This window comes from Pleurodeles waltl, chromosome 4_2 (assembly GCF_031143425.1).
Source record: "Pleurodeles waltl isolate 20211129_DDA chromosome 4_2, aPleWal1.hap1.20221129, whole genome shotgun sequence".
Lineage (NCBI taxonomy): Eukaryota > Metazoa > Chordata > Amphibia > Caudata > Salamandridae > Pleurodeles > Pleurodeles waltl.
The window spans coordinates 1027005236-1028134140 of NC_090443.1; the positions used below are offsets into that span (position 1 = coordinate 1027005236).

The window sequence follows — 1128905 nt, forward strand, 5'->3', positions numbered from 1 at the left end:
ACTGCTTAAAAATCCATTCTGCCAAATGTTGAAATGCACCGTTGTCTGTTTCAGAAGGATGGTAATGAGGCAGGCAGCATATTCATTGCCCACACACATCTGATACCTACCGAACAAGGCAGCAAACAGGTGTTATTGTTATCATATTCAAACATACAGAGTGAAAAGCCAGATTGGCCCAGCAGGTCTGTAGGATACATCTAGGTTTCTGCAGCAAATTAAGTCCCTGCGAGGTTTTAATGGGAGTGAAAACTGGTGCCTACAGGTTACAGGAAACAAGCTTCCCCAGTCTGTCCTACAAGGATGGAAACCATGAACTGCAGATCACAGGAGATCTTGAAATAGGCAAATTAACTTGAACTACAGAATGTTGCTATTTATGGGAACGTGTGACTTGCACATTGCATAGGTAATGTTTGCAGCAGGTATATTACCCCCGAGTGAACAACCCCTTACATGCATCAAGTCTGATGCTTGCACACACATACCTTGCAACTGGTGCATTATTCTGGCAGGCTATCTTGCCAGGATTGGGGTCAGTACTTCAAGTTCCAGGGGCGTATCTTGGTCAATAAGACTGGGGGGGAGAGGGAGCTTCAGATTTCCCAACATTTACGCTGGGACATCTTATTAAAACACAATATATGAGAAGCAGGACATGAGGGGCGTTTAAAGGGCAATGGATAGAGAGAGGATGTATTGCTAGAACCACCTAAAACACAATATTTTCCCAACTAATTAACATTTTAAGGCGAGAGAGAGAAAAAATACAAAAATCCCAACATGTGTACCCAACTATTTACAAAAGAATAAAGTTTTAGGTGGTTGTAACACCTCAAACCCTCCCCCTGAAGCCAGGTCCCTGAACTCACACATTTATCTGCTCTCCGAGGCCTGTGTGACTTAAGGGCATTTGGACAATCCTTCTGACATGTGTAGCCACTGCCCTGGAAACAAAGGAACCAGATACTACTGTGAGCTTACTAAATTGCCATATGCCTCTTCCTTGGGCTGTCACTGTCAGGGCACATCCAAGTTGAACAGTCAAGGCTTACCTTTGGAGGGTGATTGGAGGTAGAACATCAGCTTCAGACAAAATATTTCACTCACAAGAAACATGATGTTCACAAAGTGTTATTTGCAAGTTAAAAATGTGAACAATTTGATATTATTTGTAACTTCAATACGTTTTATGATATTCAAAATACTGCTGCTTCCTTCTAGCAAATGTTTCTGTAATTCTGGCGTGCCCATCTGGTTACCAGGGTTAGATTAACAACACTGTGGAGCATGTAGCCAAGTGCAGTCTCTCCTTGTAGAACACACTGACTGCACTCTCTCACTCTGTCCAGTTCTCTCTTTGACTCTTGTGAACAGTTGCCCTTTGGGCTGCTGGCTTGGCCAACACCACACTTGCACAGCAGTGTGAGAGACGCACAGTGTTGGTGGCCTTCGCGGGTGGTGCGGGTTCTTCATGGGTGATCATGTTGTTTGGAAGAGAGGGAGGTTGCAGGTTCAACTCACTGCATCTTATATAGACTTCTAGCTGCAGATTCCTTACCTTAGAACTCCCTGGCGTCAGCTTCGAATCCGGAATCTTTTACTGAGCAATACCCTGCGCGTGGCGTTGTTCAGATCCGTGTGAGTCATTCAGCTCTGCGTGGCATCGTCAGCGTTGTTGGAGCCATCTGTGACGTCATGGTCGCCTATAAAGGCATCACCCCAGTGCATATACGTCAATTCTTTGCCTTCTGCGCCAGTTAAGCGTGGGTCAAGCTACCCTCTACCTTTTTTGTCAGGTTTTTTTCAACCCTTTTGTCGAAGTCTTGTTTTCATCTGTGTGAGATGTCCTCGAGGAAGACAGGGTTTAAACCGTATGTCACCTGCCATCGCACCATATCGGTGATGGACCCCCATCAGGTATGTTTCTGGTGCCTCGACAGAGACCACTACTCGAAATTATGTAAAGACTGCCGGTCATGGCCCTGAAAGCTTTGTGAGAGACATCTCTGAAGCTCATGGCGGCCTGGCAGTTGACGTTGGTAAGCGCGACTCTTAGGAGGTCATGGTCCCACTCGAGGAGGAGGTTGCGGGACCGCTCTAAGAGCCCTAAGTCCTGTTCTTCTCACTCAAGGTCCTCCGGGCAATCGGGCAAGAGGCACAAAAAGAAGAAGTTCAAGCTGACTTTGACTGCGCCACGCCCGTTGGCCGACGAGTCGTTAGGGGAATGTCAACGTTCTGAGCACGGTTCCGGGGAGCTGATGCCAGGGCTGACTTCGCATCCCCCCACCTATCCGGGTGCCAGAGAGACCCCCATTCAAATTAAGGAATTTTACGAAGTCATGCGCCCCATGTTTGAGCTGGCTGCCCCCGGTGGTGGCTCTTTGGGCCCCCCAGAGTCAGCAGGGGCCCCATTGGGTTCGATGCCGGCGGCTTTGGCCTCGGCACTGTTGGGGACCCCAGGATCCAGTGTCGGTCCCGGCGTCGACACTCCGCCCCACCGCCGACACCCATCGGTGTTGAGAGCCCCATCCTCATTCCAGATGATCCGGAGCCAGAACGATGTAATACGACGCCGATTCCAACTTCGACTGCACCGACACGGCCCATATCAGAGCCTGAGGCTTATTTTGAACAGCCAGGCACAGGTGAGGGATGGGATGGGTCTGAGGACCCTTTAGAATAGGGACTGGAGCAGGACTGGTATGAGGATCTAGGGGAAGCTAGCGGACTGTATACTTCTGAAAATTCTGGCATGCTCTCACCTCCTTCTGTGGCTATGGAGGAGGGAGCTTCATATGCTATGGTGGTGCATAGAGCAGCCGAGGTTTTGGACCTAGAGTTGCCTATGGTGCCGGTCAGGACTAACATCCTGACAGAGGTGCTTCAGCCGGGGGTTTCTACATCGGAACCGATGTTACCTTTCAATGAAGCTCTTACTGATGTCCTGCTGGGGACGTGGTCCAAACCCAGCACAGGGGCTCCTGTAAATAGGACAATCAGCCGCCACCATTGACCAGCTCCTAATGACCCTAGTTTCCTCTCCCAACACCCCACCCCGGAGAGCGTGGTGGTCCAAGCCTCCACTTCCCATGGTGCCTTTCCTTCAGCTCCCCCGGATAGGGAATCCAAGAGGCTGGACCAACTTGGGAAGAAGATGTGTTCTTCCTCCAGCCTGGCATAGAGATCTGTAAGCACCTCATGCCTATTGGGCCGTTTTCCCCATACGTTATGGGATACGGTGGCACAGGTGCGGCCCCGGGTCCTGGAGGGTGTGCTTGACACTCTCACTCAAGCTGTCAAAGATGGGAGAGACGCAGCCAAGTTTACGATTCAGTGTGGTTTGGACACAACTGACTTACTGGGCAGGGCAATTTCATCAACAGTGGCCCTTCATCGCCACGCCTGGCTTCATACGACTGGCTTTTCAGGGGATGTCCAGGCAAACCTGATGGACATGGCCTTCAATGGCTCACACATTTTTGGAGAAAAGGCAGACTCGGCGCTTGAACGGTTCAAGGACTCTCGAGCTTCGGCCAGATCCTTGGGCCTCTCGGCGCCTGCTCACCAGCAGTCTGCCTTTCGCCCCTTTCGAGTCTTCGGAAGGGCATGGCACCACGCCACCCACAGATTAGTCACCATTCTCCAACATCACAGCATCCAGTGCGAGTACGAGGTTGTGGTACCTTCAGACCCAGAGGGTCTAGCCAGAGGTCGGCCACCACCCAGCCCCCCCTCTTCCACAGCACCCAAGTCCTCCTAGTATGATTCTGCAAGACCATGCTCGTCCAGTTGGAGGGAGGATTCAGTTTCATCTCCCTCACTGGTGGTCCATAACATCAGACAAATGGGTCTTTCACATTATACAGAAGGGCTATTCCCTCCCCTTCCAGTCTTTGCCCCCCTGTTTGCCTCCAATAAAAGAACGGCTGATCAAGGATCACTTAATCTTGCTCCATAAAGAAGTTACAGCTCTCTTGGCCAAGGGAGCCATAGAAAGGGTCCTGATGTCAGAAGTAGGCAGTGGTTGCTATTCCTGCTACTTTCTGATTCCAAAAAAGAACAAGGATCTAAGGGACGTCATTCTCTTCCTCAAGAAGGAGAAATTCAAGATGCTCACTCTTGCTCAGTTCTCATCTGCCCTAGACCAAGGAGTCTGAATGGTAGTGTTGGACTTGCAGGATGCGTATTTTTAAATCCCCATCCTGCCTGCCCACAGGCGCTACTTGCGGTTCAGTTTACTGTGCTCCCCTTCGGTCTCACTGGTGCCCCTCGGGTGTTCCCCAAGGTGATGGCAGTGGTTGCAGCTCATCTGTGCAGGTTAGGGATTTCAGGCTTCCCCTACCTCAACAACTGGCTGTTGGAGGCTCCGACGCCCCAGGCTCTCGTCAGCCACCTTCAGATGAAGGTGAACCTCCTGCATTCACTAGGGTACACTATAAACGTGCCGAAGTCACACCTGACTCCCTCTCAGAAGTTCCCTTTAATCGGAGCTGTTCTGGACACAGTGCAGTTTCAAGCTTATCCTCCTGAGCAGCGAGTTCAGGATATTCAGGTTATGATACTGATGTTTCGGCCTCTATCCTGGATTTTGGTGAGACAGACTCTGAGGCTGTTGGGGCCCTTGGCCACCTGCATCATGCTAGTCAAGCATGCCAGATGGCAGATGAGGGCTCTGCAGTGGACCTGATGTTCCAGTGGGCGCACCATCAGGTAAATCTTACCGGCACGGTTCCGATCTCGGAGGGAACTGCAAAAGACCTGCAGTGGTGGTTAGTGAACTGAGATTGGGTCAGAGGCAGATTCCTCGCCCTTCCCCAGCCAGATTTCACAGTAGTGACAGATGCGTCACTTCTGGGATGGGGTGGCCATCTGGGAGAGGCGGAGATCAGAGGCCTCTGGTCTCTGGCGGAATACGGACTCCATATCAATTTACTGGCGCTCCGGGAGATTCGACTAGTATTGAAAGCATTTCTTCCTGTTGTAAAAGGGAAGGTAGTGCAGGTGTTCACGGACAACACTATTGCAATGTGGTACTGCAACAAGCAGGGCGGTGTGGGGTCGTGGACCCTTTGTCAAGAGGCTCTGTGTCTCTGGACATGGCTGGAACAGCAGGGCATAACCCTGGTGGTTCAATACCTGGCAGGTTCTCTGAACACCAGGGCGGACAAACTCAACCATTGATGCCTAGCAGATCACGGATGGTATCTCCATCCGAAGGTGGTGCATGGACTCTTTCAGCAGTGGGAAGAGCCTTGGTAAGTTCTGTTCACCTCTGCAGAGAACACGCAGTGTCAGCAGTATTGCACGTTGGAGTTTCCAAGGCGGCAATCACTTGGCAATGCTTTTCATCGCGAGTGGAGTTCAGGCCTCCTGTATGCTTTTCCGCCAATACCACTTCTGCCCAGAGTTCTCAAGAAGACCAAGAACGACCGGGCCCAAGTAATCTTAGGCCCGTATTTATACTTTTTTTAGCGCCGCATTTGCGCCGCTTTTTGACGCAAAACGGCGCAAACCTACAAAATACAATGGCATTTTGCAAGTTTGCGCCGTTTTTGCGTCAAAAAACGACGCTAATGCGGCGCAAAAAAAGTATAAATACGGGCCTTAGTGGCTCCGGATTGGGCATGGAGAGTCTGGTACACAGAGCTACTCAAAATGAGCATCGATCCTCCGATCAGGCTGCCCCTTCTAGAGGATTTTCTGTCACAGCAGCAGGGGAAGGTTCTCCACACAAACCTGTCAACTCTGCGTCAACATGCGTGGAGATTGAGCAGCGACATTTGATGGCTTTTGATCTTCCTCCTGAAGTCTGTAAAGTTATTTTGGCAGCCAGGCGTCCCTCCGCTAAAACGGTATATGCCTGCCGTTGGAAACGTTTTGTATATTATTGTACAGAAAGGTCTATTGATCCTCTCTCTGATATTCTTCTCTTTATACTTTCCCTTGCCCAGCAGGGTTCTGCCTTGGGGACTCTCATGGGCTATCTTTCTGCCTTATCAGCATTCCTTCGGCTGCCTGACCGGCCTTCACTTTTCAAATCACCTACTGTACATAGATTCCTCAAAGGGCTTGTACATATGTTTCCCCCTACGCCCTTTGTTATGCCCCAATGGGACTTGAATCTGGTCCTCACATTTCTTATGTGTGCTCCCTTTGAGCCCTTGCACAACTGTCCCCTCCGGCTGCTCACCATCAAGACAGCCTTCTTAGTGGCAATAACATCTGCCCGGAGGGTGAGTGAGATGCAGGCTCTTTCATATAAGCCACCGTATCTCACCATGTTCTCAGACAAGATGGTTCTCAGAACTCGTGCCTCTTTCCACCCTAAGGTGGTGAACCCATTCCATCTGGGTCAGAATATCACCCTGCATACCTTCTTTGCTCCACCATATCCCTCTAAAGAAGAGGAGTGACACCATCGGCTGGACCCAAAAAGAGTGTTCTCATTTTACCTTGACCGCACAAAAGAGTTCCAGGTGGATGACCAACTCTTTGTGGGGGCAAAGAAGGGTCGGACAGTGCAGAAGTGAACCATTTCGCACTGGGTCATTGTTTGCATCAAGATCTGCTACGCATTGGCCAGGAAGCAGCCTCCTGAGGGTTTGAGGGCTCATTCCACCAGGGGCAAAGCTACTACCACTTCGGTAGCTCGGGGTGTTCCAGTCCTAGATATCTGTCAGGCAGCAATGTGGGCACCCTAGCACACGTTTGCAAAACACTACTGCCTGGACAGTCAGGTAAGGAGAGACGGACACTTTGCACGTTCGGTCCTACAGGACTTTTCAGTGTGATTAGAGGTATCCGCAGCCCACTGCCAGGAGGTAATGGCTTGGGTATCTATTCTAAGGTAAGGAATCTGCAGCTAGAAGTCTCGATCAGATCAACAAATTACTTACCTTCTGTAACGCATTATCTGGTAGAGAGTCTATCTAGCTGCAGATTCCTTACACCCACCCATGCCTCCCCGCTCTTCGGATATGCCTAGTAGGGTTAGGGTTTATCCCTTTAAGGGCCCTAGTTTTGCACAGACAAACTGTTGGCGGGGAAGTGTGTGAGTAAAAGAACTGACGTAAGCGTGCTGGAGTGGTGCCTTTCTAGGTGACAGTGATGTCACAGACGGCTCCAGTGTTCCTGACGAGGCCACGCAGAGCCGAACGACACATGCGGCTCCAAACAACGCCACCCAACGGCACGCGCAGGGTATTGCTCAGTAAAAGATTCCAGATTCGATGCTGACGCCAGGGAATTCTAAGGTAAGGAATCTCAGCTAGATAGAGTCTCTACCAGATAATGTGTTACTGAAGTTAAGTAACTAGTTCAATGGAGCCAATCTCTGAGAGTTTCTTGGGAGTTTTGGAGGTGCACAGTATCTTCACTGGTGCCACGCTGTCTCATCAAAGTCCACAACTCCAGTCAAGTGAAGGGGCTTCCAACACCAAGCGGGCCACCAAGGGAGACATAGATCCGTTTCCTAAGTGAGTAATTTGATGAGGTAAAAAGTGCAATAAAGGCTCCGCAAATGTAGGTTTTATTACCCTCAAGGACCATTCCAAGAACAACTGAACAAAATACATTTTTGGAGAGCTGAAAATATAACCATTAAATGTAAAGGGCCTGATTCACAAACTGCACTTTTGTAGTAAATGTACTACTTTTCAGTATTCACAGCCTGAACGTTTGTAGTAACTCCAGCACTACACATGGCCAACCACTGGTACTGCAACCACCATTATTTTCTATGGGAGGGGTTTCAGTACCAGGTGTTGGCCATGTGTGGTGCTGCACTTACTAATGTCTTTTTTTGTAGTAACTTACGCTCAGAGGGTCCAATTCACAAAGGTAAACCAAAAGTCTACGTTTAGACCAAAAGTCCAACTTTACTTTTTTTTTTTTTTTTTTAACATATTTTTATAGATTTTTCTAATGAGTCATGCATTGTTCTACATACGAATATTAACCATATCAGGATAATCATGGTTCCATTAGGTCATTAGGTTCTCACATGTTTAGATTAACAAACAACTAAAGAAAAGAAAAACAACAAAGACATTCGTACACTACTAGGTCTTTACAGTCTGATCAACATGACTTATTTCGCCTCTACAGATAGTTGACGCGCTTTGTTGCTACGGGGGGTACCGTCATCTCCAAGCACGGGGTCTCCATCTCCCCGCCCGGGAGGGGGGGGGGAGAGCGAAACATTGATGTATTAGTATCTGTTAGTTGGGCGTATTGGCCCACTGGTCTTGCCTGGCGTGTGTGCACCTGGGGTTTGGTGTATAATCAGTGAGGTTGAGATATTGTCGACATGCGTGTATACATCCTCTAGCAAAGTGCTGTGTTGTGGTCGGGTGATAGCCCACGACCACCTAGACAAACACGGCTATTCATAGTTCAAGGAGGTTTTTCATCATTTTTGGCCTCTAACCTTGAGAGTAATGTGCTCCAGGTCTCACAGCCCGCATGTCGCAGTCCCCCCTGTGCCAGGTTAACCAGTACTTGATGCTCAGCACGGGTCCATCGCAGCGTGAGGGTGAGCCAGTCTTTCAGGTTGGGTGCTTTAGGGGCTTTCCAGTTCATGGCTATCAGTCTTTTGTACATGGTGTAGGCTAGGTCCACAAATTTGTGTAAGTGTTTGTGTTTTTTCGTCCTTGTCCGAAGGCCTAATAGGCAGGATTTAGGGTTCGCGTCCAGTTCTAGTCCCGTCACTTCTGTTAGTACTTTGACCACCCCGGCCCATTCCCCTTGTAGCCGTGGGCACTCCCAGACCATGTGGTAGAACTGTGCTTCTGGTGTTTTGCATCTGGGGCAGATCGGGTCAGTCCCGGGGAACATGCGTTTGATCCTAGCTGGTGTTAGATATGTCTGGTGTATGTAGTTAAATTGTGTGTACTGGAATCTGGGGTTTCTTGAGACCTCACGTGTATGGCTCAGGGCTTTTGGCCATTCTGCCCCTGTAATCGGAGTAGGCAGTACAGTGTTCCATCTTTCACAGACTTTTAGCAAAGTAGGTTCCGGGGGTTTATTCAGGAGTTTATATGAGTTCGAAACTGCTTTGGCCTGGGTGTCGCAACTCAGCATATGATGTAGTGTAGCTGAGGCATCTGGTTCTAGGTCTCCAGATGCCCATGTCCTTCTGATTGCGTGACATACAGCATAATAGGCCAGGAATTGTCCCGAGCTCACTGCTGTGAGGGTTTGCATGGATTCGAAAGACATTAATTTTCCTTCTTCGAAGCAGTCTCCCACTGTGTACATGCCCGCATCTGTCCAGATTGTGGGCAAGTGCGATCCCGTCTCAGTCCACCCAGGAAGCCGCTCTAGCGGAAGAAGCGGAGAGTAAGGGAGTTCTTTTGCATTTTTTGGGATATACCTCTTCCAGCATGCATGTGCCGCTGCCATCAGTAGGTTTTCACATGAGTTTTTGGCTTGTTTGCTCGTGAGCCACACGAGCAGCGGGACTCCCTGAAGTCGGGAGTTCAGCCAGACGGATTCAGTTGATTCTGGCCTGTGAATCCAGTTCAGTATCCACTGTAATTGTGCGGCCGCGAAGTAGAGCTCAAAGTTTGGAGCACCCAGTCCTCCCGCCACCACCGGGTAATGTAGAGTGGTTAGCGCGACTCGCCTTCTACCTTCTCCCCACACAAGTTGTAACAGGAGAGCGTTTAGGTTGGTGAAAAAACTTTTGGGAATTATGAGTGGCAGAGCAGCGAAGTGATACAGTAATCTAGGTAGTATCAGCATATTTGCTAAAGCCACCTTACCCAATGGTGAAAGTGGCAACCTGTTCCAGAATTGCACCGAGCCCTTCATGGAGGCCACCGCCCTCCCTAGGTTGCCATCCCTGAGGTCTTCTGCTTTGTGGTAAATATTGACCCCTAGGTATCTAAATGTATCAATGTATCTAAATGTATCAAAGCACCATTTCAAATGAGCCACTGGGGCGTTGTCTTGTTTCGCTGGGGGCCAGGTGGCGAGCGGGAATATACAAGATTTCCCCCAATTGACTATTAGGCCGGAGATCCCTCCAAACTCAGACAACAGCGACATCACCAAAGGCAACACTCCCTTCCCCTTACATATGTATATCAGGGCATCATCCACGTATAGCGATATAGCGTGGAGGATCCCCCTCCTTTCTACCCCCCATTCTTCTTTTTTGGCACGAACGCGCGCAGCCAGAGGTTCCATCGCGAGGGCGAATAAGAGAAGAGACAGGGGACATCCCTGTCTTGTGCCCCTGCTGGTCGAGAAGCTCCCTGATATGACTCCGCTTGTTTTCACCCTGACCTGTGGGTCAGTATACAATATGCGTACCCAGCGTGTGAATTTTGGGCCAATACCCATTTGCTGCATGGTGGCGAATAGAAAATCCCACTCTAGGGTATCAAATGCTTTTTCGATGTCAAGTGAAATCACCGCCTCCTCGGATGCGTTTGGGGCAGTGTCACTCATCACGCTCAGTAGCCTTCGGATATTTAGGAAAGTGTTGCGCGTTGGGATGAATCCGTTCTGATCCGAGTGTGCATGTGGAGGACTAACCTGTTGGCCAGAATTTTTCCGAGTATTTTGCAGTCTAGATTTAGTAGTGATAGGGGTCTGTAGGATTTAACGTCAGTGGGCTCACGCCCTTGTTTCGGGAGGACCACTATCATTGCCTCCCTCATTGTAGGAGGTAGCATCCCATTGGCTCATGCCTCTTCGAATACTTTCAAGAGATGTGCGTTGAGGTGTGTAGCAAAGGTGGAGTAATATTCTGACGGGAGGCCGTCTGCACCTGGAGCTTTATTCCTTGGTAGTTGTTCAAGGGCCTTATTAGGTTCTCCTAGCGTCAGGGGGGCTTCTAGTCTCTCTCTGTCTGCTCGTGCGAGTTGGGGCAGGGGGGAGTCAGCTAAGAAGGACCTGAGTTGCCGGATGTTGCAGGATGTGCGTTTGGTGTATAATTTTGTGTAGTATTCCCTGAACGCATCATTTATTTCTTCCTGTGTAGTTACCAGTGCACCCGAGCCTCTCTCTATTGCCCCTATCGGGGGCGTCGTCGGTCCTCGCGTAGAAGCCATGCGAGTAGTCTACCCGATTTATCGCCCTCCATTTGTAGTCGGGCCAGATGATATTTGTGATCATGAAGGCGTAGTGTAGCGTCAGCGGTGGCATATTCTGCGCGCGCTTCTTTCAATGTGGTGTATAATGCTTCGTTGCGGGAAACTGCATTTTCTAGTGTTCTTAGTTTTATCTCTAATTTACCAACCTCTGTTTGGAGTGTACGTCTCACCCCTATGTAGTGGAGATACATTGGCCCCGAATCACTACTTTATGGGCGTCCCACTCCGCTGCTCTTGAGTTTGCGGTGTCAGTGTTTAGTTCCCAATACTGCTTTAGCGCTGTGCTCAGTGTGTTTGTGAATGCTGGATCCTGTAGGGCTTCTACTTGAAGTCTCCATGTTGGGATCGCTTGGCGCCGCCCACCCCAGTCCAAGGTGGTTTTAAGCGGTAAGTGGTCCGAAAGTGTCTTAGCTAGGTATTCTATCTCGCTGACTGTTGTGCAGATATCCTGAGTGCCCCACATTAAGTCTATCCTGGTGTGCACTTTATGTGGTATTGAGTAGAATGAATATTCCCTGTGTGATGGATGCTTCACGCACCATATATCGTGGAGGCCCATCTCATTGGCCCATGCTAACAGCGGACGTCTAATGCGTCTATTGGCCATCACCCGTGTGGGGGGGTTAGATCTGTCCAGCACCGGATCTGGGGTGCAATTGAAGTCCCCGCCCCAAATAGCGGGTTTTTCCGGATTTGCTAACAGCGCTGGGGTGAGCGTACTCAAGAACTCGGGCAGTGCGTTGTTGGGAGCGTAAATTCCTATGATTGCCAGTTGTTTACCGTCTAATCTGCCCTCGACTATCACGTACCGTCCTCCCTGATCTATCCTGTGTGATGTTTGGAGGAAGGGGACATTCCCCGCTATCCATATGAGAACCCCCCTCGCAAAAGTTGAGTAAGATGTACCTACTATCTGGCCTCCCCATTTACTTCGCAATTCTTGCAGGTCCGGGTCTTGCATGTGGGTCTCTTGTAGGATTGCAATGTGTGCGCCCTGGCGTTTAAGTCGTGCGTGCACCCTGGATCTTTTGCTCGGGGTCCCAAGTCCCCTAACGTTCCAGGTGACTATACCATATTTGTGTGCGCCGTAGACTGTGGGGTGGGCCATTTTTATTTTGTGAGGGTATATCTGGGATCCCACTCACCACTAGGACCTGGCCGGATCCTCCCATCCCCCCGCCCCCAGCGACCAGGTTCCCCCATCCCGGCAGCGATACCTGAGCTACGGACAGACCCGCAGTGTACGAACTAATGATTACCCCGTGTCCCTCCCCAACTGGATCCACTCCCCTACTGTGAACTCGTAACAAACTACACACCCCATCGGGGTGCGTACAAAACTGTGTCCATGTGGATATCTGTGGGGGAGCGATGCTACTATCTAGATGCGGCTCGTTGTGGGGCTCGCATCCTTCTGCAGACCCAGTCTGCGGTTATTTTAGGGGGTGCTCCCGGGGCGGTCAGTGCCTCTCATTTCCTCCACACACCCCCGCCGCCAGCCGCTCGCAGCGCGGGAACGGCGATTATTTCCAGTTATAGAATTAAAGAAAAAGGATAACACAAAAGAAGGATACATAAGTTCGGGTGCGATAACCACCCACTTCCCGTGGGGGTCATTGAGTTCAGTTCCATCCCGCAGTCGCGGCGGCCAGCCCCCGCAGGGGGGGCGGGTCGGTGATGTTCGATCAAAGTGTGTCTGCGGTTCTTGGGGTGAGCTCCGGGCGCTTTGATGCATCCCATCCGTTAATGTGGAGTCCGAACTGATCGATTCCGATTCCGAGCCTTCCTCCGGCTGTGTCCTGAGAGCCTCGAAGGAGTTCTGTGTCAATAGGGGGGTTTCTTTCAGGACCCTGGCTCTCTCTTCTGCAGCTTGTTGCTCCGTGGGTTGTCCCCTGGGGCGCCTCTTGGCGCGTTTCCGAGATGAGGCTGTTGACCAGTTCACATCGGTGTCGGCTGCACCACGGGGGTGGCGAGCCCCTTGGCGTGCATCCATGTCCAAGCGTCCTCCGGCGAAGTAAACACGTGGGTGCGATCATCTACTGAAACTCTCAATTTGGCTGGGAATAGTAGTGCATACTTTATGTCATGCTCACGGAGGCGTTGCTTTATTTGGACAAAAGAGTTGCGTTGCTTTTGCACTTCCTGAGTGAAGTCTGGGTAAGCGTGCATGGTTGAGTCTTCATATTTGAATGGGCCTTTATTACGGAAGTCTTGCAGTATGGCATCACGATCTCTGAAGTTCAGGAACCTGGCTGTCAATGGTCTTGGGGGTTGGCCCGGCGCCGGAGGTCTACCCGGGATCCTGTGCGCTCTTTCTACCAAAAATAATTTAGATGGGGTTCCATTTAGGACTTCCTTGATTAGCCAGTGTTCCAACAGGAGTTCTAAGTTTTGGTCCAATGATTTTTCGGGGAATCCAAGGAACCATATATTATTACGGCGGGATCTACCCTCTGCCTCCTCTGTTGTTCTCAGCAGTGTCTTAACTTCTGCGTCTAATCGGAGAATTTGTTTTTGGTTGTCAGTTACTGCGGGAGCTAGTTCACCTAGCGCTTCTTCCGTTAGCTTCACCTTTTCAGAGAGTTTGCAATGGTCTACCCTGAGGATATTCAGGTCTTGCGACACTGTGTCTATCTTACTCTCCAATGAGAATTTAGTATCCATGATTGCCTGTAGCACTTTCTCAAATTGTGAGGAGTGTGCCTTGAGTGTGGTTTCAAGCGACTGCAGGGTAGGTATAAATTGTTGGTCGCCAGGTGCTGGTCCGAGCGTACTCCGGTCCTGGCTTCTCGCAGACTTGGACTTCCCGGCCATTTTGTCTTGTTCGTGGTTACCCCTTATTTGGATGTATTGCTCGACCAGGTGTAGCCCAACGGCCAAACTCGTTGATAGCGCACCTGCGCGCTCTTCGCATGCGTCCTCTCTTCACTTGTGTCTACCCGGTCCCTTAGGATCCCCCAATCGTCCGGGCAGGGGGGGTTGCACGTCCTCCCGAGTCAGTGTCGGTGTGTTCTTCGGTTTTTCCGGGGGATTTTAGTCCTTATGTCAGTCTCAGAAAGAAGTCCCGGCTCAGGCGGGCAGAGGGGGGGGGCTAGGCACCAGTCCCCCACCTAATGCCAGTCCCGAGTCCTGGGTCCTCCAACAGGATAGGGTTGGGGAAGGAACTTCCCGTGAGTTTGTGCACGCTTCGGGACCTGCAGATCTCCTCCGCGGCCCAGCGTTCACGTAGCGGGCGGTATCGTTTGTCAGGCGTCACATCTGGGCCCGGTCCAGCCCGGCCGCAGACATCCCGCCATCCTCAGCAGCAGACTCCTCACTTGACCCCCGCGCCCCGTCTAGAGGGGGGCGCGCTTCACCGGCAGCCAGTAGAATGGGGGGGGCGCGCTCAAACGCCTCACATATCCGGGTCCTTAATATTTAATAAGGGGGGGGGAGGCAGGGAGCGAAGGGGCAGAGGGCAAGGCCCAGCTGCGAGTCCACCGCTCCCTCAGCACAGGTTTCCCCCGCCGCTACACACCCACCTCTCCTGCTGGTCTTGTGGCCGGGATCCGGGGCGTCTCCTTGTTAATGAAGAAAAAAAAATTTAAAAATGGCGGCTGTGATTTCCTCGCCGGGGTCGGCTCCTCAGCGGTCCCTTGCTCGGGCCCGTCGTCGGTGTAGGTTAGTGGGGGGCACCCAGAGTGGTTCCCCCTTCCGCCTCCGAATGTTAGCGTCACGGGGGGCTCCGCTCAGACGCGCCGCGGCGAGTCCGAAGCGGGCGCCTCCCCGTGAAAGATGGCCGTCGCGGCTCGACAGTGCGGCCGGGTCCCCGGCTGTTCCGCCTCCCGGCAGCTCAGTCACCCCCCGGTGCCGCTGGTTGAGTGCGCCGGGCTCACGGAGCGGATTCCCTTCCGCTGCTGGAGTTTGGCACCCCAGGAGCACCCAGCTGCTGTGGAGCGGCGAGCCCGGGACGGAGCGCTTAACTAAGCGTCCCTCCCGGTCGCCATCTTGGCTCCTCCCCCAAGTCCAACTTTACTAGTAGTAAATTTAGGCTTTTGGGCTAAGTTTACCTTTGTGAATCGGGCCCAGAATTTGTGGATAGTGAAAAGTTGTAAACATACTCAAAAGTATACGTTATCTTTGTGAATCAGGCCCAAAAACATGAATAATGTTTCATCTACTTTTTATGTGACGCAGTTAATTGGGACTTTGCTTCCATTTTTGTGTGCTCTAGTTTCTAGCACCATCCCAGAGCAAGAAACATATCATCTTTGACCTGGGCCAACAGATTTATATATGTGATTATCAAGCTCAGACTTCACATGCCTCAGGAACTCAATAACATTACATTTGTGTAATTATGTAGAGCAAAATGTGTTCCAAATGAAACAAATAAAATAGTAGGGTGAATTTTGGAAACCTAATCTGAAAGTAATATTGATATTTAATTGAAACTTTATTTGTGTTTTTTTATTTACATTTCTCGCCAATTAGTGGGAGGATCTGTGGATGCTTTTGTGATGTACATAGTACCCCCATCTATTTTCATATTGATAGATAGGTTTTTGATGATGGATGGATAATTTACATTGATAGTATAACCCAGACATGTTATCTTCACCGCTGTGGCCAGGACTGTACCAGAGTCAAATATTACTAGAGGGCAACAATAGATATTCAGTTTGGGCTGAACTGAAATTTACAAACTGAAGAAATAAACATGAATGAGTAACTTGAAGAGAACTCCGAGGCAGTGGAGGTCGGCCATGGATGATACTTCAAGATGAGTATGGCCCACATGGCCACTCGGTAGATCTGACAACAATTTAATATGGACATCAAAATGATAGGTAGTAGGATGGACCCTAGGGTAACCTACATGAGATGGAAAGTGGGAAACACCTTCACCCTCAGCCTGGACAAACAGGTGATCCTCCGTACAAGGATCAGGCAAAGTTTAAGACAGCCCGTTTGTTGTTGCACTGCTGCAGCTAGTGGCCTTTTTTTTATTTACACCACTGTAGCCACTGCACACTTGTTTTTAGACTGTTACACTCAATCAGTTACTAGTAAAGTGCAGAAAATCACCCAGGAGGGTGTGAAGGCGCTGGAGTGCTGGTTCTGCGTGGTGATTTGCTCTTTTGAACAGCCAAGTCTTGAGTCCTTTCCTGAATTGCTGGAGCAATGGTTCGGTCCTGAGGTCTAGGGGGAGGTTGTCCAGGCTTTGGCTTCCAGATGAGAGGAGGGACCTTATCTGTTGGCTCAGCGGATCTGGGGTGTGTCTGCGAGGGAGAAGGAGGCAGATCGTAGGTGTCTGGTTGCTTACTGGAAGGTCATACGCTTGTTGATGTATGTTGGTCCAATGTTGTGTAGGACTTTGCATGTTTGGGTCAGTATTTTTAACTGGCACCTTTTCTGGATCGGGAGCCAGTGTAGCTTCTTAAGGTGGGGTGTGATGTGAGTCCATCTGGGGAGGTCGAGGACGAGTCTTGCCACTGACTTCTGTAAGGTTTATCGTGTCTTCAGGAGATGGGCAGTGATTACTATGTAGAGAGTGTTCTTATAGTCCAACCTGTTGGTGACAAGGGCCTGCGTGAAGGTCTTTCTGGTGTCAGCTGGGAGCCACCTGAAGATCTTGTGGAGCATGCTTAGTGTGTGGAAGCAGGCGGATGAGACTGTGTTTACCTGCTACTTCATAGATAGCTTGATGTCCAAGATGATCCCAAGGTTGTGAGTATGGTCCATCGTGGCAGTGGGGTGGTCCAAGTTTCGAGGGCCACCATGTTTCGTTCCATGGTGAGGTGTTGTTTGCAAAGATCAGGACTTTTGTCTTGTCTGTGTTCAGCTTGAGAGAGTTGTCCTTTACCCAGTCGGCAATGTTCATCATACATTTGTGGAAGTTGGCTCTGGTGGTGTAGGGTTTTCTATCAACGAAAGGATGATCCGGGTGTCATTAGCCTGGGAAATGATGTTGAGCCCGTGTGATCTGACGATGTTGGCTAGGGTGGTCATGAATGTGTTAAAGAGGGTGTGGCTGAAAAATGATCTTTGAGGGACGCCGCAGATGATCATCTTGGGTTCAGAGGTGAATGGAGGAAGTCAGATTTTCTGGGTTCTTCTGGTGAGGTATGAGGCGTTCCATTTGAGGGCATGTCTGATTTGACTTTGCTTTCTCTTTACACTGATATGAGAGTGCTTTCTGTTTGCACTACTACAGCAAGTGTGCTTTCTGTTTACACTAATATAGCGAGTGTGCTTTTTTTTACATTGCATCAGGGAATGCTCTTCTTTACGCTGCTGTAGTGAATGTGATATCTCTTTTACATAGCATCTCATTTGTTTTTACACACATATAGCAAACGTGCTTTCTCTTTACACTGCTATGAGTGTACTTTCTCTACACCTTGCTAAAGTAAGTGAGCTTTCTCTTTTACACTACTACAGCCATTGTACACTTGTTTTTACAATATGATAGTATGAGTGCTTTCTCATTACATTGCTACAGCAAGGGTACTTGCTCTTTACACGGCCACAGTGTGTGCTTTCTCTTTACACTACTACAGCAAGTGTGTAGGCTATCCTGTTTTAGGTTTAAGTTAATAATAAGCAATAAAGCCCTAACAAAAGGGAAACAGCACTCATTAGTGTAAACATATAACGCTAATAAACGCCTTCACAACCACAAAATAAAATGCCATTTAAAAAAAGGAAAGTAAGAGAAAATGAGTCATTTTTATTTCTTTCTTAAGGAGCCAACACAATGTTTCTTTGCCAAACAAAGCAGCAGCAACAAAGACCGGTCTAGAATTATTCTTCCTGAGTTTTGTTGTTTAGGGATGTCACTAAAATGTTGTTCTTCCTTTTGTTTCCCCCAGTTTTCTGAGCTCTGATTAAAGTTTTGGCGTTTAGAAGCATGTTTATGGTCTGTTGTAATTATTTTAGGCACTTTAAAGAGTCTGGGAATATTGAAATCATAGTTGGTCTTTTAGCGGTGTTTAATCCTTTCACTGATTAATAAAATGTCTGGCTCATACAAACATTGGCCAATATATCCTATCAGATTTACCTACAGACACAGAACAGGTAAAACCCCTTGATACATCGGTATGGGAAGCCAACTCTTCTAACAAGTCAGTGTGGATACCAGGGAACGGCCAAATACCCAGGCATTAAACATCCAATTCAGGGTCTGTTACCAAACCCCACTTTACTGCTGGGGTTTTTGAGCTCATCGTTACACTGTTAACAGCACAATTTCATGTCCCAGCATACAATGTGATGTGCGTTAAAAGCCCAGGACTGGCTTAAAGTGAGACATCTGCCATGAGGACCCTTGGTGGTTATGAATGCCCACACAACCGCAGTACCACCTTGATTTAGTCAAGCAAGGAGTGCAGGAAAGCTGTGATGAGCATGCTTAAAGCATCAGGCTTCAGGTGCCTTAGAATGGAGGGCTCCAGATTAACCTGTGTAATTCAGACATTTAAAGGTTTCACAAGGTACTATGCTGTTGGCATACCTCAACTGTGCCCAGGAATTTGTTTAATAAAATAAAATATAGCACTCTTTTAACTTTTTAATCCAATAATCATATAAACCAAGCAGAGTCCTGACAAAGTATGAGAGGTAATGAGATGTGAGTGTGGGTGAGAGTGCAATACACAGACTTTCTGTGCTTAAAGTAGTTTAAGGCGAGCCCATTACACACTACCAATGGGAAGACACTGCCTACCATGTATTACCTCTCCTTTAAGTTAAATAATTGCTTTATAACACTAACCGAAAAAACAACATCTTCTGAAAACATTGGGAAAACACAGTTTTTGTCCATTCTGGGTGTCAGGCAGTGGAATAAACACTGGTACACACTGATTTCAAACGATTTGAAAAAACACTGACAAAACACCACTGAAACCCACAAAAATAAACACTGAAAGCAGGACACCCTATGGGTGTGCTATCTCTTTACACTGCTGAACCAAACAACCTTTCCCTATAGCCACTGTGAGTGTACTTCTAGAGTAAATATGTTTTTTACGTTAAACTGCTACAATGAGTGTGCTTTCTCTTTACATTGTTACAGCAAGCGTGCCGTTTTGTTACACTGCTACAGCAAGCGTGCTTTCTTCTTACGCTGCTATAGTGAGAGTGGGTTTCCTTTAGATTGCTATAGCTAGCGTGACTTTTCCCTTACACTACTACGGAGAATGTGCTTTCGCTTTACAGCTACTGCTCACTTGTTTTTACTCTTCTGCCGCGGGTGTGCTTTCTCTTTATACTGCTAAAACTAGTGTATATCTTCCTTACACTGCTACAGCAAGTCTACTTCCTCTTCACGGTGCTACGACACGCGTACTTTCACTTTACACAGTTACAGGGCGCGTGCTTTCTATTTACACGGTTACAAGGCGCGTGCTTTCACTTTACACAGTTACAGGGCGCGTGCTTTCTATTTACACGGTTACAAGCCGCGTGCTTTCTCTTTACAGGGTTACAAGGCGCGTGCTTTCTATTTACACGGTTACAAGCCGCGTGCTTTCTCTTTACACGGTTACAGGGCGCGTGCTTTCTATTTACACGGTTACAAGGCGCGTGCTTTCACTTTACACAGTTACAGGGCGCGTGCTTTCTATTTACACGGTTACAAGCCGCGTGCTTTCTCTTTACACGGTTACAAGGCGCGTGCTTTCTATTTACGCTGCTTCAGTCACTGCCCACTTGTTTCTCTACTGCTCTAGGCAGCGTCTTTTCTCTTTACGCTGCTTCAGGAAATGTCCACTTATTTCTATCCTGCTACTTGCAGCAACCAAGTGTTGTTATTTTTGACCATTGGAAAGACTGTTCGAGTCCCCCGAGCCCTCTAAGCCGCACCAAAAAACACTCAAAACCTTCAGTAAAGACCAGGACCAACAACCAGTGATAGGATTTACTCTGAACTGGAGCCAGGGGCGCCAGACCTAGGGCCCAGATTTATCAAGGTCTTGCGTTGCCCTTGGTCACGCAAGGTGATGCATGGTAATCCGAGGCCTTAAGTCAGACTTAGTAAACCACTCGTAGCACCTTGCATGGCCATGCGTGGCTTAATAAATCTGGAGTAACGCATGGCAGCTCAAGTCACTGCCTTACTATTTGCTTTTTTGTGCAAAAACTGCAGGCCCAAGGCGTAATTGGCTTTGCCCTTTTTAAAATAATTTAGGAATAAGGTTTTATTGGGATACCCTATCATTGTGTATTATTAGTGCAGATGATATCGCTACGGTTTGCACTGTCACCTGTAATTTACAGTGTGCTTGGTATATTTTGAGAAAAGACGAAATTAAGGCTGACACGTAGTACCTGCCTGGCCAGCTGGTTTCGTCCATATAACCGATCATAAATTTTATTCGTACAGTTTTGTTGGATGGCTTTACTGTTTTTACTGCAGTTTTAATATTGATGCTCTAGGCTGCTATTCTCATTTTTTATTTGCATGCCTTGCATGTTAATTTCATCTTCTTATTCTTGGCCAGAATGTTGTTTTGGTATGTTATGACTTTAAGCTGAAACATTTGTGGCAAACTAAATTAATCTTTGTCTTGTGTTACTCTGTGTTGGGAAGGCGTTCCATGGGTGGAGTGCGTTTGTTCCCATGCATCCACCCATGGATTCTGGTTTTACTAAGAGTAGTAAACCCGGGAATGCGTCAAAATAGTGCTCCTTCCAAAAGAGGCCAAACAATCTCCTAGGACCAGATCTACATAGATTTGGTATTGTCGCAAACGGCCAGATTTGCAGACAAGCGACAAGAAAAAAAAAATTCCCAATATACAAACCCGATTTAGCAATTTGGTAATCTATTTAACGAATCGCAAAAAGGGTTTGCAAGTCGCAGTTTGGAAGGGGCGTTCCAAGAGTGTCCCTTCCTAATTGCAAATCACAGTGGTAATTATGATTGCTTTGTGACAGTAGTGAATGAGGTTGCAAAACAGTCACAGTTAACACCAAATACAAATTGGTGTTAACCTATTCACAAACGGGAAGAGGTTCCCAGGGGACCACTTTCCCCTTTGTGAATGGAAGTGAAAATATTATTTCAAAGCAGGTAGTGATCCCATGGACCACTGCCTGCTCTGAAGAAATTAAAAAAAAACTTTTTATTTTTTTGTTTGAAATGCATCCCGTTTTCCTTAAATGAATATGGGCTGCATTTAAAAAAAACTGCTTTATTTAAAACGTAGTCACAGACATGGTGGTCTGCTGTCCCCGGCAGGCCACCATCCCTGTGAGTGCGGTCTTTGCCAATAGGGTCGCAAATTGCGACCGACCTCATGAATATTGATGAGGTAGGTCATTTGCGACCCTATTGAGAATCACAAACAATGCACTTAACACCATTGACCATTTTGTTTTGCAACACACAATTTGCGATTCCCAAACGGATCGCAAATTGCAAGTCGCAAAAAAGGAGGTCGTACATCTGGCCCCTAGTTACTTCCTCTTTCTATAAAAGGAAGATGTCTCTGAGGATTGTTTTAAAAAACAATCCTACCTGTAACACAGGCACGCTTTCACCATGGCGTATAGGTGCCCGTATTGGTGCTAGGCAGCACATGGTGCGCCAACGCAGGAAGAGAGCGCAGGACTGCGTCTTATCTCAGTAGATATGGCACATCCCTGCTCTCTCCCTGTCAGGCAGTGCAGCGAGTTGTCTTGCTGCAATGCGCTGCCCTGCATGGCTTTTTAGTAAATTCGGACCGAGGTGTGTGCAGCAGGTGCAGCAGCACCCCCAGACCTTAAGGCACTTCAGAAAGATAATAAAACACAATGAGTCTCTCAGTCAGTTTTCTTTCCATGCAGGATTAGCTGTTTGTTGGAGCACAATCAGAGGTTGTTGGTAAGTAGGGAGAGCCCAGAGAACACCTTTTAACAAACAACTGCACCTGAATTCTCATGAGTGTTTAAGGTTCTTTTTGTGGTTTCAAGGAGATGGCCTCTGCTACCAAACGTGTTACTCTTATGAGCAAGTCTTCGGGAGGGTGAAAGAATGAGGCATCATAGTGAAAATAGCTGTTTTTTTAAAGTTTACAAATATTTTTTTTAAACGAGTCTCAGTAGGGCCTTTTAACTGTGGAATGTGGTGGAAGGCAAGTTTCGAAATAGGCTGAGAAAACAAACCAACACACAGTTATTTTACCACAATGATTTTTTTAATGGTATATTTTAAATAACCCCTGTTTTAATATAAATTGACACCATTTGTCCATATGTTTAAGATTATTGTATCCTAATGCAACCTTGAAACACATTTTGAGAAAACGTTCTCCACCACTCAAAGTGTTTTGCTCAGTTGCTGTACTTTCTGGTCCCCATGGGGATCTTTGCCCCACCACCAGGCCCTCTTCCGTCTGTATAAACCTGTGTTCTCCCTTCCAGTCCACAGCCCTGGAGACAGCTACAAGACAGGTCAAGGCACTGGGGCGGTCTGTCTGCTCCAGTATCCTGTCATCCTGTGCACTTGTGTTTGTGTGCAACCGACAGAACGACACAAACAGTGCTAGGAAGGTGTAATTAGGCAACCTGCCCACAACGTATAATTATGTGACTTGTACCTGCATGAGGTTGACACAGCAACAACAACAAAAAAGGTTAACCCTGCTCAACAAGAATCAGGTAAAAAAAACTCTAACAGAACAACAGCGGCTGTCATTGGACATGCATGGGAATAAATCTTATATTAATTTATATACATACGCAGAAAGGCAAAATGAAAAACATTCAGCAGAACAGGTCAGGATGTCAATAATAAGTAAAACGGTCAAGCAATCATTGTGTTAAAAAATCCCTGTATTCTTATAACTGCGTAAATTGGGATGTGTTGGGTGTCCCACCTGAAAAAAAAGAAAAACAACAAAATCATACAGACATTACGCAAAATAAATACACGTTTCTACGGAACAAAACAACCAGAGTAAAAAATTATTAACAAATGAGACGGGCCCTTGTTTGAGCCAAAGGGGCTGAACGGCTGGTTCGCTTGTCAGCGCTGTAAAAAAGGCCGCTGCTGCATGGGCATAGGAAGTGGGGCTGATGTGGGGATGTATCCCCCCCAGATTTTGGAGTGTGGTGAACACGGGGGACGAGGGTGTGGGGGACAAGGGGACAAAATCATTTCCCCTCTCACGTCTATCTTGCAGGGCCATTTCTTCCCAATGTATTTTGACATTTTCAGAAGCACCTGCACACACTTTCAGAAGCGCTTTAATTCCTTCTGGGCAGCATGAAAGAGGGCTTTCCGATTGTAAATTTCTGCTGGCCCAGGACAAAGGTTGAAATTAAGGGGCCATCAGGCCTCCTTTGGTTTGATTATTCCAGCTGGAAGCTGTTTGGAGCCTCACACCTAGCTGCTATTTAGGAAACAAAAACACACAGCTTACTATTACTTCACAGGCATCTAAGAGAGACATGGTTTTCACTTTGTTCAGTCCATGCATATAAGAGATAGGTATGCACTGTCAGAATGTCAGATGTGTTGGTCTGTCCCAGTATTTACACAAATACCAATTTAAATACCACTATTTTGTTTTATTTCTTTCATAGCGCTACTTAATCCAATTCAGGGTGTCCAAGCGCTTTACATCATACACATTATTATTATTCCCTGAGGTATACTGGCCACACAAAGATCTCTTCAGCAGATGCCTTAACCCCCACAAGATATTTTAAAATGCAGACTTTGCACCAGTTAAGCAGAACTGATTTACTGCCACATTCCTCCCTTATGCCAATTTCTTGCTGGCAGAGCCTCTAAAAAATAAATTTATAAATTGAAGCCCAGATTTTGTGTCAAGGTTGCCTAACTGTTTTGGCACATACCCAAAGCAAAATCTCATTTGTTAAATATAGTAAAGTGCTCAAACATACTCATGATAGACCTGCTAAACATATGTCTTTGGGTGTTAAGATGTGATGCCACCTTCTTTGAGGTCATGGGTTGTGATGCTAAGTGCAATGTCACACGCCATGATGTCATGCATTGTGATGTCACTTGCATACTGCCTAACTTAGTTAGTTCCCCCCCACTTCTTTTTTTTAGGACTTGTGTCCTGAGTATTTGTAGTTGCCTAGGATCACACCATTTACTGAAACAGGGAAGGTGAGATTTTATCTTTTCAATATACAATTTAGCTGCTGGAATGGTATCTCTTTCTAACATTTACTCATAACTGAGATCCGCCCAAGTGCAGACGTAAAGATACTACTTGTAACGGCCCTTTGTAACTTCCCCAAAATCATAAAATTAGACGTTTGGTCTAAATTTAGACTAAATTAACAAGTTACTTACATTTGGTAATGTATTTTCTGGTAGAGACTCTATCTAGCTGCAGACTCCTTACCTTTGAATTCCCTCGCGTCAGCTTTGAATCCGGAATCTTTTTGCTGAGCAATACCCTGCGCATGCCGTCGGGTGGCGTCGTTTGGTTCCGTGTGTGTCGTCGACTCCGCGTGGCCTCGTCAGCATCGTTGGAGTCGTCTATGATGTCATGGTCATCTATATAGATGCCACCTCAGCGCGCGTAAGTCAGTTCTTTTATCCACAAACAACTTCCATGCCATAAGCGCAGAATCGTGGATAGAACCAGCATTGTCTGTGCAAAACTAGGGCCCTGAGAAGGGAAAAAACCCTAACCCTACTAGTCATATCTGCAGGGCGGGGAGGAATGGGTGGGTGTAAGGAATCTGCAGCTAGATAGAGTCTCTACCAGATAACGCATTACCGAAGGTAAGTAACTTGTTCATCTGATAGAGACTTCCAGCTGCAGATTCCTTACCTTTGCATAGATACCCAAGCCATAAGACAGGGCTTGCATCTCACTCACCATCCTGGCAGATATTATTGCCACTAAGAAGACTGTCTTGATGGTAAGCAGCAGAAGGGGACAGTTGTGTAAAGGCTCGAAGGGAGCACACATGAGAAATGGGAGGACAAGCTTTAAGCCCCATTGAGGCATAATAAAGGGTGTAGTGGGAAACATATGCACAAGCCCTTTGAAGAATCTATTTACAATGGGAGATTTGAACAGCGAAAGCTGATCAGGCAGCCGAAGAAATGCCGATAAGACAGAAAGATAGCCTTTGAGAGTACCCAAGGCAGAACCCTGCTGGGCTAGAGACAGAATGAAAAGAAGAATGTCAGAAAGAGAAGCAGGAAGAGGGTCAATAGACCTTTCTGGACAATAACATACAAAGCGTTTCCAACGGCAGGCGTATACCGTTTTAGCGGAGGGACGCCTGGCTGGCAAAATAACTTTACCGACTTCGTGAGGAAGGTCAAAAGCCATCAACTGCCGCCGCTCAATCTTCACACATGAAGGCGCAGAGTTGACAGGTTCGGGTGGAGGACCCTCCCCTGCTGCTGGGGCAGAAGATCCTCTCGAAGGGGCAACCTGATCAGAGGATCGATGCTCATTTTGAGTAGCTCTGCATACCAGACTCTCCATGCCCAATCCAGAGCCACTAAGATGACTTGGGCCCGGTCATTCTTGATCTTCTTGAGAACTCTGGACAGAAGTGGTATGGGCGGAAATACATATAGGAGGCCTGAATTCCACTCGCTAAGAAAAGCGTCACCGAGCGATTGCCGCCTTGGAAACTCCAATGCGTAATACTGCTGACATCGCGCATTCTCTGCGGAGGCGAACAGATTTTACCAAGGCTCTCCCCACCTGCACTAACTTTCCTTTCACAACAGGAAGAAATACTTTCAATAAGTTGATATGAAGCCCAGATTCCGCTGGCGACCAGAAGCCCTGATCTCCACCTCTCCCAGGTGGCCTCCCCATCCCAGAAGTGACGCATCTGTCTCTACTGTGAGATCTGGTTGGGGTAGGGAGTTGAGTTTGCCTTTGACCCAATCGCAGTTCACTAACCACCACTGCATATCTTTTACAGTTCCCTCTGAGATCTGAACCATGTCGGTAAGATTTCCCTGATGCTGTGCCCACTGGAAATTCAGGTCCCATTGCAGAGCCTTCATATGCCATCTGGCATGTTTGACTAACTGGATGCAGGAAGCCATGAGTCCCAACAGCCTCAAAGTCTGTCTAACCGAAATCCAGGATGGAGGCCGAAACATAACCTGAATATCCTGGACTCGCTGCTCGGGAGGGTAAACCTGAAACTGCACTGTATCCAGAACAGCTCCAATGAAAGGGAGCTTCTGAGAGGGAGTCAGGTGAGACTTGGGCACATTTATAGAGAACCCCAGTGAATGCAGGAGGTCCGCCATAGTCTGAAGGTGGGTGATGAGAGCCTGGGGCGTAGGAGCCTTCAACAGCCAGTCGTCGAAGTAGGGGAAGACTGAAATCCCTAACCTGTGCAGATGAGCAGCCATCACCGCCATCACTTTGGTGAGCACCCGAGGGGCACTGGTGAGACCGAAGGGGAGCCCAGTAAACTGAAAGTGCTCGTGGCCCACCTTGAACTGCAAGTAATGCCTGTGGGTGGGCAGGATAGGAATGTGAAAATACGCATCCTGCAAGTCCACCGCTACCATCCAGTCTCCTTGGTCTAGGGCAGACAAGACCTGAGCCAGAGTGAGCATCTTGAATTTCTCCTTTCTGAGGAAGAGATTGACGTCCCTTAAATCCAAGATACAGCGAAGACCCTTGTTCTTTTTGGGATGAGAAAGTAGTAGGAATAACAACCACTGCCTACTTCAGACATCGGGACCCTTTTTATGGCGTCCTTGGCAAGGAGAGCCTTAACTTCCTTGTGGAGTAAGATCAAATGATCCTCCATCAACTGTTCTTTCACCGGAGGGATAGACGGAGGGAAAGACTGGAAGGGGAGGGAATAGCCCTTCTGTATGATCTACAAGACCCATTTGTCCAATATTATGGACCGCCAGTGAGGGAGATGAAATTGAATCCTCCCTCCAACTGGACAGACATGGTCTTGCAGAACCATACTAGGAGGCCTTGGGCGTTGCGGAAGAGGGGAGCTGGGTGGTGGTCAACCTCTGGCTAGCCCCTCTGGGTCTGAAGGTACCACGACCTCGCCCTTGCATGGGATGCTGTGAATCCGGAGTACTGTGGCTAACCTGTGGTTGGTGTGGTACCGTGCCCCTCCCGAAGCCTCGAAAGGGGCGGTAGGCAGACTGCTGGCGAACAGGTGCTGAGAGGCCCAAGCATCTGGCCGTAGCTTGAGAATCCTTGAATCTCTCAAGTGCAGAGTCTGCCTTCTCACCAAAAAGGCGTGAGCCATCGAAAGGCATGTCCATCAAGTTCGACTGGACATCCCCCAAAAAGCCAGTGGTACAGAGCCAGGCATGGCGTTGGAGGGCCACTGTCGAAGAAATCGCCCTGCCCAGCGATTCGGCCGTGTTCAAGCCACACCTGATGGTAAACTCAACTGCATCTCTCCCATCCTTAACAGCCTGGGTGAGAGTGTCCTGTATGCCCTCCGGGACCTGAAAGTATGGGAAAAATGGCCCAATAGGCAAGAGGTGTTTACTGACCTCAATGCCAGGCTGGAGGAAGAAAACATCTTCTTTCCAAGTTGGTCCAGCCTCTTGGATTCCCTATCTGGGGGAGAGGAGGGACGGCACCAAGGGAAGTGAAGGCTTGGACCACCAAGCTCTCCGGGGTGGGGTATTGGGTGAGGAAACTAGGGTCGCTTGGAGCTGGTCTAAAGTGGTGGCCGATTGCCCTATTCACAGGAGCCCTGGTGCTGGGTTTGGACCAGGTTCCCAGAAGGACATCTGTGAGGGCTTCATTGAAGGGTAACATCGGCTCTGATGTAGCAACCCCTGGCTGAAGCACCTTTGTCAGGAGATTAGTCCTGACTGGCACCGTAGGCAAGTCTAGGTCCAAGACCTCAGCTGCCCTATGCACCACCATGACATAAGATGCCCCCTCCTCCGTAGCCACAGTGTGAGGTGAGAGCATGCCAGCATCTGGAGAAGTATCCAGTCCTCTGGCTTGCCCTAGATCCTCATACCAGTCCTGTTCATGCTCCTATCCGTATACTAAAGGGTCCTCAGACCCCTCCCACTGCTCACCTGTGCCTGGCTGTTCTAAATAAGCCTCGGGCACTGATCTGGCCCTACTCAATGCTGTCGAAGATGGAATTGGCGTTGTATGACTTCGTTCCTGTTCATCCGAAATGAGGATGGGGCTACCATCACCAGTAGGTGCCGGTGGTGGAGGGAGCGTCAACGTCGGGCCCGGCGCCAGAGGAGGCTAATTGTGAGAACCCGGTGCCGGTCCGGATCCACTATCGGATCCTGGGGTCCCCAACGGTGCAAACCTAAAGCTGCCAACATCGAATCTGATGGGGCCCCTGCTGACCCTGCGGGGCCCAAAAACCCACCCGAGAGGGCAGCCAGCTCAAAAACAAGGCACATAGCCTCGTAAAATTCCTTTCATTTTGCTCCGGCTCCTGGAAAGGGGGGGAGATGCAGAGTCGGCCCTGGCAACGGCTCCGCAGAACCGTGCTCGGGACATCGACGCTCCTGAGATGCCTGGTCGTCTGACGGGCATGGGAAGGTCGAAGTCTTCTTGGACTTCTTCTTTTTGTGCCTCTTCCCCGAGCCCTGAGGACCTCAAATGGGATGAAGAGGACTTGGGGCTCCTGGAGAAGTTCCACAGCCTCCTTCGTGAGCGGGACCGTGGCCTCCAAGTAGTCGCGCCGACCGAAGTCGACTGCCGAGCCGCCATGAGCTTTAGGGACTGCTCCCTCAAAGCATTCGTCGGGGCCACGGCCTGGCAGTTGGAACATGACTTTGAGTCATGGTCCCTGTCGAGGCACCAGAGACATACCTCATGGGGGTCCGTGACCAACATCGCACGATGGCAGGCGCCGCACTGCTTAAACCCCGTCTTCCTAGAGGACATCCCTAGCATAGATGACAACAAATCCTCAATAAAATGTCGAAAAAAGGCTTGCCGCAAACGGTAGCTCGATCCCAGATCTGCGCTTAACCGTCGGGGAAGGAAAAGAACTGACGTACGTGTGCCGAGGTGGCTTCTATATAGATGACCGTGACGTCATAGACAGCTCCAACGACGCTGACGAAGCCACGTGGAGTCGGATGGCGCACGCGGAACCAAACGACGCCACCTGACGGTTTCATTTTAGGCAGTTTGCCTAGCGTTATTAGTTATGTTGTTGCTATTGTCACATACTTAAGCATATTGAAGTATATTATCTTTTCTGTATTTAACATTCTTGTTTGGCTTGTATTATAATTTCTCTTTAATTAATTTCCAATTTTTATGAGTAGAGACAGAAAAAACAGCAAATAAAGAATAACAGTTACATGAGAATACATTGGTGATTGGGCCACTAGATTTATGCAGCAGGGGAGGACCAACTTATGTGGCAGGGTTGACTAAGTTATGCAGACAGAAAAGGCAAACTATGCAACATAACATGACACATTTTGTGATAGTATTTCATAATTTTTTCATTTTCACACTTGTTAACACTCTCTGGGCTTAGGTTTCACCTCATTAGTACCAGCTTAATGCCTAAATATAGCAACAAGCAAAAGAAAGGTTAGCACTCAACTTTTGCAAAGGGGCCCTACACTGTGCACCAACACGCTTCGCTTTTAGTAACTTTTGAACTGTGTTAGATTTAGTGGCAAATGCGGCAAATACAGAACTATGCGAAAAACACTGCAGCACACAATTGCATCATTTCAGCGGCCCTGGTGATAGCCAACCCAGGCATCAGAAATACAGTGTTAGTATCAATGCATTTGCAGATATCTGCACACATTTCATAATGTTACAGGACAATACAGCAGCCCTGGCCCATAAGAGCGTATGTAAAAGGCCCTAAATAGCAAGATACAGTTTCACTGTCGCAGTCACAGAGGAGTTCTATAAAAATATATAGGAACTAGGCTGAAGGCTGAGTTCATTAGATTGAAACTGTCTGGTTTGCTAAAGTCATTTAGGGGACATTTGGAAAGCTCCCTTGGGAATGTATTCCACCCAATGCTTACCTTTGGCTTTGTAACTCACATTTGCTTGGTTTTTATTTGCTAGCTGTATTTGATTTAGGCTTTCCAGCTTGAGTTTGTCCCTCCAGTAGAGCATCTCTTGTATACTGTATCCTTCCACCAGTGTTCGATGTCTGTAAACAGGCCTTTAAATAGTGTTCTTATCTTGTCTCACTTGCTGTGCATTCAAAGACCAAGGTCACATTACAGGCTCTGTCTTCCCATGGAGCTTGGCGTTTATCTTTCTTTCTCTGGCTTCAAAGTGAGAGGACTTATATGACAATCATGCTAGCTACTGGGGGTGTGGTGGAGGAAGGCTTTAGGATGCTATTTTTATCTACCACACAACAAACTTCAAATGTTTGTGAATGAGATTTGCAGATACTTAAGAATATAAGTGAAGTGGAAACAAATATTTTAAGATGATCGAAACAAATCAATACACTAGATAATGACATTTCCACACATTAACATTTGTGTGCTGTATGTTTTTATCAGTAAAACTGTTTAAGTGTTTGCAAATGTAATGGTCATTTCAGTTGAAGATGCGTTACCTGTAATGCAGTGTGCTACCACACCATGCATACTCTGTTTCAATCCACTCTACTCTGGATCACTCCATGCTACTGCAATCTACTCTGCACCACTCCATTCTGCACCTCTCTACTCTACTCTGTACCACTCTACTCTATGCCAATGCACTCTACCCCACTCCAGTCTAGGCCACTCCACGCTACTCTGCACCACTCCATTCTGCACCTCTCTACTCTACTCTGTACCACTCTACTCTATGCCAATGCACTCTACCCCACTCCAGTCTAGGCCACTCCACGCTACTCTGCACCACTCCATTCTGCACCTCTCTACTCTGTACCACTCTACGCTATGCCAATGCACTCTACCCCACTCCAGTCTAGGCCAATCCACTCTACTCTGCACCACTCCATTCTGCACCTCTCTACTTTACACCACTCTACTCTATGCCAATGCACTTCAGTCTAGGCCACTCCACTCTACTCTGCACCACTCCATTCTGAACCTCTCTACTCAACTCTGTAGCACTCTACTCTATGCCAATGCACTCAATTCCACTCCTGTCTAGGCCACTCCACTCTACTCTTCACCACTCCATTCTGCACCTCTCTACCCTACTCTGTACCACTCCATGCCCCTGCAGTCTACTCTGCACTACTGCATTCTGCACCTCTATACTCTACTCTATGCCAATGCACTCTACCCCACTCCAGTCTAGGCCACTCCACTCTACACCACAGTAGACTACGTAAATGCACTCTATACCACTCTACTATACATCACTGTACTTTACTGCAGCACCCTGCTCTACATCACTGCAGTATATGCCACTCTATTCTACTCTGCACCGCTGCACTCTACACCACTGCTCTCTATATCACTCTACACCACTGCACTCTATGACCCTCTGTTCTGCAACACTGAACATTACGCCACTCTATTCTACTCTGCACCACTGTACTCGATGCCACTCTACGCAACTGCACTCTACACTAGTGCACTCTATGCCACTCTACTCTACACCACTGCGCTTTATGACACTCTACTCTGCAACACTGCACACTTAGCCACTGAGCTCTACTCAGCTGTAATCTGGACCACTGCACTCTACTCACCACTGCTAAAATCTCTGCTACTCTGCTCAATGCTTCACCAATGCACTCTATGCCACTACACTCTGCACCATCACTGCACTCTATGCCACTCTATCTTGCAGCACATCACCCTACGACACAGCACTCTGCACCACTGCACTCTGCGCCACTGCAATCTATGCTGTACCACTCCACTCTGCGGCTCTACTCTTCACCACTAGGATAGTGCACTCTACTCTAAACCAGTGCACGCTACACCAATGCACTCTACACCACGTTACTAAAAGCCAATGCACTCTATGCCAATCTACGACTTCACTCTACACCACTCTACGACACTTCACTCTACGACATTCCATTCCATAATGCTCCGCTCCAACACTCTACTCCATTAAACTTTACTCCACTCTGTACCACTATACAACACTTTACTCCACTCTGTGACTCTCTACACAACTCCACTCTATTCTATGACACATTACTCCACTCCATGCCACTCCATGACATTTTATTCCACTTCAATCTACGATACTCTACTCCACAACACTCCATGCCACTGCACTATAAGACAATGTACTATGCGCACCAACACCCTATTCAACTCTTGCTGCAGCACTCCACATTACTTTACTCCTCTCTACGCCACTCCACTCTTCTTCATTCCTCTTCACTCTGACACTACTCCACTCTACAACACTCTACTCACTCCTCGACACTCTATGCCACACCAATCGACAACACTTTATGACATGTCATACTCCTTTATGCCATTAACTTACAGCCACACTGAACAGCAGCCGTGCTAGTTTACAACATGGCTAAAACACACTGGCAAAACCAATAGCTCTGCATAGGTGAGACCTATTGGCTTTGCCAATGCTTGTTTATAAAGTATGGAACTCCAAGATGACTTGCAGTATCCTTATGGTCTGCACCAAGGTGTACAATATAATACCACACCATCAACGTACCCACAAGCCACTTAAAACCTTAGTGCAGCAGTTCCCAACCTGTGGTCTGAGGCCCTCCAAGGGTCTGTGACACACTCCCAGAGAATCCACAGACCTGGCCAGCAAAAAGGCACTTCTCCAGCAGGGCATCTAGAAACACATGTGTTTTCTATATTTATTACTTCCTTTGTGCAGCAGTTTTAAAAGCACTGCAAAGTTCCTTGTACATCCAGCAGCAGCGGCTCCTCCGCTAAGGGGGAGAAGCGTTGCCCTACTGCTCTGAGCAGTGCATAAAAGGAAAAATAAAATGATAATAACACAATGTTATTATCATTTTACTTTTCAGTGCAGAGCCAAGTTAGAGCTGGGTGGGCTGGGCTGTGTCACATGGAGGAGGAGTGGAATGTGCACCATAAGTGCGCATGACGGTTTAGCCAGCTGTCTTGGGCTGACCAAACGGACATGCTCACTTAGTATTTCCCCACTCGGCTGTATTGCACAGCCAGGTGGAGAACATGAACAGGCTCCCACTCCCTGTCTGAGTGCTGAACCAGGCAGCTCACACCAATCACGATGCTGCTGTCATGCTGGTGACAGCAGCAATTTGATTGGCTTAGGTGAGTCTGGGAGCCTGTGTGATTCTGTGCTGCCGGGACTCAGGAAGAGAAGAGGACAGAGGCGAGACAGCAGCCATACACAGATTAAGGGGGTCATTATGAGTCCGGCGGTCGGCGGAACACCGGCGGTAATACCGCCAACAGGCTGGTGGTGTTCTGCCAGCGTATTTTGACCGTGGCGCATTTGCCACGGTCATACCGCCTGTCCCGTCAGTATACCACCAGGCTTCCGCCAGGCGGTCATAATCCCCAGGGCAGCGCTGCAAGCTGTAAACACCGGCTGGCGGTAAGGGGGACCCGGGGTGCCCCTGAGGGCCCCTGCACTGCCCATGCACTTGGCATGAGCAGTGCAGGGGCCCCCAGATGCAGCCCCATCGCACATTCCACTGCACCCGCTGCACATCAGCATTGCCGCCGGCTCGATTACGAGCCGGCTTCAATGTTGATGTGACTTTTCCGCTGGGCCAGCAGATGGAAACGCTGTTTCCGTCTGCTGGCCCAGCAGAAAAGTCATAATAGGGGGTCAAGCATTCTGCCAGCACTGGCGGTATGTTGGCGCCCGCGGCTTCGGCGATCTTTTTACAAGACCGCCAAAGTCGTAGTGAGGGCCTAAGTGTTCTTTTTTTAATTTTTCATCCCCAAGCCTCTCCTTCCCCGTTTCTTAACAGTCACCAGAGGCTTCCGGGCAAAAATAAAATCATCAAGATAACTATGGTGATCAATGTACCTGTGGGAAAGAGGTAGGGGTTTTGTCTAGTGGCAGTTTTTACTCATCTAAGGTAGCGCAGATGGTTAATTTGCCTGCTGCAAAGAATGTGTATCATGTAAAGATAGTATTATATGTGCCCCAACACCTTACACTGGTATGCGATGTGCTAATAAACAAATGAATTACACGTGACAGAGAGGCTATGGAGAGATAAGAGGCCCTTATGGTTTACTTCCTTTCCCCACCACATATTTGTGTGAAAAAGCCTTTTCATATCATACGTACCTAAAAAATAAAAACAGAAATCGCTTGGGAAATGTACAATCTGACCTGAGGATTCAGCTTTCCTAAATAAGGCCAAACATGGAAAAGTTATTCACCTGAGATGCAGCGCCAACCTTCCTATTAAAATGTTTCGATTCTTGGATATTTTTTCAATATAAAATAATTCGATCTTTAGTAATTCGAGTATTTGTTTGGTGTAAACTTGCATGTGTATTTTTTGCAAATTACTGTTTTAATGTTTGAAATTTACATTATACCAATTGCTTGGGGGTCTCCGGCTTCCAGTAGTGATTCAGTGGAGGTCCTCAGGAGTCCAAAGGTTGGGAATCACTGCCTTAGTGTGTTGCTTCTGTAATTTTAGGCTATTAACATAGAGCAGAAGAAACAAAAGCAACATTCCATTTGCTGCTTTAAATAGCTGCTTTAATTATGTTCCATGTCCTGACCTGCCTTTCACCTTGGCTGCTGGCTCTGGCAGAAGGCAAGTCAAAACTGGACTGTAATAACCTTCACGTCTTTTCTTTATAATCGGTGACTCGATGCATCAGAAGTAGCTGATCATATAGAAATTAATGACTGCTGTTTATACAGGGATCACAGAATCCCATGTATTAAATGGCCTGTAACACCAAGAGCTTCTTCAGAGTAAATGCTCACAGTTTTGACGTCTTTTCTTTATAATCGGTGACTCGATGCATCAGAAGTAGCTGATCATATAGAAATTAATGACTGCTGTTTATACAGGGATCACAGAATCCCATGTATTAAATGGCCTGTAACACCAAGAGCTTCTTCAGAGTAAATGCTCACAGTTTTGACGTCTTTTCTTTATAATCGGTGACTCGATGCATCAGAAGTAGCTGATCATATAGAAATTAATGACTGCTGTTTATACAGGGATCACAGAATCCCATGTATTAAATGGCCTGTAACACCAAGAGCTTCTTCAGAGTAAATGCTCACAGTTTTGACGTCTTTTCTTTATAATCGGTGACTCGATGCATCAGAAGTAGCTGATCATATAGAAATTAATGACTGCTGTTTATACAGGGATCACAGAATCCCATGTATTAAATGGCCTGTAACACCAAGAGCTTCTTCAGAGTAAATGCTCACAGTTTTGACTGATGTGGAGCTGAGCTGCCCAGGATCGCACAGAGGAGCAGAAGTGTTATCAGAACTACGGTTTCAGAGCAGAGTTTACAATTATTGTACCTGATCCCTTTTGATATCTCTAGTGTGGTTTTAATTTGCATGAGGTGAGAGGCATGACCGGTGCGGGCACAAAGGGTATGCTCTTCCTTTTCTCCCTCCTACCTTTATTTGCTTGGTGTATGAAGATGCAAGGTTAATCAACATGTTTTTTTCACATTTGGTCTAAATACTTTGTGAATGTAAATAACAATAAAACATACTTTCAAACTGACAGCATGCCTTCTTTTCTCCCTATTTCACGTCCAAACTATATGATTGTGTACATTTATCGGAGCCTGCATTTTGCAAAAACAATGGGCGATTTGGATAGGGTCAACTGAGAAGTCCCCAAGGCTGTCGCCGTCCCCCCCAGAAATGTATTGTCTCCTACGCCCTTACCCTGCTGCCTCTGCTTTCCCCAGGGGTGGGTGGGTGGTGGAGGGGTGGGGTGTCAGGTGGGGGCGTTTTGGGTGCTAGCGTACACTGTGCATGGGCGGCGGGCCCCTGACTGGGTCCAGAAGGGTGAGGACCCTCTCCAGGAACCTTTCCGGGGGGCCTTAAGTTTCATTAGGCCACTGTTGTTTGTACATGTCAAGCACACACAAACATCCAGCAAGTCGGGCCCTTTTATCCGTAATGTCTGTCTGGTTGCGGTGTTTCGCTTTTTATTCAGGTGGGACGCCCAGCACATTACGGTTTATGCACTCATGAGAATACAGTGATTTCTTTAACACAACGATTGCTTGGCTCTTTTTCTTGATATTGCCATCCTTGAACAGTCTTACTGTGCTTGCTTGTTTTTCATTTTGCCGCTGTGCGTATGTATACATTAATGTAAGATTTATTCACATGTGTTTCCTGTGAGAGCCGCTGTTTTTCTGTTTGAGGTAAGACACAGGGCACACGGCCGCAAGTGAGTCCAAAGAAAATGAGGACAGACGATGTTTAACATAATTACTAGAGAAGAAACAAAGGGGGGGGTCCGATCAGCCAGCACCAGAATACACAGTTTCATTTATTCATACATTGGTAAAGTGCAAAATGCTGCTGAGAAAGTCTTCTAGGCGCTAGGAAGGGATCACTCAATCCTGAGGTGTGTATGATAGAAGAGGAGGAAAGGCGAGAAGACTGACGAGAAGAATGGTAAGGGAAGAGGAAGGGAGGAGAGAAGTACATGCCTCCCACCGGCACTTATTTTTGAGGGCCGGGACTTATTCTTCTGCCACAAGCATTTGCTGCGAGGAAAACACACATATGGGAAAGATGGAGGAAGAGAAAAACGAAAAAGCGTCACAAAGAGAGAAAGTAGAAAGCTGCAAGAGTGAGCCGAAGGGGCAGGGAGTGGCTTTATATGGATTCAAGAGGACCAAGATGGCTTCAGGATTACGCTTCCTGACTATTCTGTGTTCACACATTTAACTGTAGCAGCCGCGTGTTTGAGGAGGGCTTTGAGCACCGGCACCTCTTTATTTACAAATTAAGCACTGAGACGGTTACAGTGATTGTGCTTTTTCTTCACACAACTCCAGCGAGGGTGCTTTGTCTTCACTTAAGTACAGCAAGTGTGCTTTGTCTTCAGACAGCTACATTGAGAGTGTTTTGTCTTCAGACGACTATCGTGAGCGTGCTTTATCATCACACGGGACCAGCGAGCGTGCTTTGTCTTCACACGGTTACAGCAAGGGTGCTTTGTCTTCACATGGTAACAGCGAGCTTGCTTTTTCTTCACACAATTACTTGTCTTCACATGTGTACAGTAAGCGTGTATAGTCGTCAGACGGTTACTGCCAGCGTGCTTTCTCTTCACACAGCTACAGCGAGCGTACTTTCTCTTCACACAGCTACAGCGAGCGTACTTTCTCTTCACACAGCTACAGTGAGCGTACTTTCTGTACACACAGCTACAGCGAGCGTACTTTCTCTTCACACAGCTACAGTGAGCGGGCTTTCTCTTTACACAGCTACAGCGAGCGTACTTTCTCTTCGCACAGCTACAGCGAGCGTACTTTCTCTTCGCACAGCTACAGCGAGCATACTTTCTCTTCACACAGCTACAGTAAGCATACTTTGTCTTCACACAGCTACAGTGAGCGTGCTTTTTCTTTACCTAGCTACAGTGAGTGTGCTTTGTCTTCAGACGGCTATCACGAGCGTGCATCAAACGGGAACAGCGAGCGTGCTTTCTCTTCACACAGCTACAGTGAGCGTACTTTATCTTCACACAGCTACAGTGAGCGTACTTTCTGTACACACAGCTACAGCGAGCGTACTTTCTCTTCACACAGCTACAGTGAGCGGGCTTTATCTTTACACAGCTACAGCGAGCGTACTTTCTCTTCGCACAGCTACAGCGAGCGTACTTTCTCTTCACACAGCTACAGCGAGCGTACTTTCTCTTCACACAGCTACAGCGAGCGTACTTTCTCTTCATACAGCTACAGTGAGCGGGCTTTATCTTTACACAGCTACAGCGAGCGTACTTTCTCTTCGCACAGCTACAGCGAGCGTACTTTCTCTTCACACAGCTACAGCGAGCGTACTTTCTCTTCGCACAGCTACAGCGAGCGTACTTTCTCTTCACACAGCTACAGCGAGCGTACTTTCTCTTCACACAGCTACAATTAGCGTACTTTCTCTTCACACAGCTACAGCGAGCGTACTTTCTCTTCGCACAGCTACAGTGAGCGTACTTTCTGTTCACACAGCTACAGCGAGCGTGCTTTCTCTTCACACAGCTACAGTGAGCGGGCTTTATCTTCACACAGTGAGCGTACTTTCTCTTCACACAGCTACAGCGAGCGTACTTTCTCTTCACACAGCTACAGTGAGCGTGCTTTGTCTTTACCTAGCTACAGTGAGTGTGCTTTGTCTTCAGACGGCTATCGCGAGCGTGCATCAAACGGGAACTGCGAGCGTGCTTTCTCTTCACACAGCTACAGTGGGCGTGCTTTGCCTTCACATGGCGTCAGCAAGCACACTCTATGTGAACAACCCAACCATGCACAGTAGCCCCATGCTAGTTATGAGGGCACACATGGTTTGCCCCACCATGCCAAAGAATAGATTACAAATCTTGTTTTGCAATGAGCAAACCTAGAACTTGACTTACATGTTAGATTAGCATGGTTGTACGGTGTAGGAAAGTACCATCTTGTCTGGCATGTTACCCCCATATTTCACTGTATATATGTTGTTTTAGTTGTATGTGTCACTGGGGACCCTGCCAGCCAGGGCCCCAGTGCTCATAAGTGTGCCCTGTATGTGTTACCTGTGTTATGACTAACTGTCTCACTGAGGCTCTGCTAATCAGAACCTCAGTGGTTATGCTCTCTCATTTCTTTCCAAATTGTCACTAACAGGCTAGTGACCAATTTTACCAATTTACATTGGCATACTGGAACACCCTTATAATTCCCTAGTATATGGTACTGAGGTACCCAGGGTATTGGGGTTCCAGGAGATCCTTATGGGCTGCAGCATTTCTTTTGCCACCCATAGGGAGCTCTGACAATTCTTACACAGGCCTGCCACTGCAGCCTGAGTGAAATAACGTCCACGTTATTTCACAGCCATTTACCACTGCACTTAAGTAACTTATAAGTCACCTATATGTCTAACCTTTACCTGGTAAAGGTTGGGTGCTAAGTTACTTAGTGTGTGGGCACCCTGGCACTAGCCAAGGTGCCCCCACATTGTTCAGAGCAAATTCCCCGGACTTTGTGAGTGCGGGGACACCATTACACGCGTGCACTATACATAGGTCACTACCTATGTATAGCTTCACAATGGTAACTCTGAACATGGCCATGTAACATGTCTAAGATCATGGAATTGCCCCCCCAATGCCATCCTGGTATTGGGGAGACAATCCCATGATCCCCCGGGTCTCTAGCACAGACCCGGGTACTGCCAAACTGCCTTTCCCGGGGTTTCACTGCAGCTGCTGCTGCTGCCAACCCCTCAGACAGGTTTCTGCCCTCCTGGGGTCCATCCAGGCTTGGCCCAGGAAGGCAGAACAAAGGACTTCCTCAGAGAGAGGGTGTTACACCCTCTCCCTTTGGAAAAAGGTGTCAGGGCTGGGGAGGAGTAGCCTCCCCCAGCCTCTGGAAATGCTTTGATGGGCACAAATGGTGCCCATCTCTGCATAAGCCAGTCTACACCGGTTCAGGGATCCCCCAGCCCTGCTCTGGCACGAAACTGGACAAAGGAAAGGGGAGTGACCACTCCCCTGACCTGCACCTCCCCTGGGAGGTGCCCAGAGCTCCTCCAGCGTGCTCCAGACCTCTGCCATCTTGGAATAGAGGTGCTGCTGGCACACTGGACTGCTCTGAGTGGCCAGGGCCAGCAGGTGACGTCAGAGACTCCTTCTGATAGGCTCCTCCAGGTGCTGCTAGCCTATCCTCTCTCCTAAGTAGCCAAACCTCCTTTTCTGGCTATTTAGGATCTCTGCTTTGGGGAATTCTTTAGATAACGAATGCAAGAGCTCATCAGAGTTCCTCTGCATCTCTCTCTTCACCTTCTGCCAAGGAATCGACTGCTGACCGCGCTGGAAGCCTGCAAAACTGCAACAAAGTAGCAAAGACGACTACTGCGACCTTGTAACGCTGATCCTGCCGCCTTCTCGACTGTTTTCCTGGTGGTGCATGCTGTGGGGGTAGTCTGCCTCCTCTCTGCACTAGAAGCTCCGAAGAAATCTTCCGTGGGTCGATGGAATCTTCCCCCTGCAACCGCAGGCACCAAAGAACTGCATCACTGGTCCTCTGGGTCTCTTCTCAGGGCGACGAGCGAGGTCCCTTGAACTCAGCAACTCTATCCAAGTGACTCCCACAGTCCAGTGACTCTTCAGTCCAAGTTTGGTGGAGGTAAGTCCTTGCCTCCCCACACTAGACTGCATTGCTGGGTACCGCGTGATTTGCAGCTGCTCCGGCTCCTGTGCACTCTTCCAGGATTTCCTTTGTGCACAGCCAAGCCTGGGTCCCTCGGCACTCTAACCTGCAGTGCACGACCTCCTGAGTTGTCCTCCGGCGTCGTGGGACCTTCCTTTGTGACTTCGGGTGAGCTCCGGTTCACTCCACTTCGTAGTGCCTGTTCCGGCACTTCTGCGGGTGCTGCTTGCTTCTGAGTGGGCTCTTTATCTTGCTGGACGCCCCCTCTGTCTCCTCACACAATTGGCGACATCCTGGTCCCTCCTGGGCCACAGCAGCATCCAAAAACCCTAACCACGACCCTTGCAGCTAGCAAAGCTTGTTTGCGGTCTTTCTGCACGAAAACACCTCTGCAAGCTTCGTCACGATGTGGGACATCCATCCTCCAAAGGGGAAGTTTCTAGCCCTCTTCATTCTTGCAGAATCCACAGCTTCTACCATCTGGTGGCAGCTTCTTTGCACCCACAGCTGGTATTTCCTGGGCATCTGCGCACTCCCGACTTGATCATGACTTTTGGACTTGGTCCCCTTGTTCCGCAGGTACTCTCGTCCAGAAATCCATCGTTGTTGCATTGCTGGTGTTGGTCTTTCTTGCAGAATTCCCCTATCACGACTTCTGTGCTCTCTGGGGAACTTAGGTGCACTTTGCACCCACTTTTCAGGGTCTTGGGGTGGGCTATTTTTCTAACCCTCACTGTTTTCTTACAGTTCCAGCGACCCTCTACGAGCTCACATAGGTTTGGGGTCCACTCGTGGCTCGCATTCCACTTCTAGAGTATATGGTTTGTGTTGCCCCTATCCCTATGTGCTCCCATTGCATTCTATTGTGACTATACATTGTTTGCACTGTTTTCTATTGCTATTACTGCATATTTTGGTATTGTGTACATATATCTTGTGTATATTTGCTATCCTCATACTGAGGGTACACACTGAGATACTTTGGCATATTGTCATAAAAATAAAGTACCTTTATTTTTAGTATATCTGTGTATTGTGTTTTCTTATGATATTGTGCATATGACACCAGTGGTATAGTAGGAGCTTCACACATCTCCTAGTTCAGCCTAAGCTGCTCTGCTAAGCTACCATTTTCTATCAGCCTAAGCTGCTAGACATCCCACCGCTGCCACCAATGTAGGAGGCTGGCCTGGCTTGTAGTGAGTTTCAAGGGGTACTTACACCTTGCACCAGGTCCAGGTATCCCTTATTAGTGTAGAGGGGTGGCTGAAAACCGCCTGAAACAGGCTGGCGGGAAGGGGGTCGGAATCCCCATGGCGGCAGCGCCACCATGGAGGAATCCCCCGGCCGGGGGAAATCCGGCGGAAAACCGCCAGACCCGGCTGGGCGACCGCGGCTTCAAAGCCACCGTCGGAATACTAACTGAAGCACCGCCAGCCTGTTGGCGGTGCTTCAGCCGGCCTCCACCCTGGCGGTCATAGACCGCCAGGGTCGGAATGAGGCCCTTAGGGCCTGATGTTGATCTTGGCTGAGAGGAATACTCCGTTACAAACATGACAGATATATCGTCTATTGTATTACAATCGCATTATTTCCTACAGAGATCATAATATGGCACACAGGATATCCGTCGCATTTGTGAGGGAGTATTCCATCTGCCGAGATCTAAATTGGGCCCTTCGTTTTTAACTGTATTACCTTCTTCCTCACCACACGTAACCAGGTAAACTCATTTCAGCCTGGATTCAGAGTTGCACTCCACAGAAACCACCCTCACCCAGGTACCCAACTTCATAACCTGAGTCCACCTCAATCAGATGTTTTCACCACTCACTCTCACAAAACCTCCATAGTCTGTATCATGGGCCTGTTCCTTCCAGTTACTGGGGGTCTCTACACTGGAATTCTCTTCCAGCTGAAGTTTGCTCATCTACTCTGCTTACATCATTTAACACTGCACTCCAGGAACACCTCAGCTTACAGAATGTTAAATACACACCAATGTGTCACTGTAAATTTACAAATGAGAGATGATCCAACGTATGCAAGCCCCACCTCTGTGTGCTCAGTCAAGGCTGCCACAGTGTGGTAAGTATCTTGTCAAGTTTCAAGTATTATTTTACTTATGTTTCGGAATTCCGAGGAAGTCCACATAAAAAAGAGATTCATACAAATAAATACAACATTTACTATTTCTATAAAACCTCAAAAATCATCAAATTCATTAGGGCATACTTCAATTCAAATTGCTCGCCCAAAATTCTTCACAAAATTAATATAAATTTCAGAAGCATTTAAAAAAGTTAAACATTTGATAAAGAACAATTCATTATGGGGGTTGATTAATAACTGAAGAGCTTCTGAGGAGGACTCTACAGACAATTTCAAAAAGGTAGGCCTCAACTATTTACTGAGATACAGTAAGAGCAGACAAATAGCACATGATTCTGATCTTGGATCCCATTCCAAAAGAAATTGGATACTTCAGAGGTCCCATACCATTTAGATGTTACGGAACGTAAGGGTGGCATATCCAACCGCAAGAAGATACAGAATCGTCTGACCCCGCGGGGCATGTTGCATTTTTATATAAGGTTGTGCTCCATTCAGAATTTATTTATCTTTTATCTTTTGGTGTCCTCTTTCATTAGCACAAGCCTCACTGTCCAAGCAAAAGCTAAAGCCCTGGGAGGCTTGTTTTAAAATCACCTTTAATAGGAGAACAGGGAGCACACACTGGCTCCACGCCCAATTGGGTTGTAGCATACATGAAGATCATGTAGACTGAAGTCTTATCCTGATTATCTACCTGGATTTCCTTTCTCATGTAGCGCCTTAGTGTGTCCCCTTGACTCCTCTCAAGACAGGCCACCAATCGAACAACTCCCGCCAGGCCTTGGGCAAAAGCACGTTTAATACCCATTTCCAGGGTTAATGCTGCCACTGTTATTGGGGTGTTCAAGGAGGTCAGTCTTCTCAATACCTGCAATTCAATTGTATTCCAAAATAACACGTATCTTGTCAAAATACTCTGTTTGGAACCAGCTTGCGGACTCAGTCTTTTAGTTCTTATCCACTCACAGATGATTCTCAGATGGTTCAGGGTTTGCTCGACCCACCCAGCACCTAGAGTACATCCATGTAATCCATTGCATGGGGGCGCACCGACAGGCTGTCCCCATGCCTCTCACATCTCAGGCATTGGACCACATTTGGCTCCACACATGCACCAGCTCCTCAGGTGCATGGAAGGGAGGAGAAAGCTGTCTGGATTTGGTTTGGTCCCAACTGGACAGATGATGAGTGCCTGGGGCCACTGGATCTTGGCAATGGGTCCACACCGGCCCCAGATGGTCCTCCAATAAAGCCCCTGACAGGCCAGGGTCTTGTGACACTCAGGGGCGACAGCTCCACAAAGGCTGATCATGAATTCTGCAGTAGCAGCCTCACACAGACCGCTAACAACTTTGGTAGTTGCAACCCAGCATGGGAAGATCACTGGCCAGATGCAGCCCCGCACCGGTGAGACACAGCTTTGCCAGTTGCAGCCCCGCACAGGGCAGAATATTCAGCAGATGTAGCCCCACATGGGCCAGACACCTGGTCATGTGTTGTCGTAGAGTCGCCATTTCTGCCTGAAACCATTGAGCAGGTCTGGGGGCTTCGTACGCTTGGGTCCTGCCGGATCGCTGTTCATAATGATGCCTCTTACAGCTGGACCAGGAGCACCCATAGTGCAGGTACAAAGAAGTGTGAGGTTTCTGCACCTGGGAGTCATCAGCCCGACTGAAGAAGTAAACAGGGGAAGTCAAAGGGGAAACCTCACCTAAAGGATTCTTCACCTTTCACAACACTCTTCAGTCCCACTTCTCACCCCTACCTGCCACAAATGGCTGCACACGGTAAGACTAACCACCACCTGCATGATTACCAAAAGACTTTAAAGGAGTCCTGTCTACTCTAAGCTCACTTCATTGTCTATGTCTCTTACTTGCAGCTACAGGAAGGTGAGGAACACACTTCCACGAGCTGGAAAAACACAACTTCACCTCCATCTTGTGCAAAGTCTCAGCGCAGCAGTATCCAAAATGGATCCCGTTGGCCTCCATTACTCTAGCTCACTCACTTGCATTATGCATGTACATGCAGGCTACACATATCACCACGTTTAACATGCTCTCAGGGTCTTAGCGCTAAGGTCTAGTTAAGCACATGGAAGTGGAACTTTACACGAGTGGGGCGGGAGATCAGTACTCCATTGACTCGTATAAAAAGGAATTAGCACAATATTGATTCTGAAACGCGTATGCTGCCACCACCGCTGTAGTCGGAGACGAGGACACGCTAGGACCGCCCATCCAGGTCACCTGACAAGCCCAGGGCCTGCTCATAGGCTGGAACAGGCCTAGGCCTCTGCAAAGACACCAGGGACAAAAATCAACAAGCATTTTCAATGCAACAGGTCTCACACTTGTTTGAGTTAGAGCTATTAGTGTTGTAAAGCAAAAGAAAACGCAGTGCGATCGCGCTATGTGAAATGCACCTCGATCGCGCTGCGTGGAAAATAAACAGATAAAGTAGTCCGGACCCCAGGCTGAAAACATTGAGCCTCGTATGTTTTTGGTACTTTACCGGTGCTAAACACCGGAAAAGGCATGGCGTATGCATGCCTTTCACAAATGAAAGCAAGCGGATTTTAAAAGGCACGCCCACGAACCAATGTAAGTGACTGACGTGGCATGGGCGTGGTTTGAAGCCCAAAGAGAGATTACAGAATGGACGGAGCGCTTTGTGCTCGACCATAAAAAAGCAGGATACCAGATACGCGCAGTCAGGCGGTCCAGGCAAGTGAACTCACCTGTATACCATGCAGGGGCCTCCCCCGTCCCAGCATGCAGCACAACATTTTTGCACTTAATATTCTGATATGGAAGTTTATGCAGCATTTTAACCGTGTCTGGAGATTTTAGAGCATACCCAGCAGAAACCTGGTCTTCAATGGTACCACCTTCCTGTTACCGGAAGGCACTTGGGACATTTCCGGAAATCAACTGAATCTGCTAATTTTCAGAAATGTTTTTAATATTTTTTAGGAGCTGTAGGAGGCTGGCCTGGTTTGTAGTGGGTACCAAGGGGTACTTACACTCTGTACCAGGTCCAGTTATCCCTTATTAGTGTAGAAGAGGTGTTTCTAGCAGCTTAGGCTGATAGAAGGTAGCTGTAGCAGAGCAGCTTAGGCTGAACTAGAAGACGAGTGAAGCTCCTACTATACCACTAGTGTCATATGCACAATATCATAAGAAAACACAATACACAGATATACTAATAATAAAGGTACTTTATTTTTATGACAATATGCCAAAAGTATCTCAGTGAGTACCCTCAGTATGAGGATGCCAAATATACACAAGATATATGTACACAATACCAAAAATATGCAGTAATAGCAAAGGGAAGTAATGCAAGCAATGTAAAGTTACAGTAGATTGCAATAGGAGCACATAGGTATAGGGGCAACACAAACCATATACTCCAAAAGTGGAATGCGAACCACGAATGGACCCCAAACCTATGTGAGCTTGTAGAGGGTCGCTGGGACTGTAAGAAAACAGTGAGGGTTAGAAAAATAGCCCACCCCAAGACCCTGAAAAGTAGGTGTAAAGTACACCTATATTCCCCAGAGAGCACAGAAGTCGTGATAGGGGAATTCTGCAAGGAAGACCAACACCAGCAATGCAACCAAAGTGGATTTCCGGACGAGAGTACCTGTGGAACAAGGGGACCAAGTCCAAGAGTCGTGACAAAGTCGAGATTGGGCAGATGCCCAAGAAATGCCAGCTGAGGGTACAAAGGAAGCTGCCACCGGATGGTAGAAGCTGTGGATTCTGCAAGAACGAAGAGGGCTAGAAACTTCCCCTTTGGAGGATGGATGTCCCACATCGTGAAGAAGCTTGCAGAGGTGTTCCCACGCAGAAAGACCGCAAACAAGCCTTGCTAGCTGCAAGGGTCGCGGTTAGGGTTTTTGGATGCTGCTGTGGCCCAGGAGGGACCAGGATGTCGCCAATTGCGTGAGGAGACAGAGGGGGTGCCCAGCAAGACAGGGAGCCCTCACAGAAGCAGGCAGCACCCGCAGAAGTGCCAGAACAGGCACTACGAAGAAGAGTGAACTGGAGCTCACCTGAAGTCACAAAAGGAGATCCCACGACGCCGGAGGACAACTCGGGAGGTTGTGCACTGCAGGTTAGAGTGTCGGGGACCCAGGCTAGGCTGTGCACAAAGGAAATCCTGGAAGAGTGCACAGGAGCCGGAGCAGCTACAAATCACGCGGTACCCAGCAATGCAGTCTAGCGTGGGGAGGCAAGGACTTACCTCCACCAAACTTGGACTGAAGAGTCACTGGACTGTGGGAGTCACTCGGACAGAGTTGCTGAGTTCCAGGGACCACGCTCGTCGTGCTGAGAGGGGACCCAGAGGACCGGTGATGCAGTCTTTTGTTGCCTGCGGTTGCAGGGGGAAGATTCCGTCGACCCACTGGAGATTTCTTCAGAGCTTCTAGTGCAGAGAGGAGGCAGACTACCCCCACAGCATGCACCACCAGGAAAACAGTCGAGAAAGCGGCAGGATCAGCGATACAAGGTTGCAGTAGTTGTCTTTGCTACTTTGTTGCGGTTTTGCAGGAGTCCTGAGCAGTCAGCGGTCGATTCCTTGGCAGAAGGTGAAGAGAGAGATGCAGAGGAACTCTGATGAGCTCTTGCATTCGTTATCTAAAGAATTCCCCAAAGCAGTGACGCTAAATAGCCAGAAAAGGAGGTTTGGCTACCTAGGAAGGAGGATAGGCTAGCAACACAGGTAAGAGCCTATCAGGAGGAGTCTCTGACGTCACCTGCTGGCACTGGCCACTCAGAGCAGTCCAGTGTGCCAGCAGCACCTCTGTTTCCAAGATGGCAGAGGTCTGGAGCACACTGGAGGAGCTCTGGGCACCTCCCCTGGGAGGTGCAGGTCAGGGGAGTGGTCACTCCCCTTTCCTTTGTCCAGTTTCGCGCCAGAGCAGGGCTGGGGGATCCCTGAACCGGTGTAGACTGGCTTATGCAGAGATGGGCACCATCTGTGCCCATCAAAGCATTTCCAGAGGCTGGGGGAGGCTAGTCCTCCCCAGCCCTGACACCTTTTTCCAAAGGGAGAGGGTGTAACACCCTCTCTCTGAGGAAGTCCTTTGTTCTGCCTTCTTGGGCCAAGCCTGGCTGGACCCCAGGAGGGCAGAAACCTGTCTGAGGGGTTGGCAGCAGCAGTAGCTGCAGTGAAACCCCGGGAAAGGTAGTTTGGCAGTACCCGGGTCTGTGCTAGAGACTCGGGGGATCATGGAATTGTCTCCCCAATGCCAGGATGGCATTGGGGTGGCAATTCCATGATCTTAGACATGTTACATGGCCATGTTCGGAGTTACCATTGTGACGCTATACATAGGTAGTGACCTATGTATAGTTCACGCGTGTAATGGTGTCCCCGCACTCACAAAGTCTGGGGAATTTGCCCTGAACGATGTGGGGGCACCTTGGCTAGTGCCAGGGTGCCCCCACACTAAGTAACTTGGCACCCAACCTTCACCAGGTGAAGGTTAGACATATAGGTGACTTATAAGTTACTTAAGTGCAGTGGTAAATGGCTGTGAAATAACGTGGACGTTATTTCACTCAGGCTGCACTGGCAGGCCTGTGTAAGAATTGTCAGAGCTCCCTATGGGTGGCCAAAGAAATGCTGCAGCCCAAAGGGATCTCCTGGAACCCCAATACCCTGGGTACCTCAGTACCATATACTAGGGAATTATAAGGGTGTTCCAGTGTGCCAATATGAATTGGTAAAATTGGTCACTAGCCTGTTAGTGACAATTTGTAAAGAGAGAGCATAACCACTGAGGTTCTGGTTAGCAGAGCCTCAGTGAGACAGTTAGGCACCACACAGGGAACACATACATATAGGCCACAAACTTATGAGCACTGGGGTCCTGGCTAGCAGGGTCCCAGTGACACATAACAAACATACTGGAAACATAGGGTTTTCACTATGAGCACTGGGCCCTGGCTAGCAGGATCCCAGTGAGACAGTGAAAACACCCTGACATACACTCACAAACAGGCCAAAAGTGGGGGTAACAAGGCTAGAAAGAGGCTACTTTCTCACAGGAGCAAAACTGCAGATACTCTGATTACTGGAAACGTTTTCACTTCTGGAGCATTACTGCTGTGTTTCCCATGGCACTTACATACAACATGTGAAGCAGACCAGGCTGCACACACAGACGAAACACTGCAAGCCCGGCGTCTGGCGCTATAAGACTCCGAATACATATTCATTAATCCTGGGAGGAGGCGAGGAGCGCGCGCGCCTCGTAGCAGGGGGGCACAGATGTGCGCGTGGGAGTGTGGGGGGTAAGTTGCACAGACACAAAATAATGTGTCACACTTCCTGTGCTTTTCATTGTCGGCTCTCTTATGCAATAACCATGGCAACACGTGCACCCGCCTGTTTTGACAATCGGTTTGTTTTGAATTTAAATGAGTAAATGGGAGGGGGTGAGAGCGAGAGATAGATAGAAAGAGGAGACAGACAGAGAGAGGGAGAAAGAGGAGAGAGAGAAAAGAGGAGAGAAAAGGAGAGAGAGAAGGAGAAAGAAAGTAGAGAGGGAAAGAGAGAGACTGAGAGAGCGAGAGAGAGAGAGACAGAGGAGAGAGAGAAAGAACGAGAGACAGAGAGAGGGGGGAGAGAGAGAGCAAGAGTGAGAGGGAGTGAGAGACAGGAGAAGAGAGAAGGAGAGAGATAGAAGGAGAGCGAGAGGGAGTGACAGAGAGAGGGAGAGAGGAGAGAGGGACTGAGAGAGCAGAGAGGGAAAAGGAGAGAGGGAGAAAGAATGAAAGAGAGAGAGTAGGAGAGGGAGAGAGGAGAGAGGCAGTGAGCGAGAGAGGGAGTTAGAGAGAGGAGAGAGAAGGAGAGCTAGTGAGAGAACGAAAAAGAGAGGAGAGAGAGAGCGAGGCGAAAGAGAGTGAGAGAGAGGGAATGAGAGAGGGAGTGGGAGTGAGAAAGAGGGGTAAGAGGGAGTGAGAGAGAGAAGAGAGAGAAAGAGAGTGAGAGAAAGAATGAGAGAGGAGAGAGAAGGAGAAAGAGAGGGAGTGAGAGAGGACAGAGAGAGAGAAGGGAAGAGGGAGAGTAAGAAGAAGCGGGAGAGAGAGATAATAGAGTGAGAGAGAGGGAGAGGGAGAGATAGAGGGAGTGAGAAAGAGAGGACAGACGGAGTGAGAGAGGAGAGAGTAGGAGGAAGAATGAGAGCGAGAGGAGAGAGAGAAGGAGACAGAGAGGGAGTGAGAGAGAGAGGGAGAAAGAGAGGGAGTGAGAGAGAGGGAGAAAGAGAGGGAGTGAGAGAGAGAGGGAGAGAGAGAGGCAGTGAGAGAGGAAGTGAGGGAGAGGAGAGAGAGAGAGAACGGTGAGGGAGAGTAAGAAGGAACGCGAGAGAGCAGAGAGAGAAGGAGAGAGAGAGGGAGTGAGAGAGAGAGGGAGAAAGAGAGGGAGTGAGAGAGAGGGAGAAAGAGAGGGAGTGAGAGAGGGAGAAAGAGAGGGAGTGAGAGAGAGGGAGAAAGAGAGGGAGTGAGAGAGAGAGGGAGAGAGAGAGGCAGTGAGAGAGGAAGTGAGGGAGAGGAGAGAGAGAGAGAACGGTGAGGGAGAGTAAGAAGGAACGCGAGAGAGCAGAGAGAGAAGGAGAGAGAGAGGGAGTGAGAGAGAGAGGGAGTGAGAGAGAGGGAGAAAGAGAGGGAGTGAGAGAGAGAGGGAGAGAGAGAGGCAGTGAGAGAGGAAGTGAGGGAGAGGAGAGAGAGAGAGAACGGTGAGGGAGAGTAAGAAGGAACGCGAGAGAGCAGAGAGAGAAGGAGAGAGAGAGGGAGTGAGAGAGAGAGGGAGTGAGAGAGGGAGAAAGAGAGGGAGTGAGAGAGAGAGGGAGAAAGAGAGGGAGTGAGAGAGAGAGGGAGAAAGAGAGGGAGTGAGAGAGAGAGGGAGAAAGAGAGGGAGTGAGAGAGAGAGGGAGAGAGAGAGGGAGGGAGAGAGTGAGGCAGTGAGAGAGGAAGTGAGGGAGAGGAGAGAGAGAGAGAACGGTGAGGGAGAGTAAGAAGGAACGCGAGAGAGCAGAGAGAGAAGGAGAGAGAGAGGAGAGCAGAGGCAGCGGGCAGTAGCAGGCAGGGCACAGGCCGCCGCGCTCCTGCCTTTTTAGGGAATGCAGCTGCCGCGGAAGGAGGCAGAACCGAGGCTTGGACCTGCCGGAGCCTCCCGGAGGCCCTGGGAGCCGCAACCCCAGGGGCCTGAGAAGGTAGGGGCAGTGGGAGTCTGGGAGGGGGAGGGAGGAGAGGGCGGGGAGAAATGGGAGAGAGCGAGGGAGAGGGGAAGAGAGGGGGAGAAGACGAGAGAATCAGAGAGAGAGGTGGTGAGACACAGAGAGCGGAGCCGGAGGGGGCCCTGCAAGCTGGGGAGCTAAGAAAAATGGACCCAAGGGGTGTATCTGAGAAGGACAGAGGGGCATGTGTGGGGGGGGGGGGGGGGAAGTGATACAGGGAGAGCTGCTAAGGGGAAGGAGAAAGGGAGAGAAGAGATTGTTGTGGGGTGGGTGGGATGGGGATAGAGGGGTGAGAGAAAGGAAAGCCATATGGACTTGGAAAGAGAGGGCAGTGAAAGAGGAGGGAGAGATTGAGATGGGCGAGGGGGGGGGGGGGGGGGGCAGATACACCGAAGAGAGGAGGGCACAGAGAGGGGGAGAGGATGTGGTGTTAAGACCAGAGCTGCCGACCTTGGAGCTGGGGAACGAGCCCCGAGTCTCGGCGTCGGCTCAGCAGCCTGTGATCCTGGGCAAATCACGGCATCTTCCCCGCGCCGACCAAGAAATGAGCGTATCCTTGTAACTGGTGCTCATGTAAAGCGCTCCAGCACCTTCGGTCGAGTTGGCGCTACGTAAAACAGCAAAAAAAAGCCCATGTGTGAACTAAGATGAAGCAGGGGGTGGATGGGAAGAAAACAAGAAGAGAGAGGGAGGGAGACACGAGTTAAGAAAGGGAGCAGAGCAAAGTGATGTGGAGAGAAATTAATGGGGGGCGAGGAGCCCAATGAGAGGTGGACCGGAGGAAAAGGGGGAGGGGTGATAGTTTAATGACGTGGGATGATAAAAAACCAGGCCCTGAACACAGTCCTCCTCACAAACAACCCCCAACAACAGACTTTCTAGAATGATTCCCTGTTTGATGACGTCAGTCGGGGGGGTGAGACCTATGGTGACATCATTCCCTGGATGGCCCCTTTCATGGGGTTTTGTTTTGCTTTTGGTATGGGCATAAGGACAACTCTTTCAGCATCTCTTGTGGGGGAGGGCTCTGTCCTTTAGTTGTGCTTCTCAAGAGAGCCTGGGCCTGATTTAGAAGTCCAGCCCGCTGATATCTAAATCCCATTATATCCTAAGAGATTTATATTTCAGCGGACGGGATATCGGTCCTACGAGATTTATATTTTAGCGGACGGGATATCCGTCCTACGAGATTTATATTTCAGCAGACGGGATGTCCGTCCTACAAGATATATATTTCAGCGGACGGAAAATCCGTCCTACGACATTTATATTTCAGCGGACGGGATATCCGTCCTACGAGATTTATATTTCAGCAGACGGGATATACTTCCTACGAGATTTATATTTCAGCGGACGGGATATCCGTCCTACGAGATTTATATTTCAGCGGACGGGATATCCGTCCTACGAGATTTATATTTCAGCAGACGGGATATCCGTCCTACAAGATTTATATTTCAGCGGATGGAAAATCCGTCCTACGACATTTATATTTCAGCGGACGGGATATCCGTCCTACGAGATTTATATTTCAGCGGACAGGATATACGTCCTACGAGATTTATATTTCAGCGGACGGGATATCCGTCCTACGAGATTTATATTTCAGCAGACGGGATATCCGTCCTACGAGATTTATATTTCAGCGGACAGAATATCCGTCCTACGAGATTTATATTTCAGCGGACGGAAAATCCGTCCTACGACATTTATCTTTCAGCAGACGGGATATCCGTCCTACGAGATTTATATTTCTGCGGACAGGATATCCGTCACCGCTTTCACAGAGTAACTTGTTGCCAATATCTAAATCAGGCCCTATGCGTTCACCAGTTGTGGCGTTTCGCATAAATCATCTGTTCTCGGTTATTTGTTTTGTGGTTTTGAAAAGTCTGATGGATGAGTGGCAGGGAGATTACAGCCCCATCTGGTGTCAGCCTAGGTTCACGTCTAAACTCTTCAATTACGCTCCCTACCCTGCAGGGCCATCAGTGGAAGAAGGCAAGTTTAAATAGTTCAGCTTCTAGACACATCTTGAAGCACGTACTCCTGCTGTGGTCAGGGCAGGGTCCATTGCATCAACAGCTTGGAACCCAGGACTCCCAGGGACTTTCCTCCATGATTCAGGCACTTGGCAGTCGACTGGTTCTGAAGTGTTCTGAATTGCAATGTGTGTAAGGTGACATATATTATATGTATTTGTAAAGTGCACTATCACCCGCGGGCAGGTGTGTGCGCCTAGGCCTGCCTGTGGTCTGTTGGTTAATTGAAAGTCAGGTCTTCAGCTTCAAGCATAATTCAAGCAAAGAGGTGGGAGCTCTGATGTGGCGTGGGGCAAAATTGTATACTTTAGGGGTGATGGACAACAAGGCACATCCTTCTGATCTGGTTGTGTGCATGTGAAGGATGTGTGCAAGAGGGAGTCCTGGAGAACAGAGGTGTCTGGGTGGTGGGTGGAACAAAATGTGACTGTTTACGCAGGTGGGGCTTGAGTTCCTTAGGCCCATTTTTATACTTTTTTAGCGCCGCATTTGCATAGTTTTTTTTCGCAAAATTGCCACAACCTTACAAAATACAATCGTATTTTGTAAGTTTCTGCTGATTTTGCATAAAAAAATTACACAAATGCGGCGCTAAAAAAATATAAAAATGGGCCTTAGTGTCTTGAATGTGTGTGTGTCGAGTTTGAAATGAGTGCGTTTCCATTTTGACAGCCAGTGCAGCTCCCTGAAGTGTGGTGTGATGTGAGTTCTGTGTGGGAGGCTGTGGATGAGTCTGGCTGCCGAGCTCTGGATGGCTTGTGGTCTTCTGGTGAGTCGCTTTGTGAATCAGTTGAAAAGGGGTTCAAGTATCCAAGTTGCCGGTGACTAGGGCGTGGGTGACAGCTTTTCTTGTGTTGCTTGGGAGCCGTTTGAAGATCTTCCTAAGGTGACAAATGAGGCATTGCCAAAGTGTTTACTGCTATGTCAAGCTTATAGGACAACCAGAGGGGACTAGTTACTGGTGCAGCTCAAACTGCCCACTGATAAACTGCGAGTTGGCCAACTTGAAATTATCTTCCAACAAACCACTTCTAAACCATCTTCTCCCCCACCCTTTTGGGGGACCGGGTCCCCTGTCAAGGTTTGATGATGGCAAAAAGAACAGATAATGGATGGAATGCTGAACAAATAAAAAATTTACTCCTAGTCATAGATCTGGGTTTAATCTATTGTTTTTTTGCTTACTGTGTCATTCCAGTTTGGACCCAGCTATATGCAAATCAGTTTTGACCCTGCTTCCCATGGGAACAGTCCAGCCCGAAGCCTGTAGCTTGACTCCAGTGGCATAGCAACCACGGGTCCCGTGTCTGAGCATACTCTTCCCACTTAGGGCGACAACTGCAAAAAGAACAGATGAAGGATGGAATGCTGAACAAATCAAACATTCACCCCCAGTCACAGATCTCGGTTTAATTCACCATTTTTTTGCTCACCATGCCGTTCCAGTTTCGACTCAGTCATATGAAAATCAGTCTTGACCCTGCTCCCCATGGGAACAGTCCAGCCTGAACTGCCAGGCCGGGTCATTCCTGAACCAGAAACAAGCATCCTGTGACCGGCTTCGGGGTATCACCCTTCAGTCTGGCTAGCTTGAATCTGGTGGCATGGCGAGCACAAGAACCACGTCTGGGCATACCCTTTCCACTTAGGACAACAATTGCAAAATGATCAGAGGATGGATGGAATGCTGAACAAATCAAACATTCACTTCCAGTCACAGATTTGGGTTTAATGCATCATTTTTTTGCTCGCCATGCCATTCCAGATTGGACCCAGCTGTATGCAAATCAGTCTTGACCCTGCTCCCCATGGGAACAGTCCAGCCTGAACTGCCAGAGGAGGTACTCCCTGGACTGGAAACAAGTATCCTGAGTCCGGTTTCGGGGTATCACCCCTTAACAGCCAGGCTAGCTTGAATCTGGTGGCATAGTGAGCATGGGACCCATGTCTGGGCATACCTCCCCACTTAGGGCAACTATTGCAAAAAGAATAGATGATAGCTAGAATGCTGAACAAATCAAATAATCACCCCCAGTCACAGATCTGGGTTGAATGCATCGTTTTTATGCTTGCCATGCCATTCCAGTTAGGACCCAGCCGTATGCAAATAAGTCTTGACCCTGCTCCCCATGGGAACAATCCAGCTGGAACTGCCAGGCCCGGTCATCCCTGGACCAGAAACAAGCATCCTGGGACTGGTTTTGGGGTATTACCTCTCATTAGTCAGGCTAGCTTGAATCTGGTGGCATAGCAAGCATGGGACCCATGCCTGGGCATACCCTTCCAACTTAGGAGGACAGTTAGTACAGATGATGGATGAACTGCTGAACAGATCAACCATTCACTCCCAGTCACAGACCTGAGTTTAATACATTGTTTTTCTTTTGCTTGCCATGCCATTCCAGTTTGGACCCAGCCATATGCAAATCATTCTTGACCCTGCTCCCCATGGGAATAGTCCAGCCAGAACAGCAAGGCCAGGTCCTCTCTGGACCGGAAAAAAGTATCCTGGGACCAGGGTTGGGGTATCACCCCTCATCAGCCAGGCTGGCTTAAATCTGGAAGCATAGCAAGCACAGGACCCACATCTGGGCATACCCTTCCCACTTAGGGCGACAATTGCAAAAACAACAGATAATGGATGGAATGCTGAACAAAGCAAACAACCCCAGTCACAGTTCTGGGTTGATTCCATTGTTTTTGTGCTCACCATGTGTGTTGCTCTGAAATAATAATGCCAACGAATGCAGCACTCTTAGTCTGAGTAATGAATGTATTAAGGCACTTCCCAGATATCAAATAAAAGCACACAAATATATGAAAATAAGCAGTTAACTCAATGAAGTGAAACACGTGCATATGAATCACATCAGTCAAACAATCACAAGCAAAAATGTGCAATACATCAGCAGTGAATATAGGTATATATATATATATATATATATATATATATATATATATATATATATACAAGCTAAATAATTATTAATTAAACTGCATCACCATGGGGGTTAAATCCATCATCCTTGCCAGCACCAAGCAGAGGAACCCTGAAACAGCTAAGACAGGAGACCCTCCCCAAATGGGATTTTCCTGGGCAGTGTGTCCACTCCACAGACGAGTTCCTCTCTCAGCGCCAAGTTTCCTCATCTTTTATACCTAAAACTAACTCAAGAGGAACATTCTAGTACCTCCCACTTCTCTTTGGTTATGGAATTCAAACACTGGCTGTACTCGCTCGGCATCGAAAACACGCAGAGGAATGGGCCCGGCCCCAATGCACAATCCAGAGACACAGTTGTACCTTTCCCTGATGAAAACATTCCCAGCCTGAGACTTTCTTATCAGGTCCGCACCCCCCAGATTATGTTCCAGCACGTTCTATGTGGGAAACAAGCTTGTTGTGGAAAAACTCTGCGCCACCACTGTGATGGCACCTGAAGCTAAGCACAAAATAGAGTCAATGGTCAAGATGGAGTTGGTGGTCAAATACACATAGCATTACACCATGCTACTCCAGTTTGGACCCAGCCAAATGTACATCAGTCTTGACCCTGCTCCACAGCCTGAAATGCCAGGCCTTTGGGCTTTTGGTTCGGTGTTTCAGAACACTCGAGGAGAGAAGCAACTTTCACAGTTTCTGCCACAATTCCATTGGCAAATATGACTACTGTGGGAAGGTGAGACAAGCAAATACTTGTTATGTTCCTGCATGGAACCTTTATCCATTGAGTGGGTTCCCCTTTATAAAGCAACAGGTTTACAACCCTCTTTAGAACATTAAGGGGGTCATTCTAACCCTGGCGGTCGGTGACCGCCAGGGCTAAAATGACGGAAGCACCGCCAACAGGCTGGTGGTGCTTCCCTGCCCATTCCGACCGCGGCTGTAAAGCCGCGGTCGGAAAACCGGGTCCGACGGTTTCCCGCCGGATTAGCCCCGGCTGGGCTAATCCTCCATGGCGGCGCTGCTGGATTCCGACCCCCTTCCCGCCACCCTGTTTCTGGTGGTTTTCACCGCCAGGAACAGGATGGCGGGAACGGGTGTCGTGGGGCCCCCTGACAGGGCCCCAGGGAAATTTTCACTGTCTGCATTGCAGACAGTGAAAATCGCGACGGGTGCAACTGCACCCGTCGCACCCCTGCAACTCCGCCGGCTCCATTCGGAGCCGGCTTCATTGTTGCAGGGCCTTTCCCGCTGGGCCGGCGGGCGCTCCTTTGATGGGCGCCCGCCGGCCCAGCGGGAAAGTCAGAATGGCCTCCGCGGTCTTCTGACCGCGGAGCGGCCATTTGGCGGTTCCCGCCAGGCGGACGGCGTCCGCCGCCTGCCAGGGTCAGAATGACCCTCTAAGTCCTGCTTTAAAGCATAAAGTAGTTTCAAAGACCCTCAACATAGGATGAAATTGGCCATAGAACTCTAGCTAAAAAAGAAAGCAGACATTTGAGGTGAGAAAATTTAGAGTGTCACTGGTGTTGTAGGGTGCTTAATACTGGAACTGCTGTCTACCTAAACTTGGGAACTACCCAGAGTTCACAGTTCTTATATATATATATATATATATATATATATATATACACATATATATATATCTATATTACCAACTGTCGCCAGTAGGTAGTTATAGTTAGGACCAACTTTTCACATAGATGAAGCACTTTAACTTTGCTAATAACTTTGGCACCGTTTGACAAATCTTCACAAAATTTTCCAGAAAAAGTGTTCTACTTTGCCTAGTTCTGCTTGGAAAGTTTCAGGGTGAATGAGAAAAAAAGGGGGCCCCAAAATTTTTATTCCCATTCTGTGTCTATGGGAATTTTGCATTCTTTAGACACGGCTACTGCCGGAACCGCTGAACGGAATTACATCACATTTGGAAGGAAGCTAGATCTGGGTGCACAGATTGGGCTTTCTGTGATTTGGTGGAAACCTGTTCAGTAATTTCTGAGCTATTAAAGGTTAAGAAATATAGATATCTAGGAACGCAGAGGATCAGCGGATCCAACTGTCCCTGTGCTGATATCTGATTGGCTGCCAACACTTCTACAAGAAAGTGTTGGCAGTCATTTTGGGGCTCATCTTCAACCAAGTCCTACAAAAAAAATGATTAAAAGAAAAGGGGCCAGGGTAGGGATACCCTGAGCCCCTGGCCTTGGTGTAGCAGTTCCCCGGGGACCCCACCAGGGTTAAAAAGCATTTTGTTTGAAAATCTCAGAACAATCCACAGATGGATCTGTGGATTCTTCTGTGATTAAAAAAAAGCACAGACTCCCGCACTGTAAGTTTATTTGGCCCCCAAGTGGGCCAGATCCCTGGGGTATAGGGAGTTAAAAAAGGATGGGGGCACATGGCCCCCCTCCTATGGGCTTATAGTAGACTGGGAGACCACCACCTCCCCATGGCAATGAGAACAAAGTAATCAATGAAAAATGCAAGAGGTGCCGCATGGGCACCCCGAGGACTGCCACCTCCCTGGGACAATCAATGAAAAATGCAGAAGGGTGCCGCGTGGGCACCCTGCTCCCCAGGGACCACCACCTCCCCAAGGCAATCAAGGAAAAATGCAGGGGGTGCCACTTGGACCCCCGCGCTCAGGGGACTATCGCCTCCCATGTCAAAATTCAACTAAAATTGTAGGTGGGATCCTGTAGACTCCCACTGGGGACCACCAACTCCCGGGGGCTTTTTGTATTATATGCGGTGGCAATATGGCCCCTCCACCCCCTTGGACCGCCACCTCCCTGGGGCAATTAATGAAAAATGTGGGGGTGCTGTGTGGAGCCCCCTCCATGCCCTGGGGACTGCCACCTCCCCAGGGCAACCAAGAAAAAATGCAGGGGGTGTTTGCTCGGGCCCCCCACACTCCAGAGACCACCAGCTCCCTGGGGCAGCAAACCCTTAATGTAGGGGGTCCGTCATGGACCTCCAGCTCTGGTAACCCCCACCACCTAAGGGGAGCCACACAGCCCGTGCCCCGGGGACCTCCCCTTCCTCAGGACAATCTTTAGAATGTATGGGTGGGCCCCATGCCCCCCTCACACCCCTGGGACTGCCACCTCCGGTAGGGCTTAAATATAATAATGTAAGGGGACCATCGTTGACCCCCAGCCCCAGGGACCACTACTTTCCTGGGGCTAAAATAAACATTGTAGGGGGCCGCATGACCCCTCTCATGCTGCCATAAATGGCCCTGAAGACTGCCACTCCCCAGGGCAGGCTCCTGCTACCTCCTGAGGTGCCCACCTTGGGAGATAGCTGTTTGATTTTGCAGCTCCCACCAAGAAAAAGCAAACATAAGTTCGCTTTCTGCAAGCGAGAGCTGTCATAAAGCTTCCACTAGCAGAAAGAAGAGTTTTCATCTGTTTCCCTACATACAAATATGCATGCAGGGAAACAGATGAAAACATTGCTCCTGTAAGAAATTAGTTGCTCTTTAAAGCAGGAGCCCAACTAGCTCCCGCAGGAGTGAGCCAGCTGGCCTTGAGTGGGTGTGTGAGAGTCTGATTGGGTCTGTGAGTGGGTGTGTGAGGGTCTGACTGCGGCTGTGAGTGGGTGCACGACGCTCTGAGTGGGTCTGTGAGTGGGTGCGTGAGTGTGTCTGTGAGTGGGTGTGTAAGTGTCTGAGTGAGTGTGTGAGTGGGAGAAACTGATCAAAGGAGAGAGAGAAAGAGTAAGAGGGAGAGAGATAGAGCGTTTTTTAGGCTTTGATGTATGATATACTTAGAAAGGGATGTTTCTGTATAATTTTAAAAAAAATGTATCTGTCATTTCTAAAAAAAGTTTTTTTAAAAAGGGAAAAGCGAGTCTGGCTGGATTCAAACTCTGAGTGCTCATTGTGAAGGTCTGCTACCTTCACACTGAGCTATTGCTTGCTTTTTTTCTATTTTTTTAGCCCTTTATGGGCTATCTGGGACCAGAAGGGAGCCCTCAGGGGCTCCCCGTGGTCCCTATGTATTTAATTATTTATATATATTTTTTAAATATTGAAAATGGTCTTGTGGTGTAGCACCCATACTTCCTCTGTGTGTTGTGACCTTCTACTGCTAAAGTAAAAAAAAAACGGATTTGCCTAAATAACCATATTGACTAATATTTTTGGATCAAGGCCTCTAAAGGTCTGCTTGACTCTACGTTCTTACATCTTCTCTTGTAAAGTTAATTTAAAGCACACAAGGATGTTGCTGAAGTGTGCCTTTCCTAATTCATCTGTGACACTAATAAATATACAGTTTTTAGAACGGATTAAAAATTACTTGGAAGTGCACACTGTTTGGTACTATTGAAACCAGGGGTCTGGTTATGAGTTTAAGTGGTATTTATCACACATGATAAATGACACCATGGAGTATGCTGTTTATCGGTGTGATAAACGACACCAGTTACAAGTTTCTGGGGACTAACAAGCGGATTTTGGTTTGTCACTCACCATACGCTGCATGATAGGGTAAATACTGTGTGCTTTTGCCCTGTTGACCTGCCGAAATCTAACAAAGGTTGAGGTATTTAACACATCCAGTTATTATCGGAATGCTTTGATTAACACTCAGCTTATAATTCCAACCCTTTCACAAACAGAGGTTTACGCACAGGTTGGAAAAACTTGTCTGAGTTGTGAAAGGACCCAAATCTATTTCCAACCCAAACAAAGTTTCCATATTCTGACAAAAAGCAGATAAGACAGAAGGGTCGGTCTAGAATAACACATTTTTATCCACTTCTGCATAACAAAATATATGTGCCATGTTAAAGGTATGATACCTGTAGGAAAGTAACCTCTTTCTAGCTTGGTTACCCCCACTTTTCTGCCTGTTGTCTGTGTGTGTATGACTGTGTTCTCTGGGATCCTGCTAACCAGGACCCCAATGTCTATGCTCTCTCCTTCCAACTTGGTTGCTAGAACCTCATTCACCCACCATTGGCATACTGGTACCTCCATGTAAGCCCCTGGTATTTGGTACATAGGTACCCAGGGCATTGGGGTACCAGGGGATCCCTATGGGCTGCAGCATGTAGTATGCCACCCATAGGGAGCCCATAAAAAGTGTTCTGCAGGCCTGCTATTGCAGCCTGCGTAAAAGGGTGCAAGCACCCTTTCACTACAGGTCACTGCACCAGGTCACTGTAAGTCACCCCTATGGCAGGCCCTCCTAGCCCAGAGGGCAGGGTGCAATTACCTGTGTGTGAGGGCACCCCTGCACTAGCAGAGGTGCCCCCACGAACTCCAGCTCCATTTTCCTGGACTTCATGAGTGCGGGGGAGGATGCCATTTTACGCGTGTACTGGACATAGGTCACTACCTATGTCCAGCTACATAATGGTAACTCCGAACCTAGGCATGTTTGGTATCAAACATGTCGGAATCATACCCCAATACTTTTGCAAATATTGGTTGTATGATTCCATGCACTCTGGGGGCTCCTTAGAGGACCCCCAGTATTGCTACCACCTGTCTTCTAGGGTTTTCCAGGCTGCCCCAGCTGCTGCCACCCCTCAGACAGGTTTCTGCCCCCCCTGCTGCTTGATCTGATCAAGCCCAGGAAGGCAGAACAAAAGATTTCCTTTGGGAGAGGGGTGTTACACCCTCTCGCTTTGGAAATAGGTCTGACTGGCTTGGGAGGGGTAGCCTCCCAAAGCCACTGGTTTTGCTTTGAAGGGCACATTTGGTGCCCTCCGTGCATAAACCAGTCCACACCGGTTCTGGGACCCCCAGTCCCTGCTTTGGCGCAAAACTGGACAATGGAAAGGGGAGTGACCACTCCCCTGTCCATCACCACCCCAGGGGTGGTGCTCAGAGCTCCTGCAGAGGGTCTCTGGGTTCTGCCATCTTGTTTCCAAGGTTGGCAGGGAACTCTGGGAGCATCTGAGTGGCAAGGTCAGGCAGGTGATGTCAGAGCCCCCTCCTGATAGGTGCTTACCTGCTTAGGTGACCAGTCCCCCTTTCAGGGCTATTTAGGGTCTTCCTCTGGGGTGAGCCCTCATATTCCGCTTGCAAGGTTCCAGCAGGATTCCTCTGCAACCTCTGCTTCGACTTCTGGCCATCGGAACCCCGACTGGCCACTCCAGGAACCTACAAGCTGCAGATCCACGAGGAAGACTCTTCTGTCACATTGTATCCAGCGTTCCTGCCAGCTTTGCAACAGTCCCTCACCATGCATCCTCAGAAGACTGCAACTCTTCAGCCTGTACAAGAAGTAATCTCCCTTGGAGTGAAGGAGTCACTCCCCGGCAACCGTAGGTACCTAAAGCAATCGACTACTGGCTGCGTGGATCTCCTCTCATCCTGTGCTGTGTGGATCCTGCATCACGGGTGGTGGTCTGGAGTGGTTCCGGTGGTCCTCTCTACCAGCTGTCCAACTTTAGTGGAGGTAAGTCCTTGCCTTCCCACGCAGGACAGTATCCCTATGCAACATGCAGCTCCAGTCCCCAGCACTCCTTCCTGAAAATCCCAGCCTCCTACATCATTCTCCTGCGGCCTGGGACCCTCTTCTCTAGTGCTCCATGGCCTCCTTCTTGCACCATCTGTGTCCTTGTCTTGTGGGACTCCTGTGGGTGCTGCCTCTGCTCCTGTGGACTCTCTGTGACGCTGAGGGTTTCCTGTGACTCCTTCTCCTGGGTTGAGTCCTCGTCGGCCTTGCTGGTCCCCGGCAGCACCTCTTTTTCTCCAACCGCAAAGTTCCTGCACCGACACCGATCTGCAATCTTTCTTCCAACATGGGACTCCATCTACATCCATTAGGAAATCTTCTCCGGCTTCTGGGCTGAAGTGCTGACCTGTTCTTCTTCACCGTCAGCCAATTCTTGCATCTGCAGTGTGGTGGGTAGGGGCTCCTGCCCCCACTGGACTCTGTTGTACCTTCTGGACCTGGTCCCCTCTCTCCACGGGTCTTCTTTCTTCAGGAATCCACCGCTGGTTTTCTTGCAGTCTTCTCTGGGTGTCTTCTTTTTCTTCTTTTCCTCCTTTTGGTTGGTTTGGGGAAAATCTAGTGTTTTACTCCTGCATTCCTGGACGCTGGGGGGTGCTGTGTTACTTACATCTGTGGTTGTCTGATACCCCCAGCTCCATTCTACACAGTTTACTTACCTAGGTGGGGGTACCTTGTTAGCATTCCATCTTTTTAGTATATGGTTTGTGCTCCCCCTAGGGTCACTATTGGTTATTACTGTTTGCACTGTTTTCTAACCTTTTCTATTCCGGTTTCTGATTGCTAGTGTATATATTTAGTGTATTACTTACCTCCTGAGGGAGGGTCACTTGTCTAGTATTTTGTGGTGACTTGTGCCAAAAATAAAGCACATTTATTTCTGTACAACCAAGTGTTTTCTTTCATGTGTTTAACTGCTGTGTGACTACAGTGGTATTGCATAAGCTTTGCATGTCTCCTAGATAAGACTTTGGCTGCTCATCCACAGCTACCCCTAGAGAGCCTGGCTTCTAGACACTCCCTTTACTCACCAGGCCAGCTTCCTTCAATATCTCAATCCCAGAAATCCTCTTGTTACAATAGTTTTACGCTCCTGAGCCTTCTTTTCTGAAAGTGACCTCTCACCTTAGTATTTCGTCGAGTCAGCATTACATCATGTGAACATGAGATGCCAGCATGTCACTAGTAGGGAATACAAAACACAACAATGAAACTAGCATACCACTGTGAAGCACACTGATAGACAGCCAGAGGCAAGTCAGGCTAAACAAGGAACAGTAAAAGTATATGCAGAAAGTCGCAATGACAGAACTTTGAGCAAGTAAAAAACATAATGGACCTGACAGGGCAACACACGAAAAAATACCCTGACTTGAAAAAAAGCTGTGTTTGCAGCATTTACCCGAATTTGAATAGTTAGTGTGGTGATGTGGTCATTTAGGTATAAATTATGGTTGATGATGAAAACGAGGGACATTTGGGTCCAAGGAAGGACTAATGCAAAGTGGTTGTAGTGAATCGAACCAGTTCTTGATTGGAGGTGGAGAGTCAATTGGGAAGAGGAGTTTAAATTGAGTTGTATTTGGATTCATGTTCAGCGAGAGTGAATGTATCTACTTGGGTTGTTTCTCTAAGATGTTTTTCAGGGTGGTTACGCTAGAGAGGCGCAAGAGAAGAAGGTAAAACTACGTATCTTCAGCGGATTGCTGTAGGTGGATTGAATTTTTGTAGGAATATTGATCTAAGAGGATCCATATATAAGCATGAAGGATTTTAAACCATGTTTCAATACGGAATCCACTCTTGTTAAGATCTCGGACACTATTAATCTGGTGGTTTATCAGAGGAAGCAGGTTGCTGCTTCTCGATCTATCTGCAGCTTTCGATATAGCGTCCCATGCCATTCTACTACAACGATTGGGAAACATTTGCATCAGGGGTTCTGCATTGGCCTGGGTTTGCTCATTCCTATCAGACCGTAGCCAAGCGGTTTGGAAAGCACCCCACTCCTCTGAACCCAAGCCTATAGAGTTTGGCGTTCCCCAGGGCTCTGCTTTGAGTCCAACATTGTTCAATGTGTATATGACACCTCTAGGCACGCTGATTGAATCTTTCAGCATGCAGGTGGTGCCCTACAATGACGATACACAAATTGTCCTCACACTAGACAGAAACATTCCCACCCTCTTAAATATCTTCAAGGCATGCCTCTCAGGTGTGGTCCAAAAGACGTGTCAGAGCAATCTTCAGTGCAATACCAGCAAAACTGAGATCCTGGTATAATGCACACCTCCCCCTTCATGAGATGGCCATTGTTGGCCAAGTCAGGCCCCACCTCTTCAGCCCCCACTTCTGTAGTGTGGAACTTTGGGGTACAATTCAATAAGCTTACTTTGTTTTAAGCACGGCAACAGTGTTGTGGGCATCTGTTATGACCTCTTAAAATCATTAAAGAAATTCTTGTAACTGCTACCTGGGATGTATAAAAAATGATAATTCATGCCCTGGATACTTCTTGACTTTAGTATGCAGATGTCCTGGATTGTGGCTTACCAGCATACCAACTGAGAAGAATGCAGTTAGGACAGAATGCTTCAGCTCGGCTTCTATTGAAAGTGCCAAGAAGAAATCATATCCAGCATCATCTGAAAGAGCTGCAATGGCTTCCCATCAAGCAGAGCGTTCAGTTTAAAGGATTCATGCTAACTCACAGAGCCTTTCACCAAGCATGGCCATGGTACTTGAGAAACAGGACTAGGCCGCACTATCCAACTCGATCTCTGCGCTACTCTGAGGCTATGTTGGCGGTGGTCCTGAGAACAAAGAGGAAAAAATGGGGTGGTTCCTCTTTTTCCATCCTTGCTGCCACTGCCTGGAACTCACTTCCTTTTCAGCTTCAGGCAATAAAGGACATACACACCTTATAATGCCTTCCTAAGCCCTGGCTATTTTAAAAGGCATTTAAGTAATATGTGTCAGCGAGCCTAGCTGTGGCGGGCCACTCTCTCTGCTCTATAAATTCAATGATTGATTGGCTGGAACGATGCAGAACTCCACCACTTGCTGGTTGTGTATCTGATTCAAAAGATTCTAACTTTACGAATAGAATGTCCATCATACATTGACAGTAGCCACCAGGATGCTCATCTGAAGATAAGAGTAGTCACCGTACAACAGAGATTGCATATAACTTAAGAACACAATTGTCATAGTATTACAAGCTGTGCTCCCATATTGCTTAATCTGCCACACTAATGGCCGGTCCCTGGAGTTACTGTCAGCAGCTGATGCAATATCTTCAGTGGCAGGAGATATCTGACATTACAAGTTGGCTTGTGAGGGCTCCTGAGAAATGGAGAACAGCTGGAGAGATGGGATTTACAGAAGCTGGTTCTCCAGGTTACTTCTGTCTCAGCTGCATTTTCACCTGGAGATTTCAGCTACATTGATCAGCCCAAGTTTCCAGGGAAACACGCCCATGGGTCTACTATATACCTCGGAATAGAGGTGCTTTGTTGTAAACTTTTCTCTTACTGCTAGAAAATTATGAACGCCCTTTTCGTTAAATATATTTCTTGTTCCCTTTTCCCCTCCTTGTACTGTACCATTTTCTCCTTTGTTCCTTTCACCACCCTACCTCCCCCCCTTGATATGCTGCTTGGAACGTTCCGATCTGTCAATTGCCATCCTAAGGATGTTGTTGAGACAGCTGACTGGAACTGGTGATGCACAATAAACTTAACTGATTTACTTCCTCTGGCGATTTTGTCCATTATTGCAAGCAACATGCATCCTTAAGTGAGCCCTTGTCCATTACGGTAGCTCTATTTTTAAGGACGCCCTGCACTCCTTTCAGGTTCCTTCCAGGCTGTCTCTGCTTTGGATCACAACCCTCAGATGCTAAGGGTGGGTATTTGCACCCGACACTCTCTGACCTTTTCACAGCTCACCTTTCTGTGCAGGGTTGATCCTCTTCTGGCCTAGAGTTGACCCATCCCTGAGACCTGCCACAGCTCTGCTGGTCCTGGTGCCACAGTCTCAGGACACGTTCTCTGGCTTGGCACGGCTCACCCTCTTGCTTGGCACAGATGACAATGGCATGGTTCTGCCCTGTCTTTGGCCTTCTCTATCTGTTTTCTGTGGTCCACCTTATCAAGACTCGCTAATGGCCCTCCTTACTTGTGCGCCGGGCACGACTCACTTCCTTATTCCTTGTCTTGAACAGTTCAGATCAATCAATCAGGAATTGCAAAGCTTGGCAAATCACCCGACCGGGCATCTGGTGCTTGCAGGTCCCGGCAAAAGCAAGGAAAATGAGGGAAAAGCAAGGAGACGGCACACAATAAACGGGGGAAAAAGCAAGGAGAAAGCAGTGAGAACAAGGAAAAAGCAAGGAGAAGGCACACAAAAAAATGGGAGAAAAAGCGAGGAGAAAGCAGTGAGAGCGAGGGAAAAGCAAGGAGAGGGCACACAAAAAAATGGGAGGGAGCAAGGAAAAAGCAGTGAAAACGAGGGGAAAGCAAGTAGAAGGCACACAAAAATGAGAGGAAAAAGCTTTGAAAATTAGGGAACGGGAGAAGGCACACAATAAACAGGGGAAGGTAAGAAGAAAGCAGTGAGGACGAGGGAAACACAAAGAATGCACACAAAAATGGGAGAAAAAGCAAGGACAAAGCAGTGAAAACGAGGGGAATGCAAGTAGAAGGCACACAAAAATGAGAAGAAAAAGCATTGAAAATTAGGGAACGGGAGAAGGCACACAATAAACAGGGAAAGGTAAGAAGAAAGCAGTGAGGACGAGGGAAAAACAAAGAGAATGCACACAAAAATGGGAGAAAAAGCAAGGACAAAGCAGTGAAAATGAGGGAAAGCAAGGAGAAGGCACACAAAAATGGGAGAAAAGCAAGGAGAAAGCAGTGAAAATGAGGGGAAAGCAAGGAGAACGCACTCAAAAAACTGGGGAAAAAGCAAGGCAAAGACAGGACCAAGAGTGCTGCAGCAGCCCGGGGAGAGCTGGGCCTGGGACCTGCTCCCATCTGGGGCAGTTCACACTGACATCGTTCTGATCTGCCCCTGGTTGGCTGACTTTGTGTCTGTGATCTGGCCCAGTCACAAATAGCCCTGCTCACTGTGTGACCACTGTGCGCCTGGCACACCTCACCCCCTGCTTCTCGCCTGGCACGTTCAGGTTGGCATGTTTTCGCCCTGGCCTGACCAGTGCATCCGGTCTGATCTGGTCCAGCAGGGCTCTCGACTGACCCTGCTCACCATCTGTGTTGGGTCGACTCGCCACATTTGTTCCTGGCCTGGCTAACCCCGTGTCTCTGGTCTGTTGATCTAACAAGACTCACCCCTGCTCCTTGCCTGGCTCAGTTTGACGTTCTCCTGGCGGGCCTGCTCTGCTGTTTCCTCTGCCCAGGTGACTTGGATGCAGTGCTTAATTTGTGCTTGCTGTTCCTGGCGCTGAGCACCGGCACTTATTTTTTGAGGGCCGGCGCTTATTCTTCTGCCTCAAGCATTTGCTGCGAGCAAAAGACACATATAGGAAAGGCGGAGGTAGAGAAAAACGAAAAAGCGTCACAAAGGGAGAAAGCAGAAAGCTGCTGGAGTGAGCTGAAGGGGCAGGGAGGGGCTGTAAATGGATTGAAGAGGCCCGAGATGGCTTCAGGATTACGCTGCCTCAGTATTCCGTGCTCACACATTTAGTTGCAGCAGCCGCGTGTTTAAGAGGAGGGCTTTGGGCACCGGCACGTTTTTATTCACAAATTAAGAACTGCTTGGATGACATTTGTGACCTAGCTTGTGAATGGGGAGGATAAACTCTTCTTTACTTTCTTTTAGTGACTGTTGCTTCTATGGTTTATTACCTCTCTGCTGGGTCTCTACTTCACTGTAATAAAGTTACTTTGTTCTTTTTTTGGAAAATCTTGGCAGCACTGTTGAGTACGGGTCTCTCCTGAGGCACACTCGACTAAAAATGCTAGTGGCAACAAAGAAAATAAAAATATTTCAGGGTTTGGGCCCATGCCCCTTCGGTCACATCACACTGCAGCACATTGTCCCCGCCCAAGTTATGAGGGCGCGGCCTGCGCCGCCATCTCGATCCGGCGTGATGAACAATCGAGCCAGGATCTCGTTGCTAAGGGCTGGTTGCTAGGGACGCAGGACCGGTCCAAGCAGGTGTCCTGGGATGCACCGGAAACGGCAAATGTGGTGAACGCAGCACTAGGTAAGGCCCGGGATACAAAGATCGTGCACTGCATCTATCGGAAGGACCGCCCTCCCCACCCCACCAAAAGGAGGAGAAGGCCGTAAAACAAATAAAGAGGGAGGGCCCCGGTCCGTACTTACGTTATAATTTTGTCTGAAAGTGCAAGTGATAACTGCGCCAGCTCTCATGTTATCACCATGTTTGCGCGTGAACTGCGCCAGGCCTTTTGTTATGTTCGTGTTTGCGCGTGAACTGCGCCGGGTCTCATGATATCGCCATGTTTTTGCTCGTGAACTGCGCCAGGCCCTTTGTTATGTTCATGTTTGCGCGTGAACTGCACCAGACCTTTTGTTATGATCATGTTTGCGCGTGAACTGCACCAGGTCTCATGCTATCACAATGTTTGCGCGTGAACTGAGCCAGGCCTTTTGGTATGTTCATGTTTGCGCGTGAACTGCGCCAGGTCTCATGTTATCACCATGTTTGCCCATGAACTGCACCAGGTCTCATGATATCGCCATGTTTTTGCTCTTGAACTGCGCCAGGCATTTTGTCATGTTCATGTTTGCACGTGAACTGCTCCAGACCTTTTGTTATGTTCATGTTTGCGCGTGAACTGCACCAGGTCTCATGCTATCACAATGTTTGCGCGTGAACTGCGCCAGGCCTTTTGTTATGTTCATGTTTGCGCGTGAACTGCACCAGGTCTCATGATATCGCCATGTTTTTGCTCTTGAACTGCGCCAGGCATTTTGTCATGTTCATGTTTGCACGTGAACTGCTCCAGACCTTTTGTTATGTTCATGTTTGCGCGTGAACTGCACCAGGTCTCATGCTATCACAATGTTTGCGCGTGAACTGCGCTAGGTCTTTTGGTATGTTCGTGTTTGCGCGTGAACTGCGCCAGGTCTCATGATATCGCCATGTTTTTGCTCGTGAACTGCGCCAGGCCCTTTGTTATGTTCATGTTTGCGCGTGAACTGCACCAGACCTTTTGTTATGATCATGTTTGCGCGTGTACTGCACCAGGTCTCATGCTATCACAATGTGTGCGCGTGAACTGCACCAGGTCTCATGCTATCACAATGTTTGCGCGTGAACTGAGCCAGGCCTTTTGGTATGTTCATGTTTGCGCGTGAACTGCGCCAGGTCTCATGTTATCACCATGGTTGCGCGTGAACTGCGCCAGGTCTCATGTTATCACCCTGCTTGCGCGTGAACTGCGCCAGGCCTTTTGTTATGTTCGTGTTTGCGCGTGAACTGCGCCAGGTCTCATGATATCGCCATGTTTTTGCTCGTGAACTGCGCCAGGCCCTTTGTTATGTTCATGTTTGCGCGTGAACTGCACCAGACCTTTTGTTATGATCATGTTTGCGCGTGTACTGCACCAGGTCTCATGCTATCACAATGTGTGCGCGTGAACTGCACCAGGTCTCATGCTATCACAATGTTTGCGCGTGAACTGAGCCAGGCCTTTTGGTATGTTCATGTTTGCGCTTGAACTGCGCCAGGTCTCATGTTATCACCATGTTTGCGCGTGAACTGCACCAGGTCTCATGATATCGCCATGTTTTTGCTCTTGAACTGCGCCAGGCATTTTGTCATGTTCATGTTTGCACGTGAACTGCTCCAGACCTTTTGTTATGTTCATGTTTGCGCGTGTACTGCACCAGGTCTCATGCTATCACAATGTTTGCGCGTGAACTGCACCAGGTCTCATGCTATCACAATGTTTGCGCGTGAACTGAGCCAGGCCTTTTGGTATGTTCATGTTTGCGCGTGAACTGCGCCAGGTCTCATGTTATCACCATGTTTGCGCGTGAACTGCACCAGGTCTCATGATATCGCCATGTTTTTGCTCTTGAACTGCGCCAGGCATTTTCTCATGTTCATGTTTGCACGTGAACTGCTCCAGACCTTTTGTTATGTTCATGTTTGCGCGTGAACTGCACCAGGTCTCATGCTATCACAATGTTTGCGCGTGAACTGCGCTAGGTCTTTTGTTATGTTCATGTTTGCGCGTGAACTGCGCCAGGCCTTTTGTTATGTTCATGTTTGCGAGTGAAGTGCGCCAGGCCTTTTGTTATGTTCATGTTTGCGCGAGAAGCCTCGCACCGCTAGACCCATTCTTGGAGTCACCCTGTGTACCTTGTTCGTGTTGGAGCCACAAAGTGGCGTATTTAATCCTATCTGGAGGCCAGTGGCACACAGGTGCCCACAGCCCATAGAACGTTTGCTTCATTGAGGCATCTTAGATGGGTGGCAGGAGAAGGGTTTCGAGCATTGTTGGGGTGAGTTCGGTTTGAAGGACAGACAGGTCGACTGAAATACAGGACAAGACGGACATAAGGTGGCTCTGGAAAGGAGCAGGCCTTTCCCAAGCTGTGCAAATGCCAGGGGGGCCAGTAGAAAGTACCTGACGCTGGTAGCCACATGCAACTTCAGGGAGTATTAAGATGAGGTGATCAGCTATCCGCTAATGCAGAAACTGGCAGCAAGGACGCGCAAGAGGAAATGCGCAGAGAAGGCCTCACGCAGGAACAAGCTGCAGTGTGTCACAGATGTCAAGGCAGGCTACTGGCAGAGAATTAAGTCACACTATCCAACAAAGGAGTTCCCACCAGTGCTTCAAATGGAAAATGGAAAAGTGCAGGTACTTAGCGTCCCATGGTACCTGTTTGTGACTGAGGGTCATTACTAGTCCTTCAAAAGCATCGTGCTTCTGCTGAGATAAGGTCCTAAACTGGCCACGTCCACAACGCATCCAGAACGCCTCCGCATGCCTCATCCTGGACATCCCCCGCCACTGCCACATCACAGACCACCTGAGAAACCTGCACTCGCTCCCAGTCAACAAGAGAATCACGTTCAAGCTCCTCACCCACGCTCACAAAGCACTGCACAACACCGGACTAGGATACCGCAACAGACGGCTCTTCTTCTACACCCCGACCTGGCATCTCCGCTCCGCCGATCTCACCCTCGCTACCATCCCACGCGTCTGGAGAACTACAACCCGTGGCAGATCATTCTCGCACCTCACCGCCAAAACGTGGAACACTCTTGCCACCCACCTGCGCCAGACCAAAGACCTCCTTACCTTCAGGAAACTTCTCAAGACCTGGCTGTTTGAGCAGTAGCAGCATTTCCCACCCCCTTCTCCCCACACCCCCCTCAGCGCCTTGAGACCCTCACGGGTGAGTAGTGCACTTTACAAATTCCTGATTGATTGATTGCTTGATCACGGCTCAGTTGTACCCTAGATTGTAGTGGGCAAATGCCAGTCAAGATGTGAAATGCCCGTCACTGCATGAGAAGTAGATTTGGGTGTCATTATATGGAACAAATGATTATCAACAGCGTTCAAATAAGTTTAATTAGGGGAAGACATATACCAGGAACTGAAATTTAAATGTATCAATGAGATTTACCATATTTGTCATAATAGCTGGACTAATGGAAATATAAGGATTATTGGACGCAAAAGCCCTGAAGAAGTTTGTTAGTCGAACGAAACACATTGGCTGAGGCTGTATATGTTTTTTTAATGAATATGAAATAAAGGATGTCGGAAGAAAAAAAAAAACGAAGATACAAACATTTTGAAAATCTGGACTTTTTCCTTTGGGTGCACTGACATACCTGTCATTCTGTGAACTGTTGATTGACACTTAATGAATATTAAAAGAAAACGCTACTATGATTTGATTCTCAGAATTTGTTCTTCTCCAAACTATCTCATAGAGTTATGGTGCATATACCATTAAATGTTTGATTGATTGTATAACTGTGGTATACGTATCTCCAGTATTTTCTCAACATTGCCCTAAGTTAAGCCTGTCTGTTCCATGCCATAGCTACTAAGGGGTTGCACATAGATACATTTGGTGACTTTGAGGATTCACCCTGACAAGGGTTGTAAATATTCCTTGAGATGGGTAGTCACCCTCCCTAAAGAATAATCTGATTTCTTTCATTGGTGTTCAGCTGTGGGTTCCAGGATTTGTGTTTTCGTGCACCACTCAGTGAGATTAGTTAAAATCAAAAATCCCTTTCTATTGTGACATCACAAATTGACTTTGCAATTTTTATTTTGAATTGGTAATTTTTGATTTTTCTTAAATTTACTCCTTCCCTCAACATTTTGTGCCTGTGATTTTGAAAGAATCAAAGTGGCTCTGAACAGCATGGAGCCTCAGCATGGCAGATCTGAGGAGCATGTGCAAAGAAAGGGGGCGAAAGCTGGTGAAGGCATCAGTGCTTACTTTGTAAATAAAAACGTGCCGGTGCCCGAAGCCCTCCTCTTAAACACGCGGCTGCTGCATTTAAATGTGCGAACACGGAATACTGAGGCAACGTAACCCTGAAGCGATCTCGGGCCTCTTTAATCCTTTTACAGCCACTCCCTGCCCCTTCAGCTCATTGTTGCAGCTTCCTACGTTCTCCCTTTGTGACGCTTTTTCGTTTTTCTCTTCCTCCATCTTTCCCATATGTGTCTTTTGCTCGCAGCAATTGCTTGAGGCAGAAGACTAAGCACCGGCCCTCAAAAATAAGTGCCGGTCCTCAGCACCGGAAACAACAAGCACAAATTAAGCACTGGAACGCATCCAAGTAACAGGGCTGCCGAATTGCCTTCAGAGCCTGAGAGAAAGTATACATGCTGCAGTCTGACCCACAGGTGGAAGTAGGTGAGGAAAAAGAGGAGGAGGAGGTGGAGAAAGCAAATTATATTAACATTGAAGTGGTTCCAGAGGCAGAAGAGGATGAGCCCAGAGGTGCCCGATCCCCTGCAGTGTCCAGAGCAGCGAGCAGTGTGTCCTCTCGCGGCTTGGCACAATCAGAGGTGGAGTACAGGTGATGAGGAGGGGGTGGAAGATGAAGCTGGCTACCTTAGCCTTTTAGGAATCAGCAGCAGCAAACCTGGTCCAGGAGGACAAAAAATGGCTTAGGGAGAAAAGAAAATTCTGCTGACCCATGAGAGAAGCCAGGGACAGCTAGAACTGAAGGCTAAGAGGTCCTCTGATTCCAGTGATGATGGTGGTGGCATTGACAATGAAGTTCCTAGAATTGGGAAAAGAGTCTAAATCCCCAAAGACCTGGTGCCTAGCTATTTGATGGTCTTACATATACCGAGAGTCCCGGAGGAGGGCTGCGGGGCTACTCTGTGGAAGCACATTCCCATTCTTGGGAGAGATACCTTGTTAAGTCTAGCGGTAGCTGAACAGAGGACATATGGCCACATGAAGGGAGCCCTTATCACCAAGTTAGGTCTGACTCCTGGGAAGTAGAGACTGGAGTTCAGTGACAGGCGGAAGCAGTCACGCCACTCATGAGTAGATTTAGTGTATTCTTCCTCTAAGTTACTGGATGGTTGGGTGAAGGGCAGCACAGTAAACAATTATGATGGGTTGTACAGTTTAGTTATCAAGTAGTTTTTTACAGAGCCGTGCCAGCACCTGATTGAGACCAAACTCACTGTGCCCGGAGAGCATGGGAAAGAGGATGACCTCTGGCAGCAGAGTGTCCAAAATATATCCGGGAGTGACCACAGAAAAAGTGGTTCAGGTTCCCCTCGGCAGAGAGAAATAGTAGGCCGGGACAAAACAAGGACGTTTCCCAAAGAGTGTGTAGGGAAAGAATCCCGTTCCCTTTCAGGCCACAAAGGGGGAGGTTTTGATTGTCAGAATCTCTGGGCACCCTTTCACCCACACTAGTGTTATGACTGTCTTCTAAGAGGAGCCCCGAAGGACCAGACATGGTCCCTCATGTATCCAGGACAAAGAAGTGGACACCACGGGCCATAAAGATGGGCTCTTGTTAAAGCTACAAGATACACAATGAGCTACGAGACCTTTTCCTACTGAGCTGACCAGTAGCAACTTGACCTGGACCGGATCCTGCTGTCGGTCTCTGCCAGCCTTCCTCTGCTTCTTTAAGTACCTACCTTAAGGTCCTGAAGGGCTTTAGAAATGTACTTCTGTGGTGGATTGGGACTTAAAGGGCCATAGTCAGAAGGTAAAATTGTTGACCAGGATGAACACGGTTGGTGTGTCTGACCCACGCTCTATCGCAGCCTGTGTCAAATTCAGCTAGTGCACCATGATCATTGACTGTCTCTGGCATTTTGTGCTTCCTGGCGCTATTGCTAGCTAAAACTTTAAAAAATCATATCTCTGGTTCCCCTTCTTGGAGTTTTGTCCTTTTGTTTATTAAATTTTACTACATTTTCCTAATTTTGGTTGAGATTTGTACTTTTTTGCATTTTTACTTTATTACTGTTTTGTTACTGCATAAATTCTGTACACGTTGCCTTCTAAGTGTGTCTGGTCTGTGCCATAGCTACCAGGGGATTGAGCTCAGGTTGATTTAGTGACTTAGAGAGCTCAGCCTTACAAGGGCTGTGTTTGTTCCAGAGCTTAGTTTGTAAATAACAAGTGCCAGGGCCCAGGCTGTTGCTGAGGGGGCCACTGCAGGCTACAGTACTGACTGGAACTGCCACGTGCCAGCATAACCACCCCCTACTAAACATCACACTCCTATATATATATGACAGTGTGGACAATTCCATGCCACCTTACGCAGTAACAATCGCCTCGATGCTGTAGAGTTATTTTTTAAATGTGTGTTTGATTGCTAAACTGATGTACTCCGTACAAGAAAGTGCCACCATGTTATGGACTGACATATATAAATGACAGGGTTTTCAGCTAAGTGCTGGTTTGGAGCACTGGCAAACACATATACAAAAACATATGTACAAATTCAGCACTGGTTTGTTCCTTGAGCTGGGGAGCCACCCACCCCAAAGAATAATCCAATTTCTTATAATAACAATGTAATGGATGCATAGATGGTAGATGGTGGGGTTGCCTGTGGTGACTAGAAAAGGATTTTGAAGTCAGTGCATGAGGTCATACTGGAATGCCTGTGATAAGGGATAGGTTAGAAGAGGATGGTTGTCTCTGGCTACAGATAACTTGGTGGAACCTACTGTGAGGGATTGTGTTATGTGTGTAGATAATGACAAGACACACAAAACCAGTGAAATCATTATAGGCGCCTTGTGTTATGACTCAGGCCATAGATAGCACAAAACATAAGCTCAGACAAGAAATAAGACCAATGGGGAATAACACCTTGTCAACTGTGCTATAAATTGGATTTAGATATAAAACAATAATTTGATCTAAGTGTGCCTGTTGCACCTGGCACTTTTTGCAGGGTCATCCTCAATCTTTTTACCCCCTTCCTCCTAATTTTTCTGACCAGGTTTTGTTGGCTTTAGGACTCCGGGCACTTTACCACTGCTCAACAGTGCATATGCTCTCTGTGTAAATTGTACTTTTGATTGGTTTATCCATGATTGGCATATGTGATTTACTAGTAAGTACCCAGTACAGTGCACTAGAGGTGCCCAGGGCATCAGATCAGATGCTACTAGTGGGCCTGCAGCACTGGTTGTGCCACCTACATTAGTAGCACTGTAAACCTGGCTGAGACCTGCCACTGCAGTGTCTATGTGTGCAGTTTTAAACTGCAGATTCGACTTGGCATGTGTACCCACTTGCCAGGCCTAATGTCAGACACCCCTAAGGTAGGCCCTAGGTAGCCCCAGGGGCAGGGTGCAGTGTATGTTTAAGGAAGGACATATACTAGTGTGTTTTATATGTCCTAACAGTGAAATACTGCCAAATTCGGTTTTCACTGTGCAAGGCCTATCCCTCTCATAGGTTAACATGGGGGCTGCCTATAAATATCCTTAAAGCGCAGATTCCCCTTGAGAGCAGATAAAAATGTGGAGTTTAGGGTCTCTGAACTCACAATTTAAAAATACATCTTTTATTGAAGTTGGTTTTTAAATTGTCTGTTTGAAAATGCCACTTTTAGAAAGTAGGCATTTTCTTGCTTAAACCATTCTGTGACTCTTCCTGTTTGTGGATTGTCTTTCTGGGTCAGTTTGACAGCTGGGCTGTTTTGCACCTCTCTAGACAGTGACACAAAGGGGGCGGGGTGTACCCTGCATATCCTGATGAGCCATCTGAGCTGAGGGGAGGGAGGCGTTGTCATTCACACCTGATAGGACTGTGCCTGCCGTCACACAATGCAGTCTCCGACCCGCTGGGGTGTGTCTGGGGCCTGGCCTGGACAAGGAAGGATCTTGCAAACACTTTAGACTTCGCTTTGAAGTTTGCCAACTTCAAAGGCAGAAAGGAGTAGAAGAGGAAGACCCAAAACCCCAGACTCTTTCTGGAATCAAGAGGAACCTCTACCCAGGAGAAGAGCTGGAGGAGGAGTACTGTCCCTTTGCTGTGTTGCTTTGCTGGGCTGGCCTGCAGTTGCTGCTTCTGCCTGAACAGAGTGCAAAGGGTGAACTTTGCTCTGTGTCCTGCTTGAGAAAGTTCTCCAAGGGCTTGGAGTAGAGCTTGCTTCCTGTTGGAAATCTCAGTGATATCAAAGACTTCAGTTTCCTCTTCCTACAGCACTGGGAACTGTGTGTTTTGTGCTGTTTAAGGAGAAAAAAAACTGCAACGCAGTCAATGCTGCCGCCGGCCTGCACAGTGACTGGCTGACGCCGCACAGAGCCACATTGACCCGCTTCGCACCACGACTCTGGTCTCATTGACGCCGTCATCGATGACTTCACCAAGCCGCTGCTCGCAGCGCAACTTGTTGGCCCTGCACTCCGGCATCGCCTGCTCACACTGTAGCCTGGGCATCCGTGACGACGACGCTCCTGCTGACATCGGTGCCGCTGCCTGCACCGTGGCCTGTGGACACCGCTCGTGAGGTACACAAAGTACTGTCCCGTCCTGCACCGCAGCCCTGGTCCACCGACACCAGCACCATCGACTCCAGTGTCGTCACCAGGCATCCCTGCCTGCACCGTGGCCTGTGGACACCGCTCGTGAGGGTCATGAAGCACCGTCCCGCCGGCTTGGGCCTACCGACAACATCACTTCAGCAACGACGCCGCCACAGCCTGCACCGTGACCTGGGAACACTGCACGTCGCACCGCCCTGCTTCACACCGCATCCCTGATCTCACCGACACCGCTGGACGCCGTCACCGAGCCTCTGCCTGCACCATGACCTGTGGGCACTGCATGTCGCATCGTCCCGCTTTGCACTGCAGCCCCAACGCCATCCACGCCAGGGATCCTGACTTCATCAGCCCGGAGTTCGATCCGAAACGCATGTGACTTTAAGGGCCCGATGATCCACGTACCGACTCTGGAACCAACACCGCAACGCCACTCTCTGGAGCTCACTGCAAGGATCCCAACACCCTGCAAATCCAAGGTACTGTTTCCGGGTCTTCCCGATGCCGCGGCTGGCTCGAACTGTTGGTTTTGTTGATTACAATGACGTGATAGCCCCAGGTGGGGCTGTCAACTTCAAGGAACAGTATTTTTGAGTAAATCTTGCAGAATTCATATATCTATTACTGTATGGTGGATTTATATTGTATTTGGTCTTGTCTTATATAGATAAATATTGGCTATTTTTCTAAAACTGGTGTGGTGTCCTTTTGTAGTGTTTTCATTTATTACTGTGTGTTATGTGCAAATGCTTTGCACATTGCTTCTAAGATAAGCTCATGCCAAGCTACCAAGGGGGTGAGCAGGGGTTATCTGAGCGGGTATCTCCCATATCCTGACTAGAGTGATGGTCCCCACTTGGACAGGATTCAAACCGACTGCCAATTGGAGACCCCATTTCTAACAGTGCCATTTTGGTGATGGGTTAGTATTAAAAATGGCCAGAGGCGAGCATTGTGGCTGGTTGGTGGAACTCCTGAAGAATGTTTTAGGGCCTGATTACGAGGCTTGTGGTCCAAGGCCTGCCAGCCTCGAGGTGACAGTCGGACCACCGCAACTGTGGCAGTCCGACCACCACATCACAACCCTGGCTGTCAGACCTCCAGGGGATCACCATCCCTGCCAGGAACATGGTTCCCAATGGGCTAATGGCATTCTGAGTTGTACTCAGCCAGGGCGGTGCTGAACTCAGAACTGCCTGGCTGATTATAGCTCAACCTTCCACCAGCCTTTCCATTGCAGGGACCCCACTGTGGGAAGGCTGATGGAAAGCCATTGCAGGGGCCACATGAGGGCCCCTGCACTGCCCATGGCATGGGCAATACAGGGCCCCCCTCCTAGCACCATCAGAATACGCATTGTGCGCATTCTGATGGTGCTGGTGTGTTACAGTATTGACCTCGGCTCCCTTAAAGGAGCCGTGCCAATATTGTAGCACTGTTCCCGCTGGCATAATACAATGTTACCTCCAGTCAGCCCAGTGGGAACATTGTAATATGCTTGAGGGGACGTCACTGGTATGATGGTGGCGTCCTCCCCATGACTTTGGCATTCTGCTTTTAGGGCCGCCAATGTCGTAATGAGGCCGTTAGTATGGAATGTGCCAGTTGATTTCGGAAGATACATAAAGTTTTTTGAAGAGATACAAATCCGACATATCAAGACATCCTTTGGTAACAGATTAGTGGAGTGTTTTAATAGAGCGATAAAGAAAGATGTTCAGCTGGCATTGACGAACGATGTGAGTCGGAAGGACGGCACAGTAGAAGGGCATCTGGTTAAAAATTAATAGGTTGGTAATGAAGAGTAGAGCTGGTGCTGGTGGAAAGGAAAAAAATAAGCCTGAAAAGGTGACAAAAATATAGGAGGCATAGTAAGGAAGGAGACCGTGTGGTTGTGATTGGGGCGGAAGTGCAGCCCATAATTTTCAAAATACTCAGTTTGAAATTAAGTGGTGCGATGTGAGAAGAGGGAAATGTGAGGAGTGTAAAGGTAACGCGAGGAGTGCACAGTTAAAAAGGGAGGTAAACCCAGAAGGTTGTATTTCAGATACAGATCCTTATCAGATGTTACTAGTTAAAAATGTGTTGCTTATGAGAAAAGAAAGGGCGTTTTGTTATTGTTTGCTCCGGCAATAGGGTAACTCAAGTGAGCAGGATTTAAGAGGTTAAGGATGTAAAGAAAGTACAAAAGGGCTTTAACGATCTGTACTTAGAGGTCACATAAGTATATAGCAATTGAATCTCAGATAGTGATTGTATGAGAAGATTGTATGAGAAGACGCAGAGCTGCGGCATATTTCGTAGTTCAAAGAGGTGTTTTGAATTAAATTGTTACTTGACTGGATTCCAACACAGAATAAAATTGAAGGATGATGTTGTACATGCTAAGCATAAGCTCCATAGCATTCCCATCACTGTTATATAAAAGGTGTACGAAATTACCCTCTTTTTGGCATGGTTAACCCCACTTTCTGACTGCTGTTAGTGTGTTTTGTCTCTGTTCACTGGGATCCTGCTAACCAGAGCTCCAGTGACTGTGCTCTCCCCCTAAATGTGGCTGCTTAGGACTTAGCACACCCCACAATTGGCATACTGGGGCCCCCATGTAAGTTCCTAGTATATGGTACTTAGGTACCCAGGGCATTGGGGCACCAGGGGTTCCCCATGGGCTGCAGCATGTATTGTGCCACCCATGGGAGCCCATGCAAAATGTGTCTGCAGGCCTGCCATTGCAGCCTGCGTGAAAAGGTGCATGCACCCTTTCACCACAGATCACTGCAACACTTCACTGTAAGTCACCCCTATGGGGTGCCCTCCTAGCAGGCCATGCTATCCCAGAGGGCAGTGTGTATGAGAGCATCCCTGCATGAACTGAGGTGCCCTTACGAACTCCAGCTCCATTCTCCTGGACTTCGTAAGTGTGGGAAAGCCATTTTGCTTGTGTACTTGACATAGGTCACTACCCGTGTCCAGCAACATTATGGTAACTTCAAACCTGGGCATGTTTGATATCAAACATGTTGGAATCATACCCCAATACTGTTGCCAGTATTGGTTGTATGATTCCGTGCACTCTTCTAGTCTTGTTCAGGTCTTGCAAACTCCTTTCCCAAAGTTTACCTGTGGGTTTGGGGGGAAAAACAGGTACTTACCTCTCCTCTCCTGGTCGCTAGGGGGCACCCTGTTACTTACCTTTTGGGGTTCCTAGTTCCTCCAGGTCCCCCCTACAGATTCCACTTCCTCTGGTGGGGGACTGCCTTTCGCATTCCGCTTACTTAGTATATGGTTTGGTCTCCCCCTAGGGCCTTCACTATTTTCTATTATTGTAATGTTTGCAATTGCTTTCTATGCTAATCACTGACTTCTAATGGGTATATAATAGTGTGTTTCCTCACCTCTTAGTGGAGTATTGCCTATACAGTATTTGTGTTACCATTATAACATACCTTTATTTTTGTAACACAGTGTGGTCCTTGCATGTGTGTAAGTGCTGTGCGACTGTAATGGTATTGCATAAGCTTTACATGTCTCCTTGATAAGTCTTATCTGCTCATCCACAGCTACTGTCGTAGTTTGACTCTTGCTCTAAGCAAGACTGCTGGTTTAAGGATGACAGCACTCTTGTTTGTAGGCAACTATGCCAATCCTACAACAAGTCGCAACTGTCTGCCCAGCCCTCCCGGCTCACAAGCAGTACCGCACCAAAACCCATATAGGACAAGGTGATTTGTGGCAGCCTTTCCGCATGGACTCAAGGGTGCGACATCTCAGGGATGTCGTGGTTAAACTGAGATAACCTTTTTCTCACATGAACAACATGTTTCAATCAAAACAGAGGCAATAAAAGAGACGCAGTGAAGTTTTCAAAAGGTTTTATTAACAAGACTGCAATCTACTGTAACTTGTATGGGCTGCAATGATTAGGATAATGAATAAAACAAGAAACATAATGGTAAAAATGAGAGTCGTGAATACAAAGACCCCCACCATCTTGCAATAACATGAAATGTGATATAGATGTGAAATAGGCCCAAATACCCTAGCATGATGAACCTAAACTCTAACCTAAAAGAGAGCTAGGTGTATTAAACCTAATCTGCCAGTACTATGTCCATGAGAAGAGCCCCCCAAACCTTGTTACCTTGGAATGAGGTCTCTAGATCTGACTCCGTAGGGACACGAAGACTGGGCCAGCATCAATGCAACGTATAGCATAGATAGCGTTGATGGCATCTGGTAGGAATCCCTCTGATTATCTTGTCTGTGTGATATGTATTTATACAGATCTAGTAGGACCCCTGACGCAGGTATGTTCCCAAACAATAGATAAAAAGGCATGCTTGGGGAGGCAATTATATAAACAATTCCCTGAAAAGGCACATTATGTTACGGGCACACGAAAGTGGGAAAGTACATAATGTGACAACCTACGTATCTCGTTTATCTTTTGACGCTGATAGTGACGCATTTACAGAATGGCACTGATAAGATAAAACTAAAATATCTTCCTAACTATAAACATGGCAGCCATCTTAGAAGAAATAACTTAATAAGTGTGTTAAAACAGAGCAAGCTAAGTAGGTTAAAAGTCACTGGGTGACGGGGGCACAGGCCTGCAAGCCAGAGGCTAAGCTAAACTCCTGATTCCCATTACAACTAAATAGGATCCACTACACTACCTCTAGAGAGCCCTGGCTTCCTAGACACTGTCTACACTTCACTAATAGGGGACACCTGGACCTGGTATAAGGTGATAACACCAGAGGTGCTCACCACACACAGGCCAGCTTCTTACACAAGGTTCCGATATTCATACAGGTTTAGGTGATGCTATAGAACCTATTGACACACAGGTGTGATTAAGTCCTGTAGTCATAGCACACAAGAAGAATGTTGAGTTCAGACTATGTGTAAATTTATGAGTGTCTGTATTAGACTATCTGGATTTATTGTCACCCACTACCTAACATCAATAAGTTAGTGTTTGCCATTTCTGCAGATCACTGTTTTTTCCCTTCTGCCTACCAGTAGTATAAAACAAAATAAATTGCATACAGTCAGCTCGCCAGGCTGAAGAGGAGTGATGGTAGTGCCAGCAATACCAATCATAGTATCAAGGAAGGCCTGTTTACATGTCCATGCCCAGGAGAGTCACCTACTAGACTCCCCCACCTTTTAAAATTTGTCAGCCAGCTCCTTGCAATCGGATACTTCTCCTATCCATGTGGGATATAGATGTTATTTGTGCCCACGTTTCCGCAATTACCAAGAATGTGTATGTGGAATGTATATTATTGTAGTAGTCAGAGTCACTGGGATCAATTTTGTATTTCGTCCATTAAAGTGATGCCTGGGAGAGGCTTGTAGGCAGCCCAGAAAGCAGTTATGAATTGAAGGGCCCTCCAGGACATTCCAGGATCATTTTTAGTGGGTCAAACTGTTGAGTGTCATGGAGAGGAGACAGGTTGTCCCTTTGAAGCTATGTAGATTTCATATAACACTCTGCCCTTAATATCTGCAAGGCTTGGGGAAGGAGAGAGATTTTTTTTTTTTTTTTTTTTTTTTAAAGGCACACTTTTGTGCTCTCCTTTTGAATAATTGTACACCAAAAAACAAATGTGTGCTTACCAATTGCTCCCCAACTTGGGGGCAGATCACTTAAACGCTGAAAGACGTCTCTACTATGGGTGATATATTTATCCCAAAAAGCCACAGATAGGACCCAAAGGCCATTTGGCCAGAAGAAGAGAGTGGCCTCATACACTGCCTAGGTTTCATGCTTCATCCTCGGCCATCCTGCTCTCACCAAAGCATGCTCTAATGGCAGGGCCTCATCAAAAGGCTGAGGAGCTGTTCTGGGAAATCCCGGGGGAGAATGGGATCCACTTACAAATCCCCGTCATTTGCCTAAGAAGAAAAGCTATATTTATTGAAAAGGTGTTGAAGGGATGAATAAAATAAATACTGGGACGTTTGAGGCTTAACTATGCTGCTCATGTCCACACAAGTCAACATTTTTTCAGCCCTGAATAGGCCCTCCATGGGGTTCGGGGCTCTCCGCAGGACCAGAACCCTGTTTAACCCTATTTATATCCCTGTCAACAATGCTTATACACTCACTCAGTGCACATACATGCTTGCAATACCAGACACTAATCTCTGGTTGCGTTAGTCAAGATGATTCTTCCTATTTTATTTCTGGGATCCCTAACTGTAGGACACTAATACTTCATGGAGGCGCGGGGAGCCTTGTAGTCACACATTCGTCCAAGGTCACTCCCTGCTGGATCGCCTAATTCAGGCCTCTGTTCTCCTCCCGATACTAAGGAGATTTCCCCAGCTATATTCTGGCCCAATATTTATTGCCAGTGATGCCCCCCACAAGTTTACAGGTAATTAGGTGAGACAGCATCCTTTACCTATGCGTCCTTGTTCTGGGTTCTCCTGCCTGGAGACTCCCAGATCCTCTTGCATTCCTGTTCACACCTTGGGGCAAAGAGCTTGACTGCACCAATTTGAGTGGAACAAGCAAAACGGGAGAACTGCCCAGCACTAACAGTTGAAATACACAACTATGGTCTGCAACTTTAGTATAAAGATGGAGCAAAAATGTTCTGCCAGTGTGTCATGACGTCTACCAGAAACCAGGGTCTCCACATCAGTGGTGATGAGAAACTCTGTACTCGCATGTTGGGTTATCCACCACCAACTTCCCTTGTCAGGTTCAGTTCTAGGAACCCTGCACCTATGCCAAGACTGCCTGGGCCCTGCTTCGAGGGTGGCTGTTGATAGACTGCTCAAGAGAGGCACTGGAGTGCCCTTGCTAGAAGAAAAGGCTGCTCAGAAGAAGGTAAGCCGCAAACGGAGCCAAGGTGGGACAAGCCAAAGACTTCACTGTTCAGCCATGGAGGACATGCACCACTCTGCAGGGGTGAGGCGCAGGCGTTCCCTTAGTGATCCCGCAGCGTGCACTATCTGTGCACTACTGAGGAACACTACTATCAATGAGCTCAGTGCTCTCCGAGTTGTGAGGCTCTGAAAGACCTTTGATCTCAGTCCATGTTCACCGCAAGAGACAAGAGAGTACCCGAGGAAAACCGCATTGATGGAACGGCCTGCTGCGGGTTCTCCATCTCGCTTGTGTGAATAGTGGGTTTTGAGTCTGGGCCCGAGGATTTGTCAAGTTGCAAACACTGCAGCACTATTTCAGTCTCCTCGACTGAGGCCAGAACTTCCTTTGATTACCTTAACATTGCGTCTGCATCACTGATGGAACACCTTGGGGTTCATTATGCCCACCAGGGTTAATGTAGCGGTATCACCGCAAACAGGCTGGCGGTGTATATCGCCACATTATGAGTGTGGCGGGTTGGCTGCGGCCACATCTCCACTCATACTGCCATGGCGGTATGAGCTGCCAGGCCGGAGAAGTTAATCTACAACCCAGCGGCCTACAGAGTAACGCCGGTGGCATTATGAGCCGGCCTTCCGCCATGGTTTCCATGGCGTTAGCAATGCCACGAAAACCATGGCGGTAGGGCCTACCGGTGACAGGGAATTCCTTCCCTATCACCGGTAGACAGCTCCCGCCACCCCAGCAAGCACCTACCGTACTTATCGGCGTATAACACGCACCTCATTTTAAGAGGAAATTTCAGAAAAAAACCCATTACATTTTATCGGCGTATAACACGCACACATCATTTGCCCCCTATTTTCAGGGAGAAAAAGTGCGTGTTATACGCCGATAAATACGGTAATTCCCCGCCATCCAAACTCACCCCCACCCCCGATTCTAACACACAACCCCTCTGATGCACACACTCACCCCCTACTCCTCTGATACACACACTCACCTCCCCACCCCCTTCAATACACACGCTCACCCTCCCACCCCTCTGATTCTTTCACAAACACTCCCACCCACAACATGCATACCTGCAGATACGACACCCATTCATGCACATGCAGACACGCACCCACCACACTACTGCCCCCACAGCCATACACGCACACAGCCACACACACTCACATCACCCCCTTCTCCCACCCCCTACAGTCACAGCGCCCCTCACCACATACACGCACACAGACACCAACACGCACCATGCATACACCCATTCACCTACACTTCCATACACAGATCCACTCACACACATCCATACATGCTTTCACTCATGCATACCAACAAACATTCAGGCACACAGACATACTCACACGCATTAATACACGCATACATACAGACATACTCACACGCATTCATACATACAGACATGCTAACACCCATTCAGGCATGCATACACATTGACATGCAGACACGCACTCACTTCAACTTTCATACACACATTCAATCACACGCATACAACGCAACACTCAGACGCATTCACACACACATTCATACTCACAGGCAGACACCACACACACAACACCCGCACCCTCCCATGTTGGACACCCGACTTACCTTGTCCGGCGAGGCGGTCTCCGGCAGGGAATGGGAAGGGGCACTGCTACTGCCGGCAGCGCCCTGCCAGCAGGTCACCGCCAGGCCGTATTAAATGTCTTAATACGTCTGGCGGTGTCCTACTGTCAGGGTGGTGCAGGGCGCCACTGTCTGCTAGTATGGCTACTGCAGGATTCCCGCCCTTATTGTGGCGGAAATCCTGCAGTCTGCATAATATGGCGGGCGGAAGACCTCCAGCACTGGCGGTGTTCTGGCGTGTCGCCGATGTCACGATTGGTTGATAGATAGAGTTCTGATTCTTGTTTTGTATTTCCTGGAGGGCTGGTGTGTGTGTGATATCTCCTTTGTATTTCTGTATGGGGAAAGGGTTGGGTGTCCCTACAATGGAGATGCCATCTATTTGACGTCATAGCCTACCATGCCACGTTGAACATGAGGTATGGGTTGGCTTTTGGGGGTCAGAGCTTCCCCTTGATTTGGTGACTGTCACATGATGTAGAAATACACGCTTACTGGGGGCTTTCAGTTTGTTTATGCTTGAAGCCTTCCTCGCAGGGACCCTGGCTTACCCTATGCTACCCAGGCTGGTATGATTCAGCCGAGGTTCACCCTTGTTCCCTGGCTTGGCATGGCTCACAAGGACCAGGCCCACCCTCTGCCCCTGGCAGCTACCCCCTTGCCTTTAGGGTGGCTCATCCCATTACCGCCTGCACAGTTCAGTGTGGTCTGACACCAGGAGGTCCTTATAGGACTGGCCTGTGTGCTAGGCCTGTGTGCTAGGCCTGTTAGCCTGTATCCCCACCCAGGCACGGCTCATCCATCGGCCAGCGTCACTCACTCTGACCCTGGCACACTCGCCCTGAACCCCTGGTCTGACCTGGCAGGACTTGCAATCCTACACCGGCTCCCCGTGCCCTTGTGCTACACGCTTGCCTTAGATACTTGGCATAATCCGGCTGCCCAGTCCGAGTCCCGGCTCACCCCAGCTCGTGTGACCCTGGCTCTGCCTGCCTCACCCCAGCATGTGGCGGTCCGGCTGATCCCACCTGGCCCTGCCCCGCCTCATCCCAGCTTCTGAGAGCCTAACCGTGTCCTGGCTCACCCGGGCTGTGTCCATGATCCAAGCCCTGCCCCGGCTCACCTAATCCCTGGAGACCATGGGCACCTCTCCTGCCCCGGCTCACCCCCGCCTGTGCCCCTGATCCTGCCCCGGCTCCCCCCATCCTTGGAGACCATGGGCACCTCTCCTGCCCCGGCTCACCCCCCGCCTGTGCCCCTGATCCTGCCCCGGCTCCCCCCATCCTTGGAGACCATGGCCACCTCCCCTGCCCCGGGTCACCCCCGCCTGCGCCCCTGATCCTGCCCCGGCTCCCCCATCCTTTGAGACCATGGGCACCTCTCCTGCCCCGGCTCACCCCGGCCTGTGCCCCTGATCCGGCCCCGGCTCCCCCCATCCTTGGAGACCATGGGCATCTCCCCTGCCCCGGCTCACCCCGGCCTGTGCCCCTGATCCTGCCCCGGCTCCCCCCATCCTTTGAGACCATGGCCACCTCCCCTGCCCCGGGTCACCCCCGCCTGCGCCCCTGATCCTGCCCCGGCTCCCCCCATCCTTGGAGACCATGGCCACCTCTCCTGCCCCGGGTCACCCCCGCCTGTGCCCCTGATCCGGCTCCCCCCATCCTTGGAGACCATGGCCACCTCCCCTGCCCCGGGTCACCCCCGCCTGTGCCCCTGATCCGGCTCCCCCCATCCTTGGAGACCATGGGCACCTCTCCTGCCCCGGCTCACCCCCGATCCTGCCTCGGCTCCCCCCATCCTTGGAGACCATGGCCACCTCTCCTGCCCCGGGTCACCCCCGCCTGTGCCCCTGATCCTGCCCCGGCTCCCCCCATCCTTGGAGACCATGGGCACCTCTCCTGCCCCGGCTCACCCCCGCCTGCGCCCCCGATCCTGCCCCGGCTCCCCCCATCCTTGGAGACCATGGGCACCTCTCCTGCCCCGGGTCACCCCCGCCTGTGCCCCTGATCCTGCCCGGCTCCCCCCATCCTTGGAGACCATGGGCACCTCTCCTGCCCCGGCTCACCCCGGCCTGTGCCCCTGATCCGGCCCCGGCTCCCCCCATCCTTGGAGACCATGGGCATCTCCCCTGCCCCGGCTCACCCCGGCCTGTGCCCCTGATCCTGCCCCGGCTCCCCCCATCCTTTGAGACCATGGCCACCTCCCCTGCCCCGGGTCACCCCCGCCTGCGCCCCTGATCCTGCCCCGGCTCCCCCCATCCTTGGAGACCATGGCCACCTCTCCTGCCCCGGCTCACCCCCGCCTGTGCCCCTGATCCTGCCCCGGCTCTCCCCATCCTTGGAGACCATGGGCACCTCTCCTGCCCCGGCTCACCCCCCGCCTGTGCCCCTGATCCTGCCCCGGCTCCCCCCATCCTTGGAGACCATGGCCACCTCCCCTGCCCCGGGTCACCCCCGCCTGCGCCCCTGATCCTGCCCCGGCTCCCCCATCCTTTGAGACCATGGGCACCTCTCCTGCCCCGGCTCACCCCGGCCTGTGCCCCTGATCCGGCCCCGGCTCCCCCCATCCTTGGAGACCATGGGCATCTCCCCTGCCCCGGCTCACCCCGGCCTGTGCCCCTGATCCTGCCCCGGCTCCCCCCATCCTTTGAGACCATGGCCACCTCCCCTGCCCCGGGTCACCCCCGCCTGCGCCCCTGATCCTGCCCCGGCTTCCCCCATCCTTTGAGACCATGGCCACCTCCCCTGCCCCGGGTCACCCCCGCCTGCGCCCCTGATCCTGCCCCGGCTTCCACCATCCTTGGAGACCATGGCCACCTCTCCTGCCCCGGGTCACCCCCGCCTGTGCCCCTGATCCGGCTCCCCCCATCCTTGGAGACCATGGCCACCTCCCCTGCCCCGGGTCACCCCCGCCTGTGCCCCTGATCCGGCTCCCCCCATCCTTGGAGACCATGGGCACCTCTCCTGCCCCGGCTCACCCCCGATCCTGCCCCGGCTCCCCCCATCCTTGGAGACCATGGCCACCTCTCCTGCCCCGGGTCACCCCCGCCTGTGCCCCTGATCCTGCCCCGGCTCCCCCCATCCTTGGAGACCATGGGCACCTCTCCTGCCCCGGCTCACCCCCGCCTGCGCCCCCGATCCTGCCCCGGCTCCCCCCATCCTTGGAGACCATGGGCACCTCTCCTGCCCCGGGTCACCCCCGCCTGTGCCCCTGATCCTGCCCGGCTCCCCCCATCCTTGGAGACCATGGGCACCTCTCCTGCCCCGGCTCACCCCGGCCTGTGCCCCTGATCCGGCCCCGGCTCCCCCCATCCTTGGAGACCATGGGCATCTCCCCTGCCCCGGCTCACCCCGGCCTGTGCCCCTGATCCTGCCCCGGCTCCCCCCATCCTTTGAGACCATGGCCACCTCCCCTGCCCCGGGTCACCCCCGCCTGCGCCCCTGATCCTGCCCCGGCTCCCCCCATCCTTGGAGACCATGGCCACCTCTCCTGCCCCGGGTCACCCCCGCCTGTGCCCCTGATCCTGCCCGGCTCCCCCCATCCTTGGAGACCATGGGCACCTCTCCTGCCCCGGCTCACCCCGGCCTGTGCCCCTGATCCGGCCCCGGCTCCCCCCATCCTTGGAGACCATGGGCACCTCCCCTGCCCCGGCTCACCCCCCGCCTGTGCCCCTGATCCTGCCCCGGCTCCCCCCATCCTTGGAGACCATGGGCACCTCTCCTGCCCCGGCTCCCCCCATCCTTGGAGACCATGGGCACCTCTCCTGCCCCGGCTCCCCCCATCCTTGGAGACCATGGGCATCTCCCCTGCCCACCCCCGCCTGCGCCCCCGATCCTGCCCCGGCTCCCCCCATCCTTGGAGACCATGGGCACCTCTCCTGCCCCGGCTCACCCCCGCCTGCGCCCCCGATCCTGCCCCGGCTCCCCCCATCCTTGGAGACCATGGGCACCTCCCCTGCCCCGGCTCACCCCCCGCCTGTGCCCCTGATCCTGCCCCGGCTCCCCCCATCCTTGGAGACCATGGGCACCTCCCCTGCCCACCCCCGCCTGCGCCCCTGATCCTGCCCCGGCTCCCCCCATCCTTGGAGACCATGGGCACCTCTCCTGCCCCGGCTCCCCCCATCCTTGGAGACCATGGGAACCTCTCCTGCCCCGGCTCCCCCCATCCTTGGAGACCATGGGCACCTCCCCTGCCCACCCCCGCCTGCGCCCCTGATCCTGCCCCGGCTCCCCCATCCTTGGAGACCATGGCCACCTCCCCTGCCCACCCCCGCCTGCGCCCCTGATCCTGCCCCGGCTCCCCCCATCCTTGGAGACCATGGGCACCTCCCCTGCCCCGGCTCACCCCCGCCTGCGCCCCCGATCCTGCCCCGGCTCCCCCCATCCTTGGAGACCATGGGCACCTCTCCTGCCCCGGCTCCCCCCATCCTTGGAGACCATGGGCACCTCCCCTGCCCACCCCCGCCTGCGCCCCTGATCCTGCCCCGGCTCCCCCCATCCTTGGAGACCATGGGCACCTCTCCTGCCCCGGCTCACCCCCGCCTGCGCCCCCGATCCTGCCCCGGCTCCCCCCATCCTTGGAGACCATGGGCACCTCTCCTGCCCCGGCTCACCCCCGCCTGCGCCCCTGATCCTGCCCCGGCTCCCCCCATCCTTGGAGACCATGGGCACCTCCCCTGCCCCGGGTCACCCCCGCCTGCGCCCCCGATCCTGCCCCGGCTCCCCCCATCCTTGGAGACCATGGGCACCTCTCCTGCCCCGGCTCACCCCCGCCTGCGCCCCCGATCCTGCCCCGGCTCCCCCCATCCTTTGAGACCATGGGCACCTCTCCTGCCCCGGGTCACCCCCGCCTGCGCCCCTGATCCTGCCCCGGCTCCCCCCATCCTTGGAGACCATGGGCACCTCCCCTGCCCCGGCTCACCCCGGCCTGTGCCCCTGATCCGGCCCCGGCTCCCCCCATCCTTTGACACCATGGCCACCTCCCCTGCCCCGGGTCACCCCCGCCTGCGCCCCCGATCCTGCCCCGGCTCCCCCCATCCTTTGAGACCATGGGCACCTCTCCTGCCCCGGCTCCCCCCATCCTTGGAGACCATGGGCACCTCTCCTGCCCCGGCTCCCCCCATCCTTGGAGACCATGGCCACCTCCCCTGCCCCGGCTCACCCCGGCCTGCGCCCCTGATCCTGCCCCGGCTCCCCCCATCCTTGGAGACCATGGGCACCTCTCCTGCCCCGGCTCACCCCCGCCTGTGCCCCTGATCCTGCCCCGGCTCCCCCCATCCTTGGAGACCATGGCCACCTCTCCTGCCCCGGCTCCCCCCATCCTTGGAGACCATGGGCACCTCTCCTGCCCCGGCTCCCCCCATCCTTGGAGACCATGGGCACCTCCCCTGCCCCGGCTCACCCCCGCCTGCGCCCCCGATCCTGCCCCGGCTCCCCCCATCCTTGGAGACCATGGGCACCTCCCCTGCCCACCCCCGCCTGCGCCCCTGATCCTGCCCCGGCTCCCCCCATCCTTGGAGACCATGGGCACCTCCCCTGCCCACCCCCGCCTGCGCCCCCGATCCTGCCCCGGCTCCCCCCATCCTTGGAGACCATGGGCACCTCCCCTGCCCCGGCTCACCCCCGCCTGTGCCCCTGATCCGGCTCCCCCCATCCTTGGAGACCATGGGCACCTCTCCTGCCCCGGCTCACCCCCGCCTGCGCCCCTGATCCGGCCCCGGCTCCCCCCATCCTTGGAGACCATGGGCACCTCTCCTGCCCCGGCCCCCTCCTCACCGTGTGACCCTGGCCCGCGCCGTCCTCCCCGGGCCCTCATCCCTCGCCGGCCCGCCCCGGAGGAGGGGCAGCGGGGGGCGGGGGCGGCGCTTCCTGCGGCGGAGGCCGACACCGGCGGCTCCCGGGAGAGGAGACGAGCGGGCACCGGAGGTAAGAGGGACCCCTGCCCCCGCCTGCAGCGGCATCGAGGCGCTACCCTGGAGGGAGGGGGGTGGGTAGTTGGAGAGGATGCTTGGACGGACCCTCGTCTGCAGCCGCATCGAGGCGCTATCCCGGGGGTAGATAGAGAGGATGCCTCGGACGGATCCCAACCTGCAGCGGCATCGAGGCGCTATCCCGGGGGTAGGGAGAAGAGGATGCCTCGGGCGGATCCCCCCCCCCCCCCTTGCAGGCAGCCGTGTCTCCCCCGGGGTCACCCTCCCAGATGCCTGTCAGACCCCCTGAGCTGCACCCCCAGACACTCCTGCATCACACACATGTACCCTTAATCCGACCTGCACCCCACTGTAGGCGCCTGTCAGAGCCCCCACTGTAGCCTCCTGACTGCTGAGACACCCCCCCCCCCCCGAACTGACGCTTTAGCACCCACACCACCCTCACTGCAGTGCTCGCTACCACCCCCACCCAGACATCCTTCAGACCCCCACCTGTAGCCAGTGCACCGCTGACAGACCCCCCCCCCCCCCCCCCCATGAAGCGCCTACCATTACAACCACCTTAGTGCACCCTGCCAGCACCCCCGACCCCCACCTGTAGCCATCTCACCCATGGCAGACACCACCCGCCCACACAGACAAGCTGACGCTTTATCACTACACCACCCTCACTGCAGTGGTCACCCTGCCCCCCCCCCCCCCCTGACACCCTCCACCCCCCCCCCCCTGACACCCTCCACCCGTTACCATCTCACGCATCGCAGAACGCCCCCTCCGGCTGACGCTTCACCACTACAGCGCGTAGACACCCTGTGACCCCACCAGTGGCCATGCCACCCCTATCAGACACCCCCTCCCCCCACAGACTGACGCTTCACCACTACACCACCCTCACTGCAGTGATCCCTCTGACCCCCGCCACCCTTCAGACCCCCACCTATTACCAGCTCACCCAGGGCAGACCCCCCCCCCCCCAAACAAAAACAGACTGACGCTTTACCACTACAACGCGTTCACTGCAGTGTACGCCCCCCCCTCTTATTGTGGACAAACCGGTGCCAGCATCCACCCCACAGAACCCAGACGGACCCCTCCCTCACTGCACACCATGTCACCCCATCACCAGACTCCCAGCCCTCACACTAACAGACTCTCTCTACCACCCACCAGTGCACGCACAGCAGAGACCCCTGATCCCCCGCCCCCCTTTTTATATGTACCTACCAGCCCTCTCACACCTGTGGTCCTCTCACCCTAGACGATCTCCCTCCCACTTGTAACACCCCCTTCACCACCCACCCCAGAGACCACGGCCCCGCCCTCTAAATGTCCAGTGTCCGGCACCCCCCTCCACCCGAGACCTTCTGGCCCCGTCAGATCCCCACCCGCAGTTCACACCTCCGCAGCCGTTCCACGCACCCTACCACCACCCTTGTAACAGGGGGGTCTCCAGCCCCCAACCACAGGCCCCCCCAAGTACACACCACACCATGGGAGCCCCTCTTCTCTGCAGGCGCCCGCCAGACCCACATCCGAGACCTGTCAGACCCCCAACCACAGACCCACCCACACACCCACTGGAGTGCACACCCCAGCAGCCGCTCTACTCACCCCTCACCAGCCTTGTAACAGGGGGTCTCCAGCACCCAACCACAGACCCATCCACACACAGTGCACACCCCAGCAGCCGCTCCACTCCCCCCCTCTCACCCTCACCAGCTAACAGGGGGTCTCCAGCACCCAACCACAGGCCCCCCTCAGTGCCCACCATGGGCGCCCCTCTTCTCTGCAGGCGCCTGCCACACCCACACCCGAGACCTTTTGACCCTGTCAGACCCCCAGTGCCATGCATACCCCTGAGGGAGATTTCGAAATAAAGGAAAAAACAAGTCCCCCACTGAAACGCCCATCGACTTACCTCGAGTGAAAAATGTTAGGGGGGTAATTAATGTCCAGGACATGTGATGTATTTATTTAATGTTTGATATAGCGCCTTCCGAGTCATTGCCAACATCGCGGCTCCTAAAGAATCAGCAAAAACCATTCACAATTTCTATATGCAGAGGGTAAAGGCGTGACATCAGCATGTGAGGCTCGTACAGTGTTTCTTCCTAGCATGTCTACTATGGGGGCCCTCGCCCCCTTTCCTAATTGCTAAATTACTGAACTGGTACTAGGGTGCCTCGAGCAGAATGTTTATCGCAGCGCTTCCCCGCTTTCTTGGGTGCAGTGGGCTGGTCTGGCCCGGGAGCTGGGGGGACGCTGCTCCAGAATCTCGGGCAGAGGTTGTTTTTGTTTCTTGGGCTCTGCGTTTGAGTGAGTTTCTTTTAAACCCGCCACCAGGGCATGTCATTCCTTTGCTAGGCATGTCGGAGAGCTGCGGTGCAGGGCATCATGGTTTATGTGTCTACGTCATCTCCCATCGGCAGCCATTTTAGTGCTATCAGGGCAGGTGAGATGAAGTGCAAACCAGCCCCACCGCTTTAGGACAGTCGTTATTCCCTCATGCAGCGTTCAATTTGTTAAAAAATAAAGTGTCGAGTACAAAGTTCAGCATGGAGGTTCGCGATTGGCGCTATAGGAGGTCGGTGCGTTGATTACGAAGACGAGTCCTTATTTCACCCCAGGTCTCCATCTTTCACCCACCACCGGGCACTCCCTCCTCTTTTTCTCTCTATTTTTCACGGCCACTTTCTCCATCCATCACTCTATTTTTTACGTCTCTATATCTTTTTCTTTCCCTCGTGTGTTTTCTGGAAGGCTCTGAAGGAGTCTGTTGACGGAACATAAGTACCGGGCCGCATCTGCAAACACCGGCTTAAATTAAGCACTTGCCTACAGTAGCTAGAGTTGGGGAGTCCTGCGGGCAGCGCTGTTCCGAAGTCCAGTTTAGGTGGGGGGTGGGGTTAGCTGGACTCTGCCGGCCTGGAGCTGACCCTGTATATTTAGGGGTGTAGGTATGTTGTAAGGTACGTTCATGACATCGGTGTGCCAGGCTTTGCTTGCATCCCTGAGGGTGGCCGGGGTGCGTGGGAGGGCGGCGCCGCCCTTGGCGTGGAGAGCAGGAGCGCCTTTTCTGTGTTAGGTTTTAGGAAGTGGGTGGAGAGCCGAGGGTGAGTCCCCTGCAGGCTTTGTCAGCATTTCCTGGTCTGGTAGGATCTTATTTTAGATAGCGCCGAGTGTCGTAAAGACACCCTGTACACACAGACCTGCGCATCTTCATTCTGCATCCAGCGAGCGAAAGAGCTAGCGCCTTGAGGGACCCAGTGCTGGGGAGGGGCAGAGGTCCAGGTAAGATTTAAATCGGTTTAAGGCATTGCCGTCAGCAGCATCAGTGTCCAGGAGGGGGTTGTGGCCCCCGCGCTCTCATGCTGTAAGGCGGAGAAGGTGTAAGGGGCTTGTTTCCCCTGGGTGGGGGTGGGGGTGGAGCGGTCAGTCGATGGTATTAGTGCTGTTTATGTGCTGCACTCTCTCTGGGGCAGGGTTGTTGTGGGTCCAGAGGAGTACTGATGCTAGCCTGAACTTAGTGCTGCTGGTTATGTGCTGCACTCTCTGAGGCAGGATTGTTTTGGGTTCAGGGGACTACTGATGCTAGCCTGAGGTTAGTGCTGTTGGTTATGTGCTGCACCCTCTCTCTCTGAGGGAGGATTGTTTTGGGTCCAGAGTAGTACTGATGCTAGCCAGAAGTTAATGCCGCTGGTTATGTGCTGTACCTTCTCTCCCTGAAGCTGGATTGTCTGGGTCGGGAGAAGTACTGATGCTATCCTGAAGTCACTGCAGCAGGTTACGTGCTGCACTCTCTATGAGGGAGGATTGTTTTGGGTCCAGGGGAGTACTGATGCTAGCCTGAACTTAGTGCTGCTGGTTATGTGCTGCACTCTCTCTGAGGCAGGGTTGTTTTGGATCGAGTGGAGTACTGATGCTAGCCTGAGGTCACTGTAGCAGGTTATGTACTACACTCTCTGAGGCAGGGTTGTTTTGGGTCCAGAGGGGTACTGATGCTAGCCTGAAGTTAGTGCTGCTGGTTATGTGCTGCACTCTCTCTGAGGCAGGATTGTTTTGGATCGAGAGGAGTACTGATGCTAGCCTGAGGTCACTGTAGCAGGTTATGTACTACACTCTCTGAGGCAGGATTGTTTTGGGTCCAGAGGGGTACTGATGCTAGCCTGAAGTTAGTGCTGCTGGTTATGTGCTATTCTTTCTCCCCGAAGCAGGATAGTTGTGGGTGAAGAGGAGTACCGATGCTAGCCAGAGGTTACTGCTGTTGGTTATGTGCTGCCCTCTCTCCTTAAAGTAGGATTGTTGTGGGTCTGTAGGAGTACTGATACTAGTCTGAAGTTAGTTTTGCTGGTCATGTGCTGCACTCTCTCTGAGACAGGATGGTTTTGGGTCCAGAGGAGTACTGATGCTAGCCTGAAGTCACTGCAGCACGTTATGTGCTACACTCGCTCTGAAGCTGGATTGTTTTGGGTGAAGAAGAGTACTGATGCTAGCCTGAAGTTAGTGCTGCTGGTTGTGTGCTGCTCTCTCTCTGAGGCAGGATTGTTTTGGGTCCAGGGGAGTACAGATGCTATCCTGAACTTAGTACTGCTGATTATGTACTGTACTCTCTCTGAGGTAGGATTGTTTTGGGTCCAGAGGAGTACTGATGCTAGCCTGAAGTTAGTGCTGCTGGGTATGGGATGCTCTCTCTCTGAGGCGGGATTGTTTTTGGTGAAGAGGAGTACTGATGCTAGACTGAAGTTAATACTGCTGGTTATGTGCTGCACTCTCTCTCTGAAGCATGGTTGAAGTGGGTCCAGAGGAGTACTGATGCTAGCCTGAAGTCACTGCAGCAGGTTGTGTGCTGCACTCTCTCTGAGGCAGGATGGTTTTGGGTCCAGAGGAGTACTGATGCTAGCCTGAAGTCACTGCAGCAGGTTGTGTGCTGCGCTCTCTCTGAGGCAGGATGGTTTTGGGTCCGGAGGAGTACTGATGCTAGCCTGAAGTTAGTGCTGCTGGTCATGATGCTAGCCTGAAGTCACTGCAGCAGGTTGTGTGCTGCGCTCTCTCTGAGGCAGGATGGTTTTGGGTCCGGAGGAGTACTGATGCTAGCCTGAAGTTAGTGCTGCTGGTCATGATGCTAGCCTGAAGTTAGTGCTGCTGGTTATGTGCTGCAGTCTCCTTGAGGCAGGATTGTTTGGGGCCAGAGACATATTGATGCTTTCCTGAAGTTAGTGCTGCTGGTTATGTGCTGCACACTCTCTCTGAAGCATGGTTGAAGTGGGTCCAGAGGAGTACTGATGCTAGCCTGAAGTCACTGCAGCAGGTTGTGTGCTGTGCTCTCTCTGAGGCAGGATGGTTTTGGGTCCAGAGGAGTACTGATGCTAGCCTGAAGTTAGTGCTGCTGGTCATGATGCTAGCCTGAAGTTAGTGCTGCTGGTTATGTGCTGCAGTCTCCTTGAGGCAGGATTGTTTGGGGCCAGAGACATATTGATGCTTTCCTGAAGTTAGTGCTGCTGGTTATGTGCTGTACTTTCCCTGAGGCATGATGGTTTTGGGTTCAGAGTAGTACTGATGCTAGCCTGAAGTCACTGTAGGGGTTGTGTACTGCACTCTGCGGCAGGATTATTTTGGGTCTATGGGAGTACAGATGCTAGCCTGAAGTTAGTGCAGCAGGTTGTGTGCTGCACTCTTTCTGAGGGAGGGTTGTTTTGGGTCCAGATGGGTACTGATGCTTGCCTGAAGTTAGTGCTGTTGGTTATGTGCTGCACTCTCTCTCTCTCTGAGGGAGGATTGTTTTGGGTCCAGAGGAGTACTGATGCTTTCCTGAAGTTAGTGCTGCTGGTTATGTGCTGCACTCTCTCTGAGGCAGGATTGTGTTGTGTCCAGAGGAGTACTGATGCTAGCCTGAAGGTAGTGCTGTTGGTTATGTGCTGCACTCTTTCTCTCTGAGGGAGGATTGTTTTGGGTCCAGAGGATTACTGATGCTAGCCTGAAGTCACTGCAGCAGGTTGTGTACTTCTTTCTCTGAGGGAGGATTGTTTTGGGTCCAGAGGAGTACTGATGCTAGCCTGAAGTCACTGCAGCAGGTTGTGTGCTGTGCTTTCTCTGAGGCAGGATGGTTTTGGGTCCGGAGGAGTACTGATACTAGCCTGAAGTTAGTGCTTCTGGTCATGATGCTAGCCTGAAGTTAGTGCTGATGGTTATGTGCTGCAGTCTCCTTGAGGCAGGATTGTTTGGGGCCAGAGACATATTGATGCTTTCCTGAAGTTAGTGCTGCTGGTTATGTGCTGTACTCTCCCAGAGGCATGATGGTTTTGGGTTCAGAGTAGTGCTGATGCTAGCCTGAAGCCACTGTAGGGGTTGTGCACTGCACTCTGCTGCAGGATTATTTTGGGTCCATGGGAGTACAGATGCTAGCCTGAAGTTAGTGCAGCAGGTTGTGTGCTGCACTCTTTCTGAGGGAGGGTTGTTTTGGGTCCAGATGGGTACTGATGCTAGCCTGAAGTTAGTGCTGTTGGTTATGTGCTGCACTCTCTCTCTCTCTCTCTGAGGGAGGATTGTTTTGGGTCCAGAGGAGTACTGATGCTTTCCTGAAGTTAGTGCTGCTGGTTATGTGCTGCACTCTGTCTGAGGCAGGATTGTTTTGTGTCCAGAGGAGTACTGATGCTAGCCTGAGGTTAGTGCTGTTGGTTACATGCTGCACCCTCTCTCTCTGAGGGAGGTTTGTTTTGGGTCCAGAGGGGTACTGATGGTAGCCTGAGGTTAGTGCTGTTGGTTATGTGCTGCACTCTCTCTCTCTGAGGGAGGATTGTTTTGGGTCCAGAGGAGTACTGATGCTTTCCTGAAGTTAGGAATGCTGGTTATGTGCTGCACTCTCTCTGAGGCAGGATTGTGTTGTGTCCAGAGGAGTACTGATGCTAGCCTGAAGGTAGTGCTGTTGGTTATGTGCTGCACTTTCTCTCTCTGAGGGAGGATTGTTTTGGGTCCAGGGGAGTACTGATGGTAGCCTGATGTTAGTGCTGCTGGTTGTGTGCTGCACTCTCTCTGAGGTAGTATTGTTTTGGGTCCATAGGGGTACTGATGCTAGCCTGAAGTCACTGTAGCAGGTTGTGTGCTGCACTCTCTCTGAGGCAGGACGGTTTTGGGTCGAGAGGGGTACTGATGCTAGCCTGAAGTTAGTGCTGCTGGTTATGATGCTAGCCTGAAGTTAGTGCTGATGGTTATGTGCTGCACTCTCTCTCTCTCTCTCTGAGGGAGGATTGTTTTGGGTCCAGAGGAGTACTGATGCTAGCCTGATGTTAGTGCTGCTGGTTGTGTGCTGCACTCTCTCTGAGGTAGTATTGTTTTGGGTCCATAGGGGTACTGATGCTAGCCTGAAGTCACTGTAGCAGGTTGTGTGCTGCACTCTCTCTGAGGCAGGACGGTTTTGGGTCGAGAGGGGTACTGATGCTAGCCTGAAGTTAGTGCTGCTGGTTATGATGCTAGCCTGAAGTTAGTGCTGATGGTTATGTGCTGCAGTCTCCTTGAGGCAGGATTGTTTGGGGCCAGAGACATATTGATGCTTTCCTGAAGTTAGTGCTGCTGGTTATGTGCTGCACTCTGTCTGAGGCAGGATTGTTTTGTGTCCAGAGGAGTACTGATGCTAGCCTGAGGTTAGTGCTGTTGGTTACATGCTGCACCCTCTCTCTCTCTGAGGGAGGATTGTTTTGGGTCCAGAGGGGTACTGATGGTAGCCTGAGGTTAGTGCTATTGGTTATGTGCTGCACTCTCTCTCTCTGAGGGAGGATTGTTTTGGGTCCAGAGGAGTACTGATGCTTTCCTGAAGTTAGGAATGCTGGTTATGTGCTGCACTCTCTCTGAGGCCGGATTGTGTTGTGTCCAGAGGAGTACTGATGCTAGCCTGAAGGTAGTGCTGTTGGTTATGTGCTGCACTTTCTCTCTCTGAAGGAGGATTGTTTTGGGTCCAGGGGAGTACTGATGGTAGCCTGAAGTCACTGCAGCAGGTTATGGGCTGCACTCTCTCTCTGAGGGAAGATTGTTTTGGGTCCAGAGGAGTACTGATGCTAGCCTGATGTTAGTGCTGCTGGTTGTGTGCTGCACTCTCTCTGAGGTAGTATTGTTTTGGGTCCATAGGGGTACTGATGCTAGCCTGAAGTCACTGTAGCAGGTTGTGTGCTGCACTCTCTCTGAGGCAGGACGGTTTTGGGTCCAGAGGGGTACTGATGCTAGCCTGAAGTCACTGTAGCAGGTTGTGTGCTGCACTCTCTCTGAGGCAGGACGGTTTTGGGTCGAGAGGGGTACTGATGCTAGCCTGAAGTTAGTGCTGCTGGTTATGATGCTAGCCTGAAGTTAGTGCTGATGGTTATGTGCTGCAGTCTCCTTGAGGCAGGATTGTTTGGGGCCAGAGACATATTGATGCTTTCCTGAAGTTAGTGCTGCTGGTTATGTGCTGTACTCTCCCGGAGGCATGATGGTTTTGGGTTCAGAGTAGTACTGATGCTAGCCTGAAGTCACTGTAGGGGTTGTGCACTGCACTCTGCGGCAGGATTATTTTGGGTCCATGGGAGTACAGATGCTAGCCTGAAGTTAGTGCAGCAGGTTGTGTGCTGCACTCTTTCTGAGGGAGGGTTGTTTTGGGTCCAGATGGGTACTGATGCTAGCCTGAAGTTAGTGCTGTTGGTTATGTGCTGCACTCTCTCTCTCTCTCTCTCTGAGGGAGGATTGTTTTGGGTCCAGAGGAGTACTGATGCTTTCCTGAAGTTAGTGCTGCTGGTTATGTGCTGCACTCTGTCTGAGGCAGGATTGTTTTGTGTCCAGAGGAGTACTGATGCTAGCCTGAGGTTAGTGCTGTTGGTTACATGCTGCACCCTCTCTCTCTCTGAGGGAGGATTGTTTTGGGTCCAGAGGGGTACTGATGGTAGCCTGAGGTTAGTGCTATTGGTTATGTGCTGCACTCTCTCTCTCTGAGGGAGGATTGTTTTGGGTCCAGAGGAGTACTGATGCTTTCCTGAAGTTAGGAATGCTGGTTATGTGCTGCACTCTCTCTGAGGCAGGATTGTGTTGTGTCCAGAGGAGTACTGATGCTAGCCTGAAGGTAGTGCTGTTGGTTATGTGCTGCACTTTCTCTCTGAAGGAGGATTGTTTTGGGTCCAGGGGAGTACTGATGGTAGCCTGAAGTCACTGCAGCAGGTTATGGGCTGCACTCTCTCTCTGAGGGAAGATTGTTTTGGGTCCAGAGGAGTACTGATGCTAGCCTGATGTTAGTGCTGCTGGTTGTGTGCTGCACTCTCTCTGAGGTAGTATTGTTTTGGGTCCATAGGGGTACTGATGCTAGCCTGAAGTCACTGTAGCAGATTGTGTGTTGCACTCTCTCTGAGGCAGGACGGTTTTGGGTCGAGAGGGGTACTGATGCTAGCCTGAAGTTAGTGCTGCTGGTTATGTGCTGCACTCTCTCTCTAAAACAGGATTGTAGTGGGTCCAGATGAGTACTGATGCTAGCCTGACGCTAGTGCTGCACTCTCCCTTAGGCAGGACGGTTTTGGGTCGAGAGGAGTACTGATGCTAGCCTGAAGTCACTGCAGCAGGTTGTGTGCTGCACTCTCTGAGGCAGGACGGTTTTGGATCCATAGGGGTACTGATACTAGCCTGAAGTTAGTGCTGCTGGTTATGTGCTGCACTCTCTCTGAGGTCGTATTGTTTTGGGTCCAGAGGGGTACTGATGCTAGCCTGAAGTTAGTGCTGCTGGTTATGTGCTGCACTCTCTCTGAGTTAGTATTGTTTTGGGTCCAGAGGGGTACTGATGCTAGCCTGAAGTTAGTGCTGCTGGTTATGTGCTGCACCCTCTCTCCCTTATTTCTCAGGCGCAGGTACACCGGAGTTTCACGTGTAGTAATAACCAGCTTTAAGCACTGGCAGTTGTAGCGGCTGCTGAGTACATCAGTACATTTGTGCCAGGAACTCCAGAGACAGCAACTGAAAAAGTCCATCCCCGAAAGAAACAGCTGTAATTCTTGGAATTCTTTCTTTGTGTTGATAATTAGTTCTTAGTCGAACTTGGACTTCTGTCGACTGAATCTGGTTAAAACCGAGTGGGGAACCGTTGTTAAGCACCTCTGCTCGAGCCAGCGGAGCTGTTTTAAGAAAGGAGCCACGTATGTCCCAGATCACACAAGCAGCCGGGTAAATCACTTGGCGCGGATAAGCTGGTGTTCCAGGGCTGACCGGGGGCATTACCCTCAGGGGAGGCAGTTTAGAATCTAAATACATGTCCACGTTGGATACTTCCGGGGTACGGTATGAGCCCCTCCCAGTAGGCTAGGAAGGTTACTTTGATGCCATTGTACCAAAAACTGACGTTTGTGTAGAATTCCCTTTCATAAAGTTTTTGTGACATCTGTGCGACAGAGCAAGACGGATACAAGGGTGTGTTCCAGGCAAACTGGTCAACTGGATGCCATCCAGATAATCTGGAATATCGCACCAGGTGGGGTTAAATGCATGCAGTGTTCACTAAGAGGCTTGAGGGAGACCAGAATCGAGCACCTTGGATTCGGGCTTCTAGGCGCTGCGCTCCCCCTGAAGACTAAAGATGTAGCAAAGGGTTTTACCCATTCTGTGTCTATGGGAAAATGTGTTTGTACATATGGCCCACAGTTCTGATGTTATGCGTCTCTATTTGTAAAATAGTGGCTTGACCTGACCTCTTTTCAGACAATCTGGAAATGCTTATGTCTCAAAGGGGAGTTAGAAATCTATATATATCCACTGGGGTGATAGGCCCTGGAAATGTGGGTCCAGATGCATAGAAGGAATTAGCATTTCTTAACGGGCCGAATCGCAATTTCGACCTGTTAAGAAATGCAAAACACCCTTTTCAAGCATACAAAGGGCTCTGGGGCTTCACGGACTGCGATTTCTACCGTCAGTACCAAAATTGAAAATCACAAATGGGGATTTCCTAATTGCAATTCCCTAACCACATGTACACAGCGTTTCCTAAATGCGAAATGGGCATTTAGGAAATGTTATTACCGTTGATTCCAAGTCGATGGTGGCCATATGGAAAATGAGCACCCAAAGTGGATCTTTCACAGTTCCTCGAAGCGCACACTCGCCCAGAGGGGATATTGGCGCTTTTCAAGAGCACCACATTTTCCTCCTTCATATTCAGGGGGGGGGGGGGTACTTCGGCCCATAGGTAGGGGATGTTTTGCATTTCCTAAATACCGATTTCCTAATAGCAATTGTGGCTCTGTAGGAATAGCTATTAGGAAATTGGAATTTTCTTACATTCCATTTTCTAAATAGCGATTTCTTAAGATTTGCTATTCAGGAAATACAAACTGGTACTTTTGTACATATGGGCCCTATATAGGGTGGCTTAGTGGCTTCCTTGAAGACTCCTCAGCCAGGAGTTTGAAGGTTCCTGTTTGTTCAGTATTTGTCCTTGCAGTTCTTGTGAATGTGCGTTTCTCAGGGGCCGCATCTACTCATGTCCCAGCAAGCACTGGAAATCCCCTCTAACTAAGCAGTGGTGCAAGGGGTGTTGGAAGCGTCGTAAGGGACTGGAGGCAGCTTAGAGCAGTGGCGGGAGCAGTGTGTTGTCTTGATCAGTGGCGGCCCCTCCGTATGGGCGGAGGATCGTCGCCCCCTGCCAGCAACTGTAAAACCCTAACAAGGAAACGATAATAAACAATGTTTATTATCTTTTTTTTTTTTAGAAGGGGCGGGGCCACGGGGTGACTTGCACTGAGAGGGAGTGCACTCCCCCTCAGAGCGCATGTGTGTTTGGCCGGCCCAAGCCTAAGAGGGCCCATGGCTGGGTGCTCCCAGCCAATCCGGACGCTGCTTTGGGCAGCTTTAGGATTGGACGCAGGGCAGGCTGCGAGCCTGTGCCTGCAGCAGCGACGAGGGACAAAGGAGCGTGGTGCGGAACCGCGCTGAAGATGTAAGTGATTTTTTTTTTTTTTATTACATTTTTTTAATTTTTCTGCCCCTTCCCCCGAGCGCCTCCTCCCAGCCCTGCCCCTTTCGCGGCCCACGAGCTGCTACTGGTCTTGAAATAGGCGTAGGACACATGTACGTGCAGGGGTGTAGCGGAAAGACTCTACATCCCTCCCCCCTCCTCCCCACCTCTGCAGAGCTCAGCCCTTGAATCTTGTCGCAAATGCTGAGCGACTCTCCCCATTGCTGTGGTGGCGATGAATCACATCCCTGCCACTCCTGTACCTATGTATAGAGTACATCTTTATTTATAGCAGCACCTCACCTGTGCAGCAACAAATGGGCAGGGTGAGGAGGAGAGAGAGTGATGACTCAGCCAGTACAAAGTGGGTTACTGGCTGGAGAGCTGATCCAGAGAAGAAGGACCCTCCAGGCCTTGAAGGGGCGTGTCATCCTGGCCTTTTAAAGTTTTTGTGGCTTACTCGGTTTCCGTCTCCTGTTCTCAGCAGTTTGCTAGCCGCAGTTCTTAATTTGAAGAAAAAAAAAAAAGAAGTGCCAGGTCCCCTCGTATTTCTCAGGACGCCTCCATGGTTGGCACCCCCAATGTTCCTGCAAGCACTGCAAATACCAGCTATCACACCGTGCAAGTGTAGCATTTTGATTATTTCAAGTCATTAAACAGTCTAAAAGTGGCCTGGACCCATTGTGTATATATATATATATTTTTTTTTGTATTCGTAATACCCTATATAAGCTCTGCAAAAAACCATCAGACTGCTCCACCATGTGGTAGACTGTCATAAATAATGCTGGTGCTTGGCACCGGTAAACACCTGCACAAATTAAGCACTGCACGGAGGGCTCATGGTTTTTGGTGTTCCACTAAAAGATTGCGCGATCCACGGGTGTACCCAGAGTCCACCCCCTCACATCATGTTAATTGGCTTTTGCCCCCTCGAACCAGCGTATGGAGATGCCGAAAGTGAGTGGCAACTGAGATCCAGGTGGGGACCCTACGAGAGGAGCCAGTCAATATTCTCGATGTAAAATCTGTAAGTGCTTCAAGTCCCCCTTGAAGAGAAGGCTGTGCTGCAAGTGGAGGAGAGGAGCTGCCCCTGACCCCTAGAAGAACATGAAAGAAGGCTCACCAGGCTGAAACCTGTGTGGATGGTTCAAGGAGATGAGTTGCTAAAGAAGTACCGGGACATCTTGGCCCAACTGGCCAGAGTCGAAGCAGAGACCTCTGGATGTCATGAGGGTAGATAGATGTCTTTCAGGAGAAATTCCAAGACTATGAAAGTTGCATCAGTGTTACTCACCCTGTACCATATCTAAAACGTGGAAGCCACCTTCAACCCATTTCCAGCCCCAGAGGGACACAGTTCTGTTCAGCCTCTGCCTTAGGACAGAATCCTGTTGGCTGAGTGCATAACCCTGATTTCTGGAAGTTTTTTGAATAGTCCCCTAGGTTTCTAGAGTTAAGGTGGTTTAAAGATGCAGGTAGACCCCACACCCTACCTCCAGCGTTATCAGGGAAAGCTGGTAAGTGTTAAATGGGTGTCTCCATCACCAGAGATTGTGAACCATGGCCAGCTGTTTACGAGATACACATAGGGGGCATTCTGTGGGTGCAAGTCCAGCCCAGCACTAACAGCCCACCCCCTTCCCCACCTTTATACCTCTGACTTTGGAGAGTAGTTGGAGATAAAACTGATCCCCTGCAGAACTGCCCAGCACCGCCTTTGATACCAGCAACTGGAGTCCAGTGGCCCAGTTAACTGGCCACTTAACAACTTCTTTAGTCAACCTCACTCCATGGTTCCTGAGGGATAACCGTTCACTTTTGGGCGGTGAGTTTACAGATGTCTAAAACATTTTGATGGTTAATGATGATTTTGTCAAATTCCCAGCTATGTGGTTTAAAACCCCTTGTGTCCTGCCCCCTGCCAGCAGGACCAGGTATGGCAGGTGGACGATGGCCTATTCGAAAAACTTTTAGCAACTTTCGGGCAGCTTTGTTTAGTTCGCTGGGAACTTTAAACAAAACCTTTAAAAGAGAAAAATTCTCTAAGGTATCAGAGGATAGACCAGAACTTTCAGATCCATACCTCAGGACATCTTTGTCCGCAGTGGCCTATGTTGTTCATTTCGCTAACACAAACACACTGTAAAACTGTTGTAAGTCTTTCTTTGGCCCTGGAAAGTTCTAGGTCCTTCTGGTGGGTTTTGTTCAGCACTTCCCATATGTGAACATAGATGGATTTTCTTTCTTGAAGTGTACGATCACTGTGACAAGCTGTCCCCAAGTTCCAAAGATTCTGCCACCTTCTGGAAGATGCATTCGACTGCTCGGCCTCGCTGCCCTTGGAGAGTCATTTATGCAACTTGGTTGTCCAACTTGAGTCCAACAGAACCTGAGGCCCTAGAAGCCCAGGAGAAGTGGTCTACCTCTGAATGCAAGCCCCTGCAAAATGTAACAACTGACTGTCCCACAACCCAGAAACATGGCCTCACCAGAGAGCCATGAGGATGAGATGTCTGGTGTCCTAAATTGAGCAATGGATCAAGTGCTAATACAGAAAATTGTCTTCGATTGCTTTGTTTGCTTTAATTGCAAATTGCAGGGAATTGCTCAAGTGGTGTGTCTGGCATTTATCTCCAGTAGCCGCAGCTCGTGCATCTCTGTGGATCTGGTATTCTCTGAATCCAGGGAGACCGCGCCGTGTGCATGCCTTCGCGTGCAGCACAGAGACGATGATCATCCTCTAGACCGTCATACGATAACTCATTTCTGTGCTTAAATATTCTCATTGTGAGCATTCCCATCCTTCACTGTCTGTTGAGGAGGCTGGAGTTCAGGGATGGGGGAGACTAACTTCTCCGGAAGGGAGACCATTGGCTTGTGGGTAGATGTAAGGAAGATGTACGGTGATGGCGCAAAGGTCTAGACAGAATACAAATCATCAAAAAGAAGTAATCATGGCTGCAGCTCTCTAACAAAAGTATCTCTATTTCGAACAACAAAGTCACACAATCAGGTGGTGAAAGCAAAACAATAGTCAGCTGTGAGGGATTATGTAACACATCTCCAAGCACATTTACAATGTCTCGTAGGCCCTCAATACAAGTGTTGCGGTCTCAAGACCACCACGCTCGGGATGGCGGTCAGACCGCTGCAGACAGGGCGGTTGGACTGCCCTATTATGACTGTGGCATATGGGCCACGGTCTGACCGGCACCGCCAGGTTGCCGCCTGGCGGTCGAAATCCGCCTGGGCAGTGCTGCAGGCAGGGCTGCCCTGGGGATTATGTGTCTCCTTTCCCCCAGCCTTTGCATGGCGGTCTCATTTGGCATGGGCAGTGCAGGGGCCTCCATGGACAGCCCTGTCACACATTTCACTGCCCGAATTACGGGCAGTGAAATGGGTGATGGGTGCTGACGCACGACAACATTGTAATTGAGCCGGCATCAATGTTGTGGTGAGTTTTCCGCTTGGCCGGCGGTCGGAAATGCTGTTTTCGCCCGTTGGCCCAGCGGAAAACTCGTAATATGGCAGACAAAAGACCTCCACTACTGGTGAGTTTTTGCCTGCCGCAGCTTCGGCGATCCTAGGGAAGGACCATCGAAGTCGTAATGAGGCCCTATGCCAGTTGTAGTGCATTCAGCTTGGCATTTGTCAGTACCCACTTTCTGGTCCATGTCTGAGTGTCTGCATGAAGACATTTAACAGAACGACCAAACGGAAATCGCAAGAAGTTGCATAGAAAAGTGGGGGATGCGTTCCTGCTACACGATTAGTTCTTTCTAATGATTCATAAGAGCATGGTTTGAATTTTATTTGGATGCCAATGAAATGCAATAAACACAAAAAATAAACACAAAAATAAATAAACACAAAAAAAACATAACATGTTTGTTAATAAGATCCCTTGTTAGCACCCCTACCTGTTTGAATTTTAGTACCTAGGCCCTCAAGGGTATAGTGGGCTGTCCCTGTTGTATGATTCCTAGACCGGTTATGAGGCAGCGGAGGAAGCCAGGCCTGGAATTCTTGATTGATTGCTCTCAAGCGGTGATAGCCATCCAAAGTGAAATTTAATTGAGCTGAACCTGCTTTGGTCTAATTTATGAACTGTTTCCATAATTGCACATATTAGTCCCGGGTGATCATTTGCTCAATATTGGAGATTTGAAGAAAGGGGTTTTCTCTGAACTGGTCTACCTGCAAACCATCCCTGTGAGCTGTCAGGTTTGTACTGGAATTATCATGAGAAACATTGTCCAGGGAGACCTTATCTCTGGCAAATGACCCACAATGATGGCTAAAACGAGCCTAAGCCTGTTGATTACGCCTGAAGCGATGGCGGGTATTGACGTAGCTCAGGCCTTAATGAAATGGACTCCAGCAAGCAATGGCCCGGACATACGTTCATTGATGGACAAGTCCTAGGGTATTGATCCCCAGAGAGACCAGTTAAAGGAGGGGGTTGCAGCGAGGCCACAAAGGTCTATTGGTTGCTTCATTTTGCCACTTGCTGTAAACAGAAGAGCAAGATACCAGCAGGACTGGACACTGGCTGGAGAAAGATTTGGGTGTTGGACAAGCAGCGCAAGGCCCCCAATATCGAAGAACCTCCGAGTCAGTGACAACATGTTGTCCTGCAGCAAAAAAGCTTGTGTCCCATGACAAAACCTGGATTGGGAATACTCCTGCTGAAGGGACAGAAAGTCAACCATCCAAGAATATCTCCCTGCAAAAATAGTGTTTAAATTCATGAGCCCAGCCGAACCCTGGCTTCCCTTCTGAGATACTGTTTAAACTCCAGTCCCAGCACACGTGGATGCAAGTGCATGAGACTGCTATGGGTGCCTACTGAATGTTAAGCAGGGAGGTATTTATGTAGGTGTTTCAGCAGTCAGTTTTTGCAATCCGCCTTTAAATGTACTCCTAAAGCATGTAGTGCGCATGTGCGCCCAACTGGTAATGCACGGATTGCTGCCCTTGGCGATTGTCCATCTGGTGGCGGTCCGAGAAGAACTACCCAGGGTCCTTTATATCATCCCTCAGCAGACTGTGCTGCTCTGGGAGATGCTTAGAACTTAGTCCTCTGTCCTGCTTGTAGGTCTTCATGTGCCCTGCTGAGGATCAGGAAATCTATAGGAGGGATAAGCCAACCCTAGATACGTTTCTAGGTGGATGGTGAAGATCTGGAGGCAGGTGGTGTTCTACATGGTCATTTAGGTAGGTACGGTGTCCCCTCCCCCAACCACCATCCCCCATTGAAGTGTTGGATGTCCAGGCAGCCTCAAGTACCTAAACGAACTGAACAACATGGTGGACACACATGAGAGTGAGAGGAAGAAGAGTTTCTTAGATGTCATTGTAGATGTGGGATGATCCATCAAGAGTCTAGGCAAGGCCTATTCACTGGAGATCGTGGACAACTGGCCTGTTGCCCTCTCTGTAAGGAATGCGATGATTGGCTGCTGCTAACAAACACCAGTTGTGTAACTTGGTTATTAAGACGGGGGGGGTGAGCTTCAGATGTCCCAATAATCACTCTAGCGCATAATATTAAAATGCATTATTCGACATATAGGGCTCACAAGATGGGACTTGAGGACAGCAGAAAGAGACAGGAATGTGGATTGGTGTGGGCACTAAGTGAGAAAAAGCACATTATTTTGTGAACCAACCAACATTTTTGGGGTCTTTCCAAAGGGAGAGAGTGTATGCGTTTGTGTTTGTGACAATCCCTGGTGAAATCTGACAGGAACCTCACCACACCCCACTGAAAGCACCTGCACCCAACTATTTATCAGAAAATACATTTATGGGTGGGGGGAGGGTGTAGCACCCCAAACATCCCCCTGAAGTGACACACACTCAGATCTCCACCACCTCCCAGCTGGCACTCTGCCTCCATCAGTGGTGTTTGGTGAAGACCCTTATGGTGGACACCCTGTGCCGCCACCTGATGCCAAGGAGCGCTTATGAGGTGGGAAATGCAGAGTTTATTTCTCATGGAGTCTCAGCTACAAGGAATGCCTGGGCTACACCCATAGTTTGAATATTACAAGTATGTTTTTCCCACTTAAGCAACCTTTCGCGAAGAGAGCAGCTTTTTCGTTCAGTAAAAAATATTTTACTTCCAAAAGTAAACTACTCCCATATCGAAAGCATCCCCGGCGCCTTCGGCTTCACCAGTTGAAGGGGAAGGGAGAATGGCTGACCTTTTATAGAAGGTCCTTTAAAGAGCCCACCACCTACCAAAAAAAGCTGCAAGACCATGTAATGAAGCTACCCAGGGCGAGCAGATGCAAACTCAAGTCCAAAGCTGCTCAGAGACCACATCATTCAGCTGGTTCTGGTAGAAGGTGGGCCCAGCATGTATGTAGAATATATTCCAGATCCACAGGAGCCAGATCTGGGAACCGGAGTAAAGGAACTGACAGAAGAAGAGAGACCAGTTCAAGGAACAGAAAGATGTCCGCCTGGAAAGAGCAAGCCTAGTGAGGCGAGACTGCCCAGGATGCCTTGGTACAAGGCAGTGTGAGACAGAAGATGAATCTCTGGGACAGTGCAGGCAGCAAAATTAGATGTCCATGTCAGTGGGCTGCCACGTCCTGTAAAAGGTGGTTTCTGAAGGTTGTTTAAGGGTTGTGACAAGGACAATCTTTAAAAGTTGTTCTAATTGAGCCTTTTGGGGCAACAAAGATTACCAAGTTGGTTTAAACATTGGAGCCCGGTGGAAAGTGATGAGTAGAAGACGCTTTGAGTTGTTAAATGGTGTCGTTTTAAGGTCTGGCCAAGAAACAGCTTTGATTGTCGGAAGGCTTGTCTGTGGCCCTGAGTCCACCTCTTTCAGCTGTTCTGTGCTAGGATGTCTTTTATAGTTTGGGTTAGCCCACACGGCCGCCATTCATAAATTAAAGGGCCACTCTTGTTGGGTGGCAGCATTTTGCATGTTTATGGTTTTACTCTGCATCCGGATGATCCGAGCGCCAAAAAGCGAAGGAGGCTGTCCTTATTTTCTTATGTAGTGCCAGGCTGTATGCACACGTGGAAGGCAGTTGGCTTCTGGATCGGTGCAGAGGGCACCTGGCTTCTGGATCGGTGCAGAGGGCACCTGGCTTCTGGATCGGTGCAGAGGGCACCTGGCTTGAGGATCGGTGCGTAGGGCACCTGGCTTGAGGATCGGTGCGTAGGGCACCTGGCTTGTGGATCGGTGCGTAGGGCACCTGGCTTGTGGATCGGTGCGTAGGGCACCTGGCTTGAGGATCGGTGCAGAGGGCACCTGGCTTGAGGATGGGTGCAGAGGGCACCTGGCTTGAGGATGGGTGCAGAGGGCACCTGGCTTGAGGATGGGTGCAGAGGGCACCTGGCTTCTGGATGGGTGCGAAGGGCCCCTGGCTTCTGGATGGGTGCAGAGGGCACTTGGCTTCTGGATGGGTGCAGAGGGCACCTGGCTTCTGGATCGGGTGCCCTCTGGATCGGTGGGGAGGGCACCTGGCTTCTGGATCGGTGCAGAGGGCACCTGGCTTCTGGATCGGTGCGGGTGCCCTCTGGATTGGTGTGGAGGGCACCTGGCTTCTGGGTCGGTGCAGAGGGCACCTGGCTTCTGGATCGGTGCGGAGGGCACCTGGCTTCTGGATCGGTGCGGAGGGCACCTGGCTTCTGGATCGGTGCAGAGGGCACCTGGCTTCTGGATCGGTGCGGGTGCCCTCTGGATTGGTGTGGAGGGCACCCGGCTTCTGGATCGGTGCGGAAGGCGGCTGGCTTCTGGATCGGTGCAGAGGGCACCTGGCTTCTGGATCGGTGCGGGTGCCCTCTGGATTGGTGTGGAGGGCACCTGGCTTCTGGATCGGTGCAGAGGGCGGCTGGCTTCTGGATCGGTGCAGAGGGCACCTGGCTTCTGGATCGGTGCAGAGGGCACCTGGCTTCTGGATCGGTGCGGAGGGCACCTGGCTTCTGGATCGGTGCGGAGGGCACCTGGCTTCTGGATCGGTGCGGAGGGCACCTGGCTTCTGGATCGGTGCGGAGGGCACCTGGCTTCTGGATCGGTGCAGAGGGCACCTGGCTTCTGGATTGGTGCAGAGGGCACCTGGCTTCTGGATCGGTGCGGGTGCCCTCTGGATTGGTGTGGAGGGCACCTGGCTTCTGGATCGGTGCGGAAGGCGGCTGGCTTCTGGATCGGTGCAGAGGGCACCTGACTTCTGGATCGGTGCGGGTGCCCTCTGGATTGGTGTGGAGGGCACCTGGCTTCTGGATGGGTGCGGAAGGCGGCTGGCTTCCGGATCGGTGCAGAAGGCGGCTGGCTTCTGGATCGGTGCGGAAGGCGGCTGGTTTCTGTGTTGCAGGAGGCAACTGGTTACTGTGTGGGTGCACAAAGGCAGCTGGCTTCTGGATCAGTGCGGAAGGCAGCTGGCTGGCTACTGTCCGCACTGTGAAGGCACAAAGCAACTCTTATTGCTATACTCGCCGTCTCCAGAATGTCCTTGAAGAGTGTTTATTTGAGAGTACATTCAATGTTCTTTAACAGCAGTTTTCTGTTCCGTGAATTGCTAAGAGTGCGACTGCCCTTGAGCATTCAAGAGCTTGCAACTAACCCAACAGGACCCCTGTTGTAAGAATGCCAGATGGCTTGTGATTGGCTTGGCTTGCTGTGGGAGTTCTCATCTTTCATTGGGTCTCAGACTGTATGGAGTCTTGCGATTGGCTGGCGGCGGAGGGGAGTGCTGGAATGTTACTTAGTGGCAGTGTTGTCCATGCCTCCTGCACTGCGTGGCCTGTGTGACCCTGAGCCAGCAAATTCCATGAGAAACCTGGCTTTTTCCTTGGTGCCTCTTTCTCCCAACCAAGGCAAGCGGTCTTATTCATGCTGCCTCTTGCTACAAGATTTGAGAAACGTCTTGCCACTTCTTCTAAAGGCTATTTGTCAGATAGTAGTTGTGGGGACCATTCTGAGTTGCCTGAATTACTGCAACTCTGTTTTTGGGTGCCTCTGTGGGAAACCCGAAAAAACTCCAGGGCATTTCAAATCTGGCAGCCAAACCTGTTCTGGGTCTCCCCTGGAATACCTCTTCATCTGTGGCCCTGGATGCTCTACACTGGCTCCCTCTCGAGGAGAGGGTTGCCTTCAGGCCACTTTGTCATGTCCATAGAGCCTATTGTCATATGGGCCCGCCTACCTTACACACACTGTTCTCGCGCCATGTCCCGGGCCGGACCCTTCTCTGATCTGATGCCTTCCTCCTTTCGGTACCCAGGATCCATCATACTCAGTGGGGCAGGAAAGCCTTTTAGGTTCCGGCACCTAAAGCATGGATCTCTCTTCTGCTGTTTTTATGCAATTTGCAGAATCTGCAGCACCTCAGGAAAGCCTCGAAGACCTGGCTCTATGTCTAATCAGTCACATCCGCCTCCTTGTTCGTGCCTTCTTCACAGCGCTAGGACACCTGTATAAGTAGCAGTGTGCTTAATAAAACCCATAATGTAACAGATGCTCACGCCCAATGCAGCAGCTCCCGATGTGTGTCCCCCTTCGGTAGACACAGCAGGTCAGTGCTGCATGCTCTGGCCACTTGCATCACCTTCTGCAGCCGGCAGCATGCTCTGGCCACTTGCATCACCTTCTGCAGCCGGCAGCATGCTCTGGCCACTTGCATCACCTTCTGCAGCCGGCAGCATGCTCTGGCCACTTGCATCACCTTCTGCAGCCGGCAGCATGCTCTGGCCACTTGCATCACCTTCTGCAGCCGGCAGCATGCTCTGGCCACTTGCATCACCCGCAGCAGCCGGCAGCATGCTCTGGCCACTTGCATCACCTTCTGCAGCAGGTACAAGGAATCTGTTCTTTAGCTATGAGAGACTTGCACATCTCGAAGGACTAGTTCATGAAAATGCTTCTGTCACATTTTGCTTGGAGAAGAAGTCTGTCTCCGGCCTGGCATCCACTATGCAGGGCGAATCTAGACAGTGATTGTACATTGTGCTATTTAAAGTTCTGTTCTCGGAATACTTCGAACAAGGCGTGACTTTGAGAACAGAAGCTGCACAGTACTTGTGTTTCCCACTCCTGTATTCCTTCACTCTTCCCCCTTGTTTTTTGGGTAGCACTCCACTTGTGTATTCCAACTCTGGTTATTTGGTAGAAACTCAAAAACTCCCTCCTACAACACAGTGCCAACTATACAATCTCAGTTACAGTTACAGTAGTACACACAACACTCAAGCAAATATCTGCACATGTGAGGAGCCTGTCCAGGAAGACAAAATAAACTTAACTAAACACCAAAACTGCCACACACCCAGCAGATGAGCATCCCTGGGCCCGCTTCCCACACCCCCTGCACATGAGCATCCCTGGGCCCGCTTCCCACACCCCCTGCACATGAGCATCCCTGGGCCCGCTTCCCACACCCCCTGCACATGAGCATCCCTGGGCCTGCTTCCCACACCCTCTGCACACGAGCATCCCTGGGCCCGCTTCCCACACCCCCTGCAGATGAGCATCCCTGGGCCCGCTTCCCACACCCCCTGCACGTGAGCATCTCTGGGCCCGCTTCCCACACCCCCTGCAGATGAGTATCCCTGGGTCCTCTACATGTGGGAGGCTGGGGCACCCCCTGCAGATGAGCATCCCTGGGCCCGCTTCTCACACCCCCTGCAGATGAGCATCCCTGGGCCCGCTTCTCACACCCCCTGCAGATGAGCATCCCTGGGCCTGCTTCACACACCCCCTGCAGATGAGCAACCCTAGGCCCGCTTCCCACACCCCCTGCAAATGAGCATCCCTGGGCCCTCTTCCCACACCCCTTGCAGATAAGTATCCCTGGGCCCGCTTCCCACACCCCCTGCAGATGAGCCTCCCTAGGCCCGCTTCCCACACCCCCTGCAGATGAGCCTCCCTAGGCCCGCTTCCTACACCCCCTGCAGATGAGCCTCCTAGGGCCGCTTCCTACACCCCCTGCAGATGAGCATCCCTGGGCCCGCCTCACACACCTCCTGCAGATGAGCATCCCCGAGCCCGCTTCCCACACCCCTGCAGATGAACATCGCTGGGCCATCTTCCCACACCCCCTGCAGATGAACATCCCTGAGTCTGCTTTACACACCCCCTGCAGATGAGAATCCCTGTGTCCTTTACACCTAGGATGCCAAAGCACCCCTGCAGATGAGCATCCCTGGGCCCAATTCACACACCCCCTGCAGAAAAGCATCCCTGGGCCCAATTCACACACCCCCTGCAGAAGAGCATCCCTGGGCCCGCTTCACACACCCCCTGCAGATGAGCATCCCTGGGCCCGCTTCACACACCCCCTGCAGATGAGCATCCCTGGGCCCGCTTCCCACACCCCCTGCAGATGAGCATCCCTGGGCCCGCTTCACACCCCCCGCAGATGAGAATCCCTGGGCCCACTTCGCTTAGGCGGCCGAGGCACCTCCTGCGGATGAGCAGGGATGTTGATTCCCTGGGCCCGCTTCAAACACCCCCTGCAGATGAGAATTCCTGGGCCCACTTTGCTTAGGCGGCCGAGGCACTCCTGCAGATGAGCATCCGAGGTATCTCTCTACTAACATCTTAAGGTTTAATGGATGTCCTGCTACAAGCTGAGGTACCTCTCTACTGACATCTGTGGGATTAATGGATGTCCTGCTACAAGCTGAGGTACCCCTTTACTGACATCTGTGGGATTAATGGATGTCCTGCTACAAGCTGAGGTACCTCTCTACTGACATCTGTGGGATTAATGGATGTCCTGCTACAAGCTGAGGTACCTCTCTACTGACATCTGTGGGATTAAGGGATGTCCTGCTGGAAGCCAATGTACCTCTATACTGACATCTGAGGGATTAAGGGATGTCCTGCTGGGAGCCAAAGGACCTCTATACTGGCATCTGGGGGACCAAGGGATGTCCTGCTGGGAGCCAATGTACCTCTATACTGACATCTGGGGGATTAAGGGATGTCCTGCTGGGAGCCAATGTACCTCTATACTGACATCTGAGGGATAGAGGGATGTCCTGCTGGAAACTGGGGAACCTCTGTACTGACATCAGAGGGACCTCAAAAGCCACCTGAGGTGCTGCACTCCTTCTGCTCACATCAGTAGGCCTGCGGGACTGCACCCCTCTGCAGAAGGAGGAAGGAGCAGATAGGGTTGTTGGGGATGGATATGGTGTTGGAGCGTAAACACTCATTTGCCTATGAAAATGGCTTGTTGAAATATTAGTATTTTGCTGTTTTTTATGTTTGCTAATAGAATGTGACAGAATTATGGAATGATGGTGCAAATATTGGTGTGTACTGCCTATTAGTGAGCGAGTGGTGAAAGGCTGAACACACACTAATGATCACTGAGTGTTGGGTAAAATCTGAAGATGCGTAGCGTGAATGAGTGATAACACACATGTGCCTGTGCAGTCCTGTAAGTAGCAGTGCAAATCTGGCCACACACTCTAGACTTCATAGTGCAAGTCTGAACAACTAATCAGGATGAATGAGTGATGGGGCTAATCAGAACAAGGACTAAGAACTACTGAGTGATGGTGCTAATCCGAACATGCACTAAGGATTACTGAGTGATGGTGCTAATCCGAACATGCACTAAGGATTACTGAGTGATGGCGCTAATCCGAACATGCATTGAGGATTACTGAGTGACGGTGCTAATCCGAACATGTGGTAAGGATTACTGAGTGACGATGCTAATACGAACATGTGGTAAGGTTTACTGAGTGGCTGACCTAATCCGAGCATGCATTGAGGATTACTGAGTGATGGTGCTAATCCGAGCATGCATTGAGGATTACTGAGTGATGGTGCTAATCCGAGCATGCATTGAGGATTACTGAGTGATGGTGCTAATCCGAGCATGCATTGAGGATTACTGAGTGATGGTGCTAATCCGAGCATGCATTGAGGATTACTGAGTTATGGTGCTAATCCGAACAAGCATTGAGGATTACTGAGTGATGGTGGTAATCTGAACATGTGGTAAGGATTTCTGAGTGATGGCGCTAATCCGAACATGCACTAAGGATTACTGAGTGATTGTGCTAATCCGAACATGCACTGAGGATTACTGAGTGATGGCGCTAATCCGAACATGCATTGAGGATTACTGAGTGACGGTGCTAATCCGAAGATGTGGTAAGGATTACTGAGTGGTTGACCTAATCCGAGCATGCATTGAGGATTACTGAGTGATGGTGCTAATCCAAACATGCATTGAGGATTACTGAGTGATGGTGCTAATCCGAACAAGCATTGAGGATTACTGAGCGATGGTGGTAATCTGAACATGTGGTAAGGATTACTGAGTGATGGCGCTAATCCGAACATGCACAAAGTATTAGTGAGTGATGGTGCTAATCTGAACATGCACTCAGGATTACTCAGTGATGGTGGTAATCCGAACATGTGGGAGGGATTACTGAGTGATACTGAGTGATGGCATTAATCTGAATACGTGCTAAGGATTACTGAGTGATGGTGCTAATCCGAACATGCGCTAAAAATTACTGAGTGATGGTATTAATCTGAACATGTGGGAGGGATTACTGAGTGATGGGGCTAATCTGAACATGTGGGAGGGATTACTGAGGGATACTGAGTGATGGCGTTAATCTGAATACGTGCTAAGGATTACTGAGTGATGGTGCTAATCCGAACATGCGCTAAGAATTACTGAGCGATGGTGCTAATCTGAACATGTGGGAGGGATTACTGAGTGATGGTGCTAATCCAAACATGTGGTAAGGATTACTGAGTGATTGAGCTAATCTGACCATGCACAGAGGATTACTGAGTGATGGTGCTAATCCGACCATGCACAGAGGATTACTGAGTGATGGTGCTAATCTGAACATGTGGTAAGGATTACTGAGTGATTGAGCTAATCCGACCATGCACAGAGGATTACTGAGTGATGGTGCTAATCTGAACATGTATTGAGGATTACTGAGTGATGGTGCTAATCCGAACAAGCATTGAGGATTACTGAGTGATGGTGTTAATCTGAACACGTCGTAAGGATTACTGAGTGATGGCGCTAATCCGAACATGCACGAAGGATTAGTGAGTGATGGTGTTAATCCGAACATGTGGTAAGGATTACTGAGTGATGGGGCTAATCCGAAAATGCACTGAGGATTATTGAGTGATGTTGCTAATCCAAACATGCATTGAGGATTACTGAGTGATGGTGCTAATCCGAACAAGCCTTGAGGATTACTGAGCGATGGTGGTAATCTGAACATGTGGTAAGGATTACTGAGTGATGGCGCTAATCCGAACATGCACGAAGGATTAGTGAGTGATGGTGTTAATCTGAACATGCACTGAGGATTACTGAGTGACGGTGCTAATCATGTGGTGAGGATTACTGAGTGACGGTGCTAATCCGAACATTTGGTAAGGATTACTGAGTGACGATGCTAATTAGAACATGTGGTAAGGATTACTGAGTGGTTGACCTAATCCAAGCATGCATTGAGGATTACTGAGTTATGGTGCTAATCCAAGCATGCATTGAGGATTACTGAGTGATGGTGCTAATCCGAGCATGCATTGAGGATTACTGAGTGATGGTGCTAATCCGAACAAGCATTGAGGATTACTGAGTTATGGTGCTAATCCAAGCATGCATTGAGGATTACTGAGTGATGGTGCTAATCCGAGCATGCATTGAGGATTACTGAGTGATGGTGCTAATCCGAACAAGCATTGAGGATTACTGAGTGATGGTGGTAATCTGAACATGTGGTAAGGATTACTGAGTGATGGCGCTAATCCGAACATGCACTAAGGATTAGTGAGTGATGGTGTTAGTCCGAACATGCATTGAGGATTAATTACTGAGTTATGGTGGTAATCTGAACATGCACTGAGGATTACTGAGTGATGGTGGTAATCCGAACATGTGGAAGGAATTACTGAGTGATGCCGTTAATCTGAATATGTGCTAAGGATTACTGAGTGATGGTGCTAATCCGAACATGCACTAAGAATTACTGAGTGATGGTGCTAATCTGAACATGTGGGAGGGATTACTGAGTGATGGTGCTAATCCGAACGTGTGTTACGGATTACTGAGTGATGGTGCTAATCTAAACATGCATTGAGGATTACTGAGTGATGGTGGTAATCTGAACATGTGGGAGGGATTACTGAGTGATACTGAGTGATGGCATTAATCTGAATATGCGCTAAGGATTACTGAGTGATGGTGCTAATCTGCACTTGCGCTAAGAATTACTGAGTGATGGTGCTAATCTGAACATGTTGGCGGTATTACTGAGTGATGGTGCTAATCCAAACATGCACTGAGGATTACTGAGCGATGGTGATAATCTGAACATGCATTGAGGATTACTGAGTGATGGTGCCACTCCAAACATGCACTGAGAATTACTGAGTGATGGTGGTAATCCGAACATGTGGTAAGCATTACTGAGTGATGGGGCTAATCCGAACATGCATTGAGGATTACTGAGTGATGGTGCTAATCCGAACAAGCATTGAGGATTACTGAGCGATGGTGGTAATCTGATCATGTGGTAAGGATTACTGAGTGATGGTGCTAATCCAAACATGCACTGAGGATTACTGAGCGATGGTGCTAATCTGAACATGCATTGAGGATTACTGAGTGATAGTGCCAATCCAATCATGCACTGAGAATTACTGAGTGATGGTGGTAATCCAAACATGTGGGAGGGATTACTGAGTGATGGCATTAATCTGAATACGTGCTAAGGATTACTGAGTGATGGCGCTAATCCAAACATGCGCTAAGAATTACTGGGTGATGGTATTAATCTGAATATGTGGGAGGGATTACTGGGTGATCGAGCTAATCCAAACATGCACTGAGGATTACTGAGTGATGGTGCTAATCTGAACATGCACTGAGGATTACTTAGTGATGGTGATAATCCGAACATGTGGGAGGGATTACTGAATGATACTGAGTGATGCCGTTAATCTGAATATGCGCTAAAGATTACTGAGTGATGGTGCTAATCTGCACATGTGCTAAGAATTACTGAGTGATGGTGGTAATCTAAACACGTGGGAGGGATTACTGAGCGATGGTGCTAATCCAAACATGCATTGAGGATTAGTGAGCAATGGTGCTAATCTGAACATGCACTGAGGATTACTGAGAGATGGTGCTAATTCAAACATGCACTGAGGATTTCTGAGTGATGGTGGTAATCCAAACATGCACTGAGAATTACTGAGTGATGGTAGTAATCCGAACATGTGGTTAGGATTACTGGGTGATGGGGCTAATCCGAACATGCATTGAGGATTACTGAGTGATGGTGCTAATCCAAACATGCACTGAGGATTACTGAGTGATGATGGTAATCCGAACCTGTGTGAGGGATTACTGAGTGATGGCGTTAATCTGAATATACGCTAAGAATTACTGAGTGATGGTGCTAATCTGAACATGTGGGAGGGATAACTGAGTGATGGTGCTAATCCAAACATGCATTGAGGATTACTGAGCGAAGGTGCTAATCTGAACATGCATTGAGGATTGCTGAGTGATGGTGCTAATTCAAACATGCACAGAGGATTTCTGAGTGATGGTGATAATCCAAACATGCACTGAGAATTACTGAGTGATGGTGGTAATCCGAACATGTGGTTAGGATTACTGAGTGATGGGGCTAATCCGAACATGCATTGAGGATTACTGAGCGATGGTGGTAATCTGAACATGTGGTAAGGATTACTGAGTAATGGCGCTAATTTGAACATGCACAAAGGATTAGTGAGTGATGATGTTAATCCGAAAATGCACTGAGGATTAGTGAGTGATGGTGTTAATCCGAACATGCATTGAGGATTACTGAGTGATGGTGCTAATCTGAACATGCACTGAGGATTACTGAGTGATGGTGGTCATCCAAACATGTGGGAGGGATTACTGAGTGATGGCATTAATCTGAATACGTGCTAAGGATTACTGAGTGATGGCGCTAATCCAAACATGCGCTAAGAATTACTGGGTGATGGTATTAATCTGAACATGTGGGAGGGATTACTGGGTGATCGAGGTAATCCGAACATGCACTGAGGATTACTGAGTGATGGTGCTAATCTGAACATGCACTGAGGATTACTTAGTGATGGTGATAATCCGAACATGTGGGAGGGATTACTGAATGATACTGAGTGATGCCGTTAATCTGAATATGCGCTAAAAATTACTGAGTGATGGTGCTAATCTGAACATGTGGGAGGGATAACTGAGTGATGGTGCTAATCCAAACATGCATTGAGGATTACTGAGCGATGGTGCTAATTCAAACATGCATTGAGGATTACTGAGCGAAGGTGCTAATCTGAACATGCATTGTGGATTACTGAGTGATGGTGCTAATTCAAACATGCACAGAGGATTTCTGAGTGATGGTGATAATCCAAACATGCACTGAGAATTACTGAGTGATGGTGGTAATCCGAACATGTGGTTAGGATTACTGAGTGATCGGGCTAATCCGAACATGCATTGAGGATTACTGAGCGATGGTGGTAATCTGAACATGTGGTAAGGATTACTGAGTATAAAAATATATTTTATTTAACTGTTTGCTGTTTTACATTTGTAGGTCATTTTACAGTAACGTTTTGTCATTATTATACACATCTCTTAAGTTGTCCGCACCACTGTTTTGCTTTGTTTGCATTGTGTTTCACAATTACTTGCTCAATTCAGTAGTTTAATAATACTTGTGTAATATTGCTCCCATCACTTAATCAATCCGACTTTATGGAGACAGTACTTACAATGCCCCTCGTTACTTTTAATATTGGTGACCTGATAACAGACTTAACTCCACTTCAAACTGTATATAGGCTTAATGGCTCATGTGGGTGTGGCTGCTTAACTTCAGAGAGGGGGGGTTGACATAGAGTTTCATACTATGTAGGAGCGGTCTATCTACTATTCCCCTCCCTCCTTCGTTCTTTTAGTTATTGCGTCCTGTCCTCTGTACTCGCTCCCTCTGCGCCCGGGCCAGCGGGGCTCCTGATGTTCCTCCCATCCTGTTTTCTGGAACTTTCGCTTACAAGCACATCAGGTGACCCTCTCAAGTGGTTCCTCCCATCCCCTCAGGTACCATTAGTCCCTTCGTTAGGCCGTCCCACCTTATCACTAGGTTTTCCCACTCCGGGGCGATGGGTGTCTGGCGGGCTCCCCTGGCCTCCTCGGCCTTAAGGACCTGTAGTTCAGCTCTGGACCATCTTGTGACATCGCCTCTCCATTCTGTCAATGAAGGGGGTGCATTCGATTTCCAACCCTTCGTAATCAGCCTTTTGTAAAGGGCCAGGGACAGGTCAAGGAAGCGACTCTCTACCCTGCTCCATTTGGCACTAGCTCTGAGGCCCAATAGACAAATGTCGGGGGTTGGCCGGAGTTCCGTACTGAACAGCTCCATGAGATTAGTCGTCATCGCCGTCCATCCCCTCTGGAGCATCGTGCATCCCCACATCATATGATCAAAGTCGGGTTCCCCGTCTCCACATCTGGGGCAAGTCCTGGGCTCCCCCCCGTATATGCGGTGCAGTCGTTGAGGAGTAAGGTATGTTCTGTGTAGATAGTTGTATTGTATGTATCTCAGCCTAGTGTTGCGTGAGATCACCCCAGGGTAAGCAAGTGCTCTAGTCCACTCTGACTCGGTCAGGTCCCGCCCAATTGTCTTCACCCATTTTTCTCTTAGGGGTCGCAGGGGATCCACTGCTACCTCTATCTGGGCCCTGTATATTTTTGCTATTAGGTGAGTTTCCTCTCCCTCTGTCAGCAGGAGGTGCAACACTCCGTGGGGAGCGGGTTCTGCATTGACCGTGGTCCAATGCTCCTTCAGGGTATGCACCAGCCTTCCAAAGAGTAAAAACTGTCCTATTGGGACCCCCCCCTCTACTACATCAGCAAAGCTCCTCAGCACCCCCTCCCTGAATAGCTCCCCCACTGTCTCTATCCCTGCTCTCGTCCAAGGCCCCAAACCCAGTCCCCCTGGCCCCTCCGCCCTCACGTCCAGAGCGACGGCCGCCAGCGGCAGAGCGGGAGAGTATGGTGGCCCCACTCCAGTCCTCCTCTCACATTGTTTCCAGCATCTCATCGCCACATTGTACATTATGTTGCCTCTAATGGGGGCCATCTTCCTGCCCGCCATATTTGCTGCAATCTGAGCTATGTCAATTTCACCGTTCGCGGTGGCCAGGTCCAGCCGCCCCCTACCCGCTAGCCAGCCGGCCACCCATTGTAACTGAGATGCCAGGTAATAGCCTACGAAATCTGGGGCGCCCAGGCCTCCCAACCTCGTCGGCCTACAGATGGTCGAGAGCGCAGTTCTTCTGCGGCCCTCATCCCATATTAGTTCTCTGAGCAAGGCGTTCAACTCTCGGAACCATGCCGCGGGGATCTGTAGTGGTAAGTTAGCAAAATAGTAGAGGAGGCGTGGTAGCATGACCATTTTTGAGAGCGCCACCCTGGCCATGATTGTTAGTTTTAATGATCTCCAAAACCCCACCGAGGAGCGCAATGATCTAAGCGTCCTGCCGAGGTTACCGTCCCTAAGATCATTTAATTCGTGAAATATCTGTATGCCCAAGTATTTAAATGTCCGCGGGGCCCAATTTACGTCAGCTGGGCACGCATCTGGGCGTGCACTGTCTGACATCACGGGGAATACATATGTTTTCCTCCGATTAAGTCGGAGTCCCGATAGGCCCCCGAAGTCTTCCAGTATTCCCAATGCCCACGTGAGTCCTCTTGACGCGTCCCTCATGTAAATAAGTATATCATCTGCATACAGGGAGACTATATGTTCGGACGGACCCCAGATAATTCCCTTGCCCACGCCTTCACATCGCAGCTGCGATGCCAGGGGTTCGATTGCCAGGGCAAACAGTAGCGGGGACAAGGGGCAGCCCTGCCTAGTTCCCCTGTATACTGGGTATGCACTGGAGATCATCCTTCCGGTTTTAACTCTTGCTAACGGGGATGAGTACAGCAAGTCCACCCATTTTACCCAGTTCTCCCCCAGCCCCATTTTAAGCATCACAGTCCTTAAATAATCCCATCTGATGGAATCGAAGGCCTTCTCGAAATCCACCGCAAGTAAGGCTCCCTCTGGCGGTCTCTGATCCCTGGGCATGTGCAAGATCGTAAACACCCTTCTCAGGTTCAGGGAGGTACTACGGCCGGGGACAAAACCATTCTGGTCAGCGTGCACTAACTTTGTCATGAGAGGGAGCAACCGGGCAGCCATTATCTTACTAAGTATTTTGAAGTCGCTGTTTAACATAGATAAAGGCCTAAAGTCCGTCACCGGAGCTTCCCTGTCTTTTGTCTTGGGGAGCGGTACCACTAAAGCCTCCCGCATTGTCTGTGGTAGTTCTCCATATTGCAGCGCCTCCGCGTACAACCCTGTCAATTGGGGGGCCAGCAGCAATTTGTATTTTTTATAGAAATCCATGGGGAGACCGTCTGTCCCTGGGGTCTTTCCGGGTGCTAACTGTTCTATAGCTTCATTTACTTCCTCTAGCGTTACTGGTCCCCCCAGGCTGTCTCTCTCATCTGCGCTCAGTGTTGGTAGTGGGATTTGCTGTAGGTATCTATTGAAAGATTCCATCTGCAATTCGCTGGGTTTCCCGTACAACTGCGAGTAATACTCTCTGAACGCATCGTTTATGGAGCCCGGTCTGAGTCTGCGAGACCCCTCCCCGTCTATTACACATGTGATGGGCTCACCCTGCTCTCCCGGGCGGACCAGCCACGCCAGTAGTCTCCCCGATCTACCCTCTTCCGCATGTAGGGATGCTAGATATTTTTGCCTGTCGTGGCACCGGAGTTGCTCTTCAATGCGGGAGTGTTCCCTACAAGCTCGGTTATATTCTTCATTCTCCTGCGCTGTCTTCCCTTGACCCAACTCCCTCTCGTGCATATCCTTCTCCAGGTCATTCAATTCTTTTTCAAGTGTACGCCTCACCCCCACCGACTGCCCCAGGCAGAAGCCCCTTGTCACTACCTTAAGCGCCTCCCATTCTAAGGCCCTAGAAGGAGTAGACCCCTTATTCGTCTCAATATATTCTGCCAAGTGGCCGCGTAGGGCCTCTCTGTACGCCTGGTCCTCAAGTGCCGAGGGAGAAAGCCTCCATGATGGTATAAGGGGTCTATCCTCCGACATCCTCATCGTTATTAACAAGGGATTATGATCAGACAAAGTGCGGGCTAAGTATTCTGAGCGTGTCATATTACTTATCAGGCCTGCTGTGCAGACTACTCTGTCAATTCTGGTATGCACTCGGTGGAGACCCGAGTAGTATGAATATTCACTAGACGTTGGGTGGTGCATTCGCCAGACGTCCGACAACCCCCACATGTCCAGCCACTCACTCAGCCTTCTGGCTGTTTTGATTGTCGCTGCCCCATGCAGAGGCGGGGTGGACCTGTCCAGATTTGTGTCTAGTACTGCATTGAAGTCCCCCCCTACTAATAGCTCCCCAGCGCTTTGGCGTGTGAGGTGTCTCGATAGGCTCGTCATAAAGGGGACCTGGTCTTGGTTGGGGGCGTATATGCAGCTTAAGACTATTGGGATACCTTGTAGCTTCCCTTCCAATATCACGAATCTTCCCTCCCGGTCTATATTGGAAGAGGTCAATATGAAGGGGACCCCCGCTCTGATCCATACTAAAGCGCCCCTTGCATAAGCTGAGTATTCTGTTGCAAACACCTGCCCCCTCCACCTGCGCCTTAGCTTCTCTCCCTCTCATGACGCCAGGTGTGTTTCCTGTAGTAATGCCACCTGTACTCCCCTTCTCTTTAAGTAAGAGAGTATTTTGTGCCCTTTAGCTGGAGTGCCCATCCCCCTAACGTTCCAGGTCAATAAATTATAGTCCGCCATTTCATGATTTCATTCTGGTGACAATACCCCCGCTTCTCCCCAGTCGCAAGGATATTTTCCCACATCATCATGTCTTTGCCGCAGTCAAATTCCGCCACCCACATTGCCATATTAACTTGTAACTGTGTATCCCAACTCCCCATCCCCAGGGCACCTCCTAACCTGTAGGCTGCCCAGTAAACTATGCAACCGTGCAACTTGTTCAACTTTTGATCAGCGGTACTCGCCATTTTGAATGGGCGAGGTTCTGTTCCGGGGGGTGGCCAAGTCCGGAGGGGCCGCCATTACGCTTGACATGCCCAGTCCCCGGCGCCTTCCGCAGGCCCTGGCTAGCCAAGTTCGTCAGCTGTTTGTGGGGTCACCTTCGGGGCTCGGGCTGAATGCTCCAGGTCTTCCGCAGAGGACACCAACGTGTCGTCCGTTTCATTCCCAGAACCTTCCTGAGGGGATGCCTCCCCACCCATGCGTGCTGCCGCTTCCAGTGCTTCCTTCCTGCCTTTCTCTTTCTGTGTTTGTGTGGGCGCCAGTCGTCTGCGGTCTCTGGTCTTCCTTCCCTTCAGGGCTCGGCGAGCATTGCCACCGGTCGGGCCCTCTCCAACGGGACCCCCCGCCTGAGGGCCACGTGACTCAAGCCATTCCCATGCCTCCTCAGGGGATTGGAGGAATGTTGTCTTCCCTTCCAGCATCACTCTCAATCTGGCTGGGTAGAGTAGCGAATACTGGATTCCCTCCTCTCTTAGGGCTCTCTTAACTGCCAGAAACGAAGACCGCTTGTTTTGCACCTCCAGGGTAAAGTCCGGGAACAGTGTCACCTCCCCATTTGCGACTTTAAATGGGCCCGTCTCCCTGGCCCTTTGCAGGAGGGAGTCCCTGTCTCTGTAGTGTAAGAGTTTAGCTATCACGGCCCGGGGGGGTCTCCCCGGGGCAAGGGGCCTCGCCGGCACCCGATGTGCTCGTTCCAGCGTGTAGAATGGGGTCAAGCGCCCCGGCGCCACTGAGGTACTGAACCATTTCTCCAGAAATTCAACAATGTTCTCCCCCTCAGCCCCCTCCGGGAGGCCCACCACGCGCACATTGTTCCTTCTGTTCCTCCCCTCCGCATCTTCAGCTCTTTTTTCGAGTCGCGCCACTCTGTCGGCCAGGGAGGTCACTTCAGCCCTCAGGTCTTTCTGCTTTGGTGCTATCTCGGCCAGTACAGTTTCTGTCTCTTTGACTCTGTCTGCCAGTTTATGGTGGTCCGCTCTCAGTAGGCTCACCTCCACAGCTACTTGACTGATCTCCCGTTGCAACGTTGTTTTGGTGTCTTCGATCGCCCCGAGTATTTTATCTAAAGTATCCTGGACTTTGATCCGCATGTGGCCCTGTGGGTCCGAGTCATCGCTCCCGGACTGAGCTGCAGCGGCCATGGTTCTGTTCTTGTGGCGGCTCCTGGGGGGCATCTGATCAACAGCGGACCTCGCCCCGACAGCTGCCCCAGCTGTTTCAGTTGTTCCGCTTCGGAATGCTTCTCCCCAGGCGCTCTACGTTTAAGCGCTATCCATCTCAGCTCCAGGTCCTTTAGCCCGTCATGGACTCTCAACTGTCACTCTTCATCGTGGCACTAAATTTCCTCCCGCTTGTCTCCCTTGTTGCACCAGGGACACTTCTGTGCTCAGTCCTACTCCTTTATGGATCTCCAGTACTCCAATGCGCCCGGGGGAGTCCACGGTTCAACCTTTTAGGCAATCCGCCCCTCGCCCCCGGGGGCGCGATCCGCCATCCGCCAGCTTCATCAGTCGGCCCTTTTTCCTCGCTTGCTTGATCCTATCTTCTGGGTTCCTCAGCCCCGGGTACTCATTCAACCCCCATGGGTCACGGGCCACCTCCGTCCGGGGCCACCCCGATCCGGCCCCCGGCTCGGTCATACCAGCCACCATGCATCTAGCTCACCGGTGTCTGCAGGGGTCCACCAGGTCCCGTTATCCCTCGTTCTCTCCGCTTCTTCGGTGTGTACCAGGGCCCAAAGGCCCACCTCAAGTCAAGCAGCCCCGCAGTTTGACCCCGGGTCACGTCGCTACCTCGAAATCGTTCCACACTGCCTCTCTCTCGCTCTTGGCCTCGCTTCGTCCCCAATCCTTCCGCTGGGCCTCGTCCGTGGCCCAGAGCAGCACCACTTCACCACCCGTCAGAGTGCGACTTCCGCTGGGCCACCAGAACCCAAATGGCATCTCCACCCCAGCTCGTAGTCTCCGCCGGCAACCTCCGCTTTCTTCAGCCTCCGGGTCGCCTCAACCTGCAGCCCTGCCCGTGGCCGCGGCCCCGATCTCGGGCCTGCCCCCTGTGTTCTTCTGGGGTCACCCGTATCCAGTGTCTCAGTCTCCGTGCGCCTCCACAGTGCGCGATCTCACCTGGGCCCTCACCACTTCGGCCCCCAGGGCCGCCGCAGGGGCCCACACACGCTCGGCCCTCTCCTCTGGTCCACGCAAGGCCTCCGGGCCGCCTCAACCTACGGCCCCGCCCAAGGCCGCGACCTCGATCCCGTTCCTGCCCCCTCTGTTATTCCGGGGCCGCGCGCTTCCAGTGGCACAGTCTCTGTGCGCTTCAGCTGTGCGCGATCTCACCTGGGCCCCCTGGCCCCCGCCAGCACCTCCGCCGCTGCCGGAGAGCCTGCTCGGCGCCTCCCGCTGTTCTGTGCCGTCCGTGCACTCACCACTTCGGCTCTCGGCACCACGCAAGGCCGCGGCCTCTGTCACGTGCTCAGGCCCGCAGACTCCGAAGTCCCCGACGGGCAGATTCGGCACCCCCGGGGTCGCCGCAGGGGCCCACACACGCTCGGCCCCCTCCTCTGGTCTCGCCCCGCAGCCTGGACCTCATTCGGCCCGGGGAAGGCACGATTTTGACTTTCTATTCGCCGGCCCCTCCGGAGCTAAGAGTTCAGGCGTGCGCCATCTCCGGGTCCTTGGCCACGCCCCGTAAGGATTACTGAGTAATGGCGCTAATTTGAACATGCACAAAGGATTAGTGAGTGATGGTGTTAATCCGAACATGCACTGAGGATTAGTGAGTGATGGTGTTAATCCGAACATGCATTGAGGATTACTGAGTGATGGTGCTAATCTGAACATGCACTGAGGATTACTGAGTGATGGTGGTCATCCAAACATGTGGGAGGGATTACTGAGTGATGGCATTAATCTGAATACGTGCTAAGGATTACTGAGTGATGGCGCTAATCCAAACATGCGCTAAGAATTACTGGGTGATGGTATTAATCTGAACATGTGGGAGGGATTACTGGGTGATCGAGGTAATCCGAACATGCACTGAGGATTACTGAGTGATGGTGCTAATCTGAACATGCACTGAGGATTACTTAGTGATGGTGATAATCCGAACATGTGGGAGGGATTACTGAATGATACTGAGTGATGCCGTTAATCTGAATATGCGCTAAAGATTACTGAGTGATGGTGCTAATCTGCACATGCGCTAAGAATTACTGAGTGATGGTGGTAATCTGAACATGTGGGAGGGATTACTGAGCGATGGTGCTAATCCAAACATGCATTGAGTATTAGTGAGCAATGGTGCTAATCTGAACATGCACTGAGGATTACTGAGTGATGGTGCTAATTCAAACATGCACTGAGGATTTCTGAGTGATGGTGGTAATCCAAACATGCACTGAGAATTACTGAGTGATGGTAGTAATCTGAACATGTGGTTAGGATTACTGGGTGATGGGGCTAATCCGAACATGCATTGAGGATTACTGAGTGATGGTGCTAATCCAAACATGCACTGAGGATTACTGAGTGATGATGGTAATCCGAACCTGTGTGAGGGATTACCGAGTGATACTGAGTGATGGCGTTAATCTGAATATGCGCTAAGAATTACTGAGTGATGGTGCTAATCTGAACATGTGGGAGGGATAACTGAGTGATGGTGCTAATCCAAACATGCATTGAGTATTACTGAGCGATGGTGCTAATCGAAACATGCATTGAGGGTTACTGAGCGATGGTGCTAATCCAAACATGCATTGAGGATTACTGAGCGATGGTGCTAATCTGAACATGCATTGAGGATTACTGAGTGATGGTGCTAATTCAAACATGCACAGAGGATTTCTGAGTGATGGTGATAATCCAAACATGCACTGAGAATTACTGAGTGATGGTGGTAATCCGAACATGTGGTTAGGATTACTGAGTGATGGGGCTAATCCGAACATGCACTGAGGATTACTGAGCGATGGGGCAAGTCTTCACATGCAAAATGGCAGTATTTGTTGATAGTTGCTGGTTATACTCTGCATCGTGATGCCCACTACTGCCTAATGCTCTCAGTGGCATAATGGCAGTAATTCTCGATACATGGCCGGCTCTCTTGACAAGATGATGCCCAGTCCTGGTGTAAGGTTTGCATTACGAAATCAGATTAGACAATCCTAAAATTGGATACTTTTTTTCTTTAAGAAACCCACACTTTACAGACAAGGGAATCCATTGAAGCCTCCCTAATTCTTCTGGTTACTCTCACAATCCAGATTGTCCATTCTGGTTTTGTAATGTCTCCTTGGGAGCACTCACTCCTTGGATGGGCTGCTCCCCTCAACCCTTTTTTGATGATAGGTGAGACTTGCACTGACCGTATGTTAGTAATTCCTTGCATTTTACAATGCAAAAAAATGCTGATCTCTCAAGATGTGGCCTGTAAGTTTGGTGTGACCAGTGCTTAATTTGTATAAAAAAAAAAGAAAAAAAAAGAGAGAGATAAGTGCCTGGACCCTTATCAAGAGACCACTGCAGCTTGCATTACTCACTGCCAGTGCCTTCAGTCACAGAACCAACACAGCTATTTTATGTATATTGAATTAATGGTTGTTTCTATTCATCTGTTATTGAGAAACAGCGCCACCATGTGGCCGATTGTCATAAGTGCCTGTGTCGACAATTAAATGCTGGTGCTGAGCACCGGAAACCACTGGCTCAAACTAAGCAGTGGGTGTGACCTGTCTGCATTTATCCATGCACTCACCCCTTAGTGTGTTCACGCCCTCACCAATTCATGCACTCACCCATTACTGTATTCACACACTTACCCATTAGTGTATTCAATCACTCATCAATTCATGCACTTACTCATTGCTGTATTCATGCACTCATTACCATGTTCATGCACCCACTAATTGCTGTATTCATGGACTCACTTATCACTGTATTCATGTGCTCCTACTCTGTCCATGCACTCACTCATTGTGGTATTCATGCACCCACTCATTGCTGTATTCATGGACTCACTTATTAATGTATTAATTTGCTCCTCCTCTGTCCATGCACTCACTCATTGCGGTATTCATGCACTCACTCATTGCTGTATTCATGGACTCACTTATTGCTGTATTTATGTGCTCTTCCTCTGTCCATGCACTCACTCATTGCGGTATTCATGCACTCACTCATTGCTGTATTCACGGACTCAATTATTACTGTATTTATGTGCTCCTCCTCTGTCCATGCACTCAGTCATTGCTGTACTCTTGCACTCATTACTGTGTTCATGCACTCACCAATTCATGCACTCATTGCTGTATTCATGCACTCATTACTGTATTCATGCACTCATTACTGTACTCATGCACCCAATCGTTACTGTTTTAATGTGCTCATCTCTGGTCCATGCACTCACTCATTACAGTATTCATGCACTCATTACTTTACACATGCACACATTCATTACTGTATTAATGTGCTCATTACTGTATTCATGCACTCACTCATTACTGTATTAATATGCTCGTCCTCCGTCCATGCACACCCTCACTACAGTATTCATACACTCACTCATTACTGTATTCATGCACTCATTATTGTATTAATATGCTTCTCCGCCCTCGTGTACTCATTACTGTATTTTTACTCATTCATTACTGTATTCAGACACTCTACAGTATGCACTCATTACTGTGTTCATGCACTCACTTATTACTGTGTCCATGCACTCACTCATTACTGTATTCATGCACTCATTATTGTATTGATATGCTTCTCCGCCCTCCGTACTCATTACTGTATTTTTACTCATTCATTACTGTATTCAGACACTCTACTGTATGCACTCATTACTGTATTCATGCACTCAATCATTACTGTTAATGCACTCACTCATTACTGTGTTAATGCACTCACTCATTACTATGTTAATGTACTCGCTTATTACTGTGTTAATGTACTCTCTCATTGCTGTATTCATGTACTCATTACTGTATTCATGCACTCACTCATTACTGTATTCTTCACACACTCATCGCTATATTCAGACACTCATTGCTGTATTCATGCACTCCCTGCTGTATTCATGCACTCCCTGCTGTATTCATGCACTCCCTGCTGTATTCATGCACTCACTCATTGCTGTATTCCTGCACTCATTTATTACTGTATTAATGTGCTCCACCTCTGTCCATGCACTCACTCATTACTGTTCATACACTTATTCATTACTGTATTCAAACACTCATTACTGTATTATTGTGCTTATCCTCAGTCCATGCACTTATTTATTACTGTATTCATGCACTCATTACTGTGTTAATGCACTCACCTATTCGTGCACTTACTCATTGCTGTATTCATGCACTCTCATTGCTTTATTCATGCACTCGCTCATTACTTTATTCATGCACTCATTACTGTATTATTGTGCTCGTCCTCCCTCCATGCACTCACTCTTTACGGTAATGATGTGCTGGTCCTCTGTCGATGCACTCACTCATTACTGTAGTCTTCACTCGCTCATCACTATATTGAGACACTCCCTTATTACTGTATTAGTGCACTCATTCCTGTATTCATGCACTCTCATTACTGTATTCATGCACTCACCTATTCAGGGACTCACTCATTGCTGTTTTCATGTGCTCGTCCTCCGTCTGTGCACGCCCTCATTACTGTTCATACACTTATTCATTACTGTATTCAAACACTCATTACTGTATTCACGCACTCACTCATTACTGTATTAATGTGCTTTTCCTCCCTCCATGCACTCTCCCTTTACGGTAATGATGTGCTCATCTTCTGTCCATGCACTCACTCATTACTGTATTCCCTCACTCATCACTATATTCACACTCACTCATTACTGTATTAATGCACTCATTACTGTGTTCATGCACTCGCTCAATTCTGTATTAATGTGCCTGTCCTTTCTCCGTCCACTCAGTCATTGCTGTATTCACTCACTCATCACTATATTCAGACACTTACTCATTACTGTATTCATGCACCCACTCATTGCTGTATTCATACAGTTATTACTTTATTAATGCACTCACTCATTACTGTATTGTGCTCGTTGTTCATCCTGTAGTGTTGCGCCAGTGAGGTAACTGGTCGTTGGGCACTACTAAGTTTGAGAGGACCGGAGGGGTGATAAGATACACTCCCGCAATAGGTTTTCCCCCTTCCTCATTTTGTGATGTTAATCTTTACTGTGGTCATGTGACCTAGAGGATAAATAAAGGTGTGGTCGGGGTGTGGCAACGAAAAACAGCAGACGGACGCACGCGAGAGCCTCCCTGCATGGTGCCGCGAACACGTCGCACACCACCACGTAAAAATCAACAGTGTGTGGAGGATTATTTTCGAGGTAGTGCCAGCCACTGGCGACACTACAATTTTGACGAGTGTCGCTCCTACCGCGCCCCGCGGCGGCCGCTTTGACCGTGGTGCTCGTGCCACGAGGGCTGCAACGCACAGCCAGAGCCCGGGCTGCCCCACCCTGTTGTGCTGACCCGCCTGCCATGTCCGCTCACACCCCGGTGAGTGTTCCTGTGTAGCCTGGAGGCTAGCATCAGGCTGCTGCTACGAGCCTGTATTTTGACTCCGCCCACAGGGCCCAGCCACACCCCCAAGCTTGCCGGCACAGCGCTGCAGCACACTGTAGGCTCCACGTGCTGCCTGCTGTTTTCATAGGCCACAATTCCAGCTGCCTACACCAATCAATGAATGGCAGGGGTGTGGAATTTATTAAAATATCTACTTGTCCAGGGGACAGGTTGCTTTCTCAAATCTACTTGTCCTGTAAAAAGATCTACTTGTCCCTTTGGTGCCATGTAGTGTGGCGACAAATTATGGCAGCAATCTCATTATGTAAGAGCTCTGATAATAGCCTCTCTGATTATGCCAGGGCTACTACCATAGTAGGGCTTGAATACTTGCAGTTTCAATCCCTACTGTAGCAATTTCCTTATTTTGCCACCTTTCTTCAGATCTGCATACTGGGGCTGGAGGAAGCATTAAGCTATAGTTCCAGGGCTGGAATACCTTTGAATCTGCAAACCTACTAACCTGCATGTTTTAAAGATTTTCACCAGCTTCTCTCTAATATTTTCTCATAATAAGAAAGGTTGGACATTTACTCCTGACAATGGCAGAATTAGAACTTCTTCCAGGGTTGGGAAGAAAGTGGCCGGAGGGAAAATTAACTTGCAAATGCTCAATAGATTTTCACATGAGCAAATCTACACATGCGTATTTACCCATGCTAAAATACAGTTCACAAATATTTTATAGGGGTACGACATATACCATGGGTACACTTTTGTGACTTTCTTTAAGAATTTTGGGCCACATGTAGGTAGGTTCAGATTTGCGACTCGCAAATTGCAAGTCGCAAATCCGAATGTAGGATGGTGTCCCTGACACCATCTGTGATTCGCAAGGGCTTCGCAAATGCCCACCTAGTGAATAATCATGAGGTGGGTCGCAACTTGCGACCCCCTTGCGAATAGCAGCCCTCACAGGGATGGTGGCCTGCTGGAGACAGCAGACCACTATGTCTGTGACCGCTTCCTTAAAGGAAAACGAGATGCATTACAAAAACGAAAAATGAAACGCTTTTGTTTAATTTTTTCAGAGCAGGCAGTGGTCCGTAGGACCACTGCCTGCTCTGAAAAAATGTTTACAGTGACATTCACAATGGGAAAGGGGTCCCATGGGGATCCCTTCCCTTTTGCGAAAGTGTTAGCACCCATTTGAGATGGGTGCAAACTGCGATTGGTTTGCGCCCGCGGTCACAAAACAATCCTGCATTGCAGTGCGAGTTGCAATTAAGAAGGGAACACCCCTTCCTAATTGCGAGTCGCAAACCCGTTTTACGATTCGGTAACCAGGTTACTGATTCGCAAAACTGGGTTTGTGCATCGCAATGTGCTTTTTGCACGTCACAAACAGCGAAAGTCGCTGTTTGCGACATGCAAAAAGCTACCTACATGTGGGTCTTGGTCCCTAATTAGGTCTGGTGTTAACAAAGACATTTTGTTTTTATTAAACTTCTATTTCTCTCTCTTTCGGCTGGCTTTACTGTGAGTGATCGCATTCTGCTCTTCCACAAGGAGCATATTGGCACACAAAGTAGTTTTGTTCAGTGTCAGGAACTACAGTGGCAATCAGTGACGTAAAGAAACTGGAGGGTGCTCCTTTGCAAAGAACATGGAGGAGCCCCCTCTCCAGACTCACCCAGGGCAGGTGCTGTGCTGAAGGGGCCCCCTGGAGGGCAGCTGCGGGGCCTTTGTTATGCCACTGGTGGCAACATGTGCTTTTAGAGTTCAAAAACATTTTGTTTTTTTTTTGCCAGTGTTTGTTACAATGTTGAAGGCCTGGTAGCTCCCACAACAATAAAGTGTTACAAAAGCCATGTCAAAACAAGACACGCATTGATGAAACTAAAAGACTTATAGAAATGTCAGACCAGTTGGCTTTGTCAGTGTTTGTTTATTTTTATGCTTCCCATATTCGTGTTGAAAATGGTTACACTGATTTTCCATTAGAAAGATTTTTGGGAAATACTAGCATGCATCAACACATTTTACTAAATGACACTTCATTTGCATCTAATCAGAGAGCATTCTGGGAGCATTATACTTAGCCTCATAGCCTAAACTTTTCAAACATGTGTATACACCTTTTTTTTTTTGTACTGGAACCAACGTCAGCAGTGAAGTGTGGCCTTAAAACATTTATTTACAGCAATCACCCTAATAATGAAGGCTTTCAAATAATGGACCATAAATACAAGTTCGAACAGCATTATCTTTTGGAAACACATTACCTCAACTGCAGAGAGTTCCACTCTCTGTAAACAGGCAGCCAAAGGGTTTGTGCTGCAGAGGGTTGGGTCTACTTGTCCCAAGGACAAAGTAAACATAAAAACTTGTTGCCCTTGACCCCAAACAAGATGTCCCAGGCGTCGGGCGATAGGAATTCCACATCCCTGAACGGAGTGCTGCTTCTCAAAAAAGGTCAGACTCCTCTTTTTGTTTATCTCCCCACTGGCCAGGGCCTCCACAGCTGCTCCTCACATTCTCCCCTGCAAGAAATGTTCCACTATTATAAGTGACGCTTTCCAGCACTACCACAAGCCCTCCACTCAGCAGACACGCCCACCTGCCTCCATCATGTCTGTCATTCTGCCTGTAGAACCCTTCGTAGTGGAAGGAGCCCCTTCTGCACAAGCTCCAAGATGGATAGACTGGGTGGAGACGGTCCTACTGTTTTTCGAAGTGACAAAAGTGGAGGACGCTCAGAAGCGAGCCATAATCATTCATTTGGGGGGAAAAGACATTTACAAAATTTCAAAGAACCTCCTTGAAGATGCCCCCAAAACACACACCACCCTAATAGCGGCCCTTAACAGACATTTCGAGCTCATGGCCAGTACTGATTTACGAGTGTTTCGTTTTCAGACAAGCCCGACAACAAACGGAAGAGTCTATCGACTCATTCCAAATGAGGCTGCTTGCCCTGGCCAGATCTGCAGATTCACAGATGAAGCAGAAGAGATACGAGGGCAGATAATACAAGGGTGTGCATCAATAAAGTTCAGGGAACGGATCCTCGAATAGTCTGGAAGGTCCCTGGCTGACATCCTCATGATGGGACGCACAAAGGAACTGCCAAAAGCCTGAGCGTCTCATATGGAGGCAGCCCTACAAAGACCGATTAACGAGGAGGCTGTCAATGCGATGGTCACACCCATGAACAGAGCAAAACAATGCACGTACAAACCACCTACAAGACAGTGTGGGTACTGTGGCGGTCCACTACACAAGCCAACGGAATGCTCGGCAAGGGGAAAGAAATGTGCTGGCTGCGGGAAACTAAACCATTTCATCAAAGTGTGCAGGTCAAGTAAAACCCACACTGGAAATGCGTCCGTCAACGAGCAACAAGCTAGTTGGAACACGGCAGCAACATGGACGATGATAAAGCTGAAGAGCATGTCATTCACTCTCTGTTCACAATAGGAAACACAGCCCAATCTTCAAAGAAACTACCCAGGTGTCAAATCAAAGTGGACACCCATGACATTCAAGCAGTTGTCGACACAGGAGCATCCATAAACATTCTTGCCGCCAGCGAGTACAGTAAAAATGAATCCAGTCCCAATTTTAACCAAAGTCAGAGTGTACGCATATAGACGAAACACACCACTTGCCCTAAAAGGGGTTTTCCAGCCTATCATCACTTATGAGTCTAAAGCCGTTCGTACAAAAGTGTATGTAGCTGAAGAAGGACACGGAATTCTATTGGGTTGCAAGACAGTGGAAGAACTGGGGGTAGTCGCATTCGGTATACACCGGGAGTCAGTGGCAGAGCTCCTCACCCAGTACCACAGCTTGTTCGAAGGAATTGGTTGTTTGAGAAACAAGGAGGTAAAGTTACATATCGATAAAACTGTTCAACCTGTCGCGCTCTGCTACAGACACATAGCGTTCCACCTCATACCACAAGCGGAGAAAGAGCTACACCACCTTGAAAAAGCTGGTATAATTGAGAGAGTGGCTGGGCCAATGCTGTGGGTGTCACCAATCGTAGAGGCGTGAAAGCCAAAACAACCCAGAGAGGTCCGCATCTGCGTGGACATGCGCCTTCCCAATGTGGGCATCAAATGGGAAAGACACCTAACACCCACGATAGACAACATAATAGGGGAACTCAGTGGGTCGTGCTGGTTCTCAAAACTCGACTTACGATCAGGATGCCACCAGTTAGTTCTGTCTAAAGAGTTGCGCTACATCACGACTTTCTCCACTCATGTGGGTTTGAGGCGATACAAGCGTTTACATTTTGGAATATCAAGTGCAGCCGAGGTTTTTCAAAATACAATACATGAGCTATTAGCGGACCTGCCAGGCACAATCAACGTCGGTGACGACATACTGATTCATGCACCAACCATAGCGGAACACCACTCACGACTCAGGAGTGTATTACACAGGATCCAAGAGTCAGGTTTGACTCTTCACGCCGGAAATGTGAATTCCTGAAAGATCAGATACAGTTCTGTGGATACGTGTTCTCCGCTACTGGAGTAGTGCCTGACCCAGCGAAGGTGCAGGATGTCAAGGATGCTCCCCCTCCTACCTGTGTGATAGACGTCAGGACTTTTCTAGGCATGGTGAACTATTGTGGTTAATTCATGAAAGATCTGGCATCACTAACTCAACCTCTTCGAACTTTGACCAAATCGTCAGAGCTGCGGACTTGGAGTTTAACTCAGCAGACGGCATTCGAAGCTGTCAAAGATGCCCTGTCCAGTGACACGACTCTAAGATATTTTGACCCAAAGAAAGAAACCAAGGTCGCTGTCGACGCCGGTCCAAAAGGGTTAGGTGCAGTATTATTTAAAAAACAAAACAGTGATGACTGGTCTTCAGTCGCCTTTGCAAGTAGGTTCTTAACAGAAACTGAGCAGAGGTACTCACAAATAGAAAAGGAGGCCATTGCGGTGCACTGGGGATGCAAACACTTCAACATTTATGTATATGTTCGCCCATTCCTGGTCACCACCGACCATAAGCCCCTCATACCTCTGTTCAATGGCACTGCATCAAAACCTGCTCCGAGGATCGAAAAGTGGATGCTTCAGTTACAGGACTAACGGTGCCATCTGGAGTATCGCCGGGGTCAGACAACCCTGCAGATTATCTGTCCAGACACCCCGAGCCGCGTCAGACAGTGAAGTCTGTGAAGCGGAGGAAACAGAAGAGTATGTTAAGTTTGTCTCCAACAGATCCAGGCCACTACCCCTGTCAGTGGACGAAATAGTCCAAGCAACAGCCAGTGACGAATGCCTCCAAAAGGCCATGAAAGCCATAAAAGACAATCAATGGTTCAGAGTAAAAAAGAAAAACAGTTTTCGACTCTGACGGCCACTGCTCAGCGCATCCTGTTAAATTTGTAACACGTAAGAGACGAACTAACAGTGGATGCTGAAGGGTGTCTCCTAAGAGGGTGTTGGCTGATAATCCCTTCATCCCCCACGTCCAGAGTGGTGCAACTGGCCCATAATGGTCATCAAGGAATAGTCAAGACTAAGAGTTGGCTGAGGTCCAAGGTGTGGTTCCCGCTCATGGATGAACAAGTAGAAGGCGTGGTGAGGGCCTGCGAGTGGTGTCAAGCCTCTGGGGAATCCAGCCGACCGACTCCAGTGGAAACAGAGCCAGGTCCCACGTCACCCTGGGCGTCAGCTAGCCCAGATGGCCAGCACACCATGGTCCTGATCAATGACTTTTCAAAATATCCTGAAGTAGAGATCATGCCCTCTCTCTCTGCCGAAGTAGTAATACAGCACATTGAAAAGATCATGGCAACTCATTGCGGAAATTGGGACGGACAATGGTCCACCTTTTCAGAGCTGAGAACTGGCCGGATACTTTGAAAGTGCTGGCGCCCGACATAGGCGGATCACCCGAAGGTGGCCCCAGGCTAACGGTAAAGTCGAGCGCTTCATGAGAACTTTAAACAAGGTGATACGCATCGCACATGCCAGTGGACAGCCTAGTGAGTATGCAGTGTATTCATTTCTAAGGAACGACCGCCAGACCCCCATTCCACAACGAGTAGAGCCCCAGGGCATGTGGTTTTTGGGAGAGCGGTGGTTGACTCTATACCACAACACCAATCCTGGATCCCCAACTCCCTTGATCCTGATCAAGTCCAGGAGCCACGCCTTGCCACCAGTCGATATGCCAGTCGCCGTCGACTGGCTCGACCATCGGACCTCAAAGTAGACGATCTAGTTTTCCTCAAGGAACTGTCTCCAGGCAACAAGTTCTGCATGCCTTTTGACCCTTCTAGGTGGCTGATTGTTCAGCGAAATGGATCTTCGTTGGTGGCTCGACGTGGCGCTGACATTGTGACATGCATTGTGTCGTTGTTCAAAAAGTTTAATTCCTCAACTGGACCCTGTCTGGAGTTGGGATCCCCGGAGCCGACAGATAACCTACCATTGATGCATGACAATGATGACAGTGATGTTCTATGCCCTGAGGTGACAGATGATGCCCTACTGGTCCCCTCACCAGATGCCGGGACGCTCAGTGATGGCCGAGGGAGGTCTGGGAGCACTAGATACAATTTGTGCAGCAACCCTGCCCCGGCGGTGAGGCTTTGTGATCATTTGACAGATGATAGATCTCGGTCACAGGGAACGCCGTGCAATGATCTGACCACGGCTACGATGTTCCCATAAAGGTACTAGCATATTTGATTAAGATAACATATTAGGATTCCTGCAGTATTAAACTGGGATGTGATAATTAACTGTGTTCATCACACGAGCCCTGATGAAGTCCGTGAGAGGGATCTCTCATTGGACGAAACACGTGTTGGCTGTGGAGGCTAATTGTACATGATTTCAAGGACATTTCCCTATTATGATTGAACTACTTCAAGAAATAAATTTATCCTGAACCAGAGCCTGGCGTGATTGCCTTTCACACAGAGGATTTATTACATCACCATACTCTTAAAACTTTACTCTTGTGAGTGCTCTGACAGCTGTTTGTTGTTACTGTCAGTTTCCTTTGAAACATTGGAGGAGTTAGGAAGATCCTCCTGTCATGAGCAGCATGACATAAAAAATCTGTGAACTCGACTGTATGGACTTACTGTGAGCGCCCGTTACCTATGTCCTTCTTCCTAGCGGCTTTTTTCTAATTTTGTGATCATTTGACAGATGGGTAACTGTTTGGAGTTTTTGCAGCCTAATTGTTCTGTTTTAATTTTTTGGGAGGAATGTAGTGTTGCGCCAGTGAGGTAACTGGTCGCTGGGCACTACTAAGTTTGAGAGGACCAGAGGGGTGATAAGATACGCTCCCGCAATGGGTCCCCCCCCTTCATTTTGTGATGTTAATCTTTACCGTGGTCATGTGACCTAGAGGATAAATAAGGGTGTGGTCGGGGTGTGGCAACGAAAAACGGCAGACGGACGCACGTGAGAGCCTCGCTGCATGGTGCTGCGAAACCGGCGCACACCGCCACGTAAACATCAACAGTGTGTTGAGTATTATTTTCGAGGTAGTGCCGGTCACAGCGGACACTACACATCCATCTATTCACTCATTACTGTATTCATGCCCTCATTACTGTATTCATGCACTCACTCATTACAGTATTGATACAGTTATGACTTTATTAATGCACTGAGTCATTCACCTATAGACTCCTTACGTTCCACTGCAGCCAGGCCTTGGGGTCGAGCGCCACCCCTGGCCACTCGCAGGTACTGTAAGGGAAGCAGCAATCCAAGGAGAGCAGGAGCTCAGCCAGTAACACTGGACTCAAACCCTGTCTAATAAAACATCAAAAAGGCCATATAATTGTAGACACCACGTACAATACGTACTAATATTTAAAAGATGTGAAAAAATGTAAATAAAATAGTGGAAATATACACTGTTCTACAAATCACTACAAAAATGTAAACACAATGATGCACAACCTTGGAAAATCTGAAATATGTGACTAGTTAACGGGTTTTAAAAACCCCACAGCTCTGCTCACATCTGACGCTCCATGCACATTAAGACACACCATCGTTCAGGGACTGTCCATCACTACCTTCAAGGAAGCAGAGCAGGGGGTCGAGTTTTTATTTCATTCAATCACTACATATCTACTTTGGGCTTCTTCGTGCTTTTTAGACCATTTTTTAACAGATGCCTACACTTTTGTCTTTAGTTTCCTAGAATATTTCTAGAATAGTGATATGACATTGTGGCCTCATCCCACAGTACACTCACAGATACTGTCTTGGGTCGAGTCAGGCTTGTTTACTTGACCTACAGCTCAACCCTGTTGGGGCTGCAAGCAATGTAAAGCATTGTACAGCACAATACAACGGAATAAGAAAGTCACACAAGAAGAAAGAGACACGACAATTTATAAAAATAGAGCATATTTTTATGAATTTTTAAAGTCCTTCATCATCAGAGCGTTCCAGAGAGATACATTTTTAAAACAATAAATAATTTTTACATCAACTACAAATGAGCATTGGCCAACAAAGGGTTTGAAACAGTTAGTCCCGCAACTCCGACCCAAGTTTGGCAGCAAATTCTGACAGGAGAGAGGTCTAGGAGGCCAGTAAGGATACTTTGGACAATTACCTGGCCACCAGAGTGTCTTTGAAACAAAATCCAAACTTTACAGGACAACCGCCATAGATGACAATGGAGTGGTTCTGATGCTGAGGGATGCAGGCAAAGGATGCTCAAGGTTGCTTCTGATGCTGTGCGGTCGACAGGGTTAAATTCCGGGTGAATCCTCGATCCATAGGTGAGGTGGGGTGGCTTTTGCCACGGATCCTGGGGTTCCACAAAGTTCTCTTTGCAATGGTAGCAGGGCCGCAGCACAGGCCTTCTGTTCTTGAGACACAGTGGTCAGGCTGCAAATATTTGGTGGGGGCTAGTAACCCTATTGGGTGACAAATCCAAGCAGATACCACATCCATGGGTCCAGCAGATAAGGGTCCTACATTTGGCTATCTCAAATAAGTCTTTTGAAGTGCCTGGCTTCTGGTAGCGATGGCACCCAACTTGGTGATTTGGACTCTTCCAGCATTACGGCCCCTACTGCTGTTCCAGGGGCCAGTCCTTGGAGTCACTGGTTCAATCTGGGACTGGGGATCAACTTTTCCCTGAGCTACAAGCCCTGAGCACAATCCAAACTTTTCTAGCCCAAAGTGCAGCAGGTGCAGTCCTTCTGACGGCGCAGCCTGTGTGTGTGACTTCAACACCAGCAGGATGGTCCTCATTGAGTCCTTTCTCCAAGTCCACAGTGTACGGAGGTCTAGAGTGTCGGGAGGGCCATATTTATCCCAAGAAAAGTGCTCAGAGAGGACCACGTGGTCTCTATCCAATGGGCTAGTGGGACTGATCCTCCTGGGAGATGAAGGTTCTGTCTGGTGTGGCATCTGACTATCCCAGAGAGCAACATTGTTGCCCCTTCCAAGATGGCACACCCCTTTCTTGGTCGTCAGGAGCATGGTAGCTCACCCCAGAGGTGTGGCAACTTAAGGGCTACATGTCCCTGGGAAAACCAGTTCTGACACTGGGTTTCCCTGTCTGTCCCTGTCTCTAACCTGTCTACAGCAACAAAAAGCAGCCTGCTCAGGTGTATTACCATCATTTGCCCTTTAAAGGAGGCTTCCCCGCTGCAGCTCACCTTTTGAGCTAATAGCCCGAGTGGCCATCCTGGGAGAGGAGGTCACACCTCACTCTGCACAACTGCCTTTGTTTCTGACCCTGGGAGTTGTTCACATGTCTCCCCAGGTGGTCAGAAAGTTGTCTGTGTGCCAGGGCCTTTGCGAGGCCCCTGCACTCGCTAGGACACAGAGTGGCAACTTTCTAAAAGTTGCTTAACTTTAAAAGTGACATAAATGTCGACTTGACCATCAAGTTGCATTTAATGTCACAATTAATTTGATACCTTACATGACCCAGGTAGTCCCATCCAGGAGTTAGCGGGGTCAGGGTGCCAGCCGCTAACCCTGTATTAACCAATAGGACTACTAACTTTACAGACAGGAAAACGACAATTTGGAAGTGTTGCTGCTAAGACATATGAAAAATATATGTACCACTCAACAAAATACAGCTCCCTGCTATAGGGCTCCATAGGCCTTCATTAGGGGAGACTTAGATATATTGTTTAGGTGTGGGTGGATTTGCCAATAAGGTTGATGGCAAAGTCAAACTGGCAGTGTGACATTGCCTTTCCAGTCTGCATTGGCAGGCTGGAGGCCAAGTTTTCACTTTGTCACACGCAGGATGGCATAAGCAGTGCTGAAGCCCTGAGGGGACACTCTGTCTTACATGCCCTGGTTACCATCTACTTTGGTCTTGTAAGAAAGTCCGTACTTGCCAATTTGGGTCACCCAATTCAACATACCTTTTGTAAAAGGGCTGAACACTGTCACTGAGGTCTCGACAGCGGGCCTTGGTGCACTCTGAGTTGAAAAACAAGCAGCTAATAGTCCAAATGGGGGCAAAAAGTTGGGGGAACCTGCAAAAAGTTTGTTTCCTTAGGAGGAAGGGCATAAAGTTAGGAAAGATTAAATCAAAAAGCTGTGAAGACTGATGCAGGAACAATTATGGAGAAGTCGTGTTGCTTGTGAAGAACAGAGGTGTGTAAGCCCAGATGCGTGCAATGACGACCTCCTGGCTGTGAGATTGAGGGATGCAAGGAAAACGAAGGCAATTACGTATAAATATTTGTATACTACAGATGACAAAGTGCATTGCGTATTGTACTTGCAAGCCATGTTTGATGGGTTTTTTGAATGAAGAGGGAAATATCCCTTTGTTGGGGGGGAGAGGATTTTAATGCCAGATTAATTGAAATATTGCTGGAACACAAAGCTAGACACAAAGCAGAGGGAAGATTATGGGTTCCACATATTTATTAGTTAATTAAGATTGGAAATGTGAATGACCTAACCAAGTTAAGGCCAACACATAAGTCCTAATAATATTCTGCTGTACCCAGTGCCCACAACAGTTTATGAAATGGCCCTAGTTGATGGAAAGCACCAGGACAGCAGTTCTTAACCTTCTGACCTCCTTGGACCCTCACTCATTCATTACTGGAGCCAGAGGACCCCCACTCAATCATTCTTGGAATCTGGGGACCCCCAGTGAGTCATTATTGGGAGGCGAGGGCCCTTCGTAAACATTTTTGATGATTTGAACAGCAAAACAATACACAAAACACAGAAATAAGCATTCATCAAACAAATAATGCAATACTGTATTCAATTCACAAACCAATATAAAAAAAATCTAAATTTTAATGGGAAGGTCGGTGCTTTTCTAAATTTAATTGTGCTCTCTCGCCGTCCATACTATATTCTGTCTGATGCACTTGCACTGTTTCCACAAATCAATCTGAGGATGCAAACTCAATTTTTAGCCCCCAATTTCAAACTTCTTAACATTTATATAACGTTTTAATTTGAAATTTTCCTTATTTATATGCACGTAATTAATCTAATAATATTAGTACATTTTCTAAGCAGTCACAGACTCCCTCAGAAGGCTTGGCGGATCCCCATGGATCCACAAAACACAGGTTAAGAACCACTGCACTAGGGCGAACCTGGAAGCTCCGTACCTTGAGCTCTGTCCACCACCGTTAACTAGATAAGACTTTGGGTGTTGGGTAAGAGGTGATGAAATATGGACCAGAATTTGTACTCTGAGTCCCAGAAGTATCAGGAGGAACATGGGAGAATTCCAAAAGAGCACCTTGACTGCTAGTCTGAGGCAACCATCTGAGATTAGATCGAAAAGAGAGGCAGCATAATAAATGCCCACCGATCAATACGGTAGAAGTGTATCTGTGTCCTATACTTCGGGCTGTGGACTACAGCGGTAACTAGGGGAAGCTAGGTATTGATACCCCCCAGAGATAGTTTACCTTATCTTATTGACAATCACTGGATGTAGGTGCCGCTCGGTGTGATACGATAAATGGTGAAGACCGCAGTCTGCTACCAAGTTGTGAACCCCTGGAATATATTTTGCCCCAACAGATCTTGTGTTGAATGTAGAACTCCCACAAACCTTTGACTTGTTCTGCTTGAGCTCAGGATCATGTCCCCCATCCCCAACTCCTCCCTGCAAGTGGTTTATGTAATGAGGTTCAATTAAATGTCTATGCTGGAAATAGCCAAACATCAAGCTTTTTTGGGTAAAAGTATGGTTTGCAAATGATCCTCAAAGAACATCTAAAACGTTGATATAAATTTTGGTCTCACCAATGACCATGTACCTACCGCCAGTTGAGTACCGGCCACATTGAGCACCCCAGCTGCTCAGCTTGCATTTTAAGGTTTTTGAGTATGACAAAAACAGTCTTCCTGTTCCTATCTCCAGATGGTTCATATCTTCAGATGGTTCACATCTCCAGATAGTTCAGCAAGCAGACCTTTCATTTCTTGTCTTTGTACTTGAATGGACTGTGCGGGACGAGGGAAGACCTTTACAAATACTTCGAATTTTTAATCGATTGCCCCTGTATTTAATGGCCTGATTAGCATTTGCTGGATCCAGGAGGTTAAAACCCTGACCTTTCTTGCAACCCAGGGTAGCCACTTTAAAGGTAAACGAAGTGGAGCCACCTGCCTCAAGTGAATTCTGGCATGGGCTTCACATACCTACAAACTGCAAAAATTGGGGCAGTGGTCTCTATAATGTAGTGGAAACTCAAAAGAAAGGAGATACTTTGATAATTAATTATAATAGTTTTTAATAGAGATTTGCCAGCATACACGTGATGCTGAGAAAAATAAATTGAGGAACAACTTTGGGTACTTGGCTCGCTGCACGACTCGCAGCGAGACGGGAGGAAGTGCTGCTATCAGTAGAAGAGCCAGAGGACTGTGACACGTGACTGATTGGCCAATATCCTGACGGGATATTTAACCTTAGCAGTGTGTCTGGGTCTGGTCATTTACAGAATGCTTCTGCATATCTCAATGATGTACAAGAACCTCATAGATGCCGCAGTGTTGCGAAACAAATATTGATTAGTTTGGTGCAGAGATTGAAAACAAGTTGTTACAAAACATTAAAGGTCTCCCAAGATGTAACCCCCCATGTGCATTTGAGATTTTAGTTTGGGTCTGAGTTTAGGAACATTGTCTACTATGATACAGACCTGCCAATGCCTTATTGCAGGAGCTGTAAATAAGAGCACGCCTGGATTGTTTTCATCATCTGAGAGACATAAATGTCCAAGAAAAGAATGCTGAGACTAAGCTTTATCTGCGACTAGGGGAGCTATCTAGTCTAGTTGTACGGTGTTAAGAAATGTTCATTTTGGTGGGATTAGACCATAGATCTCGTTGGGAACTGGAATCATTGAGTTTGTTCACACTGTGCGGATATCCTGGTACTGGAAAATGAAATCTAGTGAGCAAAGGATTCAAGGATGAGGCTTAATACATTGTCCTTAGTAGCTGAGGCACCACAAAATACTTTCACAGTACGGTTTGCTCGATGGTAGAAATTGAAAATTTGATGCGCTTTGTGAACCTGCTTCAATCTCATTGTGGTTCGGAAGAAGCTTCTTGGATGGCCGTGTGGGTGATGGGTATAGTGAATACGAACGAAGCCTTTGTGTAGCTCAATAAAGCGGAGAGCATGGGACCACAGACTTGATTCAAGGCTGAAGGGTGGTGGTCCACTGGGGACCACATGTTCTAGAATGCTCTTGCTGCCATTACTTTTCATTTTGCACCTAAACTTTGACATCCTACTTTTAAGAGCACTGCCAGGCACCGCAGATGAATTTTTGTTCCGCTTTGGTGAAGCCCTGAAAAACAGATGCCCATGGGTACCCAAGAGAAGCTGTGCTGAGCCATGCCTTGTGAGTGTACCTGCAAATTTCCTGCACTGTAGTAGCAGTGTGATCATGACAGAATGCGACATTGTGTGTGGCCGCAGGTTTGGTGCCTAATACGGAAATTGCTCTTTTTTTTGGTATAGCTTAGAGTTTTAACTAGAGGTTGATTCTGAAAAATACCCATAAAAAAATAAGTAATTGTTAGGCTCAAAAGCTCCTATGAATCGTGCTAGTACTTAACTGCGGTCTTTCATTAACACTGCCTTCGGGTGATTCCAATCCTTAATAGCCAATGTTTACTGGAGATTACCTTGTCTGTGGTCTTTCAGAAATCACAGTCCTACTATAAGAAATGTAACTTCACATTGAATGAAGTTTTGCTGGAACGGTTGGTGCAGAGATGTTTTCTGTTAGATATGAAATCAGAATTTACTGTAAGATCTGGAGCTGTACATAAGGCCTGTAACTTGTAAACTTGTTCTTTGGCTGAAATCTGAGCATGTGCAGTATTAGTGGCCTTCATGGATCTAAGCAGAAAATAAGTGCAATCCAGTAATCTAAAGGACGGCAGATTCTGCGAGACCTGGGAGAAGATAATTTACAGACCACGCCTCCACCATGGCTACTACAAGCAAACACTGCAAGGGTGTGCTTCACCACAACTGAAGTCCTGAGTGGGTTCTTTCAGTGCTTAATTTGAGCCAGTGGTTTCCGGTGCTCAGTACTGGCACTTAAGTTTCAACTCTTGCACTTATGACAATCTGCCACATGGTGGCGCTGCCTGTCTAATTTAGAGATGAGAACAACAGCAGTTGTTTATGAAATCAATATACATTAAAATGACTATTACTTGCCGCCAATGCTGTTCTTTTAGCTGTGGGGGCCAGAATAATCTGAATTCTGGCACTTGCAAGAGTGTGGTGGTTGGTAGTGGTTGGTAGTTGTGTTGGTACAGTCATTCAAAGTGCGTGTGGGGGCAATGGGCTGTACAAGCCTCAGTAGCCTTCTGACGAAGGCCCTGGCATTTATGTTTTCTTTTAGAAATTAAGCACTGGGCTCTTTGATGTCATTTCAGGGGGGCTGTCTTGGCAATTTTCTAGGACCGAGTTTTACATTCACAATGAAGTCCAAGCATTGGATAAAATCCAAGCTGGCCCCCAAAAGCAGTGCCTGGATACCCCCGCAGGTGATGAGCAGCGCTCTACAAATCCACATTACATTACAAAGTACCAACACTTGTGTTTGCAGACTCTCTATTCATTTTTGCCACCATCGGATAAAGCCAATACCTAATACATTGATTGAGTTCTGTCCCGGTGCTGACGCACGTGAATGTAAAAAGGGAATGCCACTTTTGATATTCCCTAAAAATGCTCTTTTTATGTCCAAAATGAACCACTTAAAGTAGTGTCTTTGATCTCTTGGTACTGTGATTCTCACTACATTTTGAATTGCGTAAAATGAGTTATAGAGCAGCAATGGTGTCTAGCCACAATGGGTAAGTTAGAACACGCTGCGTGAACTATTGGCAGATAGCACCAGTTTAACAAACTTAAGGGGTTCAGAATAAAAAACAGTTGAACTATATTCCCACCTCATAGGGTGAGAAGAGTTTAGCTTTGCTGCAGGTTGGTGAGCATAAATTTGTAAAGAAAGTAGTCTGCTGACTTCTAATGCAAGCGTTTGGTACATCTCTTGTGAAATCCTTCTCCGTTAACGCCCTGAAAGATTGACTCGAGACGCTTTCTTGCTAAGGACAATATCTGACATAACTACTGGTTGTCAACATGCATCTCTAGTTGCTCCCAACAGTTAACCATATTGTCCGACTAAATTGTAAAAAGCTTACCATATTGAAGTTCTTACTATAATGATTTTAGGGTATTTTTCCGTCCTCCTGCCAAAGATCTAGAGGACGTCTGCTAATGGGTGTGGTTGGGCGCAAGTGTGACTATGAGGACCTTCTGGGGAATCCATGATAAAGCCATTCATTTGTACAAACAAAAAAAATATACATTTTAGAGGATTTACTGGACCGATTTAGGGTTTGACAGGCAATGGTGTGCCCGTCAGGATGTAGGAGGCAGTGCTTAATTTGAACTGGTTGTTGCAAGTTGAGCCCACCGACACTGATTTATGGGGGCCGGCACTTATTTTTCCTCAACAGACTTTAATCCAGAGCAGGCGAGAGTAAAAAAATCAAAAATGGAGACGGAAATAAGGAAAAACAGTGGCAAAACAGAAAGACGGGATGAAAAGAGCATGGAAAAGTGATATAAAAGGGCAGAGCGTGTCTGGTTGGGGAGGAATGAGGTGGAATCAAGACTACTTAGACTTGGCATTCAGCACCCAACCCTTGACAGCACCAGCCTTGGCCTTCCAAAAAAAACTTTAGGTCCAGCACTCATTCGTTTACAAATTATGCACTGAGTGGAGGACATTGCCTCCACAATCCTGACAGGCTACTCACACATTAAGAGAGAACTGCCGGTCCAGCGGTCATCTCTGTACATTGAAAGGAACATATGTCACAGCCGTTCCTTTCAATGGACCAAAAGACTGATGGACAGCGGCAGTTTGATGGTCATTCATCAAACTTTTCAGGAGTTTGTTTTCCTGAAGCAGACTCCCAAAGCAGGATTTTTTTTCAGAAAAATAAACTAATGACCACCACACCCCAGGAGATTTCTCACAGGGTGTGGTGGTCATCATTAATTTTTTCTGTCCCTCATCACCAGGTCTCTCCTGGCAGTGATGGACAGAAAACAAAATTACAGCGTCCACCCTAAATAGGGCGGGCATTGTAAAGTTCTTTATCAAACAGCCCAACTCTACCAGGTTGTCGGAGGAAGGATTCTTCAACTGAACCCGCTGGGGCTCAATCGATGTAAAACTTCTGTCTCTAAATGAGGTGGGCAGACCGAGGATTTGGCAGAAATGGAACTACGCCGCACCCGTGACGGTGTTCTCTGTCCGCCAAACTCATAATCAGGCCCAAAGTCTGTCTGTGCAAAATATTTCCACTTCATAAATTTGCTGAGCAGTTATTTTGGGATTAAATGTTTTTATCCAAAAATATAATGACAAGTTTTTTTTTGTTGTATTTCTAGACTTCTTATAGTTGATTATACATATCTAATGTAAGTTTTGTTTGAAATGTTTTCCAGTCACCATCTGGAATGTGTATATTGGTACCACCTGGATGTTATGTCACCCGGTTGATGTGAATATGTTGATTCCAGACCAACAAATTTAGAATATTTCTAGTTTGGAAAGGCCACTGCCTGAAATTCCTCGGTTTAACTATAGTCTGGAGGCCCTGTGACGCTTGGGATATACCGATAACTGTAATAATCTAACCCAGTTTTCTTATATTTTTATTCAGTGGGTTTATAAAAGGTTCTTTGGACACAGTGCTATTGTACAGTAACTGATAAAGTATCAAAGATCTGGTGCTTTGGCAAGATTGTGGATTAATCTTCTGGTCTCAGTGCTTTGAAAGGAAGGAGACATTTTTGTTTGTCAGATAATCATATTATGGAATCAGCTCTACACATCCTGTCTTTTCTTTTCCTAGAAAGAGTTTCTCTGGTATATGATCTTATACTGCAAATAGATTGTTGCTTTAACAAGCATCTTGCATTGTCTGATTGGGGGGCCTGTGTGGTTTATACTATAACTTGGAAGTGATGATACCATGGCTACTGTAAGTGAATTTATTTGAAGGTCAAGCATACATACTCAGGAGTTTTTATAATGCTGAAGTCAACTGTGCTTTGGAATACTTTCTTGGCATCGTCTTCACTGCAATAAAATTATTTTTGTTAACTGCTAAATTGCTTTTCCTCTGGACTGCAGCAACAGAGGAAGTAATCCGCAGGGAAGTGTGTATTTGTATGAAGCAAGTGTTTCTAAACTGTTGTAGTGTTTCTCTTCTACTCTTTTGCATTGGGCGTTGTGTATCTTGAGTCAAAGGAGGCATGTTTTGTGCGAATAAACATTTGCATATGCTATGATGAAGATCCCCCTTTTTCCTTCTAAGCAGGGCTTTAGCTTGCATAGACATGATTCAGTTATGTTGATTTTGACAGTGATTTGAAACTCATTTACAAAGTTGTGTTTTGTTTGTGAGTTGTGGCTGCAGTTTGCTGGTGTTTCATTGTACTGTAGGCCTGCGGTGGAACTGGTGGCCACTTGTAGCCAGCTGGGCTATTGAGTGTTTGTGGAAGGTTGCCACCTGGCCAGCACTTTCCAGCCATGGATGGAGAGAGGGCTTTTTATATCTGGCCAGTAAAAAAGATTCGAAAAACTGCCAGTAGCCAATTATAATTGTTTTCACTTTCAAATATAAACTTAAACAGCAGTTCAAAGAATGAAGCCCTCGAAAGTATTTTAAAGCTGTGTAAATTATATATCAAGATTGTTTTTAGTGCAGACAGATGCAGGGTTGCTAAGTTAAAGAGTATATCAATGGATTTTACTTAAATTCTTATTTGTTTAGGTACCAGCTCCTACCCTTCCCAGAATCTCACTCCATTAACAATTGATTAGTATTCACCTATGAGAAAGGTGACAACCTCAAATTTGTGCCCAGCTTTTGATTGGGAGTGCCAGGGGCAAGGTGCAGAGGTGCTGGGGAACCAGGGTGTCTATGCAGAACCCACCCATCGCTGCTGCAGGGTAGGCCCACCCCCCTTTAATACATTCCACCGGCACCCTCCCTCTGCTCCTTGGCTCTCTGGATCTCCCTGCAGTCATCACAGCTGAAGCCGAGTGAGAGATTAGCTGCCCACATGTCTGGACCAGTGGTTCCCAACCTGTAGTCCGTGGACCCCTGGGGGGCCGTGAAGCCTCCTCAGTGGGTCTCTGCGACGGCTTAGAAAATTAATTAATATTAACAGATTAATAAAGTGTATATAAAGTACTTAAATGTACAATTGAAAATGTTAAAATGTACTGTAAATGTCAAGGAATTTGAGATTGGAGGCTAAAAATTTAATTAGTGCCCTCAGATTGATTCGTGGGAGCCGTGCAGTTGCCTCAAACAGAATATACTATGGGCGACGTGTGGCTTCAGTTGAATTTAGTAAAGCTGTAAACTTCCTATTAAAATTTGTATGTATTTTTGTTTTTATTTGTTTGCAAATTAAATACAATGTTATCATTTGTGTATGTGTTTGAATGCTTGTTTCTGTATTTTATGTGCATTGTTTTGCAGTTCAAATCATCAGCAATGTTTAGGCCGGGGTCCCCAGCTTCCAGTAATGACTCAGTGGCGGGTCCCCTGATTCCAATAATGATTCATTTGGGGTTCCCAGGTTCCAGTAATGATTAAGTGGGGGACCACAGATGTCAAAAGGTGGGAAACCACTGGTCTAGACTGCATGTCAGCACCAGGCTCTCATTCAAGCACGGTAGTGACGTTGGTGATACGGACAGCAGATGGCTCGATTGAAAACTTTTCTAAGAGTAAGGTTGAGATTCAGAGAGGCCACTCCCATCAGGAGGATTTAAGAGGGTTCAAGCTTGTAGGATTATGCTGCCAGAAAGCTCTGGCTGGCTAACGCCCAAATGCTTCACAGGAGATGAATTACAGGTTTATTTCACTAAGCCACCCTAGAGCGTACACTACGTGTATGGATATAATATGTGTGACATCACACCTGAGCGCCTGCACGGGGAAGTGTGGTTTACTTTCACTCACTTTCTGGGTGTATCCAGTCAGGACTACAGGCTCAATTCCTAAAGCCGGTCCCTTCCTTGACCTCCACTGTGATGCCACAGGGCCTGTGGCCCAACAGAGAACCTGTGATATGTTCATTCATGCAGCAAGAATTCCATATAAAGAGATTGTCGGTGGTAGATGGCTCATAGAGACGTTGGCTTATTTCGTTTATTTTGAATGGCCTGGCCCATGATGCTTCAATGATGCTGGTCCTGTCGGCAGCGGTGAGGAGCACTGCGTACCTTGTAGTGTAGTCAGCATCTTCTTACACTTCTGTGGAGTAACTCACAGGCGCCACATCTCCTACTGTTGCGTAGGTGAGCAGGAGCTTGCGTCTGTTTTTCTCCGGCCCTCTTTCATGACCATCAGTACAGTTCGTTACCATTCCTGGGTGGCCATGACACTTCATATAACACCTGGGGGTGAAAGACTAGGCCATGCCATGTGCAGCTCTAGATGATTGATCATGGGGTATAATCCTTGCCCAGTATCTATGACCCCACTGAAATATCAATAGAATGAGCTTTCGCCACAGTTTTGTTGCGACTGAATGTTCTGCGGTTGCCTCAAAAAAGTCGATGGCGTGAGCCACCATTACTAAAATGTGCCTTATACATCCGGAAGTGTTAAGTGACTGTTGGAATCCATCTTCTGAAACAGAATGCCAGAGACAAACTTCTTCCCAAAACCCTCTTCCTCACGGTTTACCTTATTCCATGATCTACCAAATGGATATTACACATTGATGTGTTAAATCTTGCTGCTAAATATGTATTGCCCAATCTCTCTCATATATCTGTTGCCCTTTGCAAATGTCTCAAGTAAAGGAGGTTGTGTGTTTTTCACCGATTCTACAGAAGTCTTTGGAACCAAGCACCCTTTTTTGGTGGATTTTGTACAGTAAATAGCCAAGGTTCTGCTTCCAAAGCCAACTTTCCAAGAGAATGCTTCTACTAGAACTAAAAACTTCACATCTGACGACTTGCTGCATGAACTTTTGTTTGATGAGTCGTTCTACGCAGCATTTCAGACCTTGAGGACCAGGTTTGCAAACTAAAAACCAGTGTGAAAAGCATCACTGAGCTGCCCCTCTTCCTTCTCTCACAAGGAAGCTGATGACCATTACCCTCCAAGTCTGTGTGGTGGCCATATCTTCTGTCCGTGTGTTGGTGGACTATCTACCTATAGACTCCCTTGCTGCCTATTCGGCATCCTTTCACCATTACTGACACGAAGTAGGTACACATAGGGGTAGCTTGGTCAGTAAGATTGGGGGGGAGGGGCAAGCTTCAGATTTTTTTTTAAATCACAACGGAATGTAATGTTAAAATACATTATTCAACAAGCAAAGCGCACAAGAGAGGCGTAAGGGGCAGTGGAAAGGGAGATGAGTGCGATTTGTCGGGGTAGTAAGTGAGAGAAAACACAATATTTTGTAAAACAACCAACTTTTTTGAAGATTTTCAAAAGCAGAGAGTGTGTGTGCATGTTAGTGTTTGCATAAAAAAAAAAAATTCTTGTGAAATCCGACAGACTCCTCACCATACCTGACTTAAAGCACCTGTACCCAACCATTTTCCAGAAAATCCATTTATTAGGTGTATGTACCACCCCAAATAGCCCCCGCTGAAGCTACTCTCCTGGGTACATATTGATTATATGGGGGATCCTTGGGGCGGTATTTGTGCGCTGGCGTCCAGACCATCATATCCATGACTGGAAATATCTAAGAACTGAACGGTTGCCTGTGTTAGCCCTGTAGAGAGACCGACTGTAGGAAAGTGCCAGTTTTTGACATGGTCATCCCCACTTCTTGACGGGTATTTGATGCAGTTATGATTGAAAGTGCTGTGGGTTCCTGCTAACCAGGTCCCCAGTGCCAGATCTCTTTCCCTAAAACTGTGTAATTGTTCCCCAATTGGCAATACTTTTAGCCCCCCTGTATGTCCCAAGTAAGTAGTAACTTTGGTACCTAGGGCATGGGTACTAATGAGGGTCCCCATGGGGGCTGCTGCATGTATTGTGCCACCCTCCGGGACCCCATAACTAGCACAGACAGACTGCTATTGCAGGCTGCGTGACTTGGTGCAGCTAAAAATGAAAACACGATATACCACACCTCCTGTGTGCCATGTCCCACAACACTGCATGCAATATATGTAAGTCGGCCCTACATCAGACCTTGCAGCCATAAGGCAGGGTACATTACATTACATTTGAGGACATATTTGCATGAGCTAATATGCCCCTTGTTGGACCTGGCTTTTTGACAGGGACATCCCCAAACTTTTTGCCTCCTTCCTCCTATTTTTTCTGACCTGTTGTTGTTGGCTTTTGACCTCTGAGCACTTTACCACTGCTAACCAGTGCTAAAGTGCATATGCTCTCTGTGTAAATTGTACTATTGATTGGTTTATCCATGATTGACTATTTAATTTACCTGTAAGTCCCTATTAGAGTGCACTACATGTGCCTAGGGCATGTAGATTAAATGCTACTAGTGGGCCTGCAGCACTGGTTGTGCCACCCACCTCAGTAGCCCCTTAACCTTGTCTCAGGCCTGCCATTGCAAGGCCTGTGTGTGCAGTTTCACTGCCACTTCGACTTGGCATTTAAAAGTACTTGCCAAGCCTAGAACTCCCCTTTTTCTACATATAAGTCATCCCTAATGTGTGCCCTAGGTAACCCCTAGAGCAGGGTGCTGTGTAGGTAAAAGGCAGGACATGTACCTGTGTAGTTATATGTCCTGGTAGTGTAAAACTCCTAAATTCGTTTTTACACTACTGTGAGGCCTGCTCCCTTCATAGGATAACATTGGGGCTGCCCTCATACACTGTTGAAGTGGCAGCTGCTGATCTGAAAGGAGCAGGAAGGTCATATTTAGTATGGCCAGAATGGTAATCTAAAATCCTGCTGACTGGTGAAGTCGGATTTAATATTACTATTCTAGAAATGCCACTTTTAGAAAGTGAGCATTTCTTTGCACTAAAAACTTGTTGTGCCCTTCAATCCACGTCTGGCTAGGTTTAGTTGACAGCTCCTTGTGCATTCACTCAGACACACCCCAAACACAGGGTACTCAGCCTCACTTGCATACATCTGCATTTTGAATGGGTCTTCCTGGGCTGGGAGGGTGGAGGGCCTGCCCTCACACAAAGGACTGCCACACCCCCTACTGGGACTCTGGCAGACAGGATTGAGCTGAAAGGGAACTTGGTGCATTTCTTAGAGACTCTTTGAAATCACCCCCAATTCAAAGGCACAACTTAGTATAAAACAGGGCCTCTGCCCTACCTCATCAGACACTTGCTGGAGAAGAAACCTGAACCAGAAACTACATCCTGCCAAGAAGAACTGCCTGGCTGCTCAAAGGACTCACCTGTCTGCTTTCTCCAAAGGACTGCTGTCTTGCTGTTGCCCTGCTGCCTTGCTGAACTCTTGTCTGGCTGTGAAAGTGCTCTCCAAGGGCTTGGATAGAGCTTGCCTCCTGTTCCTTGAAGTCTCAGGACCAAAAAGACTTCTTCCTTTCACGTGGACGCTCCGTGCGCCGAAAATTTCGACGCACAGCTTGTTTCGCGGCGAGAAAAACGCTGCACACCGACGCTGATCAACGCAACGCCCTCGGGACGATCGAGACTTCGACGCACAACCTCGCAAGGACAAAGCCGCCCGACTTCCAAGGAGAAATCGACGCGACGCCTACCGTGAGTGCGAAACTTTGACGCACGGCCTCGCAAGGACAACGCCGCCCGACTTCCAAGGAGAAATCGACGCGACGCCTGCCGTGAGACCAAAATTTCGACGCACGGCCTCGCAAGGTCAACGCCGCCCGACTTCCAAGGAGAAATCGACGCGACGCCTACCGTGAGATCGAAACTTCGACGCGCAGCCGGAAAATAAGCAGGAGAATCCACGCACAGACCCGGGACATCTGGTAATCCCCGCGATCCACAAAAAGAGACTGTCTGCGCGCCGGAAAACGACGCCCGACTTCCCCGCGTGGAAAAGAACGACGCAAGTCTGTGTGTGCTGAGGAGAAATCGACGCACACACCCCTTTTTCCACGCATCTCTTCTCCTGTGGCCCTCTGAGGAGATTTCCCACCAGAAACCAGGTACTCTGTGCTTGAAAGACACTTTATTGCTTTTTAAAGACTTAAAGACTCTTAATATCACTTTTCAGTGATATCTTTACAAATTCGTATTGCAACTTTGATCGTTTTGACCTACAATTATCCAGATAAATATTCTATATTTTTCTAAACACTGTGTGGTGTATTTTTGTGGTGCTATACTATGGTGTTGTATGATTTATTGCACAAATGCTTTACACATTGCCTTCTAAGTTAAGCCTGACTGCTCGTGCCAAGCTACCGGAGGGTGAGCACAGGCTGATTTTGGATTGTGTGTGACTTACCCTGACTAGAGTGAGGGTTCTTGCTTGGACAGAGGGCAACCTAACTGCCAACCAAAAACCCCATTTCTAACACCCCTGCTATGCCTTTGTCGATTCTTAGACATGGTGAGTGAACAGGGAAGCCATTTTTAAGTACATGTGCTGGAAACTGGTCACTACGAGTTCCCCAGCTACAGCGTGGCTTCACTGAAACTAGGGATGTTTGGTATCAAACATCTCATATTAATAAACCCTCACTGATGCCAGTGATGGATTTATCAATACATGCATCCAGAGAGCACCTTGGAGGTGCCCCCTGAAAACCTACCAACTACCAGTGTGCGGACTGACTAGTTTTAGCCAGCATGCCACCACCAGACACGTCTGACCTCCTAGGGTGAGAGCCTTTGTTCTTGAGCGGTCATAGACAAAGCCTGCTCTGGGAGAGGTGCTCACACACCCCACGCAACAGGATGACCTGCGACCCTGCATTCCAAAGTGGGGCTTCAAAGAAGCCCACCGCCCTTGGTATGCAGATCTGACTTCACTCAAAGGAGAGATGCTGATGTCGCCCCCTCCCCCAGGGCCCATTTGGCACCTGGGCAGACAGGAAATGTGGTATTCAGAGAGGTATGTCCACCCCTCAGGTCAGTCCCACCCCTGAGGTGAACTGCATGTTGTGGACACAATGTTTAGAAGTCTGCCATCTTGGTGTTGGCAGATTTAGGAACTCTGGGACATGGTTATGCCCACCTCCCACAGGAAGTGGTCATATAAGGGAGTGTAATTGGCTACTACCCTACACTCCCTGAAATGCCCCCAAATTCAGTATTTAGGGGAGCCCCTGGCACCAGGAAAGCAGATTCCTGCTGACCTACGAAGAAGGACATCAAGCGCTGCAAAAGCAAAGCCTCAGGAAGAAGCACCTGACTTGGCCCCAGCCCTGTCGGCCTGTCTGCTATTCCTGCTGATTTGTGCCACAGTTGACTTGTCCTGCAAGCTGCTGTGCCTCCAAAAGCCTGGGAGGCCTGCCTGCCTTCATCAAAGACCCAGGAACCCCTGTGGCGCAGCAGAGCTGCTTCCCAGCATCTTGCAGGCACCCCAAGACAACTGCGAAGACTCCCGACCACAGAAAACCTGACACCTGAAAGTACAACTGCACCTGTGCCGCCTAGCCTGAGTTGAAGTGGGCCAACAGTGCCAACGTGGTCCTCCAGAGACATATTTCACCTTGAACTTGCCCACTGTGGACTCCCCAATGCCTCCTGCAGACCCTCTCAGCCAGGAGTGCTCCCAGTGGAGAAAACCTGACGCCTCAAAGCACCTTTGCACCCGTCGCCCCTGGCCGATGGAGAAGAGGACCCAAGGTGTCCCCACGTCCCCGAGCATCTCAAGTTTTTAACCTACCTGTTGGTTACCCTTGACTGGACCCCAAGTCTTCACCTGCAGCCTCTTTCCAACCAGACCAATCCCCATTGACTAACATTGGGCACCCAACGCCATACTACACCTCTGCACCCAGCTGCCCTACCCTCATTCAGTGTGACCTGTTGGTGTGGACCTGGCCCTTGCCTAATACTCACCCTAAGTCCAGGAGATTGGTCCCGTAAGTCGCTGTTCTGTACCTGTTTTGCCGTCTTATAGGATAGCATTGAAACTTTCAAAAATTGCATTGTGTTGACTTCTCAGAGCTGTAAAGTTGTTTTTTTTGTTTGCTTGCAAACCGTACTTACCTGAATAAATTGATTCTGGTGCCAAAATATATATGAAGAATCTCCTCCTTGAGTCATTTCTCATTTATTGACTGTCTGTGTATTTGCAGATGTCTAACACTCCCATCTGATAAGCCTAAGGCTGCTCGACCACACTGCCCCCTACAAAGAGCACCTTGGGATTGCTCGAACAAGCCCCTGTTCACTACTAAGGGAACCCCTGGATGTAGGAGGCTGGACTGGCTTGTAGTGAGTACCAAGGGGTACTTACACCTTGCACCAGGCCCAGGTATCCCTTATTAGTGTAGAGGGGTGTCTAGCAGCTTAGGCTGATAGAAAAGGTAGCTTAGCAGAGCAGCTTAGGCTGAACTAGGAGACGAGTGAAGCTCCTACAGTACCACTAGTGTCATATGCACAATATCATAAGAAAACACAATACACAGATACACTAAAAATAAAGGTACTTTATTTTTATGACAATATGCCAAAAGTATCTCAGTGAGTACCCTCAGTATGAGGATAGCAAATATACACAAGATATATGTACACAATACCAAAATATGCAGTAATAGCAATAGAAAACAGTGCAAACAATGTATAGTCACAATAGAATGCAATGGGGGCACTCAGGGATAGGGGCAATACAAACCATATACTCTAGAAGTGGAATGCGAACCACGAATGGACCCCAAACCTATGTGACCTTGTGGAGGGTCGCTGGGACTGTAAGAAAACAGTGAGGGTTAGAAAAATAGTCCACCCCAAGACCCTGAAAAGTGGGTGCAAAGTGCACCTAAGTTCCCCAAAGAGCACAGAAGTTGTGATAGGGGAATTCTGAAGGAAAGACCAACACCAGCAATGCAACAACGATGGGTTTCCAGATGAGATTACCTGTGGAACAAGGGGACCAAGTCCAAAAGTCACGATCAAGTCGGGAGTGGGCAGATGCCCAGGAAATGCCAGCTGTGGATGCAAAGAAGCTGCCACCGGATGGTAGAAGCTGAGGATTCTGCACGAACGACAAGGGCTAGAAACTTCCCCTTTGGAGGATGGATGTCCCAAGTCGTGAAGAGTTGTACAGAAGTGTTTTCCCACAGAAAGACCACAAACAAGCCTTGCTAGCTGCAAGGGTCACGGTTAAGGTTTTTGGATGCTGCTGTGGCCCAGGAGGGACCAGGATGTCGCCAATTGCGTGAGGAGACAGAGGGGGCGCCCAGCAAGAGAAGGAGCCCACTCAGAAGCAAGCAGCACCCGCAGAAGTGCCAGAACAGGCACTACGAAGTGGAGTGAATCGGTGCTCACCCGAAGTTGCACAAGAGAGTCCCACGCCGCCGGAGGACAACTCAGGAGGTCGTGCAATGCAGGTTAGAGTGCCGGGGACCCAGGCTTGGCTGTGCACGAAGGAAATCCTCGTGAGTGCACAGGAGCCGGAGTAGCTGCAAAACACGCGGTTCCCAGCAATGCAGTCTGGCGTGGGGAGGCAAGGACTTACCTCCACCAAACCTGGACTGAAGAGTCACTGGACTGTGGGAGTCACTTGGACAGAGTTGCTGAGTTCAAGGGACCTCGCTCGTCGTGCTGAGAGGAGACCCAGAGGACCGGTGATGCAGTTCTTTGGTGCCTGCGGTTGCAGAGGGAAGATTCCGTCGACCCACAGGAGATTTCTTCGGAGCTTCTAGTGCAGACTACCCCCACAGCATGCACCAACAGGAGAACAGTCGAGAAGGCGGCAGGATCAGCGTTACAGTGTCGCAGTAGTCGTCGTTGCTACTTTGTTGCAGTTTTGCAGGCTTCCAGCACGGTCAGCAGTCGATTCCTTGGCAGAAGGTGAAGAGAGAGATGCAGAGGAACTCTGATGAGCTCTTGCATTCGTTATCTAAGGAATTCCCCAAAGCAGAGACCCTAAATAGCCAGAAAAGGAGGTTTGGCTACCTAGGAGAGAGGATAGGCTAGCAACACCTGAAGGAGCCTATCAGAAGGAGTCTCTGACGTCACCTGCTGGCCCTGGCCACTCAGAGCAGTCCAGTGTGCCAGCAGCACCTCTGTTTCCAAGATGGCAGAGGTCTGGAGCACACTGGATGAGCTCTGGGCACCTCCCAGGGGAGGTGCAGGTCAGGGGAGTGGTCACTCCCCTTTCCTTTGTCCAGTTTCGCGCCAGAGCAGGGCTGAGGGATCCCTGAACCGGTGTAGACTGGCTTATGCAGAGATGGGCACCATCTGTGCCCATCAAAGCATTTCCAGAGGCTGGGGGAGGCTACTCCTCCCCAGCCCGGACACCTTATTCCAAAGGGAGAGGGTGTAACACCCTCTCTCTGAGGAAGTCCTTTGTTCTGCCTTCCTGGGCCAAGCCTGGCTGGACCCCAGGAGGGCAGAAACCTGTCTGAGGGGTTGGCAGCAGCAGCAGCTGCAGTGAAACCCCAGGAAAGGCAGTTTGGCAGTACCCGGGTCTGTGCTAGAGACCCGGGGAATCATGGGATTGTCTCCCCAATACCAGGATGGCATTGGTGGGGCAATTCCATGATCTTAGACATGTTAAATGGCCATATTCGGAGCTACCATTGTGAAGCTATACATAGGTAGTGACCTATGTATAGTGCACGCGTGTAATAGTGTCCCCGCACTCACAAAGTCCGGGGAATTGGCCCTGAAAAATGTGGGGGCACCTTGGCTAGTGCCAGGGTGCCCACACACTAAGTAACTTAGCACCCAACCTTTACCAGGTAAAGGTTAGACATATAGGTGACTTATAAGTTACTTAAGTGCAGTGTAAAATGGCTGTGAAATAACGTGGACGTTATTTCACTCAGGCTGCAGTGGCAGGCCTGTGTACGAATTGTCAGAGCTCCCTATGGGTGGCAAAAGAAATGCTGCAGCCCATAGGGATCTCCTGGAACCCCAATACCCTGGGTACCTCAGTACCATATACTAGGGAATTATAAGGGTGTTCCAGTATGCCAATGTAAATTGGTAAAATTGGTCACTAGCCTGTTAGTGACAATTTGGAAAGAAATGAGAGAGCATAACCACTGAGGTTCTGATTAGCAGAGCCTCAGTGAGACAGTTAGTCATAACACAGGTAACACATACAGGGCACACTTATGAGCAGTGGGGCCCTGGCTGGCAGGGTCCCAGTGACACATACAACTAAAACAACATATATACAGTGAAATATGGGGGTAACATGCCAGGCAAGATGGTACTTTCCTACACTGGACTCTTTGCACGATACATCCAATGTTGATATATCATATAAAAAGCCAGCTTTCTACACCGACAAAGACTTGAGCAGAGATGGCATCTCTTTTGAAAGCACATCTCTTTCAAGAGCACAGGTTCTCTCCCTTAAAGATTTACTGGGTGAGAAGTCTAAGCCCACACAGGATACCTCACTAACCTCCATTCCTGCTCTGAGCGTGCCATGAGAGAGTGATGAATTTATGGGTGCCCTGGCTCTGGTCAACGCCTGGTCAGCTGTCGAGAGCCAGCCTGTGCATGATCTCCTTTACATGGACAAACCCCACTTAGCCGTCAAGAGATGTAGTTTCCTTGGGTCTGCTCAGTTATTTTATGTTCACCCCAGTTTTTCTTTTCCCTGGGAACATATATAGTCTCATTTCATTTATGTTGCCTTGTGTCACAAATGGTTGAGTTCACAATGGATGGACGTTGGCAATAAATTTCAGCCCATACACCTGTTCTGAGTCTACAACCTATTTTTCTAGCCATTAACTTTTTGCTGTAAAATGAACTGTAAAGTAGATTAATTGAGGTTTACTTCAGCTCCCAAACACAACAGTTTTATCCGTTTAGCTTTTTTGTTTTGTCGCGATGGATGAACTGCATCATTTGGGTAACTTTACCATTAGATTTGATAAATATTCTATTGTATTGAAACCTCTATTTCTGCTATGTCTTAATCAGCATTCTGGTGGCCCCACTCAAAATGAAGGCCATGCTTTGTATGGAATATTCCCTCTGGAAATCCAAAGTCTGTCCTCATCTGGTTCTACTTGGGCAGATTGGCTTTGATAAATGTGTCAATTAAAAAGGTCCAGCTAGCCCTAGAGAGGGTGCCCAATGGCCCATGACTGGAAGGCTGTGACAATGGAGGGTTTTGCTCATCATTTCTACAACAAACAATGGGCTTCCCCTTGTGTTGAACCAGCAATGGCTCAAGCTTCTCAAGAGTTGAGCTCCTAACTCAGATGTTGTGCTCCGGACATCCGCTGTAAGACAGCAAAACAAGGTGGTAGTTTATTTACAAATCTAGATATCCGGCACTTGATTTTATTTCTGCCCTGACAAAGCGATGGGCGTGGGAGGAAATGCATGTTTGTTCATTTAGCTAGCGTTAGTTAACTGCAAGTGCCCTATTACTGTGTATTGTGTGGCTGCAACCTACTGTGAGATATGAAATACACCATAAGAAAAGGATAGTGAACCCTGGGTGCTTCTTAAATAGTCTTTATTTTACTAATTTTTAGAAAGCGTAATGTATGAGGCGCAGTGTTGGCCAACCTTTAGTCTGCCCTGTGTTTCGTCACATCTATGCTGGTCCAGGGTCACAACATAGAAGCCAGGATGAGGCATTGTTCCTGAGGCTGCATCTCTTAGTACAGTCTTACTCAAGGGTGTGTCCTGCAGTATGTTGTTCTTTGTGCATTGGCTTGGTGTTCCTTCTGGTGATGTTGTATTCACACAGATTCAGGTGTCTTCTGTTGGGTCTGCCATGCTTGAAATAAGAGTAGACAGGTTTTTGAGATATAACTGGGACCCCTAACGCAGATGAAGTTTGCAAAGAAATCTGGGATCATGTATTGATGACCTTCAGCTATTGGTCTAATTGGTAAATAAACGTGGATGCCCTGAAGAAGTTCACGGTGGTGAACGAAACGTGTTGGCTTTGTTTTTTGCTGTAATTTTGCAATTACAAAGTCTCCTGGCTGTCTTGAAACTAAAATAAAGAAGCTATGAAACAGTTGGCATTGTGATTGGGCTTTTGTATTCTCATTCTTTGTTTGTTTACCGCTGTATTTGTTTTTCTGTATATTCTGCCTGAGCGCGCACCCTGGAGCAGCGAGAGCTACTAGCGTGTGTACATCACTTTTTAAGTTTCTTGTTGGCAGGACAAAGTGGAGATGGTATTCTTTGATGGTCGCTACTCAGTTTATTCAATTATGTCCAGAGGTATGTGCTCCTCCTTCAAACTAATAAATATAATTCGAAGTTTTAGGAGCATGTGGGCTACTGTGGTGCTCTTGCCAAATCTTCAGACTTGATTGGTGTAATGGTTGACTTTATTGTAATATGGGACACTGATTTGGAAGAGATTCCCTCTAGTGATGTTAGAAGGTCTTGCATCTACAGCCAAGTAGTAATCGATGAGTAGGGTGCCCAAGAGTTGGGCTGAATTAATGCATTCAAGGTTGGCTGGGATCTGGCTGAAAATTACTTTTGTCAAGATAATTTGTTTTCTGAGATCGGCCATCACCCCTCTGCCGCCCCTCCATTGGTGCATTTCTTTGTTCAAATGTAATAGTAATAAGATTCTATATTCAGACAACACACGGTGTCTTGAACTGACTTCTCAGGAGAATCCTGCAGAAGAGGTGGGAAACAGTCCAGGATACATGTATGTGCCTTCATCTGATACAGACATCCCACCAGGAGCAGTAGATGTTCTCAGCTCACCCTCTGCTCCCAGTCAACCCTCCACCCACACAGAACTAGGATGCATGGTCAGGTACCACAGAGATGCACATCGGTCCTGATGACGCGCATCATCGCCCCACAGAAGGATGAATGGACGATGCCACACAAGGGCGAACCCAAGACCAGCTCTAATGAACCCAAACCATTTACACTCATAAGATGATAGAGGGTGGGACGCACACTCTGTGGTCTCCCCAGAGGATCTGACGCGCCCTTGTCCCACATGGCTCCGGTGAGTAGGTGGGAACATGCTGATGGACTTAGAGTCCAGTCTACCGACCTGTCTGACCTAAGCTGTAGGAATGAAAGTAAAAGGCAAACCCGCACCGCTCGCTAGGTCCAGCACCAGTTCTAGATAGACCCATGAACCACAGAGTGATGTGAGGTGCATTGATTCAAGTGTGAGATGCACATTCACCCTGGCTCACGATGCGCATCGCACAGGGATCCGAGTGCGATGCGCATGGATCCTAGCGCTAGATGCACACGTGGATCAGTGGCCTGATATATGTTGATCCAGATGCGAGACACACCTGGAGCTAGGCGTGCACCACGCCTCAATCTGGGTGTGAGGATCATTCCATTCACCCTGGCTCAGGACACGTGGATCTCAGTGTGATGCACATTGATGGAGATGGAAAGCTCACACTGATCTTGCGATGAGGCACCTTGATTCGGAAGTGTGATACAGAGGTGACCCACACATTGATGGGTGAGGTAGACCGGTCCAGATGTGAGGGTCTATGATGAAGGTGCGCTACAGATTCTCCTAGTGATGCACATACACATGGATCCATGACACTGACCCAGATGTGTAAAAACCCATTGAGCCTGGCGTGAACAGCCAAGTGGTCCGGGTGGGAGGCCCACCTTGAGTGGAGGTAAGAAGCATAACGATTCTGGAACTAAACACGTATGGATGCACGTAAGGTGCACGTTAATCCAGATGTTGGACACAGAAACTGGCAAAAAATGGCAAATCGAAGTGGGTGTGCTACTCCTTCCTTTCCATAAATATCTCCTGCCTGCAACAGGTGTACAGCTGTGAGGCACAGAGTCACCCCGCTGTAAGGAGAGCTATAGACCAGAGTGTGTTTTGGGGGTGTAAGGCGCCACCGGGTGACCTTTCTCCAGTTGTGACACACATGGGTCCTGGGGTGAGGCTTCCATTTCTATAGAAGTGCAAGGCCGGTGTACAGCTGTGAGGCACAGAGTCACCCCACTGTAAGGAGAGCTATAGACCGGAGTGTGTTTTGGGGGTGTAAGGCACCACCGGGTAACCTTTCTCCAGTTGTGACACACATGGGTCCTGGGGTGAGGCTTCCATTTCTATAGAAGTGCAAGGCAGGTGTACAGCTGTGAGGCACAGAGTCACCCCGCTGTAAGGAGAGCTATAGACCAGAGTGTGTTTTGGGGGTGTAAGGCACCACCGGGTGACCTTTCTCCAGTTCTGAGAGACATTGATTCAGGTGCCAGGCACACATGGGTCCTGGGGTGAGGCTTCCATTTCTACAGAAGTGCAAGGCAGGTGTGCAGCTGTGAGGCACAGAGTCACCCCGCTGCAGTGCTTAATTTGTAAGTAAAAACGTGCCGGTGCCCAAAGCCCTCCTCTTAAACATGCGGCTGCTGCAGTTAAATGTGCGAACACGGAATACTGAGGCAGGTAATCCTGAAGCCATCTCGGGCCTCTTCAATCCATTTACAGCCACTCCCTGCCCGTTCAGCTCACTCTCGCAGATTTCTACTGTCTCCCTTTGTGACGCTTTTTCGTTTTTCTCTTCCCCTGTCTTTCCCATATGTGTCTTTTGGTTGCAGCAAATGCTTGAGGCAGAAGAATAAGCCCCGGCCCTCAAAAATAACAAGCACAAATTAAGCACTGCCCTGCCGTAAGGAGAGCTATAGACCAGAGTTTGTTTTTTTGGTGTAAGGCTCCACAGGCAGGGTGAAGTACAAACATCTTAGATTGGGGTGCGCTGATCTAGGTCTGAGCCGCGCATTGGTCCAGGTGTGGGGTGCATGGCTCGAGATTTGCAAGAATCTCCTACACTAGGATGCTGATGGTGGGAGGAGTGCCAGGAGGGCTCCGGTTCTTTTGTTGCACGGATGAGACGGGAGTGTTTGGATGTAGCCCCCTCCCCCCCCCCCCCCCCCCCACACACACACACACACACACACTATTAATCCATCCCCAAGGCAGCTGTGTGGAATGTCTTCCTCCATGCCTGTTGTCATGGATACGGATAGGAAAGATGTATTTTTATACAAGGTCAGGAGAGAGGGGTGCTGCCTGGAGCCCGGCGAGGCAGCAGCAAGTGGGTCACTGCGGAGGGGGGCGAGGGCTGATAACGGCCCCTCCAGAGCCACGGGCAGGGTGTTTGATGGAGAGCACCGGCTGAAGGGCACACGCAGCATCTCCCACACCAGACGCGGATACAATATCCAGCCCTGTGCCCCTGGGGCCCTTGAACATTAAGAAACCGGGTGGAATTCAAGGGGTTGGCTAAGGTGACAGGTGTCCCGGATTTGACGGGACAGTCCCGGTGTTTCACCAGCTGTCTTGCAGATTTCGTTAAATGTAGCTCGTGTCCCTGTTTTTTTTTTTTTGTTTTTTTTGTTTTTTTGAGAGGGTCGACTGAAAACCGTGGGAGCTGCCTTTTTCGTGTTTTCCGGGGTTAGTAGGCAGCTGTTATAAGAGAGCAATTTAATTACCAGATGTAAAATTGTGTTTTATTTATGTTTTTAGCGCCTCTTCTGTAACCAGGGCCGGACTGGGAGCCCAATGCAGCCCTGGCACATTTTGTGGGACCAGTCCCCTCACTGCAGTCAGTCTCATGGAGCTCCGTTCGGCTGCGGGGGGTGGGGGGCTTGTATTTTCATTGCACTTGCCTGCTGGAATTAGTGACTCGTCCAAGCCTTTAGTGAGAGTGATCCCCGATAGATGACAAGCATTTGTAATGCAATGGGTCTTGCGTTTGCTCGAGTTAGAGCTATTAGCGTTGTAAATTCCTAATTTGACTTTTCTTGCCACATAAAGTGAAAATGAAAAGTAAAACAGTTGACATAAGCGAGCCGAGACAAAGCACCACGGCCGCCATGAGCGCAAAGGAGAGACACAAAAGGAAAAAGGTTTGCTCGCAGTCAAACATATCGACAAATGTGCAGTTATCCATGTAACGGGGGCAGTCTGCAAGCCGGTAACAAAACCACCCCAAGGAGGGACAAACGTAAAGCATTCACCAATGATAACAAAGGATTTTTGAAAGGCAAGCCCATGAACGAGTGATAGTGAGGGGCATGAGGTGGTTGTGGTTAAAAGCCCACAGGTAGATAACAACAGGTCAAAGCGCTTGCACGCTCGACCTAAAAATAGGCCCCTTGCCCTCCAGCTCACCAGAGAAACGCCCGATATGGCCAGTCCAGCCCTGTCTGTAACTCTGAGCACTGTCATTTTGTGCGCTCGTTTGCAGTAAAATTCTAGTCCTCTTTTTATTTTTCTGAAATGTTCCCAGTTTTTTACTTTAAAATTCTGGACACCTTAGGGTTGGCGCATGTCATGGAGTAAATAGGTGGTAAATGACGGGGTTACTATGACGTCACATGTTCCAAACCTGGCAAAGTAGGCTTCATCTTCCATCCTTCCGAGGTCGGTAAATTGAGTGCCATAAGTTGACCTAATTGTAACCAGTTATTTACAGTGCTTTGAAACGGCAGAGTGATAGAAAGTGCAAGAAATTTATAACAATGTTAAAAATTTATAAAAATAACCATTTTGGGGGGTCTACATCAAAGCCGGATTTGGAACTGAGGACTCCCTTGGACAGAAGATAAGCCGATGAGAGTTAGGGCCTCATCTAGAGGTTGGAGAGAACTGGAAAGGCCTCCAATTTCTGAAGCAAACTATAAACACGTAGTAGATTCGGCTGAATTTCCTCCCCTGTAGGGATAATATTGTAGATTCTGCTTCCAAATTGACATTTTCAAACTTGATTGTAGCCCTGAGCCACTTAAATAGTTCTGCAGCTGACTGTCCCCCAGTACCATGAGGCTGGCAGAGGCCACCCCCTTATGCGGGGTGAGAGATGGCTCTGGGACCACCTTCTGTGTGGGACAGAGACCGCCTCTGACTGAGAGATGGGGACTGTCCCTCCAGTGTGACAGGGAGTTGGACAGCCCTCTCCAGGAGCCCGGAAGTGAGGAGCTGGAGACCGCCCCTTACCCCTGTGTGGGACACATGGACCTCTGAAGTGAGGGGGGCAGAGACATCCTCTGACTGAGGGACACACTGCTTCTTATTACTTCACAGGTACTTAAGAGAGACATGGTTTTGACTTTTTCAGTCCCTGTATACAAGAGATATGCATGGAAGGAAAGAATGTCAGATGTGTTGGTCTATCTCGGTGTTTACACAAATAGCAATAAAAAAAAACACTTTTAAGTGAGTTCTTTTATAGCGCTATAGGTCTACTCATCCCAATGCAGGGTGTCAGGCCCTCAAAGATCTCTGCAGCAGGTGTCTTAACCCCATAAGTTGTTTTAAAATGCAGACTTTTCAACCAATTAAGCAGAACAGATTTATTGCCAGGTTTCTCCATGTTTCCAATTTCTTTTTTGGCTGAGTGTTAAAAAATAAATGTATAAGTTGAAGCTCAGATTTTGTGTCGGGGGTTATGTTGCTTTTTTGGCACAACCATCACGCACAATCTCATTTGTTAATCTTATAATGTGCTCAAATGTACTCATGATAGGCCTGCTAAACATAATTGTGAGGTCTTAGATCTAATGTTACTTCTTGTGATGTCACTTCCTTGTGAGGTCGTGGGTTGTGATGCCACTTCCATGTGATGCAACGTGCAATGTCACACGCCGTGATGTCACATTCTGTGATGTCACGTGCCATAATGTCAGTTGCATACTGTCTGACTTGGTTAGTTTCCCACTTCCTTTTTCAGGACTTGTGCCCTGGATGGAACTGTAGGGTGAGGGGGATAGAGACTGCCCCCCCCCCACTGGCGGCCCTCGCACGGTACTGCCTGCCGCCTGTGGTGCACTTGTTTGAGGCAAGGTGCACAACAGTGGTGTTTCGAGCATGCCACCTAAATCACAAACTCCAGCGGAGTAGAGAGGGTGAGATAGTCCTTATTTTTCGTTTCTCTGTGTCTTCAAACTCATGATGTTCACATTATTCTGATAAATAGTTCTTTTTAGCAAGCTGGTTTTCCAAAGAGTGTTAATGTTAGTCCATTAGCAGGAGATGCTGGCATTTGCATCTGGAAGGCTATCTCTGCCCTGTCACCCTCTGGGCATAGGCTATAGAATGCCATCATCTGATCGTGTACTTTGTAAGAGTTCTCTCCCTCACTCGCATCTCGCACTAAAGCTTTGGCAATGTGGATCATTCTTTTCTTATGAGAGGTGGAAACCTTTATGTGGTTCTTCACAACACAAAGGTACAGCATCGATAATAGCAGAGCAACCTTCCCTGATTGCAAGGAATGAGCTAAGGACAGGTGGCAGCAGCAGAAGGAAAATCACACAGTGCTCTCGCACATACAGGACAGGTACAACGCAGGCAGCTGACGCATGACGAATGAGTGAGAAGCGTAAAAGGACTGTTATAACTTTCTTAAACAGACATAAACATACCGGAAGTAGAAAACTCCTGCACGAAGTAGCCAAACTTGTTATCTAATTACCATACATTCATATACTCCTATAGGATGCTGGTATGCTTGATCAGTGGGTTGCATATCTGCACTGGGAAGAATCCAAGAGGGCTGGAGTCCACTGGTTGTACAGTCTCCTATTTATGGGGTTCACAGCTTGGGTGAGGCCCTGTCACTTATGTGGATGTTTTTGTGTTCCCTTTGATAAACTGTCAGACCTATACTGTATTTTAAATGGGTGAGGTAAAATGTTTTTTTTTATTGAGGCATCCCTACCACATTATTAAAAAACAGGAGTGCTGAACACTAGACCCTTCTTCTCCTTTACCCCAACATGTCTCTGTGCTTGAATATTGTCCCTTTGGTCTTGGGTGTCTTCTCCAGAAATATGGGTATCGCATATGAGATATTGTGAAACAATCAGTGCTTCATAGGGCATGTTCACCAGCCTCAGAAGGATGAAGGCTTTGCAACAGGCTATTGGTGAGGTTGTCAGAATGCAGCATGTTTCCTAGGTGTGGGCAGCTGGAGTGCATAGGCCTTGAGCAAACTATACACCCCACACCAAAGTATCTCCTGTCTTTTTGCAAGCACCCCCAGGGCAGTGAAAGTGAGGCGATGGACCGTGGGTTCCCATAATTCTCCGCAACCCCATCTGTGTCGCATCCTGTCTGGAAAAGCAGTGTAATGCAGGCTTAAGGGAACAGCACTTGGTTCAGCCGGGACTTCACTCTCTTCCGCAAATATTAGCGACTGTCACTTTATTTATAGCGGAGGTATGAACTGTTACATAAAAAAGTGTATTTTGGATTGCTTCACTTTAGCACCTTAGATTATATCACTGCTTTGAGTGCCTTATGAAAATTAGTGAACCCCACACCCTTTCTGTGACAATTTTATTAATGACTCAAAAGACTTGTCAGTGTTCTTGTTTCCTCCTATATAAGCCTTTTACTTTTATATATGACACAAAATGATGGCCCATTATACCATACACAAGAGGTTTTTGTACGGTGCACATCCTGAACTAAATTATTTTAAGTTTCTCTCATATCTGATGACCGCTGAAAAGGAAGTACGGGGAAGAAAAGTAATTGCCCTGGGTCGCACAGTTTGGTCCAGCTGGGAAGCTGTGATTCAAACCAGGGTCTCTAGGTCAAGCTCTGCAGCTCACAAAGTCTCCCCCAGCTCGGGGGAGCCAGGAATATGGCAACAAGCCAAGGCAGGGCCCCAGGGGCGCGGACAGAATTGCTGCGGCCCTGCGGTAGGGTCGCGATCAGATTGGCTGAGGAGGGAGGCCGCGGAATTGGATTAACACTTCCGGGGTCATGGAGGCATGGCCAGGCCCCACCCATGAAAGACAGTGCAAGGCGAGGAGCAGGTCTCTTTCTCACTCGCCACCTTGCAGAAAAGGACGCCGGACCCTCACTACGCCCCTAGTTGTGTTCAGGGTACAATAAAGGCTTCTGATTGACCTGGATATATAATGCAATGGCATTCAAATGATTCTTTATGTGTATTTTGTAATATGGGTAAACAGCAGTGGAAACACCCCTCTTCATAGAACAGCTACACCTTGGACAGAAGCAATGCATGCTTCTCTCCTTTAGAGGGCAGGTACAGCTACGGTAACATCAGCACAAGCAGGTACAAATCAGACAAGAGCAGTACAAACTTTAGTCCCTCAGAGAACAAGGGAAGCATGGCAAATGCAAAGCAAGCTTTCCTCTCTCTCAGAATACAGTAAATGCAATCTTCCATTTCCCTAGAACAGATCCAGCATTGCAGAGTTGTACAAGCCTTCATCGCTCACAGAACATGAACGGTTTAGACATGAGTGACATGTAGGTTAAGGGTGTCTGGACCAGGTGCTTAACTTACAGACAGGAGTGTACTAGTGGGTGAATGAGTGAACATGTGAGTTCTGACGCCATTCTCCCTTAGGTGATATTCCACATTAGCATCCTGAAAATCCTGCTGCTGCCACTCTGAGACATGGTTTTACTGATTATTTGTTTTTCCACATTTTGAGAAATTGTAGGAACCTAGTAGGTCATTTGTTGAGAAAATTAAGTGTATCTACCCAAGAGTATAAAGCAGCAGATTCCTTAATTGTTTTTTTTTATTTTACATTTTATTTATGAGTTGATCCATCAAATTACATAGTATGGTAATAGTCTTCAGTAAGCAGCCGACACGTGTTTCGCCCCCTCAGCGGATCGATAGCCCAGGGCTATCTCTAGGCTCTTTAAATAGGATTTAAGTTTTCAGCCAATATTATGCAGCAATATTTTTCTTCTCATTCACAGTTAGTATGGTTTGTTATAGTTCTTGGTACAATTTGAAGTTACGGGGTAGATCCTGAAGAATTATGACAAAGTAGGTCCAAACCTCAATAAGTAGACTATCCCCCTCGGACTATGGGTATGGTTCATTGGGGAAGGAGTGCTGGACCTCGATGCATACTTCTATAGTAGGCTATTGTTATTTGGAAGAGTCTCGACACAGCCTAAGTAACTATGTTCTACACAAGAGGTTCATACAGGTGTCAACCTCTTCAAAAAGGTTTTGAATGCACGTCCATCAGGCTGTGTGTAATTGGAGCCTCAGTGCTGCACCTGTTCAAAATGTTGAGGGCCACCAGCCTGGGAAAGGTGGAGACTGGCCCTCCAATGTATGCCTTCCAATGTGCGTCAGAGGGGACCTCTGGAGGGAGTCAAACAGCCTCCATCAGAGCCTGCAGGTATAGGCCTCACTCTACCCTCCGGCGTTCCGGACGATCTGCTTAATAAGCTTTAAGCAGTCCAAAATACACCACCCCACATATTACTGAGCCTGCCCCCAAGAACACGTGTCTCTGCACCTGCATGCTCTGCTCAAAACGTTAGTCCTAGTCCATAAAGCACTGCACCATTCAGGTGCAGGCTATCACCGGACCAGAATTTGTCTCGGTGCCCCCTCCAGAAGCTTACAGTCAGCCCACTGCTTTCTGGTAAGGATCCCTAAGATCCATCACCGGAGAATGGGCCAAAGGACTTTCTCCTACCTTGGACCAGTGGCTTGGAATAAACTCCCACTGGAGCTACACTCTAGCAGCTGCCGCCTTGTTTAGGAAAAGGTTGAAAACTTGGGTCTTCCAGCAAGACTCGGTAATCTCACTGCCCAGTGTGAAAGACTGAAAGCTCAGCGCCAGGACACTCCATGGAGTAGCTGTGCACTTTATAAGTTCATTCATTCAGTGTGGGACGGATGGACTGCTGGGGTGAAGCAGATGGAGACTGCTGCCCACTGAGCGACATGGGGAGGCCTAGGAGAGATGCAGGCTGCCCCTACGATGTGGGTCAGAGGGAACCTCTGATAAGGAGTCAGACACCCCCCTTCAAATCTGGTTGAGAGTAGGGGTGTGCGGGCAGCTCCGCTGCGCTGGCAGAGCTAACAGAGTTTTTGGAACTCCATGCTCCGCTTGGAGCGCAGAGTTAGTCAAAAACTCCGCTAGCCCCGCCAGCGGAGCGGAGCTCACCCGGTGCGCGCTGCAGCCCAGTTATGAGCGTAGAGAGTCTGTGCTTGCGCTGTGCAGCCCATAACTGGGCTGCTGCGCGCACTAGAGCCCAGGACAGAGACCAGAGGAAGGCGAGATGACGACGAGGAGAGGAGGACCCTTGGAAGATCCATGTAAGTCCCCATCTCTTTCTTTGTGTTTTTGTCATTGTTTGTGCACACTGGTGCCCAAACAAGGACTGAAAGGTAACTTTCACTGCCTATGGCCCTGGCCTGAATTCAGACCAGGATCTTAGGCAGTGAAAGCTGCCATTTCAGGCCTCTTGTGCAGCGGCCTGCCCTGTTTTGCACTCCGCACAGGACAGGCCGGTGCACAAGAGGCCTGAAACGGCAGCTTGCACCGCCTACGGCCCTCCTGAATGCATCCGATCTCGGAAGCGCTAAGCAGGGTTGGGCCTGGTTAGTCTGACCCTGCTTAGCGCTTCCGAGATCTTCCGCATTCAGGACTCCGAGGGTCATGAACTCTGCCTCCACGGAATTCCACAGAGTTTTTATTCAACTCCACGGAATTCCGCGGAGTCGGACTCCGTGAACTTCGCCCAAGCCTAGTTGAGAGATGACGGCACTCTCCCTCATTGCGAATGTAGGGGTCTCTGGGCTTCCATCAGACAGGCCCCCCTCCATCACCGGGAGGTACAGGCCAACCCCTACCCCTGGTGTGAGACGAGGCACCTCTCGGGCGGGGAGGATAAAGAAAGCCTCTCAATGACGGACACAAGGAGGTCTGAGAATAGGGCTCAAATGTCGGTCAGAGAGGAGCTCTGGCAGCTTCAGCGCTGCCCAAAACCTCATCTCATTATACGCATCTCTTGTGTATATACTGTATTATAACCTGTGTGCATTACAGCTAGAACTTCATGTTTTCTGTTTTTAATTATTTTTTACAGAGAAATGCAGACAGAAAACATTTTTTCCTGTCTGTATTTATTTTTAAAAGAGGAAAAATACTGACAATTTCTTTCGAGTGACTCACCATGCTGAGATTAATGACTTTCAGGCCAATAGCTGTACATATTGGCAGCATGGGAGTTACAAAGCCCAATGAGGTTGCCTAAACAACTGCATATCTCAGCATGCGCACGTGCTTTTATACTGTTTTTTAATGTAGGTTAATATGTTATTCTTTTGACTGCTTCATGTGGTAAAACCTGAGAGGCATCAAAGCATGAGTGCCCCTTTATCCCGTGTTAAATAAATGCAGAAATACGAGTTATCTCCTCATCTGTTCACAAAACACAAAATAAGTCTGGATAAATACAGATGGATATGCTCAAAAAAATAAATACCATAAAACCAGGAGCCCTAATTATAACCTGTGTGGGGCCTTCTTCACACTTATATGAAACTTAAAAAAGTAAAGCCAGCATCACAGCTTTTGACCTATTGAATGTATCCATCGTTTTTGCTGATACTGTTCAGCACCCGCATAAAGAAAGATAAAAAGGGTGCTGTGTCGTGGCTGGCAGCTGGCATGATGAATGACACACGTGCATGCGTCACCACGTACGCGCGCGCTAGGGAATGACCTGGGCGCCATTTTTTTATTTTTTATTTTTTTTTATTTAATGACCTGACCCAAGATAGCAAATGCAACTTGAGTCTGTAAATAAAAATAAATCTGTTTTACTTGCGTGGAATCTCATTTTCCTATACTGCGCTGGTCAGCTGCTGGAGCCGCCAAGAAGCTTAAAATTCAATTTTTTTTTTTGAGAACCACAAAGGGTGGGAAAATAACAAATAGGGTTGGGTCTTTTCCATTCTGACCTCCTGTATCCATTGGGAAAAATCAACCAATAAACGCACGCGCCTCAGTACAGATTAATGAGGGACCTGGAGATGAACTGATGCCTGAAAGCACATTGTCACCTGTAGACGGTTAGGTGGCTAGGCTTATGTGCGCTCCCCCCTTTCCTGATTTCAATGACTACCCCAATAAAGTCTGAGTATTCGTAAGAAGATACTGAGCACGGGGGAGGAGCAGACACTCATGCTTCTAAGGTTGGGAAGCAGAAGTCCCAAACTCCAGCTGCGATGGAGAGCACCCCTTGAGAAATCACCTTTCAGTCTTTATCACATGGGCTCATTCTTTCTTGTTTATTGACACATTTTTATTTTTCTTAGGTCAGGATCTATCCCGCTAACACTGTGTTTCAGGGGTGTCATGACCGCCCCGACCCCCTCCCCCCCCCCTACCAGTGCTATAGAAGCTACAGTGGGGTTGGGGTTCTTGATAGTCCTCTTCTTTCTGCCAGTTGGGCTGATAAAGCCTCATAACATGAAAGGGTGGGAGGGTGAGCAAGTGAAGGAAAGAAGGATGAATGGATAGATGCATGGATGAAAGAGTAAAATCTTGAAAGAGTGAAGGATGATGAGAGGACACATGGATGAGTGAGTGGAAGTATGGATGAGTGAAACGGTAAACGGATGGACGGAGTGAAAGGGTGGATGGATTGGTGAGTGAAAGCATGGATGAATGAGCGGATGGATGAGTGAAAAGGAGGGTAGACGGTTGGCTGAAAGAAGGGGAGATGGATAGATGAGTTAAAGGGTGGATGGATGGGTGAATGAAGAGATGGACAGGTGAGTGAAAGGATAGATGAATAAGTGAAAGAGTAAATAGACGAATGAGTGGATGGATGAGTGAAATGATAGATGGCTGAGTGAAAGGATGGATGTATGAGTGAACGAGAGGATGGATGGAGTGAAAGGGTGGATGGATCAGGTGAAAGGTGGATGAATGAACGAATGGATACATGTCTGAAAGGATGGATGGATAAGTGAAATGGAGGATGACTAAGTGAAAGGATAAATGGATAGGTTTGATGGATAGGTTTAAAGATGGATGAATGGTTTGGGACGTTGATGGGCAGACGGAATGGTGACAGCCTAAATGATAGATTAAAGATTGAATGGATGATGTAATGTAAAGGTGAAATAGTGGATATCAGCAGGCGGATGTGGGATGAAAGGATGAACAGATAAATGCATGGATGGAAGAGACAAGCAAGCTCTTCTGGGGAGGGTTGCGGTGACTTGCTTAGCCTGCTTGGTGCCATAAGAGCTTTGGTTTAATTTTAATTTTCTGTCTACTCCCTTGCGATGTTTCGTCACACGGGAATAACCAGTGGCTTAATCAGGGCATAAGCTGCCAGTAGTAAAGGCAGTCACCAGCAATTAGTAATGTCGAATTAATTGAGCCCAGGTGCCGTAAATAGAAAGGATAAATGAATGAAATGATATCGAATGCGTAGGTCTGCGCATGCGCAGATCGGCGTTGTTCTGCCAGTGGCTTGTGTTTATGGCCTCTGGTCTAGGGGCGCATAGATGCTGCAATGGCATCTACTCGTGTATTCATCCGGGGGGGTGATGGAACAGTCAGGGACATCATTTTGGGTGCCCTGAGCCGCGCATATTTTGGGGGACCCTGTTTGGAACAGCTTTGAATTTATGATTCAACCTCGGCTCTTTCATGCCCTCTTTGGCCAGGTCAATTTCAAATGTGTTACCTCTAATTTTCAGAGACAGGGATGTGTGTTTTTAGTACTGTAACACAACAGCAAATAATCTGTTACCCCTCCTATTTCTCATATGTGAGGTCCTGCTTTGATCTAAAAACGTTTTTATGAATGCTGCAGGAAACCTAAACAAAACATTCATCTGCTAAATGTCTGTAATAGACTCTCACACATCACCTACATTAAAAATAAATTAAAGGAAACATTATTTAAAACAATCTGTTTAACAATTATTCATGGTCTTCATGGCAAGACTGCAGAACAGAGCTGGCTCTATCAGGGGACCCCTGAAAGACTGGGGCCCTGGGCCAGAGCCCACTTTGCCCATCCCTTAAAACATCTCTGGAAGAGTACCAGGGAGCTCAGTGTCACCTGTGCAGGTGGCCCCACTGACTGTGGCAGACTGAGCTCTCACCCACATACTATGTGCGGGCTTCGTCTAGGAAGAGGGACATGAAAACAAGAGCCCTGCTCCCTGCCTGGTGTGGTGACCACCTGGAATGGAGGCAAATGTAGAGCAGGATTCTGACAATTTGGGACAAAAGATCAATTTAGTGACCGATCTGAGAAGACCCCTTCTCCATCCATGAGCTCATCAGTGCACGTGTTTTCTGTTTTTTGTTATAACGCACTGTTTGTTCACAGAGCTCTGTGTGAATGCCTCTAGGCACTGTGTCCTTCTTCAATGGTAAATTGATGCCCTTGGGCACATTGTCAAGGGGATTAACCGTACTAGGATCTTCCCAGTCTTTGTTGGAGAGAAAGCATCGGTGACATTTTGATAATCTTTCTAAACATTTTAAAACCTATGGCCAACAGTTTTGGAAACTTTAAGGTAAGCGGCATTGTCACCTTCTGCTAGTAAGACAAGTTGAACAAAAGCATCTGCCCCCCCCCCTTTCCCTACATTAGATGTAAAACATAAGAGCTAATGGAGAATAGAGAAGGCGCGCGCACAACCATTTGGAAAATCCCATGTGCACTCGATGATCTTCATACCAAGGATGTGCCAATACAGTGCACTGCCCAGTGCACCATTATCCCTTGTGTATTGTACCCCCACCAAGGGCACAATGCACCACCACAAATAGCATTGTGCATCACCACCACCCGCAGCAAAGAGCGCTAGCACTCTGGTGGAGACAGCTGGGGCAAGACCAGGCCAAAGTAAATATTATAACAGAAGACCTACCTCTGGCAAAACACACACACACACAGGCACACTCACTCTCAGGCACACTCACTCTCACATACACTCTCTCACACACTCTCACACATCCTCACTCTCTCTCTCACACAATCACACATACACTCACACACACTCATTCACTCACACACTCACTCTCACACACACACTCACTCTCACGCACACTCTCTCACACACCCTCACTCTCTCTCACACAAACACACTCACACATACACTCATTTACTCACACACTCATTCACTCACACACTCACTCTCAGGCACACTCTCTCTCACACACACACACTCACTCTCACACACCCTCACTCTCACACAAACACACTCTCACACATACACTCTCACACATACACTCACACACACACTCATTTACTCACACTCATTCACTCACACACTCACTCTCAGGCACACTCTCTCTCACACACACACACTCACTCTCACACACCCTCACTCTCTCTCACACAAACACACTCTCACACATACACTCACACACACACACACACAAACTTCACTCACACACTCATTCACCCACACAGTCACTCTCACACGCACTCATACACTCACTCTCTCTCACACACACACTCTCTCTCTCTCTCTCTATCTCTCTCTCAAACTCACACACTCTCAAACAAACTCCCTCTCTCTCTCTCACTTTCTCACTGAGACTGACCTGGAAGAAGTTGTCAGAAAATGGCAATAGCTAGAAGGTTAGAACTAGTGATTAATTTGAGCAGGTGGGAGGCACCAGCACTTATTTTTGAGGAGTGGCCCTTTCTTGTCCGCTTCAGATACTTACTGAGTGGAATAGCTGGAAAACAAAAAAGACTGAGGAAGACAAAGACTCCAAAACCATGATAGAGTGAAAGAGCAGGACCCTGCAAGGATGTGAGATAAAGTTATGACTACCTGCCTTGGTATTAGGCGTGCCTATGGCTTTGGTCACCGGCATTCTATATTTCATTAATTAAGGACTGGTTATAAGAGTGCAAAACAAGTTGCCCTGAGCTGCCTCTTACCATCAATCAATCAGGATTGGTAAAGCGTGACTAATCACCCAACAAGGTGTCCAGGTGCTTGTGGGTCCAGAGGAAAGCAGTGAAAGTGATGGAAAAGCAAGGAGAAAGCAGTGAAAGTGAGGGAAAAGCAAGGACAGTAAGTTTGCTCTCTTTGCCAAGTGTGAAAATGCAGCACATAAAGTGTGGAGAACAGCAAAGAAAGAAATGTAACATAGAGCTTTCTATCTGGTCAGAAGGGTACTCCAAGATGTGCAACAGGCCATTTAGAGACCGGCCTGGGTATCGAGCAAGCCAGACTGCAGGTTCTTGTCCTTGGTTGCAATATTAGACAATGGGCCAAACTCGTAAGCAGCAAACTGGACTAGGGCAATGCCCTCTATGCAGGAACCACAGGCAAACTCCAGAAGAGGCTGCAACACATCCAGAACGCCTCCCCACGCCTCATCCCGGACATCCCCCGCCACTGCCACATCACAGGCCACTTGAGAGACCTGCATTGGCTCCCAGTCAACAGGAGAATCACCTTCAAACTCTTCACCCACGCTCACAAGGCACTGCACAACACCGGACCAGAATACCTCAACAGACGGCTCTCCTACGCCCCGACAGCTCCGCTCCACCGACCTGGCCCTCGCAACCGTCCCACGCATCCACAAAAATACAACCGGTGGCAGGTCATTCTTGCAGCTCGCCGCCAAGATGTGGAACACTCTTCCCACCCACCTGCGCCAGACCAAAGACCTCCTTACCTTCAGGAGACATGTCAAGACCTGGCTGTTCAAGGAGTAGCTGGCCTCCTCCCCTCCGCTCAGTGCCTTGAGACCCTCACGGGTGAGTAGTGCGCTTTACAAATTCCTTTTTTTGATTGATTGAAACTTTGGAAATTTTACCTCCATGATACCCCACAGCGAACAGTGATGTGCTGTAGGTGTTGCGATAATAATACAATATGGGATAGCAGTGGGGATTACTGTGTGGGGTGGAGAGTGGCTTCGCTAAAGGAAGTTACCTCTCATATAGGTTAGCGCATTACACTCTACAGGCATTGGGATTGTTTTCAGCATGATATCTCAGCAGGTTTTGGCAAAGATGAGCTGGAGTTTGATGGGCCCCGGGACATCATACACCACGACTGAGGCGTAGAAGCTCTTGCCTGTGTCTTGGCTCTCCAACTGAGGTCTGACAACAGGGTTGTCAGGTAAGTTGTATTTTAGTCCTGCAGTAGTGGCACCCGCCACTGTATATCTCATAGCTGGGACAACAGACACCCAGGCAAGAGTCAGTTGCAAAAACACCTTTCAAGGTGTGTGTAGGGATATGAGGGCCTGTAGTACTTGCTTGGGCCAAGATAGTGCAGAGAACATCCATCCAAGGCTCTGAAAAAGCTTAGAAGCCTTAAAAGGACAGCTTTATCATGTAAGCCCATTACTCTAGACTGTCTCTGCAATAGCTGCATGTACAGATACAAGCCAGAGCAGATGGTGTGGGAGGCAGTGCCCCACCCATGTAAGGGTGTGGGGTACACAGGCCTTGGTTGGGGTCTAGCAGCACCAAGAAGCCCTGACTGCCGCATAGGAGTGCGCCGGGAACTCTACATTTATCTCAGAAGAGGAAGCACGGAGCAGCAGGTAAAGAGAATTATAGAGCAGGATGAAGTTGGGATCAGATGGGAGATCAGCACCAACTGCAGGAAAGGGTTGTAGCTAAGAATCCAACAGATAAGACAGAAAAGAACAAGGTGGAGCAATGCTGAAAATCAGACAAGCCGGGCCGACATAAGTACCAGAAAGTATTGCCTCCCTGGAGAATAGGGTGAGTGGCAACCAAGAAACAGAGGAGAAACAGCAGTAAAATGCAGCAAGCACCCTGACAACCTCTGGTGGCACACTGGGCTGTGGATGGTGTTTGTGGAGGATGGACAGTGGTCAGCTCTCCTGGATGGTGGGACCCTGGGCAGTGGCCGACTCGGCCCAGGCCTTAAACCAGCTCTGCGGTCAGGCCAAAGCCGACCCAGTGGACTGGCTTATCCCTAAGAGCCAAAGGACCAGCTCACCAACATGCCAAAGGTAGGGGAAGTGACATCACATGCCATTTGACCTTTACTTTCACTCACACACATGCTTACACACACACAAACAACCTCACACCTGCAAAAATGCATGCAACATACAATTAAAGCCATTTTTTACTTACCACAGCTTCCAGCTAATCATACTCCATTTTTTAATCCCACTATTAGCGAGTAATATAATATTATTCACTTTTAGTGTAACACAAAACTTGACAGAAAACAAGGAAAGTTGAGCCTTCCTGCCACTAAATTTGCCGCCTCTGGTGCCAGGGGCCGCAAAGTGTGTGACAGGGGTCCCAAGGGGCAAGCCAGGGGTCGCAGATGCGACCCCAGCGACACCTAAATAACATCCATGGCACTGGCAGAGCCTTGAAAAAAAATTGGAACGTGCATTGTGCTACAAACAACGTGTAAGAACATGAAAAGCTTTAAAAAATAAGTTGTTTGACAAATGGGAGTGTTTTCAAGTTACTACATGAGATCTCATCACTGCATTGACTTTTATTTGAAGTGAAAGTTTCTAAAGATGAAATATTCATGCTCTCCTCCTCCTGACGAGGATGCCATGAGTGAAGCAAGTGTCAGGTGTCCCCTACCTCTTGGCCAATATTATTGTTACGGATGGTGTAACATTACAGGCTATTAAAGCACATAGAAGGGAGCTTTATGCAGGGACCACCTCGAATTACTTGAAGAGGCTCTCAAATGTGCCGATCACGTAAATAAGACACCGTTCACTAAAGTAATTTGACTTAGATCACACTATTAGTCATGTGGGGAAGCCAAGGGGTGAACCCAGGTTTCCTCTGTTCCACACAGTGCAATTAAGCCACTGACTAGATTGATTTCTATTTCTGAATCTAGTTTAGCACCAGAGGGCACTGCTTTGGTAGAGTTCTGTCTGATGAATAGTACACTGTGTTAAAAAAATATACACATTACATTTACAATGTATCTCATCTAATATAAACAAGCATTTGCAATGCAATGGGTCTCGCGTTTGCTCTAGTTAGAGCTATTAGCATTGTAAATTCCTAACTGGACTTTTCTTGCCACTTAAATTGAAAATGAAAAGTAAAACAGTTGACATAAGCGAGCCGATTCAAAGCGCCACGGCCGGGAGCACAAAGGAGACACAAAAGGAAAAAGAAGTTCGCTCGCAGTTAAACATATCAGCGAACGTGCAATTATCCATGTAACAGGGTCAATGGCCAAGGCGGTAACAAAACTGCCTCAACGAGGGACAAACGTAAAGCATTTACCAATGATAACAAAGGATTTTTGAAAGGCAAGCCCACGAACGAGTGATGTGCATGCAGTGGGCGTGGTTAAAAGCCCACAGATAGATTACAACACGTCAGAGCGCTCACGCCCTCGACCTAAAAAGGGTACGTAGTGGAAGTGACATAAGGCAAGACACCATATGCCAGCATCATGGCGTTCTCAGACTTTACATAGTGATTCAACACCTCAATAAAGAGAGTCACACTCCTCTGTCTTCTGCTGCAAATTACCATTAAACGAAAGCAAATGCAATTGGCTTTCCTGTCCGGCCACTCACCTGAGGCCAGAAGTCCACATCAGTGGCTGCAACGCACCTCCCTGCCCTCCTCTCTCGTCACAATCTGCCCAGGTGAGGCCGGCGCGGACAGTGGCGTAGCTAAATCTCATTCACCACAGGTGATGCTCCGAGCAGTCTCCAGGTGAGACTGTTCCAAAAGCATGCATAGCAGTCACAAAGGCTAAAATTACAGACAAATGGCAACCATTGCAACATCAATAATGGAAAACAGACGTTAGGGTTAATTTACGGACAGTCTGTGTAAATTATGGGCAGGTGGTCACTCTAGTGCCAGAGTCGTGGTTACACCCGCAGCCTGGCAGCCTATGAGATCGAGAACATGCGCATACTGCATAGAGCCAAGATTCAGACAGCGCACCAAAGAAACCAGAAGAACAAGAAGCAACCATGGACGTCTTACAGGGGTCGCAGCTGCGACCCCTGGCTTGTCCCTTGCGACCCCTGGTGCTGCATTTGCGACCCCTGGCCTCAGAGGTAGTGAAATGAGTGCCTGTAGCACAGGGGCAGCTCGTCCTTATGGGATTCAGAAGAGGCCCTACTTTCATGGTCTTCTGTCAATTCTTTACTACACAAATAGTGAATAATGTTATTCATTATTTGTGTAATAAAAATGGAGCGCAATTAGCTGGAATATGACCCTATCTGACCAAGTTGAGTACAAAAATGCTGTATGCTTGCTTGCGGGTGAGTGTGTGTGAATGTGTGTATGTTAAACGTGTGTGTGAGCCACAGTAAAGGTCCAATGGCGTGGCGTGTGACGTCACTTCCACTACCTATGGCATTCTGGTGAACTGACGCCCAGGATAGAAACACGAGGGCACCAGTCCGGCTGCGCATTCGTAGGTATTCAGTCTTCTCCTGGTCCAGTCGGCTGTCACTGGACAGATCCCAGATCAGTAGCTGTATTTTACCACAGATGCCCCCAAAGCCCTGGTGGTTACTTCTGCACTGCTCAATGTGCTGCAAGGGCTTAGTAGAGTCTTAACTCTTTAGCGCTGCAATGGAGTCATAACCCTTGACTCCATTGCAGCGCTACTGACCGCTGGAATTATGCAGTTTTTGCAGCTGCAGCGTTTTCCACATTTTCTATGGTTTTGTCACATTTGCCACATAATCCATTGTGTGCTGCATAATCTGAAGATTGTAGCAGAAGAAAAATGTTGGTTGTAGCTCAAATGGATAAAAAGTTAATAAAAACTCGTCAGCGCATGTTGCCGCCAGGGGACAGTCCCTTCGCAGAGGTTGGCCAGTCACCTTTCCTGCTGTGTTTGTGTCAAACTGGAAGTAATGAGGTGAAACCTTTGCCCAGACACTGTCAACATTTATAAAAATGACAACTATCACAAAATATGCTGCATTGTGCCTCATAATTTGCCTTTTCTTGCCACATAATTTAGTCAACCCTGCCACATGATTTGGTTTTCCCCTGCCACATAATTCCAGTGGCCCTAGATATGGGTCAGGATATCTGATCAGCTCTTAATTTGGGCCAGTGGTTGAAGGTGGGTCCCAGTAGCTCAAATTGTTTTTAGGACTCGCATTTTTTTTTCTCATGAGACTTTGATCCAGAGCAAGAAAGGGAAACACAAAAGTGGGAGGAAGAGAGACCAAAGAACAGTGATAAAGGAGTACATCTGCGATAAAAAACATCCTGCACCATGAGATAAAGGGGCATGTGGTGGAATCAACACTACACAGCCTTGGTATTCAGCAGCCGTGCTTCTGAGTAAAAGTTTGGGTGCTATATTTATGTATTTGTTTATTTATTTGCAAATTAAGCACTGGCAGCAACTGCTCCTCCTTTGCTATGGTGTATGAGCGTCACCCCCGTCCAAACCTGTAACAACAAAACGATAATAATCTATGTATTTTGTTGTTGTTAAAGGGACGGAACTATGGGGGATGATGGGGATGAGTTGGGATGGCCAAACACACATGCGCACTGTGCTCGCCCCCAACCAGACACTGTGTTGCCATGCTGGAGAGAGCAGTCACAGGCTCTCAGTTGGCCTGGGAGCGCCCTGGCTGGGCGCTCCGGCCAGCCCTAACCCTGCTTTCATGCAGCATTAGGATTGGCCGCTCCGCAGGGCAGGCTGGGAGCCTTTGCCTGCTGAGGACAGAGGAGTGGCACGGCCCGGTGCGGCAGGTAAATTCTTTTTGTTTTTTACTATTTTTACTTTTTATTTTATTGTTATCTCCCCCTGACTCTGCCCCGCCCCTTTTAACCCCAGCGAGCCGCGACTGGGCTGCAGAACACTGTACCGTAGCCATAAGAATGATGATTCTCTAAGCAGCAGGCCCTGGCCCATCTAAAGCCAGGCACACATTCATTCTTTCTCCTCAGTTCTCATACAAGAAATACCCATTGCAGTGACCACGTATAAATGTTTGGGACTGTAACTTTTGAAATGAACCTTTCAAATAAATTGGAAAGCCAATAATATTCTAAAATAATTCACATAAGTCACAATTGTTTTGAAATTCGCTTGGTGAAGGATGAGTTTGATCTTTTTTAATTTTGGCTTGATATATAATTTTTATACGTTATCCTTTTATAGTTTTTTATATACAATTAGGAAATGTATTTCTCATTGTTGCACGTTGGATGTTTTGAGATTGTTTATGATGAGGTGAATATTATGAAGCATTGTTTTTTTTTTATAGATCTAGCTTAAGTTGAAAAGAACAAAAATAGTTTGCTGCGCCCCTCCCCGGCAAATTGAAGACCAGATGCTTACAATCTATTACTGCCCATAAGCCAGAGGGTGTCTCTCCTTCTGTTTAGTTAATGTGATTCCTGGACATTACCCCTCAGTGATGAAAACCATAACGTTGGGTATCCATGGATACCTGCATGTCTGGTTCAGTGTCAGGGCAACAATGTGATGTTTTAGAACATTGGGTCCCAAGATAACGACTTCTGTGGACCCCCACTTTGTCATTACTGGAAGCCGGGGATCCCCAGTGAATCATTATTAGAACCTGGGGAGCCCCAGTGAATCATTATTAGAACACTGGGGCTCCACCCCCACCCCCACCCCCCACTGAGTCAATCCTGGAAGCCGGGGACCCCGGCCTGAACATTGTCAAAGATTTGAATCGCAAAACAATACACAACCAAAACAGAAACAAGCATTCAAGCACATACACAGATAACACATTTTATTTAATTTGCAAACCGATGTCAATAAAAAAAGAATTTAATTTTAATAGGAATGTTGAAGCTTTCCCACATTCAATTAAAGCCAGACATCATCCATATTGTATTCTGTTTGTTGCATGTGCACCGCTCCCATGAATCAATCTGAGGGCACAAATTTAATTTTTAGCCTCCAATTCCAAATTCCTTGACATTTACAGTACGTTTTAAAATGTTCAATTGTTCATTTAGCCACTTTACATATATACACTTTATTACTCTGTTAATGCTTTTTAATTTTCGAAGCAGTCACGGACCCCCTGAGGAGGCTTTGTGGACCACAGGTTGGGAACCACTGTGTTAGAATGTATGCTCCATGATATCACAGCGTCTTTGGAATCATGAGGTTTATGGATAGCTGTAACATTGTTCGCCATCCACTGAGTTGGTACTCTGACAGGAATGCCTCGATGTCCAGCTTAGCGCAACACGCCTGTTATATGAATGTGTGACAACTAGAGCTCCCAGGTCGCAATGGATTTGTACTGGTGCTCGCTTTGTGGTGTTTCAGCCCAACTGTGGTCTTAATATCAATAAGGAACAACTTGAAGTCCCCTACTGTTTAACTGGACGTGTCACCTACCAAATGAGCATGGCCAAAGCCGATAAGTCTGGCCTTAATGGGCCAATATATATAAACACAGGCTTTCACAACTTCTGTTTACATGTGTTGCATACAAAATGCTGCAGTTTAAATAGCCCTGAAGAGCAGTCAAACAAGCAAATTTGTAAATTGATAAATCCACAGTGCTGGCCTTTTCATGGCGGTAGCTGTGGGGTGGGCAATGTCCACCCTTTCCTCCTCAATTGCTATCCTTACCAGAATATGTACTAAGTCCCTGTCTACGAGGACCTCTGACGTTGGATCTTTATTGTAGATCAGTTCCAAAGTGTTGAATAGGTGGATCTTCATTCCATGGGTTGTTTTAGGAACAGCCACATTCTGTAATGAGTAGTTCTTAGGTTTTCATTGTCCATTAGGCCTCAAGTAGATACTTGACTATATCGTGTCATCCGAAATGGAAGCAAATTTACTGCCGTCCACACTACTGCGCCCAATTCCTGAAAGGTGGAGGTTTTTAGCTCACTCAAGAGGATCTCTGTTTGTTCTGGTGTCCTACTGGTATTGGTCAGCCATCATTGATTCACTCTCCCTCTCCAGCCAGGATGAGTGTCTCGAGTCCAACCCTTGCATTTCTTTGCCTTTCCAAATTTATAACTGAGGGGATATTCCTTGTTTGTTTGGTCTTTGCTCTCTACCAATTAGTTCTGTCCTGTAACACAGGAAAGCAGCCCTGTCTGTTCACTTAAGGGCCAAGCGCCAACATGCCTGGGGTGTATTGATGATGAGATCTGAGGCTGTCTGCAGAGGCCTGGCACCACCCAAGAAGCTGATGGCTGATTGGCCAACTCTGTTTCCCTTCATCACTAAAGATCAACAGACGCTTGATTGGGACAGGACACGCTTGTATTTCACAAGCGTTGAAAGCCAGGACTTCCCTGTGGTGTTGTGTAACAATGTTCCTACTTGTGCAATAAAAAAACAAAACGTGTGTAGCACTCTGTGAACGCCAACCGCATTCTTGGTGCCTCGGCCTGATCACACGGCTTGCTCTCAAGTATCTGCACTCTCTGCCAATCTAGATTTCTGGTAATCACATAAATGTTGTCTTTTTGACTTGCATCCCTTACTTGCAGCTCTCCCACCTCATTTGGGAAGGGACACGTTTGCTATTCTGTACAGAGCTGATGAATATTGCTGATGATTCCCAAGAAGTACAAGAATAGGTCACTTTTCTGGAACACCATTTCTCCATCTTGTGTTGAATGCACAAAGAGCCCCAATCCTTCCCAAAAGAGTCAGTGCAATATAAGCAAACTTGTCCTTTCGACATGTACATCCGGTGTGGTGCTTCTTTGGTGCCTTGATTGATTGATTGCGTAATTTATAAAGCCCATGGCTACCAAACCAGGTTTCCCAGCACTGGATGAAATTGCAGAAAGCGCTGAACCGGGACCACCAGAAAAGACATTATTAGCCAGCTTGTTGAAACAACCAAGTTTTCAGTAGTTTCTGAAAAGCTGAGAAAAAGTAACATTCTTTCAGAAGCAACCGGAGAGTATTCCAAAGTTTAGGTCCCAGAAAACAGAAAGGTCGACCACCTTCGGGGACCCTCCTTATTCTGGGTATGACAGCTAACTTCTGATGGCTGGACCTAAGGGTGCACCTTTGGGAGTAGCAATTGACTAAGGGTCTCAGATAGCGGGAAGAGGTGTTATGGAAACATTTATGCATAAAAACAAAAATCCTTCAAGTGCTCCTGACTTTCAACGGGCAGCCAGCGGAGGGATTCTAACAAGCTAGCAGAGCTAGTGATCTGCTTGGGTATTTGGAGTGGATCCAAGAGAGCTATTTAGAGATTGGTGGAGAAGGTACTTTGTCACAATGACCCCCCCACCACTGGAGAACGTTTTCTTAAAGGAAGAGGCAAACATCCTCCTGGTGACAGAACGGAAAGTGGTTGAGTTGAAGGAGTAGTGGTGCGCTGGTGTACATCATAAACATAAACAACAGCATTTTGTGCAAATTGAAGACGCTTTAGCAAGGCTTTGGTCACCCCAAGATAAAGGACATTCCCGTAGTCCAGTCTCGAAGTAACTAAGGCATGAACAGCGGTACGCTGGGCTGAGAGCAGAATATAATAGAGAATTTTCTTTATGCCATTTCAGTAGGTCAAAACAAGTGGCTGCCACCTTAATAATCTGTTGCTTCATGGTCAACTCCTGGTCCAGCAGGACTCCCAGATTTTTTACAGAAAGTGCAGGATGAGGAGGTCAACCCATAGACTCTGGCCTCAAATGTGGTCCCCAAGATGTAGACGGATTACCCACTAGGAGAATCTTTGTCTTGTCTCCGTTTAACTTCAAGAGGTTAGCATTCATCCAATCTGCCGGAGACAGAAGGTAAAGCTGCAGAGGTCTGGTTGTTATTTGGTGACAAAGATGGAGTGACTGACGCTGTTTTCCAATTGTTCGGGACTAAGCCCTTTTGTAGTGACTGATTTAGTGGTCAGAGAATCTGCTCAAAATTAAGTTGCGAAAGCCTGCCCAAGATGTCTGCAGGACAGGGATCCAGAGGGAAGCCTGATTTCTTAACGGATAAAAAGCACTCCGTAGACGATAAATCCAAAGGCTCAAAATTTGTCAGAATAGACCCAGCTTCAGGCACACCAACTGGTTCCTGAATCATTTCTGCAGTTAGAAAAGAGTATTTATGAGTGCAAGCTTTATAGAAAAAGAAATCAGCAATTTCATCACACTAAATCTGAGACAATGGGATGATTGGAGATAGTTTTGACGAGTCAGCAAACAACCTCACACTTTAAAAAGAGTCTTTGGGCAGTTTTTAGTTCTGTAATTTTCTTTGTAAAATAAAAATCTTTAACTTGCGACAGTTGTGTTGATAAGACCATAAGGCGTTGTTATACACTAACTTGTCGTCCTGGGAGTAGGATTTGCACCAGGCTCTCTCTAATTGTTCACAAGCTTTCTTCTCTTTGCATAGAGAATCAGTAAACCATGGCACAGGGGGCAAGAATCTAAAACGGTTCCTAGCAGTCATGGGTACGTGCAGATCCACAGGGGACCTTAACCAACTATCCATCTTTTGTGCATCAATCTCAACCGAGTTGCCTTAGACTAGAAGGGCCTCTTCTAGCAGCGCATTCCACTTATGGGTGACAAGTTTAGCCCAGCATCTACCATGGGAAACAGAGGGCTTAGCCCTATGATGTGATTTGGGTTCAAAAGAGAACAGCCAAGAAATAGCAATTCAGACCAGATTAGAGATACAGGCGCATCTGATTGGGCGGTATCAAGATGAGAAAAAATTGGATCCAATAGGTGCCCTGCTATGTAAGTCGGAGGGCAGTTGATGAGATTCAAGTTTAAAGGCAAAAAGACATTGATTAGGGATGAACACAGTCTATTAATTTTGTCCTCTAAATGTAAATTTAGATCTCCCAGCACCGTAAAATTAGCACAATTGAGAATAATTGGGGACAGTACCTCTACTAATTCAGAAACCCAATTGCTGGTCCTACTTCGGGGGCCTTAAATAAATAGAACCATTTTTTCATGTGAGGCTCTCTGCCTTTAGAGACAAACATCCCTTTCAAGTTTCCACATCTGAAGCAACAAAATAAAATCTGTTGCATGAAAGGTGCTACAACAGACTACCATTCATTTCATATTGAGTGACTGAGAGCCCGAGTGTGCTTATTGACGACTTCTGGTTAATCCAGTTTTCACCTCCACTTGACAGGCATCACTGTAAACGGAGAAACTGTTCTTCATCTTGATTTGATCCAGCAGGTGTCTTCGAGTTTGAAACAAAGAAGTTTCATCTATTTTTTCCCTTCTATTTATGCGATTTATTTGGTTCCTGTTCTGGGATCTTTGTTTTTCATATCTATTGTGAAAATCGTCAGGAACTCATTTTTGCCTTGGTATGTTTCATCAAAATGTCAGATCAGTGATGTTTTGGCAATTGGACATAGAGCGGTCTGTGTCCCCTATCTCAAAGGAGAGAGATGCAGAGGGAGGCAAAAGTAAGAGAGATAAGATGCATGCATTAGGGGAAGGAGTTTAAGGCAATGAAGGCATCCGTAGACCCCACTACAGTGCCATTTTAATCTTTGTTGATCTGCTGAATTGGGTCTGATACGACTGCCCATACTTGACCTAGCATGTGGTCTGCAGAAGTTATGCTTGCCACAAGGCCATGTGCTACAGGGCCACCTGCCTAGGTGTAAAGATGTTGATTTTTGTTAGGTAAAGAAAGATTTATGGAATTGTGAAAAACCCATCTGGAGGTTTGAGATGCCCAGTACATAAACAATTTAAGACTGTACCCTTTTGACGACATGGATTCCTGGTGCACAGAACAGTCTGTGAGGGTCTGCTCTGGGAAGAAGGTGACCAACTATAAAAAGCTGATAAACCTTCTACTCTGGGGCAATGGTGGGATACTTGTTCTATGGGGCAGCACGTATGTGAAGCACAGATTGTCGCCAGAAGGAACTGCCAGTTTGGTAGCAAAACAGGAGGATCAATGGGTACTCATCACCCCAAACACAGTGGAGAAAGAGTGTCCCAACAGAATGGCCAGAGGCATTCTTGGATTGTCCATCAAATCTGAAGTCTTAAGGGTGAAGAAGGGTCCAAGCAAAATGTGCCTTTTGAGGTGGGCTAGAAACTCCATGCCGCCAACATACCCAGAGTTCCCCAGGAGCGGATGTTTTCATTATGGGTACAACAGCCGCTTACAGCTCTAACTCTATAGACTCGCATCCTGCCTTTGCACATTAGGTTTTTTATTTGATTGGCACTAATAAAGTACACATACTTCTTTGGACTTTAAGGAGGTAGATTCGGAACCTGAGGTGACAAACTCTAATCGAGAGGTAGATAGAATAAAGAAGTTTTCAAAGCTTGTAGCAGCAGGGTGAGTAGGACAATAACGAGGGTGGTCCAGTGCTTGGGCCAAATAATGACAACACCCGACGAGGCCTGACTGTAGATGTATCTTGTTGCACCTGGCCCTTTTTGCAGGGTCATCCCCAAACTTTTTGCCTCCTTCCTCCTATTTTGTCTGACCAGTTTTTGTTGGCTTTGGGACTCTGGGCACTTTACCACTGCTAAACAGTGCTGAAGTGCACATGCTCTCTGTATAAATTGTATTGGTGATTGGTTTATCCATTATTGGCATATCTGATTTACTAGTACGTCCCTAGTAAAGTGCACCAGAGGTGCCCAGGGCATTTAAATCAAATGCTACTAGTGGGCCCGCAGCACTGATTGGGCCACCACATGAGTAGCCCTGTACACATGGCTCAGACCTGCCACTGCAGTGTCTGTGTGCGCAGTTTTGAACTGTCAATTCGACCTGGCAAGTGCACCCACTTGCCAGGCCCAAATCTTCCCTGTTTGTATATGTAAGGCACCTCTAGGGTAGCCCCTAGGTTGCCCCATGGGCAGGGTGCAGTGTATGTTAAAGGTAGGACATGTACTGGTATGTTTTACATGTCCTGATAGTGAAATACTGCCAAATTCGGTTTTCACTTTTGCAAGGCCTATCCCTGTCATAAGTTAAAATGGGGACTGCCTTTAAATATCTTTTAAGTGCAGTTTCCCATTGGGAGCAGAGCGAGATATGGAGTTTGGGGTCTCTGAACTCACTCACAATTCAAAAATACATCTTTTAGATTGTCAGTTTGAAAATACAACTTTTAGAAAGTGGGAATTTGCTTGCATAACCATTCTGTGCCTCTGCCTGGCTGTGGAATCCACGTCTGGGGGAGACTGACAGTTACGCTTTTTGTGACTTCCCACTAGACAGTGACACAAAGGAAGCTGGGGTGTAGCCTGCATATCATGATGAGTCTCCTGGGCTAGAGAGGGGAGAGAGGAGCTGACACTTACACCTGAAATGGCTGTGCCTGTCCTCACACAATGCAATCTCCAACCCCCTGGTGGGTGTCTGGGCAAGGCAGGATCTTGTGAACAACAGAGACTTTCCTTTGAAGTTTTCCTACTTCAAAGGCAGAAATGAGGATAAGTAGTGGACCCAAAACCCCAGATTTTTAAATTACTTCTGGATCAAGAGGAACTCTGCCATGGAGGAGCGCTGGAGAGCTGGAGGAGGAGCACCACCCTTTTGTCTGTGAGTGTGTTTTGCTGGGTTGGCCTGTAGTTGCTGTTCCTACCTTTGAGAGGGCAAAGACTGGACTTTGCTGAGTTTTCCTGCTTGTGAAATGTCTCCAAGGGCTTGGACTGAGCTTGCCCTCTGTTCTGAAGTCTCAGGGCCATCAAAGACTTCCCCTGCCAGTACCTGGAGACTCTTTCTGAGATTCCTACCCTGTACCGTGGTGCCTAATCCAGTCCCTGGGCCCTTCAAAGGAGAAGCTGGTGGAACCAAGACTGAAATCGTAGCACAGGAGCCGTGCGGGAGAAAAATCGATGCAGCACCTGCTTCACGGCTGAAAAATCCACACACAACCTGCATCGCAGCTGGGAAATCGACACAACTCCCGTGTGCGGCTGCCATAATCAATGCATCACCTACGCACTGCCATTCTTCACCACCGTGTGCCGCAATTGCGCATGCATCGTGGCTGGGCATCAAAACCATTGAACCTGCGTGGACCAGAGGTTGCATTTCCGGAAATCGACGCATCGATGTTCTACGGGAGAGAAAAACGTTGCATCGCCTACCCAACTGGCTAAGAAACGACGCACAGCTTCACTTGCGAGACCCCATTTCTAACATATCTCAACCCAAAAAATTATCTAGCCCCTTCTGCTTTGTTTTGTTGTTCATCCTTTCCTCTGAACTACATTTCCTATATGTAAATATAGACCTATTCTTTTCTAAAGATCAAGGTCTAGCTGCACTTTGGAGGTGGTAAGCGCTTACAGTGTCATAATATGTAAATAACATCTGTATTTATAAAGCGCATGTTCACAAGTTGGGCGTCTTGTGACTGAAATAGCAGATTGTTACCCACTCAAAGGGACTCATTTTATCTACCTTGGAAGGGTGAGAGTCTGAGGGGACCGGCTGGGATTTGAACCTTGGACCATGAGGTAAAATGCTGATCCTTGAAGTTGATGCATTAATCCACTGAGCCCCCAGACCCGGTTTCCCAACCTCCCTCCCTCCCAAACCATGATTAAGCATTGACTGCTCCACCTAGCCATTTTTGGGGAGCCAGGAGTAAAAAGGTTTTAAGTTGGTTATTCAGTTGGAGAACAGAGCGCTGAACCCCCAAAAGTAAAGGGTCGTCCCCACGGTAACTCTTTAGGGCCTGATTTATATATTGGCGGATGGGTTACTCCATCTCAGCGGTGATAGATATCCCATCTGCCTAAATCTAAATCCCATTATTTTGTAAGGGATTTAGATTTCGGTAGGCAGGATATCCTTCACCATTGTGACGGAGTAACACGTACACCAATATCTAAATCATGCTCTAAGTGTGCTTGAATCCAGAGAAAAAGCAGTGCATACCTATATTGTGCTGGTCTATGTTTACATGGTAGACGCCAGTGCTTAATTTCAGCCAGTGGTTTCTGGTGCTCGGCACTGGCATTCAAATGTCAGCACAAGCTCTTATGACAGTCTGCCACATGGTGGTGCTGTCTGCCTCATTAGGCATGTGCACAACAGCTGTTTGTTGATTGAATATACATTAAGAATGACCAACAACTGCCACCCAAGCCATTCTTATAGCTTTAGTGGCCTGGAAAAGTCTGAATTGTCACACTTGTTAGAGTGTGATGGGTTAGTAGTTGAGTTGGTACTGTCATTGGCGGTGCTGGCAGGGGCAATGGATGGTCGAAGCTGCAGTGGCCTTTTGATGAGGGCCCTGGCACTAATTTCCTTATTTTTTTTTTTTTTTTTTTACAAATTGAGCATTGGTAGACGCTTCCAGTAATAGGCTAAGCTCCCTGTGCAGTCAGTCACTCAACCACCAGGCAAAGTACATACTAATTGCCAAACCAAAGACCACATTATATGTTCTGTGCTGGATCAGGGAGTCGGATGAACGCACAAAAAGTGAGTTTGATACACAGGGCACGAATCAACACTGGACGCTCATGTCTGCCACGTTTCTGTGGTCCATGCGTGATGTGCTGCTGCACTTCAGTTTTTTTCGGTTGAGCATAGCAGCGCCCAAGCGCTGCTTTTCTGACATGTTGGAAACCATGTGGGCTTTTAACCACGCCCACCTCACGCCCATCACTTCCACTCGTTCGTGGGCTTGCCTTTCAAAAATCCTTTGAAATTGGTAAATGGTTTACGTTTGTCCCACCTCAGGGTGGTTTTCTTACCGCCTTGGGAACCATCCCTGTAACATGGATAATTGTACGTTTGTCGATAGTTTGACTGCAAGCAAACTTCTATTTTCTTTTGAGTCTCTCCTTCGCGCTCATGCTCATGGCGGCCATGGCGCTTTAAATTGACTTGCTTATGTCAACTGTTTTACTTTTCATTTTTAATTTATGCAGCAAGAAAAGTCCAGTTAGGAATTTACAACGATGATAGCTCTAACTTGAGCAAACGCAAGACCCATTGCATTGCAAATGCTTGTTTCCTTTGAGTTCTGAGACTTGTCCAGTTTTATAAATGGATAAACAAAACTACAAGTCCCACAATAAAAATAAAAAATAAAAAACTGCACTGCGGAAGTGCACCACGCATGAACCTGGGATACTTGACATGGCTGAAAACAGCAGTACATGTAGAATATTTACCTTCTAGCAATGACCTGTTTATTTATCATATGGGAACAAATGCTGGCTATCTCACCAGCTTAGAAGACACCGATGACCACAACTGTATTACCTAATAAGAAACATTGTACAGATCTGGACCATAATTGGTTTAGATTTCCTGCAGAGCAGAGGTCGAAGTGGGTTGGATTGGAGCAGCTGTCTCCAACAAGTAGCTTGTGAGCTACCCATAAGTAGCTCTCCTGATTTGCAGCCCAGCCTACAAAAACTGAAAAGTGTATATTTAAAACGAACATGTAAACTTGTCTTGAACATAAGTAGCTCTTACTATAGAAAAGGTTCCGATCGTTGGAGGGACATGACGTGCCCATACTTTTTTTATTTATGAAAAACTGTTCCCCCACTTTTTGTAAAAGGACAACTGTCCTTGAACATAAATGCTTCAGCTGAAGTGTCATTCAGTGAGTCTCCTGTGCTGAGAAACTGAAGCCCGGCAGACAGCTAAACAAGTCTTCCTGCCAGGGTGACGGCTTGCCTGAAAAGAGTGTAAAAAAAATTACATTAGGTCCAGTCTAGGTATTACAAAAATCTACATTTTGGAAGCACCATTTTATCTGAAAGCCTTATATGCATTATATAGCAGCCTACCTTATACAGTGTGTAATGCAAGCTTAAAATAATGACTTGCATATTCACAGTGCTTTCTATAACAGGCTGTGACCTCATAGCACTAAAAATACACAAGTCACTACTCCACGCTCCTGCGCCAACCAAGATTTAATTCTGTGGCTTTCTGTTTACACACAACTCTTATCAGTGTATTAATTAGCTAAAAGAGATTTCATAATGTACTATAGTGCATCTTCCATTGAGTAACAATGTTTTATTCATTTTTCATTTAGGCTGCGGAGTTATTTTATATGTGGCTACCTGACATTGGGGAAAAAACAAACAAAAAAACTTCGTATATTTTGTTTTTTAAGGCGCGCCGTTGACCCCGCCCCAACTGCAGCATCACAGTTCCCGCACTTTTGTTTAATGCACTTCGACCACTGCTGCAGAGTATAGAATTTATACAGAAAGAGGGCCAGAAGGCCAGCTTCCTTCAGCCCGCGCCTGTTTCAGCATTCCATTCCACATTTTTGAGTGCGCATGCAGCTGCTACACTGGTGCAGGAGAGCACGGGCACTACCTTCCATTGCCCAGGGTCTCGCAGGGGATGATGGGTATGCTCCTGAAAACAGGGGGTAGCCTTGACTTTAACCCCCAGGGGAGCCACGACCCCCCCACACTGCTGGGTAGAGCCAGCCAGGTCCTACGTCACAGCCGGCAGGGCTGCTTCCGGTTGTTGTGTGAGCGGCTTCCTCAGGCAGACCTGCTAAATTTCCAAGGTCCATGCGTGATGTGCTGCTCTGCACCAGGTTTTCCTTTGAATTCTGGGACTTGTAGTTTTATTTCTTCCATTATAAAACCGGCCTACAAAGTCCCAGAATTCAAAGGGAAAAATCCTGGACTGGAGCAGCACATCTCTCATGAACCTGGGGAGCTGGCAGCAGTAAACCTGCACAAGCGCTTGTATAAAAAAAACACCAATGTTCACACGAGGGAGCTCGGAATGCAGCTGTGTGTAACATTTCTTCAAACGTAAAGAACACAAACACGTCACACGTGTTCATATTTCAAACAAAAGGGCCTCTGTCCCGCCTCACTGCATGTCCCAATTCATTCATTCATCCATCGAGGCGCTTGCTGACCAGTTCACTCCACTCATACACGCAGGCGCCCATCCGTCATTGACTCACTCACGCATCCATTAGAGTACGTCTCACTTTAAAAATAACTCAGTCAGTAACCTGCACTGTGCAATCTTTGCACCAACTGCTCGTTCTGTGGGTGGTGCAAAACGGGCGCAACATCTGGGGAAGAGACTCGAGTGCTAAAATCCGCGGGTTAGGGGGCGCAAATTACTTGCCTTGCCCCGGGTGCTGACAACCCACTTGGGGCCTAATGCACTCAGATCCCTATTAAGTAATCGTAAATTGCATCAATTAACGATTTGCAATCTCTTGCTAGAGATATATTAAAATGGATTTGGTAGAAGTGGGTGGAATTTGCTCACAGACGTCTACAGAACGCACTAGTATTTTGTGAACCAATCAGTGTTTTTCATAGGTTGGTTTACAAAATACTGAGATGTACTGGGTCTCAGTTCGACCTGCCTCATTAATATGCATGCCTTAGGTTGCAAACTGAGACCCTCTACGATTGGTTAGTCACAGGCATGAATGCCTGCTGTGTTCAGCAGACCACCATGTCTGTGGTTACTTTTCAATAAAGCAACCTTTTTTGTTTGTTTTTAAGTGCAGCCCGTTTACCTAATGGAGATGTTTTTTTAGGGGTAGGCAGTGGTCACAAAAAATGTTTTTGTAGACATTTACAGGGGGGGAGGAGTTCCCTAGGATCTCCTTTGTGTTTGTGAATTGATACCACAAATTTTGATTTGGCGGTAAAATATTAATATTTTGAGACTGGATTTTGGATGCAGAAAACTAATACATAAGCTAATGAATTGGTATTTGGAAGGGGTGCCCTTTATGCTACCCTTCCAAATATCACTTCTGTATTTATTATAAAACCCAAATTGCCGGTTCGGTAAAATGTTACTGAATCTAATTTGGGCTTTGTACATTCAAAAAAGCAATTTTGCAGTAACAAAGCCTCAGATCTGCCCTTTAGGACCATAACATTGTTTGGTATATCAGACCTCAGATTTTCCCGCACATTTTCGATATTTATTCAGCATTCCAGCCAATTGTCTGCAGTCTCCACAAGAGTGTGCATCCCATTGGCTCATGCACAGGACTCCCAACCAATCACAACTGAGCACCACTGTCCTATCTCATGCCATCTAGACACCACCATGTTGGGGACATTATGGTCCAGTTGGCTATGGCTTGGAAGTCATGGCCTTTATTATTTGTGGACGTCATTTAAAGGTAGCTTGAAAAAGTGAATTTTTCTGCTTCATCCTGGACCACAGGACATCCTGCTATGTACTTGTTGTCCATTTTTGGACCCAGACCCTCAGATGTTGATTGCCGGTCCCTAGCGATGATTTAGGGCTCGACTTTTGTGGTTTTGCTTTCAGAGATCGAGACATATCTAGTGGTCTAAGTCTGTAATCCTTGCAGCCAGTCATGACTTTCGCTTAGTGTAAATAACGTTGCATTTGTAAGTTATGCCATAGCCAGGACGCTTGACAACTCCACCCGATGGTCTGTCTGGAGCAGTGGGAGGTTTTTTTTTTGTATTTTATTCTTAATGTAACCCTGCATGTCTTAAATTTGGTAATTATTGACCATTCATGGTCAAAGCACCTTCCTGCTTGTATACTTGCGGTGTGGTATACGGTGGCATTCCCAGCCCGAGGAGACCGAAGAGGCAATGAGTGTGTCTGTGCTGCCACCATCTTCAGGTGCTCTGTCCGGGTTGGTTTAGTTCTACAGAATTTTTATCCAGTGGAACCGATGGTCTAAGCATGAGATGTCTTGCTTAGGCTTAGCTGCATCGTCCGCTTTCCACCTGGAAATTGCTTTGGGTACCATTGGAGTACATTTGGAACTTTACCTGGTACTAAGTTGTGGCAGGGGGCACATATTGATGTTGAATAAAAGACCTGACTGCATTGAAGCCTGCGCAACCCATTAGACACACAAATGAAGCTGACTTCAGGGGCATGCGAGTTCCCCCCAGGGCGCAAGCAGAGAGCGAGAGACGGAGAACAGCGGTAGTGATGAGTGGAATGGAAGGGGGGATGGAGAGATGTCGGAAGAGAGTTAGAAAAAGGGATGTATGTTATAGAGAGAGAGGCGAAGACGGGGGTCAGAGCTCCCTTTGGTTCCCCATCCAGCCCTGATTGGATCCACTTGAGTGTGGGAACTAGCCTACTCGTTGTTCTTTTCACCCTTCCTCGTTGGACACCATGGCCCGCTGTGTTGTGAGTGGCTGGAAGGATGAGGAGAATCAGGGCCTCTTTGTGGATTTCATATGAGGTGGCAAAGAGTTTTTTTTGACAGTTTTTGAGTTGTAAGACTTTTGTTTGGCAATTTCAGTAGAGTCTGAGGTTTGATATATATGGAGAGGATGACTCAGTTCCGCACGTGCTCGATGTTGCCCTGTACGCTTCCCTTTCCATGCTTTTGCTGGTAATTCAGTAGGTTACAGATCAGTCAGTAGTGAACCACAATTGTTCGCTGTCGATGATAGCCTCCAATGATTTTGCTGGTAATTTAGTGGGTAACGGATCGATCAGTAGTGAACCACGATTGTTGGTCTACTGATGACCGTCCTCCTCAGGATCCTGGGAACATGCTCAGGCTTAAGAGGGAAGTGTTGATTATCTGTTGAAAGTACAGGAAGTAGTGGTTTCAATCAAGGCTTTCGTTTTGATGGCAAGTTTCAGAACCTCCTTACTAGAGGGTTTGAATGTAGTGAAAATAGATTATAGAAAAACTTGTAGCAATGGGAGGTTGGTGATAAAATCCCGTTAGTAATGTGAGCCTGGTAATTTAGTACTTCAAAAGCTGCAAGGTCTTCAGTGTTTTTTGCTCCAGAGTCCTCATTTTAGTGTGCCCCAAGTGGCTACTTCCTGATAAATGTTGATGATTGCTGTAATTTGGTTTAGGGGTGGCTTTGCTAATTTGTTTTTTGACATAGATCTTCATGGACCTCTTGATGGCTCTGTTCTTGCCTCTTCAATATTTCATGTACTATTTCTTCTATTCTAAAGAAATCTATTCTCAGCGCTTTGAGACCCTCACGGGTGAGTAGTGCGCTTTACAAATGCCTTTTTGATTGATTGATTGATGGAAAGATTAATGATTTATGCCCTTTTTGCTCAAGTACTTGGCTAGTAACTTACAGCTTGGCAAGTCTCTGTTATACCTCTCATTTGTGGATTTCAAGACTAACCTGGGCTTTCTAGTTCTGGATGAAGCCTACATGTCAAATGTGGTAGGAAAGTTGCTTCAAAGTTTGACAAGCAAGGGTTCAGGGGCTGCAGCATCCAAAGTCAGTTTTCATAAAGCTGTAGGTCACCTCCAATTCCACCTGGATCTCAGACACAGTGCCTGACCGAGCTAAATGTAGCTCCCTCCTCTGCGAGGAGTAGGTGAGGGCCAGCGAATTAGCGAGGTTGAGATAGTGACCTACCTCATCTCTGGTTGTACCATCAAGCTGAAAGTTTCCATACTGTGTAATCATAAGATTTACTTGTGACCGGCCAACTGAGTTGAGCCATACACAGCCTGCTTAGAGTTCGAACCCTGCGTATTCTCTAGCCCAGGGTTTTCCAACGAGTGGCTCGCGAGCTACTAGTAGCTCTTCAGCTACCTGTAAGCAGCTCTCCTGTCTGCAGACCAGACTACTAAATTAGACGCTTTTGCTAGGTATAATTAATATACATATAGCAAAACTGAGAATGTATAGTCAAGAGGAAAATGTGTTTATTTTCAAAATTCATAATCTGATATTTAGAGAAAAATGGCTGAATTTCCAAAATATATTTAAAGCTGATATTTATTTGAGTAAGAAATCATGTGGCGCTGTAGAAACGTTTTACAAACGGTATTACCTTGGTGCCAGAGGCATTGCAGCTATGTTTGTTATGTATATCCCATGTAGAGGCATTCCATGTTGACAAATACTTTTTCACATTACTGCTGGCGACCCTGCCTGATTCACTGAGCAGTAATCTTGCCTATGGTGGCCACTGATGTAATCTTGTCTGATGTGTCCTCGATTACAACACTAATATTAGTAGCTCTTGACGGGTTTCATTAAACATAAGTAGCTCTTATTACAGTAAAGGTTGGTGTCCTCTGCACTAGCCCATCATTGATATTGAGCGTGGTTTGTTGGTCCATAATTATAGTGTCTCACGACCTGTGTTTTCCTGGCAATTGTAGGACCAGCTTGAGGAATTAGTGCAACAGAGTTTGGTTGTTCACTGGTGTTAGGAGGTGAAGGTGAGGATGAAGCAGTTGTTATGGTTGATAAGGTAGCATGAAGCTGTGCACTTAAGCAATGGAAAAGGTTATTTTCCTGGAGTACAACAAAACGATCTATGCAACACTCGTGCTCACTAGCAAACATTTTAGTGAACTAAGTGCTCAGTGTAGGACACTAGGCCCGAACCACCCTCTTCAGAGTGCAACAAAGGGTACTCTGTGATGGTGTGTGGTCTCCTGTGGGGCACAGAGGGTGCATTGGGCTGAAAGGGATACAGATGTGATCTTGATAAAGAATACTTCCTTCAGTGTGGTATAGAAGGAGACCTTAGAAGACTAGAGACTTCTGCCTCCAGCGTAGGACAGACCCTGCTCGGCTGAGGGATGTACACAACCTGTTCACCGTGGGCAGGTGAGTTTAGAACGAGTGATACATGACCCCAAACCCTTCCAGTGTGGGACAAAGGGAGCACTGAGAGAGGAGGTTGAGACAGTCTTTCCTGGTGGGACAGGACAGATGGAGCTCCATCGGGGGGAGGGGGATAGAAACTGGCCCTCTAGAGCCAGACTGCCCTATTTGGTATTGAGGTAGACCTTCCAGCGTGGGACTGATGGAGCTGTGTGGCGAGAAGGGGACAGCGTGTCCTGGAAGATGTTTAGCACCATACCTCCACCTGGTGTAGTGGGGAATGGTGGCAGAGCTCTGATGGAGAGTAGACCCGAGGGCTCAGTGGGTGGGACCCAAGCGTCACCGCTGATGACGGATTGCGTTCTCTGTGATAGCTATAGCAATACAGAGCAATGCATGGAAGGTATAAAGTAACCTGCTTGTACTGTTGTCTCTTGTGTCTTCCAGAGCTCGGCCATGAAGCCTGTTTGCTAACAGAGTCTCCCTGGGCCTCTGGCCCATCCTCCCAGGACAATGCTGATCAAGGAATACCACATCCCTCTGCCCATGAGTTTGGAGGAGTACCAGGTCGCTCAGCTCTACATGATCCAGGTAATGGTCGCTGAGGGGAGGCCTGAATGGACTCCTGGGACTCCTCTGAGCTACGAAAGCGACGGCCGCTCCCACAGGTTGGCGTGCGTGGGGCGTTGGGATAAGGTGTGTCGGAAAGACATGGCTGGGGGGAGTGACAGTTGTGGATTATCGACCTTCTCTCGCTATCAGTGGTCATACAAAGCAGTTGGTCTTTCAGCTTAGATTTCATTAAAATTCACAACTTGCTGGGCCTTGCCCACAGTTCTTGTGCCACCAAACACCTTGTCAAAACCTCCATTGATGACTAACTTGTCTCCCTTATTCTAGCTGATGATAATGTAAAACTTTCCGTTCCCCTACAGCTATCCTTGTAGCACCCACCTGGAAACCCTGTGCTTTGTGGCACCATCCTCTGACTAAGCACCTGTGCTCACTGGAGCCCAGCATAGCACTGTGGTGTCAAAAGTGACCCTTCTGATCATTCGGTGCCACACAGTCAGAGGCAACCTTTTCATGGCTGCTACGACCCAAAAGTTGATCAAAAGTTCAGCAATTTGTTTTTCTGGTTGTTCCTCAAAGCAACATGTAAGTTACTCAGTTTATTAAGCGCCTCTGGCTCCCTCTTTGGACCAATTGAAGGTGGGTCTGTCTGGTAGACCAGCTAGGCCAGATCCTGAAGATATGACCGGTAATTTGCAGCACCCTTTAGGCTTAATGCTTTGGAAATAGAATGCGATCTTAAATTTTTATCGTTCCCCAAATCATTGTCTTTAAATCAGGGTTATATGTACCAGTATTGCAAATCTAGGGATCTGATGAGTTCTAGGTCGTGATCTGCTTGCAAAGGCGTGTACAAATGCCCAAGCGTGTTGCACTACAGAGAGATCCTTTTAGTGTGTGATTTAGATGAGGGCTGAATAAAAGCTGTCAGATAAGATTCCCAATAGTATTTCAATCAATCAGGCAATCAAATTTCTTAAGCGCGCTACTCACCCGGTAGGGTCTCAAGGCGCTGGGGGTGTTACTGCTTGAAGAGCCATGTTTTGAGGCGCTTTCTGAAAACTAGGAGGTCCTGGGTTTTGCGTAAGTTGGTGGGGAGGGAGTTCCAGGTTTTGGTGGGGAGAAGGATCTGCCACCGGAGGTGGTGCGTTGGATGTGGGGGACTGATGCGAGGGCGAGGTGGGCAGAGCGGAGCTGGTGGGTCGGGATGTGGAAGTTGATTTGTTCGTTGAGGTAGGCCGGTCCTGTGTCGTGGAGGGCTTTGTGAGCGTGGATAAGGATTTTGAAGACAATCCTTTTGTTGATGGGCAGCCAGAGTAGGGATCTGAGGTGGGCGGAGATGTGCTTGTGGTGAGGGAGGTTGAGGATGAGACGTGCGGCGGCGTTCTGGATGCACTGGAGTTTTCTCTGAAGCTTGGCTGTGGTCCCTGCATAGAGGGCGTTGCCGTAGTCCAGTCTGCTGCTGATGAGGGCGTGGCTGACCCTTCTTCTGGTTTCTATTGGAATCCACTTGAAGGTCTTGCGTAGCGTGCGGAGGGTGTTGAAGCAGGAGGATGATAGGGCGTTGATTTGTTGAGTCATGGAGAGAGATGAGTCAAGTATGATGCCAAGATTGCGTGCGTGGGTGGTCCTAGGGTGGCAGGCCACCAAGAGTCGTTCCATGCTGTCTTGTTGGGTCCGAAGATGATGACTCGTTTTTTCCGTAGTTCAATTTCAGGTGTCTTGCTGTCATCCAGCTAGTGATGGTGAGGAGTCCGGCGTGTAGGTTGTTCTTGGCGGTAGATGGGTTCCTCGTGAGGGAGAGGATAAGCTGGGTGTCGTTGGCGTATGAAATGATGTTGAGGCCGTGGGGGCGGACGATGCTGGCGAGCGGTGCCATGTAGATATTGAAAAGGGTGGGGCTGAGTGAGGATCCTTGGGGGACCCCACAAATGGTCTTGGTGGCCTTAGACCAGAATGGGAGGTGAACTCTTTGGGTTCTTTCAGAGAGAAAGGAGGTGAACCAGTCCAGGGCTTTGTGGCGAATTCCGGCGTCGAAGAGGCATGTTCGAAGGGTTTGGTGGCATACGGTGTTGAATACTGCAGAGAGGTCTAGAAAGATGAGGGCGACGGTTTCACCCTTGTCCAATCTGGTCCTGATGTCGTCTGTGCAGGCGATGAGGGAAGTCTCGGTGCTGTGGCTTTTGCGGAATCCAGACTGGGAGACGTAGAGTATGTTGATGTCCTCCGGGAAGCGGGACAGTTGTTTGTTTACTATCTTCTCTATGACCTTTGCGGGGAAGGGGAGTAGAGAGATAGGTCGGTAGTTTGTGAGGTCTTCGGGCTCTGCTTTGGGTTTTTGAAGCAGAGCGCTGACTTCAGCGTGTTTCCAAATATCTGGGAAGGTTGCGGTCTCGAAGGAGCTGTTGATAATGGACTGGAGCTGGGGAGCGATGATTTGGCTAGCCCTGTTGAAGACGTGGTGGGGGCAGGGGTCTGTTGGGGAGCCAGAGTGGATGGAGCTCATGGTTGTGCTGCTTTCTTCTTCGTTGGTGGGGGTCCAGGTGTTCAGCACGTTGGCGCGGCAGGGTGCTGTGTTGTTGGCTGCGTCGGTGGTGACGATTGTGGGTGGCGACGATATGAAGCTTTTGTGTATGTCTGCGATCTTGCAGTGGAAGTAGTTAGAGAGGGAGTTGCAGAGGTCTTGAGAGTGTGGAGGGTCTTTAATGATGGTGAAAAGTTCCTTGCTGTTGTGTGCGTTGTTGTCTATGCGTTCTTTGTAGAAGGATCGTTTGGTGGTCCGGATGAGTTGGTGGTGTTTGCGCATGGCTGATTTGAGGGCAGAGAAGTTGCCCACTGATGGTTCTTGGCGCCAGGCTTTCTCAATTTTCCGGCATTCTCGTTTGGAAGTCTGAAGTTCTGCGGTGAACCAGGGGGCTGTCTTGGTGCGGGTGTTGTTGGTTTTTTTGAGGGGGGCGAGGGAGTTAGCGCATACGTCGAGCCATCGTGTGAGGTTGAGGGCGGCGGTGTTGGTGTCGTTGGTAATGGGTGGTGGAGCTTGGGTGAGGTTGGAGATCAGTTGTTCCTTGGAGATCTTGTTCCACTTGCGTTAAGGGATAGGATGTTGGTGGTGGTGGGCTTCAGGAAAGAGAAGTGGACGCAGCGGTGGTCAGTCCAATGGAGTTCGGTGGTGTGAGTGAAGGTGATGGGGCTGCTGGAGGAGAAGATGGCGTCAAGCGTGTGACCGGCTGAGTGGGTGGGTGAGGTGACCAGTTGCTTGAGGCCACGGTTTGCGAGGTTGTCCAGCAGGGCAGTGGAGTTGCAGTCGTTAGCGCTCTCCAGGTTGAAGTTTAGGTCACCAAGGAGTAGGCAGTTCGTGGAGGTGAGGGCGTGGGAGCTGATAGCATCAGCGATGGTGTCACAGAATGGGGGACGGGGTCCTGGTGGTCTGTAGATGAGGATTCCTCTCAAGGTGGTGTTGGCGTTGATGTGTATCTGAAAGTGTAGGTGCTCTGCGGCGTCCAGGGTGTCGTTGGCGTTGGTGGAAATCCTGATGGAATTTCTGTGTATTATGGCAATTCCTCCTCCTGGTTTGTTGATACGGTCTCTACGGGTGATTTTGTATCCCTCCGGGATGGCTATGGTGATGATTTAACCCTATTTTTAGTTGTTTCTTTATAAAACCCAACAACTCTGGGGGTGGAATGCCCTCCCCCTTGGAACCTCCCCAAAATATGTTCTATGAGCATATAAAGAAGAACATCTTTTGTGATCTCAGTCTCAAGTCCATGCGCTGCAGAGATGCTCGCGATTAAACTCAGTAGTTTGTACCTATTAGTGTCTCAGTGACTTTTACAACTGTTGCACTGCTTAATTTTCCTATAGGTTTAGGGATGGTGGGAAACTCAACTCATGTCAAATCCAACCCCCCTCTCCTTTTGTATCCCTTTCATTGCCTCCCTCTGCCCGCCCAGCTGATTTGAAGAGAGATTCTGCCTTTGTCGAGACACCAAAGAGGTCCCTTCTTCTTCTTGTTGGTTACCTGGAAGTTTACTGACTTCAAAGGGCCAGGAATTTCTTTTTCATCTTCTAAAGATCTTTCCCTGTTTCTGTTGCCTGTGTGGGTAATTATAAAACCTTGTGATAATCATACTGCAGGTTCCTTCTTGTTTTTTTCTGCATTTATAGATTGATCCTTATTCTGGGTATTGGTCATCTGAAATACCAAAATGGCCTTCCTCCCCACCCATGTGCCTACGGCTCCTGGTCCTCTTCTAAATTTAATGCTATGACATTTGCCCACATGTATTGGGTCTCTTCCTCTCTTCTAAAACCCCCATAACATTCTGCAGTGTTGGAAGTAGGGTTCCGCCCCCTCCGTTGAGCCGGGGAGCCTCAAACACCCCGATCGAGTTCTGCAGGTGTTCAGTCCTCAAGTGAATCCATTTTTATATGTTGATTCTTTTATGAGATTTTGCTTTATATCATTTATCTTTCCACCTTTATATTGTCTTTCCTATTTTGCGCGTTGTCCATGAAACTAGATTCCTGGATAAAGATTGGGAGCCATAGAGAATCCCTTTGACTTTGACTCTCTTTTGATTTTCCTTGATTTGGATCCCAGGGAGCCACAGAAGAAAGCCTCCAGTACATGTTGTTTTTAATCTCTTTGTGACTACTATGCCAATGTTCTGTGATATCTCTAACTCTTTTTTATGTGGCACTCAAGGCAATCTTTTTCATGGTGTAAGGTACATTGTGCCAATAGTGCCAGTCCCTGCATACCACTTACAATCCAGATGATAGATTCCTGATCCCAAGAAGGTGCCTCTGGTTTCTTCCCCGTTGCTCAGGTGCCTGGTGACACAGTTCTTTCTCTCTCTCACCCACTGACAAGGGTATATCTCCCCATCAAGACCCTGCTCTTAGGCTCACTCAATCCGAAAATGAATGTTGTCCCTTTGACATCTCCAGGCCACACTTGGTGCAGCATTTCCACAGACCGCATTCCAGAAGCCTACAGCTCATTGGCTGGCCCTTGCCTCCATCATGTGTTCACTCCACCACCTTCATGCCACGCAAAGTAACTACTTTGAGGGCATTGCCCCCTTTTCTGCGTTTGGTGGGATTCAGGAGGATTACAGGCGCACTGAGGATCTCCACAAATCCTCTCAATCGCTGTCAAGTGCTTCCAGGTGATGATGCCTCCTCTGGGCAAAGTTTATTTGATTTAGCCCTTCAAAAAAAACCTAAGAATATATTGCAATAAAATATTACACAATATCTTTCTCTAAATTGTCTACAGATCATTTCTGAACCCCTACAAACCATTAAGATCCTATAATTTATAATCGTTTTCATCTGTGAGGCCAGGAGGGTCAGGGAATACCGTGTATCTCCTGTGTCGGCACCCTTCCCTTGTTGCCTCTTCCAGTCGGAGGGCACCTCAGACGACCCACATTTTTTGCTGCTAGAGTCAGTGGCACTAAGTTCATTTTGAAGGTCCTATCATTCTGTGCTTCTAATCTGAGTGCCCTTCACGAGATGTAGAAGAAACTCGATGGGTGGCTGGCCATGCCCAATACCCAAACTTCTTCCTCTGTTCTTCAACTAAGGAGCAGAAGTGGTAAAACATGGACGCTTCATCTCAAATGCATTGTGGCATTTTGAAGGCATGATGCGTCCTGCTTACGTACATGATCTTGCTTATGTGCCTGCGTAGGAGCTCTGGCCCTTTCCTTTCTCACGTGGCTCAGACTCCCAGATCTGCCTCAAAGAGTGTAGACCCTACCGCCAGTTTATTGCAGTGTCCTGAGGCCTGAGCCCTCCTGAGGAATGGGTGGATGGAGGAACCCTGAAACTCAAAGGCAGAAGTAATCCTCTAGCGCCCTGGTGTATGGTGTGAAAAGACCTGTAGGCGGGAGAGAGAGATAGAGGTTGAGTGTAAACTATCTGTGCTCCCATAACATCCAAACTGGTGACATGTTGTAAGTATCTTTGATTGCAGCGCTCTTTGGCTCACTAGTGGTAGCGCAGGCCAAGCTCAAGGCTGCACCAAAGGTGACGGGGAATGTCAGCGAAAATCCATAAACCCAATTTTAATTCAGTTAAAACACTTCGGGCCTGATTTAGAACTCAGCGGACGGGTTACTCCGTCATGGCGGTGACGGATACCCCGTCTGCCGAAATTGAAATCCCGTAGAAGATAATGGGATTAAGATTTCGTCGGATGGGATATCCATGACTGTTGTGGCGGGATAACCCATCCGCCGAGTTCTAAATCAGGCCCTTAAAATCCAGGGAACCATATTTTAAAGTAAATTTATTATCGGGAACACATGGGACAAAAAAAGTAAAACATCAAAACTAGTCCTCCACCACCTTATGGTAGTTGGTGGGAGCTCTCAGTTATATTGAAACTGGTGGTGGACCTTTGCTGTCGTGTTAAAGGTATTGTATTGTAATCGTATTTATATAGCGCTTACTACCCCTGACGAAGCGTCGAAGCGCTTTTCGGTGAGTAGCACGCTACTTTGGAACCCAACAAGAATTAGTGATAGATTAGTATCGGGAAATAATGAGTACAGTTTTAGTATTATTATGAGTTAATTTGAGCCGCGGATATGAGAGTTTGTTAGTTAGATTGACTGGAGTGATGGAGGTGTGGAGGAGGAAAGAAATCCAGAAGTGTTAATTGGGAGTATATCCTTCATTTACTCAACCCAAAGGCTTGGGATGAGTAAAGGGGGGTGGAGGAGGGAAGAGTATGTGGAAGGGTTAGGGAGAGGCACTCGTGAAACGCGGTGAAGTGCTCATTGGGCCTTCTCGCAACACTGGGACTTGCAGAAGGCTGTCCTACAAGTCAACCACCAATGCTGCTAAATTTGTTCCGGCTGAAGTTCGGTCAGAAAAGTGACCTTTAGGCTTTTGTCTTCTGGGTGAAGCAAAACCCTCAAGTGGGGTCTGTTGCAGGTGCTGGTCAGGGGCACTTCAGTGGTCTTGGCTGGAGTCCCCTGCGAAACAAAGTATAAGATGAAAAGCAGCAGATGGCTCAGATGCTTTGGGACAATTGTCGCTGAATGATCATTAGATCTCTGTGGTGGCTCTCAGGTATTTATTTATTTTTTTAGTTGTGGTGGTCTGAAGCTGTGGTTTCGTCCTCTTTCTCAGACAGTTCTGGAAACAATATTATCTTTTAGGCGAAATCTTGACACAAACTTGGTTTATTGAATACATACCTGAAAGCTTATTTCAAAACGCAGCCTGGAGAGCCCCCTGGCTAAACATTTCTTCACCATGGCACTTTCAGTAATATGCATTAGCGCTGAACACCACCCAAGTGTGGGGTTTTGGAAATCCCCTTTAAAGAGGCCTCGCTTTGCAAAATTGTAATTAGAACAGATGCCGAAAGGCAACATTTTTTAAATTATAATTATGAATAAGCTTAACCATGCTAGTGAGCTCAGAAGACCCCATAATTCTTCATTTTAACGGTGTGAAATATACTAAACGTGTCCCGGGGTGCTAGCCTCCTAAGTGGGGTACCGTGGCTGTCCCTTTAAGGAATACCGCTGCACGCCTCCAATGAGGACCCCCGGGCATGGGTGTGCCCGCCTTTTGGCGAAATATGTATTTAGAAATTAAATTTTTGGCTTTGGAAGGTTTTTTTTTTTTTTTTTTTTTTTACTCAATGGTTGGATCGCCTTCTACCTTTTCAAATCCTTTTTGTCAGAGAGCATGTTTGTGTCACAGAGCTTGTTTTTGTCTTTTTTTCCGAGGGATGGTCTCTCTCTCTCTCCCTCTCTCTCATACACTCTCTCACGCATACACACACGCACACTCTCTCACGCATACACACACACACACACACTCATGTCTCTCACACACTGTCTCCCTCACACCCCCACACACACACACACTATCTCTCTCTCGGATGATTTTTCTTTTCTTTTTCAAATTTAAGCAATGGACAGTAAACCATCTTGCAAGGAAACCTGGACCCACTTCCAAATCGAGCCCCTGCCCCCTCAGGAAAGAGCGCTGTCCCCTCTGACGCAGTGTCCCACAGACAACCTTTGAAGCCCAGCCCCTGCCTCAGAGCTCAACGAGGCTTGCTCTAGGGGGGCACCAAGCGTCCCTCACATCCAGTGACGTAACGAAACTTGAGGGGGGCCCCTGCACATTATATGGAGGGGCCCCCTCCAGCCTCACTCTCATGCCAGGAGCTCTCAGGCTAGGGTACTGTGCTGAGTGGGCCCCCTGGTGCTCGCGCCCCCGCCCCGCCCTCCCCTTCCCCCCTCAGCACCACAAGTGCCGCGGGGGCCTTTGTTACACCACTGCTCACATCAAAGATGCCATCGTCGTCCCTACTTGTGTCAGTAAACAAAACAGAGGTTGAGGGCTACGTTGTCACTGCTTTTTCCTCTGACTATCTTACTGTCAAGTTGCTTGTCAGTTATTTTCAGGGTTCCTTGACAGTGATAGATGCTCGACTTCGGTCTTGCGTAATGTAGAAAACTTCTATCTAAATGCCGAGAGAGATAATGCCTGTTAATTAGTCCGAAAAGCGTCAGTAACCACAAGCAGAGGAATCAGACGAGCTTCTAGCTTTCCTTCTGGCCTGGACCCCGGAGCATGCATCGCCTGATCAGAAGAGGCAGTGCGTAACGATCAGGGCCGGCTTTAGGGCAGTGCGACCGGTGCGGCCGCACTGGGCGCTGACCTGGAAATGGGCACTGACCTCAGGAAGGAGCGCCGCGTTCAGCAAAAGCACCTGCTGCAAAGTTCCTTGTGTGTCCAGCTTTCATGCAGCAAAACAAATGTCAAGATAACTCTTGTGATTAATGTTCCAGCTGGAAAGGCAGATCAGAGTTTTGTCTAGTGGCATTTTTGACTCCATAAAGTAGCGCAGAGGGTTCATGTGCCTGCTGCAAGAACAGATCTGTATTTTATGTGGATAGCTGAGTGGATCCGTAAAGCTAACCTTTACCGGCGATTTAAAACAATTGAAATGTATGTGAGAGAGGGAGGGTCTATGGAAAGTGGAGGTGCACTTTTGCTGAGTGGTAGTGAGGGAATCCGAGGAGGAGGTCATGGCCGGAGGGGGGGGGGGGTGTCAAAAAAGATTATTGCACCAGAAGCCACCAGCGCCAAAGCTGGCCCTGGTAATGATCTCTGTCCAGACCCAAGTCCCTCCACCCCTCGTGGATGCTACACTCCAGACACGGGGGTGAGCTGGTGAAGCAACAGCATCGTATGACACCATCTCTGAGAGTACCGTATGTCTCTAGACTCTCCTTCTAAGATGTCATTTTTGGATCTCGTGGTGGTCACGGCTGCTTAAGGGTTCCTCACTGACGGTCTTGTCCCTCAAACGCAAATATAGGATACCTGCCAAATCTGCCTGGCGAGACACGGATCTCATTCAAAACCGCTCCGTTGGAGACAACCACATACATTTTTATTTCTGCAGCCTCAGCGACACTACCAAGTTTAATCAGATCTAATAGAAGAACAGAGGGCTTCTCAGATCGTGTCGGTAATCAGGTATAAATATTCTTCGTGTACTCCTTCTGACCAGGGCAGCAAACATCTGGGCTCGACTGAAGCGGTTTCTGAAAGTTCATCGTCTTTTTGTGGCCTCACCCTCATGGTTCTTCTGCAGATCTTTGCGAGATCCCTTTGTTACTTCTCTGATCGACTGACATGTTATCAGACCAGAGGCGAAAAGCCAGATGTTTTGGGTGGTGCTCGAAGAAGATCATGTGTTGTTTGTCCAGGTTATTGTGTCTGCAAAGGATGTTGCTGAGATTTGATGATTTGGATGTTTTCACAAAATTTACATGTGTTCCTCACAGCTCTGTTTCTCTGACCTAAACCAGATGGTTAGGGGTGCTGATTCTGTCTGGGGTTCTTTTCTTTCTGAGTTTGATGCTGATGGTGTGATCTTCAAGATGAAAGCAGAAGCTGTGACGTTCTAAAGTCTTGGAGCTTGGAGATTAAGAGTTTGCCTGACCAGAATTTAGGACCTTAGCTAGAGGTTTCTCTCATCAGCCAGTTCAGACTCATCGCTGGCAGAAACCACCACAGTTACTCAGTACTTTTCCATAGTCATGGCAAAAACAGGCCCGAAGCGGAGGACGCAACTAGTCCACCACGCATGACTCTCCTCTGGAAGGGATGCTGAAACAACGATTCCCTTCTCCGGTCCCCAGTGATGAGCATCACTGTGGCATAAAGCACCGCACCTCCTTCCAAGTTATGGAAAAAACAAAACGAAGATGGATGTTCAACATTGTACAGAATGGATATGCTCTCAGCTTCGGGCAGTTTCCTTGGAGTGAACAAGATGGAAATAGTTGACTTCTTAGCTCATACCGGCTAGGTCAGAACTTTTACACTCTACGTCATACGCATTTTTCGTCTATGCACCATGCATCTAGAACAACATCCCTGTATCTACCAGGACTGCCCCAAACCTCCCTCAAGTTAAGAAAGAGCTAACTATACACCTCTATAAAAATATTACATCATGAAGACGTAGAGCACCTGGCCTATGCTTCCAGAACAAAGCTATTTCTCAAATCACCATTTATGTGTTGTTTCCTTTGACTCTATGGTGTCTTTTTCTATGTTGATGATGTACAACTCACAAGCGTACATACTTTGTGGTGGGACTGTCGAGATGTTAGTGTCGGAACGGCACTGGAGGCTTATCCGGGGTGGACTCATAGAACAGCACAGGACATGCTGTAAAGCTGGTCTGCGGTGTCCCTCAGTGCTAGCGAGGAGGAGCTGATGCTTGTTTGCAGTGCTTAATTTGTAAAAGTATAAAGCCAGGGCTCAAGGTATTCCACTGCAGCCGGCGTAACTCTGAGCACTTGGCACTGCCACCAAATGCCAGCATTACCTTCTAACCATCACATCTAAACATGTGTTACATTTTGTCCTATTGCAGGTCACCCAAAGCTGTAGGGATGGGTTGGAAGTGCGAGTTTTTGCATTTTTTTTATATATACATTGAATTGTTAAACATGCATGCTGTGCTCAGACAATAGGCTGAAAGCGCCACCATGTGGTGTACTTTCATTAACAAGTGCCGGTGTTTATAAATAGGAGCTGGTGCGGAGCACTGGCAAACACTGGCACAAATTTAGCTCTGCTGGTTTGCTGATCTTTGGTAAATGGTCTTTCATTTGATGAGGATGGTGCTCTCCCTGTATCACCTTAGAACGGAAAAACAACTGGACTGCTGACGAGAATACTGCACTGCTAATAGTGAAACAGGCGCAGACTCTCTGGTCAGATATACATCAAAAACAGGAGCCCTACTCAGACGTGTGGGCTAATCCTCCGTTCTAGAAAATGCACAAGGATTTTTGCTGAATATCCCTCACCCATCCGGGTTACACCTTGGTGGCATGCTTCATCATTGGGTCCTTCCGGTTCCGCTGCGGAGCAGGGCGTGCAGCTAGCTGCTCGTTACACAGGAGCACTGTATCTTATATACAAAATGATGGAGGATAGGCGTTGGAGGGGCTTTTTATGAAGTTAAAAATACCTGTCTGGTAGGAAAACTGTGTTTTATTCCGTCCTCCAAGCGGTGTGATTTAAAATGGAAAGAAAAGGAGAAAGGGTTCTTGGATTTATTGACCCTACTTTATAATTGGTCTAGCGTTTCAAGCCCCTCCCTGCGGCTTTCGTCGGGACCAAGGAATTGCAATCCCCGACGCCACTCCTAGTTCAAACGGATGTCATCTCAAAGTGTTATGACTTTGCACGCTGCATGCAAATGTAAATAAGCCATACACCGACTTGGTGTTGCGTTCTGTGTTTATACATAAAAAGCAACAGTATTGCTTCATAGGTCTTCCGGTGGCGAGACGAGGCTGTGGTCGCACTCGCATCAAGGTCTCGTCTGCTATAGTAACCTGAAATTGCATCACCGGTGCCTGCATGTGCATGTTGAAAATTAAGTGAAAAACAAAGTGCGGCTGATTTTCTATTCGGTTCCACTGAGGTGGCATCAGCGCCGAGAAACAGAGCACAAATCAGTTCTAGAAGCAGGCACTGTCTTCTCTTTGCCTTTGCTCGTGCACATTGTTCGCTTCGTGATATTGATCTGATCATGGGGCTGTGCACCATCCTTCCTAAGATCATCCAGGATACCTCCTTGATTGTACCCCTAAACTTCCCAATGATGCAGATCCAGAAAGGGCTCAGCATCCTTCAAGATCCACTGACCCTAACTGGAGCAGAAAGGATGGCCAGGAAAATTGGACGAGCTGCGAGGAGGTACAGAGAGCCGGTCACTGCAGTACAAGGGTCAGATATAGAGACTGAGGGCCTGAGTTAGATTTCAGAGAATGGGTTAGTCTGTCACAGCGATGATGGATATCACATCCGCCGAAATATAAATCCCATTATTTCCTATGGGATTTATATTTCATCGGACGGGATATCCATTACCCTTGCGATGGGGTAACCCGTCTGTCAAAATCTAAAGCAGACCTCAGTGTTCATAAAACCATTTGCATTGTTAAGAGTTCCACAGTCTTTCAAGTGTTTTCTGTGCTTCTTCTGCACTTAAGGCATCTCCCGCTGTAGGAAAGTCCCCTCTTTCTAGCTTGGTTACCCCCACTTTTGGCCTGTTTGTCAGTGTGTTTGACTGTGTTCACTGGGAACCTGCTAACCAGGATCCCAGTGATTATGCTCTCTCCTCTAAATTTAGTTGCTGGTAACTTTTTATCCCCACAATTGGCATACTTGTGCCCCTATGTAAGTCTCTAGTATGTGGTACCTAGGTACCCAGGGTGTTAGGGTTCCAGATGATCCCTATGGGCTGCAGCAGTTATTCTGCCACCCATAGGGAGCCCATGCAAAGGGTTCTGCAGGACTGCCATTGCAGTCTGTGTGAACCGGGTGCACACACACACACACAGTTTCACTACAGGTCACTGCACCAGGTCACTATAAGTCACCCCTATCATAGGCACTCTCAGCCCAGAGGGCAAAGTGCAGGGACCTGTGTGTGAGGGTACCCCTTCACTAGCAGAGGTGCCCCCACAAACTCCAGCCCCATTTTACTGGACTCCATTTTATATGTGTACTGGACATAGGCCACTACCTATGTCCAGCTACATAATGGTAACTCCGAATCTGGGCATGTTTGGTATCAAACATGTCGGAATCATACCCCAATACTGTTGCAAGTATTGGAAGTATGATTCCAAGCACTCTGGGGGCTCCTTAGAGGAACCCAGCATTACTACCACCAGTCTTACAGGGTTTTCCGGGCAGCCCAGCTGGTGCCACCCCTCTGACAGGTTTCTGCCCCCCCCTGCTGCTTGATCTGATCCAGCCCAGGAAGGCAGAACAAAGGATTTCCTTTGGGAGAGGGAGGTAACACCCTCTCCCTTTGGAAATAGGTGTGACTGGCATGGGAGGGGTCGCCACCCCAAGCTACTGGCTTGCTTTGAAGGGCACATTTGGTGCCCTCCGTGCATAAACCAGTCCACACCAGTTCAGGGACCCCCAGTCTCTGCTCTGGCATGAAACTGGACAATGGAAAGGGGAGTGATACTCCCCTGTCCATCACCACCCCATGGGTGGTGCCCAGAGCTCCTCCAGAGGGTCCCTGGGTTCTGCCATCTTGATTCTAAGGTTGGCAGGGAACTCTGGGAGCATCTGATTGGCCAGGCCAGGCAGGTGACATCAGAGACCCCTCCTGATAGGTGCTTACCTGGTTAGGTGACTAATCTCCCTTTCAGGGCTATTGAGGGTCTCTCTCTTGGGTGGGTCCTTCATTTTGACTTCTGACCTCCAGAACTGCGACTGGAACCTCCAGGACCCGACAAGCTGCTTCCAAGAAGAAAGGATTCTTCAGCAACATCGTTTCCGGGGCTCCTGCCAGCTTTGCAACAATTTCCTCACCGTGCATCCTCAGAAGACTGCAACTCTTCAGCCTGCACAAGAAGAAGAAGGAATCTCCCTTGGAGTGAAGGAGTCGCTCCTCTGCAACCGCAGGCACCTGCTGCAACGACAACCGGCTGCCTGGATCTCCTCTCATCCTGAGCTGTGTGGATCCTGCATCATGGGTGGTGGTCCGGAGTAGTCCTCTTGGTCCTCTTTGCCAGCTGTCCAACTTTGGTGGAGGTAAGCCTTTGCCTTCCCACACAGGATAGTACCCCCATGCACTGCATCTCTTGCAGCTGCCAAGGCTTGTTTGCATCTCCTCCAAGGGATCTTCAGGCGATATGTAGCTCCAGCTCACAGCACTCCATCCTGCAAAGAACAGGCTCCTGCGGTGTGGGATCCTCTTTTGTAGTGCTGTGTGGGTTCCATCTGCGACTCCTGTGTCCCCGTCCTGTGGGACTCCTGTGGGTGCTGCCTCTGCTCCTGTGGACTCTCTGTGACGCTGAGGGCCCCCTGTGACTCCCCCTCCTGGGCCTTGCTGGTCCCTGGCAGCACCTCTTTTCCACTAACGCAAGTTTGCCTTTGCCAAGGCTTGTTGGTGGAAATCCTGCACCAACACCCATCTGCAATCTTCCTTCCAGCGTGGGACTCCATCTGCATCCATCAGGAGCTCTTTACCAGCTCCAGGGCTGCAGTGCTGACCTGTTCTTCAGTACCATCGACCAACTCCTGCAAGTACAGCTGGGTGGGTAGTACCTCCTACTCCTCCTGGACTCCACTGTGACCCTTGGACTTGGTCCCCTCTCTCCACAGGTCTTCTTCCTTCAGGAATCCACTGCTGGTTTTCTTGCAGGATGGTCTGGGTGTCTTCTTTTTCTTCTTTTACTCCTTTTGGGTGGTTTGGGGAAAATCCAATGTTTTACTCCTGCTTTCCTGGTCGCTGGGGAGTACTGTGTTACTTACCTTTGTGATTCTCTAGTACTCCTAGCTCCCCGCTACACATTTTACTTACCTAGGTGGGAGTACCTTGTTCGCATTACAATTTTTTGGTATATGGTTTGTGCTCCCCCTAGTGTCACTATTGGTTATTACTGTTTGCACTGTTTTCTAACCTTTTCTATGCCGGTTTCTGATTGCTAGTGTATATATTTAGTGTATTACTCACCTCCCAAGGGTGGGTCACCTGGCTAGTATTTTGTGGTGATTTGTGCCAAAAATAAAGTACCTTTATTTTTGTACAACTGGGTGTTTTCTTTCATGTGTGTGAGTGCTGTGTGACTACAGTGGTATTGCATGAGCTTTGCATGTCTCCTAGTTCAGCCTTGGCTGCTCATCCACAGCTACCTCTAGAGAGCCTGGTTTCTAGACACTGTCTACACTTCACTTAGAGGGGATACCTGGACCTGGTGTGAGTAACATAGGTACCCACCACCCACCAGGGCAGCTTTCTACACCAGCCTTTTCAGACACCATTAATTAATTTGCCTTTTTTTACTCCTAAGACGTGCTTCCTTTCCTGTTGGGTCAATCAGAGCACCAGGCTGGAAAATCAAAAAAAGTGAAAGGCCCTCCTCTTGTGAGGATAACTCCTCCCCTTCTAGCCTTGGTGGGACCTGCTGGGACACTGCAAGGATGCCTTGGAGTCCCTCCACCAGTGCCACTGTTCCTACTCCTTTTGCGTGCCCTGACCTGCTTGAGTCGCTCTTCACTGTTGAGGTGTCTCTCAGTGTCCAGAACGTCCAGCGGAGGCATTCGTACAAGCTAAGACACCCCTTTGTATCTTAGACCCTCTTATGGACACCAGGGCCTTCAGGGAACCTGCCAGATGCACAGAATGTTGCCAGAAGCAAAACTAATTCTCCTGATGGAATCCTGATTGGTTCCGGGTTAGAGCCTAAGTCGTTCATTGGCCAAGCCTGTTCTGTTCACAGGGAACTTCTGCACCAACTTCTTTATAGACGGAAGGGATCATGGGATCAAGAAATGTTGTAGAATTGACTCTGTCTTTCAGAACCCGATCCCAGCCCTATAGAGTGGGATTTGCGTCATTGCCATCATACTAGAAAATATACTTGAATGTTGCAAATATCCAGTCGCCACTGCAGGAAATTAAAAATGCCAGTACTTCCGTAGAGATAGTAGGAACCCAAGATCATAAGACACCCTGCTCTAACCACTTCATGGTGGTATCCATTCCATCGAGAAGCAATTGTTACCCTGTTCAATGGATCGAATAGTCTGCGAGAAAGCTAATATTGAAACTATGGACTTTCCAGTTCTATATTTTCGAAACCTTCAAACCAAAAGCTTGGGAGGATCTCTAGCGCCTTTGATTTCAAGTTACCTAAAACAATATCCCAGATTCTGCCGAATCCTACAAACCTCAATAGATAAAGTGGTGTAGGAGTCCTAATCGGGAGTACCTGTTTCTTTATTTTTAAATCTAGTTCTTCACTAGGCTCCCACAGCTGCCAGCAAGAATGTTCCCTCTTCATTTTTCCCCTTCTAATGGGGGTAAGGAGATTAGCAAAATCAGTTCCTTTGGAAACCCAGTTTCTGATACTTTAAGAGCTTTCAGTCCCACAGTTCTTCTTGGTTGATATGATGGGTTCCGTTGGCGCTCTCAGATTGTGTCAGCAGAGCTCTTGCCAAGGACAAGAAACAGACTCCTAGGAGCTCCTCAGAAGGGTCCAGTCAGATGATCAGCGCTTCTCATGGCATGGCAGACCTCTCTCCTCTTGCTTCAAGGCGGTTCCGCTGCAGCCTGAACCCAGAAGCACAACAAAGTGTTACTGATATTCCCTTCTCCAGTTTTCCGTTGCTTGGCTGTCGGACTGATGATAATATCACAACCATAGCAAGCACTGACAGAGCCAGCGTGCCTGCCTTTCAGATTTTGTGCAAGCCCCAGTCTGCATCTATTACCACTTTAAAGCCAGACCTATTGAATTTACCAGTGCTTGTTTTTTTTAAGCAGCTAGACTCTGCCTGTGTGTGTGTGTGTGTGGATCAACATATCTTCAAACCTCTGCAATATATGGGATAAAAAATACAAAGTGTCATTTGAGATGTAAAGTAGTTCTCAAAGACCTGGTTCCTGCCCAAGCGCCTGGATACCCTCTCAGGTGATTAGTATGCTATGCAAATCAGTATAACATAACTCATGCATTCTAGGGCAAGTACCCCACAGCAGGCGGAATGATATGTCAACCACCCAATAGCATGGGATTAGATACCAATACTCAGCTAAATGGAGCCAAGGTCCCCTCTGATTGCTTTGGCTCAGTAGAAATGCACAACAGATTGACAAAGTAAATAGATGATTAAAAAATCCTCTTTTCTTTTGAGGATGAAAATGATGTAGTTATTTTAAAATGTTATTAACAAATATTGGGCATCTGATAAGAACTGCTGGGATTTGGTATAGACGCATTCATTTTTTTAAAAACAAATCCCAGAATGGGGGCTTGTTCACCTAAGATGGCACCCATAGTGGGTGGGAGCTTGTGCCCACATAGAGGCCGCATGAACAAAACTTGAGATAAAAGCACCATTTGCACATTGTGACATTGTGGTGTTACACACAATTATGATGCGGACAGGTGGGCGGAAATTTGCAGGACTGCCCTCAGCATACTCCTGTCCGTGACCATGGAGTCGGGTATGTGAATCACAGGGACTTGGGTCCAGATGTATAATTTTACCTAATAGCGATTACCTAATTTCGATTATCTGTGAATCGCAATTACGTAATCTCTATTTGTCTGTATGAAACTGCAGGAGTTTCATTTAGCGATTCCCAATGGCCCGCAGATCGACCTACCTGATTAATATTCATGAGGTATATCGCAATTTGCGAACCATTGTGAATGTCTATAATCAGAGGGATGGGGGGCGGCTGGGCTCAGCAGACCACCATGTCTGTGATTGTTTTTAAATAAAGCAATCTTATTATTATTATTTTTTTAATAAATGCAGCCTGTTTTCCTTAAATAATAACAGGATGCATTTAAAAAAGAAAAATGAAAAGTTCTCTTAAAAATGTTTTCACTACCAATCACAAAGGGGAAGGGGTCCCTATGGGTAAGGGTTACCTAAGGGTGGTAACCCATTCGTTTGCGAATGGGTTACCACCTACTTGATGTAGGCGGTAAAATGCGAAAGTTTCACGACCGCATTTTGGTCACAAAACATTCCTCCTGTCATTCAGTATTAGGAAGGAATGCCCTTGACAAGCCCCTTCTTAATACCGAATCGGTATGTAGTCGCAATTCCAATTTGCGATTCGGTGACAAGTTACTGAATCGCAAATTGGAATTAATACATACCAAAATGCATTTTTGCGATCGCAAACCGCCCGATTGGGCTGTTTGCGATTGCAAAAATGCATGATACATCTGGCCCTTAAATTTGACCAAGTAAGCAGCACTAAAACTGGATCCCTAGGGGACTTACTGGTTAATGTTTTGGTGACTACAAATTTACTCCCTACAGATGGCGGATTTATAAATCCTCTTCCGCTGGGTTCCAAAGGGACCTAACTCCTGGATTCAGGTGAGAAAAATAATCACCTGACAGTGTGGCACATGCCTGTGACATAACCTGTTTGCCTAGACACGCCCTTTTAAAAATACAGTTATCATTATGGTGGGGCACTGAAAAGCAGACACCACCTCAGGTGCATCTTTGCAGCATTGACATGTCCCGCGTGTGGATGAATGCTCTCTGACCATCAACTATGGTGCACAGAATTGACAAGGGCATTGTGACGTATTGATCATCTTCTCTATTTGTTGTTTGTCTTGTTTGTTTATTAATTGTAGAAAATACGTGTCAGTAGAACTTTATCTCCCATATTGTGGATTCCATGGCTACCATATAAACGCTATATTAGGACACTATTCTTAGGTCGACTTAGAGAGGCTTCAATCACTTTCCTATTTGGAATCGTGATTGATCCAGCAAAAGGGCAAAACTGGCAAGAAACATCAATTTTCTTTGAACTCCAGAGTCCCCACTCATGTTAATGTTAAGAAAAGCACCTTTAACCTAAAAAAAAAAAACAACTTCTCATATAATTTTAATCTTTATACTTCTTTTGGCCAATCTACCCATCACAGATTCCTTTCCATCACAATAACTCTGAGGGTTTACATCTGTTATTCCATATTTAAAGGCAAAGAAAAAGATCTCCGGCAGAGGGTTGTATGATGGATTCTAGCATGCCTGAACCACGCATGCCTTAAGAACGCGGTCACAACCACAAGCGCGTATTTACCATGCATGCCTTTACAAAAAATGTCATTGTGAAAGCATGTTTGGTAAAGGAACATGCGGGTAAGTTGTCCCCTGCCCTGCCCCCTTACACCTGATACCATACTCCACCACCAAGCTGTTATAACTTGCCCTTCCTCCCCTTCCCTGAGCCCTACACCCCCCACCATGAGTAACCCTGCCCTTATGCGAATGAACCCTAAAACCTACCCCACCCTGTCCTAAAAACTACCTCGCCCTGAACCCGAAAAACCTACCCCGCCCTGTCCTAAAAACTACCCCGACCCTGCCCTGAACGCTAAAACCTTCCCCACCCTGCCCTAAAAACTGCCCCAACCCCCTGCCCTGAACCTTAAAACCTGCCCCACCCTGTCCTAAAACCTACCACAACCCCCCGCCCTGAACCCTAAAACCTACCTCACCCTGTCCTAAAAATGACCCCAACCTACTGTCCCCACCCTGAACCCTAAAACCTACCCTGCCCAGTCCTAAAAGCTACCCTGACCTTCCGCCCGGACCCCTAAAACCTACCCTGTCCTGTCCTAATAACTACCTTGACCACCCGTCCCCACTCTGACCCCTAAAACCTACCCTGCACTGTCCTAAAAACTACCTTGACCACCTGCCCCCGCTCTGAAACCTAAAACCTGCCCTGCCCTGTCCTAAAAACAACCTGACTCTCCACCCCCGCTCTGAAACCTAAAACCTGCCCCGCCCTGTCCTAAAAACAACCTGACTCTCCTCCCCCGCCTTGAATCCTAAAACCTACCCCACCCTGTCCTAAAAACTAACCCGACCCTGCCCTGAACCCTAAAACCTACCCCACCCTGTCCTAAAAACTACCCCGGCCCTGAAGCCTAAAACCTAACCCACCCTGTCCTAATAACTACCCAGACCCCTGCCCCCGTCCTGAGCCCTAAAACCTAGCCTGCCCTAAAAACTACCCCGACCTCCCCAACCCTAAAACCTACCCCAACCTCACCCGCCCCAACCCTAAAACATACGCTGCCCTGTCCTAAAACCCCGTCCCTGCCCCACCCCCTTACCAGGCCGCCACGTTCATCTCCGAGCTGTTTCTGCTGTGTGCCCAAAGCATGCAAATACATGATGCCTTAACCACACATTTGCGTGGTTCAGGCACATGCGTGGTTCAGGCAAGCATGGTAACGCCTGCGTGGTTACGGCTGCGTAGTAAAGGCCGTTTCCCCCGGCAGAGAGCCCTTCGAGGGGCCCACCTGGCATTGCCGTGCCAGCCCGACGAGGAGCCCATCCTAATGATGAAGCAATGCCACCTTTTCCTATAAAGGACGCCCTTCATGACATCAGCTGGTCCTGTTACCAAAAGTGGACATATTGGACCATCACTGCGGAACTGCACAGCCATTTATGTTAGGGAGGACGTGTGCTGGTCCCCTCTGTGTAGAAGGGAACATTGCGACCCATGTCTCAGCCTGGCACAGCTTAACAGGATAAACATGTGCCAGGTCTAGAACAGATTACATAAGGCATGCCTTTCCCACCCCCATATAAATGTGCCTGTTCCACATGCCCATCCATTCCCAACAGCCCCTTTCTTTGGATCTCCTGACTCAGGAAGAGGACATTCTTATTCCAAAGACAGCAGTGAATTCCAAAACACAGATAAACTCTGTAACTTACTCAGAAGAGCTGTCAAAGGGAAGAATATAGGCCCTAATATATCTGTGGACTGTTAGGGCAGCAAAAAGCTTCAGGATAGTTGTATTACACCAGCTGTTTCCACATCTGTGTCACTGTGGCTGGACGTGTGCAATAGATGTGCAAGAGTCCTACTTCTGACTCCTGTACTGGAAAAAAACAAATTGCACCATTTTGTGCCACGTGCTAAATCCTGCTGCAATACTAAGTGTAGTAATAACTTTACTGCACAGTGTTACACAAGGGTTTTTTGCGGGGGTAGGCAATGAGCAAGGAATTTAATGCATTCCAGATTTTTTCAAATTTATATTTATATCCTTTTACATCCTTGTGCTTTGGCAACAAATTACCCATGTACAACTACATTTCAATGAAGCATCTTTAGCGCAAGGATTTTCTGAGTTCCGCGTATGATTGTCATTTGATTGCTCATAAAGCGCTAGCCGCAAGGCCGTCGCATTAATGCTGCGCACTCTTGTGGCCCAAGGCAGCACCTATCATGGTCTTCATAAAGCAGCGGCTGTGCATCGAACTGTGGGGAGCTGGAGTTCAGCGGGTGCTGGATCTGCTGCTTGGACAGTGCTGGTGAGAAAGGAGATGCAAAATCTCAACAACGGAGCCACTGAGGGGACGGGTTAAAGTTGCTACGGAGTTCCCTCGAGGCACAGCATCGAACAAAGTAGGTGGTAGCCAGACTGACAACCAACAAGCCTTGGTAGTAGCAAATGGAGCTGGCTCGAACTTCCACGTCTCTGAAACTTGCTGAAGGTCAGGACTACAGCTCCCACTGTGCACTGAATCATTTACTGTTGGGCGATCCATTGGCGGGTGCGATGGGCAGGGATTTCTTTGGTCCAGGAGTGCGATTTGCCTTCTAGCAGCAGGGGACTAATACCTCTTGTCCAAGGGAGTTCTGGAGCGGCCTTTGGGTTGCAGAGTGGTTCCCCTTTCTTTTGGAGCCAGTCTCCGGTCCAGGAGAAGTTGTTGTAGTGCAGTTAAAGGATTGTTGTCACAGGTGGAGGTTATCGCGCCTTTGGTTTGTGTAGGTCCTGAAGTTAAACTCATGGATCTCCTCTTATTGTCATTTTGCAAACTTGTCAGATCTGAGGCTCTGGCGTCAGGGGTGCCCCTATCCTAGATTTAGGGACATTAGGGCTGTGAGTGCAAGTAGCCAATTAGTCCCAGCGGCTAATATGCCCCCTGTGGTGACCACATCCGGGGGTGTGTGCCACCTTTTCTACCCAGAACCCTCCATTCTACCACCTTTTAAAATGGCAGATCCCGTCATTGGCTGTACAGACCAGATAGCCCACCCTAGAGGTGTGACTAGCCTTCTGGGGTGTATGCCTCCTGATTACCTCGTTTTCCCGCCAGTCGGGGTGCAAATGTGCCTGTCGGCAGGTCTTTGTCCTCCTTTGGGAGTCAGCCTGATTGTATATCAGAGGCAGTGTGGGCTTTTAAACTCACCGCCTTTATGTACCACTTCACAAGCCATCCTGTCGGGGAGGTAGGTGATACCACCTCCCCAAGCAAGCCTTTGTTTCTGACACCTGGGAGTGTTCATTCCTCCTGCAGGGGCTCAGATTCCTGAGTTTGGCAGCAGCACCTGCAGATTGCCAGCCAGGGCACAGGAAAGGCTGGGGCAACCAGTCTGGCATCCTCTAAGGTAGCCACCTGGGTGCATGTCACATTAAATCAGACTGTGGAATAAAGTCAGGTTTGATGGAACAAGTCATTTGATACAAAACATTACATATTTCAGTGGGACCATAATGGACCTGGCACCCTCGGGATACCCAGGTGCCAGCCCATGTTAGCCTCCGGTCCCCTGACCACTTATAATAACCCTTAATGGAAAGAGCCTACTATAGGGACATATAATCTTCCACTTACCTGTCCACACCTTAAATATAATTCACCCTGCCTCCTGGGCTTAGGAGGCCTAACTCAGGGGTGAATGGCGTATATTAAAAATAGTGCTTTGACCTTGCCACACGTGGTGAGGGCAGAGTTGAGTTGGCACACTTTGTACCGTCCTGCAGTCCTCAATGGCAGGCCTGCAGACTGCTGTTTACTTGGGTCACTCAGGGTGGCACAAACAGTGCTTCATTCCCTTGGTGACCCCTTAAACTCCCATTCCCTGGGTACCACTGGTACCATTTACCAGGAACTTATAAGGGAGTTAAAGTCCTGCCAACTGGAGTTAACAATTCACTTGCATCATATTTAGGGCGAGAGCACTGGCACTGGGGCCTGGTTCGCAGGCTCCATTGCACTTTCAGAGTCATAACCATCAGCATTGGGGCAATAGTGTGGGGGTGACCATACAAAAAGGGCACCTTCCTGCAATAGACATCAATTTTCATAGTGTCAAGGAAAAGTAATAGAGTGAATGACATGTAAGAAGTAATTTTAAAAATAATTTGAAACTTTTAAGTAATTTATCCTCTGGTGAGTTGTAAGCAGAAATTGATCCTATGGTTTGTGTCAAGGCAGCAAATGACTTTCTGTGTAGTGGTTTGAATTGCTCTGGCAAATGGTTATTGAGGCACGGCTGGCAACCATGGTGTCCGCTGTAATGCAATAGCTCTACAGACGCCATCAACATCTGCTTTAGAACCTCAGCTAGGGCCAGAAGTGATTGTAGAATAGGACACCTTCGTTGACATGAAAAATAAAGTCCATACATGTTATCTGTTGCTCTTCGATGTTTAATGCCCCTGGAATTCTCCCACCCTTCTATTCGGCTGGTGTTCTATACACCTCAGACATAAAACCATTGAATTTTCCCAGACCACCTAACATGCTGCACCTGTTGCTGACTGCCACTTTGTTTATAGCTGAGGTGTGAGCTTTTACATAAAAAGTGTATTTTGGATTGTTTCATTTTAGCACCTTACATGATATCACTGCACTGAGCAGCCTTTATTAGAATTAGTGAACCACACCATTTCTGTCATGACAGCTTTATTAATTAATCGACGCATGTCAGTTTTCTTCCTCCTACGGAGAAACATCAGGGCCTATTAAACCACCTACAAGAGAAATTGTGGTGCACGTGAATTATTTGAAGGTGCTGTCACATGCGATGATCACGGAAAAAAGGCACAGTGAAGAAAAGCAATCGCCTAGGGTCACACTGTTTGGTCAAGCTTGGAAGCCAGGATTGACACCAGGCTTCCTGATTAGACATTGTGCAGTTTCAATCCTGGATGGGTATCACATTCTTTACCCTTCTGCCCTAATGACAATTTTACAAGTGAATGAATGAATGAATGGAATTTTGTTAGGCAGTTTTCTAGTAGCAGCCAATACAAGGCCTTTATTATTGATGAGGCAACACTGTGGTCTATGGTACTGTATATGTGCGAGGTTTTTGTGCTGTGCACATCCTGAACTGAATTATTTCAAGGCGCTTTGAAATGTGAAGCTCCACATAGTTTAGACAAGCTGTGAAGCTGTGATTAAAACCAGGGTCTCTGGGGCAGGGTCCGCAACTGGTGTTTGCCCCGGGTCCAACAAAAGCTTCTGACTGGCCTGGGCATGCTATGCAAGTGCATTCAAAATATCCTTTGTATTTTTATAAGATGGGGCAAGAGCACTGAACACACCGTTCTTCGCAGAACAGGTGCATCATAGGCAGACAGTGTGCAAGCTTCTCAACCTCACAGGACAGGTGCATCATAGGCAGACACTGCGCAAGCTTCTCAACCTCCGAGGACAGGTGCATCATAGGCAGACAGTGTGCAAGCTTCTCAACCTCTGAGGACAGGTGCATCATAGGCAGACACTGCGCAAGCTTCTCAACCTCCGAGGACAGGTACATCTAGGGCAGCCTCAGCACAGGCCTTTCCCGTCACGGAACAAGTACAAATCAGGAAGCAGCAGTGCAAGCTTTACTGCCTCACAGAACAGGGGAAGTATGGCAATAACAAAGCAACCTTCCCTCTCTCACAGAACATGAACAAGGCGTGAGTGATATGTAGGTTACAGACAGATTTCTGAAGCGGGTGCTTAAGTCACTGAGATGAATGTATAGGTGGATGAATGAATGAATATTCGAGTTCTGACACAATTCTTGTTTAGGTGCTGTTCCAAGACAGCATCCTGAAAGTGCTGCTGCTGCCAGTTGGAGACCTGCTGGTTGTGTTGTGCTTTGGTATTGAGAGGTAGCTGTTAAATCGTAGGTCAGTTTTGCTTGGAGCAGCCTAACCACAGTCTAAGTAACCATTCTCCAGACAGGCGCAGGGGTAGGTAGCACCCTCTTCCAAAAGGTTTTGAATGCTTGTGCACCATGCACTGTGCAATCCCAGGCTTGGTTCTGCACTTGTCCAAAATGTTGATGGCCGCCAATGTGGCCATGGGTGATATATGTCGCTCCAGTATGATTTATGAAGCACTGTGTTTCCATCCTGAGCCTGCTGGAAGAGGATGGGTTGCTTTTCCCCAGCCTCTGGGAAAGGACTTGTTTAGCCCCATATGTGTAGCACACTTTGTGTAAAATCCCACTACAGATGGAAAGCCTGTGTTGCTGCGAGAGCTGTGCATGGCATTGTAGAAGACCACCATTCACTGAACATTGACTATGAATTATTTTTGTGTACGTTCCTTGCAGAAAAAAAGTCGGGAGGAATCCAGCGGAGAAGGCAGCGGTGTGGAGATCTTGGAGAACCGCCCTTACACCAATGGTCCAGGAGGATCTGGCCAGTACACGCACAAGATCTACCATGTGGGGTCTCACATTCCCAGCTGGTTCCGGGCACTGCTTCCCAAGGCCGCGCTGCAGGTGGAGGAGGAGTCGTGGAACGCCTACCCTTACACGAGGACCAGGTACCCAATGGATGCTCGTACAGCCTGTAGAACTGCTCGCCTTACATGAGATAGCCGGTGTTCACTGTCCATACCTGACAATACACATGCACCTGCCTTGGCAGACATGATCTCATAATGTGATTATATCACAGTGCACTGGGAAGCTTGCAAAGCTCTCGCTGGAGGCAACCAGTGAGATGGGAGGCTCTGAAGTCTACTTCTCTTAGAAGCCATAGTTCAGCTTACATGTCGCCGGTAAAGAGAAAAGGCGTCTCCAAAGAGCCCTGCACTTATGCTGTGTTTAACCTTTTGTTCTAGGTTAATCTAGTTGTTTGCAGTAGGGATACGACCATTATGTGTAGGGCTCCCAGTTTTATGGTACTTATGTTTTTTTACATTTCTGTCTGTATTTATCCATATTTACTTTTTGCTATTTTTATCTGTACTAATCCGTCTTTCTTTAGGTTTTGTGAAAAAATAAAGCTGAAACTAGTATTTTTTCATATTTATTTAACTGAAAAATGTACATTCTTATTTGAAAGTCTGCCAGTTTTCAATAATATTGAGACCTGTAGATGATAAACCAATACACCTTTAACAAAATATGAAACTTTCAGTATCAATCTTATGAATATATACTGCTCTTTAAGCATCAATACTAAAATGTCTTTATTTTTTAACCTACTTACCTGTCAATCCGCACAGCTATTGGCCTGACAGTCATGACCGACAGTACTTAGAATTGCACATGAAAGATGATGATTTCCTTTTTTATCCACATTTAAAAATAAATGGTTTTCTGTCTGTATTTATCTGCAGCAATTTATAAAAACTGAATACAGTTAGCCTTAATTATGTGATATGCGTTTGCTTTTTCCATGGGATTCTCCTTCCTTGATCCCTCCCAGCTTCATATAAAAGTTTCATATTTTGCAAGGACCTGAGAGGTGGACTTGGTCTGAGAAGTAGGTCCAGGGCAGAGCCATCTTCTTTTGTGTCAAGATAGTCTTCCTTTGAAGCCCTCTGTGACAGTGGCATCATGAAACTTGAGGGGCCCCCCTTCAAAGTACATGAAGGGGGCCCCCTCTGAACCCACTCACGAGCTCTCATGCCATGGTGCTGAGATGAGGGGGGGGCTGGAGATTGGGCTCCTCCCCCGCACCGTGGGTGCTGCTGGGCCTTTGTTACGCCCCTGCTCTGTGACTAATGGAGCCAACAGAGCATTGCGGTGTGACCAGCGCTTGCAATGTATAGAATATTTTTTCAGCAAAGGTTCTAAGGAATAGTGAAAGGAGAATAGTCATCTTGTGCTGGGAACTACTTTGAAATCTGTAGATAAAATATTGAAGCCAAGTGCTTCACTTACACCTGACCTCCCAGAAGCCGGCATCTTAGGGAGTCAGGCGTACTTAACCTCTGGGATGGCACCTGTAGCAGGACTCTTCCAGGGTGCTCCGCTGGCTTCGATATGCGAAGCAGCGACATGGAAGTCGGATATTCTAGTAGGCCTCTTTAGATAAGGTGAGCCTCATATCCACCTTCCACTGCTCTTCCTTCAATTTGTTTTTGTATAGTGCCACAAGTGACATCTCCCAACCTTCTTGGCCAGAAACTGACCAACTTTGGCAGAGTGGAGATAACTTTTGTCCTCGGAAACCTGATCCTACAAAGCCTGTTAGTAGCCTTTGGCGTGGTGAACTATCCTATGGATCCTCAAGAACAGACCACAGGTGAATGGTGCAGTCAACTTCCTACAGCTCATTTCTAGAGAGACATTACTGCTTGCAACACTCTATTTGAACAGCATTTATCTCATAAGATGAGTGCTGAGATCTCCCAGCTTTCTTGGCCAGATATTTACCAACTCTAGTGGAGTTGAGATCATTTTTCTCCTCGGAAAGCTGTGATTTGAGAAGGTAACAAAGTACATTTTTCTTGGGATGAGCGCTTGAGTGTGGAATTTGATATTACAAGACATCATGACAATTTGTGTATATGGTGCTTTTAAAAACCATTAAAGGAAATCTGCTATTCCTGAGTCACTTCAAACTATGAATGACCTGTTGCTCTTTGCTGTAGTTCTCCAGAGCAGGGACTGTTTTTTAAGGTATTTGATGGTCCTGTCTGCAATACGCTAGAAGGTCTCACTGTTTGATAGTGGCTGTAGATTTCGGTACAGGTTTGATACCTAATGACTATGCAAACCAACACGTGTTGCATGCTGTGCCACAGCAGTGTTGGGAACCGGATGTACTGACCCCAGATAAGGCGGCCTGGAGTGATGTTATTGGGGAAACCTGGGAGGCCTCCAAGGGGAATGTCCGAGGTGAAAGTAAAGTTGAGGGTCACAGAACTATATTCATCGGTGACATTCTAGTCTTCCGTCGCCTGGTATGATGTGGAATAGCCCCCCTCTGCTAGGGATCGGGGCATACCTCATGTGCACCTCATAACCAGCAGACCCCATTATGCTGTAATTAGAGTGTTGTTCCCAACGTGTGAACCTTCCAGGCTATGTGATGACTAGTCTTTATGCTTCCTGTCCAATGAGCAGGACAGAGACACTGCAGACATGGCCGGACTGGAAGTAGCGGGCATTGGGCAATTCCCTGGGAGGCTGGAGGGGCGGGGGCCTGTTTTGAAATGGTTATGCAATATCAGCCTCTAATAACAAAAGCAGCAATCCAGCATAATCCACTCACTCTCATTTCCAGCCTCCGTGTGGGAGCTGGTCTGACAAAATTGCCAGGGCTGCTTTGGGTTCCCAGTCCAGCCCTGATGACAGATAACACCTGCTTTATCCTATGAAAGGACTCAAGGCGTTCTTCTCCTGTAGAGACCCAGAATAAGGGTTCTTAAACTTGTGACTTCTGTGGAACCCCACTGAATCATTACTGGAATCCAGGGACCCCCACTGTTCATTATTGGAAGCCGGGGATCCCCATATTAAGCAATTTTTATGATTTGAACATCACAACAGCACACAAAAATACAGAAATATGTATACACTAAACAAATGCTCAAATATTAAAATATTTTGAAAAGAAAAACTCTTCAAATGTTCAATTTTCCTTCTTAATTTGTATATACTTCATTAATTGTAAGGTACTCATTTTAATATTATTTAATTTTGTACAACAAGTTGGGGACCCCTCAGAGTAGGCCTCGTGGGCCCTAGGGGTGTTTGCACCACAGGTTTAGAAACACTCACACAGAATAAGAGACAGTCTTGCAACATATTTTGCTGCTTTTTCTAGTGCATTAGACCTTGAATGGTATTTTAACCATTTTTGGTCCTACGTTTTGCAACCCTATGTATGTATTGAAATACACTTGCCGCTTCCCTGATATGGTATGACTGCGGACTGGAATGGTGCCCACTTGAGAAACACGTGGTGTGTTCTGTTGGCAGCACAACACTCCACTAGCTTTTGGGGCAGTTTGGCTTTAAACAGATGGTCTATATTTAGGTTTTCAGATTGAAAGCTAGGAGGAGAGACAAACCATCCTATATCCAAGCGAGGGCGGCCCAGGGAATAAACAGCAGGTGAAGTCACAGCGCTGGAATGTTGGATGCAGTGCCCTGGATGACGTCCACCATATTTGGAGCAGGTGTCACAGACGCGTCTGATGTGGATCTGAGAATATGATGTAAGGAGAGAGGGTGCCAATGAAGGTGGCTCAGGAGCTGCCATACAGCCATCTCATACTGCTTTCAAGCTCTCCATGGACTGCATTTATTTATTTCTTTTGTATAAATTATATTTTTATTAAGTGCTTAATTTGTAAGAAAGTTAAGTGCCAGGGCCCTGGTCAGGAGGCGAGAAATGGCCACGGTCAGCTCTGCCAATGACAGTTCTTACACAAGTACTAATCATCACACTGCTGCAGGTGGGAGAATTCAGACTGTTCGAGGCCCCCAAAGCTATTAGACTCTCTTGGCTGGCAGGCATTAGTTTGTTCTAATGGTGATTGAATTAATAAACAACTGTTGGTCTGCTCATCTTTAAAATTCACGAACAGTGCCGCCATGTGGTAGCTGTCGTAACTGCCGGTGTTGGCAATTAACTGCCAGTGCCGAGCACCGTAAACCGCCGTCTCAAATTAAGCACTGTTTCTATTTGAATATAAGCTCAAACTCATCAGGACCTACTGTAATACAGTAATAAAGTTATGGAAACATTAATATATTACATGATCTACAGTTATCAGAATGAGATTCCTGATTCGGATAAAACATATACATAAATTAGGGAAGGGAGAAAAAAGTGTGAGGACCTAACGAAAGGTCAGTTCTCCCCGCTAAATCTATTATTCTTGGCTATACATTGCTGAGCCACGTGACACATGTTCCAACGTTGAACCTCAGTACCCTGTGAGGGAGAATGCCCTGAGCCCTTTTTTCTTGGCCAGGTCTCCAAATGTTGACCAGGATAAGAATGAAGCAGAGCGCCTCCCTCAGAGCACGGTCGAGTCCTTGGGGGAGGATGTTCAAGGAGAGAAGGGTGGCCGCTCTGTCTGAAGTCAGAGGTAGCTGTCCTGTAGACTAGCAAGTACCACCCAGGGACATTTTAGTGGCAGTGTAAGGGACCATGTACATGCCATTACAATCCCCCACAGGAGTACAGATGCCACTACCATCTGTGTCTGGGAGGGGGAGAATGGATTGAAGATGGATCAACTTACAAAACCCCATACTTGCTGCAAACTCTATATATTTGGGGGGAGGAAGGACAACTTGTTTGGTTCTCATCACACTTGCAGCCAGGACACCACCTGACTACCAACTTAGTGTGAAAAAAGAAATAAGCCAACTAAAAAGTCTAAAAGAGGAAAAACAAGAGACCAATCCTTTTCCACCTATGCACCTACGATCTGAAATAACATCCCTGTATCCACCCAGAGCTCCCAATGTTGCTCCAATTTAGGAAAGGGTTGGAGATACACTTCTTTAAAGAACACTGCATCACAATGCAGTAACTGCCCTCAAACTAGCTTCCTTTCCTATTACTCGTTGACTTTAAGCTCGTCTTTGATCATGTACAAAGCTCTGCTGCCTTTTTGCTAGGTTCATGCTGTAAATACATTAGCAGTGCCCTGGGTGGAGGTGCAAGTGGAGCCCTGTGTTTAAGAATCTGCCAGCGCTGTGCAAGGGACCACTCTACAGAGAGGATGAGAAGTCTCTAGAAGCAGCACTTAATTTGAGCCAGTGGTTTCCGGTGCTCAGCACTGGCACTTAGTTATCAACACCGGCACTTGTATGGCGATGTTTGTCTTATTTAGAGATCAGTAGAACAACATTTGTTTATTAATTCAGTATACATTAAAATTACTAATTCCTGCTGTCCAGACTTTCTTAAAGCTTTGGGGGCCTTGAGTAGTCTGAATTGTCACACTTGTAGTACTATGGTAGTTGTGGTAGTTAATAATTGTGTTTGTACTGTGGTTAGTAGTGGGTGGCTGAGCTGAAGTCGCCTCCCGATGAGGGCCCTGGCACTTCTTTTTTTTCTTCTTCAAATTAAGCACTGGATCGATCCAATGAATAGTCTATATAAAACCCACACTCCTTATTGAGGAAGGATATTTCCACTTGAACAGACTATTTTTTGTCAGACAGTAAACAGAAAGAGCAGTGGTGTAAACATAATGACGCTTCCTGCGCCCCCCACCCCCTTGCAGAATGTGAAGGTGGGCCCCAAAGTCTCCCATGTCTCACAGATATTCATTGGCCTTTGATTGAATGGGAGCCCCCTGGAAGGCTGAGTGCCCCCCTCACCCCCAGGCTTGGATAATCAGACTGGCAACTCTTGGAAAGTTATCTTTGAAGTTAAGGTGACGAGACACTGAACTCTAGGAAGTGTGGGTTGCATCTGCTTAGCATCTTGCGTTAAAAATTGTTTATAAGCCTGTTGGGCTTTTGCCAGTGGTGTTCAACTGAGTTACTGTCTGCTTACCACAGACTCTGTGTCCAAGGTAACTGTAGGAAGTTGGCTCTGTATGTGCTATTTCAAAGTAAGGAATAGCATGCACAGAGTCCAAGGGTTCCCCTTAGAGGTAAAATAGTGGTAAAAAGAGATAATACTAATGCTCTATTTTGTGGTAGTGTGGTTGAGCAGTAGGCTTATCAAAGGAGTAGTGTTAAGCATTTGTTGTACATACACATAGACAATAAATGAGGTACACACACTCAGAGACAAATCCAGCCAATAGGTTTTGTTATAGAAAAATATATTTTCTTAGTTTATTTTAAGAACCACAGGTTCAAATTTTACATGTAATATCTCATTTGAAAGGTATTTCAGGTAAGTACTCTAGGAACTTTGAATCATTACTTTAGCATGTATACTTTTTACATAAAACACAATAAGCTGTTTTAAAAGTGGACACTGTGCAATTTTCACAGTTCCTGGGGGAGGTAAGTTATTGTTAGTTTTAACAGGTAAGTAAGTCACTTACAGGTTTCAGTTTTTGGTCCAAGGTAGCCCACCGTTGGGGGTTCAGAGCAACCCCAAAGTTATCCCACCAGCAGCTCAGGGCCGGTCAGGTGCAAAGGTCAAAGAGGTGCCCAAAACACACAGGCTATAATGGAGAGAAGGGGGTGCCCCGGTTCCAGTCTGCCAGCAGGTAAGTACCCGCGTCTTCGGAGGGCAGACCAGGGGGGTTTTGTAGGGCACCCGGGGGGACACAAGTCAGCACAGAAAGTACACCCTCAGCAGCGCGGGGGCGGCCGGGTGCAGTGTGCAAACACGCGTCGGGTTTCCAATAGGAGTCAATGGGAGACCAAGGGGTCTCTTCAGCGATGCAGGCAGGCAAGGGGGGGGGCTCCTCGGGGTAGCCACCACCTGGGCAAGGGAGAGGGCCTCCTGGGGGTCACTCCTGCACAGAAGTTCCGTTTCTTTGGGGGCTGGGGGCTGCGGGTGCAGGGTCTTTTCCAGCCGTCGGGAAAATGGAGTTCAGACAGTCGCGGTCAGGGGGACCCTGGGGATTCCCTCTGCAGGCGTCGCTGTGGGGGCTCAGGGGGGACAACTTTGGTTACTCACAGTCGTAGAGTCGCCGGAGGGTCCTCCCTGAGTTGGTTGTTCTCCACCAGTCGAGTCGGGGTCGCCGGGTGCAGTGTTGCAAGTCTCACGCTTCTTGCGGGGAGTTGCAGGGGTCTTTAAATCTGCTCCTTGTAACAAAGTTGCAGTTCTTTTGGAGCAGTGCCGCTGTCCTCGGGAGTTTCTTGTCTTTTTCGAAGCAGGGCAGTCCTCAGAGGATTCAGAGGTCGCTGGTCCCTTGGAAAGCGTCGCTGGAGCAGGGTTCTTTGGAAGGCAGGAGACAGGCCGGTAAGTCTGGGGCCAAGGCAGTTGGTGTCTTCTGTTCTTCCTCTGCAGGGGTTTTTCAGCTCAGCAGTCCTTCTTGTAGTTGCAGGAATCTAAATTCTAGGTTCAGGGAAAGCCCTTAAATACTAAATTTAAGGGCGTGTTTAGGTCTGGGGGGTTAGTAGCCAATGGCTACTAGCCCTGAGGGTGAGTACACCCTCTTTGTGCCTCCTCCCAAGGGGAGGGGGTCCCATCCCTAATCCTATTGGGGGAATCCTCCATCTGCAAGATGGAGGAGTTCTAAAAGTTAGAGTCACTTCAGCTCAGGACACCTTAGGGGCTGTCCTGACTGGCCAGTGACTCCTCCTTGTTGCTTTCTTTGTTTCCTCCAGCCTTGCCGCCAAAAGTGGGGGCCGTGGCCGGAGGGGGCGGGCAACTCCACTAAGCTGGAGTGTCCTGCTGGGCTGTGACAAAGGGGTGAGCCTTTGAGGCTCACCGCCAGGTGTTACAGCTCCTGCCTGGGGGAGGTGTTAGCATCTCCACCCAGTGCAGGCTTTGTTACTGGCCTCAGAGTGACAAAGGCACTCTCCCCATGGGGCCAGCAACATGTCTGTAGTGTGGCAGGCTGCTGGAACCAGTCAGCCTACACAGATAGTCGGTTAAGTTTCAGGGGGCACCTCTAAGGTGCCCTCTGTGGTGTATTTTACAATAGAATGTACACTGGCATCAGTGTGCATTTATTGTGCTGAGAAGTTTGATACCAAACTTCCCAGTTTTCAGTGTAGCCATTATGGTGCTGTGGAGTTCGTGTAAAACAGACTCCCAGACCATATACTCTTATGGCTACCCTGCACTTACAATGTCTAAGGTATTGCTTAGACACTGTAGGGGCTCAGTGCTCATGCACTGGTGCCCTCACCTATGGTATAGTGCACCCTGCCTTAGGGCTGTAAGGCCTGCTAGAGGGGTGACTTATCTATACCTGCATAGGCAGTGAGAGGCTGGCATGGCACCCTGAGGGGAGTGCCATGTCGACTTACTCGTTTTGTTCTCACCAGCACACACAAGCTGGCAAGCAGTGTGTCTGTGCTGAGTGAGGGGTCTCCAGGGTGGCATAAGACATGCTGCAGCCCTTAGAGACCTTCCCTGGCATCAGGGCCCTTGGTACCAGAGGTACCAGTTACAAGGGACTTATCTGGATGCCAGGGTGTGCCAATTGTGGAATCAAAAGTACAGGTTAGGGAAAGAACACTGGTGCTGGGGCCTGGTTAGCAGGCCTCAGCACACTTTCAATTCAAAACATAGCATCAGCAAAGGCAAAAAGTCAGGGGGTAACCATGCCAAGGAGGCATTTCCTTACACAACCCCCCCCCAAACGAAAGAGGATGAGACTAACCTTTCCCAAGAGAGTCTTCATTTTCTAAGTGGAAGAACCTGGAAAGGCCATCTGCATTGGCATGGGCAGTCCCAGGTCTGTGTTCCACTATAAAGTCCATTCCCTGTAGGGAGATGGACCACCTCAACAGTTTTGGATTTTCACCTTTCATTTGCATCAGCCATCTGAGAGGTCTGTGGTCAGTCTGAACTAGGAAGTGAGTACCAAAGAGGTATGGTCTCAACTTCTTCAGGGACCAAACCACAGCAAAGGCCTCCCTCTCAATGGCACTCCAACGCTGCTCCCTGGGGAGTAACCTCCTGCTAATGAAAGCAACAGGCTGGTCAAGGCCATCATCATTTGTTTGGGACAAAACTGCCCCTATCCCCTGTTCAGAGGCATCTGTTTGCACAATGAATTGCTTGGAGTAATCTGGAGCTTTTTACAACTGGTGCTGTGCACATAGCTTGCTTCAGGGTGTCAAAGGCCTGTTGGCATTCTACAGTCCAGTTTACTTTCTTGGGCATTTTCTTGGAGGTGAGTTCTGTGAGGGCTGTCACAATGGATCCATATCCCTTCACAAACCTCCTATAGTACCCAGTCAAGCCAAGGAATGCCCTGACTTGAGTCTGGGTTTTTGGAGCTGCCCAGTCCAGAATAGTCTGGATCTTAGGCTGGAGTGGTTGAACTTGGCCTCCACCTACAAGGTGTCCCAAGTAAACCACAGTTCCCTGCCCTATCTGGCATTTGGATGCCTTGATAGAGAGGCCTGCAGATTGCAGAGCCTTCAAAACCTTCTTCAAGTGGACCAGGTGATCCTGCCAGGTGGAGCTGAAGACAGCAATATCATCAAGATAAGCTGCACTAAAGGATTCCAATCCAGCAAGGACTTGATTCACCAACCTTTGGAAGGTGGCAGGGGCATTCTTTAAACCAAAGGGCATAACAGTAAACTGATAATGCCCATCAGGTGTGGAGAATGCTGTCTTTTCTTTTGCTCCAGGGGCCATTTTGATTTGCCAGTACCCTGCTGTTAAGTCAAAGGTACTTAAGAATTTGGCAGCCCCTAATTTGTCTATTAGCTCATCAGCTCTAGGAATGGGATGAGCATCTGTCTTGGTGACAGAGTTGAGACCTCTGTAGTCCACACAAAACCTCATCTCTCTCTTTCCTTATTTGGTGTGAGGTTTGGGGACTAAGACCACTGGGCTAGCCCAGGGGCTGTCAGAGTACTCAATTACTCCCAATTCCAGCATCTTGTGGACTTCCACCTTGATGCTTTCCTTAACTTGGTCAGACTGTCTAAATATTTTGTTTTTGACAGGCATGCTGTCTCCTGTGTCCACATCATGGGTACACAGGTGTGTCTGACCAGGGGTTAGGGAAAAGAGTTCAGCAAACTGCTGCAGGACCTTCCTACAGTCAGACTGCTGTTGGCTAGAGAGGGTGTCTGAGTAGATCACTCCATCCACTGAGCCATCTTTAGGGTCTGATGAGAGGAGATCAGGGAGAGGTTCACTCTCAGCTTCCTGGTCCTCATCTGTTACCATCAACAGATTTACATCAGCCCTGTCATGGAAGAGCTTAAGGCGGTTCACATGGATCACCCTCTTGGGGCTCCTGCTTGTGCCCAGGTCCACCAGGTAGGTGACCTGACTCTTCCTTTCTAGTACTGGGTAAGGGCCACTCCATTTGTCCTGAAGTGCCCTGGGAGCCACAGGCTCCAGAACCCAGACTTTCTGCCCTGGTTGAAATTCAACCAGTGCAGCCTTTTGGTCATACCACAACTTCTGGAGTTGTTGGCTGGCCTCAAGGTTTTTACTTGCCTTTTCCATGTACTCTGCCATCCTTGAGCGAAGGCCAAGTACATAGTCCACTATGTCTTGTTTAGGCTCATGAAGAGGTCTCTCCCAGCCTTCTTTAACAAGAGCAAGTGGTCCCCTTACAGGGTGGCCAAACAGAAGTTCAAAGGGTGAGAATCCTAATCCCTTCTGAGGCACCTCTCTGTAAGCGAAAAGCAGACATGGCAGGAGGACATCCCATCTCCTTTTGAGTTTTTCTGGGAGCCCCATGATCATGCCCTTTAATGTCTTGTTGAATCTCTCAACAAGGCCATTAGTTTGTGGATGATATGGTGTAGTGAATTTGTAAGTCACTCCACACTCATTCCACATGTGTTTTAGGTATGCTGACATGAAGTTGGTACCTCTGTCAGACACCACCTCCTTAGGGAAGCCCACTCTGGTAAAGATACCAATGAGGGCCTTGGCTACTGCAGGGGCAGTAGTCGGCCTAAGGGGAATAGCTTCAGGATACCTAGTAGCATGATCCACTACTACTAGGATATACATATTTCCTGAGGCTGTGGGAGGTTCTAGTGGACCAACTATGTCCACACCCACTCTTTCAAAGGGGACCCCCACCACTGGAAGTGGAATGAGGGGTGCCTTTGGATGCCCACCTGTCTTACCACTGGCTTGACAGGTGAGGCAGGAGAGGCAAAACTCCTTAACCTTCTGGGACATATTGGGCCAGTAGAAGTGGTTGACTAACCTCTCCCACGTCTTGGTTTGTCCCAAATGCCCAGCAAGGGGAATATCATGGGCTAAGGTCAGAATAAACTCTCTGAAACCCTGAGGCACTACCACTCTCCTAGTGGCACCAGGTTTGGGATCTCTTGCCTCAGTGTACAGGAGTCCATCTTCCCAATAGACCCTATGTGTTCCATTTTTCTTGCCTTTGGACTCTTCAGCAGCTTGCTGCCTAAGGCCTTCAAGAGAGGGACAGGTTTCTTGTCCCTTACACAACTCTTCCCTTGAGGGTCCCCCTGGGCCCAAGAGCTCAACCTGATAAGGTTCCAGCTCCATAGGCTCAGTTCCCTCAGAGGGCAGAACTTCTTCCTGAGAAGAGAGGTTCTCTTTTTGGTGTTGTGTTGCAGCTGGTTTGCCAGCTGACTTTCCTTTTCTCTTGGTGGGCTGGGCCATTTTTCCAGACTCCAGCTCTACTTTGTCACCCTGTGCCTTGCACTGTGCCCTAGTCTTGACACACACCAGTTCAGGGATACCCAGCATGGCTGCATGGGTTTTCAGTTCTACCTCAGCCCATGCTGAGGACTCCAGGTCGTTTCCAAGCAAACAGTCTACTGGGATATTTGAGGAGACCACCACCTGTTTCAGGCCATTGACCCCTCCCCACTCTAAAGTTACCATAGCCATGGGATGTACTTTAGTCTGATTGTCAGCGTTGGTGACTGGATAAGTTTGTCCAGCCAGGTATTGGCCAGGGGAAACCAGTTTCTCTGTCACCATAGTGACACTGGCACCTGTATCCCTCAGGCCCTCTACACTTGTCCCATTAATTAAGAGCTGCTACCTGTATTTTTGCATGTTAGGGGGCCAGGCAGCCAGTGTGGCTAAGTCCACCCCACCCTCAGAGACTAATGTAGCTTCAGTGTGACACCTGATTTGCTCTGGGCACACTGTTGATCCCACTTGGAGACTGGCCATTCCAGTTTTAGCTGGATGGGAGTTAGAAGTGGTATCTTTCTTGGGACAGGCCTTGTCTCCAGTTTGGTGTCCAGACTGACTACAGCTACGACACCAGGCCTTTTTGGGATCAAAGTTTTTACCCTTGTACCCAGAATTGTTTTGTGAAGAGGCTCTGGGCCCACCCTCCTGTGCAGGTTTTTGGGGGCCCGTAGAAGACTCTTTACTATTTTTGTTTTTGGCTGTCTCACCACCTTTCCCCTGGGGAGGTTTTGTGACCCCTTTCTTTTGGTCACCCCCTGTGGAAGTTTTGGACACCCTAGTCTTGACCCAATGGTCCGCCTTCTTTCCCAATTCTTGGGGAGAAATTGGTCCTAGGTCCACCAGATGCTGATGCAGTTTATCATTGAAACAATTACTTAATAGGTGTTCTTTCACAAATAAATTGTACAGCCCATCATAATCATTTACACCATTGCCTTGAATCCAACCATCTAGTGTTTTTACTGAGTAGTCTTCAAAGTCAACCCATGTCTGGCTCGAGGATTTTTGAGCCCCCCTGAATCTAATCCTATACTCCTCAGTGGAGAATCCAAAGCCCTCAATCAGGGTACCCTTCATGAGGTCATAAGATTCTGCATCTTTTTTAGAGAGTGTGAGGAGTCTATCCCTACACTTTCCTGTGAACATTTCCCAAAGGAGAGCACCCCAGTGAGATTTGTTCACTTTTCTGGTTTCACAAGCCCTCTCAAAAGCTGTGAACCATTTGGTGATGTCATCACCATCTTCATATTTAGTTACAATCCCTTTGGGGATTTTCAACATGTCAGGAGAATCTCTGACCCTATTTATGTTGCTGCCACCATTGATGGGTCCTAGGCCCATCTCTTGTCTTTCCCTTTCTATGGCTAGGATCTGTCTTTCCAAAGCCAATCTTTTGGCCATCCTGGCTAACTGGATGTCCTCTTCACTGGAGTTATCCTCAGTGATTTCAGAGGTGCTGGTCCCTCCTGTGAGGGAGCCAGCATCTCTGACTAGTATTTTTGGAGTCAGGGCTTGAGAGGCCCTGTCCTCCCTAGATAGGACTGGTAGGGGGGAATCTTCCTCCAACTCACTATCATCTTCATCTGTGTTATCCACAGAGGGGTTGGCTCTATCATACTCTGCCAACAGCTCCTGGAGCTGTAGTTTGGTAGGTCTGGAGCCCATTGTTATTTTTCTTATTTTACAGAGTGACCTTAGCTCTTTCATCTGGAGATGGAGGTAAGGTGTGGTGTCGAGTTCCACCACATTCATATCTGTACTAGACATTCTTCTTCTAAAAGTTGGAATGCTTTTTAAGAATCTAAAACTGGTTCTAGAATCTAATTCAAACTTTTACAAACTTTTAAACTCTAAAAGAAATGCTAACAGGGACTAACACAAGGCCCTAGCAGGACTTTAAAGAACTTAGAAAAATTTCAAATTGCAAAAATCAATTTCTAATGACAATTTTTGGAATTTGTCGTGTGATCAGGTATTGGCTGAGTAGTCCAGCAAATGCAAAGTCTTGTACCCCACCGCTGATCCACCAATGTAGGAAGTTGGCTCTGTATGTGCTATTTCAAAGTAAGGAATAGCATGCACAGAGTCCAAGGGTTCCCCTTAGAGGTAAAATAGTGGTAAAAAGAGATAATACTAATGCTCTATTTTGTGGTAGTGTGGTCGAGCAGTAGGCTTATCAAAGGAGTAGTGTTAAGCATTTGTTGTACATACACATAGACAATAAATGAGGTACACACACTCAGAGACAAATCCAGCCAATAGGTTTTGTTATAGAAAAATATCTTTTCTTAGTTTATTTTAAGAACCACAGGTTCAAATTTTACATGTAATATCTCATTTGAAAGGTATTTCAGGTAAGTACTCTAGGAACTTTGAATCATTACTTTAGCATGTATACTTTTTACATAAAACACAATAAGCTGTTTTAAAAGTGGACACAGTGCAATTTTCACAGTTCCTGGGGGAGGTAAGTTATTGTTAGTTTTAACAGGTAAGTAAGTCACTTACAGGTTTCAGTTTTTGGCCCAAGGTAGCCCACCGTTGGGGGTTCAGAGCAACCCCAAAGTTATCCCACCAGCAGCTCAGGGCCGGTCAGGTGCAAAGGTCAAAGAGGTGCCCAAAACACATAGGCTATAATGGAGAGAAGGGGGTGCCCCGGTTCCAGTCTGCCAGCAGGTAAGTACCCGCGTCTTCGGAGGGCAGACCAGGGGGGTTTTGTAGGGCACCGGGGGGGACACAAGTCAGCACAGAAAGTACACACTCAGCAGCGCGGGGGCGGCCGGGTGCAGTGTGCAAACACGCGTCGGGTTTCCAATAGGAGTCAATGGGAGACCAAGGGGTCTCTTCAGCGATGCAGGCAGCTCCTCGGGGTAGCCACCACCTGGGCAAGGGAGAGGGCCTCCTGGGGGTCACTCCTGCACAGAAGTTCAGTTTCTTTGGGGGCTGGGGGCTGCGGGTGCAGGGTCTTTTCCAGCCGTCGGGAAAATGGAGTTCAGACAGTCGCGGTCAGGGGGACCCTGGGGATTCCCTCTGCAGGCGTCGCTGTGGGGGTTCAGGGGGGACAACTTTGGTTACTCACAGTCGTAGAGTCGCCGGAGGGTCCTCCCTGAGTTGGTTGTTCTCCACCAGTCGAGTCGGGGTCGCCGGGTGCAGTGTTGCAAGTCTCACGCTTCTTGCGGGGAGTTGCAGGGGTCTTTAAATCTGCTCCTTGTAACAAAGTTGCAGTTCTTTTGGAGCAGTGCCGCTGTCCTCGGGAGTTTCTTGTCTTTTTCGAAGCAGGGCAGTCCTCAGAGGATTCAGAGGTCGCTGGTCCCTTGGAAAGCGTCGCTGGAGCAGGGTTCTTTGGAAGGCAGGAGACAGGCCGGTAAGTCTGGGGCCAAGGCAGTTGGTGTCTTCTGTTCTTCCTCTGCAGGGGTTTTTCAGCTCAGCAGTCCTTCTTCTTGTAGTTGCAGGAATCTAAATTCTAGGTTCAGGGAAAGCCCTTAACTACTAAATTTAAGGGCGTGTTTAGGTCTGGGGGTTAGTAGCCAATGGCTACTAGCCCTGAGGGTGAGTACACCCTCTTTGTGCCTCCTCCCAAGGGGAGGGGGTCACATCCCTAATCCTATTGGGGGAATCCTCCATCTGCAAGATGGAGGAGTTCTAAAAGTTAGAGTCACTTCAGCTCAGGACACCTTAGGGGCTGTCCTGACTGGCCAGTGACTCCTCCTTGTTGCTTTCTTTGTTTCCTCCAGCCTTGCCGCCAAAAGTGGGGGCCGTGGCCGGAGGGGGCGGGCAACTCCACTAAGCTGGAGTGTCCTGCTGGGCTGTGACAAAGGGGTGAGCCTTTGAGGCTCACCGCCAGGTGTTACAGCTCCTGCCTGGGGGAGGTGTTAGCATCTCCACCCAGTGCAGGCTTTGTTACTGGCCTCAGAGTGACAAAGGCACTCTCCCCATGGGGCCAGCAACATGTCTGTAGTGTGGCAGGCTGCTGGAACCAGTCAGCCTACACAGATAGTCGGTTAAGTTTCAGGGGGCACCTCTAAGGTGCCCTCTGTGGTGTATTTTACAATAGAATGTACACTGGCATCAGTGTGCATTTATTGTGCTGAGAAGTTTGATACCAAACTTCCCAGTTTTCAGTGTAGCCATTATGGTGCTGTGGAGTTCGTGTAAAACAGACTCCCAGACCATATACTCTTATGGCTACCCTGCACTTACAATGTCTAAGGTATTGCTTAGACACTGTAGGGGCACAGTGCTCATGCACTGGTGCCCTCACCTATGGTATAGTGCACCCTGCCTTAAGGCTGTAAGGCCTGCTAGAGGGGTGACTTATCTATACCTGCATAGGCAGTGAGAGGCTGGCATGGCACCCTGAGGGGAGTGCCATGTCGACTTACTCGTTTTGTTCTCACCAGCACACACAAGCTGGCAAGCAGTGTGTCTGTGCTGAGTGAGGGGTCTCCAGGGTGGCATAAGACATGCTGCAGCCCTTAGAGACCTTCCCTGGCATCAGGGCCCTTGGTACCAGAGGTACCAGTTACAAGGGACTTATCTGGATGCCAGGGTGTGCCAATTGTGGAATCAAAAGTACAGGTTAGGGAAAGAACACTGGTGCTGGGGCCTGGTTAGCAGGCCTCAGCACACTTTCAATTCAAAACATAGCATCAGCAAAGGCAAAAAGTCAGGGGGTAACCATGCCAAGTAGGCATTTCCTTACAGTAACTGATTACTATTATCATTTAGAGCAGGGATCTCCAACCTTTTCTGTCATATGAGCTAGTTGTGCCAGATGAAAATCAACCCGCGCTACTAATATTAGTAGTCTTGTAATACTGACCACATCAGACAAGTTTACATTGGTGGGCACCCCGTGCAAGATTACCAGCAGTGATCACTTCAGTGCATCAGGCAGGCAGAGCTGCCAGAAGCATTGTGAAAGGCTTTGTCAATTTGGAATGCCTTTACATGGGTAATACATAGCAGCCATATCCGCAAAGCCCATGGCACCAAGGTAATAATATTAGTAAGTCTCCTCCAAAATCACATGATTTATTGTCTAAATATTAACATAAAATATGCTTTTGGAACTTTTTCTCTAAACCTAAACTTATGATGAAGTCGGATAATACTCATATTTTCATCCCAGATGCACACTAGTCAATTATATATATATACACACATATATATATATATGTATATATATATATATATATATTTATTAATTCAGCCATGCAAAAGCTTCTAATTTAGTAAACCGGATTGTACCCATGAGAGCTACTCACAGGTAGCTGGAAAGCTGCCAGTAGTCCGCAAGCTACTCGCTGGAGATGCCTGGTGTAGAGAGTCCCCATTTCTTAGAGGGCAGGGTGCAAACTTCACTGTACTTTGTACCCAGAGCAGATGTGCATGTAGGATGCCCTGTGTGAAGGCCACCTTACCACTAACAGGACCTGTGCATTGTGGGTGGGTCATGTGCTGCGCCGCTGGGCCCAGCATGAGTATGTAAGTATTGAAGCCGTACGCCACACTAACATGTGCAGGCGTCCAGCACCCAAATTGGAGCAGGGACAGAGATCAGCTGTTGACTGTGTAGAGTCCTCCCCAGCCCGGGAACCTGCAAAGACCACGCCACACACAGGGCTCTTGGCTGGACGTCTTCATTCCTCAGCATACAATCACACAGTCAATCATAACGTTGATAAACATGCCCTAAAGCCTCCCAGTAGGTTACACAATCTCTCTTCCAAGTCAGCCCAGAACCGCAAGGGTCCTAGCGCACCTTGCCTCACAGCACTACAGAATGCAAGCTCCTGGATCCAAAGGTTCACATTCTAAAGAGTGGGTCTTAACACAAATTCAACGGCAAGCACTACATCCAGCTGTAAGCGATTCTTTCACAGCAGTCCTTGTGTAGCTACAACATACAGCAGGTGGGCACACTGGTCTCAGTTGACTTGTGTTCCTTGTGCATTCATCAGCATCATGTCTGACCTGGCGGACGCTAGTGGGTGCCTGCCCGAAGGGTACGCAGTGACCCCTCCATTCCTGTGTGAATTAATCTGACTTCTCGACTATCCTTGCCCTGTCGAGTATCAGGTGTGTCAGCGGAATTCTGCACACATCTGATGTTGTGCTTCTGCTGGCGCCCTTTGGCCTTTTCCAACAGGTACACAACCACCAAAGTGATTTTATAAATGAGACCCCAGATTGCATTTTCTGTGGTTTTTGTCTTATGCCTTTGACATGAAAGCCTCAGTTAGTAAGTCTGTTCTTGTTAATTTTGAAGTCTGGAGCCTTCAGTTACCACTGAGTAAAGTTCTGCCTGGTGGGAGCGGGCTATTAATGCTTCTGCGTGTACAAAATGCATGGTTGTGCAGACACCTGGCAAATCTGAAGCACCCCTAATTTGTCTTAGCTGAGAATGAATGAAAATGGGTCACTGGATGCAAGGACATTTGCAGAGATTGGGGCATATGTATGAGCCTGCTTTGTGAATCTCTCTCTAGGTCTTGTTCTCCAAACACACCCAACCCTGAGGTTTGCAGCAGATGGTTCCTGTGGCTCATGATCTCCTATCTTCTTCTCTTCCCCTGCTACCCTCCAGGTACACGTGCCCCTTTGTGGAGAAGTTCTCCATTGAAATTGAGACCTTTTATCGGCCAGACTCTGGGAGTGCAACCAATGCGTTCAACCTCACACCAGCAGAGAAGAGGCAAAGGATTGTGGGTATGTTGACCTCAAAGACCAGGAAAATGTCCCTGCATTGCACTACTAGCTCTTTGGAAGATTGCTTTCCTTCTCGTCTCTCTCAAGATTTATTTCACTCCCTTTAATGTCTTTCCCCTTTCACCCTAGGGGTCATGGTGAACCTCCTTACTCTGCTCTAAATTCTGTCCCTTTCACCCATCAAGAGTTCCTGCTGAGCTCTGATCCTATTTTATCCCCTCTCATTTTTAGGTTGAGCGCACAAGCGCTTTGACCTGTTGTAAGTATTGTGAGCTTTTAACCACTCCCATCTCACACCTATCACTTTCATTTGTTCCTGGGCTTGCCTGTCAAAAATCACTTGATGTCATTGGTAAATGTTTTACGTTTGTCCCGCCTTTAGGCTTTTTTTGTCACGCTTTGTTCCGGCCCTTTTACATGGATTATTGCACGATTGCCGATATACTTCAGCATGGGGAACTATTTTTATTCTTTTGTCTCTCCCCTTCGTGCTGCATGGTGGCATTGGCGCTCACAGCGCGAACAGGCACAACAGCGTGAACTTGATCTGCAGTATTGGAGCGCTGGTCACATTGTTCAAAGTTACGCAATCAGAGTCATCTCTTTTGGCTCTCCCCATAAAACACTTGAGATTCGTAAACTCAAGTGGCTTTACGTAAAACAGAAATCCTCAAAGCGAAAGCAGCTTTCCCGGCACAACGGGAGAGCTGATACAACAATATTCACTACACTCGGGAAACTTGCCCCATAGTGCTTTGCAGGACATTACTTTTACAAAACATTTTTGCTCGTAATTTAGCCTGTGGTGGTCCTAGGACAATGGGACCACCACCAAAACGTTCACCATGACACACTTGTTTAGGTCATCTCTGTGTCCCCACACTGGCTTAATAGGGACCCCAAAATAATAACCTCTCCCACTATTCAGTGTCTTTTAAGCTTTCTCGTGGCTAGAACTTTTGTTTTAAAGCTGGGAATAGCTTGAATTTTTAAGGGCCTTGTTTGTAATAATGTTGCTATGGGCCTGCTACTCCTGCAAATGCGTAATGCACCACACTCTCTAGGTGCTAAATATATGGTTACACTGCATTATTTATTGCCATTTTCTATTTGTGTTGTTATACCCACTAGGGGCTAACTACATAGTTACATGACCATGTTTCTTAAAAATGCTATTTTCATTGTTGCATCCTCTAGGGCAGTGTTTTTCAACCACTGTTCCGCGGCACACTAGTGTGCCGCGAGAGGTTGCCTGGTGTGCCGTGGGAGGGGGCGCCGGACTGTAGGACATTGTGAACGGGTCGTTACGACCACGTCCACGCCAGCGCCAGCGCCAACCAGCTTCTCGCCAGGAAAGTCAGTTGCGCGTTCCCATGTCTCCATGGGAACGCTCCGGGCGTCGATGACGCGTTTCCCTGTTTCCAGGGAAACGCTTGAGGAATTCCGGGGCAGCGATGGTGAAAAGGCGCCAGAGCCGAAAGACGCGGAGAGGGAGAGCGCGATGAGGTCAGGGATTGATTTTTCTGGCTATCCAGTTTGGAGTGCACCAGTACTGTGATCCTGTGACACCAGTGGTAAGTGACATGAGCCACAAAGGGTAATATCCTTTAATCTCTGACTGTCCCAGGGCCCTAAGAGAAAGGCCTTAAAGTGGGCCCATTGTATTTAATCTCTTGTCTCTTCTCAACTGTGAACACAGGAATGTGTGTACTGTATGCTTCATAAGCCCTGCAACTAATGGTACAGCTGGTCCTGCTTGTGGTTGAGGCAGTATTGTTTTAAAGATGATTAAGAAATCATTATGTTGAAGAATAGCTTCAATGTTCCATGTAATCACTGCCCAGTTGTTGACCTCCCTGAATGTTACTATAACTTCCCCCATGTAAATCTGGTTTCGAAGCATGTGTGAAGTTTTAGGGAAATATGTGTACCCAACCGAAGTCAGACATTGTAGCATTTACCAAGGAGGAACAGCCGAAGTCGTATGTCGTGGCCATTATTTTGCTGGTTTTGTCTGAGGCAAGAACCCTTGGGGCTTTTCCCACTACCGCACTTTACAAATTCTTTGATTGATTGATTGACTACAAGTCTGTTTCTGTATGGGATGCTCTGCTTGGGTCTGTGCCGATGCTCCTGTCTGGGGAAGTTCTCCTTTCAGCAACCATTTTAGTGTCTCTGTGCCCAAGCCTGTCACACCTTTGTATTGTGCATTGTGAAAGAAATGGTATTACAGGTGATGGAAGGTTACACATATCTGTGGTCTAGTCGGAACTGGTTACTAACATTTTTGAATCCCACCACTGATGTTAAGGACTATAAATAGCTCCGGTGTCACTGTTACACTAACAGGAGGAGGACAGGAGGAGACATCGCCGATGAGCAGAAGAGCGCCAATGGATCTGGATTTGGAGGAAACATGAGCAGAAGAGCAGAAGAGCGCTGACTGATGGATCTGGATGGAGACATACGCAGAAGAGTGCTGAGTGTGACGGACAGCGGCTATCTGGAGGAGACAAGCGCAGTAAGTACTGAGTGACAGTGAGATACTGCAGTGATGGACAAGTTTTTGAAAAGGAAAGAACTGGACTCTGAACAAAATTTGGAGCCAGATGAGAGCCCAAGTACGAGTGGGGATCAAAAGAAAGCAAAGATGGTTAGCTCAAGCAAATTCTCTGGCACAAGGCAATATAGCAAAAGCTATATTTCATTTGGATTTACTTTCACCGGAGATGCAAACAAACCAACTCCACTGTGCGTGGTGTGTGGTGAAAAGCTAGCTAACAGTGCTATGGTCCCAAGCAAACTTAAACGCCATCTCCAAACGAAACACCCTTCGCTTCAAAACAAGAATGCGGACTATTTTGTTCGCCTGCGTCAAAACACGGAGAAAGAGGCAACTTTCATGAGAAAAACCACAAAGGTAAATGAAAGAGCTCTTAAAGCTAGCTATCAAGTTGCTGAACTTATAGCCAAGTCAAAAAAGTCGCACACTGTGGCAGAGACATTAATACTTCCCGCCTGCAAAGCTATTGTAGAGGAGATGCTCGGACCTGAAGCAGCTAAGGAAATAGCCAAAGTCCCTCTCTCAGACAACACAATTTCCAGACGTATTAATGACATGTCTGCAGACATCGAAAGTGTGGTTTTGGAAAAGATCCGTATCAGTGAGAAATTTGCATTGCAACTTGACGAGTCTACTGATATCAGTGGACATGCTCAACTCTTGGCCAATGTGCGTTTTGTTGATGGTGATGCAATTAGAGAAAACTTCTTTTTTTGCAAGGCATTGCCAGAAAAAACTACAGGAGAAGAAATTTTTCGGGTCACATCAGAATACCTTGAACAAGGAGGACTTAAGTGGGAAAACTGCACAAGTGTCTGCACCGATGGAGCTGCAGCCATGGTCGGGCGCACCAAAGGCTTTGTAAGCAGAGTGAAGGAAAGAAATCCAGATGTTATTGTTACGCATTGTTTTTTACACCGTGAGGCCCTCGTAGCCAAGACTTTACCAGCAGACCTAGTTCATGTGTTGGATGATGTTGTGCGCATGGTAAACTTTGTAAAGTCACGACCCATGAAAACTCGCATATTTGCAGCTTTGTGTGAGGAGATGGGAGCGAAGCATAAAACCTTGCTGTTTCATACGGAGGTCCGGTGGTTGTCGCGTGGCAAGGTCTTGGTTCGTGTGTATGAGCTGCGGGAGGAACTTAAAGTGTTTCTGACAAATGAGAGGTCAGATTACGCAAAGCTGCTTGCAAGTGATGAGTGGTGTGCAAGGCTGGCATACCTGGCAGATATATTTCATCATCTGAATGAACTGAACACACGAATGCAAGGCCGAAATGAAAACCTGCTTACAAGTACAGATAAAATAAATGGATTCCGTTCAAAGGTGCAACTCTGGCATCAACACGTGGAAAGTGGCAATCTTGAAATGTTCACACTCACCAAGCAATGGCAAGGTGTTCACACTGCTGCACTGTGTGATATAATAGTTAAACATTTAAAAACTCTCGAGGAGAAGTTGTCATTTTATTTCTCTTCAGTCTCCACTGAATGCCTTGACTGGGTTAGGGACCCTTATAGCTCAGTATCAGTTGGTGGAAAGGACATGACTTTACAGGAGCAGGAGGAACTAACTGAACTGAGACAAAATCGTGGTTTCAAGCTAAGATTTGCTGATCTACCTTTGGACAGTTTTTGGTTGGATACTGCCAAGGAGTTCCCCCTTCTGGCAAACAAAGCTATTTTGACATTGCTCCCATTTTCCACTACATATCTGTGTGAGATGAGCTTTTCAAGCATGATTGCTATAAAAACTAAATACAGAGAGAGACTGAGAGCCGTTGACGAAGAGCTACGTGTGTGTCTTTCTTCGATTCCAGCCAGAATATCAGCTTTGTGTTCAGCCAAACAGGCCCAGGTTGCGCACTGAATAAAGTATTTTATAATTTTTCATATTTCTGTTTACTTACTATTTCATAATAAAGTAATTATAAAATACTTTCTTTGTGTTTATTTGATTCCTATTCAAGAGAATTACTTTATATATAGTCAATATAGGCACAGAGTTAAATTTTTTAACATTTTCTAATGGTGGTGTGCCTCGTGATTTTTTTCATGAAACAAGTGTGCCTTTGCCCAAAAAAGGTTGAAAAACACTGCTCTAGGGGCTGTTCTAAGCATTACAGTCAAATCAACATACTAAAATATTTGCTGCACTGAAACTTGCCCCATAATGCTTTGCAGGGCATCACTTTTACAAAACATTTTTGCTCATAACTTAACTGTGGTGGTCCTAGAACAATGGGACCGCCCTTAAAACATTCACCACAACGTGCTCTTTCTGTCTACATCATCTCTGGGTCCCCACACTATGTTAGTGGTGGCTCCAAAATAATAACCCCCACCTCCATTCATTGCCTTTTTAAGCTTTCTCATGGATGGAACTTTTGTTTTACAGCTCAGTAAAGTTATGTTTTATGGGCCTTGTTTTAATATCATTGTAATAAGCCTGCTAGTCTTGAGAATGTATAATGCACTATGCTCTGTTTATGGGTTACATATATTTACACTGCATTACTTTTTCCCACTCTTTTTCATGTGGGAATGCTCTCTAAGGGTTGATTGTATGGTTACATGACCATGTTTCTTCCAAATGCTATTTTATTGTGGTGTTCTCTAAGGTCTGTTCTGAGGGTTTCATTTAACATACTATAAAATTCACTGCACAAAAACTCCTGCCATAATGCTTTGCAGGGCATTACTTTTACAAAAATTTTTTGCTCCTAACTCAACCTGTGGTGGTCCTAGGACAATGTGACCACCTTTAAAACATTCTTACCGTCTACATCATTGCTGGGTCCCCACACTATGTTAGTGTGGACCTCAGATTAATAACCTCTCCCACCATTCATTCAGTGCCTTTTAAGCTTTCTCATGGCTAGAACTCTTTTTGTTTTACAGCTGGGAGAAGTTTTGTTTTAAAGGCCTTGTTTGTAATATCATTGCAGTAGACCTGAAAGCCCTAAAAACACCCTCTAGGGGCTAGGTATATGGTTACACTGCATTACTTTCTCCTGATTTTGTTTTCTCTCATGGGGTTGTGCCCTCAAGAGGCTAACAATATGGTTACAGGACAATGTTTTTTACATATGATATTTTTGTTCTGGTGCCCTCTAGGGGGTGTTCTGAGCATTACGGTCTAATGCCAAAAGTTCTCCTTATTACACTTATGACCAAGATTCAGGCCAACTTAACACCCTAATTACACCACGAGTGTATGAACACTCTTGATATGTTTGGGTGACCCTCCTAGTTTATTTCTCCTCTGTGGCTGTCTTGTGTCTTTTTTTGGGGTGGGAATTGTGTTAGCCAGCCAGCAACTCTGAGGTGGGGTGGTAAACGTGGTATTCCATTGGAATTAGCATGGCAGATTTAAATTAGGATGCTAAATGGCAATATTTTCATTTTTTTGGTGCAGATAGAGGAAGAAGGTAAATTGAAGTGCTTTAGTTATATGCAGGGCCACTGGAATTATATGGCAGGAAAAGAAAAAGGTATGAGGCAGGGTTGACCAATTTATGTGGCAAGAAAAGTCCTTTTATGAATTTACAGTGCCAATAGCTATAACTCAAGAAAATGCAAGATCTGTTGCATTGTAAATGCTTGTCTTGTGTGTAACATTGAAAACATCCTTGTGTGGAACCGCAAAGATGTAGGTACTGGGTTCTTTGGTTGATGGTTATGGGCTAGTGTCCTGTAGCTGCCCCCATTGGGAGCTCCAGATGGTATCAGTTCAACCCTTCAAGTGGGACAGTCTAGCTGACTCTACAGGAACACTGCAGAGCACTGAATAAAGGAGGCTCTATCATTGCAAGGACATGCAATCCCAAAACAGAGTTGTACACAACATTTTAGGGAAGGGATTTTGTTCCTTCATGCATCATACACACTTTTGATGTCCTCCTTGATTCCCCATACTCTCCCTCAAATTTGCAGCTTCACCATCTGTGGTGTTTTTGACATCATTCACCTCTCTGATGACACCATCTACCCATCTCCTACATAGCATTCCCATCCTATTCACCACTCGCTCTTCTGTTATTTACTCTTTCAGCCGCTCACTGTTCTTATTCTGTTTGATCCCTCATACACTCATTCCATATCCCTATCCACACCTAAGAAGACTCTGATGCACTATGACTGTGGTTCCCAACCTGTGGTCAGGGGACCTCTGGGGGCCAGCAAAGCCTCCTCAGGGGGTCTGCGACTGCTTAGAAAATTAAACAATATCAATAAATGAGGTTCCTAGCTTTCAGTAAAGACTCAGTGGGGGTCCCCAGATTTCAATAATGATTTAGTGGGGGTTCTCGGGTTCCAGTAATGATAAAGTGGGGGTCCACAGAAGTCAAAGGTTTGGGAACCACTGCACTATGAGGCTGTGGACGCTCCCTCCATTTCAGGCTCTCTGTCCACTTTCACCCCTGAAGCTCTCCCTTCCTTTCTTTGCTGATCTTGGGTTTGTGCTCTTCAATCACAGACACAATTGACATTGTACGAGATGCCATCTCCATTGGAGAATACAAAGTGGAGGAGGACCCAAAGCTCTACCGCTCGATCAAGACTGGCCGCGGGCCACTCGGAGAGGACTGGATCGAGGAGTTTACACACCATGCTATCATGTGTGCCTACAAGCTGTGTAAGGTGGAGTTCCGCTACTGGGGCATGCAGTCCAAGATCGAACAGTTCATACATGACGTGGGTGAGTTTGATGACAGCACCTCGGTGCAGAGCACATAGGAAAGCGTCTGGCTGCAGCGTGCATAGGGCAGCGTCTGGCTGCAGCGTGCATAGGGCAGCATCTGGCTGCAGCATGCATAGGGCAGCATCCTGGTGCAGGGCACCTGGAGCTGTCTGGATACAGCTCACCTGGGACAGCGACTGGGTGCAGCACACCTGGGACAGTGTTTGGGTGCAGCGCACCTTGAACAGTGTCTGGTTGCAGCGCACCTGCGGCAGCGTCTGGGTGAGGTACACTTGGGGCAGCGTCTGGGTGAGGTACACCTGGGGCAGCGTCTGGGCGAGGTACACCTGGGGCAGCGTCTGGGTGAGGTACATCTGGGGCAACGTGTGGGTGCAGCGCACATAGGGCAGTGTCTGGATGAGGTGCACCTGGAGCAGAGTCTGGATATGGCGCAGATAGGTCAGCATCTTGGTGAGGTGCACACATGGGAGCATCTGGGTGCGGCACACCTCGGGCAACATCTGAGTGCAGCGCACATAACACAACACATCAGTGTCTTCCAGCTTACTTTATCCAAATCTAGAGATCCCAACTGAACCCCTCCAGGCACCTCTTTACACTGAGATCTCTTCTTTTCCGAAGTCACTGACTGCACGTTACAAATTCATCTACCAATCAATCAATCAATCATGTAGGTTGTTCCATTTCTTAGGAGACAGGAAAGTTTAGTGTTCTCCCTTATTTTCCAGTGTCTTTGTACATGAAAATATTTCACACTAAGGATATATTTTAGGTGAGGCCACAGACTGTGAATCACTCTTCGACTTTATAAAGTGAAGACAAACTAGATGGAGAAAAAGAAAGAACATGCACTGTGAAACTATTCAGCAAAACAACATTTTCAGTAGTAGTCTTATAGCTGCAGATTCCTTACCTTTGAATTCCCCAGGTGTCAGACTGGATCCGGACGCCTTTTACATGAGCAGAACCCCTGTACACCATCGGGTGGCTTAGTTTGGTTCTGCGCGGCATAGTTGATGCTGCAAGTGATGGCGCAGTCACCTATATAGATGCCACACAGGCGCACGGATGTCCGTTCTTTTCTTTCCACACCAGTTAGCGCTGATCCAGAGAAGAGCTACCCCTCTGTCTCTTTTTGACAGTTTTTTTAAAAACATTTTGTCGAGTAATTTTCGAGTGTGTTGAGGTATGTCTTCAAGGAAGGCAGGTTTTAAATCTTGTGGCACCTGTCATCCCGCCATGCCGGTTACAGACCCCCATTTTGTCTGTTTGTGGTGCATCGATTGCGACCATGACTCTTAAGTCATGCTTGGACTGCCGGGCCATGGCCCTGAAGCTTTGAGGGGGTGGTCCCTAAAGCTGCTTGAGGCCCAGCAGTCAACACCACTTAGCGTGACTCCTTGGAGGTCATGGTCTCAATCAAGGAGGTCAGGGGACTGCTCTAGAATCCCCAAGTCCTCTTCGTCTCACTCAAGGTCATCAGCTCACTATGGGAAGAGGCATAAGAAGCACAAGAAGTTAAAGCATGTGTCGACTTCTCCTTGTCCGACAGCCAACGACACAACTTCAGAACATCGGAGCCTCAGGCACGGTTCTGCAGAGCCATTGCCAGGGCTGACTTTGAGCATCCCTCCATTTCCAGGAGCCTAAGCGACCGCTGCTCAGGTAGGAGAGTTTGTCAAGGCCATGCGACACTCATTTGAGCAAGCCAGCCCCACCTTCGCACCTTCGGGCCCTGTGGGGTCAGAGGGGGCCTCATCCGTTTGGCACCTGTGGCTTCAGCCTCGGCTCCGATGGGCCCATAGATCTGATCATGGATTCGGACAGGCACCGGTCGTGCCAATGCGATCTTCTCCAGCTTCAGTCCCAACACCAATGCTCCTGGCGCCACCGGCATCCACCAGCCCCATTCTCATCCCCGACGACTCAGAGTTGGAATAGCATTGCTTGATGCTGACTCCAGCGCTGACAGGGTCCATTGCTCCTAGGCTGTTGCCTGATCATTTTTCTGCACAGCCAGGCTTAGGGGAAGAATGGAAGGAGTCACTGGACCCTTTAGACGACCAGTTGGGAACATCTTTGAACTGGTAAAAGGAACTTGGAGATGCCAGTAGTTTGGACAAACTTCCACATACTGGTTTGCGTTCTGCTCCTACTGTGGCCACAGAGGAGGAAGCATCATATTCAATGGTGGTGAAGAGGGCAGCGAAAGTCCTCAACCTTCCCTCTGTGGTGGTCAAGACTAACCTCTTGATGGAAGTGCTTCAACCTGGAGCTTCCTCTTCAGTACCCCTGCTCCCCTTCAATGAATCCCTGATGGATGTCCCAATTCAAGCCCAGCACACGGGCTCCTGTGAATGGGACAATTGTCCACATCCATCCCCCTCCCCCCCTCTTTCCTCAGGCAACACCCCACCCCGGGGAGCCTGGTAGTTCAGGCCTCAACTTCCCATGGTGAGTTCCTTACTGCTCCCCCGGACAGGGAATCCAAAAGGCTGGAATACCTTGGGAAAGAAAAGGTTTTTTTCTGCCAGCCTAGCATTGCTGTTAGTGAACACTGCATGCCTTTTGGGTCATTATTCCCACATTCTGTGGGATATGGTTGAACAAGTGCTGCCACAGGTCCTGGACAAGGCCGGGGGCCGTTCTCTCCCAAGCTGTAAAAGATGGGAGAGATGCATTAAAGTTCACCATTAGGTGTGGATTGCCTACGACTGACTCACTAGGCAGAGGGGTCTCATCGACAGTGGCTCTTAGATGCCATGTCTAGTTGAGAACATTTGGCTTTTCGGGTGATGTCCAGTCCAGGTTCCTGGACATACACATTGGCGGGACTCGTCTCTTCCGAGAGAAGGCAGACTCGGCCACAGACCATTTCAAGGAATTGCGGACTACAGCCAAGTCCTTGGGCCTCTCAGTGACCCCTCGTCCCTAGTCCACCTTTCACCCTTTTCATGGCTACGGAGTGGGCATACCTCTGCGTCATCCCTGTGCCAGCCCCCGTCCTGTGCAAGCTTCCCAAGCTATGCAAGGACGTGGTGCATTCCGACCCCATGGGTCAGGTAACCAGAAATCGTCCTCCACCAACACCCTGGCACCTACAGCCTCTAAGTCCTCCTAATCTGGTTCTGTAAGACCATGGGTGCACAGCTGGAGGGAGAATCCAACACCATTGCCTCCACTGGCTATCCACTACATCAGACAAATTGGTCTTGCAGATCATTCAAAGGGGCTTCTCCCTCCCCTTCAAATGTTCCCCTCCCCATATACCACCAACACAAGAATGGCTGATAAAGGATCATCTATCTTTACTCCGAGAGGAAGTTATGGTTCTCCTGGCCAAGGGAGCTATAGAGAGGGTTCTGATATCAGAAGTAGGCAGTGGTTGATATTTCCGCTACTTCCTTATTCCCAAAAAGAACAAGGGTCTTAGTCCTTTTCTAGACCTCCAAACCATTTAACCCAGGTCTTGTCTGCTCTACACCAAGGAGACTGGTTGGTAGCGTTGGACTTCCAGGATGCGTATTTCCACATCCCCATCTCGCCTGCCCACAGGAGTTACCTGCAGTTCAGGGTAGGCCACAAGCACTTTCAGTTCACTATGCTCCCATTTGGCCTTACCAGCACCCCTCGGGTGTTCACCAAGGTGATGGTGGTGTTCGCAGCTCATCTTCAGATATCAGGGGTATTAGTTTACCCCTATCTCGAGAACTGGCTGTTGAAGGCAGGCTCATCCCAGACTGTTGTCTCCTACCTTCAGACTACAGCGGACCTCCTGCATTAGCTGGGGTTCAGTATAAATGTGCCAAAGTCACACCTGACTCCTTCTCACTTGCTCCCTTTCATCAGAATAGTTCTGGACACAGTGCAGGTTTGGGTTTATCCTCCCACGCAGTGAGTCCAGGATAATCAGTCTATGATACTGATGTTTCAGCCTCTGTCCTGGATTTTGGTGAGAATGACTCTGAGGCTGCTGTGCCTCATGACCTCCTGCATCCTGTTGGTGAACCATGCCAGATGGAATTTGAGGGCACTGCAGTGGGACCTGAGGTTCCAGTAAGCGCAACATCAGGGGAATCCCTCCCACATGGTCTAGATCTCGGAGAGAACTGCAAAAGACCTGCAGTGGTGGTTGAAGAATCATGATTAGGTCAAAGGCAGACTCCTCTCCCATCCCCAACCAGATCTGACAGTCTGACAGATGCGTCACTCCTGGGGTGGGGCGGCCATCTGGGAGAGATGAAGATCAGACTTGCTGGAGCTTCTTGCGATCCGGCTAGCATAAAAAGCATTTCTTCCCTCTCTCAAGGGTCAGTTAGTGCAGGTGTTCACAGACAACACCACCGCCATGTAGTATTGAACAAGCAGGTGGGGTTGTGGAACCTTTGTCAAGAGGCCCTGCTTCTCTGGACATGGCTGGTACAGCAGAGCATAACCCTGGTGGTTCAGCACCTGGCAGGGTCTTTGAATGCCAGGCAGGATGAACACTGCCGTTAATGCCTAACGAACCAGTGGAGTTTCCATTAGATTGTGGTGTAAGTACTCTTTCAGAAACGAAGATGGCCTTGGTTAGATTTGCTCATCTCCGGAGAGAACGCACAATGTCAGCAGTTTTGTGCGTTGGAGTTTCCAAGGCGGCTATAGCTCAGATGCTTTTCACCTCAAGTGGAGCTCAGGCATCATGTATGCCTTTCCACCCATACCACTTCTGCCCAGGGTTCTTAAGAAGATTAGGAATGACAGAGCAAAAGTCATTTTTGTGGCACCAGATTGGGCACTGAGATTCTGGTATCCCGAGCTTCTAAAAATGAGCATCGATCCCTCGATCAGGCTGCCACTACTAAACGATCTTCTGTCACAGCAGCAGGGGAGGGTTCTCCACCCAAACCTGTCAACTCACCACCTTCTTGTGTGGAGATTGAGCAGCAGCAGTTGACAGCCTTCGACCTTACTCCTGAAGTCTGTAATGTTAATCTGGCAGCCAGGCACCCCTCCACCAAGACGGTATATGCCTGCCAATGTCAAAAACGTATTTAAAATTATTGTACAGAAGACTCTATCAATCCTCTTTGTGCCTCTCTCTTTGATATTTTCTATTTATTCTTACCCTTGTCCAGCAGGGCTCTTCTCTGGGAACTCTTAAGGGTTATCACTCAGCTCTGACCACCTTCCTGTGGCTGCCTGACCAACCCTCCTTATTTAAGTCCCCTATCGTAAATAGGTTTCTCAAAGGGCTTGTACGTATGTTTCCCCTTCCACCCACCCTTTATCATCCCTCATTGGGACCTTCATTTTCACATACCTCATGTGGGCTCCCTTCGAGCTGTTGCACAATTGCCCCCTCCAGCTGCTCACCATCAAGACAGATTTTCTAGTGGCAGTAACATCTGCCCGGAGCATGAGTGAGCTGCTGGCTTTGTCTCCCTCTTTGTGTTTCCAAACAAAGTGGTGCTTCATGCTAGGGCCTCCTCCACATCCCGCTAAAGAAGAGGAGTGACTCCACCGTCTGGACCCATAAAGAGTGTTGTCATTCTACCTTGACTGCACACAAGAGTTCCAGGTGGATGACCAACTCGTCATGAGGTATGTCGGAGCAAAGAAAGGTCGAGCAGTACCGAACCAAATCATTTTACGCCGGGTCATTCTCTGTTAGAAAATTTGCTACGCCTTGGCCAAGTAACAGCTTCTGGAAGGCTTAATGGCCCGTCCCACCAGAGGAAAGGCTTCGACTACGGCATTGGCACATAGAGTACCTGTCCTGGACATCTGTCAGGCAGCACCCACGTGGGCGTCCTTACCCAGGTCAGTCAGGTCTGCAGGGATGGGCGTTTCGCCTGTTCGGTCCTGCAGGACTTCTTATTTTAGAATTTGTTCACAGCCCACTGCCAAGATGGTATAGCTGGGGTATCTATTCATCTCTATCAGATGAACAAGATACTTACCTTCGGTAAAGCATTATCTGATAGAGACAAAATCTAGCTGCAGATTGCTTACGGGTCCACCCATTCCTCTCCGCTCTGCAGACAGATTTCTTGTGTTAGGGATGATCCCTTTCAGGGCCATAACTTGGTGTCAGTGCAGTTCCTGGCTCTGCGCTCCTGGCGTGAAAAGTCATGAAAAGTAACCAACGTCCGCTCGCCGAGGTGGTGTGTAAATGTAGGTGACCACAACGTCACTTCCGGAGCCAACATGCAGAACCAAATGAAACCACCCGACGGTGCGCAGGGGTACAGCTCACACACAAATCTTCCGAATCCAGTCTGATGCCTGGGGAATGCAAAGGTAAGGAATCTGCAGCTAGATATTGTCTCTACCAGATAATGTGTTACCGAAGGCAAGTATTTGTTCTTCAAGAAAGGTGTGATGTTGCCCTGCATAGGAATACATGCAGTACGATTCTTGAAAAATAGATTTATTGGTACTGGAAATGCAACCTCAAGGAAGTACAGTAAGGCTGTAGGAGCTAAGGGCATGTCATGGTCTTGTCGATAATTCTGTGACCACCCCGCTTCCCTCCTTTCTTTCCTTTTACATCCATCTGTGATCTTTCCTCCTTCCCACCCCGCTTCCTTCCTTTCTCTTCTCTTACATCCGTCTGTGATCTCTTTCCTCCTTCCCACCCCGCTTCCTTCCTTTCTCTTCTCTTACATCCGTCTGTGATCTCTTTCCTACTTCCCACCCTGCTTCCTTCCTTTCTCTTCTCTTACATCCATTTGTGATCTCTTTCCTCCTTCCCACCCGCTTCCTTCCTCCTTCCCACCCTGCTTCCTTCCTTTCTCTTCTCTTACATCCGTCTGTGATCTCGTTCCTCCTTCCCACCCCGCTTCCTTCCTTTTTCTTCTCTTACATCCGTCTGTGATCTCTTTCCTCCTTCCCACCCGCTTCCTTCCTTTCTCTTCTCTTACATCCATCTGTGATCTCTATCCTCCTTCCCACCCCGCTTCCTTCCTTTCTCTTCTCTTACATCCGTCTGTGATCTCTTTCCTCCTTCCCACCCGCTTCCTTCCTTTCTCTTCTCTTACATCCGTCTGTGATCTCTTTCCTCCTTCCCACCCCGCTTCCTTCCTTTCTCTTCTCTTACATCCGTCTTTGATCTTTCCTCCTTCCCACCCTGCTGCCTGCCTTTCTTTCCTCTTACATCCATTTGTGATCTTTCCTCCTTCCCAACCCGCCTTCTTCCTTTCTCTTCTCTTACATCCGTCTGTGATCTCTTTCCTCCTTCCCACCCTACTTCTTTCCTTTTTTTCCACTTACATCCATCTGTAATCTGTTCCATCCTTCCCCTCCCTCCATCTTCCTTCCTTTCTTTCCTTGCTTCTTTGCTCCTCTTCTTCTCCCTTCTTCCATCCCTCCCCCGCACACCCCTCCCTTGCCTCCCACTGCTTCCTATTACAGGTCTTCGTAAGGTGATGCTGAGGGCCCACCGCCAGGCCTGGTGCTGGCAGGACGAATGGTGTGAGCTGACCATGGATGACATTCGCCAGCTGGAGGACGAGACGGCTCGGATGCTGGCCCAGAAGATGGCCACGTGTGCTGAGGAGGCACTGCTGGAAGCCCCTTTGCCAAGCCTGGAGGGGCGCGTGGAAGCCAGTGAAGTCCCAGGCAAGGAGGGTGCAGAGCCAAAGGGGGTGCTGGAAGTCACTCCTGATGACAGCCTCACAAAGCAGTGGTCCACCTCGTCCAGGTCTTCGTACTCCTCGCAGCATGGAGGTGAGGGCTGACTGTGGGCCATGGTGTGTGGGCACAAACATTGGGCTGTAGTGCAAGACTGTAGTCTGTGAACCCATGATGCCAGAGCATGAGGCGTGTGCGGTAGAGCAAGGTCTGGGCCATGATGTCTGAGCACAGGGTGTGAACTTGGCCAGGCGTTCATAGCGATGTCACTTTCTAATCCATCAATGTCTGCTCTTCCAATCATTATGAAGCAGAAATCGCCAAGCGTTGGGTTGTTCACCCACTACTGGGGAATGTAAGCTGGGATTAGAGCGACGTAACAGGTTAATTTTGCTCTCTGATGATGCGTTGTTGTAATAGTAAATATACTCGGTATGAGAGGAACCACAGGATCAGACATTTGGTGTATGTGCTTGGCTGCGGAGCCAATGGAGTGAAGGTACCTACACCATCCCTGTGGGATTATGACTGAACGCCTCTAAATCAGAATCCCCCCTAAACTACAGCAGGACCGCAGTGCGTGGAGCCTTGGTTGGCTGGCCTCTAGGCTGGTGCCTAGCGCTGCTGTCTTGGGGACCAGAGCACGGATGCAAGGGGGCCACCTCCACTGCCTATAGTACACTGCATGTTTGTGGGGTAACTGGTACTAATCATTCATCGACAACCTGATTCTGGTTCATGCTTTCCTATGCACAGAGCACATATCTTGCTGCAATCTATTGGAAGTCATCCCCTAAGCCAAGCTTTTGTCTCCATCCGTTGGCGTCTGGCCTTCCACTGCTGCCGGTCAGAGGGAAGGATGGGGTGCAGGCCCATGAGGCACTGCTTCCACCACATCCCATGTGGCACAGGGGCCCTTCCCTCCCACCCTACGCTGCTGGGGGCAGGGATGGGAGCATGATCACGGGTGGCCCTAGTTAGGAACCACCTGAGTGCTGGCCTCAGCGTGCATGACCACTCTTGTCGTCATTGGCTGCCTCAGGCTTGGACTATCTGGTTGCCAGGTCGGCTGAGTCATCTGGTAACTGGCTAGCCAACCAGAGGGCCAGCTGGCTGACCAAATGACTGGGGGGCTGGCCCACATGGTAAACTATGACTTGTGTCTCCTCTGGGTTCTGTAGGCCCAAACTTTAATAGTTGTGGAAAAACGGCTTCCTGGGCAGGCCCAAGGGGAAAGGGAGTTTGGCTGGAGGAGGGCTTAACCCTCCTTGGGTCTGAAAGCACCAACCTAGGGCTCCTTGAGCCAATGGACTGGGATGACAGGGTGGTTGCAGACCATGGAGTACTTTCATGCCACTCTGAGGTCCATTCACCAGCAGAGCCACCCAGCCTGACCAGAGCAGGGTGGCTTTAGACTGGGGGAGGAGTTTGGGGCTCCTGTGGCAGAACAGGCCAAGTAATCCACAGTTAAAGGTGGGCAAAAGCTATGGCTTTCACCTGTGATTCCTGGTCCCCATAGGCTGGGGTGCCAGGTTGGGGGGGGGGGGTGAGTCTCCCAGCCAGCCTAGAGCAGGGTGGCATCCCACCGGCAAGGATTTGCCAGGTTTCAAGCCATCAAAGGTTTAGCTTTGTAATCATGTCTTGACTAAAACATCACCAGTGACATTTCACTTTTAAGAAACGTCACCAGTAACATTTTATTCTCCAATCCAATCCAGACGATGAACATGTATGGGTGTGCCAACACAGTGAACAATGTCACCAGCCCACAGGCATAATTTAAATTTCGCACAGCCCTAGTATAAAGTTTATCATCAAGAGATCCAAGTGTCAACTTGGGCTGTGCCACAATCAGAGGAACAAACCATCTAAAGGTGAGCTACAATTAGTTACAAAACACCTACATTCATCATAAATGGTGATCACCCCATCCCTGGATAAGGAGCGATTGAAAGTCTAGCACCCTGAAGTCAAATTGTTTAGTAGAGCTCGTGTACAGTTGCCAACTGGCAGTACCAGCCCAGAATTTACTGTGTTATTTTGGTTTTAATACTAGTCTTTTTCTACCATTGTTGTTCTGTGCAACTGGGTGGATGTGTTGTAGTGATTGCTCATAGAATGCCTGACGTCATCGTAGAATGCTGGCATTATCATGGAATGCTGGCATTATCATGGAATGCTGGCATCATCATGCAATGCTGACATCATCATGGAATGCTGTAGTGGGCTGGATCTATTGACAGACCAACTGCATCACAAGCTGTCTCTATGCCTGAGTTGTCCCCTTTACAGACAGCTTTAATGAAGGCCTGGCATTGACACACTTAATGCAGCAGCAATGTTGTAGGTATGCTGTCTGTGGGATGGTGTAGGAGGCTGTGGGATGGTGTAGGAGCGCTGGCTGTGGGATGGTGTAGGAGCTCTGGCTGTGGGATGGTGTAGGAGCGCTGGCTGTGGGATGGTGTAGGAGCTCTGGCTGTGGGATGGTGTAGAGCGCTGGCTGTGGGATGGTGTAGAAGCACTGACCTTAGGAATGGTGTAGGAGCACTGGCTGTAGGATGGTGTATGAGTGTTACCTTTGGGGTGATATGTGGGAATTAGTTGTGTAATGGTGTAGGAGCGCTGGCTGTGGGTTCGTGTAGGAGCACTGGCTGTGGGATGGTGTAGGAGCCCTGGCTGCAGGAATGGTGTAGGCGCGCTGGCTGGGGGATGGTGCAGGAGTGCTGGCTGTGGGATGATGTACAAGCAATGGCTGTGGGTTGGTGTAGCAGCGCTGGCTGAGGGATGGTGTAGGAGCGCTATCCGTGGGACAGTGTAGGAGCGCTGGCTGTGGGATGGTGAAAGAGAGCTGGCTGTGGGATGATGTACAAGCAATGGCTGTGGGTTGGTGTAGCAGCGCTGGCTGTGGGATGGTGTGGGAGCGCTGGCTGTGGGTTGGTGGAGGAGCGCTGGCTGTGGCATGGTGTAGCAGCACTGGCTGAGGGATGGTGTAGGAGTGCTGGCTGTGGGATGGCGTAGGAGCCGGTGGGATGGTGTAGGAGCATTGGCTATGGGATGGCGTAGGAGCCCGTGGGATGGTGCAGGAGGGCTGGCCGTGGGATGGCTTAGGATCCCGTGGGATGGTGTTGGAGCGGTGGCTGTGGGATAGCACAGGAGCCCGTGGGATGGTGTAGGAGTGCTTGCTGTGGGATGGCGTAGGAGCCTGTGGGATGGCATAGGAGCCTGTGGGATGGTATAGGAGAGCTGGCCATGGGATGGCGTAGGAGCCCGTGGGATGGTGTAGGAGCGCTGGCTGTGGGATGGCATAGGAGCCCGTGGGATGGTGTAGGAGTGCTTGCTGTGGGATGGCGTAGGAGCCTGTGGGATAGTGTAGGAGCGCTGGCTGTGGGAGGGTGTAGGAGGCTGTGGGATGATGTAGGAGCGCTGGCCATGGGATGGCGTAGGAGCGCTGGCTGTGGGATGGTGTAGGAGCGGTGGCTGTGGGAGGGTGCAGGAGCGCTGGCCATGGGAGGGTGTAGGAGCTGTGGCCATGGGAGGGTGTAGGAGCTGTGGCCATGGGAGGGTGTAGGAGCTGTGGCCATGGGAGGGTGTAGGAGCGTTGGCCATGGGAGGGTGTAGGAGCTGTGGCCATGGGAGGGTGTAGGAGCGCTGGCCATGGGACGGTGTAGGAGCGCTGGCCATGGGACAGTGTAGGAGCGCTGGCCATGGGGTGGTGTAGGAGCCTGTGGGACGGTGTAGGAGCGCTATCTGTGGGACAGTGTAGGAGCGCTGGCTGTGGGAGGGTGTAGGAGTGCTGGCTGTGGGAGGGTGTAGAAGCTGTGGCCAGGGGAGGGTGTAGGAGCTGTGGCCATGGGAGGGTGTAGGAGCGCTGGCCATGGGACGGTGCAGGAGCGCTGGCCATGGGACGGTGTAGGAGCGCTGGCCGTGGGGTGGTGTAGGAGCCTGTGGGATGGTGTAGGAGCGCTACCCGTGGGACAGTGTAGGAGCGCTGGCTGTGGGATGGTGAAAGAGAGCTGGCTGTGGGATGATGTACAAGCAATGGCTGTGGGTTGGTGTAGCAGCGCTGGCTGTGGGTTGGTGGAGGAGCGCTGGCTGTGGGAGGGTGTAGGAGCGCTGGCTGTGGGAGGGTGTAGGAGCGCTGGCTGTGGGATGGTGTAGGAGCGCTGGCTGTGGGAGGGTGTGAGACCGCTGGCTGCAGGAATGGTGTGGGAGCGCTGGCTGCAGGAATGGTATAGAGCGCTGGCTGCAGGAATGGTGTAGGAGTGCTGGCTGCAGGAATGGTGTGGGAGCGCTGGCTGCAGAAATGGTGTGGGAGCACTGGCTGTAGGAATGGTGTAGGAGTGCTGGCTGCAGGAATGGTGTGGGAGCGCTGGCTGTAGGAATGGTGTGGGAGCGCTGGCTGCAGGAATGGTGTAGGAGCGCTGGCTGTAGGAATGGTGTGGGACCGCTGGCTGCAGGAATTGTGTGGGAGCGCTGGCTGCAGGAATGGTGTGGGACCGCTGGCTGCAGGGATGGTGTGGGAGCGCTGGCTGCAGGAATCGTGTGGGAGCGCTGGCTGCAGGGATGGTGTAGGAGCGCTGGCTGCAGGAATCGTGTGGGAGCGCTGGCTGCAGGAATGGTGTGGGAGTGCTGGCTGCAGGAATGGTGTGGGAGCGCTGGCTGCAGGAATGGTGTGGGAGCGCTGGCTGCAGGAATGGTGTGGGAGCGCTGGCCGTGGGATGGTGTAGGAGCGCTGGCTGTAGGAATGGTGTGGGAGCGCTGGCTGCAGGAATGGTGTAGGAGCGCTGGCTGTAGGAATGGTGAGGGAGCGCTGGCTGCAGGAATGGTGTGGGAGCGCTGGCTGCAGGAATGGTGTAGGAGCGCTGGCTGCAGGAATGCTGTGGGAGCGCTGGCTGCAGGATGGTGTGGGTACGCTGGCTGCAGGAATGGTGTGGGTGCGCTGGCTGCAGGAATGGTGTGGGAGCGCTGGCTGCAGGAATGGCGTGGGTGCGCTGGCTGCAGGAATGGTGTGGGAGCGCTGGCTGCAGGAATCGTGTGGGAACGCTGGCTGCAGCAATGGTGTAGGAGTGCTGGCTGCAGGAATGGTGTGGGACCGCTGGCTGCAGGAATGGTGTGGGAGCGTTGGCTGCAGGAATGGTGTGGGAGCGTTGGCTGCAGGAATGGTGTGGGAGCGCTGGCTGCAGGAATGGTGTGGGTGCGCTGGCTGCAGGAATGGTGTAGGAGCGCTGGCTGTGTGATGGTGTGGGAGCGCTGGCTGCAGGAATGGTGTGGGAGCGCTGGCTGTAGGAATGGTGTGGGTGCGCTGGCTGCAGGAATGGTGTGGGGGCGCTGGCTACAGGAATCGTGTGGGAGCGCTGGCTGCAGGAATGGTGTGGGAGCGTTGGCTGTGGGATGGTGTGGGAGCGCTGGCTGTGGGATGGTGTGGGAGCGCTGGCTGTGGGATGGTGTGGGAGCGCTGGCTGAAGGAATGGTGTGGGAGCGCTGGCTGTAGGAATGGTGAGGGAGCGCTGGCTGCAGGAATGGTGTGGGAGCGCTGGCTGTGGGATGGTGTGGGTGCGCTGGCTGCGGAATGGTGTGGGAGCGCTGGCTGTAGGAATGGTGAGGGAGCGCTGGCTTCAGGAATGGTGTGGGAGCGCTGGCTGCAGGAATGGTGTAGGAGCGCTGGCTGCAGGAATGGTGTAGGAGCGCTGGCTGTGTGATGGTGTGGGAGTGCTGGCTGCAGGATGGTGTAGGAGTGCTGGCTGCAGGATGGTGTAGGAGTGCTGGCTGCAGGAATGGTGTGGGAGCGCTGGCTGCAGGAATGGTGTGGGAGCACTGGCTGCAGGAATGCTGTGGGAGCGCTGGCTGCAGGATGGTGTAGGTGTGCTGGCTGCAGGAATGGTGTGGGAGCGCTGGCTGCGGGATGGTGTGGGAGCGCTGGCTGTGGGATGGTGTGGGAGCGCTGGCTGTGGGATGGTGTGGGAGCACTGGCTGCGGGATGGTGTAGGAGCGCTGGCTGCGGGATGGTGTGGGAGCGCTGGCTGCGGGATGGTGTGGGAGCGCTGGCTGCGGGATGGTGTGGGAGCGCTGGCTGTGGGATGGTGTAGGAGCGTTGGCTGCGGGATGGTGTAGGAGCGCTGGCTGCGGGTTGGTGTGGGTGCGCTGGCTGCAGGAATGGTGTGGGAGCGCTGGCTGCAGGAATGGTGTGGGAGCGCTGGCTGCAGGAATGGTGTGGGAGCGCTGGCTGTGGAAAGGTGAGGGAGTGCTGGCTGCAGGAATGGTGTGGGAGCGCTGGCTGCAGGAATGGTGTAGGAGCGCTGGCTGCAGGAATGGTGTGGGAGCGCTGGCTGCAGGAATGGTGTGGGAGCGTTGGCTGTGGAATGGTGAGGGAGTGCTGGCTGCAGGAATGGTGTGGGAGCGCTGGCTGTGGGAATGGTGTGGGAGTGCTGGCTGCAGGAATCGTGTGGGAGCGCTGGCTGCAGGAATGGTGAGGGAGCGCTGGCTGCAGGAATGGTGTGGGAGCGCTGGCTGTTGGATGGTGTAGAGCGCTGGCTGCAGGATGGTGTGGGAGCGCTGGCTGCGGGATGGTGTGGGAGTGCTGGCTGCGGGATGGTGTGGGAGCGCTGGCTGTGGGATGGTGTAGGAGCGCTGGCTGCGGGATGGTGTAGGAGCGCTGGCTGCGGGATGGTGTAGGAGCGCTGGCTGCGGGATGGTGTGGGTGCGCTGGCTGCAGGAATGGTGTGGGAGCGCTGGCTGCAGGAATGGTGTGGGAGCGCTGGCTGCAGGAATGGTGTGGGAGCGCTGGCTGTGGAATGGTGAGGGAGTGCTGGCTGCAGGAATGGTGTGGGAGCACTGGCTGTGGGAATGGTGTGGGAGTGCTGGCTGCAGGAATGGTGAGGGAGCGCTGGCTGCAGGAATGGTGAGGGAGCGCTGGCTGCAGGAATGGTGTAGGAGCGCTGGCTGCAGGAATGGTGTAGGAGCGCTGGCTGCAGGAATGCTGTGGGAGCGCTGGCTGCAGGAATGGTGTAGGAGCGCTGGCTGTGTGATGGTGTGGGAGTGCTAGCTGCAGGATGGTGTCGGAGTGCTGGCTGCAGGAATGGTGTGGGAGCGCTGGCTGCAGGAATGGTGTGGGAGCGCTGGCTGCAGGAATGGTGTGGGAGCGCTGGCTGCAGGAATGGTGTGGGAGCGCTGGCTGCAGGAATGGTGTGGGAGCGCTGGCTGCAGGAATGGTGTGGGTGCGCTGGCTGCAGGAATGGTGTGGGAGTGCTGGCCGTGGGATGGTGTAGGAGTGCTGGCTGCAGGAATCGTGTGGGAGCGCTGGCTGTAGGAATGGTGTAGGAGTGCTGGCTGCAGGAATCGTGTGGGAGCGCTGGCTGTAGGAATGGTGTGGGAGCGCTGGCTGCAGGAATGGTGTGGGAGCGCTGGCTGCAGGAATGGTGTGGGAGCGCTGGCTGTAGGAATGGTGTGGGTGCGCTGGCTGTGGAATGGTGTGGGTGCGCTGGCTGTAGGAATGGTGTGGGTGCGCTGGCTGCAGGAATGGTGTGGGTGCGCTGGCTGCAGGAATGGTGGGGGAGCACTGGCTGTAAGAGTGCAGGCGATGACAGTGGTCTAGAAGCCTGGCTATGGTGAATTGTCAGGAATGCAGACTGTGACAATGGTGTCAGTCCTTATAATGAATAGTTTGGAGCACTGGGTAAGGTGAATTGTGTGGGAGCAATGGTGGATGGTCTGGAGCACTTGGTGTGGTGGCTGATGTGTCAATGGTGCAGGAGCCCTGACTATGGGAAGTGTTGTAAGAGTTCAACCTATGACACCACTGTAGCACCGGCGGAGTCTGATGGGGCATGAACACAACAGTACAGCGAAGTCGCTGATAACCCTGAATGTCTCCCTCTACACCAGGCGTCTCACCACAGAGTTTGTCTGAATGGAGGATGCAGAACATCGCCCGGGACTCCGAGAACAGCTCCGATGAGGAATTCTTCGATGCTCATGGTAGGTGCCCAACGGATGACACCATCCCTCAGGGTCTTATCGTATGGCTGAAGGCTGCTGTCTTGGCACAGCTGTCTCTCGGATTGATTTCTGGGGCGCTGGAACTGCTGTCTGTGCTGGGGTTTGACTGAGGGCCTGTCTGCTTACACTGCACTATCTCTGTCTCTCGTCTGTGACTGAGGGATAGACTGATACTGCTCTCGCTCTCTCTCTAACTGAAGGCTGCTGTCCTGACTCCTGGCAGTGCTGCATCTGTCACTTGTCTGTGACTGAGGGATGGTGTCCTGAAAGTGCAGCATCTGTGTCTCTTTCTTTGACTGAGGGCTGGTGTCCTGGCAGTGCTGCATCTGTATCTGTGACTGAGGGCTGGTGCCCTGACCGTGATGCATCTGTGTCTCTTGTCTGTGACTGAGGGCTGGTGTCCTGGCAGTGCTGCATCTGTGTCTCTTTCTGTGAATCAGGGTTGGTGTCCTGACCATGCTGCATCTGTGTCTCTTGTCTGTGACTGAGGGCTGGTGCCCTGACTGTGCTACATCTGTGTCTCTTCCTGTGACTGAGGGCTGGTGTCCTGGCAGTGCTGCATCTGTGTCTCTTTCTGTGAATCAGGGTTGGTGTCCTGACCATGCTGCATCTGTGTCTCTTGTCTGTGACTGAGGGCTGGTGTCCTGGCCGTGCTGCATCTGTGTCTCTTCCTGTGACTGAGGGCTGGTGTCCTGGCAGTGCTGCATCCGTGACTCTTTCTGTGACTGAGGGCTGGTGTCCTGGCAGTGCTGCATCCGTGACTCTTTCTGTGACTGAGGGCTGGTGTCCTGACAGTGCTGCATCTGTGTCTCTTGTCTGTGACTGAGGGCTGGTGTCCTGACAGTGCTGCATCTGTGTCTCTTGTCTGTGACTGAGGGCTGGTGTCTTGACAGTGCTGCATCTGTATCTCTTGTCTGTGACTGAGGAGTGGTGTCCTGACAGTGCTGCGTCTGTGTCTCTTGTCTGTGACTGAGGGCTGGTGTCCTGACTGTACTGCATCTGTGACTCTTGTCTGTGACTGAGGGCTGGTGTCCTGAAAGTGCAAAATCTGTGTCTCTTGTCTGTGACTGAGGGCTGGTGTCCTGACAGTGCTGCATCTGTGTCTCTTGTCTGTGACTGAGGGCTGGTGTCTTGACAGTGCTGCATCTGTATCTCTTGTCTGTGACTGAGGGGTTGTGTCCTGACAGTGCTGCGTCTGTGTCTCTTGTCTGTGACTGATGGCTGGTGTCCTGACTGTACTGCATCTGTGACTCTTGTCTGTGACTGAGGGCTGGTGTCCTGAAAGTGCAGCATCTGTATCTGTTGTCTGTGACTGAGGGCTGTTGCCCTGGCAGTGCTGCATCTGCATCTCTTTCTGTGACTGAGAGCTGGTGCCCTGACCGTTCTGCATCTGTCATTCGTGTCTGTGACTGAGGACTGGTGCCCTGACAGTGCTGCATCTGTATTTCTTGTCTGTGACTGAGGTCTGCTGTCCTGGCAGTGCTGCATCTGTGTCTCTTGTCTGTGACTTAGGGTTGGTACCCTGGCAGTGCAGCATCTGTGTCTTGTCTGTCACTGCGGTCTGGTGTTATGACAGTGCTGCATCTGTCTGTTGTCTGTGACTGAGGACTGGTGTCCTGACAGTAGTGCATCTGTGACTCTTGTCTGTGACTGAGGGCTGGTGTCCTGAAAGTGCAACATCTGTGTCTCTTGTCTGTGACTGAGGGCTGGTGTCCTGACAGTGCTGCATCTGTGTCTCTTGTCTGTGACTGAGGGTTGGTGTCTTGACAGTGCTGCATCTGTGTCTCTTGTCCGTGACTGAGGGCTGGTGTCCTGAATGTGCAGCATCTGTGTCTCTTTCTGTGACTGAGGGCTGGTGTCCTGACTGTACTGCATCTGTGACTTGTCTGTGACTGAGGGCTGGTGTCCTGAAAGTGCAGCATCTGTGTCTGTTGTCTGTGAATGAGGGCTGGTGTCCTGACAGTGCTGCATCTGTGTCTGTTGTCTGTGACTGAGGTCTGGTGCCCTGGCAGTGCTGCATCTGTGTCTCTTGTCAGTGACTGAGGGCTGGTGTCCTGGCAGTGCTGCATCTGCATCTCTTTCTGTGACTGAGAGCTGGTGCCCTGACCGTTCTGCATCTGTCATTCATGTCTGTGACTGAGGACTGGTGCCCTGACAGTGCTGCATCTGTGTTTCTTGTCTGTGACTGAGGTCTGCTGTCCTGGCAGTGCTGCATCTGTGTCTCTTGTCTGTGACTGAGGTCTGGCAGTGCTGTATCTGTGACTCTTGTCTGTGACTGCGGTCTGGTGTCGTGACAGTGCTGCATCTGTGTCTGTTGTCTGTGACTGAGGGCTGGTGTCCTGACAGTGTTGCATCTGTGTCTGTTGTCTGTGACTGAGGTCTGGTACCCTGCCATTGCTGCATGTGTGTCTCCGGTCTGTGACTGAGACCTGTTGTCCAGGCAGCGTAGTGTTGACCCTGCTATGTGTCTTGTTTGTGACTGAGGGCTGTTGTCCTGGCAGTGCTGCATTTGTGTCTCTTTTCTGTGACTGAGGGCTGGTGTCCTGGCAGTGCTGCATCTGTGTCTCTTGTTTGTGACTGACGGCTGGTGTCCTGGCAGTGCTGCATCTGTGTCTCTTGTCAGTGACTGAGGGCTGGTGTCCTGGCAGTGCTGCATCTGTGTCTCTTGTCCGTGACTGAGGGCTGGTGCCCTCACAGTGCTGCATCTGTGTCTTTCTGTGACTGAGGGCTGGTGTCCTGGCAGTGCTGCATCTGCTTCTCTTTCTGTGACTGAGAGCTGGTGCCCTGACCGTTCTGCATCTGTCATTCGTGTCTGTGACTGAGGACTGGTGCCCTGACAGTGCTGCATCTGTGTTTCCTGTCTGTGACTGAAGTCTGCTGTCCTGGCAGTGCTGCATCTGTGTCTCTTGTCTGTGACTGATGTCCTGGCAGTGCTGCATCTGTGTCTCTTGTCTGTGACTGAGGGCTGGTGTCCTGGCAGTACTGCATCTGTGTCTCTTTCTGTGACTGAGGTTTGCTGTCCTGACAGTGCAGTATTGCCCTTGTGTCTCTTGTCTGTGACTTAGAGCTGGTGTCCTGACAGTGCTGCATCTGTGTTTTTTGTCTGTGACTGAGGGCTAGGGCCCTTACAGTAATGCATCTGTGCCTCTTTCTGTGACTGAAGGCTGGTGTCCTGACAGAGTTGCATGTGTCTCTAGGTCCCTGGGGGCTGGATCCCTGGCAGTGCTGCATCTGTGTCTCTTGTCTGTGACTGAGGGCTGATGTCCTGGCAGTGCTGCATCTGTGACTCTTGTCTGTGACTGAGGGCTTGTGTCCTGACAGTGCTGCATCTGTGTCTCTTGTCTGTGACTGAGGGCTTGTGTCCTGACAGTGCTGCATCTGTATTTCTTTCTGTGACTGAGGGCTGATGTCATGGCAGTGTTGCATCTGTGTCTCTTGTCTGTGACTGATGTCCTGGCAGTGCTGCATCTGTGTCTCTTGTCTGTGACTGAGGGCTGATGTCCTGGCAGTGCATCATCTATGTCTTGTCTGTCACTGCGGTCTGGTGTCCTGGCAGTGCTGCATCTGTGTCTGTCGTCTGTGACTGAGGGCTGTTGTCGTGACAGTGCTGCATCTGTGACTCTTGTCTGTGACTGAGGGCTGGTGTCCTGACAGTGCTGCATGTGTGTCTCCGGTCTGTGACTGAGACCTGTTGTCCAGGCAGCATAGTGTTGACCCTGCTATGTCTCTTGTTTGTGACTGAGGGATGTTGTTGTGACAGTGCTGCATCTGTGACTCTGGTCTGTGACTGAGGGCTGGTGTCCTGGCAGTGCTGCATCTGTGTCTGTTGTCTATGACTGAGGGCTGGCGTCCTGGCAGTGCTGCATCTGTTTCTCTTTCTGTGACTGAAGGCTGGTGTCCTGGCAGTGCTGCATCTGTGTCTCTTGTCTGTGACTGAGGGCTGGTGTCCTGGCAGTGCTGCATCTGTGTCTCTTGTCCGTGACTGAGGGCTGGTGCCCTGACAGTGCTGCATCTGTGTCTTTCTGTGACTGACGGCTGGTGTCCTGGCAGTGCTGCATCTGTGTCTCTTGTCCGTGACTGAGGGCTGGTGCCCTGACAGTGCTGCATCTGTGTCTTTCTGTGACTGAGGGCTGGTGCCCTGACAGTGCTGCATCTGTGTCTTTCTGTGACTGAGGGCTGGTTCTCTGACCATGCTGTATCTCTGTCTGTGACTGACAACTTCCCCAGCGCACTCACTCTTTTCGGTCTGACATCCGTCTCCTTCTTGTCTCTGAGCTCACACTTTGCTCCCCTGTTTCCTCTCTTCTCCCACCCACCCTGTCACTCACACAGATTTCTCTGACACAGACGAGGTGTTTCCCAAAGAAATCACAAAATGGAATTCAAACGACTTCCTGGACACCTACGACGCTCCCGGCGACACCGAGGACAGTACAGGTGAGTGACAGACACTAGGTGCACCTTGCTTGGGCAGCCCAGGTCCGTGGCTAGTCTTAGTGGGGACCTCAGTCACGCAGACAGTGGTGAGAGCAGTAAGGATAGAAGAAGGACAAACTTTGAGGTCTTCCTGTTGGCCACGTGCACAGGAAGTGAGGGTGCTGGGATTGTTGGGGTGTTCAGAGACATGGCCATAGCTTCAGGGGGTGTTGGGGTGCTACACTGCCTCAATGAATGTATTTTGTGGTAAATAGTTGGGTACAAGTGCTTTCGGTCGGTGATGGTGTGGTGTCCCACTCTGTGTTTGGAAAGACTTCAAAAATGTTAGTTATTTCACAAAACATTATGTTTTCTCTCACTTAGTACATCAACCACTCAGTAGTCCTCCCCCTTTCCGCTGCCCCATGAGCCTCTCTTCCGTGCCCTGCTTGTCGTATAACGTATTTTAACATTATGGGGGTCATTCCAACCCTGGCGGTCATTGACCGCCAGGGTGGATGACCACGGAAGCACCGCCAACAGGCTGGCGGTGCTTCCTTTTGTATTCCGACCGCGGCTGTTAAGCCGCTGTCGCCCAGCCGGGTCCGGCGGTTTCCCACCGGATTACCCCCGGCTGGGAGAATCCCCCATGGCGGCGCTGCTTGCAGCGCCGCCATGGGGATTCCGACCCCCTTCCTGCCAGCCTGTTTCTGATGGTTTTCACCGCCAGGAACAGGATGGCGGGAACGGGTGTCGTGGGGGCCCTGGGGGCCCCTGCACTGCCCATGCCGGTGGCATGGGCAGTGCAGGGGCCCCCTAACAGGGCCCCAGCAGGATTTTCACTCTCTGCTATGCAGACAGTGAAAATCGCGACGGGTGCAACTGCACCCGTCGCACCCCTGCAACACCGCCAGATCCATTCGGAGCCGGCTTACATGTTGCAGGGCCTTTCCCGCTGGGCCGGCGGGTGCTCCTTTGGCGGGCGCCCGCCGGCCCAGCGGGAAAGTCAGAATGGCCTCCGCGGTCTTCTGACCGCGGAGCGGCCATTTGGCGGTTCCCGCCAGGCGGGCGGCGTCCGCCGCCCGCCGAAATCAGAATGACCCCCTATGTGCCAGCAACATTGTTGGGAATTCTGAAACTCCACCCCCCCCCCACCCCCCAGTGTTACTGGCCAAACCACGCCCTAGACAGAAAGGGGTAAAAACAGACTTATCACAACAGAGTGTTTACCGTAGACCAGTGGTCATGGATTACAGAAGTGGTGATGTTTCAATGCTAGGAAAGTAATTCAATGTCTTTTGCATTTGTAACAAGCGCACGCAACCCCCTGTGACATCAGTGCACTCTGCATTCAAAGCGCATGGCAGAAGGAGTGTCCTTGAAGAGGGTGAGAAACCCTGGAACAAGGGGTGAGTTGTGATGTGGTAGGGAGGAATCTTTCCCAAGAGCGAGGACTCTAGCCCCCATATAGGCCAGTAAGCGACAGTCCTTAGTAGTCCAATCAATGCCAGTACCCATCAGTGAACAGTACTGATAATCAGATGCACTGTTCCTATCAGTATACAGCCTCCCCTAGTCTGCACAATGTTCTCATTACTGAACACCCCCGTATACATGTCAGCACATTGTTGCTCCCTATGAGCATTTGTAATAGAGCCAGGACTGGTACACTATTTCTTTCATGAGGTTTGTACATAATGTCTCCCATGTGCACGCTCCGTCATGGTGTGTTTAAGGCCCTTCATCAGGCTCAGCCCGTGTCTGCAGAGCGCCAAGAGGCTTGTGGTGTACGGAAGCCTCTGTGTCTTGTCTACTCGTGACCCCTGTGCTGAATTTGCAGTTCTTCTTTTTGTGTTTTTCTGTTCTCTAGATGATAACCAGATCCTGTCTGGCTGCTCGGTCCCCTTCCCACTTTCTAACTGTGGACCAAGCTTTTTGGTTTGGGTCTAACATGGTTTCCTTAGAAGGAAAAGTATACAAATCGCATTTAATGCATCAGTGATAAGTCAGTGCCCACCTCTACCCTGATTATGGTGCATTGGAAGCATCAGGTATCAGTGTCCACCTCTACCCTGATTATGGTGCATTGAAACTTTCAGTCATGTAGCAGTGTTTATCTCTGCTCTGACTATGGTGCATTGGAAGTATCAGTCACGTATCAGTGTCCACCTCTGCTCCGATTATAGTGCATTGGAAGTATCAGTCACGTATCAGTGTCCACCTCTGCTCTAATTATGGTGCATTGGAAGCATCAGTCACGTATCAGTGTCCACCTCTGATCTGAGTATGGTGCATTGGAAGCATCAGTCATGTATCAATGCCCACCTCTGCTCTAATTATGGTGCATAGGAAGCGTCAGTCACGTATCAGTGTCCACCTCTGCTCTGATTATGGTGCATTGAAACTTTCAGTTATGTAGCAGTGTCTATCTCTGCTCTGACTATGATGCATTGGAAGTATCAGTCATGTATCAGTGCCCACCTCTGCTCCGATTATAGTGCATTGAAACTGTCAGTCATGTATCAGTGTCCACCTCTGCTCGTATTATGGTGCATTGGAACCATCAGGTATCCGTGTCCAGCTCTACTCTGATTATGGGTCATTGGAAGCATCAGTCATGTATCAGTGCCCACCTCTCCTCTGATTATAGTGCTTTCAAACTGTCAGTCATGTAGCAGTGTCCATCTCTGCTATGATTATGGTGCATTGAAAGTATCAGCCATGTAGAAATGTCCATCTCTGCTCTGATTATGGTGCATTGAAAGTGTCAGTCATGTAGCAGTGTCCATCTCTGCTCTGATTATGGTGCATTGAAAGTATCAGTCATATATCAGTGGCGATCTCTGCTCTGATTAAGGTGCATTGAAAGCATCAGTCATGTATTGGTGTCCACCTCTGCTCTGAATATGGTGCATTGGAAGCATCAGTCACGTATCAGTGTCCACCTCTGCCCTGATTATGGTGCATTGGAAGTATCGGGTATCAGTGTCCATCTCTACTCTGATTATGGCTCATTGGAAACATCAGTCATGTATCAGTGCAAACCTCTGTCCTGATTATGGTGCATTGGAAGCATCAGCCATGTATCAGTGCCCACCTCTGCTCTGACTATGGTGCATTGGAAGCGTCAGTCATGTATCAGTGTCCACCTCTACTCTGATAATGGTGCATTGGAAGCATCAGGTATCAGTGTCCACCTCTGCTCTGATTATGGTGCATTAGAAGTATCAGTCATATAGCAGTGCCCATCTCTGCTCTGATTATGGTGCATTGGAAGCATCAGTCATGTATCAGTGCCCACCTCTGCTCTAATTATGGCTCATTTGAAACATCAGTCATTTATCAGGGTCCACCTCTGCTCTGATTATGGCTCATTTGAAACATAAGTCATTTATCAGGGTCCACCTCTGCTCTGATTATGGTGCATTGGAAGCATCAGGTATCAGTGTCCACCTCTGCTCTGATTATGGTGCATTGGAAGCGTCAGTCATGTATCAGTGTCCACCTCTACTCTGATTATAGTGCATTGAAACTGTCAGTCATGTAGCAGTGTCCATCTCTGCTCTGATTATGGTGCATTGGAAGCATCAGGTATCCGTGTCCAGCTCTACTCTGATTATGGGTAATTGGAAGCATCAGTCATGTATCAGTGCCCACCTCTCCTCTGATTATAGTGCTTTGAAACTGTCAGTCATGTATCAGTGCCCACCTCTGCTCTGATTATGGCTCATTTGAAACATCAGTCATGTATCAGGGTCCACCTCTGCTCTGATTATGGTGCATTGGAAGCATCAGGTATCAGTGTCCACCTCTGCTCTGATTATGGTGCATTGGAAGCGTCAGTCATGTATCAGTGTCCACCTCTACTCTGATTATAGTGCATCGAAACTGTCAGTCATGTAGCAGTGTCCATCTCTGCTCTGATTATGGTGCATTGGAAGCATCAGTCACGTTTCAGTGTCCACCTCTGCTCTGATTATGGTGCATTGGAAGTATCAGGTATCACTGCCCATCTCTGCTCTGATTATGGCTCATTGGAAACATCAGTCATGTATCAGTGCACACCTCTGCTCTGAATATTGTGCATTGGAAGCATCAGTCATGTATCAGTGCACACCTCTGCTCTGATTATGGTGCATTGGAAGCGTCAGTCATGTATCAGTGTCCACTTCTGCTCGGATTATGGTGCATTGGAATTATCAGTCATGTATCAGTGCCCATCTCTATTTTGATTATGGTGCATTGGAATTATCAGTCATGTATCAGTGCCCATCTCTATTTTGATTATGGTGCATTGGAATTATCAGTCATGTATCAGTGCCCATCTCTGCTTGGATTATGGTGCATGGGGAACATACACCAATCCGTACAGGCGTTAATGCAAGTTCAAATTAAAATGACATTTAATCAGTAGACCTCAGAGGGTTACAGGTACTGGGAGCACAAATCCCAGGGATACAGATTGCAGGATTAAATAAATAAACCTGTGCTGTTATCCTTCTGTGTTCTGGAAGGATTAAAGTTGGCGTGCTGTGCCAGTTTCACTACCTGCTCATCGACAAACGTCAACGATGCCACCTTATTTAGAGTAGTGTTTGTACAATGCACCAGCACGTGGCTCACACTTGCTCGAAAGCAGAGGCGTGTTTACCAGCTATCTTGCCACAGTGCCGGTGCCCCTGCAGAAGTCTGCAGATTCCTCCATGTTATAAGTTACTGAATGAATCGAGGGTACTCAGGCCAATTCTGGCTCTTCTCTCATGCTGCCAGCATCATGAGAGCAGTGTCTGGATTGGCTGTAGGGGAGTCTGGGAGCCCGTGCTGCAGTGGAGCCAGATGAGCAGAAGAACGGTGATGCGTCGGGAGGCAGGTAACTTATTTTTTGTTTTGTTATATATTGTTATTGTGGCCCACCCTCCCAGCCCCGCCCGCCACTTTTCCCTGACATGACAGCTATTGATGACACACTTGTAGGCTAAAACTTAGAGACAACTCATGAACAGTTTTGAGAAGGATAGTGAGTGACTGATGGTGCCCCAACCCATCTTACTGCCCGCTTCAGAATCCTGTCTTTCAGGCAATGTCTGCAATGGGGAGGCAGGGAGCTCTTGGAGAGTAAAGGGAGGGTGAGAGTTGTGTAACTCACCAGAAGGCTGCAGACCATTTAGAACTCAGAAGCCAAAATAACTCTCAACCTCCGATGTCGCACTCCTATCACGCTGCACTGGCTCCCCATTCACAAATGAGAACAATTCAAACTCCTTACCCACACTTTCAAGGCACTACATAGCACTGGCCCAGCATACCTTAACAATCTCATCTGCTTTCACAAACCTTCCAGACACGTCCGCTCATCCAACGTGCACACACACATGCATACAGAAAACCAGATCCAGTGGTCGAGCTTTCTCCTACATTGCTCTTAAAGCGTGGTACGACCTCCTGCTACACATAAGAGCGTCCTCCTCACTTCTTGAACACTGCAAGAAGCTGAAGACCTAGCTTTTCGAGTGCCACTAGGCGCTAGGTGTGCCTAGACTCACTCCTGCTCAGTGCCAGGATACCCTCCTGGGTGATAGTGCGCTCTACAATCTGTATAAGATATCGTATCCTGTAGAATGTTGTTTGTGTAAGTTGGTGGTGGTGGCATCGGAAAGTATGTGAGAAGGTGTGCCACACACATAATTGTGAAAAAAATGAAGGTAACAGTTGAAGGAAAAGGGCACAGAGGGGAGGGGAGTTGAGAAGTGCTGCATTCTGAAATAAACAATTGTTTTTTTCTCTAGATGCCTCTGGCGCGTCACAGAGCTTCACCAGTGATGGTTTACAGACTTCGGGCTACCTGGAGGTGATGCTCTTACCCTGGGTTCTGGCTGCCTTTGTCCTTTCTCTACCTCTGTTCATCACCCTCTGTCACGCCTCAGGCTGGCCTTTCACATTCTCACTGATATATTCCCTCTTATTTATGACTATTTCTCTCACACTTCTCCTGTGCACGTCTACTCCTTCCACATCTCTTAATTCCTCTCTTTCGCACCTCTTGCTGCCTCTCACTACTTTACTTTTGCACACAATCTCATTTTGTGAATTTCTCTGTTAGACGTAGTCAGCACTTTTGTTTATTTTTTTCTCACTTGCTCTCGCTTTCTCCTAAGTCTCCTTCAGCCATTGGTTGGTCAAAGTGTCAGTCACATTTTGGCCCAGCCCACCACAGAATTCCTCTTTCTGGTTGGGTACTAGATGTTTTGCCCGCCCCTATGGGAGGAGTACTTCAGTATCCGTGCATGAGGTGCATTGATCCCAGGAGTGGTCGCAGCTGGTAGGATCTACAGGGCTGTTTCCTTCAACCTTTCCATCTTGGAAAGAAAGCTGAGGGCAGGTTGATCAGGTTAATAAACAAACGCTTGAAGTGGGATTAAATAAGTATGTACATGATCTATAATGTAATTGTTAGATATTCTCTAAGAAAAACGTGTTTTTGAATGAAAAACACTACATCAAAATGCAAAACATTTCATTTTATTCATAAATGTGATCAAGAAGTTGTTCTAGTTCACTTCCTAGCTTATACTCTAGGTAGGCATTTTGTTTGTGTGGCACGTGTTGAATTGGCTGGCACAGTCTCCTCTTTGGCATTGCCTCCCTGACCCTGGCATGCTTCTGTTGTATGTGCCTGCAGCGGGCAGTGCCAGTGAAGCTGAAACATTCTTTCATCAGCTCCCTGCCCACCCACAGCTGCATGGCCTGGGGGCACCTTGGAGGGCTGACAGTAGGTGACAGCTTGGCTAATTTTAAACCTCCCCTGTGAGCTTCAGATGCTCCTATGAGCTGCAGCTGGCAGGGCTGGGCGGTCGGGTTTGGAGGTAGAATTGAGTGGGAGAATCTTCTGAAAGATAGTTCTGTTCGATTTCAAAGCTGACATTGTCCAAAGGCTTTTCATTCAGTGGGGAGGACTCTTGGCCACTCCTTTCTGCCAAAGGGACAATGCAGTTATCCATCAACTCGAATGGACTGATTCAGAGGATAACGCTTCACAATAGGGAGCAAATCTCTGCTTAACTTGTAAAAAAAAAAAAAAGGTGCCAGAAGCCCTTATTAAAGAACCACTGCAGCTTGTTCCAGCCAATGGCAGCACCAACACAGCTACTTACCATTACACTCCCACAAGGGTGACTGTTCAGACTATTCCAGGTGCAGCGCTATAATAATGGCTTTGTCTGCGGTTATTAATAATTATGAATGTATATTGAATTATTAACAACTGTTATGCTAATCTCTGAATTAAACAGGCAGCGCCACCATGTGGAAGACTGCCATAAGTGCTGATGTTGGCAATTAAGAGCCTGTGCCGAGCACCGGAAACCACTGGCTCAAATTAAGCACTGCAACAAATTACTAACATTCTCCCATGAACCCCCGGGTAGAACAAAAAATTGTGCCTCATTGTGCACGTTTGTTTCACAGACGGTTCCTTATAGAAACCTCTCTTAAGCAGCATGTGTTCTGACCTCCACTGACGCATCAAAGGGGTTTGCTGTAAAATGAGGGAAACTCGGCTTTTTATGGTGCAGGCACCAATATGGGTCTTTTGGCTAGCATTTTATGGACCATACATGGGGGAGTCTATGTCCCTCCAGAGTTAAAGCAGGGGAGCCCTGCCATGGTCATATGTCGGTCTCAGCCAGACTTAACCCTCCCAAGAGAATAACTCCTGGAGTTGGTGACAGTGTTTCGGGGCAGTCCTACAAGTGCCTGCACTGATACACCCTGCCTCTGACTCCTGGTGCCCCTCTGTAAATGAGTAAAGTTTAGGATGCATCCATCCGCAGGGGAGGTTCAGGTGCCCACGCAGAGACATGGGGCCTGTCGGCTCAAGGCGCTTTAACAGAGGCACCATTGATTAGTGTGTAGTTTTGCGGAAGGATAAATAGATGAATGTTAGGTGGAGGGCATGAGTGAACAGATGATGAATTATTGAGGGGATGGATGGCTGTATGGATGACTCGGCAGATGAACGGAAGCATCCATTCACCCACTCGTCGTTCCACAATAAAACACAAAACACGTCACTTAAGATGTAGCTTGTTATAAGGCAGGTCTTTCAGCTTTGCTTATGCTTGTTCATTTAGTATAGAACTTGGCACAAAAAAACATATATTGTGCATGAAACATACATAAACAGTTTTATTTTCCTTGGTAGGAGCGCTTGGAATATCCACCTGATAGGTGATATGTCTTACTTGGGCCCTTGTTTAGCAGCTTATCAGCTCTCAAGATTTACCACTATGCGTTTCAGACGCGTGCTCATATGAATTCACGGCCTGCTTCAGGGCACACAGTAATACTCAGCCTGCGTTGCTGCAAACATCTCTGGGTACCAGACCATTGCACTGGTGGTGATGGAGTGCAGCGAAGGCACAGAGGCTCAGTCTGATCTCCACCTTTGGGCTGTACTGTTGTACTGGCCACAATAATGCATCACATTGCGAGTCCTGACCTTCTGTCATTATCCGTAACATACATTTGTATGGTGCATGTTGACCCTTTGCGGCTCGTTGTCGATCAGTAATGCACCTTCTGACCTAGTGTTTGGGCAACCCCACAATTGTTGGAATTTTCAGAGTACAACAAGTTGTAGAGACACCTCCTGTTACAGGCAGGGGTGACAGTGAAGTGAGGTGTGCAGTGTGGGCCAGGAGAGGTCTTTGTCCTGTGCTGGAAGGGTCTGACAGTAGCATGCTGATGATGGGCACCTGGGTGGGTGAAGGAGTGGTGTGGGGCAGCAGAAGTGGACACAAGGCTGGAGGAGAAGGGCATTTAAATGCCCTCATTAATTAAGAGAAGATTACAAGGTTGCTCCTGGTCAGCATGGGTGTGGTGGTGCTCGGCCAGTGGAGAAGCAGCACTTGAAAGGGACAGGTTCTTGGGAGTGGGATGGGGTCACCTGCAATTACAGAGCAAGATTTTAAAATGAATAGTTTGAGCCTCAATTTCTCCTTATTGCTAATACTTCCGGGTGCAAGCGGTAACATGAACAGGAGCGGGCTGCCACCCTTCCAGGATCAGCTGCCACTGGAAGCCCATGGCACACAGAGGCCTTAGCCATGTGCCCACACATCACTGTACATCGAGGGCACACCAAACCCTCCCTTCCACCACCTTCCTCGTTAAAATGTAATCAAGCAATATTCATTTGTAAACAACACACTACTTACCCATTGTAAAGATACAACACTCATGCTGAAAAAAAGTTTAATATATAGGGTTAGCTTTCCTCAATAAGTGCACTCATTTTGTAATTTGGAGTTCATTTAAGGGTAATGCCTTAAATAATTTTCAGTGGTCTAGGATTTACCTTCCAGCCACTTCATTCAAGTTTTAATGCAGAGCTGCCCTTGAATGGATTGTTTACAAGGTTGCTTCCCTTCTTGCATGTCTTGATGTTGTGAGGGTAAGAGTGTTAGCTCGGGCTGAAGTGAGAGCTGTCAGGGTTGGTTATAACTTTGAGGTCCCAACAAGTGTGAGAAATAGGGTTAGGGTTAGTTGTTAGGGTTCAGGGTCATGTTGAGGTCAGGGTTGAAGCGCTGAACCTTTTAATGTAATCTACATAAGGGGGGTGAAGGGACATTAGTCCGAAGTGAAGAGGTGGGAATAATGTTGATTCCAGCCTTTTAAATAGGTTTTGAGTGGTTGTGGATCAAAGGAAGGAGGTCAGATGAACCGTAGGTCGAAGAAGTGAAGATGTAACTTCTGAGATGTGTCCCTTAGAATGCAAACTGAGCCAGGGACTTTGTGGACAGATTCTCTCATTTAGCACACTGGGATTTAGCAGTACAAATAATAACACTGAGGTTGTCAAACACAACAATTCCCTTAGACTGTTGTTTCACTTAAAAACCTTTACCCAGGAGGTAGGAAGTTGGGTGCCTAGAGATACAAAAACCATCTCCAAGTGTCCTATTTGTGTCCGGTGTTTTATTCTATCTTTATAATTTGCTATTAGCGCACTTTTCTGGCTGGTCCTGCGGTCCTGTTTATGTTCCTGTTTGCTAACTGAGTGTTGCTCATAGGGGTTTTACTTTGGCAGCTGTGAGCATCACAACAGACACTTTCAGACAGAACACCAACAAGCACTGGAAAGGGTAACCTCTTTCCTAGGTGCTGATAGACTTGCAGTGGTAAACAGGTGAGTGTAGGTGGCCCTCAATTTAGTGTAGCTGAAAGGTTATTTCCGACCATGCCTCAGGGCTGTGCATTTACATGCGCAAGTATTTTGGCCCCCAACCCTCCTCAGTGACGCTCCACCTGATGCACAGCACTTGCAGGAAGCCAAGCAGGTATGGAAATAAAGCTGTTTATGCTTGTATATATAAGGAGAGGCTTTTGCTTTACACTTTCTCTTGTTGATAACTGTTCTCATGCCTTTTTACTTGTCTTGCTGATACTTCACCATGTTCCTCACACCTAGCAGTCTCCTTCTTCTTGTAGATGACTCTTCCCATGCCTTTTTACTTGTCTTGCTGATCCTTTCCCTGCTCTTCGCAGTCTCTTTTCTCTTGTAGATGACTCTTCCCATGCCTTTTCACTTGTCTTGGTGATCCTTTCCTTGCTCCTCGCTCTTTGCAGTCGCCTTCCTCTTGTAAATGATTGTGCCAATGCCTTACTTGTCTTGTTGATGTTTGTCCCTGCTCCTCACTCTTCGCCATCTCCTTCCACTTATAGATGATTGTTTCCATGCCTTTATACTTGTGTTGCTGATGTTTTTCCATGCTCTTCACTCTTCACGGTCTCCTTCTTTTTGCTGATTGTTGTTCCCATGCCTTTTTACTTGTCTTGCTGATCCTTTCCCTGCTCCTCGCAGTCTCCTTCCACTTGTAGATGTTTGTTCCCATGCCTTTTCACTTGTTTTGCTGATATGTGTCCCTGCTCCTCACGCATCACAGTCTCCTTCTCCTTGTAGATGATTGTTCCCATGCCTTTATACTTGTGTTGCCCATGTTTGTCCCTTCTTCTCACTCCTCGACATCTCCTTCATCTTGTAGATGTTTGTTCCCATGCCTTTCTACTTGTCTTGCTGATGTGTGTCCCTGCTCCTCACTCTTCACAGTCTCCTTCTCCTTGTAGATGATTGTTTCCATGCCTTTTTACTTGTGTTGCTGATGTTTGTCCCTGCTTCTCACTCTTCGACATCTCCTTCCTCTTGTAGATCATTGTTCCCATGCCTTTTCACTTGTCTTGCTGATGTTTCCCTGCTCGTCACTCTTCACAGTCTCTTTTCTCTTGTAGATGATTGATCCCATGCCTTTATACTTGTGTTGCTGATGTTTGTCCTTGCTTCTCACTCTTCCTTTTGTAGATGTTTGTTCCCATGCCTTTCTACTTGTCTTGCTGATGTTTGTCCTTGCTCCTCAATCTTCAGTCTCTTTCCTTTTGTAGATGTTTGTTCCCATGCCTTTTTATTTGTCTTGCTGATGTTTCCCTGCTCCTCACTCTTCACAGTCTCTTTCCTCTTGTAGATGATTGTTCCCATGCCTTTTTACTTGTCTTGCTGATGTTTCCCTGCTCCTCACTCTTCACAGTCTCTTTCCTCGTGTAGATGATTGTTCCCATGCGTTTTTAATTGTCTTGCTGATGTTTCCCTGCTCCTCACTCTTCACAGTCTCTTTCCTCTTGTAGATGATTGTTCCCATGCGTTTTTACTTGTCTTGCTGATGTTTCCCTGCTCCTCACTCTTCACAGTCTCTTTCCTCTTGTAGATGATTGTTCCCATGCCTTTTTACTTGTCTTGCTGATGTTTCCCTGCTCCTCGCAGTCTCCTTCCTCTTGTTGATTGTTGTTCCCATGCCTTGCTGGTGTTTGTCCATGCTTCTCACTCTTTTCAATCTCTTTCCTCGTGTCGATGATTGCTCCATTGCCTTTTTATTGTTGCTCTTGCTGATGTTTGCTCCCTATCTCGTGTCTTCTCTCTTTGCAGGACGGCTCTCCACGATGCCTCAGTGAGATCCACGCTCTCTTCCTCATCCTGCACAGCGGAAACATCTTAGACCTTGGCGGTGGTGACCAAGCATCCAAGCAGGCAGATGTCCACACCCTGTCTGCTGCTTTTGACGGGGTCATGAGGATGCACTTCCCCGAAGCCCTCGGGCACATCGCCCTGCGTCTGGTACCCTGCCCACCCATCTGCGCCGAGGCCTACGCCCTCGTCTCCAAGTACACACCATTTTGGCTATCCATGGAATCATTGCGGGTGGGGAGCTGATGGTGACGGGAAGGGAGCTGCAATGTTGATAGCATTTTTCCTCTTTCCATCATGCCTCTCCACCTTCTGATCTATTTCTTCTCCTTCCTTTCTTTTATATCCACCTCTCTTATTAAGGCTCTCTTTTTCGGCTGTCTGGTTTCTTTCACTTAATGTGATTCTCTTCATCACCACTCCTGTTACCCCTCTACACGCTTCTTCTCTCCACCACTTCTATTTCTGTCTTCCTTTTACATCCAATTTTCCTCCTCTTACTTTCCCTCTTGGTTTCCTCTCCATTTCTCTGCCCACTGCTTTTGCCCCATCTTCCCATCTTGTTCTTGCTCGCTTTCTTTTCATGGTCTTTCTCCACGGTCCCCTTCTCCTCTGATCCTCACTCCACTTTCTGTTCTCGCCCCCTGTTCTCTTGCAGTCTGAGTCCATACAGCTATGACACTGATAACTTGTCCAGTAGCCAGGATCACATCCCACTGGCTGCACTACCACTCCTGGCCACGTCCTCCGTGCACTACCAGAACGCTGTGTCCGCCACCATCGCCCGCGTCAACCAGGCCCACCACGACTTCCTGAAATCTAGGGAAGGCACTGGCTTCTGCGGGCAGGTGAGACTCCCCCTCCAGCAGGGGGTCAGTGTAGGGTGACCTGTGAAAGTGTAACACATGCTCTTTGACAGAGTTGGAGGGGTGATGTCAGAATGTAACTGGTTGAGACAGAGTCATGGTGTCTGAGGATTTACTGCAGGGAGTTGTATAAGCTATACAGCATGTTTTTGAGTGCCAGCTCTCAGGATGGTGTGACTGCTGAGTCAATGTGTGATTAATTGGGGATCCTGGCTTTGATGACGGTGTGGGTGAGAAATTTGCAGAGGAGTTGCGATATTGCATTAGAGTATGCAAGTATTTCCTCTCTCGTGTAATTCTCTTCCTTGGCCCTCTCTCATAGGTGGTTCTTATTGGAGACTGTGTGGGAGGGATTTTGGCTTTTGACATCTTGTGTCACAGTGGTTCCATAATGTCCAGCAGCCGAGGGAGCAGCCGCAGGGGGAGCGTGGTAAGTCCTCATCACATGGTAAATCTCTCATTCAAAGTGTGGTGGATTCCCTGTGTGACCAGCTCTCCCTACTTCCATGTATCTGAGAAAGTTCACTGACCAGTTAGCATCTGGAATCATGGCCAAGTAGAGATGCTTCAGACTTGTAAGATTTCTGCAGAATCAGGATCTCTGCTTCAAGATTAGAAGTGGTTAGCTCTGTAATGCACAAGGGCTGGGGACTGCTACAAGTCTTCACTGATTTATTTAGAAAGAGTTTACAGACAAACCTATAAATAAGCACAGGGTACAATTGAAGTCTACATGGGTTTAGACTGGAGAATGCATAACAAACCTTTAACAACTTCACCTGTAGATGGGATCCCAGAGCACAATACAAAGGGCATTTTTATTTCCCTATTTGAAGGCTCATTCTGTCTTTTGTGACTGAAGGAAACCAATTAAACCTTGAAATAATACAGCAGCCTCTTAACTTTCTTTCTACTTTTTTTAAAACAAGCATTTTCACAAGCAGAAAATCTGTAGTTTCCTTTGTAGCCCCATGCGGACCTCTGCGTCTCAAAGGGCGCATCTCTGGCTGCCGAGTGGCAGTTTACCCTTTCGCTCTGTGCACTTTGGCTATCTGAACACTGGGCTCTCACTTTCGGCCTATTCTGTGGATGTGTTCATCAGATTTAGCTCCTATGTAATGTCTTTCCTCATCCTCTGGTATTATTTGTAATGTAGAGTTATGACATAAGAGCATTTTCTCCAAAGAGAGGAATCCAACACCATCACTGTTTGTGAAGGACCCCTGCCATAGCAAGATGGTCCGAATAGGATACATATGCAACTAGATCCAGTGCCTTTCTGGAAGCCACTCTTACATTGTCTTGTATGCAAGAAAATATTCCAGAACAAAGTGAATGTTGGGCAAGTATTTTCCTTCAGTAACAGTCTGAATCCTTGTCTGAGCCGGCTGCAGATGGCCCCCACCACTCATGAAAGACTCTAAAGATGCTGCCTACAAGCCTTGCACACGCCAGAAAAGAAAACAAAAAAGAACAAGGGGTAAATTTTGGATTGATCAATAACAAGCTTAGATATCAGAGTGCCCTCTGTCAATGTCTTTCACAAAGGTGCTTGATGCAGAAGAAAAGGACACCATTACGCTTGACGTTAAGGTGTAGGCATGAAAGGGATTTGGGGCCAGATGTAACAAAAAAGGCATTTGCGATTCGGAAATAGCGATTTTTAAGAAATCGCTATTTCTGATTTGCAAAATGCAATGTATCATATTTGCGATTCGGTAATTGCGATTTCTTAAAAATCGCAAATGCTATTACCGTATCGCAAATTGCGATACAGACCCCATTCGCACCTATGGGCCTTTAGGCCCATATTTGCAAATTTTTTGCATTGTCCAAATTGTGAATTCTTAACTGGAATTCGCAATTTAGGAAATGCAAAACCCCAGGGTGCTGGGGGCCTAAGGCCCCCTCTGCTGCACCCCAAAAAAATATTGCAGGACATGTAAGGCGCACACATGCCAAAGGGGCATGTGTGCGTTACATGTCAATTTTAAAAATGCATTTTTAATGCATTTTTTTAATTTGCACATGGTTACCACAAAGTTCAACTTGGTGGTAATAGTGATTCCTTAATGTCCAATTCGCATTAAGGAATTGCTTGTTACATGTGGTTTAGAAATCGCAAGTAAGGACTCCTTATTTGCGATTTCTTATTTAGAGAATCGCAATTTGCGACTCTCTTAACAGGATCGTAAATTTAAGGAACCGCTATTTTAGCGATTCCTTAAATTTGCGTTGCGAATGCCTTTAAAAAATACTGAAAGGCATTTTTGCATTCGCAAACGGGCATTCGCACCGTTTGCGAATGCAAAAAGGCCTGATACATCTGCCCTTGGTGTCCAGGCACACAGTGTCCCAAGCCATCAACATTTAGGGACATGCCATTAAGTTGGTATTCTAACTCTTACAGCTCGTAGAGAAGACATCTTTTGTTCCTAGTCCCTCTGACAATCGAGGCGGGTTGTTGTGAGAAGGAAAACAAGGTTTGGTGCCTATAAGCAGAAATATGTCTGCGCCATAGTACTCTGGAGAAAAGGTGCACTCCACAAACCAAACCAAATCAAAATGAGTTCATTGACTTAGATCTTTGAGATCAACAATACATACAATCATAAATAATTATTTAAGAGACTCATATAGGACATAACAAAACTCCATATTTGGTTCCTGCTAATACATATATAAAAAAGCTTTAAAAATGTATACAAATTATAAAACACAAATTCATGAGGGGGTGACTTTGCTAAAGCAATCGAATCATTAATTTTTAACACGCTATATTTAAAACACAAAGGTTTTAGAAAACTGTTCCTCGCTTCAAACACTGTCTTACAGGGGCAGATGAATAATACATGCTTTAGGTTTTGAATCTTGAAGATTACATGTTCCAGTCTTATCCATTATATCCGCCCAATGCTTTTTAAAGTTGTTTAATAGTGTAATACCCACCCTTTACATAATTACGAATCACCTTGCGTAGCTTAATCTGGCTCTCATGTTTTTCAGAAACAACTTTAATTGTGCTTATGTTCTTGATTGCAAGTGGGACACGGTGCATTGAGAATTCCCTAAAGCGATATCAAGATTATTCTTAAAAGTGTAAAAACCTACTTCATCCTTAAAGGTTGTGTTCCTCAGAAGGTCTCTCAGAGTACCCTCTGATGCGTGCAGAAGGGTATAGACCCATCTAATCACATTTGCCAGGGATCTGGAGAGGGCACTCCACAAGCAACACCTATTCCAAGGCTAAGAAACCATGTCCTGGAGAGTTGTAAATTAACTTCAGTAATCATTCCTAGAAGACGCAAAACACCATGAAAGGAGGGAGAGAGATCTCTTTAGATCGTACTGTGCCTGCATCATGCAAGATCCCCTTCACGGATATTGCCTTTGATCCATTTTAAAGTTTCCAGGAGGCTCTGTCAAGTGGAGCAACAAAGGTATACATTGTGCTCCAAGGCCTTTTAACCAGATCCCCATTGTTTTTTTTAGAAATTACAGCTATAAGATGCTGCAAGGTCTGGCATTGACAAATACCTCTTTAATATGGCACTTACTACAAATACTGGGGCTGTGGCCCTCAAGTGAAATCATTGTATCACTTATACATGCTGAAGGTTACTTCTGAGTCCTTTGATCAGCAGTTTAAGACAGCTCGGTGCTCACCTGGTTAGATTAATACCATGATCATGTATTCACTCAGCAATCAGGGATGGATGAAATTGATGTAGGACATAGGACATCTGAACCTGGCTCATCACAAGGAAACTTTCTCTGAGTAGTCTGGAACACCATGCAGAATCATCACAGAATATTGAGTCACTTGCCCTTGACAGAGAACTAGGATTACAAGTTAGAGACATATCCTTATGTTTTGTAGTTTGTTTAAAAAACTATTGGGTCCTCTTTTGAACTTTGATGGTAGCTGTCAAATAAATGATGAGCTGTTAGAAAGTGCACATTCTACAAATACTTTGCCCAGAGATCTACACTGTCTTTCATCACATGACTTAAAATGTCTTGAGGAAGCAAGCTTTTACTGAAATTCAGACTGCCCTGTGTCTTAGGGGATTATCATGACTTGCGTCCCAAGGGATAGGTTGGAGAATAAAGCCTTTAGTTGCACAGCCGTGTTCGGTCAATCAGGGAGGCTTTTCCTCCAACATCTACCTTTACTAATTGGACATCTGAGGCTTTAGTATCAGGCTTAGCGTGTGAGAAGGCGGTCCAGAATTCTGCATCAAGAAAGAAGCCTGTAGGAAGTTGGCTCTGTATGTACTATTTCAAAGTAAGAAATAGCATGCACAGAGTCCAAGGGTTCTCCTCAGAGGTAAGATAGTGGCAAAAAGAGATAATTCTAATGCTCTATTTTGTAATAGTGTGGTCGAGCAGTAGGCTTATCAGAGGGTAGTGTTGAGCATTTGTTGTACACACACAGGCAATAAATGAGGAACACACACTCAAAGACAATTCCAGGCCAATAGGTTTTTATATAGAAAAATATATTTTCTTAGTTTATTTTAAGAACCACAGGTTCAAGATTTACAATCAATACTTCAAATGAAAGGTACTTCACTCAGGTATCATAGGAACTTTGAATCAGCAAAATAGCATGTACAGTTTTGGCACAAATGGCAATAAGCTATTTTAAAACTAGACAGTGCAAATTTCAACAGTTCCTGGGGGAGGTAAGTATTTGTTAGTTTTGCAGGTAAGTAAACCACCTACAGGGTTCAAAGTTGGGTCCAAAGTAGCCCACCGTTGGGGGTTCAGGGCAACCCCAAAGTTACCACACCAGCAGCTCAGGGCCGGTCAGGTGCAGAGGTCAAAGTGGTGCCCAAAACGCATAGGCTTCAATGGAGAAGGGGGTGCCCCGGTTCCAGTCTGCCAGCAGGTAAGTTCCCGCAACTTCGGAGGGCAGACCAGGGGGGTTTTGTAGGGCACCGGAGGAGACACAAGTCAGCACAAAAAGTACACCCTCAACGGCACGGGGGCGGCTGGGTGCAGAGTGCAAACAGGCGTCGGGTTTCCAATAGGTTTCAGTGGAAGATACAGGGGTCTCTTCAGCGAAGCAGGCAAGGGGGGGGCTCCTCAGGGTAGCCACCACCTGGGCAAGGGAGAGGGCCACCTGGGGGTCGCTCCTGCACTGGAGGTCGGATCCTTCAGGTCCTGGGGGCTGCGGGTGCAGTGTCTTTACCAGGCGTCAGGTTCTTGGAAGCAGGCAGTCGCGGTCAGGGGGTGCCTCTGGATTCTCTCTGCAGGCGTCGCTGGGGGGGCTCAAGGGGGTAAACTCTGGCTACTCACAGGGTCGCAGTTGCCTGGGAGTCCTCTCTGTAGTGTTGTTTCTCTGCAGGTCGAGCCGGGGGCGTCGGGTGCAGAGTGGAAAGTCTCACGCTTCCGGCGGGAAACGTGCAGTCCTTTAAAAGTTGTTTCTTTGTTGCAAGTTGTAGTTTCTTTGGAACAGGGCCGCTGTCCTCAGGAGTTCTTGGTCCTTTTAGATGCAGGGTAGTCCTCTGAGGCTTCAGAGGTCGCTGGACCCTGGGAGCGCGTCGCTGTTGCAGTTTCTCTCAAAGTGGGGAGACAGGCCGGTAGGGCTGGGGCCAAAGCAGTTGGTGTCTCCGTCTTCTCTGCAGGGCTTCAGGTCAGCAGTCCTTCTTTGTCTTAGGTTGCAGGAATCTAGTTTCCTAGGTTCTGGGGAGCCCCTAAATACTGAATTTAGGGGTGTGTTTAGGTCTGGGGGGTTAGTAGCCAATGGCTACTGTCCTGGAGGGTGGCTACACCCTCTTTGTGCCTCCTCCCTGAGGGGAGAAGGGCACATCCCTAATACTATTGGGGCAATCCTCCATCTGCAAGATGGAGGATTTCTAAAAGTCAGAGTCACCTCAGCTCAGGACACCTTAGGGGTTGTCCTGACTGGCCAGTGACTCCTCCTTGTTTTTCTCATTATCTCCTCCGGCCTTGCTGCCAAAAGTGGGGCCGTGGCCGGAGGGGGCAGGCATCTCCACTAGCTGGGATGCCCTGTGGCGCTGTAACAAAGGGGGTGAGCCGTTGAGGCTCACCGCCAGGTGTTAAAGTTCCTGCAGGAGGAGGTGAGAAGCACCTCCACCCAGTACAGGCTTTGTTCCTGGCCACAGAGTGACAAAGACACTCTTCCCCATGTGGCCAGCAACATGTCTGGTGTGTGGCAGGCTGGTAAAACTAGTCAGCCCACACTGGAAGTCGGGTATGTTTTCAGGGGGCATCTCTAAGATGCCCTCTGGGTGTATTTCACAATAAAATGTACACTGGCATCAGTGTGCATTTATTGTGCTGAGAAGTTTGATACCAAACTTCCCAGTTTTCAGTGTAGCCATTATGGTGCTGTGGAGTTCGTGTTTGACAGACTCCCAGACCATATACTCTTATGGCTACCCTGCACTTACAATGTCTAAGGTTTTGCTTAGACACTGTAGGGGCATAGTGCTCATGCACCTATGCCCTCACCTGTGGTATAGTGCACCCTGCCTTAGGGCTGTAAGGCCTGATAGAGGGGTGACTTATCTATGCCATAGGCAGTGTGAGGTTGGCATGGCACCCTGAGGGGAGTGCCATGTCGATTTAGTCATTTTCTCCCCACCAGCACACACAAGCTGGCAAGCAGTGTGTCTGTGCTGAGTGAGGGGTCCCCAGGGTGGCATAAGACATGCTGCAGCCCTTAGAGACCTTCCCTGGCATCAGGGCCTTTGGTACCAGGGGTACCAGTTACAAGGGGCTTACCTGGATGCCAGGGTGTGCCAATTGTGGAGACAAAGGTACAGTTTTAGGGAAAGAACACTGGTGCTGGGGCCTGGTTAGCAGGCCTCAGCACACTTTCAAATCATAACTTGGCATCAGCAAAGGCAAAAAGTCAGGGGGTAACCATGCCAAGGAGGCATTTCCTTACAAAGCCTTAAAATTGCCCTGAAAAAAGATGGCCATTCCTGCTCGCCAGGCAATTGGATTATTAACTTCAGCACTAGATTTTCTTGGCGCCATGTCTAGTGAGTAACCACTGACTTGACTGGAGCAAAAAGTCAGCGGAAAAAAAATATAAAGAAGAGGAGAGCAAATGTTTGTAAAAGCTCCTTCAAAAGTCAAGGCAGAGTGAAAAATGTTGGATGGAGATAATTATGAACCTGAAGATCCGTATGACTCACGTAGGAAGGCACTGATAACGCTAAACCACAAGGTTTTGTGTCAATAATGCCAGGGGGGCTTCTTATTAAAGCCCCCAAATAAAAACTAAAGCAAATGAAATGTTCCAGATTTGTGAATCTCCTTAGCCCCATAGCAAACTCCCTCCCATCCCATGGTGACCCCCCTCACCCCCCATGGTGAGCCCAAACTTACACCATCCCATGATGGGTCCTCCCTCCCATCTCGGGGTGAGTACCTCCTCCCATCCAATGAGACACCTTCTCTCTTGCCTGAGGAATCCAGCTTTTGTGACCTGGCATGGTTTCACCTCTTCCCCTTGCATGTCCTTCTCCCATCCTCTGATGTGTCCTCCTCCAACCCAATCGGAAGCCTTATGCCATGTTGTGGGAAGTTCTTCCTCTCTCTCACTGAGGGATTCAACAAAGATGCTGGTATCGCTGAAAGGCCAGTAAGGCTGTAACAATTAGCATCATGATATCCATATACCTACCATTTAACTGCCCCTGCTCCAGCCTTCCCAGTGTTTTTGATTCACTGACCTCTGCAGAAAGCCTAAATTACCCAGAAGACAAGGTCAACCCACCCATGCCCAAAGCTAAGGCATCATCCCTTTCTTGTCCATTGAGAGGTCTCTGGTTCATGTGAATCAAATGTTCTTGCTAACTTACCACCTAAATAAACCATGTTCTCCACAGTCTCTGGCACATGAGCATCTGCTCCTATAAAGCCTTTCCCAGCAAATATGAAAAGAGGTCAAGAAGTCTCACTTGCTAATTTGTTTTCTTTTCCCCTGCCACGTTGTAGAACATGGAGCTGCTGTCTCCAGGGATGTACATGGGGAGGGACCCGCTCGCTGATGCCGCTGACCCACCTGGACGGAGCAGCCCAGAACCGCCAGCCAGTGTGGCCGACGGAGCAGGGAATCAGTTACCACGCAAGCGCAGTGACACATCAACACCAGAGTCTGACTCCAGGCAACCTCCAAGCTTTTCCAGCAGGTAAGATGGACTGAATCATGTGGAAAAAACAAGGGACTGGGTGAAGCATTGGGAAGGTATCGCGATGAACATTCTGACTGTGTAGTATTTTGTGTGAGCCTACACAGTGTCCAGTTTTAATCCATTTGAACCAAAAGACTGGAAGCGGCTAACTTTTCTTCATCATTTGCAGAGTCCAGAAAAACAAATGTCCACAGCTTTAGTGTTTTAGTGATACCATCAGTAAACATGTGGTAAGCATGAAAGTTCAAAAAGTCCACCCGTAGTACAGCACAAATTACATATACTTTCACAATAAGCATTCTGTCTGTAAACAAATGTAATATTTAATGCTACAGAACCATTCTGTGGAAGATGCTCAAACTCACTGGCACACATGATCATATGAAGGTGATTTAACACATTCAGAATATATCTGATGTCCTGGCTCTTAGTACCGGGTGAGGCTTGCCTGCTCTGGGCCATAGAGCTTGAAGACTGATGAAATGTGAAAATCTTCAAATACTCAGTTATTGCTAATACTTATTGGAGACCACAACAAAATTCTCCAATGGAAGTTGTTTAAGTTTGTGATCAAATCCAGAATCAAAAGCAAGCTCTAATCAGGTGCATGTCTTGCAGTAAACTCAGAGAATGCCATTACCTTTAAACCAGTCCCTGTGCAGGGCCTGTCAGTGGTGGCTGCCAAAGAACAGGGATGGCAGGGCTGGACAGGGCGTAAAGAGGCAGGGGTGGAGGGGGTAAATAAATAAATAAAAAAAACAACACTTACCTTCAAGGGGAGAGGCATTCGTCTCCCCTCCATCCTCTTCCTCTTCCCGGCTGCACAGGCTCCCAGCCAATCACGACGCTGCTGACAGCAGGATGTGTAAAGAGGTGCTGTATTGGAGTCTTAGAGACAATAAGAAACTTCAAACACACAAAAGGTGATGTGAGGATGTTTGCAGAAAGTCTAACCACTGCCGATTGCTCGGGGTAACATCCCAGCCCATCATACTTTTGCCCACCATGCCACCTCAGTTTGGACCCAGCCATATGTAAACCAGTCCTGACCCTGCTCCAGGAGGAACTTCCAAGCCAGGTCATCCCTGAACCGAAAACAAGCAACCCAGGACCGGCTTCGCCCTGATTGTAGTTGTCCAGTTGGGTATGGCTTGGATCCAGTGGTACAGTGAGCAAGGAGTCACGTCTGGGCATTCCCTTGGCAACTTATGTCTTTACATCAAACGCACAAAAGTTAAGGGAGGATGCTTACAATTTGTCTAACCACTGGCAATTGCTCGGGAAGCATCAAGACCAACCATTCTTTTGCCCATAATGCCACCTCGGTTTGGACCCAGCCATATGCAAATCACTCTTGACCCTGTTCCAATAGGAACAGTCAGCCTGAACCGCCAAGCTAGGTCCACTCTGAACCAGAATACAAGCAACTCAAGACCGATTTCGGCATGAGATGTCGGGTGTAATCTGAGGTGACATAGTGGGCAGAAAGACGATGTGTTGGAATGCTATCCCAAGCGATTGCCAGTGGTTAGACTACTTGCACGCATTCCATCACTTTTTGTCTGTGTGATGTAATGCCCTAAGTAACCAATGGGTATGCCAGGCATGGGTTCCGTGCTTGTTGCGCTAGTGGAATCAAGCACCCGACTGCAGAGGCCGGAATTGGGCTTGGGTGCCTTGTGATCCGGTAGTTGTATGGGAGAAAGATAGTGCTTCAGCTGCACTTATTCCCTGCAGCATTCCATATTAAAGATTAGGTGCAGGTATCCTTTGGGCAGGTCCAACAACGCAAGCCAAAGTCAAATGGAGTGGTTGATGGACTCTGCGCTTGTAGCTCTTTTGTTTAGAAGTTCTGCTCCAGGGACTTTCAAATTCTAAGATCAGAATAGTAATATTAGTCAAAGGAAGAAGTTCTTTACACTAGTTTTAAGAGACGATGTAAGCTAAGGAGGTTTGTCAGTGAGAAGTGTTGGCATTAGGTACTTTTACCCTATGTTGAGTATTGACTTTTTCAAATCAGTCTTGAATTACTATAGTATCATATTTTTCCTGGGAAGCAATTTCCATTCAAAGTTAGATACATTCTGCAGAGTTTCCTAACTTCTTAGTTTGAATAGTTACATTAGTAGGTTGATCGTGGTTTTAGGATGAAAAAAAAGTCTAGTCCAGTTTTGGACCAGGATCTAAAACGTTGAGCTTTAAAGGTATGAGAACCTTAGGAGTAAACTGATGGACTTTCTGTCAAAGAAAAGTTGTTAAGCAGGAACAACTGTTCTTTCGGCAACAAGTTTTACAGCTCTCCAGGGCTGTTACAATCAAGAGTTGTGAGATTCAGTTAATGAGTTTGCAATTGCACAAGAGCCAAAATGAAGTCTTTAAAGGTACATGTGCCATTGTCTCCTTCTCTCAGCTCCCTCAGGAAACTGCAAGGCGGGAGGAAGCTTGGAGACTTTAGCTATTTAATAGAGCTTTGCGCATCCACTAACATGGACTTGTGCATATCTTACACAATCATGGCCCCTTCTGTCGCAGTGTGGACCGAACCAGTTGCATTAATTAGAAAATATGATCTAATCTTAATTTAGTGTGTGGGGGGGGTTACTGTGTTGCTGCCTTACATATTGCTGTATGTGGGGCATGCCTGGAGTTTTTTGCTAAAGCCACCTTAGGTCTTTTGAAAAGTTCTCAGATGCGGGTAGGGGGAGGGGAATGTTCCACATGGCGTATAGAAGAAGAATGATGAAGATGTAATCTTTCCAGCAGTTGTGGCTTTCGACAACGCTCTGCTACTAATATATTGCCTCACTCATGTACACCTGGTCCGGAGAAGAGACAGCCCTGGTTCTTTCACTGTAAACGAGTATTGTGTCTGGAGACATCACGTTCTGAGTTTCCAGTGCCTTGTTGACCCTTGAAGTAGGGAGAAAGATGTGTTTCAAGTGGGCCTTGATGCCTTTAAAAGAAGGAGCCAAACAAGAGGAATTCATTTCCCATCACCCATCACCACAGAAAATGACATCACAGAACCCTGCTCCCCCCCCCTCCCAGGACCTACTTAATGGCAGCTGCAATGCGCAGTGGATGCCACAAAGGCAAGCTCTCCTGCACCTGAACCGCGCCCAGCGCCAGGAACCCTGGTCCGATCACTGCCCAGCGACACTCTGCAGCACTCCTTAGGTTGCTAAACCCCGGGCACCTGAGGCTAACGGAGCTTGCCAGAAGCTGCATCTGCTCTCGAGCCCTTTGGTTAGCCACCACCTGATGGCAGAGTGTGGTGGTTCCCTCTTGTAAGTGGGAGGACTGGTCAGTCTACAGCATTGAGAACCTGTAAGCGCAATCATTGGTTTCCGCTGCAGTGCCCTGCACAGAGACAGCACATCCATTCAGAGAGCAGTCAAGCACCACAAAGCCTGTTGTGCAGCTAGAAACCTGTACAGAAACAACTGGGATGCAATAATCACCCAGAATTTCCATGAGAGGTTACGAGTGCAAACCTAAGGGGTACATTGTAAACATAAAATAATTGTACCATGCTTTCAATATCTTTCTCCATTTTGAAATGCATTATTTGTTGTTTGGCTGCCCTCTTTAGGTGAGTTGAATCCTGCCAGAAGGTAGATATTTGGGGGAATGTTTAAGAGATTGCAAGACTGCAATGATGAGTGGAGTGATGATTGCACCACTGAATGCGCAAATTGGGTGTACTTGCCAATATTCTGTTATGTATTGCTCCTTAGTTGCTGGGAAACTAGCTTGTAAAGTGGTCCAGTTTTTAGAGACCGATATTGGATTCTGATGCAGGTTGGATTACTCCAGGATGAAATTAGGAGAATGGCTATAAGAAAAGTCTGAACATCTGCTGGATGCAAGAAGATATATTTCATACCCAGCCGGAGTGATTATTAGTGATATCAGGAGATGTGAGCTGTCCCAATAATACCTTTGAGAGATTGTCTAATGTGGTCTGGAGCAAGACAGGATACAGTATGTGAGAGGGGCTCTGTCATGATGCGGATTGAGGTGCTACAGTATATGAGGTGCAAGAGGCAACTCGTGGTCTGAAGTGAGGTATGGTAAATGAAGTTCAAGTCTTGTGAATTAGAATAAAGGATGGCAGAGGAATTGAGGTCCAGGATTGAGAGGAATTGAGGTGTTAAAGGATCTACTATGATCAGTTGCATGGGAGATGTTAAGTGTTATGTGAGCTTGTATGAGAGATACTTTTGAGTGAAATATGCTACAACAAGTGAGGTACAAGGGTTTGGGATTTAATGGGAAGGTTTGTGGACAATTTCTAGTACATTGTATGTGGCATGAGATTGATCACACTGCTGAAGCAGAAGATCAGACAGTTTAAATGGCTCAGTCTACCTGTCTCTTACCTCTTTTCTCTTTCTTAAATTCCACACCTCTTCCTGCAGCCTCCAGGCTGGTTGTGCTAAAACAGAGTCTGACTCCCGTCGATCCAGCAGCTCCCCGGTGCCTCCTGGCACCCCGTCTCCCACGAGCATCTCCCCGACTACAGCCACCGCATCTGTGGACCTGGGCGACGCCACCAGCAAACTAGACTTCAAGGTGTCGGGTCTGTTCCTGTTTGGCTCTCCTTTGGGACTTGTGCTGGCTCTTAGGAAGACTGTCATGCCCACAGTGGATGGTAGGATTGGGTTTGTACATGTCTGTTTTGTACCTGTGATGTGCATCAAAGACAGATTGTACACCAAATATTGCAGCAAACCTAGATTACATAATGTTTTTACCAGAGCTAAGCTGTTCTGTTATGCTGCCTCTTTGCACCATGAGACACTGGGCCGGATGCACAAAGAGGCTTCGCAGTCGGAACGGAGGCTTCACAATCGTGGCGAGATCTCCACACATGTGGCGGGATCTCAGCACTGCAGTCTCTCACTGCGGAGATTCCGCCACGACTGCGGAGCCACCGCCACGACAGCGAGGCTCTCTGTGAGTCAAGCCCACCCTAAGCACACAGAAATAAAAGACTGATAGCATGAGGAAGAAGTTACAGTGCTTTTAAATGTAAGGAGAGTGAATATAGTTCATCATCTACTGTTGACATGGATGTGATCGGAGACCATGGTTCCTATGGTATTGAGGGAACACTTCACTTACAAAATTCATCAAAATGCGGACATAAAGTGCGCTAAGACCTAGAATATGGCCCGTCACACTTGAAGTACCCAGGGTGTGTCCTAGTTCCCGTGGCGCTTTGTCAGTTGTAGGTTAACGCTCTGCCAGTGCATACCTAGTTTCACACAAGAGCATTAAAATAACACCACATTTTAGTTGGTTACGATGACCACATTGTTTTTTTTTTATCAACCTTTCCTTTGCTCATGAGAGACCAAATAAAAGTTCAAATCTAACAAAAAAATCACCCTCTATCATTGTATTCATCCAGAAACCACTTGTGATATTAAGCAAAATCTTTCTGAGATATTAAGCAAAATCTTTCTGAAGTTTTATTGCCTTTGCCACTCTTCAACTGTTTTATGATTTTTGGATGAACATTTTCATATTGCACAGGTACATTGACTCCACTTATTTCAGATCTGAGATTTCCTGAATGACAAGTTAGCCGACATCACATTTTTGCCCAGCGTAAAATAGATCCAATTTGAATTTGCGTCTGACTTGCCCGTCCTGCACTTCCTTTAAGCACCTGTTAAGTTCTCTCATTAGTCCCTTCTTGTTGCAGAATAAATGTTGGATAGTTTTTGTTATCTTATTGTCCCTTTTGCCTTTTCCTCAAAGTAAACTGGGGTTTCAGTTCCCCAGCTCCATTGTGAATGTACTGTGACTCAAGTACATGCCTCAGATCACTAGTGTCGGAGAACACTGGAGCTACAGTCCTTGCTATTCTTCAATTGATCTTCATCCACTCTATTTAGACTCACTGGACAATCTGTGTTTTCTATCAGTTTCACTATTTTTGATTCCCTTTCTTGCTCTGAAGATTCATGGTCTTCAGTTGCTTTACATCTCAATTCAGCAGCATCGGAAAATATCTCTCATAGGACTGTCATTGATGGCCATAGAACATCTTTACCAACGTGTAGGATCCTAGATCATATTTTCAGAGACAGAAATGTATTTCTGAAAATTTGATCATAAAGAAAGCATGCTCCTAGGGAGCAGCTTTTCTTGTCTTTTTTTTTTCTTTACATATCAACTATATAGATCCATATTTCTAATATTAAAAACACATTTTGGTGAAAGCCCCTTTTTTAATTCCCAACGCAGGACACCCTGTATGGGCTGATTGTCTCTGACCTAGAGATAAACCATTTGTGAATTCTTCAGTCCCAGAATGCAGGGTAGTATCACTTAGGACAGTTCATTTTCCACTCTGTGGTACAACGCTAACCTAAAAATAGTTGTGACTTATTTAACATTCATTTTCTCTCACAAAATCTTTTTGAAGCAGGATGTTGGATCATTTGACATCCTAAGACTTCCCTGTTGTGTTTCACATCTTATGAGAAAGGAAGGTAAAGATTTTTTACTGAGAAATCTTTCCTCACTTGTTATCCACAACCATGCCCACAATCTTCATCTTTCTGGAGTGGTGAAAAGTCTTTGGAAGGTGAGTAGTCAGTCTTTGTGGTTGATTTTCCAGTTTCTCATGCCACTAAAAGAATTGCATGTGTCATTTCGGAAGCTGAACAACAGATGGTGCTTGTGCGAAGGCAGAGCTTCTTAGATATTAAGGAGCTATCTGTATCAGGGTTCCTTCCCAGCAAAAGAGCCACAGATGGGATTCCTCTGCCTGGAAACTTCAGATCCATCCCAACTCTCTCAGGTTCCCTCTGAGAAGCAGGGCTCTTGGTGCAAGTTGCGGTGTTGTTGCAGGCAAAACTTTCAATGTATAGGCATCTTTACACACTAAGGGTCCTCTTGAAGTGGATGGCCTTGCTGTCGGCTCAGGGTTCATCCTTGAGGCCCTCAACAGGAATGTGCCCTTAGTATGAATACCTAGCCCTCACTCAGCATCAAAATCTGCATTCAAGACTCCTCACAGAACTTAGTCAAAAGTACCGGAAGGATCAATGGAGCTTGAAAATTGGAGACTGGAAGGACATGTTGAGACTACCTCGCAGATGTACTGTTCATTGGTTGATGACAGCAGAAGAAAATATTCATGTGCTAGGAAGCCGGTCCTCAACTCTGTTCTCCTCTCCTCAAACACATACAGACCCTAACCAGCAGTCCTGGGGTATAAACATTCTGTGATCTACACAGCCGACCCATAGACGCTCACCTGTTACGCTGCAGGATTTCTGTGCGGCTGTGAGAAGGGGCGTACAGGGCCAGTTGGTTAGGAAAATGTTTGGTGAAGGAAATGATTGCCAGCGTCAAGGCTTGAGCACCCACACAGCCAGATGCCCAGGGTATAGGACCAAGAGTGACCTGAGAAAAATTAGGGATGCCATGGAGCCCAGCTGTAAAGAAATCCCTCTTTTAATGGGCATGTAAATTATTTGTTTTTTCCACAGGCTCTTCTCAGTACCTTTTAGATCCAAGTCATATGGTGAACAAGGGGGAGCTCCAGGGAAACAAAGGCAACATTTGTTACTACAATAGGGTTGTTAGTGTGAGGCTTTCTCAGGCTTTCGGTCCACGGTCATTGTACTACTTGCACGCTGGCCATGTCCAGTGTAAATATTCCTCAGTTTGCACCCATACTCTATTTTAGGAAACCTCTCCTCTTTTGTTGGTTATTTTGGAGTGAGAAAGACGTCCTTTAGAAGGATGCAGGTACATTGCATTTTCAGCCATGTTGCTTCTCCTGACAGTAACTTACATTGTACTTGTCTCTGAACCCTGTGTGATGTAAGTTTCCTTCCAAGAACCCATACTCATGCACTAGATTGTGACCGGTGGCTCCTGGTGTTGAAATCCATTATGCTCAACAGATAGTACTACGACAATGTATAATTACTACAACAATGTATCATTACCTAATCAGTGGATCATCTGAACAAACAAGATGATTAGAATTCAAGAACTCTGAGGAGGCTCAAATGGATCTGGTATTGGCTTCTGCCACAACCTGTAGCTCAAGGTGGTACACACTCCTGGCCTACAAAACACAATGAAGGATGAAATAGGCAGACATCTCATGTAAGACCCTAAGTTCCTGCTGTATCATAAAGTTCTAAGATAGATCCTTTCTGAATGAAGCTAAAGATCTTTTGACAACCAATAAAACTGGTAAAAGATTACACGTTTCCCAAAACCTAGAGGCAATATTTCTGGTAGAATTGTCAAGAACATGTTCTTTAATCTAGTAATTCTCATTTTAAGAGATCTGATCAGTTTGAAAAACAGAAAGGGAAAATGATCCTCAGTAGCTATGTTCTGAGAGCCAAAGAATATTTCTGTAATCGGCCAATACGCTATCCAGTAGGTAAGCCTAGGTCCTGCTCCACCGCTGAGCTCAACTGTCTCCTAAACATGTCATGTCAGTCTTTATGTGTCTCCAGGTGGAACATGAGGCTATTGCAACGCCATGTGTTTACAAGTGGCATCCGCAGACACTGACTGACCTCCTGATGTGCCCCAAAAGGGCTGTGCTAATTTATTTTTCTTCAGATGGATGAATGTAGCCTCTCCTCTTCTTACATAAACAGTACACTTGGCTGTCATTACAGCTGATCATGAATGACCTTCTTGCCCCATCTTTGTTGCCAATTCCAGTGACTGATGATTTCCCAAAAGGCCTTTCAGACATACATGAATGATAAGGCGTGTGGTGCCAGAAGCGCAACCACCCAGTTTGAGGAACAGGAGATGTAAACATGTGGCATGCTTCAGGAATAGGGTTTAGGTTTCTCACTCCATTAATGTGACATCTGCTGTTTTCATTGGTGGAGCTGTTACAAAGACCCTCTACCCACAGCCACTCATATGCTGTAACAGCCTTTGTGAGCTCTAATGGGGGTCCCACTGTACTGCCACATCTAGTAGGATAATTTTTGCATAGTGACCACTTTGTCTCCAGTTAAATGTACATGGTGTAATGTGTGTAGTGCTAGGAAAGTTAACAGTCTGTTTGAAATGTTTTCCTACATAACAAATCACTTGTAAATTAATTAAATATAAAAGTTGATTTGAGTTATGGCACCTGAAGAAAGAGGATCATCGCACACCTCGGTGAGAGGTCATTTTAATTCACACACATTATTACCAGAAATGGTACATCCAGATATGCCTGTTGGAGCCAGTATGCACTTCATTAGTTCATGAATAGTGTCAGGGAAGGAATTTTCCTCCATAAAATGTGTTTTTTTGTGGTGATGATGGTCTGTGTAATATTTGCAAAGAAAATAATTTATTTAAAAGATCCCCAGGTAGTTAGGGAAGTTAACCCTGCTAAAGTTACTGTGATTGATGCACATTTAGAAACAGCATCTAATTAAGGATTTAATTCACTTAACATATGTGTTTACCAGAACCCTACCCACAACCAAGAAATTGAACAGTTGTAAATAGATTACCAGCACAGGAAACTCAGGTGTGTTTCCCCAGTGAATTGGGTCCTCATCGGATGCTGAAACTGAGCGTCCTAGTTCCTCCAGATAGGATGTCCTTTTGGTAGACTGGTCATGAACGTGTGCACTCCCTCTCCCAAAGGAATAGACTTTGACCTTGATTACTCCTCACTGGTCATGCCAGTAGTAATAGCCACACTCATGCAGGAGGCTCTAGTGCATGCAGCATCTCCTTTGAAGCACGTTGGACAGGATCACACACCACAACCTTCCATCGTTGATGTTGCCCATCTGGCTCCAGCGCATTTGAATTTGCCTTCTGACTGCATGAACATCTTGCAAGAGCATCATTTCATGAGAACACTGGGCACCTTGACGTAGATGGTGCCAGGAGAAACCAGTAAACACGAGCAGGCCTGTCTTTTCCTAAATATTTGGCTACATCTGGCCTTCGGTGTTCCTTAAAAAAGGTGCGGTTGGTTGTTAACACTTATTTGAAGTGTCCATCTTTAGCATCCTTTTCACTATCTCCCTGCCTCAGGATAGCAGTCCCTCCTGTCAGGCAGCCCACTTCAGCTTGAAGAAAGTTTAGTCCCAACTGATGCCCACTGCACCCCCCATTGCACTTGTCCCCATTTGAACTCATGTACGTGGTGGACCTGCAGCACATCTCATGGAAGGTGTCTACATCACTAGCTACAAAAGTGAGTTCTAGTCGGGTCCTGTATGCCGAATATATTATTGTACGTCAGTAAAGCATCCTTAAAATGTCTTATTTTCTCTCTGTTACCATTTTTCGCCCAGAATCCAACAACTCCATAGGAAAAGTTTTTTTGTGCATTAGACGTAACTGGTCTCCTGGAACTGACGTTATAAAAACTAAAGATCTACTCATGTTAAAAACACCTTAGATAAATTATTGGCCTGGCTACACTGATTTGACTTCCTTAAAGCCATTTTTAGCTGAATAGTTTTTGACATTTTTGCATGTCATCAGGAAGCCATTTTGGAAAAACCTAGGGTGAATTCCAAAAGTGGCAAAGCCATGGACACTGAGCGAGTCACACATGCATCTGTCACTTATTCGAGAGACATTCGCCCCACCAATTTTGTAAAGACAACCTCCTTGCTGGCTAGTAAGATCCCTAAATCCAGGTGTTCTTAAATTAACTATTTCATTACTGAAGATCTCTCCAAAATGAGTGCAATGACCTCCCCCGCATCACCATAAAATGTAGATTCCAGGAAAGTGGAACTTGCAAGTTTAAAAGTATGGCCAGGTGCATACCAGGGCGAGTGCTTTGCATAGCAGGTAAGTATTGTAGAGGGTGTGATGACATGTATAATTTTCTAAAATGTCTTGTCTGTCATCTAAAGCTCACGTAGACCAGCCATACATTAGTCTACTAGTCGAGAATGCTCCCCTCACGGCTGCTGGTGTTGGCTCAGTCCGGCCCTATACTGATTATAAAGCCTGTGTTATGCCTAATTATTAAGTATTGAAAATGTGGAGCAGGGTGTGACCCTCATGTCTCACTTTCTTTCTACACAGTGTCTCAGATGCGCCCTGCCTGCGAGCAGATCTACAACCTCTTCCACTCTGCCGACCCGTGTGCATCTCGCCTGGAACCCCTGCTGGCCAAGAAGTTCCATGCTATCTCACCCTTTGTGGTCCCACGCTACCAGAAGTTCCCTCTGGGGGACGGCAACTCTGCGCTGCTCGGTGAGTCTCTGATGAGAGTAGGATAGGGAAGAGAAGTCGATATGTCACTGGGTACATTGTGAGAACAGTGTGGCTGAGAGGAGAAACCTAGGACTCAGTGAATTACTTTTACCGTAGGAGAGTAATGACCTTGCAGGGCTTGGAAGCTCTATGGGACTCTGTTGGGGCAGGGGTTAATATATAGAGAGGTGTACAGAAGGAGATAGACATATATGTTTCTCCAGCATTGGATCTTTCATAGATTCACATGATTGAATAGGTTCCATTGTAGGACTGGGATCCATTTTTACAATAATGTTAAATAGCAGTTGTTCTACTTCACCAGCTGCCAGTTGGCAACCCCATATACTATATACAGTCTACTCACCTCACAGTATGACCCAAACTCTAGCCAATGAGGTGCAGTGGCTGAGAACGTATCCTATCCCCCGAAAGTCCAACTGCCATGTTTTCTACCACGTCTGTTTGAGGAACCCTCCGGGGCTCTGTGCCGTTACTTGGCATTTTTAGTAATTTATAACCACTTTCTCAACTTCTGATTGGATTCCAGTGAGAGTCTGTTCATGTTAGCGTGAGTGTCTGTGATAACGCGTCCTTCTATGTCAATTTATACACATTAGGACTCGTTTTAGGCCGATGAATCTTTTGACCCAGTGGTGAGACACCGTAGAACGAGATAACTGATCAATATGTCAAGCAATATATCAATGATATTATCAACATATATCACCACAATATACTTCACTTTAGACATTGGTTAAACTGTTGGCGCAACCATGACTTTTCAGTCACGAATAACCACACCTTTATTGGAGTTTTGTGAATTTTATTCCCTATTGATTACAATCTAATAGCAAATGTATTAATCTCAAAACCATGAAGCAAAGGAGCATAGTCACGATATGGCAATTGTGATAAGATTTCGACAATGCAAAGATCACAAACATGAAAACACTAATGTAAGAGATACACAGATCAGAATGCATAGAACATCATATAAGTCCCAGTTCAGCATAGCACAATGTCAATTATGTCCGTTTACGTCAGTCAAAGTGAACACCTTAATCTAACCACTAATTAGCATTAGGATGTTGGACTTCATGCAAAACAATTTAGAACACTAATTTAGAAAACATCTGACTAGGGACTCTATCCAAAAATACAGCAGTTGGTACCTAGAAAGAAAAAGCATATAGACAAAATTACATTGGCAATTGTCATAATTACCCTCCTCAGGTCAAGTCAGCATACAGGATCAGTCTTCGCCTTCAGGACATCAGTTAGATCACCATCAATCTATCTCGTCTAAGGGCAGGGGACACTTCCCTCACAAGGAGGAAAAGTGTAATGGGCAGTCTATGGATAAGGATGGTTTATTTCAAGCCTCAAATCACCAAACAGAGTGACAGAGTTTCTGGATGCAATCGATATCATTCCCTACCTAGTTCTCTCGAGTCTTCTGTGTCATGGGTTTTTATCCCTTTTTCTCAATACCTTCCCCCAAAATTCTATTGGATAGTCGTTGCACCCCACTATCTTTAACCTATCAAATTATACATTAGGTCATACAATTTGTCACCCCGCTATAATTTATAACACTTTGATTGGTCTTCATAATAGACGTTTTTCCTAGGTGGCACATCCGGGGTTACTTCATTCTCTGGCACGTTCTTCGTGTCAAAAGTTCTCTTTTCCATGGTTGAATGTCCTTGGATGTTTCGAAAGATGTTACAAAAACGTATAAAACTTATACTAAAGCAGCTAGCATACGAGTGAGAAAATTTCTCACTTGCAACATAAATCAAAGAAAGGAACACATGCTGGGTCATGGCCTTTTGCGAATCAGCACACTGGAGGAACAGAAAAAATATGCTTTAATATGCGAGTTACACAGCTAATTCTTCGGCTCAGGCTAACTTAAGGCTTATGGATTCTAATAAATGCAATCTTCGTAGGTGTTAACATATTCAATTAATCATAATGAAAACAATTATTTCTTATAATCAACATTAATATATGTGTACAATAATTCTCTACTATTATAAGTATGTTAAAATACATTTCAAATGAATAATATTTTATGACTATTAATGTAGCATTGTTAAGTATAAGCATTTCACATCTAAAATAGGTCATATTTAGATTACGCTCTCTCATCTGTATTGGGCTGAGACTGATGATGGATGAGAAGGAAAAAGACCAGTCTCAGTTCAAGAAGTGTCCTGCTTGGGGCAAGAGACAGATGTATGTGAAGGACAGGCACACCCTGTGAAAAACTTGCCTTCACCCCAACCATGACCCCAAAAAATGTGACACTTGAACCACATTCCAAAATATACCCCTGTCAGGCAGCATAAGCTTGGCACTCAGTTTGATGGGGAGGATATTTCTTCACTTGCTAGTCCAGTGCCATCAAAGAAGAGAAAATTGGAATTTGAGTCAGCTTGTACCAAGTAGAGGGAACAAGAAACAGGTAATAAGCTACCACTGTGACTGCTTCTACAACTAAGTTACCTGGCCAGCCCCCGTCTTTGGAGCTATAGAGGAAAAAGAAGGTTGAATAATCTTTGCGTAGTAAGAATTGGGAACCCAGAACACCTGCCAAGAAGCAAGATAGGAGAGCAGATTTTCTGCTCCATCTTCAACAAAAAGGGATGCCACTCATCATCGAAATGATCATTGACAGACTGTATGTTAATGAAGACCATAGCATCCAGACTCCTGTCCACAACACTGCCTCTTTCCACCCAAAGGACAAGTTTGTTGATAATGGAGAAAGTGTCAATGATGCTAAGGACCCCAGTGAAAGACGGTCAGTCGCCGATGATGCAGACTCGATGACGGTGTACATATTTACTACGTACATGATCAAGAAACCACTGGTGGCACCATGGGTCAGATAAATCTTCTTGTGCCTATCCAGCAACAAGTTGTGTTGACAGCAGAAGTTGTGCCATCGATGGCGAAAGACCTGTCAAAAGTTGTGTAGCCTTACTTTTTAGCTTTGGCAGCTTCACCTGTGCCACCAGTATTGCCAATTCAATCCATAATTCACTGTTGAATGTTTCCCTCTAGCTTCCATTAATGCTTTTACAATAGCCTGTGGTGATGAGGGATGAGGACAGTAATCCGGATGAACAAGTAGAGACTTTTTTCAGCTCAGGAGAGAATGAAGAGGATGGACATTAGGGCACTAGTCTGGATCAGTTGCTCATAATTTGTTTTTAACTTGGACAGGGCACAAATAACCCATCCGCCCTTTTTGAAAACACCAAGCTTGTTCTGTGCATACCCCCTCTGGTTAAGTTGTCAATTTATACGCCCTCAATCTAGGGGTGTAATGCAGGCACCTATGGCGCAGAGGCCCACACCAGCCCTTCAGGGACACTCCACTCAGCCCAAGGCTCATTAATATCTGTGAGGTATGGGAGACCCAGGGGCCCATCATCAAATTCTGCAGAGGGCCCCATCATGTTGATTTCCTCCACTGACTCAAATCCGTCAACTTTTTAATGATGGTTCAAGTTCCTGTGGACCTGCTAACATAGCTATAGCAGATGATTTCTGCATTATCAGCGTCTTTGCCGCCGCAAATGCCAGTCAACCAGCTAGTACCGTCAGTGGCCCTCATTCCACAGGAACCTGGTAGTGGTCCATCCACTGTTTCCACCAAAGCCAGAAATGTAGCCTTAATTACGAAGCAAAACGCAATTGAACCAGAGGATCAAGATCAACAGGATGCTTATGAAGACACTGACGATGAGGATTCAGACACCTCTGACGAGTGTAGGGACAAAGATCGACTCTGGGATGAAGAGGCACATGTGTCTCATGTTCTGGATGCACATCGGTCATCCGAATGGGGTGACGTTATAGCCACAGACAAGGGAAGCCTGAACCACCCCAAAACATTCACTGCCTGTTGATATTGGACACCATTGGATATTTATGGAACAAGTGTGGAAATAAATTCAGCCCCCCCAAATGCAGCGGTGTAGAACACATGCTTCCGTCATGATTTTAAAGAAAAGATGCTGATGAATGATATGCTTCATCCCTATACAGGAGCACATGTAGAGGATGGACTACACAAGAGGAAGAACCCTACTTCAACGGTAAATTCTTAGTGATTGGATAGAAATATAAAGCTCTGGATAATTCACTGGCATGTCTGCCTATTCAAACTAATACAGATTTTATAATTTCTACTATGGTTCAAAAGCACCAGGGAAATCCTTCATCACCCTGTTCTGCGTCTCCAGATTAAGACTGATGCATACGAGGCAATGAGTAAAAGTCAATGTCCTAGCAGCGACAAGTAATTCGTTGGCTGGCGCTGCTGCAATATTCAAAAGATATGACAGGCAGCTAGGGAACAACAGCTCCCCTCTTTTGCAATAGACTTCCTTGGCATCAATTGATTCCGCAACAGAGTCGGTTTCAATAGGCTTTCAGCAGATTGGGAACTCCGCACAGTAAGGATATATGGTTGGTTAAGGGTAACTTTCAGGATGCAAGCCCAAGCAAAAACTCCTAAAAATGCCATTTGATGACAGCAACATTTTTGTCAAATTGATGACCTGCTTCAAGTGATAAAGACTGATATTGACAAGGCAAGATCCTTGGGGTCATTACAGAGGAGGCAAGATTGTTATAGCATCACATGGCAATCTCAGTATAAAGGGTATTACCAGCATAGTGGTACATTTTGTAGTTACAAACCCTCAACGCAAAGATAAACGCCATATCAATATGCCGATGCACACAATGGCTGGCAAGAGGCACTTGTCTCCACTCAGGAGGCTACAATAGCATTCCAATCCTGGGCTAGGCAAGTAAAATGTGGACCCTGTATCTATTACATCCAGAAGAGACTGGTAGATGGGGGTAGCACAATCACAGGTATCCCTGCAGTGCTCTGCACCCTCGGGGGACTTCATACAGTGTGGGACTTACCACATTGGAGCCTTTTTGGCAGTGTGCTGTCAACCCTGGAATAGGTCTTGGGATGGACACTACCAAGAAAACCTAAAAAGGCCGTGCTTCACATTTCAGACTCACTTCAGGAGACCCAATATAAATGGGCTCTGCTATGGCTGGGCCTGTAGGTTGCTAAGAGGAACATCACTAAACACTGGACGGGCCTGAAGAAGTCCCTACTAGAGGGGTGAAAAAGGGTGCTGGATAAATGTCCTGGGCTGGAGCGACCTATCTTTCAGGCCAAGAGATGCCCTAATAAACACTGGAAAGACTTGGCAAGGTATAGAAGAATTCAGCTAGAGCTTTGTGAGCAAATACCATGGTCTGTGGAAAGGGATGTGCGGCTGCTTGGGCCTCAGAGGGACAGTGGTGTTGTGCGGGCACACGTCCGGCATCAAGAACAGTGGAGCGGATACAGAAGATTGATCAACTTAGTTTGGGGTAATTCACACTGGCATTACAAAGGAGTCTGTTAGCTACTATTGTATTGCGTAAAACCAATAAAAAGTGTTAAAAAGCAAATTAAGGCTGATGCAAAGAGTCAACAGGGAGGCCAGGGAAACAGGAATCATTAGAGATGAGTAAATCATTTTTGCCATCCCCAGGCCCAGAACAAGTAGATCCAACTCCTGAAAGCATGTTACCCCCTCCATCTGTCCTGATGGTGGAGAGAAGTTTTCAGTTATTCTCCAGCAGGTATGGTTGGACATATCATTGGATGTCTGCGCCCTGGACATTTTCCATCTAGGACATATCTTGGATTTCAACAATAAACCTCCTATAAATTAACCTAAGAGAGACATGCAAACAACTAGCAGAGCTCAGGAGGAAAATGTTGCAACTTCTTTAAAAGGAGGCAATAAAAAGTAAAAATAATAATAATAATAATAATCCCGGATATTACTCAAACATTTTCCTTGTTTTCAAGAACAGGAAGTGGAGACTCATCCTAGATCTAGAAGGTTTAAAACGTTTTTTTTTTTTTTAAGAAACCAGCATTTCAGATGGTAGCCTTTCAGAAAATCCTCCTTTTTATTAAAATACTTATTATCTAGCCTCAACAGACTGAGAGGTCGCTCATTTCACCATACTTTAATGCCAGACACCTGGTCAGTCCCTGGGGTTCTAAGTGGATGGACAACATCATCAGTTCAAGGCCCTTCCACTTGTTTCAGATTTTCTCCACAGGTATTCTTGAAGCTTTCCTCCAATGAAGAGTTTGTTCAGTTTACTCATATTTGATGATTGGCTGAAACATGTGTCACCTGTCAACCAGGCCCAACTAGCAGTGCTGCCAGAAACTTTAAAGGCATGGGATCTAGCAACCATCATAAAGAAGTCAATAAGTCGACCAATGACAGACATAATATTCTTGGATGCTAGAACGATGATCCACTAAAGAAGGTTGTGCCCATCAAGAGAAAGGGGACAAAAGCTTGATGGCTTCAGCATCTCTTACACAGTCCTGAGAAGTCATTACTGTAAGGTAGCTAAAAATAATTTTGTTGAATTTCTTTTTGCAATCAGGTACTCCCACAGTGCCTCCTCTGCAAGAGATTGATCCAAGAGGTGCTGAACAAGCACTGGATTAAATTTCAAGGTCCAGGTTACTTGGCATGAGAACTCCACTTTATTGAACAAGAAACAACATCATTTTCACAGGTCTTCGTTTGAAACCTACAGTTCCACAATCTACCATAATGTCATAGGCATCCCTTCCAGGCTGGGGAGCACATCTAAGTTATTTCATATAACAGCCATTGGTCTGCAATAGAGATGGGACCATGCACATGCACGTCCTAGAGATACAGGCAGTGAGACTCACATTGAAGGCTTTCTTGCCTCTAGTAAGGTACACCCAAGCATTATTCTGTACAGACAGTAAAACTACGATCTGTTACATGAGGAAGTGCCCAGCATCCATGAGCAGGTGCCTTTGTTCAGGCTCACAAGGAAAGGCTTTCAAATGAGATTGGACATTGTAGTTCCTTTATGTATTTCCATTCCCTGTGATCCTGAGATTGCTGTGCACGATAAAGAAAGGCTAATGATATGGGTAAGCCCAGTGTGGGCCAGACAACATTGGCTTCCAGGATTGTGCACCATGCCCATGGACAGATCAATTTAGGTCAGGAAAGAGCCAACGCTGCTGTCTTAAAAATATTACTAGCTCTTCATCCGGATCCAGACTCATTGTATCTGATAGCCTGGCTGCTGGGAACTTGGAGTTTGGGGCACATGGTGCACAATCTGAAATGATGGTAAGAGCTTACTGGAGGAAGCTAGAGTGCCATCCACTATGAGAACTCATGCTTGCCAATGGATTTGTTTTTATAACCTGGCTCAGGTGAACAACCTGACCCTTTGATTACAGTACCACACCAATGCCTTCCTTAGTTGCTGCTGTTGGTGAAGTCAGGTCTTGGATATCCTTGTGTCAAGGTATGTGTATCTACTACATATAGATACCTGAGAAAATCAAACGCTTTTATTCTTTATAGCACTAATGAAAGGCCGCTTCCACACTTTCTCACCAGTTTGAGATCTGAAGACCATTTTAACCACACTAATGAAAGGCCCTTTTTAACATATTCATAAATAACCAATTCAATGTTTATTCTGGGAATCTGTTTTTCTATTGGCAATAGCCTCAGCCAGAAGAGTGAGTGAAATTCTGGTGTTTTCCAAACAAGAACCATGCATTTCTAAAAGGATAAAGTAATCCTCAGAACTAACCCAAAGTTTATGACCAAGGTTCCAGCACCCTTCATCTTAATGAAAAGGTATACTTCCCCACTGTTCCCCACTATTTTCCAGTGCCATCTACAGCTGCAGGAAAAGCAGTCCACTCACTATGTCTTAAGTTATACGAAAATATTCAGTAAATCAGACCATCTCTTTGTAGCTTTCACTCAATCTAACAAAGATAGATCCATATCAAAGCAAGGAATCTCAAAATGGAATCTATCTTACATGTTGACTGCATATGCAAGAGCAGGAAAGCAATTCCTCTGCAAGGTTAGGGCTCATTCCGCCAGACATGTGGCACCTCACCAGCTACATTTGCAGTAATCTCAGTAAAACACACCTGTAGAGCAGTGACTTGGAGTTCCTCATTCTCCAAACACTTCTTTGTTTGACATGCACTCGAGAGCAGAGACATCGGTGGGACAAGTGTTGCTAAGAAATCTTTATGCTTTAGGTTAGCCTCTCTCCCCAACATCTCCCAATCCACTGAGTTTTAATTGCTTTGGTAATCTTTCTTCAGGCTTTGAATTATGAAAGATCCAGTGCTGGAGAAGAAGCCTGTACCTATAGATCTCCAGTGTTAGTATCTCTCATTGATTTGCATGCAACCCGACCCCCTTCCCTACTTGAGAGGCTTATTTGTTGTATTCATCTGATTGAAACATCTAGCAGCAGATTCCTTGCCTTTGAATTTTCCCAGGCATCAGACTGGATCTAGAAGATTTTTTCGTGAGCAGTACCCCTGTGGACCAGTAGGTCGCTTCCTTCAGTTGCGCACATCGTTGTCAGTGTCATACGCACCAGAAAGTGACATCACGGTTACATATATAGGCACCACCTCGACGTGCTGATGTCAGTTCTTTTCTTTCCGCGCTAGTTGGCTCAGATCCGGGACGAGCTACCCCTCTATCAGTATTTGACAATTTTTTAAAAATATTTTGTCAAATTCTTTTTTCGGTGTGTCCAGGATGTCTTCAAGGAAGACAGGGTTTAAGCCGTGTGGCCCCTGTTACCATGCTATGTTGGTTACAGACCCCAGTTTGGTCTGTTTATGGTGTCTCAAGCGCAACCACAACTCCAAGTCGTGCTTGGACTGTCAGGTCATGCCACCGAAGGCTTTGAGGGAGTGGTCCCTGAATGTGCTAGAGGCCCAGCAGGCATCACCATGTTGCACAAATCCTCAGTTGTCTCAATCGAGGGGAAGGTCGCGGGACCGCTCCAGGGGCCCCAAGTCCTCTTCATCCGATTGTAAGTCCTGGGAAGAGGCACAAGAAACATAAGAAGTGGAATCATGCTTTGACTTCTCCTTGTCCGTCAGCCGACGCGACGAGTAAGGAACATCGGAGTTCCCAGCATGGTTCTGCAGAGCCGTCGCCTGTGTCGACTCCGTGCCTCCCCATGTTTCCAGGTGCCAGAGCGACCCCGGCTCAGGTGGCGTTTTAGGAGGCCATGCGCAGCATATTCGAGTGGGCTGACTCGTCTGGAGTACCTTCAGGCCTCACAAGGTTGGAAGAAGCCCCATCAGATTCCACACCGGTAGCCTCGGCTCCGATAGGCCACTTTCGATCTGATCTCCAGAGCGATGACAGTCGTGCCACTGTGACCTTCCCTGACGCTGGTTCCAACTCCAATGCTTCTGCCACTCCCAGTGCCTACCAGCGGCACCAGCCCCATTCTGATTCCAGGCGACTCAGAGTCGGAAAGACATCGATCTACACCGATTCTAGCGTTGACAGGACTCATGAGTGCTAGGTTGCCCACTGAGCCCTATTCTGAAGGGCTAGGCTTGAGAAAAGAATGGGAGGGGTCACTGGACCCTTTGGAATAGCAGTTGGAGGGATCAATGTACTGGTGTGAGGAACTGGGAGATGCCAGTGGACTGGATACTTCTCTAGATACTGGCTTGCTTTCTCCCCGTTACCATGGCTGTGGAGCAGGGAGCATCTTATGCAATGGTGGGGACGAGGGCAGCGGAGGTCCTCGACCTCAAACTACCCTTAGTGGCAATTGATGGAAGTGCTTCTGCCCGGAGCTTCCTCTTCTGAACCCCTGCTCCCTTTTAACGAAGCACTTACTGGGAACTTCGTCCAAACCTAGCACGGGGGCTCCTGTGATCAGGACAATTGCCCTCCGCCTTCGCCCCGCACCAGGGGACTCATCTTTCCTCACCCAACACCCCACCCCGGAAAGCTTGGTAGATCGGGCTTCCACTTCCGATGGCGTGTTCCCTGCCACTTCCCTGGCCAGGACATTCAAAAGGCTGGATACCTTAGACAAGAAAATGTTTTCTTCCACCAGCCTGGCATTGGGGTCGATGACACTGCATGCCTATTGGGCTGCTACTCCCACACACACGCAATGGCTGCCACAGGTCCCGGAGGAAGCCCAGACCATTCTCTCCCAAGCAGTCAAGGACGGGATATATGCAGCTACGTTCACCATCAGGTATATTTTGGATACAACTGACTCGCTGGGCAGAGCGGTTTCATCGACGATGGCGCTTCAACGTCACGCCTCGCTGAGGACATCTCGCTTTCCGGGGGAGATCCAGGCAAGCCTCATGCACATGCTCTTCGATGGCACACATCGCTTTGGAGAGAAGGCAGACTCGGCGCTGGAGCACTTAACGGACTTGCGGCCTACGGCCAAGTCCTCTGGCCTTTCAGTGGCTCCATGTATCCCCAATCTGCCTTTCGCCCCTTTCGTGGATACGGAAGGGGCGTGCCACAGTGCTAACCCTATGCCAGCTACTGTCCAGTGCAAACTCCCCAACCTTTGTGTGCGCACAGTGCATACTGATCCCGCGGGTCAAGTAGCCAGAGGTTGGCCACAACCACCAACCCCCACGGAAGCTGCAGCCTTTAAGTCCTCCTAATCTGACCCTAAAATATCATGGGTGTTCAGTTGGTGGGAGAATCCATCATCATCTCCGCCACTGTCAGTCCATTACATCGGACAGGCGGGTCTTACAGATCGTTCGGAGGGGCTACTCCCTCCCCTTCGAATTTCCCCCCTCCTCCTATACCTCCAACTCACAATCAGATGACAGAGGATCATTTGACCTTGCTCTGCGAGGAAGGCATGGCTCTCTTTGCCGCGGGGGCCATAGACAGACTTCCGATAACAGAAGTAGGCAGTGGTTGTTATTTCCGCTACTTTCTGATTCCCAAAAAGAACAAGGGTCTTCAGCCTATCCGAGACCTCCGAACCCTCAACCTCTTCCTCAAAAAGGAGAAATTCAAGATGCTCACTTTGGCTCAGGTATTGGCTGCCATAGACCAAGGAGACTGATTGGAAGCGTTGGACTTGCAAGATGCGTACTTCCATATTCCCATCCTGCCTGCCCACAGATGTTACCTGCGGTTTATGGTAGGCCACAAGCACTTTCAGTTCAATGTGTTACCCTTTGTCCTTACCACTGCCCCTTGGGTGGGTTCACCAAGGTGATGGCGGTGGTCTCAGCTCATCTGCAGAGATCAGGGGTGGCAGACTTCTGCTATCTAGATGACGGGCTGTTGAAGGGGGGCTCACCCCAGACTGTCATCTCCCTCCTCCAGGACATGGCCACCTCCTGCCTTCGCTGGGGCTCTATATAAACATGCCGAAGTCACTCCTCACTCCCTCTCAGATGTTCCCTTTCATCGAGGTTGTTCTGGACACAGTAGAGTTTCGGCTTATCCTTGTGAGCAGAGAGTCCATGATATTCAGGCTTTGATACCAATGTTTCAGCCTCTAGCATGGATTTTGGTGAGAACGCCTCTGAGGCTGATGGGCCTCATGGCCTCCTGCATCCTGCTAATGACTCATGCCAGATTGCATATGTGGGCTCCGCAGTGGGGCCTGAAGTTACAGTGGGCGCAGCATCAGGGGAATTTCTCCAACATGTTCCAGATCTCGGCGGGAACTGCAAAATATCTGTAGTGGTGGCTGACGTACCGCGATTGGGTCAGAGGCAGACCCCACTCCCTTCCCCAACCAAATCTCACAGTAGTGGGATGGGGCGGACCTCTCAGAGAGGTGGAGATCAGAGGACATCAACTTGCTGGAGCTGCTAACAATCCTACTGGCATTGAAAGCCTTGCTCCCCTCAATTAAAGGAAAGCTGATGCAAGTGTTCACGAATAACACCACCACCATGTTGTATTGCAACAAATAGGGTGGGGTGGTGGCATGGACCCTTTGTCAAGAGGCCCTGCATCTCTGGACATGACAGGAACAGCAGGGCATATCCCTGGTGGTTCAACATCTGACGGGTTCTCTGAACGTCAGAGCCAACAAAGTCAGCCACTGATGCCTTACAGATCACGAGTGGCATTTCTATCTGGAGGTGGCGCAGAGTCTCTTTCAGCAATGGAGAGAGCCTTGGTTAGATCTGTTCGTCTCTGAAGAGAGCATACAATGTCAGCAGTTTTGCACGTTGGAGTTTCCAAGGCAGCTCTCGATCTGAGATGCTTTTCACCTCGGGTGGAGCTCAGGCCTCCTGTACACCTTTCCGCCCATACCACTCCTGTCCAGAGTTCTCAAGAAGATCAGGAACAACTGTGCCAAAGTCATCCTTGTGGCTCCAGACTGGGCTCGGAGGGTCTGGTATTTCGAGCTTATCAGCATGAGCATCGATCCTCTGATCAGTTTGCCCCTTCGGGAGGATCATCTGTTACAGCAGCAGGGGAGGGTTCTCCACCCGAACCTGTCAACTCTTTGCCTTCTTGCGTGGAGATTGAGCGGCGACAGTTGACAGCCTTTGACCTTCCTGCCGAAGTCTGTAATGTTCTTCTGGCAGCCGGTCATCCTTCCACCAAGACAAAGCACGCCTGCCGATGGGGAAAAAAATTGTAAATGATTGTACAGAAAAGTCTTTTGACTGTCTTTCTGCCTCTCTTTCTGATATTCTTCTTTTCATTCTCACCCTTGCCCAGCAGGGCTCTGCTTTGGGTATTCTTAAGGTCTATTCTTCTGCACTGTCTGCCTTCCTGCACCTGGCTTACCAACCCTCTCTCTTTAAGTCCCCTATTGTAAATAGATTTCTTAAAGGACTTGTACATATGTTTCACCCTTCACCATTCATTATGCCCCAGTGGGACCTCAATTTGGTCCTCACCTACTCAATGTGTGCTCCCTTTGACCCTCTGCATAATTGTCCCCTCCGGCTGCTTGCCTTTCTAGTGGCAATAACATCTGCCCGGAGGGTGAGTGAACCACAGGCTTTATCATCCAAGCCTCCATTCCTGTCTATTTCACCCAGACAAATGAGTGCTTCGCACAAGGGCCTCTTTCCTCCCAGACAAACTGGTGCTTTGCATAAGGGTCTCTTTCCACCCGAAAATGATGACTCCATTCCATGTGGGCCAGCCGGTCACCCTGCCCACCTTTGACACTCTTCCACATTCCTGTAAAGAAGAGGAGTGACTCCACCGGTTGGACCCAAAAAGAGCGTTCTTGTTCTACCTTGACTGCACAAGAGAGTTCCAGGTGAATGATCAACTCTTCGTAGGGTACGTTGGAGCAAAGAAAGGTCAGGCAGTACAGAAGTGAACCATTTTGCACTGGGTCGTTCTCTGTATAAAAATCTGCTACGCTTTGGCTAAAAAGCATCCTCCCGAGGGCTTGAGGGCCATTCCACCAGAGGAAAAGCTGCAACCCCTGCATTAGCACGCAGGATCTCAGACCTGGACATCTGCAAGGCAGCAAAGTGGGCATTCCTGCACACATTTACCAAACACTGCTGCTGGGACAGTCAGGTCTGCATGGATGGGCATTTCGTCCTTTCAGTCCTGCAGGATTTTTTAGTTTAGTAAGTTTGCCCGCAGCCCACCGCCAGGGACAGTATTGCTTGGGTATCTAGGGAATCTGCAGATAGAGGTCTCTATCAGAGGAACACGTTACTTACCTTTGGTAATGCATTATCTGGTAGAGACAATATCTAGCTTGCAGATTCCTTACCGACCCACCCATACCTCCCTGCTCTGCGGACAAATTTCTAGGATTAGGGATGAGCCTTTTCAGGGCCCTAGTTTGAACACACCAATGTTAGTGCACTTCATGGCTCCATGCTTCTGGCGTGGAAAGTCGTGAAACATAACGGACGTCCTCACGCCGAGGTGGTGCCTATTTAGGTGGCCGCAATGTCCCTTCCAGCGCGTTCGACTACGCGTGGAACGGAACAAACCCACCTACTGGGCCACAGGGGTACTACTCACAAAACATCTTCCTGATCCAGTCTGAAGCCTGAGGAAATTCAAAGGTAAGGAACCTGCGCCTAGATACAGTCTCTACCCGATAATGGGTTACTGAAGGTAAGTAACTTGTTCATTAAGGGCACACTTTTAAAAATCTGGCAGTTGGAGCCTTAGGGGAGGGACAAGGATCTATGTCACTCCACCACATTGGCCAGAGTTTAGGTGGAAGTTTGCTTTTGTCGATCCTGTGTCCCTGTGGTCGGAATGCTTATGCGCACATCCAAACATCAGTTCATTCTGCAAGTCTTCTGTTCTTCCACCGTCTCTCCCTCAGAGGATGCGCTACAGATGCACTCTTCCCTTTTCATTGAGGACCTGGAAGCAGTTGTGCCCACGACGCCCACGGGTGCCTTTGGTGGCTTCTGGAAATGCAATGAGCTGAGCATATCGTGCGAGGGCGGAGGGACAGTGGATAACGTGAGCGAGGTGGTGAAGAGTAAGTGGTTTCTCTTTCCTTTTTTACCCCTGTTGTACAAGTAAATCTAGGATTGCTGCTCAGTAATTCTCTCACAAGAAACCTAGGCATTTGTGACCACTGCCTGGATACCACGGGGGTGATACGTCGAGCTATATAAATCCATTTGGATTTGAATTTGGATTTCTTGGCAGCCATTTTGAACATACCTAGTTGAGTTGTAAGAGTAACGATGATTGTTTTGCGAATACTTCTGTGGAAGCCTTTACCTACACAGGTCCCCTCACATTAGATACCCCAATATGTCCCGGTCCCCCGAGGTGAGAAACCTTGTAGTGTCAACCCAAGTGACCATCTGCAGTCCCCAGGTGGCTCCTTCTTAAAGGTCAAAAGGGACTCATTTTTACAGGGGTACGGTGCTCATGAGGGTCCAAAACTGCAAACATGTCACGTGTTGATGCCGATGGAAATGAGGCTTGCTTTTGAGATGGTTGTATTTTTAGTCCTGTCCTAAATGAAGAGTCGCTTATGGTGTACCAGTAGTGTTTGGAGAAGTGTGCATGTACGAAGGACCTACCATTTGTATTAGGAGTTAATTACATTAGGTTTTCATTTGAACAGAATGGTGTACGGATGTTTTATACAAACAACCACTGGCAATAAAAACAACCATTGGTGATAAAAACAACCATTGGCAATTACAAAATTAAAACCCTTAAAAAAATTATCAGGCGGTACCTGAACATAAAAATAGACAGATCTTACAAAATGTAACGTATGCATTACACAAAAAAGGGCTAGAGGCCCTTTCTCTAAAAAGAAAAACATACTTTACCATTTATTTCATTCATAAAATTGTATCACCGCCTAATACGTGATTTTGTTAAGTAATTCATATTTATTTCAGTTAAACCTCTCTAATGGATGAATTTCAATATTGTAATCAACTTATAGCCACAGCCTTCACACAGACCCACCCCACTGCACATTTACCTGTGTTCTAAAGTGCGGGGGTGCCATATAGGACCAGGGCAGGCGACCTATGCCAGGTGCCAGGGAGGCCACCGATTAAATACCCATGTCTTCAAGTTCAGTTCATTATGTGTGAATGCCTTATGTGGAAATCCTGATTATTTGACGTAGTTCGCGCTGCCCTGCATTGTTCACAAATGTTCTGAAGCATATTTAACCAACATTTATCTTGACAAGATGCAATACTAAATAATCATTAATATGGACCTGATTAGTTAAGGAGTGAAATGGAAAGCGTCCTACAGAGCTACACAAACCAACCCACCCACCCCCTACCTACAAACTCACAACCGAAGCAAAAGTGAAAAAACAGTCAGCCTTCCACATGTGACGTACACTCTGCATGTTCAGAGGGGACATTGAGGGCCACTGGTCAGTCAGAAGAGGAAAGTGCCTAACCTGAAACATTCCCCATGTATTTCTAGTATTTGATACTCTTATTTTCAGGGCAGTATTCATTAAAGCCAGTTTGGAAAGGTCAGTGCCATGGTCCTCTCGTGGGCTGTGAGGTTTGGGTGTACTAGATGGTATGGATGGGAAGCCGTACAGCAACGTGCACTCACAAATACCGTCTTGGGTCCGGTCTGGTATGTTTACTAAACCTTAACTCAGCCCTGAGTAGCTATGGCTTTAAACAGTAAAACTTAGCAAAGGAACAATGTTTAAAGCATTTACCAGCTCCAAACAATGGAATAACAACGTCACACGGCCCACGAGAAACAAGACACCATTTTTTTTTTAAATAGAGCAGATTTTTATACATTTTTAGAGCCCTTTATCATCAAAATCTACAAAAGGGTTTGGGAGGTACAGATTTTAGAAATAATAAATAACTTTAATACTTGCCATTGGCCAACAAAAGTTTGGAAACTTTTGAAAAGTTTGTAAAATTTTGTTTGACAACTCTGGCCCAAGTTGGGCAGACAATTCCGACACAGCAGAGATCTAGGAGGCCAGAAAGGATACTTTGGACAGTTACAGCGCCACCAGAGCATATTTAGCGCAAGTTCCAAACTTTACAGGATGACCACCATAGATGACAATGGAGCGGTCCTGAGGCTGAGGGATGCATTCTCAAAAATGTCAAGGATGCTACTGATACTGTGCAGTCAACAGGGGTGAAGTCCAGTTGAGTTCTTGATCCACAGGTGAGTTGGGAGTGAGTGTGGCATGGATATCGGGGTCCTACAAAGTCCTCTTTGCAGTGTTCCAAGGACTGCCGATGCAGACATTGAGCTTTTGCAACACAGCGGTAATGGTGCAAATCCTTGTTGGAGGCTGGTGTCCTTCTTGGGGGTGAATCCACTCACAAATAACACCCACAAGTCCAGCAGACACAGGTGCACCTTTTGGCTATTGCAGAATTGTCCTTTGGGGTGCCCAGCGTCCGGTAGCGGCAAAACCTCAGCAGTGGCTACCAGACAGGTGTCTGGCACTGCCTATGTTCCTGAACCGGGGGGTCATTCACAAGTCTGTCCTGGTGGTCAGAACGCTGTCTGTGTGTGTCTGGCTTTGTGAGGCCACTGGATGGGCAGAGCACAGGGTAGCAACTTTCTAAATGTTGCCTACCTTTAAACGAGACATTATTTTTGACATGGGCATCAGGTCGCATTTAACGCCATGATTAATTTGATACCTTACATGATCCAGTATGGTAGCCCCAGTGAACTGTTAGCCAAGTTGGGATGCCACCCGGTAACTCTGTATTAACCAATGGGGCTACCAACTTTACCCACAGCAAAACAACAATTTGGACGTTTTGCTACTAAAACATATCATAAAACATGTTTCTTAAAATACAGCTCCCTCCCATAGGACTCCGTAGGCCTTCCTTAGGGCGATACTATATATAATGTTAAGGTGGCTTTGCCATTGGTTTGAATTGCAAATTCGAACTGGCAGTGTAAACACTGTCCTTCCATTCTTCAGGGGCAGACAGGGGGCCATTTTGTGCGTTCTCACATGAAGGGTGGCACAAACAGCGCTGCAGCCCTGAGTGGACACTTCTTACATGCCCTGTGTACCAAATCCAAGGGACTTATAAGTAAGCCAGGTCTTGCCAATTGGGTGTATCTAATTCGACATGCAAATTGTATGGGGTTAAAACACTGGCACTGAGGTCTGATTAGCAGGCCTCATTGCACTCTGAATCAAAAAAACAGCAGCATCAGTCCAAAAATGAGGGGGTGAACATGCAAAAGGAGGCATTTCCTTACATGGGTATTTCTGAAGATTGCCACTGGAGGATGGATGTTTTCTTCTGCGTTTTGTCCTCTTTACTGGATAGTAGTGCATGGTGGCTGGCATCTTCCCCTCCCTGAAGCTTTGTTAACACTGTGGGTAAGGAACCACTCCTAAATCCCACTCCTCGACCCCTTGGAGCGCTTAGAGATGGGTTACTCCCTTGTGTTGCTCTAAATAGGTGTTTTTCATCCATCCATTCTGTCCAAACTAATGGGCTGGTGCTCCTGTGTCCTGGGGCTTTCAACCAGTGGCTTTCCTTGCCACTTAAAGGGATATGCATGCCCCATTTCCAGAGTGCTTTCTTTTGCAGAACAGTGTGGATTGGAATGTGCTTCTTGCGCTCATGGATTTCCTTATGGGGGGCTTATCCCCAGTTCTGTTGGGTCTTGTCTAGATCCTCATCTGCAGTTTTTTCCTTTAGCCTCCAGAGGTTCCAGCCTAGTGCCTCCTGTAGGCGGGCTCTGTCGCTTTCCTAGTTTGAACATCTCTTGACTTATCATCTTAGTGTCCGCCCAATGCAGGTAGCATTTCAGAAGGAGAGTGCCACCCCATCAGCAAACGGTGAACGTTGGCACAAGAAATGCACAGCAGGCTGGCCAGTGTGTTGGGCACCATCAGACCCCCTTCCACCCCTAAAAAACATGCAAGACACCAGAGGAAGTGGTAGCCCCCTGTATAGCGCTCTGCTGCATTTTGGCTAAGATTGCTCTGCTTGGTGCAGTGCTGCTTCAGAAACAGGGTCACATCATGTGACCTTGAATCTTCCCTTCCAGTCCACGCCCTTGATAGTCAAGAGTTCACACTGCTGCAAAGCTCTCTAGAAGTTGCCCCTTTATTGGCAGTTCATCTACCCATGTCTCAGTCCCACTTAGTCTGTCTCCTCACCCAGTTCCACCCCCGTGGCTCCTTATGGGTTGTGGTCTCCTTGGTGACTGGCTGGATTTGGCAGCCATATTTTTTTCTGGCCCCACAGATTAGGAGCATCTGGATCAGGAGTTGCCAAACCCCTGCCCACGCCCTTCGGATCACACTGCAAGGTATAATTTCCTGCTTTTCTCGATGCTACGACTCCTTTCTGGATGGTCTGAGTGCAAACTTGAAGGCCAGAGTTGACCCCAGCAGTCCCTCTGCCGCAGGTACTGGTGCAGCTTCTGGGTCTTTCGCTGCAGATCCCAGTGCAGCTCAGCAATCACCGGTTCAACGCTTGAGGCCACAGGATCTGCCCAACTCCCTCAGCCCGAATCAACACAAATTGTCTCAATCTAGCTAACAGGTCACAATTTGACTCTGTCCACATCTGCTGGATCTCCAGGCATGTAGAATCCCCTTTGCTCATTCTCTCAGCCCCCTCACTGAAAAAGGTCCATCTGGCGCTCCGTACTCCTACCTGGATAGCAATCTGGAGACCAGTACTGGTGACTACGAGGACCTGCAGCCAACATGGTGCTATGAAGTTATTATGTCCAAGGCTTTGGAGGTCCTATCCATGAAAACCCTGGTGCCTTCTGGAAAATCAAGATATTTCTGGCTTGGTTGGTACCACAAAAAGCTCAGCTCCAAGACCAACCCTGTCTATCAAACAGGCATCAGAAGGTTTGGAAGAAGACTTTCTCCGATCCTGCCTTCTCTTAGTCTGAGTCTGTCCCTGAGGCAAGTGATTGGCTATGCTATCATGGCCAGTGATGGGAAGGGCTTGTTCGATCCTGCAGTGGATGGGGTTCTCAAGGACAAAAGGCACTGTCCGGGGCCTGTTGCTAACTGTCATTCAAGCAATACTGCCAAAATACCTCCTCTTTCCAGCCAGCGGAGACCTTACACTGTATCACGAGTCAAGGAAAGAGCTGAATAGGAATGACTAGCTGCTGTGGTCTTCTGTTTTCTTGGCCAGAACACAGATGAAAAGAGAAGGGGTAAGAAAAACAGGAGGGGAGGGAGCATGCAGTGGAGGTGGCAGGGTGCTTACAGGGGCATGGGCGATGTGGGGCAGGATGGCAATGGGGGCATCCTTGGAAATGTGAAGAAATGGTCCTTATAGTACAGGGACAGCGGGATGGGTACAAAAAGGTAAAAAAAGGGGGCCAGAACACATCGGGTCGGGTCTGAACGGGTACCCAGTAGATTTTGGGCACCCCGCTCACCTCCACCCCCCCAAAAGAAAGCGGGAGCACAAATCTAAGCTCAAGACAAAAAAGGACAAAGAATTAAGAAAAAGAAACCTGTTGCAGAGCTATTTTCACTGAGCAGGGCATTTACCAGGCTGGATCCTTCGCACTAGTTAATATCATTCAAGTAGAAAGCTAGAGAGAGGGGTTTTCAGATAGTTTCATCACAGGAACGTAGGAAGTACCTCCGGTGGGAAGCCAACACCACCACCAGCACAGGGCCCGCCACTTGCTCTCAGCGTAACCCCTCCAGTCTTCACTAAGTTCCTGGTGACTGTGGCAGCCTTCCTGCGACCACGGTGTGTACCGCTGTCCTTACCTGCATGACAGTCTCACATGAATGGAGTCAAAGGAAGGGGCAGACTGTTCAGCCCAGACAGTAGAGACCTGAAGAAGCCTTGGCTATCAGTGGACTGAAACATATTTCCTTGTTTCTATTCAGTATAGACAAATTTGGACTGTGGTCTGGCAAAGCTCTTCCCTCCTCCAGAGACTAGAATTGCCTTGGGCCTTGTAGTCCAGAGGCACCTGAAAATGCAGGCAAACCCTTCATGCATTCTGAATAAATGAATTAATAATTTAAGTGCTATTCTGGTAATGGTTTCATAGCACTACAGGTAAGATTGGAAGAAGTCAACAGATGAAAATTTAAAGTTTCTCTAAGTCCATTTGGTTGAATACAAAGACCAACTGTGGGACGATTTGAGTTTCCATGCTTGGCCCCGACTCTGACATTGCCGGCACAGGCTCCCTGCATCTTGGCAACTCACAATGATCACCAACTCTTCAAAGTTTGGGAATGGGGCTCGCTGCTGGAAATGCTCCATTAGCGCTTTTTGGGGCTCAGTCTTCTTGTTACTGAATACTTGTGACTGGTGCTGAGAATCAGGATGGAGACATCCATAAGGGCCAGACTGAGAACCAAAAGAACCCGTGGCTCAAATGTTCAAACACTTTGTACCAGGCGTGCAGAAGTCGAGAGGAGCTGTTTTAAAGGAATATGGTTAGTACACAATGTTTTGGGAACAATGAGTATTAAGCTATGCAGCTGCTAGACCTCACTATGGTCCCTAAAAAAACAAGAATTGCCACCTCTCACTTTTTTTTTAATAAGCATTGGCAATGCCAATAGGTCTGACTTGTAGCTTAAAGTCCCTCTTCAATCACTGAAGACTTTAGGCACTCAATAAGTCATCATTCATGCACTTTCATTCATCCTTGCACTCGTGCATCCATTAATCCACTCACTGACTTATTCTTGCATTCAGCCATCTAAATACAACTAGCTGCTTCGGTTTTATACTTGCAATAAAGTACATCTTGGAATGGTATAATGCAGTTTTTGCACAGATTAGTAATATTACACACTTAAAGGCCTATTTTCTTGAACATCGGCTTTTTGCAATAAATCAGTCAGGACTACTGTCTTTCTCGTTATTTTTCATATTGAACAGATCAAACTTATGGTTTTCAATGTAACGTTTTCCAATTAATCAGTCAGGCCTACAGCCTATATCAAAGTCCTTCCCTAATATGGTAATTTGGGAGTTTCCAGGTAAGGAAACCCCTGTTTACTGCTTTAACATAGTGTAACAACAGTCGATCAAAATTGGCTTTAACATGTGCTTTTCACAATAAATAAGTCAGGCCTACTAGCTCAGTCGTAGTAGATTCTAAAGCACAGGTCAGCCTTGATCAGTGGCTTGTCACCACAATCAACTCAAGCCTACTGTCTTGATCATAAGATTTCTCAGAAGGCAAAAAGTGCAGTACAGGCGCTCTTTTTCAGTGGAAGCACACACCTTCTGCCCAATCAGAGCTTGTGGGGAGGAAGATCGACATTTAGGTGGCACCTAAGCCTCTTGTGTTTATTTTTTATTTTAATACTGCTCTTATAGCTCTATTTCTGTTGACCACATAAGGTGAAGCAACAGCTGCCCTACCAATCCAGACCTGAAAAGCACTTTAGGGTGATCTTGATGGGACTTCAGCCACAAGGAAAATGTGTAGATATCAAGATACATGTATTTGAGAAGAAATATTGTCGCAGTTGGCCAGTGCTGATGGTTACGCCCATTCCACTGCTGACCGTTACCCTCATACGTGTGCTTCCGTGACACCTGTATTAATGGTTGCTGATCCGCAGATCCCAGGTGTGTCCCACAGTTATTCTTTGTCTTCCAGTTCTTGAGAGATGGTGGGGGACAAAGCGCATTGACTATACGCTGTACTGCCCGGACGCCCTCACCGCGTTTCCCACCGTGACTCTTCCTCACCTCTTCCACGCCAGCTACTGGGAGTCCACGGACGTTGTGGCCTTTATCCTGCGGCAGGTAGGGAGCCCTTGATATCGGAGTACTCTGATGTGGTAAGGGGGTTGGATATACAAACTTGCGTTTGTGTTCTTGTCAGTGCCAGAGTTGGATATAAATGCAAATGTGGGACTCAAGGGTCTCTTTATTGTGGGGGGGGATTGATATGGAGTAGCTTTCATGCACCAGTGTTAGGCTGCAGGGTTACTTGTCCCAAATTAAGACTTGGGGCCTGATTGAGAACTTGGTGGATGAGTTATTCCATCACAACGGTGATGCATATCCTGTCTGCTGAAATCTAAATCCCATAGGACATAATGAGGTTTAGATTTCAGCGGGCGAGATATACGTCACTGTTGTGATGGAGTAACCCATCCACCGAGCTCTAAACCAGGCCCTTAACTGTACTGGTGAATGACCAGAAAGCCTCCATGCATGGATATTACAAAGGGTCATCTCTGGGAGCAGAATCACCTGTACCAAGGCAAGAGGAAGTACCTTGAGGACAGGGGAGAAAGGTGTAGTTCTTGTCCGTAAGGTGACAAATGTCTGCCCAGCCATGGCCATCAATCAGGTCAGCCTGTGCTACTGTTGTTCCCATTGCAGCTGTGAGGATGTCCTGACCTATCCAGAATGGGGTAAGGCGCAAGGTTCCGGTTCTCTTCCTGTTTGGCTGGGATGATACCAAGTTCAAGGAGCAGTCTCGACAGTCCAGTAGGTCTCTGCAATAGCTGGTGTAGGCAAGACCCTCCCCTACAAACTTCTACAGATCTGGAGTGACTATGGAGGTGGCCATCTAGGGGTCAACTCACATAGAAGGTATGGGCTCTTGTAGGTGGGTCTGCGGCTCCTATGACACAGTGGACATTACAGGTCGTGCGCCTAGTGGAGGGTCTGTTAATGCCCCATATGGATTCCTCCTACACTCAAATCAGATTCAGGCAGTAGGACACCCGTGGTGTGGGCCCCTCTGGCAGTAATGGTGCCCCATACCAGCAATCTGTGTCCATGCACTGGTGCTGAATTGCAGTTCTAGCTGGTGGCGGCCATCTTGCTCTGTGCCTAGCTCTGCCTCCTCTTACCAGCATGTGAACAACTCACCTCTTTCATTTGAATGCCCTGGTAGTGCACTTGGAATCGTGTGTGCACTTTGGCCTGGTTCTGAGGTCTGTCTTAATTTAGGTCATGATGATCTTTACGTTCATTGTGTTTGGTCAATGACAATCGCTCAGTGTAATAATAATAGTTGATATTGAATTATTCAACTGCCTCTGAGCTTTTAAAGCGGTCTTCGTGGTGTAATTTTCCTATAAATGCGTGGATATTGCATTATATTTTCTTCCGCGATGGTCCATGGTTCTCCATTATCCAGCCAGTTGGATTGGGCTGTGTAGTTAGTAGGGCACGCGCTGGTGTTTGGTGGTGTGGGGGCGAGGGTGTTGGGAGATGTGTGTGTCTTGGCTCAGCCAGTGATGATTTTGTGGGGAGTGAAATGTACTGATGGGGCAGCATCAGTTTGCCACCTAGGTGGCTTTGATGCCACACTGTGCACAGAAGAGCACATGTGGGCTGTCTCCTGGGCTCTGTTGGGTTATGAGATACATGTGTGTATTGCGCGAGGTTCAAGAGGTTGATGCACTGCATAACACGCTTACATATTACTTTATAATATTTTTAAAACCTTGAATGCAATGCATTACATGTTGTTGTTGGGATCAATTATCATATATTTTTGTCTTGTGTAATGCTGCAATCTAGTTAATTTCTGCATTAAATTGCACTAATTTCAAATGTATTAACAGCTAGCCCATGGGTACATTGCCAGCCGTATCAATGGAAGAAATGTCATCTGGACTGGTTTCTGAGAGCTCAGGACGATCACTCAGGCGGGATAACTGCAGTTATGGTAGAACAAGGGTCTGGTCTTTTGTATGTAATCCACCTTCTCAAAACCCAGCTATTTTGGTGCCTGGTTTTAGGACTGGTCATTTTAATACTTGCTGCCTACCTCTCTCTTAAGACCTGTTCACCCTTCTGCTAGAGCTTGTTAAAGATCAGAGCTGCCTCCTTTCGGAGTCTCTACTCATGCGCTGTCATGCCCCGATACCTGATTTCTTTCATATAATTTGGCAATGCCCGAAAATTGTCCTATACTGGTCTAGAATCGAAAATATACTCTCAGCCAACCTGAGCACTCCAATCCAATTAAGTCGTCTAAGTGGGCGCTGCCGGGTGTCCTGGAGGATGGGGGGACAGAGCCCTGGTGGGTACAGTGACTCTGGTAGCCTAAAAGGGACATAGTACAGATACTCCGAAATTGAGCCAGTGGCGTGCTGGCATGGACTGGTGTGCTAGGCAGGAGGAACTGATTTATAAGGCCAAAGGTTACCCCTAAACATCCTCAAGAATCTGGGGCAAATGGTGGACATATTTTGGTTTAACAGTTCCATTGGATGATATTCATCTATGATATTTATCTATGATATTCATCTATGGTTGTACACACTGTGGGAGATGGAGGGAAAAAGTAGTGAATTTGGGACGGAGATTGTATTTAATTTTGATAAACTCCCAACACCTTATTTTCTCCGGAATGCCATCATGCCTCTTCTGTACCTTTTAATTAAAAATTCAATGAAGTCTGTTTATCAAGAAAGATATCAGAGCCTGTAAAGAAAAGAAGGTTGAGGCATGCAGGAGACTCTTAGAGTATGGGGCCTGAGGTATCCATGCATTCTCTTTTAGTAATGGTGCATAGGCATTGTGAATGGAGGGAGACTAACGTGTAAGTGTAAATGTTGCTCTTCAGGTGAGCACCACTTTGTTTTTTAATGCATTTAGAGTTCCCGGCCACCTTGCTGTTTGACTTCCTTTCCCATCCTGTAGGAAGTTGGCTCTGTATATACTATTTCAAAGTAAGAAATAGTGTGCACAGAGTCCCCCTTAGAGGTTGATAGTGGCAAAAGTAGATAATTCTATTGCTCTATTTTGTGGTAGTGTGGTCGAGCAGTAGGCTTATCAGAGGGTAGTGTTAAGCATTTGTTGTACACACACAGCCAATAAATGAGGAACACACACTCAAAGACTTACTCCAGGCCAATAGGTTTTTATATTGAAAAATATATTTTCTTAGTTTATTTTAAGAACCACTGGTTCAAGATTTACAGTAAACAGTTTAAATGTAAGGTACTTCGCTTAGATACTTTAGGAACTTTGAATAAAAGCAATATCATATACAGTCTTTGTAAAAATGGCAATAAGCTATTTTCAAAGTGGACACAGTGCAAAACTCAACAGTTCCTGGGGGAGGTAAGAAAAGGTTAGATTAGGAGGTAAGTAAAACACTTACAAGTCTCAGTCCTGGGGCATAGGCAGCCCACTGTTGGGGGTTCAAGGCAACCCCAAAGTTACCACACCAGCAGCGCAGGGCCGGTCAGGTGCAGAGGTCAAAGAGGTGCCCAAAACACATAGGCGCCTATGGAGAACAGGGGTGCTCCAGTTCCAGTCTGCCAGCAGGTAAGTACCTGCGTCCTCGGGGGGCAGACCAGGGGGGTTTTGTAGAGCACTGGGGGGGATACAAGTAGGCACACAAAACACACCCTCAGCGGCACAGGGGCGGCCGTGTGCAGTGTGCAAACAGGCGTCGGGTTTTAGATAGGAAACAATGGAGGGACCCAGGGGTCACTCTAGCGGTGCAGGCAGGCACAGGGGGGGCTTCTCGGGACAGCCACCACTTGGGCTATCACAGAGGGTCGTTTGGGGGTCACTCCTGCGCTGAAGTTTGGTTCTTTTAGGTCCTGGGGGCTGCGGGTGCAGCATTGGTTCCAGGTGTCGGGTCCCTTGTTACAGGCAGTCACGGTCAGGGGGAGCCTCTGGATTCTCTCTGCAGGCGTCGCTGTGGTGGCTCGGGGGGGTCGTCTATGGTTACTCACGGGCTCGCAGTCGTCGAGGAGTCCTCCCTGTGGTGTTTGTTCTCTGGATCTTGAGCCGGGGCGTCGGGTGCAGAGTGTGAAGTCTCACGCTTCCGGCGGGAAACGTGCAGTCTTTGAAAGTTGCTTCGTTGTTGCAAAGAAGTAGCTGGTTTTGAGCAGGGCCGCTGTTCACAGGAGTTTCTTGGTCCTTTAGTCCAGGGCAGTCCTCTGAGGCTTCAGAGGTCGCTGGTCCCTGTCGGATGCTTCGCTGGAGCAGGTTTTCGAAGTTGGAGACAGGCCGGTAGGGCCGGGGCCAAAGCAGTTGTCGTCTTCCTCCTTCTCTGCAGGCTTGTAGGTCAGCAGTCCTTCTTGTTTCTTCAGGTTGCAGGAATCTGATTTCCTGGGATCTGGGGAGCCCCTAAATACTGAATTTAGGGGTGTGTGTAGGTCTGGGAGGGCAGTAGCCAATGGCTACTGTCCTTGAGGGTGGCTACACCCTCTTTGCGCCTCCTCCCTGTGGGGAGGGGGACACATCCCTAATCCTATTGGGGGAATCATCCAAACTCAAGATGGAGGATTTCTCAAGGCAGGGGTCACCTCAGCGCAGGACTCCTTAGGGGCTGTCCTGACTGGTGGGTGACTCCTCCTTGTTTTTCTCATTATCTCCTCCAGCCTTGCCGCCAAAAGTGGGGGCAGTGGCCGGAGGGGCAGGCATCTCCACTAGCTGGAATGCCCTGGGGCGCTGTAACAAAAGGGGTGAGCCTTTGAGGCTCACCGCCAGGTGTTACGGTTCCTGCAGGGGGAGGTGAGAAGCACCTCCACCCAGTACAGACTTTGTTCCTGGCCACAGAGTGACAAAGGCACTCTCCCCATGTGGTCAGCAACATGTCAGGTGTGTGGCAGGCTGGCAGAAACTGGTCAGCCTACACTAGAAGTCGGGTAGGTATTCAGGGGGCATCTCTAAGATGCCCTCTGGGTGTATGTTACAATAAATTGCACACTGGCATCAGTGTGAATTTATTGTGCTGAGAAATTTGATACCAAACTTCCCAGTTTTCAGTGTAGCCATTATGGAACTGTGGAGTTCGTGTTTGCCAAACTCCCAGACCATATACTCTTATGGCTACCCTGCACTTACAATGTCAAAGGTTTTGCTTAGACACTGTAGGGGCATAGTGCTCCTGCACATATGCCCTCACCTGTGGTATAGTGCACCCTGCCTTAGGGCTGTAAGGCCTGCTAGAGGGGTGACTTACCTATGCCACAGGCAGTGTGAGGTTGGCATGGCACTCTGAGGGGAGTGCCATGTCGACTTAGTCATTTTCTCCCCACCAGCACACACAAGCTGTGAGGCAGTGTGCATGTGCTGAGTGAGGGGTCCCCAGGGTGGCATAAGACATGCTGCAGCCCTTAGAGACCTTCCCTGGCATCAGGGCCCTTGGTACCAGGGGTACCAGTTACAAGGGACTTACCTGAGTGCCAGGGATGTGCCAATTGTGGAGACAAAGGTACAGTTTAGGGAAAGAACACTGGTGCTGGGGCCTGGTTAGCAGGGTCCCAGCACACTTTCTAATCATAACTTAGCATCAGCAAAGGCAAAACGTTAGGGGGTAACCATGCCAAGGAGGCATTTCCTTACACATCATGTCTCTTTGTCCCACCTTTCTTTTGAGTGTCATCTGACATGAAAACCCTGATGTTATTTACCTATAGGTGATGGTAAAGGAAACATTGGCTCTGCCAGAGTGTGAGGAGACTTCAGTCTACAGCCCTCCTATCCCGCGTGAGCGATGGCAGCGTAAGCGGACTCTGGTGAAGATACGGGTAAGTGCACACTACGCACCCCTAAAATCCACCTAACGCCTGAGCTAGTGGTGCTGGTCTGACGACCCCTGTCGTTGCAGAATGTGACATCCAATCACCGCTCCAGTGATGTCATCGTTCTTGAGGGACGACCGCAGCTCCTTACTGGACGCTTCATGTACGGACCGCTGGATGTGGTCACCCTGACCGGAGAGAAGGTGATTTTGGGAGGGCGGATGGGGCTCACGTTGAGATCTTGCACCATCCCTGTAGCAGGTCGTTGTATACCACCCTGATCCTACACCATCCGCCACATCCAGTGCCCTGGTACCACCATCCCAGAAAGCACTACTATACCATGTCCATAAGTGCCAAGATGTAGATCTGTCAAGGAGCTGCCCTGCACCTTGGACATGATCCACAACCACCACTTATACACTATCCCACACTGTTGGCATTCTTACAACATTTGCTAGACGTCCTACACATCCCCCGCAGGAAGTGTTCCTGTTTCATCCACCACAGCCCATTTATGATCACAACAGCAAGGCTTCCTACACAATCACCCAAAGTCTGTGCACCTTTGCTACTTTTCATAAACCCAGATAGGTAGGCCCCTCCGTGGTGCCCCTCAGACAGTGACTCCCCACAGACAGTGCTTTTGTAGCATACCTCATATCAAGGGTTCCTACACTGGCTCTAATGTCAGTTACTGTATTCAGCCACCACGGTTCGTGCCCTTGCAACTCCTCCACAGCCACATCACATACACACAACATACAGTTGGTGCTTTTATTCTGCATTACATGGTCTGATCTCTTGCACCAGCCCCTAGTATCATCCTTCCACAAGCTGCCCTCTTCCACCTTCACCCCCAGTCTGCCCTCTTGCACGACCCCCCGTAATATGCCCTCTTCCACCTTTAGCCACATTCCGCCCCTTTGCATCATCCTCCATTCACCGTTGTGCATCATCCTCACACGACCTACCCTCTTCCACAGTTGCCCTCTTGCATCATCCTCCAGTCAGCCATCTTGCATCATCCTCCCGGAACCTGCTTTTTTGTACCCTTTTCTACCTTCATCCACTCTAGTCTCTTGCATCATCCTCAAGCCAGCCATCTTGCATCATCTTCCCACAATCCACCCTCTTCCACACCCCTCCATGTTCCACAAACCCCTCAATGCTATCCTTTGGTTTCTCTTCAGGTGGATGTATACATCATGGTCCAGCCCCTCTCTGGAAAGTGGATCTATTTTGGCACGGAAGTGACAACAAACAGTGGGCGTGTCTCTTTTATCATCCCTGAGAAACAACAGCTTGGGATCGGGATGTACCCCGTTCGGATGGTTGTTAGGTGAGGAGAACTATATGGAATCTCCTGGGCTCTGACCATGCTGGAGAGATAATTAAACTATTCATATAAACATAGAGTTTCTACAGTTAGATAAGGACATGCTCATTAAAGCAGAGAGTCCATGAAGTTGAGAGGTGTCACCAAGATGAAAATAATATTCCAGCAGTGTTCAATAGTTCCTAGTGTTGTATGTGTACCTTAAATGCAAACTTTAAAATGACTAAGCAGTGTAAACTCTAACAGTGTTGCCTGGGTCTCACTGCCCCTTTAATGTGCACATGAGCAGTGCTCCTCCATTATTGGGGTATCACCACAGTGTAAACAGTTATAGTACCCACAGTATCCTTTCACTGTTAACAAGGTCACTTGAGTCCATGTTTTTCTTGCTGTGACGTGAATGTCCAGATTGATGTCTTGCTGATGTACAAGTTACTGGCTAGAAGTGGTAAGAATCGAACTTTGTTGCCCAATGTGAGATGCCTGAGCCAACAAAAATTCTGCTAAGTAAAAACTCAAGTTCTTGTTCCAGTCAGGGAGATGTGTCTTCCTTCAGCAAAGACTTCTGCTGCAAGGTGTCAGAGGTCAAGGGGTGGTGTATACTGGTCCCAGACAGAGCCCAACAAGAGCCCACTATTGCTGGGTGACAATCAGCACCACAAGCAAAGTAGAGAAGTGTGAGGTCCACTCTAGGTGGTCAATCCTAATCTTAACACATGGAAGGGATACCAATCCCCCAGAGATGTACTTCAGGGATGCCCCAGGGAAACAGGGCCCCACCTGCTTGTGGCAAAAAAGTGGAAGTTGTGTGTTGTGTGTGATTTATAGCTCTTTACTCTAAACTGCTCCCTGGTCTTGCAAACGACTCCCTTGCCCGTGCTGAGCCCTTCCTAACGATAGATGGGTGTGGTGGGTGGGTGGGTGGATGGTTGGGTTGTGTGTGTGTGTGTGATAAACCATTTCTTTGCCTGTTCAATATACTTCGCTCTTAATGTTATAAATCTCCAAATACAGCATCCTGGTCTCATATACTACTTGCTGCCCTTGCCTCCTTCTAGTGTGCAGTGAAGATCACACTCATAAGGATTCCTAACTAACTCTGTGTGGGTGTGTGCGTGTGTGAGATCAACAAGTTGTCTTCTCAACAGACTTCCTCTCTTTCCCTCACACACCTCTCTCGTCTCCTCTCCTCTGCAGGGGAGATCACACCTATGCCGAGTCCTATCTGACCGTGGTTGCAAAGAACACCCAGTGTGTTGTCTTCAGCATCGACGGCTCCTTCACCGCCAGCGTCTCCATCATGGGCAGCGACCCAAAGGTGCGGGCGGGTGCCGTGGACGTGGTCAGGTGGGTTTTCTACAATACAGAAAATGTTTTAATGTGAGAAGTTACAACAATGTTTCCAATGTCATATGGACATATGTAGGGTGACCAGATGTCCCGGATTACCCCGGACAGTCCCGGTTTTTAGAGGACTGTCCCGGTGTCCCGACGCATCTCTTAATTTTAAACAAATATCCCGGTTTTTGGGACAAAGGTCAGATAATTAAATAAATGTCCTGGTTTTTGGGACAAAGGTCAGATCATGTAGGGAAACATAAGTAAAGTATGAAATAATTAAAGTAATTTATCTGTTACTGTCAGGCAACACAGTCCCCTGTCTGCTCCCACCAGAGACGAGTGGGGAGCAGAGAGAGGTGGGTGGGTACATATGTATAGGCATACATTCACAAACCTATGCAAAGAAAAAACAACAGGACAGGCTAGATATAAAAGTGAGGGTAAAGTCTTGAGTCCTTCTTTTATGTCTGACCTGTCCTGGTTTTTGCTCCTCAGAATCTGGTCACCCTAGACATATGACCCACAAACAGTGACGTATTAAGAAGATTATTGCTCAGCTGTCTATTTACACCCTTCCAAGTTTACTGTTCTATAGGTCACAAACTCTCTATCTCCCCCGACTCTTGGGAATTATTTCTTAGGATGCTCATTAGTTGTTTCGTATCTACATGGTATATGTGCGCCTCTGGTTTTTTTCTTCTATTCTGTACGGTCTTGAAGTAGGCTTGCTGAATGCAGTTGCTGCTTCTCCTTACTGGCAGCTAAATACATTGGATATTTTTGCTCTGCTTGCTTTTTTAATTCAGGATTACCAAACTCAGAGCACAATTAGCCTCTACCTTGGAGCTTTTCAGGCTCAAAAGCCAGAGCACACAGGAACCAGGGTGCCTGGGTCCCCCTACCCTGCCCCCTTGAATCTTACCTTTTTCCCTAACTCAGCACACAGGCACTGAGAGCCCAAGTCCAGCATTGGCAGCTGCATCATTTTTCCTGATATTGTGGGCAGCCTCTAAGATTGCTCAGTCCTGGGGGACCGTAGGGGCAGAGACGGAAAAGCCCTCTCAGCCAACAAGAAATGCTTTATTTTTTACCCTTAGAGTATCCGGTCATGGTGTGGGAGGTTGGCTACAGGCTGTGCCCAACCCCCTATGGACACGCAACCCTCCGCGGGAAGCCAACCGCTCATGGACCCCCTGCACCCCACCTTTTTCCTGTTTAATTTTTAAAGTAATTTTAATGTGTACCTCAGTAGAGCAGCTGAAGCACATGGGGTACAGTGCACGCTTCACTTGTTGAAGCTTGCGTCACCCAGGTATCACGCCTCTCTCAGAAGTCGTGCAATTCCACATGTGGTCCCGCTCTGGGTCCCACAGGAGTACCGCGGGACCCACAGCGTGCATGGGTTTCTTTCGGCCCAGCAGTTAATGGGATCAGGGTACTTCTACCCGGCCCCCTTATGTCTTATTTTTGTCTTAACTCAGGACTTGGGGACTGAGTCCCAAAATGGTGGCTGCAAAATTTCTCTTCATGTTGCAGCCAGCCAGTCAGATAGCTTGGTTTTGTGGAACTGGTACTTGTCCTGCAGGATCGGAGTGGCCAGTGGGGGGCAGGGGGTGGAAGAAAGCCCTCCCGGCCAATAAGAATTCTTTATTTTTCAAATTTGCGGTAGTGCAGGCGTACTGCGGCAATCCTACAGGACTGACTGCCCCCAGATATGATTATAGTTTAAATGCTGATTTCTTGAAAAAGGCTGAACAAATTCACACCAAATAAATCACACTTTAAGCTCTAACTTTCTACCGAATTTGGTGTAATTCTCTTGAGCTTTTGTCTGTTCTGCTTCACAAAATTCCAATAGGAATTAACAGAGAAATAAAAAAGGGAGAAACAAGTTTTGAGACCCCCCCCCGCTCCCTTTTTCTCAGCCTCACTTGACAGATCAACCTGCAACTTTCCACTTCCGTTGACATTTCTGCCTCATTTTTCTCTTTCCCCTTTGACCTTAAACCCTTTCCCCAACTTTCCTCACTTTATTTCCCACAATATTGACTTTTCCTCACCTTCATTCCTCCCCCTCCACACTTTTTCTTCTAGGTTCCTTCCCCAACAATCTCTCTACATTACCCAGATTAACTTACATTCACTTTTTCTTTTTCTCCGTCCTCCTGTTCCCTCCATGTCTCTGGTGCTGTATATTTAGATCACCTCGTACTCCTTGTTTCCTGACTTGAGCAGACTGGTGTACACCATTTAATAATGCTTACAGCTGGACTGTAACTTGAATAGTCTGTGAGTCACACACATATTATAATTCTACAACAATAACTGTTTCAGAATTTTCACTGAACTTTTGGAAATAAATATCTGCACCTTTTATAAATCTCGTTTTTTATTGAAATGGTCTTCAACGCTACATGATAACTCTAAAACATCAGCACATACACAGGCATCCACAGGTAAATAATGTCTTGTAAGGGGAAGCTTTAGTTTTTCTCACATATTTTTGTAACAGGCCTTTGAAGTAAGGCACAACCTATCTGAAACGTATGGCAGTAACTCTCAGTAGCTGCACTAAGTCTCTCCCTTGCTTTAATTACGTTTACTTGCACCTAAAACTTCAAGTGTGCACCATACAACTCTTACCACACTGATGACCTCATCCAAATCCCTGCTCTGCAAATAGAAACAGCATAGCATTAGAGACAAGTCTCGTTCTGTTTGGTAAAGGTTATGCCTTAATGTTACTATCGACAATTTCTATAAAAACTGGAGATGAATCAAGGGTAGATGTTTATTTCAGTTCAGATGATTCAAATTGCAGTATGGGTGTAAGCATTGGTACAATGGTGTTTCTCTTTAGTGCTCTTGTTTTTTATGTCTCCAAGGTTCCTTGTTCTCCCTTGGTGTTGCCATCCTTCACTCCCTTACTTTTTCCTTTCTCCTTTATTTATGCTCCATCCCTGCTCTTTTTATCTTACTGTATCTCTGTATCATTTTCTTCTTAACTTCCTCACTTTTCCCTTTCTTCTCCTCCACTCAGTTTCCACATCTTACTAAATGTCTACATTTCCTTCCACACTTTTTCTCCCCCTCACCTTTCCTTCATGTATCTCATGTTCATTGCCTTCTACATTTCTCCCACTTAATTTTCCTTTCTTCTGCTTCAACTGAAATCCCACATCCACCACTCTCACTTCTCTCTAGTCCATTTACTTTAACTCCACATCCGCTCTTCCTCATCTATCTGCGTTCCCTCACTCTCCTCCATTGATATCTCCTATCTATCACCTATGTGTTTTCTCTATGCTCCCCCAGTGCTCTCTCTCTGTTTCCTTGCTCCTCTTCTCTTTCCATTGCTCTTGTTCTGACACCACTTCCTCACCTTTTGTTTCCCCCAGGCACTGGCAGGACTCCGGCTTCATGATTGTGTATGTCACCGGGCGGCCAGACATGCAGAAATACCGGGTGGTGGCCTGGCTTTCGCAGCACAACTTTCCCCATGGCATTGTGTCATTCTGCGACGGTCTGACCCATGATCCTCTGCGACAGAAGGCTGTCTTTCTCCAGAGCCTGGTGCAAGAGGTAGGAATGCAAATTAGCGTCAGGCTTTGAGGTGCACAAGCGAAGGCTATACCCATGGGCTCATGCAAGACCTCCACAAACACACAGAAGCTTTCTGAGACCGAGCCAAGTACTTTCAGCCCCAGTGCAGGCCTTCCACCACCCATCATGGGTGGCTAGAAGTAGATTGAACAATTGTTAGACCTCATCCCTGCTACACGCCAACTCATCTCATGGCCTCTGTCTACAACATTATCTTCTAGTGTTGAGGATCTACGAGTCCCATTGAAAATCCTGAATATCCCACAAGCGGTAAAATATACCTGCCCACTGGACACACTTGGACAAGTTGTTTGCACTGAAATGGGCTCCCTTTGTTACAGGTGGGTTTGAGCATCGTGGCCGGATATGGCTCCACTAAAGATATCGCCATGTACACAGCGCTGGGACTTCTGCCGGCACAGATCTACATCGTGGGCCGCGTGGTGAAAAAATTCCAGAACCAGTGTCAGGTGAGTCCAACTTTGCTTGAGTGGGTTCCCTCTATGTGGAAATGCAGGATGTGGAGGGGACCAGAGGCAGCTGTATCTGGAATCAGGAGATTTTGGTGAGACAGGGACTCCCTTCCCAGGCTTTCAAAAAATTCAATGTTTCTGAAAGGCTGCATGACTGGGGTGAGTCAGTCACATGTACAGATTGTCAGTTAAGCTTCAGGGGGTGCATTTACAGATCCCAGCCATCTGGGACAGCTTTGCTGCATTTCTTTAGAAATGAGTGGCATTGAGGAAACCCAGGAAGTACTGTATCAGAATAACTAATTGGTGCAGTTGAAGATCTATGTATGTCTCAAGCAGAATACAGAATAAAGCATACAGAATTAAAGTTTACTAAAAAAATAATAATAATCCCGGCTGACCCCATTGAGCAATGAAACTGTAGGCCAATATCTTTATTACTGGCCTTGTCTAAGGTACTGGAGAAAGTTGTAGCCCCACATTATTTAAGGTGTACCTCAATGTCCTAGCCCAGGTAGCTGAGGCCTTAGGGGCCAAGGTGATTTCATATGCCGATGACACTAAGCTGCTGGTTTCTTGCGGAAAGGAAGGGTAGATTTCGGGAGTGTCCATCAAAAAATGCCTCTTGTCTGTCTTTCATTGGATGACCAACCACCAACTTAAATGCAGTGCAGACATCACTGAAATACTATTCTTTGGTTCTAACGGGCCAGACACATGGCAGACCCTGTGGCCGAAGGACACCCCTCTCCTGGGCCCTCAGGAGAGAATAGTTAACCTGGGCGTCAAATTTGATAACTCTCTCTCGTCTGTCGTATATCATAGTACTCCTAGGTAGGCTAAATTACATTTTGATTTGTATCCCTAGCACATCTTTTAGGCATCATGTGGCAGTTCTTGGAATTACTGCATCCTGCACTAGTTAGAATGTGTGTGTGACCCCTGTTAACCTTTTTGTTCTGATCCAGCAGTACTTTGTAAATGGCCAAGCACAAATTCAGGGAAAAACACGTTTTACTCATTGAAGAATTTCAGACACGTCCTTTTCTTACGAATATGTCTTGCCAAAGAATCCACACCTCAGGTTTCAGACTGATCCGGAAACTCTTTTCCCCAGCAATATCTCTCCAGCGCCAATAGCGGGTGCCATGCAGCCTCCTCCAGGATGCCAACTGGTGCGCCGTTGTCAGGTCACATTTTCTGCACCTCATTGGCTCTGGTCAGGAGCGCTCTCTGATTGACTGACCAATGAAATTCCTCAGCACCTAAGCAGTGACTAAGTCAACTATCTCATCAAAAAGTGTCAGGCTTCAAGCCTTGCTGCAGGTGCTGCAAGAAGAGATCCCTTTTGGATCCACATGACCAATGCATATGGTGCCTGGGATCAGAATAAGATGCCGCGGCCTGCGGTTTTGGCGTCTCCATGCACCTAAGTTTATTTCTGGCCCCATGCGGGATGAGACCTTCCAGTTTGCTCTGCTAAATTTGTCCAGGAGGCCTCCTGCACCCTTTGAGTCTCACCGATGGGAGAACACATTCATGTGGGCTTGGTGACTCTGGTGGTGCGCACACACAACCCTCTTGACATCGAACCACCCCGAGCTGTGGTGCCTGGGATGTGAAGGCAGGCTAAGGTGCTGCCCTCCATCAGTGGGAGCCCCTCTTTGTGCTCATAGAGACACTGCTCACGGCGCTGTCTACACCTCTGCTCAGGAAGCCGTCGACAATGGATGAAATTGTTAGTGTGAACTTAAGTTGAACTTTAATGATGTTCTCTGGACACAGCACCTCCCTACTGCCCACTTGAAAGAGACAATAAGCTTGAATTTCGAAGCCCTCTCAGTGACTATTGCCATATAGAAAGTCAAAGAAACTTAACACTATGGCTCATAAAGTCTTTAGTTCTTCAGCCTGGCATTCTGCTCTGTTATTACAACTTTCTTCTTGGGCCAATATATTCCTGCCTTGTGGGAACAGGTAAAAGGTGCAATGATAAGCTTGCCAGACCACATGCACAAAATGCTTAGAGACCTGGTCACTGACAGATTGGATGCATCCGAACATGTCTAGCAGTTCTGTTGCCATGTCCATGGACAATGTAGTCACACTGCATCAGCATGTTCAAATGCGTTCCCCGAGATTCTCCTGAGGTGTCCAAGCGTAGAAAGAATTATTGATGCACTGCAATGCTGAGGTGGACTCCTCGCTAGGGCACTTAATGAGCAGTATAGCTATGGCTCGAGGGCTGGGCCTAGCCACCCCACGACATTCCACCAACAATACAGAAAGTAGCCTGACCACTCTAGGGCAGTACAGTCACGAGAAACAACAACCTTAGCCTTTCTAGACAGCCCAGCAGTTGCTCCTTCCTGGGCTGGGGTGGGTCTAGACGACACCAACGGCAGTGGGAGCAACATATAGGGGGTCATTCTAACTTTGGCGGGTGGCTGAGGCCACCCGCCAAAGTAACCCCGTGTAAAGACCGCACCGCGGTCAAAAGACCGCGGGGGTCATTTCGACTTTCCCGCTGGGCCGGCGGGCGACCGCCAAAAGGGCGCCCGCCGGCCCAGCGGGAAAGCCCCTGCAACAATGAAGCCGGCTCCGAATGGAGCCGGCGGAGTTGCAGGGGTGCGACGGGTGCAGTGGCACCCGTCGTGATTTTCACTGTCTGCTCAGCAGACAGTGAAAATCTTTGTGGGGCCCTGTTAGGGGGCCCCTGCACTGCCCATGCCAGTGGCATGGGCAGTGCAGGGGCCCCCAGGGGCCCCACGACACCCGTTCCCGCCATCCTGTTCCTGGCGGTAAAAACCGCCAGGAACAGGGTGGCGGGAAGGGGGTCGGAATCCCCATGGCATGGAGGATTCCCTGGGCCAGGGCGGTGCTTCCGTGGTCCCCGGCCCTGGCGGTTTGGAACCGCCAGGTTCGGAATGACCACCATAGTCTCTGACATCCTCTGTTGGCTCTGTGTCCCAAAACCTCTCTGATGATCCCATCATCATCTTCCATAAGGGGAAAAGCTCACTTTTTTCTGCCAACTGGAAAGCGACCACAGTGGATTACTGGATCATCGAGTTTATCATCTGGAGGGAGACTGCTTGGCCTACTGAACAAAGGGGTCATTGAGGCAGTGGCTCTGGAAGAAAGAGGCCCAGAATTCTCTTCCATTTGTCTTTTGGGCCCTACAGAGGACAGAGGTGTGAGACCCCTCCTGGTGCTCCTCCTTCTGAAATTATTTATTTGTCAGGGTAAGTTTATTATACTGTACCCAGGGTCTTGTCTTACTGACTCTGAATGGAGGATACTGACTCGTCCTTGGATTTTATATGATGCTCATTTCCATCTTCCAATTCTTCCTTGCCAGGTTAGCAGAGGTTCACTGTAGGATCCCAGCACTACAAGTTCACGGTTGTTTCGTGCATAATGCAACTTTCAAAAGTAAGTTTAGGCATAATCATCCATGCCCAAATGCCCCACACCTCTCCCATGCAGAAGCCAACTTTCATCTAGGTGGTACTGAACACGCCTGGCATAAAGGCTCCTCCTCAGAAGATTGTGGATATTTAGGAGATGAGTCTGAGGATTTCATTCAGACTCGAATGTCTGGTCTGCAGGTCTTGCATCTGGCCTCATGCACCCTGTTGGTGCCAGATGGTGAGTAATGGTCCTCCAGTGGTGTATGAAATGAGTGGCTTCAGCATCAAGAGAAACTAGCGGCTCATGTGGAGATCTCCCACTCTGTTCGTCGATAATTGCATGCTGGGTGGACCCTTCCAAACTTTTGGTGGGTTGTCCTTTCAGCCCTCCAAAAGGCTTAGGTTACCATGCTATCAGACGCCTCCTCAGTTGGCTGGGGTGCCCATCTAGAAAAAATACAACTTGGAGCATTAGTGCCTGAGTTGCAATGAAGGCATTTCTCACATCTCATGCAGCAAAATACATATTCTATGGACAATATTTCCACCCTTCGTTATAATAACAGACTGGTAAGTGTGGGGCCATGCTCCCTTTTGTTGGGAGGTGTTAGAAATGGGGTTGTTAACGAGTCCTTTTTATGTTAATTTATTATACATTAGGACTCGTTTTAGGCCAATGAATCTTGTGACCCAGTTGAGAGACACCGTAGGACGAGATAACTGATCAATATGTCAATCAATATATCAATAATGTCATCAATATTTATCACAACAATACACTTTACTTTAGTCATAGACATTAATCAAAATTGACGACGCAACCATGACCTTTCAGCCATGAATAACCACACCTTTAATAGAATTTTATGAATTTTATTCCCTATTAGTTACAATCTACGAGCAAAAGGGTTAATCTCAATACCAAGAAGCATAATAGCATAGTCACGATGTGGCAACTGTGATAGGATTTCATTAACGCGAAAATCACAAATATTAAGACATAACATGGCGTAAACATAGATCTAGATAGCAGAGTGCTTAAAACACGTCAATTCAACATAGCATAAAGTCAGTTGTTTGTCTGTTTGCGTCTGTTTAAGTGAACCCCTGTCCTAAACACTGATTAGCATTAGCATGTTGGGCTTCATGCAAAATAATTTAGAACACCAATTTGGAAAACATCTGACTATGGTCTCTATCAAAATTAAGCAGTTGGTACCTAGAAAGGAAAAGCAAATAGACAAATTACAAATTGCATTGTCATAATTACCCTCCAAGGATTAGGTCAGCACACAGGATCCGTCTTCGTCTTCAGGACATCAGTCAAAACGCCATCAGTCTAAGCTCAACTAAAGGGCATAGGGGACACTTCCCTCATAAGGAGGAGAGGTGTAAAATGGGCAGTCTATGGGTGAGGATGGTTTTAATAAGTCTCAAAGTCACCAAACAGAGTGACAGAGTTTCTGGATAAAATCAATAGCATTCCCTACCTAGTTCTAACGGCCCTTCTGTGACATGGGTTTTTATCCTTTTTCCGTAGTACATTCCCCCAAAATTCTATTGGGCATTTACTATACCCCACTATCTTTAACCTATCAAACTTAGCATTAGGTAGTCCCAATTGTCACCCCACATTTATTCACGTTTCTTTGATTGGTCTTCGTAATTGACGTCTTCGGAGGTGGCACGTCCGGTGTTACTTCACTCTTTGGCACGTCTTTTGGGTCAGCAGATCCATTGTCCATCGGTCTAAATGACCTTGTACATTACATTAATCTACATTTGTTTCAATTTGTACATAACTCTTAAACCAAGGCACCGAATATGCGCTTGGGAACGGAATCGACATAGATAAATTCGTCTTCCAAGTTGAAGAAAAAGAACATTTGCAGGGTCATGGCCCTTTGCGAGTCAGCACACTGGAAAAACAGAAAAATGCATTTAATATGAGAGCTGGGCAGCTAAAACCCACAGCTCATGCTAACTTAAGGCCTATAAAGATTTTCAATATAAATGCAGTAACATAAATGTTAATATAAGCTTAATTAAACATAACATAAACATTTTATTCATCATTATTAGTTTGCGTATACATTGGTGGCCATTTACTGTAATCATAATTCAGGTGCACATTTAAGAAAAATCGTTATTATTATTGTTTTCTATGCAGCATCGTTACACATTGATATAAGCATTTCATTTTAATATAGGTTATGTAAGCTACGCTCTCTCAGTCCCTCCTCTGATGACACTCGTCATCACACAAACCTTTCCCTTTAACCTTTCATTTTAATTTTTCACTTTATGCATAATGCGCATTTCAACATCTTGTCCCTTATGTGAACTCTCCCAAATTTCATTGAACATTTTCTCTCTTTCACTTTCTTCATTTCTTCTGGTTCTTTTGGTCCAATTTCTCTTAATTTTATCATTGATTTTGCATGCCCCCCATAATCCTAATAGACAGGCCAGAACAATTAATAGACCCATTAGTATTTTTGCAAGTACCCCATTCCAAATGTTGGTAAATCAGCTCCCTACTCTGGCAATTCCTTTTCCAAATTTCTCTCAAACTCCAGGTTCCTTCAAATCTGCACTATCTTTAGTTAAGTTAGTAAGCATACCTCTAATCTTTTTACTATTATCCGGAATGAACGAGCAACAATGGCGCTCGTTGAGCATCTTGCAGACCCCTCCACTCTTTGCTAAAAGAATGTCTAAAGCAAGCCGGTTTTGAAGAGTCATAGCTCTTTCTGCAGCAAGTTCAGTATCCATCAGGAGTATAGCCCCTGTAAAATTTGTCAGCATGTTATCCACAATAGTAGACAACTTTTGAATCTTCATAGAATTCAAGATAACCCCTACTGAAGGGATTATAGCTCCAAATATATCACCAATGACAGCAGCCACTGATTCTTGTTTTTGCCTAGAATGTTGTAATTCAGACGTTTTAGGTATCTGTTTTAAGTCATCAATCTGATTAATCTTTGGGAAAACTATTCCCAAGTAACATGTCCCATACCATCCCCTAGGGAGACGGTAATAAGCATTAAGTCCACAGATGTATAGATCCCAGGGATCACTGGATCCTGTCCATTCAGCATAAATGTCCACTTACTCTGAAACAAAAACACATGTCTGCATTCACTCGTTCCCACAAACAAATTGTCCTGCTCAGATTTTGGCCTTTATATATACAAAGCCTACCTACATGTAATGCATCTATAGCTAGTTTGCCTTGTGTTTTGATTGCGGTGTAAGCATAATCATTTGCATATGTGCATTTCTCTAGCCCTTTTTCTAATCTTTCTTTCAATGCTTTGCGTCTATCATCAGTGTGATGTAAAAAGCTTTTCTCTACAGGTGATAGTAAGCAAGTCAGATTGTTGCAATGTGCATAAGCAGTTCCAAATGTAAGCATCGGCTCAAAGAATCCTCTAACTATTTTTATATCATGTTCCTTAGCTAGCTTGTTCAGGAATTCAATCACAGGTACAAAGGAAAACACAACATCCAGATTTGAATAAAAGTACTGTTCATGTTCTTGATTATAGAATCTGGTTTGTAGCAAGCTACAGCTAATCCCGTAAGTTAGAGGAAGGCTATGGTAGGTAACCCCTTCTTGCACAGATGAAGGAATCTTGGTACACACATAACAGTCTTTCGCATCCATGGTCTCCACATACTCATTCAGCAAGCGATAGAAGACGTTAGTAGAAAGTTCCCCCTTTGAATTAGTTCCCTCATGCAAGTGTCTTGCATCCTGCTCAAATCTTTCCCACTGTGTTAGTGTTGTAGTTTCAGGTTTTGAAGTAGCGTTAATAGTCTTTTTCTCCAACCACGGCATTCCAATAATCATTCCCACAATTATTATTGCACACACAATACCTATTATAAGGCTTAACCAACCACACACCTTACTTCCCTTGTTACTACCTCTATTATAAGCCATGTCTGCATAGAATCAGATAGCAGAATAACAATCAACTTGAGAGTGATATAGAACTCTTTTTCTCTTGCTCTCTGCGTGTATTTACAGCATTTTCACTCGCTCCAGGACCCCTTTTGTCAAATCAGGTTAGCAGCTTGTCGTAATCGGGTTTCTCAAAGTCGAATATGGTTCTAATGTCACATTCGGTAATTTATAAGTCTCTTTCCTCAGTTTTTCAATTTTGATTTTTACCCAAGTCTTTCCTTTGAATTAGTTCAGGTACCGTAGTATTGGCCTGGTACTTCTCGATCAAAACAGAATGCTAGGAATTCTTGTTGCCATTCAGATGTTGTAGCATACGCCCATTCAGGACCTGTATATCTTCTGTTTGCGACTCTCTTTCTTTTCAACCTTCGTTCACCTTGCTGTTCACCTTGCTGTTCTCCTTCACTTAGGTCTTCCACTCGGGATGTATCACTTTCTATTATTGTTTCATTTGGTATACTTCTTATCCTTAAAAGTGGTTTCTCTGGCCAGTTATCACCCTTATGCGTCTTCTTCCGATATGTCTTTTCAGGACGCTGGACAGCACCCTCCTCTTGTGATATGGTGTTTTCACTTGATGGACCTGCAACTGGCTCAGGGGATGCTGGCACACCCTGATCTCTTTCTATTATTTCCCCTTCTTTTTCTTGATCTGTAATGGGTTCAAGTTCTAACCCGTATCCGTCTACTTCTGGGAGAACCTCTCCTTGACTTAGTTCTCCTGCCGCCTTTACTGAGATAGGCACTCTGTCACCTCTCTCGAACTCATTCACTGTTTGAGGGACGAGGCTGTCCTCAGTGGGCTCTCCTGCAGTCTCAGTTCCTTCTTGGCTGTTTTCTGGCCCTGAGACTTCTCTTCCTGGAACTGTTGTGCCGGAAACTTCAAGTTCCTCGTCATTTGGACACGTTACCTTCTTTGTGTGACTGGCATGTATCCAATTTGGAACGCCTGCACATTTCACGGCAGTGGTTGTTGTCAAGATTACTTGATATGGCCCTTTCCAACGTGGTTCCAAACACGACTTTCTCACATGCTTCTTGACAACCACCCAGTCACCGGCTTGTAGGGTGTGACCTGGATCTCCAATCGGTGGCAATGTGTTAGCCTCTTTTCATATTTGTAGCTGGGCACATCTTTGCCATTCTTGATTTCAGAGTACCATTCATTTGCTCTACTAGTCCTGATGCTTCAGGGCAGTAGCTACAGTGCAGCTTTTGTTCAATGTCTAGTGCGGCACACAGGAGTTTAATCACCTCATTGTCAAAGTGTCTTCCCCTATCTGACTCTATAGAGACTGGAAACCCGAACCTTGGTATTAGTTCCCTAAGCAGCAGCTTTGCAACTGTGAGACTGTAATTTCTACAAGTGGAGTAGGCTTCAATCCAGTGACTGAAAACACACACGATCACCAACACGTACTTCAGTCCTCCACAAACAGGCATCTCAATGAAGTCCATTTGCATTTTGCTGAACGGACCACCAGCTCTCCCAATGTGGCTCAAAGTTACCATAGTCCCTTTTCCAGCATTCTTGTGTTGACAGATGATGAACCTGTGACAGGTAACCTCTGCGGCATGTCTGAACTTTGGGTTGAACCAATCGATTTTAAATGACCTGATCATTGCATCTCTCCCAAGGTGAGCCTGTCCGTGGTATAGTCTGGCAAACTGGGACAGCAGGCTGTTTGGTAAGACTAATTTTCCCTCCTCTGAGACCCACAAATCATCAGTCCTCTGTACACATTGCATTCTTTGCCAGGATAGTTTTTCCTCTTTGCTAGCACGACCCTGCAATGTTTTTAACTCATCTAGGGTATCGACCACCCTTAATGCAAGGTTCAAACGTGTCATTTTCAGTTTGCGGTAATAATTCCCACTGTTCCTTGAACGATATATAGTTCAATGCGCAAAACCTTGCGACTTGATCTGCATAACCGTTTCCCATGGACACAAAGTCTTGTGACTTAACGTGAGCATTGCATTTCACCACGGCAATTTCCAGAGGTAACTGAATTGCATGTAACAAATCCTTTATTTGTTCACCATTTTTCACAGGAGAACCAGAAGAGGTCATGAAACCTCTCTGCGACCACAGTTGGCCAAAATCATGTACAATTCCGAATCCATATCTGCTGTCAGTATAGATAGTGACTCTCAGATTCACAGCTGCGTGGCATGCCTTAGTAAGGGCAATTAATTCTGCCACGTGTGTGGAAAACACTTTCTCGAGCCAGGAAGCTTCAATTATACCAGCTATGGTACATACAGCGTAACCAGCTTTCAGTGTTCCGACGGAATCTCTTAAACAGGACCCATCGACAAACATGATACAGTCATTTTCTTTCAGCTGTGTGTCTTGAATATCTGGTCGTGGTTTGGTACATAATTCCGTTACCTCAAGACAATCATGTTCAAATTCTTCCTCATTATTAATTTCAGAATTCTCAGCAGGAAGTAAAGTTGCTGGGTTCAATATAGTACATCGTTTCAGCAAAACATTTGGTGACCCCAGTATGATTGTCTCATATTTAGTGAGACGAGCATTTGTCATGTGCTGAGTTTTGGTTTGAGTCAACAAAATTTCAACTGAATGCGGAACCATTACTGTTAGGGGGTATCCCATGACTATGCCTTCACACTGCGTAAGGCTCTGACCAACTGCTGCAACTGCGCGCAAACAACCCGGTAATGCTGCTGCGACGGGGTCCAAGGTAGCTGAAAAATATGCTACAGGGTGATTTGCACCTCCATGGACCTGTGTCAAGACAGACAAAGAACAAGCATCACGTTCATGCCAAAACAATAGAAAAGGCTTCGTATAATCGGGCATACCTAACGCTGGTGCCCTGCACATGCACTCTCTCAATTCCATGAATGACTCAAGCTCTTCTTTGGACAAAGCTATGGTATATTGCTCATCCTTGATCTCTCTGCCTGTCAGTTTTATCAAAGGTTTTGAGATGATCGAGAAGTTGGGTATCCACTGGCGACAGTAGCCCACCATTCCCAGAAACATTCTGACATCCCTTTTTGTCGTTGGAGGGTTCATTTGCAGTATGGCTGTTATTCTTTCTTTCGATATTCTCCTGGACCCTATTTCAATTAGATGCCCTAGGTATTTTACCTCTTTCTGGCAGTATTGCAGCTTCTTAGGTGACACCTCGTGTCCGTTCTTTCCCAAATGATTCAGTAAGGCAATGGTATCATATTTACAGTTATCCCTTGTTTTGGATGCAATCAGCAAATCATCGATGTACTGTACTAGGGTCGAGTTAAAAGGCAGTACTAAGGATTCCAAATCCTTTTTCAATATCTGATTGAAAATGGACAGTGACTCAGAAAACCCTTGAGGAATTCTGCACCAACTGTACACCTTATCCAGGAATTTGAAACTGAACAAAAATTGGCTGTCCTCATGAAGAGGTATCGAAAAGAAGGCTTGTGACAAGTCTATAACGGTGAACCATTCGGCATCACACGGGACCTGAAACATAATCACTGCTGGATTGGGCACTATGGGGCAACATTTTACCACAATCTCATTTATTTTTCTCAAATCCTGCACAATTTGGACTTTCCCACAGGGCTTTTTCAAACCCATTATTGGAGAATTACATGGACTGCTCAAAACTTCCTTCAGGACTCCCTGTCTCAGAAAATCTGCAATTATCTGCGACACTTCAATAAGAACATCTTGTGCCATATGAAATTGTGGCACCTGGGGAAGCACTGCATTTGGCTTCACTTGTACTTTAACTGGTTCTACACCTTTTATTAGCCCCACTTCCTTTCCTGTCAGATCCCACACTCTCTCTGTCACTGTTCCCTGTAACTCGACAGGTAGATCAATCATTGTAAGCATCGGAAACAAGGTAATTAAAGGATAATCCTCATTTGTCGTCCCTGTCTCTTCCTCTGAAAACTGACCTTCGTCTCCTTCATCGTCACTATTTGTCTGTACTTCGATTCCATCATTGGAACAGGTAATCGAACATTTTGTCTTGCACAGTAAGTCCCTTCCCAGTAAGGATACTGGACTTGAATCACAGACTACAAACCAATGTAGCCCCTGGAAGTTGCCGATCTCAACCTGTACTGGGTCTGTAATCGGGTTTGTCAGATACTGATTTGCTACTCCGACCACCCTTATGGTACGCCCCGAAAGTGGTAGTTTTGGGACCTCTGTACTTCTGACTGTAGAGTGTGTAGCTCTGGTATCGACCAGGAATGAAACTTTGTAACCCATTACCTTCCCTTCTACATAGGGACCCCTCTGATCTACCTCTAGGGACGTTGCAAGTCTACATTCTTCGCTATCTGAGCTGTCATCTGACCATTCTTCGTTCATGCCATTTTCACCTCGTAATGGGAATTGCTGTACTGTATTATTTTGACTCATTACCTGACCTGTGACCTGTTGAGGAAGTGTCACCTGTTGCTGTCCCATCGGAGCCATTGGTAATTGCATTTGCTGTCTAGGTACCATGGGAACCTGCTGTTGTACTTGTTGCATTTGCGCTGGCTGAAAACGCGGTATTTGCATCTGCTGCATGGGCTGTACCCCTTGCATTTGTACCAGGTTATTTTGGAAATTCGGGTTTTGATTTCTCAATTTTGGACCTCTCACATTTTGCAATGTACCGACATTAGTGCTTTGCTGAACAACACCATCCTGCACCACATTCGGGCACTCCCGTTTCCGGTGTCCCACGCCCCCGCACGCGTGACATGGTGACATATTTTTCACCCCTTGTATGTCATTTTGAACCACAACGGTATTCAAGTCTGGACCGCGATTCACGAACCCTCGGCCTCGACCCCTCGGCTGCGCCTGAAACATACCATTCATTTGCGGTTGCTGCTGTATCATCTGTTGAACTCCATTTCCCTGCATCCCTGCCTGCGCAGCCCTTATCTGCATCACCATCACTTTCTCTTTCAGCTTTTTCTGCTTCAGCTCAATCTCATCACTACAGTATTTTGCATACTGCAACACTTCATCAATTGGCTTCGCTTGCCAACAAATCAAATGATTCTTAATCATCTGGCTAACTTCTGGTCTCAATCCTTCAACGAATCTGAACACAAGATGGTTCATGTCCTTCGGCTCAATGGTCTCAGTACCACTGTAGTGTTTGAATGCCTTCAGCAACCTCTCATAGTAAGCATGTATTGATTCCTTAACCTCTTGTGAGGTCCAGTCAATCTTCTGCCAATCAGTCACCTTCGGCGACACCTTTTGTTTCAAAAACTCAATCACCTTGTGCTAATATTTCATCACCTCTTCAGAGGGTGCTCCGGTCACCTTATCCCTTGCCGGTTCCTTCGTCGGCCAATCTACCCCTCTCTTACACTCAAGCCACAAATCAGGCGGAACAATGATCTCAAACAAGGTATTCAAGTCTTCCCAGAGACACTTCGCAAGTTTCACAAACCTATCTGTTTGCTGATACCACTCGATCGGTTTGTCCCTCAATCTGGGATAATCATTAGTAAAGGATAGGATGTCTCCTCTGGACCACAGTACATGAACTAAAATACCACCAGCTGTATCTCTCATGGGTAGTATTTTTACTGATTCTGTATCGGGTGAGGCTTTGGCTTGACTTGACCCTGGAGTGTCACCCTTTTCCTTATCTCTCTTCTTTGCCCATCTGCCTTCCCATTTTTCTAATGCACCCCAAATTTGCGCACTTTGCAATAATTCTTTTAAATGCGCCTTCATTCCAGCAGACCTCATGTACTCAAAATCTTTTGAATCAAAGTCTAATCTATAATTTCTTTTCAAATGTTTAGTGTTCTCAATGTCAATATTGTATTTGTCTGCCAGGTTTGCTAATCTCTGGTGCACCTTGCCCACTTCTTTAGTAATCTTGGGGCATAGAAATCTCAGTTCTGCTTCAGTGTATGACTCCAATCTGTTTACTCCCATCGTACCTTCCACTAATTCGGCAGCTTCCACTCCCAGTCTTACAAGATTTAGGTAGTCATCTTGCCTTGCCTTTTCCGGTTCCACTGCAGTCACTGTAGTCTTTTGTGAAGTATAAGTCTTTTCTAGCCATTCGTTCAGCTGTTGCACTGTAAAACCCTGCAGTGAAATGTTCCCTGCATGTATCATTGGTGACTGTGAGGCGTTCATACTCATCGTCAGTGGAGTTAAAACCCCTAACCCTGCCTGACGCATTGCTTCCAAGGGTGCTTCTACTGGGCTAAGGTCTATTAAGGACCTCGGCTTTTCAACGGCTTGTTCTCCTGGGGCCATTATCTGGGGAGTGCCTATAGACCCTCCTCTTATCGCATCTTGGGTCATTACTCCCTGATCACATATGCCAGATTTGCCTTGTGCATACAATGGCACTGGTGGACCGACAGTAATTGGTAACGATATGGCAGCAGGTGTCTGACCTGGTCCCAAACTCCGTGGAGCAGTAACTCCATAGGTTTGTTCCAAAGTACCCGGGACAGGCACTAATGGAGGACCAGCCACTGGGTTGTACCCTGGTATCAATTGTGGTTGCAGCTGGGACAGCAATTTCGGAGTTGACTCAATCTGCACTAACCTTGATTTCGTATATATCGGGTCTGGCAGCACTATCAGATTCGTAGTAGTCTCAAGTACTGGAACGTCTGGGTAGATTCTCTGTATCTGCGGTGGAGGTTGCAACTGTATCTGCATGTCTGGTGCAGTGGGTACACTGACACCATTCTGTATCGAAGTCGTATCACTAGTCTGTACCATATCAGCAACTCCCTTCTCCAGCGTCTGGTTCCCAGGATCCACGCTAGTGCTTGGAGCACTGTCGCTCACTGCATAAGGTGGCGGGCGATCATGTAATAATCTGTCCATGAATTCCTCATCATCTGAATCATCTTCTTCTTCCCAAGGTCTTTTATTCTCTTTAGATTTATTAGAGTCTTTATCTGTTTTACAGGAGGCTTTCTTTCCCTGTGTCTCTTCTCCCTGTGCTATCGCTGGGAACAATTTGAATCCGTCTACAATTCCCCATCTCCAGATTTTGTTCTCATTATTCCACCTAGCCTCTGCATAAGATTTTTCTGCCCTTTTCAGTCATCTCTGAAACCTTTCTTGTCTGTGTTTAAGAGCCATCAAGTCCCAAATCGCTAAAGCCTCATATTGAGCTGGCCTCGGAGGTGGTTTTTGTGTACTTAACATCCACCTTAAGTTCTCTAGCACCTTCGGATTGAACATCCCATGTTCTGGGAACGCTAAACATCCCTCTTTCTCTGTTAAGTTGCGCCACTGTTTCATCCATAAACAAGGCGCAACACCTTTCTCCTCCATAACCATGTAGGCTGGAGTACCCTCAGACGGTGTAGGCTCCCCATCAGTTGCCATAATATATGCGTCTCCTTTCAGAGTGCTTTTGAATGCTTTGACAAAATTAATTTTCACGGTTTTCTCTTATTTGTATTTAATCAGAAAGGGACTTTGTTCCCAGGACACTCCTTACCCACCTTTCTCAACCTATTGCCTCTCACGGACTGTAGCCAATCCGTGCGCGACCCCTCTCGACAACTGACCTATCTCAGCGCAGCACCATTGACGTCACACTCACACACTGCAGCTGACAAAGTCTTGCAGCTCGTCCGCCTCTCACTGAATCCACGCAAACTAATGCAAAATTATTGCGAGCACCTTTAATGACAACACAAATCTGCCGGTTTACTACAGGAAGGGTAACACATTCGCTTCAGAACTTTACAGAGATTTCACTTGAAGCCTCGGCCGCTACTCTCTCCTTCTCAGTTCCTGCATATGCAAGCAGAATTCGACCCGCAAATTCTACTCTCGACTTGTCAATGGTTCGTCCTAGTGCACTTTAGAACTTGCCAAATCTCCATCGTATGTTTCATACATACATTTCGACTCAAACTTGACTTGTCAACCACGCCCGATTGACCTATTAAACCACACAGATTACAACATAAACTCAGGTGTCTCCTACGCTTGTCAATATACTCCGGATTCTTAGACCGCGACGGGTCCGTACATAAACAACCAACCACGTGGATAATTTTGAGCACAAAGTGCCACACTCACATGAAGTACTCCGACTTCCCTACTCTCATACTGCGGAGTACTAAGACAACATTTACCTGTCCTAGATACACGCAGATTTCACAATCACCTGCAAAAGGCATAAGCTGAGCAAGCGCAAAAACCCTATACCACACACATTATGACGCCAAGAACATTCCCAACTCACTTAGGCAGGCTCCGAGATCCCGGGAAAGTCATGGTGAATTTAGAAACCCATCATACCTCCAATTTGCATTATCACAGAAAAATAATTTAAACAATGATTCTCCGTCCTAGGGCCCCAAAGGGCCAAAACCATCGCTCTGCTACCAGAACTGTTAACACGTCCTTTTATGTTAATTTATTATACATTAGGACTCATTTTAGGCCAATGAATCTTGTGACCCAGTTGAGAGACACGGTAGGACGAGATAACTGATCAATATGTCAATCAATATATCAATAATGTCATCAATATTTATCACAACAATCAAAATTGATGACGCAACCATGACCTTTCAGCCATTAATAACCACACCTTTAATAGAATTTTATGAATTTTATTCCCTATTAGTTACAATCTACGAGCAAAAGGGTTAATCTCAATACCAAGAAGCATAATAGCATAGTCACGATGTGGCAACTGTGATAGGATTTCATTAACGCGAAAATCACAAATATTAAGACATAACATGGCGTAAACATAGATCTAGATAGCAGAGTGCTGAAAACACGTCAATTCAACATAGCATAAAGTCAGTCGTTTGTTTGTTTGCGTCTGTTTAAGTGAACCCCTGTCCTAACCACTGATTAACATTAGCATGTTGGGCTTCATGCAAAACAATTTAGAACACCAATTTGGAAAACATCTGACTATGGTCTCTATCAAAATTAAGCAGTTGGTACCTAGAAAGGAAAAGCAAATAGACAAATTACAAATTGCATTGTCATAATTACCCTCCAAGGATTAGGTCAGCACACAGGATCCGTCTTCGTCTTCAGGACATCAGTCAAAACGCCATCAGTCTAAGCTCAACTAAAGGGCATAGGGGACACTTCCCTCATAAGGAGGAGAGGTGTAAAATGGGCAGTCTATGGGTGAGGATGGTTTTAATAAGTCTCAAAGTCACCAAACAGAGTGACAGTTTCTGGCTAAAATCAATAGCATTCCCTACCTAGTTCTAATGGCCCTTCTGTGACATGGGTTTTTATCCTTTTTCCGTAGTACATTCCCCCAAAATTCTATTGGGCATTTACTATACCCCATTATCTTTAACCTATCAAACTTAGCATTAGGTAGTCCCAATTGTCACCCCACATTTATTCACGTTTCTTTGATTGGTCTTCGTAATTGACGTCTTCGGAGGTGGCACGTCCGGTGTTACTTCACTCTTTGGCACGTCTTTTGGGTCAGCAGATCCATTGTCCATCGTTCTAAATGACCTTGTACATTACATTAATCTACATTTGTTTCAATTTGTACATAACTCTTAAACCAAGGCACCGAATATGCGCTTGGGAACGGAATCGACATAGATACATTCGTCTTCCAAGTTGAAGAAAAAGAACATTTGCAGGGTCATGGCCCTTTGCGAGTCAGAGCTGGGCAGATAAAACCCACAGCTCATGCTAACTTAAGGCCTATAAAGATTTTCTATATAAATGCAGTAACATAAATGTTAATATAAGCTTAATTAAACATAACATAAGCATTTTATTCATCATTATTAGTTTTCGAAAAAGGCCAGCGATGAGTCGATTTCCCAAAGGCAAGCGAGCCCGTGCGTCGTCCCTCCTCCAGTCGGGTCGGCGTGCGTCATTTCTTCTCTACCACAAGAGAGCGATGAGTCGCTCCCGGATGGGCACCTCTGGTCCAGGCAGGTTTGGCGTTGATTTTCCACATCCAGCAATGTTGCGTTGAAATCCGGTTGCACAGTGTCAAGAAACTGCACTGCGTGGCGGCTTGCGTCGTTAACAGCAGCCGCTGCGGGTGTTGCACGTTGTTTCTCCAGCAGTGTTCCATCGATCTCCCAGCCACGATGCAGGTGAAGTGTCGATTTTAGCTGACGTGGCCGGCGGCACGTCCTTTATAAGTCGCCGGCGGGTGGTGTGTCGAAAGTTTCCCCGCACTGCAGTCTTTGAGTGGATTTCTGTCCTATTCCACCAGCTTTACCTTTCAAGGGCCCAGAGACAGGTTAGGGCACCACTTGTCAGAGCAGGAGTCTCTCCAGAGATTCCAGGTGCTGGCAGAGAGAAGTCTTTGATGTCCCTGAGACTTCAACAACAGGAGGCTAGCTCATTTCAAGCCCTTGGAGATTCTTCACCAGTGGGAAGTCACACAAAAGTCAGTCTTTGTCTTCTCTCAAGCAGAAGCAGCTACTGAAGGCAAACCCAGCAAAGCAGAGTGACAGGCAAAGGGGCAGTACTCCTCTTTCAGCTCTCCAGCTCTTCTCCTTGGCAGAGGTTCCTCTTGGTTCCAGAAATATTCTGATTTTCAGGGGTTTTGGGACCACTTCTTATACCCCTTTCTGTTTTTGAAGTAGGCCTACTTCAAAGAGAAGTCTCTGTTTTTTACAAGATCCTGCCTTGCCCAGGCCAGGCCCCAGACACACACCAGAGGGTTGGAGACTGCATTGTGTGAGGTAAGGCACAGCCCTTTCAGGTGTAAGTGACCACTCCTCCGCTCCCCTCCAGCCCAGATGGCCTATCAGGATATGCAGGCTACACCCCAGGTCCCTTTGTATCACTGTCTAGAGGAGAGGTGCAAACATCCCAATTGTCAAACTGACCCAGACAGGGAATCCACAAGAAGGCAGAGTCACAGAATGGTATAAGCAAGAAAATGCCTACTTTCTAAAAGTAACATTTTCAAATATACAGTCTAAAAACAATCTTTACCAAAAGATGTATTTTTAAATTGTGAGTTCAGAGACCCTAAACTCCATATTTCTATCTGCTCCAAAGTGAATCTGTGCTTTAATGATATTTAAAGACAGCCCCATGTTAACCTATGAGAGAGATGGGCCTTGCAACACTGAAACCCGAATTTGGCGGTATTTCACTGTTAGGACATGTAAAACACACCAGTACACGTCCCACCTTTAACATACACTGCACCCTGCCCATGGGGCTACCTAGAGCCTACCTTGGGGGTGCCTTACATGTATAAAAAGGTAATGTTTAGACCTGGCAAGTAGGAACACTTGCCAATTCGAATTGGCAGTTTAAACTGCATTCACGGACACGTTTACAGGGCTGTTAATATGGGTGGCACAACCAGTGCTGCTGGACCAGTAGTAGGTTTGATTTAGAGGCCCTAGGCACCTCTAGTGCACTTTACTAGGGACTTATTAGTAAATCAAATATGCTAATCAGGGATAAGCCAACTTGCACATAGAATTTATACAGGGAACATTCACACTTTAGCACTAGTTAGCAGTGTTAAAGTGTCCAGAGCAACCAAAAGATCAAAAACAGAGTCCACCACACAGAAACAACCTGGGAAGCAGAGGCAACAAAGTTAGGGAATACCATGCCAAGGATGCCAAGTCTAACCAGTGCCCCCCCCCCCCCCCACAGCTGAAAGTGGGGAGCAACAACCCAACCTCGTGGTAGTTCTCATCACTAAGGCGGAAAATCTGGCCAGACCACCAGCATTGGCATGGTTGGTGCCAGGGCCGTGTTCAACCGTAAAGTCCATTCCCTGTAGGGAGATGGAACCACCTCAACAATTTGGGATTCTCACCCCTCATTTGCATTAACTATCTGAGGGGTCTGTGGTCTTTCTGAACCCGGAAGTGAGCCCCAAACAAGTAGGGTCTTAGCTTCTTCAGTGCCCAGACTACAAACCACAGAAAAAGCTTCACGCTTAATTGCACTCCACCTATGTTCCCTGGGAAGTAACTTCCTGCTAATGAAGGTTACAGGTTGATCAAGCTGTGAGAGTACTGCTCCTACACCATGCTCTGAGGCGTCTGTTAGCACAACAAATTCCTTGGAGTAGTCGGGTGCCTTCAGCACAGGTGCTATGCACATGGCAGCCTACAGGGCGTCAAAAGCTGTCTGGCAAGACACATTTCTTGGCTGCTTTTTGGAAGTTAACTCAGTCAAGGGAGCAACAATTGTGCCATACTCTTTGACAAACCTCCTGTAGTATCCAGTGAGACTTAAAAAGGCTCTCAACTCAGTCTGGGTCTTGGGGGATCCCAAGCAGAATGGTTTCAATCTTTGGCTGTAGGGGTGCCACCTGGCCACTCCCCACCTGGTGTCCCAAGTACACCACAGAACACTGCCTATTTGGTATTTGCTTGCCTTATACTGAGGCCTGCCTTCTGCAGGACCTCCAACACTTTGCAGAGGTGCTGCAAGTGTTCCTCCCAAGTGGAACTGAACACAGCAATTCCATCCAGGTAGGCGGCACTGAAATCATCCAGTCCAGCCAACACCTGGTTGACCAACCTCTAAAAGGTGGCAGGGACATTCTTCATCCCAAAGGGCATCACCCTAAACTGGTAGTACCTATCTGATGTGGAGAAGGCAGACCTCTCCTTAGCCCCCTCAGTTAGGGCAATCTGCCAATACCCAGAGGTAAGATCAAATGTACTTAGGTATTTGCAGCCCCCAACCGGCCGATGAGCTCATCAGCTCAGGGGATGGGGTGCGCGTCAGTCTTGGTGACTACATCGAGTCTCCAGTAATCCACACAGAACCAGAGTTCTGGAGTGGCACCAGGAGTACCAGCTTTTGGGACCAAGACCACAGGGCTGGCCCAAGAACTACTAGAAAACGCAATAATCCCAACGCGAACATCTTAGAAACTTCATCCTTAATGTTAGCCCTAACCTTGTCAGTCACTCTGTAAACTTTGTTTAACAGGAGGACTGTCCCCAGTGTCCACATCTTGTATACACAACTGTGTGACCCCTGGGATCAAGGAGAACAGGGAGGCAAACTGACCCAACACCTGGCGACAGTCCCTCTGCTGCTCTGGGATCAGGGAGGGGGAGAGGTTCACTCCCTCCACAGGCCCATCCTTCTCTCCAGCAGACAGGAGGCCAGGAAGAGGCTCAACCTCTTCCTCCACCCCTTCTAGGAGCTAGGAGCATGAACAATTCAGTCTGCTCAAAGTGTGGCTTAAGCCGGTTCACATGCAGGACCCGCAAGGGGTTCCTGGGAGTCCGCAAGTCCACCAGGTAGCTGACTTCACTCTTGCACTCCACCACCTCAAATGGCCCAGTCCACTTGTCCTGGAGTGCCCTAGGCTACACTGGCGCCATCACTCACACTTTCTGGCCAGGCTAAAACTCGACCAGAGTGGCATTCTGTTCATACCAGCGTTTTATGTCTTCCTGGCTTGCTTCTAGGTTCTCTTTTTCGAGACCCCAGAAGCAGGCAGTCTGGTTTCTCAGAGCCAGCATGTAAATGAATACATCCTGGAGGGGTGGGGGAGGAGTTTACTGGAGGCTTTCTCCAAGGCCTCCTTTACCAGACTCAAAGGTCCCCTCACAGGGTGGCCATACAAAAGCTCAAAAGGACTATATCCAAGCCCTTTTTGAGCCACCTCCCAGTAGGTGAACAGAAGGCATGGCAAGAGGACCTCCCCCTTAGGCCTCAAGGGCTCTGACAGGCCCATAATCATGCGCTTCAAGGTGCGGTTGAACCTCTCAACTAGACCATTGCTTTGGGGGTGGTAAGGAGTAGTGGACTTGTACTTTACCCCACATTCCCTCCACAGAGACATCATATAAGTTGATATGAAGTTGATACCCTTATCGGATACCACTTCCTTGGGGGAACCCCATGTGGGTAAAAACCCCAATCAATGCACATCCCACCACAGGGGCAGTGATTGATCTAAAAGGAATGGCTTCCAGGTACCGGGTGACATGGTCCACCAAGACCAGGATAAACCTGTTGCCCATGGCTGTCCTGGGATCCAGAGGACCCACAATGTCAATACCAACCCTTTCAAAGGGGGTACTAACCACAGGAAAAGGTTAGAGAGGAGCCTTGCATTTCCTCCCACTCTTGCCACTTGCCTGACAAGTTGGGCAAGACCTACAAAGAGCAGCTAAGTGCCGGTGCATTTGGGGCCAGTAGAAGTGGGTGACAAGCCACTCAAAGGTTTTGTCCTGCCACAAATCACCAGTTAAAGGCACATCATGAGCCAGACCCAGTCCGAAGGATCTGAAGCACTGGGGTGCCACCAGCACACGGGCTGACCCAGGGTCGGGAACCTAAGGCTCACTATATAGTAGGCCATCCTCACTGTAAATCAAAGGTGATCCAGGCTCCTTGCCAGATGCCTGGTCTGCAGCCTGCTGCTGCAAACCCTCCAGAGTAGGGCATACTTTCTGTGCCTCACTGAATGCCTCCCTGGTGGGCCCCCTCCCTGCTGCCACTGTGACAGCTCAGGGACCTCTCTCAGTTCAGCCACCTGTTCCCCTGTAGGCTCCATGCACAAGATTCCCAGGATCAGTCAGCTTGCTATCAATCAGGTGCTGGCGCAGCTCTAGAAAACAAAGCCTATACAAATGCTCCCAAGCAATCAAATTGTACAGCCCCTCAAAGGTTGTCACCTTACTGCCCTTCAGCCAACCATCCAGTGACCTGCAAAAAGAATCAGCACACTCCAACCATGTTTGAGATTCCCTCTTCTTCTAGGACCTAAACCTGTTCTTATACTGCTCAGGGGTGAGACCATACCTTATGAGTAGGGCATCCCTCCTGATAAGAGTAAGTGAGTCCCTGAGGATCCCATAAGGATGTCAGAGTATCCCTCCCCTCTACCTCAAAGTGCTTCTACAGACCGGCCCCAATGAGCTTCAGGGACCAGATTCATATGGAGAGCAGACTCATACCCCTTGAACCACAAGAATATGCCATTCTTCCTTTTGTAATCCTTCCCAATGTCCTTAGTAATGTGCACCCTCCTCTCAGGCTGCACTGTGATACTGCTGCCACCATCCCTACTGGACTGGATCCTCTGATCTAGCTCCCTCAAGATGAGCTCATGAGCCAGCAGTATCTTCTTTTCCTCTATGGCCATTCTCCTTTCTTCCATCTCCCTTTGCATCCTAAACTTTTCAAACTCCAGCTGGTGAGCCATCTCAGCCTGTCTGTCCTGTAACTCGTCAGGGGTCAGACCCTTGGATGACACATTGCTACCTGCCCTGGAGACCGTCTCTCTGGACATAATAGGCCCACCCACTACACCATTGTGAAAACTCTGCATCTCCTCCTCCTCCTCATCTTCTATGTGCCCCTCAGCTTCCTTGGCTTTCACCCAGGCCCTCAGTGCCTTCTACATCTCCTCCTTCCTGGTGGAGCCCTTAATGGGACAAGCAAGGTTTTTGCAGAACTGCCTCAACTGAGCAACTGTATAGCTCTCCAGTCTCCCTAAGTCAAAGGCATCTCCAGATTGAGACATGGTGAAGAATCATCAAGAAGTGCAAATTACCAAGGCAGAAAAAGGAGCTCCCAAATGAAGTTCAAAAGTCAATCAAGGGATCAGCAAAAAATATGGAAGTAGAACAAAAAAGAGCCCAAAAGGAGAAAAAGCAAAATCACACAGACAAGTAGTATGTGCTCACGTAATGGTCTGCACTGAAAACAGTAGTGTACACTTAATCACTGTATGTCAAGTACAAATACAAGTCCAATCCCAACTGCTGATCACCAATGTTAGAAATGGGATCTTTGGTTGGCAGTCAGATTACCCCCTTGCATCGTTTCTTCTCTCCAGCAAGAGAGCGATGCGTCAATCCCGGACGAGCACCTCGAGTTCAGGCAGGCTTTGCTTTGATTTTCCGTGTCCAGCGATGTTGCGTTGAAATCCGGTTGCACGGTGTGAAGAAACCGATCTGCGTGTGGGCTTGCGTCATTAACAGCAGCTGCTGCGGGTGTTACGCGTTGCTTCTCCAGCCGCGTTGATCTCCCAGCTGTGATGCAGGTAGAGTTTCAATTTTAGCCACAAGGCCGGCAGCGCATCGTTTATCAGCCTAGGGGCAGGTGGTGTTTCGAAAGTTTCCCCACACGGAGATCTTTGTGTGGATTTCTGTCCTTTTCTACCAGCTTCACCTTTCAAGGGCCCAGAGACAGGTTAGGGCACCACTTGGCAAGCAGGACTCTCATCAGAAAGACCAGGTGCTGGCAGAGAGAAGTCTTTGATGTCCCTGAGACTTAACAATAGGAGGCAAGCTTGGTTCAAGCCCTTGGAGATTCTTTACCAGTGGGAAGACAAAAGTCAGTCTTTGTCTTCTCTCAGGCAGAAGCAGCTACTGCAGGCCAACCCAGTAAAGCACAGTCACAGGCAAAGGGGCAGTACTCCTCCTCCAGGTCTCCTGCTCTTCTCCTTGGCAGAGGTACCTTTTGGTTCCAGAAGTAATCTGATTATAAGGGGTTTTGAGACCACTTCTTATACCTCTTTCTGCCTTTGAAGCAGGCCTACTTCAAAGAGAAGTCTCTGTTGTTTACAAGATTGCCCAGGCCAGGCCCCACACACACACCAGGGGGTTGGAGACTGCATTGTGGTAGGGCAGGCACAGCCCTTTCAAGTGTATGGGACCACTTCTCCCCTCCCTCCTAGCACAGATGGCTCATCAGGATCCGCAGGCTACACCTCAGCTCCCTTTGTGCCACCCTCTAGAGGAGGGGTGCAAACAGCCCAACTGTCAAACTGACCCAGACAGGGAATCCACAAAAAGGCAGAGTCACAGAATGGTTTAAACAAGAAAATGTCTACTTTGTAAAAGTGGCATTTTCAAACACACAATCTAAAAACAACCTTTACCAAAAGATGTATTTTTTAATTGTGAGTTCAGAGACCCTAAGCTCCACATTTCTATCTGCTCCCAAAGGGAATCTGTGCTTTAATGATATTTAAAGGAAGGCCCATGTTAACCTATGAGAGAGCTAGGCCTCGCAACAGTGAAAAACGAATTTGGCAATATTTCACGGTCAGGACATGTAAAACGCATCAGTACATGTCCCACCTTTAACATACACTGCACCCTGCCCATGGGGCAACCTAGGGCCTACCTTTTGGGGTGCCTTACATGTATGAAAAGGGAAGGTTTAGGCCTGGCAAGTGGGTACACATGCCAAGTCGAATTGGCAGTGCAAGACTGCACACATAGACACTGCCGTGGCAGGTCTGAGACATGTTTACAGGGCAACTAAGGTGGGTGGCACAACCAGTGCTGCAGGCCCACTAGTAGCATTTGATTTACAGGCCCCGGGCACCTCTAGTGCACGTTACTAGGGACTTACTAGTAAATCAAATATGCCAATCAGAGATAAGCCAACTTACACATAGCATTACACAAGGAACATTCACCCTTTAGCACTGGTCAGCAGTGGTAAAGTGTCCAGAGCAACCAAAAGAGCAAAAACAAGCGGCAAAATCATAAAACTAATTGAATAAAAATGAGGAGTGGTGAGCATGCTGGACATAGCATGGAGCCTGTGAGTGGAAGGCTGGTGCTGAACCAGGTGCTTGGGTGCAGGTAGAGTCCTTCAGTGGGCATAGAAATGGAGGTTAGACTGGGGCCCCTAAGGCCTGTGTCCCACCAGGGCACAAATGCATATCTAGCCGTTCAGAGACACTGGCCTACAAACCTTCCACAACAGTGGTCCTTAACCTTTTGACTCCTGTGGACCCCCACTTTATAATTACTGGAAGCCGGGGACCCCCCAATGAATCATTATTTGAATCCGGGGACACCCCACTGAGTCATTACAGGAAGCCGGGGACCCAGGCCTAAACACTGTCGATTATTTGAACCGCAAAACAATACACAAAATAATATAGAAACAAGCATTTGTCAAACATACACAAATGAGAACACATTTTATTTAATTTGAAAGAAATATAAATAAAAAATGTAATTATAAAAGGAAGGTTGGAGCTTTTCTAAATTCAATTGAAGCCACACATCGTCCATACTATATTCTGTGTGACGCACCCGCACTGCTCCCACGAATCAATCTGAAGATACTAATTTTATTTTTAGTCTCCAATTTCAAATTCCTCAACATTTAAAAATGTTTTAAAATTTTCAATTGTACATTTAGCCACTTTATGTATATACACTTTATTAATCTGTTCATATTATTTCATTTTCTAAGCAGTGGTGAACCCCCTGAAGAGGCTTTGCGGGTCCCCAGGACCACAGGTTAGGAGACACTGTTCTACCACGTCTAATAATGCACCTTTTCTCTCCTGTTCCCTGGCTGCAGTTCCTGTCGGAGGGCTACGTGGCACACCTGGCGCAGCTGGAGAGCACGAGCCAGGCCCATTCACCGAAAGGGAATCACCCACCGCGGGCTGGACTGTCCAAGGGTGCCTACGGCTGCCCGGGGCCGGTGAACTTCCTGCGGAAACAGAGCCACCTCCTGCGCTCCCGCCACACCGCTGGTGAGCGGGGGACATCTGAGCGTGAGGGCGGAGCCAGCGGTCCCCCAGGGCTGGTGAGGGGCAAGCCGCGGAGCGTCAGCCTCAAACTGGAGAGTGAAGGGTGAAGGTCACGTAAACGCCGGAGAGAGGTGCCAAGGCAGAGCTGGGGGACGCCTTCTTTCGAAGACCATGGGGACCCTCCCTGCAGCCAGCATGTGCCAAGGCAAGAACACTCACCTTCCTATTTATTTCAATCTGGAAAATATTATTCTGGACCTGTGAAGAGCTCTGTGAACGCACCTCATTCCTGCTGTGTACCATCCTTGCTATTCCAGAACTAGGACCCTGGCCTGGCTTTGCTGATGCACTTCACTCCTTACCTGCAGGACCCCCTGTTATACCAGTATTGGGAACATCCAACTCTTCTAAAGCACTGCAGCGGCCCACACAGAGCTCCGCTAATGATCCCCATCCCCACCGGGCAGGGCTCCCGGTGCCACCAGGACTCAAGCCGCTCCCAACACCTTCCCAAGTTCTTTTTTGAGGGCTATCACAACGCAAAATAAAATGCCCAATCCACTTGGATAGGAAATGGCTCCCTCCACATGATAAATGTACTCTGCACTTTTCATTCCGGGGTCTTTCTGGGCCATTTGACAACCTGGTGGTCTTTGAACCCCGCAACTCAACGCCACTCGAACTGTGAACTAAATGTGAGCGATGGAACAGAAGAGCCCTATCGCAAAGTAAAACAAAAGCACTTTATTGCAAACTTAACAAAAAAACATAAAATACTTGTAAATAAGAATAACTTTTAAAAAGACCCCCTGGAAAGAAAAACGCTTCAAAGAAGCAGAACCGTTGACATTCCGAGACTTGCAAAGACTCCCGGTTTCGTGTTTCAGTTTGCTTACGTGCCTCTGGCCTCAGAGTAGCAGGGGCGGGGGCAGCGTGGCCTGTGCACTACTTCCGCTGGTGATGTCGTCTTCCGCCTTCCTGGGCACCCTTAATGTGAAACCATTGTACCGAACATGTTGTGAGGCAGATAAAAGGCTGTTGACAGCATGTCAGTGTCTAGCTGTAAGGTCGCATGCAGGGACATCTGGGGTAGACCCCATAAACCCTTGTAGATGTCCCAAGCAGGTGAGGTGACCTTACATGTGATGTCCTTGCCAAGGATTGGGGGTCACTGGTAAGAAAAGGCCCTAGAAAGACAAACTGTAATGTTATTTTAAAAATCATTGTACAAACATCCGGACCCTTCAAGTGTTATAAAATAATGCTATGAAACGCCAATCATTGTCCCATCACCCTACGCCGCTAATGAACAAGTAACTTGATCGTATTTTTAAATTACTCTAGCATTAGACTGAATACGTTGTTTTTATCCTTACTCTCAGATGGGTGCAGGTCTGTCTTCATCTTTGGAGGTACAAAGGCTTCGCTGCCGGAAGTGACGTAACATCTCCATAAAATAACAGCCTCAAAGCTCATGATTTCAGCTCCATCAAATGTCTCTGTTCAACTCCTAAAATAATAATTTAAAAAAACATAGATCTGTGATGGGAAGGCGAAGCAAGAATTTAGGCAATCCGTTAGATAAAGTGTTACTGACGGTGAGTAACTTTATTTCTGACTCATGAACTTCTTTCCTTTAGGAGTCACACCGATAGGTGCAAATGTTCAGAAAAAATCCCCACGGTGACGTCATCTGTCTCAAGAAGAGAACCGAAGGGGCATGCGCAAAGCAAGCTTCACTTCTGGAGCCAAAGCCCAGCAGATGACTCTTTGTGAAGTATCACCTGAAGCCCAGGTGGCTGCCTGGCAGACAATATCTTTGGGTGGTATGGTTCTTAGAATGGCTGCCCTCTGCTTGGTGAGCTATCTGTGGCTCCCTTGGAAGGACAATCTTGGCAGTCTCATAACTTAATAGTAAGCACGATCCGTTGTGACATTATTAGCCTGGGTCCTGGTTTCTTCTTCTTGGCTGGGTCACATGTATTGTGGGACCACAAAAAAATAGTAAAAGTCCTTTTGGGGTTCAGACTAGAAAGCCCCCCCCCCTCAGTGTTAGCACACAAGATCATGCTGCCTACCATCTCCCTCCTCGTGCTTCTAAGTGAAACTATTAAATCACTTTCACTAAAGAAGGGTTGTCTTTGAGGTCTGCCTAATTGTAAAGGAAATTAGTGAGAGGAGGCCTGGACAATATGGCAAAACTTCGCCTGCATACGATCACTGTATAAAGTTGGGTTTCAATGCAAGTAACCGCATTCACGAACAAATACAACTCAAATTTCAACTCACACCAGAGGCTAAAGAAAAGGGCTTTGTTTCTTGGGGAGAGGGGAATGAGGGAGGTTCATGGACCCCTTCAGGAGCACCTGGGCAAGCTTGAAAAAGGGTCAGGTGTAGTAGTTCTCTCGACTGCTTGGACAGAACCCACATTAGCTTCTCCAGCGCTAAGGAGTCTACGACCTAGAAGAAAACCTCTTCCGTATGGTGGGAGCACCTGACCTTTGTTAAAGGGTGTCCCGCAGCACAACGCCACATTGACTGTGTAGCCCAACAAAGAGCCATGCTCGTCTCAGGCTCTGCTTCGGAGGGCAGAAGGTGCTTCTGTTCAGATGGAACCCTTGTCTCGCTGCTGCGGTAATGTCCTTCCCACAAGGGACTTCAGACAGTTGTTTGAGGAGTTCTGTGTATCCAACCAGGTGCAGTTTTATTTTTTGTCTTCCGCCAATTGTGATTTTACCATCAGTTTGTGTGACGCAACGGAGATGCGATCCACCACATCATATCTATGAGGCCACGCAAAGCCACTTTGTGTGGCTTTTCATTGACTCGTAGATGTGGTGTAAGGCAATACAGCGCAAGTCATTGCGTTGCCCTACACTGCATCAGGGAGGTGTTCCATGGATGCTGTGGTGGGTGTTTCCATGCAACACCCATGGGTTTTGACGCATTCCCAGATTTACAAGGATCTGTAAACCTGGGAATTAGTCAAAACTATATGCTTCTCCATGGCGCAACAAGGAGAAATATCTTTATAGCTCTTCGTTGTTACCTTCTTCCATTCTGCAGCACACAAGGAAATTTTGCGCAGGAAGGTGCACCTTCGTGCATAAAAACAATCCTGCCAACAATGCAGACACCCTTTCACCATGGTGCAAGGGTGCCGGCATTGGCGCTAGGCAGCCAAAACGGCGCCAGCACAATGGGAAAGGGCAGGAATGTGCCGTATTGCATAGATATGTTGCATTCCTGCCGTTAACGCAGGGCAGCACAGCAAGATGATCTGCTGTGCTGCCCTGTGCCACAAAGTTGTAAATCTGCCCCTTAAAAGGGAAGAAGACCTGTTACAAAAAAAGATCCGCCTCTAAGCGTCTCGCAGTATGCAGGGATAGGGTCACCGCTTCCTGATAATGCAGCCAACCTGGTCAAGCCTTCTCAGTGAGAGGTGTCCATCCCTGCAGAAAGTCACTCACGATTGCTGGCTGCGAGCCACAGGGTAACAAATCTACTACAGAGATGGAGAGATCGCACATACCCTCTTTGGAACATGCATTACTGTGCTGCAGCCCACCAAGGCAAGCAGCAAGTGGCTCTGCACAGAGGTGTGAAAAGTGGTCAGTGCCAAGCATATGCCTTTAAAATCCAAGAATCTGATGGGTGTTAACTGCTCTCCTGGTATCTCCGAAATCTGCCCATAGAATTCTTCCAGCTGTGTACCTCAACCAATTAACGGAACATCTTCACTGCCTTGACTTGGGGCCAGGATGACCTGAAAGGCTCCCCTAACTAAACCACAGATAGCCTGCAGATGACCACCATAGAATGTCTGAGCACATGCTCTGACAGACTGGCACAAAGTTGCATAGGACTTTCGTGCCCGCTTCTGTTCAGAGCTAATGCACCACAAGAGGTCTCGCCCGAAGCCTGGCTGGAAGAACCAGAAACGTCCACAATGCCATGAATCCCAGCGATGGAGCGACAGAACTCTTTTCGCACATGCCCAGGATCGCCCCCAATGAACTGTAGGATGCTGTTGTAGCGTGGGAACTGATTTGTCATATTTCAGAGGGGAACCTGGCCGTGGAGAATATTAACTGCCAGCTTCAGCACATCAGCTGTGTTGGCACAACCATATTTATAAGGCAGTCATTGATGTGGGGAAAGTTAGAGGTCTCAATGGAACAGGTGTGCTGCTGCTGCTGCTACAGGGATCTTCTGGGGGGGAAAACCCCTTGGTGTTGACGTAAGAAAGAAGGAAAGCTGAAAAATTGGAAATGTTCTCCTCCCACTTCGAAGTATTAGTTGTAATGCCAAAGAGGATCTTGAAGGTAGGTGTCTAGGAGGGCCTGAGACCAACTTGTCTTGAAATGTAAGAAAACTAAAATAATGTATCTACCCGTTGAGTTAAAGCTAAATTAGTTGTTGCAAAGTAACATAAATCCTCTCAAATTTGTCAAAGTTCTCCGTCTTTCTACAACCCATGATGGAGCATTTTGACAGGAATTTGAGAGGATTAACCTCACTTACTTCGAAATGTACAAGTCATTGTATGATTTAACCAGTATCCCACGATCCTTGAAAAAGCCCCAGACAGCAAGTAGGGGAGCAAAACACGAGTAAGCAGTTTGTGATACACCAACAATGTAAAATATATAATGGAATGGGACTTTCCAGGAAAAAAAAAGCATACAATGAAATGTATGAATTCCAAGGATAAATGGAAGAATTAAAACTTATCAAGATAAAAACAAATGTGTTTATCTTTACCTCAACGGTTGACACACTACTTTTGTTTCCTTACTTGACTGGAAAGAGGTATAGCAGGTCTAAAAGAGTGGACTACCCTCCATCAATATTTGGGTATTTCTCAGCAGGACACGAGTGTTGGACCTTTATGCAATCTTTAATCGTTTATAAATGTACTTGTTTACATTTTTCCAAAAACCTTTCTTTAGTCCCAGAAAATACCTGGTGTAGCATCCTCCGCAGTGCTCCTTTAGAAGCACAAATTCTATGGGTCTGTGTGAACCACACCCTCCACTTCTGATCTCACTGGCATGATGGTTGGGATGGTGGTGGCCTCCTGATCGGTGTGAGCTATTGCCCAAATGTGTTTATTTGCAAGACCCACAGATCTGAGATGATCCTACGCCATTCCTTCAGAAAAGGCAGTCCCACCACCACAGTCCTGTAATGGTAAGTTACCAGACTGAAGTGGTTGCGGTGCCATGACGAAGTCTCGCTGCCTAATCTGGAATTACTTAGTCTTGTTTGAACATCACCTGGAAAGACGGTGAGGGGTCAACATGGCCACCACCTTTGTTCACATTTGAAGACACTGTGCCAAGTCCTCACAAAGGCCGGGCCCTCTTTATGAAGCCAATATCTTGCTTTGAGCAGTGATGTCAGTGTTCTACTGGATCCAGTCTAATGCCTTGGAATAGCCGAGAAGATGAAGAATGCTTGGGAAGAGCTATCCATCAGAACATATTTACAAAGATTTGGCAGGAATATATCATATTTATGAGATATGGCGCATTCCTGTCCTTTCAGCCAGCACCAGCCACAATTTGGAGCCTAGCTCTAACGCACGCACCCTTGCACCATGGTGCAAGGGTGCCTGTGTTGTTGGCAGGATTGTTTTTGAGCAGGAAGGATCGCCTTCCTGCACGAAAACAATCCATAAAAGCTTTTTCCTCTTTTTTTGCTGCACACATAGAAAGAGAAAAAAACAAGGAGACACAAATATATTTCTCCTTGTTATGCCTCCCATGGGAGGTGAATGGTTTTGACACATTCCTTACAGATCCTTGTAAATCTGGGAATGCGTCAAAACAGAGTGTGGTGTAGGAAAACCCTCTGCGTTGCCCATGGAACACCCACCTTACGCAGTGACTTGCGCTGCGTTGCCTTACACCATATCTACGAGGCCATGAAAAGGCAAGCAAAGTGGCTTTATAGATATAAGCCTGTACTCTGCACTACTGGTGCGTCAAAATTATGCACCAGCGGCACAAGGAGCTTGTAAATGTGCCCCAAAGTATCTAATAACTGTGAATGGCATCTCTTACAGAATAGGAGACTGGTTGCCTTGTAACATAACTGGGGTTCCAGCTCCCCCGCTAGCACCTACTAATGCTGAACCTGAGATGATCTCTCTTAAACCATCAAGTGTCACTCATGGACGTTTGAACGGGTGTGATGTGACATCGGCCATGTCTGTACAGCATTGCTCAGAGGGCCTATTAACTTCTAACTAGCATGAAATGATATTCTTATACCATGAGACCTTGCTTACCTTTCCTGTTAATATATTTCCTGTGTGAAACTGCATCTCTTACCCAACACCTGTGTTGGTCTTTCGCCTAACTTTGGGTTTTACCGTCATTAAGGCACACTAAGGAGTTTTCTCTTTCTTGCTTCTAGGCGCTTCTTTAAATGTTGCACTGTAGTGCAAAGTAGCTCTAAAATAACTCCAGGCACACCAACAGTAGCAAAATGTGCAGTAGTTGATTGACGATGGATAAAAGGAAGAGCCAACTATCCAGCCTTTAGTTGTGGGGAGCCTGGGTGCCCCATGTCTGCCTCTAGACAGAGGTCATCATAATCACGACAAGGGTGCTGTGAGGGAATTTTAGGACCGTTCTGTACTGTGGCATGCCGCAGCCCCTGGGTATGGACCAGAGCACTTCCTTCTGCTACTGTGGCCTCTTGGTCCAAGACAGATGTAGAGACCCAGTTGAAGCAGGATGCTTTAGTGAAGGAGTTCAGGCAGGGAGATGGAGAGGTGGGGGGCACCACACACTAACACTAAGCAGCAGCATGGGCATGTTATGGTTTTCCCTGGTTTTTAGGATATCCTTGGTATAAAATCCGTATGCATCATACCAGACTAGTGTCCTTGGTATCTGACGATCATAGCAATTTGTGCTGCCTTACTCTATATTTTTAAAGCCACGCACAGTCATCGAGATCTTATGCAGCTGGTCACTGGCTGCATAAGATCTCGATGACTGTGGTATATGTGAGCCGGATGTTATGATATAGGTAGCCTTGTTGGGCTGAGCTTGTTAGATAGAGTACACGTCTCATTCTGCTCTCCAGGAAGCCTCTGTGTTGGAGGACGTTGAAGGGTAAAAGGTCTTGGACTGTTGTCTGCGTTAAGATATATACTAAGGAAGCAGGATAGGTAAATATTAAGACCCATATTTATACTTTGTTAGTGCCGCATTTGTGCTGCTTTTGACGCAAAAGCAGCTCAAACTTACAAAATACAATTGTATTTTGTAACTTTGCGCCCCTTTTGCGTAAAAAAATGACGCAAATGTGGCACTAAAAACGAATAAATATGGGCTTAAGTCTCACGCATTACAAGACACCGGCAGTCCTTGATTTTTTTGGGGGGCAGAAATCTAGTCTGTTGCAGTGAGATATTCCATCTTTGACTTTGATGTATTGTGTGTGTTCTTGTGGTAGGGATCTGAAGAGCCACTGTGTTGACCTTGGAATAATAACACAGAGTTTGTTTTTGTGGTTACATTGTGCTGTTAGTTGCCCTGAGGGTTGCTAGGGTCATTCGATGCCTATGCATGACATTGTGCTTCTTAGCTGATGTATGGGATGCTTCTTGCTGTGGTAGGACGTTGTGTTTTAAGCTGTGCCTGTTTTTTTCTTATATATATAAAATGTCACTTACCCAGTGTTACATCCGTTCGTTGCATGAGACACTGCAGATTCACATTCTGTGCATTATCCTGCCATCTACTGTTGGGCTCGGAGTGTTACAAGTTGTTTTTCTTCGAAGAAGTCTTTTCGAGTCACGGGACCGAGTGACTCCTCCCTTTCGGCTCCATTGCGCATGGGCATCGACTCCATCTTAGATTCTTTTCCCCGCAGAGGGTGAGGTAGGAGTTGTGAGTATACTAGAGGTGCCCATGCAATGGAGTAGTAATGTATGTACCTAATGTGTATTAAAACAATATTTATTTATTTACAATTTTCATTCAGCTATAAAACGGCTACAGGCTGCCGGGGAGGTGCGAGGGCGCATGGGAATCTGCAGCGTCTCATGCCACGAACAGATGTACACTGGGTAAGTGACATTTTCCGTTCGGTGGCATGTGTAGCTGCAGATACACATGCTGTGCATAGACTACTAAGCAGTAATCTCCCCAAAAAGCGGAGGTTTAGCCTGTAGGAGTTGAAGTTGTCTGAAATAATGTTCTTAATACAGCCTGTCCTACTGTGGCTTGTTGTATTGCTAACACATCTACACAGTAATGCTTAGTAAATGTATGAGGCGTAGACCAGGTGGCTGCCTTACAAATTTCTGTCATTGGTATATTCCCAAGAAAAGCCATTGTGGCGCCTTTCTTTCTAGTGGAATGTGCTCTTGGTGTAATAGGTAATTCTCTTTTTGCTTTAATGTAGCAAGTTTGAATACATTTAACTATCCTTCTGGCAATGCCCTGTTTGGATATAGGGTTACCTGCATGAGGTTTTTGGACAGCTACAAATGTCAATGTAATACATTAGTGCTCTTTTGATGTCTAATGTATGTAAAGCTCTTTCAGCTACTGAGTCTGGTTGTGGGAAGAAGACTGGGAGTTCCACAGTTTGCTTTAGATGGAATGGTGATTATGACCTTTGGTAAGAATTTTGGATTTGTACGGAGAACCACTTTATGTTTATGTATTTGTATAAAGGGTTCTTGAATAGTAAATGCATGTATTTCACTCTCTTCTAAGTGATGTGATAGCTATTAGAAGGGCTACTTTCCAAGTCATATATTGGATTTGACAAGAATGCATGGGTTTGAATGGTGGGCCCATGAGTCGTGTTAATTCAGTATTAAGGTCCCACGAAGGTACTGGTGGTGTCCTTGGGGGTATGATTCTTTTTAGTCCTTCCATACATGTTTTAATGACTAGGATTCTAAAAAGTGATGTAATCTGCAGATAGGCAGATATTTGCAGTGAGATGGATTTTAATGGAAGAGAATGCTAGATTAGACTTTTGTAAGTGTAATAGTTAACATTGTCTTTTGTGGAGGCATGTAGTGGTTGAATTTGATTAGTGTGGCAGTAGCAAACAAATCTTTTCCATTTGTTTGCGTAACAATGTCTTGTTGTAGGTTCTCTCGCTTGCTTTATGACCTCCATACACTGTTGTGTAAGATTTAAATGTCCGAATTCTAAGACTTCAGGAGCCAGATTGCTAGATTGAGCGATGCTGGATTCGGGTGTCTGATCTGTTGTTTGTGTTGTGTTAACAGATCTGGCCTGTTTGGTAGTTTGATGTGAGGTACTACTGATAAGTCCAACAGTGTTGTGTACCACGGTTGGCGAGCCCAGGTTGGTGCTATGAGTATTAGTTTGAGCTTGTTTTGACTTAGTTTGTTGACCAGATAATGAATGAGTGGGAGAGGGCGAAAAGCGTAAGCAAATATCCCTGACCAGTTGATCTATAGAGCATTGCCCTTGGACTGAGGGTGTGGGTACCTGGACGCGAAGTTTTGGCATTTTGCGTTTTCTTTTGTTGCGAAAAGGTCTATGTTTGGTGTTCCCCAGCTCTGGAAGTGATTCTGTAGGATCTGGGGATGTATTTCCCATTTGTGAGTTTTCTGGTGATCTCGGCTGAGATTGTTGGCTAACTGATTTTGAATGCCAGGTATGTAGTGTGCTATTAGGCGAATGTGGTTGTGAATTGCCCAATGCCAAATCTTTTGTGCTAAGAGACACAGTTGTGACAAGTGTGTCCCCCCTTGTTTGTTGAGATAGTACATTGTTGTCATGTTGTCTGTCTTGACAAGAATGTGTTTGTGGGCTACTAGTGACTGAAGCGCTTTTAGTGCTAGAAAAACCGCTAGCAGTTCCAAGTTATTTATGTGAAGTTGTTTTTGTTGATTGTCCCATTGACCCTGTAAGCTGAGATTGTTGAAGTGTGCTCCCCACCCAACCATGGAAGCATCTGTCGTGATAATATCTTGAGGCAATGGGTCTTGGAATGGCCGCCCTTTGTTTAAATTTATAGTGTTCCACCATTGAAGCGAGGAGTGTGTTTGGCGGTCTATCAACACTAGATCTTGAAGTTGACCCTGTGCTTGGGTCCATTGTTTTGCTAGGCACTGTTGTAAGGGCCGTATGTGTAATCTTGCATTTGGGACAATGGCTATGCATGAGGACATCATGCCTGGTAGTTTCATTACAAACTTTACATTGTAATGTTGGTTTGGTTGTATGCTTGATCTTACATTTTGGAACAATTGGACTCTTTGTGGACTTGGAGTGGCAATTGCCCTTTGTGTGTTGAGTGTTGCTCCCAAGTATTGTTGTATTTGGGATGGTTGCAGATGTGACTTTTTGTAATTTATAGAGAACCCCAGTTTGTGTAGAGTTTCTATGACGTATTGCGTGTGGAGAAGACACTGTTGTTGAATGTTGGTTTTTATCAGCCAGTTGTCTAAATATGGAAATACGTGCATGTTCTATCTCCGTATGTGAGCGCCTACTACTGCTAGGCATTTTGTGAATACCCTGGGGGCTGTTGTTATTCCGAACGGTAGCACTTTGAATTGATAGTGTATGCCGTGCATTACAAACCTCAAGTATTTTCTGTGAGAAGGATGGATGGGTATGTTGAAATACCTATCCTTGAGATCCAATGTTGTCATGTAGTCCTCCTTTCTTAGAAAGGGAACTACGTCTTGAAGTGTTACCATGTGGAAGTGGTCTGATTTGATGAAGAGATTCAGTGTTCTGAGTTCTAAGATAGGTCTTAACGTTTTGTCCTTTTTTGGAATCAGGAAATATAGTGAGTAAACGCCTGTTCCTTTTTGATGATTGGGTACGAGCTCTATTTCTTGTTTTTGTAGCAGTGCTTGGGCCTCTATTTGTAGTATGTCTAAGTGTTGTTGAGACAGTCTGTGTGTTATGGGTGGCACATCTGGAGGGAATGTTGTGAATTCTATGCAATAACCATGTTGGATAATTGATAGGACCCATGCGTCTGTGGTAATATGTGTCCAGTTTTGGTAGTATGTGGTTAGCCTCCCCCCCACTGGTGACAAGTGTCGGGGTGTTGTGACATTGAAGTCACTGCTTGCTTTGGATGGTTGGAATTTTCCCCTTCCTTTTGGGAATTGTCCTCTATAGGAACCACAAAACCCTCCCCTTTGGTATTGTGATTGATAGGTGGGTCTGGCTTGAGAGGTGGAAGGTTCAGATGTTTGTTGCCAAAACCCTCCTCTGAGTCATTAATCTTTGTCATTGACATTGACATGCCACTGAACATTATATATATATATATATATATATATATATATATATATATATATATATAACCTAAAACACTCCTTCCAATATCAGGAGAACCAGGACACCTCCAATATGAAAATTCAGTTTATTTCAGCACAAAATCCAACGCGTTTCGGCAACAGCCTTACTCATGGTCCATGAGTAAGGTCCATGAGTAAGGCTGTTGCCGAAACGCGTTGGATTTTGTGCTGAAATAAACTGAATTTTCATATTGGAGGTGTCCTGGTTCTCCTGATATTGGAAGGAGTGTTTTAGGTTATATTAGGGTCTCTCGGAACCCATCCAGGACCGCTGTGTGGAGCACCTGCATTCCGGGACTTGGTTACGAATATATATATATATATATATATATATATATATATATATATATATATATATATATATATATATATATATGTTCGATGGCATGTGTAGCTGCAGATACACATGCTTTGCACATCCCGCCATCTAGTGTTGGGCTCGGAGTGTTACAAGTTGTTTTTCTTCGAAGAAGTCTTTCGAGTCACGAGATCGAGGGACTCCTCCCCTTTCGGCTCCATTGCGCATGGGCGTCAACTCCATCTTAGATTGTTTTTTTTCCCGCCATCGGCTTCGGACGTGTTCCTTTTCGCTCCGGGTTTCGGTTCGGAAAGTTAGTTAGAATCTCAGAAAATTCGACGGTAGTGTTTGAGTTCGGTATCGGGTTAGTTACTACAGATCGACACCGACTTTTGAAGAGCTCCGGTGGCCCTTCGGGGTTTTTTCGATCCCCCGTTGGGGCCTGGTCGGCCCGGCCACGTGTCTCTTCAAGGCTGATGGAACGGACCCCATTCCGCTTCTGCCCAAAATGTCAAAACAAGTATCCCTATACAGATCAGCACCTGGTCTGTAACTTGTGTTTGTTTCCAGAACACAAAGAAGATACTTGTGAAGCCTGTCGAGCGTTTCGGTCGAGGAAGACATTAAGAGACCGAAGAGCGAGAAGACTGCAAATGGCGTCGGCGCCGACAGGACAAAGGCATTTGGAGGAGGAAGAGGAAACCTTCTCCATCCAGGAGTCGGACTCGGACAAGCTCGATCCAGAAGAAACGCCTAAAACCGTAAGACGTCGAAACATAAAACTCGCGAGAAGACCACAAAAGCCCAGGGGACGCCACCGCCAACAGGCCATGGCTTAACCCGTAAAATAGGTGACCGATCATCGGCACCGAAAAAGGACGCGCTTGTGTCGAAGTCATCCGACTCCGGTCGAGATACCGGCACACAGCAATCTCGAGCTCGAGACAGCGGCTCCGAGCAAGTTCGGCACCGAAATGGGTCGGCACCGAGAGACCACGACCCCGAAAATAAAGAAAGTGTCGTCGGAGCCGAAAAAGGTTTCCATTCCAAAACATCCAGCCTCGGAACCGAAATCAGGTTCCTACACAGAGGAACAGGGATTGTCCTCCCAAAAGCAAGGACATAAGTTCGGACAAGAACTAGAATCAATGGAGCCAGACTACACTCAAAGGAGGCTACACATTCAAAAGGACACAGGGAAGATAAGCACTCTTCCCCCAATTAAAATGAAAAGAAGACTTGCCTTTCAAGAAAAGGACAAGCAGCCACAGGCAAAGGTGGAAAGACAGACAACTCCGCCACCATCTCCACCACCATCAATGCACACATCACCGGTAGTCACTCCACCACTGATGCAATCCCCAACACATACTGCAATGAGTCAGGACGATCCCGACGCATGGGACCTTTATGATGCGCCAGTATCGGATAACAGCCCAGACTGTTACCCAGCGAGACCGTCCCCACCTGAGGACAGTACATCCTACACGCAGGTGGTCTCAAGGGCAGCGGCTTTTCATAATGTCACCTTGCATGCAGAACCGATTGAGGATGACTTTTTGTTTAATACACTATCCTCCACTCATAGCCAATACCAGAGCTTACCTATGCTACCTGGAATGCTAAAACACTCCAAACAAGTGTTTCAGGAGCCTGTGAAGGGCAGGGCCATAACTCCAAGGGTGGAGAAAAAGTACAAGCCACCGTCTACAGACCCTGTGTATTTCACGCAGCAAATAAAACCAGACTCTGTGGTAGTAGGGGCAGCTCGCAAGAGAGCAAACTCTCACACCTCGAGAGATGCACCACCTCCAGACAAGGAGAGTCGCAAATTTTACGCTGCAGGGAAAAGGGTTGCAGCACAAGCAGCAAACCAATGGCGCATTGCCAACTCACAAGCACTTCTGGCAAGATATGATAGGGCTCATTGAGACGAAATGCAGCATTTCATAGAACACTTACCCAAAGAGTTCCAGAAAAGGGCACAACAAGTGGTGGAGGAAGGACAAAGTATCTCAAATAATCAGATACGTTCAGCAATGGATGCAGCAGATACAGCTGCAAGGACAGTAAATACTGCAATCACGATACGAAGGCACGCATGGTTGCGTACGTCAGGATTCAAGCCGGAAATACAACAAGCTGTGCTGAATATGCGTTTTAATGGACAGCAGTTGTTTGGGCCGGAGGTGGACACTGCTACAGAAAAACTTAAAAAAAGACACTGATACGGCCAAAGCCATGGGTGCACTACTCCCCACAGAGCAGAGGCACATTTCGCAAAACACAGTTTAGAGGGGGGTTTCGAGGACAAGCTACAGAACCCACAACCTCACAAACAAGGCCCACTTATCAAAGTCAATATCAGCGTGGAAGTTTTTGGGGTCAATATAGAGGGGGACAATTCCAAAAGAATAGAGGGAAGTTCCAAAGCCCCAAAACTCCTCAAAACAAACAGTGACTTCTAAGTCACAAATCCCCAACACAGAACACCTGTGGGGGGGGGGGGGGGGGGGGGGGGGGGAGACTAAGCAATTTTTACAAACATTGGGAGGAGACAACAACAGACACTTGGGTACTGGCAATTATCCAGCATGGTTATTGCATAGAATTTCTCAGATTCCCTCCAAACATTCCACCGAAAACACACAATATGTCAAAACAATACATGGATCTTCTAGGACTAGATGTCCAGGCATTGCTACAAAAAGGAGCAATAGAATTAGTACCAATTCAACAGAAAGGAACAGGAGTTTACTCTCTGTACTTTCTCATACCCAAAAAGGACAAAACACTGAGACCTATATTAGATCTCAGAACATTAAATACCTACATCAAATCAGACCACTTTCACATGGTGACATTACAAGACGTAATACCACTGCTCAAACAACAAGACTACATGACAACACTAGACCTAAAGGATGCATATTTCCATATACCAATACATCCTTCACACACAAAGTACCTAAGATTTGTATTCCAAGGGGTACATTACCAATTCAAGGTGTTGCCATTCGGAATAACAACTGCGCCAAGAGTTTTTACAAAATGCCTGGCAGTAGTAGCTGCGCATATCAGAAGGCAGCAAATACATGCGTTCCCATACCTAGACGATTGGTTAATCAAAACCAACACACTAGAACGGTGTTTACAACACACAAAGTATGTCATAGAAACACTCCACAAACTAGGTTTCTCACTCAACTACAACAAGTCACACCTTCAGCCGTGTCAGACACAGCAATACTTAGGGGCAACAATCGACACAGCAAAAGCGATTGCCACTCCAAGTCCACAAAGAATCCAAGCATTTCACAATGTAATACAGGGCATGTATCCAAACCAAAGAATACAACTCAAAATAGTAATGAAACTACTAGGCATGATGTCCTCATGCATAGCCATTGTCCCAAACGCAAGATTGCACATGCGGCCCTTACAACAGTGCCTAGCATCACAATGGTCACAGGGTCAACTTCTAGATCTAGTGTTGATAGACCGCCAAACATACACCTCGCTTCAATGGTGGAACAATATAAATTTAAACCAAGGGCGACCTTTTCAAGACCCAATGCCTCAATACGTAATAACTACAGATGCCTCCATGATAGGGTGGGGAGCACACCTCAATCAACACAGCATTCAGGGACAATGGGACTCTCGGCAAAAACAGTTTCACATAAATCACTTAGAACTATTGGCAGTATTTCTAGCATTAAAAGCATTTCAACCAATAATAAGCCACAAACACATTCTTGTCAAAACAGACAATATGACAACAATGTATTACCTAAACAAACAGGGAGGAACACACTCAACACAGTTGTGTCTCCTGACACAGAAAATATGGCATTGGGCGATACACAACCACATTCGCCTAATAGCACAGTTCATTCCAGGGATTCAGAATCAATTAGCAGACAATCTCTCTCGGGATCACCAACAGATCCACGAATGGGAGATTCACCCCCAAGTACTACACACTTACTTCCAAAATTGGGGAAAACCACAAATAGACCTGTTTGCAACAAAAGAAAACGCGAAATGCCGAAACTTCGCATCCAGGTACCCACAAAATCAGTCTCTGGGCAATGCGTTATGGATGAGTTGGTCAGGGATATTTGCATACGCTTTTCCCCCTCTCCCACTCCTTCCATATCTAGTAAACAAGTTGAGTCAAAACAAACTCAAACTCATACTCATAGCACCAACTTGGGCAAGACAACCTTGGTACACAACACTACTAGACCTCTCAGTAGTGCCTCATATCAAACTACCAAACAGACCAGATCTGTTAACTCAACACAATCAACAGATCAGACACCCCAATCCAGCATCGCTGAATCTAGCGATTTGGCTCCTGAAGTCTTAGAGTTCGGACACTTAGACCTTACACAGGAATGTATGGAAGTCATAAAACAAGCTAGAAAACCAACCACTAGACATTGCTATGCAAATAAGTGGAAAAGGTTTGTTTATTATTGCCATAATAATCAAATTCAACCCTTACACACATCTGCTAAAGACATCGTAAGCTACTTGCTACGTTTGCAAAAATCAAAACTTGCTTTTTCATCCATTAAGATACATCTTACCGCAATTTCAGCTTACCTGCAAATTACCCACTCAACTTCACTGTTTAGGATACCAGTCATAAAAGCCTTTATGGAAGGCCTAAAAAGAATTATACCACCAAGAACACCACCAGTTCCTTCATGGAACCTCAACATTGTCTTAACACGACTCATAGGGCCACCTTTTGAGCCCATGCACTCATGTGAAATGCAATATTTAACATGGAAAGTGGCATTTTTAATTGCCATCACATCTCTAAGAAGAGTCAGTGAAATCCAAGCATTTACCATACAAGAACCATTTATTCAAATACACAAGCATAAAGTAGTTCTACGGACAAATCCAAACTTTTTACCAAAAGTCATATCACCGTTCCACTTGAATCAAACAGTAGAACTACCAGTGTTCTTCCCACAGCCAGATTCTGTAGCTGAGAGAACACTACATACATTAGACATCAAAAGAGCGTTAATGTACTACATTGACAGAACAAAACAAATTCGGAAAACAAAACAATTATTTGTTGCTTTCCAAAAACCTCATACAGGAAATCCAATTTCCAAACAAGGCATTGCTAGATGGATAGTTAAATGCATTCAAACCTGTTATCTCAAAGCAAAAAGAGAACTGCCTATTACACCGAGGGCACACTCAACTAGAAAGAAAGGTGCTACCATGGCCTTTCTAGGAAACATTCCAATGACTGAAATATGTAAGGCAGCCACATGGTCTACGCCTCATACATTTACCAAGCACTACTGCGTGGATGTGTTAACAGCACAACAAGCCACAGTAGGACAAGCAGTACTACGAACTTTGTTTCAAACAACTTCAACTCCTACAGGCTGAACCACCGCTTTTGAGGAGATAACTGCTTACTAGTCTATGCAAAGCATGTGTATCTGCAGCTACACATGCCATCGAACGGAAAATGTCACTTACCCAGTGTACATCTGTTCGTGGCATGAGACGCTGCAGATTCACATGCGCCCACCCGCCTCCCCGGGAGCCTGTAGCCGCTTCGAAGTTGATCTTGAACATTTGTAAATTTGTAAATATATCACTTTAAACTACATTATGTACATACATGTTTACTCCATTGTATGGGCACTATTACTATGATACACAACTCCTACCTCACCCTCTGCGGGGAAAACAATCTAAGATGGAGTCGAAGCCCATGCGCAATGGAGCCGAAAGGGGAGGAGTCCCTCGATCTCGTGACTCGAAAGACTTCTTCGAAGAAAAACAACTTGTAACACTCCGAGCCCAACACTAGATGGCGGGATGTGCAAAGCATGTGAATCTGCAGCGTCTCATGCCACGAACAGATGTACACTGGGTAAGTGACATTTTCCATATATATATATATATAAAAAGGTAGAGGTGTTAGATCATGTATCCTGTGTGAAGCGGCTTTATCGCTTGGTGTTGAAAGGATGTGCTGGGAGTGTAAACAGTAATAGAAAGGGGCAAATTTAAGAGCCCCTAGTGCCTCCTTGTGCTACATTAGCGTTATTTTTTTTAACGCTAATATGGCCCAACGAGGCCAAAATCACAGTGCCAAATTTACTAAGTGGCCCAATGCACGCATTGCTCCGCTTTGTAACCCTTTGCGCTTACCCTATGCCTACACTTTTAATGCCTCAAAGCTCAGAAATAGCACCAAACACTTTGACACTAGTTTCCATAACTACAGCCAATGGGCGTCGTATCTTAGATACAGCACATTCAAGGTGGCGTTAAGGGGGCGCTAAGAGGTGCAAGGAAAGTGGCGCTGCACTGGGTGCAGTGCCCCTTTCTTTAAATGAGGCCCTAAGTGTCCCTGAAAGACCTAGAGGGGTGTGTTACTCACAGCGTGCCCACTCTACACCTGTAACCACAAACATGAACAATATTTTCTTGAAAGTAGTGCACGGATCACTTCAACGCAGAGAACCTAATGAACTTGATACTGAACTCAACTGACCCTGAAACTTATTTAGTAACCTTGGGAAAGTCCCTGGAACAGATTATCCAGCATAGTCCTCAAGCACACGTGGCATACGAGCTGTTTAATGCACTTCACACCAGGCTGCAAACAGCACATGTACTGATACAGTGCTGGGTGTTGACATTCCTACACCATCTACATGAGACAAAGGTCCCTGTTGTGGCAGTCTGGCCTCTGGCAAATCTCTCCTTCACAAGTATCAAATGGAATCTTTCTTCCTCAGTGCGGTGGGGTACCATGCTGGCCCAGTGGGAATAGGAATGAAATCCCTGTTCAGGTGGTGCCCGCAATTATTTAGTACTTTGTTACTGAGAAAAAGTTAGAACAAGATCGACTCCACTCAGAAAACAGACTAAAGTATGTCATGGTAGGAGCAACCCGGCTCTCTTCAAAGACAATGTTTAAGTCTGTGAGGGTTCCATCAAGACCAGATTCATTCAGAGACAGGACTTTTGAGGGTTCCATCAAGACCAGATTCATTCAGAGACAGGACTCCAGTCTGTAAGGATTAGAACACTACCGGCTTGTTTCATGGTTTTGGCTTCATCTGTGAGTTAGATCAAGACCAGCTGCAGTCTGAGAGAGAGCTTTAGTCTGCCAGGGTTAGACAGTCTGGCTCTATTCAAGGACAAGAATTCAGTCTTTGGGGGTCAGAGGCAGGACTTATGGTTGTGAGGGTTACATCAAAGCCAGATTCATTCAGATGCAGAACGTCAGGCACAAAGGGTTAGCTAAAGACATGTATCAAAGAGAGGACTTCAGTTAACTCCTAGAGACAGCACTTCAGTCTGTGAGGGTTACAACAATGTGGCTCTGCTAAGGGACAGGACTTCAGCCTGACATTGTAGGATACAGATAAGCTTTTTTCAGAGACAGGACTTCAGCCAGACCCTTTCAGAGTCTGGGCTTAGTCTGCGAGGGTAAGAACAATCTGGCTTCATTCAAGGGCAGGATTTCAGTGTGTGAGGGTTAGATCAAGTCCTGCTTCTTTCAGGGATAGGGCTTCAGCCTCTGTGTTAAGACAGCTATTAAGGCAGAGGGATTAGGCACATACTCAAGAGACAATTTACTCAGGGTTTGTGTTGTCCTTGCGTCACTGAAGGAACACAAGCCCTAAACTGGGATTTACTAAGCCTCCTTGTTTGGCTTTGAGTGATTTAGTAAATCCAAAGTAATGCAAGGCAGCGCATTCCGTTGCCTTGCGGCAGAGAGATGTCCATGTGTGGAGCGTGGTCGTTCCTACGCATCTGGTCATGGTTTTTGACACAAGTCCAGATTTACAAGGGCTGTAAATCTGGGATTGCTCCAGGATGTTGCACCTCTCCAACATCAGCGTAATGAGGAGAAATATATTTATATCGCCCTGTCACTTCCTCTTTGTACGCGTGGTGCATTCAGCAGCACACATACAAAGAAGAACATGCCTTTCCTGATTGTCTTTAAGCAGGAAGTGATATCTTACTGCACACAAGCGATCCTTCTCGTAATGCAGGCACCCTTGCACCATGGTGAAAGCACCACCATTAGGGTACAGAAGAAATGTGCCCTATCTTTGTAGATATGGCACTCTTCTGCTCTCTTGCCTTCACAGAAAGCAGCGTTGTCTTTCCGCGCTGCGTGAAATATTGGTAAATCTGCTCCGAACTCCTGACGTGACAAGAGACTGACAGCGTAGGAAACCATTTCCCCTACAACCTAATCACATTCCCACCCTGGGAACAGTTACTTCAACCCTGTTTTGAGCAACTTCACAAGTGATGCCACAGTGCAATGGCCACATGAAGTGCTAGGCTATCATGCACCCCCCCTCACAGAGTACAATCCACCAATTTGGGGCTTTCTGATTCTAAAACTGCACTTTGAATTGTAAGAGTTTTTTCTCCTATAACTTAGGAGCACATCAGGTTTTTGAATAAGGATGTCTTGATTATCATTTGACCACTGGCAAGGCTTCACAGACGGGTCTAAGCGTGTTCCCACACGCTGTCTTCTCCAGATGGTAGGAAGCAGTCCGGAAAAGGAATAGGCCAGTCTAGGACCTCTCAACAAAATACAAAGCTGCACTGATGGAAGCCACCAGACACCCAGCCACAGAAACAAAAGCAATGACTTTGCAAATACAACTAGTAGCTCATTTCGGCGTACTAAGAGGAGGTACACAGCCTGAACAGAAAAATGTGAACAGCACAGATGTAAATAAAAATTGTGAAATAATCAAACTTCTGGTTTGCCTGTTTGTTTGATGTAACCTGGCAGGGGCGGTGTCCACTCCAGGGCCTCTTCACCCACACACTGTTGCAGCAGAGTACTTAGGAAGGGGCTCTTCAGTGTAAAGAAAGAGGCGGGTCACATGTTTCTTAATTTATTCTCACTGTATTTACAAGAACGAGATTACAGGGAATTCAAAACAAGTATAGTTCACAAACAATGTCTGAAAGGAGGGTGGAGGGGAGTTCTTTTGAGGGGGGGGGGCATTAAGACTGTCTCTCCCTCACAGGTCAGGCCCTTCCACATCGCAAGAGTTCCATGGATACAGAGATAGTCAGAGGCTTGGTAAAGGTGCCTATCACTGGACGAGGCAGAGGTCAGGCGCTCAACGGGGCACCTGACCCGGAAAAGCAATGAAGAGAGTGGAACTGAAAAATCCGAAGTAGAAAGTAGAGCAATTATGGGCTAACAAAAAACATGGAAGTGAGAAAAGGGTGAAAGGAAATAATCAAACAGAGGCAGGAAGAGGAAGACAGGAATGGGAATCTAAGTACACACAGGCAAAAAAATAGTACTAAAGAAAAACAAATGGAGTAAGTGAAGTGAAGACAGCATGGGAATGAGAAACATCCAGTGGAAAGCAGAGATCCATAAATACCCTTAAACTTCCTAGATGTCACAAGATGGCCTGGAGGATTAAACACTCAGCCCATATTTGAGAGACTTGCACTGTCGTTGCGTCATTTTAAGTGACACAGCGGTGGCACAAACCTTTCAACCATATCTATGAGGCCACATAAAGCCACTTCACTTGGCTCTGAATGGCCTCACAGATACGGAGTAAGGCAAGGTAGTGCAAATAGTTGTGTTGCCTTACTCTGCACCAGGGAGGCATTCGATGGGCGTTGCAGAGGGTGTTCCCACACAACACCCATATTTTTTGACGCATCCAAAAATGAGTTGCTGCGTTAGCTTGTGCCAAATTCTCATAAATTTGGGCCTAACATCTTAGGACTTTGCACACACGAGCACTATCCATTTCTCAATGATAGAATAAAAAAAGGCACCACACATCTGGGAGTGGAACCGATTCAGGCTGACTAATCCAGACAATCTGCGACTGGCTCGAGGTCCTGGGGGAAATCTTAGAAAGGGATGTGCCAAGATGTGCAAAGGGTTACCATGAATTGGCAATCTACTCCCCAGAAAGCATACAAAAAAAATCCTTAAACGGCATACACATAAATATATTTTATATATTAAGCAAAGCAAGATACATTTAAAAACGTGTATATAAAAAAACATAGGCATAGATATGGAAAAAGTGTCTTAAGAGATCACAGCAAATTAGCTTTAAGCAGCTGGCACATGCGTCGCAGTGGACTGAAAGGACTACTAGAGGCAGGGCGGTCACACTCATCTGTACAGGGCGGCCATTACTGTCATCTCAAACTAGGCACAGGGAGGGGATACCTTCTAGCCCAAGGTGTCACTTTATCACCTGGGCCCAGGGTACTCTACTGCTCCCTGACGTCACCCCATAACTTGCATCATTCAGAGATGTCTGGACCAGGGGTAGCGCCATTCTGCACTCGAAGGGCAGCAGAATGTGGCTTCTAAACGAGACATAACTCTGAACGGTAACTATTTGAAAATACAATCAATTCTATTCCATGAACTTTAGGCAAAGCAAAGGACTAACACAGCTTGGCACCAACTCCAGCACCTCAGCAACAGCTGATGGCAGACAGGAAAGGAGACTGCTGGTGCTCACTTAACCGTCAAAGAAAGAAAGCAAGTGTCACCTGGTACTACAGGAGCCAAGAGAGGCTGATCCAGTGACCTTAGGTGGCCACAAACGTGGTCTTTAACCACTTCCACATAACAGAAGGATACCCTGGGGCACACCAAGCCTCTACCCAAAGGAGGAGTCTATCTGAACATCTTACTGACTCTGCAGAATCTATTTTGAAGAGCACAAAGGCTTCTACCACTAACACTCATACAAGGTGAGAATGATGGGAAGTGACCCACCAAGGCAACAACATCAAATAATACACAGCTGGGGCAGCAATAAGGAGAGCGAAAAAGGCCAGAACACTAAGACTGCTGGAGCTAAAAGCACAGTCCTACAAAGGCCACCTTTGCATTCTGTGTGAAATCTTGAAGACCATTTGGATGACTGAGACATATCTACAAAATGTACTAAAAAACTGCACTATGGAGGCATTGAAATGCTGCAAAATGAAGAAGCAGCCTGTAATCCAATACTACAGCAGCATTTAGTGTGCACATGTCCACCACCAGTTTGGAGCACGCATTTTTCACCAACACGGAGGACTATCAAAGACACTATAGAGCCATCTCCAGTCTTACTGAAGAACAACACAGGGCTGTCAATTAATTGGCAAGCCTACATATCACATCCACTTAAAGCACACAGTTTAAATTAAAAAAAAAAAGCTACACACTTCAAAATGCATTACTAAATGTATGGATTGCCATTCTACTTGTAGACAAAAGAAAATCTACCCAATAAGCTGAATATTATTAAAATACCTGTAAAGTAATTGAAACTTAATAAGACTCTGCCACTTCAATGAAAGAGCTCCCCCTTTTCCAAGGCACCACCATGTTTCCGTGCCTTTCCTGGATTTGGAAAGGGCATTTGACTCGTGGAGCAGAGACCAAACTATAACTGAGCAAGTCAGAGCAGTTGTCCACAATCACACCGTGCGCTAGATGATACTTAATCAAGCCTTCCTGAAATTAAATCCAGCAAGAATGCCAGAATCTCACCCCATGTCTAACTGCATCCCGGTGAGTATTTGACACTCAGTTTTTCTACCTCTAGAGGAAACTCAACATGGCCGAGAAAGTGACACAAAAAATGAAGTGCCAACAGGAAGTATGACGCCTGAAGAGACGAGTGGCAACAGCACGCATGACCAATAGTTCAAGCCATGCCTTTTATACACTTGCCAGATGACTAATCGCCCCCACCTTGCCACCACAATTTCTTGCCAGCCACAATGCGGAGAGAAAGAGACCATGAACCTAATGGGTAAATGCTAGAATGCAGACTAGTCTCATCTCCACACTGTCCAGTCTTTGGGCGGTACGTATGATATGTCTGTCTCCAAATTCTGCAGCTCAATGGAAGATCCCCTTGTATCGGGCCTTGTCCTCATGGTCCTTCTCTCGCAGCCGGAGCTCCAACTTCTTCAGCTCTTTGGTGACAACGTTGGCCAGGGACGGGTCCAGTGCTACCACCTGTGCAAAGTCCGCTTGTGCCTCATTCAAGTTCCAGACCGCCGCGTGCGCCTTACCCCGCTTGAAGTACGCTTTCACATTGTCTGCAGAGAAGACAAAAAAAATTAAGGAAAACAAGGTATGGGAAGGACAGAAGAAACAAGTGAAGAAACAAAAGAGGTAAAATGTATTATTCAGGACTGACAGGATACAGCGCGCACAGGAAGGAACAAGGGGAAACAAAGATGGAGTACAAACAAGTATGGGCGGGCCCAGAAGTATTTATACCTGCTTTTCGAAAACTAAAAACTAGATCGCAGTGAGCAAGAGCTTTCTATTAAAGTGAAGGGTAAAACATACCCTAACAAAAGGTGGGCAACACCTGGATACTGCCTAGGTTTTCTTTTCATAATTGCCAGCAAGATTAGCTGGGCAGCTGGAAATCAAAGCAATAATTAGACTTGTTAGCGCTGCAGTTTACCTTCAGCTACATAAAGCTGTTGACTTTCTCTCCCCATACACTGGCCCTCCTCACAACAAGAAAGATACTCATCTATAATCCTAGTTCCCCGTTATGGGTATTCTCCCTGATATCGACAAACAGTACAATAACTCCATGCAGATGCAGGTGCTCAGGAATAAAAAAAAATTTTTAAATACTATTTTTACGGCTAAAATATGCCTATATATTTTCCTTTTTTGATTTTAAAAGTAAATACAATTAGCCAAATTGACAATGCAACAAATTTTACCTGCAAACACAAGTGTAACAGACCATTTTTTTAAAACCCCAAAACAAAGGGAAAACTGTATGCACCAATAGGCTGAGCACTAATTAAGACACACATAAATCAAAACAGGAAGTCCCCTAAGAGACAAGTACATATGGGCAGAACCGGCACATGAGTGATTTTCCTATAAATCCTGAAGGCATGCTACATCAGAGTTTTCATATTGGAGTCTAGTACTTCCACCGCGGCTTCAACCTAATCTCTTTCAGGGTGCACTTACAGATATTTACAGATATATGAATGAATGAATGATGTGTCACCTCCAACTACACCTCCAACTCCACCTCCTTCAGGATTTACACCAGGCAATTCACTCCCACACGGGTCTCCTAACTTAGGAGACAAATTAGATGACCCAGATCCCTGGGATATATATGATCCAGATCCTATAATACCCAATGATCCGGATCTCTGCCCAGCTAGACCATCTCCACCTGAAGATTCCACCTCATATCAACAGTCAATAGTCAGGGCAGCAGCCTTCCATAATGTACCACTGGACTCTATCAAGCAAGACTTTCTATTTGACACACTTGCTACAAGGCATAAAGAAAGTCCATTCCTTCCCATGCTCTCAGACATGCTTCGGCACAATGATGAGATCTTTCAGGAGCCAGTAAGAGCGCGCATTGTCGCTCCCCAAGTCGATTAAAATTATAAGCCTGCACTCACAGACCCTTAGTTTATAAAGTCTCCAATTCCTCCTGTTTCTACTGTCGCATCAACTGCACGTAAAAGAGCAAATAGTCAATCTAGAGGAGACACTCCCCCTCCTGACATGGAAAGTAACAAATTAGATGCAGCAGGCCAAAGAGTCGCAGCTCTGGCTGTATCTACAGCCACACGTGCCATTGAACATGGTATTTCTTGATGTGAAAATCACAACAGAAGGGGGAAGCTGAAACGGTGACCCATACAAAAAGGACTGACCGGAACAACCTATTAAAGGTCTGATAGCTTCCACCCGAGATCCCTACCGGAGAAATGGACTATTAGGGAACTCCCTGTTTTGATTTAATTACAGCATTTTCAGGGAAGTTACGGGTTGACCAACTGATCTTCTCTCTCCCTCCCTTTGATTATTTATCATTAATTAGACAATACACTTTTAAGGAACTCCAGGGGCTGCACCCTTTCCCATCATGCAGTGCATGGTCAGTGAGGCAGTTCAATTTGGAAGGAACTAAGTAGAACGAGCACTATCACTTTTTCGTAAATATAAGAAAATGGGGAGGCAACAAAGTTGTTTATGGATTCAGAGAGAGAACCCACAATAGAAAAGTAGGACTACAGGTAACTGTTCCTTCCATCATGCGATTCTAATAGCCACTAACAGCGACAATGGCAAAGAGGTAAATAGATTAATGAACAAATACACTGCGTAATGAGGCCGGACCTCGCAGAGTACTTGTTCTGGAGTCAGAATATGCAGTAATGCCTAGCAAAGGTGTACAGATGTCCAGGCTGCTGCTTTGCAGACCTCTAGAATCTCCACATTCAAGAGTGATGCAATAGTAGCAGCTCTGCCACATTTAAAGAGACTTAGGGCTAGTTCGACTGAGTAAGCCCAAATGGTCTGTTTGTTTATTGCATTGTTACTGGTTACCAAAAGGCTATCTTCCAGCTAAGGTTTGTTTTGAAGAAACTCAACTATGTGCAGACTGCACCATAATTTTAAGAATAAATGTTTGGACTTAATGAATTTGGTCGTATGGAAGTAATATTTAAGAAACCTTTTAACACATGCAATCTCAAGTAATCTTTTGGCCAGGGATGAATGGTACGGGAAGAAAGTTGGGACCAAGATCACTTAATTTGTATGAAAATTCAAAATCAATTTGAGCACGATTGCAGAATGAGTTCTTAAGGAAACTTTTATAAAGCGGAAAAACAGATACGATTCCGTGAAAGCCAGATCTTGAAACTCAATCATCCTCGTGGCTGAAGTTGTAAATACAAAAAAAAACACTTTCCCTGAAATGTGTTGCAGGTCTGCCTTGTGCATAAGTTGAAAACTGGCACCCATTAGCTTGGAAAATATAAACTTAAATTCCCACGGGGGGGAATGGGAAAGGCTGCATAAATGGGGGGGGAGGATGTAGGTGACGTCCCTGAGGTCCTCAAGAAAATCTTTTATGACTGGGATGAAAAAACTATGAACTTTTCTATAAGCAGTAAGAGCAGCCCAGTGGACTATACCATATGAGAATAAAAGGCCAAAGTTTGCTAAGTAGGTACAGTAATCCCATCTATTCACGACAGTTTCTTAGATCCACCTGTTCCAGAGTTACCATGTGCAGAACCTGTTCCATTTAAAAGCATATGAAACAGAAGTAAATGGTATTTGTGTTTCTTTCAGTATTTTTGTGCAGTCATCTAGAAGATTCAAGTGACTGTGTTGTAAGTACTTAAGAGCCATACAGTTAAAATCAGTAAGCACAGATTGGATGAAAAGTCTTGCCCGACATATTGGAATTCAGGTTCAGCATGTGCGGAAGGCTCTTGTGATGCTGAAGTGACTAGTAATGAAGATCTCGGTTTCAACGCTGTTGCAACCAATCCAAAGCTATAAGGATCATCTTCGCCTTGTACTCCAGTTTGGTAAGGACTTTCGGAATCAAGGGGATCATAGGAAAGGCATAGGCAAATATCCTTAAACAGGCTTTCAAATTTGCATTGCCTCTAGATCTGGGAATCTGGATGCAAAGGCATGGCATTTTGTGCTTTTTCCTGTAGCAAAGATGTTGATTTGCTGGCTTGCCCCTCTCGTAAAAGGTGTTTTGCAACATGATGTCATCAACCATCCATTTATATTAAAAAAAATGTCTCCTGAACGCCTATGCTCTCCTGTTCTATAAGCCTGGGAGGTCCATAACAAAATGTTCCTGTCCAGGGACAGATCACTAGTGCTTCACCTGACAGTACTCTAGTTCGTCTTCCCCCTTGCTCATTCACATAATGCATGGTTGTTATATTGTCAGCTGAGTTAGTATCACCACTGCAGAGATGGATGGAAGCTAAGACTTCAAAGCCAGATAAACAGGCCTCAACTTAAGCATGTTGATATAGTACAACTTCTCCACTGGAGACCATACGCCCTGCAAAGACAAATCTCTCAAGTGGGCTACAAGGCCTACAAGCAACACATCTGTGACAACTGAGGCAGGAGAGGAATGTTTGTGCAAGAGGACACCCCCCGAATCAGGTTAACTCTCTTCACCATTGGAAAGAATGAGTAGCTGAGTTGGTCAGTGTTATTGTCTCATTCTGATCCTATGTCTTTTGACACCATTAACCTTCCAAGAATTTTTTAAGTGGCCGCATATGAGGGCTTGGACTTGGAACAATAAAGATTCTTGTAGCCACGCTTCCCAGAAAGGACGATATCTTTCTGACTGACGGAGCTATTGTTGCTTTTAGAGAAAGAGGAGACATTTGTTCCTCTGAAACAGACATTTTTGCTTGCAGATTGTCTATTGTAGTCACCTGGTACTGTATCTTCACATTGGGTGTAGAATTGATTTGATGAGTTGATCTGTAGATTCAAGAGCTATGATAGTCTTCATGCCTCTGATTGAAGTTTTGATGCCAAAGTGGATTTTACCAGCCAATCGTTTAAGTATGGGTAAACAAATATTTATTTCTTCTGCAGAACTGCTGCTACTACCACCATGCTTAGTGCTTAATTTGTGCTTTTTGTTTCCGGTGCGGAGCACCAGCAACTATTTTTGAGGGCCGGCAGTTATTTTTCTGCCTCAAGCATTTACTGAGAGCAAAAGACTCGTATGAGAAGGACGGAGGAAGAGAAAAACGAAAAAAGTGTCACAAAGGGAGAAATCAGAAAGCTGCAAGAGTGAGCTGAAAGGGCAGGGAGTGGCTGTAAATGGATTAAAGAGGCCCAAGATGGCTTCAAGCTTATGCTACCTTAGTATTCCGTGTTCGCCCATTTAATTGCAACAGACGCGTGCTTCAGAGGAGACCTTTCAGCACCGGCACGTTTTTATTTACAAATTAAGCACTGCCACCACCATATATTTGAGAAATAGACTGGGAGCTGACTTCAGGCCGAAAGGAGGACACAATATTTTTAACAAGCATGTCCTACTCAAAAACAGAGAAAGGTTTGATGTGTCTTGCGGATGGTAATGTGAAAATAGGCAACATACAGGTCTATTAATGTCATTCCAATAGTAAACTATCTGATGAACAACCAGCCTGCAGAATTCTCCCTCTTGACCCATTTGTTGCATATTTTAAGCCCAGCAAAATTCTAGTCACAGGCTTTTTGTCAGAATCAAGAAATAGGGCAGAGGACATTTCCTTGTTCTTCTGCAAACTCAGGCTTTTTTTTTTTTTTTTTTAATAGCTCCTTACCAAGAAGAATTTTCACCTCATGGGTCAGGCACTTCAAATGTAGCAGTCTCATCACTTTAGATGAATGGAAAGCAAAAAAGAAAAAAAAAAAAAAGAAAAAAATAATAAAATCAGATTTTACCAAATTTAGCACCCAACTATTTTATTATATCCCGCCACGAGAGACAATGGTTGGAAATGTTCCTCTCCACCTGGGTGCTGGACAGTGGTGCCACAGAGGTCATGGTTTGTAGAAGTGCCTAACCAGGATGCGAGAGCACATGTTTTTCTGAGATTTTTTCCCCTCTGAAAACACGGTTTCTATGGATGGTGTAACTGCTGCCACTTTTCCCAAAGGGGACTATGGACCTGCTGTTGGCCCCTACCATAGTACTTACACTATCTTGGGACACCTTTTCTTTTCCTCAAGCAGACTGTTTTTACACTTCTGTCCTCAGGCGCTTGGGTTCTTTATAGGCATGAGTTCTAGAGTCCTCTGCTGCATTTATGGTCTGGTCTGAAGTGATCAAAGATGTATTTTGGAAACATATGAAACCTCCTGTTCCTCCCTGGATCCCGAGCAATAAACCAGACCCGAGTTTCATTGCCCTTTATTGCAGCAATCCAACAGTGTGGTGGAGCTTGCAACTCTCAAAGCTGTGGCTGAAACTGTACATACCAACAGATGCTAAGGAAGTACATCTGGACGCACTGGGGCACTTCCCGGCAGCGGGCACAACCAGGGATTCAGGAGGTGGTGTTACACTTGAGAAGAAAGGATGAGATTCTGGCAGTCAGTAGTTTTTTCTCTGGCATATGGCTAACTGTATTTTTTGGCAGCTGGAATCAAGAAGGTATCCATTATGGGATTACAACAGACCTGGAACCAGATCTACCATGTGTCTTGTTTGCGATCAGAAGAAGATTTTCAAAGACAACAATTTCATAAAGGAGAGCAGATGCTGTGATGTTTCAATTTTCTAACCCACATGGTCTACTGGGATACTCTAGGAGGTGGGGGGTCCAGTGCTCTTCCTGAAAATCTCCTCATGTCAGATCCTGCTGGGGATAGGACTGTTCTCTGAGAAGTGTGGATCTGGATTTGCAGGACCTGTCAGAACTTCTCCCAGTAGAGCATCTAGAGTGACAACCCTTCCTCTTTTTTGTTTTAGCAGGCTCATCTTCAGTAAGCCATTGATGGTTACGCCTCTTCTTCGCATTCTTTTGTGAAAATGATGGTGGTGATACCGGGAGGTTAGGAGACAACACTGTTGTTGCAATTGGACCCACAGGACCTCTGGGCAGCTGTACATTATCCTCCACTGAGGGCAGAGGGTTGTGGTTCTGTAGAAGATGGAACACTGACAATGCAACTCCACCACCTCACCTTTTCACTGGACACTGATATCTGGCTTTTCTGCTAAGCTGGGAAAACACTGCCGCTGCACGATGAGAACGTGGCAGCTTCGGATGTTCATTAGAGGCACAGTGTCTAATTGGCACAGTGTGTCCAACTTATTAGACATTACTTTTCCTTTTATTTTGAGGTTTTTGAAAAGCGTCAAGCACAGTGGAGTTTTCAGCTAAATGTATTATCTCAATTTGTCCACTTGGATTTAGTTTTCAAAACCAAAAAGAATGTACAGAAAATGTTGCCTATTATAAGCGTGTTTTCTTTGTAATTTTGTTTGTTTTTTATGGTGTTCTGTAGATCCCACACTTGCATGCACATATTCTACTATCAGAGAGAACACCATAACAGAAAACTTGAAACTCATTCATCAGAACAAGAGGGAATTAGCGAATCCACAGCTGCCCACCCACAATGATGGACATTCTGAGGTTTACCTGCACGTGCTAGTCAGATCTATAAACAAAGCAGCCCAAACTCTCCTTTGTCCGCTGTCCCCATCCCTTTCACTCAACCAATGATCTGAAGAAGGCTCAACATGCATCCCCATTGGAAAATATGGTGACAGCAGGCGAAACTACACAGAATTCAGCCTGGTTTTAATATATCTGATGCCGTAGCTAACAGGCAATACAATACGTTTACATCATCAGCTGAACATGCTTTTTTTTTTTTTTTTTTCCTTTCTAAACAAAATGGCTTTAGCTTTTGGAACCCCTGGACTAACACATATACAACCTCCAAAAGTCTGAGAATGGAAATTACTGCAGGTGTATTAACACAAATAGACAGCCTCACAGGTGACTTGGGGCTATTTGGCAATTAGATCTTCTATTTTCCAGTTGTTACTTTACAACAGGTCCAATATCTATGCAACAGTTTTGCTCCCAACTGCTTTTCATCCCTTAGCATGCCTTTTTTGTCTTCAGGTCAGGCAATGATCAGGTCTGGTAACAGAACAGTAATAGAACAGAAAGGGCTCAGCTTGTAATGCAGTTTATGGCAGCTGCGTCCACCATATAGTCTTGTAATTGCCTTTGTAGAACAAGTTACTTACCTTAGGTAACAAATTATCTGGTAGAGACAGGTGATGGTTAATCATGCCTCCAACTCGTCCGTGATGGAGCGACGGGCACGTTGGATACCATGTCCTCATCCATGCAGAGACTGGGCAGCGTTAGCGGCAAGGTGGCTGGACGGAAATGGACATGCTTGGGCACCCCTTCCCTAGCCACGAAAGGGTTGATAAGCAGACTGAGCGGGGGCGAAGAGCAGCTGCAAGGCCAGGAGACAGAGCCGTAGCTCGGGACTCCTTAAAGCGCTTCCGTGCTGAGTCCACTTTGTCTCCAAAGAGACGGATGCCATCGAAGGGCATGTCTATAAGCGACTGCTAGACATCCCCCTAAAAGGCAGACTGTAGAAAAGTATGCTCTTTCTTGGTATTGTTACCTCTATTTTCTGCCTGTTGTCAGTGTGTTTGACTGTGTCTGCTGGAATCCTGCTAACCAGGACCCCAGTAGGGTGCCCATGCCAAGGGATCCACAGGCCTGCCATTGCAGTCTGCGTGAAACAGGTGCATGCACCCGTTTTCACTACAGGTCAGTGTAAGTCACCCCTATGGTAGGCCCTCTCAGCCCCTGAGGACAGGGTGCAGGTACCAGAGTGTGAGGGCACCCCTGCACTAGCAGAGGTGCCCCCACAAACTCGAGATCCATTTTCCTGGACTTTGTGAGTGCGGGATGCAATTTTACGCGTGTGCTGGACATAGGTCACTACCTATGTCCAGCTACATGATGGTAACTCCGAACCTGGGCATGTTTGGTATCAAACATGTCGGAATCATACCCCAATACTGTTGCAAGTATTCAGAGTATGATTCCATGCACTCTAGGGGCTCCTTAGAGGACCCTGGCATTGCTACCACCAGTCTTACAGGGTTTCCGTACAGCCCAGCTGCTGCCACCCCTCAGACAGGTTTCCACCCTCCTACTGCTTGATCTGATCAAGCCCAGGAAGGCAGAACAAAGGATTTCATTTGGGAGAGGGAGGTAACACCCTCTCCCTTTGGAAATAGGTGTGACTGGCTTGGGAGGAGTAACCTCCCAAAGCCACTGATTTGCTTTGAAGGGCACATTTGGTGTCCGTGCATAAACCAGTCCACACCGATTCAGGGACCCCCGTCCCTGCTCTGGTGCGAAACTGGACAATGGAAAGGGGTGGTGCCCAGAGCTCCTCCAGAGGGTCCCTGGGTTCTGCCATCTTGTTTACAAAGGTTGGTAGAGAACTCTGGGAGCATCTGAGTGGCCAGGCAGGTGACATCAGAGCCCCCTCCTGATAGGTGCTTACCTGCTTAAGTGACCAATCCCCCTTTCAGGGCTATTAAGGGTCTCTCTCTTGGGTGGGTCCTCAGACTCCGCTTGCAAGATTCCAGCAAGACTTCTCTGCAACCTTCACTTCGATTTCTGGCCACTGGAACCATGACTGGACCTCCAGGAACCGTCAAAGCTGCAGATCCACAAGGAAGACTCTTCTGCAACATTGTATCCACGACTCCTGCTAGCTCTGCAACATTTCCCCAGCCGTGCATCCTCAGAAGGCAGCAACTCTTCAGCCTGCACAAGAAGGAAAAAGGAATCTCCCTTGGAGTGAAGGAGTCACTCCCCTGCATCAGCAGGCACCTACAGCAACAAGGACCGGCTGCGTGGATCCCCTCTTCTGCTGATCTGCATGGATCCTGCACCACAGGTGGTGGTCTGGAGGGGTCCCCTCAGTCCTCTCTACCAGCTGTCCAACTTGGGTGAAGCTAAGCCCCTGCCTTCCCAGACAGGACAGTACCCTCATGCACTGCGTCTCCTGCAGCTGCCAAGGCTTGTTTGCATCTCCTCCAAGGGATCTTCAGACGACGTGCAGCTCCAGCCCCCAACACTCCTTCCTGTGAGGCACAGCCCTCTGCGTGGTTCTCCTGCAGTGTGGGCACCTTCCTGCACCTTCTGTGTCCTCGTCCTGTTGGCCTCCTGTGGGTGCTGCCTGGGCTTTTGTGGGCTCCCTTCATCACTGAGGGCCCCCTGTGACTCCCCCTCCTGGGCTGAGTCCTCCTGCACCTTGCTGGTCCCCGGCAGCTCCCCTTTCCTCCAACTGCAAAGATTGCCTTTGCCAAGGCTTGTTGGTGGAATCCGGACACGCAACTCATTTTGCAATCTTCTACCTGGCGTGGGACATCACCTGCATCCTCCAGAAACTTTACTCCATCTTCAGGGATGCAGTGCTGACCTTCCTGTGTTAACTGGTGGCCAACTCCTGCATCTTCAGTGTGGTGGGTAGGGGCTCCTGCCCCACTGGATTCTGTTGTTCTTTCTGGACTTGGCCCCTCTCTCCTCAGGTCCTCCTTCACCAGAATCCACCGCTGGGGTCTTGCAGTGTCTTCTGGGTCTTGCATTTCTTCTTCTTCGGTGGTATGGGCACAATTCTGTGATTTACTCCTGCTTTCCTGGTCGCTGGGGGGTACTGTGTTACTTACCTCTGTGGTTCTAGTACTCCTAGCTCCACTCTACATATTCCACTTAGCAAGGCGGGGGTCCTGTGTTCGCATTCCATTTTGTTTAGTATATGGTTTGTGTTCCCCCTAGGGTCACTTTTGGTTATTGCCATTTACACAGTTTTCTAACCTTTTCTATGCCTATTTCTGATTGCTAGTGTATATATTTAGAGTATTACTTACCTCCTATTGGAGAGTTGCCCTTCTAGTATTTTGTGGTATTGTGTCCTAAAAATAAAGTACCTTTATTTTTGTGTGTAAGTGCAGTGTGACTACAGTGTTATTGCATGAGCTTTGCATGTCTCCTAGATAAGCCTTGGCCGCTCATACACAGCTACCTCTAGAGAGCCTGGCTTCTAGACATTGCCTACACTACACTAACAGTACTGGACCTGGTATAAGTCTGACTTTTTATTTAAAGCAAAAGTACATTTCTTACAAATATACTACTCAATACTATGCAACAATTTACAAATATACACAAGCTGATGGAATTATTTTTGGACGACACTGCAAAATCATTTGTCTCGCCCAAAGGGAGATGTAAACCAACAATCCACATTCCCTTGTATTCCAATGCACTATTTGACTGTAACTTGGAGTGACGGCATTTAATACTGCCAATAAAGAACATCTTCTTTGGCTCACTCATGGCTGTCACTCTTATTACTCAAATAAGCATCAACAAGGGGCGTGTCTAGGCAGGTTGGACTGTTTGTTGCTGTTAGATTACTCTCAGCGTGATCTACGCAGTCCACCCACACTGCTAAAGGGTGTGTAGGCCAAGGTCCGTCATATTCCACTCTGACACATTCAACATAAAAAATGATGCACAGTTGACAGTCGCTAAAGGACATCACTTGGTTTTTAATCATTATGTAATACTATCTTTCACCCCTAGAGGGTGCCTTTTCACATGACCCTACACAAGTCATATAATTGGCCACAACGCTGCAGACAAACATTTTAAATCACATTTAGCATAAATGCTCTGTAACAGCACACGTAATTACAGCCTTTCACCCCTACAGGGTGTTCACAAATCCATTATTGTGACTATTCAGGCTACAAGGATTGCAATTGTGATCTTCACAACCTATGGGGCGCAGTTCCACCACGCTGAAACAAATGTTTCAGCTGGGACTGGCTTGAAAACACATTGAAACCCTTGAGGGGGTCATCATTTCCAAGTCCTCTGAAAATGAGGGTGGGCAGGGTTAATAACTTGAGGGGGAGGCTGCGCTCCTCCTACAGCTCCCCCAACACATGGTAATGATTTTGATGGTGACCCCGCTCTCCTGGGGGGTCACCACCATGCCAAACATGTGGGTTTTGTAGGCATTTGGGCCAGGCCCTGCAGGGCATTATAGGGCAGAACATGCATATTAAAAGAATAGCTTTCCCACTACTCCGGGGAGAGCCGCTGTGGCGACTTCTTTTACTGTTCTGGGGTTTTATCGGGTGGTGGCCGGTCCCACCTGGACACCCTGGGCCTTCCTTGACATTGGACAGCACTTCGGGGAGCCCACACCCCAATGCTCTTGCCATCTCCCCGCCAGGCCATTGCTGCCGGCTCTGCAACTGGAGTCTGCCAGCTCCAACGGGCAGACGTGTATGGTGCTGCGGCCAGGTGGGCCACATGGGGGGGGAGCGTGGTGGCACTCCCCCCCCCCCCCCTCCTTCTCTGCACCATCTGGGCCCAGGTATGGGGGTCCTGGGCCCCCATTTCAACTTCACAAGGAGCATGACAGCACTCCACGACTTCCTTTTCGGCCACCGGCCCTGTTATCGGCCAGTAGGCATCTTGAGAGAGAGTGCATTAGCTCTCCCTGTCTTTGCTTCTCTGTGAGCCCCCAGGATGGAGTCCGGGGCCTTCTGGGCATCTTGAAGGAAAGGGGCGACGGAGACCCCAAACTTGGCTTCTCCCACCAGGGATGGGGTCCTGGGCCCCTCACTTTCAATGGAGCGCACTGGTGCTCCCTCCATACAGCCTGTTGCCCGGGGATGCGCAATGGAGCGCCCCGGCTCCATTCTTTGTTGGGGGCAGCCGCCAGGCCCTGGCCCACCCAGGAGGAAAATTTACGGTCGGCAGCACAGCCCCACGTGCTTTGTGACCGGCCCACGAAAAGGTCAAAAGTTGCCAAAATTCACACCAGGCTATCTCGGGCCCCGTTGGGCTAATTTCTGCGATCTTCAGCTCATTTTGGTCCTGGTGGTGAGCCCTTGCCACCTGGAACACTTTCTTTAGGCCTCCTGACCTAGAAGGTTCCCAACATGGCAGGGAGCCAGTCTCACTGACTCCTTGCACCATCCTTTTGTTTGGGTGCCTTCTTTGTTTCTGGGCAGCACGCTCTACTTGCGCCAGAGTCCAGTCTTTCCCTCAACTGGTCCCCAGGGGGCGTAAGTGGACCCGCTTCCCTGATCCTGGAGTGTGTCTGACTTGGTCTGGGGTTGTTAGGTCGGCAGTCAGGGGGTTCTTCTTTCCAGTTGTCCATGATGCCTGTCTTCAGTCCCAGTGTACTGCTGAGAAGCGCAGCCAAGAGCCCTTCCCTGTGCAAGACTTTTTAAGTGGGGCTGTAAGTGTCCAGCAGAGCTGCGCCTCTGGCCTATTCTGATGTGCCACATCACTTCTCCGCCCTGGGATAGCTCAAAATGGCATCATCCAGGAGTCAGTTGCCATGTGCTGTGAGAGACTCAGCTCCTCCGCCTTGACATTCCTGCCAGGACCTCTCCCCGCAATTCCTCCAAGGAACCCCTCCTCATTGAGGGCCTGAAGCAGGTCCGTTTCACAGAATAACAGCTGGCTGATTGATACAAGGCCCCGCTCCTGCAGCTAGATAGAGCAGTAACTGGCCCTAATCCTGAGCTGAGTCAGAGAAAGCTGACAGTCCTGAATGACTCAAGCTGTACAGGTATGCTTCTGTAACCTACTGCATTATTCTTTCCATACAGGTTACAGTGTACACTGGTGTGACTCTGGAGTCTGTAGACCCTAGAGAACTAGAGTTGCAACCTAGGCTAGCCTTTCCCATTGGCATATAATGGAGTGTCACTACAGTCAAGACAGTAAAGCACACATGTGGACACCCATGTCATAAGTCCTACTCCAGTTCAACACCTACTCCGCATGGTCCCTACTGTGCCAGGCTGTCCAAGCGCAGTTCTTGGGCTGCCGCAACAGGAATCCTCCCTGCGCAGCCCTCAAAGGGGTCAACATATGATCACATGTAACCAACCCTGGGCCTCCTACCCTAGCTGCGTCACAGCAGCCTTTGCTTAACAAGGCAGCAGTGGCGGTAAACATGCGCAGTCCATTTACCATGAATTTACTCTGGGAGAGTCCCTGCCTATGAGGCTACCTCACAGTAAAAGGTCAAAAACCAGGTGATCCAAAAGCAAAAAAATCAAGGCGGACCAGATCATCAGAACCGTTCTCTCACAACTATTATGTGAAGCCCGGAACCTTGTGCTGCCACTGCCACCCAGTGTCTATGCCATGTGAGTATGTGTGCAGCAAATGTGTAGCATGTGTGGTAATCAGGCTCTATGTTGTGTGAGTGAGTGAGTACTGGAGCCAGTGGAATCCATTTTAGATGCTAAAGCAAGGCATAAGATGGAGGATGGGGATAGCTTCCCCCAGACAGTAGACGTGCACTGCCTTAATTCCTGAGGCTGGAGATCCATACAATGAACATGGCATAAGGGAAACAGGGATACCTATGGAAATTCAATTAGGACCTTTTTAGAAAAGGACTGCTGACTAGCACTTCCCGATCACGGTTATCAAATAGATGGTAGTGGTGCGGGGTGGGATGCAAGTGCAGCTTATGTTGTTCCACGTGAAGAAGTTTCTAGGCAGGGCCTGCCCTTTGTTCCAGATTACTTTAGAAAGGCTGGTAACAGTCAGGTGCAGAAATCTCACACTTCACTATGCCCATGCAGGCCTTGGAAAAACTACTCGCCCACTCACTATGGCAAGTCATATTTTATCAGGTCAAGGTATTTTTAGGTCCTACTCACCCCTTCTGGCGAGTTGACAAAGAACAGGTGTTCTCTTCAGTCAGAAAGTGAAGGACCAATAAAGACGCCTTTAAATCTTGTTCTTGTCATATTTGCTCTGTATTCAGAGACAGAGGTCAAAAGTTAGTTTGTCTTTTTTCCTTCTGACTGCAGAGTTCCAGGATTTTGTAAGGTCACCTGTCTGACCTGCTGTAAAACGTGTGAAATGAAAGGCTGTGGAGTGTCAGGTACTTCCTAACACACAACATTTAAATAACTAAGTCAACTCTACAAACATTTAAAAATGTATGTCAGAAGTTGTGAAAGCCCTTTTTGTACTTCTGTGTGGTGCAAAAAAAATATTTGAATAGGATGGAAACAAAGCAGAGGACTTTACTTGCTGATATGCAAATGATAAACATGTTTTCTGAAACCTAATTTTCACAGATCATTGTTAATACATTATATGGTTTTATTAGTAAAGCTGCAAGTTAGTGGTAATGTTTTTGGACATTTCTTGGAAATTTACAGTCTGTAAATGACAGTGCGCTACCACATGATGCTTTAGTAATATATATTTTTTTAAAGTGAGTGTTTAAACATAAACTGAGAAACGCTCCTGCCCTGATGACAATGTTATTAGTAAACTAAGAGACAAGTCATGGATCGTGTGTACCCTATATGTGGGCTAGATTCTTACATGGAGCAAACGTTTAATCTATTTAAATCAAACAAAATAGTTTTTTTGTACAGCAGAAATGCTGAACACACATATTTGAAGGTGCACTCGTATGCGAGAATGAAGAAAAAGGCGACTGTAAAATAAAATAGTTGCCTACGATCACACAATTTGAGACACATTTACGGGTCAAGTATATTAAAGTTAGGTTGAGTAGATTATTAAAGTTACTCAACCTGCAGGTCGAGTAACACTTTTATGATTTTTGTGAGGCCTGCTGTGTATTGGATACTCCTCCTTGGAGCCAGTCCCATTGCTACCTGCTGTGAGGACAATCACTTCACACAAAGGATATGTCTGAGGAACAGCCTAAAAATGACATTTGAAAGAGAACATGTATTAGAGTCTCCCTATCATCCTTTGTTGGGATTATGCTTTTCTACAAAGGTTCTTAACCTGCAGTCCACTTAGAATTGGAAGTCATGGAAGTCAAAAGGTCACGAAACAATATGAAACTTGCCAATGGTGGCAGAGCCCTTCCTTAAAATAACTGGATTATTTTACAACACGCATTTATCAGACACGTATGATTTTTGGGTCACTTGCCACGCCCCCACCGTTAAACCAGTTCCAGCACCAATTGTACAGACCAGCTAATTTGGCTTGTGGCGACTAGTTGATGTAGATTTTCTAGACTCTTACTGCAAGCGAGTGTCAATGCTAATTGCAGAGACACCTAGGTTCTACCAAAGGATGCTGGCAAATTCCACTGCAAGTTGTTGCTGCATAATATTTTCTCCTTACTTTATTGCATAATACATGTTTGCAAAATAAAAAAATATCAGTCTTGCCCAGGCCAGACGTACTCACCTTCACAGTTTTTGTTTATATTTCAAGCTGTGATTTGAAAACAACAAGCATAAGCAATATACAGCACCAAATAAAAATAACTTGTATGCAAAAACTTGCTTTTTTTCTAATAATAGTACGTTTGTGGGTCTCATCATCAATGAAACAGTTTCTAAGCAAGAAGACTAAAAAAAAAATTCTTAACAGTGCAAGCTTAATATCAGATAAAATATCATTATGACCTACCACACCATGCCTGCTATACCAGACTTATCATGTCTGTCCTACCTTTCTACCAAACCATACCATCAAGCCTTCCTCCTATAATGCCCATCTACCCTACTACTGCACTTAACCATACCTACAAAACCTTACATAACATATACGACCTATCGTACTATACCTACCTACCATTCACTTGTGAAAAAGAGGCAAGTTATGCCTATGGGACCTGTAGTACCAACTTAATGTACTACAGTCGGCTACAGGAAGCCCTGTGTCTAACTTAAGAGACCTCATGTAATGCCTAGTACTGCAGCATCCCTCAAAAAATTGCTGATCACAGCTTTTGAAGGGCATGTGAATGCCACTGCGTCTTTAAAAGGATCCAAATCTGTTGGCTTTCCCACTGCTTGTATCCTTTGTTGTCTATATATCATGTTGTATGTCACAACCACACAGGCACCCGGGAGCAATTTTGTCCTAAGTAAGCACTCAACAGCTCCGCAATATAATGTAGCCTGGCACAGTCTAAGAGCCATAAGCTAGCACTGCCCACTGTAACACAGAGCAGTATGTTAGACTAACGAAAAGAAAATTCATAATGCACGGTTATCAAAGGTGTCCTGGTCCTAAACTCCCTAATTCAGAATGGACAATTCCAGTGAGATGAGAGAACGCAATAAATAAATAAATCAGCATTTTGGGAATAAACAAGATGTTAGCTTTTTCCAATATGAAAAGAGGCTTGTATGTAAACCACAAGCCCTAGAATATGAACAAAGAAAGAGCGGTCCCCTGCGCTTGCCCTTTTAAACCATGGAACAGTTATCATACAAACGAGCAGAGGGTGTACGGCCAGATTTTGATTTTGCTATAATTTAGAAAGCTGGCACTTTGGAAGCCCCAAGAAGAACACAGTTGTCCAGCCTGACAAGGCACAAGCAGCACTGGATAGATTGTGTGCAAGGGAAGGAGTTAATTTGAAACAACCCTTGTCTTTGCCTGGAAGAGTCCAGGAAAGAGGACTGGGGAACTTTAGAGTAAGGTTGTCTACATCCATGTTCTCCAACAAGTCACTCATGAGCTACTGATAGCTCTCAAGCGACCTGTAAGTAGCTCTCCTGCTTACAGATGAGCTTACTCAATTAGAAGTGTTTGCTTAGTTGAATTAATATATATAACAAAACTGAAAAGCATGCTTTTGAGACAAAACTGTGCATATGGCTGGGTCCAAACTGGGGTGACATGGTGGGCAAAAAAACAATAGATTAAACCCAGATATTTGTGACTGGGGTGAATGTTTGCATTGTTTAGCATTCCGTCCATCATCTGTTCTTTTTACTTTTGAATTTCCACTTCAACAATTCCAATCGTTGTCTTGGGTTACCATAAACTTATTTCAGCTGCAAGATAACCCTTCCGGGTGACTGTGTACTTTAGAAATACACGTTATGTTATATTTAAAGCTGATCTTTTGAGTGATAAATCATGCAGTGCTGCGGAGGCTCATTACAAACTTGGTGCACTACAGCTATGGGTATTTTGTATTACTCACGTAGAGGCATTCCAAACTGATAAAGCCTTTTCTATATTACTGCTGTCAACCCTGCCTGATGAACTTGGGTGATCACTGCTGTTAATTTTCCACTAAAGGCCAATGATGTAATCTTGCATGAAGTGGGTCAGTAGTACCCCACTGACAATATTAGTAGCTTGTGATGATTTTCACTGAAAATAAGTAGCTCTTATTACACAAAAGGGTGGAGACTCCTGGCCTAATCCCAACAGACTAAGGACTGAAAACCTGGAACAGTAACTCACACTTTCCAGCCCCGGCTCGATCTTCTAGGAACGACTTATAACCCAATACTATACTGAATGACCTGTCTTTAATTCAGGTTACTGTGTGCTGACAAATGAATCCCTGTCTATCATGAAATCTACAAAAAGCACAATAAAAGTAATCCTTCTGGAACTATGTGTTCCTACAATTCATTTCCTGGTCATGGAACACATGTATAAAGCTGCGTCATTTAGAATAAAGACATATTTTTATATAAACAATCTGTGGTTATATTGAAAAAAAAATACTAAATTAAATTGCTCTTTGTGCTTGCACTAACCCCTAAAAACTGACTTCACAAATACATGTTGATGAGGACAGCTGTTCACTCTCCTTAGTGCTACAAAACCCAGATTGTGGTGTGAAGGTTGTCTGTGGAATTGTCAAGGGCTGAAACTTTCAGAGAGGCATTTCATTTGTTCAGGAAGTAGTGTGGACAATCAGTGAAAAGCCACTTTGTTTGGCCCTTGTATTCCATGGGAAAGGTGGTGAGCACCTAAGAGGATGGAGGTGGTGTTCCTCCAGGCACATAGCAGAAGGCATGGAGATGTGCTTACCCTCATACTTGTTCAGGATGGAGGAGCAGTGTTCTAGCACCTCGTAATAGTCTTCCAGGATTAGCTTGCATTGGCAGTAATTGAGCAGCAGAGGCGTGATCTTCAAATCAAGCTGAATCCAATCTGGGGAGCCTGGCTGCTCCTGCGGAAGGAGAGAAGTGAAAGAATCAGAGCCACACGGAATACATCACTGACAGAGGAGGGTTCGGGTGGAAAGCAGGGCGTGGACAAACAGAGAATGGGTGGATTAGAGGACACAGGCTGCTGCCCTCATACCTTCATCTGCAGGGTTGTCAGCCCAGCCAGAGGAGTCTCATGAGGTGAGATGAGAAGTGTAGGTGCCTCCTCCTTGAAGCATGCATAGTGCACACAAACATGGGGAAAGCTACAAGGGGGGGGGCCAGGGGAGCAGCGTGGGACGAAAGACGAGATGAAGCAGCAAGAGTTCATTATATTTTTAGAGAGATTTCAACAGCCTAGTTTCACAGAGCTGGGAGCCCTTAGTTTGCAACTTCGCGAGCTATTCTTCAGACAGGCAACGTCTAGACATGACCTCCTTACAGCTGGACCATGGCCTCCTTAAAGTCAGCAGTGGCCAAGCAAAGATGGTAGCAGGATGTGAAGTGCAGGGTAGGGTGAGGAAAGTGCCCAGGCACAGTTGAGGGCAGTGTGCAGTTTGTGTGAAGTAGAAGGAAGCTCACAAAAGATCTTGTGAAGATGCTGACGCCGCACCACGCATGGACTGACACGCGCCCAGGGCTGGATGACTGGGGGTTGGCTCATGTAGGTGATAACATCACAGTGCTTGGTGACAACCATCTTTAAATGTGGTGAGGGAATGCAGAGATGAAGGATGCTCTGGACAGCACAGGGGAAGCTGTGCCGGAAGTGCTACAGGTTAGTAGCCAGTGGACAGAATGCCACTGTTTGCAGCGTAAGCCACGTTCACCTGACCCCCTTCGTGCTGATCCAGACGGGAGTGGTGAACGGCATGTTCACGAACGAGTGGCACAAACACAAGGTCTGAGAAGTCAAGGCCCAATACCTTCATCTGCAGGTTCTTGAGACAGGCGATGGCATCGTAGTACTTGGTGGCGGCTTCCTGCACCTTCCCCTCTTTGAAGAGCTGGTTGCCCTCCTCATGTATCAGAGGCACCGCCTGAAGCTTCTCCTCATCGGTCATGGCCCAGGGGTCCTGGCGATAGGAGCCGGGATCTTCCACCTGAGGGGCGAGAGGAAGGAAGTTAGGGTCAGACCCTTTCAAACTACATATAGTCTACTGAGCGTGTAGGCTTTCAACTTGATGAGCACCGTGACACCACTTACTACTGTATACACAAATGAATGACAGCCTGTGTTACTAGAGTCCTCTTCAGTCTCTCCTATCTATATCACATTCTGTATCCCTGCACACACTCTGTTAACTCCCTCCTTTCATTCACTTCTCAGGTTTTTGTCCTACACCAGTGGTTCCCAACCTGTGGTCCGGGGACCCCTGGGGGTCCACGAAGTCTAATCAGGGGGTCCGCGACTGTAAGAAAGTTCAATAATATTAACAGATTAGGTCCCCAGCTTTTAGTAATGACTCAGTAGGGGGGGGTCCCCCGGATATCAATAAAGATTCAGTGGGGGTCCCCGGGCTCCAGTAATGACACAGTGGGGGTCCGCAGAAGCCAAAAGGTTGGTAACCACTGTTCTACACCACACAACTCTATTTCCCTAAACCGTTCCCTCTTCCTTCCATTGTGGAGTGCACCTCCCATTGTTTTAGTTATTCAGCTTTGTTCTTTCACCCCATCCTCCCTCTCTCGCCTTCCTGAGCTCCTTCCCTACTTGTCTTACCTTAAGCATCTCCAGCTCAAAAATGAGCGGCTCTGGGTTTTTGTTCAGCTCATCGAGGTCCGGGTACCCCAGGGACTGGTGCTCGTGCATCTGAGCGATGCCGCAGCAGTGCCGCTGGCCCTCCAGCGGGTCCTTCCCAGCAGCGATGTTTCGCAGGCTCTTCGACACCAAGGGGTACTGCGCTACGTGCTACAGGGGGAACATTACCGACAACGCAGAGGATTAGAGGATGGGAAAATGGCAAGTGGACGAAAGAACGGGGTATGGCAGAAGAAAGAAAGGCCAGGTAACATTAAGATGAAAGACAGTAATCGGAGGCTCGTATGAGTGGAGGAAAAGCAGGAGGGACAGAGACCGTGCATTATGCAAAAGGACGATTACAATTTTTTTCCATTATAAAAGAAGGACTCTCATTATTAGCAGGAACGGTGTCTGTGCTGCACTCACTGCCCCCCAACAGTGGGGGCCTTGTGTACAATAGGCACCCACTCTTGCCCCTCTCCCGAAGTCTGATACCGGTTTGTGGAAGCAGACAACCTCTGCCCAATCCAAACATGTACTCCTGGCTCCCAACATGTGGGTGGAGCCAAAGCCCCTCTAGTGATGCTCACATAATTGTCTGGCAACACCTGCACTGTCAAGTCAGACCATAAAAAAGGACCATAGATGGAAGCCCACAGTCTCTTTAAAGTCACTTGCTTACAACTGTAAAGAATTTCAGTAAGTAAGCTGAAAAAAATGCAGAAACCTGAAAATGCAATTTAAAAAAGGTTAAATACATTTCCATTAAACAACCCAAAAGATGAGAGAGTGGAGACATGGAAAGGAAGATGAGGGGCATGGGCAAAGCATAGGTGATGGCAAAGAGAGGCAGCAAGGGGAGTCGCAGGAGGGAGGGGAACAGGAAAGAAGCTGGGGAAGCGGGTTAGAAGGGCAGAGGACTCACCAGATCTAGGGGGTGAAGGGGAGGGATAAAATAGAATACAAGGGGAAAGAGACAACAGGCAGAGTGGAGTCATGAAAAGGACCAGGGCAGGGGGTCATTACTGGGTTTGGGTGAAATTTACATCACACGTTACTCTTATTATGCAAAGCTCCCTCATTACGCCTCTTCGTGTGATTTTGCGCTGTTTGTGGTAAATATTTACAGTGAGTGCACAGAAACAACAGACGGCAAGAGGCTGCTGCTGGGGTGCTCTCGTTTATTTGCACCCTCGCCCCAAATACCGGCACAAAGATGTAGAAAAAAATGTAAATTAGCACTTGTATAGCGCACTACTCACCCGTTAGGGTCTCAAGGCGCTGTACTCATACCGCTATGGAACCCCTCCTGGCTTTTCCCTGTGAGGTGCCCACTCCTGAGCACCCCCAGGGTGAAGCCAGGCATCCAAGCGCTGTTGGGGCCGTTGTGGAGATTAAGCAAGCTATTGCCCAGAGTTGCAGAGTGGGACCCATGAATTAGATTAGGCACCGAGGCGAGAATTATCTGGTCAAGGGGAATTGAGCCCAAGACCTGCCGAAGCGGGACTTGAACCCTGGTCTTGAGCCAGATCTCTGCTTCAGGGTCTGCCGCTCTAACCATTGAGCCACACTTCTCCATGCATTTTGCACTGAAGTATTGCATGAAATGATGGAGTTTCATTTTGCTTAGTTACATATAATTTTGCTGTAATGATGTGAAGGCAAATTACGCAAATTTGGCACAGCCCTAGTCATTACTTACCCTGAAATGAGGGAGAGGATGAAGAAGGCTGTCAAGGGAAGGAATAGGGAGGGGGGTTCCCCTCCATCAAAAGGCTCACATGTTAAGCAAGCCAAAAATGCAAATAGAACAATGTATTTTCCAAAAGTTTACCACTTTTTATTTCCTTTCAGTTTCATTTGGCCTCTTTTTTTTTTTTTTAAACATGCAATTCTTCCACCAACAGGCAGGTATCTAAAATTTAGTACAAATTAGCTTCCTTTCTCACGGGTCAGCCATTTTTTTTTTTTTTAACAAAGATGCTAGAACATTATTTTATTTTTATGTCTGAATTATTTATTGCCATAAACAATCATCCAAAGAAAAAAAAACGGCAAGCTTAACTGGGTATGGCAATATCCTTGCCCAGTTAGGGTGCCATTTCTGAACAACAGCAACTTGATAGTGTGTTTTTGACATGCTTCGCTTGGAGGTCTACGACTTAAAAGAAAGAGACAGTGACCGTAGCAATGAACATTAGAATATTTGGTCACAACCTTTTCTTGGTGTCAAGCCCAAAATAGGGCTGTTTGCAATCAGAGCAATATTCCGCTAAAGGCAACAGTTCTTTTCTGCAATATGGATCAGTTTACTTCGTTTAGTTTCCTGAATAAAACAACTACTCTGTTCTACTTCAGTGCAGGAGGGACAAAAAAAAATAGACCAGTTAAGTACAGAAAAAAGGTGTCAGTCGGCAACCATTTTTGTGCAAAACCTACTCTCGACTGATATTTAAACAAACAATCTCATTGTAAGTCAATTTTAAATGTAACTGAGAGTGTTGCAAAAATCCAAGAACTAAAACTATATGAAGCACGAAAAATGGATAAGAATAAAAACACTAATTCGAGACCAAATATTAAATATATTCACTTATACTGTGAACATTACGCACTGTCTCTGAATCAATGTGGACCATCACATTTCCAAGTATTTCCTATACTACTGTTTTTATTTTTAGGGAGCTTAGTTAGGTTCAAGAGCCCTTCCTTATGGTACCATTGAGTTACTTTACCATGAGGTCTTTCACTTCAATCCCCTTGCTGCACGCGAAGGTCTGGTAGGCCCATGTAACGACTCTAGTTTCTACGAGTTATAAACATGCTAGTAATGGATTATAAGTTTACAACCCTTTCCTAAGTACCAAAGAAAGTAAACTCCTTTACAAAGGGTTAGTAATTTGTTCACAGTGCAGTAATAAACTGCACATGCAGACAATGCACCAATCAATGCTTTCATCTCAGCACAAACCTCACCAACCATCAATTACGAGAATGAAAACCAGTGGTGCAAGGACCAAACTGCTTCGTATGTTTACTAAGTTATCAGAGTTTTATCCATTGTGTTGGGTGGCAAAACTATATTTAACTTGATTACAAATCAAAACTGGGTGCTGCCATTCACGTCCGTGCAGAATCACCCATGTTTGCACAAGGTGAACCCCCAAGAATCTAGTTCAGGTGCGTTCTGTCCGTGTAGAATCACCCATGTTTGCACAAGGTGAACCCCCAAGAATCTAGTTCAGGTGCGTTCTGCCTGTGTAGAATCACCAATGTTTGCACAAGGTAAACATCCAAGAATTTAGTTCATGTGGGTTCTGTCCGTGTAGAATCACCAATGTTTGCACAAGGTGAACATCCAAGAATCTAGTTCATGTGGGTTCTGTCCGTGTAGAATCACTCATGTTTGCACAAGGCAAACCTCCAAAAAATCTAGTTCAGGTGGGTTCTAATTTGGCTTTAGATATGAAGCCTGCGTTGTAATCAACAATCACAGCAAAGCGATTTCATGGTCTACACATCCAACTATTTTATTCAAAGACCTATTCAGGCCCTGAAGATTTTATCAACTCGGAGGTGACAGCCTTGTGAACCAAGCAGAACATCTTCGTTAATGGGGGAAGAAACTAACTCTGGCAATAGCAATATCAACTGATAACTTTAAACTTTGTCCTTCCTATATCTCAGGTAGGAAACAAAAGACTATCAGAGGACACACAACCTCGTGTACTTTCACTCCAGCAGGTGACCAACTTCCCCTCAGGGACCAATTCCAAGAACAGTGTAGAAAGTGAACAGAGGTTGATGCATTGAACTTCTAAGAAATATTACATTCAAGCAACAAATCTGTAGGTGTTTGAAAGATAAACAGGATCTCCAAAGAGGGTGGGGAGGAAAGGAGTTACACGCTACGGTATAATTTGAAAGACATTTGCTTACATCAGTGGTTTCAGAGGCTCCTCGTGGTGCCTTTGTTAAGCAACCTGGGGCAGGCTAAGGGGAGTCTTCCATCAGTGTGAATTATATGTGGGGGGCAACAAGTGACATAGGCTGACTTGTGCACTTATGCATAGATTTAATCACATTATTATATTCAAGTATTACTTTTAGTTGCCTTAATAAAAGTGCCTCTATTGAGAGATATGAATGCATGCCACTTTTAGTTTTCATGATGTTATTTAATGTGCAGTTTAACCTTGATAGTTACTATTTCATTTTGGACAAAAGGGCACTGTGTTAAACAAAATGGAATTCTGGATTATGGAATTCAAGTTTTGACGAAAACAACAACATTTGATGGCTTCTTGGGGGTGCCAGCAGTCTACCATGAGATGTTTTGTCTTTACCGGTGTGTCACACAAGAACTCGGAGGTCTCGCCCTCTCTCATCGTACAGATGATCGTCTCCCAGATAGGCAGCTTGAACTTCTTGCCAATGATCAGCTCCATGGGCTTCCCATGGGTGCGACTGTCATCAATTAGCGTCCTCTGAGGGTCACACTTCAGGGTCCTGTAGTGAAAGGTTGCCTGAGTCGAATGGAAAGAAATTAGGAATTAAGAGTTAAAAGTTAAAAAAATGTGAATGAGGAAAAAGAGAAAAATAAATCAGAAACATAGATGGCAAACAAATAGCAGGATATGAGAAGAAAACAAAGTAGAAAGAAAACAAGAAGAAAAAAAAATCAGAATACCAAGAAATAGGGAAAATAAATGTTGTAGTGACAATATTTAAAAAGAAAATAAATGATAGCTAGGAAGGCAGAATAAAAAAGGAATGGATGAGAAGAACCAGAGAAAAGATGAGCAAAGAACAAGGCGAGCATTGGAAGAGTGCAAGGCTAGAAAGGTAACTGAGATACGAGAGAGGGCATTCGTACTTGGACAAATGTATTCCACGAAAACTCTGAAAGCAGCGAGAACGAAGAGATCAACAGCAAAGCAAGCGTCTCCACAGTGCCCAGAGGCATAAGCTTACTGTGAACTGGTACGCACACTCGCTCACCTGTGGGCACCAACCCTACTGAACAGCTGGCATGCAAGCCTGTTGACATCACTCCACACACCAGTGAGCACCAACTGCAATCAAAAGTGAGCCCAAAACTCACTGAAATTAGGCGACTATGGTGGACAAGACCAGACACTCAATTTGGCAAATTAAAAAGGTATGTCAAGCACATAAAGGATTTTTTTGTTTAGGTCTTTGTATTACGCCTCTTTTGGTGGATCGTGCAGCAGAAACCCAATTACGTGAAAGAACAGAAGAACTGGGAGGTTATAGAAGATATACCTAATCCCGCCCGGTAGCAGAGCTCTACCCTGCTGTCCCGAGATCAAAAAAGTTGCTCGCTAGTTGACCTCAACACTGCTCATCAGTGGGTGCTAACCTTGAATCAATGGAAAGCACCACTGAGTACCCAGGAGCCTAAATCGTGCCCTTAAACGAGAACCATCCCTACACATCAATAAAGACAATCCCTATCCCGGGAGATGTCAGCTATCCCTTACCTGCAAGAACTGATTCCAGGCCTCAGTTTTTTAATCTCCCAAAAATGTCCTTTAGATGTTGGGCATGTGTCAACCTAACTTTGCCATCAAATGCGGCCTTATCTTTTCTCACTCTAAAAGTTATCTCTGCATTCCAGCCCTTCCACCATGCTCAGATACCGGGTGTCACCAAAAGAGACCCACAAAGGTGTTCTAACAGAACTAGTTACCTACGCTATCCCGCTGTTGGAACAGCTTACACAGAAGCTCATCTGATGTGCAGTAACCTCTTGTTCCTGTGTAAGAGAAATGTTCATAACAAGCAGCAGATGAAAGAGATTTTTCTACTGTGTCTCAGACTGTCATGTATATAAAATAAATCATTTAAAGTAATATACCTAGTCCTAGAGGATGAGACTGCAGATTAGAATTACAAATCTTTAGTTATGTCGCTGTTATTTATGAGTTTTACTTACCAGGCGTAGACCGTAGTGATTTTGAAATCACAAAACTCAAGTGAGTACTTTCATCAACAACCTCCAATTATTGCCCACTCATGAACCACTGCAAGTGCCTGTTCTAATCCCACTGTCAGTACATATGGTCTGTGGATGCTGCGGTGACCCTGCAACAGTTTGTGCCACAGTCAGGGTTTTATCATCACCACTAACACTTAAACCTCTTTTGTATGTCCAACTGTAAACATCTGAGGGACTATCACACAGGCCTCCACAAACGCCGGTAGAGGCCCAGGGTTAATAGGAGAAATAGAGATCCCATAAAACCGCAGGAGAACAGATTCTCCAGACCCCAAGGTTCAAATGACAAAACTGTCCAGTTGGAATTTGGAACCAAGGCTCAGTAGCTGATGCAACAGTGTGGGCCATGATGGCTCATCTGGGAAGGTGGCAGAGCACGAGTGACGCTAACCACATTGCAATGCCCGCTAGACAATGGTGGCCTGGGAACTCCAAATTTTGAAAGATACTATGCAGCCGCACAACTTCAGTGGGTCCAATATTGGATCCACAGACCAGAGCAAGGGAGCCCATGAGTCTAGTGTCTCGGCGGAATGGGACCCCCCTCATAAACTGGCTGACGTCTAAGCTCCCCAAAGTGGTACTGGTCAACCCTTTGCTCGCAGCCGCGCATGCGTGTTGGGCTAAATATGTGCAAAAAGGAGCGGATAAGCTTCCTTACTCCCCACACATACCGCTAAATTATCTATTGGCGGGGACTGCAGCAGGAATGCAAGCTGCAAAGCTGTGGAGTGAAGCAGGAATACAGACAGTAGGAGATTGCTTTGAAGACGGCAAATTAATGACGTTCGAGGCTCTCCAGGCCCTTACGGAGATAAATCCGGGTCAGTTCCTGACATATCATGCCGTATGTCACGAAATCAGAAAAATATGGGGAATAGGAACTTCGGAACCAGAGACCTCCCCGGTGCTCCACCAGCTACTACAACACAGTGATCAAACAAAAATAATATCCAATTTATATAGAATCCTCAACAAGACGCCTGAGGTACAGGCAGGGAAGGCATGGAGTAGATGGAATGCAGTCCTCCCCACCCCGATCCCACTGAAAGACTGGCCAAAGGCCTTGTCTCACATTAGAGGTGTGTCAAGGAATCCCAGATTTAGATATACCCAATTCAATTACACGCATCAAACATATCTTTCCCCAGCCAGAATAAAGCGCATGTTCCCTGATTCAGTACCAATATGCCCCAGATGCAAAACACCGTCAGCCCCCTTCTACCATATGGTATGGGATTGCCCTAATATACAAACGGTCTGGGCGGAGGTGGTAGGGGAGGTATCTGGGCTAACGGGTCTTGCACTGTTAGCAGACCCTAGGTCCTGCCTGCTGGGGCTGAGAAAGAGACCCAAAAACAGAGACACCTGCACAAATTTATAGACTTGGCCTTTTTAATGTACAAAAGATTAATAGCAATGCATTGGAAAGCCCCCAAAGCTCCCGATCTTAAATCCTGGTACTCTCTAATAATACGTTGGGCTCGCACTGAATACCAGGTACTAAAAAGAATGGTACGTGAAGGGCGACAACACACAGGATGCTCCACCTGGGAGGATTTGGTAACAAAATTGGAGGCCAAAAACGATGAGATGCCTCCTTGAATTGGGGTACATATACATGCGAGAACCACGACATAAATCCCCCTGCATCCCCCGCTACGGAAACAAAACCCATAGGGCACTCAGGCACCACAGCGCATGTATATCACTTCTTTCCATCTTTCTAGTAATAACTGTCTATCAAACCTTCGCCACCACAGTACCAGCGACACGTGAGGAGCAGGAAATCAGGGGTGCTATCTGCATACACTAATACGGATGGCGCCCTCATCAGGCAGCCAGGGAATTCATGAATGCAAAACAAGGCCCACACTGGTCATGAGCGAATGCCTATATAAAATAAATAATAAAGGATAAACCCATAGAGGGTGCAGCCAGAAATGATACTGTAAAACTAGAAGTGTTCCGTGAAGTGCATAATGGGGGGTGTGTGATTGTTAAATGACCTAGATATTAGTTATTGTATTGGTTTATCCTGTGATTGCAAACTGAACAATTTGTATTATATTTTGAAATATAAAATCAATAAAAAATATTTAAAAAAAACAAAAAAAAACAGTTTGGGCCATGATCAATATAGACAGTGAATAAAATATACCGTTCGAAGGTACAATAGCACAGACAATACCTACACACAAGTAAAAAGGGACAGAAAGCAGAGATACAACATCATTGTCTTCCTATTGCACACCAAATGCAACAGGCGTGCCAAAGGCCCAAAGTGGCAACACGGCAACACCTATTTTGAAGAATGAAAACAACACAAATGGCTCATTCTTTGACAGGCACCTGTGTGCACAATACTCAAACCTGTTATGATTCTTTAAAGGCGGTCCCCGCAATTCTACTGGGTGTTGAGAAGATATTCCTAGAGCCTCTCCATTTATATCCAGCAAGTATAAAAAGGAAAGCAATGTGGCATAAGCAGGATGCCATGATGCCAGGCCAGCAAGGGTCTGCATTTCTGCCTCACTCCGTCCACTAATCAGTGCCCTCCATGTGCACCCAGCACATCAAATACACACCAAGGTGGTAAGAATAGACAGAGTATCTGTAGGAGTACAGTAAAGCAGGCTAAATACAGTTCACTGGCAAATCACTGGGTTTTCTATCATGTTAAAGCTTACAGAGGAAGATGGTGCAAATGAATGGGAGCTTTACATTTGACCTGCTGGAAGGAAAACATTTAAGAAAGGTCTGCATCTGTTTCTGAAGGTAGTGGTCTAAACCCTGTGTGTTGAGCTGAGAATCATTTCTCTGGAAGTATTACTCAGGATCAAACTTTTGTGGCTGGTCAGTGGCACAGAGTTCATCGATCCTAAGAAGATTTCTAGCTTATGAATGAATATATCAAAGGAGGTTAAACAGCAGGCAAAACAAGCAAGATCTACACATGGTACACTAGAATGGCCAGAATCTCAAAACAGAGCAGGCTATGAGTAACTTCAAAACTCGCCAGCTAAAACATTATCTGAAGATTTAAGTTCCGACCTAAGCAGACCCACAGATTGATACACAATGGAGATAATACAAGTGACAGGACTGTTTAAACCACTTTTAAGATTCGGAACTCCTTTCATTTAGTAACCTAGAGAAGCTGTGTGATCGCTGCTTCATGGCACGGTGCCACGGGGCAGCAGCTGTAACAGCGGTCTTCAGCATGCTGCCTGCACCCGCCGTGACGAGTGCGGCACGACCAGAAACAGGGCTACTGTTATCCGCATGACGCCAAGAATGATGAAGGACCTGCATTGCTTACATCAGTGGTCACCAACTTTGTGACTCCTGAGGACCACCACTGAATCACTAGTGGAAGCCGAGGACCCCCAAGCTATTTGTACAATTTAAATTTCAAAACAATAAAACAGTAATTCGCAAAAAAAAACGAAAAAAAAAAAAAACACACACACATGTAAACACCAAACAAATACATGAATTACTAATGGTATAATTATTTTATATTGAAAACAATATGCAAAAATCCAAAACATTTTAATGGGAAGATTGGAGCTGCATCTCAGTGACTAACTTTTCAATGTTTGGTTTCATTTAGGAAAGCTGAATCCTTAGGCAAGATCTACATTTCCCAAGCAATCTCCATTTTCATTTTTTAGGTACATAAGATATAAGAAAGCTCTCACATAAATGTGTGGTGGGGGAAGGAATTAAAACCATAAGGGCCTCATCTCTCCATCGCCTCTCTGTCACAAGTAATTCATTTGTTTTTTAGCACCTCTCATACCACTGTACAGTGTCAAGGCACTTTACAGGGGACTACAAGGTGTAGGATTCACATGTCGTCCCCACTGGCATACATTTTCCAAGAGTGCTAGGTCTGGGAAAGCACAAACTCGGGATTCAGAACATAACACAGTGGTTAGCGTTGACTTTAATTATAAGAATGTATTTCTAAGGAAGCAAACTATTTTTTAGCAGCATAAGGAAAATGAAAGACTGAGGAAAGAAACATAACTGTCTAATTTGTGCCATGCAGTTTGCAGGCAGCTCTTTGATGGTAGTTCTTAGCTGAAATGTGCTAGATTACAATTGTAACATATGAACTGCACAGTAACAAAAGAATATGTGACAAAAGCAGTAGCCCACCGTGCTGTGCACATAAAATACTGTTCTGTCCATGATACACGTTCCTTGCAGCAGGCATATTAACCATATGCGCTACCTAAGCTAAGTCAAAACTGGCACTAGACAAAACTCCCATCTTTCTCCAGCAGCTTCTTTAATCACCAGAGTTATCTTGACGCTTTTATTTTTGCCCCAAAGCTGCTGGATATACAAGGAAATTTGCAGTGCTTTTAAAACTGCTGCACAAATGAAGCAATAAATATAAAAACATGAATGCATTTCTGTTGAGAGGCTCGAGCTGGAGAAGTGCCTTCCTGCCAGCACAGGACTTTGGACCCTGCAGGAATGTGTCACAGATCCCTGGGGGTCCGCGGACCTCAGGTTGGGAACCAGTGGCTTATATGGTTGATCCCCTGCCCACCCTGATTCTTCATCATTCAGCAGGCCTGTATTCTCTAGAGCTACAGTGAGGAGGAGGTAGTGGAGGTGCCTGCCGTTTGACATTCCACCCCCACCCGAGACCTACTGATGAAGAGGCTACAGATGCATGTGTGCGGCACCTAGATTGGTGATAGCTCAGCGCAAAATCTTCTGCAAATCCTCTGTAGCTCTTCACCGTGACTATGGTTTGCTTGACTAGGTCTGTTGGTGTTTGTTTGCTACCTTGCTCTTTTCATGGGGATGACTAACAGATCTGTTGTGCCTACCCCATTGACTTTTGACCAGACCCCTCCCATTGGACCCCCTTGCTGGATTACTCATCAGTTACTTTTATGCGGTCACCATTGTCTCCTCACATAATCCTGGTGTCCTGTAACGTGTTTGGACTTAATCCACACTCTGCTTGTTGGCTCTCTTGTTGTCCATCTGGTGTCGTGCATGCTTGGGGACTTTCTGCTACAACCAACCCCAATACGGTCAGGACAGTGTGCTTAACCTCAGGCATTAGGTGGTCCATTTTACCTCATGCTCTGAACCCCACATTGGCCCTGCCCAATACTGTTCTTCTCACTGCAGGCCCAGCCTTCCATTGGGAGGCTCAGCTTTATTTTCACCTATTTGGATCACTGTCTGTGACATCCCTGTTTAAACCTCACATCCTTGAAACTGTGTGAACACTCTGTTTCTTGACGAGCTTTGGGCTAACTATGACTGACTCACAGGACCATAAGGAGAAGTATGGACAGGAAGGGAAGGGCAAACAGGTCACAACAAGAAACTCCTCTTCCGGAATCTCCCATAAAGGAAAAACAGGACAATTCCACTACACTAGAAACTATTTTGAAGAAACGTAACAAGGTGCAGGACATAGTCCAAAGCACCAATATTGATCTCTTACAAGATGAGATAGCTGGCATTCGCAAGGATCCTTAATCTTAGGGTGTCCAATGCAGAGACCAGAATTGGAGTGGTAGAAGATTGTATACCTGCGCAACATAAGAGTCTGGCTAGATCTAACGCAATGATAACCTCCCTCAAATGAGGAGTCACAAATATGGAGGTTTGCAAAAGGCACAGCAATCTTCAGATTTTTAGTCTTCCAGAAGATGTTGAATCTGAAGCCCTCTCTAAGGTGGACTTTCTAGAAAAGTGGCTCCCGTCGGTCATGGGTCTTTTGTTTGGAAGAGATCGAACTTACTCATCAGGCTCTCATCCATAAGTTCAAGACTGCTGTGTCCCCTCAAGTTTTGATACTCAAACCTCTATAACACCCGCACACTGAGTTGATTCTGGGACACATAAGTTAAGTCAAGCCGGTCCAGTAGAAGGGTGCCAGGATCTCCATCTCTTAGGACTTCGCAAGGGACACAGTCATGAGGAGGAAAGGCTGTTTGGCCCTTGGAAAGACCCTGGCAGACAAGGCAATCAAGCACTCATTTGTGGGCCTGTTTAAGTTCAGGATTGCCTTCAAGGGTCATTCGCACATCTTCTTGGAACCAGCGAAATGGTTAACTTTTCTTGGTAACACTTTTGAAACCCAGATGGAGGAGAGCAATGCCAAGACTAGTTGATTTGGTGGATGGAGGTACACATGTGGCATATACAGATCTTCAGCTCAATCAGCGGCCTGTCTGCCTTGTCTACAAATTACCTTCAAGACGTCTGCAGCCTCTGCTACACTGCTTTACGTTTTTCCTCTCCTTTCCTCTGGCTTGGTGAGCCCTGTAAACTAAGACAAGGGGAGCTACTGGGATCCAGTATCCTGTGCAACTTTGCCTACCATTGAACATCTTTTGTTTTTACGGATGTTGAGAACTGGGATATGTCCGTCCCCCACCAGTCCTCATTCTTTGCTTGTGATTATTTTCCTATTGCCTCATTGTCTCCCGCTGTACATTTAGCTGCACTTCCAGCTCTCGGGCCTTTGGCCCATTTGAATTTCTGGATATGTTATGCTGCTCCGTAACGTTCCTAGGCACTCCTAATAATTCATTGATTATAAAAATATGTCTCTTTCCTCCATCCTGTATCTTCAGGCCCAATATCCTAATATCCTACCTCCATTTGGACACATTGTGTAGTGTTGACTTGCTCCAATAAGACCTGGCTCTATGATGGTAAATTAGGGAGCGGTTGCGGTCTCTGTCCCCCGTTATTTTTGAGATCCCAACATGGTACTCTTGTTTTTCAGGTATACTGACTTAACAGTATAAATGTTTGTTCAACTTGTTAGTCTTTAACATTCCCTGGGGTATGGGTCTCATTATTCGGTCTGCTTTGTGCTGCCTGCTGTTTTGGGTGGTTGCTCGCTTGGCGGCTGGGAGTAAACATAGCAATGTCTATGTGTATGAAGGTCTGTTCCTCTTCTGAGACTGTTTGCTGCATGAATATGTGTTTTCATATTTTATCATGTGATTATTTTTTAATGATGGGGGTGCATGCAGTTGGTTATTTGTAGTTCTTAACACTTTATTCCCCCTTGATTCAGTGGGTCTTTGCATTTCATAGCTTATCTGGTGTTGAGCTGCAGCGTCATGCTTCCATCTTGCCCGTCCAACATAATGGTTAACTTGTTTTGTGCTTTAGGTGTTGGCTCCTGCACTGTATGTGTGGCCCACTGCCTGGTCCATACTTTTTAGCCTCTTGGAGACGCCCCTCCCTATTTTCAAGGAGTTTTCATGTTTTTTGTCTTACTCTTCTCCACCCCCTATCCTTTTAAGCTTTCCCTCTCTCAGAGCCAAGTCCCCCCGTTAGATATTTCAACCTAGATCATGATTACCCCTCACACAAGGCAGCTCATGATGGTCCTACATGTCTGACCTGTGTCTACACTGAAAGTAGTTTCTTTAAATACGAAAGAGCTTAACCATTTGGTGAACCGCAAGAACGTTATTGATTACTGCCACCCTTTGAAAGGGGACATACATAAGACAAAGATCAGACATAGAGAGACGCTCTCTATGTGCAATGGCTTGGAGCATGACCTTTCATGTTTCCTGGCGTAGTCTAAGAAGAATGGGATTGTTTCACTAATATCCAGGAATTCTGGTCTTCAAATCATTACGCCAGAGCAGGCCGAAAGGAGTAGATCGCCAATTACTTGCCTTCAAGAAGGTGAATTAGAAGTGTGTGCAATAAACATATGCACCAACCATAGATGACCCTGTCGTTTAGCCTAACTTGGCTGCCAAAATGGCCCTGCTTCCCATAAAAGCCCGTATCATTCTGGGAGCAGAATTTAACTTACCAATTTGTATTTTTTTGGGGTAGGAACTTGGCCTTCAAGTATAGAACCCCTAAAGCCCATAAAGCAATGTGTTCAGTCTGCACTGCATATGCCCTGGCAGATGTGTGGATGCTCCATAACCCCACAGTTAATGACTTCATCTTCTTCTCTCCCCCACACAATAGTCTATCTAAAACGGACTATATATTTGTTGACAATGCACAGTTACAAGACATCGTAACCATTACCACTGAATCCATCACTATTTCTGATCATGCAGCTATCTCTAGTTCTATTAGGATTCTGTCCCAACCTAAAAAAGGTCGTGGAGAATGAACTCTTAAATTCTAGAGAATTAAGCGGATGTTTGGGAACTATGCATTAAGATTTTCCTAGGAGACAACACTTACTCAGTCTGTTCTCCAGTCACCCTTTGGAACACCTTGAAATATGTTTTTGAGGACAGGTGATATGCCAGATGTCAAAGAAAAACAAAGAAATTAGGGGCCATATGTAAGAACACATTTTCCCATAGACACAGAATGGGCAAAACTGCTTGCTACATCTGGCCCTAGATCCTTTAAAGACAAATTATCGGCAGACATCAAATCCCAAGAAATTCTATTGAGAGGTTGAAAGCCCCTCAGGGTTCAAAAACTGACTGTGAATTGCAGGTGTATACTCTAAGAACGTTCCTGTGCCGATCATGTAGAAGTAATGGGGAGGCACGCAACATCTAGGTGGAGCTGGGAACAAGCAACTTGAGTCAGCATTGTGTGTCTCCATGAGATAAACAGGAAACGGTTCTTGAATACTTCATTTGCATCCTAATGTTGGATATTATATATATTTTACTCAGACTCTGGACGGTTCTTAATGATACTGGTTATACATGTAGATATAATTTGAGTTAAGCCCTGATGAAGTCCGTGAGAGTACTGTTCTCATAGGACGAAACACGTGTTGGCTGTGGCTGTATGTGCTACATGGATACTGACTTCAATACTGTGTTTACTACATGAACATGGATGTCAAAGGACAATTCTGTGGTTACTATGATGAACTTTTTTGTTGAACAATAAATTGAGCTTGAAACTCTCCATGGTATTAATGCCATTATACATTACATATTGATATATTACTTACTTGGAATTATAGATTCATGGGTGCCCTGACAGCTGTGTTTTGTCATTGTGAGTTTCCCTGGAAACATTAGAGGAGTTAGGAAGATCCTCTTGCCAGGAGCACCATGTTAAAATTGGAATGTTAATGCTATTATATTGACTCACTGTGAGCGCCCATATCCTATGACTTGCTTCCTATGTGCTCTCAATTTTCTTCAAAAAATGAACCCGACCACTCGAGCTATTTTTAGATTCCACTGGACCATTCTGGGGAGTGGACAAAGAACATGTGTTCTGTTCAGTCAGAGACTGAATTAGCAATTAAGATGCCTTTAAATCTTATTCTTGTCACAATTGCTCTGTGTTCAGAGACAGAGGTCAAAAGTTTGTTTGTCTTCTTACAATGCAAATAGTTTTCCTTGTGACTACAGAGTTCCAGGATTTATTAAGGTGAACTGTCTGACCTATGTGAAGTGAAAGGCTTTTGGTATCAGGTTTTTCCTAACACACAACATTTATTTAACCAAGTCAACTTTACAAACATTTCAAAATATATTTCAGTAGCTGTGAAAGACAATTTTTTGTACTTCTGTGTGGTGAAAAAAATATTTTAATAGGGTGAAAAAAAGTTAGACCACTTTACTTGGTGATGTGCATATGATAAATGTTTTCTGAAACCCAATTTTCACAGATTATTGTTAATACACTATATAGTTGTATCAGTAAAGCTGCAAGCAAGGGAGAAGGTTTTTCGACATTTCTTGGAAATTGATTGTCTGTAAATGGCAGTGCGCTACCACATCATGCTTTAGTAATATATTTATTAAAAGTGAGTGTTTAAACATAAATGGAGAAACACTCCTGCCCTGATGGCAAAGCTATTAGTAAACTAAGAGGCAAGTCATGCATGGATCATGTATACCCTATATGTGGGCTAGATTTATTAAACATGGAGCAAACGTTTAGTGTATTTAATCAAACAAAAAAGGATTTTTTTACAACAGAAATGCTGAACTCATGTGAGAATGAAGAAAAAGACGACTGTAAAATACAATATTTGCCTATGATCACACAATTTTGAGACCCGTTTCCAGGTCAAGTACATTACAGTTAGGTCAAGTAGATTATTGAAGCTACTCGACCTGCAGGTCTAGTATAATTTTTATGATTTTTCGTGGCCTGACCCTTCTGCCCTGACTCAATTAAAAAAACTGAAATAAGTAGATAATAAAAATGTGAATAAACGCACACACAAGGGTCCTGGCAGAGACGAGGAAGATACTATTCTATTTAGAGTGGGGAAAAGATTAGCTGCTATTTAAAATTTAAGAATAACTCCACACTGACTTCTAAAACTTAAGACTCCAAGGCTCCCTCAAAACAAAAATAACTGATACTCTTAATATCTTCCAGATATTTCTTCAGTATCTACTCCCAAAGAGGCCTGTTTAACATTTCTTCAATCCTTACCGCTAAAAGCCCTTTCTCCTGAAGAAAACAGAAGACCGAACAAGCCAACAGAACAGAGCAAGATGCGGCAGGTGATTAATCTCATTCCGCCCTGGGCCAGAGGCCCCCCCATAAGTTTTTGCAAAGCCTCTGGTCCCATTATTAGGGTCTGCTGGAGAAGATGCTAAATAACTTTCCGTTCATGGGGTCAGTATCCGGTACTGCTGCGGAGGCCATTATTGTTCTGAGTACAAAAGAGAGGAAAGATCCCCCCCCCGATCCAAAAAAAAAACTTTAGGTCAATTTCCTTAATGAACATGGAAATCAAAATTTATGCTAAGATCTTAGCATCCCGTGTCACCCATTTAATAACAAAGCTGATTTGGCCCTCACAGACAGACTTTGTCAAAAGCAGGATGGCAAATGATAACATCCGCTTGTTTTGCCATGTCATCGAAAAAGCATCCCTTCTACAAGCTCCAATCGCAGCTGCCATAGTTCTAAATGTGGAGAAGGCCTTGAAAAAGGTTTCCTGACCTTTTTTGGAGGTCGTAATGACTAGGTTTAACCTCAGGGACATCTACATCAACATGGCCTTTTATGCCACGCCTACCACACACACATCAGTCAATGAGGAACTATCCTCCCCAGTCTCACTTGACCAGGGCACCTGTCAAAGCTGTACACCGTCACCTTTGACATTTTTGTTTTTTAATTAGCCATCGACCCCTTGATCCCTATGTTAAATATGTCCATAGACATTGAAGGAATGCAGTTTGGAGATATGGTCACAAAAACAGCTGCTTATGTGGAGAATATTTGAATCTTTGCAGAAAAACTGGATAAGGCTATTCCTTCCATACAAGATATAATCAAAAACTTATTTGGTTTTTCTGGCTGCTCTTTAAATAGAGACAAAACTAAAGATATAGCTCTTAATGTTCACTGTACCTCATCTTGTCCTAGGTTCCTCTCATTTCAGGAGGCAACCTAAGTCCATTAAATATCTGTGTACCTGGTTCTGTAACACACAAGACAATTGATAAAATTAACCCCTTCTGTGCCCAGGACGTAATGGTTACGTCCTGAGGCACAGTGCTGCTGTGCCCAGGACGTAACCATTACGTCCTGTGCACAGAGCCCAGAGGGAGCGCTCTCGCTCCCTCTGTGGGGTTCCCCCCCAAGTCAGGGATGGAAGGGGAAGCCCTTCCCCTCCCACCCCCGACCCCCCCAACCCCCCCTGTGACGTCAGCGCGCGAGCGCGCGCTGATTAGTCACAGGGTCTCCCCCATCGCGCTGGAAGCAGAGCTTCCAGCGCGATTGAAAAAGAAATGCTTTTGCATTTCTTTTTCAATCCCATGGGGGAGGCCCCGAGAGGCTTCAAAGGGAAGGAAATGTATTTCCTTCCCTTTGAAGTCTCTCACAGGTTTCAAAAGCCGGATTGCTTGCAATCCGGCTTTTGAAACCCCACTAGACACCAGGGATTTTTTTTTTTTTCTTGAAATTGGCAAAAGGGAGCGACCCCTTGGGCAAGGGTCGCTCCCAGGGGGGCATTTTTTTAGGAAGGCCTTATCTGCCCCCCCTGGGGGCAGATTGGCCTATTATTAGGCCGATCTGCCCCCAGGGGGGGCAGAAACCTCTAGGCACCAGGGACCATTTTTTTTTTTTTTTTTTTTTTTTTTGTGATGAATTCTTTTTTTTTTGGTGGGGAGCGATCCCTTAGGCAAGGGTCGCTCCCCTACGGGGCAATATATATTTAGGCCATTTCTGCCCCCCTTGGGGGCAGATTGGCCTATTTTGATAAGGCCAATCTCCCCCCAAGGGGGGCAGAAACCATTAGACACCAGGGAGTTTGTTTTTGCGCGCGAATGTCACGCAACAAAGCGACCCCTTTGGCAAGGGTCGCTCCCAGGGGGGGGCAATTTTTTGGGAAGGCCTTTTCTGCCCCCCCTGGGGGCAGATCGGCCTATGATTAGGCCGATCTGCCCCCAGGGGGGGAAGAAACCTCTAGGCGCCAGGGCAATTTTTTTTTTTGTGTTTATTTTTTTTGTTCTTTTTTTTTTTTTTAGAGATGGGGAGCGACCCATCAGGCAAGGGTCGCTCCCCTGGGGGGCAAATTGTATTTAGACCATTTCTGCCCCCCTGGGGGCAGATTGGCCGATTTTAGGTCAATCTGCCCCCAAGGGGGCAGAAACCACTAGGCACCGGGGATTTGTTTTTTGGCGCCAATGTCACGCAGGGGGAGCGACCCCGTAGGCAAGGGTCGCTCCCGGGGGGGGGGGGGGGGGGGGGTTGGGGGGGGCAAATTTATTTTAGGCCATTTCTGCCCCCGGGTTGGGGGGCAGAACACTCTAGGCGCCAGGGCAATTTTTTTTTTGTGTTTTGTTTTTTTGTTGCTTCTTTTTTTAGAGATGGGGAGCGACCCATCAGGCAAGGGTCGCTCCCCTGGGGGGGGGCAAATTGTATTTAGACCATTTCTGCCCCCCTGGGGGCAGATTGGCCAATTTTAGGTCAATCTGCCCCCAAGCGGGCAGAAACCACTAGGCACCGGGGATTTGTTTTTTGGCGCCAATGTCACGCAGGGGGAGCGACCCTGTAGGCAAGGGTCGCTCCCGGGGGGGGGGGGGGGGGGGGGGGGGGGTTGGGGGGCAAATTTATTTTAGGCCATTTCTGCCCCCCCGGGGGGCAGATCGGCCTATTATTAGGCCGATCTGCCCCCGGGGGGGGGGGGGGGGGGGGGGCAGAAACCTCTAGGCGCCAGGGGAATTTTTCTTTTTTTTCTTTTTTTTTTTTTTTTTTAGAGATGGGGAGCGACCCATCAGGCAAAAGTCGCTCCCCTGGGGGACAAATTGTATTTAGGCCATTTCTGCCCCCCTTGGGGGCAGATTGGCTGAGTTTAGGTCAACCTGCCCCCAAGGGGGCAGAAACCACTAGGCACCGGGGATTTGTTTTTTGGTGCCAATGTCACGCAGGGGGAGCGACCCCGTAGGCAAGGGTCGCTCCCGGCGGGGGAGGGTGGGGGGGCAAATTTATTTTAGACTTAGGGGAACGCTGGGTGGAAGGAAATTTGTGGCTCCTCTCAGATTCCAGAACTTTCTGTCACCGAAATGAGAGGAAAAAGTGTTTTTTGGGCCAAATTTTGATGTTTGCAAAGGATTCTGGGTAACATAACCTGGTCAGAGCCCCGCAAGTCACCCCATCTTGGATTCCCCTGGGTTTCTAGTTTTCAAAAATGCACTGGTTTGCTAGGTTTCCTCAGGTGTCGGCTGAGCTACAGGCCAAAATCCACAGGTAGGCACTGCTTTTTATAAAAAAATGTGATGTGTCCACGTTGTGTTTTGGGCCCTTTCCTTTCATGGGCGCTAGTCCTACCCACACAAGTGAGGTATCATTTTTATCGGGAGACTTGGGGGAACGCTGGGTGGAAGGAAATTTGTAGCTCCTCTCAGATTCCAGAACTTTCTGCCACAGAAATGTGAGGGACATGTGTTTTTTTAGCCAAATTTTGAGGTTTGCAAAGGATTCTGGGTAACAGAACCTGGTCCGAGCCCCGCAAGTCACCCCTCCTTGGATTCCCCTAGGTCTCTAGTTTTCAGAAATGCACAGGTTTGGTAGGTTTCCCTAGGTGCCGGCTGAGCTAGAGGCCAAAATCTACAGGTAGGCACTTCGCAAAAAACACCTCTGTTTTTTTCCAAAATTTAGGATGTGTCCACGTTGCGCTTTGGGGTGTTTCCTGTCGCCAGCGCTAGGCCTACACACGCAAGTGAGGTATCATTTTTATCGGGAGACTTGGGGGAACGCTGGGTGGAAGGAAATTTGTAGCTCCTCTCAGATTCCAGAACTTTCTGCCACAGAAATGTGAGGGACATGTGTTTTTTTAGCCAAATTTTGAGGTTTGCAAAGGATTCTGGGTAACAGAACCTGGTCCGAGCCACACAAGTCACCCCTCCTTGTGGATTCCCCTAGGTCTCTAGTTTTCAGAATGCACAGGTTTGGTAGGTTTCCCTAGGTGGCGGCTGAGCTAGAGGCCAAAATCTACAGGTAGTCACTTTGCTAAAAACAGCTCTGTTTTCTGTGATATGTCCACGTTGTGTTTTGGGGCATATCCTGTCGCGGGCGCTAGGCCTACCCACACAAGTGAGGTATCATTTTTATCGGAGACGTGGGGGAACGCTGGGTGGAAGGAAATTTGTGGCTCCTCTCAGATTCCAGAACTTTCTGCCACAGAAATGTGAGGAACATGTGTTTTTTTAGCCAAATTTTGAGGTTTGCAAAGGATTCTGGGTAACAGAACCTGGTCCGAGCCCCGCAAGTCACCCCTCCTTGGATTCCCCTAGGTCTCTAGTTTTCAGAAATGCACAGGTTTGGTAGGTTTCCCTAGGTGGCGGCTGAGCTAGAGGCCAAAATCTACAGGTAGTCACTTTGCTAAAAACAGCTCTGTTTTCTGTGATATGTCCCACGTTGTGTTTTGGGGCATATCCTGTCGCGGGCGCTAGGCCTACCCACACAAGTGAGGTATCATTTTTATCGGAGACGTGGGGGAACGCTGGGTGGAAGGAAATTTGTGGCTCCTCTCAGATTCCAGAACTTTCTGCCACAGAAATGTGAGGAACATGTGTTTTTTTAGCCAAATTTTGAGGTTTGCAAAGGATTCTGGGTAACAGAACCTGGTCCGAGCCCCGCAAGTCACCCCTCCTTGGATTCCCCTAGGTCTCTAGTTTTCAGAAATGCACAGGTTTGGTAGGTTTCCCTAAGTAGCGGCTGAGCTAGAGGCCAAAATCTACAGGTAGGCACTTCGCAAAAAACACCTCTGTTTTTTTTCAAAATTTAGGATGTGTCCACGTTGCGCTTTGGGGTGTTCCCTGTCGCTGGCGCTAGGCCTACCCACGCAAGTGAGGTATCATTTTTATCGGGAGACTTGGGGGACCGCTGGGTGGAAGGAAATTTGTAGCTCCTCTCAGATTCCAGAACTTTCTGCCACAGAAATGTGAGGGACATGTGTTTTTTTAGCCAAATTTTGAGGTTTGCAAAGGATTCTGGGTAACAGAACCTGGTCCGAGCCCCGCAAGTCACCCCTCCTTGGATTCCCCTAGGTCTCTAGTTTTCAGAAATGCACAGGTTTGGTAGGTTTCCCTAGGTGGCGGCTGAGCTAGAGGCCAAAATCTACAGGTAGTCACTTTGCTAAAAACAGCTCTGTTTTCTGTGATATGTCCACGTTGTGTTTTGGGGCATATCCTGTCTCGGGCGCTAGGCCTACCCACACAAGTGAGGTATCATTTTTATCGGGAGACGTGGGGGAACGCTGGGTGGAAGGAAATTTGTGGCTCCTCTCAGATTCCAGAACTTTCTGCCACAGAAATGTGAGGAACATGTGTTTTTTTAGCCAAATTTTGAGGTTTGCAAAGGATTCTGGGTAACAGAACCTGGTCCGAGCCACACAAGTCACCCCTCCTTGGATTCCCCTAGGTCTCTAGTTTTCAGAAATGCACAGGTTTGGTAGGTTTCCCTAGGTGGCGGCTGAGCTAGAGGCCAAAATCTACAGGTAGTCACTTTGCTAAAAACAGCTCTGTTTTCTGTGATATGTCCACGTTGTGTTTTGGGGCATATCCTGTCGCGGGCGCTAGGCCTACCCACACAAGTGAGGTATCATTTTTATCGGGAGACGTGGGGGAACGCTGGGTGGAAGGAAATTTGTGGCTCCTCTCAGATTCCAGAACTTTCTGCCACAGAAATGTGAGGAACATGTGTTTTTTTAGCCAAATTTTGAGGTTTGCAAAGGATTCTGGGTAACAGAACCTGGTCCGAGCCCCGCAAGTCACCCATCCTTGGATTCCCCTAGGTCTCTAGTTTTCAGAAATGCACAGGTTTGGTAGGTTTCCCTAGGTGCCGGCTGAGCTAGAGGCCAAAATCTACAGGTAGGCACTTCGCAAAAAACACCTCTGTTTTTTTTCCAAAATTTAGGATGTGTCCACGTTGCGCTTTGGGGTGTTTCCTGTCGCCGGCGCTAGGCCTACACACGCAAGTGAGGTATCATTTTTATCGGGAGACTTGGGGGAACGCTGGGTGGAAGGAAATTTGTAGCTCCTCTCAGATTCCAGAACTTTCTGCCACAGAAATGTGAGGGACATGTGTTTTTTTAGCCAAATTTTGAGGTTTGCAAAGGATTCTGGGTAACAGAACCTGGTCCGAGCCACACAAGTCACCCCTCCTTGGATTCCCCTAGGTCTCTAGTTTTCAGAAATGTACAGGTTTGGTAGGTTTCCCTAGGTGGCGGCTGAGCTAGAGGCCAAAATCTACAGGTAGTCAATTTGCTAAAAACAGCTCTGTTTTCTGTGATGTGTCCACGTTGTGTTTTGGGGCATATCCTGTCGCGGGCGCTAGGCCTACCCACACAAGTGAGGTATCATTTTTATCGGGAGACATGGGGGAACGCTGGGTGGAAGGAAATTTGTGGCTCCTCTCAGATTCCAGAACTTTCTGCCACAGAAATGTGAGGAACATGTGTTTTTTTAGCCAAATTTTGAGGTTTGCAAAGGATTCTGGGTAACAGAACCTGGTCCGAGCCACACAAGTCACCCCTCCTTGGATTCCCCTAGGTCTCTAGTTTTCAGAAATGCACAGGTTTGGTAGGTTTCCCTAGGTGGCGGCTGAGCTGGAGGCCAAAATCTACAGGTAGTCACTTTGCTAAAAACAGCTCTGTTTTCTGTGATATGTCCACGTTGTGTTTTGGGGCATATCCTGTCGCGGGCGCTAGGCCTACCCACACAAGTGAGGTATCATTTTTATCGGGAGACGTGGGGGAACGCTGGGTGGAAGGAAATTTGTGGCTCCTCTCAGATTCCAGAACTTTCTGCCACAGAAATGTGAGGAACATGTGTTTTTTTAGCCAAATTTTGAGGTTTGCAAAGGATTCTGGGTAACAGAACCTGGTCCGAGCCCCGCAAGTCACCCCTCCTTGGATTCCCCTAGGTCTCTAGTTTTCAGAAATGCACAGGTTTGGTAGGTTTCCCTAGGTGGCGGCTGAGCTAGAGGCCAAAATCTACAGGTAGTCACTTTGCTAAAAACAGCTCTGTTTTCTGTGATATGTCCACGTTGTGTTTTGGGGCATATCCTGTCGCGGGCGCTAGGCCTACCCACACAAGTGAGGTATCATTTTTATCGGGAGACGTGGGGGAACGCTGGGTGGAAGGAAATTTGTGGCTCCTCTCAGATTCCAGAACTTTCTGCCACAGAAATGTGAGGAACATGTGTTTTTTTAGCCAAATTTTGAGGTTTGCAAAGGATTCTGGGTAACAGAACCTGGTCCGAGCCACACAAGTCACCCCTCCTTGGATTCCCCTAGGTCTCTAGTTTTCAGAAATGCACAGGTTTGGTAGGTTTCCCTAGGTGGCGGCTGAGCTAGAGGCCAAAATCTACAGGTAGTCACTTTGCTAAAAACAGCTCTGTTTTCTGTGATATGTCCACGTTGTGTTTTGGGGCATATCCTGTCGCGGGCGCTAGGCCTACCCACACAAGTGAGGTATCATTTTTATCGGGAGACGTGGGGGAACGCTGGGTGGAAGGAAATTTGTGGCTCCTCTCAGATTCCAGAACTTTCTGCCACAGAAATGTGAGGAACATGTGTTCTTTTAGCCAAATTTTGAGGTTTGCAAAGGATTCTGGGTAACAGAACCTGGTCCGAGCCCCGCAAGTCACCCCTCCTTGGATTCCCCTAGGTCTCTAGTTTTCAGAAATGCACAGGTTTGGTAGGTTTCCCTAGGTGGCGGCTGAGCTAGAGGCCAAAATCTACAGGTAGTCACTTTGCTAAAAACAGCTCTGTTTTCTGTGATATGTCCACGTTGTGTTTTGGGGCATATCCTGTCGCGGGCGCTAGGCCTACCCACACAAGTGAGGTATCATTTTTATCGGGAGACGTGGGGGAACGCTGGGTGGAAGGAAATTTGTGGCTCCTCTCAGATTCCAGAACTTTCTGCCACAGAAATGTGAGGAACATGTGTTTTTTTAGCCAAATTTTGAGGTTTGCAAAGGATTCTGGGTAACAGAACCTGGTCCGAGCCACACAAGTCACCCCTCCTTGGATTCCCCTAGGTCTCTAGTTTTCAGAAATGCACAGGTTTGGTAGGTTTCCCTAGGTGGCGGCTGAGCTAGAGGCCAAAATCTACAGGTAGTCACTTTGCTAAAAACAGCTCTGTTTTCTGTGATATGTCCACGTTGTGTTTTGGGGCATATCCTGTCGCGGGCGCTAGGCCTACCCACACAAGTGAGGTATCATTTTTATCGGGAGACGTGGGGGAACGCTGGGTGGAAGGAAATTTGTGGCTCCTCTCAGATTCCAGAACTTTCTGCCACAGAAATGTGAGGAACATGTGTTTTTTTAGCCAAATTTTGAGGTTTGCAAAGGATTCTGGGTAACAGAACCTGGTCCGAGCCACACAAGTCACCCCTCCTTGGATTCCCCTAGGTCTCTAGTTTTCAGAAATGCACAGGTTTGGTAGGTTTCCCTAGGTGGCGGCGAGCTACAGGCCAAAATCTACAGGTAGTCACTTTGCTAAAAACAGCTCTGTTTTCTGTGATATGTCCACGTTGTGTTTTGGGGCATATCCTGTCGCGGGCGCTAGGCCTACCCACACAAGTGAGGTATCATTTTTATCGGGAGACGTGGGGGAACGCTGGGTGGAAGGAAATTTGTGGCTCCTCTCAGATTCCAGAACTTTCTGCCACAGAAATGTGAGGAACATGTGTTTTTTTAGCCAAATTTTGAGGTTTGCAAAGGATTCTGGGTAACAGAACCTGGTCCGAGCCACACAAGTCACCCCTCCTTGGATTCCCCTAGGTCTCTAGTTTTCAGAAATGCACAGGTTTGGTAGGTTTCCCTAGGTGGCGGCTGAGCTAGAGGCCAAAATCTACAGGTAGTCACTTTGCTAAAAACAGCTCTGTTTTCTGTGATATGTCCACGTTGTGTTTTGGGGCATATCCTGTCGCGGGCGCTAGGCCTACCCACACAAGTGAGGTATCATTTTTATCGGGAGACGTGGGGGAACGCTGGGTGGAAGGAAATTTGTGGCTCCTCTCAGATTCCAGAACTTTCTGCCACAGAAATGTGAGGAACATGTGTTTTTTTAGCCAAATTTTGAGGTTTGCAAAGGATTCTGGGTAACAGAACCTGGTCCGAGCCACACAAGTCACCCCTCCTTGGATTCCCCTAGGTCTCTAGTTTTCAGAAATGCACAGGTTTGGTAGGTTTCCCTAGGTGGCGGCTGAGCTAGAGGCCAAAATCTACAGGTAGTCACTTTGCTAAAAACAGCTCTGTTTTCTGTGATATGTCCACGTTGTGTTTTGGGGCCTATCCTGTCGCGGGCGCTAGGCCTACCCACACAAGTGAGGTATCATTTTTATCGGGAGACGTGGGGGAACGCTGGGTGGAAGGAAATTTGTGGCTCCTCTCAGATTCCAGAACTTTCTGCCACAGAAATGTGAGGAACATGTGTTCTTTTAGCCAAATTTTGAGGTTTGCAAAGGATTCTGGGTAACAGAACCTGGTCCGAGCCCCGCAAGTCACCCCTCCTTGGATTCCCCTAGGTCTCTAGTTTTCAGAAATGCACAGGTTTGGTAGGTTTCCCTAGGTGGCGGCTGAGCTAGAGGCCAAAATCTACAGGTAGTCACTTTGCTAAAAACAGCTCTGTTTTCTGTGATATGTCCACGTTGTGTTTTGGGGCATATCCTGTCGCGGGCGCTAGGCCTACCCACACAAGTGAGGTATCATTTTTATCGGGAGACGTGGGGGAACGCTGGGTGGAAGGAAATTTGTGGCTCCTCTCAGATTCCAGAACTTTCTGCCACAGAAATGTGAGGAACATGTGTTTTTTTAGCCAAATTTTGAGGTTTGCAAAGGATTCTGGGTAACAGAACCTGGTCCGAGCCACACAAGTCACCCCTCCTTGGATTCCCCTAGGTCTCTAGTTTTCAGAAATGCACAGGTTTGGTAGGTTTCCCTAGGTGGCGGCTGAGCTAGAGGCCAAAATCTACAGGTAGTCACTTTGCTAAAAACAGCTCTGTTTTCTGTGATATGTCCACGTTGTGTTTTGGGGCATATCCTGTCGCGGGCGCTAGGCCTACCCACACAAGTGAGGTATCATTTTTATCGGGAGACATGGGGGAACGCTGGGTGGAAGGAAATTTGTGGCTCCTCTCAGATTCCAGAACTTTCTGCCACAGAAATGTGAGGAACGTGTTTTTTTAGCCAAATTTTGAGGTTTGCAAAGGATTCTGGGTAACAGAACCTGGTCCGAGCCCCGCAAGTCACCCATCCTTGGATTCCCCTAGGTCTCTAGTTTTCAGAAATGCACAGGTTTGGTAGGTTTCCCTAGGTGCCGGCTGAGCTAGAGGCCAAAATCTACAGGTAGGCACTTCGCAAAAAACACCTCTGTTTTTTTCCAAAATTTAGGATGTGTCCACGTTGCGCTTTGGGGTGTTTCCTGTCGCCGGCGCTAGGCCTACACACGCAAGTGAGGTATCATTTTTATCGGGAGACTTGGGGGAACGCTGGGTGGAAGGAAATTAGTAGCTCCTCTCAGATTCCAGAACTTTCTGCCACAGAAATGTGAGGGACATGTGTTTTTTTAGCCAAATTTTGAGGTTTGCAAAGGATTCTGGGTAACAGAACCTGGTCCGAGCCACACAAGTCACCCCTCCTTGGATTCCCCTAGGTCTCTAGTTTTCAGAAATGTACAGGTTTGGTAGGTTTCCCTAGGTGCCGGCTGAGCTAGAGGCCAAAATCTACAGGTAGGCACTTCGCAAAAAACACCTCTGTTTTTTTCCAAAATTTAGGATGTGTCCACGTTGCGCTTTGGGGTGTTTCCTGTCGCCGGCGCTAGGCCTACACACGCAAGTGAGGTATCATTTTTATCGGGAGACTTGGGGGAACGCTGGGTGGAAGGAAATTAGTAGCTCCTCTCAGATTCCAGAACTTTCTGCCACAGAAATGTGAGGGACATGTGTTTTTTTAGCCAAATTTTGAGGTTTGCAAAGGATTCTGGGTAACAGAACCTGGTCCGAGCCACACAAGTCACCCCTCCTTGGATTCCCCTAGGTCTCTAGTTTTCAGAAATGTACAGGTTTGGTAGGTTTCCCTAGGTGGCGGCTGAGCTAGAGGCCAAAATCTCCAGGTAGTCACTTTGCTAAAAACAGCTCTGTTTTCTGTGATGTGTCCACGTTGTGTTTTGGGGCATATCCTGTCGCGGGCGCTAGGCCTACCCACACAAGTGAGGTATCATTTTTATCGGGAGACGTGGGGGAACGCTGGGTGGAAGGAAATTTGTGGCTCCTCTCAGATTCCAGAACTTTCTGCCACAGAAATGTGAGGAACATGTGTTTTTTTAGCCAAATTTTGAGGTTTGCAAAGGATTCTGGGTAACAGAACCTGGTCCGAGCCACACAAGTCACCCCTCCTTGGATTCCCCTAGGTCTCTAGTTTTCAGAAATGCACAGGTTTGGTAGGTTTCCCTAGGTGGCGGCTGAGCTAGAGGCCAAAATCTACAGGTAGTCACTTTGCTAAAAACAGCTCTGTTTTCTGTGATATGTCCACGTTGTGTTTTGGGGCATATCCTGTCGCGGGCGCTAGGCCTACCCACACAAGTGAGGTATCATTTTTATCGGGAGACGTGGGGGAACGCTGGGTGGAAGGAAATTTGTGGCTCCTCTCAGATTCCAGAACTTTCTGCCACAGAAATGTGAGGAACATGTGTTCTTTTAGCCAAATTTTGAGGTTTGCAAAGGATTCTGGGTAACAGAACCTGGTCCGAGCCACACAAGTCACCCCTCCTTGGATTCCCCTAGGTCTCTAGTTTTCAGAAATGCACAGGTTTGGTAGGTTTCCCTAGGTGGCGGCTGAGCTAGAGGCCAAAATCTACAGGTAGTCACTTTGCTAAAAACAGCTCTGTTTTCTGTGATATGTCCACGTTGTGTTTTGGGGCATATCCTGTCGCGGGCGCTAGGCCTACCCACACAAGTGAGGTATCATTTTTATCGGGAGACGTGGGGGAACGCTGGGTGGAAGGAAATTTGTGGCTCCTCTCAGATTCCAGAACTTTCTGCCACAGAAATGTGAGGAACATGTGTTTTTTTAGCCAAATTTTGAGGTTTGCAAAGGATTCTGGGTAACAGAACCTGGTCCGAGCCACACAAGTCACCCCTCCTTGGATTCCCCTAGGTCTCTAGTTTTCAGAAATGCACAGGTTTGGTAGGTTTCCCTAGGTGGCGGCTGAGCTAGAGGCCAAAATCTACAGGTAGTCACTTTGCTAAAAACAGCTCTGTTTTCTGTGATATGTCCACGTTGTGTTTTGGGGCATATCCTGTCGCGGGCGCTAGGCCTACCCACACAAGTGAGGTATCATTTTTATCGGGAGACGTGGGGGAACGCTGGGTGGAAGGAAATTTGTGGCTCCTCTCAGATTCCAGAACTTTCTGCCACAGAAATGTGAGGAACATGTGTTTTTTTAGCCAAATTTTGAGGTTTGCAAAGGATTCTGGGTAACAGAACCTGGTCCGAGCCCCGCAAGTCACCCATCCTTGGATTCCCCTAGGTCTCTAGTTTTCAGAAATGCACAGGTTTGGTAGGTTTCCCTAGGTGCCGGCTGAGCTAGAGGCCAAAATCTACAGGTAGGCACTTCGCAAAAAACACCTCTGTTTTTTTCCAAAATTTAGGATGTGTCCACGTTGCGCTTTGGGGTGTTTCCTGTCGCCGGCGCTAGGCCTACACACGCAAGTGAGGTATCATTTTTATCAGGAGACTTGGGGGAACGCTGGGTGGAAGGAAATTAGTAGCTCCTCTCAGATTCCAGAACTTTCTGCCACAGAAATGTGAGGGACATGTGTTTTTTTAGCCAAATTTTGAGGTTTGCAAAGGATTCTGGGTAACAGAACCTGGTCCGAGCCACACAAGTCACCCCTCCTTGGATTCCCCTAGGTCTCTAGTTTTCAGAAATGTACAGGTTTGGTAGGTTTCCCTAGGTGGCGGCTGAGCTAGAGGCCAAAATCTCCAGGTAGTCACTTTGCTAAAAACAGCTCTGTTTTCTGTGATGTGTCCACGTTGTGTTTTGGGGCATATCCTGTCGCGGGCGCTAGGCCTACCCACACAAGTGAGGTATCATTTTTATCGGGAGACGTGGGGGAACGCTGGGTGGAAGGAAATTTGTGGCTCCTCTCAGATTCCAGAACTTTCTGCCACAGAAATGTGAGGAACATGTGTTTTTTTAGCCAAATTTTGAGGTTTGCAAAGGATTCTGGGTAACAGAACCTGGTCCGAGCCACACAAGTCACCCCTCCTTGGATTCCCCTAGGTCTCTAGTTTTCAGAAATGCACAGGTTTGGTAGGTTTCCCTAGGTGGCGGCTGAGCTAGAGGCCAAAATCTACAGGTAGTCACTTTGCTAAAAACAGCTCTGTTTTCTGTGATATGTCCACGTTGTGTTTTGGGGCATATCCTGTCGCGGGCGCTAGGCCTACCCACACAAGTGAGGTATCATTTTTATCGGGAGACGTGGGGGAACGCTGGGTGGAAGGAAATTTGTGGCTCCTCTCAGATTCCAGAACTTTCTGCCACAGAAATGTGAGGAACATGTGTTTTTTTAGCCAAATTTTGAGGTTTGCAAAGGATTCTGGGTAACAGAACCTGGTCCGAGCCACACAAGTCACCCCTCCTTGGATTCCCCTAGGTCTCTAGTTTTCAGAAATGCACAGGTTTGGTAGGTTTCCCTAGGTGGCGGCTGAGCTAGAGGCCAAAATCTACAGGTAGTCACTTTGCTAAAAACAGCTCTGTTTTCTGTGATATGTCCACGTTGTGTTTTGGGGCATATCCTGTCGCGGGCGCTAGGCCTACCCACACAAGTGAGGTATCATTTTTATCGGGAGACGTGGGGGAACGCTGGGTGGAAGGAAATTTGTGGCTCCTCTCAGATTCCAGAACTTTCTGCCACAGAAATGTGAGGAACATGTGTTTTTTTAGCCAAATTTTGAGGTTTGCAAAGGATTCTGGGTAACAGAACCTGGTCCGAGCCACACAAGTCACCCCTCCTTGGATTCCCCTAGGTCTCTAGTTTTCAGAAATGCACAGGTTTGGTAGGTTTCCCTAGGTGGCGGCTGAGCTAGAGGCCAAAATCTACAGGTAGTCACTTTGCTAAAAACAGCTCTGTTTTCTGTGATATGTCCACGTTGTGTTTTGGGGCCTATCCTGTCGCGGGCGCTAGGCCTACCCACACAAGTGAGGTATCATTTTTATCGGGAGACGTGGGGGAACGCTGGGTGGAAGGAAATTTGTGGCTCCTCTCAGATTCCAGAACTTTCTGCCACAGAAATGTGAGTAACATGTGTTTTTTTAGCCAAATTTTGAGGTTTGCAAAGGATTCTGGGTAACAGAACCTGGTCCGAGCCCCGCAAGTCACCCCTCCTTGGATTCCCCTAGGTCTCTAGTTTTCAGAAATGCACAGGTTTGGTAGGTTTCCCTAGGTGGCGGCTGAGCTGGAGGCCAAAATCTACAGGTAGTCACTTTGCTAAAAACAGCTCTGTTTTCTGTGATATGTCCACGTTGTGTTTTGGGGCATATCCTGTCGCGGGCGCTAGGCCTACCCACACAAGTGAGGTATCATTTTTATCGGGAGACGTGGGGGAACGCTGGGTGGAAGGAAATTTGTGGCTCCTCTCAGATTCCAGAACTTTCTGCCACAGAAATGTGAGGAACATGTGTTTTTTTAGCCAAATTTTGAGGTTTGCAAAGGATTCTGGGTAACAGAACCTGGTCCGAGCCACACAAGTCACCCCTCCTTGGATTCCCCTAGGTCTCTAGTTTTCAGAAATGCACAGGTTTGGTAGGTTTCCCTAGGTGGCGGCTGAGCTAGAGGCCAAAATCTACAGGTAGTCACTTTGCTAAAAACAGCTCTGTTTTCTGTGATATGTCCACGTTGTGTTTTGGGGCATATCCTGTCGCGGGCGCTAGGCCTACCCACACAAGTGAGGTATCATTTTTATCGGGAGACGTGGGGGAACGCTGGGTGGAAGGAAATTTGTGGCTCCTCTCAGATTCCAGAACTTTCTGCCACAGAAATGTGAGGAACATGTGTTCTTTTAGCCAAATTTTGAGGTTTGCAAAGGATTCTGGGTAACAGAACCTGGTCCGAGCCCCGCAAGTCACCCCTCCTTGGATTCCCCTAGGTCTCTAGTTTTCAGAAATGCACAGGTTTGGTAGGTTTCCCTAGGTGGCGGCTGAGCTAGAGGCCAAAATCTACAGGTAGTCACTTTGCTAAAAACAGCTCTGTTTTCTGTGATATGTCCACGTTGTGTTTTGGGGCATATCCTGTCGCGGGCGCTAGGCCTACCCACACAAGTGAGGTATCATTTTTATCGGGAGACGTGGGGGAACGCTGGGTGGAAGGAAATTTGTGGCTCCTCTCAGATTCCAGAACTTTCTGCCACAGAAATGTGAGGAACATGTGTTTTTTTAGCCAAATTTTGAGGTTTGCAAAGGATTCTGGGTAACAGAACCTGGTCCGAGCCACACAAGTCACCCCTCCTTGGATTCCCCTAGGTCTCTAGTTTTCAGAAATGCACAGGTTTGGTAGGTTTCCCTAGGTGGCGGCTGAGCTAGAGGCCAAAATCTACAGGTAGTCACTTTGCTAAAAACAGCTCTGTTTTCTGTGATATGTCCACGTTGTGTTTTGGGGCATATCCTGTCGCGGGCGCTAGGCCTACCCACACAAGTGAGGTATCATTTTTATCGGGAGACGTGGGGGAACGCTGGGTGGAAGGAAATTTGTGGCTCCTCTCAGATTCCAGAACTTTCTGCCACAGAAATGTGAGGAACATGTGTTTTTTTAGCCAAATTTTGAGGTTTGCAAAGGATTCTGGGTAACAGAACCTGGTCCGAGCCACACAAGTCACCCCTCCTTGGATTCCCCTAGGTCTCTAGTTTTCAGAAATGCACAGGTTTGGTAGGTTTCCCTAGGTGGCGGCTGAGCTAGAGGCCAAAATCTACAGGTAGTCACTTTGCTAAAAACAGCTCTGTTTTCTGTGATATGTCCACGTTGTGTTTTGGGGCATATCCTGTCGCGGGCGCTAGGCCTACCCACACAAGTGAGGTATCATTTTTATCGGGAGACGTGGGGGAACGCTGGGTGGAAGGAAATTTGTGGCTCCTCTCAGATTCCAGAACTTTCTGCCACAGAAATGTGAGGAACATGTGTTTTTTTAGCCAAATTTTGAGGTTTGCAAAGGATTCTGGGTAACAGAACCTGGTCCGAGCCACACAAGTCACCCCTCCTTGGATTCCCCTAGGTCTCTAGTTTTCAGAAATGCACAGGTTTGGTAGGTTTCCCTAGGTGGCGGCTGAGCTACAGGCCAAAATCTACAGGTAGTCACTTTGCTAAAAACAGCTCTGTTTTCTGTGATATGTCCACGTTGTGTTTTGGGGCATATCCTGTCGCGGGCGCTAGGCCTACCCACACAAGTGAGGTATCATTTTTATCGGGAGACGTGGGGGAACGCTGGGTGGAAGGAAATTTGTGGCTCCTCTCAGATTCCAGAACTTTCTGCCACAGAAATGTGAGGAACATGTGTTTTTTTAGCCAAATTTTGAGGTTTGCAAAGGATTCTGGGTAACAGAACCTGGTCCGAGCCACACAAGTCACCCCTCCTTGGATTCCCCTAGGTCTCTAGTTTTCAGAAATGCACAGGTTTGGTAGGTTTCCCTAGGTGGCGGCTGAGCTAGAGGCCAAAATCTACAGGTAGTCACTTTGCTAAAAACAGCTCTGTTTTCTGTGATATGTCCACGTTGTGTTTTGGGGCATATCCTGTCGCGGGCGCTAGGCCTACCCACACAAGTGAGGTATCATTTTTATCGGGAGACGTGGGGGAACGCTGGGTGGAAGGAAATTTGTGGCTCCTCTCAGATTCCAGAACTTTCTGCCACAGAAATGTGAGGAACATGTGTTCTTTTAGCCAAATTTTGAGGTTTGCAAAGGATTCTGGGTAACAGAACCTGGTCCGAGCCCCGCAAGTCACCCCTCCTTGGATTCCCCTAGGTCTCTAGTTTTCAGAAATGCACAGGTTTGGTAGGTTTCCCTAGGTGGCGGCTGAGCTAGAGGCCAAAATCTACAGGTAGTCACTTTGCTAAAAACAGCTCTGTTTTCTGTGATATGTCCACGTTGTGTTTTGGGGCATATCCTGTCGCGGGCGCTAGGCCTACCCACACAAGTGAGGTATCATTTTTATCGGGAGACGTGGGGGAACGCTGGGTGGAAGGAAATTTGTGGCTCCTCTCAGATTCCAGAACTTTCTGCCACAGAAATGTGAGGAACATGTGTTTTTTTAGCCAAATTTTGAGGTTTGCAAAGGATTCTGGGTAACAGAACCTGGTCCGAGCAACACAAGTCACCCCTCCTTGGATTCCCCTAGGTCTCTAGTTTTCAGAAATGCACAGGTTTGGTAGGTTTCCCTAGGTGGCGGCTGAGCTAGAGGCCAAAATCTACAGGTAGTCACTTTGCTAAAAACAGCTCTGTTTTCTGTGATATGTCCACGTTGTGTTTTGGGGCATATCCTGTCGCGGGCGCTAGGCCTACCCACACAAGTGAGGTATCATTTTTATCGGGAGACATGGGGGAACGCTGGGTGGAAGGAAATTTGTGGCTCCTCTCAGATTCCAGAACTTTCTGCCACAGAAATGTGAGGAACATGTGTTTTTTTAGCCAAATTTTGAGGTTTGCAAAGGATTCTGGGTAACAGAACCTGGTCCGAGCCCCGCAAGTCACCCATCCTTGGATTCCCCTAGGTCTCTAGTTTTCAGAAATGCACAGGTTTGGTAGGTTTCCCTAGGTGCCGGCTGAGCTAGAGGCCAAAATCTACAGGTAGGCACTTCGCAAAAAACACCTCTGTTTTTTTCCAAAATTTAGGATGTGTCCACGTTGCGCTTTGGGGTGTTTCCTGTCGCCGGCGCTAGGCCTACACACGCAAGTGAGGTATCATTTTTATCGGGAGACTTGGGGGAACGCTGGGTGGAAGGAAATTAGTAGCTCCTCTCAGATTCCAGAACTTTCTGCCACAGAAATGTGAGGGACATGTGTTTTTTTAGCCAAATTTTGAGGTTTGCAAAGGATTCTGGGTAACAGAACCTGGTCCGAGCCACACAAGTCACCCCTCCTTGGATTCCCCTAGGTCTCTAGTTTTCAGAAATGTACAGGTTTGGTAGGTTTCCCTAGGTGGCGGCTGAGCTAGAGGCCAAAATCTCCAGGTAGTCACTTTGCTAAAAACAGCTCTGTTTTCTGTGATGTGTCCACGTTGTGTTTTGGGGCATATCCTGTCGCGGGCGCTAGGCCTACCCACACAAGTGAGGTATCATTTTTATCGGGAGACGTGGGGGAACGCTGGGTGGAAGGAAATTTGTGGCTCCTCTCAGATTCCAGAACTTTCTGCCACAGAAATGTGAGGAACATGTGTTTTTTTAGCCAAATTTTGAGGTTTGCAAAGGATTCTGGGTAACAGAACCTGGTCCGAGCCACACAAGTCACCCCTCCTTGGATTCCCCTAGGTCTCTAGTTTTCAGAAATGCACAGGTTTGGTAGGTTTCCCTAGGTGGCGGCTGAGCTAGAGGCCAAAATCTACAGGTAGTCACTTTGCTAAAAACAGCTCTGTTTTCTGTGATATGTCCACGTTGTGTTTTGGGGCATATCCTGTCGCGGGCGCTAGGCCTACCCACACAAGTGAGGTATCATTTTTATCGGGAGACGTGGGGGAACGCTGGGTGGAAGGAAATTTGTGGCTCCTCTCAGATTCCAGAACTTTCTGCCACAGAAATGTGAGGAACATGTGTTCTTTTAGCCAAATTTTGAGGTTTGCAAAGGATTCTGGGTAACAGAACCTGGTCCGAGCCACACAAGTCACCCCTCCTTGGATTCCCCTAGGTCTCTAGTTTTCAGAAATGCACAGGTTTGGTAGGTTTCCCTAGGTGGCGGCTGAGCTAGAGGCCAAAATCTACAGGTAGTCACTTTGCTAAAAACAGCTCTGTTTTCTGTGATATGTCCACGTTGTGTTTTGGGGCATATCCTGTCGCGGGCGCTAGGCCTACCCACACAAGTGAGGTATCATTTTTATCGGGAGACGTGGGGGAACGCTGGGTGGAAGGAAATTTGTGGCTCCTCTCAGATTCCAGAACTTTCTGCCACAGAAATGTGAGGAACATGTGTTTTTTTAGCCAAATTTTGAGGTTTGCAAAGGATTCTGGGTAACAGAACCTGGTCCGAGCCACACAAGTCACCCCTCCTTGGATTCCCCTAGGTCTCTAGTTTTCAGAAATGCACAGGTTTGGTAGGTTTCCCTAGGTGGCGGCTGAGCTAGAGGCCAAAATCTACAGGTAGTCACTTTGCTAAAAACAGCTCTGTTTTCTGTGATATGTCCACGTTGTGTTTTGGGGCATATCCTGTCGCGGGCGCTAGGCCTACCCACACAAGTGAGGTATCATTTTTATCGGGAGACGTGGGGGAACGCTGGGTGGAAGGAAATTTGTGGCTCCTCTCAGATTCCAGAACTTTCTGCCACAGAAATGTGAGGAACATGTGTTTTTTTAGCCAAATTTTGAGGTTTGCAAAGGATTCTGGGTAACAGAACCTGGTCCGAGCCCCGCAAGTCACCCATCCTTGGATTCCCCTAGGTCTCTAGTTTTCAGAAATGCACAGGTTTGGTAGGTTTCCCTAGGTGCCGGCTGAGCTAGAGGCCAAAATCTACAGGTAGGCACTTCGCAAAAAACACCTCTGTTTTTTTCCAAAATTTAGGATGTGTCCACGTTGCGCTTTGGGGTGTTTCCTGTCGCCGGCGCTAGGCCTACACACGCAAGTGAGGTATCATTTTTATCAGGAGACTTGGGGGAACGCTGGGTGGAAGGAAATTAGTAGCTCCTCTCAGATTCCAGAACTTTCTGCCACAGAAATGTGAGGGACATGTGTTTTTTTAGCCAAATTTTGAGGTTTGCAAAGGATTCTGGGTAACAGAACCTGGTCCGAGCCACACAAGTCACCCCTCCTTGGATTCCCCTAGGTCTCTAGTTTTCAGAAATGTACAGGTTTGGTAGGTTTCCCTAGGTGGCGGCTGAGCTAGAGGCCAAAATCTCCAGGTAGTCACTTTGCTAAAAACAGCTCTGTTTTCTGTGATGTGTCCACGTTGTGTTTTGGGGCATATCCTGTCGCGGGCGCTAGGCCTACCCACACAAGTGAGGTATCATTTTTATCGGGAGACGTGGGGGAACGCTGGGTGGAAGGAAATTTGTGGCTCCTCTCAGATTCCAGAACTTTCTGCCACAGAAATGTGAGGAACATGTGTTTTTTTAGCCAAATTTTGAGGTTTGCAAAGGATTCTGGGTAACAGAACCTGGTCCGAGCCACACAAGTCACCCCTCCTTGGATTCCCCTAGGTCTCTAGTTTTCAGAAATGCACAGGTTTGGTAGGTTTCCCTAGGTGGCGGCTGAGCTAGAGGCCAAAATCTACAGGTAGTCACTTTGCTAAAAACAGCTCTGTTTTCTGTGATATGTCCACGTTGTGTTTTGGGGCATATCCTGTCGCGGGCGCTAGGCCTACCCACACAAGTGAGGTATCATTTTTATCGGGAGACGTGGGGGAACGCTGGGTGGAAGGAAATTTGTGGCTCCTCTCAGATTCCAGAACTTTCTGCCACAGAAATGTGAGGAACATGTGTTTTTTTAGCCAAATTTTGAGGTTTGCAAAGGATTCTGGGTAACAGAACCTGGTCCGAGCCCCGCAAGTCACCCATCCTTGGATTCCCCTAGGTCTCTAGTTTTCAGAAATGCACAGGTTTGGTAGGTTTCCCTAGGTGCCGGCTGAGCTAGAGGCCAAAATCTACAGGTAGGCACTTCGCAAAAAACACCTCTGTTTTTTTCCAAAATTTAGGATGTGTCCACGTTGCGCTTTGGGGTGTTTCCTGTCGCCGGCGCTAGGCCTACACACGCAAGTGAGGTATCATTTTTATCGGGAGACTTGGGGGAACGCTGGGTGGAAGGAAATTTGTAGCTCCTCTCAGATTCCAGAACTTTCTGCCACAGAAATGTGAGGGACATGTGTTTTTTTAGCCAAATTTTGAGGTTTGCAAAGGATTCTGGGTAACAGAACCTGGTCCGAGCCACACAAGTCACCCCTCCTTGGATTCCCCTAGGTCTCTAGTTTTCAGAAATGTACAGGTTTGGTAGGTTTCCCTAGGTGGCGGCTGAGCTAGAGGCCAAAATCTACAGGTAGTCAATTTGCTAAAAACAGCTCTGTTTTCTGTGATGTGTCCACGTTGTGTTTTGGGGCATATCCTGTCGCGGGCGCTAGGCCTACCCACACAAGTGAGGTATCATTTTTATCGGGAGACATGGGGGAACGCTGGGTGGAAGGAAATTTGTGGCTCCTCTCAGATTCCAGAACTTTCTGCCACAGAAATGTGAGGAACATGTGTTTTTTTAGCCAAATTTTGAGGTTTGCAAAGGATTCTGGGTAACAGAACCTGGTCCGAGCCACACAAGTCACCCCTCCTTGGATTCCCCTAGGTCTCTAGTTTTCAGAAATGCACAGGTTTGGTAGGTTTCCCTAGGTGGCGGCTGAGCTGGAGGCCAAAATCTACAGGTAGTCACTTTGCTAAAAACAGCTCTGTTTTCTGTGATATGTCCACGTTGTGTTTTGGGGCATATCCTGTCGCGGGCGCTAGGCCTACCCACACAAGTGAGGTATCATTTTTATCGGGAGACGTGGGGGAACGCTGGGTGGAAGGAAATTTGTGGCTCCTCTCAGATTCCAGAACTGTCTGCCACAGAAATGTGAGGAACATGTGTTTTTTTAGCCAAATTTTGAGGTTTGCAAAGGATTCTGGGTAACAGAACCTGGTCCGAGCCCCGCAAGTCACCCCTCCTTGGATTCCCCTAGGTCTCTAGTTTTCAGAAATGCACAGGTTTGGTAGGTTTCCCTAGGTGGCGGCTGAGCTAGAGGCCAAAATCTACAGGTAGTCACTTTGCTAAAAACAGCTCTGTTTTCTGTGATATGTCCACGTTGTGTTTTGGGGCATATCCTGTCGCGGGCGCTAGGCCTACCCACACAAGTGAGGTATCATTTTTATCGGGAGACGTGGGGGAACGCTGGGTGGAAGGAAATTTGTGGCTCCTCTCAGATTCCAGAACTTTCTGCCACAGAAATGTGAGGAACATGTGTTTTTTTAGCCAAATTTTGAGGTTTGCAAAGGATTCTGGGTAACAGAACCTGGTCCGAGCCACACAAGTCACCCCTCCTTGGATTCCCCTAGGTCTCTAGTTTTCAGAAATGCACAGGTTTGGTAGGTTTCCCTAGGTGGCGGCTGAGCTAGAGGCCAAAATCTACAGGTAGTCACTTTGCTAAAAACAGCTCTGTTTTCTGTGATATGTCCACGTTGTGTTTTGGGGCATATCCTGTCGCGGGCGCTAGGCCTACCCACACAAGTGAGGTATCATTTTTATCGGGAGACGTGGGGGAACGCTGGGTGGAAGGAAATTTGTGGCTCCTCTCAGATTCCAGAACTTTCTGCCACAGAAATGTGAGGAACATGTGTTCTTTTAGCCAAATTTTGAGGTTTGCAAAGGATTCTGGGTAACAGAACCTGGTCCGAGCCACACAAGTCACCCCTCCTTGGATTCCCCTAGGTCTCTAGTTTTCAGAAATGCACAGGTTTGGTAGGTTTCCCTTGGTGGCGGCTGAGCTAGAGGCCAAAATCTACAGGTAGTCACTTTGCTAAAAACAGCTCTGTTTTCTGTGATATGTCCACGTTGTGTTTTGGGGCATATCCTGTCGCGGGCGCTAGGCCTACCCACACAAGTGAGGTATCATTTTTATCGGGAGACGTGGGGGAACGCTGGGTGGAAGGAAATTTGTGGCTCCTCTCAGATTCCAGAACTTTCTGCCACAGAAATGTGAGGAACATGTGTTTTTTTAGCCAAATTTTGAGGTTTGCAAAGGATTCTGGGTAACAGAACCTGGTCCGAGCCACACAAGTCACCCCTCCTTGGATTCCCCTAGGTCTCTAGTTTTCAGAAATGCACAGGTTTGGTAGGTTTCCCTAGGTGGCGGCTGAGCTACAGGCCAAAATCTACAGGTAGTCACTTTGCTAAAAACAGCTCTGTTTTCTGTGATATGTCCACGTTGTGTTTTGGGGCATATCCTGTCGCGGGCGCTAGGCCTACCCACACAAGTGAGGTATCATTTTTATCGGGAGACGTGGGGGAACGCTGGGTGGAAGGAAATTTGTGGCTCCTCTCAGATTCCAGAACTTTCTGCCACAGAAATGTGAGGAACATGTGTTTTTTTAGCCAAATTTTGAGGTTTGCAAAGGATTCTGGGTAACAGAACCTGGTCCGAGCCACACAAGTCACCCCTCCTTGGATTCCCCTAGGTCTCTAGTTTTCAGAAATGCACAGGTTTGGTAGGTTTCCCTAGGTGGCGGCTGAGCTAGAGGCCAAAATCTACAGGTAGTCACTTTGCTAAAAACAGCTCTGTTTTCTGTGATATGTCCACGTTGTGTTTTGGGGCATATCCTGTCGCGGGCGCTAGGCCTACCCACACAAGTGAGGTATCATTTTTATCGGGAGACGTGGGGGAACGCTGGGTGGAAGGAAATTTGTGGCTCCTCTCAGATTCCAGAACTTTCTGCCACAGAAATGTGAGGAACATGTGTTTTTTTAGCCAAATTTTGAGGTTTGCAAAGGATTCTGGGTAACAGAACCTGGTCCGAGCCACACAAGTCACCCCTCCTTGGATTCCCCTAGGTCTCTAGTTTTCAGAAATGCACAGGTTTGGTAGGTTTCCCTAGGTGGCGGCTGAGCTAGAGGCCAAAATCTACAGGTAGTCACTTTGCTAAAAACAGCTCTGTTTTCTGTGATATGTCCACGTTGTGTTTTGGGGCATATCCTGTCGCGGGCGCTAGGCCTACCCACACAAGTGAGGTATCATTTTTATCGGGAGACGTGGGGGAACGCTGGGTGGAAGGAAATTTGTGGCTCCTCTCAGATTCCAGAACTTTCTGCCACAGAAATGTGAGGAACATGTGTTCTTTTAGCCAAATTTTGAGGTTTGCAAAGGATTCTGGGTAACAGAACCTGGTCCGAGCCCCGCAAGTCACCCCTCCTTGGATTCCCCTAGGTCTCTAGTTTTCAGAAATGCACAGGTTTGGTAGGTTTCCCTAGGTGGCGGCTGAGCTAGAGGCCAAAATCTACAGGTAGTCACTTTGCTAAAAACAGCTCTGTTTTCTGTGATATGTCCACGTTGTGTTTTGGGGCATATCCTGTCGCGGGCGCTAGGCCTACCCACACAAGTGAGTTATCATTTTTATCGGGAGACGTGGGGGAACGCTGGGTGGAAGGAAATTTGTGGCTCCTCTCAGATTCCAGAACTTTCTGCCACAGAAATGTGAGGAACATGTGTTTTTTTAGCCAAATTTTGAGGTTTGCAAAGGATTCTGGGTAACAGAACCTGGTCCGAGCCACACAAGTCACCCCTCCTTGGATTCCCCTAGGTCTCTAGTTTTCAGAAATGCACAGGTTTGGTAGGTTTCCCTAGGTGGCGGCTGAGCTAGAGGCCAAAATCTACAGGTAGTCACTTTGCTAAAAACAGCTCTGTTTTCTGTGATATGTCCACGTTGTGTTTTGGGGCATATCCTGTCGCGGGCGCTAGGCCTACCCACACAAGTGAGGTATCATTTTTATCGGGAGACATGGGGGAACGCTGGGTGGAAGGAAATTTGTGGCTCCTCTCAGATTCCAGAACTTTCTGCCACAGAAATGTGAGGAACGTGTTTTTTTAGCCAAATTTTGAGGTTTGCAAAGGATTCTGGGTAACAGAACCTGGTCCGAGCCCCGCAAGTCACCCATCCTTGGATTCCCCTAGGTCTCTAGTTTTCAGAAATGCACAGGTTTGGTAGGTTTCCCTAGGTGCCGGCTGAGCTAGAGGCCAAAATCTACAGGTAGGCACTTCGCAAAAAACACCTCTGTTTTTTTCCAAAATTTAGGATGTGTCCACGTTGCGCTTTGGGGTGTTTCCTGTCGCCGGCGCTAGGCCTACACACGCAAGTGAGGTATCATTTTTATCGGGAGACTTGGGGGAACGCTGGGTGGAAGGAAATTTGTAGCTCCTCTCAGATTCCAGAACTTTCTGCCACAGAAATGTGAGGGACATGTGTTTTTTTAGCCAAATTTTGAGGTTTGCAAAGGATTCTGGGTAACAGAACCTGGTCCGAGCCACACAAGTCACCCCTCCTTGGATTCCCCTAGGTCTCTAGTTTTCAGAAATGTACAGGTTTGGTAGGTTTCCCTAGGTGGCGGCTGAGCTAGAGGCCAAAATCTACAGGTAGTCAATTTGCTAAAAACAGCTCTGTTTTCTGTGATGTGTCCACGTTGTGTTTTGGGGCATATCCTGTCGCGGGCGCTAGGCCTACCCACACAAGTGAGGTATCATTTTTATCGGGAGACATGGGGGAACGCTGGGTGGAAGGAAATTTGTGGCTCCTCTCAGATTCCAGAACTTTCTGCCACAGAAATGTGAGGAACATGTGTTTTTTTAGCCAAATTTTGAGGTTTGCAAAGGATTCTGGGTAACAGAACCTGGTCCGAGCCACACAAGTCACCCCTCCTTGGATTCCCCTAGGTCTCTAGTTTTCAGAAATGCACAGGTTTGGTAGGTTTCCCTAGGTGGCGGCTGAGCTGGAGGCCAAAATCTACAGGTAGTCACTTTGCTAAAAACAGCTCTGTTTTCTGTGATATGTCCACGTTGTGTTTTGGGGCATATCCTGTCGCGGGCGCTAGGCCTACCCACACAAGTGAGGTATCATTTTTATCGGGAGACGTGGGGGAACGCTGGGTGGAAGGAAATTTGTGGCTCCTCTCAGATTCCAGAACTGTCTGCCACAGAAATGTGAGGAACATGTGTTTTTTTAGCCAAATTTTGAGGTTTGCAAAGGATTCTGGGTAACAGAACCTGGTCCGAGCCCCGCAAGTCACCCCTCCTTGGATTCCCCTAGGTCTCTAGTTTTCAGAAATGCACAGGTTTGGTAGGTTTCCCTAGGTGGCGGCTGAGCTAGAGGCCAAAATCTACAGGTAGTCACTTTGCTAAAAACAGCTCTGTTTTCTGTGATATGTCCACGTTGTGTTTTGGGGCATATCCTGTCGCGGGCGCTAGGCCTACCCACACAAGTGAGGTATCATTTTTATCGGGAGACGTGGGGGAACGCTGGGTGGAAGGAAATTTGTGGCTCCTCTCAGATTCCAGAACTTTCTGCCACAGAAATGTGAGGAACATGTGTTTTTTTAGCCAAATTTTGAGGTTTGCAAAGGATTCTGGGTAACAGAACCTGGTCCGAGCCACACAAGTCACCCCTCCTTGGATTCCCCTAGGTCTCTAGTTTTCAGAAATGCACAGGTTTGGTAGGTTTCCCTAGGTGGCGGCTGAGCTAGAGGCCAAAATCTACAGGTAGTCACTTTGCTAAAAACAGCTCTGTTTTCTGTGATATGTCCACGTTGTGTTTTGGGGCATATCCTGTCGCGGGCGCTAGGCCTACCCACACAAGTGAGGTATCATTTTTATCGGGAGACGTGGGGGAACGCTGGGTGGAAGGAAATTTGTGGCTCCTCTCAGATTCCAGAACTTTCTGCCACAGAAATGTGAGGAACATGTGTTCTTTTAGCCAAATTTTGAGGTTTGCAAAGGATTCTGGGTAACAGAACCTGGTCCGAGCCACACAAGTCACCCCTCCTTGGATTCCCCTAGGTCTCTAGTTTTCAGAAATGCACAGGTTTGGTAGGTTTCCCTAGGTGGCGGCTGAGCTAGAGGCCAAAATCTACAGGTAGTCACTTTGCTAAAAACAGCTCTGTTTTCTGTGATATGTCCACGTTGTGTTTTGGGGCATATCCTGTCGCGGGCGCTAGGCCTACCCACACAAGTGAGGTATCATTTTTATCGGGAGACGTGGGGGAACGCTGGGTGGAAGGAAATTTGTGGCTCCTCTCAGATTCCAGAACTTTCTGCCACAGAAATGTGAGGAACATGTGTTTTTTTAGCCAAATTTTGAGGTTTGCAAAGGATTCTGGGTAACAGAACCTGGTCCGAGCCACACAAGTCACCCCTCCTTGGATTCCCCTAGGTCTCTAGTTTTCAGAAATGCACAGGTTTGGTAGGTTTCCCTAGGTGGCGGCTGAGCTACAGGCCAAAATCTACAGGTAGTCACTTTGCTAAAAACAGCTCTGTTTTCTGTGATATGTCCACGTTGTGTTTTGGGGCATATCCTGTCGCGGGCGCTAGGCCTACCCACACAAGTGAGGTATCATTTTTATCGGGAGACGTGGGGGAACGCTGGGTGGAAGGAAATTTGTGGCTCCTCTCAGATTCCAGAACTTTCTGCCACAGAAATGTGAGGAACATGTGTTCTTTTAGCCAAATTTTGAGGTTTGCAAAGGATTCTGGGTAACAGAACCTGGTCCGAGCCCCGCAAGTCACCCCTCCTTGGATTCCCCTAGGTCTCTAGTTTTCAGAAATGCACAGGTTTGGTAGGTTTCCCTAGGTGGCGGCTGAGCTAGAGGCCAAAATCTACAGGTAGTCACTTTGCTAAAAACAGCTCTGTTTTCTGTGATATGTCCACGTTGTGTTTTGGGGCATATCCTGTCGCGGGCGCTAGGCCTACCCACACAAGTGAGTTATCATTTTTATCGGGAGACGTGGGGGAACGCTGGGTGGAAGGAAATTTGTGGCTCCTCTCAGATTCCAGAACTTTCTGCCACAGAAATGTGAGGAACATGTGTTTTTTTAGCCAAATTTTGAGGTTTGCAAAGGATTCTGGGTAACAGAACCTGGTCCGAGCCACACAAGTCACCCCTCCTTGGATTCCCCTAGGTCTCTAGTTTTCAGAAATGCACAGGTTTGGTAGGTTTCCCTAGGTGGCGGCTGAGCTAGAGGCCAAAATCTACAGGTAGTCACTTTGCTAAAAACAGCTCTGTTTTCTGTGATATGTCCACGTTGTGTTTTGGGGCATATCCTGTCGCGGGCGCTAGGCCTACCCACACAAGTGAGGTATCATTTTTATCGGGAGACATGGGGGAACGCTGGGTGGAAGGAAATTTGTGGCTCCTCTCAGATTCCAGAACTTTCTGCCACAGAAATGTGAGGAACGTGTTTTTTTAGCCAAATTTTGAGGTTTGCAAAGGATTCTGGGTAACAGAACCTGGTCCGAGCCCCGCAAGTCACCCATCCTTGGATTCCCCTAGGTCTCTAGTTTTCAGAAATGCACAGGTTTGGTAGGTTTCCCTAGGTGCCGGCTGAGCTAGAGGCCAAAATCTACAGGTAGGCACTTCGCAAAAAACACCTCTGTTTTTTTCCAAAATTTAGGATGTGTCCACGTTGCGCTTTGGGGTGTTTCCTGTCGCCGGCGCTAGGCCTACACACGCAAGTGAGGTATCATTTTTATCGGGAGACTTGGGGGAACGCTGGGTGGAAGGAAATTAGTAGCTCCTCTCAGATTCCAGAACTTTCTGCCACAGAAATGTGAGGGACATGTGTTTTTTTAGCCAAATTTTGAGGTTTGCAAAGGATTCTGGGTAACAGAACCTGGTCCGAGCCACACAAGTCACCCCTCCTTGGATTCCCCTAGGTCTCTAGTTTTCAGAAATGTACAGGTTTGGTAGGTTTCCCTAGGTGGCGGCTGAGCTAGAGGCCAAAATCTCCAGGTAGTCACTTTGCTAAAAACAGCTCTGTTTTCTGTGATGTGTCCACGTTGTGTTTTGGGGCATATCCTGTCGCGGGCGCTAGGCCTACCCACACAAGTGAGGTATCATTTTTATCGGGAGACGTGGGGGAACGCTGGGTGGAAGGAAATTTGTGGCTCCTCTCAGATTCCAGAACTTTCTGCCACAGAAATGTGAGGAACATGTGTTTTTTTAGCCAAATTTTGAGGTTTGCAAAGGATTCTGGGTAACAGAACCTGGTCCGAGCCACACAAGTCACCCCTCCTTGGATTCCCCTAGGTCTCTAGTTTTCAGAAATGCACAGGTTTGGTAGGTTTCCCTAGGTGGCGGCTGAGCTAGAGGCCAAAATCTACAGGTAGTCACTTTGCTAAAAACAGCTCTGTTTTCTGTGATATGTCCACGTTGTGTTTTGGGGCATATCCTGTCGCGGGCGCTAGGCCTACCCACACAAGTGAGGTATCATTTTTATCGGGAGACGTGGGGGAACGCTGGGTGGAAGGAAATTTGTGGCTCCTCTCAGATTCCAGAACTTTCTGCCACAGAAATGTGAGGAACATGTGTTTTTTTAGCCAAATTTTGAGGTTTGCAAAGGATTCTGGGTAACAGAACCTGGTCCGAGCCACACAAGTCACCCCTCCTTGGATTCCCCTAGGTCTCTAGTTTTCAGAAATGCACAGGTTTGGTAGGTTTCCCTAGGTGGCGGCTGAGCTAGAGGCCAAAATCTACAGGTAGTCACTTTGCTAAAAACAGCTCTGTTTTCTGTGATATGTCCACGTTGTGTTTTGGGGCCTATCCTGTCGCGGGCGCTAGGCCTACCCACACAAGTGAGGTATCATTTTTATCGGGAGACGTGGGGGAACGCTGGGTGGAAGGAAATTTGTGGCTCCTCTCAGATTCCAGAACTTTCTGCCACAGAAATGTGAGTAACATGTGTTTTTTTAGCCAAATTTTGAGGTTTGCAAAGGATTCTGGGTAACAGAACCTGGTCCGAGCCCCGCAAGTCACCCCTCCTTGGATTCCCCTAGGTCTCTAGTTTTCAGAAATGCACAGGTTTGGTAGGTTTCCCTAGGTAGCGGCTGAGCTAGAGGCCAAAATCTACAGGTAGGCACTTCGCAAAAAACACCTCTGTTTTTTTCCAAAATTTAGGATGTGTCCACGTTGCGCTTTGGGGTGTTCCCTGTCGCCGGCGCTAGGCCTACCCACGCAAGTGAGGTATCATTTTTATCGGGAGACTTGGGGGAACGCTGGGTGGAAGGAAATTTGTAGCTCCTCTCAGATTCCAGAACTTTCTGCCACAGAAATGTGAGGGACATGTGTTTTTTTAGCCAAATTTTGAGGTTTGCAAAGGATTCTGGGTAACAGAACCTGGTCCGAGCCCCGCAAGTCACCCCTCCTTGGATTCCCCTAGGTCTCTAGTTTTAAGAAATGCACAGGTTTGGTAGGTTTCCCTAGGTGCCGGCTGAGCTAGAGGCCAAAATCTACAGGTAGGCACTTCGCAAAAAACACCTCTGTTTTTTTCCAAAATTTAGGATGTGTCCACGTTGCGCTTTGGGGTGTTTCCTGTCGCCGGCGCTAGGCCTACACACGCAAGTGAGGTATCATTTTTATCGGGAGACTTGGGGGAACGCTGGGTGGAAGGAAATTTGTAGCTCCTCTCAGATTCCAGAACTTTCTGCCACAGAAATGTGAGGGACATGTGTTTTTTTAGCCAAATTTTGAGGTTTGCAAAGGATTCTGGGTAACAGAACCTGGTCCGAGCCACACAAGTCACCCCTCCTTGGATTCCCCTAGGTCTCTAGTTTTCAGAAATGTACAGGTTTGGTAGGTTTCCCTAGGTGGCGGCTGAGCTAGAGGCCAAAATCTACAGGTAGTCACTTTGCTAAAAACAGCTCTGTTTTCTGTGATGTGTCCACGTTGTGTTTTGGGGCATATCCTGTTGCGGGCGCTAGGCCTACCCACACAAGTGAGGTATCATTTTTATCGGGAGACGTGGGGGAACGCTGGGTGGAAGGAAATTTGTGGCTCCTCTCAGATTCCAGAACTTTCTGCCACAGAAATGTGAGGAACATGTGTTTTTTTAGCCAAATTTTGAGGTTTGCAAAGGATTCTGGGTAACAGAACCTGGTCGAGCCACACAAGTCACCCCTCCTTGGATTCCCCTAGGTCTCTAGTTTTCAGAAATGCACAGGTTTGGTAGGTTTCCCTAGGTGGCGGCTGAGCTAGAGGCCAAAATCTACAGGTAGTCACTTTGCTAAAAACAGCTCTGTTTTCTGTGATATGTCCACGTTGTGTTTTGGGGCATATCCTGTCGCGGGCGCTAGGCGTACCCACACAAGTGAGGTATCATTTTTATCGGGAGACGTGGGGGAACGCTGGGTGGAAGGAAATTTGTGGCTCCTCTCAGATTCCAGAACTTTCTGCCACAGAAATGTGAGGAACATGTGTTTTTTTAGCCAAATTTTGAGGTTTGCAAAGGATTCTGGGTAACAGAACCTGGTCCGAGCCCCGCAAGTCACCCCTCCTTGGATTCCCCTAGGTCTCTAGTTTTCAGAAATGCACAGGTTTGGTAAGTTTCCCTAGGTGGCGGCTGAGCTAGAGGCCAAAATCTACAGGTAGTCACTTTGCTAAAAACAGCTCTGTTTTCTGTGATATGTCCACGTTGTGTTTTGGGGCATATCCTGTCGCGGGCGCTAGGCCTACCCACACAAGTGAGGTATCATTTTTATCGGGAGACGTGGGGGAACGCTGGGTGGAAGGAAATTTGTGGCTCCTCTCAGATTCCAGAACTTTCTGCCACAGAAATGTGAGGAACATGTGTTTTTTTAGCCAAATTTTGAGGTTTGCAAAGGATTCTGGGTAACAGAACCTGGTCCGAGCCCCGCAAGTCACCCCTCCTTGGATTCCCCTAGGTCTCTAGTTTTCAGAAATGCACAGGTTTGGTAGGTTTCCCTAGGTAGCGGCTGAGCTAGAGGCCAAAATCTACAGGTAGGCACTTCGCAAAAAACACCTCTGTTTTTTTCCAAAATTTAGGATGTGTCCACGTTGCGCTTTGGGGTGTTCCCTGTCGCCGGCGCTAGGCCTACCCACGCAAGTGAGGTATCATTTTTATCGGGAGACTTGGGGGAACGCTGGGTGGAAGGAAATTTGTAGCTCCTCTCAGATTCCAGAACTTTCTGCCACAGAAATGTGAGGGACATGTATTTTTTTTGCCAAATTTTGAGGTTTGCAAAGGATTCTGGGTAACAGAACCTGGTCCGAGCCCCGCAAGTCACCCCTCCTTGGATTCCCCTAGGTCTCTAGTTTTCAGAAATGCACAGGTTTGGTAGGTTTCCCTAGGTGCCGGCTGAGCTAGAGGCCAAAATCTACAGGTAGGCACTTCGCAAAAAACACCTCTGTTTTTTTCCAAAATTTAGGATGTGTCCACGTTGTGTTTTGGGGCATATCCTGTCGCGGGCGCTAGGCCTACCCACACAAGTGAGGTATCATTTTTATCGGGAGACATGGGGGAACGCTGGGTGGAAGGAAATTTGTGGCTCCTCTCAGATTCCAGAACTTTCTGCCACAGAAATGTGAGGAACATGTGTTTTTTTAGCCAAATTTTGAGGTTTGCAAAGGATTCTGGGTAACAGAACCTGGTCCGAGCCACACAAGTCACCCCTCCTTGGATTCCCCTAGGTCTCTAGTTTTCAGAAATGCACAGGTTTGGTAGGTTTCCCTAGGTGGCGGCTGAGCTGGAGGCCAAAATCTACAGGTAGTCACTTTGCTAAAAACAGCTCTGTTTTCTGTGATATGTCCACGTTGTGTTTTGGGGCATATCCTGTCGCGGGCGCTAGGCCTACCCACACAAGTGAGGTATCATTTTTATCGGGAGACGTGGGGGAACGCTGGGTGGAAGGAAATTTGTGGCTCCTCTCAGATTCCAGAACTTTCTGCCACAGAAATGTGAGGAACATGTGTTTTTTTGGCCAAATTTTGAGGTTTGCAAAGGATTCTGGGTAACAGAACCTGGTCCGAGCCACACAAGTCACCCCTCCTTGGATTCCCCTAGGTCTCTAGTTTTCAGAAATGCACAGGTTTGGTAGGTTTCCCTAGGTGGCGGCTGAGCTAGAGGCCAAAATCTACAGGTAGTCACTTTGCTAAAAACAGCTCTGTTTTCTGTGATATGTCCACGTTGTGTTTTGGGGCATATCCTGTCGCGGGCGCTAGGCCTACCCACACAAGTGAGGTATCATTTTTATCGGGAGACGTGGGGGAACGCTGGGTGGAAGGAAATTTGTGGCTCCTCTCAGATTCCAGAACTTTCTGCCACAGAAATGTGAGGAACATGTGTTCTTTTAGCCAAATTTTGAGGTTTGCAAAGGATTCTGGGTAACAGAACCTGGTCCGAGCCCCGCAAGTCACCCCTCCTTGGATTCCCCTAGGTCTCTAGTTTTCAGAAATGCACAGGTTTGGTAGGTTTCCCTAGGTGGCGGCTGAGCTAGAGGCCAAAATCTACAGGTAGTCACTTTGCTAAAAACAGCTCTGTTTTCTGTGATATGTCCACGTTGTGTTTTGGGGCATATCCTGTCGCGGGCGCTAGGCCTACCCACACAAGTGAGGTATCATTTTTATCGGGAGACGTGGGGGAACGCTGGGTGGAAGGAAATTTGTGGCTCCTCTCAGATTCCAGAACTTTCTGCCACAGAAATGTGAGGAACATGTGTTTTTTTAGCCAAATTTTGAGGTTTGCAAAGGATTCTGGGTAACAGAACCTGGTCCGAGCCACACAAGTCACCCCTCCTTGGATTCCCCTAGGTCTCTAGTTTTCAGAAATGCACAGGTTTGGTAGGTTTCCCTAGGTGGCGGCTGAGCTAGAGGCCAAAATCTACAGGTAGTCACTTTGCTAAAAACAGCTCTGTTTTCTGTGATATGTCCACGTTGTGTTTTGGGGCATATCCTGTCGCGGGCGCTAGGCGTACCCACACAAGTGAGGTATCATTTTTATCGGGAGACGTGGGGGAACGCTGGGTGGAAGGAAATTTGTGGCTCCTCTCAGATTCCAGAACTTTCTGCCACAGAAATGTGAGGAACATGTGTTTTTTTAGCCAAATTTTGAGGTTTGCAAAGGATTCTGGGTAACAGAACCTGGTCCGAGCCACACAAGTCACCCCTCCTTGGATTCCCCTAGGTCTCTAGTTTTCAGAAATGCACAGGTTTGGTAGGTTTCCCTAGGTGGCGGCTGAGCTACAGGCCAAAATCTACAGGTAGTCACTTTGCTAAAAACAGCTCTGTTTTCTGTGATATGTCCACGTTGTGTTTTGGGGCATATCCTGTCGCGGGCGCTAGGCCTACCCACACAAGTGAGGTATCATTTTTATCGGGAGACGTGGGGGAACGCTGGGTGGAAGGAAATTTGTGGCTCCTCTCAGATTCCAGAACTTTCTGCCACAGAAATGTGAGGAACATGTGTTTTTTTAGCCAAATTTTGAGGTTTGCAAAGGATTCTGGGTAACAGAACCTGGTCCGAGCCACACAAGTCACCCCTCCTTGGATTCCCCTAGGTCTCTAGTTTTCAGAAATGCACAGGTTTGGTAGGTTTCCCTAGGTGGCGGCTGAGCTAGAGGCCAAAATCTACAGGTAGTCACTTTGCTAAAAACAGCTCTGTTTTCTGTGATATGTCCACGTTGTGTTTTGGGGCATATCCTGTCGCGGGCGCTAGGCCTACCCACACAAGTGAGGTATCATTTTTATCGGGAGACGTGGGGGAACGCTGGGTGGAAGGAAATTTGTGGCTCCTCTCAGATTCCAGAACTTTCTGCCACAGAAATGTGAGGAACATGTGTTTTTTTAGCCAAATTTTGAGGTTTGCAAAGGATTCTGGGTAACAGAACCTGGTCCGAGCCACACAAGTCACCCCTCCTTGGATTCCCCTAGGTCTCTAGTTTTCAGAAATGCACAGGTTTGGTAGGTTTCCCTAGGTGGCGGCTGAGCTAGAGGCCAAAATCTACAGGTAGTCACTTTGCTAAAAACAGCTCTGTTTTCTGTGATATGTCCACGTTGTGTTTTGGGGCATATCCTGTCGCGGGCGCTAGGCCTACCCACACAAGTGAGGTATCATTTTTATCGGGAGACGTGGGGGAACGCTGGGTGGAAGGAAATTTGTGGCTCCTCTCAGATTCCAGAACTTTCTGCCACAGAAATGTGAGGAACATGTGTTCTTTTAGCCAAATTTTGAGGTTTGCAAAGGATTCTGGGTAACAGAACCTGGTCCGAGCCCCGCAAGTCACCCCTCCTTGGATTCCCCTAGGTCTCTAGTTTTCAGAAATGCACAGGTTTGGTAGGTTTCCCTAGGTGGCGGCTGAGCTAGAGGCCAAAATCTACAGGTAGTCACTTTGCTAAAAACAGCTCTGTTTTCTGTGATATGTCCACGTTGTGTTTTGGGGCATATCCTGTCGCGGGCGCTAGGCCTACCCACACAAGTGAGGTATCATTTTTATCGGGAGACGTGGGGGAACGCTGGGTGGAAGGAAATTTGTGGCTCCTCTCAGATTCCAGAACTTTCTGCCACAGAAATGTGAGGAACATGTGTTTTTTTAGCCAAATTTTGAGGTTTGCAAAGGATTCTGGGTAACAGAACCTGGTCCGAGCAACACAAGTCACCCCTCCTTGGATTCCCCTAGGTCTCTAGTTTTCAGAAATGCACAGGTTTGGTAGGTTTCCCTAGGTGGCGGCTGAGCTAGAGGCCAAAATCTACAGGTAGTCACTTTGCTAAAAACAGCTCTGTTTTCTGTGATATGTCCACGTTGTGTTTTGGGGCATATCCTGTCGCGGGCGCTAGGCCTACCCACACAAGTGAGGTATCATTTTTATCGGGAGACATGGGGGAACGCTGGGTAGAAGGAAATTTGTGGCTCCTCTCAGATTCCAGAACTTTCTGCCACAGAAATGTGAGGAACATGTGTTTTTTTAGCCAAATTTTGAGGTTTGCAAAGGATTCTGGGTAACAGAACCTGGTCCGAGCCCCGCAAGTCACCCATCCTTGGATTCCCCTAGGTCTCTAGTTTTCAGAAATGCACAGGTTTGGTAGGTTTCCCTAGGTGCCGGCTGAGCTAGAGGCCAAAATCTACAGGTAGGCACTTCGCAAAAAACACCTCTGTTTTTTTCCAAAATTTAGGATGTGTCCACGTTGCGCTTTGGGGTGTTTCCTGTCGCCGGCGCTAGGCCTACACACGCAAGTGAGGTATCATTTTTATCGGGAGACTTGGGGGAACGCTGGGTGGAAGGAAATTAGTAGCTCCTCTCAGATTCCAGAACTTTCTGCCACAGAAATGTGAGGGACATGTGTTTTTTTAGCCAAATTTTGAGGTTTGCAAAGGATTCTGGGTAACAGAACCTGGTCCGAGCCACACAAGTCACCCCTCCTTGGATTCCCCTAGGTCTCTAGTTTTCAGAAATGTACAGGTTTGGTAGGTTTCCCTAGGTGGCGGCTGAGCTAGAGGCCAAAATCTCCAGGTAGTCACTTTGCTAAAAACAGCTCTGTTTTCTGTGATGTGTCCACGTTGTGTTTTGGGGCATATCCTGTCGCGGGCGCTAGGCCTACCCGCACAAGTGAGGTATCATTTTTATCGGGAGACGTGGGGGAACGCTGGGTGGAAGGAAATTTGTGGCTCCTCTCAGATTCCAGAACTTTCTGCCACAGAAATGTGAGGAACATGTGTTTTTTTAGCCAAATTTTGAGGTTTGCAAAGGATTCTGGGTAACAGAACCTGGTCCGAGCCACACAAGTCACCCCTCCTTGGATTCCCCTAGGTCTCTAGTTTTCAGAAATGCACAGGTTTGGTAGGTTTCCCTAGGTGGCGGCTGAGCTAGAGGCCAAAATCTACAGGTAGTCACTTTGCTAAAAACAGCTCTGTTTTCTGTGATATGTCCACGTTGTGTTTTGGGGCATATCCTGTCGCGGGCGCTAGGCCTACCCACACAAGTGAGGTATCATTTTTATCGGGAGACGTGGGGGAACGCTGGGTGGAAGGAAATTTGTGGCTCCTCTCAGATTCCAGAACTTTCTGCCACAGAAATGTGAGGAACATGTGTTCTTTTAGCCAAATTTTGAGGTTTGCAAAGGATTCTGGGTAACAGAACCTGGTCCGAGCCACACAAGTCACCCCTCCTTGGATTCCCCTAGGTCTCTAGTTTTCAGAAATGCACAGGTTTGGTAGGTTTCCCTAGGTGGCGGCTGAGCTAGAGGCCAAAATCTACAGGTAGTCACTTTGCTAAAAACAGCTCTGTTTTCTGTGATATGTCCACGTTGTGTTTTGGGGCATATCCTGTCGCGGGCGCTAGGCCTACCCACACAAGTGAGGTATCATTTTTATCGGGAGACGTGGGGGAACGCTGGGTGGAAGGAAATTTGTGGCTCCTCTCAGATTCCAGAACTTTCTGCCACAGAAATGTGAGGAACATGTGTTTTTTTAGCCAAATTTTGAGGTTTGCAAAGGATTCTGGGTAACAGAACCTGGTCCGAGCCACACAAGTCACCCCTCCTTGGATTCCCCTAGGTCTCTAGTTTTCAGAAATGCACAGGTTTGGTAGGTTTCCCTAGGTGGCGGCTGAGCTAGAGGCCAAAATCTACAGGTAGTCACTTTGCTAAAAACAGCTCTGTTTTCTGTGATATGTCCACGTTGTGTTTTGGGGCATATCCTGTCGCGGGCGCTAGGCCTACCCACACAAGTGAGGTATCATTTTTATCGGGAGACGTGGGGGAACGCTGGGTGGAAGGAAATTTGTGGCTCCTCTCAGATTCCAGAACTTTCTGCCACAGAAATGTGAGGAACATGTGTTTTTTTAGCCAAATTTTGAGGTTTGCAAAGGATTCTGGGTAACAGAACCTGGTCCGAGCCCCGCAAGTCACCCATCCTTGGATTCCCCTAGGTCTCTAGTTTTCAGAAATGCACAGGTTTGGTAGGTTTCCCTAGGTGCCGGCTGAGCTAGAGGCCAAAATCTACAGGTAGGCACTTCGCAAAAAACACCTCTGTTTTTTTCCAAAATTTAGGATGTGTCCACGTTGCGCTTTGGGGTGTTTCCTGTCGCCGGCGCTAGGCCTACACACGCAAGTGAGGTATCATTTTTATCAGGAGACTTGGGGGAACGCTGGGTGGAAGGAAATTAGTAGCTCCTCTCAGATTCCAGAACTTTCTGCCACAGAAATGTGAGGGACATGTGTTTTTTTAGCCAAATTTTGAGGTTTGCAAAGGATTCTGGGTAACAGAACCTGGTCCGAGCCACACAAGTCACCCCTCCTTGGATTCCCCTAGGTCTCTAGTTTTCAGAAATGTACAGGTTTGGTAGGTTTCCCTAGGTGGCGGCTGAGCTAGAGGCCAAAATCTCCAGGTAGTCACTTTGCTAAAAACAGCTCTGTTTTCTGTGATGTGTCCACGTTGTGTTTTGGGGCATATCCTGTCGCGGGCGCTAGGCCTACCCACACAAGTGAGGTATCATTTTTATCGGGAGACGTGGGGGAACGCTGGGTGGAAGGAAATTTGTGGCTCCTCTCAGATTCCAGAACTTTCTGCCACAGAAATGTGAGGAACATGTGTTTTTTTAGCCAAATTTTGAGGTTTGCAAAGGATTCTGGGTAACAGAACCTGGTCCGAGCCACACAAGTCACCCCTCCTTGGATTCCCCTAGGTCTCTAGTTTTCAGAAATGCACAGGTTTGGTAGGTTTCCCTAGGTGGCGGCTGAGCTAGAGGCCAAAATCTACAGGTAGTCACTTTGCTAAAAACAGCTCTGTTTTCTGTGATATGTCCACGTTGTGTTTTGGGGCATATCCTGTCGCGGGCGCTAGGCCTACCCACACAAGTGAGGTATCATTTTTATCGGGAGACGTGGGGGAACGCTGGGTGGAAGGAAATTTGTGGCTCCTCTCAGATTCCAGAACTTTCTGCCACAGAAATGTGAGGAACATGTGTTTTTTTAGCCAAATTTTGAGGTTTGCAAAGGATTCTGGGTAACAGAACCTGGTCCGAGCCACACAAGTCACCCCTCCTTGGATTCCCCTAGGTCTCTAGTTTTCAGAAATGCACAGGTTTGGTAGGTTTCCCTAGGTGGCGGCTGAGCTAGAGGCCAAAATCTACAGGTAGTCACTTTGCTAAAAACAGCTCTGTTTTCTGTGATATGTCCACGTTGTGTTTTGGGGCATATCCTGTCGCGGGCGCTAGGCCTACCCACACAAGTGAGGTATCATTTTTATCGGGAGACGTGGGGGAACGCTGGGTGGAAGGAAATTTGTGGCTCCTCTCAGATTCCAGAACTTTCTGCCACAGAAATGTGAGGAACATGTGTTTTTTTAGCCAAATTTTGAGGTTTGCAAAGGATTCTGGGTAACAGAACCTGGTCCGAGCCACACAAGTCACCCCTCCTTGGATTCCCCTAGGTCTCTAGTTTTCAGAAATGCACAGGTTTGGTAGGTTTCCCTAGGTGGCGGCTGAGCTAGAGGCCAAAATCTACAGGTAGTCACTTTGCTAAAAACAGCTCTGTTTTCTGTGATATGTCCACGTTGTGTTTTGGGGCCTATCCTGTCGCGGGCGCTAGGCCTACCCACACAAATGAGGTATCATTTTTATCGGGAGACGTGGGGGAACGCTGGGTGGAAGGAAATTTGTGGCTCCTCTCAGATTCCAGAACTTTCTGCCACAGAAATGTGAGTAACATGTGTTTTTTTAGCCAAATTTTGAGGTTTGCAAAGGATTCTGGGTAACAGAACCTGGTCCGAGCCCCGCAAGTCACCCCTCCTTGGATTCCCCTAGGTCTCTAGTTTTCAGAAATGCACAGGGTTGGTAGGTTTCCCTAGGTAGCGGCTGAGCTAGAGGCCAAAATCTACAGGTAGGCACTTCGCAAAAAACACCTCTGTTTTTTTCCAAAATTTAGGATGTGTCCACGTTGCGCTTTGGGGTGTTCCCTGTCGCCGGCGCTAGGCCTACCCACGCAAGTGAGGTATCATTTTTATCGGGAGACTTGGGGGAACGCTGGGTGGAAGGAAATTTGTAGCTCCTCTCAGATTCCAGAACTTTCTGCCACAGAAATGTGAGGGACATGTGTTTTTTTAGCCAAATTTTGAGGTTTGCAAAGGATTCTGGGTAACAGAACCTGGTCCGAGCCCCGCAAGTCACCCCTCCTTGGATTCCCCTAGGTCTCTAGTTTTAAGAAATGCACAGGTTTGGTAGGTTTCCCTAGGTGCCGGCTGAGCTAGAGGCCAAAATCTACAGGTAGGCACTTCGCAAAAAACACCTCTGTTTTTTTCCAAAATTTAGGATGTGTCCACGTTGCGCTTTGGGGTGTTTCCTGTCGCCGGCGCTAGGCCTACACACGCAAGTGAGGTATCATTTTTATCGGGAGACTTGGGGGAACGCTGGGTGGAAGGAAATTTGTAGCTCCTCTCAGATTCCAGAACTTTCTGCCACAGAAATGTGAGGGACATGTGTTTTTTTAGCCAAATTTTGAGGTTTGCAAAGGATTCTGGGTAACAGAACCTGGTCCGAGCCACACAAGTCACCCCTCCTTGGATTCCCCTAGGTCTCTAGTTTTCAGAAATGTACAGGTTTGGTAGGTTTCCCTAGGTGGCGGCTGAGCTAGAGGCCAAAATTTCCAGGTAGTCACTTTGCTAAAAACAGCTCTGTTTTCTGTGATGTGTCCACGTTGTGTTTTGGGGCATATCCTGTTGCGGGCGCTAGGCCTACCCACACAAGTGAGGTATCATTTTTATCGGGAGACGTGGGGGAACGCTGGGTGGAAGGAAATTTGTAGCTCCTCTCAGATTCCAGAACTTTCTGCCACAGAAATGTGAGGGACATGTGTTTTTTTAGCCAAATTTTGAGGTTTGCAAAGGATTCTGGGTAACAGAACCTGGTCCGAGCCCCGCAAGTCACCCCTCCTTGGATTCCCCTAGGTCTCTAGTTTTCAGGAATGCACAGGTTTGGTAGGTTTCCCTAGGTGGCGGCTGAGCTAGAGGCCAAAATCTCCAGGTAGTCACTTTGCTAAAAACAGCTCTGTTTTCTGTGATGTGTCCACGTTGTGTTTTGGGGCATATCCTGTTGCGGGCGCTAGGCCTACCCACACAAGTGAGGTATCATTTTTATCGGGAGACGTGGGGGAACGCTGGGTGGAAGGAAATTTGTGGCTCCTCTCAGATTCCAGAACTTTCTGCCACAGAAATGTGAGGAACATGTGTTTTTTTAGCCAAATTTTGAGGTTTGCATAGGATTCTGGGTAACAGAACCTGGTCCGAGCCACACAAGTCACCCCTCCTTGGATTCCCCTAGGTCTCTAGTTTTCAGAAATGCACAGGTTTGGTAGGTTTCCCTAGGTGCCGGCTGAGCTAGAGGCCAAAATCTACAGGTAGGCACTTCGCAAAAAACACCTCTGTTTTCTGTGATATGTCCACGTTGTGTTTTGGGGCATATCCTGTCGCGGGCGCTAGGCCTACCCACACAAGTGAGGTATCATTTTTATCGGGAGACGTGGGGGAACGCTGGGTGGAAGGAAATTTGTGGCTCCTCTCAGATTCCAGAACTTTCTGCCACAGAAATGTGAGGAACATGTGTTTTTTTAGCCAAATTTTGAGGTTTGCAAAGGATTCTGGGTAACAGAACCTGGTCCGAGCCCCGCAAGTCACCCCTCCTTGGATTCCCCTAGGTCTCTAATTTTCAGAAATGCACAGGTTTGGTAGGTTTCCCTAGGTAGCGCCTGAGCTAGAGGCCAAAATCTACAGGTAGGCACTTCGCAAAAAACACCTCTGTTTTTTTTCCAAAATTTAGGATGTGTCCACGTTGCGCTTTGGGGTGTTCCCTGTCGCCGGCGCTAGGCCTACCCACGCAAGTGAGGTATCATTTTTATCGGGAGACTTGGGGGTACGCTGGGTGGAAGGAAATTTGTAGCTCCTCTCAGATTCCAGAACTTTCTGCCACAGAAATGTGAGGGACATGTGTTTTTTTAGCCAAATTTTGAGGTTTGCAAAGGATTCTGGGTAACAGAACCTGGTCCGAGCCCCGCAAGTCACCCCTCCTTGGATTCCCCTAGGTCTCTAGTTTTCAGAAATGCACAGGTTTGGTAGGTTTCCCTAGGTGCCGGCTGAGCTAGAGGCCAAAATCTACAGGTAGGCACTTCGCAAAAAACACCTCTGTTTTTTTCCAAAATTTAGGATGTGTCCACGTTGCGCTTTGGGGTGTTTCCTGTCGCCGGCGCTAGGCCTACGCACGCAAGTGAGGTATCATTTTTATCGGGAGACTTGGGGGAACGCTGGGTGGAAGGAAATTTGTAGCTCCTCTCAGATTCCAGAACTTTCTGCCACAGAAATGTGAGGGACATGTGTTTTTTTAGCCAAATTTTGAGGTTTGCAAAGGATTCTGGGTAACAGAACCTGGTCCGAGCCACACAAGTCACCCCTCCTTGGATTCCCCTAGGTCTCTAGTTTTCAGAAATGTACAGGTTTGGTAGGTTTCCCTAGGTGGCGGCTGAGCTAGAGGCCAAAATCTCCAGGTAGTCACTTTGCTAAAAACAGCTCTGTTTTCTGTGATGTGTCCACGTTGTGTTTTGGGGCATATCCTGTCGCGGGCGCTAGGCCTACCCACACAAGTGAGGTATCATTTTTATCGGGAGACGTGGGGGAACGCTGGGTGGAAGGAAATTTGTGGCTCCTCTCAGATTCCAGAACTTTCTGCCACAGAAATGTGAGGAACATGTGTTTTTTTAGCCAAATTTTGAGGTTTGCAAAGGATTCTGGGTAACAGAACCTGGTCCGAGCCACACAAGTCACCCCTCCTTGGATTCCCCTAGGTCTCTAGTTTTCAGAAATGCACAGGTTTGGTAGGTTTCCCTAGGTGCCGGCTGAGCTAGAGGCCAAAATCTACAGGTAGTCACTTTGCTAAAAACAGCTCTGTTTTCTGTGATATGTCCACGTTGTGTTTTGGGGCATATCCTGTCGCGGGCGCTAGGCCTACCCACACAAGTGAGGTATCATTTTTATCGGGAGACGTGGGGGAACGCTGGGTGGAAGGAAATTTGTGGCTCCTCTCAGATTCCAGAACTTTCTGCCACAGAAATGTGAGGAACATGTGTTTTTTTAGCCAAATTTTGAGGTTTGCAAAGGATTCTGGGTAACAGAACCTGGTCCGAGCCCCGCAAGTCACCCCTCCTTGGATTCCCCTAGGTCTCTAGTTTTCAGAAATGCACAGGTTTGGTAGGTTTCCCTAGGTAGCGGCTGAGCTAGAGGCCAAAATCTACAGGTAGGCACTTCGCAAAAAACACCTCTGTTTTTTTCCAAAATTTAGGATGTGTCCACGTTGCGCTTTGGGGTGTTCCCTGTCGCCGGCGCTAGGCCTACCCACGCAAGTGAGGTATCATTTTTATCGGGAGACTTGGGGGAACGCTGGGTGGAAGGAAATTTGTAGCTCCTCTCAGATTCCAGAACTTTCTGCCACAGAAATGTGAGGGACATGTGTTTTTTTTGCCAAATTTTGAGGTTTGCAAAGGATTCTGGGTAACAGAACCTGGTCCGAGCCCCGCAAGTCACCCCTCCTTGGATTCCCCTAGGTCTCTAGTTTTCAGAAATGCACAGGTTTGGTAGGTTTCCCTAGGTGCCGGCTGAGCTAGAGGCCAAAATCTACAGGTAGGCACTTCGCAAAAAACACCTCTGTTTTTTTCCAAAATTTAGGATGTGTCCACGTTGCGCTTTGGGGTGTTTCCTGTCGCCGGCGCTAGGCCTACACACGCAAGTGAGGTATCATTTTTATCGGGAGACTTGGGGGAACGCTGGGTGGAAGGAAATTTGTAGCTCCTCTCAGATTCCAGAACTTTCTGCCACAGAAATGTGAGGGACATGTGTTTTTTTAGCCAAATTTTGAGGTTTGCAAAGGATTCTGGGTAACAGAACCTGGTCCGAGCCCCGCAAGTCACCCCTCCTTGGATTCCCCTAGGTCTCTAGTTGTCAGAAATGTACAGGTTTGGTAGGTTTCCCTAGGTGGCGGCTGAGCTAGAGGCCAAAATCTCCAGGTAGTCACTTTGCTAAAAACAGCTCTGTTTTCTGTGATGTGTCCACGTTGTGTTTTGGGGCATATCCTGTCGCGGGCGCTAGGCCTACCCACACAAGTGAGGTATCATTTTTATCGGGAGACGTGGGGGAACGCTGGGTGGAAGGAAATTTGTGGCTCCTCTCAGATTCCAGAACTTTCTGCCACAGAAATGTGAGGAACATGTGTTTTTTTAGCCAAATTTTGAGGTTTGCAAAGGATTCTGGGTAACAGAACCTGGTCCGAGCCACACAAGTCACCCCTCCTTGGATTCCCCTAGGTCTCTAGTTTTCAGAAATGCACAGGTTTGGTAGGTTTCCCTAGGTGGCGGCTGAGCTAGAGGCCAAAATCTACAGGTAGTCACTTTGCTAAAAACAGCTCTGTTTTCTGTGATATGTCCACGTTGTGTTTTGGGGCATATCCTGTCGCGGGCGCTAGGCCTACCCACACAAGTGAGGTATCATTTTTATCGGGAGACGTGGGGGAACGCTGGGTGGAAGGAAATTTGTGGCTCCTCTCAGATTCCAGAACTTTCTGCCACAGAAATGTGAGGAACATGTGTTTTTTTAGCCAAATTTTGAGGTTTGCAAAGGATTCTGGGTAACAGAACCTGGTCCGAGCCACACAAGTCACCCCTCCTTGGATTCCCCTAGGTCTCTAGTTTTCAGAAATGCACAGGTTTGGTAGGTTTCCCTAGGTGGCGGCTGAGCTAGAGGCCAAAATCTACAGGTAGTCACTTTGCTAAAAACAGCTCTGTTTTCTGTGATATGTCCACGTTGTGTTTTGGGGCCTATCCTGTCGCGGGCGCTAGGCCTACCCACACAAGTGAGGTATCATTTTTATCGGGAGACGTGGGGGAACGCTGGGTGGAAGGAAATTTGTGGCTCCTCTCAGATTCCAGAACTTTCTGCCACAGAAATGTGAGTAACATGTGTTTTTTTAGCCAAATTTTGAGGTTTGCAAAGGATTCTGGGTAACAGAACCTGGTCCGAGCCCCGCAAGTCACCCCTCCTTGGATTCCCCTAGGTCTCTAGTTTTCAGAAATGCACAGGTTTGGTAGGTTTCCCTAGGTAGCGGCTGAGCTAGAGGCCAAAATCTACAGGTAGGCACTTCGCAAAAAACACCTCTGTTTTTTTCCAAAATTTAGGATGTGTCCACGTTGCGCTTTGGGGTGTTCCCTGTCGCCGGCGCTAGGCCTACCCACGCAAGTGAGGTATCATTTTTATCGGGAGACTTGGGGGAACGCTGGGTGGAAGGAAATTTGTAGCTCCTCTCAGATTCCAGAACTTTCTGCCACAGAAATGTGAGGGACATGTGTTTTTTTAGCCAAATTTTGAGGTTTGCAAAGGATTCTGGGTAACAGAACCTGGTCCGAGCCCCGCAAGTCACCCCTCCTTGGATTCCCCTAGGTCTCTAGTTTTAAGAAATGCACAGGTTTGGTAGGTTTCCCTAGGTGCCGGCTGAGCTAGAGGCCAAAATCTACAGGTAGGCACTTCGCAAAAAACACCTCTGTTTTTTTCCAAAATTTAGGATGTGTCCACGTTGCGCTTTGGGGTGTTTCCTGTCGCCGGCGCTAGGCCTACACACGCAAGTGAGGTATCATTTTTATCGGGAGACTTGGGGGAACGCTGGGTGGAAGGAAATTTGTAGCTCCTCTCAGATTCCAGAACTTTCTGCCACAGAAATGTGAGGGACATGTGTTTTTTTAGCCAAATTTTGAGGTTTGCAAAGGATTCTGGGTAACAGAACCTGGTCCGAGCCACACAAGTCACCCCTCCTTGGATTCCCCTAGGTCTCTAGTTTTCAGAAATGTACAGGTTTGGTAGGTTTCCCTAGGTGGCGGCTGAGCTAGAGGCCAAAATCTACAGGTAGTCACTTTGCTAAAAACAGCTCTGTTTTCTGTGATGTGTCCACGTTGTGTTTTGGGGCATATCCTGTTGCGGGCGCTAGGCCTACCCACACAAGTGAGGTATCATTTTTATCGGGAGACGTGGGGGAACGCTGGGTGGAAGGAAATTTGTGGCTCCTCTCAGATTCCAGAACTTTCTGCCACAGAAATGTGAGGAACATGTGTTTTGTTAGCCAAATTTTGAGGTTTGCAAAGGATTCTGGGTAACAGAACCTGGTCGAGCCACACAAGTCACCCCTCCTTGGATTCCCCTAGGTCTCTAGTTTTCAGAAATGCACAGGTTTGGTAGGTTTCCCTAGGTGGCGGCTGAGCTAGAGGCCAAAATCTACAGGTAGTCACTTTGCTAAAAACAGCTCTGTTTTCTGTGATATGTCCACGTTGTGTTTTGGGGCATATCCTGTCGCGGGCGCTAGGCGTACCCACACAAGTGAGGTATCATTTTTATCGGGAGACGTGGGGGAACGCTGGGTGGAAGGAAATTTGTGGCTCCTCTCAGATTCCAGAACTTTCTGCCACAGAAATGTGAGGAACATGTGTTTTTTTAGCCAAATTTTGAGGTTTGCAAAGGATTCTGGGTAACAGAACCTGGTCCGAGCCCCGCAAGTCACCCCTCCTTGGATTCCCCTAGGTCTCTAGTTTTCAGAAATGCACAGGTTTGGTAGGTTTCCCTAGGTGGCGGCTGAGCTAGAGGCCAAAATCTACAGGTAGTCACTTTGCTAAAAACAGCTCTGTTTTCTGTGATATGTCCACGTTGTGTTTTGGGGCATATCCTGTCGCGGGCGCTAGGCCTACCCACACAAGTGAGGTATCATTTTTATCGGGAGACGTGGGGGAACGCTGGGTGGAAGGAAATTTGTGGCTCCTCTCAGATTCCAGAACTTTCTGCCACAGAAATGTGAGGAACATGTGTTTTTTTAGCCAAATTTTGAGGTTTGCAAAGGATTCTGGGTAACAGAACCTGGTCCGAGCCCCGCAAGTCACCCCTCCTTGGATTCCCCTAGGTCTCTAGTTTTCAGAAATGCACAGGTTTGGTAGGTTTCCCTAGGTAGCGGCTGAGCTAGAGGCCAAAATCTACAGGTAGGCACTTCGCAAAAAACACCTCTGTTTTTTTCCAAAATTTAGGATGTGTCCACGTTGCGCTTTGGGGTGTTCCCTGTCGCCGGCGCTAGGCCTACCCACGCAAGTGAGGTATCATTTTTATCGGGAGACTTGGGGGAACGCTGGGTGGAAGGAAATTTGTAGCTCCTCTCAGATTCCAGAACTTTCTGCCACAGAAATGTGAGGGACATGTATTTTTTTTGCCAAATTTTGAGGTTTGCAAAGGATTCTGGGTAACAGAACCTGGTCCGAGCCCCGCAAGTCACCCCTCCTTGGATTCCCCTAGGTCTCTAGTTTTCAGAAATGCACAGGTTTGGTAGGTTTCCCTAGGTGCCGGCTGAGCTAGAGGCCAAAATCTACAGGTAGGCACTTCGCAAAAAACACCTCTGTTTTTTTCCAAAATTTAGGATGTGTCCACGTTGTGTTTTGGGGCATATCCTGTCGCGGGCGCTAGGCCTACCCACACAAGTGAGGTATCATTTTTATCGGGAGACATGGGGGAACGCTGGGTGGAAGGAAATTTGTGGCTCCTCTCAGATTCCAGAACTTTCTGCCACAGAAATGTGAGGAACATGTGTTTTTTTAGCCAAATTTTGAGGTTTGCAAAGGATTCTGGGTAACAGAACCTGGTCCGAGCCACACAAGTCACCCCTCCTTGGATTCCCCTAGGTCTCTAGTTTTCAGAAATGCACAGGTTTGGTAGGTTTCCCTAGGTGGCGGCTGAGCTGGAGGCCAAAATCTACAGGTAGTCACTTTGCTAAAAACAGCTCTGTTTTCTGTGATATGTCCACGTTGTGTTTTGGGGCATATCCTGTCGCGGGCGCTAGGCCTACCCACACAAGTGAGGTATCATTTTTATCGGGAGACGTGGGGGAACGCTGGGTGGAAGGAAATTTGTGGCTCCTCTCAGATTCCAGAACTTTCTGCCACAGAAATGTGAGGAACATGTGTTTTTTTAGCCAAATTTTGAGGTTTGCAAAGGATTCTGGGTAACAGAACCTGGTCCGAGCCACACAAGTCACCCCTCCTTGGATTCCCCTAGGTCTCTAGTTTTCAGAAATGCACAGGTTTGGTAGGTTTCCCTAGGTGGCGGCTGAGCTAGAGGCCAAAATCTACAGGTAGTCACTTTGCTAAAAACAGCTCTGTTTTCTGTGATATGTCCACGTTGTGTTTTGGGGCATATCCTGTCGCGGGCGCTAGGCCTACCCACACAAGTGAGGTATCATTTTTATCGGGAGACGTGGGGGAACGCTGGGTGGAAGGAAATTTGTGGCTCCTCTCAGATTCCAGAACTTTCTGCCACAGAAATGTGAGGAACATGTGTTCTTTTAGCCAAATTTTGAGGTTTGCAAAGGATTCTGGGTAACAGAACCTGGTCCGAGCCCCGCAAGTCACCCCTCCTTGGATTCCCCTAGGTCTCTAGTTTTCAGAAATGCACAGGTTTGGTAGGTTTCCCTAGGTGGCGGCTGAGCTAGAGGCCAAAATCTACAGGTAGTCACTTTGCTAAAAACAGCTCTGTTTTCTGTGATATGTCCACGTTGTGTTTTGGGGCATATCCTGTCGCGGGCGCTAGGCCTACCCACACAAGTGAGGTATCATTTTTATCGGGAGACGTGGGGGAACGCTGGGTGGAAGGAAATTTGTGGCTCCTCTCAGATTCCAGAACTTTCTGCCACAGAAATGTGAGGAACATGTGTTTTTTTAGCCAAATTTTGAGGTTTGCAAAGGATTCTGGGTAACAGAACCTGGTCCGAGCCACACAAGTCACCCCTCCTTGGATTCCCCTAGGTCTCTAGTTTTCAGAAATGCACAGGTTTGGTAGGTTTCCCTAGGTGGCGGCTGAGCTAGAGGCCAAAATCTACAGGTAGTCACTTTGCTAAAAACAGCTCTGTTTTCTGTGATATGTCCACGTTGTGTTTTGGGGCATATCCTGTCGCGGGCGCTAGGCCTACCCACACAAGTGAGGTATCATTTTTATCGGGAGACGTGGGGGAACGCTGGGTGGAAGGAAATTTGTGGCTCCTCTCAGATTCCAGAACTTTCTGCCACAGAAATGTGAGGAACATGTGTTTTTTTAGCCAAATTTTGAGGTTTGCAAAGGATTCTGGGTAACAGAACCTGGTCCGAGCCACACAAGTCACCCCTCCTTGGATTCCCCTAGGTCTCTAGTTTTCAGAAATGCACAGGTTTGGTAGGTTTCCCTAGGTGGCGGCTGAGCTACAGGCCAAAATCTACAGGTAGTCACTTTGCTAAAAACAGCTCTGTTTTCTGTGATATGTCCACGTTGTGTTTTGGGGCATATCCTGTCGCGGGCGCTAGGCCTACCCACACAAGTGAGGTATCATTTTTATCGGGAGACGTGGGGGAACGCTGGGTGGAAGGAAATTTGTGGCTCCTCTCAGATTCCAGAACTTTCTGCCACAGAAATGTGAGGAACATGTGTTTTTTTAGCCAAATTTTGAGGTTTGCAAAGGATTCTGGGTAACAGAACCTGGTCCGAGCCACACAAGTCACCCCTCCTTGGATTCCCCTAGGTCTCTAGTTTTCAGAAATGCACAGGTTTGGTAGGTTTCCCTAGGTGGCGGCTGAGCTAGAGGCCAAAATCTACAGGTAGTCACTTTGCTAAAAACAGCTCTGTTTTCTGTGATATGTCCACGTTGTGTTTTGGGGCATATCCTGTCGCGGGCGCTAGGCCTACCCACACAAGTGAGGTATCATTTTTATCGGGAGACGTGGGGGAACGCTGGGTGGAAGGAAATTTGTGGCTCCTCTCAGATTCCAGAACTTTCTGCCACAGAAATGTGAGGAACATGTGTTCTTTTAGCCAAATTTTGAGGTTTGCAAAGGATTCTGGGTAACAGAACCTGGTCCGAGCCCCGCAAGTCACCCCTCCTTGGATTCCCCTAGGTCTCTAGTTTTCAGAAATGCACAGGTTTGGTAGGTTTCCCTAGGTGGCGGCTGAGCTAGAGGCCAAAATCTACAGGTAGTCACTTTGCTAAAAACAGCTCTGTTTTCTGTGATATGTCCACGTTGTGTTTTGGGGCATATCCTGTCGCGGGCGCTAGGCCTACCCACACAAGTGAGGTATCATTTTTATCGGGAGACGTGGGGGAACGCTGGGTGGAAGGAAATTTGTGGCTCCTCTCAGATTCCAGAACTTTCTGCCACAGAAATGTGAGGAACATGTGTTTTTTTAGCCAAATTTTGAGGTTTGCAAAGGATTCTGGGTAACAGAACCTGGTCCGAGCAACACAAGTCACCCCTCCTTGGATTCCCCTAGGTCTCTAGTTTTCAGAAATGCACAGGTTTGGTAGGTTTCCCTAGGTGGCGGCTGAGCTAGAGGCCAAAATCTACAGGTAGTCACTTTGCTAAAAACAGCTCTGTTTTCTGTGATATGTCCACGTTGTGTTTTGGGGCATATCCTGTCGCGGGCGCTAGGCCTACCCACACAAGTGAGGTATCATTTTTATCGGGAGACATGGGGGAACGCTGGGTGGAAGGAAATTTGTGGCTCCTCTCAGATTCCAGAACTTTCTGCCACAGAAATGTGAGGAACATGTGTTTTTTTAGCCAAATTTTGAGGTTTGCAAAGGATTCTGGGTAACAGAACCTGGTCCGAGCCCCGCAAGTCACCCATCCTTGGATTCCCCTAGGTCTCTAGTTTTCAGAAATGCACAGGTTTGGTAGGTTTCCCTAGGTGCCGGCTGAGCTAGAGGCCAAAATCTACAGGTAGGCACTTCGCAAAAAACACCTCTGTTTTTTTCCAAAATTTAGGATGTGTCCACGTTGCGCTTTGGGGTGTTTCCTGTCGCCGGCGCTAGGCCTACACACGCAAGTGAGGTATCATTTTTATCGGGAGACTTGGGGGAACGCTGGGTGGAAGGAAATTAGTAGCTCCTCTCAGATTCCAGAACTTTCTGCCACAGAAATGTGAGGGACATGTGTTTTTTTAGCCAAATTTTGAGGTTTGCAAAGGATTCTGGGTAACAGAACCTGGTCCGAGCCACACAAGTCACCCCTCCTTGGATTCCCCTAGGTCTCTAGTTTTCAGAAATGTACAGGTTTGGTAGGTTTCCCTAGGTGGCGGCTGAGCTAGAGGCCAAAATCTCCAGGTAGTCACTTTGCTAAAAACAGCTCTGTTTTCTGTGATGTGTCCACGTTGTGTTTTGGGGCATATCCTGTCGCGGGCGCTAGGCCTACCCACACAAGTGAGGTATCATTTTTATCGGGAGACGTGGGGGAACGCTGGGTGGAAGGAAATTTGTGGCTCCTCTCAGATTCCAGAACTTTCTGCCACAGAAATGTGAGGAACATGTGTTTTTTTAGCCAAATTTTGAGGTTTGCAAAGGATTCTGGGTAACAGAACCTGGTCCGAGCCACACAAGTCACCCCTCCTTGGATTCCCCTAGGTCTCTAGTTTTCAGAAATGCACAGGTTTGGTAGGTTTCCCTAGGTGGCGGCTGAGCTAGAGGCCAAAATCTACAGGTAGTCACTTTGCTAAAAACAGCTCTGTTTTCTGTGATATGTCCACGTTGTGTTTTGGGGCATATCCTGTCGCGGGCGCTAGGCCTACCCACACAAGTGAGGTATCATTTTTATCGGGAGACGTGGGGGAACGCTGGGTGGAAGGAAATTTGTGGCTCCTCTCAGATTCCAGAACTTTCTGCCACAGAAATGTGAGGAACATGTGTTCTTTTAGCCAAATTTTGAGGTTTGCAAAGGATTCTGGGTAACAGAACCTGGTCCGAGCCACACAAGTCACCCCTCCTTGGATTCCCCTAGGTCTCTAGTTTTCAGAAATGCACAGGTTTGGTAGGTTTCCCTAGGTGGCGGCTGAGCTAGAGGCCAAAATCTACAGGTAGTCACTTTGCTAAAAACAGCTCTGTTTTCTGTGATATGTCCACGTTGTGTTTTGGGGCATATCCTGTCGCGGGCGCTAGGCCTACCCACACAAGTGAGGTATCATTTTTATCGGGAGACGTGGGGGAACGCTGGGTGGAAGGAAATTTGTGGCTCCTCTCAGATTCCAGAACTTTCTGCCACAGAAATGTGAGGAACATGTGTTTTTTTAGCCAAATTTTGAGGTTTGCAAAGGATTCTGGGTAACAGAACCTGGTCCGAGCCACACAAGTCACCCCTCCTTGGATTCCCCTAGGTCTCTAGTTTTCAGAAATGCACAGGTTTGGTAGGTTTCCCTAGGTGGCGGCTGAGCTAGAGGCCAAAATCTACAGGTAGTCACTTTGCTAAAAACAGCTCTGTTTTCTGTGATATGTCCACGTTGTGTTTTGGGGCATATCCTGTCGCGGGCGCTAGGCCTACCCACACAAGTGAGGTATCATTTTTATCGGGAGACGTGGGGGAACGCTGGGTGGAAGGAAATTTGTGGCTCCTCTCAGATTCCAGAACTTTCTGCCACAGAAATGTGAGGAACATGTGTTTTTTTAGCCAAATTTTGAGGTTTGCAAAGGATTCTGGGTAACAGAACCTGGTCCGAGCCCCGCAAGTCACCCATCCTTGGATTCCCCTAGGTCTCTAGTTTTCAGAAATGCACAGGTTTGGTAGGTTTCCCTAGGTGCCGGCTGAGCTAGAGGCCAAAATCTACAGGTAGGCACTTCGCAAAAAACACCTCTGTTTTTTTCCAAAATTTAGGATGTGTCCACGTTGCGCTTTGGGGTGTTTCCTGTCGCCGGCGCTAGGCCTACACACGCAAGTGAGGTATCATTTTTATCAGGAGACTTGGGGGAACGCTGGGTGGAAGGAAATTAGTAGCTCCTCTCAGATTCCAGAACTTTCTGCCACAGAAATGTGAGGGACATGTGTTTTTTTAGCCAAATTTTGAGGTTTGCAAAGGATTCTGGGTAACAGAACCTGGTCCGAGCCACACAAGTCACCCCTCCTTGGATTCCCCTAGGTCTCTAGTTTTCAGAAATGTACAGGTTTGGTAGGTTTCCCTAGGTGGCGGCTGAGCTAGAGGCCAAAATCTCCAGGTAGTCACTTTGCTAAAAACAGCTCTGTTTTCTGTGATGTGTCCACGTTGTGTTTTGGGGCATATCCTGTCGCGGGCGCTAGGCCTACCCACACAAGTGAGGTATCATTTTTATCGGGAGACGTGGGGGAACGCTGGGTGGAAGGAAATTTGTGGCTCCTCTCAGATTCCAGAACTTTCTGCCACAGAAATGTGAGGAACGTGTTTTTTTAGCCAAATTTTGAGGTTTGCAAAGGATTCTGGGTAACAGAACCTGGTCCGAGCCACACAAGTCACCCCTCCTTGGATTCCCCTAGGTCTCTAGTTTTCAGAAATGCACAGGTTTGGTAGGTTTCCCTAGGTGGCGGCTGAGCTAGAGGCCAAAATCTACAGGTAGTCACTTTGCTAAAAACAGCTCTGTTTTCTGTGATATGTCCACGTTGTGTTTTGGGGCATATCCTGTCGCGGGCGCTAGGCCTACCCACACAAGTGAGGTATCATTTTTATCGGGAGACGTGGGGGAACGCTGGGTGGAAGGAAATTTGTGGCTCCTCTCAGATTCCAGAACTTTCTGCCACAGAAATGTGAGGAACATGTGTTTTTTTAGCCAAATTTTGAGGTTTGCAAAGGATTCTGGGTAACAGAACCTGGTCCGAGCCCCGCAAGTCACCCATCCTTGGATTCCCCTAGGTCTCTAGTTTTCAGAAATGCACAGGTTTGGTAGGTTTCCCTAGGTGCCGGCTGAGCTAGAGGCCAAAATCTACAGGTAGGCACTTCGCAAAAAACACCTCTGTTTTTTTCCAAAATTTAGGATGTGTCCACGTTGCGCTTTGGGGTGTTTCCTGTCGCCGGCGCTAGGCCTACACACGCAAGTGAGGTATCATTTTTATCGGGAGACTTGGGGGAACGCTGGGTGGAAGGAAATTTGTAGCTCCTCTCAGATTCCAGAACTTTCTGCCACAGAAATGTGAGGGACATGTGTTTTTTTAGCCAAATTTTGAGGTTTGCAAAGGATTCTGGGTAACAGAACCTGGTCCGAGCCACACAAGTCACCCCTCCTTGGATTCCCCTAGGTCTCTAGTTTTCAGAAATGTACAGGTTTGGTAGGTTTCCCTAGGTGGCGGCTGAGCTAGAGGCCAAAATCTACAGGTAGTCAATTTGCTAAAAACAGCTCTGTTTTCTGTGATGTGTCCACGTTGTGTTTTGGGGCATATCCTGTCGCGGGCGCTAGGCCTACCCACACAAGTGAGGTATCATTTTTATCGGGAGACATGGGGGAACGCTGGGTGGAAGGAAATTTGTGGCTCCTCTCAGATTCCAGAACTTTCTGCCACAGAAATGTGAGGAACATGTGTTTTTTTAGCCAAATTTTGAGGTTTGCAAAGGATTCTGGGTAACAGAACCTGGTCCGAGCCACACAAGTCACCCCTCCTTGGATTCCCCTAGGTCTCTAGTTTTCAGAAATGCACAGGTTTGGTAGGTTTCCCTAGGTGGCGGCTGAGCTGGAGGCCAAAATCTACAGGTAGTCACTTTGCTAAAAACAGCTCTGTTTTCTGTGATATGTCCACGTTGTGTTTTGGGGCATATCCTGTCGCGGGCGCTAGGCCTACCCACACAAGTGAGGTATCATTTTTATCGGGAGACGTGGGGGAACGCTGGGTGGAAGGAAATTTGTGGCTCCTCTCAGATTCCAGAACTGTCTGCCACAGAAATGTGAGGAACATGTGTTTTTTTAGCCAAATTTTGAGGTTTGCAAAGGATTCTGGGTAACAGAACCTGGTCCGAGCCCCGCAAGTCACCCCTCCTTGGATTCCCCTAGGTCTCTAGTTTTCAGAAATGCACAGGTTTGGTAGGTTTCCCTAGGTGGCGGCTGAGCTAGAGGCCAAAATCTACAGGTAGTCACTTTGCTAAAAACAGCTCTGTTTTCTGTGATATGTCCACGTTGTGTTTTGGGGCATATCCTGTCGCGGGCGCTAGGCCTACCCACACAAGTGAGGTATCATTTTTATCGGGAGACGTGGGGGAACGCTGGGTGGAAGGAAATTTGTGGCTCCTCTCAGATTCCAGAACTTTCTGCCACAGAAATGTGAGGAACATGTGTTTTTTTAGCCAAATTTTGAGGTTTGCAAAGGATTCTGGGTAACAGAACCTGGTCCGAGCCACACAAGTCACCCCTCCTTGGATTCCCCTAGGTCTCTAGTTTTCAGAAATGCACAGGTTTGGTAGGTTTCCCTAGGTGGCGGCTGAGCTAGAGGCCAAAATCTACAGGTAGTCACTTTGCTAAAAACAGCTCTGTTTTCTGTGATATGTCCACGTTGTGTTTTGGGGCATATCCTGTCGCGGGCGCTAGGCCTACCCACACAAGTGAGGTATCATTTTTATCGGGAGACGTGGGGGAACGCTGGGTGGAAGGAAATTTGTGGCTCCTCTCAGATTCCAGAACTTTCTGCCACAGAAATGTGAGGAACATGTGTTCTTTTAGCCAAATTTTGAGGTTTGCAAAGGATTCTGGGTAACAGAACCTGGTCCGAGCCACACAAGTCACCCCTCCTTGGATTCCCCTAGGTCTCTAGTTTTCAGAAATGCACAGGTTTGGTAGGTTTCCCTAGGTGGCGGCTGAGCTAGAGGCCAAAATCTACAGGTAGTCACTTTGCTAAAAACAGCTCTGTTTTCTGTGATATGTCCACGTTGTGTTTTGGGGCATATCCTGTCGCGGGCGCTAGGCCTACCCACACAAGTGAGGTATCATTTTTATCGGGAGACGTGGGGGAACGCTGGGTGGAAGGAAATTTGTGGCTCCTCTCAGATTCCAGAACTTTCTGCCACAGAAATGTGAGGAACATGTGTTTTTTTAGCCAAATTTTGAGGTTTGCAAAGGATTCTGGGTAACAGAACCTGGTCCGAGCCACACAAGTCACCCCTCCTTGGATTCCCCTAGGTCTCTAGTTTTCAGAAATGCACAGGTTTGGTAGGTTTCCCTAGGTGGCGGCTGAGCTACAGGCCAAAATCTACAGGTAGTCACTTTGCTAAAAACAGCTCTGTTTTCTGTGATATGTCCACGTTGTGTTTTGGGGCATATCCTGTCGCGGGCGCTAGGCCTACCCACACAAGTGAGGTATCATTTTTATCGGGAGACGTGGGGGAACGCTGGGTGGAAGGAAATTTGTGGCTCCTCTCAGATTCCAGAACTTTCTGCCACAGAAATGTGAGGAACATGTGTTTTTTTAGCCAAATTTTGAGGTTTGCAAAGGATTCTGGGTAACAGAACCTGGTCCGAGCCACACAAGTCACCCCTCCTTGGATTCCCCTAGGTCTCTAGTTTTCAGAAATGCACAGGTTTGGTAGGTTTCCCTAGGTGGCGGCTGAGCTAGAGGCCAAAATCTACAGGTAGTCACTTTGCTAAAAACAGCTCTGTTTTCTGTGATATGTCCACGTTGTGTTTTGGGGCATATCCTGTCGCGGGCGCTAGGCCTACCCACACAAGTGAGGTATCATTTTTATCGGGAGACGTGGGGGAACGCTGGGTGGAAGGAAATTTGTGGCTCCTCTCAGATTCCAGAACTTTCTGCCACAGAAATGTGAGGAACATGTGTTTTTTTAGCCAAATTTTGAGGTTTGCAAAGGATTCTGGGTAACAGAACCTGGTCCGAGCCACACAAGTCACCCCTCCTTGGATTCCCCTAGGTCTCTAGTTTTCAGAAATGCACAGGTTTGGTAGGTTTCCCTAGGTGGCGGCTGAGCTAGAGGCCAAAATCTACAGGTAGTCACTTTGCTAAAAACAGCTCTGTTTTCTGTGATATGTCCACGTTGTGTTTTGGGGCATATCCTGTCGCGGGCGCTAGGCCTACCCACACAAGTGAGGTATCATTTTTATCGGGAGACGTGGGGGAACGCTGGGTGGAAGGAAATTTGTGGCTCCTCTCAGATTCCAGAACTTTCTGCCACAGAAATGTGAGGAACATGTGTTCTTTTAGCCAAATTTTGAGGTTTGCAAAGGATTCTGGGTAACAGAACCTGGTCCGAGCCCCGCAAGTCACCCCTCCTTGGATTCCCCTAGGTCTCTAGTTTTCAGAAATGCACAGGTTTGGTAGGTTTCCCTAGGTGGCGGCTGAGCTAGAGGCCAAAATCTACAGGTAGTCACTTTGCTAAAAACAGCTCTGTTTTCTGTGATATGTCCACGTTGTGTTTTGGGGCATATCCTGTCGCGGGCGCTAGGCCTACCCACACAAGTGAGTTATCATTTTTATCGGGAGACGTGGGGGAACGCTGGGTGGAAGGAAATTTGTGGCTCCTCTCAGATTCCAGAACTTTCTGCCACAGAAATGTGAGGAACATGTGTTTTTTTAGCCAAATTTTGAGGTTTGCAAAGGATTCTGGGTAACAGAACCTGGTCCGAGCCACACAAGTCACCCCTCCTTGGATTCCCCTAGGTCTCTAGTTTTCAGAAATGCACAGGTTTGGTAGGTTTCCCTAGGTGGCGGCTGAGCTAGAGGCCAAAATCTACAGGTAGTCACTTTGCTAAAAACAGCTCTGTTTTCTGTGATATGTCCACGTTGTGTTTTGGGGCATATCCTGTCGCGGGCGCTAGGCCTACCCACACAAGTGAGGTATCATTTTTATCGGGAGACATGGGGGAACGCTGGGTGGAAGGAAATTTGTGGCTCCTCTCAGATTCCAGAACTTTCTGCCACAGAAATGTGAGGAACGTGTTTTTTTAGCCAAATTTTGAGGTTTGCAAAGGATTCTGGGTAACAGAACCTGGTCCGAGCCCCGCAAGTCACCCATCCTTGGATTCCCCTAGGTCTCTAGTTTTCAGAAATGCACAGGTTTGGTAGGTTTCCCTAGGTGCCGGCTGAGCTAGAGGCCAAAATCTACAGGTAGGCACTTCGCAAAAAACACCTCTGTTTTTTTCCAAAATTTAGGATGTGTCCACGTTGCGCTTTGGGGTGTTTCCTGTCGCCGGCGCTAGGCCTACACACGCAAGTGAGGTATCATTTTTATCGGGAGACTTGGGGGAACGCTGGGTGGAAGGAAATTAGTAGCTCCTCTCAGATTCCAGAACTTTCTGCCACAGAAATGTGAGGGACATGTGTTTTTTTAGCCAAATTTTGAGGTTTGCAAAGGATTCTGGGTAACAGAACCTGGTCCGAGCCACACAAGTCACCCCTCCTTGGATTCCCCTAGGTCTCTAGTTTTCAGAAATGTACAGGTTTGGTAGGTTTCCCTAGGTGGCGGCTGAGCTAGAGGCCAAAATCTCCAGGTAGTCACTTTGCTAAAAACAGCTCTGTTTTCTGTGATGTGTCCACGTTGTGTTTTGGGGCATATCCTGTCGCGGGCGCTAGGCCTACCCACACAAGTGAGGTATCATTTTTATCGGGAGACGTGGGGGAACGCTGGGTGGAAGGAAATTTGTGGCTCCTCTCAGATTCCAGAACTTTCTGCCACAGAAATGTGAGGAACATGTGTTTTTTTAGCCAAATTTTGAGGTTTGCAAAGGATTCTGGGTAACAGAACCTGGTCCGAGCCACACAAGTCACCCCTCCTTGGATTCCCCTAGGTCTCTAGTTTTCAGAAATGCACAGGTTTGGTAGGTTTCCCTAGGTGGCGGCTGAGCTAGAGGCCAAAATCTACAGGTAGTCACTTTGCTAAAAACAGCTCTGTTTTCTGTGATATGTCCACGTTGTGTTTTGGGGCATATCCTGTCGCGGGCGCTAGGCCTACCCACACAAGTGAGGTATAATTTTTATCGGGAGACGTGGGGGAACGCTGGGTGGAAGGAAATTTGTGGCTCCTCTCAGATTCCAGAACTTTCTGCCACAGAAATGTGAGGAACATGTGTTCTTTTAGCCAAATTTTGAGGTTTGCAAAGGATTCTGGGTAACAGAACCTGGTCCGAGCCACACAAGTCACCCCTCCTTGGATTCCCCTAGGTCTCTAGTTTTCAGAAATGCACAGGTTTGGTAGGTTTCCCTAGGTGGCGGCTGAGCTAGAGGCCAAAATCTACAGGTAGTCACTTTGCTAAAAACAGCTCTGTTTTCTGTGATATGTCCACGTTGTGTTTTGGGGCATATCCTGTCGCGGGCGCTAGGCCTACCCACACAAGTGAGGTATCATTTTTATCGGGAGACGTGGGGGAACGCTGGGTGGAAGGAAATTTGTGGCTCCTCTCAGATTCCAGAACTTTCTGCCACAGAAATGTGAGGAACATGTGTTTTTTTAGCCAAATTTTGAGGTTTGCAAAGGATTCTGGGTAACAGAACCTGGTCCGAGCCACACAAGTCACCCCTCCTTGGATTCCCCTAGGTCTCTAGTTTTCAGAAATGCACAGGTTTGGTAGGTTTCCCTAGGTGGCGGCTGAGCTAGAGGCCAAAATCTACAGGTAGTCACTTTGCTAAAAACAGCTCTGTTTTCTGTGATATGTCCACGTTGTGTTTTGGGGCATATCCTGTCGCGGGCGCTAGGCCTACCCACACAAGTGAGGTATCATTTTTATCGGGAGACGTGGGGGAACGCTGGGTGGAAGGAAATTTGTGGCTCCTCTCAGATTCCAGAACTTTCTGCCACAGAAATGTGAGGAACATGTGTTTTTTTAGCCAAATTTTGAGGTTTGCAAAGGATTCTGGGTAACAGAACCTGGTCCGAGCCCCGCAAGTCACCCATCCTTGGATTCCCCTAGGTCTCTAGTTTTCAGAAATGCACAGGTTTGGTAGGTTTCCCTAGGTGCCGGCTGAGCTAGAGGCCAAAATCTACAGGTAGGCACTTCGCAAAAAACACCTCTGTTTTTTTCCAAAATTTAGGATGTGTCCACGTTGCGCTTTGGGGTGTTTCCTGTCGCCGGCGCTAGGCCTACACACGCAAGTGAGGTATCATTTTTATCAGGAGACTTGGGGGAACGCTGGGTGGAAGGAAATTAGTAGCTCCTCTCAGATTCCAGAACTTTCTGCCACAGAAATGTGAGGGACATGTGTTTTTTTAGCCAAATTTTGAGGTTTGCAAAGGATTCTGGGTAACAGAACCTGGTCCGAGCCACACAAGTCACCCCTCCTTGGATTCCCCTAGGTCTCTAGTTTTCAGAAATGTACAGGTTTGGTAGGTTTCCCTAGGTGGCGGCTGAGCTAGAGGCCAAAATCTCCAGGTAGTCACTTTGCTAAAAACAGCTCTGTTTTCTGTGATGTGTCCACGTTGTGTTTTGGGGCATATCCTGTCGCGGGCGCTAGGCCTACCCACACAAGTGAGGTATCATTTTTATCGGGAGACGTGGGGGAACGCTGGGTGGAAGGAAATTTGTGGCTCCTCTCAGATTCCAGAACTTTCTGCCACAGAAATGTGAGGAACATGTGTTTTTTTAGCCAAATTTTGAGGTTTGCAAAGGATTCTGGGTAACAGAACCTGGTCCGAGCCACACAAGTCACCCCTCCTTGGATTCCCCTAGGTCTCTAGTTTTCAGAAATGCACAGGTTTGGTAGGTTTCCCTAGGTGGCGGCTGAGCTAGAGGCCAAAATCTACAGGTAGTCACTTTGCTAAAAACAGCTCTGTTTTCTGTGATATGTCCACGTTGTGTTTTGGGGCATATCCTGTCGCGGGCGCTAGGCCTACCCACACAAGTGAGGTATCATTTTTATCGGGAGACGTGGGGGAACGCTGGGTGGAAGGAAATTTGTGGCTCCTCTCAGATTCCAGAACTTTCTGCCACAGAAATGTGAGGAACATGTGTTTTTTTAGCCAAATTTTGAGGTTTGCAAAGGATTCTGGGTAACAGAACCTGGTCCGAGCCCCGCAAGTCACCCATCCTTGGATTCCCCTAGGTCTCTAGTTTTCAGAAATGCACAGGTTTGGTAGGTTTCCCTAGGTGCCGGCTGAGCTAGAGGCCAAAATCTACAGGTAGGCACTTCGCAAAAAACACCTCTGTTTTTTTCCAAAATTTAGGATGTGTCCACGTTGCGCTTTGGGGTGTTTCCTGTCGCCGGCGCTAGGCCTACACACGCAAGTGAGGTATCATTTTTATCGGGAGACTTGGGGGAACGCTGGGTGGAAGGAAATTTGTAGCTCCTCTCAGATTCCAGAACTTTCTGCCACAGAAATGTGAGGGACATGTGTTTTTTTAGCCAAATTTTGAGGTTTGCAAAGGATTCTGGGTAACAGAACCTGGTCCGAGCCACACAAGTCACCCCTCCTTGGATTCCCCTAGGTCTCTAGTTTTCAGAAATGTACAGGTTTGGTAGGTTTCCCTAGGTGGCGGCTGAGCTAGAGGCCAAAATCTACAGGTAGTCAATTTGCTAAAAACAGCTCTGTTTTCTGTGATGTGTCCACGTTGTGTTTTGGGGCATATCCTGTCGCGGGCGCTAGGCCTACCCACACAAGTGAGGTATCATTTTTATCGGGAGACATGGGGGAACGCTGGGTGGAAGGAAATTTGTGGCTCCTCTCAGATTCCAGAACTTTCTGCCACAGAAATGTGAGGAACATGTGTTTTTTTAGCCAAATTTTGAGGTTTGCAAAGGATTCTGGGTAACAGAACCTGGTCCGAGCCACACAAGTCACCCCTCCTTGGATTCCCCTAGGTCTCTAGTTTTCAGAAATGCACAGGTTTGGTAGGTTTCCCTAGGTGGCGGCTGAGCTGGAGGCCAAAATCTACAGGTAGTCACTTTGCTAAAAACAGCTCTGTTTTCTGTGATATGTCCACGTTGTGTTTTGGGGCATATCCTGTCGCGGGCGCTAGGCCTACCCACACAAGTGAGGTATCATTTTTATCGGGAGACGTGGGGGAACGCTGGGTGGAAGGAAATTTGTGGCTCCTCTCAGATTCCAGAACTGTCTGCCACAGAAATGTGAGGAACATGTGTTTTTTTAGCCAAATTTTGAGGTTTGCAAAGGATTCTGGGTAACAGAACCTGGTCCGAGCCCCGCAAGTCACCCCTCCTTGGATTCCCCTAGGTCTCTAGTTTTCAGAAATGCACAGGTTTGGTAGGTTTCCCTAGGTGGCGGCTGAGCTAGAGGCCAAAATCTACAGGTAGTCACTTTGCTAAAAACAGCTCTGTTTTCTGTGATATGTCCACGTTGTGTTTTGGGGCATATCCTGTCGCGGGCGCTAGGCCTACCCACACAAGTGAGGTATCATTTTTATCGGGAGACGTGGGGGAACGCTGGGTGGAAGGAAATTTGTGGCTCCTCTCAGATTCCAGAACTTTCTGCCACAGAAATGTGAGGAACATGTGTTTTTTTAGCCAAATTTTGAGGTTTGCAAAGGATTCTGGGTAACAGAACCTGGTCCGAGCCACACAAGTCACCCCTCCTTGGATTCCCCTAGGTCTCTAGTTTTCAGAAATGCACAGGTTTGGTAGGTTTCCCTAGGTGGCGGCTGAGCTAGAGGCCAAAATCTACAGGTAGTCACTTTGCTAAAAACAGCTCTGTTTTCTGTGATATGTCCACGTTGTGTTTTGGGGCATATCCTGTCGCGGGCGCTAGGCCTACCCACACAAGTGAGGTATCATTTTTATCGGGAGACGTGGGGGAACGCTGGGTGGAAGGAAATTTGTGGCTCCTCTCAGATTCCAGAACTTTCTGCCACAGAAATGTGAGGAACATGTGTTTTTTTAGCCAAATTTTGAGGTTTGCAAAGGATTCTGGGTAACAGAACCTGGTCCGAGCCCCGCAAGTCACCCATCCTTGGATTCCCCTAGGTCTCTAGTTTTCAGAAATGCACAGGTTTGGTAGGTTTCCCTAGGTGCCGGCTGAGCTAGAGGCCAAAATCTACAGGTAGGCACTTCGCAAAAAACACCTCTGTTTTTTTCCAAAATTTAGGATGTGTCCACGTTGCGCTTTGGGGTGTTTCCTGTCGCCGGCGCTAGGCCTACACACGCAAGTGAGGTATCATTTTTATCGGGAGACTTGGGGGAACGCTGGGTGGAAGGAAATTTGTAGCTCCTCTCAGATTCCAGAACTTTCTGCCACAGAAATGTGAGGGACATGTGTTTTTTTAGCCAAATTTTGAGGTTTGCAAAGGATTCTGGGTAACAGAACCTGGTCCGAGCCACACAAGTCACCCCTCCTTGGATTCCCCTAGGTCTCTAGTTTTCAGAAATGTACAGGTTTGGTAGGTTTCCCTAGGTGGCGGCTGAGCTAGAGGCCAAAATCTACAGGTAGTCAATTTGCTAAAAACAGCTCTGTTTTCTGTGATGTGTCCACGTTGTGTTTTGGGGCATATCCTGTCGCGGGCGCTAGGCCTACCCACACAAGTGAGGTATCATTTTTATCGGGAGACATGGGGGAACGCTGGGTGGAAGGAAATTTGTGGCTCCTCTCAGATTCCAGAACTTTCTGCCACAGAAATGTGAGGAACATGTGTTTTTTTAGCCAAATTTTGAGGTTTGCAAAGGATTCTGGGTAACAGAACCTGGTCCGAGCCACACAAGTCACCCCTCCTTGGATTCCCCTAGGTCTCTAGTTTTCAGAAATGCACAGGTTTGGTAGGTTTCCCTAGGTGGCGGCTGAGCTGGAGGCCAAAATCTACAGGTAGTCACTTTGCTAAAAACAGCTCTGTTTTCTGTGATATGTCCACGTTGTGTTTTGGGGCATATCCTGTCGCGGGCGCTAGGCCTACCCACACAAGTGAGGTATCATTTTTATCGGGAGACGTGGGGGAACGCTGGGTGGAAGGAAATTTGTGGCTCCTCTCAGATTCCAGAACTGTCTGCCACAGAAATGTGAGGAACATGTGTTTTTTTAGCCAAATTTTGAGGTTTGCAAAGGATTCTGGGTAACAGAACCTGGTCCGAGCCCCGCAAGTCACCCCTCCTTGGATTCCCCTAGGTCTCTAGTTTTCAGAAATGCACAGGTTTGGTAGGTTTCCCTAGGTGGCGGCTGAGCTAGAGGCCAAAATCTACAGGTAGTCACTTTGCTAAAAACAGCTCTGTTTTCTGTGATATGTCCACGTTGTGTTTTGGGGCATATCCTGTCGCGGGCGCTAGGCCTACCCACACAAGTGAGGTATCATTTTTATCGGGAGACGTGGGGGAACGCTGGGTGGAAGGAAATTTGTGGCTCCTCTCAGATTCCAGAACTTTCTGCCACAGAAATGTGAGGAACATGTGTTTTTTTAGCCAAATTTTGAGGTTTGCAAAGGATTCTGGGTAACAGAACCTGGTCCGAGCCACACAAGTCACCCCTCCTTGGATTCCCCTAGGTCTCTAGTTTTCAGAAATGCACAGGTTTGGTAGGTTTCCCTAGGTGGCGGCTGAGCTAGAGGCCAAAATCTACAGGTAGTCACTTTGCTAAAAACAGCTCTGTTTTCTGTGATATGTCCACGTTGTGTTTTGGGGCATATCCTGTCGCGGGCGCTAGGCCTACCCACACAAGTGAGGTATCATTTTTATCGGGAGACGTGGGGGAACGCTGGGTGGAAGGAAATTTGTGGCTCCTCTCAGATTCCAGAACTTTCTGCCACAGAAATGTGAGGAACATGTGTTCTTTTAGCCAAATTTTGAGGTTTGCAAAGGATTCTGGGTAACAGAACCTGGTCCGAGCCACACAAGTCACCCCTCCTTGGATTCCCCTAGGTCTCTAGTTTTCAGAAATGCACAGGTTTGGTAGGTTTCCCTAGGTGGCGGCTGAGCTAGAGGCCAAAATCTACAGGTAGTCACTTTGCAAAAACAGCTCTGTTTTCTGTGATATGTCCGCGTTGTGTTTTGGGGCATATCCTGTCGCGGGCGCTAGGCCTACCCACACAAGTGAGGTATCATTTTTATCGGGAGACGTGGGGGAACGCTGGGTGGAAGGAAATTTGTGGCTCCTCTCAGATTCCAGAACTTTCTGCCACAGAAATGTGAGGAACATGTGTTTTTTTAGCCAAATTTTGAGGTTTGCAAAGGATTCTGGGTAACAGAACCTGGTCCGAGCCACACAAGTCACCCCTCCTTGGATTCCCCTAGGTCTCTAGTTTTCAGAAATGCACAGGTTTGGTAGGTTTCCCTAGGTGGCGGCTGAGCTACAGGCCAAAATCTACAGGTAGTCACTTTGCTAAAAACAGCTCTGTTTTCTGTGATATGTCCACGTTGTGTTTTGGGGCATATCCTGTCGCGGGCGCTAGGCCTACCCACACAAGTGAGGTATCATTTTTATCGGGAGACGTGGGGGAACGCTGGGTGGAAGGAAATTTGTGGCTCCTCTCAGATTCCAGAACTTTCTGCCACAGAAATGTGAGGAACATGTGTTTTTTTAGCCAAATTTTGAGGTTTGCAAAGGATTCTGGGTAACAGAACCTGGTCCGAGCCACACAAGTCACCCCTCCTTGGATTCCCCTAGGTCTCTAGTTTTCAGAAATGCACAGGTTTGGTAGGTTTCCCTAGGTGGCGGCTGAGCTAGAGGCCAAAATCTACAGGTAGTCACTTTGCTAAAAACAGCTCTGTTTTCTGTGATATGTCCACGTTGTGTTTTGGGGCATATCCTGTCGCGGGCGCTAGGCCTACCCACACAAGTGAGGTATCATTTTTATCGGGAGACGTGGGGGAACGCTGGGTGGAAGGAAATTTGTGGCTCCTCTCAGATTCCAGAACTTTCTGCCACAGAAATGTGAGGAACATGTGTTTTTTTAGCCAAATTTTGAGGTTTGCAAAGGATTCTGGGTAACAGAACCTGGTCCGAGCCACACAAGTCACCCCTCCTTGGATTCCCCTAGGTCTCTAGTTTTCAGAAATGCACAGGTTTGGTAGGTTTCCCTAGGTGGCGGCTGAGCTAGAGGCCAAAATCTACAGGTAGTCACTTTGCTAAAAACAGCTCTGTTTTCTGTGATATGTCCACGTTGTGTTTTGGGGCATATCCTGTCGCGGGCGCTAGGCCTACCCACACAAGTGAGGTATCATTTTTATCGGGAGACGTGGGGGAACGCTGGGTGGAAGGAAATTTGTGGCTCCTCTCAGATTCCAGAACTTTCTGCCACAGAAATGTGAGGAACATGTGTTCTTTTAGCCAAATTTTGAGGTTTGCAAAGGATTCTGGGTAACAGAACCTGGTCCGAGCCCCGCAAGTCACCCCTCCTTGGATTCCCCTAGGTCTCTAGTTTTCAGAAATGCACAGGTTTGGTAGGTTTCCCTAGGTGGCGGCTGAGCTAGAGGCCAAAATCTACAGGTAGTCACTTTGCTAAAAACAGCTCTGTTTTCTGTGATATGTCCACGTTGTGTTTTGGGGCATATCCTGTCGCGGGCGCTAGGCCTACCCACACAAGTGAGTTATCATTTTTATCGGGAGACGTGGGGGAACGCTGGGTGGAAGGAAATTTGTGGCTCCTCTCAGATTCCAGAACTTTCTGCCACAGAAATGTGAGGAACATGTGTTTTTTTAGCCAAATTTTGAGGTTTGCAAAGGATTCTGGGTAACAGAACCTGGTCCGAGCCACACAAGTCACCCCTCCTTGGATTCCCCTAGGTCTCTAGTTTTCAGAAATGCACAGGTTTGGTAGGTTTCCCTAGGTGGCGGCTGAGCTACAGGCCAAAATCTACAGGTAGTCACTTTGCTAAAAACAGCTCTGTTTTCTGTGATATGTCCACGTTGTGTTTTGGGGCATATCCTGTCGCGGGCGCTAGGCCTACCCACACAAGTGAGGTATCATTTTTATCGGGAGACGTGGGGGAACGCTGGGTGGAAGGAAATTTGTGGCTCCTCTCAGATTCCAGAACTTTCTGCCACAGAAATGTGAGGAACATGTGTTTTTTTAGCCAAATTTTGAGGTTTGCAAAGGATTCTGGGTAACAGAACCTGGTCCGAGCCACACAAGTCACCCCTCCTTGGATTCCCCTAGGTCTCTAGTTTTCAGAAATGCACAGGTTTGGTAGGTTTCCCTAGGTGGCGGCTGAGCTAGAGGCCAAAATCTACAGGTAGTCACTTTGCTAAAAACAGCTCTGTTTTCTGTGATATGTCCACGTTGTGTTTTGGGGCATATCCTGTCGCGGGCGCTAGGCCTACCCACACAAGTGAGGTATCATTTTTATCGGGAGACGTGGGGGAACGCTGGGTGGAAGGAAATTTGTGGCTCCTCTCAGATTCCAGAACTTTCTGCCACAGAAATGTGAGGAACATGTGTTTTTTTAGCCAAATTTTGAGGTTTGCAAAGGATTCTGGGTAACAGAACCTGGTCCGAGCCACACAAGTCACCCCTCCTTGGATTCCCCTAGGTCTCTAGTTTTCAGAAATGCACAGGTTTGGTAGGTTTCCCTAGGTGGCGGCTGAGCTAGAGGCCAAAATCTACAGGTAGTCACTTTGCTAAAAACAGCTCTGTTTTCTGTGATATGTCCACGTTGTGTTTTGGGGCATATCCTGTCGCGGGCGCTAGGCCTACCCACACAAGTGAGGTATCATTTTTATCGGGAGACGTGGGGGAACGCTGGGTGGAAGGAAATTTGTGGCTCCTCTCAGATTCCAGAACTTTCTGCCACAGAAATGTGAGGAACATGTGTTCTTTTAGCCAAATTTTGAGGTTTGCAAAGGATTCTGGGTAACAGAACCTGGTCCGAGCCCCGCAAGTCACCCCTCCTTGGATTCCCCTAGGTCTCTAGTTTTCAGAAATGCACAGGTTTGGTAGGTTTCCCTAGGTGGCTGCTGAGCTAGAGGCCAAAATCTACAGGTAGTCACTTTGCTAAAAACAGCTCTGTTTTCTGTGATATGTCCACGTTGTGTTTTGGGGCATATCCTGTCGCGGGCGCTAGGCCTACCCACACAAGTGAGTTATCATTTTTATCGGGAGACGTGGGGGAACGCTGGGTGGAAGGAAATTTGTGGCTCCTCTCAGATTCCAGAACTTTCTGCCACAGAAATGTGAGGAACATGTGTTTTTTTAGCCAAATTTTGAGGTTTGCAAAGGATTCTGGGTAACAGAACCTGGTCCGAGCCACACAAGTCACCCCTCCTTGGATTCCCCTAGGTCTCTAGTTTTCAGAAATGCACAGGTTTGGTAGGTTTCCCTAGGTGGCGGCTGAGCTAGAGGCCAAAATCTACAGGTAGTCACTTTGCTAAAAACAGCTCTGTTTTCTGTGATATGTCCACGTTGTGTTTTGGGGCATATCCTGTCGCGGGCGCTAGGCCTACCCACACAAGTGAGGTATCATTTTTATCGGGAGACATGGGGGAACGCTGGGTGGAAGGAAATTTGTGGCTCCTCTCAGATTCCAGAACTTTCTGCCACAGAAATGTGAGGAACGTGTTTTTTTAGCCAAATTTTGAGGTTTGCAAAGGATTCTGGGTAACAGAACCTGGTCCGAGCCCCGCAAGTCACCCATCCTTGGATTCCCCTAGGTCTCTAGTTTTCAGAAATGCACAGGTTTGGTAGGTTTCCCTAGGTGCCGGCTGAGCTAGAGGCCAAAATCTACAGGTAGGCACTTCGCAAAAAACACCTCTGTTTTTTTCCAAAATTTAGGATGTGTCCACGTTGCGCTTTGGGGTGTTTCCTGTCGCCGGCGCTAGGCCTACACACGCAAGTGAGGTATCATTTTTATCGGGAGACTTGGGGGAACGCTGGGTGGAAGGAAATTAGTAGCTCCTCTCAGATTCCAGAACTTTCTGCCACAGAAATGTGAGGGACATGTGTTTTTTTAGCCAAATTTTGAGGTTTGCAAAGGATTCTGGGTAACAGAACCTGGTCCGAGCCACACAAGTCACCCCTCCTTGGATTCCCCTAGGTCTCTAGTTTTCAGAAATGTACAGGTTTGGTAGGTTTCCCTAGGTGGCGGCTGAGCTAGAGGCCAAAATCTCCAGGTAGTCACTTTGCTAAAAACAGCTCTGTTTTCTGTGATGTGTCCACGTTGTGTTTTGGGGCATATCCTGTCGCGGGCGCTAGGCCTACCCACACAAGTGAGGTATCATTTTTATCGGGAGACGTGGGGGAACGCTGGGTGGAAGGAAATTTGTGGCTCCTCTCAGATTCCAGAACTTTCTGCCACAGAAATGTGAGGAACATGTGTTTTTTTAGCCAAATTTTGAGGTTTGCAAAGGATTCTGGGTAACAGAACCTGGTCCGAGCCACACAAGTCACCCCTCCTTGGATTCCCCTAGGTCTCTAGTTTTCAGAAATGCACAGGTTTGGTAGGTTTCCCTAGGTGGCGGCTGAGCTAGAGGCCAAAATCTACAGGTAGTCACTTTGCTAAAAACAGCTCTGTTTTCTGTGATATGTCCACGTTGTGTTTTGGGGCATATCCTGTCGCGGGCGCTAGGCCTACCCACACAAGTGAGGTATCATTTTTATCGGGAGACGTGGGGGAACGCTGGGTGGAAGGAAATTTGTGGCTCCTCTCAGATTCCAGAACTTTCTGCCACAGAAATGTGAGGAACATGTGTTTTTTTAGCCAAATTTTGAGGTTTGCAAAGGATTCTGGGTAACAGAACCTGGTCCGAGCCACACAAGTCACCCCTCCTTGGATTCCCCTAGGTCTCTAGTTTTCAGAAATGCACAGGTTTGGTAGGTTTCCCTAGGTGGCGGCTGAGCTAGAGGCCAAAATCTACAGGTAGTCACTTTGCTAAAAACAGCTCTGTTTTCTGTGATATGTCCACGTTGTGTTTTGGGGCATATCCTGTCGCGGGCGCTAGGCCTACCCACACAAGTGAGGTATCATTTTTATCGGGAGACGTGGGGGAACGCTGGGTGGAAGGAAATTTGTGGCTCCTCTCAGATTCCAGAACTTTCTGCCACAGAAATGTGAGGAACATGTGTTTTTTTAGCCAAATTTTGAGGTTTGCAAAGGATTCTGGGTAACAGAACCTGGTCCGAGCCACACAAGTCACCCCTCCTTGGATTCCCCTAGGTCTCTAGTTTTCAGAAATGCACAGGTTTGGTAGGTTTCCCTAGGTGGCGGCTGAGCTAGAGGCCAAAATCTACAGGTAGTCACTTTGCTAAAAACAGCTCTGTTTTCTGTGATATGTCCACGTTGTGTTTTGGGGCCTATCCTGTCGCGGGCGCTAGGCCTACCCACACAAGTGAGGTATCATTTTTATCGGGAGACGTGGGGGAACGCTGGGTGGAAGGAAATTTGTGGCTCCTCTCAGATTCCAGAACTTTCTGCCACAGAAATGTGAGTAACATGTGTTTTTTTAGCCAAATTTTGAGGTTTGCAAAGGATTCTGGGTAACAGAACCTGGTCCGAGCCCCGCAAGTCACCCCTCCTTGGATTCCCCTAGGTCTCTAGTTTTCAGAAATGCACAGGTTTGGTAGGTTTCCCTAGGTAGCGGCTGAGCTAGAGGCCAAAATCTACAGGTAGGCACTTCGCAAAAAACACCTCTGTTTTTTTCCAAAATTTAGGATGTGTCCACGTTGCGCTTTGGGGTGTTCCCTGTCGCCGGCGCTAGGCCTACCCACGCAAGTGAGGTATCATTTTTATCGGGAGACTTGGGGGAACGCTGGGTGGAAGGAAATTTGTAGCTCCTCTCAGATTCCAGAACTTTCTGCCACAGAAATGTGAGGGACATGTGTTTTTTTAGCCAAATTTTGAGGTTTGCAAAGGATTCTGGGTAACAGAACCTGGTCCGAGCCCCGCAAGTCACCCCTCCTTGGATTCCCCTAGGTCTCTAGTTTTAAGAAATGCACAGGTTTGGTAGGTTTCCCTAGGTGCCGGCTGAGCTAGAGGCCAAAATCTACAGGTAGGCACTTCGCAAAAAACACCTCTGTTTTTTTCCAAAATTTAGGATGTGTCCACGTTGCGCTTTGGGGTGTTTCCTGTCGCCGGCGCTAGGCCTACACACGCAAGTGAGGTATCATTTTTATCGGGAGACTTGGGGGAACGCTGGGTGGAAGGAAATTTGTAGCTCCTCTCAGATTCCAGAACTTTCTGCCACAGAAATGTGAGGGACATGTGTTTTTTTAGCCAAATTTTGAGGTTTGCAAAGGATTCTGGGTAACAGAACCTGGTCCGAGCCACACAAGTCACCCCTCCTTGGATTCCCCTAGGTCTCTAGTTTTCAGAAATGTACAGGTTTGGTAGGTTTCCCTAGGTGGCGGCTGAGCTAGAGGCCAAAATCTACAGGTAGTCACTTTGCTAAAAACAGCTCTGTTTTCTGTGATGTGTCCACGTTGTGTTTTGGGGCATATCCTGTTGCGGGCGCTAGGCCTACCCACACAAGTGAGGTATCATTTTTATCGGGAGACGTGGGGGAACGCTGGGTGGAAGGAAATTTGTGGCTCCTCTCAGATTCCAGAACTTTCTGCCACAGAAATGTGAGGAACATGTGTTTTTTTAGCCAAATTTTGAGGTTTGCAAAGGATTCTGGGTAACAGAACCTGGTCGAGCCACACAAGTCACCCCTCCTTGGATTCCCCTAGGTCTCTAGTTTTCAGAAATGCACAGGTTTGGTAGGTTTCCCTAGGTGGCGGCTGAGCTAGAGGCCAAAATCTACAGGTAGTCACTTTGCTAAAAACAGCTCTGTTTTCTGTGATATGTCCACGTTGTGTTTTGGGGCATATCCTGTCGCGGGCGCTAGGCGTACCCACACAAGTGAGGTATCATTTTTATCGGGAGACGTGGGGGAACGCTGGGTGGAAGGAAATTTGTGGCTCCTCTCAGATTCCAGAACTTTCTGCCACAGAAATGTGAGGAACATGTGTTTTTTTAGCCAAATTTTGAGGTTTGCAAAGGATTCTGGGTAACAGAACCTGGTCCGAGCCCCGCAAGTCACCCCTCCTTGGATTCCCCTAGGTCTCTAGTTTTCAGAAATGCACAGGTTTGGTAAGTTTCCCTAGGTGGCGGCTGAGCTAGAGGCCAAAATCTACAGGTAGTCACTTTGCTAAAAACAGCTCTGTTTTCTGTGATATGTCCACGTTGTGTTTTGGGGCATATCCTGTCGCGGGCGCTAGGCCTACCCACACAAGTGAGGTATCATTTTTATCGGGAGACGTGGGGGAACGCTGGGTGGAAGGAAATTTGTGGCTCCTCTCAGATTCCAGAACTTTCTGCCACAGAAATGTGAGGAACATGTGTTTTTTTAGCCAAATTTTGAGGTTTGCAAAGGATTCTGGGTAACAGAACCTGGTCCGAGCCCCGCAAGTCACCCCTCCTTGGATTCCCCTAGGTCTCTAGTTTTCAGAAATGCACAGGTTTGGTAGGTTTCCCTAGGTAGCGGCTGAGCTAGAGGCCAAAATCTACAGGTAGGCACTTCGCAAAAAACACCTCTGTTTTTTTCCAAAATTTAGGATGTGTCCACGTTGCGCTTTGGGGTGTTCCCTGTCGCCGGCGCTAGGCCTACCCACGCAAGTGAGGTATCATTTTTATCGGGAGACTTGGGGGAACGCTGGGTGGAAGGAAATTTGTAGCTCCTCTCAGATTCCAGAACTTTCTGCCACAGAAATGTGAGGGACATGTATTTTTTTTGCCAAATTTTGAGGTTTGCAAAGGATTCTGGGTAACAGAACCTGGTCCGAGCCCCGCAAGTCACCCCTCCTTGGATTCCCCTAGGTCTCTAGTTTTCAGAAATGCACAGGTTTGGTAGGTTTCCCTAGGTGCCGGCTGAGCTAGAGGCCAAAATCTACAGGTAGGCACTTCGCAAAAAACACCTCTGTTTTTTTCCAAAATTTAGGATGTGTCCACGTTGTGTTTTGGGGCATATCCTGTCGCGGGCGCTAGGCCTACCCACACAAGTGAGGTATCATTTTTATCGGGAGACATGGGGGAACGCTGGGTGGAAGGAAATTTGTGGCTCCTCTCAGATTCCAGAACTTTCTGCCACAGAAATGTGAGGAACATGTGTTTTTTTAGCCAAATTTTGAGGTTTGCAAAGGATTCTGGGTAACAGAACCTGGTCCGAGCCACACAAGTCACCCCTCCTTGGATTCCCCTAGGTCTCTAGTTTTCAGAAATGCACAGGTTTGGTAGGTTTCCCTAGGTGGCGGCTGAGCTGGAGGCCAAAATCTACAGGTAGTCACTTTGCTAAAAACAGCTCTGTTTTCTGTGATATGTCCACGTTGTGTTTTGGGGCATATCCTGTCGCGGGCGCTAGGCCTACCCACACAAGTGAGGTATCATTTTTATCGGGAGACGTGGGGGAACGCTGGGTGGAAGGAAATTTGTGGCTCCTCTCAGATTCCAGAACTTTCTGCCACAGAAATGTGAGGAACATGTGTTTTTTTGGCCAAATTTTGAGGTTTGCAAAGGATTCTGGGTAACAGAACCTGGTCCGAGCCACACAAGTCACCCCTCCTTGGATTCCCCTAGGTCTCTAGTTTTCAGAAATGCACAGGTTTGGTAGGTTTCCCTAGGTGGCGGCTGAGCTAGAGGCCAAAATCTACAGGTAGTCACTTTGCTAAAAACAGCTCTGTTTTCTGTGATATGTCCACGTTGTGTTTTGGGGCATATCCTGTCGCGGGCGCTAGGCCTACCCACACAAGTGAGGTATCATTTTTATCGGGAGACGTGGGGGAACGCTGGGTGGAAGGAAATTTGTGGCTCCTCTCAGATTCCAGAACTTTCTGCCACAGAAATGTGAGGAACATGTGTTCTTTTAGCCAAATTTTGAGGTTTGCAAAGGATTCTGGGTAACAGAACCTGGTCCGAGCCCCGCAAGTCACCCCTCCTTGGATTCCCCTAGGTCTCTAGTTTTCAGAAATGCACAGGTTTGGTAGGTTTCCCTAGGTGGCGGCTGAGCTAGAGGCCAAAATCTACAGGTAGTCACTTTGCTAAAAACAGCTCTGTTTTCTGTGATATGTCCACGTTGTGTTTTGGGGCATATCCTGTCGCGGGCGCTAGGCCTACCCACACAAGTGAGGTATCATTTTTATCGGGAGACGTGGGGGAACGCTGGGTGGAAGGAAATTTGTGGCTCCTCTCAGATTCCAGAACTTTCTGCCACAGAAATGTGAGGAACATGTGTTTTTTTAGCCAAATTTTGAGGTTTGCAAAGGATTCTGGGTAACAGAACCTGGTCCGAGCCACACAAGTCACCCCTCCTTGGATTCCCCTAGGTCTCTAGTTTTCAGAAATGCACAGGTTTGGTAGGTTTCCCTAGGTGGCGGCTGAGCTAGAGGCCAAAATCTACAGGTAGTCACTTTGCTAAAAACAGCTCTGTTTTCTGTGATATGTCCACGTTGTGTTTTGGGGCATATCCTGTCGCGGGCGCTAGGCCTACCCACACAAGTGAGGTATCATTTTTATCGGGAGACGTGGGGGAACGCTGGGTGGAAGGAAATTTGTGGCTCCTCTCAGATTCCAGAACTTTCTGCCACAGAAATGTGAGGAACATGTGTTTTTTTAGCCAAATTTTGAGGTTTGCAAAGGATTCTGGGTAACAGAACCTGGTCCGAGCCACACAAGTCACCCCTCCTTGGATTCCCCTAGGTCTCTAGTTTTCAGAAATGCACAGGTTTGGTAGGTTTCCCTAGGTGGCGGCTGAGCTACAGGCCAAAATCTACAGGTAGTCACTTTGCTAAAAACAGCTCTGTTTTCTGTGATATGTCCACGTTGTGTTTTGGGGCATATCCTGTCGCGGGCGCTAGGCCTACCCACACAAGTGAGGTATCATTTTTATCGGGAGACGTGGGGGAACGCTGGGTGGAAGGAAATTTGTGGCTCCTCTCAGATTCCAGAACTTTCTGCCACAGAAATGTGAGGAACATGTGTTTTTTTAGCCAAATTTTGAGGTTTGCAAAGGATTCTGGGTAACAGAACCTGGTCCGAGCCACACAAGTCACCCCTCCTTGGATTCCCCTAGGTCTCTAGTTTTCAGAAATGCACAGGTTTGGTAGGTTTCCCTAGGTGGCGGCTGAGCTAGAGGCCAAAATCTACAGGTAGTCACTTTGCTAAAAACAGCTCTGTTTTCTGTGATATGTCCACGTTGTGTTTTGGGGCATATCCTGTCGCGGGCGCTAGGCCTACCCACACAAGTGAGGTATCATTTTTATCGGGAGACGTGGGGGAACGCTGGGTGGAAGGAAATTTGTGGCTCCTCTCAGATTCCAGAACTTTCTGCCACAGAAATGTGAGGAACATGTGTTTTTTTAGCCAAATTTTGAGGTTTGCAAAGGATTCTGGGTAACAGAACCTGGTCCGAGCCACACAAGTCACCCCTCCTTGGATTCCCCTAGGTCTCTAGTTTTCAGAAATGCACAGGTTTGGTAGGTTTCCCTAGGTGGCGGCTGAGCTAGAGGCCAAAATCTACAGGTAGTCACTTTGCTAAAAACAGCTCTGTTTTCTGTGATATGTCCACGTTGTGTTTTGGGGCATATCCTGTCGCGGGCGCTAGGCCTACCCACACAAGTGAGGTATCATTTTTATCGGGAGACGTGGGGAACGCTGGGTGGAAGGAAATTTGTGGCTCCTCTCAGATTCCAGAACTTTCTGCCACAGAAATGTGAGGAACATGTGTTCTTTTAGCCAAATTTTGAGGTTTGCAAAGGATTCTGGGTAACAGAACCTGGTCCGAGCCCCGCAAGTCACCCCTCCTTGGATTCCCCTAGGTCTCTAGTTTTCAGAAATGCACAGGTTTGGTAGGTTTCCCTAGGTGGCGGCTGAGCTAGAGGCCAAAATCTACAGGTAGTCACTTTGCTAAAAACAGCTCTGTTTTCTGTGATATGTCCACGTTGTGTTTTGGGGCATATCCTGTCGCGGGCGCTAGGCCTACCCACACAAGTGAGGTATCATTTTTATCGGGAGACGTGGGGGAACGCTGGGTGGAAGGAAATTTGTGGCTCCTCTCAGATTCCAGAACTTTCTGCCACAGAAATGTGAGGAACATGTGTTTTTTTAGCCAAATTTTGAGGTTTGCAAAGGATTCTGGGTAACAGAACCTGGTCCGAGCAACACAAGTCACCCCTCCTTGGATTCCCCTAGGTCTCTAGTTTTCAGAAATGCACAGGTTTGGTAGGTTTCCCTAGGTGGCGGCTGAGCTAGAGGCCAAAATCTACAGGTAGTCACTTTGCTAAAAACAGCTCTGTTTTCTGTGATATGTCCACGTTGTGTTTTGGGGCATATCCTGTCGCGGGCGCTAGGCCTACCCACACAAGTGAGGTATCATTTTTATCGGGAGACATGGGGGAACGCTGGGTAGAAGGAAATTTGTGGCTCCTCTCAGATTCCAGAACTTTCTGCCACAGAAATGTGAGGAACATGTGTTTTTTTAGCCAAATTTTGAGGTTTGCAAAGGATTCTGGGTAACAGAACCTGGTCCGAGCCCCGCAAGTCACCCATCCTTGGATTCCCCTAGGTCTCTAGTTTTCAGAAATGCACAGGTTTGGTAGGTTTCCCTAGGTGCCGGCTGAGCTAGAGGCCAAAATCTACAGGTAGGCACTTCGCAAAAAACACCTCTGTTTTTTTCCAAAATTTAGGATGTGTCCACGTTGCGCTTTGGGGTGTTTCCTGTCGCCGGCGCTAGGCCTACACACGCAAGTGAGGTATCATTTTTATCGGGAGACTTGGGGGAACGCTGGGTGGAAGGAAATTAGTAGCTCCTCTCAGATTCCAGAACTTTCTGCCACAGAAATGTGAGGGACATGTGTTTTTTTAGCCAAATTTTGAGGTTTGCAAAGGATTCTGGGTAACAGAACCTGGTCCGAGCCACACAAGTCACCCCTCCTTGGATTCCCCTAGGTCTCTAGTTTTCAGAAATGTACAGGTTTGGTAGGTTTCCCTAGGTGGCGGCTGAGCTAGAGGCCAAAATCTCCAGGTAGTCACTTTGCTAAAAACAGCTCTGTTTTCTGTGATGTGTCCACGTTGTGTTTTGGGGCATATCCTGTCGCGGGCGCTAGGCCTACCCACACAAGTGAGGTATCATTTTTATCGGGAGACGTGGGGGAACGCTGGGTGGAAGGAAATTTGTGGCTCCTCTCAGATTCCAGAACTTTCTGCCACAGAAATGTGAGGAACATGTGTTTTTTTAGCCAAATTTTGAGGTTTGCAAAGGATTCTGGGTAACAGAACCTGGTCCGAGCCACACAAGTCACCCCTCCTTGGATTCCCCTAGGTCTCTAGTTTTCAGAAATGCACAGGTTTGGTAGGTTTCCCTAGGTGGCGGCTGAGCTAGAGGCCAAAATCTACAGGTAGTCACTTTGCTAAAAACAGCTCTGTTTTCTGTGATATGTCCACGTTGTGTTTTGGGGCATATCCTGTCGCGGGCGCTAGGCCTACCCACACAAGTGAGGTATCATTTTTATCGGGAGACGTGGGGGAACGCTGGGTGGAAGGAAATTTGTGGCTCCTCTCAGATTCCAGAACTTTCTGCCACAGAAATGTGAGGAACATGTGTTCTTTTAGCCAAATTTTGAGGTTTGCAAAGGATTCTGGGTAACAGAACCTGGTCCGAGCCACACAAGTCACCCCTCCTTGGATTCCCCTAGGTCTCTAGTTTTCAGAAATGCACAGGTTTGGTAGGTTTCCCTAGGTGGCGGCTGAGCTAGAGGCCAAAATCTACAGGTAGTCACTTTGCTAAAAACAGCTCTGTTTTCTGTGATATGTCCACGTTGTGTTTTGGGGCATATCCTGTCGCGGGCGCTAGGCCTACCCACACAAGTGAGGTATCATTTTTATCGGGAGACGTGGGGGAACGCTGGGTGGAAGGAAATTTGTGGCTCCTCTCAGATTCCAGAACTTTCTGCCACAGAAATGTGAGGAACATGTGTTTTTTTAGCCAAATTTTGAGGTTTGCAAAGGATTCTGGGTAACAGAACCTGGTCCGAGCCACACAAGTCACCCCTCCTTGGATTCCCCTAGGTCTCTAGTTTTCAGAAATGCACAGGTTTGGTAGGTTTCCCTAGGTGGCGGCTGAGCTAGAGGCCAAAATCTACAGGTAGTCACTTTGCTAAAAACAGCTCTGTTTTCTGTGATATGTCCACGTTGTGTTTTGGGGCATATCCTGTCGCGGGCGCTAGGCCTACCCACACAAGTGAGGTATCATTTTTATCGGGAGACGTGGGGGAACGCTGGGTGGAAGGAAATTTGTGGCTCCTCTCAGATTCCAGAACTTTCTGCCACAGAAATGTGAGGAACATGTGTTTTTTTAGCCAAATTTTGAGGTTTGCAAAGGATTCTGGGTAACAGAACCTGGTCCGAGCCCCGCAAGTCACCCATCCTTGGATTCCCCTAGGTCTCTAGTTTTCAGAAATGCACAGGTTTGGTAGGTTTCCCTAGGTGCCGGCTGAGCTAGAGGCCAAAATCTACAGGTAGGCACTTCGCAAAAAACACCTCTGTTTTTTTCCAAAATTTAGGATGTGTCCACGTTGCGCTTTGGGGTGTTTCCTGTCGCCGGCGCTAGGCCTACACACGCAAGTGAGGTATCATTTTTATCAGGAGACTTGGGGGAACGCTGGGTGGAAGGAAATTAGTAGCTCCTCTCAGATTCCAGAACTTTCTGCCACAGAAATGTGAGGGACATGTGTTTTTTTAGCCAAATTTTGAGGTTTGCAAAGGATTCTGGGTAACAGAACCTGGTCCGAGCCACACAAGTCACCCCTCCTTGGATTCCCCTAGGTCTCTAGTTTTCAGAAATGTACAGGTTTGGTAGGTTTCCCTAGGTGGCGGCTGAGCTAGAGGCCAAAATCTCCAGGTAGTCACTTTGCTAAAAACAGCTCTGTTTTCTGTGATGTGTCCACGTTGTGTTTTGGGGCATATCCTGTCGCGGGCGCTAGGCCTACCCACACAAGTGAGGTATCATTTTTATCGGGAGACGTGGGGGAACGCTGGGTGGAAGGAAATTTGTGGCTCCTCTCAGATTCCAGAACTTTCTGCCACAGAAATGTGAGGAACATGTGTTTTTTTAGCCAAATTTTGAGGTTTGCAAAGGATTCTGGGTAACAGAACCTGGTCCGAGCCACACAAGTCACCCCTCCTTGGATTCCCCTAGGTCTCTAGTTTTCAGAAATGCACAGGTTTGGTAGGTTTCCCTAGGTGGCGGCTGAGCTAGAGGCCAAAATCTACAGGTAGTCACTTTGCTAAAAACAGCTCTGTTTTCTGTGATATGTCCACGTTGTGTTTTGGGGCATATCCTGTCGCGGGCGCTAGGCCTACCCACACAAGTGAGGTATCATTTTTATCGGGAGACGTGGGGGAACGCTGGGTGGAAGGAAATTTGTGGCTCCTCTCAGATTCCAGAACTTTCTGCCACAGAAATGTGAGGAACATGTGTTTTTTTAGCCAAATTTTGAGGTTTGCAAAGGATTCTGGGTAACAGAACCTGGTCCGAGCCACACAAGTCACCCCTCCTTGGATTCCCCTAGGTCTCTAGTTTTCAGAAATGCACAGGTTTGGTAGGTTTCCCTAGGTGGCGGCTGAGCTAGAGGCCAAAATCTACAGGTAGTCACTTTGCTAAAAACAGCTCTGTTTTCTGTGATATGTCCACGTTGTGTTTTGGGGCATATCCTGTCGCGGGCGCTAGGCCTACCCACACAAGTGAGGTATCATTTTTATCGGGAGACGTGGGGGAACGCTGGGTGGAAGGAAATTTGTGGCTCCTCTCAGATTCCAGAACTTTCTGCCACAGAAATGTGAGGAACATGTGTTTTTTTAGCCAAATTTTGAGGTTTGCAAAGGATTCTGGGTAACAGAACCTGGTCCGAGCCCCGCAAGTCACCCATCCTTGGATTCCCCTAGGTCTCTAGTTTTCAGAAATGCACAGGTTTGGTAGGTTTCCCTAGGTGCCGGCTGAGCTAGAGGCCAAAATCTACAGGTAGGCACTTCGCAAAAAACACCTCAGTTTTTTTCCAAAATTTAGGATGTGTCCACGTTGCGCTTTGGGGTGTTTCCTGTCGCCGGCGCTAGGCCTACACACGCAAGTGAGGTATCATTTTTATCAGGAGACTTGGGGGAACGCTGGGTGGAAGGAAATTAGTAGCTCCTCTCAGATTCCAGAACTTTCTGCCACAGAAAAGTGAGGGACATGTGTTTTTTTAGCCAAATTTTGAGGTTTGCAAAGGATTCTGGGTAACAGAACCTGGTCCGAGCCACACAAGTCACCCCTCCTTGGATTCCCCTAGGTCTCTAGTTTTCAGAAATGTACAGGTTTGGTAGGTTTCCCTAGGTGGCGGCTGAGCTAGAGGCCAAAATCTCCAGGTAGTCACTTTGCTAAAAACAGCTCTGTTTTCTGTGATGTGTCCACGTTGTGTTTTGGGGCATATCCTGTCGCGGGCGCTAGGCCTACCCACACAAGTGAGGTATCATTTTTATCGGGAGACGTGGGGGAACGCTGGGTGGAAGGAAATTTGTGGCTCCTCTCAGATTCCAGAACTTTCTGCCACAGAAATGTGAGGAACATGTGTTTTTTTAGCCAAATTTTGAGGTTTGCAAAGGATTCTGGGTAACAGAACCTGGTCCGAGCCACACAAGTCACCCCTCCTTGGATTCCCCTAGGTCTCTAGTTTTCAGAAATGCACAGGTTTGGTAGGTTTCCCTAGGTGGCGGCTGAGCTAGAGGCCAAAATCTACAGGTAGTCACTTTGCTAAAAACAGCTCTGTTTTCTGTGATATGTCCACGTTGTGTTTTGGGGCATATCCTGTCGCGGGCGCTAGGCCTACCCACACAAGTGAGGTATCATTTTTATCGGGAGACGTGGGGGAACGCTGGGTGGAAGGAAATTTGTGGCTCCTCTCAGATTCCAGAACTTTCTGCCACAGAAATGTGAGGAACATGTGTTTTTTTAGCCAAATTTTGAGGTTTGCAAAGGATTCTGGGTAACAGAACCTGGTCCGAGCCACACAAGTCACCCCTCCTTGGATTCCCCTAGGTCTCTAGTTTTCAGAAATGCACAGGTTTGGTAGGTTTCCCTAGGTGGCGGCTGAGCTAGAGGCCAAAATCTACAGGTAGTCACTTTGCTAAAAACAGCTCTGTTTTCTGTGATATGTCCACGTTGTGTTTTGGGGCATATCCTGTCGCGGGCGCTAGGCCTACCCACACAAGTGAGGTATCATTTTTATCGGGAGACGTGGGGGAACGCTGGGTGGAAGGAAATTTGTGGCTCCTCTCAGATTCCAGAACTTTCTGCCACAGAAATGTGAGGAACATGTGTTTTTTTAGCCAAATTTTGAGGTTTGCAAAGGATTCTGGGTAACAGAACCTGGTCCGAGCCACACAAGTCACCCCTCCTTGGATTCCCCTAGGTCTCTAGTTTTCAGAAATGCACAGGTTTGGTAGGTTTCCCTAGGTGGCGGCTGAGCTAGAGGCCAAAATCTACAGGTAGTCACTTTGCTAAAAACAGCTCTGTTTTCTGTGATATGTCCACGTTGTGTTTTGGGGCCTATCCTGTCGCGGGCGCTAGGCCTACCCACACAAATGAGGTATCATTTTTATCGGGAGACGTGGGGGAACGCTGGGTGGAAGGAAATTTGTGGCTCCTCTCAGATTCCAGAACTTTCTGCCACAGAAATGTGAGTAACATGTGTTTTTTTAGCCAAATTTTGAGGTTTGCAAAGGATTCTGGGTAACAGAACCTGGTCCGAGCCCCGCAAGTCACCCCTCCTTGGATTCCCCTAGGTCTCTAGTTTTCAGAAATGCACAGGGTTGGTAGGTTTCCCTAGGTAGCGGCTGAGCTAGAGGCCAAAATCTACAGGTAGGCACTTCGCAAAAAACACCTCTGTTTTTTTCCAAAATTTAGGATGTGTCCACGTTGCGCTTTGGGGTGTTCCCTGTCGCCGGCGCTAGGCCTACCCACGCAAGTGAGGTATCATTTTTATCGGGAGACTTGGGGGAACGCTGGGTGGAAGGAAATTTGTAGCTCCTCTCAGATTCCAGAACTTTCTGCCACAGAAATGTGAGGGACATGTGTTTTTTTAGCCAAATTTTGAGGTTTGCAAAGGATTCTGGGTAACAGAACCTGGTCCGAGCCCCGCAAGTCACCCCTCCTTGGATTCCCCTAGGTCTCTAGTTTTAAGAAATGCACAGGTTTGGTAGGTTTCCCTAGGTGCCGGCTGAGCTAGAGGCCAAAATCTACAGGTAGGCACTTCGCAAAAAACACCTCTGTTTTTTTCCAAAATTTAGGATGTGTCCACGTTGCGCTTTGGGGTGTTTCCTGTCGCCGGCGCTAGGCCTACACACGCAAGTGAGGTATCATTTTTATCGGGAGACTTGGGGGAACGCTGGGTGGAAGGAAATTAGTAGCTCCTCTCAGATTCCAGAACTTTCTGCCACAGAAATGTGAGGGACATGTGTTTTTTTAGCCAAATTTTGAGGTTTGCAAAGGATTCTGGGTAACAGAACCTGGTCCGAGCCACACAAGTCACCCCTCCTTGGATTCCCCTAGGTCTCTAGTTTTCAGAAATGTACAGGTTTGGTAGGTTTCCCTAGGTGGCGGCTGAGCTAGAGGCCAAAATCTCCAGGTAGTCACTTTGCTAAAAACAGCTCTGTTTTCTGTGATGTGTCCACGTTGTGTTTTGGGGCATATCCTGTCGCGGGCGCTAGGCCTACCCACACAAGTGAGGTATCATTTTTATCGGGAGACGTGGGGGAACGCTGGGTGGAAGGAAATTTGTGGCTCCTCTCAGATTCCAGAACTTTCTGCCACAGAAATGTGAGGAACATGTGTTTTTTTAGCCAAATTTTGAGGTTTGCAAAGGATTCTGGGTAACAGAACCTGGTCCGAGCCACACAAGTCACCCCTCCTTGGATTCCCCTAGGTCTCTAGTTTTCAGAAATGCACAGGTTTGGTAGGTTTCCCTAGGTGGCGGCTGAGCTAGAGGCCAAAATCTACAGGTAGTCACTTTGCTAAAAACAGCTCTGTTTTCTGTGATATGTCCACGTTGTGTTTTGGGGCATATCCTGTCGCGGGCGCTAGGCCTACCCACACAAGTGAGGTATCATTTTTATCGGGAGACGTGGGGGAACGCTGGGTGGAAGGAAATTTGTGGCTCCTCTCAGATTCCAGAACTTTCTGCCACAGAAATGTGAGGAACATGTGTTTTTTTAGCCAAATTTTGAGGTTTGCAAAGGATTCTGGGTAACAGAACCTGGTCCGAGCCACACAAGTCACCCCTCCTTGGATTCCCCTAGGTCTCTAGTTTTCAGAAATGCACAGGTTTGGTAGGTTTCCCTAGGTGGCGGCTGAGCTAGAGGCCAAAATCTACAGGTAGTCACTTTGCTAAAAACAGCTCTGTTTTCTGTGATATGTCCACGTTGTGTTTTGGGGCATATCCTGTCGCGGGCGCTAGGCCTACCCACACAAGTGAGGTATCATTTTTATCGGGAGACGTGGGGGAACGCTGGGTGGAAGGAAATTTGTGGCTCCTCTCAGATTCCAGAACTTTCTGCCACAGAAATGTGAGGAACATGTGTTTTTTTAGCCAAATTTTGAGGTTTGCAAAGGATTCTGGGTAACAGAACCTGGTCCGAGCCCCGCAAGTCACCCATCCTTGGATTCCCCTAGGTCTCTAGTTTTCAGAAATGCACAGGTTTGGTAGGTTTCCCTAGGTGCCGGCTGAGCTAGAGGCCAAAATCTACAGGTAGGCACTTCGCAAAAAACACCTCAGTTTTTTTCCAAAATTTAGGATGTGTCCACGTTGCGCTTTGGGGTGTTTCCTGTCGCCGGCGCTAGGCCTACACACGCAAGTGAGGTATCATTTTTATCAGGAGACTTGGGGGAACGCTGGGTGGAAGGAAATTAGTAGCTCCTCTCAGATTCCAGAACTTTCTGCCACAGAAATGTGAGGGACATGTGTTTTTTTAGCCAAATTTTGAGGTTTGCAAAGGATTCTGGGTAACAGAACCTGGTCCGAGCCACACAAGTCACCCCTCCTTGGATTCCCCTAGGTCTCTAGTTTTCAGAAATGTACAGGTTTGGTAGGTTTCCCTAGGTGGCGGCTGAGCTAGAGGCCAAAATCTCCAGGTAGTCACTTTGCTAAAAACAGCTCTGTTTTCTGTGATGTGTCCACGTTGTGTTTTGGGGCATATCCTGTCGCGGGCGCTAGGCCTACCCACACAAGTGAGGTATCATTTTTATCGGGAGACGTGGGGGAACGCTGGGTGGAAGGAAATTTGTGGCTCCTCTCAGATTCCAGAACTTTCTGCCACAGAAATGTGAGGAACATGTGTTTTTTTAGCCAAATTTTGAGGTTTGCAAAGGATTCTGGGTAACAGAACCTGGTCCGAGCCACACAAGTCACCCCTCCTTGGATTCCCCTAGGTCTCTAGTTTTCAGAAATGCACAGGTTTGGTAGGTTTCCCTAGGTGGCGGCTGAGCTAGAGGCCAAAATCTACAGGTAGTCACTTTGCTAAAAACAGCTCTGTTTTCTGTGATATGTCCACGTTGTGTTTTGGGGCATATCCTGTCGCGGGCGCTAGGCCTACCCACACAAGTGAGGTATCATTTTTATCGGGAGACGTGGGGGAACGCTGGGTGGAAGGAAATTTGTGGCTCCTCTCAGATTCCAGAACTTTCTGCCACAGAAATGTGAGGAACATGTGTTTTTTTAGCCAAATTTTGAGGTTTGCAAAGGATTCTGGGTAACAGAACCTGGTCCGAGCCACACAAGTCACCCCTCCTTGGATTCCCCTAGGTCTCTAGTTTTCAGAAATGCACAGGTTTGGTAGGTTTCCCTAGGTGGCGGCTGAGCTAGAGGCCAAAATCTACAGGTAGTCACTTTGCTAAAAACAGCTCTGTTTTCTGTGATATGTCCACGTTGTGTTTTGGGGCATATCCTGTCGCGGGCGCTAGGCCTACCCACACAAGTGAGGTATCATTTTTATCGGGAGACGTGGGGGAACGCTGGGTGGAAGGAAATTTGTGGCTCCTCTCAGATTCCAGAACTTTCTGCCACAGAAATGTGAGGAACATGTGTTTTTTTAGCCAAATTTTGAGGTTTGCAAAGGATTCTGGGTAACAGAACCTGGTCCGAGCCACACAAGTCACCCCTCCTTGGATTCCCCTAGGTCTCTAGTTTTCAGAAATGCACAGGTTTGGTAGGTTTCCCTAGGTGGCGGCTGAGCTAGAGGCCAAAATCTACAGGTAGTCACTTTGCTAAAAACAGCTCTGTTTTCTGTGATATGTCCACGTTGTGTTTTGGGGCCTATCCTGTCGCGGGCGCTAGGCCTACCCACACAAATGAGGTATCATTTTTATCGGGAGACGTGGGGGAACGCTGGGTGGAAGGAAATTTGTGGCTCCTCTCAGATTCCAGAACTTTCTGCCACAGAAATGTGAGTAACATGTGTTTTTTTAGCCAAATTTTGAGGTTTGCAAAGGATTCTGGGTAACAGAACCTGGTCCGAGCCCCGCAAGTCACCCCTCCTTGGATTCCCCTAGGTCTCTAGTTTTCAGAAATGCACAGGGTTGGTAGGTTTCCCTAGGTAGCGGCTGAGCTAGAGGCCAAAATCTACAGGTAGGCACTTCGCAAAAAACACCTCTGTTTTTTTCCAAAATTTAGGATGTGTCCACGTTGCGCTTTGGGGTGTTCCCTGTCGCCGGCGCTAGGCCTACCCACGCAAGTGAGGTATCATTTTTATCGGGAGACTTGGGGGAACGCTGGGTGGAAGGAAATTTGTAGCTCCTCTCAGATTCCAGAACTTTCTGCCACAGAAATGTGAGGGACATGTGTTTTTTTAGCCAAATTTTGAGGTTTGCAAAGGATTCTGGGTAACAGAACCTGGTCCGAGCCCCGCAAGTCACCCCTCCTTGGATTCCCCTAGGTCTCTAGTTTTAAGAAATGCACAGGTTTGGTAGGTTTCCCTAGGTGCCGGCTGAGCTAGAGGCCAAAATCTACAGGTAGGCACTTCGCAAAAAACACCTCTGTTTTTTTCCAAAATTTAGGATGTGTCCACGTTGCGCTTTGGGGTGTTTCCTGTCGCCGGCGCTAGGCCTACACACGCAAGTGAGGTATCATTTTTATCGGGAGACTTGGGGGAACGCTGGGTGGAAGGAAATTTGTAGCTCCTCTCAGATTCCAGAACTTTCTGCCACAGAAATGTGAGGGACATGTGTTTTTTTAGCCAAATTTTGAGGTTTGCAAAGGATTCTGGGTAACAGAACCTGGTCCGAGCCACACAAGTCACCCCTCCTTGGATTCCCCTAGGTCTCTAGTTTTCAGAAATGTACAGGTTTGGTAGGTTTCCCTAGGTGGCGGCTGAGCTAGAGGCCAAAATTTCCAGGTAGTCACTTTGCTAAAAACAGCTCTGTTTTCTGTGATGTGTCCACGTTGTGTTTTGGGGCATATCCTGTTGCGGGCGCTAGGCCTACCCACACAAGTGAGGTATCATTTTTATCGGGAGACGTGGGGGAACGCTGGGTGGAAGGAAATTTGTGGCTCCTCTCAGATTCCAGAACTTTCTGCCACAGAAATGTGAGGAACATGTGTTTTTTTAGCCAAATTTTGAGGTTTGCAAAGGATTCTGGGTAACAGAACCTGGTCGAGCCACACAAGTCACCCCTCCTTGGATTCCCCTAGGTCTCTAGTTTTCAGAAATGCACAGGTTTGGTAGGTTTCCCTAGGTGGCGGCTGAGCTAGAGGCCAAAATCTACAGGTAGTCACTTTGCTAAAAACAGCTCTGTTTTCTGTGATATGTCCACGTTGTGTTTTGGGGCATATCCTGTCGCGGGCGCTAGGCCTACCCACACAAGTGAGGTATCATTTTTATCGGGAGACGTGGGGGAACGCTGGGTGGAAGGAAATTTGTGGCTCCTCTCAGATTCCAGAACTTTCTGCCACAGAAATGTGAGGAACATGTGTTTTTTTAGCCAAATTTTGAGGTTTGCAAAGGATTCTGGGTAACAGAACCTGGTCCGAGCCCCGCAAGTCACCCCTCCTTGGATTCCCCTAGGTCTCTAGTTTTCAGAAATGCTCAGGTTTGGTAGGTTTCCCTAGGTAGCGGCTGAGCTAGAGGCCAAAATCTACAGGTAGGCACTTCGCAAAAAACACCTCTGTTTTTTTCCAAAATTTAGGATGTGTCCACGTTGCGCTTTGGGGTGTTCCCTGTCGCCGGCGCTAGGCCTACCCACGCAAGTGAGGTATCATTTTTATCGGGAGACTTGGGGGAACGCTGGGTGGAAGGAAATTTGTAGCTCCTCTCAGATTCCAGAACTTTCTGCCACAGAAATGTGAGGGACATGTGTTTTTTTTGCCAAATTTTGAGGTTTGCAAAGGATTCTGGGTAACAGAACCTGGTCCGAGCCCCGCAAGTCACCCCTCCTTGGATTCCCCTAGGTCTCTAGTTTTCAGAAATGCACAGGTTTGGTAGGTTTCCCTAGGTGCCGGCTGAGCTAGAGGCCAAAATCTACAGGTAGGCACTTCGCAAAAAACACCTCTGTTTTTTTCCAAAATTTAGGATGTGTCCACGTTGCGCTTTGGGGTGTTTCCTGTCGCCGGCGCTAGGCCTACACACGCAAGTGAGGTATCATTTTTATCGGGAGACTTGGGGGAACGCTGGGTGGAAGGAAATTTGTAGCTCCTCTCAGATTCCAGAACTTTCTGCCACAGAAATGTGAGGGACATGTGTTTTTTTAGCCAAATTTTGAGGTTTGCAAAGGATTCTGGGTAACAGAACCTGGTCCGAGCCCCGCAAGTCACCCCTCCTTGGATTCCCCTAGGTCTCTAGTTGTCAGAAATGTACAGGTTTGGTAGGTTTCCCTAGGTGGCGGCTGAGCTAGAGGCCAAAATCTCCAGGTAGTCACTTTGCTAAAAACAGCTCTGTTTTCTGTGATGTGTCCACGTTGTGTTTTGGGGCATATCCTGTCGCGGGCGCTAGGCCTACCCACACAAGTGAGGTATCATTTTTATCGGGAGACGTGGGGGAACGCTGGGTGGAAGGAAATTTGTGGCTCCTCTCAGATTCCAGAACTTTCTGCCACAGAAATGTGAGGAACATGTGTTTTTTTAGCCAAATTTTGAGGTTTGCAAAGGATTCTGGGTAACAGAACCTGGTCCGAGCCACACAAGTCACCCCTCCTTGGATTCCCCTAGGTCTCTAGTTTTCAGAAATGCACAGGTTTGGTAGGTTTCCCTAGGTGCCGGCTGAGCTAGAGGCCAAAATCTACAGGTAGGCACTTCGCAAAAAACACCTCTGTTTTTTTCCAAAATTTAGGATGTGTCCACGTTGCGCTTTGGGGTGTTCCCTGTCGCCGGCGCTAGGCCTACCCACGCAAGTGAGGTATCATTTTTATCGGGAGACTTGGGGGAACGCTGGGTGGAAGGAAATTTGTAGCTCCTCTCAGATTCCAGAACTTTCTGCCACAGAAATGTGAGGGACATGTGTTTTTTTAGCCAAATTTTGAGGTTTGCAAAGGATTCTGGGTAACAGAACCTGGTCCGAGCCCCGCAAGTCACCCCTCCTTGGATTCCCCTAGGTCTCTAGTTTTCAGGAATGCACAGGTTTGGTAGGTTTCCCTAGGTGGCGGCTGAGCTAGAGGCCAAAATCTCCAGGTAGTCACTTTGCTAAAAACAGCTCTGTTTTCTGTGATGTGTCCACGTTGTGTTTTGGGGCATATCCTGTTGCGGGCGCTAGGCCTACCCACACAAGTGAGGTATCATTTTTATCGGGAGACGTGGGGGAACGCTGGGTGGAAGGAAATTTGTGGCTCCTCTCAGATTCCAGAACTTTCTGCCACAGAAATGTGAGGAACATGTGTTTTTTTAGCCAAATTTTGAGGTTTGCAAAGGATTCTGGGTAACAGAACCTGGTCCGAGCCACACAAGTCACCCCTCCTTGGATTCCCCTAGGTCTCTAGTTTTCAGAAATGCACAGGTTTGGTAGGTTTCCCTAGGTGCCGGCTGAGCTAGAGGCCAAAATCTACAGGTAGGCACTTCGCAAAAAACACCTCTGTTTTCTGTGATATGTCCACGTTGTGTTTTGGGGCATATCCTGTCGCGGGCGCTAGGCCTACCCACACAAGTGAGGTATCATTTTTATCGGGAGACGTGGGGGAACGCTGGGTGGAAGGAAATTTGTGGCTCCTCTCAGATTCCAGAACTTTCTGCCACAGAAATGTGAGGAACATGTGTTTTTTTAGCCAAATTTTGAGGTTTGCAAAGGATTCTGGGTAACAGAACCTGGTCCGAGCCCCGCAAGTCACCCCTCCTTGGATTCCCCTAGGTCTCTAATTTTCAGAAATGCACAGGTTTGGTAGGTTTCCCTAGGTAGCGCCTGAGCTAGAGGCCAAAATCTACAGGTAGGCACTTCGCAAAAAACACCTCTGTTTTTTTTCCAAAATTTAGGATGTGTCCACGTTGCGCTTTGGGGTGTTCCCTGTCGCCGGCGCTAGGCCTACCCACGCAAGTGAGGTATCATTTTTATCGGGAGACTTGGGGGTACGCTGGGTGGAAGGAAATTTGTAGCTCCTCTCAGATTCCAGAACTTTCTGCCACAGAAATGTGAGGGACATGTGTTTTTTTAGCCAAATTTTGAGGTTTGCAAAGGATTCTGGGTAACAGAACCTGGTCCGAGCCCCGCAAGTCACCCCTCCTTGGATTCCCCTAGGTCTCTAGTTTTCAGAAATGCACAGGTTTGGTAGGTTTCCCTAGGTGCCGGCTGAGCTAGAGGCCAAAATCTACAGGTAGGCACTTCGCAAAAAACACCTCTGTTTTTTTCCAAAATTTAGGATGTGTCCACGTTGCGCTTTGGGGTGTTTCCTGTCGCCGGCGCTAGGCCTACGCACGCAAGTGAGGTATCATTTTTATCGGGAGACTTGGGGGAACGCTGGGTGGAAGGAAATTTGTAGCTCCTCTCAGATTCCAGAACTTTCTGCCACAGAAATGTGAGGGACATGTGTTTTTTTAGCCAAATTTTGAGGTTTGCAAAGGATTCTGGGTAACAGAACCTGGTCCGAGCCACACAAGTCACCCCTCCTTGGATTCCCCTAGGTCTCTAGTTTTCAGAAATGTACAGGTTTGGTAGGTTTCCCTAGGTGGCGGCTGAGCTAGAGGCCAAAATCTCCAGGTAGTCACTTTGCTAAAAACAGCTCTGTTTTCTGTGATGTGTCCACGTTGTGTTTTGGGGCATATCCTGTCGCGGGCGCTAGGCCTACCCACACAAGTGAGGTATCATTTTTATCGGGAGACGTGGGGGAACGCTGGGTGGAAGGAAATTTGTGGCTCCTCTCAGATTCCAGAACTTTCTGCCACAGAAATGTGAGGAACATGTGTTTTTTTAGCCAAATTTTGAGGTTTGCAAAGGATTCTGGGTAACAGAACCTGGTCCGAGCCACACAAGTCACCCCTCCTTGGATTCCCCTAGGTCTCTAGTTTTCAGAAATGCACAGGTTTGGTAGGTTTCCCTAGGTGCCGGCTGAGCTAGAGGCCAAAATCTACAGGTAGTCACTTTGCTAAAAACAGCTCTGTTTTCTGTGATATGTCCACGTTGTGTTTTGGGGCATATCCTGTCGCGGGCGCTAGGCCTACCCACACAAGTGAGGTATCATTTTTATCGGGAGACGTGGGGGAACGCTGGGTGGAAGGAAATTTGTGGCTCCTCTCAGATTCCAGAACTTTCTGCCACAGAAATGTGAGGAACATGTGTTTTTTTAGCCAAATTTTGAGGTTTGCAAAGGATTCTGGGTAACAGAACCTGGTCCGAGCCCCGCAAGTCACCCCTCCTTGGATTCCCCTAGGTCTCTAGTTTTCAGAAATGCACAGGTTTGGTAGGTTTCCCTAGGTAGCGGCTGAGCTAGAGGCCAAAATCTACAGGTAGGCACTTCGCAAAAAACACCTCTGTTTTTTTCCAAAATTTAGGATGTGTCCACGTTGCGCTTTGGGGTGTTCCCTGTCGCCGGCGCTAGGCCTACCCACGCAAGTGAGGTATCATTTTTATCGGGAGACTTGGGGGAACGCTGGGTGGAAGGAAATTTGTAGCTCCTCTCAGATTCCAGAACTTTCTGCCACAGAAATGTGAGGGACATGTGTTTTTTTTGCCAAATTTTGAGGTTTGCAAAGGATTCTGGGTAACAGAACCTGGTCCGAGCCCCGCAAGTCACCCCTCCTTGGATTCCCCTAGGTCTCTAGTTTTCAGAAATGCACAGGTTTGGTAGGTTTCCCTAGGTGCCGGCTGAGCTAGAGGCCAAAATCTACAGGTAGGCACTTCGCAAAAAACACCTCTGTTTTTTTCCAAAATTTAGGATGTGTCCACGTTGCGCTTTGGGGTGTTTCCTGTCGCCGGCGCTAGGCCTACACACGCAAGTGAGGTATCATTTTTATCGGGAGACTTGGGGGAACGCTGGGTGGAAGGAAATTTGTAGCTCCTCTCAGATTCCAGAACTTTCTGCCACAGAAATGTGAGGGACATGTGTTTTTTTAGCCAAATTTTGAGGTTTGCAAAGGATTCTGGGTAACAGAACCTGGTCCGAGCCCCGCAAGTCACCCCTCCTTGGATTCCCCTAGGTCTCTAGTTGTCAGAAATGTACAGGTTTGGTAGGTTTCCCTAGGTGGCGGCTGAGCTAGAGGCCAAAATCTCCAGGTAGTCACTTTGCTAAAAACAGCTCTGTTTTCTGTGATGTGTCCACGTTGTGTTTTGGGGCATATCCTGTCGCGGGCGCTAGGCCTACCCACACAAGTGAGGTATCATTTTTATCGGGAGACGTGGGGGAACGCTGGGTGGAAGGAAATTTGTGGCTCCTCTCAGATTCCAGAACTTTCTGCCACAGAAATGTGAGGAACATGTGTTTTTTTAGCCAAATTTTGAGGTTTGCAAAGGATTCTGGGTAACAGAACCTGGTCCGAGCCACACAAGTCACCCCTCCTTGGATTCCCCTAGGTCTCTAGTTTTCAGAAATGCACAGGTTTGGTAGGTTTCCCTAGGTGCCGGCTGAGCTAGAGGCCAAAATCTACAGGTAGGCACTTCGCAAAAAACACCTCTGTTTTTTTCCAAAATTTAGGATGTGTCCACGTTGCGCTTTGGGGTGTTCCCTGTCGCCGGCACTAGGCCTACCCACGCAAGTGAGGTATCATTTTTATCGGGAGACTTGGGGGAACGCTGGGTGGAAGGAAATTTGTAGCTCCTCTCAGATTCCAGAACTTTCTGCCACAGAAATGTGAGGGACATGTGTTTTTTTAGCCAAATTTTGAGGTTTGCAAAGGATTCTGGGTAACAGAACCTGGTCCGAGCCCCGCAAGTCACCCCTCCTTGGATTCCCCTAGGTCTCTAGTTTTCAGAAATGCACAGGTTTGGTAGGTTTCCCTAGGTGGCGGCTGAGCTAGAGGCCAAAATCTACAGGTAGTCACTTTGCTAAAAACAGCTCTGTTTTCTGTGATGTGTCCACGTTGTGTTTTGGGGCATATCCTGTTGCGGGCGCTAGGCCTACCCACACAAGTGAGGTATCATTTTTATCGGGAGACGTGGGGGAACGCTGGGTGGAAGGAAATTTGTGGCTCCTCTCAGATTCCAGAACTTTCTGCCACAGAAATGTGAGGAACATGTGTTTTTTTAGCCAAATTTTGAGGTTTGCAAAGGATTCTGGGTAACAGAACCTGGTCCGAGCCACACAAGTCACCCCTCCTTGGATTCCCCTAGGTCTCTAGTTTTCAGAAATGCACAGGTTTGGTAGGTTTCCCTAGGTGGCGGCTGAGCTAGAGGCCAAAATCTACAGGTAGTCACTTTGCTAAAAACAGCTCTGTTTTCTGTGATATGTCCACGTTGTGTTTTGGGGCATATCCTGTCGCGGGAGCTAGGCCTACCCACACAAGTGAGGTATCATTTTTATCGGGAGACGTGGGGGAACGCTGGGTGGAAGGAAATTTGTGGCTCCTCTCAGATTCCAGAACTTTCTGCCACAGAAATGTGAGGAACATGTGTTTTTTTAGCCAAATTTTGAGGTTTGCAAAGGATTCTGGGTAACAGAACCTGGTCCGAGCCCCGCAAGTCACCCCTCCTTGGATTCCCCTAGGTCTCTAATTTTCAGAAATGCACAGGTTTGGTAGGTTTCCCTAGGTAGCGCCTGAGCTAGAGGCCAAAATCTACAGGTAGGCACTTCGCAAAAAAAACACCTCTGTTTTTTTTCCAAAATTTAGGATGTGTCCACGTTGCGCTTTGGGGTGTTCCCTGACGCCGGCGCTAGGCCTACCCACGCAAGTGAGGTATCATTTTTATCGGGAGACTTGGGGGTACGCTGGGTGGAAGGAAATTTGTAGCTCCTCTCAGATTCCAGAACTTTCTGCCACAGAAATGTGAGGGACATGTGTTTTTTTAGCCAAATTTTGAGGTTTGCAAAGGATTCTGGGTAACAGAACCTGGTCCGAGCCCCGCAAGTCACCCCTCCTTGGATTCCCCTAGGTCTCTAGTTTTCAGAAATGCACAGGTTTGGTAGGTTTCCCTAGGTGCCGGCTGAGCTAGAGGCCAAAATCTACAGGTAGGCACTTCGCAAAAAACACCTCTGTTTTTTTCCAAAATTTAGGATGTGTCCACGTTGCGCTTTGGGGTGTTTCCTGTCGCCGGCGCTAGGCCTACGCACGCAAGTGAGGTATCATTTTTATCGGGAGACTTGGGGGAACGCTGGGTGGAAGGAAATTTGTAGCTCCTCTCAGATTCCAGAACTTTCTGCCACAGAAATGTGAGGGACATGTGTTTTTTTAGCCAAATTTTGAGGTTTGCAAAGGATTCTGGGTAACAGAACCTGGTCCGAGCCACACAAGTCACCCCTCCTTGGATTCCCCTAGGTCTCTAGTTTTCAGAAATGTACAGGTTTGGTAGGTTTCCCTAGGTGGCGGCTGAGCTAGAGGCCAAAATCTCCAGGTAGTCACTTTGCTAAAAACAGCTCTGTTTTCTGTGATGTGTCCACGTTGTGTTTTGGGGCATATCCTGTCGCGGGCGCTAGGCCTACCCACACAAGTGAGGTATCATTTTTATCGGGAGACGTGGGGGAACGCTGGGTGGAAGGAAATTTGTGGCTCCTCTCAGATTCCAGAACTTTCTGCCACAGAAATGTGAGGAACATGTGTTTTTTTAGCCAAATTTTGAGGTTTGCAAAGGATTCTGGGTAACAGAACCTGGTCCGAGCCACACAAGTCACCCCTCCTTGGATTCCCCTAGGTCTCTAGTTTTCAGAAATGCACAGGTTTGGTAGGTTTCCCTAGGTGGCGGCTGAGCTAGAGGCCAAAATCTACAGGTAGTCACTTTGCTAAAAACAGCTCTGTTTTCTGTGATATGTCCACGTTGTGTTTTGGGGCATATCCTGTCGCGGGCGCTAGGCCTACCCACACAAGTGAGGTATCATTTTTATCGGGAGACGTGGGGGAACGCTGGGTGGAAGGAAATTTGTGTCTCCTCTCAGATTCCAGAACTTTCTGCCACAGAAATGTGAGGAACATGTGTTTTTTTAGCCAAATTTTGAGGTTTGCAAAGGATTCTGGGTAACAGAACCTGGTCCGAGCCCCGCAAGTCACCCCTCCTTGGATTCCCCTAGGTCTCTAGTTTTCAGAAATGCACAGGTTTGGTAGGTTTCCCTAGGTGGCGGCTGAGCTAGAGGCCAAAATCTACAGGTAGTCACTTTGCTAAAAACAGCTCTGTTTTCTGTGATATGTCCACGTTGTGTTTTGGGGCATATCCTGTCGCGGGCGCTAGGCCTACCCACACAAGTGAGGTATCATTTTTATCGGGAGACGTGGGGGAACGCTGGGTGGAAGGAAATTTGTGGCTCCTCTCAGATTCCAGAACTTTCTGCCACAGAAATGTGAGGAACATGTGTTTTTTTAGCCAAATTTTGAGGTTTGCAAAGGATTCTGGGTAACAGAACCTGGTCCGAGCCCCGCAAGTCACCCCTCCTTGGATTCCCCTAGGTCTCTAGTTTTCAGAAATGCACAGGTTTGATAGGTTTCCCTAGGTAGCGGCTGAGCTAGAGGCCAAAATCTACAGGTAGTCACTTTGCTAAAAACAGCTCTGTTTTCTGTGATATGTCCACGTTGTGTTTTGGGGCATATCCTGTCGCGGGCGCTAGGCCTACCCACACAAGTGAGGTATCATTTTTATCGGGAGACGTGGGGGAACGCTGGGTGGTAGGAAATTTGTGGCTCCTCTCAGATTCCAGAACTTTCTGCCACAGAAATGTGAGGAACATGTGTTTTTTTAGCCAAATTTTGAGGTTTGCAAAGGATTCTGGGTAACAGAACCTGGTCCGAGCCACACAAGTCACCCCTCCTTGGATTCCCCTAGGTCTCTAGTTTTCAGAAATGCACAGGTTTGGTAGGTTTCCCTAGGTGGCGGCTGAGCTAGAGGCCAAAATCTACAGGTAGTCACTTTGCTAAAAACAGCTCTGTTTTCTGTGATATGTCCACGTTGTGTTTTGGGGCATATCCTGTCGCGGGCGCTAGGCCTACCCACACAAGTGAGGTATCATTTTTATCGGGAGACGTGGGGGAACGCTGGGTGGAAGGAAATTTGTGGCTCCTCTCAGATTCCAGAACTTTCTGCCACAGAAATGTGAGGAACATGTGTTTTTTTAGCCAAATTTTGAGGTTTGCAAAGGATTCTGGGTAACAGAACCTGGTCCGAGCCCCGCAAGTCACCCCTCCTTGGATTCCCCTAGGTCTCTAGTTTTCAGAAATGCACAGGTTTGGTAGGTTTCCCTAGGTGGCAGCTGAGCTAGAGGCCAAAATCTACAGGTAGTCACTTTGCTAAAAACAGCTCTGTTTTCTGTGATATGTCCACGTTGTGTTTTGGGGCATATCCTGTCGCGGGCGCTAGGCCTACCCACACAAGTGAGGTATCATTTTTATCGGGAGACGTGGGGGAACGCTGGGTGGAAGGAAATTTGTGGCTCCTCTCAGATTCCAGAACTTTCTGCCACAGAAATGTGAGGAACATGTGTTTTTTTAGCCAAATTTTGAGGTTTGCAAAGGATTCTGGGTAACAGAACCTGGTCCGAGCCCCGCAAGTCACCCCTCCTTGGATTCCCCTAGGTCTCTAGTTTTCAGAAATGCACAGGTTTGGTAGGTTTCCCTAGGTAGCGGCTGAGCTAGAGGCCAAAATCTACAGGTAGTCACTTTGCTAAAAACAGCTCTGTTTTCTGTGATATGTCCACGTTGTGTTTTGGGGCATATCCTGTCGCAGGCGCTAGGCCTACCCACACAAGTGAGGTATCATTTTTATCGGGAGACGTGGGGGAACGCTGGGTGGAAGGAAATTTGTGGCTCCTCTCAGATTCCAGAACTTTCTGCCACAGAAATGTGAGGAACATTTGTTTTTTTAGCCAAATTTTGAGGTTTGCAAAGGATTCTGGGTAACAGAACCTGGTCCGAGCCACACAGGTCACCCCTCCTTGGATTCCCCTAGGTCTCTAGTTTTCAGAAATGCACAGGTTTGGTAGGTTTCCCTAGGTGGCGGCTGAGCTAGAGGCCAAAATCTACAGGTAGTCACTTTGCTAAAAACAGCTCTGTTTTCTGTGATGTGTCCACGTTGTGTTTTGGGGCATATCCTGTCGCGGGCGCTAGGCCTACCCACACAAGTGAGGTATCATTTTTATCGGGAGACGTAGGGGAACGCTGGGTGGAAGGAAATTTGTGTCTCCTCTCAGATTCCAGAACTTTCTGCCACAGAAATGTGAGGAACATGTGTTTTTTTAGCCAAATTTTGAGGTTTGCAAAGGATTCTGGGTAACAGAACCTGGTCCGAGCCACACAAGTCACCCCTCCTTGGATTCCCCTAGGTCTCTAGTTTTCAGAAATGCACAGGTTTGGTAGGTTTCCCTAGGTGGCGGCTGAGCTAGAGGCCAAAATCTACAGGTAGTCACTTTGCTAAAAACAGCTCTGTTTTCTGTGATGTGTCCACGTTGTGTTTTGGGGCATATCCTGTCGCGGGTGCTAGGCCTACCCACACAAGTGAGGTACCATTTTTATCGGGAGACTTGGGGGAACATAGATTAGCAAAACAAGTACTATTGCCCCTTGTCTTTCTCTACATTTTTTCCTTCCAAATATAGGAGTGTGTGTAAAAAAGACATCTATTTGAGAAATTCCCTGTAATTCACGTGCTACTATGGTCACCCCGGAATTCAGAGATGTGCAAATAACCACTGCTCCTCAACACCTTATCTTGTGCCCTTTTTGGAAATGCAAAGGTTTTCTTGATAGCAATTTTTTACTCCTTATATTTCAGCAAATGAATTGCTGTATACCCGGTATAGAATGAAAACGCTCTGCAGGGTGCAGCTCATTTATTGGCTCTGGGTTCCTCGGGTTCTTGATGAACCTACAAACCCTATATATCCCCGCAACCAGAGGAGTCCAGCAGACGTAACGGTATATTGCTTTCGATAATCTGACATTGCAGGGAAAAGTTACAGAGTAAAACGTAGAGAAAAATTGATGGTTTTTTCACCTCAATTTCAATATTTTTCTTTTTCAGATGTTATTTTCTGTAGGAAACCCTTGTAGGATCTACACAAATGACCCCTTGCTGAATTCAGAATTTTGTCTACTTTTCAGAAATCTTTAGGTTTCTGGGATCCAGCATTGGTTTCATGACCATTCCTGTCACTGACTGGAAGGAGGCCGAAAGCACAAAAAATTGCACAAATGGGGTATGCCCCAGTAAAATGCCAAATTTGTGTTGAAAAATTGGGTTTTCTGATTCAAGTCTGCCTGTTCCTGAAAGCTGGGAAGCTGCTGAGTTTAGCACCGCAAACCCTTTGTTGATGCCATTTTCAGGGGAAAAACCACAAGCCTTCTTCTGCAGCCACTTTTTCCAATTTTTTTGATAAAAACGAAATTTTCACTGTATTTTGGCCAATTTCTTGGCCTCCTTCAAGGGAACCCACAAAGTCTGTGTACCTCTAGAATCCCTAGGATGTTGGAAAAAAAGGACGCAAATTTGGCTTGGTTAGCTTATGTGGACAAAAAGTTATGAGGGCCTAAGCGCGAACTGCCCCAAATAGGCAAAAAAAGGCCCGGCACAGGAGGGGGAAAAGGCCTGGCAGCGAAGGGGTTAAGGATCTCCTCTCGGCCTGGTCTCCCAAACTTATATCATGGTGGGGCAGGTTGGAAACTTTAAAGACGATGGTGAAGCACTTGATGGAATTCCTTTCTAGCACATCTCCAGTTTGGCTCCCTCCTTCTTTCTTCTCCACAATTAAAATGTGTTCCAAGTTCCTTTGGGGTGATAACAAGCCCAGAACGAGCTTCAAAAAACGCGGGCCTCCCATATGTATAGGTGGCTGTAATCTTCCTTATTGGTTCAACTACCAGATGGCGTTTCAGCAGCTCAGGGCGTAAGTTGTCTGAATCTGAATCTGATCTATTTCCCGTTGTCACTTAAGATTGAACAATATATTAGCTATCAGTGACTTTGAGGATGCCCATTCATGTTTTTGCCCATTCTCACGGCATTCTAAAAGACACTATTAAAGCCTTACTATTATTTGACATACTCCTAGCCTCTAATATTATAAATCTTTCTCCATTTTACTCTGGCACAATAAGTAGCTCCTGACAACCAGTTCTTCGGTTTCAAGCTTAGAATGGGCAAAAAAAGGAATTGCCTTCATCTCAGACTTATATGAAGATAAGGAGCCCTTATTATTTGCGACTGTACAAGGATGATATGCACTAACCATATTGGACTTTTATGATTTTCTAAAGCTCAAGGCTAAAATCTCTAAACTGGGCACCTTGCACTCTACTCCCTTGTTCTCTCCCCTCAGACATGTTCAATCAAGTGGACATGTAGCTTCTAAGATGTATAAATTAATACGAGGGCTGTTCCATGCCTACATTTAGCCTCTGCACTAAATAGTCCAAATAATTTCATGACAAAGGAATCACACTCTAGTGGAAGAGCTTGAGAAGTTGGATTCCTCCCTGTTTCAAGGTAAACTCGTTCCCTCACTACTATAAAATAAATTATTTCTTGCACATTCACTGCATTGGGTCCCTAGTAAACTCTTTGAACTGAAACTGAAAGATACTGATTTATGCTGGTCCTGTGGAACATCGTGTGACAACAGAGAACATATGTTTTTTGCATGTCCTTTTCTTTTTCCCTACTGGACTGATACAGTAACCAAACTAGGTAAAATATTTAACACTCCTGTATCGCTGGATTTTCCAACTCACGCACTTGGCCCGTACATCACTGGGAATTTCCCTAAGTTTACAGGCAAGTGACTTCACTCTCTTCGATTTGTTGACCGCTATAGCTTTTAAAGTTATTCTCCTTGATTAAAAAGGCTGAAAACCCTTTTCTAATTGCACTTGGCGGCCTTGGGTCACATTTCTCAGTGCACAGACTCTGCCTAGTCACGTCACACTAGTAATCCGGTCCAATCTATGTGCTTCTGAGGAACCTTAGACACATCTATAATTAACCTGGAGTAACAGACCATTTGCCTTCCTATGCACACATCTTCATTTACAAGGACTACATGTGAACCTGTTTGCGGTCCAAAGTACGAACTACTTGGCTCTCTTTCCTCTTCTTTGTGCCTCTTCTGATTACCGTTCTCTGTTTTTCCTTATGCTATCACACGTTTTTCTTATATCTCATGCACCAAGTTCAGAGTGTATGTCTCTTTTCTTCTCTCCCCACCTACAACCGTTTGTGTAAAACCACTTACTAAAGTCTTGAACACAAGCTAGATATTATCAGCAGCATATATACACCCACATTGCCACACTTACCTAATTTTATAGGATGATTTTTATAACTGGACGTTAGATATACGTACCAAAATTTGGTTCCCGTAGTTGTTTTTGATGATTATGTGGTTGTCATCGTATTGATGTTTCTGGCCATAAGTTAACATTTTGTTATGTTATAATACATATGGAAAGATTGTTCCTTCTTGTACTCACTAAAAAAATTCAATAAAAAAACTTTTGGGGGAAAAAAGTAGCGCAACTATGAAGAGGATTACAAGCACATATATCACATTCAAAGGCACTGTCTATAATATATGTCAGGCACACCTACAGTAGGCCTCCTCAGCACAGGAGGCAGGGTGCATCACATTAAAAGGTGTGGAAATATAAGTTCAAGCCTATATGTCCCTATAGTGGAGTTACATATTGGAAACTACTATAAGTGTGTGTCAGCGGTCCACAGGATCATGAGCTGCCAACCAGGCGCCCTCTAGATTGGCAGCTCCGTTATGATTGCACTAAAATGTCATGTTTGGTATCAAACAACATGTTTTCTCACTCCTGACACAAAATCTTGTGCCCAAGGTGACTTGGCATGCACCCAGGTTGCCCACCTGTCTGCCCCAGCTTTACTGTGCCCTGACTGACCAGCACACACTTTCCAGTGCCTTCTGCAGCGAAGACAAGATTCTGACATCTTGCCAGGCAGTGTGATCACTCCCAAGAGTCGGGAACAAAGGCTTGGGCAGGAAGGAGGTCATGCCTCCCTCCTCCCAAGCATGCTAGTGAAGTGGCACATCAAGGCGGTAAGCTTCAAAGGCTGCACTGCCTCTGATATGCATCAGGGCTGACTCTCCCCCAGAAGGCTGACCAAACATCCAGGGTGAACATCCCGGTCTATACACTAAATATAGTTTTCTGCCATGTTTAGCAGTGGCAGAATAGAGGTTCTCAGTAGAAAAGTGACCCACCTCTCTGGATGTGGTTACCTCAGGGGCGGATAAGCTGCAGGAGCTAGGTGGCCACTGGCTACTACCCTTTACACCCCTAACTCTCGGTTTTAAGGGACACCCCTGACATCAGTACCTCAGATCTGCCAAGGCTTGTTGGTCACCAGTCCAGTAACTGACTCACTTGCAATGCTACAACTACAGGGAACACTATGCAATCGGCATTTGACCTCAGCAACTAGGCCTCTGCCATGTTTTTGCATTTTGTTTCTTGCAGCATCATGTAAGCAGTAAAATCAGCACCATCTGAGTCTCCTGTTCCGCACCATTGTCAGGCAGGCCAACTCTGCACTCGGACTCCACGGGCTACGTAAAATTGAACTGACCCACGCAACCTTACCCCTGCAAGGATTCCACATATCTTGACCTCGAAATGGCCAATTGTTAATAGTGTTTTTCTCCCCCATTGATCTCAATGTTATATTTTTCATGTAAGATTTTGCACTTATTTAATATTGCTTCTAAAATCTGTAACTCCGGTTATATGTATGCTATTCTGTTTGTTTTGGTGTCCAAATTAAGATAAAAATACACTCTATTTTTATAAATTGGTTTCGGATTTCTATTGAGTCGTGTCATCTACTTATTGTCCGTGTGGGTGCTCTGAAATGCTTATCATGTTCCTCCACTAAAGCCGGACTGCTCTTTGCCACTCTTTCAAGACTGAGCTAGGGATTTATTAGTGTGAATTCAAGGTTCATCTTTGGACTATTGTGATAATATTACATGGTAAGGTCATACCACATAATACCCCACTTTCCTACAATTTGAATAACTAGGCCTGAGCAGGTAAACACAGGCTGAAAGGGTTGATAAATCACCTTTAATAATGCTCACAGCAAAACCTGGCCAGGAAAAAGACAATATGAACAGAACACGAGACTATTATGAACAGAACATGAGACTATCTAGCCTGTATTGGGTCAATCTGTGTTTCCTCTCACCTGGCAACAAACTTGGACCAGTGGTTCAAATAATTAGATTTTGGTGGAAGGGTGGCTTGCTGCTAAAATTACATCCAACACCTCAGATGAAAGGTTAAAACCCCTTAGCTGCTTCCACTCTATCTCCATGCATGGAGGTGTAGATTGTGTGGGTTAGAGTGCATCACCCTACCTTGCTGCTGGGACAGCAGATCATTCCAAAGAGGAAGTCAAAGTGGGGGAGGGGTGGGCAGAAGCCGGGGGTCAAAGGTTTGACCTAATCAAGGAACACTTGAATCAGCTATTCTTAGTCTTCCCTGACCTTTGTTAAGGCCCAGGAGATCAGCAGAAGGGTGAAATGCAGACTGGAAGCCAGAATCCTACTAAAGACATAACGAGTCTTATTTAGACCCTAGAATAGAAACATCCAGAGCAAAGAAGCCTAGACACAGAGTATCTTCAGAAGTAGAACCTAGATCTATTGAGGGTGCGACCCGTGGGGCAAAGACACTCTACACCACCTCAGGATACAGACACCAGCAAAATGACATCTGCAAAGTCAGCTAACCCTAATGCTGAAGGATGAAGTCTGGTGACTCAAAGCCAACGACAGAGGATACAAGACCCTACCCCATCCTGCTGGCTGGTGCACCACAAGGTGGTTGTGTTATATGTCAGGGCCTAGATAGACTTGCCTTTGACAGAAGGCAGAAAAGCCTTTAAAGCCATCTGGATGGCCCACAGCTAGATGCTGCTCCACTTAAAACAGGAGATCTCTCAAGTACGCTAATTTGTGTAATTATGACCTGCAGAGATGTGCCACAATCACGACCATCCTCAAGACCTGATGGGGCAAAATAAGTCCGAAGAGTAAGAGGGTAAATTGTAGGGGTCAGACCCATCCTGTGCGATGGCCACGACTGGAAAATGAAAATACGTGTCCAGGACACTATCCAGTTCTCAGTGCCCAGGGCCATGATGACCTAAGGAAGTGTCATCATCTTGAACTTGAACTTTTTCACCAAAACATTCAAGAACAGGAGGTCCAAAATCAATCTTAGCCTGGTGTCCTCGTTGGGGACTAGCGAGTACCAAAAGCGCCACCCAGTCCTCTCTCTCCACCCTGGGTCTTAGCTTGTTCACACCTTTGGCAGGCAGCATCAGTAGCCCCTTGGACAGACAATGATCCACTGATGTCAGAGTGTAAACTGGGGAAACATACAGAAAGGAGGGAGTCGCCAAAATGGACAGTCTGGCAGACCTATATGTCTATGACATGACACCCTTAAGGCAGCAATGCTGGATTCTGTTGCCCACTGTCCTAGACTAATGGCTGGAGGGCGCACTTAACAGGTTTGTAAGTGGTGCCTGGAGAGGCTGATGAGAGTTGTTGCTGCTGTTGTTGAAATTGTCCTTTGCCATCAGTCCTGCGTCCATTACCTTCCCGTGGGTTGTTAGACAGGACGAGAGGGTTGGCGCTTGCGAGATCCCCTCTAGTACTTTCTGAATTTTCTATATCTCTGACGGAATTGGTAAATGGGGAAATAAACACAACGAGCAGGCTGTATCTCCACTGTGTTCAAATTTCTCTCTTTCTGGCTACATTGGTTATCTTGCTGAAAACCACATGCTGGCCCCAGCAAGGGAAGCAATATTGGTCTTCTCAGGAAGGTGAAATAGAATCCAAAATTATAACTCAACGCAGAACACTTGGTCATAAAATTGGTGGCCTCTCTAATTTGCAGTTGTTATGCTTTCATATTTTTAAAATCAAAAGCAACATCAAATATGTTTTTCCTGTCATCTTAATTTGGAATTACTAAAGAGGTAACTCAAAATCTCAGTCACTTGCTTTATGCCGACGATCTTGCTATGTTCAGTTGTACTAAGATCAGCCTTCAACTGTTGCTAACTCAACTTGCAACGTATACTTCCGCTAACCAATTAGAAGTTAACTTGTGTAAAACAAAAGTGGTTCCCTTTGGGAGGAAGAAACACTCGGGCTTTAGCTGGTACTATAAGAACCGCAAACTTGTTTCCGACCAGTATTACAAATATTTAGGGGTACATTTTGATTCGAGGGGCAGCTTTGTTAATCACAAGAAGGCAATTGAACTTAAAGCTGTGGCTTTGCAGGTGGCCTTTTCCAAATTAGCAAAAGTGTTAAAGGGGCCGACCCTCATTCCTTTAATGAAAGTCATGAAAGCAAAGATCGCCCCCACGTTGGTCTATGGTCAAGAAATTCTGTTGGGCAAAGGCTCCTGCCTAATAAATAGGTTAGTTAATAAAATCTATAAAAGAGTTTTTCATGTTCCGCACCTGGCTTCACCGGCGCAGGTACGTTGGAGTTTGGGCTTCCGGATCTGGTGGCAGTTGATGCTGGTGCTTTCCTAAAGTTGTGTTATAAACTGCGTCAGGCCTCAGTTGGCCATCTTGAGGCAGTCCTGTGGCAAGAAATTAGTGAGCTGAAATCGAAGTGCACTTAATCCCAATTTTTGGTTGACTGTAAACGGCGACTGGATGCCGGCGATCTCTGGGAAAGCAATCCCCCCTATTCCTTGTTTAAATAAGAGATTAAAAGGCTTATTCAATTGTACTCTTATCACTCAGACTATTCTCTTCTTGCCCATCGGAAGCATGCCTGGGCAGTTATTGGCTCTTTTAAACCAGGTATGTCCTCCAGTTTCTTCTCCTGCTCATATGGGTTCTGGTTGAAAAAGGCCTTTTTGGCCCCAAGGATGGGTGATTGGGTTTTTTTTAAAACATTTGCCTCAATGGCAGCTATCCCCTGGAGACAGTGTGATATGCAGAGGCTGTAGCGATGCGGAGGAAACCATTGATCATGTGGTCTGCCTATGTCCAGCCTTATCAAAGGAGCCTAGACTTTTGCTCCGGAGTAAATAGAATGAATTAGGAATCCGCTTTTGCCGACAAGCAATCATTCAGTCTCTGGACCCAGGCAATCCAATGTTAAATGTGTTACTGACCAAATTTATTAAATTTGCACGATCTAAATTTAATGGCGCTGCGAGCAATGAACGCGCCTAGTTGATATTTTTCCATGCTCTTGCCATTTTGCCAGTTATTGGTTAGGACGAGAAATTTTATCGGTATTTGATGATGTTCAGTGAAATTATTATTTTATGTACCATGCACTTTAGGGCTGTGCCTATGTGTCTATTGGGGCTTTGGGTCAGGTGGCCGGTATTGTACTGTATTGTTTCATAATGTTTTTAATATGTTGCATGCACAATTTATGGTGTGCTTTTAGTTTGAACTCAGTTCTTGAAGGCATTTGTTTTTGATAGATTGTTTTTTTTTCCTTTCTTTTTTCCTTTTGTCTTGATTATTTGTATTTGATTGTATTATCTGTACAATAAATTATTACCTACTTACCATTCAAAATCTCATATAATGATTACCATCACACCCAATAAAAAAAAAAATATTATGTACAGAAGAAACTGAAACTGCGACCATTAGTATGTTTAAACAATCTTGCCCTGAGACGATAAGAAACTGCGAATCCATTTAGGTAACGGTACAGACATTTAGGCCCAGCAGTCTCACCAATGTGCCGCAACCCTCAATAGTAAGCACGTATCCTAAGCAGTCATTATTCATGCACTCACCAGTCAACTGGGAGACCCCATAAAATGACATAAATGTACACATAATAAAGTACAAAATGACTTAACAAGCATGATTGTTACCAGACTCCAAAAGTGCTCACTGGACACCCGTTATGATACTGTGGTAGCAGGTCACCACCATCCTCATCCAACAATTGCCGTTGAGCAGCAGACTTAATGGCAGACAACACACCTATCCTCACATTATAAATATCTTCTAACTAAGGCCTTCTAGCACAAAGCTAGGATCGCAATACACTGCCTTCAAAGCAGAATTATCCCTCAGATTACACAAACATTAGATAGCAGACATGTGTTGCATGACACCTTCAGTGAATCATTTTTACCTTAGAAACAATTTATTTTTGTGGAAGGTTGTTGAGTGTTTTTCATTAAAAGTGTTAGCTAGGATACCATCCATACTGCTACTGGTTAAAAACATGAGGAACCTGTTGAAGATGTCACTTATGGCATGATTTTTGTATTTGTGATTAAGGTAAATCTTTAGTTTCAAGAGCACACATGTGAAAAGGTAAATATTCTGTTACAAACTGGGGATTTTTTGCAATAAGCATCAAGCAGGTATAAAGGAAACATTATTTACCACACGGTTGACTTTCCTTTTGTTGTAATACATGTCACCAAATAAACTATGCATTTAGGATACTGGCCACTCCCTTCATCTAGTAAAACACAAATATTAAAAAAATCTAAAGGTACTTAGCAATCTAGTGACATGATTGTCAATAATTATACCCTACATGATATGCAAGAGTGCTTTAAGAAAGGGTAGCCAGAATTGCACGTCAACATAAATTATTCAAAAGACAAGCCAGGACCCCGCATAATCATCAGACTAACAAACCACTTCTGTTACTCTGCTTTTGCAGGCCATGCCAATCAGTGCTTTAAATGGGCCGGTACTCTCCGGTACTGAGTACCGGCACTTTTTATTTTGAGAGGGAGAGTACCGGCATATCTCAAGAAAAACGTAATACTTTTAATTGGAGAGTACCAGCACTTCTCAGAAACAAGCAGGTACTCTATTACAGAGTACCTGCACTTCTATTTTTCCATTTAAAGCACTGATGCCAATACATTACAGTTATGGTTTTTAATAGAAACTAGAAAACACCAGATTTTGCCTCACTTTTACAGTTTTGGCACCCTCTGGTGTCAAACAGTATAAGAGCATTTTCCACCGTTAAGCTTTTTCTGTGATTAATGTTCTCTCTCCCTATGATGCACCTGGGCCATGGCATGCCACTTATTATGCCTTTACGGCCATCCACACGCTCTTGAGACTCTTGGGAACTACTTCCACTCCTGTTTTGGGAGCATGGATCACTTCACATGGCTTCAACTCACTATTTACTGTATGCTGCTGTATAGTATGCACCAGGTTCACAGCTGAACTCTGATCAGTGTCTCAGTTTAAAACAAGAAGCACCTCCGTTATGTCATTCTCATTCCCCGAGAGTGGGACAGAGCTTAGCTTTCTGAAAGTTTACTCAGGACTGTAGCAATAAGGATAATTGTGCAACGAATCTCTCCAGGATAAATGTCTCTCATAAAACACTGAGCCAAATAATGCAATTTTTAGATTTATATTGTGATGGTCTGAAAAGCAAGCCCCTAGTAGAAGCCTCCACTCACACAAATGGATCAGAGGCCATATCATGAATCTCTTTTGTGCCCTTGCGCGATCACCGGAGTCGACTGTGTGTTCATTTTGAACAAACTGTACTATTTTTGGCACATAGATTAACTTAGAAAATCTCTGAGTTAATCTAGAAGCTGAATATAGTACAGCTCAGGAACATGAGTAATCGACCACTGCTCTATACTACTTGGTCTATGCAGCAGACAGCTCACTTTAAGAAAAAAACAGTAGATCCGTCCTGAGCCTGTGCATCGCCATACAATGTATTCCTATTAGGGCCCCGGGATCATCTAATTCAAGTTTCTTTCCAAATGTCTCCATTTCAAAGTGAGGAGTGGAACTTATGTGTGCTGGAACAACCCCTGAAGCCTGGCAAAACTGCCCGTAAAAGACAGGGACTGCATTTAATGGAAACATATCCAGCTATGATCATTGTTTCCCTCAAGATGAAAAATGCACTACAAGAGTGAACACTACACAAAACACAAAGGTAAGGAGCATTGTGCAATTGCCATATCTTCCCTGCAGGAAGATGGCTTGCACACTGCTTTGAAATAAACACAAAATCCCAAAGACAGGACCCAAAAATGTATAAGAAACACCATTCATGGTGTGAACTGCACCAGCAAATGACCCAACGCATCCTGCAGGCCCTGACGTTTCTTTACCACCTCAGCTGCATAACCTTACAACATCAGTTTGCTGTCACCAAATACCCTATAGCATATTAATTCCTTAGAAGACTTCTTTCCTGGGACTATATAGAGCAGTAATAGGCCTAGATCAGACAGTAATAATACATTTACCACCCTACCTCTTTATTGGTGTATGAAGTCAATTAACAGGGCAGTGTGACACTGACTTGGGTACGTTAAATGCCCACCATAAACCTCTTAACTGCAACAATCACATTTTAATTTGGTGCAAACATATCACCATGCATGAGCATTCTTGACAAGGGGTTGGACAGACTACTGAGAAGAGGAATTTGAGTACTGTTCTATTAGGCGGGGGAGGGGGGGAGACAAGGAAAATAATGAAAAGTTACTTGAAACAAAATTCAAGGAATAGGTTTGACAAATGGATTTAGGGGATGAAAAGAAGGGAGGCGTTATTGACAAAAGGAATAAACGAGAAAGAAAGGAAATATAAGCAAATTTCTTTGAGAACTGGAAAATATACAATCCCTGTGTTTTCGCAAACACTGATTTTTTTGTTTAGTTTTTTAAAACACTACTGTTCTAAAATGCTGGCATGTATGTCAGTCAGGGTGGCCGAAGTGTGAGCCCTGCGAGGATACTCTGCAGCCGTCTTCTTGACGTCACGTTTCCGCTATGTCGCTCTTGACGTCACTGAGATTGCCAGCCTCCTTCCTGGCGCGGTGACGCCACTTCCGGTTGACATAACGTCACTCACCTTAGTCCCATCTTTGAACTCCGATTTGACGCCTCTTCCAGGCCGCACCTCTTTCTTCACCATGCCTTTCTCACGGTCCGCTTCCGTCACCGAACCGTGCTGCCCGCAACACCCCTTGTCAGTCTTCTTGTGCTCCCCCTGGCAGGCCACCGGCGACACCGCTTCGACGTCCGCCATCTTTAAACATGACAGCTCGGACCTACAAGGCATGCGTACAGGAGAGACCTTCCCAGAAGCGCACGCGCAGAAAGGGCGATTTTTTTTTTTTTTTTTTTTTTAAAGGGACCCTCACAGCGCATGCGCACAGAAGGACACTACCCCCCCCTCGCATAACTAATGAGAGATGGAGGTACTTTAAATGCACATCACTGCTGGTATTAACAGGGAGCATGTTAGGGGGTCAGTTTCCAGCTCCTGCTGTGTTTTTCAGGCAACAGAACATAGCTGCTGGAATGTTTGACTCGGCTTTGAAATCTTATGGGCCGATTTATCTTATCAGACTTACACTCCAAAATACAGGTTGCCAAATTTTCCGCCTAACCCAGATGATGGACAAAAGCATTAGAGTCTGTGTGGAACTTTTATCATGACCCAAACCTGCTTTCCTACAGGTACGGTTGTAGGGTGTTTGGGGCCTTGGGCAGAAAGAGAATAAAGAAGGCCTTTCAAATTTACATTCGACGTGACATCACCGGGAGTGCAATCTATTGACCATTTATCCTAGATGTAACTTTCCTATCACGAAAACGATAACAATATAAATAGCTCTAATAAATAAATAAATATATTTTAAAGCTCCGTTATGTACAAATACATTATAGGAGTCATGCTAGGTGGAAAATCTTGCCCCCAATGTCTCAATATCTTATATATATTCTCTCAAATTCAAACAGATTTTATGCAGATTGGTGTATTATGCGTGTCGAATTTATATAGCACAAACCTTGCCATAACAGTGCAAAGTGTTACAAGGTCAAAGGCACAGTCAACATGGGATAGAAGGTGTGGCCAGAAGCTGGTTTGTGGGCTCTTGTTGCACCATCATATGGTGCTCTCTAAAGAGATGAGAATTGAGTTGTTTCTTAAAGTAGACCTGCTTTGGGTCTGTTTGGTTGGATACAGGTTTATCATTTCAGATCCTCAGTGATAGCTGGAGAAGGTCTGTCGTCTAGTTTTTTTCTTTTTAGGGTCAAGCCTGCAATAGCATGCCCTAGCCTATGCATCGCACTTGCAAGATACTGTTGTTAACGAAAAGGGCTTGGAGCCTACCTGTTGCTTACCGTTTTATTTTGGCTTGCCACCTAATACTCCGTACACGCCTCTACGACGCAGGAATCCGACACAGGGCCCTGGACAGGCTCGCCTCCTTCCTCGACGAAAGAACCCAGAAAGTTCACCTCCCTCCCTTCCAGTCTCCAGCAACCAAGATCATCTGCGGGGTCCCCCAAGGGTCCTCCCTCAGCCCTACCTTTTTCAACATTTACATGGCCACGCTCGCCAACATCCTCCGCCCTCACAGAATCACCACCTTATTCTACGCAGACGACACCCAGCTTGTCATCTCCCTCATCAGGAACCCCACCACCGCCAAGACTAACCTCCACGCCAGACTCCTCGACACCGCCAAATGGATGACAGCAAGCCCCCACAAACTAAACTCCAACAAAACCAAAATCATCATCTTCGGCCCCAACAAGACAGTATGGGACAACTCCTGGTGGCCCACCGCCCTAGGATCACCCCCAAAACCCGCCACCCATGCACGCAACCTCAGCATCATCTTAGATTCTTCTCTCTCCATGACCCAGCAAATCAACTCTATCACTTCCTCCTGTTTCAACACCCTCCGCATGCTGCAAAAAACCTTCAAATGGATACCCATAGAAACCAGGAAGACCGTCACCCATGCACTCATCAGCAGAAGACTAGACTACGGAAATGCCCTCTACGCTGGCACCACAGTCAAGCTTCAGCAGAAACTCCAGCGGATCCAGAACGCAGCCGCACGTCTCTTCCTGAAACTCCCACGCCATGAACACATCTCCGCCCACCTCAGATCCCTTCACTGGCTACCCATCAGCAAAAGGATCATCTTCAAAGTCCTCATCCACGCACACAAATCCCTCCACGACACTGGACCAGCCTACCTCAACAAAAAAGTGAACTTCCACACTCCCACTCGTCTCCTCCGCTCTGCTGACCTCGCCCTCGTCACAGTCCCCCGCATCCAATGCACTACCCCCGGAGGCAGGTCCTTCTCCTACCTCACCCCCAAGACCTGGAACTCCCTCCCCACCAACCTAGGCAAGACCCAGGACCTCCTGTCCTTCAGAAAACACCTCAAGACATGGCTTTTTGAACAGTAAAATGGAACCCCCCTTTATATTGTTTCCCCCTCAGCGCCTTGAGACCCTTGCAGGTGAGTAGCGCGCTTTATTCATTTTTTGATTGATTGACTCCAATCCGCCCCACTCCAATCCACCCACTCAATCCAAAACAATCTGCCCCACTCCAATACAAAACCTCTGCCCCACCCTAATCTGCACAACTGCAATCTGCCCCACTCCAATCCAAAAGAATCTGCCTCACTCCAGTCTGCCCCACTTCAGTGTGCCCCATTCAAACCCCAAACTATCTGCTCACTCCTATTTGCCCCACTCCAATCTGCACCTATCCAATCCAAAATAATCTGCCCCACTCCAATCTGCTCCATTCCAAGCTGCCCCACTCAAATCCAAAACAATCTGTCCCACTCCAATCCAAAACAACGTGCCCCACTCCAATTCAAAACAGTCTGCCCCACTGTAATCTGCCCCACTCCATATAACCCCACTCCAATCCACCCCACTCCAATCCAAAACAATCCGCCCCACTCCAATCCAAAACAATCATCCCACTCCAAACCATCCTACTCCAATTCAAAACAATCTGCCCAGTCCAATCCACCCCATTCCAATCTGCCCCGTCCCAATCCAATCCACCTCACTCCAATCCAATCCACATCAACCCAATCCACCCACTCCATCCCAATTCAACCCACTCCAATCCACCACAGTCCACTCCACTCAATCCAATCCACCCACACTAATCCGATCCACCCCAGATCGGATGGATGATGGTGATTCGCCCCCTCCCCGGGTGGCTGGGGCAGTGTTTCTGGGTGATCTTGTATCCCTGGGGGATGGCGACGTCCGGGCCTGAGATGGTGTTGGTCCAGGTCTCGTTACGAATGCGACGTCCGGGGTGGTGCCGCCCAGGAGGTCCCAGATTTCTGTAGCGTGTTTATGGAGGGAGCGGACTTTGAGGAGAATGCAGTTTAGAGTTTTCGGGGTGAAAGAGTGTTGTTGCAGGTGGGTTGTGTTCTGTACAAGGTCTTGGTGGTGGTGTAAGTTGGGCAGCAACGGAGGAAGGTGAAAGGACCGTAGGTGTTAGCTGGTGATGCTTGCAGTTGTTGTTCCGTCCTGGGGTGAGTGGGATGAGTGCTGCTGATGTGTAGAGGTGGGTGGGTGGCAGGACCAGGGGTCCTGGCGCTGGACGCGAACGGGCGCAGACAGGCTTGCCTTAGGTAAGCCTTTGGCAAGCCAGTGGTGTGTCCGCTGCTTGCGGCCACCATTAAGTGGGGTGGGAGGGCATCTGGGCGGGAAACAGAGCAAAAGAAATAGGGGTGCAGGCCCGCGGGGGCAGCAGTGGCAGGAAAAGCAAATGAGAGAGAGGAAGGAGGCGGGCCGCAGGGGCAGCAGCGGTGGGAAGAGCGAACAAGAGAGAGGAGGGGGGCGAGGCCAGAGGGACAGCAGCGGCAGGAAGAGTGAACGAGAGGGAGGAGCTGGGCCGCAGGGGCAGCAGCGGCAGGGTGGGTGAACGAGAGAGAGATGGGGGGCGGGGCAGCGGCAGGGAGAGAGAGGGGGTAGCGCGAGAGAGAAGTGAGAAAGAGCAGAGTGAGGGGAAAAAAACAAAGAAGAGAGAGAAAAAGCACAGAAAACGAAAGGCACAAAAGAACAGCACACAAAAGAATAAACACTAGAAGAAAAGAGGCAGAGGGAAGCCTAGCAGAAGAGCAGAGCTCTCCCACTAGACACTAGGGATGAAGCGCAGGCAGAAGCCTGCAGGTGGAGGAGGGCCTTGAACTACTGACAGAGGTCAGAGTTCAGGGAACAGAAGGGCATCACTTGCCGGTAGAGCTACGCGGTAGCAAAGCAGTTCACTGAGCAGTTCACTGACCAGGTCAGTGAGGTTGCTCACAGATTCAGTTGAAGATGAAGAACAGTGTAATTGTCAACATAATGCAGATTTATAAAAATCTTTTGTTTCAAAGTATATATTTTTTAAACTTCAAGGAACAAACCAAACTATCTGTATTTCTATTTGCACCTTTGTTGTCCAGTAGTTGGTCTTTTTGTGGACGGTTGTATGACCGTTCCTTGTCTTGCTCCACTCTGGCTTCTATTGATCCTCGACAATGCAGGCTCACCAAAAAGAAATACTGCTCACACTTGAGCCCCTCTCAGTTTCTCCTAATGACCCTGCTGCCCTAATTCCTGCAATATCAGTTTAAATTTCCTCTAAAGTGTTTATTTGGGCTTGGCTCTAGGCTACATTACCACTGTGGTGGATTTGCACTACCTCCATGTTGGTAGTTCTCTGACACATAGATGAAGTGACTGTAGTCATCCTTTCAATAAAACATCCAAATGTTTGAAGGTGATTGTTCGAGCGTCACTGTTGATGCTGTAGAGTTTTGAGCCATTTACGTTACATATCCGTTATAGCCATTCTTTAAAGCCAGATCTAATGGCGGCATTAGGTTCAGATATTGTTCTATTTAATTGCCTATCCATCCTTTCAATTCAAAGGTAGCCCTGTGCTGCTTTCTTTGAATTTGCAACACTGATTGTTCCAGGGCTTTACATTTGATGGGGTAGGAGAGGTTTCCCGGACTTCTCCAATTCTCAACTTTAAAGTAGGCCTTAAAGCTGTTCCTTCTGTTTCTAAGACAAGTAGAAAATGATGTTGGAGGATGTAGAGAAATTGCAGAGGGAGTAATAGTTGTAGGTAGGGCTCCTAATGCAAAGGATGTGTTTTGCCTGTGAAGTGGACTATTTGCCTCTGCAAAAATAGTAATCACTGTATCAGCAGTTTCTGCTCTTGTCTGACAGGAGGAAACACCAACATCCTCTGATTCTGGTGGGGCTGTAGAAGTACATTGAGCTATTGTAGATGAAAAATGGTGAAAATATTGTTCTAATAGTTCTGTTTCTAATTTTGTTCTAACAGTATGTCAGTTTGTATTTTAATTATCATTAAAGTAAAAGCTATATTGAAAATATAGCTTTTGTTATATATTTTATATATTTTAGATAGACCATCTAGCTTATAAGTAAAAAAGAACATTTTTAATGTAAGCCTTGTTGTTAGGCAACTACTTAGAGAATAGTTTTTAAGTCAAGGGTAAGCGTATAGCCTCTTGTATACTTTAGAATACTTCTTGTGGGCTTCAAATGATTTCATTTGTTTGTTTCAGTGTCCTTTAAAAATCCTTGCTTGCTATTCGTCAGTCTTGCCTCTTTGTCCCTCCATTTTCTCTTTCAGAACAGGGACTAACTAATGTATAATTCCACTTTGGTTCTTTATCTCCTGCTTTGAAGGACAACTTTATCATTTCTTTGTTGCTCCTGTTACACTGTGGGTTTTCAGGCCCATAGCGCCTGAATTTTATTGCAGCATTCGTCCCTCCCACCCCTTCTCAGGTCGCTGACATTCTTTTGCGTTCATCCCAGTGCTGCCCTCGTCTGCCTGTGGCTCCTCGAACTTCTGCTCCACCATTAAACCCTAACAAAAGGCAGCTCCCAGGCTTGGCTTGTTTTATTTTCTTTCAAGCCAGACCAGGGCGTGTTGATCTAACATTGAACTGTGCTTATTTTACAAAAGACCACTCCAGTGCTTGAGCACGCTAATCCTTAAGAAGGTGCTTTGATACGATGCAAACAAGAGGTTCGGTGGCTTTCGTTTACAATATCTTGGCCCTGTGCAATCATATTTCATCTCTTGGTTCCGTAATGCTTAAAGAACAGGTCGCTCTTATTCGGAATATACTTAAGAGATGGGGGATTTGAGATTGCCTTTCAAATCCCCCATCTCTATTTGTAATAGAACACTCTATTTGTAATCGTGTGTATAAAACATGACTTTGAGGCAGCTAAGCTTGCCTCTGCCCCAGCCCTGCCTGACATTGAACCACGAAATGATAGCGTTTCATTGAACATGCGCTTTAATGACAAGGTGGGAGCATCAAATCTGCATGCTTCCGTGTAAAGGCTATGAGCATTGTCTTGCAACATTAGTACATTGTATATTCCTTTAGACAGCAACACTGTGTGTGTACGTTCTACCAATGAGTCTTCAAACCACAATTTTCTTGTTATTGTTACTATTGTTGTTAATATAGGTATCGTCCAGATTTGAATTATTTTTCTGTTACCTCTGTGAATTGCAGATGATAGAAAATTATCTAGCGAGTCAGAGAAATATATGTAATACCATACAATAGCACTTCACGACATTAATAAATAACAATGCACTCATAGCATACCATTAAACCCTAACAAAAGGCAGCTCCAAGGCTCGCCTTGTTTTCTTTTCTCTCAGGTCCGCCCAGCGGTGTTTTTGGAAGCAAGGTCTCTATGTTTTCACTTTAGTGTAAACAGGGCTGTAAATCACAGAAGTAAACAAAATCATCACGTGTTCGTCTCCTGACTCCCTGGCGAGGGCTCAGCAATGGGCAGTTTTTTTCTTCTTAATTTTAATTAATAGATTAAAAACAGTGAGTGCAGTTTGGTATATCAGGCTATATAGTAATTGATTCCTTTTTTTCTGCCAAACATTTCAGGGGATGATATGGACTTGTGTGTAGTATGCTATTCTTCATGATTTCGATTGCATAGTCAGTTGGATGAATCTCATTTTGTTTTCACTTTTTTAGGCTTGAGATTATCCCTGACGACGATTTGGGATTCATTTGCTGTGCTCTTGCAAAGCACATTTAATTTTATGAGACCGGAAAACACTTTTGTTTGTTTTTATCTTTCTGTATCTTAAGTAAAAACCATCAAGGCAACTCTAAAGAGAAGAAAGAAAAGAGAATACTGTGCCTTTCGCCTTTTTTAATCTTGAAAAATGGCAGTAAATGGTCATTCGTTTTTCACTGTTGCAAGGCTGTCCCTCTCATAGGTTAACATGGGGGCTACCTTTAAATCTGATTAAAGTGTAGATTCCCTTTTGGATCGGATGGACATGTGGAGTTTGGGGGTCTCTGAGCTCACAATTTAAAAATACATATTTTAGTAAAGTTGATTTTAAGATTGTGTGTTTGAAAATGCCACTTTTAGAAAGTGGGCATTTTCTCGCTTTTACCATTTTTGTGACTCTGCCTATTTGTGGATTCCCTGTCTGGGTCAGTTTGACAGTTGGGCTGGTTGCACCTCACACTAGGCACAAAGGGAGCTAGGCTGTGCCTGCATATCCTGATGAGTCATCTGTGCTAGGAGTGGTCACTTACACCTGAAAGGGCTGTGCCTGTCCTCACACAATGCAGTCTCCAACCCCCTGGTGAGTGTCTGGGGCCTGGCCCGGGCAAGGCAGGATTTCACATTCAAGAGAGACTTTGCTTTGAAGTAGGCCTACTTCAAAGGAGAAAATGGGTATAAGAAGGGCTTCCAAAACCACAGACTTTAGAATACTTCTGGAAACTTTCCTTTGAAGTAGGCCTACTTCAAAGGAGAAATTGGGTATAAGTAGGGCACCCAAAAACCACAGACTTTAGAACACTTCTGAAAACCAAGAGGAACCTCTGCCTGGAGAAGAGCTGAGGAAGAAGAGCTGCCCTGCGACTGTGCTTTGTGGAGCTATCCTGCAGTTGCTGCTTCTGCCAGAGTAAGAGGGCAAAGACTGGACTTTGTATGCCTTCCATCTTGTGAAGATCTCCAAGGGCTTGATTTAGAGCTTGCCTCCTGTTGTTTGAAGTCTCAGGGACAGCAAAGACTTCTCTCTGCCAGCACCTGGAGTCTCTGGACAGACTCCTACTCTACCCTGTAGTGCCCATCCAGTTCCTGGGACCCTGAAAGGAGAAGCTGGCAGCCTAAGAGGAAGAAATCCACGCACAGAGCGCAGTGCGGGGAAAAGATCGATGCGACGCGGACCTGTCGCTGGAGAAACGACGCACCGCTGGCTCCGTGGATGAAAATCAACGCTCTCCGGAAACGCGATGAAGAATCGACACACAGAGCAGGAGAAACGACGCGCAGCATCTCTGACGGAGGCTGAGAGATCACAAGCCGCGCTGCATGGTTTTCGGATCATTGTGCAGCTGGATTTCCGACGCAAGTACCGCTGGGCGTGTAAAAACAACGCAAGGCCTGCCTGGGCCAGAGAGTGCTGACCGGAACAACGCATCGCTCTCCTGCGGAGAGAAGAAACGACACGCCCGACCCGACGAAAGGAGAAACGACACAAGGTCCCGCTCGTGAGTAGAATTGACGCAACGCAAGCCCTTTTTGACGCACACTTGCCCGTTTGGGGCAATTTTGATGCACCCAACGTAAATTTTCATGCTAACAGTCTTAGTGTGTGTTTAAAACTACTTAAAGACTCTTTTTGCATTTTTATTGATAGCTTGACTTGTGTATTGTGGATTGTTGTCGTTTTGGTCTTGCTTTGTTTAGATAAATATTTCCTATTTTTCTAAACCTGTGTTGTGTCATTTTGTAGTGTTTTCATTAAGTTATTGTGTGTTGGTACAAATACTTTACACCTAGCACTCTGAAGTTAAGCCTACTTCTCTGCTAAGCTACCAAGGGGGTAAGCAGGGGCTAGCTTAGGGTGATTCTCTTTTACCCTGACTAGAGTGAGGGTCCTTGCTTGAACAGTGGGTAACCTGACTGTCAAACAAATACCCCATTTCTAACATCCAGGAAAATACTTTGAGTCACATGTTTTTGGCCTTGAATTCCTAAAGTGCTTTCTTAACAATTTTGAAGTCTTGGTGTTCAACATAACTCTTAGTTCATCTACTCTTCCATTGCATCACTGTCATAGTTAAAATAAAATCTTTTAATCACGATAGTTATGTTGTGTGTATTGCATGGCTTGTCAGTCTCTTTCTACTTAACTTTTTCTTGTTGTACAACATTATTGATGACTAATCTTTTGTGTTCTTGTTCTCTTTTCATAGTGTTGACTTGACTAGGGAAGGTGGATGTCAGGATTGCAGAAGTCAAAGTCTGCTGCTTGGAAAACAGGTGAGGTTTCTCCAAACACTCTTACACAAAACAACAGGAAAGTCAAATGGCTTACATGTGGAAGGGATTGCCTTATATTGCCCCCAGTTCTAAGATGGCTGGCCAAACACATGATTTGGGGAAATGTCACCGAAATCTTGTGAGAGCCTTTGAAATCTAGCAGGACTTCGAACTGTCTTACTAATTGGAAGGGTGGTGGGTGCCAAAGATGATGTAAACGCTGTCTTCCTCAGGAAAAGTTGTGGGGGTCAGAAATGTGGTATTTTGAAGAGGAAGACAACATAATGGCTTCACAAAAGTTGGAAACATATTCTTTGAGATTTTGCAAACATTGTAAATCGTGACAATTATGCACTTCCTCTTCTTGCCAACCTCCTCTTGTGGCTCCTAGCAGGACATGATGGTTTCTATTCCTCCTATGGAGAGAGAGAAATTATTTTTTCGGATGTGCAGCTGAAAGTAAAGGTACTTCCTGAAATTGGTGAGGTTATCACTCATTGCTGGTGTGACAGTCGCTATTTGAGACTCATACCAATTTGCAATTTAGTAGTTAAATATTGAAAACATTTAAAATTGCTGTTTGCCGAAAGAGAAGGTATGTAAATCTTATTTAGTGATTCCTAGTTTCCAATTCAGTATTTGTTGCTATTTATGAATCTCCAAATGTAATTTTCATAAACAAGCTTTGTTTTTTTACTCAAGTGTACCCAGGAAGCCATGCCTTATAGCACTCTCCTTGGAATTAAAATCCCCCTTGATGCTTGTAAGCAGTACACCCAGGTGCCTCTCTCTCACTTTGGATTGGGTGTTCTCATCCGGACACTGACACCGCTATCTGTCATGTCCTCAACTCGCTTTTTCTCCAAGTGGGGACGAAGGTGCAATCCTTGAATGTATTTATTTGTGAATGAGGAGAAGCAGAAACCAATTTCTCTCTTATACTCTTGTTCAATCAATCAATTTGTATAGCGCAGCACTGTCACCCCTAGGAGTATCTAGGCGCTGTAGATGCAAATTCTCTGTTAAAAAGCCAGGTCTTGAGTTTCTTCCTGGAATCCATCAGGGAGGGTGTGTATGGAGAGGAAAGTCATTCCAGGTCTTGGTGGTGATGTAGGAGAAGGAGTGACCCCCACTGCGGGTGCGACAGATGTGGGGGGCGGGAGTGCATGGGCTAGTGAGGCGGAGCGCAGGTGTCTTGCAGGATATCCCTCTTGATCTCTCTTTCATCCCTGACAATGTTCACCAGGTTACGGTGACAGTCTTTGGCTCCTTCTTTCTCCAGGTAATCTATGTCATGCACAGGCACCAGGCCTAATGTCTCAGACCCTTCCTCAGCTGCATCCTCTGTATAGTTACTTCCTGATCTATAGATCTGTCACTTAGGGCCAGATGTAGCAAAGACTTTGCTATGTTGAAATGCATTTTGCGAGTCGGAACCGACTCACAAAATGCATTTCTGAGTCGCAAATAGGAAGGGGTGTTCCCTTCCTATTTGCGAGTCGCAATGGTATGCATTTTCATTTGCGACCGCGATTGAGGTCGCAAATGAAAGCGCAGTTACCATCCACTTGAAGTGGATGGTAACCCAGGCGCAAACGGGAAGGGGTCCCCATGGGACCCCTTCCCCTTTGTGTCTGGCACCAAAAATAATTTTTCAGGGCAGGCAGTGGTCCACTGGATCACTACCTGCCCTGAAAAATACCGAAACTAAAGTTTTTTTTTTTTTTTCAAAGTGCAGCTCGTTTTCCTTTAAGGAAAACGGGTTGCACTTTGAAAAAAAAAAACTGCTTTATTTAAAAGCAGTCACGGACATGGTGGTCTGCTGTTCCCAGCAGGCCACCATCCCTGTGAGTGCCCTGAATCGCTATGGGGTCGCAAATTGCGACCCACCTCATTAATATTAATGAGGTGGGTCTTTGCGACCCCATAGCGACTTGCAGAAGTTGTCTGATACACCTTTCTGCATTCCAAATTGCGAGTTGCAATTTGCGAGTCGCACGGACTCGCAAATTGCAAGTCGCAATTTGGAAGATTGCTACATCTGGCCCTTAATGTGTTGATCTCCGTGTATTCTGGCAAAGTTCTGGCACCTCCCATGGTATGAGAACTGGGTGATTATACCAGACACGCTCTGGAGCAGACAGCATGCCAGTTTACAGGGTGGCAAACTGTGTGTGTGAAGGCAGCACAATATACTTGAACTGGGCAGATGCCTGAACCAGAGCGGTGTCTCTTGGTGTGCTCATAGGGTTGCGGGTGGCTAGGTCCTTGCCCTGTTTCCTCTTTGCTACATAAGGTCCTTAATCTTCTTGGCCACCCTGGCACGTGGCAAGTCTCAGGATGGTGGAGCCCAGACAGAGGTGCCAGTGGAGTCTCCTGCTACAGTCACCATGTCTCAGTGGTACTCGCACCACAATAGATTAGCGTGTCCACAGTGACATCTGGGTGGATGACAACTTCTTCTCTAAGGCAGTAAGTTTAAGTGAAGGCCTGAAAGTGGTGCACAAGGAAAGCACAACGGGTCTGTTCAGCTTTGCTTCAAATGGAGAGGAAACTGTGCCAAGGAATGCAGCACTCTTAGTTTGAGTAATTACTTTATTAAGGCACTTCCCCAATATCAAATAAAAGCAGACACAAATATCAACATGAGCATTTAACTTGCAGTAAAACACGTGTAAATGCCAAAATACTCACAGCAGTTAAACAATGACAGGCATAAAAAGTGCAATACATCAACAATGAATATATGCAGTGAAGATATATATATATATATATATATATATATATATATATATATATATATATATATATATATATATATGTTTGTGAGCACAGCCAAGCTAGATAATTGAGAATAAAAATGCATCACCATGGGGATCGAATCCAGTATCATCCTTGCCAACATCAAGCTGAAGAATCCCGGACAGCCGAGACAGGAGAAACTTCCCTGATGGGATATGGTTTGCGCAGTGCGTCCACCCCCAAAATGTGTTCCTTATGCCTCTGTGCCAAGGTTCCCCACCTTATATACCTCAAACAACCTTGAGAGGAAGATTCTAGTAATCGACCCTTCCCTTTGGTTATTGACTTCGAATGTTGGCTGTACTCAGTCTACGTCGAAAACACGCAAAGGAGCGGGCCTGCCCCAATGCACATTCCAGAGCAGTACTTTTCTGTAATGAAAACATTACCAGGCTGAGGTTGTCTTATCACGTCTACCGGCCACATCCCCCATGTTATGTTCCTGCACATTGTAACCCGGTGCTGGTGAGAAGAAGCGTACATGTTCTATGTGGAAAACAAGCTCAGTGTGGAAAAACCCTGCGCCACCGATGTGATGGTAGGCACATGAAGTTAAGCACAAAATGGAGTAAGTGATCAAGATGGAGTCAGTGGTTAAATACAGATAGCATTACAGGGTCTCAGTATCATTTCATGTAGACTGAGCTGCTGCTGGGAATGGATCTGGGTCCACAGGAACCAGTCTAGCAAGGTAGAACTTTAGAGTGTTTTGTGGTAACCTACATTCCATTGAGTTGTACATTTTATCAAGTTTTATGCCCTGTATCATATATATGCGAATTGGGAATGCCATAGAGCCAATCTCATGTCCCTGGGGCACTATGTACAGGGCACAAGGTTTGCTAAAGTCTTATCCTCCTATGTAGAGTGGGGTGAGCCACAACTCTCGCTGGGAGTGCTGATAACACAGCCTGTACAGAGCAGGAGGGCATGATCTCTGTTGGAAGTGGCCCTTTCTGCAGGGTTATCCCAAAAATGTTTGCCTTCCTCCTATTCTTCTGACCTCTTTTTGATGGCTTTAGGAATCTGGGCACTTTACTACTGCTAATCAGTGCTAAAGTGCATGTGCTCCCTACCCTAAAACTTTGTATGATTGGCTTACTCCTTGTGGCAGTGGGTTTGGCAATAATAAGGACTAGGATGCTTGGGTGGGTGAGAATCAGTGACTTTATTTAAAGTCCTTTATGGATATGTGATTTGTTCAAGAATATATGGGTGGTGTGCTCTTCATAATAGAATGTCTCTTCTCTCTCTTTTCCAGATCCCCTCTTGACTGGCAAAGATGTTCTTCTCGGGCTCCCAGACGCACCGGAAATAAGAGGAACACAGAGAAGGGTAAGTCGGGATGGTATAGAGGTAGAAGTCTTATTAATAGTACGAGAGAGAGCGAGAGAGAGAGAGAGAGAGAGAGAGAGAGAGAGAGAGAGAGAGAGAGAGAGAGACCCCTTTTGAAAGTGTGTTGAGTTTTGAAAACAGCGGGTGCAGAAACAATCACCTCTTAGTGTACTCTTAGAACTAGATTTCTGTCCCTGAGTGCTCTTTAAGTCTTGCTGAGTAGTGTTCTTTGGTTCTGTAATTTTACTCTTTTTCTTAGGGTTGTCTTATTTCTTCAGACTCTTCTTTCACCCTAGTACTGCCCTTATCCTCCCTGTCCTCTCCAGATTCCCCCTCCCGTCTCCCTGTACTATCCCTCCCCTCCCCTCTCCCGCCGTCACTCTCCCCTTTCTGATAGAATTTGTCCTTCAGGAAGGACCGTACATTGGTTAGCCACATCCCTCCTGGGACGTGGCGGAGTTCGCGTCCTTCGGCTCTCCTCCCGGCCTGAGGTTGGCTGTTTGTCTCCAGGGTATCCTCGCTGTTCCCGTTTCTTCTCAGGTCTTTCATTCCTTCGTCCGCTTTCCTTTCGTCTCCGTCGGCGTTTCCTCCTTGTTCTGCGCGCCGCGCGCAAAGTCCGTCTTTCTTTTCTATTCTGTCGGGAACCCGGATATCCGGGTTCCCTAGGCGTTTTCCGGCGTCACCGTTGCCATGGTATCTGGGCGCGTCGTCGTCTCCGCAGTAGAATCGGGACACCGTTCCCGATTCTGGGATGCCAGGAGCTGGGATACCTGATAGCCGGCTACACACCCCATCCCAAGATCGGGACTGATACAGTGCCGAAGAATCCGGAAAGCAAGACCGGTAGTCAGCAGGCCCTTGGAGAGTACCCGGAATATGACGCATCTGAAAAGAGAAGGGCTGAAGTTCCATAAACCACGAAGTCTTCAGGAGTTGGAATCCTTATTGGAAGCTAACCAAGTCAAAGGAGCATGGTCTGTAAACAGCACGAAAGGGCGGCCCAGTAGATAATATCTCAGATTGTCCACAGCCCACTTGATAGCCAAACACTCACGTTCAATAATCGGGTAATTACATTCTCTGGGTAGTAATTTCCTACTAATGTAAACAATGGGGTGGTCCTGCCCATCGTCGTCGGGTTGTGAGAGCACTGCCCCTAAACCCACATCTGAGGCATCCGTATGGAGATGGAAAACCTTGGAAAAGTCAGGACATTTTAAGACTGGTTCCGAAGTGAGGCATGCTTTCAAGTGGTGAAAACTAGTCAATTGTTTGTCAGATAGGGAAGGTATATTTGAAGGGAAGTTTTTCTTGAGGAGATCAGTGAGGGGGCGGCTAAGGTGGAATATTGAGGTATAAAGCGACGATAATACCCAATTAACCCCAGGAAGGAGCGAAGCTCCTGCTTAGTAGTGGGTGTAGGAACTTGCTGAATGGCCTTGATCTTGCTTTTCTGTGGTCCGAGCTGGCCCTTCCCTATAAAATACCCCAGGTATGCAATGTGGTCATATCCCAGATTGCATTTCTTTGTGTTGGCTGTGAGACGGGCCATATGTAGTGCTCAGAATATTTCATGGAGGTGGGTAAGATGGTATTCCCAGGTGTTGCTGAAAACCACAATATCATCTAAATATGCTGCAGCATATTTTTGAAAAGGTCTCAAAAGGTGGTCCATTAGTCTTTGGAATGTGGCTGGGGCCCCGTGGAGCCCAAATGGAAGCACCGTAAAATGGTAGAGCCCTGACTGAGTGTAGAAAGCAGTTTTTTCTTTATCGGCCGGCGCGAGGGGTATTTGCCAGTACCCCTTTGTTAAATATAGGGTTGACAAAAAGCGGGCTTTTCACAATTTTTCCAGTAAGTCATCCACTCTGGGTATTGGATATGTATCGAATAGTGAATTTTCATTTAGTCGGCGGAAGTCAATACAGAATCGTATTGAACCGTCAGGCTTTGGTACTATGACAACTGGGGAACACCAAAGGCTTGTCGATGGTTCTATTACTTTCAATTTTAGCGTAGCCTGTATTTCTTCCTCAATTAAATGTCGGCATGCTTCGGGAATACGGTAGGGTCGTAACCTTATTACTTTTCCCTCAGGGGTTCTTATATGATGTTGGATTAGGTTGGTTTTCCCCGGAATTCCAGAGAAAAACTGTTTATGATGTTTTAACAAGTTCTCTAGTTGGTTCATCTGATCTCCTGTGAGGTCGGTATTGATATGGGAAGTCTCTATTTTATCCTTGGTGTTTGTAGGATACAACTATATGTCTATTGGTTCCTCAGGGGTTACTAGGAAACCTGTAGCTGATTGGTTTGGTGCTGTTGTGGGCTCTTCCCATTTTTTTTAACAGGTTGACATGGTAAATCTGAGTTATTTTGGGTTGTTTGGATAATTCTATCAGGTAAGTAACAGGGGATATGACTTTTTTTTAGATAGTGTACGGACCCTGCCATCTAGCTAGGAGTTTATTATCAAAGCAAGGCCTTAATATAAGAACCTTATCATTCGGTTGGAAATATCGGGTTTTTGTTCCTTGATCATAATACTTCTTTTAGATACTTTGAGACTTTTCTAGATGTTTACGCACGTCTTCCCATACGGATTGTAGGTGATTTTTAAGTTTATGTATGTATTCTAATAGAGGTTTTTCCTCCTCTCCCTCTTCTTCCCATAATTCCGCTGCCATGTCTAACAGACTACGGGGTTGTCGCCCGAAGACCAGCTTGAAGGGGCTGTGTCCTGTTGAAGCCTGTTCATGTGTTCTTATGGCATATAGGACTAAAGGGAGCTTTTGATCCCAATCCTGTCCAGATTCAGAGACTGTTTTCCGTAACAGCGTTTTTATAGTACGGTTATACTGCTCAACCAAACCATCCATCTGGGGGTGATAAACTGAGGTCTTGATTTGCTTGATCCTAAGGATCTTACAGATATTATTCATTAGTGAAGACATAAAGGGTGTTCCCTGATCAGTCAGGATTTCCTGAGGAAACCCGACTCTAGAAAAGAAAGTGATCATAGCTTGTGCTACAGTTTTAGAGGTCATACTAGAAAGGGGTATAGCCTCAGGATACCTTGTAGCATAATCTACTAACACTAGCATATATGTGTGTCCTTTTGTGGAGGGCAAGAGAGGACCTTCCAAGTCCATACCGATCCGAGAGAAAGGGACTTCAAAGATAGGAAGGGGTTGAAGTGGTGCTTTTCTTTGGGGTCCCGGATCTATCAGTTGGCACCGGGGACACTGGGCACAGTATTATCAAAGTTGTGCATAAACTCCAGGCCAATAAAATCTCCTCAGTAAAATATTATTCGGTCTTTTCCCTACCATAGTGTCCCCCTCCAAGGTTGGTTGTGGGCCAAAAATAGTACCTGTAAGCGATAGGGTTCAGGCACTACTAATTGTCGTTTCTCGATGTTATTATGTTTTACGACCTGATAAAGGAGATTTTTTTGGACAATGAAGTAGGGACCCACCTCATTAGTAGACTCAGATTTCGCTGTTCTCCAAGCATTACATAGTGACAGATCTTCTCGTTGACTGACTCTGAAGGACGGAGGAAGGACTGTAATGTTGGCCACTATTCCTTCTCTATGTTCTTTCCCTTTTCAGAAGTCCAATATTGTTTTTTTATTTGTCTCTTCTCCCGTCTAGTGGGTTTAGGACGGCATGGTTTGTCTTCAATATGACTATTGTGAAATGGGGCTTCTGCCCACCAGGCCTCTGAAGTAGTTCGCGATCTTACCCTTTTTAACAGCTCGGGGATCCGTATATAGTCCGTTCCCAATATACAGTCCTCCACTAAGCGGTCCATAACCCCGACTGGCAGTAAGTCATGGTTATCTTCCCACTCTATGCTTACGAGGGACAGGGGGTAGTTGTTTTTGTCCCTGTGTATACAGCAGATCGATACCCATTGATTGGAGTTTTGTTCTGAGGGGTTCAGCACATCAGCTCTTACAACAGATTGGCTACATCCCGAGTCTATAAGGGCCAGGAGCACCTCTCCATTTGCTTTAACTTTTTGTTTGTATCTGGGATCACCCCCACGGGTACACAAGACTCTTCCTCTAGTAACCCCGATCTCCGCGGGTTCATGTTTTTCCCATTTCGGGGACATAGTCGAGCTATATGTCCCCACTCGCCACAGCTATAACACGGTGGCTGCTGCATAGGTGGGTTTTCCCCGAGTCTGGGATGTCCTACTTCTTATAGGGGTTTCCGGGGAAAGTTTCTTAAAGGCACAGCTGTGGGTCTTGGCGATGTCTTAGAGCTTAGGTTCTTGAAGCCGACGGTCATATCGGTATTGACGTTCGGGTGCTGTCTTATCCAACTCTGAGTGGAGGGGGGAAGAGATTCCAAATATTGTTCTAAGATTACTGCCTTTATAATGTCCTCCCTCTCTGTCCCTATAGGCCCCAGCCATTTCAATCCCAGGTCCTTGACTTTATAATAAAATGTCCGGGGATCCTCTGCCTGTCCCTATTTGATCTTCCGGAATCGTAGGCGGTAGTACTCGGAATCGTGGCCTACTCTCTCCAATATGCTCCTTCTAATGTTTTTGTAGGGTGTGGTACCATCCGGATTAGCGGCCCGATAAGCCGTTTGGAGGATACCTGTCAATAAGGGTGCTATATATTGGACCCAACGGTCTTCTGGCCATTGGGCAGAGGAGGCCACTTTTTCAAAGTTAGTAAAGAAAGCGTTGGGATCCTCTCCGTCCTGGTACTTCTGAAGAACTGAGCTAGGTACATTGGGGTGGACCTTGCTAGCTGCGATGGTATCCGTGAGCTTTTGGAGGGCCGTCTCATGCACTAATTGATTATTGGCCATGATGGTGGCTTGGCTTATTAACACACTCTGTAGTGCCTCTCGGTCCTCCTTAGCCTCCCTCTGAAGGGCCTCCCATACTAGCTGAAGGTGTCGTTGTCCTTCAGCTAGCTGCTGTATCATGTCCTCCAGAGTGGGTTTGTCCCCCACTGTCCCCTTACTAACTTTGTCCTTTTATCACCTTTCAAAATCCCACTTCTGACACCATTGTGGCAGTGGGTTTGGCGATAACAAGGACTAGGATGCTTGGGTGGGTGAGATTCAGTGACTTTATTTAAAGTTCTTTATGGATATGTGATTTGTTCAAGAATATATGGGTGGTGTGCTCTTCATAATAGAATGTCTCTACTCTCTCTTTTCCAGATCCCCTCTTGACTGGCGAAGATGTTCTTCTCGGGCTCCCAGACGCACCGGAAATAAGAGGAATGGAGATAAGGGTAAGTCGGGATGGTATAGAGGTAGAAGTCTTATTAATAGTACAAGAGAGAGAGAGAGAGCAAGAGAGAGAGACAGAGAGAGAGAGAGAGAGAGAGAGAGAGAGAGAGAGAGAGAGAGAGAGAGAGAGGTTGTCTTATTTCTTCAGACTCTTCTTTCACCCTAGTACTGCCCTTCTTCTCCCTGTCCTCCCCAGATTCCCCCTCCCGTCTCCCTGTACTATCCCTCCCCTCCCCTCTCCCGCCATCACTCTCCCCTTTCTGATAGAATTTGTCCTTTAAGAAGGACCGTACCTTTGTTAGCCCCGTCCCTCCTGGGACGTGGCGGAGTTCGCGTCCTTCGGCTCTCCTCCCGGCCCGAGGTTGGCTGTTTGTCTCCAGGGTATCCTCGCTGTTCCCATTTCTTCTCAGGTCTTTCGTTCCTTCGTCCGCTTTCCTTTTGTCTCCATCGGCGTTTCCTCCTTGTTCTGCACGCCGCGCGCAAAGTCCGTCTTCCTTTTCTATTCTGACGGGAACCCGGATATCCTGGTTCCCTAGGTGTTTTCCGGCGTCACCGTTGCCATAGTATCTGGGCGCGGCGTCATCTCCACAGTAGAATCGGGACACCGTTCCCGATTCTGGGACGCCAGGAGCTGGGATATCTGATAGCCGGCTACACTCCTGTTTGACATATTTAGTTTACCTATAAGTCCCTTGTAAAGAGATATACCATATACCCAGGGCCTGCATATTAAATGCTACTCATGGGCCTCCAGCGCAAATTGCGCCACCACCAGAAGTAGCCTTTCAAACCTGTCTCAGTCCTGCCACTGCATTGTCTGTGTGCGCAGTTTACTACCACATTGACTTGACATTTCAAACTACTTGCCAAGGCTTAAACTTCCTTTTTACTACACCTAAATCTCCCCTAAGATTGACCCTAAATAGCCCTATGGGCAGGGTGCTGTGTATGTAAAAGGTAGGGCATGCACTTTTGTGTGCTGCATGTCTTAGTAGTGGCAAACAGCCTATTTCTCTTTTCACTGCTGTGTGGGCTCCTCCTCTCATAGGTTAGCATTGGGAATTCCCTTATAAACTTTTAAGTGGTAATTCCTGATCTGAAAGGAGTAGAGTTGGCATGTTTAGTATGTTTGGAATTGTATTGAGAAATCCTGCTTACTGGTGTAGTTGGATTTTACATTACTATTTTAGAAATGCCACTTTTAGAAAATGGGCATTTCTTTGTGCCTATAACTCTAGTGTTTTGTAGCCTGACTCCAATCCACATCTAGGGCAGAGTGACAGCTACACTTTGCGCATACTTTCCAGACAGCCACAACACAGGAGAGGCTGGATGTGACAGGAAAGGAATCTGCATCCATTTGCATACTGATAGTATTCCTCGGCTGGGAGAGGTCGCTCACACCTTGCATGTCAATAGTTTGTGTCCTGCCCTCACACGAAGGGAGGATTTACTCCCTGCTGATGTATGGAGACACAGCTGGGTTGAAAGGGGTTGTGTTACACTTGAAAGGGTTCCTTTGAAGTCACTGCTTACATCAAAGACATTTTTGAGTCAGTGCCTAATTTGTAAATAAAAAGGTGCCAGTGCCCAAAGCCCTCTTCAAACATGCGGTTGCTGCAATTAAATGTGTGAACACAGAATACTCAGGCAGAGTAATCCGGAAGCCATCTCGGGCCTCTTCAATCCATATAAAGCCACTCCCTGTCCCTTCAGCTCACTCTTGCAGCTTTCTACTTTCTCTCTTTGTGACGCTTTTTCGTTTTTCCATTCATCCGTCTTTCCCATATTTGTCTTTTGCTCGCAGCAAATGCTTGAGGCAGAACAATAAGCCCCGGCCCTCAAAAATAAGTGCCGGTGCTCAGCACCGGAAACAACAAGCACAAATTAAGCACTGTTTTGAGTATATGTACAGGGGATCTGTCCCCATGTTTTAGAGCACTTTTGGAACTGGGCTGAACCTCTATTAGAAGGACTGCTGCGCTGCTGAAAGGACTCACCCGGACTGCACTTCTGCTGGTGCCCTGCTGCCTGCTGTTTTCTGGGTGGCATAAAGGACTCACCAATTGCTTTTCTGCCTATTGCCCTGCTGCTAGCTTTTCCCTGACTCTGTTCGGCAAAGGCACTTCTAGGCGACCAGGAGGAACTTCCATAGAGTCTACCTGCTTCGTGTGCTGGCCTGCCTGCCCCTTTGGGCCCCTCAAGTGCCTCCCTAAGGAGCCCAGCGCTTGAGGAGCACTGTTTCCTGCTCCTTGGATTCCTCCCAGCAACCTGTGCATGGAGAGTGCCTCATTTATGCCTTACTAGTGTCCTAGTGTGTGGTGAGCGCTGTGTGCTGCTTCCAGGCACCATGCATGGTGAGCACTTTTTCCTGTGCGTGAACTTGGGTGGGAAGGTCTTGCGCTATCCCAGCTACACTGCTGGGGGAATACATTGTATGGAAAATTCCCTCTGTTGGCCACGTCAGCGTGTGGCTGACCAACGTTGAGCCCCCCCTCAGCCCTGCGCTCTGTGTGACTCAAGACCGAGTGCGGACTGTGAGAGGAAGAGTGGGTGCTGGAGCTGCACTCACAACCAGAATTGAGCCAGATGGCCCAAGGAGGCGGACGCACTTACACCCCCCAGCCTGAGTGCATTGAGACGCCACACCGCCCTTGCCTGCCGATGTGCTGAGGAAAGAGACGCAGGTTCACCATAGGGAGGTCTCCCACATCTGCACTGAGCTGTGTTTCAGCAGGCAGCTGCCCCTTTTCACATCTTTGTATGGTAGGACCGAGTGGCGTCCCCTCTATTATTCCCCCGGGGGTGGGGCATTTGCTCTTCCTATGTGGCCAATGAACACACCACAAGGTGAGACCTCCAGGAAGGACCCTAAATGCAGCGTGCAAGCGCTGCCAGGACTACACTCCCATTTCCCATTTCTCCCTACCATAACCCCACGGGTAGGCGCACAGGAGCTCCTGCAGCCTACACTGTGACAACAGATATCTTCATTTCAGCAGGGCTCATAAAAGCTCCCATAACTCGCCAAGTAGGGTCACAGGTATTCCTGCAACCTAGGAACCTCTATGTGGATATTGTGTGATTGCCAGTGTGTTTTGGCCTACAATTCCTACTATGTCTAGATAACGAGTAATGCCTCATGGTTTTCATGGCTTGCACAATTATCATGCTTCATGTGTGATGGGGACACTGAGTGATATATGTACTTTGTATAACATTTCTTGTCCTGGTAGCATGTTGTAAACTGTTATTTTGCCTCTTGCATTATTAGGATAACGATTACTATTTCAGCAATTGCACTTTATGTACCATACTCCTAATCTGATGCGTTTAATGGCCTAAGTATCTGCTGATCTGATGGTACCTATTCTGTGGATTCTTTCATTATCAGGATCCTGAATACTGATTCTTTTGGCATAATGTGCACAGTATCTATGACTGATGTCATTGTTAGTCTAGTGTGTAACTTACTTACCCTGACTAGAGTGGGCGGGTTCTGCCTGGCTTGGATGCATACCATAGCCAACCACAAACCCCATTACTAACAATCATATCACCCCACCCAGCGCAGCGCCTGCAGAATATACATTTGGATGAAAACCTTCCCATTCACTCTTCGTGGAGCATACAGGGGATTAGGTTTAAAAGACTTTAAACCTGGATGCAATCCCCACAAGTCACATGACTGCCAAGAGAGGTAGGGGGCTACACAGTGCCTAGACCCATCCATCCACCTGGCTGGTGGCTCTATCTGGTGATCCACCATGCCTAACCTTTTCCAGCTTTCCTCCTGGAGTACGAAGCAGCATGTTGCCACAGAGACAAGTGCTTCTTCATCCCTCCAAGTGGTTGTGGGGGGAGACCACCCCAGATGACCAGCATCCGCTTGCTTGGTATGGGCTGAGTGTCCACATCCCTGACCCTCAGCCAGTCAGTGGGAGGACTCTTCCAGACAGAGCTTGATCCAAGGTTACAACCTTGAAAGTGAGAATACTTGTTTCCTGTGTGAAGCTTTTCTCTACAGGTAGGTTTGTAGGTGTTAGGTAGTTTTGAGTTTAGTATTGTGTGTATGTGATGTGCCTGCAAGACCTTCACAGAGTTCCAGAGTTGTGTGCATTTAGAGGCAAGGAGTGTGCTCTTAGCATGAGTAGTTGTAGAGCCCGCATTGATTAATTATATGTGTCAAAGGTTAATTCGATGAAAGCGTGTTGGGGAGATATGGTGCATGTTTTAAAAGAGAATCTTATAGCCAGTATGAAAAGTGTTGTGAGGTTCTGAGCACCCTGCAGTGTTGGACTCCAGCCCTGTACTTATATGTTGGGCGTGTCAGGGGTAATTGTTCTCCTTGTGGTTTCTACTAAAGGTAAGGGAGCGCCGAGGCATGGCATTCAAGGGATGGACAGAATGCATCAGGGGGAGTAGAACCACTGCCTGGCAGATTCCACAATTGATCCCCTTGTCCCATTGCAGACTCTGCAGCTTGCTAGACCCAGATGGAGATAGTCCCGGTACAACAAGGACAACATATAAGAGGTCATCGCTGAGGGGCCACCGCCTCAAATGGATGATGATGGTCTCTTTATACCTCAACTTTTGTCCAGGTCAAAGCCCCCTTAAATCTACAGCAGAACTTGGGAATTGTCTTTGGTTTCAACAAACATTCTAGTGTTGGAGTAGTGAGGCACAGATGGACCTTGTACCAGTGCTTAATTTGTAATACAATAAGTGTTAGGGTTGACTGCAGTTTGCCCTACCAGTTGTCCCTGCCTGAGCCACCAGTGACAGACCCAACACAACTCCTAACCATCACATCCTACAAGTGTGACAATTCAGACTATTCCTGCCCCCAAAACTATAAGAATGGCTTGGGCGGCAGGTAAAGGTCATTATTAGTCATGTTTATTGTATACTGAATTATAAAACTACTGTTGCTGTGTTCATCTCGAACTTAGACAAACAGCACAACCATGTGGTAGACTGTCATAAGTGCCTGTGTTGACAATTAAGTGCCAGTGCCAAGCACCAAAAACCACTGGCTCAAATTAAGCACTGCCTCGTACCAGCTCATAGAATTAGCTTGCCTGTTTCAGTTGGTTGCCTGCCACTAACAGTGGCGAAGATGACAGGATGCCTAAGATTTAATGGGAGGGTAGCACTGCCCTAGTCCCTGGATGAATCAACCAGAGCAGATCCGTATTTTATTGCATCAAAGAGACATTGGCGGTCATTCTGACCCTGGCGGTTGAAAACCGCCAGGGCAGAGTGCCACGGAAGCACCGCCAACAGGCTGGCGGTGCTTCATGGGCAATTCTGACGCCGCGGTCAGAAAAGGGCAACCGGCGGTTTCCCGCCGGTTTACCCCTTCCCCAAAGAATCCTCCATGGCGGCGCTGCTCGCAGCACCGCCATGGGGATTCCGACCCCCTTCCTGCCATCCTGGTCCTGGCGGTAAAAACCGCCAGGAACAGGATGGCGGGAACGGGTGTCGTGGGGCCCCTGGGGGCCCCTGCGCTGCCCATGCCACAGGCCCTAACAGGGCCCCATAATGATTTTCAGTGTCTGCCTAGCACCCGTCGCACACCAGCAACTCCGCCGGCTCCATTCTGAGACGGCTTCATCGTTACTGGGGCTTTCCCGCTGGGCGGGCGGGTGGCCTTTTGGCGGTCGCCCGCCCGCCCAGCGGGAAAGTCAGAATGACCGCCGCAGTCATTTGACCGCGGTGCGGTCTTCTGGCGGTCTCCGCCCGGCGGGCGGTGCCCGCCGCCCGCCGGGGTCGGAATGACCCCCATTATGTCTTCCATCTTGACCCATCTAGCATTCAACCAAACTCCACTTCACTAAGAAATCACACACTACCAAGCATCAGGCTGCAGGTACTACCCATGATTATACTCTTGGTCCACGCACCGGCCCCTTCCTTCACAGTACAAGCCCTTTTATCCCACATCAAAGGACGAAATGCTCTCCTCACTGGCCTCCTCGACGCCCCTTTGGCCCCTCTTAAAGCCACCCTAGAAACAGAAGCCTTGTCATTACAGGTCAAAAAACATACTGTCACATCACCCCCACTCTTAAGCAAATTCACTGGTGCACACTACAGATATTCATCAAATCCAAATCCTGGTGCCCTATCCACAAGGCCATTCACACTAGTCAACAATCTCTTCTTCAGTGGCCTCTTCTGCATTAACCACAGGACCACACAGCCGATCCCAGAAGTTTCCAATACCAGCAAAGATAAAACGTCTATACTGGCCTTCTGTTCCTGTGGCAGGAACAGTCTCCATTTAACCTAAAACTTGCCTCTTACTATCAATGTTTAAAAGATAAGTAAGAGCCATAGTATTGTTTCTACAGCTCCCCGTCACCACCTCCCATCCCCCTTCATCCCTACACCAACACCCTCCCCCACAGTCAGTCCCCAGCAGACCTTGATGCTAATGGCCCACTCTGTATATACAAAAATTGAAAATATTTGCAAATTTGATAACAATATATATCAAGGCCCAGATTTACTATTATTTCACACAACCGAGTGCAGCAATTAAAGTTTCTGCTCTGCCTTGCGTGAAAGGGTGAGGGGAAAAATGTGCCTAAGATATGGTGCATTTTTTCTCTCCCCAGTGCTTTTCTGTGCCATTCGCTAGCACACAAATCCTCAGAGCATGGCTGAATCCTGAAGCTCAGTTTTGTAGAGATGTGATTACAGATTGTCTGTCATTGGCCCGGGCTATGGATATTCCTGGTTTAGGTATGTTAGCGCTTTATATTCCCACCTAGATAAAATATTTCCATGCTCCCAAATCTCTCCCAGCCATGGCAAAAGATAGAACCAAGGAGTTATATTGGCACTATGTTTCTGAATTGAATCTGAGCAGGAAGTCATCAGGGAAATTTGAGAATCTGTTGCCACAGCTGCTCTATCCTATGCAGTATCTTACAATTCTTTCCTGTGAGCAGCACAGATTTTTATTGTCCAGATTCCATTTGAGGTCTGTACATTTTTTAGTTGCATTCCCTACCCAAGACACCTGGGCCCATATTTATACTTTTTTAGCGCTGCATTTGCGTCATTTTTTGACGCAAACTTACAAAATACAATTCGATTTTGTACGTTTGCGCCAAAAAATTACGCAAATGCGGGGCTAAAAAAGTATAAATATGGGCCTAGGTTTAAAGAATGCACTGTGTACATGTGATGGTGAAGCTCCTCAAAGCACACTGCACTTTATTCTGTTTTGTAATTTATATAGCATACCCAGGAGAAGTTTTCTTCATCCTGTGCTTCTGGCTTCAGGCATTAGGTCCAGTCTATTAACATACTCATATTTGCATGATTTGGGATGTGAAGCGACTATTTATGCTGTGTTAAATGTTATCCTCAGTGCCATCCGAATTCTCAAATGTATTTATGATTTATATTGATAGTAATGTTTATATTTTTGATTGATTTGTGTATAACTACTTTTTGCTTGTGGCATTTATGGCTCTGCTGAACTGAATAAAGTATCTTTGACTGACTGACATCCTTGTGTTATAGTGCAGGGGTCTGTGCGTTCTCTAAAGCACAGGTTTGGTACTGGAAGAGGACACTTCCAGTACAAAATCTATTTCTAACTTTGTATGTGTACTGCACAATGCAGCACTCATTCAAGGTTGAAAAAATAAGTAGTGAAAAGATTTCTCTTTGTTACACCTGCCTCAAGGTGCAAATCTCTGTCTGTGAATATTAGTAGATGATAGCAGATGAGGCTTTGTATCAAAACCCCTGGGTATTTGCATGGGAAAAGATGGAACTCACCAATTCATCCTGCTCCCATAGATCTTCCTTTCCATCGTTTGTAGAACCTCCCAAAACCCATAGGCCCATATTTATACTATTTTAGCGCCGCAGTTGCGTCATTTTTTGCCGCAAATTCAGCGCAAACATACAAAATATAATTATATTATATTTTGTGCATTTGCGCCACTTTTGCGTCAAAAAATGACACAAATGCGGGGCTGAAAAAGTATAAATACGGGCCATAGTGCCCTGTACCTGTCAGCTGCAGGCTACCAACATACCTGATCAGAGGCGTCCTCTCCTGCATCACTCTTCCATGAGACTGGATAGTGTTTCTGTGCTGTACTGTGGTAAGTGTTGATTGGAAGAACATTGAATTGCAGAGCAGTCTAAGGGTAAGCATTTTGTGGTCAGCTGTACAAAACATTATGTTTTTGGATATACAAAGCCCAAATTGCAAATCGGTAACTTGGTTTGTGATTCAGTATTTGGAAGGGGTGTGTGAGGGCATTCTCCTCCTAATACAGAAATGGAATGTTATGTGTAAATGTTATGGAACTGAAATGCAGTTGCAAAACATTCGCACATTTCCACCAACTTTTCAGTTGGTGACACTGCTTAATTTGTGCTTGTTGTTTCCGGTGCTGAGCACCAGCACTTATTTGTGAGGACCGGGGCTTATTCTTATGCCTCAAGCATTTGCTGCGAGCAAAAGACACATATGTGAAAGACGGAAGAAGGAAAAACTAAAAAGCGTCATAAAGGGAGAAAGTTGCAGGATGAGCTGAAGCGGCAGGGGGGGCCGTAAATGGATTGAAAAGGCCCGAGATGGCTTCAGGATTACGCTGCCTTGGTATTCAGTGCTGGCAGATTTAATTACAGCAGCCTCGTGTTTAAGAGAAGGGCTTTGAGTACCGGCACCCCTTAATTTACAAATTAATCACAGACGTGGTGTTGTAGTGTAGCCATTTTTAATATAGCCTTTGCACGTTTGCTTAAAGCATTAGGCCTCTGTGCACTTTGTTCTAGATGCATTTTATTCAGCCTTGCACTGTTATTTTTCAATAACCAGTTTCACGGTCTTGTTTTATTTTCTTCTATCACACTGGAGCTCTCAAACAATACATTCTTGCTCGCTCTGTGCTTCAGTCAAGGATACAGTCTGGTACATTGCCGATAGACGTAGTAGGAGTTTAGTCTTTAGGGTTCGTAGAAAGTACACACTCTTATGTAGGGACATTTCTTAGAATACCGGCGTGTTAATTATAAAAACACTTCCTAGTCCTGGTGCACGTAAGAGGGAGATTCTGACCAGGGAACCACAACTAGACGCTGACTGCCCGGTTGCAGATGCTGATCCAGATCACAGGCCTTTGCTCAGGTATGAGGGTTGATGTCCTCCCGGGGGAACCTGAAAGGCAAGCTTAGAGCTTAACATGCTGTGCTCAAAATAGAACTTAGAGGAGAGAACATAATCTAGTAGCACTATGATAGCGTTATTTCTATGTTTCACTCTCCTCGTTACTATTTCAATCCTACTGTGTTGTATGGTTCTGGTTATTGCGGCTCATGCCTTATTATCTAAAATGCAGTTGTTTTATTAAATCAATCTTTAAAACTCAAACTGCCTTTGTCATTTGTATATGAGACCACACTGGGTATGAGAGAACTGGTTGGGATCTGAGTGACCACGACTTCCCTGGGAAGCACTAAGATGTCATGCGCTCGGCTGCACAATTATCTCTTCCCTCTGGGAGAGATGAGGCACTGCTAGTTAGCCGGAGCAACACCGGATTGGGGGTGACAAGGGTCCTTCGCCGTGGGTTAGACTTAGTCCCCCACACTGTGAACGATCCTGCCACCCAAAAGTCCAGTAGTCTCATTAGGATAATGAGAGCCTACGCGACATGGCGCCGCCAACGATTGGTCTGGCTCTAATTTTCGTGTCCACCAGTCTCTCTCGGTCTCATATATTATAATGATCCCTCAGTTCCTTTAACGGAGACGTCCATGGCACTGAGGACTTCCACCACTGCGATATAGGTAACCCTAGATATAGCGGATGGTTGTTCAAGCTTGAACCTTAAAAGGAAAGACCCCGTTTTTGGTGTGCCTTCTCTAAACCATCGCTGTTTTTATAATGGCAAATCCCCAGGTGATACAAATAGCTCTTAATATGAGACAACTGCTCACAGCGCACTTGCCTGCACATGGTCTTACGAACCGGGGGGTCCAGTCACGTTCGTGGTGGCCGCCCATGCAGCCTATAGAACAGAACTTTTTTACTCTTGGGTCACATTTCCAGCAGTTGATGGGAATACAAATACATTTCACACATATACGATTGCGAACGCGCGTGGCCAGTACAGGGCGTACGCATATTTAGAGATACCGCTATCTTATCAAGAACATAATAATTGGCTTGATGGTGCCCTACCACATACAATATTACCAGTAAGGTTAGGTCCACTGAGTAATGATGGTCCGACCTGGTCTTTATTGGCCACATATACACCACATCCTGCGGTTGCAAATATGCCAGTGGCTGAAGTTCGTCGTTTATATACAGACTTAACGGCTACGTATAGACGCTTAGTACAATTTGTGATGCAGACACTAAATACAAACCCAGCGCGTGCTGCTCCAGCACAACAACATGCAGTAGTTCCAGGTATAAACCTGGCGACTGTACACTCTATCATGGGTAAGGTTCCAGCAAAACGGGAGGAGACTCCATTTTGGCTGGCGCAAAAGATTAATACACTGGAGGCGGTATTTCCCCATACGGGACCTCAGGACAAACATAGAATATTAACTATGTGTTTACCATTTGGCATGGTTCCCACAGTGGAACATTGTAATACATGGGGCACGGTGTTTGCCGCGCTCTACACAACAGAACACGGTACACCAGTGCTTAAACAGATTCAGGATGAATATGGGGCTGCCCCAGCCTTAGATTTGGGAATGCAACTGATGGGCAATTTTGCCACGGTTTCTTCAATAATACTAAGTAATATTAAGGAGGAGGCAGTTGCACTAGCGGTGCGTATGCGTCTTCGTGACGTCCCGCAACTAGATCAGGAGCGGGAACTGCCTAAAATAATAGCGGAAACATATTCCAGTATCGGTCGAGATAGCCTAGGGGCTAGACCACAGAAACCACAGTTTCAAGGGAAAGTTAGTAAAGAAAATACTAAACATCAACCTGAGGGTAATAAAAAGCGCTGGGAGAAAAAAGAACAGACACCTAAAAAAGAAAGGGGAGAATCTCCTTGACCGGAGACCCCGCAGACTCGGTATAATCTCAGAAATAGGGATAACTTGAAAACGCCTGACAGATATCAATATACTGATACATGCAAATCTCGTTCCTTCCAGGACTCATCGGAAAAGAGAAATGAGAGAGGTGGGCGGTCAGAGCGGAGAACAGAGTACGTGAAACCAAGACAGGAATCACAACGCTCTTCAGAGGTTTCTGTCAAGAAGGAAGAGAAACCGATACAACAAAAACAACAGTTTAAAAAGAAAAAGGTGGCGGCAGTCTCAGTTAGACATGCCACACAGAAAGAGAGATCTCTTGAAGAACAAGACGTGGGCACTAGCACTGTTAGACAGCGCGGCAGAGGTCACAATAGTTCGCCGGAATCTTCTAGAGCATCTGGAGGTGGAGGTGAAAGCAACTGATGACTTCATACAGGTTGAAACAGCAGATATGCGTGTCTCTGAACCCGATAGGGTATATACAGTGACTTTACAATTGGAAGGAGACATTGAACGCACTATAAACGCAATCTTTTGGGATCGTGTAGTCAAGATATATGACATTTTGCTGGCTGAACAGGATAGGCCGTCTGACTTTGTTCGCACCTGCCCAGTTGGGGAGGAGGTTATTAAACCTTCGTTCTCACCACTTGTTCCAGGAGAACTCGCAGAGTCCTATAGCATCAAATGGGCTCTGGCACAAGCACCTGCCTTATATAGAAATCACGTAGGGTGGGATAGGGATTCTCCATATCATGTAATTCCAATTAAAGGTGAACCTCAGCCACAACCGCAATATCCAATAAAACATGAAGCGAGCGCACCGGTGAGAGAAATACTTACGCAATTAGAATACCAGGGAGTAATTGAACCCTGTGTCTCGCCGATGAATAATCCCTTATTCCCTGTAGCTAAACCGGACCATTCATATAGAATAGTTTTGGACTACAGACACTTGAACGGACATACACGTACATACGCTATACAAAATTCACATAGCGCGGCACTAATGAACAACATTGTGCGAAAAAAGTACAAAACGACTTTAGACATCTTGAATGGTTTCTTCTGCCAGAATATAGCACCCGAAAGCAGGGACCTTACAAGCTTTAGTGCGTTAGGCTCCCAGAAAAAATTCTGTTGTTTGCCTCAGGGGTATAAGAATAGCCCAGGACTGTTTGCGGCTCGTGTGACTGAAATTTTACACGGGTTGGACCCTGAAGCATTGTCATATGTGGATGATATATAGCTCACGGATGACGAGTTACTACAACATTTAAGACGGGTAGCCCGCATTGTTGTTGGGTTTGCCAAAATTGGCTACAAATTTAACTTTAAAAAATCAAAAAATTGCCTTCCTCAGCGTCATATTCCTGGGATATGAGCTGTCAAATGAAGGTAAGAGCCTAGCGCCACAATTTTTAGAAAAATGTGCACAATTGCAACCACCTAATACGATTAAGAAACTACAATCATTCTTGGTCTTTCTACATTTTGGCAGAACATACATTCCTGATTATGCTACACGCATAAAACCATTATACGAATTACTACGCCCTGATTTTTCAAGCAAATTCTGGACGATATCGCATACACATACTCTTCGGGAGTTGCAAGCAGATCTCCTAGCTGCAAAACATTTACATACACGGGACAATAAGACACATTTGGTCATCAGGGTAATAGCTGGGGCCATTGGGTTTACGTATGTCACCTTTAATGAAGGTGAGACAGTCCCGATTGGATACAAGTCTCACTTGTATTCGGCTGCTGAACAACGATTCGCACCAACAGAGAAAATTCTCACTGCTGTACAGATGGCTGTTATTAAAGAACAAACTCTTGCCCAGGGTAAACGCATTATAGTCGTTTCCCCTATTCCGGCCCTAGAGGCTGTTACAAAAGCGAGTGTTCCTAATGCGAAAGCACTGCACCCACGATGGATACAATGGGCTACGTCTTTAACAGCCACTGATGTAGATTACATTTTTGACCCTAAGTTACAGACTCAGGAAGTTTTGCAATATGAAATTGAATATCCAGTTCCCGCTGACACGTTGCCTATTGATCACTATCAAGTAGTCATGTACACCGATGACTCTGCGCAACCGGCGGTGGGGACGAAACACCAATATTCTGCTGCATGTGCAGTAGTGAGCTGCCATATGGAGGGGGAGAAATTCTGCCCCCAACATACTTATACACAAACATTAGGGGACTGTACAGCACAATTGGCTGAGCTGAAAGCTCTATTGATGGCACTAGAACATACGGATCTGACATAGTTTACACTGATTGTTTGTGATTCATATTATTGTGTCCAGTCTTTTAATGAATACCTACATTACTGGCGATTGATGGGTTCAGAGATTCAAAGGGCAACACCATAAAACACAGACTACTGTGGGGGAAGGTAGCAGACCTGAAGGAGACGCTACCCAAAGTCCATGTTGTACATACTCTTGGACACCAGCGTGTTGGAATACACGTTGCTGGGAATACTTTGGCTGATGAAGCCGCAAAGTCGGCAGTGGCAGTTGCCACTGTGGCTGCAGTTACTCAATAGAGTTCCAAACCGGACACAGAGATTTTGGCTTCCATAAAAGCTACGGTTGATGGCACGCCTTATCCTAAAGGATTTCCTAATAAATATCAATACTTTATGAGAAGTATGCTGAATGCTGAGGTTAAAATTCCAGGCGTAGGCGTACGCGAGATCCCCAATAAAGTTGTAAGACCTCAATTGATTAATGGAGCGCATGAGGGGGTGGCATCTGCACATGCTGGCGTGGCAGCCACAATTTCGCTATTGCAGGCCCGTTATTGGTGGCCTGGTCTCTATAAGGAGACTAAGCAGTATGTCCTTTGTTGTGACATCTGTCAACAAATTAAAGTTTCAACGGCTAAGCGCCCGCCGCAGACGTCCCTCTTAATATCAAACAGACCATTGCAATGTGTGTACTTGGATCATTGCGGTCCACTTACACCGGAAAGTGCATACAAATATATACTAGTCGCTGTTGATTCTTGCTCCAGATTTGTGTGGGTATGGCCACAGCGCTCGGCTGACGCTCTAACTGTTATTAAAGATTTGCGTGTCTTTGTCAGTACATATGCAGTTGCGGCGTTCCATTCGGACCAGGGCCCTGCTTTTGCCTCGAGGGCATTCAGGGACACCATGGCTTCGTTGGGGGTCCAGCTCCAGTTCTCGTCTCCATTTCATCCAGAGGGAAATTCTGTTGTGGAGCGTTTAAATCACGATTTAAAGCAATCCTTAACGGCAAGAGTCTTAGGTACGGGTCATAGTTGGCTAACCCACCTGTATGGAGTACAGAGAGCACTGAATAACCTGCCTAGAAGGTCCCTGGGGGGTCGTACTTCATATGAGTGCCTGTTCGGAACACAAATGTTTGTTCCGGATCTAGATGGTCCTGGTGTGGAGGCGGCGGAAACGCCTTTTGACATAAATGATTGTGTCACTGTTTTGCAGGAATTACAACAGTTCTGTGAGGATAACTCTTCTAAAAGTGCTGCCTCCACAGGAATTAAGGAGGTGCCAGTAACACCTACTGGCTGGATTCCCAGAGTTGGGGATCTTGTGCGTGAAAAGGTCGCAGTGAAAAAAGAATTTGGCCCTTCTTATCGAGCACCAGTCCCTGTCTTGGGGATACACGGAACAAGAACTGTTATTTTACCACCGTTGCCAGGTGCCAAAGAAAATCGCTTTGTTTCCATTGATAATGTCAAGTTACAACATGTGGCCGATTCTGCACAGCAAACCAGGAGGAACGTCCAGTAGTTCCCGAATCCCTCTCACTACTGGGAAAGATGTTCCGCTCCAAGTTATTTATACCAACACTGTTGCCTCTCCGAGCTTGGGGAGGGTGGAAGATGATCTTGCGTTAGTTCCACTGACGACAAATAATTTGGAAACATTTGATCAAGTCACTATGACTGCTGATGTTGCGGGTGGTGTGATCTGCAGTGTACCACTGCGAGAAACACCAACTCCTCCATTGAATACAGTGGCACCTTTTACGAGAACGGCCTCTGGGTACTTTGCCAACAACAACGATGGTCTATCGGACTCATTTGCCTCTTCAACACCTGACCCAGGTCCACGTAAGCTGATTTATTGGCTTGAAGATACGTATTTTGTTTTTCCTTGGAACTATCTGTGGCTTTTGTTGACTATGATAACATTTTTTCTCTGGGTAGGGTTTGTCGTTACCTTTTTTCCGTTGATACATGGTCATTTTCTTCCTGAGAGATCAGCGGTTGAGCAGGTGGAGGAGGTGTTGAAGTCACATTTTTCATCACATAAGGTTCGAAGAGACTTGTCCTTTGTGAACATTTCTGCAGTACCAATTCCGGATGGGATTGTGTGGGATAAAGTAATGTTTGATATATATGGTCCCACTGAGATAATTCAAATACCATATGTTCTTAAATTATCTATGAATGATATTGTGATACCAGGCATTGTATCTGATGATTGGGACGTGAAGACAGTTGATTCCATGATGACTGAGTTACAATATTATACTGTCTATGAGAATGAAGATGTTTACCAGTTTAGAGACAATTATGGTGACATGTTTTGTTATAATTATTATGGGCACCACTTTATACATAAAGCAAGTAGTCCGAAAACAATATTTGACTATACACAATGGGAGCATTGCCCTACTCCCCGCAAGGGAGTTCTAAAACATATTCTGACAAATTTGCGTATTTTTTGGGGCATTATCAAATGAATGCTAAGTCATATTATTTTAAGTTAACTCCGTATAAAGATAAGCAAATGTTGTTGACTAATACGAAATTCATATACTCAGATTCGTTTGTTTCCCGACTGTCGATTGAAGGTTATGAATATTGGTCAAAAAATGTTGATTTGAAAAGTGTTTGGGGAACAAAACATTGGCAGACACAGGGTAGAGAAACATTGTTTAGAGCATGTCTCATTCCCGTCCAAATGATTTTTTTAAATGAAACAGTACAACAGACTAGCTGTTTGGGCTTAGCAACGATTAGAGAATTGAATATGCTTAGTATACCTGTCCATACAAAAATGAAGGATTGGCAGAAATATATCAATGCCACTTTTAGTGAACTTACAGACTGGGTCCAGAATGGTACATTTAACACTTCATTGTCACGTCCGGGCGGGTGGTTATTGTGGCCTATAGACACAAACGGGTGTCATCAACGTTTTGTCACCTCCTCGGGGGGTTTCAGGACGAGTCGGGCAGACCCTCGCTATGTATCACCAGTACATGCTGAAATTATTACTACATATAGTGTGGGAAAATTGTGTCAAAAATGGTTAAAAACCTCCTCGCTAGATGCAGTAAAGACACCTCTCACTCTCCTGTCTAATAACACTGACTTGCAAGATTTTTTGTCAGGCCCGAAGACACCAAGTAGGATGCATTTTTTGTACGAAGTGTACAATGAAATATGGAAACTTTCCCAACAAGAGGCTGCGGCCCGGTTGAGGCAGATAGATCAGGACAATTTGAAAAAGGCATTAGCTGTTGTGGATAATGGAATTCACAGCCTGTCCACCGAATATATACCATTGACAACATTGTTTTTTCTGCCATAGACATTATACGATCTGACATGTCTTCTTTATATCATGGACAAAGTCAAACAAGGTCCATTATGCAGTTGGGTTGGACACTTCAGACACTGAAGGCGGGTCGCGTTCCGTGGCAGCACATCAGAGCCAGGGAGATATTTTTTTCCTTTAATTTGACACGTCAACAACAACTGATGGCTAAGAAGGAGGCGACTTATGTCATGCTTAACATTGAAAAATTGGAAAAGTTGCCTTTTACCGTGGCCGAGATTCCCTCAGCTGAGTGGTTGATACACGGGGTTATTAATCTGCCTATTTCTACACTACAATTCACTTCTTGTTTAAAACATGTTCCGGTAGGCAGATATGAAAAGCTGGGAGATAGTTATATACATGAGGTGTGGGAACTTCCCTTCTTGTACAAATGTCTCAATGGCTTGAGAGAGGTTTTTCTTAGCGGTAGTGAATGCGAGACTTCAGTTAGCCATTCGATGATTTGTAAGCAGCTGTCCTTGCATGGGGCATGTAATGCCTCGGTTGCGAACCTGGCTTGCTATCTGAAGGGAGTTCCGGTCCCCTTGATTAAACGCACATTCCAGGTGCTTTCAAACGGCAGCTACGTCCTCCTCAATAGTGAAGACTGTTGTGGCTTGCGGGCCGGAATAGTTTACGTTGTTTCGGTCACCAAGGTCGTTACTTGCTGTGGGAATGTGTTGTTTCCCCCCACTAAATTAAGGGAGGTAGCAGATATCTGGCCTCACATTGCTACTTCCAAGGTGAATTTCGACAAGTTAAGTAGACTAAAGGCTTTATTGTTTCAAAAGCATGTGGCCCTTACATCTGCACGCGAGACCTACGCACTTCAGGTGGCAAGGTCATCAGCTGAAATACAGTCCCTGTTAAATACCAACTTTCCGAGCCACTTTGGTGAACTCGTGGGACGTATATTTAATGCGTCCAGCACAGCTGGGTTGGCACATTTTTTCAAAGCTGTAGGTGTTGTTTTCGTTCACACCTTCTCTTCCATATTCGGTTTGATACCTTCAGCTATTCATTCAATTTTCTGAAGCATTTTTGGGGGTTTTCCGATCACTTTGGGTTTATTAGCAGGCGTTTTGCTGTTGCTGTTGTTTTTCCGCAATGGCTGTCCCGCCGCAACAAGAACGAATGTGGGCGCTCCCATCAGCGCAGCTGTGTCGCGAACGCATGATGCAGCAACTCAGAGCAACACTCTTGGGACATTTGGAGTGTGACTGGTCTCTGTCATTCAGACCGGTTTTGGATTGTGTGCAGCCCGTGTTTCGGTGCCGTTGGTGCTCTTTTGAACATGCACTAGTCGTCTGTCTCTCACAGCAACGCCCCCCAGTGGTTGATGCTGATCTGTTGATGTTCCCGATGAGGGCTCATTCCCAGACATGCGCACTGCGGCTGCGTTTGCTTCGTGAGGCTGATTATGAAATACCCTTCCTGGAGGAAGTTGATATTAACTCGTTTACAGGCCCTGCACAGGATGCCGCCTTGGTTGCTTCTGAGGCTTTGGAACACACCTGCTCCTTAATAGTCTTTGGCGTGGATTTTCCGGTCCTGTCATCTGCCGAAGTGGAGAACCTCCTGCTTTCAATGACCACTGTTTGAATTGGATTTGGTCTAAATTGACACTGTTACATGAATTCGGCTCTTAGCCGCATTCTTATTTTTAAATTTAGGATTATTGTGCTTTGGTGCCCTCTTGACTTGTTGAAATTATATAAGGTTTTAGTTACTTTTGTTTTAACATAGGGCATGTTTTAGGCTTAGATTTAAACCACTTTCTACCTACAAGGGGAGGGTGTAGTGTAGCCATTTTTAATATAGCCTTTGCACGTTTGCTTAAAGCATTAGGCCTCTGTGCACTTTGTTCTAGATGCATTTTATTCAGCCTTGCACTGTTATTTTTCAATAACCAGTTTCACGGTCTTGTTTTATTTTCTTCTATCACACTGTTTAGCTTACTTCAGCACCGGAGTTCTCAAACAATACATTCTTGCTCGCTCTGTGCTTCAGTCAAGGATACAATCTGGTACATTGCCGATAGACGTGGTAGGAGTTTAGTCTTTAGGGTTCGTAGAAAGTACACACTCTTACGTAGGGACATTTCTTAGAATACCGGCGTGTTAATTATAAAAACACTTCCTAGTCCTGGTGCACGTAAGAGGGAGATTCCGACCAGGGAACCACAACTAGACGCTGACTGCCCGGTTGCAGATGCTGATCCAGATCACAGGTCTTTGCTCAGGTATGAGGGTTGATGTCCTCCCGGGGGAACCTGAAAGGCAGGCTTAGAGCTTAACATGCTGTGCTCAAAATAGAACTTAGAAGAGAGAACGTAATCTAGTAGCACTATGATAGCGTTATTCTTATGTTTCACTCTCCTCGTTACTATTTAAATCCTACTGTGTTGTATGGTTCTGGTTATTGCGGCTCACGCCTTATTATCTAAAATGCAGTTGTTTTATTAAATCAATCTTTAAAACTCAAACTGTCTTTTTCATTTGTATATGAGACCACACTGGGTATGAGAGAACTGGTTGGGATCTGAGTGACCACGACTTCCCTGGGAAGCACTAAGATGTCATGCGCTCGGCTGCACAATTATCTCTTCCCTCTGGGAAGGATGAGGCACTGCTAGTTAGCTGAAGCAACACCGGATTGGGGGTGACAAGGGTCCTTCGCCGTGGGTTAGACTTAGTCCCCCACACTGTGAACGATCCTTCACCCAAAAATCCAGTAGTCTCATTAGGATAATGAGAGCCTACGCAACAGTGTTCTGCCGACTCCAGCAGGCTACTATCTCCATGATGGCTGCGATTCCTAATGGGTTGTAAATTGTTACCTACCTCATTAATATTCGTGAACTAGGGCCCATATTTATACTTTTTTAGCACTGCATTTGCGTCATTTTTTGACGCAAAAGCGGCACAAATTTGCAAAATACAATTGTATTTTGTAAGTTTGCGCCGCTTTTGCGTCAAAAAGAGGCGCAAATGCGGCGCTAAAAAAGTATAAATATGAGCCTAGGTCTATTTGCAACCCACTACGAATCGCAAATGAAACTCAAAAGAGTATCATACATTTGAAATAGCGATTTCCTAATTGAGATTCGCAGGAAATCGTAGTTAGGATATCGCTATTTCAAATGTTCGTACATGTAACCCTTGGTGTCTTATGTGAGGACCGGAGTGGTAATCTTATTTTGTGTTACGATGCGGTGCCTAAGCATATATTATAGGTACGGTGAGAGAGGGACAGAGCATATGCACTTGACAATGCATAGCAGTGCTTGTTTGGAAGGGCTTCGGTTTTGAGTATGGCGATTCTGGAAAGTGTTTTGGAGTCATGTGTGATGAGCAGTGGAATCCACTCTTTTTGTTGGGGGCGATCTTGTATTGGTGCTTCTGGTGAAGAGCAGTGAGTTAGTCTGAGGGATCTTTCTGCATGGTGACCTACCTACCTTCCTAGGTAGGGCGAAGGCTATGGTCAGTGGTTGCTCTTAAGCATCAAAGGAGTAGCTGGCAGCAGGTCACTGGATTACAGGCACCCGTGCCAACTGATCTGTGGTGTATGACCAGGGCAAGCGGCAGGTGTGCACTGGATACAGGCGGCCACAGTAAACGACCCAAGAGTTCAGGTGCGACAGTCGAGCCGCCTCAGTGCCCAGGGTCAGGGCCACATGCAAATAGTACCAGAGTATCTGTGGGATGCCCACAAGCAGGGTGGCTGTGGCTAGTGCCCAGCTGGCAGCCAGACTTCATCATTTATCATGAACACAGTGGCGTAACAAAGGCCCCCGCAGCGCGGGGGGGCCCTCAACACAGTACACTGTGCGCGGACTGGGTCCAGGGGGAGAGGGCCCCCTCGAGGTACTTTGCTGGGGGGCCCTTAAGTTGTGTTACGCCTCTGCATGAACAGTGCCAGCAGATTGCAATAAATAGTTCGTGGCTGTGTTCTGATTCTGAAGGCTTCTCCCGGGGCCCAGAGGGGATCACCCCCCAGGCACCTGCTGTCCCCCCGCCTCTCACTTTTCGTTGTCTACTCCTTCCCACCCCGTCTCTGTCTCTCTCTCTGACTCTCTATTGCTCTTTCTTTCTGTCTAGTTCTCTCTGGTCTCTCTCCTTGTCTTTTTTTCCGGTTTTCTATCTTTTCCTTTCCCTCCTTCTGACTTTCGACCTCTTTTTTACTGTCTCCTGTTCTATATTTATCCCCCGCCTGTTTCTCATTCTTTCGTTCTAGCTCTCCTCGCTCCGCCCTTATCTGTTTTCTCTTCCTTTCCAATTATGTAATTTTCCCTTCTCGCTGCACCTCTTGTCTTCACTCTCTGCATCTCCCCTCCTTTCCTTTCCCCCTCTCTCCTGCCCCGTCGCCCTCTGCTTCTCTCTCTTCACTCTCTGCATCTCCCCTCCTTTCCTCTCCCCCTCTCTCCTTCCCTGTCTCCCTTTCCTTCTCTCTGACTCTCTCTTCACCCCCTGCATCCCTTCCAGCCTCTTCCTCCCTGGCTGGTCCCTCTCCTCTCATTGGTTCGCTGCGGCCAGTGACGTCATCAGCCAGCGGGCGCCACACAGAGGGCGATGGGGAGGCTGCGTTGAAAGAGACAGACGCCTCCATCCTCTGCCTCCCAGACCAGAGAGCCCCCGAAGACCCCGGGCCCCCGTGCAGCCTCATCCCGGACTGCTGGCACAAGGTCACACTGGGCTTCCGGAGACCGAGGGGCATCGCTGTGAGGACACAGGAGGTGAAAAGAGGGGCAGACAAAGCAGGAGGCACACAGGGAGGAAGAGGAGGGTGGGGGCAGAAGCAGGTGGGTACTACCCTGTCAGATCCCTTCCCCCCACAACATATCTCATCTGCCTACCTCCCATGGGCACCTTCTAGCGCCTACCTCCATCAGGGGCACCCACTGACAGGTACGTCAGATGAATACCCTGCCAGGACCCCCTGTCCACGCCTACCACCACCAGGATACCCCTCCAGGGGCACCTACCGGCTCCTGCCTCCCCTGAAGTCCCATCACTTACCCTCAGCGTGGCTGTGAAGCGCCATCAGCCATCTCTTGTGCCCAACAGGATACCCTACCGAAGGTCACACACCGCCACTTACCCCACCAAGATACCCTGCCACAGGATGACGCCCAGCCCAGGAGAACTCACATCACTGACCCCGCTAGGAGCATTTACCACCTGAGACCCCCACTAACATACTTTGCCCATGTGCCAACACTGACCTGTACCCCGGGTGTTTCCCCATCACTGACTCCTGCCATCAGATCCTCTACCCGGGGCACCGATCACTATGGCTCTCAACAAACTTCCTTGCCAGGTTACATCTCGGGTCCCATGGAGCTGAGGCCGCCCTCACAGGACAAATATATTTCCTTTGGGGCACAGGTGAGACACACTGCCCAACACAAAGCAGTGCCCGCTGCCCCATGCCATCAGTGAACCGACAGCAGGCACAACACTGAGTATTACCCCGTGCCCCCAGCCTCTTTCAGTCTTTAATAACTCGAAAAGGGGCACTGACGTAGAGTGTCTGCCTGCTTGTAGAACTGTGGCATGCTTGGCACTGCCCGTTGGCATCATTAAGACCAGGCTCACTTGAGTGAGGAGATTTGTCTCCCAGAAGTGCAGGGTGCCTTCCTTCACCCCGATTCCAAAATGGTGCCAAACTGAACACTGGGGATCCGGGGCAGGCTCATACCCCTAGTGGGCAGCGGGGCCCCATTAGTGCCACGCGCCCTTTGCGCTCAGAAGCCCCGACAGCGCCAGTAAGGAGCATGATGCCCAGAGGGGGGCCATGGACACCCTGCCACCCATACATTTACCCCCCGCCCACCGCAGGCCACTGCTGCCGGTGCTGTGCTCTGCCACCTCCCTGGTGGTCAGCGGGGTGGGCATCTCCTGCCTCAACAAGTGGGTATTCCTGGGGTGCGCCTACCCCTACCCCCTCTTCCTGTCCGCCCTGCACATGCTGACCTCCGCCTTCTTCAACGCGGCCCTGCTGCGGCTGGGGCTGACCTGTTCTCGCCCCGGGGAGCCCCCTGCCCGCCTGCCATCGTCTGCCACCCCCCGGGTGCTCCTGCTCAGCTTGACCTTCTGTGCCAGCGTGGCCTGTGGGAACCTGGCGCTGCGCCACGCGGAGCTGGCCTTTGCCCAGATGCTGTACGCTGCCAACCCGCTGGTCACCATGGGCCTGTCCCATGCCCTGCTGCGGGGCCCGGGGTACGGGGCGGTGGAGTACGCTGCCATGCTGCCCGTCTGCCTGGGCGCCTCCCTCAGTGTGCTGGGGGAGGTGCACTTTGACCCCACCGGCTGCCTTTATATCTGCATCACCATGGTCCTGAGGGGAGTCAAGTCCATCCAGCAGGGTGAGTGTGCCAGCTTCTGGAAACTGCGCCGCTGTGCCAGGGCTCCCTGTGCCAGGGCACCCCGTGTCTGCTGTGTGTTCTGCTGTTGTGTGTCTGTGTGCCCCCGCCTGTTCGTCGCCTGTGTCTTTAGCCATGTGTCCCTGCCTGTTTGTCTCTGCTTGCCCTGGCACTGCACGGGTGGATGGCACAGCAACTGGACACTATAGCACAACCTCAGTCACTATCTGAAAGTTTGACTTCTATGACACTAAGGGCCTTATTTATACTTTTTGGTGCAAAACTGCACTAAGGCAGTTTTGCCCCAAAAAGTTTTGCACCGGCTTGCACCATTTTTTAGCACCAGCTGGGCACCATATTTATGGAATGGTGCAAGCCGGTGCAAAGGGTAGGCTATCTTAAAAAAAAATGATGTTAGGCAGTTTTGAGTCAAAATAAATGATTCTGACCAGATTAGCATCATTTTTTGACGCTAAGGGGCATATTTATACTCTGTTTGCACTGAATTAGCGTATTTTTTTTTTTTACTCTAATTCAGTGCAAAACTAACTCCATATTTATACTTTGGTGCTAGACTCATCTAGCACCAAATTTATGGAGTGAAAGTCATTTTTTGGAAGTGGAAACCTACCTTGCCTTAATGAGATGCAAGGTAGGCGTTCCTGTGCAACAAAATGACTCTATGGCCTTAACACCATATTTATACTCCCATGCAAAAATGGTGCAAGGGAGGGAGGAGGGGTCAAAAAATGGGGCAAAGCTTGCTTTGCCCTATTTTTTAAGACCAGGGTCAGGGCAGGTGTTAGGGGACCTGTGGCCCTATTTCCATGGTGGAACACCATGGAATAAGCCCAGAGGTGCCCTCCCTAGGCCCTAGGGGCACCCCCACCCACACTAGAGGGACTGCGAGGATGGGGGACCCCATCCCAGGTAAGTACAGGTAAATGCATTTTATTTTTGAAAGTGCCATAGGGGGCCCTGAAATGGGCCCCCATACATGGCACATGGTGCAATAGCCATGCCCAGGGGACCCATGTCCTCTGTGCTGGCCACTGGGGTGGTGGGCATGACTCCTGCCTTTTCTAAGGCAGGAGTCATGTGGCATGGTAGGTTTAGCACCATAAAATAACGCTAATCTGGTTAGAGTCATTTTTTTTTACTCTAACCTGCCTAAAGCCATTTTTTGGTGCTAAACCCTCTTCTTCTATACTGCTAGCCCCACCCGACTAAAGTCATTTTTTTAAACTCTAGCCTACCCTTTGCACAGGCTTGCACCATTCCATAAATATGGTGCCCGGCTGGTGCACAGAAATGGTGCAAGCCGGTGCTAAACCTTTTGGTGCAAAACTGAGTTAGTGCAGTTTTGCAGCAAAAAGTATAAATAAGGGCCAATATTTTGTAAGTTTGCGCCACTTTTGCGTCATAAAATGACGTTAATGCGGTGCAAAAAAAGTTTAAATCAGGGCCTTGGTGCTAGATGGGTCTAGCACCAAAGTATAAATATGGAGTTAGTTTTGCACCGAATTAGAGTAAAAAAAATGACACTAATTCAGTTCAAACAGAGTATAAATATGCTGCAGAGTATAAATATGCCCCTAAATATGGCATTAAGGCCATAGAGTCATTTTTTGCACGGGAACGCCTACCTTGCATCTCATTAAGGCAAAGTAGGTCTCCACTTTCAAAATATGACTTTAACTCCATAAATTTGGTGCTAGAGGGGTCTAGCACCAAAGTATAAATATGGAGTTAGTTTTGCACCGAATTAGAGTAAAAAAAAAAATGACACTAATTCGGTGCAAACAGAGTATAAATATGCCCCTAAGGCCCGTATTTATACTTTCTTAGCGCCGCATTTGCGTCATTTTTTAACGCAATAGCGGCGCAAACTGTAAGATTGCGCCGCTTTTGCATCAAAAAATTACACAAATGCGGCGCTTAACAAATTATAAATATGGGCCTAAAAAAGTATAAATATGGGCCTTCAGCCCACATTTATACTTTCTTAGCACTGCATTTGCGTAATTTTTTGACAACTGTATTTTGTAAGTTTGTGCCGCTTTTGCGTAAAAAAATGACGCAAATGCAGCGCTAAAAAAAAGTATAAATATTGGCCTAAAAAAGTATAAATATGGGCCTTCGGCCCACATTTATACTTTCTTAGCACTGCATTTGCGTCTTTTTTTTACAACTGTATTTTGTAAGTTTGCGCTGCTTTTGCGTAAAAAAATGACGCAAATGTGGCGCTAAAAAAAGTATAAATATGGGCCTAAGACTAGAGGGCGTTCAGCTAGATCCAAACTAGATTTTCAGGACAAACAGTTGGGGCACGTGTAAATCTACTACTGCGCCTAGGTGAGAGTGTGGCGCCATGTTTGTCCCTCTGAGCTTGTGGACAGTCCAGGAGAAGGCCCCTTCCAGCGTCTGTCCCTCCACTGTCCCACAGCTCCTCCAGGCCGCACCGTGGTTGCCTCTCGAGCTCTTGGACAGTCCAGGAGAAACCACTTTCCAGTGTCTCTCCTCCACGGTCACAGCTGCTATAGGCCGCACCATATTGGTCCCTCTGAGATCCTCGATAGTCCAGGAGAAGCACTGGCGTAACAAAGGCCCCCGCAGTGTGTGGGGGCCCGAGTGCTTCGGGGGGGGGCCTCAGCACAGTACACTGTGCACGGGTGGCGGGCACCTAGCCTGAGAGCTCCTGACTGGGTGGGCGAGGGGGGCCCCTCCATGTATTTTGATGGGCCCCTCTCAAGTTTTGTTCATCCACTGAGGAGAAGGCACCTTCCAGCATCTGTCCCTCCACTGTCACCAGCTGCTGTAGCTCACACCATGTTTGCACTTCTGAGATCCTGGACAGTCCAAGAGAAGGCATCTTCCAGCGTCTGTCCCTCCACTGTCACCAGCTGCTGTAGCTCACATCATGTTTGCACTTCTGAGATCCTGGACAGCTCAGGAGAAAGCATCTTCCAGTGTCTGTCCCTCCACTGTCTCCAACTGCTGTAGCTCACACCATGCTTGCACCTCTGAGATCCTGGACAGTCCAAGAGAAGGCATCTTCCAGCGTCTGTCCCTCCACTGTCGCACAGCTGCTGTAGCTCACACCATGTTTGCACTTCTGAGATCCTGGACAGCTCAGGAGAAGGCATCTTCCAGCGTCTGTCCCTCCACTGTCGCACAGCTGCTGTAGCTCACACCATGTTTGCACTTCTGAGATCCTGGACAGCTCAGGAGAAGGCATCTTCCAGCGTCTGTCCCTCCACTGTCGCACAGCTGCTGTAGCTCACACCATGTTTGCACTTCTGAGATCCTGGACAGCTCAGGAGAAGGCATCTTCCAGCGTCTGTCCCTCCACTGTCGCACAGCTGCTGTAGCTCACACCATGTTTGCACCTCTGAGATCCTGGACAGCTCAGGAGAAGGCATTCCAGTGGCTGTCCTTTACTGTCACACAGCTGCTCCAGGCCGCACAATATTTGTCCCTCTGAGATCCCGGATAGCCCAGGAGAAGGCACCATCCAGTGTCTGTCCCTCCACTGTCACACAGCTGCTCTGGCTGGCACCACGCCTGTCCCTCAGTGCTCTTGGACAGTCCAAGTGAAGGCATCTTCCAGTGTCTGTCCTCCATTGTAACAGCTGCTCTAGGGTGCACCACGTTTGTCCCTCTTTGCTCTTGGATAACAAAGACAGACAGACATGAGAAAAGCAGACTATATTAACTTACACAGAAACTGCTAAAGCACCAAAGCATGGACAAGCTACGTGAACTCCCAGCAGAACATGTGTGTGCTGCGGTGGGGGTGTTATTGTCAGGGGCGATAGTGACACATCAGAGCCAGCAATCAAAGCGATTAGGTGATGGGTTGTTGGCAACACTCACCGATAACTGTGACCTGGAACAGGACAGACGTATCATTGGACGGAGATCTGGACCTGTGCGGTATATATTACTACAACCTGAAGCAGTATCCTGTGAAAGAAGCCACCAAATGCCACCAAGAGCATTGCCATTATTAACAACATCACTGACATTCCTCTTTCTGGCATTCAAAATTTTATTCGCCTCAGTGGGGTAAGTTTGACCAAACACCTTCTGCACCACCAACCCTTCCCAGAAACTTGTACAGACCCTTGTGACAATTTCGCCACCCGTACTGGGCTGGTGAATCTGGTTTCTCCTTTTCTGACTTTAGTAGGGTTTTTGGTGAGGACCTAATCTAAAACAGGCTTACATGGTAGGACAGTTGTTAAAGAATGAGCACCTTCAATGGTCGAAGCCCCAGAGATGGGCATTCAGGTTGTATATTGCCCATTTCTACGTGAGCGTACTCAGCAGGTCTGTCAGCTGTTCCGCGTGTTTCAGAACCTCTGGCAGTCACCAGTGCCCGAGGCTGAACATCTTCGCCACCGTCAGGGATGTGGTGATCCAGGTTTGCCAGCAAAAAGTTATATCATCAATGTCAGAGATGTCATGTAGGACAGCAAGGGGTTCAATAGAAGCTGAGCTTAGGGCAGGAAAACAGTGAATGCATCATATTGCTGTTTGGTGACTTAAATCATCATCACAGTGAATTGGGGCTTAGACCAGCAGTGTGCACACTAAACAGGGTCCAATAGGAGTTGTGGAGCACTTTGAAAAATCAACATTTAATTCTAGCCCCTCTCTGATCCCTTACCAAGCATCAGCATGAGTGCAGACCACTCCTTCATGCTGTGATCATGTGTGTTACTTCGTCTCTTTAGAGAACATCTCAGATACAACTGTGCTGTATAACCCAGAGGTTATATCCCCACTCTGGCACCAAGTAATCAAGTGTAAGGGAGCCGGATACCAGGGGAAAGAAGGTCGACCGGATTCAGTCGGTCTTTCAAGGGATGTGTCAGCTGCATGCGTTGCCAGTGCTGCAACATGGCTAGGCCACATCTGGACGGAGAGTATGAATTCGACTTATCGGGACTCTCCTTCAGAGGTAGCTACGTGCTTTACAAATGCTTTACAAGCTCTTGTAGCATGTTTCAAGTCTCTAGGTACTCTTGGACATCCATGGTGGCCAAAGGATTAGGTGAACTCCAGGCTGGAAGCCAGCAATGTCCCAAATGTAGGCACCTTTTTGGACAAATCTGCAGAACTTTCCCTTCTGTAGATAATGGGCGAAGAGTTAATCGTAAGACGAGGGTGGGCAAAGTTTCATCATATACAATTTGCAAGCCAAGAACATTCCCCAGAAGTTTTATCTTCTGGTATCTCTGTGAGAATACCATCCAATGCGTTTGTCAGTGTCGCTTAGCCATTTTCGGGGTATACTCAAAGGAAGCAATTCCAAGTACATAAGTGTTGCATGGCTCCACCATCTTGACCATGCGAATCCCCCCATAACATTAAGAGCAAATGAGAATGTTAATTCTGGGGCATATTTATGAGAGATTGGCTTAGGCCAGCTCCGAAACTCTTCTTGCTGCGCTGCCCTACACCCATGTGAAAGGTCAGGAATGTACTGTATTTATGAAATACAGCGCATTTCTGTCCCTTTCCCCTGCACTGGCACACAATTTTTCTGCCTAGGGCCATGGTGCAAGTGTGCCTGCGTTGCATGCAGCATTGTTTTTGAGCAGGAAGGGACACCGCCCTGCACAAAAACAATCCAAAAAGGCGCTTTCCTCTTTCTGTGTCTGCTGCAGAATGCAGCACACATGGAAAGAAGGAACAACAAGGAGAAATGAAAATATTTATCCTTATTCCGGCTGCTCTGAGGATGCGTACGTTTTTGGTGCTGCCCCAGGTTTAAAGGATCTTCTAAAACTTGGACAGCAGCTTCAAATTGTCTGGCCCCACGCCTCCTCGGCCTCTATTAATGGACATATATTTATGCATACAGTATACATGCAGGTGCACAGAGTATAATATGCTGTTTCTTACCATTAACAAGATTCCCCTTCCTCAAAAATGGAAATAATTAGCATATTATATTCTGCACATCTGCATATATGGTTTATGCCATGCAACGTTTTTATTTCTATTTATTCTGACAATAGTTATTTAACCAAAACCAGGCTACAAGGGGTTATATTTGCACAACAAGGTCAAATCACATTGAGGAGAAATAGTGAGCATCCGGCCAGTTGTTTCCCTATGTGCAGTAACTGCAACATGCAGTCTGCGAGGGAGTAAAAGTGTTTTCTCCTGTCAAATTTGCTGCACTGTGGAAATAAACTCAAATGTGACCTTCGCACTTTAGTAACACACGTGTGAATGTGTGTTTATTAGTACGGATGCTCCCAATAACAGGAGCTATTGTGCCACATTTATTTTCATTGCCATGATACAAATATTTATGTATGTATAGTTATTGGTCTCTAAACCCTTATATTTTTCTTTCTAGGTCTCACCTAGGCTGCGCATGTGCTGTCTCTTCGAGACATGCTGTTTGTACAATGTGGGCTTCAAGTCCCTCCCATCTTTTTCATTGGTTTGTGTTACTGCTCTTCGTAAATGCTTGATTCTCTTTGGTGACTGTGCTTCTTAGCTCCCCCTTTCAGTCTTTTGGAACCTCCCATGAAGACTGCCCCTGTTACACTTAGTCTTACTCCTTTTCGTTATTTATGTGACTTTGTGAGCACTATGTTTTTTTCTTGTGGGATTGCCTCTGCTCCTCCTCCTTTTTTTGGGGGTTGCTGCTGGCATTGCTGGCATTGAAAAAAAAAAGGCTCTCTGGTCTCACAGCTGCACCCCCCCACCTTGTGATTTCAAGACGTATTGAAAACAGGTCTGTAAAGAGCGCGACTGGAAACAAGCCTGTAAATCTTTTTTTTTTAGTTTCCTTCTAAACAGGGCTGAAATTATTTCCCCACATTTACTATTCATTCAAAGACTGCCCCTTTAACAATCCTCTTGCCTCCTGCTCTGCTTTGCCTTGAAGTCAGTCTGCCCCCTTTAATTTACTCATTGACCATATCGGTAAAAGACCAGCTGTTGGACTCCGGTCAGGAATTTTTTGTGCCCACTGTAAACAGCATTCCCGGGTTCCGCTCTTGTGACTACAAATGTTTTGAGTGTTGTTGCACTCCATACACCAGACCGCTAAGCATGCTATCTGCTTCCCCGGAAGTAGGAAGTGGAGCAGAGCAGCCAAGTTGTGCCTTTCACTCTTGTTTACAGCTCCAGTTGGCTCCTGCGCCATAAATCTTGCTCGCAGCCCACAAAGATGGGGTTCACACTCTCTCTTTTACTATCAGTGTGTGCGGGGCTGCTCATTGTTCATTTGGGAGTACGGGCTTTATGTCTCCTCTATGCTGCCTCACATAGCTGGCAAGTTCTCAGGCTGCTTATTCATAGCCTACTAATTCAGAAAGTTCTGGTCTTTTTGTCACAAATCAATTTCATCAGTTGATTGACTTTAATCACATCCATGGTGCAACCAAAGACTACTCGGTGCTTAATTTGTGCCTGTTGTTTCCGGTGCTGAGCACCGGCACTTATTTGTGAGGGCCGGGGCTTATTCTCATGCCTCAAGCATTTTGCTGCGAGCAAAAGACACGTATGGGAAAGACGGAAGATGGAAAAACGAAAAAGCGTCATAAAGGGAGAAAGTAGAAAGCTGCTGGAGTGAGCTGAAGGGTCGGGGGTGGCTGTAAATGGATTGAAGAGGCCCGAGATGGCTTCAGGATTATGCTGCCTCCGTATTCAGTGCTGGCAGATTTAATTACAACAGCCTCGTGTTTAAGAGAAGGGCTTTGAGCACCGGCACCTCTTTATTTACAAATTAAGCACTGAGACTACTAATCCCAGAATGCCCTATGGTATCATTCAGCTTTCACATTAATATCCAGAATGGATATCGCAGTGTTTGGCACGACCTAGCAAGTCACGGTAAGCCTAACCTTACCTCCTTACCCTGGTTTTTAAAAGACAGAATGCACTTTAAGCAAGCTTCTTTTTGCTATAGAGCCCATTCTTTCCTACCACACCTCTCTCCTGCTTTTTTTGCTTATTTATTATTTCTTAGGGCCTAGTGCTTTCTTTCCTTAAGCCATGTTGCTTTCTTTTAGGACTTTAGCAGGCAAGTGACTCACGTTCGTGCCTTATGCTAGTTTGTTTTGTTAATGTTGGCACTCTGATGTCCTGCCTCTACAAGCTTGTGCCCTGAAAGATGCTACGCTTTTAACAGGAACGCCGTCTCTCTTTTAAATCATCTCTGACGCATTTCCAATTTTGCAAAACGGCGGTCCGTTTTGGTCGAAGCAAGGCCGGCTTTAGGGCGGTGCGACCTGTGCGGCTGCACCGGGTGCTGACAAGGACAGGAGGGGCACTGACCTCAGAGGGCCTCTGTGTTTAACAATAACTCACGAAACTTGCAATTTAAAAGCACCTGCTGAAAGGTTCCTTGTGTGTCCAGCCTTCAGGAAGCAATTAAAATGTCAAGTTAACTCTTGTAATTAATGTTCCTGCTAGAGAGAGATATGGCGTTTTGTCCAGCGGCAGTTTTGAATCACCATAAAGTAGCTCAGAGGGTTAATATGCCTGCTGCAAAGAACAGATCTATATTTTATGTGGATTGCTGAGTGGATTAGTAAAGCTAGTCTTTACCAGCGCTTTCAAACAAATGAAATGTATGTGATAGAGGAGCTATGGAGACATGAAGGGCACTTTTGCCGGGTGGTAGTGAGGGAATCCGAGGAGGAGGTCGGGTGGGGGCACCAAAAAAATTGTCGCACTGGGCGCAACCAGCGCTAAAGCTGGCCCGGGGTCCAAGTGAAGTGGGAGTTGATCAAGGCAGTTTTTTTTTTTTTTTTTTACATCTGGGGACTTGCGGTTTCACATTTTCTTTATAAGCCCACAATTGAAGGTTTAAGAATGCCAGGGAAAATAGCACCACAGGGTGAACTGGCAGGGCCTGTGAACTTTATAATTTAATTTTTGTTTCTTCATTTTTAGCAAATACATGGTACTTCTGGTGGTTTACTGAAACGGCAGAATTTACTCCAGCTGTGGAATTTAGAAAAGGTCCTAAGCATTTATCAAAAATTAATTTTGCCAGAAGTGACCAAATGTGAACTGTATAGGGCACCATCGGTTAAACGAAAATTTTCCATGAACTATTTCACAGTGCCCCCACTCGATTTCTTCACTGAGTCTAAATGGGACACCCTCAATATATTTTGAACTCATATTAAGCACACGGAGTCTCGTGCTTTTCTTTTGCCAATGAATTGATTTATATGCGTTATATATTATAGTGCCCAGTTAATCAACAAACAGTTCCATCATAAACTTCGAAGTTAGAGAAAATCACAAACTTTTTTCCCATTGCCTGGAAGCATCGCAGAAGCCCGTCAGTTACACAGTGTAGTGCGCTTACCTGCTAAATATGAGATTCGATGACCACCTTATCCACTACAAAAGCGACTGTCCAGCATACACAGTTAGATCACCCCTGGGCACATTCTCTTTTTATTTCATGTATGTTCTTCTAATAGATCCAGACCTTGCTGTTCTGTGAGTCTGAATTGTACATCCCTTCCTGTTGGCTAGTAGCCTATCCTACGGCACATGACATACATTACTATTATAACATTTATAGGGGGTACCATCCAGCGTCAGCCTGTATGTTTCACATATAAAACACACCAGTAACCCATGACTGCATCTGCTGTCACATATACTTTGTCTCTGTAACTAGTACTGAATGCCATCTGAAACCTCATAAGCTGCCAGGAGCTCAGCCATAAACAATTTTAACCACCACCCTGTTTACCCGTTTCAGTTAATTTATTAATTTCTTTTTTTAAATAATTCTTTTTTATAATTTTCAAAATCAGCAACAAAGAACACTAATGGCTTGCAATCAAGGGATCCAATCTGTTATACTCCGTTAAATATCCCCTGTGTATGACACTTCTGCAGAGGATGTAACGCAGCGGTCAGAGTGACCGCCTCGGAAAGTAGAGATCGGGGTTCGATCCTCCGTGACGGCGCTACATCCTGTGATTCTGGACAAATCACGTAATCTCCCTGTGCCCATGGACAGCGCCTTGAGACCCTCTTGGGTGATAAGCTGTGCTATATAAATCTACATTTACATTTACACCCATATCTGTATTGTGCAACTTCAGACTTTGCAGCCACACTACTCTAAAACACAGCTTAAAGATATTGGCAAAGCCAATAGCTCTGGCTAAACACTTATAAGGTCCCAAAGGTGAGACCTATTGGCTATGCCAATACTTGTTTATTATTGTTTTTGTACATGGCGTTTTTGATCTCCTGATTATTTGTGCCTTCTTTTTGGACCCATATTTTTGGGCCGATATTGTCACATCACTTCCTGCTGAGCTCCATAGCCCTGTGTCTGTGAACATGGGTGCTCCGCCCCATTCTCCGTGTAACTTCCTGTGTAGGACACTTTGTGAAATCAGGAAGCACATTAACAAGTTTACTTACCACAGCCTCTTGGACTTCTGAATATGTTCTAGACAATGCCTTTCAGTGGTGCACACACTCGAAACCTCAATAACACGTGTAGGGCCAGATGTACAAGGGAGTCTCACAATGCAGCACCGCAAACAATGGTGCTGTGCTGAGTTGCATGAAAGAGCGAGAGAGCAGGAAAGCGCCATATTCACTATGAGAAGGCACTGTATTGCTCTCTCACTAGTGCAGGCACACAATCAGGCTGCCTAGCACTAGGCACACACATTTGCACCATAGTGCAACAGTATCCGTGCCATGTCTTGCATAGGTTTTATACTGGATGGCTACTGTTCCCCTACAAAATACTATACTTAGACTAGCTTTAAGACTTTTCCAACTTCAGATGTGTTCTGCACACGTCAGCACCCATGCACAGTGGGAAAAGTTAGGAGAAATAAAAACATTTCTCTTTTTTACACCTGCTTCAAAGTGACTAGGGGCCTGATTACGACCTTGGCGGAGGGGATTACTCAGTCCCAAATGTGACGTATATCCCGTCCGCCGGGTTACAAGTTCCATAGGATAGAATGCAACTTGTAATACGGAGGGTGGGATATCCTTTACATTTGGGAGGGAGTAATCCCCTCGCCAAGGTCGTAATCAGGCCCATTATCTTTTGCTGCAAAACCCGGTCTACTATTGTAAGTAGATAGGGGTTGCTTCAAAAACCATGGGTGGTTCAACGGAGCGCCCATGTACCACCAATGGAACACCCCCTCAAGGCAGAATAACGCAGGGTAGCACTTTATGCTACTTTGCATTACTTTCAGGCAAATTTGCAACCAAAACAAGTTTTGTGCTGAAAAGTAAATCACTTTTGTGACGCAAACCAAGCGCAAAATGTTTGTAAATCTGGTCCTTAGTAAAGGACAATCAATGTACATTATAGAAGGGATTACTGATCCTGCCTCAGCCCTCCCACCCTAACATCTGTAACATAGGGTCCTTCCACAGAAAGGCTGTAACTGAGAATGTATACTATTAGTGCACTGGCATTTAACTGGTAGACCCACAAACAGGTGTACTTAGGGGTCTGTCTGAGAAGTCTGCACAAGGTTTTAATGGGGGTTCCTATTAGACATAATCTAAACCTGCTCCCCTCAGAATTGAAGTCAGTCCTCCAGTGCACACTTAGTTGGCAGAATGACTTTCACCTTCTCTCTTTTATATTGTGCTTCGGTTCCAGGCAACGTCATCCACCTGTATTATTCATTCTCTAAATGTTTTCATTTGTGATGTGATTATTTATCAAAGCTGTGCAATGAATTCTTTCAACCATTGTTTAATTTTGAGTATAAATCATATGTTTTGTGTGAATAAGAGAGGTGAAAGGCATTGCAGCTACTAATTGTGCACCCGAGGACTGTCTTCAGTACTGAAGAGAGGAGGCTTTTATGTTTCATTGAGCCCCAGGAGTTCATTGTAGCTTTCAGATAGCACCTAAAAAAGAATAGAACAGACAAAAATCCTTTGGATTAACAGGTGTGCAGCCAAGGGTTATCGTCCTAAGAGTTCTTTTAGTGGATCAATTAGTGTTAATGGAAACCTGTGAGGGACAGGAGGCTTGGAGCGTTAATGGAGAACCAGGAGGGACAGGAGGCTTGGACTCATAATGGAGAACCATGAGGGACAGGGGGCTTGGACTCATAATGGAGAACCATGAGGGACAGGGGGCTTGGAGAGTTAATGGAGAACCACGAGGGACAGGAGGCTTGGAGTGTTAAACAAGAACTATGAGGGACAGGAGGCTTGGACTCATAATGGAGAACAATGAGGGACAGGAGGCTTGGAGTGTTAATGGAGAACCATGAGGGACAGGAGGCTTGGAGCGTTAATGGAGAACCATGAGGGACAGGAGGCTTGGAGCATTATTGGAGAACCATGAGGGACAGTGGATGTGGAGTGGTAATGGAGAACCATGAGGGACAGTGGATGTGGAGTGGTAATGGAGAACCATGAGGGACTGGAGGCTTGGACTCGTAATGGAGAACCATGAGGTGCTGGAGGCTTGGAGCGTTAATAGAGATCCATGAGGGATAGGAGGCTTGTAGCATTAATGGAGAATCATGAGGGACAGGAGGCTTGAAGTGTTAATGGAGAACCATGAGAGGCAGGAGGCTTGGAGCGTTAATGGAGAACCATGAGTGACAGGAGGCTCGGAGTGGTAATGAAGAACCATGAGGGACAGTGGATGTGGAGTTTTAATGGAGAACCATGAGGGACAGGAGACTTGAACTGTTAATGGAGAACCATGAGGGACTGGAGACCTGGGCCCATATTTATACTTTTTTAGCGCCACATTTGTGTCATTTTTTTATGCAAAAGCTGCGCAAACTTACAAAACATAATTGAATTTTGTAAGTTTGCGCCGCTTTTGCGTCAAAAAATGACACAAATGCAGCGCTAAGAAAGTATAAATCAGGACCTTGGAGTGTTAATGGAAAACCGTGAGGACAGGAGAGTTGGAGTGTTAATGGAGAACCATGAGGGACAAAAGGCTTGGAGTGTTAATGAAGAATCATTAGAGACAGTGGATGTGGAGTGTTAATGGAGCACCATGAGGGACAGGAGGCTTGGAGCGTTAATGGAGAACCATGAGGGACAGGAGGCTTGGAGCGTTAGTGGAGAACCATCAGGGATAGTGGATGTGGATTGTTAACGGAGAACCATGAGGGACAGGAGGCTTGAAGTGTTAATGGAGAACCATGAGGGACAGGAGCCTTGAAGCGTTAATGGAGAACCATGAGGGACAGGAGCCTTGAAGCGTTAATGGAGAACCATGAGGGACAGGAGGCTTGGAGCGTTAATGGAGAATCTTGAGAGGCAAGAGGCTTGGAATGGTAATGGAGAACCATGAGGGTCAGTGAATGTGAAATGTTAATGGAGAACCATGAGGGACAGGAGGCTTGGAGCGTTAATGGAGAACCATGAGAGACAGGAGGCTTGGAGTGTTAATGGAGAAACATAAGAGACAACAGAACGTAGACAGCCAGAGACCCATGAGCCCACTGCATCTTACATGACCCGGTCCTACACATTCTTGTGCCTTGTGCTGAGGAGCCGTCATGCAGCTAAACCTATAGGGCAATAAATGGCTGAAAGAAGAGTGTGAATGCCAGAAATGAGCATGCCTCAGGATGCTTAGAGTCCGGTCCTCTAACATGTCTTGTATTCTCTTTGCAGGTGTGCTGCTGCAGGAGGAGAACATTGACACCATTCTGCTCCTGTACGTCATGTCGCTGCCTAGCTTCTTCCTGCTGTTCTGCGGGACCCTGCTGTTCGAGAGTGGGGCGCTATGGGAGCTTCTGGCCCGGAGCAGCCCCTGCCTCTGGATCTCGCTGCTGCTCAGCTGTGCCAGCTCGGTTCTCTACAATCTATCAAGTTTCTTTGTGGTCAAGCAGACCTCGGCTGTCACGCTCCACCTGCTGGGGAACCTGGTGGTCCTGGGTAATGTGGTAGCCTCCCAGGCCCTCTTCGGGGGTCCAGTCAGCCTGCTGGGTGTGGCTGGCACAACCCTGACACTGTCCGGTGTTCTCCTCTACCAAAACTCTGCCTCTGTGGCTTCACTTGTGGCTTCCTGGAAAGAGAGGCAGAAACGGTGACAAAGACCTGAGCATCAAAAAAATTCCATGGAATGAGAAATGGAACGACGACTTGACTTATCAAGAGATTCCTTTGTGGAATGAGAAAAAGAACCAGTGACACAGGGTTGGTCAAGAGATTTCTTCATTAAAAGATAAATGGACAGCAGTAAACAAGAGGGGGGTCAGAGAACCCCCATGAAACATGTGAGGGTGATGCTGATTGAATAGGACAATTCACTTTTGGGCTGAGAAATTGAGACTGTGATAATGTTGGGATTAGGGCAAGACCTAATGAAACAGAGAATGAGGGGAAGATAGTTACAGAATAGAAATATTTCAAGATTGATCAAGGAACAGTAACAGCAGTGAGGACCAGAATCACTCTCAGATCAGGGACCAGTGACACTGGCCAGGACACAAGAATTCCTCATGGAACTAGAAATAGAAATGTGATTGAATGGAATGACTCTCTCTGTGACCCCAGTAAGCACAGAATTGTCTTCTAGAAGGAGGACCAGTGACACCGGTGAGGACAAAGAGATCCCTCATGGAACCGGGCACGGAGACAGTAACAGTCGTGGAAAGGTAGTAACAATTGATGAAACAAAAAGTGGCACTGATGTGGGTGAGATTGCCTCTTGAACAAGAATCAGTGACACCAATGAAGACACAGAAGCAGTGACAGCAGTGGACTGCAAGGAACAACTTAATGGAATGAGAAATTAAAAACCTGAAACTAGTGGATTAAGGTAATACCTTGTGCAATGAGAAACAAAGACAGTATTGTCCGAGATGGTCAGGTCATCAGGTGTGGAATGAGAAAGGCAGATGGTGACACGTGGAGTAAGAGGAAATCCTCCTGGAATCAAAAATTGAAACACCGACTCAGGATTTGCTGAGAGGAATCCAGCCTTGGATGAGAGCTGAGGCACTGATACTGGCAGTGTGAAAGGAATTCCTCATGGAACAAGAAACCAAGTGAATAACACTGGACAAGTCAAAAGGTTCCACAATGGTAGGCGTAAGGAAAATGGAAACAAATATGACGTTGCAAAAAAAGGCAGCGTGGATCTATGAATTGAAGTGATTACAGTAGGACATTTGGAGGGAATCCTCAATTCAGTGAGAAATAAATGGTTGGACAGGTTGACTTAATCTTTGAATGATAAATGGAGGGACCTTCCTCACATGGGTTTTGGAAATCACTCAAAGCACAAATCTGCTCTTGGAATCAATAGCACAAGGGATCAGCCTGTAGAACTATGATCGCCTGGACTGCCAGGACTAAAGGTAGAAGGCCCCAGGGCTCCAGTCTGTTGTGGGTGTGCAATAAAACCAGCTGAGAGCGGGCTTCCTACCACTACTCGGCTCTCAAGATCTTGTGTCAGTCCTTTCTTGTGGATTAACAGGCTCACTCCATTGTCAGGTCATACTTTGTAAAAAATACAGATCACTAAGACAATATGGGGCCATCGAAAAAGAAACATTACTCGCTGGAAAAAGTGTTTAGTATGAAATGAAGTGGAATGTGAAAGGGAGTACAGTTTGGGTGGGAATGCGGTTTGAACAGAAGAGAGATACAAGATGAGACCATTTGGAACAGGCACAAGAATGACAGAGTGGGGTGCAAAGTGGGGTTTCACTGTTTAAATAAGAGTATACATAATGCTGAAGAATTGTTTGGAGTTCAAAGTCAGGTCAATAGGATTGGAGTTTAAGTGGGAACGAGTTTAAGTGAAATACGGAAAGGAATTGGGTTGTTATGGGATGAGACTTGAGTTAGGAGTGGGGTGAGAACTGGAGAACCTTTAAATGGTGAAAAAATGAAGGTTTAATGGATGGCAATAAGTTATGATAAAAATAGAGGAATTGGAATGACAGCCTGAATGGGAATTGGGTTTGAATTGTAGTGGGAATTGAATGGGATTGAGGTTGTAGTGGGACTGGAATAAGATCAGGTTTAGAACAAGTTTTATCACTTTCTAAGGGTTTAAAGGAGTCTCAATCCTTAAGAATCAGTGGTTGTACCCTTGTAACACACAGTACCTGGGATGTGTCAAAATAACAATGCACGGGGGCCACAGAGGAGAAGATGCGTTGCAAAATAAGGCGCTGCGTTGGATTTTCAGGCGCGGCACAGACAATGCATTGTTTCTTTCCACACTGCAAGGTGATGTGTCGATTTCCAGGAGGGCAGCCTTGGCTCCTTACTGCGATGTGGGGATATTTTGATGCCCAGGGATGATGCTTTGAAAATCCTTGATTCACTGGTAAGAAGGAGCAGACACTGCGTCGATTTCTGCAGGTGTTTTTCCGACGCATGTGGATTTTCTTCTCTGGGGTGAAGTCTTTGTGGCCCTGAGACTTCAGAACAGGAGGCAAGCTCAATCCAAGCCTTTGGAGACCGCTTGTGGGGAAGGCAGAGTCCTTCCAGCAGGGTCAGAGGCCAGCAGGCAGCAGAACAACAAGCAGGACAGCAGTCCTTCTCAGCAAAGCAGTCCAAATGACTCCTTTGGGCAGCCAGGCAGTCCCTCTGACACAGTCCAGGTGTAGATCCAGAAGTGTCTGATTTGGTGGGGTCAGGGACCCAGTTTATATACCCAAAATGCCCTTGAAGTGGGGGAAATTTCAAAGAGTGGTTTTGAAGTGCACAAGTTCCCCATTGTAAATGTAAATGTAAATTAGCACTTGTATAGCGCACTACTCACCCGTTAGGGTCTCAAGGCGCTGTACTCATACCGCTATGGAACCCCTCCTGGCTTTTCCCTGTGAGGTGCCCACTCCTGAGCACCCCCAGGGTGAAGCCAGGCATCCAAGCACTGTTGGGGCCGTTGTGGAGATTAAGCAAGCTATTGCCCAGAGTTGCAGAGTGGGACCCATGCATTAGATTAGGCACCGAGGGGAGAATTATCTGGTCAAGGGGAATTGAGCCCAAGACCTGCCGAAGCGGGACTTGAACCCTGGTCTTGAGCCAGATCTCTGCTTCAGGGTCTGCCGCTCTAACCATTGAGCCACACTTCTCCATTCAGCCCAGTCCTGTCTGCCAGGATCCCTGTGGGTGGTTATTAGACCTTTGTGTGAGGGCAGGCCACTGGCCTTTGAAGTGTAAGAGAGAGTCCTTCCACCCTTCCTGCCCAGGGAGACCCATTCAGTATGCAGATGAATGAAGATGTGACTGAGTGTCCTCTGTTTATGACTGTCTGGGTGGAATGCACGAGGGGAGCTGTCAACCAGCACACACCAGATGTGGATTGGAGATGAGCTGTAAGGCACAGATGGCAGTAAGTGCAGAGAAATGCCCACTTTCTAAAAGTGGCAATTCTAAAATAGTAATATAAAGTCCAACTTTACCAGTAAGCAAGATTTTCTATCCCCACTCTGGCCATACTAAACATGACAGGGCTACTCCTTCTAGACCAGAATCTACCTCTCAAAAGTATATTAGGGCAGTTCTACTGCTAGTCTATGAGACAAGCAGGCCTCACAGTAGTGGAAAACGAATTTGTGAGCTTGTCACTACCTGGACATGTAAAACACATTAGTACATGCCCTGCCTTTTACTTACATAGCACCCAGCCCTATGGGTTACCTACGGCCTACCTTAGGGGTGACTTATATGTAAGAAAAGGGGAATTTAAGGCTTAGTAAGTAGTCTTAATGCCAAGTCAAAGCGGCAGTGAAACTGCACACACAGGCCTAGCAATGCCAGACCTGAGACATTTTAAGGGGCTACTTACGTGGGTGCACAATCCGTGCCGCAGACACACTAGTAACATTTAACTCACAGGCCCTGGACACATGTAGTGCACTTTACTAGGGACCTACAAGTAAATTAAGTGGTTATGAGCCATTGTTACCATGTTTGTCGGGAGAGAGCACATGCACTTTAGCACTGGTTAGCAGTGGTAAAGTGTCCACCGTCCTAAAGCCAACAAAAATGAGGTCACAAAAAGAGGAGGAGGAAGGCAAAAAATATGCGGCGATCCTTCAGAGAGGCCATTTTCCAACACAGACTGAATGGGAATTGGGTTTGAATTGTAATGGAAATTGATTGGGATTGAGGTTGCAGTGGGACTGGAATAAGATGAGGTTTAGAACAAGAGTATTATTGAAACTGGAGTGAGGTTTGAATGAGGGTGATCATGAAATGGAAGTGAGTTTGAACAGAAGTGAGGCTCGAATAAGAGTCACATTTAAAGCAGAGTCCTGTTTAAACTGAAATGAGATTAGAATGGTAATGGGTTTGGAATGAGATTGGGGTTGGTATAAGAGTGGGATTGGAATGGAACTGGGGTTATATCAGAACCAGTGATCTGGACAGGATTGCAGGGCTGGAAGAGAATTAGGCCTAGGATGGCACTGGATTTTGAACAAGATTTGTGTTGGAATGGGACTGGGACTACGATGGGAATGGGGTTGCAATGAGATTGGGGTTGGAATGGATTTAGGGCTAGGATGGGGCTGTGGTCTGAACTGAAATGGAGTTGGAATAGGACTGAAAGTGAAGAAGAATGGGGTTGGAACTGGAAAGTATTTGAGGTTGAGCAGGTTATGAAAGGAGTCTGCTTAGAACCGCAGCAGGGTTTAACCCCAACCCTGAGTGAAGAATTTATATCCCATTATGGCTCGGTTACAGGTGGGTATAAAGCAGGAATGAGATATGAACTGAAGCCATCTGAATAGAAACAAGGATTCGGCCTATGTGATGTTTGAAACTGTGTGGTTTTGAGCCAGGCTACGACTTGATTCTGGCATGGGTTAGACAGGTAAACAGGCACCCATGTGGAGACCCGCAGACTCTTGTTTTAACAGCAGTAACGTGTAGACCATTGTATGTAAATCCCTATACCTGTGAACAAGAGTATAAAGACACTGATGCGTAAACTCTGTTCCAGGGTAATTAAAAACTTAAAAAATGGAAAGAAAGACAAACTCCTCTTTGGCAATGTAAAGCCAGGCCTTTACTGTTGCGACAGGGAGATCGACCCTACTCACGCAGACAGGCCCTTATATACAGAATGATACAATGCTTTATTACAAAACAGTAAATAATAATTGACTGGTCAGTCATAGATTGAAACAGAAAAACATTTGAACACCTTTGACTCCGTAACCCCTAAACTCTAAACTAATCTTCCACACATTCTTCCTTTGTGGCTTTAACAATGCTCGGCAAGCCAACCATTCTTCATTCTAGAATACATACAGACTTGTGGTAAATACAACTTAAATACCAGGTGTGCCTTATCATTGTAACTCTAAGACCTGTGTAACCTGAACTGATTAGATTTCCTGCACTCATTGTCTAATCAGGCTACAATCTACTTGGAAACATGAAGTACATGCCAGTGAGCCTGTGTGCTGAGTCGTAAATACCTTCATGCTTGCTGAACACAAGTTAGCTTTTAACTGCAACCCATTCAAGTAACTTATTTCAGTATGTCCTCAAGTAGACTGTTCACATTATTACAGTCATTATTAGTTTTGGGCCTGCAATGTTCTTTTACTAGCTGTGTAGCGCTTTCTACCAATGTCTGTTGTAGCATTTCCTGTAACAACTGGAATGTGTAGACCTGTGTAGAAGAGTAAACTAATCTTGACTTCAGTCTGTCTGTTTGTCTCTGGAACCTCTTAGGCCCTTTGAACAGATGCATGCCTTTGACTAGTGTTCCTTTCAGCCCGAATAGGTGACATAGCCCTTAGCTCTTCCTTAAATCCACAATGTAGTTTGAGGGATTTGCAAATCTACATTCACCGGCAAGAGATAAGACCTTGCTATCTCTTTGGGCTGAAGTGTAAGAGTTAGAACGGTCAAGCCAGGTTCAGAGATCAGAAGATATAGGTGTGGAGAAGGCCTATGCTTGCCATGCTTTGAGGATCAAGAATTTACAAAGTAAGTCCTGGAGAGCAAGATCCATTCCAGATTTCCAAGATGTCTTTATAAGACAAATTTAAGTAACATTAACCCATATGGAAATTACTTTCATGGTCAGTGGTTCTCTGTGATATCTGGCTGGAATCTGGACTGGGTCTGGCACTCCTTCTAGCCTCCCAAAGCAAGGGCTGTAAAAATGGAGGATTTTGTATTATGTGGATCTGTGCTTTTATAGGTCACTGTTGAAGGTCACTAGTGAGTGGACCTTTGGACCGACCACATAGGACACATTGCTGACCTGATGGATGAAGAAAGTCAAAGGGGCAAGTGCTGCTTTACTGTTAGTCAAGAGAATACCACTGCTACTTGTTGGACAATAACCAGCGCCCCCTAGTGTAATTGTGAATCAAACAACTTTGCAGTTCGTCCCTTGTTTCACATAGTTCCAGCATAGCTTGGACATTGGTTAGCCCTTTGAATTCCCAGCTCCAGTATGGCCAGGATTATCCAGTCGCCTGCGCTCTGTGGCCATACTCACAATGTTGTACAGGCACACCAGGAAAGTCTCAAATATATGCATTTTGTAGGGAATCGTAGAGCTAGGCTGGGGACATGGACATTACAGTCCAGACATCAACTGTGACTGAGCTCCCACACGGCCACACACACTGACACGCAAACCACAGATCACCCAAGGCAGCTTGGGTCAAGCAAGGGTCACAACAGGGAAATTGTGCATAGTCCATGGAAAACAGCTACCAACAGGGCAATCCATTTAAAATATGAAGAACTTAAAGTTCAAAAGGAATTAATTGAAATAATTAAAATGTCATAAAATATGATATGTACCATAATAAAAAAAACATGGGTAGTAATTTTGAGAAAGACTCGTGCTAAAAATATTGAAAATCCCCAAAGAATTAAAATAGGCCAAAATACCTCAGTCATTCAATGGAACTTCAATTTAATTTGAATCTCTTTAGTGCTTTGAGCCAGGCTTCCTCACCCACAGGTGGTGTGGCACATGAAAGAGATCTGGCTCTGGGGCTCGAAGAAGGATGCTGCAGGTCTTTGAGCTCCAGCAGTGTTGAACTTCATACTAGCGGGTCTTGAACCGTTCAATGGGTAGAGAACAAAGAAGTACACAACAGGTAAATAATGTGTATTATGATCCAATATGGTACAGTATTACCACTGAGGGTCTCCGGTGGTATATTAAATTACCAAAGGCAAAGAGGGTTTTAAATGTCACCAGAATCCTGAGATGGCAATGTATGACCACGCTATATGAGGACCTGTTATGTATTTTGTTTTACATTACATGTTTATTATGGGGGTATTTAGCTTAAAACAAGTGTTTTTTCCAAAGTACAGCTAACAATGGTCACTGAGTGGAATAAGAATATTTAGGATTTGCAGATATCAGGAGAACCACTTGGCATCATCACCTCCGTTTTATCCAAATTCAGCTTCAGATGGTTTCTTGCCATCCAGCCAGCCACAGCACTCGATTCGGAGTGAAGGACCAGTGTGCCGCATTGCTGTTGCCATCCAGCCTAAGGATTACTTGAGTGTCATCTTCATAATATTTGCAAGAGATGGTGTTCCTTACTCAGACCCACACAAGGAGCTGCATATAGGTTGAAGAGCATAAGACTCAGTTGGGAGCCGTATGGAACTCTGGAGTGCACCAGACTTGCTGAAGATCTAGAAGGCGGCATAAAAACTGCCCAGCTTCAGTCTCTTAGAAATGACCAGAGTCAACTGAGGACCTGGTTACGCATTCCCACTCTTCCAATCCCATTGTATATTGTGACATAACACACAGTGCTGAAGGCTGCAGGGAGGTCTAAAAGGATAAGGGAAGTACCTACCTCAAGCAGAGGCAGGTGCAGAGGTAACTTCAATTTTTTTTTTTTTAGAGCAAGCGGCCATACATCTTTCTCCTTCAACTTTCTAGGATGTTGGAGAGGGAATTCGACATGAGATATAATGTGCCCACATTACGGTAACTAGCTGCGCCACATGACACACATCCTCTCCCCTTAACACACAACAATTTTACATCATTAAAAAATAGGGGAATGCAACATTACCAATAATTTTCTTGCAATGTGACATATCACAGCAACATATAAACTCACAAGATATCTGTATAACAGTTACTAACATCTGCAACGTGTTATACTTGTACCATAACTAAAAGCTTACTAGAACAGTAAATAAATCAACCTACAATAAAATCCTTAAATTTTTCCAGCAAAACAGATGTCCTGCTGGACCGTGTGGAGACTCCAGGCTTCACAGGGAGAACAGATGATTTGCCAGTCATCATAGGGACATCAGATTGGTTACACACAATTTGCTCATTATTATTTCTCACAGTGTTATTGCTATTATCAATATCCACACTGTTATCTCTTGTATTGTCATGACCCAGACAATCTCTTTCAACATCATTGTTAACCAGAGCACCAGAATTATTATGTTCATCACTCTTCTTCCATAACCACACATTAGATATACTCACATCCTTGTGACTGCTCTTATCCAATTTCCATGTTAGAGTTTTATTACGGGGGAAAATCTACCAAAGTGCCGAATCTTGGCATCACTCAACAACGCAGATTTTGAATATGCTTCTTTTACTTGCAAGAATTAAATTCAGTACATTTACTACAGCCATTCCTGGCCATGGTACCCAACTTGACTTCCACACACTCGCCTTGTTCAAGATTCACTTCCTTTACACCATGTTTCTTCTCGTAGTAAGGTGACCCAGAGTCAGCCACAATCTTCACTTCAACTCCGCCAATCTTCATTCCGCACACAGGTTTGTTCTTAACAACTTTGTCAACATTCAATACAAGACAATCAATACTCAAAATGCCTTCTGCACTCAATAATTCCACCTCCAGATCAGAATTATCCATCAAACACTTACACTTAACATTTCCCAATTTTTCCTTGCAAACTTTCGCAAAATGACCCACGATTCCGCAGTAAGAACATTTAGACTTAAGTGTCAGACATTATTTGTCCCTAGCTAAATGTCTTTTGTTTCTATATCTGTACCAAGTTGGATATTTGTCACTGCCAGATTACTCTCTCCGCTTGTTACCAGTAGAGCGTTTGCTTGACTGCTTTTTGATCTCCACCCTGTAGGAATTTCTAGGCACTTTACAGATGGAACCTATTTACATAGTTAAAGAATTCTTTATCTCTGACTCTGACAGGCAATTATTTCTTTCAATTAAGAATCCCCACAAACCCACAACTTTTATATTAGAATTATTAGTATGCATTATAGTTTGATCCTGTATGAGTTCATCATGCAGTGGACCAAATTTGCATGAAATTGCATTTGTTTTAAGCACTGATACCTAATCTCTTATTGCCTTGCTTCAGTTGGAAAAAACTTCTATCAATGGCCGCCTAGACCGCAGGTTGGTAGTAACAGTCTAGGGCCCATATTTATACTTTTCTAGCGCCGCATTCGCGTCATTTTTTGATGCAAAAGTGGCGCAAACTTACAAAATTCAATTATCCTTTGTATGTTTCCACCACTTTTGCATCAAAAAAATGACGCAAATGATGTGCTAGAAAAATATAAATATGGGCCTAAGTCCTCTAAGGCATGTCTAAAAATGTCATTGTAATCATCAGTTCTGGGCCTATTTTCCATTTGCCGATAGACATGCAGCCCTTCAGGATCCAAACTATGCAATAAAACTTTCTTCCTCCTTGTGGGAGTAAATTTGTCAGCACTCTTTTCTTCAATGGCAGAGATATAATTGAGGAAATACTCTTTCCACTTCAGAGTCAGATGCCACACCTTGATGTAGAATCATCTGTAGTTCATTTGTACAGGGTCAAGTCTGACCCCAGTACCCTGCTTGTGCAGGCCAGGGAGCTTGGGGTGATAAACTTCATCACCTGAGAGATGACCACCTTCTCCGTCAACTTTGCATGAAAGGACAGAAGAGCGATGGGGCGGTCTTTGCTGAGAACCAAAGGGTCCAGGAAAGGCTTATTCAAGAAGGAGAATACAAGCTTTTTTCCAGCCTGCCAAGAGGAAGCCATGAAAAAGTGAGGAATTCACCAATCTGCAGACAGGGGGAGGGATAGTCCGCCTTGTCAAATGAAAACAATAGGCTGGACAAGGTTAATTCAGAAAACATGGCTTCATTGTATTCATAATTTTCATCATCTTCTCAACAGACACAACATTAAATATAATAACAGTCTGAACTCAGGCAGAAGTCAGGTCACTCACCATAGAAGCTGAAGATGGTGGAACTGCAAAAGTTTGATAAATAGTCCGAAGTTTGCACAGTGCCAAAGTCGAGCACCATCTGCAGGTTTGAGTAGTGAAAGACCAGCTTTATCAGTCACTCCCTATCTTTTAGTACAAGGAAGTCCGCACAGTGCCAAATCTTTACTGAAGGTCAGGTTAGGGCAAGTGAGAAGCAACACTGGCAAATGCAGTAATTCTCATTCGACTAATACTTATACTAAGGGGCAGATTTATCTGTATTTCACATAGCACAGCAAGCCACCTTGCTGCCCTGCGCTGCATAAAACGGAAAGGGGAGGAATGCTCCTATTTCAAATCAAATCATTAGCATTTATAAAGCGCGCTACTCACCCGTGCGGGTCTCAAGGCGCTAGGGACAAAGGGGGTGGTTATCGCTGCTCGAACAGCCAGGTCTTTAGGAGTCTCCGGAAAGCGGAGTGGTCCTGGGTGGTCCTGAGGCTGGTGGGGAGGGAGTTCCAGGTCTTGGCCGCCAGGAAGGAGAAAGATCTCCCACCCGCCGTGGAGCGTCGGATGCGAGGGACGGCAGCGAGTGCGAGGCCAGAGGAGCGGAGGGGGCGGGTGGGGACGTAGAAGTTGAGGCGTCTGTTGAGGTATTCCGGTCCCTTGTCGTGCAGGGCTTTGTGTGCGTGGGTGAGAAGTCGGAAGGTGATCCTTTTGCTGACTGGGAGCCAATGCAGGTGTCTCAGGTGTGCGGAGATGTGGCTGCTGCGGGGTACGTCGAGGATGAGGCGGGCCGAGGCGTTTTGAATGCGTTGTAGGCGATTTTGGAGTTTGGCTGTGGTCCCGGCGTAGAGGGTGTTGCCGTAGTCCAGGCGGCTCGTGACGAGGGCGTGGGTCACGGTTTTTCTGGTGTCGGCGGGGATCCAGCGGAAGATCTTGCGCAGCATGCGGAGGGTGAGGAAGCAGGCGGAGGACACGGCGTTGACTTGTTTGGTCATGGTGAGAAGAGGGTCCAAGATGAAGCCGAGGTTGCGGGCGTGGTCTGTGGGGGTCGGTGCGGTGCCGAGGGCCGTGGGCCACCAGGAGTCGTCCCAGGCAGACGGGGTATTGCCGAGGATGAGGACTTCCGTTTTTTCAGAGTTCAGCTTTAGGCGGCTAAGCCTCATCCAATCTGCGACGTCCTTCATGCCCTCTTGTAGGTTGGTCTTGGCGCTGGCGGGGTCCTTGGTGAGGGAGAGTATGAGTTGGGTGTCATCGGCGTAGGAGGTGATGATGATGTCGTGCTTGCGTACGATGTTGGCGAGGGGGCTCATGTAGACATTGAAGAGTGTCGGGCTGAGTGATGAGCCTTGAGGTACGCCGCAGATGATCTCAGTGGGTTCTGAGCGAAACGGAGGGAGGTAGACTCTTTGGGAGCGGTTTGCGAGGAAGGAGGCGATCCAGTCCAGGGCCTGGTCTTGGATCCCGGTGGAGCGGAGGCGGGTGATTAGGGTGCGGTGACAGACGGTGTCAAAGGCAGCCGAGAGGTCGAGAAGAATGAGGGCGACTGTTTCACCGTTGTCCATCAGGGTTCTGATGTCGTCTGTGACTGAGATGAGGGCGGTTTCAGTGCTGTGGTTGGTTCGGAATCCGGTTTGTGAGGGGTCGAGCAGGTTGTTGTCTTCCAGGAAGGTGGTCAGCTGTTTGTTGACGGTCTTCTCTATTACTTTGGCTGGGAAAGGCAGAAGGGAGATGGGGCGGAAGTTTTTCAGGTCGCTCGGGTCAGCCGTAGGTTTCTTTAGTAGGGCGTTGACTTCGGCGTGTTTCCAGCATTCGGGGAAGGTTGCAGAAGAAAAAAAAGAGTTGATGACGGTCTGGAGGTGCGGGGCGATGATGTCGTCGGCTTTGTTAAAGATGAAGTGCGGGCAGGGGTCTGAAGGGGCGCCGGAGTGGATAGAGTTCATGATGGATTTGGTTTCTTCCGTGCTGATGTGGGTCCAGTTGTTGAGGGTGATGGTCGGGGATGTGGGTTCGGTGGTGTTTGGTTGGGTCTGGTGTCCGAAGCTGACGTGGAGGTCGCTGATCTTGCGATGGAAGAAAGTGGCGAGGGATTCGCATAGATCCTGTGAGGGCGTGACGGCGTTGGCGCTGGGGTTGGAGAACTCCTTGACGATGCTGAAGAGTTCTCTGCTGTTGTGGCTGTTTTTGTCCAGTCTGTCGGTGAAAAAATTCCTTTTGGCAGCGCGTATCAGGTGGTGGTGTTCGCGGGTAGCGTTCTTGAGGGCGGTCATGTTGTCAGCGGTGTGGTCCTTGCGCCAGGCTTTCTCAAGTGCGCGACAAGTTTTCTTTGATTCTTTGAGGGTGTCAGAGAACCAGAGAGGTTTCTTGGTGTTGTTCTGTCGCTGCGTGCGTTTGAGGGGAGCAAGGTTGTCTGCGCAGTTGGAGATCCAGTTTGTGAGGTTGAGGGCTGCGTCGTTGGGGTCGGTGGTGAGGGTGGGTTGGTTGGCGGCGAGTGCGGAGAAGAGTTGTTCTTCAGGGATCTTGTTCCACTGTCGGCGAGGGATGGGTTGAGTGCGGAGGTGGCGCGTCTCGCGTCGGAATGTGAAGTGGACGCAGCTGTGGTCGGTCCAATGAAGGGTGGAGGCGTGGCTGAAGAAGACGTGTTTGCTGGCGGAGAAGATAGGGTCGAGTGTGTGTCCGGCGATGTGGGTGGCAGTGTTCACCAGTTGTTTGAGGCCGAGGTTGGCGAGGTTGTCGAGCAGGGTGGTGGTGTTGGGGTCGTTGTTTTGTTCCAGATGGAAGTTGAGGTCGCCTAGGAGGATGTAGTCCGGTGAGGCGAGGGCGTGCGGGGAGATGAAATCGGCGATGGCGTCGCTGAAAGGGGCGCGAGGTCCGGGAGGACGGTAGACGAGGGATCCTCTGAGGGTGTTCCTCGGGTCGGTGCGAATCTGAAAATGCAGGTGTTCAGCGGCGAGAGGGGTGTCTTCGGTGGAGGTGGTGACGCTGATGGAGTCTTTGAAGACGATGGCGATACCTCCTCCTACTTGGTTGGTGCGGTCTTTCCTGGAGATCTTGTAGCCTTCGGGGATGGCGGTGGCGATGTCTGGAGCAGAGGAGGCGTTCATCCAGGTCTCCGTGATGAAGGCGACGTCCGGTGCTGTGGAGTCTAGGAGGTCCCAGAGTTCAACGGCGTGTTTGTGAACGGAGCGAGCGTTGACTAGGATGCACTTGAGGTGGTTGATGGCGCTTGGGCTTGTGGTCGTGGTAGTTGCGTGGTGGAAGATGCGTTTGCAGGAGTTGCAGGCGAAGGGTCCATGGGTGCGTTTGGGGTGAGCTTGGAAGCAGGTGTTGGAGCGTCCTGGGTTGAGGGCATGGAGGGTGGTGGGGTCGTAGCGGATCAGCGGGGCTTGGGAGAGCTGGGGACCAGGGGTCGTGGCGCTGGGCGCGTGCCAGGCGCGGACGGGCGCAGACGGGCTTGCCTCTTGCGCGCCTCTGGCGCGCCAGCGGCGCAGTCGCGCAGCGGCCGCCATATGAGGTAGGAGGGGGGGAGGGGTCAGCTGGGGTCGAATGGGAGCTGGGGGCGGGGGCGTGCAGGAGGTCGCGGCGGGAAAGCGCAAGGGAGGGGGGGGACAGGTAGAGTGAGAAGAGCTGGGGGAGGGGGGTTTAAGGGTGGAGGGGGGGTGAGTGTTAGGAGGTTTAGGAGATTAGGGAGAAAGATAGGTGTAGGGTTGTGAAGATAGGGGAGGGGGGGTTGTAGAGGTGGGTGAGGGTGAGAGGTAGAGTGAGAGGATAGGAAGATAGGTAATAGAGGGGGTGGTGGGAGAGAGATAGAGAAATAGGTAGAGAGAAAAGGTAGATAGAGAAATCGATAGATAGGGAAATAGATAGAGAGATAGGAAGATAGGAGGAGGTGGAGAGTGAGGAAGTTGGATAGTGGGATAGAGAGATGGAGAGATAGGTAGATAGGAGGAGTGAGGGAGGTAGAAAGTGAACGGGTTAGATAGGGGAGATAGAGGGGGGATGCGAGTGGGGGAGGGGGATGAGGCAGGAGCAGGAGGGCAGGCGCGGGGAGAAGAGGACGGAGGAGGCAGAAGAGCCGAAGACAAGAAGACAAGAAGACAAGAAGAACAGAAGAAAAGAAGAACAGAAGACCGGAAGGACTGAAGACCGGAAGAGCAGAAGACCGGAAGAACAGAAGAAACACAGAAGAACAGAGAAGAATACAGAAGAACACAGAAGAACACAGAAGAACACAGAAGAACACAGAAGAATACAGAAGAACACAGAGGAAGACAGAAGAGCACAGAGGAAGACAGAAGAACACAGAGGAAGACAGAAGAACACAGAGGAAGACAGAAGAACACAGAGGAAGACAGAAGAGCACAGAGGAAGACAGAAGAACACAGAGGAAGAAAGAAGAACACAGAGGAAGACAGAAGAACACGGAAGAACACGGAGGGAGATACAAAAAACGAAGAAACAGAGGGCAGAAGACCACAGCAGAAGATGAGTAAGAAGAGAAGAGGAGAGAAGACGGGGAGAAGAGGAGTACAGAAGAAGAATACAGACGAGGAGCGAGGAGGAATAACAGAGAAGAAGAAAAGAGGAAAAGAAGCAGGAGCAGGAGAGAGGGTGAGTAGCGCGGGGCAGAGCGAGGGGCTGTGAGGTGGGGGGTACTTACTGTGCGGTGGGTCTCAGGAACTCAGGAACCTGGAGGAGCTGCAGCGGCAGGGGGAGCGACCTACCCTTGGGTCAAGGGTGGCTACCACTGTCGCGCAGCGGCCGCCATATGAGGTAGGAGGGGGGGGAAGGGGTCAGCTGGGGTCGAATGGGAGCTGGGGGGCGGGGGCGTGCAGGAGGTCGCGGTGGGAAAGCGCGAGGGAGGGGGGGGGACAGGTAGAGTGAGAAGAGCTGGGGGAGGGGGGTTTAAGGGTGGAGGGGGCTGAGTGTTAGGAGGTTTAGGAGATTAGGGAGAAAGATGGGTGTAGGGTTGTGAAGATAGGGGAGGGGGGGTTGTAGAGGTGGGTGAGGGTGAGAGGTAGAGTGAGAGGATAGGAAGATAGGTAATAGAGGGGGTGGCGGGAGGGGGGGAGAGATAGAGAAATAGGTAGAGAGAAAAGGTAGATAGAGAAATCGATAGATAGGGAAATAGATAGAGAGATAGGAAGATAGGAGGAGGTGGAGAGTGAGGGAGTTGGATAGTGGGATAGAGAGATGGAGAGATAGGTAGATAGGAGGAGTGAGGGAGGTAGAAAGTGAACGGGTTAGATAGGGGAGATAGAGGGGGGGATGCGGCAGGAGCAGGAGGGCAGGCGCGGGGAGAAGAGGACGGAGGAGGCAGAAGAGCTGAAGGCAGAAGACAAGAAGACAAGAAGAACAGAAGAAAAGAAGAACAGAAGAACAGAAGATCGGAAGGACTGAAGACCGGAAGAGCAGAAGACTGGAAGAACAGAAGAAACACAGAAGAACACAGAAGAACAGAGAAGAATACAGAAGAACACAGAAGAACAGAGAAGAAACACAGAAGAACACAGAGGAAGACAGAAGAACAGAGAAGAATACAGAAGAACACAGAGGAAGACAGAAGAGCACAGAGGAAGACAGAAGAACACAGAGGAAGACAGAAGAACACAGAGGAAGACAGAAGAGCACAGAGGAAGACAGAAGAACACAGAGGAAGAAAGAAGAACACAGAGGAAGACAGAAGAACACAGAGGAAGACAGAAGAACACAGAAGAACACGGAGGGAGATACAAAAAACGAAGAAACAGAGGGCAGAAGACCACAGCAGAAGATGAGGAAGAAGAGAAGAGGAGAGAAGACGGGGAGAAGAGGAGTACAGAAGAAGAATACAGACGAGGAGCGAGGAGGAATAACAGAGAAGAAGAAAAGAGGAAAAGAAGCAGGAGCAGGAGAGAGGGTGAGTAGCGTGGGGCAGAGCGAGGGGCTGGGAGGTGGGGGGTACTTACTGTGGGGTGGGTCTCAGGAACTCAGGAACCTGGACGAGCTGCAGCGGCAGGGGGAGCGACCTACCCTTTTTAGCATGATATGGCGCATTCCTGGTCTCTCCTTGCACTGGTGCACAATGTGCTGCCTTGCACCAATGCAGGCATCCTTGCACCGTAGTGCAAGAGTGCCTGCGTTGCAGGCAGGATTGTTTTTATCAGGAAAGGGCACCTTCCTGCACAAAAATAGCCCTCAGAAGCATTTGCCTCTTACTAAGTGTGCTGCAGGATGCAGCGCACTTAGAAAGAGGAAACAACAAGGAGAAATAAAGATATTTCTTCTTGTTGCACCTCCCTGAGGAGGCGTAGTGTTTTGACTCACTCCCAGGTTTACCAGTGTTGGTAAATCTGGGAATACACCAAAATCTATGGGTGGATGCGTGAGAGCACCTATGGGCCACCCACGAAAGGCTCCCTGGGGCAGAGTAATGCAACGCAGCAATTTGCGCTACCTTGTATTACTCAAGCAATTGCTTTATAAATCTAACCTAGGTACTGCGTCACCCTTGAGCCCCGTTGCGTTGCGCAAGGGTGATGCAAAACCATGGCCTCTCTTTGAGGTCTCCCACATTTCAAAGGCACAATTGGGTATAAGTACTGGACCATGATAATTTGCCCCTAAATGTATAGTCACACTGTATCAAGCAATGCACATTTACCTCTCTCACTTTATAAGGCCAGGATCATAATCTACAGCAGATTTTGGATGCTTTATCTACTTGAATTGGACCTGGGTTTCAGAGGCACAGATGGCCGGAACTGGAAAAGAGAATTGTGGAATCGCCAGCAAAATGGACCTGATTTAGAAGATTGCAATAGGTAAAATAATATTTGAGAATATGGAATCCCAGAAAATGAAGAGGGGGACTGTTAGAAATTGGGTTTCTGGTTGACAAAGGTATACAACCTGTCCAAGCTGGAACCACAAACCTAGTCACGGTAAGTCAGATATACACTACAAGTCGACCTGTGTTCACCCTCTGGTAGCTTGGCATAGAACAGTTAGGCAATGTGTAAAGTATTTGTGAAACACTTAAGACAGTAAAAGATTGCAAACACCACACAAAACATAGTTAGAAACATAGAGCTCAATTTTATGAGTAAAATGGGACAAAAACAGCAAAAATGCAATAAGCAGAAGTTGAGATATGGATTTTAAAGATAAAACCTATAGTGGTTAGAAGCATAAAGCGCCAACTGGGGCTATCTCGTCACACTAGATCCTGTGAAACTCAAAGGTTCAGGTCGACCGCGATGGAGTGCGTGTCGGATACAGTCCCAGACAAGTCCTGCTGAAGTTTCCTTTTTAAAGTTGAGTCAAGAGTCCCGCTCGCGGGGAATAAGTTTGCCGGGTGCAAGGAAAGCGTCGCTGGTGGCGGTTTGTGGGCATGAGGAGTCAGCCGGGCGTCGTGAGCAGCGGACTGGAGCCTCGTGGTCACAAGCGGCACTGTTTGCTGTGCAAAGAGACGAACTTGCGGCGGCTCATGCAGATTCTTTATCTGAGCAACGCGGTTCCAGTTTGAGCGGGCCCATTCGCGGTCGCGAAGAACCCAAAAGCTTGATATCTGGAGGTACAAAACCTCTTTTAAGTGCCCAGGACTCAAGAGGCACCTCTTGGTGGGTCAGGAGCTGATTGAAGACAGGCCAGGAGCTGTAGCAGGTGTGTTGGAAGTCTTTAGTGCCCCTGAGACGTCAAAAGAACAGGAGGCAAGCCAGCAAGCCCTTGGATTCACTCTAGTTCTAGGTTGGAGAGATTCATGCCTCCATGCCTAGTTGTTCTCTCTACCAGGCAAGAAGGGCAGCAGGCTGCAGGCACAGCTGACCAGGAGTCCAGCAGAGTCCAGCAGGGTGACAGTCCTTTCAGCAGCACAGCAGTCCTTCTTCCTGGCAGAGCATCCACAGGTCTAGAAGTTACTGATTTGGTGGGGTTTTGGGTCCAGTACTTATACCCAATTGTGCCTTTGAAATGTGGGAGACCTCAAAGAGAGGCCACTGAAGTGCACAAAGTCCCTGGCCTTCCCTCTCTGGCTCCAGACAGACTAGAGGGGGTTATGCAGCCAGGACCCAGGCTATTTAGGTGCTTAAGCTTCTCCCACCCATCCTGTCCATGATGACCCATCAAGATGTTAATAGCCCATCTGGATGTGGATGGCCCATCAGCCACACCTATGTTCCCTTTGTATGTGGCTGTTTAGAGGGAATGCACAAAAGCTGTCACCCACCCAGACGTGTACTCAGAGACAGGCAGATGCACAGAATGGTTAAAGTAAGAAAATGCCAACTTTCTAAAAGTTGCATTTTCAGACTTGCAATTTATAATCCAACTTTACCATTAGTTGTGATTTTAAATTGAGTCCAGAGAGACCAAACTCAAAATATCTATCTGGTCCCAATTGGAAATTATACTTATAAAATGTAATAAAGCAATCCCAGTGTTAACCTATGAAAGAGATAGGCCTTGCTGTACTGAAAAAACAAATCTAAGAGTTTTTCAGTACCTGGACATGTAGAAACTAAAAGTACATGTACACCTTTTTCAGTACACTGCCCCCAGCCCTTGGGGCTGTCCAGGGCCTACCTTAAGGGTGACCTATATGTATTAAAAAGGAAAGTTTGGCCCTGGCAAGAGGGTTAAGTTTCCAGGTAGACATGGCAGTTGAACACTGCACACACAGGCTCTGGAATGGCAGGCCGGAGCCATGTTTAAAGTGCTACTTAAGAAGGTAGCACAATCAGTGCTGCAGACCCACTAGTGGCATTTAATTTACAGGCCCTGGGCAAATGTAGTGCACTTTACTAGGGACGTATAAGTAAATTAAATATGCCATTTGTGGATAAGCCAATTGTAACATGTTTTACGGAAATAGCACATGCACTTTAACACTGTTCAGCAGTAGTAAAGTGCCCAGAATCCTGTAGCCAGCAAAAACGAAATCAGCAGAACAGGAGGTCAAAAAGCAATATGTCAAGGGGAAACCACACCAAGAATGCCAGGTCTAACGGAGACAGTATTACAGATTGCCTAAAGTTTCTTTTGCTAAGAATATTGCCAGCCCAATTCAAGAGGCTGCTCGAATCTCATACAATCTATAGAATTTGCTCTATGAGAAACCGCCACAGGAACTATATAGACCAATAATCGCAAACCTACTCCAGCATAGTCACACAATGAGAATACTCCATGTTGCAAAAATGTATGGCTACAATAAGAGTAGGAGTCATAAAATCTTAATAGAAGTGCATTTCACCTAAGAAACAGACATTGTCCAGAAGCAATTCTTAGCCTCTCGATCAATCACTGAAAAATATGACATCAGAACTGGACTTTTGCTTCCAGATATTTTACTGGCTACTATTAGAGGCACGATGAAAGGATATCATGTGCTGCTGAAACTCGTAAAAGTCCTATAAGTGGTGGAAGAACACATTGGCACAGGCAAAGCACTAAGAACCCAGAATTGAATCCCTGAACAGACCGACTCACAGCCAACTAAAATGATAACACCCCCTGCAAGAAGGCATGCGAGGGCCACCCTTACAGAGCAGGATAAGTCCAGAAACCAATACAGGAAGGCAGTTGTTTTCACAATTGCTTAAGCTAGTTGACCTCTACCTCAGGAGCACTGCCATGAGTTATCCTTACCCATGTATATGATTCCCCTCACCGTCCCTGATACAACACCACACCAGGAACTCCTGATCTAATAATACTGGGCAGTGGTGTAACGAGACCTGAGGGGGGCCCAGTACATGGATGGCCCCCTCTCTGGACTTAGGAGGTCCCAGGCAAGTGTATTGTGCTGAGGGAGCCCCCTGGAGCTGGCCCCCTCTCCCACTGATACTGGAACATTTGTCTGACTACTGCTCAGCTTACACTAGGCACAGTATTCAGAGTTAAAATGTTTTCCTTTTGTATATTTGGCTGCATCATCCTGGACATTATCTTTGTGCAAATAAGTTGCTTCTCTGTAACTCTTCTGAACACTTGGAAATGTAAGAAAACAATACTTTCCCCCTATGTAAAAATTATCACATCACCATTCACACTTCACTTTAAACGCAAAACCAATAACTACTTAAGATGCAATACAACCAAATACCACAGAAGTTTAGAAAAAAATATATATGGCTTTAATCTCATCACATACACAAAATAAAATATTTCCTCATTTAAAATCCCATGTACAGGACAGCACATGTACAGAGCGTAAAGGAGCTCATCTGAGACAATAAATTTAGGGCCAGATTTATGGAGCCCTTGCGCCGTTCCAAAGCCACATTAGCATCTTTTTTTTACGCTAATGTTGTGTGGAAGGGGAAAAATGCCACGCCATATTTACAAACTTTGTAACCCCTTGCGCCAGGTATAATGTATGCAAGGGGCGTTCCGGCGCTACGAGTGCTGAAAAAATGGCGCAAAGGAATCTATAAGATTCCGTTGCGCCATTTTTATCGGCATTTTTTAATGCCTGCTCAGTGCAGGCGTTAAAAAGAGGCTCCCATTGATTACAATGGGCCTCAGGGTACTTTGCAGGATTAGCATCATAATTTGTGACGCTAGTCCTGCAAAGCGCAGGACTAGCGTAAAAAATTATGACGCTGAATTTTAAATACGGGGCTACCATGGTGGCATTAGGGGGGTGCTACGGGGTGCAAGAAAAGTGGCGCTCCACTAGGTGCAGCGCCGCTTTTCGTAAACATGCCCCATAGTCTTTACAACATAACACCTTTACTGTTTGTGTCACCAGGTGCCCATGAATTCATTCAGTCACAAGTATAGATCCCCAATGCACTGCAGAATGTGCTTATAAAATTTGTTGATGCGTTTCGGTGGAACCTACTATTAACAACCAACTCCTTCTTCAGGACTATATAAAATTATCATCTCCACAATATGTTTTTATATAATATCAAATGGTGACGATAACATCAATAATTCTGGTCACCTGTGAGTCCCTTTAACCTTGCAAGGAATTATCTTAGAATCTATACATTTTACTCCATTCAGTGTGGTTTGCTGGCTCTCAAACGAGTTTTCGGCAGGCCCGGGGTGTCCCACTGAAACAGCATCCACACCTTCCCCAACAAATCACCAATAATCAATATATTTGGGGTCAGAATATGCAATCCCTCCCTATGGAGGATACTTAATCATCGGTGTTACCATGTCTCTATTAAATGTTGTCCATTTCTACCCACATTAAAAAAACATACCCGATCACCATAACATAAAAACATAAGGTTTATCGATGCTTCATCACACGAGTAGTGGGCTTGAAGGCGTTGAAGAAAGGCATGTTAGTGTGAACCTCTACAATACGAGCGATCCGTGTGATTTATCATCATCTAATAGGACCCAAGTCTGCCCTGGATCCAGCATTAATGAACATTGAGGTATTTGTCGGGACAAGCGCATGGCAGGCTCTATATTGACCAATCAATGTAATGGGATCCTGGTGCTGATACAAATTTAGAAAAGATGCCAATTAGAACAGGGGATAAACTTCTGAACACTTAAAACACAAGAATCACTATCCAAACATCACAAAAATATTAATATAAAATGTACTACTGCACATGTACAAGAGGCCAGGTCTCATCAACAAAGGCTACCTTTGGTACAACAGATCACAGCTCTGATCTGATCTGAAAAGTGATGTTTATAGCTCACTAGACCAATGTCAGCGGGAGTTACACTGTGATACATTTTGGGGAACTTTGGACTTACCCTTTTAACAATGAGTCATAAGAAGTTTGCAATACTCAGATGCTAACACCTGAACATTCAAATTTACTAGACTCTGAAGAAAACGGGGTCAACTTTGACACCAGATGTATAATCAACCATCTTTTTTGATGTTACAGCTCAGAAACAGTTTTACCATGGAAACAGTGCAGCCTATCCAAGTGCTCTGTGTAGGAGATCACACAACTACAATCTTTACAATAGAGTGAGCTGGTCCATCTGCTGTATAGTCCTAGCTAGGGAAGAGCCTTTGCAAATTCCTATGTGTAGAGAAATTAAAACACCTTTTAAAGCACTCTATTAGTTATCAATGTTTTTTTGGGAAATCCAACTGAACGATGCAATTTAAGAAATCACAATTTCCTATCATTTCTCCTATCTATGTGTCTTAAACTGAGTAGCAAGTGTTGTGAAGGTTACCTCAAGGTGTTTATTTGCATCGGAGTAATATGGACAGAACGTTACATCCTACTCAATTGCAAATAAAGATCTATAGGTACCCTTCTCAAACTCCAGCCTCTGTTTTCTCACTACAAATTACACACTTTACTATTTCAGAAAGGTACTTTATTAGTTTAAAACATACATAGTAGATACTATTTAAAAAGGTTTTAACTTATTTCTACTTTACTCATCTAATAGAGCCGAAACATGTCGCTATACATCAAAGTAAGCATCATAAGCGGACTAATGACTTATTGGCACTAGAGTTCCACTTTATATCGCTAGAGACTGAATGCCCTCCAGACGCAGTCTGGTAAGCACGTAGTTGTGGGCATTCGAGGGCAAGTAATGAGTCCTTGCATACGCACCTTAGTAACTATATTAAGGACATCAATCAATATTACTTTGATGTTTTACAATATTTGACGATTGATTGAGGTCACGTGTTAAGACCTTGCCTTTGCCAATATTCTAATTAAAAACTGACAGGAATATTTATCAAAGTGTTGTGTCATGCATGCACCATGCAAAAGTGAGGGAGGCAAGAGCGACAACACTAAAGTAAGATTTATCAAGCCACATAAGGCCACCTTGCATGGCCCTGAGTGGCTTGATAAATCTGGAGTAATGCAACGGAGCGGAAATCACTGTGTTGCGTCCCATGGGTCTAGTGTGGGTGTTCTCACGCACCAAGCCCGTAGATTTTGGCACATTCCCAGATTTACCATTACTGATAAACCTCGTAATGCATCAAAATGCTACGCCTCCCCAGGTAAAGTGAAATATCTTTATTTCTCCTAGTTTTTCCCTCTTTCTATGGGTGCTGCATTCTGCAGCAGTGCACTTTAAAAAGGGAGAATGCATGTAAGGACTGTTTAATGCAGGAAGGTGCACCTTCCTGCACAAAAACAATTCTGTCTGCAACACAGGCACCCTTGTACCACAGCACAAGGGTGCCTGCTTTGGCGCTAAGCAGCCTAAAGGGCGCCAGCCAAAGAAAGGACAGGAGTGCACCATAATATGGTAAATACGGTGCATTTCTGCCCTTTCACGCAGCACAGCAAGGTGGATGGCTGCGCGATAATTTGATAAATATGTCCCTGAATGTAATTTTGTAGCAATCCTACGGGTGTGTGGTGCTGTTAGTTCTAACACATACACCTTTTGATACGGTTAATGTTTGACCCCGTGTTCTTCAGGCACTGTTGTTAAACAACCGTCCACTCAGATTTTATTTACTCCAGGTGTCGCTGAGATATACGCGGGAAGTTCTTACTACCCACCTCATCCTCAGATACATAAAACTAGTATTATAAATCTACTCTGATACTGAATATTTATTTACCATGCAGAATCTTTTACACACGTGTTCTATCTATGCATAGAATGCTGATCACTATGTCCTCAAAGAAGTACATTTTTAATTTTAGTATAGTGTGCATCTTATTACAGATTAGAAAAACCCCTCAACAATGAATGTAGTAATGTTATGCTTCAAGCACAAGGAACACAAAAACACAATGAAGAAGCAAAAGCCAACTACATTAGGTCAGAAATAGACGCCTCTAACAGCGATCTGTGAAAACTGTTCAACTTTGTCAGGAATCTTAATGACCTACATTTAGCCCTGATCACCCCAATACCAAAGAGTCTTTCCCTTTCAGCTTCCACCATGTCTCCCAGCTAACCTTCTTAAACGTCTCAAACATTATCAAATGCATTGCTCGATAGTCTTCGTTATTGTCTCGCCAACAATAAACCATCGATCCCCAGTTGTCTGGGTACTCCACTCAATCAGATAACTCGCTTACAAATCTCTTACCTGTCTCACCTTAGCTCACTACAACTAACAAACTTACATCCTTCTAAACCTACCTCTCAAAGCTAACCCCCCACTTCTCTTTGGTGCAACCAAGGAATGGTACTCGTCTTGGCTGCCCACCAGTTGGTGCTCCGTCTTCCTCTTCCATTGCTCTCCCAGTTGGCTTCCCCAGAGGTCCTTGTTATGTTAATATAATTTACTAAGCGCTTGTTCACCATAGGTTTCTTGGCACTGACTGGTACCAGAAATAAGGCATAGCTTGGTAGGTTGATTAAGGTTGGAACGCTTGTTTGAAGAGCCAGGATTTAATTTTTTTTCAAAAGATCCTGACACCGGATTAATGGCGGGAGTGAGTTCCAAGCTGCAGCAGCCTTCACCACAGAGCTGCTTTCTCCCAATGTACGCTTCCGGTATCAGGGGATAATCAAGCAATTCGAATGAGCTGCTCTCAGGTTTTGAGATGGTATGCACCTTTTTATCTTTTTAACCAGGAGGAGAGTTGTGTGTTTTTTGTTGAATTCTAGACACTAAGGTGGTCATTCCGACCCTGGCGGTAAACACCGCCAGGGCCGGGGACCGCGGGAGCACCGCCAACAGGCTGGCGGTGCTCCCTGGGACATTCTGACCGCGGCGGTTCAGCCGCGGCCAGAAACGGAAAGTCGGCGGTGTACCGCCGACTTTCCGCTGCCCTGGGTAATCCTCCATGGCGGCGCAGCTTGCTGCACCGCCATGGGGATTCCGACCCCCATACCGCCATCCTGTTCCTGGCGGTTTCGGCCGCCAGGAAGAGGATGGCGGTATGGGGTGTTGTGGGGCCCCTGAGGGCCCCACTTTGAATTTCAGTGTCTGCTTAGCAGACACTGAAATTCGCGACGGGTGCTACTGCACCCGTCGCACCCCTTCCACTCCGCCGGCTCCATTCGGAGCCGGCATCCTCATGGAGGGGTGTTTCCCGCTGGGCTGGCGGGCGGCCTTTTGGCGGTCGCCCGCCAGCCCTGCGGGAAACCCAGAATACCCGCGGCGGTCTTTTGACCGCGCAGCGGTATTCTGGTGGCCCCAGCCAGGCCGGCGGCTACTGCCGCCAGCCGGGGTCAGAATGACCCCCTAAGAGTTAAACTAAATACAAAGTGGCACGATTGTGTCTTTAGAACCGAAAAAAACATGTTGGACTACACGTGGGGAATTCAATTCACTGGCTGGTGAAGCAGCCAAATCTGCAGTTGTTACTGCAACAGTCGCTGCGACTACTCATTCACATGTGAGGATGGATGATGAAATACTGGCTGCCGTGAAATATCAGTCTTGCCGCTTCGTACTCTATGGTTTGATGCTTGTAAACCTAGGTAGAGAGCATTAGCACAGTTCAGCCTTGAGATATCTGCCATTATGACAAGCTTGCACACTTCCAAAGGGAAAACAGGTACTATAAATATACATTTGGAAACTTCAGTTACTAACTGTGGTTTTAAGGTGACATTGGAATCGATCAAGACTCATATGCGTTTTGTCTTTGCTTTAGGTTGAGGTACTGGTCACAGATCCAAAGGCCAATATAACTGGTTCGAGGGCTGAAATATTGTCAATGTGTAATGTGTTTTGTTTGTGTTCATTTCAGTTGACTACAGCTCATCCACTTGACAATAAAGCACATGGTGTCCTGGAATTGGAGGTGGGATGCAGATGTTCCATCCAGTTGAAGTAAGAGCTGTACATCGTCAGCATAATTGTAGTGCCTACATCCCCTGGACACTTACTCCTGAATTAATGACTTGGCATATCTGTTAAAAAGATAGAGTGATAGGGAATTAGGGGTGATCTCTGGGGGACTCCACCGTCTAAGCTGACTGATTTTGCAGAGCAGTTAGTTAACTGAACTGCTTGAGAGTGTCCAGATAGAAAGGATTTAATCCAGCTCGAAGAAGATCCTGATAACCCGGGCTCTTCCTCACAGTTGATCAAAATCTTATGATCGACTGTGCCAGCAGACAGGTCCAGCAACACTAGGGATTGAACTAATCACTTGATCTTTGTCCTATCTTAAATCATCGACTGCAGATAAAAAAAACTAAGGGCCTCATTAAAACATTGGCGGGTGGCTACCGCCGCCCGCCAAGCTGTAACTGCCGTGCGGCCGCCAATGCGGCCGCACTCCCGCGGTGCCCATTTGGATATCCCCGCTGGGCCGGCGGGCAGAAACCAAGTTTCCGCCCGCCGGCCCAGCGGGGATGTGGGCCGCAACATGGGAGCCGGCTCCAAATGGAGCTGGCGGTGTTGCGGCTGTGCGACGGGTGCAGTTGCACCTGTCGCACTTTTCACTGTCTGCATAGCATAGCAGACAGTGAAAAGCAGCATGGGGCCCTGTCAGGGGGCCCCTTCACTGCCCATGCCAGTGGCATGGGCAGTGCTGGGGCCCCCAGGGGCCCCACGACTCCCTGTACCTCCGGCCTTTTCCTGGCGGTTCAGACCGCCAGAAAAAGGCTGGCGGTCGGAAAGTCGTAATCCCCTGGGCAGCACTGCAAGCAGCGCTGCCCTGGCGGATTACATCCGCCGGGGCCATTGTGGCGGTAAACCGTCATTTTGGCCCTGCGGTTGTAATACCGCCAGGGTCATAATGACCACCTAATTCTGTTCTGTGGATGGATGGAAACCCTTTGGTAGGGGATGTAGAAAATTTTAGAATTGAAATATTTCAAAAGTTTTTGAGTAACATGCGCCTCCATGATTTTTGCTGGATATAGGAGTAACACTATGGGTCGTACAAATATCTGGACGCACACCCCTGTTCAATGGGCTTACAGAATAGGTAGCACAAAGGTTTGCTGATAGAGGATCTTGAACTAAATTTGCCCTTTCTGCAGGTCACCCTGATTTTTTTGGTGCTTTTTCGCTGAACTCTATTTTTGCTGGCTATAGAATTCTGTGCACATCACCCCAGCTAACTAGTTGCAAAGTGATTTTTCTCCTTTCACACATGAAAAAATTGGGATAAACCTGATTGGCTCATTTAACTTACCTATACGTCCCTGATATACGGTACAAAGTGCACCTAAGGCCTAGAAGTTAAACGTATCCAGTGGACTGCAGCACACATTGTGCCATCCAATGCAATGACCAGGCACACATGACTGCAGGCCTGTAGCAGAGTGGTGCAGGTTTCAACTTTAGATTTGACCTGTACAAATAATCCCCACTGAAATATTTATAAATCAGTTCTAAATGAGCTTTACTGATTTGACCTTTAAGGCACGATTCATGATATTTAAAAGTAGGACATGTAAAGGTTAGTGGGACTCGTACTTAGTGACTAGCATCTCAAAGCTATTTTCACTCTAGCGGGGTTGGCTGTTCTATAGGAAAGTATTAGGATATAATAAGTTTATTAAACATTTTCACCCCTAGGAAACAGCTAGATAAATATTTCAAGAACTTTTTTTTAATAGCTAAGCAAAATCCAATGTAATGGTAGAGTCGAATTTCGCCTAACTATTACAGAAAAGGTCCTTTAGAAAAGTTGCCTTTTGTCTGCCTAAAGTCTCTGCAGACCTTTCTGTAACTATTTCACTGTCACCTGGCAGCTTGATGGCTTCTCTGTGGTGAGGTGTGACCTGCTCGCAGGACAGGGACAATGGTCCTTGTTTGGAGGAAGGAGTTGTCTTTCCCTTGTCAGGAAGGCTAGGGGACTGTCCGCCAAGACCTTGCTCCACTTCAAAGGGGCCTCCCCTGTGTCAGGGAGATGTAGCTTCCACCTTGGCCTGCCTCTTTTTTTGTCTTTCTAGTCAGTCAGGCACCAACGCCAGTGGGCTGGAGAGCTGCCTCAAGACTGGTTTAGAGTGATCACCGGGGTGGGGCTGAAAGCATCCTCTTTCAATCAATCAATCACTCAATCATTTGTAGAGTGCGCTACTCACCCGCTAGGGTCTCAAGGCGCTGAGGGGTCAGAGGGGGCGGGGAAAGTGCTACTGATCGAACAGCCAGGTCTTGAGGCGTTTCCTGAAGGTCAGCAGGTTCTGGGTCTGTCATAGGTGGACGGGGAGGGAGTTCCAGGTCTTGGCGGCGAGGTAGGAAATGATCTGCCACCGGCTGTAGTTCAGTGGATGTGAGGAATGGTGGCGAGGGCAAGGTTGGCGGAGTGGAATTAACGGTTGGGAGTGTAGAAGGTGAAACGCTTGTTGAGCTCGGCAGGGCTGGTGTTGTGGAGTGCCTTGTGAGTGTGGATAGAGTTTAAAGGTGATCCTCTTGTTGACGGGGAGCCAGTGTAGATCTCTCAGGTGGGCTGAGGTGTGGTTGCGGCGTGGGATGTTGAGGATGAGGCATGCGGAGGCGTTCTGTATACGTTTGACTTTAGAGCGTCAAGGCCTGCTTGAATGTCACATCGAGCTTGACAGGGTGGTTGGAGTTTTTCATACAATACTTGGGGTGTACATCAAAGAGGCCTTGCATCTCACAGGCCACTGTCTGATTGCTGAAATGTCATATTTGATTTTACCAGGCATCTGTATCTGTGTTTTTTGGGGGTACAGGGACTGCCTAAAACTGGATTTTAGTGCTGATGTGCAAGCACACCAGGATTACCACAGTACACTCCCTACACACACACACACACACACATACTAAGCCGTCTAAGCCAAAGACCTTTGCCATCTTGAAAATGCCTAAAGTGGGTCAGGTGCACCCCGGGAGTCTTTAAATCATAAGTCAGGGCATCCCCAAGACTCACTAGCTTGTGCCAGGTATAAATTTGACATCCCAGGCACCCACTTCAGAACACTACTGGACTTGTAGAAGATTTGAAGAGCACAGAACCTGCTGTCTGAGACCTGAGTGGAGTGTAGAAGACTGGACCTGCACTCCCTCCTGTAACCAAGATCAAGAAATGGACTCCAAGTGTCATACAACTGATCTCCAGTTAAAGCTACAGGTATACAACAGGGCCTTTTCCTGCAACTGCCCATCTGACCAGGGGCGGCTGGACCCTGCAGTGGCCTCTTCCTGCCACCACGTAAGTCTTTAAGTTCCTACCCTAAGGTCCTGGGGTCATTACAGGTATACTCCTGTGGTGGATTTAGGCTTGAAGGACTAAAGTTAGCAGATTGAATCCTTGACTAGGAAGAGCATTTTTAGTATACCCAACCCACACTCCATTGCGGTCAGCATCAAAGTGTGCCTAGGCCCTGTTGTATCCCGACCGTTGACTATCATTGGCACTTTGAGCTTCTTTGTGCTATTACTACTCAAAACTTTAAAAAAAATCATATCTCTGGTTCTCCGTCTAGGATTTATGTCAGTTTGTTTATTAACTTTAACGCTATTTTTCCAATTCATTTTGGGATCTTCATTGTTTGGCATCTTGACTTTATTACTGTTTTAGTACTGCACAAATACTTTACACATTGTCTCTAAGTTAAGCCTGTCTGCTCTGTGCCATAGGTACCAGACGGCTGAGCCCAGGTTTATTTAGTGAGTTTAGTGGTTCACCCAGACAGGGATTGTGATTATTACTTGAGACAGATTATTACCCCACCAACTAACACCCAAATTTCTTCCAGTTGCCCTAGATCAGCTACTTTTCTGCTATACACTTCCTCATAGGATGCTATAGTAATCTAATTTGTTTTGCTACAGCCTCTTATTCTTACTCGGATTTCCTGGTGTTTCAAACACTAGATGTCTTTACACTCCCTTATGCTGAGCTCTCCTAAAACAGAAATTATCAAAGGAGTTATAAAGGCAGCACTCCTCCAGCTCAATACTTAAGAATAAAGCCTCCCTTGCCACCAAATGACTTCAGAACAGCCCATCAGTCCTCAGTGGTCTTCTCCAGCGACAGAAGCAGCAGCATCTAGGAAGGTATTCCCAAACCCTCTCTTGCACCAGCAAAAATCATTCTCCATGCAGCTGGACATGAGTTACTAGAATAAAAATCTTTTTAAAAAAAGACTCTTCGCGTCCATCTCGATTATTCTTCATTGGCTCTTCTTGGAAGCTCTGATAAAGTTTAAGGTCTGTTATCTAAACTTCAAAGCCATCCCAGGTAGGCGAAAGTCAAAGTTATGACTAGTGGTGGCTCTAACACTACCAGAAACAAACTGAGTCTCACTTTAGAAATATAGATGGCCAACAACCAGAGACAACTTTTCTAATTTTGTACCTGAGATTGAAAACAAATATATTTCTTGTCTTCTCTCCTTAGAAATCTAGGATGTGTGCATTTGCTACCGTTGCTTTTAAAGCTCACCACTACCCAAAGCTAAGCTGCAGTATTCACCCAAATGAGAACAGTGTGTGCGAACAGATGCGTGATGGCCATCTTTGAATGTTTGTTTTCTTGAAGCTTAAAAATATCGCTCCGAGGTAGCTGCTGTACGTATGCACAGGTGGCCATCTTGGAGTGGGTTTAAATCAATCAAAGATGGACACCTCCAAATACAGCGGTGGGCACCAGCAGGGAGAGCACTAGGAGTCTAGGGGGAGTCTAATAATTAATAAAGAGAGCACGGGGCTTAACAAAGGGGGAAACAGGGACAGAAATACAGAGGGAAAGAATATAGTCCAACATGTACTGAAATATAAGGCCCTGAGAATGGCAGTGAAAGAACAACTCATCAAATCAAATTTCAGTGAGCGTGAAGAGCTCCTTGTATGGGAGAAACACAAGAACAGGGAGGAAATTCAGGAGCAGGGAACTGAGATAGATATAAAAACAATGTAATAACGAGCAAGGGTTAAACACAAAGCTCACTCTAAGTCTATATTGGATACCATAGGTCTGTTTGTCAAGACACAGCTAAACGATCAGTAAGTGAGAACTAAAATGAAAATAAGTCACTCTCTACCAACTCCTTTGCTCCATTCCCATTGCCCCAGATATTTACTTTCTTCCATAGTGCCTGAAACCTTGTTCTGCAGTTTGACTAGGTGCTGGAGCCAACATGCCATGGTATGGCACATTTTCATGCACTGATAAGATTAATCAATCAACCCTTCATTTGTTTGTGAGTGTGTTTATATATATGTATATATTTGTCACACTCACTTAAAAAAAACAAAGGTTACATGGACGTTATAGTTAGACTCACTTTTTAAACGTATAAAATCACAGTAATTGACTTGTTATAGTTAGGTCATGTGACTATAACTCGTGCCCTAAGGTAACTATCACCCACGCCCCTGCCATGCGCATTTATCTCATCAATACTTTTACTGCAAATGTTACAGTGCTATTATGAATGATGTTTTCAAAGATGTCATGAGTGATGTAATATCTGCAGTAATTAGCAGTGCATGGTGAGCACGCAAGTTATAGTTACCTTAGGCCACCAGTTAAAGTTACTTGAGCTAACCATAACTATAACAGGTACATATATAATGTCCTAGCTTTCGTAACGGAAAGATTCAATTTTATAAGGACACAAAGGGCAGGATTATGCTTTCTTTCTTCGCTATATTGAAGTAGAAGCTGTGGCAGAATATCAGTAAACGACATTTCCCATGAACACCAGGGAAAAGTTCATGACACAGAAAACTCAATCCAAGTGCCCCATAGTCCAGTATAAATTCTTGTCAGCACACTCCCTTCCTCCTTCTTCAAACGACGAGCAGCTGGAAATTAACCACTATTCCTGCTTGTCCACATCATTTCCAACAAAAAAAGTGAAAACGAGGATAAACAACATTATTGACTTAATATAAGACACATGCTCAAAATCAGTTACTTACTCGTGGTACAAAAAATGCGTAACCCCGCGGTGGGAGGAGGGAATACTTGGTCCACGACCCCGGATGGGATAATCCTCACCTCCGTGTCCTTAATAGAATTGAAACTTTCCGTTACGGAAGCTAGGAAATTTTATATTCTATGTCAGGACCGGAGATGAGGATTATGCTAGTTCAAAGCTTCTCCATCACTAAAGATGCCATAGAATGAAGCAGTTTAAAATAAAAGCTCTTAAACACAGAGTCTGAAGACCAATCTGCAGCATTCATGATATCTTCTAATTAAGATCTGAAGGAAAACGCCTTGGAGGCCATAGCCCCTTTGGTGGAGTGAGCACTAAACCCCCTAATATCGATACCAGCCTCTTGCATGACCCACTTCACCCACCTGGCGATAGTAGAAGAGATAGCTCTCTGAGGCTTGGGAAGGGCAAGGAGGAGCTGCCGATCCCCGGGGGAACGTAATTCTTCAGTCACTGATTGATAAGTTTTCAAGCATCTCACTACACAGAATTTCGGGGAGTCTGGAAAAGCAGGATAACAGATTAACTTGGAGTAGTTTTTTGTCCTCCTAGGAATGTAAAAGGTCACTCCTTCCGGAGGAAAAACCCGGCCAGTGATGTCCAGCATGCTGACATCTGAGACCCTTCTACACAAAATCAAACATAAAACAGATGCTAACTTGGCCGACAACTGTTTTTGGGAAAGGTGTCTGTTGCTCGGCCAAGAGAGGAAATGATTAAGCAACACATTCACATCCCTGAGGGCCCAATATTTGCAAGTAGGGGGTGTAGAAATACAAACTCCCTCCCATAGAAGAAGTTTTGGGATCAACGTATGCTCCCCCACTGGGTGACCTTTTATGGGGGCATGACTCGCCGATAATGCTCAGTGAAAATAATTAATCGTTCTGTAAGTCATACCTTCAGCAGTTAGGGAGGCAGAAAGTTCAGAATGTGGACAATGGATGCCCCCACGGGATCCAAGTTTCGTTGACAAAAACCAACCGATCTATCTGGTCGAGGCCGATCAATATCTTTTAACTGTGCTACCTGCCTATGCTTCGGAGAGGAGGTCCATAGACTGTTGTGAAAGGCCCGGGACATGCCAGCGTCCCTGGTAATCTCCAACGCCATGAGGTTCAGGCAACCCTTTAGGACTACATGGTGGAGGTTCCCGGATGGATCCCAGAGGAGATGTGGAAACAGGGGTAGACCGATTGGAGAATCCCAAGAAAGTTCCATCAGAGCTGGAGACCACACTTGAGACTTCCAAAGAGGGGTGACCACTACCATCTCTGCCTGCTGGTGACGCACCTGGGTTGACAACCTCATGGTCATTGGATCGGAAAAGGCAAAACCTTTCTCCCAATTCTGCTGAAAGGTGTCTGTCGCTAGGACCAAAGGATCCAGTCTCCAGCTGAAGTACCTGTTCAGCTGGTGGTCCTGATGAGATGCAAAGAGGTCGATCGAAAAGGGACCCCACTGTGAATTTAAATGCCTGAAAGACCATGGGATCCAATTTCCAAAGATTGAGATTCCCCAGATACCGGGACTGCCAGTCTGCCATGTACTGTCCAAACCTGGGAGATGCTCCGCCATGATCGAAATTTTCTTCTCCACACAATACTCGCAAAAACTCTGGGCCAGATCTGCAAGCGTTTAGGAACGCGTCCCGAGGTGATTGATGTAACGGATGGCTGCCACATTGTCCATTTTGAGTTGGACATTGCATTGGACCAGATTATTCGTCCAAAATTTGACTGCAAAATTGCCGGTCAGCAGCTCCAAGCAGTTGTTGTGAAGAGAACTCTCTTGTTCTGACCATTTTCTGCCAATGGACAAGTCCCCAAAGCGCGTGCCCCAGCCTATGCCGCTGCATCTGACTCTATGACCCGGTCCCGTTGGTACCCGAAAATGGCACAACCATTCCAAGCCTTCATGTTCACTAGCGACCAGCCAATCTCCGGCTGACCTCTTCCAAAAGAGTGACATAGAGAGTATGTGAGGCCCTTCGACAGATGGGATATCTTGAGCCATTCAAGAATGCGATAATGTAGTGGGCCAGGAAAAACGGCTTGGAAAGAAGACAAGAGAAGACCAACCTACTGAGCAATCTGCTGACGACAAGTTTCCTGTTTGCCAGGACCACAGTCAGCTTGTGCCATATCTTGGACACCTTCCTGGAGGGAAGACCGAGGGTGGCCTGGACTGAGTCGATTACAAACCCTAAGAACATGAGGGACTGTGTCAGGACTAACACCGACTTCTGCTCGTTTATGAGAAAACCTAAGGATTTGAGCAAGGAGACCATCCATGGAAGATGTAGCCGCAGGGTCTGACGGTCTTGGTTCATCAACAGGAGGTCGTCCAGACAGACGATGAGATGGATACCCCTGGTCCTGAGGAGTTCCACCACAGGACGAAGGAGTTTGGTGAAACACCACAGAGGTGAAGCTAAAATTGGAGGAAGCAGCGATGAGGGGGAAAAATAAGACCGTCAGATTGGTGTCCTTTAGGTCCAGCAGCACCAGCCAAGCGTTGGGAAGAAGCAGATAGTGGAGAAGGTGGATGCCCGTATACCACCCATTCGTTGAACTACTTTAGATTGATGACTGGGCGCTTCCCGCCATCTTGCATGTCCACCAAAAACAAGTTGCTGAGGAAACCATGGGGGTGAAGAGACATGAGGACGATGACCCGTTTGGACAGCAGTTCCCGAACTTCGGCATCGTCCAAAGAGACTTCTGCAGCAGAAAACTAAAGCGGGGACAAGCCCTGTATTGGTTCGTGCAGTCGTAAAATTGTATTTGATACCCCTGCACTGTCTGCAAGACCCAGGAGTCTGACGTTAGAGATTGCTAACTGGGAAAGAACTGTGCCAGCCTGCCCTCCAGCTGCACCGCAGAAAATGGGATCACACTCACGGTGAGAAACACCTTGCTGATGTCTGCCTCTGGAACCATCTCTGGAATCTTGGTGCCTGGAATACCCACGGGTCGGGTAGAAGCCTCCAAATCTGGACTGGTCTTGATACAGTCTACAGTGAGGGGCTGAGCTTCAGGAGGAGGAGTGTTGCTGCCCACAGCCAACCGAGCGCCCCCTACCATGGCTGGCCCCGGTGAAAACCTGAGGGGTAAAAATCTTCTTAATTGAGGACTGGGCCTTGTCCAGCAAGGTAAACGTGGCTACAAACCTACTGAGCTCCTAAGGCTTGCCAAAAAGGCCCCCTTATGCCACCGGGCCACCTCAGAGGTGGCCAAGTCCCCCAGGTTACTGTCTATTTTATTTAAAAGTCACCGCCTCCATTCTGTGAAGATGGCGCTGTTTGCATTACCAAGGAATATAATAGCCCTCTGTACCCATCCTGAGAGGAGCTCAAGGGAAATGAGGATACCGGAGGCCTTGGCGTCCTCTGCCATATCCAGGATCTTTGTCAAGGGACCTGCCCAGTCCAACAATTTGTCCTGGCACGAGCGCCAGGATCGGTCGATCCCTTTCTTAGGATCATGGATATGTTTTGCAAGAAAGGTTGCCAATGCTGGATTGATGCCCCGGGTAAGGGCGACCTTGTCAGCCAACGAGGGGTGGGAACACTACGCTCTGAGGCAGTTTTGGACCTCTTTATCAAGCAGCTTTCTCAGCCTTTCAGCCACGTAGGTGGCCACCTTGTCTGCAGGGACACAATCAGAGGAACATCGGTGGAGGAGTTGGTCTGGGTCCAACATATCCTATTCAGAGAGTGTCAAGGTTATAGTATCATCCGTAGGGGATGGACCAGAATGCAGACGACAGGGTCTGCATGGTTAGAGTTTGCAATCAAAGGGTGGGGAATAATCCGGACCTGGCGAATGGGGAGGAGGGCTCTGGTCAGACAGTGGAAGAAGTGGGTTGGAAGGGCCTGCTGGTTCGATGGCAGCCTGATCCAGAAAAGCACATTTAAGCTGGGCAAAGGCATCCAGATTTTCGCCAGCATGCTTCCTTGAGAGTAAAGGTGTCTTGCGTATGCCTGAAGAGGAATAAGCCCCTTTGGGTCTGTTCGAGGGGTTTAACGCACTGCGCTGCGAGATTCATGAATTTTCACTCCAGTGGTGCCATGGCTTATGAGACAGCCTTGTGGATGAAGGCATCCATAATGTCACAGAATAGTTCATCAATTGTGAGGTAGGTAATGGCCTCCTACTCAGAATAGGAATCATGGATTTCCTGCTTAGTGGGGGTTTTAGAGGGGCAAAGACACAATATTGGGGGGGGGGGGTCTGATGGAACCTTTTTGCAGGGGAACACTGCTGCCCTTAAGTCACAGGGCTCAAATGCAAAGCCAGGAGGCAGAGAAACCAACCAACTGGGCACCAATTAGGAAACCTGGGTGGTGTTCCCCAAAATAGCGCTAACCCACACCAAAAGCAAGGTCCACAAAACTGTAATACAGGCCTTCACTGGGGCATAGCGTGCAAGCACTTGAGGTCACTCACATCCAATACCGAATCCAGCTGGGGCGTCATAGCCATGCACACATGTGAAAACAAGCGTGCCAGAGAAACCCTGGTTGGCTAATACAAAGTCTTGCACGGGGCCTACCACTCCAGGCTAGCAGGGCATACCTGGTAGAGCAAGCCAGTTCAAACAAAGCACAGTGAGAACGCAGCCACTGAGGAAGCAAACAAACATCGCAGAAACATGCGGGCGCCCCCAGGCGGTTGGAGGACCGCACTGCACAGCCCCGACGTCGCAGACAAGATCATCAGGTAGAAGCGAATGCGCTTCCGCGGGATAGGAATAACACGCTCCTGTAAGGAGAAAGGTAGTAAACACAACAATAAACAGTTCTGGCACACGACACAAGAGGCAAAGAACAGTGTCAGTAAAAATGCAACAACCCTTATCTGACAGCCGAGAGGAGCAACTAAGAAAAAGGAAGGGAGTGTGCTGACAAGGATCTGTAATGGACTATGGAGCACTTTGATTGGTTGTTTTATTAACTTTTACCTGATGTTCATGGGAGTTGTAGTTGTTACTGATGTTCTGACATGGCTGGTACTTGAATAAAGCGAAGAAAGAAAGCATATCCTCGCCACTGGTCCTGACATAGAATTTCTATGGTTTTGTACGTTTAAAATGTGAGCCCAACTATAAAGTGCCTGTAACCTTTGTTTTTTTGAGTGAATTTCTATGTTTTTTTTTATTTTATTTTTTACGTAAAGTAATTTTGATTTCTATCTGTTAATCCAACCACTGCCCCGCACGACCATAGGCTGTGTGTGGCAGGGGTTGGCCGCTATATTCACCCAACCCGTGCCACACACAGCTTTTGGCCCTTTGGCCAACCCCCTATAAGCACCTAACCCCATGCCATGCATGGTCTTTGGCCATGGGCGACGGTCTGCGGCCAGGCCCTGCAGCTAATCGCCCTGTATTCACCCAACCCCCCTATAACCACCTAACGCGGGGCATTTCAATGTGTAAATGTGTTGAGGTTTAATTTCTGTGATCAAGCATTAGTGCCAGAATGGATCTTCACTTGCATATTTATCTAAAAAGAGTTCACAGTTTGGTGCAAAATGTCTACCCAACTGGAGTACTTCCTACTGGTTAATTAGTAAGTGCTACAGCACTGGGTAAAGGTATTGTCCATATTCTACACGACTGCTGCACAAAGGACCACAATAGATGTCTCTAGTGACCATGTGTGGTGTAATTTTGACAATGTGATGTGCCATATGCATCCATAATGCAGTCTGTGCCAACATGAATCCTCGCATATAGATGATGGCAAGACTACAAAGACTTGAATGTCTACCAAATAAGGGCACTTCCTATGCATTATAAGTGCTTCTTTTTTGGGGACAGCCTCTTAGTGTTTCCCCACTGCCGATAGGAGTGTTTTCAGTGGCCACCTGGCAGAGTAAGGTTGCTACGGGCAGCTCGGGACTTCAGCTCCCTGACCCCGGGCCAATGACGTCCCACCTAGCTGGGTTGGCAGGGGTATGTAGGTGGTTTCGCCACCTGACCTGCCTCTTTTCCAGTGGGGTCATCTACAGAGGAATTTGGGCAGGCCGGTACAGCTAGATGAGCAGAGGCAGGAAGTTTGGGTTTTTTTTTGGAGGTGAGCTGACCAGTGTGGGCGTAGTTTGATTCTTTTATGGGGTCGCTTATCTTCTTGGGGATTATACGGGCAGATGCCACCACTTAGGTATTAGAATGGTCCTCTTGCCTCTGTGTTTTAGACAAGGATCTTTGCATTGCTGCCTCTGCTCCTCTCCTGCTCTGTTGCACTTTAGCGCGCCGGTATAAATATTTCGAGTGTTATACCAATCATGCCCGTTCAGTGATTCACCCGACCGCCACGCGATTAGCCTTGACACCAAATAATAAAAAGCACTCTTTTGGGACCAAAAGGTACATTTCTGCCAAAATTGGCGTAATTCCGTCCAGCAGTTCGGGCTGTACTCATGTTCAAAATCCGTATGAGAAATGCACTTTTTTGACCTCCCCTTTTTCTCGCCCCCCACCTGATGGATCGTCCCGAAACTGTCCATGCACAACAAGACCCTTGGGCACACTTTTTTTGGACATTTTTGTTAAAATTCGTCAAACGGCACCAAAGAAACAGGCAAGTAAAAAAACGCTTTTTCAATGGAAATTAGGTATTAACTATATTGGCAGTAGGTAAATAAATATATATATATATATTTATATATATATATATTTATATGGAAAATGTCACTTACCCAGTGTACATCTGTTCATGGCATGTACTGCTGCAGATTCACAAGCTATGCATAGGCCTACCGACATCTAGTGTTGGGCTCGGAGTGTTACAAGTTGTTTTTCTTCTAAGAAGTCTTTTCAGAGTCACGGGATCGAGCGAATCCTCCTCTCGGTTCCATTGTGCATGGGCATCAACTCCATTAATAGATTGTTTTCCCGCAGAGAGTGAAGTAAGGAGTGATAGAGTAAAGAAATACAAAAAGATGTCCATGCAAATGTAAATGTATATATATTTGTACAAATGTTAAAAACTTAAACAACTACAAGCTTCCGGGGAGAAGGGAGGGTGCATGTGAATTTGCAGCACTACATGCCACAAACAGATGTACACTGGGTAAGTGACATTTTCCGTTCAATGGCACATGTAGCTGCAGATACTCATGCTATGCATAGACTACAAAGCAGTTAGTCCTCCAAAAAAGCGGTGGCTAGCCTGTAGGAGTTGAAGTTGTTTGAAATAACGTTTTTAAGACAGCTTGGCCTACAGTGGCTTGTTGCTGAGAGAACACATCAACACAGTAGTATTTTGTAAATGTATGAGGGGTTGACCATGTAGCCGCTTTACATATGTCAACCATTGGTATGTTTCCTAAAAAAGCCATTGATGCACCTTTCTTTCTTGTAGAAAGTGCTTTAGGAGTGATCAAAAGTTTGTTTACATCTAACAATCCATCTTGTTAAACCTTGTTTTGCTATAGGATTGCCTGTATGTGGTTGTTGGAAAGCAACAAAAAGTTGCTTTGTTTTCCTAAAATGTTTAGTTCTCTCTATTTAGTACATAAGAGCTCTTTTGATATCTAGAGTATGAAGTGCTCTTTCTGCCACAGAATCTGGCTGTGGAAAGAAGACTGACAATTCCACTGTTCGATTAATGCGAAAAGGAGATACTACTTTTGGTAGAAATTTTGGATTTGTTCTTAGTACAACCTTATGTTTGTGCTCTTGGAAAAAAGGTTCTTCAAGAGTGAATGCTTGTATTTCACTAACTCTTCTTAAAGACGTAATAGCTACAAGGAATGCAACCTTCTATGTTAAAAATTGAATTTGGCGAGCGTGCATGGGTTCAAAAGGGGGTCCCATGAGTCTGGTAAGTACACTATTTAAATTCCATGATGGAACAGGTGGTGTTCTGGGTGGAATTATGCGTTTTAATCCTTCCATGAAGGCTTTGATAACAGGAACTCTGAATAGAGAAGTATGTTGAATAGTCTGTAAGTATGCAGATATTGCAGTAAGGTGTATCTTGATGGCTGAAAAAGCCAAATTTGATTTATGCAAACGAAGTAAATAGCATACAATATATTGTATAGATGCTGTAAGTGAATCTATGCTCTTAAATTGACAATAGTAGACAAATCTTTTCCACTTGTCGGCATAGCACTGTCTAGTAGTAGGTTTTCATGCTTGTTTAATTACTTCCATACATTCTGATGGAAGATTAAAATAACCAAATTCTATGACTTCAGGAGCCAAATCTCTAGATTGAGAGCATTGGGTTTTGGATGCCTGATTTGACCTCTGTTTTGTGTTAACAAATCTGGTCTGTTTGGGAGTTTGGAGTGAGGTACTACAGATAGGTCTAGTAGTGTTGTGTACCAAGGCTGGCGTGCCCATGTTGGTGCTATGGGTATCATGTTGAGTGATGTTTGACGTAATTTCTCGACTAGAAAGGAAAGGAGTGAGAGAGGGGGAAAAGTGTCAGCAAATATCCCTGACCAATTGATCCATACAGCTTTGTCTTTGGAAGTGGATGTGGGTGTCTGGATGCAAAGTTTTGGCATTTTGCATTTTAGCTTGTTGCGAATAGATCTATGTCTGGTGTTCCCCATTTTTTAAAGTACCTTTGAAGTACTTGGGATTGAATCTCCCATTTGTGTGTCTGTTGGTGATTTCTGCTGAGGAGATCTGCCAACTGAATGTCTATCCCTGGAATGTATTGTGCTAGTAAATGAATTTGATTGTGAATTGCCCGTTTCCTAATAGTTTGGGCTAGAAGGGAAAGCTGAGATGAATGTGTCCCTCCCTGTTTGCCAAGATAATACATGGTTGTCATGTTGTCTGTTTTTATGAGAACATTCTTCTGTTTGAGAAGAGGTTGAAATGTATTTAGGGCAAGAAACACAGCTAATAATTCCAAGTGGTTTATGTGTAGCTGTTTCTGTTTGACATCCCATTGCCCTTGAACGGTCTGATTGTTTAGGTGAGCTCCCCAACCCATCATTGATGCATCTGTTGTGATTATGGTCTGAGGCAGAGGGTCATGAAACGACCGCCCCTTCATTAAATTGCTGCGATTCCACCAAAAGTGACGGATATACCACCAGCCGTATTACGAGTCCATTATATCCTATGGAACTCGTAATACGGCTGGTGGTATATCCGTCACATTTGGGACAGATTAACACCTCCTCCAAAGTTGTAATAACCCCCCCAGATCTTGAAGTTGACCATGTGCTTGTGACCATTGTTGTGCAAGGCACTGTTGTAAGGGCATCATGTTTAATCTTGCATGTGGAACTATTGCTATGTGTTGGAAGGTGGGTCACGAGTCCGCACACAACCGCCACTGGGAACCAAACACCCCATTCCAGTCTGTGCTTTTTCTTTTGATAAAGTAAAAGTACATTTATTATTCACACACACTACTCAATACTATGCAACAATCTACAAATATATACAAAGAGATGAAATCACTCTGGACCAACAGTATGTAATCAGGTCTCCTTAAGGGAGAATATAATCCAACAACCCACATGGCAAAACAATCCCAGTGCCCCGCTTGGTGTCATTTGAACATTCTGACAGTATTCAACAGTACAGTGCAATGATGACACCTACATTTGTGAATAAATACTTTCATCCTGCCAAGATGTGACTGTCAGTATCATTATTCAAATTAGCACAATCAGGGAACATAAGAAACCAAATTCTAGCATTCTAACCATTAGGATTACTTTTAGAGTACTTTTGGATTACTCTTATTTAAACATAAAATAACAGTAGAATACATGGGGCCTTACCAACCTATGGTAGACACCCTTGCACAAACAGGAACAAAAGTTCACTGAAGCTTGTGCTTGAAATATCCATCCAACCCTGGAGGTGTTATCTCTCAGGTGTCCCACCCTACCTAGGGTGGGGACACCAACAGATGTTGGGGGGAGGCTGCGCTGCTCCTGCAGCTCCCCCTGTCTCCCAGTTCTCCGTTGGTGGTGGCCCCGATCTCAAGGGGACCACCACAGGTGTTTTAAGGGCTCAAAAAGCAGCCCCTGCCCCGCAAAGCATGCTGGGGCGGCTGCATAATTGATGATCGGCTCTCCCGCTGAGCTGGGGAGAGCTGATGTGCCTTTTCCTTTTTCCTTTAGGTTGTTTTTCTTTTCTTTTTGGGGGTGCCGGTCCCACCCGGACACCCCCCACACCAGAACAAGGATCCCTCGTGGGAGGGCGGCTCAGGGAGCCCACCCCTGGCCGCCCCCGCCGGCTCCCCGCACGGCCAGCACCTCCGGGTGCTGCCGCGGGAGCCGGCCAGCTGATTTGGAGTCTGCCCGCTCCAGCGGGCAGACTCTGGACGCTGGCGGCTGTCGGGCCGCGTGGGAGGGGAGTGCAGCGGCCCTCCCCCTGCCTCCTGGCGTCGTTGGGGCCCCGGGATGGGTCCGGGGCCCCTCCTCCTCACGACGGGGAGCGCGACGGCGCTCCCCGGTGTCCTTCTCTTCTCGGGGCCCCGGGATGGGGTCCGGGGCCCCTCTCTTCCATAGGGGGGTGCGCGACGGCGCTCCCCCAGGCCCTCTTCTGCGCGGGGCCCCGGGATGGGGTCCGGGGTCCCTCCTTCCTCAGAGAGGGGGAGTGCGACGGCACCCCCCTTGCTCCTCTTCCTCCTGAGCAGCCCCCAGGCCCTGGCCCACCCTGGGGGCACAGTCTCAAGCAGCTGCGGAGCTCCACGCGCTTCGTAGCTGCTTTCCCAAAGGTCAAAGGTCGCCATTCTTTGTCCTGTGATATCTCGGGCCCCCAAGGGCCGATTTTCTTCATTCTTGCGTTGTTCCGCTCCTGGTGACAAGACCTTGTCACCAGGAGTACTCTCCTTAGGCCTCCTGGCCTGGAAGGGTCCCAGATCTTCAGGGAGCCAGTTCCCCTGACTCCTGCGCCAATTTTTCCTCTGGGTTTCCTCTTTTCCTTCTGGGCTGCGCGCTCTCCTTGCGCTAGCCCAGTCCTTCCCCCAACTAGTCCTCTGGGGGGATAAGGGGGCCAGCTTGCCTGGCCCTGGCATTCGCCTCGCTGGCCTGGAATCCTTCAGGGGCAGAGTCCCTGCCCCAAGGGCAGTCAGGAGGTTCTTCCTTCCAGTTGTCCATGACGCCCGTCTGCAGTCCCAGTGTCCAGCAGTGAAGCACAGCCAAGAGAGAGAGCTCTCCCCTGTGCAGGACCTTTTAAGTGGGGGCGGAAGTGTCCAGCAGGTCTGCACCTCTGGCCTATCCAGATGTGCCACATCACTTCCTTGCTCCCATCCCCTCCTTCTTGCACAGTCTTCTGGGATAGCTCAAGATGGCATCCTCCAGGAGTTAGTTGCCACATGTGCTCTGAAAGTCTCAGCCCCTCCTTCCTGACATTCCTCGCAGGGCTTCTCCAGCCTGCTCCTGGCACTGAATGACAGCTGGCTGATTGATGCTAGGCCCTGCTCCAGCAACTGGACAGAGCAGTAATTGGCCCTAATCCTGAGCTGAGGCAGAAAAAGATGACATCCCTGGATGACCCATAAGTGGTACAACTATGCTCCTGTAACCTACTGCATCATTCTTTTCTTACAGGTTACAGTGTACTTTGGTGTGACTCTGGTCTCGGTGGACCCCAGAGAACTGGAGTTGTACCCTAGGCCCTCCTTTCCCATTGACATTCAATAGAGTATCCCTCCAATGCAAATATCTTAAGCACCCCGACATTGGCATTGAACTGGGTGTCTCTACAGTGAAAAGACAGTAAGCACACTGACTCTCCCTCACATGTATACACCCCTCTCATGAGACCTACTCCAGGTCACCACCCACTCTGCATAGTTCCTCCTGCGCCAGGACTATCTAAGCGCAGTTCTAGGGCTGCGCACACTAGGAATCCTCCTCCCACAGCCCTCACATGGGTGCACATCCATGCGCACACCTGATCACATGTAACCTGCCTGGGGCCTCCTGCCTTGCTGCGCCACAGCAGCCTTTCCTTAGCACGGCGACACCAGCGGTAACTATGTGTAGTCCATTTTACCATGTGTTTATTGTGCGGGAGTCACCTCATAGGAGGCTTCTTCACAGTAAACAGTCAAAAACCAGGTGGTCAAAAATCGAAAAATCAGGGCAGTCCTGATGGTCAGAACCGTCCTCTAACACTATGCAAGATGCCGTCATTCCTAGAATCTTCATGATAAATCTTACAGTTCATTGTTGATTTGGCTGTATAAGTGGTATTAAGTTTTGGAAAGCGTGTATCCTTTGTATATTGGGATACGCTGGAGCTAATTGAGTATTTAGGATAGCACCTAGGTACGGTTGTACTTGTGCTGGTTGAAGGTGTGACTTTTGGTAGTTTAGAGAGAATCCTAGTGTGGTCAGAGTTTCTATCACATAACAGATATGTTCTTGGCATTGTGTAAGATTGCTTGATTTTATGAGCCAATTGTCTAGATATGGAAATACGTGGATGTGTTGTCTTCTTAAGTAAGCCGCTACTACTGCTAGACACTTTGTGAACACCCTTGGAGCTGTTGTTGTGCCAAATGGCAACACTTTGTCATAGCAGGAAAACACTACCAGTTCAAACCTGAGGTATTTTCTGTGAGCTGGGTGGATGGGTATGTGGAAATATGCATCTTTGATATCTAGAGCAGTCATAAAATCTTGTTTTTGGAATAACATCTTGCAGAGTTGCCATGTGAAAATGCTCTGACAAGATGTATAGATTGAGGGGCCTGAGGGTGCCATCTTTTTGGGGAATTAGGAAGTATAGTGAGTATACTCCTGTTCCTTGTTGAGACTGTGGAACTAATTCTATTGCTTGCTTTAACAGTAGAGATTGTACTTCTTGTTGTAACAGAACTGTATGTTCGGGGGACAACTTGTGATATCGTGGTGGAATGTTTGGAGGGATGGATATTAGTTCTAGGCAATAGCCATTTTGGATCATTGATAATACCCACTTGTCTGTGGTGATATTTTGCAATTGAGAGTGTAATTGCTGTAGTCTTTCCCCCACAGGAGATGTGTGGAGTGTAAGGGAGGGAAGGAAGTCACTGTTTAGGCTGTGATGTTGTTTGTTTAGAGGTTTGGAATTGACCTCTATTTCTGAAGTATTGACCTCTATAGGATCCTCTAAACCCACCTCGTTGATACTGGGTTTGTTGTGATTGCTTTGTTTGGGAGGTGGAAGCCTCTGAGGATTGTGGTTTAAAACCTCATCGAAATTGTGGCCTGCGAAAGGAGCCTCTATATGGGGTGGTGTATACAGCACCCATTGCTTTCGCAGTTGGAGTCCTTCCTCAATTTTTCAATAGTATCCACATCTGGGCCAAAGAGGTGCGCTTTATCAAAAGGCATATTAAGTACTGCCTGTTGAATTTCTGGTTTAAAGCCAGAGCAGCGCAGCCATGCATGTCTTCTGATTGTGACTGCAGTGTTTATACTCCGTGTAGCTGTATCAGCAGCATCAAGGGCGGATCTTATCTGATTATTGCTAATCGCTTGCCCCTCTGCTACTACTTGCTGTGCCCTTTTTTGGTGCCCTTTTGGGAGATGCTGTATAATATCCTGCAATTCATCCCAATGGGCCCCATCATACCTGGCTAAGACTGCCTGAGAATTTGCAATTCTCCACCAATTTGCTGCTTGTGTAGCAACTCTTTTCCCTGCTGTGTCACATTTTCGACTCTCTTTATCAGGAGGTGGTGCATCTCCTGAAGACTGACTATTTGCCCTTTTTCTTGCTGCACTGACTACCACTGAGTCAGGAGGGACCTGGTGAGTAATGTAATCTGGGTCCAAAGGTGCAGGCTTATACTTTTTTTATCAATTCTCGGTGTGATAATCCTAGCTTTTACAGGCTCGCTAAAAATTTGGTCTGCGTGTTTAACCATGCCTGGTAACACTGGGAGACACTGGTACCTTGAATGTGTGGAATACAATGTATTAAAAAAGAAATCCTCTTCTAATGGCTCTGAATGCATGGTTACCCCATGATAAACTGCTGCCCTGGATATTACTTGGGTGTTTGCAGTGGTATCTTCTGGAGCAGAAGGTTTTTCTGGGTAAATATCTGGGTCGTTATCTGGGATGGGATCAGGTTCATAGAGATCCCATGGGTCTGCTGTACCTCCTTGTGAATATAAAGAATGTGTTGGAGAAGGCAGTGGTGGTGGGCTGGTGTGAGGTGAGGAAGATAATTGTGGAGATTGAGGAGAAGTATGAAGAGGTAATGGGTTCTTTTGTTTTTTCACCTTTGCTGGTGGCTGTACAGAGTCCAATTCTTCTTGGAAAGCCAACTTTCTTTTTGTCTTTAACGGAGGTGCAGTGATAATTTCTTCCTGTCTCCTTATGGATATGTATTCTGGACTGTCTCTCATCCATAACGTGTAAAACTGGTTCAATTTCAGGCTCTTCCTCAGAAGTCTCTCAATTTTTTTTAAAGTCCTTATTCCTCGGTATTTGAGGATTTTTTCAGCTCCGAAGTGTGTAGTTTTTTCGGTCCAGAAAAGGTAGTCGAAGGTCTCGGCTCCGAAGCCGATTGCCGAATTTTCGACTCCGAAGAATGGGCTGTTTTACTGGAGTCTGAAATGGTGCCTTTAACAGGTTTACTCCACTCAGAGGTAGAGGGGGGAGTGGCCTTTTTAGGCGCCGTCCCGAACAACGGTCGCCAACAGTCTTTTTTCGGGCCGAACCATGGCCTTCTGGCAGTGGTGTACCCAAGGCGTTTGAAAGTTTTTTGTGCAGGGGTGTAGGGGCAGGCGTACTCACATGCTGGCCAGCTGTGATGGGTCTGTCATCTTCCGACTCTTGTTCGGAGTCTATGTCTCGGATGGAGACTGCTGTCTGAGCCTGCTCTTCCTCCATGACGTCGAGATGTTCACTGCTTTTCTACGCCATTTCGAGTCTTCAGGCTCTGCGGTCTCGGAGGGTCTTCTTTGTTCGAAATGATCAACAGGCCTCACAATCTTCCTCCCGATGTTCTGGAGAAAGGCACAAATTACAAACCAGGTGCTGGTCTGCATAGGTGTACTTCGCGTGGCACAGAGGGCAGAATCAGAATGGAGTCTGATCCATCAGGCTTTCCACGCGTGCATGCGTCCCGAAGGGCAGAAAAAATGAAGGTTCCCACGCTTTTACTGGTTCGATGCTAGATGGGAAACGCGATTGAAACAATACCGACGAATAAGAAGGTTTTCTGTGGTTTTCCAAATTGAAATCTCAGGGCGAAAGGAAACACGTCTGAACCCGACCGCAGAAAGAAAACAATCTACTAATGGAGCCAATGCCCATGCGCAATGGAACCGAGAGGAGGAGTCACTCGATCCAGTGACTCCGAAAATACTTCTTCGCAGAAAAACAACTTGTAACACTCCGAGCCCAACACTAGATGTCGAAGACCTATGCATAGCATGTGTATCTGCAGCTACATATGCCATCAAATATATTATATATGGAAAATGTCACTTACCCAGTGTACATCTGTTCATGGCATGAGACGCTGCAGATTCACATGCTGTGCACATCCCGCCATCTAGTGTTACAAGTTGTTTTTCTTCGAAGAAGTCTTTTCGAGTCACGAGATCGAGGGACTCCTCCCCTTTCGGCTCCATTATGACTGGGATCCTAAAAAGTGATGTTGAGTGCGTAATTTGCAGATAAGATGAAATTGCGGTGAGATGTATTTTAATGGATGAAAAAGCTAGCTTTGACTTTTGTAAGTGCAGTAGGTACCTGACGATGTCTTTAGCAGATGCATGTAAGGGTTGTATTTGTTTATTATGGCAGTAATGAACAAATCTTTTCCACTTATTTGCATAGCAATGTCTTGTGGTTGGTTTCCTTGCTTGTTTTATGACCTCCATACATTCCTGTGTGAGGTCTAAATGTCTGAATTCTAAGACTTCAGGAGCTAGATTCAGTGATGCTGGATTTGGGTGTCTGATCTGTTGTTTGTGTTGAGTTAACAGATCTGGCCTGTTTGGTAGTTTGACATGAGGTACTACTGATAGGTCTAGTAGTGTTGTGTACCAAGGTTGCCTTGCCCAAGTTGGTGCTATTAGTATGAGTTTGAGTTTGTTTTGACTCAATTTGTTTACCAGATATGGAAGGAGTGGGAGAGGGGGAAAAGCGTATGAAAATATCCCTGACCAACTCATCCATAACACATTGCCTTGAGACTGATCCTGTGGGTATCTGGATGCGAAGTTTTGGCATTTTGCGTTTTCTTTTGTTGCAAATAAGTCTATTTGTGGTGTTCCCCATTTTTGGAAGTAAGTGTTTATTATTTGGGGGTGAATCTCCCATTCGTGGATTTGTTGGTGATCCAGAGAGAGATTGTCAGCTAACTGATTCTGAATCCCTGGAATAAACTGCGCTATTAGGTGAATGTGGTTGTGAATCGCCCAATGCCATATTCTCTGTGCCAGGAGACACAACTGTGTGTTCCTCCCTGTTTGTTCAGATAATACATCGTTGTCATGTTTCTGTTTTGACAAGAATGTGTTTGTGGCTTATTATCGGTTGAAATGCTTTCAACGCTAGAAATACTGCTAGTAGTTCTAAGTGATTCATGTGAAACTGTCTCTGCTGAGTGTCCCATTGTCCTTGGATGCTGTGTTGGTTGAGGTGTGCTCCCCACCCTATCATGGAGGCATCTGTCGTTATTACGTATTGAGGCACTGGGTCTTGGAAAGGCCGCCCTTGGTTTAAATTTATATTGTTCCACCATTGAAGCGAGGTGTATGTTTGGCGGTCTATCAACACTAGATCTTGAAGTTGATCCTGTGCCTGTGACCATTGTTTTGCTAGGCACTGTTGTAAGGGCCGCATGTGCAATCTTGCGTTTGGGACAATGGCTATGCATGAGGACATCATGCCTAGTAGTTTCATCACCATTTTCACTTGTATCTTTTGTTTTGGGTACATGGCCTGTATTACATTGTGAAATGCTTGTACCCTTTGTGGACTTGGAGTGGCAATCCCTTTTGTTGTGTTGATTGTTGCCCCTAAGTATTGCTGTGTTTGACACGGCTGAAGGTGTGACTTGTTGTAGTTGAGTGAGAAACCTAGTTTGTGGAGTGTTTCTATGACATACTTTGTGTGTTGTGAACACCGTTCTTGCGTGTTGGTTTTGATTAACCAATCGTCTAGGTACGGGAACACATGTATTTGCTGCCTTCTGATATGAGCAGCCACTACTGCCAGGCATTTTGTAAAAACTCTTGGCGCAGTTGTTATCCTGAATGGCAACACTTTGAATTGGTAATGTACCCCTTGGAATACAAACCTTAAGTACTTTCTGTGTGAAGGATGTATCGGTATATGGAAGTATGCATCCTTTAGGACTAGTGTTGTCATGTAGTCTTGTCGTTTGAGCAATGGGATTACGTCCTGCAGTGTCACCATGTGAAAGTGATCTGATTTGATGTAGATATTTAATGTTCTGAGATCTAATATAGGTCTTAGAGTTTTGTCTTTTTTGGGTATGAGAAAGTACAGAGAGTAAACTCCTGTTCCTCTCTGATGAATAGGTACCAGTTCTATTGCATCTTTTTGTAACAACGCCTGGACCTCCAGTTGTAGAAGATCCATGTGTTGTTTTGACATATTGTGTGTTTTCGGTGGGACATTTGGAGGGAATTTTAGAAATTCTATGCAATAACCATGCTGGATAATTGCTAGGACCCAAGTGTCTGTTGTTATTTCCTCCCATTGTTTGTAGAACTTGGTTAGTCTCCCCCCCACTGGTGTTATGTGTTGGGGATTTGTGACGTCGAAGTCACTGCTTGTTCTGTGGAGTTTTGGGACTTTGGAACTTCCCTCTACTTTTTGGGAACTGTCCCCCTCTATAGTGTCCCCGAAAACTTCCCCGCTGATATTGGCTCTGATAAGTGGGCCTTGTTTGTGAGGTTGTGGGTTCTGTGCTTTGTCCTCGAAACCCCCCTCGAAATTGTGATTTACGAAATGTGCCTCTGCTCTGTGGGGAGTAGAGTGCGCCCATGGCTTTGGCCGTATCTGTGTCTTTTTTGAGTTTTTCAATAGCAGTGTCCACCTCCGGCCCAAACAACTGTTGTCCGTTAAATGGCATATTCAGCACAGCTTGTTGTATTTCCGGCTTGAATCCCGATGTACGCAGCCATGCGTGTCGCCTTATGGTCACTGCTGTATTTACTGTCCTAGCAGCTGTATCCGCTGCATCCATTGCAGAGCGTATCTGATTGTTCGAGATACTCTGTCCTTCCTCCACCACTTGTTGTGCCCTTTTCTGGAACTCTTTGGGCAAGTGTTCAATGAAATGTTGCATTTTGTCCCAATGAGCCCTATCATATCTCGCCAGCAATGCCTGTGAGTTGGCAATGCGCCATTGGTTGGCCGCTTGTGCTGCCACCCTTTTCCCCGCAGCGTCGAACTTGCGACTCTCCTTGTATGGAGGTGGTGCGTCTCCTGAGGTGTGTGAGTTCGCTCTCTTGTGAGCTGCCCCTACTACCACTGAGTCTGGTGTTAATTGCTGCATGATGTATACAGGGTCTGTTGGTGGCGGCTTGTATTTCTACTCCACCCTTGGAGTTATGGCCCTGCCCTTCACAGGCTCCTGCAACACTTGTTTGGAGTGTTTCAGCATTCCAGGTAGCATAGGGAGACTCTGGTACTGGCTATGTGTGGACGATAGTGTGTTAAATAAAAAGTCATCCTCAATAGGCTCTGCATGCAGGGTGACATTATGAAACGCCGCTGCTCTCAACACCACCTGTGTGTAGGCTGTACTGTCCTCAGGTGGTGACGGTCTCGCTGGATAACAGTCTGGGCTGTTATCTGATACTGGCGCATCATAAAGATCCCATGCATCGGGATCATCCTGACTCATTCCAGTATGAGTTGGAGACTGCATTAGTGGTGGAGTGGCTACCGGTGATGGTTGTGTTGAGCGTGGTGGAGATGGTGGCGGGGTTACTTGTCTTGCCACCTTTGCCTGTGGCTGCTTGTCTTTCTCTTGGAAGGCAAGTCTTCTTTTCATCCGAATTGGGGGAAGAGTACTTATCTTCCCTGTGTCTTTTTGGACGTGGAGCCTTCTTTGAGTGTAATCTGGCTCCATTGACTCTAGTTCTTGTCCGAACCTATGTCCTTGCATTTGTGAGGACAGTCCCTGTTCCTCTGTGTAGGAACTTGATTTCGGTTCCGAGGCCGGATGTTTTGGTATCAAACTTTTTCGGCAGTCTTTTTCGGCTCCGACAACACTTTTTTTTAATTTTCGGAGTTCCGGTCTTTCGATGCTGACTTGCTTTGGTGCTGCCCTTTCGGTGCCGAGATTGCTCTGACCCTCTGTCTCGGGGTCGAGCCTGCTCTGTGCCGGTATCTCGACCGGAGTCGGATGCCTTCGACACATGCGTGCCCTTTTTCGGTGCCGATGGTCGGTCACCTATTTTTCGGGTTAAGCCATGGCCTGCTGGCGGTGGCGTCCCCTGGGCTTTAGTGGTCTTTCCGTGAGTTTTATGTGTCGACGTCTTACTCACGGTTTTTGGCGTCTGTTCGGGATCGACCTCGTCCGAGTCCGAATCCTTGATGAAGAAGGTTTCTTCTTCCTCCTCCAAGTGTTTTTGTCCTGTCGGCACCGACGCCATTTGTAGTCTTCTCGCTCTTCGGTCTCTTAATGTCTTCCTCGACCGAAACGCTCGACAGGCCTCACAAGTATCTTCTTTGTGTTCTGGAGACAAACACAAGTTACAGACCAAATGCTGATCTGTATAAGGATACTTGTTGTGACATTTGGGGCAGAAGCGGAATGGGGTCCGTTCCATTAGCCTTGAAGATGCACGTGGTCGGGCCGACCAGGCCCCGCCGGGGGATGGAAAACCCCGAAGGGTCACCGGAGCTCTTCAAAATTCGGTGTCGATCTGTTGTATCTAACCCGATACCGAACGCAAACAATACCGTCAAATTTTCCGAGGTTCTAACTATCTTTCCGAACCGAAACGCAGAGCGAAAAGGAACACGTCCGAACCCGATGGCGGAAAGAAAACAATCTAAGATGGAGTCGACGCCCATGCGCAATGGAGCCGAAAGGGGAGGAGTCCCTTGATCTCGTGACTTGAAAAGACTTCTTCGAAGAAAAACAACTTGTAACACTCCGAGCCCAACACTAGATGGCCGGATGTGCACAGCATGTGTATCTGCAGCTACACATGCCATCGAACATATATATATATATATATATATATATATATATAGTGCCTACTGGCAGTAGTTCTAATTAGGACCTAATTTCTACAGAAAAAGCATTTTTTGTTTTGCTAATAATTTTGGCGCTGTTTGATGAATCTTCACGAACTTTTCCAAGAAAATATGACACTCACTTCAGCGTCTGTCTGAAAAGTTTTAGGGTGATCTGTCAAGCAGGGGCTGAGAAAAAGGGGGGGTCCCAAAACACTTTTGCCCCCCATTCATTTTTCTATAGGGATTTTGGGATTTGGAACACAAATAACGCCCGAACCACTGGACGGAATTACACCAAATTTGGCAGAAAGGTAGCTCTTAGTAAAGAAAGCACCCTTTTTAGGTAGAGCGTGCAAGCGCTCTGACCTGTTGTAAGTCTTGTGGGCTTTTAGCCACACCCACTGCACGCCCATCACTATCACGCGTTGATTGTCTTGTAGTGTAGCCATTTTTAATATAGCCTTTGCACGTTTGCTTAAAGCATTAGGCCTTTGTGCACTTTGTTCTAGATGCATTTTCTTCCGTGACCTCTGCCGCGCTGTCTAGCAGTGCTAGAGCCCACGTCTTGTTCTTCAAGAGAACCCTCTTCCTGTGTGGCATGTCTAACTGAGACCACCGCCATCTTTTTCTTTTTAAACTGTTGTTTTTGCTGTATCGGTTTCTCTTCCTTCTTGACAAAAACCTCTGAAGAGCGTTGTGATTCCTGTCTCGGTTTCACGTACTCTGTTCTCCGCTCTGACCGCCCACGTCTCTCATTTCTCTTTTCCGATGAGTCCTGGAAGGAACGAGATTGGCATGTATCAGTATATTGATATCTATCAGGCATTTTCAAGTTATCCCTATTTCTGAGATTATACCTAGTCTGCCGGGTCTCCGCTCTAGGAGATTCTCCCCTTTCTTTTTTAGGTGTCTGTTGTTTTTTCTCCCATCGCTTTTTATTACCCTCAGGCTGCTGTTTAGAATTATCTTTACTAATTTTCCCTTGAAACTGTGGTTTCTGTGGTCTAGCCCCTAGGCTTTCTCGACCAATACTGGAATATGTTTCCGCTATTATTTTAGGCAGTTCCCGCTCCTGATCTAGGTGTGGGACGTCACGAAGACGCATATGCACCGCTAGTGCAACTGCCTCCCCTTTAAGATTACTCAGTATTATCGAAGAAACCGTGGCAAAATTGCCCATCAGTTGCATTCCCAAATCTAAGGCTGGGGCAGCCCCATATTCATCCTGAATCTGTTTAAGCACTTCCGGTAAGTTTGCCAATGTTGGTGTACCGTGTGCTGTTGTGTAGAGCGCGGCAAACACAGTGCCCCAAGTATTACAATGTTCCACTGTGGGAACCATGCCAAACGGTAAACACATAGTTAATATTCTATGTTTGTCCTGAGGTCCCGAATGGGGAAATACCGCCTCCAGCGTATTAATCTTTTGCGCCACCCAAAATGGAGTCTCCTCCCGTTTGGCTGGAACCTTTCCCATGATAGAGTGTACAGTTGCCGGGTTTATACCTGGAGCCACTGCATGTTGTTGTGCTGGAGCAGCACGCTCTGGGTTTGTATTTAGTGTCTGCATCACAAATTACACTAAGCATCTATATGTAGCCGTTAGATCCGTATATAAACGACGATCTTCAGCCACCGGCATATTTGCAACCGCAGGATGTGGTGTATATGTGGCCAGTAAAGGCCATTACTCAGTGGACCTAACCTTACTGGCAATATTGTATGGGGTATGGTGCCATCAAGCCAATTATTATTATGTTCTTGATAAGATAGAGGTATTTCTAAGTATGCATACGCCCTGTACTGGCCAGGTGCGTTCGCAATCGTATATGTATGAAATGTATTTGTATTCCCATCAGCTGCTGGAAATATGACCCAAGAGTAAAACAGTTCTGTTCTATAGGCTGCATGGGCGGCCACCACAAATGTGACTGGACCCCCCTGGTTTGTAAGACCATGCACAAGTAAATGTGCTGTGAGCGGCTGACTCATATTAAGAGCTATTTGTATTACCTGGGGATTCGCCATTAGAAAAACAGCGATGGTTCAGAGAAGGCACACCAAAAACGGGGTCTTTCCTTTTAAGGTTCAAGCTTGAACAACCATCCGCTATATTAAGGATCACCTATATCGCAGTGGTGGAAGTCCTCAGTGCCACGGACATCTCTGTTAAAGGAACTGAGGTATCATTATAATATATGAAACTGGTGGACCCGAAAATTAGAGCCAGACCAATCGTTGGCGGCGCCATGTCGCGCAGGCTCTCATTATCCTAATGAGACTACTGGATTTTTGGGTGGCAGGATCGTTCACAGGGTGGGGGACTAAGTCTAACCCATGGCAAAGGACCCTTGTCACGCCCAATCTGGTTTTGCTCCGGCTAACTAGCAATGCCTCATCTCTCCCGAATGGAAGAGACAATTGGGCAGCCGAGCGCATGACATCTTAGTGCTTCCCAGGGAAGTCGTGGTCACTCAGATCCCAACCAGTTCTCTCATACCCAATGTGGTCTCATATACAAATGACAGACACAGTTTGAGTTTTAAAGATTGATTTGCATTTTAGTTAACAAAGCGTGAGCCGCAATAACCAGAACCATACAACACAGTAGGATTGAAATAGTAACAAGGAGAGTGAAACATAGGAATAACGCTATCATAGTGCTACTAGATTACGTTCTCTCTTCTAAGTTCTATTTTGAGCACAGCATGTTAAGCTCTAAGCTTGCCTTTCAGATTCCCCGGGAGGACATCAACCCTCATACCTGAGCAAAGGCCTGTGATCTGGATCAGCATCTGCAATAGGGCAGTCAGCGTCTAGTTGTGGTTCCCTGGTCGGAATCTCCCTCTTACGTGTACCAGGACTAGGAAGTGTTTTTATAAGTAACGCGCTGGTGTTCTAAGAAACGCTCCTACGTAAGAATGTGTTCTACAAATCCTAAAGACTAAACTCCTACCACGTCTATCGGCAATGTACCAGACTATAGCCTTGACTGAAGCACAGAGCGAACAAGAATGTATTGTTTGAGAACTCCGGTGCCGAAGTAAGCTAAACAGTGTGATAGAGAAAATAAAACAAGACCGTGAAACTGGTTATTGGAAAATAACAGTGCGAGGCCAAATAAAATGCATCTAGAACAAAGTGCACAAAGCGCAAAGGCTATATTAAAAATGGCTACACTACAGTCTTGCCTTTCAAAAATCCTTTGTTATCATTTGTAACTGCTTTATGTTTGTACCTCCTTGGGGCAGTTTTGTTACTGCCTTGGTCATGGACACTTTTACATGGTTAATTGCACGTTTGCCGATATGTTTGACTGCAAGCAAACTTCTTTTTCCTTTTGTGTCCCTCCGTAGCGCTTATGCTCATGGCTGCCGTGGCACTGTGAATTGGCTTGTTTATGTCAACTGTTTTACATTTCATTTCCAATTTATGTGGCAAGAAAAGTCCAGTTAGGAATTTATGCTATTAGCTCTAACTCAAGCAAACGCAAGTCTCATTGCATTGCAAATGCTTGTTGTTATTTGGTGTAAATGCGTTCAGTAGTTTTTGAGAAATTAAAGAAAATCCAAATTTGTATACATAGGGATGGGAAGGATCAGTGAACTCTCCCAATCTCGTACTGACCTCTGATTGTTTCTCAACAATTCAACAAGGAAATGTTGGCAGTCCATGTTAGGACTCAGCTTCAGCCAAGTCCCAGAAAAAAATATGTAAAAAACACAAAAGAGACCAGGGTAGGGACACCCTAACCCCTTAGCTCTGGTGCTGGGGTCCCAGAGGGACCACCCCAAAGCTAAAAACGCATTAAAAAAACATTCCACCGTAATGGCAGATCCTGCAAGAATAAAAAAAAGGGGGGGGCATTGCCATTTTAATGCGGAGGGGGGAAACTGCCTCGGGGACTGACACCTCGGTGGGGCAAATATACAATGGAATGCGAGGGTGGGGGGGGGGGGAACCTGCCCTGCCGCAGCTGGGGGACCACCACATCCCCAGGGCTAAGAAGATTAGCCCCCTGCAGCCCTCGGGACCACTACATTCCCAGGGCAGAATTTGTAAACCAGAGCGTGGGCTGTCTGTCCCTCGCACCCCCAACGCCTCCCGCAGCCCCAGGGACCGCAACCTCCCCCAGAGCAGAATTTGTGTCAAATGCAATGAGGGGCCCCGGATCGGCCCTGGGGAGGCAGCCCCCTCCCCCCCAAAAATGTAAATAATTAAGCTGGGCCCCGGGGAATGGGGACCCTGGGGAAGATCAACCTGGGAAGGCAGACCGCAAACCCCTTCCTCCCACCAAAAAAATTCAATGTTCAGCCTGGGCCCTGGGGGATGGGATCCCTGGGGCCGAGATTGGCCTGTGGGAGGGGTATGTGCGGGGAGGATTGAGCCATGCAGCTCTTCTCCCCCCCAAAATTCAAATATTTAGGCTGGGCCCCGGGGGATGGGGTCCCCGGGGCCGAGATCTGCCTGGGGAGGGGGGGGCATGCCAGGTTTGGTTGGTATAGGGGTTGGCCAACACCCGCTGCTGTGCATGGCTGAGTGGTTATTGGAGTTGGCTGTGGCCAACTCCTGCTGCGCATGGCCAAAGGCGCGGTGGTGGTTGTATTAACGTATAGTAATGAAAATTACTTTATGTTAAAAGAAACTGTAGAACCCAAAGATTACATGGACGTTATAGTTCGGAAACAGAATTAAAAAAAAAACATAGAAATTCACATAAAAAAACAAAGGTTACAGGGATGTAATAGTTAGGCTCACATTTTAAATATATCAAACCATAGAAATTCACCTGTTATAGGTATAGTTATTTCAAGTAACTATTACTTGCGCTCTCGCCATGCACTGCTAATTACCCCACAAATTACAGTACTCATTACACCTTTGATAACATCATTGATGTCACTGTAACATCTGCAGTAAAATTACTGATCAGATAACTGTGCATGGCGGGTGCATGAGTTATAGTTACCTTAGGGCATGAGTTATAGTTACTTGAGATAAACTATAACAGGTGAGTTTCTATGGTTTTGTATGTTTAAAATGTGAGACTAACAATAACGTCCCTGTAACCTTTGGTTTTTTAAGTGACATATATATATTTTTATTTATGTATCATGCAATATACATGTGTGCATGCTGTTATTGCCAACATTTTTAATCATTCTAAAACCACATGTGGGCACGGGCCATACCCATAACATGGCAGTTGATAAGCACACTGAAAGAGATGTCTTCATAGTATTCCCATGGCCTAAAGGTCCCTTACCTACTTAATCACATCCCACCATGGTTAACCAAACTGATCAGTGTATCTCCTCTCTACTTGACGGAGATCCAAAATAGATACACCCCAACTTGGGTCCTGTGTTGTGACCACGTTCAACTTTCTGCAGAGTCCACACTGCACTCAACTCAGTTCAAAGTGCATAGTCTCTCTGACAGCACTGAAGACTTTTCATATATTCCTCTCTCTCTTATGGAGTCCTTAGGACACATGCACATGACTGCAGATGCAGCTTGCATGTAGGCAGAGTTGGGGGACGGGCAAAAAACACTTACCCTGCTTGCTGCATGACATCCGACGTCCTCCTCGCACTGGTCTCCTTGAGCCCCAGAAAATTCCCTTAAGCAATCCTGGTGATGCTCTCATGCTGGTAACCAGTGTGGAAGCAGAGAAATTACTGATAAAATGTTGAGTCTTTACGTAATCATACTTACAGATTAATGAGTGAATACTTATGCTGACGAAAATGTGACTAATTGAATGGCCACCATATTAAGTAACGACTATATTTTGCTCATGCTAACTTAAACTGATGAAATTATTCTGTCTGTGCAAGACAGTGTGTTTCTTAACTAAAACAAATAATAGAAATAAATGTGTATTTTGTGTCCTCTGCTGGACTAAAGTAGGAGCAGATGCAAGGTCATTGTGTAATGCAAGCTGTATAAAATGTTTCTAATGTGTTGCGAGTTTGGCTGACTCCATTATTTAAAGATATGTTTTTAACTTGTATGTTTTTCCTTGAAGGAAAGGAAATGGTTTGGTGTAACATATTTTTTAATCGTTCTTACGAGGTGGAAGAAGAGGAAGACTAGAATATAAAATCTATTAGTTTGGATTTCGTCAATGGAATAACAGCAAATTGAAATGCTTGGAGTAAACTAATTGTATAATTTTGATATATGTTAATACTCTGATTGGTCATAACATCCTCACCTCATGCTTTACCCAATCGTTTTTATTTAACAAGTTTAATTTAATGTTCAATCACCATTGTTCAGTAGTCAGTCCTTCGGGTCATCCGTTGGGTGATACGTCTTTGGGATTTTTGTGTATCCTCAGACCTAGAGATTCTATTGCTTTATGAAAACTTAAATGTTTAGATGGATAAGTGCATCATATAGTCCAAATTCTTAAACTATTACCTCTTGTCCTTATTCTGTTCCTATCCTGATGATTGGTGTCTGATGCTGTCCCACTGACGAAGACGTTGTTGCTGATTTCTGTAGTATTTTGGTGGAGTATAAATGTGAATTGTTATTTGCTTTTTGTTTTCAGGTACCAGCTGCAATTGATTATTTACTGCTCCATATTTCTGATCATACCCAGGCTAGATGTGTTCTATATTTGTGTTACTAAAACTTTTACATGGAGCCCAACATGTCAATGCTAATTAGTGGTTAGTGAGGGAGGGTTACTCACATGCTCAGGATTTGTCTTTGATATTTTCTTTTGTCTTATCAATATTCAGATGTATACAATTTCTCTTGCTGAGATTATATTGCTATGGTTTTGTGTTAAAAACCATTGAGATAATTTGTCTTTTTGCGTTGATCAAACTCAGATATATCCGGCGTTTGAATAGACCTTTGTTGTTTCGTTTTATGTATCATTTGTGTTTGAGAATTATTTTCGTAACTTTAGCGTTGTAAATATAGGGAAATAAATTATTAACTTCTTAATAAACTGGTGTGGCTATTGAGATTGAACTGATTTACGTATGTTATTTGTGATGTATTTCGAATGACATCCCCTCAAACCAAATTCGGTTCATCGACCTTAGTATGTGAAATCCACTATTCAGTCGAAAATATAGCTAGGATTTCTACGAGTTAACAACAGCATGAGAGAAGTACCAGGATTGGAGGGAGCGGCCTCTCTCAGTGCTAAAACTAAGGTCTACATATATTTTGCAATAGCGTTAACTTGGCTTTGTATACTGTACTCGTGATACCCTAATAAGAGATTTTCAAACAGATATGTTTTTGACTCATTAAAGTAAAATAGATATAAAAATGTTTCTACTGAACAGGTGTTTCATGCTTTATTTAAGCACAAATAAGTCAGTCCACCAACATGTGATGTGTAGGCCACTACCTCATGGGTAATCTGGGATGATTATACTTGTAATGTTGACACCTCGCCCACATAGCTGTGCATGCTTCATCATTGGATATCCTACCAAGCACTGGGAAACATCCTGAACGGAGCCAAGTTGTCATGATAGGCGAATACTCTGTTGTAAGGGGGGTAATTCTGCTAGAAATGAGAAAATGATATATGGAGAAGGAAACCATGACTAGTTAAAATTGTGTAAGAGTAGGCTACTCAGTGGTAAGAAGTTTACTCCTAGCTCCCTACCAAAAAAGTTAGAAAAACAAGTGGGTCTGTATGTCAGCCCTGCATATTTCACTGCTCGACATGTTTCAGCACCTTATATAGATACAGTGCTCTCATCTGGACTGGTTTCCACACACAAATGATTACTCAGAAGCTAGTGGTTTATACATCACATAAGGGTGGACTGAATGTCTACTGTTTAACATATATTTAAGGAGGAGATTACATTTACCACTCTTCAGAGAAATTCCTCTCATCTCTCCCCTTTGTTTACTGAGGTTCCTGTTTTATGACGTTACAAAGCAGACACCAAAGTTTACACTGAAAATTCCTGTAACGTAGAACTCCAGAAACACCAGAAATATCAGCTTTCTTCCTAAAGAGCGAGAGCCATTCTCAGGAGTTATAAAACACACATTTATTTTCTCTACAATCATTTCAGGCCAGCACTTAAAGTCTGGAATTTATTTTAAAGACATAAATACACAACAGACATACATACAAACAATAAAACATCCATCTTCCCTGGTCAGTGTTTTTTAGGTAATTTACAAGTCTCTGTTCACAGGAGGAGATATTGGCACAGTTTCTTTCTCTTAGTGTTGCAAAGGCAAGAAGCGGGAGAGATTCACAGGTAAATTCACAGTCAGAGGTAAATCACTTCTGCAAGAGTCCTCAAAAACACCAGTATGGCTTGCAAATCTGGCATATATTTACCAGCAATGCTGACACCCTACCTTCAAAAGTGGTTCTGGAGTACATAGATGAAGGGCACAATGAGTGACTGCAAGATGTAGTGGACTATCCCATGCAGGTACGACTGAACAGAGTGAGAGGAGAGAACCCTCCCACACACATCTGTGCAAGCCAGAAATCTAGAGTGGTGGAAAATCACTCTAGGCCTTTTAAGCACTTGGTTGTCCAGTGGCAATGTAGGATGTGATCCAAGGTGGAGACTGATGGAAGTAGAGCAATCTTCATCATGGCGATGTCACTGGAGATCACTTCTCAAAGTACGGCAGGTAGAAAAACTGGAAACCCTTCCGACCACGCACCGCACAGTAGATGAAGATTACGTGGTACACTGTGGAGAGAAAGAAGACAGAGATGAGGCAACCATTAAAGGCGTAAAGCCAGTGCTTAATTTGAGCCGGTTGTTTCCGGTGCTCAACATCGGCAATGATGACAGTCTGCCACATGGTGGCGTGTTTTTCTAATTTATAAATCAGAATATGAATGATTGTTTAATTAATATACATTACACATGTCTAATACCAGCAACCCATGCCATTCTCATAGCATCGGGGGCTGGAATAGTCTAAAATGTCACACCTGTCGGTGTGTAATGGTTAGTATGTTTTTGGTACCGTCATTGGCAGTGCTGGGAGGGACAATGCGTAGTGCAAGCTGCAGTGGCGTCCTGACAAGGTCCTGTTATCTCCTGATTTAGGATATAATGCATTCTCTCTCCCTAGTTTCCATGATAGCTGCTGCTCAGCGTGTGCGTGCGTTTATGTATGCCTGGAGAGATCAGTTGGAGGCAGTGGGCTGAGCAGCAGGATGTTGCACCTGGTGGAACGTTGACATAGCACTGATATGACACCTTCAACCTGTAACTAAAACTTTCTTCTTCAAATAAACCATCATAAAATCTACATACCCTGTCTACCGAGGATCAATTTTTGATTGCAACAATGGTGACAACAGGAATCTAACCTACGTGTGAAAAGGAGATGGAAAGAAAAAGATAAATTCTACAAGAAACAAAGAGAAAAGAGATGAAGATAAAGTAAATACTGAAGAAACAAAGAGTGAAAGAAATCGAAGCTTGACGGGACGCTCTGGAAGCCCCACCAGTGTTTGTTACATCTGACAGCCTGCAGTCAACTCAAGTGTGAAAGGTGCTTTGGACCTGCTTATTGTATGCTGATTTAATGTTATATAAATTTTGGCTACCACCATGGAGGTGACGTTCCCACCGGGCTGACCGGCGGGAACATTGTAATGCGCATTCCCACCGGGCTGAGCAGCGGGAACAGTGTTAGGATATTGTCCTCGGTTCCCTTAATATTCTAACACCCCAACACCCTCCAAATGTGTAGATGGTTGTGGGCTGTGCAGGGGTCTCCCTGTGGCCCCCAGCCCTTCCTTACCACCAGTCTTTTCATGGCAGGCTCCTCACCATGAAAAAGCTGGCAGAAAGAGAGGTTGTAATCAGCCAGGTGGCAGAGAGTTCAGCGCCACCATGGCTGATTGCAAGCCCGACCGCCGTCATGCCACCAGGAACCATGTTCCCGGCGAAGACAGCCGTCCTTTGGTGGTCCGACCGCCAAAGCTATGGCGGTCCAACCACCACTGCGAACTTGACGGTCTCATGACTGCCATACTCATGATGAGGCTTTTTATGTTATGAAATTTATATCCTAACCAACGTAACTGGCTACCTGACTTCCTACCTACAAGAGAGGTATCTTCAATTATAACAGGTCCCTGGCACTTTTTTATTTACAAATTTAGCACCGAGTAAAGCCCTCCCAAATGACTGCCAAAGAAATCCAGCCTGTCCCTTGGTGACCCGTTCAAACTGAGTCCATCCCTGCCCAATGACTGTGCCATCAATGGAGTCCAGCCCTACCTCCCCCACAAGGGCTACGCCATCAATGGAGATCAACTGTGCCCATTATCAACATCATCAATCAAGTCTAGTCCTGCACAATGGCTACACCATCCAAAGAGACCAGATATGCCCAAAGGCAATTTCACAGTTGTAGCCTAGTCCTGCCCTCTGACTACATAGTGAACAGACACCAGTCCTGCCCAATGGCATCATCATCAATGGAGTAGAGTCATGCCCAATGGCTAGACCATGAATGAGATACAATCATGCCTAACAACTGGCCCAGTGGTCTCCTGTCTAGTGAATTCCTGCCCAGCCCTGTGGGTGGTCCACCAATGGATTATTACCCTGCCCAATGGCTGTTGCAGCACTGTAATCATGTCTAGCTCCCAAACTGGGGCCCAGCCTTCTAGAAGGACTTTCATTCAAGAGACACAGGAACAACTATGCCCTGCACCGCCACCAATGTGGTCCCCAAAGTCCTGGAAGGAACCCTGCTCACAAACACAACTCAAGTCCTTAATCTCACCTTCTCCAAAAAAAAGATTAGAGCCCTGTGATATCCTGCTGAGTCCCAGATATAGCTCGCACATACAGATGCATACACACTGATGCACCAACAGTATGATCCCGGCAAGCCTGCATCGCACCCCTTTCGCCACTCATGGGATCGACTCCTGCCCCCCTGTAGGCTTTCTTTTTACGTATTAATTTTTTATTGTTAAAAGCTGCAGAGTCACATTCCTAACCACACAAGTCGTCCATGTCATGAGCTTACCTCCTGGTATAAGAAGTAAAAATCCAGGAACAAAGAAGATTGCGCTGGAGATACCTAGGGCAGAAAAAAAACATGTAACCATATAGGCAAGTAGACAAAAAAAAAAAAACATAATTGTACTGAATGAACATCTTGGGTGGGTACACACACACACACACACACACACACACACACACACACACACACACACACACACAACGCTCCACAATAGGAGCAGTGCAAGTTTCTCACACACACATGCAACTGGTACAGCCCAGGTAGCAGCAGAGCAAGTTTTAAAGACACACATGCAATGAGTACTGCACAGAGAGAAGCAAGCTTTACAAAACATACACACACACAACTGATACAACACAGGGAGCGGAGCACATGTGCCAGTTTCTCGCATATAACTGGTACAGCACAGGAAGCAGCAATGCAAGCTTTAAATACACACAAGTTCAATGAGTAAAGCATAGTGAGCAGCAGTGCAAGCTTCACACACACACACACACACACACACACGCGCAACCGGTACAGCGCAGGTAACAGCAGTAGAAGCTTTAAAGACATGCAATGAGTACAGCAAAGGGAGGAGAAATACAAGCTTCACTCTCCCACACACACACACACACAACTGATACATCACAGAGAGCGGAGCACATGTGCCAGATTCTTGCACAGAACTATTACAGCACAGTAAGCAGCAACACAACTTACACACACACACAAACTGGTATAGAACATGGAGAACAGGTGCAGGCTGATCACACACAACTGGTGCAGCACAAGCAGCAGTAATACAAGCTAGAAACACACAGTCGTAGGTGCAGCACCCATACAACTAGTAGAGTCCAGGAAGAACCCATAGACAACCTTCCTGAAGGCACAAAGGATGTACTAATACAAGCTTCATATACATGCACACTACTGGCACAGCAGAAGAAGCAGCAGTGCAAGCTTCAAACATACATATACACACCAGGTACAGCCCAAGAAGCATTAGCAGCATACAGAAACAACTGCTACAGCAAGGGGAGCACAACTGCAAGCTTCTCACACACACCTGGTACAGCCCAGGAAACAGTCGTATAAGCAGCTTACACACACAGCTGCTACAACAAGGGAAGCACAAGTGCAAGCTTCTCACACACCCCTGGTACAGCCTAAGAAACAGTTGTATAAGCAGCTTACACACACAGCTGCTACAGCAAGGGGAGCACAAGTGCAAGCTTCTCACACACACCTGGTACAGCCTAAGAAATAGTTGTATAAGCAGCTTACACACAGAGCTGCTACAGCAAGGGGAGCACAAGTGCAAGCTTCTCACACACACCTGATACAGCCCAGGAAGCAGTCGTATAAGCAGCTTACACACACAGCTGCTACAACAAGGGAAGCACAAGTGCAAGCTTCTCACACACCCCTGGTACAGCCTAAGAAACAGTTGTATAAGCAGCTTACACACACAGCTGCTACAGCAAGGGGAGCACAAGTGCAAGCTTCTCACACACACCTGGTACAGCCTAGGAAACAGTCGTATAAGCAGCTTACACACACAGCTGCTACAGCAAGGGGAGCACAAGTGCAAGCTTCTCACACACACCTGGTACAGCCTAGGAAACAGTCGTATAAGCAGCTTACACACACAGCTGCTACAACAAGGGAAGCACAAGTGCAAGCTTCTCACACACCCCTGGTACAGCCTAAGAAACAGTCGTATAAGCAGCTTACACACACAGCTGCTACAGCAAGGGGAGCACAAGTGCAAGCTTCTCACACACACACCTGGTACAGCCTAAGAAATAGTCGTATAAGCAGCTTACACACAGAGCTGCTACAGCAAGGGGAGCACAAGTGCAAGCTTCTCACACACACCTGATACAGCCCAGGAAGCAGTCGTATAAGCAGCTTACACACACAGCTGCTACAACAAGGGAAGCACAAGTCCAAGCTTCTCACACACCCCTGGTACACCCTAAGAAACAGTTGTATAAGCAGCTTACACACACAGCTGCTACAGCAAGGGGAGCACAAGTGCAAGCTTCTCACACACACCTGGTACAGCCTAGGAAACAGTCGTATAAGCAGCTTACACACACAGCTGCTACAGCAAGGGGAGCACAAGTGCAAGCTTCTCACACACACCTGGTACAGCCTAGGAAACAGTCATATAAGCAGCTTACACACACAGCTGCTACAACAAGGGGAACACAAGTGCAAGCTTCTCACACACACACCTGATACAGCCTAGGAAACAGTCGGATAAGCAGCTTACACACCCACAACTGCTACCGCAAGGGGAGCACAAATGCAAGCTTCTCACACACACCTGGCAGAGCCCAGGAATTAGAAGCATATGCAGCACACATGCACAACTGCTACAGCAAGGGGAGCACAAGTGCAAGCTTCTCACACACACCTGGCAGAGCCCAGGAATTAGAAGCATATGCAGCACACATGCACAACTGCTACAGCAAGGGGAGCACGAGTGCAAGCTTCTCACACACACCTGGCAGAGCCCAGGAATTAGAAGCATATGCAGCACACATGCACAACTGCTACAGCAAGGGGAGCATGAGTGCAAGCTTCTTGCACACACCTGGTACAGCCCAGGAAGTAAAAGTATAAGCAGCTTACACACACAACTGCTTCTACAAGGGGAGCACGAGTGCAAGCTTCTCACACACAACTGGTACAGCCCAGGAAGTAAAAGTATGAGCAGGTTACACATACAACTGGTACAGTAAGGGGAGAACGAGTGCAAGCTTCTCACACAACTGTCACCGTACAGGGAGAAGCTGTGAAAGCTTCTTTCAGACAGACACATATGCACAAAAGTTACCTAGTTGCAGGTTTTGGGTCTGAACAGGCATAATATTCCAGCACTCTCCTAACTCTTAGGGAGTTCTTGAAACACATGAGCCTCATGAGGCTACAGCAGCTTTAAAACCCTGCTATTGGCCTCAAGGATGCATGTTAATAAATAAATATAGATTTTTTTAAAGAAGGAGAGGGAAAGAGAGAACAGAATCTCTGGCTGTTAATTACAGGTTTGGAGTTTTAAAGGACAAATATGCTAGAGATCAGGTAATGGTCTATGCCAAGGATAAGACAGTGTAAGAAGAACCCTGGGTTACACATTTCAAGAGGCGAGCAGTCCTGTGTCATACTGAACTTGCAGGAAGGAAGAAAAATGTTATGGAAAAAGTTGGGAAACTGAAGACTGAAAAAAAAGAATTATCCAAAAATGGAGAATGATAAGAAAATGATTGTTATAACGAAGATGCCATAATTGCCATCACTGCGAAACTACAACTCAGTAACAGAGGGGCTTCTTGCACACATGTGGAAAGGGAAAAAGAGAGGAATAGAAATGTTTGTAATTAACTTCAGAAGAGAGTGATAAGGGGAATTTAATTTTGGATGTAAATGAAAAGAACAAAGAAAGAAATCCTATGAATTCTATGTTATAACAGGGGGTCTGAAGGTAAGCCTTGTAGGCAATAGCGGGTTGCCCCCCCAATTACTTTGACTGCAAGAGGATGAAAGGAGGAATTTGTAAAAGTGGTGGTTTGTGAGCTGGCCCGACTGATGTACAGCCCAGTCTGTCTCATTGAACATTCAGAGATGCCATAGACTTGGTCACAGACTGCATCTTTCCATCACCTTACAAAACTCCAGAGGTCTCAGCATTAAATTCTTGGAATACGCTGATTTGATAGAAGTCATTGAGCCAGCTAAAAGCAAAGGTCAAGTTTCTTGGTTGGGATCTAAATGTCAGATTTGATGTCTTTCACCTCTTGAAGGTCACCTACAAGAACAAAACTGCTATATATGAGGGATTCTGCAGTACTCCAAAAAATTACTGACAACTGCAGAGAGGAAGACCTGGACGATTGAAGGACTTCTAATCTCTACTAGACATATTGAAGTTGTTTTCTAATGTATCATCTCGTGTTTTCTGTTACGGCCGTGGTTCTTGGCTGAAATTTGACAATTACTATTCACTTCTTTTCCTTCAGGCATTGTTACTACACTTGTCGCTGCTTTTTCTTCCCCGTCTCTATGGCTTGATTTACCTCTAAGACTTGATCTGGGAACCGAACATGCCATTTTCATCATGTGGTCTCACTATCCTCAACTATTTGTTTATTACTTAGGTATGTCTCTCCTATTATTTTACTCCATTTTTGTTTATTTTCTCGGTTGAATTCTTTGATATTCCTTGTTCTACTGTTTTTGATTATATTTTTGTTTTATGTGTAAATTATCTCAGGTTGAGAAGTTGATTTTATAACATTATTTAGAGTTAACTCTTCGAATGTCAAGGGGGTGGATTCCCCTATCAAAAGGCAAAGAGTTTTATAACACCAAGCTCAGCTGATATCAGATTTTGCATTATTACAAGAAACTCACTTAAATGGCACTGATGCTGTGAAACTTAAAGGTTAGGTGGGTAATATTTTCTTTTTACTGCGTTCAGGAAAAAAAACAGTGTGATAATTTTATACAGCAAAGCCCTTGATATTATATTTCCAAAGAAACTGACTATAATGGAAGATGGGTTGGCGTTAATAATTAATAACATTCCCTTATCTATATTCAATGGTTAGCATCCAACTCAACCCAATAAAATATTTTGAAACAATGTTACAAGATATTAAGGACTTTCAGATGAGTATATCATCTTTGGAGGCTATTGCAAGCTTGCAATTGATACAATTTTAGACAGAAATTCCAAGGTTTCCTGTGTTCAAAATGTTATGCAAAAAACTATTTAAAGGTATTAGAAACCAAAGATTTCTTGTTGATACTTTGAGAATATGTAACCCTTCTCTGACAGAAGACATCTCTTTCTCTCCAATACATTCTTCTCAAGCGAGAATTCATTATTAGCTACTAAAACTTTATCTGAACACATTCTAAACTTTGAAATTGGTACATTATTAACATATGGCCATGCTCCCGTCATTTCAGATTTGGATTGACGACCATTCTCCAAAGGTAATAAATTATGAAGATGTAATAATTCCCTCTTATCATATATCTCCTTTGTCCAAGCTTTTGAATCTTTTCCCAAACCTTTTTATTTTTATTTTAACTGGAGCGAAGACATCTCTACACAGATCATTTGGGACTTTAAGGAAAATGCAAGAGATTTTATCAGAAACTTTGTGTGGAAGAAAATAAATAAGAAAAAAAACAAACAAAATTAATAGAAATTTGAATAATATTAAGAAATCAGAGAACTTATATTTTTCTTCTAAATTCAAAATGTGTTTAGACGAGTTAAATTTCAATGTACTAAAATATCTACAGAGAATTCTGCTTCCCTATTTACTTGTTCTAGTGGGAAGTATTATGGTGGTCAATACTAGGTTGGTAAACTCTTTGCTGTTTATCTTAAAATCAAAAAAGATTTTGTCAACCTTGACTCTATTTTGAAAGATAATAATATATCAAACTTGAAAGATTTTGTCCAAAATTGAAACATATCACAAACAATTATACACACCTGAAATAGCAATGCAACAGGACATCACATTCAATTATCTCTCAACAATTCCAAAAGAATATGATTGGCCTTTAGATTTCTCTTTTTTAGAAAATGATATCTCAATGCAAACTTTAGGTCAGGGTAAAGTGTCTGGACTGGATGGTTTTCCAAATTAATTTTATTTGAATTTTTGCAAATTGCTTCTTTCTAAACTACATGATATATTTACATTTTTTTGCAAATAATAAAGTAGCTGATAGTAACTTTTAACACAACCTAATCTATCTTATTCATAAAGAAGTTAGAGATTCTAAATTTTTTTAAAAGTAAAGGGTGATTTCATTAGTGGATACTGATTATAAATTTTTTTGATACAATTATTACTCTTCATCTTGATCCATTATCACCAAATTTATTAGGGAAAGAACAAACATTATTTGTTAAAGGCAAAGTCATTTTGCATAATACAAGACTTTTCTTTAACATTATAAGTAGATCAAAGCATTAAATATATCCACTAGCAGATATAACTCTTGATACTGAGTAAGCGTTTGATTGCATGAACTGGAACTTTATTCATCAGGCTCTTAAATGGTAGGGCCGAAGGATTCTGTATTTAATTACATCATTATAATAATTCCCTACAGCTTTAATTTTTGTTAACAATTTGTTTTCCTCAACCTTTAAACTGCATAGAGGAGTAAGGCAGGATTGGCCATTATCTCCTCTGCTTTTGATCTTTTAGTCAATATTATAAAAATAAAAATGACCAACCAGGATGAGTTTATCCTGATGACATCCATTTATTTATGTCAAACCCTGAATCATCTTTACCTGCTTTCATGGAGGAAGTCAATAATTATTCTGCTGGTGCTGGTTGTAAACTTAATTCGGATGAATCTTAAATTCTTCCACTTAGGTTATGTTTCAAGACTGATTTCACTTCATCTGTCTTTACTTGGAAGTCTAGTAAAATTGAGGGCCTCATTACGAGTCAGGCGATCCCAGGATCAACAGAACTGCAGTGCCGGTCAGACAGCTGCACTCCAGTTGGTCCGACTGCCACATTACAACCCTGGCAGGCGGACCCGCCAGAGGACCTCCGTCACCTATAGGAATGTGCTTCCCGATAGGTAGATGGTAGTCTGAGTTGTGCTCAGCCATGGTGGTGCTGAACTCTGTGGGCCTTGCTGACTACAACTCAGCTTTCCGCTACCCTTTCCATGGCGGTCACCTGGCCATGGATAGACTGGCTGAAAGCCAGGGCCGGGGGCAACAAGTGGGGCCCCTGCACTGCCCATGCTCTGCTTTGCAGACAGTGTGCATTCCGAGGAAGCTGTAGTGCTACAGTATTGGCCTCGGCTCCCTTAAGGGAGCTGAAACCAATATTATAGCACTGTTCCCACCGGGCTGACTGGCGGGAACGTTGTAATACAATGTTCCTGCCGGTCAGCCCGGCAGGAACATTGTAATATAACTTGGGGGACGCCAATGTCTTAATGAACCCCTAAGTCCTAAGGACTTCAGTTTACCAACTCTAGCACAGAAACTGGTAACTTTTATCTCAATTAAGCCATTAATAAAATATCGTCCTTGGCCTCTAAATGGAATCCACTATTTCTATTTTGGTGGGATAGATTAGACTCAATCAAGATGATGTTAGTTCCTGTTCTATATACTTTATCTACAATTCCTATTAACATTCTGAAACATTTCTTTAAGAAAAGAAAATATAAGAAGAAAAGGAAACATAGTTCCTATCAACATTTTCACGAGCTAAAAATAAACTTTGTACATCCCTTCTTAAACTAAAATGAAATAAACAAGGAGTCATTTTTTCTGATTTTAATCAGATCACAGTGTTTCCATCTTAAAACAAGTCGTAAATTGGTTATTAGAAGAATGTGTAGGCCATAGTGCCCTCTGGGTTGAAGTAGAAAAACTATTTTTCCCTTTTCCTTTAAGTAGTTTTTATCCTTCATTCACACAAAATCTGAGTGCTGGGTCTCTTCCTATTTTTTAACATGCATGCAGATTACTAAAACCATTATTTTTTTCTCACCTTGGAAAGGAGGAACAAATCCCTAACTCATCATTATGGCTTAATAATCTAATCAAATAAAAAAATAACATCTATTGAGAGTCTTGGAAGAAAAAGGGTGTATCATGGGCAAATCAACTTTTTCTAAATAACATAACAATATTATTCCAAGAAACCCAACACCTTTTCAATCTACCATCTTACCAAGCTAAGAAAATTAAATATTTACTTTGAATTGTCTCATTAATGCATGTCATGTTACAATAAAATTGTTCAAATGAAAAAACCTCAACTTCTGCAAATAATGTCTTGGTCTTCAAAAGCATCAATTATTTATATTCATACTCCTCTTATTACAAAGAAAAAAAAGACATTGAACTACAGTGGGAGAAGGACCTCTTGGTCAACCAGCTTATGGAATAAAACTTGCCTTCAAACTTAGAAAGACTCCTGTCCTAACATGACCCAAACATTTGTTTTAATAAAAGACTTATAATAACTCCAACAACCTTAAATAAGATGAATCCTACTTTTCATCCTTAATGTTTGTCATGTACTCTTAATTACTCGGATTTAAAACATACGTTATTTACTTGTCAACACACTCGTGATTTTTGTTAAAAGTGTGGAAACAAATTATCTCTATTTTTGGTGTAAATATCCACTTAGTTACACTAACTTGTTCTTAGAAGCCTCTCTGATGGCTGGAAATGTTATTTAAATGTTAATTTTATAGATTTCATGCCTGCAGTTGCTTTCCAAAGTTTAACTAAAAATTGGAAGAACTCTATAAACATTTCATTTAAGCATGGTGATATGGTGTATTCTTAAATAATAGGCTTACTAGAGCATTTTTAAATTCCATCTCACTTACATTCGACCTAGAACAATTTTGGTCACCTGTAACTGTCTTTCTTAATGTGTCATCTAAATGTTCTAACCTACATCATCCAGCTGTTCAAGAGGTTCTCAAATCCTGTTGAGGTGGTTATTTATTGAATGTATAATATTTTAAACGTTATTAACATTACTCATTTTACTCTACACATTTCCATTAACTTAGATATTACTAATTATGATGTTGGCATGTTTATCTTATTCTCTATTTGGAAATCTTATTAGGATTTTATGGACTTTCTATGTTAGCTTTACCATATGCCCTTATATGTTTCCTTTTCCTATTTTCTTTGTTTCTTTCAATTTTCTTCTTCTTTTCTTTACTGGCTAACATTTTATGTTGTATTATTTCCATAACTTCATGCATCTCATTATATACGGGTCTTATAATTGCTTAACATACTGTTTTTAAAATTTTACTTATTCTTGAAATATTCTGTACACTTATCTATGATGCCTCTTTTGGAATTAAGTTTTTTTTCTTAAACTTAAAAAAGAATCAATCACTTGTATGTTTTTAACACAATACAACACCCACAATCCTTAGGAATATATTTAAACACCCAGGCTCATAATAAATTAGGGGTCTCAAAACTTTTCTGTAGTGAGAGCTATTTCTGGTCAGTGAAAATCACTGGGAGCTACCAAAGGCTAAACAACTCACGCATTACCAGACGCCCCACGCCCAGCTTCCTTGACTTTACACCTAATGTCCATAGAGCCACATACTATGGTTTGAACAAAATACTTTGGCTAGAGGCATTACAACAGAGCTGCCATGCGTGTCAATGAGAGCGTGGTCTTTGGGTACGTATGAACGTGTGTGCGTATGATTGGGATAGATTTATATAGGTAACTGAGAGCCTGTGTCGTATGTACTTGTGGAACAGGATATACCTTTCTCCATAAGTGGCCCATGACATGTATAACACAAACATACAACCATTTTATTAAATGGGAGAAATTTTAAGTGCAAAAATGTTCATAATGTGGAACATTGCACTTTAGATTTCTCTCATTTTAAAAGAAATTACTATTTTTCAGTTTTAAATACGGCACAGTGTTCTACTGGCCACTGGGGGTAGCTGTTTGTAAATGCAACACTTTGAACAAAAAAACTGAGAAAATTAAAATTAAATGTTAATTTAATCATAAGGTAACATTTCATTTTAATTTTCTCCAATTTAAAAGCATTGAGAAACATCATTTTGTTCTCACTTCCAATATTGAGTTGACAAGGACTTTTATTTAGGAGTTGAATACCTCAGTGCTTCAGTTCTTCATCTCTGTGCCCTGGGTCATAAATCTGACTGGGTCTTGCGTCTTATCAGGCCCTGCTATCTGCTGCCTGATGATAATAATGTAAAATAAACACAGCCTTCCCTTCATTTCAAGAGGGAAAATGGGCCCCTGTTCTTATTTAAAAAATTAACTCCAGGCTGTAAGCTACCCTGAAGGGACCTGGGAGCTACAGATAGCTCAGGATCGACTGGTTGGAGACACCCGATGTAAATACTTCATATACAACTCTTGTGTTTTCCACTTTGCCTGTTATTCAGCACTTATTGACATATGTGGCCATCTCTACTGCGTGAAGGCACATTTATGCAACGCCCAGCAGTGTTTGCAAATGTTAAACGCTATACAATGTTTTACCGATGCATAATATAAAGTAAATACCTTATTTTACTAATGCGTTAGCGCTAGAAGAGTTTTGTGGGGAAACTCAATAATCAGTAATAATTCACATACATTTGATAGATCCTACTCCAGGCTACGCCTAAACAGTATTTCCTGTCCTCATGAGTAATCTATATTCATCCATATTCTTTCAATAACTTTCATAAATGATTAGGGCTGAACATCCCATTGGTCCCTCTAGCCGGCCCAGGTCCCCTTTTTTATATGTTTGTGCAGCACCACAGGTCTTCACCAGAGTTCTCAGGTGTTAGAACAGTTGTAGATGTGCAGGGTAGTAGACAGATGTAGCCAGGTGTGTTCAAAAAGTACTTTAATTCACCAGATGTCTCCTTTACAATTCACTTGACACAGAATGGGTTGCGAGAGTTGTGGATTAGAAGCCAAAATAGACAAATCTAGAGGAAGAGGTGGTCGGAGCCTGAAAATCCACATGCGAGAAGACAACACCATACATTCCGAGTGTGGATTCAAAACTGAGAGAAGTTATAAGGGAGGAGATAGAAAAGACCTGAGACTGGGCTTAGTCCCTGAGAGCTCCTATTTATGGTGTTAGAGCAAAACATTCTGAGGGTGGGGGTTAAAGTTAATTTGAATGTTCATATGTAGAGCACAAACTCACCTTGTGAAGGGTTCACCTGCAGTCCCACGCCAGTCAAGACAAGAACTGTGAGAAGCAAGATACATTGTTAAGGAAATGAGAGATACTGAAAAGGAGTATCTGTGGGATGAAGGTACATAAAGGATACGAGGGGCAGTGAAAACAGTACTGAGAAAGACTGGTGCAGAGGAAAAGGGATGCAAAAGGAGGAAAGAAAGAATGAATAAGCTAGTGAGAAAAAAAACACACAGTGGCAAGATTAAAGATGTAAAGAAAAAGGAGGAGAAAGAAAGGAGGAGTGATAAGAATGGAAAAAGAAAAACAAGTAGGTTGGGGAGAAAAGGAGATAACTAAGAGGAGAGATAAAAGGCGCAGGCGATGATGAAAAATGAAACAACATGTTAAATTCTTCAGAGAATGATAAGGAGGAAGAGCAGAAGAGAGTAATATATGATAAATAAAGGGTCAAGAGATGAGGGGAATAAAAAATAAATAAGCCTTGTTTCTGTATACCAAAGTAGTTGCTGTCTCCCTCCTCTGATATTCTTGGATGCCCCGAGAAGGAGGGAATGATGTGGGCTACCAAAAGACAGATCAGTGTCGGCGACCATGGCATGCTTCTATCCTGTATATAAACTCCTAGATCAGAGATGGGTCTCAGATAACCACCGAAGACCTGTATTTTCATCCTCTTCTAGCCTACATATGTTGACCTGCCAACAAGAGACCTCAGTGGCAGTGCTGAGGCTTTTATGGTGTGTCATATGCCTATGTCTCAGACAGACTTGCCAATGCAGATCGTTTGGGGGGGGTCCTGGTACTGACTGGGCTCCTGCTGTGCTCATCAGTCCCATCACCATCATGCTCAGCAGATAGCAGAGAAGACTGCACCTGCATCAGAACCCCTGAGAGGCAGAAGGAGAAACAGCAATCCATGACTGACTTTGGATTCATAGGCATCAGTTCACTGGCTTCAGTGGTGGGCACAGGCATCACTTGCAGGCACCGGCCAGCCCACTAATTCCACCACAAGACTGGGTTTACAATAAACCCAGAACACAGCCATAGACTCTCAAATCAGTAACTCTGAACCAGGTCAAGCTAGAAATTAAAAATCAGGCCTGGCAAAAATGGTCAAATAAGCCTCACACTCCAGGAGGCTGTGACTAAGTTGTGGTCACGGATGATGGATGGGTCCTGCATCCCATCGGGCTCTGAAAGCCCACCTGGAAAATACTAGAATAGTGTAACAACCCATCTGGCCATGCTCTGAACCTGAAATCACCCAAAGCATGAACATCCCCACTCTTCCCCAGCTGTCCTCAGAAACTAGATAGTATTTATAGTGTTTCAGTCAGCCGCTGTTTCGGATTCCTTGTGACCAATCAAAGAGGAGCCCAGAAAGAAGCCCAGACCCTTGGATAGAATGCACTTTAATGCCAAGAGACAAGGCAGGGGGGAGTGCATGTCTTTAGTGGTCCCTCCAGGAGTGCGTCAGTGGAAGACGGGCTTCCAGGTACCAGTCCTTGACCAGTGGTCACGCCTCAACCTCTGAGAGGTGCCTGGTGAGTATACTGGGTGCTGGGATGCGAGGAAGAGGTGCCTGGGGAGTCTCCCCAAGGTCTGGTGTCTTAGGACCGCAAGAGGAGGCAAGTATAAGTTAGGATGAGGGTACCAGTACTCAGATGATAGGGGGAGCTCAGCCATGAAGCCCTGTTAGTGCAGGTGTGCCGAGACTTCAGGCTGAGGAAACAGTCCTGTCACCCACCCGGTAGAAGAAGGCGGCTGGCAGGGTCTGCTCTGGGACTGGTTTACTAGGCCGCAAAGACCAACTGTCCCAATGTGTAGAGGGAAACAAAGCCCCCCCTCCCTCTATCTACCTACCCCAGCATTTGCCCATTCGCTCTTCCATCTGTAAATGTGCCCCTGGCCATAACAACCTCACTTTCACAATACACAGGCCCCTTTCTGTTTCTATTGTTTACCACCACTCTGGGGCAGTTGCTTGAATGGAGGGGCAGAAGGGAGACTCAGGGAAAGGAAGGGGGGCAAGTGTACGGTCAATAGCAGGGTTCAGGCTGCAGGTCAAAGGCAATGCCCCGTTGTGTGATCGATGAAGGTGGGAGGGCTGGGTCAAGTGCAGGTTATCGGATGAGGGATGGCGTGAGGGCAAAGGTCAAACGTGTGATCAAGGGCAGAGTCAGGATCAACAAAAGGAATGAGGACGGGGCTAGGGGTAAGATGAAAGGCAGGGTTAGGCAAGGGGCTGAGGAAAGGGCCCAGTCCAAGGTAGGCTAGGATCACGGCTGGCGAAAGGTCGAGGGTAGGGAAGGCCCAAAGGTAGAGACGGACTAAGGGCCAGGGTCACGGCTGAGAATGGGGGCAGCTTTCAGGGGAAGCTCAGAGTGGAAATGAGGGCGGGGCAGGGACGTGGGTCCAGTTGAGGGGCAGTGTTGAGAGTTGGGCAGGGTAGAGGGCATGGCTGAGAGCGTGGACAGGGATGGAGGGGGTAGGGGAAAGTGAACAGGACAGACCTGGAGGGGTAGAGCTGGAGGGGTAAGGAGAGTGTACAGGACAGACCTGAAGTGAGTAAGGAGAGTGTACAGGACAGGGCTGGAGGGGGTAAGGAGAAGAGTGTACAGGGCTAAAGGGGTTAGGGAGAGTGTAGAGGACAGGGCTGGAGGGGGGCAAGGAGAGTGTACAGGGCTGGAGGTGGCAAGGAGAGTGTACAGGGCTGGAGGGGGTAAGGAGAGTGTACAGGGCTGGAGGGGGTAAGGAGAGTGTACAGGGCTGGAGGGGTAAGGAGAGTGTACAGGACAGGGCTGGAGGGGTAAGGAGAGTGTACAGGACAGGGCTGGAGGGGTAAGGAGAGTGTACAGGACTGGGCTGGAGGGGTAAGGAGAGTGTACAGCACAGGGCTGGAGGAGGCAAGGAGAGTACAGGGCTGGAGGGGTAAGGAGAGTGTACTGGACAGGGCAGGAGGGGATACTAAGAGTGTACAGGACAGAGCAGGAGGGGATACAGTGTACAGGACAGGGCTGGAGGGGTACGGAGAGTGTACAGGACAGGGTTGAAGTCAGGGACAGGGTTATCCTCAAACACTCACCAATGCCCAGCAGCACCAGGATGAAGGAGGCGATCACCACCTTCCGGTTCTTCTGGATCAAAGGGTGCAGGGTCCAACTGGAAGGAAGGAAGGAGGGTTAGAACCAAGAAAAAGAACAACTAAAAGAGAACATGTCCAAGAAGGTAAGAAGGGCCGGGTGTGAGTATCAAGGGGTGCGAACCCTACAAATACCACGGGAAGGCCTTTCAGGTGAGGGTCAGGCATAAACGTGTGTGTCATCAGGAGATGCTCAGAGGACCCCCAGGGTACAGGAGCAGCTTAGGGGAAAAGGAAGAGACAAGTCATTTGGGTATATCAGGTGCTATCAAATACCTCAATTTCCAGCACGAGCCTAAGCAAGCAACCTGCCTGCATTGCTTTCTCCATTCCACCCCTCACCAGAATCTTTCCAAATTCACTTCCCTAAATCCACTCAGAGCCTGGATGTGACTCACTGCTGGTCATGTGGTCAAACAGGAATTCGATGTCAGGACTGTTTGTTACTTCTCAAGCACAGCAGCCAATGAAAATAAACGTTTGCAAACTACATTATCCACTTTTATGTGTGACATCACAGCAGTAGCACCAATCACGGCACATCACACAGTATCCAAACAACAAGGCGCCAAAAACTGTCCTCTTTCTTTGCTGCTTCACACGGAAGGTAAATATTTTACCTCGTATGCTTTCATATTGTTCTATTTATGCTTATGTACCTATGATATAATCTACTGCAACTGTGACCTCGCACATTCCACTGTCTGGCCACATTAGCTCTTTCATGCACCCGAGGGGGTGCCGGGAGGCCGCGAGACAGCACGAGACAGCACGCATCCGCGCGAGGCCTGCAGCCCTCTTCCTGGCTCGCTACCTGCAAGCGCGCGCTTCGAGGCGCGGGCTCATTTCTCCGAGTTGAGGGCGAGCCCACGCCTGGACTCGGCAAGAGAGAGTCGGCTCCCGCTCTGATGGTATCGTGGTGGAGCTCACCTCTCCCCTGTGCCCGCTGCCTGGGCTGTAATCTGGCTTCGCACGAGGGGGGAAGAAAAAAAAAGGAGAAATTCCTTCAGTAAATCCTATAGGAATTTGTCTGTGCCTCTCTGACCGGTCTAATTTCTCTGGGTCTCCCACCCCCCTTTACACCAAATACGGAAGGGTCTGTTCCCCCTCCTATTCGGCTTTACTGTGGCCGACAGGCAGACCCCTGATGATGCCTCAGACCACCAGGAACAGGAGGACCTGCTCCTAGCAGAGGACCCAGTGGAAGCCCTCGATGCCTCAGTCACCCAGTCAGTCAACGGGGCCCTGGCGCTACAACCCATTGCCAGGCAGCTCAGAAGGTGAACCCTGACCGTCCCCGCCTATGGCCAGACTGCCCCCATGCCACTTCTGCCCCACAGAGACGAGCGCTCCCCTCCGCCTCCTGAATGGTCCCACGCAGCCCCAATGGTCCCACGCAGCCCCAATGGTCCCACGCAGCACCCATGGCCGTTGACTATCCCAGTCTTTGTCCAGAGACCAGGCTTACTCTGTGCAGCCTTCCACCCGCGCTCAAGCCCATCTCTTCCCCACCTCCAGATGACACCTCAGATGATTCACGTTCACCTCCCTCTGACTCAGACGATGACTCTTTCCGCCATCAGAAGCAAAGCCACTGCGCCTCCGACAACCAACAGCTTTCAAACCCTATATGTGAAGTCCCTGATCCACCGTCCTCATTGATATTTGACCCGGATGCTATCGTTCACCGTAGGTCATCAGACTGGACCCCCTACCCTCAGTATGTGACTACGCCCAGCCCAGACTCAGGAAGGCCTTGGACAAAGACGTTAGGAACTGCCTACGTTCTGAGTGTCCCCACCGAGATATCCCAGACAAAGTAGCACTGACACAGAACTGGACCCTAATCTGGCTACTTTTCTTAAATGGTCCTCCAAGGACCCTAAGAAGAGGGATCAAAAGATCATGGCGGTCCTGTCAGGACAAAGTCCACGACCTGGCAGGCCCCATATGTAAAACTTTAGACCTTGCAGTTGCTGCAAAAGAGTCCGGCTCTATGATTGACCCAGAGACCCCAGCAGGTTGGGCACTGCGTGCCTTATGCATATTAGGCAATGCTAACTGTCCAATCTCAATTGAGGGGAAGCTATCAATTCTGCTAAGAGTAGACCCCAAACTGGCAGAACTGGTCAACCCTGAACCAGGCCCTCTAGCCAATGGTCTATTATTTGGGGAGGAATTTGTCAAAGACCAAGGCAAATCTGTTCACAAGTTCACGGCCCTAGATGAGGCCCAAACCTCCCTAAACAAAGTTTTCCAGCAACTCCTTTATGCCAGGCCCGGCGGATATCGAGGGTGCCTGTCTGGCCGAACCTCTTCACCAAGACCTTAGGCAAGTTACACAATCCTCAAACAGGGAGTATATCTCCAAACCCAGAAATACCTTCTACCCCACCAGGGCTCGAGGAGGACATTTCCATTTCATCAGATGTGGCTTCGGCTCCCAAGGCAATTACAGTTCTGTCTCCTATTCTCAAGGTAAGCCTGATCAAACCCTTGTCAGTAGTACTGGGGGGCAGAACCAGAAATTGCCTCAACAACTGGCCTTTGTTGACCTCTGACCCATGGATCCTGGAGATGATAACTGGTTTCCAACTAGAATTCTTTGGGACCCCTCACCAAATATGTACGCCATAGCCGATCCATTTTTTCTGACTAGATCACTCCTTTATGCAACAAGAAATAGATCAACTCTTGTCCAAGGATGCGCTCTCTCCTTGCCAAGCAGCTCCATCGGGGTTTTGCAGCAACATATTTGTAGTAAGTAAGAAAGGAGGTAGCTCCCGCTTGGTAATCAATTTGAAAGAATTCAACAGCTGGATTCCTTATCGTCATTTCAAAATGGAGGTGATTCACCTCAGGGACATTCTAAGGGAGCGCGACTGGATGGTCTGCCTACCTCTCGATGTTCCCCCCTCACTGGAAATTCCTGCAATTCAGTTGGAAAAATCAATGCTTCCACTTCAAGGTCCTTCCCTTCGGTTTATCCTCCACCCCTTTGTGTTTCACCAAGGTTATATGCCCAGTGGTGGAGAAGCTTCGCTCCAGGGTGGTACATTTATTTGTCTATTTAGATAACATCCTCATCATGGCCGAATATGTCCAATCCCTTACGCAACATCTATAATGGACCATCCCATTTCTTCAGGACCTGGGCTTTCTGATCAACGCGAAGAAGTCTGATGTGACTCCTTCTTGTCGTATGGAATTCCTAGGATTACAGATCAACTCTTCTACTTCTCTTCTATCTCTTTCGGTCCAGAAGTTACACTCAGTTGCGAGGGAGATCTTCTCCACCCTCCGCAAGGACGGGATATCTCTCAGAATCCGAGGCAGGATAGTAGGCTTACTAGCTTCCGCCATACAAGCCATTTTCCTGGCTCCCTTACATTACAGAGCTCTTCAGGGCTTAAAAATCCATCACCTACAGAAAGACCTGGCATACTCAACGCTTATAGCCCTCACTCCCGAAACCCAGAACGAGCTACAGTGGTGTCTAGACCACATGTGTGCCCGGAACGGTAGAGCCATCTTCAGCTCCCGATCAGATGTCATTCTAGAAATTGATGCCAGCAGGTGAGGCTGGGATGGGAGGTGCAGCACCATTTCCACTGGCGGTCGTTGGTCTCGCGACGAAACCCTCCTTCACATAAACTGCTTGGAGCTGTTAGCAGGCTCTTTCGCTAAAAATACCTTAGCTCCACACTTCATCTGTTGCATACTACTTTGCATGAACAGCATTTCTGCGGTCTGTTATGTCACCAGGCTGGGGTCGGAGGTTAGGCAAAGTCCCTGGTTCTGGTGGACATAGCGAAAACCTTCTGGCAGTACTGTCTCCAGAACCACATTTCAGTTACACCGGAATTTCTTCCAGACCAACTCAATAACGTCGCCTATTGGATTTTGAGATATCTCAGGGACCACAGTGAATGGAAACTCCATCAGACTATCTTCCGGGCCCTTCAACTGCGATGAGGCCAATGTCACATAGACCTGTTTGCATCCTGTCTGTAACACCAACTGGATCGTTTCTTCTCATTGAGACCAGACCCCATGGCCATGGATGCCTTCCTGAAATGCTGGACCGGTCTGCTTCTTTATGTTTTTCCTCCATTCATAATAATCCTGAGAGTCGCATATGAAGCTCTATGCCAGAAAGCAGAACTGATACTGATCACTCCTGCATGGAGAGCTCAGCTCTGATTCCCAGTTCTGTTGGAGATGTCTTGGGATCTCCCAATTCAGATTCCATCAATTCCCAATCTCTTGCTGGACCCAAAGGATCTTCTGCATCGTCTTCTCATTCAGGACAGGCTACATCTCATGGCTTGGTGCATTGCCAGAAACGCCGGTTTGTGCCACACCTTTTGGAGCAATCTCTCACATTTATATCCGCTTCCTAGTCAGATTCCACTCATTAACGGTACGCCTCTGCCTGGCGCAAATGGGTGCGTTGGTGCAACACACGGAACCTGGATCTCTTGGGGGACCCCATTACTTCTGTGATTAACGTTCTGGCAGAAATGGCATCTGAGGGCTTAAGTTATTTTTCCGTCAACAATTATCACTCAGCCATATCGGCAGGTCACATTTCCATAGCCGCTGGAAAGCAGAGTCACGAGAGGTATTCGCTTATCCAACCCTCCTCAGCCATAGTATTCTCATTTATGGGATGTCAACATCAACGTAAAGTTTCTGCGGCCATGGCCCTGCAACTGTGATTTGTCCAGGAAGCAACTGTCTGCAAAATTGACTATGCTCCTATGACTTGTCTCCTGTAGAAGAGTCTCCGACGTTCGGCCCTAAGATATTTCAGACAGAGCCTATTCCCCTGAAGGTGTTACCTCTTCCATTTCCAGAAGAATGAAAACACTTTCTAGGCAGATTATTTATCCTAGCCTACTTGAAGATCCTAAGTTATACATTGTACACTGTTTAGTAGAGTACGAAGACTGTACTAGAACTACGCCAATATCCCAGAGGTTATCTCTTGATTGCTCTTCAGAAATCTTTCTACCAGATGTCTTCAGCTACTCTGGCCTGCTGGGTGAATTCGATTCTAGCAGAAGCAAGAGTTGATACTTCCAAGTTTGGTGCTCATTCAGCGAGAGGTGCCGTGGCCTTGAAATCATTTGTCCTGGAGTCTCAGCTGCAAGACATAACGAGAGCTGCAGACCGGTCCGCAGATTCTACACTCAAAACCTTTTATTATAAACCAATTTTAGATGTAGCTTCCATTGTGTTGTAACAGCTTTGAACAAGCATAATCCAAAGCCTCTGGTCCTAACAGAATAAAAAATGTTCTATCGTACACGCCAAGAATTTTCAATTCTATTGAGGACGTAGAGGCGAGGATTATCGCACCCATTTATTCTTTGTCTGATGAACCAATTACATTGATACACTTGTGATTTGTATATAACAATATGTTATATGATCATAATATTTACGTTCCCCCCCAATAATTAGGCATATAGTTTAAATGACCTTAACGTGTTACATCGGAGTGTTACAATGTTTTTTGTTCTGCTTTTCTTCTCAGTTTGGTATCAGAAGAAGGGGTATTTGAGACAAGCATCAGTTTATTTTCCAACTTCGGACCCTGCTAGCCCTCGAGTTCTGTTGGACAACATCGACTCCACGTCTTGTGATGCAGTGGTGAAAATGTTCTTGTTTGTTCAGAACATGGAATTTGAGAGTTGCTCATCCAAGGAGGAAAGAAAGATGATAGTTTTTGGCACCTTGATGTTCATATACTGTGTGATGTGCCATGAATGACGCTACTGTTATGATGTCACAAGTAAAAATTGTGGCTAATCTAGTCTGCAAAAATTAATTTTCATTGGCTGCTGTTCGAGAAGTTAATAAACAGCGAAGAAGGAGAAGCATAATCCTCGCCTCCGTGTCCTTAATAGAATTAAAAATTCTTGACGCGTACGCTAGAAAATATTTTAGTGGGTGGCATTGGTATTCTGCGGGAGAAGAGTAAACAGTGATTTGATGCAGATGGTGACACAAGTATAGTCCGGGTGGTGTTCAGTACAACAAAGCACCTCAGATACCACTCAGCGTTGCATGCTGATGTCACCTACATATGCAGGCGCCGCTCTGCTGCGTCCACCGTGCTGCACACAACCGCTCTCAAGAGGGTCAGTGTGTTGTGTGGTGCTTGGCAAATGCAGATTCCTTTGCGTCTCAGTGTTTACCCCTTCCCGATGTGGATTTGGATGTGAAGAGGCAAAATGCCATCACTCAAGATGACTAACACTTCAATAACCAAAGGGCTGTCCACTGGGCTGATTCAAAATATTACCCAGCGCCTCACTCTGTGTATGCTATCCTATGGAATGATCCAAAATGTAACTGGCACTCCGATGAACCAATGGCTGAAGGGGGCAGACCCACTGCCCCACTCTGCGTACGCTGTTCTATGGACTGATCCAAAATGTAACTGGCACTCCTATGAACCAATGGCTGAAGAGGACTGACCTAAAACACCTCTCTGCATTTTTTTTTACCCATCATAGGAGTTTGGAGAAAGCTAAAGCTGTCAAACCAGACCTAATTATTTATGGAGAAAAATCAAGAGTAAAAACCTTCTGGAAGGAAGTGTACTGTTAGACAGGATTAGGAGTAGAGTGGGGCACGAATCTTCAATTTATTAACAGAGCGCAACACTCATCTCCAGAGGGATATCACAGCGCCAGATCATACGCTACACTGCATCCGATCTCACAGCCAATTATGAAGGGAATAGCCAGGTCTTCAACTTTTTCCAAAACATGTGGTCCAAAATCAGGCGAATATCAATAGGCAAAGAATTCCAATGAATGGCAGCCAGAGGAGAGAAAAAAACACAGCCATCCTTTGTGGCTTTTTTAATGCGCTTAGCACTAACCAGCGCTAAGATAGCTGAGCGCAGTGCTCGTGTGGGCTAATGAAAAGCCAGTCGGCCATGCAGAATAGGCCCAGTGTCATATAATGCTTTGTGAGCATAACAGAACAGCTTAAATGGGGCTCTCTTGCTTACAAGCAGCCAATGAAGTGAACTTAGACAGCTGGAGGCTGAGCTTCTACAAATGAGTCCGGCTGCTGCATTTTGAATGGACTGTAAGCTCCTTCGATGTACAAAGAGCCTTTTATAATCAGATTTTAAAAAGTGGAATAGTCTCAAGTAGATTTAAGAAAGGCGAAGTAAATATGTGTCTTTGTGCTAGAGATGTGGCTGTCTAAAACACCAGCACCTGATAATACATACTTTGGTCAACTCTCAGGTTGCACTTTAAACAATGACAAAACTGGTGTTATTAGCTGGAACCAACCAGACCGCACATCTCATAATTAATGTCAAATATGCAGGTGTAAAACTAATAAAAGACTGTGCAAATCATCTTGGAGCCCAATATAAGTTTTCATTTAACATGAGTACTGAAATCGTGAACACTTAGGAACATTCTACACTATTTCTGATCAGAGTAATTTTTATTACTAAATGACAATTTTGCCAAAATGTGTGCACTCATTCCATGCCCTGCTTCTAAAGATGTTACTAGTTTTACAGATACCTTCCCACACTGCCTCAGTTGCTTGTATACAAATCTTCTACATTTGGCAACTTAGCCATCTTTAGTGTGTATGCGTAGATTTGTATAGCGCGGCTTATCACCTGTGAGGGTATCCAGGCGCTGTCCATGGGCACAGGGAGATTGAGTGATTTGCCCAGAATCACAGGCCATTGCGCCAACGCCGAGGCGCAAACCCAGTCCCCAGCTCCCAAGGGGGGTCGCTCTGACCGCTGCGCTACATCGTCTCCCTTTGTGCATGTTTTTCTTACTGGAACATACACGGGTTTCCTAAGCCCATGTTCAGGCTGGACGCACAGTGTTCATTTACAAAGAAGAGCTGTGTACCTATAGTATATCTACGTGGTGTTGGAAGTGTACCTACTATTATACACCAAACAGCTCCACAGTTTGTTGGCGCCATGTGGTGGTGGAAGGGGTGTAATGCAGCTGAGGACAAACCAGGACTACACAGGAAAAGAAAATGAACTGTGTTTGGAAGGACTTTAAAGGGAGTCTGCAGAGAAGGAAATATTTTTTTCCAGGGTACTCAGACTTAAGGGACAGATTTAGATTTCAGCGGACGGGTTACTCTGTCGCAACAGTTATCCCGTCCAACGAAATATAAATCCCATTATTTCCTACGGGATTTACATTTCGGTAGATGGAATATCTGTCACCGTTGTGACGAAGTTACCCCTCTGCCAAAATCTAAATCAAGCCCCAAGTCCAGCACTGCCTCCCAGTGATTCTCCAAGTCTTTTCACACTTTACACTATCCCGGAGACTTTAATTAATCCTACCCTTATCCCCACTTTAGAGTGCCCTGGTGATTAACTCAGTGACTGCCCCTCAAGGACTCACCTGAAGCACTCCCTGTAGGAGTGCTGAGTGGTGTTACTCATTGTGCTGAAGGACCACTGCGAGCTGCGGGTGGAGAGCCTGCTCACGTCTCTGTGGGGGAGAAAAGGGAATGTTACACAAAATATAGGATTACAGGCCCCAGCGCGCACACTACCATACACAGAGGTGGACTCCCATGACCCCAAAACTATTTACCACCAGAGACAGGTGTCTGATCTGGGGACCCCCACCTTTACACTTCACAACAGAAAGTTTACCAATGGAGGTGTCCCTAACATTTCACACTAGAGACAGAAACAGAGCCCCATTCTCAGGACCCCTTAGGTTTTCATACACCCCAAGAAAGGGAACTGGTCAGAGACCCCTGCCCTTTCTCATAACACAGTGCTCTTTGGAGCCTCATGTTCTGCTGGGTCCTCTGAAGGGGCCCTTGGGCTTCCATGTGTCTGAGAACCTTCCTGCGGTTACCTGTAAGCTAATCTGTGCAGTCTCTGCAGGGGGGGCCTACATCACAACCAGGCCCCCGTTCACTGTGAAGTTTAGGGGCTGCACCAAATGTTGCTTTAGGGAACAATCATTTTGCATGTCAACCAGGGAAGTCATTTAGGACTTGCCCGGGGTTGCAGTTCCGACCCCCTGGCTTGCCCCTTGTGACTTCTGGCATCAGAGGTGGCAAAATCAGTGCCAGTAACACATGGGCAGCTCATCATTATGGACATCGGTTGGAGTTAAAATCTTCTTGTTTTTGTGTCTTTTTTCATTACACTGAAATTTAAAAACAGTATATCATTCACTATCAGTGTAATAGAAAATGGAGTACAAGTAGTTAGACTATGACTCTCCCTGGCAGCAGATAAGTAAAAAAATCCTCTAAAATGTATGTAGTGCGCATGCAGGCAGGTCAGAGTGTGTATGTGAGAATGTGTGATCGTGTGTCCATGTCTAAGTTGTGTGTGAGTAAATGTAAAGGTCAAATGGTGTGTGATGTCACTTCCGCTAGCCCTGGCCTTTTGGTAAATTAACGTTCCTGATTTCACCAACGCCTCTCTCTCTGCACTGTCTTGTTGCATTCCTCTCTATACCCTTAAAAACTTTACTGTGCAGCCTGGGAGTCAAGGCCAGTGGTGCAATATGGCACTGTACGCTGCTGCTTCAGAGCGCCATCTCAAATCTGAGGCTATGTTAAAACATATAAACATATATATATATATATATGTGTGTATGTGTGTGTGTGTGTATATATATTTTGCCCCCCCCCTTTTTCCAGGCCCCTGCTTAACTGATCACCCCAAAACTTTCCCAACAGCAGCAGACATGACTGGTGAATCTTTTTGAAAAATTTTGTGGCGATTCATCAACCGGCGCCAAAGATATAGGCAAGTAAAAAACACTTCTTCATGAAATTTTTTAAATTAGTTTGCCACTCACTTCAGCTGAAAAGTTTCAGGGTGATCCGTCAAGTGGGGGCCAAGAAAAGGAGGGGTTTCCAAAACATGTTTTCCCCAAGCAATTTGACACGACTACAGCTCCTACCCCTCAACTGAATTACACGAAATTTGGCAGAAAGCTCGATCTTGGTCCAGAAATAATGTTTTTTTGTAATTTGGTGTAACTCGGTTCAGTATTTTGGACTTAAGGAAAAAATATTTATGTATATCTAGGGACGCAGATTCGCCGTGATGGAGCCATGGATTCACGAGCCAGAGGCAAGGCTCTGATTGGCTGGCCGCAAACTGTGAGAAAAAGTGCGCCCACCATTTTGATTATTACCTCGGTCCCGGGGGAAAATCAAAATGAAAATTGATACAAGGGGTCAGAGTAGAGGTGTCCTGACCCCATAGGATTGATGGAGGGGTCTCTGAGGGATACCTCATAGGCATGAAATTGCCCCAAAACTTTTTGGGGGGGGCACAGAAGAATCAACAGATTCTAAGTGGTGCTCAGCACGGCGCGAGCGTACATCTGCGACGGATCCATGGATCCCGACCCCAATGTAAAAAAATATACCCACACACACATGCTCACCAAACCCCCAAAGGTCGTGTGCGGCGTGCGTTTAGGCGCATGCAGGGGGTGCCCTTAAGTAACTTTAGGGCACGAATTATAGTTTCTTGACATGAGTAAAAGTATAACTGCTGAATATCTATGGGTTTGTGTGTGTAAAATCTGAACTTACCTATAAAGCCCCTGTAACCTTTGTTTTTTTAGTGAACAAATATAAATGCGTATATATATTTAGATAAATGCCTTCCCGCTATTTAAGTTCGGTATTATTTTAACCAATCCCAAGGTCTTCCTGTTCCAACTAACTTCTAGCTAATCCGTTTTCCTGTTGAAGTTGGTGCTCGCCACTTAACAATTTTTTCCAACACTACGATTACTTTACAGCCCTCCTTGAACCACTTTGTATTAACAACATTTCCCACCTGTCCTGGTTTTCTGACTTTTTCAACCCACCCACTCCCTCTGCAGTTCCTGGTTTGGGCCATTCCTGTCAGCCCTCTCCTTCCCTTCCTTAGCAGTTCCTGCTGTCTCAGGTTTTCTCATTGCCCGTTTGCTCTCCTCCTTCCATCTCTCAGCAGTTCCTGCTGTCCCTGGTTTGGGCAAGGTCTGCCTGCCCATCCACTCTTCCCTCAGTAGTCCCTGCTGTCCGTGGTTTTCTCATTGCCTGTCTGCTCCCCACACCTCCCTCCTTCCCTCTCTCAGCAGTTCCTGCTGGCCTTTGTTTTCTCATTGCCTGTCTGCCCCCGCCCTCCTTCAGCAGTCCCTGGTTTGGGCCAGGCCTGCCTGCTCCTCCACCCCTCCCCCAGCAGTTCCTGCTGTCCCTGGTTTTCTCACTGCCTGTCTGCCCCCCTCTTTTCCTCCCTCAACAGTTTCAGCTGTCCCTGGTTTGGGCCAGGCCAGTCTGTTCCCCTCCTCCCCTCCCTCAGCAGTTCCTGCTGTGCCTGGTTTGCGCCAGGTCTGCCTGCCCCTTCACCACTCCCTCAGGAGTTCCTGCTGTCCCTGGTTTGGGCCAGGTCTGCCTGCCCCTCCACACCTCCCCTCAGCAGTTCCTGCTGGCCCTGGTTTTCCCATGGCCTATCTCCCCCCGCCTTCCCTCTCTCAGCAGTTCCTGCTGGCCCTGGTTTTCTCATTGCCTGTCTGCCCCCATCTCCTTCCATCTCTCAGAAGTTCCTTCTCTCCCTGGTTTTCTCATTACCTTTCTGCCCCTCCTCCCCTCCCTCAGCAGTTCTTGCGGTCCCTGGTTTGGGCCAGGCATGCCTGTCTGCCCCTACACCCCTCCCTCAGCAGTTCCTGCTGTCCCTGATTTTCTTATTGCCCGTCTGCCCCCCGCCTTTCCTCCCTCAGCAGTTCCTGCTGGCTTTGGATTTCTCATTACCTGTCTGCCCCCTTCTTTCCCTCCCTCGGCAGTTCCTGCTGGCCCTGGTTTTCTCATTGCCTGTCTGCCCCCCTTCCATCTCTCAGCAGTTCCTTCTCTCCCTGGTTTTCTCATTACCTGCCTGCCCCTCCACCCCTCCCTCAGCAGTTCCTGCTGTCCCTGATTTTCTTATTGCCCGTCTGCCCCCTTCTTTCCCTCCCTCGGCAGTTCCTGCTGTCCCTGGTTTGGGCCAGGCCTGCCTTCACCTCACCCCTCCCTAAGCAGTTCCTGCTGGACCTGGCTTTCTCATTCCCTGTCTGCCCCTCCGGCCCTCCCTCAGCAGTTCCTGCAGTCTCTGAATTCTCACCTAAAGTCGGTGTTTTTCCCATTTGGAGACTGGATTCCGTCTTCGTCATTTTCCAGATTCTAGAATTCAAACGAGATTAAAATTAACCACAAATCGGCATTATCAGGAAGGGGGGGGGGGAGATATGTTTATACAAAGTGCAAACCTAGCTCTAAAGAAACGGACATTATAATCCCGGAGTTATGCAGCACTTTGTCTCTGCCGTTTCTACGCGCTTTATATGACAGGTGTTACTACTGCCCAATTGAATGGTACTTAATTTGCTAACCCCAGAAGGATGCGAGGCAGAGTAGGCCCTGCAGTGACTCAGTGCTGACTTACAGAACACCTCGCTGCCCCTGGTCTGGGGCCCCTTGGGTGCGCGTGCATCTCTACAAGGACCACAAGATGGCGGCGCTCGAATGTGCACACGTGTGTGAGGATGCACAACATGCTCACGTGACTGGAGCCGGCCAATCGGAGCACGGTCCGCTCAGTGAGGGGAAGTCTCAGGGAGGTGCAGAGTTCTGTAAAAGACACTGCTGGAAATGGAAAAATATATTCCGGGGTCCCTTTAATTGGGGGTCAAAGTGCGACAGCAGGGAAAGGGTGGAATACAGGAGGACCAGGGTCATAAAAAGTGGAGTCTGACACTCAAGGGATGCATTTGCTAAAAAAAACTGTCCTGGTTTACTTCAGTCCACTTACAGCGTGCATGATGAACTATCCAAAGAGGGTAGGGCACCAGCTGCAGAGATATTTGAGCGCCCAGCATTTCTCAGGTGATAATAATGGTAAGATAACTCTGGTGGTTAACGCACATGCTGGAGAGAGCTGTGTTTCTGACCCATGATAAAGTAGTATAGGGGGTTAATGTGCCTGCAACGCACATCATCTAACATTCTAATCACAGATTTGTATTTTTTGTCAGTAGTTTAGGGGGTTGCATCTTTTTGCACAGAGATCCCTCTAATATTTGCAAGTTACGCTCCTTCTAAAACTACTCAGTGAGCTCTGAACTGGCATCAGGAAGCTGTATGTAACTTCCAGGATATAGCTTTACAACCTCATTGTTTTTTCTCGATCTTTCGATAGTGTTAGGTTGCTTTAAAGGGTTCCTGTGGGTAATAATAACATTGCTGCCTTCGGTTTTAAATCCCGACGTTGTGCTTCTCCGGACTAGGTCCTCTTAACATATGATGCCTTCCAGCACGGATGGGGTGTGTCTCCTCCACTGTGTAGCCCTCTTTTTTTTATGTATTATTTCCTGTAAATCGAATTCCACACTCGTAAGATTCAATGCCTCTGTATAATATGTAGTGTAAGTGCTTTGACACCCTACAATTGAGAGTAGAGCTATAACATTTTTTAAGTAAAAACAAATTATTACATGCTTTGCAAATTGCTTTTTGAGTAATTACTCATATAGAAACATTTGACATTGTTAAATACTCTCCTTCTACACCCCGACCCGACATCTCCGCTCCGCCAACCTCGCCCTCGCAACCGTCCCACCCCGAACTACAACTGGCGGTAGATCATTCTCACACCTCGCCGCCAAAACGTACAACACTCTTTTCACCCACCTACGCCAGACCAAAGACCCCCTTACCTTCAGGAAACTTCTCAAGACCTGGCTGTTCAGGCAGTAGCAGAAACTCACCCCGCCCAACCTCTCACTCTCCTCTCCTCAGCGCCTTGAGACCATCACGGGTGAGTAGTGCGCTTTACAAATTCCTGATTGATACAGGGGTTAAAGAAAGTCAAAAACCTGCTCTCACATTTTAGTTTCTATTTAGCACTTGTGAAGTGGTGATAAGCTGAATACTTGTGTTTCCCACCACTGCATGGGATTCTAAGTGCTAGGCTCCAGCTAGCTCCCAGTCAGAGTGAGTCTCCGGGAGAAGGTGAGTTGATGGCTCTTTAAGTGAGGCCTTTGTTTTGGGCTCAGCTGGAAGTGAAAAGAAGGACCTTTCCTCGTACCTGCAGATTGCTGTTCCGAATGGGAATGAACATATCCCAGAGACAGCAATTTACACCAGGGCAACTTCAGCATATTTCACCGAAGTCCAGCACAGCAATAGCTGCCAGATCTGTTTGAATCTCCCTCATTTCCTGCACCAGAAATGGATTTCTTGCAGCTCCTGCTGGACTTCCTAACATCACTGCACCGCACAGGACTACTGATGGAGACATGTTGGGTTAAAACAGGCCAGGGGGCACAGGTCACTCATATCGAGACACACCTCTCCTCAAAAACAAAACCCAAGACCCATCTGACCCAGGAAACTACAGGCTCACATACAATGGACCAATCTTAGGAAAAATGTTTGAGGAGCAATGATGACTCAACTCTCGAACTTTGCAGAACTTTATGGCTTACTGTCAGACCAAAAATCCGGTTTCAGACCAGGCAGAGGCGCATCTAGAATGATCTGAAACTCACAGTGGAAAAAAACAGGGTACTAGCTTTGTTACTTCTGGAATTATCACCCGCATTTGACACAGTCTTCCACCACTGCAAAGACTCCACGACCTGGGAATCCATGAAAATGCTCTAAAATGGATTGCTTCTTGTCTCACAGACAAAGTGTAGTCTATCAACCCCTTTTAGATCAGCTCCTCACACACAACCCTGTGGCGTTCCTCAGGTATCCATCATATTCCCTCCCAACTACCTAACCCCTTTGGCAAAACTGATCCTCACCCAATATAATTAGGCAGATAATAACCAAATAATTTTAAAAATGGATAGCCCGAAGACCTCAACAATTCACAACTCGAAGACTGCATCTGTGCCATTAACATATGGATGATGAGTTGCCATCTAAAGCTCAATACTGCAAAGACAGAGATTATGACCAGCGGGCAATATGCAAAAGTACCATCTTACCAACATATGGCCTAAGGAACTTGAAGCCCGTCCTACAACATCAAGCAACGTTAGTAACCTAGGGGTAACAATCGATTCAGACCCATCCTTGTTACCGCACAATAACGACGTCACAAGGCGTGCATTCTACACAGTCACATCTAACTTGCACACCGACAAACTGCAAGCCATCCTCATAATCTCCAAGCTTGACTATGCCAACACCCTATACCTTGGTGCACCCGTATTCACCATACATGAAATACAATTCATCCAAAATAATGCGGCATGGCCTCTTCTCCGCCTACACCCAAGAGAACGCAGGACTCCAGTAATGCAATCACTCCACTGGCTACCTATAGCAAGGACGGCAATGTTCAAGGCACCCAGCATTGGCCAGAGAGCCTCCCAAGGAAATAGGCTCCTGTACCTACAAGTTAAATTCAAGCAATACAAACCGAATAGAACACTGCACTTCAGGCTTGCACCACTCGTTATCATACCACCTTACCATAAGAAGTCCACAGGAGGCATGGCTTTCTCAGTACAAGCCGCCAATCTCTGGAACCCACTACCAGCCCACATTAGAAGGAGTAAACACACTTCTGCAGACAGATGAAAACAGGGCTATGTGCTAGATAAGTGCACCACCCACATCCTGGCAAAACAGTTGAATCTTCAAGTGCAATCCTCAGCTTACAACCCACGTATTGCAAACAACTGAATCAGCAAACTGCATTCGATATGTAGGTAAGCACAGAAGGGCTGTCCCATACTTTGCCGTGACATTATTATATAGTTATATACTTCCATATATAAGAGTTATGGCCCACAATAATACTAAAACCATAAACACAGCGGTCAGCAACAAATTATAACGTATACTTCGGATGTACTGGGCCGCGCTCTGGAGGCCGCCTCTGCCGTACTGAGTGGAGGGCTTGAGGGGTCACACCAGGCAGTGAATGGTCAGTGCTAACTGAATGGTGAAGAACTAGTGAGCGAGAATGCACAGTGAATAGTGCAAGGAAAAGGGGGGAGCAGAGGTTGATGCATGGGAGCTGGTTATGAATGGTGGATGGGATACTGTTGGCGAGTGGGCGGTACTAGCGAATGGTGATGGTGACTCAATGGTGCATGGATGCTAAATGAATTGGGAACTGTAAATGGAATGGTCAACCGATGGGCGGTGAACAAGAATGTGCAGGTGGATGGAAGGCGGTGGATGAATGGGAGCAGCATTGGGGCAAAGGGGGGGGGATCCTGCAGCAGAAGAGGAGAGCACAGCACTGTAGCATGGCTCACTGGAATTAATCAGTGTGACGGGGATCACTCCAATCTCGGGGGATGGGGGGGTTAGGGGGGGGGGGGATTAACAGTTTGAATCTGGGCGGCAGCTCCAGCCCAGGAGGTGGGGAGGGGGGAATTCAGCTTCAATCTGGAAGCAGGCAGCTTCATTCTGGGGGGAGGAGGTGGGCTCAAGTCTAGTGGGGGCAGCTCAGCTCCAATCTGGTGGGGCGGGGAAGCTCCAGTCTGGGGAGCGGGCTACTTCGGTGTGAGGGGGACAGCTCCAGTCTTGGGTGCGGGGGGGGGGGGTCGCAGCTCCAATCTGGGCGTCATCTCTAGTCTTTTTTTTGGGGGGGGGGGAGGGTCAGCTCCAGTGTAAGGGGGACTAGCTCCAGTCTAGGGGCAGTTATGGTGTATTTAAAGAAAATTACCCACTTTTGAGTGAGGGAAATACGTAATTGATCAAGAACAAACAACCATCATTTTAAGGTTAAGGCAAAATTAATGTAGGTTCAGAAATCGACTATTTGATGCTGGAACAAAAGGGTTGCACCTTGGAAGTATATTTCAAAGTAAAATGCAAGTAATTCATGAACATCTGGGGCTACTAATGCCAAATTCTTGGTGGCCGAGATCACTTCATTCGCACTTGGGCACTCATTTCTTCACTCATGGGGAAGCACTTTATAATCTGCAATGGGGGCATTTTGAGATAACTTGCACACTTTGTAATGGGTCCCAGGGTACTCAAGGGTTCCTGGGCTCCGACTGTGTCAAACAGAACCATATACCACTGGTGTCCTGGGGATTAACCGTACTACTGAGCCCAAAACCGAGCACCAGGTTTATTCCTTCAGGATTGGACCCTCAGGGCAGTGAAGTCGAGCAATCCGAGGCTTACTCGGGGAGGTGATGTGGGGTGAGAGACGCAAAACTTCACGAACAACCAATTCAATGTCCAGCCAACAGGTAGTACTTCTACCCTTATGTAACTACGGGGAGACATCCTATGCTGCTTCCGTCAGGGTACTCTCCATGCAATGGTTGAAGTCCCTTGGGCCTCCAGTGGAAGGGGCTATTATCTGGAGGGTCCAGGTTGTGGGTCAGGAGATGCTAATACTAGGAGAGCCCCCTAGCCCCCCGATTTCCCAACTCTGCACATGGTCAAAGGTCCAAGTCTTAAGGGAGTGGAAACACAATTTACAAAAATGTGGTGGAGGGAAGCAGATGACTCTGCCAAGCACAGGCAGGTAAAAAGGCCTGCCTTGCAAATATAAACATTATCGCTGCCGCCCTGGTCAGTTCTCCACCGCCCGGCAAGCTGAAGGCTCTATAAAAGGAATGTGCATTTGGTTTGGCCCTCCAGACCAGCCCCAAACAGAATCACAAAAGTTCCTCCACAGTGCAAACATTATCATAGTTTGTAGTTCCAGTCGGACGACAGCTTCATTCTGGGGAAGCTCAGAGCTGGGAGGCAGCACCAGTCTGGGGTCAGCTTCAGCCAGAAGGCCATCTCCAGCCAGAGGGCCACCTGCAGCTGGAAGGTCACCTCCAGCTGGAAGGCCATCTCCAGCCAGAGGATCACCTGCAGCTGGCAGGTCACCTCCAGCCGGGAGGGCAGTCCCAGTCAGAAAACAAGGGTTAAAAAGTTACAGCTTGTTGTGACAAACTTGAGGCAGAGGTGCACACTCTCCAGAGCCATGCAGGGATCTTCTTCCATCCCAGCAACTACCATCACAACTGCAGTCTGAGGTCTGTGAGATAGGTGGACACTAGGGGTGGTTTGGTGTCGGACTCTTGCATTACCTCTATAATGCATCAAAGCATTATGAACCTTTATCGTTTTGCCATTTAGGGCAGTCAACGCACTACCTTCCCTTTCATTATTACATTTGAGTGCACTAACGTTTTAAAGAAGCATTGGCAATACCAACAGGTCTGGTCTTGGATTACTTGTTTATTTTGTACTGGAAGCATATGGCTAAAAAGAAAAAAAAGAAAAGACGCTGCCGATCAAACGTAAACAGAAAATTACCACTTGTACTTTCTGCAGATCTGTACCTTTGGTAATATGTTACTCATTCTTTACTGCAGACGCCAACTGTGTAAATAGTGCCTTGTGTCGCCAGGGTGACTGAGTGATTAATAAAGAAAAAGAACGCTTACAGTTCAGTGGCAGCTGCACAGCGATGAAGAGAGGCGCAGAATCAGATTTCTAAAGTAACGCCCATTTTTCTTTTGTTCTAACTAGCTGTACTCTCATAGGCGATTGTGAGCTGCTCAGGGTGGCACAATACAACATCTTGTTTACTTGATAACAGGTGTATTCACTGGGTGGTGACAGAGAAAGGGCCAGAACAAACCTCTGAGCTTCTAACTAGGGAGAGTCACTGCTTATGTGACCAGACAGGATAGGAAAATCCACCTTGCTTTCTCTTCTGTGACACATGTTCCCACTTCTAAACATCTGTCCACCTCCCCTTCTAACCTGTCTCTCACTTCAATACAATCTCTCTCTCTCTCTGCCACCTTCACTCCAGGAGGATCCTTAAAAGGTTTATTGGGGTCCTTTGTCTGGTGATGCGTGGGAGGGGACACAAACAGTAAGAACACTTCATATGAATTCTTTGCAGCAAATGCAGACAAATGTAGAATCTGAGGGCATCTCTCCCACAATGAGGTTATTAGGGTTTCACCAATTGTGACAGTAACCCCTGCAACTTTATTAGCATAGGAGAGCTAGAGGTTCAACCATCTCTCATCCTCCAACACCATAAGGGAAAAGCACAAGGATGCGATGGTGCGTAAGATCATTCAATGATCCAGGGACAACTTGGCGACCTGATATATGTGATATGTACTGGATGGGGAAGCCACGAGGGGAATATCATCTGATCAGGGTGGGGTGAGGTTGTCTATGATGAAATGTTCCACAAAAGGAGCATCTTTGTGCTTCTGAAGAATCCACAATGTGAGTGGGCAGTAAACTAGAGGACACACCATAAACTCAGGTGAACATCTGTAGATGATGACCAGCATCAAGACGGCCCATTCTCCACCTTTTAAATTCGAACAGTTAAAGGGCTTATACAGGGAATTATTATAAACCATGAAAAGGGCTTTCAAAACGATTCGTCTGCACCTCTGGACAGACAAACCTTTGTCACAAAGCAGGAATGACTGTGGTAAGAGGGTAGGAAGCTCCAGAATTAGCCACTGCTCTGGGCAGTCAACAGGTTACTCAGGGCACCAGGACCCAGGGCACATATCTGGAATGGGTAAAATAAAAACCAAAAGCTATCCTGACCAAAAAACCCAAAAATCAGCTCAGGCTGTGACACACGGGGGGAAGGTGTGGGGGAGCATCAAAGAGGATATGTCTTTTAGATCCTTTGTGGCGAGAGGATCCATTTCACTTTAAAGGCTCCTTAGAAAGGGAAGGACCTTCTCAGTTTCAATACAAATATGGCCACTAACAACTCACACGGGCTTAACTGGGCTGTCTCCGGGTGCCCAACCCTCTGACCCGCTACATCAGCCAATTAGCAAAGTTCATGCAACGTTAGTATCTAGGCCCGGACCTGGAACAAGGCGATGGACCACTTCACGCCTGCTCTTATCACTCTCAAGGGGCTCCCGATAGAGGCTAGGTAGCCCCCATTACTCAAAGCTCTGCACTTCAGCACCCCAGAATGCATGGCCCAAAAACTCACCCTAACCTAGAAGCAACCCCACCCTGAGCAGCACTAATCCGCCTCTCTTACAACCTCGAAGAATTAAGAAACAAAAAACATCTTCCTGCACCTTCTCGGGCAGCGCTCCCAAAATATGGGGCTCACCGCCACTGGAGATACACACAGTCCCTTCTCCAGCCGCCTTCAGGAGGAACTGAAATCCCTTCTTGCCGAGGAAATCCAAGCAAGCTAGCCGCCTACATGCCAATATTTTACAGCAGGCAAGTGGGAGCTTTTAAAAACAAGCATTTGCAATGCAACAGGTCTCGCATTATGTTGAGTTAGAGCTATTAGCGCTGTAAACTCCTAACCAGACTTTTCTTGCCACATTAAATGGAGAAAAAATACCGAGCATGATTGCACTGTGTAAAACACAGTGCGATCGCGCTGCGAAATAAAGAGAAAAAGTAGTCCACCAACCATACAGAAAACATGGAGCCTCCTATGTTTACAGTAGTTTACCGGTGCTCCCTAGGACAAGCAGATTTTAAAAGGCAAGCCTACAAACCAATGAAAGTGACTGATGTAACATGGGCGTGGTTAAAATCCCCCTAAAGACAGATTAGAAGAGGGACGGAGCGCTTTGAGCTCGCCCCTAAAAATATAGTCGGGAGAATGTATTTTCCCCACTGACGTATATTAGAGCAGAGGCAATCTGCCTCAATCGGGTCTAGTGGCATGTATGGGGACAGACAATCATCATTTCATTGTTGGTAGTTTAATAACAGCACAAACAACACCAGAGCTTGTATGTGACCGCTCTCCCCGCCGGACTGAATAGGATATGGAGCTCCCCTCTCTCGTGTTTTGTAAAATGTGCAGGGTAACCTCCCTCACTGGTGAATCCCAGCTTGTCCTTGTACCTGCTGAACACGACGTGTGATCCTTTGCAATTCTCTGTGTACCCTTGTTGCTCTGTATTCATGACTACCTGGCTTGGCCTTCAGCTCTGTGTTTATTAGCTTGTCGGACTTCTGTTTATGCAAAATGTATTCTCTATAGTGCTCCCCCTGGGTCTTCTTTGTGTTTTATAAAGCCTCTAAATAAATACATTAGTCAGGTCTTACATCAGATGGGTAGTCAAAGACATCTGCGACTACACCAGCAGCTCAACAGGTTCCAAATGCTGCTTGGGGAGGTAGGGGGGGCTCCACCCACTATTATACAGAACCTGGGAGCCCACCCTTGTAAGTGCAAAAGGAAAACTACATGTCACAACACAAGCCACAGAGGCCTGCCGGTGTTCTTACCGTGTGAGCTCCTCCGCAAGTAGCTGTATCTCTTCTCCTCATGAGTCGGGAAGGTCTAGACATACATCCAATGGTCAAGGGCAGGAAAATTTACTATTCTAACCTCAGTTTTCCAATATTTGGGAGAAGGGTATATTTTTGGGAGCCCTGCCATAGAGTCTAAAAGCAGAGAGAGAGAAACTACGGGCTTATAAACAGGCCAATATCGACTGCTGAACCTTAGGTATCTTACATCATGTACCCACACCTTGTGTTACGCAGGTTCTTGTAAGATACAGGATGTAAGATGTGTAACACCCGCCCACAGTCACAAACTGAAAGTTGCTCTTTAAATGAATCAGATCATGTTTTAGCACTGTGATTTAAAAAAAAAAAAAATACTTTTATTTGCAAAAGCATTAATAAAAAGAGTTTTTTTGGGCCATTGTTTCTCTTTGGTTCCAGCGGCGGGGAGGAAGTCTTTTGAGAAATTATATTTTGTTTCTTTTGCACTTCTAAAAACGACCAGAGACATTTCTAGGTTGTTAGGAAAAAGGTTCGCAGTTTTCCGTTTTTACCGATTTTCGCCGATAAATACAGACAGACTATTGCCCGTTTCCCTGCCAGTACTATAGTTTTCTTTTGAGCGCCTCCCCGTGGTATCAGTTCTGACCAGCAGTTCAGTACAAGTGCATATGGCCAGCAAGAGAAGTTTATGAATAAACACAGCTCTCCTATAAAGCTTGGGTAGTTGCCCTTGTTCCCAGGTTAAAGTCCTACACTCCTCCTATGTTAAGACCAGTGTGTTATGTCATTGTACATGACTAGTAAGTCCACGCAAAAACACACCAACATTAATTTGAACCTTTCTCCGTTGAATAAATGTGGAATTATATGAGCTGCAACTTAATTTTTCACAGACCAAGAAAATGAATATGGATGCAAACAGATGGAAATATTAACAAAAATACACGTCAACCGGGATTCTTAACTGCAATAAAAGTCCCATGTACACTTTGCATTAAAATGTACACTTAAAAAACCCGCTAAAGGGTAACAGACCCACATGTCTCTGTATTCAACTTAGATATGGAAATTAAATTGGGTCATGCGTGGTACCTGGAGCTAAGCTGTAAAGACTGCTTGGTAACACCACCAGCTTTCAGGGTGGTCTGCACCCTTTATTGTCCATTTACATCCAGTGTTTCCAATGCAGAACAGGGGGCTTCCAACCCAAATCCCCAAATACCCCATACTTAGGAGCAAAATGTGTCTGCAAAGTCATTTCTTACTTTCTCTCCTGCTGCTCCTTCGCAGTCATCCCCATTTCTAATGTATTTACTTTCAGCCTTCCCCAGTGCTTAATTTGTAAATAAAAACGTGCCGGTGCCCAAGCCCTCCTCTTAAACACGCGTCTGTTGCACTTAAACGTGTGAACACGGAATACTGAGGCAGAGTAATCCTGAAGCCATCTCGGGCCTCTGCAATCCATTTACAGGCACTCCCTGCCCCTTCAGCTCACTCTTGCAGCTTTCTGCTTTTTACCGTTGTGGCGCTTTTTCGTTTTTCTCTTCCTCCGTCTTTCCCATACGTGTCTTTTGCTCGCAGCAAATGCTTGAGGCAGAAGAATAAGCACCGGCCCTCAAAAATAAGTGCCAGTGCTCAGTACTGGAAACAATAAGCACAAATTAGGCACTGGCCTTCCCTCTCCTTGTCTTATTTCACTCCCCTCTTCCTTCTCTCCATCTTCTTCATCACTCTAATCCTTCTTCTGTCTCCCTCACCTCTCTTTCAACTTATGTGGAATCACATGGGAAAAAGACCCAAGTGACCCAGGTCTACCACAGATCAAGGAAGGGAGCTTAATCAGCAGTGGGAACATGCAGTGACATCACAGGAAGTGACGTCACAATGCTAGGACTCACTTCTCTCAAACAGGATAGTCTATTTCCCATTCAAAGCAAAGCTACATACTTTGCTGGAAAATGAATAGACAGACAGATAGATAGATAGATAACTGTTATAAGCACCTTATCACCTATCTCGAAAGACGGGAGGGACATGGCTCATGAACGGTGACAACGTAAGCAAGTTATAAAGGGGGTGATTCTAACCCTGGCGGTCGGTGTTAAAGCGGCGGCCAACCCGCCAACAGGCTGGCGGTAAAAAAAATGGGATTCTGAGCCTGGCGGGAACCGCCAACACAGACAGCCACCTTAACACTCCGACCGCCACGGCGGTACAAACAAACAGCGCGGCGGTCACCGCCAACAGACAGGCGGCAGACAATGTACCGCCCACACTATTCCAACTCACCAATCCGCCACCTTTTCCGGGGCGGGAGCACCGCCGATAAAAACACGGCGGAAACAGACTATGAACGGGAAAACGCACACCACTATGCACTCCAGGAGGAAGGAGGACAGCATGGAACCCGAATTAAACATCCTACCTGCTCTCGTCTACCTTCTCATCTACCATGAGTACGAAGTCCGGCGCAGACGACAATGGTGAGTACTGCACCTACGACACACGGGAGGGGGAGGACGAAAGGTTACGGGCACACACATATGCGACCCCCCCCCCCCCCAACTATGTACTCACCAATGCAGAGCACCAAGTCACAGTGACACCACCCAAACCCCCCTGAAAAATGCTAGGACATAATCATATTTGGAATAAATATTTATGTACCAAAAAGCTCCAGAAAATTATCGTACAACCATGAAAGATATTCACAACAAAACTAATGACATACACATCAGTGTATAACTGAAGTACCAAGTCCTGCACATCCTACGAATTCAGCATGTCCGTGGGCCAAAGTCTTGAGAAATAAGGGCAAAGCCCACACAGGAGACCGGAGTCCTTTGGAGAGAACACTGCAGGGGCATCAGATGTAAAAACTACAGGCACCTCAGGGGGAAGGGAAGGGGGGGGCACCACAGCCACATGAGTCCACGACGCCAGATCCACGAGGAGCCACCATGCCCACTGGACCATCCTGGGGAGTGCAAAGCCACAGTCTCTCAATGTCTCTACAGTGGGTGGGCTGCCCACTGGACCATCCTGGGGAGTGCAAAGCCACAGTCTCTCAATGTCTCTACAGTGGGTGGGCTGCCCACTGGACCATCCTGGGGAGTGCAAAGCCACAGTCCATCAGGTGGATGACAGTCTCCACTGGTCAAGGAGGAGGCATGGTGGGCACAGTGAACCATAAACAGTGATTGAGACGGCGGTGCCCAGCGGAGCGGTGCTTGAGAGGAAGGGCCCAGCGGAGCGGTGCTTGAGACGGCGGTGCCCAGCGTAGTGGTGCTTGAGAGGAAGGGCCCAGCGGAGCGGTGCCTGAGACGGCGGTGCCCAGCGGAGCGGTGCTTGAGACGGCGGTGCCCAGCGGAGCGGTGCTTGAGAGGAAGGGCCCAGCGGAGCGGTGCTTGAGAGGAAGGGCCCAGCGGAGCGGTGCTTGAGAGGAAGGGCCCAGCGGAGCGGTGCTTGAGACGGCGGTGCCCAGCGGAGCGGTGCTTGAGACGGCGGTGCCCAGCGGAGCGGTGCTTGAGAGGAAGGGCCCAGCGGAGCGGTGCTTGAGAGGAAGGGCCCAGCGGAGCGGTGCTTGAGAGGAAGTGCCCAGCGGAGCGGTGCTTGAGAGGAAGGGCCCAGCGGAGCGGTGCTTGAGAGGAAGGGCCCAGCGGAGCGGTGCTTAAGACGGCGGTGCCCAGCGGAGCGGTTCTTGAGACGGCGGTGCCCAGCGGAGCGGTTCTTGAGACGGCGGTGCCCAGCGGAGCGGTGCTTGAGAGGAAGGGCCCAGCGGAGCGGTGCTTGAGAGGAAGGGCCCAGCGGAGCGGTGCTTGAGAGGAAGGGCCCAGCGGAGCGGTGCTTGAGAGGAAGGGCCCAGCGGAGCGGTGCTTGAGACGGCGGTGCCCAGCGTAGTGGTGCTTGAGAGGAAGGGCCCAGCGGAGCGGTGCCTGAGACGGCGGTGCCCAGCGGAGCGGTGCTTGAGACGGCGGTGCCCAGCGTAGCGGTGCTTGAGAGGAAGGGCCCAGCGGAGCGGTGCTTGAGAGGAAGGGCCCAGCGTAGCGGTGCTTGAGAGGAAGGGCCCAGCGTAGCGGTGCTTGAGAGGAAGGGCCCAGCGGAGCGGTGCTTGAGAGGAAGGGCCCAGCGGAGCGGTGCTTGAGACGGCGGTGACCAGCGGAGCGGTGCTTGAGACGGCGGTGCCCAGCGGAGCGGTGCTTGAGAGGAAGGGCCCAGCGGAGCGGTGCTTGAGAGGAAGGGCCCAGCGGAGCGGTGCTTGAGAGGAAGGGCCCAGCGGAGCGGTGCTTGAGAGGAAGGGCCCAGCGGAGCGGTGCTTGAGACGGCGGTGCCCAGCGGAGCGGTTCTTGAGACGGCGGTGCCCAGCGGAGCGGTTCTTGAGACGGCGGTGCCCAGCGGAGCGGTTCTTGAGACGGCGGTGCCCAGCGGAGCGGTGCTTGAGAGGAAGGGCCCAGCGGAGCGGTGCTTGAGAGGAAGGGCCCAGCGGAGCGGTGCTTGAGAGGAAGGGCCCAGCGGAGCGGTGCTTGAGACGGCGGTGCCCAGCGGAGCGGTGCTTGAGACGGCGGTGCCCAGCGGAGCGGTGCTTGAGAGGAAGGGCCCAGCGGAGCGGTGCTTGAGAGGAAGGGCCCAGCGGAGCGGTGCTTGAGACGGCGGTGCCCAGCGTAGCGGTGCTTGAGATGAAGGGCCCAGCGGAGCGGTGCTTGAGAGGAAGGGCCCAGCGGAGCGGTGCTTGAGATGGCGGGGCCCTGTTCAGCGGTGCTCTTCTCCACGGTGGGGCCCTGTTCAGCGGTGCTCTTCTCCACGGCGGGCCCTGTTCAGCGGTGCTCTTCTGCACGGCGGGGCCCTGTTCAGCGGTGCTCTTCTGCACGGCGGGGCCCTGTTCAGCGGTGCTCTTCTGCACGGCGGGGCCCTGTTCAGCGGTGCTCTTCTGCACCGCGGGCCCTGTTCAGCGGTGCTCTACTCCACGGCGGGCCCTGTTCAGCGGTGCTCTTCTGCACCGCGGGGCCCTGTTCAGCGGTGCTCTTCTCCACGGCGGGCCCTGTTCAGCGGTGCTCTTCTGCACGGCGGGGCCCTGTTCAGCGGTGCTCTTCTGCACGGCGGGGCCCTGTTCAGCGGTGCTCTTCTGCACGGCGGGGCCCTGTTCAGCGGTGCTCTTCTGCACGGCGGGGCCCTGTTCAGCGGTGCTCTTCTGCACCGCGGGCCCTGTTCAGCGGTGCTCTACTCCACGGCGGGGCCCTGTTCAGCGGTGCTCTTCTGCACGGCGGGGCCCTGTTCAGCGGTGCTCTTCTGCACGGCGGGGCCCTGTTCAGCGGTGCTCTTCTGCACGGCGGGGCCCTGTTCAGCGGTGCTCTTCTGCACCGCGGGCCCTGTTCAGCGGTGCTCTACTCCACGGCGGGCCCTGTTCAGCGGTGCTCTTCTGCACCGCGGGCCCTGTTCAGCGGTGCCTATCTCCACGGCGGGCCCTGTTCAGCGGTGCTCTTCTGCACCGCGGGCCCTGTTCAGCGGTGCTCTTCTGCACGGCGGGGCCCTGTTCAGCGGTGCTCTTCTGCACGGCGGGGCCCTGTTCAGCGGTGCTCTTCTGCACCGCGGGCCCTGTTCAGCGGTGCTCTACTCCACGGCGGGCCCTGTTCAGCGGTGCTCTTCTGCACCGCGGGCCCTGTTCAGCGGTGCCTATCTCCACGGCGGGCCCTGTTCAGGGGTGCTCTTCTGCACCGCGGGCCCTGTTCAGCGGTGCTCTACTCCACGGCTGGCCCTGTTCAGCGGTGCTCTTCTGCACCGCGGGCCCTGTTCAGCGGTGCCTATCTCCACGGCGGGCCCTGTTCAGCGGTGCTCTTCTGCACCGCGGGCCCTGTTCAGCGGTGCTCTTCTGCACGGCGGGGCCCTGTCCAGCGGTGCTCTTCTGCACCGCGGGCCCTGTTCAGCGGTGCTCTACTCCACGGCGGGCCCTGTTCAGCGGTGCTCTTCTGCACCGCGGGCCCTGTTCAGCGGTGCCTATCTCCACGGCAGGCCCTGTTCAGCGGTGCTCTTCTGCACCGCGGGCCCTGTTCAGCGGTGCCTATCTCCACGGCGGGCCCTGTTCAGCGGTGCTCTTCTGCACCGCGGGCCCTGTTCAGCGGTGCTCTACTCCACGGCGGGCCCTGTTCAGCTGTGCCTATCTCCACGGCGGGCCCTGTTCAGCGGTGCTCTTCTGCACCGCGGGCCCTGTTCAGCGGTGCTCATCCAGCAGGTCAAGGGAGCCAGACCTGGCCTGGACTCCCTGCTCAGTCGCCCTCGGACCGTGACGTTTCTGGACCCTTCGGGGACGGACTCCTGGCCTCCTTAGTGTCCTCCTTCCCAGCTGGGATGTGGCATGTAGGGTCCACCTTCTCCGCGCTCCTGCTGCCCTTCCGCTCCTTTGATGGGGCTCTCGGGCCCTTGCCTCCCCTAGATGGTGTGGGTGGTGAAGTGGCCGCACATTGCTCCTTGGGGGCAGCCCTGTCGGTCCTCGCACGGCGGCCCTTGTTTTTGCGGGTCCTCTTGCCGGGGTGGGGGGGCTGGACGTGTCCTTGCTGCTGATCGATGTGTCACTGCTGGCAAAGGGTGGGCTCCAGAACCCAGGCACAACAGTGACACCCGAAGCTGGGCTGGTGGTGGCAGCGGTGCTCTTGGGACTCTTTGAAGATGGATGGGGGAGCTCATCGGGGGGAAAGAGGTTAAGGTTAGCCAGGAAAAGTTTTTTAGGGCCAAGGTAAAGGGTAGGAGAAGTGGAGATGGAAGTGGAGGTAGAGGAGGTGGTTGTAGGAGAGTCAGGTGTGCTGTCATTGGGTGAAGGTGCTGGTGCTGGTGCTGTAGGCTGTCGTGAGGTGGAAGGCTGTTGGGTGGGTGTCTTGGAAGAGGGGGTGACAGACACAGTGGGAGAGGACACAGGGGACGTGTAAATGGCAGTGGGGGTGGTGACTGCACGAGTGTGGACTGTCCTGGAGGGTGAGGTGGTGATGGAAGCACTGGCTGATGTTGGGGTGCATGCAGGTGTGAGTGTAGACGTCACAGGGAGGGAGGAGGGAGACGAGGAGGAGGGGGACACAGGGGTGGCAGTGGCTGTTGGCATGTCTGCATCTGGGTGTTGCTTGGGTGAGTGTTTGTGGGATCTGTGGTGCTTGTGTTTGGATGAGCTGCTCTTGGGTGTTGAGGTGTGTGCAGGCTGGTCTGATGGTGTGGATGGGATAGGCTGAGGAACAGGAGACAGAGAAAGGCTGGAGGCAGTAAGAAGAGGGAGGCTGGAAACTGGGACAATGGCTGCCGTCAGTGCTGAGGCCAGAGCAGTGAGCGCTCGTTGATGGGCAGCCTGACCCGAATGAATGCCCTCCAGGTACGCATTGCTCTGTTGCACCTCCCTTTGCACACCCTGGATGGCATTCAAAAGGGTCGTCTGCCCAACAATGAGCATCCTTACCAGGTCAATGAGCTCCGCACTGAGGGCAGCAGGGGCAACAGGGGCAGGGGCTGAGGTGCCTGGGGCGAAGGAGACGCGCGCCTTCCTGGGCGAACCGGCACGGAGCGAAGACTGAGGGGCTGCTGGGAGGGCGGGGCTGGTGCGCTGGGTGGCGGCTGTACCTGTAGAGGCGGGGGGCACGGATGTTGCCGCCACCCCTAAGGAGCTCCCATCCGAGGACGTGTCGCTTTCGCTGCTCTCACCAGCGGTCCCCGTCGTGGTGCTCCACTCGCCCTCCGGATCACTGGTGCCCTCGGTGTCTGTTCCTGGGCCCACCGGGGCCTTGTGTCCTGCAGCTCCCTCGTGCTCCGATGCCAAATCTCCTCCGCCTGATGATGCTAATGCACACATGCACAAGAAGATGAAGAGAAAGGGTGGGGGGAGAAAAAAGAAGACCAGGTTGAGTGCATGCAATGTCAACACCGTTGGCGGAGAGGACAGACACAGGTGCCTAATGTACTAAGCCGCGCATTCGGGGTACACTACTCAGTACTACTGACTAAGACAACAGGCCAAGAGACGTCAAACGCGCACATGGGAGATGCTGGACCTTCAATGGCTGTACTTGTCACCCTACCGAGGTGGGGGCCGGGGGCACAGGGCCATGCCTAAGGGAGAGGACTACACTACAGAAAGCGCCCTGGCCTAATGTCACCCACAGCCTTCCTCCCCCACCCAGACGCCTCCACTGCGCAGAAAGATAGGAGAATGTGCTGATACTCACCCCCTTGTGTCTGCTGTGATGTCTTAAAGCGCCCATCCAATTCAGGGTAGGCCACCGCCAGGATCCGGGACATCAGGGGGGTCATGGTGCGACTGGCACCCCTCCTAGGTTGGGAGGCCATCCCCAGCAGTGTTTCTGCGGTCTTCCTTGTTCCGCGGCGGATGTCCTCCCACCTCTTGCGGCAGTGGGTGCCCCGTCTGTTGTGGACCCCCAAGTTCCGGACTTCCTTGGCGATGGCACGCCAAATCTCGATCTTCTGATGGGCGCTGACCTATTTGACATGTACAGGGTGGAAAGGAGGAAATCATGAATGACCTGCATGTTAGATGTGATTGGCCCCCCCCACCAACTTTGCCATATGGCACATGCTCTCATCTGTCGGGCGTTGCACTCCTCATTCGCCCCCCACCCCACCAACTTACATCCACCCCAATCCACACAGGCATAGCCCATTCCATGTGCACCCGGTGTACTCACTTGTTGGTCTGGAGGACCGTAGAGTAGCGCATACTGGGGGAGGACCCCATCCACGAGCTTCTCCAACTCTTCAGACGTGAAGGCAGGGGCCCTTTCCCCAGTCGCAGCAGCCATTGTATCTTCCAGACCGAGGTCACAGCAGCACTTGCAGTATAGGTCCTCTCCTGTGGATGATCAGGTCTCGAGTGATTAAGCAGATAGAAAATGGCGGTCACGCCCGCGGCGGTGCGTACCGCGGCGGTGCGTACCGCCGGCGCACTTCGTCATTGGCTCCTGAAACCCATAGGCTTCAATGTTAACCAATGCGGCTTTGCGCCGCGGTCTTCGACCGCCTACCGCCACGGTGTGCCCCGCCAGCGCATTGACCTCACATCCCATTGTCCCACTTCACAGGTCAGGCAGCCGCCATTTCAAGGGCCTACATGGCTTAATTTTGACTGCGACACACAGGCCTAGGCCTTGCATTGCCACACATACACGCCTTTCAACCCATTGCCATTCTTTAACTGTGCAAGCTGTCTGTACGTACCTGTGGTTTGGCTGACTCTGTGCTCCATGTTGTCCTTCCTAGGCACCGTCCGCTGGGACTTGCGATGAGAAGGAGGAATCCTCGCGTGTACCGACTGCTGGTGGACCTGTCGACAATGGAAGAACGCCATATAATACTTCGATACAGACTTGACCGTGCCACTATCCATGAACTGTGTGCCCAGCTGGAGCCAGCCCTGATGTCCCCCATCCGCCAACCCACAGGGATTCTCCCTCTGGTGCGGGTTTTGTCAGTCCTCCATTTTTTGGCCAGTGGGTCATTCCAGACCACAGTGGCCATGTCATCTGGAATGTCTCAGCCTATGTTTTCTAAGATTTTGAGCAGAGTGTTGTCTGCCCTGATGAAACTCATGCGGAGCTACATCATTTTCCCAGAGGAGGGTGACTTGCCTACAGTGAAGGGTGATTTCTATGCCCTTGGACATATCCCCAACATCATTGGTGCCATTGATGGGACCCATGTGGCTTTGGTACCCCCAAAAGACGATGAGCAGGTGTACCGAAACAGAAAAAAATATCATTCGATGAATGTCCAGGTGGTCTGTTTGGCTGACCAGTACATCTCCCATGTAAATGCCAAGTTCCCAGGGTCAGTGCATGACGCGTATGTGATGCGAAATAGCAACATCCCCTATGTGATGGAGCAGCTACAGAGACAACGTGTGTGGCTAATAGGTGACTCTGGTTACCCCAACCTGCCGTGGCTACTGACCCCAGTGAGGAATCCCCGGACAAGGGCAGAGGAACGGTACAATGAGGCCCATGGGCGTACTAGGAGGGTGATTGAGTGAACCTTTGGTCTCCTGAAGGCCAGGTTTAGGTGCCTGCATATGACAGGTGGATCCCTAATGTACTCACCAAAGAAGGTGTGCCATATCATCGTGGCGTGCTGTATGCTTCACAACCTGGCTTTGCGACGCCAGGTGCCTTTCCTGCAGGAGGATGGTCCAGATGGTGGTGTTGTAGAAGCCGTGGAGCCTGTGGAGAGTGAAGAGGAGGAAGACTCTGAGGACGACACAAACAATAGGGACAGAGTGATACAACAGTATTTCCAGTAACACCCAGGTAAGAATCACCCACGCCATTTCACAATTGCTTCTAGCCTCCTGCATCTGTACTTTCTGTAGTTCCCACCAGATATTTTTGGGTAATTTTTGATTTTCCCTTCCCTTCTCAGTGCTGTATGACGCAGTGCCTGACTTCTGCTTGGTTTGCCCATGAACTACAGCGTATTGACATTGGTATGTTGTCATAAATAATTGACAGAACAGATATTGAACAGTAATATGTAATACATTTGCTAATAATACAGCATGACTCCAAACTGATTTGTGTGCAATATGTGATTTATTTACAGGGCTAGATATTGGTACATGTGATTCTAAGGGTGATGGGTGGGGGTGGAGTAATGTCCATGGCAGAGTCCAGTTCTCAGTCTCACAGGTGCATTGTCCTTTTGCCTGTGGAAGGATGGAGCAGAGGCAGTTCATGGTTGGACAGGGTGGCAATGTGGGACAGTGGGAAGAGTTCAGGGGGTATGTCCTGCTGGCGGGGGTCTTGACATCCTACTCTGTCTTTTTTTTGGATCTCAGGCTCCTCTTACGGGGTGGTTGTTCTTCAGCAGGAGGTGGGGTTCTGGTGGCCTGCCGTGGTGTTGGGGCCTCCTGTCCACTAGCGCCGGCGGAGGTGGTAGGCTGTTCCTGGTCCGGGCTAGTGACAGGGGCCCTGTGTGGTGCCACATGGTCCCGCAACGCGTCTTCTATCCTGTTGAGGGCCAGGACGATGGTCCCCATTGCGGTCCCGATGGTTCTCAGCTCCTCCCTGAACCCCATGTAGCGTTCCTCCTGCTGTGCCTGGATCTCCGTGAACCTGGACAGTACCGTCGCCATCATCTCTTGGGAGTGGTGGTAGGCCCCCATGATGGTGGTGAGGGCCTCTTGGAGAGTGGGTTCCCTGGGCCTCTCCTCCCCCCCTGTCGCACAGCAGCCCTCCGAGCCGCCCGGTTTCCCCCGGCCTCTGTCTCCTGGACGGTGTGCCCGCTCCCACTGCCCCCAGGTCCCTGTTGTTGTTGGGGTGTTGGGTTAGCCTGGGTGCCCTGTAGTGGCAGACACACCGCTGATTGACGTGTCCTAGAGACAGAGGCATGGGCCCGCTGGGTGGGAGCTGTGCTGGTGTTGGCAGAGGGGGTCGGGTCTGGTGTGGCCTGTGTCCGGGAAGGGGAACCGACTGCCCAGAGGTCCCCGATGGTCCGGGCTGGTCATCAGGTTCAGTGTCGACAGAGCTGCTGTCCTCACTGTGGGCCTGTTCCGGGGGTGGGATGGACATTTCTGGACCCTCCTGGCTGGTGTTTTGGCGTTCGGGTCCTGCATGGGGTAAGAGAGTTTGGTTATTGTTTCTGTGTGTGCAATAGCGTGCGTGTTATGGGTGCCCTCGTCCCCCAGTGCAGGCATTCCCTTGAGGGAGGTGTTGTGAGGGTAGTTAGTGGGGGGGGGGTAAGTGCGGTGGTCATGCTTGGGTGATGGGTGTCCATGGATTGTGTTGGCATGCAGGAGTTGGTGTTGGGATGGGTGGGTTGTGCTGGTGAGACATTGTCAGGGAGGATGTGTGCTGGGGGGGTTGGGGGTGAGGGTGGGGGTGTGGGTTGGCATGCTGGTGGGGTGGGGGGGATCTAGTAGTTGAGATTGGACTTACCAGAGTCCATTCCTCCGGCTACTCCTGCGAGGCCCTGAGGATGCAGGATGTTGAAGACCTCTTGCTCCCATGATGTAAATTCGGGAGGGGTGGGTGGGGGTCCGCCGCCAGTCTTCTGGACCGCGATGTTATGCCTGGAGACCATCGATCGGACCTTCCCCCGTAGGTCGTTCCATCGTTTGCGGATGTCCTCCCTATTCCTGGGATGCTGTCCCACCGCGTTGACCCTGTCCACGATCCGCTGCCATAGCTCCGCCTTCCTAGCTATACTGGTGTGCTGCACCTGTGAGCCGAAGAGCTGGGGTTCCACTCTTAGGATTTCCTCCACCATGACCCGGAGTTCTTGGTCCGAAAAGCGTGGGTGCCTTTGGGGTGCCATGGGGTGGTGTGGGTGAGGTGTGGGGTGGTGTATGTGATGATGAGTATGTTGGTGTGTGGTGCTTTGTGCTACTATGTGGTGTGTGTGATGGTGTAGTGTGCCTCAGTGTGTATTGCTATGGATTGTCTGCTGTGTCTCTCTCTCCTTCTCTCAGTAATTGTGGTCGTAGGGGTTTGTGGGTGATGTGGGGGTGTGTTTTATAGTTGATTGATTGTGTGGGAGTGGGTTGTGTATGTGTATCAGGTGTGTGTATTTGTAATTGTCCAATGTGCCTGCGTTTTGGTGCTGTGTGTGTATTTTGACCGCGGCGGTGTGTACCGCCAATGGAATACCGCATTGGAAAGCCCGCCGCGTTGATTCGTGGGTCGTAATGGCATGGGCGTTTTTCTGTTGGCGTGACGGTGGATGTTTGGTCATCTCCAGTTTATCGCTGCCCGCTGATGTGGCGGCCTGCAGTGGAGGTCGGATTTTTGGAGGTTTGGCCGTTGTGGGTCAGAATGACCGTGGCGGCTTTCTGCGGCCGCGGCGGTGTTATGGCGGTCTTCTGACCGGCGGTAAGCGCCTTTTACCACCGAGGTCAGAATGACCCCCAAAGTGTATTACAATTGGCCCTGCAAATATAGATAGGAATAAACCCTCATGAATGTTTCTGGTTCCTGATTGGTCCATTCATGTTAACACGTCAGTCAGTAGTCCTGCATTATGTACCTGAAGGCACAGACACTCTTTGCGAAATGTGAGTGAGTGATACAAACAAGAGAAAACAAACATACCATACAAACAATCACACAAGAGAAACCCACAACTCTTCACAACATAGCAAAACAGAACACCTTCAAAAGACCAACACAACACCACCACAACAAATGTAAAATTCCACCCATCCGCCTCGGATACTCTAAGACTTGCATGAACTGCAGTTAGTGTTCTTTACACAGAGCCCCTGGGATTATGTGGGAAGGGAAGACCGAATTATGCAGTATGTGTGACTAAATTATATGGCAAGAGAAGGAAATTAAGTAACATAATACAGTATATTTTATAGTAGCACTGCTTCATTATTTTATCATTTTACACGTTAGCACTTTCTGGGGAAAGGTTTCACCTCATTAGTGCCAGTTTACACTCAACTACAGCAATAAACAACATGGGTCACCGTGGTTTTATCAACTTTTGATCTGTTTGAACTAGATTTTTTTTTTTTTTTATGTCTGCAAATTATGCAGCAGATATTGGATTAGCTGGCAATTATGTGGAAAGCTCTGTGGCCGCATATTTGCACTTTACAGTGGCCTTCTCTATACACTGTAAGCATTTAGAGAGAAAATACACACTTGGTTTTCATATACAGAGATTGCAGTTTTCAGGTAGGAAGGGCCAGATGTATAAATCTATGTGAATCGGTAATCAGTTGCAAGCTGGTTGACGATCGCAAAAATGCCATTTGTTATGTGCAATGTGATTTTTTGGGGGTTCCATATTTTTGTGACTCACATTAGCAAGTCGCTTTTAGCAATTCTGTGTTAGCGATTCACTATCCATATGTTCAAGCCTTTCGCAAATTTTGATTAGTCACAAAATTGCCATTTTGCACATGCAATTTCCCACCAACTCAAAACAGGTGGTAACTATGTGCAAACTATACAACAGTCCCAGAATGCATCTGTGGCTTCAACAATGGCGGCTTTATTTGTTTTGGCAAGAAGACGTGTGTACTGGCTGGTTTGCAAAGGAGGAGGAGACGGGAGAGGATTTTTAGACTCAGTAATTATTTTGTCAAGACACTGAGGAAGAAATCTATGAAAAGTACAGGCTAAGTAGTGCTGTAATTCTGGAGCTCATAGACGATTTAAATCCTCAGCTTGAGAGTAATACTCTGTGAAGTAACCCAATCCCCACCCATGTGCAGGTTTTATGTTCTTTGCACCTCTTAGCCTCTGGTAGTTACCAAGGTGTAATAACTGCAGCTGCTGGGGTTTTACACAATGCCATATCTAAATGTTTTTGTGTGTTCCTGCATGCAATGCTAATGTAAACAAATAATCATATTTATTTTTCTCACAAAGCACAGAAATGACAAAATACAGAATTACAGCTTTCTAGGATTGCCAATTTTCCACATGTGACTGGCCGGATATGTGATATATACGTACCTATCTGCCCACCATCTGACAAGGAGTATTTTTACCGTAAAAATAATCCTTTCCTGAACATACAAGTAGTGTGTGATGCAAAAAAATGTGATTAGCGATATTGTATTACGATTTCCAGAAAGTGACCACAGTTCTTTCATTGTTGGACATAATGGCATTCACACAAGGCTACAAAAAGGTGATTTTGAAGATGGATAATTCGCTTCTTAATGTGTAATTTGGTGTTGTAGGTAACAGCGCCTATGCCCTACGCTTCTGGATAACGACCCACTGTCTGTTCCCCTACACACGAAGTGAGCTTCGTTACAATGTTGTCCCACAGCTATTGACCAACCTTTGGACTTCTAAAAAGTGGATTAAGATGTTTCCATATCAGTGGTGGTGCCCTGCAGTATTATTCAGAAACATGTCTGATGAGCTCCCACCACCACCTTAAATTAAGCCATCAATACGTGCCGAGTAATGGCGCTACCTACGTCTTTGACTCGTAATCCTGATGTAATTCAATGGATAAACTCTTCATTGCATCAGTCAAACTATCAAGTTTGCAATTCATGAATATCTGGTTTTCAGCAAGAGTATTGGCAACATTTTTAAAACCAAATTGAGTGTTTTTCTCCAGGGCTATCACTTTCTGGTTGACAATTTCTGCTTGTTTTGGTTGTAGGCGCTGAACCTTCAGGATTGATGATTCAAATCCACCAAAGAGCTGCACATTTTCTGCACTATTCAAATGACCCAAAGTTTGTTGGGTTGGGTGTTGATAACACGGCAAGTGTGAGCTCCAAGCCTTCCCCGCAGGTGTCTTGGCCTTGCGACAGGTTCCTGCGGAACACTTGGTGCGCCTCTTTCAACGCCTTCCTCAAATGACTTTGTACGCTGTGTAACTTGGGGACCCAGCTGCAGCTTGGGGTGTCCCGGCTGCCAATATCAATAGGATCATCAAGGCGCAGTGAGATTTATCATGGCCCTCGCCCGCTGAAACATCACTTCCCTGAGCAGGGATATCTGTTTGAAAATGGATTAACAATTACTTTTTTATATGTATTTAATTATGGGTTAAAATCTTTTAGTTTGTTACCACAAATACAATTTGTTTAACTTAAAAATGCTAATTTTTTAAAACTAAATCCACCATAATGCACTATGAAAGTACACTAAATTTATATGGAAAACTATTATACTAAGTACATTAGCTTTTTAGAGACACAAGAACCCTAAAGGTAGAAGTGTTTTTGCAACACCTAAAAAAATATTCTTTTGCCTTTTGATGCAAGAGTACGTTTCCTTTGAGAGGTTCATGGGATGACAGATGAAGCACTCGAGCGAAAGCCACAAACACGTACAGACCCCAGAGCACTTTGGCCTGGTTCTTCAATTGCAGTTGGTGAGGGATGGTGGGGGACCTCCTCCAGTCGCTCTTGCCTCGCTTAGGCGGCCTGCTTCCTTCTCTTCAGTCCTGGACCTGAGATCACAACATCTCTTCATGGATCTCTGTGTCGCTCCAACAGAGTTGACAGGCGCCTCCATTGCTTGCCAAAGTGCTTGCTTCGGTGATTCAGGCAGTGTAAGGCATGATTTGCCCAACAATTCACCGTGGTGCCCAACAGACTCCTCTGTCAATTCTTCCAGTTCTTTTTCAGAAAATCCAAGTTTTGTTTTCTGGCCCCATCCTCCTTTTTGGTGTCCTTTCTTGACATTATTTTAATTTTGAAGGGTGGATGGCGCAAACTTTGGAAGATTTCAGTTGGATACGGATGAATACTCTCCAGTTTTCAACTGACCAACACTTCCCGAGTCAGAGGTCAACGGGCTATGCCAGAAAGCGGCTGATATACAATTTAGAAAACGGAAAAATGTGATAAAAAAATAAATAATGAATCGCAAAAAACACGCGAGTACCATTGCACATACAAAAAAAAAGCGATTCAGAAGTTGCGATTCGCAAAAAAAGTGCAATTTGGAAATGGCTAATCAGATGCTTCGTACATTTGGCCTACTGGTTACATCTACAGACCTCGTAGCAGGCCCCAGTGCGCATTCTTGATGGACTTTCAGTCCCAAGTTTATTCTCCTTGGTGCAGAGAGTCAAACCTTGCTTTCAGAGCAATCAGCGACGGCTGGGTCACAGTTATGTGCACATGTGATGCTGGCCTGCATTCTTTGTGGCAGGCGGAGATATGCTATCAGGGCTGTTTACACAGGATGGTGCTGAGACTGTAATCTGCGGACCTGAGAAAATAACCTTGCAGGGTTAAACAACTGAGCCTTGCAAACCAGGAGAAAGTGTCTGCGCCATTGGCACGTGCAGTGTAAGCTAAGGGCACAAGATAGGACATGGCATGAATGGACCAATGGAAGGATGCAGGGCCTAGCAAGCTTGCCACTGGGCCAATGAGGACAGCGGGCCCTTGCCACCAGGTTAGGTAGCTAAACACACCATTGGCAGGAGTTTAATGAGTCCCTCACACCTTGGGGCCGCGGGGCCACTGCACCAGCTGCACTTATGACAACCAATTCCTGGTAATACGCAGCACTACATCTCAAGGCTTCCAGGCACCTGCTGAAGAGCTGGACAAAGTTCAAGAGATAGCTGTTTACTGCCTCCTGCAGGGAGAGAGGCTCAGATGGAGGCGGGTCAGGGAGATGTGAGGCTATGAAGTCCTGCAATAAGCTTAGGCAGCCCTCGTTGTCGGACTGCGTTACCTGCCCCAGAGGGGTACTAGCAGGGCAGAGACCGAACTGCTTTGTATCTCTTGCAGCAGCACTAACATGTCTGCTTCCCCCTCTGACAGAACCATGGAGACTGAAAAAGGACTGTAGCGACCTCACTGTTTCACTGGCGACTCCTGAAGTCACCAAGGCCTCGGACGTGCTCGCACTGTCCCTGCATATCTGGGGTGTCCAGTGAGTGCCCAAGAGAGCCGAATTCATGCCAGATTTTCAGGATATCCAAGTGAGATGTATGTAAACAGAGTGAATTTAAATGGAGCGTATTTACCTAGTCTGTGAATCTCCTGAAAGTCTGGCCCAGATCCATCCTGCTGGACATGCAGACTTTACATATGTACTGAAGTCTGAGAGCAAAACAATGACAATGTCCCAGTGACAGAATAACAATTATGCTGAGAAGTGCTTTGCGCTTATAGTCATGCATGGATTTATGCAGTATTTGTAGAGCGTAAACCCAGCCTGAAGGCAGCGAAGAGTTGTCCAGGCTCAACGGCAAAGCCAGAGTCAATGAGTGACTGGAGGGGATGCTGTGCTCGGAGGCCAGAGATGGACCGTGTTGCAGATGGCCCTTCTTAGGAGAGTTCCCTGAATTGTTTTTGCTTTTTCCTGATTCTCCTTCCATGGCTTTACGTCGCTGGGCAGTTTCCCACTGTACTGCAGTGGTAAAGTCCGCGTGCCCTGCCGACACATGCTAGGAGGGGGCGCTTATGTGATTGGTTCAGGTACTGTACCCTGGAATGCCCTGTAAAAAAGGTAGACCACATACCCGGGGCCGGTACAGCCCTGGCTACTAGTGGGACATTGCACTGAGAGTGCCGCCCACTAGAACAGCCTGTGAAGCACGTATCGGGCCCGCCAATGCAGGCCTGTGCAGCTGCAGTTACGCTTGGGCTTAGGTTGGCACTACTAATTTCATGGGAGGTGGTAGAAAGGAGGCTGGGCAGGTACACAAGTGTCCCATGCCCAGTAGAGAAGAACCCCCACATGGATTCTCCCTACCTAGGGGGCTCAGCTCTTTTGCTGATTCCCTACCTGGTGGCCTTAGGGCCCTGGACCCTTTCCCCTGCCAACACAGTGTGGAAGTGGGTGCACCTTCTTACATACATGAGAAAGTGGCACTGGCCAGTGCTTGCGCACGTGCCCACCACCGCCACAAACGTGCTGGGACTGTCATGGCAGGCCTGGATGCGCACTTGCTGCTATGGCGTGTCTGAATATGTATCCAGCCTGTCATAACAGGACTGTGCATGCGCACTAGCACCAAGGGAGTCTTAAATATGTATCCAGCCTGTCATAGCTGGCATAGGAGTGAGCACTAGCACCTATGGTGCTTGAAACCTGTAACGTGCCTGACTTAGCAGGCTTGCGCGCGCGCACTTGCACCTTTGGTGCTTTGAAACATGTGATGAGCCTGCCAATGCAGGCTTGTATGTGCGCAAGGGCACGTATGCCTGGAGAGTGAAGAATGCCCATGTGTGTTTTTACTGCATAGGGGAGCTGCTCTGCCCATTGGAAGAAGTGTTCCAATTACTCCTACCAGCAACCGTGGATTGCAGCAGAGCACCCTCATGTTTACTATCATTGGATTCATCCTGACAAACCCCTTTCTATGGTAAAGGTGGTTTTGTCAATTGTCCTGGAGAAATGCCTCTTTTTGAAAGTGGGCATTTCTCTGCCCTAAAACACTTTGGGCCCGATTACAACTTTGGCAGGAGGTGGTTAATCCATCCCAAATGTGACAGATATCCCGCCCGCTATATTACGAGTTCCATAGGATATAATGGACTCGTAATACAGCAGGCGGGATATCCGTCACATTTGGGACAGATTAACCCCTTCTGTCAAAGTTGTAATCAGGCCCTTTGTGTGTCTTAGTTCGACTCGAGTCCACACTGGGTGAGTGGAGGAGCACATCTGTGCATTCCCCAGCGACAGCTATAAAACATGGGCACCGCTAAACTTGCATCACTGTTTGTGTAACCAAAATGTCTGGTGCGACTCACCACATTGCGCACCAGATGTTGTGCCTCAATCCAGGGAGGTACACCATGGGTAACTTTCCATGCGTGATCGTTTTAGTCTGGTGTGACTCAAGTCATCATGCCCTAGACGTTGTGCCTTCTACCAGGGAGGTGCGGATTTGGTAACTATCCGTATGTTGGAGTACAAGGTTGTGCCTTCTACCAGGGAGGTGCGGATTTGGTAACTATCCGTATGTTGGAGTACAAGGTTGTGCCTTCTACCAGGGAGGTGCGGATTTGGTAACCATCCGTATGTTGGAGCACAAGGCTGAGTGCCACAGCATGTGTCCCAGAGTGACCCTCCCTGGTGCTTGGCAGACCAAAGCTCTGTGCTGGAAGGCATGGTGCGGAGACCCCTGAGTGAACTCCCCGAATGGTGACCAGATTTCCATTTGTCGCTATCATCTCCCGTGCGTGAGGAGCGGGTAGTAGAAACTGGGTGGAGGAAGGTTTGGACCCAAGGTGGAGTCTGCGAGTGCAGTGATCACTAGCCTGCTCGATATCAGTGCACCGCATTAGGGTGCTTGGAGCGAGTAGAGCAAGTGTGTGTTATACTGGCCTGCCGCATATCCGCGGCACCACATAGTGGTGCGAGTGACCATCTGTGATGGACTGCACCGCGGGGCGGTGTGGCATACACGCTGTTTCTTGGTCTGAGGACTATCACGGTTGACATTGGGTTTTACGTGTGCAGCTGAACTATCTAAAAGTGCTGGTGTTCTCTGTACGTACACACTGCTGCTATAGTTGTGAGGCGCGGTGCATCCTAGAATCGTGTGACATTGAACTGGGGAAATCGTTAGAGTGGGTCTCGTGCACCGCATGAGGGTGCTGGGAGGCAAAGTATGATTTTTCTCACATGTACATATTGCTAATGTCGTTTTAACACAGATCGGCTTAATACGGCTATTGATATTTATAAATGTGATTTATGCCCAAATTTACATGCTGTGTTAATTATCGTGTGTGCTGAATACAAACTTTATTTACGTACACCTTGTGTGAAGTCTCTTTTGTGACACTCAGTGTATTTATTGTGTGGTAGTGCTGCGTCAATGCTTTACACGTTGCCCCTGTGGTAAGCCGGACTGCTCTGAGCCAAGCTACCCAAGAGTGAGTGCAGGTTATACAGTGAGTGTAATCACCAACTCCTTCCAGGAGTGGTAGGTTCTGGCTGGCTAAGGCTTCACCTCAGCCAACCAGAACCTGCCGCCTCCAACAGACCTTTACTGCGTTGTGACGTAGTGTTCTTTAAAGAGGTATCTTCAGACCTTTCCTAAACCAGAGAAGGGTTTGTAGTGGTCCTGCTGGAGGTGGCAGGGTGGCCAAAAGAATGATGGGTTGCAATGTTACCCTGAGCTAGTACCAGTGGTTAGACTTATTGCAATCATTCCTTCCATCACATTTTGTTTGTTTGACTTACACTAGGTGGCCAAGGGTATGCCCAGGTGTGGGTATGTTGCTCACTGTGCCACTGGAACAAAGCTACACCAGACTAAGAGCCCCAATCAGACCGAAACTGGTCCTGGATGCTTGTTTTCTGGCTCAGAGAAAACCTGGTGTGGCAGTTCAGGCTGTTCCAACTGGAGTAGGGTGAAGATTGATTTGCCTGTGGCTGGGGCCAATGGGCAAAAGAAAAATGGGTTGGAATGCTACCTGAGTGATGCCCAATGGGCAAGAGAACAATGGGTTGGAATGATACCGGAGTGATGCCCAATGGGCAAGAGAACAATGGGTTGGAATGCTACCTGAGTGATCAGCAGTGGTTAGACTTAATGCAAGCATCCGCTCTTCATTTTATGTTTGTTTTGTCAATTAATGTCATCTTGTTTTTTTTTTTTATATACATTTATTTATTTTGGTATTTATATAGATCAACAACAAACAGTCACATCTGAGAGGTCAAATACATGGTTCATGACCAAATACAAAATAAGTACCAATTGGAATCTTACAGCCAGCCACCCCATACGCACTGAGGAGGCTAGCAACGTCGGAAATCACAATTATTGTCCAAAAACACATCAATGCAACCCCTCAATGTATATAAGAAACAACATACAGACGACCGCCACAGCGGGAAGTGCATAGCAGAGAGAAGAAGAGACAGAAAGAGAGGAAAGAAAGAAAACAGAGTAGCAGAAATGAGAGAAGATAGAGAATGCAGAGTCATCAGAGCATCATACATACTAAACCAGTGATGAAAAAAGCGCAGAAGGGGGGGAAATAGCTATTACGCAAGTCCAGAGGACACCAAGATCGTGAAGTCAACGGCTGACAGGTCTCTAAAAAGGAGCACAGAGGGGCCAATATATCTCGAGGCCGTGACCCTTTCCGGCATTAGGTCCCAGTAGATCATCAATTGGTCTTGACAATACGAAGCATCCTGCAACTATTCCGAACAGCAGGGAGTCCGCGGCCTCCTTCAACACAACGCAACCCTATGCTTTGCCAGCAACAATCCGCTCAGTCTCTTCTGCGCAGCGGGAGTCTCAATGCCATCTTGTTGAGCGGTGCTGGTGCCCTCCCTCTAATAGTACAGAAACTCTGCTGGGCCATACTGCTGCTGTTCCATTAAAAGTGCAGAGAAGGACTGGTACTGCCATGTTAAAAGCACCAAGCCCTGTTCAGAAGTGCAGGTTGTTAATGGCCCAGTGAAGATACAGCAGTCCTGCTGAGAAGTGTTGTTAATGCCCCAGTGAAGATACAGGAGTCCTGCTGAGAAGTACCGTTAAGGCCCCAGTGAAGATACACGGACATGAATTGCTGTTACTCCCACATTGAAAGTACAGCAGTCCTGCTGAAAGTGGGAGGCACAGTCTCACTTATGATGTACCCTAGTATTAATCCAGTAAAATAGAGCAACCTTGCTAAAACATGCTAGTACTGCCCTATTTAAAGTAAATCTACCCTGGTGATGGCTGATTCTGTAATATTAAAAAACAAAGCAGTCCTGCTGAGACATGCTGCTGGTGCACTCCCATGAAAAGTATCCAAGTCCTGCTGAGACATGCTGCTGGTGCACTCCTATGAAAAGTATCCAAGTCCTGCTGAGACATGCTGCTCCACTCCAAGTAGAGTAGCTAAGCCCTCAAGAGGTGCTAGGCCACTACAAGTACCGCAGCCACGTGAAGAAGTGCTGGTGCACTCCCATGAAAAGTATCCACGTCCTGCTGAGACATGCTGCTGGAGCTCTCCTATGAATATTATCCAATTCCTGCTGAGACTTGCTGCTGGGGCACTCCCATGAAAAGTATCCAAGTCCTGCTAAGACATGCTGCTGGTGCACTCACATGAACATTATCCAATTCCTGCTGAGACATGCTGCTGGGGCACTCCCATGAAAAGTATCCAAGTCCTGCTTAGACATGCTGCTCCACTCCAAGTAGAGTAGCTAAGCCCTAAAGAGGTGCTAGACCACTAGAAGTACCGCAGCCACATGAAGAAGTGCTGGTGCACTCCCATGAAAAGTATCCAAGTCCTGCTGAGACATGCTGCTGGTGCTCTCCCATGAAAAGTATCCACGTCCTCCTGAGACATGCTGCTGGAGCTCTCCCATTAAAAGTATCCAAGTCCTGCTGAGACATGCTGCTGGTGCACTCCCATGAAAAGTATCCAAGTCCTGCTGAGACATGCTGCTGGATCACTCCCATGAAAAGTATCCAAGTCCTGCTGAGACATGCTGCTGGTGCACTCCCATGAAAAGTATCCAAGTCCTGCTGAGACATGCTGCTCCACTCCAAATAGAGTAGCTAAGCCCTCAAGAGGTGCTAGACCACTACAAGTACCGCAGCCACGTGAAGAAGTGCTGGTGCACTCCCATGAAAAGTATCCAGGTCCTGCTGAGACATGCTGCTGGTGCTCTCCCATGAAAAGTATCCACGTCCTGCTGAGACATGCTGCTGGAGCTCTCCCATGAAAAGTATCCAAGTCCTGCTGAGACATGCTGCTGGTGCACTCCCATGAAAAGTATCCAAGTCCTGCTGAGACATGCTGCTGGTGCACTCCCATGAAAAGTATCCAAGTCCTGCTGAGACATGCTGCTGGTGCACTCCCATGAAAAGTATCCAAGTCCTGCTCAGACATGCTGCTGGTGCTCTCCCTGTAAAAGTATCCAAGTCCTGCTGAGACATGCTGCTGGTGCACTCCCATGAAAAGTATCCAAGTCCTGCTGAGACATGCTGCTGGTGCACTCCCATGAAAATTATCCAAGTCCTCCTTAGACATGCTGGTCCACTCCAAGTAGAATACCTAAGCACTCAAGAGGAGCTGGCCCATTACAAGTACAGCAGCCACATGAAGAAGTGCTGGTGCACTCCCATGAAAAGTATCCAAGTCCTGCTGAGACATGCTGCTGGTGCTCTCCCATGAAAAGTATCCACGTCCTGCTGAGACATGCTGCTGGTGCACTCCCATTAAAAGTATCCAAGTCCTGCTGAGACATGCTGCTGGTGCACTCCCATGAAAAGTATCCAAGTCCTGCTGAGACATGCTGCTTCACTCCAAGTAGAGTAGCTAAGCCCTCAAGAGGTGCTAGACCACTACAAGTACCGCAGCCACGTGAAGAAGTGCTGGTGCAATCCCATGAAAAGTATCCAAGTCCTGCTGAGACATGCTGCTGGTGCTCTCCCATGAAAAGTATCCACGTCCTGCTGAGACATGCTGCTGGAGCTCTCCCATTAAAAGTATCCAAGTCCTGCTAAGACATGCTGCTGGTGCACTCCCATGAAAAGTATCCAAGCCCTGCTGAGACATGCTGCTGGTGCACTCCCATAAAAAGTATCCAAGTCCTGCTGAGACATGCTGCTGGTGCACTCCCATGAAAAGTATCCAAGTCCTGCTGAGACATGCTGCTGGTGCTCTCCCTGTAAAAGTATCCAAGTCCTGCTGAGACATGCTGCTGGTGCACTCCCATGAAAAGTATCCAAGTCCTGATGAGACATGCTGCTGGTGCACTCCCATGAAAAGTATCCAAGTCCTGCTGAGACATGCTTCTCCACTCCAAGTAGAGTAGCTAAGCCCTCAAGAGGTGCTAGACCACTACAAGTACCGCAGCCACATGAAGAAGTGCTGGTGCACTCCCATGAAAAGTATCCAAGTCCTGCTGAGACATGCTGCTGGTGCTCTCCCATGAAAAGTATCCACGTCCTGCTGAGACATGCTGCTGGAGCTCTCCCATTAAAAGTATCCACGTCCTGCTGAGACATGCTGCTGGAGCTCTCCCATTAAAAGTATCCAAGTCCTGCTGAGACATGCTGCTGGTGCACTCCCATGAAAAGTATCCAAGTCCTGCTGAGACATGCTGCTGGTGCACTCCCATGAAAAGTATCCAAGTCCTGCTGAGACATGCTGCTGGTGCACTCCCATGAAAAGTATCCAAGTCCTGCTGAGACATGCTGCTGGTGCTCTCCCTGTAAAAGTATCCAAGTCCTGCTGAGACATGCTGCTGGTGCACTCCCATGAAAAGTATCCAAGTCCTGCTGAGACATGCTGCTGGTGCACTCCCATGAAAAGTATCCAAGTCCTGCTGAGACATGCTGCTCCACTCCAAGTAGAGTAGCTAAGCCCTCAAGAGGTGCTAGACCACTACAAGTACCGCAGCCACGTGAAGAAGTGCTGGTGCACTCCCATGAAAAGTATCCAAGTCCTGCTGAGACATGCTGCTGGTGCACTCCCATGAAAAGTATCCACGTCCTGCTGAGACATGCTGCTGGTGCTCTCCCATGAAAAGTATCCACGTCCTGCTGAGACATGCTGCTCCACTCCAAGTAGAGTAGCTAAGCCCTCAAGAGGTGCTAGACCACTACAAGTACCGCAGCCACGTGAAGAAGTGCTGGAGCTCTCCCATGAAAAGTATCCAAGTCCTGCTGAGACATGCTGCTGGTGCACTCCCATGAAAAGTATCCAAGTCCTGCCGAGACATGCTGCTGGTGCACTCCCATGAAAAGTATCCAAGTCCTGCTGAGACATGCTGCTGGTGCACTCCCATGAAAAGTATCCAAGTCCTGCTCAGACATGCTGCTGGTGCTCTCCCTGTAAAAGTATCCAAGTCCTGCTGAGACATGCTGCTGGTGCACTCCCATGAAAAGTATCCAAGTCCTGCTGAGACATGCTGCCGGTGCACTCCCATGAAAATTATCCAAGTCCTCCTTAGACATGCTGGTCCACTCCAAGTAGAATACCTAAGCACTCAAGAGGAGCTGGCCCATTACAATTACAGCAGCCACATGAAGAAGTGGTGGTGCACTCCCATGAAAAGTATCCACGTCCTGCTGAGACATGCTGCTGGAGATCTCCCATTAAAAGTAACCAATTCCTGCTGAGACATGCTGCTGGGGCACTCCCATGAAAAGTATCCAAGCCCTGCTGAGACATGCTGCTGGTGCACTCCGATGAAAAGTATCCAAGTCCTGCTGAGACATGCTGCTGGTGCACTCCCATGAAAATTATCCAAGTCCTGCTGAGACATGCTGCTGGTGCTCTCCCATGAAAAGTATCCAAGTCCAGCTCAGACATGCTGGTGCACTCCAATTAACAGTACATAGGCACTCAAGAGGTGCTTGCCCATTAAAGGTATAGCAGCCTTGTGCATCAGTACTGGTACTGTCATTTGAATACTAAAAAACACCCTTTTGAGAGGCATCCATGCTTTTTAATTTCACTTGGGGTTTCCAGGAGCCCGGCGCATGGGGCCTCAAAGGCAATGCAAGGTTAAATACAACAGGAAACAGAGGTAGAGAATATTTTTCCAATTCACATGACAAAGAAGGAGTGTACATGTTAAGAAGAGAAAAAAAAACTATAGTAAATTACAGGGAGCGGAACAGCAGCTGTGGAACCTGACTGGAGGGCCACACCCTCACTGTCAACAGTGTGAGGGCAAAAGCTTTATGCGATTACAGATGAGAGATGCCTCTCGCTCTGGAGAGATTTCATATGCTGGGAGCAAATACCCAGTGCCCACGGTGAGGGAACTGGAGAGTCCTGGGGCAGAGCATGGGGAAGATTATGTCAGGGTGCAGTGTGCCTTAAAATCCACTTCCTCAAGCTGTCTGACCTGTTAAAGGGCACATTTTCCCCACTTATTCATCAACTCAAGGAGGCTCTTAAAAGATGGGTCCCTATGTATCTATCTTGCTCGGGCCGTATCTAAGCAATCAGAATGGCAGTCCTTCCACGGTTTCATACCCGTCTCAGGGGCTCCCAATTGGGGTGGACAATGGACTCTATACAAGTCACAACTTGGTGACCAAATTCATTAGGCAAAATCGTAGAGCCTGACTCCCCTATAAAGTATTGCACTTGCCGAGAGAGGCGGGAGCGTTGGCTCTTTCGGATATATTTGGGACTTGCTGTGGAAACCTAAAGCAGACGGACCCTCTAATGCAGTGGTTCCTAACCTGTGGTCCGGGGACTTCTGCGGGTCCGCGAAGCCTCCTCAGGGGGTTCCGCGACTGCTTAGAAAATTCAAAAATATTATCAGATTACATCCCCAGCTTTCAGTAATGACTCAGTGAGGGGGTCCCCGGATTCCAATAATTATTTAGTGGGGGTCCCCGGGTTCCAGTAATGATAAAATGGGGGGGACATAGACGTCAAAAGGTTGGGAACCACTGCTCTAATGCACATTAGCATGCCTACGACAATGGTCCTAAAGTCTGGGATGCGCTGAATCATGCCGCACCATGGACAAAATGTCCCTCCCCACTCACCCCGATCCACTTTAATCCTGCCTCACCCCCAACCCGCGCTAAATCCTGGGCCTTTCGATCCCTGGAGGGAGGGAGTATGCTCCACTGTTTCTGACCTATTTCATGGGTGGGATATTCTTACCTTTGAAAACTGTCAATTAAATGTTGGCCTCTCCACTACTAAGAGGTACCACTAAATGAAGTTGAAGCACTGGGTCCTCCACCCGGGTGGAAGAGATGCTGCAATAGGAGACCTATCCCCAATTGAAAAATGTGTAAAACATGCCAAGGGGGCCATTTAATTTCTTTATTCCCTTTTAAGTGATACATTCTCAAAGATCAGGCCACGGCGCATGCATCTCTGGTCCACTATGTTAGGAGAAGAGGCCCCCGAAGAAAAACGGTGGAAATTATGGTGAGACATACGAAGTTTTAACCGCACTTTGGGGATGAGGGACGCCGACTACAGCTGTACGACTGGTATCTCTATCCCATGAAACACAAAAAAAACTTTCACAACACAACCAACTTTTGCTGAAGAGGGCGCGGGTTGCTTGGGGACTTCTGCCATATATGGTGGGACTGTCCTATCATTCACCCAGTTTGGTCAGAAATCTTAGCACAAATTAAAGACATTCTAGGTTACCTAGTCCCCTTTACTATGGGGTTCACCCTGTTGTGGCTGCATGATACACCCCTTAAGCGCCAGACCTCAAGTGACCGCGCCATCCTTTGGCTCTGCTTAGGAGTGGCTAAAATGACATTGGCAGCCTCACTGAACAAAACAATGCCTCCCTTGATTGCGCAATGGCATGCCCGACTGTGGTAAGTCTAGACCATGGAAAGAATGGCTGACATACTACTGGTTAACTTCAAAAACTTTGAATATGTCTGGGGTCCTCTAGTGAATTTGTTGTCTATCGGACTTCCACGCGGCTTGTCCTACGCGAACACTAGCGCCTCATCTTTTGCAAATATAACTCCATACAAACTCGCTGACGGGCCTATATCGACATGAGGTCTTCGGGGGGTGGAGGGGGTGATTCCCTGGTGGGGCGTGAGGTTTTACTGTTGGGCATCGAGATGCTTTGAGTAAGATGAAGCATTAGATTACAACAACGGATGCCTGTACACAAATGCAAATGTTTGTCTTAATAGCGCTCTCTTGTATAAGACTGAGGGTCCTGATGCTGTTTACTGCTGCTGTGAAATCTTGATATGATCTGTAAAAACCCCAATAAAGAAAATTTGACTAAAATCCACTTCCTCCAGCAGGGACCTAGAGCTGCACAATGACTCAAGAGCGCAGAACCTCAACCCCTGAGCTGTTCAGTGCCTAGCGGGAGAGTGTGTGAGGGTTCTATGAAGCACACAGGATGTTTTCTGAATCATCTTTTATCACAAGATAGCCACGGTAAGGTGGCGAGCACACGGGTGATGTAGGGTGATGAGGACAGAGATGATGTAAGGTGAATAGGACAGAGATGATGTGGGATGATGAGGACAGAGGTGATGTAGGGTGAGGAGGACAGATGTAGGTGAGGGTGATTGATGTCAGACCAATGTAAGCCAAAGAAGGACAGGGAAGAGACGGCTGTCGGCATCCCACATCTTTGAATCACTGCATGGGTCTTGCAGAAGGTCAAAATTTAAAGTGGAGATGTTATGCTCACGCATGCAACAGGGGCTCTTGAGAAGAGTTTGAAGATATGTAGCAGACGCCATTACCAGGACATGTCTACTTCACAGCACTGCTTTAGAAAGTCAGAAGTCTAGTCTCTTGGGCTTCACCCTCCACGTGGAGCAGATCTTACACCTATTGGGATTCAGAAACATCCCAACGATCAGTCCTGGAAATCTTAGGGAATCTTATAACTCAAGGCCTGCTCCTACCGCAGGTTATTTGCAAATGTAGGTTTTCCATTTAGTGGAAACCAGCATGAGTAAGTGAGGAGGAAATGCGCATGTCCACATTTTTTACCCGATTCTCAGAAAAAAGCTGTGCCTCTGCACCAGTGAGCGATACTACCTCTGGAGGCTGGAGAGATGCGCTTCAACACCGATGGCTCCTCGAGATCCTGATCAAGGCCCTGGATCTATCTAGAAACACTGAACCAAGCACCAAGGCACCAGAGCGCTGTACAAGAGCCGGGTGTCTCGAAAGGAGGGGGCTTGCGCTTGTAGTAGATCAGAGCACCTTGGAAGCTTCCCGCAGGGAGCTGGTAACAACTGAAAATATGAAAAAAGATTAAAAGATATAGATGAAGCTTGCAGGCCTCCCTCCTGGAGCCTGAAGACCTCCCTTGATGGCAGTCATGCACCCCACCCTTCATGTTTGTGGACTGGTGCTGCAGACCAGGGACAGGGGTGAAGTGTCCACATGTACTTCTCAACCAAAGACTTACGATGAAGAAACGACTACTGATGATGAATGAAGACGCTTATAGTCTGGTTAAGATCTTGGCAGATGAGTTACAATGGTGATGGATATCCCGTCCGCTAAAATATTAACCTCATTATACCCTATGGGATTTATATTTCAGGGAACGGGCTATCCATCACCGTTGTGACAGAGAAGCTCGTCTGCCAAGATCCCAATCAGGGACTAAACCTAGGTAGATGTTTTACACAGGGTGACCGAAGCTACCAAGCACCAAAGCTGGCTTCATGCCCCTTGTCCAGATAATTATTTTCTGTTCTGTGCATTTGGAGCAAGAGACTGGCCTAAGCAGAGGCCATTCTGCCCCGGGCCTTTCATATCCATTCGACCGGTTGCAATAATAAACCTTCCAGTGCCATTTTAACTGTCCAGGCTTCAAGGGCCCAGGAACACATCTTCCTAGTTGCTGGGTACAAGATGGTAGTTTGGTGATGTCATCAGCGACATCACCCAGGTATTCCTCCCTGCTATCACCCTCGTATGACTGCCATTCAGATTCAAGCACAAGATGTGTGAGGGAAAACTGCATCTTTGTGGTTTGCCTTGAGCACATTTCACCAGGTGGAAAACTGCCCAGAAGGGTGGATTTCCCATGGAAATCAGAGGTACAAACACCACCACTGAGACTCCAGAGCAGGGGTCTCCAACCTTTTGCCTGATTGGAGCTACTTTTGATCAATAAGTATCACCCTGATCTACTACTGAATATTTTCACTTTTACAATGTGACTAGGCCTGGATGAAATTTAAATTACACCTGTGTAATTGATGTACATTTTGGGAATTTCACACTATGCTTGTTACAGCATTACAAATGACAGTAATACGCCACATCACATAATTCCAACTTCCTGGATTGCTGGTTAAATGCAAACAGCTAGACACAATCAACTGCTGTTTATGGTAGCTGCATTTCTTGCGCTTTGGTCAAATTGTGTCCTTGCATCAAAAACTGACATACTTGCGCATGTTACACTGAATATAGCGCCAAATGATGGATTCACATTTCAGTAGTTATTCAGTGTTTTATGTAGAAATGCAAATTAAGCAGTTTCTGCACATCTCTAAAGATGACCATGTCAGATAAGATTCCAGTCCCGATTCAAGTTCCCACATAGGATTACCGATAATGACCACCCCCTGCAGCTCCGCACGAAAGCAAATCTCCTGCTCCATATGTCATTCTTTCACGGCCAAGTGTCACTTTAAACAGCATGATTGACACAACAAGGCATGCAACATGACCAATCTCTATCCACCTTTAATAGACGGCGGGGGAAGACGCGTGGTCATTTTGCAGGCCATCCCTCTGCAGTGGGCTGTCGCAGTGTGCGTGCTTGTGTGGAGGCCTGCCATTGGTCTGGCTGCGACTCCTGGGGTCTGAAAAGGAGTATTGCTGTCTTCTTCAGTGTGTCCAGACCCTCGCTCTGACCTACTGCGCGGGGCTTCCACAAGTTACAGGCGAGCTACCAGTCGCTCCCAAGCTTGTGGTTGGAGACCCCTGCTTCAAAGCTCGCACTGGTCCTCTGCTGGTTCATAGCATCTTCACAGCCTGGGATCACACTGATCCTGGTTAGTAACGATAAAGACACGTTTCTGCATGTGCTTGAGTTGGGAGGTCTGCCCCCCACCCAGGGGTTAGTTCATTCATTTATAGCGGGTTTTCTGTACTGCACACATGCCAAGGTGACGTCAGAGTGCATGACATCTGAGGCAATTATGAGTGGATACACCGCAAAGATTCAACAGGAATAAGGCACATTATTTAGAAGCAATGAAACACGCTCTATACAGTTACAATCTAGACGTCACATGACCCCTTTAAATAGTTAAAAATAATAAAATCAGAACAATTTCAGATGAATAGTCCTCATCACTGTTATTATTATATGAATATATTTAAGACTATATATATGCAGATGTACAGAGTGTGATATGCTGTTTATTTCCAGTGTTAAGTGTGGGGAGGGGCCTTGACTCATTAGAGGTGAAGGCTTTAGAGGGTCACTGTGCCCCTCCCCGCTGTCCTCAATGGCAATAAATAGCTTATCACTCTAACATGGTATTTTTCATGTGTATATATTTTCATGAAAATATATTTAACCCGAACCAGGATGCAAGGGGTTAACTTTGTGTAGTAAGTTAAATTCACACTTGAGAGGCCCAGTGGCCAGTGCTTAATTTGAGACAGTGGTTTCCAGTGCTCAGCACCTGCACTTAATTGTCAATACTGGCACTTATGACAGCTGCCACATGGTGGCGCTGTTTGATTGATTTAGAGATGAGTGGAACAACAGTAGTTTTATCATTCAAAACACATTAAAAACAACTAATATGTACCACCCAATGCATTCCTATAGCTGTGGGGGGCTCGGTAGCCTGAACTGCCACACATGTAGGCATGTGATGGTTGGTAGTTGTGTTGGTATTGTCACTGGCGGCACTGGGTGGTGCAGCTGCTGTGGCACCCTGACAAGGGCCCTGACATATTTCTTTTCTTTTTTTTTTTTACACAAATTAAGCACTGTCTGTGGCTATTAGCAGAGTTGCTTCCAAGTGTTAAGTCATTGTAATACAGAACCGGCGAGGCAATAGACAGTGTACGTCTTGTGACAGTTTTACTCTACAATGATGATAATAAACTGGAATTTGACCTTTACGCTGTATTGAGAAGTGTGTGAATAGGAATTTATTAGTACAATTGCTCTAAATTACATGTTAATTGGCCACAGCTCTTTCCACTTCTATGGCATGTTATCAGTATCCTGCTAGGAACTTCCTCATATACTCAGCACTCTACAAATGTGTGTTTTACTCAACAGTTGTTACTTATATTTCAACAAATTTGGAAATAACAGGCAACATCCAGCGCAGCAACACGTTTCGGTCCTAGCTTGGACCTTCATCTGACTCTGGAGTAAAACCCATCCACAACATTGTTGGTGCGCTCTTCCTTATCGGCAAGTGTAATTTATTTCTATTAATATAAAATGTTTTCTATCAATTAATCATAATTGTGTGTGTATATTAGAAGTTGGAGTGCTATTCTGCTCAGAGTGCGAGTCCCAGGAATGAAATGTTTAAATTGTGACAATGCATTTTTTGGGAGTGCGTACATTAGAGTTTAACACACTGTGGCAGACCTATTGCTAGGGGATGCACATCCCACAAGGAGCTGTATGCTAGAAGCTGTCCCAGCGCACAATCACTGAGCTATCAGCAACCACCACCTTGCAGCAAAGTAGGCAGCGCGTTCCCTGAAGTGGGCCCCTAGGCGCACAGCGCCCTTATCACTGCTTTACTGAGTGTTTGTCGCTTAGGAGGTGTGTACTTTCTGTTCTCTTTAGTCACTGTCTTGCCTGTTTGTATCTAAACCAGTTATTCTAGAGTTCCCCAGACTATCTACCTCTGTCATGGTCCAACAGAGAAAACTTTGACAACTATCAGTTTAAACTTCCCTCTGAGGGAAGGAGGTGGGACCTCAAACATGTACAGCCATCCTTTAACTGGACACCTGCCTGGTCACAGCTCAGGAAAGCAAAAGAGGAGACAGCGTCTCTGCCTGGTGTGCGGCCAGCACAGGTTGGAAAATGTTTCTTGTTGGTTAAATAATAAGGCACCTATGGTGCTGTGGTGCATGAGCTTGCATGGAGTACTTGAGAGGCCCTGGGGCACCAGCCTAGCCAGGCCTGGGGTGTCTTTATTCAAATATATCAAGACACTTATTAAGGTGCATTGTCTGGGCAGACATGCCATTGTTTACAGATGTGAACTGGGAGTGCTTTGTCTAGGTAGGCATATCTTTTACAAGTGTAACCTGGGGGTGCTGTAGCCGAGCAGAGGGGGCCTTCTAGCACATGTGAACTTGAGGTGCTGTGTCTGCGCAAAAGTGCCCTATTGCACATGTGAAATGGGGGTGCTGTGCCTCGAGAGAGGTGCCCTTATGGCAGATGTGAAATGAGGGTGCTGTGTCTGGGCAAAGGTGCATTTTTGCAGATTTAAAGTTAGGGTGCTGTGTCTGGGTACAGGTGGCCTTACGACACATGTAAACTTGGGGTGCTGTGTCTGGGTGGAGGTGTCCTAACAGCAGATGTGACCTGGGGGTGTTGCATCTGGGCAGAGGTGCCTTTTTGTAGATTTAAAGTTAGGGTGCAGTGTCTGGGTAGAGGTGCCCTTAAGGCACATGTGAACTTGGGGTGCTGTATCTGGGTAAAAGTGCCTTATTGCAGAGGTGAACTTGGGGTGCTGTGTCTGGGTAGAGGTGTCCTCATGGCAAATGTGAACTGGGGGTTCTGTGTCGGGGTATTGCAGACGTGAACCGGGGGTGCTGTGTCTCGCTAGAGATGCCCTTATGGCTAATGTGAACTGGGGGTGCTGCGTCTGTGTAGAGGTGCCTTTCTGCAGATTTACAGTTAGGGTGATCTGTCTGGGTGAAGGTTTCCTAATGGCAGATGTGAACTGGGGGTGCTGTGTCTGCCTAGAAGTGCCCTTATGGCACATGTGAACTTGAGGTGCTGTGTCTGGGTAGATGTGCCTTATTGCAGATATGAACTGGGGTGCGGTGTCTGTGTAGAGGTGCCCCTGTGGCACATGTGAACTTGGGGTGCTGTGTCTGGGTAGATGTGCCTTATTGCAGATATGAACTGGGGTGCGGTGTCTGTGTAGAGGTGCCCCTGTGGCACATGTGAACTTGGGGTGCTGTGTCTGGGTAGATGTGCCTTATTGCAGATATGACCTGGGGTGCTGTGTCTGGGTAGATGTGCCCTTGTGGCACATGTGAACTTGGGGTGCTGTGTCTGGGTAGATGTGCCTTATTGCAGATATGACCTGGGGTGCTGTGTCTGTGTAGAGGTGCCCCTGTGGCACATGTGAACTTGGGGTGCTGTGTCTGTGTAGAGGTGCCCTTGTGGCACATGTGAACTTGGGGTGCTGTGTCTGGGTATAGGTGTCCTCATGGTAAATGTGAACTTGAGGTGCTGTGTCTGGGTAGATGTGCCTTATTGCAGATATGACATGGGGTGCTGTGTCTGTGTAGAGGTGCCCCTGTGGCACATGTGAACATGAGGTGCTGTGTCTGGGTAGAGGTGTCCTCATGGTAAATGTGAACTTGAGGTGCTGTGTCTGGGTAGATGTGCCTTATTGCAGATATGACCTGGGGTGCTGTGTCTGCAAGGGGGTTCTTTTTACAGATTTACAATAAGGGTGCAGTGTCTGCCTAGAAGTGCCCCATGTGAACTTGAGGTGCTGTGTCTGGGTAGATGTGCCTTATTGCAGATATGAACTGGGGTGCGGTGTCTGTGTAGAGGTGCCCTTGTGGCACATGTGAACTTGAGGTGCTGTGTCTGGGTAGATGTGCCTTATTGCAGATATGAACTGGGGTGCTGTGTCTGTGTAGAAGTGCCCTTGTGGCACATGTGAACTTGGGGTGCTGTGTCTGGGTAGATGTGCCTTATTGCAGATATGAGCTGGGGTGCGGTGTCTGTGTAGAGGTGCCCTTGTGGCACATGTGAACTTGGGATGCTATGTCTGGGTAGATGTGCCTTATTGCAGATATGACCTGGGGTGCGGTGTCTGTGTAGAGGTGCCCTTGTGGCACATGTGAACTTGGGATGCTATGTTGGGTTCAGGTACCCTCTCTATAGATGTAAACTAAGGTTCTGTGTCTGGGTAAATGAGCCTTTTTGCATATTTAAAGTTAGGGTGCTGTGTCTGGGTAGAGGTACCCTTCCAGCAGAGGTGCCCTTATGGCACCTGTGAACTTGTGGTGCTGTATCTTAATGGCAGATGTGAACAGGGGGTGTTGTGTCTGTGCAGAGGTCCCCTTATGGCACCCTTTAACCTGGGGTGCAGTGGTGGGATCAGGTGACCTCTCTGTAGATGTAAACTAGGGGTGCTGTGTTGAGTAGAGTGCACCAGTGGATCCGTACCTGGTACTTGAGTCGACTCTGTTTCTCGCCTTCTTCAGACTCCTCCTTGCCCAGGCCAAGGTTCGCTTTACGGTCAAAGTGCAGGGTGCCAAAGCGTGGGGTACCCATGCCCCCCGACTCACTCCTTTCCTCCACAGATAGCTCGAAGGCATCATCAATGCTGAACTCTGGTCGTACTTTCGCAGACATCAGTGGGAGGGTAGAGGGACACTGGTGGAGAGTGCGAAAGGAAGGTTCACCCCTAAATCTCAAGGCACTACCCTCTTAGTCAACCTAACTAAAGAAGAAAGACTACTCTAGACAATTTAACTAGAAAAGAAAGACTAGCTGGAGGAATCTACTTGGAGCAGAGTCACAGATGAACCTACCAAAACAACACATATCCTCCTGAGGAATCCCATTGGAGAAGAAAGAGTGCACTGGGGAATTTCGCTACAGAAGACAGACTTCCCAGGGGTGTCACCCCAGAGACTTTCCTGATGAGTCTAGCCAGAGAATAAAGGAACCCCACAACAGGAGAAAGGGTATCCTTAGTAGCCTACTAATAAATTAAAGACACCCCTTAAAACTACCCTGCTAAGAAATGTGCTCCCTGAAATTCTGAGAAAACAGACCTCCCAGATAAACCTCACCAGAGAAGAAAGACTCTCCTGAGGAATCTCGCTGCAGAAGACAGACTACCCAGAGGTGTCACCTGGATGGGACTCTCCTGAGAAATCTACCCAGAGAATATTCTACCGGAAGGAACCCTACCACAGGAGGAAAAGGTAACTTTGGCAACCTACTAATTGAATAAAGACAACCCTTAAAACGTCCCTGCTAAGAAATGTGGTCCTTGAAATTCTAAGAAACTTCCCGGATAAAGCTCACTAGGGAAGAAAAGCTCTCCTGGAGGATACAGTGAGAGACTCCCTGAGGATATAAACCCAAAGAAAAAAAGACTCCAATGAGGTATCTGCCCATATAAGAAAGACCCTTCAAAAAAGCCTTAATAAAGAAGAACGACTACACAGGGGAATCCCATAGGAAGCATGAGAGGCCTCTGAGAAATCCCACTACAGAAGAAAGCCTAGACTGAAGACCCCAACTGAGGTTTCTATGCAGAGAAAAAATGCCTCCCTGGACTCTACCTAGTGAGAAGGACTCCCTATGGAATCTACTTACAGGAAAAAGCTCCCTGAAGAATATACCTACTGGAAAAAGTTCCCTGGAGAATCTACCTACAGGAAAAAGCTCCCTGAAGAATCTACCTACAGGAAAAAGTTCCCTGAAGAATCTACCTACAGATTAAAAAAAAGCTCCCTGAAGAATCTACCTACAGGAAAAGCTCCCTGAAGAATTACCTACAGGAAAAAGTTACCTGAAGAATCTACCTACAGATAAAAAAAAGCTCCCCGAAGAATAAACACAGAGAAAAAGGATCCCTACGAAATCTACCCCCAGAAAAAGGCTTCCTGTGGGATCTCGATAGAAAAAGACACCCTCCCTGGGTAATCCAGTAATGAGGACACCCCCTGATGCTACCCCTAACAGGTGGGGTTCTCCTGTAGAGATCACCCTGAAAAGATGCACCCCTGCCCCAACTCTCACCCTCCTGAGCCAAGAGGGAGCCCCATCTCCACCCTGGGTTATGGTGGCGGCTCTTCAGCGGGGGGTCCTGTCTGCCCAGAGTCCGGGGCAGCCAATCAGGAGAGGCCAAGGAGCGTCGGGCTGGGGTGGAAGGGTTGGAGCCTGCGCTTCGAGTTCCTCGGGGGTGTCCGCCTTCACCTGGGGTTCAGCGGGGGTGCTCGCTTCCTCCGTCCCCCCTCTTTCCTTCTTTAGTTATTTTTTCTTCTCTTGTAACTTTGTTGCCTCTGCTGAGCCCACTTCCTCCTCCTCTTCTTCACCCTTCTCCAGGAAACAAGCACAACAGCTTGACAAAAGAAGCCCGGAGCTTGGGGTGGGTGGGGCAGGCCCGCCCCGGACCGCCCTGGGCCAGGCGGAAGCATCGCACCCTCTCTGCCCCATCTGAGCTCCACAGATGCCAGCCCGGCTTAGTTTACTCCTATAGCGCGCAGACTGCGGCCAGAGCCGCTTCTAAGCGCGCGGGTGAGTACAAAGTTAGCCGAACTTCCAACATGACGCTATATGCTGACATCTGTGATCCGCACGGACCTGGGCCGGTCAGACGTTCATCTGCCGAGCGTCGACCGACTGGCAATAAATTCGGGAAATAATAGCAGCAATTTTATGTATAGCGCTAAAAAAATCGGTGTTATAAACTCCGCGTACAAACAAGTGATTCCACTGTGATGAACGTGATAAAATGAGTACTGTTGATTTAGTTCTCAAGTTTCCCAAATCCACGTGTCAATAACTCATGTAGTCATGGTTACAGTTGCAGTCTGGGACTTGTAGTCAAGATTTTATGATGGGCATCGCGACTACAAATCCCAGGGTGCAACGAAATAAAATATGAACTGAATGCCATCAGCAGGATTGGCTTCTCACACTGCCCCCTTGTGGAAAATGAACAGCTCACCCACACCTGCTTTCACTGTCACTCTGGTACCTGCAGTTTTGGTTTCCTTATTATAAAATCAGTTTTTAATGTACCAGAATGCAAATTAGAAACCCAGTTTATGGCAGCTACTCACGCCTGCCAACCTGGGAGATCTGTCTGCCTCATGATTCATAGAAATGACAGAATATTTCTTCGGAGGCAGGAAAAACTACTGTTAGAAAGCAACATTTTATTTCCCTTTTAAGCTAAACCCTAAAAACGAAAATACAAGCAGGTAAGACTTCGAGAGTTCCGAACTGTACCCTAGGCAACCGCCTACATCACCTCTATGGATGAGCCTCCCCTGAGTAAATACTTACTACATGGGCCTTCTTTTTGCTTCTACCCAGTGCTTTGTACTCGCTGTCTATAGTGCCTGTTTGTGCCAGAGAAATGCCGGTACTCTCCCATTCAAAGTATTGCACAAGTGCTGAAAAGTGCCAGTACTCTCCCATTCAAAGTATTGCACAAGTGCTGAGAAGTGCGGTACTCTCCTATTCAAAGTGTTGCACAAGTGCTGAGAAGTGCCAGTACTCTCCCATTCAAAGTATTGCACAAGGGCTGAGAAGTGCTGGTGCCGGTACTCTCCCATTCAAAGTATTGCACAAGTGCTGAGAAGTGCTGGTACTCTCCCATTCAAAGTATTCCATAAGTGCTGAGAAGTGCTGGTACTCTCCCATTCAAAGTATTGCACAAGTGCTGATAAGTGCCGGTGCCGGTACTCTCCCATTCAAAGTATTGCACAAGTGCGGAGAAATGCCGGTACTCTCCCATTCAAAGTATTGCACAAGTGCTGGCACTCTCCCATTCAAAGTATTGCATAAGTGCTGAGAAGTGCCGGTACTCTCCCATTCAAAGTATTGCATAAGTGCTGAGAAGTGCCGGTACTCTCCCATTCAAAGTATTGGACAAGTGCTGGCACTCTCCCATTCAAAGTATTGCATAAGTGCTGAGAAGTGCCGGTACTCTCCTATTCAAAGTATTGCACAAGTGCTGAGAAATGCTGGTACTCTCCTATTCAAAGTGTTGCACAAGTGCTGAGAAGTGCCAGTACTCTCCTATTCAAAGTATTGCACAAGTGCTGAGAAGTGCCTGTACTCTCCTATTCAAAGTATTGCAGAAGTGCCGGTACTCTCCTATTCAAGGTGTTGCACAAGTGCTGAGAAGTGCCAGTACTCTCCCATTCAAAGTATTGCACAAGTGCTGAGAAGTGCCGGTGTCAGTACTCTCCCATTCAAAGTATTGCACGAGTGCTGAGAAGTGCTGGTACTCTCCCATTCAAAGTATTGCACAAGTGCTGAGAAGTGCCGGTGCCAGTACTCTCCCATTCAAAGTATTGCACAAGTGCTGAGAAGTGCCGGTACTCTCCTATTCAAAGTATTGTACAAGTGCTGAGAAATGCCGGCACTCTCCTATTCAAAGTGTTGCACAAGTGCTGAGAAGTGCCAGTACTCTCCCATTCAAAGTATTGCACAAGTGCTGAGAAGTGCTGGTGCCAGTACTCTCCCATTCAAAGTATTGCGCAAGTGCTGAGAAGTGCCGGTACTCTCCTATTCAAAGTATTGCACAAGTGCTGAGAAATGCCGGTACTCTCCCATTCAAAGTATTGCACAAGTGCTGAGAAGTGCCTGTACTCTTCTATTCAAAGTTTTGCAGAAGTGCCGGTACTCTCCTATTCAAAGTGTTGCACAAGTGCCAAGAAGTGCCAGTACTCTCCTATTCAAAGTATTGCACAAGTGCTGAGAAGTGCCGGTACTCTCCTATTTAAAGTGTTGCACAAGTGCTGAGAAGTGCCAGTACTCTCCCATTCAAAGTATTTCACAAGTGCTGAGACGTGCTAGTACTCTCCTATTCAAAGTATTTCACAAGTGCTGAGAAATGCGGGTATTCTCCCATTCAAAGTATTGCACAAGTATTGAGAAGTGCAGATACTCTCCTTTTCCAATGTAACAAGTGCAGGTACTCAGTACCGGATAGTACCTGCTGCCCCTAATCTGGCCTCAAATAGCGTTCAGTTGCCGCCCTTAACATTGCAGTGTGCCCACAACGTGAATTCACCAAAAGGCGAGGTGTAGCGGAAGTGACATCACACGCTGTTTGACCTTTTTGGTCACTCACACACACATGCTTACACATACACACACTCTTCCCATAAATGTGCCCTCACCTGCACACATGCACATAACATGCAAAAGCATTTGTTACTTGCCTCAGCTGCCAGGGAAGGTCACATTCTAGCTAATTTGGCTCATTTTTGGATAATAATAATAATGCATATGAATATTCACTATTAGTGTAATTAAATCATTGCAAACAACAAGGACATTGGAGCCCCAACTGATGCCCATAGGAACGAGCTGCCCCTGTGGCCCTGGCACTTTTTTTGCCACCTCTGAGGCCAAGGGTCGCAAATGCAGCACCAGGGGTTGCAAGGGGCAAGCTGAGGGTCGCAGCTGTAACCCCTGGTTAGCCTTAAATGACGTCCACGAATGTGCCTTCTCCATATACATACTCGTGCCCTCTTTCTCTAATTAGTTATGTTACAGTGCTTATTAATGTAGTCCACCACACTGACGACTCAAAGGCAGGTGGCAACAGATGGAAAACATGGGCAAGGAGAGAGAACAAGCATTGGCAATGCCAATAAGTCTGGCTTTAAAATAGTGTTGTATAGTAATGTGAAGCATTACAAGTAAATAATTATAAAACAGGACTACAAGTCCTGAATTTGAAGGAAAAAACCTGGACTGGAGCGGCACACCACGCATGGACCTTAGAAACTTGGCAGCTATGCTCCTCTGGAGTCAGAAGTGTGTATCCTTGACGCCAAGAAAGAGCCCATTGGCTGGGTCATGAGTGGTAGTTCTTTAATGACAATAAATTCATGACAGAGTTGTTATAACAAAGTTTCATTTCACCATAGTTTCAAGAAATGCCCCCTTCCACAGCAATTGAAATCAATACAATTGTTTGTAATTCTATAGTTGTTTGAAATATAGCCAAAAGTTTAAAATTTTTTTAAAATTTCAACAACTGGCCATAATCAAAAGCGAATGCACTTTTCGTGTTTGTACTTAGCGCTGTGTGGCCTACCTTTCACCTGGGTATTTAAGCGCTTTATGGTTCTTTTCTTGCATTCATTATAAATTTGAACCTACTGACTGTAACAAACTCTGGATCATAGACACCAGTATAGCCATTAAAGGGCACAGTTTGAATGCTGTATAGCTCTGGTCACAACCTACTCCCCAGGACAGAAACAAATATGTTACAAACAGAGCAGAAGTACCCTATGGTTTGCTTGTTTGCATGACAACGAATCATGCAAGGAAGGCAAACCTCCATCTCATGCAGGCGTGACACGTGCACACAACTATATTCACTCTCTGGTCTTCTTTAAATTTACACAGAGAGCTTTGACTCACACAAAGTCAAGCATTGTTGGTAAGTCAGTCATACCCAGGGCCATGGGATTTATGTAACAGGGGACTATCAAATTAAGCAGTACAGTTGACTAAATTATACGGCAATAAACAGCAAATATGTGGTGTAATGTGGCACATGTTGTGGCTGTATACCACATCAATACTGTCTGTGCAAAGTTTCTGCCTCATTAGTCACAGTTTAACACTTCAATCCAGCAATAAGTCATCAGAAACTGACCAGATGACTTTTGAAAAGGGCCTTGTCGCTCTGTTTTTAGTAACTTTTGATCAGTTTGAGCTAGAAAAATAATTCTGTAAAATCTGAAAATTATGCAGCAAACGATGGATTATGTGGCAAATGCAGCAAATACATAATTATGCGGAAATCACCACAGCCGCAGAATCGCATAATTGCAGTGGCCCCGGTCATCCCCTAGCCTGTGTATCCCACTATTTAAGTTTCACATTGCCTGCTTTGAACACCTTGTGTCAGTGGCTGCGACTGACACACCAGCATGCGTACAATCATTTTGACAGTGCCAAAGGCCTAGTGTCATTTAGTTCCACAAATGGTATTGCAGAAGAGCAAGAAATGGCCTCATAGACCTCTGGGCCCTGGTGGCACTGCACCTGCTGCACCGTTGGTAGCTACGCCCCTGATTGCCCCACTGTCTTCCAACAGTCAGGGGTGTTTGGAGATTGAAAGCGATCAGGAAAAGGGCAGAGGTGTAGCTACCACTGGTGCAGCAGGTACAGTGGCACCGGGGCCCACGGAGACCTGATAATTGTTGTATTTTACTACCACAACAGCAGTCAAAAGGGCAATTTTCCTTCGTTGCACCAGGGCCCACGGAATCCTTGCTGCGTTACTGGGAAATTGAAGGGAACTGAAATGCACATTTCACATCTCACTACCATCTGTGTGAAGTCTCTCCACTGAGTGTCATTGTTTGGGCAACGTTAGTGGTGTTTGGATGGCATCATTTTTTCCAGGTAGCTCTGCTCCATCACTCAGGTGTGATATCCTCAGCGGAGATGTCCAGCCTCAGTCTTGAGAAGTTCATCACATGCAGTGACAGGTAGCACAGGCTGTCTCACAAGCCATTCTGGGCCACCAGAGAGTGACTGAGACAAGCTGGTGTGACAGGAGGAGATCCTGGGGCCCTGTCTGCATCATCTGGAGGACAGCATCATCACAAACTCTGAAAAAGAAGAGAGAATAGGTGAAAAAGGAGAAATGAAGGCACTATACAGCCGCATTTCACAGGCACATAAGTAAGGGGTGCAGAGGGCTCTTATTCAGAAGTCCATGCTACTCAGGGCCTCACACTTATGCTAAAAATCTATTCATAGGCATTGAAGCAAGCCTGCCCTGTTAATTCATGGCAGCTAAAAACCACTAGATGGCACCAGCCTCTGTACTGGCATGTTTTGTTTTTCACTGAGCACATTTTTAGGTCGAAGCCTACCATACAGGGCAGCTGTCCAGTTGCAAAGACATTTTGTGGACATGCTGAAAGCTGAACAAGGAATGCATTCCTCCCACTGCTTACCATTGGCTTTGTGTTTTGTAATTCACATTTCGATGCATTCTATGTGCTGGCTTTACTTGCTTTAGGCTGTCCAGCATCTTTGTCTCTTTTGTGGAGCATAGCCTCTTTACCATCCTTTTGATAGGCTGAATTGTAGCCCCCACTGCTCACTTTCTAAAGAACGTTTTTCCTTTACATTAAGCACTCCACGAGAGGGCATGTGTTTTCCAGTTATCTCCCTCTTCTGCTACTTCCTCACTGAAATCCCCGCCTCCATCGCTCCAGGGCATTCAAAGCTCCTTTAAAAGGACACAACAGACTCCAGACAATTCGCCCACTGATTGTTTTTATGCAAGTTCATCAAACTTAATTCAAGCAAAACATTTATAATCCTTGGTCTGGGTGTTAATGCTCGAAAATCAATATCAGACTCTGTTTTCGAGTATAGAGGGCATGGCATTATACTAACATCCATGCCTAATTCATCCTTTTTTAATTCAAAATGTTGATATTGCTCTGTTTGCATGACTTAATGCATCTCTAAAATATTCCTGACTACATTACCAGACAGTGGACTAATGAAAACCGCATTTTTTCCAGCAGCACAACATCTCCTTTGTGTGTTCCCAAATCGCATGTTGTATATATATCCTGTATCAAGATTAAAGCATTTTGCACTTTAGAAATGCAATGTCTAAACAGTAAAATGGAGGGTACAGTGGCTTTCTTTGTTTGCGGTAAGAAGAATTCAGGTCTCCTTGCAGCAGTTTGGAGTTCCCTGACTCAGAGATGCTGATAAGGGAACAACAACCATTTGCAATGCAATGGGTCTCGTGTTTGCTCGAGTTAGAGCTATTAGCATTGTGATCTCCTAATCCGACTTTTCTTGCCACATAAATTGAAAATTTTAAGTAAAACAGTTTCACATAAGCGAGCCGATTCACAGCGCCACGGCATCAGCGCGAAGGAGAGACACAAAAAGAAAAAGAAGTTCGCTTGCAGTCAAACGTATCGGCAAAAGTGCAATTGGCCACGTCACAGGGTCGGTCCCCAAGGCAGTAACAAAACCTCCCCAAGGAGGGACAAACGTAAACCATTTACCAATGTCATCAAAGCATTTTTGAAGGGCAAGCCCACGAGCGAGTGGTAGTGATGGGCATGCAGTGGGCGTGGTTAAAAGCCCAGATACATACCAACACGTCGGAAAGGTTGCGCTTGTGTGCTGCTATGCTCGACCTCATAAAACTGCCATGATCAAGCACCGCAAGCCAGATAAAAGGGCCCCTGTGGTTTACTGACTTCAGTAAGGGACCTGCACAATCAGCATTGTGTGCAACTTGTTTCCAGCACAGGCACAATGCAGTGTGCTTTCATATTATTTTTAATTCCATTATACCTCGAGCACCCATTAAACACAAATTTAAAATACACTGGCACAACATTAACCAATACACCAGTGGCGTGGCTTGGTCAATATGACTGGAGGGGGGGGGGGGGGTGCCTTCAGATTTCCCAACAATGACACTGGAACATCTTGTCAAACCACCTTATATGAGAAGTAACATGGGGGGGGGGGGCGTAAGCGGTAGTGGAAAGAGAGAAGAGTGCCCATAGATAGGGGTTAGCTTAAAACACAATATTTCTCAAACTAATCAACATGTTTTAAGACCTTCAAACACAGAGGGGAGAGATTGGGTGTGTCAGTGTGGGCATGTAGCAATTCGAGGAGAAATCCGACAGACACTTCACAGTACCTCTCAAATCTCTGCACCCCATGCCCACCGTGTTGCTTTTCTCCTCTGAATTTCCCTGCCCTCTCCTTCCCAACACATGACCATCCGGCTTTCTGCTGCTCTTTTTATTTAGTTATTTAACCACTCAGCTCCTCCATTGCTGGCTTGACCCCCTAAATATATATATATATAAATTTACTGCTATAGTTGGGGGGTCAATGGAGCAATGGAGAAGCTGAGAGGTTTAAAAATGAAATAAAAAGAGCAACAGAAAGCCGTATATATATATATATATATATATATATATATATATATATATATATACACGCCAGGGCAGCGCTGCAAGCCGTGCTGACCTGGGGATTACAAGTCCCCTCTCCGCCAGCTTTTACATGGCAGTTGCACTGCCGTGCAATGGCTGGCAGAGACAAGGTGCCGGGGGCCCCATGGCATGGCCAGTGCAGGAGCCCTCATGGGCAGCCCTGTCACACTTTTCACTGTCTGCTTAGCATACAGTGAAAGGCTCAACAGGTGATGCTGCACCCGACGCAACACAACATTGCCACTAGCTGTATTATGAGCCGGCGTCAATGTTGGGGTCTGCTTCCTGATGGGTCAGTGGGTGGAAAATCTGTTTCCACCTGCCGTCCCAGCGGGAAACTCTTAATAGCCCTCGTGGTCAGGTCACCGCACTGGTGGTTTACTGACCGCACGACTTCGGCAGACGGGCATTTCCGTCCGCAGAAGTTGTAATGAGGGCCTCTATTTTTTGCTGAAAACCCACAGACCTCTATCCCTTAGGACGACCTACATTATCTAATTGAGGCTGCTTTAGTGAACTTCTAGCTAAAACTGTCAATCATTTTTATTCTCCTAAACTAATAAATTGGCTTCCAATATACAAGATTCTTCGGATGTCCTCAGTGGATTACATGATCTGACTTGGGACACACACTACAGATTTCTTATGAGATGTCTTCTGCAAGAATGTTCACTTTCATACCCAGGTTACTAGGAACTGATTGCTCAAATGGCAGAAATATATTTTGTACTTTTCCAAGAATACTGTCAAATTTTATAAAATGCCTGTCAGAATATGTTATATATGTCCTGGTTTGTCCCTGAAGACAAGAAAAATAGACAATATTGCAAGGACTATGATTCTACGAGAAATATGGGCTTTCACGTATATCCAAGCCAGGTAAGGTTAGATATGAATGATGCATTACTCTTCAATTTTTACAGCATCATCAAGCAGAGCAGCCTTCGAGCAGTTAGTCTATTAATTTTTAATAGGAATGAACGAAGAGGAGATCAAAATTTAAGACTGATTTAAGATTGAGATGCGTAATGGTTTGCGAATAGAAGAAAAGCTACATAGGTTTTAATAATCAGTTAATTGGGTTAATAGATCTTATAATCTGAATGATTTACAGGTAAAACCTTATACAATGACAAGGATATGTATTGCACTTAGATACCTCTTAGAGCAGATAGCTTAGAGGTGAAGAGCTTGTGGGTTGTATATATAAATATTGTTGCTTTATCTGTTGTACTTTTTTGAAACATACCTACATTTGGCTCACATTTGATACTGAGATCACTCAAGATGGACTTCAGAAAACCCCCCTTATATACCCATTAAATGTATATCAGCACTATAGAGAAGTGCTGTACTGTCCCATTACAGGCACACCAGCACTGCAGAGAAGTATCAGTACTGTCCCATTACAGGTATCCCAGCACTGCAGAGAAGTACCACTACTGTCCCATTACAGGTATCCCAGCACTGCAGAGAAGTACCAGTACTGTCCCATTACAGGTATCTCAGCACTGCGGAGAAGTACCACTACTGTCCCATTACAGGCACACCAGCACTGCAGAGAAGTACCAGTACTGTCCCATTACAGGTATCCCAGCACTGCGGAGAAGTGCAGGTACTGTCCCATTACAGGTATCCCAGCACTGCAGAGAAGTACCAGTACTGTCCCATTACAGGCACACCAGCACTGCAGAGAAGTACCAGTACTGTCCCATTACAGGTATCCCAGCACTGCAGAGAAGTGCCACTACTGTCCCATTACAGGCACACCAGCACTGCAGAGAAGTACCAGTACTGTCCCATTACAGGTATCCCAGCACTGCAGAGAAGTACCAGTACTGTCCTTTTACATGTATCCCAGCACTGCAGAGAAGTACCAGTACTGTCCCATTACACGTATCCCAGCACTGCAGAGAAGTGCCACTACTGCCCCATTACAGGCCCACCAGCACTGCAGAGAAGTACCGCTACTGTCCCATTACACGTATCCCAGCACTGCAGAGAAGTGCCACTACTGTCCCATTACAGGTATCCCAGCACTGCAGAGGAGTACCACTACTGTCCCATTACAGGTATCCCAGCACTGCAGAGAAGTACCAGTACTGTCCTTTTACATGTATCCCAGCACTGCAGAGAAGTGCCGGTACTGTCCCATTACAGGTATCCCAGCACTGCAGAGAAGTACCAGTACTGTCCCATTACAGGCACACCAGCACTGCAGAGAAGTGCCAGTACTGCCCCATTACAGGTATCCCAGCACTGCAGAGAAGTACCAGTACTGTCCCATTACAGGTATCCCAGCACTGCAGAGAAGTACCAGTACTGTCCCATTACAGGCACACCAGCACTGCAGAGAAGTACCACTACTGTCCCTTTACATGTATCCCAGCACTGCAGAGAAGTGCCAGTACTGCCCCATTACAGGTATCCCAGCACTGCAGAGAATTGCCAGTACTGTCCCATTACAGGTATCCCAGCACTGCGGAGAAGTACCAAGTGCAGCAGCACAGTAAAGGAGTGCTGCTACTGTCCCATTAAATGTATCCCAGCACTGCGGAGAGGTGCCGTACTGTCCCATTAAATCAGTGGTTCCCAAACTGTGCTCCGCGGCTCCTTGGTGCGCCGTCAAAATTAGCCAGGGGCGCCGCACACAGTCTGGAAACCACTCGGAGGTGCTTTTAATCGGTAGCTTTTCACCGTGGTTTTGGAAACAAAACCCCCTGCATTAATTATTGTGACCAGCGGAGGGCGCCAGAGTACCATTAATAATATCCCTATGACAAAAGAAAAGAAATAGTTTAAAATAAATGGTTTTCAGGAACCTGAACGAGAGAATTAAGAAGTCAAACTGTAAATAGTGTAGGTACAGGTACAGGCTGGGATTACGTTCCCCCACCCGCCAAAAAAAAGTAACATAATGGGGAGCCGTGGCCAACACGGCCAATAGGTCAAAGGAGCCGGGGATCGAAAAAGTTTGGGAACCACTGCATTAAATGTATCCCAGCACTACGGAGAGGTGCCGTACTGTCCCAATAAATGTACATCAGCACTGCGGAGAAGTGCCGGTACTGCCCCACTACACGTATCCCAGCACTGCGGAGAAGTGCTGGTACTGCCCCACTACACGTATCCCAGCACTACGGAGAAGTGCCAGTACTGCCCCATTACAGGTATCGCAGCACTGCGGAGAAGTGCCGTACTGTCCCATTACAGGTATCCCAGCACTGCGGAGAAGTGCCGGTACTGCCCCATTACAGGTATCCCAGCACTACGGAGAAGTGCCAGTACTGCCCCATTACAGGTATCCCAGCACTGCGGAGAAGTGCTGGTACTGTCCCAATAAATGGATCCCAGGCTGCCAGAGCTCCACTCTCTCTAATCCACGCAGGAGCGACCTGTGCACTGCCCTGATGAAGTCACCTGTCCCAGGTCTAATAACGAGGGTACAAAGATCACTTCCCCCCTGTATGCTGAGGGCTTAGTTCTTCTATCACATAAGAAGGCCTAGGAGAGAGTTTGGAATTATCAGGAACAGTCCCCGCCCTATGTTTCCTACAAGTACAGAAGCATTTTCAGACACGGACAAAGTAGGCAGGCGTCCGGGTCCCTCACCCTCCAGGGGACCGGGACACTTGTGCGTCTCAAGGCGCTGGGAGGAGGGGTGAAATCAAGGGGGGGGGGGCAGAGAGGGTCACTGATCAAACACCCATGTCTTGAGGTTCTTTCTGAAGAGCAGGAGGTCTTTGGTTTTGCGAAGCTTGGTGGGGAGGGAGTTCCAGGTTTTGGGGGCGAGGTAGGAGAAGGACCTGCCTCCTGTGGTGGTGCGTTGGATGCGGGGGACTGTGGCTAGGGCGAAGTCGGCTGATAGGAGGTTGCGTGTGGGAGTGTGGAAGTTCACTCTTTCGTTGAGGTAGGTTGGGCCGGTGTTGTGGAGGGATTTGTGTGCATGGCTGTGCCGTTTGCCTCTGCCCACCTCACCTCACTTCTCTTCATATGTCATCACCATTCCTTCCCCCTTCTTTACCTCTCTGTCCATCTCTGCATGGACATCATTTAGGGGTGACCAGGGGTCGCAGTTGCGACCCACCCCAACATCCCACCTCCACCTGCCTTGCCCCTTGCGACCCCTGGCACAGCCTTTGCGACCCCTGACCTCAGAGGTGGCGAAATCAGTGCCAAGAACACAGGGGGAGCTCATGCTTAGGGTCGGTTGAGGCTCCACTATTTTTGTTTTCTGTCAATTTCTTATTACACTAATAGTGAAAAATTGTATTCACCATTAATGTGATACAAAATGAGTACAATTAGTTGGAGTGGGACCTGCCCTGGAGGCTGAGGTAAGTAAAAATTACTTTTTAAAAGTATGTAGTGTGCGAGCAGGTGAGAGTGTGTTTATGTGAGAATGTGTCTAACTGTGAAGGTGTGTGTATGTGTAAGCATGTGTGTGAGGTTCAAAGGGTACGTGATGTCACTTCCGGTATCCCTGGCAGTTTGGTGAACTGAGGTCCATGTTCTCCCGCCCCCCGGCCCATCCCTCTTATGCACATTATTAGATGTTAAAGTCCTGGAAGCAGCGCTTTGATTTTCAGTGCTGCAGCGAGTGTGCCAGGCGCGAAGGACGTAGGATTGCCTTTGCCAATGCTTGATGAAGTTCCTTCTGATATCACAGGCTGGCGCCCGCACACGGTCATCTAGAGCTGAGGTTGTTTCCTGCCCCGCCGAAAATTTAACATTTACTACAAGAGATGAGAACATAATTTGCATAATTAGCCAAAGTGTTATAATAAATGTATAGTTGGCGTGAACGCAGGTGGGGGGCAAAGAGCGTCATCCCCGAGGCCCAAAAAATCCCTTAGATGGTAATGTAGAAATAAACCCAACAAAAACCCAAGAGATGATTGTCCTAAGCAAAGGCAGAAAGAGGTAAACAGGACCCTATTCCTCTTTAGGCTGTGATCATTGAGCACACAGCACAGATAGGCAGCGTCTCAGGCACCATGAGGCAAGCCACGAAAACAGCAGGTCATGTCCTGAAAGCCAAAGTGGTAAATACAAACCCGTCTGCAAGGCAAGCAGTGACAGGTGTGACTGCATCCTTAAGGCAAGGGCCCTGCGTGACAGTCAACGTGTTTCACTTCTTCATTTCATGAAATGTTAACGCTAATTCTCTAGTGATTTATGCTTCCATTTTCTTACGATAATGGCATTACTCCTAGTCCTACTCCCTCGCCTTCCTTTTAACCAATGAGGCCTCCCGCCTCCCCTCTAGACCCTCCCTTCCCCTTTCAAAAACCCCCCCCACCCTTATCCCCTCCTGTACAAAAACCAAGCCCAAGCTGCAACTCGGACAGTCCGTACCGGGAGGGTGGGAGGGAACGGAAAAGGAAGGCGAGGGAGTAGGACTAGGAGTAATGCCATTATCGTAAGAAAATGGAAGCATTACCTCCCGTCCCTCCCTCGCCTTCCTTTTAACCAATGAGACATAGCAAGAAAACACACAGGAGACGGACATCGAGTTGCAAGACCTTTATTTAATATCCTGCACCAAGAACATCCCAAACATTATCTCATAGAGGATAAGACCCGGTGACCTAACACCGACTCCAAACTACCCAAGTCCGACAGCCTATAATGACGCACAAACGTCGAAGGAGAAGCCCAAGTGGCGGCCCTGCAAATTTCCACCACGGAAGTCCCCTGAAGCTCCGCCACCGTAGCCGCCATGCCTCTGGTAGATCTCCCCTGAATCCCTTGAGGAGGAACCACCTCTTTCAAGGAATAGGCCAACAGAATTAAAGATCGAACCCACCGACTCAAGGAAGCCGTGGAAGGTTTCTCACCTTTGCAAGCCGGACCAAAATTAACAAACAGTGAATCCCCTTTACGAAAAGGAGCCACCACCCACAGATACTCCAACAAAACCCTGCGCACATCCAACGAATGCAAACGGACCTCCTCCCTTGAGGAGGGATTCGGACAAAATGAAGGAAGGATGACCTCCTGCCGGGAATGGAACGAAGAATTGACTTTTGGAACAAAGGAAGGTACCGGAACCAGAACCACCCGATCGTGAAAAATCTTACAAAAAGGAAAGGAACAAGCCAATGCCCCCAATTCCCCCAACCGACGAGCCGAAGTAATGGCTACCAAAAAGAATGTCTTCAAAGATAGATGGCGCAAATCACAGTCCCCCAAAGGTTCAAAAGGGGGCTCCGTCAATACATCCAAAACCAAGGACAGATCTCATGAAGGAAAAGAACGTACCGGGCGAGGAAATAAATTAACAAGCCCTTGAAAAAATCTCGCATCAAGCGCCCTTCATCCTGAAGATTACGCCATGGTCCTCTGAATGCCTGAATAGCCGCCCACTGCACCCGAAGAGATGCCACTGACAACCCTAAATGAGCACCGTCCTGCAGGAACTGCATCACCTCAAAGATAGAAGCGCAGGTAGGATCTAACTCACGACTTAAGCACCATGACGAAAACACCTTCCACTGTCTACCATAAGAAAGCAAAGTGGAACGTCTCCTCGAAGCCAGCAATGTAGAACTCAAAGCTACCGGCACCCCCAGACCTGTCAATCCCCGTCGTTCAACTTCCAGGCCGTCAAGTGTAACCTTCTCAATGACCCCAATGGGAGGCAGGGAAACTCCAGGGGAGACGGACAAAGAGGCAGAGGCCACATCCTCCCGTCCGCCATCAGCCTCAACAAGGGGAACCAATTCGCCCTCGGCCAAAGTGGCGCAATTAGGACAACCCTGGACCCCAGATCCCTCACACGTAACAGAAATGCCCTGAGTAGTTGAAAAGGAGGGAACGCATACAAAAGGCCCTGCGGCCAAGGACATGACATCCCGTCCACCTCCCATGCTTGGGGACAACGAAACCGGGAGCAGAAGCAATCCACTTTCGCATTCCCTACTGACGCAAACACATCCAGTACTGGAAGACCCCAAAGCCGAACCAGATGCTGAAACAGAGACTTCCGGAGAGAGAAAAGTTGAGAGGAAGGAATCACTCTGCTCAGCAGATCCGCCCGAACATTCACCACCCCCCAAATGTACGTAGCCCTGAGAGAAGGAACCCACTCCTGAGCCCACACAAAAATCTCCTTGACTAGATTGAACAGAGCCCTTGACCTGGTCCCTCCTTGCCGATTGACATAAGCCTTGGCCACTAAGTTGTCTGTGCGAACCAGAACCGCCGAACCCCTCAGGGAATCCTGAAAATGGACCAGAGCCAGGAATACTGCCCGCAATTCGCGCCAATTCGACGACCGACTCGCCTCCCGAGGGGACCAAAACCCCTGAATCTGAGCCGACCCCATCCATGCCCCCCAACCGGAGAGGCTGGCATCCGTCGTCACCACCACGGGTCTCAGAGGCGATAAAGAAACCCCTATCCTCAGGTGGTCTGCATCCAACCACCATTGCAACTCTCTGTGAATCAATCCGGACCCTGGAACCCTGTCCTTCAGAGAACCGGACCCTGGTGTCCACCTTCTCAAGAACCATGTCATCAAGCACAGGAGATGGAAACGTGCCCAAGGAACCAGAAATATCACCGACGCCAAATGACCCTGCAGACGCAACCATAGAAGAGCTCGGGGAGCAGACCGCAACAATACCTTCTTTACCAAAGCCTGTAGGACACCCAACCGTTTTTCTGACACAGTCACCAACCCAAGAAGAGTCTGAAACCGAGCTCCCAGAAAAACCAGATCCTGGGACGGCACTAAGGCTGACTTCTCCCAATTGACTAAAAACCCGTGGTTTTGCAGGACCCCCAGAACATGGACCACCTGCTTCTGCAAAAGGTCTCGTGATTGGGCATGAATCAAAATGTCGTCTAGATAAGGATGCAGAAATACCCCTTCTGAATGAAGCAAAGCCACTAGAGGAGCCAGCACCTTTGTGAAAATTCGAGGAGAAGATTTTAGACCGAAAGGCAGAACGCAAAACTGATAATGGTCCTGACCCACAGCAAACCTCAGGAACTTTTGAGAGGATCTTGCCCCCGGTACGTGTAGGTAAGCATCCTGCAGATCCAGTGACACCAGAAAGTCCCCGTGTCTGACAAATGGAAAAATAGTCTGAATGGACAGCATGCGGAAATGCACTGTCCTGATCCAGGTATTCACCTCCTTTAGATTGAGCACCGGCCGAAATCCCCCGGAAACTTTCTGCACAAGAAACAAGACCGAATAAGTGCCCTGACCCCGTTCGTCTAGCGGAACGTGGGAAATGGCCTCCTTGATCAGTAAGTCCCGCACTCCGTCCAATAATGCTCTTCTCCGTGACCCCTCTGAAGGCAGAGGTGTGGGACGTACCCCTGAATCTGGAGGAACCACCACAAAATCTATGACATAACCATTGGCCACAATGTCTAGTACCCAATGATCGTTTACACTGTCCTTCCAAGCTGAAAGAAAGTGACTCAGTCTTCCCCCAACCGGCCCTCTGCCAGGCCCACAGTGATTGTCAGGACCCCTTCTTGAAACCACCCCGGGTCGCAGGAGCAGACTTCTTAGGTGAAAAACGCGGCTGAAAACGCCGTTTCCTAAATGAAAAGGATTTAGCATCCCTAGTAGGAGAAGATCTGGAATGTTTCTTCCACCCTTTACCCGAAGAAGAACCCCCTTTATAAGGTAAGGCATGCTTCTGTTCCTTAAAAGCCTTGGAAAGCATGGATGGCAATTGTTCTCCAAACAAGGTACGACCTTCAAACGGCAGTCTCAACAAGGCCGCCTTTTCCCCTGGATCAGCCTTCCAGGAACGCAACCAGAGGGACCTACGAGCCCCAATCAAAGACCCAGATGCCAGAGCCGAAGTACGGACCACATCCGAAGACACATCAGCCAACAATCTGGCCTGCTGCTCCATACCAGCCAGGAGCTCCGAACATTCCGCCCCTTCCTGTACAGCCACCGCCAGTTTATCAAAGTCTTGAACCAATGACTGTGACGCATAAGCAGAATAAATCCCTGCCCTCAGCGCCAGATTCTCCGCAGCAAAAGCCCTCTTAAGACCCGAATCCACTTTACGGTCAGTGGCAACCGTAGGCACACAATCCTCCGGATTGACTGCCGTTTTGCCAATCAGAGTAGCCAAAATAGAGTCCAGGCGTACTGAAGGAGGCAAAACCTCCTCACCCTCAAGTAAGTAAAGTTTCTGAAGGAATCTTGGAACCTGACCCTTATCCACATCCTTCCACTCACGAAACACCATATCCCTCACAGGTCCCTGAAAAGGCATGGCAAACTTTGAAGGTGTCTTATATTGAGGAAATAAAAAGAGAATCCGAGTTTGCAGGTTGAAACACTGGGAAACCCAAATTGTCCCGAACATGTGCCATCACTTCCCACATATCTTCTCTGGAAACATATTTCCCCCCAGATGACGTCGATGGGGCTGCTACCGATGAGTGCGCACATTTAGACTGACCAGTCCTGGCCACGCCTGCTTGTAGTGCCCTGGTCACCGCCACCTCAATCATATCCTGAACCTCCTCTCTGGACATGAGGGGAGTACCCCTGCCAGGAACCTGTGAGTTCTCAGGAGTAGTAATGCTAGCCTCACCCCCCTCCTCCTCCGAGGAAGAAGAGACAATCCTACGTCTCTTTGCTGGAACTTTAGGCATGGTAAACAAATAATCACTGACTTGAACCCCAAAAAACGACCCTCTATATAGGCACCTGGTCCTCCCCCCAATCAGGGCTCCACCAATCCCTAAAGAGGTCACCTATTTCATCAAATACATAAAAACCACGGGCCGAACGCCCGTCCTACCTGAGAGCATCTCAGAATTGAAGTCCCTCGGTTCCCCGCGGCTCCGCGGCGCTGAAACCCGGAAATCAACGTCCCAGCCACAGAGGGCCGGCTGACCCCGTCAGCCGGCCTCCAGGACACGCCTCTCGAGCAACCATGCTGCTCGTTCAAGACGCGACCCAGCCGAAGCACTCCTCGCGGAGCTCCGCGTCCCGAGGAGTGCCACCATCGACGACCTCCAGGCCCCGCCGTGCAGGTAAGAAAGGGAAAGAAAACCGTCTAGCGTGGGCTAGACAAAAGAACAGGAGGGGATAAGGGTGGGGGGGGTTTTTGAAAGGGGAAGGGAGGGTCTAGAGGGGAGGCGGGAGGCCTCATTGGTTAAAAGGAAGGCGAGGGAGGGACGGGAGGTAATGTCATACTGCACCACTTTCAATATTGGTTACAGGGCCTGATTCACAAAGGTAGTTAGACTAAAGCCCATATTTAAACCTTTTTAGCGCTGCGTTTGCGCCGCTTTTTGACGCGCAAACGTACAAAATACAATTGTATTTTGCAAGTTTGAGCCGCTTTTGCGTCAAAAAGCGGTGCAAATGCGGCGCTAAAAAAGTTTACACCTGAAGTGTAAGTGTAGACAAAGGCCCATATTTATACTTTTTTAGCGCTGCATTTGCGTCATTTTTGGACGCAAAAGCGTTGCAAACTTGCAAAATACAATTGTATTTTGTAAGTTTGCGCCATTTTTGCGCCAAAAAGCGGCGCAAATGCGGTGCTAAAAAAGTCTAAATATGGGCCTAAAAGTCTAACTTCGACCAAAAGTCTATCTTTACTACTATTCAGTATTCACAAAGGTAAGTTACTACTAGTAACGTTACCACTATAAGCCTCAAGTGGAGTTGGTTCTACATCCTTTTCCCAACACAGGTCCTTTTTATTCACACTCGTGCCCCAATCGGGCATCAAACCTCTTAGTAATGTGTGTGAGATCCTCAAAGAGACATCTTTCAAGGTTCCCAGAAACTGAGTGGGTGCAATTAATCTGAGACAAGACTTGAGGAGTCATATTTGCTTTTGAGGGGGACCAGAGGAGGTTTTAAGATGAGGTGTGCACCAATGTATAGGGAACAACATTGGTTCTCAGCAGTGATAAGCAAGTGTAACAGATGGAAAGTCTACAATTTTAGAAATGAGACACTGACCGAGGACAACAAGTTACTGAGCAGGAAGGGCGCTGCTTTAGATGGGACAGCCTACACTCTGTTCCAAACTCAGCCCTAGATCCTGCCCTACGTCTACTCTATGTCCTCAAGACTTTTTCTTTTTGATCAAGAATAGACTTGTTAGATTCCTCAGCCTGTGTGGGCCAACATCCTCTTAGTGTGGTGGATGGTAAAAGGCTATTTGCAGTAACTGGGTCTGTTTTAAAATATCCCGAGAGCTGCCTTTCAGACCTGAACGCAGACAGTCTGCACTCCCAGCTGACCCGCCCTTGTCATCTCCCTTTTCTCTCCTCTGTTCCACTGTGATGTTGCATTTGGGGCTGGTGATGATATCACAGGCCTCTGCTTTGATGTTTTATCTCTCATCCTCTGGTAGATTGCTTTTGCCTCAGCCTCTGTTTTGGGTTTCTGTCCTTGTTGAAACGGTCTCCAAAAATCTGAGCTGTGGAAACAGCTGAACAAACATTAACGCCTCTTCCTTCGACTTCAATATATGCTATGTTCATTAAGAATAAAAAATTACACATCATTATATAATCTGCATGCAAAGCATTAATAAGAAAGAAGCGCACACTAAGACGCTGAGAGATTGTCTCTAGGGAACCCTGCTGCTGGCCCAGCGTATCCCAAGCCCCTGAAATGCACACACCACAGAAAATCCCCCGCAAGACTTTATGCATCCAATGATAATAAGGAAACTATGAGCAGAAGGGAGGGAATTGGCAAACCAAGGAGGCTCCTCAATAGCAGTTCCTTTAGGATCTCTGAAAAGACTGAATCCCAATAAACAGAGATGATTCCAAAGACAGGTCAAACACAGCAAGTGAACCTAGGAAAAGGGTATCCAGACTAGAAGAGATTGCCAGCACCTGGTTGGCACAGTGCAAAGTCTGCACGAGAGCAACAGAAAGGGAATATGAGGACATGGAAAAAAGATCCAGAAGCTTCAACCTCTGGATAGTTGGGACCCTGAGGCGTCTGAGGGTGTAGACCCCGGCTGTTCAACCAGTCTGCAACTGAATCGTCAAGGTTCTCCATGATAAAATCCTCAGAGATGAAAAAGCAACACCCTCATCATCTTACTATAGCTCGGGCACACTAAGTACCCCCAAACAAATCCAGTCCTTACTGGACAATCAGAACATTAATTATTAATTTCCACGGTTCATCATTAAAGTAAAAATCTTGCCAGGGCAAGGGATGAAAAAGTATACCCACAGCATCAGGGAAACTTCTAGATCTTCCTGAAAAAGACTAAAACAAATATGACTATTGATCCAAAGTTTAAAAAGTTTGTAGTACCTGTTTCCATCATTTTAATGTCAAACCCTAATTTGGTGATGGCTTTAAAAAAAAAAAATATAGAAAACTGACAAACTGATAAAAATACATAATATGAACAGTAGGCTGGGGGAGCTGAAATGAACCAACTATTAGGAAGTAACATAGAAACAACTTGCTGCTTGATTCGCACCGTACTTACCTTAGGAATGCCATGTCAAACTTTCCACAAAATATGATATGAATTTTGTAGGGAGGGTGCAGATGGTAATGCAGATCTCATCACCAACCTCCAATTGCAGGAAGGAGAAATGGGAGGACAGGTAAGGGGCAGTATTCAAAAAGGGTATCCATGCTCAGGGAAGGTTTGTTTGGAAAATGAAAGAAGAGGGAAATAAAATGGAGGTAGTAAAAATAATGGGCCTCATTACGAGGCTGGTGGTCTTCAGCAGCTGTTGTGGCGGCCCGACCGCCACATTAAGACCCTGGTGGTCAGACCGCCAGGGTTCCACCAATACCGCCAGGATCCATGATCCCAATGGCCTGGCGGTGGCGGAGATCATAATTTCCAGGGCGGTGCTGCATGCAGCACTGCCCTGCGGATTACGACCTTGTTCTCTGCCAGCCTTTTTGTGGTGGTTTCACTGCCATGAAAAGGCTGGCAGAGAACAGGTGCAGGGGGCCACCGGGGGGGTCCCTGCACTGCTGATGCACTTTGCATGGGCAGTGCAGGGATCCCCCCTGCCCAGCACTGTCACAATGTTCACTGTCTGCCCTATAGACAGTGAACATTGCTAGGGTGCTGGTGCACCCTGCGGGCTACAGCATTGCCGCTGGCTTGATTACGAGCCGGAGACAATGCTGTAGCCTGTTTCTCGTTAGGGCGGTGGGGCAGAAACCGAGGTTTCCGGCCACCGACCTAGCAGGAAACTCCTAATTTGTCTGGTGGGTTGGCACCCTGTCGGGAGTTTGGTGTATGGGCTCTCCCATCTCCCAAACTCTTAATCAGGCCCAATATCTCTTAACATTCATAGTTCAAGCACTCCTAGATAACGCAAAACATTTATGTATTTGCGTGAACTTACAAGAACCAAAATCATATTAATGTTGGGGACACCTATTACATTTTGAGATCAGAAGCTTAGACAATGGGACCAAAAAATACACACATTTTAATTAAGTCCTAGCTAGAAATATACAGAAAGAGTTTAACCCCTTTTATTACTAAAAATAACAGATTTTCTAAATCACACATGGTTGGATAGATTGTCTCTTAAAGAGCAAGGCTATTTAACCCAACCAATCTCAGAAACCAATAGTTGGAGATCTATAACTAATATCTCTTCCACCCTTAAAAGCCCAGAAGACAGGCTACCAAACACATTTCATAAAACCTTTTTACAGTATTACTCCCTCATCTGAGAAGTGCATATAGGTCAATTAGGTAACAGAACGAGACCTGTCCTTCATTTAAAAAAGAAAAATGAATAATCCTTTTGAAGTCTGGTACAAAACAAGAGAAATGTGTCTCACACCGTGTAATCACTTTATTAAATACTGATTATGAAACTTTAATGAGAGTGTATGCAAATATACTGGCCAGTAAGATTGCTCATCTAATTGCGTCAAACCAAACAGGTTTCATAACAAAATGCTAATCTTCATGAAGTGGTAAGCTAGACAGAGGTAAAGCAACACCCCGGTGCAATGTCCATCCTGGATGCAGAGAAGGCTTCTGACCTAGTGAACTAGGAAATTTGATTGTAAGAGATGGAAGGAATGGGATTCTCCTGCCAGTTCACCAGGTTTCTCGCCTCCCCATATCAGGATTCATAAGCAGACCTTATTATACGTGGAATCTTCTATAGATGGCTGAACAGCAGGACAAAGAGGAACAGAAAAAGGAACACCCCATTCCTGACTGTGATTTTTATCAAACATTTATCCCGCAGTATCAACAAAGATGCATCCATTGTAGTGAATCCACACATTCCAAAGCCCAGTAAGATATTATTATGCCCATGATGTAGTGTTAGCCTTAGATCTCAAATCAGAAAATCTTAATTTATGCCTCCAATGTAATAAAAACACTCTCAGGATACAACATAAAGAAGAAAAATCAAAAGGAATATTGACAGATACCTCAGGATAACAGTAAAAGGAAAGGTATTGACCAGGTACAATCTATATTACAAAATCTTAAAAAGGATTTCTAAACCTGGTGATATATACCGCTATCCCTTGTTGGAAGAATTAATCTAGCAAAATGATAACTCTTCCCTGCTGCATATTTATCTTTCAATCTCTACCATGCTCCTTAGTTAAATACTGTTTCAATAGAGTAAATAAATTAATAATCATTCTTGTCTGGGCAAACAAAACTTCCCAGAGTCCAACTGAAACTATGTGGTTCTTTTCAATACACGGCAGGGGTGGACCCTCCCAGAATATGACTTCTATTATCACACCAATTTGCTCAAAATCTATGCATAGTTATATTGCCTATCCCCGAAGAGCCCTTTTTCCCTATCACAACACTCCAAATGACAAGAGAAAAAGGAATCATGGGGTATGCCTCCAGATTTAACTCACCAAAATGTCTCAAAAAGATTCAACTTAACAGTCAATTGGCACCACGTTAGTGCTATTCACAATGGGTTGAAAGGATAAAAAACACTGAGGAAATGGGAAAACCAACAGCTTCTGGAAGAATTAGCAAGTACCTATAGTGAATGGTACAAGAAAGGAATGTGGGAATCAGCTAAAATACTTAGGGACATATTTACAAGAAACTGGTGCATCAGTGCTGATGCACAAGTTTTCATGCATCGCCACTGCCCCAACTAACAACATCTTAGAAACACCCTATTTACAATACGGTGCACCATGGTGTCGTTAGGACAATAGCGTCAGAATTTTTTACACTATTGTGGCGCTGTGCTGCCCTAGTGTCAAAAATGTTGACGCTAGTGCAGCAAAGTGCAAGGAGGCTCAAAGGTTTCTATGGGTGCGTCATTTTAACACCTGCTTTTCGCAGGCGTTAAAAATGAAGCCATAAAATGGTGCAGTGAGAGCTTGTACATTTTAGTGCACCATTTTTGTGGGCCTCCTAGCAACGGAACACCCCCCTTGCATACATTATGCCTGGTGCAGGCATAATGTGGTGCAGGGGGGTGCAAAGTGGCGCAATGCGAGCATTGCGCCACATTGTGAATACGTCGTGGCCAAAAAGCCATCCTAACGCCACATTAGCGTACAAAATGACTTTAATGTGATGCAGGAGGGCACTAGGGGCTTGTAACTATGCCCCTTGAAATTGAGGGGTTATTCCATTCACTGATGTTGAACAGAAATATGGTATTAAATACAATGGGTGATTTTTTAATATATCTGCAAATATGGAGCTACTTTGCCATTAACTATAAAGGAAGATTATACCTGTTCGATGCCTTGTTTCGCCACTCTCCTTGCGGTGGATTTGTTTGTCAAACATACCAACGCCTGTTGGAAGCAGTGACACTGGACTATACAAAAGTCAAAGAAGAACCCCTGAAAGGCTGCATAAAGTTAACCCAGACCTATCAGTACTTGAAAACATTTGGTATCGTAGTGCCCTAAATTGCAGCTTTTAGGGTATTTGATATATAAAAAGTTGGAAGATGTACTAGGATAAGGATTGTAAGATGGAACTGCTGTGGTCTTCGTAGGGAGATGATGAAATTACTGAAATGAATGGCAACCAAAAAAGTAGTTGTCTTTACATTTTTATAACAAGATCAATAATAGCTCAAAAATGGACACCTACATCCCTCCACCCTCTAGGAACAGACCATGAAAATGAAGACAATTTAACACCTGGAGGAAACGTACTATCTGTGAATTGGACAACCATTGAAATGCCAAAGGACTTGGGGAAGCATTAAAGACTGGTTTGCAATTTTTAAATTAAAGCTCTTAAAAAAGATGAGATGTTTAAAACAGGAAGGAACTTGAATCGGAAGCAACTTATTTTCACTTGTTTTACTCAAGAAGCCAATTAATATAATGTATACAGAATTCGTATTTCTGTCTCGCGATTGTAGTGTAATGAATTTTTCTTGCAATTAACCTAAAAAACGTACATGAACATATGTTCCAATGTATCAATGTAAAAAACATGGCATAAGCATCTTTTAGACGCAATAACTCCTCGTCTGTTATAGATTACATCCTAGTGTCTTCAGCCACCAATAGTGTGGGTGACACCCCCTATATTGTCCAATCCTCACTGAGTGACCATGACCCAGTTATCCTCCCGTCCTTACTTTGGGGCCCAAAGCGTGAGTCTTATACCACTATGAACCAGGTTGGTGCATATAGACCTAATAGGGTGAGATTAAAACGGAGAGATATTGACCCAGACGGCCTACTACAGAATATTGTGGAGGGATGTCTGTATGAGCTTAATTACTACTTACAAGATGAAATAGACCCTACAAGGTTGCTTAGTTGTTTTGACCATGTTCTTTCCCATATCAAGGCTCTTTTGACACGCCAGCCGAAGGTCAGGCAGCATGAGAGGAAAATAGGATGGTTTGATCATGCATGTACAAACGCCCTGGGGGAACTTAAGTCAGCTCTCCATATCTCCCCCAGAGACCCTGTGTCTATTAGAACTTTACGCCGTAAGTACAGGGAAGCCTTGGCACGAAGGAAGAAGTTGTTGCGGGAGGAGGCTTGGTCAAAAGTAGTCTTGGCTACGGAAACGAACGATAATAAACTGTTCTGGGAAACAGTGAATTAACCTTATTTGTCCAATGAGGTGTCCCCTGAAATAGGCTCCAGCATTTCCTGTTCGGCTTGGGTGGCCCATTTCTCCGAAGTCTTCAAACAGAAGAGAGGGGTGGTTGACATACCTGATATGAGGATCTGAGGTGTGGGAACCCCCAACCACCTAAATATCACCATTCAGGGGCTATCTCTGCTAGTGCTGGGGGAAGGGCCCCTGGCCCTGATAGAGTACTGTGGATGTTTTTAAATCAAACAGTAACCTCTGGGGCCCAATCCTTACCAGGGTGTTTAATATGGTAGTGACTGGTGAGATTCCATCATCATGGACCTCCTCCATCATTGTACCAATATATAAAAAGGGAGATAAATCAGACCCTAAAAACTACTGGCCAATATCATCACTGGACTTGTCTATGAAAGTATCACACGGGATTTTATTGGCAAGACTTGACAAGTGGGTATCGGACAGTAACGTTCTTTCTCCTGTCCAATTTGGGAAACATTGAGCAATGTGTAAATTTAGATTTGATGATAGGGAAATATACCACGGCTAAACCAGGGGCTTTATACCTCTGTTTTGTGGATCCCAGCAGTGCCTTCGATTTAGTAGAGCATGCCATTTTGTGTCCTATATTGCTGGAATTGGGTGCCCGAGGGAAATCAATTGCATTTTGGCCGGCCTGTATGAACATTTAACATGCAAAGTCTGCTTTGGACTAAAGGGAGAATGTACCCCTCCTTTTAAGGTTGGGAGAGGTATCCGCCAAGGCTGCGTCCTTTCCCTGCTACTATTTTCTTTACTTATTAATGGGGTGAATAATTTCTTGCAGACCATTCAGGCGGATACACCTCGTGTGGCTGGGCATCCTACACCTGTGTTACTCTATGCAGATGATGCCGTCCTGATCTCTAGGACTCCACTGGGACTCCAGGAACTAATCAATGGCTTTGAGGAATTCATGACTCTAAAGGGTGTGATGATTAATAAATCTAAAACTTTTAGTATGGTTTGTGGACAAAAGACCCAGAAATGTAGACTTTTTTTATCCAGAACATGCCAATAACCACTGGTAATTCCTTCAGTTATTTGGGAATACTATTTTCAAGTAAAGGGCCCTGGGAACAGCATATCTACATGGGCAGAAATAAAATAGTAGGAGCTCATATGGCATCTTTAGATTTGCTAATAAACTGGGTAGTCGCCCTATAGGAGTTATGGTGGTTATGTATAGGGCCAGAGTTTTATCTAGGGCGGGTTATGGGGCAGGGGTACGAGGTTACACTAAGAGCACTCCCCTGCAAATGGAGGGAAATTGTTTTTTGAAACGTTGCTATGTCTACTTATTCAGCATCGAACTGGGTTATACATCAGGAGACGGGCCTCCAGTATTTGGAGGATGTGCTGCAGGTGAGCCCCTGCTATTATGGTTTAGCATCTGGGCCAGAGACAAAACAGTTTTCACTAAACAACTTACTTTAGATTGTTTAAAATTGGATAATGCCTTCTGTATCCCCTGGCTTGCCTACATTGGGTCCTCTTTTAATACTATGCTCAACATTACTATGAATCGGACCTGGAACGTGTTCTGACACTTTCAAAAAAATTAATCAAGGATACGTTCCTGCAACATAGGCTGGAGAGCAGGAGAACCACCAAAATGATGAAACTACAATTGGTGCTTATATGTCCCTTTCCCTTGAAGAAAGTAGTAAAGGCTATTTATCTAGCTTTACTATATGCACCGCTTCGTCCTGCTTCATCCTGGGAATGGCGCATCACTTAGTAACGTTTCCTAAAATGAGGACTTGCCCCACTGAAGCGGTTCGTTGCCCTTGTGATGGGTCTAGTAAACAGAGCACTTTGCACTTTATGTTGTTCTGTAAATTTTATGCACAACTTAGGATTTTTGTCATCTCAAACCACTTTTTATTGCTCAGACCATAAGATCCCATCTGGCTGCAGTGGAATTTTTAGGTGACCTAAATAACCCCCACTTGTGATACAAGGTGGAGTTATATATCTTAAATGCTATTTATGTATTGAAAAAGCCTTAACTTGTAGATTTTTATAGTTCGGATATGAGTAATTGTATGTGTTGCACTTTGTTTTAATTGTTTTTAATTATTTATGAAGGGTGATATTCGATTGGGCTTGTATATAAAGATTTATTTATGTACTTTTATGGCTATTTTGTATTTGCCGAATAAAGTTTATAAACCGAAGCCGACATAAGCATCTGTGTCTCCCTTGAGGCTTTACAGAGATGTTGCTAGAAGTCAGGAAGACCAGGTGACTAATTCACCCATGGCTGACCAACCCGCAACTGAGGAAGGTGACCAGGTACATGTCGGGATTTGGCACTACAGAAAAGGCAGTTTAAATACAAAATGAAAAGGCTGAAGAAAGGAAGATTGAGTGAAAACAATCAAGGGGAAGGAATGGGCAACCAAAAGCAAAACAAGGCAGTCTCCAGGGATGGCAGCCACTCTAGGGTGTCAGAAGTAGAATCTAGGAGGGATAAGAAGATAATACATGTTTATGCTTGGACATGTGTCCAGATCACATGCTTAATCATCAATCAGGAACACTATTTTGGTTCTGAGGAGAAGGGATCTGCAATTAGTCAGAAACATCAAGATCTCTGACACCTCCTGATTGTTAATTCCATGAAGGTACTTCAAAGCTCTGCACTCAACTCAAGAAATTTAATTTAGAAGTTCCAATCATGTCGCCACAGAGGACTATAATCACATCTTTAAGGGCCTAATTACGAGTTTGGCGGTCGGACGAGCGGAATGCCAAACTAGCGTGGAGAACGCCACCGTCATACCGGTTCCTTTCAGGGAGTCGAGGCCAGTATCGTAGCACACCAGCACCATCGGAGTTGCACTATCTGGAAAGCAGACAGTGCGCACTCCGATGGTGCTGGGCAGGGTGGCCACCACACTGCCCGTGTCATAGGCAGTGCAGGCCCCCCCCTGTTGCTCTCAGCATCAGCTTTCTGCCAGCGTATCCATGGCGGGGACCTCACCACGGAAAGGCTGGTGGAAAGCGGAGTTGTTATCAGCCAGGCAGTGCTGAGTTCAGCGCCACCATGGCTGAGTACATCTCAGACCGCCGTTAGCCCCTCAGGAACCATGTTCTTGATAGGGACAACAGTCCCTTGGCGGGTCCGTCCGTCAGGGTTGTAATGTGGCGGTCAGACCGCCGCACTCATAATGAGGCCCTAAATTTCTCACATTATCATCTGGCACTGCCTGTTCACCAAAGGATCTCATGAAAGTGTCCGCTGCCTCCGCCTATGAAAATACAGAGACCAATTCTCCCACTGCAATAACAGACAGGAAACAGGATAGATGCCTGGGCGGACTTCGTGCTACCTGACTTCATCTGGTCTTTAGACAAAATATCAAGTTAGAAATACTGAGTTGTGAAATATCGGAAAAATAATGAGCAGAAATATTGTTTTCAAGAATATCAGTTTTTTAGGTAATATCGTTTTCATTAATATTGCTGTTGTTCATATTGTTTCCTACAATATAGTTGTAAGTAATATCGTTTTTTAACTATCTTTATCTGTATTAGTTTATTTTTTAATTTTATGTGATATTATTATTTGTATACTTGTTTATAATATCTTTAAATTTAGTTTGTAATTGTAAGTGATTTTTACTTTTTAATTTAACTGTTAATGGTAATTTATAGTGTTGTAGCGGGTTGCTAGGTTTGTAGGGGTGTAGGGTGGAAAGTAAATTAAGAATAATGAATTAGCAATTAATAATTTATGATTAATTATTTAATTGAATATTAATTATGTGAATTATGTAATAGTTACTTTTTTAAAGTTATATATTAAGTGCGGGCTGCTGGGTTTGTAGGGTATAAGGTGGGAAAATAATTAAGCAATATTTAATTATTACTTATAAATTTATTATTAATTGATTTATTGATTATTAATTATGTAAATTGTGTTAATAAGTATGTTTTTTAAGTTATATATTACGTGTGGACTATTGGGTTTGTAGGTGTATAGGGTGTGAAGTTAATTAAGTAATAATTATCTAACTATTAATTATTAATGCATTATTAATTATTTATTTGATTAGCAATTATGTAGTTTGTGTACTAATTATATGTGTAAGTTATAAATTAGGTTTGATCTGCTGGGTTTATAGGGGTATAGCGTGGGAAGTTAATATATCATTATTCATTATTTATTAATTATTAATTTATTAATTATTGTGTAAATTGTGTAATAAGTATGTATTTTAAAGTTATGTTTTATGCGTGGTGGCGGTCTAGACTGCCACCAACGAAGCGGTCCGACCACCACATTACAACTCTGGTGGTCGGACAGCCAGGGAACCGCCAACTCCACCAAGATCTCAGATCCCGGCGGTCTGGAGGATGGTGGTGGTCCTAATCCACCAGGGCAGCGCTGCCCTGGGGATTCCGACCCCCTTCTCTGGTTCTGATATTCTGTCAGAGATCTACTCCATCTGGAAGCAGTATAACCTGATTCTCCTGACAGTCATTCTCTCTTAGCTGCCGCCCCCTTCAGAGACATCTCTCCCCAAGTTTTCCTCGGCAAGCTCTTCCTGTTCCTTCTTCTTTTTTTGGTTTCTTTAATGTTTTTATGGCTTCATTGTCTTCACAATCTGAGAGAAAGTAGTAATTTCTGTAATAATCTCCTTTCACTGGAAGACCTCAAGCCACCCCCACAAACTGCTCTCCTCTTCATGTACAGGCCATCCCAGGACATGAACAATCTTCACTCTGCTCAGATTCTCTAGGCTCTCTACCTGTTCCTTGATGCGGACAATGGCAGGTAAAGCACAGGACCTGGCCAGTGAACTGCTCTGCCTCTGTGTAGCTCCTCCGGCAAGTGCAGCCTGTGTCTGTTGAACTCTGACTCCGGTCAGAAGTTTGAGGCCCTCCTCCACCCGAAGGCTCCTGCCTGCGCCTCATCTCTGGTGTCTAGTGGGAGAGCTTTGCTCTTCTGCTAGGCTGCCCATCGGCCCTCGGACTCTTTTTCTCTGTCTTCTCCCTTTCGTGCTCTTCTGATTATTGTATTGTGCCTTTGTGCTTTCTGCTGTCTGTTTCCCCTTTCTCTGTACTTTTACTCTCATTTTGCTTTCCACTCGCACTCTCTCTCTTTTTGCTCTCTCTCTCGTTTTCCCCAGCTCTCTCTCTCCCACCTCCCCGCCGTTGCTGCCCCAAGCCACCGCCCCCTTTTTTAAATCTGTTTTTCCCACTCCCGCCTCCCAGCTGTCCACTCCTCCCCCCTCTCCCTACTTAATGGTGGCTGCTGTGCGCCGGCACGCCCCGGGTGTGCCAAAGGCAAGCCCATCTGCGCCCGTCCGCGACCCGACAGCGACCAGCGCCAGAACCCCTGGACCTCCCACCGCCACCTCTACACTCCAGCAGCTCTCCTCGCACTCAACCCAGGACGCAAGAACAACTGCAAGCTTGCATCACCAGCCGGCACCCACGGACCCTTCAGCTGCCTCCGCTGCCGCCAATCTTACACCACTACCACTACCACTACCAATACCTTGGACCCGGTTCAACCCACCCACAACAACACTCCGACACCGAAGACCCTGAAATGCATCCTCCTCAACATCCGCTCCCTCTGTAAACATGCTACCGAAATCTGGGACCTCCTTGACAGCACCGCCCCGGACGTCGATTTCCTCACTGAGACCTGGACCAACACCACCTCAGGCCCAGACATCGCCATCGCCACTACCCAAGGATACAAGATCACCCAGAAAGACCACCCCAGCCACCCTGGTGGGGGGGAATCACCATTGTCCACAAGTCTAACATCTGTCTGAGCACACATTCCGAAGACTCCACAAGCCTGATGGAACACCTTCATTTCAAACTACAGAACAGCCCGACATCCACCTTCAGGGGAACCCTCATCTACTGCGCACTTGGACCCCGCGCACCCTTCGCCAACTCCATCACTGAATGCATCACCGCCCAAGCCATCACAGCCACTAACTACACTCTGCTGGGAGACCTCAATTTCCACCTCAACAACCTACAAGACCCCAACACCGCAACCCTCCTAGTCAACCTCCACAGCATAGGGCTCCGACACATCGCGACAGAACCAACGCACTCAGCGGGACACACCCTCGACCCCATCTTCACAACAGGAACCTCCGTCACCTTCAGCCACACCTCCGAACCTCCATGGACAGACCATTGATGCATCCATTTCACCTTCAACACACCTACCGTCCTCAGACCCCAGCACCAACCATCTCGTAGAGGCTGGGCAAGAATCACCAACGACCAGCTCACCGCCACCCTTGCCAACTCCGCACCCTCTATCGCACACAACGACGACCTGAACACCTCAGCACACACCTTTCACAAATGGATCACCGACTGCGCCAACACCATAGCCCCCCTCAAAAAGAACAGAAACTACACCAAGAAAGCCAGCTGGTTCCCCGCAGAACTCAGCGAATTCAAACGCACTTGTTGACGCCTCGAGAAATTTGGAGAAACACCAAATCCACAGAAGCCCAAAGCAACTTCAGAGCCGCCACCAATGCACACCACCAACTCATCAGAAGCACCAAAAAGAAACCAATACAAGACAGAATCTCCTCACACACACACACAACTGCAGGAACTTTTCAGCATCAAGGAGTTCGCCCAACCCAACAGTGAAACAACGGACATCCCACCCTCACAGGACCTCTGCAACAGACTAAAAACTTACTTCCACCAAAAAATCAAGACCATCTATAACAGCTTCAACGAGGACAACCTACACGCAGAACCCCCTCCACCGGAACCCAACACCAACAAACCAACGATCACCAACTGGACCCCCCCTCACCACCGAAGATACACTGAAGTCAATGAAGTCCATACACTCCGGGGCCCCCACGGACCCATGCCCCCACCACATCTTCAACAGAGCCACTGACACCATCGCCCCCAAGCTCCGCCTCACCATCAACCACTCCCTAGTTGACGCCTCCTTCCCCGACCACTGGAAACATGCCGAGATCAACGCCCTCCTCAAGAAACCCTTGGCAGACCCCACCGACCTCAAGAACTTCAGGCCCATCTCCCTGCTCCCATTTCCAGCGAAAGTCTTTGAGAAAGCCATCAACGGCCAACTCGCCACTTTTATTGAAGACCACAACATCCTCGATGACTCCCAATCTGGATTCAGAAAATAACATAGCACCGAAACAGACCTCCTGGCCGCAACAGATGACATCCGCTCCCTGCTGGACAAGGGAGAGACGGTGGCACTCATCCTGCTAGACCTCTCGGCGGCCTTCGACACAGTCTCCCACCAAACCCTGATATGCAGACTTCACGAAGCCGGCATCATAGAAGGCTCTCGACTGGATTCAATCCTTCCTCTCAGGCAGAACTCAACGAGTGACACTCGCCCCCCTCCACTCGGACCCCACACCTACCACCTGCAGAGTTCCCCAAGGATCCTCCCTCAGCCCCACACTGTTTAACATCTACATGGCCCCACTGGCCGCCATCATCAGAGGCTACGGAATCAACATTGTCTCCTACGCCGACGACTGCCAACTCATCCTCTCCCTATCTATCGAACCCAACACAGCCAGACACAACTTCCGCGAAGGCATGGGAGCAGTCGCCAACTGGATGAAAAGCAGCTGCCTTCAACTCAACACGAACAAGACAGAAATACTCATCATGGGCCCTCAACCCAATGTGTGGAATGTCTCCTGGTGGCCACCCATCCTTGGAAGCCCGCCCACCCCCAAGAACCAAGCCCGCAATCTTGGAATCATCCTGGACTCCAAACTCAAAATGGACTGCCAAACCAACTCGGTCACATCCACCTGCTTCCGCACCCTCCGCCTCCTTTGCAAGACTTTCAAATGGACCCCCCTCGAACACAGAAAGACCATCACACACGCCCTCATTACCAACAGACTGGACTAAGGCAACGCGCTCTATGCCGGTATCAACAATAAACTCACCCGCAAACTACAGAACATCCAGAACGCCACTGCCAGACTGGTCCTCGACCTGCCTCGACACTGCCACATCTCTCAACACCTGCGTACACTACACTGGCTTCCCATAGAGAAAAGAATCACCTTCAAGATCCTCACCCACACACACAAAGCCCACCACGACACCGGACCAACCTACCTAAACAGGCGACTCAACTTCCACGTACCCCACAGGACCCTACGCTCAGCCCAGCTCTCTCTCACAAAAGTACCCCGCATCAGGAAAACAAGAACAAGGGGATGCTTTTTCTCCCACCTCGCAGCCACAGCCTGGAACGCCCTTCCGCTCCACCTCAGACGAAATACCCCCCTCCTCAACTTCACGAAGGAGCTGAAGACCTGGCTCTTCGAAGAACCACCTCACTGATGGACGCTACACGCCTCCCTTCCCCAGCACCTTGAGACCATTGCAGGTGAGTAGTTGAGCTTAACAAACACTGATTGATTGATTGATTGAGGACTGAAACACGGAGGTAGTCAACAGACATTTTTTTACTTGCTGCAGTGTGCTCTCCATAAACATTTAATTTCTCTCTTTTGTGTCTATTCTCTTTTCAGAGTCTCCATTTTGGTTTCAAAAGTGGTGACTTTGCACTCCATACTATTGAGCTTGGTGTGGATTTTCCCAATGGAACCCATCAGAAACCTTTCACCTTTAGTTAGGGTAGATAGATCAGTGTCTTCACTCTTCAGCTGCTGAGAGAGATGCAGAGGGTATGCTGCTTTTGGAAAAAAGTGGTGTCCTGAGTATCTATGTTGTGTCTTGGATGCAGACCCTCAAGTACAGCACACCTTCTTTTGTGATTTTCATATCTTTAACTGTGATTCCCAGCTGTTGAAAATCACACGGCATACTCAAAATTGTCCCTCAGTTGTTTGTTTCTTCTACACGCAGTTAGGATGAGTTGTGAACAAATTGATGGCGGCGAGGTCTCCCAAATGGCCCATAAGTGTAACCTCTACTGCCTTCCCTAGTGTCTTCACAGAACCACCCCACCATTCAATTCCTCTCCTCCTCACAGCCCCTCTCTATAGCTTCCACTTGGGATGGAAACGCAGGCTTGAAGGGCCACCATAAAATCCATCCAGCCTTCCTTGATTACCTTCTCTAACACATTTGCTTTACCACTGCTAGCTTGAAAATAGGTCACAATATTTCTGCCAGGGTCTTGCTTTGCCATCATCTTCCAAGCTCCCTGCTGTCACCAGTTGGAGTACTGGCCACTGTATGACTCTAAGATGGCCGCCGTCATCTTATCTATTTGGCCACGCCTTCGCTATTACTTTATATCTATTCATCAATAAAAATCTCAAATCAATTATCTTCTGTGCTACCCTTGATAACACTGCAACCCATGTTGAGGTTAGTAATATAGAATGCAGAGGTCAAGGAAAACTTGTTACTTAGAACCAAGCACCATTTGTATGTTGCCTATAAGCCCATGAGTGGCTTTCTAGGTCACAGCCGTACTTAGACTAATATAATATTTACTAAGTGCAGCACGAGACAGGCCGGTGAGGAGTTTAGTAGAGAAACAGTTGGCTGATTCTTGCAAACTAGTGTTGCCTTGATTGATTCATCAACATAAAAGCGTAAACAAGTCAGTTTTGCCTGGGACATGTTACCGTACACATGGCTTTGTTGCCTTGGATGGATTGCATCTTTGAGCCAGATGCCTTACCAGGTCTGACAGAAACCATCCTTGGCCCACTGTTATTTTCTGAGTACTAAAGGTAGCTCTACTTATGAACCAGGAGAGATTGTGGGAAGACCTGTGACACCTGTGGGAAGACCTAGTGCAACACTGGGATTCAGCCACTACCAGTGGCCACATACCTATGATTACCATGAACACATTTGTAACACTGAATATACATAGTATGTTGTTGCCAGAATTAATTACTTTCTCTTTTTTAAGACAAAGCACTGGCTAACGGGACGTACTTGATATTAAGTTTTGTGTCTAACAGAAAGTTCTGTCTAAAACTCAGTGGTAAAAGGCCCTCTTTAACACTGTTGGTGAGATGTAGCCCATGTGTGCCCTGATCCACAAATATGTTCCTTATTAAAGAAAGAAAGAGAGACCGAAAGAGAGAGAGAGAAAGTGCAAAATTTGTGCAAGTATCTGCTGGTAGTGACCATCTGCACACTCACTCATTTTTGGGGAAACAGGACTCATTTTCACAATCAGACTTTGACCTGGGGAAGAGTGAGAAAGATGGCAAACTGAAACAAATAAGGGAAAAGAAAACAAGGAATGTAGGGCCAGATGCATTTGCAAATGGTGCGAATCGCAAAAATCGGCCGTTTGCGAATGGAAAAATGCCTTTTGCGATGTATCAAAGGCATTCGCAGCGTGAAAATAAGGTTTCGCAAAAATTTTGATTTTTAGCGAATGCAATGTGGTTTTGCGTGTCGCAATCTGCGTTTCGCAAATAGCGACATGAAATACCAAATTGTGAGCTAGAATTGCGACTCGCTAATAGCGATTCTCTAAATAACAAATCGCAAATAAGGAGTCCTTATTTGCGATTTCTAAACCACATGTATCAAGCAATTCCTTAATGCGAATTTGGCATTAAGGAATCTCAATTACCACCAAGTAAAACTTGGTGGTAACCATGTGCAAATTTTAAAAATGCATTAAAAGTGCATTTTTAAAATTGACATGTAATGCACACATGCCCCTTTGGCATGTGTGTGCCTTACATGTCCCCAAAAACTTTTTGGGGTGCAGCAGAGGGGGCCTTAGGCCCCAGCACCCTGGGGTTTTGCATTTCCAAAATTGTGAATTCCAGTTAGGAATTTGCTATTTGGGAAATGCAAAAAAATCGCAAATACAGGCCCATAGGTGCGAATGGGGGCTGTATCGCACTTTGCAATTCGGTAGTAGCATTTGCGATTTTTAAGAAATCGCTATTACCGAATCGCAATTATGATACATAGCATTTTGCAACACAGAAATAGCAATTTCTTAAAAATTGATATTACCGAATCGCAAAAGGCTTTTTTGATACATCTGGCCCTCAGTGATAAAATTCCACCCTTACATATTTATTTCCAACAAACAATTCGACCTGCACTTTATCCCACAAGAAAGGAAGTGCCACCTTGTGTGATAGGACTTGAGTTAAAATAGTACATCTACTCAGTCCTAACATTTGTGGAAAGAGCATTTGGCTGAATTTAGTAATTGAATGTTGGATGAAATTTTTTCTCGGAAACATTTCAGTAAGTTCAAGATTTTGCCATTCTATGTTTTTGCAAAATATATTTTTGCAGGCTATGGACAGATGTGTGACTATTTGGTCATAAAATAGTGGTCACAAATTATGACCAATAAAGATCTTTTAGAAGAGGCCTTTGTAGTAATAGGTTGTCCTTTGAAAATTGGAACATGGTCTTAATCTGACCTACCTCATGAATATTAATAAGTGAGGTTGCAAATTGTCACAGACTCCTATTGGAGACCATCACAAGGATGGTGGCTTGCTGTGGCCAGCTGACCACTATCTATGTGACTGCTTTTAAAGAAAGCAAACTTATTTTTAAAATGTAGCCTGTTTTCCTTAAAGGAAATGGGGCTACATTTAATACAAAGTTTTCTTTTCTGTGAAAATTTGTTGAAGACCACTGCTAATTCTTCAACAAATGTTTGGTTTATTTTCTCAGAGGGAAAGGGGTTACCACCTCCTTTGAGGTCTCGGTAACTTTTCAATTGTTTGTGACTGGATTTCAGTCACACATTATTGACAGCCTACCGATTGGGTATTTGGAAGGGACGCCTACAAAGCACCCTTTCCAGAAACCAAATCGGTATGCGTTCTCAATCCCATTTCAGGAGTGAGAAAAACTTTTTCAACTCCTAAAATGGGAGAAGTACATCTCAAAAAGCATTTTCATGGTCACAAATGCAGAATCAGAGCATTTGTAACCATAACAATGCTTAGTACACCTGGCCAAATATTTTTACTTGGGATCAACAGAGAGTGTGTGTCTGTGCATGTTTGTTGATGTGGCTGTGCTTGTGCACCGGTCGCTCGTGCTCTCACCATCGAAGTCCACATGACCGTCTCCATTGAGGTCCACGTCCCGGATGATCTCCTCCACTTCCTTCAGCTTGAGCTGCTCCCCAAGGAAGGCTTGCGTTGCACCCTGGAGCTCCAACGTGCTGATCTCACCATCACCGTTGATGTCGAACTGGGGGAAAAACAGAGATCTGACTGCTCACTTGGTGCCTGGTGTACTACAGCATCCTCCTTCCAGATACTTACTATCAATCTCTTTCTCTTTGCCCCTCACAGTGTCTGTCTCACAATAATCTAATCATCTACACCTCTGTCCCCTCTGTCTCTCTACATTGTGTCTAGTGTAGGACCAGGGGGATCAAATCCATGAAACATTTTTTGGAATATCCAGATTAGATAAATGCACATACTATTATTCTAAATATATAACTGCACACCACTGTTTCTTCTGCCCCTATTATGTAAATAATAAATATTACTATTACCTAATTTCGTGGTGCTGAATATCCGAACCTTAGAAGGATGGAAGTTAGAATTGGCCACGCCACAATTTAAATTCATGACTAGCAGTTCAGAGCAGGCGCTACCACTCAGCATTTCACTCACTGAATCATCCTACCAGCATTTCCAACAAGTTAGCAATTTAACTTAGTCAGTTAACCACTGATTGGTAGGTAAATCTGACATCCATCTAGACTTCCTGGACCTACAATGGGCATCTCTTGTTCTATCTCTTCTTTTATGAACCTCCTTCCCAGTTGTCCTCTAGTAGTCTCTTTTACTTTCTGCTTGCTTTCTCCCTTTATTTCTGTCTCAGTCAGTATACACAGGACAATATGTCAGACATATTTAGGGTACCTGTTTTCAGTTTCTATTTGTTGTGAATTCCAGGTTTTTTTTCCAGTGTTTTCCAGTGTTTTAAAACCATTTACAAACCAGTGGTTATCAGTGTTTATGTCTTACAATAAATTGTCCTTGTATTTCCTTTCTCACTTCTATTGTCAGTTCTTTCCTCCTTTTCTCCTTCTCACAGCCTTCATTCTGCTCATTCCATGAATGTGCTCTTTTATGTAACATTTGGTTATTTATCGCACTTGTTTGTGTGTATGTATGCGGTGCTTGTATAGCTCAAACAACAGCAGAGCACCAGTCAAAGATAGAGTCAACGAGTGATTGGAGAGGTGGCTAGGTTCTGGGAAGATAAGGCAACTGTTATTGCATTGATGTAGTGTTCTTTAAAGAGGTGCATCTTCAGCTCTTTTCTAGAAAAGCATAATATTCTGGAATTGGAACAAATGGGATTTAGGCCAGCCCATGGGACTGAAGCAGCACTCACCCTGTCCCTGGATGAGCTGAGGACGATGGTGGTTAATGGTCAAACAGCTGTTCTAATCTTACTAGATCTGTCAGCTGCATTTGACACGATTAACCACCAGATTCTTATCCTCAGACTGTGAGAGATTCGAAGAGAGGGGACACTACTGGACTGGATTGAATCCTACCTGACAGACAGGTCCCAAGTTATGGCCCTCATTTGAACTCAGCGGGAAAACCTGCTGAGTTCGGCACTGGCGGTCAACAAAAGACCGCCAGCGTGCAGAAGACCCCGCCAGCCACATAATGTTAATTATGCTGGGCCGGCGGGCGGGAACAGTGTTTCCGCCAGCCAGACCTGCTGAATGCAGGGCCTGTACATTGACGCCAGGCTCCTCACGGAGCCGGCGGCAATGTAGCAGTGCGGCGAGTGCAGCAGCACCCGTTGCGCATTTCACTGCCCGTAAATCGGGCAGTGAAATGCGCAATGTGCTGTGCACGGGGGCCCCTGCACTGCCCATGCCAAGTGCATGGGCAGTGCAGGGGCCCCCAGGGGAGCCCCGAGGCACCCATTCCGCCAGCCTTTCCCTGGCAGGGTAAACCACCAGGGAAAGGGTGGTGGAACCAGGAACATTGTCCGGTGGGCAGCGCTGCCTGCAGCGCTGCCCAGTCGGATATGTAACTCCGCCATCACCAGGCTGCCTGGCGACAGAAGCCTGGCGGTGGCGGAGTTACAAAAGTGGCGGTTGTGCCACAAATATTATATGGCGGTCTGGGCCGCCATGCCAGTGGCGTTAACTACTGCCACCACCGGCATGGCGGCCCAGACCACCATGTTCATAATGAGGGCCTATATCTCTTCCACCATATCGCTCAGAGTTTAAGCGAATTGAGCATGGTGTCCCGCAGGGGTCGGCATTGAGCCCTATACTACTTAACATATACTTACGATCGCTGCTGCTGCTGATTAGATCGTTAGGGTTCACATTTGTTAATTATGCAGATGATATGCAGCTAATTTTAGCGGTGGACACAGAAAACTGTGCCTCGGTAGAAGGGTTGTATAGCTGCCATATATAGATGGCAAATTGCCTCAAATTGAACTCTTTGGAGTTCAATGAATGAAAAACGGAATACCCTATTGCTGTTTCCCTTCTAAAGTGCTCCAAGGCCTCCCACAGGATTTTTGGCCCTGGGCGAGCACTGAGAATCTGAAAGTAGCTCAAGTTGTGCGTAACCTGGGGGTCTATGTGGATGACAAGCTCACTATGGAAGAACATATCAATAGAACAGCAGCACCTGTTCCGGTCTCCTTCCAAGTCTTAGGAAGATTGTTCTGCTGTTAATCCAACCTGCAAGGAAACTAGTGGTTCAATGTGCGATTCTAGGCAGAATTGATTATTGTAATGCGTTTCTCCTTGGAACCCCGGAGTATCTAATGAGAAGGCTATATCGGGCTCAAACGATAGCAGAAAAGCTGGCATTGAACAATTCCCAGTGTGATTCATCCCCAGGAGCTCTGAAAGAACTTCATTGTCTCCCAGTTAAAGAGAAGATAATGTTCAAATCAATGGTTAAGGTCTACAAGGCCTTAAACAGGACAGGTCCATTTGCCTTGCAAAAACTCTTTGAACACTACAGACCGCAGAGGCATTTACAATCAGCCTCTGCTAATTTGGTCAGTATTCCAAAATGTAAGAAAGTAAGACCGGGAGGAAGAACATTCTGGGTAAAGGTAGCACAATTGTGGAGCTCACTTCCAGTTTCCCTTAGAGCCAGTTCAAGCCTCTTGGGCTTCCAGTAAAACCTAAAATCCTGGCTATTTCTGAAATCGGAGGCAGGTCTCGTACTTTGTTCCCCCATGTGCAGGGAGGCTGAATCGGTAAGTACTGCACGGCTTGTAACTGGAAAAGGTTTTATAGTGCCAAGATAACCAGACAGGTGAACTTTTGCACTTTAACAAGCGGTTGTTACTTACTATTCTTTCCTGAAAGTGAGCAGGTGTGGCCAGTCCCGACAGGTACAGGGGTGCTGTTCGGCATCCTGGGTGCAGAGATGGAGAAGGCTTCCTGCCTTCTTGTTTTCATCTTTGCACTTCATTGTCTCCATTGTGATGCTGTGCTGAGGGCCACCTGAGATAGGAAACTTGTCAGCAAGATATGTGGGGATGATGCCTAAAGCAGCATCAGGATTGGCTGGGAGGCCCTTGCCGGGCTGGAGAGAGCCTACAGCGCATGTGTGTTTGGCCGGCCCAAAACGGCGGGCCAAACACACATGCGCTCTGAGGGAGCACTCCCCTCAATGCACGTCACCCCCGTGGCCCCGCCCCTTTAAAAGAAAATGATAATAAACATGGTTTATATCGTCTTCTTTTAAAGGTTTAGCAGCTGCCGCTGCTGGCGGGAGGGCGACGCTCCTCCGCCCATACAGAGGAGCCACCACTGGAATTAATAAGCATCCTATTGGCTTTATAACCTTTTGTTCTTTTGTAGGAACAAATATGTGATGTAATAAAGAAACTTCATGACCTGTCAGAGACTTTTGGGTTTTTACCCGAGAATGTCACACCCGGAATGAAGTCTGACTATTTCAGCCTATAAATTTAGAAAGACGACCAAAGAATTAGCTGTGTATGCTCACAAATCCTTTCTGTATGTTTCCTAGTATTTATCTTACATTGTTGGCCATGTCTAAGGCACCTAGGGGCAGATTTATGTAAAGTGGCGCTGCACAGAGTGCAGCACCACGTTCCCTGTGCCCCTTTGTGCCCCCCCCTACCGCCACCATGTGTGTGCTGTATTTAAAATTTGGCGCACCATAGCATAGAGTATGGAGGATTAGCTTCCTTTTTCATGACGCTATTAATGTACTCTGAAGAAGTAGCGCCAAAATATTGGCGCTACTCCTGCAGAGTACAAAGAGGCCCATTATAAATAATCCAAGCCCCCTTTTAACGCCTGCTCTGAGCAGGCGTTAAAAGTGTTGTACAAAATGACGCAACGAAATGTCAGAGATTTCCTTGCACCATTTTTTCGGCTCCCCTAATGGGGAACGCCCTCTTTGCAAATATTAAGCCTGGCGCAGGCATAATGTAGCGCAAAGGGTTACAAAGTGGCGCAATACATGCATTGCGCCACTTTGTAAAAATGGCGCCAAGATTTTGGCCTCGTTGAGCCACAGTAGCATCAAAATAAATTACGTTAATGTGGCACAAGGTGGCGGTAGGGGCTTATAAATATACCCCCTAGTGTTTATTCGAACTGCTAAACACTGATCTCTGCCAGGAATATGCCAGTGCTCATTGAAAAGTGCAGGAGCTGCTGCGCTCTAGCTGGGCAGGTACAAGTTGCACAAGTCGCTTAAACTTGAGTTCTCTGCATTGGTTGTCCCAGTTACACAGGTGTGATGCCTTTTGCATCTTCTAGGAAAAAGAACCAGCACAGCTTGACATTTAACAATTAGATGTGGTCACAGAGGTTTGTATTAGGAGATGTTGTCAAGTGTCAAGCCTAGATTAACCACCTACTGCCCAAGTTTCATTTTAACTTAACCACAGCAGGAATAAAAGTTGAATTTATTGGTCTTGAGACCGTCTCGTGAATGAGTTATGTGCACAGGTGCCAGCTCCAAAGGGGTTCATGCACCTATATTTGTGAAATTGTGCACTTACATGACCTTGTTAAATTGATGAATGATAGCAGACAGCACAGCTCGGGAACAGAGAGCAGTGGTTGTCTCTCAGAGATCCGGAGATGTGCTCTCTGCAGCACATACAATCACTCATTGACTCATAGATTTTCTGGGTTGATGTATGCACTGTCTAATGGGTGCCTGGACCCCTTCTACGCCTGTGCAGGTGTGCTGCAGATGTTTATGGTATGCCACTCGTTCCTTCTGAATGGGGGCTGTGGTCCTTAGAGAGTTGGGTGCAGGGCTTTCCTGGAGTAGGTAGTTTCTGGAGGCTGTTCTATGCAGAGTGATCCTTGTCGCCATACACATACACAGAGAGGGGCGATTGGCCATTTCTCGTCAGCTATTGGTTAGATTGCTCAGCCTCCTTCAGCCATTGCTTGAATAAAGTGCCCTTCACATCACATGAGGGGTGTTGGGCCATCCCTCGTTAGCTATTGGTTAGATTGCTCAGCTTCCTTCAGCCATTGCTTGAATTAAGTGCCCTTCACATGTGGGGTGTTGGGCCATCCCTCGTCAGCTATTGGTTAGGTTGCTCAGCCTCCTTCAGCCATTGCTTGAATAAAGTGCCATTCACAAGTGGTGTGTTGGGCCATCCCTCGTTAGCTACTGGTTAGATTGCTCAACCTCCATCAGCCATTGCTTAGATAAAGTGCCCTTAACATAAGAGGTGTTGGGCCATCCCTCATTAGCCATTGGTTAGGTTACTCAGCCTCCTTCAGCCATCGCTTGAAGAAAGTGCCCTTCACATGAGGGGCGTTGGGCCATCCCTCGTCAGCTATTGGTTAGGTTGCTCAACCTCCATCCAGCATTGCTTGAAAAAAGTGCCCTTCACATAAGGGGCGTTGAGCCATTCCTCGTTAGCTATTGGTTAGGTTGCTTAGGCTCCTTCAGCCATTTCTTGAATAAAGTGCCCTTCACATGAGGGGCGTTGGGCCATCCCTCATCAGCTATTGGCTAGATTGGTCAGCTCGTTCAGCCTTTGCTTGAATAAAGCACCATTCGCATGCTGGATCAGTACAGATTAGTATTTCAGTCTCTCTGTGATGTTTTTTCTACTTCTCAGAAGATTGCTTACTATTGTGGTGCACAGACCATGAAGCAAAGTGTTCATGAACTGCAGATTAGTTGTGCCCCTAAAAGTGTTTCTGTGCTTCTGTTCATGTGCCACCAATTGCATTTTTTTCCAGTGATTTTGCTCCTATATATGCATTTGCTTCTTAATGTGATTTGTGCTCCTAAACCTATGTCCACACTCCTGTTAATGTAAGACCAATGGTGATTTGGAACCTTAACGAGATTTTGCACAAAGATGTGATACACCCATGGTTCCTACTTCACAACAAGGGATCATTTTACACCTAAAAGTGAATTTGGGCTTTGGGATTTTTGCCCCTAGTATTTTTTCCACACCCATACTATTGTTGCACTAAGGGTGATTTTGCGCCTCAATTTGCTGTCTTAATACTTCACGCTATCTATTTACTGCATTGTCCCTCTCTACTGAACGATACTGCGCATCACTCAGTACATCACCCTTAGCAAAGCCAATAGGTCTGGCTGTAATATAGTAACACGTGCATGCACAAATAAACTGAAAGTATTTTTCTGAGCCTGTGTGCAACCTATCCCATTCCATTCCCCCTGTTTGTGCCTTTTTTGTAATTGCTTGAGATTCACTACCACTGCCTGCCAGTTGGTAATGTTATCTTAAAATGGTCACCAAACTTAAAGCAAAGAGTGTTCTAGGATTAAAGTTATAACATTTTAGAGATCCTTTTCCCCAATGGCCTTGTCAAAACTACCCTCAAACACCATGAGCACCGAGACCTGATGGCTAGGCCGGAAATTGTAAACTTTACAAATACAAATGTCTCAAGCTGGGTTCCATTAAAAGTGGTTTGCTCTTTTTTTTTTTTTTTTTACTAAGAACCTAGGGTCTTATTTAGATCTTGGGGGAGGGAACACTCCATCACAAACCTGACGGACATCCTGCCCACCATATTAGGATCACCATAGGATATAATGGGATCATAAGACGGCGGACGGAGTATACGTCACATTTGTGACTGAGTATTCCTTTCCACCAAGAACTAAATCAGGCCCTTGGATCTCTCCTAGACTACACTATGCTTTTTTGTTTTAGCCTTAAAGAAGGAAAACATCTTTTAAGGGAAAAATGTATTTGCTCAGGGTGCCATAACCTGGAATGTGAGCTACACATCACCCTGTGTGAAACTAGGAAGGTCACACACAATCCCTGGATATCAACCTTCATGTAGTTACCATATTGTTTGATACTCTGAAGATGCCAAAAGATTCTGCTGTTCTCAGGAGTGTTAACACTGATACCATGTCTACCAACTATAACTAACTCATCCCCTCCACTCCCTCACCTCCACAGTCACCCACACACCCTTTGGGGAAAGACATCAGGCACGATAAATCCACCATGTATCAAGTTAGTCCGGACCATAAGTTGGAACAAAGCTAGTCCTGCACTGACACAGAATGGCATACTGTCAAAGAGCAAACACATATCTCTCCCCCAGTAGTTGGGTACCACTGGGGAAAAATACATTTGCTATTCTGCAACAAGAGACACAAGGGCTTAATGAGCACTTTACAAATACAGATGTTTTCAATCACATCCTTTCAAGCCAATGATCCTTGTATTAATCATCAAATCAGAGATACCCTCCTGAACTGAAGGTCTTATATATCTACCCTCTCCCAAGACTGTGACCTTAATGCTATGGCACTCACAGAGACCTACCTCTGCTCATTCTGCATATTGCTGTTTTACTTCTAGGAGACAACATTGTCCACCTCAATAGAACAGAAATACTGCTGGGGTGCTTTTGTCCACAATAATCCCATAAAGGCAAACTAATTAACTCAATAAATTCCTTTGCGCTCAAATGCCTCCTTGCGTAAATTACAGTAACTGAGTTATACTCCTAGTTTGACAGCTAAGAGGATCCCAGGACCGACCAAACCACCTTCCTTTCTGATTAAATGGTTTTGGGAATCTCCACTTGGAAAAAGCCTCTCACACACTCCTTCACAAATCCTTCCCACCATACAGCAGCGTAGTGCATTACACCTTCCACCTCAGCACAAGGGCTCAACAATGGACCTGATTTTACCAAAGGAACACAGGTATCTGTAAACAATATCTAATCTCATTGTGGAGTGACCGGGTTACTTCTTCATTTCTTCAAACTTCTGACCTTAACACACCTAGGCCCATATTTATTATAGTGTTGCATCGCCCTTGCTCCGCGCAGGAGGGGATGTCAATCCAACACTTAAGTCACCTTGCGTGGCCCTGGGTGGCTTGATAACTCTGGAGTGATGCCAGGCAGTGCAAATTGCTGCCCCAGGAAGGCGTTCCATGGGTGGGGTGTGGATGTTCCCACGCATCCATCCATGGATTTTGGCGCATTTCCAGATTTACCATTAGTGGTAGACCTGGGAATGCGTCAAAATACTACGCCACCCCGGGTTAGGCGTAACAAGGAGAAATATCTTAATTTTCTTTATTCTTGTTTTTTCCTCTTTCTATGTGTGCTGCATTTTGCAGCACACATAGATTGAGGAAAATGCCTCTGAGGGCTGTTTATGTGCAGGAAGGTGTCCCAAGGGTGCCTGCGTTGGCGCTAGGGAGTCAAAAGTGAACTAGGGCACGGAAAGGACAGGAATGGGCAGTATAATGTTAAATAAGGAGCATTCCTGCCCTTTCTATTTCACGCAGTGCAGCAAGGAGGCTTGCTTCGTTGCGCTGCGTGAAAGTATGATAAATCTGGGACCTAGTCCATAAAAAATGAGAGACAGCAATAGTAAAACCTAGAGATCTCAAAGAACGTTGACAGCAAGCACTGGCAAAGCCTGTAGGACTGGCTGTACTAAGCTACCCCATGCAAACACATGCAATGTAGGGCTGGCCTTTAGCATTGTCAAGCTGGGCCCAGGGCGCCAATATTCCAAGGGGTGCATAGAGCTGCATAGAGCTGCGTGCATTAAGGTTATCCAAGCAGCAGCACCCTTCTCATCTTGCTCCAGGTTTGTACTTGTCCAATCGTATCTGTCTGATTTGCCAGATTCAAGTGTTTTTAATCCTTCATTATCATACCGTGGGGGCTGTTTTTGTACTCTTTTAGCCCCCCTTCCTTGCCCTCCCTCACCACTCACCCCTGCTGAGACACAGCCACAAAACCATCATCTGCAGGAGGCAGCTAAGCTGTCGGTGATTTCGGTGAACTGAGGGACGTCCGGGGATGTTTGTGGTCAGGGGCCAGTCGCTGCTCTTCCAGGTACTGACCAGTGAGTACAAAAGGGACCCCCTGCTGCCTCAATTAATTCACTAGCATCAGCAAGGGCGCCAATTTTCACTCTGCCCACGCCTAGGGCGCTGTCTTAGCCAAGGCAGGGTCTGCACAAATGTTCTCCGATTATATGTACTGAGTTTCTGTGCACATTCTGTGCCTCCTGCGCCTGTGACGTTTTGTATTCCCCGAGCTTCACAACCACTGAGGCATTCAACACGTGTTCACACATTGCACATGCGCAGTGCTGACAGCTTGCTATGGAATTCAAGACAAGTGCTCCATAGATCCTGAATAGGAACTGATGTGTGAAACCACCACAGGTTGTCACATGAGGGTGTCAGAGCTATGCCGAGAGCCCTGGCCAGCTGCAGTGACGTCAATCGGGGGTCATTAGTCAGAGCCACTTGAACGCTGCCTATAAACACTGGCAGTGACTGGTCTGCAGTGGGAACCTTCAGGGCTGGACATCAGATCTAAGCCTCAAGCCAGCCCCTCGGCTCAGCACAAGGCAATCCCAGATGAACGTCTTACATGCTACCAGCAGGGGGTGCCACGCTGCCTCTGCACGCACCATCATTTCCATGGAGAGAGTGAGGGATGGTCACCTTGGCTGTGATGGCACACATCATTGCACTGGCCCCATCAGACCCACTCTCTGAGGATGCCTATCCTTCTCCCCCCTTGCCTCCCCCAGATGCGACCCCCTGTATTGTCTTAGGAATGTGAGCACTAGGACGCCGCGGCCCGGGGCGACTCATAAGGGATAACGGAACCAGCCTAGGAGGTGTTGAGGTGTGGTCTTTCACAGTGATGGGTTACTGAGAAACTTGTTGAATGTTGTACACTGATGAATAAAGACGTTGGCTACCAGCTCTGTGTGTGGCGTGGACACTACCCATCCCCGCCCCCACACCCACCCACACCCAGTATCTGCGGTAAGTACCTGCTTGAAGGCAATCTTCAGCTCCCGCACGCCCACCATGTGAGCCGTCTCAGCCAGCATCTTCGGTCCTATCAGCTCCACAAAATCCTCGAAGTCCACACGGCCGCCCACTGTGGAGCACAAGAGACACACAAGGGGCTGAAAGGGGGGTAGCGGTGAGGAAAGTTTTGGGGTGCTAGTAATAGATAATTATTGATTTCATCAAAAGTTCGCAATAAAAACAAAATATCACAATCGGTGCAGATATCAGATGATGATTAAAAAATAATCTAGACATATTTAAATTAAGATCAATGACAAAAGCCGCTGCTAGCTCAAGAGAGAAGCGCTTTATAAACTTTGGGCCTGATTCTAACTTTGGAGGACGGTGTTAAACCGTCCCAAAAGTGGCGGATATACCACCTACCGTATTACGAGTCCATTATATCCTATGGAACTCGTAATACGGTAGGTGGTATATCCGCCACTTTTGGGACGGTTTAACACCGTCCTCCAAAGTTAGAATCAGGCCCTTTGTCTGAAAATGGCATTATCCTTATAATTGCACTATTATCTCTGACACTAAAACAATATCTAACAGCCTCAACTGTCGATCTTATTTTTGCTTTGGTAAAAAACGGTGGTAAGTACATATTGCTTAAATACAAAAGTTTGTGGCAGATACATATTGTGTACAATAGAGTCTCAATCCTATGTCCGCCGAGTCGACAGGCAGTTTTTCTTTTAAGCGTAGACTTCCATTTCCCCTCAAATTCATAGATCGAGATATAAAACAGGCTAAGTCTCAGGAATTTCATTTTAACATAGCCAGGCAGATTTGACCCTAGATTCTCTTGGCTCTGTGAGGCGAGGGCTTCAGAAACTAGGTCCATATGTTTATATTGTTGTAACTTGGCCAAGTCGTTCTCTCTCTGTCTGCCGGTTAAAGTCCCTCGGAAAAGGTCGGATAAATTACGAATTTCTAAGTTTTGGAGTGAGACAAAACTTTGGGATTAGGAGGATGAGCAGGTCTCAGTTTCTGGAGACTGCCAATGGAGGTCTTCAGTTGAAAAGTTAAATATACATTGTTTACTGTCTGTTTTTAGGGTCGAGCCTGCGAGTGCATGCCCTAGCGCATGCTTCTCGTATGCGAGACGCTGTTGTGTTCAGTAAAAGGCTTGGAGCTCGCCTGTCGTTCACCATTTGTTGGTTTGCGTGGCACTCTTCTTTACAGCCTCATAATACATCAAGGCAAGTCTGGCATCATTTCCATTCCTCTTTGTGGAGCAGGGATCAAGCACTAAATGAGTCAACTTAATTAGTGCCCGTCCGCTGCTCCCGACGTGATCGAGGTACTATTTTGTTCTTTTTAACTTCCAGTGCCTTGCAAACAGAAGACTTGTGACTTGCAAAAACGTGCCCACCACGACAAAAAAAATTGCAAAGTTTTATTTTTCAAAGCTAACTTTATTTTATTTTGTTAAATCGTCTTTTCTCAGTTTCCACTCATGTTTTTTTTTTTTGGTCGTGGGTGCTGTTGTCAAAAGATGACAATTAACTTGTTCGAAACATGCAAGACCCATTGCATTGCAAATGCTTGTTAGATTTTGAGGTGCCAGCACACTACACCAAACCAAAGCCGGTCACTAAGGCCCTGTACACACAGTAACAGCAGCAAACGTTAGAAAAGAGAGTTGGGTGACATCTTACCTGAACAAGTATTTATTTATAGTTCCTGTAGTTTTGTCTTTCACAGAACAAGCCGCAAGGGGGCGTAAGAGCACCTTACTAAGCTCGTTAGACAAAAGAAGGACAAATAAAGTATAAAAGGATGTATATACCACAACTTGTCCTATTTTCGGGTACATGTGGGGAGTATATTTTACTTTCAGACAATAAACTATAGACACAGAGAAAATACTGCCTCATAAATATGGACGAGTGCCAGCCTAGACTTTAAACACCAAGGTTCACAAATGCTGCAACATCACAAAGTACAAACTAGGAAAGACTGGACTCTGTAAACTATTATGACAGCTCAGGTTTTGCAGGTGAGACTTGGGCTGCCCGGCAAAGGGGACTCCAAAATGTAATGAAGGTCTGTCAAAACCATTCAACACAATCATTTCTTGGAGAAACAAACCTCAGCTCCTCACTCACATGTGGCTGCCAAGTGCTTCAAAGCAGAGCTCTCACACACAAAGCACTGCGGCTCATGGAAAGGAGCCTAGGTTACCTAAGGCACATATTAGACAATTTCAGACAGCCTTGGAGTATTTACAAAAATAGCCTTCTGCAGACATACGTCACGCAGTTCTAAACTTTATCGAGAGTGCAATAATCAGAAAACGGTATGAATATTTAATTTTACTAGTGTTGTATTAAATGGATTTTATTGAGCAAATTTCAACATTTAGATATTTAGGGGCAGATCTACCAATGTTTTGCACTGGGTTTCCGCCATGAAAGTGACGCAAACCAGTACAAAATGTTTTTTCCATTATTTACTTCCCAGCGCAAAACTTGTTTTGTGCTGGAAATTGACTAAAAGTAACGCAAAGTAGAGCGAGGCACTATTTGCACTATTTTGCGCAAAGAGGATGTTACGTGGGTGTTCTCATGCAACCACCCACCCTTTTTGATGCAAAACCCTTTCTACCAAAAATATGAGACAGGGTTCTGCGTCAAAAATTAACACATTTTAAAACCAGGCGTTAAAAGGAGAAATATTGTAACTTCTCCTTGCTTTTCCTACTTTCCCTGTGTGCTGCACTATGCAGTGCACATACAAAGTGTGAAAAGTTTTAGAAGTTGTCTAGGCCTACTATTTTGTACTGGAAAGGTACACTTGCAGTACAAAAGCTATGCTAGACTCTCGCACTCACCCTTGCACCATGATGCAAAGGCAGTGCTTAATTTGTGCTTGTTGTTTCCGGTGCAGAGCACCTACACTCATTTTTGAGGGCCACGGCTTATTCTTCTGCCTCAAGCCTTTGCTGCGAGCAAAAGGCACATATGGGAAAAACGGATGAAGGGAAAAACGAAAACGCGTCACAAACGGAGAAAGTAGAAAGCTGCAAGAGTGAGCAGAAGGGGCAGGGAGTGGCTTTATATGGATCGAAGAGACCCGAGATGGCTTCAGGATTAAGCTGCCTCAGTATTCCATGTTCACACATTTAATTACAGCAGCCGCGTGTTTAAGAGGAGGGGTTTGGGCACCGGCACCTTTTTATCTTCAAATTAAGAACTGTGCAAAGGTGTGTACAGGGTGCTCAGCAGCTGAAATCAGCACCTGCGCTTGGGAGCGGGGAGAAGGGAGCCATACCTCTCCAGATACGGCGCTCTCCTACTCTCTCCTTGTCGTGCAACACAGCGCAGATTTTTTAGCTGATGCGCGGCGTTGCCAGGAAGGATGGTAGACCTGCCCCTGAGTGTGGTGTTCAATACCAATATTTTTAGATTTTCTTTTAGAGTTACGAGAAATTCCTGTAGAAATGTTTGACTCTCACCCTCCAATATGTACTTTATGCGCCCTGCTTGATCAGGTTTGATATGACATTTTTTATACTGTGTCAGTTTATTATATACAATGATTTTACGAATGTATATGAAAATGTTTTTAAATGCTTTTATGGCAAATGAGACAGAGGCTGAATTAAAACATAGAGAGACAACAGGCATCAATGCACCCACCCATCACACATCCACAGAAAAATAACATGAGAGCAAAAAGGAATTATGGCCCTCATTCCTAGATTGGCGGGCGGCGGTCGCCGCCCGCCAAGCGGGAACCGCCAGAAGACCGTACCGCGGTCAAAAGACCGCGGCGGTCATTCTGAGTTTCCCGCTGGGTTGGCGGGCGACCGCCAGAAGGCCGCCCGCCCAGCGGGAAACCCCCTTCCACGAGGATGCCGGCTCCGAATGGAGCCGGCGGAGTCGAAGGGGTGCGACGGGTGCAGTTGCACCCGTCGCGATTTTCAGTGTCTGCCACGCAGACACTGAAAATCTATGTGGGGCCCTGTTAGGGGGCCCCTGCAGTGCCCATGCCAGTGGCATGGGCACTGCAGGGGCCCCCAGGGGCCCCACGACACCCGTTCCCGCCAGCCAGGTTCTGGCGGTGAAAACCGCCAGAACCAGGCTGGCGGGAAGGGGGTCGGAATCCCCACGGCGGCGCTGCTTGCAGCGCCGCCGTGGAGGATTCCCTGGGGCAGCGGGAAGCCGGCGGGAAACCGCCGGCTTCCCTTTTCTGACCGCGGCTTTACCGCCGCGGTCAGAATGCCCCCGGAAGCACCGCCAGCCTGTTGGCGGTGCTTCCTCCGTCACCTACCCTGGCGGTCATAGACCGCCAGGGTAGGAATGACCCCCTATGTGTCCTCACGGCCCTCATTTGCACCATGTCCTGCAAAGGAAATGTTCAGAATTATTGAATTATTTTGGATTGAAGACTCAACCACTTTGCACACATTCCATTCCCTCCTGCCGAATAATTTGTGGTGCCTTTGCCTCTCACTTCTAGTGAACAGCCAGTGAAGTACGCCCTTTTGGTGTGCACCCTGAATATCGATCCCAGTATATCGATGGGACACAATATTCAGGGCAAAATATCGGAAAGAAATATTGGCATGTAAGTTAGTTTAGATTTTCTATACCTAACTCCACATGTAGGTGTCCACGTGGTACATATATCTTCGAGATACGTAGATGTGGAGTTAGGTATAGTAAATCCTGTATACACTTAAACCTTTCAGTGTTTTGTCCTTCGACATTCTATCATCAATATTCTTATTCTGCGGTATTCTGGGGGTCGATATTCAGAAGAACAATCCACACTTTCCATAGCTCAAAGCTTTCCTCGTCTAATCTACACTTTCAACCAGATCCTCAATTCAGACAACTGAACTTTGGCACTCCATCCAGGAGGACTCCCAAGAAAGGTTCCAATAAGTTCTGGTAAATTGTGGCCAGTAAAAACTGTGGTTAGAGCTGCACGCTCAAACGTCTCAATTTCGGAAACAGTATGAATGGCCTGTGTCCTATCATTGCACTCAGTGAACTAAGGGCCGACTCCGTTTATCACTAAAAGCCTGAGTTACAGTTTGGCGGACAGGATACTCCCGTCACAAATGTAGCAAAGTGCACTATCCGTCTCAGTCCACCCTCTCTATTTGGAGTTGGGAGCACCCCCATATTTCCGACAGTGGTGCCCCCGCTAGCTCCTCTGTTGGAACGCTTACTCGGACATGCTGATGGAGTAGGGCCTATTGGGGTAAGGACCTTAGACCTCCCCCACTCTATTTACAGCAAGTGGTCTGATGTGTTTTTTCTGCCCGTCACCGTCAGGAACAACTTTGTGGCACTCAACAAAAGGAATGTACAGATGACCCCCACACTCTGGGAGAAAGCTCCCAGGATGTGGGGGGCATTCATTTTTAGGGTCGAGCCTGCGTTGCATGCGCTCGTGCATGCGTATCGCAGCGAGACGCTTTAGGGTTTAGAAAAGGGCTCGGAGCCCTGTCAACGTCACGTCAGTGTTTTTCATTGGTTCGTGGGCTTGCCTAATAAAATCCGCTTGCTTTCATTAGTCGAAGGCATGCATACGTCATGCCTTTTCCGGTGGCTGGCCCTCCTCGAGCGCATCGACCAAGTACTGTAAACATGCGAGGCTCGCTGTTTACTGTCCGGCTCGTGGATTACTTTTTCTCTATTTTACTAGCGCGATTTCGCTTGGCAGAAGTCGAGCGCTTTACACAGTTAATTGCACTTTTTCGGGTTACGTACACAAATGCACTTTTGCCCGATAGGTGAAAAGTCGGGTTAAGAGTTTACAACGCGATCAGCTCTAACATGAGCAAACGCGAGACCCGTTGCATTGCAAATGCTTGTTTGTATTGCAGAGGGTGTAGAGAAACCACCATGACTGCAATTCCTCTAAAGAGACTGAGATCATCACTGGGCCAGTGGAGATCTCTTAATAAGCTATTCAGCAGTCCTCTGCCACCCATGGCGAAGGCAGGATGCCCGTCAAACTGGAAATCAGGCCCTAAAGCCGAAACCCACAGACTTGTGCAGGGTCACAAAGTTATTTAGCTGAAAGCCAAATTCAGAGGCCCTGACAATTTACTTGTTAGCCTACCAAAGTGCGCATACCCCCTTGAAACGCCACCGGGTGCCCACGCGAAAACAACGTTAGCATTGGCAAAGCTCCCAGCACACTCTCTAGCAATCCCTTGGACCAAAGCACGCTTCCCCTCGTTGTTTACGCGCCTCTGATGCAGAAGGAATTGATTTCCATGATGTTTACAAGCACTGCGCTCCTATAATGTGCTAATAAGCCGACCTCACCTGAGTATCAAAGGCGTTTTTTGTTTTTCTCTGTTTTTTTTCTAGACGTGGTTAATTTTATGTGCCACTTCATGACCCCTGATTAAGGGCTCACCCCGAAATGCATTAGTGCACCAGGGCAGTTCTCTAATGACCAGCAGCATGACCCTAAGCTGTTAGGGTAGATAAAAGGAAATTATAGAACAGAACCCAAGAGAGCATGTTTTTTCATTAACACATTTCATAGTAAAAGTTGTGCCCTCAGGGAGTCATGTGTATGTCATATGATGGACAGAGCTGAGACTCTGGGGTCCTATGTATGTAATGTTATGGACAGAGTTGTGGCTCTGGGGTCGTGTCTATGTCATGTCATGGACAGAGCTGTGGCTCTGGGGTCGTGTGTATGTCATGTCATGGACAGAGCTGTGGCTCTGGGGTCGTGTGTATGTCATGTCACGGACAGATCTGTGGCTCTAGGCTCATGTGTATGTCATGTCTTGAATAGACAGATCAGTGCCCTGGGGGGGCTGAGTATGTCATGTCAGGGGCAGAGCTGTGACTCTAGGGTCCTGTTATGTCATGTCAGGGACAGAGCTGTGATTCTGAGATCCTGTGCATGTCATGTCATGGACAGAGCTTTGACTGAGATCCTGTGTATGCCATGTCATGGAAAGGGCTGCAACTCTGGTATCCTATGTATGCCATGTCATGGACAGAGCTTTGACTGAGATCCTGTGTATGTCATGTCATGGACAGAGCTGTGACTCTGGGATCCTGTGTTATGTCATGTCATGGACAGAGCTGTGACTCTGGGTTCTCTGTATGTCATGTCATGGACAGAGCTGTGACTCTGGGGTTCTCTGTATGTCATGTCATGGACAGAGCTGTGACTCTGGGTCCTTTGTATGTCATGTCATGGACAGAGCTGTGGCTATAGGGTCCTATGTATGTCATGTCTTGGATAGACACTTCTGTACCCCGGGGGATACTGAGTATGTCATGTCAGGGGCAGAGCTGTGACTCTGGGGTCCTGTTATGTCATATCAGGGGCAGAGCTGTTACTCTGGGGTCCTGTTATGTCATTTCATGGACAGAGCTGTGGCTCTAGGGTCCTGTGTATGTCATGTATTGGATAGACAGATCTGTACCCCGGAGGATACTGTGCATGTCATGTCATGGACAGATCTGTGACTCTGGTATCCTATGTATGCCATCGACAGAGCTTTCACTGAGATCCTGTGTATGTCATGTCATGGACAGAGCTGTGACTCTGGGGTCCTTTATATGTCGTGTCAGGGGCAGAGCTGAGGCTCTGGGGTCCTGTTATGTTATGTCATGGACAGAGCTGTGGCTCTGGGGTGCTGTGTATGTCATGTCTTCGATAGACAGATCTGTTTCCCGGGGGATACTGTGTATGTCATGTCAGGGACAGAGCTGTGACTCTGGGATCCTGTGTACGTCATATAATGGACAGAGCTGTGACTCTGGGGTCCTGCGTATGTCATGTCTTGGGTAGATCTGTGCCCAGGGGCTACTGAGTATGTCAGGTCAGAGACAGAGCTGTCTCTCTGGGGTCCTGATATGTCACGTCAGGGACAGAGCTGTGACTCTGGGGTCCTGTTATGTCATATCATGTACAGAGCTGTGACTCTGGGGTCCTTTTATGTCATATCATGTACAGAGCTGTGACTCTGGGGTCCTTTTTATGTCATATCATGTACAGAGCTGTGACTCTGGGGCCCTGTTGTGTCATATCATGTACAGAGCTGTGACTCTGGGGTCCTTTTATGTCATATCATGTACAGAGCTGTGACTCTGGGGTCCTTTTATGTCATATCATGGACAGAGCTGTGACTCTGGGGCCCTGTTGCGTCATATCATGGACAGAGCTGTGACTCTGGGGCCCTGTTGTGTCATATCATGGACAGAGCTGTGACTCTGGGGTCCTTTTGCGTCATATCATGGACAGAGCTGTGACTCTGGGGCCCTGTTGCGTCATATCATGGACAGAGCTGTGACTCTGGGGCTCTGTTGTGTCATATCGTGGACAGAGCTGTGACTCTGGGGCCCTGTTGCGTCATATCATGGACAGAGCTGTGACTCTGGGGTCCTTTTGCGTCATATCATGGACAGAGCTGTGACTCTGGGGCCCTGTTGCGTCATATCATGGACAGAGCTGTGACTCTGGGGCCCTGTTGTGTCATATCGTGGACAGAGCTGTGACTCTGGGGTCCTTTTGCGTCATATCATGGACAAAGCTGTGACTCTGGGGCTCTGTTGTGTCATATCATGGACAGAGCTGTGACTCGGGGGCTCTGTTGCGTCATATCATGGACAGAGCTGTGACTCTGGGGCCCTGTTGCGTCATATCATGGACAGAGCTGTGACTCTGGGGTCCTTTTGCATCATATCATGGACAGAACTGTGACTCTGGGGCCCTGTTGCGTCATATCATGGACAGAGCTGTGACTCTGGGGTTCTGTTGTGTCATATCATGGACAGAGCTGTGACTCTGGGGTCCTGTTGTGTCATATCATGGACAGAGCTGTGACTCTGAGGCCCTGTTGCGTCATATCATGGACAGAGCTGTGACTCTGGGGTCCTGTTATGTTATATCATGGACAGAGCTGTGACTCTGGGGTCCTCTTATGTTATATCATGGACAGAGCTGTGACTCTAGGGCCCTGTTGTGTCATATCATGGACAGAGCTGTGACTCTGGGGCCCTGTTGCGTCATATCATGGACAGAGCTGTGACTCTGGGGTCCTTTTGCGTCATATCATGGGCAGAGCTGTGACTCTGGGGCCCTGTTGCGTCATATCATGGACAGAGCTGTGGCTCTGTAGCCCTGTGCATGCCATGTCCATAGTTGCCACGTTTCCCAGGTCCATGTGTGATGTGCATGTTTTTTTTTCATTCTGGGACTTTTAGTCCTATTTTCTAATAGAATATATATGACTACAAGTCTCAGAATTAAAAGAAAAACCTTGACTGGAGCAAGATATCATGCATAGACCTGGGAAAATTGGCAGGGCTGCATGGACAGAATTGTGACTCGTGGGTCCTGTGTTTGTCATGTCATGGACAGGCCTCTGTCTCTGGGGTTCTGTGAATATCTTGTCATAGGTAGAACTGTGACTCATGGGGGGACTGTCTCTTTAGGGCTGTGTCCGAGAGGGACCTGTGCGTGTGATGTCATAGGTAGAGCTGTGTCCGAGAGGGACCTGTGCGTGTGATGTCATAGGTAGAGCTGTGTCCGAGAGGGAACTGTGCGTGTAATGTCATAGGTAGAGCTGTGTCCGAGAGGGACCTGTGCGTGTGATGTCATAGGGAGAGGTGTGTCCAAGAGGGACCTGTGCGTGTGATGTCATAGGTAGAGCTGTGTACGATAAGGTCCTGTGCGTGTGACGTCATAGGTAGAGCTGTGTCCGAGAGGGGCCTGTGCGTGTGACATCATAGGTAGAGCTGTGTCTGAGAGGGTCTTTTGCGTGTGACATCATAGGTAGAGCTGTGTCCGAGAGGGTCCTGTGCATGTGATGTTGTGGATAGAGCTGTGTCCGAGAGGGACCTGTGCGTGTGACGTCATAGGTAGAGCTGTGTCTGAGAGGGTCTTGTGCGTGTGACGTCATAGGTAGAGCTGTGTCCGAGAGGGACTTGTGCATGTGACGTCATAGGTAGAGCTGTGTCCGATAGGGTCCTGTGTGTGTCACGTCATAGGTAGAGCTGTGTCCGAGAGGGTCCTGTGCATGTGACGTCGTGGATAGAGCTGTGCCTAGGGGGGACGGTCTAGGACAGCCTTAGCGCTGGCTTTGATCTGGCCAGCACCAATCCCAATACTCACTCCTCATCTTGATGTGCTGTGAGATCTCAATCAGCTCCATCTCGGTGGGCATGTACCCCATGGTCCGCATGCACTCCCCCAGGTCCTTGTAGCTGATGTATCCGTCGCGGTCTGTGTCAAACTCTTTGAAGGCTTCTAGGAGCTCTGGGTTGTGAAGACGAAAGAACACATAGATGAGGTTGCAATCAGTGTAATCAAGCATTGGCTGCTGCTAACAAAGGAAGATAATGTGTGCCTGCTTTTAATATTAACTCAAACTGATTGGTGGGCTAAGGGCGGCCACAGTGATCAAAGCTCATTCATTCATCTCATGAACTCCATCTCATGCCAAGGGATTGTTCTGTGATGTTGTTGTTAGGCCAAAGGTCACATGATGGGACACCCCTGACATAATCAATACAGTAATAGGAAAAGTGGAAAGATTTTGTCCTGGAAATTGAAGACCAAATGTAAGAGCAGTTATATTGTTGTACTTAAAACACATACAGTCTAATTTACCTAGAGCAGATGCAGACATATTGCTAATTGTGGGAGGACCCATCACATAATTAGAATTACCAAGGTCGATGGGACGTTAAAAAGGTAAGATCTCTGGACCAGACATCCTTCTGACAAACAGTAATATTGGATCCTCTTCTGCAATTGTTTAACTTCATTCTTCATGATGTCATCACCCACATATGTGGGAAGAAGGACTGTTAGTACTCACATTAAAGCCTTGTAAAGAACCTGTACACTGCAGAAACTATTATCACATTTCAACTGTAAATGTGGATACTAATCTCTTTCCACAGTCGTAATGACAAGGTTGACACTATTTTTTCAACTAGAATTAAGACAGGTCAGAAAGGATGTATTCCAGGCAGTGCTTAATTTGAGCAGGTGGTTTCTGGGGCTCAGCACCAGCACCTAATTCTCAACACCGGTACTAATGACAGTCCAACACATAGTGGTGCTGTCTGTCTAATTTTGAGATGAGCACAACAACAGTGTTTAATAATGCAACAAACATTAAAAATGAAGAATGCCTGTCACCCTCACCATTCGTAAAGCTTTGTGTGACCTGGAATAGTCTGAATTGTCGCACTTGTAGGACTGGGGTGGTTAGTAGCTGTATTGGTACTGTCATTGGGAGCTCTGGCAGGGGCGTTGAGTGGTGCAAGCTACAGTGGCCTCTTAAGAAGGGCCCTCACACTTACTTTTCTCCAATTAAGCACTGATCCCAGGCAGGCAAATGATGGACCTTACATAAGTTTTAACAGGAGACATTGATATTTGTGGCATTACTGCTAAAAAAAGAAAAATTGGCTGGAATGACACAAGATTCTGCAAAAGGTTTGACAAGGTGAACTGATTATTTCTATGCTCAATATTAGAAATCTTTGGGATAGGACATGAATTCATTAGAGTCGTGAAAGTCCTTTATGTTTAAACTCTCTGCCGGAGGTTTAATCAATGAGGTTACAGAAAATCTATATAGATCGAGGGACAAGACCGGGCTGCCCCCAAATCCTGCATCATTTGGTTTGTATATAGAACCGCGGTGCAGAGGATGACAGAAGATGATACAGTTATTCCACTTGTACCTGGAGGTTGGTCAAGGACATATGAGAATGATATCCCCTTGCATACAGAGGATCCGGGCATCTCATCCCAGTGGTGGTTGACTTAACAGTTCAATTTCAATCTTTGGCTATAAAGTCAACAAAGACAAGTCAGAGGTTTTGCCTACCTGGGTGTGTTGATCTCTTTATAACTTAATAAGTTAGTAGACCCTAATAATAGTTAATTTAGGAGAGATATAAAGACCAAATTGCATGTCACAAGGGAAATATTATTAAAATGTCCATGGTACCACAAAGCATCTTTTCAGCCACCACAATACTGCTTCACTTTGAGAATCAGCTGCTAGGTAAAAGTCAGTTAGTTAATTTGGGATTGAAGGGAATTAGGTTTGCCTGGAAAAAGTAATTGAGATTGGTATTAAAGGGTGTTTTGGTATTTCCTTACCTGCAGCTCAGGTGTGCTGTTTTAGGGCAGGCAGGCTTGCTTATAATATAAGGAAGTTAATAGCTTTGGAGAGTGGGAATCCATCAGAAGATCATAGAAATTTGGTGGGAAGTCAGCAAGAAGACTGGCTGTCCTCATTATGTTCCTCGTCAATCTCTCCAGGATTCCACTGACACCTCCGCAACTCTGACTGACTTGCTAGAATGAATGCAGATTGTCAAAATTCAAGTACATCTAGGTTTAAGCTTTGATTTCTAGACTCTCCATGAGAAAGGAACTGGAGGAATTCGCAAAAACTACTTAGAGAACTTCCTGAAGGATGTAATGAGGTAGCCAAAGTCTATGAGACCTTCTTGCAGATAGAACTTGCAAAGGACCATTCATGGAAGATCTGGCAGGCATGGTTCCTAGCCGTGGAGATGGAAACAGTAAAGATCATACTTTGCGATACACTCAGTTCTAAAAGAGCGACCACAACAGGTTTTACTGGCCGCTGGCATAAAAAATTAAGCTGAATCTTGAAGACGCAACAACCTGCCCTAGAAGTAAGTTGGCTGATGTAGTTGATATACAGATGTTTCTGAGCCTCCAATGTGAAATAATTCTGAACCACTGTGGTACAGTGAATAAGTAAAAATCACTTGGATGATGGCCCTGCCAGCTGATTTATTGCTGGGTTTTTTGTTTGCTAATGAGTGGGAAGACTGGGACACATTACCTTAAAGAATGGTACTTTGAGTTGTGGCTGCTGGTGTACACATCTGCATTAAGTCACTCATCTCCATGCCACAGATGGTTGCGGCATGTTCACCATTGCATGTTATTGAACACATTTAGGGCCTGATTTAAAGTTTGGTGAAGGGGTTACTCTGTCACAATGGTGACGGATATCCCATCAGCCGATATATAAATCCCATAGGATATAATGGAATTTAGATTTCACCGTAACCCCTCCGCTAAACTCTAAATCCGGCCCTAAGTGTTAAGTGAGGATGTGGGCTCCATTTTTAGGAAATTTGTGATCAACTTTTGGGATGCCTTGCAAGTTAATACTTGTCGGGGTGCTGTTTTGTTCCGGACAACTATTTGACTGCATGATTATTTCACTGTTTGCTGGATATGTACCCAGAAGAGGTTAAGTAACTTCCTGGAACCAGGGGGACACCTAATGAGAGATCAATGCATTGATCTTGGCTGGTTACATATGAAGACTAAAGAAATGAGAAAAAAGTATGTGGTTTTGAAACTAACAAATACTAACTCTTTCTGGTCACACAATGTTATTAAGTAGGTATCTGTTCTGGGGTGTTTTGAACCACAGACAGTGTCATGTGGCCAGTCAGAATGGGCTGCTTTAGGCAATGAAGAATGACTGAGTGCCCCGCACTCCAAAAATATTAGGTAACAAGGCCCTGGGTGGGGTAGTGAGGATTGGGACAGGTTGGGCTGGCCTATAGGGCAGGTTGACAGTGCCAGGTGAGCTGGTCTGACAGATGAGTGTGTGGGCTTTATTTTGTGGCAGTGTGTGGACTGGTGTGGTAAACCTCTGTAAACAAAAACCAGGCAGCGGTAGCAAGAGGCACTGTGCAAGCTGTGGATGCCATCTCATTAATTCCGATAACAAACGAGACTCCTCCACGCTAACTAGCTATTTTTTAGAGCACCCATTATGAATGTTGCTGCTGCACACAATTAATTTGCACACTGTAATTAATACTAATTCATTACAGAGCTGTGGGACCGTTTGGCACCCAGCTCGACTTAAAATTAGTCCCACGTGGCAATTGTGTAATAGTGTAGATAGTTACCCCCGTTCCGTGGGCGTATCGGGTAGTCCTTGTGGTATACATTATGTGATCTCATCGCACGTGGTGTGGATGGGCCAATCGCAATTTGTGGGTAGAAGAGCAGGGATGTGTCAATGTTTTTATCTTTTTGATAGGGAATGAACTCTGTGATTTCTCAAACTTTATCAAACATGTTGCCTTCAGCAAGCACAAATACCTGTGATTGCCCACCCCTCAGAGATCACCTAGACATCAAGCCTTAAAAAGTCCAGAGTTGCTCGATTTACAAATGTGTTCCACTTGTCTTACTACCCGTTTCATATATAGTGCCAGATTTACAAGGCCCTAGCACCTCCTTGCGCCACACTAGTGCCATTTTTTTTACGTTAATGTGGCTCAAGGAGACCATTTTACGCTGCGCCACTTTGCGATCCCTTGCGCCACATTATGCCTGTGTCAGGCATAATGTATGCAAGGTGGGTGTTCCGGCTTTAGGAGGCCCGCACAAATGGTGCAGAGAAATTTACAAGTTTTCACTGCACCATATTTGGTGTCAATTTTAACGCCTGCTAAGATCAGGCGTTAAAATGACGCACCCATATTAATCTATGGACGCATATGGGTGCGTCATTTTAACGCCTGATCTTAGCAGGCGTTAAAACTGACACCAAAAATGGTGCAGTGAAATCGTGGTGCATTTTGATCTTGGTGCATCAAAATATTTGACGCTAGTGGAGCAAAGCGCCACAATAACGTAAAAAATTCTGATGCTATTGGCCTAACGACTGCCATGGTGCTCCGTATTGTAAATACGGTGCACACATGGTGTTGTTAGGTGGGGCAGCGGCGACGCAAGCAAGCTGGCGCACTAGTATTGATGCCCAGTTTCTTGTAAATCTGGCCCATAGTGTCGCACACCACCACAGCAAGGACCCACTCACAAACCCTCAGCTGCCCCCCTTGCAGGGTGCAAGGGCATGTATTCAGAGACATATAGATGGTGGGCAGGGGATGGTTCTGGTGGCAGGAAGAGATGGCATCTAAAGGGGGTGAATCAGGAGCACTGCCAAACACCCCACAGTGTGTCAATACAAATGCATTTGTTTCACAAACTCTTAACTCAAAGGAATTTGTTAGTAAAGCTGCTCATGGCTACTTCAATTGGCCACAAAAGGACTGCATTTTAGGACACCTGCTTCGGAGAGCTATGGATGTCCAGGTCATCTCAGGGTGAAACACTGGTATGGCCACTTTGGTGGTTAATGCTCTTGGAGTGGAGGTCTGTGCATATTCTATAGTCACTCAGTGTAGAGGGTTAGTGTACCTACTATCGAGCATTGCATATAATGTGGAGGTCAATGTTTTGTGTTTTTTTGTAAGACAGCTCTCTGGGTTAATGCTTTGTTACAGAGATTCAGTGTAACATGCGGTTCACAAGCTTCAGTCACGGTAGAATAACTTAGCGAGCTATGTACATAACAACATGTAACCTGCAATCCAGCGCTTTGAAACACTGGAATGTTAAATGAATGTGTCAGTGTGTTTAGGTTGATTTTTTTAAACAATAATATGTGTTCACAAAAAGAATTGTTTATATTGTGAATTCAATTGATGGTCGCTATTGGCACATCAGTGAGCTGATGAAAGCAGCTGCGTCATCATGGACGTCAATTCACCAAAAAGCCAGGGGTGGCGGAAGTGACATCACAGGCTGTTGTATCTTTACTTTAACTCGCACACACACGCTTACACATATACACACATTCACTCACGCACACCGGCAAACATACACACAGCATACATTTAAAAATGTATACATTCAAATATATGTTGGTCTAGCCAACAATGTGTGGTATGCTCCAAAGAGGATACACCTTTGTATGGAAAAACTGAGACTTGTTGTGCTAATTGTGGTCAAATGTCAAAAGTATACAATTGTTTGAACTTGTTCATAAAAATAATTTTTTTTAAATGCTTTTTAACTTACCTCAGCTACCAAGGAGGGTCATAGTCCAGCTAGCTGTACTCCATTTATTGCAATAACAGTGAATGATACAATATTGTTCACTATTAGTGTAATAAAAAAGGGACTGAAAACAAGGAAGTGGAGTCCCAGCAACGTCCACGAGGAGGAGCTGCCCCTGTGCTCCTGGCACTGATTTGCCACCTCGTCGGGCAGAGGTCGCAAAGGCAGTACCAGGGGTCGCAAGGGGCAAGCTGGGGTCACAGCTGTGACCCCTGGCGACCCCTAAATGACGTCCACGTGCGTTACACTATGAGAAATCTCCTCGAGCAGAACCTATCACTAGATGGAGGCAGGTGTGTTACAGTATAAGAGATCCCCTCAGGCAGAACCCATTAACGGAGGGATGAGGTGTGTTACACTATTAGAGATCCCCTTAGACAGAATCCATTTACGAAGTGATCAGGTGTGTTACACTGTTAGAGATCCCCTTAGACAGAACCCATTAACGGAGGGATGAGGTGTGTTACACTGTTAGAGATCCCCTTAGACAGAATCCATTTACGAAGTGATCAGATGTGTTACACTGTTAGAGATCCCCTTAGACAGAACCCATTAACGGAGGGATGAGGTGTGTTACACTGTTAGAGATCCCCTCAGGCAGAACCCATTAACGGAGGGATGAGGTGTGTTACACTGTTAGAGATCCCCTTAGACAGAATCCATTTACGAAGTGATCAGGTGTGTTACACTGTTAGAGATCCCCTTAGACAGAACCCATTAACGGAGGGATGAGGTGTGTTACACTGTTAGAGATCCCCTCAGGCAGAACCCATTAACGGAGGGATGAGGTGTGTTACACTGTTAGAGATCCCCTTAGACAGAATCCATTTACGAAGTGATCAGGCGTGTTACACTGTTAGAGATCCCCTTAGACAGAACCCATTAACGGAGGGATGAGGTGTGTTACACTGTTAGAGATCCTCTTAGACAGAATCCATTTACGAAGTGATCAGGTGTGTTACACTGTTAGAGATCCCCTTAGACAGAACCCATTAACGGAGGGATGAGGTGTGTTACACTGTTTGAGATCCCCTCGAGCAGAACCCATCGATGAAGGGATGCAGGTGTGTTACAGGGTTAGCGATTCCCTCAGGCAGAACCCATTTACAGAGGGATGCGGAGTGTTACAGTATAAAAGATCCCCTTAAGCATAACACATTGACGGAGGGATGCAGTGTGTTATAGTATAAAAGATCCCCTTACGCAGAACCCATTGACGGAGGGATGCGAGAGTCTTATGCTCTTAGAGATCCTCTCAGATTCCTCTGCAAGTATTTGTAAATAAATTCGGAGTACAACCCTGTTTATTTGTCACATTTCCAGGTGGTCTTCATTTACATGCAGCGGTTAGAGTGTACATAAAACAGAGCTTAATTTGGACCAGTGGTTTCTGGTGCTTGGCACCAACATTTAATTGTCAACACCAGCACTTCTGACAGTCTGCCCCATGGTGGCGCTGTTTGTCATATTTAGAATAGCGCTGAACAACAGTTGTTTATTCACTGAAAGCACATTAAAAATTGCACCCAAGCCATTTTTATAGCTTTGGGGCCCTGGAATAGTTTGAATTGTCATACTTGTACGAATGTGAGGGTTAGTACTTGTGTTGGAACTGTCATTGGCTGGCGGAGGCAATGGGTGGTACAAGCAGTAGTGGTCTCCTGATGAGAGCCCTGGCACTTATTGCTTTACAAATTAAGCACTGGTATAAAAGTGTGGTAATTGTAATCCTGTGTGCCATTTCGCAGAGTGTAGTGACACAGTCAAAGACACTGTGCCTAAAAAAGAACAAAATGTGCAAGGATTTAGTTGTTTTTTCACTTTTGGGTAACAGCATACAAAATAATGCAAAACAAATGCAAGCTAAACTAATCAGTGGGGAATGTACTCTTTCACGTTATGAACCCTGAGAGGGCTAAGGCGGTCACTGCAGATGTCTGTGTGTGCTTAGAGAGCCACAAAATTGAAACCTGGGTGGCACAGAGGGGGACAGTGGCACGTATATATGTGTGATGCTACGAGGGTCCAGCCTGTGGAAGAAAGCAATTTGAAAATGGAAGTCATTATTTTAATAGGCTGTCACAAAATGATATAGTGTTAAAGATAAAACTAGTGCTTTCAAAATAGATATTTCAGTAGTATGTAATATGACTGTACGTAGTTACGTAACATTTCTATAAGTGCACATTAAAAGGACACTCTCCAGAACTGAGCTGATAACGCAGATACAGTGCCTGTCAAAAAGAATAAGGGTCTCATTACGAGTGTGGCGGTCTACAGACTGCCACACTTGCAGTGGCGGTCCGACCGCCACATTACAACTCTTGCGGTCAGACCACCAGGGAACTGTCAGCTCAGCCAGGATCCATCATCCCGGCGGCCTGGCGGTGGCGGAGATTGTAATCCGCCAGGGCAGCGCTGCATGCAGATTATGACCTTGTTCTCTGCCAGCTGATTAATGGCGGTTACACCACTAGGCTGGCGGAGAACAGGTGCAGGGGGCCACAGGGAGGCCCCCTGCACTGCCCATGCACTTGGCATCAGAGGTGCAGGGGGCCCTGTCCAGCACCCTCGCAATGTTCACTGTCTGCTTTGCTTGGGTGCTGGTGCACCCTGCTGGCTACAGCATTGCCACCGGCTCGATTACGAGCCAGAAACAATGCTGTAGCCTGTTTTCACTAGGCCGGCGGGCGGAAACTGAGGTTTCCACCTGCTGACCTAGCGGGAAACTCGTAATAACTCTGGTGGGGAGGTCGCCACGAAGGTGGCAGCCACCCTGCCAGGAGATTGTCAGACGTGCTTTCCCATCCGCCAAACTCAAAATGAGGCCCTAAATCTTTATCACCATGAAGCTTCAAGGGACTCCCTCTATTAAAGCATTTACTTGCTCTCAAGCAGTCCCCCTACACACACACTTTGCTTTCAGGTAAAGGTACCAAAAGGCTGGCACTCACTGTTTAGGGGCTGTTGCTTTTTAACAAACAGTAGTGGGACTTTTTTCATAAAGGTTTTTAAAATAGTGCATTGTTCCCTTAAGAGTCCGCCCACTGAGGCCTCCGCTTACATGTAGTTGTCCTTTCAAGTGACTCAGGAGGGTGAAACTGAGGAGGCCGGCAGGGCTGCATCCAGAAGCAGAGCCCTGATCCTATGCATCCCTGAGAAAGGGGAAAGGAGGGAGATCCATGGATAGTGTCAAAGAGATGGGCCAGAATAGGCTATGTGGGGGCTCGTCTTGTTTTTTCTTTACAAATGGACAGAATCCGCTTCTTTAGCGGGAAGGCCTGCGGAAGGAGGCTATACACACAGTCCTTTTTTAGTTTTTTAATAAGGATCATCACTACCATTCGTGCAGCAGGCGCTGTGGCACTGGAGCCCAGTTATTGTGGTCTTACAACAAAAAAGAGGATTGGGGTCCATTTTCCTTGCTAGTGTTGACGTCCAGTGCAAGTGCAAGGAACAGGGACCATGCCAGCAGGATGGTGCGATGTGGGGCTATTCTTTTTTTACACAAAAGGGCAGGCAGCCTTCTTTGGGCCTCAGACCTAGGAGTGATGACCCAGTGGAGCTGGCAGAGGAGATAACCTGTTTCGCAGGACTGTGGGTATCATTGGTGCTGCAGGTGCAGTGGAACCGAGACCCCGTGCTGTGATGGGCCCACGTCACACTTGCTGTGTCAGTATTTCTTTGGGCCTTACTGGATTAGACCAAGGGAGAGGAAACTGAAATCTTAGTTTGTGCCTCTGAGAGATGTCAGGGAGCGGCATGTGGCAAGATGGGGGCCTGTGGTTTTAACAAAGGGCAGAAAATAGGGCCTCCTTCGCAAGGCGACAGCTATCATTAGTGAAGGGGATGCAGCAATGGGTCCAGAGGTCTGAGGCGCCCCCTGCATCACAGTTATGTCCCTTTAAAAAGGGACATGGAGGCTCAGGCTAAGAGCTAGCATTAGGATAGAGGGCACCCTTGCTGCAAAGAGGGGGGCGTCATGTGGGGTCCTTACTTTTTATGAAAGGGACAGAGACCCTGTTTCAAGATTGGAGTGTTGGTGAGGCAGGGTGCAGAAGGGTTGAAAGAAGCGGAGGAGCTAGCCTGCTACTCAGGGTCACAGCTATTATTAGTGCAATGGGGTGCAGGAGCATGATGGGCTCACAACACCCCAAGTATGGGGGACAGTGTTTTTGGTCAATTCCTGTTTCTTTATTTGATTCATTTCCTCTTCCATACTTTTCAGTTTTAGTGTGGATTATGAGCTACAGAAAATGTTTCCATGAAATTAGAAATGATCTCATAAGCCCTTGTCTCTCCCACTTCCTAATACTTCCCATAAAATTATGAAGGGGGGCCTGGCTTCAAAACATTTTGGTTGGTGAGGCTGAGTGCAAACATGTTTGAAGATGTCTGCCATAGATGGGGGATGCAGGTGTGTTAGACTACTGGAGATCCTTCAGGCACACCTCTGGACCGAAGGAGGCAGGTGAGTTATATTATTAGGGATCCTAAAGATGGGGTATCTAGTTAAATTACACCACTAGAACCCAGCTCCCACACCACAAACACTCCACTCACTCCCTGAACTGGTGCATGGGAGTCTGCTCCACTGTTAGAGACCTCCTGAACCCTTGGACTGCTGTGTGCACGTGTGTTGCACTGTTAGAGACCTCCTGAACCCTTGGACTGGTGTGTGCACGTGTGTTGCACAGTTAGAGACCTCCGGCACTGTTAGAGACCTCCGGAACCCTTGGACTGCTGTGTGCACGTGTGTTGCACTGTTAGAGACCTCCTGAACCCTTGGACTGCTGTGTGCACGTGTGTTGCACAGTTAGAGACCTCCGGCACTGTTAGAGACCTCCGGAACCCTTGGACTGCTGTGTGCACGTGTGTTGCACTGTTAGAGACCTCCTGAACCCTTGGACTGCTGTGTGCACGTGTGTTGCACTGTTAGAGACCTCCTGAACCCTTGGACTGCTGTGTGCACGTGTGTTGCACTGTTAGAGACCTCCTGAACCCTTGGACTGCTGTGTGCACGTGTGTTGCACTGTTAATGCTCCCCTCGGCTGAGTAATGCATCATGCATGTTACACACTGCGACAGGCCGTCAACCGCCCCACTGAAAGGCTGCAGTTTATTCCTGAAAAATTAGAGATTTGTATGACTTTTCAGTTGATTTTCTCTCTTAAAAGGCTACCATTTTGAATGCCTCTCTGGTCTCTGTGTTGTATGTTGACCAAGCATGTATATAACCCCCCCGACCGACAATAGCAGCGTAACACTCGGCGATCGGGCAATGAATTGTAGTTCATACAAGCTGCATAATAATTCTATTATAATGCTTGACACTTTTACACTCACATAAGACAAAACAAAACTGGTGTGGGTCATGGACATCACCCTGTAGAGTCTCAGTCCTCATCAATAAACCACTCATCACCAGCTGAACTGAGATGGAATTACTGACGAGATCGGGCACGTGCCGCTGGCCAGTGGAGCACTTTAATATGGTCTGCCACTGCAGGTCCCAACAAGTTGCATACTATGGGCACTTCTTGAGCTCTCACATCAACAGTCAGCGATGGGATGATGTGAACCAAGCCTACAGCAACAACTCTGTCCATCATCCCTCCTTCCAACCTGTGTACGTTAAACAAAATATCTCAGAAGAGACAATGCAGCTCACTGAAAACTACAAACTGTGAGCGTCTTCCTCGTCCTCCTGCACCCGTCACATTGCTAAGCGTTGTGGCCCATGACACGACAATCACACCTCAGTGCTCATCGCGCATCACATGGAAGCACTTCCCACATAGGATCAAAACAAAGACAACACACTTCCAAACACACACTGTACACACTGTACTGAGCTGTCCATACAGGCAAGCGCTTTATCAGCACACACAGGGGTAGGAAGCGCTATATAAATGTTGCAGTACAGTACAATACAATATAATTCATTTGAAATGGTTAGGGTGAAAGGTGAAAGTTCAAGTGCCAGAGACTTACCATCCATCTCTTCTGGGGCCAGCTCCCTCTCCTACAGCAGCAGAAGGAAATGACAAGAGAAGGTGTGTTACAGAATACAAATCACTATGGCGCACACCTAGAGGGGAGAGAAATCCACAACTGGGAAAGGGGCGTGGAATGGGAACAAACAAAAGAGTGCAGATCAAGAAGTGTAATATGCAAAACCAGTGACATCACTCATGGACATCCTTTAGGGGTCCCAGGGGTCGCACCTGGCTTGCCCTTTGCAACCCTTGCCACTGGCTTTGCGACCCCTGGCCTCAGAGGTGGCAAAATGAGTGCCAAGAACACAGGGGTAGCTCGCATTACCAGTGTCAAGCTCCAGCCTCCTTTCCTGCTCATTTTTATTACATTAATAGTGATTAATAATCTGTCACTCACTATTATTGTAATAAAAAAGTTGAACAACAGGACTTGGAATGGAAGCTCCACTGGCATCTTAGGTAAGTGAATTAAATACTATTCAGTGTATTTTATGGGCGTGCATACGAGAGAGAGTTCAGGTGAGAGTGTGTATGTGTGAGCATGTATGTTAGTATGTGGGTGAGTGTGTGTGTGTGAAGTTGAGTGAGTGAGAACGGAGAGGTGGGTCAGAGTGAGTAAGAGAGTGAGAATGATTGAGTTAGGGTAAGGGTGGTTGCAATCATTGTGATGTCATGAGGGTTAAGGTCATGTGACATCACTTCCTGTGACATCATTAGGGTCAAAGGATGCATGATGTCACTTCCGCTGCCCCTGGCATTTTGGTGAATCGGCACCCATGACATTAGTGTGCCCCATTTTTAGGCTAACAGCATCATGTAGGGGCTGGTGGGCAGCTTGCCATGCTGCCCGGTCATCGTTGAGCTTCCCTCTGGGGTAAGTATGGATCTCCTGTACCTTGCATATCTCTGAGTCTTCCAAACAACCAACACTGTGGTGGTTGCTCTTATGGAAAGATGCTTGTTGCACCTGCTTAGCAAGCTGTTTTGTTTTTCAAGACTAAACATCCAAAGTAGGGCTCTGTTCTTCCAAAACAGAAAATCACTGGCCATGACCACAGAGAGTTGTCCCCCTCCACATGGGGGCTATTGAGTACTTACCCTGTGTGGGTCTACCATCTTTGGAAAGGTGGTCTTGGCAGGGACTAAATACAACACAAAGATCCCCTCACCTGTATTCCTTCTATATGGAGTCATCATAAATTTATACATTTACACCGTTCACTTTCTTTTCTTTCATTTCTCATAGTGTGTCCTGTTCTAAGGGATGTATGCAGGGCCACTAGAGTTACAGGATTCTACAGCTGCTGCATTTTTGCAAAATTATGGCTTTACCTCCCTTCCAACATATGACACCAACCGCTGCAGATTCTGAAAAAATGTATGTCTATCTCTAACAGATCAAAAGTTGAATAAAAGGGCCACCCTTGTAGCCGCATAGAAGCAGATACTTGCAAAGGTTGACTGGTCACCTGTCAGTTACTGATTGACGTTTTCAAGTGTTAAACTAGTACCAGTAAGGTAAAAACCCATGCCCAGACAGTATTAGTTGAAAAATTAGAGTAATAACATTGTCACAGGAAATGCAGCATTATGCTGTACAATTTGTCTTTTCGTGGCGCCTTATTTAGGCAACCCTGCCGCATACTGTTTGGGGGTCAGACTTGCAGCATTTTGTCCAGTTCTGGGTCATGCCTGGAGAACACTGTGGACTGCATCCAGACTACAGGGTTCAGCACTCAGGGACACATCTCCAGAAGAAAATAAAGCTAGACTGCAGACAGTGCAGATGTAGGTCATTAAACTGGTGCTTGGATGAAACCATAGTTCCTACAAGGGGACATCCAATAATGTATACAACGTGGGAAGGGGGCGATGACTAGCGAGAGCCACATTAACATTAAAATGCTTGACCAATGTGGGAGACACAGTAATATTGAGAAACTTGTGTTAACACCTAAGGGACTGTGTACCAGGATTTTCTCTACCAATGATGCCCCTTTAAGCTGAACATTACAGCGAGACCGTCTATAGTTATGTTTTTCCTCTGAAACATCTTGGTGAGCCAGTCCCAACTCATGCTCGAAACATCTTGGTGGGCCAGTCCCAACTGATGCTCGAAACATCTTGGCAGGCCAGTCCCAACTGATACTCGAAACATCTTGGTGGGCCAGTCCCAACTGATGCTCGAAACATCTTGGCGGGCCAGTCCCAACTGATGCTCGAAACATCTTGGCAGGCCAGTCCCAACTCATGCTCGAAACATCTTGGTGGGCCAGTCCCAACTGATGCTCGAAACATCTTGGCGGGCCAGTCCCAACTGATGCTCGAAACATCTTGGCGGGCCAGTCCCAACTGATGCTCAAAACATCTTGGTGGGCCAGTCCCAACTGATGCTCGAAACATCTTGGCGGGCCAGTCCCAACTGATGTTGGAAACATCTTGGTGGGCCAGTCCAAACTGATGCTCGAAACATCTTGGTGGGCCAGTCCCAACTGATGCTCGAAACATATTGGTGGGCCAGTCCAAACTGATGCTCGAAACATCTTGGTGGGCCAGTCCCAACTGATGCTCGAAACATCTTGGCGGGCCAGTCCCAACTGATGTTGGAAACATCTTGGTGGGCCAGTCCAAACTGATGCTCGAAACATCTTGGTGGGCCAGTCCCAACTGATGCTCGAAACATCTTGGTGGGCCAGTCCAAACTGATGCTCGAAACATCTTGATGGGCCAGTCTCTTCTCTACCCCTCCAGGCTACCACTCTGGTTGGATAGGTGGCACAGTGGAATCTAAATGCGGTGTGAGTTGTGAATAAGGTGACAATGATCCAGGATTTGATGTCTGAGCTGGATCTCAGATTCTTAGGCACCACTGAAATCTGGATTAAGATTAGTGCCAGAAGGATGATTGTTGGACAGCTCCAGTAGAACCTGAAAATGTTTTCTGAAACTGGAGGTGACAAGGGAGGAGCGGACTAGTATTAGTAGGCCGTTCACGCTGAAAGGCGTAGGGTAGAAGTTCTCCACCTTTTGACTCTTGTGGACCCCCACATGATCATTACTGAACCCAGGGACCCCCAATGAATCCCTACTGGAATCGGGGGACCCCAACTGAGTCAATACTAGAAGCAGGAGACCCTGGCCTAAGCATTTTTGATGATTTTAACTGCAAAGGAATACACAAAAAATACAGAAACAAGAATTTACCAAACGAATACACAAAATATTTAATCACTTATTTAATTCACAAACAAATATAAAAAAAATCTAAATTTTAATGGGAAGGCTGGAGCTTTTCTTAATTGAATTGAGACCACTAGTAATCCATACTATGGCCCTCATTATGACCCTGGCAGTGGGCGGAACCCTGGCGGTAACACCGCCAACAGGCTGGCGGTGTTCCGCCAGTGTATTATGACCATGGTGCATTCGCCACGGTCATACCGCCGGTCCCTCCACTATACCGCCAGGCTTCCGCTGGGCGGTCATAATCCCCAGGGCAGCGCTGCAAGCAGGGCTGCCCTGGGGATTATCAGTCCCCTACCCCCAGCCTGCGGAAGGCTGGCAGTAAGGGGGATTCGGGGTGCCCCTGGGAGCCCCTGCACTGCCCATGCACTTGGCATAGGCAGTGCAGGGGCCCCCAGCCACAGCTCCATCGCGCATTTCACTGCCCAAATTACGGGCAGTGAAATGCGCGACGGGTGCTGCTGCACCCGCTGCACATCAACATTGCCGCCTGCTCTATAATGAGCCAGCTTCAATGTTGATGTGACTTTTCCGTTGGGCCAGTGGACGGAAACACTGTTTCCATCCGCTGGCCCAGCGGAAAAGTCATGATAGGGGGCCAAGCATACCGTCAGCACTGGCGGTATGTTGGCTCGCGCGGCTTCGGCGGTCGCACTGATTCTACGAAACAAAATGGCACCACCTTAATTTTTAGCCTCCAATTTAAAATTCCTTCACATTTATAGAACATTTTAAAATGTTCATATTTACATTTGTTTTTTTTTTATTTACATACGCTTTTTTAATCTGCTAACATTATTTAATTTTCTAAGCAGTTGTGGACCCCCAGAGGAGGCTTTGCGGACCCCCAGAGGAGGCTTTGCGGACCCCCAGAGGAGGCTTTGCCTGGCCCACAGACTGGGAACCACTGGCGTAGATGTTAGAGATCGACCTTCGTGCCAGCTTCAAGCACTTGGCAGTAAAGGGTACTTGCAAACTTAAAGCATCCTTCATTCCAAGCCCTCAAGGTCCTACCAGGACACTGACAGTGATGGAAGACATCAGAGAATTAAATATATTGGGGACCTTCCATTGATGAAGTACATTTATACATCATCAGAGGACCTGGACTTTGGTCTGGTATACCAGCTTAAACCTTTATTTTACAATTAATAGGCGTTTCCACCATTGTGGGGATGTTCCCTTATCACCCCCTGGGTTGAGTTGTGCCACACTTGAGCCCCCAGATATTTTTCAGAAATTTGTCGAAATGGTATCCAGGACTTGAAGCCCGTCTTATTTGTCTGTCCGGGCCTTCTCCTATGTCGTCACAAGCTGCTGAGACCTGTCTTCTTGAAGTTTTCTGTGTGAACGACAGCTGAGGCCTTGCATTTGTTATGCAGTCCTCCAAATGAAATGTTTTGTACTCAAGTTTTTAACTTTTTTTAAATCTTTTTTAAATCTGTACTGAAAATTTGAGTATTAACTCTGGTCATTTGAACTGGTAATTTGATTGGATGGAAGGAGGGAAGTAGTTTAATTGTCTTTATTACTTCCCACCTGTGCCTCATATTTTTGTATGCTATTGTTTCATGTAGACCTCCTCGGAGTTCCAAAATATGAAATAAACAATCTTGAATTTCCAGCAATGTGTGTTTAAAAAGTGATCTCGAACCGCTTGAATGGTGTAACGGGACCAGAACAAAGTTTACAATCAGATTGTAGGGGATCCCGAACCCTTCTCGATCCACTCTCAGCTTCAAGCACGAGTGGTCAGGCAGAGGGATCTGAAGAGCCTAGCATTTTCAAACCATTCGTGAGATGAAGATATACCGTTTAAAGCCGATTCAGCACTATTCTGAAATACTGGTATCCAGGACCACTGGAATTATGCGATTGTGCGGTGACTTCCGCATAATTATAGATATGCCGCATTTGCCACATAATCCTTCATCTGCTGCATGTTCTGCAGATTTTAAAAAAAAAAAATTCTGGCTCAAACGGTTCAAAAGTTACTAACAATGCAGCAACACGTGTTGCCACACGGGGGAAGACCCATTGCAAAGCTGCACCTGCCACCTTTCTGTTGCTTGTGGCTACACTTGTGTGTTAAACTGGTACAAATGAGGCTCAACCAAGGCCCAGACAGTGTTACCAAGTTGCAAAATGACGAATTGATGGAGTAATACTATTACAAACTGTGCCGCATTGTGCCGCGTAATTTGCGGTTTTTCTTGCCGCATAATTTACTCAACTTTCCCGCATAGTTTGGCCATCCCCCGCCGCATAAATCCAGTATCCCTGCTAATATCTGAACGATTGTTGCACTAGTCTACAAAGTAAACTTCTAGTTCATGGCAAGTTTGGGGGCATTCAGGAGATTTGGTTTAGCAAAAAATGCTTCAGGGTATAAAATGGGACATTGCTTTGGCCCTCCTCCCGCGAGCTGCAGGAAATTTGAAATGAGGAAACCAAAGTGGAAGCATAAAGTGTTTTCTGATTCGTCAAACAGTGCAAGTTATCTGCAAACCAAAAAAGCGACTTCCTTTGGAAAGTGAAGCTTGAGCGTAGCAAAGTGGTTACTGGTAACTTTGTGTTCTAAAAATATAACTGGACCTGCTTATGAGAGTGTGTTTGTGTGTCACGAATGTCTGCACTTTTAGTGTTTAAATCGGTGTGCATTTGTGCAAGCTATATGTGTGTACATGAGTGTGTGCATATTCTTTGTGTATATTTGTATCGCTGTGTGCATGTTTGTACTTCACTTTGTTTTTCTACATAGGTTCCAAGTGGCTTCATGCAGTGTGCCTTTTCTTTTCAGTCCTGTCTTACTGGTGAACTACGTTTCCTTCCTGTGATTTCTGAGCCCTCTACTTACACCTTTAAAAGCGGAACTACAAGTCCCAGAATGCTTTGTGCTCGGGAGTGGATGACGGGCGCCTCGCCCATGACACCGGGGCACCTGGCGCCTATGGCTGTGTTGTGTGTGGGAATTAATGCGCTTGAGCCTGCACCCCCTGACCCCAGCAGCCCATACTTAAGGGATTATGGGCGGATAATGGCCTGCGCGTGCAGGGAGAAGGATAAGTGTCTATTTCTGCCTCTAATCGGGGCTGGAGGGCCCGGAGCAGCAGCGAGCTCTCTCCTCCCACCCTGAGAAGGGCTCCCAGCTAAGCCCTCTGGCCCGTGGGGGGCCCTGAACCCCCATTTACAGAGCACTAAACCCCAAAAATCAGGGGACGCGGGATGGGAGGGGGCTCCTTGAGTCCCCAGCATGAGCGTAACTCAAAATGACGGGGCCCTCCTGCATAGTGTTGCATAATGTGGTGAGGGGCCCCCGACACTCCCATTTTTCACAAATATTTGTCACCTTTGGACTACATGGGGTTTCCCTAAAGAATGTCCCCTCGGGCTGCGGGGGCCTGCCTTATCTCCCTTGCCCCTAGACTACATTCAGAACATCAACACCCCAAAATCAGAGGAAGCAAGTCTGTGGCAGAACTGAGCCCCCAAACCACCAGATCCAAGAACATGTCCCTCTTCCCCCAAAAAGAAAACCAGGGGGCACAGGATACTTGAGACCATAGAAGCCCAGATACTGAGCACCAACAACACCCCAAAATCAACAGGTGCTGGACTGAGGCGACCCTGAGCCTCCAGGCGACACCACAAACGAGGGGCAGAACAGGGGAGACACTGAGGCCCTCATTACGAGGCTGGCGGTCATGAGACCGCCAGACTCACCGTGGCGGTCTCACTGCCACAGAGCTGTCGGTGAAGGCCGCCGTATTACGAGTTGTGGGGTTTGGCTGAAGCCAAACCTCCACAACTCCGCCTGGCCTGCCAGTATGGTCGCACCACCGCGGCCGGCGGTAACCACCTCCAATCTGGCGGCAGGCCTCTGTCCGCTGTTCGGATTACAAGGTTGCACACTGCCAGGCTTCCTGTGGCGGTCATCCCGCCACGAAAACCCTGGCGGTCACACACCCGGCAACAGGAATCCCCATTCCTGTCACCAGCACAAGCACCCCAACACGTTCACACACATTCACACATACACCCACACACATCCACGCACATACAGACATGCACCCCACTCATCCACGCACTCGCTACATACACCCCCAATTACTCGTACACACTCACCCAAAGATGCACACTGGAACATGCATACACCCGCTTACACGCACTCAGGCACATCCATTCAAACACACACACGCACCCCCCCTCATTTACACAAGCACCACACACCCCCCACACACCCTCCCCCTGCGGACGATCCACTTACCTTTTCCGGCGAGGTGGTCGTCCAGAAGAGGATGGGTCCTAGCGTTGTTGCACCGCCAGCACCTCTACGCCAGCAAGACTCCGCCGAGCCGTATTACAGCTTGTAACACGGCGGGTGGAGTCTTGGCGGTGTAGTGGTGCTGGTGGTGCACCTGCCTCTGGACCTCCGTCAGCCAGGCCAACGGAGTGGGACTTTCACCCAGGAATGGGCGGAAGTCCATTCACAACTCCTAATATGGCGGTCAGCAGACCGCCAGCACTCGTGGTCTGCTGGCTGCAGCGGCTTCAGCGGTCTTTTGGAAAAGACCGCCGAAGACGTAATAAGGGCCTGAGTCCTCAAACTAGTCATAGACCGCAAGCAATGCCTTAAAACCAGGAGGCCTATTTTAACCCTGCCCACCAGACTGCGATTGTCTAGATCTTTAAACCAGAGCCACTGGGATTATGCAGCAGAAGCGAGCCAAATTATGCGGCAAGGTGAGTAAATTATGTTGGAAGATAAGCCAAATTATGCAGCACATTTTGTAGTTGTATTAGTTCATTATTTAATTACTTTTTTAAACCTGGTAGCACTGTCTGGGCATTGGCGTCAATTTAGTAGTACCAATTTAACACCCAAATACAGCAATAAGGAACAGAAAAGTGACCATACCAGCTCTTGAAAGGGTTTTCCACTGCTCTGTAACACGCGTTGCAGCATTTTTAGTAACTCTTGAACCGTTTGAGCTAGAAACAAAATTCCATGGAGATGAATTATGTGGCAAACGTGGCAAATCCATAATTATGCGGACATTGCAATGACTGCATAATCGCACTATTCCAGTGGCCCTGATTTAGACCCGCCCGACTAACAAAAAACTTACCGATCCTAAGGGGCTCACAAACTCATCTATCCTCAGCAAGTTCAGGATTTCCTGCCATCGGCTTTGTGGAAAGGAGATGGGTCTCAGATTTCTCTCTACTGATTGGTTATTCTTTGTACACTTTTTTTTCACTAATAAATATATTAATTAACCCCAAGGTTATGCTGTGAGATATTTGAGGCGCCATTAAAACATGATTATTCAATATGTAGTCTTTTTATGTGCCTCCTGATGAGTTGTGTAATTTTACACAATAAATGCAATAAAAAGTTATAAAAATGCATATGAATACAAAACATATAGATGGCTGTGTTTCAGGGAATTACCAGATAAGATTCCATGCCAAAGCAAAGTTCCCTACAGAAAATGGACGAGGCGACCAAGTACGAATTGGAAAACAGAGAGAAGGTGACTAGGAAAGGAAAGGGCGAAGCAAAACACTGAGAGTTCAGGATTTCAGTGAGTGAGGCACGTGGGCGCTGTCCGCTTGCTGTCTCCTGATTGGCTGAGATAGGGCCACACCCTCACACCTCACGTCCTCCCTCGTCCATCCGCTACAATAATGTACCCCCAGGCATAAGAGCCCCCATCCACCTGGGGGACCAGCACCGCCTGGGAAGTGGCCAATGTCACGATTTTGGGATGAGCCATATTTTCTTGCGTTTTTGTCACTTTACGCTAAGGTGTCCAGATTTTGAGGAGCAAAAACCGGTACAGGTCAAACATAAAAGAAGGACTAAAGACTTTACTCTCACTTTTATATCTGGCCTGTCCCGGTTTTTTTTGCGTAGCTTTCTGAATGTGTGCCTATACATACTTGTGTGTGTTTATATATATATATATATATATATATATATATATATACACACACACTCACACGCACACATTTACTAGACTACATATATAAAATTAGCTATGGCTTGACCTCCCACCCTGCACCCCCAACCCGCTCCCACCCACCTCTCTCTGCTCCCCACTCCGTCTCTCTGCTGGGAGCAGACAGGGGACTGTGTTTTCTGACAGTAACAGATAAATAACTTTAATTATTTCGTACTTTACTTATGCTTTCCTACATGATTTGACCTTTGTCCCAAAAACCGGGGCATTTATTTAATGATCTGACCTTTGTCCCAAAATCCGGGACATTTGTTTAAAATTAAGAGAAGCGTCGGACACCGGGACAGTCCTCTAAAAACCGGGACTGTCTGGGTAGACCCGGAACGTCTGGTCACCCTACTTTACACACCCGTGTGCGCCCGTAGCTTGGGGCCACTTTCGCTGGCACAGTTCGTGCTGTTTTAATTTTTGTTCATGGGGGGCAGCTTCAGGTGGGGGTCTATGGGGTGTTATACCCCCTAATAAATGTACTTTGTGGTGATAGTTGGGTACAGCTGCTTTCAGTCGGGCTTGGGGAGGTGTTTTACATACACAGAAAAAAAACACACATATTCTCTCCTGTTTTGTAAGCTGTCAAAGAAGTTGGTTATTTCACAAAATATTGTGTTTTCTCTCACTTAGGGGCATATTTGCAAAGAACTGGCAGCGCCACGCTGCGCCAGTTCTGAAACGCAGGGATGCGCTGTATTTACAAAAACACGGCGCATCCCTGTGTTTGCCCCTGCGCCGGTGTAAAATTAGCAGCTGTGCGCCAACACAGCCACCCTTGCTCCATGGTGCAAGGATAGCTCTGTTGCAGGGGAGATTGTTTTTGTGCAGGAAGGGACACCTTAATGCACAAAAACAATCTTTAATGGTGATTTGCTCTTTCTATGTGTGCTGCAGAATGCAGCACACATAGAAAGAGCAAAAAAACGAGGACAAATTAAAGCATTTCTCCTCGTTGCGCCATGTTAACGCCACCTCTGGGGTTGCGTTAGATTTTGGCGCTGTCACAGATTTATAATTTCTTGTAAATCTGGGACAGCATCAAAATGCAATGGGTGTTGCTGTGCAACGTCCACATCAACACCCATTGCACGCCCCTTCCACGTAAAGTGCTGGGTGTGAAGGGGCCATATTTACAAGGTGGCGTTAAGCCACAAAAGGTGGCTTAACGCTGCCTTGTAAATATGACGCAGTGCACAGCGCCACCGAAGAGTCACAAAAAGTATCGCTCTGGTGGCACTAGGGGCTTGTAAATATGCTAAATATGCCCCCTAGTATCCCTACCAATCTGTGTTCCTCTCCCTTTCCACTGCCCCTTAATTCCCCCTCATGCGCGCTGCTTGTTGTGTAATGTGATTGTCTTAAAATCTGACACTCACAGCCCCACAATCTCACTGACCTAGCTACGCCCCGGCCTACCCCCTCTTCCTTACCTCTTCCCGCTGGTGCCCTGATTGAAAATAGAGTGTCCCTCATCTTCTTTCAATCATCCCCCAGGCACCTGGATGGCCCCCTGTCCCATACTCAGCACACTGAGTAAAGAATGGATTGTACTCACTCTCAGAATGATCTATTCCTGATGTCAGTGGCCTAAAACATATGTGAAGCCACAAACGTTACTACCAGGTTGGTATCTGTCAGCTGCCATTTTCTACTCAGCCTTTTGTCTGTGACGCAGCTTATTCAGTTCTCTACTCCCCCACACCACACCTGTCTTTGGGGTACAGACCCCCAGCTTACCTTGCTGAACAAGGCGTTGAGGAACGGCGAGTACATCTTGGTGGTGATGGACTGCGCATCACTGTGCCTCTTCCCCCGTCCATGGCCGCGGCCATGGTGGTGTCCGTGGTGGTGGTGGTGATGGTGGTGCCCACTGCTGTGATTCTCCAGGGATCCTTTTCGACCTTTGCCCTCCTCCTCCTCCAAAGGCTCTTTGACCTCTTCACCCTTGGACCCTTTACGCTTCTTCCCGCCCTCTTTCCCCGACTTGTCTTTCACGGCCTCCTCCTCATCCTTCTTCTCGTCTTTTTTGCGGGGGCTTTCTTGCTCTTCGGCCTTCTTCTCCCCTTTCTTGCGGGGGCTCTCCTCCTCGTCCTCCTTCTTCTTGTCCGCTTTGCGGGGTTCCTTGCCTGGTGCCTCACGGTCTTGGCTGCGCGGCATGGCGAGGACTAAAGGTGGCAACCCAAGGCGCTGCTCTTCTGAAGAGTCTGCCTTAGTGGCTGTCACCTATGGAGGAAGGAGTTCAGACCTGTAATCCACTTACCATAAACTGCTGCTGATGGGAGCCAACCAAGGTGAAGAGATCAGCCGTCTTATGGGATTACCAGGCCTGCGGAACATCAGCATCAGGCCTGGGGAGACTCCACACGAGCATCGGAGAACATTAGTGGCAGGCCCTGGCCAGGGGAACTCCATAGGAGCTCCTACGGAACATCAGTGTCATGGCTGGGGGGACAGAGGAGACTCAACATGAGCTTCTGGGGAACATTAGTGTCAGGCCTGGGGGAACACCAACAATTTAGAGACTGACCCCTTTTAGAAAGGCAGAGGGGCTAGGGTTCAGCCAAACAAATGCAAAGGTTTTTCCCCTGGATTTGTTGTTAAAATCCTATCTTTCGCTATGTGGATGCTGAATTATTGGCCTAAGAACAACAAATATAACTTTGATGTCAAAAGTAACCAATTATGCTCCAACCACAATATAAGAATCTCATAAATACTTAATAAAATACACATAAAGTACTATTGACATTTATTAATATAATTTATCATCCATTGGACTAGATACATCACCCAAAATGTTTAGTTTTTTTAGCACTATGATTGTATGCAGCTGTTTTTTTATGGTATTTTTTGAGGTGGTGGTCCCTGGGACACGTGGAGGTCTTCACGCCCCCCTATGTTTTTTATTATGTAGCCCCGGGGAGGCCGTGGTCCCTGGGGGTAGGGGGTTTGTGCAGCCCCACCATATATTTTTGTTTAAAGTTGTCCCGGGGAGGTGGTGGTCCCCAGAACCTGGGGGGGTCTGTGTGGCCCCCAAGTTTTTTTAATTATGTATCCCCAGGGAGGTGGTGGTCCCCGGTGGGGGTCTGTGCTGCCCCCATATACTTATTTAATGTTGCACTGGGGAGGTGGTGTTTCCTGGGGCCTGAGGGGGGTCTGTGTGGCCCTCCAACAATTTTTATTGAGTTCCCCTGGGGAGGTGGTGGTCCCCGGGCCCGGGGGGCCTGTGCGCCCCCCCAAATATATATATTTAATGTTGCCCTGAAGGCCATGCATGGCACAGGATTGGGTGGTTATGGGGGTTTGGGTGCAGGACCTGGCCGCGGCAGGGGTGGTTGTTTTAACGTATAGTACTTAATAGTTAATTAATAATTAATAGTAATACAATCGTAAATTATTGTCGTATATGAAGCCCATGTTATGGTCTCGGAGGAATGCATTAACATGTTTCCTGGATTTGTCTATTTGCATCCCTATATGTCTATCGGACTGTGACCAACCCCTCCCAGCTGTTATACTTAGAGTTATTTCAAGCAACTATAACTTGTACCCTAAGGTTAACTATAACTCGCTCCCTCGCCATGCATTGCTAATTTCCCCAGATATTACAGCACTCGTGACACCTTTTATAACACCATTGATAATGTCACTGTGACATTTGCAGCAACATTATTTATGAGAAAACTGTGTATGGCGAGGGTATGAGTTATAGTTCCCTTAGGGCACAAGTTATAGTTACTTGAGATAACTCTAACTATAACAGCTGAATTTCTATGGTTTGGTACGTTAAAAATGTGAGCCTAACTATAACGTCCCCATAACCTTTGGTTTTGTTAAGTGAATTTCTATTATTTTTTAATTGTATTTCCTAACTATAATGTCCCTGTAACCTTTGTTTTTTTCGTGAAAAAAAAGAAAAAAAAAAAAAATATATATATATATATATATATATATATATATATATATATATATGAAAATGACTTTATGTTTACAAATACGGCGGAAATTCACTGAAAAAAAAAAAAGGTTACAGGGACGTTATATTTAGGTACTGAAGTTACTCAGACAAAAACATAGAAATTGTCCTAAGGACTGCCATCATGCGCCATATTGTAAATACAGTGCAACCATGGTGTTACTAGGGGGGGGCAGGGGCGACGCAAGAAAAGTGGCCATCGGGACCAATGCACCACTTGGCCTATGCAATAGTCGTGTCTAAAGGTCCTATATGAATTAACATGGGAAATGCAACTTTTTTGACCCTCTCTTTATCTCGCCCCGCTTGATGTATCACCCCGAACATTCCATGCGCAACAAGAATCCCAGGGCACTTTTTTGGGAAAATTTTGTAAAGATTCGTCAAACGGTGTCAAAGATATAGGCAAGTCAAAAACACTTTTTCTATGGAAACATGGTCCTAACTATAACTACCTAGTGGCGGCCATATATATATATATATATATATATATATATATATATATATATACATATATATATATATATATATATATATATATATATATATATATATACCCGTATATGTATATATATATATAATGAATATATATTATATGTATGTACTTATATATTTATCTCTATATATATCACTGAAAAGCAGAGGTTACAGGGACATTATAGTTAGGAAATAGAATTTAAAAAACATAGAAATTGACTTAAAGAAACAAAGGTTGCAGAAACGTCATGTAATGTGTGTCTGGGAGTAAGAATGAGTGTGAGAGTGTCTCTCTGGGTGTGAGAGTTGGTGCGAGAGTCTGGGTGTGAGGGTGTCTGTCACAGTGCAAGAGTGGGTGTAAAAGTTTCTGAGTGTAAGAGTGGGTGTGAGACTGTGTGTCTGGGGGTGAGCATGGATGTGAGAGTGTCTGTCTAGGTATGAGAGTGGGTGTGAGAGTGTCTCTCTGGGTGTGAGAGTGGGTGTGAGAGTTTCTGGGTGTAAGTGTGGGTGTGAGAGTGTGTATTGGTGTAAGAGTATGTGTAAGGGTGTTAGGATGTGAGAGTGGGTGTAAGAGTTTCTGGGTGTGAGAATGTCTGGGTGTGAGAGTGGGTAAGAGAGTGTCTGTCAGGGTGTGAGAGTGGGTGAGAGAGTGTCTGTCAGGGTGTCTGAGTGGGTGTGTGAGTATATATATATTTTTATTTACATGGGTCTGAGAGTGGGTGTTGGACTGTCTGTCTGGGTGTGAGAGTGGTTGTGAGACTGTGTGGGTGTGAGAGTGGGTTTGAGAGTGTGTGCCTGGGTGTGAGATTGGGTGTGAGAGTGTCTGTCTGGGTGTGAGACTGTGTGAGAGTTGGTGTGAGAGTGTGTGTCTGGGTGTGAGAGGGTGTGTTTGAGTGGGTGTGAGAGTGCATCTGGGTGTGACATTGGGTGTGAAAGAGTGTGTCTGGGTGTGAGAGTGGGTATGAAAGTATCTGCCTGGGTGAAAATGTCTGTATGGGTGTCTGAGTAGGTGTGTGAGTATATATAGGCTGTCATTACAAGCCTGGCGGTTGGTGTTAAAGCAGCGGTAATACCACCAACAGGCTGGCGGTAAAAAAAATGGGATTTGGACCATGGCGGTTACCGCCATCCAAATCCGCCACTTTAACACACCAACCGCCAGGGTTGTAATGTGGAGACTTAGGTCTCCAGCCTGGCAGCCGCCACAATCCCACCCTCTGGATTACGATCCGGCCTACCGCCATGGTTTTCGTGCCAAATATACCGCCACGCAAACCATGGCGGTAGGCACTATAAATGCCAGGGAATTCCCTCCCTGGCACTGAGGGGTCTCAAGCCGCCCTCCCCCTTCCCAGAGTCCTCCCCACCCTCCCTCTTCTGCCCCCGCACATATACACATGCGCACCCATATACACACATGCACACACGCATACCCACCACCACCAATGCATGCACACATACATACCCACACACTACAACACACACCACATACCTTGTCACACACATGCATTCACAACACACAGCACTCACAATCACTCATTCACGCATGCATTCAACGCTATTCACACCCGCATGCACGCATTCCAAAACATGCACACAACACCCCCCACATACAACCCCCCCACATACACACAACACCCCCCACCCCTCTCTCCGGTCGGAGAACCTGACTTACCTGCTTGCAGGGGGTCCTCTGACTGTAGATGGTCTGCGGCGCTGCTATCAGCAGCAGCGTCCGCCAGCAAAACACCGCCAGGCCGTATCATTGGTCATGATACAGTCGGCGGTGTTTTGCTGGCGTGGCAGTGCTGCTGTCAGCAGCGCCGCCTTACCGCCGTCCGCCGCCATGACCGTGGGCGGTGTTCTGCCAGCATTCTGGCGGAATACCACCGGCGGTCATGATACCGGTATACGTCTGGTAGCCACGACGGCAGTATGTTGGCAGCCGTCACCGTGGCGGTAGGCGTCAATACCGTCAATGTTGAAATGAGGGCCATAGTTTTTTTTTTACATTTTCCGAGATCTGCGGATCCACTGCAGATTTACACTGTGGGTCGCGCTGAGCCTCGGGAGTGGATCCGCGGTTGTCAGAAAATGTAAAAAAAACATTTTTGGCCATTTTCTGCACATTATTTACTAATTTGTACATCCAAATTAACCCGCATTGGGTCAGGGCATCTCTACCCTGGCCCTTTTATGTGCATTGCAGCCCACATTTGAGTCCCGGGAACTGTTTCGGCAAACCATGAGTATGAGAGTGTTGGTCAGGTTGCGTGAGTGAGTGTGAGAGTGTCTGTGTGGGTGTGTGGGTGGATGTAAGACTGTCAGTCTGTGTCTGTGACTGGATGTCAGAGTGTCTGTGTGGGTCAGAATGGATACGAGAGTGTCTGGGTGTGTAGGTGGGTGTGAGAGTGTCTGTATGGGTGTCTGAGTGGCTGTGAGAGTATATATATTTTTTTAATGTTTTCTGAAATCCATGAATCCACCCATGGGTTTACACGTGGGGTCGCGCTGAGCCACGTTGGTGGGTCTGCGGATCTCGGAAACCATCAAAAAAATGTTTTTAGGCATTTTCTGCCCATTATTTATTCTTCTGCCACATGTATATGAAGTATATGGGGTCAGGGACACTCTACCCTAAACCCTTCATAAAAATTGCAGCATAGATTTCAGCCCCGGGGATCATTTCCCGATGAAACAAAATGGTGGCCCCTCTCAGGTTGTGGCCAGCCAATCAGATTCTTGCATTGGCGCATGAATCCGCTGATCCACCATGGATAGATGCACGGAGGATCCACATCCCTATATATCCATATTTTTTTTCTTTTAATATCTTAAAACCTACTGAACGGATTTACATCAAATCATATCTAGGGACACGGAGGCTCCGTGGATCCAAATGATCTCATGCTGAGATCTGATTGGCTGCCAACACTTCAACCAGGAAGTCTTAGCAGCCGTTTTGGGACTTGGCTTCAGCTGAGTCCCAAAAGAAAATACAAAAAAAGGAGGCCGGGTAGGAATACCCTAACCCCTTAGCCCTCGTGCTGAGGCCTCAACGGGCACTGACAGGGCAAAAAAGCATTTTTTTTAAATTCAAGGCAAAATCTGTGGAGTATCTGCTGATCCACCAAAATGTATTAATAAAATACAAGCGTAGTCTCCCACGCTTGTTCTTTTAACAGGCATGCAGGTATAACATTTAAAGAAGGGGGCATATGCCCCCCCCCCCCCCTGCAAAGTATAGAACCCTGAATATATGTGCTGTGAGCCAAACATTTAAACATTCAGAGAACCTAACCTTTGGGTCAGTGGAGCACACGTTCTAAATGTGGGATTCCAGCGACCATAAGGGCTGAGCTGTATGCAGCTGAAGAGTCAATTTGAAATGCTTCCAGGTCCAATTTACGCACCTATATATGTGGGACTTAGCATAAATGGTGCAGCATTGATCCAAACATTTTGCAGTTTCAATAGCTGCAGAGACTGTGACAATACGTGGCGTTTTTCGGTTGATTTGAAATCCACGCAGCTGCATTATTCATACCAGCAATGTAAATATGTGCATCATTATCCTAAACAGCCGCAGGGCTACAGGGTCAAATGCGCGTACGTTGGATATATGTGCAGAATGACATCAAACACCCAGGAACCAGAAATACTAGAACTCTGTACATTCATGTGAGCTATAGGCGCTCAATGAGAACAACCATCTGCAACCATCTGCAGAAAGTATGGGGCCAGAAGCTATGAAAGTCTGCGCTGTGTATAGGCGCTCAACCTCTGGGCTCTTTTGCGCACAAGCTGCCAACCTTTGGTTGGCGCTTGTAGCAAACTTTGCAAATGCCCCCCACTTTTTGCCCCCATTTTTGCTTCTTGATGCTGTTGTTTTTGACCTGGTAGTGTACTGGGGCCTGCAAACCAGCTCTCTGCACCTATGCTCTTTCCCTTAAAATGTATGTTGAATTGCATAGGCCAATTGGCAAGGACTTCACACCTCCCGTAAGTTTCTAGTACTTGGTACCAGTGGTACCCAGGGCAAGGGTGGTAGAGGGGTCACCAGGGCTGCAGCACTGATTGTGCAATCCTATGTGATGCAAGTAAAAGTGAGACTGCAGAGCATATATGGGCAGCCTGTTGCACGAGTGTGACTGCCCCCCTGCCCCACCTAACGACACCACGGGTGCGCCGTATTTACAATACGGTGCATCATGGCAGACGTTAGGACAACAGCATCAAACTTTTTGACAATATTGTGACGCTTGGCTGCACTAGCGTCAAAAATGTTGGTGCTAGTGCAGCAAAGCACACGGAGTCCGATTGATTAAAATGTGTGTTATTTAAACCCCTGCTCTGAGCAGGCGTTAAAAATGACAGAAAAAATGGCGCAGTGAAATGTTGTAAATTTCAATGCGAAGTTATTTCAGGCCTCCCTGTGTTGGAACGCCCCCCTTGCATACATATGCCTGACGCAAGCATAATGTGGCGTGAGGGGTCGCAAAATTGAGCAATGCATGCAATGCGCCACTTTGTAAATACGGTGCAGGGGAAAAGCCGCCTTAGTGTAAGAAAGAAAGGACACTATGGCAGCTAAAGGTGGCGCTAAGGGCTTGTAAATCTGCGCATATGTATCTGCGCTTGGTACAGGGACGGTCACAGCAACGTGCCGCCTAAAACGCATACTCTAGAACTAGAGAAGGGATTTCATAATGCGCACATTTACCAAGTGTGCAGAGCAAGAGAGCGATGGAAGCCGCACCTGTGCTGTAGACAAAAAGTCCAAAAGCATATTGATGAAAGTATATATAGTCTGACGCAAGTATATATACCCTAGGCTGGCAGACGCTAGCGACATGAGCATATAAGACTTGGGCATGTGTTTATGACAAATGTGATCCATCTATAGGCGGGAACAAGTGCTCCCTTGCAGTATTTGCTGAGTCCATATGGGGTGACAATATCTCTCATGTACAGGGAAGCCGGGAGCCCCACATTATATGGGCTGAGGGGCAGGAATATCTGTCCCATATGGAGTCAAAAATGCGTGTTTTCGGAGTCAGCTGACCGAGCTCCATCAAGCATACTGCGCACCTATAGCAAGAAACAAACGTTCAGCACCTATAAGCAGAAAATGCATTCGGCACCTATTGGAAAACTTTCACTCTGCACCTAGAGGCGGGGGTGTATTCAACAGATAAGACAGGAATTTGGTGCCTAAAGGCAAAACATACGCTTAGCGCATTGAGGAACATTAATATATTCAACACGAATACATAAAAACATTCTATACTGACAGTCAGAAAATCTTTTATACAGCTATAGGCAGTGCTTTAAATGGAAATACAGAAGTCCAGGTACTCACTCTTTAGAGTACCTGCTTGTTCCTCAGTAGTGCCGGTACTCTCCCATTAAACGTATTGCAGCAGAGCTGAAAAGTGCAGGTACTCTCCCTTTCAAATTGAAGAAATGCAGGTACTCGGTACCGGGGAGTACCTGCCCATTTAAAGCACTGTCTGTAGGGAAAAATATTCCCATTAAATATGTGTACCAAAGTGCATTGACACCTATAGACAGAAAGACGCAGTCAGAATTTATGGACAGGAAGCGTTTGGCATCTACAAAGTAGAAATGCAATTATCAAGCCCAGAAGCTCCCAATCTTACAGCAGATACAACTACGAGTAAAAATATAGCAAATTGCCTGTGTATGTGTGTGAAAATGGTGTGTGAGGAGCTTGTGTGCCCGCGCAATTTGGCTTATGCAGAGGACACTGTGAGGCGCACAGGACAGGGGGCGCAAGTGGGGCACAAACAATTATAGCACCGCCGGGTGTGGCCTAAAGATTGGAAGACACAACGTGGGAAAGTTTTCCTGTCTTTCATTAGCTATTGAGTGTCCCCATGAACATCCAGGAGTATAGTGCTTAATTTGAGCCGGTGGTTTCCAAGTGCTCGGCACAGGTACTTATGAAAGCTGCCACATGGTGGTGCTGTTTTTTTGTAATTTAAAGACGACCAGAACAACAGTTGTTTATTAGTGCAATATACATTGTAAACAATAAATACCTGCTGCCCAGCCGTTCTTATAGCTTTGAAGCCTCGAACAGTATGAATTGTCACACGTGTAGCAGTGCGATGAGTAGGAGTCGATGCTTCGACTGATCCTCAGCACCCCCAACCTCACCCAGAGCCTTGAGACCCTCACGGGTGAGTAGCCACGCTTTACAAATCCTTGATTGATTGATAGGTACTGCCATTGGCAGTGCTGTCACTGAATATGTGGTGCAAGCTGAGGTGGCCTCCTGATGAGGGCCCTGGCACCTTTTTTTCACAAATTAAGCAGTGGGAGTACCGCACACAAATTTAAAACAAGGTGCTGAAAACGTATACGCAGCCAGTGGCGTGCCTTGAATTAGAGAGCTCATAGCACCCAGAAAACAGAATGATCCGTAGGGGAGGCAAAAATGTGCCCAGAAACCCAGGGATGATGATTTTTGGCAAACGTGCGGGATATATAAAGACGAAGAGTGAAAATATGTGTATCGGTATTTGCAATAAATATCTATACGTAGGAAGTTGTCCCAATGGAATCTATAGGTAAATGAGAATGTTGATAGGATTCAGGGCTCTCTCTCTCTCTCTCTCTCTCTCTCTCTCTCTCTCTCTCGCTCTCTCGCTCTCTCTCTCTCTCTCTCACTCTCTCTCTCTCTCTCTCTCGCTCTCTCTCTCTCTCTCTCTCTCTATATATATATATATATATATATATATAAATATAGTGGCGGTCAACACTAGGTAGTTATAGGTAGGATCATGTTTCTATATAAAAACATTTTTTTTACTTGCCTATATCTTTGGCGCTGCTTGACAAATCTTCACAAAACTTTACAAAAAAATTTGCCAGTCCAGTCACATCACTGCTGTCTGAAATGTTTTGGGGTGCTCCGTCCGGAGGGAGCTGAGAGAAAGGGGGATCCCAAAACACATTTTCATGGAAAGTGTGAAGTTTTACAGACATGCGTAGAAATGTTTGCATTATATCGGCCTACAATCTAAGATGCCATGTTTTTGTTGTTTATAATACTGGTTGCTTATAATCATTATCATAATTGAGATGATGTGTTTGTCATCACAATTGTTTAGTATTTTAATGTTTTAGTGTCTGCAAATGTTACATTTGTTTTCATTATATATGATACAATCGTCGATCTTAGGCATACGAACTCAGGCATCTAACCACAGTCAGAGAAGGATGTTATACTAGGATTATCACACCAAGGCCCATATTTATACTTTTTTTGCGCCACATTTGCGTCATTTTTGAAACTACCAAAATATAATTGTATTTTGTAAGTTTGCGCCGCTTTTGCGTCAAAATATGACACAAATGCGGCGCTAAAAAAGTATAAAATGGCCCAAAATGTCATGCCGGTTTGCAGGACCAACCAGCCTCAGTCGGAGGTGACATCAGGGGCAGTGAGCAGAAGTGGCCTTCAGCCTGTCGCTGTTTATTTTCCAGCCTTGAACAGTCTCATACAGAGGAAAGATGACTTACTATTTCATAACGAAAACACAGCTGTGCTGTGCGATCCATCTTGAGAAACTCAAACAAGGGCTTACTATTTACTGCTTGAGCTAGCTTTAGTGTAGCGCTTAGAAATAGCTCAAGGGTGCTAGGATGCTAAAATTTCAATAACTATGTTAGAATTATTTTTATGTTCTCACTAACCATTACATGCTTAGTTGCTGTTGTTTTTGTATTCTGTGTGGCTACCATTCATATTTGAAGCATTATATTCAGATTTTAAAATACATATTTTATTTTAAATATGTATCCCATTTCTAAGCTTGATTTTGAGAGTGTTATTCATTTACCAAAGATAGTTTGGAACTTTTCTGTGTCCCTGGATTCATCTTGTGGGACTGATATCTGACGGCGATGGTAAATGCTTCCTGTGCAGTATTGTTCAGTGGGTTGTGTATGGATTGAAATCCTTGCAGGTCAGCACACCATAGGTATTAGTTACGGTCAGTGGCAGCCGGCAATTTTAGGAAGGAGGCGGGGCGGGCGGGAAGCACACTCACACTCATTTATTCACACATGCACGCACGCATATCCATTCACAACACTCATCAACATTCAAACACACACGCACGCACCAAACATTCATAAAAAAAAACACACACACACTTAGCTTCACCTTAGAGGTCCCAGGAGGTTTGGGACGGCTGCCTTCCCTCACTGGTTGACCTTAGGTCAGCCAATGAGGGAAGGCAGCAGTCCCAACTTCGTTACAGAGTGGGATGGGGTCAGTGAGACTTCAGACCCCACCTAACTCTGCGACGAGGTGTCACTGATTGACACTCGCCCTGGGTGCTTCAGGGCTTAAACCTGAAGCGCCCAGGTCAGAGTCAATGGGTGAGGCTTCCCCTCGTCACCAAGGGGGAGGGCCTCGAGGCACCTTTGCTGGGCCGAGGAGGTCACGCCCATAGGAGCTCTGTGACCTCTTCAGCCCAGCAAAGTTCAGCTCAGGCAGCCAGGAGTCTGCGCAAATCACGCATGTCTCGCTCCTGGCTGTCTGACCTGAACATGAAGAGTGTCTGTCAGGCTGACCTTTGCTCAGCCTGACAGACACTCTTCATGAGGGGCAAAAGGTGGGTGGCCCCTCCGCCCTAAAGGACGGGCTGCGCCTGGTTACGGTGAACATGTTCTTGCAGTGGCTGGAGATAGATAGGATGAATGATGTCAGTTCTAGAGGAGTCATATCTTTCTTGAAAGGGATATTCAACAGGAAATGGTTTCCTATGACAAGTTTAATAGATGAGGGAGAGCAGTTTTCTTCAAAAGAAATCGAAAAATATTTTAAGGAGTGTTGAACAGACATAAGAGATCTTTGCTGCTCTTTTCTGAGTGTAATGGAAATGTTTTTTTTTTGCGCTAAAAAAGTATACAGCTGGTGCGCTGATCATGGATGGTTTGGAAAAGTGAAATACTTAGACAACTGGTAAAATTCCATTTGTATTGTTCAGGGGTCCTAATCCTAATTGCAAATTCAGTTCGGGCTGGATGGAGTAGATGAAAGGTTGTGTGAGACTCTCCGCTGAGGATTCATTAGCGAGAGGAAATTAAGGCCCTCATTACAACCATGGCGATCAAAGACCGCCAGGGCTGTTTTGACGGAAGCACCGGCAACAGGCTGGCGGGGCTTCCCATGGGATTACGACCGCCACATTGGTCCCAGTGGTTCTAATCCCCCAGGGGATTACGGGTCCCCCTCCCGCCAGCCTTTTCATGGCGGTATGAACCACCATGAAAAGGCTGGCGGAATGGGGAGTCGCTGGGCCCTTGGGCCCCCTGCCACGGCCCCATGGAGCTTTTCACTGTCTGCACAGCAGACAGTGAAAAGCGCGACGGGTGCAACTGCACCCGTCGCACCGCCGCAACACCGCCAGCTCCATTTGGAGCCGGCCCCCGTGTTGCGGCCGAGATCCCCGCTGGCTCAGCGGGGATCTCCAAATGGCCACTGCGGGAGTGCGGCCGCATTGGCGGCCGCGCAGCGGTTTCAACTTGGCAGGCGGCACTTGCCGCCCGCCAAAGTTGAAATGAGGGCCTAAGTGATCAGATCAAACCAGACTTACTGAATCCCTATTCACCAGCTTCATTAACATCACAGGAAAAGGTCCACAACGATCGTCTAATCCTACTGCACCCTTGTCAACTTCAGCCTGCCAATCCTGCAGAAACACCATCACCATCTTCACATCAGAACTAGAACAAGATCTTAGAAACATCCTTGTCTCTGGAGCTACTGCAGTGATTCCCCTTCTGGGCTGAGTTTGGTTTCCCCTTCCTCTTAGATTTTACTCCTTTTAGGCTGACTCTGCTTTGCAGAGCCAGACGTTTGTTTTTGTGCGATTGTTTTGGAAAAACTCTACAAAGTTGCTCAGAATGGATAACAACATGGTGTACTGTTTTCTCTGATCGTTTAGCAACATCTCCTAATGTTTCAGACACCACAAGGCAGCACAGCAGCAGCTTTCCAACTCTGTAGTTTTATCATATAAACTGGGTTTCACCCCCTTGGGGCAGAGAGGAGAATTCCGGCAGCGAATGAACGCACGCAGAGCCCAACATGCAGCCTTGCGTAAACTGAGGGTACCCTCATAATGCAGACCACCTAACTACATACACCAGGCAGGGGGTCTGTTGCCAATCCCAGAGATCACGTATATTACCCCGTGCTCGCAGTGTGAGGGTAGACCTAGGTAGACAGATAATTTGCTACGGTGGGGATGTTTCTTTTACACAGCCTGATAGTAACGCAAATTATTTTTAGTTTCATCTGCTTAGTGATCGCAGCACATTTGCTTCATAACAGACCATGATAGTTTCAATAAAATCTATTGTAAACTTTGTTAATTGTTTTCCTACATTTACTATGGCTGCACGTGAGTGAGTAACAAAAGGGGAGGGTCTGTTTCCACGGTTCCCTTTAGGACTAGAGGGTCATGCTCCAGGCTGTCAAAATCACCTGCTACTCTGGGAAGGTTAGGATTTCAGGTGAGGCACTGTGAGCTAGCCAGGATTTGGGCCAGCAGGTACTGACATTCTACAGAGACTCAGTCCCTACATTCTGATGTGTCATCCCAAGGCACAGTTATTCTTTACCAACAGAATCCCTGCAACATGGCGCTACCAACATTGGTCTGGTTCTCAATCCATCAATCAATGAAATAATCTTTATTCGGCAACATATAGCCATAAAAGATACAATTAAAAGTACAACCATGAACCAATAATATATAATAACACAAAAAATGAAAGCAACAAGATCATCTGCGCCGTAAAATGCTTCAAAGGGGAAGTAACACAATAACACCTTAGAACAACCATGTCGCCCATCAGTAAATTAAAAGAGCAGATATGACTGCAAACAATTGATAGCACTCGTGTAAAGTGCTTAGGGCCAGATGTAGCAAGCCGTTTGCATGTCGCAAACTGCAAAAATCACAGTTTGCGCCATGCAAACGGCCTCACGTGATGCTGACTCGCAATTTGGGAATGCGACTCGCAAATAGGAAGGGGTGTTCCCTTCCTATTTGCTACTCGCAACGCAATTCAGAATTGCTTTGTGACCGCGAATGCGGTCGCGAAGCAACTCACAGTTACCACCAGTGTCACACTGGTGGTAACTCATTCGCAAAAGGGAAGGGGTCCCCATGGGACCCTTCCCCTTTGTGATTGTCGACAAAAATATTTTTGCAGAGCAGGCAGTGGTCCTATGGACCACTGCCTACTCTGAGAAAACGAAACCAAATGGTTTCAGTATTTTTTTCATTTTGCAACTCGTTTTCCTTTAAGGAAAACGGGCTGCAAAATGAAGAAAAAAAACTGCTTTATTTAAAAAGCAGTCACAGACATAGAGGTCTGCTGACTTCAGCAGGTCACCATCCCTGTGAGTGCAGGGACTCGCTATGGGGTCGCAAAAAGCGACCCACCTCATTAATATTAATGAGGTGGGTCTTTGCGACACCATTCTGCATATGCTTTTGCCAGTCTGAAATTGCGAGTCACACCGACTCGCAATTTCAGACTTGCAAAAGCATATCTTGCTACATCTGGCCCTTAGTGTGCAATAAAAAGAAAAATGTAAGAGGCGCAATCATATCGAAAGTACACATTGAGTCAATATTACACAATTGTTCAAAGGTAATTACCCCTCCATGGGTTTCCTAGCTCGAACTGCGGCTTTATGAAAGGAGTACACCCTAAAATAAATATCTGGTGCATTTAATAAATGCAGATGATACAAGGCTTCTCTACATCTACGGTGGCCCAATGAGTTAAAAAAGGGTTTAAGAAATAGTCTGGTTCTTATATAACAGGTCTCCTGAGTAGTACTTGTGAGTGCTCTTAGTACCCTTACAACTCCTCCGGAGACGTCCGTAGGTTTGGGGATTCATCCTCCACAGTATTTTAGGAAGCACCTATTTTTTTCTGTTGGTTGTTCAAGCTTCAACCTTTATAAGGATATCCCATATTAGTGTTTGTCCTCTGTTTCCATTACTGAGTTCTTGATGGCGGTACCGCAGCCTATACCAATTGCTGATAATTGCAGACCTGCAGTATATGCACATTTAACTTTACAAGGCCTTGGCAACTCAGGCGATGACATAATCTTTGTGGTTGATTCCCTCAATGCCTATCGTTCAGAAGTTTTTTATTCTTAGATCAATTTCCCAGCTGTGGATGCTAATACATGCTTCATACTGTTTCAAGAATACACTAAGGTTATACCACCATAACATTAGAGAGCACATCAGCTCTTAGAAATTCCACTTTCACATTGGGAACATCTAAATTGGTTCAGTGGCACCCTAATATGCATGCTTAGTCATGTACGCACAGGTCCCCTTAGTAATGAAGGAGCCACCTGGCCAGAGCTAGCTAGTTATACACTGTTCCCTAATTTAGGAAAACTCAATGCTAATGAGTTAGTGTAATTATACATTGGTCTAGTACGCCTACATAGATGCTTAACTCAGTATGTTTCTCGCACCTTGATGGCTGTCCCAGCAAGGGCACCACTATCAGGGCAACCACAGTTGCCTGCTCTACCTACAAGAAGTCCTGCACTTGTACATTCAATTATGGGTAAAATATCCTGCTAACTGTGAGGAAATATTTTTTGGGATAGCCCAATAAACTGATCAGATTGAAGCCGGGTTTCTCCTTACGGGACCACAAGACAAGCACAAAATATTGACTATGTGCTTACCCCGTGGGATGGTTCCCCCAATAAGTGGCTATGCCACTTGGGGCACAGTCCTTGCTGCCATCTATAGCATCACACATGGTACCCCGTCTATGTCAGTCTTACCGGCGGTGTTAAAAAAATACAGAATGAACACGGGGCAGCTTCTGCCGTAGACTCGTGGATGAAATGAATGGGAAACTTTCCTGTGGTCTACTCAGTGGACCTGTCAAACAGTAAAGGCGAAGCAGCATCTGTGGCTTTACGCCAGCAGCTTGCGCAGGTTGCTCTAGTCAACCAAGAATGTGAACCACCTATGATCATTGCTGAGGTATATATTTCTTTAGGTCACAATATTCGGGAGCCAGACCCAATAAACCACAACTTGGCAAGCCTAGTTCTGACAAGGATACTGCACTGCCAAGCAGAACCCAGAGTTTGTTAACAAATGATGGGACAAACCCCAACCTAATGGAAAGGCTGAATCTCAAGGAGGTTGTCCGCAGTTGGAGCCCTCTGACAGACGCTATAATTTGTGTGATCGCACACAGTTGAAACCACCTGATAGGTATCAGAATTCTGGTACTCGTCCTTTCTCATTCCTTCCAGGACTCACTGGATAAACTATACCAGAGAGGAGGGCATTCTGAGCATGGACAGAAGAGTAATGAAACCGAAAAAGGGCTCCAAACCTCATCTTACATGAAGATAAAGGAGGGGAAACCGATTCGGATCCCTCTCTGGCCTCCGAGTTAATTGGCAGACATCTTCCTGTTCCCTCCACTGGCATCCAGAGCTCCACCGGCGGGACTGGGGGCGTTGATGTGGGACCCCAATTGCCTACCCTACCTTGAGGTGCCTATTTACCACGATCCTACAGATCTACTGGAGGGTAATATAGGTAAAACCATTCGCGATCTCCGCTCCAGTGTTGCCTTTTGGAGTACACTTCCATTATCAGTAGCCGGACGAGGGGCAACGAAAATGATTGCCCTCCCTGCATGTTGTATTTTTGTTGTGGTGTTGCCAGTCTGAGTGCCCAGGATGCTCTTTCTGGACAATGACACGATTATTACGAGCTTCCTCCGTGGTTTGGGCTGCAGGAGAGTGGCGCTGTCCACACTTCAGAGACCAGCAACAGGGGGCGGATTGGCTGTACCTGACTTTGAGATCTATTAATTGGCGGGGCAGCATCAGTGGCTAACGCAGTGGATGGTGGGCAGACTCACCACCGGGTCGGAAGTGGTCCCCTTCACTAGTGTCTAGAGCACTTCTTAGACTTCCAAGCCCCATTGCTGATGACTCTACAGAAAGCATGTGCTACGCCACTGTTGGGGTAGAAATCTGCAGAGGACATGGGCGCAGATACCATACTTCACTGACATTCCGATGCAATCCTGGTGGTGTTTACGCACGGGGGGATTGGCACAGGCTGGGAGAATGTGTGGCCGCAAGTGCGACAACAATCGGGCTCTCTTTGAAGCTGACATGTTCCTTCCATTTGAGGCGTTCCGTCTGAGACATGATTTGCCTCCGGGTCATTTCCTTCTTCGTGGCGCGGTTACAACAGCTATTCATAGACACTGAAAGAAGGGCACTCTGTCTCCTGCTTCCACAAACTCAAGATGCTCAAGGCGATCTTCAAATGTCTCCCTATTAACACTTCCAGAACCATTACCCAAGCCTCATCACCAGAAAGCTGGACCTCAGCAACACACTCTATGCCAAAATCAACACTCAACTGACCAGAAGACTCCAGACCATGCAAAATTCAGTGACCTTCCACACCCTCAACTTCCTATCCCTCACTCATATCACCTCACACCGCAAAGAGCTCCATTGGCTCCCAATCCACAAATGAGCAATCTTTAAACTCCTCACATACACATACAAAGCCTTGCACAAGATTGACCCCGCAAACCTCAACAACCGCATAAACTACCACAAACCTTCCAGACACCTCTGCTCAGGTGGAATCCTACTCGAGCACACTCCCCACCATATGCAGCAACCAGATCGGGCAGTCGTGCCTTCGCCTACGTCACTCCGAACACCTGGAATGACCTGCCCCTGCACATCAGAGCCACCTCCACAGTTTTTTTAATTCTGCAAAGAACTGAAGACATGGCTCTTCACCTACACCCGGCCCTGGCTTGGCCCATCCTGCTCCTACTTCAGCACCAGTATACCCTCCTAGGTGAGTTGTCTGCTATACAAATACACATACACAGCATAACAAAAATAATTTTAGTCACACAAAAGTATTTACATTATTTTGTACATTGATTGTTTGCTTAGGAATGTATGTTTATGGATTGCCATAATTTTATTTGCTGTTATGGTTTGTTTCATTTGATTTGCAGTTCTGTTTTCACATAAATTTGCAGTTCTGTTTTCATTGATTTAAATCTTTGTGGATGGAATACGCTGTCACAAATGTGACGGATATCCCATCTGCTGTATTACGATCTCCATAGGACATAATGGGATCATAATATGGCAGACGGGATATCCATCATGTTTGTGATGGAGTATTCCCCTCCACCAAGATCTAAATCAGGCCCAAAGTGTACATTTTCTGTTGTGATGGGAGAAAAAGACAAAGCAGCAGGCCTTTTCCATCTATGCACCCAGGATGTGGCACAAGATCCCTGTATCCATCAGGTCTACCCCACTTTAAGAACGAGTTGAAGACTCAGGCCCTCATTACAACCCTGGCGGTCAGTGTTAAAGCGGCAGTAAGACCGCTGTTGGACTTTTGCTTTTGCAGGGTCATCCCCAGACTTTTTTGCCTCCTGCCTCCTATATTTTTCTGACATGTTGCTGTTGGCTTTTCAACTCTGAGCACTTTACCACTGCTAACCAGTGCTAAAGTGCATATGCTCTCCTGTTTAAATTGTATGTAAGTGGTTTATCCATGATTGGCATATTTGATTTACTAGTAAGTCCCTAGTAAGGTGCACTAGAGGTGCCAGGGCCTGTAAATCAAATGCTACTAGTGGGCCTGCAGCACTGGTTGTGCCACCCACATAAGTAGCTCTGTAATCATGTCTCAGACCTGCCACTGCAGTGTCTGTGTGTGTATTCTTACACTGTAAATTCGACTTGGCAAGTGTACCCACTTGCCAGGCCTAAACCTTCCCTTTCCTTACATGTAAGGCACCCCTAAGGTATGCCCTAGGTAGCCCCAAGGGCAGGGTGCAGTGTATGGATAAGGTAGGACATATAGTAATGTGGTTTATATGTCCTGACAGTGAAATACTGCCAATTTCGTTTTCACTGTTGCAAGGTCTGTCTCTCTCTCATAGGATAATATGGGGGCTACCTTTAAATATGATTAAAGTGTAGATTCCCCTAGAGAAGAGATGGACAGGTGGAGTTTGGGATCCCTGAACTCACAATTTAAAAATGCATCTTTTAGTAAAGTTGATTTTGAGATTGTGAGTTTGGAAATGCCACTTTTAGAAAGTGAGCATTTTCTTGCTTAAACCATTCTGTGACTCTGCCTTGTTTGTGGATTCCCTGTCTGGGTCAGTTGACAGTTGGGTTGTTTTTCACCTCACACCAGACAGTGACACAAAGGGAGCTGGGGTGTGATCTGCATTTCCTGATTAGCCATCTCTGCTAGGAGGGAGGGGTGGAGTGGTCACTCTCATCTGAAAGGACTGTGCCTGCCTCTGACAATGCTGTCTCCAGCCCCCTGGTGTGTGTCTGAGGCCTTGCCTGGGCAAGGCAGGATTTCACAAGAAGGTGTGAGTCCCCTTTGAAGGAAGGTGACTTCAAAGACTAAAATGGGTATAAGAAGGGCATCCAAACTTACAAACTTTAGAAACACTTCTGGAATCAAGGGGAACCTCTGCCTGGAGAAGAGCTGATCGCTGAGGAACAAGTGCTGCCCTGCCTGTGACTGTGCTTTGTGGAGCTTTCCTGCAGTGCTGCTTCTGCCAGAGTAAGAGGGCAAAGACTGGACTTTGTGTGCCTTCCATCTTGAAGAAGAAATCTCCAAGGGCTTGATGTAGAGCTTGCCTCCTGTTATTGAAGTCTCAGGGATAGCAAAGACTTCTTCCTGCCAGCACCTGGAGTCTCTGGAGAGACCCCTACTCTGCTCTGTGGTGCCCTTCCAGTTCCTGGGACCCTGAAAGGAGAGGCTGGCAGCCTAAGGACAAAAATACACGCACCGCGCACCGTGCGGAGAAAAGATCGACGCGAATCCGATCGCGGCTGAGAAAACGACGCGACGCCGGCTCCGCAGCTGAGAAACGACGCCGCTGGAAACGCGACCGGAGAATCGACGCCCGGAGCAGGAGAAACGACGCGCAGCATCGCTGACGAAGGCTGAGAGATCGCAACCAGCGCCGCGGGACTTCGGACCGTCGCGTGGCTGGCTTTTTCGACGCGCCTCGCCTCGCCGAGCTGTTTTCGACGCATATACCCGTGCAGGGTTATTTTCGACGCACACCGCCCGTGCGGGGTTATTTTTGCCGCAAACCAGGTACATTTTCACGCTAGCAGCGCTAGTGTGGTGTTACAACTACCTAAAGACTCTTTTTATTTTAAACCTTTAAAAAATCATAACTTGACTGGTGTATGTTGGATTTTTGTCGTTTTGGTCTTGTTTTGTCTAGATAAATATTTCCTATTTTTCTAAACTGGTGTTGTGTCATTTTGTAGTGTTTTCATTAAGTTACTGTGTGTGTTGGTACAAATACTTTACGCCCAGCACTCTGAGGTTAAGCCTACTGCTCTGCCAAGCTACCAAGGGGGTAAGCAGGGGTTAGCTGAGGGTGATTCTCTTTTATCCTAACTAGAGTGAGGGTCCTTGCTTGAACAGGGGGTAACCTGACTGTCAACCAAAGACCCCATTTCTAACATTGGTGACCAGCGGTCGGGATTTGGACTTGTATTTGTACTTGACATACAGTAATTAAGTGTACACTACTGTTTTGAGTTCAGACCACTACGTGACCACATACTACTTGTCTTGTGATTCTGCTTTTTGTTCTCTGATGTCCTCCTGGAAGTATTGCTAATATTTTTGGACTTTGGTTTTTGGTTGTGAAGCCTTTGCAGAATGGAAGTCAATTTCTGGCACCTATTTATGTATAAAAAGTGGCAGCTTAAAGCATTCTGCATGGAAAGGGGACTGGCTGTGAACAAGAAATCCAGAAGGGAGGATCTTGAGTCAGCCCTGTTTCAGTATGAATTGAAACGTTGTCAGGCAACACCACCAAATGAGTCTGAGGAGGATGACTACTCCGAAGAGGAGGGAACAGAAAGAGATGAGTGGCTCCTAGCTCGAATCCGGAGTCTGGAAGAGCTAGATGCAGAGCTTGAGAGGGCTGAGGAGCAGAGAGCCTTAGTCCTGGAAAAAGAAAGGATTGCAGCTCAAGAGCTGAGCTGTGAAGAGCTGAAGCTGGAGGCCATGAGGGCTGAATCCAGTTCAGATGGTGGCAGCAAAAATCCTGTATCCAGTACTGCTGAAGAAGTGCACATGCCCAGAGAGGTGGTGCCCTACTTGAAGGAGGGAGTTAACACACGCCAGGAGGTTCAGGGGTATGAGGTAGCTCCAGTGATGCACAGGGTCTCTGAGGTAGATTGGGGAACTGGCATGGGGAGTCATATTCCTACTGGTGGGAGGGACACTCTACTGACTCTAGTTGAGAGTGACAGGGAGAGGGGTTCCCCCCAGGTAGAAGTCCTGGTTATGGAGTGTGAAAACATCCCAGAAGAGTGTGGGTTGAGTGTCAGGGACAGTCAGGTACTGTCTCACCAGTCTCAGGAGGGTGATGTGGGGTGCTTTTTCAAAGCAGAGTCACTGGATGGTTGGGTGAAGGGTACTTTGGTTAATTCATGTGAGGGGCTGAGTGATGTAATTGCTGGAGAGCATATGTCTAGTCCTTATTTTCCAGAGCTATGCCAACACCAGGTGGAGTGTGAGTTCTCTGACCCCAGGGAGCTTACAATGGAGGCAGACTTCTGGGTGAGTACCAGAGAGTCTGAAGAGGCATTTGGGGGTGCTCCTGAGAGGAGTGGTCTAGGTAGTTCCCAACCAGGTGAGGTAGGGAAGGATTGTAGTGTCCCAGGTAGGTCCCAGTGTAGTGGGATGGGTGAGGGACCCCATGGCCAGTCTCAGAGGAGAGGGAATGGGGATGGGTTGAGGCCCAAGGTGCCCGAGATCCGGTCCCAGGTCCTGGAGGGTTCCCTGCGGGAACCCCAGGAGGGGAGCCTAGCCTGTACCATAGGGCCATCTGTTGAGGGAGACCCCACAGTGTCAGGAGAACTTGGGGGGGCGGCTGTAGCCAGCGTCCCACCAGTTCTGGTGTCTGGCAGTACCACTCCTAGTGAGGGGTTGCAGAAGTCCAGACAGAGGGTTGAGAGGGGGTTGCGGACCCCAGTGGAGAACCTGGAGGGTCAGGGGTCAGCTCTGAGAGCAGAGCCCCCCATGAATGACCTTGGTGAGACCATTTCTGGGCTGGGGGGAATCCAGACTCTGTCAGATGGGCAGAGGTCAGGAGACCTGCGCCAGCCAGACTCTTGTGTGGCCCTTCGGGACAGTGTGTCCCTTGAGGGGGGTAAGTGTGCCCCCCTGGAAGTCCTGGTGTGCCAGGCAACGGTTCAACCGCAGGGTGGTGACTCTGGGTTGAATAATCAGGTTCAGGGGGTAAACTCTGACCTGATGGGGGGTAAGTGTGCTCCCAAGGAAGTCCTGGTGTGCCAGGCAGTGGTTCAACCGCAGGGTGGTGACCCTGGGTTGGATGACCAGGTTCAGAGGGTAAACTCTGACCTGGTAGGGGGTAGGTATGCCCCCCAGGAAGTCCTGGTTTGCCAGGCAGTGATCCAGTCTGTGGGTACAGACCCTGGATTGGGAGGCCAGGTTAAGGGTGTCCCCCCTGACCTGGAGGAAGGGGCTACTGCTAACAGTGCCCCTACCATGTTGTCTTCTGGGGGGGCCACTCCTAGTTGGGTGGTTCAGGACCCCAGAGGAGAGGGCAGGGGGAGGGAAGCCTCACCCCTGGCCCTGGTCCAACCTGAAGGTACAGACCCCAGGTTGGAGGATCAGTTGCAGGTTAACATCCCTGCACTGATGGAAGAATTGTGCAGGACTGCTTCTACAAGCACCCTGACAGTTTTTGACTCTAGGGGTGCCGCTTCTGCAGGGAGGGTACAGAGCCCCAGAGGGGAGGACCAGGGTCAGGTTGTCATCCCTGACCTGGTGGAAGAGAGAGTGGTCAAAGGGTGCCAGGCACCTGGGGCTACCACCCCCCACTCTCCACAGTCACAGTGGTTAGAGAGGCCTGAGGTCGGGCTCTCATCCCTGACAGTTGTCTGGGGCCACTGTGGCTTGCTGTCCTGGTGGACAGAGTTGCCCCTGGGGGGGGGAGGACGAGAGTCACACCCCGGGGGTGGAGTGGGCAACACCACTGTGTTGGCCCTGGTGGTACTATCTGCCCATTGCAATACATCTGTGAGCAAAGTAAAGTTAGGTGTTGCACAGATGGTGTCTGTAGATGTGGAGAAGGGTTCCCCATGGGTTAGCTTAGTGGGCCCTGAGAGTATGGACAGAGGGATCCAACTGGAGTCAGGAAGGCGTAGAACTGGAACATGCCCCTGCTGTTGTGGGCCTGGGTCCCTGTTCTATCGCCCCAATCAGGGAAGTACATCAAGGTATTGATTGTTCTCCCCTGGCTTTAGGCTGGTAGGGGGTCGTGTTGGACTTTTGCTTTTGCAGGGTCATCCCCAGACTTTTTTGCCTCCTGCCTCCTATATTTTTCTGACATGTTGCTGTTGGCTTTTCAACTCTGAGCACTTTACCACTGCTAACCAGTGCTAAAGTGCATATGCTCTCCTGTTTAAATTGTATGTAAGTGGTTTATCCATGATTGGCATATTTGATTTACTAGTAAGTCCCTAGTAAGGTGCACTAGAGGTGCCAGGGCCTGTAAATCAAATGCTACTAGTGGGCCTGCAGCACTGGTTGTGCCACCCACATAAGTAGCTCTGTAATCATGTCTCAGACCTGCCACTGCAGTGTCTGTGTGTGTATTCTTACACTGTAAATTCGACTTGGCAAGTGTACCCACTTGCCAGGCCTAAACCTTCCCTTTCCTTACATGTAAGGCACCCCTAAGGTATGCCCTAGGTAGCCCCAAGGGCAGGGTGCAGTGTATGGATAAGGTAGGACATATAGTAATGTGGTTTATATGTCCTGACAGTGAAATACTGCCAATTTCGTTTTCACTGTTGCAAGGTCTGTCTCTCTCTCATAGGATAATATGGGGGCTACCTTTAAATATGATTAAAGTGTAGATTCCCCTAGAGAAGAGATGGACAGGTGGAGTTTGGGATCCCTGAACTCACAATTTAAAAATGCATCTTTTAGTAAAGTTGATTTTGAGATTGTGAGTTTGGAAATGCCACTTTTAGAAAGTGAGCATTTTCTTGCTTAAACCATTCTGTGACTCTGCCTTGTTTGTGGATTCCCTGTCTGGGTCAGTTGACAGTTGGGTTGTTTTTCACCTCACACCAGACAGTGACACAAAGGGAGCTGGGGTGTGATCTGCATTTCCTGATTAGCCATCTCTGCTAGGAGGGAGGGGTGGAGTGGTCACTCTCATCTGAAAGGACTGTGCCTGCCTCTGACAATGCTGTCTCCAGCCCCCTGGTGTGTGTCTGAGGCCTTGCCTGGGCAAGGCAGGATTTCACAAGAAGGTGTGAGTCCCCTTTGAAGGAAGGTGACTTCAAAGACTAAAATGGGTATAAGAAGGGCATCCAAACTTACAAACTTTAGAAACACTTCTGGAATCAAGGGGAACCTCTGCCTGGAGAAGAGCTGATCGCTGAGGAACAAGTGCTGCCCTGCCTGTGACTGTGCTTTGTGGAGCTTTCCTGCAGTGCTGCTTCTGCCAGAGTAAGAGGGCAAAGACTGGACTTTGTGTGCCTTCCATCTTGAAGAAGAAATCTCCAAGGGCTTGATGTAGAGCTTGCCTCCTGTTATTGAAGTCTCAGGGATAGCAAAGACTTCTTCCTGCCAGCACCTGGAGTCTCTGGAGAGACCCCTACTCTGCTCTGTGGTGCCCTTCCAGTTCCTGGGACCCTGAAAGGAGAGGCTGGCAGCCTAAGGACAAAAATACACGCACCGCGCACCGTGCGGAGAAAAGATCGACGCGAATCCGATCGCGGCTGAGAAAACGACGCGACGCCGGCTCCGCAGCTGAGAAACGACGCCGCTGGAAACGCGACCGGAGAATCGACGCCCGGAGCAGGAGAAACGACGCGCAGCATCGCTGACGAAGGCTGAGAGATCGCAACCAGCGCCGCGGGACTTCGGACCGTCGCGTGGCTGGCTTTTTCGACGCGCCTCGCCGAGCCGAGCTGTTTTCGACGCATATACCCGTGCAGGGTTATTTTCGACGCACACCGCCCGTGCGGGGTTATTTTTGCCGCAAACCAGGTACATTTTCACGCTAGCAGCGCTAGTGTGGTGTTACAACTACCTAAAGACTCTTTTTATTTTAAACCTTTAAAAAATCATAACTTGACTGGTGTATGTTGGATTTTTGTCGTTTTGGTCTTGTTTTGTCTAGATAAATATTTCCTATTTTTCTAAACTGGTGTTGTGTCATTTTGTAGTGTTTTCATTAAGTTACTGTGTGTGTTGGTACAAATACTTTACGCCCAGCACTCTGAGGTTAAGCCTACTGCTCTGCCAAGCTACCAAGGGGGTAAGCAGGGGTTAGCTGAGGGTGATTCTCTTTTATCCTAACTAGAGTGAGGGTCCTTGCTTGAACAGGGGGTAACCTGACTGTCAACCAAAGACCCCATTTCTAACAACCGCCAACAGGCCGGCGGGAAAAAAAAGGGAATCACAACCGTGGCGGAAACCGCCAACATAGACAGCCACTTTAACACTCCGACCGCCACGGCGGGACAAACAAACACCGCTGCGGTAACCGCCAACAGACAGGCGGAAGACAATGTACCGCTCACATCATTACAACAGTCCAATCCGCCACCTTTTCCGGGGCAGATTCACCGCGAACAAAAACACAGCGGAAACAGGAATTGGAAGGGAAAACGCTCACCTCTACACACCCCACGAGGAACCAGGAGGCCATGGAACCCAAGCTCCAGATTCTACCAGCCTTCATTTTCCTGCTCCTCTACCAGGAACAACAAAGACGGCGGCGAAAACCACGGTGAGTACTGCACCTATGACACAGGGGAGGGGGAGGGAAAAAACAGTGACACACACACGCAACACGCAACACTCCCACCCCCACCCTCACCCACTACAACACACACAAGTACATGTTGATAAATTACATATACAACCCCCAACCCCCCCTGGAAGAATGCAAGGACAAAAGGAAATGAGTCGAACAATTGTAATATATTCAAATACAGTAATCAAAAATATATACATCTATAAAGATATTTACACTATAAACAAAAAATATATACACCACGAATACAGGTCCAAGATATTCCACCATCATAGTCCGTGGACCACTGGGCCCAATATGCATGAGCGAGGCCCACACTCAAAACCCGAACAAGACGGAGAGAACACTGCAAGGGCATCATATAGAAATAAAACAGGCACCTCAGGGGGAAGGGAAGGTGGCTCCTCAGCCGGATGAGTGCACAACGCCAGATCCACGAGGGGGCTCCATGCCCACTGCTTTATCCTGGGGAGTGCAAAGCCACAGTCTCTCAAGTGGATAACAGTCTACACTGGTTCTGGAGGGGGCCTTGTGCCCAGAGTGCTTCATCCTGCCAAGGACTGAGGTAGTGGATGTATCACTCCACTGGTTCTGGAGGGGGCTTTGTGCCCAGTGTGCTTCATCCTGCCAAGGACTGAGGTAGTGGATGGGATACTCCACGGGTTCTGGAGGGGGCTTTGTGCCCAGAGTGCTTCATCCTGCCAAGGACTGAGGTGGTGGATGTATCTCTCCACTGGTTCTGGAGGGGGCTTTGTGCCCAGAGTGCTTCATCCTGCCAAGGACTGAGGTAGTGGATGGGATACTCCACTGGTTCTGGAGGGGGCTTTGTGCCCAGAGTGCTTCATCCTGCCAAGGACTGAGGTAGTGGATGTAACTCTCCACTGGTTCTGGAGGGGGCTTTGTGCCCAGAGTGCATCATCCTGCTCGTGGCGGCCTCAGTAGCGTCGGAATCATTGGTGCTCACTGGGCTGCGGTGCTGGTTGCAGCGGTGTCCTGTTCAGCGGGGCTGGTGGCGGCCGTGTCCTTGGCAGCAGTGCTGGTGGCGGCGGTGTCCTGTTCAGTGGTGCTGGTTGCGGCGGTGTCCTGTTCAGCGGTGCTGATGGCGACGGTGCCCTTGGCAGCGGTGCTGGTGGCGGCGGTGTCCTTGGCAGCGGTGCTGGTGGCGGCTGTGTCCTGTTCAGCGGTGCTGGTGGCGACGGTGTCCTTGGCAGCGGTGCTGGTGGCGGCGGTGTCCTTGGCAGCGGTGCTGGTGGCGGCGGTGTCCTGTTCAGCGGTGCTTGTGGCAGTCTTGTCCGCCGTGCAGGTTTTCCCAGACTTGCCAGTTTTACTGTGCCCCTTCCCCACCTTGGATGGTGGCACAGCTGGATCCACACTCCCACCTGTACCCCTGGGAGCGGCTTTGTTTGAAGATTTTTTTCTTCTCTCCTGCCGGGCACTGGCCAACTTTTTGTGCTTTTGAGGTGGGGGACTGTCCGTGCTCTGGCTCCTTGGCACACTGGCTGCCCTGCTGCCTGGTGCACTCCAGAAGCCGGTTACTACTGGCACCACTGTTCCTGCAGATGTTGTGGCTGAGGTGCTGGGTTGGGACCTGGAGAGGCGGGCCCTAGGAGACTGAAGGGGTGGGAGAGGTGAGGGGAAGAGGTCAAGGTTGGACAGGAAAAGTTTTTGGGACACACTGGGACGGGTAGCTAGAGGGGGTTTGGGAGTGGAAGAAGAGGTAGTGGTTGTAGGAGGTGTACGTTTGGTGACTTTGGGTGAAGGTGCATGGGCTGGAGGCTGTCATGAGGTGGAAGGCTGTTGGGTGGGTGTGTAGCTGCGTTTGTGTACCTTGGGAGGTGGGCTCACAGACACACTGGTAGAGGACACAGGGGATGTGTGAATGGTAGTGGGGGTGGTGACTGCACGTGAGCTGGGTGTGGTGGTGGGTGTGCTGGTGATGAAGGTAGTGGCTGAGGATGTAGTGCATGCAGGTGTGAGTGGAGACGAGACAGGGAGGGAGGAGGGAGACGAGGAGGAGGGGGACACAGTGGAGGCAGTGGCTGTTGGTATGTCTGCATGGGTATGATGCTTGCGTGAGTGCCTGTGGGATGTGTGGTGCTTATGTTTGCCTGAGCTTCCCTTGTGTGTTGACGTGTGTGCATGCTGGTCTGATGGTGTGCTTGGGATAGGCTGAGGTACAGGGGTTTGGGTCTGGGTGGAGGAAGTTGGAGGGGGGAGGCTAGAGACAGGGACAATGGCTGCCATCAGTGCTGAGGCCAGAGTCTGAAAAGCTCGCTGATGGGCTGCCTGACCAGAATGAATGCCCTCCAGGTATGCATTGGTCTGTTGCAACTGCCTCTCTACACCCTCTATGGTATTCAAAATGGTAGACTGCTCAACAGTGAGGGACCTGAGGAGGTCAATGGCCTCCTCACTGAGGGCAGCAGGGGTGACAGGGGCAGGGGCTGAGGTGCCTGGGGCAAAGGAGATGCCCACACTCCTGGGTGAGTGGACACGGGGCAAACGCTGAGGGGCTGCTGGGAGGGCGGTGCTGGTAGGGGGTTGGCGGCTGTACCTGTAGATGCGGGGGCACAGAGGGGCCGGCCACCGCAAGGGAGCTCCCATCAGAGGAGGAGTCCGTGTCTCTGGTCTCAGCTCCTGTCCCCGACGTGGAGCTCCCCTCGCCCTCCATCCCACTGGTGGCTTCTGACTCAGTTGTCTCGCCCTCCAGGGCCATGTGGGATGCAGCTCCCTCCTGCTCCGGTGCCACTGCTCCTCCGCCTGATGATGCTAATGCACACAAGCACAGGGAGACCACAAAAAGGGGGGGGGGGGAAACAGAAGAAAGACATGTTGAGTGCATGCAATACCGCTACTGTTGGCGGACACTACAGACACAGAAGACCCCTGCACTACGCCGCGCACTTGGGGTCCACTATTCAATCTCTGGGACATGGGTTACAAGGCTATGCCCGATTGCTGCACACATGGATGTCACAGGAGCCTGACTAGGTGTAGTTGGCTATGTACACAGGTGGGGTGGGGTGCCACAGGACCTGCCTTAAGAAGGGACCCTGCTTACTAAACTCGCCCTGCCCTAGGGGAACCCACAGCCCACCTCCCCCACCCAGACACCTCCACTGCGCGCTGAATCAGCTCAATGAGAGTGTACTCACCCCCATGTGGCTGCTGTGATGCCCTCAAGCGCCCATCCAACTCCGGATACGCCACCGCCAGTATCCGGAACATCAGGGGGGTCATGGTGCGACGGGCACCCCTCCCACGTTGGGAGGCCATCCCCAGCTGGGCCTCCGCCGTCTTCTTGCTCCAGCGGCGAATGTCCTCCCATCTTTTACGGCAGTGGGTGCTCCGTCTGTGGTGGACCCCCAGGGTCCGGACTTCCTTGGCGATGGCACGCCAAATATCCTTCTTCTGGTGGGCGCTGACCTACAGGAATAGTACAGGGTAAAAGGAGAAGATATAAGTGTCCGCACCGTCACAGTCATTGGTCTGCATCCCTACCCTTGCCATGGTAGGGGACCACAGTCATTGGTCCGCATCCCTCCCCCCCCCTATCTTTCATCCACACCACTCCAAACAGTCATTGCCCATACAGCATGCTCACAGTGTACTCACCTGTGTGTCTGGAGGACCGTAGAGTAGCGTGTACTGGGGGAGGACCACATCCACTAGTTTCTCCAACTCCTCCGTGCTGAAGGCAGGGGCCCTTTCCCCAGACACACGAGCCATTGTCTCTTCCAGACTGAGGTCACAGCAGCACTTGCAGTGTAGGTCCTCTCCTGTCGAAGTTCAGGTATCAAGTGATTGAACAGAGAGAAAATGGCGGTCACGTCCGCGGGGGTGCGTACCGTCACCGCCGGCGTACATCGTCATTGGCTCCTCGGACCCATAGGGTCCAATGTTAACCAATGCATGTTTGCGGCTCGGTCTTCGACTGCCTACCGCGACGGTGTACAACGCCAGCGCAGTTACCTCATATCCCCTTGTCCCACATTACAAGTCAGGCAGACGCCATTTCAGGGGGCCACATGGCATTATTTTTGACTGCGTTACACATATCTAGGTCTTGCTTATACACTAATACAGCCACATGTCGATTTTTAAACCTTTTCCTATAAAGTTGTGTTTACGTTCCTCACTGTTGGTTGACTCTCTGCTCACTGTTCTCCTCCATAGAGCACGTCCGCTGGGGCAGGTGAGGAGATGGCGGCACCATCCGGTGTACAGACCGCTGGTGGACCTGTCGACAATGGAGGAGCGACATGTGATCATCACCTACAGACTTGATCGTGCCACAATCCATGAACTGTGTGCCCAGTTGGAGTCAGACCTGATGTCAGCTATCCGCCATCCCACAGGAATCCCCCCTCTAGCGCACGTGCTGTCAGTACTCCATTTCCTAGCAAGTGGATCTTTTCAAACAACAGTGGCCATAGCATCAGGGATGTCCCAGCCTATGTTTTCCAACGTGTTGTCCAGAGTGTTGTCTGCCTTGCTGAAACACATATGGAGCTACATCGTTTTCCCTCAGGTGGACGATTTGCCTACAGTGAAAGGTGACTTCTTTGCCCTGGGACATATCCCCAACATCATAGGTGCCATTGATGGGACACATGTGGCCTTGGCCCCCCCCGCAGGAGTGAACAGGTGTAACGAAACCGGAAGAGTTACCATTCTATGAATGTGCAGATGGTGTGTTTGGCCGACAAGTACATCTCCCATGTGAATGCCAAATTTCCTGGCTCAGTGCATGACGCTTACATTCTGAGGAATAGCAGCATCCCTTATGTGATGGGGCAACTCCAGAGGCACCGTGTGTGGCTATTAGGTGAGGACATGGACCCAATACAGTGTGACTAGGTGTCTGGGTCTGGGGATGTCCCTAAGAGTTAGTGTGTGTCTCACAGTTGTCCCTCGATATTTGCAGGTGACTCTGGTTACCCCAGCCTGTCATGGCATCTGACCCCAGTGAGGAATCCCAGGACAAGGGCAGGGGAACGCTACAATGAGGCACATGGGCGAACTAGTAGGATTATAGAGAGGACCTTCGGCCTCCTGAAGGCCAGGTTCAGGTGCCTCCATATGACAGGTGGTTCCCTATTCTACTCACCAAAGAAGGTGTGCCAGATCATCGTAGCCTGCTGTATGCTTCACAACTTGGCTTTGCGACGACAGGTGCCTTTGCTGCAGGAGGATGGTCCAGATGGAGGTGTTGTGGCAGCTGTGGAGCCTGTGGACAGTGAAGACGAGGAAGCAGAAGAAGAGGACATAGACAACAGGAACACGGTGATCCAGCAATACTTCCAGTGAGACACAGGTAAGAAGACAACACTGCCTGCTACATCTGTTTAATTCTTCTACCTCTCATCTGAATGTCATTTTCGCCCAGTGTATAGAGCCTGAGTTGTCACTTTCTCTTTCGATTTCACAGATGTGGGTCCCACTGTGTGACATCTGCTTTGTTTCCTCATGGACTAGAGATGTGTGACATAGGTATGTTGACAATACAATGGATATATAATTTCTACTCAGTTATTGCAAATACACATTTACGAAAGCACAGACTGACTCCAGATAGTTTTGTGATTTAAGGGTGTTTATTTAAGTGCATAATAGTGGAGAGGGTTGTAAAATGGTCAGGGGTGATGGTGGAGGAATGTCCATGGCAGAGTCCAGTCTATTAGTCTCACAGGTGCATTGTCCAAAGGGGCATAGGAGGTGGAGCCGGGGCAGTTTAAGGATGGACAGGGTGACAAAGTGGGACAAAAGGATGACAATCAGGGTGGTCTCATTTTTTGGCGGGGGTCTTGGCATTGTTCTCTGTCTTTGTCCTGGATCTCAGGGACAGTTTGCGGGGTGGTTCTTCATTTGCAGGGGGTGGGGTGCTGGTGTGGTGGTCCTGTGGCGGTGCCTCCTGTCCACTAGCGCCGGTGGAGTTGGTGGGCAGTTCATCTTCCAGGCTAGTGTCAGGGGCCCCTTGTTGTGCCACAGTGTCCCTCCTGGTGTTGACGAGTTCCTTCAGCACCCCTACAATGGTGCCCAGGGTGGAATTGATGGATTTGAGTTCCTCCCTGAACCCCAAATACTGTTCCTCCTGCAGCCGCTGGGTCTCCTGAAACTTGGCCAGTACCGTTGCCATTGTCTCCTGGGAATGGTGGTATGCTCCCATGATGTTGGAGAGAGCCTCGTGGAGAGTGGGTTCCCTGGGCCTGTCCTCCCCCTGTCGCACAGCAGCCCTCCCTGTTCCCCTGTGTTCCTGTGCCTCTGTCCCCTGAACCGTGTGCCCACTACCACTGCCCCCAGCTCCCTGGTGTTGTTGGGTTGGTGGGTTAGCCTGGGTTCCCTGTAGTGGTGGACACACTGCTGCTTGACGTGTCCTGGGGACAGAGGTATGGGCCCGTTGGGTGGGTGCTGTGCTGATGTTTCCAGAGGGGGGGAAGCTCTGTGGTGGCCTGTGCCAGTGTGAGGGGAACCGACTGTCTCGAGGTCCCAGATGGGCTGGGCTGGTCATCTAGATCCAGTTGGACAGAGCTGCTGTCATCACTGTGGGCCTCTTCTGTGGGTGGAGTGGACATGTCTGGACCCTCCTGTCCGGTGACGTTGGGTAGGGGTCCTGCAGGGGTGTAAAAGCATGATTATTGCATCTGTGTGTGCCATGGTGTGCAATGGGTGGGTGACCCTGTACCCCAGTGCATGCATTCTTGTGTGGGACCTTGTGTGATAATGGTTTAGGGGGGTGTATGGGTATGTGCAGTGGACATAATTTGGTGATGGGTGTCCATGCTTTGGTGTTACATGCAGGGCTTGGGTTTGGGATGTGTGGTTTGTGCTAGTGGGACATATGTGAGGAGTTGGAGTAATGGGGGTGAGGGCGAGGGTGGGGGTATGTGATAGCATGCAGGTGGGTGGGGGATGAAGTAGTGAAAGATTTGACTTACCAGAGTCCATTCCTCCACCGAATCCTGCGAGGCCCTCAGGATGCAGAATCGCCAAGACCTGCTCCTCCCATGTTGTTAGTTCTGGGGGAGGAGGTGGGGGTCTGCCGCCAGTCCGCTGAACCGCAATGTTGTGTCTTGAGACCACGGAACACACCGTCCCCCATAGGTCATTCCACCTCTTCCTGATGTCATCCCTAGTTCTTGGCTGCTGTCCCACTGCGTTGACCCTGTCCACTATTCTTCGCCATAGCTCCATCTTCCTAGCAATGGAGGTGTGCTGCACCTGTGATCCGAATAGCTGTGGCTCTACCCAGATTATTTCCTCCACCATGACCCTGAGCTCCTCCTCAGAGAACCTGGGGTGTCTTTGCGGTGCCATGGGGTGTTGTGGGTGATGTGTGGGGTGGTGTGTGTTGTGATGTGTGGAGTGATATTCAGTGGTGTGTTGTGTAAGGTGCTCGGATGTAGTGTGAGTGATGGTGTTGAGTGCCTGTGGATGCTATTGTTCTTTCTAGTGGTGTCTCTCTCTGGCCTTCTGTCGCAATTGTGGTCGTAAGGGTTTGTGGGTGATGTGGTTGTGTGTTTATATTGTATTGGATGTGTGGGAGTGGTGTGTGTATGTGTATCAGGTGTGTGTATTTGGAATTGTCCAATGTGGTAGTGTTTTGGAAATGTGTGTGTATTTTGAGCGCCGCGGTGTGTACCGCCAATGGAATACCGCGGTTGAAAGACCGACGCGTGGATTCGTGGGTCGTGATAGTGTGGGCGTATTCCTGTTGGCGTGACGGTGTCGGTTTTGTTATCGCCAGTTTATCACTGACCTTTGGTGTGGCGGACTTGTGTGGGTGTCTGGATTTTGGCGGATTCCGAGCTGTGGGTCACAATGGCAGTGGCGGTATACCGCGGCTGCGGCGGTATGTTGGCGGTCTTCTGCACGGCGGTAAGCGGCTTTTACCCCCAATGTTGTAATGAGGGCCTCAATCTTTAAAGAACACTATATCACAATGCATTAACTGTTCACAACCCTGCTTATTCTCCTATTGCTTGTTCACTGTATGCTTGTCTCTGACCCTGTACATGGCACTGCTGGCTTTTGGCTACATTACGCTATAGAAGTAGCACCTATGTACTAACTTTACATAATGCATGTATACATATATAAACGTACATCATGGGCCAAAGAATGTTAAGAAGGTTTGACATGTACTGGATTCTGATCCAGCATAATTTCTGATAGCCTTGGGTGTAGTTTTCACACAGAATGTGCCACTGTTTGTATGGACCTTTAGTTCCACAAGAACGACAGAGAGGATGGTTTCTAAACCATGAGCATTTACTAACAATTTAGTCAAAGGTGCAAGCTTTATCCATTTAGTAAATTGGCTGTAAGTCCAAACATACATTTAATATAGGTAATCAGTCCAATAGAGTAATATCAGGTAGATGAAAACATTTAGGCCCATATTTATACTTTTTTAGCACCACATTTGCATCATTTTTTTAAGCAAAAGCAGCACAAACTTACAAAATACAATTGTATTTTGTAAGTTTGCACCGCTTTTGCGTAAAAAAATGATGGAAATGCGACGCAAAAAAAAGTATAAATATGGGCCTTAAAGAGTACAAAATGCAAAGCTGAGAAAGCATCAGTTCCATAAAGGAACCTCCCCTAACTAAATAACACTTCTGAGGATGCGAAGGGGAAATCCTAGATGGAAGGTGACAGTCTTTAGTAAACCAAGTAAAGTTTCAGGGCAAAAGAAGCTTATGCATTCAACAGTCTAACTCAAGAACTAGGGAAATCAGCAGAGTTGTGGAAAGGTCTTCCCTCAGCAAAGTCACCAGGATCTTGTGGCATCTGCTGCTGTGGCTGTCCTTAATTTCTCTTAGCGTTTGGTGTCATTATCTTGTGTTATGCCATTGGTCCATATAACATTCTCCTATGGAATGTTTGGTGTGATGATTTCTCTACAATTTGGATAGATGTCGTCTTTATCTTTTTGGTGACGAGCTGATGACTGCTGTGGAACCACCTCTCTTCATTTCTTGAGATTTCTAACATTGTACATGTACCTTGTCTGTTTTGTGTTTATGGGCCCAGGGATCAGTCAGTTTACAGTTCAAAGGACTTTCATTTATGGGATTGACCCTTGCAAGTTAAAATGTATGTACATTGTGATTGCAAGCCTGTCAAAAGACACAGAGAGGAAGCGCTAGGCCATAATGTCTCCTCAGATCTACAAATGCGAGGCAGAGGGGGGAGAGCAAGACAGCATTTGTAGAGAGTCAACAATTGTATCTCTGATCTGCATACACTGGGAGAATGAAGCAACAGTTGCAATGAGGCAGCAATTCTCAAGTGTGACATGGTTCTTGTGATTTACCTGCTGTGCAAGTGCAGACTCCTTTCTTCTGGTATTGCAGGCTGCAGCTCTGAATCCCTCTTGCTTCAGGTTCACGTTTTTTGTGGAAGGAGAGTGCTGGCAGGATCGTCTTCATTGTTCCAGCAAGACTACCGTGCCACCTACTAGTCATACGTACATCTACAGTGATTGGTACACTTTAAGAAAACATTGGGGAACTGTGCCTTCTATCTTTTTGCAGTGATTGACATGCTTCAATACATCTTTAAAACTTCTTAATGTCATTTTTTTCTCTCTTTTGTTACCTGGACTTTTGATAAGTATAGTTCACAATTATGCAGGCTGTCACACCTCCAAGCCTGTTTTTGCAAGAACATGGAGAACCACCTCTGAGGTGGTTATTGTGGTTTAGGTCATTTAATGCATATTTAGCTGCTATTGATGGTTTGAAATTTAAACCAGATCGAAAGCGTTACATACTGTATTATTATTTCGGTGTAGAAGGACATAACGTCTGTGATCATTTGCTGAGTTTGTCAGTGGTAAGGATGAAATTTTGGATGAATCTGAAATTGCTGTTAAGCAGTTGGACATCTACTTTGAAGGAAAAGTAAATTTAGCTGTACGTCGCCACAAGTTCTTAAATGTGTGCAAGCATCCAATGAGTCAACTGGTTCAGATTTCACAACATTACAAATGTTAGCAGCGTATTGCAAGTTTGAAGGGTTTACTTCACAACTTATACATGATCAAATTGTATCTAGGTGTTACTTGAAAAAATACAACAAAAATGATAGCCGTGCAGGAATCCTTTGCTTGATGAAGCAATTGATATTGTAAAGAACACAGAGTTTTCTTTGAAAGATACTAAACAACTGAGGCCAGAGAATTCACAAGCTTGTGTAGCAATGGCAGAGTCCCATGTCAATCATCATTTCAATCAGTCATACGTACAATATTCTGGTGTTAGTTGTACGAGAGGAAGAGGTTCAGTTTGTGTCACAAACAAGTCTATGAGCCTGATTCTAACCTTGGCGGACGACGGAGGCCGTCTGCCAAATGACCGCGGTCACAAGACCGCGGCGGCCATTCTAACATTTCCTCTGGGCCGGCGGGCGCTCTCCAAAAGAGCGCCCGCCGGCCCAGAGGAAATGCCCCTGCAACGAGGACGCCGGCTCAGAATTGAGCCGGCGTAGTTGCAGGGGTGCGACGGGTGCAGTTACACCCGTCGCGTATTTCAGTGTCTGCATGGCAGACACTGAAATACTTTGCGGGGCCCTCTTACGGGGGCCCCTGCAGTGCCCATGCCTTGGGCATGGGCACTGCAGGGGCCCCCAGGGGCCCCACGGCACCCCCTACCGCCATCCTGTTCCTGGCGGTAGACCTGCCAGGAACAGGATGGCGGTAGGGGGTGTCAGAATCCCCATGGCTGCGGAGCGCGCCCCGTAGCCATGGAGGATTCCCCCGAGCAGCGGAAAGTCGGCGGGAGACCGCCGACTTTCCGCTTCTGACCGCGGTTGAACCGCCGCGGTCAGAATGCTCGTGGGAGCACCGCCAGCCTGTTGGCGGTGCTCCCGTGGTCGGTGGACCTGGCGGCCACCGGCCGCCAGGGTCAGAATGACCCCCTATGTGTTACAAACTGTTCGTCTCATTTCTCTAAAGGAACATTTTCCAACCAAATGGCATTGGTCAACAATCTTAAATCAATACCAATTTGTGATTCCCCAAACTTTTTCTTTGCTTAAGCTAGTGGTGAAAGCCACAAAGTAGTGTCAACTGGTTTAATTGTTCTATTATTTTGCATTTTCCTCACAATTTGTGTCAACTCTCCGCTTACACTATGTGGAACATTACGCAATTTATGTTTCACAGGAACAACATGCTCCTTGGCCTTGATGGTGTGAACAAAGTTCTTGATCCTCCTCACCTTATCTTGGAATACATCTCTGAATCTTTCTTTCAAATTGATATCTGTAACAGAAATGAACAGTGTAACTGGATATTTGTGGCCCGGCATAATAATCAAATCAAAATCAGCCTGGTGCTTGATCTTTGTGAATATTATGCAAAGTTTATTAAAAACGTTGCCAATATGACAGAGTGTTTCAGGAAGCTATTAAAGAGTAATGAGGACTATGAATGGTTGTCACTTTGTCAAACAGTTTTAATCTTATCAAACAGAGTTTTATTTCTGCTCACGTTCTATGTTGAAGGGCATGAGATTTTTGTGACAGTAGATGCTAGCGCTTATGGCATGGGAGCTGTGCTATCACTGTTAGATTTTGGCAAAGAAGTCACAGTTGGGTTTGCTGCCAGAAGAATGAAAGAGGTAGAGACAAGGTATTCTGTAATAGAAAAGGTGATGCTAGCTTGGGTGTGGGGTGTTGAAAAGTTTAAGTCATAACTCTGGGGAAGAAAGGTCTGTTTAAGGACAGACCATAGACCTTTGGTTGATATATTGTCTGGTAACAAAATAAAAAGAGCCATTGCTAGATTGGCCATATTAGCTACCAAATTGTTGGAGTTCAATTTTAGAGTAGTATACATTGCAGGTGAAAGAAATGTAAAAGCAGACTTTTTGTCTAGGTTGCCTGTTGTGGGTGATTCATGTGAAGAACATGTGCAGAAAGAGTTTGAGGAATGTACTATAGCTAAAGTTGAAGATTCTGTGATCTGTCTGACATGTCACTGTGGTGCAATTGTCTAAAGGAGGATGCTGTGTTGAATCAAGTAATGCATTTCATAAAAGTTGGTTGACCAAGGAAGAAATCCCTGAATGTGTCTCTGCAATCTTACAGTGAGGTTGTTGATGAGTTGTCTTTGGAAGCTGCTAGTGAGAGGTGACACGTTGATTCCGCCAGAATGTTTCAGACAAAGGATTTTGGAAACTGCACATGTAGGACATCTTGGTATGTGGGCCACTAAATTTAGGATTAGGAAGGATTTTTGGTGGCCCGGGGTGGGTCAATGCTATTGTAGTGGGGTGGGTCAATGCTATTGTAGTGACAATCATCTGGTTACTACTGTGACCCTGTCAATTCCAGTAATGTGTCCTGATAAAGTGTGTCAGATGATAGCGTACAGGTTTTTATGACCTTTTCGCATGTTGCCTTGTAATATGGGGTATTCTATTGTGTTGGTGGATCATCTTTCCAGGTAAGTGAAGGTAGAAGGCATAGCAGAACCAAACATGTATGCTGTAATTTGTTTTTTATGGGGTGTTTGCTTAGAGAAGGGGTTTCTGAAGAACTTCTCATGAACAATGGAGTGCAGTGTACTTCTTCCGCCATGACAGTTTTTGAAAAAGTGTAGGGTGAGACATTTACATACACCGTAGTATCATCCCCAAGCCAATGTAACAGTTGAGAGATTCAACAGAGTTTTGGTGGAGTGTATTACATTCAAAGTAGATTGAAAAGCTTCAATCAGAGACTTGGAGAGGGCATATAGGTCCACACCTCATCCGATCACTGGTAAAGTACCATTTGAGCTCATGACAGGGCGAAAAGTGGTGTATTCCCTGTGCCCTTTTCAGAAGGTGAAGGTGACTGCTGAAGGCAGTGATGTGTTTGTGGCTAGTGATAAGGCTAAATATTTACCTGATTAACATAGTGCTGCCTCGTGTCAGAGGGGCATGAGGATAAAGGAGAAGAATGCCAGGAATAACTGGGTGATTTGGTGCACATTAATGATCCTATTTTGTTAAACAAAATATCTTTGACGACCCGGTTAGTGTCATAGTGTCAATGATAGCTAAAGTGGGAAAGTGTGATGCTGAAAATAACAAGCAAACTTCAGAGAAATGTCAAGGAATTGTGTTAAGGACGAGTGCATGTGCTAATAAGATACCTTGTGAGTTAACATGTGCTACTCTGTTACTTGAAAAATATAGATATCTAAAACATATTGTGATTAGTTATGCACATATTTTGTGTGCTATACTTTTCTACATACATTATGTGCCATTGCTTAATCCTTGATTGGTACCCTTTGTTTTTCTTTGTTTTTTTTTTTTGGTTACATTATTGTTTGTTGCTGTGTTTTTCTTGTTTTTTTTAACAAAAAGGGAGATGTGTGGCACCTGCTGCTGTGGATGTTCTTAATTTTTGTTGCTTTATGATGTAATTATCTTGTGTTATGCCATTGGTTCATATAATGTTCTGCTATGGAATGTTACAGTGTGATGTTTTAAACCAGTGTCAGTTGTAGAGACCTCCTGGCCCTTTTGTACTGGTGTAGCGGTCTCTGCTGTCTTCAATAAATATACCAGAGATTTTCCCTACAATTTGGATAAGTGTGGTCTTTACAGTTCTCCTAAACAATTCTAAGACACACAGTTAAATACATTGCATTTTTCCAGAACTTCTCACCACCAATTCACCAGAGATGGGTCAATCAGGTTGTGGCGTCTCCTTGGAACAGGTCAGCTGCCCTCGTTCCCATCATCAAACAAAGACACACACAGCAGCACGACCTCTGATGCATCAGTGTAAAACAGACTTCCAATTAATCCTATCTCTTCTAACCAGCGAAAAAATAAAGTAGCAATAAAAAATGTATTACCATTTTCTTTTTTATGCTTTCTGCCAGCAGACTGAGTGCAAGGGCAGGGAGCTGTGCGTTGCTGCTGCCAATGATTGCCAGCAGTGAGGAGAGTTTGAAGTGCGCATGTTGGTTTGGCCGGCTCCCTTGCTATGGCCAAACCGACATGCGCAATTCAACTCTCTCTAACCCGGCTGTCTTGGACAGCAGGTTTGGAGAGCAGGCACAGGCCTACAGTGCCCTTTGGAGCGTGGAGCTGGTCTACTCCAGCCAATCAAGACGCTTTACTCATGCTGTTTAACAGCATGAAAATAGAGTCTGGATTGGATGAGAGAGTTGGCTGTGGGCTTTGTGCTGAGAGGACGTGCTGCATAATAATGAGGACGAGCTGAAGAAAATCGAGTATGGTAAGTGCTTTTTTAATATTTATATTAGTGTATATATTATTGTGTCTTTTTTTGTGTATGTTTTTTGTGCCACTCCAATGTGATTTGCCAGCAACCACCACTGGTTCTAACATTTCTAAAAGCAAACAATCTCCTTGTCACGACTCACGTGCTGCTTGCGCCTGGAGTTTGCAGATCTTGAGGCGTGGATCTTGAGGGTTCGACTTTGGCCCAAAAAGGGGCGACTCTTTCTGGTAGCCACGGTGCTGTAGGCGAGGAAACGCCAAGGACAGACCGTGACCGTGAGAAAGTAGCGCCAGAGGGAAAAACCCCTTCAGAAGAAAAGGAAAAACCTCCCAGAAGATTCGCAGGGGATTCCTGGAACAAGAACAGAGGAACAGGAATCAAAGGAACTGACGTAACACAGAAATGGCGAAATCCAGAGCCAAGGGCTAGGGAATCAGGAGCGAGGACACTAACTGAAACAGAGAGTGTTGCAGCGCAAAGAGGAAAAGAAAAACCACCCTTAAATACCATAAAACAGGAAGTGACCCACAGGAAGAAAAAGGACACCATCTTGAGTAGGGAAAGGTAGATAGAATAGACTGGAGCAGAAACCATAGAGAATAGGGAAGGAGGAATGCTGGGAAGACAGAGGTAACCTGGGAAGGGGAAAAGACATAAAGGACAGAGGAGAAAACAGACCCAAAAAGGAAGAAAGACAGAAAAGAAGAAAAAGGAGCCCCAAACAGGTAAGAGGGGTCAGGAGACCCCAACAAGACGGAGGGAGAGCGCAGCGCGAGGCCCCTAGTAAGTCCTGGGGCCTCGCAGGGTGCAAGAAAGGCTCGGGGCGCGCCGCGTCTTAGAGACGCGAAGCGCGGCTTGTGCCGAACGCTCGGCTCGCGCCGCGCGGTGCGGCGCGACAGTAGGCCCCCCTCCCGAAGGCCCTGGTTTGAAAGGAAATAAACGGTGAAAGCGCTGAGTCAGAAGAGGAGCATGAACAGAAGATGCATCTTCCCAAGAACACTCACTGAGAGGATAACCCTTCCAATGAATCAGATACTGCAGACGGGTGTGAAAAAGACGAGAGTCACAAATCTCCTGAACCTCATATTCAGGAACATCATCCACTAAGACTGGAGGAGGACAGGAAAACTGACGGGAATACGGATCTGGTACATAAGGTTTGAGTTGGGAGACATGGAAGACTGGATGAATCTTCCATGTGTGAGGCAAGTGAAGACGGACAGTGACAGGATTAAGCAACTGGAGAATACGGAAAGGCCCGTAATAGCGAGGTGTGAATTTGTTCTGAGAAAGACGTGAGGGTAAGAATTTAGAAGAAAGCCGAACTTTATCCTGTGGATGGTAGTCCGGAGTGGCCCTACGTTTCTTGTCTGCTACTTTCTTCATATATCTCTTGGTGTGTAAGAGATTAGAACGAATCAGTCTATGGATTTGTAGAAGACGTTTGGAAAAATGAGTAATAGCGGGTAAGGGAGTGGGAGACAGAGAAGAAGTAGGAAAAGAGATAGGATGAAAACCATAAGAACAGAAAAAAGGAGTGGTCTTGGAGGCACTATGGACTGAGTTATTATAAGAGAATTCAGCGATAGGGAGATAAGTGTTCCAGTTGCTTTGAGTTGAGTTGCAAAAACAACGAAGGTATTGTTCTAAGCCTTGGTTCAGACGCTCGGTCTGTCCATTGGTCTGAGGATGGAAGCCCGATGACAGAGCTCTATCGATGTTTAGTGTCTTACAAAAATACCTCCAAAACCGGGAAATGTACTGAGGTCCTCTATCAGATATAAGAGTATGAGGAAGTCCATGAAGACGGAAGATATGTTCAATGAATATCTGGCTTAATTCTTGGGATGTAGGTAGTTTTTTCAAGGAAGTGAAGTGAGCCATCTTAGTAAAAGAGTCCACAGTGACCATGATTACCCGGTTTCCTGCTGAGAGTGGTAACGAACACATGAAATCGGTGGAGATGGTGTGCCATGGAGTTGGCGGAACCGGCAAGGGCTGGAGTAAACCCGCAGGTCTGGTTCGGGGAATCTTGACTTGAGCGCATGTGGGACAAGCCTGAACGTATGTTTCAATATCCTTTTTCCAAGTAGCCCACCAGAAAAATCGTGATAACAGTTCTTGTGTGGCCTTGATGCCTCTATGACCAGCAACCGGTGAATCATGACACATTTGTAATGCCTTTTCTCTCACTCTGTTAGTGGGGATGAATAACAGATCGTGATAATAATAGTATCCTTGTCTCTTATGTAAAAGAGGCCTTAAGTTCTCTATTTCATCATCAGATAGATTGGGGTACTCCAGTTGTACCTCCTCCAGAAAAGACTGGGCTACCCCAATGATCTTACTAGGTTCCAGTAGGGGTTGAGCTGGGACAGGAGTACAATCTGGATAACGACGCGATAGAGCATCAGCCAGAATGTTTTGGGAGCCAGGAATATATGTAATGTAGAAATCATACTGGCTGAAGAAGAAGGCCCAACGAGCTTGACGACTATTTTGGCATACGAAATTTCGTAAACATTGTAAGTTTCGATGGTCTGTTCTCACTTCGAAAGGTTCTTTGGAACCCATCAGAAACTGCCTCCATTCAATACAAGCTGTTTTCAGAGCCAACAATTCTCTTTCCAATACGGAGTAATGTTGTTCTGCAATAGAGAGTATATGAGACAAATAGAAAACAGGATGTTCAAGACCATCGTCCTCTTGTTGTTGGAGTAGAACGGCACCAATGGCTTTTTCAGAAGCATCGGTGACGACAATAAATCGTTTGTTGGTATCTGGATGTCTTAAGATGGGAGCTTGTGTAAATGCCTTCTTTAATTCCTGAAAGGCTGTTTCAGCAGTTTTAGTCCAGACAAACCCTTTAATAAGATTTTCCTTCTTTAAAGTGTGAGTTATATGGCTAGTTTGTTTAGCAAAGTCTGCGATGAATTGTCGATAGAAGTTCGCCAATCCTAGAAAGCATTGTGTTTCTTTAATGGAAGATGGAGAAGGCCAATCTAGGATAGCTTGTACCTTTTCTTGATCCATGGCTACTCCGGTGGTACTTAAATGATATCCTAGATATTTGACTTCCGTCTGGTCAAACTCACACTTTTCGGGTTTGCAAAATAGTTGATGTGCCCGGAGTCGTTGAAGGACTTGTTTAACATGGGAAGAATGGAGTTCGGGATTTCTGGAATAAATAAGAATATCATCAAGGTAGATTACAACTGTCTGATTCAGGAGATCCGAGAATACTGAGTCCATAAATCTCTGAAAAATTGCCGGGGCATTAGTAAGACCGAAAGGCATTACCCTGTATTCAAAGTGACCAAATGGAGTCCTAAAGGCCGTTTTCCACTCCTTCTTTAATGCGTAAGAGGTGATAGGCTCCCCGTGGATCTAGTTTGGTAAACCGTTGGGCCCCTCTGACTGCCTCTAAAATGTCCCTTATGAGAGGCAAAGGATAACGATCTTTAATAGTTATTTTATTCAGGCCTCGAAAATCCAGGCAAGGGCGAAGGTCCTTTGTCTTCTTGGGTACGAAAAAGAGAGGAGCCCCGGCCGGAGAAGACGATGGAACAATAAGACCACTTTTAATATTTTCATCCAAATACTCCTTTAGTACTTCCTTTTCAGTTTCCGTGAGGGAATACATCCTGCCAAAAGGAACGATAGTGCCAGGTTCCAAGGGAATAGCACAATCGTAATCTCGATGTGGAGGTAACACAGGTTTGGAAGGTTTTTGGAAGACATCTTGAAAATCCCAATAGTGTTCAGGAACTCCTTGGACTGTATTTATGGTCGAACCGGTGGTACCCTCCGTGATTATTGACCTCTTAGGCGACCAATACTTGTCTGAAGCAAAACAGTGCTCGTGACAGAACTGTGAAGACAAGGAAACCGTCCGGGTAGCCCAGTTCACATATGGATTATGTCTGATGAACCACGGGATTCCAAGAATGATGGTATGGTTGGGGGAAGTTATAAGATCAAAGGAAATGTGTTCCTGATGGTTACTGATCTGTAGATTCAGCATCAGAGTAGTTGTATCTACTGGACCCGATGATATCAAAGATCCATCCACCGTGTGAACTTGTTCTGGAACCTCCTTAGGTTGTATAGGAACTTGTTGAGTGGTGGCCCACTTCTTATCCATATAAATGCCACTAGCTCCACAATCTAGTAGTGCCATAGTCTTCTCCTGACGGCCATCAGGTAATTGTAACATTACTGGTAAAGTGAACAAGGATGTGGTATTGTCGTTGAAGGAACTGATGGAAGGTATAGCTGCTAATCCCGTCCCCTCCCTTCTTACAGAGGACGGGAAGCGGCGTTTCCCGATGGCCTTGATGGACGTACTGGACAGGTACGCAGTATGTGGCCGGCAGATCCGCAGTATAAACACAAACCCTTCTTTCGTCTATCTTCTCGTTCGCTAGGGGAGAGAGGGCCTCGAGTTGTATCCACCTGCATGGGTTCTCCTTCGGTGTCTCTGACAGGAGGGCGAGGTTCCTCAGAACGATGCGGAAAAACTCGTGAGGTGCTTGGTTGAAAAGACCCTCTGCTCTTTCTCTTCTCTGTTCTCCGTTCCTGAAGGCGATACTCGATGGAGAGGGCTTGATCCATCAGGCCACGAAGATCTTCCACTCTGGTGGAATGTACTAGTTCGTCTTTGATTTCTTCTTTGAGTCCTCTACGAAACAAAGTCACCAAAGTACGTTCCACCCAGGTGGTCTCTGCCGCTAGTTGACGAAAGCGTGTAATGTATTGAAGGACATCTTGTGAACCTTGATGAATATCGCATAAGGCCTCTTCTGCTGAAGCCTCCAATCCCGGACGACTAAACATCAGCTTGAAGCGGTTCACAAAGGCGGAATAATCCGACAATACCGGATCGTTAGATGATACCATCGGGGTTGCCCAGGCCAAGGCAGGACCAGATAAGGCACTGATGAGATAACCCACCTTTGTTCTGTCATGGGAGAATTGGGTGGGTCGGAAGGCAAAGTACACTGTCAAGGAGTCAAGGAACTCTCGCAGCTTGGTTGGTTCACCCGAAAAACGATGGGTAGAGGCGGAGAGCGTCGGGACATCACCACTGCGGAAAGCCAAGGCCTGTCGCAGCGCAGCATTCTCACTGCGTAGTTGCTGTAATTCTTGAGCTTGTTGCTGAATTGTAGTTAGCAGAGCTTGATCCGGATCCGCAGCAGCTACCACAGTGTCTTCCATGGTGTTAGAAGACGTCGGGATGGTTAGGCGCTGCAATCTGTCACGACTCACGTGCTGCTTGCGCCTGGAGTTTGCAGATCTTGAGGCGTGGATCTTGAGGGTTCGACTTTGGCCCAAAAAGGGGCGACTCTTTCTGGTAGCCACGGTGCTGTAGGCGAGGAAACGCCAAGGACAGACCGTGACCGTGAGAAAGTAGCGCCAGAGGGAAAAACCCCTTCAGAAGAAGAGGAAAAACCTCCCAGAAGATTCGCAGGGGATTCCTGGAACAAGAACAGAGGAACAGGAATCAAAGGAACTGACGTAACACAGAAATGGCGAAATCCAGAGCCAAGGGCTAGGGAATCAGGAGCGAGGACACTAACTGAAACAGAGAGTGTTGCAGCGCAAAGAGGAAAAGAAAAACCACCCTTAAATACCATAAAACAGGAAGTGACCCACAGGAAGAAAAAGGACACCATCTTGAGTAGGGAAAGGTAGATAGAATAGACTGGAGCAGAAACCATAGAGAATAGGGAAGGAGGAATGCTGGGAAGACAGAGGTAACCTGGGAAGGGGAAAAGACATAAAGGACAGAGGAGAAAACAGACCCAAAAAGGAAGAAAGACAGAAAAGAAGAAAAAGGAGCCCCAAACAGGTAAGAGGGGTCAGGAGACCCCAACAAGACCGAGGGAGAGCGCAGCGCGAGGCCCCTAGTAAGTCCTGGGGCCTCGCAGGGTGCAAGAAAGGCTCGGGGCGCGCCGCGTCTTAGAGACGCGAAGCGCGGCCCGAGCCGAACGCGCGGCTTGTGCCGAACGCTCGGCTCGCGCGGTGCGGCGCGACACTCCTATTTTGACTAACATAGGTTATCTTGCTCCTGCAACAAGGGAAAGACATGAAAGCACGTTCCGAAATCACATCTTGTTCAGCAATGAAAGGCTTTTAAGAAACTGAGCCCTACCCACAATTAGGCCAATGTTAAGAATGCACATTTGGTTAAATGTGAATATACTATAAACTAATTATTATACTTCTATTATACGAAGTGTGGCTTCTTTATACTGTAATCACACATTAACACACAGATTAACATATGATCAGTGAAGATGATATAGCATTACATTTTTGCTTCTCCAATTCTATTATAGGAATGAGGCTGCATGGATAATAGCACTTGCTGGGGCCCTCTACAGTAATGCTCTGGTATACCAAATTAATTTGAAATAAATGAATCATTATTTGGGTAACAACTAACACATATGGAGCCATTAGAGACTTGCAAAATGAAATGTACAGATGTGTCTCAGACACATTTAGCGATTCCCAATGGGGTCGCAAATGACCTACCACATTATTATTCATGAGGTAAGTCGTAATTTGCGACCCCATTTGGAAAGGCCGCACTCACAGGGATGGTGACCGGCTGGAGACAGCAGACCACCATGTCTGTGACTGCTTTTTAAATAAGGCAGTTTTTTTTTAATAAAGCCCGTTTTCCTTCAAGAAAAGTGGGACGCATTTCAAACAAAAAAATGAAAAGTTTACGTACCACTGCCTGCTCCATTCCCATGGGGACCCCTTCCCGTTTGAGAATGGGTTAGCACCAATTTGAAATTGGTGGCGACTGCGATTGTTTTGCGACCACATTCACAAAACAATCATACACACCACTGCGACTCGCAATTAGGAAGGAACGCCTTGGGAACGCTCCTTCCTAATTGCGAGTCGCAATCCCTATTTTGCAAGTCGGCAACTGTGTACCGACTCGCAAAACAGGGATTGTCCATCGTACCTGGCCAAACGGCGATTTTCGACTTTTGCGACCGCAAAAATGCTTGGTACATCGGGCCCTTAATGTTGACAGAATTTTGCGCAGTGCATGCGGTTAAAACTAAACGAATTTACCCATCCATGCACCTGCACCTCTAGAGGGCTAAGACCGGCAATGATCACAGATCTGGATTGCGTTGTAATTTGCCTGCTTTACAGTTCCGGTTAAATTAAAAAACACGTTTAGAGTAGACGCAAAAAAAGGCAGAATCGAATCGAGGCTGCCACATCGTGTCTAACACGAACAGGAACGACGAGCGCCCTCATAAGTCAATACAGTCTTCTGGCGCCCTCTAGTGGAACATTTCCAAACAGCAGTTACTTGAAATCAGAGTAACAGAAATAAAGTAAACAAGCATTTGCAATACAATAGGTCTCGCATTTGCTTCAGTTAGAGCTAGTGGCGCTGTAAATTCACAACTGGACTTTTTTTGCCACATAAATTGGTCATCCCTGCCTCTTAATTTGTTCTTTTCCTGCTACATAACTAAAGCACTTCCATTTACCTTCTTCTTCTATCTGATCAGTATGGTGTTTAAAGATGGCTCCTACTGGTTTAATCAAGGGCACCTGTATAGGTACCTTGGGTCGGAGTTACCTGGGTGATGTTTCTGTGTGTTTTGTGACTGAATTTAGTGCACTCTGGGCCTTTGCCGTTTGGCTCTTTCCAAGAGCTTTAATCGACAGTTAAATGCATATTCATGTTTTCCTAGGTTTATGTTCAGAGTTGCGCTGTAATGTCTGCTGTTGTAAGAGGTAATTGAGACTGTGGCACACTATTAATGCCCAAGTATCCCTTTAGGTGTTGCGTGCTTAGTGTGTGTTCAGTCTACCATTTGGTTTTGGAGTGGTACTTTTGTGAGCCCTGTGAGGTTCAAGTATGCAGCATTCTCCCTATTTTTTTTTCTAAGTGGACATCAGTGTAAAATTAACCAGTTCAACAATCAGAACTTTGCATCTAAGAAATATAATTGAAAATCAATATTAGCGCACGTATTTTAAATGCTGAACGCCTCACTTGTTGAACCTATAAATACATTTGCAAAATGGCACTAAATGTAATGTAACTTAACAAACATACCAACTTCTTTCAAAGGTGTCAAAATCTTAAAAAATAATAATACACCACCAGACAGAGATAAAAAAACGTTTAGGGGTTTGGGAAGAAAGAAAATGAAAGGGGGCGTGTACTGCCATTTGATGGAGTTTGTTTTGACCAATGACTTTGTGTTTCACCACTGCGCATATTAGTTGCTCAATGTTCACCAGTAGCACATGGTATGTTTTGTTCAGTTGAGCCGCCTATTGGCTTTGACATGGCATTAGTCATTACTTTCTGTATTCAGTTTAGCCGCCTATGGGCTTTGACATTGCATTAGTCTGTATTCTGCCTATTGGCTTTGACATGCTGTATCCAGTCTAGCCGCCTATTGGCTTTGACATTGCATTCCTATTGGCTTTGACATGATGTATTCAATTTAGCTGCCTATTGACTTTGACATGCTATTAGATATTCTGCCTATTGGCTTTGACATGATACATTTTATATTCAGCTCAGCTGCCTATTGGCTTTGACATGATATTATACATTGCATTTTATATTCAGCTCAGCTGCCTATGGGCTTTGACATGATATTATACATTGCATTTTGTATTCAGCTCAGCTGCCTATTGGCTTTGACATGACACTAGACATTGCATTTGATATTTAGGTTAGCTGCCTATTGCCTTTAACATGATATAAGACATTGCATTTGATATTTAGGTTAGCTGCCTATTGCCTTTAACGTGGAGTTAGATCTTGCAGTTGAGAATTCAAGCTGTATTTTTCCAAGCTGTGTTTTTGCACAAGCTGTAACCAAGATGTTTTTCTCACAGTAGACTAGACCTGATAAGAGAGGGTACATGGTGTTGTTTTTCTCCGCTTGAGCTTGGGAACAGGAGTAGTCTCGGAGACCTGGCCAGTCTCCAAAAGGCTTGCTCAGTTTCCCAGGTCTGAGAGGAGGGGGCACACCTTTGTAACGAATGTCACAGGCTGCAGAGATTCAGATTCGGATCTGCCGGACCTCGTGCTGGAGCTTGGCGCCAGCTGCCAGCAATCCCGTGTGGGTAGATGAATCTCTTTCTCGCGGCTGACAGGGGGTCATCAGCTTGCAGACCTTAGAAAGATGAAGCTGTAAATAGTTTCCCACACGGTGAAGTATTTGTTTTGCTTTGCATTCAATATCTTATAAATATAACCTGCTGTGTATATTGCAAACTGATATATTTTGTTTGATTAACGCAGGCTTGAAAGCTACTAATTCGTCATTCATAAATATTGTGGTTGGGGAAGAATTAACAACAATAAAAGTCTTCTTTGAACTCAGAAGTGCATTTCTGGTGTTTTATGTATGTGCTTAGAAACTAGATAAGAGGAAAGTACTACAGGGCGCTGGGTGAGTTGAAGAGGGAGGGGGTAGAAGGTGAGAGCGAGTGGGTGGGGTCTGGCAGTGAGAAGAAGGGGAGTGAGTTTGAAATCATTGTACCGTTTTCCATGACAAAAGTTGCACTCCAAAGAGGAAACCTGGGAGTCGGAAGACCGCCTCTGCCCACTTCCCACAATGCCACAGTCAAACCTCTCGTGCAAGAGTGCCCACAACTGTGCCCACAACTGTATTGAGATTTAGGGGGTAATTCCTTTCATAGGGGTTTCTGGGAGGTAGGGCATATGGGTTTATGGAAGATTGTCCACACAGCCCACTGGAAATGATAAGCGCTCAGGCCCTTCCTCAACAGACTCACTATACGTATTACAGGAAATTCAAACAAAAATCTTGGGCCAGGTGACTGGCACACAGCTCCTCTGAAATGTCTACTGTCAGTCTAGAGAAAAAGGAGTCATGGTCTCAATGGACATGGCTATGGTTCATCCTCACAGTACATAGTTCTGGAGAAGAAGAAAAAAAATTTGACTGTTTCTCTGCTGTTTGCAGAATTAGGACCAGTGACACACTTACGCATGCACTGCTCCTCTGTGCAGCACTAATGTACGTGTGCCTAGAAGCCGATTAAAAATAACTTGATGTCCATGAACACACTGCCCTACCGCTGTGCTCACTGTACATATTTCATTGTACACATCTGTGAAAGAAATCCCTCGCAAAGTTTCCCGAGTGCAGTGAATCTTGTAGTATCGGCTTTATCGCTGTTCCCGGGAGAGCCGCTTTGAGGATTTCTACTTTTTTTTTAATGAAACGGCTGCAGTTTGAAATGATTCCAATTCAGTAACAGTCTGAACAGTGTGATGTAGCTGGTAGTCATGCAGAGCACTCCAATACCCCCGACTGAGTTCACGCTGTATGAAACTTGAAAGTGCCATGGCCACTATGGAGCGCAAAGGGGAGGCACAAAAGAGAAAAAGAGTGCACCCACACTAAAGTATGTCTGCAATCGTGCAATAATCCATGTGACAGGGTCAGTTCGCAAGGCGTAACGAAACAGCCTCAAGACGGGACAAACGTAAAGCATTTATCAATGATATCAAAGGATTTTTGAAGGGCAGGCCCAGGAACGAATGAAAGTGATGAGCGGAGGTGGGCATGGCTAAAGTCCACAGAATAGATTACAACAGCTCAAAAAGCAGCACTTGTGTGCTGCTATGCATCATCTAAAAAAACAGGAGACCCAAGAAAAGGTAAAGAAATGCCACAAAATTGAGACCCCTATCTTGCACCAGCTCAGCACGACGTGTGATGACTTGACAACACCTTTTATATTTGAAAAGTTGAATCCCTGTACAATATGACTTCAAGTACCTCTTACAGTCACACTCTTGCACACAGGTAAAATATTGTTTTATTTTTCAGCTGCTGGCTCAGCAGGTGGGGTGACACTCCTTCGCTATTGCGAAGGAGCCGCCCCTGGAGAGTTAACTTGACATTTTTATTGCGGCCTGAAAGCTGAAAGCACAAGGAACTCTGCAACAGGTGCTTTCAAATTGTAAATTATTGCTAAACATAGCACCCCCTTCGCTACCCTCCCAGTCCAGATCCCCCCATCCAGGTCAGCGCCCAGTTAGGCTGCACCACCCGCCCGCCGCGGTTGGAATGACCGCCATAATATTTATCTGAATAAAATAAGGTAAAAACAACAAAGATTCAATAAGCACAAGTTGAAATATTACTTTTAAAAGGTTTAAAGCAGTTTTAATCCTTAGGAATAAACAGGTGTCTCTTTGTTACACACAGTACCTGGTATGCATAAAAAATAACAACACACAGACACCACAGAGGAGGTAATGCATGGTAAAATAGGGTGTCGCGGCAAATTTTTCCAGCGTGACACAGACGATTCGTCATTTCTTTCCACGCTGCAAGGGGCCTGCATCCTTTTTCGGCGCGCAGTCTTGGTTACTTACTGCGATGCGGGGATATTTTGACGCCACGATGCAGGGAAAATCCTTGACGCTCTGGAAGAAGGCACGAGTGCTGTGTCGATCTGGTAGGTGATGGGTCTAATTTTCCGACACAAAGGCAGGCGTTGCATTGAATTTCCACTCAGGAAGTTGAGCTCCATCATTCTGGTCGGCTGTCTGGCGATTTATCGGTCGCAATGCAGGCTTCGCGTTGATTTCAGCAGGCGATGCGTCGATTTTCGAGGCACAAGGAATTTCCTGAAGAAATGAAGCCTTTTTGGCCCTGAGACTTCAGAAAACAGGAGGCAAGCTCAATCCAAGCCCTTGGAGAGCACTTTTTGGGAAAGGCAGAGTCCTTCTCAGCAATGTCAGAGGCCAGCAGCGAAGCCGTCCAGATGAGTCCTTTGGGCAGCCAGGCAGTTCCTCTTGACAGGATGCAGGTGTAGGTCCAGAAGTGTCTGAGTTGGTGGGGTCCGGGACCCAGTTTATACACCCAAAAATGCCTTTGAAGTGGGGGAGACTTCAAAGGGTGGTTTTGAAGTGCACAAGTTCACCTTTCAGTTCAGTCCTGCCTGCCAGGGTCCCAGTAGGGGTTTTGGCAGTCCACTGTGTGAAGGCAGGCCACTGGCCTTTGAAATGTAAGTGTCTAGCCCTCCACCCTTCCAGCACAGGAAGACCCATTCAATATGCAGATGAGTGCAGGTGTGACTGGGTGTCTTGTGTTTGTGGCTCTCTGGGTGAAATGCACAAGGGAGCTGTCAACCAGCCCAGCCCAGATGTTTATTGGAGACAGGCTGTAAGGCACAGATGTTTTTAAAGTGCAGAGAAATGCTCACTTTCTAAAAGTGTGATGCTATTAATTGTGTTTAACCACTGACTTTGTGTTTCACCACTGCGCATATTAGTTGCTCAATGTTTACCAGTAGCACATTACATGTTGTATTCAGTTTAGCTGCCTATTGGCTTTAACGTGGCATTAGACATTACATTTGGTATTTGGGTTAGCTGCCTATTGACTTTAACATGGCATTAGCTATTACATTCTGTATTCATTTTAGCTGCCTATTGGCTTTGACATGGCATTAGACATTACATTTGGTATTTAGGTTAGCTGCCTATTGGCTTTAACGTGGAGTTTTCACTACAGGACAAATAAAACACATATGTACATTTCCTGCCTTTTACCTACATCATACCCTGCCCTGTGGGTTACCTGGGGCCTACCTTAGGGTGACCTACATACAGAAAAAGGGGAGTTTAAGACTTGGCAAGTACATTTAAATGCCAAGTGGAAGTGGAAGTGGAAGTGGCAGTGAAACTGCACCCACATGCCTTGCAATGGCAGGCCTGAGACATGGTTAAGGTGCTACTTATGTAGGTGGCACAATCAGTGCTGCAGGCTCACTAGCAGCATTTAATTTACAGGCCCTGCGTACATGTAGTGCACTTTACTAGGGACATATAAGTAAATCAAATATGCCAATTGGGGATAAACCAATGTTACCATGTTTAAGGGAGAGAGCATATGCACTTTAGCCCTGGTTAGCGGTGGTAAAGTGTGCAGAGTCATAAAATCAGCAAAAATAGTGTCAGAAAAGTGGAGGGAGGCAGGCAAAAAGTTGGAGGATGACCACCTTAAGGTTGTCAGGTCTAACATGTGTGCCCCCCAGCTGAAAGTGGGGAGAGCTACTCAACCCCATCGGAGCTCCCATCACAAAGACAGAAGAATCTGGAGAGACTATCAGCATTGGCGTGGTCAGTCCCCAGGCGATGCTCCACCGTAAAGTCCATCCCGTATAGGGAAATGGACCACATCAAGAGTTTAGGATTTTCACCCTACATCTGCATGAGCCATCTGAGGGGCCTGTGGTCTGTCTGAACCCAGAAGTGAGTCCCAAAAAGGTATGGTCTCAGCTTTTTCAGTGCCCAGACCACAGCAAATGCTTCTCTTTCAATGGCACTCCACCTCTGTTCCCCTGGTAATAGCCTTCTGCTCATAAAGGCTACTGGTTGTTCTAGGCCTTCCTCATTCAGCTGGAATAGATCTGCCCCTATGCCATGCTCTGAAGCGTCTGTCTGCACGATGAACTCCTTGAAGTAGTCAGGGGCCCTGAGCACGGGTGCGTGCACATGGCTTCCTTTAGGGAGTCAAAGGCTTTCTGACAAACCTCTGTCCAATTCACCAACCTAGGTTGCTTTTTGGAAGTTAATTCTGTTAAGGGGGACACCATGGTGCCTGTGACGGGCCGGACGGGGCCGGCCCGCACACCACACCTACTTGTTCTGCCGTTGCCTCTGGTGACCTAGATACGCCTTTTACTTGCTCCAATCATAACCTCCCAGGGCTGCCCCAGCGGGAAGCCCAGTGTTTAAAAGGTCCGCTGCTCCTCCCTGAGTTGTTGGCGTACAGGAGTGCTTTAGTGGAGAGGAAGACGGCCGACAGAGAAAAGCAGGAAGGCGAGGACGATGGACAATCCAAAGCCGACTCCAGCGGCTCTTCGAGCGGGGCGGAGGTGACCGTTCCATCAGCCGAATACACTGCAGAGGAAGAGCCCAAGAAGCCGGTGGTCCCGTCCAGGGACGAAGGAGACGACCTCCGGGAAGCAGGACGCGAGTGCCAGCCATGCTTCAGGAGAAGCGTGGCAGACGCAGGTGTGTGGAGTTTTCGGGGGTAAGGGTTTGGGAAGACGGGAGGAAGGGTGTTTGAAAGGACGGGAGGAAGGGTTTTTGAAAGGAAGGGAGGAAACGTAATAAAGGGTGAAGGGCACAGTTACACCGGGATTGCACGAGGGAGGGTACATAGAGAGAGAGAGAGAAAAACATAAACGACCAGAGGGAACTTGAAGAAGTATAAAAACGAGAAAACAGGAAAGGAGGAAAAGAAACATAGAGAATAAGGTGAAAAGGAAACGAAACGGTAACAAAGAAAGGAGAAGAACAGTCAGTCTACAGGAGAACGAAAACCAAAGAGGGGAAAAGGAAGGACAGCGAAGAGAGCACAGAAACCCTCTCCTGGGAAAGAGAGAGGGAAAACAGAGGCAGGGCACAGACAATCACAGGAAAGGAAGGAGGAACAAAGATCAAGAGATAACAGAGTGAGACCCAGGGAAAGACAGAGACAGGAAGGGATAAGAAAGGAAAACAAAACACTTACCAGGTGTATTCTTCTTCTTTCCACATATGCTTCCAGAGAGACCTAGAAGAGAAGGAAAGGAGAAGAAGAAGTTCATAAAGACAGCCAGAGGACATGGCACGGAGAACACGAATACAACATATCAAACCCAACCAACCTTTACAAATTGTACTAAACCATCATTAAAAAGAACACTTACGTATAGAGTTGACGAGTACCGAGTGGTCATTGGCGTCCATCCTGTAACAGTGCCATAACCCTTAACAAACCTACAGTAGTATCCAGTGAGACCTAGAAAGGCTATCACTTCTGCTTGGGTTCTAGGTGGTTGCCAGACCATAATTGTCACAATCTTGGCCTGGAGGGGCTGCACCTTGCCCCCACCTACCAGGTGTCCCAAGTATACCACGGAACCCTGCCCAATCTGGCACTTACTGGCCTTGATTGTCAGGCCTGCCTGTTGCAGGGCCTGGAGCACCTCCTGGAGGTGGAACAGGTGTTCCTCCCAGCTGGAACTACTGTAGACTGCAATGTCATCTAGATAGGCGGCGTAGAACGCATCTTACCAGCCAGGACCCCATTAACCAACCGCTGGAAGGTATCGGGGGCATTTTTCAAACCAAAAGGCATCTCACTGAACTGGTAATGTCCCTCAGGAGTGGAAAAAGCAGATCTCTCTTTGCTCCCGTCAGTCAAGGCGATCTGCCAGTACCCTGATGTGAGATGAAAAGTACTGAGGAATTTGACAGCACCTCGCCTGTCTACGAGCTCATCAGCTCGGGGGATGGGATGAGCTTCAGTTTTAGTGACAGAATTGAGATCCCGGTAGTCCACGCAGAACCTAAGTTCTGGCTTGACACTGTGTGCGGCAGCCTATGGTTCCAGCACCACAGGGTTGGACCAGGGACTGCTGGATTTCTCAGTTACCCCAAGAGCCAGCATCTTGGCAACTTCCTCCTTAATGCTGGCCTTCACCCTGTCTGACAACCTGTAAATTGTATTCTTTACAGGGGGACTGTCTCTCGTGTCAATATCAAGGTTGCTCTTGGCCTTTTTCCAAAAGTCTTGCATCTGGTTGCGGAGGGCCAACATGTAGTTGACCACATCCTGGGGGGTGCCTTGGGAGCTTTCTCCCACCCCTCTTTTACAATGTTTAGGGGTCCCCTAACAGGGTACCCATAGAGAAGCTCAAAGGGACGAAACCCTACCCCCCCCGGGATACCTCTCTATAAGCAAAGAAAAGGCATGGTAAAAGGATGTCCCACTTACGCCTCATGGCCTCAGGGAGGCCTGTGATCATGCTCTTCAAGGTCTTGTTGAATTTCTTCACAAGATTAATGGATTGAGGATGATATGGTGTGGTGAACTTGTAGGTCACCCCACACGCATCCCACATGGACTTAATGTATGCAGACATGAAGTTTGTGCCTCTGTCAGACACAATCTCCTTTGGGAATCCCACACGTGTAAAGATCCCCATCAGAGTTCTGGTCACCACCGGTGCAGTCACCATCATCAGAGGGATTGCCCCTGTGTAGCGGGTGGCATGGTCCACGAAAACAAGGATAAACCTGTTGCCTATGGCAGTTTTGGGGTCCAATGGATAAATGACGTTGATGCCCACCCTTTCAAAGGGGGTGCCAATGACAGGGAGTGGGATCAGGTTGGCCTTGCGCCTTTTCTGTGTCCTCCCACTGGTCTGGCAGGTGGGACAGGACCTACAGAATGCATCTGAGGCCGTCCACATTCGGGGCCAATAGAAGTGGGTGACAAGCCTGGAAAAGGTCTTGTCTTGCCCTAAATGTCCTGCCAGGGGAATGTTGTGAGCCAGGCCCAGTAGGAAGGACCGGTAACGCTGGGGGACCAACACCACACGTGCTACTCCAACCTCCAGTACCTTAGGCTCATTGTAAAGGAGATAATTTTCCCAATAGATAAGGTGATCACCCGAGGCTTCACCTGCTGCTTGGGCCGAGGCCTGTTGCCTCAAGCCACGAGAGTGGGACACTCCTTCTGTGCCTTGCAGAATTCTTCCCTGGTGGGCCTACCCTCAACCTGCCAGCCAGCAAGCTCAGGTAGGTCACCCAGGGCAGCAATGTCCTCCCCAGTTGGCTCAGGGGCCTCCTCCTCAGGGACTCCGTCAACCACAGCATGAATTTCTCAGACCAGTTTCCTGTGTCTCTTGCCCCTCCCCAGGGCAGCTGTCTGGGCCATTCTTCCAGGCCCCAGATGCCCTTGACTCCCCTCCCAGGCAGCCATGGATCTTGTGGTCATGCAGACCCACTCAGGCAATCCCAACATCTCCAAGTGAGACCTTAGTTCTCCCTCCTCCCAGGAAGTGTGCTCAAGGCCATTGCCTGATAGACAATCTACAGGCATGGCAGGACTCACAGCTACTTTCAGAGTACCAAAGACCCTCCCCCCCACTCAAAGGGAACCAGAGCCACCAGCAGGTGGCTCTCATGATTGTCAACAACTATGACTTGGTGGAATATATTCTGTAGGACCTGCTCTGCTGACACCACCTGACCCATGACAGTAGTCATTCTGGCTCCTGTGTCACGCAGAGCACCCACCCGTGCCCGTTAGTGGTGACCCACTGCCTATACTTGGAAGTATTAGCAGGCATGTGGGCTTTTGCCACCATTTCTGCATCCCCCAGGGATACAAGGGTTACCTCTGTCTGTTCCCCAAACTAACTGGGACTACTTCCTCCCCGAGAGCTACACTAGCCAATCCAGGTGTCTGCCCTCCAGTGGGGAACTGTGCCCTCTTGGGACACTTGGAGTTGCCCTTAGAGTGACCATACTTAGTGCACTCTGTGCATTGGGGTACAAACCTCCCTGTCTTACTAACATAGAACCCTTTCTTTTTAAAATCAGAATAATTTTGGGGGCCTTTTGAGAACTCCTTATTTTTAAGTTTTTCTCCCCCTTCTTTTTTCTGTTGAGAGCCTCGGCCACCTTTGTGGGTTTGTCCCCCAGATTCCTTATTGGAGACTCTGGTGCTAGCCCAGCAGTTCACCTCCTCAGCAAGCTTCCTGGGATCAGTCAGCTTACTGTCTACCAAGTGCTGGCACAACTCTGTAAAACAAATATTGAACATATGCTCTCTCAGGATCAGATTAAACCCATGTAATCATTTACTTTACTGCCCGCACCCAGTCATTCAGTGCCTTACTGGAAAATCAATAAAGTCTACCCAGGTTTGGTTGGGGAGCTTGCTACTGTCCCTGAATCTTTGGCGATACTTTTCAGGGGTCAGTCCAAATTCGGCAATCAAAATGGCTTTCATAGGGGCATACTTGTTCAGATCCCCAACCTTTAGTGTAATAATTGTGTCCCTCCCAAGTACTGGCACATATTTCCACAAGCCCGCCCCCCATTGCTCTTCAGGAACCTCATGAGCCCTCAGTGCAACTTCATATGCAGTAAACCACTTATCAATGTAATCTCCCACCACTTAACTTGGCACCACATCCTTTGGTATACAAACCTTTTTGTCTCCAGCAGGTCTTGTATGTAGGCTGCCACTATCACTGCTGGACTCAGACTGCCTAGACTTGAGTTCCAGCTCTGTCAAACTCAGTTCATGAGCCAAGATCAGTTTCGTCTCAGCTAAGGCTCTTTCAGCCTCAACCTGCCTCTCAGCTCTCCTCTCCTCTGCCCCTATTTTTTATCTTGCCAACTGTAGTTGAAATGATCTTTCCCCCTTCTTTCCTCTGTGGTTGGGCCATGATGGGAGACACTGCTTCCAGGTCTCGCAGGAGGAACAAAATCAGGGGTGTCACCACCCACTACTGCTGGTAAATCCTCCGGAGACCTATCCACTTGCTCTTCCAACTCAACATGCTCCTGCCCAGGCCCTTACCGCCTTTTGGTGCTCCTCCTTCTTGGAGGCTCCACAGGTAGGTACCCCCATCCCTTTGCAAAAACCCTTCAGCTAGTTACGGTATATGTCTCCAGCTTGGCTCGGACAAATTCTCCAACTCCACTTGTGGACCCAGCCAGAGACATGTTGTATAGGATTAGATTAGAAAATGTCAGGCAGGGAAATTGTAGCAAAAAGAGAATAAATCAAACTAACCTTTAACTGTGGGTAGGTAATGTACACGTAGCTATTGTATGGCACTGCACAAACACAAGTCCTATCCTCATCGCTGATCACCAGTTTTAGAAATGGGGTCTCTAGTTGGCAGAGACCTAGTCAGGGCAAGTCACACACAATCCAAATTATCCTGTGCCCACCCTCTGGTAGCTTGGCGCTGAGCAGTCAGGCGTAACTTAGAAGGCAATGTGTAAAGTATTTGTGCAATAAAGCATACAGTAACACAATGAAAACTCCACAAAAAATACACCACACAGGTTTAGGAAAATAGATAACATTTATCTGAATAAAATAAGGTCAAAACGACAAAGATGCAATAAGCACAAGTTGAAATATTACTTTTAAAAGGTTTAAAAGAGTCTTAGGGGGTCATTACAACCCTGGCGGGCGGTGTTAAAGGTGCGGCAATACTGCAAACAGGCCGGCGGACCAAAAAAGGGAATTATGACCCTGGCGGAAACCGCCAACAAAGACAGCCACTTTAACACACCGCCCGCCACGGAGGTACAGACAAGCAGCGCGGCGGTTACCACCAACAGACAGGCGGAAGATAATGTACCGCCCATAGTATCACAACTCGCCAATCGGCCACCTTTTCCAGGGCGGATTCACCGTGGATAAAAACACGGCGGAAACAGTTACTGCAATGGGAAAACGCTCCCCTCAACACATCCCACGAGGAACGAGGACTCCATGGAGCCCGAATTACACATTCTTCCGGCCCTTGTATTCCTACTCATCTACGAAGACCAACAGCGGCGCGGCCGAAGACAACGGTGAGTACAGCACCTACGACATGGGGCAGAGGGGAGGCAAAAGTTAGGGGGACACCCACGAAACACTCCCACCCCCACCCCCACCCTCACATATTACAACATACACACCAATGCATCCAAAAAAATCACAGTAACAACCCACAATCCCCCCGGAAGAATGCAAAAACAATGCGAAATCTGTTCAAACATTGTAATGTATCAATATACATGTCTGTCAAAAATATACAGATATATAAGAAAATCAGCCAGAAATATATACATTACGAGAAGTAGTGCAGATATGCACATAGCAATGTCCGTGCACCACTAGTCCAAAAATGCCTGGGCGAGGCCCACAAAAGATACCTGTCCTCAATCGGAGAGAACACTGCCGGGGCATCAGATAGAAATACTACAGGCTCCTCAGGGGGAAAGTAAGGGGGGGCACCTCAGCCGGATGACTGCAAAGCCAGATCCACGACGGGGCTCCATGCCCATTGATGTATCCTGGGGAGTGCAAAGCCACAGTCTCTCAAGTCTCTACAGTGGGTGGCTTGCCCACTGATTAGTCCTGGGGAGTGCAAAGCCACAGTCTCTCAAGTCTCTACAGTGGGTGGCTTGCCCACTGTACCATCCTGGGGAGTGCAAAGCCACAGTCTCACAAGTCTCTACAGTGGGTGGCTTGCCCACTGTACCATCCTGGGGAGTCCAAAGCCACAGTCTCTCAAGTCTCTACAGTGAGTGGGTTGCCCACTGTACCATCCTGGGGAGTGCAAAGCCACAGTCTCACAAGTCTCTACAGTGGGTGGCTTACCCACTGTACCATCCTGGGGAGTGCAAAGCCACAGTCTCTCAAGTCTCACAAGTGGGTGGGTTGCCCACTGTACCATCCTGGGGAGTGCAAAGCCACAGTCTCTCAAGTCTCTACAGTGGGTGGTTTGCCCACTGACATATCCTGGGGAGTGCAAAGCCACAGTCTCTCAAGTAGATAACATCCGCCAGTGGCTCTAGAGGGGGACTGGTGGCCAGACTGGATCAGTCTCCCGGTGAAAGTTCCTGTCCCGTCACTGTCCCAAATGCACATGGGATAAGGATGCTTGATGTGGCGGTCTTTACATTCTTACCCGGTGCATGCCCTGTTCAGCTGTGCTTTGCCATGGCGGTGCTTGCCCTGTTCAGCGGTGCACCATGGCGGTGTCTGGACTGTTCAGCGGTGCTTTGCTATGGCAGTCTCTGACCAGGACCGTGGCCATCGTCTCCTGGGAGTGGTGGTATGCTCCCATGATGGAGGTGAGGGCCTCGTGGAGAGTGGGTTCCCTTGGCCTGTCCACCCCCTGTCGCACAGCAGCCCATACCAGTTCCCCTGTGTTCCTGTGCCTCAGTCCCCTGGACCGTGTGCCCACTACCACTGCCCCCAGGTCCCTGTTGTTGTTGGGATGGTGGGTTAGCCTGGGTTCCCTGTAGTGGTGGACACACCGCTGATTGACCTGTCCTGGGTAGGGAGGTTTGGGCCTGCTGGGTGGGTGCTGTGCTGGTGTGAACCAGAGGGTGGAAGGTCAGTGTTGGGCTGTGCCTGTGCGAGGGGAACCGACTGTCCGGAGGCCCACGATGGTCCGGGCTGGTCATCAGGCTCCAGTAGGGCAGAGATGCTATCGTCACTGTGGGCCTCTTCTGGGGGTGGAGTGGTGTTGTCTGGACGCTCTGGTGTGGTGACAGTCCTTCGTGTTCCTGCAGGGGCATGAGAGCATGATTATTGCATGTGTGTGTGTCATGGTGTGCAATGGGTGGGTGACCGTGTACCGCAATGCTAGCATTCCTGTGTAGGGGCTTGTGTGATGATGGTTAGGGGGTTGTTCTGGGTGTGTGCAGTGGGCATGCTTAGGTGATAGGTGTCCATGCTTTGTTGTGTCATCCAGGGCTTGGTATTGGGATGTGTAGTTTGTGTTATTAGTACATTAGTGAGGATTTGGGGTGATAGGGAAGGGTGTGAGGGTGGGGGTGTATGATAGCATGCAGGTAGGGTGGGGGATATGTTAGTTAAGATTTGACTTACCAGTGTCCCATATTGTTAGTTGTGGGGGAGGAGGCGGGGGTCCGCCGCCAGTCCGCTGAACTGCGATGTTGTGCCTGGAGACCGTTGGACGCACCTTCCCCCGTAGGTCGTTCCACCTCTTCCTGATGTCCTCCCTATTTCTTGGGTGCTGTCCCACAGCGTTGACCCTGTCCACTATTCTTCGCCATAGCTCCATCTTCCTGGCTATTGATGTGTGTTGTACCTGTGAGCCAAATAGCTGTGGCTCTACCCGGACAATTTCCTCCACCATGACCCGGAGCTCCTCCTCGGAAAAGCGGGGGTGTCTTTGGCGTGCCATGGGGTGGTGTGTGTGATGTGTGGGGCGGTTTGAGTGTTGATGTGTGTGGTGATGTGTCGTGGTGTGTGGTGTTTTGTGCGTGGATGTTGTGTTGGTGATGGTGTTGTGTGCCTCTGCGTGGTGGGATTGTCTGATCTGTGCTGTGTCTCTGGCCTTCGTGATAGATTTTTGGTCGTAGGGGTTTGTGGGTGATATGGGTGTGTGTTTTATATTGCGTTGGGTGTGTGGGAGTGTTGTTTGTATGTGTGTCAGGTGTGTGTATTTCGAATTGTCCAATGTGGCGGTGTTTTGGAGATGTGTGTGTATTTTGAGCGCAGCGGTGTGTACCGCCAATGGTATACCGCGGTCGAAAGACTGCCGCGTGGAATCGTGGGTCGGAATAGCATGGGCGTGTTTCTGTTGGCGTGGAGGTGGAGGTTTTGTTTTCACCAGTTTATCACTGACCTTTGGTGTGGCGGACTTGTGTGGGTGTCTGAATTTCAGCGGTTTCCGAGATGTGTGTCTTAATAGCTGTGGCGGAATTCCGCGGCCGCTGCGGTGTATTGGCGGTCTTCTGCGCGGCGTTATACCAGAATGACCCCCGAAGTCTTTTTGGCCCTGAGACTTTAGAAAACAGGAGGCAAGCTCAATCCAAGCCCTTGGAGAGCACTTTTGGGGGAAAGCAGAGTCCTCAGAAAAGTCAGAGGCCAGCAGGGCAGCAGGGCAACGGCAGGGCAGCAGTCCTTCTCAACAAAGCAGTCCAGATGAGTCCTTTGGGCAGCCAGGGAGTTCCTCTTCACAGGATGCAGGTGTAGGTCCAGAAGTATCTGAGTTGGTGGGGTTAGAGACCCAGTTTATACACCCAAAAATGCCTTGGAAGTGGGGGAGACTTCAAACAGTGGTTTTGAAGGTCACAAGTTCCCCTTTCAGTTCAGTCCTGTCTGCCAGGGTCCCAGTACGGGTTTTGGAAGTCCATTGTGTGCGGCAAGCCACTGGCCTTTGAAATGTAAGTGTCAGGCCCTCCACCCTTCCATCCCAGGAAGACCTATTCAATATGCAGATGAGTGCCTGTGTGACTGAGTGTCCTGTGTTTGTGGATGTCTGGGTGAAATGCACAAGGGAGCTGTCAACCAGCCCAGACTAGACGTGGATTGGAGACAGGCTGTGAGGCACAGATGGATTTAAGTGCAGAGAAATGCTCACTTTCTAAAAGTGGCATTTCTAAAATTGTAATATAAAATTCAACTTCACCAATAAGCAGGATTTTCTGTTACCATTCTGACCATACTAAATATGACCTGGTTACCCCTCTCACATCAGAATCTACCACTCAAAAAGTATATGAGGGCAGTCCTAATGCTAGTCTATGAAAGGAGCAGGCTTCACAGCAGTGTAAAACGAATGTAGGAGTTTTTCACTATCAGGACGTATAAAACACATATGCACATGCCCTGCCTTTTACTTACATAGCACCCTGCCCTATGGGTTACCTAGGGCCTACCTTAGGGGTGACGTATGTGTAGAAAAAGGGGAGTTTAAGGCTTGGCAAGTACTTTTAAATACCAAGTCGAAGTGGCAGTGAAACTGCACACACAGGCCTTGCAATGGCAGGCCTGAGACATGGTTAAGGGGCTACTGAGGTGGGTGGTACAAATAAGTGCTGCAGGCCTACTAGTAGCATTTAACTTACAGGCCCTGGGTACATGTAGTGCACTTTACTAGGGACTTATAAGTAAATCAAATATGCCAATCAGGAATGAACCAATGTTAGCATGTTCAAGGGAGAGAGCATATGCACTTTAGCACTGGTTAGCAGTGGTAAAGTGTGCAGAGTCCTAAAACCAGCACAAACAGTGTCAGAAAAGTGGACGAAGGCACGCAAAAAGTTGGGGGATGACCACCCTAAAGCTGTCAGGGGTATATAGTTTCTGATGGAGAACCTGTCGGGCGCACTTTAATTTAGGCCTGTAATCTGCAAACCTCCCTAGAATACATCACCACCTGGTTCTTCTCCTTAAAACCCCAGTATCTCTCCGAGCACAATACTCCGCTTCCTAGAAAAAAGTACCTATGTCACCATCTCCCATACTTTCTAATTTAAATACTCCCACATTATCATGTCCTCTAATGGAATTTCCTCCTGTTGCATACACACAGTGAAGCCCATCTCTCATTGGTGCAGGGGGTGCAGTGGAACAGGTGACCAGGGATGCTAGGGACCCATGGCACACATATAATGGCTGTATTTTACAATCCAACCAGCAGTCAGGGTCTTTTTTCCATTACTATCCTGTTTAGAAGGCAGACCCTCAATGAGAAGTACCTTTCCACCCTCAGCAAACCTGGAGCAAAAAGATAACAGGATTTCCGGAGGGGTAGAACACAGAGACACCAGAGAAGCTGTAGCAAGAAAGAAACGTAAAAAGTATAAAATTCCTCCATTCAATCTCCTTTGCCTCTTTGTCAGGTTACCCCAACAAAGTGGCCTATACCTGGATGGGATGTCATTGTTACCGAAACTCTGAATCCCTGGACACAACTTCCAATCAGGGGAGAACTTGGTAAGCAAGGAATACTGCCCGTATTAGAGAAGTAACAAAAGTCCAGATTAAGGAAAGTCTGCATTTAATAAAGAAGCAAAAATATATCTGTTTTGATCAGAGGTTTTATGAAGACAGTATCTTGGCCTAGTCATAAAATCTGTAAAGTCAGGAGGTAAACTTCATCAGAAAAAATCAGTAGCAAGGAAACGTTATCATGAACAGCATCCAGTCACACAGAGGCAGGCTGAAAAAGGACCTAGTCAGGAAACTACATAACAAATCTATTTTTCTTGATAGTGTGTTGAAATACGTATTATTGGGGAACTATATTGAATTACATTGGAGACTTTGTTTGGCCCTGTTTCATCTGTTGACCTTGTGGTAAGCGACCTGCATGATTTACTGTCTGATTCATGCAATAGCAGATGTTTTTGCTACTGTAACACACTTGATGGGGTGTATTAGGCACTGGTGATGGTAGCATGCTTGGTATGTGTCTATGGCTGTTAAATATCCCCATGGTGTTGGTATTTCCAATATTCTGATTCAGTTTGGCTTGCCTCATCAATACTTCTATTGGCCATACATATTTGTCCTTATGTCTAATGAGGATTTGGAGCATATTTTTATTTTCTCATGTGTATTCTTTAGAACCTTCTGGGGATTCGCCGTGGTTATTTTAATTGTTGTGCCCTGAGGAAGGTGGCTTCCGAATATGTGCGGTTCGCACCGAAACGTTGGTCAGCGCTGAACGCTAGACTGCAAGTTGTCAAAAGTGGAGCTATGAGAATATAATTCATATCTTGATGGATCCCAGAATCTTTTGGAGAATCATATAATAGACTGAGCATGTGGTCAGAAATAACCACTGCAGCAAGCAATTATTCAGAAGTATAAAGATATGTTCATTAGAAAGAATAGCATGTTAAGATTGTGAGAAAGTGATTTGACCTTTGTGCAGTGGGATGGTAGGTTTGGTATGAATGGAGTGAATGACTGGGGTGTTTGGATGACTGAGTTTGTCTGTGCGATTCACCTGGGATGCTCACGTGAGGAGCAGATAAGGTGCATTGATTTATTGGAATTTTGTATTGTGTATCATTACCATACCAATGTAAATGGAGCAATATGGTTGATGCAATACAATATATTTTTTATAGATACACTTTGTTCTAATCTTGGTTCCATTCTTCTTGTGGAATCATATCCTATAGGGTTATAACTATAACCAATTTAAATGTTCGGAAGCTGCAGCAGTTTTTGTGATTCGTTATGTACATTCCCCTATTTTCTAGGTGAAGTCAAGTCACTAAACTGACAGGAATTCTTTCTAGATGAATAAAGTTGCAAATTTAACCTTCATTCCCTAAGTGGGCTTTTACATGCTTGTGATGTCCACATCTCCCTTGCCTGGCCATCTCCGTGACTTCCGTGGAATGACATTGTTTCCTGCTTCCGGAAATGGGCGTGGTCGAGAAACTGTTCTTACTGTATCTGTTGTTGTGGGGAAAGAACAGACCTTCACCAAATCATTTATCATCCTTCATGACAAATCCACTGTCACTCCAAGATATTATATCACCTTTGTTCATTGATGAGGCATTTCGGCAATCCAGCCTTCTCGATTGACAGTCTGTTTTTCATTTCTTAAGCACAGACATTTTCAATAATCATGAAATCTTCAGCATTCATATGTTATTATTTATCCATCATTTTGCAAATTAATTCATTCACGCGACATCCGTTGCACAGCACTGGCGACACGTGATGGGGTCACATGTGCCATATTTTAAAAAAATATAAGTACATAAATTATAATCATATGAACCAAAACATAAACTAAATATAAAAATACTGAAACTCATCAGGGCGAAGCTGTAAAAAAGTGAAAGCATATTTAAGAGCAGCTCAAAGATCAAAGCTGTAATTTAAATAATGTTATGAAAATAAATGTGCTGAGAGAAATTCAAAAACAAAGAGAATGGGGGAAAAGAATGCACACTCATAAAGTGCTTTTGGAAAAAGAAAAAAAAAGTTCCCAAAAAGCAGACAACTGTGGAAGGGTAAAGGAGCCAATCAGAGAGACGGTAAGCAGGCTATGCTCCACTGGAGGGACAAAGGCTATACAGAGGGGCTAAAACAAATAAAGCCTTCTAGTAAAGCAAGAAAAATAGAGTGATCAAAGAAAAAGCCAATGGAAAGCAATAGGTAAAGTTGCATTCCAGGTCAGTTATTGATATGTCTCCCATATGTTTCTTGCAACAGGCCACCTGTGCTGTCTGAGAGGCTTCAACCCGAAAAGGATCCTGCATGAGAGCCAGAAAATTGAAATCTTCCATCTGCATCTCAGGGCAGCTACAGCTCGGTAGGTGCTCAACATCCATTCTCTGCTGTTGGAAGTCACAGCCCTAGGCGCTAGGCCTTCTAGCAGCAGGTAATGGAAGAAAATTAAGCTGATGACTGGAAACGAAAATGTTTCCATCGTCTTCATTTTGAATTATTTATTTTGGTGTGTTATATCTTGCTACCATTCTGTGCAGAGAGATACCAGGTAGTTCTGTTTCCACGTGTCACCACCAGCTCCTACCTGGAGGAAACCGGCCATACTAAACTGTGTGGGAGACTTCAAAATATGCCCACAATTCTGTGCAAAATCTATTTGAGCATCCTATTATAAAAAAATTTAGCACAAAAGTAAACTATCAGGTGTAAAAATGCAAACCCTAAACCAGGAGGGAACATGATTTGTACCCGGGTGTTTTTCTCAGCAGATATTACAGCCCACCACAGAAGAAGGTCTTCAGTTGAAGGAGTGAACTCCTATCCTCGTGATACCCATCATTCGGCAGAGATCTGACTCCAGGCCTCCCCAGGGGCACCCAGAGAGCTCGGAAACCCCGTGCGAGTTGAGGCCTTTTCCCAGGTGTATAATTAGAGTGGCTGAAAGTGTGTCTTTAGTGTCTATTCTCACCTCCAGTGACAGTTCTACCCGACAGCCCGAAGGACAAACACCATAAGAGACGGCAACCGAGACGGCAGACAAACAGAGTTTATTGTTTGAGGAATGTGAGGTAACTTTGGAACAATGTGTGTTGGTGTAGGGGGGAGAGAGAGAGAAGGAGAGCGAGAGAGAGAGAAGGAGAGCGAGAGAGAGAGGGTGTGAGAGAGAGAGAGGGAGAGGAGAGAGAGAGCGAGAAAGCAAGAGTGAGAGAGAGAGGGGGAGAGAGAAAAGGGGCGAGAAAGAGAGAGAAGGAGAGCGAGAGAGCTAGAGAGAGGAGAGAGAGCAAGGGCGAGAGAGTGAGAAAGAGACAAAGGGCGAGAGAGAGAGATTTTCATGAACAAAACAGTAGGCACTCATGTTGGGCTCTCTATTCTCAGGGACCTTTACATGGACGTTAACTGGGGTAGTTAGGGGCAAGCATGGGTAGAGGCTGTACCCCTGGCTTGCCCCCGGCACCCCTGGTACAGCTCCTGCTGTCCTGGTGAGAGGGGGTCGTGAAGGCAGAAAGAGAAGGTAAACAGGGCTCAAAGTCGCTTTCAGTTCCCTGCTCTTTAACTTAGAGCTGGGTGAGCCTGGCCCTGGCTCAGCTTGAGGTCCTCTTTGAAGCTCGAGCCCATGACGAGCCTGGCTCTGGCTCAGCTCGAGGTCCTCCTTGAAGCTCGAGCCCATAACGAGCCTGGAGCCTGGCTCAGCTCGAGGTCCTCCTTGAAGCTCGAGCCCAGGACGAGCCTGGCTCTGGCTCAGCTCGAGGTCCTCCTTGAAGCTCGAGCCCATGACGAGCCTGGCTCTGGCTCAGCTCGAGGTCCTCCTTGAAGCTCGAGCCCAGGACGAGCCTGGCTCTGGCTCAGCTCGAGGTCCTCCTTGAAGCTCGAGCCCATGACGAGCCTGGCTCTGGCTCAGCTCGAGGTCCTCCTTGAACCTTGAGCCCATAACGAGCCTGGAGCCTGGCTCAGCTCGAGGTCCTCCTTGAAGCTCGAGCCCAGGACGAGCCTGGCTCTGGCTCAGCTCGAGGTCCTCCTTGAAGCTCGAGCCCATGACGAGCCTGGCTCTGGCTCAGCTCGAGGTCCTCCTTGAAGCTCGAGCCCATGACGAGCCTGGCTCTGGCTCAGCTCGAGATCCTCTTTGAAGCTCGAGCCCAGGACGAGCCTGGCTCTGCCTCAGCTCGAGGTCCTCCTTGAAGCTCGAGCCCATAACGAGCCTGGCTCTGGCTCAGCTCGAGGTCCTCTTTGAACCTTGAGCCCATAACGAGCCTGGAGCCTGGCTCAGCTCGAGGTCCTCCTTGAAGCTCGAGCCCAGGACGAGCCTGGCTCTGGCTCAGCTCGAGGTCCTCCTTGAAGCTCGAGCCCAGGACGAGCCTGGCTCTGGCTCAGCTCGAGGTCCTCCTTGAAGCTCGAGCCCATGACGAGCCTGGCTCTGGCTCAGCTCGAGATCCTCTTTGAAGCTTAAGCCCAGGACGAGCCTGGCTCTGCCTCAGCTCGAGGTCCTCCTTGAAGCTCGAGCCCATAAGAGCCAAGGTTTCATGTGGCTTCTGCCTGCCACCCTCGCTCTACCCTTATCTTATACATAAAGAAGTAATAAGAAAGCATTAACATTTGAGTTAAAAGTAGGGACAGTACTTACACATTTGGGGTCTGATTTAGACTTTGGCAGTGGGGTTATTCCATCACAACAATGACGGAAATCCCGTCCTCTGAAATATAAAGTCCATAGGATATAATGGGTTTTATGTTTCGGCGGACGTGATATCCGTTACCGTGGTGACGGCGTAACCCCTCAGCCAAACTCTAAATCAGGCCCCTATGCTGATTTGTACAGCGTGAAACCAGAAATCCTGGATTAGTCATGGCTTCCCCGCATAAACAAATTGTGTGATCTTACACAAATATTTTATTTTACTGATCCTCCTTTTCCTCATTATCGGATATGAAAGCTCCTTCAAATGCTTGAGTTCAAAGTACCAGCTGTACAAAAACATACTGTGTTTGATTTAGTAGACTGTAATTGTAGGAAGTTGGCTCTGTATGTACTATCTCAAAGTAAGAGATAGTGTGCACAGAGTCCAAGGGTTCCCCCTAGAGGTAAGATAGTGGCAAATTTAGATAATTCTAATGCTCTATTTTGTGGTAGTGTGGTCGAGCAGTGGGCTTATCAGAGGGTAGTGTTAAGCATTTGTTGTACACACACAGGCAATAAAGGAGGTACACACACTCAAAGACTTAACTCCAGGCCAATAGTTTTTATATAGAAAAATATATTTTCTTAATTTATTTAAGAACCACAAGTTCAAGATTTGAAGTAAATACATAAAATGCAAGGTACTCCACACAGGTAAGTAAGGAACTTTGAATTAGAGCAGTAACATACACAGTTTTAGTTAAAATGGCAATAAGCTATTTTAAAAGTGGACACTGCAAAAATCAACAGTTCCTGGGGAAGGTAAGTATTGGTTAGTTTTTCAGGTAAGTAAGGCACTTACAAGTTCAAGTTCCTTGGCATAGGCAGCCCACCGTTGGGGGTTCAAGGCAACCCCAAAGTCACCACACCAGCAACACAGGGCCGGTCAGGTGCAGAGGTAAAGGAGGGCCCAAAACACATAGGCACCTATGGAGAACAGGGGTGCTCCGGTTCCAGTCTGCCAAAAGGTAAGTACCTGCGTCTTCGGAGGGCAGACCAGGGGGGTATTGTAGAGCACTGGGAGGGACACAAGTAGGCACACAAAACACACCCTTAGCGGCACAGGGGCGGCCGGGTGCAGTGTGCAAAGCAGGCGTCGGGTTCCTTAGTTCAGGCAGTCGCGGTCAGGGGGAGCCTCTGGATTCTCTCTGCATGTGTCGCTGTGGGGGTCCAGGGGGGTCGTCTCGGGTTACTCATGAGGTCGCAGTCGCCTGGGAGTCCTCCCTGTAGTGTTGGTTCTTTGGAGCTCGAGCCTGGGGCGTCGGGTGCAGAGGGTGAAGTCTCACGCTTCCGGCGGGAAGAGTGAGTTCTTTAAAAGTTGCAAGAAAGTTGCAAAGTGGTTGTTGTTTGTGAACAGTGCCGCTGTTCTCGGAGTTTCTTGGTCTTTCGGGTTTCAGGGCAGTCCTCTGAGGCTTCAGAGGTCGCTCGTCCCTGTCGGATGCGTCGCTGTGCAGGTTCTTTGAGTCTGGAGACAGGCCGGTAGGGCTGGGGCCAAAGCAGTTGTCGTCTCCGTCGTCTCTACAGGGCTTTCAGGTCAGCAGTCCTTCTTCTTTGTGTAGGTTGCAGGAATCTGATTTCCTGGGTTCTGGGGCTCCCCTAAATACTAGATTTAGGGGTGTGTTTAGGTCAGGAGGGCAGTAGCCAGTGACTACTGTCCTGGAGGGTGGCTACACCCTCTTTGTGCCTCCTCCCTGAGGGGAGGGAGCACATATCTAATCCTATTGGGGGAATCCTCCAATCTCAAGATGGAGGGTTTCTAAAGGCAGGGATCACCTCAGCTCAGGGCACCTTAGGGGCTGTCCTGACTGGCGGGTGACTCCTCCTTGTTTTTCTCATTATCTCCCCAGACTTGCCGCCAAAAGTGGGGGCTGTGTCCGGGGGGGGGTCATCTCCACTAGCCTTTGAGGCTCACTGCTAGGTGTTACAGTTCCTGCAGGGGGGAGGTGTGAAGCACCTCCACCCAGAGCAGGCTTTGTTTCTGTCCTCAGAGAGCACAAAGGCCCTCACCCCAGGGGGGCAGAAACTCGTCTCTCAGCAGCAGGCTGGCACAGACCAGTCAGTCCTGCACTGAAGGATTGGGTAAAATACAGGGAGCATCTCTAAGATGCCCTCTGTGTGCATTTTTTAATAAATCCAACACTGGCATCAGTGTGGGTTTATTATTCTGAGAAGTTTGATATCAAACTTCCCAGTGTTCAGTGTAGCCATTATGGAACTGTGGAGTTTGTTTTGACAAACTCCCAGACCATATACTTAATATGGCCACACTGTACTTACAATGTCTAAGAATAGACTTAGACACTGTAGGGGCATATTGCTCATGCAGCTATGCCCTCACCGGTGGTATAGTGCACCCTGCCTTAGGGCTGTAAGGCCTGTTAGAGGGGTGACTTACCTATGCCACATGCAGTATTTTGTGGGCATGGCATCCTGAGGGGGATGCCACGTCGACTTTGCCTTTTTCTCCCCACCAACACACACAATCTGCAATGGCAGTGTGCATGTGTTAGGTGAGGGGGTCCCTTAGGGTGGCACAACACATGCTGCAGCCCTTAGGGACCTTCCCTGGTCACAGGGCCCTTGGTACCACTGGTACCTTTTACAAGGGACTTATCTGTGTGCTAGGGATGTGCCAATTGTGGAACAATGGTACATTTTTAAGTGAAAGAACACTTGTGCTGGGGCCTGGTTAGCAGGTTCCCAGCACACTTCTCAGTCAAGTCAGCATCAATATCAGGCAAAAAGTGAGGGGCAACTGCAACAAGGAGCCATTTTCCTACAGGAATGTTGCTTTATCTATGAGAATCTGGGCCATGTACAGTCTTTACATGACAACTGTCTTGCCTTTTAGTTCACTAATGGCACTGTTGCCAAGGTGGGGGCGGGGCAGGAATGGTTCTAAGTTCATGTTTTAAACCTATCACTATTAATAAGTACTTTCTCATTGTAGTGCTATAATGTGACCTATTAGTGTTGAAACTTCCACATTAAAGAAATACAATTTTGAGGTTTGAAGAGACTTTATCATATTTTAAATGATTTTTTGTATTATTCTAATGGCAAACATTTTTAGGGCTCGGATCATGCTTGGACTCAAGAGCCAAGCCAGACCCTTGGCTCGGCTTTGACTCGCCTCGTCCTGGTAATGTGTTGGCTCGCCCACCTCTACTTTACCAACCCATTTAGCAGCAAACAAGGGGCTTTTCAGGGTGAAAGGTGGGTAAAGGGGTGAATCCTGTGATGTCATCAAGGTCTGAATGTGTGTGTAATATCAATTTCACCATACCTGACATTTTGGTGAATTTATGTCTATGTAACTAGCCACCTAAATAGAAATTATGCAATTTATCGACTAACGGCCTCTTCACGAGGGTTTTACTCCGCCCCAGTAACGTTGTTCTCCCACAACCCAGGAATTAGAGTTTCACAGATATTACTGGTGGGACCTTGAGGTTCCCCTAAGGAATGAGGACTTACTGGGGAATCAATAATTCCAAGTTGGTTTCCCAAAGCAATTTATTCATTTTCTCCACAGTTTCACCTGAAGATTCTGAGCTCTTAAATTTTTCCAGCAGGTCCAGGTGTGAGTGGATAACCCAGCCCAGATTTTAGCTTTGTATTTTGAGGCTTGTAGTCCTAATTATCCTATTATAAAATCAGGACTACAAGTCCCACAATGCACAATAAAACTGGGCTGGATTTCCTAGCCATACAAGGACCTGGATAACTCCAGAGCTCTGGAGGGTTTGGCTGCTTTCAGCAGCTGGAGTCCCTGTGTAAAACTTAACTGGTTTATCAGTGGTGATTCTGCTAACCGTGTAATTTCAATAGGACTGATAACTACCAATATTTAAGGATCATGTATCTTACGCATCAGAGAAGGTGGGAGAGGCGGAAGACAAGAAGGAGTCGGGATAGCGGCACTGGGGCCGAAAAACCATGACAAAGGTTTGAAAGCCAGAGGCCAAAGTGGGCGGGATCGGAGGGGCACCTTGTTGTTCAATGAGTCTCCTGTACGGTGAAAACAAAGCCCGGCAGACAGCTAAACAAGCCTTCCTGCCAGGGTGTCTGCTGCCCAAAAGGCATGCAAATGTGCGCAACGAGTTACTCTGCAAATCTAAAGTGTAATCTGCAAATGTAAAGGATGCTTGGAAGCCGGTACTGGCTTTAATTGATTGAAGCTTTGTGATGACAAAAATTTATTATTTTTGAGTGGTAGTGCAGAGTTAACAACTGAACTGTGAAGCGCGTGCTTTTAAATGTAATTGTATTTATACAGCACTTAACACCCTTGGAGGTGTTGAAGGGACAGTTATGCAAAAATAATAGCATAATGTACACTCTGGGTATTACTAAAATCTATATTTTGGAAGCACCATTTTATCTTAAACCTTTTTGCGCATTTTGTAGCAGTCTATCTTATACTGTGTGTGATGCAAGTTTAAAATAATGAATTAAATATTCACAGTGCTTTCTGTCACAAGCTGTGACCTCGTAGCACAAAAAATACACAAGACACTACTCTCCACGTCTGCACCAACCAAGATTCAATTCTGTGGCTCTCCGGTAACACACAAACCTCTGCAGTGCATTAACTAAGAGAGGTTTCATAATGCAGAGTAGTGCATTTCACACTGAACTTTTTAATTTATGTTTCATTTAAGCTGCACATTGGTTTATATGTAGCTTCCAGATGGTAAAATGCAAAAACAGCACACAGAATATTTAATTTTTTAGCCACACCTTGGACCTCGCCCTCAAGCTCACAGACCCCACCCCCACTGCATGCAGCATCACAGTTTCCCATAAGTTTTTTTAATGCACTTCGACCGCTGATTGAAGCCCACGTACTCTGCCCCGGTTTCCTGCTGACGCAGTGGTCGCACCAGATTCCCCGCTCCTGCCGCCTAAGTGGTGAGTGCGTGGGCAGGGGCAGTGTGAGCCACAGCCCTCTCCATCTCCTACCTGAGACGCAAATTCAGATGCCAACTCTAGCAAGGCAGCGGACTCGTCCTCTGCCCCTCTCCAACCGCTCAACGGGTGACTGGCACAGAGGACCAGCTGAGCTCAGAGGAGAAAGAGGAGGCTCAAGGGACCCTGAGGGCCCCAAATGCCAGCAGGGGCCTGAGGCGACTCAGAAGGTGGAAGTAGGAAGGTACTCCAGCTGCCTTCCAGATTCTTCTCTGAGGTAGGCTGCACTTGCAGTCAAGCTGTATGGTAGACTGAGTGGACTCGGCCAGACCTGGATAAGGGGTCAAGGAGGGCCCAGCGGCACCAGACATCAGTAGGTCAGCACAGCATCGCCAATGACTCCAAACACCGAGTGACACATTACCCTAAAAAACTGGTCAATTTTCATCTCCTTGAGAGAGCGCAAAGTAAGTGTGCAGCCCCTCAATAGCAGCTATAGCTCAATTATTGAACAGCTGTCACATGTACAGAACACCTCAACTCTAACTTATAAAGAACACACATCGGAAAACACAGGAAGCCTGTCTCCGCCAAGTTCAAAGGATGCTGGATTCAGGATATCTCATAGAAGTGGGAATCCATATTTCATATGCCCACTAGACCAACCAAACGATCTAGAGACACAACACCCACCCAAACAGGAAAAAAGGTTAGATAGGAAGGTAAGCGACAAGCGGCACAAACAGGAACAGGCGAGCATGGCCAAGCAAACTAACAATACAAACATCAAGCCCAGCGATGAAGTAGGAATACAATCACAACAGGTGGATACCAAAAGCACAGGACAAGAAAACAATACAACAGACACTTGGGCAATTATATTAAGAAGCTGTAATGATATGTGAGATTTGACCACTGACTCCACGTTGCACTTAACCTAGCACTACACCGTCACATTAGTGCCCACCAGATTCATTCTGCCTATTGACTTTATCTTAGCATTATACACTGCTACGTTAAAAGCTGCAAGAAGCTTTCCACATTGTTCAATGTGCACATGTTTTTATTCTTCGTGTTTTTCCCCACCAAGGACTTAGGCTGATAAAAATGTACTCAGATGGCAGGGAACGGACTTGTTTTGGATTATCACCTTGGGATTGTGGCCACGTCCCAACGTGTTATTTTCAAAGCAGTTCTAAAGCGATCAGCATTTTTTGAATAAATAAACTTCTGCAGGGAGAGGGAAAGTTCTAGACTTTTCCTTTCTTGTTTGTTCAAAGTATAAGAGGCCGAGACCAGATGGACCAGGGCCAGAGAGTGTTTGCAGATCTCAGGCACATCCAGGACGCTGGAGTGTGCCATTCTTCCTGTGAGGATAATTGATCTCTCTTTCCTTGATCGATTCTGGGATCTGGCGATCTGATGCTGAATAGGAGGGAAATGAAGCAGTGATGCCCTTTTCTCCTGGCGATGCATATTTTTTAATTCATTATTTGCTTTGCATTATAATATAGATACATATATTTGCTGTGTATATTGCAGTGGAGAATCATTCGTACATTATTTCATTTCATTGCTGTGACCATTTTTTAAACGTGTGCTTTCAACATGCTAATCTCCTTTTAGGAACCTTGCATAGTGAAATAATAAATATCTTCTTTGGACTAAGAAGCGCATTCCAGAGATTTTTTGTCAGTGCACGAGTGTTTCAGCTCAGTCATTAGTGAAGCAAAACAGAAGCTTCCAATTAAATTGGACCTGCAAGTAGATCTGCTAAGTATGCTGGCAGTGTTTGTCTCAGGGATAGATTGCAAAGTTTGTGAACTAACCAATATAGAAAATCATGTGGGCAGCATGGTTTTTAAGGAAGCAAACTGTAGGTGCTCGCCTATTCTGGATAAACTAAGTAGCCTCCCTACAGTCTTAAACACATTAGTCACAAAATTCAAACCAGACATGTCTAAGAGATGCCAGGCATGTGGGAAAAGGTTGTGCAACCAATACAGTCAAATAAAGGAGCACAGAGTTAAATCCTTCAGACAGGTCTAGAGACCCCCATAGAGCATAAAGAATCAGATGCCTAAGAGAGCGCAACCAATCAATGACCAGCCACTGGCCAACAGTAAATATGAACCAATTTTTCAGTGCACAAAAGCAGACACCCTTTTGTATACATATCAAAATTAAGACAATTTCAATCTTAAAACTCCAAACACCTCACAGAATGATTCAGACTCAACTCCAAAACCCAAGGGCCATGCTAAGTGTTTGACAAAAAGGTAACAGAAGAGACAAAGGAAAACAATATACAAAAAATCAAACCACTTAACGAACAACCACCAGGCACTAAAAGTGTTTCCAATGTTTACACCTGCAGGAAGGCCTGGATCAAATAGCAAAAGCGAAGAACAAATGGAAGGTGCACCCTTGCTGGAAAATTCAAAAGAAGAACACCAGACCTCAGGGGCAGACCTTATAGCCAGCTCCACAGACACTCCAAACAAACTACAGGAGACACTCAACAAGACTAGACACAACAAGTAGGCCAAGTGGCCGACAATGAACCTGCAAAAGCAGATCAAGTAGCCACACAGATCCTAGAGTCCAGGAACCATACATGAAATCCTAAACCCTCATAGTGCATCAAGGAGGACAGCAACAACGCCATAAGTACAAAATCATTGGGATATTAAACATCTCAATAGTGCTTGGCAAGTGGCCAACGGGAGCGACTGAAGAGGAAGAGTCAGGAAGGAACACTGCTAATTCTGTATTATCAGTCTAGGGAACTGCATGACATCTTAAACCGAGGACACAATTTAAGGCTACTACAATCGTAGGAAATATGAATGAACATAGCCTTGAGTGATATTGAATCAATGGAATTTTGGTTCCCGCAAGGTGATTAAAAATACGGTGCGAATCTAGTGACATGGGCCATAACAACAATGGCTAGGGAGAATGGCATTGGAATCAGAATTCAAACTATAGGGCATAAAACTTTCTTAGTACAAGATACCAGGCTATCCCCAACTCCTGGTTAACTATTTAACCTGTCGACATACACAACAAGAGGAACTACTGAGACAAAAACAGCCCTTGCAGAACCTATGAAAGTCCTATCTACAGCTGAAGAATCAGCCAAAAATGATGGAAACGGGGCAAGGTGATACCAACGAAAGAATCCATTTACCATTTATTTATTTAATTGTTGTCAGCCTATCCGGCCATAACAATAATACACAATAAATATCAATCCATCACACGCAATAAAATCACATTAAGTAAAACATTGTAAGAAAGAAAAACTATACTTGAGTTTTTGATTTTACGTGGCCCTAGGTGAATCCAATATGCCCTGCAATATCATAAAACTTGATTATTAGCCATAATTGGCATAAGACTCTTTACTTATTCTAAAAACATTATAGATCTAAAATTTAAGTATCCTATTCTTGCACTAATCATTTGGGTTCTTGCGATACCTGCCAGCAGTATAATAATAACCCAGGACCTTGCCTGGTTTAATCAGCAACCTTCAGCGATGTCTCATACTAATGATAGCTAGGATAACACAAGTAATTATACTTAGGCCAACTGTGAGTACATTGATGAACGTAACTTCCACGCTTCCAATATATAAGTTGAAACCTTCGCCACAATATGTTTCTCATCTGATCGCATACAAAGCACTTCCGCCTCATTACATTTCCTGATCCCGTATGATCTAAAAAGCGGACGTAAGTACAATTTGCGGAGTTTAAGCGTAAAATGACATAATAAAAGGAAGTGGGATAATGTTTCTTGGCCACCATGAAGGCAAGGACAGCATTCTGATCCACACTGTGAGACGGCTTGCCATCTGTTAGTCACCGCCATCACTGGTAATGTACCCATACGAAATTTAAAATAGAGAGCCCTTTTTTCTTCCGGATAGATGCAGTCTATGAAAATTGCTGGTTTAAGCTCTTGGTTGAGCAAAATGTACCTCTTGAGTAAAGGGCTAAGTGTCTCACACATACTCTGAGTCTTTTGGTCCCAGTATGCCTTTTTAATGACAGATAAACTGGGCTTTCTGATTTTCCCTGGATGAAGCCAGAGGTCTTCTTGGCCAATGGCAACCAGGGTAGTTGAGATGTGTTTAAACCAAGGCAATTTTCGGTAATTTTGTAGCTTCATGATGTCCATGAGTGTATCTCTGTATGGTTTGAGTTCCTCTTTTGCCCAGATACGGATCCAATATCTTATCGGGGCCAGTGCAATGTAATCCTCGACCTTTCTCATTTGTAAATCAGTTCTCAACGCATTCATTGGTGCGGCAGTGCCTAAACAAAGTAATCGGCGTAGGAAATTATTCTCAGTTACTTGTATTAATGGGGTCTTTCTAAATCCCCAAATCTCTGCGCTGTAAAGTGCTGCCGTCCTTGCTTTGGTTTTATAAGCAAGCAGTGCAGAACTCACAGAATGGTTGCCTGTGGCTTTAGCAAATCTAAGTACCGCTCCGGCGTGCTGGGCCAAGGAGATGTTACTTTTGTAGATTTGTGATTTCCATGTCTGTTTTTCGTCCAGTCTGCAACCCAGGTAGTCATAGGTGGTCACTCGAGCCAAGGGCTTGTTGTTTACCCTGAAGGTCGAATGCATCGTTTGTTTTGGGTTGAGAATCATAAACTTTGTTTTCTCCTCATTAATTACCATGCTCCTTGAGGTGCAAAATGATTCGAAACCCCTAAGTAGACGATGCATTGCTATCTCTGTTCTTGCCAGTAATACAGCGTCGTCAGCAAAAAGCAGGATAGGTATACTTTCATTGGCTAGTTTTGGCACATCCAGATTTAATTCCCTCAGATCTTGGCTTACTTTATTTATATAACAGTTAAACAAGGTTGGGGCCAAAACACATCCTTGTTTTACTCCACGCTGGATTGGAATTTCTGCTGTATAATCATTTCTCGTGGAATATCTAAACCTGGCAGTATTCCCTGTGTGCAGTAGAATTAACAGCCTTAGAATTTTCCCCTGTATGCCCATTTCTGACAATAACTGCCATAATATTTGGCGATTGACTCTGTCAAAAGCTGTTTGAAGATCCACAAAGACCAGATATAATGCACAATCTTTTAGGGTGGTGTATTTCGCGCAGATCATATTCAGCTTAAAAAGTTGATCTATTGTGCTTTGGCCTCTCCTGAAACCAGCTTGGTGTGTCGATATTAAATCTCCATCCTCCAGCCATTGATCTAAACGCAGCTGGATCAATTTGGCGAAGATTTTTCCAACACTGTCAAGCAGTGAGATAGGCCTATAGTTGCACACCAAGTCCCGAGGTCCTTTTTTGTGAATTGGGACAATTATTGATTTCTTCCAAGAGGTCGGAATTACCTCGTGGTGCCAAATACTGTTGAATATGCGTGTTAGAGCAGGCAGCCATAACGTTAACTGATTACGATAAACGTCTGAAGGTATGCCGTCTGGGCCTGCAGCCTTATACGGTTTTTGAAGGAGAATAACTTGTTTAATCTCTTTCTCGCTGAATTCCGGTGTCAGCTCCATTGCACGAGGGATAGAATGGGTTGCTTGCATGGCATTTGTGCCAAGGAGTTCGTTTGGGACTAATTCATTCTGGGTTCCATTTGACGATCTAATAAACCTTTTTGATGATGCTACATAGGTCGTTTGAAGTGGAACTCCCTTGTTTGATCTTTGGTTACTACCTTCCAGTCCTTGGATGAGGCTGGTTGCGTTATTCATACTCCGGGATGCCGTCTTGGCCTCTTCCTGGTACAAGGCGGTAAAATGCTCTACCCAGAGTTGTGGGTTGATATTCAATTCTAGGTTCTTCGAAGGGCCTTCGCATCCCCATCTGACTATCTCCCAAAACTTTTTGCAGTTTCCTGCCGATATTGCCTGCAGGAGGGATTTCCAGAGCTTATGTGGAAATGTCTTCCTTTTATATCTTAGTAATTTTTTGTACTGTTGCCTGCATTCATAAAAGTATTGCTCATTATGGTTGTTCAGATGGCGATTCTTTAGTGCTTGCGATAGTGTCTTTTTTAGTTTCAAACACTCTTCATCGAACCAGCCCTCCATCGTATTAGGGTTAGTTTGGGGATGCTTAGTTCTTTCCTTTGTTGTTTGTAGTAGCAAGTTGTTAAAATTATCCAGTAGGGGTAAAGCTTCATTAACTGGTAGGTTTAATAATGTACTAAGTGATAGGAACCAGGTTTGACTAGGTACACTCAAATAGGGTTCGTCCACGTTCGACCTTAGTATGTTTTTCCTATTTGGTCTCGTGGTTATTGCTAAGCAATTTCCGTTAAGTGGAAACTCAACCTTCCCCAGGCTTGCGTCCGGATGGATTATCTCCATTAGCAATGGGTCGTGGTCACTCTCGATCCTGTCCCTTATTTCCATATCGATAACATAATGCCAGGCTTCGATGTTTATTGCCATATAGTCAATTATGCTGTGTCTTTTTCCAGTTCGAAAGGTAGATTTAAAAGTTCTGTCTGAGTTGGTTCTTCCGTTTACTGTGCGAATTCCGCCTTCTATTAGTACTTCAAAGATTAGTTCCCCTTTTTTGGAATCTTGGCAATGTTGGATGAGGGGCGTTGGAATATTCCAGGCGTGATCTTCCTCTACTACTTGTTCATCCCAAAGAATAGAATGGGGTTTAGTGTTAAAATCGCCACATATTAGAAGAAGGGTTTTACAAAACTGAGGGGGAAGGTTATTCGCGTGACCTAGTGTTGGGTTCCTCCAACCCTTAGATCTTTTATTTGAGATATGATCTTCGAGGAGCCGCACACCAGGCATGACTTGGGCCCGGCTAACGGGAGGGAGGTACACGTTTACTATTTCAAGTGACCACTCCTCATGTTTTACTGCAAGCGTCTGGATTTCCTTGCTTAATATGGCATGGGTTACAGCTGAGTTTCCCAATAGTGAAGTTCTGATCCAAGTGGTCAGACCTCCCGATGGTCTTCCTTTTTTTTGTTTGATAGCAGGTATGTAAAAAGTGGAGAACCCGTCTAGGTCAATGACGTTGGTAGACCAAGTTTCTTGGAAGCAGCTGATGTCTTGCTGTTTAATAAATTCAACCCAATCCTTATCTTCCATTTTGCTTTTTAGGCCTGCAATGTTCCAGCTTAAGATTTTTAATGTGGGACTAGTTCTATTTTTTATATTTGAGCTACCCATTTGTTGCTACAAATTTCTAGATGGTTGCTCTTCATCATTCTGCAACTGTGGGGGATTGCCCCTGCTGTTTCTAGGGGAGTTAACAGACAGGCAGAACCTCATATTACTCAGGTTTATTCGTTCAGGGAGTTGTTGTTTGGAACTAATTGCTCCCTGTAGTATCGAACCAGAATTGCCTTCTGCCTCTTGCCTGCCCGACACATTTTGCTTTGGAGCTTTTTCAAGAAATATTGTTGGATATGGTTCCTTTTGTGGAATAGCAGTAGATATTCCCCATGTCTTCATCATGTTAGAACATTTTAGAATCTGTTCTACTATCCAAGGTGAAGCCCAGACTGTTTCTGTTGATTCCCCGTTCTCCGATTCTTTCCTTTGCATAAATCTTACTGAGAGGAGGTCTTTAGTTGTTACGTTCTGCAGAGCTGGCAAAGAATTGACCAAATGTAGGATGTTAGTCCTATTTAGAATGTCGTGACTTCCTCTTGAGGAGTACTCGGGAATAAATGTAATTGTGGCGTCAGGCTCTTTAATTATTTCAGTGCGAATCTTGGTTTGCCCGACACCTCCCTGTGACCATCTTCCTTGAGGTTGATTATCTTCCTTTGCTTTATTGTAAATAGTAGCTGCCCAACTAGTCAATGTTCGTTCTACCTGGCCTTTTTCCCTCCCGAGTTGCAACTCTTTGTTCCTAAGTTCATCGTAAGGTTGCCTTTGTGGAGGCCAATTATCCTTTTTTCCTTTAGTTTCCAAGTCAAGCACTGGACGCGGTGGAGCAGGTGGATCAGTAACCCACCCTGGCTGGCTACTAAAGTTGTGGTTTCCAGAGCTAGCCTGAGAGCAGTATTTTACTTTTGACCGAGGTGCGGGAACCGGGGCTATTGTGTTATCCACGCACATGGTTTTTCTTGTACTTTGTTCGCTTCTTGTGCATTCTGGGCTCTCTGCCCTTCCGTTTTCACTTTTGCTATTTTCTTGTTCTACCCCCTCGATGATAAAGTTCAGAGACTGCTGACGTTTTCCATTATGGACTCCTACTGTATTTGGATAATGCGCCTGAATTGAGTGTTCTCTTTTTATGGCTGGGAGGTGCTTATCAATGCCGGTACTTGATTTTGTTGTCTCTGGGCTCCATTTATGTTGTCCATTGACTAAGAGATCGTTTGCCTCATTGATCCCGTGATTTGAACCTGAGTCTTTTTCTGGTCTATTTCCTTTGTCTAAGTCGTACCCAGGTGCTTGGTAGCCCCTAGGGCCAATGGGGATTCGGTTTATATGAGAATGGTGGGTGCAGCTTTTATCGCACAATAATCCAGGATTTTTATTTATAAAACTAATATCTTTGTCAGTTGGTTTCTCGAGACTCTCGGGCTTGATGCACTGATCTTTAGGCTGCTGTTGAGTAAACTCATCGCCTGTGTTCCTGATCTGCCCTGTTGGGCTTGCCTGTTTCGGCATATTTAAAGCCTTTTTTGCTGATACTTTGTTGTTTCCTCTAGCTTTTTTCCATGTGTATTTCCGTCTACCTGTTTGTTGATGCCCTTTACTCAGAGTCCTTTTTTCTACTGTATTTGAGATTTCGATTGCAGATACAGGACTTTTGTTGATTCTCTCCGTCTTGTCTATGTGGGTTTTTGCGTCTGGGCACTCGTCTCGTCCCGTGCCAAAGGGCCCTTCTTTGTCTTCACTATCTATTGGTCTTTCAGTTACTCTAGATTCTGTTTTTGCTGACTCGTGATTACACGCCTGTGTGTTATTGAGACTAGATTTGCAATCTTCGATTATGTCTTTGATTACTTTCGGAACTTCCAGTAATTTTTCCAGCAGTGGGCCACAAACTTGCCTGTCCATCATGTCCATTTTTTCAGCCACTGCCTGGTGCAACAGATTTTCCCTTATTACACCCTCTACTAAGGCCATCCTATGATCTATGGTCTGTAATGAGTTAGTAAATTGTTTAGTTAGCTCAAGTTGATCATCAAATTTTTTAGACTGGACCATGATCGAAAGAATCTGAAAAATGAAGAGGTAAGGAATTACTTCCAGGACCAAATCCTGAAATACAGGAATTAATCTGGGAGGAAAGGAAATAGAGCAAAGATACTTTCTGGACAAAGTTGCTTCAGAGAAGCAAAAATGCAAACTCCAAAAAATTCTAGCCGACAGTCAACTGTATAGGCTTGTGCCCCGCAGCATAAATAGCATTAACATCCCAGAGGATCGGTGATTAAAGCTCCTAGGGAAACACTTTGGTATACACAAGTTGACGCAAGACCAAGGCAACAACTTGAGAGCAGGGTCCTCAATGCGCATAGGAACAGCAAAAAGTCTACAAACAGACCAGAATGAAAAGGTGCATCAAAGTCCAGAGCAGGAGCACAGCGACGTTGCAAGTACCAATCCCTGCCTGGACAGCTAGATCGTAAAAATCATCAAGGGAGACCGCTGAGATGGAGTACCGGGAACAAATGGTGTACTGCAAGCAATCTACAAGACAAACCCAGGGTTTTGGACAACACAACTGACCAAGGTTTACAACATTGTCCTCCAAAATGAAGTGGTTCCAGACTCATAGAGAGGGTTGGTGATCAAGCCAATATACAAATGTGGCAGTAGGACATCGTTCTATCAAGACAATTTATTTGAAGAGTGCCATGGTCAGTCTGACCTATCCCGTCATCCAACATGGACAACAGGGATAGGTCAGACTGACCAGGGCGCTCTTCAGTTATATTGTCTTGATAGAAGAGCGGCCAGCATCCACGCGATCCCCAACGGGCCCATGTACCTGACCTAGGAGGGTCTCCACATTCAGAAGTTTATGATTCCAACGTAAGATTTCAGTTATTTCTTACATAGGCAAAAGAAGTAGAGTTTTTGTACTCTCTTAGTGCGGGTTAGGCCCAACAAAGGTCCTGAAGAATCGCCACCTGAACCATGTGACTGTATTAGGTGCGAAACATGTTGACCATGACTAGCAGTTCTGTACTTCTGTACTTCTGTAGCACACAGAGGTGGTCATTCTGACCTCGGCGGTAAAAGGCGCCTACCGCCGGTCAGAAATCCTCCATAATCCCGCCGCGGTCGCGGAAACCCGCCACGGTCATTCTGACCCGCAGAAGGCAAACCTCCGAAAATCCGACCGCCACAACAGACCGCCAGACCAGCGGTCGGCGGAAAGGTGGAGGTGACCAAACCTCCACCGCCACGCCAACAGAAATACGCCCATGCCATTACGACCCACGAATCCACGCGGCGGTCATTCAAACGCGGTATTCCATTGGTGGGACACACCGGCGCGGTCAGAATACACACAAACGAACAAAACTCACCCACATTGGACGATTTGAATCCCACACACCTGATACACATACACACACCACTCCCACACACACAATACAATATAAAACACCCACCCACATCACCCACAAACCCCTACGCTTAAAAATTCGTAAAGAAGACAAGAGCGAGACACCAGCATCCAAAACATAACAGCCACAGCCACTCAACACCATCACCCACACACTATCCACACACAAAACAACACACACCACCACACTCAACTCACTTAAATACACATACTCCACCCCACACATCATACACACCACCCCATGGCACCCCAAAGACAACCCCGCTTCACAGACGAAGAACTCAGGGTCATGGTGGAGGAAATCGTTCGGGTAGAGCCCCAGCTGTTCGGCACACAGATACAATACACCAGCATTGCCCGGAGGACGGAGCTATGGCAGAGGATTGTCGACAGGGTGAACGCAGTGGGACAGCACCCCAGAAATCGGGAAGACATCAGGAAGCGATGGAACGACCTACGGGGGAAGGTGCGTTCCATGGTATCCAGGCACAACATCGCCGTGCAGAAGACTGGCGGAGGACCCCCACCTCAACCCCCACAATTCACATCATGGGAGGAGGAAGTCTTGAACATCCTGCATCCTGACGGCCTCGCAGGAGTCGGCGGAGGAATGGATACTGGTAAGTTGAAGCTTCAATACTGCTTCCCCCCCACCTGCATGCCAAATCAGACCCCAACCCTCACCCCCATCCTCGAACCCCACCCTCACCCCCACCCCCATCCTCACCCCCACCCTCACCCCCACCACCATCCTCACCCCCACCACCATCCTCACCCCCACCCCCAGCACACCTATTCCCCGCCAATGTCTCACCATCACAACCCACACATCCCAAAACCTAGGCCTGCATGCGTCCACTAAGCATGGACACCCATCACCAAAGCATGCCCAATGCATATACACATCCCCCCCACAAGCCACCCTCACCAAAGCCCCCACACACGAATGCCAGCACTTGGGGACACGGGAACCCACAGATACACCCATATGCCACACATTGAAACTATAACCATACCTCTATACCCCTGCAGGACCCGACCGTCAACACACCGCGGCGGAGGGGCCAGAATTATCCACACCCCCCACCCAAGAGGCCGTCAGCGATGACAGCAGCTCTGTCGATCTGGACACCGATGACCAGCCCGGACCATCGGGGACCTCTGGACAGTCGGTTCCCCTCACACAGGCACAGGCCACTATAGACCCTAACCCCTCTGGGAACACCAGCACAGCTCCCACCCAGCGGGCCCATGCCTCTGTCTCCAGGGCGCGTCAATCTGCGGTGTGTCTACCACTACAGGGCACCCAGGATAACCCACCACCCCAACAACAACAGGGACCTGGGGGCAGTGGTAGTGGGCACACCGGCCAGGGGGCAGAGGCCCAGGGAAACAGGGCAACTCGGCGGGCAGCTGTGCGACAGGGGGGGGAGGAGAGGCCCAGGGAACCCACTCTCCACGAGGTCCTCACCACCATCATGGGAGCATACAACCGCTCCCAGGAGACGATGGCGACGGTACTGGCCCGGTTCCAGGAGATCCAGGTGCTGCAGGAGGAACACTATCGGGGGTACAGGGAGGACATCAGAGCCATCAACACCACCCTGGTTACCATGGTAGGGCTGCTGCAGGACCTCGTAAACAGCAGGGCGGACACTGAACAACACCCAAGGGCCCCTGCCACTAGCCTGGACCAAGAACAGCCATCCACCTCCGCCGGCGCTAGTGGACAGGAGGCCCCCGCACAGCAGCAGCCCACCAGACCCCCACCTCCTGCAGGAACCACCCCGCAAGAGGGCCCTGAGATCTCGCAAGAAGACAGAGTAGGATGTCAAGACCCCCGCCAGCAAAGGATACCACCTGATGTCATCCCACTGTCCCACATTGTCACCCTGTCCATCCTTGAACTGCCCATGCTCCATCTCTCCACAGGCCTCTGGACAATGCACCTGTGTGACTGTTACTCTGGACTCTGCCATGGACATTCCTTCACCATAGCCCCCACCCACTTGAAACCACCCATCCCATTTTGAGCACTTCAATAAACACCTATTTTGCACCAAAATATCAGGAGTCTGGCTGTGATTTCAATAGATTGTAATTGACATGACAGTGCAAATATGTCCTTGTACATGGTGAAGTCAACAAACAGCTGCCACAAAGCTGTAGTCCATGGGGAAACGAAGCACAGGACTCGTAGTGGGGACCCCAGATCTGAAATAGGGAGGGAAAAGCCAAAACTCAGTCATCATACACTGGGGCAAATAGACAGGCAGCAGAGATGCTGCAGAGTAGTTAACATTTACTAAATTATCTTTGAAATGTTACCTGTGTCCTATTGGAAGTACTGTTCAATGATTCTGTCCCTGTTGTCTGTTTCAGCCCCGTCGTCTTCCTCCTCGTCACTCTCCTCAGGTTCCACCGCTGCCACAACACCACCGTCTCGACCATCCTCCTGCAGGAAAGGCACCTGGCGGCGCAAAGCCAGGTTGTGAAGCATGCAGCAGGCCACGATGATGTGACACACCTTCTTAGGTGAGTACATTAGGGATCCACCGGTCATATGCAGGCACCTAAACCTGGCCTTTAGGAGGCCAAAGGTGCGTTCGATCACCCTCCTAGTACGCCCATGGGCCTCATTGTACCGTTCCTCTGCCCTGGTCCGGGGATTCCTTACTGGGGTCAGTAGCCACGACAGGTTGGGGTACCCAGAGTCCCCCACTAGCCATACACGGTGTCTCTGTAGCTGTTCCATCACGTAAGGGATGCTGCTATTCCTGAGGATGTAGGCGTCATGCACTGACCCTGGGAATTTGGCATTTACATGCGAGATGTACTGGTCAGCCAAACACACCACCTGGATGTTCATTGAATGGTAACTTTTTCTGTTCCTGTACACCTGCTCCCTGTCTCTTGGGGGAACCAAAGCCACATGGGTCCCATCAATGGCACCAATTACGTTGGGAATATGTCCAAGGGCGTAGAAATCACCCTTCACTGTAGCCAATTCGCCCACCTCAGGGAAAATGATGTAGTTCCTCACGGATTTCATCAGGGCAGACAACACTCTGGATAACACCTTCAAAAACATGGGCTGAGACATCCCGGAAGCAATTCCCACGGTTGTCTGAAATGACCCACTTGCCAAGAAATGTAGTACTGACATGACCTGCACCAGAGGGGGAATCCCTGTGGGTTGGCGGATGGGGGATGTTGGACTTTTGCTTATGCAGGGTCATCCCCAGTCTTTTTTGCCTCCTGCCTCCTATTTTTTTCGGACCTGTTGCTGTTGGCTTTTCAACTCTGAGCACTTTACCACTGCTAACCAGTGCTAAAGTGCATATGCTCTCCTGTTTAAATTGTATGTAAGTGGTTTATCCATGATTGGCATATTTGAATTACTAGTAAGTCCCTAGTAAGGTGCACTAGAGGTGCCAGGGCCTGTAAATCAAATGCTACTAGTGGGCCTGCAGCACTGGTTGTGCCACCCACATAAGTAGCTCTGTAATCATGTCTCAGACCTGCCACTGCAGTGTCTGTATGTGTAATTTTACACTGTAAATTCGACTTGGCAAGTGTACCCACTTGCCAGGCCTAAACCTTCCCTTTTCTTACATGTAAGGCACCCCTAAGGTAGGCCCTAGGTAGCCCCAAGGGCAGGGTGCAATGTATGGATAAGGTAGGACATATAGTAATGTGGTTTATATGTCCTGACAGTGAAATACTGCCAATTTCGTTTTCACTGTTGCAAGGTCTGTCTCTCTCATAGGATAATATGGGGGCTACCTTTAAATATGATTAAAGTGTAGATTCCCCTAGAGAGTAGATGGACATGTGGAGTTTGGGATCCCTGAACTCACAATTTAAAAATACATCTTTTAGTAAAGTTGATTTTAAGATTGTGCGTTTGGAAATGCCACTTTTAGAAAGTGAGCATTTTCTTGCTTAAACCATTCTGTGACTCTGCCTGGTTTGTGGATTCCCTGTCTGGGTCAGTTTGACAGTTGGGTTGTTTTTCACCTCACACCAGACAGTGACACAAAGGGAGCTGGGGTGTGATCTGCATTTCCTGATTAGCCATCTCTGCTAGGAGGGAGGGGTGGAGTGGTCACTCTCATCTGAAAGGACTGTGCCTGCCTCTGACAATGCTGTCTCCAGCCCCCTGGTGTGTGTCTGAGGCCTTGCCTGGGCAAGGCAGGATTTCACAAGAAGGTGTGAGTCCCCTTTGAAGAAAGGTGACTTCAAAGACTAAAATGGGTATAAGAAGGGCACCCAAACTTACAAACTTCAGAAGAAACACTTCTGGAATCAAGAGGAACCTCTGCCTGGAGAAGAGCTGATCGCTGAGGAACAAGTGCTGCCCTGCCTGTGACTGTGCTTTGTGGAGCTTTCCTGCAGTGCTGCTTCTGCCTGAGTAAGAGGGCAAAGACTGGACTTTGTGTGCCTTCCATCTTGAAGAAGAAATCTCCAAGGGCTTGATGTAGAGCTTGCCTCCTGTTGTTGAAGTCTCAGGGTTAGCAAAGACTTCTTCCTGCCAGCACCTGGAGTCTCTGGAGAGACCCCTACTCTGCTCTGTGGTGCCCTTCCAGTTCCTGGGACCCTGAAAGGAGAGGCTGGCAGCCTAAGGACAAAAATACACGCACCGAGCGCCGTGCGGAGAAAAGATCGACGCGAATCCGATCGCGGCTGAGAAAACGACGCGACGCCGGTTCCGCAGCTGAGAAACGACGCCGCAGGAAACGCGACCGAAGAATCGACGCCCGGAGCAGGAGAAACGACGCGCAGCATCGCTGACGAAGGCGGAGAGATCGCAACCTGCGCCGCGGGACTTTCGGACCGTCGCGTAGCTGGCTGTTTCGACGCGCATCGCCGTGCCGAGTTGTTTTCGACGCATATAACCGTGCAGGGTTATTTTCGACGCGCACAGCCCGTGCGGGGTTATTTTTGCCGCAAACCAGGTACATTTTCACGCTAGCAGCGCTAGTGTGGTGTTACAACTACCTAAAGACTCTTTTTATTTTAAACCTTTAAAAAAATCATAACTTGACTTGTGTATGTTGGATTTTTGTCGTTTTGGTCTTGTTTTGTCTAGATAAATATTTCCTATTTTTCTAAACTGGTGTTGTGTCATTTTGTAGTGTTTCCATTAAGTTACTGTGTGTGTTGGTACAAATACTTTACGCCCAGCACTCTGAGGTTAAGCCTACTGCTCTGCCAAGCTACCAAGGGGGTAAGCAGGGGTTAGCTGAGGGTGATTCTCTTTTATCCTAACTAGAGTGAGGGTCCTTGCTTGAACAGGGGGTAACCTGACTGTCAACCAAAGACCCCATTTCTAACATTGGTGATCAGCGGTCGGGATTGGACTTGTATTTGTACTTGACATACAGTAATTAAGTGTACACTACTGTTTTGATCTCAGACCACTACGTGACCACATACTACTTGTTTGGTGATCTTTTGATTTTTCTCTTAAGGACTCTTTTTATTCTACTTCCATGATTTTGCTGATCCCTTGACTGATTCTTTTTACTTCATTGGGAAATTATTTTTTCTGCCTTTGGAACTTTGCACTTGTGACCATCATGTCTCAATCTGGAGATGCAACAGCTGGAGCTGTGTTTGAAATGGAGAAACTGAAGGAGTACCCAGTTGCTCAATTGAAACAGTTCCTTAAAGATCTTGACTGTCCCACTGAGAGCTCCACCATGGAGGGGGAGCTGCAACAGGCACAGAGGGCTTGGGTGACAATCAAGAAGGCTGGAGGGCACACAGAGGAGGAGAATATGGGTGGGGAAGTGCAGAGGATACACAGTGGTGTAGTGGAGGAACCTGTTACGCCTGGGGGGAGGGTCCCCAGGAGGGATGGCAGGGTGTCACCCAAGGGTCTGACTCCTGAAGAGTTACAGGACAGACAGGCAGAGAGGGAGTACCAATGGGAGCTGAAAAAGCTCGATTGGGAGTTGGAAGAAAGGAGGAGGAACTTAGAGATTAAAAAAATGATTTATGCTTACGAGCTTAAATTGAAAGAGCTGGAAGTCATGAGGGCTGAGTCCAGCTGGAATGGTGGCAGCAACAATTGTATATCCAGTGATGCTGAAGAAGTGCACATGCCCAGAGATGTGGTGCCCTACTTGAAGGAGGGAGTTAAAACACGCCAGGAGGTTCAGGGGTATGAGGTAGCTCCAGTGATGCACAGGGTCCCTGAGGTGGATTGGGGAACTGGCATGGGGAGTCATATTCCTACTGGTGGGAGGGACACTCTACTGACTCTAGTTGAGAGTGACAGGGAGAGGGATTCCCCCCAGGTAGAAGTCCTGGTTATGGAGTGTGAAGACATCCCAGAAGAGTGTGGGTTGAGTGTCAGGGACAGTCAGGTACTGTCTCACCAGTCTCAGGAGGGTGATGTGGGGTGCTTTGTCAAAGCAGAGTCACTGGATGGTTGGGTGAAGGGTACTTTGGTTAATTCATGTGAGGGGCTGAGTGATGTAATTGCTGGAGAGCATATGTCTAGTCCTTATTTTCCAGAGTTATGCCAACACCAGGTGGAGTGTGAGTTCTCTGACCCCAGGGAGCTTACAATGGAGGCAGACTTCTGGGTGAGTACCAGAGAGTCTGAAGAGGCATTTGGGGGTGCTCCTGAGAGGAGTGGTCTAGGTAGTTCCCAACCAGGTGAGGTAGGGAAGGATTGTAGTGTCCCAGGTAGGTCCCAGTGTAGTGGGATGGGTGAGGGACCCCATGTCCAGTCTCAGAGGAGAGGGAATGGGGATGGGTTGAGGCCCAAGGTGCCCGAGATCCGGTCCCAGGTCCAGGAGGGTTCCCTGCGGGAACACCAGGAGGGGAGCCTAGCCTGTACCATAGGGCCATCTGTTGAAGGAGACCCCACAGTGTCAGGAGAACTTGGGGGGGCGGCTGTAGCCAGCGTCCCACCAGTTCTGGTGTCTGGCAGTACCACTCCTAGTGAGGGGGTGCAGAAGTCCAGACAGAGGGTTGAGAGGGGGTTGCGGACCCCAGTGGAGAACCTGGAGGGTCAGGGGTCAGCTCTGAGAGCAGAGCCCCCCACCAATGACCTTGGTGGGACCATTTCTGGGCTGGGGGGAATCCAGACTCTGTCAGATGGGCAGAGGTCAGGAGACCTGCGCCAGCCAGACTCTTGTGTGGTCCTTCGGGACAGTGTGTCCCTTGAGGGGGGTAAGTGTGCCCCCCTGGAAGTCCTGGTGTGCCAGGCAATGGTTCAACCGCAGGGTGGTGACTCTGGGTTGAATGATCAGGTTCAGGGGGTAAACTCTGACTTGACGGGGGGTAAGTGTGCTCCCAAGGAAGTCCTGGTGTGCCAGGCAGTGGTTCAACCGCAGGGTGGTGACCCTGGGTTGGATGACCAGGTTCAGAGGGTAAACTCTGACCTGGTGGGGGGTAGGTATGCCCCCCAGGAAGCCCTGGTTTGCCAGGCAGTGATCCAGTCTGTGGGTACAGACCCTGGATTGGGAGGCCAGGTTAAGGGTGTCCCCCCTGACCTGGAGGAAGGGGCTACTGTTAACAGTGCCCCTACCATGTTGTCTTCTGGGGGGGCCACTCCTAGTTGGGTGGTTCAGGACCCCAGAAGAGAAGGCAGGGGGAGGGAAGCCTCACCCCTGGCCCTGGTCAAACCTAAAGGTACAGACCCCAGGTTGGAGGAACAGTTGCAGGTTAACATCCCTGCACTGATGGAAGAATTGTGCAGGACTGCTTCTACAAGCACCCTGACAGTTTTTGACTCTGGGGGTGCCGCTTCTGCAGGGAGGGTACAGAGCCCCAGAGGGGAGGACCAGGGTCAGGTTGTCATCCCTGACCTGGTGGAAGAGAGAGTGGTCAAAGGGTGCCAGGCACCTGGGGCTACCACCCCCCACTCTCCACAGTCACAGTGGTTAGAGAGGCCTGAGGTCGGGCTCTCATCCCTGACAGTTGTCTGGGGCCACTGTGGCTTGCTGTCCTGGTGGACAGAGTTGCCCCTGGGGGGGGGAGGACGAGAGTCACACCCCGGGGGTGGAGTGGGCAACACCACTGTGTTGGCCCTGGTGGTACTATCTGCCCATTGCAATACATCTGTGAGCAAAGTAAAGTTAGGTGTTGCACAGATGGTGTCTGTAGATGTGGGGAAGGGTTCCCCATGGGTTAGCTTAGTGGGCCCTGAGAGTATAGACAGAGGGATCCAACTGGAGTCAGGAAGGCGTAGAACTGGAACATGCCCCTGCTGTTGTGGGCCTGGGTCCCTGTTCTATCGCCCCAATCAGGGAAGTACATCAAGGTATTGATTGTTCTCCCCTGGCTTTAGGCTGGTAGGGGGTCGTGTTGGACTTTTGCTTATGCAGGGTCATCCCCAGTCTTTTTTGCCTCCTGCCTCCTATTTTTTTCGGACCTGTTGCTGTTGGCTTTTCAACTCTGAGCACTTTACCACTGCTAACCAGTGCTAAAGTGCATATGCTCTCCTGTTTAAATTGTATGTAAGTGGTTTATCCATGATTGGCATATTTGAATTACTAGTAAGTCCCTAGTAAGGTGCACTAGAGGTGCCAGGGCCTGTAAATCAAATGCTACTAGTGGGCCTGCAGCACTGGTTGTGCCACCCACATAAGTAGCTCTGTAATCATGTCTCAGACCTGCCACTGCAGTGTCTGTATGTGTAATTTTACACTGTAAATTCGACTTGGCAAGTGTACCCACTTGCCAGGCCTAAACCTTCCCTTTTCTTACATGTAAGGCACCCCTAAGGTAGGCCCTAGGTAGCCCCAAGGGCAGGGTGCAATGTATGGATAAGGTAGGACATATAGTAATGTGGTTTATATGTCCTGACAGTGAAATACTGCCAATTTCGTTTTCACTGTTGCAAGGTCTGTCTCTCTCATAGGATAATATGGGGGCTACCTTTAAATATGATTAAAGTGTAGATTCCCCTAGAGAGTAGATGGACATGTGGAGTTTGGGATCCCTGAACTCACAATTTAAAAATACATCTTTTAGTAAAGTTGATTTTAAGATTGTGCGTTTGGAAATGCCACTTTTAGAAAGTGAGCATTTTCTTGCTTAAACCATTCTGTGACTCTGCCTGGTTTGTGGATTCCCTGTCTGGGTCAGTTTGACAGTTGGGTTGTTTTTCACCTCACACCAGACAGTGACACAAAGGGAGCTGGGGTGTGATCTGCATTTCCTGATTAGCCATCTCTGCTAGGAGGGAGGGGTGGAGTGGTCACTCTCATCTGAAAGGACTGTGCCTGCCTCTGACAATGCTGTCTCCAGCCCCCTGGTGTGTGTCTGAGGCCTTGCCTGGGCAAGGCAGGATTTCACAAGAAGGTGTGAGTCCCCTTTGAAGAAAGGTGACTTCAAAGACTAAAATGGGTATAAGAAGGGCACCCAAACTTACAAACTTCAGAAGAAACACTTCTGGAATCAAGAGGAACCTCTGCCTGGAGAAGAGCTGATCGCTGAGGAACAAGTGCTGCCCTGCCTGTGACTGTGCTTTGTGGAGCTTTCCTGCAGTGCTGCTTCTGCCTGAGTAAGAGGGCAAAGACTGGACTTTGTGTGCCTTCCATCTTGAAGAAGAAATCTCCAAGGGCTTGATGTAGAGCTTGCCTCCTGTTGTTGAAGTCTCAGGGTTAGCAAAGACTTCTTCCTGCCAGCACCTGGAGTCTCTGGAGAGACCCCTACTCTGCTCTGTGGTGCCCTTCCAGTTCCTGGGACCCTGAAAGGAGAGGCTGGCAGCCTAAGGACAAAAATACACGCACCGAGCGCCGTGCGGAGAAAAGATCGACGCGAATCCGATCGCGGCTGAGAAAACGACGCGACGCCGGTTCCGCAGCTGAGAAACGACGCCGCAGGAAACGCGACCGAAGAATCGACGCCCGGAGCAGGAGAAACGACGCGCAGCATCGCTGACGAAGGCGGAGAGATCGCAACCTGCGCCGCGGGACTTTCGGACCGTCGCGTAGCTGGCTGTTTCGACGCGCATCGCCGTGCCGAGTTGTTTTCGACGCATATAACCGTGCAGGGTTATTTTCGACGCGCACAGCCCGTGCGGGGTTATTTTTGCCGCAAACCAGGTACATTTTCACGCTAGCAGCGCTAGTGTGGTGTTACAACTACCTAAAGACTCTTTTTATTTTAAACCTTTAAAAAAATCATAACTTGACTTGTGTATGTTGGATTTTTGTCGTTTTGGTCTTGTTTTGTCTAGATAAATATTTCCTATTTTTCTAAACTGGTGTTGTGTCATTTTGTAGTGTTTCCATTAAGTTACTGTGTGTGTTGGTACAAATACTTTACGCCCAGCACTCTGAGGTTAAGCCTACTGCTCTGCCAAGCTACCAAGGGGGTAAGCAGGGGTTAGCTGAGGGTGATTCTCTTTTATCCTAACTAGAGTGAGGGTCCTTGCTTGAACAGGGGGTAACCTGACTGTCAACCAAAGACCCCATTTCTAACAGGGGACATCAGGTCGGGCTCCAGCTGGGCACACAGTTCATGGATAGTGGCACGGTTAAGACGGTAGGTCAGGATAATGTGGTGTTCTTCCATTGTCGACAGGTCCACCAGCGGTCGGTACACGGGAGGATTCATCCGTCTCCTCGCCCAACCCAGCGGACGGTGCCTAGGAAGGACAACATGGAGCACACAGTCAGGCAACCCACAGGTACGTACTCACAGCTAGCACAGTATACGATTCTCTATGCAGTGAATGGCGTGTCTGAGTGGCTATGCAAGGCCTAGGCCTGTGTGACGCAGTTGAAATTGAGCCATGTGGGCCCTGGAAATGGCGGCTGCCTGACCTGTGAAGTGTGACAATGGGATGTGAGGTCAATGCGCTGGCGTGGCACACCGCGGCGGGCGGCGGGCGAAGACCGCGGCGCGAAGCCGCATTGGTTAACATTGAAGCCTATGGGTTTCAGGAGCCAATGGCGAAGGGCGCCGGCGGTGGCGGGACGCACCGCCGCGGTACGCACCGCCGCGGACGTGACCGCCATTTTCTATCTACTTATCCACTTGCGACTTGAACTTTCACAGGCGAGGACCTATACTGCAAGTGTTGCTGTGACCTCGGTCTGGAAGGGACAATGGCTGCTGCGACTGGGGAAAGGGCCCCTGCCTTCACTGGAGAGGAGTTGGAGAAACTTGTGGATGGGGTCCTCCCCCAGTATGCGCTACTCTACGGTCCTCCAGACCAACAAGTGAGTTTAATTCAATATGGATTTGGGGCCACTGGCTGGCTTGGGGGCCTGGCGGGGATGGGGGGCATGTTGGGCATGGCGGGGGGCATGGCGGGGGGCCTGGCGGGGATGGGGGGCATGTTGGGCATGGCGGGGGGCCTGGCGGGGATGGGGGGCATGTTGGGCATGGCGGGGGGCCTGGCGGGGATGGGGGGCATGTTGGGCATGGCGGGGGGCATGGCGGGGGGCCTGGCGGGGATGGGGGGCATGTTGGGCATGGCGGGGGGCCTGGCGGGGATGGGGGGCATGTTGGGCATGGCGGGGGCATGGCGGGGGGCCTGGCGGGGATGGGGGGCATGTTGGGCATGGCGGGGGGCCTGGCGGGGATGGGGGGCGTTGGGCCACTGGAAAGGAAAATGCTGAGTAACTTGAACGTGGTATTTCTCCCTCCCTGTACGTGTCACATAGGTCCGCGCCCATGAGAAGATCGGGATTTGGCGTGCCATCGCCAAGGAAGTCCGGGCCCTGGGGGTCCACCATCGACGGGGCACCCACTGCCGCAAGAGGTGGGAGGACATCCGCCGCGGGACCAAGAAGACCGCCGAGTCTCTGCTGGGGATGGCCTCCCAACGTAGGCGGGGTGCCTGCCGTCAACTGAGCCCCCTGATGTTCCGGATCCTGGCGGTGGCCTACCCTGATTTGGATGGGCGCGTGAGGGCAGCACAGCAGACACAAGGGGGTGAGTACAAGCATTATCTACTCTGTTGTCGCGCAGTGGAGGTGTCTGGGTGGGAGAGGAGGGCTGGGGGTCCCCCTAGGCCAGGGCGATATCTGTAGGCTGGGCACCCCCGTAAGCCCCTGTGTCCCCAGCCACCACCCTCAGTAGTTTGTCAGTACAGCCATCCCTGGGCCGTGTCATCCATGGGTGCAGTTGTCAACTCTAGGCGTGTAGGGCATGTTCCACGGAATGCGTAGCGTACCCCAAGTGCGCAACTTAGTGCAGGGGGCATCTGTGTCTGTCATGTCCGCTAACTGTACCGGAGATCCATGTACTCAATATCCCTTTATTTCTCTCTCCCCCCCCCTTTTTGTTTGTCTTTCTGTGCTTGTGTGCATCAGCATCATCAGGTGGAGGAGAAGTGGCATCGGGGCAGGAGGGAGCTGCATCTCACATGGCCCAGGAGGGCCATGCCACAGAGTCAGACTGGACCAGTGAGACGGAGGGCGAGGGGAGCTCCACGACGGGGACGACTGGAGCCTGCAGCGACACGGACACGTCCTCGGAAGGGGGCTCCCTTGCGGGGGTGGCACCATCCGTGCCCCCGCCATTACAGGTACAGCCGCCACCTAGCGCACCATCTCCGCCCTCCCAGCAGCCCCTCCGCGTTTGCCCCGTGCCCGCTCTGCCAGGAAGCCGGGCATCTCCTTCGCCCCAGGCACCTCAGGCCCTGCCCCTGTTACCCCCGCTGCCCTCAGTGAGGAGGTCATTGACCTCCTCCGAACGCTCATTGTTGGGCAGACTACCCTTTTGAATGCCATCCAGGGGGTGGAGAGGGAGGTTCATCGCAGCAATGCGTACCTGGAGGGCATTCATTCGGGTCAGGCTGCCCATCAGCGATCGTTCCAGGCTCTGGCCTCAGCACTGACGGCAGCCATTGTCCCTGTCTCCTGCCTGCCTCTACTAACTCCCTCCTCCCAGTCTCCTGTTCCTCTGCCTGTCCCACCCACACCATCAGACCAGCCTGCACACACCTCAACACCCAAGAGAAGCTCATCCAAACATAAGCACCACAGATCACGCAGACATTCACACACGCAACATTCCGATGCAGACATGCCAACAGTCACTACCACCTCTGTGACCCCCACCTCCTCGTCTCCCTCCTCCCTCCCTGTGACGTCTACACTCACACCTCCATTCACCTCACCATCAGCCAGTGTTTCCATCACCAGCACACCCTCCACTCCAGTCCGCACACGTGCAGTCACCACCCCCACTGCCATTTACACGTCCCCTGTGTCCTCTCCCACTGTGTCTGTCACCCCCTCTTCCACACCACACAAACGCAGCCACCCACCCACCCAACAGCCATCCACCTCACGACAGCCTATCCCTCCTGCACCTGCACCCAAAGACAGCAAACGTGACTCACCTACAACCACATCCTCTCCCTCCACTCCCATTCCCACTGTACCTACCACTCTCCATTGTCCCAAGAAGCTCTTCCTCGCCACTACTAACTTCTTTCCTGACCCTGAGCCCCCCCCTCCTTCTCGTCGGGGTAAGAAGAGCACCTCAGCCACCACCAGCCCTGCAGCCCCCTTGACAAGGGTGCAGGGGTATTGGAGCCCGCCAGCCCGCATGTCTGGATCTTCGCCCAGCAGCAAGGGGACAGCCAGCCCACCCCCTGGGAAGAGGAGCAGAAGGCAGAAGGGGCGCCGCAGGAGCCCGCCTTCTACATCCCCCCCGGACACCACCCAGAGACAGTCACCAGCCACAGCTCCAAAGGGAGGAAAGGGCCACAGGCCGACGACTAAGGAGGGCAAGGGCAGCAAGTTGGAGAGGTCAGGCAGCAGGCCTGCTGCCCAGGAGGAGCCCACAACCCCCATAGCCGCTGCCCCGGGAGGAACCGGCACAGCTGCCCCGGGAGAGCCCACCAGCCCCATAGCCGCTGCCCAGGGAGGACCCAGCCCAGCTGGCCAGGAGGGCCCCACCACCCACAGCCCAGGTGGGCAGTGAAGGAGCACCATCCCCGCTGCCCAGGAGGGCACCACCAGGCATTTAGCAGTTGGCCATAGACCGTCTGCCGTCTCAAGAACCGCTGAACTGGGCCCTTCAAGGCAAGAACCGCTGAACTGGGCCCTTCAAGGCAAGAACCGCTGAACTGGGCCCTTCAAGGCAAGAACCGCTGAACTGGGCCCTTCAAGGCAAGAACCGCTGAACTGGGCCCCGCCGTCTCAAGAACCGCTGAACTGGGCCCTTCAAGGCAAGAACCGCTGAACTGGGCCCTTCAAGGCAAGAACCGCTGAACTGGGCCCCGCCGTCTCAAGAACCGCTGAACTGGGCCCTTCAAGGCAAGAACCGCTGAACTGGGCCCTTCAAGGCAAGAACCGCTGAACTGGGCCCCGCCGTCTCAAGAACCGCTGAACTGGGCCCCGCCGTCTCAAGAACCGCTGAACTGGGCCCCGCCGTCTCAAGAACCGCTGAACTGGGCCCTTCAAGGCAAGAACCGCTGAACTGGGCCCCGCCGTATCAAGAACCGCTGAACTGGGCCCCGCCGTCTCAAGAACCGCTGAACTGGGCCCCGCCGTCTCATGAACCGCTGAACTGGGCCCTTCAGGGCAAGAACCGCTGGCCCTTTGGCAGACGTGGCAGGGCAGGATCTATCTCGGGCAGGGCTGCAGGATGTCCTCTGGCCAACTTGCCTCCTCCAGTGGCAGTGGGGTCTGTTATGGACTGTATGGACTGTGGCTTTGCTCTCCCCAGGATGGCCCAGTGGGCAGGCCACCCACTGTATGGACTGTTTGGACTGTGGCTTTGCTCTCCCCAGGATGGCCCAGTGGGCAGGCCACCCACTGTATGGACTGTTTGGACTGTGGCTTTGCTCTCCCCAGGATGGCCCAGTGGGCAGGCCACCCACTGTATGGACTGTTTGGACTGTGGCTTTGCTCTCCCCAGGATGGCCCAGTGGGCAGGCCACCCACTGTATGGACTGTTTGGACTGTGGCTTTGCTCTCCCCAGGATGGCCCAGTGGGCAGGCCACCCACTGTATGGACTGTATGGACTGTGGCTTTGCTCTCCCCAGGATGGCCCAGTGGGCAGGCCACCCACTGTATGGACTGTTTGGACTGTGGCTTTGCTCTCCCCAGGATGGCCCAGTGGGCAGGCCACCCACTGTATGGACTGTATGGACTGTGGCTTTGCTCTCCCCAGGATGGCCCAGTGGGCAGGCCACCCACTGTATGGACTGTATGGACTGTGGCTTTGCTCTCCCCAGGATGGCCCAGTGGGCAGGCCACCCACTGTATGGACTGTATGGACTGTGGCTTTGCTCTCCCCAGGATGGCCCAGTGGGCAGGCCACCCACTGTATGGACTGTATGGACTGTGGCTTTGCTCTCCCCAGGATGGCCCAGTGGTCATGGAGTCCCCTCGTGGATCTGGCGTCGTGTACTCAAGTGGCTGAGGTGCCCCCCCTTCCCTTCCCCCTGAGGTGCCTGTCCTATTTTCTTTCTGATGCCCCTGCAGTGTTCTCTCCGTGGAGTTCTTGTCGTGGGACTGGGCCTTGCCCCTTTGCACAGGACCCCTGTGATCCACGGACAGTGGTTGGACTACATTTAGTAGCTGTATATATTTTGTACATAGTTTATTTATTTATTGGGATTAATGGCGTACATATTTAAATATATCTGCCCGTTTATGATCTCTTCTTTTGGTCTTTGCATTATTTCGGAGGGGGGTGGTTTGTGGGTTGTGACAGTGATCTGTGGGAATGCATTGATGTGTGTGTTGTAGTGGGTGTGGGTGGGTGGGTGTGTGCCGGTAATCTTTTCCCTCCCCTGTGTCGTAGGTGCAGTACTCAGCGATGTCTTCCGCGCCGCCGGGCGTGCTCCTGGTATATGAGGAGGAATAGGAGTGCGGGGATGACCTGTAACTCTGGCTCCATACTGCCGGAATCTCGCGTGGAGTGCGTAGAGGTGAGCGTTTTCCCGTTCGTAGTCTGTTTCCGCCGTGTTCTTATCGGCGGTGCTCCCGCCCCGGAAAAGGTGGCAGATTGGTGGGTCGTAATAGGGTGGGCGGTACTTTGTCTGCTGCCGGGCTGTTGGCGGGAACCGCCGCGCTGTTTGTTTGTACCGCTGTGGCGGTCGGAGTGTTAAGTTGGCGGGCTGTGTTGGCGGTTCCCGCCAGGGTCAGAATTGCATATTTTAGACTGCCGGCCTGTTGGCGGCTTGGCCGCCGCTTTATCACCGACCGCCAGGGTCAGAATGAGGGCCAGAGTTCCATATTATCTAAATCTCTAATTAGAGTGGTAGACATACATTTAGTTGTTGGTAGGAAAATAGATCATTGTTTTTTGTACTTCCTCCTTTTTTGGTTTTCAACCATGGAAGGGGTGCCAGGTTGTATTAAAAATAGTTTTCTTGGGCACCTATAGCCAATTTTATCGGTTTTCCCAGCCCCTCTCACATCCACTCACTACCGGCATATTTTCTTGAAAACATCTCTGGCAAAGAGCCCTCTAGTAGGGCCCATCAGGCATTGCAGTGCCGGCCTGACGAGGAGCATAGGCCGATGATGAAGCATGTCACCCAATGGTGGGTGAGGGCTACTGTTCCTGTAAGACTAATGCATGTGGTGACTGAAAAGACTCCCTACCCTAATTGGTGGAATAGAGTCCTTTCTATTGGAACAGTGCATCTCATTTCACTTATAGGTTCATGTAGGGAGATTGATGCATTGGACCACATAATTCTCCCTAGTTTTGTATCCTTAAAACTGTTTTTGGTATGGCAGTAGGCCACCACCAGGATCTTAATAAGAGAATACAGAAAATAGATCTGGCCAATGCATGCTTTTTCATTTCTGCACATTATCACCCTAACAAATAATAAAAAATTGAAACCAGACCTCTTCCTTTAAAGCTGCACGCTACAGGGTGTTCCTTTAGACGGAAGAAGCAGTTAAAAGGGGTACTGTTATCTTTCAAAGTCCGCTTACACCCAGTGGTAGGCAATGGTGCGGGGTACTTCCGGGGAAGAAAGGAAGAGAAGCGGACGTTGTCCAAAGAGTGGGTCAGCTTGAACCATGAGTGTTTGTGTGTGTGAGTTTAATTTACACATGTAAATAATGATATTATGAATTGGGTAGAGTCGGTGTGCTTCACATGGAGTTCACATGCTTCTGAGATCTTTAGAAACACTTGTAAAGTTTAATTTATAGAGCTAAAGCATGCTTTTATTTACATGTGTGTTAGCAGGTCCAAGTTACAAAATCCCCTCGTTTTGTAGTCAAGAAAGGAGTTAAAACACACTCTGTCAAAAGAAGCTTTTCTTTGAAAACACAAAAAAAATTGAGAGAAGGAAAAAAATGAACCGGCCTTAAGAAGCTCATTCTCCATCAGAAATCTTATCTAGGGGAGCAACACCCCTGGTCTTCTGTGAGGGTGAGAACTAGCTCATCTTTAGGCTGGTCTGTACCTCCAGCAGCACTAGCAGTGGCATGTGAGCCCTTTACCATGTCTGACTGTCTCTCAATGGCAATGTGGCGAATGTCATCCAGCTCTTGTTTTTAGCCTAAACTGGCCATGGCGGAGCACTTGATCGCCAGAGGGGGCATCTCCAACGGCCATAGATCGAATATCATCTGTTCTTCCAGGAAAGCAAATAACTCTTCAGCCACCAGTTTGTCCATGACTTTCCCCAAGGCAGGCAGAAAGGTTTTGCCACCATCAGTAGGTTCAACGTTAAACCTCTTGAAGAAAAGAGACATAGAGCCTGATGTAAGTTTGGTGAATGGGATTACTCCATCACAAACGTGATGGATATCCCGTCTACCGTATTACAATCCCATTATATCCTATGGGAATAATAATGGGGTGGGCGGTATAGCTGCCACATTTGTGACAGAGTAACATGTCTGCCAAACTCTAAATAAGGCCCAGAGTCCTTATTTTACAAAGGTAAGGGACAATTTCAAACCCTAGACTGTCATTAATTATCTAAGTTACCCTGATAGAAATGGATGGCGCTATAGTTCAGAGGGTGGCTACTGGCCAGAGATCTATCTGTGAGCCAGATTTACTGCAAAAGATCAGGAACCAATTTCAGGACCAAGGGAAACCAATCCATCTGGATCTCTGCCAGTTCTCTCCTAGGTGAAACAATGTAGGGGGGGCAGCAGAGAAGGGACCCTTAATGGCAGAGAAGATCATTTTCTTCTCATCTTGAAAGAATCTAGCAAACTTGTCACTGAAAGCTAGGAGACGGGAGAAACAGGGGCGAGAGCTGGAGATGCAATTAGGGCATTCTGGAAATGTTCTTGTCACTCACACGGTTAGTCCTTAGGCCACGAAAACCAGTCAGGCTGCTCTTGGAATCCACAGACATGATCTAACAATAGCTTCCGGGGTTGAGGTCATCACAGTAAGAAAGCATCACAGTGATTATATGGGAAAGAACATCTTTAATTGTTAGCACATCATGTGGTACAGTGGTACAGAAGTCTAAACCACCCACTGCCATCCTGTTTATATTCCAGCTCTTCTCTTCTGTACAAATACTTTTCAAGTCTCTTTTGTACTCCTGCAGCACCACACGGGGTTCTGGCGTAGTGCAGCACAGCAAGTCACCTTGTTGGGAACTCCCACTGCAACGCCTCCCTAACGCAGAATAAGGCAACACAGCAGTTTGCGCTGCCTTGCCTTACTATATATCTATGAGGCCATTCACAGCCAAACAAAGTGGCTTTCGTGGCCTCATAGACATGAGTTTGTGGTCTGCGCCACCGGATAATGACGCTCCAGCGGCACAAGGGCCTCATAAATAAGCCCCTACGTTTTTGTTCAAGAGACATTGTACACTTTTACATCCTAATCCTGACAGAATATTCTCTTAAACATTTCTATCATCAAAAGTGTGTACTTATCATGTGTAGGAAGCTCGCTCTGTGTATGCTATAACAAAATCAGATATAGTGTGCACAGAGTCCAGGGGTTTGTAGGAGGCTGGCCTGGCTGGTAGTGAGTACCAAGGGGTACTTACACTCTGTACCAGGTCCAGTTATCCCTTATTAGTGTAGAGGGGTGTCTAGCAGCTTAGGCTGATAGAAGGTAGCTATAGCAGAGCAGCTTAGGCTGAACTAGGAGACATGCAAAGCTCCTACTGTACCACTGGTGTCATATGCACAATATCATAAGAAAACACAATACACAGATATACTAAAAATAAAGGTACTTTATTTTTATGACAATATGCCAAAAGTATCTCAGTGAGTATCCTCAGTATGAGGATGCCAAATATACACAAGATATATGTACACAATACCAAAAATATGCAGTAATAGCAAAAGGAAGTAATGCAAGCAATGTAAATTTACAGTAGATTGCAATAGGAGCACATAGGTATAGGGGCAACACAAACCATATACTCCAAAAGTGGAATGCGAATCACGAATGGACCCCAAACCTATGTGAGCTTATAGAGGGTCGCTGGGACTGTAAGAAAACAGTGAGGGTTAGAAAAATAGACCACCCCAACATCCTGAAAAGTAGGTGTAAAGTGCACCTATATTCCCCAGAGAGCACAGAAGTCGTGATAGGGGAATTCTGCAAGGAAGACCAACACCAGCAATGCAACCAAAGTGGATTTCCGGACGAGAGTACCTGTGGAACAAGGGGACCAAGTCCAACAGTCGCGACAAAGTCGACAGTGGGCAGATGCCCAGGAAATGCCAGCTGAGGGTGCAAAGAAGCTGCCACCGGATGGTAGAAGCTGTGGATTCTGCAAGAACGAAGAGGGCTAGAAACTTCCCCTTTGGAGGATGGATGTCACACGTCGTGAATAAGCTTGCAGAGGTGTTCCCACGCAGAAAGACCGCAAACAAGCCTTGCTAGCTGCAAGGGTTGCAGTTAGGGTTTTTGGATGCTGCTGTGGCCCAGGAGGGACCAGGATGTCGCCACTTGGGTGAGGAGACAGAGGGGGCGCCCAGCAAGTCAGGGAGCCCTCACAGAAGCAGGCAGCACCCGCAGAAGTACTGGAACAGGCACTTGGAAGAGGAGTGAACCGGAGCTCACCCGAAGACACAAAAAGGAGTCCCACGACGCCGGAGGACAATTCAGGAGGTTGTGCACTGCAGGTTAGAGTGTCGGGAACAAATGGAAGGTGCACCCTTGCTGGAAAATTCAAAAGAAGAACACCAGACCTCAGGGGCAGACCTTATAGCCAGCTCCACAGACACTCCAAACAAACTACAGGAGACACTCAACAAGACTAGACACAACAAGTAGGCCAAGTGGCCGACAATGAACCTGCAAAAGCAGATCAAGTAGCCACACAGATCCTAGAGTCCAGGAACCATACATGAAATCCTAAACCCTCATAGTGCATCAAGGAGGACAGCAACAACGCCATAAGTACAAAATCATTGGGATATTAAACATCTCAATAGTGCATGGCAAGTGGCCAACGGGAGCGACTGAAGAGGAAGAGTCAGGAAGGAACCCTGCTAATTCTGTATTATCAGTCTAGGGAACTGCATGACATCTTAAACCGAGGACACAATTTAAGGCTACTACAATCGTAGGAAATATGAATGAACATAGCCTTGAGTGATATTGAATCAATGGAATTTTGGTTCCCGCAAGGTGATTAAAAATACGGTGCGAATCTAGTGACATGGGCCATAACAACAATGGCTAGGGAGAATGGCATTGGAATCAGAATTCAAACTATAGGGCATAAAACTTTCTTAGTACAAGATACCAGGCTATCCCCAACTCCTGGTTAACTATTTAACCTGTCGACATACACAACAAGAGGAACTACTGAGACAAAAACAGCCCTTGCAGAACCTATGAAAGTCCTATCTACAGCTGAAGAATCAGCCAAAAATGATGGAAACGGGGCAAGGTGAGACCAACGAAAGAATCTGAAAAATGAAGAGGTAAGGAATTACTTCCAGGACCAAATCCTGAAATACAGGAATTAATCTGGGAGGAAAGGAAATAGAGCAAAGATACTTTCTGGACAAAGTTGCTTCAGAGAAGCAAAAATGCAAACTCCAAAAAATTCTAGCCGACAGTCAACTGTATAGGCTTGTGCCCCCGCAGCATAAATAGCATTAACATCCCAGAGGATCGGTGATTAAAGCTCCTAGGGAAACACTTTGGTATACACAAGTTGACGCAAGACCAAGGCAACAACTTGAGAGCAGGGTCCTCAATGCGCATAGGAACAGCAAAAAGTCTACAAACAGACCAGAATGAAAAGGTGCATCAAAGTCCAGAGCAGGAGCACAGCGACGTTGCAAGTACCAATCCCTGCCTGGACAGCTAGATCGTAAAAATCATCAAGGGAGACCGCTGAGATGGAGTACCGGGAACAAATGGTGTACTGCAAGCAATCTACAAGACAAACCCAGGGTTTTGGACAACACAACTGACCAAGGTTTACAACATTGTCCTCCAAAATGAAGTGGTTCCAGACTCATAGAGAGGGTTGGTGATCAAGCCAATATACAAATGTGGCAGTAGGACATCGTTCTATCAAGACAATTTATTTGAAGAGTGCCATGGTCAGTCTGACCTATCCCGTCATCCAACATGGACAACAGGGATAGGTCAGACTGACCAGGGCGCTCTTCAGTTATATTGTCTTGATAGAAGAGCGGCCAGCATCCACGCGATTCCCAACGGGCCCATGTACCTGACCTAGGAGGGTCTCCACATTCAGAAGTTTATGATTCCAACGTAAGATTTCAGTTATTTCTTACATAGGCAAAAGAAGTAGAGTTTTTGTACTCTCTTAGTGCGGGTTAGGCCCAACAAAGGTCCTGAAGAATCGCCACCTGAACCATGTGACTGTATTAGGTGCGAAACATGTTGACCATGACTAGCAGTTCTGTACTTCTGTAGCACACAGAGTTCCATATTATCTAAATCTCTAATTAGAGTGGTAGACATACATTTAGTTGTTGGTAGGAAAATAGATCATTGTTTTTTGTACTTCCTCCTTTTTTGGTTTTCAACCATGGGAGGGGTGCCAGGTTGTATTAAAAATAGTTTTCTTGGGCACCTATAGCCAATTTTATCGGTTTTCCCAGCCCCTCTCACATCCACTCACTACCGGCATATTTTCTTGAAAACATCTCTGGCAAAGAGCCCTCTAGTAGGGCCCATCAGGCATTGCAGTGCCGGCCTGACGAGGAGCATAGGCCGATGATGAAGCATGTCACCCAATGGTGGGTGAGGGCTACTGTTCCTGCAAGACTAATGCATGTGGTGACTGAAAAGACTCCCTACCCTAATTGGTGGAATAGAGTCCTTTCTATTGGAACAGTGCATCTCATTTCACTTATAGGTTCATGTAGGGAGATTGATGCATTGGACCACATAATTCTCCCTAGTTTTGTATCCTTAAAACTGTTTTTGGTATGGCAGTAGGCCACCACCAGGATCTGTAGGTTCAACGTTAAACCTCTTGAAGAAAAGAGACATAGAGCCTGATGTAAATTTGGTGAATGGGATTACTCCATCACAAACGTGATGGATATCCCGTCTACCGTATTACAATCCCATTATATCCTATGGGAATAATAATGGGGTGGGCGGTATAGCTGCCACATTTGTGACAGAGTAACATGTCTGCCAAACTCTAAATAAGGCCCAGAGTCCTTATTTTACAAAGGTAAGGGACAATTTCAAACCCTAGACTGTCATTAATTATCTAAGTTACCCTGATAGAAATGGATGGCGCTATAGTTCAGAGGGTGGCTACTGGCCAGAGATCTATCTGTGAGCCAGATTTACTGCAAAAGATCAGGAACCAATTTCAGGACCAAGGGAAACCAATCCATCTGGATCTCTGCCAGTTCTCTCCTAGGTGAAACAATGTAGGGGGGGCAGCAGAGAAGGGACCCTTAATGGCAGAGAAGATCATTTTCTTCTCATCTTGAAAGAATCTAGCAAACTTGTCACTGAAAGCTAGGAGACGGGAGAAACAGGGGCGAGAGCTGGAGATGCAATTAGGGCATTCTGGAAATGTTCTTGTCACTCACACGGTTAGTCCTTAGGCCACGAAAACCAGTCAGGCTGCTCTTGGAATCCACAGACATGATCTAACAATAGCTTCCGGGGTTGAGGTCATCACAGTAAGAAAGCATCAGAGTGATTATATGGGAAAGAACATCTTTAATTGTTAGCACATCATGTGGTACAGTGGTACAGAAGTCTAAACCACCCACTGCCATCCTGTTTATATTCCAGCTCTTCTCTTCTCTACAAATACTTTTCAAGTCTCTTTTGTACTCCTGCAGCACCACACGGGGTTCTGGCGTAGTGCAGCACAGCAAGTCACCTTGTTGGGAACTCCCACTGCAACGCCTCCCTAACGCAGAATAAGGCAACACAGCAGTTTGCGCTGCCTTGCCTTACTATATATCTATGAGGCCATTCACAGCCAAACAAAGTGGCTTTCGTGGCCTCATAGACATGAGTTTGTGGTCTGCGCCACCGGATAATGACGCTCCAGCGGCACAAGGGCCTCATAAATAAGCCCCTACGTTTTTGTTCAAGAGACATTGTACACTTTTACATCCTAATCCTGACAGAATATTCTCTTAAACATTTCTATCATCAAAAGTGTGTACTTATCATGTGTAGGAAGCTCGCTCTGTGTATGCTATAACAAAATCAGATATAGTGTGCACAGAGTCCAGGGGTTTGTAGGAGGCTGGCCTGGCTGGTAGTGAGTACCAAGGGGTACTTACACTCTGTACCAGGTCCAGTTATCCCTTATTAGTGTAGAGGGGTGTCTAGCAGCTTAGGCTGATAGAAGGTAGCTATAGCAGAGCAGCTTAGGCTGAACTAGGAGACATGCAAAGCTCCTACTGTACCACTGGTGTCATATGCACAATATCATAAGAAAACACAATACACAGATATACTAAAAATAAAGGTACTTTATTTTTATGACAATATGCCAAAAGTATCTCACTGAGTACCCTCAGTATGAGGATGCCAAATATACACAAGATATATGTACACAATACCAAAAATATGCAGTAATAGCAAAAGGAAGTAATGCAAGCAATGTAAAGTTACAGTAGATTGCAATAGGAGCACATAGGTATAGGGGCAACACAAACCATATACTCCAAAAGTGGAATGCGAATCACGAATGGACCCCAAACCTATGTGAGCTTATAGAGGGTCGCTGGGACTGTAAGAAAACAGTGAGGGTTAGAAAAATAGACCACCCCAACATCCTGAAAAGTAGGTGTAAAGTGCACCTATATTCCCCAGAGAGCACAGAAGTCGTGATAGGGGAATTCTGCAAGGAAGACCAACACCAGCAATGCAACCAAAGTGGATTTCCGGACGAGAGTACCTGTGGAACAAGGGGACCAAGTCCAACAGTCGCGACAAAGTCGACAGTGGGCAGATGCCCAGGAAATGCTAGCTGAGGGTGCAAAGAAGCTGCCACCGGATGGTAGAAGCTGTGGATTCTGCAAGAACGAAGAGGGCTAGAAACTTCCCCTTTGGAGGATGGATGTCACACGTCGTGAGTAAGCTTGCAGAGGTGTTCCCACGCAGAAAGACCGCAAACAAGCCTTGCTAGCTGCAAGGGTTGCAGTTAGGGTTTTTGGATGCTGCTGTGGCCCAGGAGGGACCAGGATGTCGCCACTTGGGTGAGGAGACAGAGGGGGCGCCCAGCAAGTCAGGGAGCCCTCACAGAGGCGGCAGCACCCGCAGAAGTACTGGAACAGGCACTTGGAAGGGGAGTGAACCGGAGCTCACCCGAAGACACAAAAAGGAGTCCCACGACACCGGAGGACAATTCAGGAGGTTGTGCACTGCAGGTTAGAGTGTCGGGAACCCAGGCTTGGCTGTGCACAAAGGAAATCCTGGAAGAGTGCACAGGAGCCGGAGCAGATGCAAACCACGCGGTACCCAGCAATGCAGTCTAGCGTGGGGAGGCAAGGACTTACCTCCACCAAACTTGGACTGAAGAGTCACTGGACTCTGGGAGTCACTTGGACAGAGTTGCTGAGTTCCAGGGACCACGCTTGTCGTGCTGAGAGGGGACCCAGAGGACCGGTGATGCAGTCTTTTGTTGCCTGCGGTTGCAGGGGGAAGATTCCGTCGACCCACGGGAGATTTCTTCAGAGCTCCTGGTGCAAGAAGGAGGCAGGCTACCCCCAGAGCATGCACCACCAGGAAAACAGTCGAGAAGGCGGCAGGATGAGCGATACAAGGTTGCAGTAGTCGTCTTTGCTACTTTGTTGCAGTTTTGCAGGCGTCCTGAGCAGTCAGCGGTCGATCCTTTGGCAGAAGGTGAAGAGAGAGATGCAGAGGAACTCTGATGAGCTCTTGCATTCGTTATCTCTTGAATTCCCCAAAGTAGAGACCCTAAATAGCCAGAAAAAGAGGTTTGGCTACCTAGGAAGGAGAATAGGCTAGCAACACAGGTAAGAGCCTATCAGGAGGAGTCTCTGACGTCACCTGCTGGCACTGGCCACTCAGAGCAGTCCAGTGTGCCAGCAGCACCTCTGTTTCCAAGATGGCAGAGGTCTGGAGCACACTGGAGGATCTCTGGGCACCTCCCTTGGGAGGTGCAGGTCAGGGGAGTGGTCACTCCCCTTTCCTTTGTCCAGTTTCACGCCAGAGCAGGGCTGGGGGATCCCTGAACCGGTGTAGACTGGCTTATGCAGAGATGGGCACCATCTGTGCCCATCAAAGCATTTAAAGAGGCTGGGGGAGGCTACTCCTCCCCAGCCCTGACACCTTTTTCCAAAGGGAGAGGGTGTAACACCCTCTCTCTGAGGAAGTCCTTTGTTCTGCCTTCCTGGGCCAAGCCTGGCTGGACCCCAGAAGGGCAGAAACCTGTCTGAGGGGTTGGCAGCAGCAGCAGCTGCAGTGATACCCCGGGAAAGGTAGTTTGGCAGTACCCGGGTCTGTGCTAGAGACTCGGGGGATCATGGAATTGTCTCCCCAATGCCAGAATGGCATTGGGGTGACAATTCCATGATCTTAGACATGTTACATGGCCATGTTCGGAGTTACCATTGTGACGCTATACATAGGTAGTGACCTATGTATAGTGCACGCGTGTAATGGTGTCCCCGCACTCACAAAGTCCGGGGAATTTGCCCTGAACGATGTGGGGGCACCTTGGCTAGTGCCAGGGTGCCCACACACTAAGTAACTTAGCACCCAACCTTTACCAGGTAAAGGTTAGACATATAGGTGGCTTATAAGTTACTTAAGTGCAGTGGTAAATGGCTGTGAAATAACGTGGACATTATTTCACTCAGGCTGCAGTGGCAGGCCTGTGTAAGAATTGTCAGAGCTCCCTATGGGTGGCAAAAGAAATGCTGCAGCCCATAGGGATCTCCTGGAACCCCAATACCCTGGGTACCTCAGTACCATATACTAGGGAATTATAAGGGTGTTCTAGTATGCCAATGTGAATTGGTGAAATTGGTCACTAGCCTGTTAGTGACAATTTAGAAAGCAGAGAGAGCATAACCACTGAGGTTCTGGTTAGCAGAGCCTCAGTGAGACAGTTAGTCATCACACAGGGAACACATACAGGGCACATACTTATGAGCACTGGGGCCCTGGCTGGCAGGATCCCAGTGACACATACACTAAACCAACATATATACAGTGAAATATGGGGGTAACATGCCAGGCAGGATGGTACTTTCCTACAGGCTTCCCCAGAGGCTGAAAAGAGGCTAAAGTAGATAATTCTAAGGCTCTCTTTTGTGGTAGTGCGGTCAAGCAGTTAGGCTTATCAGAGAGTAGTGCAAAGCATTTGTTGTACACACAGGAAATAGAAGAAGCACACACTCAATGACTTAACTCCAGACCAATGGTTTTTATATTGCAAAAACATATTTTGTTACTTTACTTCTAGAACCACAAGATTCAGTTTGCAGGTAAGTACATTTGTAAGTATGTATCAAACATATGTATCAACACCAGAATTTGGCAAGTTATACGGTTTTCGAATAAATAACAAATACCTTTTTTAAAAGTTGATACTGCAATTGTCATAAACATTTCTGAGGAGGAAGAAAAGTTAGCACAGTTACAAGGTAAGTACAAGACTTACAGTTCCAGTCTCCAGGGGTTAGGATATCCACAGGTTGGGGTTTAAGTTTACCCCAAATACCTCCTACCAGCAACACGGGCCGGCCGGGTGCAGAGGTCAAAGTTGAGGTAGATTTAACATGGGCTCCTATGGAGACTGGGGGCACTCGGAACCAGGCCTGCTTGCAGGTAAGTACCCACGTCTTCGAAGGGCACACCTGGGGAGTTTAGAGGAGCACATGGGGTGGGGACACAACCCTCACACACACACCCTCGGTGATGAAGGGGTGGCCGGATGCAGGGTGCAAACATAGCGTCGGGCTCCAAATACTTTCCCATAGGGGGACCCCGGGGTCACAAAGATGCTGCAGGTGAAATCCAGGGGGTCGGTTCCGGGAAAACCAAATGCTGGACAAGGAGGAGTGCTGCCTGCTGGACGTTGCTGCACTGAAGGTCGGATTCCCCAAGGCCAGGGGGCTGCAGTGCAGGGGTACCTTTTGGCATCGGGAATCTTCGTCCGGTTCTGTTGCAGTCAGGGGGTTCCTCTTGATTTAGGCTGCAGGCGTTGTCATGTTAGACAGGAGGGGTCAACCAAGGGTGGACACTAGGTCAGAATCTCCTGTGGACCTGTTTTAGTTGTTTGGGCCACCTGGACATGGGCGTCGGGTGCAGAGTAGGCAGGTCTCAAGGATCCAGGGCCGTTCTGGAGTCCTTTTTTGGTGTTTCATTCTGGGCAGGGCCACTGTCCAAGGGAGTTCTTGCTCCTCTGTGGTGTAAACAGTCCTCTTAAGGGTTTTAAGAGGTTGCTGATCCTGCAGGATGCGTCACCTTTTGGTTGCAGGGCTTTAGAAGCTGGAGACAGGCCTGTAGGGCTGGGGCCAAGTCAGTTGGTATCTTCAGGCTTCTCTGCTGGGGGTCGGCTTAGCATTCCTTCTTCTTTTCTTCTTTCTTCTTCCTGAGGTCACCAGGAATCTGATGAGTTAGGTTCAGGGAAGCCCTTAAATCCTGGATCTAGGGGAGTTACAGGGGTCAGAGGGCTGTAGCCAATGGCTACTGTCCCTGAGGGTGACTACACCCTTCTGGTATCCACTCCCTTTAGGGAGAGGGACAAAGACCTAACCCTGTTGGTCACTGTCCTCCAAACCAAGAAGGAGGATTTTGCAAGGAGGGCGTCACTTCAGCTCTGGACACCTTAGGGGTGGTCCCAGCTGAAGTGGTCACTCCTTCTTGTTTTCCCTAATTTTCCCGCTGGATTTGCCACCAAAAGTGGGGTTTTGTCCAGGGGCAGGCATCTCCACTACCTAGAGTGCCCTGGGGCACTGTAATAAGAGGCCACCTTTGAGGCACACAGGCAGGTGTTACAGTTCCTGCAGGGAGAAGGTGTGAAGCACCTCCAACCAGTGCCGGCTTTGTTTCTGGCAAACAGGGAGCACAAAGGCTCTCACCCCAGAGGGTCAGAAACCTGTCTGGAAGTGGCAGGCTCGGACAGACCAGTCAGTCCTGCACTAGACGTTTGGCTAACGTACAGGGGGCATCTCTAAGATGCCCTCAGGGTACATTTTTCAATAAATCCAACACTAGCATCAGTGTGGGTTTATTGTGCTGAGAAGTTTTATACCAAACTTCCAATGACAACCCCCCAGCCCATGCACTTTATATGGCCACAACTGAACTTACAATGTCTAAGAATGGACTTAGACACTGTAGGGGCATATTGCTCATGCAGCTATGCCCTCATCTGTGGTATAGTGCACCCCGCCATAGGGCTGTAAGGCCTGCTAGAGGGGTGGTTTGTGGGCATGGCACCCTGAGAGGGGTGCCATGTTGACTTTATCGTTTTCTCCCCACCAGCAACCACAAGCTGTAATGGCAGTGTGCATGTGCTTGGTGAGGGGTTCCCCAGGGTGGCATAATACATGCTGCAGACCTTGGGGACCTTCACTGGCCAAGGGGCCTTGGTACCATGGGTACCTTATACAAGGGACTTAACTGTGTGCCAGGGGTGTGCCAATTGTGGAAGCAATGGTACAGTTTAGAGAAAGAACACTGGTGCTGGGGCCTGGTTAGCAGGATCCCAGCACACTGTCAGTCAAGCCAGCATCAATATAAGGCAAAAGGTTGGGGGTACCCATGCCCAAAAGGGCACTTTCCTACATCATGACATTGTTATACTCAAACAATGCACCGCAAACTTTAAGTACAATTTAACTAGAATATGATTGTGAGTGTTTCCCTCAAGATACAACTCTTCATATTTTTTATTAGACACTAAACAAAATTTCAATAATATTCTTGTTTTAAAATGTATAGTGTCTGCTTTGACGTAGTAAGACATAGACTGCCTGGACTTCATGGTAGCTACACTATTCTACTGAAAATACCTTTTTCACTCCATTTCCCATTCCCCACTTTATTTTGTGTCTAATGTCTGTTAGTGGTCTAGATTATCTTCGACTGATCTATCCAACTTATTTATCTTGCGCATACCCTAACTTCTAATGTAAGCGCCACACAGTCTAATGAATGGCTATTGACTTTAATCGATGATCTGTTGCATTTGATAACTTTCAATTTAAAGATCTCGTCCTTCTTGGTTATCTTCTGAACTTGGTGACAAGACAGCCTGAACGAAGGATCAGAATTAGCTGAAAACCTGTGATCCCTTAGTCAAACATGCGTATTTATCTGTAGTGGTAATCTCTCTCAAAGTTATATTTTCTAGCACTAGCCTTTAATATCGTGGAAGGGTCTGCTCTTCCCCTAACATTTCTAAAGCCCACAGCTTAGTGGTCCTGTTGCAGAACAATCATTTCCCTCTCCAAAGCCTTATGCGAGAATTTATCTAGATCGAGCTGTGCCACCAAACTCCCACCAAATGCTTTCTGGTCCATACTTTGACCATATTACATTCTTGACTGATTAAAACGTAATTAAAGGACATACCTCCTTTAAATCTGAATCCCGTCATGACCTCTGAGCTACCACCAATCTCAGGAAAGTCCCCCCATTTGTGGCCTCTTCTGCCGCTGCATTCTTAATCTTCCCTAGATTCCCACATCTTCCCCCTTATCATAAAGAGGCCACAATCTATACCTCTTGTACAGATCTCAAAAACTACCCCTTATCTCACTTCTGCATTCATGAGCTAAAATTTATGAAGCCTGTGAAGTTGCCTCTATTTCCCTTTCTAGAAGAAACTGGCAACCCTTGATGTAACCCAGTCTGGTTTCTCTTCAGCTCACATCAGAGAGACTGTCATTGTCACGTCTCTGGATCATAGCAGCCAAGCCTTCGGTGACGCTGGTGTCCTTGCCTTGTAGATCTATGCTGGTGTCCTTGCCTTGTAGATCTATTGGCAGCTTTTAAAACTGTGTATCATCCAGTGACGCACCCGCGCATCAGCCGATGGAGGTCATCTTTACTGCCCTGAGATGGATAGAGACTGCCTGACGGGCAGACCACAGGCACTCTCCCTTCCTCCCTTTCAGTCTGACTACAGGCCCCCACCCTGCAATTCCTCTAAGAACTCTTCCTTGAGCACCAAACTTTTTAATCAATGCCTTGCTTTTTACTACTTTGACACTGCTTCCAAAACCCACTTCTAAGGAATGTAACCTTGGTCACTTTAACTACGTAAGTGAATAATGTGGCCTTCAACTGCTTTCCCCTCTGGAATATTCTATTGACAATTCTTCGTTTACTTCACCAAGAAGGATGCTGTCTAATTGTTTAAGCTACCATCTTCTCAAGTGTGTACTATGGCCATGCCTTCATGTGGGTTTACCCAAATATCTTTTTATAGACATAACATAGCGTAGAATATTGCTGATTATCTCAGTCTTGGGTTCAATAAAAGAAAGTTTGTCTTCCCACCTTCCGAAGATCAAGGTACTCCTAATTGAGAAGGATATCCTGCTCAAATCCTCTGTTTGGTCAACCCCACATAATTTCTACAGATCTACATTACCTTCCCAGGAAATCTAGCTTCTATTCCCTTTCATGTGTACTGAGATCTGCTTCTATGTTCCTTCTTCAAGTCCCTTGCACACATCATTCCTGCGAAGGTGAGCATTCCTTCACTTATCACACTTATCAGAGGGTCACAATCCTCTCTGACACTCCCTTCCCTATTCCTTTGCTGCATTTCTGATCAGCCTTCTTTTTTACATGTCTGAATACTGACATGTACTCTCTATTACGGGTTGCTTTTCTGTCTGAATCCTGCCTGAATTTAGCACGGCAGAGGACACTTAAAATTCACCATTGTAGTACCATGGAGTGCAAAGCATTTACTATTTGACATTGTCATTTAAGGAAGATCCTTTGTTTGTCATTGCCCAGAAACACTTTACTTGCTCTGTGCAGGTTTTGTGGTTGCTGCAATGCAGTACCATTGTCCATGCAAGATTCCTGATCACAAGACCACCATCTTCTAAAGAAACCTTATGACGTAGTCAGGTTCTGAATCGCCAAAAATTGCTAAGGTGTGTATATGTCTTCAACGGTCACCTCAAAGCTTGTTAGCAGTTCAAATGACATAGGATTACTCAACACTCTGCCGAGTTAAACCAAGAGGGTCGGGTGGGGCACCAACAAGGTGATAATGCATGTGTTAAGGGAGCAAAGGAGAGGGAATGATCAACAAATAAGCACCAATAGGAAAGAGGATGCACTGTACATTGTTTGATGAAGACAGAAATTAAAATAAGTTAGACAAAACAACAATTCACCAAAACGAGAAATCATAACACCACAACTTGCTGGGGATGAAAAACTGCCTGTCCACACATTGGAAATCTCCACTCAGGAAAATGTAAAAAAAAAGTGTTGGTTTGCATCTTGCCTTTGGCTTTCTGGTTGCAAAAGACATATTGCCTGCTTACCAAGAACATAGAGGGGCTTGCAGACCATCCATTGCTTACCTTTGCTTGGCCTTACTGCCACTCTCATTCGCCTTCTTCTTATTTGATTGCTTGTTTTTTCCACCTTGTGTCTGGCTACTCTCAAGCATTTCCAATTTAATTGTGTCCTTCCAATGCTCAGTATCAGAGAGCTACTTTTTTAAATTAGTATTAAGCATGCCACAACAGTGCATGTGTTTTCCAGCTGTCTCCCTAGTGTGCTTCTCAATTCCTCTCCATACTCCGTATTGCTCTTTCTCTCTCTCTCACCTTAGTGCTTCTATCCGAACCACTCCATGATGCACTTGTCCTTGTGTGCTTCTCCCCTGCATTGTTCTTATGCCTGTGTGTTTCTCCCCACCCACTTTCACGCTGCTCTGTCTCTCACTGGTTTGCTACCCGCTTCCACTCTTCATGCCCGTTTGATTTTCTCCCCCACAACTGTGAGCGCGTCTGGCCTTATTTGGTCTTTAGTAATTTATTCATAAGGGGACGCGTTAGAGGTTTGATCACCCTTTTGACTACACTTAGAGTGATTCCACCATGGGTAAAAAATTTGCTCCACACTTAAACAACAACAACACAATTTTATCAATAATTCATAATCATATAACTTTGAGTCAGTAAACTTTACACACCATGACCATGTGGCCATGAATAACCACAACTTTTAGTAAGTTAGAAAATGTTTCTCCCTAGATTAATAATGCTAAGATCACATATATAAATCTCAAGACCAAATGATAAGCATATACAAACAACACAGGCTGACCAAAGCGGTGAAAGAATCTCCATCTAATCAAAGCATTTATCATCAAGCATTCAAGCGTTACAGTGCAGATTAATAACATCAATAACAGAACAACAGAGATAGCATACATCTAGATTCAACAGATGAATAAAATCAATTCTTTGTTAATAACATTTTTAAGCACATGACACTCTAACTAACCCTCCAATTCGAATGGCTCCATGCAAAAATACTTTTAGTCAATATTAATTTGGAAAACATCTAACTAGGGCTCTAACAATATAGCGGTTGGCACCTAAAAGAAAGAACAAAAATCTACAACAGAGACAATAAAATTTTGTTGTACCTCTCCTGGATGGATCGGTTTCTTCGTCAGCTGGACATCCATCTGGTCAACTTCAGCAAGGAACAGTAGAAGGGCTCGGCTCAGCCGCAGTGGGGTGGTAGGTTAAGTGAACCAACTTAGAAAGGTCAGCAAGCTAAGGAATCAGCATTAACACAATTACTCTATGAGGATATAGGTATGAGGACAAGAACATTAGGAACTGCATTGCTCCTCGAATGGAACCGCTAAAGAACAGAGAGTGGGATAGAACTGAACTTTTCTGCAAAGTGTAGTCTGGATATACCAAAAATCCATAAAGCATTTTCCCACGTCACCATTGGTCAGAATATTGTGTGTTCACAGTAGAACCAATAAACATTAATTCCCAAATCTATGACATAGTTAGACAGTCTTTCACACATCGATGATTGGCTCCTCTTCTCCCGTTCCCATCACCAGTTTCATCAGGTAACCTTTTTAGTTGCAATCATAACTCCAGTCAGTGCAGCCATTGTCCAGGCCTGGGGACATTTGCTTCTCACTCATCAAGGATACAAATGTATCCATAAACAGTACACTACATTTCAACAGACAATTCTCACAAGAAAGTTAAAGACATTTACAAATCGCTTGGTCAGCACTGTGTGAAAAATGTGTGAACAATGAATATGTGTAAATTTCTCTGCTTTTACAAGAAAACATTTACGAACATTTAGTTATGCCATTCAACTTAACCTGAGGCTTTCTCGACTAGGCTTAAATCTCATAATTAATCAGTGCCTTAATACATTTAAGCAAATTCATATTATTAATACATTAATACAATCCACTGATACATTTTATTCTACATGTGCACTTCATTCTAAACAGTTAATGTTATTTCTTTATTAATGTCATACTCAATATGGTGGCCTCTTCAGTGGGCACATTTTCCAAGACACACAATTGTCCCTACGTTAGCCTAATTAATGAAAATCCTTAGCCATCAACCAATGCAAATTTATTAGTAATAAATTCAGCTTTCACAATCCCTCCTCTGATGACTAAATGTGGCATCACACTATACATCACACAACACAATTTTTGTTAATCTAAAAGTTTGTTTCATGATAATGTTTGAGAATTTTCGTCGAACTACATACTCCTTCTCATTTCTAATTTAATTTCTTCCCTCCTTTGATCATTTTTCTTTTTCTGCTTTTTAATCACAGTGTACAATTTATGAACTCCCCATAATCCAATGATACAAATTATAATAATCAATATTATCTGTATTATTTTCATAATTATACCTTTCCCTAGGTTGCCCAGCCAATTTCCCACAGAAGCAAAACCTTTGTCAACTTTTTCCCAAACTCTGGGTTCTTTCAGAACTTTTAGGTCAGACTTAATGTTAGTCAGATTGTTAAAGAAGCTTCTAGTTTCTCTACTATTATAAGGAATATATGTGCAACAATGTTGCAATTTCAGCATTTTACAGACTCCGCCCTCCTTTGCTAAAAGGATGTCTAACGCAAGGTGGTTCTGAAGAGTCATAGATCGTACCGCAGCCATTTCAGTGTCCATTAATGATCATGGCTCCTGATAAACTAGTCAGCATGTTATCCACAATAGATAACTTCCACATTTTCATGGAATTTAGAATAACTCCTACTGAGGGAATAATAGCTCCAAAAATATATCCGATTATGCCAGAAAAAGACTCTCTCTCTTTAGTCTAGCAAGATGTAACTCATTCAGTTTAGGTGTCTCATATAGATGCTCAAGTTGATAAATCTTTGGGAAAACTATTCCCAAGTAACATGTGCCATACCATCCTATTTCGGAAGACGGTAATAAGCATTTGGTCCACAGATGTAATAAACCCCTGAAATCGCTGGGTCTTGTCCATTTAGCATGAAAGTCCATTTGCTCTGGAAGGGAAACATATGTCTGCATTCTTTCGTTCCCACAAATAATGTATCTGCTCTGGATTGTGGTCAATATATACAAAGCTTTTCTACATATTGCACATCTAAAGCTAACCTCCCTTGTGTTTTAATTTCGCAAAATGCATAGTCATTTCTGAATGTCCTTTTCATTAAGCCCTTATCTAATATTTTCTTTAATGCCTTTCTCCTGTCATCGGTTTGATCTAAGAAACTCTTTTCTACTGGTGAAAGCAAGCATGTGAGATTGTTCCTGTGCGTGTAAGCTGTACAAAATGTCAATGATGGTTCAAAGAAATCTCTCTTTAATCCTGTATTATTTTCCCTAGCCACTCTACTCAAATATTTGATAACAGGAACAAAGGAAAACACTAAATCATGGTTTGAGTAAAAATACTGTATGTATTCCTGGTCATCGAATCTTGTTAATAGAAGACTGCAATTAATTCCATATGTTAATGGCAAGCTATGATAGGTTATCCCCTCTTCCACAGAGGAAGGAATTTGCTTGCATTCATTGTCTCAACGTATTCATGCAGCAAGCGATAGAAGAGATCTCCTTGTGCGTTAGCTACATGTAAGTGTATCTCATCCTTTTTAAACCTGTCTAACTCTGTTAGTGTAGTAGTAGCTTCTAAGGCAGAAGTATGGTTAGCAGTTTTATTGAGAAAGCTCATGCTCACAATCAATAGCAAACATACCATCATGCACACAATTGCTAAGTCAATACCTATGTATTTACACCTATTCTTTCTATCCTGCTGGTTGTGGTTACTCATGATCTGTAAACAATCAGAAAGTAGAAGAAAAAATATATATATATAAATATGCAGCAAGCAAAAATCTTCAATTTTCTTGGCAATTATTTTCAGCTTTCAGTTTCTTTTTCAGACCTTTTGTCAAAATCAGTAACTGTTGTCAAAATCGGATTAGCAGCTTGTCAAATCAGTTTATTTCAAAGTCTTTTCAGATTGTTTTAAGGTCTCTTTCCTTTCTCAGCTTCACAGAATCTTTCTCAGAGTTCAGTTAATTGAGCAATTTCACGTGCCAAAGTATTGACCTGGAATTTCACGATCAAAACAAAATGACAAAAATTCACTCTGCCAATCACTAGTTGTTGCATATGCCCATTCCGGACCTGCGTACCTTCGATTTGCAATTTGTTTTTTTTTCAGTCTTCGATCTCCACTTAATTCTCCATCACTCAAACCTTCTCTTCTTGTGGTGTCTACTTCTTCTTCGATTGTTGACAATGTGACTGAGTCTTTTCTCCTTGCTGGTGATCTTGGCCACTTGTCCTCCTTCTGTGTTCCCTTTGTCAATGCTCTTTTTAGTGCCGGGTATACAGCTTCTCCTTGTTCTGCAGGATTTTCACTTGATGTACCTGCAACTGCTTTTGGAGGAGTCAAATCTGTTTGGCTTTGCTCTAACTCAACTCCCTCCACCGGGTCTGTGGGTTGCTCTGCTTGCCTTTCGAGATCATCCGCTCCTGGGAGAGCCCTCCTCTGACTAGACTCTCCTGAGGCCTCAGTTGAGGCTTGTTCAGTGTCACTTTCCTGTAAGTCCTCCATCTCTTCTCTCACAGGAGTGTCTGCATTTTCCTCTATCTGCTCAGACTCTGTTTCTGATTCTCCATTTTCTTTGTCTATTTCTGTAGTTTGTCCGGATGTTGTTGTTACTTTCAACAATTCTTCTTCATTGTCCAAGGGACAGGGTACTTTCCAAGTATGGCTGGCATGAATCCAGTTCGGAACTCCTGCACACTTCACAGCGGTAGTAGTAACCAGTACTACTTGATGAGGCCCTTTCCACCTGGGCTACAGACAAGTCTTCCTCACGTGTTTTCTGATCACAACCCAATCTCCAGCTCTTAGGTTGTGGCTTTGATCTTGGGACGGTTGCAGAGTGGTGGCTTCCACTTGATGAGAGAAAGAGTGAACCACATTAGCCAGACCCTTGCAGTAATCCAACACCATATCATCTGTTACGTTCACAAGAGCATTGGGAGGAACCGCTGGCAACCTCATTGCTCTGCCCATTAGGATTTCATGTGGCGACAGTCCAGTTTTCCTGTCAAGGGTGTTCCTCGTGTTCATCAGGACTAACAGTAGTGCGTCTGGCTATGTCAGCTTTGTGGATGCACACATCTTTGCAAGACTTGACTTCAGGGTACCATTCATTTGCTCAACAAGTCCTGATGCTTCAGGGCGGTAACTACAGTGCAACTTCTGCTCAATGTTTAAGGCTGAACTTAGTAATTCAGTTACTTCATTGCTAAAGTGACTTCCTCTATCTGATTCTAAAGAGACCGGATAACCAAAAGGAGGTATCAGTTCCCTAAGCAATACCTTTGCTACGGTAAGGCTGTCATTCCTACGTGTGAGGTATGCTTCAATCCAGTGACTAAAAATGCATTCACCAACATGTATCTCAATCCTCCACACACAGGCATCTTAATGGAATCCATCTGCATTCTGCTAAATGGATCTCCCGCTCTTCCAATGTGGCTCATATTAACCACAGTCCTTTTACCCACATTCATCTGTTGATAGATGATACAACGGTGTCAAACTGCTTTGGCAAGCTGTCTAAATTTTGGATTAAACCAAAACTGCTTGAAAGTGCAAATCATAGCATCCCGCCCTACATGTGCTTGACCATGGTAGTATCTAGCCATTTGAGTCAACGGGTTATTTGGCAGGATTATTTGGCCCTCCCCTGATACCCATACATCATCTTCTCTTTGTACACATTTCAATTTAACCGACATTTTCTTCTCTTCCTTGTTAACATTTTCCTGCAGATTTTTCAATTCATCCCAGTATATATGACATGCCACACATAATTTGTACACATTTTTTCTTCAGGTAACAGTTTCCATTGGTCTTTGAGAGATATATAATTCAATAGGCAAAACCTTGCACTTGATCAGCATTTCCATTTCCCATCTACACAAAATCTTGCGATCTCTGGTGGGCAGTGCATTTCACCACAGCAATATTTTCAGGCATTTGTAAAGCGTGTGGCAATCATGAATTCTGTCACCATTTCTAACTAGTGAACCAGAAGAAGTCAGGAAACCTCTCTGTGACCATAGCTGACCAAATCCGTATGAGCTGTCTGTATAAATGGTAACTTTAAGCTGTGCAGAGACATGGCATGCTCTGGTAAGAGCTACCAATGCAGCCACTTGTGCGGAATATACTCCCCGAAGCCAGGAAGCTTCGAGTATAACGGAAATTGTGCATACAGCTTATCCTGCTTTTAGTGTTCCCATGTTATCTCTTAAACAGGAAGCATCAATACCTAGCTTATTTTTTTATTTTTCTTTACCTAGGCTGTCTAGGACTGGGGATGCTGTACAGCATCGCTAAAAAGTATTGGCAAAGCCAGTAGGTCCCAAATGCAAGACTTATCAACTTTGCAAAGCTTGTTATTATTTGGCCCTCACGCCTCAGGTCGGAAGTCAGAGGGTGTGGCAAGGACAACCCAAGTTGAGAAGGGAAGGAAGAAAAGAGAGCTCCCTGGACCTATGCTGTATTTGCAGCCCATCTTACTGTTTTCGCTCTCCATACATTCTACTAAGGTTTACTCAGCATTTATTTGAACGAAACATTAGTCTTGGAGGTGAAATTATCCTACAGGGAAAGGGCACAAGATGTGGCTGTCCTTAGAAGCCTTGGGGTCTTCAAAGGGAGATCAATTACTACTCCAATTGATCTCTTAAATCGGTGTTCAAAGAATGATACTTTTCTAGCAATGGGCTATCACTCACAGTAGATCCCTCCTTCCAGGTATTAAACTTTAGGGGGTTTTATCATATGGATGGCTCATCGTAGTCAAACTTTTCAGGTATCATTCGCACACCAGGCACCCACTGGACACACTGGTTCCTTCTTATAACTCGGAAAGTGAGAATCAGAGTTAGGGTTCAAACTCTCTTTTCAAACATGATACCTTCGGACCTGGTAGACCAGTCCTAGGGCCTTATTTAGATATTGGCGGACGGGTTACTCCGTCACAGCGGTGACAGATATCCTGTCCGCCAAAAGCTAAATCCCATGCGATTTATATTTTGGCAGACGGGCTATCCATCACCATTGTGATGGAGTAACCCGTCTGCCAATATCTAAATAAGGCCCTTGGTCTGCTGCCACCTAACCTAAGGCACAGAGAGCAAGGGCAAACCTGCTTGTTCCTCTGTGGCTGGAAAGTGAGTGAGATTGGCTTCCACAAAGTCAGGTGGGTCAAGGTGGACTACTTGTTGGTCATGGCCATTTTGACTGCAAGATCCTCTAGGTTCATGGAGAATCACTTCCTCGAGATGTCCTCTATGCAGGTCTTCAGTCAAATGGGACTTGCTGTCTGTCTGTTACATCAGAAGCGCTCTTCTCCTGACTAGGCAGTACAGCAGCGCATCTTCGGTGGCAGTAGACAGCAGCAAAACGGGTTCTAGGACAGGGGGTCTCCAACCTTTTCTGTAATCGGAGCTACTTATGTTCAATGACAATGATCGAGAGCCACTAATATTGTTAGTGTTACAATAATGAACGCATCAGATAAGATTTAATTCGTGGCCACCCTATGCAAGATCACTGGTAGTGGTAACCTGAGTGCAGGGTTGTCAACAATGATCACTTCAGTGCATCACATCAGGCAGAGTTGCCAGAAGTAAAAAAGGTTTTGTCTATGTGGAATGCCTTTACATGGGTAATACATAGCTGCCATCGCTGCAACCCCTAGCACAAAGGTAACGGCATCAGTAATTTTTCCCCTAATGCTACATGATTTATCAATTAAATATCAGCTTCATATGTATATTTTAGAAAACAGATGATTTATCTCCAAACAAGCCCCTTTTCCACTTAGATATACATTTCAATTGTGGAATACATATATTAATTTGGCCAAGCACAAGATTCGAATTTTGTAAACTTGACTGCGCACAGGAGAGCTACTTTCAGGTAGCTGGAGAGCTATCAGTAGCTCACGAGCTACTCATTGGAGAAGCCTGTTCTAGAATATCATGATGAGAATTCTGCCACAAACATTTCAGACACCCAAGAGCAGGGATCAGTTATCTCCAGGCAGATCCAGAACAAGATTGTTCCAGGCAACCAAACCAGTCCAGGTCAGTCTTTCATTTCCTTGCATGGTTGTGGCCTGGAAGCGTTATGTATGTACCTATGAATGTAGTATTTGTATAAAGCAAAGTTACCTGACAAGCAGTGGAGCGGGTAAACGGTCTAAGATGAAGATACAATCAACAAGTGATTTCAGGGTTACCTGGGTTCTAAGAGTGGAGGAGGACTGTTGCTTCATTGTAATGTAGATTTTTTAAAGATGTGAGTCTAAAGCTCTTTCATATATTGCAGCAGGGTTGGGCCGGCCCTGATGGGTAAAGAGATGTCATTCCAGATCCTAAGTTGCTTCCAGAATCTAGACAGAATCCAGACAATGTTGAACTTGCCATTCGGTGTCTGAGCCAAAGCACTAGGGGCTATTCCAAGTAAAGCAAAGGCAAAATAGTTTTGGTCCAAATATTGGCACCCACCACTTAATGCTGGATGCAATATGTTCTTGCAGAGAACACCATTCATATCTGGCATCATTATGGTTCATGCCATTGGCATAATCACACAACAGACACTCACAGGAAGGTGAGGGGGGCATGGTTATGGAAGGCTCTACTGCTTTACTGAGAGGGTCAGTAGTTTCTTGGGAAAATCAAGGGAAAAGTGCCTGTGCTACCGACTACTAATAAACTGCAGCTAAGCACCTTTTTCTCTCCGTAACCTCTGGAGGGGACAGTAGTCACCCTCTACTATAGGTAGAGTTAACCTTTTTAATAACACCCAATCCAGAAGAGACTAGAACTCTGCTGGGGGACCAACAGAGCTATCACAAGGCATCTCTCTACACGGACCTTGAGATTCAGACCACAGAGAAGAAAATCACAGGGCAGGCCACCACCACAAGTGAGCAAGGATGTTACAGTCAAGGATCCTTGAGGGACCTTCCTACCAAAAAGGGGAAGGGACTAAAGGAAAGGCAGAATAAAGGCTCTACATGACCTAATACTGCCTCAATTGAGTGTGGGATACACAGCATTTCAAAATAAGTGGGAGAGGACAAGAACGCAGAAAAGCTTTGCAAGTGATAGATAAGATGGGTGGGCCGATGGAATATCATATAATACATGGGCATCACACACCCACATGTACCACCCATCCGTACCACCTGACACAGTTGCTTAACATTTCACATCAGTCCTGCAGTTTGCAACCTGCAGATGTATGTACATATGAATGTGGGATTTGTATGAAGCAAACTTACCTGGGGTGGGCTGGTCACTATTCCAAAGTTATAAGCAGAGTGATCGAGAAGGGATAAGAAACCAAGACCAGAGCAAGGAGGCCTGAAGAAAACGGAGAGCCACTGCAGGGTCCATGCATTAGATGATAGCTAAAGGCTGCAGTACAGATCCTACAATAGAGTGACTAAGGTGACTCAGGTGAGTCATAGCTGATCAATCCTTATTTGCAATGGACTACTACATTCTAGTTGGCTCTGACCAGGAGTGGTGGAGAAGAATGACTCTACACCTTCTGGTACTCATTAAACAGGGAGGAGAGGAGGGAAGAACCACAGCTGCAGCACAACACCTCCAGTGACAAAGAATTACATGTTGGTGGCCTTTATGGGTCTGTATAGATACTGATGAAGCATAAAACCAGCTGTGGCAACAGGAGTGCTATATTGAAAAGTATCGTCTTAGGGGCTGTAGTCCCTTAAATAAGGCGATTCTCATGGAAATCTTCTTGCTGAGCACATTCAAGAAACTTCCACATATGACAAGGCCATAAATATCAACAAATTACCACTAAACCTAGAGGGAGAGTGTATTTCGGGTACAGACCTTTTAACTTGTAAAAAGTATTGCGCTAAGGTGACAGTGGTGGGTAAAAGGACTAAGGGGGTCATTCCGACCCCGGCGGGCGGCGGGCGGCGCCCGCTGGGCGGAAAGCGCCCAAACACCGCCCCGCGGTCAAATGACCGCGGGGAGCATTTTGACTTTCCCGCTGGTCCGGCGGGCGATCTTCAAAAGATCGCCCGCCGGCCCAGCGGGAAAGCCCCAGCAAAGATGAAGCCGGCTCCGAATGGAGCCGGCGGATTTGCTGGGGTGCGACGGGTGCAGTTGCACCCGTCGCAATTTTCAGTGTCTGCTATGCAGACACTGAAAATCTTGTTGGGGCCCTGTTAGGGGGCCCCTGCACTGCCCATGCCAGTGGCATGGGCACTGCAGGGGCCCCCAGGGGCCCCACGACACCCGTTCCCGCCAGCCTGGTTCTGGCAGTGAAAACCGCCAGAACCAGGCTGGCGGGAAGGGGTTCGGAATCCCCATGGCGGCGCTGCATGCACCGCCGCCATGGAGGATTCCCTGGGGCAGGGGAAAACCGGCGGGAAACCGCCGGTTCCCCTTTTCTGACCGCGGCTTTAACGCCGCGGTCAGAATGCCCCGGAAGCACCGCCAGCCTGTTGGCGGTGCTTCCTCTGCCCTCTGCCCTGGCGGTGAGACACCGCCAGGGTCAGAATGAGGGCCTAAGACATGAAATGAATGGATGGATATGTAGATAACCCATGGTCGTGGATTCAGTTTCCAGTGGTTGGTAAAATGAGTACCAGTGAGTTGGGACAGTTTAAATGTTTGTTAGTTTCTATGCTCACTTAATTTTTATTATGGGCACAATTTTGCTTGGGTAGGCTTCGTCAGATATATGAAGGTAGATGGGGAGTGACTGAATCTACTTCATCTTTATTCCCCTTTCATGTGAAAGAATGATATGTGACTGATTCTTTTCCAGCCCCGCTGGCCTTTAAGAAGTACCCTCACATTTCACTGATTATGTCCAGCTCTACTAATCTTTCTGTGACTTGTGTCTAAATGTGAAACAACCCTACCAGACTTGCAGAAGCAAATCTGTTATGTGACACCCTTAGCCACTCCTATTGGCCATTTATGGATGATCCTGGCATGTGATTGGTTATTCCTCAGTCCTAGTAGTCTACATATGGCAATTCTGATGTATTAGACTCTTCTCTCTGTCTGCACAGCTCTCAAAGGCTGTCTTATCTGCTGAGTGCAGTGTTGTCAAGTTTTCCTATGTCATGTGTGAGAGCCAGAAGAACATTGCCTTCCGGGACCTGTACTTAGTGTGGGCTCCCATGTTTCTGCAAGGGAAGTACACTTACTATCAAGCCTATCAACCTTTCAGAGGCAGATTAGTGTCTAAATAACTACTTAACAGGGTTGGTGTGAAAGTGCAGAACTGTCTGAGTCTTGGTAGATTCCCCCTTTGTGAGACTCGCCCAAGGCTAATCAACAAACCTGCACAAGACAAGGATTCCAGGTTAAAATGTAAAGGTTTTTTTCTTCATGGTTTTATTCAAAAATATTATCAGTACAGAAAGCAAAAAGTAATTAGTTAGTCAGTTAGCATTAATCACATAGTCTAAGCAATATTGTACAAGAGGGCTAACATACTATTAGCCTCTGAAGGAAACCCAAGGAAAGAACTAAGTATATAGAGTCTGCCTCCAAAGAAGTAAGTCAACACATTAAGTATAAATCAAACTGACATAGAGTCTGCTCAGTTACAAGGGAAGGAAGGCTCTATGCATTGAATCAATAAAGAGTAGTACAGAGCCTGCCTCCCAAGGAAACCCATTGAGAACTGGCTCATTTCCAAAATATAGCAGTTTTTATAATGTTTTAGAGTATAAAAGCAAAAGCCACATACAATTCATGGTTCATTATGGCATGACCAGATTAAACTAGCAACGTTACCAACTCATACACCAATCATTATGGTAGTAAATAAGATACTTCTAGAGACACCTACTACCTAATGTTTTCTATTGGACTGGCTTTGCATAATTAATTAAAGAAATGGATTGACATTTTATGCAGCTAATGAATGATATATACAGGACATCAAAAGGAAACCTTAAAAAGTTGCCAAATAGAGGAACATGGTTTCTCAGAGTAAATACAGATATATACATTGCAGACACCACAATTGTTGAGGCTTTTTCCTCAATAACTTACGGAATTGGAGAAACGCACAGCACACGGAGAGACAAAAGGCTTGCCTACATAAAATAAATGTGCACTATTATTCTGCAAATGTAAATAGCTATCAATGCAAGCTGACAGAGGCCTAGTTGTGATAATTAAACCATGTCTAAATTAGGCACTCTTTTCTAATTAATAAACATGTGCATACATTAGTGCTGAGTGTTCGTGCATGTGCCTATATAAAAATATTTTGTATACAAGTGAAGTGACAAGTTTTACCTAAGTGAACACAAGGGTTACTAAAACTATACACAAATTATGTTTTTCAAGACTGCATTTTTGTGCTTAAACCCTTTGAGGGATGTGTTTCCTTCTGGTCATATAAAAACCATACACACATTGCAGAGGTCAGAACCAATTCAAATGGATACTGTGACTGTCAAAATAAATTACTAGGTACTTGGGTAAGTAAAAAAGTCAAAGCAATCAATTTCATTAAATCTTTACTGCCTGTTAGACCTGTTAGGTCCAGTTCTTAGTTTAAGCAGCTGGTTCCCAGTAGGGGACAGTGGCACTCATTTTTGAGAACTGGCACCTACTCCTTTTCATCAGCCATCTCCTGAGATCAAAAGAGGGAAAACATACAGAGTGGGAAGATTCAGGATGAAAAAGACAGCAAAACCATCCCAAACTGAAAGCTGAAACCTGCAACAGCAAGACAACGGGGCAAGGAGTGCCAAGAAGTGGACAAAAGACTACCAGCTTTGGTATTTGGTGCACTAACATTTAATTGCACCGGCTGCTAGCTTCTGAGCAGAGGGCACCAGCACCCTGTTTTCACAAATTAAGCACTGGTTAAGTCTCTCAATCGCTCCTTCACCCCTTTCCTGATCTTAGAAACATGAGGTGGTTATATTAGATGCAGCCTGATCACCTTGACAAGATACACAAGTCTCAACATAACAGCCAGGTGGTCACCTTTGCACCAGACCAATACATAACAGAAGTAGGACGTATCCTGTCCATGGTGGTGGTCTAGCTAATCAATATGTTTTCTTACAGACTGAAACCAGTAAAGGGACCGTAAAATTAGCTAGACTTACACACACAATATTCAATAGGTAATGTAGACTTCTCATGATCCCGAAATGCAATAAAGTAAAAAAACGTGGGGGCAGCTATGCACCCTATGTTGTGACCAAAGGCCATCCCTGATGTTCATTATCCAAAAGGCATCACCGAAGATCAAAGGACATAGCCAAAGGATATTCCCTCTAATCAAAACAAGATAATAAAGTGCAAGCAGGATTTGAGTGTACACTTCAGTTTAATTATGTTTAATGTTGGTTACTTTGTAGAATGTTCAGTTCTGATGTATCTTCTAGAGTGCGGTCTCATTGATGTTCTGTATGAGTCAGTTGCTCTGCATTTCCCTTCTGGCTGGCCATGCATCCCTGTGGGCGTCAGACTAGGGTTTCTCACTAACCTGAGTTCCTGCGGAGGCAAGATGAGTCCAGAAGATAGTTCCCAACTCTTCCCCCGTACCAGAGGCCTGAGTGAAAATACTTCAGCGAGGCCTACGGCCCAAGGGGGGAAGGGGAATGGGATGTCGAGAGAGAGAAAGAGTCAACAAGCGATTCTTCGGACACTGGAATTCCCTTCTGGACTGCTCAAGCTTCCTGCTTTCTTGATCCTTCAGTGGGGTCCTCTTTCCCGCCCTTGATGCTGTCTCTCTTTTGTGTGTGCAACAATGGCATTCTGTACCTTGAACAGGACTTTAACTCTATACAACGTTTCTTTTTTAGGTGACAATGCATCTTGGCACCAACTCCATATTTCTGGAGTTCAGGATTCCAACGTAAATATGATCTGTGATGACGTCTAATATGCAAAGAACAATGTACATAGACTTTGGGCATACATAAAACCACAATAATACTTTCTTATGGTTGGCACAATTCTCCAATGGTAACAACAGAACGCTGAACTTTATACATGCACGGCCATACTCACCTTCTGAATATCATAAATGTTAAGTGCACATTCACTAAACTATGTTATTTTGTATCAAAAAAGGTTTGACACAAGTGTGTATTCAAATAATCATGCACAAGAATTTGAAGTTCAAATATTATACACAACTCATTATCACAACTCCAGCGGGTTGTGATAGCAGAGTTCAAAGGAATGTTTCAGGACAATTTAGAGCAACATGTTAACCCATTAGGCAGGGATAGTGCGTGGAGATCCAGGTACGTATATATAATCATTAGGTAGCGCGTTTGTGGTGCGAGCTCATTACTGCCTTTAATCAGCGCAGTTTTATCTTTGTTGCCGAAATGTCTGAAGGACGCTGGTGAGGGAACAGGACCCTCTGACAACTGATGCTGGAGGAGAACAGGGCCCTCCGAAAACTGATGCAGGCAAGGGAAGGAGACCAGGGGCCCCCCACTGGCTGAGCCAGAAGCAGAAAAATAAAACGATAATTTACTATTGTTTTATTTTTCTGCTTCTGGCTCAGCTAACAGTGCAGGGAGTAGTCGGACTGGCCCTTGGGAAGTGGTAGGGGGGAGGAGGGGGGAGTGCACCTAAGTGCGCATGTGTGTTGGGCCGGCGGTCTGAGGCTGGCCAAACACACATGCGCACTTAGGTTTCTCCAAACTGGCTGTGTTGAACAGTCGGGCTGGAGAAACTGCACAGACCCTCGTGGCAGTCCAAGCCGCTCAGACCAATCCTGGTGCCGCTTTCATGCTACGTTTAGCATGAAAGCAGTGCCAGGATTGCTTGGGAGTCTGTGCTGGTGTCTGGAACGAAGGAGTTTGTCTGATTTCTGGGAAAAAATGCCTCTGGCTGCACACAGCAGTAAAACACGCACATACGTTTTCATGTAAAGTTCAGCCGGCCTAGTGACCACAACCAAAAGTATCACAAACAACTTAAGCCCCTCCACTTTCTGAAGTCAACAGCCGAGCTGTATGAAGTATGATCCATCAAGGAAAACTGCTCTAATGTTCACCAACTTGATCAAGCCGGGCAACAAGATTTTGATAATTTACCTTAAGAAGAAGCTCCAAAGGGTCACTTTATTGCATGGGATGAGTAACATGAAGTTTAATTGCGGCTAGGAAAATAATTTTAAGTTGAACCAGCCTTCTTACTTGAGCAACATAATTTCTTCAAGAGAAGACAAGGAAGTGTCGAAAGTGTGGAGGAATTTATTGCTGTGCTTTGTATAACTGCCAGGTGTGAATTTGAGACAGAAAGTGATGTTTACATCAGAGATTAATTTGTATTAAACTACTATTAAAAAATATGGGAACCCTTGTTGACATTCAGGAATCCATGTTGTGGACATAGCAAAGGGAATTGAAAGATCATTAGTATCGACTCAGGCACTTACTATGAATAAAATTGTCTCTCCAGTTGATTTGTTTCAAGACACATTACTTATTTATGCAGTTAAAACGAGGGATAAATTAAACAAGCCTAGTAATGAGAGTTGGAAGCACTTGTTTGTTTGTGGTGTGGATCAAAAACTCAAGTTGGGGACACTCCTAATGGCCGAGCCACGGAAAGTGTTGTAATAATGCAGAAAATATGGACATTTCCAAGCTGTTTGTGCACCAGTATCAGAGTCAATATGGTTGAAATTGAGATCGAATGTACTGAAAAACTGAACAGTGTTGTACTGACAGTTGAAGTTGGCACAGTTTTGGATAACAAGAAAACAGTTAAAGGCTCTATTCCAAGTGATGCACATATTGATGGTGTGAATTTGAAAGTTATGGCAGGCTCAGGTGCTCCCAAAACAATACTTTCTGATGTCATATTTTACAAAAATTGGGAAAGCAAGAAATTGAGATTGGAAAGCACTAACGCTAATCCAAAAGCTTTTGGTGAATTTGAGATTTAAATGTTTTTTTTTTTTTAGTAGGACTTTGGAGCGTTTGGGTAAAATTACTAAAACAAAAATATATAGAGCCATCAAAGAATGATATATATTAGGGTGGCATGGCTTGGCCAAGTTGGGTCTATTTGTAAAACCTAAATCCGACAATCATAAAGTTTTAGAGAGATCTGTTTATTTCCATTGTGGAAGTGGATACTAATTCTCAAGGTCAGACCAGTGACAATCAATATCAGGGATGATTTAATGTAACTTCTTGACAATCTGTGTTTAGAATGCAACTATCTGAATCATTTGAATGGGTTTCCCCTGTCATTTTTACTAAGAAAAAGTAATGAGATCTTTGTGTGTGGACCTTTGTTCACTCAATAGGAACATTATAGTTGAATGCCATTCGCTACCACATATTCACAATATGCTGGAAAATGTAGGTGAAGCTAAATATTTCTCAGTGATTGTTTTGCATTCTGCATATCAGCCATAACCATTACGTCCTCGGCACACAGCTCAGAGGGAGCGCTCTCGCCCTTCCCCTTCCACCCCCGCCCCCCCGGACTCCCACCCCCCCATCATTACAGGGTGCCGGTCGCGCAGGAAGCCATTTGCAAGAAGTGAGTTTCTCTTCCCGGTGGGTGGGGGGTTTGAAAGAAAGAGGCACCGAGGGAAAGGAAAGGGTTTTCCTTTCCCCCGGTGTCTCTTTGAGCATTCGATCGGGTAGCAGGAATGCCCACTAGACGCCAGGGATTTTTTTTATTTTATTTTGATGTGTTTGTTGAGGGTCGGGGAGCGGCCCCTTGGGCAAGGGTCGCTCCCCTTTTGGGGGCAAGTTAAAAACGGCCAAGGGGGGCAGAAACCACTGGAACACCAGGGATGTTTTTATTTTTGTTTATTTATGTGGGGGGGGTGCCTCCTTGGGCAAGGGGCGCCCCACCAAGGGGGCATAGAACTGTTGGCCTTTTCTGCCCCCCTTGGGGGCAGATCGGCCTATTTTTTTGAGGTCCATCTGCCCCCAAGGGGGGCAGAAGCTACTTAGGCACCAGGGATTGTGTATTTAGTGGATGGGGGCGGCCCCTTGGGCAAGGGTCGCTCCCCTTTGGGGGGCATGTCTTTTAGGGCCATTTCAGCCTATTATTTTTAGGCTGATCTGCCCCCAAGGGGGGCAGAAACCACAGGAACGGCAGGGATGTTTTTTTCTTTGTTTATTTATGTGGGTGGCGTCCCGTTGGGCAAGTGGCGCCCCCCCCAAGGGGGGCATTGACCTGTTGGCCATTTCTGCCCCCCTTGGGGGCAGATGGGCCTATTTGTTTAGGCCATCTGCCCCCAAGGGGGGCAGAAGCCACTTAGACACCAGGGATAGTGTGTGTGTGTGTTAGTGGATGGGGGGAGGGCCCTTGGGCAAGGGTCGCCCCCCCCCCTTTGGGGTCACATGTACCAAGGCCATTTCTGCACCCCTTGGGGACAGATCGGCCTATTATTTTTAGGCTGATCTGCCCCCAAGGGGGGGCAGAAACCACTAGAACGCCAGGGATTTTTTTAATGTTTATTTTTGTGGGGGGCACTGACCTGTTGGCCATTTCTGCCCCCCTTGGGGGCAGATGGGCCTATTGTTTTGGCCCATCTGCCCCCAAGGGGGGCAGAAGCCACTTAGGCACCAGGTATAGTGTGTGTGTGTTTTTTTGTTTTTTTTGTTTGGTGGCTGTCCCCTTGGGCAAGGGTCGCTCCCCATGGGGACACACTACTAAAGGTATTTTCTGCCCTCCTTGGGGCAGATAGGCCTATTTTTTTAGTAGGCCCATCTGCCCCTATGGCAGAATCCACTTAGGCACCAATTTCTAAATGTTTGATGGTGGGGTGTTTGTCAACTGATGAAGAATTTGCATTTGTGATTAAAAAAAAAATCCTCCTTTTTGTTCTAGTTCAAAGCTTTTGCTTTCTTTGCTGTGGCTCCTTGCGGTTTTGGCGGTGGTTGACCTGCGGTTTGCATAGTTGCATGTTTTAGGTAAGTAAAAACAATTTACTCCAAAGGAGTATTGTTGCCATGCATGAATGGCATGTTTGTAGGGGGTGTACTAAATGCCGGATTGTGTGTGAAATTGTCCTTAGATTTGTGCACAATGATATGTTTTTTGTCTTATTTCTAATTTGCTTTTCTTTCTTTCTTTTTAGTGGGATATCATTGGTGAATGCTGTGTCTGTGCAGAGTAGTTGCTGGTGATTCAAGCTTTTTCAGGCAAGTGAGCGGTATAATTTTTGAGTTTATAACTCTTACTAATAAAGCTACACTTTATTACTTATCTTACACAGTGCTGGTTGTTGGTGGTGAATTTGTCCAGTTAATTTTAGTAGGAAAGATAATGGCGAGCCGCAGGATGACCGCTCAGCAGGTGGTTGGTATGCTTTTTGAGTCATTGTCTGATCATGATTATGAGACGGACTCGGCATCTGAGGCAGAGGAGGAAGTGAGAGATTCTGGCAGTGATGTTCCTGTTGGAGAGGAATCTTCTGATGAGGAAGCCACACTCAGTGCAGATGAAGGGCCTGTTTTAGAGGAGGACACTGATGTGCCATTAGTGCAGCAACTTGGGGCTGAAAGGTTTCCCGTTATAAGACCTGATCTCTGGGTTGCCCCAAACATGGAGCAGCCAGAGATGCCTGCCTTTACTGGTCTCCCGGGGTGTAGCGCCAATACAGAGAACTTTTTGCCTGTCAATTTCTTTGAGTTATTCATGGATGATGTGTTTTTGGAAGAGATTGTTGAGCAGACTAATTTGTATGCGGAGCAGCATTTGAGGGACAACGCTGCTAGACTTAGGCTACACTCTAGAGCTTCCCAGTGGATTCCCACAAATTTGGAGGAGATAAAAAAGTTTTTGATGGGGTTCATAAGGAAGCCGTCACTGGCTTCTTATTGGTCTACTAGTCCCTTGATGGCAACAGCTATATTTCCTGCGACCATGAGTCGTAATCGGTATTTGCTTCTTCTTAGGATGCTGCATTTTGTTGACAATGCATTAGCCTTGCCACGAGATCACCCTGATTCTGACTGTCTTTTTAAGATTAGGCCTGTCCTTGATCATTTTGTAGATCGGTTTTCGGAGGTCTATGTTCCAGGCAAAGAGATAGTGTGGACGAGTCTTTGGTCCTCTTCAAGGGTCGTTTGGTTTTTAGGCAGTGCATTCCTAGCAAAAGGGCATGATATGGAATTAAATTGTATATGCTGTCTGAAAGTAGTACAGGATATGTGTATAGTTTCCGTGTCTACACTGGTAGGGATTCCAATATTGACCCCCCTGGTTGTCCTCCCACTTTTGGAGCCACTGAGAAAATTGTGTGGGATCTTGGTAGACGACTGTTCAACAAAGGTCACCATTTGTATGTAGATAACTTCTACACTGGAGTGCAGTTGTTCAAGGAATTGTTTAAAGTGGACACTGTTGCTTGTGGCACAATTCGTTGTAACCGGAAAGGCTATCCAAGGGAGCTTGTTTGTAAAAAACTTGAGAGGGGACAGTGCTGTGCCTTGCGGAATGATAAGCTGCTAGCTTTGAAATTTTCAGACAAGAGGGATGTCTACATGCTAAGTACCATCCATGATGAGAGTACTTCCCCTGTGACTGTTTGGGGCCAGGTTGCTGAAGTGCGCAAACCTGTGTGCATTTTAGATTATAATAAGCACATGGGAGGTGTAGATAGAGTTGACCAGAGGTTGGAACCTTATACTGCTATTCGTAAGTCTTACGTTTGGTATAAGAAGTTAGCAATTCCCCTCTTCCACTTAGCAACCTTTAATGCTTTTATTGTGTTTAAGGATAGGTCTCCAGAGTCAAAGATGACATTTGTGAAATTTCAGGAGTGAGTGATAGAGAGCCTTATTGTGGTGGAACAGGCCAGAGTTCCTAGAGAAGCAGTGGTGGAGGATGTGGCTAGATTGAAAGATCGCCACTTTGCTGAGCACATTCCTCCCACACCCAAAAAAGACTTTCCAGCTAAGAAATGTAGAGTGTGTTTTCGAAGAGGTATCCGGAGGGAGACTCGAATGTACTGCCCAGATTGTCCTTCAAAGCCTGGGCTGTGTGTGGGTGGTTGTGTTAAGAATTACCACACCCAGAAGAATTACTGGGAACAACCATGAGTGTAAACTCATGTCTGTTTTGTATTTTCATGTGTTCAGTTTCATGGTTAGCATTTCTGTCATGTACTTAGAGCTTTTGTGTTTGTAGTTTCGTAATTATTTCTAATTAGTTAGGGGTTCCTCTGTTTAAAAAAAAAAATGATGCCATTGTGTGTGGAGTGGGGCTTGGCTGAGGGTGTACATAGTGTACATATTCACTTGCTGTTGGCTACTGCAACACACTGCCAGCCAAACACCAGTCCACACACTCCCATCAGCTGGTGTGATTGTTGTATCAGGCATGTGAGCGTATGTAAGTGATGGGCCCTTGAGTGGCGCTGTCTGTCGATGCGAGTGTTGTAATGTGCTGGGCCCGTGGCTGGCGGCGTGAATGGTCTTGTGCATCTCATATTTGAAAGGTGTGTGAATGGACTGTAAAGCGGTTGGTGCCTTGACGTGGCTTTACAGCTAACGATCTATGAGTCATTGGTTCAGTTTTTTGGCCTTTCAGTTATTAACAGTGCATTTCATTTTTGTGAAATCTCTTGTTAATAAAATTTGATCCACTGAAGCATCACTTACCCTCGTGCAAATCCAACCAGTATGTGTGGTAAAAATGACAAAACCTGCTCCGCTGTAATCAGGCGTCACAGCACACCTGTGACACGCTAGGTGCCTCAGGTGGGACCCCGATGATGAAGCATGCCACCAACTTGGTTGGTGGGTGAGGGGTCTTTTTCACATAACCTAAGTGCGTTTCTTTTCACAATTTTAGTGTTTGGGACATCACAGACGTATGTGGACACATCAAAATGATATATTACAAAACTACCTGTGTTTGGGGGGGAGGGGGCACCTATGTTTTTGGTCCTGGGTGCGGCCATCATCTAGGGAAACCTACCAAACCCAGACATTTTTTAAAACTAGACACCCCAAGGAGTCCAGGGAGGTGTGGCTTGCGTGGATCCTCCAACATTTTCTTACCCAGACTCCTCTGCAAACCTCAAAATTTGCTTAAAAAAGCATATTTTCCTGACTTTCGTTTGTACGATCACCGCTCCAGCACAAAATTCCTACTCCCCAGCATTCCCCTCCGTCTCCCAAGTAAAATGACACCTCACTTGTGTGGGTCCCCAAAGCAGAGTCAGCCTAAAGATGTATAAAAGAAGAATATGTCCTTATCAACTTGCTGTGCTGTCTCTTCTATCTCTACAAGTTTTTGGCCTTATTCTGTTGCAGGCACCTGGACCACCCATTTTTATCGGGAGACTTGGGGGAACGCTGGGTGGAAGGAAATTTGTGGCTCCTCTCAGATTCCAGAACTTTCTGTCACCAAAATGACAGGAAAAAGTGTTTTTTTGCCAAATTTTGAGGTTTGCAAAGGATTCTGGGTAACAGAACCTGGTCAGAGCCCCACAAGTCATCCCATCTTGGATTCCCCTAGGTGTCTAGTTTTCAAAAATGTGCAGGTTTGCTAGGGTTCCCCAGGTGCCGGCTGAGCTAGAGGCCAAAATCCACAGATAGGCACTTAGTAAAAAACAGCTCTATTTTCTTTCTGAAAATGTGATGTGTCCACGTCGTGTTTTGGGGCATATCCTGTCGCGGGGGCTAGGCCTACCCACACAAGTGAGGTACCATTTTTATCGGGAGACTTGGGGGAACGCTGGGTGGAAGGAAATTTGTGGCTCCTCTCAGATTCCAGAACTTTCTGTCACCGAAATGACAGGAAAAAGTGTTTATTTTGCCAAATTTTGAGGTTTGCAAAGGATTCTGTGTAACAGAACCTGGTCAGAGCCCCACAAGTCACCACATCTTGGATTCCCCTAGGTGTCTAGTTTTCAAAAATGCGCAGGTTTGCTAGGGTTCCTCAGGTGCCGGCTGAGCTAGAGGCCAAAATCCACAGATAGGCACTTAGTAAAAAACAGCTCTGTTTTCTTTCTGAAAATGTGATGTGTCCACGTCGTGTTTTGGGGCATATCCTGTCGCGGGCGCTAGGCCTACCCACACAAGTGAGGTACCATTTTTATCGGGAGACTTGGGGGAACGCTGGGTGGAAAGAAATTTGTGGCTTCTCTCAGATTCCAGAACTTTCTGTCACCGAAATGACAGGAAAAGTGTTTATTTTGCCAAATTTTGAGGTTTGCAAAGGATTCTGGGTAACAGAACCTGGTCAGAGCCCCACAAGTCACCACATCTTGGATTCCCCTAGGTGTCTAGTTTTCAAAAATGCGCAGGTTTGCTAGGTTTCCCCAGGTGTCGGCTGAGCTAGAGGCCAAAATCCACAGCTAGGCACTTAGTAAAAAACAGCTCTGTTTTCTTTCTGAAAATGTGATGTGTCCACGTCGTGTTTTGGGGCATATCCTGTCGCGGGCGCTAGGCCTACCCACACAAGTGAGGTACCATTTTTATCGGGAGACTTGGGGGAACGCTGGGTGGAAGGAAATTTGTGGCTCCTCTCAGATTCCAGAACTTTCTGTCACCGAAATGAAAGGAAAAAGTGGGTTTTTTTGCCAAATTTTGAGGTTTGCAAAGGATTCTGGGTAACAGAACCTGGTCAGAGCCCCACAAGTCACCCCATCTTGGATTCCCCTAGGTGTCTAGTTTTAAAAAATGCGCAGGTTTGCTAGGTTTCCCCAGGTGCCGGCTGAGCTAGAGGCCAAAATCCACAGCTAGGCACTTAGTAAAAAACAGCTCTGTTTTCTTTCTGAAAATGTGATGTGTCCTCGTCGTGTTCTGGGGCATATCCTGTCGCGGGCGCTAGGCCTACCCACACAAGTGAGGTACCATTTTTATCGGGAGACTTGGGGGAACACAGAATAGCAAAACAAGTGTTATTGTCCCTTGTCTTTCTCTATATTTTTTCCTTCCAAATGTAAGACAGTGTGTAAAAAAGACGTCTATTTGAGAAATGCTCTGTAATTCACATGCTAGTATGGGGACCCCAGAATTCAGAGATGTGCAAATAACCACTGCTCCTCAACACCTTATCTTGTGGCCATTTTGGAAATACAAAGGTTTTCTTGATACCTATTTTTAACTTTTTATATTTCAGCAAATTAATTGCTGTATACCCGGTATAGAATGAAAACCCATTGCAAGGTGCAGCTCATTTATTGGCTCTGGCTACCTAGGGTTCTTGATGAACCTACAAGCCCTATATATCCCCGCAACCAGAAGAGTCCAGCTGACGTAACGGTATATTGCTTTAAACAATCTGACATCGCAGGAAAAAGTTACAGAGTAAAACATGGAGAAAAATGGCTGGTTTTTTTCACCTCAATTTCAATATTTTTTTATTTCAGCTGTTATTTTCTGTAGGAAACCCTTGTAGGATTTACACAAATGACCCCTTGCTGAATTCAGAATTTTGTCTACTTTTCAGAAATGTTTAGCTTTCTGGGATCCAGCATTGGTTGCACACCCATTTCTGTCACTAACTGGAAGGAGGCTGAAAGCGCAAAAAATAGTAAAAATGGGGTATGTCCCAGTAAAATTCCAAAATTGTGTTGAAAAATTGGGTTTTCTGATTCAAGTCTGCCTGTTCCTGAAAGCTGGGAAGATGGTGGTTTTAGCACCGTAAACCCTTTGTTGATGCCATTTTCAGGGGAAAACCCACAAGCCTTCTTCTGCAGCCCTTTTTTCGCATTTTTTTTTTTTAAACTTAATTTTTGCTGTATTGTGGCTAATTTCTTGGTCTCCTTCAGGGGAACCCACAAAGTCTGGGTACCTCTAGAATCCCCAGGATGTTGGAAAAAAAGGACGCAAATTTGGGGTGGGTAGCTTATGTGGAGAAAAAGTTATGAGGGGCTAAGCGCGAACTGCCCCAAATAGCCAAAAAAAGGCTCGGCACCTGAGGGGGAAAAGGCCTGGCAGCGAAGGGGTTAAGCAAAACTTCACAAATACTTACCAACTTTGTTACAGCTTTTGGGTCTTATAAGTACCTACATTTACAGTTTGGCTTAGCCTCAGCAGCACATATGTTTTAGTGCTTGATTGACTGTCTGTAAATTACCAGCACTCTAGAATAAACACCACAACAAAACATTATACACAGTGACAAACCTTCTACACTATAGCCTTATAGCCTACTGCCGAGGGCTATACCACTTGTGAAAGGTCCTCAACCTGAGCCCATAACAACAGGTATGGCCTGAGACAGAAGGGCTATAAGGCTATTAGAACGTTCCACTCACTAAGGTTAAAATGTTCTAAATTAAAAAGGGAGAGATAGAGAGACAACCATTGAACAGAGCAACACTGGAATGTTGGAGCAGAAAGCTTATAACATCCATTATAATCCCAGAGCCACACAAATCTCTTGAAAGGGGCTCTCAACATCCCAATGTTCTTATATGAAACAGAAAATGTGTAGCATTCCACTGTTGCATTCTCGCGCTCCCGAATGCTGTGCAAGGGAGACTCGAGCTTAGGCTGCATCCAAAGACAAGGCCGCCGCACTAATCCCCCTGAGCCTGTATGGATAATTGGTTGAAAGATCATGTCAAACACAGCCAAATGATCAAGTAGGATCAAGTCGGCTTTGCTACTAGTATCAAGATGCGGATGGATTTACTACTCTGAGAAAATCACCATGGTTAAAAATTGTCCCAAAACACTATTTCAAGTGGTTAAATCTTGACCAGATCCAACTAGCATCTCCTCCCTCCATATCACTCTCTCAGTCCCAGTGTGACAAAGTTAGCAATCTTCTTGTGCAAGAAAGTGGCCGATATTCAGGTCTCTCTATCTTTTACTTCTTTCACTAGCTGTTTCAAGCCGCAAACAAAGAAAGGCACTACAGCTGTTTGTTCCCAGCTTCATACAGGAGAAGTGATCACCTCTTGTTTTGCCCAACCCTGTTCTCTGAGCACTTTCTTGCCAATGGACCTTTCAACATTTACCAATCTACTTAATTCCATTAAATCAGGCTCACTGTTAGACCCTCTTCTACCTTCACTTTTTTGTAAACTACGTCCTGAGGTTTTGAAAACGACGTCTCAACTTCTGAAGTCCTCATTTACAGAAGGCCGAGTTCCTAAAACGTGGAAACATGCAATGGTAATGCATTTGCTGGAAAACAACAAATCTTGACCTTCTTAACTGGTTTACATATAGGCCAATTTAACTTTTTCAAAGTTCTTGAAAAAATTCTTGAAAAACATCTGAATGGGCAAATCTCAGCTTTCATTTAATGGTATGGTGTTCTTCACCCCTCGCAATCGGATTTTAAAGCTTGTCATAGTACTGAGTACTCTACTAGGAGTCACCGAGCACCTAAGGCTCCAGTTAGACAGTGGTGGAACTGAAGCCTTCATCAGTGCCGTGTTTGATGGGTAAATCATAACATACTCCTCCAAAGACTGGAGGATATTGTCTTTCAAGGCATGCCTTGACTTGGCTAAGTTAGTTTCTACAAGGCCGTTCTTTTCAGGTCTACACCATAACTTACAGCTCTAATCCTCTCCCGTTATCATCTGGTGTACCCCAGGGTCCTGCTCTCACTCCAACTCTGTTTAATATTTATGTACAGTCATTGGTGGATATTGTTGAAAGCTGCAGACTTATACTTTTTTCCTATTCAGCTGCCACTCAGATCATTGTCTCTATCATCCAAGGAAAATCTCAGTTCTGATGCTTTAAATATCTGCCTTATGAAAGTGGCCACTTGGATGAATAACAACTCCCTTAAACTGAATATGGACAAGACTGACGTTCTGCTAGTGGGCAAGCAACCTCATCTCTGGGGACCTGATCTGTGGCTGGATATTCTCACTACTTCTCCGGCTCTTGTCTCCCCAGTAAACAATCTAGGCTGATGACTTGATAAAAGGCTTTCAATGAACTATCAAATCAGTAAAGTAGCCTCCACCTGCTTTAGTGTTCTGGGATGGTTAAAGAAAATTATCTGGTGTTTCTACGCATTTAACTAAAGAACACTAATACAGGCACTGATTATGTTCAGGTTGGATTATGGTAACCTTCTTCATCTGGGGGTCCCTACGGCCTCTCTTAGGTGACTCCAGGTAGTAGAGAATGTGGTCGCCAGGCTAGTATTCCACCTCCCTAAGCTTGCTTCTACTTCCACTCTCTTCCAAGATCTCCACTGGCTTCCGATTGAAAAGCGAATTCACTTTAAAGCTCTGTGCTATATGCCCAGAATTATCCCAAATTCAGGCCCATGCTATCTGAGATCACTGATGACGCCTTACCCGCCTAGTTGCCTTCTTCGATCATGCAATACTAATCTTTCCACAGTTCCCAGAGTGAGGAGACCCTAGGAAGTGAGGCGGTCTTTTTCCTACCTGGGCCCCAATCTGTGGAATGCTTTGCCTGTCTCTAAGAGACCCTGCCAATCTTTTTCGGTATTCTGAAAGCTTCGAAGGACTTGGCTCTTCTGAACTGTGCTTGTGGCTAGACCCGGATGGTATACCACTAAGTGCTCAGCACTGGGAAACCCCGATAGGGTAGCTATGTGCTCTACAAAACCATATAATAATAATAATAATAATAATAATAATAATAATAGATAAATAAAGAAAGAAACTCAGTTTGAACCACTACCAGGACTGTCTCTGTATTATAGAATGGTATGAGGCCAAGTTGGAAAAGACCGAGACAGGCCTGTGAGTCTAGAAAATTAGACAATTAAGAGTTGAAAAGGCTCTAAAGAACTTTAAAAGGATCTGGTAACAAAAGGAATGGGTTTGTAGGCAGTCAAGGTATTAGGATCTACAAGAGATGTATTTAAGCAAGGGAATACTGAAGATTTCTTCCAGATGGGAGGTACAGTGACATAGGATAGTAGATTGAGGGGATATCCGAGTGGGCCAATTTGTCATGATTCGCTCCAGGAAGGGATCCAGTGGTGTACTGAAAGAGAGTGTAAAAAAGTTTAGAACATGCAGGCCCTGATTCTGACCCCGGCGGTCTGAGACCGCCGGGGCCAGGGTCGGCGGGAGCACCGCCGACAGGCCGGCGGTGCCCCGCAGGGCATTCTGACCGCGGCGCTTTGGCCGCGGTCAGATTTGGAAAACCGGCGGTCTCCCGCCGGTTTTCCGCTGCCCTTGAGAATCCTCCATGGCGGCGGGGATTCTGACACCCCCTACCGCCATCCTGTTACTGGCGGGTCTCCCGCCAGGAACAGGATGGCGGTAGGGGGTGCTGCGGGGCCCCTGAGAGGGCCCCACATTGTATTTCAGTGTCTGCATTGCAGACACTGAAATACGCGACGGGTGCCACTGCACCCGTCGCACCTTCCCACTCCGCCGGCCCAATTCTGAGCCGGCGTCCTCGTGGGAAGGCCCTTTTGCACTGGGCTGGCGGGCGGCCTTTTGGCGGCCGCCCGCCAGCCCAGTGCAAAAGCCAGAATCACCGCAGCGGTCTTATGACCGCGGAGCGGTGTTCTGGAGGGGGGAACTCTGGCGGGCGGCCTCCGCCGCCCGTCAGGGTCAGAATGACCCCCGCAGTGTCTTCTTGGAAAAAATGGTGGTGGAAGTGGCTCCTGGGTCAGGGTAAGATTTCTGAACCTCGGCCGTAGTAACACTGACTGATTCAGAGGAGGGTTGGAGGGATCAACGGATGTTGATAATTTTGTCATTGAATAAGTTGGACAGGTTAGAACAAAGATATATATTTTGACGGATGGCCCACTGCTCCACTATGAAGATGGAGTAAATTACTCTGTCCCTGTGACGTAGGGATTGTCCATCAAATTTTTAAATAACCTTCAAGCAGGTGGTCATTTATAAAGCAGTGGCAGGAACTCCTGTCATGGCAGTTAAAATAAAAAAAGTCACTCTCCCTTTGACATGGGAGTTTTTTCTGATGGTGGGGGGGCGGGAGGGGCATTATTTGTATCCCTCGCTACCAGAGTAGCTATCACTGTATTAAGCGTATGGTCAGGTGTTTTCTCCTGCAAGAAAGCCTTCATGGGGCAACGTGCCTAGAGACTAATGCTAATTTATTTATTTTTAAGATGGTTCAGTTGGGCATATCGGGGTGTTGCTGCTAAAGAGTACACTTACCTCTTAAGGCACAACAAATTAAGTAAACATTTACTTTCTTGGGATATCTTTCATTGATCCAGCACCCCAATGCTTAATTTGTAAATAAAAAACATGCTGGTGCCCAAAGCTCTCCGAAACACGTGGCTGCTGCAACTCAATGTGCGGGCACAGAATACTAAGGCAGCGTAATCCTGAAGCCATCTCAAGCCTCTTTAATCCATTTACAGCCACCCCCGCCCCTTCAACTCACTCTTGCAGCTTCCTTCCTGTGTGACGCTTTTTCATTTTTCTCTTCCTCAGTCTTTCCCATATGTGCCTTTTGTTAGCAGTAAATGCTTTTGTCGAGAAAAACAAGTGCTGGTCCTCATAAATAAGTGTTGGTTCCTTGCACCGGAAACCACCGTCTCAAATTAAGCACTGCAGCACTGCCCAGAAACTAGAAGGCAGATTCGTCAAAAAGGAGATGTTCTTGTAGTCTCTCAGTGGGATGATTGGCTACTACTGATATTACAAGAGTGAAGCCAAGAGTTCACTCAGATAATCAAAAGATTTGAAAGTGGATCAGCTGTGAAAAGCCTAAGGTGTATAACAAGGTCTGCAACTACTGAACATGAAGGAAACCTGCCTACATCACAGAGGATTGTTACTTGGGCAGGAAGAGGCACACCTCACAGGTTCTACAGGTGCATCAGCAGAAGAGGGGTCATGAGCCAGTGCCTGTCACCCTGCGAATGGTAACAGAAAAGTGTAAAGACAAGTTAGGATCTCAAGGTTTGCTGATAGTGAAAAAGACAGGAAGTGTGCATGTAAGGAGACGGGATACTGCTCATTGCCAAACCATGCCCTAAAACCTCATAAGGTCATCGTTTGTGACACAAAGAATGTCTGGTTTGGGATCTCAAAGGCAAAACAGTAGATCAATTTGTGTTTAGAAACTGATTGCGCAATGATCAGTTCACCTGAAGGGCTGAGACCACCTGGGCATGTTCCAAATACAGAGCTTGAGCGATGTTCCCACTAGAGATCATTTTTCTCTGTACTTTATTGAAAAATGTGGGTGAGTGTGTTTGCTGGGAGAGAAACTGTATTGGCCAAGAGATGATGGCTATCAAGGGAGGTGTGAGAAGTATGCATACCACCCCAACTCTGCGCCTGCAGCAGCAGACAGGCTTGCCTTTGGAGCACCTTTAGTGTATGCCAGTGGTTCCCAACCCATGGTCTGGGGACCCCTGGGTGTCCCTGAAGCCTACTCAGGGGGTCCGTGACTGCTTAGAAAAAATAAATCATATTAACAGATTAATAAAGTGTACAATTGAAAATTTTAAAACATACTGCAAATGTAAAGGTATTTGAAATTGGAGGCTAGAAATTAAATTAGTATCCTTGGATTGATTTGTGGGAGGAGCGCAGGTGCATCAAACAGAATATAGTGTGGAACATGTGTGGCTTCAATTGAACCCAGAAAAGCTCCAACCTTCCTATTAAAATAATATATTTTTTTTATTTGTTTCCAAATTAAATAAAATGTGTTATTATTTGTGTTTGTGCTTGATGAATGCCTGTTTCTGTGTTTTGTTGTGTATTGTTTTGAGTTTCAAATCATCAACAATGTTTAGGCTGGAGTCCACAGCTTCCAGTAATGACTCACTGAGGGGGTCCCTGGAGTTCAGTAATTCAATGGGGGTGCTGTGTTTCAGTAATGATAAAGTGGGGGTCCACAGAAGTCAAAAGGTTGGGAACCACTGATTTACGCCATTCCTTCTGCACAAATGTGCTGCAGACCTACCTGTAAGTGCCAGCTAAATTACATCACAGCTATGAAGAGACACCCCTGGCTGCAGTCAAACTGTGGACTGGAGTGGGGTGCATCTGGGCCGGAGTACATGCACCATCCAGTGCTGGCTGTCAATGATTCTGCAACAATTAAACTAAATGTAACCTTTCATGTGATGGCACAAGGTAAAGCAATATATTCCATTTGTGAAATCACATGTTGTGTAAGCACTGCTCTAGTCCATTATGCCCATTGCGATGTAATGGGTGAGGTCATGAACAATGCCTTTGTTGACTGTTATGGTTGTTAAACTAACCAGAACTTCTACATTTTAGTAGACTTTGGGGGTGATTTTAACCTTGGCGGACGGCGGAGGCCGTCCGCCAAGGTACCGCCGCCAAATGACCGCACCGCGGTCAAAAGACCGCGGCGGCCATTCAAACATTTCCTCTGGGCCGGCGGGCGCTCTCCAAAAGAGCGCCCGCCGGCCCAGAGGAAATGCCCCTGCAACGAGGACGCCGGCTCAGAATTGAGCCGGCGTAGTTGCAGGGGTGCGACGGGTGCAGTTGCACCCGTCGCGTTTTTCAGTGTCTGCAAAGCAGACACTGAAATACTTTTTGGGGCCCTCTTACGGGGGCACCTGCAGTGCCCATGCCATTGGCATGGGCACTGCAGGGGCCCCCAGGGGCCCGCGGCACCCCCTACCGCCATCCTGTTCATGGCGGGTTTCCCGCCATGAACAGGATGGCGGTAGGGGGTGTCTGAATCCTCATGGCGGCGGAGCACGCTCCGCCGCCATGGAGGATTCACTGGGGCAGCGGTAAACCGGCCGGAGACCGCCGGTTTACCCTTTCTGACCGCGGCTGAACCGCCGCGGTCAGAATGCCCTCGGGAGCACCGCCAGCCTGTTGGCGGTGCTCCCGTGGTCGGTGACCCTGGCGGTCACCGGCCGCCAGGGTCAGAATGACCCCCTTTGTGTTTTAATCTGTAACTATAAAAGCCCGTCAACTAAAGTTTTTTTTCAGTGAATTTATGTTTGTTTTTTTAATAACTTGGGTTACCATATATTCTTCAGTTAGAACTATAATGTGTATATATTATTATATGTGTGTTTGTGTACATATGTATATATACTTATATCTATATGCATGTATATTTATGTATATAAAACATCTATAACATCTATAGATGCCTATATAACATATATATATATGTGTGTGGGTGTATATATATTTTAATGTGTGTGTGTGTGTATAATACATCTCTATATATTATTAACCTATATATATATATATATATATATATATATATATATATATATATACATATCCCAAACACAAAAAGTCCAGGCACCAGTCCATGTTAAAATCCAAGCATTTAATAGCATTTAATCTAAGCAACAAGACAAAAACTCCTAACGCGTTTCGGCAATAGCATGCTTTGTTCACAGGTACGTAAGAGCAGGTGTGAGTGAGCCAGTGTTTTTTAAATACACAGTCATGTGACTTCAATAACCAAACTCCAACTCCCATAATGCACAGTTCCATATAAATAACTTCCTTATATATATATATCATCTATACATGTATACTTCCGTATATACAAGAACCATAACGTCTCCTTAGGGAACAGAGAGAGGGAGCACGATATGACAGTCAGAAAATAAATGTATAGGAATCCTTCACAGAGTTGGCTACAGGTCAGACAACAGAGCTGCAGATAGAGTGTCCATAGTCTGCTTGTTCTCAGACTGTGCGGCTGTTGCTCCTGTGAGTCACTTCCCTCACGGTTCAGTTAACAGGTGAAGCTTTATTCTAGATAAACACCACACCCAGAGGACAAACAGCTCAAACTGCCCTCAGTCACTTGCTGTAAAGTTCCACTTTCAAGGATCTCACACACACCTGCATTGCATCATTGAGTTTCAATCTGTAGCAAACATGAAATAAAAGTTCTTCACTGCAAGACAAACGCAGGTTTTTAGAAGCAAGCAGAAACAGGATTTTATTCTAGTGCTGCAACTATTAGAGATGATTTCCCAGGATCTTTTAATGTCTTTACGAGAGGCTGCTTCTTTTAGCTGAAAGCAGTTATGACCATCCTTCTCTTTAAAGAATATTTTAATCTTTTACTTCTTCTTTTCAAAATTTTAATTTACTTGTACAGTGGTAAAGAAAACAAATTGGATCATCACTAGTCTGTTTTTCTCCCTGTTTATACAGATAACAGGCTTAGGATATTGTATCCTGCAGGAGGCTGAATTGTTTATTTTCAAGTGGAAACCAATGTTTTCATACAAATTCCATGCTTAAATAACGGGTCACGATACAAAAACTGTGGGCCCCTGTTAGAAATGGGGTATTTGGTTGGCAATCAGGTTACCCCCTGTCCAAGCAAGGACCCTCTCTCTAGTCAGGGTAAGTCACACACAATCCAAATGATCCTGTGCCCACCCTCTGGTAGCTTGTCACTGAGCAGTCAGGCTTAACTTAGAAGGCAATGTGTAAAGTATTTGTGCAAACAATCATGCAATAAATGTATAAACACCACAAAAATACACCACACAGGTTTAGAAAAATGTAGAATACTTATCTGGTTAAAATAAGGTCAAAATGATCAAGATTTTATAAGTACAAGTTGAGATATCACTTTTGTAATGAAAAACAGAGAGGTATGCGTCCGTTTCTCTGGGCGCACACAGACGATGCACCAATGCTTTTCCACACAACAAGGGCTTTGTGTCGTTTTCCGGTGCGCAGACCTGGATTCTCTTCGGGTTGCGGGGTATTTGGACACCCCGGGGACGATGCAGAGAAATCCTGGGCGTGCAGGATGAAGTCAAAGGAGCGGCGTCGATCCAGTAAACGATGCAGGGAAATTTCTGTCGCATGGCAGGGGCTGCGTCGATTTCTCTCGCAGGAAATCGGGCTGCGTCGTTCCGGCTCCGCTATGCGTCGATCCAGTGGGCCGTGCGTTGAGGTCCCGGTCACAACACTGGTGCTGCGTCGATCTCCACTCGGGGAGCTAGGCTGCGTCATTCCGGTTCGGCGTGTGGTGATTTTCTCACCGCGATGCAGGCTGTGAGTCGATTTTCGCCGCACAAGGAGTTCTTTACAGAGATGAAGTCTTTTTGGCCCGGAGACTTCAGAAAACAGGAGGCATGCTCAATCCAAACCTTTGGAGAGCACTTCTCAGCGGAGCCAGATGGCAGCAAGGCAGCAGGGCAATAGCAAGGCAGCAGTCCTTTACAGCAAAGCATTCTGGTGAGTCCTTTGGGCAGCCAGGCAGCTTCTCTTGGCAGGTTGCTGGTGCTGGTACAGAGTTTCTTCCCCAGCAGGTATCTTGTCCAGGAGTGTCTGCAGAAGTGTCTGCAGAAGTTCCATCAGAAGTGTCTCAGTTGGTAGGGTAAGGGACCCAGTTTATATACCCAACTGTGCCTTTGAAGTGGGGGAGACTTCAAAGAGTGGCTTAGAAGTGCACAAGGTCCCTTTTCAGTTCCATCCTGTCTGCCAGGGTCCCAGTAGGGGGTTTGGTAGTCCTTTGACATGTAAGTGTCAGGCCCTCCACCCTCCCAGCCCAGGAAGACCCATTCAGTATGCAGATGTGTGCAGGTGTGACTGAGCATCCTGTGTTTGGGGTTGTCTGAGTGAAATGCACAAGGGAGCTGTCAACTAACCTAGCCAGACGTGGATTGTAAGACACAGAAGGATTTAAGTGCAGAGAAATGCTCATTTTCTAAAAGTGGCATTTCTAAAATAGTAATATTAAATCCAACTTCACCAGTCAGCAGGAATTTGTAATACCATTCTGGCCATACTAAATATGACCTGGTTACTCCTTTCAGATCAGAATCTACCACTCAAACAGTATATGAGGGTGGCCCTAATGCTATCCTATGAAAGGAGCAGGCCTCACAGCAGTGTAAAACGAATTTAGGAGTTTTACACTACCAGGACATAGAGAACACACATGTACATGTCCTGCCTTTTACCTACATAGCACCCTGCCCTATGGGCTACCTAGGGCCTACCTTAGGGGTGACATATGTAGAAAAGGGGGAGTTTAAGGCTTGGCAATTACTTTTAAAAGCCAAGTCGAAGTGGCAGTGAAACTGCACACCCAGGCCTTGCAGCGGTAGGCCTGAGACATGGATAGGGGCTACTTATGTGGGTGGCACAACCAGTGCTGCAGGCCCACTAGTAGTATTTAATTTACAGGCCCTGAGCACATGTAGTGCACTTTGCTGGGACTTACAAGTACATTAAATATGCCAATTGGGTATGAGCCAATGTCACCATGTTTTAGGGAGAGAGCAAATGCCCATTAGCACTGATTAGCAGTGGCAAAGTGGGCAGAGTCCTAAGGCCAGCAAAAATGAGGTCAGAAAAAGAGAAGGAGGAAGGCAAAAATGTTTGGGGGTGACTCTGCAGAAAGGCCATTTCCAACAGCCCCCTATTAATGCTGTCAGTAATTCTTCTAGCTTACCAGATGACTCGGAATTCCAACAGGCTCTACCATTACATTTTTTGAGCCCCCCTGTTACATCTTTAGGATTCTCTGTTCCTACTTCCATTAAGGTTACATCAATCATGCAGGAAACCAACTTGTGATCACTATAAGGATTATCAAGAACATGCATGTCAAAAATCATGTTAAACTTAGAAAATGGAGCAATTACCCAATCAATAATAGAACAGGTGGAAGAATATTTTGGTCAGTTGATGATAGGAGCTAAGGCCATCATTACGAGTCTGGTGGTCCGAGGACCGCCAGACTTGTGGTGACGGTTGGACCGTCACACTGCAGGCAGTCTAACTGCCACATTACAATCCTGGTGGGCGTCACACTAGGGTACCGCTCTCACCATCAGGAACATTGTTCCTGACAGGCTGACGGTGGTCTGACTTGTGGTAAGCCCTACTGATTACAACTCAATTTTCCACCAGCCTTTTCATGGCGGGGACCTTGCCATGAAAAGGCTGTCGGAAAGCCAGTGCAGGGGCTCACATGGGGTCTCCTGCCCTGCCCATGGCCATGGTATGGGCAGTGCAGGGGGCCCCCTGCCCAGCACCCTCGGAATGCGCACTGCCTGCTGTGTAGACAGTGTGCATTTCGAGGGTGCTGGTGCGTTATGGTATTGGCCTCGGCTCCTTTAAGGGAGCCGAGGCCAATACCATAGCACTGTTCCCACCGGTGAGCCCGGCTGGAACGGCATAATACAATGTTCCTGCCATTCAGCCTGGTGGGAACATTGTAATACAGTGGGGGGGGTGCCACTGGCATGACAGCAGAGTCCTCCCCGCGAGTTTGCCAGTCGACTCATCCGACCACCAAACTCATAATGAGGCCCTAAGTCTTGCAGAATGTTAGAGGCCTCCTTGTCATGCAAGAGCAAAATCTACTTGTCCAAGAAATGAAGATGATACCATTCACATGGCTGATCATTCTGATACCATTAAATTCAGGAACTCTGCCACTGCATACAGGAGTTGAGGGAAACACAAAGAAGCAGGGAAGACCCACGGTGGCATACTTAAAATTCCCAAGTAGGACCCAATCATATGGACTGGAAAACTTGCAATGGGGGGAACACATAGGCTGCCAGATTTATGATCTTCATATATAGGGCCTGATTACAACTTTGGAGGAGGTGTTAATCCGTCCCAAAAGTGACAGTAAAGTGACGGATATACCACCAGCCGTATTACGAGTCCATTATATCCTATGGAACTCGTAATACGGCTGGTGGTATATCCGTCACATTTCGGGCGGATTAACACCTCCTCCAAAATTGTAATCAGGCCCTTAGTCTGTAAAGACATTAAAGATGTTTATACGCCCATCTTGAAACTCCTGGAAATAATCAAATCTTTACACTGGGAAAGGTTATTCATTGAAGAAAATACAACCAGTCTGTTTTCTTTATCAAAAACTGGATATTCATGAAACCCGGCAAAAGTGAGTTGGGAGGGGTTGCCTTCATCATCACGCCTCTCCCCATTTTCACATTTGCTGATCTTTATTCTTCTGACCCTGATACTACATGCCAATGATGCAAAAATAATGGTATATGATCCCTCTCCAAAAACTTCTACTCACCCACAGAATACCTTTTGGTTGTCACTCATTTAGTTACTAGAGTCTCTGTTCCTGCTATATGCCCTCGACGAGAAAAGGAATATTGCTTAACAACGATCTTGCAAATGATGGAATGTGTGTTGGCTCCCTCAGACTTCTCCTCCCAACCGAGACCAGCCCGATGAAAACCTTAGAAGAGACGTCCCTCTCTTTTAACCATCATTCTTTAACATTTTTATTAACACTATTGTAAATACAATGAGAATATCAGGACTTAAGTAACGAGGTAGTGTCATAAACAATGTTCAGAATCGAAGCATGTCCCAAGAGGCTACATATCAGCATCCCAAACTTGACGGAAATGATTTCCTCTCAACGATATAAAGAAACAAACATAGCCCAGAGTCCCCTACACCGTACAACAACTGCATATACAGAGGTTGATTGACTGCATAATAACAAAATAGGACACTTGCCCCTCTCATCACTGGATGACTGTACACCCATCCCTATATTGGACCCTCCCACATTCTCCCCACTGCCTAGTTTTACTACTGGTAACACTGATAGCTTATTATCCTTTAACACATGCAAACCTGCACAGAATTGTTTCTGCACACTCCCCCAGAATTCCTTTTTGACTGGAAAACTGAGCCAACCTCTCATCCGGATTTTATCTTGGAATGAGCAGGTTTACGTGGGAAAACCATAAATCTTCAGTGGGGAATCTTTGTTGACCAATTTGATATTATACTTATGCAGGAGCCATGGGCACTGGAACCACCATTCATAAGAGGTTTCTCAAATTGTAGCATAGACGTCATTGGGTCGTCCATCTGGAGGTCTTTTAATCTGGGTCAAAAACTCTCTTAATTTAGTCATCAAAAAGCTGGAAATTGATAGCCCAGACCTCATTGAGCTGATGCTAATCAGTAGTAATAGTTGTAAGATAACCTTATATAGGCCCTCATTCCGAGTTTGGCTGGTGGCGGTAGCCGCCAGCCAAACGGAAACCGCCACTTGGCCGATCCGCGGTCAAAAGACCATGGAGGCCATTCTGGCTTTCCCAGTGGGCCGGCGGGCGCCCGCCAAAGGAGCGCCCGCCGGCCCAGCGGGAAAGGCCCTGCAACAATGAAGCCGGCTCCGAATGGAGCCGGCGGAGTTGCAGGGGTGCGACGGGTGCAGTTGCACCCGTTGCGATTTTCACTGTCTGCAATGCAGACAGTGAAAATCTTTCTGGGGCCCTGTTAGGGGGCCCCTGCACTGCCCATGCCAGTGGCATGGGCAGTGCAGGGGCCCCCAGGGGCCCCACGACACCCGTTCCCGCCATCCTGGTTCTGGCGGTGAAAACCGCCAGAAACAGGCTGGCGGGAAGGGGGTCGGAATCCCCATGGTGGCGCTGCGTCCGTGGTCGTCGACCCTGGCGGTCAGAATGACCCCCCATAATGTGTACATTCGTTCAGCGCATAAAACACAGTCCCCAACATTAAAATTGCTCATGCATCACCTTTCTGACAGGCCAAATAAATCATCACTCCTGATTGCAGGAGATTTTAATGTCTCATTCAAACCATTAGAAGGCATCTCTTCTGCCGTTGATATGGAAGATGAAGCCAGGGGCATCCAGAAGTTGGTAGCAAGGTCCACTTCCGCAATGAAGATATTGTCCCGTACTTTAATACATGGTTTGTGCGCCTGTAATGGGAGATTCACATCCGATAGACATAGAGCCTTCACGTTTGCTAGAGAGGGTTACCAGAGTTGTATTAACTATACCATTTTAGATTTTGACCTATGGCATACAGTGTTGGATTTTGAAATATTATTCAATTCTGATAGTGATCATATAGCCCTAAAACTACCACTAGAAGACAATTTTTTTGCTAATACAATGAATGTATGCAAATCTTCTGAGGTGGCTTTGTCACTAGGAAACAAGAGGAAAACTGTCAAATAGTCAAATCTAATCACTGAATCTGATATATTACTGCAAATTTATAATGAATTTAATACATTCTTTGGGCCATTTGAGAATTGTCCAGCCAATATGATCCCTATATTCGATCTTCATTTTGTCCTGTTTAGAGCCGTGCAACGTTTATGTACAAAGGAAACTTTCTTTTCCAGCTCAACTGTTTATAAGTCTTTTCCCTGGTTCTCTAATGAATGCTGTAAAGTGGGGTAATTAAAGAAGAACGCTCCCAATATAAACAACTAGTGACCTCGTCCAAACAGGGGTGGGTTGAATCCAACTGGCATGCTCTTGTTGAGGCTTCTAGAAACAAAGATGCCATAGCTTTTTGGCACATTCTAGCGCATGGCAGTCAGAATCAGGCCAGCCCTTTGGAGTTTTCTGTACTACCGGGTGAGGGGGGTGATTTCACAGAAATGTACACCATGAAAAGTTTAGAAGTAGGTGCACCAACAGTAGATGAGGCAGATACTAGAAACCCAGAAAGCACTTCCAGCATGACTTATTATTGCTCAATGGACCATGATCCTGATGTACTCACTCTGGAGGACACACAAAGGGCTATTCAATCCTTGCAACCAGGGAAAGCTCCTGGTCCAGATAAGAACCCTGGCAATCTATTTCACTGTGAGCCCCACTTGGGGTCCCAATATCAACTCAACAGGATCATGGTTGGGGAAAGAATTCCTGATTCATGGGGTGGTGCTGAGATCATACCGTTATTTATAAACGAGATCGGACTATTCCTGGCAATTATCAACCAATTAGCCTACTTGATAATTTACAGACACTGTTCTGCTGCCAAGTCTTAGACAAATTGCTTGAATGGATAGCAGAATCTCGGATTCTTTCCCCCTTGCAGGCAGGATTTTGCACCCAGGTAAGCATGATTGATCAGATTTTACGCTGGAAACACCTGAGGTTCTTCAAAGGCCACTTATAGATGGTATTTGTGGATTTAAGAGCGGCATTCAATCTACTCCCCAAGCAACATCTAAGGCTAACTCTTGCGACAGTGAGAGTTCATCCTGCTTTTTAAGACATTTTAATGAGACTTCATGGGGAAAATTTCACCCAAGCGAGGGGGCTGGACGGGCCAAGCTCACAGATCGCATACCTGTTGAGAGTGGTGCGTAAGGGCTGCATGCTGGTCCCTACCCTGTTTTCTCTTCACATAAACAATGTTATAAAACATCTTAATAACTGTACTCATGATTCCCCTTAACTGAGTGGTACTCCTGTTCCTACTTTGCTCTTTGCCGATGACACTCTTTTGGCTTCCCGGGACTGCAGACCTTGCTCAATAATTTCGCTGACTTCTGTGATCTTTGAGGTCTGGAAGTAAATACATTAAAAACCATAGTCATCTTGTTTAATCCTCAAAGATAATTTAGAGGTAGGTTTTTGATGAAGGGGCAGACTTGGAGACCGTACTTCAAATGGAAATTTAGAAGTGCAGGTACTACCTGCTTGCTCTTGTGAAGTGCCATACTTTCCCATTAAATGTATTGCAAAAGTGCAGGTATTTGGTAACGGACAGTACCTGCTCATTTAAAGCACTGCTTGGAGCTCACATAGACAGATAAGCAAAATGATCCTTTTACATAGAGCTCCTGGGATTACTAAGAGATATAAAGCCACCACCCCAAATCTGTCTCCCTGGTTTTTGATTTATACAGTGCAAAGATACAAACTGCGTTTCTATATGGGGCAGAAATTTGGGGAGTAGGGAACATCACTCCGTTGACCTCCAAGGAAAACAGTTTGGTTAGATCTCTATTTAGCTTGCTTCAAAGCACACCTACGATTACACTGTTTTTTGACACTGGTCTGGAAAGGGTCAGTGATCTAGCCATTTTGAAGCCCCTTCTCTTCTGGGTTAGATTGTGGACCATTATTAAGTTATCACATTACAGGCCTGCTTTAGTTGACATCATGAATTCAGGAAAGCACACTAAATTCCTAGGCTCCAACATATTTAATTGCCCTTTAGCGGCATAGACCTGGGAAATTGATCGAGCAACGCTGCATCAATTATTAAAAGTACCAAAACTATTGTAAAGGAGGCATTATGGAATTCTAAGATCAATTCCTATCATAACAGTTCCAAAATAGGCAGACTCACAAATGTGTTCTTGTCCAACAAATATGTCCCTTCCTTGGAACCTTATATGGACGCTGTAGGAAACTGGGTTGTTAGACCTGGCATCTTTTGGTGTGTTTCCCCTTTTTGCCTTCGGACCTACTGTTTTTATGGTATGCTGGACTCCATTTTTGTTGGTTTGTTGTCTCTGTGCACATTACCACTACAGATCAGTGCTAAAGTGCAAGGGCTCCCTGTGTAAATTGCATTGGTGCCTGGTCTATCCATGATTGGCATATTTGATTTACTGCTAAGTCCCAGGGCCTGTAAATCAAATGCTACTAGTGGGCCTGCAGCACTGATTCTGCCACCCACATGAGAGACCCTGTAAACATGTCCCAGACCTGCCATTGCAGTGTCTGTGTGAGCAGTTTTGCACTGCCACGTCGATCTGGCAAGTGCACCCACTTGCCAGGCCCAACCCTTTCCTTTTTGTACATATAAGGCACCCCTAAGGTAGGCCAAAGTCAGCCCCATAGGCATGGTGCAGTGTATTTAAAAGGTAGGACATGGGTTAGTCTGTTTTACATGTCCTGATTGTAAAACACTGCCAACTTGGGTTTTCACATTGGGATTGCATTTAAATTCCTCTTAATTGTAATTTCCCATTGGGAGCAGATAGAGATGTGGAGTTTGGGGTCTCTTAAAATACATCGTTTAGTGAAGTTGGTTTTTAGATTGTCAGTTTGAAAATGTCACTTATGGAAAGTGGGTATTTTCTTGCTTAACCGTACTGTGCCTCTGCTTGGCTGCTGAATCCATGTCTGGGTCAGACTGACAGTTAGGCTGGATGCAAATTCACTCTAGACGGTGACACAAAGGGAGCTGAGGTGTGTCCTGCATATCCTTATGGGTCTTCCTGGGCTAGAGTGGGAGGGAAGAGCTGACACCTGCACCTAAAAGGGCTATGCCTGTCCTCGCACAATGCAGTCTCTGACCCCCTGGAGTGCGTCTGGAGCCAGGCCTGGGCAAGGCAGGATCTTGGGAACAACAGAGACTTTCCTTTGAAGTTTGCCTACTTCAAGGCAGAAATGAGCATAACTAGTGGACCTAAAACCCCAGACTTTTAGAACACTTCTAAATCAAGATGAACTTCTGCCAAGGAGAAGAGCTGAAGAGCTGTAAAGATGAGTACTGACCTTTTGCTGTGTGTGCTTTCCTGTGTTGGCCTGTAGTTGTTGCTTCTGTTGTGGAGAGGACAAAGACTGGACTTTGTTGTGCATCTTGCTTGTGAAGTTTTTTCAAGGGCTTGAAGTTGAACTTGCCTCCTGTTGGAAGTCTCAAGGATATCAAAGACTTCAAATTCCTCTGCCTAAAGCACTGGGAATTGTGTGTTTTGTGCTGCAACAGAAGAAAAACCACCCTGACGCCATCAACGATACCTCTACCTGCAATGTGACCTGACGGTACCGCATGGAGATTTGCTCTACTTCGCACCAAACCCTTGGTCTCACCAACACACCTCATGCCATTACCAAGCTGCTGCTTCCACTGTGGCCTTTGGGCCCAGCATGTCATATTGCCTCGCTTCACACCGCAGCCTTGGTGTCCCCGACGACGACGCTCTAAGCTGACACCAATGCCACTGCCTGCACTGTAGCCTGAGGACACAGCTTGTGAGGTACACAAAGCACCGTCCCGTCTCGCACTGCAGCCCTGGTCCACCAATGCACCATCGACTCCAGCATCATCAACAGACGCCCCTGTCTGCACCGTAACTCATGGGCGCCACCGCATGGAGCCCGCCCTATGTAGTACCACAGCCTTGGGCTTATTGACAGCGATTCAGTGACGATGCTGCCTGCACTGTTACCTGGAGACACCGCACGTCGAACCTCCAAGCTTCACACTGCAGCCCTGGTCTCACTGATGCCAGAGGACGGCATCACCGAGGCACTGCCTACACGTGACCTGTAGGTACTGCACGTCACATCATCCAGCTTCACACCACAGCCCTTGACGTCATCAATGCCAGCGCTCCTGACTACGTCATCAGCACTTTAGTACAGTAACACTGAACTAGATTACTTATAGGCAGTCCCCCAACTGGAGGTAAGTACACACTATATACACATGAATTAGCATTAAAAAACAACCAGCACTGGCAAGAAATAGCAGAAAATAGCTAGGGCCGTATGGGGGGGGCAAACCCTATACGAAAATAGTGAAATGCAAAGTGAAGTCCCCCACCCAAGGTTGTGGAATAGTTAGAAGGGAGCTGGGAGAGCTTGGGGCCCCCAAAAGTGAATACATAAATGCCCCCAGCAACCAGGAGAGCAGAGGTAAGTTACCTGGACTTCCCAAAGAGTAACAAGGGGACTTGGAAAAAGAAGATTGCAAGAACAGGACCAGCCCAGTGGAACCAAACGGTGTTTTCCATAAGAAGAGAACCTGCAGTCCATGCAGGAGTATCCAGGTGGGGCAGGAGCCACTGCCCACTCTTCTGTGGGTGAAGATCCGGGCCAACGGTGGAAGATGAAGATCAGATGTGGAGCCCAGGAGCTGCAGAGAAGTCCCTGAAGTCATAGAGGAGATGTCCCATGCCGCTCGCCAGGTCTCAGATGGGTCAAAAGTCAGGAGGACCACCAACAAGCCTTGGCAAGTGCAAATGTGGACAGAAAAGGATTTGCAGAACTGAAGAGGACCAACAAGGTCCAGAGGACTCGACCCTTGGAGGGGAGTCTGGGCTGTCCCTCAGCAGTCAGGATAGCCAACAGAAGCAGTTGTAACCCCCACAGGCAACCCACTGGCAGCAGGTACGGTAAGTTGCAGTGAGGCCCAGTCAGCACCCCTGGAGAGGAGTCCCACGTCTCTGGAGAAGCAGAGAAGACGCTGTCCTTGCAAAGATACAGTGCTGAAGGTCGGGCTACTTGGAGCCTGAAGATCCCTTGGAGCAGGAGTCAACAAGCCTTGGTTGCTGCAAGAGTCGGGGTGAACAGGAATTCTGTCCTGCAAGGACAGGGAAGGGCTCACCGCCTCCTAAGTTGGACAGAAAGCAGAGAAGACCAAGAGGACCACTCAGAATCACCACCTGTGTTGGAAGATCCATACAGTTCCTGTGGAAAGCAGATCCTAGCAGCTGGACAACGTTGCCTTAGGTGCCTGCGGATGCAGGGGAGTGACTCCTTCACTCCACGGGAGATTCCTTCTTGCTTCTTTGGTGCAGCTGAAGTCTTGCCGACGACCCCAGAGGATGCAGAGCTGTGGAAATGTTGCAATTGCTGGAAGGAGCCAGAGAAACAAAGTTGCAAGGCAAGGTTGTCTTGGGAATTGCAGGCTTGTTTGGTTCCTGTGAAGTCCAGCAGCAGTTCCGGTGGCCATGAGCAGAAGAGGTCGATGCAGAGGAGTCCTGGTGGAGTCTTGCATGCCGAATCTGGGGACTTGGTCACTCTGGAGGGTGACCACCTATCAGAGGGGGTCACTGAGGGGGACACTGACATCAGTCACCTGTCCTGACTAACCGGATGCTCCCAGGAGCCTCTGTGCATCTTGTTTCCAAGATGGCAGAATTAAGTGGCCACCTGGAGGAGCTCTGGGCACCACGCCTGGGGTGGTGATGGAAAGGGGAGTGCTCACTCCCCTTTCCTTTTGTGGTTTAGTGCCAGAGCAGGGACCGGGGGTCCCTGGTCTCATGCAAACTGGATTATGCAAGGAGGGCAACAAATGTGCCCTTCAAAGCAAGCTGGTAGCGTGGGGAGGATGTCCTTCTCCTGCCGTGTAACACCTATTTCCAAGGGAGAGGGTTTTGCATCCCCTTTCCCACAGGAAATCCTTTGTTCTGCCTTTCCCTGTTTGAGCTGGTCAAACAGCAGGAGGGCAGAAACCTGAGAGGCTGCAGCAGCGTGGGCTGCCTACAAAGCCTGGAAGACTGGTAGGAGCAATACTGGGGGGGGTCCTCTAAGGAGCCCCCCAAAGTGCATGGAATCATGCCACCAATACTGGCATTAGTATTGGGGTATGATTCCAACATGTTTGATACCAACCATGCCTAGGTTCAGAGGTACCATTATGTAGCTGGGCCACAGGAAGTGAGTGACCTGTGTCCAGTACACGGGTAAAATGGCTTCCCCATGACCGATATACCTGGGGTGGTGGATAATATTGGATACTTGGGCATAAGACTAGCTCATGGTGCACACCGCTTCAGTGAACTCAACATGGGCAGTGTCCTGGACAAACTGAAACTGTCCATAAAATTCTGGAATACCTTATGTAAGGAAATGCCTCCTTGGCATGGTTACCCCCTGACTTTTTGCCTTTGCTGATGCTATGTTTTGATTTGAAAGTGTGCTGAGGCCTGCTAACCAGGCCCCAGCACCAGTGTTCTTTCCCTAACCTGTACTTTTGTTTTACACAATTGGCACACCCTGGCATCCAGGTAAGTCCCTTGTAACTGGTACCCCTGGTACCAAGGGCCCTGATGCCGGGGAAGGTCTCTAAGGGCTGCAGTATATCTTATGCCACCCTGGGGACCCCTCACTCAGCACAGACACACTGCTTGCCAGCTTGTGTGGGCTGGTGAGGACAAAACGAGTAAGTCGACATGGCACTCCCCTCAGGGTGCCATGCCAACCTCACACTGCCTATTCAGTATAGATAAGTCACCCCTCTAGCAGGCCTTACAGCCCTAAGGCAGGGTGCACTATACCATAGGTGAGGGCACCAGTGCATGAGCACTGTGCCCATACAGTGTCTAAGCAAAACCTTAGACATTGTAAGTGCAGGGTAGCCATAAGAGTATATGGTCTGGGAGTCTGTCAAGCACGAACTCCACAGCACCATAATGGCTACACTGAAAACTGGGAAGTTTGGTATCAAACTTCTCAGACAATAAATGCACACTGATGCCAGTGTACATTTTATTGTGAAATACACCCCAGAGGGCACCTTAGAGGTGCCCCCTGAAACCTTAACCAACTACCTGTGTAGGCTGACTGGTTTTAGCAGCCTGCCACACTCGAGACATGTTGCTGGCCACATGGGGAGAGTGCCTTTGTCACTCTGTGGCTAGTAACAAAGCCTGCACTGGGTGGAGATGCTATCACCTCCCCCTTGCAGGAGCTGTAACACCTGGCGGTGAGCCTCAATGGCTCACCCCCTTTGTTCCAGCGCCACAGGGCATTCCAGCTAGTGGAGTTGCCCGCCCCCTCCGGCCACGGCCCCACTTTTGGCGGCAAGGCCGGAGGAGATAATGAGAAAAACAAGGAGGAGTCACTGGCCAGTCAGGACAGCCCCTAAGGCAACCTGAGCTGAAGTGACTCTGACTTTTAGGAATCCTCCATCTTGCAGATGGAGGATCCCCCCAATAGGGATAGGAATGTGACCCCCTCCCCTTGGGAGGAGACACAAAGAGGGTGTACCCACCCTCAGGGCTAGTAGCCATTGGCTACTAACCCCCCAAACCTAAACACGCCCTTAAAGTTAGTATTTAAGGGCTCCCCTGAACCTAAGAATTGAGATTCCTGCAACTTACAGAAGAAGAGGACTGCTGAGCTGAAGATCCCTGCAGAAGAAGAAAGAAGACACCAACTGCTTTGGCCCCAGTCCTACCGGCCTGTCTCCTGCCTTCAGAAGAAAACTTCTCCAGCGACGCTTTCCCTGGGACCAGCGACCTCTGAATCCTCAGAGGACTGCCCTGCTTCCAAGAGACCAAGAAATTCCCGAGAACAGCGGCCCTGTTCAACAAAGACTGCAACTTTGTATCCAGAGGAGCAGATTTAAAGACCCCTGCAATCCCCGCAAGAAGCGTGAGACTTGCAACACTGCACCCGGCGACCCCGACTCGACTGGTGGAGAAACAACGCGACAGGGAGGACCCCCAGGCGACTCCAAGACTGTGAGTAACCAAAGTTGTCCCCCCTGCCCCCCCACAGCGATGCCTGCAGAGGGAATCCCGAGGCTCCCCCTGACCGCTACTGCCTGACTCTAAAATCCCGACGGCTGGAAAAGACCCTGCACCCGCAGCCCCCAGCACCTGAAGGATCTCCCTTGCCCAGGTGGTGGCTACCCCGAGGAGCCCCCCCCTTGCCTGCCTGCACCGCTGAAGAGACCCCTTGGTCTCTCATTGAAATCCATTGGAAACCCGACGCGTGTTTGCACACTGCACCCGGCCGCCCCAGTGCCGCTGAGGGTGTACTTTTTGTGTGAGCTTGTGTCCCTCCCGGTGCCCTACAAAATCCCCCTGGTCTGCCCTCCGAAGACGCGGGTACTTACCTGCTGGCAGACTGGAACCGGGGCACCCCCTTCTCTCCATTGAAGCCTATGCGTTTTGGGCACCACTTTGAACTCTGCACCTGACCGGCCCTGAGCTGCTGGTGTGGTGACTTTGGGGTTGCTCTGAACCCCCAACGGTGGGCTACCTTGGACCCCAATTTGAACCCCGTAGGTGGTTTACTTACCTGCAAGAACTAACCTTAACTTACCTCCCCCAGGAACTGTGAAAATTGCAGTGTGTCCACTTTTAAAACAGCTATTTGTGTTTTATGTAAAAAGTATATATGCTACTGTAATTATTCAAAGTTCCTAAAGTACTTACCTGCAATACCTTTCAAATGAGATATTACATGTAGAATTTGAACCTGTGGTTCTTAAAATAAACTAAGAAAAGATATTTTTCTATACAAAAACCTATTGGCCTGGAATTGTCTCTGAGTGTGTGTTCCTCATTTATTGCCTGTGTGTATGTACAACAAATGCTTAACACTACTCCTTTGATAAGCCTACTGCTCGACCACACTACCACAAAATAGAACATTAGTATTATCTCTTTTTGCCACTATCTAGGGAACCCTTGGACTCTGTGCATACTATTCCTTACTTTGAAATAGTGCATACAGAACCAACTTCCTACACCTTACACTTATGCTTAATGGGCAAAGTGGTACTAGTGAAAATCATCGTACTGCCTCACTGCCTGTATATATTTCAGGGGACGTTATATTACATCCCCAGGAAGGTATTTACTGAGCTTGAAAAGTTAATCACAGAGTTGCTGTGGACAATGGGGAGGAAGAGAGTAAGCCTTACTACACTTAGGCGAACATGTGATAGAGTGTCTCACGTGGAATTATACTACTCAGCTGCACATTTGCAACATGCAGTGCACTGGTTTGCTGACAACGAGAATTGGGAGAAGCGCTTACTAGCAGGGACAAGTGGGGACCACTCCCTACCTCAATTATTTATGAAAGGGCTCTGGAGTTCCGGCTGAGGTGCCAGCCGTGGTCAGACAGATCTGTGAGACATGGGAACGAGTGGTAAAGGGGGTGCTGCGCCGAGCGCCCTTTGCTTCAGATGTGCCTTTGTGGGCCCTTAGGCCCCTCCTTCAGATAGCCAAATCAGTGTCTGTGGCCCGGTGGCGTGAGGGGAGATGTGAAACTCTAGGCAACCTATGCTGAGAGGGCAGGTTTATATCCCTGCAGAATGCTCTGACCACGTTTGGGTTAGACCATGGGCAGCTCCTCCATTATGCTAAGATATTGGCGGCTGCCCAAACAATTTGGCCCTCCACTCAGGAGGTGCCCCCTGGGTCCCGGACACTGGCGGCCCTGTTGAACCTGGGGGTTTCTCAGTTGTAAACTTTGATCCTTATGACATGGTGACCATTTACAGTGTTGTGGTGGCCATTGTTGATGTTAGCTCTACACTCACATGTATATACCACGTAATTTACTGTGTCAAACTACCATGATCAAGGCTACGACCGAAACACGTCTGTTTGGACTGAATTGGGTGAATAAAATACACATTGCAGCAAGGTGGTACTCATGGCATCTTTGACTGGTGGATGCCGGGAGTGAATTTATGTCGGTTTCCAGGACCGCTCCGAGTTTTGATGTGCTCTATTGATAGATAGATAGATAGATAGATAGATAGATAGATAGATAGATAGATAGATAGATTACAACTCCTCTATAAGTTGTGGAGCTTTGATCAAACGCCTAGATTGTGTCCTCTGAGGCTGGGAAGAGAATTGTCCATGACTGGCACTGGTGACGGAGGGACAGGTGCAGTCAAAGGGCTCTCTCCGGTTTCAATCGAACCAGTCTCATCTCTGGCATCAGGAACTGGCAAATGATGAGGCAGATGCCTGAAGTGTGACGAATCTTGCATAATGTACTTTCCAGGACCACACATGCATCCTTTGACAGTTACAACTTCAAAAGGTTCAGGATCGAACTGAGCATGAGATTTGTGTTTTCTCTTTTGTTGCACAAATTCTCAATCTCTTTCATTGAAAACAATGTTCTTAGCACAACGCTTATTAGCATACAATTTCATCTTTTGCTTATGACACAAGTATGTTCGACGAAGTTCACCATCAGTTGTAAATCTTCTGTTGGTCCATTATGGTAACTTGATCATCATGGCTCTCCTGAACATCAGGGTGGCAAGACTTTCACAAGCTGGTGAATGAGGAGTCGACCAATACGTTTGAAGAGTAGCATGGAGAGCTGATGTCAGATAAAGCTTCTCGAGTTTGACACACTCAATAGTCTTTTTGAGTCTGGTCATAAAGCGTTCAACTATGCCATTTGCTGGTGGCCACAGAATTGTGCTTTTCTGATGCTTCACATTGAGATGATCAAGAATGTGTCTGAATTCTCGACTTTTGAAAGGCGGGCCATTGTCAGACTTCGGAATTGAAGGAACACCCCACAGGAGTATTACTCGACAATCACCATCAGGTGATGCCCATTGTCAAGAGAATCAAAGAAATCAACAGCAATTCTGTCCCATACATGTTTTGGCAAATTCAACATGTTCACGGTATGTTGAGCAATTTTGGGAGATAAGCAATTGCACAAATGGCAGGCCTTCAACTGTCTCATCAAGATGAGGAAACCAAACTTGGTCTCATACAGCTCATTTAGTGGCATCAATTCCATGATGTCTTTCATGGGCCACTTCAATTACTTGTCGCAGACTCTCTGGTATGACAATTCTCAAACCTTGTGAGACAATACCTTCTTGAATAACGGACAGTTTGTCTTTCACATTTTTGAACTTCAGATATTCACTGTCACGTGAGAGAGGCTGAGTGTGCTGTTTCCATGATAGATGGGCAATAATGTATTTTAGTATTAACATGGTCACTATCTTTACTCCTTGCATCGATAACTTGTTCCAAAGAAATAGCAGCTAGAGTACCGGTTGTAGGAGGCTGGCCTGGCTTGTAGTGGGTACCAGAGTTACTTACACCTTGTGCCAGGTCCAGTTATCACTTATTAGTGTAGAAGAGGTGTTTCTAGCAGCTTAGGCTGATAGAAGGTAGCTATGGCAAAGCAGCTTAGACTGAACTAGGAGACATGTAAAGCTCCTACTATACCACTGGTGTCATATGCACAATATTAAAAGAAAACACAATACACAGAAGTACTAAAAATAAAGGTACTTTATTTTTTATGACAATATGCCAAAAGTATCTCAGTGAGTACCCTCAGTATGAGGATAAGATATATACACAAGATATATGTACAAAAGCCAAAATTATGCAGGTAATAGCAAGAAAAGTAATGCAAGCAGTGTAAAATTACAGTAGATTGCAATCGGAGCACATAGGTATAGGGGCAACACAAACCATACACTCCAAAAGTGGAATGCGAACCACGAATGGATCCCAAACCTATGTGAGCTTGTAGAGGGTCGCTGGGACTGTAAGAAAACAGTGAGGGTTAGAAAAATAGCCCACCCCAAGTCCCTGAAAGGTAGGTGTAAAGTGCACTTACTACCCCCAGAGAGCACAGAAGTCGTGATAGGTGGATTCTGCAGGAAGAACAAACACCAGCAATGCAACCACAGTGGATTTCCGGACCTGAGTACTTGTAAGACAAGGGGACCAAGTCCAATAGTCGCAACAGTGTCGAGAGTGGGCAGGAGCCCAGGAAATGCCAGCTGAGGGTGCAAGGAAGCTGCCACCTGTTGGAAGAAGCTTGGAGTTCTGTGAGAAAGAAGAGGACTAGGAACTTCTCCTTTGGAAGATGGATGTCCCACGTCACGATGGAGCTTGCAGAGGTGTTCCCACGCAGAAAGACCGCAAACAAGCCTTGCTAGCTGCAAGGGTCGCGGTAGAGGTTTTTGGGTGCTGCTGTGGCCCAGGAGGGACCAGGATGTCGCCACTTGGAGGAGGAGACAGAGGGGGCGCCCAGCAACTCAGGGAGCCCTCACAGAAGCAGGCAGCACACGCAAAAGTACCTGAACAGGCACTTAGAAGAAAAGTGAACCAGAGTCCACCCGAAGTCACAAAAGGGAGTCCCACGACGCCGGTGGACAACTCAGAAGGTTGTGCACTGCAGGAAGGAGTATCGGGGACCCAGGCTGGGCTGTGCACGAAGGAAATCCTGGAAGAGTGCACAGTAGCCGGAGCAGCTGCAAATCACGCGGTACCCAGCAATGCAGTCTAGCATGGGGAGGCAAGGACTTACCTCCACCAAACTTGGACTGAAGAGTCACTGAACTGTGGGAGTCACTTTGTTGAAGTAAGCCTCAGCAAGGCCTACTAGTGCAAGGGGTTCACCTTTCTCTGCACAAAGTCCTCAGACCATGTAGGAAGAAGTTGGCACAGAAACTGGAATAAAAGACAAAAGTTTATTAACCTCATGAGGTGGTACTACAGTTCAGACAGCACCCTTGGGTAATGTCTGAAGTAGCACACTGAACTAAGAGAGCATGGTCCTTTTATACCCACGCAGGGGCTAAAAGGAGGTGGTACAATTATGGAAACAAGACTTGTATACATGTAAGGTCATGTGGAAAATGCACAGTCGACAGGTAGGAGGAGCTAACAGTTTCCAAGGACTAACAGCTGCAGACCTTACTGAGCATGTGCGAAAGTAAGAGATGCTAAATATAACTTGTCACTAGGCAGATTTCAAGAGCAGTTAACAGAAAGGTAGGACAGAGCACATGGTGAGCACATGGCAGCATGTAGCAGAGAAAATGGCTGCCATGAATACAAAATGGATTCCGCAAAATCTTCACAATAGTTACTAAATACAAGATGTCTTCTGCTAATGCTTAATCTAATCACTGCTAAATTACAACAGACGACCCTTTCAGCATTAGCTGAAGACATTCGTCTTTCTGGGATAATCTAAATATTCATCTTGTATATTTATGCTCATCATTTCAGCTATTTCCTTATCTAACGTGTTGTGCCTTCATTTCTGTAATATTTCTTTTGGTAGGCATACAAGCAGTAATACACATGGAGCAGAACATTGGACCACACTGAATACAGATACAGCATGTAAAAAATATTGCAATCATTACACACACATGATCTTCCAACAGGTAGTTGGTAATATCCATAGTTACCACAAACAAAATATGTATTATGTGAAGCTGTAAAACTACTATTATTTACACTCTCAATAGTTAAAATCAAGGTACAATCACTTATCCCTACTGGAATTCGTCCAATGCTTTGTATACATAAATCTGCTTTAGTTTTTGTAACAGAAATCACAAATTGTTCTTTCTTGTCAGAGTCTCGTATATTTGTGAAGACATATGGTATTGAAACATTGTCGGTTGATACTCTTCCGATTCTCATTTAGTTCCTTTGGCTTGAGGATACCCATCTTTGTCTTGGTAGCATACTTTATTAAGGCGAAAAAGAAGTCCGCCATCTGTACGTTTTCCAGATGCAAACAAAAGCATGTACCAAGCTTGACAAGAACCATTGTGTGAAAAAGGAAGAGGAATGAAAGGTGTTCCTCCTTTCTTTTGATGCGCAGGTATCATTCCACATACCCAACAGTTAGTAGTATTTGTAGCATTATGAGTATGATGCAACATCTGATGGAAAGTATTATTGAAGTACGATTGACGGTGCTTCTGCTCCTGATAGGGAAGCGTAAAGTAATAGTGATCCTCTGGTACTGGAGTAGTGGCAACAAAAAACTCACGAGCAGGAGCCTTCTCTTCAACAAACCAGGTGATTGTTGCTGTAACCACCAAAACAACAACAAACCCCATAATACTAATGATCAATTTGTTATTCATTTTAGCAACAGTGATAATCGACCCTTTCAGGAATGAATTAAAAACAATCGTTGGAGCTCTTATCCCTGGGCAGCCGCTGATTTCTTCACCACGGGCCAAGACGGGTGTCACTACTCTAATGCACGGCTGATCCACCCCCCTTGCCACATTGGCTCTCCGTTTCACTAACCCAGGGCGGTAGCTCAACCAGTCTTTTCAAAACAATTTTTCAGATTCTTTCCTTGGTCTCGAATTATATCGCGACACTCCAGAAGTCGTATAGTCCGGGAAGACCTCTGCAGATTCGTCAGGTGATATAGCACGTCCTTTCTCCGTAGTCAAAATCTCTCGATGATCGGTCAGCACAGCAGGTTCCACCAAGGTAGGTAGCACTCTCTTGCAGTGAGTATTATGGACCCAATTCTTTCGGTTCGTCGCTCGAACTGCTGTCCTTGTCGCAAGGAGCACCTGCTCTGGGCCTCGCCACCTTGGTTCCAAGCTGCTTGATCTTTCAAAAGACTTAATCATCACCTGGTCACCAGGTCGGAGTTCATGGCCTTCACCTGTAGACCTGTCAGGAAGTGCTTCTCGAACCTGTTGATGAATAGAAACCAAATTGTCGGTTAACTGTGCCAAATAATCATTCATCAGGACACAAGGTACATCATATACAGATTTTGGTTTAGGAACTCCCCAAATATTCATTGGCCTCCTGAATACCATTTCATAGGGGCTAAGGCCAAGTCGGGAGTGTGGCACTGACCTAATAGACAATAATGCCAATGGTAATGCATCCGGCCAAGTTAAGGATGTGGAAGCCTGTATCTTCGCTAATTTTAGCTTCAAAGTAGCATTATACCTTTCCACCAACCCTGCTGATTGTGGGTGGAAAACCGCATGGAACTTCTGTTTGATCCCTAATCCTTTCAGGACATACTTAATAACTTCCCCAACAAAATGAGGTCCGTTATCACTCCATAAAAGTCTGCAAACACCAAACCTAGGGAAAAATTCTTTCAAAAGCACCTTCGCTGTGGTAATGGCAGTATTATCCTTTGTGGGGTACGCCTCTATCCATTTACTGAAGGCACAAACCAAGACATACTTTAAATTGTTGCAGCGTTCAAGCTGAATATAATCCATTTGTAGAACTTCAAAAGGTGCAGTTGGTGTAGCAAACCCTCCTACAGGAGTACGTGTCCCTTTTCCAGGATTGTATTGTAAGCAGATCAAACAAGACTGTACTACTCTCTTAGCTGTACTGGAAATTTCTGGATGCTCCCAAACTTGCATAAGCAACTTCGTTATTGTTGAAGCTCCAACATGTGCCAGCCCATGTGCCATCTGAACCATAGGTTGTACAAAAGCTATAGGCAATTTCCATTTATCCATCTGCTTATTCCGCCAACAGCCCTCATCATCCAATTCTCCATCTTTAGACCATTGCTCACGTTCTTTCACAGAAGCAGATTTCTGTACATCTAATACATCTTGTCTAGCATTATGCCAACGTTCAGCTTGTGACTTCACTACATACATAGAAGTAGTACTTCGCTGCATCGCAGTCTCGCGTGCTACACGGTCTGCAAGAGCATTACCTTGCCCTACCTTATCGGTCACTTTCTTATGTGCACTACATTTCACAATAGCTAGTTTATTTGGATATGCCAATGCAGTCAAGAGGTTATGCACTAATTTTCCGTGCATTATCTGCATCCCGTGGGATGTGAGAAAACCTCTCTCCTTCCAAAGCAAAACCAAAATCATGAGCCACTCCAAAAGCATAGCGGCTGTCTGTGTAAATGTTCACACTTAAATCAGTACTAAGCTCACATGCTCGTGTCAAAGCTATTAGTTCAGCTGCTTGAGCTGACTTCTGTGGTATACGAGCTGTCTCCACTACTGTGTGTATTGTGGTGATTGCATATGCAGCTGAGGTCGTACCATCTGGCAACTTCAAACAAGACCCATCAACCCACAGTTCCCCGTCTACATCTAAAAGGGGCGTATCTTGTAAATCAACACGACCCTTTGTCTGTTCTTCGGTAAGGAATATACAATCATGTGTTTTTCGTGTGACTGAGGCTGAGTCACCGGATATGGCAACAAAGTGGCTGGATTTAGTATTGCACATATCTTCAGTGTAATGTGAGGAGCCAACAATGTCAACTCATAACCTGTCATACGGGCGCTAGTTAAATGTTGTGTCTTTGTTTGATTTAAAAGAGCATCAACTGCATGGGGTACTAGCACCAACAGCTTATGTGACAAAACTATCCCTTCACTCTGACGTATTGAGACAGCTGTTGTGGCAACTGAACGAAAACACCCGGGCTACGCTCGAGCGACAGGATCAAGTACTGCTGAAAAATATGCACAGGGATGCTGCTTATCGCCATGTGTCTGTACTAAAACTGATAATGCACATCCATCTTTCTCATGTACGTAAAGTGCAAAAGGCTTCATGTAATCTGGAGTACCTAACACTGGTGCAGAACAAAGGGCTTGTCGCAACTGCCGGAAAGCAGTCTCACATTCATCTGTCCATGGGAGGGGCATTGGAGTATTTTTAGTCAAAAGTGCTAGCAAAGGTTTGGCAATGTGTGAAAACCCTAATATCCATTGCCTACAAAAAGGAGTAAGACCAAGGAATGCACGAACATCTTTCTGAATAGAGGGTACTGGTGTGTCTAAAATTGCTTGAATACGATCTGATGTAAGTGCACGGCTCTCCTTAGACAAAAGGTGACCTAAATAGGTTACCCTTGGTCTACAATATTGCAATTTCTTTTGTGACACTTTATGATGGTGTGAAGCAAGAAAAGAAAGTAAGGACAAAGTGCACTTTTCACATTGCTCCGGGGTATCAGCTGCCAACAAAATATCATCGACATATTGTATGAGAGCCACACCTTCAGGTAAAACAAAAGAATCAAGGTGTCCAAAGTCATAGTACAAGAACTAATTGCTCCCTCAACTTCCTCATAAAAGGCGGCTGGATTTTTCCGCGGGTCAGGTAATGCTGTTTTAAGTGCCATTACATCTGCCCTATTCCAAGGAGTATATACCCAATTATAAATAAAATAACCCTTAGCATCAACAGAAGTTTTATCATCATTTGTACCCAATCCTTTAGGAGGAACATACAAAGGCGCGGCCTCCCGCATTGGTTTCGCGTGAACTATCATAATCTTATCTGTTCCAAAGATGGAAGCTTGCACCCCTTCGGTCTGAGATGCTCGTACAACTGCATCCGCAGCCCTTTTCTCTTCTTGCAAACGGACTGCCACGATACGTAATTTCATTAAACGCCTGATTGCATCAGCCACCTGGGAGAAAACAAAAAGACCATCACGCATTTGCTTATGATCAGCTGCTACATCATCGGGCTCTAACTCATCAGAAAATTTCCGATATAGTTCAATAACTTCTGAGCCAAATGCCTCAGTAAAATATAGCTGCTCCTTTTCCGTCCACCCTTTCATGTTGTCTAAAAGTTCAGAAGCAGAAACAACGCTACAAATTGTTTTATGAGCAATAGATCTAAGCTCAGACGCACGGTCAGCAGGCAGCATAGAGCGACTGTCCTGCATCTCCTGTTGCTCCGAACTGGAGACCTCAGCTAACTCATGAGGGGCAGAAGGAACGACATACGGAGGTGGAGGGCGATCTAGTAACAAAAAAATCATCATGTGGTTTATTAAGGATAGGATAGAGAGGTTGCCTAACAGTGTATTGGCCAGTTACCTGTAGCTTACGTTCTTTCTCTTCTAGCTCCTTTAAGTCATTTCTTTCTTTCTTTCTCATTTCCAATGCTTTCACATATACATTCTTCCGCTGCTCTTTCTCAAGCAAGGCTTGCTCACGCTTCACTCGTCCACGTACTTCTTTCTCCTACATTCGTACACAGTCAAACATATCTTGCCTAGACCTTCACTTACACATACATTGTTCAACATATTCAATCTTTTTCAAATCAAATGGCCCATGCATAGGCCAACGTAACTCAGGATCCGCACGGGTGTATTTATTCCATAATGTGCTGTACATTATAGAAGAAAGACCATGCTTAACATACATATCTCTATTTGGCGTCCCCTCTGGGGGTGCCGGTTGCGATTCTTCCAGTCTCAAATTGGTACCATTACAAAAGCAACACATCCTACGAAGTGCACTAAAAACAGGCATGCCAAAAATAGTGCAGAATATGCAATATTATAATCAAAGTAGCACTTAAGGTGCTGTTCAAATCAAAATTAAATTGGAGAAAATTCTCCTCATTACCTGCCTATATAAATTGCAATTTATATATCAATCCAAAGAATACAAATTGACTAGTCACCCAAATCACGAGAGCCACAGTAAGTAGTGCTAAACTACATTTCCAAACACAGGCATCAAAACCCACAGCAAGTGCCGTAAAACGGCTCTTACCAATCACAGGGTGTCCAGGTTCCAACTGCCAAGTTCTAAAATCGACCAAATGGTCACTGCATGACGAATGAACAAAAAGGATCTCAGTCGAGGACCGGCGCCACCTGGATGGTCAAGTCAGAAGGAAGGGAAAAACGCTGTGGTTGCCAAGACTCGGGTCTCCTCAGGCATTGATCGTCCGCAGCGAGATCCCAATCCTTTGTCGCGACCAATCCGTTGGGCATCCGAGTCGCCGATGAGTCCCTGTTCGGGCGCCAATTTGTTGAAATAAGCCTCAGCAAGGCCTACTAGTGCAAGGGGTTCACCTTTCTCTGCACAAAGTCCTCAGACCATGTAGGAAGAAGTTGGCACAGAAACTGGAATAAAAGACAAAATTTTATTAACCTCATGAGGTGGTACTACAGTTCAGACAGCACCCTTGGGTAATGTCTGAAGTAGCACACTGAACTAAGAGAGCATGGTCCTTTTATACCCACGCAGGGGCTAAAAGGAGGTAGTACAATTATGGAAACAAGACTTGTATACATGTAAGGTCATGTGGAAAATACACAGTCGACAGGTAGGAGGAGCTAACAGTTTCCAAGGACTAACAGCTGCAGACCTTACTGAGCATGTGCGAAAGTAAGAGATGCTAAATATAACTTGTCACTAGGCAGATTTCAAGAGCAGTTAACAGAAAGGTAGGACAGAGCACATGGTGAGCACATGGCAGCATGTAGCAGAGAAAATGGCTGCCATGAATACAAAATGGATTCCGCAAAATGTTCACAATAGTTACTAAATACAAGATGTCTTCTGCTAATGCTTAATCTAATCACTGCTAAATTACAACAGACGACCCTTTCAGCATTAGCTGAAGACATTCGTCTTTCTGGGATAATCTAAATATTCATCTTGTATATTTATGCTCATCATTTCAGCTATTTCCTTATCTAACGTGTTGTGCCTTCATTTCTGTAATATTTCTTTTGGTAGGCATACAAGCAGTAATACACATGGAGCAGAACATTGGACCACACTGCTAAATTACAACAACTTGGACAGAGTTGCTGAGTTCCAGGGACCACGCTCGTCATGCTGAGAGGGGACCCAGAGGACCAGTGATGCAGTCTTTTGGTGCCTGCGGTTGCAGGGGTAAGATTCCGTCGACCCACGGGAGATTTCTTCAGAGCTCCTGGTGCAGATAGAAGGCAGGCTACCCCCAGAGCATGCACCACCTGGAAACAGTCGAGAAAGCCGGCAGGATGAAGCGATACAAGGTTGCTAGTAGTCATCTTGCTAATTTGTTGCGGTTTTGCAGGCGTCCTGAGCAGTCAGCGGTCGATCCTTTGGCAGAAGGTGAAGAGGGAGATGCAGAGGAACTCTGGTGAGCTCTTGCATTTGTTATCATGGTGAGATCCCCAAAGCAGAGACCCTAAATAGCCAGAAAAGGAGGTTTGGCTACCTAGGAAGGAGGATTGGCTACCAAGAGAGGTAAGAGCCTATCAGAAGGAGCCTCTGACGTCACCTGCTGGCACTGGCCACTCAGAGCAGTCGTGTGCCACAGACACCTCTGTTTCCAAGATGGCAGAGGTCTGGGACACACTGGAGGAGCTCTGGGCACCTCCCCTGGGAGGTGCAGGTCAGGGGAGTAGTCACTCCCCTTTCCTTTGTCCAGTTTCGCGGCAGAGCAGGGCTGGGGGATCCCTGAACTGGTGTAGACTGGCTTATGCAGAGATGGGCACCATCTGTGCCCATCAAAGCATTTCCAGAGGCTGGGGGAGGCTACTTCTCCCCAGCCTTCACACCTATTTCCAAAGGGAGAGGGTGTTACACCCTCTCTCAGAGGAAGTCCTTTGTTCTGCCTTCCTGGGCCAGGGCTGCCTGGACCCCAGGAGGGCAGAAACCTGTCTGAGGGGTTGGCAGCAGCTGCAGTGGAGACCCCGGAAAGGAAGTTTGGCAGTACCCGGGTTCTGTGCTAGAGACCCGGGGGATCATGAAATTGTCCCCCCAATGCCCAGAATGGCATTGGGGTAACAATTCCATGATCTTAGACATGTTACATGGCCATGTTCGGAGTTACCATTGTGACGCGGTACATAGGTAGTGACCTATGTACAGTGCACGCGTGTAATGGTGTCCCCGCACTCACAAAGTCTGGGGAATTTGCCCTGAATGATGTGGGGGCACCTTGGCCAGTGCCAGGGTGCCCACACACTAAGTAACTTTGCACCCAACCTTCACCAGGTGAAGGTTAGACATATAGGTGACTTATAAGTTACTTAAGTGCAGTGGTAAATGGCTGTGAAATAACGTGGACGTTATTTCACGCAGGCTACAATGTCAGAGCTCCCTATGGGTGGCAAAAGAAATGCTGCAGCCCATAGGGATCTCCTGGAACCCCAATACCCTGGGTATCTCAGTACCATATACCAGGGAATTATATGGGTGTACCAGTATGCCAATGTGAATTGGTGAATTTAGTCACTAGCCTGTAAGTGACAAATTTGGAAAGCAGAGAGAGCATAACCACTGAGGTTCTGGTTAGCAGAGCCTCAGTGAGACAGTTAGGCATCACACAGGGAACACATACAGGGCACATACTTAAGAGCACTGGGGCCCTGCGTGGCAGAGTCCCAGTGACACATAGACTAAAACAACATATATACAGTGAAATATGGGGGTAACATTCCAGGCAAGATGGTACTTTCCTACACCGGTCTTCACAATAAATACAGGTTTCACCAGCTTTGGGAGGGGTACCATGACACTGTACTGGCACTTGTGGAAAATAGTCAGCAGGGTTTTGATCTTTCCCTGGTAGGTGCAAGATAGAGTAGACATATTACTGTAGTCGCAAACCCCTAATGTTCAATTCTAGGAGGCATTTTGGCTTTTGGATCACCAAAGATGGTAAGCAGTACTTTATAATCAGTTACAAGAGTGAAAGTTTTTCCATATAAAAATATGTGGAAATGTTCATAAGCCCACACCACTGCTAATCTTTCTTTCTCAAGCGATGAATAGGCACATTCAATTTGTGATAAACTTCTGCTTGCATTTGCCACAATATGCCTTCAAGCATTTAGGTGTCCACTGTGTTGGGGAAGGATCAAGCTCAACCCGACCGGGCTTGCGTCAACAACAACCTCTATATGAAGCTTTGGATCAAAGTAGGCCATTTCAGTGGCATTCTCAATTACATGTTTGGTTTTCCCAAAACTTTGTTCACATTTATGTGACCAATAAAATGAGGCAGTTATTTTTGTTAAGTCTCTTAAGGGAGCACTTACTGTGGCAAAGTCACATATGTATTTAGAATAATAACTGGCCAAGCTAAGGAATGAACGTAATGCGGTAACATCTTGTGGGGGAGAGGTGGCTGACAAAGCTTGTACTCTAGCTGGATCTGGTGTCATACCCCCATCAGAAAAGATATGACCCAAGGAATTTGAGTTTTATTTTGTGAAACTCACATTTCTCAGCATTCACAATTAAGCCTACATCGGCAAGTAAACAACACGCTTGTGTAAGAGCTTTATCATGATGCATTTGCGTAGCGCTGAAAACCAATGTCATCACTATAATTGAAAACATTCATGACAGGTTGTACGATACGTCAAATGACATCTTGAAAAAGTTCTGCAGCTGATGACACACCGAAACGAAAGCATGTATATCTGAACAAACCAATATGGGTAGAAAAGGTAGCAATGTACCTGCAATTTTCTTTGAGTCCCAACTGATGATATCCCTTGTTCACATCAAGGCAAGAGAAGACTTTGGCACCATTTAGCCGTATGATCACCCCTGCACTGTGCGGACTGGTTGCTACACATGAACCTTGACTCTTTATTGGTGTTGATGCAGCCCATATACATGCTTTAGTCTTCGACAGTGAGAGACAGGGCAATAGAGACAGTTCATTGTATTTTTCTTCTGGCATAATGTTTATCAACACACCACTGTCAATAATAAAAGGTATGGAGCAAATGTTTACTTTTAGTGTAGTGTAATCATCAAACAATGTTTGAATGACTTGTGATTTTACGTATCAACTTTTCTTTGACTCTAATTCATCTTTGCATGCGGCCAGTTCGACATGCACACATTTTTCTGATGTAAACATGAACATGGCACATCCATCTTCTCCACTATCATTACACAATGAAATTGAATAACTCTTGGATGAAGATTTAGATGACGTTCAACTACTTTTAGTATTGATTTGCCATAGCTGGTGTTGACGCTTGGCCTTGTGGGGGTGCGTAGAACATCGATTCTGGAATGTTCGGGCATCCACTTTGTTTTCTCGTCATGATGCGCTTAGCTTTTCCTTCGCCTTGCAAACCATTACAAAATGGTTCTCTTTCCCACAGCCTTTGCATACTTGTCCAATAGAGGGACACTTACCTTATAGTTGAAACAATAATCCATATCTAAAGCAGTTTCAATTTCTTTAGAGACATCGCTGTGTGTCCTTCAGCTTTGTGTTTTGCTTACTTTTCATGTTCATGATTGACTCATTCTGGGCATCTCCGGCCTCCATGTCAGCAACTCGTCAATTAGCATGTGCCTCAGCTCTTGCACCCATGAGAACTAGCTCCAAACTAAGGGTTTCTCTCAGCATTCATCACTTGAATGAATCTGACAGACATCCGGCAATAATGCAGATGTATGGCTTCATCATTCAATTCACTGAACGTGCAGTGTTCGACGAGTGTGTCAAGTCTCTCAAAAAACTTGTTGATGGTTTCATCAGCTTTCTATCATTCCTGACTGAAAAAATATATTTTGTATTAGCATTCAGCATTTGATTGAACCTGAGATTTAACGCTTCTTTGATCGCACAGTATGTGACTTCTTCAGCTTGCAGCAGTTTCTTTGTTACCTCTTTTACTCCTTCACCAGCAAGATTTCTGAGGTATTTGGCAATCTTTTTTGTTTGTTTCTTCTAGTGCATCGATGAAATCATCAAACATTTCTTCCAGGCATTCCATATAACACCAATATTTAACTTATTGGCTGTTTTGAAAGGAGGCCATGATTTCAAGAATGCAGCAGCTTCAACCCCTCTGGAAGTTTCTGCTGTCGAGAGCGGGACTCACTCCGGTAGTATCTGCTGCTCGCTTGTACTGACACCTTCGTCAAGTACTAGCTGCATGCTGCCACCTGTGTCGCCAAGCCCGCTCTGTCTGTGAGGGAATGTCTTCTTCTTTAGCAGTGAGTAGCAGCTTTGTTCCTTGCACAGGTTCTTCACCCTTCTCTCCTCTCTGCATTGGATTTGTTTTCTTCTGCATTTAGCATTGTTGTACTGTATGATTCATAGATCAGTGTCGTTGTCCTCTTTCACAGCCTTACTAGCATGTTTCTGGCCAACGATGCGTAGATTGACGTTTCGGTTACCTTCAAAAGCTTCACACTGGCTGGAGTGGCGCCTCAGCTCCACATACACTGATCATCCTTTTGACTGAGGCACATGTGGCACGCACAAGCAGTTTGCTGGACCATGGCAAACTCTTTGGAAGGGCACTGTCAAACTTTGGGTTATGTATTCCCCATCTTGTTGCCAGTTGTAGCATCCTCCCCAACCGGAGAACTCGTAAATGAACACACTACACACGCAGCTTAGGCTTACATGTCTTTATTGCTCTATGTGTAACTGCAACCTCAACATTCTAAACATTAAATCTATTCACCCCGCCCTAACACTTAGGGCCATATGTACAAACACATTTTCCCATAGACACAGAATGGGTAAAACCCTTCGCTACATCTGGCCATTAGTTACTCACAGTTCTACGGAGTCAATTAGGAACCAAAAGGGTCCTGTCATCGCTAGCTCACAAGAAAGTACACTATGGAAGAATATTTTGACAGCAAACATACCACTGAAGATATTGATTTTTGAGTTGGGGATTGGGTGATCATTGAAAACTCAACAAGGTCAAAAAAGGGGAATCTAAGTTTACACTTCCTTTCAGAATCTCTAAAGTATCCAATGGTGCCATACTTTTAGAAGGTAAAGGATGGTGTAACAGAAAAAGCTTGGTTAAAACTTCACCAGAACAAGCAAGGAGAATTCAAGAGGTCAAACAAAAAGAGGTAACTGTGCATAACAAACACACAGATGGTGCATGCTGATTTACTGTTGAGGCAGGATATCTATCTACCTGCAACTTCCAGTTTGAATTATGAGTGTGAGGTCTCTATTCAATAAGGTGCTGAGCCTACGGGTCCTAGTAACAATGATCATTTTTCTTGAAGTATAGGTTGTGAAGTTATTTCTATTTCAATCTCAGAATCCTGCACAAGGACCAAGAAATAGGGTTTGACACAATGTTACTATACTTGTAAGGTTCAAAGATTATATCATGCAATGAATATGACATATGTATTTTTGGTTTCTTTTGAGTTTTGTATAAGGGGAAGGGTGATACATACATATTAATCACTTGTGTATCTTCTGTTGTGCCACAAGATGCACAGGGATTGTTAGTAATATTTTTATTTAATGTTGGCTGGGGTTTTGGCTGGTTGGAGCGTCAGAATCTACTCATTCAGACGGGGGCTTTCGCGGTGCGAGGAGTCAGTCGTGGGCTTCTCCGCCTTGAGACTCAATAAAGTCTCCAACTTATATTCTTCGGTGTCCTAGCTAGGCTAAAACAGGCATGATGCACCTCAATTTAAATATGTGTGATATCTTCTGTAGGCGGAAATGCTGTTGGATGGTTGGAGTGTCAGAATGTACTCATTCAGACAGGGGCTTTCGCAGTGCGAGGAGTCAGTTGTGGGCTTCTCCACCTTGAGACTCAATGAAGTCTCCAACTTATATTCTGCGGTGTCCTTGCTACGCTAAAACAGACATGATGCACCTCAATTTAAATATGTGTGATTATCCTCTGTAGGCGGAAATGTTGTAAGTTACCTTCAAATGTGTTACTTTAACCCTCTATGAGTTATGACTGACAAGGCTGATGCAGTCGGGTTTTCAAAAGCACTCCAAAGAAGCTGGGAAAGTTTGCAATATAAAAAGAATGCATTATGAACACTTGCTAATGAAGCCAAACACAAACTATATTAAAGATTTGGGAGGCGTTCTCTGTCAGGCTAAAGATTTTTCTGAATACTGAGCACTCTAGTTCCATGCAACTGAAAGAGGAAGGTTTCCTGAAAATAAGCAATTTTTTTTTGAAGTTTTATAGAGAGCGAACTCAACCTAAAGGTATTGGAGAGCTTTACATGAGCACCAGTTACATTAAGCAAGGACACATTGGTTTTTAGTAGGCAAGGGGAGACTAGGGCCCACAGTATGACACTGGCGGTATAAACCGCCTACCGCCGTGGAGGCGGCCGCCAAAAGACTGTTGCCGCAGCTACCGGTCATCCGCCAGATTATGACTGTTAGAAATGGGGTTTTTGGTTGGTAGTCAGGTTGCCCTCTGTCCAAGCAAGAACCCTCACTCTAGTCAGGGTAAGTCACACACAATCCAAAATCAGCCTGTGCTCACCCTCCGGTAGCTTGGCATGAGCAGTCAGGCTTAACTTAGAAGGCAATGTGTAAAGCATTTGTGCAATAAATCATACAACACCATAGCATAACACCACAAAAATACACCACACAGTGTTTAGAAAAATATATAATATTTATCTGGGTATCTTCAGGTCAAAACGATCAAAGTTGCAATACGAATTTGTAAAGATATCACTGAAAAGTGATAGAAAGTGTCTTAAGTCTTTAGAAAGTAAACAAAGTCTCTTTCAAACACAAAGTACCTGGTTTCTGGTGGAAAATCTCCTCAGAGGGCCACAGGAGAAGAGGTGCGTGGAAAACTGGTGTGTGCGTCGATTTCTCCTCAGCACACACAGACTTGCGTCGGTTTTTTCCACGCGGGGAGTCGGGCGTCGTTTTCCGGCGCGCAGACAGTCTCTTACTGTGGTTTGCGGGGAGTACCAGATGTCCCGGGTCTGTGCGTGGATTTTCCTGCTTGTTTTCCGGCTGCGCGTCGTTCTGCGGGGCTGCGCGTCGAAGTTTCGATCTCACGGCAGGCGTCGCGTCGATTTCTCCTGCGGAGTCGGGCGGCGTTGTCCTTGCGAGGCCGTGCGTCAAAGTTTTGATCTCACGGCAGGCATCGCGTCGATTTCTCCCGGGAAGTCGGGCGGCGTTGTCCTTGCGAGGCCGTGCGTCAAAGTTTCGGTCGTCCCGAAGACGTTGCGTCGATCAGTGTCGGTGTGCGGCGTTTTTCTTGCTGCGGAACAAGCTGTGCGTCGAAAAGTTCGGCGCACGGAGCGTCCAAGAGGAAGAGAGAAGTCTTTTTGGTCCTGAGACTTCAGGGAACAGGAGGCAAGCTCTATCCAAGCCCTTGGAGAGCACTTTTACAGCCAGACAAGAGTTCAGCAAGGCAGCAGGCCAACAGCAAGGCAGCAGTCCTTTGTAGAAAAGCAGACAGGTGAGTCCTTTGAGCAGCCAGGCAGTTCTTCTTGGCAGGATGTAGTTTCTGGTTCAGGTTTCTTCTCCAGCAAGTGTCTGATGAGGTAGGGCAGAGGCCCTGTTTTATACTAAGTTGTGCCTTTGAAGTGGGGGTGACTTCAAAGAGTGTCTAAGAAATACACCAAGCCCCCTTTCAGTTCAATCCTGTCTGCCAGAGTCCCAGTAGGGGGTGTGGCAGTCCTTTGTGTGAGGGCAGGCCCTCCACCCTCCCAGCCCAGGAAGACCCATTCAAAATGCAGATGTATGCAAGTGAGGCTGAGTACCCTGTGTTTGGGGTGTGTCTGAGTGAATGCACAAGGAGCTGTCAACTAAACCTAGCCAGACGTGGATTGAAGGGCACAACAAGATTTTAGTGCAAAGAAATGCTCACTTTCTAAAAGTGGCATTTCTAGAATAGTAATATTAAATCCGACTTCACCAGTCAGCAGGATTTTGTATTACCATTCTGGCCATACTAAATATGACCTTCCTGCTCCTTTCAGATCAGCAGCTGCCACTTCAACAGTGTATGAGGGCAGCCCCAATGTTAGCCTATGAAAGGAGCAGGCCTCACAGTAGTGTAAAAACGAATTTAGGAGTTTTACACTACCAGGACATATAACTACACAGGTACATGTCCTGCCTTTTACCTACACAGCACCCTGCTCTAGGGGTTACCTAGGGCACACATTAGGGATGACTTATATGTAGAAAAAGGGGAGTTCTAGGCTTGGCAAGTACTTTTAAAAGCCAAGTCGAAGTGGCAGTGAAACTGCACACACAGGCCTTGCAATGGCAGGCCTGAGACAGGGTTAAGGGGCTACTGAGGTGGGTGGCACAACCAGTGCTGCAGGCCCACTAGTAGCATTTAATCTACCTGCCCTAGGCACATGTAGTGCACTCTACCAGGGACTTACAAGTAAATTAAATAGTCAATCATGGATAAACCAATCAGTAGTACAATTTACACAGAGAGCATATGCACTTTAGCACTGGTTAGCAGTGGTAAAGTGCCCAGAGGTCAAAAGCCAACAACAACAGGTCAGAAAAAATAGGAGGAAGGAGGCAAAAAGTTTGGGGATGTCCCTGTCAAAAAGCCAGGTCCAACATGACCCCCTACCAGCCTAAAGCCAGGGGAGAACAATCACTATCCTGATGTACTTCCCTGTTTGAGGCGACAGAACAAGGACCCAGGCCCACAACAGCAGGGGCATGCTCCAGTTCTTCGCCTTCCTGACTCCAATTGGATCCCTCTGTCCATACTCTCAGGGCCCACTAAGCCAACCCATGGGGAACCTTTCTCCTTACCTGCGGATCCCATCTGTGCAGCACCTAACCTTACTTTGCTCACAGATGTATCCCAGGAGCAGGATAGTACCACCATGACCAACACAGTGGTGTTGCCCACTCTACCCCCGGGGTGTGACACTTGTCCCCTCCCCAGGGATAACTCTGTCCACCCGGACAGCAAGCCACAGTGATTACTGACAGCTGCCAGGGATGAGAGCCAGGCCTCAGGCCTCTCAAAGCTCTCCAACCACTGTGGCTGTGGAGAGTGGGGGGCGGTAGCCCCAGGTGCTGGGCACCCTTTAACCACTCTCCCTTCCACCAGGTCAGGGATGACAGCCTGAACCTGGTCCTCCCCTCTGGGGCTCTGTACCCTCCCTCCTGGAGCGGTACCCCCAGAATCCAACATGGTCAGTGTGCTTACAGAAGTCGCCCTGTACCATTCCTCCACCAGTGCAGGGCTGTTAACCTGCAACTGGCCCTCCAACCTGGGGTCTGTACCTTCAGGTTGGACTAGGGCCCGGGGTGAGGCTTCCCTCCCCCTGCCCTCCCTTCTGGGGTCCAGCACCCTCCAACTAGGAGTGGCCTCCTCAGAAGACAACATGGTAGGGGCACTGTTATCAGTAGCCCCTCCCTCCAGGTCCAGGGGGACACCCTGAACCTGGTCTTCCAGCCCAGGGTCTGTACCCTCAGACTGGATCACTGCCTGGCAAACCAGGACTTCCTGGGAGGCACACCTACCCCCCACCAGGTCAGAGTTTAACCTCTGCACCTGACCATTCAACTCAGAGTCACCGCCCTGAAGTTGAACAATTGCCTGGCACGCCAGGACTTCCTGGAGGGCACACTGACGCTCCACCAGGTCAGAATTTAACCTCTGAACCTGGTTCTCCAACCTAGGGTCACCACCCTGAGGTTGGGCAACTGCCTGGCACACCAGGACTTTCTGGGAGGCACACCTACCTCCCACCAGGTCAGAGGTTAACCTCTGAACCTGGTTCTCCAACCCAGGGTCACCACCCTGAGGTTGAACAATTGCCTGGCACGCCAGGACTTTCTGGGGGGCACACCTACCTCCCACCAGGTCAGAGTTTAACCTCTGAACCCGGTTATCCAACCCAGAGTCAGCACCCTGAGGTTGAACCATTGCCTGGCAGGCCAGGACTTCCAGGGAGGCACACCTACCTCCCACCAGGTCAGAGTTTAACCTCTGAGCCTGGTTCCCCAACCCAGGGTCACCACCCTGAGGTTGGGCAATTGCCTGGCACGCCAGGACTTTCTGGGGGGCACACCTACCCCCCACCAGGTCAGAGTTTAACCTCTGAACCTGGTCATCCAACCCAGAGTCAGCACCCTGAGGTTGGACAATTGCCTGGCACAGCAGGACTTCTTGGGAGGCACATCTACCTCCCACCAGGTCAGAGTTTAACCTCTGAACCTGGGTATCCAACCCAGAGTCACCACCCTGAGGTTGAATCTTTGCCTGGCATGCCAGGACTTCCTGGGGGGCACTCTCACCCCCCACAAGGGACACACCGTCCCCAAGGGCCACACAAGAGTCTGGTTGGCGCAGGTCTCCCGACCTCTGCCCATCCGGCAGAGTCTGGGTTTACCCCAAACCAGAAACGGTTTCACATGCGTCATTCCTGGGGGGCTCTGCTCTCAGAGCTGTCCCCTGACTCTCAAGGTCCTCCACTGGGGTCTGCAACCCCCTCTCAACCCTATGTCTGGACTTCTGCACCCCCTCACTAGGAGGGGTACTGCCAGACACCAGAACTGTTGGGATGCTGGCTACAGTCACCCCCCCAAGTTCTTCTGACACTGCGGGGCTTCCCTCAAAAGGTGGCCCTACGGTACAGGCTAGGCTCCCCTCCTGGTGTTCCCTCATGGAACCCTCTAGGACCTGGGACCTACCTGGGACACTACAATCCTTTCCCACCACACTCGGTTGGGAACCACCTAGACCACTCCCTTCAGGAGCACCCCCAAATGCCTCTTCAGACTCTCTGGTACTCACCCAGAAGTCTGTCTCCATTGTAAGTTCCCTGGGGTCAGAGAACTCACACTCCACCTGGTGTTGGCGTAGCTCTGGAAAATAAGGACCAGACATATGCTCTCCAGCAATTACATCACTCTGCCCTTCACATGTATTAACCATAGTACCCTTCACCCAACCACCCAGTAACTCAACCTTGGAAAAGCACTCTACCTCACCCTCCTGAGACTGGTGAGACAGTATCTGTCTGTCCCTGACACTCAACCCATACTCTTCTGGGATGTCTCTACACTCTATATCCAAGACGTCCACCAGGGGGGAACCCTTTTCTCTGTCACTCTCTGCTAGAGTCAGTAAAGTGTCCCTCCCCCCAGTAGGAATATGACTCCCTGTGCCAGTTCCCCAATCCTTCTCAGGGACCCTGTGCATAACGGGAACTACCTCATACCCTTGAACCGCCTGGGGTGTGTCAACTCCCTTCTTCAAGTTGGGCACCACATCTCTGGGCTTGTGCCCTTCTTCAGCAGTACCGGATGCAAGATTTTTGCTGCCACCATCTGAACTGGACTCAGCCCTTCCGGCCTCCAGTTTCAGCTCTTTACAGCTCAGCTCTTGAGCTGCAATCTTTTCTTCTTCCAGGGCTAAGAGTCTTTTTGCCACAACCTCTGCAAGATACTCCTCTAATTGTTGCTCCTGTCACCTTTGACTTCGGAGCCATTCATCTATTTCTGGGTCACTGTCCTCATCTGAGTAGTCTTCCTCCTCATGTGAGCAGTCTTCCTCCTCATGTGCGTAGTCCTTCTCCTCATCTGAGGGGTACTTAGTCATTTGGTTTCTTGCTGCCTCCCTCTCTGCCCATCTTTCCTCCCCCCAGACTATGTAGTTATGTAGCATCTCCGCCTTAGTAGAGCTCCTTGCTACAGGAAGGCCCCATTTTCTGCAAAGCTTCCTTAGGTCAGCCTTAGTGAGGTGGTCAGTACAAACAAAGAATGAGTAGGTAAGCAATCCCATTCTGATAAGATCTTACCAGCAAAAAACAAAATCCAAAGTCCAAAATATCAATAGTATATCCAGGAGGACATCAGAGAATCAAAAGCCAAAAAAAAGATGAAAAATCAAGTTGACTTTCAACCGTGGGTAGGTAGTGAAATACTTAGCTATTGTATGTCACTGCACAAACACAAGTCCTATCCTCACCGCTGATCACCAATGTTAGAAATGGGGTTTTTGGTTGGCAGTCAGGTTGCCCTCTGTCCAAGCAAGAACCCTCACTCTAGTCAGGGTAAGTCACACACAATCCAAAATCAGCCTGTGCTAACCCTCCGGTAGCTTGGCACGAGCAGTCAGGCTTAACTTAGAAGGCAATGTGTAAAGCATTTGTGCAATAAATCATACAACACCATAGCATAACACCACAAAAATACACCACACAGTGTTTAGAAAAATATATAATATTTATCTGGGTATCTTCAGGTCAAAATGATCAAAGTTGCAATACGAATTTGTAAAGATATCACTGAAAAGTGATATAAAGTGTCTTAAGTCTTTAGAAAGTCAACAGAGTCTCTTTCAAACACAAAGTACCTGGTTTCTGATGGAAAATCTCCTCAGAGGGCCACAGGAGAAGAGGTGCGTGGAAAACTGGTGTGTGCGTCGATTTCTCCTCAGCACACATGGACTTGTGTCGTTATTTTCCACGCGGGGAGTCGGGCGTCGTTTTCCGGCGCGCGGACAGTCTCTTACTGTGGTTTGCGGGGAGTACCAGATGTCCCGGGTCTGTGCGTGGATTTTCCTGCTTGTTTTCCGGCTGAGCGTCGTTCTGCGGGGCTGCGCGTCGAAGTTTCGATCTCACGGCAGGCGTTGCGTCGATTTCTCCTGCGGGGTCGGGTGGCGTTGTCCTTGCGAGGCCGTGCGTCAAAGTTTCGATCTCACGGCGGGCGTCGCGTCGATTTCTCCTGCGGAGTCGGGCGGCGTTGTCCTTGCGAGGCCGTGCGTCAAAGTTTTGATCTCACTGCAGGCGTCGCGTCGATTTCTCCCGGGAAGTCGGGCGGCGTTGTCCTTGCGAGGCCGTGCTTCAAAGTTTCGGTCGACCCGAAGACGTCGCGTCGATCAGCGTCGGTGTGCGGCGTTTTTCTTGCCGCGGAACAAGCTGTGCGTCGAAAAGTTCGGCGCACGGAGCATCCAAGAGGAAGAGAGAAGTCTTTTTGGTCCTGAGACTTCAGGGAACAGGAGGCAAGCTCTATCCAAGCCCTTGGAGAGCACTTTTACAGCCAGACAAGAGTTCAGCAAGGCAGCAGGCCAACAGCAAGGCAGCAGTCCTTTGTAGAAAAGCAGACAGGTGAGTCCTTTGAGCAGCCAGGCAGTTCTTCTTGGCAGGATGTAGTTTCTGGTTCAGGTTTCTTCTCCAGCAAGTGTCTGATGAGGTAGGGCAGAGGCCCTGTTTTATACTAAGTTGTGCCTTTGAAGTGGGGGTGAATTCAAAGAGTGTCTAAGAAATGCACCAAGCCCCCTTTCAGTTCAATCCTGTCTGCCAGAGTCCCAGTAGGGGGTGTGGCAGTCCTTTGTGTGAGGGCAGGCCCTCCACCCTCCCAGCCCAGGAAGACCCATTCAAAATGCAGTTGTATGCAAGTGAGGCTGAGTACCCTGTGTTTGGGGTGTGTCTGAGTGAATGCACAAGGAGCTGTCAACTAAACCTAGCCAGACGTGGATTGAAGGGCACAACAAGATTTTAGTGCAAAGAAATGCTCACTTTCTAAAAGTGACATTTCTAGAATAGTAATATTAAATCCGACTTCACCAGTCAGCAGGATTTTGTATTACCATTCTGGCCATACTAAATAGTGGATGGAGGAGGGGGGCATCTGGGGAGTGTTTGCGGGGGTGGTCGAGCCTCCTACCAGTGACAAGGGAGGAATTCCCAGTCACTGGTAGGGCCTACCACCATGGTTTTTGTGGTGAAAACCACAGCGGTAGACTGGCTCATTATGCTGCCGGCAGTACTGTAGCAACTGCCGGACTAGAGATTGATATCTCTGGCCCGGCAGCTGCTACCCCCATGGCGGTTGGAATGGTAAATTGGCAGGTTGCCTGCAGCCAACCCACCAATGTCATATTGCGGCGGAATGTACCACCAGCCTGTTGGCGGTACTACTGCCACATTATCATCTACAGGCGGGGTCATAATGACCCCTTAAGTGATTCATCCAGGGTCACAGGATGTTGAACTGATGCAGAGACTCGAAACTTGTTGCACGGCTCCAAAGTCGCCCGCTCTGGCACTCACACTACATCCCTGGAAGTAGGTCGCTGTAGCTGAAGTGCTTTGAGTTACGTTTGGTACGGAGGCCGCTCAATATAAAAGTCACATGGCGCCCATTTTCTTCCCTCACAAACGAGAGCTGTCGTCGTACCTACAAAGAGTCGTATCACAAACATTGCAAGTGACACAGAAACTGTGTTTCGACGAGGAGGTGGGTCTATTACTTTAGATCACAGATCTAAACAGTATAAAAACTACCGAGCGTGAAACCTGCCGCCCCAACAGCCGCACGCGGCCCGGCCGTCAGCAACAACCTCCGGGGGACGCGCGAGAGGGCGGCGCGCGCTGCCGCCGCGCAGGACTGCACGCGACGTCACGTTAGTAAAAGACAGGCACGCGCCATCCTCTTCCGGTCAGGCACTTCCGGGTCACGCCCTCGGGAGTGCTTCCTGCTCACATCACGGGGGAGCGTATCGCAATATGTTCTTGCTGCACAGTTGCTCCTTTTCAAAAATACATCTCATGTACACTGCCCGTGTCAGTTTAGTCGTGGGCCTTCCTTCACCTTCCTCCAAAAGGCTGAAGGGTGTGGTTAGGTTACTGTTACAAGGCAGTTCCATGTAATGTCCGGTGAAGGGACGAAAGGGGTCTCTATCGGTCTTCACATCAAGGGCCTGCTGTCTGCCTGGGCCTGCCCTGTGTCCTTCCCCCAGCCTGCCTCCCTTCCCCGGGCCGGCCTCCTAGCCAGAGCTCCCTCCCTCTGCCTCCCCATGGTCTCAGACTGCTGTAGCTTGGCCTGCCGCCTGTCTGGACCTGCCCCTCCCGTCTCCTGGACGTTTCTACGAGCCTGCCTCTTTTGCCTGCCCGATTCCCCGCCTGACGTTCCCTGGGCCTGCCCTCCCATACGTCAGCCTTCCCTGCCTCTGTCTCGTCCCGCCTCTCGCAGCCCGCCCCTCCCAGGGCCGGCCCAGCCTCCCCTGCAGGCACATTCCTCTCTCTCCCCGCTTGCTGCTGGAGACGTAGCCACTTCCTCATCTCCTGCTTCCTAGCCAGGGTGGCCATAGCTGGGAGGGGCCCGCCCGCCTGCCTGAGGATCCCCACCCCTGCAGCTCCCCCCTCGGCACCACAAGTGGGGACCCCAGTACCCCCTATAACAGCAGCAGCGGAGCAGCCCCCTCGCCATCACCAGTGGGGCTTCCCACAGCCCTTCCTAGGAAGCAGAGCCTGACAGCCCCCGAGTGCCCGCCACTCCCTCCTCGTAACTTCAGCAGCGCCCCACCCGGGACATAAACTGACGGAAGTAAGTGAAAATAAGGGGTTCACTCCTTCAAGGATGCTGTCCCCACTTGCAGACAAAAAGTTTCCTACAACTTTTTAAACCACAGTGCCCCCCACACGACTGTTTGAAGAATGTATGTCATGATTAACTGTGCATGTTTATGCTTTTTAACATGTGGCTTCTGTCTCACTCTGATAATGTCGTCATTGTTTACGCCCTGAATCGGTCTATAAAATGCACATTTTGTAACCTGTGCGCCCCCGGGCCGGTGATATCGACCCGGAAGCCCTGCTCTGGTGTACCATGGGTTGTGGTGATTGGCCAGAGGGCAGTAATTTTGGGGTCCTTTTTAGGGGCAGAGGACGTTGAACCACCCTGCAGAGGCGAGTTGTTGTGAAAGGGGAATTCAGGTACCTATTTATGGGGTGCTCGGTAACTCCAGGTGAGGAAGATGGTGGCGGATATTGGCAATAAGATGTTGAGGCATACGACCCTAAGGTGGTGGGGAATCACAATACGGTGCAGCAAGGGCGAGATGGGGAGCAGTGGATAAGTTCGAAGTGACAGAGCTTCTAGTACTTATCAATCTCTACTGGGTCCATGATTGACTCAGAATTTTGTGTTCATCCGCGTGTCTGCTTTACCACCCTCTTCTAACGTTTGAGCACCTTTTTCATGCTTTAACACTGCTTCCGATTGCCTACACTGCTTCCCTCCACGTGTCAGCTTGGTTATTTAGGTTGCCCTGTATTCCTCTCAGTCGCGTCTGGCATGATGTTCCTTATTTGAATCTATTCCTTTTCCTTACTTGCTGTGCTTTACCCTTCTTGTGCGTTACCCCCCTTTATTTTGAAGTGTTTAAGTTAATGTCTGACATGATTAGTTTACCCAGGTCTATTTTACAATAAGCACTAGAATGCAAAGAGCATGACTGGTAAGGACCAAGGGTCACGTATTGGGTTAGGTCCTGCCTTTGCCTTAACAGTTATGGGGTGTCTGAATGCTCCATCATGCCATACCTAGTCTGAGCGAGTGTCCATAATATTACCTCGAACTAGATCAAGTTTAATTTTATTGACACAGTTAATTAAAACCATCGCAATTCCAAAATGCATAATAATAGAAAAACTTTGCCTACTCATTATGTTAATAGAGACCCATAATAAAATCATAAAAGCTTATTTGAAACTAAAACATATCATGGTAAATAGTTGTGCATAGCTAAAAAGTTCTCCACTAATTCCAACCTTGGTCTTGGACTTAACTTTAGGACGTTCTTGCTCCCTTACGAACACTGAGTAAGAATCCTAAGTAGTACCTAGGGCTGTTTCCTGGCTGGAAATAAACTTTCGGAGCTTTACTAATCATAAAATGATGGCCCTTGCACACTAGACCTCGAACTAGAAATCTTATATTTTAAAACCATTCATTGAGGTTTGGCCATTTTGGTTAGGGCAAAGGCAATGGCTGTGTTAAAATGATAGACTTTTGGTATTTGGCGCCTTCTTGGTGTAGTGCTGGCACCTCGTATATAAACAGCAAAACCTTTTAAGATGGATGGTTTCAATGCCTTCTGTCTATCAGAAGCCAGATTTTAGACATGGCTTTTTTGCCACTTTTGTATTAAAGCTTTTTCCGTTATCGGAGGTTTATGTAGTGTCTGGACCAGGGAGTGGGTATGTAGCTCTGTTTTTTATGCCCAGACCGAGTGGGGGACAAGGCTGTTAAAGTGCCCTGCATGCAACCCATACTTAAGTATATCCAATGGGATGTATCTACCATCCTGAAACCGGTCCCCTGTGAAATGAATTTCCGATTTCACTCACTATTCTGAAGTATTTTTTGGAGTCCATTGAGCTGGTTATGCCCTTTAGTGATATCATGGATACATATTTAGTAACCTGTGGTGCAATTCTCAATGACCTTCTGTCACAGTCCAAAGCTATTGGCAGTAATGGATTATAGTATTTGCGCAAGGTAGACTTAGGCAGAAATAATTCCAGCAACTTTTCCCTGATAGCAAGAGTGCCCAGAGGCCATTCTCTGTCTGAGTAGCCATCCAACCGACGGGTGACCTGCTGCAGTTTGGCCCCATTCTCCGTGGTCTGTAAGAAGCTTTAACATAGCCGAAGTAACTCAGCACCTGCTGTTATTCCAGATCCGGGTTCCCACTGTTTCGTCTTACATGCAAAAAAGATTGTTCAGATTTGAGGATTATTAGCATAAATGATGCAACATATTCACCTTAGGGCAATTTTTCCTTTTGTGCATGTAGGTAATGGAACTTTTAGTTTAAAGCGTCTATCGCTTTTATCAAATTTCCATCTAGGATGCTTTTCTCAAAATTCTAAATATGTATCCCAAGGTACCGTAATGTAGATCTCTCCCACCCAATTCACACATTTTCCATGTTTATTTTATTTTCACAGGAAGAAATCTAATATTAGGCGCTCAGAGTAGGATCAGGCTTATGGGGGAAGCATCTAGTGACAGGTACAGTCTCCTTTCAAACAATCAATCGGTGTTCTTCTAGAGCACGGCTTAATCACCCGTTCGGTTCTTAAGGCACATAGGGGGCTATGGGTGGGAGGGTGTTCTGTGGCTCAGTTTAATTGCTGGATGGCCGGATCAGTTGAAGAACCAGGTCTTGCAGTCTTTCCTGGATTGAGGCAGAGAGGGAGATTGCCTGAGATGAAGAGGAAGAGAATTCTTCTGGTGGCGATGGAGGATCTTCCTCCAGCTGTGGTCTTGCGGATCCGTGGGATGGTAGTCGGGGCCGGATCAGCGTACCAGAGTTGTCTGGTGGGTGTGTGGAAGACGAGGTGGTGGTTGAGGTATGCAGGTCCGATGTTGTGGAGGGCCTTGTCGGCAAGCGTGAGGAGCTTGAAGGGAATTGTTTTGTTGATTGGGAGCCAGTGTAGGACTCTCTCAGGTGCCCGGAGATGTGGCTGCGGCGAGGAATGTCCAGGATGAGCGTGGCAGCAGTGTTTTGGATTCTTTGCATCTTCCTTTGGAGCATCTGGGTGGTGCCTGCTTCGAGTGCGTTGCTGTAATTGAGCTTACTGCTAATGAGCGATCCACTTGAAGACCTTTTGTGGAGCGTGGGGCAGCAGGAGGACGAGGCAGCGTTGCCTTGGTGGTTTATAGAGAGCGAGGATTCGAGTATGATGCCGAGGTTACCTGCATGGTCGTGTGGAGGCGCTCTGAGCCACCAGGAGTCAACATAGGTGGAGGGGGTGGTACCCAGAATGAGGACTTTGTCTTGTCAGGGTTGAGTTTGCAGCAGCTGTCTTTCATCCAGGCAGCGACTGCCTTCATCCCGTTGTGGAGGTTGGTCTTCATGACCATGGGTTCATCAGTGAGGGAAGAGGATAAGCTGAGTGTCATCAGCGTAGAAGATGGTATTGAGTCTGTGGTTTCTGATGATGTTTGCTAGTGGGCAATATAGATGTTGAAGAGGGCGGGGCTCAGGGTGTGCCTTGAGGGGTGCCACAGCAGATCTCTGTAGGTTTGGATGTAAACGGTGGGAGCCTGACTCTCCGGGTTTGGCGGGTGAGGAAGGAGTGGATCCATTCCAGGGTTTTGTCTTGCGCAGAGTGTATGGTGGTAGACGGTGTCGAAGGCGGCTGAGAGGCCCAGGAGAATGAGGGCTGCGGTTTCACCTCAGTCCAGGAGATTACGAATGTCATCTGTTGCGGCAAGGAGAGCAGTCTCAGTACTGTGGTTGCTTCGGAAGACGTATTGGGAGGGGTTCACCATGCGGTTGGTCTTGATGAGTTCAGTGAGTTGGGCGTTGTTGGCTTTTTCTATGATTTTGGTCAGGAAGGGAAGCAGAGAGATGGGTCTGTAGTTCTTGAGGTACGATGGGTCTGCAGAGGGTTTCTTCAGCCGGGGGTTGACCTCTGTGTGTTTTGCAGTCTTCATGGAAGGTGGCGGTCTTAAAGGAACAGTTGATGGTGTGGCAGAGCTCGGATGCAATGGTGACGCTGGCTCTGTGGAAGGTGTGGTGTGGGCAAGAGTCCGAGGGGGCTCTGGAGTAGAGGGCTTGTGATGGGGGGGATGTCCGCAGTGTTGATGCTGGGTTTGGTAAATTCTTTGATCACAGTGAAAAGTTATTTGCTGTTTTGTGCGTTGCCATTGATTCATTCTTGTATAACAGTTTTCTTTGTGGCTCTGATGCGGCAGTGGTGAGATGTGACAGCAGATTTGGGGGCTGTGCAGTCTACTGGAGTCTTGCTGTACCTCCATCATTCGAGTTGTCTGCAGGTGCGTCTGGACTCTTGGAGAGCAGAGGAGAACTAGTTGACTTTCTTGGTGGGCTGTTTGCTGGAGGGTTTCCTGAGGGGGGCCAGAGCGTTGGCGCAGACGGAGATCCATCAGCGGTGGTGTATTGCGGAGGGTGGGGTGATTTGGTCTTAGATGACCTTGTTCCAGCTTCTTTGCAGGTGGCAGAGGGTGTGGTGGTGGGTGGGTTTTGTGAAGAAGTGGACGCAACAGTGGTTGGTCCAAAGGAGTTTGAAGGTGTGGCTGACAGAGATATTGCTGCTGACGGAGAAGATGGGGGTCCAGCGTGTGTCCTGCTGAGTGTGTTGGGGCAGTGACCTGTTGTTTGAGTTTGATGCTGTTGAGATTCTCTTGTAGGAGATGGGGTGTTGGGTAGCTGAGGTTGTCCAGGTAAAAATTGAAGTTGCAGAGGATAATGTAGTGTGTGGAAGCAAGGGCGCGGTGTGGGATGAAGTCAGCTGTGGCTTCGATTTAAAGGGGGTGGGGGCCGGGTGGTCTGTAGACAAGGGTGCTGTGTAGGATGGTGTTCGGGTTGCTCCGATCTGAAAGTGGAGGCGCTCCATGTCTGGTGCGTGGTTGTCAGTGCTGGTTGTGAGGCGGAGGGTGTTCTTGTGTACGATGCCTCTTAGCCAGTCGGTTGGCTCAGTTCTTCTGGATGATCTTGTAGCCAGTGGGGATGGTTGTGGCGAGGTCCGGTGCAGAGTTGGGATTTAGCTAAGTCTGTGTGAGAAATGCAACACCAGGGGTGGTGGAGACGAGCAGGTCCTAGATCCCAATGGGGTGTTTCTTTAGGGAGCGTGTGTTGAGCACAATGCAGCTGAGGTGGTTGTGTCTGGTTCTTGGGGGCCATGCGGTTGGTGAGGCTGGTATGCGGCGGCAAGAAAGGGAGCAGTTATGGCAGGTGAAGGGTCCTTGGGTGTCGCTTGGTGATGCGTGATGGCATGCAGTGTTTCATCCTTCTCATAGAAACCTATGCAGTGGTCACCACACAGTTATAGAAATGCATTACCCCCCTTCCCTCTTATGGTGCACAGCTTATTAACCTCAGAAAGACGAAAGGCCGACAATCCCCACCCTTGTATTGAAATACGTGACCAAGGTTAAATATATAGTTAACTGTGTTAAAACGCCTAAGATTTTAAAAAAAATGTAAGGAATTTGGGCATCTGCTGCGATTTTCAAGTCTCCAACCTGTAGTACATGCACTGTCAGAAGTAGGTGTAGTCCTGCAACTGAATGGAATTCAGGGGATGATTAACGGTTCTGCATCAAAGGCAAGACAGCCTTAATTTTAAGCATTTCGATAGCCCATTATCTGCTTCAAAGTACTTGAATTTGCAGCAAGTAAAGGTAGAACATTTACGGCCTAATTTAGTGGTTGGGGGGTAACAGTCCCGCCATCACTTTTTCAGCTGTTTCCCGCCCTCCGCCCTGACATTCTGCTTGCCCAGTTTAGATGTTGGTAGGACCACAGCCAACAGACCCCTGCTGTCCTGTCAACTCTGCCAGGAATCTCAACCACGTTGATGGCGTAGTAGGAAACAATGGCTTGCGGTGAGACCACAGCCACGGTTACCACTGTGCTGATTTAGAAGTGTCTTCCTGCCAGGCTGTTGGTTTGTGAGCTTTCCTTTTGAAATATGCTTGATTTCATTTGTGAAAGGCATGCATACATCATGCCTTTTCCAGTGTTTAGCCCTCCTCTAGAGCACCAGTGAACTACTGAAAACATATGAGGCTCCATGTTTTCTGCATGCTTTCAGGACTACTTTTTCTCTTTATTTCCTACTCAGCTAGATCTCTCCGCTCAGTAGTTGAGCGCTTTGCATGACATCGACCCTGTTACATGGATAGTTGTAAAACTGCTGAAACATTTGACTGCAAGCGCACTTCTGTTTCATTGTGTATGCTCCTTCACGCTCATGGAGTGGCGCTTTAAACCGGGTCACTTATGTAAAACTGTACTACTTTTCATTTTCAATTTATGTGGCAAGAAATGTCCAGTTAGGACTTTACAACGCTAATTGCTCTAAGTCAAACAAATGCGAAACCCATTGCATTGCAAATGCTTGTTCTCTTACCTTTTCAAATGGAGGACTCTTGCCATTGCTACTGACTCTTCACTCCGAAGGATACTGACCACGTCATTGCTGGACACAAAGCTGACCAATACATGGGACTTGCACACAAAGGGGTGAGATTGTACAGTCGAACCCGACCCAGCCATCAACATACATGTAAGTGTTTTTTGGTGTTTTTTGGGGGTTTTGGAATATGTGATGACCTAGGTAGTTGCATACATTGTATGCAACACACCTATATCAACACATATTTCCAAAGGGTCACTCCCCCTTCGTTGCCACCCCACCACTGTCACACCCCCAGTCCAACAGGAACATCTAAATTAGGTTGGCAGTATACAGCCAGGCTGACCACAGCAGCAGTTTGTTTCCGAACCTCTGACATCTAAATATTGCGGGCTGTCCATTCAACTGAGTATATGGGACCACTGCAGCGGCGGGATGGCGCTAAGACAACCAGGATCTAAATGAGGCCCTTATTCTGGATTCTCTCCCTCATATGCAAAGGCTGACAAGGACAGCGTTTTTGATTCTTTCTGAATGGAGGCTCCCGCCACAGGTCTATACATCTTTCAGTTCAGCGCCTCAAGGCCATTTCTTAATTTACCTGTCTTTCCAACCTCCCACCACCTTTCTTCCCGAAATCTGAGGGACTTTCTAGGTTGCCTGTCAAGGGTTGCTTGAAACCGTACTGTAGTAATACAAGACCACTCCATTGTCTAGAAGAACTGTTTCCTGTTTTTTTTTTTTTATTTTTTTTTTTTTTTTAAAGGTCTTATCCAACCCCAATTGAAGACACAGAGCTCTGCATTAGACTAACTTTTTACATAGAATAAAGTTACAATAGGTAAGAAATGTGTTCTCACAGAAAGGGATGCAAGGCAACACATACAATGCTCTACAAAGCTAAAACATAGATTGTGCTTTGTTATGGCCAAGGTTCTTCGTATGAACGGCCACTGTAATTCTGTCTCCTAGGACAGCCAGAATTATTCAGCATGATTCACAGAATTTAGAGGAAACAAAAGGCAAATACTAAGAAATAATGCATCGGTTCTGCAGCAGTAATAGTTTGCTAATGTACTTTAATAGTGTTGTGGGAGAATATTGCCTCATTAGTACTAGTTTCACAGCTAATTACTGCAATTTAAAGGTGACCAGTTAATATTTTCAAAGTATCTGCCCCTTGCACAGTTCCATGTGTGGTGCTTTTTTGTTTTTTAGTCATTAGGGTCAAACACACAAGTTCTCAGTCCCTTTTGTAATCTCTGTGGGCTTTTAACCACACCCATGTCATGCCCGTCACTTTCATTGGTTTGTAGGCTTGCCTTTTAAAATCCACTTGATTTCATTAGTGAAAGACCTGCATACGTCAAGCCTCTTCATGTTTAGCCCTCCTCGAGCACACCAGCCAACTACTGAAAACATACAAAGCTCCATGTTTTCAGCCTGATTTCTGCACTACTTTATCTTTTTATTTTCCACGCAGTGCAAGCACACTGGGTTTTACATATCACACTCAGGTTTTTGGTTTTCAATTTCAGTACGATCGAGCTGGGTTTTACATAGCGAGATCACGCTCGTTTTTTCCCTTTCATTTTATGTGACAAGAAAAGTCCAGTTAGGAGTTTACAACGCTAAGAGCTTTAACTCGAGCAAATGCGAGACACATTGCATTGCAAATGCTTGTTTTTGATTATGTGGCGAGGGTGTTAAAACTACACTTAGGTCGAATACGCGTGGGAGTAAAATCAACTTCCAGTGGCTTTGATCATATGGCACAGCTTCAGGGGACTTAATTATTTTTTTGGGGCACAGATTAAATGTATGTATGTTAGTGCTTTTATACTTGGGTGTTACTTTGGTAGACTACATTGAAATAACTTAAATTTTACTCCACCAGCAAGATCTGGAATTTCGATATCTTACCATCGTAAAGCAGTTCTAAACAGGACACCAAGCAAAGATGTAACATTATCTTTTACACCTCTTCGACACAATTACCATCTACTGCTGTGGGTGTCTGTCCAGACCAAAGACCACATCCATATAATATGACACCTGTGCTCATGTACAGAAACAGTTGTGTCCCTTGTTTGTCTTTCAATGTTTTAAATGGGCAAATGGATTCAGAATATATTTTGCCTGCACTTTACATGTTGTGGTTAATTTTAGACCAAATCATTTTTTGCAAAACATATTTGTAGATATCTTTCCCCACAACAAGGGACAGGGCTTGCTCTGTCTTGCGCAATATCATTTGTGGAGTGTAGATAATGTTGTGAACGATGCTGGAGACACAAACCTCCGGCAGGAGTCTGGGGGGACCAGAACACATTCCTACCTCGGTGCACGTGTAGGAAACAAGGTCCAGTATAATCCACCCAGCTAATGCTGGGAAATTTAAAAAGGGAACCCAACAGCAATCCATATGGGACAAGGAGAAAACTGATTTTGAACTTAAAATACACCACGGTTCGTCTTGTGCTCCAGTCTTTTAGTAACCGAGCCAAATCTTCCGAATTGGCTCGGTTTTGGGGGGGTACGGAAAGCCGCATCAACCAAACGTCCTGTAAAACAGCACCTTCAAAGTGTCAACCAGGTTAAGGGCCCATAGTTTAAGTTACACTTGGAGAAGTTGCAAAGACAAAGAACCGAGGACTCGTAGTGTCCTTGAACTCTATTAGCAAGCGGTAGAGTCCTCGGTTGGTGTAATGGAGTAGCAAAGGTTCTGAAGGGGTCCCTCTGCCGGTTTCAACGAGGGTTAGGTAGCCTGAACTCTTCAACAGTGGCATAGAAAGCACAGCCTGTGTCCCAGCAGAGTTTTGGAGTTGGATCCGGCACCTGGGTGTTAATACTATGCAAGAGAGGCCAATGGTGGGATGGGTTTGAGTACATTTGAACAGTGGCATTAAAAGCACCTGAGAAACACCACTGGCCCTCTCACAAAGCATCCAAACCACAAAATAACTATGTTTTATAAAACGCGACAGTACAGGCAGAGGAAAAGTACAAAGCAAACAAACATTTACTCGGCACTCCAGTGAACAAACATAGGCTCGCACAGTTGGATTTAATTTTTGCACACACAGACTTGGCTGAAGTCCTGCAGTAGGAGGTTGGCCATCAACCCGCAAGTCCTCAAATGGTCCCCTGCTCCTGGAGTGAGCACTGTGCACCCTGACTTGTGAGGGTGAATCTGTTATGCTTAGGTGGTGTGCTGCAGTTGGTGTTTTCTGCTAGGCTTTTAGTATAGGCAAGGTGAAACAGAAGAGGTCCGCTTCCCCCAATGGTAAAGTTGATAATCACCCTGGTTACCAGAAAGGGGGTTTGGAGGGGGCTATGCAGGCTCCAAGAAGCGCCCTGATCCGTCATAGCAGATTAACACAGTTTTTAAAGACAATGCCCTACCAGAGGAAGCAGCACAGTCTTTAGTGTTCTTATTAATTGTAAAGTAAATGGAGCAGAGTATTGCATCTAAAACATTTTTGTTCAGCGTTGGCAAGTGGTTTTCTAGTTGACAGGGGTGTGTGGAGGGCCTGGGCACATCTAATGCACCTTTTCTAGGGGCTTACAATAAATTAAATGTGCCAAATATGGAGAAGCCAATCTAACCGTGATTTAAAGGACAAAGCATCTGCACTTTAGCACTGGTCAGCAGTGATAAAGTGCACAGATATCTAAAGGCCAGGAGGTCAGAGGGCAAAAAGTTAGGGGAGACCACGCCAAAGATGCCATGTCTAACATTCAGTAGAACTAATCATAATATATGTAGCCCTTCCGTTTTCCACAATTGTGTATCATAAAATATAATACTTAGAGACAACACCATTAAGTGTTCCCTCATTTTAATACCAAAACCAGCAAGTGGGTGGCAACGGAAATGGAATGCTGAAAGCACAATATCCTAACTCTAAGTGGAACAAAGGTATGAAGTCATGTTTCAAAACAGTAACAAGTATTCACTCATTTTCGGGTTAGTACATGGAAACAAGGTTCAGACAGATGGGTGCAATTCTCCACCGCAGTCAACTATACTCTCAGACTCCTACTGGGTTAGCGCCCAAAGTTCTTCAAGTTTTAAGGTCTTGTTTATCGACAGCAGATGCGCTGTCGCTGCGAAGGGCATTGCTTGGAGCGCACAGATTGCTTAGCCTTTGTTGGCTTCATTGTCACTCTTTTTTTCCTACCTCCTAATTGACCAGTGCGTGCCGGGTGTCACCTCCTTTTTATTCCGTGGAGCACAGACCAAGCGCTGATTGCTTTCTCTTAGTGTTCTCCCCTTCTTCGCCCACCCCATCTCTGTATTGCTTCTCCCCCACCAACCCTTCTCCGCATTGCTTCTCTCCCCCCCTCCTACCTAACTTTTCCCTGCATTGCTTCTCTCCCGCCCCCTACCTAACTTTTCCCTGCATTGCTTCTCTCCCGCCCCCTACCTAACTTTTCCCTGCATTGCTTCTCTCCCGCCCCCCCTTCTCCACTTTGCTTCCCCCCACTGCGTCATCCCTTTTCCATGTTGCTTCTGTCCCCCTCCCATGCACCCCTTCTCTGCGTTGCTTCTCTTTCTTCCACCCACCACTCTTCTGCATTTTGACTCCCTTCCCACCTCTTCTCCGCGTGCTCCGTCGCCGACCACTTCTATACGTTGCTTCCCTGTCTCTTGCCCACCCCATCTCCGTGTTATGGCGCTAGTGCTTGCCTCATCATGGCACTTTTTTTCCAACTTTAACTTTAGATATGCTGCGCCATCTCGCTGCAGTTCATGTCCAAAAGACTCTCTTTCATAGGCGAGGCCTATTGGCTTTGCTAATGCTATACGCATCTACGACTCTAGATATTCACCGGCTGCCAAGAGTGGGAGAAGAAGGAAGTTCTGAATACATGTACCACTTTCAGCTGAGCAGAAAACCATATTGAGGCGTACAGAGAGGCAAGATCATGTCTTTTTTGCTCAGTCTATTTCTTGCCTTCCCTTTTTGTACGGCGCGGCACAAGGCAGGGAAAAGGGGGATTTTTTTTTTCATCTTTCAGCATTTGACCTCTCTTCTTCCCTATAGCTTTAGAAATTAACTTTTTATTGCGTATCCTGTACCCCAGCAAGGGCAGCGCGCACTCCAAAATAGAGACGGGGCCTCTTTTGAGCATGTTAACGACCTTCAGACCCTCACTTAAAACTGAGGTGGGTGGGTCGCTTCAAAAATTATCATACTGAGAAAGCACTGAATGAGTTCCTTTGTGATTTCACCTTCTAGTTACTCCGTCCACATAAGTTGTCATAAGAGGTATTCACAGCATTTTTGAACTTATCAATTGGGACTCAAGGTGTTTAAAGGAGGCAATGGTACTGTACTCAACATGTTGACTTCTCTGTGATTTATTTTCCACGCCCTAGGTTCCACTGCTGGCCGCCTTTTCCCTCGGTTCTATAGAGCAGATTCCCGCTTTGCTTCGGATCATCCTGTTGTTTCTTGTTCCCCCATCACACTATTTTCGATCCGATCATATGCATTTTGAAAATCTTTCAAAACCTCCATCACCGTGACCGCTATCTGACCCGGAGAGCTTCTACTGGTTTAGGGTCTTTGGATGTGAGTTTCTGGTTCCTCCGACCAGCCTTGAGATGAAGATGCCTCCTTTCTCCGTGTGCCTTCTGTACTTACTCTCTTCTGGCGGTATATCTGCTGGTGACAGTTTCAGTTAATCTCCAATGCCTGTAGGAGGATGAAATGGACATGTGCTGTGATGCTCAGACTTGAATGAATGAATGAACTCTGTTTGGGTGTTCAGGTGCTTGTAAATTAATTAGCAGGGGAAGCTAGCAGAAAAGCCGAGTTTTAATCCTTTACAAAACTAAATGTGATTGGCTGCTGAACGTAAGTTAAGAGGGAGAGCGCACCATAGCTCTGGGAAAAAGGTAGACAAAAGGTCTGACCCCAAGCCTTGCGCAGGAAATGGGAGCAAATGTTACCAGTAAAGCATCAGGCGAGTGTGGTTTCCGGGCAGGTATAATTCTGATTTGGATGAAACTTATTTCTGAATTGTGAAAAGCCTTTTGGCAGAGGCATTGCACTGTGAAAAGTTCTGCAATGACGACCAATGCAGCTGCTTTAGACAAGGAGAAATATAAAATGAGTTGTCATAGTTGGACGCTGGGCAGGAGAGCTTTTTGGAAGTCCCAGATATAAGAAGTTATCAATAATCCACGATAAGATGGTGCCTCAAACCAGGGAACACCGTGAGTCAGCAGAAAATGTGGGAGCACTTTGTGTAGCATACTCAGATGAGAGAAGCATGTAGCTGTAATAGTGTTTATTTGTTTCTAAAGGAAAGAGTCACATCAAAGATAACACAACATGTTCTTGGCTTCTCACTTGGAACATTGTCTAGCATTGGTGGCCACCAAGTAGGGGAGAAGTTCAAAGAGGCTTCCCCAAAGAGCAATAGCTGTTTCATCACTGTTAAGCTTAAGTGAATGTTGTTTCATCCAGGACGCTACACTCAGTAGGCAGTTCTGGACATTTTCGGTTATGGCTGTGGATCTGTTTGCAAAAGAGGCAAATGATTTGATATCATCTGCCTAAGGCATCACTGAGATCGTAATGGCATATCAGAGACATGAGTTGGAGTCATGTACACATTAAACAAGGTGGGCCATAGTGAAGAGCCCTGTGGAATTCCATAGATTGGGGATTTGAATTTTGAGCAGTACAGTTTCAGGATGACAGCTTGGGAACGATTAGAAGGGAATATTCAGAGTCAGTTCAGTGATTTGCTTCTTAAACCAGTTGAGTGCAGTCAGTGACGGCTGATCAAGGGAGGCACTATCAAAAGCTGCACTTAATTCCAGCAGGGTAAGAGCAGCACTGCCTCCTTGAACAAGTAAGATATGAATATGATCTGTGACTGCGAGGAGTAAAGCCTCTTTATCGTGTAGAGGTCAAAACCCACCGTGAGTTGCATCCAGGCTATTGATGCCGTCATTGAAAGAAGACAATTGCTGATACACTTCCCTTTGAACAATTTTACCATTTTAGGGAAGGATAAAAATAGGGCTTTGATTACTTATTATTGTTGGATCAGCATTGGGTGTCATCAAGGGAGGGACAATCATGGCAGTATTCTATACATTGGGGGGGTGATGGGGTCGTAGCCTGTTCTGCTGAGACACTGATAAGGGAACAAAGCTCTGGAATAACAGACTCACATACTAGCTGGAAGGTATGTCTCAGACAGGGATCGACGGAAGAGCCTGACTTCACCTTCCGCATGAACATTTTCAGACTATTGAAGTGAACTGGCTAAAAGTCTGTGAGTGGCAAGTGGGTAAGTGTGCTATTTGCAAAGTTTCCAGAGTAGTGCGTGCCTGTACTATCATTACTAGGAGAGTGACAAGTTTTGAGAATTTTATATCCTATGTAGGAAGGATTAGAATCACTTAGTTCCTGAGATGAAGGAGCAGGCGCAAGAAGGTGTTGCGGGCAAATTCTTTTTTGTTGTTGTTGTTGCAATTTTGACGACTAAAGTCTTAGAATTTTCTGCTGTGTGACTTGTGAAGGCATAATAAGGAATTGTGTTGTGTTTTTATAAGCTCTAATTTAATGGCTTTAGGCTACGTGCTGAGGATTGTAGTATACCTGGCTCGCAACAGCCTTTCCTGCATTTTGCAGCACAAACTCTTCTTTGTACCATGGATGATCTGCAGGGCAGCAATGCTTATATTGGCGCAACTGAACCAAGAGCTGATGTTATCCAGACATTGAAGACTAATGCATTTAAATTCAGATCTTTGTGACTCAGATCAGGAGTTGAAAGATATTCAAGTGCTGCATTCAACTCAGTGTCACTAATCTTAGCCCATTGATGACCCTTAACTGCTTGTTTATTTGTAAAACTTTTATTTTCCGAAGGAGAAAAGATCTGAAGATAAAATGGCATCCCCTTTTGATTGACCCAGGATATATCGATGGGTAGTAGACGGCACCCAAATAGAAGTAGCAATAAATGGAATCTAAAGTATGTCCTGCCTGATGCTTCGGATAGTAAACCATTTGAGAGAAGCCTAGTGTTTAGTTATGCTACAGAACATGTTTCCGGACTCCATCCACATGCCATTCCCCCTCCCAAAGTAAAAAGTTGTAGACTTTTAAACTAAACTATAAGAGCCAATAAACTCAGCAAGGGAAGTTCCAAAGCAAGTGACTGGTCCCAGATGATGAAATATGAGGCAGGGAGTGGGTGGGAGATAGGCTGCACTGAAAAAATTATGTTTCAACTAACTTGAAGGAAAACCAAGGGAAAAATGAGGTGCCTCAAACTCAACTGGGACAAAACAGAGATCCTTGTACTCAGTTCCACCCCCTTTTTCTGGGGCGACTCCTGGTGGTAGGAAACACCCCCACCGATCACTCACACAACCTGGGCATCATCCTGGACTCCAACCTTTCCATGACCCTTCTGGTCTACACCATCTCATTGTCTTGCTTCCAAGCTCTGCGTCTCTTTCAGAATTTTCAAGTGGATGCCACAAGACAAGAACGGTCACCCAGGCTCTTGTCAGCAGGAAATTCGACTATGGCAACTCACCCTACATCAGCTACAAGCAAGACTACAGAGAATCCAGAGCGCAGCGGGCAGATTCTTTCTGGGCATCCCCTGCCACAGCCTCATCTCCGCCCACCTCAGAGACCTTAGCTGGCTCCTGGGTGACAAACGCATCACTTTCAAGCTACTGACGGACAACTACAAAGCACTCCGCAACATTGGACCGGACTACCTCAACCACCGCCTGGCTTCTACACCCCCACCAGGCAACTCTGATCCTCCCAGCTCACCCTCGCCACCATCCCCAGAATCAGGAAGAGCACGGCTGGATCCATCTCTTACCTTGCACCCCGGTCATGGAATACACTCCCTCTCAAACTTAGACAGGCCGCCTCGATGAAGCAGTTCAGGAAGGATCTCAAGACCTGGCTCTTCGAATGATCAGCATGCCCACAATAACACATTGAGACCCGTGGGAAATAAGCTGCGCTTCACAAGTGCCTGATTGATTGATTGTTGCCAAGGAGGTGATCGCTGTCCAGCCCCTCCACCCCCACTATCGCTTTTTTCTGTCTTGCTTCAAAATCTATGTTCCTAGATGGTCAATGGGTCTCCCTCTTGGCAAGCAACAATCATTGTGACTGGTAACATAGCATTCTCCAGGAAGCTGTCATGGTGTATTCATTCATGTTATGTGTCCTCCTTAACATTAACCTAATTAAAGGACGACTGCTGCATCTGGCAATTAAAAATTAGTCTAATCCAGTCACTTCTTTAAATGGTAACCGGTGCCCTTGAGCGCAGACACCCGCAGGTGGTTTTGCTGTTTCTGTGATATTGTTGACACAGGTGCAAGTTAGTTAAGTTGCGCTGCAGTTCTCAGGTGTTTACAGTCCACCATCTCCCTTTCTTTGTGAGGCAATGACCTTAAGGGCAGGATTCCTGTCGCCAGTTATCTGCAGCGGTTGCATGTGTTATTGCTTGGGTCGGATGGGGAGAGAAATTTGGATAATTTGCAGGTAAATATTTTACCTTGCTGCTATTACCTTTCCTCCACCATAGTTTCTCTCCTCAGTCGAAATCTTGCAGGTTTTTCACTCTTTGAGTAAGGCACGCTTGAACTGCTGTAGCAGGAATTTCTCTGTTGCTGTTTGTTAGTCAGTCCACACCCTTCTATTTTAGGACCTGTTTTCGGGATTTTTTTGCCTTTTTTCTTTGTGGTCAAGTAATAGGATTATGTCTACGCTGCACAACTTAAGCCTGCTGTATTTGTTGCAGACAGAAAATCATGTGAGCAACTTTCAGGTTAACTTCTGCAATGAAGTATGTGGTTCCTCAAACAGGTTTTGGTGACATTTAAGTCACCTTATGCGTCATGTTATCAATTAAGCGCTTCCAGTTAAGCCACCACCAACCTTGATGATAGTATTATCCCCTCACTGCATGGTTGAACTGCTCCTCTCTGTGTTGGATGTTGGATGGGGTTGATTTGTACCGGCTCTGGCTGCTGTGCCATACACAGGTCTTCGTCTCTCTCTGTTCCAGCGTCAGGTTTTATTCTTTCCATGTTCCTTTGGTAGTTCCAGTGATTCCTGTGGCTGTTGTGCATTCTGTAGCTGGCCATGTTCTCTTCTGAAGCGATCTTCCTTCCTCCTTCAGCTTTAATCCCCTTATACAAATGATTGTGATTGGCCGGGGTTGCATTGATCATTACTGAGGCTCTGTTGTCTTATCTTATCTTTAGGCTCAGTGCCAGCCCGGATGACACCACCAAAAAGCCCTCAGAAGCTTTTCAGTGCTGTCATAGGCGAAAGAGCATTTCTTCGATAACTTTTCCTACAAAGTTGGCTCTTCCACCTATTCCAGGTGGATTCGGACTGTATCTGTGTTTGTGGGTTACCAATTCATAGTCCTCCATTGGTAAATGTGCTCCTAAGATCCTCTCTGGTCCTCGAGGACCGATGGGCCTCCCTCTTGGCTAGCCTTATTCATTGTGACTGGAAGAGAGAATTACCCAGGAAGCTGTCATGCTGTATTCATGCATAGTATGTGCCCTTCTTTGCTGCCATCTTCAGCTCTTCCTCCACTGGATAGAATTTGGCACACAGTGCTGTCCTTCTCTTGGTTCTTGCTGGCTATGCACCAAAACTGACTTTTTAGATCCTGATATCATATAAATGATTGTAATTCCAGCTGGACAGCTACATGGTTCCTTGTCTGCACAGCCCTGCATGCGCATTCCTATATATTTCTACCTGAAAGCTGCAAAGTTATCCTTCCTTTTTAATTTCAATGTTTAAATGCTTCCAGCTGATTCCACTGCTTCAGTCCTCTTCATGCGTGCAAGGCTTGCATGGTTAAGGGGCTTGCCCAGTGAAACTCTCCTGTAAGAACTCTGAATGCACAAAGTGTCCAGTTTACCAAGTAGGTTTTCCAGAATACGGATCGGGTATCAAACCCAGGTTAATCTCTATCGTTTCATCTTGGAAGGAGCTAGCAATTTATTTTTTGTTTCAACTAGTCTTAAACCGATATTCTTTATTTCTTTTTCCCTAATGTATACAAATCAAGGCAGCTTTAAAAAGTGTGCGATCTTCTGTCATTGAAGTGGAACATTGAACCTAAAGACAGGCAGATGCCAGCTACAATAAATCTTTCTCAGTGCACACAAAATACTGTGTGGATATGATGTGGAAATAATATTTAGAAATAAATAGCATAGGTTCAAATGTGACCCAGTCCACCTACTATAGTTACCACATGCGCTACTATTTTTCAAATGTTTCCTTGGTTGATGTTAAAAGAGATGTTGGAACTGGCAAAGTGTTAAAACAACCCATAATCTGGAAATTCGCTAACAAAAATAAACTCCGAGTTTGCTGAATCCACCTCCACTGTAAAGACTGGAGGGCGAATTCTCTGAAATAAATTAAAAACGGCTTTCTACCTGAGCCTCCTGCATGTGACTTGATCATCTTATGACTTATCACTGGAGTTGTTTTTGTCGCTGCTGTTGGGTGCTTGAGCCATCCATGTCCTGAACATATGTAACTTCATGTTAGGGAAGGGGTTTCAAAACACAAAGATGAGTCTTTGCTAGCAGGAGCCTCTAGTTCTAGTGAGGAGGGTTTTTTGGCATAGATTGTCTCACACCTCTTGGGTGGTATTCTAAACCTATCCCTGTACCACATACCCATTTCCCTCCCATCATGCAGTAGACTGGTGCTAGGTTGGCAACTTCTCTCAGTACACACCTAAACTATGCATTTAGGAGCGACTCTTTGCTGAGAGTGTGTAAACGTAAAGTGCAGAAGCCACACACCTACATTTCTAGAAACAATTTCTCCAAGTGCAGAGAAACTTCCCAGACCATAGAGCCAAACCGTATTTCCTCTGCTGCTCCTGTCTACAGAGGTTTCCCTCTATAATGATGTCACATAAGTAGAGTGATCCAGATTACTAATACCACCATTTGTTTCCGGAATTGGATATTCTAGTGCTTCCCCCCCCCCCATCACAACCATATTACACTATAAAACATACAGAAAGTAATAATTCTCAGCTTCATAAATGTATTTAAACAACTTAATAAGGAGAGACAGCCTAGATCAGTGGTCCCCAACCTGTGGTCCAGGGACTCCTGGTGGTCCGCGACTGCTTAGACAATTAAATATTAACAGATATTTGTAGTCCCCGAATTCCTATACCGATTCAGTGGGGTGGTCCCAGTGACCCAGAAATAATAAAGTGGGGGTCCACAGAAGTCAAAAGGCTGGGAACCACTGGCCTAGATTATACAGCTTACTAAAATACCGCAGACTTGAAACATGTACAACATGTAACTCTGATCCAAAATGCTAATCAAGGGGTAATGCTGACTGTGTGAATGCAGAGTGGAAATGAAGACTGGGCTTGGCTGATAAAACCAGGAGCTCAAGGAGGGCAGATGAAGTAGATATACAGTACATTTTCTCTGTTCCGACCCAAGTATAAAATTTTATTTGTCATTTACTTCCCTATGTTTGATAAGGAATATGAAGCCTTTGTTAGAAGAAGTGAGTCAAAACCTAACCACTGTTGGGGGCTGCATGAAGGGTCCAAGCCTTAAACTTCTTGAAGTACGTGTAACCGATCCCTTTTGGAAAACACCTTTTCTTTCCTTACATTAATGGTTTGTAGAAGGACGCCCTCTGAAATTTAACACCAAATATCAGATGGAAGAGAGTACAAATTCAATTTCAAAACGCATTAAAAACCATCTTAATTTAAGTGCAGATTGAAGAGCAACCTCATGTAGTTGAACTTTGAACCTGTGATTGATGGACTGGAGTTCCAGGATGGGAATTGGCAAAGCAATGGTAACCAGGTCTGGACTTGAAGAATGGGACATTTTTACTCACCGGAGATACATGCCAGAAGACTGAAAGGCGGGGACGTGGAGTAAGTCCAGTGGGCAGTTTGGAAGAGTTACACCACATTAAGGAACTACTTTAAATTCTCGTATGTCTACTGCATAGGAAACACCTGGCATGAAAATGCAGGCTGATTTGCAGACATGGGCATAGTGTATTTTTAATTGTATCATTTATCCCAATAACAGGTGAAAACGTAATAGGCTTAACCAAGGGGCATCCATTACAATTCGAATCAAAGAAAATGTTGGAGATCGCGGCTTGTCTAGTAAATGGTAGTTGGCCAAAAGAAAAGTAAATGGATCACATTCATTGGGTCGTCAAACCCGACCAGCGCATGGCAACAAGGGCCAAGAAGTAAACCTACGTGTGTGGACTACAAGAGAATGATGCAGAGCTCTGTCGGGCAGAGGCTGAATAATTAGGCTTTTTGTCTGTGTAATCTCTGAATTCCAACCACACATCCTCTGTTCGGCACCTGGCATCAAACAGTTCACAGTAGGCATTTCCTGCTTTGTGGTAATCATGCCAGCTAGCCAGCTTGTGATGTTAGAAGCACTGGGTAGCATCCAGCAGGTGGCGGCCCTTCAAAACAGTTAGTGCAGTGTGTCTTACACCTCTCATAAAACATGTCAGCTGCTTATCTATGATCCCTAACAAAAATTAGAGTAGTCGAGCATCAACGTGCCACCAGCCTCATCAGCAAGGAGAGTAGCCATCTCTCCCAGACTGAGTACAGCAAAGGGCCATGATGGGTGCCCTTCTCACAGTAGGACCAATCCTTAAATTAGGCTTCACATGAGGGTATGTTATATTTATTTTATAAACTGTTTGTTCACTGAGCTTCTGGGCACTGGCTGAAACACAACATCTACCACCAAAAATAATACAGGAAGAGCAGCAGAATCTTGGTTAGAGGCGAAAAGGGGCCTTTGATAAAAACAGAGGACCATCATAACTTTCTAAAAGTCTTCAAATTAGGCTAAACAAAGGTTATCTTATGAAGTACAAGAAGACATTGTTGAAAGAGTGCCACTCTCAAACTGAAGGATACCTGACAAATTTAGAAGCTCAAAGTGAGGGGGTCATTTGTTGCAAAGCTTAATGCAGAATTGTCATGGCTTCAGGTAGACGATGCTGGTGATAGGAAGGCAGGGAGGAGATCCAAGTACTGGGTTTGTGTAGCCGTTTCTTGAAAGCCTCTTAACCAACTTCAGCTTTCTGCATTAGCTAAAGACAGTGGAACATTTTAAATGGAGAGGCCAGGTCTAACCTGAACCTAATTAAGGCATGTATCACAGAGAGCGTGTAGATGTGTTCCACTGTAGAGCAGTAGTCTTATAAGAATTAATGCCAACCGCTCTTGGCACCTGGATGTCCAAAGCCAATGGTAATCATTATAAATACCAAGGTTAGAACTGCCTTGTCCAGCTGAGATGTTGGACCCATAACTGGATGTCTTATAGCGTCGCTTTGAGTAGAACCATCCAAGGTGATGAGCAGAAGTTCACTTTTGGTCTCATCAAACCTAAAAATCTGATGGCTCTTCACCACCAAGTAAGAGTCAGTCCCTTGGCCTGAATGTCCAGCCCCTGATGGAGCGGTGTGCGTGAGAGATACAATACACCATATTTGAGGTGGGTGTCATTGTTAGTCTGACACATAGAGTCCGGCCATACTTGATGGAGTAATATAGCAGGGAGTCGAATGTAGGGATTAATTAGAAAATAGGCTGGATGCCATTTTAGACTAACAGGAAGGCTCTAGTCCCTGGGATGAGCATATCCCTTCCCTCTCCAGATACTAAATTTCCCACAGCGTACTTATCCCTCAGCTGAGTAGAAGCAGGACCAAAGCTCATGTGAAGCCGGCTAGTGGGAGGAGGGTGGGTTGAGAAGACAACACCAGAGCACTGCGTGAATCTTCTGAACCGAGATGTGGCTGCTATGTCCTGGGGTGCAGGTGCTTGAAGTACTTAACTCTATTGTCGTAACAATGAGCAGGAGTGCTCGGGGAGTGGGGGCCACTGCTGCAAGTGTCCCGCTCTGAGGAAGTCAGAACAGGAACTGTTTGTCCAAGGTGCATACACCACCAAGACACCGGACCACCACCCACTCCAAACTGACTACAAAAAGCGTCATTTATGAAATACCAATTATGTTTCTAGGTACATCTCTGATATAGCCAGAGGGGCTGATTTAATCAGCATCGGTGCCGGGTTGTGTCTTTTAAGCAGTGATTGTGCAGTTGTGTCATGGATGTGAAAGCGTTGGTCATAGATGAAGGAATAAAATGAAATGGCAGGGAGTAGAGGAGGGACGTGAGAGCGACCCATGATCAGAGCTGTGACAGAGGGCGGAGAGAGGAGAGCCCTTCAGCATCACTTTGTTTCTGTGATGTGGACTCCCAGGGGTCAGGCTGGTGCCACGTTGTCTGAGGGGGGACAGTGAAGTGCCCCCTTGTAGGAAGCTGTCCATATCTTGTAAGATCATTGGCTCCCTTGCATGTGTTGGGGTGCGCCAGTGTTTGGGTTCCTAGCGTCTTACATCTCCTTCTTTCTTTCTGAGCTGTCCTCGTCTTGAAGTTTTGGGGTGGATCTGTGGTGGTTTTTTACGAAGACCAGCTGTCATCTTCAGATATGTGCCCTCTTGAGATATGTGCCCTCTTGCAACAGTTGTGCTCAGTTGCATGACGCTGGTTTCTATCTCTGCTTGGGCTTCCAGTGGGTGTTTTGCGTTACCTAGGACGTGTCCCATGATAGTTGGCATGTTGGTCTTTTTACTGACAATTTAGCCCTGAAATGCATGATTGCTTTTTATTCCCCATTACTTTTGTATTTCCTTAACTGTCCTGGGTTACGTTTTGCAGGGCTGTTCTGAGGGATGGAAGCAGCATGCAGCTAGCATGGGTTGTCTCCCAGCTGGTATCTCCTTCTCAGTGCCGTTGAACTATCCTGGCATGCTTTTCTCGTGTTCCTAACTTTACAGGTCGTGTGGTCGGCGTGTAGCTGAGTTGGAGGTGACCTATTTTTTTTTTTTGCTAAACATGTTTTTTCTGCGACAGTGTAACACTGTGTAATAGCTTTATTTTAGAATTTGCCCTTTCAACTCTTGGCTTTTGACTGGGCACTATCTTTTTAACACAGTCCTTTTCTGTTTAACTGTTTACTCATCGCTGTTTTGAATATTTCTTATTTTTTAAATTGGATTTAATTGTAACTATAGTTAGATCGACATATGCATGTTTTATCAGGGTTGGTCGATGCCGACGGTCCAGCTGGTTTAAAAAGTGTTAAAAATGTTGACGTTAATTCATCGGACTGGAGGTTACACCTGGATTTACTTGTAGCCTGGTTTATGATGCATTAACCTCTGTGGTCAAGCTGACTTGTCTGTTGTCTGAATTCTTTCTAGGCAGCATCAACCAAAAGGATTGACATTAAATCACTTCTTGTTTCCCCATAGCTTAGTGTTTATTTTTTAACCCTCTTTAAAGCATGGCGAGATCTTGCTAGGCCTGAAGGTACTGATTTTGGCCTGTAGGATGGCTCAGTGAGTTGAACTCTCATTGCTGACGAATGCAGTGATCTGCCAGTGACGAGGTTGAATCCGCACAGCTAATCTGCACAACCCTAAGGATTGCCGAGCCTTCCGCTTCTTGTCACTCGTACCTGTGAGCAGGTACTTTAGCGCAGTGCTTTGATGACACTTAATAGATTACCTCCATTATTGGTCGCTTCCAGGCTCTGCCAAGTTTTTTCCAGCTGATCAGATTGAAACCGAGATTCTCCATGTGCTCTGCTTTTAGTGAAAGTGTGCATGAAAATGATGTGCTCAACCTTTTGTATTTGGTTCAATAGGTGATTTTTGATTAAATGTTACTGCCCATTTACAGTTTCTTCGAAATATATGTGGGGTTGTCTGTCGAGGAAATATTGTTTCCCATTTTAGTTGGGAAAACTGAGGGCCATGGTTGGGGGTCTTACCTTTACACGCAGGGGTTTAAAATTCTAGCATGTAAAATATGGTTGGCCAAGATTGTAGGAGTGCTTGAAGGTTTCATTCGTGGCATGAGGTATGCATGCCTGTCCTTGTGTGTGACATGTGCCCCTGTACTGGAGTGTATGTGTGAAGCAGTGCATTTGTATGGCCATCTGTACGCGTGTTGCTTGTCTCAATGAATGCCTGCACACATGTTTTATTATATGGAGATATCTGTGTAGCGTGTGCCTAACTGGCAAGCAATGGAGCACTAAACATTGGTTGTTCCCATCCCCCTCTCCCCCAGTCATAGGGCTGCAAATGACCTTGCACATGTTTTGCTGTATAAATGCTTGGGTTGCCCGGTTGCCTGTATGGGTGTTGAACTGTATGTGCGTACGACTGTGGGCGTGCGCATGGCAACAGTTTGCTCTGCATATGTGCACGCATGTCATTTGTGTACATGCAGTACACTAAATCCTAATATTTCGGATTTGTCAGTTTTTGTGCCTCTTCAGATTCTGCGTTTGTGTTTTTATTTTGGTTGCGGTTTTTAGGTCGAGCATAGCAGCATGCATGCGCTGCTTTTCCGAGGTGTTGGTATGTATCTGGGCTTTTAACAACGCCCCCTCACGTCCATCAGTACCACTCGTTCGTGGGCTTCCACTTCAAAAATAATTTATCATTGGTAAATGGTTTGTGTTTGTCCCTCCTTGGGGAAGTTTGGTTACCGACTTGGCCATAGCCCCTTTTAAATGGCTAATTGCACTTTTGCCGCTATGTTTGACTGCGAGCGAACTTCTTTTTCCTTTTGTGTGTCTCCTTATCGCTGATGCTTATGGCGGCCATGGCGCTTTGAATCGGCTCTCTCATGTGAAACTGTTTTACTTTTGATTTTCAAGTTGTGTCAAGAAAAGTCCGGTTAGAAGTTTACAACGCAAATTGCGCTGACTCGCGCAAATGCGAGACCATTTCATTGTAAATGCTTGTTCTGTTTGCAGTTGGTAGGCAGATTGTGTGTTTGCGGGAAGTGTTATGGTGGCTTTCTGTTTTTTCCTGTTTGTTGGGTACCACGTGATAAACCCACCCTTTGCCCTCTAGACCACACATTACTGCCTCTTGAGCGCTCTCTTACTCCTCTTCCAACATATATACTTGATATAGTTTGACATGTGCCACTCATTTGTTGCCTCGGTGTTGGTTTGCGACGACCTTTCACGTTACCGCTTCATATGCCATTCTCTTCACTGTCCTGACCATATGAGGCGGGCACTGTCTGGATAATGTGCAAGCATAATAGTCCTTTAACACCATTTTAGCCTTAAATACTGACTGTCCTCTCTCTTCCCTGTTTGTTTCCCTGCCTCCCTTGGCCTCTGCCTTCTTTATTTCTCTGCCTCCCTTGTCCTCTGCCTCCTTTATTTCTCTGCCACCCTTGTGCTCTGTCTGCCCTATTTGTTTCCCAGTCTCCCTTGGCCTCTACCCTGTTTGTTCCCTGCCTCCCTTGGCCTCTACCCTGTTTGTTCCCTGCCTCCCTTGGCCTCTGCCCTGTTTGTTCCCCGCCTCCCTTGCCCTGTTTGGTTTCCTCCCTTCCTTGGGCTCTGTCTGCCCTGTTTCCCTTAGCCTCTACCCTGTTTGTTCCTTGCCTCCCTTGGCCTCTGCCCTGTTTGGTTTCCTCCCTCCCTTTCCCTGTTTGGTTTCCTCCCTCCCTTCCTTGGGCTCTGTCTGCCCTGTTTCCCTTAGCCTCTAACCTGTTTGTTTCCCTGCCTCCCTTGGCCTCTGCCCTGTTTGTTCCCCGCCTTCCTTGCCCTGTTTGGTTCCCTCCCTTCCTTGGGCTCTGTCTGCCCTGTTTCCCTTAGGCTCTATCCTGTTTGTTTCCCTGCCTCCCTTGGTCTCTGCCCTGTTTGTTTCTCTGTCTCTGGCCATGAGCGGGGCTGGAATGCATTCTGTATCCAGCTTAGTTCTCGTTGTTTCTTTTTGTATTTCGTTTTTTGTTGCTGTTTTGATGTGTTGTTTGCCATGAAAGCCTTGCCGAGCAGCCCGCTCTCCTGAAGGCGCAGCTGCCTCGTGGCTCCTTGGGATGCTCCGACTTGTTTCCATTTAGGGATTTCTGATGCTTGCAGTTGTTCAGATGGCGAGGACATTCTTCCAGTCGTCGTCATGGCTCAGCTCTCGAATGTGCCTGAGCCGCTTGCTTCCTACGGTATTCAGGAGTCCGGGCCATCAGCAGTTGTGAGGGAGACGCGGGCACTTCTTGCCCTTCACTTGTCACTTTATGCAGCCTGGCTGCTTACTTTGGGAACACTTGTCTCTGTCATTGCGTGTCTGTCTGCCCTCACCGCATGTCCCTCCCAGGATGCTGTGCTTCTCGGAGATATGGCCTGCTTGATTGAAGGACTGTAGTTCAAAAACCCACCTAGAGGTAGCTGCTGTCACGCTGACACATTCTAATTTTGGACGGCAAGCTTCATTTAGTTTCCCGAAGGCTTCTCTGGCCAGACCTTGCTCGGGGCAGGGTGCAAAGTGGGTGGATTCCTTGTTAGTAGCGGTTCTAAAACACACCCTGCGCTTCATGAAGAAATGTGGACGTGCTTTACCCTCGTCCGCAGCCCTGCCCTCTCCTGTCTGTGACCTTCCCCCACCGGTCGCTTCTCTGTCCCACTTCCTCTTCAGACACCCTTTTAAGTCTCCACTGTCTATCCTCCTCCTTCCACGTGTACCCCAGATCTCCTCCTGCGCGCCCTTCCTCCGCAGGTACCCCAGATCTCCTCCTGCGAGTCCTTCCTCTGCAGGTACCCCTGACCTCCTCCTTCCACGGGTACTCCAGATCTCCTCCTGCGTGTCCTTCCTCTGCAGGTACCCCTGACCTCCTCCTTCCACGGGTACTCCAGATCTCCTCCTGCGCGCCCTTCCTCCGCAGGTAACCCCAGATCGCCTCCTGCGAGTCCTTCCTCTGCGGGTACCCCAGCTCGCCTCCTGCGAGTCCTTCCTCTGCAGGTACCCCTGCCCTCCTCTGACTATCCTTCCTCCACGGGGTACCCCAGCTCTCCTCCTGCACGCCCTTCCTCTGTAGGTACCCCTGCTCTTCTGTCTGCCGTCTTCCTTCACAGGGTACCCCAGCTCTCCTCCTGTGCACCCTTCCTCTAAGGGTACCCGAGCTCTCTTCCTGGGTGCCCTTCCTCTGCAGGTACCCCTGCTCTTCTGTCTGCCGTCTTCCTTCACAGGGTACCCCAGCTCTCTTCCTGCGTGTCCTTCCTCTGCAGGTTCCTATGGTCTTCTCTTTCTGCTGCCTTCCGCCGCAGGTAGCCTAGCCCCCCTCCTGCGCGCCCCTCTTCCTTGGCAGGTACCCCTGCTGCCCCCTAGTCTGACTCTCCCTATGCTTAGGCTTCCACCGCCTTCTAGCCAACAGAACCTACTCTTTTGTTTTAACTCCTTTCTTTCTAGTATTTTTTTAATCTTTCTTTCATCCTCTCATAACACTCTATATTCCCTGTCTCCATCCCTTCAGCACGCTTTACCTTTGGTTACCCTCTCTTCACTCTGGATTTGCTGCTGTCTATGGTCTGCCTGTTTTCGTTCCCCGAGCTATTCAGTTTCTGCCCCTTGCCAACCCCTTATTCTGTGCAGTTTCTGATCTCTCTCACTCTTGTCTGTTCCTCTCTGCTTCTTGAACACTTCTGCTGTTTCTGCCCCTCTCGTGTCAGCAGTTTTGCTTCCTCCTCCATTATTCCTTTAGCACGCTGCCCTTATCTGTACTGCTTTTAGTCTGAACACCCCATGTTCTGCTTTGCATCATTTGTTGTCCCTCCAGTGGCTGTTTCGTTTCCCTTCCCCAGTCTGCCTATCATCTTCTCTGTATGTCTGCACCTCGTTCTGATTGCTTTCATTCTCTGTCCCCACTCTACCCGTTCCTGCTGTTATTGCTGCATCCCATCTACATCTTCTCAAACAATGTCTTCTGCATTTCTGCTTCTCTATATTTATATTTATCTGCTCACTCACTGACTTCTTGTTTCCTCCCCCATTTCCTGTCTTCTGCTGCCCTTCTATTTCCATGAATATCCTTCTCTCTGTTCTTCCCATGAGTCTCCTTTTCAGTGTCTGTATCTACTCTCCTTGTCTCATATGGTGACCATCCATTCTGTGTTGTTTTCTTACAGCCATGTCCTTCCGGAAGGTGGTGCGTCAGAGTAAATTCCGCCACGTCTTTGGGCAGGCAGTGAAGAACGACCAGTGTTACGATGATATCCGCGTTTCCAGGGTCACCTGGGACAGCACCTTCTGTGCAGTCAACCCCAAGTTTGTCGCAATCATCATAGAGGCCAGCGGAGGTGGGGCATTCATGGTCCTGCCTCTCAGCAAGGTAAGACTAAGGCGCATTGTTTGTGATGATGTGGGCTTTAATAATTCTGCATCTCTGGAAGATAAGATTGAGGTGCATTGTGTGCCCTGATGCAGGACTTTAATGGTTCTGCATCTCAAGAAGGTAAGACTGAGATGCATTGTGCGTGCTGATGCACGGTCTTAATGGTTCTGCATCTCAGGAAGGTAAGAGTGAAATGCATTGTGTGTGCTGATGCAGGGCTTTAATGGTTCTGCATCTCAGGAAGGTAAGAGTGAGATGCATTGTGTTTGCTGATGCAGGGTGTTAATGGTTCTGCATCTCAGGAAGGTAAGAGTGAAATGCATTGTGTGTGCTGATGCAGGGCCTTAATGGTTTTGCATGTCAGGAAGTTGAGTTAGATGCATTGTGTGTGCCGATGCAGGGCATTAGTGGTTCTGCATCCTAGGAAGGTAACAATGAGATGCTGTGTGTGTGTGCTGATGCAGGGGCTTAATGGTTCTTCATCTCAAGAAGGCGCAAGTACATCTACTAAAGTACTGTATAAAGGCATGCTTATTGAAGCTTATGTGAAAAGTTCTGTGGTGTTTGTCTGAATGCTAAATGATACATTTATTTGCATGAGTCATAGAGCAAAACAAATACATGAAAACACACTGATAGCAGTGTAATTCTTCATGGCACCTAACCTAGGCAAATTCGCACTTCTCTTAGTTACAAAGTTTGGTGTAAAGGGGTATTGGGCAATCCAGCCTGATCTGACAAAGTCCTAATAGTTGGGTCTTCTTCATCTATGTGTAAGGCTTCACTTCAGATTTTTCCCACTGTCGCCTTAACACTCAATATGAGCATGTTGAGCTTTGGAAGCGAGGTCCTCGAAATACCCATTGTTAGCATGTGAGTAGGAACAGCTCTGTTTGTGTGGAGAGAATCTGAGACAGAGACAACAGTCTTGACATAAGATGATTGAGCTCCAACAAGGCCCACCAGACTGACCCACTTTGGGACTGTATAGATGAAGTAGGCATACCCCACTTAATATAATTCACACACAGATCATAGGCATATGTCCTCAAAAGGTTCTCAGAATTCAAAATATGATTAGTACTGCGAAAATCAAATAGAGATGATGCATTTATTTCACTATTTGTAATATTGTTTACTGTGATTTGATATGCACATTTTGCCATACATAAGTCTGTTTTTTGAACGGTTACGAAGACTCAACACGTTTCGTCCTAGGGCTTTTTCTGGGGGAATATTAGTTCTATTGGATTTCAAGAAATGTGATGGTTTCCGGTTCACTATGGAGCACACAAGCCGCGCTCTGATTAGGCCTTGATCTGTCCTGTAATATTTGACTTGGTCACATTAGTCATAATCATGAATATTGTAAGGCAATTTTAAAGGGTTTCCTGAAATTCCTATTCCAAGGCTGGGATCGGTGGTAATAACTTAAGTGCTGCACACAGGAGGTAAGTGCCTGTGCTGAAAGTCCCTTGCGGTCTGTAAACAGAAGGATCACGCATCTCTTGTCCCACTTGGGGACATGGGTTTCACTGGAAGTTTGGGCTCACCCACAGTAGCTGGACAAAAGCCGTGTGACCTTCATGTGAGCAAATATTTCAACAGGTCAAAGTCACTTTAGTAGAAAAGGCAAAAAAGTAATAAGAAGTTGTCGCAATAACCGTGGAAAAACAATCGCGAGTTATGAAGAAACACCCTAACACATTCAGTGTTCTCCTGCGTGAAATATAAAAGGCAGAATGTTTTTGTCTTCCCTACAGTGTAGTAGGGGAATCCAGGCATTCTCTGTGGCTGACATAGGAGAGACTGCAGCCAGATGAAGGTTGATGGTTTGTCTTGCTGAAAGTTTTTGAGATTTGAGCTAGGAAACATTTCTTCAGTAGCGAAGCCTAGAAGCTGTAGCCAGAAGTGTAGGCATGACTCCAGAGCCTGCAACTAAAAAAAAGCCTTGAGCTGGAAAAATTGTTAAGCTTGAAGCCACAGAGGTAGACTGTCTTGCCAGGTTGTCCCTCTCTTCCAGGAGTAAAACTTTCCTTGTTGCCCATGAGGGAAAGCGTCTCCGTCCTCCAGAAATAAAACTTTTCAGTCACTTTGCTAGCATTGCTAATTTGAAGTAGAATCCCCAGATCTTAAGGACTCGCTCCATAAACTCCATTCGGGGGGGCCCATTGTAGGAGGATTCCTACGACTCTTCATTCAGGTCCACAAAAAACACCTGTTCCAGCCGGTCCTTTGATAGTCTTCCAGGCATCAGCTTCCTCTGTTCCTAGGACCTCTGACACCCTGGGGCACAGAACTTCCATGATCTGGCAGGTGGCTTCTTGGCAGCACCCTGCCTGTGTTAGTGCTGTAAGTCTGCAGGAGGCTCACACAACCAGTCCCGTTGCAAAATGCAGCTACAGAAATTGAAGGCAGAATTGGAGACACCTTTCTCTCGTGCTTTCTGGTTGGGGGGTCTTTGCGCTTCAGTTCCGTGCAGATTCACCTTAAGGTGGGCCAAATTTAAACCAATGTGCCATTTGTGATGAGGCCTAGCCAATCCTAATGAAATCCACAGGGTTCAGTTTTTCAGCTATGTGATGTAGTTCCTATCCTCGAGGCACGTGTTGTAGCCACAAAAGTGTTATGTATGTTCAAGCATCCAGAAACCAAAATTATGATTCCCTCCTTAAACTGCCTAGTGTCTCCTCCCAGCTCCACCCCTGGTATCCATTTCAGCACTACAGAGGAAATCCCTCTTCATCCAGCACTTGGTCCGTGCCTCCTGTAGTGCCTCGCCGGGGGCACATGGTGCCATTCTATGAAAAAGAAATATGCTAAGGATTTAATTCCGAACACAGATGTCCCTTTTGGTGGCCCACAGGGACTTTCCTTCTCACATACTGAGCACTTCGGAATGTGCTCAGAAACGCATGGTTGAGTGATGTGACACAAGCCTGTATACCTTTCAGGGTGTATTTCAGCTGACCTTTAGCAGAATATGTCCCAGCTCTCAAAAATGATATCAAGGCGCTACGTAATGACAGTTTAAGATCACCAGTGGGCTTTTCAGCTTAGATGATCTATTTCTGTATTGTTTTGTAGGTGTCTGGCTCTCAAATGTTACAAACCTAAAGTTTTTCTGTATTTTATATAGAAATGTGCTCTGTGGCACAGGTTGCTAGGAAAATAATAGAATTTGAAATTACACGCCGTTGTCTGTGTGTGTGTAGTTGCAGAGGGGTCCTTTTACCTAACCATATTGTAGGAAAATAGCCCTTGTTGCAGTTACCCCCCCCCCCAACCCTCCCACACACTTTTTGCCTCATATTGATGCTGACTTCACTGAGAGTGTGCTGGGGCCCTGCTAACCAGGCCCCAGCACCAGTGTTCTTTCACAAAAAATGAACCATTGTTTCACAGTTGACACACCCCTGGCACACAGATAAGTCCCTTGTAAAAGATACCAGTGGTACTAAGGGCCTGTGAAAAGGGAAGGTCCCTAAGGGCTGCAGCATGTGTTGTGCCACCCTAAGGGACCCCTCACCTAACACATGCACACTGCCATTGCAGATTGAGTGTGTTGGTGGGGAGAAAAAGATAAAGTCGACATGGCATCCCCCTAAGGATGCCATGTACACAAAACACTGCCTGTGGCATGGGTAAGTCACCCCTACAGCAGGCCTTAAAGCTCTAAGGCAGGATGCACTATACCACAGGTGAGGGTATAGCTGCATGAGCAATATGCCCCTACAGTGTCTCAGTCCATTCTTAGACATTGTAAGTACAGTGTGGCCATATTAAGTATGGTCTGGGATTTTGTCAAAACGAACTCCACAGTTCCATAATGGCTACACTGAATACTGTGAAGTTTGGTATCAAACTTCTCAGAATAATAAACCCACACTGATGCCAGTGTTGGATTTATTAAAAAATGCACACAGAGCGCACCTTCGAGATGCCCCCTGTAGTTTACCCAATTCTTCAGTGCAGGACTGACTGGTCTGTGCCGGCCTGCCACAGAGACAAGTTTTTGACCCCCTGGGGTGAGAGCCTTTGTGCTCTCTGAGGACAGAAACAAAGCCTGCTCTGGGTGGAAGTGCTTCACACCTACCCCCTGCAGGAACTGTAACACCTAGCAGTGAGCCTCAAAGGCTCAGGCCTCGTGTTACAATGCTCCAGGGCACTCCAGCTGGTGGAGATGCCTCCCCCAGACAAAGCCACACTTTTGGTGGCAAGTCCGGAGGGACAATTGGGAAAAACAAGGAGGATTCCTCACCTCAGCCAGGACTGCCCCTAAGGTGTCCAGAGTTGAAGTGGCCCCCTCCTTGTAGAATCCTCCCTCTTGGTTTGGAGGACAGGGACCAATAGCAATAGGAATGTGCCCCACTCCCCAAAGGGGGTGGGCACCAGAAGGGTGTAGCCACCCTCAGGTACAGTAGCCATTGGCTACTGCCCTCTAACCCTAAAAACGCCCCTAAATCTTGTATGTAAGGGCTCCCTGAACCAAGCTAGTCAGATTCCTGACAACCTCACAAGAAGGACTGCTTAGCAAAATCTTCAGTAGAGATGGAAAGGAGACAACTGACTTGGTCCCAGCCGTACCGGCCTGTCTCCTGCTTCAAAGAACCCGCAGCAGAAAAGCGACGCGTCATGCAGGTTCAGCGACTTCTGAAAAACCTCCAGAGGACTGCCTGCATCACAGAGGATCAAGAACTCCCGTGGACTTTGGCCCTGTCCAAAGAAGAACAGAAGAAGAAACCTCTTCTGAAGGACTCCCACCTCACTCCAGAAGTAGGAGTCCTAACCACTCTGCACCCGATGCCCACTGCCCGAGTCCAGGTGGCCCAACCAACCAGAAAGGACCCCCCGGCGACGGCAACCAAGTGCCCACCCTGGGTTGACCTCTCCACCCCTCCACAACAATGCCTACAGAGGGAATCCTGAGGACCGCCCTGACCGCGACTGCCCTGGACGAAGTTAACCGGTGCCAAAGGACCGACCCACAGCACCCGCAGCCCCCATGCCTTGGAGAAATCAACACCCGGTGCAGCGATGATCAACAGGTGGCCCTCTTCCCTGTCTGACCAGTGGTGTGCCCGAGACATCCCTCCCTCCACTCCCCTCCGGGACCTCGCCTGCAGCGCTCGAGTGAGCCCCGGGGTCCCATCATAGAGTTTAATTAGAAACCAGACGCCCTGTTTGCACCCAGCTGTCCCAGTGCTTCTGAGGGTGTGGGACTGGTGCCTACTTGGGGCCCCTCCAGTGCCCCTTTAATCCCCCCTGGTCTGCCCTCCGAGCCACGGGTACTTACCTGCTGGCAGACCGAATTCCGAGTACCCCCTGTCTCCATAGGAGCCCACGTTAAAATTGCTCAACTTTGACCTCTGCACCCGGCCGGCCCTGTGTTGCTGGTGGTGGGTGTTTGGGGTTGACTTGAACCCTTAGTGGTGGACTACCTATAACCCAGATACTGGAACTGTATGTGTGTACTTATCTCTAAAACTCTACTTTATTTTCTTCCCCCAGGAACTGTTCTGAAAATGCAGTGTCCACTTTTAAATAGATATTCTCTGTTTTCTTAAAAACTGTTTATTTGACTAAAATGAAACAAAGTGACATTGATGTCTATGCTAAGTACTTACCAGCAACAGTATTTACTTCTGAGCGGATTTTCTATGTAAAATCCTATTGGTCTTCAGCTAAGGCATTGCTTGTGTGTGTACAATAAATGCCTAACACTACCCTCTGATAATCCTAACTGTTCGACAACCCTACCACAAATAGAGCATTAGTATTATCTATTATTGCCTCTGTCAAGCCTCTGCGGAACCCCTGGACTCTGCACACTATATCATTTTGATGTAGCATATACAGAGCCAGCTTCCTACACATATATTGCATGGGCTATTTATGTGACCAGAGGCATTGCAGAAGTCAAACACCAGATGTTCAGAGTGAAAAAAGAATGGAGGCATGGTAAAAAAAAAAAAAAAAATCCAGTGTGCAAGATGGAAGGTGAGAAAGCAGCAGTGCCCAGTATGCTTATACATGCAGAGTTGTATGAAGAGGCTGCGGTGGCGGTCAGCATTGGAAGTTCAGATCAGGATCTCCAAGGTGGTGGGGTTCGTTGCTCGAGCCCCTTGATCTGCAGAAACTCCCTCCAGCCGCAGCTAAATCAATGAGACGGGGAGTTGTGGGCCTTGGCCGCTGCTCCTGTCTGCTGGAGGTCACTTTTTAATAATGAACAAGCAGAAATAACTGCAGGCTGCATTGAGGTGTATTGGCAGAGCTGTTCTGGGTCTTGGCCCTAGGGTTCAGAGAGCCAGGATTGAGCCCCATCCCAATTTCTCCTGTTGTAGGGGTATTAAATATACATCCATTACATACCACGCACCAGCTCCTTGCTTTTTTATCCTTTCCATCAGTGCTGAGTGCTTCCCCGGGTGTCCTTCCCTTTGAAGGGTGGGGGAGAGGAACACCTCCTACAGTGTATGTTCTGGTCACACGCCAGTGGAGTCTTGGTCCAGTGTTGAGTGTCGTAAGACCACTGCCATTGCTTTCTCTTTGTATTCTGTGCCTAAGTGTGTTCTCATAGGAGGTCACTGGGTGGGGCCCCGGTCTTAGAAATTGCTTTGGCATTATTTTCTTGCCCTGAGACACCCAGCAGTGCCATGGCTGCATGGTGACTGCCAGCAGGTGAGAGGGCGCTGTCATACGAAGTAGGCTGTGCATGCGAGAGGAACGGTCATGGTCATGGTCATTCCTTTGCCTCTGGTGAGCAAGCGCCTGTTACACTACAAACGACCGCTGCTATCAGTTTTATCACTTACTTTCAAGGCTTCAGTGCTCAGTTGTCTTTGCTACAGCTACATCAGTGTTCTCTGGCAGCACTCCCCGAGCCTGTGACAGCCGCTTCAGACATTAAAGCAGTTTCTATCCCTGTCTCTTCAGTTTGTCAAACTGAACTATACGATAGGTTGAGAGATGTGGTTTGTTTTCTCCACCCAGTAGTAGACATGAGTGGCCATTCCTAGAGGAGATAGGCACAGTATCCCTGAAGTTTAGCAGTAAAAGTTCATCCTCTCCCTGTGTGTCTCTGAGCTGCTGTGTCCTAAACACTCCTTCCCCCTTTTATACCTGAGCCACTCCTGGGCCACATATTCATAGAGCTGAAAAACATTGCTCCAGTGGTCCAGCCCTCTCATTTAATAGAATGCCCATTTCATCCAGTTGTGGGCTACCAAATGAGGTATGGACCAATTCACCTCAATGGAGATGCTTAAGACTTCAAAAAAGATTGGTAGGCCCACCATAAGTCTAGTATGTACGTTCAAATCTTCACGCTGTCAAAGTGTTTTTGATTAATGCGCTGAGTCAAGTCAGTGATTCCAGTGAATGTTTATTATAACAGACTTGAGAAGCAACAGCCGACACGTGTTTCGTCCCCTAGGGTATATGTCTTCTTGGAAACCATAAAATGTACACACCCTTTTGAATATTCCAAGAGCTAGCAGGCTGTGAGTGGGCTAACGCCTCAGCCCATCTAGTCCTAGAGAGTTCAATCCACTGTAAAGGTGATGGGCTCTGTGGCCCCTGCGACAGTTCAGTGCTGGTGGTGCTCCTAATGCACATAACTATAACCTAAGCCCATCCTGGTCTGGAGGGCTGTGTCAATCCGGTATAAAGGCAATGCACTCTGTGTCCTCCGCCCGATCCCTTGGGTGTAGCCAAAGCTAGAGGTGACAGGCTGCGTGTGCTGCACTCTAACGCCTAAACCCACCCCGTCTTGTGCTCAGCCAGCTGGTGATAGGTTCTTTACCTCAGTCTATCTTATGAAACCCATACAGTTAGGAGCCTGTGCATTGCTGTACCAAACATGTGAGTTGACCACCTGTAGAGTGCAAAGCTAAATATTCAACCATGTCATAATTTTCTCCCTCTCTCCCAGACTGGCCGCATTGACAAGTCGTACCCCACTGTATGTGGGCACACCGGGCCTGTCCTGGACATTGACTGGTGTCCCCACAATGATGAGGTTATTGCCAGCGCCTCAGAGGACTGTAGCGTCATGGTAAGTTGTTTCCAATGTGCAGCGCCATGGTGGCTTCCACATAGTACATCAGGTGTGTAACATTGCCATCTACTCTCTCCAGGTGTGGCAGATTCCTGAGAACGGCCTTGTGGCACCACTGACTGAGCCTGTGGTCACTCTGGAAGGCCACTCCAAGCGGGTGGGCATCATAACCTGGCACCCGACAGCGAGAAATGTGCTCCTAAGTGCAGGTGAGACGGACACTCTGTCTGAACATTGAATGTATATAGCTTTGGACTAGTCTCTTTCATAGAACATTGTATGCGTACAGCTTTAAACTAATCTATTTCATAGAACATTGTATGCGCACAGCTTTAAAGTTAATCTATTTCATAGAACATTGCACATGTACAGCTTTACACTTGTCTATTTCATACAACATTTCATGTGAAGTGCTTTTCAAAAGTCTATTTCAAATAACATTGCAGGCATACAGCTTTACATTAGTCTATTTCATAGAACATTGAATGCATACAGTCTTACACTAGTCTTTTTCATTGAACCCTGCATGTGTACACCTTAACACTATTCTGTTTCATAGAAAATTGCATGAGTGCATAGTGCATTGAATGCATACAGCTTTACATTAGTCTCTTTCGTAGAATATTGCATGCATACAGCTTTACGGTAGTCAGTCATCAAACATTGCATGCATGCAGCCTTACACTAGTCTATTTCATCGAAAATTGCATGAGTACACAGTAAATTGCATGCATACAACTATTTCATAGAACATTGTATGCGTACAGCTTTTTACTAATCAGTTTAATAAAACATCGCATGCATACAGCTTTATGCTAGCTTATTTCATAGAACATTGCATGCATACTGCTTTACTCTAGTCTGCTTCATTGCACATTGCATGTGTACAGCTTTGTGCTAATCTATGGCATAAGCTGACATTCCAGATCTGTCTGTCCTTCAGTGACGTAGCTTTTCCTCTATTTCTCTAGTTTTAGCTCTCCTCTTTCAATTCTACTCTTAATTGATCTTTCTTCTGCCTCGTGCCCCTCTGTGCCTGTGTGTCGTGTCCTGATGCAGTATTTTGATATTGGTAGAAGAGTCTGCACAGGGTCTTGATAGAGCCGGAAGGAACATTTTTCGGTGCCCCCTCAAGTAGGAGCCTGACCCATGGGTGTTAATTTGAATGTTGCTGCTTGCTAAACTCTGCTCTACAATTGTATGCCTCTTTTTACACACCTCCCTCCTCTGCTTTCTGCTCTTCATCCATTTCTCTTCTTGTCTTCACTATCTTAACTGGTCTCCACTATTGCTCCACAGGCTGTGATAATGTGGTGATTATCTGGAATGTGGGCACAGCAGAGGAGTTGTATCGAATGGAGGACCAGCACCCAGACATAATTTACAATGCCTCCTGGAACCGCAATGGAAGCCTCTTCTGCACCTCCTGCAAGGACAAGAGCGTGCGGATCATTGATCCCCGCCGTGGGACCATTGTGGCGGTATGTATTAGCAAAGCCTACTTTCCGTGCAGTGTCCTGGAGAATACAACCTCTTTACTACACCCTCTTTGATTCTGGGAGGCTGCACATGCTTAGGGCCTGTCCTACCCGGTCCATACTCCATCCTAATCCTATTCACAAAGTACCTTTAGCTCAGCCCATCTTCTCTATTCACATAGTACCATCTGCCAAGCCTATCTACTCCTGCAATTTAATAGTAATGCCCTGTCCTCCCCACGTCCAACCTGTGCTAGCCCCCCAACTCTTCTCTCCCATTCAGCCACTTCCTTTAGCTTCCTTCCACAGTCATTTAATACCCTCCTGCCTGATATTAGTTTCAGACATCTCCTTACATGTCCACACAGCCCACCCTGCCTAGCCCAGCTTCCATGTATCCCTTTCTAATAGTCCTGTCTAGCCCATACTGCAGTTATATACTCGCTATCACCCTGTTCCTCCATATTTACACAGTACCTCGAGCCAGCTCCAGCTCTTGTTCTAGCCACAACGTTTGTTTGTCCTCCTCCTGCTTTATCCGACCCATGACCTCCTACTGCGGATAACTGTAGTACCTTCTTCTTCTCTCCTGCACATTCACATATCTCCCGCCCGTAGCTTCTCCCATCTACTTTTCCCTTCACATAACCCTTCCACCTGACCCAGCTTCTGCCTGTTTCGTAGCCATCCTGAGGTGACCCTTCACCTACCCCATCCACTTTGTCTGTATTGTTGCAAAAGCAGCTTCCATCAAATACAGTTTGAATAAATAATTGTTGATGAACATGTATGTGGTGAAAGGTGTTCATGATTTGGTATGATGCCAGACAGAACTCCTGCCTGGCTTGTTGAGGATGCTGCAGCTAGTGCGGAACGCACTGAGTCTAACAGTCTCTTTTTGCATGTCTCTTCCGTACTCTGCAATGTGTTCCGGCTCCAAGTGAGGTTCTCTGACCAAATAAGGTAGCCCTTATGGGCTCCAGATCTTTGCTCAGGTATTATAAACACTACTTTATCTTTACATTTGCTCTGCATAGTGCTACACTGACTTTCAGTTAGGTTCCATTGACACAAATACCACATACATCCTACTTACAGGGCCTTTTGCAATGCCTTACTCGGAGGACGGGGCACTCTTCCACAGGGGGATATGCACCTATAAAATCTATGTTTGATGGCGTGTGTGGATATAGATACACATGCTCTGCATACTTCCGTCATCTAGTGTTGGGTCCGGAAGGTTGCAAGTTGTTTTTGTTCGAAAAGCCTTTCAGGTCACGAGGTAGAGTGACTCCTCCTCTTGCTGGTAATGCACATGATCCTCAACTCCATCTTCAGATTGTTTTCTTCCGCTGTTGGGTCCTGTCGTGTTTCCATCGAGCTCCGGTTCAAGACCGTAATAAGTCTCTTCCGTTCCGGAAACCCTCTCCAAACCTGTCAGTATTGTTTCAGATAGTGTTTTCCATGTCCCTTGCTTTCTGGAATTGAAGAAACCTTTGGTGCATTTGAGCTCTTTCGATCGAGACCCTTAGGTCTGCGTCCTTAGGGCAGCCATTTTCTCCATCTAACACCTCAGATGATGAAAGACTGATAGAACGGATGCCTTTTCATTTCTGTCTGAAGTGTCATTCCAAATTCCCTCGGACTAACCAACATCAGGTCTGTAACCTCTGCTTGTCACCGGAGCATAGGGAAGAAGATTGCTAGGCCTGTCAGTCCTTCAGGTCGAAGAAGACTCTGGGCAGCAGAAGAGCTCATCGCAGAGAAATGCAGAGGCAGGAGATGGAGTGACGCCCAACATTTTCGGTATCCAGGTCACCATGTCTGACACAGAGCAGGAGATTCAGGAGGCCTCAGCTGACGAGGGAGATGCATTTTCCATCCAGGACTCAGAGGCCGAAGTGACGCTGCAAATGCAGATCTCTCTGGGTCAACAAATCGTAAGTAAATCACCCTCTGCTCCGCCCAAAAACCTCCCCATTTTGGAAGCAAAGGCCATCGAGCCGCCACTGCATTCTGCCCATGGCAGGCATCTAGAGACTTGTTTTTTGGATGTCCTGCCCTCAGGCTCGGTACCAAAACCTAAGCCGAACACCATTGGTTCCAGCGCCGAAACCTTCCACTTCCCATTCTGCACTGAAAACACTACCTGCCTTGGCTCAGACAACTCTGACACTGAAAAGTAAGCCAGCTTCGGCACCGAAAAAACTCAAGTCCAGAACATCCTCGGAATCAAAATCACCACCGGAGCCAATTCTACATACAATGAAACAGCTCCAAGGCAGGCAGTGGCAACTTCACATCCACCCCTAGCAGGGAGGATGTTCGTGAAATCTGTTATCTCCACCCCTTCCCTGCGACAACTTACTTTTGAGGAGGCTCTAGAACAGCCCACACCTCCAATCAAACAAGGGATAACGGATAAGGACGTAGAAGAGGCTCAACCACCTCTCCCTACATCTCCTCCACCAATCACCCCACCACAACCACCACGTTCTCCGTCTCCGCAACATTCTCACGGTGACGCCTTGGACATTTCACCACAAGACGCACCTCATTCCCTCCATGATACACAAGACACAGAATATGGCATGGAGCACTTAAACGCGGATATTGACCCTTGGTGTCAGTATGATGTAGATACCTCTATGGATACAGACGTAGAGGCTTATCCAGCTGGACCTTCACCACCTGAAGACACTACTCTTTTTCAAGAACTAGTGGGGAGGGCAGCATCTTAACATCAGATGTCTCTTCATAAGGATCCTATAGAGGATGTTTATCTCTTTGAAACACTAACTGCCTCACACAAGACAACTCAATATCTCCCTATGCTTAAGGAAATGTTAAAGCATGCGGACAACATATTTCATGATACGGCTAGAGTTTGTTATTACTCCTAGAGTAGAGAAGAAATACAAGGCCTCCGCCTCAGACCCTATCTACATCAGGAGTCAGATTCCAGCAGACTCTTTAGTAGTGACTAACGCTCGGCATGCGGACAACATATTTCATGATCCGGCTAGAGTTTGTTATTACTCCTAGAGTAAAGTAGAGAAGAAATACAAGGCCTCCGCCTCAGACCCTATCTACATCAGGAGTCAGATTCCAGCAGACTCTTTAGTAGTGACTAACGCTCGGAAGAGTGTTAATTTCCAAGACGATCCACCTCCTGATAAGGAGAGTAAACTTCACACCTCGTGCAAGCGTGTTTGCTGCTCAAGGGAAATAATTACAGAGGTAGAGGTAAAACAACCAGCCCTCGAGCCTCTGCTACTGTCTCTAAACAGTGACTCACTCCGTCTACCCTTTGGATACCAGACACCTGTAAGAGGGCGGCTTTCAGTTCTTTCTCCAAAACTGGCAATAAATCACAACAGATCAATGGGTATTGGATATTGTCCAACATAGTAATCTGTTGTCTGGAGTTCAGTTCCACACCTTCTAATATCCCACCTTGTACTCACAAACTCTCACAGGAAGCACAATCTCTACTCGCAAAGGGAGCAATAGAACCATTCTTATTCATCATCAAGGAGCAGGGATGTATTCCTTTTACTTTCTCATCTCCAAGAAAGATGGCTCATTAAGACCTATGCCGGATCTCAGACTCCTAAACCATTACATCAAATCAGAAAATGTTCATATGGTCACACTCCAGGATGTTACCCTTGCTACAACAGGGCAACTTTTTATCGGCACTAGATCTAAAAGACTCCTATTTCCACCCAGCTCATCGCAAATATGTCAGATCTGTCATAGAAGGACAGCACTATCAATTCAAAGTGCTCCCATTCGGGGTCACCACATCACCAAGAGTGTTCGCAAAATGTCTAGCGGTGGTAGCAGCTCACCTCCACGGACAGAAGATTCATGTGCATCTGGACAATTGGTTAATCAAAGCCAGCTCTTTGTCTCAGCCATATTCAAACCACAATAGACTTGCTTCACCAGTTGAGGTTCACAATCAATTTTCAAAAGTCGCATCTAACCCCTCTTCACCCGTACCTTGGGGCCGTAATCCATACACAGCTAGGCATAGCTTACCAAAATGCACAAAGAGTACAGAACTTACAAGCACAACTTTTTCACTTCCTCCCCAATCAACAGGCCACAGTGAAATTAATCATGAATCTTCTGAGAATGATGGCTTCTTCCATTGCAATTGTACAGTGTAGTGGTGGAACAAAACCGACCTTTTGAAAGGGTGGCCATTTCTGGATCCTGTTCCACAAGTCATTCTGACAAAAGGTGCTTCCCAGACGAGATGGGGTGCTCCTCTCCGAGACGTCATAGTACAGGGTCTTTGTGATCACACACACAGACTTTTGCACATCAACTATCTGGAGCTGCTAGCTGTTCATCTAGCACTCAAAGCTTTTGTGATGCATCTCATCAACAGCGTAGTCTTCATTCGCACAGACCACATGAAAACCATGTTCTATCTACAAAATCCGCGGGGGATGGACATTCATCACAGTTGTCTCGCCTTGGACAGACAATTTGGCACTGGGCGATTCGCTACAACATTTACCTGTTAACTGGACACCTCCCAGGATCACACAACTATTTTGCGGACCTCTTCAGCAGGATGTGGGAACTCCACCCCAGAGTCCTTCAACCCTACTTCCAAATGTGGGGACTTACACACCTAGATCTGTTTGCAACAAAGGAAAACGCAAAATGCCCAAACTTTGCCTCCAGGTTTCCACATCCTCAGTCCCAGAGCAATGCCCTATTGATGAACTGGTGAGAAATATTTGCCTATGTTTTTCCACCGCTCCTCCTCCTTCCGCATGTGGTTCGGAAACTCAGGCAAACTTCTGTCACACTAATTCTGGTGGCACCCACATGGGCAAGACAAACATGGTTTACTACCCTGCTGGACCTATTAGCAGTACCACACGAGAAGCCTCCCCTCAACACGGACAATCTCGCTTGGAACCAAGGTCAGATCAGGCGCGCAAATCTCAAGGAGCTGAATCTTGCAGTTTGCTCCTGAAGTCGTAGAATGTGGGTATTTAAATCTACTTCAAGAATGTATGGCATTCTTAAAGAACCACGTAGACCTAACACTAGAGCATGTTATGCAGCAAAGTGGAAACGCTTTGTTCACTATACCATTTCTAAAAATTGGGACCCTTTCCAAGTGTCAGTCCAAAATATTATTTTGTATCTTCTTCATTTGCAAAAAGCAAACCTGGCATATACTTTTAAAGGTTACTTTTATCAGCCACTGTCTTCAGGACAGACAACGATCTTCACTTTTCAAGAGACCTGTCATAAAGGCTCTTATCAATGGGCTTAAAAGGGTGATGTCACCAAGATTACCTCCAGTCCCTTCTTGGAACCTTACTGTGGTACTCATTAGACTATGGGACCACCTTTCAAACTACTACATTCATACCCTTTGCAGTTTCTTTCGAGGAAGGTGGCCTTTTTAGTTGCAGTCACTTCTCTAAGATGTGCAAGTGAGCTCCAGGCATTAACTTTGCAAGGACCCCTTTTCCAGATAGATAAAGTGGTTCTTCGCAGCAACCCAAAATTTCTACTAGAGGTAGTATCTCAATTTAATCTCAACCAAACTATTGAGTTTACGTTTTTTTACCCACAACCTGATATGGTTGCTGAAAGAGCCCTCTACACATTAGATGTGAAAAGATCACTTATGTTCTATACTGATAGAACTAAAACCTTTAGGAATGCAAAACCACTTTTTGTTGCTTTTTCTCCACCACTTAAAGGTAACCCTATGACTAAATCCAGTATAGTAAGATGGATTTTTAATTGTATCCAAACTTGTTATGCAGAAGTCAAGAGATCATTATCTGTTATCCCTAGGGCACGCTCAATAGGCAAAAAAGGTGCATGTATGGCATTTCTAGGTAACGTCCCATACCTGACATTTGTAAGACAGCTACATGGTCAACATCACACACTTTCACTAAACACTATTGTGTGGATTTCACAGCATGTCAGCAAGCCAATGTAAGTCGGCCAGTGCTACATACTCTTTTCTAAAGTACTGTAACACCCACAGGTCAGCTACCCCTTCTCCAGAGGCACTGCTTTACAGTCTATGCAGAGCATGTTCTGTATCTACAGACACACATGCCATCAAATGATACTTACCCAGTATGCATATCTATTTGTGGCATGTAACGCTGTAGATTCACATTGGCCCACCCGACCTCTCCGGACACCTGTGGTTGTTACAGCCTCTTAATATACATTTGCACACGTGGTCATTTCACTTGCTTATCTTTACACTATACTCCTTCACAACCGCCTACGGGGAAACAATCTGAATATGGAGTCGAGGACCATACACATTGCAAGCAAGAGGAGTCACTACCTCGTGACTTGAAAGACATTTCGAACAAAACTAATTGCAATCTTCTGGACCCAACGCTAGATGAGGGAAGTATGCACAGCATGTGAATCTACAGCACTACATGCCACAAATAGATGCTTACTGGGTAAGCTACATTTTCCTTATGCTTCAAGTTGTGCACTGCTCCTCAGCTTTTAAATTGTTCCGTTCTATGTCCCTTGTTGATTACGGATTCTGTGAATTTGCATTCTTTTTCAGAGTAGGTCTTTAAAATTATGAAGTTGTTGTTCTTTGTTAACAGGAGAAGGAAAAGGCCCATGAAGGAGCCCGGCCCATGAGAGCCATCTTTATGTCTGATGGCAAGGTCTTCACCACTGGCTTCAGCCGCATGAGCGAGAGACAGCTGGCACTCTGGGACCCGGTAAGACGTTTTTCTCTTCATCGCTCCTTTTTCAGCACGTGCAAGTGATAGATTCACATTTCCTTTTAGAAAATCCTACTGAACAGCTGCTATGAAGCCCTTACTTGTACTTAAGATGGGTTTAACCTGAACATTAGAAAGGCATTCTGTGGTTTCCCTTCATTTATTTCTAATTTCAATGGTCTGTATAGCGCTATATCACATTTTGCCCCCTTCAAATCACTAGGTTACCCTTATAGTTTGCTATTAGTGGATGGATAAATGGATAACATAATTACATATTAAATGTGTCAAGTATTCACAGTAATCTTTTAGGTGTTTTCCTCTGGCTTTTGAGACTTGGTAAGAACGTTGAGCAAGAGGGAACTTGGTTAATGTGGAAGTAGGTTGTGAAGGTGGTAGAGTTGGCCTCTCATTCGAAGGGGAACTAGTCCAGCCTGGCATGAAGCAAGTTCATTGTCCAGCTTTCTCGGTTACATTTGTGTTTTGGCTACCTTGTGAGGTTTCCTAGCTTTCATATTTCCTCTCGGCTAAGCTGCGTGTCCTGGGTCATTGCTGTTTACTGTGTCATTGTGTTGCAGTCAGGGCTGTAAGGTGTTTTGTGTAGGGTGATAGTATGAGTCCCCATCCACTGGTCCGGATGTGAGAAGGGTCCACCTTCAGTAGGACACCAGTATTGAGGATTTTATTTGTTCTTCATTACTCGGGGTCCAGCTTCTTAGTATTATTGTTCTTGTTGAAATAGGGGTGTGTGGGATGATCTCCTCCTCCGAATCGCGCTACGCACCTTTCTGAATTTCAGACCTTTAACTTGCCCTATTCTTTTGCCCTCATCTCCGATTGCAGGATCGTGAGTGCGTTGGTGTTATCCTAAGGGCCTGCGTTGGTTCGCAGTGGATGTGGGGTATTTTGTTTGTGTTCAGAGCCAGTATTCCACTAATCCTTATGCACGGTGCAAGGGATTTTAAATGTGATTCTCGATGTCTGAGAATTAGCAGAGGGTTTAGCACTGTTTCTGCATGTTTATACATTCTTGTATTGACCGCCTAGTTTTGCCTCTGTAAATGCTGAGATTTTTGGGAAGGCTGATGTAACCCACCTGGCAACAAATCAGTGTTTCTCCAGCGCACTGCAGAAATAGTATTATTCCAAGGCATATAGTTGTACCCAGTTTAAAACTCGCCTGTGGCTGGACCGGCATGAGGAATTCAAATGTATACATCAATGAAATGTAGTGGCTAAAAGGTGGGCATTCTCCAGGAAGGGCCAATACAAGGAAGTGAACTTTCAAACGAGACAGAAATAAATACGAGTTGGAACAAAATGGGCAGAGACTGGAACAGCATTCCAGAGTTTGCTTCATTTAGAGAAAAATTATGGAATGAATTGAGTCTAAAGTGCTTTTATTATTACTAAGACCATTGATTGTTGCGTGTAGCATTTCTTCAGAAATGCCGTTAACATTTTCCAGAGGTAAGACTTGGCCATTTTGCAGTGACTTGGGGATAGGTTGTACAAAAGCTGTTCTGTTTTTGTAATGGCATCCAGGAGCCATCCTAGAGCAGAGGCAGTCTGCTGAGTTTGGGGATAGTTAATGTTTCTGGATCAAGACAAAGGGCAGGCTAGTACATGCGAGCTGTGCAAGAGTCTGCACTGAATAGGGATGGTGCAAGTGCGGCTTTATGATTTGCCAGGAGATTGCGGGTTACGGTGCCAGAGTTCAAGTGTAAATAGTTCATCAGTGAGGTAGGAGATGAAATCTTTTTTTTATCTATCAAGTTGTATAGTTTGAAGAGGGCCAAGGAGGCACTGAGAGCTACTCTGCTTGATGACTTAAGTTAGAGATGGGATAGGATGGTCTGAATTAGGTTAAAGCGTTGTCTGATTAATCAAAAGAAGGAATTTAGAAAAATGGGAAGAAAATTTGGAGGTGCGTCATGAATACTGTTTTGTTTGAGGTAAATCGTAGGTCTGGTTTAACATTTCCAGCGTTGAGGAGGACAGGTGCGGGCAGATGTCTCACTGGAGTGAGAATTGGACTCCGATGTTCCTAGTCAAGGGCAATAGGCCACATGTGTTAAGGAGATTAGGAACATCTAACTTTTTATGGAGGTCAGCTTGTAAGAGCAGTCTGGTCCCAGTGTTGGATCGGTCTCACGCTGTCCAGGATTTTGATCTCTAATGGGAGTGAGTGAGGATGCACTTGATTATTTGGACACTCTTAAGTACAGGTGGTATGAGAGTGTAGTTGATGACTTTACATAGAGAGGACTTTAGAGCAGTAGAATGCAAGTGCTGGACTAATGCTGGCCAGTCACTTCATTAAAGGCTGCAAAGTGATTCAGGTGAATGAGAAGGGAAGGCCAGCTACCGGTGTGCTGTGTTGATGAATTTTAAGACTAATAAAAGGAAGTGAGTGGACAAGATGAATCTGAAAGATTAGATAGACTTTAAGGATATAGCAACAAGACCTTTTGTATAAACAATGCATAGTAAATACTATGAAGAGCACCAAGAAAGGTGAGCAAATGAATAGAAAAGAGATTTAGAAGGTTATGGTTTGTGGGCATGTGAAGAGAATGAAATGCATTAAAAATAGATTACTACAGAACGTAGGCATGCATGTGAAATCCAAGTCGATGAGGGGAGGAAAACATGAAAATACGCCTGTAAATCTCTTAATATGAGAAATAAATAAAAAGTAGGTCTTTTGGGTATTTACAATTTGACTACACAACAGTAGTGTACAAGATGCTGGGAATTCTTGCTTATTGGCATTTAAGAAAGTCAGCACTCTGAAAAACAGCAGATCAGTTTTGTTTGAGAGGGGAAGCCTTGTTTTCATCCTTTTCTAAAGGTTATTTGAGCTCTAATTTACCTGCAATGATTCAGCTCTGGCTGAGCACAGAATGCTTTGCCACAAGATCTCTTTTTATGGCTCTGCAGATCCTCGCCAAGTGGCCTGGAAGAGGTTACTTGTAGAAAAGTAACATAGGGTTGTTCATACTGCTTGACCACCAAGATGAGATTCAGTGACCGAGAGAAGCCATTGCTATCTCCGAATGCAGAAAGCATGCAGCAGTGAAATAAAATCATACTGGTTTTGATGCATTCCAACAACTTGCTTGCGGCTTCGGTGAGCTTAGACTATTTTGTTTAGCGGTGCTTTATGCAGAAGACACCAGGTTGATTCCTGGTCCAGTTAAAGTGCTGCGGAAAATTTGGCAGAATCTCAGGCTACCCAAAAAATATAGTTGTTTCAATGGGGCCACTCCCACTGGATTATAATCACATTTTTGCAGAGTTAAGTTCTGGCAAAGAACTTAGATAGACAAATTGCTATAGTACTGTAGAACTAATACACTGAGGATGGATTTGTCACTTATGATGCCTTCGGGAACCAGTGTAGCCATATGGATGAATTTCTTTCATTCCCTAAGCATGGAAGAGCATGCTATGGCCTTTATTCCTCAATACACCAAGGACAATTATTCCTTTAAGATCATTGATCCCAGGGGTACGATTTTCGACCTATTAGCTGCAGTTACATCCATTAATATCCAAAGGCGAGAAATTGAGATAGGAGAGCATGTATCAGATGGTCACTGGCTGAGCACATGTGAACACTCAAAGTAATAGGTTCATTGCTATCACTTACAAGTGCCTGATGAGGGCATGTGTCACCCATGAAGCAGTTTGTCATGTGTCTGCCCAAGGCTCCAACGTGTCCAGATGTGTCCCAACCGGAGATGATTGTGGGCACATGTAGTAGGATTGTGGGGTGTGAGGCAGTTTTAAGAAGATGTGTGGACTCATTTGGCTGCGTTGATTGATGAGAGGTTGGCACGGAATGATAAACTGTGCTTGCTCTGGTTGTTGCTAGTGATGAAAGCTCAGCAGCAGCTTTACTTCCTCAGACTCTCCAAAGACTAGATGGCTGATTTGAGTTAAGAGTGGGAGGTTGGCTGCTTAAGAAAGTAGCACAAATAGATGATCTTTGCATGGTCTGGGTGTACTAGATGAATATGTAGAGCTACCTTATTGGAGATATATCTCGTTAAGTGAGTGCCTCATACTCTAAATATCTCAAAATGCTGATTCTTTGGCTATTCAAGAAGGAGCTTCCTGTTACACCCCCTTATGTCTGTAATCGCTTCTGTGTTTGTCATGCAGCACTGATTGAAGAGGGTGTAGCTACTGTCTCACCTGGGGGTTCTCATCCTGGGTCTGCCATATAACACAGTTATATATACTGATTGCATGTATTGCTTATTTTGTTATATACTTCAGAAGATAGGTATTATCAAACTCCACTCATAAATACTTTAGCTTTGCTTCTTACTTCATTATACATTCTCCTTTTTATAGAATCTGGAATTGTATTTTCAACAACTGTTTGTTCCGTATTCAGTTTGAGGACACCTGCCTGTTTCTCTGTGGGTTCAGTATTATGTATTAGGTGAAATAATACTCCCCCCAGGCAGTTAGTTGTGTGCCAGATTTTCCTTCATTGTGTTTGAAGCTCTGTGTGTTTTGTTGTTCACTGTGTCCTTGTGAAAGCTGTTCTATAAATAACCTGATTCTTTTGCTCTCTTGGGTCTGGTTCTTATAGTGAATGGCACGCTTATTGTACTGTGGCAAGATTAAGCCGTGCATGCAAAAGTATAACTTCTAAATGTTGGTTTTCGATTGAAAATGACCTGACTGGTGTCTCCTTACAGGATAACCTCGAGGAGCCGATGGGCCTTTTGGAGCTTGATTCGAGTAACGGTGCACTCCTGCCATTCTATGACCCGGACGCAAGCGTTGTCTACGTATGCGGGAAGGTAACCAGAGTTGCAGTTCTGCTGCTAAGATTCTGATATGTCTCTATTGGCAGAGTATTGATTCAAGTGAAAACTCTCTCTAGTTAGTGGTGGGGGACCATGTTTGCACACGGCTGTCTAGGGAGGATTGTAATCTTTGCACAGCGGCCCATGTCTGCAGCTGTCTTAGACGTCACAAAAAGAGTGTGAGATGCCCCGAAGACAGAGGGACCAGAGGAGGGCTTGTCTGTGCGCGAGAGACCACAGAAAGTGCAAGAGGAAGACCTCCGATAGATGGAGAGGAACTGAAGGGAGAAAGAATGGCATAGCAGTGGGTGCGTGTGGGGATGGAAAGAGCAAGCATGATCCATTGAGAAAAAGCACAGCCCAGGAGCGACGGTGTGGAGGAAGGGCAAGAAGGTGAGACAAATAAGAGACCTATGGTGCCTATATAAAGATTGAGCCTAATATGGCAGAGGTACAATGAATGCAACGTCAGCAAACGTCCTTTCTGTGCAGAGCGCCCAGCGGCCACGACCGACCCTGTACCTCCTTTGAGGTTTCATCTGCCTGGTTTTATGTTGTGAGGTAGTTTCTAGGGATGCCTGATATCTTTTCTCTCATTGGATTGAAGGATTTGTCATCGCTAGCAACTACATTTTAACTGGACTCTTGACCTCCCACTGCCCCACACACCGGCACATGGGGCAGGTAGCTTTCCAAGCACCCTTCAGTCCTCTACCCATGCCTTAAATGCCAATGCCAACGGCTTTCAGACAGCATGCTACTGCGACCCACCATTCAGTTAGAAATACTTCACGGGAAGATGAATGTATTGAAACAAATATTGCTAGGCTGCGTTTATGATGGCCCCTTTTTAGGTCACAGCCTAAAGACATTGTGGGGATATTCAGAAAGTTGACCTAGGAATGCATCCTGCTCTTTGCTTGCCATTGGCTTTGTGGTTTGTAACTCAAATGTTCTAGCTTTACAATTGCTAGCTTTATTTGTTTAAGGCTGGGCATCTTGAGTTCAGTCCTTCGCTTGTCCAAACCTTATTTAGAGTATCCTTCCGAGTGCTTCCTTTCTGTAAACAGGGCTGTAAATCTTGTTCTTATCTCGTCGCATTTGCTGTGCATTCAGATACAGAGGTCCAATGCCAGGTGCTGGCTTTCAAGTGCGCTTGTTTACATTTCTGTCTCTAACTTCAAGGTGAGAGAATTTATACAACAATCTTGCTTGATAATAGGGGTACAAACACTTTTTTCTAACACGCAGCATTTAAATGAACTGTGGAAGTAAAACAGAATTAGGAACACAAATGAAGCACATTTTTTGTTATTTCTAAATTGTGTTCGAAACAAATACTTTAATATGATCAAGACGAATCATTACACTAGGTGACGGAATTTCCACACATTTTCGTCTGTGCACTGTATTGTTTTATTAGTAAACCTGTATGAGGGTGCAAATGTAATGGATCATTTGAATTGAAAATGTGTTGTCTGTAATGGCAGTCAGCTACCACACCATGAATGCTCTGCTCTATGCCACTCCACTCCACACACTGCACTCCACCCCCATCCATGCTACTGCACTCTGCACCACTCCACGCCGCTGCACTGTACGCTTCTCTATTCTACCCTGTATCACTCTTCTGTATGCCAATGCATTCTTCGCCAGTCTGCTCTACACCACTGCACTCTGCAGCACCCCAGTCAAGGCCATGACAGTCTACTCTGCACAACCCCACTCTACGCCTCTGTACTCCGACACTCTGCAACACTGCACTTTATGCCACTGTACTCTGTCAACACACTCTACACCAATGCACTTTGTGCTGTAACAATCAACTCTATGCCCCTGCATTCTGCGCCAGTCCACTGTACGCCACTCTAATCTACTCTGCCTCACTGTACTTTATGCCACTTTACTCTAAGACATTACACTCTATGCAACTGCACTCTATCTTGCAGCACTCAACCCTACGCCACGTCACTCTAGTCGGAAACAATCTACTCTCCGCCACTGCACTCTCCGCCACTCTACTCCACCCTGCACCACTCCACTAGATGCCACTGCACCCTATGCCACTCTACTATTAACCACTGGACCCTACGCCATTGTACTCCCCACAGTTACCATCTGTCATTGCTATCTACGCCACTGCACTCTACTCCACATCACTGTATTCTACACCACTGCAAGAAATATTACAGTTCATGGTCAATGTTCAGTCCTCTTTCCACAGATTTAAATTGTATTATCCATAATGATTTCACTATTCTCAGTTTCAATTCACTGTTAACACCTCTTAAATCAATCTTAATGTGGTCAATACCATAAAATTAAAAACTTGAATGCATATTCTGAGCCTTGCATTCCATAGCACGTGCTGCTATGGGGTATTTTATATCCTGCTGTTTTAATGCCCTAAAGTGCTCATTTGTTTACTTAATGGTCTAATAGTACTACCCACATGGACTCCGACATTTACAATATATCACATAGCCGGTTCTACAATCAATATATTAATCAAATATTCACGAGGATTACAGTAGCAAAACTTCTTTTTGTCATTAGCCCACCTACATACACATTACAATGCCCACATTTAAAAAAACGCTTTGTCATATTGATCAACCATGTATCGTGTCCATCGTATACAGGGTAACCTCGGACTAATATTATTTTGCAAGGACTTATCCTTACGATAGGTAATGCTGGGGTACCTAGTCAAAATTGGTTGTAACATGTTATCCGTCATGAGCAAATACCAGTGCTTGCACAGAATGTCTTAAATCTTACTAGAGAATGGATTAACATCTGTCAGCCGTCTGATCCGTCTCAACTGCTGTTTAGCATCCCATATCTTAGTCATTAATATGGTTTTATGATCAAGTTTACGTGATTTCCTACTTCTCTTCCAGGGGATCCTCATCAATAGTCATAAACATTGAATATTCCCGCCCTTGTGCGGGGACCCCGGAGCATATATAAAATATATACACATTATACATGTGTAACAAACAGTCATGCAGGCTATCATGTTAAAAACAGGCTAAAATGCTTTATTTCTATGAAGTTTTTTTTTTTTTTTTTAAATACTACAATAGAGCATAAATAAGTACCCAAGCTCCTAAAACTAGGCTTGGGGAAGTAAGCAGTAGCAAACTCTAGTGAAAAAATAGAGAAAACTGCATTGAAAAACAATGAAGCATTCTTAGCCAATAGGCTGCATGTAGGTTAACACAGGAGAACCATAAAAACTTTGGCACTGTGCCTTTAAGACCCTGAGCACCTCCAGTATCCCACCATGCCTCAGGGGTGAAGGAAAGGTGACAGTTGGTTCACAGTTAGGTCAGTTCTTTTTTCCGGCTTCTTCTGAGAGGATCCTGGAGCATTGAGCTCTCAGTTTTTCTGAGTTTTCCTCAGAAAAATTCTTTAAAAAAGCGTTTTTTCACTTTTCACTCGACAAGTAACATCTTTGTCTGAGCTAGGAAGGTTTTTTCTGACAGAAAAATGCCTTCTCTTTTTGTCAAATGCCCTGCTTGTGGGAAGAAGAAGGCCCAGTCAGATCCCCACTCTCTGTGCATAGTGTGCCTGCCTCAGAGTCACTGCCCTGACACTTGTAAGTACTGTAAGAACATGTCTAGGAGGACTCTGAAAGACAGAGAGAAGATCCGACTTCATGGGCTTCAGGAGAGGAAAAGAACATCGTCCTCCTCACTCCCCAGGCATCCAGAAGGCCATTCTCAGGAGAGAATGGCCCGGTCGACGTCGACAGGTAGGAAAATACCTGTTTGTTCACCGTCGACGTCGTCGCTACCACCGTCCCACCGGCATAGATCGCCGGCGACGCACCCCTCGACGCCGTTCCCTTCGACGTCGGAACATCAGAGCAGGGGCAGGTCTCCGTCGACGGCAGCCCGCCGATCGACGTCGAGCCACCGCCGGCATGCCCGGTCGCCGCCAAAGGCTGTGCGCCCCCCGACGTCAGGACACACGACGTCGAGATCTCCACGACGGCACGAGAAACATCCGCCGTCAACCTCCCATCGCTCTACGTCGAGGCACACGACGGCGAGCAGGTCGAGGTCCAAGGAACGCCGTTCGACGTCAAGGCACTCAACGTCGAGGCAATCAACGTCGAGGCAGGACCAACCGACTGGGCGTCCTTCGACGTCGAAACAGCCATCGACGTCGACGCAGGTTTTACCTGTCCAACAGGGAGCAGAACATCGCCCCTCGCCAGACAAGGCTCAGTCTCCAGTGGTCTCCATACCGAGCGACTCTTCTCGGTCAAGAGCATCTCCTGGGCATGTCTCGCCCATCAACCTATCTCCGAGATGGCTGGAGAGCCTCAACAGACCAGCGGCCTCCCCAGATTCGCAATATTCGCGAATGTATTCACCCACTGCCTCCCCGCCAAGAACGCCATCGCCGACAGCCGGGGCAGAACGGGCTCGTTCAGCTCCTCGACAGCCGACCGCGAGGCCTAGGCGCTCGGCTACAGCGTCCCGCAGCAGATCTCGCTCTCAACGGAGATCCAGGTCGCGCTCAAGAAGATCACCCTCTTGGTCTTCATCAGGTTCTTCTGTCGGGCGTTACTCACCTACTCTTACAGATTCACCACCTGCTAGAGTCTCACCAGTGGATGACATAACCACTTTCAACGAGGTGTTGCTAAGAGGAGCGCAGAAACTCAATATAGAGGTTCCAGAACCGTCTACCTCCTCATCAATCATCTTTGAGACGCTACAACAGAGATCAGCGTCGAAAAAGTTGCTGCCTCTAGTGCCTGGTTTGTTGCAGCCGACCATGGACACTTTTCTGGCCCCAGCCTCGCTTAAGTCTGCCCCGGCTCGGATTCTTAAAAAGTACAAGGCTCCAGAGCAAGACCCTTTATTCCTTAGGAAGGATCCGCCGCCAGACTCGGTGATCATAGCTGCCGCCCGAAAGACCCACTCGGTGGCATCTTCATCCACGGTACCCCCGGATAAAGAGAGCAGGCATTTAGACTCTATGGGAAGAAAGATGTGCGGGACAGCGGCTTCAGCAATGAAGGTCTCTAGTGCGTCTGCGCTCCTGGGCAGGTACGATCGTTCTCTGTGGGATTCCCTCAGTAGATTTACAGAAAAACTGCCCAGAGAAGACAGGCAAGATTTCCAAGAGATTCTACAGGAAGGATGCCTGGTATCTAACCAAGTTATCAGCGCGGCAGCGGATGGGGCGGATTTGGCGGCTCATGGGTACGCACATGGTATCTGTGCGAGGAGATCTTCCTGGCTGAGGCTCACTGGCTTGAAACAGGAGGCACAACAACGTATCCTGAATCTCCCATTTGCCGGGAATTCTCTATTCGGTGCCCATGCAGACGAAGAGATGGCCCGCATGAAGACCGAGGTGGATACCATGAAGGCGGTAGGCCTCGAAAGAAGGAAAGATTTCAGGCGGAGGTACAGACCGTACGATAGACGCCCTTTCCAACAGAGGGTTCAAACCCCTCATTGGTCGCAAAGGTCTCAGCAACGACAGGGACGCCCTCTGTTTCAGCGAAGAAACACAAGGGAGCGAGGGTCAAGTAGACCTCAACAGTCCACTCCAAAAGCACCCACTAAGCAATGAAGTCTCGCTTCCCTCGACACTGTACACCACTCCGGTGGGGGGAAGTATTATTGCTCATCTTCACGAGTGGCACTCTATCACAAGAGACAAATGGGTGCTCAATATTGTCGAACATGGCTATTCTCTCCTTTTCAAGCAGCCTCCACCACACTTGCCACCAACCAAACACAATCCGGCTCATCTCACCTTGCTACGCAAGGAGGCTCTCGCCCTCCTAAGAAAGAATGCCATAGAAAGGGTTCCACCTGCCCACAGAGGAAAGGGGGTCTACTCCCGTTACTTTCTAGTAGCAAAGAAGGGTCAAGAGGGCGTTTTCAGGCCAATCCTGGATCTAAGACTGCTGAACAAATACATAAGAAAGCAGAAGTTCAGAATGCTAGCGCTTCACCAAATTTTCCCTCAACTGCATCAGGGAGACTGGATGTGCTCCATCGACCTGCAGGATGCGTATTTCCACATCCCAATAGCTCCAAAGCATCGAAAATTCCTGCGCTTTCGAGTAGCGTTACAGCATTACCAGTTCAGGGTTCTACCCTTTGGCCTGAAATCTGCTCCAAGAGTTTTCTCGAAATGTATGGCAGTGGTGGCGGCGCATCTACGAAGACAAAGGATATACATATATCCATACCTAGACGACTGGCTACTAAAGGCTTCTTCTCCGGAGCAGGCGAGAAGCCATCGGGACATTGTACTAGGAGTTTGCGAAGCTCTAGGTCTTCAGGTCAATTACCAGAAGTCAACCTTGACTCCAACGCAGAGTCTTCACTACCTAGGAGCTATCATAAACACAGAACTACAAAAAGTGTATCCTTCGGAGGAACGACTGTCCTCAATAAACATGAAGTGCCAGGACCTGTTGAGAGCCAGCGCACCTACGGCACGTCAGGTGACATCACTACTGGGCTCCATGGCATCGTGCATCTTTATTGTCCCAAATGCCAGACTCCACATGAGACCCCTCCAAGAGGCATTGGAGGCCAATTGGAGCCAAAGAACAGGTCGCTGGGAAGACACAATGCGGCTACCGGAGGTAGCACTGCAGTCATTGAGATGGTGGATGCACAGACCTCACCTGTCAGTGGGCGCTCCGTTTCACCAGGTACTACCATCCGACACTCTGGTAACGGATGCGTCTCTTCAGGGATGGGGGGCTCATCTGGGTCCTTTTCAAGCGCAGGGTCTGTGGTCAGACAAGGAGAAGCAGTACCACATCAATCTGCTAGAAATCAGAGCGGGCCATCTGGCTCTCAAGTCTTTCACACCGCTAATTCAGGGGAAAACTCTATTGATACAGACGGACAATACAACCACGATGTATTACTTGAACAAACAAGGGGGAACGAGATCCCTACCCCTTTCACGAGAGTCCCAAGCGATATGGCATTGGCTCCTGGCCAGAGGAATGTCAATCACAGCAGTTCACCTGCCAGGTCAGCAGAACGTAGAAGCAGACTTTCTAAGCAGACACCTGGAGGACGTTCACGATTGGGTCCTGCACGACGAAGTCGCAGAATACATCTTCGCGCAATGGGGTCGGCCTCAACTGGACCTCTTCGCAGACGATGTAAACAGGAAATGCCCAGACTTCGCATCCAGGTTCTACCGTCCAGGATCTCGAGGGAATGCCCTGTTGATCGACTGGTCAGGGACATTTCTTTACGCTTTTCCTCCGATTCCCCTCATTCCGGCAGTGATCAGCAAACTTTACGGATCCAGGACCAGAATGATTCTTATAGCGCCACAATGGCCTCGACAATTCTGGTACACGGATCTCCTCAACCTGTCGGAAAAACCTCACAGGAGGCTGCCGTGCAGACCGGATCTTCTGAGCAGAATGGAGGGCAGGATTCTGCATCCCAACCTACCCTCTCTGAGCTTAACAGCATGGCTCCTGAATTCCTGCAGTATGGGCACCTAGGACTCTCGCAGGAGTGCATGAACATCTTGAAAGAGTCCAAACGGCCTTCCACGCGGCGTTCCTACGCTTTTAAGTGGAAGAGATTCTACATATGGTCCTGTCAGCAAGGCCATAATCCCATACGGGCGCAGGAGGACGTCATACTGTCCTATTTGCTTCACCTAGCGAAATCCGGTCTGCAGGTATCATCTATTAAGGTACATTTGTCTGCTATTACTGCCTATCGCAAGTCACCTTCTCAGGAATCCTTCTTTACGAAACCTGTAGTCAAGGATTTCTTAGAAGGTTTGAAGAAAGTTTTTCCGCCAATTCGGAGGCCTTCTCCTCCGTGGGAACTGAACATAGTCCTAGCAAAACTTATGGGCCCTCCTTTCAAGCCTATCCATAAGGCCTCCTTACAACACCTTACGTGGAAAACGGCTTTTCTGGTGGCCATTACTTCAGCGAGGAGGGTCAGTGAGATCCAGGCCTTGTCTGCAAAAGAACCGTACACGGTTTTTCATGACAATAGAGTAGTTCTACGAACTCACCCATCTTTCCTTCCGAAGGTGGTGTCAGAATTCCATATTAATCAGACCATAACTTTACCGACGTTCTTTCCCAATCCGGAAACTCCGGCTGAGAAAGCATTGCACTCATTAGACTTGAAAAGAGTGCTGAAATTTTATCTGGACAAGACAAAATCGATTAGACACTCTAACCGCTTGTTTGTGAACTATGGTCATTTAAGGACAGGAGAAGCAGCATCTAAGCGAACAATATCAAGATGGATAGTCTCTTGTATTGTTAATACTTACCAGCTAGCTAATAGACAATTGCTAGCGCGGCCTAGAGCGCATTCCACAAGGGGAAAAGCGGCTACTGCTGCTCTCCTTAACAATGTTCCTATATCTGAGATTTGTAAGGCTGCTACATGGAAGTCTGTCCATACTTTTACAAGACATTATTGTTTAGACTCAGATGCAAGAGCGGATGCCCAAGTGGGGCAGGCCTCTCTAAGGAATTTATTTGCGTAAGACATGTCTATTCCTCCACTTCTATCGGACAGTCCGCTGGGTTTAGGGATGGGCTTGCTAATCTATTCAATGTTTATGACTATTGATGAGGATCCCCTGGAAGAGAAGGATAAGTTACTTACCTGTAAATCCTAGTTCTCTTCCAGGGGTATCCTCATCAAAGTCATAAACAATCCACCCTCCTCCCCGGACACACGTCTACTGGAAGTGCAGGACAGACAGTATTTTGATTCAATTATACAAATTGTCACCGTAAAAAGAACTGACCTAACTGTGAACCAACTGTCACCTTTCCTTCACCCCTGAGGCATGGTGGGATACTGGAGGTGCTCAGGGTCTTAAAGGCACAGTGCCAAAGTTTTTATGGTTCTCCTGTGTTAACCTACATGCAGCCTATTGGCTAAGAATGCTTCATTGTTTTTCAATGCAGTTTTCTCTATTTTTTCACTAGAGTTTGCTACTGCTTACTTCCCCAAGCCTAGTTTTAGGAGCTTGGGTACTTATTTATGCTCTATTGTAGTATTTAAAAAAAAAAAAAAAACTTCATAGAAATAAAGCATTTTAGCCTGTTTTTAACATGATAGCCTGCATGACTGTTTGTTACACATGTATAATGTGTATATATTTTATATATGCTCCGGGGTCCCCGCACAAGGGCGGGAATATTCAATGTTTATGACTTTGATGAGGATACCCCTGGAAGAGAACTAGGATTTACAGGTAAGTAACTTATCCATCCTTATCATAGCCTTTCACAAAAAATCTGTTATCTATATCACATAGGGTATGCAAGGATTCTGCTTCTTCACTACAATTGTGTTGAGCTCTTGCAATTTCTCCGAATGGGATAGCATTCACCTGAAACCTTGGGTGGGACCTTGTAGCATGCAACAAAGCGCTAACTGATGTCTTTTCTATACCTTCTGCTGTGTATTCTTTTGTCATGCATGTATAACTCCACATCCAGAAACACTCTACTTTTATGGCTTATTCAAATGTTAATGGCATATTAAATATATTCAAAGTCAGATATTTAAAAAAAACTCTTAACTCAACATGATCCCCTGTCCAAATCATTATACAGTCATCTATGTACCTTCCCCAGTAATAGATGTTATTGCTCTGGTTACTGCCTTCACTGACCTCCGATTTGACCCCTCTCAAACCATCCCATAAACTGGTTGGCATAAGACTGGGCAAATTTGGAGCCCATTGCAGTCCAACAACATTGCCTATACCATTCCTCATTAAACAGGATGACATTATTTTCAGGAATCCGTTTAGTGATCAATATACACATCTTCGTATGTTTCAGCAATTCAGTAGGTCTTTTATTTAAATAGTATCTCAGAGCTCCAATTCCATGTTTATGTGTGATATTCATGTTCAAAAATACAACATCCATGGTAACTAATAACATTCCTGGCTCAAATCTCATATAAAGCAAACATAGATTGTCCCACCACAAATCCAGATGGTACAAAAAACACTCACTGTGGGGGGAAAAAAAACATTACATACATTAATAGGCCGTAGCATCTCAGAGAAACTCAAAAGATCAGAAAAGAAGCAGCCACCATATATATATATATATATATATATATATATATATATATATATATATATATGTGTTCGATGGCATGTGTAGCTGCAGATACACATGCTGTGCACATCCCGCCATCTAGTGTTGGGCTCGGAGTGTTACAAGTTGTTTTTCTTCGAAGAAGTCTTTTTCGAGTCACGAGATCGAGGGACTCCTCCCCTTTCGGCTCCATTGCGCATGGGCGTCGACTCCATCTTAGATTGTTTTTTTGTTTTCCGCCATCGGGTTCGGACGTGTTCCTTTTCGCTCCGCGTTTCGGTTCGGAAAGTTAGCTAAAATCTCGGAAAATTCGACGGTATTCTTTGCGTTCGGTATATGGTTAGTTACAACAGATCGACACCGAATCTTGAAGAGCTCCGGTGACCCTTCGGGGTTTTCGATTCCCCGGCGGGGCCTGGTCGGGCCCGACCACGTGCGCCTTCAAGGCTAATGGAACGGACCCCATTCCGCTTCTGCCCCGAATGTCACAACAAGTATCCTTATACAGATCAGCATCTGGTCTGTAATTTGTGTCTGTCTCCAGACCACAAAGAGGATACCTGTGAGGCCTGTCGAGCGTTTCGGTCCAGAAAGACGTTAAGAGACCGAAGAGCAAGGAGACTACAAATGGCGTTGGCTCCGACAGGACAAAGACACTTGGAAGAGGAAGAAGAAACCTTTTCCATTGAGGATTTGGACTCGGACGAGGTCGATCCCGAACAGACGCCGAAAACCGTGAGTAAGACGTCGATACACAAAACTCACGGAAAAAGCACGAAAGCCCAGGGGACGCCACCGCCAGCAGGCCATGGCTTAACCCGGAAAGTAGGTGACCGACCATCGGCACCGAAAAAGGGCATGCATGTGTCGAAGTCATCCGACTCCGGTCCAGATACTGGCACAGAGCAGACTCGACACCGGGTCAGAGCAATCTCGGCACCGAGAGGGCGGCACCGAAACGAGTCGGCACCTAGAGATCAGTACGCCGAAGATAAAAAAAAAAAAGTGTAGTCAGAACTGAAAAAGACAGCCGAAAAGGTTTCCATACCGAAACATCCGGCCTCGGAACCGAAATCAAGTTCCTACACAGAGGAACAGGGCCTGTCCTCACAAATGCAAGGACACAGATTCAGACAAGAACTAGAGTCAATAGAGCCAGATTACACTCAAAGAAGGCTCCACATTCAAAAGGAGACAGGGAAGATCAGTACTCTCCCTACAATACGAATGAAAAGAAAACTTGACTTCCAAGAGAAAGACAAGCAGCCACAGGCAAAGGTGGCAAGACAAGTAACCCCACCACCATCTCCACAACGCTCACCACAACCATCACTGGTAGCCACTCCACCAATGATGCAGTCCCCAACTCATACAGGGATGAGTCAGGATGATCCCGATGCATGGGATCTTTATGATGCGCCTGTATCGTATAACAGTCCTGACTGTTATCCAGCGAGACCGTCACCACCTGAGGCCAGTACTGCCTACACACAGGTGGTATCAAGAGCAGCGGCGTTTCATAATGTCACCCTGCACGCAGAACCTATAAGAGGATGACTTTCTCTTTAATACACTGTTGTCCACACATAGCCAGTACCAAAGTCTCCCTATGCTACCGGGAATGCTGAAACACTCCAAACAGGTGTTTCAGGAGCCTGTGAAGGGCAGGGCCATTACTCCAAGGGTGGAGAAGAAGTACAAACCGCCACCAACAGACCCTGTGTACATCACGCAGCAATTAACACCAGACTCCGTGGTAGTAGGGGCAGCTCGCAAGAGAGCGAACTCGCACACCTCAGGAGACGCACCACCTCCAGACAAGGAGAGTCGCAAGTTCGACGCTGCGGGGAAAAGGGTTGCGGCACAAGCAGCCAACCAATGGCGCATTGCCAACTCCCAGGCCTTGCTGGCTAGATATGATAGGGCTCATTGGGACGAAATGCAGCATTTCATAGAACACCTGCCCAAAGAGTTCCAAAAGAGAGCACAACAAGTGGTGGAGGAAGGACAGAGTATCTCGAACAATCAGATACTGTCAGCAATGGACGCAGCGGACACAGCTGCTAGGACTGTAAATACAGCAGTGACCATAAGGAGACACGCCTGGCTGCGTACATCAGGGTTCAAGCCGAAAATACAACAAGCTGTGCTGAATATGCCATTTAACGGACAGCAGTTGTTTGGGCCGGAGGTGGACACTGCTATCGAAAAACTAAAAAAAGACACAGATACGGCTAAAGCCATGGGCGCACTCTACTCCCCACAGAGCAGAGGCACTTCTCGAAAAACACAGTTTCGAGGGGGCTTTCGGGGACAGAGCACAGAACCCTCAACCTCACAAACAAGGCCCACTTATCAGAGTCAATATCAGCGGGGAACTTTTCGGGGACAATATAGAGGGGGACAATTCCCAAAGAGTAGAGGGAAGTTCCAGAGTCCCAAAACTCCACAAAATAAACAGTGACTTCAACGTCACAAATCCCCAACACATAACACCAGTGGGGGGGAGACTAACCAAGTTCTACAAACACTGGACAGAAATAACAACAGACACGTGGGTCCTAGCCATTATCCAGCATGGTTATTGCATAGAATTTCTACAATTCCCTCCAAATGTCCCACCGAAAACACACAACATGTCCAAACAACATATGGAACTCTTACAACTGGAGGTCCAAGCGTTGTTGCAAAAAAATGCAATAGAGATAGTACCAATTTGTCAAAGAGGAACAGGAGTTTACTCCCTGTACTTTCTCATACCCAAAAAAGACAAAACTCTAAGACCTATATTATATCTCGGAACACTAAACATCTACATCAAATCAGATAACTTTCACATGGTGACACTGCAAGACGTGATCCCACTGCTCAAACAACAAGACTACATGACAACACTGGACCTAAAGGATGCATATTTCCATATACCTATACATCCTTCCCACAGAAAGTACTTAAGGTTCGTATTCCAAGGGGTACATTACCAGTTCAAAGTGTTGCCATTCGGTATAACAACAGCGCCAAGAGTTTTTACAAAATGCCTGGCAGTAGTGGCTGCTCATATCAGAAGGCAGCAAATACACGTGTTCCCGTACCTAGACGATTGGTTAATCAAAACCAATACGCGACAACGGTGTTCACAACACACAAATTATGTCATAGAAACCCTTCACAAACTAGGTTTCTCACTCAACTACAACAAGTCACACCTACAACCGTGTCAAATACAATAATACTTAGGAGCAACAATCAACACAACAAAAGGGATTGCCACTCCAAGTCCACAAAGGGTTCAGGCATTTCAAAACGTAATACAAACCATGCACCCAGAACAAAAGATACAGGTAAAATTAGTGATGAAACTACTAGGCATGATGTCCTCATGCATAGCCATTGTCCCAAACGCAAGATTGCACATGCTGCCCTTACAACAGTGCCTAGCATCACAATGGTCACAGGCACAGGGTCAACTTCAAGATCTAGTGTTGATAGACCGCCAAACATACACCTCGCTTCAATGGTGGAACACTATAAATTTAAACAAAGGGTGGCCTTTTCAAGACCCAGTGCCTCAATACGTAATAACGGATGCCTCCATGATAGGGTGGGGAGCACATCTCAACCAACACAGCATCCAAGGACAATGGGACACTCAGCAGAGACAGTTTCACATAAATCACTTAGAACTACTAGCAGTATTTCTAGCGCTGAAAGCATTTCAACCTATAATAACCCACAAACACATCCTTGTCAAAACAGACAACGTGACAACAATGTATTATCTGAACAAACAGGGAGGAACACACAACACAGTTGTGTCTCCTGGCACAGAAAATATGGCATTGGGCGATTCACAACCACATTCACCTAATAGCGCAGTTCATACCTGGAATTCAAAACCAGTTCGCAGACAATCTCTCTCGGGATCACCAACAGATCCACGAATGGGAAATCCATCCCCAAATACTAAAAACGTACTTCCAAAGGTGGGGAACACCGCAAATAGACCTATTTGCAACAAAAGAAAACGCAAAATGCCTGAACTTCGCGTCCAGGTACCCATAGGCTCACTCTCAGGGCAATGCGTTATGGATGAGTTGGTCAGGGATATTTGCTTACACTTTTCCCCCTCTCCCACTCCTTCCATATCTAGTAAACAAATTGAGTCGAAACAAACTCAAACTTGTACTAATAGCACCAACTTGGGCAAGACAACCTTGGTACACAACACTACTAGACCTCTCAGTAGTGCCCCATATCAAGCTACCAAACAGACCAGATCTGTTAACTCAACACAAACAACAGATCAGACACCCAAATCCAGCATCGCTGAATCTAGCAATTTGGCTCCTGAAGTCTTAGAATTCGGGCACCTAGACCTTACACAGGAATGTATGGAGGTCATAAAACAAGCTAGGAAACCAACCACAAGACATTGCTATGCAAATAAGTGGAAAATATTTGTTTATTACTGCCATAATAATCAAATTCAACCATTAAACGCATCTGCTAAAGACATCGTCAGCTACCTACTGCACTTACAAAAGTCAAAGTTAGCTTTTTCATCCATTAAAATACATCTCACCGCAATTTCAGCTTATCTGCAAGTTACGCACTCAACTTCATTATTCAGGGTCCCAGTCATAAAAGCATTTATGGAGGGTCTGAAAAGAATTATCCCACCAAGAACACCACCAGTTCCTTCGTGGAATCTCAGCATTGTCTTAACACGACTTATGCGTCCACCTTTTGAACCCATGCACTCAAGTGACATACAGTACTTACCTTGGAAAGTAGCTTTTCCGATAGCTATCACATCTCTCAGAAGAGTAAGTGAAATACAAGCGTTTACTATACAAGAACCCTTTATTCAAATACATAAGCATAAAGTAGTTCTACGAACAAATCCTAAATTCTTACCTAAAGTCATATCACCGTTCCACTTAAATCAAACAGTGGAACTCCCAGTATTCTTTCCAGAACCAGATTTGGTAGCTGAGAGAGCGTTACATACATTAGACATTAAAAGGGCACTAATGTACTACATAGATAGATAGAACGAAACAAATTTGCAAAACAAAACAATTGTTTGTTGCATTCCAAAAACCTCATAAAGGGAATCCAATATCCAAACAAGGCATTGCCAGATGGATAGTTAAATGTATTCAAACCTGTTATATAAAAGCAAAAAGAGAACTGCCTATTACACCAAAGGCACACTCAACCAGAAAGAAAGGTGCTACCATGGCCTTTCTCGGAAACATACCAATGACTGAAATATGTAAGGCAGCCACATGGTCTACGCCTCATACATTTACCAAACATTACTGCGTGGATGTGTTAACAACACAGCAAGCCACAGTAGGACAAGCAGTATTACGAGCTTTATTTCAAACAACTTCAACTCCTACAGGCTAAACCACCGCTTTTGGGGAGATAACTGCTTACTAGTCTATGCACAGCATGTGTATCTGCAGCTACACATGCCATCGAACGGAAAATGTCACTTACCCAGTGTACATCTGTTCGTGGCATGAGACGCTGCAGATTCACATGCGCCCTCCCACCTCTTCGGGAGCCTGTAGCCGTTTTAAGTTGAGGAAAAAATTAGACTTTTACATTTGTACATTTGTAAATATATTACTTTTAAACACATTATGTACATACATATTTACTCCATTGCATGGGCACTATTTCTATATACACAACTCCTACCTCACCCTCTGCGGGGAAAACGATCTAAGTTGGAGTCGACGCCCATGCGCAATGGAGCCGAAAGGGGAGGAGTCCCTCGATCTCGTGACTCGAAAAAGACTTCTTCGAAGAAAAACAACTTGTAACACTCCGAGCCCAACACTAGATGGCGGGATGTGCACAGAATGTGAATGTGCAGCGTCTCATGCCACGAACAGATGTACATTGGGTAAGTGACATTTTCCATATATATATATATATATATATATATATATATATATATATATATATATATATATATATATATATATATATATAATAGTCACCCGTTATAGACAGACCTCAATCAGTGTTTCCATACACTAGTGAACAAATGTGAATCAAATCAGAACTAGGAGCACCCAAACGTAAAAGTGTCAGCTATACCTTAATCCAATTAATGTCAACCTATCACTGCGTATAGTAAGAAAAAAGAAAAGATCTAACATAATTGCGCTACACACCACTTAATAAATGCAATATGTGCTCGCATGATATCCTTCAGTACATTACCAGGCTCTATGTGTAGAGCCTTTGATTACAAGAGGTCCTTTGGATCTGATCTGAACTGAAGATTGTAATAATGAACCTTGGAACAGTTTTGGACTTTACTATCGGGCGTTTGTGATTTTGGTTGTTTTGGGGTCTTTTTATTAATTAATGTAGTCATTGTGGTTACTGTAAAAGTGTTGGGTGGCCTGTGCGTCCTCTCTTGAGCACCAGTTGGTATTAATAATTCTTTGTACACAACTTTAAGTACGTTTAGGAGTGCGCCCTATTGCCTCACAACCATTTGATTTTGATTGGTATTAAAATTCAGGCAAAAAAAATCAGGTGCTGGAACTAATAATACCATACTATTAGCACAAATTGGTACCAGTTGCGATCTTTGGGGCTAAGTTTTGGGGTATAGCTTTAGTAACTTTGACCTGCTGCAAGTGTCAGAAAACATTTTTTTTGAGGGCATTGCTAAGGTTGAGACCTGGTACCCCCTTGTTAGCACTGTATATGAAAGTTGGCCTAACACCTATTTTGGATCTGGCAGCAATTGAACTAGCGCTATATTGGATTAGGTTGTACGGAATTACAGGACAACCAAATATTTAAGGTTGTTGGAGGATGTGGCGGACCGGGTTGAGGGAATTGACTGGTACCTGTGAGGAACCTGCTAACTGCAACTGGGTAAGATCTGAGTAAGGTACGGTGTGACACCATAGAACTTGTGAAGGAACGCTATTACAAATTTAGGTAGGATTCAAAGCTAGTTGCATTAACACCAGGAAGCAATTTGAGCGACTAATTTGCTAGTAGAGCAGGTCCTGGCTAGAAGTCCTACCTTGACCAGATTCATCCAGATCCGAATTGCACATTATATGTTAAGTTTAGATAGAGGATTTTCTCGTTAGGTGTACAAGACTTCAGAGAGGAAGTGTATACTGTGATTGTATGCATGGGGATGGGTAACATTTTGCACCTTTTGTGGGGGGTTTTGCTTAAAAACTGCTACTGCCCGTAAAAGATGGTTGCTGTCTTTATTCCGGCACTACAAGGTCGGCTCCATCCGAAATGGCCTAGCTTTTTCCCTTAGGATGGACAATGAAATTATTTTTAATTCTGTTGCCTTATCTCTTTGGTCATTTTGACCAGGGTGGAAGAGAGTTTTTTTTTAAGCAAGCTCAAAGCAATTCTTGAAGTCGCAAGACTATTTTGTGATGATTGGACGCTAGTATCTGCATGATATAGGTTGTGATTTGTACTGTATATGCACCTGCAGTTTGATGAGCTGGTCTATATAGGGAGTGGTTTGTTAATGATAGCATGGTTGCCAGCGTTCTAAATTATTATTACTACTAATAGGATCTGATGTGTACTGTATTCACAGCTGCTCTTTACCACTACTTTTTTTTATATATTTTAACTAGTCGTGAAGTGTCAATGTGGTAAAAGATTTGGAATTAGATCACTTTCATTATGCATTCCCAAATTAAATTAAAGGCATACAAGTAGTGTAAGCAGAGTAAAAGTGCATAAGCTGCTTGATGCATTATAAAGCTGGATTATGAAATTCTACTAGCAGAATTTGTATGTTGACATATTACATATGTAGATGGAGATCAGTACGACTTTTAAATTATTTTAGTTGGGGTGGTGTACGTCTGCTTATAGAATCTACTTTCTGATTGAAATGTATACATTTTATAGAATGTTACCACAAATGCACTTACTTTTAATGTATATATAAAACATATATGTTATTGTATGGCTTAATGCTGAAACACTAAAGAGGACTGATTGGCAGTAAGCTGCAATCGGACGTATTACAAACTAGCTCACGGTTACACCTCACATTTATTCCATTAAAAAAGTTAAAAAAGCAGCAGCCTTAGCTGCCTTATGTAACAGATCTCAACAAAATATAGGCAAAGCAGAGGCATGGAGTTCCAGTCACAGCATTTAAAGACATAACTCTGATGCTAGCCATGCAGGTCGTGAGGCAGCAGTATGGCAGATGGTACTGTCCAACTTCACACTAACCTCTGCTTTAGCAGGGGCAATGCTTTAAAGTTGTTACAGTTTGTGAATCTATATTAAGATTAACAGTGCAAAAAAACTTACATAGTAGTTTACTTGAATTGGGTGAGTTAAAATTTCAATGTCTGCAGCTTAAGCGTACTGTAAATTCATGCGACCCACCCAACCTCCCGGTGAGGGGTAGATGTTGCAAATCACTGCTAATGTTACACATAACTATACTGTTTCCTTTTACAAGAAGCTGTGTTGAGTTAAAATGCAAAAATGAAGTAGCATCTACACGAGGATTGTGGACTTCAGGTAGATGTTCTAGTAACTTATTCAAGGCATGCATCTTGGCAACCTACAGAACTTTTACTTTGAGTCAAGTATTAGATGACAGAATTGGGCACATCATACAGCCCGGTTACATATAAAGGTTATAAAACTATTGTTACTGATGTTTTTTCTCATAAGCGTACCTCTGAAACGTATTGGAAAATATGATGTATGATGGAAATAAAGTTGATGTAATGTAGCTGGAGATGAGACCTATTTAAGCAGGTAACTGTCAGTAACCACTCATTGCTAGTTCAGAGAACTGAAAAGAAGCACACCAGGTCACAATACTGTAATGTTCAGACTTACTGTAGTAGAGTTTGAAATTGAAATAAATGTTTCTGAGACTCTGGGTTAAACTGGAGAGGTGCAAGGTTGCTGAGGTTCATGCTGACTGGTGGCAGAGAGGCAGAAGGATGAGGATCAACTCGCATATCGGTTTAACTCTTTGTCGTCCTGTTTCCTTCAGGGTGACTCCAGCATCCGGTACTTTGAGGTGACGGACGAATCTCCGTATATTCATTTTCTCAGCACCTACGGCAGCAAAGAGCCACAGCGGGGAATGGGCTTCATGCCCAAGAGAGGCCTTGATGTCAACAAGTGCGAGATTGCCAGGTAGGAAAGTTCTTGCTACTCTTCGAAGTGCAGTCCGTTACCTTGCAGTACTCTTGGTGATCCCTTGTGACTTCAAATGCTCCTTTGTCCATGGGGGGGGGAGCTGGGCCAAGTGATGCATTTGCTATGAACAAGCTGGGAGCGCTGCTGTAATAACCCCCCTTAGAGAGAGAGGCACTATACCGCTCCTACAGTGATGTGTTCTGGATGAGGCTTTCAATATTGCCTGTACTGATATTTATTACTGTCTGTTTACATTTACTAAAACAGTTAATTGGGTGAAACCAGCTTGGTCATCTTGGTTCTCACATCCCATGGATCCCATTCTTGTTCAAGAATGTATGTATTAAGTTGTGTGTGTTTCTTAATACTGGCTAATAGCGGTGAGTGTAGCACTTTTGTGGGTTCTGTAGATGTAAAGGAGACACTTCTCTGTAGAGCCGTAAACATAAAGGTATTTGCATTTAAAGTAAATAGTTGCCATGGGGTGCCAGACTTTTTTCTGAGTGTTATATGTTTAGAAGGAAGACTTGTTTTCAACTTCTGCTTGGTACAGGCAAGCATTTCTGACTGGCTGCTCAGTAAAGAACAAGAACGCTGGAGTTAGGTGCCACAGACCTTGGAGAAGGCAGTTATTGATGTTGCTCTAAGTGAGTGAAGGGTGTGGTCATGAGAGCACAGTGATGAACTGTGACATTGTGTGCAGCCCCAACTGTTGAAGGGTACATGCTCGCAATGCAAACCCTAGGTGAGAGAGTGAGTAAAGAGGCCTGAGCATGGGGACCTTGAGAGGACCCCCTAGAACTGCCCCTATAAAGAGTATCCTGTGAGGTTTGGTGAATGCATGAGGCACATCTAGAGCTGCCAAGCATGTGTAGCCGTCTCCTGGAGTGTGGAAATCGACGTACATCTGTTGGGAGCTCAATATTGCAACAAAGACCAATTGAGCAACTGATGAAAACCCCAGTCCATCATTGGCCTTAGTAAGGTGTTGGACGTTTGGCCTTTTTCTGAGTGAGACTGCCTGTGTAGACTGAGCCTCGCACAAGGAAGAGTGTTCAGCACTCTGCTCTGTGGGCTATATAAGCAAGTCATGTAGCCTTAGAATAAAGGACGTCGGAGAACCAAGTATCCCCATAGGATCATGTTTGTTTGATTTACTAATACACTGGAGCTGCGGCTCAGACTGTTTCTTAGGTCTTAGTTGATTTGTAGATGATGGCCTGATTTCTGTTGTATTTTCATTAAACCTGTTATTTCCTGAGTCTAGAGGAGTTGCAGAATCTGGTGTTTCTGACGAATATTCAGCAGGTGACTTCCATCTCAGGTGTTATCAGTTGTATTTTGCCAATGAGTGCAGAGCCACCATTGTCCAGAAAGCACCATTTGAGCTCCTTTCCCTGGGGAGAACTGTGAAGTCTATGTCCCCTCTGAACCCACAGGGACAGTGTGCAGAAGGAGATCCTGTCAACAAAATATAATTTAAAATTCCTACACTGACACGTCATCAGACTCTCTTGTAGTCACAGCCATTGTACTTTCTGTTCATTCACATCATTTCTTTACACCTTGCATACAAATGTCTTTATCATTCTTTGCTATCTTCCCTCTTGTTTTGCCTATTCCATGGATGTCGCCCGTTTCTTCTCAGTTCCTTCAGATTCAGCCTGTCTGGTCCTCCTGTAAGATATTGCTTCCCTTATTCTGCCCCATTTGTTGCCCAAAGTATTTCCATTGCATCGGTCTGTCCACTTCTCACCCTGTGCCTCTCATCCATGTGCAGGTTTTACAAGCTGCACGAGCGGAAATGCGAGCCCATCACAATGACCGTGCCAAGGAAGGTAGGGTGAAGACTGCTACATCGTCTCCTTTGCTCATAGTTTCTTCTCTCATGTGCTGCTTGTTGTACATTGCATCTCGAATGCCTCTCGACCTATTTACTGGAAAATATTTGGTGGTTGCATGGGAAGGTCTCCCCCAGAATGTTGTTCTCCCTTTTCAGCACTCTTAGCTCAGCGAGTATTTTTGATAAAAGGATGAATGAGTTGTGGGATGCCGGATGCCTGTTCCTTACCCTTATCTTGTGCTTCTTCCATAGTCCGACCTGTTCCAGGATGACTTGTACCCAGACACAGCTGGTCCTGAACCTGCGATGGAGGCTGACGAGTGGGTGGCAGGCAAAGATGCTGACCCCATCCTTGTCTCCTTGCGGGAGGGCTATGTGCCAACTAAGCAGCGCGACCTGAAAGTCAACAAGAAAAATGTGCTGCACGACAACCGACCCACTGCTGGAGGGAAGCTGGCAGCACCTACTGCGCACGCCTCCGTGCCAAGTATTAATGCCCCTGCCATCCATGTGGTAGGGGAACCTTTGCAATGTGCTCCCTTTTGTCTTCTTGCTTGTTCTTTTCATTTTCTCGCTTTCCTTAATGCCTGCTATGCCAACCTCCCTTCTCCCTTCCACCTCTCTATAATATAATTTGAAATATTTGTACAAATTATTTAAAGTTGCTTAACTAAGTCACCCTGTTTGGTGTCTGGAGCCATGTTCCAAATGTATCTTTTGGAAACCCCTAATCCTCCTGGTATTAAGGCCTTCACAGGATTGCATTGACCATCCTCAAGGTTTTTCTAGGGTGTTTGTCTAATGTAGACGTACGCCTATAGTTATCACTGCCACCTAGCAGCTCCTAATCAAGGTAATAATAGTTTTCCTCCTTAAGGTTTTCTCACAGAATGATGAAAATAAATTCATTCATCGTTAGGTTTGCGTACATTCCCTGAGGTCCGAGTACTTGTATGCCAAAATAAGACAATTGTAGGACACATGTTATACTGTTATCTGTACATTAGTTGAGTTGATGTAATTCTTGCTAATAGGTTTGATCACTTTCTGTACCAATCTTGGTTGAATAGTAGAAGATCCTATGACCAGGTGCCTAGTGAGGCTTGCTTGGCTGCAAGTTGTCTGCGTGTTGTCAGTTTGCAACATAGAAGGTGTACTTCTCCAACGGGCAACCCTAGAATGTGGTATGAGTCAGCTGTTTGTCCCCATTGGCCCTACCTGCCCAAAGCCTACAATGGTCCTCCTTTTTAGGACGCCCACACAATGAGTTATGTTATCCTGCCCCAGCCTCTAAATCCCATCCAGTAGAGAATAGATTTAGTGTTTTTGATCCTTTTCAGTCGGACTAGCCTTAGAACATCATTAAAGCAGTGCCTTTCAGTGTTCCCAGACACAACACATTTCTCATGGTGGTTCAAACCCTTTAGTGTTAACGGTCTTCATAATTTTGAATGACTCATTCTTTATGCCAGGCTTCCTGATAGCTCCACACTTTTTCAGACTTAAAGAATTGTGGGATTCTACAGATTATAGACATCAAAAGGCCTGATTCACCCCTCCCATTGAATACACATCTTAAAATGTGAGTGTTGTTGTGGCTTCACCCCTAAGTCCATTGTTGAGCATCCATTGCCCAAGTTGCTTCTGGTGGAATCTCCTTTTCTCCCACCTGGATTCCTTCCCATTCAAAGTCTCCCAATTGGAAATTTGAAGACTCTTGAATAGGAAGGACTCCTTACAACAGTGAGAAAGAACACTGCTCTGTTTGGCCTGGTGTTTTGTATCCTCTTCATTGAGTAACACACCAATTCAACTTCCATGTTGAGAGCACTTCAGTTCTCTCTTTACGCTTTTTTGGCTGTGTGGCATTTGCAAGAGAATCGGCCTACGCATCTACATCTTGCATGTGTCTCTGAACTTTCTCGTCCACTTCCTAAATTCAGCATCCCTGTAGAGGAAGAGTCGTTTCAAGCCATTGCTTGAGGAGAGACAACTACTGACAAATGGGTTCTGTTAAAGTGTGTAGAGATAAACTATGACCCTTATCTATCTTCTGTTCAACATAGCATCAGGCAAGCTTTCCCACCTTGGAGAGGTCCTTTCTCTTGTTTCTAAAAAGAGCTCTTGAACCCATCACCTCTTTAAGCTGTAGTGAACACACATTGCTTTTTAGTTGCAAAGAACGAAAGGGCTTTCCTCTCAACCGTGAGTTTTTATTAGTTGGATGAATGTTCGGACTGGTAGCTTGATCACTGGCACACAATATTCCTGTCCCAAAGACTTCTGGAAGCACATTTTTAACCAGCAGAAAGCATTGACTTTCTGGTTTGTGTTCTGTGTTTCTCTGGAAGTGAAAGAAGTTCTCTTATTGCAAAATGATGCCACACCTTAACTGTGATGAACAGTTAAACTGAATTTGCTGTTCGGCACAGAAAGTCATAGGAAATTGATGCTGGTGCAGGGGAGTAAAGCCCTGCACTGTATTTTGCATAGAATACGTATTATCCATGTCAAAAGAGCACAATGTGTTAGTTTCAGAGAGTTTAGAGCCATGAGTTCCAATCTGTCAGAAACCTACAGTCATCCTACAGATGGATGAGTCACCTCCTTGGAGGCTGGTAGTTGCAGCCTCATGTTCTGCGTGATTTCTTCACAAGTTGTTTACTCCTTTGGCAGATCTTGTTGAGGATGCAAACCTCCAAACAAACAAGTCTCTGGGAGAGGATTTTGGTTTATTGGTCTGACACTTTAATGTATTCTTTCAGTCTCATTCTCGGCTGTGGAAAGCAGTGCAGAAAAGTGCTTTTGCCAAAGTTGTCACTTCTGTCATGGTCTTCAGATTTTGTTCAGATGTCTGTGGCAAATTCAGCAAGCTGCCACAAACACTAAATCGGTCACAAAGAATCAATGAAAAATATATACACTGAGTGATAGAATATACGAGAATAAGTAGGAAATGTTGGTTTGAAAAGCACTTTAGTCAAATGCTAAAAACAATCTTTGAAAAACGATAAATCCTTGTTCATCTTGCTCTTCAGTTGTAGTATGAAGAAAGCCTGTTCCTGGACAAGTATGTGGAAACCAGGTTTTAATATTCCATTATCAAGTACATCTCTGGTCCTTTGCTTTGAAGGTTTTTACTCTTGTTAAGTGCACATGGCCAATCAGTCAATATTTCTAAAGCCCGGCTAATCACCCACAGAGTCTCAAGGCGCTGTGTCAAACTTATTTACTGGTGAATCCACCTTGTGTGTCTCTGAAAGTGAATAAAAGTACATACGCTGCTTTTTTTTAAAAAGGGGTATGTTTGTTGTAGGTATGTAGGTGTTTGATCAAGACATAAAGCAGGACAGTGCTACACAGGGTCAAAACCAAAAATACAAGCAAATTACCAAATGCAATGCTGATGGATACACAAATGTTGTTCAGGGTCCTGGGTACGCAAATGGAGGAGGACTATTGCCATGTTTTTATATTTCTGCATTGCTGCGGGTGTGCCGAAAACCACCAGAGGTGGTGAGCTGTCAGGCAGATAGGCGGGTTCACCTATGGTAATGTTTGTGATGGCTTTGTAGGTGATGCTGCAAGTTTGGAAGATAAGGGGGTCACAGTGAGCTATTTGAGTTCCATCAGAGAGGGTGTGACATGTTCATATTTTTTCAGTAGAGGGAAAGTGTGGGCCGCGAGTTTTAAGGGGCACAGATTTTTGGCAGGTGTGGGTGGGTGGGTGGGTGGGCTCAGAATATAAGGAAACATGTAGCAGTATATTTCAAAGAGGTTAAAGGGTCAATAAATGGCCTATCGTATGCTCAGTATGGTTCGGCGAGGTGGGATGAAGGGATATTTGCATGATGAGTTACAGGCTTCTTACCATTGTATTTTGCAAAGTGATGGGTTTAATAATCGCCAGAAGAGGAAAGCGATGTTGGAGTGCTTCAAATCCATGAAAGCTAGTGTAATTTTGATACAGGAAAAACCTATTGAACTATCTGCAGCCCCAACTAAATTCCCAGGATATATTAAGCATGTTCTCTTAGCATTCGCTAATACCACAGTTCTGGGAGTTGCAGTATTGATTAATAAGGATATTACTGCGAAAATCATGAAGGTTTTTAGAGATCCATATGCTAGATGCGTGTGGGTTCAAATGAAATTCTTCAATCAGGCTATTCATTTAATCAGTTTCTGTGGTCCTAGAGAAGATTCTCGCGAATCGCTGGTTTCTGTTCACAATTTCACCAAGGGCATGGTGGGGCCGATAGTGATAGGTGGTGACTTTAATATATTATGTGACCCAGCGCTGGATTGTTGCGTGGTAATAAGTCTCAGACAAAACCAAAATCCACAAGAGCCCTCTGGGCTTTGATGAGCGATTTTGCCTTGATCGATGTATGCAGATAGGATCATCCCTTTGACAGAGAGTACACTTGCCTTTCCAAGCGTCACTTTTCGTCATCTCGTATCGACTTCTTTTTGATGTCACATGATTTGCCACAAACTCAGACAGCTATTGTGGCAAACGCCTTCAGATCATGCGGCAATCACCCTTGTCCTGAGATTGGCTGTCCCATATCAGACACCCTCAGTGTGGATGTTTGATAAGTCTTTATTAGTTAATGAGGCTTGGGTTGCACAGATGTACTTTACGCTGCAAGATTTTGTGGTGCGTAATATTGGTACTGCCTTGGAATTTGCAGTTTGGGGAGCCCTTAAGGTCTTTTTAGGGGTGAGGTAATAGCCTTTAGTGCACAGGTAAAGCAGTTAGCGAAAGCTGCTTTGCAGCAGTTACAACATACGCTTGATGAAGCGGCAATCGCTTAATCAATGAAGCCCTCGCAAGAGGACAAGAGCAAGTTGACTCGTGCTGAACAGGCTCTTAAGGATTGCTTCCTAAGCAGAGAGATAGTAAACAACAACACAATGCTTCAGCAAAGATACAAATAAAATGAGCATATAGGTAGGTTCCTGGCCTGGTCGGCTAAACGTAAGGCCAATATGAACAAGCTTACGCAGATTTATGAACCTAGCACTGCTGCATCTACATCGGTCCCAGAGTAGAGAGCAGAGATCTTCTTATGCCATTATACTGCTCTATATTTGGACATGTTAAACCCATCTCCTGGAGTGATAGAGAAATGGCTAGCGGATATCAATTTCAGTTGAGCATTTGGTCTCTTGGACTTCTCCCAACTCTCTCGCAGGGGTTAAGGAGGTGGTTGACTCAATGCCCAATGCGAAAGCCTGTGGAGCGGATGGGATGCCACCAGGATTTATAAATTGTTCGTTCCCCAACTAAATCAATATCTAATCACTGTTTTTAATTCCATTTTACAGGGGAACAAGGTTCCAGACACTTTCACTCAAGCAGCAGTGGTTAGCTTCTTGAAGGGGAAGTCCGCTCAGGATGTCCAGTCATACCGCCCGATTAGCCTACTAAATGTAGATTATACATTTTTTACGGAAATCTTGTCTAATGGCCTGGTACCCATGGCAGCATCAGTTATTCATTCGGATCAGAGTGGGTTTTTCGCAGACAGATACCTGTCTACTAATATTCATTACTTAGTCTAAGCGATGAACAATTTTATTACGCAACACATTTGTGCTGCTATCATCTTTATAGTTGGGGAGAAAGCATGTGATAAGGTGCAATTGAATGTTCTTTTTGCGATACTTGCAAGGTTTGCTTTTCCAGCTCAATTTGTGCAAGTAATAAAGAATTTGTATTTGCACACAAGCTTGAGGACCTTTTTACCCTCAACTTCAAGACTACTCTGCAGAAGACGCGTGCTTTATCCTCTCAGTGGAAAGATCTCCCCTTATCCATAATTGGACGGGCGGCACTAATATCTATATTTCCTCTATTTCTTTTCATATTCACTGATACTCTGATCAATGTTCCACAGTCGTTCTTTAAGTCCGTGGATGGGGAAATGTGACAATTTTTATGGCAAGGTAAGAAACCGAGGCTCAAATTACAAGCTCTGTAGTTGCTTTCCGAGGGAGGTGGGATTGTACTACCTGATTTTAAAACTTATTTAGCCGTCACTTTTGGATCGGTTGGTTAGATCTTCCCGCCTTCCCTTGTCATGATGCAAAATGTTTCCTGAATTTGGCTTCACAAGAATCGGAGATCGGCTTGTTTCCCTTCCTGAAGTTTGCCAAGCTGTCCAAAAAAAATCACGCTATAAAATTCCGTATGTAATTGTAGACCAATTCCAGAAGATTCGCGAGAATTATACGATTGCGGGTTTTCATCCTCAAATGAAGTTACTAGAGTGTATCCCATTGGGATTACAGGTCAGCGTAACAAAATATATTAACCCTGGTCGAGTTTAGGCCTTCATCGGCTGCAGGATTTTTTAAATTTGGGGCAATTTTCTTCTTGGGAGCAGTTGTCGGGCATTCATAATGAAATAAATGCTTCTTTCTTCTTTAGTTTTGCTCAGATTAGAAAGTTCTGCTTAGACTAGTGAGGGCGAGAACCCAATCACAGAGAAACTTAGCCGGTCGCACTTTGTCTCCTTAGTCCAGGGTTTTGGCAATTGGTGTAGGGAATTGATGGCTGCCAAGAATAAAATTTTAATCCCCAACCATCTTCCAAGGATTGTGAATACCGCAGGCTGTAATATTAATGTCAGGCAATGTCAGTTTTGGAATCATATTAGCCTAAAGGCAGATAGAGCAGCTAATTTGAGAAAATGGCTTTATTTGATAAATGGATGATTTATTAGACACCAGCCCATCTCCATCAGATGTACCCTGCGGTGCCGTCGATATGTTTTAGATGCAATCTGAGTACTGGAGACTGGCTGCATATGTTTTTTAAATGTTCCTTATTGTGGCCGGATGTTTTTCAGAAACTTGAAGGTAAATTGAATTTGACTCTCCAGATCCTCTGATCGCATTATTTGGTTGTGCTAGGCCTGTGCTAGATTTGACTATTGGACAACAGCAGCTAATTTTTATTTCAGCCTTAGTAGCCAGATTTTGATTCTTTGTAACTGGAAATCAACCAAAATTCCATTGGCCACAGAGTGGGAAAGCAAAATAGACAGAGTGCAGTATAGGGGAATGCTGGTTAGGTTTAATAGGATGTGGTGCGACTGGTGAAGTAGATATTGCAGAGTCAGTGGGTTGGGGGGGTGGGGCAGGCACGGCTTTCCTCATCATGTACGTTTCGCAGGGGGGGGAGCCGACCGAGGTGGATGACTCGATGCCCTGATTAAATAGGAGATAGCCATTCACGTCTGTTTATATAATCTTGATTCCATTTGACATGTTTAATGGATTTTGTTAATGTGTTTGTGTATTTATTACTGCTACATTTCTAATATTTAAAAAAAGAAGTGCTTGGAATGTGAAATAATATTAACGATGCTTAATAAGATGCGCCTCCGTAATATACTGTGGAAAATCATTTAGGCCTACGTTAAGTTCGATCGAAAATAAATGTGCAATGAAAATCTAAACAACTTGATTGTATCATGCCTATTGCAGAATATAAAATAATAAAATACTTCTGCACATCCAACAAAAAATGTTTGTCAGTACCCTAATAAGGCATGTAGGGTGCTCTTAACTCTTAAGGTGAGACCAAAGTGGAGTTGATGGGGCCTTACAACAGGGTATTTCCAGAACCCTGATGCAAGAGTCTGAGGGCTCCTAGCGTGCCAGTCCTCTGCCTCTGCACTGCTTAGGAGAGAACTGCTTTGCAGTCTGTGCACAGCATGTGTATCTACATCTATGGATGCCACAGACAGAAGATATCACTTACCCTGTAAGCATCTGTTCATGGCATGTATTACTGTAGATGGCCATCTCATTCTGTATCTCAGTCCTCATCCAGCTTGTCTTATGGCTATCTCAGTCCTCATCCAACTTGTCTTATGGCCATCTCATTCTGTATCTCTCTCCTCATCCATTGTGGGGAGAAACAATCTAACAATGGATCCGATGTCCATGCACCTTACCAGTAGTAGGTGGTGTCAGCATACATTATGACTCGAAGACTTCTTTGGAGAAAAACAAGTTGCACATGTCCTAGCCCAACACTAGATGGCAGGAGTATGCACATCATGTAAACCTATAGCACTATATGCCACAAACAGATGCTTACAGGGTAATATTTTGCTTATGTGGCTCTTTTGGATCTGGGCACAAGAGAGAAAAAAGCCTAAGTATGTGGCTCTACTAAATATAGAGCCAGGTTGTCCAGATATTATTACATACTGTGCCCCTACTTTCCAGGTTTTTATATTTTATTTGATCGGGCCCTCCTGTCTGACTTGTAGCCTTTTTGTCTGAGGCAACTATTTCAATCTTATTTATGTTTCTCTTTTCTTCTCCTTGTTTTCTATTCCTCAACTTTTGGTTGGCTCTCAAATAATAATCGCCTACTTTTTCTTTTCTCATGTCCTCGCACCACCATTTTCCTCAAACATTTGCTTAACTCCCTTCACTTTTTCTTTGCCATCCATGTCTTTTTCTGGCTGTCTTCTTCCACATTTCTCTTCCCCCTCAATTCCTGTCCTTCCTCATTTTCACCTTCAATCTCTTCCTTGATCTTCTTTTTCCCCATTTGCTCTCATCGCTCCTTTTTTTCCCCATTCCTCTTGTGCCTCCTCCCACAAATACGCCTCTCCCCTGTTTTGGCCCTCAAGCTTTTCCACTCCTTTCCCCCTTCTGTACTCCCTTTCCTTTCTCCATTTGTACTTCAAGTTAAGCTCACAGCCTTCTTTCTTCTCCTGCCCATCTTCACAGGAGAGCGACCGGCTGGATGAAGTGCTGAAAGAGCTGAAGTCCCTCAAGCTGCTGGTGAAGCAGCAGGGCCAGCGCATCGAGCACCTGGAGGAGCAGCTCAGTAAGATCCAGAACGGAGATGCCTAGAACCCCCAAGCCTTCCCCTCTCGTTTTCTACAGAAAAGAAGAAAAAAAAAAAAAAAAAAGGATAGTCCCGGGATTTATAATCTTACACGCATTCTATGGAAATCATGTACGACCAAAGTGTATTCAATGATCTGCAATTCTCGTCCTGGGGACCAGTGACGTCACATGCTGAGTTTCATGTGTGTTCCCTACATTCCACCCCTTTGTATTTTTAAAAAGCCCCAGAGGTGGCAGATGACTGCGGCAGGTCTTTTTCAGCTCGTGGACTGTTTTGGTGTTTGCTGCAGCTTGTGGGCGGGGGGGGGGGACCTCGGGTGCTCAGAGGTGCACCCTGGTTTGTTAAATGGAAATGGATGTCTCTGCTGCTTGAAAGGGAATGTTTGCTTCACTATAGATGATAGTCTGTGCAAGTGTGCACCTAGGTGCTGCGCAGTGAATGATTTTCTGGTTTTTAAATTTTTGGACCTTTTGATATACATAGCACTGCTGAAGCTTCTAAGCGCTGCCTCCCAAAATTATGGCAGCCTGGCCTATTAAAAGGGTGGGGGAGGGTGGGACAAAGAGCCCTTCCAACAGGCCTGTTGGACATGGACAGTCAGGCTCTTGCCAGAACACGACTAACTACCATGCCATATTAAGCTTTGAGGTTTTTGGCTTTCTGAAGGGATTTTCTGTAAGCCAGACCTGGGCCCGCTCGTTTTGGTTGCCTTGTAGATGAGGGAACAGTTCCATTTGAGTCGAAGGGACTGATGAACAGTAAGGGATAAAGTGCATTGTAAATTACCAAACTTGTTTAGAAGTGGGGAAGGTAGTGAGAATTTTGTTGGGTGATATCAATTGCCCACCGGAGTAGGGTTTTGAGTCCCTGCCAATGTAACTGCTGCTTTCAGGTCAGACCTGACTGGGTGATTGGAAATGGCTTCCATTGTGTTCTCTTTCCCAAGCCTCTGATGCTCCCAACATGGCGACCATCTTTAGACTCACTGCCAAATAGGAATTGTTGTCCTGGCACCAAATCCCAATGCCTGTGTAGCGGGAGAAATATTTTAGTCAAGGACCCTAGCTTGGTAACCCCCATCAGTATTCACACGCCTGGATCTTACCCAGTTGTGGCCACCCTCTCTTTTTACAGAGGTTACCAGCTGAGCTTCCTGTTAACTTTATCTTTCCACTGCTGCTGTTTCTGATGCTGACCTATCAGAGATACCACTGGTTGCCACCATGTTCTAAAATGGAGCAAAAGGTTGTTTGCTTTGCCCAGCCTTCAAACCCAGTGCGCCAGGGGGAACACATTGATTTGCCCGCATTTTTAATGCACAGTTCTTTGTGTGTAGCCTCCACACACGTAGAGTGTAGACGGTTTCATTACCTAATTCCACCCTTTGGACAGAATGGTTATGTTTGCAGTGGGCGTGTGACGTGGGACCATCGCAGACCAAGAAATCTCCTTTCGCTTTTCCCCACTCAAGCAGTCATTGTGATGCCCTTACACTGCAATGCTGCCAAGCCATGTTGCAATATACATAGTTCATGACTTCTTGGGGATCCCTCCTTCGCTTTCTTACTCTACTTTCAGTGAATGGTAATCTGGCAGGCTACCAGAAAAGGGTAGTGTTGGGGATTGTTGGAGGTGGAAGAATATCAGAGATTTGGTATCAGAAGAGAGGGGTCCCTAACAGCTGCTTGGTAGAAGTAAATTGGAATCCCAGCAAATCTGCGGGGTACAAGCATTTTGAGGATAAATGAGAATGTGGAAGTGGTGGCAAATATAGTACTCAATATAAGGAGATTTTGGGATGAGTCTTTTCATTTTATATATAAATTTATATATATTGAAATATAATTTTTAGGTAAGCATCAGGGATAAAAGGGCGTGCAGGTTGTACATTGCTTTTGAACTAACTGCAAAGAGTTCTGGGAAAATAAACCTCTTTATATTAAAACCGGGTGTGTTGGTTTTTATTTTATTTACTTATAGCCTGGTTCAGCACTAGGTACACAGACCTAGTAGTTTTCCTTGAGATAAATAGACTCCAGCATTTCTCTGCACAGATCTCTTTTCTAGATAAATATATTTGCTGACTGAATTAATTGAATACAGTCTGGAGGGCATGGGGAGATGGCAGAAGGCTGAGTTGACCTGATGCACAGCTTCTCGAGCTGGTGGATAGCTCAAAAGTGTCCGAACTACATGAAGAAAGAACAGCATGCTACGGAATCATTGTAAAGGTAATGGCAGTGCACTCTGCTTTTAGTATTACCTTCAGCATAGGTTATTCAAGCTTTTAATTCATTTTTTCTTAATTTGGAGTGTGACCCAGGACTGCCAGATTACACAGTGGGCAGCAGTATGACTTAAATGCCCATGTGTGGATACCGAGACCACCGTGCCAGATTTCTGCCACTGAGGTTTTACATATAGTTGTAGTATCCGGCTTGTTTGTGGATTTCACTTTCCGAAGATTCAGAGATATACATTTCTTAAATCCTGAATGATCATTCGGCTGTGAACTACACTGGCTGGCCCCTCATAAGATGATGAGTCTCCTCAGTTATACTTTCATCTCTCAAACTATCTTGCCTCTGCATTTTTGACCCGGTGAGATACAAGGTAGAAATGAAATTTTCTTTATTCAGACCCACAAGCCCTCAATTTGAAAATCTCAGTATGGGTGTTTTAATGCTGCAAAGACCTAAGCAATAACGTAGCAACTCAAGTGACAGACAAAATCAGAGATTGTACAGGTACTATTGCCTTATCAATTACGCAAACGCTACATATTTTAAAATCTTGGAGATTGAGGCCCCCATCCCTTCTGACTTTCTCTTGCCTGCCCCTTTAACTGAGGATCAGATATGTTGGCCATAATTATTTCCAGTTCCTCAACTCCTCAAGGCACTGCTAATCTTGTCCACCTACAAAAGTGTTCCCTCTTCTACCCCTGGTTGCCTTCTCAATACTTTAGATTCTGTTACCAATGAGAGCAGTAGCTCTTATTTAAGAGCTCGATTTTAATATACAGGGACGAAAACATAAAATTCTTAGTGAACGGGTAGGAAAACAAGTCACACATGGGCAATTGGTTTTACAAGGTCCCGACTCACTACTCCTAGTTGAACTGTGACATTGACCGTTAATCCAAAATCTGATACTTCACAGAGCACGGACTCTGTAACTAAATAATCTTATATTTGTTGAAATCTAGGGAGCCTGTTGTCAGATACATTTCTTGGAGCAAAATGCTAGCAAAGCATTCGCAGGACAAATGAGATTAAGGATCAGTTTGCTGCTCTTCAGAACATGATCAAACAACTAGCTGGGAGCAATTGTGTCATCAAGGAAACAAAGGACAAGACTGGCACGCAAGTGGACAACATGAAGGATTTAACTTCTACACATTCATAGAAATATTAGAACTGCATAGGAGAAATGATGTGATGGAATGCAATCTAGACTGTCTTGAGAATTGTGATGGGAGGAAAAAGGCATGTCTATTAGGGGTTTGTGATGCCCCGGAAAGCAGGCGAATAACTGAAATCCTATGTAGTCAAGTAGCTTCAAGATAAGCTATCAGCAATTGATACAACTATAGCTGTCTTATCAAGTGATAAATGGGATACACCCTGAACCATCCAGGAAACTTACGGACCAACTGAGCTGTACATACCAATACTGCAGGCTTCATGCAATCCTATACCCCTATACATGTGAGAAATTGTAACCTCTGATCTGGTCCAATATTTCTCAACAGTTGAAATGATGTTGAGAGCTGAAATAAATTATACCTACATTCGAAGCCCTTGAAATATACGTATTTGTATCACCCAGGCAGATTGACAACAAAGGTCATGGTTAAGACCACTACATTTAAACTCTTAACTTTTGAGTGCCAAACCTAAATACACTTAGGGTAAGTGACTTGAATGAAGTGCAGTTCAAGTTGTAAGCTTTAGTATGTAATTTACTTGGTCAAGTAATGCTCTAAAAGATGCCAGCCTGTACAGAAAATGTTTTACCTAGGGCACCGGCAGTAGAATGTATGTATTCCTCCCTTTTAATTTTTCAGACAGTTTAGTGACTGTGCCTCCGCATAAATATCACAGGCGTCATGCATGCCACAGTGCAGGAAATGGAAGGTGTGCTGTAGGGCTGTTTGGGTCTGGGATTGGGCAAAGGTGGGCAGACTTGGCTTGTGTAATTGACATCATACAGTGCAGACTGAGAAAACAAGCATTTGCAATGCAATGGGTCTTGCGTTTACTCGAGTTAAAACTATTAGCTTTGTAAACTCCTAACCGGACATTTCTTGCCACATAAACTGAAAAGTAAAAGTTTCACATAAGCGAGCCAATGGCCACCATGAGTGCAAAGCAGACACACAAAAGGAAACAGAACTTTGCTTGCAGTGAAATATATTGGCAAAAGTGCAATTATACATACAACCAGCAAAAGTGCAATTATCCATGTAACCGGCAAAAGTACAATTATCCATGTAACCGGGCCAATGTCATGCAGAGCACTCTACATCTACTACTGCCCAGCGAGATCGTGCTACCTATGAAATAGAGAAAAAAGAGTGCAGAACCCACTCTGAAAACATGGAGCCTCGTATGTTTTCAGTAGTTTACTGGTGCGCTCAATGCAGGCTAACCGCTGGAAAAGGCATGCAACATCATAAAAAAAAAAAAAACGTCATGCTGAAAATGGCTCAAAAGTCGGCAACAGCAAAATTGTGAAGCGCTGAGAAGAAAACTGCTGCATTAAAAAGTTGTAAACCTGGAAGTGAAACGGTTAGAATTTAGAAAGAAATAGGGAGAAAGATCATAATTTCCCAATTGCTCATTACTCCCATGTATTACAAATAAAACTGTTGATTATATGGGAGTTTTTACTCCTGGAGATTTGGATGGACCTTTCAATCCACCAGATTACATTAGAATCAACATCTGCACTTTTTTAGCGGTAGGGTCAACTGCATTAAAATGGCTATTTTCCCCAAATCATTATGTTTTTGTCCAGCGTGTGGTGGCTTTTTTCTGATTGTTTTTTGCACTGTTGGAGACTCACATTGATCAATTTATGTGGTAGGATAAAATCTCAAGATTTCTAGGAAAGATTTTGAGCAGAAAAGAGGGCAAGTTTGTCTCCTATTGGCTTTACGAACTATTACTGGGAGGATTTCCTTCATTCAGTGCAAAATCTGGCAGCTCCACACTGCTGCAGGTATTCTTAGTTTCTGTTTTTGAGAACTCTGATTAACCTTCAAGTCCCATTTACTTTTTTTTATTTGATTTTTTACTAAAGTTTTATGTACTTCAAAAAAATTAATGATAATTCCCTAAGCGGTTGTAGGAGGCTGGCCTGGCTTGTAGTGAGTACCAGAGGTACTTAAACCTTGTGCCAGGTCCAGTTATCCCTTATTAGTGTAGAAGAGGTGTTTCTAGCAGCTTAGGCTGATAGAAGGTAGCCATGGCAAAGCAGCTTAGGATGAACTAGGAGACATGTAAAGCTCCTACTATACCACTGGTGTCATATGCACAATATCATAAGAAAACACAATACACAGAAGCACTAAAAATAAAGGTACTTTATTTTTATGACAATATGTCAAAAGTATCTCAGTGAGTACCCTCAGTATGAGGATAAATTATATACACAAGATATATGTACACAAACCAAACTTTGCTAAGTAATAGCAAGAAAAGTAATGCAAACAGTGTAGAATCACAATTGGTTGCAATAGGAACGCATAGGTATAGGGGCAACACAAACCATATACTCCAAAAGTGGAATGCGAACCACGAATGGACCCCCAAACCTATGTGAGCTTGTAGAGGGTTGCTGGGACTGTAAGAAAACAGTGAGGGTTAGAAAAATAGCCCACCCGAAGACCCTGAAAAGTAGGTGTAAAGTGCACCTACTACCCCCAGAGAACACAGAATTCGTGATAGGGGGATTCTGCAGGAAGAACAAACACCAGCAATGCAGCAACAGTGGATTTCTGGACCTGAGTACCTGTAAGACAAGGGGACCAAGTCCAATAGTCGCAACAGTGTCGAGAGTGGGCAGGAGCTCAGAAAATGCCACCTGAGGGTGCAAGGAAGCTGCCACCGGATGGAAGAAGCTTGGAGTTCTGCAAGAAAGAAGAGAGCTAGGGACTTCTCTTTGGAAGACGGATGTCCCACGTCGCGATGAAGCTTGCAGAGGTGTTCCCATGCAGAAAGACCGCAAACAAGCCTTGCTAGCTGCAAGTGTTGCGGTAGAGGTTTTTAGGTGCTGCTGTGGCCCAGGAGGGACCAGGATGTCTCCACTTGGAGGAGGAGACAGAGGGGGCGCCCAGCAACTCAGGGAGCCCTCACAGAAGCAGGCAGCACCCGCAAAAGTACCTGAATAGGCACTTGGAAGGCAAGTGAACCGGAGTCCACGCGAAGTCACAAAAGGGAGGCCCACGACGCCGGAGGACAACTCAGAAGGTTGTGCACTGCAGGAAGGAGTGTCTGGGACCCAAGCTTGTTTGTGCACAAAGGAAATCCTGGAAGAGTGCACAGGAGCCGGAGCAGCTGCAAATCACGCGGTACCCAGCAATGCAGTGTAGCGTGGGGAGGCAAGGACTTACCTCCACCAAACTTGGACTGAAGAGTCACTGAACTGTGGGAGTCACTTGGACAGAGTTGCTGAGTTCCAGGGACCACGCTCGTCAGGATGAGAGGGGACCCAGAGGACCAGTGTTGCAGTCTTTTGGTGCCTGTTAGCAGGGGGAAGATTCCGTCGACCCACAGGAGATTTCTTCAGAGCTCCTGGTGCAGGGAGGAGGCAGGCTACCTCCAGAGCAGGCACCACCTGGAAACAGTCGAGAAAGCCGGCAGGATGAAGCGATACAAGGTTTCTAGTAGTCGTCTTGCTACTTTGTTGCGGTTTTGCAGGCGTCCTGAGCAGTCAGCGGTCGATTCTTTGGCAGAAGGTGAAGAGGGAGATGCAGAGGAACTCTGGTGAGCTCTTGCATTCGTTATCTAAAGAATTCCCCAAAGCAGAGACCCTAAATAGCCAGAAAATGAGGTTTGGCTACCAAGGAAGGAGGATTGGCTACCAAGAGAGGTAAGAGCCTATCAGAAGGAGCCTCTGACGTCACCTGCTGGCACTGGCCACTCAGAGCAGTCCAGTGTGCCCCCAGCACCTCTAAATCCAAGATGGCAGAGGTCTGGGACACACTGTAGGAGCTCTGGGCACCTCCCCTGGGAGGTGCATGTCAGGGGAGTAGTCACTCCCCTTTCCTTTGTCCAGCTTCGCGCCAGAGCAGGGCTGGGGGATCCCTAAACCGGTATAGACTGGCTTGTGCAGAGATGGGCACCATCTGTGCCCATCAAAGCATTTCCAGAGTCTGGGGGAGGCTACTCCTCCCCAGCCTTCACACCTATTTCCAAAGGGAGAGGGTGTAACACCCTCTTTCAGAGGAAATCCTTTGTTCTGCCTTCCTGGGCCAGGGCTGCCTGGACCCCAGGAGGGCAGAAACCTGTCTGAGGGGTTGGCAGCAGCAGCTGCAGTGGAGACCCCGGAAAGGCAGTTTGGCAGTACCCGGGTACTATGCTAGAGACCCGGGCATCATGGAATTGTCACCCCAATTCCAGAATGGCATTGGGGTGACAATTCCATGATCTTAGACATGTTACATGGCCATGTTCGGAGTTACCATTGTGACGCTATACATAGGTAGTGACCTATGTATAGTGCACGCGTGCAATGGTGTCCCCGCACTCACAAAGTCCGGGGAATTTGCCCTAAACGATGTGGGGGCACCTTGGCTAGTGCCAGGGTGCCCACACACTAAGTAACTTTGCACCCAACCTTCACCAGGTGAAGGTTAGACATATAGGTGACTTATAAGTTACTTAAGTGCAGTGGTAAATGGCTGTGAAAAAACGTGGACGTTATTTCACTCAGGCTGCACTGGCAGGCCTGTGTAAGAATTGTCAGAGCTCCCTATGGGCACCAAAAGAAATGCTGCAGCCCATAGGGATCTCCTGGAACCCCAATACCCTGGGTACCTCTGTACCATATACCAGGGAATTATATGGGCGTACCAGTATGCCAATGTGAATTGGTAAATTTAGTCACTTGCCTGTTAGTGACAAATTTGGAAAGCAGAGAGAGCATAACCACTGAGGTTCTGGTTAGCAGAGCCTCAGTGAGACAGTTAGACATCACACAGGGAACACATACAGGGCACATACTTATGAGCACTGAGGCCGTGTCTGGCAGGGTCCCAGTGACACATAGACTAAAACAACATATGTACAGTGAAATATGGGGGTAACATGCCAGGTAAGATGGTACTTTCCTACAGCGGTCATGTGTGGCTTAAACCCCAGAAGCATGTAATTCATACTAGGTGTACATTAAACTAAGGGATCAGGTTTTCCACATAGTAAATGCCATAGCATTCACGTATTCAGGATATTTTTGAAATAAAATATAGTTCTGAATAAATAACAAATTTATGATTTTGTTTGCTGTTGTAACAGCTGAGAATAAATTAGAAAAAGTTAAGATTGCAAACGTATGTAACCATTACACCCAACATTTAGTGCGATATGTGTTTGAGTGTACACTATTCGTAGAGGGTCACAATTCTGGCTTTCGAATTAGTGGGACTGATCCCTTTAATACCTAACAAAGTATCTGTTTATATATTTGTTTATTTATTTAATCTTCAAACAGATATGCTTCTGATCGAGATCCTGAAATATATTCAAAATAGAGTATTAACTTGTAGCATTTTGTTATAGAAATATTGAAGAAAACGTAATCCTACATTTCCGGTCGAGACTGAAAGTGGTTAAAAAAATCAGTAGTCTGTGATTCACAAAAATACATCGACAAGGGGATCCCCCCTACACCAGCAATGGAGCAGACCCCTCCAAGGCAAAGGTCAAATATATGCCCTACTACACACACAATTTAGTATAGGTCACATGGCAAAGCTGCAACCAAAATAGTAAGTCTCTAGCTGAGCTCATGAGACTTCGTAGATGGCCTTCACTAGTAAGAACAAGCATTTGCGATGCAATGGGTCTCGCATTTATTTGAGCTAGAGGCATTGTAAATTCATAACTGGACATTTCTTGCCACATAAATTGGTCAACCCTGCCACAGAATTCCAGTGGCCCTGCATATAAAGCACTTTCATTTACCTTCTTCCTCTATCTGCAGCCAACATTGTAAATGTTGCCATTTAGCATCCTAATGTAAATCTGTCATGCTAATGCCAATAGAATACCTCTCTCACCACCCCACCATCTGAGTTGCTGGCTGACTAACACAATTCCCAAAACAAGACAGCCACGGAGGAGTAACAAGAGAAATCAACTGGAAGTGTCACCCAAATGTATCACGAGTGTTCAAATAGTCATAGTGTAATAAGGATATTAAGTTGGCAATAATCATCGTAATTGCAATAAGGAGAGATTAATAAAACATATTCATTTATCATATAAACCCAATAAAAACTTCTCTCAGAAATAAATGTTTGCCATGCGACTGTAATGCTCAGAACAGTCCCTAGAGGACACCACTACGAAAATAGCATTTGTAAGAAACATTGTTATGTAACCATATAGTTAGCACCTAGAGAGCATAACCCTATGAAAAGGAATTACTCCAAGTATCGCAGTGTAACCATATGTTTAGCCCCTAGAGGGCATAGTGCATTACACATTTTCAGGGCTAGCAGGCTTATTCCAATGATATTACAAACAAGACCCTTAAAACACAAACTACTGTCAGCTGTAAAACAAAAGTTCCAGCCATGAGAGAGATTAAACAGACACTGAATGGAGGGCGGGGATATTATATTGGGGCCGCCACTAACCTAGTATGGGGACCCAGAGATGATCTCGACCAGTGGTCTCCAAACTTTTTAATGGTGCACCCCCCCCGTTGAAAAATAAAAATTATTGGCCACCCTCAGAATTTTTCACAATTATTTTATAAAGATGGAAATGTTTCAATATGCCTAGACCTATTTAGACATTGCAGTTAAGTACTGTTACCTTTTTGAAAAATGCAATAACATGCTTCTGCTTAAAACAAAGCCCTGTTATCTGTACAATGCATCTTTTGGCCAGAGCCTGGCGCCCTCCCCCTGGTATCACTTGAGACCCTTAAACCTGCCACCCCCTCTTTTGAAGACCGGTGATCTAGACAGAAAGAGCAGGTTGTGTTGAACGTTTTGAATGCGGTCCCCTTGTCCTAGGACCACCACAGACTGAGTTATGAGCAAAAATGTTTTGTAAAAGAATGCTTGCAAAGCATTATGGGGCGACTTTTACTGAGTGCGGCCAATGTTGATCATTAAAGCATTTATCAACTAAGTGTTTTTGGGAAAGCTATGGAGCGTGAAGGGGAGAGTCAAAAGAAATGACTCTGATTAGGTAACAGTGTGAACAAGGAGACCAATGCTCCAATGCAACCGAAGGATTCTGATGGATACAACTACCTGTGGATTCCTCACCTAATGAATACTCCCATGGCGCCAGCATTCGACGGAAATCTTCTTACTAGTCTCTGCACGTCGACGAGGACGTCACTCTAGCCCACGCGACGCCGTCTGACGTCATACAGGCAATAAGAGGTCCTCGACGACGTGCCGACGTCAGTTCCCTTTTTTCCGTGCATTCGAAACGGTTATCTTCGAGGGAGCAACTGTTACTTTTGTGGTTACAGTGTATTTTTGCTGCGTAGTCTTTCGCTGTGGTAATAATGTCGCAGAGAAAGTCTGGATTCAAGCCTTGTCGTGAGTGTGGAGGCAAGATGTCAGTGACGGATCCTCATTCCGACTGCCTTTGGTGTTTGAGCTCCGACCACGACGTCTCGACTTGTGATTCATGCCAGCACATGAATCCAAAGGCCCTCAAGGAACGTGAGGCGAAGCTGTTTATGGCGAAATCGAAGGAGAAGCATCACAAGAAGCCTTCTTCGCCAAGACATCGGCGTCATCGAGACTCCCGGCGCTGTAGAGAATCTCGGCGTCATTCAAAGGAGACTCGTTCCAGGTCTTCGGATCGGCGCCAAAGGACATGGGAGATCAGTCCCACGGTTACGCCGCATCCTTCGACGCCGTTGCCCTCTCCGGCGTCTCCGACTTCACCTGGACAGGCGTCGGTGATTGAGGTATTGGAGCCTCAGGTGTTATCTCCGGCGTCGCAGACGTCGAGGTCGGGGTCGCCTCCGAGACAGGCACCCCAGTATCTGGCTTTTCCCACCCCTGGAGCCGATAGTTCCGCATTCTTGAATGCGATGTATGCCATCTTCCAACAGATGGCTCCAGGGGGTGCTCCGGCTGGGACTTTGGCCTTTTCATTGGGTGATCCTGCGCCTCTTCGGCCGGCACCCTTTATACCCTTTCTCCCTTTTGGGAACGTGGGCTCGGCGCCGGTGGCCGCTCCGGTGGCTTCAGAGGGATTGGCCCCGGGGATTTCCATCCCGTCGACGTCGGGATTTCGGCCTGTGACTCCGGTGGGTCCATCTGCTTCGACTGCTCTTTCATCGGCGCCGAAGTTACCTGTGGCGCCGGACGCGGCGTCGGTGGCTTCTGAAGATCGGCGCCGATCTTCGACTTCGGCGGAGGCATTGTCGACTCCGCGTATTGAACAACGGCTTCATTCGAGGAGACGTGCTCTCCGTGTATTAGAGGAGCAGGAGTACCAACGAGCCCTGGAGGAAGGAGAGTTAGAGGACTCGGGTGATGGGCTGCGTGGTCTGGAGTCGGCCAGTGGGCTGGACACTTCCCCTGAGTGGGATCTTTCGTCCCCGGGAGAATATACTGAGGAGGCTGCTTCCTTTCACGCAGTAGTACGGAAGGCAGCTAGTTTTTTGGACCTGCCTTTGCCGGTGATGGAGGCAAAACAAAACCTTCTAACAGAGGTGCTACATCCGGCCTCAGCTGCGGCAGAGCCTCTTTTGCCATTTAATGACGCTCTGCTGGATCCGGTGTTAGAGGTGTGGAAGAGGCCGGCATCTTCCCCAGCAGTTCACAGGGCCGTGGCCAGGAGGTATCGGGTGGCTCCAACTGACCCTGGTTTTCTGTCTAGGCACCCTACGCCGGAGAGCTTGGTGGTGCAGGCCTCCTGTTCATCCAAGTCAGCGCCTGGTTCTTTCCCGACGGTGCCTGGGGACAGAGATTCAAAGAAACTGGAGGCGCAGTCCAAGAAGATTTTTTCGTCCTGCAGTCTGGCGTTGAAGGCCACCAACGCAACCTGTATCCTGGGGAGGTATATTCATGCTCTGATGGATGACATTTCCTCATCATTTACAGAGCTTCCCCAGGGTCTTTTGGATGTTGTTTCAAATGCCCAGGCTGCTGCGACCCAGATTATCCAGACTGGACTGGATACGACCGACTCGGTGGCCAGAGCAATGGGCACAACTGTGGTGGCAAGGAGGCAGGCCTGGCTCCGTAACTCGGGCTTTTCTGCGGATGTACAGTCCACATTGTTGGATCTCCCGTTTGATGGGGACAAACTGTTTGGAGCCAAGGCTGATTCGGCCTTGGAACGTTTTAAGGAGAGCAGGGCCACGGCTAAGTCGTTAGGGCTCCAAGCTCCTTCTTCCACGGCCTCTTCCAGATTTTTCAGGAGGTTTCGTGGATTTGGGCGTGGCTCTTCCTCCTCTTCCTTTCGGGGAAGATATCAGCAACCTGCCTCTTCCCATCCCTATAGATCTTTTAGAGGGAGAGGTAGGGTCCGCACCAGAGGAGCCTCTCAGCAGCACTCTGCCTCTTCCTCATCCTCTGGCGGGGTGCAGCAGGGGAAGCAGCCTTAGGCTTCCACCATTTCCCACTCACTCCTCTCCTGTAGGGGGAAGATTACAGCATTTTCTCACCAAATGGAAGACTGTTACAACGGACACTTGGGTTCTCAGTATTGTGGGAAAAGGCTACACCCTTCCCTTTCGGGAGTTCCCGCCCCTCATCCCGCCCCGCCCTTCTTATTGTTCAGAAGAACACCTCCTGTTGCTAGAACAGGAGGTACAAGCCCTCCTTTCAAAGGGCGCGGTGGAGTTGGTCCCAGAGCAGGAAAGGGGTCGAGGATGTTACTCAAGGTATTTCGTGATTCCCAAGAAGGATGGTCGTTTGAGACCAATCCTGGACCTGAGGATCTTGAATTGGTTCCTCAAGCAGGAAAAGTTCAAGATGCTGACCCTAGCACAGGTGCTTTTGGCGTTGAACAAGGAAGACTGGATGGTGTCTGTCGACTTGCAGGATGCTTACTTTCATATCCCGATACTCAAGTCACACAGGAAGTATCTCCGGTTTGTGGTGGGATCGCAGCACTATCAGTTTGCGGTCCTTCCGTTTGGTCTTACTTCAGCACCTCGAGTCTTCACGAAGGTGATGTCGGTGGTTGCGGCAGATCTCAGAAGGAAGGGGATAGCAGTATTCCCTTACTTGGACGACTGGTTGATCAAAGCTAAGTCCCCGGAGCTTGTGTCGCATCATCTGCAGTCAACAACCCAGTTGTTGTTCGACCTGGGTTTTTCGGTGAACGAGCCCAAATCTCACCTAGAGCCCTCTCAGCGCCTCCTGTTCATAGGGGCAGTACTGGATACAACATTGGGTCGGGCCTTTCCTCCGCCTCAGCGGATTCAAGATATTCAGGATTTGGTTCCAATGTTTCGAAATGGAGCAGTAGTTCCAGTCCTCAAGGTCCTTCGTCTGCTCGGTCTGTTTGCCTCCTTCATTCTGTTGGTCACGCATGCTCGCTGGCACATGAGGGCTCTTCAGTGGTGCCTCCGAAGGCAGTGGTCTCAACACAAAGGGGATCTAGAGAGTACTGTCAAGATCTCCAGAGATGCTGCTGTGGATTTGAAGTGGTGGATTGCAAGCAACAATCTTTCACAAGGAAAGCCGTTCCAGCAGTCGCCACCAGTGGCCACAGTCATAACGGATGCTTCCACTCTAGGGTGGGGAGCTCATCTGGGGGAATATGGAGATCAAAGGCCTTTGGTCTCCAGAGGAACAGATGTTTCACATCAATCTGTTAGAGTTACGGGCTGTACGTCTGGCTCTCAAGGCCTTCCTCCCTTCCCTTCGTGGTCAGTCGGTACAGGTCCTAACGGACAATACTACCACGATGTGGTACATAAACAAGCAGGGAGGAGTGGGGTCGTACCTTCTCTGCAGAGAAGCTCTTCGACTATGGTCCTGGGCAAAGGACCATCAGATTTGCTTGATAGCAAACCATCTGGCCGGAGTCTTGAACGTGCGTGCGGACAGTCTCAGTCGCCAATTCTCGGCAGACCACGAGTGGCGTCTCCATCCAGATCAAGTCCGTTTAATCTTCCAGAGGTGGGGGTTTCCTCGGGTAGATCTGTTTGCCACTCGAGAGAACGCGCATTGTCCGTTATTCTGCAGCCTCCAGTATCCGATGCAGGGAGCGTTGGGGGACGCGTTTCAAATAACCTGGTGCGGCCAGTTGCTTTACGCGTTTCCTCCCATACCCTTGATTCCTCGAGTATTGAGGAAGATTCGCCAGGACCGGGCTCTAGTCATCCTAATAGCTCCGGATTGGCCAAGGAGGGTATGGTACTCCGACCTTCTCCAACTCTCAATGTGCCCTCCGCTCCGTCTCCCTTTCAGGGCAGACCTCCTCTCACAGTCGCAGGGGCAGGTTTTACACCCCAACCTCCAGAGTCTGCACCTACATGCCTGGAGATTGAACGGGGCAACCTGAGTTCCTTCTCTCTCCCGCCTGAGGTAGTGGATGTTATATTAGCGGCCAGGCGACACTCCACTAAATCTATCTACGCTAATAGATGGTCTAAATTTGTTGCGTGGTGTGGAGAGAGGCAGATTGATCCTTTGCATGCTCATCTATCGGACGTTTTGTCTTTTGCTCTGTCTCTAGCGCAGAAAGGTTGTGCAGTGGCTACCATTAAGGGTTATTTATCGGCCTTGTCAGCCTTCATATGTCTTCCAGACCAACCATCTTTATTTAAATCCCCTATTGTTATCAGATTCTTGAAAGGTCTTCTAAATAAATATCCTCCAAAGCCATTCGTTATGCCGCAATGGGATTCGTCCTTGGTCCTGACTTTCCTTATGGGGTCCCCTTTTGAACCTATGCATTCTTGCCCCTTAAGGTATTTGGTTTTAAAAACAGTCTTCCTGATAGCTATAACATCAGCAAGGAGAGTGAGTGAGTTGCAGGCCTTATCAGTAAAGCCCCCTTATACAACTTTTTATGGGGATAAGGTGGTGTTGAGGACCAAGGCTGCTTTCCTCCCGAAGGTTGTTTCCCCTTTCCATTTGGCTCAGGCAATTACTTTGTCCACGTTCTATCCTCCGCCTCATCCTTCCAAAGAGGAAGAAAGACTGCACCGTCTGGACCCAAAGAGGGCGTTGAGCTTCTTTATTGATAGAACAAAGGATTTCAGGCTGGAGGATCAGCTGTTTATTGGATACGTGGGCAAGAGGAGAGGAAAGGCAGTCCACAAGAGAACACTATCCAGGTGGGTTGTTCTTTGCATTAAAATCTGTTACTCTTTGGCAAAGAAGGATCCTCCTGAGGGCATTAGAGCTCATTCCACCAGAGCTAAGTCGGCCACTTCGGCCTTGGCCAGAGGTGTTCCTGTGGTCGACATCTGCAAGGCCGCAACTTGGTCGTCCCTTCACACTTTTGCAAAACATTACTGTTTGGATTCTGAGGTTAGAAGGGACGGCCATTTTGCACGGTCAGTGCTGCAGGATTTCTTGGTTTGACCATTTAGGCACCCACCGCCGGGCGTGGTACTGCTTTGGGACTCTATTCATTAGGTGAGGAATCCACAGGTAGTTGTATCCATCAGAAGAACGAGTTACTTACCTTCGGTAACGACTTTTCTGGTGGATACATTAGCTACCTGTGGATTCCTCACGGTCCCACCCGCCTCCCCGTTGCCTTTCTGGTCTTACCAAGTAATCCTTGAGTACGCTCCTCTTGGTCTTCGAGGGTGCAATAGATGTTGTATATAATATATTTATATATGTGTATATCTTTGTGTATATACTTGATGTGTATATATATTTTAAAAAGAGAGAGTTATATATAAATATAAAAGATTTACAGTTATTCATGCAATGTTGTGTATTTTTACAATGTTATGGGATGTTGCCTTGCTCTTTCATTGCATTGCCTGGTTGTTCTCATGCACGTAAAAAATGATTGGTACTGACGTCGGCACGTCGTCGAGGACCTCTTATTGCCTGTATGACGTCAGACGGCGTCGCGTGGGCTAGAGTGACGTCCTCGTCGACGTGCAGAGACTAGTAAGAAGATTTCCGTCGAATGCTGGCGCCATGGGAGTATTCATTAGGTGAGGAATCCAGGTAGCTAATGTATCCACCAGAAAAGTCGTTACCGAAGGTAAGTAACTCGTTCGTTTGCGCTGTTGGCGATGCGAGCATTATGGCTGCCATGGAGGACGAGGGGAAGAGACCAAAGAAAAAAAAAAGTTCACCCATGCTGAAGTATATAACAAATCATGCAATTATCCCTGTAACAGGGCGAGCCTGCAAGGCGGTAACAAAATCACCCCAAGGAAGGATAAACATAAAGCAATTACCAATGATATTGAGGGATTTTTGAAAAGCAAGCCCACTTTTTTTTTACTTCTCCAGATGTGTCCAGGCTTTTTGTCATCCTTCAAGCCACTTACTGCCATGTATGGGAAAAAATAAAATGTATCAAATATAAAATCAGGATGAACAATCCAAGGAGAAGTCTTGGATGAAATGAGGATGAAAAGTCTGTGACGGTTCCAACAACTGAAAGAAGATGAAAATGTTCCCAGTTGTATTTAATTGCTGTGGAGTCTCTTGACATTTAGCAAAGTTGGATAAAGAGCAGCTTTCCAGTTCCGGGCTTGGTGTGGACTGGATGTTGCATCTCTTAATTGTCTTTTATTGGTTACATCCTTTACATGTTCAGTGCATTTGCAGAGCACATTGTCACCATGTGATTGTTCCAAAAGGGGTTCATAATTAGGGTGCCCTTTAGGGTTCTTGGGCTCTTGTTGATTGGAGTTAATGCTGTTCTTGGTTGTGTTTCTTATTCTTCAGAGGGGAGTCAAGTTGGATACTGGCCAGCAACGTTGTCGTAGATTAATGCAATGTTTAGTGATGGATTACATCTGCAGCTGTTGGAGACTTGAGACTTTCAAGTCCTAGATTATCCCATCACCCGAGCAGTCCCCTTGGGTTCCATCTCGCTCCTGACATAATAAACCTATACATGGAACCCTTTTTTTTTTTTACTCTGCTCCCTTATAGCAGCATCAGGTGGTGACAACATCTCCTCTCTTCCACACTTTCAGCATCTCAAATGCTGCCTGCACCTCATCCAGACCTGCATGTCCAAGACCTGAAGTTAAACCCCAGCTGCATCATCTGGAAAGAAAACAAACTGTACTACTGCCCGTGTGTCTCACTCTGTGGGAGCCCACAGATAGCTGCCTGTTCCCCAATTACTGCAGTCTCACTCTGTGAGAGACCACAGGATAACCGCTCTGCACCCCGCGTACTGCAGTCTACTGAGACCACAGGATAACCGCTCTGCACCCCGCGTACTGCAGTCTCACTCTGTGAGAGACCACAGGATAACCGCTCTGCACCCCGCGTACTGCAGCCTCACTCTGAGAGACCACAGGATAACCGCTCTGCACCCCGCGTACTGCAGTCTCACTCTGAGAGAGACCACAGGACAACCGCTCTGCACCCTGTGTACTGCAGTCTCACTCTGAGAGACCACAGGATAACCGCTCTGCACCCCGCGTACAGCAGTCTACTGAGACCACAGGATAACCGCTCTGCACCCCGCGTACTGGAGTCTGTCTGAGAGAGACCACAGGATAACCGCTCTGCACCCTGTGTACTGCAGTCTTACTCTGAGAGACCACAGGATAACTGCTCTGCACCCTGTGTACTGCAGTCTTACTCTGAGAGACCACAGGATAACCGCTCTGCACCCTGTGTACTGCAGTCTCACTCTGTGAGAGACCACAGGATAACCGCTCTGCACCCCACGTACTGCAGTCTCAGTCTGAGAGAGACCACAGGATAACCGCTCTGCACCCCTCGTACTGCAGTCTCACTCTGAGAGACCACAGGATAACCGCTCTGCACCCTGCGTACTGCAGTCTCACTCTGTGAGAGACCACAGGATAACCGCTCTGCACCCCGCGTACTGCAGTCTCACTCTGTGAGAGACCACAGGATAACCGCTCTGCACCCCGCGTACTGCAATCTCACTCTGTGAGAGACCACAGGATAACCACTCTGCACCCCTCGTACTGCAGTCTACTCTGAGACCACAGGATAACCGCTCTGCACCCCTCGTACTGCAGTCTCACTCTGAGAGACCACAGGATAACTGCTCTGCACCCTCGTACTGCAGTCTCACTCTGTGAGAGACCACAGGATAACCGCTCTGCACCCCGTACTGCAGTCTCACTCTGTGAGAGACCACAGGATAACCACTCTGCACCCCGCGTACTGCAGTCTCGCTCTGTGAGAGACCACAGGATAACCGCTCTGCACCCCGTACTGCAGTCTCACTCTGAGAGACCACAGGATAACCGCTCTGTACCCCTCGTACTGCAGTCTCACTGTGAGAGACCACAGGATAACCGCTCTGCATCCCTCGTACTGCAGTCTCACTCTGAGAGACCACAGGATAACCGCTCTGCACCCCGCGTACTGCAGTCTCACTCTGAGAGAAACCACAGGATAACCGCTCTGAACCCCTGTACTGCAGTCTCACTCTTAGAGAGACCACAGGATAACCGCTCTGCACCCCATGTACCGCAGTCTCACTCTGTGAGAGACCATAGGATAACCGCTCTGCACCCCGCGTACTGCAGTCTCACTCTGTGAGAGACAATAGGATAACCGCTCTGCACCCCGCGTACTGCAGTCTCACTCTGAGAGACCACAGGATAACCGCTCTGTACCCCTCGTACTGCAGTCTCACTGTGAGAGACCACAGGATAACCGCTCTGCATCCCTCGTACTGCAGTCTCACTCTGAGAGACCACAGGATAACCGCTCTGTACCCCTCGTACTGCAGTCTCACTGTGAGAGACCACAGGATAACCGCTCTGCATCCCTCGTACTGCAGTCTCACTCTGAGAGACCACAGGATAACTGCTCTGCACCCTCGTACTGGAGTCTCACTCTGAGAGACCACAGGATAACCGCTCTGCACCCCGCATACTGCAGTCTCACTCTGAGAGAGACCACAGGATAACCGCTCTGCACCCTGTGTACTGCAGTCTCACTCTGAGAGACCACAGGATAACCGCTCTGCACCCCGCGTACTGCAGTCTACTGAGACCACAGGATAACCGCTCTGCACCCCGCGTACTGGAGTCTCAGTCTGAGAGAGACCACAGGATAACCGCTCTGCACCCTGTGTACTGCAGTCTTACTCTGAGAGACCACAGGATAACTGCTCTGCACCCTGTGTACTGCAGTCTTACTCTGAGAGACCACAGGATAACCTCTCTGCACCCTGTGTACTGCAGTCTTACTCTGTGAGAGACCACAGGATAACCGCTCTGCACCCCACGTACTGCAGTCTCAGTCTGAGAGAGACCACAGGATAACCGCTCTGCACCCCACGTACTGCAGTCTCACTCTGTGAGAGACCACAGGATAACCGCTCTGCACCCTGCTTACTGCAGTCTCACTCTGAGAGACCACAGGATAACCACTCTGCACCCCTCGTACTGCAGTCTACTCTGAGACCACAGGATAACCGCTCTGCACCCCTCGTACTGCAGTCTCACTCTGAGAGACCACAGGATAACTGCTCTGCACCCTCGTACTGCAGTCTCACTCTGAGAGACCACAGGATAACCGCTCTGTACCCCTCGTACTGCAGTCTCACTGTGAGAGACCACAGGGTAACCACTCTGCACCCCTCGTACTGCAGTCTCACTCTGAAGAGACCACATGATAGCAGCTCTGCCCCCCCCACTCACTACAGTCTCACTCAGTAGAGCGATGGCATGCTGTCACCCCACTTACTGCGTTCTCAGGGGAGATGCCACAGCTGACAAACCAACACCCCACTCACTGCAGTCTCACTCAGTAGAGCGATGGCTGGCCTGCACCCCACTTACTGTGTTCTCAGGGGAGATGACACCGCTGACAAACCAGCACCCCACTTACTGCAGTCTCACTTAGGGGAGTGATGGCAGGCCTGCACCCCACTTACTGCATTCTCAGTGGAGAGGCCACGGCATAGCAGCCCTGCACTCTTACTGCAGTCTTAGTAGAGAGCCACTGGCTGACGGGCCAGCACCCCACTAACTGCAGTCTCACTCTGTGGAGAATTCTCTGCTTTATAGCCCTGCAGTCTCACTCAGTGGAGAAGCCTCTGCTTTCTAGCCCTGCACCCCACTTACTGCAGTCTCACTCAGTGGAGAAGTCTCAGCATTATAGCCCTGCACCACACTTACTGCAGTCTCAGTGGAGAAGTCTCAGCATTATAGCCCTGCACCCCACTTACTCCAGTCTCGCTCTGTGCAGAGGTCGCAGCATGACAGCCCTGCATCCCACTTATTGCAGTCTCTGTGGCAAGGCCTCCATCCACAATGATGTCTCAGGCGGCTGCCAGGATGTCACATCACTAACTGCAGACTCACTCAATGAAGAGTCACAGACTGGTACCCATGCATATCTCTTCAGTCTCACTCATTGAAGGTCCCACAGGCTGGTATCCATGCGTCTCCCTTCAGTCTCACTCACTGAAGAGGGCACAGGCTGATAGCCATGCATCTCTCTTCATTCTCACTCACTGAAGGCCTCACAGGACGGTATCCATGCTTTTTCCTTCAGTCTCACTCACTGAAGAGGCCACGGGCTGGTAGCCATGCATCTCCCTTCAGTCTCACTCACTGAAGAGGCCACTGGCTGGTAGCCATGCATCTCCCTTTAGTCTCACTCACTGGAGAGGCCAAAGACTGGTAGCCATGCATCTCTCTGTAGGGCACTCACTGAAGGCCCTACAGGACAGTATCCATGCTTCTTCCTTCAGTCTCACTCACTGAAGAGGGCACAAGCTGGTAGCCATGAATCCATCTTCAGCCTCGCCCACTGAAGAGGCCACAGTCTGATAGCCATGCAACTCACTTCAGTCTCACTCACTGAAGAGGCCGTTGTCTGCTAGCCATGCAACTCCCTTCAGTCTCACTCACGGAAGAGGGCACAGACTGGTACCCATGCATCTCTCTTCAGTCTCACTCATTGAAGTCTCACAGGATGGTATCCATACATCTCCATTCAGTCTCACTCACTGAAGAGGGCACAGGCTGGTAGCCATGCATCTCTCTTCAGTCTCACTCACTGAAGGCCTCACGGGATGGTATCCATGCTTCTTCCTTCAGTCTCACTCACTGAGGAGTCCACGGGCTGGTAGCCGTGCATCTCCCTTCAGTCTCACTCACTGAAGAGGCCACTGGCTGGTAGCCATGCATCTCTCTTCAGTCTCACTCACTGAAGAGGGCACAGGCTGGTAGCCATGCATCTCCCATCAGTCTCACTCACTGAAGAGGCCAAAGACTGGTAGCCATGCATCTCTTCAGTCTCACTCACTGAAGGCCCTGCAGGACAGTATCCATGCTTCTTCCTTCAGTCTCACTCGCTGAAGAGGGCACAGGTTGGTAGCCATGCATCTCTCTTCATTCTCACTCACTGAAGGCCTCACAGGACGGTATCAATGCTTCTTCCTTCAGTCTCACTCACTGAGGAGTCCACGGGCTGGTAGCCATGCATCTCCCTTCAGTCTCACTCACTGAAGAGGCCACTGGCTGGTAGCCATGCATCTCTCTGCAGTCTCACTCACTGAAGAGGGCACAAGCTGGTAGCCATGCATCCATCTTCAGCCTCGCCCACTGAAGAGGCCACAGGCTGGTAGCCATGCAACTCCCTTCAGTCTCACTCACTGAAGAGGCCGTTGTCTGGTAGCCATGCAACTCCCTTCAGCGTCACTCACGGAAGAGGGCACAGACTGGTACCCATGCATCTCCCTTCAGTCTCACTCACTGAAGAGGCCATTGGCTGGTAGCCATGCATCTCCCTTTAGTCTCACTCACTGAAGAGGCCACGGGCTGGTAGCCATGCATCTCTCTTCAGTCTCACTCACTGAAGAGGGCACAGGCTCGTAGCCATGCATCTCCCTTTAGTCTCACTCACTGAAGAGGCCAAAGACTGGTAGCCATGCATCTCTCTTCAGTCTCACTCACTGAAGGCCCTACAGGACAGTATCCATGCTTCTTCCTTCAGTCTCACTCACTGAAGAGGGCACAAGTTGGTAGCCATGCATCCATCGTCAGCCTCGCCCACTGAAGAGGCCACAGTCTGGTAGCCATGCAACTCCCTTCAGTCTCACTCACTGAAGAGGCCGTTGTCTGGTAGCCATGCAACTCCCTTCAGTCTCACTCACTGAAGAGGCCGTTGTCTGGTAGCCATGCAACTCCCTTCAGTCTCACTCACGGAAGAGGGCACAGACTGGTACCCATGCATCTCTCTTCAGTCTCACTCATTGAAGTCTCACAGGATGGTATCCATGCAACTCCCTTCAGTCTCAATCACTGAAGAGGCCGTTGTCTGGTAGACATGCATCTCTCTTCAGTCTTACTCACTGAAGGCCCCACAGGATGGTATCCATGCTTCTTCCTTCAGTCTCACTCACCGAAGAGGGCACAGGCTGGTAGCCTTGCATCCCCGTTCAATCTCACCCACTGAAGAGGCCACAGGCTGGTAGCCATGCATCTCTCTGCAGTCTCACTCACTGAAGAGGCCAAAGGCTGGTACCCATGCATCTCTCTGCAGTCTCACTCACTGAAGAAGGCACAGGCTGGTAGCCTTGCATCTCTCTGCACTCACTGAAGAGGGCACAACCTGGTAGCCTTGCATCTCTCTGCAGTCTCTCTCACTGACGAGCCCACAGGCTGGTAGCCTTGCATCTCTCTTCAGTCTCACTCACTGAAGAGGCCACAGGCTGGTAGCCTTGCATCTCTCTTCAGTCTCACTCACTGAAGAGGCCACAGGCTGGTACCCATGCATCTCTTTGCAGTCTCACTCACTGAAGAGGCCAAAGGCTGGTACCCATGCATCTCTCTGCAGTCTCACTCACTGAAGAAGGCACAGGCTGGTAGCCTTGCATCTCTCTGCAGTTTCTCTCACTGACGAGCCCAGAGGCTGGTAGCCTTGCTTCTCTCTTCAGTCTCTCACTGAAGAGGGCACAGGCTGGTAGCCTTGCATCTCTCTTCAGTCTCACTCACTGAAGAGGCCACAGGTTGGTACCCATGCATCTCTCTGCAGTCTCACTCACTGAAGAGGGCACAGGCTGGTAGCCTTGCGTCTCCCTGCAGTCTCACCGAAGAGTCCACAGGCTGGTAGCCTTGCATCTCCCTGCAGTCTCACTCACTGAAGAGGGCACAGGCTGGTATCCATGCATCTCCCTTCAGTCTCACTCACTGAGGAGGGCACAGGCTGGTAGCCTTGCATCTCTCTGCACTCACTGAAGAGGGCACAGGCTGGTAGCCTTGCATCTCTCTGCAGTCTCTCTCACTGACGAGCCCACAGGCTGGTAGCCTTGCATCTCTCTTCAGTCTCACTCACTGAAGAGGCCACAGGCTGGTACCCATGCATCTCTTTGCAGTCTCACTCACTGAAGAGGCTAAAGGCTGGTACCCATGCATCTCTCTGCAGTCTCACTCACTGAAGAAGGCACAGGCTGGTAGCCTTGCATCTCTCTGCAGTTTCTCTCACTGACGAGCCCAGAGGCTGGTAGCCTTGCTTCTCTCTTCAGTCTCTCACTGAAGAGGGCACAGGCTGGTAGCCTTGCATCTCTCTTCAGTCTCACTCACTGAAGAGGCCACAGGTTGGTACCCATGCATCTCTCTGCAGTCTCACTCACTGAAGAGGGCACAGGCTGGTAGCCTTGCGTCTCCCTGCAGTCTCACTGAAGAGTCCACAGGCTGGTAGCCTTGCATCTCCCTGCAGTCTCACTCACTGAAGAGGGCACAGGCTGGTATCCATGCATCTCCCTTCAGTCTCACTCACTGAGGAGGGCACAGGCTGGTAGCCTTGCATCTCCCTACAGTCTCACCCATTGAAGAGGGCACAACTGGTACCCATGCATCTTCTTTTAGTCTCCCTCACTGCATAGGACACGGGCTGGTAGCCTTGCATCTCCCTTCAGTCTCACTCACTTCACTTTTTCTCTTTTAGCAGCTGCCTTTCTCAGTGCTTCTGTGAGAAATGTTTAAAACCAAACTCTGTCCCCAAGCCAGGAAGTGGTGGAACTGAAACTGCTGTCTGTAACCGGATGTAGAGGCTTTAATCAAAATGAGAACACACTGAAAATAAAGGGTTTTATTAAGATGATGCAGTAAGACAGCAAGAGGAGAAAACTTGGTGCTCTGGGTCTGAGGTGTGAGTGCTGAACTCAAAAGTTAATATCTGAACCGTGCACCCACAGGGCAGTCAGTGTGATGTGCACACAGACTGAAGTATGAACACAACACACAAAAGCGAGAATTACAACTGGGCACTAAGGAACAGAATCACAAAGTGTGCACTTGGAGGCGAAATCTGGTGCTCATGGCTAGAGTTAACTCGGACCCTGGAGTATGGATTCTGCATGAAGCTTAAGTATAAATCCAGTACCCATAGGCAAGAGTGTCCTCAGACCCTAGAGTATGGATTCTGCGTGGAGCTGGAGTGTGAATCCAGTACTCATAGGATGAAGTGCACATCTCAGATCTTTGCGTATAGGCTCTGTACTTATGGCCTGGAGTGTTACTCCAGGACTCATAGATTGAAGTGCACTCCTCAGATCCTGGAGTATGGGTTCTGTACTTAGGGCCTGGAATGTGAATCCAGTACTCATAGGCGAGAGTGTTCACAGACCCTAGAGCAGAGGTCTTCAAACTTTTTGATGCCGGGACCCCCTCTTAAAAAAAATTGGGTGTAAGGACCCCCTCCTGATAAAAATGTCTAGAACCTGGTACTCCTCATCATCAACAATAATAAACATCCCCATTTCACACAGCAAATCATTTTTACTGTGAGGAAATAATACTGAACAGTGTTTAGCAAACCAAAGATCAGTGAGTGTGGGGCGTGGTCAAGGGTCTGGCTAAAAACAAAGGTCATAATTTATGAGGAATTGACGTGGGGCAGCACCGCAACTCTTCTTGCTACACTGCCCCACGCCAATACAAAAGGGCAGGAATGGACCGTATTTATGAAATACTGTGCATTTCTGTCCTTTCCCCCTGTGCTGGCGCACAATTGTTGCCTAGTGCCAACATAGGCAGGATTGTATTTGTGCAGGAAGGGGCAGCTTCCTGCGCAAAAACAATCCATAAAGGCATTGTACCTCTTTCTACATGTGCGGCAGAACGCAACACATACGGAACGAGAAAAAAACAAGGAGAAATTAAAACATTTCTCCTCATTATGCGTGCTCTGGGGAGGCGTAAGGTTTTGGCACTGCTCCAGTTTACGTGATTTTGTCAATCTGGGGCAGCGTCAAAATCCATCTGGGTTGCATGGGAACACCTACCACTACACCTGTGGAACGCCTTCTTGACGCAAAGTAAGGCAATGCAGCGACTTGCACTGCCTTGCCTTACTCCATATCTACAAGGCCATTCAATCCACTCAGGGTGGCTTTGCGTCACCTCATAGGTATGATTGAGAGGCTTGTGATGCTGGAGCTTCAAAACAAGTGATGTTCCAGCAGCGCAAGCCTCTCATAAATAAACCCAAAATATTCTCTAAATTTTTTTTTAAGTCTTTCAGCGCCAGGTAGCTACATATAAAATAATAGCCAGCTGAAATGAAAAATAAATAAAATAAAGTTCTTACTCATTGGGAAATGCACTGTAGTGCATTATGAAACCTCTATTAGTTAATGCACTGCAGAGGTCTGTGTTTAACCGGAGCGCAACCAAACTAATTCTTTGTTAGTACAGTTGAGAATAGTGACTTGTGTATTTTTAGTGCCATGATGTCACAGCCTGTGACAAAAAGCACTGTGAATATATAAAAAGGCATTATTTTATACTTGCATTGCACACAGTATAATATAGGCCACTACAAAAAGGTTTATTATAAAACTGTGCTTCCAAAATGTGGATTTAAGTAATATCAGAGCATATGCAATACCTTTTTTTTTTTTTTAAATAGCTGTCCCTTCAACACCTCCAGGTGAAGTGAGCTGTGTAAATACAATTACAATTAAACGCATGCACTTCACAGCTCAGTTGTTAACTCTTCGCACTACCCCTAAAAAAATGTTTGTCCTCACAAAGCTTTGATCATTTAAAGCTGCTCCCAAGCACCCTTTACATTTGCAAATCAGCTCGTAGAGCACATTTGCTTTTCATTCAGGAAGCAGAAGCCCTGGGCTGAAAGTCTCTTTTGCTGTCTGTGCGGCTTTCACAGCACAGGAGACTCAAATTAAAGTTCAGCGAAGGCATTTTTAGGATCAGCTGGGGGAATGTGCGACCCCCTATCCAGGTCTCCACGCCCCCCCTGGGGGTCCCGACCCCCAGATTGAAGACCTCTGCCCTAGAGCATGAATTCTGCATGGATCTGGTGTGTAAATCCAGTACTCATATGTGAGAGTATCCTCAGAGCCTATAGCGTGGTGCTGGAGTGTGAATCCAGTGCTCATAGGATGAAGTGCACTTCTCAGATCCTTGAGTATGGGCTCTGCGCTTAGGGCCTGGAATGTGAATCCAGTACTCATAGGCGAGAGTGTTCACAGACCCTAGAGCTTGAATTCTGCATGTATCTGGAGTGTGAATTCAGAGCCTGTAGCGTGGATCTGGAGTCTAAATCCAGTAGTCATAGGATGTAGTGCACTTTTCGAATCCTTAAGTATCCTACAGTATAGATTTTGCGCTTAGGCTCTGGATTGTGAATCTAGTACTCGCGTGCTAATGTCTTCAGAGCCCGTAGTATGGATTCTGCATTGAGCTGGATTGTAAATCCAGTACTCAAGTGCTGGACTGTCCCCTGCTTAGGGAGAATGGCTTCTTCAATAGAGACCTAAAGAACAGTAGGAGGAGGGGACTGTGGGGTCCTCACTCTCTTGCGAGGACAAGGTTAAGCAACCACAACTTTCATACTGCTTATGTTCGATCTGACAGCCTAAGGGTGGCCTCTCCGCCCCCCCCGCCCCCTTTGCCTCTTTTTGCATCCACTTTTCTGACCTACGTTGTGCTGGCTTTAGGACTCTGTGCACTTTACCACTGCTAACCAGTGCCAACATGCTTGTGCTCTCTCCCTGAAACATGGTAAGATTGATTCTTCCCCCATTTGGCATATTTAATTTACTTAAAGGTCCTTAGTAAAGTGCACTACATGCGCCCAGGGCCTGTAATTTAAATGCTACTTGTGGGCCTGCAGCACTGATTGTGCCACCCACTTTAGTAGTTCTTTAACAATCTCTCAGCCCTGCCATTGCAAAGCCTGTGTAGTTTTATACTGCTATGTCAACCTTTCAAAGTAACCCTTTTGCAAAGCCCAAACCTTTCCTCTTTATAAATGTCACGCCTAATGTAGGTCCTTGAAAACCCAGAGAGAAGGGTGCAATATATTTACAAGGCATGACATGCACTTTCAAATTGTACATGTTTTATTTCTACTACAGCAATGCCGATCTCTCCCATAGGATAACATTTGGGATTACTTTTTTACATCTTATAAATGTAATTCACAATCTGGACGAGATACGTTTTTTGAGTTTGGTGTCACTAGTATCACAATTTAAAATCACAAGTTATGGTGTAGTTGGATTTTAAATTGCAATTCTGAAAATGCCACTTTTAGAAAGTGTCATCGTAGGACTAGAGCCATTTGGTGTCTGCTGCCTGTGTCAGGTCACTTGTCTAGGGTGGGTGACAGCTGGGCTTTGTATTCTCTCTAGATAGCCACCCACAATGAGAGTTTAGGTGTGACTTGATGGGCCTTAATGGGTCATCCATGGCAGGATGGAAGGGAGGAGCTGGACCAATCCTCACTTACACCTGAATAGGCTGTGTCCTGTCCCCACACAAAGGACTGCATATCCCCCTGTAGTGAGTCTGGAGGAAAGACTGGGCATCTGTGCACTTCAAAATCCTGTCTCTGAAGTCTCCTCCACTTCAAAGGCACCACTGGGTGTAAGAAATGGACCTCTGACACCACCAACTCAGCACACTACTGGACTTGTGGATACTCTGCCAGGAAGGACTGCTGAGCTGCTACAAGGATTTACACACTAAAGACTGCTGCCCTACTAGGAACTACTGACCTGCTACTTGTCTGGGTGGAAAAATAACAGGACCTGCACCTCCATCCTGAACCAAGTACCCCAGAGTGACTCAAAGGGCTAGTCTACTGGGCTCCTGATCTGAGCCTCAGGGACATAATAGGCTTCCCACACCTCCTGTGTTCAACAAGCTTCTGACCTCCAAGAGGCGCCTCTCAGGTCCGTGGTCCTTATAAGAGTTTTTTCAGTTCCTTAAGTCAAGCTTTTGGGTTCTCCCCGAACAGGCTTGTTCACTCCAGAATCTTATCGCCCACCTGGAAATCTAGAGCAAGCAGCCACAAGTTTGTCTCTTCACACGGCAAGTATCGCTGCTCCTGAGGCTCTAGTCTGCATGTCTGCGATGTCCGGCCGGCGTTCACACTACACCAACCATCGGCAGATTTTTTTTTAACAGCAAACAGGAATCCTGGCACAATTTTTGAGAAGGTAAAACTTCAGCTGGATTAATCTGGGACTGTAACCGACCCGTGCTCCATCGCGTTTGGCTTGAACATTTGAATTTCACCCAGTCCAGGGCGACCAGATAGCCGCATTTGGCTCTTTATGCTTTTATGCACTATATTGCAATTTATTCTTAAAAAATTCGTAACTCTGGTTCTACTGATTGAAGTTTTGTCATTTTGGTCTTGTTTTATTTATTACATTTTACTCTCTTTTTCTAACCTGGCCTGGAATCTTTTTGGGTGGTGACTTCACTGTTGTATGTGTTGCACAAATACTTTACACATTGCCTTCTGAGTTAAGCCTGAATGCTCTGTGCCAAGCTACCAGAGGGTGAGCAAAGGTTAATTTAGGGTTTGTCTGACACGTACCCTGACTAGGATTGTGGTTGCTGCTTAAATAAGATTAACTCCCCAGTCAACCAATAACCCAATTTCTAACAATTTACAACACGCTTCAGTCAAAGTGCATTTGCAAAGGATAAACAAGCAGTTAGCTGATGTGTTAAACCCATAACAGGGTAAAACAAGAAAATGAGTCACTATGGCCAATTATTTTTCAAATATCAAAATTCAGACGGCACAAGTCCCTGATGCTGTACGATGGGTTAGTCTTCAGGTTTGTCAGAAATTTCTGCAGGTCCTGGGTCATAATCCTGATGCGAGCCCACAGTACACTTTTTACAAAGTGGTATAAGAACTTGATTCAAAGTATTAAAAACAGACAAGCACATGTCCTCAACTCAAAGAGAAAGAATGGAAGCTATGGCTTTTGGTGCCATGTAATGGTATTACCACTTAAACTGTTTCTTTGTTATTCATAAATATGTCAGGCTTGCTTTATATGAAAAATGTATACATAACTTCTGTCACGAACAGGGGCTCAGATTATGCTTTACTTTCTTTACTGATTTCTCACAGTAGGAGGTTAAAAAAAAAAAAAAAAAAAACTACAATTCCCATGAACACATGAACATGTCATGACAGCAGGTGACTCTGTAACGAATAGCTGTGTCCATAACAGCATACAGTGCTGCCACATGATCTTTTCACCCCTTTTTTTTTAGGTTGCAGCCTACCAGACAGCCTTGCGCATGAGGTTGGGAGGGTTGGCTCTGGGACGCATTACATTATATAAAAACATTTTAAAGGTCACTTACCTTCTCCGCTGCCTTGCCGCTCCGCAGCTTAGTGACTGGTGCTGTAGCCACAGGCTCCCAGCCTGACTTGTGGCCAATCCTGACGCTGCTCAAAACAGACTGGGAGTCTGTGCAGGCTCTCGGAGAGAGCCTACTGCGCATGTGTGTTTGGCTGACCCGAGACGGCCGGCAAAACACACATGCACACTGATGGGAGCACTCCCCTCAAGTGCTCGTCACCCTAACGCCCTGCCCCTTTTCAAGAAAACAATAATAAACACCATTTATTATTGTTTTCTTGCAAAGGTTTTGCAGCTGTCGCTGCTAGCGGGGGGGCAACGCTACTCCGCCCTAATAGAGGAGCCGCCCCTGGTAGCCTGCAGGGAGGGCAATATCATCCAGTGATTCAGGGCAAACTTCTGACTCTCATGGCTGGCTGGATCTCGGGCAAATATGGCATATTTGCCATAAGAGGACTTTCGTAAACAGCTTCATTCTATATGACGCAAGCATAGGCTTCAGGAACCCATAAGAGATAAAAAATCTATCCGATCAGCTTGGCACAGTTGGCATATGGAGAGACACTGGAAACTCGTGGAGTGACATTGTATACATTCAGAATTTCCTCTCGCAGATGGCAGGGTACGGAGAGCATGCTCCAACATTATCTCACTTTGGTCAGCCATCTCAGTGTGGCATCCAGTGTGCTTTTATCCTTTAATCTGTAAGCTTATGAGGGGGATCAGGTTCCCCAATTCCCCAGGGGCCGATTATACTAAAACGTACGATGTTAACAAAGTTCTACTCATATTTAACAGTTGACCTGATAATTCTGACCTTTATAGAAAGCAACTTTTTTGCAAAATTGACCATTCTACTTTGTTTCATCTCATGTAAAAGCACTTGTGAGCGTTAGACTTGTCAGGACAGTCATTTACCCCATATCGGCTAAGGTTTTCAATCATTAAACAAAGTCTAACGTTGATTATTTATTGCCTGGCATTTCTTGACAATCCACAGTTGTGCATGGTGAGATGTTTGCAAGGTAATGGGAGTGTGTTGGCTCAGATAGACATCAACAAGTGATTATCACAAAACCCCATAGAGCATTTTCCTCACCTACTATAGTGAGATGGGTTAGATGGGTGTTGCAAGAGTCAGACATTGACAGTTTTGTATTTGGCTACCATTCACCCACGAATGCCGTAGTTTCTGAGGGCTCCCTTTTGGGGGCCAGCTTGGAGGATATCTTAGAAACAGCCGACTGATCATCATTTTCCACTTTCAAGAAGTTATACTTTAAAACAGTGCAGTGGCATAATGCAAAATATTGTGCCCCCCTTTGGCAGAATGTGATGAAGGAACCTTGAGTCCCCAGATGATCATTGTTGTTGGGCTCAATGGTGGCCCCCTAAAGTGTTGGGGGCGCCCCCCTGCACTTGAGGGACCTGAATTACACCACTGAACCAGTGAAACAGTTGGCTTCGCTGATAGTAAATAAGCTTTAAATAGCATAATCAGAGCCTCTGGTCCTGACATACAATGACAAATGCCCTAGATATTGTGAAGGAAAGTGTCCATTCTATTGAGGACACGAGGGCAAGGATTATCCCACCCAACATCCTGTAAGGAGGCCCGGCCAAATCAACGAGAGTGCAGGCGCCTAAGTTGGGTTTAAACATTAACAATGTTAATATGATGTTTTAGTTGCACAACTAATAGTGTCCTATTATGTACAAGTGATATACTTTGAAATAGTTAGACAACTTGCTTAGTGTAGGAATGAGATATAATTACTGTTTAATTCTAGGTACAGAAGAAAAACAGTGATGTTCAACAGGAAGGGCAAAAGAGTATTTAAAGGCGAGCCTCTGCGCAAAGAAAGAGGACATAGGGATTATGAAGTAGCACTATATACTGTAATGGACACTGCTATTGGTTATTGAAGTCACATGCTGTTATGGCATGTTTATGCATTCCTGGGAAATGTAGTTTTTTTTTTTTAATTGGCTGCTGTGTGAAATTGATAAATAAAGTGAAGCATAATCCTCACCTCTGTATCCTTAATAAAACAGAAACTTTCCTTCACGATAGCTAGGAGTTTCTTCATTGTGCTACAGAAGAGTGTGATACTAAAAACCACTGGGCCTGGGCCTGCCCCAACCCCTTCTGATGGCCCTATTGATCTTGATGTATTCTGGAGAAATAACTTAGGGCCATATGTACGAAAGCTTTTTCCCATAGACACAGAATGGGTAAAATACTTTGGTACATCTGGCCCTTAGTTCAGATTTTGTGAGGCATATCTGCAGCTCTGTGTTAACAGTGGAGGGAGCTGTAGATACAGTTTAAGAATCCAGATAATGGACAGGGCTTGACATGGAGCTTGCCCAGTAGTGATGTTTGAACCTGCTAGCTTGCATACTGCAGCAGTGTGAAGCCTCCTCTGATATTTTGCACTGGAGACCTACTCAGTGATGTCTCTAGACGTGAATTTTAAGAGGGTGGGAGGAACACATTGGGCCACAACTAAAACTGATGGGACCAACGACAAAGGTTATATATATTAATATACCAAATAGCAATGAACATTTTTAAATGTATGTTTTCACACTGAAGTAATGATTGGCGAAAGGAATTTAGTAATTGGTGGTTTCAGAGATTGTGAATTGATTTTCCTGAACTTTTCATGAGATAAGTTTTAGGGTCTAGGTATATGAACGTACTTGCTTTTTTTTGTCTACAATTATCCTAGGGGTAGATTGATTGTGTGCATATAGTTCTATACTAACCTGCATTTTCAGGCCACAGGCGTTTCTGAGTCTACAGAATTGGCATGGAGAATTGATGTTTATCGCTAATTAATTAGGGTTCAATATGGTCCTAACAGTTGATGATTTAGAAAGTATGTAAAATTTGTCACCTTTTTTTCTTTGAATCTTCTTTTTTCACTTTTACTTTTGTATTTGTTTTCTTACTATGACCAAGAATTTATAATGATTTAGTTCACTTTGAAGGAATTTTTAGAAGATGGATTGAAATGTTCCATTTTTTATTATTTTAATATGATAGAATGCAAGTAGGAAATAGTGTGAGTATTTTTTGTAGAGAACCTCTATGTATATATTTATATATACAATGTTCCAATTTTGCTATGATACAGTGCAAGTAGGAATAGGGTGTAATGAATATTTATTATTGAGAACATATATATATATATATATATATATATATATATAATTAATCAAAAACGCGGTGCCGTCTAATGGGGCACCAACAAGCCGCACAATATCCAAAAGCTCGGGCTGAGTGAAAAATGAACACAATTGCAAAATAAGTGCAATAAATAAGCGTTGGCTCTATTTATTTAAAGAGTTCATGAATGCAACGGCACTTTAGAAAATCATAAACAAAAACAAATAAAGCAATAAAGTGCCAAAAAGCAAACAACTAACACACGCTGTCCAGGCCAAATGTCAACACGTTTCGGCGAAAGCCTTCAACTGGACATTGGCAGACATTTTAAAATTCATCTATTTAAATGTTCTAGTCCTTCTTCAGTCTTTAGCATCCTAACTAACCAAAAGTGCAAAATGTGCAAAACAGCGGCCATATTGTAACGTCACAATGTTCAAAGTGAGTTTATCTATTAAAGTCCAAATACTTAGGTCTAAAACCTACCTACTACATTTTATACATCAACTATGATCCCTTATATAAATCAATTCCTTTGGAGAGTCTTATTTATGCATTTTAAAGCATTTTTTAACCATTTTTTAAAAGAGACCTTTTGAACATTATTGAACATCCCATATTGAAATTGTTAACACTGATATAAAAAAAAAGGTATATTATATTTGTTCTTTTCTTTTTCTCTTTCTATTCTTCCTTTCTTTTACAAAACTATACATATTTTCTAACATAACTCTTAAATATAATATATATAAATAGATTACTCAATCAAATATTTCTCAATCAGATTTTTAAATGCAATCAATATAAATATATAATTATATAAATAGTAAATGATTACCACTTTTATATTAAAAGGGGCTGATAAGAGAAACAAAACGGATCAGTTTCAATAAATCAATAAATATAAATATTATCATGATTGATACCGATAAAATGTCTCAGTTTATCGCAACAATATATTAGTTTTATGTATAAAATAGAATTTATAAATAATCTGCAGGAAGAATTGTAACCTTATCCAATGTTGATAATATATCAATGATGAAAAATCCAACTGTGAGTAAGGTCCTATAATTCAAACAAATCTCTCTATATATAGGCAAAAGGAAAAGGGAAAAGGGACCAATATATAGAGATGGACATACAATAAAATAGAGATGGACATATAATAGACCGCATTTCAATCTCCCAAGGTGCTAATAAGAAATAATTTCATTCTAGTGTATAAAATTGGTGATAAAGGTGAAAAGGGCATGTAAAAAATATATACATAGTCTTAAAAATGTCTGTATCATAGTCCGGTGTCCATAATAATCATCACAAAGTCAGAGAAATTTAACCTAATGATAAATGCCCCTGAATGTATCTAAAAATTCCATTGTATAAATGAATAAAGACTGTAAGCATTAGATTAATCACAGATGTACATGGAGTTCTGCATCCAAATTGTGTCCCCACGGGTTTTCAGAACCTAATAATAAAATAATTTTTGATTCAGTTTGTCTTAACAGCGAAGTTCTATTGCCCCCTCGAGGATTACCAGAAATGGTTTTTATGCCATAGAAGGTCAGAGAACTACAATTGCCTTCATGAACATCCCAAAAGTGTTTGGCTAAGGGGTAAGATGGATCACGATTTTTGATGGCTCTGAGATGTTGTAGAAACCTCACTTTGAGTTTGTGAATGGTGCTGCCTACATATTTTTTGTGGCAGCCACATTCAATCACATATACGACGTACTCAGTGTCGCTCGTAATGCGATCAGTTATTTTGCAAATTCTTCCCTCAAATGTCATGTATGAGTGTGAATTCTGAGCATATGCACAAGATTTGCAATGCCCACATTTCCAAAAGCCTAAACTTTTCTGAGATAACCATGATCGATTAGCTCTAGGACAGAACAAACTTCTAGTGAGGTGATCACCAAGTGATTGGGTTTTACGATAAGTGATCTGAGGATGTAAACCTGTACTCTCTTTGATCGAAGGGTCATGTCTCAGAACATGCCAATTTTTTTGTATAATGTTGTTCAGTTGAGAATGTTGAGAGTTAAATTCAAAAAACAACCTAGGCGGCGATCTACCATCTTGTTGATCAACATTTGTACATCCCGATTTGAAAAGCAATTTTTCTCTAGACATGTTTGATACTCTCAAATATGCATCATGCAAGATCTTCCGGGGAAAACCTCTATCTAAGAATCTTTGTGTCATGGTAACAATTTCATCATTGAAAGATTCATCATTGGACCAGATTCTACGAGCCCGTAGAAATTGGCTGTATGGAATGCTCCATTTAAGAGCTTTCGGATGACCGCTATTCCCATGTAAGATGGAATTACATGCAGTTGGTTTGCGAAATATGGTGGTTTGTAAAGTTTCGTTATGGAACATCTAAAAATTCTATGATATGAGAGCTGTATTTCAAATCCAAATGAATGTTGAACTCGTTGTTATTGAGTGTTGACATATTGTATTAGAGAATGTTCATCACCATCCCAAGTGAGAAAGAGATCATCAATATATCTGACCCATAGCACGACTTGTTCCATATATTTACTATTGGAATCAGACCAAGCTATTTCCTTCTCCCACCAACCCATATAAAGGTTCGCATATGTTGGAGCAAATGAAGCTCCCATTGCTGTGCCCTGTTTCTGCAGATAAAATTGATTATCAAATAGAAAAACATTATGGGTAAGGCAAAATTCTAACATGGTCAAAAGCATATTGGTATGTTGGAAGAATTCAATAGTACGAGTGCCCCAAAAATGTCTGCAAGCCTGAATACCATATTCATGCATGATAGAGGTATAAAGAGCGGTCACATCCATGGTGACCAGTAAAAAACTAGGTTGCCAAGGGATATTGTGTATTTTGGCAAACAAATCTATATAACATTCCAATTTTACTGTGACAGTATGCATCTAGGAAATGGGGTGTAATGAGTATTTGTATTCAGAAACTTTTCACCCCTGTGTAGTTATAGTTAAGTCATAGTTTCATTGAAAGAACGTATTGACAAATCTTCAAAAAATTTTCCCCAAAAAAGTTCATCCACTTCAGCTCCTTTCTGGAAAGTTTTGTGGCGATCCTCAAGCTGGCGCAGAGAAAAAAAGGGAGGTCAAAAGTTGATTTCCCATTGTTAATACTCAAATTTTGGGAAGCGATACAGAAAAGAACAGCTGACCTGAATTACACCACATTTGGCAGAAAGTTGGAACTTTTATCAGAAAGCGTGCTTTATGGTATTTGGTGTAAATGTGTTCAGCTGTTTTCGAGAAATTCACATTTAAAGAGGAGCTCATGTGGTCATGAAGGGGTTAAAATGGCTATATTTGGACAGATGGTGTCCAGATATACTCCAAATGGCCGTTTTAAAAGGGACTAGTCATCTGACCGGTTGGGTACACCCAGAATAATATGCTGTGGTAACCATTACAGTACTTGGGGACATTGTCCCTGCATCATGGAAATACATTACAAAGAGATATAGGGGCGGTGAGGGCACCTTGACTTAAGGGGCATACAGACCTGGTCCCTAATAAAATGCATGTACTGAGAGTCATGTGTTGAGGTTCGCAAAAAGGAGCACCCATAGACGGTAATGAAAAGTTTTAGTCATAATATAAATCATTTGTTATTACTACCATGCTAATTTTAGGGACTGTGGTGTGTTCTTAAGAGATTATATCCAGTAGAAAATGCTGATCCTCCCTCTGCTGGGATTTGATGAATCATGTTTGAAAGAAAACTGTTTTCTCTCCTGATTTTCTCAGAGGTTACGGGAGCTGCTCCAGAAGCTAAAATGGGAGCACGTTTTCTACAAATTCACAATATCTTCCTCAGTTTTGTGACAGTAAAGTCTGACATTTTGAGAAAAACTTGTACTTTCAACAACAGGATCAATCTGTCAGTTGACTCCATATCCTGTGTCAGAACCGGAGGCTTTGAATTATGCTTCTCCTTCTTCTCTGTCTATTTCTGAGAGCAGGCCATCACATTTAACACATCAAACAAAAAACGACATTTCCCATGACCTGTAAACAAGTCCTTGTTCCATGCACCAATCACCATGAACCTGGTGCCATAAATAGTCCCAACGCCATTTTAGGTCCTCTTCTTTTACTGCACCGATAGAGGTAAGTACCACTCCTTCCCTTATATTGTATTTATTTTCCACTGCCTTTGATGTGGTTTGTCTGTACACACTTACTATTCCCTTTTTGAAATGCCAGTTAACATTCTTTACCCTCAAGGGTGCCCAGGAAATGGGAAGTGACTTGAGCTTGGCCGACTACACATCCCTGAGAGTGTAGTCTTTGTCTCACCACAGGTAGCGCACAAGGCGACCGCTGGGAAGCCCGAATTGTATCGGGCGACAAGACCACGCCACATGCTCTGAGCAAGTGATTAGAACCGCTTAACGCTTCCTTACAATTGATATCTTCCTTCCATGAGCGAAAGCCGGACTCTAATTCAGAAGATCCATCTCTTCTTACCACTGCGCACTACAAACGAGGTGGAATGGCAAGACCCAGTCTATGAAGAGTACGTGGATGATGAATATTTCTTAGAGGACAGCCTGGTAAAGGCTTTAGATAATTATGTACAACAGTCCGTGAATAGGGCGCTAGCTGTGGCCCTACAGCCCTTTACCAGTTGTGTAAATACGCTATGAATATGCCTCTGAGCTACCCACACTGAACCCTGTGTGCATTTCAGCGATTCAACTGAAGTAGGGTAAAGCTGCAGTGGAGTCTAGCGAGTAGCCACACATGACCACCTTGGACAAACTACCCAAGGACCTCTACCGCAATCATCCACAAGTGGGGCTCATCCCCCAATACATGTGGTTGACGACGAGTCCGATAAAGCTTCTGACCATTTTTCCTATTAGGAAGATTCACAGAGTTACCCTAGCAATAACCCTAAACCCTGGAAGCCAGTGTCCTCCTCCCCAGATAGCACAATACCCTCAAGACCATCCACAGATTCCCTTAGCACTCTTGATTTTGACCTGGAGAACAAAATCCACCCTCTGTCCGCTGACTGGGCACCCATAAGTCTGGTAGTGGAATACGCTCATTCAAGGCTCCATAAGGGCCATGATAGAGATGTTTGTAACAGCCTGCATGTAGAAAGCCCCAGGCCTAACCTCCCGGATAAAATGGCAGAAATGCCAGAATTGGACCCAAGCATGGCAACCGTTTTGAAAAGATCCTCTAAAGACCCAAAGAAAGGGATAGACAAGTCTTGGGGGACCTGTCAAGACAAAGTGCTAGACCTTTCCGAGCCTCTTTGTAAAATTTTGAAAATGCCAGTTCAGACTGAAGAAACAAGCATCACAAACGATCCTGATATATTGCTTGGCTGGATGCAATGCGTGATCTGCCAGCCAGGAAACATGAAGTGCAAACTCTTCATGGAAGGTAGGCGATATATTCTCCTCAGAATCAATGCAGAAACTTGCTACGGCCGAAGCAGGCCCAATAGCCAACGGACTCCTGTTTGGTGACAAGTTCTTCAAGGACCGAGGGAGGTTTGTCCACACAGTCCCAGCCTTGGATAAGGCTCATATGTCACTGCAAAAGGTCTTTCAGCCACACCTTTTTGGCTGGAGCTGGGTGATACAGAGAGACACTTTCGTTATAGATGTCCAGATGGTCGGACTCTGCTTCGAAGAGCATGCTTCCCCTCCTAAGCCTTTGAGGGCCGAGGAAGAGGGGTATTTAGCTCTTTAGGATGCTTCAACACAGCCACACTCATCAAACAAAACTTATTCCAGCTTCATCTGTGATCTTAGGGGGCGGGATAAAAGACCTGTTGAATTGGCAGCAACTGACGGACGATACATGGGTATTTGAAATCATACAAGGCTCCAATAATCCTCTGTACCTCTCCCACAGGTCACATGCACCAATTATGACTCAATGTCTGACATAAATAGCCAGTCCACCATTTTCCTTCTTCTTTCTGTGCTACTAGGCACCCAAAATAAGTACAATTTGTTATCACATGAGTATATTTTACTGTTAACCCGGACTCCGGCCTGCGGCAGTTTCAGCACTTGTTAGAGGTACTGCGCCAACAATTTCCTTCTTTTCGTCCATTGACTGATGGCCTTCTAGGTGCACACATGAAAGATGCGGTCTAGCGACCTGCTCCCTTTAGGTGGCGCGAGGCGCGGACAGAGGTCGTTCACGCGTGCAGGAGCCTAGAGAGTGATATCCAGATGTGCTTGTGCCGGCACCCGCAGTGTTACTCTGGGTCTGATTGTTGCGGTTTGCACCATCAGTAGGTGGATATCTACCTTGTTGGGATGAATTTCTACCTTGTTTGGCCATAAGCAAGTTCATCTCTTGACAGCTCACCAGACCCGTGGACTTTGTGTGCTCTCCTCACGCCCTAGTCAGTGGATGGGTGGGATGTTGTATTGCATAGCCACTGCCTAGGAGCTCTCTCCACAACTGAACTGCTAAAGATTGGCCAGGAAGGGGTGGCTCCCTGCGGCGGCTGGTACCCTTTGGAAGTGGTGAAGCAAGTGAAGTGTCCCACCACTGTGCAAAAACATGAATAAATAAAACACCCCTACCTCCAAAACCTCAAAGTAAATCACTCCTCCCTCCAAAAGCCCAAACCATAACACTAAGTACAAACCAACACTACACTTATATGCATTACACACACATACATGCATTACACACCCATGCACTACAGATTTAAAATAAAAAACAGCACTTACCCATGGGCTGTGCATCCTCCACTGTGCTCTTCTCCTTCATTGATGCCCAAACCAATCCAGACGCTGCTCTCATGCTGTTAACCAGCATGAGAGAAGCACCTGGATTAGATGGAGCGTCCTGGCTGGACGTTCAGCCAGGCCCTAGAGGACTGTGCTGGGTCTCCACCCAGCTGTCTTAAGTCAGCTGGGTGGAGAGCTTCAAAGTGCACATCACTGGCTGGTGCAAATCACCCGGCCAAAGTGACATGCGCACTTTTGAGTGTACTGTCACCCCTGCTCCTGTCCTCTGCTGCCAATCTGCAACAAAGGACATGCCCTGTGCACGTAAAAATAAAATGGCAATGAAAGCTTTTCATTGCCATTTTATTTTTGCCTGTGCAGCTCACAGGGGGGTGAATGGGGTTAAGGGTGCACAACACTCCCCTACCCTTTAAAAGAAACCGCCACTGGTAGCTCCCCCGACTGACTGGGTGTATATTTTGTGCTCATAGAGGATGCTTACTTCCAGCCTGATATTGAAGGCTTTGAGTGTCCAGAAGAGCCCAACTACTTGGCGGGAAAACGCTGATTAACGCATTAGATAATCGCACTCAGGAGTCAGTGAACCAAGCCTTAATATGGGCCCTACACCCTATCGCTAAGCAGATACAGAAATGCGTGCAACAGGCTACATCGAACATGGGCCCGCATACATCTCCGTGCCAAAGGGATGAAGGGTCTGGCTCCTAAAAATGCAAAGCAAAGAAATGGCTCCATACTGAGGCACTGGGAAAGCTGATCCATGTATACCTGGGAGACCATGTCTACCGACCACACCTGCTAACACGACTTCAGGTGCTCAGGGCTCATACACAGACCCGGATTCAGGCCAGTCCTCCCACTCCAGCTATTCTAAGGGTGACAAGGCCCCTGGCCCCAGGAAGAAGAAGCACAAAAGTGCAAATTCAGAAAGAGGACCACAGTCTTGGATTCTGGTCTGGATGATATCCATCCCGGGTCATCAAAAAAGGTTCCCCTGCCTGAGGTGGCCAGTTATGTCCAGACCAAAATTAGAAATGATTGTGAGAAGGATGTCTATACTCACCTCAGGGTGGAATGTCCCAGACCCTCCTTGCCAGACAATGTCACTGACACCCCAGAGGTGAAGTCAAGGATGGTGACATTTATGAAAAATTACTTAAAAGATCCGGAAAATAGGTCTGCATAGAGCTTGACATAGCTATCAAGACCTGGTAGGGTACCTAACTAAGGGCCAGATGTAGCAATGCGTTTTTCCCATTCAGTGTCAATGGGAAAATGTGTTTGTACATATGGCCCTAAGATCCTTGAAATGGCATATTGGGACATGGATACTGCAGACCCAGTGGATCCAGACATCTTGGCAGGTTGGGCACAATGGCCTATATGCCAGATAGGAAACGTGAATTGCACAATTTTCTCAAAGTGGAGAAGATCCATCCTACTCAGAATTTACAATAAACTTAATGACTTGGCAAGCAGTGAAGCAAGCCCTGTGGCTGATGGTTTGCTATGCAAGGTGCCCTTTGTTAAGAACCTCAGCAAATTTGTTTCTACCTTCAGCACCCTGAATAAGGTAAGTTCTCCCTGAGAACAGTTGTCATTGTGGGCCTTTTTTGGAAGGGCCAGACGCTAGAGAGGTTGAGCTTTGCTTGAAGTTCAGCCGAAGGACCACAGAGAGGATATAGCCTCTGTGTATGAGGTCTCTGTAAAGAGTCGTCCAGGGCTTCTCCAATGCCAGATACAGCAGATAACTCTTTCAGAAAGCCAGCTAACGAGACCCCTCTTCTGCGCAACAGAGGCCAATTCTGCAGGTACGGTTGATTCCTCCAGAGCTGGTGATAGTAGCCGGCCATATTAAATTCTTCCTGCACAGCTGAGAGAAGATTTTGCAAGATGCGTGGGTGCTAGAGACAGGTCAGGGCTACAGATCATCCATCCAGTGCACCACCACAAATGTCATTACACCAGCCTGCTCAACTTCCGACTACAGACAGACAGTAAAACCACCATCAGGGGCACCCTCCCCTACAGTCTTGCAGGACTACTACTAGTCTTTTGCAACTTCATCGCCATAGACTCCAACAACTACATTTTCCACAGCCAGCTCAACTTCTACCTCAATGACTGCATTTACATCAACACTACCAGTATCCTCGACAGCATGCACAACAATGGATTCACCCAATTTGTCCAGGACTCCATGCACACTGCAAGGCACACTCTAGACCCCATCTTCACCTATAGTAACGTCATCAGATACGGCCACACCACGGGACTCACCTGGACTGACCACTCTATTGTCCACTTCAACATCACCATCTCATGGATCTCCTCCCCCAGTCTGCCCAATGCCGCCTACCGCAGCTGGAGCAAAGTCTCAAAGGACACATGGATCAACACCTTTAACATCACCCACCCTACCTCCTCCAGCAACTTAACGTCAGAAATAAAAACAATTGTATCACCAACTGTGCCAACAGTGTCGCTCCTATCGGCAACAACACCCACAGAAGGTCCACTAAGCAGGCTACCTGGTACACTGAAGACCTCAGAACTGCTAAACGACACTAAACAACTAAAAAGGAGACAGCGCAGCAGCAAGGACACAACCAATAAAACTGCCTTCAAGACAGCCTTCAACCTCTACCACAGACAGTTGAAAGAATGGAAGAATAAGGCCTTAACCTAACACATTGAACCAAGCACCAATAACAGCAAAAAACTCTTCAACATCATCAAAGATCTCTCTTACCCCTCAGCTGCAACAAACAACATTATCCCCTCACAGGAACTCTGCGACAATCTTGGAAACTTCTTCAGACTCCAGACCCCAGCTCAAGGCCACAACTTCTTCTAGCAACACAATGACCCCGCTTCCTCCACAGACATCTGGCGAACCAAATGGAGCCAGCTCGCCCCACAGGACACTGCCTCCATCATAAACCCGGTCCATTCAGGGGCCCCAACCAACTTATGCTCTCACCACTTCAACCTAGGCCAGGGGTATCCAACGAGTAGCTCATGAGCTACTAGTAGCTCTCAAGCTACCTGTAGCTCTCCTCTGTGTAGCCCCAGCCTACAAAACTGAAATGTTTATATTTAAAACAAACATGTAAACTTGTCTGAGTTGGTCAGTATTATAATAATATTTGTAGCTCTGGATGATTTTCACCAACATAAGTAGCTCTTACTAAAAAAAGAAAGTTGGAGTCCCCTGACATAGGCGAAGCCAGAATCAGCCACGTACTCACCACCTTGTTCAACACCTCAGTTGCCACGGTCATCTTCTTCGAGGAATGGAAACATGCAGAAGTCAAGACCCTACTAAAGAAACCATTGGCAGACCCCAGCAAACTCAACAACTACTGACTGATCTTCATGCTCCTGTTTCTGGCCAAAGTATTAGAAAAGCCATCAACCAACAACTGTCCTCACAACTGGAACCAAACCTCCTGCTTGACTCTTTCCAATATGGATTCTGCAGCAACCACAGCACTGAGAGAGCCCTCATCACAGCTACGGACGACATCTGAGCCCTGCTCGAATGAGGAGAGACGGGTGCTCTGATCGTCCTAGACCTCTTGGCAGCCTTAGATACAGTCTCCGCCCACACACTCATCACAAGGCTGCACAACATAGGCATCTAAAGAGCCGCCTTGGAGGGATCACATCTTGCCCCCCCGAAATATCGCAAAACGTACGCTTTCACCCTGTTGCCTCCGAACCAAAAGGAAATCATCTGTAGAGTACCCCAAGGATCCTCGCTCAGCCCCATCCTCTTCACCAATTATATGACACCTCTGGCCAGTATCACCGGAAGGACCCAAACTCATATCCTACACGGACGACGCACAACTCATCATCTCCATCTCCGAAGGCACCACCAAGACCAATATCCACAACTGAATGGCAGACTTCACCAACTGGATAAAGGACAACTGCCTGAAGCTCAACATGGACAAGACAGAGGTACTGAATTTCAGTAAAAAAAGCTCCCTATTGGACGCATCCTGGTGGCCCTCAGAACTTGGACTTACTCCTAACCAGACTGACCACTCTAGGAACCTATGCATCATTATGGACAACAAGCAAACCAAAATGACTCCGGTCAACTCAGTCTCCTCCTACTTCTATATCCTTTGCATGCTTCATACGATATTCTAATGGTTACCCCAAAGCTGCGGATGCACCATCACTTAGGCCCTCATCTCCAGCTGACTGAACTACGGCAACGCTCTGTATGCACGGATCACAACTCACCTTCTCTGATGACTACAAACCATACAGAACACCACAGCCAGACTCGTCCTGGATCTCCGTAGATGAACCCACATCGCGCCCTACCTCGAGGAACTCCACTGGCTCCTTGTACAGAAAAGATGCCCGTTCAAGTTCCTGACCCATGCATACTATCCCCTACACAACTGCAGATCTACCTACTTGAACTACCTCCTGAACTTCCATCAGCCCACCAGAAACCTCACTGGGGGGGTGGAAGGGGAAGCGATTCCCCTTCCAGCCCTGTCATGGGGTGTTGGGGGGGGAAGCCCACGGAGGGGGAGCGCTAGCGCTCCCGCTGAGCTCTGGTGCCAGGACGTAATGGTTACGTCCTTGGCACAGGAGCACTGTGCTGCGGGACGTACCCATTATGTCCTTGGCACAGAACCAGATAAGGCCTATTGTTCTGGACAATCAGTACTTAACATTTTAGGTTATTTTGTAGCCTCCATCTCCTGTATTTCTCGCACAATTTTAGGGGAAATGTACGTTGTAAAAAATGGTCAACATATTTTAGGATGGAGGCATGAAGTAAATATTGCTCTTAATTTGGATCCATCTGCTGATGTTCCTGTGTATGGTCATAATATCACAATATAAAGATGTTTCTAGAAAACAGATGGGTATGGCTGAAGGCTTTTAACGTAAAATTAAACTAAAGGTTGGTGCATCTGCGGTTAGACACAAACTCGGAGATGTACCACTTAGTGTCAGAAAAGAGCGTAGTCTATTACTTCAACAATTGTTAGAAGATGGTAAGATTGAACCAGTGACTCATCTGAATGGGTGTCTCCCATAGTTTTAGTAAAGAAAAATCTGGTTTATTGCAGCTATGTGCTGATTTGAGATTGGTAAATAAACAAATCACTGTTGACTGTCATCCTTTAACTAAAATACAAGAATTGTTGGAGGGTGCCATATTTTTTACATCGTTAGATCTCAAATCTGCATATCACCAGATTGTGTTAGAGGAAAATTGCAGACAGCTTACCACATTAACTACACTAGATAGCACCTTTATATATGTACCCATGCCCTTTGGGCTGGCGTCAGCCACTTCTGGTAACCAAAAAAGTATTTTTATTCTATTTAAGGATATAGCATTTCTAAACGACATTGTAACTTGCTGACTCTATTGATTCTAATAATTTAAGGTTGTCAGAGGTTTTACACATCTTACAGGGTAAAGGGATGACTTTACAAATGGAAAAAATGTTTTTTTAACTCTGGAAGTTGAGTATTAGGACCACAACATTGCTGCAAAGGGATATCTCCCAAGCCTGGTCTGATGCAAGCCATTGAAGAGTTGAGTACGCCAAGTGATAAAGATCAACTAAGATAGTTCTTAGGCTTGCATGAATTTTATTCCCAATTTGTGAGTAGATTTTCTCAAATTGTGTTGCCTTTGAGGACCTTACATAAAAAAGGAGTAAAATTCATATGGTTGAAAGAACATCAGGAAGCATTTGGCTCCCTACAAGAATGTTATCATTAATGCTCTACCCCTAGATCCTTTTAATCAGAAATTACATTGCTATGTATATGTTGCCACCAGTTCTGAAGGTTTGGGAGCAATGCTCACTCAGAGAAATCAAGGTTTGGAAAACACTGTGGCTTTTGCCTGAAGACCTCCATCTTGTCAGAAACAAAATACTTCACTATTGAAAGCCAGGCGTTAGCCTGCACTTGGGCAGTTGAACATTTTAAAAACATATCTATGGGGTAAAGATTTTGCTATTAAAATGGATCACAACCCCCCTTTTAGCTTTACTCAGGTACAGGTAGAGCATCTTAACGTTTGATTAAAATTTTATCTAAAATTTATGAGTACAACTTCAAGGCAGATTGCATACAGGGTCCGTTCAACAATGTTGCTGATTGCCTCTCAAGATAACCTGATTCATCTGTAAAGTCCTTTACTGAAATTGTTGAAGAATTTGTTGCTGCAGTAATTGATGATACGTCACTGTTGTATGATAGTGAGTTTTCCAAAGAAGCATGGAAGATCAGGAATTACAAACGATTGTGGAGTTTAATAAGAATGGTTGGCTTTTTGAAAAAAAGCTGACACCCTCTATGCAGATTTTTTGTAAAGTTATGGATTATATTTCAGTTTCCAGGGACATGATTTTAAAAGAAGAGTGTGTTGTTCCTTCTAAAGGTATCTGCAACAACATTATTAAGATAGCACATAAAGGACATCTAGGAGATCCTCTTACTAAAAAGATAGTCAGAGATGTATTTTAGTGGCCTTATATGGACTCACATATTTCTGGATTTGTTAAACAGTGTTCAATTCATAATAATTCAGATAACATTTTGCATACTAACAAGGTGGTTTGCATTAGCTCAGAATTTCCTAACAGACCATGGAACAGGTTAGCGATGGATAATCTAGAACCCTATGGTAATCTATCAAAATGCAAAATGTATGTTTTGGTCCTTATTGATTAATTTTCTAGATGGGCTGAAGTTAAATGTGTATCTCAATCCACCACTGATACTGAGAATACCATACAACTGTTACATGCATGTTTTTCTTTTTTTTTTAAAAGGAAGGTTTGCCATTTAACATTGTTACTGATAATGGCTAATAGTTCACTTAATCTAAGTTTCAAAAATTCATTAAGGATGATGGTATTGTTCATTTGAAAACTTCCTTGTACTCACCTAACGAGAATGGTCTTGTTCAGAGGTGTAATATGGTTATAGTGGAAGCTGTGCAAGCTGCTTCAGCCAACAAGGTTGATGTTAAGGAATTTGTTGAAGAGAATATTTGGGATTATCTTTCATCATGGTTGAAGAAGGAATTACCTGTTGTAGATATTAAGAGGGTGTATGGGGAAGCTAAAGATAAGGTGCAACAGTTTAAGTCTTTCAAAACTGAAAGGGAGTTAAACGGATCTAAACATGATAAAACCAAATTAAAGTTGGGTGACTTTGCACAATGCAGACATCTTCCTACATAACTACGAGATGACAACTCTAATTGTGTGTCCTCCCTCTGAGGGATGCTAACCATGATGTCCTCCTTTTAGTCCAACTTATATACTGCCACCCCAGCCTTGGATACATTAGACTTCTCCAGCTGGTGTTGCAGGACCGGGCTCATCATGCTTATCTAGATCCACCCATGCCCACCGAGGAAATAGTCTAAGTTATCTTGAGTTTTCCCAGAGACATGGGGCCCGGGCTAGATGGCCTCCCTACCACCTTTTGCAAGGAACTTGCCCCCTTGTTGGCACCGCATCTCTTAGCAATATATGAGGAATCACTTGGAACTGGCTCATCACCCTCATCAGTCAAGGAAGCAGTTAACGGTACACTTCGCAAACCGGTCTCAGTATGAGAATACTATAGGCCCCACTCCCTGACCAATGTTGATAATAAAATCTTTGCAAGGATTCTTGCAAATTAACTACTACCATGGTTGCCCAAAATAATTCAGCCTGATCAATCAGCCTTCATTTCTGGCTACTCGACAGCACACAATCTCTACACTATCTTTGTGGCCATGCATCACTTCGACCCTTAGATCGCTGCCCTATTAAATGCCACAAAGGCGTATGACTCATTAGAATGGCCTTATCTGTTTCCGCTACTCTTTCGCATTGGCCTACTAAGCCTGCGCTTCATTCTTCAAATACAACTGCTCTATACCCTCCCCAATGCACAAGTGAGATTGAACGGGTTGTAGTTGGACCCTTTCCGGATTGCATGATGTCTACGGTAGGGCTGCCCACTATCAATTCTTTTTGTGATAGCAATGGAACCATTAGTGGCGAGATTCAGGCAACACCATACGCATTGGTGCATCGGTTCTGCCATGAGGGGACTAGTGGTTTCGATGCATGTGATGACATTACCCTATATGTCTGCGACCCGCTGAAATACCTAGGTCCAATCACACATGAGGTGATGAGCTTCGGCGCACAAGCGGGCATTCAGATACATTGGTTCAAGCCTGTGCTGTTCCCCCTCATGGATTGTACGCACCCCTTCGAAACTGAATACACAATAACCTGGGCTGCAGTCCCAGTGCGCTACTTAGGCATCTGGCTCAGTCGCAACCCCAGTGAAATCTGGTGAGCAAACTTTGATTGTACCATCACTTGGTTGGAAGACAAATTACCTGTGTGGACCAAGCTGCCGCAGGATGAATAGCAATTACGAAGATGGTGATACTGTCTAAATTTCTTTATGTCTTTCTTAACATACCCATTCCACATACAATCCAATTCTTCAAGCGCTTGAGGGACGCTGTGGTAATCTTGATGTGGGCTGGTAAACAACTGTGCGTATCACGGGAACTCCTCACAATTCTGTCTGCCAAGGAGTGATGGGGCCTCCTGACATGATGCTATATGCCCTATGCACTCTAGCCCAATACCTGCATTACTGGATACGTCCAACACCATTTCAGCCTGAGGTTGGTATAAAAACTGACCGGGCAGCCCCATGGCCCCTATCTGCACCAAGAGTGGATACAGATGTGGATGAGATGGTACATTGGGTGTGGGAGGGACTGAGAAAGAGAGCTAATACCACCACTACAAGATAAAGGTGCTAGGTTGATGGCCCATAGCTGCAACATCATAACATACTCAGACCTGTACTTGAGAACCAATGAATCCCACCTCTAGATCCTGCGTTATCATCAACTCCCACCATGCTAGACATTTTACACTATTACCAACTCAGAGCTACTTGCTGCGATCTCCATGACGGGTTTCCGGCCCCCGCCACTTCCTGCATTGGGACACATGCTAACCACTCCCTCTCTGTGCAAACTGGTAACTCGTCTCTACACTATTATGCAGCCTTTGGCGCCCATCATTGCACCTGCAGCGCGTGCAGCGTGGGAAGCAGACACAGACCTCCCCATTACAGAAAAGCAATGGTCATACTGCTGCAGTCAGTTACAGGTATTGTCCCCGGAGTACAGATTGTGCTTAATACACTTTAAATATCTCCACCGACTCTAACGCACCCCCATGCAGCTGTTCAGAATGCTGTTTGTCTCTACTCCCCGCTGCCTCAGATGTCCCAGGCCTCTTTCATTCATCTTGCATGGTACTGCCCAGAAGTAGCTACTTTCTGGGAGGGACTATTCTCGACAATCCATACGATCACGGGCCATCTACCTCCCCGCAGCCGTCTGGTGGGCCTGCTGGGCTATGTCAAAGACACGCCAACTGGTGATCATTGATTTGCTGGTCTGCTGCTCCTACTTACCAGGTGCAGGGTGGCCATGCACTGGGGCCAGAAACCCGCTCCTACTATTTGAGCATGGCTGCGGGACGTGACGTACTGCCAAGAGCAGCCGTCTCACTTCTGGGAGTTGATGCCCCAGCGCTCACACCCAAGGGTCATATGGGACCCGTTCCTCTCATTTCTCCTGCAACAGGAACACCCCCCTCCCCAGAACCAGGAGATACCCACTTAGATGACAACCCTGCGCCTGAGGGCACTCCCGCGGATGTCTCAGTGGTCTGAGCAGGCTCCTGCTTGGCCATGTCCCCTTGTTAACTGGAGGCCTCTATATATGACTACAATGTCTTAGTTGACCAACGGGCTTGGAGACTCTGCGTCAAATTTGAGAGTCAATGCTGCTCCTAGCGCGCACGCTACAGCTCTTACCTTTGCCTCCTTTCAGGTTTATGGTGGTTGAGGATGTCAAGCGTGCACTAAGCAATGTCAAGTCTGTGCTTTTACCGTGGTTTCCCCGCTTCTCCTACCCCACTCATCCCCAATCTCTCTGACCCTCTGACTCCTTCAATCCTGGCTGTCACTCCCCCATGCCCCGATTATGTTGTGATTGATGCATTGTTTCTTTCCTTAAATGCAAATAAAAAGATATTTAAAAAAAAAAGTTGGCTGACTTTGTCAAGATTAAACTTCCCTACCATGTAGCAAAAGGAGAATCCAAATTCTCCCAACCATTTAAGGTGGTTTGGATGGGAAAACTTCTGTCAAACTAAACAATGGATCATGGTGGAGTGTGAACAGAATTGCAATGGTTAATGAGGAACTTGTAAAAAGTAATGGAGAATTTGTAGTTAATAGAAGTGATGATATTTCTATGGATACTAATGTTGGTGTAAATGATTTGTAAGTTCCTTCACAATTATCTTTGTTTCCCGTCCTGAGTGTGAGTTAAACCTGGAGAATTATTTTTCTGAAGCAGATACTGGTGGTAACATCGAGGTACAAAATAACTCGGATTTGGATTTTGAAATCATTGAAATCACCTCTCCAATCTAATATTAACAATGAGGACATGAAAATTAATGATCACACGTCCAAGGACTGTCATCCTAAAAGTGAGTGTGTTCAACCTAAAAAAAAAAATATACATGATTTCATATTAGGTTACGGTGTATTTTTCCTACTTTGTTACTTCAACTTATTTTTCCTTTTATTTAGCTTCAATTTTAGTTTTTAGTGGGTGTTATGTTTAATCTCCTGTTTCACATTTCGTTTTTAAGCATTAAGGGAGGAAATATGTAAATATGTTGTAATGTGAACCACCCTGCATTTTCAGATTCGCACCGACCCAAGGACCACCCTCAGAGGATCCCTCGTCTACCGTCCTCCCGGACCTCGCGCCTCTTTCAGCGACGCCATCGCCGACTTCATCTCCCCGCACGCCCTCGCCTCACCGGACTACATCCTCCTAGGCGACCTCAACTTCCATCTGGAACAAAACAACGACCCCAACACCACCACCCTGCTCGACAACCTCGCCAACCTCGGCCTCAAACAACTGGTGAACACCGCCACCCACATCGCCGGACACACGCTCGACCCTATCTTCTCCGCCAGCAAACACGTCTTCTTCAGCCACACCTCTGCCCTACACTGGACCGACCACAGCTGCGTCCACTTCACATTCCGACGCGAGACCTCCCACCTCCGCACTCAACCCATCCCTCGTCGACAGTGGAACAAGATCCCTGAAGAGCAACTCTTCTCCGCTCTCGCCGCCAACCAACCCACCCTCACCACCGACCCCAACGACGCAGCTCTCAACCTCACAAACTGGATCTCCAACTGCGCTGACAACCTTGCTCCCCTCAAACGCACGCATCGACAGACCAACACCAAAAAACCTCTCTGGTTCTCTGACACCCTCAAAGAATCAAAGAAAACTTGTCGTGCCCTTGAGAAGGCCTGGCGCAAGGACCACACCGCTGACAACATGACCGCCCTCAAGAACGCTACACGCGAACACCACCACCTGATCCGCACTGCCAAAAGGAACTTTTTCACCGACAGACTAGACAAAAACAGCCACAACAGCAGAGAACTCTTCAGCATCGTCAAAGAGTTCTCCAACCCCAGCGCCAGCGCCAACGCCGTCACGCCCTCACAGGATTTGTGCGAATCCCTCGCCACTTTCTTCCATCGCAAGATCAGCGACCTCCACGACAGCTTCGGACACCAGACCCAACCATACACCACTGAACCCGCTTCCCAGGACATCACCCTCAACAACTGGACCCACATCAACACGGAAGAAACCAAATCCATCATGAACTCTATCCACTCCGGCGCCCCTTCGGACCCCTGCCCGCACTTCATCTTTAACAAAGCCGACGACATCATCGCCCCGCACCTCCAGACCGTCATCAACTCTTCTTTTTCTTCTGCTACCTTCCCCGAATGCTGGAAGCACGCTGAAGTCAACGCCCTACTAAAGAAACCTACGGCTGACCCAAGCGACCTGAAAAACTTCCGCCCCATCTCTCTTCTACCTTTCCCAGCCAAGGTAATAGAAAAGACCGTCAACAAACAGCTGACCACCTTCCTGGAAGACAACAACCTGCTCGACCCTTCACAAACCGGATTCCGAACCAACCACAGCACGGAAACCGCCCTCATCTCAGTCACAGACGACATCAGAACCCTGATGGACAACGGTGAAACAGTCGCCCTCATTCTCCTCGACCTCTCGGCTGCCTTTGACACCATCTGTCACCGCACCCTAATCACCCGCCTACGCTCCACCGGGATCCAAGGCCAGGCCCTGGACTGGATCGCCTCCTTCCTCGCTAACCGCTCCCAAAGAGTTTACCTCCCTCCGTTTCGCTCAGAACCCACCAAGATCATCTGCGGCGTACCTCAAGGCTCATCGCTCAGCCCGACACTCTTCAATGTCTACATGAGCCCCCTCGCCGACATCGTACGCAAGCACGACATCATCATCACCTCCTACGCCGACGACACCTAACTTGTACTCTCCCTCACCAAGGACCCCGCCAGCGCCAAGACCAACCTACAAGAGGGTATGAAGGACGTCGCAGATTGGATGAGGCTCAGCCGCCTAAAGCTGAACTCTGAAAAAACGGAAGTCCTCATCCTCGGCAACACCCCGTCCGCCTGGGACGACTCCTGGTGGCCCACGGCCCTCGGCACCGCACCGACCCCCGCAGACCACGCCCGCAACCTCGGCTTCATCTTGGACCCTCTTCTCACCATGACCAAGCAAGTCAACGCCGTGTCCTCCGCCTGCTTCCTCACTCTTCGCATGCTCCGCAAGATCTTCCGCTGGATCCCCGCCGACACCAGAAAAACCGTGACCCACGCCCTTGTCACGAGTCGCCTGGACTACGGCAACACCCTCTACGCCGGGACCACCGCCAAACTCCAAAACCGCCTGCAACGCATCCAAAACGCCTCGGCCCGCCTCATCCTCGACGTACCCCGCAACAGCCACATCTCCGCACACCTGAGACACCTGCATTGGCTCCCAGTCAGCAAAAGGATCACCTTCCGTCTTCTCACCCACGCACACAAAGCCCTCCACAACAAGGGACCGGAATACCTCAACAGACGCCTCAGCTTCTACGTCCCCACCCGCCCCCTCCGATCCGCTGGCCTCGCACTTGCTGCCGTCCCTCGCACCCGCCGCTCCACGGCGGGTGGGAGATCTTTCTCCTTCCTGGCGGCCAAGACCTGGAACTCCCTCCCCACCAGCCACAGGACCACCCAGGACCACTCCGCTTTCCGGAGACTCCTAAAGACTTGGCTGTTCGAGCAGCGATAACCCCCCCTTTCCCCCCTAGCGCCTTGAGACCCGCACGGGTGAGTAGCGCGCTTTATAAATGTTAATGATTTGATTTGATTTGAGTTGTTGCGTGGAGTTGTATTAGTTATGTAAGTGTGTGCATGACTTGCACAAGCTTTTCTGTTGTGTTCCTTTCTGCAAGGCATTTATTTTTGGTTGTACATTCCCTATTGGAATCCAATGTTTAAAGTGTCTGCCAATTGGACTCTGGCCCCCGGCGTGGCCGGTCACCGCCTCCACCGCTGGGGATAATTTATGAAGAATAAAGACAGGTTCACCAACCTTTGTCTGTCATCACTACATAAGCCTTGGTTTTTCTCACATATTTTGGCAACAGGACTTTGATGTAATCTGTAACCTGTAAGTGATAATGCACTTGATCCAGCCTAGCACTAGGTAACCTCTTTGGTGTCACTGTTAAAATTATTGATTCGTTCATTCATTCACTATATCTAGATTCAACAGATTTCAGATCCACAACGTACCCATTCTTCAGATCCAGTTTGCCATGACAAGACCTGAAAATAATTTTGTGTAGGCCACCCATTAAACGGTGTTTGGAAAGCCTCCATTTTCATGTGTGGACGCTGCTAGCTCATTTTTCAAGTCTCAGAGCGGTCTCAGAGACACATTGATTTGGATACTCTCTTCCAAAATTAATAATAGTTTTGGCAGCAGTTGAGTGCTTCTAATGCGTTACAAAGCCTGGCCCTAAGTCACATAGCCTCATTCGTTTACTCAGCGGTAGTTGCCATCTTAGATATATTTTATAGATTTGGGATGGTAGTTGAGGAATCTTAGAGGATGAGGGTTTGAGTTTCCACCACTGTTCACCATTTTATTTGTTCCATTAATCTAAGTGAAAACTAAAAATACTTTAAAACGTCACAGTGTGACAAGGTACAATCCAACTGGAAATAGTATAATGTTACAGATCAATACTTAATCTCAGCCCTGCGGTTTGCTTTTATGGCCACAGCTGGTGACAGCCGCCACGAATAATCAATAAAAAATGGTGTTGGGATCATTGTAGATCTTGTTCAATAAATGTTCCTTAGTAACACTTAAATGTTTACCTATGACTGGCCCCCCAAGTGCGTGACCCCTCGTTCCAATTCCAAACCCCGCCCCCAACTCCAACCTGAAAATGCTCCAATGCAATGCAATTAATTTTTACTACCAGCATTGCTGGTCTTTACAACAATCTAATACTATTATACATGCTTTATTAATTCAGCCCAAAATGTTGGCCATAGTTTTTGCAACACATATATTGCTATAGGTTGACTTCTTTGTACTTTAACTCCTTACAAGAATAATCCCAAGAGATAATTTTATAGACTGAAAGGAAACAAGGTAAACACCCGGTGCACGCAACACAATTTCTCTCCATGAAGCCCAGAAAACAGAATTTAAGAGTGGAACAGCAGGCGATGTGGCACAGGGTGGAGGATCTCTGATTCGGACTTTGCCACAAGAGCCCCTTGGTTCCACCTCTAGACGTGCAGGGAAAAGGCCTGTACCCAGTCAATTTATGTTTCCCCACAGATTGGTGATGGGCCGTGGCCATGTGCCACTGTGGGTGATGGAACACTTTGGGTTGGATGTGAGTCCACTGGGCAGAAAAGCTACTAGGACTGAGTGAGCGCAGAAGATGGTACAGGACAAAATCGATGAAATACAGTCTACCATACCGCCTGGCCTTT

At 47.1% G+C, this 1128905-nt stretch overlaps 6 protein-coding genes across 10 annotated transcripts; 3 read left to right on the forward strand and 3 right to left on the reverse strand.

Moving 5' to 3' along the window:
• The first annotated feature begins 50509 nt into the window (after positions 1-50509).
• Positions 50510-368272, forward strand: PITPNM1 (phosphatidylinositol transfer protein membrane associated 1). 4 transcript variants are annotated; one of them, XM_069232915.1, is made up of 24 exons: positions 50510-50689; positions 202662-202805; positions 228247-228461; positions 246738-246859; positions 253902-254123; positions 261522-261836; positions 269622-269714; positions 274068-274172; positions 279938-279999; positions 286126-286361; positions 286823-287012; positions 287353-287460; positions 295011-295204; positions 299629-299861; positions 306269-306439; positions 320678-320839; positions 328441-328589; positions 334193-334303; positions 334384-334500; positions 335491-335639; positions 336834-336983; positions 340376-340559; positions 340922-341050; positions 366723-368272. In XM_069232915.1, exons 2-24 carry the CDS (start codon positions 202728-202730, stop codon positions 367002-367004), a joined length of 3777 nt encoding a protein of 1258 aa, XP_069089016.1. In that variant the 5' UTR covers positions 50510-50689; positions 202662-202727; the 3' UTR covers positions 367005-368272. The 4 variants fall into 4 exon arrangements, with proteins under 4 accessions (XP_069089016.1, XP_069089015.1, XP_069089018.1 ...); XM_069232914.1 differs by lacking the exon at positions 50510-50689 and adding an exon at positions 91511-91607; XM_069232917.1 differs by lacking the exon at positions 50510-50689 and adding an exon at positions 91511-91607 and having other exon boundaries at positions 274083-274172.
• A 20270-nt stretch (positions 368273-388542) lies between these two features.
• AIP (aryl hydrocarbon receptor interacting protein) lies at positions 388543-535128 on the reverse strand. Its single transcript, XM_069232918.1, has 6 exons — positions 534911-535128; positions 415007-415186; positions 410640-410828; positions 409843-410019; positions 408798-408939; positions 388543-390662 (listed from the first exon to the last, which is right to left on the reverse strand). The coding sequence occupies exons 1-6, from the start codon at positions 535118-535120 to the stop codon at positions 390460-390462; spliced, it is 1101 nt and encodes a 366-aa protein (XP_069089019.1). The 5' UTR covers positions 535121-535128; the 3' UTR covers positions 388543-390459.
• Positions 535129-574839: 39711 nt separating this feature from the next.
• LOC138293631 (solute carrier family 35 member E4-like) lies at positions 574840-592067 on the forward strand. The gene is made up of 2 exons (XM_069232919.1): positions 574840-576640; positions 590285-592067. Exons 1-2 carry the CDS (start codon positions 576070-576072, stop codon positions 590701-590703), a joined length of 990 nt encoding a protein of 329 aa, XP_069089020.1. The 5' UTR covers positions 574840-576069; the 3' UTR covers positions 590704-592067.
• Positions 592068-650780: 58713 nt separating this feature from the next.
• On the reverse strand, positions 650781-726063 carry TMEM134 (transmembrane protein 134). The gene is made up of 7 exons (XM_069232920.1): positions 724157-726063; positions 679774-679832; positions 676049-676138; positions 667566-667642; positions 664481-664525; positions 653744-653797; positions 650781-651432 (listed from the first exon to the last, which is right to left on the reverse strand). Exons 1-7 carry the CDS (start codon positions 724343-724345, stop codon positions 651350-651352), a joined length of 597 nt encoding a protein of 198 aa, XP_069089021.1. The 5' UTR covers positions 724346-726063; the 3' UTR covers positions 650781-651349.
• A 3485-nt stretch (positions 726064-729548) lies between these two features.
• Positions 729549-806535, reverse strand: CABP4 (calcium binding protein 4). Its single transcript, XM_069232921.1, has 6 exons — positions 806056-806535; positions 795054-795084; positions 783237-783380; positions 773096-773205; positions 762842-762989; positions 729549-731325 (listed from the first exon to the last, which is right to left on the reverse strand). Exons 1-6 carry the CDS (start codon positions 806473-806475, stop codon positions 731297-731299), a joined length of 882 nt encoding a protein of 293 aa, XP_069089022.1. The 5' UTR covers positions 806476-806535; the 3' UTR covers positions 729549-731296.
• Positions 806536-994285: 187750 nt separating this feature from the next.
• CORO1B (coronin 1B) lies at positions 994286-1075887 on the forward strand. Of its 2 annotated transcripts, none has more exons than XM_069232922.1 (11): positions 994286-995130; positions 1022568-1022770; positions 1030707-1030829; positions 1030912-1031041; positions 1032132-1032313; positions 1038946-1039065; positions 1043787-1043891; positions 1063064-1063209; positions 1064993-1065050; positions 1065308-1065568; positions 1073819-1075887. In XM_069232922.1, the coding sequence occupies exons 2-11, from the start codon at positions 1022570-1022572 to the stop codon at positions 1073942-1073944; spliced, it is 1452 nt and encodes a 483-aa protein (XP_069089023.1). In that variant the 5' UTR covers positions 994286-995130; positions 1022568-1022569; the 3' UTR covers positions 1073945-1075887. The 2 variants fall into 2 exon arrangements, with proteins under 2 accessions (XP_069089023.1, XP_069089024.1); XM_069232923.1 differs by lacking the exon at positions 994286-995130 and adding an exon at positions 1021120-1021199.
• Positions 1075888-1128905: the final 53018 nt, after the last annotated feature.

What these genes read in the sequence shown, in the direction of transcription:
- AIP (XM_069232918.1), bottom strand. Translation starts at nt 535,120, where the DNA reads ATGCCTTGTAGGTCCGAGCTGTCATGTTTAAAGATGGCGGACGTCGAA. An exon ending in AGTTCAAAGATGGGACTAAG is followed by an intron (nt 415,187 to 534,910) that starts GTGAGTGACGTT and finishes CATTCGACTCAG; the next exon opens with GCAACCTTTCACTACAGGAC. An exon ending in TCAAGAACCTGCAGATGAAG is followed by an intron (nt 408,940 to 409,842) that starts GTATTGGGCCTT and finishes CTCCTTCCGCAG; the next exon opens with GAGCAGCCAGGCTCCCCAGA.
- PITPNM1 (XM_069232915.1), top strand. Translation starts at nt 202,728, where the DNA reads ATGCTGATCAAGGAATACCACATCCCTCTGCCCATGAGTTTGGAGGAG. An exon ending in AGACTTCGGGCTACCTGGAG is followed by an intron (nt 280,000 to 286,125) that starts GTGATGCTCTTA and finishes CTCTCTTTGCAG; the next exon opens with GACGGCTCTCCACGATGCCT. An exon ending in GCACTGGCTTCTGCGGGCAG is followed by an intron (nt 287,013 to 287,352) that starts GTGAGACTCCCC and finishes CCTCTCTCATAG; the next exon opens with GTGGTTCTTATTGGAGACTG.
- TMEM134 (XM_069232920.1), bottom strand. Translation starts at nt 724,345, where the DNA reads ATGTCTGCGAAAGTACGACCAGAGTTCAGCATTGATGATGCCTTCGAG. An exon ending in CCTGGTGCTGCTGGGCATTG is followed by an intron (nt 664,526 to 667,565) that starts GTGAGTGTTTGA and finishes TGCTTCTCACAG; the next exon opens with TTCTTGTCTTGACTGGCGTG. An exon ending in TTTACTTCTTATACCAGGAG is followed by an intron (nt 651,433 to 653,743) that starts GTAAGCTCATGA and finishes TTCTCTCCACAG; the next exon opens with TGTACCACGTAATCTTCATC.
- LOC138293631 (XM_069232919.1), top strand. Translation starts at nt 576,070, where the DNA reads ATGGACACCCTGCCACCCATACATTTACCCCCCGCCCACCGCAGGCCA. An exon ending in AGTCAAGTCCATCCAGCAGG is followed by an intron (nt 576,641 to 590,284) that starts GTGAGTGTGCCA and finishes TTCTCTTTGCAG; the next exon opens with GTGTGCTGCTGCAGGAGGAG.
- CABP4 (XM_069232921.1), bottom strand. Translation starts at nt 806,475, where the DNA reads ATGCCGCGCAGCCAAGACCGTGAGGCACCAGGCAAGGAACCCCGCAAA. An exon ending in ACAGCACATCAAGATGAGGA is followed by an intron (nt 773,206 to 783,236) that starts GTGAGTATTGGG and finishes TGTGCTCCACAG; the next exon opens with TGGGCGGCCGTGTGGACTTC. An exon ending in CGGTCATGTGGACTTCGATG is followed by an intron (nt 731,326 to 762,841) that starts GTGAGAGCACGA and finishes CTTCTTTTTCAG; the next exon opens with AGTTTGTGATGATGCTGTCC.
- CORO1B (XM_069232922.1), top strand. Translation starts at nt 1,022,570, where the DNA reads ATGTCCTTCCGGAAGGTGGTGCGTCAGAGTAAATTCCGCCACGTCTTT. An exon ending in AGCTGGCACTCTGGGACCCG is followed by an intron (nt 1,039,066 to 1,043,786) that starts GTAAGACGTTTT and finishes GTCTCCTTACAG; the next exon opens with GATAACCTCGAGGAGCCGAT. An exon ending in AACAAGTGCGAGATTGCCAG is followed by an intron (nt 1,063,210 to 1,064,992) that starts GTAGGAAAGTTC and finishes ATCCATGTGCAG; the next exon opens with GTTTTACAAGCTGCACGAGC.